General features: G+C 34.4%; 12 protein-coding genes, 3 long non-coding RNA genes and 1 other non-coding gene across 77 annotated transcripts; 7 read left to right on the top strand and 9 right to left on the bottom strand.

Annotated features, from left to right (window-relative positions):
• Positions 1-125,277: 125,277 nt before the first annotated feature.
• LOC141461369 (uncharacterized) lies at positions 125,278-220,955 on the bottom strand. Its single transcript, XM_074142371.1, has 6 exons — positions 220,833-220,955; positions 136,576-136,697; positions 136,219-136,392; positions 129,781-129,879; positions 127,597-127,752; positions 125,278-126,384 (listed from the first exon to the last, which is right to left on the bottom strand). Exons 1-6 carry the CDS (start codon positions 220,840-220,842, stop codon positions 126,091-126,093), a joined length of 855 nt encoding a protein of 284 aa, XP_073998472.1. The 5' UTR covers positions 220,843-220,955; the 3' UTR covers positions 125,278-126,090.
• On the top strand, positions 165,092-211,916 carry LOC141460308 (uncharacterized). The gene is made up of 2 exons (XM_074140198.1): positions 165,092-166,240; positions 211,854-211,916. Exons 1-2 carry the CDS (start codon positions 165,239-165,241, stop codon positions 211,914-211,916), a joined length of 1,065 nt encoding a protein of 354 aa, XP_073996299.1. The 5' UTR covers positions 165,092-165,238.
• A 14,497-nt stretch (positions 220,956-235,452) lies between the features above and the next one.
• Positions 235,453-450,054, top strand: LOC141461368 (uncharacterized). 3 transcript variants are annotated; one of them, XR_012462825.1, is made up of 10 exons: positions 235,456-236,541; positions 319,445-319,486; positions 329,263-329,568; positions 381,437-381,471; positions 427,829-427,991; positions 440,846-440,953; positions 441,529-441,653; positions 442,293-442,512; positions 448,881-449,388; positions 449,689-450,054. It is a non-coding gene; the product is annotated as an uncharacterized lncRNA (long non-coding RNA). The 3 variants fall into 3 exon arrangements; XR_012462826.1 differs by lacking the exons at positions 448,881-449,388; positions 449,689-450,054 and adding an exon at positions 445,953-446,104 and having other exon boundaries at positions 235,453-236,541; XR_012462827.1 differs by lacking the exons at positions 448,881-449,388; positions 449,689-450,054 and adding an exon at positions 442,806-444,023 and having other exon boundaries at positions 235,453-236,541.
• Positions 274,503-433,787, bottom strand: LOC141461364 (uncharacterized). 4 transcript variants are annotated; one of them, XM_074142366.1, is made up of 8 exons: positions 433,642-433,787; positions 405,480-405,524; positions 386,831-386,877; positions 349,999-350,046; positions 292,514-292,740; positions 277,073-277,225; positions 276,309-276,446; positions 274,503-276,172 (listed from the first exon to the last, which is right to left on the bottom strand). In XM_074142366.1, exons 5-8 carry the CDS (start codon positions 292,682-292,684, stop codon positions 275,960-275,962), a joined length of 675 nt encoding a protein of 224 aa, XP_073998467.1. In that variant the 5' UTR covers positions 292,685-292,740; positions 349,999-350,046; positions 386,831-386,877; positions 405,480-405,524; positions 433,642-433,787; the 3' UTR covers positions 274,503-275,959. The 4 variants fall into 4 exon arrangements, with proteins under 4 accessions (XP_073998467.1, XP_073998468.1, XP_073998466.1 ...); XM_074142367.1 differs by lacking the exons at positions 349,999-350,046; positions 386,831-386,877; positions 405,480-405,524; positions 433,642-433,787 and adding an exon at positions 308,737-308,887; XM_074142365.1 differs by lacking the exons at positions 349,999-350,046; positions 386,831-386,877; positions 405,480-405,524; positions 433,642-433,787 and adding an exon at positions 299,179-299,335.
• LOC141461366 (uncharacterized) lies at positions 445,837-478,915 on the bottom strand. Of its 16 annotated transcripts, XR_012462820.1 has the most exons (17): positions 478,612-478,915; positions 478,238-478,409; positions 478,039-478,140; positions 475,950-476,045; positions 464,322-464,441; positions 463,398-463,499; positions 463,216-463,323; positions 460,134-460,314; positions 459,865-460,041; positions 456,635-456,699; positions 452,032-452,147; positions 450,585-450,649; positions 450,269-450,491; positions 448,866-449,048; positions 447,635-447,792; positions 446,635-446,806; positions 445,837-446,026 (listed from the first exon to the last, which is right to left on the bottom strand). It is a non-coding gene; the product is annotated as an uncharacterized lncRNA (long non-coding RNA). The 16 variants fall into 16 exon arrangements; XR_012462814.1 differs by lacking the exons at positions 475,950-476,045; positions 478,039-478,140; positions 478,238-478,409; positions 478,612-478,915 and adding exons at positions 454,476-454,535; positions 456,153-456,369; positions 464,639-465,157; XR_012462817.1 differs by lacking the exons at positions 475,950-476,045; positions 478,039-478,140; positions 478,238-478,409; positions 478,612-478,915 and adding exons at positions 454,476-455,553; positions 464,639-465,612.
• A 1,293-nt stretch (positions 478,916-480,208) lies between these two features.
• On the top strand, positions 480,209-482,723 carry LOC141461365 (uncharacterized). The gene is made up of 5 exons (XM_074142369.1): positions 480,209-480,352; positions 480,450-480,499; positions 480,595-480,748; positions 481,971-482,045; positions 482,541-482,723. The coding sequence occupies exons 1-5, from the start codon at positions 480,224-480,226 to the stop codon at positions 482,649-482,651; spliced, it is 519 nt and encodes a 172-aa protein (XP_073998470.1). The 5' UTR covers positions 480,209-480,223; the 3' UTR covers positions 482,652-482,723.
• A 1,522-nt stretch (positions 482,724-484,245) lies between these two features.
• On the top strand, positions 484,246-824,532 carry LOC141461362 (neuronal calcium sensor 1-like). Of its 15 annotated transcripts, none has more exons than XM_074142355.1 (14): positions 781,605-781,913; positions 790,959-791,261; positions 793,075-793,190; positions 798,048-798,224; positions 799,226-799,371; positions 802,110-802,321; positions 805,825-806,019; positions 807,819-808,035; positions 808,119-808,414; positions 810,044-810,248; positions 813,476-813,670; positions 816,869-816,942; positions 819,524-819,736; positions 821,852-824,532. In XM_074142355.1, exons 9-14 carry the CDS (start codon positions 808,412-808,414, stop codon positions 821,960-821,962), a joined length of 801 nt encoding a protein of 266 aa, XP_073998456.1. In that variant the 5' UTR covers positions 781,605-781,913; positions 790,959-791,261; positions 793,075-793,190; positions 798,048-798,224; positions 799,226-799,371; positions 802,110-802,321; positions 805,825-806,019; positions 807,819-808,035; positions 808,119-808,411; the 3' UTR covers positions 821,963-824,532. The 15 variants fall into 15 exon arrangements, with proteins under 15 accessions (XP_073998465.1, XP_073998451.1, XP_073998457.1 ...); XM_074142359.1 differs by having other exon boundaries at positions 781,606-781,913; positions 808,119-808,399; XM_074142353.1 differs by lacking the exon at positions 808,119-808,414.
• TRNAG-CCC (transfer RNA glycine (anticodon CCC)) lies at positions 652,687-652,757 on the bottom strand. Its single transcript has one exon. It is a non-coding gene; the product is annotated as a tRNA-Gly (tRNA).
• A 4,463-nt stretch (positions 824,533-828,995) lies between the features above and the next one.
• On the top strand, positions 828,996-836,813 carry LOC141461355 (uncharacterized). Of its 4 annotated transcripts, none has more exons than XR_012462784.1 (7): positions 829,585-829,899; positions 829,980-830,224; positions 830,847-830,937; positions 831,381-831,538; positions 832,123-832,263; positions 832,441-832,485; positions 832,835-835,215. It is a non-coding gene; the product is annotated as an uncharacterized lncRNA (long non-coding RNA). The 4 variants fall into 4 exon arrangements; XR_012462782.1 differs by adding an exon at positions 836,449-836,813 and having other exon boundaries at positions 829,586-829,899; positions 830,847-831,538; positions 832,835-836,369; XR_012462781.1 differs by lacking the exon at positions 830,847-830,937 and having other exon boundaries at positions 829,600-829,899.
• Positions 836,814-840,724: 3,911 nt separating this feature from the next.
• On the bottom strand, positions 840,725-855,194 carry LOC141461348 (heterogeneous nuclear ribonucleoprotein A1-like). Of its 15 annotated transcripts, none has more exons than XM_074142325.1 (13): positions 855,037-855,194; positions 854,286-854,431; positions 853,436-853,556; positions 853,129-853,339; positions 852,071-852,331; positions 850,924-851,016; positions 850,301-850,361; positions 846,676-849,994; positions 845,062-845,160; positions 843,796-843,886; positions 843,350-843,535; positions 842,625-842,747; positions 840,725-842,137 (listed from the first exon to the last, which is right to left on the bottom strand). In XM_074142325.1, exons 1-7 carry the CDS (start codon positions 855,055-855,057, stop codon positions 850,303-850,305), a joined length of 912 nt encoding a protein of 303 aa, XP_073998426.1. In that variant the 5' UTR covers positions 855,058-855,194; the 3' UTR covers positions 840,725-842,137; positions 842,625-842,747; positions 843,350-843,535; positions 843,796-843,886; positions 845,062-845,160; positions 846,676-849,994; positions 850,301-850,302. The 15 variants fall into 15 exon arrangements, with proteins under 15 accessions (XP_073998426.1, XP_073998427.1, XP_073998428.1 ...); XM_074142326.1 differs by having other exon boundaries at positions 840,725-841,244; XM_074142327.1 differs by having other exon boundaries at positions 840,725-840,863.
• Positions 855,195-857,160: 1,966 nt separating this feature from the next.
• On the bottom strand, positions 857,161-875,095 carry LOC141461343 (scaffold attachment factor B1-like). 3 transcript variants are annotated; one of them, XM_074142303.1, is made up of 15 exons: positions 874,861-875,095; positions 874,658-874,736; positions 871,646-871,821; positions 871,025-871,564; positions 870,287-870,373; positions 869,302-869,323; positions 867,527-867,611; positions 865,129-865,249; positions 864,393-864,542; positions 863,276-863,680; positions 861,669-861,889; positions 861,425-861,544; positions 860,458-860,615; positions 860,175-860,373; positions 857,161-857,396 (listed from the first exon to the last, which is right to left on the bottom strand). In XM_074142303.1, the coding sequence occupies exons 1-15, from the start codon at positions 874,981-874,983 to the stop codon at positions 857,183-857,185; spliced, it is 2,700 nt and encodes an 899-aa protein (XP_073998404.1). In that variant the 5' UTR covers positions 874,984-875,095; the 3' UTR covers positions 857,161-857,182. The 3 variants fall into 3 exon arrangements, with proteins under 3 accessions (XP_073998404.1, XP_073998405.1, XP_073998406.1); XM_074142305.1 differs by having other exon boundaries at positions 857,382-858,638; positions 874,861-875,094; XM_074142304.1 differs by lacking the exons at positions 874,658-874,736; positions 874,861-875,095 and adding an exon at positions 872,844-873,146.
• Positions 875,096-878,744: 3,649 nt separating this feature from the next.
• Positions 878,745-956,949, top strand: LOC141461347 (uncharacterized). 5 transcript variants are annotated; one of them, XM_074142313.1, is made up of 7 exons: positions 878,745-878,968; positions 883,189-883,317; positions 948,361-948,471; positions 950,618-950,755; positions 952,134-952,352; positions 953,151-953,279; positions 954,228-956,949. In XM_074142313.1, the coding sequence occupies exons 1-7, from the start codon at positions 878,951-878,953 to the stop codon at positions 954,891-954,893; spliced, it is 1,410 nt and encodes a 469-aa protein (XP_073998414.1). In that variant the 5' UTR covers positions 878,745-878,950; the 3' UTR covers positions 954,894-956,949. The 5 variants fall into 5 exon arrangements, with proteins under 5 accessions (XP_073998414.1, XP_073998413.1, XP_073998417.1 ...); XM_074142312.1 differs by lacking the exons at positions 878,745-878,968; positions 883,189-883,317 and adding an exon at positions 888,337-888,516; XM_074142316.1 differs by lacking the exons at positions 878,745-878,968; positions 883,189-883,317 and adding an exon at positions 911,665-911,821.
• Positions 956,950-963,800: 6,851 nt separating this feature from the next.
• Vmat (Vesicular monoamine transporter) lies at positions 963,801-1,075,579 on the bottom strand. Of its 4 annotated transcripts, XM_074142310.1 has the most exons (15): positions 1,075,464-1,075,579; positions 1,064,546-1,064,597; positions 989,713-989,865; positions 979,129-979,287; positions 976,451-976,589; positions 976,095-976,153; positions 975,125-975,208; positions 974,845-975,027; positions 974,571-974,672; positions 973,925-974,099; positions 973,150-973,201; positions 972,218-972,401; positions 969,121-969,254; positions 968,840-968,897; positions 963,801-966,675 (listed from the first exon to the last, which is right to left on the bottom strand). In XM_074142310.1, the coding sequence occupies exons 2-14, from the start codon at positions 1,064,589-1,064,591 to the stop codon at positions 968,880-968,882; spliced, it is 1,488 nt and encodes a 495-aa protein (XP_073998411.1). In that variant the 5' UTR covers positions 1,064,592-1,064,597; positions 1,075,464-1,075,579; the 3' UTR covers positions 963,801-966,675; positions 968,840-968,879. The 4 variants fall into 4 exon arrangements, with proteins under 4 accessions (XP_073998411.1, XP_073998409.1, XP_073998412.1 ...); XM_074142308.1 differs by lacking the exon at positions 968,840-968,897 and having other exon boundaries at positions 1,075,464-1,075,578; XM_074142311.1 differs by lacking the exons at positions 968,840-968,897; positions 1,064,546-1,064,597; positions 1,075,464-1,075,579 and adding an exon at positions 1,045,021-1,045,173.
• Positions 1,075,580-1,076,740: 1,161 nt separating this feature from the next.
• Positions 1,076,741-1,079,033, top strand: RpL38 (ribosomal protein L38). The gene is made up of 5 exons (XM_074142348.1): positions 1,076,741-1,076,831; positions 1,076,917-1,076,992; positions 1,077,079-1,077,139; positions 1,077,921-1,078,043; positions 1,078,885-1,079,033. Exons 2-5 carry the CDS (start codon positions 1,076,990-1,076,992, stop codon positions 1,078,908-1,078,910), a joined length of 213 nt encoding a protein of 70 aa, XP_073998449.1. The 5' UTR covers positions 1,076,741-1,076,831; positions 1,076,917-1,076,989; the 3' UTR covers positions 1,078,911-1,079,033.
• Positions 1,079,034-1,079,534: 501 nt separating this feature from the next.
• On the bottom strand, positions 1,079,535-1,085,167 carry LOC141461351 (uncharacterized). The gene is made up of 8 exons (XM_074142332.1): positions 1,085,034-1,085,167; positions 1,084,897-1,084,945; positions 1,084,727-1,084,817; positions 1,084,335-1,084,478; positions 1,083,250-1,083,375; positions 1,083,034-1,083,141; positions 1,081,188-1,081,285; positions 1,079,535-1,080,233 (listed from the first exon to the last, which is right to left on the bottom strand). The coding sequence occupies exons 1-8, from the start codon at positions 1,085,094-1,085,096 to the stop codon at positions 1,080,064-1,080,066; spliced, it is 849 nt and encodes a 282-aa protein (XP_073998433.1). The 5' UTR covers positions 1,085,097-1,085,167; the 3' UTR covers positions 1,079,535-1,080,063.
• Positions 1,085,047-1,105,230, bottom strand: Nna1 (Nna1 carboxypeptidase). 2 transcript variants are annotated; one of them, XM_074142306.1, is made up of 13 exons: positions 1,104,982-1,105,230; positions 1,101,230-1,101,405; positions 1,099,899-1,100,272; positions 1,097,323-1,097,469; positions 1,097,068-1,097,203; positions 1,095,705-1,095,833; positions 1,094,985-1,095,098; positions 1,094,679-1,094,848; positions 1,093,221-1,093,380; positions 1,092,917-1,093,144; positions 1,091,429-1,091,520; positions 1,087,274-1,088,618; positions 1,085,047-1,085,207 (listed from the first exon to the last, which is right to left on the bottom strand). In XM_074142306.1, the coding sequence occupies exons 1-12, from the start codon at positions 1,105,052-1,105,054 to the stop codon at positions 1,088,432-1,088,434; spliced, it is 1,986 nt and encodes a 661-aa protein (XP_073998407.1). In that variant the 5' UTR covers positions 1,105,055-1,105,230; the 3' UTR covers positions 1,085,047-1,085,207; positions 1,087,274-1,088,431. The 2 variants fall into 2 exon arrangements, with proteins under 2 accessions (XP_073998407.1, XP_073998408.1); XM_074142307.1 differs by lacking the exon at positions 1,085,047-1,085,207 and having other exon boundaries at positions 1,088,390-1,088,618; positions 1,091,429-1,091,533; positions 1,104,982-1,105,224.
• Between the last annotated feature and the right edge of the window lie 224 nt (positions 1,105,231-1,105,454).

Below are 1,105,454 nucleotides of genomic sequence, written 5' to 3'. Positions count from 1 at the left end.
TGAATAATAGTTTCAATTAGATGAAAAATTAATGCCACTTTCGGTCCTTATAAACTTTATTATGCCGAGCTTTCGACCGAGGGACTACGGTCATCTTCAGGGCTAATTTATAATATACTGTTTTAAATCATTAGAGGGTTGGTGTGTCTTCTGTCTTGTCTGTTCATGGACTCTTTGATTCGATTGGCCTGCGTCTTGTTCATTATTTTTGGTGACTGAATAATAGTTTCAATTAGATGAAAAATTAATGCCACTTTCGGTCCTTATAAACTTTATTATGCCGAGCTTTCGACCGAGGGACTACGGTCATCTTCAGGGCTAATTTATAATATACTGTTTTAAATCATTAGAGGGTTGGTGTGTCTTCTGTCTTGTCTGTTCATGGACTCTTTGATTCGATTGGCCTGCGTCTTGTTCATTATTTTTGGTGACTGAATAATAGTTTCAATTAGATGAAAAATTAATGCCACTTTCGGTCCTTATAAACTTTATTATGCCGAGCTTTCGACCGAGGGACTACGGTCATCTTCAGGGCTAATTTATAATATACTGTTTTAAATCATTAGAGGGTTGGTGTGTCTTCTGTCTTGTCTGTTCATGGACTCTTTGATTCGATTGGCCTGCGTCTTGTTCATTATTTTTGGTGACTGAATAATAGTTTCAATTAGATGAAAAATTAATGCCACTTTCGGTCCTTATAAACTTTATTATGCCGAGCTTTCGACCTAGGGGACAAGGTCATCTTCAGGGCTAATTTATAATATACTGTTTTAAATCATTAGAGGGTTGGTGTGTCTTCTGTCTTGTCTGTTCATGGACTCTTTGATTCGATTGGCCTGCGTCTTGTTCATTATTTTTGGTGACTGAATAATAGTTTCAATTACATGAAAAATTAATGCCACTTTCGGTCCTTATAAACTTTATTATGCCGAGCTTTCGACCGAGGGACTACGGTCATCTTCAGGGCTAATTTATAATATACTGTTTTAAATCATTAGAGGGTTGGTGTGTCTTCTGTCTTGTCTGTTCATGGACTCTTTGATTCGATTGGCCTGCGTCTTGTTCATTATTTTTGGTGACTGAATAATAGTTTCAATTAGATGAAAAATTAATGCCACTTTCGGTCCTTATAAACTTTATTATGCCGAGCTTTCGACCGAGGGACTACGGTCATCTTCAGGGCTAATTTATAATATACTGTTTTAAATCATTAGAGGGTTGGTGTGTCTTCTGTCTTGTCTGTTCATGGACTCTTTGATTCGATTGGCCTGCGTCTTGTTCATTATTTTTGGTGACTGAATAATAGTTTCAATTAGATGAAAAATTAATGCCACTTTCGGTCCTTATAAACTTTATTATGCCGAGCTTTCGACCTAGGGGACAAGGTCATCTTCAGGGCTAATTTATAATATACTGTTTTAAATCATTAGAGGGTTGGTGTGTCTTCTGTCTTGTCTGTTCATGGACTCTTTGATTCGATTGGCCTGCGTCTTGTTCATTATTTTTGGTGACTGAATAATAGTTTCAATTAGATGAAAAATTAATGCCACTTTCGGTCCTTATAAACTTTATTATGCCGAGCTTTCGACCGAGGGACTACGGTCATCTTCAGGGCTAATTTATAATATACTGTTTTAAATCATTAGAGGGTTGGTGTGTCTTCTGTCTTGTCTGTTCATGGACTCTTTGATTCGATTGGCCTGCGTCTTGTTCATTATTTTTGGTGACTGAATAATAGTTTCAATTAGATGAAAAATTAATGCCACTTTCGGTCCTTATAAACTTTATTATGCCGAGCTTTCGACCGAGGGACTACGGTCATCTTCAGGGCTAATTTATAATATACTGTTTTAAATCATTAGAGGGTTGGTGTGTCTTCTGTCTTGTCTGTTCATGGACTCTTTGATTCGATTGGCCTGCGTCTTGTTCATTATTTTTGGTGACTGAATAATAGTTTCAATTAGATGAAAAATTAATGCCACTTTCGGTCCTTATAAACTTTATTATGCCGAGCTTTCGACCGAGGGACTACGGTCATCTTCAGGGCTAATTTATAATATACTGTTTTAAATCATTAGAGGGTTGGTGTGTCTTCTGTCTTGTCTGTTCATGGACTCTTTGATTCGATTGGCCTGCGTCTTGTTCATTATTTTTGGTGACTGAATAATAGTTTCAATTAGATGAAAAATTAATGCCACTTTCGGTCCTTATAAACTTTATTATGCCGAGCTTTCGACCTAGGGGACAAGGTCATCTTCAGGGCTAATTTATAATATACTGTTTTAAATCATTAGAGGGTTGGTGTGTCTTCTGTCTTGTCTGTTCATGGACTCTTTGATTCGATTGGCCTGCGTCTTGTTCATTATTTTTGGTGACTGAATAATAGTTTCAATAGGATGAAAAATTAATGCCAGTTTCAGTCATTATAGTCCCTAGCTCGAAAGCTCGGCATAATAAAGTTTATAATGATTGAAACTGGCAATAATTTTTCATCCTATTAAACCCAATTACTTTTTTTTTGTCCACAACCTTCGAAGGGTGCAAAGTTATGGCAGAATCGTGGGTATTATTTTTTTTGTATCTAACTTAGAAATAGAAGAGAAAAGTTAGCCGGATGGAGCCTACGGCCCACGGCATCGCAACCAAAAGAGGCTTATTGTGCCTTCCCCCTTTTTTTTTAGATCTAGTAGACGAAAGCTTCCCTACTAAAGAGGTTGAGGACTTTCCCGTACTAGTTCTTTTTGCGCTACTATCTCCTTTTTGGTCTCAAAGAGCCAAAGGTTTCATAGAGCAATGGAACAACAAGAAAGAAGTCGTCTCCTCCTCTTCCTGACACAGTCTGCGCAACGGTTCCGAGCTTATAAGCCGCCCCACCTTGTGCAGGATGCTTCCTGAACCTACCATGCCCCGCGAATAGGCATGTGATTAGATTAATTCCTAACCAAGGGCAGGGTCTCTTCGGCGGCTCAAAACACCCAGTTCTATTCATCCTCTCTCCAGATTCAGTCTCTGGGCATTTAACTAAGAAAACCCCACAGCTTCCTGAAGAAGTGGGGGGGGGAGGAAAAAACATTTTACAAAATACTCCTTCATTATTGAATTAGGAATCTACTTTTTTCTATTCTTCAACAGCTGACAATGAACGTAGAATAGAAATGTGCGTGTATAAACGGAAACAGTTCAGGCTAACAATAGACTTCCTGATTCTGTGTATCTGTCAGTGTTTTATCTAATCCCTAAGATCGTTTCCGTACATTTAACAAGTTACTTATTATACTGCACCCACAACTAGCACAAAACATAATATTCAATTTAAAATTATAAACTTATTTACATATTATAAACCTAAGAAAGGTTACATCAAAAGCGACTGTTCACACAGAGTGCGCTGTGTATTGAACTCTAATACGTCATTCTTTCTTTTTGTTACCTTTACAGTTTACAGTGCGCTAACTTATTGGCCGTGTTATTATCACACTCACTAGGTCATAATAGTGTTCAGCCCAATTACGTCACAACTATAATACAAGTTTCTTAACGGTACACTCAGTCTATTGTCCAAGTGCTGGGCTCTGGGCTTCAGCGTACAGCTTTCTTATCCGATATTATACTCTCTCTGTATAGATTAATCCAAAAGTAGATATTGAAGATTTTTTTGGTTTAGATTTACTAATTTAATTTCAGTTAATATAATAATTATTAAATTTATAACTACGTAATAACAAAATGGTGCGAAAGTTCACAGGAAATTACGTAGGTTATTCAGCAAAGTGACATCAGAAGTGGAAATTAAAGAAACCAGCTACAAACCGAATCTAGATGATTCCACAACAATTTAGCAATTAAAATTAATTCTATAGATTAAATTTGGAGAATCAAGAAACCCTTTCATTGGATACAATTAATTTGAGGCTAATGTTTTTTTGTACTGCAACATGCTAATTTAAATTACGCGATCAGCTAATTATTAAACAGCGAATTAAATTAAAAACTATTCATTACATCTGGTAATTATAGATGGCAGCACTTCCGCCCCAATAGAGAATTGCATCGTATGTGGCTGCTCTATCGATACACGTATAAGGGAGTTTTTAAATTTGCATAGAAATTGTATAACAAAGAATGGGGGGTTTATTGAAGTAATTATCGATATAGATTCAAAAATTCCACGAAGATTTCGTTATTTTATTATTATTATTAAAAATAATGTCTGAAAAAGACTATAGTCTTTTCCAAAATGGCAGAAATCAAATTTGAGTCAACAGATATATGAGTGAGGCAGCTTAAATTTCACTTCCTGTTTACATACGTGACGTACGTAAAGCAAACAAAAGAGTCAGGCGATTACTGCAATCATTCAATTATAAGTCGAAACAATTCCTCAAAATAAATATTTTCGGTAAAATTTCCAAATCGAAAAACTGCACGATTAAAAAAGTAAAGTAAAGTAATTGCCTATTTTTTTCAGGCGGGGCTTAACGTCCAACTACCCAAATTAGGTGTCGTGGACGGAGGCGACTAGCAAACATACTTTACTATAAATTTCTCATATTAACTATTAAATAAAAACAAGACCTAGACTGAGGAATCGAATCCACTAACCAACAATACGAGTACATCTTAGCTTTGCGGGTCTAGCCTCTAACCGCTCGGTAACTGTGGCGCCTACTGCACGATTACAGTATTCTCTCTTTTTGGTATAAGAGAAAGTTTTCAGTTAATCAATTTTTTTTTAGTTCGATTAGTACAGAATCAGTAATCGATTTAAGAGCCACATTGTTCATCAAGAATCCATGATTAGTTCAAAGCAGAAAGTGAATTGCATGATGATGTTATTAAAATTTCATATAATCATTGTATGTATTATTAGAAAACAAACAAAGACACACACAAATTGAAATTGAGCAGGTCATTTTAAAATAATACGAGCAATATGTCTGGATAATTGCATGTGCACCTTAATTGGCATAAAGCATAACTATGTTCTGTCTTTCTATTCATGCGAATGAACAACTACTAGCCAGCTGATTTTAATACAAGTTTATTTCTTCTGTATTGTGTGTGTGAGAGACAGAGAGAGAGATGACGTAAGAAAAACTCGTCACTGACGTCACAGAATTACTATGCTTTTGGTCTAATAAACCTAATTTAATTACTAGTTAATCTCTGGACCGTATATATGGATACAAACGGCCAGATCAACTCCGGATTTACTCTCCTTTTAAAAAAACGATTTCCTAGTTAGGATTAATCGCCAACTATGGATTAACCACTTTTTAACTCATTATTCAACCATTTTAATCCATTTAAAAGTTTTTCTTTTGCTCCCTCTTGAAACTAAAGGGAAACTACCTAACAAAGAAGAGTTTTCAAAAAAAAATAATAATAATAGTTTTCCGGTATTACCAGCTCACGGAAAACACAGACAAACGAGGAACAAAACTCATCCTCCCTATCCGCATTGAGTAACGAAGTCGTTGAAAGATGAAGAAGAAGGTTTACAATAAAGTAACCAACTTAAAGTAAGTAACTCACCAACATGATTAAATACGTATGAGGGTAAGATGGAACTACGTATATAAATCTAGTAACTCACCAACCTCGTAAAATATGAGCGTAGCATGGTTCCATGTGAGTCTATTGAATCGTCCACATGGTTAAATATGAGTGTAAGATAGAACTATATAAATCTAATAACTCACCAACATTAATTTAAGAATTAATTTGAATTTTGTTTTGAAACTTAGAATTACATAAAAAAAAAGATCAATTTAACAATAATGTTGATAGAATACAATACATTCCCTCTGAACAAAATATTAATTGTGAAAGAATTACGAACCAAACTAACATTTAAGCTTAATTACGCCATTAGATCAGCTTCAAATGAATCCATTTGGCAAATTCATAGTAAATTACAGAAAACGTGTACTTGTGGAGTCTAAGTCTGGAAAAAAATAATGGAAAAGTTTCTGTTGGAGATACTGAGAAAGGTGGCCTCGCTAAAACGTGGTTTGAACCATTAGTTGAAAAGTTCGAAACATTATTATTTATTTTATAAAAAAAAGAGAAAATATTTATCTGCTGATTCTGTGAGGAGATGATGGAGTTGCCTTCAAATTCACTTCTTGTTTAGAGTAAGATTCCCGGGTAGTTACTAGGTTTGGCAGAGTATGTAGATATATTGTACCCTTCTTCCTAAAACCCTCCCAGATTCCTTAGCTTACCCTAAAAGGCTCTCGGAATTAAAAAGATTGACAGAAGAGTGAGCCTACGTAACTTTTTTTGTTCCGGTTGTGTCACTTCCTGGTAAAACTACAGCCCATTATCTCTAAACCAAACTGACGTATAAAACCTCTGATAATGGATGAAAATATGAAACTAGTCAGATTTAAGAAAATCTATAGCACTTAAACCTGCACTGAGTTACCAGCAACCTTTACTAAAAACTGCCACCTAGAGTCTATTTCTCAATCAAAAAGTCAAGCAGCGCGATCTACCAGACAGACGTACATTAGGTTACACATTGTCCAACTACTGCATTCAAATAATTATCAAACTGATATAAAACAAATTATTAAACAATCAACCAGGTTATTTTGATGGTATAACTATAAAACTCCACCATATTAGCAATATTATAATTTTTTGCGCAATATAATTACTAGAAAAAGAACTTTTTAATAACAATAATTGTCAGAAACTATCTCTAGGTTCGCTTTCAGTCTGGCTACAAAAATTATTCCTATTTCAACATCACAAAATGATAGTTATATTTGAATCAAAGCTAGCTAGCGGTACATTGACGAACTAGTCATTATATCGTAATGATGTTACCTAGATAACTGCTTTAATTACGTTAATTCTATTGTTTTGGATCCTTCAATATTTATTTTTGCATCATCGATCATTTATATTAAATATGGCAACGGTAAAACCCTCTTAGCTTTGTAGTTTTCGTTCACACAAAAATAATAGTTGGTAAAATTTTATTTCTATTGCGCTAGATTATATTGGAGAAATTTAATTCACTTATTACAATGGTTGTCTTTGGGATGCTGTGTTCATGACCGTATTACAATTTAAGTAGGTTCAACTACCAAAGTAAGAGCCGTGGACGGAGGCGACTAGCAAACATTCTTTACTATGAATTTCTCATATTAACCATTAAATAAAATACAAGGCCTAGACCGGGGGAATCGAATCCACTAACCAAGAATACATCTAAGCTTTGCGGGTCTAGCCTATAACCGCCTAACATACTTTACTATAAATTTCTCATATTAACCATTAAATAAAATCCAAGGCCTAGACCGGGGGAATCGAATCCACTAACCAAGAATACATCTTAGCTGTGCGGGTCTAGCCTATAACCGCCTAACATACTTTACTATAAATTTCTCATATTAACCATGAAATAAAATCCAAGGCCTAGACTGGGGGAATCGAATCCACTAACCAACAATACATCTTAGCTGTGCGGGTCTAGCCTATAAACGCCTAACATACTTTACTACAAATTTCTCATATTAACCATTAAGTAAAATCCAAGGCCTAGACCGGGGGAATCGAATCCACTAACCAAGAATACATCTAAGCTTTGCGGGTCTAGTCTATAACTGCCTAACATACTTAACTATAAATTTCTCATATTAACCATTAAATAAAATCCAAGGCCTAGACCGGGGGAATCGAATCCACTAACCAACAATACATCTTAGCTGTGCGGGTCTAGCCTTAAACCGCACGGCTACCGTGGCGCCTAGCTATCCTAACATTTTGGCATTAATTACCTTTTGTATAAAAAGTGGTGGCTTAAAGTGAAAATTTTAAGAGAAGTTAACAATTGTATTTTTTAACAAACAAAAATATAAATTAAGCTTTCGTGCCTAAACTAAACTTAGTGCTTTGCAATCACATTGAAGCTCACATAATTATTTTATTACAGATTTGTTAAAATGTGTTACAACAGTTTCATTATTTCAAAACTTTCAAGTTCAATTTCTGTAGAAATATTATCATATTTGAACAGAAGAGTGGGGGAAAAAGGACGAGGAAAACAGAACGAATCGTGCTTTAGAAGAAGTGTAACTCTTCAGTTGACCGACTTTAAGACTTTAAGTGGTTAAAAAGCCAAAGTTCGCTCCCATTTCTGGAATATTGTTATAAATCGTGTGCAATGTTTTGCTCTGTGGCCATTGGCTAGGAGGATGGACACGAGTAGCACGCTGGATCAGCCAAATAAACTCCACCTACATTAGATTTATTACCAAGATTGCATCCCACTGTGGGAAGAAACCTCTTATTTGTTTATTAATTCCCAATTTCAGGCAAAAAAATTTCTTAACATTCACCAAATCCTGTGAATACATTTTTGTTTTATTCAAATACATGGATAAATATACAACGTGACGAGCTGGTCCGATAAATACTGATTACAAAAACAAACTAACACAGATACAACAAAAAATACGTAAACTATTCAGATACTGTTCGTCTAATTTCTGTGTTCATCATCCAGCCTTAACCTCGACATTTACCTGGAGAATACGTAATATTTGTAAAACTACCAATATTTCTCAAAAAAGGAAATGAAAACGATAATTATTGTTTCTTTGGTTTTATTCCTGATACATAAATCTATGAACCAAGGTTTGTTTGATTACGTGAATACCGAGATTACTTCCTCTAAAGTACTTAAGGCAAAGGCCTTGATCTTGAGTTTAAAATAGAATAAAAAAGCAAAAATCAACTGTGTTTGTTCATAGAATCTTTAGAAGGCATAATGCGTAAAATATGCTAGTGATGTACCTACCTAATAATTATTCCGGAGCTTTGTTTTAAATTTTGAAAGAGGAGGGCTTCTGGTTGAATCTGTATAAGTGAAGAAACAACTCCTGTCTTCCTTTCCGGAATTAGGGCAACACTTTGGTTGGATTTCGAATTATGGAGGTACAAAACTCGTATTCTAAAGCAATTTGTATTTGGCTGGATTTGCCAGGCTGTGCCGATGGCTCTTAATTCTCGTGTCTTCATCCGGAAATTGGTACTTAGAAAGTCCCAAGAGATCGAAGGTAGTATTTTTCTAACTGGGATGTTCTAGAACAGGGATGGCGAACCTTTGTGAGACGTGGGTCAAATTTTGTTCTTTTTTTTATTTTTAGCACTAGCTCTTGGGTCACTAATGCCCATTTGCACAAGAGTTAAGTTTAAAAATTTTAAACTGAATATTTTCAAAGCTAAACATCTTTAAAATTCAGTTGACTTAACTGGGTAAAACGGGGAAGAAACAAGTGGCTATGGAAGTCTCTCTTTTTACAAAAATAACTGAACAAAACCTTACAAAAGTGTGTTCTATCTGAAGAAAAATCTAAATATGGTTATTTGTGCTTTGGGTTGTCGATTTTTTTTAACAAACAAAACATGAGTAAAATTATACATTTTATTTGATATTTTGTAAGCATTTTTGCTTTATTTCAAATATTACAAAAGCATTTGTCGTCATTTGCGTTTTAGAACTGTAATGATCAAACTAAAGGTTATAGATAGCATTTAAATTGCTTTTGTGTCAATGCGTGATTGAAAAAAAGTACAGATAGAATATAAATTATCCACCACAATTAGAAAATCTAAATCAACCCGCGTAAAGAAACAAATGGTTCAGTGAAAAAGCTTGCGCGGGTCAGTGTCTGACCCGCGGGTCATCAGTGAAAAAGCTTGCGCGGGTCATAAGTTCGCAATCTCTTTACTAGAATGTCCCAGGGTCGAAGAACACTTACAGGACAGATCATTTGGTATTTTGGGTGAATAAGGGAGTGGATAGGTTAGCTATTTTACTTGCATATCTTTGGGCACAAGTCTATTTAACGTCCAGGAATTGAACTGCTTCTAGGTTATAGGCAATCCAAAAGGTTTATTGGCCCTGTTTTAATTTAGGGCTAATGATTCAGTAGCTCAGACTTCTGCTACTGGACACTGAAAACATAAAGAGACCCTTTATACTCGTATAATCAGGGCTCACAGGAGGTCCCTTTTGTAGATCGTGTTTTAAGAAGGGGTTTATAAAAAATTAATACAAAATCCCTGCACGCTAGAATCTGATCGTAGATTCCCTAAATCCCAACAGTCCCACTAACTACACGATAATTTCTAAACAATGAAATTAAATTCACCAACGATTTTAACGATTCAACAATGACGTGCTCAGTGAATGTAGAGGTGAGAATCGGCACGCTGTAATTCACATCCGCCGGTTTGGAAAGATTATTTTTTGCAGTTATTGTAACTCCTTTGTATTTATTGAAATTATTTTTTAATTAATTATCCAGATAATACATATCGTATTATTATTAATAATATTCCCTTTTGGTTTTACGATAGGAGCAACTGAATGATGCATTCAAAAATAAATTTCATTGATTTATGGAACGATTTATAGAAATTAGTGAATGAAAATTAAATGAACAGTATAAATACTCGTAGTTCCCAGCTGATTATTCACATTAATTATTATTAATAACTTCCATTGATTTTATGAGATTTTGTTTTAATGAATGAATAAGCTTACATAATTATTTTTTACTGTTCGGCTTTGAATAATTGGCTCATAGTTTCTTTTCTTGCAGTCAAGTTTTGATGAAGGAGTTCAACATAAGCGAAAGGAGTTTATCTGAACGGATGTTAGATGAAAGATAAAAATATATTGTTAAGTGACTCACACTTCCCCTGAATTGTGCTGAAACTAATGCTTTTTGACCTAGAGACTAGATCATCCGGTAGGGTTTATCATCAACATCATCATCATCATAGTACCCTTTTTCCATGTGCTTCTCCCTCCAACCCTCCCTGTCCCAAAGCTCTCCTGTTGTTCCATACAATTCCTCACTTCTTGCACGCCTCCGTTACTTCTTCCCACCTGCATCACGGTCTATCTCTTCCTTTTCCGTTCCTCCACTTGTGCTTCATATGCCACTCTAGCCATTCTAGTCAGAGTCCACCCGTAGAACGTGCCAAACACCAGCGTATCCTATTCTCTTCCATCACTTCTTGCGCTGGCTGCACTTTCAAGCTGGTTCTTATTGTGGCGTTACAAATCCCTGTCTCTTCTAGTCTCCCCTCTCTAAAATTCCTTCAGTTGCCTCTTCTCTGTTACCTGTATTCTACTTTTGTAATTCTTAGTCAATGTCCAGGACTTCGATGAGTGAGGTATAGGGAGAAATGGCGACCTACAGATCGACAGCTCCGTATTCTGACATTTCTCTGTGAATAAGGAAGTCCTTCCTCACCGAGCTAACCATCATACCTGAGGCACTCGTTCTTTCTGTAGTACTATTAATCAATTCAGCGCTTATACTTATAAAAACAAAAAAAAAGATAATTTGTTTTACATTACAGGTGATTGTCTTAAAGGTTTATGATTAAGGTTTTACAAACCCTAGACGTGTTTTTACTTCAAAGAGAAAGGCCGCTTTAAGATAAGAATCTAAGACGTGTTATAATTAATTTAGTAACACATTATTTGCTGCAACTCGATCAGATCTCTCATCTTATATTCAATGTACGGAAACTATTCCATCGTTTATTCTACTTTCACTTTCGTTTCTTCTCTCTTTATTTAATTAATAAAGTGATATATAGTAATAAATTAATAAAAAAAAAAAAAAAATTGAGATCGTCAGATACAGATAATAATGTCAGCCTGTTTTCAAATTAACTTCAAGATCGAGAATAATAATAGTAAAAACAGACTATCAATAATTAACGTATTAATTTTTGAAGGCAGCCTCAAATCTATTTACGTTAAAAATAGAAATTTAGAAAGGATCTTTCTGGAATTTTCCAGAAAATAAAATCAAAACATCCACTCGAATGTAATGAGTCAAAATTATATAAATAACTATAATTTAAAGGAAGTTGCACTAACAGTTTAAGATAAAAATTTAAAGCGTTTTTTCCGGTTAAGAGATTGTAAACGCCGACTTTTTTTAAATTTTTTTTTTTGAGAACGCGGTGATAACTTGATATTCACAAATACTTCCTCAAACTGCTGGTAAGAGAAAATTAAATACCAAATAATGTAACTTAAATTTATTAAAGTAAATATAATTCATAATTAGTTTGGAATTTAGAGCACGATAAGTTGTAGATTTACAGTTAGTAGTGGATACATCAGAGAGACTATTGGAAGTGATAGTAAAACTATGCAATAGCGCTAACTATGAGACACTGCTATAGTGATAGTAACATGACAAGATTCTATTTTATATATAAAATGTGTAATCCCACTAATTAGAGCCATTTACGTCATACTCTGGTAACCAGGAAGTAAGATTCTGTTATGGCGTCATTTTATTTTTTTTCCATTCCTTTAAAATTCTTATCTAAATATAAGGGATAAAGAAAATAGATTTGTTTCCTTTATATCTGAAGAATACATGAAGCTGTATTGTTCTATTCAATCAAAAGAATAAACTAAGATTAGCAAGATTAAAACTATTAATTCTACAGCCAGAAATTCAAATTTAATTAAACTGATTATTCCAGACAAGCATATTAACGCTGGAGTTCCCAAAGGACAGTATTCTGGGTTCTATACTTGATTCGAATTACACCTCAGACATACCAACTGGCCCTAACACTGCAGATGCCTTACTGTTCACTAATCATGAGCCCTTTAATAGCTCACAGAAGACAGGCGAAGGAGTTCATCAAGGGCTATTCACCAAGGCTGACTGCAGAATTAATCCGTCAAGGCCGTGGGGCTATAAGGATGATTGTAGGCCTATTAACTGACCACTTCAGGCTCAGAAAACACATGCATCGCATGGGCCTGGCAGATGATAGTCTTTGTAGGTTCTGTCAAGAGGAGGAGGAGGAATCGGCACTACACGTGTTGTGTCAGTGTGAGGAGCTTGTCCTGGCTAAGGATGTTACTTCTCGGGGGAGGAAAAACCAAGGCCTGAGAGCTTTACACCAGGAGCAGCTCTCCAGAATTAAGAGTCTGATTAAACGGACGGGGTCTGAAGGGCAAGCTCTAGAATTGGGGAGCCACAATAGATCCAAAGGGGTCGCAGTGGCGTAGGCCTTAAGGGCCGTCCTACTAGAATCTTATCTTAGCTCACAGAAATCTCTCCACATTAGAACAAATGGTCCTAGAAATGGGCTATATTAGGAGCTTACTGAAACTAAGTCTTGAAACATAATCGTCGTACTGCAAGTCCTCCAGTCTTCTATAATCTAATAATGCCTCTACCAGTACGGAACGATGACCTTCACTTAGACCTAAGACTTTCTTGGAGCCATTTAGACTACTCTTAAATGAACAGAACTAAATAAGAGCTTTTGAGACAACTTAAAAGACTTTTAGACGATAGATCTAAACTGTCTTTAGACAACAAAAGGCTAATTTATACTTCTACTTTAAAAATACCCTTCTGGGTGTATGGTATAGAGCTGTGGGGTTTAACCGAATGCACCAATTTCCAAAGAATTCAATCTTTACAATCTAAAATACTTCGATCCACAGTACCGAGCTATACATGCAGATCTTAACATTCCTTTTGTCACCCAAGTCGCCCAAAACCCGATACAGGAAACTCCACTTCATCCTGCTATACATCCAGATCCTCTAGCTCAAAATCTTTCTTCAATAACTCTTCCTGACAACCCGACAGAGTATCTGAAAAGCTTGTGGCTTCTTTAATGAAGAGACTAAATAGAATAAAAAAAAGAAGTAAGAGGGAGTGGAATTTTTCCCACCCGATTTATATTCATATTTTTAAACCATTCCGGGGAACAACCGGGCAATTTTTTCGTCACTTTCCCAAAAGACGTGCAGCATGACGTTTTAAATGGAAGCAGCAAACATGTCTTTCCTCTTTGTTTTTCCTACATCACTAATTGAGCATGCCAATGCCATCTGTTTTGCGCGAAATAATCACCCTGTACGTTGAAGAGTATAATACTGTTATTCCACAGTGTTTAGGAACACTGTCAGTGACCTCTATCTCCCACTTAGACCGCAGTATAACCTTAACACCTAAGTAGTCAAGTATTATCTCTGTCTATCTAAGGTGAGGCTTTTATACTTTCACAGTAAAAACTTTGTTTACAATTCAAAGCTCGCCAACTTTCACTGCCATCATCCGGCACTTTCTTGGCACTTGCAACTTACCCAAGAAGAACTTCACCATTGTATTACTTCCTTTTTCAATTCTTGACTAATGTATAATGTGATTTTTTTATAATTCCTGTTTATAATCTAAAAAGGAATTGTTTAAGATTATGTACATAAGTATGCTATGTTCCTTGATTCTATATACAGATAGGAGATAATACCTTGAATAAACAATAAAAATTGTTTAACATATGGCTGCCATAAATTTGAATTAAAAGAAGAACAATAAACCTTTATTTTCAGCAAGAACCATAATGTGAAGTACCATAATTATAATACACGAAGACAATAGCACAAGAACCACTCAGAACCATTCAAAAAAAAAGAACAATCAAACTTATTAATCACCAAATGAATCTCGTTAAATATTATGAGACTTGCGGTTAACGTATTAATTGGTACTTCGACTCCTAGTCAAAACGAAGTACCCAATTAGAAAACCATTTTCGGGAAATAGAACTCTCACCGGAAATAAATGTTTCATGGTCTAAAAACAAAGACAAAAATCGTGTTTTTTTTTAAATCTAAGGCGGTTTAACTTCTAGGATCATTTGTAAACAATTTTCTAGCAAATTTCTTTCCATAAAATTTAAAAAAAGGCACTTTTTTTAGCAAGTTTACCGTAGTTAGCGTAAGAACTCAAGAACACTCTAAGAAAAATCAAGAAATATGCATAAAAATGATCAATAATCACCCGTTATACTTCGATACATTTTTCCCGTTTACACTCGGAAAACTAAGTATATGTAACTGAGCCAATCATCTTTTTCTTTTTTTTTTTTTTATTTGAACCATTTTCCGAGGAAAATTGATTATTGGTAGCAGAGCCGAACCTAATTACTATTTACATTGCCAATGATCCGTGCTAAATAATTCCAAGCTAGCCCCTGATTTGCACGCTAAATAAACGCTGCGCGTTCTGATTAGTTAATATCTTAGTAAATAAAACGTTCAAAATTGACGATTTCTCTTGTTTTATAATTATCCTAGTTATGAAATTTATTTTATTTATTTATTTAATTTAGGAGGGGGGGAATTATGCGGTGTCCTGGCCACGGTAGCCGAGCGGTTATACGCAAGAACCGCGAAGCTAAGGTGTATTGTTGGTTTAGTGGATTTGATTCCCGGTCTAAGCCTTGGATATTATTTAATGGTTAATATTAGAAATTTATAGTCAAGTGTGTTAGGCGGTTATAGACTAGACCCGCAAAGCTAAGAAGTATTGTTGGTTAGTGGATTCGGTTCTCCTGGTCTAGGCCTTGGATATTATTTAATGGTTAATATGAGAAATTTATAGTAAAGTATGTTTGCTAGTCGCCTCCATCTAGGACACCTAATTTGGAAGTCGGACGTAAAGCTCGCCTTAAAAAATAGGCATTACTATTTCACCTATTATTATTATTATTTTATAAGCAGAAATGTACTTAATTTTTTAATTATATTTTTTAATATGTTTTTCTCGAGTCCTTACTAATATTTTGTAAAGCTTAACTTAAAAACAAACAATTTACCATCAACCTTACGCTAACGTGGTTTCTTTACACTCGATGTCTCAACTATACGCAAGTAGCAGCTTCCGTAGAAAATTGAAAATTAGATTGGTTCCGGTGTGAAATTGAGACGTTAAGCATATCCCCTTTTTAAAGGTGCCCATTCCTGTGAAGTGTACCATTTTTTATCGCTACATATTATTTTAATAGGAAATAAAACCTGGCTTAGTTTTCCTATAAGGATTTTCCTGGATCTCAGTGGTTTTTCTTGAATCTGGCACTTTTTTTTAGAGAGAGAGAGAGAAAATAAGTTTTGGAGCTATTGGAACTTCCTACAATCGTTTAAAGTGCAGTAAAAGCTGTCGTGGAAGGGACAGCTGTATAAGGGAGGTTAAAAAAGTGTACTGTTACAAAACAGCCAATTTTGGAAAACAAAAACTTTTTCTCTTTTTCTATAAAAAATAAAATTCCCAAATTTTCTTTATAATATTGGGAAAATCCTCGTTTATAACTGTAATTTTTTGCAACAACCCAGATCTAATAGATTTCGAGAAAAAAATTGCCGAAAATAAGGAGAGCTTTCAAAAATTATTTTTGTTAACTTTTCATTTTCTGTAGACAACGTAGCGCCTAAACGCGTGGACCGATTTTCATGAATGAGGTGTCATTCGATTCGAAATTTTATGTAGATGTGCCTTTTGATAGTCACCAGGCTGAGCATCTTGCCGGAAACGAGTTAATCCCACATTTGTGAATGCCCTACTTAAATTATTATTATTTTCGTAACGTTTTATGTACTATATTATGCACACAAATCGAATTGCAGTGTATGGAAAGTCTTAAGAAGATCTTTAAAACGATTTTAATCATTAATTGACTCGTAAGTTATGCAACAAAGTGTCTTCATTACCATACAAAATAACCCATCAACTCCTTCTTCTTCAGCTGGCCAGTTAACCAGCTATTTATTCACAAATTTGTTATGCTCATCTCTTGTGACCTTTACTAATCGCCAGGTTTGTTCTCCCCCTAAAAATCCCTCTTGCTTCCCTCCATATTATATTGGATCACGTACCCTCTTGTTTAGTTAATCTTAAACAGGAAGCGGAGCTTCAAACGATTTATTACGTGAATTTTTAGCTACAGGCCATATATTTATAGTTTTACTGATAGATCTTCGGATGATGTAAAGATTTTTGTACATAATTTTGAGTGATTGATTCTGGAATTATTTACGTAGTTTATTCTTCCACCCCCCCAATTAGAAATTTACGTTGCATTGTTACGTTCACTTGCTGTTCCCTACTGGGTTCTCCTGTTATGGGCCTTTTAAGATCATTAAATCTGATAGAACAGGTTCTAACACGTGCGTAATATTAATTAACATATGTAACTAAAATTTTGATCAGGAAGCACATCAGACCAAAGAAAATGTGATCACAGGATCAACAAAAAAGGTCCTCTCTCTCTCTCCTCTTTGCGTAGATTGCAATGAGGAGGAGGATTTCAAACATATAGTAATGATATGTCCACGTTATGTGGTAGAAAGGAAACGAATGTTTGACGACATATACAGGTATTTAGATGCACCATTTCGCTGCGAAGACATAATATTCTCCACCAACATCTCTGTGCTTAAATCTTTAGCAGAGCTAGCAATGAAATATCAATGTATTTAAAAGTTATAGCCTATTACAATGAATGCAAGAAAATGATTAGAGATTTCGGTTAAGCTATAAGGATGTCAGGAGCACAGAGTACTGATCCATCCATTAGTTGTTGTTTATGTAAATAGTTGTATATAGTAGAGGGATGAATGTGTGAAGCGTATGTATTTATAAGTAAGGATGTAGAGTGAGTGTTATTCTAGTGATAAGCACCTAGACGATGCTGGCTGTATGGCGAAAGCCAATGCCAAAAAAAAAAGTGATTGTCTTATAATATTTAAGTCAAATATATTTCTAGTATAAGTTCTAAGTATCGGGGAACACTACGGGAAAAAGTGGGAGATTACGCTGAGGAAGTGAAGGCACGCAGCAGTCCCGGAAAGATGAGAGAATGCTGCTGAATAGAGGTAATTTCTAAGGAATATACCTAAGAAAAAGATTTTCCATTCAATTATATTGGACAGACACTGTGATAGGCTGAAATTAATTGAAAATTAGGATTATTTGAGGCAATGCGTTCAGAAAAACTAGGAAGGAGATAGGGTAAGTAATGTGGAAGTAAGAAGAGAGATGTGAGTCCCAGCGAAATAATTACAGACAAATAGATGAAAGCTTAAGCAGTATAGACATCTCAGGAGGATGGCCAGCTGAAGTGTGGAAGTGGAACAGAGGATCAGAGAAAGAAGAAATCGAAGAAGAAGCGAGAATGGTCTGATAGACGATACTAGACTGAGTAGAGAGTTTTTTAAAGCAGGAAATGTAACCTAAACAGGAAACAAGTAGAGGGAAAACCTGGATTGTGTAAGTAAAAGTTCCATATTTCAAGAAAATTAAATTATACAACGTCTAATCAGCAGAAAAATCGCTCCAGTATTCACATAACTTCTCCAGTTCGAATCCCACGTATGACTACTTTTTATTTTTTACAAAAAATTGTTTTACAGTAAAGTATGAGCTTCCGCTCCATGACACCTAAATTGGTAGTTAGACTTTAAGCCCCCGCCTGGAAAAATAGGCGATTACTACCACTACAACTATTCACATAAGATTTTTCTTTCTTCAGGCTATCACTAGAAGAAAATCCCACTGAAGTCACTGAAGAAAATTGATTTTTCTTGAGATGAAAACATTATGCCTTCTGAATTTTGTTTAACCAATAACTAACTGCCTAGCATATTCGATTGAACTATTTTTTAATGTCTTTATCCAATACACTGGAAATAAATAAATATGCAAAGAAAAATAAATAAATAAAAAAAAATGTTGAAAAATATGTATGCTTTAAAATGATATTTTCAATGCTCCATTTATGTTTATTACGCATTTTCTGCTTCATGCTTATTGGGCGACTGTGTTGAGATCAGCTGATTTGTACGTGCGTAAATTTTTTTATTCTTTTTTCTTCTTTACAGCCGAAAGCATATTCCTACGGACTGGTGAGTTGCCTTAATATACATGTGCCGTTTCCTAATCCAAATAGGCATTCTATCGTAATAGTTTGTTTTGTTGGATCATTCAAATGAGGAGGAGGGAGTGGGTTGCCAACTTTAGATAGGCTAATTTTGCATTTGAGTAAACCGCGATGGAATTGAATTCAATTTTAATTTTAAATCAGAACATACGTGCCAGGAGATAAACTCTACTTTATAAGTTATTTTTTTAAACTTTTTTCCGTCTTATTTTATGTAGTATGTGATCTACATTTAAGTGGTTAATGGATTTCCGGTAAAGGGAAATTGGAACTAAATGGAATATACAAGTTAAAGATGTCTGCGTTTTTTTTAACCAAGCTATTTCCGGTGGAAATCAATTTTGAATATTCCAAAATGAAGGTAATTAACTTCCGCAAACGTGCAGAAATATTTACAAACACCTGATCCACTTGGATCCTAGTCCGTTATTTATTTGCTATTTATTATTTTTTTTACATACCTTAACTTGTATTGTAATTATAACCAACACCTGAGCAACACAACAGTGAACATACCTGTAACAAAAAATATTAAGATCAATATAAGTTATAATTAAATTGTGTATGTTAAGATTCTAATAGGGCGGCCCTTAAGGCCTACACCACTGGTACCCCCCCTTTGGATCTAATGTGGCTCCCCTTCTCTAGAGATCGCCCTCCAGACCTGTCCGTATAATCTGGAGAGTGACTCCTGTGTAAAGCTCACAGGCCTTGGTTTTTCCACTCCGAGAAGTAACATACTAGGACAAGCCCCCTCACACTGACACAACACGTGCAATGCCATTTCCTCTTCCTCCTCCTCCTCCTCCTGACAGAACCTACAAAAGGCTATCATCTGCCAGAAGTGCTCAAGTTATTTTATTGGAAGTCTAAAACCAAGATCTTTGTAAAAGCCAATCTTCTGGTCCTACGGAAAGTACCAACTAAAGATTTGGATATTTGGATAGATCCGAAGAACACAGATAATGATCTATGATTTTATTTTATCTCAGGCAGGTTTCGGACTTACACCCGGCCAGTAAGTGTAATGAGATATCGAAACATACATGAAGTAGAATTCTCTACATAAAATTGAATTTTCTATCTCTGATGATGGTTGAAAACACAAAACCGGTCCAAGAATACAGTAAACATGAGTGCTACTATGAATAAAATCAACGGAAAAAAAAATTGAACTAACTAACGGCTTACCGAGGATCACTCCTGAGGATTAATAAGCATTCTTTGGACACCAAAAGTTCATGTAGAAGCAAGTACAGTTAAGTACTTGATTTTAGATTTTTGTATAACTATACTTTCATTAAAACAAGAATTATGCCAATCTAGAGATTACAATTCAATAAGACAATTATAATGTAAAGTAAGCCCTTATTTTCCAGCCCACTTTACGTCCAACTACTTAATTGAATGCTGTAGACGGAGCCAAGTCAAACAAACAAACCTAACTAATAATTTCTCGCATTAAACATTAAATAAAATCCAAGTCCTAGACCGAGAATCGAACACAGAACCACACAATACCTCTTAGCGTACTAACCGCTCGAGTAAAGTGTGAGAAAACAGTAAAGTGTGAGGCGCCAAGATGGCCGAGCGGTTATAGGCAAGGCCTGCAAAGCTAAGATGTCTTGCGGTACTAGCCTAGGCCTTGGAATTTATTTAATGGTTAATATGAGAAATTTATAGTAAAGTATGTTAGGTGGTTAGAGGCTAGACCCGCAACGCTTAGATGAACTGTTGTTAGTGGGTTCAATTCGCAATCTAGAACTTGGATTCATATGGTACCAAATGTTACCTAATGGTTAAAAGTATGTTTACTAGTCGCTTTCGTCTAGGGCACCTAATTTGGTAGGTGGAAGTAAAGCTCGCCTTAAAAAAATAGACATTACTTTACCTTTACACCATGTCTATTACAAAGAAGAAGGAAAGTTGTCTGGAAAAGACGCTATTAAAGAGCAATAAATCATCTTAAAAAAGCAAATAATCTTGAATTGCCATTAAAGTAGAATAAGCGAAAGTGGAGATTTCAATGATGAAGAATGTAAACCACAACATAAAAGTGATTGAAGAGGGACAGATATAAATCTTGAGCAAGGAGACGTGGGAAGTGACAGAAGTAGGAGAAATACTTAAAATTAAATAAAAATAAAGGCATTAAAAAAACCTCGCAAAGCGAGAAGACGAACAAGATCTTATTATCAACATACTAATGAACGAGCAGAACGCATAGCTATGCTCATAAAACTGAGCAGAAAGAAAAACCTGTCCAATCATGTCGATTTATGGATTGTAACAAAAAAAAAAATAATCGCCAACCAGTCTGCAGCTTTGTTGGAATTGAACTTTTTATTATTTCGTCATTGGAACGCCTAAGTTTAGTAATGGAGACTGTGTCTGCAGTTATAAAAGCCAGGAATAATAAGAGATCATTATGAAGAAATGGAGTTAAATCATTCCTTAAACAGTGATTAGATTGTAAACTCGTTAGAAAGAGTATTGTCAGATGAGCTGAAATCTTCTTTTAAGCATACACAAGTTTAAACTTGTCTGAACTTAGTTAATGTGAGAAATGCTGCGAAGTAGGTCTTCTTTTTTTATGTTTCCCTTCAAAAAAATATCTCGGAGGGACCGAGTCCTAAGTTAACAAATTTAGTGTCATAGAATTAGGAAATTCAAAAGTTGGAAAAAGTGGCTAAGAAAGGTTGTAAAGGGTTAAAGCTAGAACAAGAGAAACTACCCTAGAATCAGAGTGTATAAGGACGCCAGACCATCGCTCAGGACACTCAATTGCATTCAGGACATTGCATTCACTCACTGAGGATTCATTCTTACACTCTCTTCATGACGTCACTCTACTCGCCATCCTGTTTAGGCCAATCCTAGTAGAAATAGCTCATATTTAGTTTACCCTAGTTAGTGATTTGTAATTTACGCTCGTTCCTTAGTCAATCGCATTCAGGCATGTATCACTCATGATCCATTCTTACTCTCTCTTCATGACGTCAATCTACTACGTCACTCAGTTTAAGCCAATACTTTATATTATCTTTAATTCTACTTCAGCCATTCAACCTTCCTGATCAAATCACTAATATTCCTCATGTTCTTATATATTAATAGCTACTTAAATCTTTTCCTTACTGTCGACTAATGTTGTTCAAGAGCTGAACTATAAGGCTATAAGTTTCGAGCCTTGAGCGCTCGAGCTCTTAGGGCTCAGCTGGTGGCTTGAGTCAGAGCTCGAGCTGAAGCCTCATAGAGAGCTCGGTGAGCCTCCAAGGCTCGGATCAAAAGACTCGAGCTTTTTTTTTTATATATGAAGCATTTTATTTGTGTTATTAATAAATTCATTTCTTAAAATAAAATCAAGTTATAGCAGCTAATGGATTTTTCAAACATATTTTTTGTATAAATGAATACAATAATTTCTAAAATGTTCGTTGTTCATTGACCACTCGTCATTCCTTAAGATTTTAAAAAAGGCTTGCACTTTGTGAGAGCCTTCAACTCCACGTTTGTGAGCCTCCAACTTGAGCTTCACGGCTCGAGCTTCGAGAGCTATAAGGCTCGAGCTCCGAAAGCTCAAGCTGTAAAGGCTCGAGTCGAAGCTCGACTCGGTTCAGCCTTCAGCTCGAACCTCAACTGAACAACAATACTGTCGACACATAGACAACATCATCTACAGCCAACATTTATACATTTCTAGACTGTACCCCAGACCCTGCTTTCAATTAAAATTCACAGCCAATCAAATACTAACCTTGGACGAAGCCAAAGCTCTTCCAATTTCAACCTGTTTCAATCAAAGATCATGGATCTAACTTCCTTAGAATTCACAGAGAAGAGGATTTGTGTTTTCCGCTCTACGTCATAAATTCAACATTGGATACGGATAGGGAGATCCAAACAGTGCTCTGCATGATGGTTAGATATCCAATGTGATCTGGATATAGTGAATCCACTGTTGTTATAATTATGATTATTTTTTAACACTCCCTCAGCAAATTAGACTCATTTTTTTTTCTTTATAAGCCAGGATCCATAACTGGGGCAATAGTCTGTCTTAGAAGACTTCACAGCATTACATCCTCACGGGCAAGCTCACTGGGTTGCCAGTGAAAAGCACAGAATCAATCTTTACTTGATTTAGACTGTTGCTTACAACGCCATCGAGCTTACACCAATAAGGTTTGAAGCATTCCTTATTCTGGAAGCCATACAGACATCTGATCCCAGGCCAACAGCATGCTCTAGTCTTATAAAATAAAACAAAACAAAAAAAAGCCTAATTTGGCCAACCTATCCTGGAACCCTCGCATGACCTAGTACCTAGCCAAGAATTCCATCCTTGGCAGCTTTAAGCTTATTCATTAAGCTTATCCCGGAAGGGATGTGTTAAAAAATATAATAATGGCAGTGGATTCATTATTTTAAATTGGGGAAAAAATTTAATGCGATCAAATTTCCTAATTTGCAGTAAAAGTCCTATTGAAGGAAGAGTTTGTATTGTAAAAAACCTAGAACTAAAAGCATTATTTACTTAAATGACTTCGAAATTTACAAAACATTTTTAAGTTTGACATTTTTAAATCTATTATTATTAGTTGACACCTGCAAATTAATGTTCTTCTTTTGTACGCGGAACAAAAGATACAAAAAAATCACCTAACATCTTGAAATGTTACAAAAATAGACGAAGTTTAAAAACTTAATTATATAACTTAACACGACAATCTGCGCTAACTACTCCCTTTTAAAGAATTCCGAAAGCCCACTCTGCTTACAATTCTTCTTTGAATATATATATATATATTGGGCAATTGTAAATTACTTTGATTTGCTAAAGACATTAATCAATTCAGTAACTTTCTAAGTTAGAAAGAGAGAGATAGAAAAAAAAAGTCACCTACAAAGGCAATGACTAAGCGTTAAAGTTGTATGATTTAATAGATTTTGTTAGTCCCTTCACTTAGTTAAGTCAGGATGATCGTGTGTGTGTGTGTATGACGTATCCGACAACAATGAGCTCATAACTCATCATTGTGATGTCAGAAAACTAATCTAATTAAATGAGAAATAAAAAATAATGAAAAAAAACTAACTTGAACTCTAACTAGAACTCCCAAGGCTTAAAAGTTCAAATCCCAACTGGATCTTTTGATCTCAAATCTTACTCTGACTTAAAGTAAGGGAAAGTAAGCAAATGACAATTACGGAAACAAATAAAATCAGAAGGAAGTTTTAATCAAAGGAGAAAGTTTAAGGAATTGCGGCCCGTGTAGGCGATTAAATTCTTGGCAGGTGCCAAAAACAAAATGCCAAGCCAAAAATTCAGTGCTAACATCAATTAGTTTCTCGTTTTCATTCTTTGTTTGAAGTCTCTGTTTAAACAAATCTTTATATGTGTGTCGGTTATGTTTGTTCAAGTTTCCTTTTCACCTGCAGTGTAACAATCGCCCACCTGTTTTCTATAATAATAACTTTTTTGCGAGCACTTCCTTATTCTAGAAGTCAAAAGATCATACTGGTTGTTAGAATAATATTCTTACTTGTCATCTGATTTGTGTGATCTCTTTGTCTACAGAAGAAAGTGCAAGGGAATATTTAAAGAGTGTCAACAAAGAAGAAGTTGTGGTAATAAAGAATTGCTTTCAATTTTCTAGCCGTAGAAATTACGTAAGAAAGACTGTAAGTGGATCGCCTTAAAAGGGATACAAAGAAAAACTCTGTTCAGTCCACGTCTCATGTAATCAGGGAAAATGTATCCCAGATGTAGGCCATTACAGAATAGCCGAAAGGTTGCCGCTTCTTCCCACGCAAGACCTATTAACGACAGTAATGAAACTAAACCGGAACTTCCGGGAGCTTCCCCCCTCCAAAAAAACTCCTCTAAAATTACATTATTCCGGAAAAGTATGGTTAATTTTTTTTTTTTTTTTTTTTATAGGGAAAAGGATGAAGAAAATAAGGTTCCTCCATTATTGGGAAACCTAATTTTGAGGAGCAGGAAAATGCAAAATTCAGGAATCTGTGAGGCGCCACGGTAGCCGAGCGGTTAAGAGGCTAGACCTGTAAAGCTAATCCGCATTGTGGTACTGGGTTCGATTCCCGGTCTAGGTCTTGGATTTTATTTAAAGGTTTATAAAAGAAATTTGTAGTAAAATATGTTTGGCGGTTAGAGGCTAGACCCACAATGCTAAGATGTATTGTTGGTTAGTGGATTCGATTCCTGGTCTAGGTCTTGGATTTTATTTAAAGGTTTATAAAAGAAATTTGTAGTAAAGTATGTTAGGCGGTTAGAGGCTAGACCCACAATGCTAAGATGTATTGTTGGTTAGTGGATTCGATTCCTGGTCTAGGTCTTGGATTTTATTTAATGGTTAATATGAGAAATTTACAGTAAAGTATGTTAGGCGGTTATAGACTAGACCCACAATGCTAAGATGTATTGTTGGTTAGTGGATTCGATTCCTGGTCTAGGTCTTGGATTTTATTTAATGGTTAATATGAGAAATTTACAGTAAAGTATGTTAGGCGGTTATAGACTAGACCCGCAAAGCTAAGATGTATTGTTGGTTAGTGGGTTCGATTCCCGGTCTAGGTCTTGGATTTTATTTAATGGTTAATATGAGAAATTTATAGTAAAGTATGTTTGCTAATGGAGCCTCGTCCATGACACCTAATTGTTAGTTGGATGTAAAACCCGCCTGAAAAAATAGGGAATTACTTTACATTTTTTACAGGAATCTGGGAGTAACAAAAAATAATAATAATAATAATGTGCTAGATAAAAAACAAAGATCTGCCAAATTTGATTTGATAAAAGCTGTTAGCAATAGCGATTTTGTGAAAAAACCTCCTCGTTTTTGAATCGTAGCGTACCTGTTAACCAGGGTTTTGAAATCAATAATTGAAAATAAACTTATAAAAATCAAATCTAATCAAAATTAGTTTATTTATTTATTTTTTTTAAATCTTGTCTTGAAATTTACAACTGCAACAAGTGTTGCAACAAGCAAATGCGATATAAGATCGCGTATCAGGAATGTGTACAGGAGAAGGCACCCATTGGTGTCACTATATTATCGCGAACACTTACTATACTGCTCCCCTCGATAAGTGTAGATCACGAACGGCCATCTTCTCTACAATCTCCTTGGAGCATTATCTGGTAATGTGGAAGAAAATAGGTGTTCTATTAGAGGGATTAGGTTGAGCCTGCTGTAGAGGAATGGAATTTTTAAGAAACGAGTTTTAGTAAGATCGCGAACGAAAGGTTTACCTCTTCTAAGCCCCCTTTACACCTGCATACGTAATGTACGAAATACGCAGACTGCCTAAAAAAAAATCACCTGGCTACGATCTTATAACCTCAACTATCTTAAACGAACTTCCAAGATAAGCCATACTATTCCTCACACTACTTTACAAGTCTGTCCTCAGAACGACGCACTTTCCCGGAAATAAACATCAAAATGATACTGAAACCGACGAAACCCATCATCAATAGTATAACTTCCTACCGCCCAATATCCCCTCCTTTGCCCAAAATCTTCGAAAAGCTGGTCATTTTAAAAATCATTTTATGTTTTTCCATGAAGAGTAATATCTATTTTTTGATCAACAGCTAAAAAAAAAAAAATCATATCTTGATCATTATTTCGGATCGAAATCTTTTCGATCATTAGTTTTTAATGGCATCAAAAATTGATTTTTATTAATTAAACGGGCATGATTTTTTAAATTTATTGATCAAAAAATAATGATTATTTCATGATTTCAGGGGGAGAAAAATAATTATCGATTTCAAACCCTGTTATTAACTGTATTGCTGACCGGTTTCGAGCCTTTTTCTGATTTTCTGATTCATCATTCTAATCAGTTTAGTGTGAAGATTTTTGTCTTCACTTATGTTTTCATCATGTACAACACTAAAAAAGAGAATCGATGAAAGCCCGATCGATAAAATCGAAGATATTATCCAGCTTTTAATCACAATTTGCAATCAATTGAAGCGGTGAGATTAAAAAGGAAAACATTCCACTTTTTTGACAAAATGAGTTGAAATAGCCATTTTGTTGTTTATACCTAAACGCATCTGTTGAGGTGAAGAAAGCAAAAATCCCTCCACATTCTAATGCCATAACTAGCCCTTAAATACGGAGGGTCGTTTGAAATATCCGTGCAAAGTCAGAGAGATAGCACTACTGGCGCGTATCGAGGTTATGTTTAGTTAGTAGTATCTCTTGGAAGAACACACACCAAGTTTCAGCCAGATCGGTCTATTTCTTTGTGTTTGGCATTCGTTTGAATCGAGGAAGTCGAGTGATTTTTCAAATCGTGTGAAGTGTTGCAAGGACGGTTTGCAGCTGTTCCAGAAGAATCCGCAGGACTTTAAGCGTCGTTTCGTCAATGTGGATGAAACATGGATACATCACCACACTCCTGAGACCAAAGAACAATCTAAACAATGGGTTACCAAGGGGGAATCTGCGCCAAAAAAGGCGAAGACCGTTCCTTCGGCCGGAAAGATTATGGCGACTGTCTTTTGGGATTCGCAAGAAATAATCCTCATCGACTATCTGGAAAAGGGTAAAACTATTACAGGTGCATATTATTCATCGTTATTGGACCGTTTGAAAACCGAGCTGCAAGAAAAACGCCCACGATTGGCCCACAAAAAAGTCCTTTTCCATCACGACAACGCACCAGCTCACACCTCAGCAGTTGTGGTCGCAAAATTAATGGAAATAGGGTTCCAACTCGTTTCACATCCCCCCTATTCTCCAGACTTGGCTCCCTCGGACTACTATTTGTTCCCCAATATGAAGAAATGGCTGGCGGGAAAAAGATTTTATTCAAACGAGGAGGTGATTGCAGAAACGAATGGCTATTTTCAGACTTGGACAAATCCTATTATTCGGAAGGGATCAACAAACTAGAGCAGCGTTGGACGAAGTGTATAAGCCTAAAAGGAGACTATGTTGAAAAATAAAAAAGGTTTACCCCAAAAAATTAAGTAGTTTTTATTTTTGCACGGACTTTTCAAACGACCCTCGTATTTGACTGAGATTAAGAAAGAAAATATTTCTGGAATGTTTTCCTTTTAAACCTCAATGGGGAGTTTTGAGAATGTTTGGCCACCAGGGCGCTTAGCATTAGCTCAAATGTTATTGTACTGTGAATAGGCACCGCCTTCCAGCGCGACAGTCGCTGCCTGTGGGTCGCTGAGTGTGGTGCTACACAACGTGTTCGTCGCATTACCGTTTCTCTCAAGATGACTGAACGTGTTGAGCAAAGGCACTGCAACAATTTAGTCAAAAGCTTGGTGATTCTCAAAGTGAAACAATTCGTAAGATTCAGCTGGTGTTTGGAGACGAAGCGATGGGTGAAACACATTTGTGTTGAACCACTCCTTAATTTTAAGGAGTGGTTCTGCTTCAAAAATTGCCTCACATCAGCGGAGAGTGACCAAGTTGTTGTCCCCGGAACAAAAGGACCTCCGTTTTTTGAAGTTGCACTAACTCCAACCACTTGGGCAATCTCCCGCACGGTCAAGAGACGATCTGCTATCACCAAATTTCGCACAGTCTCAACAACGGCTGCACTCCGAACAGTTTGGGGGTCTGCCCAAGAACGATGGTCACTCTCCGCTGATGTGCGGCCATTTGTGAAACGGTTGAACCACTACTTAATTTGTGTTTCACCCATCGCTTCGACTCCAAACACTAGCTGAATCTTACGAATTGTTTCGCTTTGAGAATCACCAAAGTTTTGTGACAAAGGTTTGATGGTTCAGTCATCTTGAGCGAATCGGTAATGCGACGAACACGTTGTGTAGCACCACACTCAGCGACCCACACAGGCAGCGACTGACGCGCTGGAAGGCGGTGACAAAATTCACAGATGCGCATGAAGTTGTCTTCCTTTACTGAGTACAGTGGCGCCGCGCTATCCTCTTTATGTTTCGTGGGAGAAATAAAGGTCGGATACTTTTTAGACAGGCCTCGAATATCTAAAAAAGTTTGTAATACTTTCATAGTTTAAGTCAATAAATAGTGGAAATTTGAAAAAAGCAAAGGTGGTTATTTGGTTTTTCTATCCTTTTTTTGTATTGAGATTAAAAAGAAAAACATTCCAATAGTTTGATTTGCCTCTCAGGGTAAAACTATTGAATATAACCCAAAAACACTTGTACAGTACTGTTACCATAGTTATAATGAACAAATTTGCAATTCTACATTTTAGCCCTTTCCTCCCCACTCCTTTTTACCAACTCCTGCAATCCTACCTTACCGATCGCTGTTTCAGAGTGAGATGCGGTGGAGAGGTCTCTGATCTTCATGCAATACACGCTGGCGTGCCACAGGGCAGCATACTTGGACCAATCCTATACACCATCTATACTGCTGACATCCCTACCCATCCCCAAACCCTAATCACAACCTACGCCGATGACACCGCCATACTATCTTCCCACCCTGATCCTCTTCAAGTCTCTAACATTGTCCAAGAACACCTTGAGCTCATAGAAGCTTGGTGCCGAACATGGAGAATTAAACTTAACACTACCAAATGTATACAGGTGACATTCACATTACGAAGACAGACCTGCCCTCCACTAACTATTAACAATACTGACCTAATGACTTCCACACAGGTTCGTTATCTGGGGCTCTACCTAGATAGCCGTCTAACCTGGAATCCTCACACAAGACTTAAAAGACAAGAACTGAACAGACGCTACGGACTACTAAGGAGACTCCTAGGACCGAAATCCTCCATGAACGTACAAAACAAACTTACACTTTACAAAACACTATTACGACCAATATGGACATATGGAGCAGAATTGTGGGGCTCCGCCAAACCATCCAACATCCAACCTATCCAATCTTTCCAGTCTAAAGTCCTCCGCCGAATCGTTAACGCACCATTCTATGTCTCCAACCGCACCCTCCATCATGATCTCAATATTCCCTACGTAAATGAGTTAATCCACACCCGATTCCTAAATTTCCACAGCAAACTCTCTGATCACCCAAATCCTCTGGCTCAATCACTATCCACATCGTCCCATCCTGACAATCCTCCACGTCGTCTAAAACGGCGTTGGCCACGTGACCTCATTGCCTCCTAAACCCCCAATAAGTTCCTAGAGAGTTCCAGCGCTGGTTGGTTTCTCTCATCCTGTCATCCTGGTTGTGGTACTGAGCCAGCTCAGTGGCACAATCGAATGTTACTAGTATTTTTGCACTTTTGCTAAATGTATATTTTTGTACAGTTGCAAATAATAATAATAATAATAAAAAAAAAAAAAAAAAAAAACATTTTAGCCTTAAAGCTATAGTTTGCTTGCTATGAAGTTTTTCTCTATTCCCCAAAAATTAGGTCAGTGGGAATGTTTTCCTTTTTAATCTCACCGCTTCAATTATTAAGTGACCAAAGCGACAATAACAATATGAATTTTAATATTCTTCAAATAATTTATTTGTTTTCCTTACAAATTTCTATGTATACATATGATGTATACTCGTATACATCGTATACGTATTTCTATGTATACTCGTACGTAATTAAATCAACGTATATAAACATAACATTAAAATAATTAGAGATTGTGAAATGACTTCACATTAAGAAAAAACAAAAAAAAAAAAATTGTGAAACCATCCACACTTGCACATAAAGTCACGCGAGAAAAATAGATAAATGTAAGCAACCCTACATAGAAGTATATAAAGGTCAATGTATGTATTTCATGTGCACGTACATATGTGCATACATAAGTGTTAAAATAATTTATGTTTCAACAATAGATTCTATATTTTTTTCTACTTCAATCACAACTCATCTCATTACAGTGATTCAGTTTACAAAACAGTGTACTTAAAAGTCAGTATTGTGAAATCGTTATTATTAACAAAAACATTTAAAGGTGATTTTTTTTTAATTTTCGCAATTTTTAAAAAGTCACGATAACATAAATAGAAAAAAGAAAGATTGGTGAGTAAGTACGCGTCTATGTGTGATGGGGAGATTTATTTTATTGTGTGTCAAGTGTACGCATTTAGTGTGTATGGGAGGTATTTATTGTGTCAAATACATTTAATATTGTGTGCGTGAGTGAATATATTTAAATGTTGATTTATGCATATAAAGAGGCTGATATAAAAAAAAAGAAAAACACGATTTAATGTTGTATCAACTACTAATTAGTGCTACAACAATTAGTGTTGCGAATTTGTATTGTTACTTCATTGTTGCATAGAAGTGCACTTATTATAATTTTTCATGATTTTCTCGGAAATCTTTCTTAAAAAAATGTGTCTCATTTCTAAGAATTCCTAAGAAAAACTGATTTTTTTTTTGAAGAGGAGAGTTTCCCCAAAGAAAATTGCTAAGAAAAATTAATAAAAACCTAATTAGAACTGATGTCACTTCCGGTAATTTAAATTTACTTTCTATTTAAATTACTGTTCATAATTTTTGGTGACTGATTCATTGTTTCAACAGGATGAAAAAATAACTGGCAATTTCAGTCATATTTTGTATTTCTTGTTTGATTAAGCCGTGCTTTTCGACCTAGGGACTAGATCATCTTCAGGGCTAATTGACAATGTAATATTTTACATCATTAAAGGTAGTTGGAGTGTCTTCTCTCTTGTCTGTCCATGATAATATATATTTTCATTGAAAAAATAATACACATGCAGATCTCTCAGTAAAAATTTTTCACTTGAGAGGAGATCACGAGCCCAACGTCTTTTAAGACGTCTTGTCCGGGTTGTCAGGAAGAGTTCTAGAAGAAAGATTTTTGAGCTAGAGGATTTATATGAGATTGCAGGCTGAAGTGGAGTTTTCTGTATCGTGTTTTCAGCAACTTGGGTTACAAAAGGAATGTTAAGGTCACAGTGTGTATAGTCCAGGTTGGGAGACAAAAAGTGCAGCGTTTACAATAGTTCGAAGTATTTTAGATTGTAGCGATTAAATCGTTTGGGGATTGGAGCGTTTGGTTGAACCCCACAGCCTCTATTCCACACGCCCAGATGGGTTTTAAAATAGAAGTTAGAAATTAGTCTTTTGTTGTCCAGAGAGAGTTTTGATCTATCGTCTAAGAGTCTTTTAAGTAGTCGATAACGTTTGTTTAGTTCTGTTCTTTTAAGTCTAGTGTAGGGGTCTATTTTATTTAAAATTGAATTTTAATAACATATTGAAATATTATTATAATTTTTTTATTATAATTATAATTTTAATTCGAGCTGGATACTTATTATATTTATTTATATGTAAAGTAATTTAATGTACTTTTAATGAAGCTACATGAAATTTGTAAATCCCCTATAATTGCCTGAGAAAATATTAAATGTGTATTAATTTATGTGTTTTTTTAAATGAAAATATTATCAGGATTGTGGAAACCAGCATCCTGAGGATATGTTAACCAATTGAAGATAAAACCGCATCAACAGCCAACGCTTTGGTAAGATTGACAGCCATGTGGTGGACTAGACTACCAGAGACTTATTTCACGTCAGAGACCAGCCTCCAGCTTGCAAGAAGTTCACGGATGGACAAACCGGTTTGTCCGAGCGTTAACAACAGTTATATTTTATTACTTCATACTGTTACGGAATAGAGTAAGCAATAATTAGTGGTTTTTCCATTATTTTTCTTGGCACTTTTACTGGGAAATCATATTAGTAAAATAAACAACGTGAGTTGAAAGAAAGTGTTTCCCGATTTTGTTTCCTGAAAAGATCAATTGAGTTGTTTATTATTTAAATCAACGCTATAGCTTTCCAGGAATCCAGGAATCTGATCTGAAGACTCAGGATTTTCTTTTACAACAATTCCCAAGGTTCTTACTTTTAAAATTTTCTTTGAATCTAGGATATTTCAGGACATATTTATTATTACTAACATTACGCAGCTTTTTTTTTTTTAAAAAAATAGTTCATCCCACGGAAATGACGTTAAACGGAAATCTACAAACCCTCTCTGTCCATAATTGCTCTAAAACGAAATTATTACTGTAGATGTAGCCATCGCAGAAACAGATTTCAAGGAAATCTCTGGAAAATGGAAAAACTATTCTTTAAAATTGTACTTCCGGTTTAAAAAAAAAAAATTCTTAAAAACTCTTTGTAGGAAAAAAGTAAAGTCCAGACTGTGACGATTGGGTGATGACTGAACTGTGAAAGACGACTAAAGATGTTGGTATTACAAGAAGTGTGGCCGCATTCAAAGAAATTCCTTTTTTTGTGGTCCAGCAACACCTTCCAGAGCAAATCTGGGTAAGCTGCAGTAGTAATGCCCATTTTTCCAGGCGGGGCTTAACGTTCAACTACCAAATTTAGGGTGTCCTGGACGGAAGCGGAAGTGTATGCTTTGCTGATAACATTTTTTTTTTGAACAAATAAAAAGTAACTACACGCGGCATTCGATCTAGAGGATCTTCCACTTACAAAGCCACGCTTCATAACCATTAACACTGGCCCCACAGCAAAGCTGGGCCAATTTCTGATCTTTATCCATCTTCAGAGGGTGAGATTCAGATTCTTGTTGAGAATATTTACTATCACCATTAAGAATCGTCTGTCTCTTTTCCACTTGCACACTTTCTATTCATGAAAATCGGTTCGCGCGTTTAGGCGCTACGTTGTTTACAAAAAAAAGGTAACAAGAACAACCACAAGAATGACAAGAACAACAACATTTTCTAAAAACTCCGTTTTTGCCCATTTTCAGTAACGTATTTCTCGAAATCTATTAAATCTATGTTACAAAAAAAAAATTAGTTATAAAGGAGGATTTGCTCTATATTTTAACGAAAATTGGGAAAATTTAAACTTTTATAGGAAAAGAGAAAGAAAATTGTCAAAGTTGGGTGTTTGTCAACGTTACGCTTTTCCGTGCAGTTTTTGACGATCAACCCTTATACGACTGGTCAACCCTCGTACAACTGGTTCTACTGGAACAGTTTTAATTTGGGTAGAGGACCGCTGAAGGAAGATCAGTACGCCTGGTAAATCACTGCATTTCTGTACAGCCATGCAGAGTTCTGCATTGAACAGTGCACATTCTTGTGGAGGGTTCTACAGTGGTATAATACCGGGTGTTTCAATCTTTCTGAGGTGGCCAGCCAAGGAACTGAAGAATGGTAAGTACAGGGTCATGAGGTGAGTGGATAGACTAGCAGCGCCTCTTCAGGCTAAATGGGGGCTCTAGGTACACCCAAGCAATATCGTAAACAGCGAGAAATATACCCTGGTGAATCATACTTGCACATAAACTAGAATAAAAAGGTCACCGAAGATTATAATTGTAAAAATCGATATCTACAGTTTCATTTCATAAACTAGCTAATAAGATCGTCGAAACCAAATTGAACATCTGACTTAATAATAAACCTCGCACACCACCTTGCATACAAATAACCCAGTGTTATTGCATTCAACAACCTGTTCTTTCTACAATAAATCATTAAAAAATAACCGTAAATATTAACTTCTCTTCATTTAAAATCTTATTAATATATTTTAATTTTATTACTGGTCGATATTTTATGTTAGAAGATATAAAACTTTATAAGGCAATTGCAAGTTACCCAGTTTTTATGTCCCTTTTTTTAGCATGATTCCTTGTTATTCCTTATTATTTGTATGCATTAAAATAAATGAATAACAGTACAATGAGAAATAAATAATAAAAGGTATTGGTTGCAGAATATAGTTGTCTGTCATATATAAATCAAAATTTTATTTCTCGAATTATTAGTTTTGAAATGAGAGATATGTAAGACTTTTTACGCTCTGGTAAATTTTTAGTTTATAATTTTTTTCTCTTTTCTTAAATCTCATGTGAGATCTAGCGATAAGAATTTGACAAGAAATCAATGTAGAAATGTATTTCCACCGACTTATTGTAAAAATTAAAAAAAATAAATGCAATGTACGTAAAGAACTTGTTTTTTTTGCTTTCTGTTTTTTTAGAAAAAGTATTTTGTAAGAATAAAAAATCTGTAATGGAAACTCACATGACTTTTTCTTACTTCAATTTTCGAACCCAAATTTTTTTCTTCCGGAGGAACTTCTTCCAGTTTTTTAGCTAGGACGCAATCCCACCCAGGTAACCCTAGGTCTTCCTTTGTCCTCTTTGCGTAACTACAATAGTAAGTCATGCGCCATTTCCAAAACTCCATTCTCATAATCCGAAACGTATTACCCTACTTTTCAGACAGCTTTCTTAAAAATACCCCCACTTTATGGGTTATCATAAATGACCATCTCTTCCGGTATAATTTTAGAATCGGATGTCCTCCAAACGCTCAAAAGATTCGGATCAATAAATGCTAAAGTTGATCGAATCAGAAAATTGCTTTAAAAAAAAAACGAAATCACCAAAATTTTGAGTGAATCCTCACAGTAAACAGTTTGGGTTTGATTGGGATTGGAAAATTTGTTAAAATCTAAAGTTGGATCTTGCTAAAACGCGTTTTTTCTCAAATTTCAATTCCTCTACAGCAGCTCATCCTAACCCTTCTAATGGGACCAACTATCTTCTTCCGCTATACCAGGTGATCCTCCAAGAAGGATTGAAGAGAAGATGGCCACAGAGATCTACTCTCATCATAAGAGCAAATTAACATATGTCCAAGATAATGGAGTGACACTACAGCAGCTCATCCTAACCCTTCTAATGGAACCAACTAACTTCTTCCGCAATACCAGGTAAATCCTCCAAGAAGGATTGAAGAGAAGATGGCCACAGAGATCTACTCTCATCATAAGAGCAAATTAACATATGTCCAAGATAATGGAGTGACACTACAGCAGCTCATCCTAACCCTTCTAATGGAACCAACTATCTTCTTCCGCAATACCAGGTAAATCCTCCAAGAAGGATTGAAGAGAAGATGGCCACAGCGATCTACTCTCATCATAAGAGCAGACTAACATATGTCCACGACAATGGAGTGATACTACAGCAGCTCATCCTAACCCTTCTAATCGACACCTTCTTCTTCTTCCGCTATACCAGGTGATCCTCCAAGAAGTATTGAAGAGATGGCCACAGCGATCTACTCTCATCATAAGAGCAGACTAACATACTTGTACGTTCAAGATAATGGAGTGACACTACAGCAGCTCATCCTAACCCCTCTAATCGAACAAATCTTCTTCCGCAATACCAGGTAAATCCTTTAAGAAGGACTGAAGAGATGATGGCCACAGAGATCTACTCTCATCATAAGAGCAGACTAACATATGTCCACACGATAATGGAGTGACACTACAGCAGCTCATCCTAACCCTTCTAATGGAACCAACTATCTTCTTCCGCAATACCAGGTAAATCCTTTAAGAAGGATTGAAGAGAAGATGGCCACAGCGATCTACTCTCATCATAAGAGCAAACTAACATATGTCCACGACAATGGAGTGACACTACAGCAGCTCATCCTAACCCTTCTAATCGACACCTTCTTCTTCTTCCGCAATACCAGGTGATCCTCCAAGAAGGATTGAAGAGAAGATGGCCACAGCGATCTACTCTCATCATAAGAGCAAACTAACATACTTGTATGTTCAAGATAATGGAGTGACACTACAGCAGCTCATCCTAACCCCTCTAATCGAACAAATCTTCTTCCGCAATACCAGGTAAATCCTTTAAGAAGGATTGAAGAGAAGATGGCCACAGCGATCTACTCTCATCATAAGAGCAGACTAACATATGTCCACGACAATGGAGTGATACTACAGCAGCTCATCCTAACCCTTCTAATCGACACCTTCTTCTTCTTCCGCTATACCAGGTGATCCTCCAAGAAGTATTGAAGAGATGGCCACAGCGATCTACTCTCATCATAAGAGCAGACTAACATACTTGTACGTTCAAGATAATGGAGTGACACTACAGCAGCTCATCCTAACCCTTCTAATCGAACAATTATCTTCTTCCGCAATACCAGGTAAATCCTCCAAGAAGGATTGAAGAGAAGATGGCCACAGAGATCTACTGTCTTAAGAGGATACATATGTCCAAGATAATGGAGTGACACTGCTGGGTGTCATCTCCACTCGTACTTTTTCCTCGTGTAATTTTTTAATCAGGTACCACATTTACTTGTTACAACAATCGTTGCAGTTGTAAATAAAATAAAATATTACAAAAAAAGAAAAGTTGGAAAAGCTCCTACATGCAATAAGTGTAGATAATAAGCTACAAAGAAAATAGCCGTAATTTAAGAATAGTCTTAAAATTAATATTTCCGCCATTATTAATTTAAAGACGTTCACACTGAGGAAAATTACAACGTTTATTATGGAGGAAAAATACATTCAAAAGTACGGCCAGTCATGAACAGAAAATTGAGATCTCCTATTATAGATAAATTGATAACAAATCAACTATCAAGTGGGAAAATAGAAAATTGAAGGTCATAACGGGAAAAACTATTCGTATGAGACAAACATCAACTATGACGTAATAGTTGAGCTAATGAGTTGAGTTCCTGTTTAAACTGTGGTTATTTATTATATCCTTTGGTGGTTTTAAATGAAATTGTTACGAAACGTAGATCGTTGGGAAGTGTCCCAGAGATTTCTTTCGTTGATTCCTTGATTTTTTCTTTTTTTTGCTTCTAATAATTGTTTCCTTGAAATACTGTTATTATTTTTAATTGCTGTGAATATAACAATGGTTTCCACCTACGGGCAAGGAAGAAACGCTCGAAGAGTTATATTTGATGCTGCAGGTTCAGGAGATCCTGCCGGGTCTGATCGAAGAAGGTAGTCATTGCGAGGGTGTAGAAAGAGCAACCCGGAGGCGCTTCTCAGGCGGCATTAGGGACTGCTTATGAGCACTGGGATTGCGACATTGTTCTCGGCTAAAGGTTAACGCTGGTTAACCTGCTAGCTCCCAATACTGACATCCAAACGAACATTCCTCAAATGGTCTCCAAACTCCATAACCCAAAAGCCCGGAGATCCATTAAGCAAAGCTCTCTTCTTTGTATCAACCACTTTAAGAAGAAACCACTCCGACCTGAATATTCTAGTCCAGCGGTTCCCAATCTTTTTTCATCAGTGTACCCCCTTACTTGATTGTTTCCTTAGTGTGTACCCCTAACATATACAGGGTGTTCATTTTAAGATGGCTCAAATGCATTTCATGCTCAAATGGTTGATCTGACCAAAAAATGGTAGAGGAAAAATTTGTTGCCCGTCAACTCTAGTTTCAGAATATGTGACTTGATTTTAGATTCCTGCCCGCATACGCGGCTGAAGCGCGACCAAAAGTGAGGGTTCGCAGTTGACCCCCATTTTCATATACACAGTTTTAAAGAGTATAAAAAGTAATGAAAGAAACCGGAAACCGCAATTCGATATTTTTAAAATTAAAGGTGCTAGGCCATTTCAAAATCTGGTATTTTTAATCATATTTCAATTTTTTTAACTTGTTATCAAAGAGAAAGAAGAGCACGTGATAGGTCATTTTTATGTATTTTTTCATCCCCTTTCTACTAAAAATATTGCCAAGGCAGTAAAGCTAGTATTTTTCTTAATATCGGGAAATAAGTCGTTTTCCGAGAGGTTTTTCTAAGAAAAATCAAATGTTAAGAGCTTTAGATGTTCTCAAGCATACATAAAATGGCTAAAAATTAATTTTAAATCTGTTACAAACAAGAAGGTTTAATAATTATTTGGTAATTTTGAGAGAGTTGCGTTTAATTACCAAAAAAAAATGGAAACCTCCTGCCAAATATTTAAGTGATCAATATCTTTCATGTAAAGGATCGATCTTATTCCTTAATTTAACAAATAATGCACTTTATTCGACTTGTGAAGCATATAGTGTGCCTTCAAAGGTGCCTCCTCTGGCTCGCAAGCCAGGTTAGCCTGGAGGTTATCAACTGTTCTCTGTATCTGAGGAGGCACCTTTGAAGTTTTTGAAAAAAATTAGAAACTTAATATTTCTTATGTTTGGGCCACAAAGTAAAATACTTAATATTATTATTTTCGAATATAAATTAGCTTATTTAAAAGGAAATTTAACCTTCTTTCTAATGAGCTGAATGAACTTTCTTTAGCTACAGTAGTTTGAGAAATATAGACAACTTTTTGCTAAAAATTAGTGACACCTTGAAAAAACATAAAATTAAAAATATCTATAAAACGGAGCCGAATCCAGCCATAGTTTATATGGAATTTTTTGTTGCAAATGATGCCCAGAATCGCCTCCCGAAGTTACCGTAGTCTTATGCTGAACACCCTGTATATATATATATATATAATAAATAATCGATTCTTGATTTTACGTATTGTAACTTTAAATTAACAGCAAAACAATCTGAATATAATGTGTCTTGTAAAGAACATATACATATGATATGTTCCTATTAAAAAAATCATTGATGAATAGGTAAACATTTCAAACCAATAACTATTGCCGGGGCCGTAAATTGAAACAGCAAAGCGTTAATAAAGGAGAAGTAAATTATTATATATATATATATATATAATATTATTCAAAACTAAAGCAACATTTTTCGAATTTTCACATTTTTCGCATTAATAACTTTTTTTTTGCGTACCCCTAGGGGTACGCATACCCCAGGTTGGGAACCGCTGATCTAGTCAATGCAGAATTAGCAGATTCTGGTCCCCCAAAATTAACTACTCAATTCAACTATATTGGTCAGTAACCAATCCCCAATCGTGCATACACATCCTAGCCTCAAAGTAATGTAGATTGAACCCAGCATCCCTCAGGAACATCCTAGCTGTTGTCTGAAACTGCTTAGTTATTATTAAAGGGGACCTTTGTTACTAAAAGTAATTTCCTAATTTCTGTCAACATTACATCACGAACATCGTCATTTAAGGCCACACAGAAATCTAAACCTTGGTCACATCAAATGCTAAAGCCTCAAAACTGAGCTCCTGAATAATTAACATCAATTATCTTTAACCAAAGTTTAATAAAGATAGCCATAATATTATCATCTAAAAGTTTCATCTTTTCATAACCCTTAACTTCCGCAAGTAAAGACCATAATAGGCCAATTGATAATTGCATTTTTTTTTTAAATAATTAGCTGTCGTCTTTTGAACATTAACTTTCGCTTTTGTTATTATCTGTTATTTAATGTTATTTGAGGGAAGATTTTTTTCATTTTTACAAGTGAAATAATTTTTGAATTTTAGAATTAATAATAGTGATTGAAGCTTGTTTTTGCTCACAATTCTGCAAGGCAAAATTGTTATTGCTTGTTGTTTTGGAATTTATGATTACTGTTATTATTATTAATCAATTTAGTTTTAACCCTCTGCCTGGAAATTAAATTTTATATAAAATATTATTTGTTTTATAAGCAGTTATAAACTGCGTGATCACGTTAATAATAAGTACGTATCACGATGGATCCTCTTTTAAAAAAATAAAAAATCGATAATTTGGTTCGATATAATGCAATGTATGAGTCACTTAAATCTCTATACCTTACAATTCCATGCCCTTCAATTAATTCAAAATGAGAATTGCTTGATCAGTCACTTGCAACATTCATTCTGCTCTGTCATGTCAAATCTAGCTGTCGGTTCGGTATTCTAAGGGTCAATTTTGTATCTTCGCGAGTACAGTCAGCTGGGATTAACATGAACACGATATGTGCTGTGAATATGTAATGTATGTTAGGTAAACTGTAGAAGGGAATATTCTTTTCATTATAAATTATAATTATTGATCTTGTACTCCTCAATAAAATAGAACGAAATGAAGGGAGCGTCAAAATGAAGGTAGGAATCCAAAACCAAACGGCCCACAGTTCCTGCAATCCAATCGGATCTATTGGAACTTCTCCCGGTTACAGTAGAGCCACAGGTACGCCAAGAATCCGAAAGAGACCCCACTTCCTCCCAAGGGGGCTCTGCCAGAAAAACTATGACTCCCAGTAGGCTTTAAAAAAAACATTTTCTTAGCCAAAACAGATTCTTGTAATATGAATTGAATTTCTCCACTCATAAAAAGTGATTTCTGTATTCCCTCAAAGTATAGGGCTTCCTTTAGAGCACGAATAACACATTGTAGCCCCAGTAAACATTAAGAAGTAGTTGATGGGTGCAACGATTTGAGTAGAGTTCCTCACAGGCTAACTCAATTTGTTTCGTTTGAAAAAGAAAAACCTGCAGCATCTTTGGTCCATCAATTTTGGGAAATGAACCAAGTAATTGAAGAATTTTTAAAAAGTACAACGCTATAAGATATAAAAATGGCAAAACTATTTCAGTTGATATTTACATAAGGGGGAAATCTCTAACCAATTTAATTATTCAGCAATTAAACTGTACACAAGTTTCCTGGCCTAGTGATTATACTTTCAATGCTGAGTCAGTTTCCGCAAACTTCATAACCATGGTAACTGGTTACTCCAGTTTTTATTTATAATCCAGAATTTATTTAAATTAAGATCCTTTCTTGTATATAATTTATATTAACCTTGAACTCATTCCTTATTAAATGAATGGTAAGAGCCATGCATGATCTGTCTTTTAACTCAACTCTGTTGTCCTCCAAGATTCTGTTACTATATCTTAACATCTTTAGATTTAAAGAGATAAAGTCAGGTTGGGCTCAGAACTAACAGAAGCTGCCCAAGCATCGGACTCAATCGCATCCAGGGCATTGCATTCACTCACTCAAGATTCATTCTTACACTCTCTTCATGACGTCACTCTACTCGTCGCCCAGTATAGGCCAATCCTGTTAGAAATAGTCTATATTTAGTTCAGAACAATAGAAGCTACCAAAGCAATCAGAGTATATAAGGACGCCAGGCCACCGCTCGGGACACTCAGTTGCATTCAGGGCATTGCATTCACTCACTGAGGATTCATTCTTACACTCTCTTCATGACGTCACCCTACTCGTGGCCCAGTTTAGGCCAATCCTTTCAGCAATATTTTGTATTTATATTTAGTTTACCCCAGTTAGATTTGTAATTTACGCTCGTTCCTAAGTTACTGTTAATGCTAGCCCTTAAACATTTAGTAATTTTATCTTTAATTCTATTTAGCCCTTCAGTCTCCCTAATCAAATTATAATATTTCGCAAGTGCATATAAATTAACACTTTTTTTTTATGGTTGAATTCATTAACATCAACCTCATCTACAGCTAACATCACAAAGGGATGACCTTACTTGCAGAGACTTGATTTTAACGGAAAAAAAACGAACAAGAGGGACAAATTAACCTTAACCTTCAATCGAATAAGTACACCTTCCTCACCTGAGCCACATTCCTAACTGTTACGCACACAATGTGCGATATCTTGGACTGAAACCCGACAAACGCCTCACCTGGAACTCTCTCACCACAAGAACTTAGCGTATCTTCAAAAGACCGCTTGACAAATAATTCACATTGATTCTGGAAGAGAACAAAATAAAATTCGAACTCTACGCAACCCATATTTCACCCTATATGCGCATAAAGAACTAGAACAGCAGCTGATTTTAAGGACATTCTCCACTCTAAAATCCTACACACTACGATGAAGATCACTGACTACCTACACTGACCTAAAAAAAAAAAAAATCATATTCATCTTTGACCTAGCAGACGACCCTCTTGAACTCCTTGGCAATCCCACTCGTACACACCTGTCCAAAACTATCTTTTCTCGAAGCGTTGACGGTCTCTCTCTTTCTTGAGGATGATGGCCCCTATTTATGATGGATTTTAAACTAAAATCCAGAATTGGTAGCGACAATTAAATCCAAACGGAAACTACGTTCAAACTCAAATGACCTTAAGCAAACTTCCTTTTTCTTCGAAGTTGCAAAAGAAAGGTGTAATTCTAAATGAGATGAAATTGTGTGAATATTTACAAGAGGGAATTCCATTTTTTCAAGATACATTTTCTTGAATATTGTTGATAGCATCTCTTGGAATATCTTGATTAAAAAAAAAAAAAAAAAAAAACTAGAGCGACAAGACCTTTGAAAACTTAAAGTCAACGAGTTTGACATTTAACGTTTTACAAAGCATGAAGTACCCGTACGTTGCACAAATCAAACTACTAACAACAAATAACTCAAACTACACAAAAGATTATTGATGAATATAATCTGACGTCGAAGATCACAGAATTATGTAAATGTATCCAAAATAAATGTAAATTTATTTATTTTTTTGGGTAAAGTACGTTCAAAGGGAGGAAACTGATATTTCTGGGCGAGCTGAACACTGAAACAAACAGTTTTATGCGACTCCCATTCTTGATCAAGTAATTAAATCTAGGAAATAATTGCAGTACGTATATCATTAAGAAGGTGAGTCTGAAAAAGATCGTTATAGAAAGAGAGATTGAACAGTAAGGAATGCAAACAAGTAGTATGCAGGATTTTGGGCTAGAGGTAACGGATTCTTTGTAAGATTGGGACGCTTAACTTTTTCACAAAGTTCTAACAAGGTGTGTCGAGATAAAATCCTTAGAAATCCGCTTAAGATCTACAGTTTCCGTAAAAGTGAAGGTTCTTATAATACAAGTAGCTTAGTGATTACTTATTTTAATACACATAAAAACTGCCAGAAATCAAAATCCTGCGAACTATCTTAGTGTACGATAATTAGAAGTGCAAGTATGCCACTGCTGATAGCTGTTTTCTTCAATATCTCCACGGTACGGTAGCCGAGAGGTTAGAGGCGAGACCTGTGAAGTTAATATGTATATTGTGGTACTGGGTTCCATCCCGGTCTCTAGGCCTTGGATTTTATTTAATGGTTAATAAAAGAAATTTATAGTAAAGTATGTTAGGCGGCTATAGACTAGACCCGCAAAGCTAAGATGTATTGATGGTTAGTGGTTTCGATTCTCGGTCTAGGTCTTGTATTTTATTTAATGGTTAATATGAGAAATTTATAGTAAAGCATGATAGGCGGTTATAGTCTAGACCCGCAAAGCTAAGATGTACTGATGGTTAGTGGTTTCGATTCTCGGCCTAGGTCTTGTATTTTATTTAATGGTTAATATGAGAAATTTATAGTAAAGTATGTTAGGAGGTTATAGACTAGACCCGCAAAGCTAAGATGTACTGATGGTTAGTGGTTTCGATTCTCGGCCTAGGTCTTGTATTTTATTTAATAGTTAATATGAGAAATTTATAGTAAAGTATGTTAGGCTAGACCTGCAAAGCTAAGATGTATTGTTGGTTAGTGGATTCGATTCCCCCGGTCTTGGATTTTATTTAATGGTTAATAAAAGAAATTTATACAATAGTAAAGTATGTTTGCTAGTCACCTCCGTTCACGACACCTAATTTGGTAGTTGGACGTAAAGCCTGCCTGTAAAAAATAGGCAATTACTTTAATTGACTTATTTTAATACAAATAAAAACTGCCAGAAATCAAAACCCTGCGAACTGTCTTAGTACACGACAATTACAAAGCAAATATACCATGAGATAGTTGTGCGGCTTCAACATCTTAAGATAATGGCGCCCGCAGTTTTATTCAGTGCACTGTCAGCTGTCCGGACAGCCTTCCTCTCATTACAGGCGAACACTGCTTACAATCGGACCACTGAACTCTTCAAGAAGAAGTGTAAAACTAGGAAGTCAATGTAGTAATTTAAACCCCGTAGGGGGAAGTGGACTAGCCACTTCTTCAGGGAGCTTGGCGTCCCTGCGGGTATCCCAGTCTAACAACACTTCAACACTCACACTGACACCCCTTAACACTCACACACTACACTTAGGACCTGCAGAGGTAGTTGCTGTGTGCAGCTACTTGGGTTTAGCGAACCCACAGGTAAACTCGAGCTCCCCACCACACACCTCACCCACACCTTAACACTCACACTATGCAGACGACTACACACACTGCACGAACAAGGACACGCACTCGTCGAGAGTCAGAGTATAAATATCTCTCCCTCGCGTGCCGTGGCGAGGCTTTGGGGATAGGGTGGAAAAGAGGATCCTGGGCATTGAGGGAGACGTTGACCTGCGGGCTTCTTATCCCAACACATGTCTTTGGCCTCGGCTTCACCCGAGAGCTCCACCTGGAGGATACCCCTACTTCAGGAAATCGGCTAGGGAACCCTGTCTCAGACAGGTTCCTAGGGGTAGGAAGGGGGTCACGGGGGCACGGGTCGGTACCTGGTACCGGAACGTTGTCTTTCGTGGCACCTGACTATATCAAGGTTTGATGGTCCACCCGGACAGTAACCGGGTCCATTTGAGCGTCCGTGGAGGCGGGCCCACGAACCTTGATGAATCCCTTTTGATTACTATGGCTAATCAAATCAACCCCCTAGGGCTCAGCCCACCCATTTTCCCTATCCAAACCTCCAATCCCACTCCCTCCCCACATAACCCTCTCCCTTTACCTATCCTAATTCCGAACCCACAACCTCCTATTATTTCCCTCACTCCCCAACCTACTGAACCCCAAACGACCGTTCAAACTAGGCAACGACATGGCGAGGACATGGACATTTCTACAGGACTTACGAAATCAGGTTTGCAGTTCACCCTGCAACCATTTGGCCCCTCTTCCCCGCCAAGGAAGAAAGCCAAGGGCGGCAACAAGCAGGAAAGCAAGAGTCAGGTAAGTTATAAATTCATAGATCTCGAAGAGGACAACTGGGGAAGATTCTTCGTGGTTAAAAAGAAGGAGGGTACCTTTGTAAACGAGTGTTCGTTTAAGTTAAATAAATTTATAAAGAGTATTGTAGGCAAGACCAAAAGTGTAAAAAAACTCAGTGATGGCTCTATCTGTATAGAAGCTGAGAACCGTATACAAGCAGAAGCAATCTTAAAATTGCAAAAGTACATGGATGCTGAACTTGAAGCTGGTCCCCACAAACGGTTAAATAGTTCACAGGGAGTAATTACTTGCAGGGACTTTTTAAATAGCACAATAGAAGATATAAAAGAGGGATTGGCAGATGAAGGAGTAGTAGAGGTGAGGAGGATTAAGAGAAGGCAAGATGGGTCCTTAGTGGACACCGCTTCTCTTGTTCTCACCTTCGATCGACCTAAACCGCCACAGTCAATAAATGCAGCATTCTATAAACTGAAGGTGCGCCCGTACATACCATCTCCAATGAGATGTTATAAGTGTCAAAGATTCGGGCACACCTCAATGCGTTGCAAAGCTCCAGAAGCGGTGTGCACATGCGGAAAGCCCATGCATGATGGTGAGTGCACACCCCCAATAAGCTGTGTAAACTGTGGTGGGGAACACTCTGCCAGATCCTCTGGGTGTCCCACATTAATAAAGGAAAAAGAAATCCAAAAAGTAAAGACACTGCAGCAGTTGCCCTACCATGAGGCGAGGGCAATAGTAGAAAGTAATGCTTATGTTTCAAGTGCAATATCCTTCGCAGAAAAGTTGAGGACACCCGTACCAGTGGCACACTTAACAAGCTCCGCCCAAATTCAAGGGCACTTAATAAAAGGCCCCTCCCCTGCCTTAAAGGGGACAATTGTAAAAGTGGGAGAAATCCCACCATTAACCACCTCCCCTGCTTTAAGGGGAGTAGTCCCAAAGGTGGGTTCGGCCCCACCATCAAAACTAAGCTCCCCTCAGGGGGAGACAGTAGCCTCAGGGCTACTACCAATTGCTCCCACTACTAGTGGGGGCGCCATAAAGGTGGCGTTAAACCCACCTCAAAATGTAACCGCCTCCAAAGGGGAGTGGAAAGTGGTCAGTCCACCTAAACGCTCCCTGAGGCGGAAAGTAAAGACGATTCTGTCACCCCCCTACCCTACTAGGACTAGGGGGAGAAAATCATTAATGGAAGGACAAACGTCCTCCAAATCCAATGTTCGCTCCCCCAGGAAGCAGTGGCTTCTTATGGGGACGGACATTGAAGCATCAGAATCGGAGGGGGGAAATGCCTCTGACAATCCTCCCAGACGAAGGAAAAAGGGTTGGCCTAAAGGCAAGCCCAAGGATAAGTGTGCCACTGAGTAAATGTATTGTAGAGTTAAACCAAATCACAGCATCCATGTATTTTAGCAGCTATTTCCATACACTGAGTTTATTTTATAACATAATGAATAGTAGGTTACCTTTATTCAATATTTTAAATGCATTAGATATTAAAAAGATCCTGCCAGGTTTAATATTGAGAAAAAATCATAATGTTTGAGTCAATTATACAATGGAACATGCGGGGCTATACAAGTAATAAAGAAGGACTACGCCGAATGGTGGCGGAATATCGTCCTTTTGGGTTGTGCCTCCAGGAAACGAAGATACGCCCAGGTCATATCATTCACATACCTGGGTACAAAATATACAGTCATGAGGTACAACCTGCCCCAGGTGGGAGGGCGCACGGTGGTGTAGTCGTCTGTGTACGGGATAATATCCCTAGCAGGCGTCTCAACCTACAAACTAATATACAAGCTGTTGCCGTGCGTCTAGCTACACCACTACAGATCACGTTAGCTAGCATATATCTGCCAGACATCTATTGGCGTAGAAGTGATCTGGAAAATCTGCTCTCGCAGCTCCCTGCGCCGGTGTTGTTGATGGGGGACTTCAACTGTCACAACACCTGGTGGGGGTCAGCTGGGACTGATGCTCGAGGCAGAGCTCTTGAGGAGATTATAGATAATAGCAACTTGATGCTCCTCAATAGTGGTGAAGCAACACGCTTCAATGCACACTCGGGAGGCTTTAGTGCGATTGACCTGAGTGTTGCAACTCCCACCATAGCAGTACGTCTAGAATGGACCACACTAGACCATTTGTATAATAGTGACCACTTCCCAATCCTAGTATCGAGCTCCATCTCCAGATCCGACTTTGTAACTCCACGGAGATACGACATCAACAAGGCGAATTGGCCTGCTTATGCCGCCAGAGTGGTAATACCACCCTCTACAGGAAATACCACTCTGGATAGCGAGCTGTTTGTCAAGGCCCTGGAGGAGGCATCTGGTGGTTCCATTCCGAGAGCTGGCGGGAGAGTCCCACGAACCCCCGTCCCATGGTGGACCCCAGAATGTAAAAGCGCCATAGCAGCTACAAAGCAGGCCTTAAATAGATTCAAGAGGTATCCGACGGATGAAAATCTAATAAACTTTAAAAGACTGAGAGCCAGAGAGAGGCGTATAATCAATGAATCAAAAAAGGCAAGTCTCACCTCCTACGTGTCGAAAATTTCCACGTCAACGACTTTGAAGGAGGTGTGGAGTAAAATAAAAACCCTCTCTGGCGGACGAAAAACCCCGTCGGTACCAATATTAAAAGTCAATGATGTCGTCGTTACCGAGCCGCGAGAGGTAGCCGAGTCCTTGGCTGGTTACTTTGCTGAAGTTTCCAGCTCACAAAATTACTCGGCAGAATTCCTCCGGCGAAAAGGTAACGTGGAGCAACAGCCACTCGATTTTGAAACCGCTATCAGTGAAGCTTACAATGAACCGCTAACCATACATGAATTAGAAAATACTTTAAAGAAATGTAGAGATTCCGCTCCAGGTGTGGACGGAATCCCATATGCAATGATTCGAAATTTGAATGCAACTGCAAAAGAAGGCCTCCTCCGGTTATACAACACCATATGGGAGACCGGCCAATATCCTGATGGTTGGCGGGAAGCAATTGTTATACCGATCCCTAAAGAAGGAAAAGATCCCAGCGATCCCTCCAGTTACAGACCCATTTCGTTGACCACTTGCTTGAGTAAGGTCCTCGAATCTATAATCAATTATAGATTAGTATATGTGTTAGAAACTAGAGGACTTTATAGCCAGCATCAAGCGGGATTTCGCAAACATCGTTCCACGTTGGATCAAGTGAGCCACCTAGAGGTCTATGTGCAAAATGCATTTATGCGTAGAGAGCACGTGCTGGCCGTGTTTTTTGACCTCGAGAAGGCTTATGATACAACGTGGAGGTATGCGATTCTGCGGAAGTGTCACGAATGGGGTCTGCGAGGGAAATTACCAAAATTCCTTCGTGGATTTTTGGAATCACGAAGGTTTCGAGTTCGTCTGGGGTCAGTACTCTCAGACCAGTACCATCTGGAAAACGGAATACCACAGGGATCGGTTCTAAGTGTTACACTCTTCACGATAGCGGTCAACTGTTTAGCCGAAGTTGTAGGAGATCCCCTAAAAATATCATTGTATGTTGATGACCTCGCCATTTATTTAGCAGGCAAGGACTTAGCCGAGGTTAATGTACTCCTACAACAGGCGATAGATAGAGTGGCTGATGAGGCCAATAGAAACGGGTTTAAGTTCTCTAGAACTAAAACGGTGTGCCTACACTTTTGTCGACTAAGACATGAGCATAATGCTCCAACGTTATACTTAGGAGGCACACCCATTCAGTACAAACCCAACGTTCGTTTCCTGGGCCTCATTTTCGATACTAAGTTATCCTGGCAGGATCACATCGACTACACTAGCAAAAAATCAAGGAGAACCCTCGACATAATAAAATTTTTGGGAAGCTATAAGTGGGGGACGGAGCGGGAAATTTTAAAACGTATTTTCATTACACTCACCCGTTCAAAATTAGAATATGGAGCCCCAGTTTATAACTCTGCGCGCAAGTCACGCCTGAAACTACTAGATAGAATTTATAATGAAGGAATTAGATTATTTACAGGCGCCTTCCGAACCAGTCCGTTACAAAGCCTCTACGTAGAGTCAGGGATGTTGCCACCCCAGCTCAGGAGAGAACAACTCACCCTGGCCTACGCAGCCGGAATATGGGGGAAACGGTCTCATACCTTGTACCCCGCTATATTTGAGAGCCCACATGATATGGAATTTCGACACCAACGCACGCGGACGAGGCCCCTCGGGGTCCGGGCAAAGGAAATTTTAGCAGCGGAGGGCATCGAGTTGGGAGAAGTTATGAATTGGGGTTTTGCTCCTGACCCTCCCTGGCTATTGCCCTCTGCAAAAGTCCGCATGGACCTGGCAATCCACAAAAAAGAAGAAACTCCCCCCGTTGTCTATAGACAAAAATTATTAGAAATTATGAATTTTCACTATGACTTCCGACCTGTCTTTACGGACGGGTCGAAGATGGGCAACGGTGTGGGTAGCGCTGTGTACACAGAGGGAGTTACCCTTAGTTGGACACTCCCTCATTATGCATCGGTGTACACGGCCGAGTTGTTTGCTATTAGCCAGGCCATCACGCTCATAAAAAACAAAAATTATAATAAAGCGTTGGTGTTAACCGACTCACTAAGTGCAGTCATGGCTCTCCGGGATAAGTTCTCGACGGACCCATTGGTCTCCAGAATATTTTATTATTTATCGGAATTGCGTTCACGTGGACAAAGGGTGACGTTCGCTTGGGTCCCGGGCCACATTGGTGTGTCCGGTAATGAACAAGCGGACGAGGCGGCCAAACGTGCCGCCTCTACAACTACTGATGAAGTCATCCCTGTGCGTCCCACTGACCTAAAAGTATATATGAAACTTCTAATAAGAAATAAATGGCAAGGGCAGTGGGATCGCACAAACGAAAAATTAAAAGAAATTAAACCACGTGTTTGGAACGCTACAGTCGAGAACTACCCGCGGCACGAATCTGTGATTTTGACAAGGCTAAGGATTGGACATACACGTGTGACACATGGGTACCTCCTCATTGCCGAAAGAAGGCCGAGGTGCCCCCGATGTCGAGAAAGGCTGACAGTGTCGCACGTGTTGGAAGGGTGTCAGGCACTGCGTAGCCAAAGAGAAAGAGCAGGCCTGCCACATGACAAGTGCGCTATTCTTGAAGAGGGTTCTCCTTACATAAGGAGGCTATTTACATATTTAAGAAATATTAATTTATATTGTAAAATTTAGGTTAGCATTTAGGTTAGTTTATAGTTTAGTTCTTTTAAAGGGGAAAGGAATATCGAGTACTTTCCCCTTGTGTGAAATGTGGTGTGAATGTATTTATTGGCGTGAATGTATTTATTAGCGTGAATGTATTTATTGGCGTGAATGTATTTATTGGCGTGACTGTATTTATTGGCGTGAATGTATTTATTGGCGTGAATGTATTTATTGGCATGAATGTATTTATTGACATGAATGTTTAGGATAGATCACAGTACGGGGTTGAAAGAAATTTTATAAAAGTATTTCAACCCCTCTAGGTTAATTTTAGACTAAGTTTATTTTAGAATGTGCAGGAAAATTTGTTCAAAGTACTGCACATTATCATAGTTCTAAGGAAATAGCCTCCTTATGGTAGATTAGGTTTATTTATATTCGGTAATAAAACACTTTTGGTCTTGCGTTAATATCTTAAGTTAATGTAAATAGGGGAAGGCACGAATATATTCCGCTCTCCCCCTCGTCGACTGGATCGACGGACAAGAGGGGATGAGTGGGGTATATACTCCAATATACCTGGGCTCCACCCTACCTTGCTCAGCAAGGTGCAGTATGTGGAAGCCCGAAGGTGACGCGTGCCGACCCAGCTCGAGTGGATAAAAGATGAGAGAAGATTAAAATGATTAGGGGCGCTAATGACCTCAGCAGTCGATGCGCCAAAAAAAAAAAAAAAAAAAAAAAAAAAAAAAAAAAAAAAAAAAAGTAATTTAAAATTTCAAAAACTTTATTACATTCTTGTTTTTGTATTGAACAGGTAAAAATAAAGATGGAGGAATAAAATTAAAGTGGCATTGCTACCTGACGCAGTCTCATGTCACCACCCTTTCTAATTGTCTTCCACCCCCCACCCCCCGACAAAAAATAATTTCGAAATTTGTAATTACAATGTATTTTCAGTGATGAAGAAATTATATTATAGACTAACACAGCCACAGATATATTGTAGCTTATTTAATCATGGACTACAATGTAATTAGTTGACATTTATGTCCATATATTTGTCTGTTCCTTAAAGTATTTATTTTTGTCTCAAATTTTTGGGGCCCCCCAATCCAAAAAAAAAAAAAGTAATTACTTGATTATGTAACAAATAGATATTTTCATGTATATTATTAGTTCATTTAAAAAAAAAAAAATGTAAATGCTCGAATGACCACACAATATAAATTACACTTATCTCCCAACAATAGATACGACTGTTATTGTGGCTTTAGCTTAATGAAATTTCACTTGTTCTTGTCGCAATAATCTTTTTCAATTACTATTATTATTTATTTATTCTATTACTTTGTGGATGTTTTCTTTTTCTTTTTCTTTTTTGTGGCATTATATTATACTTGTAAAGAAAATGGAATTGTTTAATATTGTAAACAATTTAAGAAATATTTACTTTCAAAAGCTTAAGATTATTGCTTAAGATTTGTTTTTTTTAAAAAAAAAAAAAAAAACAAGGAATTAGATGTTATTTTTGTTTGAATCCTATTTCATTATCCTATTGCCATTGTTGAAAATATTTGTTACGTCAACAGTGCTGGATGACGTATTTAATTTGCTCCCATTCGGCTGTTTAGTTTGCTGCTTAAATTCGAGCCCTTCCCTCCATTAAAAGAAAAAAACGAATTTCAACTTTACAATTTCAAAAACATTGCTCATGCACTCACAAAAACTGTTATTACTCGATTCATCAACACTTTGAATCGAGGTTATGTTTAGTTAGTAGCATCTCTTAGAAGAACACACACCAAGTTTCAGCCAGATCGGTCTATTTCTTTGTGTTTGGCATTCGTTTGAATCGAGGAAGTCGAGTGATTTTCAAAAAATGGACGAAAAAGAATTTCGTGTGTTGATTAAACACTACTTTGATGAAAGGCAAAACGCCTCAGGAGACTAAAGAGAAGCTTGATAAACATTATGGTGACTCTGCACCTTCGATTAGAACAGTTTATAAGTGGTTTCAAAATTTTCGGAGTGGCCATATGGGGCACAAGTGACGCTGAACGTTCTGGACGCCCTATTGAGGTTACTATTCCAGAAATCATTGAAAAAATCCATGATATGGTGATGGATGACAGAAGAGTGAAGGTGCGTGAGATTGCTAGTACTGTGGGCATCTCGAATGAACGGGTACATAATATTTTGCATCAACATTTGGACATGACAAAGCTATCCGCAAGATGGGTGCCGCGATTGCTCACGCTTGACCAAAAACGAAATCGTGTGAAGTGTTGCAAGAACGGTTTGCAGCTGTTCCAGAAGAATCCGCAGGACTGTAAGCGTAGTTTCGTCACTGTGGATGAAACATGGATACATCACTACACTCCTGAGACCAATGAACAATCTAAACAATGGGTTACCATTAGGGGGAATCTGCGCCAAAAAAGGCGAAGACCGTTCCTTTGGCCGGAAAGATTATGGCGACTGTCTTTTAGGATTCGCAAGGAATAATCCTCATCGACTATCTGGAAAAGGGTAAAACTATTACAGGTGCATACTATTCATCGTAATAGGACCGTTTGAAAACCGAGCTGCAAGAAAAACGCCCACGATTGGCACACGAAAAAGTCCTTTTCCATCACGACAACGCACCAGCTCACACCTCAGCAGTTGTGGTCGCAAAATTAATGGGAAATAGGGTTCCAACTCGTTTCACATCCCCCCCCTATTCTCCAGACTTGGCTCCCTCGGACTGCTATTTGTTCCCCAATATGAAGAAATGGCTGGCGGGAAAAAGATTTTATTCAAACGAGGAGGTGATTGCAGAAACGAATGGCTATTTTTCAGACTTGGACAAATCCTATTATTCGGAAGGGATCAACAAACTAGAGCAGCGTTGGACGAAGTGTATAAGCCTAAAAGGAGACTATGTTGAAAAATAAAAAAGGTTTACCCTAAAAAATTAAGTAGTTTTTATTTTTGCACGGACTTTTCAAACGACCCTCGTAGAAATCTCTCTTCACGCAGTCAGTAATTGCCTTAAAAGTGCTTGAAAGGAAGAGAATATGTCGTCACTAAGTTAGTTCGCCAAACCGGAAGTGTGGTAAATGTTACTCTTGTCGATAATTGGAAGTTCAAAGCAGTCCCTTTCTGTCCCTTAAGGAGTGGAAATGCGAGTTACCATTACAATTGGCGATTTTTGGATCAAGAAACTATTGAAACTGTTTGACCACCACGTTCTGCAAATTTTAATGGGGTTGTCAATTTATTTTGGTTTTTTGAAATTTTAGTTTTTTAAAGTGTTAAATAGCGTCCCATTAGAATTACACTCTACACTCGCTGACTTAGTTCAAAAATTGGAGAACGGAAACAGAACCGAAGACGTAATCTCTACATCAAAACTGATTAAAATGAAAGAAAACTAGAGTTTCAGTTTCCGTCCAAAAAAAAAAGGTATATGAGCTGTTTGGGGAAGCGGATGTTGGGCGGATAATAAACACTTAGTCGGCTTAGCTGGGCGGGGCATGTAGCCCGAATTGGAGAGACAGACCCCCCCCCATCCCAAAAATATTGAATGGAGAGATGGGCCAGAGCAGGAAGGTTGGTAGGCCCAAATTAAGATGGCAAGGTGGAGTAGCCAACGATGCAAGAAGCCTACTGGGGGTTTCTAATTGGAGAGCGGCAGCACAAAACCGTCACGAATATCATAAATTAATGGAGGAGGCCAGGACCCACTAAGGGTTGTTGAGCCACGGAGATAGATAGATTGATTTGGCCTGTATTTTTAGATATTTATATACAAAATAATAGGCAAGTATTTACAAAAAAATAAGAATTAAAATTAAGGAAATAAATGAATTCATTCCGGAGGAAGCTGGATAGAAAGGAGATGATTGAACAGAAGGGATTTAAAGATAGATAGGGTAGGAGCATGGCGGACAGATGAAGGCAAAGAGTTCCAGAGAGAGGTAGCACGTATTAGTAAGGATTTGTCAAAGGATGAAGAACGGTGTGAGGGAATATAGAGCTCAGAGCAACGAGATCTAGTACTGCGAGAATGGATCGAGGATTTGGAACTTGAAAAGTTGGAAAATATAAGATGGTTCTTTGAGATTGGATGACTTCTACTACTAATCTATCTCTGATAATGGATGCAAGTCCTGGAACGGGTCAGAGATGCAATAAACATGAGTAGTACCGCAGATAAAATCAAAGATACTGCCATTATTTTATTTATTTATTCATTTCGGATCTAATACAAAAAAAAAATAATTTATTGTCAATGAACGCTGGGTACCCCAAATTAGTATCTCTAATAATATTACTACATAAAAGTACAATACACAATTTTTCTCACATAAATTACTGCGCTTGCCCTATACATGTGCATTGAATCTAAACTACTTTAACAATTATAAAGATATGCATAAGTACATACAAACAAACATACTACGTTCGTACATCGTAATGGAAACGTGTATGGCTTTATAATATGGAATTTCTTGTTCTTGTTAAGAATATTGTGCTTTCCTCTTGATATCAAGATTTATTATTAACGAAGAGGTCTCACAGGATGATGTGGAACATGCGTTTAAAGAGAAAACGGCCGATTGTGGGTCTTTTTTTTTTTATAATTTCAACTGGGAAAAACCAGTAACTTTAATTTCCACCTGGTTTTGTGAAATTTTTTAAAGAATTGAAATAATAGCAGTAACGGGGGAGCTAGATTAGTTTAAATTAAAAAACGTTGTCCAGCAAGTACTTTCAGAGCGATCTATCGCACAGGAGGGTATCTATCACTTCATCGCTTAAGATAATTTGAAATTGCTATCCTAGGGAAGAGAGGGCACCACGAAATGCGCTGGAAGGTCTCCCTGGAGGCAGTAGACCGAGGGGCGGATACCTAGGCTGTGATATGGAAGAGGATCTCAACGGGAACTAAACACGTAAGACAGTGGAGAAGGAAAGCTCAAGGATAGAGAGGCTTGGTGGTCCAGATACTGGCGGAGGCCAAGGTCCTACACAGGCCGTCCACTGCCACAGTTGAGGGGACCAGGTTCACCGCTGTGCTGGATTCAAAAGCGGAGATTCTGGATTAGATTTTTTTTTTTCTACCAAGAATCTTCACAGTCCTGGGTGTTGGACAGTATTGTCTGTAACGAGAGAACACTGTCTGGAGTCTGACAGTACACTGAACAAAGGCTGAACTGAGCGACAATGACCTCAAATATTGACGAGCTTTAAAATAAAAAAAAAGTACCTTGCTGAAATTCAAAAATTTTTTTTTTTTAATTCCAGTAAATATGGAGATAGTGATGAACTGGTGCGGGGGGAGAGCAGGAGGAGAGAAACTACCCAACGGTAGCACTCTCTATAGGAGGAGGATAACGTTTACGTCTTCAGACTGTAAGGAAGTCGCGGGGCCACTGGCGATTCAGTGGGGCGAGGAGTATTAGGGATGTCAGAGGAGGCGAGAGACAGTACAAGAGCTAGTCGAGAAAGTAGTGTGGAATTTTTGGTATTTAGTCTTGACGAGTTGGTGTACGAAGGGAATGTTGAGGTCTTTGTGAAGAGTTATCCAAATTTAATTAAAAATATTTTAGTAAAAATGCTTTTTTTACTGAAAAAAGTTGGTAATTTTTAACTATTTTTGTTTTTAAATCAAAATACTAAAATTTCAGTTGATAAATGATAATTCTTAAAATTTGTATACGCCATTTATATCTAGATGGATAAAAAAAAATATATATGTTATTATCATTATTTGTCGTGATTTAAATGGATACTTGAATAGAGTAGGTGGGAACAATGAAGGATACGACTATGCAATGAGCAACAGATAATTTAAGAAATGTCCATCCATACAATAACACGCGCAAGTTCCACGTGACTCCATTTTTGTGACTCAATCCGTTCTGCAACCATTTTTAGTATTGAAAAAATTTAATAGCTTTCTATGAAAGAAACATCACATAGAATTGTTATTTCCAAAAGGTCGACTACAAGAATAAATAAAATAGATGTATTGTTTAAAGGAACCCCTTTCGCCTAGGGCTGACGGCAGACCTTTGTGATGAGAGATCAAAGGATTCTTTAAAAAAAAAACAAAAAAAAAACAGTTAGCGCAATACTATCGATGTAGATTACTGAGGGGCGTCAAAAATGGCGAATTGTCTGGGACACGTGAATAGTTTTGAGGTCCAGGTGAGACTATCTTTAGCAAAGAGGGTGAAAGGTGACCTTTAGCAGCGCCTAGATACTTGGCGGGGTCGCCTGAAGCCGTGACTGACTCAAAGGCCAAACCTTTGCGATTCTGTTACTCTAGGCAGGGCAACATTTTGTGTACATCGTGAAGCGGCTCCCCATCTTTTTTCTACAGAACCCATCCTTTTTCTTTACAAACACACACACACACACATTAACCTATATAATTGCTATTTAAGATAAGAACCAAAACATTCCTAGCCATGAACACATTTATGTATTTGTTATGCCAAATAGTACTGTTGTTAAACCATAAATGCAACATTTCAAATATAGTGTGTTGCAATTGTTTGTGATAGATCCAAAGCTGTGATTCATTTTTTAATGCATAAAGGTTCTTTTAAATGGTGTTGCAATTATTCAAGCTCGCCTCCCCCATTGTTCTAGATCAGATTACTTTTTGTTCTTAAAATGTATACCCAAATATGTGAGTGTTCAAAAAGAATATCTCAAAAAAAAAAAACAAAATGGTTCCCCAAAACTACAAAAATAGGGACCCCGATCCGATCTTTACATTATCCATGGTACTCCACGGAGGACTGCTCTTAGGAGACGAAACGTGGAATTGATCTATAGCCAGGGAATGAGATAAACTTGAACCAAGAAGCTAAGCAGTGGGGAAAAACAAGGTGCCCTGCTCAGAACATATTGGGAAGACGTTAGGGAGTGTAATGGTTTTTGAGGAGAGAGATGTTGGTTGTAGATGTGATGGATAAATAACACCTTTAGTATCGGTATAAGATTTTATGTATTTATATGACTGACTGCCAAGGACTGTATACTTTACACTACTAGAACAGAACAGACTGACTGACGTGGCTAAACGATGTGTACAACTCAAGTGTAAGACTTTGAACCGAATTACAGAATCCCTTTTTGACTTTCCTCTCGTTCTTATATACATTCGCCGAGCCTCCCTTCTCTGTGTGCCGAGGGGGCTGTCTCTTTCTCTCTGGCTAGAGTGGGTGAGTGGTGGGGTTTCACTACCCCTACGCTAGAGTGGATGAGTGGTGGGGTTTCACTACCCTTACAGGGAGTTTATGGCGCTGAAGAGCATGATATCTCTCTCTGCTCAGCGCTCCTCAAGACCCAATCCAAGGCTGTATGCAAGGAGATGGGGGTGACTGGATCGATATTGGAGTCTCTCTAGGAACCAGGCCACTCCTTGGAATATGTAGTATTTCCTGTCTTCCTGTGCTCTTAGAAGAAGCACTCAATTTGTTCCAGAAAGTCTGCATCAGCTAGTGGTGTTGGTTAAAGCATATCTTGAGTGGAGGATTGCTTTAGTGAGTGGAGAGGGATTAACTGAATCTTCCAGGTCATCTCTCTCTCTCCTCCAGGCTTATAACTGGAGAACCTGGATATAACTAAGTGAGTCCCCAGTTCTGCTATTTATATATTCGGTTATCTCCAACATTCGTGACCAGAACACTCTCCAAAGAATGTTGTACCCCAGGAAATGGTCTTTTGCATTCTGCAGCACTGCGTTGCTATTGTCTGACCCTTGAGAGAAACAGAAAAACTGCTGTTTTTCCCCTCAAAATGGAATAATGGGGAAGGTTTCCCTATTAAAACGATAACAATCCTTTTTTTGGCACCACTGTTTGCGGAACAGGACTTCCTTAATGTAAATCTAAGCCATTCTAAACTATAGATGACCTGATCAGACTATTAGAGACCTACCAGCCCTTGAGGAGAGATATGGCAGTCATTATGTACACCATTCAGTCAGAGAAAACTTCTATAAAGACCTCCCTAACTGATGGAGGCTACGAGGAAAAGATAACAGTGAAACTCCCATAACTATAATGAAAAAAGAAGCTGCCTGCCAGGGGTCCATCCCTAATTAGTAAAAATGCGAAGTTAAAAAAAAACAACATTTAGTAATGAGACTTGAAGTAAAAATAAAGTAATGTTTCAACACAAATTTACATTTTCATTGTTGATCTCATTAATTTTTATGAAGAATAATTTCCGGAAGCTGTACGTCCTCTATCATTCAAAACAAGACATTTAGAAAACGCTAAAAAACGCTAATGTTCCTACATGTGAAAGTAAAAAAATGAGAGAAAAAGTTTTACGCCGGAAGTAGAGACAGAAAAGGAGATAGTAACTTTGATTTCGCATATGACCAGGAAATAAGTATAGCCATCAACTCTAGACATTATCGTTTATCTCTTGTTTAAGCTGCAGGTGAAGAACTATACTACAGGTGACTTTAAATAATTGTGAAATGAAATCATTTAGCAGTCTTAACTGATTAAATTGAATTGAATCATTATGTCTTCCTATTCAAAATGCCATAAATTAAACTGCATTTTTAAAGTATCTTTAAACTTAAAACAAGTACCATATTTCATGCTTTTACTTTCACTTTAAACAGTCTTTCAGGAAAACACTTTGTTGGGGTTCTGAAGAGGTAAGTAATCTCTCTGAACTGAACTTTAATGGAAATTTTGTTTCCCACAAAGTGAAAAGCAAAGGAAGAGTACTGGAGACTGAAAAATCCTGTCGGATCTCAGGGTGGTGACGATTAAGAGGAAAACTGAAGAGCTATGTATATCCGCTCACTGCCAAAAAAACAAGTCGATGTCCCAAGTGAGATGGATGTCCTTCAATGGATAGGACATGCAAAATGGAAGGACGAACAGTCATTGCCCAGGAAACTTCTTTGTTGTAGAGGTACCCGCTCTCGGGGGGGAAAAAGGAAGGATCATGAGTGCGATAGATATGACCAGAATGGTCTTTTGCATTCTGCAGCACTGGTTGCTATTGTCTGACCCTTGAGAGAAACAGAAAAACTGCTGTTTTTTCCCCTCAAAATGGAATAAAGGGGAAGGTTTCCCTATTAAAACGATAACAATCCTTTCTCTCCTACCAGCCCTTGAGGAGAGATATGGCAGTCATTATGTACACCATTCAGTCAGAGAAAACTTCTATAAAGACCTCCCTAACTGATGGAGGCTACGAGGAAAAGATAACAGTGAAACTCCCATAACTATAATGAAAAAAGAAGCTGCCTGCCAGGGATCCATCCCTAATTAGTAAAAATGCGAAGTTAAAAAAAAAAAAACATTTAGTAATGAGACTTGAAGTAAAAATAAAGTAATGTTTCAACACAAATTTACATTTTGGTACTGGGTACCGCCGAAGATGGAGATCAAAAGCCTAAGATGGTGCAAAACTTCTGAATGAGAACTGCTTCCCTTAGAATTGCTAAGCCAATAAAGGGAGACCCTGTTCAGCAAATTTTGTCCTAAGCCCCCCCAAATTATTGCCCCCCCAAAAAACACAAACGCACACCCCTGTTCATACAAAAAAACACATTTTCTTACTACCACATTGGTGTAATGGTTATAAAGCGTGAATTTTTAAGTACGAGATGCTCGGATCGAATCCCGCGTCTAGCAGTTTTTTATTTGTTAAAAAAATAAGTTAATATTAATGTGCTTCCGTTCTACTACATCTAACCGGTAGTTAGACGCTAAGTCCTGCTCTCCAAAAACTGACGATTACTCTACTTCTTACTTTAGCACTAAGAGAAACTTTATAACCTATTTCTTACCATTAACACTATTTACTACATTCTCGTGAACTCATTTGTTAGTACTTACGATTTTCTAGATTTCTCTTAACCGTTGGAAAGTCATAGAGAGTAGTTTAGGAACGGATTGTAGACTATGTGAAGACATATATCGTGTCTTCCTGAAAATCTTACAGGCACGAACCTTCATGATCAATGATCATGCACATTCAATACGTCCTAAATAAGAAAAAAGAAAGAAACCATCTATAGTAAACCACGAGCGCGCGATATTAGCACAAAAAGTAACGTTTTGTCTTCTATACAAGTTAAGGATGTGAATTACTAACGGGGGCATTGTACAGGATGATGAGCACACATTATGCAGATTTATATCATAAATCCGTGCACCGTGATATTTTCTTTTTTGCAAGATCTAGTTTTCTTTATTGCATTATTTTATTTCTTTATCGTGTTATTATTTAGTTAATACTTTTTATTACTACAATCTGTAAAAATCTCTGAAAATGAGATCTGAGTTTTCCTTGAGTACGGAAAAGTGATTTTTTATAAAGTGGTCTTAGCACAATTTGAAACCATGGAACAGGACAAGTTTCTGGGTAATATCACCCAATCTGAAACGCCATTTTGCCACAAGAACAGAGCCAGGCATACCTCTAGTGTACCATTATGCAACACACTATCTCCTGTAGGAATTAAATATGTCAACGACAAAATTATGCATCCCCCCCGGGTTAAAGCATCTCTTCCAGTCCTGTCCTGTTCACAATCAGAAGACTGATGGAGTGGCTTCTGGACTAAGGTTAAGATTAAGATTAGAAAACGGGACAGGACCTACGCCCCACGGCACCGCAGCCACTAGAGGCTTATTGTGCCTTCCTCTTCTGAGTCTAATAGTTGAAACCTCCTCTTCTAAGAAAATTGAGGACTTTCCCTACTAGTTCTTTCTCCGCTGCTATCAAAGTTCCAAAGGTTTCATAGCGCAACCGCGCGATTGCGACACAATCGAACAACAAGTGAGAGGCCGTTTCCTCCTTTTCCTGACATAGTTTGCACAACATTTCCGATCTAATAAGCCCCCCTTGTACAAATGTTTCCTGAACCTACCATGCTCTGTGAATAGGCCTGTGATCAGAGTAATCTAATTCCTACCCAAACACAGGAGCTCTCTTTGGCTCTTTGCTTACACAGCCATGGCATCATAGTCTTGCTGTGTTTGACCCCAGCAGGACTCATCACTCAGTTCTTCTCATGCTCCCTCAAAATCCAATCTCTGAGAGCCGCACGAACCGAACCCTTGGTGATCCCGAGGACAGGCTCCGGGCCAATGAAAGGAGTGTTAGCTCCATTTCTGGCCGGCTTCGGGACTAAGTATGAAGGCGTGCATTTTTCTTCAACTAAATTAGCTAAAAAACCAGATATGTGTGTCTAATTTTACATTACTTTTTTTTAATTACAATAATTTTTCAGTTGAATTTAAGTAGCCCTCTCCTACTAGATAAACTTAAATTTCAAAAGAGCTTTTCCATTAATAAATTCTGTCCTAAATTCTATATCCATCACTTGTAAACAGATATAATTTCAGAGCTCTCTGTTGTTTGGTTATGATAAAAGATTTGTGGGCGTTAATAAAAATTGTGAATATTGATAACAGCAATCTTCCACCGCACCCCCAAATGCAAAATATAATTGGTAATAACATAGTTTATATACATATACGAGGGTCGTTAGAAAAGTCCGTGCAAAGGCAGAGAGATAGCTCCACTGGCGCGTATCGAGGTTATGGACGAAAAATAATTACGTGTGTTGATTAAACACTACTTTATGAAAGGCAAAACGCCTCAGGAGACTAAAGAGAAGCTTGATAAACATTATGGTGACTCTGCACCTTCGATTAGAACAGTTTATAAGTGGTTTCAAAATTTTCGGAGTGGCCATATGGGCACAAGTGGCGCTGAACGTTCTGGACGCCCTGTTGAGGTTACTACTCCAGAAATCATTGATAAAATCCATGATATGGTGATGGATGACAGAAGAGTGAAGGTGCGTGAGATTGCTAGTGCTGTGGGCATCTCGAATGAACGGGTACATAATATTTTGCATCAACATTTGGACATGACAAAGCTATCCGCAAGATGGGTGCCGCGATTGCTCACGCTTGACCAAAAACGAAATCTTGTGAAGTGTTGCAAGGACGGTTTGCAGCAGTTCCAGAAGAATCCGCAGGACTTTAAGCGTCGTTTCGTCACTGTGGATGAAACATGGATACATCACTACACTCCTGAGACCAAAGAACAATCTAAACAATGGGTTACCAAGGGGAAATCTGCGCCAAAAAAGGCGAAGACCGTTCCTTCGGCCGGAAAGATTATGGCGACTGTCTTTTGGGATTCGCAAGGAATAATCCTCATCGACTATCTGGAAAAGGGTAAAACTATTACAGGTGCATATTATTCATCGTTATTGGACCGTTTGAAAACCGAGCTGCAAGAAAAACGCCCACGATTGGCCCACAAAAAAGTCCTTTTCCATCACGACAACGCACCAGCTCACACCTCAGCAGTTGTGGTCGCAAAATTAATGGAAATAGGGTTCCAACTCGTTTCACATCCCCCCTATTCTCCAGACTTGGCTCCCTCGGACTACTATTTGTTCCCCAATATGAAGAAATGGCTGGCCGGAAAAAGATTTTATTCAAACGAGGAGGTGATTGCAGAAACGAATAGCTATTTTTCAGACTTGGGCAAATCCTATTATTCGGAAGGGATCCACAAACTAGAGCAGCGTTGGACGAAGTGTATAAGCCTAAAAGGAGACTATGTTGAAAAATAAAAAAGGTTTACCCCAAAAAATTAAGTAGTTTTTATTTTTGCACGGACTTTTCAAACGACCCTCGTATATATATTTGCACTCATCCAACAATATCATTGGCCACTTTAAAAGTAGTCATAAATATTCAATATTTTTTAAATTTTATTTTGACTTTATTATTACGATGATGACTGAGTCATTGTTGACTTTAAAAAAATCTTTTATTGGTACGTAATTATATGCAGTCTATTCATGAAATAATTTTTTTGCAATATATTATTTAAACTTTCTATTTATTTAGAATATGAAATAAGAAGAACAGAGGAGGATTTCGAGTTGATTTTGCTATTTTATTTAAATAAAACAAGTTTATGTATTATTTATATATATATATACGAGTATATATGTACATATATATAAAATAGGGCAAAGTAAAAAGCAGTTATACCTAATATAATTATCTCCGTATAAAAACTAATATTCATATTATTCAGTTCTCTCTACAAGAGAAATACTAATAAATTTGGTATTTGTTAAACACTTGAGAACGCTGAGTTTACCTTTAACTAACCGTCAGCCTTATCGTATTTTTTTTAACTCTTAAATTGACTAAATTTTCTTACGAATTTGTGATGTGATAACAGAAGAAAAATAAATAATTTCTAATTATAAAAATTATAACTAGTGGTGCCAGTCAGACGCTAGTACTTGGACCAAGTGCCGCGGTCAGTGCACGGGCAAAAGGGACCGCCCGCCAAAGACACACCGCTTTCAAAAGGGCCATTATACGGTCAGTATACAGTGACCACCTGGCTACAAACACTCAAAGGACCGAATACCTGGCTACAGCCCTTTGATAACTTCCAACAACTGTCACCCGGCCTATTCAAGACTAGGGTCAACACACGGCAAGAGATGTTTGAGTGTGACCCGTAATTACAAGACTTGTCAATGTGTGGCGATGGCTATATATGGTCTCTCTACAGGAAGTGGGGGATCAGTCGATGATTATTCTTCAGTATTTTACCAGCGTAACATCAAGATTCTACCAGCGAGTTACACCGCGAGCGCGTCCCTATCTAAGGATTTAAACATATATCTATTTAACGTCATTATAGTTGTGCATTCTAGTTACAATTTAAATCATTTTAAATTATTGTAGTATATCTTTACAAACATCTAATTTATTGTTAAAATATACATATTTATTTATTTTCGTAAACTCGTAATTCATATTCCGAATATCAACTCATTAAAATCTCTAACTAATTCCCGCATCATAAACCTCCTCTTCAAGTCATCTGAACCCATTACAAATTTAATGTAACTTGGTGCGAAAACTACAATTATTTTCTGTTACTACAAAAAACTATGGAAAAAAATAGTGTTTTAATTCTAAAACATTAATTGCTAAATTATTTATTTTACAAACATTATTAAATCTTTACTAAAATTAATAATAAGAAAGGTAAAACCATATGATTCTACAAAGAGGATCGACGAACTAGAATAAAACCCACACCCCCCAAAATTGTCTTTTAAAAAAAAAATCCACAAAAAAATTAGTGGTAAAGCAAAAACGACAGGCGCACAAATATAGGGAATATGTAAGAATAAAATTCTCATCTATTTTCTATGTGAGAAAATTATCTAAGCAAATTTTGAGAAAATCTGATTAAAAAAAGCAGGAAAACATTTATTTAGTCTAATCTATTTTTAGATTTGCAGTATTCCGGCAATAGATTCGGAGAAGTCTTGGGAGTCGGTCGCCCCCCCCCGTAATTATTACGTAATAATATACAAGCGGATTTTTTTACTTTTCACTGTCTTTTTTTTTCCTCTTTGAAATTTTCAGGGGAACCCAATTTTTCCGGGGCCAAAAATTCAAATTTACTTGCTGGGAAAAGATGAGATGGTACATGGATGGTCCATTTTGTGGGAACCCCGGTTTTGAGTACGGGAAAACATGTAAATTTTCCACAAAAATTAGTCCACCGATATTAGTATGAATTGGGTGACATTGAAACTAAATCTCTCTCTCCCAAAATATTGAAATGAAACTTGGCAGTTCGATAAATCGAATCGATGTGTACTACAACAGAGAATTTGGGGAAATTAGACTGTGAAAGATTTAAAGGGTTTTTTTTTTTTTTTTTTTAGGCCAGATAGGCTCAGAACAATAAGAAGATGCCCTTAGCATCAGGGTATTTATCACAAGGGTCCGGGCTGGGTCCCTAATAAAGTGATTTATTCTACTTCTGATGATGCATGGAACATTCAGAAAACGGTCAGCGATACAATAAACAAGCGACGAATAAAATCAACGATAACGCCTCTAATATTTAGCCCTATTTTCTAACCCTATTGCTCCCTATTTTTTCCCTTTTTTATTTATCTTTTTGTTCATCAGTAATAAATAGGTACCATTTTGTTTATTTTCAGATAAGGCCAAGGTTTCTCTAGTCAATAGATTGGCTGGTGAAAGGTAACGAGCTCCATCCCTTAGGCAAATATTAGCATATGGCAATTCGAAAGTTGATTTTCAGTAAAATTAATGTGGGTAATTAACGACCAATCATTATTGATGTAAATAAAAACGTTACTTTAAAAAAAAAATTCAAATTACTAGAGTTTAGTGATTATTAGACCTTTTAAGGTATTCGTTCATTTATACAGTACTAGGTAGATTTTAGGGTTAAAATTTTTGTATTTTTTTTTTCTTTTAATATTAAAAACTACGTTGACCAATCACGTGACTTCCTCTTACGATAATCCGTAAAGTCTACCCTACACTTCCTTTAAAACCCGAAAATATCGTAACACATTCAATTTTTTTGTTTTTACAAATATTTTGAAATAAAGTAAAACACATGAAAATTCAATAATAATAAGGCACGGAATGCTTAAAAAAAATACCAAAAACCACCGCCTTTTTGCCTGCCTAAGGTGAGACTTTCTTTCTCATCTTATTACTTGATTATACTATCATTTCTTACCGACCGCTTCTTTAAGATAAGTTGTGGATCTGCCTCTTCCGACCTACTCTCTGGCACGGGCTGGTGTACCTCAAGGAAGTATTCTCGGACCGCTTCTCTATACTGTGTACACATCTGACCTACCAACTGACTCAAACACACTGCTCTGCACTTACGCTGACGATACTGCTATTCTCTCTTCTAACTCAGACGCCACTACAGCCTCCTCTCATCTACAATCTAAACAAACTAGAACCCTGGGCCAAAAAGTGGAGAGTCAAATTCAATACTCAGAAGTGCGAACAGATAACTTTTACTCTGCGTCGTAATTCTTGTCCCACTTTAAATTTTAACTCGATTCCTCTTCCTTCTGCTAATTTAGTTCGCTACCTTGGGATGTACATCGACAAAAGACTAACATGGAATCCGCACACTAAACTGAAAAGACTAGAACTCAACCGACGAAACAAATTACTGTTACGTCTAATTGGCAGACAATCCAAACTACCACTGGAACATAAACGACTAATATACAACAGTATACTTAAACCGATCTGGACTTACGGACTTGAGCTGTGGGGTTCAACCAAACATTCTAATTCACAAAGAATACAGTCCTTCCAATCAAAAATTCTCCGACAGATTACAAATTCTCCATTTTATGTGTCTAACTCTACTCTCCATAACGATCTCAAAATCTCATATATAACTGACGAATCTAAATCTAAGTATAGAAAATTCTTTGACTCTCTTCCATTCTGTACCAATCCTCTTGTTCTAAATCTCGCCTCCACAACGATTCCAGATCGTCCTCCACGACGATTGAAACGCTGTTGGCCTCGTGACAATCTCCAGTAAAGTAAGAAACTCCAGCGAGAGTGTTGCCGGTGGGCAGCTTCTCTCCTCATGTTGATCCAGTCAGGAAGACTTCCTTTATCGCATTCACTTATTACGAATTCTATTCTTTGTAGATTGTGAATAGCAAATAAATTAAAAAAAAAAAAAAAAACTTTAAATTTAAAAATAATATTTTAGGAGGACACAATTTCTTAGGGAAGGGATTAGTTTATAGTGGATTTCCTAGCGGAGATACAGCTGCCGGCCCTTGGATTTTCTCTTCTTAGGAGCTTCTTATCAGCTCATTGTCCGAAATGATGGAAAGAGTGTAACATTGAGAACTACCCGGGAATCACAAAGGGTGCGGTTCGAGTGGCTCCCAGAGATTGGATCTGGAGAGAGACTATGATGCATTGGCTGTGTAAAAGCAAAGAGCCAAAGAGACTCTGTCCTTGGACATAAATCTGATTACTCTGATTAAAGGGCTATTCACGGGGCACGGTAGGTTCAGGTACAAGGTGGGGGCTTATTAGTTCGGATTTGATGTGCAGATTGTGCCAGGAAACAAGCAAGAGGAGGAAACTGCTTTTCACTTGCTGTTCGATGAAACTTTCGGCTCTTTTGTGAGGACCAAAGGAGATAGTAGCGCCAAAAAGAACTAGTAGGGAAAGTACTCCACCTCTTTAGTAGGGGGAGGTTTCATCTTCTAGATCTAAAAAGGGGAAGGGCACACTCTTGTGACTGCGGCACCGTGGGGCATAGGTCCCGCCCAGCTATTCTAATCTACACTAACATTGAGAACACTGTCTGGAGGCCGGCAGTGCACTGAATAAAAACTACGGGCGGTAATAATTTTTAGATGTTGACGCACCTTAAATAAAAGTAATAAAAAATAAAGTCTAATTACAACGATAAAAATCAAACTACGTAATAACAAAAGTATTCAAGAGAATGTGGTAAATAATGTTAATGGTAAGAAATAGGATATAAAGTTTCTCTCAGTGTTAAAGTAAGAAGTAAAGTAATCGTCAATAACGTTCATCGATCTTGTAATTACTTAGCTATTTCCGCACCACCCGGAAAAGGAAATAGATTCCGATAAGACCAGGAGTGCAGTTCCGGGTGAAAAAAGGCCATAAATTCATATCTCCATCCGCTAAACTTAATTTCAAGTATTTCTATTCAAAATTACCACCTGATGAAGTAACGTTTCAAGAAAATTAATCTCATCCTTACACGAGCATTTATATTTTATTTACTGAATAAAGTGGCCGGCAATGATTATCGATTAAATGATCATGATTAATAGCCAATAATAATACATTGTGTCTCATAAAAAGAATGCATATGCACTCGTACTTTATAGCATTTTTTTTTTTTTATTATATCGATTTTATAGTTTTACTTTCTCTAATACTTCCTTAAGAACAAGTGTTAAAAATAAAAATTAATCGACTGAAAAATCGAAATAAAAGAAATCATGGTCATAATCGATCCATTAAATCGATCCACACAAAAAAAAATACAAAAATAATTTTGTTTAACATACCGCCGACACCAAGTAATTAGCTCTCTTGTAGTTTAGATCTGGGTACTTACCTGTAACAAAATAAATGGATGAATTAATGTTTTAAACAGTTAAATTAAGATCTGAGATTTGTTCAATTAGTTTGCATAAAAAATATCGTATAATTGACACTAATCAAGACTAATTTACAAGATAATGAAGATTTTTAAGATGGCGCGAGTGCTGGTTTTCAAAGCACTGTCAGAGCCCTATTTTATCCAGAAAAAGTTGCTATCCTTCTGTACAAGATCCTGGGGTTTTTGAAGAGAGTGAGAGGAAAAAAATGGGGAGTTAGCCAAGCAGAGCATCCAGAAGAATCTATTGAAATATCTCTGTATTTATAAAAAAAAATAATGATCCATAGTACACTTGCAAGCCTTAGTACCTAAAAAATGCCTTACAAGATCTAGGCCTCCACCACAACTTCGTGTGATTATCATCCCCTGCCATGGAAATTAAGGCAGGAATTTAGAAAATAGTAACTGGTACCAAGCGATGTCTTAACCACCCTTTTGACGACGTAGAGAGCCTGCTCTAACTTTTCATCAAATCTGAGGACCCCCAAAACGTGATAGAAATAGAAAAGAAATTTATTATTCTGGGACAATTGTCTACTAAGAATAAATACAGGTACAAATAGAGGCCTTAATAGTTTGGCCTGTGATTAAACAGAAAATAAATAAATAAATAAGTATTTACAAAAAGTGAAAATAAAAATAACAGCAGAAATTAAGGAAATAAATTAAAACAATTAGAATTTCGGAGGAAGCTGGATAGAAAGGAGATAACTGAATAGACGGGATTTAAAGATGGATAGGGTAGGAGCATGGCGGACAGATGATGGCAAGGAGTTCCAGAGAGAGGTAGCACGTATCAGGAAGGACTTGTCAAAGGATGAGGTACGGTGAGAGGGTATATAGAGATCGGATGAGCGATTTAAACTTAAGGAGTTGAAAAATATAGGAAGGTCTTTGACACTGGATGACTTGAAAAAGTAAAGAAGCCAAAAAATACTGGCGGCGATAGACAGGAGAAAAGCCACTTCAACTCATCGTAGCAGTGGCGAAATGCGAGAGTCTCTGGAAATGCAGAAAATAAATCTTATGAAGCAGTTCATGATACGGTTGAGTTATGTAGTAATTGCCTATTTTTTTCAGGCGGGGCTTTACGTCCAACTACCAAATTAGGTGTCATGGACGGAGGCGACCAGCAAACATACTTTACTGTAAATTTCTGTAATTAACCATTAAATAAAATGCAAGGCCTAAGACCGGGAATCGAACCCAGTACCACAATACATGTTAGCTTTATTGGTCTCGCCTCTAACCGCTCGGCTACCGTGGCGCCTCCAAAACGAGGCATTTCTGGCCAAAACTTGAAATTCAACAAAGTAGCTTGAAGTACAGGAGAGCTTAAAAAAAAAAAGAAACTAACTTTGTAAACTCAATCTCTACCAATAAAAGCAATAAAACTCATAAAGCTTTTTAAGAGCATTATTTGCAAGTAATAATTCTACTTCCTTATTGCGGTAAAAATAATAAAAATACTGGATGCAATAAATACTTCAAAGCGTCATAAATAGTGTAATAAAATAAATCTGAAATTTAATTGATGCAAACACCTTCCCTTTAATAACCTTAATATTTATTTCTTAATTTTCTAAGCAGATGAAATCTTCATTTTTGTTTCATTTCCTCAAAGCAACCAGTGTTCATTTTTTTTTTTGCAGGTGACGTCATTTTTTTTAAAACCGTTACTTCCTTTATGGACGTACAAAATTATAATTATTTAATGACGTTAAAATTCATGAGGAATTAATTTTTATGACTGGTTTCAAGTCTGGAGCACAATTCATTCTTTTACATTCACGATTGGCTCTTAAGTTGAAATTGAGTCAAAATTTTTGGGAATTTATTTTTAACAGAATTTAGGGAGAACCGGATGTAACTGGGGAACTTGAAAACAAAACAAAAATGTAGCTACTCTATATGTTATGTTCATTTTTTTTGGGTCTGTTATGTTGGCTGGGAATAATTTTAAGAGTTGGGTTTCCAATTTGAGAACTACACCAAAGTGGACGTATGTTAGATTTTCTGGTGTCACAATTTTAGCTATAATGGATCCCTGAAGCGCTACGAAGCATTTGTAAGTTAAAAGGAATAAAATAATAATTTAGGCTTGTACAAAGCAGGAAGACTTCATAGTTTCTGCATTTTTATACCCAAACTAAACACTATCATCGCTGGACAGCTGAATACACCGCACTAAGCACCCAACATTTAGCGAAGTTGCATTCAGTTACCATTGAGTTGGGCATGAAATCAGATTACTCTGATTACAGGCACTATTCACGAGGCACGGCAGGCTCAGAAAGCACCTGTACAAAGTTGGGCTTATCAGCTCGGAACCGTTGTGCAGATTGTGTCAGGAAGAGGAGGAAACGGCCTTTTTACTTGTCGTTCAATTGCGTTGCTGTGCGAGCGGTTGCGCTACGATATCTTTGGAACTTTGAGGACCAAAGAAGGTAGTAGTGCAAAAGGACTTGGTAGGGAAAGATCTCAACCTTTCCAAAAGGGGAGGTTTCGACTACTAGACTCAAAATTAGGAGGGCACAATAAGCCTCTTGTGGCTGCGGTGCTGTGGGGCGTAAGTCCCGTCCCATTTTCTATTCTACCATTGTGTTGTTTCTAGGAAGGAAAGATAGTCACTGTTACCTCGAGGTAGTCATGGAGAGAAATGAATGAGGCTGCACTATTGCTCAAACCAATTGAATGCTGCAAAAGATGGGGCTGTTTTTTTTCCACCAATAAATTGAGACATTAGAAACCAACAGTAACTGTGAATACCAATTTGTTGGTTTTTTTCCAGCCCACGAAAACAATAGATGGTTATCGTGCTAACAATACCAAAAATTACAATAAATAAATATTGTAATATCACGAGAAATTTGAGAATATCAAATAGGTAATCAAATAGATTAATCTGTAACGTGAAACTGTAATTACAGATAGAATTTAAAACGTCTTTTATGATTCTATTTTTGGCATGTATATACTTCGAGTACAAACAACCAGAGCACCTCAACAATAGATAACAGTAATCGTAAAAATAATAATAAAATATGAAACCAAAAAAATAAATAATAATAAAATATGAAACCAAAAAAATAAATAATAATAAAATATGAAACCAAAAAAATAAATAATAATAAAATAAGTTTTAAAAGCTAAACATGGAGTTCCTAAAGCGTGACAAACTTTATTTTTTTATTCCCTTGAAATGCAACCAATGAAAAATACAGAAGGCTGAGATCTTATGTGACTGATAAGTTGTGTGCAGCTGCAGGTGTTGCAGTTTAGTTAGTGCATACTACTCAGCAACATTGACTATCTGATAATGTCATTGAGTATTGTTTATTGCAATACATTTTCTTTTCTAGAATACAGTAGTCAATTTTATGCTTATCTTAAAAAACTGATCATTGATATTTATTCGATATTGATATAAGTGGTTTAAAAACACTAAGTGAAAGTCCTAGGAACAAGGCGCCACAATCAGCCGAGTGGTTAGGGATTGAGGGCCTTCAAAGCTAAGCTGTATTGGGGTATTGGGTTTCAATTCTCGGTCCTAGGCTTTGGATTTCCTTCAATGGTTCCTTCTTTCTTGCGCATTACGCTCTACGAGCTGTCGGTTCTTACCAGGTCAATTCAAGGCTGGTTCAGGGACTGTCTGGATGCCCTGAATGAAATTAGTGACCAAAATAAGGTCTTTCTGGTTTGGGTACCTGGTCATTCAGGATATAAAGGAAACGAAGCGGCCGATTAATTGGCCAGGGAAGGCTTTTTGCGGGACACTTCGTTGGCCCGCAGCCCTATTTTGGGATCTCCAAGTGTTTTAAGTCTGCGACCATTAAACTATGGGTTCAGACTAGGTAACAAGAGTGGTGGTTGGCCACCAATTTGATAGTGACAGAGAAAGAGCTATTCGCCAAAGCTGACTGCAGAGTTAATCCGTCTAGACCGTGTAGATATCAGGATAATTGTTGGCCAATTGACCGGCCACCGCAGGCTCAGAAAACTGATGCATCGCATGGGCACCTTACGGATGATAGCCTTTTGTAGGTTCTGTCAGGAGGAGGAGGAGGAGGAGGAGGAGGAAACGGGGCACTGCACGTTTTGTGTCAGTGTGAGGGGCTCGTCCTAGCTAAGGATGTTACTTCTCGGAGTGAAAGAACCAAGGCCTGAGAGCTTTACCCAGGGAGTCGCTCTCCAGAATTAAGAGTCTGATTAAAGGGAGGTGGAAAGAGAAGTGGAAAAATAGATCCATGGCCTTGGCCGCCCTACGCCCATTAGAATCTTATCTCATCTTCTTAGCATTACAGCCCATGAAATAAAGAGCCCTAGCCTCCACAATTTTTCCAATTTAGATGTCGAGATATACTACAGTTTTTGCAGTACAGGGTGGTCGGCCCTACTTCAATTTATTTAATGGTTAATATGAAAAATTTATGGTAAAGAAAGTCACCTCCGTCCAAGTAAACCCTAATTTAGTAGTTGGTCGCAAAAGCCCATCTGAGTAAAAAAACAAATTAGGCAAAACTTTACTCCTCAGAAGAAGACACGAGTCCTTTCAGAGAAGAAACAAAACATTCTGGAGCCGATAGAAGAAGTCATACTTCCAATCATGGTACAGACTTGTAAAGAAAATGGGTCCATTGAAAGATAGCTCAGAACGATGATGGTCACCGGGTTGATGATTAAAGCAATTTAGAAGAGTACCCATGAGATACACCACAAATATTTACAGGAAGTCCCAAAAAAAGAAAGACTCTTTCAGAGGATTTCAGAACAAATAATTCTGGTGATAAATCTGAATTATCACCAAATATCACAAAATACCACATCCCTTTTTCACAGGAAGTAAAAACGACGTAAATTTTTCACTGGTAGATGGATTTCATCTTTGACGCACACAAACCTCTCTTTCACCATAAGTATTTGTATTAAGGTCAAGTAAAAGTTCCATGTTTGTAGGAAATCATACAATATTACTTGTTAGCGCTGTTCTAAGACCAAGCCATGAGAGCTTTCCCACCATAAAATTATATTTCCTTTCATCTACTTCACTTTTCCATAAAATATTCATATTAATTAGTGCTTTTATTACAATCCTAATTAAAAATACGAGTATCTTTATTATTTTTATGGACTTTTTTATTGCGATAATTATTTTATTAATACAAGAAAGCGTAACCAAGTCTATGATTTAATTAATCTTTAATAGATTAATATAAATTCAAAGGAGAAATGATAATATCAGCTGTGTGTGAAGGTCGCTGAGAAAATTAATTTTGAAATGTGAGAACGTGATTAACTCTTAGGTTAGATTTAGGTTGTCACTGTACTTCAACTTCCGCTAAGTTTCACTATTTACTTAAGAGGATATATACTGCCACTGATTCAGTATAAAGTGGTAGTATTTCCGGTAGGCCGATCTCGACCGAAATAGCAAATTTTTGAAGTTCCAGCGGTTTTTTTAAAATCTGAGTTAAAGTGGGTACGGACTGGTGATTTTGTAAAACCACTTTTTCAGCTTCAAGGGCGCTCAAAAAGCGGGGATTTCCGGTAAAGATAGCAAATTTGCAGGAATTCAAATTCGGTAAAATAAATTGAGTAAGAAAAATTACAAAAAAAAAAAAAATTCAGCTAGTAAAAAGTCGTGCAGAATCTAGGTCCATTTGAAAGATCTATCTCGGCACGCTCCTGACACTGCCCAGTCAATCTGGACATTTCTTTGGTAAAGCAGAAATATGTCCAAGGAGGAATATTAGAAGTACCCATACTACTCTTCCTTATTTCCCTAATCCTTTAGTACAGACTCTAGCCGCAGAGGTCGCCAAAGTGGTCTATATACGACCCGCAGGGGTCTATTTAACAAAAGTAGGGAGTCGATCTGATCTAGGGAGGTTCGAAGGAAAAACAATTTCGAACCCAATACAGGGAACCTTGCAAAGAAACACCATTGCACGCCCATCTCATTAATTAAGAAGCCAATACTGTAGTTACTTTACTTATTATTTAATAAATATTAAGTTATTTAAATTTCAAAATTAGGATATTTTTCATAAAAACTATTGTTACGTAATGTAAAATTACTTTACAATAAATGTTTAAAATCATAAAATAAAGGAGACCTGCAAAGCTAATATGCATTGTGGTACTGGGTTCGATTCCCGGTCTTGGCCTTGGATTTTATTTAATGGTTAAATGAGAAATAGTAAAGTACGTTTGCTAGTCGCCTCCGTCCACGACACCTAATTGGTAGTTGGACGTTAAGCCCCGCCTTAAAAAATAGACGATTACTTTACTTTTTTTTTACTTTACTTTACATCATAAAGTAAATATACAAACACAGTACCCTAATAGATAGTTTTATTTTTAATTAACTGAAAATTACTTTTATGGGGGTGTCGATGGAGATTTCGAAAAATTATACAGGGGGTCCATGATCAAAAAAGTTTGGCGACCCCTTGATGCAGGCTATCCTACCATCTCTAACTGGCTGAAGCGCCAGTGGCTTCCAGATCTCCTTCGAGACTGATTGATATCACGTCAAGAGTACAACCAATGGCTATTTTCTCACTTCGTGCTACTTAAAGAATCAAAATATTGACTTATTTTGTTCTTCTACATAAATTTTAAAAAAAATTTGAGGCTCTAATATGTTTGGGTACCGAGCATTGTTCGTTGCTTTTTTTTAGGAGGATGTAATATTCAAGTATGAGTGTTGCAGATACTATAAGAGTTATTAGATGGGGGTACGTCAGGGTCACTGAATCACGCTCAGGAAGTGGCGAGATCACTTCCTTTCACAATTTAGATAATCTCGAACTCATAAATTTGTAAATAAAGTTCAAAAAAAAAAAAAGTCAAAAATCAAATACCATGATTAGCAGGTAGTCCGTTAATGACGTGTAAAAAGACGATCACTGGTAGTAAGAACCGCATCAACAGACCCATGACGTCGGCTAAACAAGAACTGAAGTCGTAACAGAACTGAATAAGACTAGAGAGTTGCCGGCATTACCTCCACACAATATTGACAATATCCCGGTGGGGCGACGACAAAGAGGGCCTCAGAGAGAAAGAGAGAGTGTGAGTGAGGAGGGGCACCTCCCCACTACTGCAGCTTCCCCAAGACTCTTGATTCTGATTAAGAACTTTTACTCAAATTATTCTTACCCATTTTAAAGTAATTACTTTAATTAGTGCACAAAGGAAGTCGGTATTTTTGTGTTTGTTTGTAAGTCAATTTCTCCTACAACAGTAAGTGAAATTTTGGCGACATTATTTTCATAAATATAATAATTTACTTTCTCTGATTGGACTAGGTAAGGAAAAAAAAGGGGTTCCGGGTCAAATTTTCGACTTTTCACCGTACTGAGGCCCCACCCTGGGTCCAAAAAGGAAGTAGTTTTTTCAAACTGCTGAGTTAAGAATAACTTAACTTAGAAATCTCTGAAAAGTGCAGTTAACTTAGTGAATGCAAACAAAAAACTCTGGCATCTTACGTGTTCTCTTACTATCGTAAGTTTTCCTGTCTTACTACAGTAAGTTTTTCCTGTTCACTTCTACCAATAAACGAGCAAGCTTATAGCAAGAGTATTTCTTGTACTATCGTGATTTTCATCAGTCGTACTGATGTTATTTATTTTGCCATTTCCTTATGATTTTTGCTATGGACAACTATTGAAGGCTTTATTAACGTCTTAACGTCGTAGAAAAATTAAACGAGCTGAGTCTGTCTGGTCAGAATAATGCAAAAAAAAAAAAACAGTTTTCTGGCTACAGAATCCGCATCTACAACTACCGTCTGATGTTCTGAATCTAAGGTTCTTTGTGGTAGATTTTGAGACATGGGCTAGGTCATTTCCCCCTCCAACGCACTGCCATCAAAGAGCTTATTGCACCTTCCCCCCTCTGGGTGGTCTGTTAGAGCCTTCAATCTTTATTACGAAGATCCAGGATTTTACGTACTACTCATTTTTTTTATCTTCATGATCTTTTTTTTATGGCCTTAACATGACCAAAGATCCTCAAACTATAACCTAGCGACTGCTACACAAAAAAAGTATATGGAGAAATGTTTACTCCGTTTCCGAGATACAAGTACTCCAGAACTTGAAAGAAAATGAGGCTTATCGTGAAGACTTTGAGTGATTTAATTGACCTGCATCAAGTTTTCACAGGGACTTTGCTCTAAAACTTCACACAATAACATCAATAACTTTTGCTTGAATAATTTTTCTACTACGACAAGACGGTAAGAAAGCCTTCAATAGTTGTCCATAGTAAACATCATCAGGAAATGGCAAAATAAATAACATCAGTACGACTGATAAAAACACGATTTAGTACAAGAAATACTCATGCAATGATAAGGTTAATAGACGTCCCCGTTTTTCGGGGGGGACAGTCCCCTGAATTCATACTTCTATCCCCGATTGAAAAGTGTCCCCCGGAATGTCCCCGCGTTCGATATCAATGTCCTTAGTCCTAAAAATCACTAAGTAGCAGGTTAAGTAGTTTGTAAATCGTCATCACCTAGTGGGAAAGATATGACTCTTAAGAAGCATTCCAGTGAGAGATAAGTTTGAGGATGCAGTCCATTTCTTCAAAGCTAAAAAACATCTACGTACTTGAATGGTTTGGATGAAGATGTCATGTTTGGTGAGATCATCATCATTGAAGAAATACGTTAATCAAGAGAGAGTGAGAGATAATGGAACACTATGAACCTCCAGCACAAGTGAAAGGTGGAGTGATGTGTTTTCACATTTCACTAGCAGAATGGGTATCAATTAATAATCTGCAAAAGCTAGTTGAAATATCTCTCTCTGATTGCCAGAAAGTAATGCACCTGTCGAAAGAGTTTTCTCAGCAATGAACATGATTTGGACTTCACAGCGATCAAGAATAAGTGTTAAAACAGTGCGTTCTATGTTAACTATCATCTAACTAACTTTCCTATTACTTGTCTAAGAAGTTGCTACAAAACTTAGTTCGAGAGATGACATATTACAAGAAATACATACATCACAAAAATACTTGTGACTTTAATTGTGTCAGAACAAGAATATTATGTTTTATCAAGTATTAATAATTATATTTATAGTAGTATAATAATAGTAGTATTGAATTTACTTTGAGAAACTGAACTCTTATCAGTGGACGACAACAGTAGCGATGCGATCATCTGTATACATGGAGCTGCCCAGGTGTCACCGGTATTCAGGTAAAAAAAATCTGGTAACCTTATGCTATAAGGTTGCTCGTTTATTGGTAGAAGTAAACAGGAAAAACTTACTGTAGTAAGAAAGGAGAAGTTACAATAGTAAAAGAACGCGTAAGCTGCCAGAGTTTTAGTTTGCATGCACTAAGATAACTGCACTTCTCAGAGATGCTCAGCAGGTAATTTAGTGCATCCAGAGGGAGGGTTATTCATGTTGTTAGCCTAGGATATCCTAAGGGTTTCCTAGAGTGGCTAAAAAGAACTGTAAAGTGATTGTCTACTTCCTCTGTAAGTTGTAAAAGAATCGACCCATTGATTTGTTTGGTGACAAACAACCCATTGATTTCAAATATCAACGCTATTATTCTTCCTTCAACTTTAATGAAATTTGGTCACCTGTTAATAAACTTTAATTGCTTTCTAACTTTTTTGGAAATATTAATTTCCAACTTAAAAATAATTTCAAATTATTTAGAAATGGATTTCAGAAAACAAATAAAATATGTAAATAAAATATAACAAAGACAACATTAATTACAGTATAAAGCTTATAGCATTTTTTTTTTCTGCATAATTGCCTTGAAATGTTATTATTTTCTTCTGTAATAATAATAATTTGGTGTTAATTATATGATTTAAACAAAAGGAATCAAAATAAAATAATAATATTCCAAGGTAATTATGCATAATTTGTTATAAAATAATGAGGTGCATTCTTTGTAATTATTTATAGGTTTTGTTGCAATTATTACTCTTGTGTTTTGTAGTCCATTTCTGTACTATCCTATATTATTTGTTACAGCTCTGAAGACAAAAATAAATGGCGTTGACAACAAATTATTGTTTTTTTTTAATTGAAGACCAACTCCAAAACGAAGGGTTAAGGATTACTGAAGATAGGGGAGGTAGGATTGGGCATTTGCAGGCTATTTTCTTAAAATTGGAGGGGATTCATGAAATAGGAAGAAGGGTTCAGTTCAGTCTTGACCGGGAAAATAAAGAAATGTAATCCTTGACTATGGACAGGATGTCCTGGAAGTGTTGGTCATTCATGTGTTCAATTTGTGAACGCCTTAAGATAAAATAACATAAAAGTTACCAAAGCTGACTGCAGAATTAATCCTTCAAGGCCGTGAGGTTATAAGGATGATTGTAGGCCTATTAACTGGCCACTGCAGGCTCAGAAAACATGCATCGCACGGGCCTGGCAGATGATAGCCTTTGCAGGTTCTATCAGGAAGAAGAGAAGGAAACGACACTACACGAGTTGTGGCTCGTATGGCTAAGGATGTTACTTCTCGGAGAGGAAAAACCAAGGCCTGTGAGCTTAACCCAGATCGCTCTCCAGCATGAAGAGTCTGATTAAAAGGACAGGTCTGAAGGGTGAGCTTTAAAGTGAGGGGAGCCACAATAGATCCAAAGGGGTCGCAGTGGCGTAGGCCTTGAGGCCGACCTAGTTTAATCTAATCTAATCTACCTTACTTAAGGTACCAGAACATTTCGTCCGAGGGCGGGGGGGGGGAAAGAATCCTCTTTCATAAAGCTTGAATCCTTCGACGAGTTAAAGGAAAAGCTCAAGATGGAGGAATTAGAGCTGAGCTCAAAAGTGACCAATAACACAAGCGAAGAACTGACCTAAGCAAATCTCTTTAACAAAAACTTATACTTAAAATGTATAAGTAAACGTTAAAAGGTAAACCAAATCAGCAAGTTCCCAACATTTCATTTGTATGTACTTCATTGACATCATTTAATAATTTCACTGTATTAAGTTTTCATTAATATTTTTTTAGAATTTATTAGATGTCACAACCTGGCCTTCCATCACTCTGAAGTCCCAATGTATTAATTAGATTTTTACTCTCTTACTCTAAATAATAATTTGGATATAAAAACAAAATATATTTTCTTATTAAATGCAATTTTCAAAATGCTAAGATAATTGCAGTTACTTATATCATTTAATCTCTGTTTTTAGTCAAAGTTTCAATTTAATGGTAAAAAATTAAATAATGAAGCGAGCAAAATCATAACAGAAAGGGCTAACATTTTATTGGTCTAGCCCTTTAAAAGGCGTTTCCAAAATTAAACATCAAGCGCCATAGACAGTGTTGTCTGTAACGAGAGAACACTGTCCGGAGGCCGACAGTGCACTGGAAAAAGCTCCGAGCGCTAATAACCTCAGCTGTTGATGCGCCAAAAAAATAGAAATAGAAATCAAGCGCCATCTAGCAGTTAACTCTGGTTACTACTATTAACTTTGAAGAACTGAATTACTTTTCAAAATTATTATGTAATAAAACCATTCATAAATAGATAAATAAACAATTATTCAAAAATTATCTACTTTTATTGAATTCAAATGATGCCCAATGTCAATCTGTTCAAGTCTAATAGGTGAAAGTAAGAAAAATTAGATTTACCAATAGCCAACAGTGTTAGCTGTAATAATTTCATCTATTGTACGTAAAATGAAAATACATAATTGTCTGGACAGAGGCAGGCTGTATCATTTTTAGATTAGCAATAAAGTTATTGACGTGTGATCAGTTTTCAAGATTGATTACAAAGAAGGTGAATTGACTAAGAATAAATGTTCACAGAAAGAACTTAGATCCCTGTAATAGTTACATCAAAACAGAAACTATGACTAAGTAAAAATACATTTTATAATATAACGAACAGCATTTATCTATGCACAATGAAAATAGCCTACTATAAATAAAAATTTTTGTTCTTAGATCTACGTAACACTCATCCAGAATCAAAAATAGTGGGTACAGAATTCCTCAAAAAGTAATGTAGCCTTAATAATTCGATTAACTATCGAATTATGCAATAAAAATCAATATCATGAAAATTCCGAAAATAAGCATTTTACTTAAATGGTATTGGCATTTTTGTACTTCTAATGTGATGCAGAATTAGAAATAGTGAGAAAGAATTCCTCAAAAAGTTATACAGCCTTCGAAAATCGAAATCAAAACCAGCACTATTCCTACCAGCTAACTCGGCCATTATTGGTTGAGGCGTGGCTAATTTTATCACTACGTCATCACCCAACAATACTAACAGACCGCCCACTTTACACACTCCTCTTTACCAATGAGATTAGACAATTCTTTTTTGCTAATATTTCTAGGTAAAATACTATTTAAATTTTTTTTACTAATTTTTCCCCCATAGGTATTTGATTAACTATCGAATTATGCAATAAAAATCTATATCATGAAAATTCCGAAAATAACCATTTTTCTTAGATGATATTGGCATTTTTGTACTTCTAATGTGATGCAGAATCAAAAATAGTGAGAGAGAATTCCTCAAAAAGTCATACAGCCTTCGAAAATCGAAATCAAAACCAGCACTATGCCTACCAGCTAACTCGGCCATTATTGGTTGAGGCGTGGCTAATTTTATCACTACGTCATCACCCAACAATACTAACAGACCACCCACTTTACACACTCCTCTTTACCAATGAGATTAGACAATTCTTTTTTGCTATTATTCCTAGGTAAAATACTATTTAAATTTTTTTTACTAATTTTTCCCCCATAGGTATTTGATTAACTATCGAATTATGCAATAAAAATCTATATCTTGAAAATTCCGAAAATAAGCATTTTACTTACATGGAATTTGCATTTTTGTACTTCTAATGTGATGCAGAATCAAAAATAGTGAGAGAGAATTCCTCAAAAAGTTATACAGCCTTCGAAAATCGAAATCAAAACCAGCACTATGCCTACCAGCTAACTCGGCCGTTATTGGTTGAGGCGTGGCTAATTTCATCACTACGTCATCACCCAACAATACTAACAGACCGCCCACTTTACACACTCCTCTTTACCAATGAGATTAGACAATTCTTTTTTGCTATTATTCCTAGGTGAAATACTATTTAAATTTTTTTTACTAATTTTTCCCCCATAGGTATTTGATTAACTATCGAATTATGCAATAAAAATCTATATCTTGAAAATTCCGAAAATAAGCATTTTTCTTAGACGATATTGGCATTTTTGTACTTCTAATGTGATACAGAAACAAAAATAGTGAGAGAGAATTCCTCAAAAAGTTATACAGCCTTCGAAAATCGAAATCAAAACCAGCACTATGCCTACCAGCTAACTCGGCCATTATTGGTTGAGGCGTGGCTAATTTCATCACTACGTCATCACCCAACAAAACTAACAGACCGCCCACTTTACACACTCCTCTTTACCAATGAGATTAGACAATTCTTTTTTGCTATTATTTCTAGGTAAAACACTATTTAATTTTTTTTTACTAATTTTTCCCCCATAGGTATTTGATTAACTATCGAATTATGCAATAAAAATCTATATCTTGAAAATTCCGAAAATAAGCATTTTTCTTACATGGAATTTGCATTTTTGTACTTCTAATGTGATGCAGAATCAAAAATAGTGAGAGAGAATTCCTCAAAAAGTTATACAGCCTTCGAAAATCGAAATCAAAACCAGCACTATGCCTACCAGCTAACTCGGCCGTTATTGGTTGAGGCGTGGCTAATTTCATCACTACGTCATCACCCAACAATACTAACAGACCGCCCACTTTACACACTCCTCTTTACCAATGAGATTAGACAATTCTTTTTTGCTATTATTCCTAGGTAAAACACTATTTAAATTTTTTTTACTAATTTTTCCCCCATAGGTATTTGATTAACTATCGAATTATGCAATAAAAATCTATATCTTGAAAATTCCGAAAATAAGCATTTTTCTTAGACGATATTGGCATTTTTGTACTTCGAATGTGATGCAGAAACAAAAATAGTGAGAGAGAATTCCTCAAAAAGTTATACAGCCTTCGAAAATCGAAATCAAAACCAGCACTATGCCTACCAGCTAACTCGGCCATTATTGGTTGAGGCGTGGCTAATTTCATCACTACGTCATCACCCAACAATACTAACAGACCGCCCACTTTACACACTCCTCTTTACCAATGAGATTAGACAATTCTTTTTTGCTATTATTTCTAGGTAAAACACTATTTAAATTTTTTTTACTAATTTTTCCCCCATAGGTATTTGATTAACTATCGAATAATGCAATAAAAATCTATATCTTGAAAATTCCGAAAATAAGCATTTTTCTTAGATGATATTGGCATTTTTGTACTTCTAATGTGATGCAGAATCAAAAATAGTGAGAGAGAATTCCTCAAAAAGTCATACAGCCTTCGAAAATCGAAATCAAAACCAGCACTATGCCTACCAGCTAACTCGGCCATTATTGGTTGAGGCGTGGCTAATTTTATCACTACGTCATCACCCAACAATACTAACAGACCACCCACTTTACACACTCCTCTTTACCAATGAGATTAGACAATTCTTTTTTGCTATTATTCCTAGGTAAAATACTATTTAAATTTTTTTTACTAATTTTTCCCCCATAGGTATTTGATTAACTATCGAATTATGCAATAAAAATCTATATCTTGAAAATTCCGAAAATAAGCATTTTACTTACATGGAATTTGCATTTTTGTACTTCTAATGTGATGCAGAATCAAAAATAGTGAGAGAGAATTCCTCAAAAAGTTATACAGCCTTCGAAAATCGAAATCAAAACCAGCACTATGCCTACCAGCTAACTCGGCCGTTATTGGTTGAGGCATGGCTAATTTTATCACTACGTCATCACCCAACAATACTAACAGACCGCCCACTTTACACACTCCTCTTTACCAATGAGATTAGACAATTCTTTTTTGCTATTATTCCTAGGTGAAATACTATTTATATTTTTTTTACTAATTTTTCCCCCATAGGTATTTGATTAACTATCGAATTATGCAATAAAAATCTATATCTTGAAAATTCCGAAAATAAGCATTTTTCTTAGATGATATTGGCATTTTTGTACTTCTAATGTGATGCAGAAACAAAAATAGTGAGAGAGAATTCCTCAAAAAGTTATACAGCCTTCGAAAATCGAAATCAAAACCAGCACTATGCCTACCAGCTAACTCGGCCATTATTGGTTGAGGCGTGGCTAATTTCATCACTACGTCATCACCCAACAGACCGCCCACTTTACACACTCCTCTTTACCAATGAGATTAGACAATTCTTTTTTGCTATTATTCCTAGGTAAAATACTATTTAAATTTTTTTTACTAATTTTTCCCCCATAGGTATTTGATTAACTATCGAATTATGCAATAAAAATCTCTATCATGAAAATTCCGAAAATAAGCATTTTTCTTAGATGATATTGGCATTTTTGTACTTTTAATGTGATGCAGAATCAAAAATAGTGAGAGAGAATTCCTCAAAAAGTCATACAGCCTTCAAAAATCGAAAACAAAACCAGCACTATGCCTACCAGCTAACTCTGCCATTATTGGTTGAGGCGTGGCTAATTTTATCACTACGTCATCACCCAACAATACTAACAGACCGCCCACTTTACACACTCCTCTTTACCAATGAGATTAGACAATCCTTTTTTGCTATTATTTCTAGGTAAAATACTATTTAAATTTTTTTTACTAATTTTTCCCCCATAGGTATTTGATTAACTATCGAATAATGAAATAAAAATCTATATCTTGAAAATTCCGAAAATAAGCATTTTTCTTAGATGATATTGGCATTTTTGTACTTCTAATGTGATGCAGAATCAAAAATAGTGAGAGAGAATTCCTCAAAAAGTCATACAGCCTTCAAAAATCGAAATCAAAACCAGCACTATGCCTACCAGCTAACTCTGCCATTATTGGTTGAGGCGTGGCTAATTTTATCGCTACGTCATCACCCAACAATACTAACAGACCGCCCACTTTACACACTCTTCTTTACCAATGAGATTAGACAATCCTTTTTTGCTATTATTTCTAGGTAAAATACTATTTAAATTTTTTTTACTAATTTTTCCCCCATAGGTATTTGATTAACTATCGAATAATGCAATAAAAATCTATATCTTGAAAATTCCGAAAATAACCATTTTTCTTAGATGATATTGGCATTTTTGTACTTCTAATGTGATGCAGAATCAAAAATAGTGAGAGAGAATTCCTCAAAAAGTCATACAGCCTTCAAAAATCGAAAACAAAACCAGCACTATGCCTACCAGCTAACTCTGCCATTATTGGTTGGGGCAAGGCTAATTTTATCACTACGTCATCACCCAACAATACTAACAGACCGCCCACTTTACACACTCCTCTTTACCAATGAGATTAGACAATCCTTTTTTGCTATTATTTCTAGGTAAAATACTATTTAAATTTTTTTTACTAATTTTTCCCCCATAGGTATTTGATTAACTATCGAATAATGAAATAAAAATCTATATCTTGAAAATTCCGAAAATAAGCATTTTTCTTAGATGATATTGGCATTTTTGTACTTCTAATGTGATGCAGAATCAAAAATAGTGAGAGAGAATTCCTCAAAAAGTCATACAGCCTTCAAAAATCGAAATCAAAACCAGCACTATGCCTACCAGCTAACTCTGCCATTATTGGTTTAGGTATGGCTAAGTTTATCACTACGTCATCAGAAACTTTCAAAAGACTTAATTGTACAAATGTGGGGGGATTCACTTCAAAATTTGTTAAAAATATCAAGTTCAATGAACTTCATGCCCAAAATGGGCAAAGTATAAGTTAAAATCCATCATCAAACGCTGGTTTTCATTTACTATTACAATAACCTTGAAAAATAACAGAACTAATAATTCAAGAAGAAGAAAAAGATGTAATAGCTGAGCAAGAATTAGATTTAAAATTATAATTCAAGCATAACTGACTGCCTCTGAGCTCAAGGATTTCAATGTATTAAAATGAATGCTGTGAAAAAGTGATAATTTTTGGCGCATTCGAAGATCTGAAATTAGTTACAATTTACAACTAATTTGACAATAACTTTTCAGATATTGTAATATAAAAAGTTTCTAATCAATATTTTGTTAACATTTTAATCATTTATTCATTCATAAATTGCAATTTTAGTATTCAAAAAATACATAAAATACAATATGGGAATCCATATCTAAACTTGTACATACCCCAATTGTAAGAAGCTGCAGATCTTTTACCATTTCAGCAATTGATTTAAAGATTTCACTTTAAGAGAAACACTACACAGACAATTAAACCTTTTTAATAATAATATTACACACATTTAACATTTTGCCCGTTCACAGTTTACATTAATCACAGAAATTAAGTCACAATTAAAGAAGAAATCCGTACAAAGTGATGGAGAACTGAAAAAAAATGACGTCATCACAAGGCAACTAGAATCTGTAACAAAGGAAGTATATTAATAATTAAATTTTTATTTTTTAAATTATTTAATTCATTTAAATTAAATTAATAAACATTATTTAATTTTTTAATTAAGTTTAAAGTAAAAATTAACATCGCTAGATAAAAGTAGAAATCATGAAACATATTTTTAACAAAAATAATTTTAAATTATCAGTGGCAAATAAAATAAAAATTAAAACAAATATTAATTAAAACAAAAATTAACTTTTAATAAACCAAAAACTAATATAATTATAATTAATTATACACAATTATAAGTTAAGTGACCCACCCTTCCACCCTCTCCATAAGTATGACGTGTCTTTCAAGTGGTGAACTTCAATTCGAATTGTAAGTAAAATTATTTTACAATATTATAACGCAATCCATAATAATTTTGATCAAAAATGATTGAATACATTATGTACTTTAAAACTATGTAAGAATTAACAGATATTATTATGGATTAAGTATTCAAAAAAGTGCTAAAAAGTTTGAAGATGCTGTACTGTTCAAATATGGCGATAGATTAAAATTGGATAGATAATAATTTTTTTATTAGATTTTTACTAACTTAATTATGAACTAACCAAAGTAATGTTAATAAAAATTAGTGTACTAAATGTTGTTTCTGTTATTTTAAAGCAAAAGCAGAGATTAATATTACTCACAAAGTTCAATTTTTTCTAAGACAAAAACTGGAAGATTAAATATGGCGATGGTCCATCCAATTTCCTATAGACAGAATTAGTTATTTATTTTTTTTAAATTCTTTGTTGTGCCATGAACACCAACCTAAAAAAGAGATTGTTATTTATTATTTTAACAAATTTAAAGCATAATTTTGTTCAAATTTTTGAACTAAAATGCATATTTAAAGATTATTAAATTTAATAATAAGACCATTTTATGAATTGAAATTACAAAATTTAACTGGAAGGACCCAATAAAGGTTGTCAAAGTAATTTTTGTGAGCTAAAATGGGCTCTTTGTCCTGAATAAAGGGGTATTGCCTTTCAAGAAATTGTAATAAAATGAGTCAAGGTGTATAAAATCTATCTTAACCCAAATTTTGGTGTGACTTAATAACCTAAGATTGGAAAAAATTATGCTCTTCGAGCCATTTTTAGCACGTTTTATTCATTACATCTTACAGAATCTGTAAATAGATAAAAAGATTTAGTAATAAACATACCTGCTCAATTAGTAATAAACAATTTAACCCTTCAACTTAGCCAATTTCCTTATGTACCAGTACTTCTTCCTTAAGATTTTAGTTTTTATGTTCTTGATCAATTTCATGTGGTAAACTCACTACAATCTAATCTAATTTTTACTAAAACTTATCTTATTTCAGGCGAGAAAGTGTATAAGTGCTCGGGAGTGTAGTGTCCAGTGCTTTTGAGTGTTTTCCAATTGGTGAAAGACCTGGAAATTTAACCATAAAATGACTAGGTAAGAAAGCATTTCATTTTAGTAACAATAACTGAAATTTAACAATTTCATTTGGTAAACTAACTACATTATAATCAATTTTTTGCTAAAACTCATCTTATTTCAGGTGAGAAAGTATATAAGTTCGGGAGTGTAGTGTCCAGTGCTTTTGAGTGTTATTCAATTGGAGAGAAAAACCTGGAAATTTCTCCATAAAAGGACTAGGTAAGAAAGCATTTCATTTTAGTAACTATTACTGAAATTTAAGCTTACAGTTACAAAAACAAATACGAACACAAAATGGTTAAGCTATAAACCATGCTTTGAGAATGTGATTTTTTTGTTCTTCTAACAATTAGGAATATCATTTTTTAACCACAAATTTTGTTTTAAATTGATCATTGAAACACAAGAGTAATTTGTTTATGTTTAATGAGCAAATTTGAACATTTTTAATAGTTGCACGTGATTGTACCTAACCACACTTTCAACAATTACCTAACATTAAATTAATCTTGTACATACCTTTAAGCTTAATCTTCAGTTTTCATTCCTATCTATTTACTCCAAATATATAAACTGAATCACTGAATTGATTCCGTGGAATCTTTGTATTCAACACATAATTCAGAAATCTCATGATACTATAATAACCTCCGTTTGTAGTGCATTTCACAGTTCCATTACTTTTTATTAAGGTTAACTTTATACTATTTGTTAGAACTATTTCTGTACAACTGAGGCACTCTTTGGGGCAACTTTTAAAACATAATTGCAATATAATTTACGATTTAAATGAAGGTGGTTATTTATATTTTAGATTCTACAAGCTAAATAATTGCGATTCGTTTTTTAAATCTTACTTTATGATCTTGGATTATTTTCTTCGTGTTAATATTGTTAATTAACAATAATAAGGCTAAAGATTGTCATGAAAGAATTGCATTTATGTCAACTTCTAATGCCAATAATAATTCTTTGACTAACAATGAAATCATTTTATGATTTATTATAGTAATTATTTTTGAGATATGTCTGAGTATGCTTCGGGTACTATTTGAATCTTCTAACTTCTTTTTACTTTGACGTTTTATTTATTATCGTTCCCCAATAAAGAGACAGAGTGTAGCAATCAAGTCTATACTAATAAAATTGAAATTTCACTGCAAGTGTTTCATGGTTGAGGTAGTCTGAAAACGAACAAAAATGATGAAATTCATTGGGGCTCTTCTCATGATTGTATGAACAGAATATCTCAAAAACTACTTATCACAGAGTGCCCAAACTTAGTAAAAAACCAAACTTAAAACTTGGTATTCTGTCTTGGTACTACTCTCGTTCCTTGATACTTAAGTTTTGACCGAAAACCATTAAACTGGATGTGCGTTTTTACTGAAACTATTTGTTAATTTTTCTTCTAATTTTTCACCAAAATAACTTCAACGTTTTTGTTTTTATTTGGAAATTGCTGTGTTCAGTTTTCTACTTAAGTGCTACTTCAGAATAGTTTACTATTACACCACCTTTATTAATCTCAATGAACATGATAAAATTGCTTGAATTTCAAGTTAGGATTGAAAAAAGCTTTTAGAAATGCGATTTTAATCGATTAATAGCTTTTTTCTTTGGAAGGATTTCACTGATTTATTTCAATATTTTTTAAACTTAGGATTCAAGATTGGCGAGGAATCGATAAAATAAAAAACAACTTGTCTTTTTGCCAACGTTTCTTTCTTTCAACTCAACCAACCCGCATAGCCACGCCCTGAAGAGGACAATATATTTGTCGAAACGTTGGCAAGAAGACGAGTTTGTTTTTTATTTGACCGATTCCTCGCCAATCTTGAATCCTAAGTTTAACAATTTACGGTCACGAAACCTATATATTCATATTTATTTCAATAATTATTTTTCACTTTTCTCTTTTTGGCAATTTTCATTTTATGATATTAGTAAGTACTTACAAAATTTACTCACTTACTGGTCTCATTTTGGAATGATAATTTTCTTGTCTGCTACGACTTCATAAATCTTAGAAATCTATGTACCAATCTACAGCAATTTTATTTATATGATCTACACATTTATGTCTAGTTCTAAGAAAATCTATAAATTTAAAGTGTGTATCTTTTTCTCTCATACTTGGGAATCTCTCCTCGTCAATCGGGTTATTTATTTTATTATTTTCGAAGCTTTTAGTCGAACGTTCAACAGCCACATTGATTGTTGATGCCTTTGATACCTAGCACGAGTTGTGATGATACTCTGTTAGCTTCAATTTTTCCATAGCATGCAAGTAGCACTATTGTGATCGTTTAAGAGCTCCCCTGAATAGACACTCTTGCCTTTTCCATTGATCATTTTCTTGCTATCGTTTCTTCTCATGCTCTGCTCCACTTATCCAAATTCTTGCTAGGGTACCCTACATTAGAGTAGTTGCCCTTTTGTAAGGCAGCTTTCCTATGTTACATGGAAAGCCCACTTACAGGTCTCAGTTTCTTTTATTATCAGCTATCTTCCAGAGTTTCTATTTCAACGATTATCTTCAGGGCTCGTTTATGCATATTATCAGTTATTAAAAACCCAATTTATTATTTTTCTTCTTCTTCTTCTTTCAAGGCTCTAAGGTCCTTCAAAGATCTAATTGGTCTCCAACAACTCTCTCCCACTCTTCTTTCATAAAGTTACTCTTCTTCACTTTCTTAGTTCATGGCTTCTAGTTCCTCTTCAGCGTCTAGCCATCTTTATCTTTGTTTTATCTTCTTCTTCTTCTTTCAAGGCTCTAAAGCCCCTCCAAAGATTTTGGTCTCCAACAATTCTTTCACACTCTTCTTTCATAAAGTTACTCTACTTCACTTTCTTAGTTACAGGCTTCCAATTCCTCTTCAGCGTCTAGTCATCTTTACCTATGTTTTATTTTCTCCTTTTCCAATCCCCAATATTTTAGGACTTCATCGTTTACGATGTAGCATAGCTACATTTTGTTCTATTCGTTGTACTATTTTTTACTAATGACGTTCACTACAGTAACCTTTTTCTTTCCTACTGTTAAAGGAAAAAGTGATGAGTGATGTCACAGCTTTCCTCCAGAATCCAACTAAAAATTAAAATTCCATCGAAAGAAGTTTCGAATCTTGAATAAATAAAAAAAAAAATAGGGAGTAATCTTTTCGTTTAATAAGTAAATTCAGTTGAATGTTCACAATATTGTTGGAGATTTAGATTAGAGATTGTTTCTAATAAAATGGGACTCTATTAGAATAAATATCCTCTATCCTAGTAGCGTTTTATTACATCTTAAGACCGAAATCGTGCTTCCAATTCTTCTTCAGCGTCTAATCATCTTTACCTTTGTTTTATTTTCTCCTTTTCCAATCCCCAATATTTTAGGCAATCTAAATTACTTCATTGTTTATGATGTATTATAGCTACTATTTTGTACTATTTGTTGTACTATTTTCTTCTTATCTAGCCCACCAAATCCTGCTTCTGAAACAGTTCCCTTGATTCCTCATCTTAAATTATTCTGTAATTATCTTCCTCTCTTAACTTATCAGAGTTTTTTTTTTGAGGAATTTATTTTTTACTGCAGTACGCTTATTGGTTTCCTCATTTAAAAAAAAAATATTTTCGTTTTTATTATTTAAATAATATTATAATTTATGCATTTTAAAATTATTAGTGACCTTTTATGCATGTGCAATTATTATGAAATTATAATATTCTTCTTTTTCTTTTGAAGTATGATTATTCCAACAGTGAAACGATTTGGGCTTTCTGTCCATATTTTATCGTTTCTAATGTATTCTGTCGTCTTTTAATAATAATGTAAACGATATATTTGTTCTGAAGGTGATCGGTATGATCAAAACTATGATCGAGGGAAGGTTAGCAATGATGATAATAATAATTCGGGAGCTGTCAGAAGATTTTTAATATATTCATGACAATATTCATAATATTGATACCACTTCCTTATTATCGCATGTTTATTATTATTAGGCAATATCCTTTCACCTCATTCTGATCCTGCTTTGCCAAGCGCTCTTTGCGAATTCATCTTTGCAGGTTTGAATCCTGTTTAGTAAATATAAATTTTCACGGTGCATAAAAAAAAACAATTTTGAATCTTTATGCATGACTTAAATGAATCTAACCAAAGATTTGTTTGCGGGGTGCTGTGTACAATGGCGTTTTATTTGATCTATTGTGTCTCCGAGACACTGCAGCAACATCCTGAAAGTTGATGAACTAACTTACCCATTTTCTGTAGGGAAGTTCGAGATGGATAAGTGGGATAATCCACCTCTTTTTTAAATATTATGAATAAAGATCCTCCAAGAGGATACTAGATAGGGTATATTCTCCTCCCAACACCTGGTAATTATCCAGACTCTCCCAAGAAGCGTGTGGGCTCTCCAACCAAGCTACACCCAATGCCAAGCCCACCTCAAGAGGTTGTAAGGATGATTCCCTGGAATCAAAAGGGAATCTAGCTAACCAGGGAAGTTTTTTTTTTGGCTTGGCTTCCGCCACACAGCCACCATCGTCTAGGTGCTTATCACTGGAATATCACTCACACTCCATTCTTACTTATAAATACATTCGCTTCACACATTCATCCCTCTACTATACACAACTATTTACATACAAACTTACAACTAATGCAGTGGTTCTTAACCTTTGCAAAGACGCGGAACACAATTATATGTATATATTTTTCCCGCGGAACACTAACATTAAATAATTTGAAATTCGGTATTTAGTAAGAACTTAAAATTAAATTCAAATTAAAAAAAAAAGGTACAATTTTTTGTTTTCGTATCTTTCCTAAGTTTCTAAATTTCAATACATTTAAAATTGAAATTTCGCGGAACACTTGGACCATATTCGCGGAACACCGGTTAAGAACCACTGAACTAATGGATGGATCAGTACTCTATATTCCTGCCATCCTTATAGCTTAACCGAAATTAAAATCACGTAATCCTTCTCTAATCATTTCCTTGCATTCATTCTAATAGGCTATAACTTATAAATACATATTCATATTTCATTGCTAGCTCTGCTACAGATTTAAGCACATATATGTTGCTGGAGAATATAATGTCTTCGTAGCGAAATGGTGCATCTAAATACCTGTATATGTCGTCAAACATTCGTTTCCTTTCTACTGCATAACGTGGAAGTACTAGAATGAGAGAGAACCTTGTTGTAATGTCTTTTTTGCACCCTTAGGGCTGTTCCTAGAAGTAGTTGCACTACTAGGTCAGATTTTACCCCTTAACACTTGCCCAAAAATTGGTTAGACTCTTTCTAATCTATCAATAATTGGTAATCCACTTATCTTGTAAGAATCCAAACCTTTTTTTTAAAAAAAAAGGCCTACGCCGTATCGTCATCGCTTCTTTTTATCTCTCCAGTTAGTTCAGAACTATGTTATAAGATTGCATTGGTTTTCTCTCTCTCTCTCTCTCTCTCTGAAAACTGGGAAAAATTATGAAATTACTGGAAACCAGGAAGCCTGTTTGAATTAAATAGTTAAATTATTTGCTCATTTCTACACCTGTAAGATCCTGTAGGCATCAAGTTTTTACAAAACTATTCCTGAACGCTAATGAAGGTGTTTAAAGATTTTTTTTGATTGTGAAACAGGGGAACGAAACAGAAGTTGGATTACTCTGCTATTTGATTACTATAGCAACCAGCATCTGTCTTACAAGATGTCAAAATTATGGGTTCTCAATACGGTTACGCATATGTACATAAAAAAATACCCTCGTGAATACATTAAAAATACATAATTATATTTTGATCCTTTAATTTTTTTTTTTATTTTTTTGCAAATACATATCATTACTAATATTATTTCATCATGGATTATATCATCAAATTGATTGATGCTGCTGGTACATTGATTGACTTAACAGGAAATCTGTTCATCTATGTTTTCATTCAGTTTATGTACTTATCTAAATAAATATGTTTCAAGTATTTACTTGATCAAATGATAGGTTTTTCTCATAATGATCAGTGTTAATAAATTATAGGATTAGAGTTTGTACTTAAGTGCACATGTTTTGTAACTATTTTAGAAGATTACATCTAGTTTTTCTTCAATTTATTGCTTTCTCTGAACCAGATTGGGTATTTCTTTTATCACAATTAGAGCCTTTTACAGCCATAGAAATTATCTGAAGATGGTTGCAACGTCATTTGACAATATTTTTGGAACATCTATTTTCATTTTATTTGTTATCTGTATTTTTTTCCCTGATTAGATACCCATCTGTATTATTTTTAGTTATTATTTCTTACAAAAATTTGATGTAATGTCCCTTAAAAGACTTTCTTTTGCTGAAAACATAAATGAGTAATGGAAAATTGTGGTTTTCCTCAGTACTGTAGGCTTTCTAATCACCACAGAAAAACGAGGCGTCTGGGTAAAAAAAAACTATCTTAGGGGGAAATCCTTGCAGGTAAAAAAAGGTCTCAATTAGGACAAATTTTTAATGTTAGCAATTACATTTAGGGCTAACATACTACTGGCTGTCTGATGTTAGGGTAGATTAGATTCAGCTAGGGCGGTCTCAACGCCACTGCGACCCCCTTAGGATCTATTTGGGGACTCCCGCCTCTCTAGAGCTCATTCCTTTAGTCAGACTCTTAATTATGAAGAGCGACTCCTGTATTTTGTGATATTTGGTGATAATTCAGATTTATCACCGGAATTATTTGTTCTGAAATCTTCTGAGTCTTTTTTATGGTCTTCCTGTAAATATTTGTGGTGTTTCTCATGGTTACTCTCTTCTTTTGCTTTAATCATCAACCTGGTAACCATCATCGTTCTGAGCTATCTTCCATGGACCTATTTTCTTTACATGTCTGTACCATGATTGGAAGGATGACTTCTTCTATCGACTGCAGAATGTTTTGTTTCTTCTCTGAAAGGACTCGTGTCTTCTTCTGTAAAGTATTGCCTATTTATTTTATTTTATTTTTTACTCGGTTTGGCTTTACGACCCATCTAAATTAGGGTTTACTTAAACGGAGGCGATATACTTTACCATAAATTTTTCATATAAACCATTAAATCAATTGGACGTAGGGCCGACAACCCTATCCTAGAAAAACTGTAGTATATCTCGACATCTAAATTGGAAAAATTTTGGAGGCTAGGGCTCTTTATTTCATGGGCTGTAATGCCAAGAAGATAAGATTCTAATGGGGCGGCCCAAGGCCTAGGCCACTGCGATCTATTGTGGTTCCCTACTTCTCTAGAGCTCGTCCGTTTAATCAGACTCCTAATTCTGGAGAGCTGCTCCTGGTTAAAGCTTTCAGGTCTTGGTTTTTCCTTCCCGAGAAGTAACATCCTTAGCCCCTAACACTGACACAACACGTGTAGTGCCGTTTCCTCCTCCTTCTCCTGACAGAACCTACAAAAGGCTATCATCTGCCAGGCCCATGCGATGCATGTTTCCCTAGCCTGCAGAGGCCACTTTAATAGGCCTACAATTATCCTGATAACCTCACAGCCTTGACGGATTAATTCTGCAGTCAGCTTGTTAGGGTATTAAATTTAATTTAATTGCTTATTCTCTTTTTATTTAAATTGTTTTTGTACAAAAGGTTAAAAAACTCAAACGATACGCCTTCTTGACGCTCAATCCTTCACATCTTGTTTACCAAGACTGGCCGTTTTCTTCTGAACCCAGATTGGATAATGTTAGACAATTTTTTTTTTTGCAAATGTGGTTCATTTTTTATGGACTAATCACTCATTGCTCAGAAAACAATCAGGTTTGTCCAGTATCCTCATCCCAATTTAGAAGCACGTTAAAACCCCAAAACCATGGCTTCAAATAACTTCGCTCTGGTTAAGGATATACTGTTAAAGAAAGCAACAATCCTCTTGTCCACCAACTTGGGCACTTACGCTCAAAAATCTACGTTGCAATAATCTTTAAGCAGCAGTTAGCCTACAGCGTAACTTACGGCTGTGCCTGCAAGCTTCTTTGTTTTGCACGGCTTGCCTCTTCATTACCAGTGATAATCACAATGTGATGCTGGGCACCCTTTGTAGGGCCACACTTCTGGAGGATAACAAGCAGCTTGCCCTATAATCGGAAAAAATATTACAGCAATTCCTGATTTAGTAAAAAAATATTTATTTATTCTCTCCTGAAATTGTGTGTCTCCTTCAATTTTTTTTAAAACTTACTTAACTTACTGAAATACCGCATTCATTTAAATTTCAGGTTTATTTGGCCAAAATTTGAATTCACATTTTTTCTAATTGATATTTCACATTTTTTTTTTTTTTTGATCAGGTGGAATATCTTTAAGGTTTATAGTTAGTTACGTTACCTAACCACAGTCTTTACTACAAATAGTTTAGCTACATTCATTATTCCGATAATTTTATTTAAGTATGGGTCGTTAAGGAGAGCTGAATTTATAGCTCCACTCCTGTAAGTGCCGTTTCAGTATATTGCACGGTTCTTACACCCCTATTTTTGGGTATGAAGAAATGCCTTACAAAAATTCCAATATTTGGACGTTGGACTTTTCAGCAAGGATTTTTCAAATTTTCTATCATTTTTTCCAGGATATCGACGGAGATTTTCACTTGCTGTTGGGCTTACCGTTTAGTTCGGCTAATCAGATTAGTTTGAAACTACATTGGTATTGTTGATTTCCAGAGGGGAAGTCTAGGGGAGTCAAAATTCTTTTACAAGTATTATTTTATTGGAGGGAACATACAGTGGTCAAAAAAAGTACTCGTATTCATACACTAAGTTTTCTTACTTTATCTACTGAACTTTTGTTTCTAGGATGACTACTTGTTAAGCATTGAAATCGAAGATAGTAACAATGAATTTAATGCTCTCATTTTCTTTTATAAACATAAAGAATTGATTAAAAAGCAGAAAAATAAATTATTGTATGCAAAATAAGTATTCATACACTCAGTCTGAGTGTATATTAATGTTATGTCTGAGTGTTAACGCAAAACTAAAGACCTAATATTTAGTAAGCACAATCCCTTTGCATTTGTTTGTTGCCTGAAGCCTACTTGGCATAGATTCCACCAGGTTTTCTTTCTTTAAACAGGATAACGATCCCAAACATACAGCCCCAAAAATACTAAGGAATGGCTGCTTTATAATGCCCGGAAACAACTTCTCACCCCTCCACAGTCTCCGTATATAAACCCATATTGAAAATTTATGGTCTTATTTGGAGCGGAAAATTAGAAAATTGAAATGTTCTTCCAGAAAAGAGCTCATAACCAATTTAAAGAAATCATGGACAGAAATCACATCTCAAGAGACACTAAAACCTGGTGGAAACCAAGGAGGCTTCTTCAGGCAACAAAGGGATTGTGCTTACAAAATATTAGGTCTTTAGTTTTGCGTTTTAATTATAACATTCAGGCTGAGTGTATGAATTTTGCATACAATAAATTATTTTTCGGCTTTTTAATCAATTCTTTATGTTTATAGAAAGAAAATGAGAGCATTAAATTCATTGTTACTATCTTCGATTTCAGTGCTGAAGAAATAGTCATCCTAGAAACAAAAGTTCAGTAGATGAAGAAAGAAAACTTAGTGTATGCATACTTTTTTTGACCCACTGTAGATAATTTTGTAGTCATCGATCTTTTTAGTATCGACTTAGAGTTAAAGGAAATTTAATTACGTATTTCCTGTAAGAGTTTATCCTTTTCGAGTGTTTTCAATAGATGTCTCTCTCTATGGTTTTTAAAAAAAAAATGTGCTTAGGGCGGAAATTGAGCTTAAGCCAAAATCAATACCAAGAATTTTTTTTTTTAATCAAAAGAAAGAATATTTTCTACTATCTATCACTTCCGGTGGTGTGTGACTAAATCCAGGAATTATAATTACGTGAAAGGAGGAAATTAGTTTATCATTTTGATAAAAATTTACCAAATCTGCGGTAACAATAAATTGTGAATGGAGAATGTAAGCTAGGAATGAATTGTGGTTGAAAAAAAGCGTTTAATAGATTTGTAAATGATAGTTTACAAGGCTAAACGACCGTAAATAGATTTTTTTCGATAATTATTGTTAGTAACTGTTAATTTGGTAGACCACCGCAACTTCCGTGTTTACTGCATTCCATTTGTAAATACATCTGGTGTTTATAGACTCTAATGACTTTCTTTTTACCCAGCTTTCCTTTTTTTAAAAGGCGCGTCCGCCTTTCCTAAGGTCAATGGCGCCCTGAGCTTTTTCTTCAGCAAGGCTTTCAGCTGGCCTTCGAACTGGGTTCTCTCGCTATCCATTACCGGACATTGTAGCTGGAGAAAAGGAAAAAAAATCTAAGGGCCAGCTGCTGGATTTGAACCCAGGATATCTGCTGGGAATTCAGTTCGCTAACCACTGGCTAATCCCTTTTCTTTGCTCAGCTTATTGTTATTTAATGCACATTTAACATCCTGGCGGTCATTGGCCATCGTTACACTATGATATTGTCCACCACCGGAAATCTAAGGGCATTAGAAATCCACCATATCCGTTTACGAGTCCTATTGATCTATTTGATAGTTTTGAAAAGAAAATCTAAAATTTTGAGAGTTCAACCAATCGTTCCTACTTCATGAGGATTCAAGATCCTTCAATCCAGAATCCTCTGTACTATGATGCTCCCCTCAACGTTTTAAATTTAACCTGATCCCGTTCCCTCCTCCCCTTACAAAATCCACCAATCCCTGGACTATCAGCCCAATGTCCGCCACCTCTCATCTCGCACCTTTCCACCAGATAACCCTTTCAGGCGGTTAATATGCCAATAGCCTCGCGAATGACTCATCGAATTAGCTCAGTTAATAGGTAGTATTACCGCTGGGTAGCTGTGGCCTTCTGAGGGAGCTTTGCGCGTGTGTCCATCTAGAATCTAAAATAAAAATTCCAAAAAAAAAAGAAAATGATACTAATCTATTTAATCCATTTTCTAGGGCATTGAATTTTCATTTGCTCTAACTCTACTCAACAAGGAAATTTTACAATACACGTTTTGAGTCCTCTAAATTCGAAAATGGGCATCTTTTTTTTTTAAAAAAAATTACTAATCTTTTAGTATGTCAATCTGTACACTTTAAGCTCCAACATTTCATTCCTACCAAAAAGAAAAACCCAAGTTGAATATATCGATATTGAATTATTGAATATACAGGGTGTTCATTTTAAGAATGCTCAAATGCATTCCATGGTTAAACGGTTGTTCTGAGCAAAAAATGGAAGAGGAAAAATTTGTTTGAAAAACGGTAGAGGAAAATATTGCCAAGGCCGTAAAGCTAGTATTTTTCTTAATATCGGGAAATAAGTCGTTTTCCGAGTGATTTTTCTAAGAAAAATCAAATGTTAAGAGCTTTAGATGTTCTCAAGCATACACAAAATGGCTAAAAATTAATTTTACATCTGTTACAAACAAGAAGGTTTAATAATTATTTAGTAACTTTGGGAGAGTTGCGTTTAATTACCAAAAAAATTGGAAATCTCCTGCCACATATTTAAAGTGAGCAATATCTTTCATGTAAAGGATCAAACTTATTCCTTAATTTATCAAATAATGCTACTTTACTCAACATGTGAAGCATCTATTGGCCTTCAATGGTGCCTCCTCTGGCTCGCAAGCCAGGTTAGCCTGGAGGTTATTACCTGCCTTCTGTATCTGAGGAGGCACCTTTGAAGGCACAGCGGTTTCCGGTTTCTTTCATATTTTTTTATACTCTTTAAAACTGTGTATATGAAAGTAGGGGGTCAACTGCGTACCCTCACTTTTGGACGCGCGTCAGCCGCGTATGTGGGTAGAAATCTAAAATCAAGTCACATATTCTGAAACTAGAGGTGACTGGCAACAAATTTTTCCTGTACCATTTTTTGCTCAGATTAACCGTTTAAGCATGAAATGCATTTGAGCCGTCTTAAAATGAACACCCTGTATTGCTACAATATTTTTGTACTTTACGATCACTTTAATCACAGGAATCAATTGATCGAATCTCTGGAACAATTACTCCCTTAATTCCGGTCATCCTTAGCGTACGTGTAAATTTCCGATATTGATTTTACCAGAAATATACTTAGAGTTTTTCTCTGAGATAAAAACACAAAATTAGTTCTCTCTTTGGATGATTGAGTCTCTGTGTGTCACTGTATTCTCGTGTGGGATAGGAGAATGGTGGGTTGAGCATGCTTTCTCTTGCATGAGAATGTCCAAGAATTGTAGAAGAGAAAGTTATGTGATTTTCTCGCAGCGGATATTTGTGTTTTTTTTTTTGTAAGGAGGGAAAAAGAAATATGAATACGAGATATTTGTAGATTCATAATTCATATTCCCCCCTACTTTGTATAACTTATTACGTGCTACGTGATTTTTTTTCTATCTCTTTTTTTTTGCTTTCACAATGCTTTCTACACAATCCGAGGGTACTCTCTACAACAATTGCGCGACAATATTTCAACATCAACAGATCACTTAAAGAGTGGCGTAACTGCTTTTTCGCTACTTGAAGATCAGCACGAATGTGTATGAAATAAATGATTATTGGTGTGCTTCTTAAATAGATTTACCACTAAATATATTGGTTATGTAACTCGCATATATTGTGATTGAAATCATATTTAGGTTTGTTGCTTGATGATTAGGGGCCTTTATTGATTGATTACAATAATACGAGGTGTGGCTATTAAATAACGAGACTATTGCTGTAAAACATGTTATTTTTAAATTAAAACATAGTTATGTCCACCTTCAATATACACCCCTCCCCTATCCCTACAACGCTCCATGCGAATTTACCATTGTTCGAAACAGTGCTCGGAAGTCTTTTTCTGTGAGCTCCTGCACGATGCGTGCCACTTTTTCTTTCGCAGCTTCAACGGAACGAAATCGTGTTCATTTTAATGCAGATTTGACTTTGGGGAAAACAGATAAAAGTCACATGGGGCCGCCAGGTCAGGCGAATAAGGTGGATGGCCTAAAAACTGGGATGTTGTACTTGGCTAGAAACGTCGTCTTGACAGACAATGCAGTGTGAGCCGGCGCCGGTTGTCTTGACGGGGAACCCCGTGACTTGTTCTTCCACAAATCGGGTCTTTTTTTTTCCTTACTCTTTCACGGAGTTGAGCAAGCACCTCACCGGTAGTAATGTTGATTAATTATAATCGATATTTACATACGTTTTGGACGTGGAAGGGCGGCGACCCGGGCGGTCATCATCTCCAACCTCTTCTTGGCCATCTTGGAAACGCTTGAATCACTCAAAAAAACTTGCGCACGTGATAAACATTCACCGCCATAAACTTCTTTTAATAAAAGATAAGTTTCAGCAGAGGTTTTACCCAGTTTCATGTGAAATTTCTCTACAATTCGTTGCTTTACAACATGTGTAGTATCATGTTTTCCGCAAAACGAAACTAACACCTCTAGTACACAAACGACGGTTCTGGTCAGTCAGATTTCTCTATAAAAACACGCGAGACGCTGCACAATCGAAAGAGAAGGCTTTACGCTGCACAGCTGCCGCGGTCGTTAGGATTTGGCGCATGCATAGTTCTTCTGTAGCAGCATCAGTCAATGTTATTTAATGGCCACACCGCGTACAATCGAACTTCAATAATTATTTAAATTTAATTTACTATTTCTTTCCAAATATTCTGCAATACTTACTGACTTTAAACTTTACCTCTACTTATAAATGAGCCCCTAACGGAAGATGAAAGTCCAAAATCGGTCCGAAGTAAGGGAAATCTCCGTTCGATAACTTTATAGAATCAACGACACCAATGACGTTCGCTACAGTAACCTTTTTCTTTCCTACTGTACGTAAAAGGAAAAAACGATGAGTGATGTCACAGCTTTCCTCCAGAATCCAACTAAAAATTCAAATGCCATCGAAAGAAGTTTCGAATCTTGAATAAATAAAAAAAAAATATGGAGTAATATTTTCATTTTATAAGTGCTGAGAAATTCAAGTTGAATGTTCACAATATTGTTAGAGATTTAGATTAGAGATTGTACCTAATAAAATGAAACTCTATTAGAATAAATATCCACTATCCTCAGTAGCGTTTTACTAGATCTTAAGACCGAAATCGTGCTCTTATCACTCACGAATCTAAACCACTTAACAAACAAACAAAGAAATAAACAAAAATCTACCAGTTTCGCAAACATACTAACTTACAAATCTTCATCGTGTGCAATTTTCTACTTATGTATATAAACATTCTTCTTATTTACACATATCCACTTATGGGCTCCTATAAAAGCAAGACATCCTGTTAAGTAATTTCAGTAACAGGAGAAAGTGCCTTCTATTTTTTTTTTTTTTTTCCTGATCTCCTTCTTCAATTAGAACTCCTTGAAATGGGAGGGAGAAACACGATGTTGAAGAGAAGAATTCAATTTTTAATATTATCATTTTTTGGTATTAACCAAAAATTTTATGGTTAATGTTTTCCGTTTTTGTATTGTTACAGGTAAGTGTCCCAGATGTGCTACTATCAGCGATTTGAGTATTGTAAGTTAATATATTGTAAGAACTTCATACTGATCGCGTATTTTTTCTTTTATCTATTTAATTCAATTCATGCTTTAGGATTGAATAAAAAGAAATCTTTTTAATTATTATGAATATTTAATTGTTTAATTCAGCTTTTTACACAAATAACATTTTAAAAAATTATTTCTTAATAATTACAACTAAACTAAATCATTTGAGGGATAATAAAATATTTTTCAATTCATTAAAATGAAAAATAATCACAGTATTATTAGTACAAATTCTTTGTACAAGTCTTTTTCATCATTACAGTCTTAAAAAAAATCAAATATCAATTTTATAAATAGTACAAATCACAAGACTAACTTTAAAACAAGTCAGTTTTGAATAAGTCTTTCAAGATATCGTCTTAAACTGCTGCGTTAAGACTGGTGATTAAAATGAAACCTCCAGAACAATTCTTAACCATCTTTCTCTCCGTTATATATACTAATCCAGCATCATAAATAAGATTTAAATAAATAAATAAATTTTCTTGGTTTACAATCAATAACTTAAGCTTTTTATAAAAATATACTTTTAAATGAAGCATCAATTACAATTAGAATTTATTATTTACAAAATAAATAAATAAATAGACTGAATTTGATTGAAACATATCAAATTTCTGAAAAGATAACCTTAAAATTAAAACGTAAATTACAAAAAATATATCGATATTTTAATTTAAGAGCGCTAGTCGAACATCGAAGGTACGTCATTATTTTGAATTAAAGTTCTTTTACTTCCGCTTGGGTTTTGAATATTGCTCAGCCCTTGGGTTCATTTGTTGTCTTCTTTGCTCAAAATTAGTTAGACTAACATTTGGATGTAATTTAAAAATGAAAACAAATAGAACTATCATCTTTTAATTCTTTCTAATAATCTCAAATCGTCTATTCAGATAATATTCGATGTAATTTAGTTAGAAATTTTTTGTATTTAAATAAAACTTCATTTTGCCTAAGTATTCTATGCGTTTTTTGCGAACTACGGGCACTTTCTAGCCAATCACGTGGTATTATATACTCTTCAGAATCGTTAGATATTGACTCAAAGTGTACATTGAATTTACGCATCAATAGATCAGCTTCACAGATCATCTGGAAAAGAAACAAAAAAATAGAATAGAATTTTACAATGTGTATCACGTCAGTCAAGGGTTCTAGTGTTTGTGAGGGTAGCTTGGAGGGGAGGTAGATCTTAAAAAAGGGAGGCTTCTGAGATTAATGTTGAAATTATAGGAATATTTTATTATTATTTTTAGGGGAGTCATTATTTCTCTGTTCACAGACCGGGCAGTGAGCTATAAGAAGCTCCTAGGATAAATAAAAAAAACTAAGGGCCAGCAGCTGGGATTCGAACCTGTGATCTTTGCTCATAAGAGTTTACCTACGCTCGAAAGCTGTTTGCCTAGTCATTTACGAAAAAATTAAGATATATAAACGTGTGTTAATTCTTTTAATCGTGCTTAAAAATGAAATAACTCACCTGAGCATTCTTCTGCATCAGCTTATTTAAAATTGTAATATTGCCAGACTCTTCATCATCGCTATCTTCTTTCAAATTATCAAGATTCACTTGAATAGCGAATGCAAATATTTCTAAACTTTTAAAAGCTTCTGGAATAATGAGCTTCAAAGTCTGTAAATAAAATAAAAAAAAAGAACTTTTTATTGGTAGTTCTTCACTTCAAAAAAAAAAAAAAAACCGGAAGTGTGACTTCGTAGTTCGGCTTTTTTCTCTTGTATTATTCTGTAATTGCTTAGTGAATCGATTTTTTGTTTGAACTTGCGACTTAACTTTTTTGTTATGTCAGTTAAGTAAAAAAATCAAAAGATCTATTAGTTCGATTCGATCAATTATTCGATTTTTTCGATTCGATTCGATTTTTTTGGGAAATAGCTTATAAATTTTTCACCAAACTTCCGCTTTACAATACACACTCTTATTTGATTAATTTCCCTCCAGCAAAATTAGTTTTATGGCATTGCTGAGAGTAAATAGTGGTAGGCAGGGCCGGATTTAGATGAAGAGAGGCCCTAGGCTATCCCAACTTATGAGGCCCTTTCACCTCCCATTTTTAAGTTTGTAAATTACATGATAAAATACATCACTACTGTGATATACAACTAGCTATCAAATTTTAGCTATTGTACAGCATCAACTTGAGTCTTTAGCTAGCTCTAGTATGTTATACAGGGTGAACCAGTAAGTATTGTCCATAGGCCTACTGTGTGTAGTACATCTAAAGTGGAGTTCAATGACGTATTGGCCAACTTTATATTTTCCACTGTTCTTAAGTGACGTTACTTTAATTTTTTTTCTAAAATCATTACTTTTTTCCAATAAAAATGTTATTACTCAGAAAGTTTTAGTCCGAATTCGATTCTGATGACACGATTAGAAAGACAGATGAATTTTCTAAAAATTGACACCATTTTGAAGCATAAGTTATTCTCCAAACAGCCTTAATCTTCCTCCGGAAACTGGGAAAATAAAAGTAATCGAAATTTTTGAAGAAAACTCATTAGGCCCTTATGGGGATCATTATCACAGACCTAGGTGCTGGCACTTTTTAGTAAAAGTTTCCTTGTTTAATGGGCTTTCAAACGGCATATCATTTTCCAGGATTCCTTTTATCTTCGTATGAGAAATTAAGTTTGTTTTACAAGAAAACGTGTTCACGAGCACTCAACAGTGTTAGTTATCAAGTTGTTTAATTCATTGAAAACTCTCTTAGATGGACCGGTAGTCCAATTTTTAAAGTAGATTGGCCTAAAATAAGGAAGTCAAAGGACACAAATGGCACTTAAAACAAAAACAAAATTCTAAACTCTCTGAAATATTTGAGAAAATGTTAGGAAATATTTTAAACAAGTACTATTTTTATAATCGAAGGTTTATAATGGAAGGTATACTGATTCACCCTGTATATCAATATGTTAAATGTTAATATATAATATGTTATGTTTTTAGAATAGTGTAATTTTAATTTTGCTAACAATTTGAATGTAGGCCTCCTCTTGATCTTGAGGCCCTAGGCTGAAGCCTAGTTAACCTATAGAGGAAAATCCGGCCCTGGTGGTAGGCTAATCTCGTAAAGTGTAATTTACATTTTGTGCAAAGTAGAATAATTTTCTTTTTACAAATTACTTAAAATAATACTTACTCTATACGGCATTTTGAATCCTTCGTATCTTCCCAGATCTGTCACTGATGGTATCCAGTTTTCTTCGTATTTAAAATCAGTTAAGATCTATAAAAAAAAGAAAAAAGAAAAAATGAATTATTTTTTTTTACAAACTCTAAAAAATATCGCAATATATGATTTATCGATATATTCTCACTTCCGGTCAAGTAATATTCTTTTAAAACGGATTTCTGGCAAGACGAAATTTATTTATTTATTTATTTTTAAATTAAAATACAAACATTTAGGTTTGGTTTGAATTATATTTTTATCAGGGACTCATTAATAAGATCACACTTCATTTTATCTATATTTAGAATTTTGAAAGCTTTAAGACGGAACCGGAAGTTAAAAAAAAAAAGACTAATAATATGTGCCTTTATCCCAGTTTTCTGTTTTATCTTTATCTTTACTTTCATTTTTTATTTTTTATTTTTTTGGTTTTCTGGGAAATTATAGACCCAGTATTTCGTCATCTGCTCGCCCAAAGATGGATACAAAAGTGGAGGCGAATTTAGTTATTCCCCAAAAAACAAGTACACTTTCCTTTTAACTGCTCCCCGTATTGTGGCTTCACAAAACTCATTACTATGGGACACCTTTTATATTTGTATTTGAGACTGTAACTTTTTATCTAGATGTAAATAATTTAGACCACCATATTATATATTTCCAAAATATTATCATCTAATTAGTTAAACAGGACGTTTCCATCTTTGCTGGGTCGATCGCGTGTGTGGCATTAGAACAATTTATTTATTTTTTTTTTTTTGCTACTTCCTGTATGAGAAAGCATCAGGATCGATTCAGTATCGATCGATATGGAGCATTCACCGGAAATAAGGCAGTTTTTGCGGCACTTTTTGGCTCTAAAAAAAAAGTTGAAGAAGGAAAAAGAAAAAAAGGAAACTTTTATGTTCTAGCTTTAACGGAACCGGAAATTTAAGCGATTAAATTTGCACAAACCGGAAGTTGTGTCTTTACTGATTTTTATTTTCATTTTCTTTGAGCTTCACACGAAATGGGCTGGGTTAATTTTCTTTATAACTTGTTCCACACTTCTAGAACTACACAATTTTATTTTGTCCCGGTTTGTACGAAATATTTATTGTTAAAGTTAAGGATTGTCTAGGATAAAAAGTACGTTGTTCTCCTATAATGGAACCAACCAAATTCAACCACCAAATTATAATGGTTTATCGTAAAAACGATCACGAAAACAGTGTAATATTTAAAAAAAATACCCAATTTTTTTTCTCTTTTCCTATAAAAGATAAAATTCCCAAATTTTCTTTAAAATTAAAAGCGTTTTTCTCGTTTATAAGAACAAATTTTTCACAACAACACAGAACAAATAGTTTTACGATAAAACTTTACAATACAAAAATCAAAAATAGTGTACAGCGGAAGTAATAAACTAATATAATAAATAATAAAACTTACATTTAACTGTGGCATATCAAGAATACTGGTAACTTTAGGTATTAAATGTAACAGATCATGCCAAACTGGTTTTCGTAAAGTTCTGGCATTATTATATTCTTCTAAATTGTAAATAATACCGCACGGTGATATACGATAACTGTACACACTAATCACTAAGTTAATTAACAAAATACTGGCCAAATTTTTAGCGTACATCTTTACAGTTAACAGTTGTAACACTGAATTGAGTAAAGATTCGTAATAAAGTCAATTTATACTGAATTTTTTATCAGGTAATTCACAAACACTTGAGATTAAAATAGCTTTTCTTTATTTGGGGTGGACTCTTAAGTGAGCGTTTTGAATAGCCAATTGTCGTCGCTACTGACGAATTTTTTTGCATGATATTCCGGTTTTAGACGGATATATTGAATATATACATTTTTTTTCTTTGCTCATTATTACTTCCTCTTTGTTGCTCAATTTAAAAAAAAAAGACTTCCTATCATAATTATGTTTCCGTAGGGTACGTCATATCGCCTGCGTAACATTATGAAATTTAATTTTTTATTTTGTTCTAACTACCTGATTCAAATTGTAACAGTAACCAATAACTAACGTTGTCTTTTTTTATTTTAATGTACGCAGAATAAAGGGATAATAAAGATCTATCAGAAGAATAATTTGGAATAGAATCAAAATAATGTGCCTATTTACCGTACATTTTATTATAATATTAACAAAAAAATATTATGAATAATTTGGCCAGCGTAAGGGTTTTGTGATATTTAATAAATTTTAAAAAATATTAATGCCGAATTATTAAACAGAAAAAATGCAAAAAAATAATATTCAAAACAAATGCAGCCAAAAACGTGCCTCACATTTTTTTGTGCCACACTTGTGCTGCCTCAACCGACTTGAAAGAAAACTAAATTGATGCCAATTGTATCATTTGGCCAAAATTAAACATGAAATAATACATTTTAAACTAGTGATGTCATATGGCATCATCGAGCTGGAAAGGGTTAAAAGACAAGTAATGACGAAGCGTGCGAAACTGCTTTACAGACTACTTGGGACGACGCTCTAAATTGCCCTTAGAACTCAAACGTTTAATATACAACACTATTCTCAAAACTATGTGGACTTACGGGACTAGAGCTGTCTGGAGTTCAGTCAAACCTGTGATCATACTGTACCAGACATTTCAATCAAAACTACTGCCAACAGATAGCTGAACGCTCCTTTCTACGGTGACTAACTTCACTCTACACTACGACCTCAACATCCCCCATTCATACCAACAACTCGCCAAGACTAAATATCAAAAATTCCATACTACTCTCTCTACTAACTCAAATCCTCTTGTACATTCTCTCGCCTCCTCTGACAATCTTCCTCGCCGACTTCCTTGAGGTCTGAAGGCCTAAAAATCATTAATATCCCGTAGAGAGTGCTACCACTGGGTAGTTTCTCTCCTCCTACTCTTCACGTACCAATTAATCTTGAACTTCCTGATTTACTTATTGTATCGTATATGTACGTATGCACAGATTGTAGACAACTTAATAAATTATTTAAAAAATATATATATTAATGGTAATTTAATGCAATAAAATAGCTTAAATGATATCAATTTTTATAATAATTCCATTCAACACATGCTTTTTCGAATGTTTCTATAAGGCGGCTGAAATTACGAGCGGAAGTGTGAATGAAATTTTAGGTGCTAGCTGATTTGTGTACCTTTTGGCGTTTAATCAACCCTTACACTTAACTTTTTAAACTGTAAGTTTCTGTTAAGGAGATTTTTTACTAAACTTTTTTTGGGGAGAGCCCCTTTAATAAATAATTTTTTTTCAAATTTTATTTTTAAACATTTTCGGTTCTAAAAACGTTTTGAACGATTTTTCCTGGACTTTGATTGACCACTAAGTACCCGTGGCTAGCCACTTTTATTTACATTTTTTCTAAAAAAAAAAGGAATATTAGTAGAAAATAAGGGAAGGGATTAGCTATGCGGTTAGCGTATTGGATTCCCACGCGGAGGTCCCCGGGTTCGAATCCAGCTGCTGACTCTTAGATTTTCCCTTCCTAGGAGCTTCTTACAGACATCACTTATGGACAATGTTGTCTGTAACGAGAGAACACTGTCCGGAGGCCGGCAGTGCACTGAAAAAAGCTCCGGGCGCCAATAATCTCAGATGTTTGACGCGTCTTAAATCATTAAAAATAAAAATAATAATATTAGAAAATAAAGATACAGTATTATGAGTAATAAAAAGAGATAGTCTTGCTAACATCATCGGATTCTTATCGATGCCTCTATTGATTGCGCTAGTAATTGATTGATTGTGCCGGCTTCTTTGTGTTGGTCGTGAACACCAATCACCACTGGTCCTTTTCAATCGGCTAGCTAAAACTACCACACCCTGTACCTAATATTCCTAATATAGAGACTCATTATTACCATCATCATTATTAATAATAATTATTTTAACTTAACTGAAATCTACAATTTATTGATGCTAAGGATGATTTATCTCTCATTCATACTAGATCTCGCTCATCCGATCTCTATATTCCCTCTCACCGTACCTCAACCTTTGACAAATCCTTCCTAATACGTGCTACCTCTCTCTGGAACTCCTTGCCATCATCTGCCCTCCTACCCTATCTATCTTTAAATCCCGTCTATTCAGTTATCTCCTTTCTATTCAGCTTCCTCCGAAATTCTAATTGTTTTAATTTATTTCCTTAATTTCTGCTGTTATTTTTATTTCCACTTTTTGTAAATACTTATTTATTTATTTAATTTCTGTATAATCACAGGCCAAACTGTTAAGGCCTCTATTTGTTCCTGTATTTATTCTTAGGGGACAATTGTCCCAGAATAATAAATTTCTTTTCTATTCTATTTCTATTCATTCTATAAGGTACTTTCATTCCAGACTCCCCACTGCTCTGAACCTAACCTACCCTACACTCTACTCCTAATATTAAACCCACAAATTTTCATTTCCCCCAATCCCCTCCTTGGACACGCTTGTGAGGCCTCAATGTCGCATCTACAGATACCCCGAAAAAAACACAACATATCCTATCCCATATATCACAAGCCCATTAGACCCTAACCCCCTAAAGTTCTAGCTACAATCTAAAAAAAATGATTTAGTCGATTAGAGTGTGTCTAAGATTTAATTTCTAGCTTTGTGTAACCCTGGCAAGGATGTTGTTACAGCACTAAGCATCTTAAACAGCTCCAAAGATCTTACTCAAGTGGCTCTCTTCTTGGTGGTGGTAGTGAGAACTACTCACTTCTGTTCTTATGTGACCATGATGCTGTAGCCTGACTCTCAAATTCTCGCTAAGTTAGATTCTGATTCAAGATTAGATCATGCAAGTCATTAAATGACTTTTATTTCACTATTCGTGTTAATTACTTAACGAATTTTTGTTCGAACAATTGTAGAAACAGATATATATATATTATTTTGGATTAGCTAGGTGGTAAGCATGCTGATAATTCCACGCGGAGATTCCGGGTTCGAAACCAGCCTCCGGCTTTTAGATTTTCTCTTCCTAGGAGCTTCTTACAGCTTAAAAAAAATAAAAGAAAAAGAAAAAATCACTTTTTTGTTGAGGAAAAATGCAATAATGAGTAGTGAAATGTAACTTACAAGTAGTTAGTTCATTCAAGTGGAGATGATTACGAATCGTTTAGCATCCGGGACAAGGCCATGTTCAAGTGTTTGGAATATTTTTTATCAACGAAATAATAAAACATTATTCGTTATTATTATTTTTAAATTTACGACGCGTCAACATCTGAGGTTATTGGCGCCCAGAGCTTTTTATAGTGCACTGTCGGCCTTCGGATCGTGTTCTATGGTTTCAGACTACATTGTCCATCACTGGAATCCAGTATTCGTTAATCCCTTAGCTAAACATCTTCCTTCCTTCTCTTATTAATATTATTTTGGTTGTTTCTGCCGGTGATGCTGTTATCTTGTGGCCCGAGATCAAGGGAGGAACATTAATTAGGTATTTATTGACATTCACACACACACACACACAGGCAATCATCCAACTCCAACTCAACTGACATCAATCATTTGCAAATCATCCAGCCACTGCTTCAACCCCACCAAGAAGACCCTTTCTCTTAAAAGTTGACAGAGTGAAGGGCTTTTTCCCTTATTTCCAAACTTTCATAGTCCCTCTCCTAGTATTGGAGGTACCATCCCTACGCCAAACATGCAATAAGGGAGGTCATGAGCTCCCGGAGCTTTTTTTTCCAGTGCATTGAAAGCCTGAAAAAATGTCTCTTACCTACAACACTGTTCTTTACCGGACCAGAAGAGGTTCCTAGAAAAAGGGCCAGCAGCTGGATTCGAACCTCCGCTTACTGCGCTCCCATCGGAGCATATCCCTTTCCTCACCTTTCTCTTATTAATTTTTTTTTAAGTGCATCACGGGCTGCAGTCAATGTAATAGCTCTTTCTACTTACAACACCAAGCCTGATGAAGCGCCATGGATGATTGCAATCTTTTGCAACCACTGCTACCAACGCTTCATTATCCGAAGCCCTTCTCCTAACGCCTATAGCTAAAAGTAGTGTGAAACACCAATGCCATACTCCAGAGAATATAGAGTCCCCTCCAGGACATGGTCATCACTTTCCAGCCAGCGATTGAGCTCAGATGCTTGAATTCAATCCTGAGCATTACATTCTGCCATGTACACTAGCTACATGTACAACAGCCCCAACTGTACCCTTAATTATCCCTTTAAAGAGCTCCACCAGAAATTGGGCTCATCGGTTCCTTCTTCCACTGCCTTCTTGTTTAGTTGAACAACCCATTTACCGCGCCCTTCACCAGAAGTATCGCCTTAAACGCCTCTCTATAAGTAGAAAGCTTTTCCTGCGCTATTAAAAAAGTAAAGTAACCGCCTATTTTTTCAGGCGGGGCTTAACGTCCAACTACCATTTACTAGGTGTCATGGATGGAGTCGAATAGCTATCGTACTTTACTATTTCTCATTTAACCATTAAATAAAATCCAAGGCCAAGACCGGGGAATCGAACCCAGTACCACAATGCATATTAGCTTTGCAGGTCTCGCCTCTTAACCGCTCGTCTACCGTGGCACCTTCCTGTGCTAGTATTCCCCATCAAACCCACTTACTGTTGAAAATGCTGTTGCCTATTTCCCTTCTGATCTGCCCCACTCTAGACTGGGACACTGACCTGAGCAGGGAACTCGGGCTAAATTCAAGTCCAGTGTATTGTCCACTGTACCTCCTCTTTTATGGCATTACATAACAAATGAAATTATATAATAAGAAATAATTATTTAATTAATTCAATGCACTCTTATTAGTCTAGTTTTTTACGCGACAAAAAAAAGAAATCTGTAAGTGGTAATCGAGAAAAAAGATAAGAAACTGTTATGAACAGGAAAATTATTTGAGAAAAAATTCACGTAATTAAAATTTGAAAATGAAAAAAATACTTTAAAATAACAAATCTGTAAAAATATATTCGATGATACATCTCAGCTGATGATACATTTCTATTCATATTCTTTTCAGTTTATTGAGAGTTTGCATTTTTTTTTTTTTTTTTTCTTATATATTTGTAAAAAGATTCGAAGTAACTGAAAAGATGACGGTACATGGGCCAAAATCCCAGAAGACCCAACTGCCTCGCAATGTCTTAACCCGATACATACTGATCGCAACACCCAAGAACTTGAAATACCGCTACCAACTTTTACCCCGAACAAAGTACGACAAACCATTAAAAAATCTACCCAGAAAGAAAAATCTCTACCAAGATTTAATCATTAACCAACATCCTATTCCAGCACCAGGCAAAGGCAGTCCATTTTCCTTATATCGCTTATATCCAATCCTCAGAAGAACCACTTATCTGCTGGACTTGATTTTTCTAAAATCCATGAGATCCCTAAATCACAAACAAAACACAGTTCGTTCTTCTTTATCTCCAAAGACTACCACTACTTGGCGAAATCGCCAAAAAGCTAATTCTATTCTAAACTCTAATAACTCCACATCAAATCATCTCTAGTCGATAGAAATGTCTAAATAAATAGCTTTATTTTCAACATTTATTTAGAATAATTCATTTTGGGGCTTATGCTATCTATTGTGACTTTTAGGAACCAATATTAAATGAATGCAGTCTACAGCGCTATCTATCCGCCTACGAGAGCATTCTTTTTGTTATTTCTGTCTTTATTTTTAATTATTCTTACTACATTTTAAAAGCTAATTGAATTGAATCTTCGCATCATTTATTCCTTATTACTTACTTGGTGTCATACATTGTAATAAAATCTGCTGTGAGTTAATCTATAAAATCAATTAAATTTCACTGCCTTTTATGAGAAAGAAAAATTTGTAATTGCTGGTGGTAATTGAGAGACCTTCTTAAAGACTAACGAATTAGAGAAAGTTCACTGAATTTTTTTCACGAGTTTTATGATCGAGAAAATTTTTTGAAAATAATATTTTTTCAAGCTTATAACGGTTTTGATATGTTATTAGAAAATGTCAAAAGTTTAAGCTTCATTCACATGGAACAAAATTTTCTTTGTTCTACTGTGTATATACAGGGTGTTCAGCATAAGACTACGGTAACTTCGGGAGGCGATTCTGGGCATCATTTACAACAAAAAATTACATATAAACTATGGCTCGATTCGGCTCCGTTTTGTAGATATTTTTAATTTTATGTTTTTTCAAGGTGTTACTACTTTTTAGCAAAAAGTTGTCTATATTTCTCAAACTATTAAAGCTACAGCTATTTCAATAAGCTCATTAGAAAGAAGGTTAAATTTCCTTTTAAATAAGCTAATTTGTATTCCAAAATAATAATAATAAGTATTTTACCTTGTGGCCCAAACATAAGAAATAGCAAGTTACTATTTTTTTTCCAAAAACTTTGACTTCATTTTTCTCAAAAACATTTCATATGAAAAAACCGTGCACTATTCAGGAAAAACATCTACATACGATCACCTTTCGAACGGTATACAATAATTGGGGTTATGTTAAACATTGATGCAGAAATCTGTGATTAATTGCAAAAAAGTAGGCCTCAAAACAGCGTCGGCATTATGAAAGGAATTCACCTACCATAAGAATATAGCTGATCAGAATCATCAAATCCAGTACGATTTTTTGCAAACGTGTAATTTAATAAGCGTTCGGAACTCCCTATCAGGAAAACATCTAGAATATTCCCGCCTAGCTTCTCCACTATTCCGATCTACGAAACCGTAGATGTATAACATATCGCGATATTCAATATTCGAATACGTTGGCATAATGCTAGCAAAATGACAACTAAATATCTAATAAAATGTAGGCTTTAAACTATCTTTTCTTCTTGCTGTATTTATTTGTTTTTATAAGCCGTATTAGGATAAAACATGTCAGTTTTTAACTTGGAGATTAGAGCGATAAGTAAGTTCTCGGCTTATTCTTTAGCTCTTTACAACCTGTTAATTCCAAAAGTTTATTGAGTAGTTCAAAATGATGATTTATTCACATTATTTGGAATATTTCTTTAATTAACTAAAGGATAACACACAGATCTAAACTCGTTAAACGAAAATCCTTTCTTTCGAAATTGGTACCTAACACTCATTTAACATCATATTCATTTTTCTTCTTTTTATTTTATTTATTATTTATAATGTAAATTTAATATTTTTGAATATAGTTCTTAAATTAATTAATTATTAAATTACACGTTTGCAAAAAATCGTACTAGATTTGATGATTCTGATCAGTTATATCTTATGGTAGGTGAATTCCTTTCATAATGCCGACGCTGTTTTGAGGCCTACTTTTTTGCAATTAATCACAGATTTCTGCATCAATTTTTAACATAACCCCAATTATTGTATACCGTTCGAAAGGTGATCGTATGTAGATGTTTTTCCTGAATAGTGCACGGTTTTTTCATATAAAATGTTTTTGAGAAAAATGAAGTCAAAGTTTTTGGAAAAAATTAGAAACTTGCTATTTCTTATGTTTGGGCCACAAAGTAAAATACTTAATATTATTTTTTTGGAATACAAATTAGCTTATTTAAAAGAAAATTTAACCTTCTTTCTAATGAGCTTATTAAAATAGCTGTAGCTTTAATAGTTTGAGAAATATAGGCAACTTTTTGCTAAAAAGTAGTAACACCTTGAAAAAACATAAAATTAAAAATATCTATAAAACGGAGCCGAATCAAGCCATAGTGTATATGGAATTTTTTGTTGAAAATGATGCCTAGAATCGCCTCCCGAAGTTACCGTAGTCTTATGCTGAACACCCTGTAAATGTTTTCAGCTTAAAAATTTAAAATTTCACAGATCTCATGAAAAATGTTTCTCTAAAGTTCCATGTAGGTTTAGGGGCGGAAATACATTATTGTCTTTAAAATAATTTTAAAAAATTTTAGTCTCAGTAAATCCATGAATCGGAATTATGATTAGTACAAAATATTTTCACGAGTTCCGTTTTTTATGTATTTATTTATTTATTTTTTACATGAATATAATGATTTTGTTTTTATTTAACTTGAAATGGTAAAGTGCTTACATAATTAACGGTCACTTTTATCTGAAGCACACATTTTATATTGAAGTGTATTTTTTAAAGTTTTTTACTCATTACCCTAAACAATTCATTTTTTAGTCCAATTTTATTAGAATGCTAAAATAATTACTTATTTCATAAAAAAAACGTGAGTTTTTATTGTGTCAACATCAATTATTTAGTGAAACAATATGTTCAAGTATTGACCAAATTGAACAAGCCGTGCTATCTACCGATTAAAGTGGGAAGCTCTAGAGTCTTACCATTCTCTACTTTAAATAAATGCATTTTTGTATTAAAATATTAATTAATTTCCAAGTATGGAAGTAATATTAAGTATTAAAAAAAATGCTTGCTTTAAATAATAATTATTATCACTATGAAGTGTAATAAAAGAATAGTTTTTGGGACTTAAATAGTTTTAATGACTGATGGTACTAAGTTGTAGCCCAACTTTGGGCCTGAAGTTTAGATCTAAGATTGGAAATTAACAATATAATGAGGGATTTAAATTTTTCTATTGAGTTTAATGATAATAATAAAGAAGAATTAAGATTTTTATTGCTGATATAAACTTTAATATGTTACTTACTCTTTCGGACAGATTAACTACATTCATTTTTCTCCTGCAAATATTTTATGAGGTTCCCAAAGTGAGTAAATTAGTTTTTTTAAAAAAAGTTGTGTCTCTTTTAATCTACTTTTTATTAAAAAAGGATAATTGACGGAAGTTAAGGTTTGACGTGTCTTTTAGGCGACTGATAGGCCATGCCATCGCGAGGCTATGAGGTCTTATTTAGTACATCTATAGTGTTCGTGTTCTTTAGCTCTTGTCTGAATAGATCTAAACGCCTGGTGAAGAATTCCTGGGCAAAGCTTTTCTTTGGTCTTTGAAGTGCCTCGGCCATATTTGCCCTTCACACTGACTGGAAATACTCAATATGTGAGGTAGTGCGAGTGAATGGCCAAAGCTAGACTTTTTCGTCGGCCTCTGGTCCTCGGAATTTCACCGTCTTTTACCACATCTATTTCTCTTACTGGATACCATAGGAACCTTCGCCATTAATCCATATCATTAAGCTTTTGTCCTTAAAGGTTGGAATGCTTAGTTTTTTTAGTTCATTTGTCGAGTAATCTTGATAAGATGCAAAATCATCAGTTAGTTCTCCAGTCTTTTCGGTCTAGTTTCAGAATTCCAAGTTACTTGTTTGGTCCATATGTAAGCCAACCAAGATAGCCTAGTCTGTGTGTGTTGTAGGGAGCCATGTATTTATTGAAATTTAACACGAGGACTATTAGGGGTGTTATTATTAGTGGAAAGTAAAGAAATGCCTATTTTTTTGGGGGGGTGGAGTTTAACCTCTAACTTACCCAATTAGGTGTCTCGAGGATCGAGGGCGGAAACAAAAAAAAAATATATATATATAAATAAACCTTAGCTACAAGCGGGATTCGAACTGGATTTCTCTTTCAAACATTGTGTAGCAATGCTGATATCCATCCAGGCACTCACTGCCTTCAATTAGCTACGAAGGACCTAGGGTGCGTACAACTTGGCGACCACAACGACCAAAACATACTTTCAGGCGTTCCACTTGGCGACCGCGGTCGTTGTGGTCGTGGCGAAAACGTCACTAATGACGTCATTATTTTCGCCCACACAACGACCACAACGCCCCACCTTAAAAGCTGGGTCGAAGTGGGCGTTCAGAGTTGGCGCAATTTTTAAAACAAAATATGGCGACCGAAAAAATTATCTCATGTAAATGAAAGTATTATTTCATGTAAATAATAGAATGTGTTTCTCGAAAGTCTACAAAAAAATAAATAAATAAATAATTACTTATCCCTTTGCATACTAAATCACTGAATAACACAAAATCATTTACCTGAAATAACTTTTAAATTCTTCATCTGAATAAAGATCAATTACTCTGATAGCTAATAATACGTGGCCTAAGTTTTCGCTTTTTATCATTGCGATTTTGTAAAATTGCATTCCACTCTAATCGGAACTAGATAAAGAACTTTCTAAAGATTATTAATAAATACCCTACTGTTGCCACAAAAGACACTTTAATTTTATTTAAACGTAAATTTTATAAATACTCCAAAATGCAATATAAAAAATTGAAATATATATATTCTTTTAATATAAGTCAGCTTTACCAATAATTAATAAAGTTTATTATAAATTTGCTTAAAAATGGGGTTTAAATTAAAAAATAACCTCTTCAAGCTTCTAACTTATTTACGAAGCCGCCATATGTAATGTTTACATGAACGGTTAAAACGCCCACAGACCATTCCACTTGGGTTTTCGATCGCAACGCTCACAAGCAAGTGGAACGGGCAAAATCGCGGTCGTGGTCGTGGTCGTTGTGGTCGCCAAGTGGAACGCACCCCTAGTAGCTTGTACAGCATCTGGGGATGACCCAGAAATTTGTTTATCTTCTCTTACAAAGCCAGCAGCACATTGCACAGTTACAAAAGGCAGCCATTTCTTTTACGTTTACTGAGCTATCATATCTCATGTTAGCGCCCAGTACCACTTCCTCTGTTTTTTGAATCCGTTCATGAATAACATTGTAATTTATTACTTAACCATTATAGAATATCATTTTAAATTTTAAATAGATCAATTTTTCCTAACTTGTTTTTTAAACATAATCTTAGCCGCAAATCTCATGGTGGTTATGTTGCATTCTAAAAGAATAATTTTAAAATGTTAACGTAAGCATTCCTCTCATAACCCAAGAAACATCTGTTATGTTTACGGACCCAGTAAATATGTTTAGCAAAATATGTATGGTGTTTGCAAATCAGCAGAGTACGCATTTTAATTTTAACAATTTAATTTTTTATTATTATAATAAAATTTAATACATTTTGGTATTCTTCGTCTGCAATATTAAATTTTATTTACAATTAATACAATTACATTTTTTTTTAACATATAATACATTAATACAAAATATAAATGCAAAGAATAAATAATTTAAAAAATAAATATCATGGTTTGGATGCTTTTTCTTTATGTAACAATAATTTGTACACGCAGTTTGTCAAAACTTACTGTTATAATATAACAGTATCAATAATAATATAACAGTAACAATTCAAAAAAAAAAAAAAAAAATTAGTACAGTTAATGGAACAATACTGTTAAAATTTTTCTTATAGGTACATTTATTGTGATGCTATTTTGGATTAGTTTAAATTAAAAAAAAAATAAAAGCAAAGAAAATTATCGTTATCTTTATCCATCGCAGTTAACGTGCGCATTTATGCTAAATTTTCAATCACCTTCAGAGTTCTGTTTGCAAAGGTTTCGGGTATAGGCAGGGCCAGATTTAGATGAAACAGAGGCCCTAGGCTATTCCCACTTATGGAGGCCCTATCAACTCCCATTTTTAAGTTTGTAAATTACATGAGAGATAATAAAATACATCACTACTGTGGATACATCACTAAAACAGTGTTTTATTGTTCACTGTTTTTACAATAGTGTAATTTTAATTTTGCTAACAATTTGAATGTAGGGGCCCCTTTTGATCTTGAGTCTCTAGGCTTCAGCCTAGTTAGCCTATAGGAAAATCCGGCCCTGGGAAGGGGGAATTTCACTTCCAATTTCACGGTAGGGTCCCTTGTGGGCCAATGCATTTTGATGCATTTATTGTTTCCCTATGCATTTATTGACTTAAAGCACTATTTTAAATGTAAGATATAAAATTGTCATCTAATTTGAAGTGGCTTCTTCAATTGCATCGCAATGCTATTTAATAAATTATTCATACGTTGCAATATAAAAATTTACAAAAAAAAAAATTTATAATTTAAATTATTATATAATTATAATAAATTATATGATACACTGGTACAAATTATAAATATACTTAATTTAACAAATTTGAATTTTTTTCGCTTTTCTGGTATTTATCACTTCCTGTGACGAACAAAAGGAAGTTGCCGTAAAAGAAAGTCGTTGATTTTCTAGAATTTTGATTTGGGCCCAATTTTGATTTATTTATTTTGGGGGGGGGGCATAGATATATTGCTTATTTTTGTTTTCTGCGATATTAATGCTTAAATTCAATTAATACTAAAATGACTAGAATAAATAATTTTTTTTATAAATATTTTAATACAATAATATTTTAATTAAAGTATATAATAATATACATATATTGAGACGAAATTTAAATTAATACTTATTTAAATTTTATTTAAAGTTGGAGTTTTCAAATTTATTATTTATTTTATACGTTAGACTATTAATTTAAAGCACAATCACATTCGTTTTATTTTAAATGCTTTATAGTTTAATTTTATTTTTGGAGTGGGGGGGGTCTAATACTGGACGAATTAATTCGGCATAATTAGAAATTGCAGTAGTAACAAGTTTTTTTTTTATTATTTTTATTGCTGTCATTGGTGTTTTATTGTTTTATTACTTTCAAGGACACTTGTGGTTGTATTAATTTATTATTGTTTTTGCTGAGCAACAATCTTTTAGTAAATCATCCAATAATAAGGCTCTTCTTTGTGGGCTAATTATATAGGAAAATGCTTGATCAGTTTTTTTTGCCCCCCTCTCTGTCAAAGAATTGAAATATTAGTAATAATTTTTTGAAAAAAATCGTCTTCGTGAACTTTTCTGTCAGGGATTCCATTTATATTTGCGGGGGGGGGGGTGAACAGAGAAAAGCCTAAAATGAATCCTAAGAAAATTGCTCTCATAAAATTACAAAAGGGCTAAAAAAAAAAAAAACTGCTGAGTTATTTATCCAAAATCAGTCTTAAATGAATTAACCCGTGCCATAAACTTTAGTATTGAACAGTATGTCTCCTTAAAATTAGTCAAATTGAATGGGCAGCCTAAAATATGAGGTAAATTCCCCATAATAGGCTAAATAGAACCCATAAGACCTGTAACGAAAGAATAGGATCTGAGGGGTTACATGAAAGGGAGAGAGCCTGCGATTCCCTAAAAAAGATAAAAAGGGTTTGGAAACTTGCAATTAAGATCCCGATTAACAACAAATTAGCCTACAAAACTAAGGACAAAATTTGCCTTTGTTTATAAACCTGATTACAGTGAACAGTAATACAGAAAAAGTGTTAATTTTTTTTCGTTAACATTTGTAGCGTGTTGACGACTTCCGGACAATGTTCTCTCGTGCCCATCACCGGGACAAGAGTGAGCTGTAAGCTAATCCTTGTTGTTTTTAACATTGCTCTTACGAATCAGTCAAATAATGCTGGTGAAATTTTGGATTTTAAAATTTTGGTGTAAGTCCAGTTAAACATTTAATCAGAGATGAACAACCGGAAACCGCTCAGGTTTAAACCGGCAAAGATAATCCTTGAACCGGAAAGTCAGTTCATTTTACGTGGCCAACGATTTGGCTAACTTTTATAGGTTTCGTGATGGTCCCTCGATCTAATCAGTGTGATAAGTTGTTAGTATTAAAGTAGGTAAAGAAGTTAATTTGGTGACGCTACTTCGCCCTTCGTAGGACATTATGGTTTATTATGTAAAATTGTAAGTGGTTAAACGGTTCTATTTCTGGCTTACAGTGAAAAACACATTTACAGGGTGGTGATCCATTTAAAACGCACCAATCGCTAATAACATTTTAGGAAAGCGGAATTTCGAAAAAAACCCACGAAGTAAACTATATGTTTTTTTTGGTTTAGTTTCCAAATTTTCCACCCCCGACGCTGTTACGGGCAAAAACCTAATTAGAGTTTGATAAGGACCACTGGTTTTGACAATGATTATGAAAACTACATAAAAAACTGTGAAAAATGACGTTAATCCCGTTTTGATATCCCTAATATTAGTTGAGATATTTAAAATCAAAGTTACAATTTTATCTATTCGTGAACGGTTTTCAATATTAATTTTCCACCGGAAATACACCAGTTTTGGGGAGGTCCTCTGACTGCAAAAAAAGTTATTGGTGACGCAAAGTAAAGAAATAATAATAATTGAAGATTTTAAAACATGTAACATCATTAATGTAATGGTTGTGGGTGAAACAGGATAAATTTGTTTTATCATCAAATAAAAGCAATCATCATATCATTTTAATGCAACCCGTATGCAAGACTTCTAGACCTATGATTACGGTAAGAATATCTTGCCAGGGTGTTGGTCTAGTGGTCAAGAGCGTGGCTTTGTAAGTCGGAGATCCCCAGTTCGAATCCCGCGTATGCAGTCATTCTTATTACTTAAAAAAATCATAATACTTTTTTTAATAAAGTCTAGTCATACTAATTTTAGAATTTGTTCAATGTTCGCCTTTAAGAAGCCAACATTTCGCCCCCGAATAAACAGGAAATAGGTGCATTAAGCCACTTTTATTGCCTTAAAATCACAAAGAAAATTGCTAATTCTCACAATAGGCTTTTTTTTTTCATTTAAATGTCCTTGAACAAAACTTTATTAATTAAAGGCCATGATTGTGGTAGTTAAAGCATCACAAATTTTGGACGAAATTATTTGAAGCATTTGTTAATTATCAAAAAAAAATTTTTTAATTGATAAGCACAGCTTATATTGTTAATTTCCTGATGAATCATTCTGAATCATTGGCGCCTTCATTAGATTAGATTTAAAGAGGGGGGAAAGGCCGATATCTTGGTTATAATTAGAGAATTAATGCGAACAGTATAATTAGTTAGATATATAATCGTATATATGTTTAAGGTGAGAGCTTTTAGACGAATATACCTCTTTAACTGAAATAAATTCTCGTTATATCGAAGTTATCAAAAAATGAATCTCTAGCGTTTTAAAATCGAATTGCAATTATTTTTTTTTTATCATCCAATTATTTATTTGCAACTGTAAAATTGACAATAAGCAAATGAGGTGCTAGAATAAAATGGCATGAATGACATTTGAGTAAGCTGCCCAGTGGGTATCACTTCATGAATTTGTGAAGATGATCACGAGGCTACTGAAGCTTCAGTCGTCAAAAAGGGGGGGGGATTGGGTAAGGTTAAGGCTTGAAAGCTGTTATACTAGAGGAGGAAATAGCGATGGTAGGATAGAAGATAAAATTTTCGGTATGGAGTTTTATCAGATCGGACACGAAACGGAATCGATGGATCATTCCGTAAGGTTTTACTTGGAGACATAATGAGAGGAGAATTGGTGATTTCTGCAAGGATTTTGGATTGTAAGCATTGGATTGCTTAGTGGAACCCCCACACTTCTAGTAAGTCCATAATTTAGGTCGCAGCATAGTTTTTGGTCAAAGTAAATTTGTTCTGTACTGTTCGTTTAGATCGTTTTCTCGAGTAGTCTTGACAGCAATCACCTGTTAGTCTCCAGTCTTTTCGGTCTTGTGTAAGAATTCAAAGTTAGTCTTTTGGTCCATATGTAAGCCACAACCAAGATAGCGAAGTTAGTATGATATAGAAAGCAATGTATTATTGAAATTCAATACGAGGACGAAGTACTGTGTTATTATTAGTGGAAAGTAAAGAAACGCCTATTTTTTTAGGCGGAGTTTAACGTCCAACTACCCAATTAGGGTGTCGAGGACCAGGGGTGCGGCGGAAGCACATACTTTACTGTAAATATTTTAAACAAATAAAAGCTACACGCGGGATTCGAACTGAATTTCTCTTACTTATAAATTCCACGCTTCTAAACCAGTACACCAAAATACGTCCCATGTTATTATTAGTTGAGTAGTATTAAAATTATTGTATTTTTTTCCCAAAACTGATTATTCACCTACAATATGATTATTTTTGGCTGGGATAATCACAAGATAGGAGGGCCGAACTAACCAGTCATTAAAATAATAGTACAACTGCCTCAATCTGGGGACATATGGGGGGTTTTTATTTCCCAATATTTATGCTACTTTTTGGGTACATAAACATTTTAATGAAATTTACTTTCTTTGAAAATATTAGTTTTTTTTTTTAAATTATTTTAAATTTTATGAATTTCATCAGTAACACCCTGGAATATTGTCTTGGACCCCCTCATATTCCAGCTCCATGATTCTCTGGAATTCTAGAGTTATTTCCGTGACATATACAGGGTGTTCAGCATAAGACTACGGTAACTTTTCTTCTTGCTGTATTTATTTGTTTTTATAAGCCGTATTAGGATAAAACATGTCAGTTTTTAACTTGGAGATTAGAGCGATAAGTAAGTTCTCGGCTTATTCTTTAGCTCTTTACAACCTGTTAATTCCAAAAGTTTATTGAGTAGTTCAAAATGATGATTTATTCACATTATTTGGAATATTTCTTTAATTAACTAAAGGATAACACACAGATCTAAACTCGTTAAACGAAAATCCTTTCTTTCGAAATTGGTACCTAACATTCATTTAACATCATATTCATTTTTCTTCTTTTTATTTTATTTATTATTTATAACGTAAATTTAATATTTTTGAATATAGTTCTTAAATTAATTAATTATTAAATTACACGTTTGCAAAAAATCGTACTAGATTTGATGATTCTGATCAGTTATATCTTATGGTAGGTGAATTCCTTTCATAATGCCGACGCTGTTTTGAGGCCTACTTTTTTGCAATTAATCACAGATTTCTGCATCAATTTTTAACATAACCCCAATTATTGTATACCGTTCGAAAGGTGATCGTATGTAGATGTTTTTCCTGAATAGTGCACGGTTTTTTCATATAAAATGTTTTTGAGAAAAATGAAGTCAAAGTTTTTGGAAAAAATTAGAAACTTGCTATTTCTTATGTTTGGGCCACAAAGTAAAATACTTAATATTATTTTTTTGGAATACAAATTAGCATATTTAAAAGAAAATTTAACCTTCTTTCTAATGAGCTTATTAAAATAGCTGTAGCTTTAATAGTTTGAGAAATATAGGCAACTTTTTGCTAAAAAGTAGTAACACCTTGAAAAAACATAAAATTAAAAATATCTACAAAACGGAGCCGAATCGAGCCATAGTTTATATGGAATTTTTTGTTGCAGAATCGCCTCCCGAAGTTACCGTAGTCTTATGCTGAACACCCTGTATAATTGACTTATCCTTTCATAAAAGACATAAAATTGATAGGTGATTCTGGAAAAAAGTTGAATTTTTTACGGTTTATTCCACTTCTTTTAGAAGTTCCAAAAGTGATACATTCATTGCGAAATCCCTAAATATTACTAGATCGTTTAAAGCATTAACCCTTTTCGTGAAAGAATTTAAGCTAACAAAATTTTTAAAAAGTTCAATCTCTTTGAGGCACTAATGATCAGAATAGAATTTTATCAGATCCGTACATCATTTTTATTTTGATTGGCAGGCTCAGAAATCTAGGTTAATTTATTCTCCTCTTAGATAAATATTTTTGATCCTAACAAACAGTATCATGAAAACAAAATGACAGCTTTCACAACTTTTTTGGTTATTTTATGTCTTTAAAAGTTTTATGTCTACCAATAATTCAAATATTATTACCAAAAAATAAAATAAATAAATACTACGGTTAAAAATACATTATAATTGATTAAAAACTAAAATACTGAAATGCTAAATTTATCTATTTACAATAAATATATTATGTTAATAGAAAATACATAAGAATACTTCGCAGAATACTAAAAAAAAAAGAAAAAAGAAAAACGGAAATAGCTTCTTTTTTTTAAAAAAAAATTTTCTATTAAAGATTCAACACTTTGATGTTTCAAAATTTTGAACATTCATGACAAAAGATACTGCTAAGTTTCTGAAGCAAAGCCTTCAGAGAATGTAATCTGTAATGTAATTTCTCTCACGATTTTGTCATGAGCAGGAGAGACTGTGTTGGTGTTTAGAGAGAGAGAGATCAGATTTGAAACTGAGAGATTAGCATTTCCGTAATCATTTTCTCCAAACGGGGGAGTATCAAGATCTGGAATCTGGGAGGCTGTTGCGAAAATGTAGGCGATGTTGATTAATCGTGTTCATTTTGATATTTGGTAAATAAAACTGTTATGCAATTGATTAAAATTATGCATCAGAAATCAGAATCGATATAAAGATCGAATGAAAATTATTAACCGAAAAAACAGAACGGAAGTAGTTAATTTATTTAGTCCAATCATAATTATTTAAAAAATAAAAAGAATTTGAATGCTTGCAGTGATTTGAAATTTATTCAAACGGTTCATCCAAAGAGAAGTCAGTTAGGCCATTAATTTGAAATTCTCTGCAACGTAGCAAGGTGCTCAGAAAAAAGTTTGTATTTCAGTAAAGATTAGTTGCTAAATATGATCGCAATATGCCTCGTCTTTGTTCCCTGGATTCTTCTAAGCATATCGCATCACTTTACTCAAAACATTTCAACTTATAACGTCCAATACTCAGCACCTAATCTTCGATTATTTTTTTTTTTGTGCTCTCTTAAAGACTCGAAACCGGGTCAAAATTGTTGTCATGTATTTCAATAAATGTTTTTTCAATTTAAAAAAATAAAATAAATTATCACTTTTCGTTAAAAAAAAAATCGATAAATCAGAATTTACATTAAATTAAATAATAAAATAAAGGAACCAACAACCTCCATTTTTTTTTCGCACTATCGATTTTCTTTTTCGAGAACAAAATAAAAAAATCGATTCCATATTTTCTAAAAAATACAATATATCATGTAATATTATATTTCTTTTTATTATTATTTCTATTATTTAATCGATTCTTTTTTCTTTTAACAAACGGTGTACATTTCATATCACCTTTTGGTCCGACAACATTTTTTATAATTCTATGCCAATTATTAATATATTCTTGGTAGGATGTTATTATGCCCCACTCATAAATCTGGCCAATCGTTACATCGTTTGATTGAGCTAATTTAAAAGAATTGACTTCATGTTGGGTTAAAATTGGCCAGCTGGCTATCTTCATGTGAGCTAAAGTTCGTTCTGTTTCGCATTGTAGCTGGAAAAAAACAATTTTAAAAATTAGTGCTTAATTAATGTAGCTTAGAGTAAGCAAAGAACTTGCAGTAGATGATAAATAGTTTACGATATATGGGTGGAAAAGGAGGACTTGGATCTGAGATGAATTTAAGTAGAGGACAGCTAAGGCTCTCAAATTAAGTTATTTTATGAAAAAAATTCAAGATTTATGAAAAGAAATATGATGTTGAGGAACTTAGAGGAGCCTTACACTCTGGGGAAGAAGAAATGAAGCTGAAATGAAGAGGATGACTTGAACGTAAACGTACAAAAAGTCGGAAAGAGTAAAAAGTTTAAAGTATTTAAGTTCAATTCTAGAACAGGAGGAAGGAAGTGCTAAGAAGTGGTGAACAGACAGGAAAAGCCATAAGAAAGTTACACCCAGTATTGTGGAATAAAAGCATGTCCAAGGAAAATGAAAGAAGCATCTTCTACTTCATCATCGAAGGTATTCTTGCTTATGGCGCCCGAGACCTGGACTACAACTCAAGAAGTGGTCGCTCAAAGATAGGGGTTTGTAGAAATGAGAATATTGGAGGAGGTGCTTGCAAAAAAAAAAAAAAGGAAAAGAAAAACTGGAATGGACAGTATGAGAAACAGGGAAGTTAGACAACAAATAGGGATAGTGGAAACAATGGAAGAGAGAATAAAAGGGAAAAGGAAGTTAAGATGGTACTGACACCTTAGGAGGATGCCCCCACGGCAGGTGGCCCCCTAAGAAATAGAAGGAGAGGAAGACCACCTAGAAACAGGGAAGAGTAGATTGAAGAGGCTGCCAGATCTCTTCACGGCTACCCGACACAGAGAAATCGCCGATTAAGTAAGTAAGTTATGAAAAGGTGCTCAGAAGATTGGAGTCATACAATGAAAAGATACAATATTTGGTTGTTCTTTACCAAGAAAAAAAGAATATTTGGAGCTTAAGTGGAAAAGATATGGATGCATTGAACTTAAGGGAGAAATAAGGAAGAAAAGCAATAGAATAAGCGAGGAAAACTGGGAAATCTAAAGAATTTCCACAACATGAGAAACACCCCAACCGCATAAACCCAGATTTCTACCCACTGTTACCCCTCTGCAATATGTGTGGTTTCTTTTTTGAAAACTACTTTGCCAGACTTTACATTCTAAAGATCACTGACTTGAAGGACTTTTTTTTTTTTTAAGAAAAAATAAAATCAAATAAACCAACCTGCTTAGCTTTAGCTGCTAATTCTTCTAAAATTTCATGTCTACTTAATTTACATTCAAGTGTTAACGTAGGACTTGGATTCATTTTTATAAGTATGTCGAACGCTGCTAAATACTTTTGTGTATCTTCATATAACTTTGGTAGTATCATCAGTACCTGTAATAATAATGATATATTAAATTTAGTTGCAATTTTTAATAAATATATTGTTGAAAAATTAATGGAGTTAATTCAAACATTTTTAATTGTATCATTTATTTACACAAATTAAGAAACAATAATAGCTTCACATTATTTAAATAATTGATGCCTCAATTTACGGTAACAGTTAAGAAAAACATACCGCTAGATTTCATGTTAAACTAAGTTCTTGTCATTTTCAAGAATATATATATCTTTTATTTTATCCGTTGTAACACGTATTGTATTCAATTTCTCGGCGGAAAAAGGTTAGATACTGCAAGGTTCAGCGAGAAATGGTTAAGCCAGTGTTACGCAGAAGGTCTATTGTGGCACCCACTAAGTTACAGCATCACCTTACATTCTGGTCTGTTTGACTGGACTCAGAAGTTTAGGGGGAGATGCTGCTGGCCAAAGTATAACGGCGCAAAGTCGAATCCTGAGCTAAACTAGCTCTCCACAATGACAACGATACGTGAAATGACACGAAGACTTCACCCTGACAGAACCTACAAAAGAATGTCTTTTGTTAGGCCTACGTGGTACCAGTTGGCCACAGTTAATAGTCCATAGATGATCATACTAAACGCCTCCAGAGTCGGAAGTAATACCGAAAGTTTAGTCGAGTTCCTCCACCCCTGACTCCTCACCGCACTAAGGCATTTTACCACGCCACGCCCCCTCACAAAAAAAAGGGTTCACGACCCGCGCCAAGCGTTCCACCGCCTACATGGTCTCTATAACCTGGAATACCCGGATATCCAGACAAAGAAAAGACCACATTTTGGGCAAAAAAAAAAACTCCGTCAGGACTTCTAACTAAGCAGCATCCCTACACTAGCTTTAAAAAAAAAACCAGTTCATACAACTTAATGGCTTGCAAAATAGCTTGGCTATCCAAAAATTTGGACAACCCTGGAATTATATTACTTCCTGTCTTAAAACTCTGTAATAAAATGGCCGCTTTCTCTAAAAACGTTATTCTCTGAGTTGCACCCAACTAGCTATCAAATTTTAGCTATTGTACAGCATCAACTTGAGTCTTTAGCTAGCTCTAGTATGTTGTACAGGGTGAACCAGTAAGTATGTATTGTCCATAGGCCTACTGTGTGCAGTACATCTAAAGTGGAGTTCAAAGAGGTATTGGACAACTTCATATTTTCCACTGTTCTTGAGTGATGTCACTTTAATTTTTTTTTTCCAAAATTATTCCTTTTTTTCCAATAAAAATGTTATTACTCAGAAAGTTTTAGTCCGAATTCGATTCTGATGATACGGTTAGTAAGACAGATAAATTTTCTAAAAATTGGTACCATTTCAAAGCACAAGTTATTCTCCAAACAGCCTCAATCTTCCTCCTGGATACTGGAAAAATAAAAGTAATAGAATTTTTTAAGAAAACTCATTAGGCCCTTACGTGATCATTATCAGACCAAGGTGCTGGCACTATTTAGTAAAAGTTTCCTTGTTTAATGGGCTTTCAAACGGTATATCCTTTTTCCAGGATTCCTTTTGTCTTCGTATGAGAAATTACGTTTGTTTTACAAGAAAACGAGTTCACGAGCACTCAACAGTGTTAGCTATCATGTTGTTTAGTTCATTGAAAACTTTTTTAGATGGACCAGTAGTCAATTTTTAAAGTAGATTGTCTTAAAATAAGGAAGTCAATGGTTACAAATTGCACTTGGGGGGAAAAAAAATACTTCTGATCTCTCTGAAATATGTAATTTGAATTTGGACTAAAACTTTCTGAGTTATTACATTTTTATTGGAAAAAAGTAATGATTTTAAAAAAATTAGAAGTGACGTCACTCAAGAACAGTGGAAAATATGAAGTTGGCCAATACGTCATTCAACTGCACTTTAGATGTTCTACACACAGTAGGCCTATGGACAATACTTACTGGTTCACCCTGTATATGCATGCTAAGCTAAACTCGCCATTTTGTTTTCTCAATAAATATTTGTATAAATTTATGAAATAATTTATAATTTGTAAAATACCTTCTCTTTTTTATCTCTGCATTTAACGTTTCTTCTGTACCATTGGGTATGATTGGTTGGCAGCCAATTGTGTTTGACCATATTTCCTATTTTTGATACCTGTTATAAAAGAAAAGAAAAATTAATTAAGTATTATGGTTTTATTACTGAATTTTGGGGCAAATTTAGTTTGGGTGAATCATCAATAATTTAAACCCCACCACAAGATGAAGTCATTTCTTTTAATAAATTGAGCCGACAACCACCTGAATGGCCTCTCTCACTTTGGCCCGGAAGTTGAGAGGTAAAAACCTAGGCATGTGGACCCTTTCTTCTTCACTTTGCAGGAGCTGGTTTCCGTTTTGGCGAGCTTTAATTCCATTCTGAATAATGTTAGTAGGAGAGGAGAGAACTTATTGTTGCCAATCGATTATCTCGTATTAACTAAACGACTAATCATAGTCTACTTTGAATATGTCAGTCGAAGTTTTAAAATTTCATCGTGTTTAAAAGTGACAATTCATGGTGTAAACCTCAATAACTCAAGAATTACATCTTTAAAATAGAAATCTTAATAAATATAAATATATTCCTAAAACTCAAAACATGAATGATTAAAAGTACTTGACTTATTCAATTACTGATTACTAATCTGTGCGTAATAATTAAAAAAAAAAGTACTACTGACGTCGAAAAATGATAATTGAATACTTAAGAAAAAGATTATACTTTCTTTATGACGTATTCACATCATTAATGAGACCGACATTGTCCACGAATCATTTGAATTTATTTTGACTCAGCGATTATTTATTTATTATTTTTTTATAGAATACATTTTTATATTGTGATTCACTGACAGTCAGATAGATATCCGGTGAATGAAGTGTACAGATCATAATATCATCACTTCCGCGTCGTTTTTTCCTTTCTCTGTGTGTGGGCCGGTTTTTCTCCGTAGCTGGAGTGGGGGTAGCCATTTTTTTTGTAAAGGATTTTTTTAGCATCCCAGAATATCGTAGCCTGGATAACTCGTTTCAGTCTTTAAGCTGAGAGATAGTTGGCTAACAATTTAATGGCCGATACATCAGAGGGGTTGGTGGTCTATCAGTTAAAAGGGGGTTTCACGGAACTATTAAATATAAAACAAAATACAGATAAATTGAATTATGAAAACGGAAATAGAAAATATCTGCACTAACGCTAATGATTTTACGGTGAGAAAATGTATTAAAAAATTCTTCTCCTATTACCAACTGTGGACAAAGTACGCTACCTTGGACTGCACCTAGAAGCAAACGGTTGACATGGGATCCCCCAGACTAAACTCGAAAAGGCAAGAAACTAGCCAACACTACAAAACTTCTCGCCAGACTACTTGGCAAACGATCGAAACTTAACCTACATAACATAAGACTCTTATATCTACTGTTACTGCGACCTATTTGGTCATACGGCATCGAAGTATGGGGATCGACTAAACGTTCCAACTCACTACGCCTCCAGGCATTACAGTCCAAAATACTTCGAAAATTTCTTAACTCTCCGTTCTATATATCTAACCTCACTATCCCATAATGACCTCAAAATCCCTTTCATTACAGCATCTTGCTAACACTCGTTTCCCTTAAATTTCATTCCTCTATAGCAGCTCATCCCTAACCCTCTCATAGAACACCTATCTTCCTCTACCATTACCAGGTAATCCTCTAAGGAGATTGAAGAGAAGATGGCCTCTCGTGATCTACTCTTATCGTGAGACCAAAGCACGTTACTGGAGTGGCATCTCTGGGTGCCTTCTCCACTCATGATCTCTTCTATTTCTTTTTTCTTTTACCATATTTGCTTGTTGCAGTGGTAAATTACAATAAAAGTCCCAAATAAAAAAAAAAAATTCTTGTTTTAAATAACGCAATATCAATTTGCCAGCGACAACTGCAGGGAAAAATCAGAAAAAAGCTTCTTCCAGACAATTCTGGACATTCCTGCTAACGCGTAAGGAAGGCCCAACTTTATCCTTAAATGAAGCTAAGAAAACGTTTTACAGAATTTGCTAAAACCAGTTAACAACATTGATACATTTGAAGAACAAATTGCCACACAAACAATTTACTCAAATTGGGAGAGTTTTGACCAAATTTGAGCCTTCTGAGTTCTTTTTTTTTTGTTCCCGAGTGATTCTCAAAATGAATTCACAAATACATAAATAACGACAAAGCGCACCCCCCGCCACAATATTCGTGTATTTTGTAAAACATTGTATTTTCGTTCATTATTTTTTGGTGACTGATTCATAGTTTCAATAGGATGAAATAAATAATTGCCAGTTTCAGTCATGATATATTTTTATTATGCCGAGCTTTCCGACCTAGGGACTAGGTCAGGGATGGCGAACCTTTTTGAGACGTGGGTCAAATTTTGTTCATTTTTTTTTCTAGTACTAGCTCTTGGGTCACTAATGTCCATTTGCACGAGTTAAGTTTAAAAATTTTAAACTGAATATTTTCAAAACTAAACATCTTGAAAATTCAGTTGGCTTAACGGGTAAAACGGGACGAAACAAGTGCTATGCTTCCATAGACTTCTCTCTTTTTACAAACATAACTGAACAAAACCTTACAAAAGTGTGTTTTATCTTAAGAAAAATCTAAATATGGTTATTTGCTTTGGGTTGTCGATTTTTTTAACAAACAAAATATGAGTAAAATTATACATTTTACTTGATATTTTGTAAACACTTTTGCTTTATTTCAAATACTACAAAAAGCATTTATCGTCATTTGCGTTTTAGAACTGTAATGATCAAACTAAAGGTTATAAGACAGCATTTTAATTGCTTTTGTGTCAATGCGTGATTGAAAAAAAATACAGATAGAATATAAATTATCTACCACAATTAGAAAATCTAAATCAACCCGCATAAACAAACAAAGGTTGCCTAGCAATTGTGGGTCAGTGAAGAAGCTTGTGTCTGACCCGCGGGTCATAGGTTCGCCATCACTGGACTAGGTCATCTTCAGGGCTAATTTACAATATAATATTTTTTACATCATTAAAGGGTTGGTGTGTCTTCTGTCTTGTCTGTTCAAGGAGTCTGAGTACACCAATCCTTTAATGATGTAAAAATATTACATTGTCAATTAGGTGAATAATTTTTGTAAATTACGTTACATTATACATATTCATTTAAATATAATTGTTGTTAACAGACTGTAAAATATGTTATGTTCCACAACCCTGAAGATGACCTAGTCCCTAGGTCGAAAGCTCGCGGCAAAATAAAAATATATCATGACTGAAACTGGCAGTTATTTTTTTTCGTCCTATTGAATTTTCAGTTAAAAAAAAAATAAAGCAATTGTGAATATCGTGGCATGTTGTAGCAGGAAGTAAGAAGAATATACGCTAAGATTCTTGAAAAAGTGGCTAATCCACTTCCTCCTAAGCGGCGAAAACAGTTTTCCTTTTGGTACCAAAACCACTTTACTCGTAAAATAAATGCTGTAAATGTTTGAAATTTTCAAGTGCCTTTATTAAATTCGGGTATTTATAACAAGATAACATTGGAATTTATGGAATTTTGATTGTGTTTACAACTTGTTTTCTTTTTTCTTTTTTAGGTACTTAAATTTGAGTACAAATTTATCAACTGAGTTTTCCTCAAAATAGTAAGCGCCATTGTTTTTGTTTTCCTTAACGTGTCTTATATTTGAAATCCTTGTTCATCAGAAATTTCTAAAGGGACTCTTCTGAAGCACAAAACTGGTTTGCAAAAGGAAAACATCTTTCGAGTATTGTCTTGGTTACATTGGTTACGCTTAGCTAGATAGGGAAAACTGAGGGATATGAAGCATGAATAGTCGGAAAATCCACCTTAGTCAGCGGATTTGTGGTTCTTCTATTTCCAAATCTTTTTAGAAAAATGAAGCTGGAAAAAGTTTTCGAGATGAATGAAAAGATGGCATTAGCTGGATACTTACGGATAGAAAAAAATTTTTTTTACCGGAAAAATCATTGGAAAATGTGGAACTCTTGGACTTTTCTTTACTATAAATCTAAAATTTGTAATTTTTATAAATTTTTCTTTAAACCACTTATTTCTAAATTTGGAATCTATTATGACAATTTACAGGGACACCTAATCCAATATTGAAAATCGTTGTAAAACTAATTTCCCGATTTTTCCCCATTCTCACCAAAAAAAAAAATTCACAAACAAATATTATACATGCCAAAAATAATACTAATAAGGCGCCACGGTAGCCGAGCGGTTAGAGGCGAGACCTGCGAAGCTAATATGTATTGTGGTACTGGGTTTGATTTCCGGTCTTAGGTTTTAAGTAAAATGGTATGGTACAATATGATGTATGTATTTCTTTCGCCCAATAAGTTACAAGGCTCCTCCATCTTATTGATGAAGGCTATGAAAAGAGTAAGTCCTTCCAATAAGGCCCAGTAAACATTAAAGGAAGAATACCCTGTCATCATCTTTGCAAAAACAAATTTTAATTTCACACGTCACACGCCCAGAAGTGCAGCTTAACTATTACAAAAAGTAGATAAGCCCATATTCCTGCAAATTCTTATAATAATCCAGGGATTCATTGAAACTAATTGAACGGATACTACACTTTGATCTTAGCCAAAAGGGCGAGAAGGCGCCACGGTAGCCGAGCGGTTAGAGGCAAGACCTGTAAAGATAATATGTATTGTTGTACAGGGTTCGATTCCCGGTCTTAGGTCTTGGATTTCATTTAATAGTTATTAAAAGAAATTTACAGTAAAGTATGTTTGCTAGTCGCCTCCGTCCACGACACCTAATTGGTCGTTGGACGTTAAGCCCCGCCTGAAAAAATAGGCGATTACTTTACTTTACTTTTTAACACTAATAAAAATCAGGGAAGTGGATTAACTATACGGTTATCGTACAGAATTCCCACGCGGAGGTCCCCCCGGGTTCGAATCCAGCTGCTGTAACCCTTAGATTTTCTCTTCCTATGCGCTTCTTACAGCTCACTACTGTCCGGTGATGGACAGTGTTGTCTGTAATGAGAGAACACTGTCCCAGAGGCCGGCAGTGCACTGAAAAAAAAAGCTCCGGGCGCTAATAACCTCAAATTGTTGACGCGCCTTAAATCATTTAAAAAAAGAACTAATAAAAATCGATTCTACATTACATTAAATAAAAAAAATACATAAATACATAACTTCAAAAAATTTAGGTATCACAAAATTATGGGCTTAACTACCTGAGATATTAATACAGGGTGTTGTAACTATTTTTGACGCATATTTTCCTTATTGTTAGATAATTTTGAGTCCAACACTTGTAACCAATCGGGTGCCTTGTCGGCCGCTTGGGGCTCATGTTTTGAATGTCTTAGAGAGATATTAATTTATTATCAATTTATTACAGTTGTAATCAATTAGTTATTTATTTCAATTTTATTTTTATTGATTAACTCATCACATTTTGGTTTTTAAATTTAAGTTCGTTACTTAATCATTACGTAAACATTTTTTTTTAATACTTTATTACTTGGGAACAGGTCAAAGTTTGCACCGGAAATAAAAACGTTTTGAGATCTCCTAAGTCGTTCCCAAAATCGTTTATTTTATGGTGCGTATGCGTGTAGGCTTTTTTTTTTTTTATATCACTAGAATATCACTCACTCTCCGTTCTTACTTATAAATACATTCGCTTCACACATTCATCCCTATACTATATACAACTATTTACATAAACTTTACAACTAATGGATGGATCTGTACTCTATATTCCTGCCAACCTTATAGCTTAACCGAAATTAAAATCACCGTAATCCTTCTCTAATCATTTTCTTCCATTCATTCTATAACTTTTAAATACATTCATATTTCATTGCAAGCTCCGCTACAGATTTAAGCACGTAGTTGTTGGTGGAGAATATTATGTCTTCGTAGCGAAATGGTGCATCTAAATACCTGTATATGTCGTCAAACATTCGTTTCCTTTCTACCACATAACGTGGACATATCATTATTATATGTTTGAAATATTCCTCCTCATTCAAATTTGATATTTAATTTAGGTACCACTGTCGTATCTGATAAGTTTTTGGGGAACTTAAATCGGAAGTACCACTATTCTCGAAATATAATTTTTATAATATTCTTAAATATCAGTTAAATTTGATTTAGGGCACTTTTCAGTGAAGCAAGGTTTCCCTAAAGTGCTATTTCCGTACGCTGTAGGGATGTACGATCAGTTTAAATTACTACAGTAAGAGGTATGAGTGGTATGAGTGTTTAAATCCAGATTTTCAATTAAAATAACTCCCCTAATAAGTTCCCTGGTTTATTTCATTTATTTAATGGCCATTCCCAATTTTGCAGGAAGCATAATCAGTGAATCTGGAATAACTGGAGAAAATTAAATAATAATTAAAATTAATATTATTAATAATAAAACTAAATTACCTTATTACACGTCTTATCCGGGATTGATAAAAAATTATGAGCTAAATGGGTGTGCGTAATTGTGATCTGTAGACGCAGCCTCCTCAACGGACGAGGACTGGTCCGGTTGCCACGTCCGCTCACCTGAATTGGATTTTTGGTAACGTGCTCTTGGCGGCCTTTATTCCGCCAACCCTGTCATCATTAGAAATATATTAGGCTTAATTAAAAATTAATCAGATCATTTTAATTGTTTCAGAGTGAAATGCAGGCAGCATCACGATGGGAGCGTGCTTTTTTTCTTCAATCAGTATTAAGGTAAGTGTTTTTCTGATCCATATTAACAAAAAATTTTAGTGTTCTTTTTGAAAGACTTACTTCGTGAACCCTACAAGGGTTAATCCAGACTGGGGTTTTCTTGTGCCTCTTCGCTCCTTCCGTATCTTCAGTTATATTGACTAGCACAAACATTAGAATTGCCACCTCCCACAGACCCAAACCTGGAATTCACAAAAAAAAAGAAAAATAATCAATCAAAACAATCAATAATATCTGTCAATCAATAATCAATCAATAATATTTAAAATGGTTTCTCAATCGTCAAACAGAACAACAACAAAAAAAGTCAAGTAAAGCCAACTAATTGAGGGCAGACCTTGCATAGGGATAGTAAGGGGAGAAGTGGATTAGCCACTTGTTCAGGGTACTTGGCGTCCCAGCGGGTATCCTGGCCTAACAACATGAACATGAACAACATATACTGTTACACCCACCAATACATTTACATAGTACACTTAGGGGGGCATAGTCATCTGTACAAGGAGGGGGGCTTATTAGCTCGGGGAACCGTTTTGCGGATTGTGTCAGGATGTGGAGGAAACGGCCTCTCACTGGCTGTTCGATTGCGTTGTGACCAAAGGAGATAGTAGCGCAAAAAGAACTAGTAGGGAAAGTCCTCAACCTCTTTAATAGGGGAGGTTTCGTCTACTACAGGGGTCGCAACCGCAGCTCGCGAGCCGCATGCGGCTCTTTTATCCAAATTGTGTGGCTCTTCAGCCTGCCCAAAATATATTGTATAGTTTAATTTGAAACAAATGAAAATTCCATTTATTAAAGTAAAGATATTTTTTTAAGAAGTATTAAATGTGATAGGTTCGAAATTGAATAGAATTATACAATATCAAAATAAAGTACATAGATTATATATTGTAAGACTGCCGCCCTTTTATTTGTTTAGTAATTATTTATTTGTTTATTTACTTTGCAATATGTGAAAATAAATATATAAAACATTTAAATGTTATTGAATATCATTAAATAATAATTTGTGAATACAAATGATCTACAGAATTTTGTACATTATCATCCTTGCGGCTCTTGTTAGGATTTATTAAAATTATTTAAGTAGAAATGGCTCTCTGCCTTGAAATAGGTTGCAGACCCCTGGGTCTACTAGATCCAAAAAAACAAGGGGTAAGGCACAATAAGCCTCTTTTGGCTGCGGTGCCGTGGGGCATAGGTCCCACCCCGATAATCTAATCTTAATCTTAATCTCACATCGAAATGCCAAATTAGGTGCCCGGAAAAAGAAGTCTGTCTCTAGTAGAAAAGTAGAATAAAAGCTAGCTGAAGTAAGATTACGTCAAAGATAATATTCTCTCCAAAAGAAAAGTTCTTTTCCTTCAATAAAAAATAGTTCCAAAGTAAACCAATCTGAATAAAGGTACCGGAATATTGATTAGAATAACGGCAAATTAGATTTTCCAGCGCGAAGGTCCCGGGTTCGAATCCAGCAGCGCGGCCTTTAGATTTTCTCTTTCTAGGAGCTTCTTACAGCTCACTGTCCGGTCATGTACGATATATAATACATATAATACTGCCTGGAAACCGGCAGTGCACAGTTAATACAAAAAAAAAAAAAAATTAAATTATAATTATAATTTATAATAATTACAATTTATAATAATTATAAAAATAAACAAAATGGGCGGCCATTTTCCTTATTTTGCTTTCCCACTTAGTGAATAAATATTTACAGTAATGGAATGCGAGTAATTGTTTTTTTTAAATAGTAGTAATTACTAATGGAATCCTTGAAACGTTTTCCAGCAGCATTTTATTGCAAACTAATGATAGTATCATATTACTATTAACTATTCTTATCCCCACCACAATCCACCATTTTGGAATCCATTATTCACTTTGATAGTTTCATTTAAATTATTTATTGAATACATTATGGTATAATAACAAGTTTTATGAGATCTATAAGAATTAATGGGTCAGTTATATATTTTCAAAAAATGCAATGAATTCTTAATATGACTCCTAGCCCACAAAAAAAAAACCGAACAGAAACCCTGCTAACATATTTCGAAACCTACAGGTTCCCCCTCTTAAATGTATCTTCTCCAAACAGTTAGGGATAAACCCCTGAGCCATTACATCGGTCCCGAATATCATCAATCTACGAGGGTCGTTTGAAAAGTCCGTGCAAAGTCAGAGAGATAGCACCACTGGCGCGTATCGAGGTTGTGTTTAGTTAGTAGCATCTCTTGGAAGAACACACACCAAGTTTCAGCCAGCCAGATCGGTCTATTTCTTTGTGTTTGGCATTCGTTTGAATCGAGGAAGTCGAGTGATTTTCAAAAAATGGACGAAAAAGAATTTCGTGTGTTGATTAAACACTACTTTATGAAAGGCAAAACGCCTCAGGAGACTAAAGAGAAGCTTGATAAACATTATGGTGACTCTGCATCTTCGATTAGAACAGTTTATAAGTGGTTTCAAAATTTTCGGAGTGGCCATATGGGCACAAGTGACGCTGAACGTTCTGGACGCCCAGGTTGAGGTTACTACTCCAGAAATCATTGATAAAATCCATGATAGGGTGATGGATGACAGAAGAGTGAAGGTGCGTGAGATTGCTAGTGCTGTGGGCATCTCGAATGAACGGGTACATTTGCATCTACATTTGGACATGACAAAGCTATCCGCAAGATGGGTGCCGCGATTGCTCACGCTTGACCAAAAACGAAATCGTGTGAAGTGTTGCAAGGACGGTTTGCAGCTGTTCCAGAAGAATCCGCAGGACTTTAAGCGTCGTTTCGTCACTGTGGATGAAACATGGATACATCACTACACTCCTGAGACCAAAGAACAATCTAAACAATGGGTTACCAAGGGGGAATCTGCGCCAAAAAAGGCGAAGACCGTTCCTTCGGCCGGAAAGATTATGGCGACTGTCTTTTGGGATTCGCAAGGAATAATCCTCATCGACTATCTGGAAAAGGGTAAAACTTTTACAGGTGCATATTATTCATCGTTATTGGACCGTTTGAAAACCGAGCTGCAAGAAAAACGCCCACGATTGGCCCACAAAAAAGTCCTTTTCCATCACGACAAAGCACCAGCTCACACCTCAGCAGTTGTGGTCGCAAAATTAATGGAAATAGGGTTCCAACTCGTTTCACATCCCCCCTATTTTCCAGACTTGGCTCCCTCGGACTACTATTTGTTCCCCAATATGAAGAAATGGCTGGCGGGAAAAAGATTTTATTCAAACGAGGAGGTGATTGCAGAAACGAATGGCTATTTTTGAGACTTGGACAAATCCTATTATTCGGAAGGGATCAACAAACTAGAGCAGCGTTGGACGAAGTGTATAAGCCTAAAAGGAGACTATGTTGAAAAATAAAAAAGGTTTACCCCAAAAAATTAAGTAGTTTTTATTTTTGCACGCACTTTTCAAACGACCCTCGTACAATAGTTTCTAATTCAAGAGTAGTCCCGCTAAATAGTGTGCCGCTGTTACCTACGATTTTCTTTGCAAAACTTGACATGATACTTGATATTTTTATTTTAAACATCCCCAAAGGATTAAAAATTTTCATGAAAATCCAGGGAGGAGCTGCCATATTTCCCCCATAGAGTTTTCCTTGAGTAGAGAGGGACTATTTATCCCACCTCCATATATTATTTCCAGGAGGTAGTAAAAAACCTTTTACTATAACACTTCAAGTGAGAACAATCGACGACAAAACAAATTATATTCAAATATAATTTATTCTACTTTCTATTAGACAAATTATTATTATTATATAATAAATTGTTTAATAAAACAATTATCAAACTCCTACATGCTAGAAATTTGTACCAGATTTGAAGAAAATATATGTATTTCATATAATACGGCATTCTAAATCTTTTAATGCTTTGATTTTCGAATTTAAAAACCAAAACATATGTTAATCAGTTTTTGGCGCGCTGCTCTCCATCGACGTATCATTATTTAATAATAAATAAATAAATAAATAAATAAATTAACATAAATAATAAATAATACTTTTCCTAGTGTTGAAAGAATTATTATTTTTAATTTACATTTTTAACTGCCAACATATTCAATGGGATATGTGATTTGTCTCAGCTAGAATGGGTTTTTAATCTAATTTCCATAAACGGAGGGTGTGGGGGAGGAATCGCTAATAGTTTTGATCTAGCTAGACTTTATAGTTATCCTAGATAGAGGAAGTATTTGGTGATTTTGTTAAGCTAGTTTTTGATTGGAAGTTAATTTTTGTGTTTGGTTTATTTATTTTGCAAATGTATCTAGTACAATACGCAAAAGTGATGAGAGATAAGGGATGGCGCAAATACACATGCTCGTATATATATGTGAGAACATACACACACGCGCACATGCATGTGCGCCAAGAGATGTGAGTGGAGTGAACGACGACCATCCAGTGATGGAAGGCGTTAGTTCGCCTAGGTTGGCAAACTTACACAGCAAGCTCCTAGGAGGTCGGCGTTATATGTTGAGATGATCGCAAGGCCACCGCCGCTTTAGTCTGCGCTGTGGATTTGAAGGAAGTGCATGTAGTAGACATGTTGTGGATCAAGAGGGTTGTAATGATTGTGTAGATTTGTAGTGGAGTTTTGTGTATCGAGATTGGGCTCTATTTCAGAGACGAGAGGAATACGAGTATTTAGATCACAATGTATTGTGTGATTGGAGACGTAGAAGGGAGCGTTAACTATTGTTCTTAGAATTTTAGATTGTAAGGTCTGAAGTCCGGTGGATGTTCGATTTTTTAGCGCTTCCGTAGAGCTGTATTTTGTACGTCCATAAAATTTTGTTTAGGGTATTTCCTGAATAAAGTAAAAGTACGTGGCGCATGATCGCTCTCTCTCTCTCTCTCTCTCTCAATCTTTCTATCTTTCTTTGTGTGTATGTGTGAACAAAATATGTCAAAAAACAAAACGTTTTCGAAAGCTCAAACTAGTCCTTAGAGTCTGAATTTCGGTTTAGGCCGAAAAAACCAGCAGATAGTTCAAAATTGGTTCTTGATTGATATTCGGATATTTGATACTCAAGGACCCTAATAATACTTTTGGGAGGGAAAAAAAAACCTTTTATTTTACTGGGACAATTACTTCATCCCTTTTTGTTTTGTTATTTTATAGAAAATAATTATAAATATAGTACTGGACTCCCGGAACGCGGAGATCCCGGGTTCCAATCCCGGCTGCTGACCCTTAGATCTTCACTTCCTAGGAGCTTCTTACAGCTCACTACTGTCCGGTGATGGACAGTGTTGTCTATAACGAGAGAACACTGTCCGGAGGCCCTGCAGTGCACTAAAAAAAAAAAGCTCTGAGCGCCAATAACCACAGATATTGACGCCCCTTAAATCATTTAAAAAAAATAATAATAATAATAATAAAACTCCCTCTCCTTTGCAAATCATGACATGTTCGTACATGTTCTCTAAGCACATAATTAAACATTAAAGAAGACAACATAATCTATTTGTATGTGAGCGAGAGAGAGACAGAGCTCCATGTAACGAATGGTACTTTAATGTTATAACTTATAGCCTTTACTTAAGTAACAAATCAGCTGACATCTACCAAAGGTGGTTAGCAACCTGATCCAATGTTCTGTCTAGCCAAGCCAGCCAGATAGATACCTCACTATATATAGACAACAACAAACTACAATCTACAAAACTTTTATTTATGTGTTTTAACTCTAACAGAACTAAATTTTTAAATTGCTTTTTTTAAATGTAGCATAATAATAGTATTATTCTATATTTAGTCTCTAAATTTGTAGATTCTGAATCTGATTTGTAGCGTTTTGGCGTAAATGTTGGGTTTTAATAATAGGACAAACATACGCTGGACAGACATTACAATATTTGAGGGGGGGGGTAAAGAATGATTAAAACATGAAAGTATTTGAATAATAAAAAATGAAATTATTTGGATTATCGATCATAAAAATCGATTATGGATAATGTAATTAATCAATATAGTTGTTATAATTAACTATAGAACAGCCACTAATAATTTAAATGAATTAGGTTTATAACCACAGAATCTTAGCTATAACCTCCCCACTTAGAATCTGTAACTAGATATCAGAGTCTTTGAAGTAGAAAGATATTCGATGTAGAAAATATCAACATTTAGATGGAAACGTTTTTCATTGTCCAGAGTTCGAAATAAATAAACAAATATCCGCTAACCTGTACATTCTCTCTTGGGATTTTCGAAATTTCCATTAAATTTTCTTTTGAACTTTTGCAAAAATGTTTTAGGTTCAATTTAATTTGAAAGGACCTAACACACGTCCCGGAAGCCTTTTTTCATAAAATCAATTTTTGTGAAAATAATCGCAAACAAACACGATATATTCTTATTTCCGGTTTAATCCATTTTTTTTTTCTTTAAACTCATTGAGTGCATCATTTCCGGTCAGCTGATTATTTGAAACTAATTATCAAATTGGTGGCATCCCTTTTTTTTTTTTGACATCGAAATAAAATTTTCAAAAGTGAACTTCCCGTCAATTTCGAGTTCTTTACGTATGGTGACTATACCTCTTTCTTTGTTTCGCTTCTCTTCCTCTCCGTCCCACACATACACGTAGACACGAATATCGCGTATTCACCAATCATAACCTATAATTTCAACCAACACTCGAAATGAGCCCAAATACAACACTTGTCCTCTCCTCCTCCTGCCCAAAAAATCACTCCCAATCATGAATATTACCTGATTGAATCGATTGAATTAAATCACTGGCTTTACTCCTACTTATGACAATCATATGAAACCCCAAAAATTACCTACATATAAAACGCAAATTTAAATTGAAAAAGAAATCACAAATACGTGGATGAAATGTCTACTGAACGGTTGAAAACTAAGTCTTTTCCAAGTTAAAGTGCAGTAGAAGGAAAATTTCAAATTGATAAAGCGAGAACAATCTTATCTTTGATTTATGTGCAAGTATTTAACTTAGGCTACTTTTTACTTCTTTATCATTTTTCGATAAGTGTAAAGGTAATAAATACTATTTGCCAATACTTAATATTGTTAGTAAAATTTGTTTTCGGTTTTTACGTCAATTTAAATAGAATAAAACTTTATATTGCAATGACAAAACGGGCTTTAACTGTTTTACAGACTACTTGGATGAAGCTCCAAATGGTCCATAGAACTCAAACAGTTGATATATCGATATTCTCGTTATCGAAAGGTTTTCCGTTCATGGAGTTCTGCAACTATCGGAATAAATGTTAATCAGAAGGTGCCAGGTCCGGTGAATACGGGGGATGAGGCAAAACATCCCAGCAGATTATTCCGAGTGGTCAATGACGACTTGTATAATACTATCCTCAAACCTATGTGGACTTTAGGATTAGAGCTATGGGGTTTCAGCCAATCCTAAAAAAACTTACAGACTGTACAGGACATGTTCTTGCGGTGAATGAGAAGGTGGCGCAACTATTCCCGAAGTCCCCCCCCCCCCACACACACAATAGACCAAGGGAAACTCTTACCATCGTCCCTGCTTTTACCACGACCACCAAGAAACCTTTCTTCAACTCGTGAACCTGGAGACAGAACTCCAGCGGGCCGATACACGATCTCGAGACTCTGTCTACTATTTTAATGGTCACACTGGCCCAGCCATGCCCAGTACATGACCTACGGTTTCTCCGCACCCTCCTGGTGTTAGCTTGGGCTTACTACACCATTCCAGGTGAGACGGTTTTTCCGTACACGTCTCCTATTAGTCGCCTCTTACGACAGGCAGGGGATACCGTGGGGGCTATTCTCACCCGGTCCCACACGGAGAAGACTGTACAGACAATCTAAACCACTCGCTACAGATAGTTGATGCTGCTTTCTTATTCTTCACAAACGACCTCAACATCCCATTGGTACACCAACTTGCCAAGGCGATATATCAAAAATTCCATACTTTCTCTACTAGCTCTAATCCTCTTGTACAGGCGCTTGCCTCCTCTGACATCCCTAATACTTCTCGCCGACTGAATCGCCAGCATTACACTGCTCTCTCTACTAGCTCTAATCCTCTTGCACTATCTCTCGCCTCCTCTGACATCCCTAATACTTCTCGCCGACTGAATCGCCAGCACTACACTGCTCTCACTACTAACTCTAATCCTCTTGCAATAACTCTCGCCTCCTCTGACATCCCTAATACTTCTCGCCGACTGAATCGCCAGCACTACTCTGCTCTCTCTACTAGCTCTAATTCTCTTGCACTATCACTCGCCTCCTCCGACATCCCTAACAATACTCGCCGACTGAATCGCCAGTAGCACTGCGACTTCCTTGCAATCTGAAGACTCATTAATATCCTGTAGAGAGTGCTACCACTCGTAGTAGGTAGTTCTTTTCCTCCTGCCTTTCACGCATTCATTTACCTTTTATTCTTCCTATTTACTTATTGTATATATGTATATGCAGATTGTAAATAACAAAATAAATTTTTTTAAAAAAATCTTTATACTAGTAATTTGGGAAGACTTAACCTGAATCAGCAACAATTCCTGAATATCTGTTTGGAGAGGGGACTAGGCGAATCTAAAATAATAGCGGAGATTTCCCGCGGAGTCGGTTTACGATACTCAGATATTGAAAATAAAATTTTGAAGAGTAGAGGGGGCATTGATTAGATAGAGGCAGTTTGATCGACAAGTGGAAACGGAAATAATGTCAATAACTTGCATCAAATATCGATTATTGATAGATAACCAGAGTAACTGTCGCTTCTCACAGCTCTTACGTTTTGCTAGATATCTCTCATTCCTTAATTCCCTAATTTGAATTCTGCTACATTGTTTAAAGAAACATCGACTCCTTGGAGTCCCTGTTGGATCTATTGAATCATGCCTCTAAAAATTATTAAACTGTAAAAATTCTTTCATTGCTTACTCTAAATTCTATCGTGATAAATTTCTAAGATACCATCTTTCGTCGAGATTAATTATATGCAGTTGAATTGCTAATTATAAATTATTTTTTAGATTTATAATAAAAATAAAATGCATTATTATAAATTATTTATGCAAATATGTTCTAAGAAGGCTATAAAATGCATTTTCTAAGTGTATGGATTTCTGAGAATTTTTGAGGACAGTTTAGATAAAATTATGTTAAAATATTATCGGGAAAATACATAATAATAATTACAACTTACAACTTGACTCAGAGTTTTATATAATTTTGAATTTCTGAGTAATCGGTTCAGTTTTAAGTTTCGAAAAATGTGTAAGGCTACTTTAAACAACGATGTTCTAAGAATATGAGAGCATAGTTCGGCTAAAAAAAGCCTTGCACCGTCTCAGGTGTGTAAAAAAAAGAAAGAAGCTGTAATTAAAAAATGAGAAGGCGATATTCAAAAGAATCTGTAGAGAACAAGTTTTCTGTTCTATTAAAGAACAAGTTTTTTATTCAGTTGAATTCGATCATTTCTGAAAAGTACTTAGGCGAATGCTTAAATGTGAACTGGGGCGTTTTCGGTCCATTAACCACCTTTTCTTTTCCGCTTATAGGTTACAGATCCATGATATAACTAAGCAGTTGCATTCATTAATTGTTTTTCTTGTAAAATATAAGGCGTGCGTCAACATCTGAAGTCATCGTGCAATGACGGCCCTTTGACAGTGTTCTTTCGTTACAGGATAACACTATCCATCACACGTGGGTCTCCACCAGAGCTAATCCCATTTCTGCATCATATTTACTTCCTCTTGATTCAATTAATTGGGCAGATTAATTCCTTTATAGTTTTCACTAGAAAGGTACTTTCTCTGAATTCGAAAAAGTAGTTCTTATAAATCAATCAGAGTGTGTGCTATGTTTACATACAAAAAAATAAATTAGGCAATCGCGTAAATTAGGCAATAAGTGACAGATAATTTTTAGCCTTTCTTGTTTTTTGATAAGCCCTTAAAATTTTTTAACCCAAAAGGTGAATACAATTAACGTAAAGATTAACTAAAGGAAAAAACAAATTAGTTAATTGAGCATAGAAGTTTGAAAAATGATAATGGCTAACCAAAATTTATGGTGCCAATTTAGTTTGGAGTGGCCCAAATTGACTTGTCTCCTTTATAAGATATGGGGACCAATCTGACGGGACTGTGACGCAACTTAAGATTTCTAGAGATGGATGCCACTACGAAGTTGTAGTAATAGTTTTTTCATCTTAAAGTTTTTTTTTTATTTAAATCAATAATAAATGATAATAAATCTAATTTTTTAAAAACTAATATTTTAGCCGAATGCTAATTAAAAATGGGGCCGGGTCTAATTTTAATAAAATATAAAAAAAATCATAAAACTATTGGAAATATCTAAAATCATAAAACTAGATAGATTTATGTTGTAATTTAATGTTCCTTAATTACCTCACCCCCCTCACCGAAGGAATCAAAATCATCCTCAGGATTCTATCGAGGCATAAATTACAGCCTCATCGAGTAAAATAGCGTTGTTTAAGTGTATTTTAGGAGCTTATAGTTATATATTTATGCTTTAAACTATTATAGTTTAAAATAGTTTTTACATAGAAATGGGTTATGTATATAGATATTTTAGAAAATAATAGATCTTAGGCATTTTAATTCATAATTTAAAAATATAAAATCCATATTAACCATTAAATAGAATACAAGACCTAGACTAGAAATCGAATCCACTAACCAACAATACATCTCAGCTTTGCGGGTCTAGCATATAAACGCCTAACATACTTTACTATAAATTTCTCATATTAAAACAAATAGAATACAAGACCTAGACCGGGGGAATCAAACCCACTAACCAACAATACATCGGAGCTTGGCGGGTCTTGCCTATAACAGGTATGAATGAACCGATTTCAAGAAAAAAGTTTCCAATACCTTAAAATTCAACTTTGAAAAACCAAATTTTCTGCTTACATTTTTTCCTATCTTCTTTAAATTCATTTTTAATACGCTTTAATATTTTATTATAATTGATGATAGATTGGTAAATTGTATTAATGTGGGCTATTTAGAGAAATACTTAAAATTACATCTCCCTCAAAATACTCTAAAAATTATCGATCCTAAAAAAAAAAAATGGTTTCATTGAAAAATGTGAAATGAGTGTTTTTCCACCGTTTTTCTTCCTTTTCCGCTTTACTTTTACCATCAATATTAAGATATCACCGAAAATACATTGTTGTGGTTTCCTGCGTTCAAAAAATAGGTTCAAGTTATGACTAAATTCTGAATTTATAGAATATCTGAAGAAGAGTAATTTTCCTGTTTGGACATGCAAACTTCTTGGTGGTAAATTACGTTTTTTTTTATTTGAAATTTTTTTTATTTTCCGGGGGGGTAAAAATGATGTCCTAGTTTTAGATATTAAAATACGACTAGCAGTATTTGAAGGTGTTTAAGTTAGCGCTGCTTGTGTAAGGCTCTGTAATTAATCGCACATTCTGTTGCCAAGTACAGCCTAAAATAATGAACATCGAAATGAACCATTTTACATCAAACTTCCGATATTTCTTTTAAACTGTTGTTTTCGAATTAATGTAAAATAGAAATTGATCAAATATTGATAGAAAGAAAGGTACATATTTTCTGTCCTTCACACTCATTTGACTAGTTTGGTTTTCCCAGTTTTATTGCTAATCACTGTGATTCTGTTGTTATAACGAACGTAATAAAAATCATTAATTATGGATTGCTATAATCATTAATAATTGCTTGAAGAGTTTTTTGCCGCCATAATTAATAAAATTAATTTGTAAATAGTCTCTTGGTTAAGTAATTAATTCTTTGATTTTTAGATTCCAGCTGATAAAGATTTATTTGTTATAAAAATATTAAAATATCCAATGCGAAGATCGCGGGTTCGAATCCAGTTGCTGGCCCCTTAGATTTTTTTTTCTTCGTCACATACAGTTTAATGTCCGATGATGGGCTGCGTTGTCTGTGATGGGAGAACGAAGGAACACCGTCCAAGAAGCCAAGGATACTCAAAACCATTGAACCTTTCATCTGGATCATCCTCTCTCACTAATCAAAGACAAAAATAGGACCCTTCATCTAAAGTAGTGTGATGTCATTGTTGACTTGGCAACTCTGGGAGTCTGGGAGTCTTTTGTAATTGAGTCCAATAGTAGTCTTCTAATTGGCTAGCAGGTATTCCTGCTATTTATTAATGTTCCCAGTATATCCTTTGGCCTCAAAAGTTTTTTCAAACCGCCCCAATAGCCCAAGCTCAAACCTGTGAAACCTGTTCCTAAAACTCCTCAATCTTTGGGTCTTTTACTTCCACCACTGCTACATAATTGTTTCCTCTTTCTTGGTGATGTTTATTGTATTCATATCCGGTTACTGATTTTCATCCATCGTCAGTGGCAGATGGTGTAGAAGATTTCGACTTCAATTATGTATCTGTCTCGCTCTCTATACTTTCTGAATTACGAGGGTCGTTTGAAAAGTGCGTGCAAAAATAAAAACTACTTAATTTTTTGGGGTAAACCTTTTTTATTTTTCAACATAGTCTCCTTTTAGGCTTATACACTTCGTCCAACGCTGCTCTAGTTTGTTGATCCCTTCCGAATAATAGGATTTGTCTAAGTCTGAAAAATAGCCATTCGTTTCTGCAATCACCTCCTCGTTTGAATAAAATCTTTTTCCCGCCAGCCATTTCTTCATATTGGGGAACAAATAGTAGTCCGAGGGAGCCAAGTCTGGAGAATAGGGGGGATGTGAAACGAGTTGGTGGAACCCTATTTCCATTAATTTTGCGACCACAACTGCTGAGGTGTGAGCTGGTGCGTTGTTGTGATGTAAAAGGACTTTTTTGTGGGCCAATCGTGGGCGTTTTTCTTGCAGCTCGGTTTTCAAACGGTCCAATAACGATGAATAATATGCACCTGTAATAGTTTTACCCTTTTCCAGATAGTCGATGAGGATTATTCCTTGCGAATCCCAAAAGACAGTCGCCATAATCTTTCCGGCCGAAGGAACGGTCTTCGCCTTTTTTGGCGCAGATTCCCCCTTGGTAACCCATTGTTTAGATTGTTCTTTGGTCTCAGGAGTGTAGTGATGTATCCATGTTTCATCCACAGTGACGAAACGACGCTTAAAGTCCTGCGGATTCTTCTGGAACAGCTGCAAACCGTCCTTGCAACAACACTTCACACGATTTCGTTTTTGGTCAAGCGTGAGCAATCGCGGCACCCATCTTGCGGATAGCTTTGTCATGTCCAAATGTTGATGCAAAATATTATGTACCCGTTCATTCGAGATGCCCACAGCACTAGCAATCTCACGCACCTTCACTCTTCTGTCATCCATCACCATATCATGGATTTTATCAATGATTTCTGGAGTAGTAACCTGAACAGGGCGTCCAGAACGTTCAGCGTCACTTGTGCCCATATGGCCACTCCGAAAATTTTGAAACCACTTATAAACTGTTCTAATCGAAGATGCAGAGTCACCATAATGTTTATCAAGCTTCTCTTTAGTCTCCTGAGGCGTTTTGCCTTTGTGTTTAATCAACACACGAAATTCTTTTTCGTCCATTTTTTGAAAATCACTCGACTTCCTCGATTCAAACGAATGCCAAACACAAAGAAATCGACCGATCTGGCTGAAACTTGGTGTGTGTTCTTCCAAGAGATGCTACTAACTAAACATAACCTCAATACGCGCCAGTGGTGCTATCTCTCTGACTTTGCACGGACTTTTCAAACGACCCTCGTACTATGTGTTGATAAGTTCACTAGTCTTAAGAAAGATAAACATAAGGGGCGAAAGATGATTAGTTTTAGAGACCATAAAAGCATCTCGAAACCACACATTTCCATGGAAACCAAATCGGAATTAAAATTTGAACAAATCGCAATACTTCTCTTCTTTGGAATCTTCCAATATATTCAACATTGTCAAGTGGTGGAATTTTAATTAAAAATGAAGTATGGAAACCTCTGAGCAAAATCGTGAATAATTATTGCTAAAAAAAAAATGAACATTATTTAGCAATATTAATCGATAGCAATATTATTAATGATTTTTCTTTTCAAACATACATAATTATGTTCGATTGTAAATTCGATTGCAATCAGTAAAGACTGAAAGGCGTGACCAAGTAATGCTGAGAAAAAATAAAATAAACTGAAAATAAATAAAAGATCAGATATCGGATGTTGAACGTTATTCTTTGTGAGTTAAAAGATCGTCTTAAGTATGTGTGGGCTGATTTCAAGATGTACTTACAACATTCTGTTCTCCAGTCCTTACCTTTTTTAAATGTGGGGGTCACCTGTATTTAATGAGTATCGCCTGAGAGGTTTAGCGCTTTTATTGTAATTGGAATTTTAAATTGAATAAATTAACTGCTTTTGTTGTTTAAAACGGAAGTGCAACGTCTTGAGCTTAAACTTAACGTACGATCCACTCCGACAATTAGCTTGGAAAAACCTTCGTTCGTATAAAAAAAAAAAAATTATATCCGGAGCGAAATTTTTCTATTTTCCCAGAAGCTCAAATTCGTTTTAGACCCCGTTTCGCGCAGAATAAAGATTTTTGGATAAATTTCGTGAACTAGTTTTGTGTTTTTGTTGATTTGTTTTAATAAAAAAAAAATTATTATTGTGAGTCGCTTAAAACTTTGTGGACTAAGTAACGTACTTGAATGCGCACACTTTTATGTTTCTACAATGCCAGCAACAATACTTACACACGATATACTTGAAGACTTGGAGAAATAGTTGATGAGTCCAGAAATAATTGGTAATTGAACCCATAGGAAAGCTTTTAAATCCGTGAAATTCAAGTGCCGTGCGACGTGTGCAGAAGATTTACTGAGCTGGGGCGAATTGTACAGAACCAAAAAGGTTTCGTGGTATCTGGCGACCGCTAGGAGTTAGAAGTATTTCCTAGGTTAGGGCTAAGGAACGGCAATTTGAATATTCCGGAGTGCTTGCATGTGGCCAGATATTGGAGAAGGAGATATCCTATATTTAATGAGGAGGATCACATTCTAGTGGTTACCGCCTCATCCTGGAACTTCCCGGTGTTCTAGTAGGATACACCCTAGCAGAGGGGCAAAGTGGTGGACATGTGTCTGACTCAAGAAATTCTTATGACGTTTTTTAGGTTCTGGTAAAACATCTAAGAATCTTTCCGTAATGTTCTAGTTCATTTTGAGGCCATCAATCTGTTTTAGGCGTACGCCTTCTTCAAGATATTTAGATAAATCGTGTAAAATCCCAGATTGTATCATAGGAAATCTGTAATATCATCAGCCTGTCTATCAATATATCGCGAATTACAAAATTAATTTATTAAAAATTGTCATTTAAAAGAAATAAATAAAATAAAGAGCAATTCATTGATAGAAATAAAAAAAACTCTATGTCATCACAATAATTACAATAAAAATAATCACCAATAATTGAAACCAAGAAAAGAAACAGAAAGAACTATTTATTAAATCATTCTGATTCTACTCAGTGATTTACTATTATACACGGCCACAAGAATCGTGTTCAATATTTTATTTATATCTAACTTAATACATAATATCGTTCCAAAGATGTCGTGCATTTATAGTTCTCTTGTTCGAATACACTATAATTTATTTGGTTCCGACATTCTTTATTAATTTATTTCTTACTTTATTACTGATTTTGTGATTTATTTCACATAAAATTGAATGATCTAATCTGTTTTATGCAACATGAAGTAAAGTTATGCGTACTATTTCCGGCGGGCTTTACGTCCAACTATCTAATTAGAAGTCGTGGACTGAGGCGACTAGCAAACATACTTTACTGTAAATTTCTTTTATTAACCATTAAATAAAATACAAGGCCTAGACTGAGGAATCGAATCCACTAACCAACAATACATCTAAGCTTTGCGGGTCTAGTCTATAACCTCCTAACATACTTTACTGTTAATTTCTCATATTAACCATTAAATAAATGCTAAAGTTTAAAACGAGGGAATAGAATCCACTAACCAACAATACATCTTAGCTTTGCGGGTCTAGTCTCTAAGCGCCTAACATACTTTACTATAAATTTCTCATATTAACCATTAAATAGAATCCAAGACCTAGACCGGGAATCGAATCTGCTAACCAACAATACATCTTAGCTTTGCGGGTCTAACCTATAGATTGAATGTATGTATTAACGAATCCTTAAGAGCCAAGAAGATAAGTTTCAAAGTGACTTAAAAGAAAAAATCTGACAAAGATGCCATTATTCAAGAATGATTTGAAATCTTGTGACTCCCCGACGCACTAAAATCGACTCTCTTCTCGAGACTGCATCCATTATCCCCGTAACCTCCAAAACTGTCTGCTGAAATTCCTTTCCAACTCTTAGACAGTCAATCCTAATCCATTCTGCCGCGACATAGCCTCCTATAGATCCTTCCATTCCCTACAGTAACACAAAAGAATCAAACATATTTTTTTTTAATGATTTAAGGCGCGTCAACATCTAAGGTTATTGGCGCCCGGAGCTTTTTTCTCTCGTTACAGAAAACACTGTCCATCACCGGACAGTGAGCTGTAAGAAGCTCCTAGGAAGAGAAAATCTAAGGGTCAGCAGCTGGATTCGAACCGGGGTCTCCGCGTGGGAGTCCAGTACGCTAACCTCATAGCTAATCCCTTAATCAAACATATCCTACCCTAACTTTTCTCCTCTAGCTGAAGGTTTTCTCATCCTTTGTCCCTGCATTCTCTATCTTTCCCATATTAATAAACTTTCCTTAGTAATTATTATACATCTATCTATCTATCTGAAAGCTTGTTGAAGGTGTTAAAGAAAAAATGGCGTTTTACTTCGTGATGGTAACAACTGCCTTTCGTGAGTAATTATCGAATATCAGACCTTCCGAAAATTTGATTTTAATCGATGCAGTACTAATGTTTGATATTTCCATTTTCTTTAAATTTGCTTTAATTAAAATATTAAGATAATCTCGGCGGAGGGGAAGGACAAGCTCAGTCCCAGAGATTCGGAAATTTCCCTTTCAGATGAACTTACTCGCAACATCTGTTCTTATTACTAACACATAAATTTTCATAATACAAATTTATTTAAACCCTTACAACACATATAATTATCCCTAAATTTATAGCATCACCCCGAGAGTACGTTTGACCTAGAACACAAAATACGATCTCATTACTTCCTTGTGCAGAAGTAAAAGAAAAAAGACTATGTAAACCTCTTTTAAAATCCAATAAATATAAAATAGACAAAAAAAAGGAAACCTGATTGGAGCAGATTTAATACTGCTGTTACAGATACTTATATTAGGCATTTATTGTGGGCCGCCCGCTGTGCACTCGACAAGTTGTAACATTTTTAGGCCAGAATGTTCTTTCACTTGAATATATTTATTGAATATCTTGCACATGTTTTTTTTGTTTTTTTTTTAAAGATAGAGATCTTTGCTTACGATTATGTTTATCTTGTTCTTTCAACCAATATTACCTACTGAAATAAACTGTTTTGGATAAATTTTTACCCTTTATAAAATGGTACGTGTTTTTATTACCATTTATGGGGATAGCATATTCAGCTTCTGCCCTTTATTCTACAAGGAAATGCAGAAATATTATCTAGGTTTTATTCAATCATTATTCTTTTCTAAGTAATCCTATACTTTATGCATAAATAGTGCTAATAAATTGCATTTCACGATGTAACGAACAATTATTAGATCGATTTTTCTCTAATCTTGATGTTATTGCGTAAATCTTAGCATACATATTCTATTTGAATCATTTTCCCAAGAAAATCATTTATGGGAAAGGCCAATGTCACTTTTGGAAATTTTGGGGCTGTACATTGTGAAGGGGATACCAAATACTAGTTGAGAATAAAACTTTATTTCTACTTTCTACGTCAGAAAGATATCAGCGATGGCTATTTCATAGTTGGGCAAGGTACTTTATTCCCCCTTTCTTGAGCCCTGTATCCCCCACAAGGGAGTATTTTTGCTCCCTTACACTACAGATAGCAGCAACCGCATCCAAATTCAGCCATCTTTAAACTTCGCTGACGATACGGCAATTTTATCACTTGAAAATGATTCCCTGTCATGTGGGAACTCGCCATCTTCAATTCCATCTCCCATATCCAATAACCCTGGATCCTATAAGTGGAGAATTAAGGTTAATCCACAGAAATCGGATCCCATAGCCTGGAAAAACCCTCCCTCCCATGCACCCTTACAAAAGTTCGTTGCCTCGGAACTCATCTCGACCTGGAATCCTCATACGCGCACTAAAACGAACTGAGTTTAATATCATCTAATATAAGGGACAGCCAAACACTCGATCCTTTATCGCATCCAGTCCCTTCAATCCAAAATCCTTCGTACCCTAATTAGCGCACCCTTCTACGTTTCTAACCACTCTATCCACTACGATCTTAAAGTTTCCTTCGACTCTACAATCACCCAAATTCAGAATTCCATTCCAAACTATCCTCTCACAAGATCGTTTAGCTCTAGTCCTCTCCATCCTCCCTGCCCGCCACGATGCTAGAAGCGTCATCGCGACCAGCTGCGTATGTAATGTCGACTGCCGAAGTATGAACTTCCTAAATGGTCTTCGTTCATGCCAGTCATGTCAATATCCGCTTGTTGGCCTTCAGCCGATCAGTGCACTTACTTAAGGGTTATCTATTTTATTAGTTGCATTTATTTCCATGCAGCTGTAATAAATCCATCTTTCTATTAAGCAAGAAATCTGTCTAGGATCATAAAACACTTTGTAACAGAATATCCATCAGTAAGTAAAGAGATGATCGTCTTGTTTTATCTTGTTGTATCTTTTATAAGATACCTACTCCATTCCCACATTTAAAGTTTCTATTTTATTTTACTTTTTTTTAAGGTATTTATTTTATTTTTGCAAAGAAAGAACGGACATGCGTTGGTTGCTATTGCAGAATTAAATGCAATTTCTATTTTATTTTAACAGATTTCATCAGACTGATTAAATTCTCTGACCTTGCATTGATTTTTGTAGCACTGGATGTTTTACTTTACTTAAAAATCATTTTAATTTGCTGAAGATTTTCTTCTTTTTTTCAAAATAATTCGCGTTTTCCCTTAAAATAAACTAATTAATTAAGCCTACTAAATACTGTTCATTATTTTTGGGTGACTGATTCATAGTTTCAATAGGATGGAAAAATAACATCCGGTTTTAGTCATTATAAACTTTATTCTGCCGAGCTTTCGACCTACGGACTAGGGCTAATTTACAATATACTGTTTTACATCATTAAAGGGTTGGTATATCTTCTGTCTTGTCTGCTCTTGGACTGAGTACAAGACAGAAGGCACACCAACCCTCTAATGATGTAAAATATTACATTGTCAATTAGCCCTGAAGATGACCTAGTCCCTAGGTCGAAAGCTCGGTAAAATAAAGTTTATAATGACTGAAACTGGCAGTTATTTTTTCATCCCATTTAAGTGTACTAAATAATTGCTCTTTTAAGGAATTTTCAACTTTAGTTGAAACTTTTGAACGTGAAAATTAATTTTAGGACGTGTACGGGGGAGAGGTAATTGTGCTTGTTTCTAATAACTGCCATTTCTCTGTATATTACTTCATCACATTATTTCATTTTTTACATAATTACGATTCATTGAATCCTTTTTTAATGAAATTGATTTTTGATCGCTACGAATCGAAATGTACAGATCGCTACGTTTGAGATTTCTGTGATGTTCAGTTTTTGTTCAAAAGATATTTGGTAGAACAGAGTATGGCCAAACGGGATCTTGCAGCTTCAGTAACGTAGGGAACAAGTTAGTTATCGGTGCAAGGTAGAGTTAGATACAAAGTAAAGGAGGATTAGCGATAGATTCTGTAGATATTGGAAGCTTTTTTTTTGGCTGAGCCCCTTTCTGCATGTCCAGACAGGTTTGTATGTATCATGGTGTAGATACGTCGTTAGTTGTTTATTGAAAGTTTCGATCTTTAGTCGAGAAGTTTGAATCGTCAGATTAGTTCTTTCCTTTTTAAGTCTGAGCACGTGGGACTCCAGGCTAGGCCATAAAAAACTCCTAGGTACTTAATACAATTTTTTAAGGGCAGAAGAGTGCTGAGGTAAATGTGGGGAGGGGGTAAGAATAGAATTCGCTTAGAGTTACGGAGAATATCTTGCCAAGCCACAAGGGATTCTGTTCGGGATTGATGGGAGCGATAGGCTAGGACCGGGGTCCTTGATGAGGAGAGATGATTGCCGAATCATCGGCATAAGTAAAAAGAAAAGTATAAATTGAAGTATAGTCTTTGAAAAAATCCATTTCCGGTCATATAGAGCTTCAATTAGTCTTCTAGAATTCCAGTTTTTTAAATAAAAAAATTTCATTACATTTCACAGACCGCTTAGTTTAGATTAGCTCTTTAATTATCTTACTAGATTTTTGACACGTTATATTCATTTTTATTATAATAATAATCGATTCATAATTTAAAATTTAATCGAATTCGATTAATTAATTATGGCAGATCGTGGATATCATTAATATTAAAAAAAAAAAAAAACACAGACACAAAACATTAAAGATTAATGCTAATTATACAGTTTAATTCTCATGGCTGTGGTGATGGGGGGGGGGGGAATAAGATCTGCAATCAGTATACTTGAGTGCAGAATAATGTTAAACAGGTTCGAACAGGCGTGACTTTGCGTTCAGGTTTAACAGAACAAAAAAATCTTGTGCCACCTTAATTGATTTTCATTATCTGCCTTTTATTTAACCCTCTAATGCATGATTTTTTTATTTCTTTCAAATTTATTTTTTTTAATATTATATTTTGATATAAAACAACGAAAAAATATTTAAAAAAATATTAGTCGCTTGTAATTTTTAGGAAAGTGAAATTTATGTTATGTATCATATATGCAACATCATGTTAAAAAATTGATTTTGTTGTAAAATGAGGATGGGATTATCAAATGTAAAATTTATGGGAAAAAAAGTTTATTGGTTATGATAATTATAAAAACAGTTTTTGTCTTTGTTGAAACAAAAATTTAAATTGCATTTCTTGCACTTTGCATAAGAATAACCCGTGCAACCAATTAATTTACATATATTTCGTTTCACATCCCATAAGGGCCAATGATCTAATTCATCTTTTCTGACGCTAGCTGGTGGTCTCGCTGATGCAGATTTTTTCCTCCTCAAAGTATCGTCCAGTGAAGGAGATGGCCTTCCTCTTTTAGGAGCCATGGATTTACCTATTTTACACAAGGTCTCACCAAGTTCCTTTCTGTACTCTTTTTGCGACATACATTGCGTTCGGGCAATCAACTTCCTTGCTTAGCCTGTCAAATCGTCTAATTTTATCTTTCGGTTCTATGCTATAAATTGTGGACAGAAGATGTACTAATATAGTACTAACTTCCAGCAAAATTACGGAATTGATATTATCAGACATCAGTGTACAAAGTTAGAAGACATATTATCTCATAACATGATGTTGCATATATGCAACACAAATTATTTTCAATTTTTGGTCTAAGCAAAAATTGTTATCAAATTTATAAAGTAATAATATATAAATACTAACTTTCCCAAGCACGTAAAATTTTTAAAAATGTTAATTTTCAATAAAATAGGCACAAGAACGGTAATTTCTGCGCGGTCTTTACCACAGTCTACGGTCGTGTTGACTTTTTTTCACTTTTGGCTTTATATTAGCTCATTACCTTCTAGAACCGACATAAACCTTATATAAACTGACACTAGACATGTTGTGGCATATATTCATCATATTTTAATTCAAATGAAATCCAAGAGAGTTCTCCGGCACAAAGCTAAAGATTATGTAGCAGATATGCAACACGATGCACTATAGCAGGGGTCGGCAACCTTTTTCTGTAAAGGGCCGCAAAAGGTTATTGGTTTATTACCGAGGGCCGCAATATATACATGTATATTTCTTTTTATATTTATTTCGGGTTCTTTTGTATTAATTGTTTTTATCTATTTATAATACAGATTATTAATTAAAATGAAATTTATTTACAAATCAACAAAAAAACGGCATTAGTTATTTTTATGAAATTGCTTCGTATCTTCCTTCATCATTTTTTCTATTAAAAGCCGGACGAAATAAAAATAATGCGATTCCATTCACATTTATATATCACCATAAAATAAATAACTAGAGAAGAAGCGAAAATCCGCAGCTTCGACGGCGACAACACGCTTTGTTTTGTGTCGGTGTAAAAAGTGGCGTACTAAAAGTCGAGTGATCATACAAAGAAAGAGCGCGGATTACCAATATAAGATTTGAACGCTGAGACAATAATTGTACTAGCGAAAATTACCAAACTTTATGTGACATAAAATTTGAAATATTATTTAGATTTTTATTGTTTTCCGTTTTGTGCCGCGGGCCGCAGGAAGATGTTAAAAGGGCCGCAAGCGGCCCGCGGGCCTCACGTTGCCGACCCCTGCACTATAGGGTTAAATATAAATTTTATTCTGAAATTCATTTCCTTTATTTATTAATTTTTTTGCATCCGGTATGAAAATTATGACAGACTTGACATTTTTACTAAATATTTAATGGTTTGCTTAAAACGTTGGAGGGGAGGGAGCTACCAGTAAAAAAATAACCCTGGAAAGAAAATAGCAAAAAAAAATTCCAGTTTTAGTAAAATACTTTGTCATTTTTCTTTAAAGTTTCAGTTTTTTTCGAACAAAATTTCAAAAACTGACTGATCGAAATTTACAATTATATTTTTTGGCAATTTTATTTTATTATTTAATGGCACTTTTAAAGTTAACATGTACAATATTGAAGTGAACTGACTTCCTGTAAATACAAATTACATAGTTAAAAAATAAATAAATAAATAAACCGAAAAAGTCGTGTGAGTGACAGACTTATTTTATTTATTTGCATCAAACTTCTTGGATATAATAAAAGACAGCATTAAAATATCAATAAAGCTTTAAAAATATTTGATAGACATTTAATTTTAACAAGCGATAAGAAATTTTAAACAAAGAAGTTAAAATATAAATAATAATAACCTACCCCTGTTTGTGTCTGTGTTAGTTGTGAATATTTGCTCTTCATATATTTTATTTCAATTATTAAAGTTAAGTTGGTCACTCTGCTTTTATACAGTTCACTTTAGTCACCAGCTGATCTGCCTAACCAGTTACCGGCGGCCATCTTTTTATTCCTTAGTTAACTCTTATTATTAAAGTGTTTTTTATTGTATTTTAAACAGTTTTAAAGTGAAGTTTTGTTATAAAAATTGTGTTTAAGTAATTTATAGTGTGTGGCGTACAGTTTTAGTGCAAATTATTGGTGATTTATAAGTTAAATTAGTGTAAATTAAGTGCTGTGTACTTGGGGGCCTATGGACTACTTCACCAGATGAACTTCAAACATTTTTTTAAACAAGGTAAGACATTTTATTAAGCATGAATTTAACTTTAAATTGTCTGTAATTGTAAGATTTCTTATAAGAAATTGTTACACGAAATGAATCTTCTGTTACTACTTCAGAAGTTTCTTATCGTTGCCTGCCTAAGTTCTGAGATAAATTGTTACAATGATTTTGATTCTCAAAGTAAAAAGATTTACGTTAGTATAAAAATGTATTCTAATACATTCATTAATTGAATCTTTTCCTTGTTATTGATTATAAATTTCAAAATAAGCAATCTTTATGCTAAAAAATTGTTTAAATTGTAATGTGAGTAAAGTTATGTTTCTTCTAATTTCCGACAGGAGCGCTATTTGCCCGTCTTTTTTTTTTTAAACTTTAATGTCTTCAACTGTAATTACATTTTCTTGTTAAAGTGCAGGTTTTTTGATTGGTAATTTTTACAAGAAATACTCGATTTCTGGTCCCAGAAACTGAATATAGCTATCGGGATCCCATAATTTTCTTTATTTTCGAAAAACATTCCCTATAAACTCTTAATTAAAATTAAGTTCACTTAAACCAAAACCAATTTATGGACTTGACAAAATTTTTGGTTGCAACTATTTTATTTTGTAAACATTTTATGTGGGTTTTGGGCATAAAAAAAGGGAATATAAGATCTCTTATATGTGCTATTTCTAGAAATTTAACAGTTTTATCAAATATTTATAAGTGAATTAAATTTATGGTTAGTTGAAAATCATAAAAATCTTTTTAATTACTACTGTTAAGCATTACAGTAAGAGAGAGTCGTGTGAGTTACTCATCAGATTTTCTTTTATTACATTGATAGAGAGAGAGAGGAAAAAATTTAGTCCCCTTTGCTTAGAAAATGTTTTTCCAAAATTACTGTTTTGTTTAAAAAAGAATCAAATATGAGCATTTAAAAAGCATGATTTGGGTATAATATAGTATGGTTCCCTGTTTTATGTTGTGGTTTTCAAACATCAAATACCCAACATTATTTATGGTTACCTATTTATTAAGGGGGGGGCTTTTTCCCCGTTTTTTCTTATCCAATCATCTTCTAAGTTCTTTACCTTAAAGCACTAACTTAAGACTTATTACTAAGGAACGGATTTTTATGTATTTAAAAATGACAAATCTTTAATTAAAATATGCATTTATTTTCGTCAATTATGTGGAAAATATGTGATTTCTTAAAATATTTTCTGGAATATTTAAGTAAAATGGACATTTTTTTTTATGAAAATGGATTTTTTGGGGGGGGGCAAGTTATAATTATTTATACAAGAAAAGAACATTTTTACAATTTATAATAATTTATTAGGAACAAAATAATTTGTTTTTACAAGTTATAATGATTTATACAACAAAGAACATTTTTACTATTTATAAAAAGATGTGTTAAATTTTCAATTTTGAAAACTTCACTCTTCGAAATTGTTTGCAACCACATGAAATTTCAAATGTTGGAACGTAAAGTGACGACGATCTGGGCGTAAGATGGACTTGTAACGACTAAAAGATCGTTCAGCATCTACAGATGTTATAGGTGCTTTGCTGAAAGAAGTTATCTCGTTGGTTGTAAAGGGTACACGATGTTCTGAGGTGACTTCTGTTCCACTGATAATATCAGAAATCTGGCAGATGGTCTCCTACCCTTTGTTCTTGCTCAGTACTTCTACAAGTTTTGATCTGATCAGATCTCCCTTACTCCCAGGTATTCCTTCCATCTTTTCGATGACTTTTTTAACGTTGGACACGTTTTCTGTCAGTCGAACATTTTGGGACTCAAGTTGGGTAATGGCTTGTGCAAGAAATAAATGCAATTGTCAGAAATGAATGCAAGGTCGTTCCTTAAATTAGGTTTCTCGAATAAAGACTTGACTGTATTTATCGCTACTGCTTCGTCTTCGAGATGTGAAAGGACATTCTTGATTTTATTGTAGTTTTCATAGTAATACTGAGCTGCTTCCAGCCAAGTACCCCATCTTGTCAATGTTGGTTCTGGTGGAAGGCACAAGTCTGGATAGAGATCTTTTAGCATTTTAATGCGACTTGGTGCTTTTAAGAACACTTTTTTAACCGAGGAGATAAGGAATCTACGTCACTGAACAAAGATCAGACAGTTTCTGCTACTCGATGCAAGGCATGAGCAATACACGTCACATGAATTATCTTAGGATAAAATACCTGAATAGATTGCCCAGCCTTGACCATGTTGGGGGCAGCATCAGAGAGAAACAAAAGAACTTTTTCGTTCAAAACTCCACTGGGCCATAGGATATGCATTGAGGCATCGAAGAATCGTGAAATGGTGGAATGATTGCATTTTTCGAGAACCTCACAGTTCAAAAGGAAAGGCTTTGGCCTTACTTCTATTACCTACAGTTTCCAATTAAAGTTAGTAAGCTTATAGCTTTTTTGGGGGGGCTGGAACTTGTAGCACTAAGCAATTAATCAATTAAAAAAAATTATTATTGGTGAATAAAATTCAATTGAATAACTAACCTAACATAATAGCCACATTTAAATAAATGACAGATAACATACAGAATTCAAAATTACAGTTAAGTTATTTTTCAATTATGAAAATGATATTCAAAAATTTAAAGACCACACTACTTAATAATTAATTATAAAAGTGCACCAAATTATTTATTGTTAAAACTACAGGAAAATAACTAATTTTTTTTACCTGGTTTCGAATTAAGGATATTATTTTTTTTTTGGCATATGCACGCATACTCGTACAAGTTTTATTGCATTTATCTCTACGGTGAATTACTTTATCAGAATGAGGAAATAACTTAGATGTATTTCAGCACTAATTATTACCTAAATTTAGATAATTTTTATTTCTAGATTAAATTTTAAATTCATTAAGCTATGTAATTTAAAAAACTTGTTAATTTTGCTTTAGATGGTTTATACGAGGGTCGTTTGGTATATGACCAGCAAAGCTAAGGTGTATTGCTGGTTTAGAGGGTTCGATTCCACTGGTCTAGGTCTTGGATTTTATTTAATGGTTAATATGAGAAATTTATAGTAAAGTATGTTAGGCGTTTATAGGCTAGACCAGCAAAGCTAAGGTGTATTGCTGGTTTAGAGGGTTCGATTCCACTGGTCTAGGTCTTGTATTCTATTTAATGGTTAATATGAGAAATTTATAGTAAAGTATGTTAGGCGTTTATAGGCTAGACCAGCAAAGCTAAGGTGTATTGCTGGTTTAGAGGGTTCGATTCCACTGGTCTAGGTCTTGCATTTTATTTAATGGTTAATATGAGAAATTTATAGTAAAGTAAAAAGCTGGGAAACAGAGATACTTTGAGAAAATTCAGATAATTCGCGTAATTTAATTTTTTTACTTTTAATATCAGAGTCAGGGCAACATTCTGGGTTCTATTCTTAATTCAATTTACACCTCAGACATATCAGCTGACCCTAACACTACGCCTTACTGTTCACTAATCCCTGTAATAGCTTACAGAAATCTGCAATCACATCTCTCCACATTAGAACAAGTGGTCCTAGAAATGGGCTACATTAATGAGCTTACTGAAACTAAGTCTCGAAACATAACCTTCGTCGTAATACTCTAACTATAACCTAATACCTGTACCAGTACGGAAAGACAACCGCTCCTTTGGGCTTTACTTAGACCTAAGACTTTCTTGGAGCAACCCCAGTCTTAAAAGAGACAGAACTAAATAAGAGCTTTCTAGACGATAGATCTAAACTATCTCTAGACAACAAAAGACTTATTTTGTACTGCTATTTTCAAAATATCCATCTGGGTGTAGAGTAAAGCTGTGACTCATCAATCTCAAAATACTTCGAAAATTTGTTTAGCTCCTGGAATGCTTATATTTGTGGATTGTATCCGGTCATAGGACGCTTGTTTATTTTTATCCTTGACCGATTTCGGATATTCATTCATCATAAGGGGTAGTAGATTAATCACCTTGGCGTAGAGATTTCGACGTCACTTCCGTTACCATCTTGCGCTACTCTCGCTGACTCTGAGTCATCCGTAAGAAGGAGAAGAAATCTTTTAAAAATAATGAACCTGTTGTCGCAAGATGATACGTACTTCCCTTAATATATAATTTATTGGGCTTGCCCCCCCTAAACCATGACCTCTGATCCAATAGGATCCCCGCGGGCTGATTTACAAAGCAGAAAGCGCGATAAAAAAAAAAAACTAACGCCTCTCCTATAAAGGTACTGCGTATATTTTATTTGTTTTCATTTTTCGTAATACTTACCCAATCTTATTCTTTTCTATCATATCTTAAATCATTTTCATTTGTGTTAGCTTGATTTATTACTTTGGGGATATATCCAAAAAATAAAGGGAGGGGGTAAATTTTCTCACGGCCGGAATTAGGTGTGCTGAGATCATCGCGCATTCATCTTTTGCATAACTCAATGAATGAAAGTGATAATTCTTTATTTTGCTAATTTTATTCGCCGCAGCGCGCGTGTTTATTGTATCTCTGACCGATTTCAGTATTTCAGAGGTTAATAATTAATCAGTTTGGTATATACAAAATCGGTTTCAGCTAAATATTCTTAATACGCTAACGGAAACAAAGTTGAAGTCAAATTCTCCGCATACTCGTAATCTAGTCCCAGCGGTTCCCAATCTTTTTTCATTAGTGTACCCCTTTACCTGATTGTTTCCTCAGTGTGTGCCCCTAACATATAAAATAATCGTATTCTTGTTTTTACGTATTGTAACTTTAAATTAACAGCAAAACAATCTGAATATAATGTGTCTTGTAAAGAACATATACATACGATATGTTCCTATTAAAAAAAATCATTAATGAATAGGTAAACATTTCAAACCAATAACTATTGCGGGGGTCGTAAATTGACAGCAAAGCGTTAATAAAGGAGAAGTAAAGTGTTATAAGTAATTTTCTGCAATTTATTTTTCACCTGTGTGCCCGTGAAAGTGTGCAGTTTTTACCGAATAGATTGTTTACACTCGCTAAAAGTTTCTGTAAGCTTGAATAAAGTGGACAGTGAAGTTATTTAACTCAATCTAGTTACGAGACAGGTAAGAGATAACTGTGGTCAGGTGTCAGTGGTGGGGTGCGCATGTGCATTATACGACAACTGATAACGCTCTCACTGCTGTGGCATTCAGTACTCTCTTAATCTTATTAAGGGCGTATTACTTTTTCCAATTTTGTTTTTATTGCTTTTTTGCTTTCGTTTCGCACTGATTGTAAATTGAAGATGGTGGTGTGCCCTGCATGTAATAGTACGGTTACAAGGGATGATAAGAAATCACTCACCTGCTCTAATGTGCAGTGTAAAGCTATTTATCATAGCAAATGCTGCAATTTGAAAGATAAGGATGTTGATAACCTTATAGCCTTAAATAAGACGTGGATTTGCCCTGCTTGTGACACGGCTAAGAAAAATTTTCCACACAGCGAAAGGCCTGTTACACCATCGGAGGCCTCTGCAGCTTCCTCTTTAAATGATGAAAGTGTGCGTAAGCTCTGGGAGGTATTGAAGGAGTTGGCTGAGGAGGTTAGATTGATGAAGGTTAGGCTTCCGGAATCAGGCTGTGATTTCAAAGATATCAAGTCAACACTTGACAAGCAAGCTGAACTCAGTTTCGAAAATTCTGAGAGGCTTAAGAAGCTTGAGAATCTGCTTGAGACTCAAAATAAACAAATTGAGCTTCTCTCCTCCGAGAATTGCACTTTAAAAAAGAAAGTCTCCGCTCTTGAGGTTAGAGTGAACACGAGTGAGCAGCGACTTCTCAGGAATACTATTGAGATTCGAGGTATTCCTTCAAAACAAGAGGAGGTGCCTGCTGCTGTTGTGGTGAGTGTTTGCGCTGGTCTAGGCCTAAAGATTAGCTCTGACGACTTGGACCACGTTGAGCGGCTTGGTCCGAGGCGGGACGGCGCCCCTGGAGCTGTTGTGGCCCGGTTCGTTAGGCAGTCTCTGCGGGACGAGGTGGTACGCCAGAGGAGAATAAAGAGGGATTTCTCCACTCGTCATCTTGGCTACCCTGATAGTGACTCTCGTGTTTACGTCGGAGATGCGATGACCGCTACTAACAGGCATTTGTATTGGCTGGCTCGACAGAAGAGATCTGCGGACAAAGTTAAATACGTCTGGTTTAGTGGTGGTCGGGTGAAGTGCCGTCGGGGTGATGGCCTTCCGGTCGTCGTCATCAATAGTCCAGAGGACTTGGATGTTTTTCCCTGGCCCATTTTTTCTGTTCACTTTTTCTCTCAATTTCATTTAAAGACCTTATTTTCATTTATTTTGTTCTATAAAGTGGTTTTTCTGTTTGGTTTTATGCACCTATTTTCACATTATTTATGTAAATCTTTTCTTTTTAACTTTTTATATAGCAAAGATGTTTTAATTATTTTGTTCTTTTTATCTTTCTTAATTTTTCAATTTTCAAATAAGTGGATTCAGTCTCATTTACAGACCTTATTTTCATTTATTTTGTTCTATAAAGTGGTTTTTTTGTTTGGTTTTATGCACCTATTTTCACATTATTTATGTAAATCTTTTCTTTTTAATTTTTTATATAGCAAAGATGTTTTAATCATTTTGTTCTTTATCATTTTCAATTTTTCAATTTTCAAACAAGTAGATTTAATCTCATTTACAGACCTAATTTTCTTTTATTCCTTTGATAAAGTAGTTTTTATTTGGTTTTTTTGTTCTTATTCTTATATTATATGTGCAATTTTTTTCTTTGAACCTTTCTATTTACAATGGTGTCATTATTATGTTCTTTTTATCATTTTCAATTTTTCATTTTTCAAACAAGTGGAAGATACACTTCTTTTTTGTACAGCAGCAGTTTTCCCTCTTGATTTATATCCTTCCTGCTCCTTAAATGACTAATGCCCTGACCTCCTGCCACGTCAACGCTCAATCCCTCCTTGCACATTATGATGAATTCCTACAGTATTTCCTTGATAATTTCTATCACATTATAGCAGTTTCCGAAACCTGGCTTAAACCCTACATTCCTTCCTCGCAAGTTTCCATTCCTAATTTCACCTTCTTGCGTTGTGACAGAGAAGACCGTACCGGTGGAGGTGTGGGTCTCTTTGTTCATGATAGCCTGAAGGCTAGACTCCTTGCTCATTCCCCTTCCTCCGAATCCCACCAACCTGAATATATGTTTGTCGAAATATCTTCTCCTCTTTCTTCTTCTCCCCTCCTTTTTGTTGTTGTTTACCGTCCCCCCCGAGTTCCTTTTGACCTATCCTTTGAATCTCTCCTCTTTGAGCTTGTCCCTGCTTACTCTCATATAATCCTTGCTGGCGATTTCAATTCCAATCTGCTTGTCGAGTCCACTGAAATGTTATACCTTACAAATCTTTTCTATTCCTTGAATCTTTATGTAGTTCCTTACTCTCCTACTCATCACACATATTCTTCCGATACCTGGCTTGACCTTTTCATTATAGACTCCCAAGATAAACTTCTGTCCTCGTCGCAGCTCCCTGTATCTTTCCTATCCGCTCACGATCTCATTCAAATAACTTATAATTTACATACCCCACCTTTTGTTCCTAGGACCTTTTCCTTTCGCCATCTTGATTCCCTCTGTTTTGAACCATTAAAAACTGACCTTGAAACCCTTCCTTTCGAAACTTTATTTTATACCGACTCTATTGATACCAAGGTTGAAATCCTAACACATCACCTCCTTAACATCTTAGACTCCCATGCTCCCATTAAAACCTGTCATGTTCGACGTCCTCCTGCACCCTGGCTTACACCGGAGCTCAAGGACATGATGAGGAGAAGAGAGGCAGCCAGGAGGAGGTTTAGACGCACGCGTTCTCCTCATGACTACTCTCTGTATAAGCTCCTGCGTAACCTTACTCTGGCCTCTGTCCGCCGAGCCAAATCCCTTCATATTCACTTATCTCTCTCCAATGCTCCTGATTCCAAATCGAAATGGGCTATCCTTCGTAAGCTTTCCCTCTGTAGATCTAATCGCTCCTGCCCCATTTCAATATCTCCTGATGACCTGAACGTCCACTTCACTTCCTTCTTAACCAATGCCTCTTGTAATGTTCCTGCTCTCATTTTACCCTCCTTTGATCCTAACAATTTTTTTTTCCATCATATTACTCCTGAAGATCTCCTAACCTCAGTTCTGAAATCCCGTACAAATGACTATGGCCCTGACAACATTCCTGTTAAATTAATTAAAGCCTGCCTCCCAGCGATATTGCCAGTCCTTTACCATATTTATAATTTCTCCCTTCAGAATTCTATTTTCCCATCCTGCTGGAAAACAGCCCTAGTCCGTCCTCTAAATAAAATCTCAAATCCCACCTCTCCTATTGATTTTCGTCCCATCTCTATTTTATCAAATTTCTCCAAACCCTTTGAACGTTTAGTGCAATCCCAGCTTTCTAATTACCTCGAACAAAACAATCTCCTTAATCCACTCCAATCTGGCTTTCGTCCTTCTTATTCCACTCATTCTGCACTCTTGAAAATTACCCATGACTTGCAGACGGCTATTGACGACCAAAAACTTACCATCCTTATACTCCTAGACTTCTCCAAAGCCTTTGATACCGTTGACCATCATATCCTGCTATCTAAACTACAATCCCTCTCTTTTTCCAATAGCACCCTCCGTTGGTTCCAATCCTTCCTGTCTAATCGTTCCCAATTCGTTGTCACTCCCGATAGTAATCCTTCTTCACTTCTTCCTTTGTCACGCGGTGTACCTCAAGGTTCTTCCCTATCTCCCACCCTCTTCTCAATTTACATCAATGACCTTCCTCTTTCCATCTCTCATTCCCAGTATCACCTCTATGCTGATGATTTTCAGATTTACATATCCTTTTCCCCGTCGGATTTGTTTGAAGCTGTATTTAAACTTCAAGAAGACCTCAATAACATCTCAGCATGGGCCACGAACAATAAGCTTACCCTGAATGTAGAAAAGACCAAAGCTATAGTTATTGGCTCCAACCCACTCCTTAAATCATTGGCTCCTCTTCCTAATCTTTTCCTTTACAATACCCCAATAAAATATTGTTCCTCTGTGAAAAACCTTGGTATCACTTTCGATCAAAACCTATCCTGGAAAAACCATGTTTCCCAAATCTCTCGCCGTTCCATCCATATCCTTAAGCAGTTTAATAGTTCCCGTCACCTTTTTCCAATTAAGACCCGGCAACTCCTAGTTTCCTCTCTTATATTCCCCCATTTCGACTATGGTTGTTTAGTGTATGGCGGTCTATCTGGTGATATTGAAGCTAAGCTTAAGCGCCTCATGAACTGCTTCATAAGATTTATTTTCAGCATTTCCAGAGACTCTCGCATTTCGCACTGCTACGATGAGTTGAAGTGGCTTTTTCCTGTCTATCGCCGCCAATATTTTTTGGCTTCTTTCCTTTTTCAAGTCATCCAGTCTCAAAGGCCTTCCTATATTTTTCAACTCCTTAAGTTTAAATCCTCCATCCATTCCCGTAACACTAGATCTCGCTCATCTGATCTTTATATTCCCTCTCACCGTACCTCATCCTTTGACAAGTCCTTCCTCATACGTGCTACCTCTCTATGGAACTCCTTGCCTTCATCTGTCCGCCATGCTCCTACCCTATCCATCTTTAAATCCCGTCTATTCAGTTATCTCCTTTCTATTCAGCTTCCTCCGAAATTCTAATTGTTTTAATTCATTTCCTTAATTTCTGCTGTTTTATTATTTTATTTTTACTTTCATTTTCACTTTTGTAAATATTTATTTATTTATTTAATTTCTGTATAATCACAGGCCAAACTATTAAGGCCTCTATTTGTACCTGTATTTATTCTTAGGGGACAATTGTCCCAGAATAATAAATTTCTTTTCTATTCTATTCTATTCTATTCTAAATTATATGCGGGCCATGTGTAATATTAGTCAAAACTAAAGCAACATTTTATCGAATTTTTACATTTCAAGAAATCATTTAATAACTTTTGATATACAAATATATTTAATTTAAAAAAAAATGCTGCAGTATCGAATGAGTACTTAATTCTTGTCAATTTATATGTTATTCAGTTTTATTATAATAATTTTGTAATTAAGTTGTAGGAATCATTTATTATATAATTTTTTTCTCATTAATAATATATCTGTATAATTTTTATATCTTCCGCCATAATAACTTCTTTTTTGCGTACCCCTAAACAATCTTTCGCGTACCCCAGGTTGGGAACCGCTGACTTAGTCACACTTCATTGCTTAATTTACGGCCCCCCTCCTGGTAGAGTTCTTTAACTCAATCTTCATCGAGTCTACTTTCTTTTACTCAACTTAAGGTGCACTTTATTTAAATAATGCACTATCTCATAGAATGTGGCAATTCATCGTCATATTTTAGCCCCACTACTTGTTTACAAGAGATTTTTTTTTTGCTTTCTAAATGAATAGTATTCAATAAAAGTGATTCAGCAATGTGCAATTGAATTCCAACTGTTCTTACTGATGGCATCTTGTGGGACAACAGCTGCACTTCTTAGTGAAAGGAGACGGCTGAACTTGCAAGTTGAGAAGAGTGATGATTTGAGCAACTTAAATAGATTTGTTTTTTTTTTCTTTTTACTCTCTCTCTCTCTCTCTCTCTCTTCGGTATTTTGGAGAACAACCTACTTCCGGCTACATCTGTTCTCAAAGTATGTGTCTGTGTTCCGTTTCTGTTTATTAATGTTGTTGTTTCAAAAATCTGCTATCGTCTGGAGTCTAGTTTTTCCTGAAAATGGCCTTGATTTTTTTTTTTCTCCCTTCAAGCTCCGTTTTCTAGAAGACTTTTCGTCGATCGTTACGTTAATCGAGGGGTCAATAACTATTAATCCGTACATTTCGATTAAGGGTCGATTAGACCCTTAAAGTAGAAAAAATATCGATTAGACATCCACGTGTGGTGAAGTTTAAATTGTCAATTCTAGTGTAACTTGTAGACCTATTGTAGGGGGGGCTAAAATTACGATAAGGAAATTCATTAACCGGAAATGACGTAGCGAATGGTTTTTTTTGTCATTTTTGTCAGATTTCCTCTTACAATACGTTTCCTGAGATCCCAGGTACTGAATCCAGTTACAGACTCTTAGATTTTCCTCTTTAATTCTTTGAGGCACACGATTTTAAAGAAAATAAAAGCCCTAGTTGCACAGAATTTCTTTTATTATAAAAAAAAATGGAAATCATCATTCATTTCCATTATCTTACATATGTAATCATCCCTCTCAAATAATCATTACTCTCGAAATAAGAAAACAAGAAAAGAAAAACTTAATAACATTTCAATGGTCCTTTTTTAGTGTGGGACACTGGTATTGTATAATACCACTATGCAACTAATGCTTTATATGATGTTCATTCAAACACAACTTTTTACCAAAACAAAGCGGAACTTTGCAGACAATACAGCACTGTCCTTCAGCGCACTGTTCCTTGAAATGTTTAAGTTCCATGTTTTGACCCAATTTTTTATAAACAATATATGAATTAACAACAGCTGCATCTAAATAATAGAACAGTATGCGGTGCCACCATTTTTTACTATCGGCCAAGTTTATAATTGATATACAATTTGTTTTTCACTTATTTACGTATTTACCATTGGTGCATAGCACTGCCAACTGAATGAAAAACTTTAAATAACATATTAAGCTGCATGTATGAATAACTTGCAACTTTTCGAGGTGGGTTAAAATATCTCCCACCATGCAGCAAAAGCTAAGCAAAAGGTGGGACAGTTTTATAACCCACCTAGCCGCAGAGAGTTAAAGTGAGATTCTTACTGATCACTGTCCAGATGGTCAGTGTTGTCTGTAACGAGTCCAAAAACCGGCAGCATACCGGAAATAAAAAAAAGCCCCGTACACTAACTGACCACAACTGCGGACGCTCCTTAAATAATTAAAAAAAAAAAAAAACAAAACAAATAAGAAAACTGCAAGTAAAAGAAATCGGATAGGATGACTTTAATTTTAAAATTGTTCTCCGGCTCCCCCCCCTCATTACATGAATTTTCAAAACAATTTATTCCTGTTGACAAATTGCTAGTTACAATTAAACTGCCATTTGCAGAAAGGAGCCCCTCCCATCTCCTCATTAGATAATTTAACCTACAAGTTTAAGGACCTTTATACAGCCCCCCCTCCCACCGCCACAAACCTATTGCAGTTTGTTAGCTGCATAGAATGCATATAATTATTTTTAAAACACGATAGGAAACAAGAAGAAAATACTATTGCATTTTTGTCTATCTGTTGTAAAAATACAAGTCAGGCTACAAAATAAAATGTACTGATATTGATGAGGCGGTAACTTCCTTTTATGCAGTACAATTTCTGACTTGGAGGGCTAAAAAAGGAAGTGAATTAAAGAAATACGATCATGAAGGCATAGAAATTACAAGTAAATAAATCAAAAAATAAAAACTTACGTACATTCTCCAGTTTTTGTAAATAATAACCAGTTCCCCTTAAGTCTTAATACCATATATTAGGTAGAAAATAGTTTAATAATGGAGGCTTGTCATTTATTAATCAAACTTGTCATTTAATGACAACTACACATTAACATTTTTTATTAAAAAACTACAACTTATTTTCACACTTAAATGACATGCAACTTATTTTGTGTTAACACTGTTAAGTATATAACTTAATTTTAATTACAGAATTTTTGAGCCCTTAGCTGTTAATTTAATTGTCAAATTATTCATATGTTAATTATGTATAATTAAGTTTTATTAAATATATACATTGACTGGGCCCTTCGGTAACGTTTTAAAGGAAAGCGTATTCAAAATTAAAATGGGCTAATATCTTTGGTGATTTTAACGGAGGTAGCACGCTGAACGGTTTCAGGATTTCGACTTGTAACTTACCGAGAAACTAATCTTTAAATGCAACTAAACTTGCATCTTTATCATGTCCATAATAATATGTTGATGATGTTGCAATAAAAGTAATTTTATATTCATATATTACTGGTAGTGTTCTAATGCGAACTCAAATCCATAAATGGCAACAGAGATAAGCCTTGATCTTTAGATGAATTGAAAACCGGACACTTTGGAGCGAAAGGAGAGGGGGTGGACATTCAGTATAATGATCAAGAGATTGAAATTTATCAGTGGATATTATGTAACAAATGTCTGAAAGCACAACCACCGTTTGTAAGACTTGTTTTAATTTCGATATTTCAAAAAGACTTGGCACTTTTTAGAAATCCATTAGTGTAAATTATTTTGACAGTAAAGTATCTGTGAATTGATCGATTTTGATTATCCAAATTGGCAGTAATTTTTATATATATATATATATATATATATATATATAGTCGGTGAAAGGTACTTATTTCCGTTTTTTATCCGAGTTTTTAGAGATTTTTTCGAGTGGATTTGATTCTTCAGTCTGGGTCTTGGATTCTTCTATATTCTGAATTTATAGTAAAATATGTTAGGCGGTTAGAGACTAGACCTGCAAAGCTAAGATGTATTGTTGGTTAGTGGATTCGATTCCTCAGTCTAGGTCTTGTATGTTATTTAATGGTTAATATGAGAAATTTACAGTAAAGTATGTTAGGCGTTATAGGCTAGACCTGCAAAGCTAAGGTGTATTGTTGGTTAGTGGATTCGATTCCTCAGTCTAGGTCTTGGATTTTTTTTAATGGTTAATATGAGAAATTTATAGTAAAGTATGTTAGCTAGTCGCCTCCGTCCACGGCACCTAATTTGGTAGTTGGACGTAAAGCCTGCCTGAAATAATATACAATTACTTTACTTCAAACTAAAAACAAACAATTTTTAGAACCAACATTAGTCTAAATGCCCATAAGCTGCCATGAATTTTTGTGATTCCATTGAGTATTACCAATTCTCCAAGGAATCTTGGAGTTTTAGTCAGTTTTGTGAATAAACAAAAATTTCTTACACAACGTTTCGTACTGTAATTATTCCGTTAATCTTTAGGGCTAGTAAAGAATGAAAAACGAGTGTTCTGGGTGTCTACAAATTATACAGGAGAAATTAAGGCATTATTCATGATACGTTATTTAAGTAATTTAGTTTAGAATCTGAATTATTTGTATCTAGTATAGATTAGAGTAAAATCTAACTTACTGTCCATAGTTTTTAGAGTTTTGTTTTATATTAAAGATTCAGTTAGCGAGGAATCGGTTCAGAAGTAAAAACCAAAAACAATTCCATCTTTTTCCAACATCGTTTATTTGTTCTAGACAGATTCCTCGCTTAATTGAATCCTTAATAGAAAATTTTTACGCTCACTAAAAGCAAATTGAAAAAAATACGTTTTTGTTTTTTTATGCTATTTTTTTTTTTTAACTCAAATTGTGGGGGGCATAATATCTTGTTTTCTCCATAATTAACATTTTTGTTAACACCCAGAGATCTTTGTTTTTTTTTTTTTTTTGGCCTTTAGTCCTGAAGATGAACTAAGTTACAATTCGTAATGTTGACTAAAACTTTAAAAGATTTTTCACATGTTTCCTATCAAGATCTGGTCAAGAATTTTTTACTATCTTATTCCTGAAATTTGGGGGGGGGGTAGGGAATTTGGGGATTGCAGCTAACAGCAGGAACACTGAGTGACGCAATGTAGTTATCCCTTACGGAGAATGTTAAGGGTTTTAGTGTATCTATAGGGTGGTGAACTCCTACTTTACTAATCGTTATAAAATATATTTACTAAGCATAAGATTAATAAAATAATACCTGACATCCTTATTCCCAAATTTTGGGGGGTAGGGAATTTGGGGATAGCAGCTAACAGCAGAAACACTGAGTGACGCAATGTAGTTATCCCTTTCGGAGAATGTTAAGGGTTTTAGTGTATCTATAGGGTGGTGAACTCCTACTTTACTAATCGTTATAAAATATATTTACTAAGCATAAGATTAATAAAATAATACCTGACATCCTTATTCCCAAATTATCTCGTGTAAAACGCTCCCAATATTTGTAGCCAAGGCACAGACGATATTTATTTTTTTTTTTGCAACAAAATAGAACTATATAGGACAAACTAGGATACTTTCTGGAATAAGCAAAGGTAATCACAATGATCAGGTAATAAAGATAGAAAAATTCTGGAAAGTAGGATATATCTATCCCTACTCATGTTGTCATTTTGAAGTACTACTGAACGATTAAAAAAAAAAAAAAAAAATAGAGTGAAAATGAGTAAAAAAAATAAAGCAAACATGAAAAGGATGCCGAAAGAGGAAATATAATGATAAGTAGAAGGAGGAGAAGCAAATGGATTTGTGTGCCACACGCGAGCTCGTGTAATTACCGAACCAAAGAGGAAATTAGAAAAATTCTAAACGGAATACTCTCTAGTACAATTTGTCTTTCGCTAAACATCTTTGGTCCATTCCATGGAGTTGTGTCTGTCTACTCTTCGTGACAGTTTCTTGTTTTCAATTTTCAATTTTAATCTTTGATTTGATTTTTTTTTTTTTTTTTTTGAAAAAAGAATCACAAATCATAATTACGAATATATTACCTTTTAAAACGTCAGGATAAATCAATTTCCTGTTATTATCTCCTTTTATTTTCATAATTCTTTGTGTGTCTGTGATCCTGTACCACCGCTTAGGAAATGACGTACTATCTTGTGCGGTGGTAGTCCGTTTGTTTGTTTTTTTTGAGTCACAGAAACAAAATATTTACTTTTTACCAATTATTGTGTGAACGTCATTAGTAAAAAAAAGCGAATGGTGATTCTATACCCCATTAAGTATGCGTTTTTATGACTTAACTTCCGGTCATAATTTTTTTTTTTTTTTAAATAAAAAAAAAAATGATTTTTCACGAAATCTATCCCAACCGGAAATTCTGTGGTTTGTTTTTTACGTAAGTTGTTTTTAAATTGTTGCTAATAAATTCATAGTGAGATTGTTGCAGGGTTATGAAATGTGTGCGTAGTTTTTAGTAGTTTTCACTGATTTATTTATTAATTATGAAAAAAGTAGGCCTATCAATTTAAAATACGTATTTTTTTCATTCATGGAAATATGGTATGATCAAAATAGAGGGGATTCTTTCACGAATTAGGAGAATAAAGACCAGTTAGTTTTCTTGGTTACATCATGAAAACGTGTATGAAGTTTTGAAAATACATATGATGTCTGGTTCAAAGAATAACCAAACTTTTTTTTTCCCCCTAAAATTAATTTTATGGATTATTTTGCCCGTTGCCCCCATTAAAATACTCTCCACTCCTATATTCCCCAGTACTTGGATAGCCTTTATTTGATATGTCCTCTAGACTCTAGATCAGGGGTCCCCCTGACTTTTTACACAGGGGGCCAGGTTCACTGTCCCTCAGACCGTTGGAGGGCCGGACTATAAAACAAACTACTTTAAAGTAAAAAAAAAAAAAACAAAAAAAAAACGGGAACAAATAGAATATTTCAAATAAAGAACAAGTAAATTTAAATCACCAAACTGCCCAGTATTTCTGTGGGAACTATGGACCTGCTTTTGGCTAATGAGATGGTCAGTGTCCGGTTTAGTTATAGTGCATTGCCTTTCTTCCTACTTCAGGCTGTTATTTTACACTGTTTTCGGAGCCGGTGACGCGTTGCATCCCGCGTCAACGGAAGTAGTACTGTACATGAGCGACGCAGCGCTTTGTGGTGGGACCGCCATATATAGTGCTCCTCCTCTCACTGACCACCAATGAAAGAGATGCCCCTTCCGGAAGTGCGGCAGGGGGCCGGATAAATGGGCCGTAGTTTGGGGATCCCTGCTCGTCTTTTAATGGCTTCAAACTCTACGGTGCCCTACAGAAAGCTCCGGCCGCCAAAGAACTCAGAGATTTGATGCGCCTTGTATTGAAATAATAACAGCTAGCCTTAAAATACATTAAATAACTTATCATATAGACAAAATATAGAAATTTTACTTTAAAAAAAAATAATAAAGATTTATCTTTTAGTATAAAAAAAGATTCTTATTCCTTTAAAATAAACAACTCTTCTACGCGCTGTCCAGTCAGACCGTTTCCTGTTTCCAATATTCTAAATCTTCCAGCCTCCAAGTGGTTGGCTCTAGAGCTCTTATCTCTTACTTGTCAACATTGGAGGATAGAATTATATTTATCTCCATCTCGTATGCAAGTTATCTTCTTGCTTTTACCTTAATCAACAACTCGTATTTAATTCATGATGTATACGTATGTACATACAAAAAATACATAACAGGACTGCCAATTTATTTGCTTATATGTTCTTAATTATTTTCTATTGGAAGGTGTGAAAAACATATGTTTTACAGCTGACATTTAAGTCAGGGGTATTAACTCTGATAAGGAGTTCTGATAGGATTATCTGAATCTGAAAAGTGCACTGTAGTGTTAATGATTTTTTGAATACGAGTTTCGTGACCGTAAATTGTTAAACTTAGGATACAAGATTGGCGAGGAATCGGCCAAATAAAAAAAAAAAAAACTCGTCTTCTTGCCAACGTTACGACAAATATATTGTCCAAGAACTCAGAGATTTGATGCGCCATGGCGCGGCTATGCGGGTTGGTTGAGTTACAGAAACGTTGGTTGAGTAACTCAACCAACCCGCATAGCCACGCCCTGAAGAGGACAATATATTTGTCGAAACGTTGGCAAGAAGACGAGAGTGTTTTTTATCTGACCGATTCCTCGCCAATCTAGAATCCTAAGGTTAATGATTTTAATTAATTTTTCGTATATATACTTTTTTTAAAATTTAAGTTGCGCCAATATCTGAGATGATTGGCGACCATAGCCTTTATGCTCTGTACAAGGCCAGTCTCGTTTTCAGACAAGTCTGTCCTGGATGCTGTGAGCTGTACGAAAGCCAATTATCCAAGTTTCATATCCTTGTTTCCCATCTTCTGAATCCAAATTTGGTACTATATACACTTTTTCTCAACTTTTTCTATTAAACTTTAATTGCTCAAATTGCTGTTTGTATAAACACGTCTACAGACCACAAACTTCACTACGTAAAAAAAAGTTTTAAATGAAGCTCCAGGGGCTTAGAGAAAATCTTATTTCTGGCGAAAACTAAAATCAAAAGCTTCATTATCGCAAAGTATGAGAGCTAAAGAAAAACAGAAAAAATTACATTTTTCTAATAAGAAAAGAAAAAATTAATTAAATTTCAAACATGGAACTTTTTGTTTCTGTTTAGATTAATATTTATTAATTAATTTATTATAATTTTTTTTCGAAAAATATTATAAATATGAACATATATTATTTTTATTGTGAAGTCAATATCTACTAAAGAACGCCTAGCCTGAACATTTCTTGCATCACATTTTAGAAGCCTCGCACTTTAATGGCGTTTAAATTTCTCTTAATAGGCAATATTTTATATTCAACTAATTTATTTTGATGAGAGATTGAACATAAATTAGGCTAAAAAAAAAATAACACTTTATTCCTTGAATACAAAGTATTCATAATGAAGCCTTTTTTATTCAATTTATTACTTTAAGGACCCAATAGAATGACGCACTTAGAATTTTGAATCCATCACAGCGATTCCCTTTTATTCCTTGATTGTTTAAAAAGTTTATGACAAAGATGTATAATTTTTGTTTTTCAATTAATGAAATAAGAGAAGCAGTTTTAATGATTCATTTACTGGTTTGTTTGATCTTTAAATCGATTCATCATTCACACAAATCAAAAATAATATCGAAATTTTGACACAATCTGATACAATCGACAATAGAAAGTGAATAATTATAAAAAAAAATTGCTCTCGCTTTTCAGACGTTGCCCTCTACCTTGGGCTTTACTTAGACCGAAGACTTTCTTGGGAACCTCCACACTTGACTTAAAAGAACAGAACTAAACAGACTACTATCGACTACTTAAAAGACTTTTAGACGAAAGAACAAAACTCTCTCTGTACAACAGAAGACTAATTTATACTTCTATTTTAAAACCCATCTTGGCGTATGGAATAGAGCTGTGGGGTTCAACCAAAAGCACAAATCTCCAAAGGATTCAATCGCTACAATCTAAAATACTTCGAACCATTCTAAACGCTACATTTTATGTCTCCAACCTGGACTATACACAGTGCCCTTAACATTAGGCATACCATAATTACGAAGAGCCAAACCGGGACGCAGAGGAGGAAGAGGCTCATTTTCGTTTTGCTTTTCGCTTAATTTGTGTTTTTCATATTTGGTATGCAATCAAAATTATTAAGAACTGAAAACATATTAATAAATGGGCGCGGAGGAACGATCGGCCGGGGTGTCGGTGTTGTTCAAGTTTGACCGGGCCGCCGGGACAGGGATCTCAAACCGGGACCATCCCGGTCCAACCGGGACGTATGGTAAGCCTACTTAACATTCCATTTACCACTCAAGTCGCTGAAAACACGATACAGAAAACTCCACTTCAGCCTGCAATCTCATATAAATTCTCTAGCTCACAAAATCTTTCTTCTAGAACTCTTCCTGATAACCTGGACAAGACGTCTTAAAAGAGACAGTGGCCTCGTGATCTCCTCTCAAGTGAAGGGTGTGACTAACAGTCTAATGTTTTGGAGCGTTACCACTGGGTAACTTCTCCACTCGTTTACTTCTAACTGCAATCATACGCAGCAAATCCTCTAGCTCACAAAATCTTTTTTCTAGAATTCTTCCTGATAACCTGGACAAGACGTCTTAAAAGAGACAGTGGCCTCGTGATCTCCTCTCAAGTGAAGAGAGTGACTAACCGTATAATGTTTTGGAGTGTTACCACTGGGTAACTTCTCCACTCGTTTACTTCTACCTGCAATCATATGCAGCAAATCCTTTAGCTCAAAAATCATTCTTCTAGAACACTTCCTGATAACCTGGGCCAGACGTCTTAAAAGAGATAGTGGCCTCGTGATCTCCTCTCTAGTGAAGAGAGAGCTACCAATAGCCTAATGTTTTAGAGAGTTACCACTGGGTGTAACTTCACCACTCATTTGCTTCATTTGTTATCACTGTTGCTTATAGCGCCAACGCGCTGATTGTAGCAAAAATAAACGCCAAAAAAAAAGATCGTTTTCAGAAATTATTTAAAAAGGAAGATCATTGCCTTAAAAAATTAATCTCTCCGCCTCCCACCTGCAATGAAACCTTAATTTCATTCGCTAAAGTAATAAACATCAAACAAAACAATTTGTTTAATCATGCGTAATTAAAAAACAAAACAACAATCTCAACAAGATCATTCTCATTCATCAGCAACTCATTAACAATTCCGGATTACTTAATTTGAATGATTTGTTAGTTTCATTAAAAAAAAAAAAAAAAATTAAAGAATGAAACAATAAAACATTAAAAGTTGGTGGATAGTAAACATCGTAGAGGCTGTCCTTTTATTTTATTTTTTGTTTTAATTCATTTAAATAGTTGCCAAGCCTTTTAATCTGCTGTATGAATGAGCGTAGAATCCGTATAATTTTTTTTTTAATGAATGGTGGGGATAACATACTATAACTCGCCAAGGTCATTCACATTATATTGGCGGCACCCTGTCTACGTGGTAACCGAAAAAAAAAGAACTCGTCGTACTCCTAATTAAATCGGCTTATGAATAAATATTTCTCTCCCTCCTTTTAAAGACAAGATTAATTTATTATGTATTATGAAGTGTATTCAAGTTGATGGCAGGGGGGAAATAAATAACGCGTCAACAAGTAAAACTAGTTTGCATGGTAATTGGGTCACATATTAAATTAAATTATTATAATTAAAATTTTTATTAGACACATTGAATTGCGTTTAATTTTTTTTTACCGAAAAAAAAATCAATAATTTGATCAATCATTTAGTAAAATTAAGTAGCGGGGAAAATACTCTATAATTCTGAACAATCTTCTTTTTGTATCAATATTATTAGTACAACGGTGAAGGCGCCACGATAGCAGAGCGGTTAAAAGAGACTAGACCCGCAATGCTAAGGTGTATTGCTGGTTTAGTGGGTTCGATTCCACTGGTCTAGGTCTTGGATTTTATTTTAATGTTTAATATGAGAAAATTATAATAAAGTATGTTAGGCGGTTATAGACTAGACCCGCAAAGCTAAGGTGTATTGCTGGTTAGTGGGTTCGATTCCACTGGTCTAGGTCTTGCATTTTATTTTAATGGTTAATATGAGAAATTTATAGTAAAGTATGTTAGGCGTTTATAGGCTAGACCAGCAAAGCTAAGGTGTATTGCTGGTTTAGTGGGTTCGATTCCACTGGTCTTGCATTTTATTTTAATGTTTAATATGAGAAATTTATAGTAAAGTATGTTAGGCGTTTATAGGCTAGACCAGCATAGCTAAGGTGTATTGCTGGTTTAGTGGGTTCGATTCCACTGGTCTTGCATTTTATTTTAATGTTTAATATGAGAAATTTATAGTAAAGTATGTTAGGCGTTTATAGGCTAGACCCGCAAAGCTAAGATGTATTGTTGGTTAGTGGGTTCGATTCCACTGGTCTAGGTCTTGCATTTTATTTTAATGTTTAATATGAGAAATTTATAGTAAAGTATGTTAGGTGGTTATAGGCTAGACCCGCAAAGCTAAGATGTATTGCTGATTTAGTGGGTTCGATTCCTCAGTCTAGGTTTGTATTTTATTTTAATGGTTAATATGATAAATAATAATTAGTTAAACACGTTTGCTAGTCGCCTCTGTACGCGACACCTAATTTGGCAGTTAGACGTATTAAGCGTGTTTTATAAAATTCTTATTTCTTACAATTTTCACCGGGAATCTCACGAAAATGAGCTCAAGATGTTGAAGCGTCTTTATAACAAAAAATAAAAGTAAAATACTTGTACCTACAATAGCCAGCTTGATCTTAAATCCTATTGTAAGGTTAGAGAACTAATTAAAAGTTACCATTTAAAGAAACAGAAAAAAAGAAAAATGTAATTTAAATGCAGACTAGACAATCCGGAGCCCAACTGCTGTGAATTAAAAATCGCATGCGCTATTTTTAACTGCACTCCAGGAGTTCGCCAACTCTTCTGGTGCAAATATAATCTTTAATTATTCATTAAAATTCCATTTAATGCTATTCATGGTTAGTTTAGTTCTTATGATTAACGACATATAACCGGTTTATTGTAATACAAAATATTGTAAGAAATTATTGTTTATTAAACTCGTAATTTAGTTTTTATTGTATTTATTATGAAAGAATTGCATTAATTATTATTTATATTATTACTGAAATGTTCATTTAAAACGCTCAGCTGTCAGTTATTATGATTTATTTTATATTATTTTTTTAAAGTTGATATTCAAATAATTGTTTCCGGTTTTATAAGCTCTACAATTATTAATTCCTCTTACTAGTTAAGAACGGTTTAGTACAGTGGTTTCAAGTTCGAACATCGAAGTGGGAAATCCCCAGTTCGAGTCCAGTGTGTAGAGCTACTTTTTGTTGTTAAAAAACAAAGAATTAACTGTAAAGTTTGAGCTTTACCTCGCCCACCCCCGTTCACTTTGCCTAATTTGTTGGACGTCAATCCCCGCCCAAAATAATAAACTACTCGGATGTTTAAATAATTATTAAACCAAATACAATTGATCAGTTATATTTTATTTAATTTTTGCATTCTAATATTAAGTCTTCTGTTACAGGTAAGTGTGATTTGGATCTAAACTGCATGAGAAATGGCGAACATTGGTATGTCAAAAAAAAAAAAATAAATAAATAACTATCTTGGATGTATTTATTCATAATGTATAAATGTCTTAAATTTATTTACTAACGTTTGTGCAGATATTTATATGGCCCACAATTATTATCTAAGATACTACGCGGGGAATGTAATAAAATATTACAATAGACAGTCTTGCCAAAAATAAAATTTGCAATAGAATTATTGCTCTCAGCTGATTTAAAAAATAAAACCTTAAAATAATTTTTATAATTTTAAAGGAAGCGGTTACAGTTTTCTCCCAAAATATCGGTTTCTGGGAGGGGGGAAATATACATATCTACAATTTTAAGGCTTCTCAAAACCAAATTTATCTCTTTACGTCAACTTGACAGGTCCCTTCGCGACTGTCTAGAGTCTAGAACATAGTTCCGCTGCGGATGTGCCATTTCTTGTTTTTTTTAGGGTGCCGTGATTAGAAAAACAAAAAAGAGCCCATTTTCCTGTTGTCTAACCTGACAGTTTTTATAACCATTGATGAAGGCAAGAAATCTCTTTCCGGGAAGTCTTAGGCCTAGACGTGTACGTATATTAGCTTCAGGAAATGGTTATTCCAGCAACCCTTCACATTTCCAGGCCTGGAGAGCCTGGTTTGCTATCATATGTTGTAGGAGAACCTTAGAATTCTTTCCAGGTTTCTTTTACAAGGGTCGTTTGAAAAGTCCGTGCAAAAATAAAAACTACTTAATTTTTTGGGGTAAACCTTTTTTATTTTTCAACATAGTCTCCTTTTAGGCTTATACACTTCGTCCAACGCTGCTCTAGTTTGTTGATCCCTTCCGAATAATAGGATTTGTCCAAGTCTGAAAAATAGCCATTCGTTTCTGCAATCACCTCCTCGTTTGAATAAAATCTTTTTCCCGCCAGCCATTTCTTCATATTGGGGAACAAATAGTAGTCCGAGGGAGCCAAGTCTGGAGAATAGGGGGGATGTGAAACGAGTTGGAACCCTATTTCCATTAATTTTGCGACCACAACTGCTGAGGTGTGAGCTGGTGCGTTGTCGTGATGGAAAAGGACTTTTTTGTGGGCCAATCGTGGGCGTTTTTCTTGCAGCTCGGTTTTCAAACGGTCCAATAACGATGAATAACATGCACCTGTAATAGTTTTACCCTTTTCCAGATAGTCGATGAGGATTATTCCTTACGAATCCCAAAAGACAGTCGCCATAATCTTTCCGGCCGAAGGAACGGTCTTCGCCTTTTTTTGGCGCAGATTCCCCCTTGGTAACCCATTGTTTAGTTTGTTCTTTGGTCTCAGGAGTATAGTGATGTATCCATGTTTCATCCTCAGTGACGAAACGACGCTTAAAGTCCTGCGGATTCTTCTGGAACAGCTGCAAACCGTCCTTGCAACACTTCACACGATTTCGTTTTTGGTCAAGCGTGAGCAATCTCGGCACCCATTTTGCGGATAGCTTTGTCATATCCAAATGTTGATGCAAAATATTATGTACCCGTTCATTCGAGATGCCCACAGCACTAGCAATCTCACGCACCTTCACTCTTCTGTCATCCATCACCATATCATGGATTTTATCAATGATTTCTGGAGTAGTAACCTCAACAGGGCGTCCAGAACGTTCAGCGTCACTTGTGCCCATATGGCCACTCCGAAAATTTTAAAACCACTTATAAACTGTTCTAATCGAAAGTGTAGAGTCACCATAATGTTTATCAAGCTTCTCTTTAGTCTCCTGAGGCGGTTTGCCTTTCATAAAGTAGTGTTTAATCAACACACGAAATTCTTTTTCGTCCATTTTTTGAAAATCACTCGACTTCCTCGATTCAAACGAATGCCAAACCCAAAGAAATAGACCGATCTGGCTGAAATTTGGTGTGTGTTCTTCCAAGAGATGCTACTAACTAAACATAACCTCGATACGCGCCAGTAGTGCTATCTCTCTGACTTTGCACGGACTTTTCAAACGACCCTCGTAATATTAGGAAATACTTTCTTCAAGGCATTGTTTAGTAGGGCTTAACCAGTAACGGAAGTTTTGTTGATGTCACCAAAAAAAACAAAAAAAAAAATTTAGCATATCTACGAACTCTTCAGAAGAATTTGCATCAAATCAAATTATATCTAAATTGTCTCAACGTTTAAATTAGCTGAATTACTGTACTATAATCAAACTTTAATCAATCGATAAATCGATTTTTTCGAGAATAGAATTTATTATTAAATCAACAATAAATGAATAGCAGAATAGCAGAGCGCTTATAGCAAAAAAATAAATAAATAACCTCATGACACCTACATGAAACTTACTACAGAGAATTTGCAAATCGCATGTTAGTTTAAGATTTTTATTTTATTTATTTTTATTATTTATTTTTGTTAACCAACATACCAGTCGGTCGGTCGTACATCCTACACTTAGTTCTGACACCATAAACGCATGGTCATATGTTGTTAACTTCAACAAATTGGATTAGAAATAACTTATAAAATCAAATCATTTGTTATTAATTTAATATTTATTTAAAAAAAAAATAATTGTTCAATACCGGTCCTCGGGCTGTAAAAGACTCGGAAAAACCAGAAAATCTGTGAGGGGAAAGATACTTTGCAATCCCTAAAAACAATGAAGAAAATATTTATAAAACAAGGATTATGTGTTGCTAAAATTTTTGAATTTAAAAAGGGTATCCCAACAACCGGTATAAGTTGATACTTGCGAATAGTCGTGTGAGTTGTTGTACCAGATTTCTTTTTCCCCTTTAAATTGATAACTAGGAATGTGGAAAGAGTTCAGAAAATTTAGTACGACGTAGACCCATTCATAAATTTAACAGCTGCAACTAAAATTCCCCACTATCTGTAATTTTTCTACTTCTTCATTGATACTATTTCTCTGATGAATTAAATGCCATTAAGAGAAAGTAATGAATTAAAAAAGAAAAAAAAAAGAGATAAAAAAAACGACATTAAACTAGTCTTCAAAGACAGAGCGCGCTGCTGCTGCGAAAAAGACACATAATCATAGGAGATCGATAAAAAGAAGAGATGAAAATTACTTCAAATAAGAAGGAAGTTAAATATGTTACTGACGAGAGTGAAGAAAGAACGACCTTGGACTTGCAAGTCGACTAGTTGGACTCCAGGTTGATCAACTAGCCAGCCGACTGGAGACTGGAAACCGTGAAAAAGACACCTTTAAGTCGTTCCATCTTCAGTCAATTTAATCGCTAATTGTTGTCGCGTTTTATTTTGTAATTAACAAAAAAGTATAATATAATGTATAATTATTTAAGCAGTAACTAATTTAAATAATTAGCAAAGAACTTCGTCGTTGCTGCCTGTATTAAATTTTATTTTTTTTATTATTTATTATTTTTAAAATGTGAGGCGCGTCCGATCTCAAAAAAAAGGCCCAAAATTTTTCGAAGTAAGAGTTAATTGGGTAGCACTGATTTCAGAAAATGCTCATTCGCCTAGATTTCATAGAAACGTCTACACTTCTGTTCTGAATCTATAACAGAAAATTCCCCCGTTTACAAACAAATTTATTCCAGAAAACTGGGCACATCTCTAAAAATGGTTCTATGGAGATGTCAAGCGGTACCAAATTGGGGATCCTTTTTGTCCTCGTAGATCGCTGAGCCGTCAAACTCCTAAGTGGGGGGGTTAGGTTGAGAAGGTTCTGGAATAGAGGGAGCGAAATTATGGATTAAAAGTGTGGACACTCAATTTGTCCTTAGAATCTAGTCAAAACATCATTGAGTTTAGCTTGGATAAGAATGGAATGTTTAGGGGACGACCTTAAAAAGGAGCATTTACTATGTTACATTGTTCTTAGGATTCTGGATTGAAGAGTTTGAATTCGAAAGATCGTTTGGCTGTCCCGTATAGTTCGAATCCTTATGGGTGCTATTAAGACATTGTACAGTTTCCTTATATTCGTTAAAGTTAGCGTAGAGCGCCTGTCGAATAGTCGTTGATCTTGAAGCTAAAGTCTTGTCTGTTTTAGTCGAATGTGAGGGGGGTTTCAAGTTTTGAAACCTTTTGTCCAGATAACTTCCTGTATATTTCACTTGATTCACAACTAGGATGAGGTTGTTATCCAGGTAAAGAGGAGGTAAAAGTTTTTCGATTTAATGCGAACACTATGTATTTAGAATTTTTGCTCGTCAACCTTGACCATTTGTTGGCAGAGTCAAGGTTCAAGGAGTTGAAGGTGATTTTGGTTGTATTTAGGATATATAGGTTTTCAGCAAGACTTGGAGAGATATGATCTTGTACATTGCTTTAGACGGGCGGTTTCACCAGAAAGGGGAAGGAACGCAGGCAATCCAAAATGGTTCCCATTGTTCCCCGCCCACCCCTCATCTTATAAGAGATACCAGGGCTTTAAAACAACAAATCCGGCTAAAGTTTGCCAGATGCCAATGCAATAAACTAATAAAGTAGTAACAGGACACTAGGGGAGCATGGTGACTCAATCGCCCAGTGCACTGAATAAACCTAGAAAGTTCTGGTAGAGATTACAGGGAAACATTTAACCTCCCGAAGACGAAAAATCTAGTTTTAGAATAAACGGGGCACACCTCTACAAAGTGCCGCACAGTCTCATTGGGGACTCACCACAGCCAGCGCAAATTGGCGACTGGGTAAGGCCGTATAAAGATATGATCTTAGGATATGGTTTATTGTAGAATGCCCTCGAGCTTGTACAGCAATTCTGGGTGCCATACCCGACCAAAAACCAGGGAGATGTCTCAGAATACTCCAGAAAGTAGGATCTAACCACTAAAGTTCCATCTTCACCTTCATATTTTTAACATCCCTGCGTAGATTTCACAGATCTTTAAAATTGTTAAGTCTCTTTAGGAAAAAACCAAACTTAGTTCAGTTATAATAATACTATGTTTGCAGTGAGTATGCAAATTACTTTATGATTTATTTTCTTAGCATTTATCATCGTTTATCTTTAATTATAAGTTTCGGAAATTTATTTAAAAAATAAATAAATGTGGAACAAATTCTTAAAATCATCAAGAACCATTCATTTTACTACATTACGTCATTTTGCAAATATTTTAGATTAATATTATTGGTTGATCTTACTTAAAGATAATGAACTTTGACGAGGTGATTAAAAAAACTGGTCTACCGGTCTTTATAAAACTGTGGTAGAAATAATGTTGGCAAACCTGAATTCTTCACATTTAGATGAGACGTTCGGATTACGCGTATTAATACTTAATTAAATTTTTACGATTAGACCAACTTATGATGTCATCTTAAGGCAACTGCGTTCCCAAGTATAATTATATGTACATATCTTTAATTTAAACAAAAGTTATGATGTATCGATTTAGAAAAGAATGCCAATCATTTATTTATTATATAATATTTTAAATTTATTACAATAATATTGAATTTAAATAACTAATTAGTGGTTATAATGTTGCGGTTATTTTAAATTCATTATAACAATAACAGTTACTTAACAGTTTCATTTTCTTAAAGAATTTATTACGTTATTTTATTTATTTATTTATTTTTTACTTCCGCTTCTACACATTGTAAAGAGGAAATTGGAAATAGTATTGAATATTCTGCAGTAACAACGTACCAAGAACAGCAATAAAGCGAATAGAATAATTATTCAAATCAAGAAAATGGGAAAAGTTTAGCTCCTGGATTCCCATGCGGGAGATCCCGAGTTCGAATCCAGGCTGCTGGTCCCTAAATTTTTATTTCTACTTAGAAGCTGCTGGACAGTGTTCTCTCTAAACAAGAGTACATCTTCCACTATGTACTGAGCTGTGCACTGGAGAAAAGGTGCTTCAGACGCCAGTAAAGCTGAGATCGTGAACCGCCTTGACTTAAAACTAAAAAAAAAGATTTCTTGAGAAGAAGTTCGGTTTGAAAATCTACGGACGGTGCTTACATTTTAAATGTATTTTAAATAAGAATATATTGATTTTTCGCAACTTAAATTTTAATGCATTTATTGATTAGAAACGATGGGAAATTTACAACTCGAACCAAATGATTATTATTTCTACACAACAATAAAGGTCTTTCTGGTTAGGGTAATCGGGCATTCAGGTTATAAGGGAAACGAAGCGACAGATCTATTGGCCCGGGAAGGCTCTGCGGGACACTTCGTTGGCCCGGAGCCCTGTTTTGGGGTTCCGAAGTGTGTGAAGGCTGCGGCCATTAACTTATGGCTGTAGAGTAGGTCTCAAGAGTGGTGGCTTGCCAACACTGAACAGAGACAGACGAAGGAGTTCATTAAAGGCTATTCGCCGAGGCCATGGGGCTATAAGGATGATTGTAGGCCTACTAACTGGCCACTGCAGGCTCAGGAAACACATGGGCCTGGCAGATGAGATAGCCTTTGTAGGTTCTGTCAGGAAGAGGAGGAAACGGCACTGCACGTGTTGTGTCAGTGCGAGGGGCTCGTGTGGCTAAGGATGTTACTACTCGGGGAAGGAAAAACCAAGGCCTGGTGAGCTTTACCCAGGAGCAGCTCTCCAGAATTAGGAGTCCTGATCAAAAGGACAGTTTTGGAGGGTGAGCTTTAGAGTGAGGGGAGCCACAATAGATCCAAAGGGGTCGCAGTGACGTAGGCCTTGAGGCCGCCCTAATTTAATCTAATCTACCCAACACTAGAAGATTTTTTAAATAATTTTTTTTTTTTGCTATTTTAAAAATTTAAAGTAAAACTATAAAAATTAAAATATATTCCTAATTTACATTTAGGAAGTCGTTCATTCACATCAGTTAGCTAGCTAAAGAGCCTCTCTATTCGTTCACAAAACCACCTGTTTGGTAATTAGTAACACATTACACCTACACATTAAAAATAAAATATCTAGTGTTGACTGGAACACTCTCAATTATTCACAAATATAATGACGTAATTTTTTTCTTTTTTTTAAAAAAAAGATCTGACGTTTGACCACCTGTTTTAGATCATTAACTCCTTTTTAAAAAAAATTGATATCTTGTTTTATAATCTATTTCCTTTAATATTTTCGAATTAACGATATAAGTTTGTTTAAAAAAAAGTAGACTCAAGATTTTGTTGATAACATCTCTCATTTATCTTATTTAAGAAATACATCAAATTTTTTTTTTTTTTTTTGTAATTTTATCGACTTTTTGTCAAATCTCTGCCAAGTAATAAAGTAATTGCCTACTTTTTGTGTTTTAGGCGGGGCTTAAACTAACAAATTCTGGGGTCGTTTACAGTGGGCGGAAGTTCATACTTGACTGTTAATCGTTAAACAATCAAATAAAGAGTAGCAATACGCAGGACTCGAATTGGGAATCATTTATTTACCAAAGCCGTAATCATAACCACCACAACAAACCCACCTCTTGGCGGTAGCAAGTTGATATTATTTGCTTAAAATTAAATTTAAAGCAAAAAATTTTAAGTATAAAATTTTCACATCTTACCCCAATTTGTCTCTGTCAGATGGACGCTAAGTATTACCTGAAACAGAATAATTGCAAAATTATCAGTTTTTTTCTAAAACATTTAAGGCACGTCAACATTTAGGGTCAATAGCGTCCGGAATTTCAAACAACACTGTCCATCACCGGACAATGAGCTGTAAGAAGCTCCTAAGAAAGAGAAAATCTAAAGACGGTCAGCAGCTGAATTTGAATCTGGGATTCCCGCTCGGGAATCCAGTACACTAACCTCTGAGCTTATCGCTTTCTTTTTAATTTTTTTTTTTTATAACAGCAAATGATTTCTTACAATGTAGTTTCCGTTGAAATTAGGGAAAATCCCCCCCCAAAAAAACTGGAAAGATCGATTCTATAAACCAGTTCTCGGCAGGTTGGTTGATTTTGTCGAAGAGCTTGTTACCAGCGATTATGGTGGCATTGATTTATCCTCTCGATCGCAAATAACTTCCTTTACTACCAGAGTGGGTCCCAGGGAAAGTAAAAAAACAAAAAAAAAAGGAATCTTATTAAAATATTCCAGACCACTAACTAATGCTCAACTTAGGTTTTCCCCGATTGCGCAATTAATTAGTTTATTTCCGTTCCAGAAATTTATAACCTTCTTTTGACGTACTTTTTTTCTTTATTATAAAATGGGGAAATCGAGAAAGTTTGTTAGTTTGTCTGTGTGACCGTTAGAGACTGGACTATGAGGGTATCCAACTCGTGTTACGTTATTATGTGCAAAATAATTTAATATTTCTCATTAATTAGACGGAAGCAGGTTAAAAATGCTACGTGTCATTTGTAAATTACAATAATTGTAGAAAGAAAATCGATTGTTTTTATTTTTTATTTTTAGAATAGACTAGAATAGACTAGAGTAGACTAGAATAGACTAGAATAGACTAGAGTAGACTAGAATAATTTTTTAATGATTAACTAGAATAATTACAAAATTCTGTTATTCCTCTCCAGTTCCGCAGAATTTAAATGCACATATCGGCTACTGCAATTAATAATAACGATAACGAGGACTTAAAAAAAAAACTTTGCAAAAAGTTATTCTCACGCTTTTCAATACATTTATATATTTAAATAAAGTTTTCCATTTAATAGGGGGGACTTAATGTAAGCAATCTATCGTTGTCGTATTAAAAGAAAGACTTCCCTGCTTGATACTTCTTAGCTTGCCAAGTACCGCACCCAACAATCCTCTTTATCTTACTTCTAGCTCCCAGGGGGCGTTAAAATCTGGAAGGGAAATCCCAACAATCCGGGTTCATTGTAAGACATCCGGCGTACCAACCAACCACAGAGTGGAGGAACTCTCACTTCTCCTGCAGAGGAAAACGCTTAAAAGATTTCTGTAGTTTAGGCCAATCATTTTAATGATTTATTGGTAATTAATGTTCTAATTTTTGAGCAAGATTTTCTTTAAATCAGAAAACATCACCTGGCAGCTTATCTTTCACTTTTCTTCTCGTAAGTTGTATCAACAGTTTAGATAAGCTACTGTCTATTCTAGGCGTTCCTCAGGGAAGCATACTGTATGTAGTTGTCTTACTTTACAAAGTTTTATGGCTGATCTTTTTACCCAAACTTATAGTAACCTTCATCTATCCCCTGTACGTAGATCTGTGGCTTAGTCGTTCTTAATCTACCGGGATCCACCTCCAAATCTTTGAACTCTGGTTTCACCAATTCAAGGATCAAAGTACATGATGTTCACCCTAAACCGGAAAACTTTACCTTCTTCTTATGTCAACCAACATTCCCAAGGTGAATCAAGTAAAATACCACTCGGCCCTTATCTGGGAGCTCAAACGACTTACTTGGAACTCTTATGCTCGACTAAAAATGGTTAGAAATTGGTGAAAATGAGGCTTAGTTTAGGTTCTTTGGACGTAGGTGGAGCGTAGAGGGTTTTCCTTTAAAATTATTGCTCAATCTGTTCAGAGAGCTGCGAATTTTAGGTAATACCGGCTTGGATGTTTTACTTTCCTTCATAGCCAGAGAGACTGTGGGCAGAATTTATCTCCCAAGTGTAAATAAGAAATAACCAATTCCCCATGAATTGCTCTGGTACGAATTTCCAAATAAAAGAAGTAGGCAAATAATAAGTCTGGTAACAATCTTAAATGGTTCAGAAGACGTTAAAGAATTCGCTAAGATCGAAAATATTCTTTAAATAATATCTGTTATTTATTTTTTTGAGGTTATATTTGCATTTATTTTAAATATAAGTACAAAAATTATACTTGTAAAAGGAAATGATTACCTTTTGTCCAATCAGAAAGTTGCAAGAATGTGGATAACCGGAAATTGCACGTGTGCCTTCCCCGCTAAACCGGTTCGATTTACTTCTACCTAGCTTACCAACTGTTTATGCATTTTTTTTTTTAATTTGCTGCATTATTTGGCATGACATTTTTAATGATATATTGTAATGGGTTGTGAAATTAATTTTTGGTTTTAGTTTCTTTTTTGTTCATGGCTTCCAGTATACCAATGGTCCTTTAGGCTCTAGATCAGGGGTCCCCCTGACTTTTTACTTAGGGGGCCAGTTCACTATCCCTCAGACCGTTGGGGGGCCGGACTATAAAACAAACTATTTTAAAGTAAAAAAAAAAAAAAAAAAACGGGAACAAATAGAATATTTCAAATAAAGAACAAGTAAATTTAAGTCGAACAAACTGCCCAGTATTTCTGTGGGAATTATGGGCCTGCTTTTGGCTAATGAGATGGTCACAATGTCCGGTTTAGTTATAGTGCTTTGCCTTTCTTCCTACTTCTGGCTGTTATTTTACACTTGTTTTCGGAGCCGGTGACGCGTGCATCCCGCGTCATCGGAAGTAGTACTGTACATGAGCGACGCAGCGCTTTGCGGCGGCACCGCCACATATAGTGCTCCTTCTCTCACTGACCACCTAGTGAAAGAGATGCCCCTTCCAGAAGTGCGGCTCTGGGCCGGATAAATGTCCTCAGGGGGCCGCATGTGGCCCGCGGGCTATAGTTCGGGAACCTCTGCTCTAGATCCTCACTCAGTGCTCTACTGTGTTGATCGGGGCTTCTCTGATATTGCTCAGATCGGCTGGTCTTTATGCTCCTTCTGCTCTGAATAGTTTCAGGGAGCACCAACTACGGTTGGGATTGTTGCCTGAACGGCCAGGGACATAAAGAGAGGCCTAACTTCGAATACTACATCTCATTTAGCTCTTAGTTAATAGTAAATGAAATGACACTTCAGAGCGATGAACAAACACATTCTTCATCCCAAAACCAATGCCTTTAATTGAACTTAATTCAATGAATGTGCCTAAAACAAAATCGTAAAGCTATAGCTTTTTTTTTTTAAAGTGGGATTTTGAGCTTTAATATTTTGTCAATGTTAGTGTTCACATGCGTATATACAGTACGCCCACGCATACACCTCACTATTTCCCCTTCCCTAGAAAAAAAATCCAACGTAACTTAAAAAAACAAGCACTTCCGTTGGGAGATCTATCGATATCTCCCAAATTCTGCATAATTACAGTAATTTAATGACTTCCTCACTTATTTTACCCAATCACTAAATGATATGTTGTCAAGATATCGAATTCCTTTAAAGCGTCGATTATTAGAAATAATTAAAATATGATAAATGCTTTAATAATTATCGTAGCCATGAATGGGCGTAAATGTATTATCTCTCTCTCTTCCTCTCATTCTGTCTCAAACACAAAAGCTGATGTCTCACCCAGTTTAGAGTGATTAAATCTAACATTTTTTTTTTTTTTTTTTAAATCTCTCCATCAAATAATTTGCGTTCATAGATTAAAAATAATTTAATCTTTAAATTCATTCATTTATTATTTATTTATTTTATTTGTTTATTTCATTTATTATTTATTTATTTTATTTGTTTATTTATTTTGCGACAGTAATATCATTCATTTTTTGCTGTATTTAATTGTAATCTATCAAAATACGAGGGTCGTTTGAAAAGTCCGTGCAAAAATAAAAACTACTTAATTTTTTGGGGTAAACCTTTTTTATTTTTCAACATAGTCTCCTTTTAGGCTTATACACTTCGTCCAACGCTGCTCTAGTTTGTTGATCCCTTCCGAATAATAGGATTTGTCCAAGTCTGAAAAATAGCCATTCGTTTCTGCAATCACCTCCTCGTTTGAATAAAATCTTTTTCCCGCCAGTCATTTCTTCATATTGGGGAACAAATAGTAGTCCGAGGGAGCCAAGTCTGGAGAATAGGGGGGGGATGTGAAACGAGTTGGAACCCTTAATTTTGCGACCACAACTGCTGAGGTGTGAGCTGGTGCGTTGTCGTGATGGAAAAGGACTTTTTTTGTGGGCCAATCGTGGGCGTTTTTCTTGCAGCTCGGTTTTCAAACGGTCCAATAAACGATGAATAATATGCACCTGTAATAGTTTTACCCTTTTCCAGATAGTCGATGAGGATTATTCCTTGCGAATCCCAAAAGACAGTCGCCATAATCTTTCCGGCCGAAGGAACGGTCTTCGCCCTTTTTTGGCGCAGATTCCCCCTTGGTAACCCATTGTTTAGATTGTTCTTTGGTCTCAGGAGTGTAGTGATGTATCCATGTTTCATCCACAGTGACGGAAACGACGCTTAAAGTCCTTGCGGATTCTTCTGGAACAGCTGCAAATCACTCGACTTCCTCGATTCAAACAAATGCCAAACACAAAGAAATAGACCGATCTGGCTGAAACTTGGTGTGTGTTCTTCCAAGAGATGCTACTAACTAAACATAACCTCGATACGCGCCAGTGGTGCTATCTCTTTGACTTTGCACGGACTTTTCAAACGACCCTCGTAAATATTTGATTACGTATAACAAATTTTATTTGATCTAATTAAACTGGTTTATCTAGTCGAGATTTAAAATGTTGATCGTTAAAATGTTGATCGTTAACAGGAACTATTCTCCCTTTTTAAAGTCCTCTTAGTCAGAAAAACAGTTTATTAGTTTTTGCTACTTGTTTAAAAACGTGTTCTAAAAACAAAAAAATACATAACTTAAATTTTGTGGAATTTTCACGAGAATAACTCGCATCAATTCGTATGCTTATCAAACATGTTGATCTTTACAACCTTTAGGTATTCGAAATATTTTTTTAAAGAAAATCAATTAGTTAATTAATTTTTAGTCAGAGAGAGAGAAGGATGCTTTCCTCTGAAGTTCCGCTTTTTTTTGGGGGGTAAATCTCATTAATTATATTAATTAATTATTATTAATTAATATTAAGAATTAATTATGAAAGGAAAATTTCAGATTTAAAGTAAATTTCTTGAACGGAAATGCCTCTTTAACTAAATACATTAAATACTGTTGTTCATTATGTTTGGTGAATGATTCATAGTTTCAATAGGATGAAAAAATAATTTGTTAACAATGATTCTATTAAAATGAATATGTATAATATAACAAAATTTACAAAAATTATTTACCTAGTTTAGAAAGTAAATATTTTTACATTACAGGGTTGGTGTGTCTTCTGTCTTGTCTGTTCAACACTGACTTCCACACAACCTAACACATATCACACACAGACCGATCACACTCAGTCCATGAACAGGCAAGACAGAAGACACACCAACCCTGTAATGTAAAAATATTACTTTGTAAACTAGCCCTGAAGATGACCTAGTCCCTAGGTCGAAAGCTAGGCAGAATAAATGTATCACGACTGAAATGGCAATTATTTTTTCATCCCTACATTAAATACGTTTTTTTAAAAGCGATTTTCGCTGTAAATGAGAGGGAGAATTTACGTAGAAGTGTAATTTTGAAAAATTTATAAGATTTCTAGTTAAAAAAAAGTATTTTTAAAATAAAACGGCATTCCGACAAATTGTTAGTGAAAACAGCTTAGACATGGAAAATACTCCAGGAATGTCCGGTCGACTTCCTGTTTTATAACCTAAATAGTGTTTAAAAAAAAAAAAAACCTCTTTGGAGGCGCCATTAAATTTATGTAAATATCTAGATTTTTCTGACGTTCTTTTGATGTAAACAAAATAAAATAAATTATTTACAATCTCTTTGTAAATCACGTGACTCACGTGACTTTTTTTTTTATGAAAAGCTTAATGATGTCGTTGATTTTTATTCGTCGTGTTAATTGATTTGGCTGATCGGTTTCTTTTTCAACTTTCATTCGACATTAGCAGCGATTGAATAGAAATTTCACAATTTTCCGTTGCACACACACCGAGTCGTAAAAAAAAAATCACTGTTTCGGATTCATTAGACCTCATTGAAAAGAAAATGCACTATTGCAAGTGAAAGTAAAATGTATTAAATACCCTGGTATGCAAAGTATGTTTGCCACAACGGAAGTAACAAAAAAAATAAATAAATAAAAAAACAACTCCGACCGGAAACACATGGTCCAATATGGGGGCCCAATATAGGTGAATTATTTACCTTGAAATAAATCGACTGTAAAAAAAAATCATGTTGGTAAAACTGCCTACACGATGATCTACAGATTTTTTTTGAATAAATCAACAACGTTACAATATGTATTAATCAAATCTAATACAAAGTATATGTATTGTTCTATATAATAATGTATTTGTAAGTTACGTGTTTCATTATTTAAATTTGTTATACACATATTTTTACGGATACAGATTTTAAGGACGTCATAGTTTTTACTTATTTGTAAAATTGTTACAGTATTTTGGGATTATTTAATTACGTCTGTTTTTTTGTTTTTTTATCGTTCTCAAGATCTGAATCATTAAAATTGAGTAATTTCTGTAATTATTGGTTCAGTTTAGTTACAAATTTTGTTTTTATTTTAAATGCAACTTTCCTATTGGTCAAGGACGAGCCGAGAATTTTTTTAAAATTTAAATCCGGGTTATCCGTTTGAATTGAATAATTTCAGAATAACTAATCTTTTATTATTACGTATTGTAATTTAAGGCGCGTCAATTGGCGTTATTGGTGTTTCTTTTTGAGCGCACAGCCGTCCTCCGGATAGTGTTCTCTTGATATAGACGACTTTGAGCTGTTTTGAGCTCAAAGGAAAAGAATATTTAAGAGGCGGGAGCTGGATTTTTATTGTTATTGCTCATAGGTTTTGGTGACCAAATTCAGTATTTAGAAGAAAGATTATTCCCAATTTCGGTCATAAGCTTTCGACTTATCTGAGTCTAAGTCATCAGCAGCGCTTTTGTGCTTATTAACAATTATAAAATTGTTTACATTGTTAACATCAAAGGTTGGGTGAAAGGTCTTCTGTTCTGACTGTTTACTGAGTTCCTAAATCTTTTTAATTATTGATACCATTATTATGGCAAGCGACCAAGGCCCTTCTTATGACTCTTAGCTCATATCTCCCCCCCAGAAACTCGTAAGGTCTACCATGGTTACAGTAGCTTTGAGCATGACTGCTAAGTCGTCAGTTATAACTGATATCCTAACCATTTTCTTGCGAGAGAGGTCTACTACGTCCATAACGCTAATATTAGGCTCGCTGGCCTATTTACTACGAGTTGTCCACCATTTACATTAACCGTTCATCACGCTCTGCACTGGAGGCTGTGACTGTCAACAAGAGGAGAAACTTGTCTCCGTCCCGAAGCAGTTTTTTTTTAATCTTCTATGAAAAAAAACAAACTTCATCCTAATATTCTTAATCTAGAGTTCACCAAAATACTGCTGCAAGTAGCTCAGATGTCCTGCGGAACAGTCTTGAGTTTGGAAGGAAGACCCTCCTATAGATCACTCCCTCGGTAATTTTTTTTTTCTGACAGCTTACATGAAACGATGACATCGATAAGTGATTTCCGTTCTCCGTACTCTTGCTGAAGCATAATTCTTAAAAGTGATAATTCCATAGCGATTGACTTTTATGCAGAGGAGGGTCATCAGATGCTGTCACCGTTTCTTTTTGTTCATTCCGCCTACGTCTGAATCTCTAACCAGTTTATTAATAACTGTTGAACTAAGTTAAGTAATTAGATATATGTATATGTTGACGTAAACTCATACACATAGTTATACATACACCCAAATAATGGGATTCGGTCATATGTTGAGTCACTGGTCTCTAAATATTACAATGAAACCAGTCTAGGATGTTGTTTCTTGTTCGCCTTGTTTGCTTAAGAATAAGACACCTATTAGATAGAGTTCTTCCACTCTGTGGTTGGTTGGTACGCCGGATGTCTTACAGTGAACCGGATTGTTGGGATTTCCCTTCCAGATTTAACGCCCCCTCGGTAAACTGATATTCTGATTCAAGTTGCTTATTTTCTTCTGCATCTAGTTGATCCCCGACTGCAGTTATAATAAGTTCCATTACTTTCTTTTAATTGCATCAAATTTATTTTTAGATTTAAGATTGATTTCTGTTTCAATTAAGGACATCTTTTATTTTTTTTAGAATTTATTGTTGGTTTTTTAAAAATTATTTTATAATTTATTAATTAAAGAATTTTACAGTAGTCTAATGCATGAAGCAAAAGTGTTTATATTATACAATATGCATTTATTGAATTCTTTAATTAAAACTATACAGTTAAGTTATGCTAAGGGTAAGCAAAACCCGCAACACTTGCATGTATTTCTGTATAATCTACCCTCTAACCCCTGGGCATGTTTCTTGAATTCAATCTATGTATTTTAATACCTTTAATTCTTACGTTACCATTAAAATATCTTTAGTTCACCCCTTTTTTCATAGGTTTTAAAATATTTCATTACACCGGAAGGAAGTGGACAAATTGCGGGTTCTTAAATCAATATAAATATCTTTTTAATTAATAAAGCTTTGCCCATAAATGAAAATTAATTTTCAAATAATGATTAATAAAATATTAAAACAAAAATTCTATTAAATTTTGTGAATTAATTACAGTTATTAACTAATAATCGGAAATTTTATAATTTATTAATAACTAAATAATACAAAAAATAGTTGTGAAATATAATAAATATTTAAAAAAAACAAAATATTATAGTTGGAATGTGACTCTATTAGCATAACTTAGTAACCATCATCTGAAATCGTGGCAGCTTCCCTCTCTTTATCTGTGCTATCTAAATCTACATTTCTCTTCTAGATTTTTTTTTGTTTTCCAAGTTAATTGAATGTGCAGTTTATTAAAATGCTTAATGGCACCTTTTATTACGTTTATTTGCGAAGTTAGGAGATTGGTTAGCTTGCTTTAAACATTTTCAAGACAGTTTTTTTGGTTTTTGTTTTAGTGGAAACATTAGAATATAAGATATTAGATTTTATTCAAGTATTAACTATTCATTTTCAAACTTAGATTTTATATTTTATTTATCCTTTTATTGAGATTTACACCTGTACCCACAGGACACAATAAGTAAATGAGATAAATGTAAGTGTACAGTAACGTGGCAGACGTGAATGACGGTCATCCAGTGATGGCCGCCATTAGTCACCCAGTTGGTCACGGGGCCAACGGCGCCTCAGCCGTCTTCGAGGATTGGAGGGTAGTGTAGTTGAAGATAAGTTTGCAGCTAAAGGGTTGGAATGAAATGAGAGTTTTTTTGATGAAAATTTTTTGAAGTTCGGAGATGAGTGGAATTTGGAGATCTGTACGAGGGTCGTTTGAAAAGTCCGTGCAAAAATAAAAACTACTTAATTTTTGGGGGTAAACCTTTTTTATTTTTCAACATAGTCTCCTTTTAGGCTTATACACTTCGTCCAACGCTGCTCTAGTTTGTTGATCCCTTCCGAATAATAGGATTTGTCCAAGTCTGAAAAATAGCCATTCGTTTCTGCAATCACCTCCTCGTTTGAATAAAATCTTTTTCCCGCCAGCCATTTCTTCATATTGGGGAACAAATAGTAGTCCGTGGGAGCCAAGTCTGGAGAATAGGGGGGATGTGGAACGAGTTGGAACCCTATTTCCATTAATTTTGCGACCACAACTGCTGAGGTGTGAGCTGGTGCGTTGTCGTGATGGAAAAGGACTTTTTTGTGGGCCAATCGTGGGCGTTTTTCTTGCAGCTCGGTTTTCAAACGGTCCAATAACGATGTATAACATGCACCTGTAATAGTTTTACCCTTTTCCAGATAGTCGATGAGGATTATTCCTTGCGAATCCCAAAAGACAGTCGCCATAATCTTTCCGGCCGAAGGAACGGTCTTCGCCTTTTTTTGGCGCAGATTCCCCCTTGGTAACCCATTGCTTAGATTGTTCTTTGGTCTCAGGAGTGTAGTGTTGTATCCATGTTTCATCCACAGTGACGAAACGACGCTTAAAGTCCTGCGGATTCTTCTGGAACAGCTGCAAACCGTCCTTGCAACACTTCACCCGATTTCGTTTTTGGTCAAGCGTGAGCAATCGCGGCACCCATCTTGCGGATAGCTTTGTCATGTCCAAATGTTGATGCAAAATATTATGTACCCATTCATTCGAGATGCCCACAGCACTAGCAATCTCACGCACCTTCACTCTTCTGTCATCCATCACCATATCATGGATTTTATCAATGATTTCTGGAGTAGTAACCTCAACAGGGCGTCCAGAACGTTCAGCGTCACTTGTGCCCATATGGCCACTCCGAAAATTTTGAAACCACTTATAAACTGTTCTAATCGAAGGTGCAGAGTCACCATAATGTTTATCAAGCTTCTCTTTAGTCTCCTGAGGCGTTTTGCCTTTCATAAAGTAGTGTTTAATCAACACACGAAATTCTTTTTCGTCCATTTTTTGAAAATCACTCGACTTCCTCGATTCAAACGAATGCCAAACACAAAGAATAGACCGATCTGGCTGAAACTTGGTGTGTGTTCTTCCAAGAGATGCTACTAACTAAACATAACCTCGATACGCGCCAGTGGTGCTATCTCTCTGACTGCACGGACTTTTCAAACGACCCTCGTATGTATTGTGTGGTTGCTAACATAGAATGGAGCGTCTACTATTTTGGATTGGAGTGTTTGCAGTCTATTGATGTTGGATTTTTTTAGCTGTTCCGTAAAGTTCGAGTCCCTAAGTCCATATTGGTGTGAGAAGAGCTGTATAGAGTCGTCGTTTGTTCTGTAGTGAGAGTTTTGAGCGTTTGTCGTAGTAGTCTGGCTAGAAGTTTTGTATCGTTTGTTTAGTGTTCGGTATGTTTAAGTCTCGTATGGGGGTTCCAGGTAAGTCTCTTGTCTAGGTACATTCCAAGGCACTTAGATTAAAATTTTTTTTAGCTTTAGTTAGGATCGCATCCTGGAAAACGTATCCAGGATACTTATCCGGGTCTGCTCCAATCGTCTTCGTATAATAGTTTTTAAAAGAGAAGTTTCAGGTTCGCTGTTTGTTCAGGAAATTCTTGATTTTGACAGTTTTGGGTTGCACATATTTCCTTCTTCTAATACTTACTAACCGGAAGTATTGTAATCGCGTAGATTTTACGTTTCGAGTCTTCGCCGGAAATAAAGATTTTTGAGGTGACATCCATCCCCCTTAATAGTAATTTTTTCCCCCAATTTAGTCATTGCGTGTAAGTGTGTCGGTCTGTCTTTCAGGAAGGAAGTAGCCTCCCATAATTTAAAAAAATCACTAAATTATAAAAATTTTAGAATTTATTTTAAAGGCCATCACCGGAACTTGAAAAAAAAACACTAACCAGAGGTTAACACAAAATAAATTTAACAGACAAACAAACATACTTAGTACAGAGGGCTATCCAGATTTAAGGGTGTTTGGACGGCCTTATAAGGGTGGGGGGAGATAAAAAAAAAAGGTTTACACGATTCACAAAATGTGCATTTAGGCCTCAATCACTTTTGGCCTCAAACTTTCGAGGAAAAGTATTCTTAGCAGATTTATCTTCTAATTTTCGCTCCAGTGTACTGTCGGCCTCCTGATGACAGTGCTCGCTCGTTATAGACAACTCTGACCTTCACCTCCAAGTGAGTAAAAGGGCACTTACTCGCAGAACTAATGCATTCCCTAACTAATTCATTTTTGAGTCACTACCCATTTACTTACATTAACTCTAATAATACAAAACAATATAAAAGTAATCATTTAAGTATTAATTTCCTGATTGTATTTATAAAACAAAATTTAGATTACTATACTGTTTACTATAGTAAACAGTATTTTCTTTTGTAGTACGCATATTACAACCGGAAATTATATCAGATAAGTGGAATCATTTTACCCTCTCTCTCTTCCTAAAATTACACTGCGCGGATATATTTTCATGGAATTCAATTATTGACACATACCTACTACAAGAAATAACTTCCGCCATTATTAGAGCCACTTGTTGTTTGGGAGAGTTTAAAGATCTTGTTTTTTCAGAATCTTTGCTCTCTTGTTATGTGTGAGTGTGTGTATGAGATAGAGAAAGAGATTTTAGGAGAATAATTATTCTAGTAAAATGTCAATGTATTTATTTTTATTTTTTCTATATTGGTTAACAATTTGAATGCAATTTACTCCAAGTCATCAACATCCTTCTCCTCATCAGCATGAACTTCATCAACTATCGAGCCTTGACATCCTGCAAGATGCTGTACCGCCAGTCATCTGGATTTAGTGCGGCAGCCTTCCAATTCCTGGATGCCAGGCACCGCTTCTGGCATCTTCTTTTGCTCGCATAAATCCAACGTGTAGCCTAGGACGTCTCAATTTTCTTTTACACGGTCCAGCCTCTTCTCCATAACCTTCTCTTTTGGAGAGGAGGATTTTTCTATATTGGTTAACAATTTGAATGCAATTTACTCCAAGTCATGTAACCATGTCCTCCTTTAAACTTCTCCTCATCATCATTAACATCATCAACTCATGAGCCTTGACCTCCTGCAAAATGCTGTACCGCCAGTCCTCTGGATTTAGTGCGGCAGCCTTCCAATACCTGGATGCCATCACGCTTCTCTTAGTCGCATCAATCCAACGTGTAGCCTAGGACTTCCCAATTTTCTTTTACACGGTCCAGCCTCTTCTCCATAACCTTTTTTTTGGGGGGGAGGGATTTTGGAAGTGTCCATCGTAAAATGTCCAGCCCACATCTCAACCTTCCTTCTCTGGTTCCTGGTACAGTCGCATTACCTCCCCGATTTGTCTGCGGTCACCAGGTTGAACAGGGATTTTGGAAGTGCCCATCCTAAAATGTCCAGCCCACATCTCAACCTTCCTTCTCTGGTTCCTGGTACAGTCGCATTACCTCCCCGATTTGTCTGCGGTCACCAGGTTGAACAGGGATTTTGGAAGTGCCCATCCTAAAATGTCCAGCCCACATTTTAACCTTCCTTCTCTGGTTCCTGGTACAGTCGCATTACCTCCCCGATTTGTCTGCTGTCACCAGGTTGAACAGGGATTTAGGAAGTGTCCATCCTAAAATGTCCAGCCCACATTTTAACCTTCCTTCTCTAGTTCCTGATACAGTCGCATTACCTCCCCGATTTGTCTGCGGTCACCAGGTTGAACAGGGATTTTGGAAGTGTCCATCCTAAAATGTCCAGCCCACATTTTAACCTTCCTTCTCTGGTTCCTGGTACAGTCGCATTACCTCCCCGATTTGTCTGCTGTCACCAGGTTTAACAGGGATTTTGGAAGTGTCCATCCTAAAATGTCCAGCCAACATTTTTAACCTTCCTTCTCTGGTTCCTGGTACAGTCGCATTACCTCCCCGATTTGTCTGCTGTCACCAGGTTGAACAGGGATTTTGGAAGTGTCCATCCTAAAATATCCAGCCCACATCTCAACCTTTCTTCTCTGGTTCCTGGTACAGTCGCATTACCTCCCCGATTTGTCTGCCGTCACCAGGTTGAACAATCTCCTCTAGCTGCTGATTTTTTTTGTAACCCCCCCTCCCTCGTACAAATGATAACCTTCTTCCGCCCTAATTTACTTAATGCATTGTAAATACTTCATTATTTTTTTTTAATACAGTTTTTTTTGTGTCTATTGTCTTCAACCACCTGTTAAGTAAAAGGTTTAATTTTAATCCATATTTTTTCAACGTAAATTGCTTCAAGAGAATATCGTTCTAGTGTTCGCACTAAATTAATTTTCATTTTAAATCAATTAAATCCCTACAATTGATTTCAGTGAGTCGCGCATTCAAATCGCTAAAGTTGATTGGAGAAAGTTAAAAAATAAAAAAATCATTTATGTAAATGTAATTACAAAAAATTGCCCTAGTCATCGTTAAATTTGCAACTCCAGATCGCTAAAACTAGTTTTAACGAAAGGCCGTTTACTTTTTTATTTCATATCATCTTCGTGAATAGTATTCAACTACTCAAGCATTCTTCAACTTGTACAGGAAAAGTTATCAGCTGTTTTTAATTTTTAAGTAGAAGTGGGAGACATGTTTCACTGCGCTCTTAGAAAAATAAAAAAAAAAAGCGTACTGCTAAGCAGTTCAACCAAATCTAAACAAAAGCAGCTCTGAAAGCTAAGCTTTTTACAAAACGTGTCTCTAGAGTTTCTTTTCCAATGATTGGTTAGATGTATTTTTAAAAAATTAATTCTTTTAATATGTATTTTTGTTCTCTGTAAGGAAGAAGTGCTGATTTATGATTGCGTGTTTACATTACGGGGAAAAATCTAAAATTTAGAGGGAAATTTACACGTGAGATTTGTAGCAGACTAAATCTATATTTAGAATTTTTATTGGCCGTTTACTGCAAATGAATTATTGGGGAATTTTTTAGCTCAAATTTTTTATTTTTTTTAAATGTATTAAGAATTAATCAAACTAGAAGACTTTTTCCTTATTACCTTATTTTTCCTTATATTCAAAACATTTTTTTTATTAATTTATTCATAACGGCCACAGTAACTTTTCCTTAAAGTTGTCTTAATAAAATTATCCGAGTAGAGTGCAAACAACCTGAGGAATTACCTAAAGGAAATAGAGAATGGAGTTAACCATTTTCCTTTGAGGAGAAGCTGTAGGTATCTGAGGCTGGATATCCCAATTCCAAACAACACGAACAACACTGACTTTGAATTATCAACATTTTTCCAGAAATATCTGGTTACGTACACAACTGTCTCTCTTTTTACTACTACTCTCACAACAAAGTCAAAAAATGTTGCTCAAATTGGGAACATTTCCGAGAGAATATCTTCTTTTGAAAAAAACAAAACAATCTCTACCTATTTCCGCTCTAAGATGTACCCCGTGATCGAATTTCCGGAGGCAGAAAAGAAATTGTATCCAGTACAAGTTTTAGATTTACTTGTTATCCGGTGCGCTACCTTTGGGCTCTTCATAGATAGCCGGCTCACGTGGAACCCCAACACACTAGACTTAGAAGACAAGCAATGACACAAAATGTGCAAAAAAACGAACCTGTTTTACAGATTACTTGGTGGACGACGCTACAAATTGCCCATTGAACTCAAACGCTTAATATACAGTAAGTACTATCCTCAAACCTATGTGGACTTACGGACTAGAGCTGTCTGGAGTTCAGTCAAACCTGTGAACATACGGACTGTACAAGACATTTCAATCAAAACTACTGCCGACAGATAGTTGACGCTCCTTTCTACGGTGACTAACCTCACTCTTCTCTATGACCTCAACATTCCCATTCATACAAACAACTCGCCAAGACGAAATACCAAAAATTCCATACTGCTCTCTCTACTTGCTCAAATCCTCTCATTTGCGAAGTTAGGAGATTGGTTATCTTGCTTTAAACATTTTCAAGACAGTTTTTTTGGTTTTTGTTTTAGTGGAAACATTAGAATATAAGATATTAGATTTTATTCAAGTATTAACTATTCATTTTCAAACTTAGATTTTATATTTTATTTATCCTTATATTGAGATTTACACCTGTACCCACAGGACACAATAAGTAAGTGAGATAAATGTAAGTGTTCAGTAACGTGGCAGACGTGAATGACGGTCATCCAGTGATGGCCGCCATTAGTCACCCAGTTGGTCACGGGGCCAACGGCGCCTCAGCCGTCTTCGAGGATTGGAGGGTAGTGTAGTTTGCAGTACTATATCGTTCTCTCTCTATTCGCTCTAATCCTCTTGTACTGTCTCTCGCCTCACCTGACATTCCTTGACAGTCCTCCTCGCCGACTGAATCGCCAGTAGTATACTGCTCTCACCTTGCTTTAATCCTCTTGAGCAGTCTCTCGCCCCCCCCTGACATCCCTAACAATCCTCCTTCGCCGACTGAATCGCCAGTAGCCCCCGAGACTTCCTTGCAGTCTGAAGACCTAACCATCATTAATATCCCGTGGAGAGTGCTACCGCTGGGTAGTTTCTCTCCTCCTGCCTTTCACGCATCAGTTCATCTTTCATTTTTCCTATTTACGTTTTCAGTAGAATACTAAGTTGGTAGCTAGCTATTTTGAAAATTCCTGATTATAGTCTCTCTAAAATTTGTTATTTGAAAAAAATAAGATTTAATAGACAATACAGGCATGCCATTTAATTGGAGCAGAGAGCTTAAACAGTAGTTTTTACTTACTGTTCATTATTTTTGGACGACTGATTCATAGTTTCAATAGGATGAAAAAAAATAACTGCCAGTTTCAGTCATGATATATTTTTTATTATGCCTAGCTTTCCGACCTAGGGACTAGGTCATCTTCAGGGGCTAATTGACAATGTAATATTTTACATCATTAAAGGGTTGGTGTGTCTTCTGTCTTGTCTGTTCATGGACTGAAGTCAAGACAGAAGACACACCAACCCTCTAATGATGTAAAATATTATTGTACATTGACAATTAGCCTTGAAGATGACCTAGTCCCTAGATCGAAAGCTCGGCGTAATACAAAATATGACTGAAACTTGCAGTTATTTTCATCCTAGAATTTTTTAACTTTGAAAATGTTAAAAAATAAACAAGAGTATCCTAGAAATAGAATAATTAAAAACAAACAAACATACGTGTAAAAAAGAAATAGATTTCACCTATTCAAGTACTAAATTTGTAGATTACTTTTAAACGCTATCATATTATACAACAAAAAATTAAAGTAAAAAGTAGTAAAAATAGTTCTACATAAACACCTAAATATGGTAGTTTCATTTCAACGGTCATTATTTGGCGTTCGTAATCGTATATTAAATAATAAATAAAACAAAAAACATAAATTAAAAAAAATGGGACTTCACTAATTGAGTTCTAGTTCCTGTAATATCTTGTCGCCCTAGATACCAGGAGAATGGGTGTAAATCTACGACTCTCGGCCATCAATCAGTACCAAGTTTAAATATGATGCAGTAAAAAGTTTTTGAAATGAAGTCGACGATAACTTCTTAAAAAATTAAGGGGGCCCCGAGAGGTTTGACGCTTCTAATTACGGCAGAAAAGATGGTTTTTAGGTTTTAAATTATCTGTATATTTTGTTTAATGAAGCAAAGATAAAGCAGAAAAATGGTGTCCAATTCCAGGATAATTTCTTTAAAAAATAACTTGCCATAGAATAATTACAGTTTCTAATTCTCACGTGATGAGAGGCAAAAAAATTGTTTATTTTAAATTAAAATAAAACAAAATAGTCCAGAAATTTTAATTCAATTTTTCCAAAATTGGCTTGCTTTTATTTTTAGCGTCAGAATTGTGTGACGTAGAAGTTTCTCTCCAATTATTACTGTAATTATGGTGACGTCATGAGGATATTACGTAGCGCAGGGATTCTGGCGTTTGCTTAGAATTCAATATTGTGGGTGATTTTCCTGCCAGTTGTTTAATGCAGACAAATTTGGAGCGTTTTTTTTTTTACTTTTTTTTGGAAACGGAAATGTAGCAACCAAGTCAGATTTTTATTATTGATTTTTCTGTTTCTAGAAATATTCGCTTTGATATCCCCCCCCCTAAGACCCTAAAAGTAGTTTTACAAATTAGTTTGTCCGTCTGTCTGGAATGCGAGATCAGCATAGAATCAAAAGCGGTATAATCGTAGAAAATTCAATCTAGACTGGGTGCGACCATCGTATCTCTCTCTCTTCCCCCCTCTCCACTTCTCACCGGTTTATTTGTGCTACAATCAGCGCTTTGGTGCTATAAGTAGCAATGATAGAAGTAAATGGTAGATACAAACGAGTGGAGAAGTTACCCAGTGGTAACACTCCAAAACATTAGACTGTTACTCCACTCTCTTCACTTGAGAGGAGATCACGAGGCCACTGTCCTTTAAGACGTCTTGTCCGGGTTATTAGGAAGAGTTCTAGAAGAAAGATTTTAAGCTAGAGGATTTGCTGCGTATGATTGCAGGTAGAAGTAAACGAGTGGAGAGGTTATCCAGTGGTAACACTCCAAAACATTGAACTATTTAATCACTCTCTTCACCAGAGAGGAGATCACGAGGCCACTGTCCTTTAAGACGTCTTGTCCGGGTTATCAGAAATAGTTCTTGAAAAAAAGATTTTGTGAGCTACAGGATTTATATGAGATTGCAGGTGAAGTTTTCTATATCGTGTTTTTAGCGACTTGTGTGGTAAATGGAAAGTTAAGGTCAGGGTTATTAGGAAGAGTTCTAGAAGAAAGATTTTAAGCTAGAGGATTTGCTGCGTATGATTGCAGGTAGAAGTAAACGAGTGGAGAGGTTATCCAGTGGTAACACTCCAAAACATTGAACTATTTAATCACTCTCTTCACCAGAGAGGAGATCACGAGGCCACTGTCCTTTAAGACGTCTTGTCCGGGTTATCAGAAATAGTTCTTGAAAAAAAGATTTTGTGAGCTACAAGATTTATATGAGATTGCAGGCTCAAATGGAGTTTTCTGTATCGTGTTTTCAGCGACTTGTGTGATAAATGGAATGTTAAGGTCAGTGTGTATAGTTCAGGTTGGGAGACAACAAAATGGAGCGTTTACAAATAGTTGGAAGTATTTTAGATTGTAGCGATTGAATCCTTTGGAGATAGGAGCGTTTGGTTGAACCCCACAGCTCTATTCCATACGTCTAGATGGGTTTTAAAATAGAAGTATAAATCCAGTCTTTTGTTATCCATAGACAGTTAAGGTATATCGTCTAAAAGTCTTTTAAGTAGTCGATAGCGTCTGTTTAGTTCTGTTCTTCCAGTGTGGTGGTTCCCAAGAAAGTCTTCGGTCTAAGTAAAGCCCAAAGTAGTTAGGTTGGAGACATAAAATGGGGCATTTACAATGGTTCGAACTATTTTAGATTGAAGGGACTGAATCCTTTGAAGATTTGTGCGTTCGATTGAACCTGAGAGTTCTATTCCATTAAAGGAAATCCCTGTATAAATTTTCTATGACGCACTTCTCATGAACTTATAACTCCATTTCAGAACATCATCAATTAATTTTGTCTGACATTGAAAACAATTTTATTACGTTTGTAGCTGCTAATAAACACTTTAGTTTTATTTATAGAGAATCTTCCTTAGTCTGCCAGACTCCACATGGTTTAAATAATTTTATTTATATGTACCAAAAATGTACAGGAAATTCCCTGGAAGTTTATTTAGTAAATAACCTTTTTGCTTTTTTTTATATTTGGATTTCCCGTAGGTTGTTAATTTTTAAATTTTACCGTTTTCTTCGATTGCTTTAATTAATTCTATTATTATTATTTTTTTTCCCCCACCATTAGTTTTGATCGTTAACTCTGCCAGAGGGGAAAAATAAAAAATAAATAAGTGCTTACATAACGTTATATACGTCACTAATTTTCAACACTCCTGAATCAACGGCAATCGTGCCAAATATTATTGGAAAATAACACTATTTGGCGTAATCTGAATTGACCCAAAATTGTTTTTTTTGTGGAAAGTGTTCTGCATGTTTGTATTTGGCTGGGATATTAAATTCTAGAATCTAAACAATAACACTGTTTATACGTAATCTAGAATCTTAAAAACAAGCTAAAAAAAAAAGCTGTTTACGAGTACATAAATGATGTTGTATATACGTGTATATGTGTGTGACAAACTATTCCATTAATAATAAATAAAACTATTATTGTAGTACGAGGGTCGTTTGAAAAGTCCGTGCAAAGTCAGAGAGATAGCACTACTGGCGCGTATCTAGGTTATGTTTAGTTAGTAGCATCTCTTGGAAGAACACACATCAAGTTTCAGCCAGATCGGTCTATTTCTTCGTGTTTGGCATTCGTTTGAATCGAGGAAGTCGAATGATTTTCAAAAAATGGACGAAAAAGAATTTCGTGTGTTGATTAAACACTACTTTATGAAAGGCAAAACGCCTCAGGAGACTAAAGAGAAGCTTGATAAACATTATGGTGACTCTGCACCTTCAATTAGAACAGTTTATAAGTGGTTTCAAAATTTTCGGAATGGCCATATGGGCACAAGTGACGCTGAACGTTCTGGACGCCCTGTTGAAGTTACTACTCCAGAAATCATTGATAAAATCCATGATATGGTGATGGATGACAGAAGAGTGAAGGTGCGTGAGATTGCTAGTGCTGTGGGCATCTCGAAAGAACGGGTACATAATATTTTGCATCAACATTTGGACATGACAAAGCTATCCGAAAGATGGGTGCCGCGATTGCTCACGCTTGACCAAAAACGAAATCGTGTGAAGTGTTTGCAAGGACGGTTTGCAGCTGTTCCAGAAGAATCCGCAGGACTTTAAGCGTCGTTTCGTCACTGTGGATCACCCTCGGACTACTATTTGTTCCCCAATATGAAGAAATGGCTGGCGGGAAAAAGATTTTATTCAAACGAGGAGGTGATTGCAGAAACGAATGGCTATTTTTCAGACTTGGACAAATCCTATTATTCGGAAAGGATCAACATACTAGAGCAGCGTTGGACGAAGTGTATAAGCCTAAAAGGAGACTATGTTGAAAAATAAAAAAGGTTTACCCCAAAAAATTAAGTAGTTTTTATTTTTGCACGGACTTTTCAAACGACCCTCGTATACTGTATGCAGTAAACTGACAAATAGTTCGCTTAAGTTAGAATCCGATATTTTGTCTGTACGATCAACTTGAACATTATTACTAGAATAGTTTTAGAAAATTGAGGTTTTAGTTGCAAAACATACGAAATATAATATATACTCGTATAATTCGTACGCAGGCGCCACGGTAGCCCAACGGTTAGACGCGAAACCTGCAATGCTAATATTCATTCTGGTACTGGGTTCGATTCCCGGTCTTTAGGCCTTGGATTTTATTTAAAGGTTAGTAAAACAAAAATTTATAGTAAAGTATGTTTGCTAGTCGCCTCCGTCCACGACACCTAATTGGTAGTTGGACGTTAAGCCCCGCCTGAAAAAATAGATAATTATTATTTATTTATTTATTTATTTATTACTTGCTTATAAATACAATTTGTAGCAAGGGGTTTGACCTAAACATATATTTACAATAGAACTTTAATCACAAAATAAAATACCTATTCTGTAAACAAATAAACTGAGATCACAAAATGAAGAAATAAACAAAAGTAGATTAACATGTTTTTTCCATACATGAATTCTTCTTAATAACAAATTTGCTGGTATTATATATATATATTAAAAAGGGTAAATGTACACAAACTGAGTTAAAAGAAATATACTGGAATCATAAAAATAGAATTAAAAAAAATAATAAAAAAAAAAAAAAAAAAAAAATTGAATAAAAATATGAGAGTATAATAGAAATGCCTAAATATCAGATTCTTAATTACACAAAATAAAACTTCTTATTTTTAACGCTTTAGTTGCATAAATATCAAATTCTTAATTATTCAGAATAAAACTTCTTATTTTTAACGCTTTAGATACATAAATGTAAACATATTTCACTTGGTGCTGACTATCAAAAGATAACAGATTTTCCATAACTGTTTTAGATGGAGGCACATTAATATATTCTATTATGAACTTATACCTTAAAGCATCGAAAATTGGACAAGTTATTAAAAAGTGCATAATATTGTCCTTGTCCTCCTTGCATAGGGGGCAAGGCGCCTCTGAGTTAAACTTATATACTTTCCCATCAACAAATAGTTGGGGCTTTTTCTGGGAAAACAGTCTAAGTTGGCAGGCAACCCGGGTCACATTTATATTACATTTAAAATGAATATATTGTTCACTTGAACCAAAACTGCTGATGTTTCTAAAAATGGAATTAAATTTCGAATTTATCGCAATGTCAACGTCCTTACAGATGAGGTGATTATTGAAACTTGTTATAATGCCAGGTACTCTGCTAGAAATGAAATCTATATCTTGTTGGTCAAATATATTTTCGGCACCAATAATAATAAAACTTTTACGCGTGTTTTTGACCCAGTTGAATGGAATGCTCCCATTGTCAATATTTGCTAAAAGCGCTTCACAGCAGATACGAGGAATTCTTTCGCGTGGCATAGTCAGGATCTTCAACCACCAAGAGACAGTACGTTTAAAAACTTTCGATATTATATGTATAATCCCAATTTCAAGTCTCACAAAACAGTCAGGCGTGTTTCTAGATAGCCTCATCAAATTTTTGTAAAATCTTAGCGGTATTCTTTCTGCAATCTCCGCATAGCGGAGCCCCCATAACTCTGATGAATACAGGAGTACGCTAGAGACAAGAGAATTAAACAGATAATTCTTTACATCCCAAGAATCCGATTTTATCTTCGATAACAAAGAGAGTACGGAAGAAACCGCGATTGAGCTTTTATTTTTAAAATGTTGGGCCGCCTGCAAGAATTTACCCGATGTCGAGAAAGGAACACCCAGGTAGGAAAACGAATTAACAATTTCGATTCTTTCATTGTTACAAAAAAATTTTGGAATATTTGAAGATAATTTACCTTTATAGAAAGGCATAACAACAGTTTTGGAGGTATTAATTTGGAGATAATTAGTGTCACAGTAAGACTGTAGTAAATTGAGCTTAAACTGAACATCCTTTGGGGAGTAAGCGGCTATGGCCAAATCATCCGCATATGATAGCATTAGTAGTTCATTAGATTTGTCAATGCTAATTCCTTTGGCGCCCCTAATCTTAAAATATTCGACAATATTTGAAGTATACAAATTAAATAAAAGTGGGCTTAATTTCTCCCCTTGCAACACTCCCTGTGTGATGTTAATGGAATTTAAATCGTCATGAGTGTCTGTTAAGGTTAGTGATGCATATTCATACAGTGCTTTAATAACTCGTACCATTTTAGCACTAATACCCAATTTATATAATTTATTAAATAGTAAATTATGAGGCACCGAGTCAAATGCGCGTTTGAAGTCTACAAAAATTATATAAACACGTCTTTTACTAAATCTGAAATTAAGATTTATCGCGCTGGAAAGACTAAAAATCGCATCCATACAACCCCTACCCGGTCTGAAGCCGCACTGTTCCTCGGGAATCAAAGATAACTGTTCTGACCAGCTAAGTATGCGTTCATATAGTATTTCCGTGAATAACTTTAAGATATTATTGATAAGGGCAATGCCTCTGTAATTAAGGGGGTCTTTGGGGTCCCCTTTCTTGTAAAACATTTTTAGCTTGACCGCACACCAGGCCTGGGGGATTTTTTCTTCATTCCAAATTACTTTAAATAATTGTAACAGATAATGTTCCCAGGAGGGAGGTAATAATTTAAAAGCCTCATTGAGTATGAGGTCAAGACCGGGGGCCTTACCATTACTGCTTTTATAGATACTTCTCTGCAATTCAAGTAGATCTATGTCTTGATCCAAAGCAGGTTGATACGTACCAAAAAAAGTAAAATTGTAATCAACATTCTCAGGAAATATATTATTATAAAACGACCGCCATTCAGACATAGAGATGTTACAGTCGGGGTTCTTACGCCCGCGATACCAGCTTAAGGCCCTCCAGAACTCTGCAGGGTTATTTATCCCGGAAAATATTTTTTTCAAATTATTCTGAAATAATAATTTCGTACTTCGAATAAGACTGAAATGGTTCTTTTTAGCAGACAAATAAACTAATAAATCTTTTTCGGAATTGTTTTTCTTATATATCTTATAAAGCCGGTTTAGATTTCTCTTTGATTTTTTACAAGCAGGGGAATACCAAAGATTATTGTTGTTACTAATATTCAAGTTTCCAAAATTTATCTTAAAAATTTTCCTGATTATTCCCGCCTTAACGAGCGCGTTGTAAAGGGTACTGATCAAATTAGACGATAGAATATCGGCACTGTCGTGATTCACATAAATATTATTTGAGGTAGCAATAGTCTCAATGTAAGCATTCCATTTTTCAGAATTCACTCTATCTATATAATAATAAGAGGAAGTAAAAGGTTCGGAACGAACTTGGGAGTTGACATTGTTATCAAAGAATAAAGAAAACAAACACAAATTGTGATCCGAGTTACCAGCCACATTTACAATTTTAAAGTCCTTACTAATTAGTAATGTGTTATAATTAATCCATAATAAATCAATACAACTGCAGCCCCTCTCGCTTAGAAAAGTAAATTGGCCGGGCATATCGGACGGACTTCTGCCATTACACACAATAAATCCACTGTCTTCCATCAAATCAACTAAACACTTACCCCTTCGATCTGATATCTGGTCTTGAGAAACCCTACATGGGCTAAAATGAGAACCAGCAAAAATATCGCCATCTAAATTATTATAAAGGCCAGGTCTGGCGTTAAAATCGCCTCCTATGATTATATTTGACAATTCAAATTCGGCAATCAAGTCACTTAAGTGCACATTAAAGGTATTAATAATAAATTCATCCCCCAGACTAGGGCGCCAGTAATTAGCGCAAATAACATACGATTCACTATTGTAGTTTAAAAGGACAGAAAGCCAGTACTGACTTTTGTTTATAACTCTAAGATTATCAAATAGGCCATCACGAACTAATACGATTATTCCCCCACTACCTCTACCTTTTTTATAGTATTTACTAGCCGGGCAATTAAATATAGAATAATTACGAAGAAACAGCGGTAATTTAACCTCTTCATTGCAGCACCAAGTTTCTAACAAACATACAACATCGAATGACAAAAATAGTTTGATTTCGTTAGGGCCAAAATTATATAAAGTATTCAAACCTTTGACATTCCAGAAAACAATTTTTAAATCATTTACCTGTAATAAGTCATTATCTAATACTACTTCTTTCGCTGTCGATCTAAAAAAGAATCCGCTGATTTTCTACCTGATGTTTTCTGTTTTGGTGATCGCTTTTTATGACTCCTAGATTTATTTACTGCCTGTTGTTCAATGGTTTCCGTTGTTACGGGTTTATTTTGAGAAGTAGCACCGGTTTCAACTTCATTTGCCTCAAGCTTGCAAGACAGTTTCACCAAATCGTCTTTATTCCTAATGTGCATGATAGACGAGTTCTCATTCACACGAACCTTTAAATAGTTGTTATTGAACCAAACATACTTAATTATCTTACGCTGTTGTAGACGCTTAGCTTCTTGAAATAATAAAGAATTATGTGGAGACATAGTTTCATTCACAAAGATCTGTGATTTGGCTGGATCATTAAATAATTTAGTATTTAACTTAGTTTTCTGTAATTTTTTCTTTTTCAAAAACTCCTGCTTATCAATATCTTTGATAAATTTAATTAAAATTGGTGGAGGAAATTTAAAGTTGTTCGACTTAGGCTTGGCTCTAAAGTAGTTAGAACATTTCTCGCATATCTTGTCAAATTCAATTGCAGCCCCGACTTTTTCCAAAATGAATTGTAAATTCTCTTCTTCAGAGTAAGGGACATTTAAAATCTTTATAAAATTATATTGAGTAGTTTGAATAATTTCTTGCATTTCATAACAACATGAATCAATTAGACTTTTTAGCCTACTATTTTCCTTTTTTAAATCTTTATTTTCTACAATACATATCTTGACTGATCTTTCTAACTCCTGAACTAAATTAGTAACTTCATTTCTGAAAGATTTAATTTCATTCTTATAAGCATTAAACTCCTTTTTAGTGGAGGTTATTTCCTCTGTGATTATATCGAGCTTATCAGATAAAAGACTTAGGAACTTACGCTCACCAGAGGCACTATCATCGACAGTGAGACCGCCCACTTCATGACGTAATGCAGTTGCACTAGCCCCACCACTCATATCAGCACCTACGTACCAATTTATGCCAAGAAATACACTAAAAGTTATTATGTTCTTTTTCCAAATTATGCAATTAAAAAATTGAAATAGAACCTACAAAATCACACATTTGTTCACAGAAAAAAACTGACGAAGAATATGTAATTTTCTTCTAAAAAAACCACCTTAAGCCACTCAAAAAAATAAAAAAATATCAGAGTAATAAAAATACGTCTGTTCTCTACGAGAGCACAGGCCAAACTAAAAATAGATAATTACTAATACTACTATACTCTTCGTAAGCACTGAAAATGGGGGGAAAAAACCATCAGATGTGCCTACTTAATCGATTACCTCTTATCGCAGTTTACGCAATCAAATTTCCTTTGAAATTTGAAATTTTTACTAAAAATAGCTGACTTAAATAATATTCATACTCATATTACAGTTACAGCAAAATACTTTGCTTTGAAAATAAATAAATAAATACATAATTTAAGAATTCTCTCGCCTAATTTATTACAAATTAGAGAGCGTAGTAATACGATATAAATAACAGATAGCGGTAGTAATACGATCTCGATTAATAAATTAAACTACATAAAGTGTTTTTTTATCTTCGGATCAGATAAAAGATGAATTTCGTTGACACTATTACAATTAAGATAATTAATTTCTTATCTAATTTAATGCCAAATTTGTACAATATTTGTAATTGTTAGCAATGACAAAGTTAACTTGTTCTTTTTGGGACTTAATTAGAAAATTTTTTTAGCACTAAAAAATTGTACATAAATTTCAAAGAAACTTTACACACACTTTGTAAACTACAGTATATACTACTTACTACTAAGAAAACAAAGAAAATCGATTAGGTAACCTCGATTTATCCAAAATAGTAGATAATTCTTGTAAGGAGCTTTCAATAAGTTCCCAACAGCATTTCAGGGATACCCAAACTCTGGGATAAGTAGGGACTATTTTTTAATATTTCTGTGATAATTTTTTTTTTGAAATATTTAAAATGCATATTTTAGATTTTTTTTTTTTTTTTTTTTATTGTGCTCAAAGACCTTTAAAACTATAGTTTTTAAAGTCAAACTTGACTATTAATAAGGGCGCCCCGGTAGCCGAGCGGTTAAGAGACTAGACCCGCAATGCTAAGATGTATTGTTGGTTAGTGGGTTCGATTCCCAGTCTAGGTCTTGGATTTTATTTAATGGTTAATATGAGAAATTTATAGTAAAGTATGTTAGGCGGTTATAGGCTAGACCCGCAAAGCTAAGATGTATTGTTGGTTAGTGGATTCGATTCCCCTGGTCTAGGCCTTGTATTTTATTTAATGGTTAATATGAGAAATTTACAGTAAAGTATATTTGCTAATCGCCTCCGTCCACTACACCTAATAATTGGTAGTTGGACGTAAAGCCTGCCTGAAAAAATGGGCATTACTTTACTTTTGACTATTAATTTTAAAGCATCGGCTGTTTTATTTTCTGCTTTTTACGTATTATAAAGTGTTGCATTCTAGATTGATTTGAACCATCAAATTGGGGTCAAAATAAACAAAAAAAAAACTTAAGATCTTTATAACAAATATCTTCTTTTTTTTTATATCTCTGAAGATATCTCTGAATTCCAAATTTTATAGCTAAATTTTTTACGCAATTGAATTTAGTTTTAGTTTATATTTGTTCATTTTATAGTTATTAATACTGTCAAGATTATTTTCTTATCTTTAAAAATATTTTCGAATAAACTTTAAAGAAGTCCCAAGTTTTTATGTATTTCTTGATGGTTAAAACTAAGTTCTTAACTATAATTTCTCGTCATACTGTCGTATAACTAGCAGCGTTATGAGTATTAGTTTGTTTGTACATCTTTAGACTTATGGCTAGAGACTTAATCAAGTTGTATGAAAGCATCAGTGACGCGAGTGAGCCGATTTGAGAATGAGTTTTCACTTTTTCTTGGAAAACGGCTTTATCTTAACGTGGAAAATGGAAAACGCCTTGAAAACGAAGGAAAAGTCCTTTAGACGGAGCTTTTTTCTCGGAACTAATATTTCTAATCCATATCTTGGACCAAAAAAATTCATGGAACTTGGAATTTTGATTAAAAAAAAAAAAAATTAGCTTCGTATCTTTCAGGGCTTCTCTCCCACCCTTGTGTTGACAAACTGGGAATTACCATGAAGCCGGATCAACTAAAATAATTAAGACACTTCAAGTTAGTTTATTTATTTTTTTATTGTTAGCGTTAATCTGATAACAAGACTTCCGGTAATATAATCTGCGGTAATTTTTTTTGTTCGTTTCTTTTTTTTTTTATCCAAATTATTAGTTGGGGAAGTTTTGGTTGCGTAGTTTTCAGTTAATTTGGTTTCCACTAACAACCTATGTTTTGAATCCATAATAAGTTACCTTATTATGTTAGACTTTTTAATTCTAGTTCACGTAATTATTCTTTTTTTAAATTTATTTTTCATTATTTTTTTTTAAACTTAGCATTTATACTTAAAATTGTTCGTTTACAATAAGTTTTAAAGAATCAAAAATTAAAAAAAAAAGTCTAACTTATTATTGTTTCCATTTACAAATGATTCATACTTTAGTCAAATTTCGGGAAACCCGAAAATAAATAAGTGGTTTACAAAGGCGCCTTTGTAGAGTGTGTTCTGACGCAAATAATTTAATTGTTATATGCTTATATAGTTATAAACAATTGTGTAATTTTTTTAAAATCAATTCAATATTTAATTACAATAAAGGTTTTTATTAAAATTTATTACTTAAAATAGTTTACCTATGTTTCATCTATTTATTTAATAGATGTTTAGTCATTATTTGGTATTACATTTAAGTCATTAACCGGGGTGCTCTTTGATTGATTCATCCCATATTTTTTTATGACTATAATGATATGCACTTTTAGTTAGATAATTGTATTTTAATTTGTTTGCTTATTTCCTTTACGTCATTGTAAGTTTATTGGCGCCCAGAATCCTTTCAGAGTGATGACAGCGTTTGTAACAGTGTTTCCTCTCATCACAGAAAACTGTCTCGCTACCGGAAGACAGTAAGAATTAGAGGCTCCTCCTCCTTAGGGAATAAAAAAAATGTAGAAGAAACCCTGTGAGATTTGAACACCTGATGGCTTTACAAGACCATCGCGGCATCAACCGGAAGCTAATCCTTGCCGTGTCATTATAGAACACAACTTTGATCCCTAAATCCCTCTCCCCCCCACTGACCCAAATCAAACCCCCTCAAAAAACGGTGGTCCTCCCCCCAGAGTCCAAAAACGTTTTTAATTAATCTGTAAACTTGCGAATCTGTCTATCGGTACAGAATTTGGTCAGTATAATTCAAAAGCAAAATATTACAGGAAATGCAAATATTGCAGTCACTATTATACCTCACAAAATCCGACCGGAAATCTCCTATTTTATTTAAATCATTTTTTTTTTTGAAATTTCCCCATAAACTACTCATACTTTTTTCTTATGACGCATAGATTTTTCTAAAATTTTTATTTGCCAAATTTTCCTGGAAGGCATTTCTGTGCAAAAAAAAGAAAGTCTTAAGTGCCATTTCAGAATAACGTATGAACTTATCACCTATTGACGACAATATTTACTGAGAGATTTCATTTTTTCGGACAAAGTTGTATCTTTAAAGCGGAATAAGTACAATGAATTAAAGTCAAACACTTGTTGAAACAAATTTTAAGTTACATTAACTTTGATTTTTCTCAATACTACGGTCAAAAAAAAAAAAAGAAGTCTTGTGTGCCTTCAAATCGGTTTTTTACGTAACCAAATTTGGTTAAATAAACAATGGTTAAAGTTAATCAAACACAGATTTTGACAGAGTTAAATTTTTAATTTCACATTGTTTACATACTTTTTTGGTTTTGTTTACAGTTTATTATTTTAACCGATTATTAATTGTAAACAATTTTTTTTTTTTAAGAACCGGAAATACCTAAATGTTTTGAGCTTATCTAAGTTTCCGTTACTTTGTTTTTTTTGTTTTTGGTAAATTCTATTAGTAACTCGTGTTTACCACAATTATAATCAGGTTCTGGATTAAACCTAATTAGGTATGTTAATATTAAAAGATACTAACGGCACTGCTTAAAATACCTAGTTGCTTTGATTTTTTTTAAAGTATTCACACGTAATTTGTCTTTACAAACATAATATTCTGGTCTAAATATTGTATAGGAGATAGTGGACTTATCCTTGGGACTTCAAAAAAATAAAATAAAGTTGTTAATTCCAAAATTAAGTAGACTTAATCCATACTTCCAGGGAGCTTAGCGCTTACTAACAGATAACAACAACTTCACGCCATAATCCTTAAATGAGACAAACATTTTTTCACTTAAACTGCTTCACAAATCTATTCACAAGTATTAAATTCGCAAAGTATCTATTCGCACTTAAATTCTAAAGTAACAGAACTTGTCCACAAAGTGACAGATTCCCCAAATTAGGTCACACTTTCAAGATTTTGCACACTTATTGTTGTGTGTTGATTAGGTTAATTTAAGGGAAACGAAAATTACCTTGGATTTCATTTTAAATTTTCTTTTTTTTTTTTTTTTTTGTTAAGAATTTTGAGAATAACTTTTCTTGGGGCAGGGCGCAGAAAATTAGGGCTATTTTGAAGATTGATAAAGGCGGATGTACTATACCTTTTGACATGATGAGACCATGTTGTGAGAATGCTGAAAGGGTCTACACTGCGGATCTGCTCAGTGCTGAGGAACACATATACACACGACTGCTCAGTCTTAGGCCATACTACACTCACTTCAATCCTCGGAAACTCCCCCTCCAACTTCCAACAATATTCCCACCCATTTAATCATTCCCTCTCTTTTTCTAATACACACTCTTGAAAGTTTTTTCTCTCATTTTCAAATCTCTTTAATAATTATTCTCTTTCTCTTTAGAGTTGTCTTTTAATCATTTTCCTACGTATGAACGTCGTTAAATTAAACTAGAGATTAACATAAATATATCTCATTCTCTTTAAAAAGAGAGAAAGAAAACAATCACCTCTCCTACATTAACCCCTCCAAAAGCACGGGGCAATCTTGAAGGAAAAAAAAACTCCCATCGAGTTTAAATGAGTCACCACCAATTCTGGCCAAACGTTTCCACCGGCTTTAGCTGGTCCCAGAAACAGCACATCTCCTTCTTCTCCTCTCACTCGCACGCGTGTCTTCTTTCAGCTCATTCTCTCGCGCTCTCTCTCTCTCTTATCTCCACCGAACTCAGCAGACTCGCTGTCTCTGCTTTCACGTTCAAACAGGAACAACTCCGTCTCCCCACCACTTCTTAGTCAGAAGTGTTCAGACCCAGTCGTGTGCCTTCATTACATGCACACATTTATACATCGCTCATTGACACATAATATTCTGCTTAATGTAGCCACCTTGCTTCTTTTCTTTTTTGGTCAAGTTGTAAAGTCTTGACTATTCAAAGCAGGTCTTATAATTTAGAGGAGACACTTGTTAGCGGTTTTATTGTAATTTTTTGTCTACTTCTATATTTTTTTTTTTTTACAATTTTTGATTGGATTATCATTAAGTTTTGGTAATGTAGTTAGTAAAGTAAGTAAAGTAATTGCCTATTTTTTCAGGCTGGCTTTACATCCAACTACCAATTAGGTGTCGTGGACTAGCAAACTTACATTACTATAAATTTCTCATATTAACCATTAAATAGAATCTAAGCCCTAGACCAGGGGAATCGAATCCACTAACCAACAATACATCTTAGCTTTGCAGGTCTAGCCTATAACTGCCTAACATACTTTACTATAAATTTCTCATATTAACCATTAAATAGAATCTAAGGCCTAGACCCCGGGAATCGAATCCACTAACCAGCAATACATCTTAGCTTTGCAGGTCTAGCCTATAACCGCCTAACATACTTTACTATAAATTTCTCATATTAACCATTAAATAAAATCCAAGACCTAGACCAGGGGAATCGAATCCACTAACCAACAAAACATCTTAGCTTTGCGGGTCTAGCCTCTAACCGCTCGGCTACCCTGGCGCCTATATAGTTAGCGTAATATAGTTAGTTCCGCCATAGCACGCACGTTTATTGGTATCCCTGACAGGGGTTCCGATTTGCATCCATCATCAGAAGTAGATTAATAAATTTGGTGTAGAGATTTCGACTCCACTCTCTGTTACCGTCTCGCTCTATCAGTTGTCTTTATATATATATTTTTTTTATACATATGTAAATTTTATATTTTAGAAAAATTAATTTTTCCTACTGTCGAGCAGGAAAATCTGTATATTTTCACGTGATTGCGAAAATTCCTTGTTTACCTACTTTCCGCCAGCTAATTGATAGCGTTTATAAAATTAGATTATTGTCATGTAATATTTTATACAAATCTATTTTAGATTAATTCAGCTTCTTTATTTGTATAGAAATGCATGCACAATATATTAATTAATTTGTTAACAAAAAAACTGGAATTTTCGTTGTTAATACTTGGTACAAAATTGTTTCTTGACTTATTAAGTTCAGTTCTAGACTAAAGTTGTGTGTGTGGGGTTCAGAGGTAAATATGGACTGTACAGACATTCCAATCAAAGAACTATTCCAACAGATCGTTTTTTTCTACGTGATAAATCTTATTCTTCTCAACGACCTCAACATCTCATTCGTACATCTTGCAACGCAAGTTCCACATTTGCTGATTCTTCATTTGTATAGTTTCTCGCCACTGTTGTCATTTCTGACAATCCACCAGGCCGTCAGAATCGCCAGTGGTTCCGGGACTTCCTTGAGTTCTTGAAGATGATCGTCATCAGCGATATCCTATAGAGAGTGCTACCGCTGGGTAGTTTCTCTTCTCCTACTCTTCAGGAACCATTTCATCTTATATATTCCTATTTACTTATTGAATATATGTATATAAAATATTTCAATTTCAATAGGTTCATTCTTTGTAGCAGGCATGAATGAACTTGCTCGTTGTTCTTTGACCCTAAAGCGTTTCATTTTCGGGCAGTTTTGACCATAATGTAAAAATGGCACCTTACCAACATTGGCCAAAGTATACCAACACAAAACTTTGAATACTTACACTTAATAAATTCAGGACATTCTTATACTTAAGTCCTGAACTTAAACAATAAATATATGTATATATGAAAAGATTGAAATAACAGTTAACTACTTCATTTCCCAGCTTGGGTAACTTTTAAAAGTAAAGTCCTGCTAATAACTTGCTAAATTGGCTACACCAGCCACAATCTTCTACTTCTTCCTTTGGCGCTGCAGCCCTCGTAGTTACTAACCTATCTGCCACAAAGCTAGCTGAAAAACTGACTATAAAATAGATAAAACAAAATGTTAACTATTTAATCATGAATTATGTACTAGGAGGGAAAGTCCTCGGAACCGTTGTTGTTCGATTCCGCTGCAATTAGAACCAAACTTTAAGACCAAAAAGAGATAGTAGCGCAAAAAGAACTAGTAGGGAAAGTACTCCATCTCTTTAGTAGGGGACGTTTCCTCTACTAGATCCAAAAAAGGGAAGTTACAATAAGCCTCTTGTGGCTGCGGTGCCGTGGGGCGTAGGTTCCGTCCCGGTACTGTAATCTTAAACTTAAATCATTTAACCAGACCTGTGAAGTTAATGTGTATTGTGGTACTGGGTTCGATTCCCGGACTTAGGCCTTGGATTTTATTTAATGGTTAATAAAAGAAATTTATTGTAAAGTATGTTAGGCGGTTATAGGCTAGACCCGCAAAGCTAAGATGTATTGTTGGTTAGTGGATTCGATTCCTGGTCTTAGGCCTTGGATTTTATTTAATGGTTAATATGAGAAATTTATAGTAAAGTATGTTTGCTAGTCGCCTCCGTCCACGACACCTAATTTAGTAGTTGGACGTTAAGCCCCGCCTAAAATAATAGGCGATTACTTTACTTTACTTCTTTTATTTTAACCGCTTTAAATAAATAAAAATTATTTCAAAAATCACGGCAATCCAGTTAATCATTTATTAGGTAATTAAGAAATAACATAATCATTGACTAATGTTTTATTTTTAGATTTTTTTGGGGGGGAAAGGATTCATTTATTACGTAATTAAGAGTTGCAATGATAATGGTTACCGTCTTATCATTTATTTGTTATCATTATTTTTTATTCTCATTGCGTTTTCTTTCATTAAATTTTTTCTCCTTAAACTACCTGTAAACTATAAACTTAATCATAGAGATTTAAATTTATTTTCTAATTATAAAATTCAAAATAAATAATCAACCAAATGCTCCAATCTTCGATAGGATTCAGTCCCTTCAATATAAAATAGTTCGAACTATTGTAAACGCTCCATTTTCTGTTTCCAACCTGGGCTATACACACTGACCTTAACATTCCTTTTGTCATAGAAGTTGCTAAAAAAAACGATACAAAAAAATCCACTTCAACCTGCAATCTCATACGATATACTCGTAAATCTTCTAGCACAAAATCTCTCTTCAAGAACTCTTCCTGATAACCCGGACAAGACGTCTTAAAAGACAGTGTGGCCTCCGTGATCTCCTCTCAAGTAAAGAGAGTGGGACTAATAGTCTAATGTTTTGGAGTGTTACCACTGCGGTAACTTCTCCATTCGTTTACTTCTACCTGCAATTATATGCAGCAAATCCTCTAGCTCAAAAATCTTTCTTCTAGAACACTTCCTGATAACCTGGACAAGACGCCTAAAGAGACAGTGGCCTCGTGATCTCCTCTCAAGTGAAGGGTGTGACTAACAGTATAATGTTTTGGAGTGTTACCACTGGGTGTAACTTCTCCACTCGTTTACTTCTACCTGCAAATATATGCAGCAAATCCTCTAGCTCAAAAATCTTTCTTCCAGAACAATTCCTGATAACCTGGGCAAGACGTCTTAAAAGAGATAGTGGCCTCGTGATCTCCTCTCAAGTGAAGAGAGAGCTACCAATAGCCTAATGTTTTGGAGTGTTACCACTGGGTGTAACTTCTCCACTCGTTTACTTCTACCTGCAATCATTCGCAGCAAATCCTCTGGCTCACAAAATCTCTCTTCTAGAACTCTTTCTGATAACCCGGGACAAGACGTCTTAAAAGAGACAGTGGCCTCGTGATCTCCTCTCAAGTGAAGAGAGAGCTACCAATAGCCTAATGTTTTGGAGTGTTACCACTGGGTGTAACTTCTCCACTCGTTTACTTCTGTTATTTATTGATACTGTTATCACTTATAGCACCAACGCGCTGATTGTAGCACAAATAAACGCAAAAATAAATAAATAAATAAATTTGTAATTAAATAGAATCCGTAACAAGTACAAAATTTAATATTTTTTGCGAACGAGGTATTATTACCAGGTATTATTATTTTTATAAATTGATAAATACGATGTGAATTGGGTGTCATCTTCCAAGTTATGTTCAGGAGAAACGAGTTTCGCTGTAAAATTAGATCCATTGCAAAACCAGGAATATCCATTGTTGCTCTCCTGCAGGAGCAACTGAACTTTAGGCTGTTAATTTCCTTTTTATTATGGATCCTGGGGATTTACATTTACAGAGGGTTTTTTTCCCCTTGTTTTTGGTGATGCCAAAAAGCGGAAAGAACAAATTCTATTCCAGTAGTCTCATCAAGTAGTTGGCATAAAAAGAAAGAAAGAATAAAAGGTTTCAAAGAACGCACGTACAAACTGACTTAAAACAAGATATATAATTCATTCAATAAAAACTCGTTCTCCACCTATAGCTCCCTTCTTCTTCTTCTTCCAAGTTTTTTTGTTTCATTCTTCTCTTTCTGACCCATTTATTCTCACCGTGCAAACGAAGCTGCTGCCATAGTTAGTAATGACGTCACCCTGTATGATTCAAAAATTTATTATTTTCTTTGGTCATTTTTGATTCTCTTCTAAACACCTGGACTGCGCTTCTCCTACTTTTTGTCTAATTTTCGTTATGTGATTTTGTTTGTTCGTTTCTTATTTATTTTTGTTTATTTACTTTGAAACATGTTTTTAACCTTGATAATAACAGTTTTTTTTTATCTTTTTGGGCAGCTCAAATACATTCATTCATGATTAATATCGTCCAATCAATCATCAGTGGTTAATTTTTGGGTGAGGTGGAGAGCGGGGACTTGCTTGTTAGGCATTTTCTCTCACTCCTAGTAAATACGAAATCTGGCGATTCTTCGAAATGAGAATTTTCCGGAAATCCTCGTTTTCCTGGACCTACACACGTCTACAAAGCGAATTTCCTTGGTCGGAAATGCTTTTCCAAGTAATTCTCATGTTAGTATAATTAGCATCCTCAAGATATTTAAAGAGAAAAAATCTGCGAAGCGGAAGTACTACTTCACAAAATAAGTTTTGCAGATTTTCACGATTACTGTTACTGATCAGATATCTATTTTCACGCTATTTTAAGATGATTTTTTTTTTCTTGAATTTGGACAATCCAATTCCGTTGGCAGCTCTTTCACTTACGTAATATAAGTAAGAACCAAAATAATGTAAACTCTTAATATAATGAGAATAACATTTGAAATTCTGTTTGTTTCAGGTAAGTGATCGGGTCACCCTAAAATAGATCTATATACAATGACGTTGTTTCAATACGCAATAACGAAGGTATATATACATTCAATTTGTTATTTACATGAGGTTGAACTGGAAATTATTCGTTTTGCTACACAATAACATCCATTTGTTAAAAGCCAATACAATAATTTTTTTTTGCGATTAATTCGATTTATCGTTTATTTTCGATAACGTTTCTAATTCATTATCATTATCGAGAACAGACTGTTAATGTGGCGCCTCGATAGCTAGGAAGAGTTAGCGGTAGAATATTGTATCGAATTTACGTTCTATTTCCCTCTCATTCTTTCCTGTGCGGCATTTTCCTCCAGCAGCCATTGATTCCTGTAAAACATTCGCGCCCTAGACAATGTGGTGTAGACTATAAATTCCTTTTATTAAACATTAAATAAAATCCAAGGCCTAAGACCGGGAATCGAATCTACTAACCAACAATACATCTTAGCATTGCGGGTTTAGTCTCTAACCGCCTAACATACTTTACTATAAATTTCTCATATTAACCATTAAATAAAATACAAGACCTAGACCAGGGGAATCAAATCTACTAACCAACAATACATCTTAGCATTGCGGGTCTAGTCTCTAACATACTTTACTACGAATTTCTCATATTAACCATTAAATAAAATACAAGACCTAGACTGAGGAATCAAATCCACTAACCAACAATACATCTAAGCTTTGCGGGTCTAGTCTATAACCGCCTAACATACTTTACTATACATTTCTCATATTAAACATTAAATAAAATCCAAGGCCTAAGACCGGGAATCGAATCCACTAACCAACAATACATCTTAGCTTTACGGATCTAGCCTCTAATCGCCGCTCGGCTACCGTGGCGCCTATATTAGCTATTCCAAAAATTTCTTAGCTTATTTTTCTTTAAGCTTGCATCCGTATTACTTAGATTTTTTTTTCATAGTTTTTCTTTAATATGTCTTCTTTAACCTCTTAACCTTTAACAACGTAGTGCCTATGCGCTTGAATCAATTTTAATGAATGAGGTGTCATTCGATTCGGAATTTTATGTAGGGGTCTCGACGATGTACATCGAAAGAGAGAGGAGTTAGCCCTATGAATGTGAAGCCTTCTCCTTATAAATAAATGAGGGTCTTAAAGATGAATAACTTTTATTTAAATTATTCAAAGTTGTCATTTAAATGTAATTAGTAGTTTTGGATTATGTTATTAATAGCCTAAGTATTAATATACAGAGTTCTAATAAAAAAATGTCTACCTTAAGAATAAAAGAATTTAGAGGAAGTCTTATGAGTATTGCAATGTAATTCTTTAACGACCCTCATAAAACATCAATCTTTGCAAGCCAAACCTTACAAACATATAACAAGTTAATGTTAATCTCGCTTAATAATCCATAAAATTGATGTTACCAATAGTAGCATAAAAATCACTCGACTCCACCATTAAGCATTAAATACAGAATATTTTAAGTTCTTAGATCGAGTGCAGAAAATGGATAATCTACGATGTTATATTTACATCGTAGAAGCGGTAACATTTAAAAACGGTAGCTGTGACAAGATAAATGATGTGTGTTCATTCTCGTTAAATAATTACTCTTATGCTACTACGTGATCTGATTAACTTCATTAAACCCCCCCCAAAAAAGAAGCGGATTGCTTCGTATTAAGTTTTTGATAAGTTGTTTTAATATTAAACCGGTTTCTTAATATGGATCCTAATATTATTAGATTAATGTTAGATAAGAAATTATACGTCAAAAATTATTATTATCAACGATTAGTATCTTGTTTTTGGCTTTTTTGTGTGTGTTGCTTAAGTGACCAATTTTTTGGGTACTGAATTTTCACTGGAAAATCCTGTTTTGAGTTCGAAAAAATTTACTGTGAAAAGTCAATGGACCCGGGGACTTCCTGTTACAATGGTCTAAGATGTAAATTTTGTCGCTGAAACATTTGAATCGAAGTGATTTTTCTTACATAAGAAACCGTCTAGAAAATTCACTCTGCTGGTCGTTTTCCATAAACTCCAAATTTTAGGATCTAATTTATTTCAAATTAGTAATGAATAAGGGATATGCTCGTACGTCTTGCTAGAATGGCACTTTAGATTAAAACTAGTCCTCTTTTCCAAATTTATGTCCAAAATGTAACATTTAATGAAATCTTGAATACAACAACAATAATAACAATTTAAAATTATTATTACCACACGAGAATCCCAGGTTCGAATCCAGAGCTATCGAAATTTTCCTTTTTATATATTTTTTTTTGTGTGCTTCTTACAGCTTGTCTTCTTCTTGTCTGGTGATGGCCGGTGTTGTCTGAAACGTGAGAACACTGTCCAGAGGCCGGAGTGCTCTGAAAAAAAAAAGCACCAGTCGTCGAATGATCTCAAATGTTCTGCTTTAGAGCTTATCTTGTGGTACGTTATTGAAAAGATGGCGGGAAAAATTTAATTATTGCACTCTTGGTGGAAAGAGCATTTTCATCCCCTCCTGAAAACTCCATTTCCTCCTCCCCTTATTTCTGCAATAAATAAATATGCCAATATTTCAAATAAAGGTTTGGATCAACAAGTGTGCGATCTTCTGGCACTCACTCTTAAATTCATTGTTTAACGCACTCAAGAGATTTTCAAGAGTACTTCCGGTGAAATCTTAAAATCTACACGATTACCTTACTTCCTTCTTTAAGAGATAAGAGAAAGTAAAAAGACTTTCCCTATTCCCCGAATGAGTAACATTTACCCTTTTTATAACAGAATGTAGAATTCCCAATTCCGGCTGAAAAGACATTGCAGTCATATGGGAGGCGCCACCAAACCCTTACACGATCACGGGAATTTCCCACTCATAAGTTTTCCACCCTGAACTCACTTGAAGTAAAACTGGAAATGAATCATTCAACAAATTTTCCACTTAGCCGGTTCTCTCAGTTCTGTTAGGGGCTTCATCTGAATAGATGATCTTATTTAAGCTAAAATGGAAATCGTTCGAAAGAAACGTACTTCCGCTTGAGTAAATTTCCAACTTCAAACTGGAAATTGCGGAAGTATTCTTCCTAGATGGTGACAGCTTACAATGCAGTGAAATAGTACGTTATATTCGAATTTAGAAGGGGGGTTAATTTATATTTCATTTTTTGCATACACATATTTCCTGAAGACCAGGTTTGCCTTACTATTGTTGGCTACAAGGCTTAATTGATCAATTATTATTGGGATATTATTAAATAAAATGCTCTTCCCCCTCTACAATTCTTGAATAATGGCCAAAGAATATTTTACAAAACTTTGAATTTAAATTCCCTTAAAGAATCTTTTTAAATGATTATTCTATCTTGAAACACAGTCTGGGAAATCTTATAATATTAGTTAATAATTACCATTATTAGAACTGGTTTATAGTGATTGCAAATAAAATGCAAAATGCGTATTTATTCTATATTATATTATGTTCTTATATTCTAATTATAGTTTATATTACTGTATTAATTCTATTCGATTGAAAAATAATTTCTAGTCACGTTTTTCTTCTAAAATTAACTTTTTTTTAAATTTATTAACCAATATAATCGTCTGACATGATCACCTCCATTAATGGTTTTTATATTGTATAAATATAAACCGTGTTTTATTCACTATTTTATTGTACTTATAAATTAAACTCAGTAATTTTGTATTAAGAATATTTTAGTTCATATTTTTCCGTTATACTTCGGAACAGGAAATGAGCGATCTTTTTTTTTTTTTTTATTTTTTAATAGCAGAAATAAGCTCCGGAAGTGTTTTTTTGTAATAAATGAAAATTTATGCATAAAATTTGTCTGTTAGTCAGTCACTTAAGCGTGATTAGTATAACATACGAGGGTCGTTTGAAAAGTCCGTGCAAAAATAAAAACTACTTAATTTTTTGGGGTAAACCTTTTTTATTTTTCAACATAGTCTCCTTTTAGGCTTATACACTTCGTCCAACGCTGCTCTAGTTTGTTGATCCCTTCCGAATAATAGGATTTGTCCAAGTCTGAAAAATAGCCATTCGTTTCTGCAATCACCTCCTCGTTTGAATAAAATCTTTTTCCCGCCAGCCATTTCTTCATATTGGGGAACAAATAGTAGTCCGAGGGAGCCAAGTCTGGGGAATAGGGGGGATGTGAAACGAGTTGGTGGAACCATATTTCCCATTAATTTTGCGACCACAACTGCTGAGGTGTGAGCTGGTGCGTTGTCGTGATGGAAAAGGACTTTTTTTGTGGGCCAATCGTGGGCGTTAAACTTGCAGCTCGGTTTTCAAACGGTCCAATAACGATGAATAATATGCACCTGTAATAGTTTTACCCTTTTCCAGATAGTCGATGAGGATTATTCCTTGCGAATTCCAAAAGACAGTCGCCATAATCTTTCCGGCCGAAGGAACGGTCTTCGCCTTTTTTTGGCGCAGATTCCCCCTTGGTAACCCATTGTTTAGATTGTTCTTTGGTCTCAGGAGTGTAGTGATGTATCCATGTTTCATGCACAGTGACGAAACGACGCTTAAAGTCCTGCGGATTCTTCTGGAACAGCTGCAAACCGTCCTTGCAACACTTCAGACGATTTCATTTTTGGTCAAGCGTGAGCAGTCGCGGCACCCATCTTGCGGATAGCTTTGTCATGTCCAAATGTTGATGCAAAATATTATGTACCCGTTCATTCGAGATGCCCACAGCACTAGCAATCTCGCGCACCTTCACTCTTCTGTCATCCATCACCGTATCATGGGATTTTATCAATGATTTCTGGAGTAGTAACCGTCCAGAACGTTCAGCGTCACTTGTGCCCATATGGCCACTCCGAAAATTTTGAAACCACTTATAAACTGTTCTAATCGAAGGTGCAGAGTCACCATAATGTTTATCAAGCTTCTCTTTAGTCTCCTGAGGCGTTTTGCCTTTCATAAAGTAGTGTTTAATCAACACACGAAATTCTTTTTCGTCCATTTTTTGAAAATCATTCGACTTCCTCGATTCAAACGAATGCCAAACACAAAGAAATAGACCGATCTGGCTGAAACTTGGTGTGTGTTCTTCCAAGAGATGCTACTAACTAAACATAACCTCGATACGCGCCAGTGGTGCTATCTCTCTGACTTTGCACGGACTTTTCAAACGACCCTCGAACAAAAACGAAATTCAGTTAAAATTAAATAAGTCAAATTTAAAGTTTTAATTACCATTTTGTTTTATTGGTCAGTGAAGCTTTTAAAAGGGATTCAGCAAAGGGAGTGCTTTTTTTTTTTTTTGGAACGTGTGAGCGCAACTTTAATTTAATCGATTCTATTAATTGAATTTTTACTCATGATTGGCTTCTGCGATAATCGTAAAATTTTATACTTTTAATGCAGTCGATTTTAAACGAGTGACGGCACATGTTACTCTGCTAATAATAGGTTTCACTTGTTAAACAATATCTCTTTGCAATTCGCTATAATTTCTTTGTTGATTTAATTAACAAAAATTAGTCCAATTATTGAATAATCTCCTGCCCCCTCTCCACCAAAAAAAACATTACCATCTTGACTTATGTCCAATTTTTAGACAGAATAATTACAATTTTCATAGGAATTAATTGTGATGATCTCTTTTTTCTATTCGTCCATGTTACAACTTAGTCATCTTTCGATGACGTCTTTTCAATTTATAATACGATAGAATGTTCATATTATTTTTGGGAATTTCATGACATTTTACAGGATGACTCGTCAATTAGGCCTTATCTACTATTTAACCTTGCCTGAAATGTTTTGATACATTTAGATGGCCTTTTTTCTTTTTATGTTGCTGTACTTATTTCAACATTAATTGATGTTAATTGATTGGAGTTTTAGGAATGTGTACGATTAAGGGCTATAAATTGAAGGGTTGATTGTCTAAAACTGCACGAAAAAAAGAAGCGTAACGTTTAATTTCTTTTTTTTTAAATCTTTTATTGAAATTTGCGACTGCAACGGTTGTTGCAACAAGCAAATATGATGTACGTGATCAGATCACTATACTGTTACGAGGAGAGTAGGTCGCGGGGCCATCTTCTCTTCAATCTCCTTGGAGGATTGCCTGTAATGTGGAAGAAGATAGGTGGGTTCAATTAAAGGATTAGGATGAGCTGCTTGTAAAGGAATGAAATTTTAAGAAACGAGTTTTAGTAAGGTCCTTTAATGAAAGGGATTTTCAGATCATTATGGATGGTGAGGTTAGAAATGTAGAACGGAGCGTTAAGTAGTTTTCGTAGTAATTTGGACTGTAATTTCTGGAGGCGTAGTGAGTTGGAACGCTTAGTCGATCCCCATACTTCGATGGGCCGTATGACCAAATAGGTCGCATTAACAATAGATATAAGAGTCTTTCGTTATGTAGATTAAGTTTCGAACGTTTGTCAAGTAGTCTGGCGAGAAGTTTGTTGTAGCGTTGGTTAGTTTCTTGTCTTTTCGAGTCTAGTATGGGGGGATTCCATGTCAACCGTTTGCTTCTAGGTACAGTCCAAGGTAGCGTACTTTGGTCCACAGTTGGTATAGGAATTTGGTTCAAGATGATGGGAGTTAGGATTTTTCGTCTTAGAGTAAATGTTTAAATTTTAAACATTTTGTTTTTAGTTTTTTCCTGCAAGACATTAAAATTCACAAATTTCTTGTAAAATAAAGGACATCTCTTTGTTTACAAGTGTAATTTTTTTCAACTACTTAGATTAAATAGATTCAAAAATAAACGTTGCCCCTCAAAGAAGGGCAAAAACAGCATTTACAGATGCTGTACCTATTCTTGTTGCTTATACTTTATAAGTTAAGATAGGTTTTCTTGTAACGTTTTAGCGTAATGTTTCACAAACTCCATTATTTTGGTTGTTTATTTTTTGACGAATTAAAACATAAATAATGTTGTATGCTAAAAATGTTTGAGATAGGATCTTGAGAATAAAAGCAAATCGTGCGAGAGAGTTACATCGTAAAACTGTACCACCGGCGTGACAGTATTAATTTTCTTATATTTAGCATTAAAAAAAAGATATCATTTATTCAACATATTTCTATTTTATGATAAGACACAAACACAAAACAGACTAACGCGCTAAAACTTGTACGTATTCCGGTCCTGAAAACCTACATTTCCGGTGCTAACTGTGACTCCAAAAATTTGTTAAAGTAATCGCCTATTTTTTCAGGCGGGCTTTACGTCAAACCACCAAATTAGGTGTCGTAGACGGAGGCGACTAGCAAACATACTTTACTATAAATTTCTTTTATTAACCTTTAAATAAAATCCAAGGGGCTAGTCCTCGTGAATCGAATCCACTAACCAACAATACATCTTAGCTTTGCGGGTCTAGCCTATAACCGCCTAACATACTTTACTATAAATTTCTTTTATTAACCATTAAATAAAATCCAAGGGGCTAGTCCTCGTGAATCGAATCCACTAACCAACAATACATCTTAGCTTTGCGTGTCTAGCCTATAACCGCTCGGCTACCGTGGCGCCTCCAAAAATTTGTTAACTTCGCTTATATTCATAAAGTTTAAGAAAAATAAATAAATCAATCAAGATTTGTGCTGTACAAGGCCCCCCTCTAAAATTAAAAACATCTTTACAAACAGTAACATTTGTATTTCCTTTGTTACTAGTATTAGTAGGTGGCCTTTTCTCTTTTTCTTTTTATTTAAGAATGTGGTGTAACACTTTATATATGAAGTGATTTACTACAATGGAGACATGAAATAAACAAATTTAATGAATATTTATTAATGAATTAAATAACCATTAGCTTGAATGGGCCATCTCTCTCTCTCTCTCTATTTTGACATCCACACATTCACTAAATTTATTGTCGAGATCTTTTTGTTTTGTCCTATTTTATTTATTTACTTTTTTTATCCTTTGTCCTTTGTTTTGGGCCGAAAATAAAGATGTCATTTAAAGTCATCCATTGAGAATGGAGTTGAAATTGTAAAAGTTTTTTGATAAAGAATGGTTTTATTTATCAATGAATCAGGCTAATATATCTTCAGTTTATTTTTTTGGAAGTTGTAGACCAGCAAAGCTAAGATGTATTGTTGGTTAGTGGATTCGATTCTCGGTCTAGGCTTGCATTTTACTTAATGGTTAATATGAGAAATTTATAGTAAAGTATGAGTATGTTTACTATTCGCCTCTGTCTATGGCACCTAATTTGGTAGTTGGACTTAAAGCCAGCCTTAAAAAATAGGCACTACTTTACTTTAATTCAGAATATTGAATAAATGTTGAAACCATTCAGCCATGCTCTCTAGGGAAAAGAAGTTGCATCGGGCAGTTAGGGATAACTTACCGCTCTCCTGTAGAAACACTCCGCTGAAGAAAAAATAGAGGATACTAAGTAGGTACGTTCCCTTGCTGCCATGAAGTTGTAGCGAAAAGTGGGTATTTAGAGAAAACCATTTGCTAGTTTCCATTGTCCTCTACTGCCACTAATTGCTTTCCACATTTTCTGAATTTGGCTTCCCCTAAAATTAAGAGTTTTCCAGGGAAATTCTAGAGAGGGTGGAGGGGAGCTTTTAACTGTGAGAAAAACTGTGTACTACGTTTGTAAGGTCCTCCTCAGAAATACCGAATCTCCCGCCTCTAAGTGGGTGTACATCCTTCAAAGCCAAGAATTCTCAATGGGTGCTCCAGAAAAAAAAAAAGGGAACCGTCAGTTTTGGGCAATTACTCCCTAGTACATTTACAGAGAACAAATTTGGAGATGTTTTGCTATAAAATTTTTTTAGCTTCAACCACCTCACTTTGCCATCCTGAGGAGATACAAATCCTTGTTGAAAGTTTACGGCGGTGACAAGTGTTTGAAGATAATTGAAGCGGTTTTTATGAACCAATTAGATATCTTGCTAAAATTCTGACTTTATTGAATATAATCCAAAGAATATTTCTCACTCACTGCTAGGAGTAGTTGTAAGTGTTTCATTTGAGGGTATCATTTTGAACTAATTACTCTTAATGGTCTTCTAAGAAACGAATCCTACCCAAAATGAGGTACTTGTACGTGCCTAAACTGTGTGCCTCTACTGACTGTAATTATTTTCGCTAGGGTTGGCAAAGAAGGTCTCTCACCGTTTCTAGGATTAATAGTGTGAACCTTTTTTACAAATAATAATGGATGTAATTTCTATTTTTCTTTTTAGTTAAAAAGAACTATTTATTTGATAATTACAGCTGATAAATACGATGTTAATGACTTTATTCGTAGGGCAAATTAGATATAACTACACGCTTCTTAACTCTTCAATACAACTATTGTGTCAATCCAGATGATAGTTTACTAAGAATTACTTGGCCCCAGCTCAGCTGTAGGTTCTCTCTGATGGACCACTGCTAACCAAATAGATGTTAATTTACCTTTCTAGGAAGTCTCCAATTTAGGGAGAACCGTTTAAAAAGGGCTTTCCCATCCTGTATGTATGTTATGGGGCAAGGCAAATTAGTAAACTAGTTATTTGAAACATTATCAACATGCAGTGGTACATGCAGTTTCTTTTTATTTGTTTCTTAATCATACCTCGACATTTTCGGAGAATTAAAATAAAAAGAAAGCTTTTTTTGGTTTTCTTCTTTTTTCTTTTTCGACGTCGAATCTTATAAATACTACCAGCGCTATTTTGTTTTCCTTGTTAGTCAACAAAACTTGGTAAGGTCAATTTTGCTAAACAGGGAGCCACAGCGAAGAGATTTCTTGACTCTTTGACCAAAGTACTTTCCTTAACCTAAATGTTTAAAGAGGTAATTTTATCTTTTTAATTTGTTTTAAAAATCTCGTCTTTTGTGTGTTATTTTTTTATTTTCAAAAAGTAGATGCTTTTAATATAATACTGGAGATTGTGGGGATTTTTTTGGAGTACGGGGGATTTTTTTTTATTTTGATTGAATTTGATTATTTATATTAACCATTTTTTTTTTGTATCAAATCAAAGAAGATTGTAACAGTAGGATGAAAAAATAACCGCCATTTTCAGTCATGATATTTTATTATGCCGAGAGCTTTTCCGACCTAGGGTCTAGGGTCATCTTCAAGGCTGTGGAACATACTTACAGTGTGGTAACAATAATTATATTACAATGAATCTGTATAATGTAACTAAAATTTAAAAAAATATTTACCTAATTTACAATATACAGGGTGACCAGAGTTATATGCTCCACCCACTTTTTTTTTTAAACGGCGGGAAATTTCAAAAAAACACGTATTTAATCATTTTTAGTCTAGTTTATTTTCAGTGATTGACCCATTTTGTTAAACCTCTGTATCTCGAGATACAGCATCCAACTTTTGTTTTTCAAATGGAACGTTATATTTTTTGTTGCATATTTTTATAGTATTGGAGCTCCTAAAAAAAACAAAAAAAAATATTTTTGAAATCGGTTAGGTTTTTCAAAAGTTATGGTAATTTAAAATATGAAAAACAAATTTCAGTTAATTATCAAAATTACGTTATTTTTCTTAAAGAATCTGTTCAAACTGGGCACCATCAACGGATAGGCAAGCCAAAACTCTGGACTCCCACGCTTTGCTTGTAGCAGCACTTATGGTGGCCAAGTCAAGATCTAGGCAAGCTAGAAGTATTCGACGTTCAGGTTGTTATCTTACAAACGTTTGGTGTGGAGTTTTAGGTAATCAACACTCGGCCCATTCTTCTACAGAGAGAACTTAACTGGTGCAAGTACTTTTTAAGAGACATTTTGCCAGTTCTGCTTAAAGATGTTCCTCTACAACGTCGGCTAGATATGTATTTTCAACAACATGGTTGCCCGGCACATAATGCTAGAGTGTTCGACGATACCTGGACACAAATTTCCGTGAAAAAAGCAATCCAGTCGGAGAGTCCAATCCAATGGCCACCTCGATCTCCGGACTTGATCCAAATGGACTTTTTTTTTTGTGGGGATATCTAAAAAAAAAAGAAAGTGTACTGTAACCTTAATCCCGTGGCTTCAGTCGATGATCTGAAACGTCGAATTACTCTAGCCTGCCTAGATCTTGACTTCGCTACCATAAGTGCTGCTACAAGCAAGGCGTGGGAGTCCAGAGTTTTGGCTTGCCTATCCGTTGGTTGTGCCCAGTTTGAACAGATTCTTTTAAAAAAATAACGTAATTTTGACAGTAAACTGAAATTTGTTTTTCATATTTTAAATTACCTAACTTTTGAAAAACCTAACCGATTTCAAAAAAAATTTTTGTTGTTGTTTTTAGGAGCTCAAATACTACAAAAATATGCAACAAAAAATATAACGTTCCATTTGAAAAACAAAAGATGGATGCTGTATCTCGAGATACAGGGGTTTAAAAAAATGGGTCAATCACTGAAAATAAACTAGACTAAAAATGATTAAATACGTGTTTTTTATTTTTTCAAAATTTCCCGCCTTTAAAAAAAAAAGTGGGTGGAGCATATAACTCTGGTCACCCTGTATACTGTTTTACATCATTAGAGAGTTGGCGTGTCTTCTGTCTTGTCTGTTCATGGACTGAATGTGGTTGTGTTTGGTTGTAAGGATGTCAGTGTTGCCAATTATCAAATATTTTACAGTAATTTGGCCGTATACGTTGTTTAAATTGTTGGTGTCAGTTTTTTGAAATTTAGACTGTTTTCTGTCTTAGATATGTATATCTTTTCTCTAGCACACTTTCCTTTTATGTATGTTGGTTTCTGATTTCTGTATCTTTGTGTTTGGGGAAATCGAAAGTGTGATGATTTTCCGGTGCTGTGGTGTTCTTTTTTTAATTTTGTGTCGTAAGAGTGTTGGTACAGTCTTTTTCTTTTACATACGTACTGGTACAGTCTTTTCCGTACTGTGATGTTTCGTCTATATATTTTTGGTGACAGTCTTTACATTCTATTTCGTATATAAGATTTGATTGTTTGTCCTTTTCAGTCTCTGGTCTTTTAGATTCGAAAAGAATGGTCTTTTTTGTAGTGATTATTGTATTTGTCGAGTTCTGTAGTAATGTTTTTAATTTGTTTGTAAGTGGTTATACAATACGTACGAGGGTCATTTGAAAAGTCCGTGCAAAAATAAAAACTACTTAACTTTTTGGGGTAAACCTTTTTTATTTTCCAACATAGTCTCCTTTTAGGCTTATACACTTCGTCCAACGCTGCTCTAGTTTGTTGATCCCTTCCGAATAATAGGATTTGTCCAAGTCTGAAAAGTAGCCATTCGTTCTGCAATCACCTCCTCGTTTGAATAAAATCTTTTTCCCGCCAGCCATTTTTTCATATTGGGGAACAAATAGTAGTCCGAGGGAGCCAAGTCTGGAGAATAGGGGGGATGTGAAACGAGTTGGAACCCTATTTCTATTAATTTTGCGACCACAACTGCTGAGGTGTGAGCTGGTACGTTGTCGTGATGGAAAAGGACTTTTTTGTGGGACAATCGTGGGCGTTTTTCTTGCAGCTCGGTTTTCAAACGGTCCAATAACGATGAATAATATGCACCTGTAATAGTTTACCCTTTTCCAGATAGTCGATGAGGATTATTCCTTGCGAATCCCAAAAGACAGTCGCCATAATCTTGCCGGCCGAAGGAACGGTCTTCGCCTTTTTTGGCGCAGATTCCCCTTGGTAACCCATTGTTTAGATTGTTCTTTGGTCTCAGGAGTGTAGTGATGTATCCATGTTTCATCCACAGTGACGAAACGACGCTTAAAGTCCTGCGGATTCTTCTGGAACAGCTGCAAACCGTCCTTGCAACACTTCACACGATTTCGTTTTTGGTCAGTTATTTTTTCAATCCCTCGCTGACTGTGTTTCCCTTTGATGAGGCTGCGGTTTGCTACACATCAAACCATGCTTCATTCGCTTTTTTGAAGTAAATTTACCTTCATTTGACTTCAAATTACCAGTAACTAAATCTAATGTATCCGCTTTGTGGGTGTTTTTTCGTTTACACTTCCTTTTTATTGCACACGAGAAGTTGACTTTGTGCAAATCTTTTTATTTTGAGCAATTTCCGGACTTTTTTTTGTGAAAAGCTTTTTTTTTTTATTATTATTGAACAAAAAATTAAAAAGTTGAACTTTTGATTGATTTTGACCAATACCTTATCGAGACGTCCTCTATTAGCACATAAGCGTAATATTAAATTTAAACTTCCGTTATTTTTCGTTCTTTTTTTTTGGGGTTCTTTTTCTGATTCAGGAAACCACAAAAACGGATCTTTCCGGTGCCTATTGAATATCGAAATTGAGAAATGATACCGTATTCAGTGAGATTACAATTACTCCTAATTAGTCGAGTAAAGAGAAATTAAAAACAAAAAAACCCATTTTACTCGAAAATTAACGTACATAGTAACAAACCAATTTACTCGCTTGTAAAAACCAACAAGTTACGTTAATTCTTCCCTAGTTTTACTACTACTACAAAAATTACTACAGCGTAATACGCATTCCCTGGTAATGGTAATCAAATGGCCGTGACTCACACTTATTTATGTAGTACAAAAATTGTAGGTTATTAACCTATTTAGTGGTTATAAAGCGATCTGTCGCCTTAGGCTGAAAGATGAACGATTTCCTCCGTGGAACTAATACACAAATACATTACAAATACTCTATACACATTTAGCTGGTTACAAAATACCGCCTTCTATTTTAATGAACACGTATTTTTTTTTTGAATGGTTATTCATTATTGGTATAATTAATATGATCGATATATCGTTAACTTGTCACTCTTTTTATGAAAATCGAATGTGTATAATTTAAACAGCTGCACTGATTATTAATTTTTTAACACTTCCTTAGCAAACATATCGTGTACATAAAAAATAATAAATCTTAGGTAACAAATTAAATTCCATCATATTACATCTTGATGAATTTATTTCGCTGAGGATGAGATAATGAGCGGAAATAACCCTTTTTTGGCGCCAAATTTTGTTTCTGAATGAATGAATAAATATTTATTTCCAAATATATACAAAAAATAAATAATAAATAATGAAGTACAATGCACAATACATTTTAATCTTCATATCAGTGTGCTAATCTTAGTAAGGTTAAGTGAACAGGGTAGGAATGCAGGAAAATTTATTCTGCAATAAGTGGAAAAACTAAAATAAACCACGATAAGACTAACGCTATATACTCTTCACCAAACGCAAGACCCTCCTTTAACCGACAAATTAGACTCAATAATTCTCTGATCCTGTGGTCTACCCATGTTAAGTACCTAGGTCTAACTTTGGACAATAAACTGACTTACACTAAACACGTTCAGGACAAAGTAAACTCAGGCAATCTGGACTAAACGACTATTAATTCCTCTTCTTCCTCGATGCACTAGTCATTCACTCACTCCACGGAGACTGCGTCCATTATCCCACGGTACACTCTTATATCCAAAATCGTCTGCTGAAACTCCTTTCCATTCTTAGGATTGTCAACCCTAATCCACTCTGCGGCGACTTTAGCCTTCTACAGATCTTACTATTTCCTATACGCACAAAAGACCTAGTCATTGACTCACTCCATGAGACTGCATCCATTATCCCACGTACACTCCTATATCCAAAATCGTCTGCTGAAACTCCTTTCCATTCTTAGGACTGTCAACCCTAATCCACTCTGCGGCGACTTTAGCCTTCTTCAGATCTTTCTATTTCCTACAGGGCACAAAAGAATAAAACAGATACTCCTCTAACCCTCTACACTAGCTGCAGGTTTTTCCTCTCCTTTTCTTCCCTGAATCCCTATCCTGCACTTTACCCTTCTACAGATCTTTCTATTTCCTACAGGGCACAAAAGAATAAAACAGATACTCCTCTAACCCTCTACACTAGCTGCAGGTTTTTCCTCTCCTTTTCTTCCCTGAATTCCTATCCTGCACTTTAGCCTTCTACAGATCTTTCTATTTCCTACAGGGCACAAAAGAATAAAACAGATACTCCTCTAACTCTCTAAACTAGCTGCAGGTTTTTCCTCTCCTTTTCTTCCCTGCATTCCTAGCCTGCTCACTTAACCTAACTAATCTGATACTGATATCTGTGAGATATCAATGAAAGCCCCCCTTTGGGCGGTTCTGCTTTTGTTCCTAAGAGAGATTACAATGGTGACCACATCTCTCAGTGATTCTATTTCTTGCTTCAGCCCCCCCCCATATTTCTCATTTAAAACCTGCACAGTCCCCCCCATTTTGATCGAAAACGTTTCAAATAAAAGCAAATCGATTATTCCCTTATTCCCAGTTCCCAGTAAAATCCTGTCTCCACCAATCATTTGTTTTAACCACACACTTCACTTCCCATAACCCCCCAAACAGCTTCTCCCGGTCCTAAATAGAAGCTTTCTGTTCCCTACCTTGAAAAAGCCTTCGTGTACTTATATAACTATTTTAAGTATATTTTTTTAAATATTTTTAATTAACAATTATCAAAACAATTTCAATTTCTTTAATTGAAAATAGTTTCATTAACCAGATTTCTAGTTTTACCTTCTTTTTTTTTCACAAATCATTAAAACTAATAGTGTAACAAATTATTGCGAAATATATTGTGTCTAAATTGGATACAAAAAAAAAGTTATTACTAAGGTGTCCTTGTTTTTACATAAGAAAATTACACTTATTACACAATTCTATATGAAGTAATTTGTCTATATGTTATTTTACATGTACATATATATAGTATTTATATGTGTATGTTTGTTTTTTGTGTTTGTTTTATTCTCCTCAATTTGAAACAAGTTTAAACAAAATATGACATATATTTTTCATCAAAAAAAAAGCATCAAATCAAAAAATTCATAAATTCTGTTTCAAAAGTTGAATAATGTGAAAATTATTCAACTAAAGTTAGTGGCTAAAGTTTAACTTTTCTTCACGCTTAAGAAAAATGCTTAACCAGTTAAGCGCATTTCAAATCTCTATTACGGTGCGTTCGACGTGGTATACTCGTTGTGAAAAATATAAAATTTCCATTAACTATAAAAAATTCGAAATTTTAATAAAATACAATAAGAATATTATTTGGTGGGGATGTTTCCTTTATCTTACCCAATAGGACTGCCCAGTATTTTATACGGAGGGGGTGGAGGAAGTCAGCCAAATGATAAGTGGTTGGTACAGGTTTGGTCTCCCCATTAGAGATTGGGGAATTACGCACACAAAATAGAAGCTCTCAACCCTTGTTGCAATGCCCGTTTTTACCTCTTAGATAGGAGGTTCTAACCTCAGTACGAGCATGATTTCATTTTGCACACAGAATGCAAAAAGCTCTTTTCTTCCTTGTAAAAAGCTCTTGCGCCGTCCCTAGTTAACTAGAACAATGCAACAAGCACTGAGGTTTCTAACCACAGTTTACATCAGAAAGAATACTCTAGGATCAAAAACTTCTCCTGCAGTCACCTGCTAGTTTCAAAGACTAACCCAGGATTCGCTAGCCAGGATTCTGGGAATAATTCTTGACATCGATTGTCTGTTGTCTTCACATCGATCTCGCTATTTCGTCTCCAATACTTCGAGACCCTTTCTTATACTCTAGCTAGTCTCTCAGCTTGAATAAGTAACATAGACACCTCAAAGCAACCGTTCTTATTCAAACTGTTTACTATAGTGTCCCTTAGAAGCCAATTACGATTAAGCTACAGGTTTAAACTGAGCACAGTTGTGCCAACGAATCATATTCAAAATATCGTATTTTTTTTTTTAGAAAACATTTATTTTGATTTACTGTTCCTTCCATCTTTAATGACCAAATGATTAATATATTTAATTACAGTTTTTATTAATTTATTAATTTTATTTAATTGAAAAAAGCCTAGCTTTGGCTGCTTTACTATAGACCAGAGATTCTCAACCTTTTTTGACGCGGCGGGACACTTTTAACAATTTCAAAATTTAGCGGCGGTACACTAACAATAAGATAAGTTTAAAACTATTTTACTTATCCATAATACACTGTGTAAAATAGTTTATGTTTACTTTCAATATAAAATAAAATAATCTGTACTACAAAAACAACAGTATATGTTTATTAAGGGATTAAGTACAAGTTAGCAATAAGAATACTTTTAATGAGAAATTTGAGCTTGATGTTTTTTTGATAATTACAGTTTATATTTGGTCGTATAAATGATAATGCTACTCTCATATCGTCTTCTACATTTAGATATATAATTTTTATTGTATGCATTTCTAAAATTTGGGCGGCTTACTCCAAAACTTTCGCGGCACGCAATGGTTGGTTAATCACTGGTCTATAAATGGTATTCATGGAACCTAACTTGTTTAACACTAAACCTACCGACATTTATGCATAACTATTCCTACCGTGAGCGGTCAAATGACCGCACTTTAAAATCACTTAAATTTCTTATTTTAGAATGAAGATAATAATTATTTAACTACGAAAAAGCATAGTTTCTTTTGATTAAAAATAAATCTCGTAGATTTTACTCTTTTATGCATCATTTTTTATAATTATGGGCTTCTCAATTGCAAATTTCCAGCATTACTTACTTTTTACATTTTAGACAGCATTTTTTAGTCTTATTGCTTTTGCAGTGTCTTATTTGGCTATTTTCCGACCATTTGTTCGTGTACTAATATTTGTCATGCTTTTGCAATGGTAACACAAATTGTGCCTTGAAATTTCACTTCCGGTAGTTTTTTTTATACAAAATCCATGCATTTATCCCTGTTACTAAGTCTAGGATATAGAAAACTATTTGTTGAGGCCATCGCCGAGATTTTCCACGGTTATATTTCCTCCACGAGCTGTATACATTTCTGCTAATTTCAGAGCGACAAACTCCCCTAGCGGAACTATAGGTTCTCTGCTTTCACGTTTTCCCAAAAATGGAAAGCCTTTTATTGCATCGAACGCTAGCCAAGATTTGATACCAAATTTGTCCGGTTTGTTTGGCAAGTACCGAGTAAATTTGCATCTTGACTTTGTTGGGAACAAACGTCCTTGGAAGAGATATATGCTCTTGGTTAGAACAGTTTTGACTGTTCTCTACGAATTTGTTCCAAAATTTAGAAATCAAAGCAAATTTATCGGTTTGTAAACGATTATTTCTTTGATCCACGAATAAACCTCAAAATTTCCGTCTATACATTTCTGCTCACCGTGTTTTGAGAAGAATGCTCGTCCCTATTTTTGTTCCAGTGAAAAGGGCAATATCGTACATTTTTCGCCTCATAAGCACCACATGCAAACAATAATCCGATAAATGCATTATCAAATTGAGTTTTTGAGAGAATTCTGTTACAAAAATAAATAAATAAATAAAATAAAATATTAAATAATAAGTAAATAAAATGAAAATATTCAGCCGGTCAAATGACCGGTCGCGGTAGTTAAGAGGGACTACAAATTTTTCTCAAAAATCAAATATTAGGAAAAAAAGTGAATATTAAAAAAACAATTGTATACACATTTTAGGAAAAGTCGTGAAGTTTAATGGCGGTATGATGACGCTGTAATTAGAAAATTTAAATCAAATTTAAAAAACAGTCAATTGACCGGTCGTGGTAGGTTTAGTGTTAAACTGGCTTTACCCCATTCAATTTTTATATTTCCTTTATCTCATTTTAGCCATTTCAAGGTTTCCTTATATATGGCATATTACAGTAACACATCCGTTATACAGAACAAATTCTTCAGAGAATACCAATGACGGGTCTTCTCTTATCACTGAAACATAAACAAATCTAGTGATTTCTTCAAATACTGTTAAAAATAAATAGTCTCCTACGTCATTAGATAATTTCCAAGACGTCATCATGTTTTTTTATAGATAGAAGTGATAAGAAAAGGGGGAAAAAAAACCGGCTATACATTGATAAAAATAACCGATTATCATTACAATGTTTTATCTGGGTGATATTAATAATATTATTCGTTCTGTATTTACCATTACGCATTAATCTTTCTCGGTAATCTGAGGAATCCGTTTTATAAATAAATTTATTCTGAAGTACAATTTTTGATAAAACAATTCCAATAATTTTGAGTGTTTTACATTTTTTTTTTGTTATTTATTTATCAGTTAAAAATAAATACGTAAATTAGTCAAACAAAATCCTTTTTTTCAATTTTTTTTTAACACGGGGAACATCCGTTTTTGGTGTTTTTTTAAAAAAATAGATCGAACACCAACAATCACAGCATGGATGGTGAGGTTACGAGGGTCGTTTGAAAAGTCCGTGCAAAAATAAAAACTACTTAATTTTTTGGGGTAAACCTTTTTTATTTTTCAACATAGTCTCCTTTTAGGCTTATACACTTCGTCCAACGCTGCTCTAGTTTGTTGATCCCTTCCGAATAATAGGATTTGTCCAAGTCTAAAAAATAGCCATTCGTTTCTGCAATCACCTCCTCGTTTGAATAAAATCTTTTTCCCGCCAGCCATTTCTTCATATTGGGGAACAAATAGTAGTCCGAGGGAGCCAAGTCTGGAGAATAGGGGGGGGGATGTGAAACGAGTTGGAACCCTATTTCCATTAATTTTGCGACCACAACTGCTGAGGTGTGAGCTGGTGCGTTGTCGTGATGGAAAAGGACTTTTTTTGTGGGCCAATCGTGGGCGTTTCTCTTGCAGCTCGGTTTTCAAACGGTACAATAACGATGAATAATATGCACCTGTAATAGTTTTACCCTTTTCCAGATAGTCGATGAGAATTATTCCTTGCGAATCCCAAAAGACAGTCGCCATAATCTTTCCGGCCGAAGGAACGGTCTTCGCCTTTTTTGGGCGCAGATTTGCCCCCTTGGTAACCCATTGTTTAGATTGTTCTTTGGTCTCAGGAGTGTAGTGATGTATCCATGTTTCATGCACAGTGACGAAACGACGCTTAAAGTCCTGCGGATTCTTCTGGAACAGCTGCAAACCGTCCTTGCAACACTTCACACGATTTCATTTTTGGTCAAACGTGAGCAATCGCGGCACCCATATTGCGGATAGCTTTTTCATGTCCAAATGTTGATGCAAAATATTATGTACCCGTTCATTCGAGATGCCCACAGCACTAGCAATCTCACGCACCTTCACTCTTCTGTCATCCATCACCATATCATGGATTTTATCAATGATTTCTGGAGTAGTAACCTAAACAGGGCGTCCAAGAACGTTCAGCGTCACTTTTGCCCATATGGCCGCTCCGAAAATTTTGAAACCACTTATAAACTGTTCTAATCGAAGGTGCAGAGTCACCATAATGTTTATCAAGCTTCTCTTTAGTCTCCTGAGGCGTTTTGCCTTTCATAAAGTAGTATTTAATCAACACACGAAATTCTTTTTCGTCCATTTTTTGAAAATCACTCGACTTCATCGATTCAAACGAATGCCAAACACAAAGAAATAGACCGATCTGGCTGAAACTTGGTGTGTGTTCTTCCAAGAGATGCTACTAACTAAACATAACCTCGATACGCGCCAGTGGTGCTATCTCTCTCTGACTTTGCACGGACTTTTCAAACGACCCTCGTAGTTTTACAAAAAGAGGAGCATTGACTATAGTGCGTAGGATTTTTGGTTGGTAGGGATTGAATGAGTTAAATGTTCGTCCGTTTGGCAGTCCCGAACAGTTCGAATCCATATGTCCATTTAGGGACTGAAAATGTAGTATACAGTTATCTTTTATTGTACAATCTTTGCAAATGCGGAGTTTACGGTAAAATCAAAGAAGCCATTAAAATCAATAAAGGGTAAAAAACAATAGTACAGTGGGACTTCCGGTTGAGGTAACCAAACTTAAAAGTTTGAAGTTCCTCTTTTTTGACCACTTTCTCGGATTCTTATAAAAATATTGCTGATGAAATCTATATTGCAATTTTCGGCTTGATCACAATACTTCTATTTAAAAATGAAATATTATTTTAAAATTCATGAATTTAAAATACAATTTCCGCTTTTTTTTTGGCTGAACAATATTCAAAATTATATTAACAAGATTAAGAAATGCACCTTCAAAGTGGCCCCACTAGAAAGCGCTAGCCGACAGGATAGCAAGTGTGCCAGGATTAGTAACTACACCTTACACTAGATTGCAGGTGCTCACTAATTCAAGTTGCTACCTTCTTGTAGTTATCAATTTTCGCTGACATATTCTGAGCAAGTGTCCTAGCTTTTACACTTATTACACTTCTAGACCGGAAGTGTCCAAACCAGCGAGCCAAAAGGGCAATAAAAGTAAAGCCATTACCAATTTTTTTCAGCCAGACTTTACGTCCAAGTAACAAATTAGGTGTTGTGGCGACTAACAAACATACTTTACTAAAAATTTCTCATATTAAACATTAAATAAAATACAAGAACTAGACCGGGAATCGAATCTACTAACCAACAATACACCTTAGCTTGGCGGGTCTAACCTCTAAGCGCCTTTACATACTTTACTATAAATTTCTCATATTAACCATTAAATAAAATCCAAGGCCTAAGACCAGGAATCGAATCCACTAACCAACAATACATCTTAGCTTTGCGGGTCTAGCCTCTAACCGCCTAACATACTTTACTATAAATTTCTCATATTAACCATTAAATAAAATACAAGACCTAGACCTGGGGAATCGAATCCACTAACCAACAATACATCTTAGCTTTGCGGGTCTAGCCTATTACCGCCTGACATACTTTACTATAAATTTCTCATATTAACCATTAAATAAAATACAAGACCTAGACCTGGGGAATCGAATCCACTAACCAACAATACACCTTAGCTTTGCGGGTCTAGCCTCTAACCGCCTAACATACTTTACTATAAATTTCTCATATTAACCATTAAATAAAATACAAGACCTAGACCTGGGGAATCGAATCCACTAACCAACAATACACCTTAGCTTTGCGGGTCTAGCCTATTACCGCCTGACATACTTTACTATAAATTTCTCATATTAACCATTAAATAAAATACAATTCCTAGACCTGGGGAATCGAATCCACTAACCAACAATACACCTTAGCTTTGCGGGTCTAGCCTATTACCGCCTGACATACTTTACTATAAATTTCTCATATTAAACATTAAATAAAATCCAAGGTCTAAGACAGGGAATCGAATCTATTAACCAACAATACATCTTAGTTTTGCGGGTATAGCCTATAACCGCTTGGATATCGTAGCGTCTAGAAAGGTGATGTTCGCGGCCCAAACTCAGAAAGAGATTTTACATTATAAATTAAGGTGACCCAGTGCATATTTTTCCATTTGGGAATGCAGTGCACTTACCGACCATTTAATTGAATTTATTTCATGCTAATTATTACGTGGCGTTACGACCCAAAAGGTGCATGAGTAACCCTTGCCAGTTATTCTATTCCATTGACTCTTCCCTTCATTAGCGTACGTTTAAGTTATTGCGCCAACTTAGTCAGCCCAAAACTTGATGACCATGTAAGGACAACGTTGATCCTTTGTACAGAGCGCAGTAGAAACGCAGACACCTTTCGCTCCATTACAGCGAGAATTCCCCACTTCTCCTAGGGAGCCAATCCAGCTTTTCTGTTAGTGATGAACAGTGTTGCCAGCGTCGAAAGAACACTTTTTGGATCATTTGCACGGGTAATTCTGCAGAATTTTTTTTTTTACCGGTTCTTTAATTAAATAAGTTGAAATTGAAAGAGAAATTAGTGGCTTATTTCAAACATTTTATGGTACTTATATCACATTACATGGTACCTTAACCATTCCTTTTTAAAGTACCATTTTTACATAAAGCATGAGCGAGCAATATGTCGTGGGAACTTGAAAACTAAATAAGTACCTGCACCAAGTATATTTGTTTATTTTTGTCTTCGGCCATTGTTAACTAGAGAGAAATAAAATGAAGAAAGGTATAGAAAAATGTACCTATTTATTTTGTGTATGTGTGTGTATATACTTGTGCGTGTAAATGTGTGTACGTATGCAATTCTTCATGGCAAATGCTACCGGAGGCCCCCAGAAGTGCATCTATTGAAAGCGGTTTCCTCTTTTCAAGTGCCTCCCTCCTCACCCCCACTCTGAAAGAAATATCACTCTTCTGCCCTTAAGACGGACCACCTACGATATACTCTGTCTCTATTCGCTCCTCGTTTTTGTCACCCGCGTTTCCTTAACATCACTTTTAGAAGTTTTCAAGATATTTCAACTGTTCTTATTTCACAACCTTGACGTACAAGTAAGGAGATGTTTAAAGGAAGTTGTTCATGACAACTATGACGGTAAAAAAAAAGACGGTGTTACTATGTTGTAAAACTTTCAAGACTAACATGCAAGAAAAAATATTGAAGTTTGTAAAGTTGAAGGTTGAAGAGGTGAGTCCTATACTTATGAAAAAAGATACGATAGAATAGAGCAGGTGTCTTCATCTACCTCCCGAAGGAGAAGATGGGACACTTTCCCGTTCTTATTGTCCGTCCCATTGAGGAAGTTCCGACTTGCAGAAAGTGTCCTCCCTTAAATGTGCTAACCATAACAACTTCCTTTGCCCACCCTCCGGAAAACGGGCGAACAAATACTGAGTCAAATAGTATTGTCTCTTCCCCGACAAATACAGGAGAACATATACTGTGAATGATTACATAATAATAGGCTCCATGGTTCCATTGTTTCCAAAAAGAAAGTTTCGATTAAGATGGTTTTTGGATAATGCCCAATGCGTGGTGTTTATTTGAACACTCTAAATCTCAAAAAAACTCTTGCACCATACATGAGAGTCGGAAGTGTGAGATGAAAGTGAAACCGACATTTCTACCTCTGACGGTGGACGAATCTCCGAAACTGTTTAGGAATAAACATACGAGCTACTCAGGATAAAAATCAACTACATATGTAACTTGGTATGGTTGTGAAATAAGAACAGTTGAAATATCTTGAAAACTTCTAAAAGTGATGTTAAGGAAACGCGGGTGACCAAAACGAGGAGCGAAAAGAGACAGAGTATATCGTAGGTGGTCCGTCTTAAAGGCAGAAGAGTGATATTTCTTTCAGTGAGGAGGTGAGGAGGGAGGCTGTAAGATGGTTCATCTTAAACTGAATATTGGTATAACTTAAAAAAACCTGAAATTTAAAGAAAAATTTAAAATTAGAACTTTTTGAAATCGAAGTAAGAGAAAAAGTGGTCACAGATATTTTTCATTTTTTCATTTTTTTCTTAGTATAAGAAAAAGTGGAAATGATGAGATCTTGTTAAAATTTTGGATACGTCAAGAGGTTTTTCTGTTTTTCTTTTTTAATTCAAAAAAGTTCTACCGATTTTTGGTCCAGTATGTACTTGTGAGTATGTCGTCTTGTAGAAATCAAAAAAACAAAATTAAAAATAAAAGTAGAACTAATTACTAAATTTTGGCTCAATTTTTTTAAGTTTTCTTCTTTACTTGTTATTCATTTATTTGAAACCATTTTCCGGAAAAATTCCAATTAAGCTTCCTTCAGCGGGGGGGGGGGTGCCAAATGAGAATACCTCTAAAGTCCCATTTCAATGTAATGTAAAATAATTTTTTTTTTTTTTTTTGCCTAAGAAACATAAATCAAAATTGAATATAACCCAAAATTTTTAAATTTTCATAAAATAATCGGAAGTCTTTATTAATTTTATTTTTTTAAAGTAAAAAGTAAAGTAAATGCCTATTTATTTCTGGCAGGCTTTAGCGCCATCTACCCCTAAATTAGATGTCGTGGACGGTGGTGACATTAAAGAAACATACTTTACTATAAATTTCTCATATTAACCATTAAATAAATTCCAAGACCTAGACCGGGGATCGAATCCTCTAACCAGCAATACATCTAAGCTTTGCGGGTCTAGCCTATAACCGCCTAACATAATTTACTATAAATTTCTCATATTAACCATTAAATAGAATACAAGACCTAGACTGAGGGAATCGAACCCACTAACCAACAATACATCTTATCTTTGCGGGTCTAGCCTATGATCGCCTAACATACTTTACTATAAATTTCTCATATTAACCATTAAATAAAATACAAGACCTAGACTGAGGGAATCGAACCCACTAACCAACAATACATCTTATCTTTGCGGGTCTAGCCTATGACCGCCTAACATATTTTACTGTAAATTTCTCATATTAACCATTAAATAAAATACAAGACCTAGACTGAGGGAATCGAACCCACTAACCAACAATACATCTTATCTTTGCGGGTCTAGCCTATGACCGCCTAACATATTTTACTGTAAATTTCTCATATTAACCAATAAATAAAATACAAGACCTAGACTGAGGGAATCGAACCCACTAACCAACAATACATCTTAGCTTTGCGGGTTTAGCCTATAACTGCTCGTCTATCGTGGTGCCTTCTATTGTAATTTTTAGCAATTCTTTCGAAAGTGATTTTTAAATGAACAAACACAACATTTAAGTCAACTGGCTGCGATAGGCAAAGCCATGTTAGCGTTTATACCATATTATGGAATTTCTAATAGATAGGTATCTAAGCTATCGCAATTTCCTGCCGAGACAAGCTCTGAGGACCGTGCGAAGACCAAGTTGGGCGGTGTCTCAAGACTAGAGCGTTCACAGTTTCCTTTTTTTTCCCCCTGACCATCTCACTTTTAGTAGAGAGAAATATTTGTACAAACAGGGTGTAAGAATGTCATTTGGTGGGATGGAGCGAGGTAATAGATTGTTGGACGAGGGAAGTGGTAGGCGGTCGTAAATCAGTTGGGTAAAGTGGGAAGTCACACCCGAGGCTCCTATAATAGATTTGTCAACTGTAAAAACGTTAAGATGACTAGAAAGGGAGGTTTGTGTGCATCAATGGATGTGACAGGTCGGTAGAAGATTTCGTTGTCAAAAGTATAAAATATACATATATATATGTTTTCAGCCTTCAGCTTCAGAAAGCGGCAGGAAGGGCAAATCGCCTATAAATCGTATGAGGGGAAAGAAGAATTTTTTTGAGTGAATAACTCTAACTAGGTGGCCATTGGCGCCTTATTAAAATGGTGTGTGAGGTACACTGTACGCCATTAGTTGGGGTGGCTGACATGTTTGTCTGTCTATATATATGTGTGTGTGATCAAAAACACAAACGTTCCGCCAACACGGCTTGCTGAATAGCACAGCTGTATTTCCGGTTTGCATTATTTCACATCAGCCAGTAGGCATTTTGATCATTATTATTATTATTCCAAATAATAATGCAACTACGTGGGTTCCAAAAGAGTATTGGCAAATTTTTTGTTTATATAAAGGCCATAAGTTAAAGTATACGAAAGAATATTCGATTATCGATTCTCCTTCTCAATCTGTTTTCCATTAAATAGTGAAAACTGCTCAATGGTCAGTAATACAATAAAAAAGACTGTGCTTTTTTTTTATTATTATCGATAAATTTGCTTTTTCGTACAATACATAATATCAAAAGGAGGCAATAACAATTTTCAGTCGATTATAAGGAGAAATGGAGTAAATTATCACATGAACGATTATGAAAGTCTATTTTTTTTTTTTTTTAAATTTCAATAAATGGTTAACAGCAGAACAATTTTGAATTGTAGGGTAGTGTTTATCCCAGAGTTAACAAGGCACTATATTTTCCTTACTCATTAGTTTAAGGCGCCACGGTAACCGAGCGGTTATAGGCGAGACCCATCTTACCCGAGAGGCTAAGATGTATTGTTGGTTAGTGGATTCGATTCCTGGTCTTAGGCCTTGGATTGTATTTAATGGTTAATGTGAGAGCTTTATAGTGAAATATGTTAGGAGGTAATAGGCTAGACCCGCAGAGCTAAGATGTATTGCTGGTTAGTGGATTGGATTCCTCAGTCTAGGTCTTGTATTTTATCTAATGGTTAATATGAGAACTTTATAGTTAAATATGTCAGGTGGTAATAGGCTAGACCCGCAAAGCTAAGATGTATTGCTGGTTAGTGGATTGGATTCCTCAGTCTAGGTCTTGTATTTTATCTAATGGTTAATATGAGAACTTTATAGTTAAATATGTCAGGTGGTAATAGGCTAGACCCGCAAAGCTAAGATGTATTGCTGGTTAGTGGATTGGATTCCTCAGTCTAGGTCTTGTATTTTATTTAATGGTTAATATGAGAACTTTATAGTGAAATATGTTAAGAGGTAATAGGCTAGACCCGCACAGCTAAGATGTATTGCTGGTTAGTGGATTGGATTCCTCAGTCTAGGTCTTGTATTTTATCTAATGGTTAATATGAGAACTTTATAGTTAAATATGTTAGGTGGTAATAGGCTAGACCGCAAAGCTAAGATGTATTTTTGGTTAGTGGATTCGATTCCCCCGGTCTAGACCTTGGCATTTTATTTAATGGTTAATATGAGAAATTTATAGTAAAGTATGTTAGGCGGTTAGAGGCTAGACCCGCAAAGCTGAGATGTATTGCTGGTTAGTGGATTGGATTCCTCTGTCTAGGCCTTGGATTTTATTTAATGTTTTAATGTGAGGAATTTTCTAGTAAAGTTAGTTTGCTAGTCGCCTCCATCCACGGCACCTAATTCGGTAGTTGGAAGTAAAGTCTGCATGAAAAAATAGGCGATTACTTTACTTTTTTTTTTTTACTGTTTATCCTTTTTTGGTGGCTGATTCATTAATCCTAAAGGAAGTGACATTGTTGCCAATTTCAGTCATTATTTTTTTTTAGCCAGGCTTACGACTTTGGGATTCAGTTCGTTTCAAAGCCAAAAACTCGTAATGAAAAACTAATTATAATTGGTCAAAAGTATAAGCCTTGCACTAGCCAATAGGTGAAAAGCTTTGTTAGTAATACAAATACAAAAATGATTGAAATTGGCAATAATCTTTCTGGATAAAAATGAACATTGATTTACAACATATGAACACAGATACATTAAAATAAATAAATAAATGAGCTCATGAAGTGCTCCAAAAAAAATTATTGCTTTTCATTCATTCTTCTAAACTGCCTTCCAAAACTGACAAGACCCTTGCTTTGACCCATAAACATAATTTTTAATAAAAAAAAAAAAGGGAAAATATCCCTTAATGGTAACGGAGACCATAGTGTGAAAATTTCCCTTAAATTGTACCTAGCCCATTTATATTATACACGTGTATTTGTATAAATAGATGAAACAGGCCCTAATGTAAAGGTAAGAGGTGTCATATAGGTAAAGGCAGTTCTTTACCTGTAACAAGGACTGTTAAAAGCGTGTTAGGTTGATTGGATATGGCCACTTGTAACAGCTAGTAAATACTAGTACCCATAACAGTGGGACTGGTATCCCACCCTAGTTCTACAACTTGTTTAGGAACTTAATTTTATTCGGTTTCCAAGCAGGCAATTTATTCTCTTAAGTTTTGTGTTTTTATAAAAATTCAATTTGATGCTTAAAATAATAATTGGATTACTACAAGAATTTATTAGAGTTCCTAGATCGAAAGTTTGGCCAAAAATAAAGTAAATAAATAATAAATTTTGACTGTAAATTAGCAATAATCTTCCCTCCCTTTGGATTATTGAATCAGTCACCAAAAATGTGTTAAACCATTTCCTAACAGTTGGCGCTTAAAGTGTAGATTTTTGCGCGCTGTAGATTGAAAAATAAGTGCTACGAACACTCATGTGACTTTTTCTTTAAGTTCTAACTTTATAAATGATTGAAAAAGTAGTTGTGTCCGCTGAACTGGATTAATCTCGTTGATTTTATACGTTGTGGCTAGCTTTTTGGAATTTTGTTTTGACTGGTTTTGGATTTTGAATGAATGAATGAAAATAAATTTATTATCCTGGGACTATTGTCCCCTAGGAATAAATACATGTACAGTGTGGAGGCCCTATTGGTTTGTTCTGTATTTTATATATTTATATACAAAAAAATAAGCAAATATTTACAAAAATAGGAATTAAAATTAAGGAAATAAATGCATTCAAGTATTATTTCGGAAGAAGCTGAGTAGAAAGGAGATAATTGAACAGAAGAGATTTAAAGATGGAAAGGGTAGGAGCATGGCGGACAGATGATGGTAAGGAGTTCCAGAGAGGTAGCACGTATAAGGAAGGATTTGTCAAAGGATGAAGTACGGTGTGAGGGAATATAGAGATCAGAGAAACGAGATCTAGTATTAAAGGAATGGATCAGGGTTTGAACTTGAAGAGTTGGAAAATATAAGATGGTCTTTAAGGTGCATCAATTTTCATTCAATATTCAAGAATTCATTAGTTCCGTGTAGAGAGTTTGACTTCAACAATATTCCTGTCTTAAAACTGCAATGGCTAACTATTTAAGGGAGGAAAAAATAACTTAATGTAAACCTTGAAGTCATAACTTCCTCAGCATCCTCTCATTCGTCACAAAGAACTCGCCAAGACAAAATCTTACAAGTTCCATACTGCTCTCTCTAGTTGCCTCTAATCCTTTCGTTCATTCTCTCGCCTCCTCTGCCATTCCTATCTGAATCGCAGTAGTCCCAGAACTTCCTTGAGGTCTTAAGATCATCGTAACATAAAGTGCTACCGCTGGGTAGTTTCTCTCTTCTCCTGCTCTTAACGTACCATTTACATGAATACTTATTGCATTTATTTATATACTGATTGCGAAATAAATTACAAACTCATGAATTGATCATATGATTAGAGTAGATGTACTGTTTTATTAGAATCGTAAAACTGGAGTTGCACATAGAAGGTCGTGCGAATTTGAACTAACAATCTGGGTTTCTTGATCTACGAGTAATTCGGGACTCAGAAAATCTCGAAACACGCGTTACCGGTAAGACCTCAGTGTAGATAATTGAACATGACGAGTGTTTCCGGTAAGACTTTAGTGTAAATAATTCAAGATGACGAGTGAATAGAGAATGTACAAATTGAATTCATACAAAAAGATTAGAAGAATGTGTGACTGGGAATTGAAGAAATTTTTCTGAATCCATTTGGGTGTATAGGGTGTTAAAGTAAAAGTGAGAAGAAGACACCCTGTGGTGGCGAGTGATGGGTGAACAAGCTTGAGAGTGTGAGAAACTTGGGGTCCTCCAGGAAGACTTGAAGAGATGAAGGCGCATACTTAAAAGAAGAGAGTTTTTGAGTGTTGCCGTGCCATTGAATGAATGATAGAGTCTCCACTGGGCAGAACACCACCACCAACGTGGTGGAAGAAGGATGGATGGATGGATGGATAGGCCGCCGAGGAGGAGACGCGGGTGGGAAGTAGACCCAGCGCCACCAAGAGTAAGGTGTGCGTCTGTGAAAGTGAATGGATATAGGCCCCTGAAGAGCAAACTTGGGAGAAGTGAGATGAAAAGAGAGATTTTTGTACTGGAGCTGTGAGGAGGAGGAGGAGGAGGGTTTTGGGTAAAGATGTTGACACGAAGAGGCGCCCGTTCGTCTAGGACACTGGGGGGTCCTTAACTACCTGCACCAGATAGCAAGCACCCACAATAATTCCCACTACTTCATCTTCAGCTGCAATAGTGTTCGTGTGTGTGTTTAAGCACCACCAGTGTGCAAGAAGAGTGCGCGCGCGAGCGCTCGGGAGATGGACCCGCCCAGATAAAAACAACCCTCATTAAGCGGGCGGTCAAACTAAAAATGTGTAAGCGCGCTGGTGGTGCTGGCGGTGTGGGCAGGGGGATGGCTGAGGGTGAAAAAGAGAGGGAATGACAAGTTAGGACGTGTTTCGGCACGGCAACACTTTAATCTATATAGAAGGCATTGGAAGCCCACCACCCTCTCACTCTTCCTTCCTTCAAATACAAACACACACACCAAGATATAAACCAATCTTCTAGTTCTTCTACTTCTTGTTAACAAGCGTTTTCAGCGTCTTCTCGCATATCCTTATACACATTCAACATACACACACTGACCCGGTGTCTGGGGAGTATTTGTTCAACCAACCAACCAACCAACCAACCAACCCACCTTGCTCCTTGGGTTGTTGTAGTTAAAAGTTGAACAGCATTCACCAGTCGCGGCTTTTTGTTCTTCTTGAATGGTAAATGTTTCCGGCTTTAGATGCTAATCTCGTATTGGGAACCTGAAGGTTCGATGATTATTTTTCCATCGCCCTAAACTGGGCAATTCTTTATGTTTTCCTGCCTCTTTGGGAGGAAAAAAAATATATTGAAAGAGTAGGTATTTGAAACATGAAACTATTAACAAAACGGTGACTAATGGAATATTTTAAAAAAAAAACAAAAAAAAAACTAGGTACTAATTTATGTGTTTACCAAAATGTTGCCTTATTTTTACAAAACTATCTCTTTCAACTTTAACATCCGAATGTTATTTTCCAAAAAAATAATTTTCCCTCTTAATACAATTTTCATGATCAAAATTTAAAGTTGAAAACTTTTTCTACGCAGGGACCCCCCCCCCCCCCACCGCCACCACGCAATAACATCTGAGGTCATGGCGTGACCTTTCTATTTCTGACCGGTGTCGAATTTTCCATTCACGTTGATTGCTCAGTTTTGATGTCATCAGTTTCGTTTTCCACTTATGCAACATACCTTTGCTGTTGCCGAAGACACTGTCCATCACCATAAACTAGTAGAAAGAGAAAATGTTACGGCCAGAAGCTGGATTCGAACCCAGAATGGGGGGTCCCTTAATGTTATTTAAATTATAAGTAAAGTAAAGTAAACGCCTATTTTTTCAGGCGGGGCTTAACGTCCAACTACCAATTAGGTGTCGTGGGCGGAGGCGACTAGCAAACATACTTTACTGTAAATTTCTCATATTAACCATTAAATAAAATACAAGACCAAGACCGGGGAATCGAATCCACTAACCCAGCAATACATCTTAGCTGTGCGGGTCTAGCCTCTAACTGCCTAACATACTTTACTATAAATTTCTCATATTAACCATTAAATAAAGTCCAAGACTTACAGACTGGGGAATCGAATCTACTAACCAACAATACATATTAGCTTTGCGGGTCTAATCTATAACCGCCTAACATACTTTACTATAAATTTCTCATATTAACCATTAAATAGAATACAAGACCTAGACCGGGAATCGAATCCACTAACCAACAATACATCTTAGCTTTGCGGGTCTAGTCTATAACCGCCTAACATACTTTACTATAAATTTCTCATATTAACCATTAAATAGAATACAAGACCTAGACCGGGAAATCGAATCCACTAAACAACATCTTTGCTTCGCAGGTCTCGCCTCTGTAACCGCTCCGCTACCGTGGTGCCCTATTTTTTTTTTTTTTTTTTTTTAATTTATTTGTAAATTTACACCAGCGCTAGACACGCTATAAGTAACAATGACAATAACTGACATCGAACTAACTAATTGAGGGGAGAAGTTACCCAGCGATAACACTCCCTAAGTCATCTCTAGTATTAGCTACTCTCCTCAGAAAAGAGTAAATCGCGAGGTCACTGGCGTTTTAGTCGTCTGGGAGGATGATCTGGATGGTGATGAGATGATAAGTGGCGGACAAGGGGATTGGAATGAGAGTGCAAGTTCTGATGAAAATTTTTATAACGAGTTCGTGCAACCTGGACCTACAAACGTAATTTCCAGGTCTGTGTGGATGGTTAGATTTGAAACATAAAATGGAGCGTTAACGATAGTGCGGAGAATTTTAGACTGGAGAGATAGAATTCGTTGAAGATTGGAGCGTTTCGTTGAACCCCACATTTCAATACCATTCGTCCAGGCGGGTTTTAGTATGGAATTGTAAATCAGTCGTTTGTTATTAAGTGAAAGTTTTGAACGTTGGTCTAGTAGTCTTTTAAGAAGTCGATAACGCCTGTTAACTTCAGTTCTTTTAAGTCGTGTGTGCGGGTTCCAGGGCCCTATTTAAATTATATAATTGATAGTTTGTTTTCTGTCAAGTATCCTAAAAAAGAAAAGGGATTAAGAGATCAGCGAAAAACTAATGCTAAGTCTTGAGAACTTCCTGTTCAACGGGCACTAAATTGTGACGATCCCAAAAGGGATGGATGTCTCTATTACCCCCTCCATTTAAGGATGTTTAATAGTGATGAACAGTTGAATTTCATTGTTTGTTTTTGATGGGGAAGAATACTGTGTCTACCTATCCTATAAAGGTTATCCCAGAAATTATCCTATAAGACTTGTTATGTAGAAAAAAAGAAAACAGACTGTAGGATTATTTAAGTCTACAGTCTGATATGTAATTATTAGTGGACATGTTATAAGCTTCAGAAGTATGTAATAAGTGGGTACAAAAAGAAAAGAAAAGAAAAATAATAATAAAAAGGGAATCTTAAAGTGTGAGGCATTTGTTTGAAGGGCCGTCACTAAAAAGCTGCTAACCCTGTAGGGCTTGTGGCCAATAGGGTGTCTATACAGTTCTTGTATGCCCGTTAAACTAGGGCCCGGCTCGCCCAATAATAACAGACCTCTTTAGGGTTGGGTGATTTATGACAATGGATCAGATTCCATTACAGATAGCCAGGTTCTTCCTTTTTTCTTCGTTTTACCCCCTTGCAGAAGAAGGACCATGTTTGGAATTTCCATTAATATATTAGCGCCGGCGTTCTCCATTTTAGGGCGGCGGCGGGAGGAGGAAAGCAAAAAAGGAAACGCGTGACTCTTTTGTATAACACCGCTAGAAATAATAATATTTCTTACCTTGTTAGATAAGACAGGATACCAAAAAAAAAAAAAAAGAATAAGATGAAAGGAAAACAAAATATCTAAAGGGATGTCCCCGGAGGGTTCGTATCCTTAGATGGGGCTCCAGTAGACAACGGCGCCAACAATGGGGTCCAGCCTCATCTTGAAGCTTGTAATCTTATTTAAAATTACACTTTTGGATATTGCATTCATTTTAAGATCAAAAGATGTTTCCGCAGTGTAGCTGAATACATAAACTGCTCACATCTATTCTCTTTGATGATGAGTCTCATGTGCAGGGTAACAGCTAAATAAAATCCAAGACCTAGACCGGGGAGTCGAAACCACTAACCAGCAATACATCTAAGCTTTGCGGGTCTAGCCTATAACCGCCTAACATTCTTTACTATAAATTTCTCATATTAACCATTAAATAAAATCCAAAGCCTAGACCGGGGAATCGAAACCACTAACCAGCAATACAGCTAAGCTTTGCGGGTCTAGCCTATAACCGCCTAACATTCTTTACTATAAATTTCTCATATTAACCATTAAATAAAATCCAAGACCTAGACCGGCGATCGAATTCTCTAACCAGCAATACATCTAAGCTTTGGGGGTCTAGTCTCTAACCGCCTAACATACTTTACTATAAATTTCTCATATTAACCATTAAATAAATTCCAAGACCCAGGCCGGGGATCGAATCCTCTAACCAGCAATACATCTTAGCTTTGCGGGTCTAGCCTATAACCTCTCGACTACCGTGGTCCGCTTTTCTAACATCTAATAAAATTAATTAGATGTTACTTATTTCCCAGTATAGGGCTTGGTTATATCGTAATTCAGGAAAACTTTGAAACTCACATTTTTAGATGCTATATTTCTCCTTAATGATTCATACATTATTTCTATATTGACTTTATGACATATCATAAAGAATAAAAAGTAAATCAATAAAAAGAAAATTAAATTTTACGACCATATTGCATTATTTGTAATATTTGCTATTGATAGTACTTGGCGCCATACATTTTTTTGACATGCATTTCATTCTGTAATTTACTTTACGCCTTTATTTAGCCGGGTGTCACTTTATGACGCAAACCAAAGCTCCGTGACTTTACCGGGCGCTTACAATGTTTATATTAAGGTAACCGTCATAATGTACATTTTTTGCCCTCCTACATACGTCTGTAAAGAATTTGCTCTTTTTCTTAGAATAACCGCTTAACTCAGGTTTCTACTTTGAATGAGAGTGATGTTGAGTTGCCTTCTTGTGCAAATATTAGGCGCGTCAGTTTTTATTTATTTTTTTTTTTAAGGACTTATCATTTTTTCCCACATGAGTTGATTTATAAGGTATTTTTTTCTCGCAAGATTTTCATGTAAGGAGTTAGAAAGTAGATAAAAAAAAATGAGCGATAAGTTTCCTTGCATGTAAGTAAAGTAACTGCCTATTTTTTGTGGCGCGCTTTACCTCCAGTTATCACAAATCAGGTTTTTGCGGACAGAGGCGGCTAACAAACTTACTTTACTGTTGAATTCTCATATTAACAATTAAATAAAATCCAAACCCACTAACCAGCAATACATCTTGGCTGTGCTGGTCTAGCCTATAACCGCCTAAATATACTTTACTGTAAATTTCTCATATTAACCATTAAATAAAATACAAGACCTAGACTGAGGAATCGAATCTACTAACCAACAATACATCTTAGCATTGCGGGTCTAGTCTATAACCGCCTAACATACTTTACTATAAATTTCTGATATTTACCATTAAATAAAATCCAAGACCCAGACCGGTAATCGAATCCACTATCCAACAATATATCTTAGTTTTACAGTTCTAGCCTATAGCCGTTCGGCTAACGCGGCGCCTGGTTTGCTTGTACGTATTAATTATAAAAAATTTACTACGAAATGGAATTTGTTTTGACCGCTTTTCTTTGGCAGAACCTATGTGTATTGTATGAACCTATGTGTATTTCGTGGTGTATCAATGCTTCCTGGGGCTTGGATATTCTCAACATCTCTAAGGAAGTGACTAATTGGTTTACCTTCTCTCCTACCTTGGGGATATGAATTGTGATAACAAAGACTTTTTAGACCTAAACATATTGTGGGTTCTGATTTTGTCCAAGGAATTTATTTGATATCTTTTCAAAATTTCTGAAGATACCTGTACGCTTGTAAAAAAATAAATCAGCCTATCAGCATAAAATGATTACTGTTTTTAGTTGATATCTTTGGGTGTGAAACGTCACTGAAACTATCAGATAATCCTTATCCGCTAAACGCCCCTCCTCGCCCCTTCTCACAAAAAAAAATCATTCAACCAGAAAAAAATTGTAGAAAGTGCCATGTTTAAATATTGCCTCAAGTAAATCGGATATAACTACGGGATTCTTTCTCTATAACAGATGGAAGTTCCGTTTGCGTCATTTCAACCGACTTTCATAGTAAACTGTGGTTTCTAAAATGGAATTATAAAAGAAACTGAATGACCTAATACAATATCAAATTATTCATTATTTTTTTGTTTGTTCAATTACTAATGCTATTAATAACTATTGCAATATTAATGTGGTTTTATGTATTTATATTAAGTATGTTGGATATTCAAACCCGATAAGCCATTGCGTACGCCTACCTTTTATCGACCTGCCAGCGTTTTTTTTTATTTCGACAATGTCCTTCTTCCATTTCTTCTAGTAATTGTCGACGTCAATAAAACTATTCCTGATTTTTAGTTCGATTTAGCGGCGGCTCTCATTCGACCTCCCAGCAAGTCCATCGCGTTGTGGAAACCATAGAAACAGTTCTTGAACCTCTAAAAACCTGTAAACCTCTAAAAAATTTAAGTGTTCTAAATTTTGGAGACCATCTATTTCCTGTACATCTTCACCCAAATTCAAACAACTGCAGAATATGTACACTTCCGGGGAAAAACAAAATGCATTCCACCAATGGATACGAACGCTAACCAAAAGAACGTAACTTGAAATAGAAAGACGTAAACAAATCATACCAGCTGGAACAGTTATTGTAATTCGATAAATTACCATAGTTATACATATTTAATTCAAAAGAACAAAAGACAACAGTCTATAAAAAGGAGTATAAACTAGTCCTATGAATGGTCGGTGTTGCAGATGGATAGCAGCCTTATTAGATAGACAGACAAAAATTACTGTAGGTTTTTTAATAGGGAAGTAGGGTGGTATAGTCTTTATTGTATGGAGACAGGTGTTAATACTGTTAATTGATAGTAGAACCACAGGGCGTCCAAACAGTTCGCCTAATAGTTCGACAACTATTAGTGAACTCTAGATCATCCATCCAGATAATCATCTTGAGGTGAACGACATACTCTTCAGTTTGTCTTCTTCACACTTCTTGTTGGTCGTTAGAACAACAGCGGCAGTCTTCAACACCTATATCGTTCTCCTTCATCTTGCGCCAATTATTATTTAGCTACCAAAGTTTTTAATAAATAAATATAATTTAAATTTACTTATTTAAATTAAAAAGTTACATAATTTATTTATTTATTATTTTTTAAACTATAAATTACTACACATATATGTACATGATAAGGAATTAGTTGCTCCAAAGGTTGACCTAATTATGCACACACTTTTTTTAGTGAGCTAACAAAATTGAAACAAATTCCTGTATTTCTTTTTTTTTTTGAAACCTCCAAAATTTTTTGTTTACGTAAGTCAATAGATACAATAATTACGAGGATTCAAAAAGAATTACAATTCTATATTGTCACCTTCAAAATAACTTCCTTCTGAAGCCACACAGCGCTGGAGACGTTTCTTCCACTCCACATAGCAGTGCTCAAACTCCGATACTGGAATAGCCTTCAGTTTGAATGTTTTCGGCTGTCCCCAAATTGGGTTCCCTTGAGGTGATTTTTCCAACATCGGGAAGAGAAAAAAGTCACAAGGACTCGAAGTCAGGCGAATAAGGAGGCAGGAATGTTTTTACTGGCCAAAAACTCTGGTTTATTGAAATTGCTGTGTGACAAGGAGCATTATCGTGTGATCCAACACCCCACTTGTTCTTGATGTTTGTTCTCACACAAATGACCTTTTTTCGAAGTTTTTGGAAGAACCTCTCGGTAAAAGTGTTGATTGACCGCGTTTGACCTTGAGGTAGAAACTCTTTGTGGTTCTTGAAAAACTTCAAAAAAAGGGTCATTCGTGTGAGAACAAACATCAAGAACAAGTGGGTGTTGCATCACGATAATGCTCTTTGTCACACAGCAATTTCAATAAACCAGAGTTTTTGGCCAGTAAAAAGATTCCTGTGGCTCTTCAGCCTCCTTATTCGCCTGACTTCGGGTCCTTGTGACTTTTTTCTCTTCCCGAAATTGAAAAATCATCTCAAGGGAACACATTTTGGGACAGTCGAAAACATTCAAACGGCTGTAACCGAGACCAGCTGAAGGCTATTCCAGTATCGGAGTACGAGCACTGCTATGAGGAGTGGAAGAAACGTCTCCAGCGCTGTGTGGCTTCAGAAGGAAGTTATTTTGAAGGAGGCAATATAGAATTGTAATTCTTTTTGAATAAAAAAAATTAAAAAAATCAATCTCATTACTTAATTTACAGACCTCGTATTATCCAAGTTGAGTCACTAATCTATAAACGACTCCTTTGATGCCAAAATGTAGTCAGCTGATTGATTCACTTGTTACCAGCCTTTTTGCTGCACTCCTGTTACATTTAAATTGATAAATAAATATTTTTTTTTTTAAATTTTTGTATTTAATGGAAGTACGTATAAGTTTTTTTGTAGAAGATCGATTTCTACAATTTCAATCATCAATTAAAATACAGGTCATTAGTTTAATATTCCGATCCTGTGACTAACTGAGTCATTTGAAACGTCATTGAATAATTAAAATGAAACGATTACGCAGGAAGTAGTTCTGGTTCCAATAATAACTGTAGGGAAGCATGTTATGTCAGTGTTGCTTTTTTCCAGTCATTTTTAATCAGTTTTTTTTCTTTGATAATCGTTCTTTAATTAATCGATCTTCTCATGGGACTTGAAGCGGATATTTCCGGTAACTTAAAATCGGAAACCCGCGCGATTAAAATACTTTTCTTATTTATTAATTAATGATAATACTACAACTGTTTATGTCTGTTTGTTTTTTTTTATAGTATTTTTATAAATGTGGTCAGTTTTCCTTATTTGAGGAAAATGAGAATTATTTCCTCATTTACTGTACCAAAAAAGCCGGAAGCTTTAAGTAGCTTCTTTTATGTTCTCCTCTTTCTCGCGCATTGTTTGGAGTGTGGGTGTGAATGTGTATGTTAAGGGAATTTATGGAACAACTTGGACCAATCAGGTAATATCGAACGCACAGGAATTGCTCCTTTACCAACTTACTTCTCGGTTAAGTCGATTAAGTTTCGGAGCTTATTTTACCAACAACTCTTCACCTATCCAAAGTTCAGTCTCACGTAGCAGGGAAAAGGACTAAACACTTCTTCATGACATCCGTTCTGAACTCATACTTGGGAGGATGTAGTCTCATTTTTACTTGCAAATATAAGTTTTTGGAATGTTTTAAGCTAATTAATTAGGTGAATTTCAGCTGCTTTAATCACACGCACCCAATCCCTATTCGTTCACAGTTACCACTTACAGATCGCCCACATTCCTATGCACCAACACTATCATTCTATAATGTCCCAAAAGATTTGGTCTCTTATTCACAGTTTTTTTCGCCTTAATCGATGTGACAGAGGATTGTAAAGGATTATCGGGATTTCCTTTCGGGATTCCATTTTTAATTGAATATTTTAAAGCAATCTTTGTGAAATTATTTTCTCCAAAAGATTTTATACATTAAAGTAGGAGTCCGAAAATTCTTGTACAGATTATTGCATAAAAGGCTTCATTTTATCCCTATGGTCTTCTTCCCAGTTTTCCCCCAAGATTCTGGATGACCCACTGAATAAACTGATTCCAAAAATTTGAATAAAAGCCGAACAAACTATGGTAAAGACTTCCCTATAGGGGGGAGTGGTTTAGCCACTTCTTCAGGGTACTTGGCGTCCCTGCGGGTATCCCAGCCTAACAACATGAACATGAGCAATATATAGTGTTACACCCACACATTTACACAGTACACATAGGGCATAGCCATCTGTACATGGAGGGGCTTACACTGAACCGTTGTGCAGATTGTGTCAGGATGAGGAGGAAACGGCCTCTCACTGGCTGATCTAATTGCGTTGCAATCGAGCGGTTGCGCTATGAAACCTTTGGCTCTTTGAGACCAAAGGAGATAGAAAAAGAACTAGTAGGGAAAGTCCTCAACCTCTTTAGTAGAGGAGATTTCATCTACTAGATCCAAAGTGGAGGGCACAATAAGCCTCTTGTGGCTGCGGTGCCGTGGGGCGTAGGTCCCACCCCGATAATCTAATTTAATGGTAAAGACTTGAAACTTTATTAAGACCATAAAATTTATCCTGGCTACTCTGTACCCCCTTAGTCACTCTTTAGAGATGATGGCATCCCTGTGGGTATCCCAGTCTAACAACATAATCCCCATTTTCACTTACTAGTCATCATACGCATAGAACCTGTTGATGTAAGCTGTAGTTGGTTCGAAGCACATTCTACAACACTGTATCCTGATCTGCTTGAAAGCCAATCATTGAAGCTGAAAGTGTTGCTTCTTGTTGCTTGCAAAACGATCAACTTATAATTCTTATCCCTCTTCCTGAACTATAAGTTTCTACAATTGAGGGAAAAGTAACTGACCATAGTGTCGACCCAATTTTTATTTCCAAATGTTTAGCGACGAAGGAAAACCCCGATTTGCAGATTTGATTTTTTAGGTTACACGATAAGTGGTTAAAAATTTCTTTTTTATATTATTATTGCAATAATAAGTTATTAAAATATTCGTTAAAAAAAATAATGCAATAAAATGAACGAAAAGGAATATTATGAGTCAGATAATTTCAAAAAACAGTCCCAGGTCCGTTTAGTAAAGGTCGCCCAAGGACATTCTAATGAAATAGATGCAGCTACACAGGTCTGTTTATGCAATTCTTTTCCCCGTTTTTATGCATGATGTCTACAATTTAAATTAATTTGAATAATCAACAAATTATGTTTTATACCTTTTTACTTTCTTCGACCTTATAGAAAGTAGAAGCTTTATAATTAACAATCAAAAGATTTTGTTTTCTTTCCTTTTCTTTAACTGATTTTCCTAGGGTGGCGTATTTTGAGATTCTAAAGAGAGTGCTTACAAATTATTTCTGTCTTGTAGTTTTAGGCGGTTAGAGGCTAGACCCGCAAAGCTAAGATGTATTGTTGGTTAGTGGATTCGATTCCCGGTCTATTATTTTATTTAATAATTAATATGAGAAATTTATAGTAAAGTATGTTAGGCGGTTATAGGCTAGACCCCTCAATGCTAAGATGTATTGTTGGTTAGTGGATTCGATTCCCGGTCTATGTATTTTATTTAATGGTTAATATGAGATTATAGTAAAGTATGTTAGAAGGTTATAGGCTAGACCTGCAAAGCTAAGATGTATTGTTGGTTAGTGGATTCGATTCCCGGTCTATGTATTTTATTTAATGGTTAATATGAGAAATTTATAGTAAAGTATGTTTGGCGGTTATAGGCTAGACCCGCAAAGCTAAGATGTATTGTTGGTTAGTGGATTCGATTCCCGGTCTATGTATTTTATTTAATGGTTAATATGAGTTTATAGTAAAGTATGTTAGAAGGTTATAGGCTAGACCCGCAAAGCTAAGATGTATTGTTGGTTAGTGGATTCGATTCCCCTGGACTAGGTCTTGTATTTTATTTAATGGTTAATATGAGAAATTTATAGTAAAGTATGTTTGCTAGACGCCTCCGTCCACACCTAATTTGGTAGTTAGAAGTAAAGCTATCTTATAATATCTAATTTTAATGGTTAAACATTTCAAATTTAAAGATTTTATTGTTATAAGTTTTAATTGTTTTTAGTCAGTTTTTCTATTAGCTTTTCTTTTCTGGGAAGTGAGAACCGTGAGAATTTTACTAAAAGGAAGTCATGTGATTGTTCACGTTTGTATTTTAGTAAAAATAAATTTTTAAAAAAAGATCTAACAGCCAATTGAAGATATTATAGTGTCTTAATGGTTTGTGGGTCTTACAGTTGTTTGAAGGTAGACCACTCTTAAATATATGTATCAGATCGGCACAACTTATCGACCACACAGAGCGAGCCCAGCAACTCTGCCACTAACTCTTAAAACTAAACGAATTATTTACTCCTGTTCTTTTAATACGATCTATTGCTTTGTAAATGATTTGATTAACATATTTCTCTTAAGAAAAAAAAAAAAATGTTTTTTGAATCTTACAATAATATTCGAGTGTGAGTTTTCCACCAGATGTATTCATTTTGAAGCCCAATGAATTATGAAGAAACTGTTAATATGTAAAGATTAATTGCAGAAACTGCAATGAGAGCTTTAAGTCACATTCTTTTGTGTTGCAAGTGCATCACGGTGAACGGGATTGATTGAAATGTTGAAATTTACTAATTTATGTGTGTTTATTATCCAATCAATCACATTATCGCATTTTATTGTTGTTAACCCCCGGTGATTTCATGAAAAGTTTTGCCTAACTGATTTTAGTCACTTTGACAATGCCTATCGTAGTAAGCGGGTTCCTCGAAAGATCCTGGAGTGATTACTAGGTGATACGATATCTGCTCTCGGCGGGGTGAAGTCTAGAGCAAGGAAGATCCAATCTTCTGGCTTCTTGATATTTGATTTTTCTCTAGATATCTTAGATTGGTGGGGGGTGCACTCAAGAACAATCTTAATCGTTTAATAAGGGAATAATCTATCCGGGTAGAAAACTTACATACATAAGACCAACTTCTGGCTTTCTTCTCTTTCTGGCACTTCCTTCGAAGAGTTTGGTTTTTATTTTAATCCTAGGAAAGCCATCTTTCTAGGGAAAGCTAGTGGAGGCTTAGCGTTTTGTAAGCTCCTTTACTTTCTGGAAAGCCTTGACAGTTACCATGTTTCCGGTCGACTTAGTTACTACACATCTACATTATTTACATTAATATATTTAAAAATTATTACAAAGCAATTAAGCCGAAAAAAGGAAAACTTTTTATCTTGTTTAATCCCTGTGCGACTGCGTAAAAAAAGATGTAAAATCGCATTAACGATTGTGAAACCTTGTTGTCGAAACCAACTGTAACACCAGAAAGGAATAGAGTGAGCTGCTACTTAAGATTTTTCGTGACTTCCGGTTCAAATTCACCAGTAAAGAAATATGTACAACACATATCAACCATATTAAAAACTTCTTTTTTTTTTCTTGTTCATACAACATCAAAATACAGTATTTCCGGTTTAAAATTTTCTCAAAAATCATCACACACTCGATATTTCCTCTATAAACAATAGTTTATATTATTACTTTTTTAAAATAAAATATTTAATATTAATTTTTTTTCATTATAATATTAAAATGAAGACAATTTCCTCATGAAAGGTGAACCCTAAGTTAGGACCATTTAATGTTACACGATATTGTGCGGTGTCACGTGAGTGACTCATAAATGCCAGTGGCCAGATTAAGTTTAGTAAAAGATTAGATCATCCACGACAATAATATCCTTAGAAAATATAATAAATGTTTGTTTTATTATGGCAAATATTTGACTCAAGATAGGTGAAACAGTTGTATAATTTGGTTAAAAGAATATATATGTACATAGATTAACAAGATTTGCTGTAAAAAGGAGGGCGATAAAATTTTTTTGGGTGTTGTAATTAAGATTTATTATAAAACTTTCTTCTGTCATGGGATTTTTACTTAATAATTTTGACATCTTTTTTTTGTTGCCAATTTTTAAAAAGTAGATACGTAGTTTTTGAGTCTTAAAACTATTTTAAATTTGAAGTAAATCTAACATCTCAGCATTTCTAGTATCTAAAACTGTTTGCATTAATAATAGAACCAAAATTTGCTGCAAATAGTCACGTAACTTCTTGTAAATTTGGAAATATTGAACTTCCGCTCTAGTAATTTAAGTAGATTAAACCTTTTTAAATGATACATTAAAGGGAATACTTACCCTACATCTTCCTTAGAATGTTTAACTAGTTAAGCGTGGAATTTAGTTTTTTTTAAAAAAAACACAGTGTGCGGAATTAAAATCAGACAGTGACGTGTATACACGTCGAACGCAGGGCAAAACAACCAAAAGTTTACAATAGTCGTAATAGTCACTGCAAGCGACTTTTTCTGCAATCTCTCTGTGGGGCTTACAGATTACAGAGAGCATTCTGTGCTCATTCAAAATATTGCACCGCTTCACGTACGCATTGCTCTAGTTAACTAGGGACGACGCAAGAGCTTTTACAAGGAAGAAAAGAGCTTTTTGAAATCTGTGCAAGATGAAATCTTACTCGTACTGAGGTTTGAATCTCTATCTAAGGTGAAAAGCGGCATTGCACAAGGGTTGAGAGCTTCTTATTTGTGTGCGTAATTCCCCAATATCTAATGCGAAGACCAAACATGTACCAACCACTTATCATTTGACTGGCTCCCAACGCAGTTCTATTGGTAAGATAAAGGAAACATCCCCACCAAATAATATTCTTATTGTATTTTATTAAAATTTCGTGTTTTTATAAGTTAATGGCAATGGAGTATACACGTCAAACGCGCTTAACTGGTTCATGTTTTGAATATCTTCTCAGTAAAGAAATACCACGTTGCTCATCGTTTATCGTGAACATTCATGGCACAATACAAACCCTTTCTCGATTTAGGAAAACTTTAAATTTCTGGGATAATTTTTCGTGTGGCCTGGTGCAACTACGAGATGATCCCCCCCTTTTTTTCTTTCTTAAGGCGCGTCAACATTTGAGATCATTCGGGGGCCAGGAGTAGTAAGTAGTACCTGCCTTTGACCTTAGAGTTCTCTCGCGTTCATCACGAGACAATGCATTGTAAGAAGCTCCTAGCAAGAATAAATCTAAGAGTCCAGCAGCTGGATTTCAACTCGGGATCCCCTCGTTGGAATCCGCGTAAACGCTAACCACTGAACTAATCCCTTCCCAGATTATAAATATTAAAAAGAAATATTTTTTCTCTTTTCCATATTTACTTTTGTAAAATACATTTAATGTTTCTTATGTTACAGGTAAGCTTTACAACCTTCTATTCTCTTGGGTTTGAGCGGATGCTGTGAGCAAACCGTATGTAACTTTATAATTGTATTTATGGAATTTAAAAACATATGATCTAAAAGCAAACCACTGCCACCAAAATCAAATACGCTAGCTACAGTTTATGGTTTCTAAAACATTACAACGAACTAACTCTTCATCAAATTCCCGGTAGAATCGAAATGGTCTGATCATTTTTTCAGATATCCTTGGGTGGGTATCACTTACAATTCGATTGATACAATGATACAGATACGTCCCGCCAGGAGCGAACTTTAGCTCATCACCACTCTCTCATTTTCACAGTTACACTTGTACATTTCATAACCACATATACATTCACTGGCGCTTAAGGGAGCCACAATAGATCTTCTTTATTTATCCAAGTCCAGCTGTCTTCAAAGTATGTATCGTGTAGGATCGTTGGTGAAGGGACTTAAGGGTAAAAGGAAGGCGAATAAGTTTTTTTTTTTTGCCTAAACCTAAAACTAACTGCGGCATTACTATTAGCTGGCCGAGCGGCCATTCAGATGAATGCAGTCCTTCTAACGGCCCATTTTAGATTAAAGAACGGCAATTATTATTATATCTGGGCAAAAATATAGCTTACATAGTCAGCATAAGTTTTAAAGACGTTGCACATATTTGTGGCAATCTGAAAGGCTACTTTTGGGCACAGGGGCTTTTTCCCCCTCACATACTTTGTCCAGGAGCCTTGCTATCAGACTTCCAAGTCTAAATCAAAAGGCAACCTGGCCAGAACAGCAGCAAGTTGCTGCAATACTAGCGTAGTCCCTGGATATTAGTCTAGTTTTTGACTGGTTCTCCATCAATATCAAAGGATTTGCCAGAATTTCTTTCACTATCTAGATTTAAGGGTTGCCTTCCTTGCAATCATTAGGGCGCCACGGTAGCCGAGCAGTTAGAGGCGAGCCCTGCGAAGCTAATATGTATTGTGGTACTGGATTCGATTCCCAGTCTAGGTCTTGTATTTTATTTAATGGTTAATATGAGAAATTTTGCAGTCAAGTATGTTATGCGGTTATAGGCTAGACCCGCAAAGCTTAGATGTATTGTTGGTTAGTGGATTCGATTCTCGGTCTAGTCTAGGTCTTGTATTTTATTTAATGGTTAATATGAGAAATTTTGCAGTCAAGTATGTTATGCGGTTATAGGCTAGACCCGCAAAGCTTAGATGTATTGTTGGTTAGTGGATTCGATTCTCGGTCTAGTCTAGGTCTTGTATTTTATTTAATGGTTAATATGAGAAATTTTGCAGTCAAGTATGTTAGGCGGTTATAGGCTAGACCCGCAAAGCTTAGATGTATTGTTGGTTAGTGGATTCGATTCTCGGTCTAGTCTAGGTCTTGTATTTTATTTAATGGTTAATATGAGAAATTTTGCAGTCAAGTATGTTATGCGGTTATAGGCTAGACCCGAAAAGCTAATATATATTGCTGGTTAGTGGATTCGATTCGCAGTCCAGGTCTTGTATTCTATTAATATGAGAAATTTGCAGTAAAGTATGTTTGCTAGTCGCCTCCGTCCACGACACCTAATTTGGGTAGTTGGACGTTAAGCCCCGCCTGATAAAATAGGGCGATTACTTTACTACTTTTTACAAAGAATATCAGAATTTCTTTCACTATCTAGATTTAAGGGTTGCCCTTCCTTGGCAACCAAAATTCCGCTGCTTTCTCTTTGAGATCAACATCCCATTGATGTTGATTAATTCTCCAGCATAACAGGATAAAAAGGAACAAATTTATGGGGGGGGGGGAAATGTGTAATAAATTATTACCATTTTATTTCATTTTTCTATTTTAATTCTTGTTTTTCAATAAATATAATCACCTATAATTATATCACAGTCATAAAAAAGACAACAATAAATAATTAATCAATTTTAATACAGATGCAAGTCGTAATTAACTTTTTTAATTCTACCTAGCTAAAGGTGTGTTGGGGGAGGGGGCCTTCTCCATTAAATAAAGAATAAATAAAATATATTTACACAAATTTTGGGTGATAATACCGATTTAATTCTAGATTTATTATTATTATTTTTTTTTTAATTTTCTAGAATTTATTTTTTTAATTTTTTCTAATTAATAAAATTAAATGAGATCTTTCTTTTTATCTTTTTCTTGTTTTTTGTTTTTTAAAAATTAATTTGGATCTTTGAATAATTACAGTTTTTTGTTGTTTCTTTCTTTTTAGTTAAATAGTTTTCGAGAATTTAAGAAAGATTTTGAAATAAATTAAAAAAATTAAATACATTTGGAGAAGTTTTTTTTTGTAAAGACAAAAAAAAAAACGGAAGTACGTTGACAATTTTTAAAAAACTAAGATTAAACATGTAACATTATTATTTTTTTGTTTTTTTGTCGGTTATTTTCTATTTGAACTGGCGTAAGGGTAATTTTTTTTTTAAATTATTTTTTTCTTTTTTATCTTTAAATACAAAAATAATGTACAAAAAATCAATATTAAAAATAGTAAAAAATAGGGAAGCAATTTACAAACGCTTAGTGCTAAGCACGAAACATATGAAATTAAAAATTTAAAAAAAAAAAATTGGTGGGGGGCAAGAACCAGCTTTTTCCCTTAAAAATTAAAAAAATTAAAATTAAAAAAATAAATATAAAATGAATAAATAAATTACATAGGTAATAATACAAATAAATAACTTACAAACTAAAGACATTTCTATTTTTCGATATATATATATTTTTTTTTTTTTTTTTTTTAAGTAGGACTTTGTTTTTGTTTTCGAAAGAAGGAAAGACTTGGGGGTTGAATAAAAAGCAAAAAAAAAAAAAAATAAATAAGTTCATAAAAATAAAGAAAAAATAAAGTCACGAGTTTTAGCCACAAATAGAGGAAAGAAAATAGGACGTTTCAGGAACTGTCAGAAGGTGGATTGTGAGGAATTTACTTTTTTCAGTGGGATAAACAAGTGCACTCCGGGGGGTGGGGAGGATGGGAGAGGGGAATGATTAAGAAGATGGTGGACCGGAAGCTAGAAGATGGTACAGAATAAAGGTGCCAAAAAAAGAAAGAAAACCACTTCCTCCAGATGATCCTTCAAGAAATTTCCGAAAGGACTAATCCACCTTGTTGCTAGCAACTTGAATTCCAGTAAAATGTAAAAAAATGTATATACATATCTGTACCTCGGAGGGAAAAGGCACCATGTCACAAAAAGTAAATTTTCCAGGGGAGCGAAATAAAGATATTTTTCCAAATTCATTTTTTGTTCCACTTTTCCGGTTATACTCTTTCCTGTACTTCTTCACCGTAATTATTACATTAGGTATGACCACTTAAACTCCCATATTTTAAAATATATTTTGATCTCCATTGAGAAAAAAAATTTATGTCCGTGTAGTGCCTTTTACCCTTGGAGTAATGAAGTTTCATAGTGCTTTTTTAAAATACATAAATCGCTTAATAGTAAACATAGGTCATAGTGCTTTACACCTGTAGAAAGAGCAACAAAAAATTTGTAAAATGATGCCAAAATCTGAAAATCGAAAAAAATGGACATGGTGCCTTTTCCCTCCGAGGTACAGATATATATATATATATATATATATATATATAAAGAGATGGATAGCCATAGGAACAGCGAGAACTGCCGCACCGAATATAATTTTGATGGAGCCTTGTACAAAGATAGATTGTAAATATCTCGGACTTCTTTTGGCCCTCTTTTTTTTTTTTTCTGGAATCGAATGCAGAGCAGGGATAACTCCAGCGCACCTTGCGCGAAAGGGGGAACATGCAGGACAAAGACGGATACCCCCCCAAAAAAAAAAAATGTATCCAAACCCCAAAAAAATGGTAGATTAATTCCCAAAAAATTAAGAGACAAAAAAAATTGAATATCCGGTGATAGCAAGTCATTTCCTTTTTCTTTCTTTTTTTTTTTTTTGTACTTAACATGAAAGTGGAAAAGTGGCTACCTAAAGTGGAAAAGTGGCTACCTGAAGTGGGGATATAGGGGTGTGTGTGCAGACTGAGGAAAATTATCTTTGGGGTGGCTTTTCTTTTCATTTTTTTTACAAAATAAATTTATAAATAAATAAAACAATAATTAATAGGAAAGCTTTTTCATACATAAAACAAACAAAATCTTTAAATTTGGGGATTCGTACAATTAAAATAAAATTTAAAATTAAAAAAAAGGTTAAAGCTAAATCGGGGTTTTGAATCCTCCTGGTTCGTTGAAAGGATCCTTTTTTTTTTTTTTTTTAATTTTCTCATTAAAACTTTTTTTTTAATTCTTTTTCCTTCCGCTTTTCATTTTCCCTCCATCATTCTGTTTTTCTTGATTTTTTTTTTCTTTTTTTTCTTAAAAAGAAAAAAAAGATGCTCAATTATCTTTTAATTTCTTAAAAAATTCACAAACATCAGTTAGATATTCTAAACAGTTCATATAATCTCTGAAGATGATCCAATCTCGTAAATCACGATAAGTTTCATCTTTCATATTACGATATTCACTTGCCATGACTGTACGCGTCACGTCGACAATTTTTATATCCGGTGCACGTACTGTTAAAGCTGATTCAACTTCGCACAATACCTGTAAAAAAGTATAAAAAAAGATTTTGCATTTTTTGTCTTCTTTTTTTTTTTTTATACAAAAATATAAATAAGGTATAAAATTTAGATGATATATAATTCACTGAGAAATAATAATATTTTTTTTAACAACATACCTGTCTTAATTTGAATTGCGCTTGCGCAAACTCTTCAGAAAACTGGGCACTATGCCTAGTCTTATCATGGTGGACTTGTTCTAATCCAACAGAGATAGTCTGAAGATATCTGTAACTGCTCAGCAGAAATGCGTCCAGCTAGAATTTTAAATTAAAAACAAAAATAATTAAAATTACAACTAAACATAGAAATCAACCACTTTAAATTGAAGCCTAAATTCATTTTGTGTATGTGTGTTTATTCTCCTGCAAAAGACCAATCAACTTCTTGGCTTTTGATGGTCGTAAACAAAATCGGCCTTTTATAAAGCCAGAAGAAGCACAGAGAAACTTGTCTCTCTTTTCTCTAAGGACCTTTTGCTTGGTTAGTTTGCAGGTTAAGGGCTTTTGCTATTTGATGGCCTAAGATCTGGTAGACCTTACAGAGGTTTTGCTTCTAGCCCTATAGTAGTGTCTACTATATTTATATGGAGTTATCTGGATAGCTCCAAGGGTCTACTCAGAGGAAATCCCTTAAAACTTGGTTTTTTAAAAAATAATTGTATTTCTTTTATTCGACTTTTAATCATAATAGATAGATGTCCAACAACCTGGACAATGAGCTATAAAAAGTTCCTAGGGAAAAGAGAAAAAAAAACCTGAAACCCAGCATCCCGAATTCAAATCCGGAATCCTCGTGTGCGACTAAAAGTATACTAAGCACGTCTCCCACCTAATTTAAAGTACACAAAAAAAATGTATCCACTTTTAAAAATTCCACCTACCTCTAATTCGGCAAGATCTTTTAGATGATGATCAGGTGTTGTTTCACCCAATGTCTTTGGAATATCTTTCTCTGTTGGCAGCCAATCGTATCTGGTATGCTTCCATTCTTCATGGTGAGACGTGACCGACCTGCCTGGGAATACATTCCCAACCTTTAACAGGAATTCCCAAAATTTAGTATAATAATTGAATTTTGTTTAGAAACTAGAACAAGTTATTTGTATTTGAAAAGTATTAAACAAAAAAATCAGCTGTAAATATTTTAATCAATCAATTTAGATAACAAAGATGAGATTTGGGGAGGTAATTAACCCCCAATTAACAACCTGTGCACACCTTAACCATGTGCACCACCTTAAAACGTCCCCGGCTGGCCCATCTATCGCATTTTATTAACAGCATCTTTATCACCCTGTGTGTTTTAGTGGTCACGAATTGTGGTTCTATAAGTTGGAGATCGCCAGTTCGAACCACGAGTACTATAGCTACTTTTTAATTGTTTACTAAATGTTAATAAGTATGTGCTTCCGCTTCCGTCCACGATACCCTAATTGGGTAGTTGGTTAAAACCAAAAAAAAATGAAAATAAAACGACAAAACAAAAAAAAATTGTATCCTAACCAGACAAGACAATTAATTTTTCGACACAAGTTTGACCATATTATAATAATCCATTCACACCGTTCTAAAAAATACAATAGACGGTTTGTGATTATAATTAGCACACATTGTTGAATGAATTGTTATAATACGGCTCTTTTATTTATAATTTTTTAATTTATCATTTTTAAAAGACCCCCCATGGGTTTTTTACCTACCGTTATAATTCTTGCCTTGTTATTCATAAATCACAATTTATTCGTGCCTTTAAATTTTTATTAAAACATTTTTTTTATTAACGTGGCATTTAAAAAAAAAAAAAAATGATAGTATTAATTGTTAAAAATTATTGTTTTTATAATAAAGAATAAAAAATATTATAGATTAAATTGTGAATTTAAAAATCTTAAAAACGAATATATTGAGATTACGTTCCCAGTTTTTAAGTACAATTATTAAGTAGACAATACACGCAACACACCAATGTAATGCGTTTGGGCGGCCATCTCTCCTGAATTATAAATTATACTGTCCATAATTTCTCAACCCTTAGATTGTTACGCATTTTTTTTTTATCTCTGTAATGAGTTAATGATATTTTCTCTTTGTTTATTTCATCGGAATCGCTGGGGGAGGGGGAAAATAACCGTTACTTTGGGGGATTAAATCAGCATCAAAATTAGCTGAGAAAATTTGGTTCTTAAAGCTGTTCTGGTGAAGCGGTGGAGGTTATTCTAAAGTTTCATTTTATTGGGCAAGGATTTTCGTGTGTAATTAGTGGCCTGTGAAAAAAAATCACACCTCCTAACTATTGGACTAGAAGTTGAGATAAGTCTTATGGGATTATCACGCCGAAATGTGATTCACAGCTTAGCTTTTGAAGTGATACTTGGGACAGATAGTTGTGCTGCTCTTAGCACACTATAATGTGGCCACATTCAGATTCTGGGGCTATCAACTTCCGCTTCCTTATATCTGTAAAAGTAAAGTAAAGTAATCGCCTATTTTTTCAGGTGGGCCTGAACGTCCAACTACCATTTACTAGGTATCGTGAACGGAGGCGACTAGCTTAACATACTTTACTATAAATTTCTCATATTAACCATTAAATAAAATCCAAGGCCTAGACACCGGGAATCGAATCCACTAACCAACAATACACCTTAGCTTTGCGGGTCTAGCCTATAACCTATAAGCGACTAGCTTAACATACTTTACTATAAATTTCTCATATTAACCATTAAATAAAATCCAAGGCCTAGACACCGGGAATCGAATCCACTAACCAACAATACACCTTAGCTTTGCGGGTCTAGCCTATAACCACCTAACATACTTTACTATAAATTTCTCATATTAACCATTAAATAAAATCCAAGGCCTAGACACCGGGAATCGAATCCACTAACCAACAATACATCTTAACTTTGCGGGTCTAGCCTCTAACCGCTCGCCTCCTTATATCTGTATTTTAGCCTTAAGAGAAACCAAACTTACTACTGTAAGCGAACAAAATGGCCTAATTTTATCAGCAACTTTAGTAATTCGAAGCTTGTTTAAAAAAACTAGTCATTTATCAAATAATATAGGTGACTAGATGCGATTATAGAAGTGCATTGTCTAAAGAAAGGAAGACAGTGGACGAGTGAGAGCGCACCTAACCTTAGATTATGAGACAGAGAACAACTTTAAGCCGGCTTTTGCTAAACAAAAACCGTTATTTTTAATTGTTCTCAACAAGAGCAGAACGGAGTTCGCTTTGAAAAAGAGCGACGCTAGTAATACTAGGTGGGGAGATCATGTCTAGAGGAGAGAGGGTAAACTGTAGGGGAAGGCGCAATAACTGTTGGATGTTCGAGACGAAGTAGGTGGAGCAAAGCGGCTTTTGCAATACGCGGAAGAATAAGAATTCTTCGTGGTGGTTAAACGATGAGTATGAGGGGGGAAATTGCATCTATCGATCTTCTATTGTCGTTGTAGATTCAGCTACATAGAAATGGCTTTTCTACTTTACTTTATTATTTATTTTTAGTTTGGCTTCTCTTTTTGATGTAAAAGATAATTATTAATATAATTAACAATACCAAATTTTCACCGGAAGCGGATAACTCAAATTTTGTATTGTATTTTGAATACCAAGATGTTGGCCATAAGCAGCCCCCTCATTTCATAACTTAATGTAGCAAAACTATAGTTAAATCTTTTTTCTTTTTTTTTAAGTCCAAACCAATGAGAACTTTATACATTATTACGACCTTTATCTGTTTTAAATATTACTCAGATTTATCACAGCATCACTCACGATGATGTAAAGGTGTCTGTTAATCATTAGTTATATTTTTATTTACATATCTAGTCATTGAATTTAAAAAAATATAAATGAGAGTGAGTTAGTTAAAATTACATAAAATTGCAATTTAAAATGATAATAATAATTTGTTTACGTACATAATAAAAAATAATATAGTTACTAAAATTTTTTTATTCATTCAAAAATATTTATTATAACTCAAAATAACTAAAAGAATGAAACTGTCAATTCATTGAGAATTAAAACAATTTATATTTTGATTATTTAAAAAATTAATGAATAGAAAAATTTATTTATTTTTATAAAAATTTTACCCTTGAACATAAAAAAGGGGCGTATTTATTTATTCATTCATTTATTTTTTTTTAAATTGTTAATGAAATTATTTAAAAAATGATAAATTGATAAAATTTTAAAGAATTAATTGCAAAATGCATTCATAATTTTATTTATATTGTTTATTTTCAATGTCATTGACTTGCACTTCAATTTATTTATTTATTTATTCATTCATCCTTGAGATCAATTAAATTTTCAAAATAATTTTTTTTTATGAATGAAATTCAACAATTTGTTGAATTTGTCTTTATTTACGATTGAATAAGCCGAAATCTTTAATTGTTTAGTTATGAGAAATTATTGCAATTTTTCTGTAATACGAATTAGCATTTGTGGCCGGCCCCCCCCCTTGATTAGGACAGAAGAGATTTTTACTGTCGATGGAAATTTTGGAAAATTGGTCCTCTTCCAGATTCCATTTTATTTTAGAATGAAACAGAGAGAGAGAGAGAGAAAAAAAGAATCTTTCGATGTATAAAGATATTGCTGGAGTGGTTTCAAAACTCAATAAAAAAAAAAAAAAATGGCTTCCAAAATGACATGGGGCCGTCCATCCAATACCTAACACCTGTATGAGTTCAAAGCGGAAGTGTAGGCCTTCCATTACTAGACGTTCATTTGCTTCCGGCCATTAGCCATTCAGATACAAGAAAATCGAAATGGTCTCCGTGAAAAACTTCCATTCCAAAGTCCTAAGCAAGACAATGAAACTTTTCTCACTTTATAGAAAATCTAGTACAGGATTTCCATCGATTTTCTAAAAGAAAATCTAACCTCTAACCGCGCCTAACATACGAGGTACTTTACTATAAATTTCTCATATTAACCATTAAATAAAATCCAAGACCTAGTGGCCGGTAATCGAATCCACTAACCAACAATACATCTTAGCTTTGCGGGTCTAGTCATTAACCGCTTGGCTACCGTGGCGCCTCCTTATATCTGTATTTTAGCCTTAAGAGTAACAAAAATTACTACTGTAAGCGAACAAAGCGGCCTAATTTGTAGCCTAATAACGGCCAAAGAGAAATTGTTATTTTCCCTGAAAGAAAAATTTTACTTCCTCCCCATAAGAAAACATTAAAAAAAAACTATTTGATATAAAGAGAATGAGATTAGGTACAATTCGCTGATTATAGAATATTTTTTTAAACGCTCAAACTAAGTTCATTTTTTATTTTTAACTATTTATTTTGACGAATATTTAGATAAATAGTTTCAAAAAAATAATAAAATAAACTTCTAAAGCATTTATCTGTTGCTGAATAGACTAATAAAATTCAGTGTAGTGAAATTATGCATGTTATCGTCTAGTAATAAATGTTATAGAGAAATTAATTAAATATTTATTATCTATTAAAGTCCCCGTAAGAGGGAGTGGACTAGCCACTTCTTCAGGGTACTTGGCGTCCCTGCGGGTATCCCCAGTCTAACAACAAGAACATGTGGCAACATACTATACTGTTACACCCCCAATACATTTACACAGTACACGTAGGGCACAGTCATCTGTACAAGGTGGGAGGCTTATTAGCTAGAGGAACTGATGTGCAGATTGTATCAGGATGAGGAGGAAATGGCCTCTCACTAGCGTTGCACGACGAACGGTTGCGCTATGAAACCTTTTGGATCTTTGAGACCAAAAGAGATAGTTAGTAGCGCAAAAAGAACTAGTAGGGAAAGTCCTCAACCTTTTTAGTAAGGGAGGTTTCATCTTCGTAAGGAGAAGGCACAATAAGCCTATCTTGGATGCGGTGCCGTGAGGCATAGGCCCTCATCTCGAAAATCTAATAAGTCCTAAAATTTCGCTCTTCAATTTCGTGCCCCTGGCGATAAATTAATAAAAAAAATGGTTAATGTTCAAAATTTAAAAACACATTAAAATACGTTTTCACGAAAAAAGAGGAAGTAAAATCACACTTCCGGTTCATAGATTCGCTCAAAATTTTAGTCATAATGTATTTTTTTTTTTTAACGTAGTATCAATTTAGAGCTAAAAATCGCCCTTACGGTGCTTTACAAAATCTGGATTTTTATCTAAAGTAGATAATACTTTTTTACTTGATCTTTGCCACCAAACGAAACAGTTCCACACGTATTTGATTTCTATGTTCGTCTAGCAAGGAGTGGAAAATACTGGTGTACTCGATTGCCCGTAATATTTGGGTAATATGTTACAATAATTTTATAAAATGAGGGAGGCGCCACGGTAGCCGAGTGGTTATAGGCTAGACCCGCAAAGCTAAGATGTATTGTTGGTTAGTGGATTCGACTCCCGGTCTAGGTCTTGGATTCTATTTAATGGTTAATATGAGAAATTTACAGTAAAATATGTTAGGCGGTTATAGGCTAGACCCGCAAAGCTAAGATGTATTGTTGGTTAGTGGATTCGACTCCCGGTCTAGGTCTTGGATTCTATTTAATGGTTAATATGAGAAATTTATAGTAAAGTATGTTAGGCGGTTATAGGCTAGACCCGCAAAGCTAAGATGTATTGTTGGTTAGTGGATTCGACTCCCGGTCTAGGTCTTGGATTCTATTTAATGGTTAATATGAGAAATTTACAGTAAAATATGTTAGGCGGTTATAGACTAGACCCCCAAAGCTAAGATGTATTGTTGGTTAGTGGATTCGACTCCCGGTCTAGGTCTTGTATTCTAGTTAATGGTTAATATGAGAAATTTACAGTAAAGTATGTTTGCTAGTCGCCTCCGTCCATGACACACCTAATTGGTAGTTGGACGTTAAGCCTCGCCTGAACAAAATAGGCGATTACTTTACTTTACTCTTTAAATGAGGGATGAAATTATTGTAACCTGAAATCAGTGATATTCTCATCTAGAGGGATCCTGAAGGAATTTTATTTTAGACTTGATCCTTATTTTTATTTTTTATTTTTTAAAACGAAGAACATTTCCGGTGTTTACAAGTAAACATTTAAGGTTAAAAACAATTTGCATTGATAAATGCAAATGCATTTTGGAATTAAAAAAAGAAAATATTAAACCTCTTTAAATTAAGACGTTGAATAGTTAAAAAATTAAAATGCATCCTATCATGTCACGATTTAATTTAAGTCTGGCAAAATAAATGAAGCGACTTTTTTAATTTTTTTTTTTTTAAGTTTTTTTTGTTTTCTTTTCTTTCTTTCTTTATTGTAAGTACGGGGGGGGGGGATAAGTATGCGCCGTGTTCAGCAACAACTGTGTTCTTTATAAGTCTGCAATGTCATCGGAATGTCCAGCCAGAGAGGTGGCCGGCTGTTCCTTCTCCTCTCTCTATCTCGCTCTTCTTCTTCTTCAACTGCCTCTCTCCTCCCTCTCTCTCACTCACACACACTAACACTAAACTACATTCACTTACACAAACAAACTCACGCACACATGCTAACAAATGTTTTTTAAAAACTCTCTTTTCTCTCTCTCTGGCTGTGATTCGAATCGCTGTGGCGTGCAGTTCTAGTTTGAACAGTGTTAGTGTTTGCAACTAATGTACTATTGTTAGATGTAACATTAGACGACAGAAGCTGAATGGTCAAAGAAGACGAAAAAATATAAATAAATAAATAAATAAATATGATCTCAATTCCAAATTTAAAATTTATATTAAACTAAAGGCAAAGATTTTTCTGTCTTGCTTTAATAATGAACGAGCCACTTATCTTTGACTAAACCGGAAATGTAACCTTACTTCAAAGTTTTCTACATAGATAGATAAAAATTTATTTAATAATTTAAAGTATATACATATAAGTATAAACGTAAGTATGTAATGAGGGGAAAACAGTGAAAAACCCTCAGCCTCCAAGGAAAGTTCTACCTCAGGGAGTCCTTAACTCTCCTGTGCCTGTGCACCGTGTCCAAACTATAGTACCCTATTCATCTGGAGAGGTAGTTGTGACTTGATTCACACTGCAGAAACCAGCAGCGAGGTACTTGATGTAGCGTTCTACATAGACCATGTTGGTGTTGGCGTGTAAGTCTATAATACCGGTGTAGCGGGGGGAAGTTGTCACAAGCCTGAGGAATTTATTTTGTATGATCTGCAGCGAGGAGATATTGGATCGACATGTCCAGACTCCAGGAGGGACAAGCATAAAGTAACATGGGCCTAACCACACTACCTTATTTTTCTACAATTTTTTACTCGTTCTTGTCTCAAGTAAAGATCGATCAAGATTTCCAATTTTGTAGGCTTTGGTCCTTCACCTCACGGTCTGCCTATCTGTAAAGAGTCATTATCCACGAGAAATTTGAAAAACCAAACATTGTCTTCTGGACAAAGACGAAGGCCAGTCACAAATTAGTATCGATAAAACACTAAATCGACCGAAGTAGGCTTTTTATCGATAGATAATAATGTGCCAGCAGTTATGAGAATAATGGGCCTTTTAGGAAATCTTTAGAGACTGTACTTAGCGTCTAGGAAAGTCTCCTTTTTTTTTGGAAAGGGGGCAAAGTAGAAGAGGATTACACTAAATTTTGTAACACCCCTCCTTATTCCGGTTCTAACAGGAAGTTAAAAAAAAAAAAGTTATTCTTCTTCTAGTAAGCGGTAGCTGCCCAAGAGCGGAAGAACTCGATTTAATGGGGGGGGGGGAATCAAATTTGACGATGATGAAACGGATATTCTGCGCGGAATGCGGGAATAGAGAGAATCCCCCTCCAAAAAAAAATGGCGCTACAGGAAACGATCAGATGGGTGAACTACAGTCACTTAGATGGTGTGCATGCACTTCTGGAGTGTTTTAGCAAAAACCAGGACAGAGTTGATTCCTTGAAATATCGCAAATTTTTTTTTTGTAATAAGCTTTTAAACAATGTCGACTTACCGGAAGTGTCTGAAAAGAGTATTCAGTGATTTTTTGTTGTAGTTGTTATTGTTTAATCGTCATAATCTTCTTCATTATTCCAAATTATTTTTTATTTTTTTTAAATGTAATTCTAGGCCGAATGGTGGGGTCAAGATTTGCCCCATCTAAAATACCACTTCCGGAAATAATTACCTATCTCCTCGACTGTACAAATTTCAAATTTGTAAGATTCCAAATTTGAAGCAAAGCAATGGAGCGGAAGTGTTATTTTACTCAACAAATTTTTGGCGATTTTTAGTTTCGTAAATACTATGTGCGTGCCCTAAAAGCGGTTTATTATTTAATTAAAAATTTAAGATTAAAATTATTTATATAACAGCACAGACAGCTGTGATTATTTTGCTGTACTGAATTAAGAACAAAATAAAAAAGTTCTCCGTTTGCTATTTTGATGAGCTAGCCGATTTATATCAAAACTAATCTAATAGTGCGACTGCTTGTAACGAGATAGCAATGAGACGATGTTCAGTTATATAGTGGGGGAGAGGAGAGAGAGACGATAGTTTTGGATTATGAAAGAGTTAAAATGATAAATATATATATACGATCAAAAGAGAGAAGATAATATACTATATCTCTGAGAAAGAACGAGATAAAACTAGTACGTAACATAAATAAGATAACAGGACAGACTGTATGTCGCCTCGTCCAGACTGTTAAAGGTTATTTTAATAAACTGTTTTTTTTTTTTTTGGGTGGAGGGGTGATGAAGAGGGGAGGGGAGGAGAGACAAACAAACCAAAAAAAACTGTCACTACAGCAATTGAAATTTAACAGGTACTTGAACAGAAAAATTTAACAGCTACATTGTTAGCCTAGGCTTTCTTCGCTTTTTGTCAAAGAGAGAGAGCGCGTGTTGGTGAGGGGAGGGGAATTACTCTGTCTACCTGAGTTTGCTGTTATTGAATAGGTGGACCTTCAAAATATATATATATCTTTAAAAATGAATGACACCGGTTTTAAAGAGGTTTTATTTTTTTTGACGTGTTTAAAACAAGGTTATTATTATTATAGACTTTGCGGGTCATGTTTGGAAATGGCGTTAAAATCACCTTGACAAATACCACTTGTAGATTCAATAATTTACAAATGATTTAAACAATAGATTATTCATTAATTTTTTTTTTTAATTGAACTATTATTATTTGTAGTATTATTTGTTTATTAATAAAATATTTTTTTTTTAAAAGTGGTTTAAGGAACGTCAACATCTAAGGTTATTGGCGCACGGAGCTTTTTTTCAGTGCACTGCCGGCCTCCGGACAGTGTTCTCGCGTTACAGATAACACTGTCTATCAACCGGACAGTGAGCTGTAAGAAGCTCCTAGGAAGAGAAAATCTAAGGGTCAGCAGCTGGATTCGAACCCGGGATCTCCGCATGGGAGTCCAGTACGCTAACCGCTTATCCCTTCCCTTTTAATAAAATATGATTTTTATTTTATTCAGAAATTAAAGAAAACCGGGGAAAAACTAAACTGTACAGTGAGGTAATTTCACTGTTCCTCATTGAGAATCTCGCGTAAATATCGGGTGAAGATCCAATCACTTAGGTATTTTTTTGAAACCATTTTCCAGGAATAAAGACGCACTTCAGGTTCAAAAATTTTTTTACTTAAATCTTAGTCTATTATTGGAGGAAGTTAGTTAAAATGAAAAAATTTTTTTAAGTAAATTTAAGAAAAAAGGAGTTGTACGCCCAGAAATAGAGTCACGTGACATAGACTTCCGGACCAACTCACTTGGAATTTAGTAATAAAAAGCTCATATACTGAAATATTGCTTTCAACAATCCGCTCCCCCCCCCCACTTCATACAGAATCTCAAAATCCATTTCCGGTCTGATTTTTTTTTTTTTTTAATGATTCGTACTCACAAACTTACTTTTAACTATCATCTTATTAGTTCACATACACTTAAGATTTGTTATTGAATACATTCTTCGATTTATCGAGTATTTCTCAGGACTTAATTTGGGTTCCTGTAGCTTTGAATTTATTATTAGTCGGTCGGTTAATGCGTGTCGGTTCAGCATAGCTACTTAAAAAAAAGAAGAGGAAAATAGCAAAAATCAGGAATTTCACATTTTTGTTTAAAAACAACCAAGCCGGAAGTTCACTATATAGTTTTTTTTGTATTTTTATTTTTTAGCAATTTAATTAGAGAAAGTGAGGCACACTCATCTAATGTGCTGTTTTAGTAGATTGTACGTTTTTACGTTATAATATTTTTGATAAATGAAATAGTTGCCTGAAAATTCCAAGTTAGTGTTATTTATATCAGTCCATCCGGTAATGGTTACTGCTACATTTCCGTAATTTACCAAGTAAATTAGGCGCCACGGTAGCCGAGCGGCTAGAGGCGAGACCTGCAAGGCTAATATGTATTGTGGTACCGGGGTTCGATTCTCCTTTCTATGCCTCGGATTTTATTTAATGATTAATAAAAGAAATTTACAGTAAAGTATGTTTGCTAGTCGCCTCCGTCCACTACACCTAATTTGGTAGTTGGACGTGAAGCCTGCCTGAAAAAATAGGCAATTACTTTACTTTACTTTTTTTTTACAAAGCACTTGCCTGCCGAACTTTAGCTTATCGATTTTGGTTCTAAATTTTTCTCAGAGAATTTATATAGCTAGCTTCTAGACTAGTTTTAACATGAACGCTTACTTTATCAACATAATTTTATTACATTTAACAAGCTTTTGAAGACAATTAACTATTTTTTTTGTGTCAAAAAATTAATTAAAAGAAAATTTATAATAAAATCCATCCATGAATCTACAGAAATTATAAATTCAACTAAATAAAAATTAATAAATTAATAAAGAATTCTTATTAAAGAATTCAAAACAAAACCTAAACGATTCCAATGAAGAATCCTCGATCAATAATACAGCTGTTGGAAGACGTTCTGTTGGTTAGAAGTGTATAATTTCCGGAGAGCTATAGTTTCCGCTTTGTCTGTGCTGTGTCCGGTCTCTCTCTCTCTCATACGCATATACAAACGCACACGTGTATTATATATGTATATAATATATAATATATTTTACGGATAAGTAAGTAAGACATGAATAGCGCCATTTACAATTTTTTTTTTATTCCCCCTCCATAATTAGTTTATTTTAATTAATTTAAATTAATTATTTCTGACGTTTTACGCTTTTTTTTGCTCCAATATTTGTTTATTCTGAACATTTATACTTTTTAATGTAGACGAATATGTTCATTTATATTTCAAGTTTCATTTTGTGCATATCATCTGGCATCTTCAGAGTATTATAGTTATCGCACTTCATATCCAAGAATCCTCTTTAATAAGTAAGTAAGTTCGAAAACAAATCTCAGTTGTTTTGTGCACTATAGAACTCACTCGAGTGTTACTTTTTTGGGAAGGAAATGAGAGGTATCAACAATTTAGAGATTTTTGCTGATCACTGATTTTTTTTTATCAGATTTAGGGTCAGTCATAGTTCTGTTCCCCCCAACATTTATCAGGACAGAGGCTTATAGCTCCTTCCCCATGAAGGTCTATTGGATATAGCCGTCGCTCGGCGAATTGCAGTTTGGGTTGTGTGATGGTCCTCGCACCTCTCAAGGCACATATACACAGAGGGGACACGGTAATTAATCAATCCCATCATGGGATATTTGAACTAACTAATTAATTTTTAAAAGGACTTTATATCGAATTACCGGTGTCAAGTGGTCGAAAATGGATTTTGCATTCATACTTTATTATCAATTTGGTTTTTACTTTATTATCAATTTTTTTTAGCCCCCATAAGGGCTAGGAAATTGAACCCAAGACCACTGGGCCCTATAAAATAGTAGGTCCATCCGCCAAACTGATCTAGTTTCTGCCAAATCTATTGGTTCTTTTCAGCGCTTGTCTATACCCAATTACGGACTCTTGCTGGGTTTTAATTCCTATCCTGAGATTCATTATTTCTTGTATTCGCTTTAAAACTATTGCTAATCTGAAAGGTTTTGGTTTTAGATCAAATAATTTTTCATCCAGTTGATCCATTCTTAGCCAGATGGTCGAAGATTCATTTTTTCTTCCCCTGATTTACCAACACGTTCCAGAATAGAGCCTCCTACATAAATGGTAAAGATACAGGAATAAAATTGAAGAAATTATTAATAAATAATTGAAATAAGAGATTCAAAGTTATCTAAGCATTTACACATCCTATGATATCTTAATAAAACATAGTTGAAAGTACTTAATTTTTGAAGTATTTTATCTTTGCGAAAATATAAGCACGAAAAATGATCCTTATATTTAATTGAACCCGGTCAAGCCCAAGAAATACTACGATCGATGACCATAACAATCAAAAGTTTTATTATATTTTTGATTCTTGCTAAGTTTCTTTTGAATAAATTATTATTATTTTTTAAGCAAAATAAGCGAACGACATTAAATGAAGTATAAAAAAAAAATTAATAAGCAAAAACTAAAAGTTAAAAACGATATGTCATTTCTGAATTTTATGATTTGCTTCAAAAAGATCAAGAAAATAAAACATCCTAAGCAAAATAACAACTCAATAAAGTTTTTTTTTTCTTTTTTTTTAAATCCTAATAAATATTTTTACAATTTCCGGTTTCTATTATTTATATAATCTGCCATAAAATATAAGCAGATTTAGAAGAGAAATAATAAAGCGAAAAAAAAATAAATAGTAGACGGTATAAAACATATGGTATTCCCCCCAATCATTGTAATTATTATTAAAAGTAAATCCATTGTTTGTCCATAGATACCGATAGTTTTATACTGTTTCGTCAGTCTGTTTTCGTTAGATTCTGATTTCGTGAGCTCCTTTTTCTTCTGCTTTCTGTATTATCTAGGAGTTAAATTTAAATGCTATTTCATCCTGTGAAAGCTACTAGGGATGTACACTGCCGCTCAAAAGTTTAAGACCACCTGTTATTTATATTAATTAATAAGTTTTAATCACTCGAAACCCTAATTACGCCTTACGGTAGGCGTACGTACAATGGCGGTGCTTCAAAAGACGTGTATAAGATTGTAACAGGTGATGACGAATCATGGATGTATGCGTATGAGCCGGAAACTAAATAGCAGTCGACTGTACGGGTGTTTCAAGATGAACCAAATCCAACAAAAGTTGTTCGCGCTCGAAGCACTTCGAAACAAATGGTCGCCTGTTTTTTTCGGAAAAACTGGTCATGTGGCAACACAGTGCCTTTAGAGCAGCGGTTCTCAACCTGTCGGTCGCGACCCCGGCGGTTACACAGGGGTCGCCTAAAGCCATCAGAAAATACATATTTCCGATGGCTTTAGCCGCTGAGAAGTCGCGCTACCGTCTGCAGCAGCGCTATTCAGCTGGAACGCATGGCCGTTAATGTTATTTTATTGGAATTAGTAATCAATATTTCTCAATACATAATTTAAATATTGTTTTTGTGATTAATCACTACGTTTAAATTATGTTTGATTTGTAGCAATGAGAATACATAATGCATATCAGGTATTTACATTCCGAATCATAACTGTAGCAAAATTACAGTAGCCACCAAAATTATTCTTTGGTTTGGGGTCTCCGCAACATGAAGAACTGTATTGCGGGGTCACGGCATTAGAAAGGTTGAGAGAACCACTGCTTTAGAGGAACGTAGAACGGTCAATTCTGAATGGTACACAACCATTTGTTTGCCGGAAGTCTTCGATGAAATAAGGAAAACAAACAAGCGCCGTCGGATCATTCTTCATCAAGACAATGCCAGCTGTCCACACATCTCGTCTAACAACCGACTATTTGAGCACTCAAAAAAATCGAATTAATACGGGTCATCCGCCGTACAGTCCTGATTTGGCACCAAATGACTTCTTTTTTGTTTCCGAACGTCAAGAATAAATTACGTGGGCAACGATTTTCATCGGCAGAAGAAGCCGTTGATGCATTCAAAAACCTATGTTTTGGAGGTGACTAAAGCGAAATGGAAAAAATGCTTTGACAAGTGGTTCGAACGCATGCAGAAGTGTACGAGTATAGATCATAAAGGAGAATATTTTGAAAAACAATAAAGTCATTTTCAATGACAAATTACTGTTTTTTTATTATTAGGCTCAAAATATAAATAGTGCCCCTCGTATATTGAACTGTGTACCTCTGTTAACATATATTAAAGTTTCATTGTAGAAAAACAATGTTAGCTTGTGTTATTTATTCCAAAATATATCGAATATTCTCAAAAAATTGAGGTGGTCCTAAACTTTTGACCGGCAGTGTAGTTGTCCGAGAGTGATGTTTGTTGCAATGAAGTGCCATCAAAAATTCCAAGCATAATTGACGAAAGTAGAACGATTTTTAGATCGATTCAAAGTAATTTTTACATAAAACTAATCGATCTAATAATTGCAGAAACGAATTTAATGGGTTAACAAAATTTAATTGTACATGTAATATTTTTTATTTTAATATTCACCCCCTTAAAAGGTGAATGTTTGTATGAAATAATGTTATTGTAAGCACAAATCAACATTATTTGTAGTTCAGTAAGCATTTATCTATGAATAATCTATTTTTATTATTAATTGCGAGTTCTATGACCTCTTCTTTTTTAATTGTGTTATTAATCAAATTATTTAAATTTTAATTCAAAAGTTTTGGCGGCACCCCTGTTCGTGATAATTTAAAAAATTTAAAAAAGTGTCAGGATTTTTTGTATTCATGTTTTACTCATAATAAATCTCGCCCGGGTTCATGCAACTACTACCGTATTGGTGTTTTCATCCGAGAGAATATTTTTTGACGGTTCTACACTTTCCGGAAGTCAAAAAACGAACCGCAGAATGTTGTTCTTCAAAAGTACTATCTTCGAACGGGCATGCCATTGTACCTAAGACTTTAAAGGTAAATATTAACCGTACAGCTGACTGTGAAACTCTTCGCAAGGTTGCCAACTAATTCTTAAAAGAACTTTAAATTCCCTGCATTAAGCATTCGTCTTCACTAAATAGGTTTGCCTGTTAAGTTATTGAATGACCCCTCGAACGCTTCATATACACCTACATTCTACGAGTAAACACTAGCATTTAAGGGAATCACACAATAGAGTTTTGAGATCGCGTTGTACCCATTCTCGATTAACTTTCTCAGGGCCAGGAAAATGGCCTCCAACTACATTTCTAAGCTTTTTTTTTCTCGTTATTTCCAACCTAAAGAGGAAATCTGATCGAAAATCAGGGGCTTCAGGAAACCACCATCTTTAAACATTCTCCCACTTTCAATTTAAAGCTGATTTTTCATTTTTCCTATATCATAAAATTTTCTTTTTTACTTACAAAAGCTTCGGAAAATTTTTGCGCAAATGCTAATGCATTTCTTGATGCAAGTATAATCCTAGTTAATAATTGATTATCAGGTATTGTATCTGCTTGACTTCCTTCACCGCCGCCTAATTCTTTACCACCGCAAGGGTTAATCCAAACTGGTTTTCCTGATGGAGCTGACATCGCTATTGGTACAGCCAACAGGAGACAAGCGATGAGCGCAAGGAATTCGCTTAGCCCTGGAAAAAAATTAAAAAAAAAATAAATTAGATAATACAAAAGTTTAATTTCGGGGGCTTAATAAAATAAATAGTCAAAATAACTTCTTCATTTTTTTAGCGTATAAAAATACGCAATAGTTTCCGTGATTCTTTTATTTCCCAATTTTGGACAATAGTTACCAATTATTGTAAATTGTAAATCACTTTTTATTAGTAAATAATTTTTTAGTCTGGAAAAATTCGCCCTTTTTTTTTAAATATCTAAATTTGAAATTAAATTGCAAAAAATGAAGCAAAATTTACTTTTAATGTTATCTAAATGTTATATAATAATTTGCATTATCATATCCTCGTTGTTATCTTATGCGTAAGAGTTCATATGTGTATATATTTTTTCGTTACTCGTTTTGAAGATAAAATTAAAATATTGTAAACTATTTAATCTTTTAAATTTATTATTATTTAGAACAAAAAAATTTTTCTAAAATAATTTTCTTTATTGTTTTTAAATGAAATTGGGAAATTGCAGCCAAGTGATTTTAACGGTTGGTCTAGAATGGATGCGTTTTCATGAAGGTTGGAAAACTTGTAGGAAAAAAAAATATATAGAAACTTTCCCTTCTTGCATGCAGACAATTTTCTCTAAATTAACTTGTTCATTTATTTATAATTATTATTATTATTTTTTTTTGTTAGGGGCTATTCATTTTATGCTTTGCGATTACTCATTTTTTCTTTTAAGTAGACTTTTTACTTTGCTAAGTTAAAATTAAATAAGTGTTCTACTAGAGATATATGATGAGAAGTAGATCACGTGTGTTTTTTAACAGGAAAATACATGTTTTTTTTTGGTCCTTCCTTTTATGAAAGAAAGAATACTTTTTGACGGTTATTCTTATAATAGATGCATAGACTCAGGGTTTAATGTTTTATGCCATTGTTTTCAATTTTTGCTCCTTTTTTTTTATGTCTGCCTAGTACAAAAAAAAAAAAAAAAAAAAAAAAAAAAAAAAAAAAACTTGTGTCGAATCAGGATTCGACCCAGTAACCTCTAGATTTAGATTAGAGAGTTGTATGTTATTTTTACTTTTTTTTCCACTTTGTCACTTTTACAGTAAATTAATTTATCTAAATTAGTAATTTTTAGTTCTGTTCAGTGAATCGTTCAGTTTGTCCTCCACGAATTAAACCATGTTTAGAGTTAGTTTTCTTTTGAAAATTAATAATTAATTAAATAGTTTTTCTTTATTAATTAATCCATTTTCTTCCCGGAAAATACCTTCATAGTCTAAGCAAAGAGCCTAGATTGATTCTAGGCTATTTTAATGTTGGCCACAACCTCTTAGGTGTAATAATCTTTCATAAAAGTTCAAATACTCTCTTTTTGAGACAAAAGCTAATCTTAGGACAGTTGATTTCCATAGCAGAAAGTAGGCTAGTTAATTTATTGTTTAAAGATCTTGTCCGTCCCTTTGGGTGCTCCAGCCGAACAACGCGAACAACACTTACACTGGACATTTCATTCACTTAATTATTACATAGAGTTTTTTTTCTCAATATAGTTAATATGTGCAACTATTTAAGGTTTAACTAATCTACAAAAGTTAACTGCAGCTTATTGTTGCACAAATACAGACGAATGCATTTTTGGATTCGTTACAAAAATAAATGAAATTTCATGGAGCCACAATAGATCTTTTTAGGTCTCCTTGTAGATCTAATGATCTACAAGTTTAGGTCTCCTGAAAAGAATCATTTTTTACTCTTAGAGTTAGTTTCTTGTTTCTTTTTAAGGCACAGCCGAATCCGTTAGACTGTTGCCTTTCTTCGCGAACAGATCTTGACTGATTAGATCCTCTAGTCCTTAAGCGCCAATGACCACGTGATTTTCTCTAGCGAATATACCGGAACTAAAGCTATAAAATTTCTTATGCGTTGTTCTGCCATTGGGTAGTTTCTCGCCACATTTATTTATTGATACTGTTCAGAACAGCTGGATTTAGAAAGGAATTATGCCTGAAATTTTGCCGTTATAATAATAAAATGATTTTTTTTTGTCCTTTTTTAAGTTATATTATGTATTATCCATTGACAAAGTGAGACTTCTGTAGCTGTCCTGCTGGAATCTAGTTAAATAAAGTAAGTTTTCTTTGAGAAAAAAATGTAATGAAAGAAAAATAAAATTGTTGCATAGGTCAGTTATATATAAAAAGAAGCTGGAAATCGTACACTCATAAGTTCATGAACAGATAAATGGAGATCAAACGAGGTGGGGTCGTTAACAACTATAATAGTCCTTCTTACCAGACAAAAGAGCAAGAAATTGTAAAACTTGTAAGCCTCGTTTTCTTCGTTAAGAATCGTCTCCGGTGGCATATCCGCCAATAAGAGTAGAATATAAGAGAAGTGGTAGGTAGTCCATGAAGAAGATAGGCAACATTCCGCCGACACGATTGATAAAAAACAATAGACAGCAGAAGTGCGACAGGAAGATAGTGATTCCGTTTATGGGGCGGGAGGCGGTGGAGGAGGGGGCAAATCATTGGACACAGTTCTTATGGTTTCTTCTCCATCTCCCCGGACTGGACGGAGCGGGAAGGAACTGCTGCCGCTACTCCTGCTAATGACGGGTGGACTACAAGGGGAGCTACTAAATCCTCTATTGCTATCCTCTTTGTTATGAGATTGTTCACATTTTACTCTAGGTGAAATGAGAATATAAACAGACAGGACACCGAAGGCCAGGAGCGAGACAGGAAAACTGGACTTTTCCCTCAGGACAATTACACCCCTCCTCACTTCCTCGCACTCCTCCTTTTTCGCTCCTCTGCGCCTCCCCCCTTCTCCAGGTTAGCCTTTATACGAAAATATTTCTTTTATTTCAAACCACACACATGCACTTCTTAATATTAACTACCAGAGCACTGCATAGTCTTCGGCTTTTTGTCTCCCCCCTCATTCACTTATCTTTACAAAGTGGCATTTTTGCTGTCATTCTACATTACATACTTAATTATATAGCTATTTCTTTCTTTTAATAATTATGTGCTCGTAAGTGTTTGAAAAAAAAAAGTGAAAATGTAATTAATGTGTTTTAATGAAAAGATTCTTGTGAGTTTTCTTGATTTTCTTTGGATAAACTTTTTGTCGAGATATTTTCCACTGATAGAAAATGCTTCTGGAGGAATAAGTATAAGATATTTTGGGCTGTAGGCGCCAAAAATAGCCGAGCGATTAGAGGCTAGACCCGCACAGCTAAGATGTATTGTTGGTTAGTAGATTCGATTCCCCTGGTCTAGGCCTTGTATTTTATTTAATGGTTAATAAGAGAAATTTATAGTAAAGTAAGTTAGGCGGTTATACCCGCAATGCTAAGATGTATTGTTGGTTAGTGGGTTCGATTCCCCTGTTTTAGGTCTTGGATTCTATTTAATGGTTAATATGAGAAATTTAGTAGTAAAGTATGTTAGGCGGTTATAGGCTAGACCCTCAATGCTAAGATGTATTGTTGGTTAGTGGGTTCGATTCCCCGGTTTAGGTCTTGTATTTTATTTAATGGTTAATATGAGAAATTTTGTAGTAAAGTATGTTAGGCGGTTATAGGCTAGACCCGCAAAGCTAAGATGTATTGTTGGTTTAGTGGGTTCGATTCCCCTGTTTTAGGTCTTGTATTTTATTTAATGTGATAATATAAGAAATTTATGGTAAAGTGCGTTTGTAAGTCGCCTCCGTCCATGACACCTGATTGAGTAGATAAGACGTAAAGTGTGCCTTAAATAAATAGTCATTCCCTTTACTATGTCTTGGATTTACTTACAAGGATATGTACTTGTGATAACCTAATTCATGGTAGTCGATCGCTAAGAGATACTGGGTTCGATTCCCGTCCTTGGCCTTGCTAAATTCAGTGGATAAATATTATAAGGTTTTAACAAAGTAATATAGTTATAATCTACGTTTACGATAACTCATCGGTAGTTCGAGTACGAAGGTAAAGGCCGCCTGAACAAAAATAGGCACTTTTTCTTAGGATATCTCGCATTTATCCTGTTACTTATTCCTTGCTGTTTACACCTATACTGTAAACCTCTTACTCACGCAGAGTTTGTAAAGCCTACAGAAGTATTTAAAGTGTATATACTTAATACTCAGATAAATTTTAGTTCACACCCACTCGGATAGTAAGAAACATGCGATTGGTTCCCTTCCTGAAGTCCAAAAATTGTAAGCTAAATCATACACTGAACAATTGGAGGACCAAAATGATTATTATAACCAATTTATAGGAAATCTTTTAAATTATCTCTCAATTCTGTCAAAGAATCAATAAAAACTTTGCTAAATTTTCTTGATTAAATAATTTTTCCCCAGCTCCATATTCCACGCACAAAAAAATGTGTATTTTCTTAAATAATACTTTGTGCTTCTTTGAAAAAAAAAAAAAAAGATTGTGAGATGATATTTTAGATGAAAATCCAAATTGATTTTAATATTTTTAAAAGATAATTGTCCAAAATAATAATTAAGAGTTTATTCGTTACGACATTAACGCTTCAGTATCAGTAGTTTCATTATCTTTAATGATTCTTTTTATGGAGTAAAATCCTAGCTAGTTCTTCATCAAGAAAGAGATCACAAAAACCCGTCTACGAGCATCCCAAAAACTATGACCCTAACACAAGGGGGAGCCTCAAATTGTTAAGCACAACTGAATTTTGCTGATCTAAACTCAAAATTCATCACTTCCGGAATAGATATTTAAATTGTATTCACTTTTAAAGCCAATCTTATTTGATTAAACAATAAGTTAGCTCTCGGCTCTCAGCGGGGAACCGATTAAGGGATTCTTTTTTTTGGTACCGTGTTCACCGTGATTCCCAAAATTCTGTCCTAAAATTAAGGAAGACTTGAATCATTCACTTTCAATGCAAAAGATAATATTGCCTCTAGATTAAAATTAAGGGAGACACTGCTGAGAATTTAAGCAATACTATAGTAACCGGTAAATATTATTATGTTTTCTTTAGATGTCTACAAAGTTAACAGACAACTTATCGGAGCTACTTTGTTTTTTTTTATTTAAAAAAAAAGAAAAAGTGGTTGAAGAATCACTTCCGGTTTTTAAGCAAACTATAATTAAAATCAACAAAAATCGCCACAAATAAATGATAATGATTGTGCTTTCATAAAAATATTGAATGCTATAATATTTTTTTTGGGGATAAATTCTTAATTTTACGGATGAACAATTTGCGTGGACATCCATCCGGCTCAATAATTAACTTTTTAAAAGGTTTTAAAAATTAATTATATTTTTTTTAATTTAGCATTTTTATAAAAAAAAAAAAATTAACACCAATTTTTTGTATAATTCACAAAATTTTATTGGCTTTTCGTATTCAAAAAAAAAATTAAAAATGAACACCCCCTCCGCCAAAAAAAAATGAACTCTAAAAATATATTTTCAAAGAAGATTACAATGAATAAAAAAAAAATATAGTTTATAAACACAAAAAGAAGGTAATAAAAGCAGGTTAGCCTAGATATAACGTTTTGTTTGTTGCTTTTTTTTTTTTGCTCCGACGTTTTGTTGACACTTTGTTGTACAAATCTCCCGTTTTGAACATATTATTAACTTAATATAGTTCCACCCCCCTCCCCTGCCGCCAAAAACCAAAAAAAAATTATAAAATTATACCAATTTTATAACGTACAAAAGTTACCGTTTTTTTTTCTCCAGACCTTACTACTTTTCTAACGGCTAATATTTAAATGATTTTATTATATATCCTAAAAATGTATCAAGTAAAAGTAAAAAGACAAAAAAAAATACACAAATCTACAACGAATTTTGATTTTTCAGCATACATTTTTTTTTTTTTGAACAAAGATTAGTTTTTCCGTGCTACATTAATTTAGTTTGTCTGTATGTATGTACACGCACAATATAAAAAGTTAATTTTTTTTTTTTAAAGTAATTAAAATGGAAAAATTAATTATTAATTTGTCTTACCTAAAATTTTTGTACATCTATAAAACTGTCCTGTTCTAATCTTAATAATTAATAATAATTAAAAAAATAATAATAATAATAAAATTAAGTTTTACGAATAAAAACTATGGTAACTAATATACACGTGAATTTAAATTATTTAAATTTTAAGATCATTAATTTAAAACAAAATTACGATAATATTTTTTAGTTTCATTTTTACTTTATTTATTGAATTAATTTTAAATTGAGGAAAAACAATTTTAAAAATTTTATTGAGGGGGTTGAATTAAAGAAATTAAAAAAAAAAAAGAATTTGAAGCGTTAAAGTCACCCTTTTTTAAATATTGGCTGCGTAAATTTTGATATAGTGATAAGAATTAAATTTTAACGAAACAGAAATCAAAAAATCAAAAAATAAAAAAAAAAAAAATCAAAAAAAAAAAATAGAATTGGGTACTCACTGATGGGTATATGTGTACAATTGGAATGACAATCCATGGATGGGTGTGCTTTCACGCACACACGATGGCACTTACTCACACTGTTTGAGGTGCTGAATGAACAGCACTCAGGTAATATAGTGGGCCGCCATTCATGCAATACAGGCAGAGCGAATGAAATAGTTAGAGAATATAAGTGAGATAGTGATGGTTTATAAGAAGGAGGTGTAATTGTGGGGGATATACTGAGCCGGTGATGACGTATACACACCTTCTAAAGGCTCTCCTCCACTTTGTACCAACAATCTTCCCCCACCAGTTCTATTTTTTTTTCCTTTTTTTTTTGTGTTAAGGAAAGGAAAAAAATAAAAAATAAAAAATAAAAATGAACGTGTGACGTCATAACTCGCAGACTGGTTCCAATACGAATCCCCAGGGCTCCCGTTATCGTACTTAGTCCTTATTTATTTTTTGGGGGGGGCATCGATTACAAAAAAAAAGAAAAAAAAATCGTAAAAAAGGACACTTTGATTCGATTATCGATGATTCATTTCTTTTTTGGGATTTACCATCCTGTTTATCTAGAAAAATACTATTCAAAACTCTATCCCCACTTTTTTACCCAGATTAATTTCTGCTTTAAAAAAAAAACAAAAAACTACGGGACTTAATATGCTTAATAAATTACCTAAAAATTCAATATATTTACGTGCTTCTAATCACAACAAAAAATTAAATTTAAAAAAATAAAAATAAGCCCCAAAACTCTCACAAGATAGAGCTCATTTTTTTTTTTGTATTCTATTTTATTTTATTTTCATCATTTATTCCCCCTATTCCCCCCCTCACTCCTCCTCTCACCACCACTAACTGATATGTTCACGTGTTATTCATACGTATGTTATAAACTAACTTCCTGCGCGCAATAGTGGCCAAAGTACGGGTGTGTGTGTGTGTGTCTGTGTGTGTGTGTGTGTATGTATACGTTTGTTAAGTCTTGTGTATATATACACGCACAACGCAACGATCCTGTTTAGTTTTTTTGTAGAATAGTAGTAGAAGTTTCAAACGGAAGGAAATGCCCGACGTTCTATACATTCTTGGCAAGGACGTATTATGTAATCAACTTTTTTTTTTTTTCTGTCTGTCTCTCTCTATTTCTTATTTATTTTTTTTATTTTTTAAAAAAATATATATATATATATGCTAAATTTTTTTTGTATTACTTATATTATGCATACAATTCTATTTTTTTAAATACCCGCAGCAAAAGGTAGGCCCCGCATTTTTTATCTTTAAAAAAAACAAAGAGAAAGACCACAGCTAAATGAGTCAGAAATGGCCCCCCCCCAAAAAAAAAATATGAATAACAAAATGACAGGGAAGGGATTAGCTATGAGGTTAGCATACTGGACTCCTACGCGGAGGTCCCGGGTTCGAATCCAGCAGCTGACCCTTAGATTTTCTCTTCCTAGAAGCTTCTTACAGCTCACTGTCCGGTGATATGGACAGTGTTGTTTGTAACGAGAGAATACTGTCCGGAGGCCGGCAGTGCACTGAATAAAGCTCCGGGCGCCAATAACCTTAGATGTTGACGCGCCTTAAATCATTAAAAACAAAAAAAAACAAAATGACTAAAAATGTTAAATTCAATTAAAGTCTTGATTAACTTCTTTCCATTTTCATTTCTTCATTTTCAGTTTGGAAAATTATATAAATAAAAATAGGAAAAAATAGGGAAGAAAATTTCAGTTACAAATTTTAGATATATCAGTTTGGCTGTGCTTGGCTAAGCACCCTAGAAAGCTGAGAGTCGCCATTTTTGTTAAGATTGTTTGCTATGGCTGCCAACCCATTCAGCCAGTAAACAAAGTTTGATTTGAGAGGGAAGCGTTCTCTGTAGATCGAACTGGTTTTTATTAAAACTGTTCCGGTAGGACCAGTTGTATAAGGGTGGATCGTCAAAAAAAGTGCACGAAAAAGCGTAATGTTGAAAAAAAACACCCAAATTTGGCATTTTTTTTTCTCTTTTCTGTAAAAGATAAGAATTCCCAAATTTTCTTTATAATATAGGGAAAATCCTCCTTCATAACTGGTAATTTTTTTTTTTTTTTTTTTTTGCAACAACCCAGAACTAATAGGTTTCGAGAAATAATATGTTGCTGGTAAAATGAGCAAAAACGACATTTTCAAAAAATATTTTTGTTCTTGTTGTTACCTTATTTTTTTGTAAACAACGTAGCGCCCAAACGCGTGAAACGATTTTAATGAATAATCAGTTTCTTTTAGGAAAAGAAAATCGACTAGTAGTCCCTTGAATAAGTGCTAAGAAAAGGAAATGGTTTAAAGAGGACTAAGAAAAACTAAGCTCCTACAGTAAAAGAGAGAAATAATCGAAACAAAATATATCGTACCCCGAAGAAGAATTGGCTAAATCAATTCAAGGATCCAAAGATTAGAGAATTCATCCTTGGTGGATGAAACCTGAAGCCTGAAACCGGACAGCGGGATACTACAATATATGGATATTACCCATCGCTGCGGATCTAAGCACATTTTTATCTATTTCTGGGCAATGAAAGCAAAACAAACCCAAAAAATAAAGTGATAAAGTGGAGTAAGCTCCCAGCTTAATAACATCAATCCTGAGCCAAAGATGTTTAAAGACGAGAAATTTCAGTATTCAAAACCACTTTTCTTTTTAAGAGCAGACGTCTGCTGGCCACAAAATCGATACAAAGTTAAGAAAGCCTTCAGCCTCGATTTTGCAAGAGAGTGCCCTTCCCTGCCTTAAAGGTTCTTTTTTGGGATGACAAGACGACGAGTTCACAATATATTGCAATAATATTCAACACAAAGAAATTTATAGCGATTAGACAATTACCTTTTTTAAGGTACATTACGTACGGTTGCAAACAGTTGTGAAAAAGCTGATAAGAACTAAATTTTATATAACGCCACGATAAGCCTACAAAAATGTTATTACATCACAGTGTAATTGTGGGCTCGCCATTTTTTGTTGTAATTTTAGTGATAATAATTTTTTTTTTTGTTAATCGTTTATTTAGTTACAATCAACGCATTTTATTGGTAACAATAAACAACATATCACACTCACGGATGGAGAAGTTACTCAGCGATAACGATCCAATAATGTTTTACTTTCTACTGACTCTCTTCATCAGAGAGGAGATCACGATCTTTTAAGACTGTCCTAGAAGTGTTGTCTGGAAATGTTCTGGAAGATAATTGTTGGTACCAGTGAGGGATTGTGATAAGATTGTATGTTTGGAAGTTTAAACCATTTAAACTAAAGAATTCAATGGATGGCTTAACTATTGATGTCCCTTAACTCGCAATAGACCTTTCCGCAATACACTTTAAGTTTAATTGTATGTTTAAAACCATTTCCTTTCTTAGCACTTCTTCAAGGACTACTAGTCGATTTTTTCCTAAAAGAAACTGATTATAATAAAACCAGTTCGATCTACAAAGAACGCTTCCCTCTCAAGATGGAATTTTTTTTTTGTAAATAGGTTTTAGCAAATTGGGTGACGAAAGGAATGATTTGATTGGTGAGTGTAGAAAGGAGTGTCCAACGATAGAGCGAATCATTTTAGTCTGCAAGGACCTGGATTCTGCGTTTGGTTGAACCTCCACAGTTCGTTTGGCCATAAGCCCAGACTGGCTTTAATATACTTACATAAATCAAGTCTTTTGTTGTCCAGAGTAAGTTTTGATCTGTTCTCTAAATAGTCTTTCCAGTTGTCGCAAGCGTCTGTTGAGTTCTGTTCTCCTTAAGTCGTATATGAGGATTCCATGTTAGTCTTTTGCCAAGGTAAAGCCCAAAATAGAGGACTATGTGGACAATACAAAAAATAAATAAATCCTAACCTCAAGACTGAAGTTTATCAAACTTTAATTACTCTTACCTCTCGTAAAGAGTAGTATGGCAATCTTTATTTTGAATTTCAAAAGTGTACTAAGAGATTTTATCTCGATTAAATAGTTCACGTCAGATTTTGATTTATTTTAGTGCATTATCTGAATGCACATAATGATGCAAAATCCATTATGTACTATATTAACCCTGTGAAGTACATATAATATTTTATTTAAATTTAAATTATGTTTTCTTTTTTCTAAGTAGATATTGTTGAACAATTTTTTATTACATTATTTGAGAACCTGTTTTGTTAATTTTGTTTGTTAATTATGGTGTGAAGTACATACTATTGTTGTCAAAGTAGACGTCTATCAGTGTATCAGTAATTTACAGAGAATTAATTTATTAATTTTGCATTCTTGTTATTATTTATGATAAAGAAAATGCCATAAACTTTGTTGAAGAACGAACTTCAGTCGTATATTTTAAGTTGGAAAATAATTAATTTAGATTTTCCTAAATTTTTTACTCAGCTTTAGCCATTTTCTAAACCGTTCAAATCGCTAAATTTTTGTTCATTTTTTGACGATGAGTACCAATATTTTTGAATTTTTTAGCATTTTTTTTTAAAAACGCTTTTTAAAGCCTTTTTCAATTAGTAAAACATCAATTTGGAACGAAATATAACTTGGGCTAACAAATTGCTTGATCATTGCTGTAAAAATGAACACAATGAAGTTATGTAATCAAAGTAAAGCAGAGCATCAGTGTATTGCGGAAAGGTCTAATGCGAGTTAAGGGGCATCAATAGTTTAGCCATCCATTGAATTCTTTAGTTTTATTGTACTAAATGTCTAATTTATAAAAGTTTTATTTTTAATTTTAGAAAATTATATTTTTTTTAAAATTTAGTGGAGCTTTGAAAACTATTTAATGAAAAATAAATAAAACAATAGGAATACTCTCTTTGCTACAATTCAAGTAATTTTCTTGGAAATTAAGGGACGAAAAATTGTAAGAAAAATTCTGGACAATTCTCTCCAGTTGCTTCAAATTAAAATTAAAATTATTCGTATAAATATTAAACAAAATCTTTTTTTCCATGCACTGAAATAGCATTTCAGAGTTAGGCCAACTTATACGAGGGTCGTTTGAAAAGTCCGTGCAAAGTCAGAGAGATAGCACCACTGGCGCGTATCGAGGTTATGTTTAGTTAGTAGCATCTCTTGGAAGAACACACACCAAGTTTCAGCCAGATCGGTCTATTTCTTTGTGTATGGCATTCGTTTGAATCGAGGAAGTCGAGTGATTTTCAAAAAATGGACGAAAAAGAATTTCGTGTGTTGATTAAACACTACTTTATGAAAGGCAAAACGCCTCAGGAGACTAAAGAGAAGCTTGATAAACCTTATGGTGACTCTGCACCTTCGATTAGAACAGTTTATAAGTGGTTTCAAAATTTTCGGAGTGGCCATATGGGCACAAGTGACGCTGAACGTTCTGGACGCCCTGTTGAGGTTACTACTCCAGAAATCATTGATAAAATCCATGATATGGTTGATGGATGACAGAAGAGTGAAGGTGCGTGAGATTGCTAGTGCTGTGGGCATCTCGAATGAACGGGTACATAATATTTTGCATCAACATTTGGACATGACAAAGCTATCCGCAAGATGGGTGCCGCGATTGCTCACGCTTGACCAAAAACGAAATCGTGTGAAGTGTTGCAAGGACGGTTTGCAGCTGTTCCAAAAGAATCCGCAAGGACTTTAAGCGTCGTTTCGTTACTGTGGATGAAACATGGATACATCACTACACTTCTGAGACCAAAGAACAATCTAAACAATGGGTTACCAAGGGGGGAATCTGCGCCAAAAAAGGCGAAGACCGTTCCTTCGGCCGGAAAGATTATGGCGACTATCTTTTGGGATTCGCAAGGAATAATCCTCATCGACTATCTGGAAAAGGGTAAAACTATTACAGGTGCATATTATTCATCGTTATTGGACCGTTTGAAAACCGAGCTGCAAGAAAAACGCCCACGATTGGCCCACAAAAAAGTCCTTTTCCATCACGACAACGCACCAGCTCACACCTCAGCAGTTGTGGTCGCAAAATTAATGGGAAATAGGGTTTCAACTCGTTTCACCTCCCCCCCTATTCTCCGGACTTGGCTCCCTCGTACTACTATTTGTTTCCCAATATGAAGAAATGGCTGGCGGGAAAAAGATTTTATTCAAACGAGGAGGTGATTGCAGAAACGAATGGCTATTTTTCAGACTTGGACAAATCCTATTATTCGGAAGGGATCAACAAACTAGAACAGCGTTGGACGAAGTGTATAAGCCTAAAAGGAGACTATGTTGAAAAATAAAAAAGGTTTACCCCAAAAAATTAAGTAGTTTTTATTTTTGCACGGACTTTTCAAACGACCCTCGTACACGAAATTCGATAACACCAAAATGCCCTTAAATTAATTGTCTTCCAGACAATTATTTACATTAAAGGTTATTAAAATACAATTCAATGATGGTTAAAGTTATTATTGTAAGAAAATTGTTTAGTAACCCTCCCTCATTTTCTGAAAAATTAAGAAAAAGTGGCATTTCCTGTTTTTAGTTGAATAATATTAAGTTTTTATGGTGAATTCTATATCTAATACTAAAATTTGGGGGGCAGGAAACTGTGATTTTTCCTTATTTGAGCTCTGTGTGAACAGACAGACAAAAAAAAAACCCGGGGAAGGAAATCGGCCGATTCAAAAACCCTTTCCCTCCAAAAGTAATTATCCAGTATCGTGCAGAAATATTTTTAATAAAACAATGTTTTTTTTAAAGAACTACTTCCAGATTGCAATTGCAGTCATCAGTGTTTTCCATGAGCTTACCATCCGTCAGAACTTCCTCTGACTTGTTGATTTCTACCCAAACTAGAAAAAAAAACCCAAAAAGTTGTCAACTCAGGGAACTCCCTTTAATAACAAAGAGTTTCAATTAATTAACCATCAAATGAATGACTAAAAGTGTAGGCGCTAACTTCCAGGAAGTACGCCCCCGGTTTAGGAAAGGCCCCTATTCTTTATTATCAATCCAGGGGGATGAATGGGATTTGAGCTTTTTTGTCCGCTTCGGTTACCAAAATTTTTTTACGCTTATTTACGCTGTAAATCAAGATACAATTTTTTTCTGATATAATTATAGAAAAATTAAGTGGGAGGGAGCAGAGATAGTTAGAAATCTTCCCCCCCCCCCACATCCAGTATGATTTCATTTTTCGCCAACAACAGCGCTTCTATCCATTTCTCGAACTTCCATCACTCTTGCTGAAATGGTGTCATCTAGGGTTCATTGTGTTTTTGAATCAAATTTAAGTCAATTACCGGTCCCTAAAGTGTGTTTGTTAGGCGGTTAGAGACTAGACCCCTAGAGCTAAGATGTATTGTTGGTTAGTGGATTCGATACCCGGTCTAGGTCTTGGATTTTATTTAATGGTTAATATGAGAAATTTGCAGAAAAGTATGTTAGGCGGTTAGAGGCTAGACCCGCAAAGCTCAGATGTATTGTTGGTTTAGTGGATTCGATTCCCTTGATTTAGGCCTTGTATTTTATTTAATGGTTAATAAGAGAAATTTACAGTAAAGTATGTTAGGCGGTTAGAGGCTAGACCCGCAAAGCTAAGGTGCATTGTTGGTTTAGTGGATTCGATTCCCTTGATTTAGGCCTTGGATTTTATTTAATGTTTAATATAAAAAATTTATAGTAAAGTATGTTTGTTAGTAGCCTCCGTCCACGACACCTAATTTGGTTTGGTAGTTAGAAGTAAAGTCTGGTTGAAAAAATAGGCTTTACTTTTACTTTCCTTATTGAATGGCTCTTTTCCTTCCCTCACAAGCCTCTTCCAGCAAAACATGAAGGGCTCCCTTTCCTAGATGTAACCTTCCAGTCTCCCTGCACTATCATAAGATATCCCAAAGCCCCAAATCTCCTCAGCATTCCTTTAGAAAAGTACACTTCTCCTAGATGTAACAAAAGCCATTTGGAAGACTGGTCCAAACAGTAGCAATCCAATGCAGCACAATTCTTCCATTCAGAACTGACCGTCTTTCACTTTCAAGGTGACGAATGTATAGCGATCATGCCAAAGTTAAGAATTGGTTTTGATCAGGAAATATCGTATATGAGGTCCCTTAAGTCAGAAACAATGTACTCTAACGTATGTTTGTCGTTTAAAAAACATCTTAAAAATGAAATATTGCCGGTAGCTAAAAATTGATACTCTGATTTGATCTCTCCAGTTAGCTGACTGTAACTTAGTGATTAATTATCTCTCAACCGGATGTACACTAGTTTCCTGAATGTATTTCTCCCCTTTTTTTCCCCCGGAGATTCTTTAGAAAATGGCTCCCAAAATTTTGACTAACTGCATGTTTAAATTTCATGGATGTAGATCCAGTAAATTTTTATCCGGTAATTTTTAGGACAAAATAAAAGTATTAGTGCTGCAATTTGCAATTAATAATGCAAAGTTTAAAAAAAGGAACAAATCCTAGATATATCGCTTTTACATTTTGGACAAAAAAAGACTGATTTTGTTCAAAAGCAAATTTCAGCATCGATTCGGAATAAATTTTAATCTTTTATATTTGGTATTACTTTCCGTTTTTTTTTTTAAATTATGCTCACAACTAAGAACGAGTTTTTTTTTTTTTAGATTTCTAGTTTAAGTGACTTTAAAACGAGACTTCCCCCAAAAGGGAAATCTACACGATTTTAAATTCTTCACGATCTAAATCTTAAAAAAAACAAACAAAAAACAAAAATAACTCACTGAAATTTCAGCATACGACTTTCTTCCTGTCTATTTCAACAGTTAATCCCACTTCCTTGATCTGGTGCACTATTTTGGGCTTTTCATGGATAAAACAACTCACTTTTGTAATCCATACATGAGACGACTTAAAGGACAGACAATAATATATAACTTGAACTTCTTTCTAAAAAGACTACTTGGAAGAACGTTTCAAATTGTAGCCCACGGAACTCACCAACGATTGATGTACAATACTATTTATCCTCAAAAAAAGAAAAAAAAAACTACGTGGATTTACGGACTGTGCAGTTCAGCCAAACCTACCAAACTTACGGACCTTTACAGAAAGAGCCCAATCAAAAAAAAAAACTACTCGCAACAGATACATACGATAGTTGATCTGCTCCACTCTACCCTTACTCTTACACAAAAATGCACTTTAAAGATCACAAATATTAAAGAAATAAAATTAAAAAAATAACTTTATAATCACTCACCCATCAATAGTATAACAAATTATTGAGTCCATAGAGAGAAGCGCAATTAACATTGACAAGAGATACGACGGTAATGTCATGATCATTAACCAAACGGAACAAAACACAAGTGATTGTTACATTATAACTGGATTGAACTAATCTAATTGAGTGGGTTTCCCCCTACTAGAGAAAAATTTGAATAAAAGCAAAAAATATTTGGATATTATTCTCTAAATCTCCCTCTCACTCGTCCACATTATCAGTCCCTCACGCTGTCTTTCTCGCTCCAATTGGATACAAAAAAATAAAACAATTGTAGAAACATTTATAAATATAAAATAACACGTATATAAAACTAATTGACATTACAAAAAAATAAATATAAAATGACTACATTGTACGTACGTAATTCGTAAGTATTTTGAAGAGGTTATCAGCCAAAAAATATCAGGAATTTTGTTATTAAAGTTATGCAATTGAGTGAAATTTTGTTTTATTCTTATGTTTTTTATCATCTGCATATTGTTTTATTAAAACTAATTTAAAAAAATAATGATAATAAAATAAAAACAAAAAAAACGCTGGGTTTCTCCGTATTTTAACTTATTTTCTATTAAATTGAGGAAATATACTAATCGGGGTCAATGTTTTCAGTACATCAAAACAGACAGCGTTGTCGACAATAAAATGTTATTGGTAATAACCTAAGTTATTGATCAACACGATATACGAGGGTCGTTTGAAAAGTGCGTGCAAAAATAAAAACTACTTAATTTTTTGGGGTAAACCTTTTTTATTTTTCAACATAGTCTCCTTTTAGGCTTATACACTTCGTCCAACGCTGCTCTAGTTTGTTGATCCCTTCCGAATAATAGGATTTGTCCAAGTCTGAAAAATAGCCATTCGTTTCCTGCAATCATCTCCTCGTTTGAATAAAATCTTTTTCCCGCCAGCCATTTCTTCATATTGGGGAACAAATAGTAGTCCAAGGGAGCCAAGTCTGGAGAATAGGGGGGGGGGGGAATTTTGAAACGAATTGGAACCCTATTTCCCATTAATTTTGCGACCACAACTGCTGAGGTGTGAGCTGGTGCGTTGTCGTGATGGAAAAGGACTTTTTTGTGGGCCAATTGTGGGCGTTTTTTTTCTTGCAGCTCGGTTTTCAAAAGGTCCAATAACGATGAATAATATGCACCTGTAATAGTTTTACCCTTTTCCAGATAGTCGATGAGGATTATTCCTTGCGAATTCCAAAAGACAGTCGCCATAATCTTTCCGGCCGAAGGAACGGTCTTCGCCTTTCGTGATGTATCCATGTTTCATCCACAGTGACGAAACGACGCTTAAAGTCCTGCGGGGATTCTTCTGGAACAGCTGCAAACCGTCCTTGCAACATTTCACACGATTTCGTTTTTGGTCAAGCGTGAGCAATCGCGGCACCCATCTTGCGGATAGCTTTGTCATGTCCAAATGTTGATGCAAAATATTATGTACCCGTTCATTCGAGATGCCCACAGCACTAGTAATCTCACGCACCTTCCACTATTCTGTCATCCATCACCATATCATGGATTTTATCAATGATTTCTGGAGTAGTAACCTGAACAGGGCGTCCAGAACGTTCAGCGTCACTTGTGCCCATATGGCCACTCCGAAAATTTTGAAACCACTTATAAACTGTTCTAATCGAAGGTGTAGAGTCACCATAATGTTTATCAAGCTTCTCTTTAGTCTCCTGAGGCGTATTGCCTTTCATAAAGTAGTGTTTAATCAACACACGAAATTCTTTTTCGTCCATTTTTTGAAAATCACTCGACTTCCTCGATTCAAACGAATGCCAAACACAAAGAAATAGACCGATCTGGCTGAAACTTGGTGTGTATTCTTCTAAGAGATGCTACTAACTAAACATAACCTCGATACGCGCCAGTAGTGCTATCTCTCTGACTTTGCACGGACTTTTCAAACGACCCTCGTAGTTAGGCCGAATAGTGATACTGGATTCGAACGCGTAGATCCTGGGTTCGAAACCGGCTACTGGTCCTCAAATGTTTGAGGTCACTGGTTTCTGGAGCTTCTTTTCTCCGGCGCACTGCAGCGTAGACAGTTTTTCACGCTGCAGACAACACTTTCCATCATCGGGGTAGTGTTCCTAGAAAAAGAGGAAAATTCCTCTAGAAAGAGAAAAAAAAAATCTAAGGAACAGCCGCTAGTTTTTCCGAATTCAGGATCTATTCGTGGTTATCCAGTATACCCTGAGCTAGTACCTATCTCTTTTTCACAAAATCTATGAAGTAGTTGAAAGTGGTTCTTTGAAATACATTGAACACAAAAAATTGGAAACTTAATTATGTATTTAAGTGGTTCTGTATGTTTTGTGTAAAAGAAATGTTTGTAAACTATTATATCAAATCAACGTACACTGTAATCTGTTACTGTAACCAAAAATACATAAATATAATAAAAAAAAAATTGTGTTCCACAGCCCTGAAGATGACCTAGACCCTTAGGTCGAAAGGTTGGCAGAAAAAAAAGTATTATTAATGTTTTTTCCGTTGAAAATGTGGTTAGTGCAATAGTTTTGATATCGGTGATTTTATCCGTCTTGGTACACATGATTATTGTATCCTTGATATGGTTTCGAACTTCCATCCATCCTCAGAGGGGAATTAGTGTGGTGTAGAGATTATTATTTAACTATGTTTACTTCTCAGAATGCATTTGCTGATTCTACAATAAATGTGCGTACTACCACGAATTATAGAAATAATCTTTCCTTTAAATTTAATATTTTCGCTCCTCTTCCTAATCTTTTCCTCTATAATATCTCAATAAAATATTGTTCCTCTTTGAAAAAACCTTGGTATCACTTTTGGACCAAAACCTATCCTGGAAAAACCATGTTTCCCAAATCTCTCGTCGTTCCATCCAGATCCTAAAGCAGTTTAACAGTTCCCTGACACCTTTTTCTTAATTAAGAATCGGCAACTCCTAGTTTCCTCTCTTGTTTTCCCCCCATTTCGACTTTGGTTGCTTAGTGTATAGAGCGGTCTTTCTGGTGATATTGAAGCTAAGCTCAAGCGCCTCTCATGAACTGTTTTATAAGATTTATTTTCAGCATTTCCAGAGACTCTCGCATTTTGCACTGCTACGATGAGTTGAAGTGGCTTTTCTCATGTCTATCGCCGCCAGTATTTTTTGGGCTTCATTCGTTTTTCAAGGCATCCAGTCTCAAAGGCCATCCTATATTTTTCAACTCTTCAAGTTCCAAATCCTCGATCCATTCCCTTTTAATACTAGATCTCGCTCATCCGATCTCTATATTCCCTCACACCGTACCTCATCCTTTGACAAGTCCTTCCTAATACGTGCTACCTCTCTCTGGAACTCCTTGCCATCATCTGTCCGCCATGCTCCTACCCTATCTATCTTTAAATCCCGTCTATTCAGTTATCTCCTTTCTATCCAGCTTCCTCCGAAATTCTAATTGTTTTAATTTATTTCCTTAATTTCTGCTGTTATTTTTATTTTCACTTTTTTTAAAAATATTTATTTATTTTCTGTTTAATCACAGGCCAAACTATTAAGGCCTCTATTTGTACCTGTTTCTAGTCTTAGGGGACAATTGTCCCAGAATAATAAATAACTTTTCTATTCTATTCTATTTTTCTGTTTTGGCAAGCCACAAAGTAATTTTGAAAAAATACTAGTTCCTATTCACAGAGAAATCTGAAAATCTGGGCTATTGTATTAACTTCCCCTTAAGAGGGGGGTTGACCGAGAGAGAGAGAGAGAGAGAAAAAAAAAGGGATAAAACTAAATTTTCATTGGAGGAAACAAACGCAATAATTTATCGTAGGCGTATTAGAGAGAGTAACCTTGAAATAGGGCCTTATAGAAAACTATTAGGGGGCGTGTATAAACCTCCCACCCTTGGGAAGATTAACATCCGATAGGGGAGGTTATATCTCTCTTTCTCTCTCTAACAGCAAAAGTGAGATTTGGTTTTTGCGGGGGTGGGAGAGATACCCCCCTCCGGGGCTGCCGCCTCACACCCACCGCCAATGGAAACATACAACAACTTCATCACCAAGTGGTGCAATAGAACTGTAGGAACTTCACAAACAATGACTCATAGCAATACAATTTGTTGTGGATGGTACACTTTCACCTGTTCCGGCTTAACCTGATGGATGGTTAAAGCTTATATTTCCTTTGTGTTTCACTTTCAACTAGTTGGCTTTTCTAGGTGATTATTCATTCCTAATTTTGCTCCAGTCGATTTGAGGAAGATAGTTGTTAAGGAAAAGAATTGAAGTAAACAGAGCTCCTCGTTACAGGCAGTAAAAAAACGGTCGTGTTTATTATTCACTCTCTTCACTAGACAGTGGGATCATGAGGCCTCTATCTTGTAAGACGTCCTGTTGGGTTGTCAGGAAGAGTTCTAGAAGAAAGATTGTCCAGGCTAGAGGCTATAGGAAAACTTAAAGAGCCTTAAGACCAAGAGCAATCTTTTTCTAGCAAAGTTGCTTGATGCTTAATTTACTTTATGACTCAGCAGATGGCTGAATGCTTGATGCACTTGACAGTTAATGCACCAAAACAAAAATGATTGTGCACAACAAAAAGGTTGCATGTGATGAAAAGGATTGCTTCACGGTGCATTTCAGCTATTAAATGCAATTGAAGTACCTTTACCTAGAACTAACAGCTACTGCAGCTTCTCTGAGGAGTTTTAGGGGGGGGGGGAATACAAGAGAACAAGAAATACTTCGAAACTAAAAAGGTTTGGAAGACTTCTTCACGTTGCAAGGGTTTAGAAGCCTGGGCCTTGCCACAGTTTACAAGAGAACAAGAAATACTTCGAAACTAAAAAGGTTTGGAAGACTTCTTCACGTTGCAAGGGTTTAGAAGCCTGGGCCTTGCCACAGTTTACAAGAGAACAAGAAATACTTCGAAACTAATTAGGTTTGCGGGACTTCTTCACGTTGCAAGGGTTTAGAAGCCTGAACCCTTACTACAGAGAACAAGAAATACCTCGAAACTAAATAGGTTTGCGGGACCTCTTCATGTAGAAAGGGTTTAGAAGGCTGAACCCTTACCACAGTGAACAAGAAATCTTCGAAACTACATTTGTTCGGGAAACTTTTTCATGTAGAAAGGGTTTAGAAGCCTGAATCCTTACCACAGTGAACAAGAAATACTTCGAAACTACATTTGTTCGGGAAACTTCTTCATGTAGAAAGGGTTTAGAAGCCTGAACCCTTACCACAGTTTACAAGAGAACATGGTACTCGTTCGAATCCATAATAGGTTCCCGACTCCCTTAAGAAAAGACAATATACTAGAAAATTTTCTTCAAAATAACTGCCAACGAATTACCTTGAATATAAAAAATTAGTATTACAAATTACAGTAAAAATTCATTGTCGAAGAAAAAAAATATTCCAATCCGGTATTAATTATAATGAGAGAAAGTTGTTTTTATAACACTCTTTTTTTTTTTGCACTATGACGCAATGTTATTTGATAGATAAATAAATAACTTTCTATTACAGTCAATAACTTAAATATCTTCGGGTTTTTTCCAATGTTATTAACAGATTTAATCGGCTAGCCAAATGTAGGACAACCTAATAGACAAATATCTGCTTAAAACTACTTCTTTTTTTGGTTAACATTTATTATTTATTTAGTAATAAATTAACGTCGACGCCTCTTTGATTCTTACTACCTGATACTTAGTAGATTTTGATTAAACTCTAGTAAGTTCTACTTAGCAAGGGCTTTTCATTTCCCTGCAGAATTTAAATTAAGTATACGAGTATGTAACTTATGAAGTCAAATGTTATTTGAAATATACTTAAGTTCTTTTTATTAAATACTTAAAGATCTTTAATGCTTAATAAGTGATTAAAAGTGAATCTTAATGATTGAATTTATCAGTACTTAAATGTTTTTCATTCCTTAACCAGTTAAGCGTGTTTGACGTGTATACACGTCAAACTAAATCTCTATTACGGTGCGTTCGACGTGTATATACTCGTTGTCAAAAATATAAAATATCTATTAACTATAAAAAGCTCGAAATTTTAATAAAATACAATAAGAAATATTACTGGTGGGGATGTTTCCTTTATCTTATACCAATAGAACTGCCAAGTATTTTATACGGAGTGGGTTGGTGGTTGCCAGCCAAATTATAAGTGGTTGATACATGTTTGGTCTCCGCATTGTAAATATCTGCTTTTAGGCGCCACGGAAGCCGAACGGTTAGAGGCGAGACCTGTAAAGCTAATAAGTATTGTGGTACTGGGTTCGATTCCCGATCTTAGGCCTTGGATTTTATTTAATGGTTAATAAAAGAATTTTATAGTAAAGTATGTTTGCTAGTCGCCTCCGTCCACGACACTTAATTGGTAATTGGACGTTAAGCCCCGCCTGAAAAAAAACTATTTCTTTTTTTGGTTAACATTTATTGTTTTTTTAGTAATCAATTAACGTCGACGCCTCTTTGATTCTCCCTACCTGGATACTCAGTAGATTTTGATTAAACTCTAGTAAGTTCAACTTTCTCTTTAAAGCCCCAGAGAGAGTGCAGGAAAAGTCGCTTGCAGTGACTTGTTACGACTATTGTAAACTTATGGTAGTTTTTGCTCTGCGTTTGACGTGTATACATGTCCATTGTCTGAATTGGGAATTACGTTTCACAAATAATAGCTCCTCAACCCTTGTGTGCAATGCCCGTTTTTACCTTTTAGATAGAGGTTCAGAGCTCAGTAAGAGCATGATTTCATTTTGAACAGAATTCAAAAAGCTCTTTTCTTCCTTGTAAAAAAATAGCTCTTGCGTCCCTAGTTAACTAGAGCAATGCACACGTGAAAAAGCGGTGCAAGATTTTGAATGGGCATAGAATGCACTGGTAATCTCAAGCCCCAGAGAGATTGCAGAAAAAGTCGCTTGCAGTGACTTATTAGGACGTTGCAGAACTTTTGGTTGTTTTGCCCTGCGTCCGACGTGTATACATGTCCATTGTCTGAATTGGGAATTACGTTTCACAAATAAAAGCTCTCAACCCTTGTGTGCAATGCCCGTTTTTACCTTTTAGATAGAGGTTCAGACCTCAATACACGTCCATTGTCTGATATTAATTCCGCACACTGTGGGTTTTTTTTAAAAAAAACTAAATTCCACCGCTTAACTGGTTAATATTCTTATCTAACATTGAACTCGTGACTCAAGTATTCTTTTAAACTATCGCTACCAAACTTGTAAGTCCCACTTCACTCTCTAGTTAATGAAAACCACCATTATTACATCTGAAAACAAGAGAAAACGTGTATCAAGTAGCTGAGAACGTGTATTTTTAGATTTTTAGTGCTTTATGATTACGTTCAAGTTATATAACAGGTGTGAAGATTATTATTATTTTTTTTTTTTTAACAAAAACATTATCATTGTAATTTTATACAAATTAGTATTATTGGTTTGATAATTTTCAATTCAATTTTATCATTTTTGTTTTTTTGCTTTTATTATCTTTATATTTATTTTGTTTGATTTATAATGTTTGTAATTTCCCACTTTGAAATCCGGGATTTTTGTTTATTTTCTTTTTTTTTAATTTCTCCTTCAGTTTTTTTTAAAGAATATCCTAGATTAAATTAGTAGATTGAACCTTTTTATCGTGTTTTATAAAGTTTACAATTTATAACTTGATAAAACTCCCATTACAAAAAAAATAATGTATATAATACTACAACAATATATATGGCGATATATATATATATATTTTTTTGGGCGTTGTGTGTACAGGGATTAAAGGAATAAAGGTCCTGAACCCCCCTACTCATGATGTAAATGCCCAATAGATTGTATAAATAAATATTATCGTGGGCGATAGATTTTTGATGAAATTAATTTTGAATCAATACAAGAGTATTGATGACGTCATAACGAATGTTGACATATATATATATAATTCTAGTTTTGACTGTTAGAACACACACAGAAGACGTACTGACAATTTAAGCCTAAAGATAACAGTCTCCTTGCTAACAGCATCAATGCTGTCTACAGTTTATTTGTGAGAGATTATTATATATATTGTATTTCAAGTTGTGATTTTAATGATTTTCATTATTGGCTATAATGAGAATGAAGATTATTAATAACGGCTCAACGGTCGCACCTGTCCGTTAACAAGCTCTCCTCACCGATCTGAGGATAAAGTTAATTAAAGGTATTTACTTCCCCTCCTCCTTCTTCCCCTCCTCCTCCCTAACCTAAGAGTTATTTCCACCGTTCATACTCTGTATCAAATATTTTTCCAGTGATCTACAGATTTTATTGTTTGTAGATCATCAATTGTGGAAGATAAAAGATATTTCACTAAAAGATACAAGATTTAACGACTAAAAGTATCCGTAAATATAAGTGTTTACAAAAATTAAGTGGGGAAAAATTTTGTAACAATAATTAAATATATTTTTATTAATCAAAATTAAATATTTCTACATTATGTTAGAGAAATTGGCGGAAGTGGTGTCTTTTTAGTCAGGGGCCCCTAGGGGCTGACATGAATAACAAAAATCTGCACAAATCTTCTCCTAGGCAGAACGAAAGTCGAACTGAAAAAAATTCTACTGCCCTAGATTCAGCGTATTGCCTTCTTGAGCAGCTGGGCCTGCTCAGCTGAAGGAAGTGTGGGTCACCAGGACCTATCCCCTAAAGAATGCAAGCACTATACGAGGGTCGTTTGAAAAGTCCGTGCAAAAATAAAAACTACTTAATTTTTGGGGGTAAACCTTTTTTATTTTTCAACATAGTCTCCTTTTAGGCTTATACACTTCGTCCAACGCTGCTCTAGTTTGTTGATCCCTTCCGAATAATAGGATTTGTCCAAGTCTGAAAAATAGCCATTCGTTTCTGCAATCACCTCCTCGTTTGAATAAAATCTTTTTCCCGCCAGCCATCTCTTCATATTGGGGAACAAATAGTAGTCCGAGGGAGCCAAGTCTGGAGAATAGGGGGGGATGTGAAACGAGTTGGAACCCTATTTCCATTAATTTTGCGACCACAACTGCTGAGGTGTGAGCTGGTGCGTTGTCGTGATGGAAAAGGACTTTTTTGTGGGCCAATCGTGGGCGTTTTTCTTGCAGCTCGGTTTTCAAACGGTCCAATAACGATGAATAATATGCACCTGTAATAGTTTTACCCTTTTCCAAATAGTCGATGAGGATTATTCCTTGCGAATCCCAAAAGACAGTCGCCATAATCTTTCCGGCCGAAGGAACGGTCTTCGCCTTTTTTGGCGCAGCTTCCCCCTTGGTAACCCATTGTTTAGTTTGTTCTTTGGTCTCAGGAGTGTAGTGATGTATCCATGTTTCATCCACAGTGACGAAACGACGCTTAAAGTCCTTGCGGATTCTTCTGGAACAGCTGCAAACCGTCCTTGCAACACTTCACACGATTTCGTTTTTGGTCAAGCGTGAGCAATCGCGGCACCCATCTTGCGGATTGCTTTGTCATGTCCAAATGTTGATGCAAAATATTATGTACCCGTTCATTCGAGATGCCCACAGCACTAGCAATCTCACGCACCTTCACTCTTCTGTCATCCATCACCATATCATGGATTTTATCAATGATTTCTGGAGTAGTAGCCTCATCAGGGCGTCCAGAACGTGCAGCGTCACTTGTGCCCATATGGCCACTCCGAAAATTTTGAAACCACTTATAAACTGTTCTAATCGAAGGTGCAGAGTTACCATAATGTTTATCGAGCTTCTCTTTAGTCTCCTGAGGCGTTTTGCCTTTCATAAAGTAGTGTTTAATCAACACACGAAATTCTTTTTCGTCCATTTTTTGAAAATCACTCGACTTCCTCGATTCAAACGAATGCCAAACACAAAGAAATAGACCGATCTGGCTGAAACTTGGTGTGTGTTCTTCCAAGAGATGCTACTAACTAAACATAACCTCGATACGCGCCAGTAGTGCTATCTCTCTGACTTTGCACGGACTTTTCAAACGACCCTCGTACTTGCGAACTATTTCCTACCGCACAAATCATCTCCTTGACAGAACGAAAGTCGAACTGAAAAAGATTCGGGTGCTCTACAGCCCAATACAGCGTATTGCATTCTTGAGGAGCTGGAGTCCTGCGCTGGAGCCGCTGTTAAGAAAGGAAGTGTGGCCTGGAGTACGTAACTCCTGAAGAATGCGTGCACTATACTGGCGAACTATTTCCTACCGCTCAAATCATCTCTTAGACAGAAGGAAGTCGAACTGAGGAGGAATATACACCCTTAGTTACAGAATATTGCTTCTTGAGGAGCTAGAGACCTCTTGATCCCTTGAGCAGCTGAGGCTGCTGAGCTGTAAGTAGAAAGTGATAGCTAGAAGGACCTAACTCCTGAAGAAAGCGCACCCTATACTTACAAACTATTTCCTACCGCACAATATCATCTCCTAGACAGAACGAAAGTCAAACTGAAGAAGATTATACAGCTCTAGCTACAAAAAATATTGCTTCTTGAGCAGCTGGAGTCCTCTTGATCTCTTGAGCAGCTGGAGACCTCTTGATCTCTTGAGCAGCTGGAGGCTGCTGAGCTGTAAGTAGGAAGTAAGAGCTAGAAGAATGTAACTCCTGAGGAATGCGCACCCTATACTTGCGATCTATTTTCTAATGTATGGGGGCCAGTAATAACTTGAATTCTACGTTTAATCTCCTTAACAAAAACTTACAGTTTTAAAAGTAATGTATAAGGATTGATTAAACGCCAAACGGTATACAAATCAGCAAGTACCCAACATTTCATTCATACTTCTACGTATCATACTTTTTTTGGAATGTACTATTAGATGTCACAGACCCTTTTGCTGGGGCCATTTTCATGCATAAAATATTTATTTAGTAATGAGTAGCACCCATTTAATTTAGATTGTAATAGGAGGAATCTATTCATGCACAGGTTTTAACAAAAAACTGTTGAATGAAAAATATAATTGTTTTGACGTCTAAAAATTAAAAATGCATATACCAACGTTCATATCGATTTTATTTTGTATTGTACTTATTTTTTTAATACTTGTTTTTCTATTTTTACAGATCTGAGCAGATGAGTTTGGTGCCAGCCTTCAGAAAAAATAGGTGAGTGATCCGAAATGTTTAAAATTGTTAAGTTATAATTGAATTAAATTTAATTTGACAAAAATTTGGAATAACCGCTCACACATTTTTGAAAAAATAGCAATACTTTCCTAACCAGTGTTAAAAAGTATCCCTTACATTGGTCCCACATTTACAAACTTGGCTCCTTACTACGTCACAAACTCCTTTATCCTTAATGACGTCAAATTCCTTCCGTTAAGAAACAGAAATCACGAAATTGCGCTTCCTCATTGCAATCTCCATTTTATAAGATCACTTCCCTTGGTAATACAAATCTATAAAATGGGCTGAATCCTCCCCTTATCCTAGAAATATCAGGATTTCTCCATAAATGCTGCAATTTCTGGATTTTATAAATAATATCCATTAAACAAAAAATAAAAAATAAAATCAACAATTAAACTCTTTAGAATCAATAATACGTAAGTTTTATTATTTTTGTCCACCATTTTATGGTATTGAGTCATTCGTGTTTTTTTAGTAAATCATCAATCCAGCATCCTTGAAGGTCGCCATAATATTTTTTTACGTGATAAAAAAAAGCCTTAACTTAATCCATATGTCTGTCGCTGACCCTATATGGTGTGATCGGCCAGGCCAGAATGTTACTCTTGTTATGCTCGCTAGGAATGCATGCACCCATTTCCGAATGGCCTAGATTTGACTAAACTTTAAGAAATTGGGTATGATGTCCATTGGCCTACATTATTATTATTATTTTTTTCTTTTGTTTATTAATGTAAATATTAAGTGCTTAATAATTATACGCTATTCATCGCAGTTAATGTCAAAACAAGCGATTTAACGGTAAATGTACATGACTCAACACGGTTCAAAGGAATCGTTTTTACAGTTTTCATTTACAATTTATTGAAATCATATTTCAATTTTATTTAAATGAAAATATAAATAAAATAATTTCATTTATTATTTTTTATTAAATAAAGTATTAATTGAACTAACCAGATGTTCCTTTAATCTGAGTTTTATGATGCAATTCGTACACCTGTAAGATATATTACAAGTAATCTTTTTGCTCATTAAGATTATTTAATTGGATCTATTCAATTTGTTTTGCTCAAAAAATTGGGGAAAAAATCGATTCTTATATTCAGCCTCAAGGGGATTGGGCGAAGAATTAGTTGATCAAGGGAAATATTTAGTAAAAAGTGAAAACAAAAAGTAAAGTAATCGCCTATTTTGTTCAGGCGGGGCTTACCGTCCCACTACCAAAATTAGGAGCCGTGGACGGAGGTGGCTAGCAATCATACTTTACTACAAAGTTCTCATATTAAACATTAAATAAAATACAAGACCTAGATTGAGGAATCGAATCCACTTACCAACAATACATCTTAGCATTGCGGGTCTAGCCTACAACCGCCTAACATACTTTACTATAAATTTCTCATATTAACCATTAAATAAAATCCAAGACCTAGACCAGGGAATCGAATCTACTAACCAACAATACATCTTAGCTTTGCGGGTCTAGTCTATAACCGCCTAACATACTTTACTACAAAATTTCTCATATTAACCATTAAATAAAATCCAAAACCTAGACCAGGGAATCGAATCTACTAACCAACAATACATCTTAGCTTTGCGGGTCTAGTCTATAACCGCCTAACATTCTTTACTACAAAATTTCTCATATTAACCATTAAATAAAATCCAAAACCTAGACCAGGGGAATCGAATCAACTAACCAACAATACATCTTAGCTTTGCGGGTCTAACCTATAACTGTTCGGTTATCGTGGCGCCTTGGATATTGTACACAGATGTTACAGTAAATACAGTTTATACTGAAGAAAATCAAGGCTGCAGAAGATTTGAATAGGTTATATAGTCCAGCAGTAGCGATATTAGATTTCTTTGTAAAGCGATGGACTTTGCAAATGTAAGGACCCGGGCACAGTGGTTAATGCATTGGTCTTCCATGCACAGATCCTGGTATTGATACTAGACTTTCTCCGAACTTAACAGCCTCTTACCACTCATTCTTGCTAACTAAGATTGTGAAAAGAGCACAGTCCCGGTGTCCGTCCAGCGTTGCACTGGAAAAAAGGCTGTAGTCGCCAACCACAGTAGTTTGAAGCTTCTTAGTTAATATTTAGGCCAAACTTTACACCAAAATACCAAACAGAAGTCATGGATAGAGGCGGGTAGCTAAACATAATTCACTATAAATACTGTTAATACATAAATTTTAGGGGATTTGAGCCCCTAAATTCCCCACAGGATTAGCCTGAATCACATTCTTGTAAACCTGGATAATCACAAAAATTAAAATGAATACAAAAAAAAATATGAAACAATATCCCAAAAATAGTTTTCTTATCTGCGGATTATCGCTCCTGCGGAAAATTTTAGCCACCGTTAATTTGGACTGGAGGGCGCCTACTTTTGCCTGTTGATTTATAATTTTGTTTTTGTTTATCTTTTTTTTTAGGTTATTTTTTTTTTGTTCTCTCTGCGCAAACATAACTACATAAATACATTTTCAATATATGTGTAATATGTACGTCATGTCTGGATATTTATTTTTTGTTATTTTGAGATAAAAAGCCTTTTTTTTATATAAAAATTCAGTAGTGATTTAAAAAATAGATATAAAAAAAATATAACGTTCTCCTAAATTTTGTTTATTGTACTGATAAAAGATTTTTTTTAAAGATGAATTCAGCTATTTTATGAAGATGATTTAACAAAAATATGGACATTTATTTCGATGAATCTTAAAGCCGTGAAGCTGATGATAACTTACTCCAACTTTGTCTTCTTGCTACTCAAGAGGATTGCATTGTAATCGCAAGTTCAAGTTATTTCCCTCTTAATTTGAAAAGAAAACACATTTACTAACAGTTGTAGTAAGTAATGATAGAATCACGTAACTCTTCGCACATTGTCGACCAATTGGGGAAATCTCTCCGTTAGACAATGCAATGTAATGGAGTACTGAATACTTGGTTTTAAGTATATTAAGTACTTATATATTTTGATGCCCGCTTCTCTTCGTTGATCGCTATATATTATCACTATATTTTGTAAATAATAGAGAGTAAAAGAATTAGGAGATGAGAAAGAAAGAGATATTGCTAAAAATAATGCTGATAAACGGTTCATGAAATTTTCACAAAAAATATACGCCATTTTGGATTACAGTTGACAGCATAGTCATATACAATTATTCCAGTCTTACAATTTTTCTATTGACCATAACAACTATATATATCTACGAGGGTCGTTTGAAAAGTCAGTGCAAAAATAAAAACTACTTAATTTTTTTGGGGTAAACCTTTTTTATTTTTCAACATAGTCTCCTTTTAGGCTTATACACTTCGTCCAACGCTGCTCTAGTTTGTTGATCCCTTCCGAATAATAGGATTTGTCCAAGTCTGAAAAATAGCCATTCGTTTCTGCAATCACCTCCTCGTTTGAATAAAATCTTTTTCCCGCCAGCCATTTCTTCATATTGGGGAACAAATAGTAGTCCGAGGGAGCCAAGTCTGGAGAATAGGGGGGGATGTGAAACGAATTGGAACCCTATTTCCCATTAATTTTGCGACCACAACTGCTGAGGTGTGAGCTGGTGCGTTGTCGTGATGGAAAAGGACTTTTTTTGTGGGCCAATCGTGGGCGTTTTTCTTGCAGCTCGGTTTTCAAACGGTCCAATAACGATGAATAATATGCACCTGTAATAGTTTTACCCTTTTCCAGATAGTCGATGAGGATTATTCCTTGCGAATCTCAAAAGACAGTCGCCATAATCTTTCCGGCCGAAGGAACGGTCTTCGCCTTTTTTGGCGCAGATTCCCCCTTCGTCTCAGGAGTGTAGTGATGTATCCATGTTTCATCCATAGTGACGAAACGACGCTTAAAGTCCTGCGGATTCTTCTGGAACAGCTGAAAACCGTCCTTGCAACACTTCACACGATTTCGTTTTTGGTCAAGCGTGAGCAATCGCGGCACCCATCTTGCGGATAGCTTTGTCATGTCCAAATGTTGAAGCAAAATATTATGTACCCGTTCATTCGAGATGCCCACAGCACTAGCAATCTCACGCACCTTCACTCTTCTGTCATCCATCACCATATCATGGATTTTATCAATGATTTCTGGAGTAGTAACCTCAATAGGGCGTCCAGAACGTTCAGCGTCACTTGTGCCCATATGGCCACTCCGAAAATTTTGAAACCACTTATAAACTGTTCTAATCGAAGGTGCAGAGTCACCATAATGTTTATCAAGCATCTCTTGAGTCTCCTGAGGCGTTTTGCCTTCCATAAAGTAGTGTTTAATCAACACACGAAATTCTTTTTCGTCCATTTTTTGAAAATCACTCGACTTCCTCGATTCAAACGAATGCCAAACACAAAGAAATAGACCGATCTGGCTGAAACTTGGTGTGTGTTCTTCCAAGAGATGCTCCTAACTAAACATAACGCGCCAGTGGTGCTATCTCTCTGACTTTGCACGGACTTTTCAAACGACTCTCGTATTTTGTAATTTATCTTTGTAATATAATAAAAGACTTTAATAAAATGTCCCAGGAAATTGAAGATGCTTTTAATGAATTTCATCTTGATCTGAATGTTCAGAAGACAATTTTGATATCCATAATGGGGACATTATCAAACCATCAGAATGTTCAGAAGACAATTTTTATCTCCATGATGAGGACATTATCAAACCATCAGAATGTTCAGAAGACAATTTTGATATCCATGATGGGGAGATTATCAAACCAGGAAATAGATCTACTCGTAGAATTATTTCAAGCGATTCAGAGAGTAATTTGGAAGATTCAGACAGTGATTCAACTATATTCAGTTGCTACTCGTGCGTTCGGCAATGTGTTAATTACTACTTATTCACGAATAGAACTCTATCCTTAAACCTGAGAGCCCTACAAGTCAAGGAAAATGGGAGATATGGGTTCGTCTTGTCCCCAACAGGGAATACAGGGACGGTTAGATTTGGAAGGCACAGTAGTGTTCTTGGTTAAAGTGGACGGACTTGCTGAAAATCGGGTTTGCAATTGGCTTAGTTTTTTTTTTTTTTTTTTTTTTAACACGAAGAGTATGATTGGCCGCTAATTCAAGGGTCTATGTGCAAGACTTTTCATGAAGAAAAGCGCCTTTAAAATGCAAACTCTCGCTGAACTCATTTAAGGGCAGGTTATATAAATTTAGATATACCTAATGAGCGCGTAAAAATGGTTATCCAACAATGCGGTCGCAGCCAATGACGGACAAAGATGTTTTTAATAGAATTGACCGGAAACCAGAAGTTTTCTGGTAGGCTCATAGCGTTAATCATTAAATATTTGCCTTTAATTAAAATAATGATATTAATAGCGTGTTTAGAGGAAATGGATTAGTTAAATGTTAAGCGTACTGAATTTCCACCCGAAGATCACTGGTTCGAATCCAGTTGCCGTTGCCAAGATTTTTTTTATCTTCTTAGGAGCTTTTTATTGCACACTGACCGGTGACGAACAGTGTTGTCTGTAACGAGAGAACACCGTCCGGAGGCCTGCAGTGCGCAGCCAGCCAGAAACACGCACAAACTCAATGTAATCAATTATTAAAGGAAACTTTTTTTTTTAAATGACCTGAAAACGGATATATCTTGTGAAAATTCGTTGACAAAAATTTTTGTACATCATCTCACTCACTTCCGCCTAAGGTGTATTGTGAGTGATGAAAATCTATTTAGAAAATGTCGTACGTACGTTTTATTGTAAAAATTAAACAACAATTGGCCACAATAAAACAATAATCATTTAAAAGAATAGAATTAAGTAACCAAATGATTGGAACTGTCAAAGAGTTACTTTGGCGGCACTGGAAACCAATAATTTGTGTGATTCAGAGACTCCGGCAGACTACAGTGTGAAAGACTGACTCAGAAAACGTGCTGCATTGACTTTGGATGATGCTCCAGTGTGGGCCTTCATTCTAGCTCGTATCCAACATCACTTCGTATCAACGTGTTACTGGTACCGAGATCTTAGTTCACTTCTTAATATTTTGATATTCACCTTTTTGCCAACGTCTCTATTATGAGATCAATTTTTTGGAGGTGGGGTGTTGGGACTGTAGAAATCTTAAGACTTCTCTTACTACAAAATATTTTCAAAGTATTCTTTAAAATTTTGAATTTTTGTCAAATCAACAAAAAAAAATAAACATCTAGAATTGCAATCTTATAAAGATTATTTAAAATAGATATTTTTTGTCACTTACAAAATGAAGCTTTTAAAAGCTTTACAGCTTTTTCAAAAAAAAGAAATGAAAAGAAAGGAAGATGAAAGGACGAACAAGAAGCCCCACTTATTGTGGAAGGGCACAAAGGAATAGGGATTATACTAGCTAGTTAAGTGACAGCACCCTTTTTAACACAGATTATGTTATTGGCTATCTGTTTGCGGTCAAATAATCCCTTGGGATTTACCATTCACTGACACTTCTTAAACTGTGCACCAACGCCAAATTATTCGCTTGTTTTTCTGTATTACAACTGATGATCTTCTAATTTTCACTCATCATCAGAGGATGATTTGACTATTGCTAGCCTATCACTCAGTAAGTGAAGCACAATTTCTCCATTTGCAAATAAAGCTCTACTCAACTGGTGCAAAATTCAGATTTTCTTTTTTCTGTTCTCAAGGCTGAAATTTTGAGTTGAGTTCCAAAGAAAATACAACAGCTAAATGGATTATCTATATTAACAAAATAGCTCATTAAACTGTTGGAAAATCCAGGTATTAGATCAACGGAATTATTTTCTTTTTAATTATTAATGAATAGTTTTCAGAACTATTACTTTCCTGTACATAACTAAGTTCAAAATAAAATTTTCAAATTTTAAGAAAATCTAAATTTTATTTTCCTACATATCTCGATCTAGAAGTTTCTTTCGTAAAGTAGCTAGCCAAGGAAATATAGTAGAAATATAGTCTCTAGTCTTAACAATCCTCCACGGCGACTTGAGAAAATTTAGACGTGGAATTTGGCATAGCAGGATTTTTTATAGCTCCTGAAACGTAGGGAGACACAAGCTGATTTCGTTGCCCGAGTTAGAGTTAGATACAAAGTAAAGAAGTCTTAGCAATATAAACGTTTGCGATTCTGTAGATATTGGAAGCTTTTTTTGGTCTGAGCCCCATAGTTCCATTCAGCATGTCCAGACAGGTTTGTGTTATATCATGGTGTAGATTAGTCGTCTGGTAATTGAGGCAAATCGGGGATCTTGCAGCTTCAGAACAAGGGAGATCTCGGTGCTAGGTAAAGTTAGGTACAAAGTAAAGGAGGATTAGCGATAGATTCTGTAGATATTGGAGGCTTTTTTTTTTTTTTGGTCTGAGCCCCATAGTTCCATTCTGCATGTCCAGACAGGTTTGTGTGTATCATGGTGTTGATTAGTCGTTTTGTTGTTTAGTGAAAGTTTCGATCGTTTGTCGAGAAGTCTAGAGGTGAAGTTTGAATCGTCTGTTTAGTTCTTTCCGTTTAAATATGAGTATATCCGATTCTACGTTTTAAAGAAAATTTTAATAATACAAACTACAATAAAACAGCAACATGAAGTCGTCAGAGTATTCACTTTTCTTTTTCTTTTTACTTGGACAATAGAAAGACAACATATATGTTTTCCTCACTACAAATAGAATTAATTTAAGTTGGTTTATTGCGATTTTCCTAGCTGATAAGAAATCTAGCAGATGCTCTAATAGTTTGGCCGGAAATACGTAAGTCTTAAGGACCGGATACTTTTTGGTATGAAAAAAAACAACAAAAAACAAACTAATATAATGATCAAGTAGCATTAACTCGAGACATCTGCGCATGAATCATGGATCTACGAAGAGATTAGCGAGTTCAGTATATCATTTCCAGCCCCCACCTCCCCAAGGCAACTGATGATGCCAACAAAACAAATACAAAAAAAAAGATGTAATTTTTATTAGCTATCATTTCCACAGTCATTATCAAATGACCGGAAAACCCATCAAAGAAGATTTCACCTAAAAAAAAAAACTTGTCAAATTCCTAATCACTTCTATTTGACTCATAGCACACCTGAATTTAACCAAAATTATCATTTCAGCAAACAAAACGGAAGAGCTTTAAATACCTTTGTTAAGTGCTAAATGATTTAGAATCTTATTTGTTCGTGAGAATGCCATAGGTCAGAAGTAAATTTTTTTTGATGTTCACTCAAAGAAGAATTATCTTGTCGCGTTTGAATTGTTTTATATTTATTTTTTTATAATTATCTCTATCCGGCTAAAAGAATTGTCGGTACAGATTCCATAATTTACTTTCACTGACAGGTTTTCACATGGCTATTAAAGCATCAGTCGTTAACAGATTTGTTTAGTTACCAAAACATATTTTTAGTTGGGCGACATTATTGCCCTCAATATTTTCTGTTATAATTTATACATTAATTAGGATTTAAATTTATAATAAGTGGAACTAAAAAAAGTGCTTATTTTTTCAAGTTACCTAACTAGGTATCAACTAGCAAACATACTTTACTATGAAGTTCTCATATTAAACATTAATACAAGACCTAGTCCGGGAATCGAATCCACTAACCAACAATACATCTTAGCTTTGCGGGTCTAGCCTATAACCGCCTTACATACTTTACTATAAATTTCTCATATTAACCATTAAATAAATTACAAGGCCTAGACTGAGGAATCGAAACAACTAACCAGCAATACATCTAAGCTTTGCAGGTCTAGCCTCTAACCGCCTAACATACTTTACTATAAATTTATTTTATTAACCATTAAATAAAATCCAAAGCCTAGACTGAGGAATCGAATCCACTAACCAACAATACATCTTAGCTTTGCGGGTCTAGCCTATAACCGCCTAACATACTTTACTATGAATTTCTCATATTAACCATTAAATAAAATCCAAAGCCTAGACTGAGGAATCGAATCCACTAACCAACAATACATCTAAGCTTTGCAGGTCTAGCCTCTAACCGCCTAACATACTTTACTATAAATTTATTTTATTAACCATTAAATAAAATCCAAAGCCTAGACTGAGGAATCGAATCCACTAACCAACAATACATCTTAGCTTTGCGGGTCTAGCCTATAACCGCCTAACATAATTTACTATAAATTTCTCATATTAACCATTAAATAAAATCCAAAGCCTAGACTGAGGAATCGAATACACTAACCAACAATACATCTTCGCTTTGCGGGTCTAGCCTATAACCGCCTAACATACTTTACTATAAATTTCTCATATTAACCATTAAATAAAATCCAAGACCTAGACTGAGGAATCGAATCCACTAACCAACAATACATCTCAGCTTTGCGGGTCTAGTCTATAACTACCTAACATACTTTACTACAAATTTCTCATATTAACCATTAAATAATATCCAAGGCCTAGACCGGGAATCGAATCCACTAACCAACAATACATCTTAGCTTTGCGGGTGTAGCCTCTAACCGTCTAACACACTTTACTATAAATTTCTCGTAAGAAATCTTATTAATCTTTCTTTAACTGATGGCTATTTATTACAAAATTTAAAGCTGAAAGAAAACTTTATTTGTGTGGGGGCCACACCTTTATTTTTGGCTTTGATTTAATAAAATCTTGTTCGATATTTTAAAGATGGCATTAAAATCAATTGATGAAATAAAATTCCTAATTCATTAATTACACATTTGTTAATTTCATTTTTTTTTTTTTTTACAGTAAAAAGAAAAGTTGGTCACACTGCTTGGATAACCTTTATTTACCAGCTGATCTGCCTGGCCAGTTACCGGCGGCCATCTTTAACTCGTTGCTCTTGTCTTTTTATTAACGTGAAATTTTAATTGAATATTAGTGAATGTTAAAAGCGAATACGACTTTATAAATTGTGTTTAAGTTACACTTAGTGCGTGATATACAGTTTTAGTGCGAATAGTGGTATAAATTATTTTAAATAGTGTCAAGTGTCAAGTGCTATTGGTTGACTGGTGATCTTGTTGAGATGCTGATGGATATTCCTTAAACAAGGTAAGACTTTATTATCATATATATTCTTTTATTCTTGCATGAAAATAGCATGTTATCATTTGTCGATTAAAAGTTCTAAATTACCGTTCTTATTAATTTTGTTTCCCGAAATGGTTTACTAAGCCTTATCGATGTATTCCTTGATATTTTCAATAGAATCGATATAGGTTCCGAATTGGTTTTCATTGTTTCCCCAAATAGGAGGATAAATAGAAGTAATAGGAGGATAAATTTCGGGTGTTTTCAAATTCGATAAAATTTAAATGTTTATATCTCTTTTTCTATTATACAGATTTTAATGAATTCTTTACCGTATTGTAGAGAAAAGTTACCTCTATAACTGGTGTAAATTTCAATGTTCTAGTAGATAATAGGTTAGACGTTATAGATGGTTGAATATGTGTGGTTTTAAAATTCGTCAAATTTTAAACCTTTGTTTCTCTGTTTGTATAGTTTAGATTTCAATGAATTCTTAGCCGAATTGTAACAGAAAGGTTAGCTCTATGAGTGGTGTAAGTTTTAAGGTTTTTATGATAGTAGTTAATTAGTTATAGCTGGTTAAATGTTGGTTGTTTTTAAATTCGTTAAAAATTCAAGTGAAACTAAAAAAGTTCTTATTTTTTCAAGCTACCTAACTAAGTATCGATTAGCAAACATACTTTACTATAAATTTCTCAAATTAACCATTAAATAAAATACAAGACCTAGACCAGGAATCGAATCCACTAACCAACAATACATCTTAGCTTTGCGGGTCTAGTAGCCTCTAACCGCTTAACATACTTTACTATAAATTTCTCATATTAAACCATTAAATAAAATACAAGACCTAGACCAGGAATCGAATCCACTAACCAACAATACATCTTAGCTTTGCGGGTCTAGTAGCCTCTAACCGCTTAACATACTTTACTATAAATTTCTCATATTAAACCATTAAATAAAATACAAGACCTACACCGGGAATCGAATCCACTAACCAACAATACATCTTAGCTGTGCGGGTCTAGTCTATAATCGCCTACAATACTTTACTATAAAACTCATATTATCCATTGAATAAAATCCAAGACCTAGACCAGGACCCCAACACATCTTAGCTTTGCAAGCTTTGCCTATAACCGCTCGGCTATCGTGGTGTTAAAACGGGAAGTTTAAAAGAAACAAAAAATCACCAGCTCTTACGGATTTGCTAAAAATAGCGGATTTATTCACCCAGGGGATTGTTTAAAGAAAAAATCAGGTTACCCATTGCTTACTTGATCTTAAGATTTTGACCTCTTCACATGATTAGCCAAGATCTGTCCCCCTCAGTCCTGTTTGGTCGGTAAACTAATGCTATAAGATTCGAGTAGTCAGTAGGAAACAGGTCTATCAGCCACCAACTGGCTACAACTTCCTTAAGATTCCAGTAATTCCAATTGACTAACTCAGAAATCATCTAATTGATCTAGACTTAATCGTTATGACTGGTTTTTTTTTTTTTTATAGTCTTTATAGAACTAAAAGATCGGTCCAGGAAGAAAAATCTTTTTTAGTTAAAATTCTTGGTAAAATTATGGTGACTCATCCATAAATATTATTATGGAGAGATTAAGACGAAAATTATAGTTTCTAGCATAGACCATTTCTAGGCCAAAACTAGGAATCTAGGCATTATGTCCCAGTAATTTCATCCTACCAGTTAATTAAAATAGAACATTCCATAAATAATTCTTTGATGACGGTTATAGATTTCTTAAGTTTGAAGCTGTTACAACATTCTAGAGTGAAGATATAGTCCATATTTTGGACTATAGACGATTAAATGATTTTCAATTTCCTTTTTACCTCTTCCTCCACCCATAAAAGGAAATGTATTCTTGCAGTTTTTCTGTTTTGATTTTTGACCGGAAGTTCCACGTTTCGAAGTGCTGTGATTATTTTTTAAAAAAAGTTGGGCACATATTCGAATTGTTTGTATAATTATAGGTTTGAAGATCTATAAATATAATTTGTATACTGTTTAAAAAAGTTAGGTATAAGGGTTGATTAAAGGACAAAAAAAGATACACAAATCAGCAAGTACCCAACATTTCATTTATACTTCCGCTTGTAATTTCAGCCATCTAAAAAACGTACGAAAAAACTTGTGTTTTATTTAAGAAAAGTTTCCATTTTGTTTTTAAACTGATTTCCGATTGGAATCGTCGCTAATTGATCCAAAATCAGAAAACCGGAAGTACGATTTGTCTAAATTGGCCTAGAGTTTGCAATTTTTTTTTTTTAGAATTCATGACCAGATCTATTTATGAAGATAATTCTTTTGTGGTTAGTTAAATTAAAAAACTGTTTACATTGGAACTGTTTCGTCTGCCAGTAGAATGCGGCTACATAAATGCGGTTAAGAGATTATTGCATTATTTACAAAAAAAAAACCTGGGTTCTCCCCAGGGAGAATGTGGAAGTTAGGTAAATATGTTTGTATTTTTCATCCACCAGTTAGTTGAAGATTAGCCAGACAGAGGGCGTACTGTTCGAGATCGCTGAGTTCGCGCCTCACCGCTGTTGACTGACTCAACATCAAACTATTTGAAGAATGCATTTGATGAACTTATCTTTGGAAAAAAAAGAAATTAGTATTTTTGTAGCTGTTAATTTTTTTTTGGAACTTTATAACAAATTTTTTGAAAACTTGTCATTTTTACTTTCGCTAGTTCATTGAAAAAGAAAAGTAGCGCGTTTCCATCAAATTTTCGAATTAATGCAATCACTGGAATAATTTTAATTTTCTTTTTTTGAGGCTTAGGGCTGATGTTTTCACTTCCTATTTCCATAGCCCTTTTATGCGACCCTTTTCTTGTTCAGTTGCCTACCCTATTCCTACTAAAAAAAACCATTTCTGCCAGAGTTTCAACATTTAAAGGGAGAACTCATTAGAAGAGCACAGGTTTTGCATCTTGTATTACGCCAGGTTATATTAGAGCAGGGATGGCGAACTTTTTTTGAGACGTGGGTCAAATTTTGTTCATTTTTTTTTTTTTAGTACTAGCTCTTGGGTCACTAATGCCCATTTGAACAAGAGTTAAGTTTAAAAATTTGTAAACTGAATATTTTCAAAACTAAACATCTTTAAAAATTCAGTTGGCTTAACTGGGTAAAACGGGACGAAACAAATGGCTATGGAAGTCTCTTTTTACCAAACATAACTGAACAAAACCTTACAAAAGGTGTTTTATCTGAAGAAAAGATCTAAATATGGTTATTTGCTTTGGGTTGTCGATTTTTTTTTAACAACCAAAATATGAGTAAAATTATACAATTTTCTTTGATATTTTGTAAACATTTTTGCTTTATTTCAAATACTACAAAAAGCATTTGTCGTCATTTGCGTTTTTAGAACTGTAATGATCAAACTAAAGGTTATAGATAGCATTTAAATTGCTTTTGTGTCAATGCGTGATTGAAAAAAAAATTACAGATAGAATATAAATTATCCACACAATTAGAAAAAATCTAAATCAACCCGCATTGACAAACAAATGGTTGCCTAGCAATTGTGGGTCAGTGAAAAAGCTTGCGCGGGTCATAGGTTTGCCGCCATCACTGTACTAGAGGAACTTCCTTTTCCAAAATAGTGATGTCCGGTAGACCCTTAGATTTTCTCTTCCTAGGAGCTCACTGTCCGGTGATGGACAGTGTTATCTGTAACGACAGGGCACTGAAAAAAGCTCCGGGCGCCAATAACCTTAGATGTTGACGCGCCTTAAAACATAAAAATAATAATAATAATAACCTGACTTTGCGCATGATCAATGGGAAGGTAACAGTACTAATCTTTAAGCGTAGGAAAATCAGTTTTACCTTGGGCTGCCAATTAACCCATTTTTGGGGAGGAATATGTGAAAATAATTCTATCCACTTTAATTTTCTTTAGAATAGGTTGTTCAAAGAAAAGGGAATATTTAATTCTAAAATTCAAACTACGTGGAAGTCTCGTAGTTTTAAATGGCGTGAGTTTTAAATGACGTGCTAATATATTCCCTCATTATTTGATCTGATCCTATTTATTGATTGCCCTACGCCATTTTTTTAAAGGGCAACTAAGCGTGCCATTAAATTTAATGTTAAGGGAGGGGGAAGTACGTCAATTAAATTCTAATGATGACAAAGTAATCAGATTTTCATCGTACAGTTATATTTATGACAAAGACTTCATTGCGTTAACATTGCTTAATACTGACCCAAACAATGTACGCTAAAAACTAAAAAAAAAATCTGAATAATTATTCATCAAATTTCCCCCAGATGACAAAGTTGTGAATCCCAAGTATTGCTCCCAGTGAATTCCATAATGTACTTGAATAACTGTTCGATGTGTAATAGCGCTTTCATCACAGATTTATCTAATGAGTACCTATTCTTTTCCTTGAAATTGCATTATTGGAAATATCCAGGACCAACAATTGGAGAGAATTTTGAATGATTTATTGGTTTTAGTGGAATAAACTATATTGAAGGCTTCAAATTAAATAATAATAATAATAATAATAATACTTTATTTTTAAAAAGTATATAAGTACATTAAATTTTTAGTACAAAAGTATAATGGCTACATGCAGCCGTCTGCCAGAGTTTACTAATGTTTAAATGAAAATACTCTTTCTCAATAAAACAAAGAAAGCTAGACCTAAAAAGACATGAAATAAAAATGAATAAAGTAAATAAATAAAAAGTATAAACATAAAATAATAATAGTGAACTGCTACAGAACAAAAAGAAGAGACCAACATTTATAACAAATTAAATAAGAAAGTGCAAAAACGAAAAAAAGTTCAAAATAAATAATACAAAAAATAAATGAAATGTACATAAAAAGAAATTCTAAGAAGAATCCACAATCCAGATATACCGAACTCTCCAAGCATGACGAGCATAGCGGATCAATGGGCGTGGATTTACTTGGCCGGATAAATAAGCAATAATTTCATCCCTTGCAAGAGTTCGCTTATTGAAATAAAGAACTCGAAATTCCGCCAATAGAGGACACTCACCCAGAAAATGATATATCTCTTCGCGGGTATTGAAGTTACAAAGAGAACATATTTCAAGGTCGGAATCTCTCTCAAGCCAAGGTCTACAATTTAAATATAGTAGCTCTCCCCTCAGCTTAAATAGCCAGCGAAGTTCAGAGTGGCTTAGATTCTCGGAGAAAGAGACCGTAACCTTTTCCCGATGGTCCGAAATCAAGACTCTATACAATAAAAACCGGTCGGATGCTACTGCACGATTTACAGACTCCACCAGACGAGACTTATTAATAGCATCTGGAAGTTGCAGAAGTTGTTTAGGACAATCAGAAGGGTCAACCAAAGAGAAATGAAAATCATATTGGTAACACCTGGAGAGGGTGAGCCAATGTTTAAACCAATAGACCTTATTATTAATAATCTGGAGGGCAACAATTTTAGATAGGCGGTGATCAGGCAAGGAAAGAACTTTAATTAAATATTTTATGTGCAAATGAAGGGTATGGGATTCAAAAGGAGGCAACTCAGTCTCTATGGCTAGCATGTAAGAAGGTGATACTAATGGTAAACCATACAACTTCTTTATAAAAAATCTTTGAAATTTTTCTAAGATTTCATAAGATTGAAAGCCCCAAACTTGGGAGCCATAGCAGACTACTGCGCGTGAGACACTCTTAAAAACTTGTATTTTAGCATTTAATGGGATGTTGTTATTTGAAATAAATTTGGACCAGACCCTGTTTAGACCAAGTTTAGCCGAGGAGACTCTCTCTTCAAGATGGGGTATAAAGGAAAGGCGGGGAGTTAACATTACACCAAGGTACTTGTACCGGTTTACAATCTCAATTCTTTCGCCTTTGTAAAACCACTTCTCAGATGCCGCAAGTCTGCCTCCCTTACGAAAAATCATTATCTTTGACTTCTTAAGATTTACTTGTAAATTCCATTGGTCACAATAATTTGCTAAGATATTAATATTTCTTTGGAGACTGACTGGGTTATCGGTTATGAGAACAAGATCATCCGCATAAAGCAATATTTTGATCTTAGTGCCTCCTACTATAATGCCACCTTCTAGGATAGACGGAAGGTCGTCTACAAACAGAGAAAAGAGAATAGGGCTTAAAAGACATCCCTGTCTAACTCCTGAACCCACCCGGAAATATTCAGAGATTCCATCTCTACCACGGACTGAGGATAAGGCTGAGAAATATAATTTCTTTAAACATATCAGAAATTTAGAGGAAATACCCAGGTTGAACAATTTTAAAAAAAGAGAAGAATGATCTACGGTATCGAAGGCCGACTTCAAATCTACAAAAAAACAATAAATTTTCTTGCCTCTTTCAGAAAGTTTAAGGTTTATTAAACCAGTTAAAATGAAAATATTATCGACAGCGGAATAACCGCGCCTAAACCCTGCCTGGCATTCGCTCAACAAATTATTTTGTAACACAAAATGTTCCAACCTACGGAGCAACAAAGATGTAAATATTTTAGCTAGAGAGTTTAAACATGAAATGCCCCTGTAGTTGGAAACCTCATTGATATTTCCTTGTTTATAAAGAGGAAATATTATAGATTTACTAAATGATAAAGGAGGATTGCCGCTTTCATAAATGTAATTAAAAAAGGCTAAGAGACTGTCAATAAAGGTAGAAGTTGCATTTTTGTAAAATTCATAAGTTATACCATCAGGCCCTGGTGCTTTATTGTTTTTAAGGAGAGAGAGAACATGAAGAAGCTCATCAAGTGAAAAAGGAGAATCCAGTTCATGCGAAACAATAAATGGATCTGCATAAGAAATTAAGGAAACTAAAGGGGGATTGAGTAAAGTTTTGAAATGAGACACGAGAGTGTCCATAGAGATATTGTTACCACAGATAAAATGCTTTCGACGAAAACTATTCACTAAATACCAAAACTGTTTAGAGTCGCAAGCAGCTTTAAGTTTATCGCATAAGGAGGAGTAATATTTTCTTTTAAGGCTGGTACAGAGCAAAAAATACTTTTTATTTTCTTCACGATAAACGTTTTTCACTAAGATAGAGTTAGTTTTCCGAAATAGGTTCAAGAGCCTAAAGGCCCTTTTTCTTGCTTGGAGGCAACTATAGTCAAACCAAGGATTTTTTGGTAGGAATTAAGATATGAGGATAAAGAAGCAGGAGAAGGACATGAGTGCTTGATGCAGACCGTCAAAATGTCGGCAAATTGTTGAGGATCATCAGGAAAATGAGAAACGCCATTTATTTCATTATCTAAATTCTGCCTATAAATATCTCTATCTTTTTCTCTCCAGATAAGCTGAGGAAGAAGTGGCAACGTATTATTGCATATTACCTGTTCTAAACGTATAGAGAGCGATAAAGGCAAGTGGTCCGAGTAAGTTTCACTAAGAACGGCAAAATGATCAATAAACGGTAGACAGTCGAATGATACACAGCCTAAATCATTCACCGAGCAGCCCATAGAACCAATGAAAGTGAATGCACCCTCCCTATCATCTTCAAAACGGCCATTCAGAATTATCAGATCATTATTATCACAAAACACTAGAAATCGTGAACCGGCCTTATTTAAAACAGTATCTTTAGATGACCTGACAGGAGAACATTTAGGATTGTTGGGAAGTAAGTCGTCTGGGAGAATCTGGGACAATCCAATCCTAACGTTAAAATCACCCAACAAGATTAATTTTCCAGACGGACACAACTCTATAGACTCACAAAGGTTAGTGAAGTCATTATCCCAGTCATTACAGTTTAGGTATACCGGAATTACAAATATCAGTTCACCTTTTTGCCTGATACAAACCACAGTACGTCCTCCCAATGTAGAGTAGTAAAAATTATTCTTAGAACGTTTTATACCACACAGCATTCCACCACTAGCTCGCCCATGCTTGGAGGTTTTCCTAGCTGAAACCCACATTAAATTATGATCTGGAAAATAATTGTTAAAAAAATTATAAGAGTCCTCTAAAACAAAAGTTTCTAAAAGAAAAAAAATATCATATTTTCTCAATAAACATAAAAAAGAAGCTGAAAAATTTACAATTTTAGACCGCAACCCAGAAACGTTGTAACATATTAAGGAAATAGACGTAACAGCAATGGATGTATTCCTCTGACAGACAGCCGGAAAATCTCAAGACGTCCCACGACGAACCGACGAAGATAGATCCGGGGTTACCTTACTGGCCTGATGAGCAACACGAGCGAAGTAGTCCTTCGGTAAGCTATCAGATCGGAGAGCCGACACAAAATCAGAAAGATTTCCTCCAATTAATTCATTGAGCTTCCGTACTCCATCTTGGCCAGCACAGCACAGGCCGTCCCGAGAGGACCACACGAACTTACATCCCTCCACCATCAGACAGTCAGAGCGCACCTTCACTTTGATGTCTCTATTCAATCGCAGAATTTCTCTCCTGAGTAACAACAATTTAGTTTTCTTCTTCCTAGTTACTTCCGGGAGGTCCTCATGAATAACAAAGCCTGTACCTCTTAGAATCTTTGCAGAATTAAGAACCATTAACTTATGTTGGATACAAGAGAATGACACTAAAATAGGTTTATTCACTTTGTCTCTGGAGCCTAGAGGAAACACATAAAGATGCTCAACAGAAATATCCAGCTTTAGTACTTCACGACAGAAGTCAGAGATTTTCACACTCAAATCGTCTGTCGAAGAGTGTTTAATTCCTTTGAAAATCAAATTATTTCGACGAGATGCAATTTCAACTCCTTCAACACGAGATTCTGTTAACATATTCATTGATTTAATGGCCTCCAATTCAGCTTTCAACTGAGCGTTTTCCTCTTTAAGTGAAATTATATCGTCCCTAAGAGCCGAAAATTCGACCTTAGTAGCGAGAGGGGCCAATTTATCATCCAACAGACCGGACATGACTTCTTTTATTAGAGACACTAATTGGGAAGTATCCATTTTTTCCATTGTTAAATCTGTTAAAGAGATTTTTTTAGATGTGGGAGCAGAATCACCAGGAGAGCTTCGCTTCAAATTAAATAGTTTTCTTAAATTGGCGATTTGATGATGTTATGTTTGAAGTAAAAGTGATTTTTGCTTTGATGATCGGATGTTTTGGGCACTAGATGAAAATTCTGCCTCTAAATACTTGCATGGTCCGGAGGATTCCCTTTCTTTCTCTTCTGCAGTGTGCGCAAATCCATTATTATATTTGTAAATGTGATTAGGCACACAGTGCTAGGGAATATCCCTTTGATCCCTATTGTATCCCTGACTAGTTTCGAACTTCATCCATCGTAGGGCGGTAGATATATTTTTTTTTTTAACTTTTATTTCTGCAAGCTCCATACAATGTATAATAAATACATGCTGGTATATAACATTTAACATCAATAATCAAAATAATAATTTATGGAATAGTAATAGTTGATAATACTACCAAAATGATAATATTAAATTAAATGATAATAAACCTGAGCTAAATTAAATTGAAATAATGCAAAAATATATAGATACTTGAAACAATTACAAAGCAACCGATTTTTGAAATTAATATAATTAAATTTGTAAAATTAATAAAATGTAAATGTCAATTCAATTTTGGGTCGATTGGCTTACTTTACAATTTATCAAAATTGATATTATTTACAAATTTTACAAATAACGGTAGAATTTCGGTATGCAGCAGTGACAAGTGATTCAATTCCAAGTTATTTAACAAAATAGCCCGAATTAAATGAAGGCGAAAATTTTCAAGCAGTGAATGAAGGCGGTAGATTAATGAGATTGGTGTAGAGATTTTGGTTTCACTTTCGTTTCCGTCTCGCATTAACTGAAACAGCAGGCGTGGAGTAACATCGGCCTTATGACCACCTTTGTAGAGCAGGAATTGGTTCTGTACAGTCAAATTCGAGTCTTGTGAGAGTAAAGTCGGGAAAAGTAGTCTTGTTAGTCAGTTTAACGGAGTACATGAGTAGAAAAGACAAAAGTTGGTTGCCCAAAGTTAAGCCGAGGTACCTGACATGGATAGAACCCGGTACCAGAATATTGTTGTGTCTAATCAGTCCATCGAGGAAAGATCTAAGTTTAGATCTAAGTATGGCGTTAATCTAGTCAAGATTTATTTCGATTTTCCACTTAATATTTAGTCAATTTATTACAGATTAAAATAGTTTTTATCATTAAGTCCCTGGCGGGTAAACGAATCAAATATTTTTAACTTCCTGTCTACAGCGGAATGTTCACAGACATCCTCAACACTTTTATGGGAGGGCTACCTCAAAAACTTTGTACTTTTTGTGAAAATTGAGATTTTCCAAAAATTTTACCCCATCTCAATACCTGCTTTCCCGAAGGCTAATATATCAAATACTTTATCTCAGTAAATATCACAAAATTCAAACTACAATTTCGTGACAGAATTCGTTAACAGTTGTTTTCTGTTTCTAAGTTAACTAAATAGAAATATTCCAATCACCTACCTCAACAACAAAACAACAACAGCCTCAATATGCAGAACTACAAGAGAGAAACCAGTTTTCTGGTATAATTATTATACAATCATGTTAATTATATTTCTAAGAAAGGCCAACTCTTTTTCTAGAATTTTGTTACAAGATACTAGTCTTTCTTCTTCATCTTTGATAATTTTTTTTTTCTAATTTGCAATTTGTTTTAATTTTTTGTGTATGTGTGTTCAATATACGTGATAATGTACACGAACTACAGAGTAGTGAGAGTTGATGACGTGAAGAACATACATTAATTAAATGTTGCGTAGTATGAAATTGTCTTTCATATTTTTTAATATCATGATCGCAATTTATCTATTTTATTTTCTATTTATCTGGGCATTAATCGAATTCCTCTTGACAAATTATACAAATACAAGTAATGGAAGGGTGCCGCGGTAGCCGAACGGTTCGAGGCAAAGCCCACAAAGCTTAGATGTATTGATGGTTTAGTGGATTCGATTCCCGGTCTAGGTCTTGTATTTTATTTAATGGTTAATATGAGAAATTTATAGTAAAGTATGTTAGGTGGTTATAGGCTAGACCCGCAAAGCTCAGATGTATTGTTGGTTAGTGGTTTGCATTCCCGGTCTAGGTCTTGTATTCCATTTAATGGTTAATATGAGAAATTTATAGTAAAGTATGTTAGGTGGTTATAGGCTAGATCCGCAAAGCTAAGATGTATTGTTGGTTAGTGGATTCCATTCCCGGTCTAAGTCTTGTATTTTATTTAATGGTTAATATGAGAAATTTATAGTAAAGTATGTTAGGCGGTTATAGGCTAGACCCGCAAAGCTCAGATGTATTGTTGGTTAGTGGTTTGCATTCCCGGTCTAGGTCTTGTATTCTATTTAATGGTTAATATGAGAAATTTATAGTAAAGTATGTTAGGTGGTTATAGGCTAGATCCGCAAAGCTAAGATGTATTGTTGGTTAGTGGATTCGCTTCCTCAGTCTAGGTCTTGGATTCTATTTAACAGTTAATATGAGAAATTTATAGTAAAGTATGTTAGGCGGTTATAGATTAGACCCGCAATACTAAGGTGTATTGTTGGTTAGTGGATTCGATTCCTATTCTCTTGAGTCTTCGCCTTCTCTCTATCGTTTATCTCCTTGAAGCTAATCTTCTTCTTGTCGTTCATCCTGGCGTTTCCTTATTTCTGATATGTGAGTCGCTTATCAATACTGATACGTTGATCAAGAAAACGTTTATTAAGAAACAAAAAATGTTTCAACTACGATTTTAAATAATATAGAAAGAGTTAGTCGTTGCAGAGTCTTGATAAAACTTGTTTAAAAAAGAATTTCTTTTTGAGTTTGTTAGTAAACAAAATACGTTTTTAATAGACCTAATTACAGTATTAGAGAAGACAGAATGAAAGAACTGCACAGGTGTTTGAAGGTCCTTTTATTTGCCATTATTGCCGTCATTTAAAACGCATAGCAAATAAACTTAGGATTAGAAAAATCATCGATAAAAATATCACGATAATCAAAATTATTTTTATCCTAATTATTCAATCTATACTAATTTACAAGTTATATAAATAATAAAATTAAATTTTTTCATTCATAATGTTTAAAAATAACGGTCATTAACTACGTCACTGGCATTTAGAAAATAATTTCACCAATAAGGAAACTTCCTTAAAGTATGAGGAATCATTTGTTTGAACAATTGCCAATGATTCCCGGCACTGCAGACAGAAATTCCCTTATAAGTGATTGTCATAAGTGTAAATACGTACTTTGTACTTTTCCGTGAATGTGCCTGGAGGCATCTAACATCATCGGAATTCAAGTTAATCTTAATTATCAAAGTAATGTTGAATTTTCTATTAAAACTTTTTAATTATGCATCTTACTTTCCGCTTGTATCTTTTTCGATTTCCGTGAACTGTAATGATTTAATATCATGACATTTACAATTTCCTATAGCGAGACAGTATGCTACCTGCATTCACTCAAGATTCATTCTTACACTCTGTTCCCGACGTCACTCTACTCGTCATCCATTTGGGCCAATTATTTTAGAAATAGTTTATATTTAGTTCAGAACATCAGAAGCTGACCTAGCATCGGACTCAATCACATTCAGACATTGCGTTCACTCACTGAGGATTCATTCTTACACTCTCTTCATGAAGTCACTCTACTCGTCATTCTGTTCAGGCCAATTCTTTTAGAAATCGTTTATATTTAGTTAACCCTAGTTAGTTACTTGGTTAATCCTCGTAGGGGAAAGTGGATTAGCCACTTCTTCAGGGTACTTGGTGTCCCTGCGGGTATTTCAGCCTAACAACATGAACATGAGCAATATATACTGTTACACCCTAATAAATTTACACAGTACACATAGGGCACAGTCATCTGTACACGGTGGGGGGCTTATTAGCTCGGGGAACCGTTGTGCAGATTGGGTCAGGATGAGGAGGAAACGGCTTCTCACCTGCTGTTCGATGGCGCTATGAAACCTTTGGAACTTTAAGACCAAAGGAGATAGTAGCGCAAAAAGAACTAGTAGGGAAAGTCCTTAACCTCTTTAGTAGGGAAGCTTTGGTCTACTTGATCCAAAGGGGAAGGCACAATAAGCCTCTTGTAGCTGCGATGCCGTGGGGCGTAGGTCCCGTCCCGATAATCTAATCTAATCTATTGGGTTAATGCTAATAGCCATTCTACTTTTAGTCAGTAATATTATCCTTTATTCTATTGCCAGCCCTTCAGCCTCCCTAATCAAATCACAATATTCCGCTCTATTCCTATAAATTAATAGTTACATAAATCTCCTTTTCGTGGCTGAACTCATCGACATCAACCTCAACTACAATTAACAATCTGGTTCACATAAGAACTGGAATACAGGAGGCAGTTCACAGTGGGGAGGTTATATTTTAGGTTTGGTTTTTAGGGTATCAATTAAGGAACTAGGGCTGATGGTTTGCATAAAGTATTTGTATTTGGGGTCCAGCCTTTTGGGTACTGCCCGGAACATCGATCTAATATTTTTCGATGTAGAATCGAACAAAAAGTGTTGAAATTAGTGATCCCTAGCCCTGTGCTGTCCCCTTCTTAGTAAACAAAATGCCATTATAACTTAAATATAATTAATTATTTAATAAATATTCAAATTATGAACAAAAATGCGATTAATAAGAAATTTTAATATAATTATATGTCTCAATTAATGAATCACGCATTACCTTGTAGCTGCGTGTCGGACAGGTGTAGACTGCTGTTCTCCATACCACGCCTCCGGACTCTATCCTGTTTATTTAGACTTGATCCTTTCTTTCTATACTTTCCGTACACTAACAATGATCTTGAGTCTTGCAGGTGGAATATTTTTTTTTTTTCTTAAACGAAACTAGGGAATTATGCTAGCTATTTACCTCACAGGTGCTATGAGGTAACCTTTTTAATTAGACGCACGTGCAATCTTTCAGCTTCTACCTGAGTTATTGGATTTATTTATTTATTAATTTTTGATCTCCTTCAGAATTTGTACCTTCCTTTTTAGTTCATTTTTAAAGAGTATTGCTCATAGAAGAAAATCTATATTAAAAATAGTACTGACTTTGCCATTTCCTGTATCATTTTTCCCTTTTTTCTTTGACTAAACTCGCTCCCTTAAAATCCCCGAGGTTATCCCAGCTTTACAACATGAACAACACTTAAAGTTCCAATATTTAAACTCATAAGGACACACTGAAGTAGATGTTCGATATCCTGAGCGACTTTTTGAAGATAATGTTAGTACCACTCTCCCTTAGACAAATACATTTTTTGAACTCCCTAAATTCAGAACTTTTTTTAAAAAAAACCTACTAGTTCTTTGAGGATAAATCGTCTTGTAGCCCAATTCAATAAATTTCTTTAGCGAAGTTTATCCCCAATTATTCGTGTTCATGGTTACTTCGCACGAGCTCAACTAATAAGCCCATAGGGCATAAAGGGCTGTCTTTCGCAACGATTTTTAAAAAGGGTGACCATAATTATATCCAAGGATAAGCTCAGGTGTCTCCCCTTAATTCTAAACTGTGCTTAATGCAAAATGATCCCTAATTGCTCCTTAAAACCCAAATAAGGGGCAAAACGTAAAAATAAATTAATAAAAATAAGGTAAACAGCCCTTATCAGTAACTGCGACCACCATTTTTATCCTGGACTACCGGAAGATTGTAATTTAAAAAATTTTTAAAACTTAAATTAGTAAAAAAAATACAATGTTTGTGCTCTCCAAAACTCAGCGCACCTCAAAACGGTGAAAATTACTTATCAAAACTTTTGCCTCACACTCAGTACTTCCGTTTCTTGCAGATAGAAAATTAGAAAATCTAACTTTGGAACCAAAAATGATTCCACATGGAATTATTAAGCAAATATTTTCACTGTTTAATAAAAAAAAATGATTATTATAGAAAATAAAATTATTACGCTTAAACTCTGTTCAAAAATCACTTCCGATAAAAAAAAACGAACTTAAATCCGAAAATATGGCGCAAACACAATAGTTTCTTTCACTATCACATTGCAGTAGAAGAAAATAAAAACTATAATATTGTTTATTAAGGTTGGCAACTCTTGGTTGGTAAAATTTGGTCTTGATGGCAGACGTCTTAAACTCGCAACCTGTTCTTACATGTCCGTTTACTGCATGTTACTACAGGTCTATTTAGCGTTGAACTTTCTAACGCCTGTCCACAGTACGGTCATGTACCTTTTTTTTAATTTATATTTTTTTACAAATAAATAGTAGACTCAATAAAGCTGTCCTTGATGATATATCGATACTAATGTCGATGATATATCGACAAATTGTGATTTTCGAGAAAATTTAATTACCTTAACTACGCTAAAAATGTGAGATGCTAGAAAAAAAAAAAAAATAACCCAGTGGAAAACAAATAATAACTAGAAAAGTAAAGAACAAAGTTCCGATTGGCCCCCACACGTTTCTATACATAGTTAAACATACTGAACACGACATTTAATAGAATAGGATGTCACGAAAAATGGGCGGAAGTCCGTGCGCATATTACTTTTTTTGCGGTGAGCAAAACAAAGGAGATCCGACCTCAGGGAAAATACCAAATTTGTCATTATTATTTTGTTTCTTGGTCTTGCTAAAAATTTTATTCTTTACCAAATTATTTTATAAAAGAAAGTTTCCAAATTTTTTTAGCGATTTATTCTAAAATATGTGGCCATCACGAATTACGGAACAGATCAGAACTTGTGGATAATAATCGCAGCTGTGCTTACCAAAACCGCCAGAGGGTCATTGAAAAAAATGGCTCGTTTGTAAAAACATGATGTTCTCTTATAGACCAAAGCGACGTTCGTGGTAATTTTTTCTTTTACAGTTAGAAAAACGCTTTATTTACGCTGAAAAGTGGTAGGCTGAGAATCTTTGCTCTGAAGTGTCGTCATTTAAGGAGTAATATGGGCGCCACGGTAGCCGGGCGGTTATAGGCTAGACCCGCAAAGCTAAGATGTATTGATGGTTTAGTGGATTCGATTCCCCGGTCTAGGTCTTGGATTTTATTTAATGGTTAATATGAGAAATTTATAGTAAAGTTCGTTAGGCGGTTATAGACTAGACCCGCAAAGCTAAGATGTATTGTTGGTTAGTGGATTCGATTCCCCTGGTCTAGGTCTTGTATTTTATTTAATGGTTAATATGAGAAATTTATAGTAAAGTATGTTAGAAGAAAAAACATTTTAAAAAATTGATACAAATTCTGTTGCATTGAGACAGTCTAATATCTATAATGATAGTAATAAATAGATAGTAATAAAAATTAAAACAAAAAACTAGTGTGGTTAGTAAAGTTTCGAATAGTAATAATATGCGAACGTCATCCGCTCTCATCATACACCCATCGTAATAATAATGGGACAATGAGCGTCATTCACAATTACGTGCAGTCAGTCATTACCGCTGGAATCACATTGGCTGTGCGAGCGCAGGAAACGGCCGGTGCCGCCAAAAGGATACCAATTTTAATGACGTCACCGTCCGGCTAAGAATCCACCGTCTGGGGGGGGGGGTGTTCCAAGTTTCTTAACGTTTTGTACCAATAAAATCATCATCAGAAACAAAAAATCATACATAAAGGGAAATGGATGTAAAGGCCACTCCATGATGATTAGGGGTTACCCTCTCTAATCATTATCAAGTCTTCCGTTGCAAAGAGTTCGTTCACTGAATATTGAGTTGAGGAAATACCTACGATATGAACGTATTACGTATTTGTTCTAGACTTTTGATCTACCAATGGAATTCAGGTATTTTTACCCCCACTCTTACTCGCATGGTTTATATGTGTGAGTACACATTGTCCCATCCAAAATAGAAGATTTAAAAAGCTAAATATTAATAATAATATAATCTATCTTCCCTTTGGAATTAAGAATCTGTTACCCCCATCACCACAAAGAAAAAGATGAACCGTTCCCTTCCATTTTAAATCCTGACTTGTCCCAAGTCGGTTTGTATGTCTGAAGCATATACAGGGTGTCCCATTTAAATGGGCCACTTTTGGTGATATAATAACTCCTTAAACGAAGAGAGATAGATAGATAGATAGATAAACGTTTTATTTAATATACAAAATACATACATACATACATTGGAGTACCAGTTAAGTACTATTAGCTCCAGACATAAATTGTACAAACAAATGAAATGAATTGAAATTTATACTAAAGGGAAAAACAATGAAAAATCCCTAGCTTATAAGAAAGATTTCAATTCAGGGAGTTCCTAACTCTCCTGTGCCTGTGCACCGTGTCCACATTATAGCTGCCTATTCGTCTGCAGAGGTGGTTGTGACTTGATTCACACTAACTAAAGAAACCAGTAGCGAGGTACTTGATGTATCGTTCTACATAGTCCATATTTCGAAGAGAGATTTAAAAAAAACGAATATAAAATTTGGCGAAGTATTTTCTCACTAGTTTGTGATAGTGTTAGTGCTTTTTTTTTAAATTTTATTGCCACCAAATCGGGGGACTTAAGGGACTTAAAAATCAGGTTAAAACATATTCATTGTGAATGAATTTTTATCGGCTTTTTGTCAATGAACTGGAATATATATTTTTTGTTTTAATGATGTTTTACCTGATTTTTAAGTCCCTGATGGCTTTAAGTTTTATCAGCATTTGATTGATTAGAAATTAATAAGAAAATCCGCTTTTAATTTTGGTTGATGAAACAGAGAAATAGGAAAAAAAACGACAAAAATTTAATCTTTATGATTGAATATCTTGGCAACGGTTTGAAATATTAAAGTAATATTTTTTTAAAAATTTATTTTGTAATTTACAATCTGTATACATTGTATACAATCAGTAAATATGATGAGTATGATGAACTGGTACGGGAGGAGAGCAGGAGGAGAGAAACTACCCAGCGGTAGCGCTCTCTAAAGGAGAAGAATGACGTTTAGGTCTTCAGACTGCGAGGAGGACGAGGGGGCCACTGGCGATTCAGTTGGCGAGGAGGATTATTAAGAATACCTGAGGAAGCGAGAGACAGTACAAGAGGATTAGAGCAAGTGGAGAGAACAGTATAGTACTGGCGATTCAGTCGGCGAGTAGGATTGTTAGAAATGTCAGAGGAGGCGAGAGACAGTACAAGAGGATTAGAGCTAGTAGAGAGAGCAGTATTGTACTGGCGATTCAGTAGGCGAGTAGGATTGTTAGGAATGTCAGAGGAGGCGAGAGACAGTACAAGAGGATTAGAGCAATTAGAGAGAACATTATTGTACTGGCAATTCAGTCGGCGAGTAGGATTGTTAGGAATGTCAGAGGAAGCGAGAGACAGTACAAGAGGATTAGAGCAAGTGGAGAGAACAGTATAGTACTGGCGATTCAGTCGGCGAGTAGGATTGTTAGGAATGTCAGAGGAGGCGAGAGACAGTACAAGAGGATTAGAGCTAGTAGAGAGAGCAGTATTGTACTGGCGATTCAGTAGGCGAGTAGGATTGTTAGGAATATCAGAGGAGGCGAGAGACAGTACAAGAGGATTAGAGCAATTAGAGAGAACATTATTGTACTGGCAATTCAGTCGGCGAGTAGGATTGTTAGGAATGTCAGAGGAAGCGAGAGACAGTACAAGAGGATTAGAGCAAGTGGAGAGAACAGTATAGTACTGGCGATTCAGTAGGCGAGTAGGATTGTTAGGAATGTCAGAGGAGGCGAGAGACAGTACAAGAGGATTAGAGCAATTAGAGAGAACAGTATTGTACTGGCAATTCAGTCGGCGAGGAGTATTAGGGATGTCGGAGGAGGCGAGAGACACTACAAGAGGATTAGAGCTAGTCGAGAGAGAGCAGTATGGAACTTTTAGTATTTAGTCTTGACGAGTTGGTGTACGAATGGAGATGTTGAGGTCGTTATGAAGAGTGAGGTTAGTCACCCGTAGAAAGGAGCGTCACCTATCTAAGTCGGAGGAGTTTTGATTGAAATGTCTCTGTACTGTCCGTATGTTTGTGGGTGAAGTGAAATTAAAATCATTTTTCTTCATTAGTTTTAATTACATGGGTATCAAAAGGAAATCGCCACTTTCTACCCCCGATTTAAGGGGTAAGGCGGCAATAAAATCAAAACTAGAGAGAAAATACTTCAACAATGTTTATCTTCATTTTTTTGATATCTCTCTTCCTTTAAGGAGTTATTAATATCACCCAAAGTGGCTCGTTTAAAAATATTCTCCAGCCAGTCTTATCTCTACTTTTGCTTTTATTTGCAATACACGCTGGTGACGTAGATTCCAGCGTCCGTCCGGTCTACGTGAGCCACTATCTAACCTTCTACTTGGAAATAATGTTTACCGATTATCAAAACTATGTTATCCGTTCAATCACAATCGGAAAGGTAAGATGTGTGACATCTACGTACACCTTTCCGTTGAAGGTGTGAAGATTCTTTTTTTTTTATTTTTATGACGACAATTGATTTACGTAAATAGTTTCTTGGATTTATTGTGAACGGAAGGATTGTGTGGGTGGGAACTGCTGGAGGAAATGATAAGTTTATTTGACTTTTTGGCCCTATTATCGGCTTATTTTAAAAATAAAATATCTATTTATATCTGTGCAACTTATGTACAGTAACATTTATTGTTCTTCTTTTAAATATCCATTACTTTAACTAAGAATGTGTAAATATCTTTTGGGGATTCTGCAGATAATTGATTGATTGAAAATGAATGGTCTTTACGACGTCACTTCTTCATCCTCTTCGAGTCGTTTCTTTCTATATCGTCTTACAAATAATAGGTTATACGAGAAAATTAGCAATTAGAGTTGCAGAAACTCGTGTAAAAATAATTTTCCCAAATTTTGAGTCCATTTTTAAGAATTTTGTCTACTTTTTTTCAGCAACAAAATTATGACGTCATAACTATGACACGCTAAACACTCTAGATATGTGTAAATAGTCTACATTGTCTGAATTATAGTTGTGAAATGTGTAAGGATTTCCCGGTATACCCGGTAGATTTAGTCCACCCACAGCTCTTAGAATCACCGCGCCGTCAAAAAGAACAAAAAACAAAAAGTTTGTGTTTCACCGAGTGTTGTCAAGTTGCAGCAGTAGGCCCGGTACTAGGAAACAAGTTGGGAAAGACCTCTCTCTCACTCAAACCCTCTCCACCCTCTCTAGTCGACTGTTAGGAGAGTCAGCGAGACCTTGGTCAAGGTAACAACCAAACTACTTGACTGGAGTAATGTGTGAGTCATAGTTTTGGACTTGTTTCACCTTACAACTAAAAAAACTATATTTTAACTTTAATAAAATAGTGTATTGGCTTGGTTTAAACATACAATCACGCTTATCTGATTGATTAGGATCACAACTTAATGATGGAGCTCAAATTGTAAACAGTTTCAAATCCATTTATCTTTCTCACTTACCTTACTAGCTCCAACCAAACCGCTAGTTCTGCGAAAGCACTTGCGGGTCTGTAAAATATATAAAACAAGATTCTATTATTATTTTTTATTTTTTAAATTAAAGGAGCATCAAAAAATTGATTTCATGGGCGCCGGAGCTTCTTTCCAGTACGCTGCTTAGCTCCTGACAGTTTTCTCTTCTGCTCTGTCCATCACCAGGCAGTAAACTGTAAGAAGCTCCTACAAAAAGGGGACAAAAAAAATCCATTTTCTTAAGCTCCTATGAGCTTATGATTCCTTTTTATTAAAAAACAAAAAATAAATCCATTAATTTTGTCCCTAACAAAAAATTTATTGTCCAAAAATTAACATATTTCAGTTTCACATCATCAGCTGATTAATAATAGTTTCTTTTTCGATTGAATCAGCTGACACATTACTGGCCGCAGTATAACTAGAAATGCAGCTACAGATTAAATTTTCTGTGCATTATATTATAATAAAGAAACTATAAATAAATATTGTAGATAATAAAAAAAAAAAAATGTAACTACACATTTTTACTGAACAATTATCAGTAAATTAAAGATGCGCTAAATTAATAAGTGATAAGATAATCTCACCTCGCATAAATTACATTCTGTTGGATGTAAAAGTAAATGCGAATTTCAGTCATATTTATTTATTGTGCAGCGAGCTTTCGACGTAGGAACTAGGGTCATCTTCAGGACTGTGGAAAGCTCGGCACAATAAATGTCACGACTGAAATTGGTATTTATTTTTTTCATCTTATTGAAATAATGATTCAGTTACCCAAAATACTGAACAGTAATTAGATTATGTTGTTATTCGTTAAGACCCAGAACTCTAATTGTACGTAACTGTCTCTCTGATTGGCACTAGAACCCAGTTAAGTAATTAGGGCCTGGCCTCCTCGATCTTATTTCGCCAGTCGTCTCTTCTCTATTGCAACTGCCATCCAGTTTCAGGCAATAGCTGCCTGAGCATCATACTGTCAAACCATCTGAGCTTAGGTCCCCCTTTTTTGTGGTCAGGGACTTCCTGTAGAAGCTTGTAAAGGATCTCTTCCTTGGACCACAAGTCCGGGCCCATTCAGGCCTGATATTTGCGGCTCTTTCATCAGAGCATACCAGCTCTCTCTCTGTTTGTTCTGCGTCGCCAAATCTTGTTCTCACGTATTGGGCTGAAGATCTTAACGAAGTATTTTTCTTTTGAGCAGTAAAAGGCGTTGTTCATCTGCCTCAGGTTTCGGAGGGCGAAAAAGAGCCCTGTCCAACAACTTATTTCTCAGGCGCCTATAAAGGCCAAAGTAGCCCTTATTCGAGAATATGATCCACACCTGTTGATCTCACTCGAGACGTCCCTGCTAGGGAATCGCAGATATACAATGCTATCGACTTTCTCAATTTTGTACGTCCTATTTGTAATTATAGAAAATAAATTCATAATATTATGAAATTCCCTTGCAGAAGCAGGAATTTAAAAAAAACTAAGAGAATTTCATGATAAAAAGTTTTCATTTTCGAGAAGTAGGTGATGCAAGGGGAGGAATAACTTTTGAGTCAGCTGACTGCTCTAATGTAAGCAAGACGCGATTATTTATTGTGCTTATTGAAATTAAAAGTTTTTGGTGATTTATGGACTATTTGTGCCGATTTTTGGTAAGTAAGTACCTTACCTCAAGTGGTACTTGATTCTAAAACATTCTCCGGTACATTGTGTTCGGAAGTTTGATTTTTTTTTTCCTTCTTTTCCTAGTGACAATTTATTAACAATATTATTAGCTAGTTTTATGTGACATTTATTATTTTTAGTGAGTATTTCGGTTTTAGGATCTAATAAACTATAATAGCAGTAGAACTTATTTTAAAAAAGTTCAAAAAGTAATTGTACAAATTTAACCTGGACAGTAATTTAATTATTTTGTTTATAATTATAATCATATGTTAAATTGTAAATATTATTGTAAATATTATTATTAGTGTTAAGTTGTGTACATACGCATTTAGTTCGCTTTTCTTTTTTGTTTATTAACTTTTTATTACTCTCTTTCTGTTTATATTGTTATTCTCTTATTTATTTCTCTTTCACGATGAGCAATTCTAGTGACCGCACAGTAATAGCTACCTCCACGGACAACGAGTCCACTACGTCCACTTCTTACAAGAGGAACTATCCTTCCGGTGTCTCCCCCAAAAAAATCAAAAAAACCAAAAGTTCACGGAACGCCTCTGCCAAGAAGAGTCCTCAGTGCCCCATGCGCACTGCAACCTGCACTGCGGATCAACCGCAAAACCCTCCTGTTTTTGTTCAGCCAGCAACACCCCTCGCTCAGAAACCTGAAGTCTCAGCGACTGTAACAGCTCCCCCAGGAGTGCTAACCAATAATCCCTTCGCTCCTTTGGCTGATCTACAGGACATGGAAACTGCAGCGCCCGCCTCAATACGTGTCCACAAGCCACCTCCTATCTACGTGAAAAACCTCAGTCAGTACACTGTTTTATGCTCTGCATTATCGCAACTCGTGGGAAGAGATACCTTTATATGCAAAGCAAGAATCACAGATCTAGTCATACACGCAAAAACAATCGACAGCTACAGGGGTATCATCAGGTACCTCAAACAAAATAAAGCAGACTACCACACATTCCAACTGGAGGAGGACAAAGCCTACAGGGTAGTCTTAAGACACCTCCACCAAAGCGTGCCCGTAGAATATATAAAGGAAGAACTTAATGAGCTGGGCCACACTGTTCGAAATGTGGCACCAGTTATTCACCCAGTCACCAAACAGACATTGCCTCTCTTCTTTGTGGATCTCGAGCCACGGCCAAATAACAGAGATGTTTTTAATATAGAAACTCTTTGTTACTCGAGAATTAAGGTCGAAGAGCCACACAAGCAACGGATTGTTGTGCAGTGCAAGCGCTGCCAGGAGTACGGGCACACGAAGAGCTACTGCCAGCACAAACCAAGGTGCGTTAAATGTGCCGGTGAGCACTTTACTCAAGATTGCGGCAAGATGCCAACCACACCAGCCAAGTGTGCTCTCTGCAGCGGCGACCATACAGCCAGCTATAAAGGGTGTATGGTGTACAGAGAGTTGCAGCGAGCTCGGAGACAGCCTCCCGTGTACGAACATCGCTCAGCACAACAGAGTACTCCACAACCACCGCCGACAACACAACAGTCAAGAAACTTTCCTCCTCTGCATACTCCCATCACTAACCAAAATCTATCATATGCAAGGGTGGCCGCGGGACCTCAGCCGCCTCCTATTTCTCAAATGCCCACGACCTCATCCACAGGAGACATCAATACACTTCTCACAAGCTTCTTAACAGACTTCAAATCCCTCATCACACCTCTGATATCTCTCCTTACAACTGTCGTTTCCAGACTCCTTCCTAACCAATCTCCTTAATGGCTCTTTCACAACACTCTCTTACCATCATCCTCTGGAATTCTAATGGACTGACTAACCGCAGACATGAACTAGAAATATTACTACGAGACAAACGTATTGACATCGCCCTTATAACTGAGACGCACTTCACTGACAGATCAAGATTTTTCATCCCAGGATACACGACTTACAAGACCAATCACCCTGACGGAACTGGACACGGAGGAACTGCAATACTTATTCGAACTTCTTTACAACATTTCTTAATACCCTACAACGCTACACCCTTCCTACAATCTACAGTAGTCTCTTTACTGACAGAGCCCTTCTCCTACACTTTTGCAGCTGTTTACTGTCCTCCTAACCACAATATCCATCAAAACGATTTCTCATCCTTTCTCTCTTCTCTTGGGTCTCGTTTCATATGTGGTGGCGATTACAACGCTAAGCATCCGAGTTGGGGCAGCCGGGTGGCGAATCCGAGAGGTCGAACTCTTTGCACTATCCTCAATCAAAATAGTTACATTTCCTTATCCCCTTCTCAACCGACTTACTGGCCAACTTCTCCTCGCAAAAGACCTGACCTTCTTGACTTCTTTATCTGTTCTAATATTACCTCTTTACACACTGACATACAAACATTAAACGACTTGTCTTCAGATCATAGCCCCGTCATTCTAACCCTTGACATTCACCCGAAACAAGCTCTTCCCCGACAAACCCTAATAAACGGAACTATTGACTGGGACTTATTTCGAGAAACTCTTGACGAAAAACTGAACTTAAATGTGTCCTTAAAAACTCCTCAACAACTAGACGATAACGTGGCATACTTGACTACCGCTATTCAGCAAAGTATTTGGCATTCTACTCAACGGACTTCACATAACAGAACTGCACCATTACCTCTCAATCTACCTCTTCACTTGAGAGAACTGATAACGCGCAAACGTCGCGCTAGAGCTCTTTGGCATCGCACCAGATATCCCTCTCACAAAAGACTGTTTAACCAACTTACTAGAGAACTGACAACAAAACTAAGGGACTACTTTAACGACCAATTCTCTGATTATACACAATCACTTACAACTGAAGACAACTCTCTGTGGACAGCAACCAAAAGAATTCTCAAATACAGAAAAACTTCTCACCCACTAAGACGCCCGGACAATTCTTGGGCTAAATCCGACGAAGAGAGAGCCCAGTACTTTGCCGAACATCTTTCTACAGTCTTCACTCCTCATCCCGACGTACAAGACTTACAACATACTGAAAATATTCTCAAAGAACTGGAAATCCCTCTACAACTTTCACCTCCTCCTAAGCCATTCACTCCTAAAGACATCATGGACGTAATCAACTGTCTTCCCAAAAAGAAAAGTCCGGGCTATGATCTGATTACTGCTAACATCCTTTTACAACTCTCCAGGAAAGCAATAGTATTTCTAACTACTCTCTATAATTCTGTACTTCGAACCACTTACTTTCCTATTCTCTACAAATTCTCTTCTGTAACAATGATCCCTAAACCAAATAAACCTTCTCATTTCCCCAACTCTTACCGACCAATCAGCCTTCTACCCATCCTGGGGAAAGTCCTCGAAAAACTTCTACTACTCCGCCTCCAAACTGAAATAGCCCCTTTAAATATCATTCCTGACCATCAGTTCGGATTTCGGAGTTGCCACTCGACTGTTCTCCAAGCACATCGAGTAGTTGATGTAATCGCTACTTCCCTTGAATTAAAGCAGTATTGCCCGGGTGTCTTCCTTGACATATCTCAGGCATTCGACCGGGTATGGCACGCAGGGCTGCTTTATAAACTCAAACGCCTACTGTCTTCTACCTTTTATCTCATTCTTAAGTCTTATCTCTCCGACCGTTTCTTCCAAGTTAAACAAGGTTCTTCTTCTTCTCTTATCCTTCCAATACTTGCTGGAGTTCCTCAAGGAAGCATTCTAGCCCCCTTACTTTATATTCTCTATACTGCCGACTTACCAACTCACCCGACTACAATTACTTTCACATTCGCCGACGACACTGCAATCCTTTCTCCTCATCTAGATCCTGTAATAGCATGCCGTGCTCTCCAAACTCACCTAAATCTTCTCGAGCCTTGGCTGCAAAAGTGGAGAATCAAAGTGAATGAATCAAAATCTAAATACATAGTATTCACTCTAAACAAGAAAACTCTCCCTCCTCTCTCCTTCCACAATACTTCTATACCAACGACTAACCAAGTACGATATCTCGGACTACATCTTGACAAACGACTGACGTGGAACCCACACACGAGACTCAAACGAATTGACCTCAATCTCCGATATAAAATGTTGAAAAGGCTACTCGACAAACGATCAAAACTGACCCTGACGAACAAACGATCTTTATATACCGCTCTACTTGCCCCAATATGGACGTACGGAATACAACTCTACGGAAGTGCCAAAAAATCGAACATCAACCGACTTCAGACCTTACAATCAAAAATCCTGAGAACAATAGTTAACGCTCCTTTCTACGTCTCCAATCATACAATACACACTGATCTCAATATTCCTCTCGTTTCTGAAATAGCACAATCTCGCTACACAAAACTCCACTCAAATCTACACAGTCATTACAACCCTCTTATCCACAACATGTCTACCACAACACTTCCTTCTAATCCTCATCGCAGACTAAAGCGGCGGTGGCCACGCGACCATCTCAACACAACGCCGACCTCCTAGGATGGTTGCTGTGTAAGCTTGCCAATCAGGCGAACTAACGGCTTCCATCACTGGATGGTCGTCGTTCACTCCACTCACGCCTCTTGGCGCACATGCATATGCGCGCGCGTGTATATAAGTGCATATATGTGCGTGCCCGTGTATTTGCGCCATTTCCTTACTCTCATCCCTTTTGCTTGTTATATCTATTATAGTTGCAAAATAAATAAACAAATTAAAAAAAAAAAAAAAAAAAAAGAATAACTTTTTTCTTTTCTTTTTGTTCGTTCGATTTGTTTCGTTTGATTGGCTCACTGTTCTTTCCCATTATGACGAACATTTTGTATTCTATTAATTTTTTTTTCATTTCCTTTTACTGCTGAGGAAGTATGAGGTTTTTCGTACTCTTCGATTTCCTGTTGGCTGCAATTATCAAGGAGTCGCAAGACCAATATTTATTTAGTGACAAACAAACTGACAAGATTAATGTTTGGTGAGCAGTGACACCTGTTGTTTGCTCACGTGACTTTTTTTTCTTACCACAAGTTTAGGCAATTAATTTTTTCTGAAGCTTGAAGCAATTTTTTTTTTTTTGGACGATAGAGAATCGATTACTTATTTAAACTAATCGGTGCAACGATCTTTTTAGAGTAGGCACTTAGAACTCAGAGAAGTTTTTCCCATTCTTAAGGATCATCGGCCTTTGATGTGCCCATCTTCTTACGAACGGTCCGATGCAGATCTTTCTCTACATCGTCCGATCAACCGAAGCCGAGGAGAGTTTTCATATCCACAATCCTGATGGCTCTTCGGGAGCTTCCACATTTTCTTTTAACTTTTTTCCATATACCATTTTGTGGTTTTTAGCAATTATTTCACAGGAAAACAACAAAAATTTCTATTCAGTTTAATGAGCACTTCCGCCAACTTATTCTTTTTAACAAACACACGTAATTCTTACTAATTTTACACAGTTAATGCTGCCGCTTATCATTTAACGTGTTTAAATAAATTTGTTGTTTCATTGTGATCCATTAATTTAATGAAAAGTTTTCCTTATTAACTTTTTTGGAAATTGTGTTTCCCACAGGTGAAAGAAAAACACCATTGAGTCTAATAAACTGATAACTATTTTGTTTGTAATCCAAAAATTTTGTAATTTAATTCTCAATTGATTGAAAAAAAAAACACTTTTCCGGACTTGGAAGAAAATCTGCACGATTTTCCTACTCTAACGTTCAAGCAGAGTATCGTACGACACCCGACTTTCTCTTGTTAAGGATTCTAGAAATTCTAAATTTTATAGTTTCATCATGCAGCGAATTTTACTTTTTATTGAAGCTTACTTCAACTTTTGCGTTTTACTGCTTTAAGGAACAACCTTTTTCGGGCAAAATCTTATAAACAAATGGTTACTACGGATCTACATGTGCATAAAATCCAGCATACGAAGTAACTAAGCGGAATTGTTAAAACTGTTTTCTAGAAAATCCAAGACATAACTGGATAATCAGTTCAATAGAGTGGGATTTCCGGTAGGTGATTTTTGTAACAAGAACCGCTTCTTAATGGCGCAACAACTCATAATGAGTCTTGGGCTCCTCAAAATGGGTTCGCCTCCTGGCAGTCGTCCTCCAAAGTTGTGGCATCTATACATTGCCAGTGCGTCTTCCAAATCCAAGAGAATCTTGGTATGCAATCTTGTACACTTGCCTTCCATGGTTTCCCTTGGGATTTCTTCAAGAAACACCCTCGCTACTTTGCCTACTTCTCCGCAGTCATCCGTTCAAAAGCTTAGTAATATCAGCTTTCCGTTATTTTCCGATTTAGGGAAGTTTTCAGAGAAGTGTTGATATAGTTTTTCATCTAAAAAGTAACGATCAGTTTTAAACTTTGAAATTCTCTGATGAAACTATAAAATTTAGAGAATTTCGAGAATCCTTAACAAGAGAAAGTCGGGTGACATACTCTGCTGGAACGTTAGAGTAGGAAAATCGTGCAGATTTTCCGTTTAATGCTCTTACGAGTCCGGAAAAGTGTTTTTTCCCAATCAATTGAGAATTAAATTACAAAGATTTTTAGATTACAAACAAAATAGTTATCAGTTTATTGTAGGACTCAATGATGTTTTTCTTTCACCTGTGGGAAACACAATTTCCAAAAAAGTTAATAAGGAAAACTTTTCATTAAATTAATGGATCACAATGAAACAGCAATTTTTTTTTAAACACGTAAAATGATTTGTCAATGTTGAAAAAAATGTTTGTGGGTATTTCCCCGCATCTGGGTGTATTTAAATCAATACTGTGATTTACAGACGGTATTTAGATAAGGGAAGGCATAAAAAATAGACAATAAATAATGTGTAATGAATTAATAATCTCTTCTAGAGGAGACGTTGATAGGAATAAGGGTTTCTAAGTACCCAAGTTTGTTGTTTTTTTTTTTAAATCTCCTCCCCCAAAAAAGTAAAATTTCAATTTATTAAAGTAGTACATCCGGTAAATTTTTATCGTTATGTTACAGCCAATCTCCCTGGTTGGACCAAATCAAATACGCGTGGTTTTCCCCTGTTTTAAAATATATTTTGCTTACACACAATTTTCATTTTCATTTTAATGAAAATTCGATGTTTAAAACTAGAAAAAAAGAAAATCACAATAATTTTCCTTAGCCGAAAACATGCCATAAAACCTACGACGTGTGGCCATTAAATAACGAGACTGATGCTGCTACAGAAGAACTATGCATGCGCCAAATCCTAACGACCGCGACAGCTGTGCAGCGTAAAGCCTCTTCTCTTTCGATTGCAGCAGCGACTCACGTGTTTTTGTAGAGAAATCTGTCTAACCGGAACCGTCGTTTGTGTACTAGAGGTGTTAGTTTCCGTTTTGCCGAAAACATGATACTGTACACTTGTAGAATAGAGCAACGAATTGTCGTGAAATTTCACATCAAAACTTGATAAAACCGCTACTGAAACTTATCTTTCGTATTAAAAGAAGTTTATGGTGATGAACGTTAATCACGTGCGCAAGTTTTTTGAGTGGTTCAAGAGGTTTCCAAGATGGCCGAGAAAACGTCGGAGATGATGACCGCTCGGGTCACCCTTCCACGTCCAAAACGGGTGAAAATATCGATTATAATTACTCAACATTACTACCGGTGAGGTGGCTTGCTCAACTCTGGTGAAAGAGTAAGGAAAAAAAACGACTCGATTTGTGGAAGAACAAGTCACGGGGTTCTTCATCATGTCAACGCGCCCGGCTCACACTGCATTGTCTGTCGCAAGACGTTTCTAGCCAAGAATAACATCCCAGTTTTAGGCCATCCGCCTTATTCGCCTGACCTGGCCGCCCCATGTGACTTTTATCTGTTCCCCAAAGTCAAATCTACATTAAAAGGAACACGATTTTGAGTCCGTTGAAGCTGTGAAAGAGAAAAGCGGCACGCGTCATGCAGGAGCTCACAGAAAAAGACTTCCAGCACTGTTTCGAACAATGGTAAATTCGCATGGAGCTTTGTAGGGATAGGGGAGGGGTGTATATTGATGGTGATAATAACTAAATACTTATGTATAAATTTAAAATAAAATGTTTTACAGCTATTTAATTTAGTAGGCCACACCTCGTATGCTTCCGCGTAATGGATTAAACTGAAATTTTTCTTTGTCCTGAAAATACGATCGTAAAACTGAACCAGAAAATTTTATGAATGAAAACCTATTAAAGTAACAATTTCAGTGGGTGGGTACAAAAGTATAGATAATTATGGTTAGTAATGCAGTAATTTTGTAATGTAGTAAAAAATAGTAATTGAGTAATTGATAAGAATTGCACTGAGTAAGTACCTACCATAACTGAGCCACTAGTCATGACTACAATTTAACGTTTCTTATCTTATCAATGGAGGGCAGCAGTGTATATTCTTAGTTTTTGCTTCCTCATGGCGTACAGTCCTTGAACCTGCCACAATATAATATACTGTTCTAAAATTTCTACCACCAGTCCGCTGGTAGAGATAGCGTAGTCTTGCGAATGACCTTAACATAGAAAGGTCTACCACGGCCATATAAATAAAGAATTTTAATCAGCTGTTATTATTTATTCATTTATTTAAATACTAATATTTTATCCAGCTGGTTTCTGTTAGATTAAGACCCACCATTTTTAAGGAATCTTTTTTGTCTAAACTCTCATTAAATTATTTCGAATTTTGTAAAACGATACAGCTAGGGATCTCCATTGTGGGTCCCCATTAGTCTTCCCTCCCCCAAAAAAAGTGGTTTTTACAAATTGGACTGTCTATCCCAGGGGGTGTGCGAGAAAAGTCTAGGTAAATAATAGGATATTACGAGTATTAATCAAAATATTTTTCATATTTTTATTTCTCATGATTAAGATATTAATTGAGGCGTTGCAAAGGCCGTTGTCATTAGGCTTACGATAGGACAAACTCCCATTACCGTCAGGCATGGAGGAGCGTATCAAGAGTGATACGAGGAGCTGGAGGCTGACCCAATTCTGGACCTGCCTTCGGACTTTATGACTCCCAAATATAACTTCGACAAGCCTTTCAAAGTCTGTAATGGGGACCGGGAGACTTGGAGACGTGGACCCCCAATTCGGTTTTCGATTAGCTTAGGGAAACTAGCCTACAGTTTTTCTGGCTGAGCTAGCTGCAATTAGGTTCTGTGCTGCCGAGACTGTTGGACGAGGAATTATTAATTCTAAGGGCGTGATTATCTCGGACAGGCAGGCTGCTCTACGAGCTATTAGTTCCTACCAGGTCAATTCTAGGCTGGTTTGGGACTGTCTGGGTGCCCTGAAGGAAATTAGTGACCAAAAAATAAGTTTTTTTTTCTGGTTTGGGTACTTGGTCATTCAGGACATAAGGGAAACGAAGCGGTAGATTTATTGGTCCGGGAAGGCTCTGCGGGACACTTCGTTGGCCCGGAGCCCTGTTTTGGGGTTCCGAAGGGTGTTAAGACTGCGACCATTAACTTATGGGTGCAGAGTAGGTCTCAGGAGTGGTGGCTTGCCACCACTGGGCAGAGACAGGCGAGGGAGTTTATTAAAGGCTATTCGCCGAGGCTGACTGCAGAATTAATCCGTCAAGGCCGTGGGGCTGTAAGGATAATTGTAGGCCTATTAACTGGCCACTGCTGGCTCAGAAAAGACATGCATCGCGTGGGCCTGGCCCAGATGGTAGTCTTTGTAGGTTCTGTCAGGAAGAGGAGGAAACGGCACTGCACGTGTTGTGTCAGTGTGAGGGGCTTGTCTTTGGCTAAGGATGTTACTTCTCGGGGAGGAAAAACCAAGGCCTTGAGAGCTTTACCCAAGAGTCGCTCTCCAGCATTAAGAGTATGATTAAAAGGACAGGTTTGGAGGGTGAGCTTTAAAGTGAGGGGAGCCGCAATAGATCCAAAGGGGTCGCAGTTACATTTATCCTTGAGCAAAATATAAATTTCAAGGGGTTTGCGGTTCGAGTGAAATTTCTTTAGGGGTAAAGGGGCCCCTATAAAAAAAAGGTTGGGAACCACTGATCTATCTTGTAAAAAAAAAAAAAAAAACCGTAAGTTCGAAATTTAATATCCGGTTTACGTCCCCGCGAACATATCCGAACAATAATAAACTTTTTTGAAAAATACTAACAAACCGGAAATGCTTCCCTTAAGGAATCGATTACGAATCCTCAGATACAGATAGCAGTTGATAACCTCCTGGCTAACCTGGCTTTTGAGCCAGAGGAGGCACCTTTGAAGGCACAGTACATGCTGCACAAGTTGAGTAAAGTGCATTATTTGATAAATTAAGAAATAAGTTTGATTCTTTACATGAAAGATATTGATCACTTAAATATGTGGCAGGAGATTTCCAATTTTTTTTAGTAATTAAACGCAACTCTCCCAAAATTACCAAATAATTATTAAACCTTCTTGTTTGTAACAAATGTAAAATTAATTTTTAGCCATTTTGTGTATGCTTGAGAACATCTAAAGCTCTTAACATTTGATTTTTCTTAGAAAAAATCACTCGGAAAACGACTTATTTCCCGATATTAAGAAAAATACTAGCTTTACTGCCTTGGCAGAACATAAAAATGACCTATCACGTGCTCTTCTTTCTCTTTGATAAGTTAAAAAATTGAAATATGATTAATACGAAAATACCAGATTTTGAAATGGTCTAGCACCTTTAATTTTGAAGATATCGAATTGCGGTTTCCGGTTTCTTTCATAACTTTTTATACTCTTTAAAACTGTGTATATGAAAATGGGGGTCAACTGCAAACCCTCACTTTTGGTCGCGTGTCAGCCGCGTATGCAGGCAGGAAACTAAAATCAAGTCATATATTCTGAAGCCAGAGGTGACGGGCAACAAATTTTTCCTCTACCATTTTTTGCTCAGATTAACCGTTTAAGCATGAAATGCATTTGAGCCTCATAAAATGAACACCCTGTGTATATAAAATATGTTATTTATAAAGATGATTCAAAATAATGACGGACAGTTTCGAAAATAGATTATGGAATATGATTAACTATGTAAACAAAACAGGATTTAGACTAGCATGAATCAAGTAAGTGGCTTGCCTATTCATCCGGCTAAATACTCGCAGAATTAGTCATTTTGCATAAAGGTATACATAAAAACGACCTTAAATGTAATTTTCTTCTTTCTTCTTTTTTTTTTTCAACGATCTCCAGACAGTATCAGTTATTTCCGGTGTATGCGGGGGCGTCAGTCTGTCGAGAGACCTCCACGGATGATGTGTGTCGTATATGGGAGACTAAGATTAGGGTGTAAGGAATATCATTAGTATTGTCTCTGGTATGTACAGCATCCTGATCTTTTTTGAGATTAAGGTCAAAAGAAATCTGCTGTAAATACTCTCACACGACTTCTCTAACTGAAATTGTTCTTTAAGAAAATATTTCAGTCAATAAGAACAACTCGTCTCAATCAAATACTTATTTTTTGTTTGTTCTGTAACTTTGACGTCGAATAAAGTGACAAGCGTTTTATAAGTGGTAGCCATATTTCTTGACATTAAACAATGATTTAAACTCTGAAGATGGACGAAGTTTGATACCGGTCTAGAATGAAAGCAAAAAAGCTTGCAGGAAGTAATGAAGTTGAGCCCCTATTTCACGGAAAGTACATGCTTTAGACCAGCGTTTCCCAACCTGTGGTACGCGTATCACAAGTGGTTGCTGGTTGGTGGTACGCGCAAAATAATCAATAATGGCGGACATAAAAAATTGTAAAAAAATTTAATAATAAAAATATCGTAGAAACGTTTTTTTTCTATAATACATAAAAATTATTTTAATTAATAATATTATACAGTAAAGTTGTTAATATGTACAGAGTAATAAGGTTAGTCTGTCTCAAGATATACGAGAAAATATAATAGCACATTTATCAAGGATTAAAATTGTCTTTCATGGAGTATTTTCCCAAAACGCGAAATAACGAATGATAATTGGATTTCAAACCCCCTTCTATAGAGAAAATTTAGGAAAAGCTACATCATTATCGATAAGAGATAAAGAAAATTTAATAGAATTATCATGTGACAGAACTTAAATTATAACCAAGTAAAAATCTGCTTAAAGAGACTGATTGCATGAGTAAGCTCCTATCCAAGCAACATTAAATTTAATTGGTACTTACAGGTAGTTGAATGCTTAAAATAAAATAATTTAGAAGATTTGGACACAAATATAATAATCCTAAGGAAGTACTTTGTAAATTAATTAATAATTTTGAAGAGAAAAATATTTACGCAATTTTTAATTATTTAAAAAAAAGTTTTAAAACTAAGATCTTACACTTTACAAAGTTTATAAAGTGAACATGAACTTGGAACTCCTTGTAACAGATACATTGTATCTCTAATAAAGGTGATAATAATAAAATAACACACTCGGAATAACAAATTTCACGAAATACAATCATTTTTACAAAGTGGCACAATTTAGCATGATTTACTTACCAAGTGGTACGCGAGTCAAAAAAGGTTGGGAAACGGTGCTTTAGACAATCTCTAGAACAACACCATACAATGGAGCCGTAAAAAGCTCCTTGGAAGAGAAAATCCAAGAGCCAGCCAGGTGGATTTGGACCCGGAAAATTCCTATGCAGGAATCCATTGTACTCTACTCAGCTAATCCCTTCCCAAGCTTGCTTTTTATTGAATCATTTTTGGTCCATTTCCTATCGCAAACTGCTGAGCATATCTCCTCCATATTGGCCATAGATCCTGCTTTAGACTATAAATTTTGCCAATTAAACGTCTAGACTTTTTTTTTTATAAAACATTTCTGAATCTTCAAGCAACAATTCAGTATCATTTCCTCTTGGTGAGAAGACCTATTGTATTCGAAATACCTCTAAATTAGCAACGATCTTTACATTGTAAAGACAGTTTATAATTTACATCATTCAAACAGTCTGATATCCTAGTCCAGAGGTATTCCCCTTTCGTCATCACTTCTAAATATCATTCATCTTCAGAGTATATCGTTTTTTCTTTTTAACTTTCCATTTCCTTCTACCTGTATACCACGAATTTAAAAGGGAATTTTGGTTACTCTATTGCAGAAACTTAGATCCAAGTAATGTCTTAACTGATTTCTATTCGCTAATTTGGTTTTTTTCTGAATGAGATGTCTTTGTAAAGAGATTTATATTGTCGTGAATTTAGTTTTTTTTAAAAATTACTTGGCAACACCTACTGTTTCATAAATACATTGCCAAATTTTGTTACAAATGAAATTCTGTCTTATATTTTTGTTAATGTTAAAAGTTTTATTAAAAAAAAAAAAATCAGTTAACATTTTCGTTTTATTAAAAAGTAAAAACTGTAAATGTACATGTTAGAACATGTTAGAAAATTACAGTAATTAAAAAACCGTGGGTGTGCTTTTTAAATTCATTTAAGGCATTTATAAGCAGGCTCTTCACAGAATCAACAAAAGGTCCTCTCCTCTTTGCGTAGATTGCAATGGGGAGGAGGATTTCAAACATATTAAAATTGTCCGGTCGGACAGTTGTATAAGGTTTGATCGTCAAAAACTGCACGAAAAAGCGTAACGTTGAAAAACACCCAACTTTGACAATTTTTTTCTCTTTTTCTATAAAAGATAAAATTCCCAAATTTTCTTTATAATACAGGGCGAATCCTCCTTTATGACTGTAATTTTTTGCAACAATAATAATGGATATGTCCACGTTATGTGGTAGAAAGGAAACGAATGTTTGACGACATAATACAGGTATTTAGTTGCACCATTTCGCTACGAAGACATAATATTCTCCACCAACATCTATGTGCTTAAATCTGTAGCAGAGCTAGCAAAGAAATATGAGTGTATTTAAAAGTTATAGACGATTAGAATGAATGGAAGAAAATGATTAGAGAAGGATTACGGTGATTTTAATTTCGGTTAAGCTATAAGGATGGCAGGAATATGGAGTACTGATCCATCCATTAGTTGTAAGTTTGTGTGTAAATAGTTGTATATTGTAGAGGGATGAATGTGTGAAGCGAATGTATTTATAAGTAAGAATGGAGAGTGAGTGATATTCTAGTGATAAGCACCTAGACGATGCTGGCTGTATGGCGAAAGCCAATGCCAAAATAAAAAGGCAAATAAAAAAAAGGCATGTCAACATCTGAATGGTCATTGGCGTCTATCGCTTTTCTACAGTGCACTGCCCATTCCTGTACAATGTCCTCTCGTTACAGAAAATCCGAACAGTAAAATTCTAGGAAGAAAAAAAAAAGAAAAATCTAAGGACCAGCAGCTGGATTCGAACCCGGGATTTCAGCGTGGGAACCTAGCATGCTAATCACTCAGCTAATTCCTTGTCTCGTATCAGAATTAGTAATATTTCCCTCCACCCGTTTCTTTCGTAATATCAAGGAGAACTGTATGTCGGTCGCCAATATATTGGCTAATAAATAGTTCAGTGTTGATTCATTGGCTAAAAATGCGATTAAAAATTTGTACATCATAAACTAAACTATCTTAACACAGGTAATAAATATTTTGGTCTATTCTTTTTGTAATTTTGTATTTTTTTGTTAGATATATATTTGTTTCCACTACCAGAGCCAGTAGTTATAAAAAATAAAAATGAATAAGAAGGAAATTATGGAAGTTTAGAGAACGGTGTCTAATTGAAGGACGTAAACTACCTGTACAATGGAGGTTCGTAGAAGTGATGCCAAAGTCATGAATGAGTGGGTAGTATATTGTAAAACACTAGCCACGTACAAACAGGACGGGACCTGTTTCAAGCGCCACTCGCCATTCATCATGCTTGCTCCCTATTTACGCCATTTAATAAGGTCGCCCACGCCACAAAGTGCAACTTCCCTACACAATGGCGCACACTTCTGACCTAATTCTAGAAGCCAGTTTGTGGCACGAGTCAAAACTATTTAATTGATCAATCAGTTCTACTCTGTCTCTCTCCCTCCATCTCAGGCCCCCTCTGGGACCTCTTTATCGTTCCTCTAAATTCACTACTACCTGCCACAACCATTCCTCAGTTTATCACAACCATTGTGGTTGTTATCCAGTTAAAAGTTAGGGAATTTATTTATTTAATTGTTGGCACTATTGAAGCAATTTAGTCGACTTCCTGTTACCACAGTTTTGCGTAATTAAATTTTATAGAAATTTACATTTTCCATTAAAAGTGACTTCAAAATTATACATCCAGAGATGGTAGTCGTAATATGCGATTATAGCAGGAGGTTCAGAACGAGACAGTTGTCGCTAACTGTGCAGCTGAACAGGGAGGCGACTCAGTGGCTCAGTGGTTGGCTTCAAACGTCGTGGAGGATTAGTAGGATTGAGAGGGATTCAACTAAAGGCACCGTCCGAGAGTTGGGAATTATTTAGGTAATAGGATTTGACGATTGCAAAAGGAATTATTGTGGATAGTGTGGTTAGAGATGTTAGAAAAGAGCATTGCTAGGGTTAGGGAAGGATTTTTGGATTGAAGGGATTGGATGCTATAAATGTATAGCCCGTGTAGTTCTATTCTGTATGACCTTATAGGGATTAGTACTAAATAGTAGAGCTGCCTTTTGCTACGTATTGTCAGTTTCGAACTAGTAGTTAGTAAGTTTTTCAAAGTTTTTATCTGTTATTATATATCTATTAGGAAGAATGTTTTTTTTAGGATGAATGTATTTATTAGGATGAGTGTATGAGTGTATATATAAATTTTGTGTAAATAGGTGACTTTAAAATTTAGGTTAGATCTCTATGGGGTGCGAGGAATATCGAATACTCCACCCCAACATTAGTTAGTTAGGTTAGAAGGAAATACCAGTTAGGCCAACCGCTAGGTTAGTTTCGATTAGATTGACTAGGTGTAGATTAGGCCGTGTAGTAAAGTGTCTGTTCTCCAGTATAGTGAAGGTGCAAAGGACCCTTGAAGTTGCGCACCTTAAAAAACCAAAAAAAAACCTTAATTCTCCTCTTAGGGATCCAGGATTCTAGGATACGGAAGATGGCTAGTTCCCATGACAGGGAGACATTGGCTAAACTTCGCATGTGTAAGATTAAGGTTAAGATTAGAAAACAGGACGGGACCTACGCCTCACGGCACCGCAGCCACAGAAGACTTATTGCGCCAGCCCCTTCTTAGTTCTAGTAAGCGAACCCTCCCCTCCTAAAGAGGTTGGAGGACTTTCCCTACTAGTTCTTTTTTGCGCTACTATCTCCTTTAGTCCTCAAAGAGCCAAAGATTTCATAGCGCAGCAAGTGAGAGGCCGTCTCCTCCTCTTCCTGACACAGTCTGCACAACGGTTCCCCTAGCTATTAAGCCCCCCACCATGAACGTAGCGTGCCCTAACTAATCTAGAATAGATTACTCTGATTTACAGGCCTCAACACAGGGGTCTCTTTGGCATGTGTAACTGTAAATAATTATTAATTTTTAATCAATGATAAATCCATAAATGACCTTAAACTGCCCCCCCCCAAAAAAAACGTCACTTCCTTTGTTTAAGCGTTTACTCAAAACAGATACTTCCGGTGAAACTTTAAATCCAAAATCTAACCAATCACAAGAAAGTAATATGACACAGCTGATTTTTAGTGTTTCAATTTTACGCAATAGGTGTTCAAATTGCTAAGATGACTTGCTAAAAATATATTTGAGCAAATAGAAATAGACAAATAGAAGACAATAAGAACCTTCTTGCATATAATGACCAACTGACAGAGTTTGAATCAATGACTTCGTTTTCTTTTTTAACTTCTTCATTTTTACTGAAGGGGATTTCCCCCAACTGTGTAACGAATTGTTAATTCTTTGAATATGTGATCTCGCCTAGGTCACATTGTGAACGCGAGTTGTGTGAATCATTGCATAGCTTTTTTATCTGCAAAAGTATCATGATTATGCTGGTCCTAGTGTCCGCACATACCTTACTGGCATATCTATTTGAACATTAATCATACTTGGGTCCGGGTCCGCAATGATTTAGATGTTTTATTTTGTATTTTGTTTATTTGTCTGTCAGTTTGTTTGTTAGTTTGTCATTCATATCGTTCGACAACAAGATTATTATTAGAACTTAAATTTCACCTTACTGTTAGTTAAGATCAATTAATTTATTAGAATTGAAAACAATAAACAGTACTGCCAATAAAGTTTCGACAGTAAACATGTACAAATTGTTGTTTAATACTACAGTAAGTACACAGTACGGTGCCGGAAACTGATGAATCAGTTTTACGCAGTTTAACTCTTAATTCCTAACGCTAACTTTCTAATGTGAAGCAAATTTTTTCAAATGAAACTATCTCTTGCTATAAATGATTAGCATTCTTATATAATGAGACATGATGTACGGCACGTAGCTGAAAACTGTGCTGGACCAATCGTCATCAGTTAGAGAGCTAGTGTTTTTTTTTTATTTTTATGTTCACAGAATTTTGTACAAAACATTTGGCTCAGATTGCAGAAACAACACAGGCTTGTTCATGGACAAACAGTTGGTCTTAATCATAACGGAACTTTATGCGGATACCGATTTTTTATTTAGAATAAATAAGATTGGCCTTTCTATTTCCTTTTACTTTCACCTACATTTCCGGTCTGAGAGAGAGAGTATTGCATTTCTGCAGATTTACGAGAGTTTTTCATTGTTACAGTTCAATAACTTAAAGTACGAAAAGAGGAAGAAAGTAGAAACTTTATATTTCATTTATGTTGGGACAATAAACAGTCCAAGTTAAATAAAAATAATTGAAGTCATTTACTGAAAAACAAACGGGAAAATTCGAAAAATATTATCAGCCTAAAGCACTTCCGGTGGATGGGTTTCAGCCTAAATTCAAGCGATAAAAGTGAGTTTAGAACAAAACAGCAATCCAGTAAGTTTGAACTTTAAATGAGTATTCCATTTTGAGAAGTTCTTTTATCTCTCTTTCTCTGGTACGCTACGCAAATATTACCTTCTTTATCACTCTTTAGAAGATTCTCTAAAAGCATTTTTTTTTTCGAACTAAGAGGACATTTTGAAACATTCGCTTGCAGCCTCCTGCACTGGGGCAGTTTAATTACTGCTTTCATGTTCTTCGAGGGTCGATGATAGACGTAGATAGCTTTCGGCTAACTTCCAGGAGTTTCGAAGTGATTAGGCACTCGTCAAGTGTTGTTTCGAACTGAAAAAAACTATGTTGTTCATTAATGAATTTTGTTTATTGGATGCGAACGAAGCCTTAAGCTACTCGAAACCTCGCAATAGATCCATATTCTATTTCTCGAGTTGGTGGGAAAACAGTCTGTTGGTTTGTACATTTTTGTTAGTAGGTTGTAGTTACTTCCTGTAGGAGGAAGTGGATTAGCCACTTCTTTAGGGTACTTGGCGGCCCTGCGGGTATCCCAGCCTAACAACATGAACATGAGCAATATTATAGTGTTACACCCCCAATACATTTACACAGTACACATAGGGCATAGGGCATCTGTACAAGGTAGGGGCTTATTAGCTCGGGAAACCGTTGGTCCAAATTGTGTCAGGAAGAGAAGGAAACGGCCTCTCACTGGCTGTTCTGATTTCGTTGCAATCGAGTGATTGCGCTATGAAACCTTTGGATCTTTGAGGCCAAATGAGATAGTAGCGCAAAAAGAATTAGTAGGGAAAGTCCTTCACCTCTTTAGTAAGTGAGGTATAAGTACCTGGGTGTGAGCCTGACCCCTAACTTGAATTTCAAACCGCATATTAAGGAGAAATTGGTTATAGGAAAACGTAGTTTAGGAAGTATATGGAATAACTTCATTTCAAATAATTCTATTGATCTTACGGTGAAATATAAAATCTTTGATGCAGTTTTGCGATCTATTGCTTGTTACGGTAGTCAAATGTGGGGTTCTGTCGCCTTCGAGGATTTGGAAAAACTTCAGAAATACTTCATCAAAAAAATGTTTTGTCTTCCGATTAATACCCCGAATTATGCCATTTATTTGGAAACCGGTAAATGTTCACTGTTCACCTACACATTGAGTACACACTTCTCATATATTCTTAAAATTTTTGCTGAGCATCCAGATAGTAGATTAACTCACATGTTGGCGAAGGAGGTTGTTAGAAAGCAATGTTTCTGGTTTCAAGATTGGGTTCATTTGTCTGAGTTACATGGTGTTAAACTAGAACGAGCGTATAGTCCTAAGTGGAAGCAGCAAATGATAACCATTATTGATAAGATAAAATCAGCTGAGAGGTCTGAATTTGAATTTCTTGCTAGAAATCCCAGTTTTCATGAACTCTATAAATGCCTAAATTATGACCTAAATTACATGGAACTGAATATTGATCACTTTTCTAAACAAATAATATTTAAAGTGCGAACCGAAGGCCTAAATCTAAATTATAAACTCTGGATCACTCGCAATTATTTGTGTTCCATGTGCAACCTCAGGTCTATTGAATCTACTTTTCATTTCTTGGCTGAATGCCCCATTATGAGAGAGTTCAGGATCTGATATTTTAATAAGCGTGTGCTTAATAAAGAAGAAGTTCTATGCTTACTAAATGGTAGTAATTGGAGAGCTCTGATTAATTTTGTAAAATGTGCGATGCGTTGTAGGAGGTATTAAGTTAATGAATTTAACTATTAATTTATATATTGCATATAGTTCTCCTACTTTAATTATTATTACCAAATACTAAAGTAACACTTAAAACTAGTATTCTTATGTAAATATAGTTTTCTTTTTCCTCACTTTTCTTTTCATTAAATATGTATTTATCATTAAGTTAATAATTTTTGTTTCAAATGAGACTCTGACAGACGGTAATGTACCATGTCATTGATGTTTATAGAAAGAATATGTATATTTTGTTTTCCCTATTCAAATAAAACATTATTATAGTAAGTGAGGTTTCGTCTACTAGATCCAAAGGGGATGGAACACTAAGCCTATCTTGGTTGCGGTGGCGTCGGACATACGTCTCACTCCGATTATTTAATCTAACGTAATCTAGTAGGGTGTATATTGTGATTATGAAGCATGAATTCACCTGTGGGTTACTCTAAACTCATATAGTGTTGGTTTGTTGGGTAGGTTCGTAGATTCTTGTTAGTAGGGTGAAGCATGAATTCACCTGTGGGTTCCACTAAATCCATATAGTGTTGGTTTGTTGGGTAGGTTCGTAGATTCTTGTTAGTAGGGTGTATATTGTGATTGTGAAGCATGAATTCACCTGTGGGTTCCACTAAATCCATATAGTGTTGGTTTGTTGGGTAGGTTCGTAGATTCTTGTTAGTAGGGTGTATATTGTGATTATGAAGCATGAATTCACCTGTGGGTTCCACTAAATCCATATAGTGTTGGTTTGTTGGGTAGGTTCGTAGATTCTTGTTAGTAGGGTATATATTGTGATTGTGAAGCGTGAATTCACCTGTGGGTTCCCCTATAGTTACACACAGGCCCGTATGTAGTGTCTGAATTCTAGGCATGCCAGTATTCGTGCTGTCAGAGCTGGAATACCCACTGGGACGCCAAGTTCTGAAATAAATGGACTAGCCATATGGTCGATGAATATCAGCATAAGAAAAGTGCTCTTAAACTATCACAAGTCCATAGTCTTAATCAGCATATTATTAAATTAAGTCTTGCGACTATTTTATCGATGGAAGATTCCTGCCAGACCAGCCACTCACCCTAGTGATGCACAATGTTCAGGGGGATTTCTAGAAAGAGGATATGATGTCAGAAAACTAGCCCTTTCCTTTTTCTTTGACGTTGCTCTAAATTAGGTCGCCCCCACAAGGTAAAGCCTGTACAAATTTTCCACATTTAAAGTAGAAAACTTAAAAAAAAAACTCAAAGTCATTAAACAGAAACATTGAATAGAATAAAGAACTTCTGGACCATTTTGACTAGATGGCTGTATTCCAAATTATGCACAGTTGTTTGGGGAAATTCAATTGATTTATTAAGTCACAGCATCCACAAATGAATCATTGATTGTGTTACTAGTCACACATATAGTTACTAATCAATTAATAATACAGTGTGGGAACCGTGTAATCTTAAATAAATAAATAATAAATTTAAGTGCCAATGTATCGGCCAGTTTTCCTTGGAATTTATTTATTTATTCATCTATTCGCTTCAATTGTAATTGTATTTGAATAATAAATACAATTGTCGGCACTTTTATCAGCTCATTTATTCTAACTTAATAAAACAAAAATACTTGCTTCCATTTTGAGGCCCCAGTTAACAGCTGACTTTTGCTCGTATCTGGTCCAAACTTCTTGGCGAGTTAGTACTCGCCAGTTATTATTTTACTGTTGGCAAGCTAGTCAATCAACAACTTAAATCAGTTATGCATCCTAGAATAAGAAATATTGAGCTTGGACATTATCGGCAGATGAAATCGTCTAGTTTCACCCAATTTATCCGATTATTATTTTGTTTCGTTAATATTGGACCCATCTACTCATAAAAAAACAAAGCGGTGCCCAAAATTAGTAGAATTCTTTTTTAAGCTTTAAGCTTTGCGTTTTTTTTTTTTTATTTAATTCTTGATGTTAGACGAACAACCGAACAGCAATTCCTAATAACTTCAAGAATCTAGGTTTTACTAGGCTTTAATTCTGCTGCCAATCATTTGTACATTGTTTTGAAATGGACGAATAGAAACACTGAACAAAATCCCCCCTACCTTCTACTTCTTATTATTAAAATTATAATTACGTATACCTAATTTCTATTGGTCCAAATTTTCAGGATTTTTTCAAGTTTTCTGATGCTCAAACGCATAAAAATCTCACACACGCTCAAATAAACACACGCATTTCCGTTCATAAAGAGTGATTAGGAGGGTCAATCCTTTAATTAAAGATAAGTTTCAGTAGCGTTTTTACCCAGTTTTGATGTGAAATTTCACGACAATTCGTTGCTCTACTACATGTGTAGTAGCATTATGTTTTCGGCAAAACGGAAACTAACACCTCTAGATACACAAACGACGGTTCCAGTCTCACAGATATCTCTACAAAAAAAAACACGTGAGACGCTGCACAATCGAAAGAGAAGAGGCTTCACGCTGCACAGCTGTCGCGGTAGTTAGGATTTGGCGCATGCATAGTTCTTCTGTAACAGCATCAGTACCGTTATTTAATAGCCACACACCTCCGTATTCTTCTTATGGTTCCCAAAAATGTGTTTGTTTGTAAGTTCATTTTTAACTTGGTAATTGATAAACTTTGTCCACTGGTCTTCTTAGAGGATCTTTAAATAATTTCAAGTCGCAGGATTTCAGCTGTTTTGTTAGCATTTTTATATTTCTCTCTCTTTTTCTACCTCACTATCTCTGTCTCTGTCTCTCTCTCTCTCTGATGACCTTGATCATGTCGTAAATTAATAGAGCCATTAACTCATTCATGACTTGTTTTGTAGTTTAGTTCCTTTAACGAACGGCGTCCAGTGATTCATCTGGATTATTATTTTATTCCCAACTTTTACACTCCTTGATAAATTGCAAAAATACAATTTTTGCATTAATAAAAATATTTTGCGTAATTCTATTGACTAAAGTCGTAAATGGGATGTTCATTTGTGGTAATACAGCCAGAAAAATGTTGAATGAAATTCAAACCTCACCTTGGCAACTGGCCAGAGATGTATTTTGTTTTTTTTTTTAAATTATAATGAACAAATAAAGAACTCTAATAATATTAGATTTTATAAAACTGGGAATATACCGGATGCTTTGATGAAGGTCTCGTGATTAAGATTACGATTACGATTATTTTTGTGCAGAATCTTTACAGAATTGCTATTCTCTTCCTCCTCTTCCATTTATCCTATCCTAGTAGGAGTCCCTCAAGGAAGTATTCTCGCTCCACTTCTCTATATCCTGTCTGACACGGCTGATCTTCCGCTCTATCCGAACACGTACAATTTATTCGTATGCCCATGATACGGCCATCCTATCCCATAATTCAGATCCAGTGAACGCAATCCGATCCATCCAGTCTCATCTTCATATCCTCGAACCCTGGGTTTCGCAAATGGAGAATAAAGGTCGACGAGTCTAAATCCCATTATACGAGGGTCGTTTGAAAAGTCCGTGCAAAGTCAGAGAGATAGCACTACTGGCGCGTATCGAGGTTATGTTTAGTTAGTAGCATCTCTTGGAAGAACACACACCAAGTTTCAGCCAGATCGGTCTATTTCTTTGTGTTTGGCATTCGTTTGAATCGAGGAAGTCGAGTGATTTTCAAAAAATGGACGAAAAAGAATTTCGTGTGTTGATTAAACACTACTTTATGAAAGGCCAAACGCCTCAGGAGACTAAAGAGAAGCTTGATAAACATTATGGTGACTCTGCACCTTCGATTAGAACAGTTTATAAGTGGTTTCAAAATTTTCGGAGTGGCCATATGGGCACAAGTGACGCTGAACGTTCTGGACGCCCTGTTGAGGTTACTACTCCAGAAATCATTGATAAAATCCATGATATGGTGATGGATGACAGAAGAGTGAAGGTGCGTGAGATTGCTAGTGCTGTGGGCATCTCGAATGAACGGGTACATAATATTTTGCATCAACATTTGGACATGACAAAGCTATCCGCAAGATGGGTGCCGCGATTGCTCACGCTTGACCAAAAACGAAATCGTGTGAAGTGTTGCAAGAACGGTTTGCAGCTGTTCCAGAAGAATCCACAGGACTTTAAGCGTCGTTTTGTCACTGTGGATGAAACATGGATACATCACTACACTCCTGAGATCAAAAAACAATCTAAACAATGGGTTACCAAGGGGGAATCTGCGCCAAAAAAGGCGAAGACCGTTCCTTCGGCCGGAAAGATTATGGCGACTGTCTTTTGGGATTCGCAAGGAATAATCCTCATCGACTATCTGGAAAAGGGTAAAACTATTACAGGTGCATATTATTCATCGTTATTGGACCGTTTGAAAACCGAGCTGCAAGAAGAACGCCCACGATTGGCCCACAAAAAAGTCCTTTTCCATCACGACAACGCACCAGCTCACACCTCAGCAGTTGTGGTCGCAAAATTAATGGAAATAGGGTTCCAACTCGTTTCACATCCCCCCTATTCTCCAGACTTGGCTCCCTCGGACTACTATTTGTTCCCCAATATGAAGAAATGGCTGGCGGGAAAAAGATTTTATTCAAACGAGGAGGTGATTGCAGAAACGAATGGCTATTTTTCAGACTTGGACAAATCCTATTATTCGGAAGGGATCAACAAACTAGAGCAGCGTTGGACGAAGTGTATAAGCCTAAAAGGAGACTATGTTGAAAAATAAAAAAGGTTTACCCCAAAAAATTAAGTAGTTTTTATTTTTGCACGGACTTTTCAAACGACCCTCGTATAACCTATCAATCTCATCTTTATATATCGCTCATCTGATCTTTATATTCCCTCTCACCGTACCTCATCCTTTGACAAGTCCTTCCTCATACGTGCTACCTCTCTATGGAACTCCTTGCCTTCATCTGTCCGCCATGCTCCTACCCTATCCATCTTTAAATCCAGTCTATTCAGTTATCTCCTTTCTATTCAGCTTCCTCCGAAATTCTAATTGTTTTAATTTATTTCCTTAATTTCTGCTGTTTTATTATTTTATTTTTACTTTCATTTTCACTTATTATATTTTCACTTTTGTAAATATTTATTTATTTATTTAATTTCTGTATAATCACAGGCCAAACTGTTAAGGCCTCTATTTGTACCTGTATTTATTCTTAGGGGACAATTGTCCCAGAATAATAAATTTCTATTCTATTCTATTCTATTCTATTCTAACCTTTACCCTCAATCACAAGGTACTCCCACTAATCTACCATGAACCATATTCCCATTCCTCCGGCAGATAAGGTGCGTTATCTTGGACTTTTTCTCCAAAAGCGCCTTACTTGGAACCCCCACACTCGACTCAAGCGACAGGAACTTTACTTACCGTTACCGAATGACCAAAAGACTCCTCGACAAACGCTCCAAATTGTCTATTACCAACAAAAAGAAAATCTACACAGCTGTAGCTAGTAGTAGCCCCCAATCTGGAGATACGGACTTTAACATTACAGTACTGCAAAGCGTTCCAATCTCAACCGCATCCAATCCCTTCAATTGAAAATCCTACTCACAATCCTTATCCCTCATTTCTACGTAAACAATCACACCATCCACACTGACCTAAAAAAAAATCCCTTTTGTCCTTGACCTAGCCCAAATCCCGTTACACCAAATTTCAATCCCAACTTTTTCAACACTTCAATCCACTAATAATCAATCTATCCCAAACTACTCTTCCCTCAAATCTTCGCCGTAGACTGAAGCGTCGATGGCCTCGTGATCATCTGATCGCATGATAGAAAAAGGGCATTTCAACAGCATCTTGTGTTAGTCGACTCATGATGGTTCAAATCTTTCCAGCTATGTTTATTTATGTATTATAATCCGATTTACTTGTTGCCAGTATTAAATAGAGTTAAAAAAAAGTAAAAAGATTTGATATTTGATACTTGCTTGCAAACTAGAATATATAACCGAGAGGAGCCTCTGTTGTGACGTCCTCTAGGCAGAGCATTTCCTCCAGTCTAGGTTTGCCTAGACTTTGAGAAGCTGCTGGACAAAGTATGAAAGCGCGGATTTCTTCTCCATTGATCTCTCAACTTTTATCACCTGCTATCCAGCAGCTTTCTGCTGCAGCCATAATTTCTGCATAGAAAAGCCACAGTTTTGTTAGCATACAAAAAAAAAAAAGGTACAGATCTTGTGGAAATTCTCCAGGACGCCTCTCAAACGCATCCTGACAAGAAAGACCTAATTTTACCTACCAAACAACGATAGCATTTCTAAACAGGCTTGAACAGACTTTATAGGACTTAATGGCCAATTAGTCAGCCTTGCTATCTAAGAAGCAGATGACCCACCTAGGAATCATTTCTCCTTCCAGATTTTGTCCAGCACAGTGCTGACTCACTTTCCCTTGATTAAAAAAGCATTAATCAGTGGTATAAATGGACGCAAAGAAAATTGCACAACGTCAACTGCGGTGAAAAGTTGAAACAAACGTAAACATCGGAAGCAAAACTCAAATTAAGTATTAAGTAAAATAAAAAAAAGGAAGCAGTAAAACCAGTATTATGACGTGGTGAGTTTTATTCCATACCGTAACTTGTTTCCATTCGCCTTCTTCTTCTTTTTTTTTTTTTTTTAAACAGGTTTAAACTTGAACGTCCTTGAATTTAATTCAATCTCTATAATAACCACTTATTATTGTTATGATTCGTTATCGTAAAAATGATGAAGCGGAAATTTTAAGTATGCAAATTTAAGGATTGCTCGGGGACATTATCAGTTCTTTTCCGTTCATAATTAGGTTCAATGAATCAATTAAGTCTGACTAAACTTGATTAGTAAGTTAAAGTTTTCCATTGACTGTATCATCTATTGAAACTTTCAAAGTTGCACTACTTATTCCTCATCATTCCCAGAATATTGATTCAGAGATCTTTAAGTAGGTTAAACATCTGATTAGGACACTCATACGTCTTTATTTTATATTCAGTTTACGTAATTAAGTTTTTAGAATTTGATTAAAAACATTTTCTTGTTTATAATTATATAATAATTGTTTTCTTTAAAATAATGTTAAACCTTAAAGATTAATGCAAATTAATCATAAAAGAACAATAAAAAATAAGTAGAAATTTTAAAAATCTCAACTAAAACTTACGAGAAAAAAAAGCAAGTTTAGTATCAGGGGAACAAAATGCTGTAGGAGCTCACTGAAGGGGCGTGAAGGGGCGTGGCCGATGGGTGGAAAGTATCACCCAATCAGAATGCACTTTGACATGCCTTCATTTTGTACAGCTAGTTACTTATTTCCCATTGGCTAAATCTAAAATGGGCAAAATGGAGATGATCAGCCATATTTAATTTCTGATTGGTAGGTGATTAACCTCTACTCTTCCATACCTCTCACCAATCAGTTTCTACTAAGAGCTCCTGTACCATTATGTACTACTGTTACTGTGAACGTGCAATTTATATCAGTTTTTGGTCTGGTGTAGTGACTTGAAGTATTAAAATAATTAATTTACGTCATTAATTATTGCATTATTGGATATTTCTTCGAAGGGGGGTCTCGTGATGTATGTATTGCACTTAATCGGAGATAAGAGAAGTAATTTTTTTTTTTAAACGTATAAACGTATAATAATGTTCTCAATCAATAATATTGATTACAAGAATAGGGAGGACTCGTATTATAGTAGTTTTTCAGCATCAATTTCTTGGTCATTCCGAAGTGTTAACATTTCACGTAGCATTACAGCATCCAACTCACTTACAAGAATTACTATTTTATAATACTTAAATTTGATCTCTTTGGGCAGCATATTAACCTCTACAATAAATATTTTGATTATCACCAAGTAATACGGAGCCCTAATATTTATATAGAATTGAAAAGAAATTTATTATTCTGGGACAATTGTCCCCTAAGAATAAATACAGGTACAATTAGAGGTCTTAATAGTTTGACCTGTGATTAAACAGAAAATAAATAAATAAATATTTACAAAAAGTGAAAATCAAAATAACAATAGAAATTAAGGAAATAAATTAAAAGAATTAAAATTTCGGAGGAAGCTGGATAGAAAGGAGATAACTGAATAGACGGGATTTAAAGATGGATAGGGTAGGAGCATGGCGGACAGATGATGGCAAGGAGTTCTAGAGAGAGGTAGCACGTATTAGGAAGGATTTGTCAAAGGATGAGGTACGGTGAGAGGGAATATAGAGATCAGATGAGCGAGATCTGGTATTACGGGAATGGATGGAGGATTTAAACTTAAGGAGTTGAAAAATATAGGAAGGCCTTTGAGACTGGATGACTTGAAAAAGGAAAGAAGCCAAAAAATACTGGCGGCGATAGACAGGAAAAAGCCACTTAAACTCATCGTAGCAGCGGCGAAATGCGAGAGTCTCTGGAACTGCTGAAAATAAATCTTATAAAGCAGTTCATGAGGCGCTTGAGCTTAGCTTCAATATCACCAGAAAGACTGCCATACACTAAACAACCATAGTCGAAATGGGGGAATATAAGAGAGGAAACTAGGAGTTGCCGGGTCTTAATTGGAAAAAGGTGACGGGAACTATTAAACTGCTTAAGGATATGGATGGAACGACGAGAGATTTGGGAAACATGGTTTTTCCAGGATAGGTTTTGGTCAAAAGTGATACCAAGATTTTTCACAGAGGAACAACATTTTATTGGGATATTATACAGGAAAAGATTAGGAAGAAGGAGCCAATGATTTAAGGAGTGGGTAATATTGAAGAACAATCGAACATTTCCTTTTACGTAACCGGAAGCCCACAAATTTGACCACCACCTAAACTGTTCCATTATTCACTCCAAGCTCCAGAATTCCTATTCTTTATTTAACTTAAATTCTAAAAACAGTAATTTATAATTTATTCTAATACTAAAATCTTTTTAAAAAATGAAATCATTAATGACCAATAACTACGTGTACACATTACGCACTTTTTCTCACTCAGAAAATCTCTAATTTGGTATCTCCGGTGTAAGACTCGAAATCCACAATTTGACATGATCGTCATACTTCCGTTACCAAATAAGAGGAAGTATAAGGAGGGGGAAAATATGGAAGGACTAGTTATTCCATAAAATAGACGACCTTGGCTAAGATGGAAGTCCCTTCAAAAACGTTTATTTATTATTTATTATTTATTAATTTATTTTTTGAGATGTCCTGTACAAATATAAAATCTCCACCCTCCATAAAATACCAGGGCGTAAACTCCTCCGTAATAATGAGAAAAACTGAATTTCCTGAGAGGAAACCAAATAAAAAGTCAATATAAATTCACATACATATTTAAATCATGACAAAAGTTTAACCAATTTTTTAAAAAAAAACACTGTTACCGCTGACTTCATAATCACCTGTTTCACCCTTCATACACCTGTTTCATTTGCATATTACAAGCAAAAATTATATTATAATTTTTTTTCTACTAATTAAATAAGTTGCAGGTGGATAATTTATGTTCATACAAAAAAATTGTGTTCAGCCAATGACAGAACAAGAAATCCGTTGACCTTACGGGATTCCATAATTAACTTCATGGAAATTCTGTCATATAAATTATATTTTCATTATAATTATGATTAGCTATACATTAGGTTAGCCAATAGAATGTATTAGTCAAACCAGGACCTGCCTAAAACTGAGTCCCGTTAATCGTAACCTTATGTTTCTTATATGATTGGACCTTATGATGTAACTAACAATGGTAAATATATATACAGAATATTATGATTGGCCTATATAACTCACTCTAGATCCGTGTCCCCCTAAAACTTTTGATTCTGCAAGAGTTCCGGAAAATTGGAGGAAATTACGTGGCTTAGATTATCCCAATATGTTATGATTTCCTGTGGAAATTGATTTGACTGCTGTTAGGCATAGATCTAGGCTATAGATGGGCTCTAGGTTACTCGATGGAAAACGAGTAATTCAAATCCTTACAGTCAATCTTCACTCTGCTTATCACGTTACAGTAACTTCTCAAATCCTACAGATACAGAAATATAAAATTTTTACGCTCCAAACTTAGTATAAGAAAAATCTCTGGCACGCAAAGTCAGCGCTCCCCTAATCTTGCTAATAATCTCTTTCCTGAGCCCTGAAATTATGCCCTTTATAATAAATAATAATATTATATAGAATAATAATAATCTTATCGTTTCTTCTAGGTTGGACTTGGCGTAATACATCACAAATTTCTCAGGTTAGTTTAGATTAATTAATTTATTTATTATGTTACATCTTGTTCAAATATACATACATGTATTACAAATATATACATCTTGCAAATCTGTAGCTATATACAGAATAATATAAAATGTGGCCTAATTGCCATATCAGCTGAGATGTGATGAGTAGAAGCCGCCAGCCGTTGCTGGAACTCTCCAGTAGTTTGGGATATTAATTATATTAAGAAGCTGCATGAGAAGTAGAAGGGACGATCTTAGCCTAAGGGATTAGTGGGACTGAATAGATTAGGGCGGATTAGTTTGGAAATAGAAGGTATTTTTGATCAGGACGAATCGAGAAGTTGTTGAAGTTGTTCGGTGAGCCTGTGATATAGTAGCCACTATAAAGTCTGGTAGACTACGATGGCTGGGACTTTTTGCACCGAATGGAGGAGACGAGAGGTCCCAGGAAAGCACTGTATAGACAACCTGTATGGAAATAGGCTGAGGGGTAGGCCTCGACTAGGATGGTTGAACGACGTACAGGAAGATTTGGAAGCCCTTGGTCAGCAGAGAGATGGAGAACGTCGGCTAAGAGACAGAGAGAGAGGTGGAGAGCTGCAGTGGCTGAGGCTCGGGCCCTTCATGGACCGTTATAGCCCTTGAGTAAGTGAGTGAGTGAGTAAGGTATTTTGAGCTTTTTATCATTATTGGAAACTTTAAAAGAAGCTTTTGGCGACTAGTCTGAGGACTTTTTGGATGGGAAGGACTTCATTCTGGGGATATCCAACGGGTGATCCCCAGATTTGCAATCTATACTTTCTTATTGGTATTACGAGTGATCTGTTGATAGTTTTATATCTGTGTGTTCACTAAAAAGTTCGATCGAGGAAGCCGTCTAAGATTGATTGCATTCTCTATTCAAGACCTGTAAAGCTAAGATGTAACTTGTTGGTTAGTGGGTTCGATTCCCGGTCTTAGCCCTTGGATTTTATTTAATGGTTAATATGAGAAATTTATAGTAAAGTATGTTTCCTAGTCGCCTCCGTCCACGACACCTAATTTGGTAGTTGGACGTTAAGCCCCGCTTGAAAAAATAGGCAATTACTTTACTTTACAGCATTCTCTATACAGTTCTTGTCTTTTCCATGATCACTTATGTTGGGTCCCCGTTAGCCTGATATCCCCCCAGGTAGAACCCCCCAGTAGACTTGTTTTGATGTGTTAGTATTTCCTGTTTGTTTATCTGAACAATCGAGCAAATCAGTCGTTACAGTGTAAAACGTAATTTGTCCGCTCTTATTTGCATTTATTATGAGTACCAATCAGTTATTAGATCGAGGTTGCCCTGCATATGTTTTGAGAGGCCAGAATGCGAGGATGGAATAGTGTGGTTATCATTGTAAAGGGGAGGTTACTAAAATGTTACCGCCAATCGCTTCCAAGAAAAATTCTTTGCTGGAAAAATTTAATCAATTTTCTTTCCTAATTAATAATCACTCTTTGATTAAGATTTTCCTTCCAGCACTTGACTAGATGGTTAAACGGATCTTGGGCGACTACTCATATGGGGACAGTACAACTCCATGGTTGCGCAAAAGAAACCTTGACAACACAATCAAGTTCCTTAAGGTCCCTCCTTCCACACGCTTTCTTAAATTCATGGTAAACAAATGAGTGCGCAAAATGGTCAATAAAATGTAACGGGTCTTTACTTTCTGTTCACCAGTCTATGATATCATCCGCCCAATCAATCCCAAACTTTTTTTAATATCAATGACATAAACTTCCGTTCTAAAATTCTATCAGTATTACTATGAATGAGTCGCCCCCCCCCGGTATAATAAAATATTAAAAAAAGTCGTTAGCTATCAAAATTGATGGGCCACTCAACATTCTAACTTTGATGATAAAACCAGTCATGAAACCAAAATCTGACGTTTCAAGCTTAACTTCCTTTGTAGAGAGGAAAAATACATCCTCACCTTTCCCCGACGTACTGCATCAAAATGGATTTTCTTAAAGGAAAAATCAGAAGGTTTTTTTTTTTTTTTTTTCTTGAAACAAAAATACTTAAATCGAGCATTGAAATTGTTAAATTTAGTAAAAGTAAAGTAATCGCCTATTATTTCAGGCGGGGCTTACCGTCCAACTACCAATTAGGTGTCGTGGACGAAGGCGGAAGCTCATACTTAAGTATAAACAATTTTTGTCTTACAAATAAAAAGTAGCCATACGCGGGATTCGAACTGGGGATCTCCCACTTCACGCTCTTGACCATTAGACCAACACCCACCTATCCCTGGCCAAGATATTCTTACCCTAATCATAGGTCAAGAAGTCTTGCATACTGGGTGCCCTAAAATGATGTGATGATTGCTTTTATTTGATGATAAAACAAATTTATCCCGATTCACCCATAACCATTACATTACACTACATTCTTTAAAATCTTCAATTATTATTATTTTTGTTCTTTACGTCACCAATAACATTTTTTTTGTGTATTTCTGGTGGAAAATTAATATCGAAAACCGTTCACAAATAGATAAAATTGTAACTTTGATCTTAAATATCTCGACTAATATTAATGATATCGAAACGAGGTCAACATCTTTTTTCACGGTTTTTTATGTAGTTTTTATAATCATTGTCAAAACCAGTGGTCCTTATGAAAACCCAATCTGGTTTTTGGCCGTAACTCCGCCCAAAATAAAGATACAGCATCGAGAGTGGAAAATTTGAAAACTAGGCCAAAAAAAAACATATAGTTTACTTCGTGGGTTTTTTCGAAATTCCGCTTTCCTAAAATGTTATTAGCGATTGGTGCATTTTAAATGGATCACCCTGTATAATATTAGATTATATAATACTATAAAGTGCATATATTACACTGATATTACAGTAAAGAGAAGAATCGTAATGTACGAGGGTCGTTTGAAAAGTCCGTGCAAAAATAAAAACTACTTAATTTTTTGGGGTAAACCTTTTTTATTTTTCAACATAGTCTCCTTTTAGGCTTATACACTTCGTCCAACGCTGCTCTAGTTTGTTGATCCCTTCCGAATAATAGGATTTGTCCAAGTCTGAAAAATAGCCATTCGTTTCTGCAATCACCTCCTCGTTTGAATAAAATCTTTTTCCCGCCAGCCATTTCTTCATATTGGGGAAGAAATAGTAGTCCGAGGGAGCCAAGTCTGGAGAATAGGGGGGATGTGAAACGAGTTGGAACCCTAATTCCATTAATTTTGCGACCACAACTGCTGAGGTGTGAGCTGGTGCGTTGTCGTGATGGAAAAGGACTTTTTTGTGGGCCAATCGTGGGCGTTTTTCTTGCAGCTCGGTTTTCAAACGGTCCAATAACGATGAATAATATGCACCTGTAATAGTTTTACCCTTTTCCAGATAGTCGATGAGGATTATTCCTTGCGATTTCTGGATTAGTGACCTCAACAGGGCGTCCAGAACGTTCAGCGTCACTTGTGCCCATATGGCCACTCCGAAAATTTTGAAACCACTTATAAACTGTTCTAATCGAAGGTGCAGAGTCACCATAATGTTTATCAAGCTTCTCTTTTATTCTCCTGAGGCGTTTTGCCTTTCATAAAGTAGTGTTTAATCAACACACGAAATTCTTTTTCGTCCATTTTTTGAAAATCACTCGACTTCCTCGATTCAAACGAATGCCAAACACAAAGAAATAGACCGATCTGGCTGAAACTTGGTGTGTGTTCTTCCAAGAGATGCTACTAACTAAACATAACCTCGATACGCGCCAGTAGTGCTATCTCTCTGACTTTGCACGGACTTTTCAAACGACCCTCGTAAAGTTGTTACTGTCATGAACGTCTTCAGATCCTAGCAATGATCTAAAAAGGAAATTTTAAACTTAATTGCCATTTTCTTGTAGACACTTTTTTGATTTACGCTTATCAATCAAAATCAAAACAAACCCGCCAAAAATAAATAAATAAAAATCGTCTTTAGAAATCCTAAAAAACCTTCATTTCCGGTGAACACTATGCTACGTCATCATTTGGCAATTCCAAATTACGCGCATTACGTAGAAATATGATTATATTTTTAGAACTAAATAAAAATTAACCCAAAAACGCACATTATAATATTATCTATTTATCATTATTATAAAATTTTTGCGTGAATACAGTGAGCAATAAATGCCCCCCCGCCACCAAAAAAAAAAAATGCGCGGGGGCGGTTAAGATAATTTCTGTGACATCAGTTTGTTCAGGAAGGACACGTGTTGTTGGATTTTTTTTCCCTCCCTTCATCTGCGCTGAATCAGAATCTCGCTCCCCCCACCACAGTATAAAACTCACTAGTGTTTTTTACTCGTATACGCAATTCCCATTCATAAAATTTGGAGAAAGAGTCGCGAGTTTATTCCCCATCCCCTCTTTTTCTCTCATCAAAACGAGAGAAATTATTATTCATTTTCTCTGAGCACTTTTTAAATTACGTACGTAAACTTTTACGAATAATAGATTACTACAACTTCCGAGAGTAAAAGCTCAATTGGCCTGAGTAATGCTGAAGTATTTAGGTCTTCCCCATTCATTCAATCTGATCATGGAATATATATATTTTTTTTTTATTTCTTTTTAATTAAAAACTTGTAGCAAAACAGTCCTTTCAAAGAAATAGATGCAATTTTGAAGAATTCAAACACACCATACAGACAAGTAGTTTAGATTACTCATTCTCCACTCAATAACTTCCTTCATAATTATAGGAAATCAGGAGAACATAACAACTCTTTCAAAGAACCTTGAATCAGGCTGGTGAACCTTTCGCTCCCTCTATCTATCTATCTCTCTCACACTAACTTTCTATCACTTCTTCTCTCTCTGTCTCTTTGCGTTGTGTTATTGCACAATTTGATTAACTCGTTTCGTATCGTGTAATCAACAACATTTTGCAGTTTCAGAAAAAAAAATTCCATTAATCCTATTTAGTTATTTAATAATTAACTAAATTTTAAAAAAGTACAATTAATTATTTTAATTATTTAATTTTAATGAAAAGTTTTTGGGGTAATTAAAAGTAATAATTAATTAAAATTTTAAATAGATCTCAAAACAATTTTTTTTTTTTTTAATGAGAACACAAATTTTGCCTGTATAATGGAGTTAATTTTAAACAAAATTAATAAATAATTTTTAGAATTCAAGAAGATTAGATTTTCTCTACCTAGGAGCTTTTCTTACAGCTCAACTGTCCCGGGTGATCGATAGTGTTGTCTGTAACGAGGGGACACTGTCCGGAGGCTGGCAGTGCACTGGAAAAAGCTCTAAGTAACAATAATCTCAGATATTGACGCGCCTTAAATTTTTAAAAAAGTAATTATTATATTCAATATTAATTTAAACATACCACTAGTTCAGTTGACTGTCTGATATCCTTCCGTACGATGTCCTTTCCTGAAACAAAACAAAAAAGAGTATTTGATTAACATTTTAATAGAATTTAATGGAAAGAGCATTTAATTAGGAATTAAATGAAATAACAAATAAGTGAAAAAAAGGCCTAGACCAGGGGAATCGAATCCACTAACCAACCATACATCTTAGCTTCGCGGGTCTAGCCCCTAACTGCCCAACATACTTTACTATAAATTCCTCATATTAACACATTAAATAAAATGCAAGGCCTAGACCGGGGAAATCGAATCCACTAACCAACAATACATCTTAGCATTGCGGGTCTAGTCTATAACCACCTAACATACTTTACTGTAAATTTCTTTTATTAACCATTAAATATAATCCAAGGTCAAGACAGGGAAATCGAATCCACTAACCAACAATACACCTTAGCTTTGTGGGTCTAGCCTCTAACCGCTCGGCTACCGTGGCGCCTTGAAATAACAAATAACTTCTTCCTTTAATTAGCATTGATATTAATTACTTAATTAAAAGAAAAACTGTAGTAATGAAACTATTGCGAACGGGCAGATTTACTAACAATATTGCCAGCGTCTTTTTAATGTCATGCTATTAATATCCGCTAGTTATGACAAAAAAAAAAATCCGAGAAAATAGAAAACTATAATAATAAGACAAAAGGTTTAAAAATAGTCTTTGTAATCAGTGGGAAGTATTAGCAATTGTATTATTTATACATTGACTGACAGACGGATAGAAACTCATGCACATAGCGAGCCAATGAGTGGCTATGCATTGCACTGCTATACCGTCATACACAGTCAGTACCGCCTACAGTGTAGTAAAAGCGGAAGGAAATTAGTTTACTTTATTAGCATTGTATTGTAGGATGAGACTATGCTTCCCTTTATAGTTTTTATGTCTTAATTACAGGACAATATTAATGGGGTATTTACTTCATTCATTACAAACTAGAGTAGTTATTCTTCTGTTGGGAATGTGGTCAGTTCCGCTTTACTGGATACGATCTTTGATTTTATCCGTCGTTGCGTGTTTGTTGTATCTCTGACTAGTTTCAGACTTGAATCCATTATCAGAGGTTGATTAATCCTTGATACAATCCTTGCACACTCCGCAACTGGAGCTGAACAATATTATTATGTTTTGTATTCAATCTACAATTAATATAGAATGGCCAGCAAAAGGCGTACAATCATCGTAATGACCGCTCGGCCGTCCATTATATTCAGGTGTTCAGCTGCTTAAAATTATTTTCGTTTTTACCTCTGGCCAGGTAATTTCATTATTTTATGCACCCATTCTTTATATTGGCCACACTGAAAAGCCATTTTGGTGATGCCCGCAAATGGTTACAGGTCCCGTGCACAGAACTCCTTCACAATCCGCCATCTCATTCCCATGGGTTTTCGGTTAGAAAATAGGATGAAATCTCATATTGGAGATACAATGTCCCCAGAGTAAGGGGATACTTGGGGGATTGCGGTCAAGGAAAATCCATTCCTTCAAAACTTTGCCCAATGCAGCCTGTCGCCAAACTCCTGTAGGCTTTTTTTTTTGTGGCCATCCCCGGTGCAATTTAATCTAAGGGGAACTGTAGAATTGATCCTGCTCAAATCACCGGCTCCAAGATATAATTTAAAATATCTGTTTTTTTCTCTATATTTAATCGCCATATTCCATAAAAAGCATTCTCAGAAAGACTCTTGCATTTTGCACTACTACCATGAGTTGAAGGGGCTTTTCCCTTGTCTACAGCCGCCAGTATTTTTTGGCTTCATTCCTTTTCCAAGTTATCCGAAATTTCAAAGACCATCTTATATTTTCTAACTCTTCAAGTTCCAAATCCTCGATCCATTCCCGTTAATACTGGATCTTGTTCCTCTGATCTCTACATTCCCTCACACCGTACCTCATCCTTTGACAAATCCTTCCTAATACGCGCTACCACTCTCTGTGGAACTCCTTACCATCATCTGTCCGCCATGCTCCTACCCTTTCCATCTTTAAATCCCGTCTATTCAGTTATCTCCTTTCCGCCCAGCTTCCTCCGGAATTTTAATTGAATTTCATTTATCTCCTTAATTTTAATTCTTATTTTTGTAAATACCTACTTATTTTTCATATATAAAATACAGGCCAATACAGTAGGGCCCCCAAATTGTATATGTATTTATTCTAAGGGGACAATAGCCCCCTTAGAATAATAAATTGATTTTCATTCTTCTTCTTTTTAAAAAAGAGCTCAACTTATTAATTTACGGACTAATATTCACCAAATAAACATAAAAATTAGATAACTATCACTAATTTTTAAGGGCTTGTCGCAACATGTTAACCCTCACCTAGATAAATAATCCCAAAAAACAGTGATTTCAATAGCAAGGAGAGGAATTTTTTTTTGAAATTAACAAATTAAGGCTCAACTTGTTGAAACTGTAAAGACGCAAAGTGAGGAGGGAAAAAAAACTGTAAATAAATAAAATTTAAAATATAATAATTATTTATGGGGGGAATTCCTGCATCAAGGAATTATTAACAAGAAATGCTTGCGTACGTATACCGGTTTAAACATGTCTGACGCGCGCAATCTGGCGACCAGCTGATAGAAATGAGGCCAGACTGCATGCTCCACTTTCTGAACTGACTACGTCACACTCTTTTATGTAAATAGGAGGCTACAGTTTTTATTTTATTTTATTTTTTTTTTAAATTTATTTTTGTTTTGAATTTCACTTTCTCTCACTTGATAAAAGGAAAGTATTGAGATCGTCTCAAAAATTTTCTATTGCGTCTTTTCACCGGAAGTGATAATTTTGAGGACCCCCACCCTGAGTCCGAACACTAGTATTACTTGTTCGTATGTATGGGCGAATAAAATGATTCGAAAAAAAAAATACAGGAAGCGTATTATTCAATAATTCTATTTGATCCCACCAGAGAGCATGGACTGTAAACCTATTCAAATTTCCCAACTTTTAAGTACCACTAAGATAGATTTTTCACTATTTTTTTAAGACTTTATGGCTTAAAATATTTTCTAAAATTTTCTTTTCAGTATCTGCAGATGCTTAATGGTACTTAGGATACTCATGTTATGTGTACTCGTAGATGTAGTCTAGGGCCAGCATGACTGTTGTAAAAATAGTCTCCATTATTCAAGGCTAACGGCATGATTGAACTTGTCTACTTGATGGTTTACTTTATAGATCTCAACGATTAGAAGGGTTTACCTCACTGATTCGTGTATTGCATGTCCCTGGTTCGAATCCAGCTGCTGGTACTTAGATTTTTTTTTTTTGTTTCCTCTTCCTATGAGCTTTTCCAAAGCCTGGTGATGTACATAGATGTCCAACAACGACTATCCGAATAGAGCGGTAGTGCATTAGAAAAAGCTCCTTAAGAACCAATATCTTAAACAAATTGTGGTAGGGTTTTCTTTTTCATGAGAAAATTTGATTTTATGCAGGGTTTTCCATATACGTTACGCTTTCCTCAAAGTCCTTTTTTTTTTCTTTTTTTTTTGTTAGCTAAGGAATCAATCCCCCCCCCGTAGGAGGGAAGTGGAATAGCCACTTCTTCACGGTACTTGGCGTCCCTGCGGGTATCCCCAGCCTAACATCATGAACATGAGCAATATATACTGTTACCACCTCAATACATTTACACAGTACAGATAGGGGGGACATAGTCATCTATACAAGGTAAGGCAGATTGTGTCAGGATGAGGAGGAAATGGCCTCTCACTGGCTGTGCTATGAAATCTTTGGCCCTTTGAGAACCAAAGGAGATAGTAGCGCAAAAAGAACTAGTAGGGGAAAGTCCTCACAACCTTCTTAGTAGGGGAGGTTTCGTCTACAAGATCCAAAAAGGGAAAGGCACAATAAGCCTCTTTTGGCTGCGGTGCCGTGGGGCGTAGATCCCCACATCCCGATAATCTAATCTAGCTAAGGAAAATTTAGAACAACTTAGAAGTTCCTGGAGAAAAGTTGAAAGAGAAAAACCATCGATTTTTCTTCCCAGATTGTTTTTTTTTTTTCTTGTCAACTAATTTACAAATTATTTGCATTGCGTAATATTTTCTTCCTTTCCTATGTGACACAATTATTATGAAATCTCAAACTTGACTAACATGTGTACTTTCCAAAGGGAAAACATTTGTACGCAAGCGCATAATATTCCACAAGGTAACTTATTAATTTCTGAAAGTAAGACCTCCACTCCCGATTGGTCCCAATTAAATGCACCATGTTAAGATGTAAACAACATATTTACGTTAGTGCCATTACGTCAGAGAGTTAATCTAATTCAGAATTTAGGTTCACAGCAATAGCAGTTAACATATTAGGAATTTTTTTTTTTAATTTAATTTAAAAAAATAAAATGAAATCCAAGACCCTTGACATTGTTGACAGACTCCTGATCTAGAACAAGGACGGGTAAACTTAAATTACGTTCAGGTATTTTTTTTCTCTAAACTGAAGATTGATTGCCAATCATCTTAACCAGATTTATTGTTAATTTTTGAACGGTCAGATAGAATAAGGTGAAAATGAACGGTGTACAGTCTTTCACGAATTCTTTTCAAAAACTTTCAAATTAGTGAACATTTGACTTGTATCAAAAGACTAAGAAATAAATTTAGTCTTTGTAACATGAAGGGAAAGTTAAGTACCTTCTGCAGGCCAAAATTTCACTTCCTTCATTTCCTTTTTTGAAATCTCGAAAATGTTGAGGACTAGATTTCCCACAGAGAAATGGTAGTTCCAGAACAGAGAAAAATTGAAGGACTGCCATGCTAGTCTTAGTTTACCTCTCTAAAATTTACTTGATCTGGCATTATCCTGTTAAGACTCAGTCTGAGTGTACTGAGGTTGTGGGATTGCTGCAAGGAATAATAGTTAGAATTTCTGGGAGTGATCACTCACTCTTCAGCAGTGTTAGGTGATGAAAAAACTCTTAGTGACTCTAGATTAGATTAGATTCTAATAGGGCGGCCCTTAAGGCCTACACCACTGCGACCCCTTTGGATCTAATGTGGCTCCCCCACCACTCTAAAGCTCACCCTCCAGACCTCACCCCCATATTTATCACTGATCAGACTCTTAATGCTGGAGACTCTAGTCACTAGAGCTGTCCCAGCTAGAGCACCGTCAGTTCGGTATAACCATTCCTTGCAATCAACTCAACTATTGTCTTCCCATATAAAGCCCTTTCTAAATATTCTGAAGATAGGATGAAAAATTAATGCCATTTTCAGTCATGACAAACTTTTATTAAGCCGATACTTTCGACCTAGGGTCTAGGACATCTTCAGGGCCAATTTTTACAAAGTTTACAATGTTTTACATCATTGGTTGGTATGTCTTCTCACTTGTCTGTTCATGGACTCAGTGATATGAGTCTGTCACCAAAAATAATGAACAGTAATTCTGAAGATAGTTTCTCCAAAGTGAGGACACAGGATTCTGCAATCCCCTCCACGTTGGTCTTCTTCTTTAGCCCACAAAATAAGAAAGAAGGCTAAGAAAGTCACCTCTTTGCTCTCCTAGATATTCTGAGGATGACAGTCTCAAATTAGGATAACTTAGGATTTACTGGAATATTACGAAAAATAAAAAGAGCGATTCCGCGATAATAAGGGATATAACCAATCTCTGAAATCCAATTCCTAAGATGGTACCCCATATTTAAAAAATTAAGGTGAATTAAAAAAAAGAAGAAAAAAGTATCCACTCCTCCCCAATCCTGATTCCCACCCACGCTCTTTAAGGAAATCTTAAAGAAGCTATGGGCTGAATAGCAAGGGGAAAAATCCATTCCTCCAAATCGATAGTTAGTAATTAATAATGTCAAAGTTCGCTTCGTGAAAGAGAAAGAAAGAGAAAAAAACAACCATTACAGGAGCTCGCTGATTCAATTTCATTAATTTGTTACAATATCATGGCTCCTAAGAACTCTTAGGGTGTACAATATCCTGTCTCTTTAAAAATTAATGAAGGAAGTCAGTCATTCATAAATATATGAAGACCAATTACTCCTCTTCAGTTAAAGAAGAAAAAAACCCGGATAGTCCAAGAGAGAGCCATCTTGTTATATCTCTGTCTGTCCAACAATGGAACCGATGAATCAATAAATTTCTTCTCAAATAAATGTTACACGCGTTTTTTCCTCCTTAGGATAAATTTCAAAGTAGGAAAAGACATTATTTAGACAGTAAACTGTAATAATGATTACAGTATTAGTTTATTTATTTTAAATTGATTCATAGAGCATCTACATACAAAAGTAGATGTCAAAGTCAAGAATAGCGCCACTTCTTACCGCAATTTAGTTAATAGAATTGTTTTTAAGTCTATTTTGAATGAAAAAAAGGCGCTGGAAATCACAAAGTGACCCTTTCACACCAATTTAAAATTTTAGTTAAGCATTTATATTCTATTAATATTCTAGAAGTGATGAGACCACGCATTATACTTGGATGACACTTTTAATTGAACAGATTTGTGATGGTGAATGGTTAAATATTGAGACTAATATTTTTGGAATTCTTGTTTAGATCCTGTAAACAAGTAAGGGCCAATAAGTCCCCTAGTGTGTATAAATCATCGAATGGCTTAGTATGAGATTTTTAGTGTAGCTTAAGGCTGTAGTTAAGTTTTAGGGTCGTTCGTTCCATTGCATGGTCTTCGTTGTCTCCTTGTACGATTTGTAAGGAGATTAATCTACCAACGGAACGAGCAAAACTCTGAAATAAATTTTATAGAGGAACAAAATATTCATTATTAAAACTTTCCTGTAGGAACCCATCTTGGTTTCCCTCATTTCCTATAAAAGTTAATATTCCCAAATTTTCTATAAAATATAGGGCATATCCTCGTGTATAAGTGTAAATTTTTGCAACTACGTTGATCAAATAGATTTCGAGAAAAGATGTTGCTTATATAAAAAATGGGCACAAACGGAGTTTTTAGAAATTGATTTTTGTTCTTGTTCTTATTGTGATATTTAATTTGGTTCTAACAAAAATTGAAACAAATTTTTTAATTACTAATTATATTAATCTCTGTAACAAAATTGTTATTGAAGAGTGATTCTCTCGGGATAATTCTATCAACAAAGTGCATTCAGTTATACGTATGGATGCAGGTGCATGCAGTTTTGTAACGTAAATGGAATCCACTAAGTCAGCCGGTATGCTATATTTGTTGCATTTTTTCATACCATGGACAATGTTTTGTATGTATAACATATTTTTTAAATATGTCCAAGTTGGCACATTTCATATTCTTCTTTTTATTTTTTAATGACCAACTTTTCTTTTAATTCAACAACTGTTAATATCAGCATTACTTTGCATGAATGGAAGATTTAATTTCTAGGAATATGTTTGTTTGCAAGCGATGTTTGTTGATTGAAATTGTTTGCATACCTAATTATGCATTAAATCATAACATTACAGTGATTAAACATTTATTCATTATGCACTATCTTAATCAATGAGCCATTCAATGCACTAATCGATTTAACTCTATTTTTCGATAACAGCCTAAAATCACTGCTCATCCTTTAAGTGATTGATTGTCTTCATGATTGCAGATTGTAGGCGTCTGTAAGTGAAAATATACTGGATTAACTAAGACTCTGTCTTACAGCTGTTCAAATCGACAATCTCTGCAGGCCTTGTGTGCATTGCTTATTATTATGTGTGTTGTTAGGAATGTTAGGGTGTACGCGCTCCCCGTTGGGGGGGGGGGGGGGAAGTGGATTAGCCACTACTTCAGGGTGCTTCGCATCCCTGCGGGTATCCCAGCCTAACAACATGAATACGAGCAACATATACTGTAACCAGCCCCAATACATTTACACAGTACACATAGGGGGCATAGTCATCTGTACAAGACTTATTAGCTCGGGGAACCGTTGTGTGCAGATTATGTCAGGATGAGGAGGATACGGCCTCTCACTGGCTGTGCTATGAAATCTTTGGCTCTTTGAGACCAAAAAGGAGATAGTAGCGCAAATAGAACTAGTAGGGAAAGTACGATACTCACAACCTTCTTAGTAGAGAAGGGTTTGCTTACTAGATCCAAAAAGGGAAAGGCACAATAAGCCTCTTGTGGCTGCGGTGCCGTCTCGATAATCTAATTCTAATCTAGGGATACCTTCAGGGACGCCAAGCACCCCTGAAGAAGTGGCTGGTCCATTTCTCTCAACAATAGTAATTCACGCAAACTATTCAGTTTATGAGCCTCGTAGATGTTTTTTTTTGGCATTGGCTTTCGCCATACAGCCAGCATCGTCTAGGTGCTTATCACTAGAATATCACTCACTCTCCATTCTTACTTATAAATACATTCGCTTCACACATTCATCTCTCTACTATATACAACTATTTACATACAAACTTACAACTAATGGATGGATCAGTACTCTATATTCCTGCCATCCTTATAGCTTTACCTAAATTAAAATAACGTAATCCTTCTCTAATCATTTTCTTCCATTCATTCTTATTGGCTATAACTTTTAAATACATCGTAGATGTTATTTTTACTCATAAATTTTATTATTTTAATAAAATACACTTTTCTCGGTCTCAAATTATTTCAATTTCGAAATTTTCGAAACTTCCTTTTCCGTGATACCTATAAAGAAGGCATTATTTTTCTTTCCGTTAGGTTGTTATATATTTTTTTTTAAAAAAATGTAGGTCAGTGATGTGTCTAAGACTGTCTTAACTCAAAATTATCTTTGACAAAAAAAGCCCCCTCCAAAAAAAAAATGCTGTTAACGGAAAAAGCATAAATGCACCAACAGTTAGATTATCCTTAGGGGGCCCAATTTACGTCATTCAAATACTGAATATTTTTTACCATCAACAACATCAACAAAAAAAAAAAAATGTGACGTAAATGCACAAAGAAAACAATATATACTGTTATAAAGTTTAGAAATAGAAGTAGTTAATCGCCAGCTGAGAACAGGTGTTTTGTTGATGCTGCATGCACCAATGGCATAAAAGTACTTATTTAGATCGTTATAATTCCTTACGGATACGGTGCGCCCGCTAACTTTAGGAGGTGTGAATGCAGTTCTTTTCTTTGAGATCTAGAGAGAGAGTGAGGAAATCTGGAACCGAAAGTCGAGGACTCCAGTAACATCAAAGACTCTTCATTCTTCTGAAGCCATTTCCAGAAGTATTGAGGCAGCTCCATTTTGCGTAACTCTCAAACCACGAAGTGAATATATGAAGTTGATAATTAGTTGTACTTCCTTTTCTTTTGCCGGAAACAATGACATCAAAATCAAATGAAATCAAATAAAGAGAAGACCATGTTTAAGCTCGTTGAGATTCTATACATTTATTATATTTTTTTGAGACACTTTGTCTCAAAATGAGTTTTCCCAAAAGATAAGCTTTGATCTCTGTTTAAAAACCCATTTGAGTGAGTCTTGAACAGTATTTAAGAGATAATTAACAGCTCAAGAGGCAGAGGTTATCTGCCTATAATAGAAGTAACCGCAATAATTTAGAATGCATTTAAACTAATTGAAACATTTAATAATGCACTATAAATCTTGTAATTCAGATAATCGCTGACAAAACTCAAGGAAAACATAACAAGAATTGGGAAGAATCGTTTAATAATATAATAACAAAAAAAAAAATAAAATAAAATAAAATAACTGACATCTGATTCAGCAGAAATATGTGAGTCATGCAAGCAAATAACTTGCCATTTATTTCGTCAAATATTGTAATCGTTATTCTGACCTTTATAGACTCTTTAACGTTATAATATGCAAAAGAGTTTTTGTTTTGTGAATAAGTAATTATTGTTTTATATGAATTGCTGCATAATTAATAAGAATTGTTATGAGCTTGTTTGTTTTCTTGTGGTTCAGGAAAAAGAGACTGTTACAGAATTTTTATTTTAGATTTTAGATTCTGAGTCAGACTTGGTCTTATTAAACTTCGCTAAGATACCAAATTTTTGGCGATCTATAGGAGTGAGACTTTGCTTTCAAGCAATTTTTCCACGACTTCCTCTAAGAATTTTCCTTAAATTTTTGGTTCTCTATTCACTAATTACCAGCCACAGTTTTTATTTGAAATGTTTTCCCGAGTAAAATGGAGTTTTTGAAAATTCTGTAAGGAAGTACGAAGTTTTGCTCGGGTAGTTCTACAGCGTTCAATCTATTTTACAAGTAATTGGTACCCAGTCGCCAATCTGCGCTGGTTGTGTTGAGTCCAGTGAAACTGTGCGGCACTCTGTAGTGGTGTGCCCCGTTTATTCTAAAACTAGGATTCCTCGTCTTCGGAAGGTCAAAATGTTTCCCTACCGGGAAACACTGGTTTATTCCAGGTTTATTCCAGTGCATTGTGGCGATTGAGTCGCCATGCTCCCAAGTGTCCTGTTCACTACTTTATCAGTTTATTGTACTGGCATCTGGCAAACTTTAGCCGGATTTGTTGTTTTTAAAGCCCCGGTATCTCTCATGAGATGAGGGGCGGGCGGTGAACAATGGGAACCATTTTGGATTGCCTGCGTTCCTTCCCCTTACTGGTGGAACCGCCCTTCTAATACAATCTACAATTGGTACCTGGAGAGACTTCCTGTGGAACCTTCTGCAGCACATGCTCATCCAGCTTCTTCTAGAAGGATTCTAGATAGGATACATTCTCTACGAATATCTAAAAACCAACCAGGCTCTCCAGGGGGAGTTCCAGGATGAGATGGAAGCCAGTAGTCCAGGGGGGTAACCTCTCATAGATGTCCAATTTATCCTTCTCCATTCCTAAGATGTGGCACCCAATATGAAGAAGTAGGGAATATTCTCAAAAGAGTATACTCCTACCCAAAATAAGAAAGTTGAAATATTGATAAACAACCTTTTATATAACAGTAACGGAAGGTAAACAAACTTCGAGCTAATCAGACTCCATTTTTTTTTTTTTAATTTGGTGCCAATCGTAATTACTTTGTTTTTTATCTAATCTTACCATGGATTCTCCAGTCAAAGTTGTACTTGCTGGAACTGAGATTTTTTTAAGGAAAGAAATTAAGTATCCCAGAGACCAAGGTCACACTGTAGAACTAATAGGAATACGGCCTACTTAATCTTAACTAATGATGCTGAACCATTCTTGAAGGCAGGATTCATCGCGATCTCTGCTTACGTCATTGCAATGGCTACTTGCTATATAATTAATTTCTAACAGTCTTTTTTTCCCCTAAACTATCAGAAAGTATTTAGCTAAATAAAATGTGATTAAGTCTGCAGTACTGTTGCTACTTTTACTCGAAGTTCTAATTCTCGAAAGTTTCTTTTAAAAAGAAGTCTTGGGTTACCCAGGAAGAGTTGTGGCGGAAAGAGGCTAGAGGACTTGCTTGTGAGAGGCATAGTTGAAATGGGAGTTTCCTGTATCAGGTTTTTGGGCAACCTGGGGCGATAAAAGGAATGTTAAGAGCTGAATGTATCGTAGTCCGGTTACTATGGATCAAAGTATTCTGGGTTTTACAGATTGAATTCTTTGATGCGTTTGGTTCACAGTTCTATTCCGTACACCCAGATGGGTTCCCAAATAGATGTATAAATTAGTCAGAATAAAATTTTACAGTTAATCAAAAGAAAGATTTCAATTACAGCATCCCATTTCTTATTTTATGAATTGCAATCTAAATTCTACAATACTATCTATTATTTCCATTCATCATAAACGAAAATTACGTAAATAAGATGGTGATCTAGCCGAATAGACAAGACGCTTCTGTTACAGTCGCTTGACTTGTGACGTCCGCGTTCCTAGGATCGGAACTGAGACTCGTTGTGGACAAGGTCGCCAACAGAACTAAGGCGTACATAAAATTGGTAGGGGGTGTTTACTCTTTTTTTTTCTATCGCACAGACAGACAAACAAGTTCAACGTTCCTTAATAAATAATTTACATTTATTATATTTTATTTTATAGCGATATTTATTTATATTATTTATTTTTTTATTAAGATATAAAATTCACTGTTGAATTCATTTACATAAATTGTTACAATATCAATTTGGTTTTTGAAAGACTCTAGGCTCAGTCAGTTAGGTATCATTTGTCTCTCTCTTGTTATCACTCTTTCACTTTCTAATTCCAGAAAATGTAAGCAAGCGTATCAAAATTTGACCGGAAATACATGTTTAGAGGTAAACTACGTACGAAACAGCTGTTTTTTTTTTTCTTTTTTCTGAATTGTAAAATACAAATTCGATATTTCGCTTAATAGTTTACACAGGAAGCGATAATAAGGGTTTGGCGGAAATCTGCCAACCTGGAAGTGTCATTTTACTAAAAATTGTTTTTTGAATATTTCCTCAAAAATATGGCTGCTACAAAAATTTTCTTGATCTACCTGATGTTACTAATTGTGTGTGTTGTGTGAAGATTCCTGTGTTAACTGTTTATTAGGAAAGTGGATTAGCTATTAAGTTAGCGTATCGTATTCCCACGCGGAGGTCCCGAGTTCGAATCCAGCTACGGTCGTAAGTTTATTTTCTTATTATTCTTTCTAGGAGCTCACTGGTTCTTTTTATAACGTTCTTTTTCGTTTAATTTTTGTTTTTATCGGATTTTCATTCTTTAAACTTTAAAGTAGTGATCTTCAGTTACTAACTGTAGCTTATCGCCCAGATTAGCCTATAATCGTCTCCCTTCGTCACAACTTATTTTACCAAAAAAAGAATTGAATCACCAATAAAATCCACCAATCTATTTAAAATCATCGTACGTCCTCAAATTTCCCCTTGAGTCTTAACCTGGGTATTTTCATTTTTGTTTACGAAATCAATTTACGAAGAAACCGGAAATATAATTATAATAATACTTGGCACTTACTTAGACCATTTTCGTGAAAAATTTATCTGCAATTTAAAAAAGACAAAAAAAACAGGGGCCTTATTGCCAACTTGGAAAAGTTAGTTGCCAAATATAATTGGGATATCTTCTTTTTTAAATCTTGTTTTTGGTGGTCATTAAACTCTGTGCCGAATATAAAGGAAACAGAATCATTAATTATTTTAAATGTCATTAGTAGATTATAAATTAGAATATTTTTTTAATTATTAAGTGAATGACAAAGTATTATTTATTATCAAAATTTAATAATATTAGAATTTTGCCAATGAATTTAAAATGATTTACAATTATCAGTTTAGAAATACTATTAATCAGAGATATAATATATTAAACAATAATTGACCCGCGGACAACTACTGACAGAACTTCGTGGCTTTGAGGCCAGCAAAAGCTGGTAGATTGGACTTTTCAAGTCGCATGATGGTTTTTGGCAAAATTTTCTCTTGTAAAAGCTCCATCTGCTTCGGATACCCTAAGGAACAGGCATTCCCAGGCTAGTTTCTGCTCAAAAAGCTAACCCTGCTGTCTCTCTCTCAATGGCCGGTTTTTCTAGTCAGAAATCCGGGATGCACATGGGAACACAGAATTCTTGTACCAAGCCCAGTCCATATCTTAACCGTTGTAAGTTACAGTATATTGTAGTTGATCCTATCTGAATAGTATGTTCTTAGAAACAGGTCAAAGATATGAACTACATGAAATTGCATTTTTAATTACCATTTTTGCATTAATAATTCACTCCGTTTAGAGTAGGCATTTTATTAAAAATTTGTCGACACAATGAGTATATACGATAATTATACCTTTTGAATATCACTACCAAACGATTTTAAACTAAGATAATATGAAAAATGTCTGGGGATTTCCCCTCCTTGCCCCCTCCACCAAAAATTAATTTTCTAAAGAAGGAAAAAAAGAGAAATACTTGCGAGTCTTTAAAATATCAACGTAATTTCTTATTGCCATAAATTTCTATAACTTGCAACACAAGGTGGCCTAGCCTAGCGCATTCTGCATAATACAATACACAAACTTTCACAAAGGGAATTCTGTTAATTTCCGGTTTGAATGAAAAAAATAAATAAATACTTTATTTGACTTTACTCCAGAGGTCTTTCTAGATTTTTCTTTTGAAGAGACTATTTACTTTATCTTAGATTTGTACATTTAAAGATTACGTTTTGAGGCACACTGTTGTTAGAGACAGTAGATATAAAAGTCAAGATATAAAAGGAAAAATCGTGTGGGATTCGAATTTTTTGTTTACAGGAACAGTTTCGAGTCAAATAACCCTTTTAATTTGAATATTTTCTTCTAAGAAAAGAATCATTTTGTGGGGTCCTATGGGAGAGAGAGATGAAATTGGAAATTTTTCCTGAAAAACTGCCATTTCAGTAAATTGTATGGTTCTGTTTTCTTTTACTGCCAGTGCTAATAAAGTTTTAAACAAGAATCTGATCTGATAAAAGAAAAAAATCTAAGATGGAAATACACAGAAAAGTATATCGATAAGTTTCGATATCGTATTATCACAGAGAATATAAGTTTTAAAAATTTAAAACAAAAGTTCCGTTTGTGAGTTTGTATGTGGGGGTGGAAAAAAATATCTCAAACATCGATAAATCGTTCTGAAGTACAAAAATTTTGGAAATTATGTTACACGTTTTTTAAATCGCGGCTTCCAACACAAACTTATCGATGAAAATTCCGAAGCGTCATTTTTTTTCTGCATGAATTATCTATTTGATTTTAATGGATGAAAAAATTAATGCCTAGGGATCTAGTGACTAGGTCATCTTCAGGGCTAATTTACAATATACTGTTTTACATTATTAGAGGCTTCAGTCCAAGAACAGACAAGTCAGAAGACACACCAACCCTCTAATGATGTAAAACAGTATATTGTAAATTAGCCCTGAAGATGACCGTAGTCCCTCGGTCGAAAGCTCGGTTTATAATGACTGAAACTGGCATTAATTTTTCATCCTATTGAAACTATGATTCAGTCACCAAAAATAGTGAACAGTATTTTTTTTTATTTTTATCTAAAATGACCGGAGATAGATTTATAAGTAAAGTGTGTAACTTTGATGTACGAGGGTCGTTTGAAAAGTCCGTGCAAAAATAAAAACTACTTAATTTTTTGGGGTAAACCTTTTTTATTTTTCAACATAGTCTCCTTTTAGGCTTATACACTTCGTCCAACGCTGCTCTAGTTTGTTGATCCCTTCCGAATAATAGGATTTGTCCAAGTCTGAAAAATAGCCATTCGTTTCTGCAATCACTTCCTCGTTTGAATAAAATCTTTTTCCCGCCAGCCATTTCTTCATATTGGGGAAGAAATAGTAGTCCGAGGGAGCCAAGTCTGGAGAATAGGGGGGATGTGAAACGAGTTGGAACCCTATTTCCATTAATTTTGCGACCACAACTGCTGAGGTGTGAGCTGGTGCGTTGTCGTGATGGAAAAGGACTTTTTTTGTGGGCCAATCGTGGGCGTTTTTCTTGCAGCTCGGTTTTCAAACGGTCCAATAACGATGAATAATATGCATCTGTAATAGTTTTACCCTTTTCCAGATAGTCGATGAGGATTATTCCTTGCGAATCCCAAAAGACAGTCGCCATAATCTTTCCGGCCGAAGGAACGGTCTTCGCCTTTTTTGGCGCAGATTCCCCCTTGGTAACCCATTGTTTAGTTTGTTCTTTGGTCTCAGAAGTGTAGTGATGTATCCATGTTTCATCCACAGTGACGAAACGATGCTTAAAGTCCTGCGGATTCTTCTGGAACAGCTGCAAACCGTCCTTGCAACACTTCACACGATTTCGTTTTTAGTCAAGCGTGAGCAATCGCGGCACCCATCTTGCGGATAGCTTTGTCATGTCCAAATGTTGATGCAAAATATTATTTACCCGTTCATTCGAGATGCCCACAGCACTAGCAATCTCACGCACCTTCACTCTTCTGTCATCCATCACCATATCATGGATTTTATCAATGATTTCTGGAGTAGTAACCTGAACAGGGCGTCCAGAACGTTCAGCGTCACTTGTGCCCATATGGCCACTCCGAAAATTTTGAAACCACTTATAAACTGTTCTAATCGAAGGTGCAGAGTGACCATAATGTTTATCAAGCTTCTCTTTAGTCTCCTGAGGCGTTTTGCCTTTCATAAAGTAATGTTTAATCAACACACGAAATTCTTTTTTGTCCATTTTTTGAAAATCACTCGACTTCCTCGATTCAAACGATTGCCAAACACAAAGAAATAGACCGATCTGGCTGAAACTTGGTGTGTGTTTTTCCAAGAGATGCTACTAACTAAACATAACCTCTATACTCGCCAGTGGTGCTATCTCTCTGACTTTGCACGGACTTTTCAAACGACCCTTGTAGTATAAAATATACTATTTTATGTAACCTCGGAATACTATATAATTTTTTTATTTTATTTTAAGTTAAAAATATTTTTTAATTTAAGAAAATTGAATGATTTTAATCGAAAATTTTTGTATAAAAGAATGATGATCAAGGCATTTGTTTGTTTTTTTTTTTTTTGACCATCATCACCATCATTATTACTGTAAAAAACAACTTCAGTTAAATGCTTCAAACAATTATTGTTAGGTAAATACAATAAAAATTAGGTAAGGTATTAACAATTTATGGCATAATATGTGGTTTTCCCCAGAGTGTTTATAAATAGATTCACACAATCTTTCCCTACCCCCGCCTTACCCTTGTCACGGAGTTTTTGACGTAAAATGCAAGTCATCAATATGTTCATTATTATACAAATATTTAGCCTTTTTGATTCATGCTCAACTTTCTGCATGAACGGTACTGCATGTATAAATAGTAATAACCTATTTCAACTAGATGAAACCATTACAAATCTTACAAAATTTAAAGAATTAATTTTTTTATTCCCCCCCCCAAAAACCACAAAACAAATTTTAAATAGAATCATAGTAATCATTTGCGAGAAAATCCTTTAAAAAAAAAAAAAAAAATCAATCAATCAATAAAATCTAGCTAACTTTTTTTAAGAATAAAACTAGAGCAACAAACGCTAGAATAAAACAGTTGAATTTGCATATGCCGGCGAAATCTGTTGGCGGAATCTTTACAACAGTTAACTGACATAAACCACCACTAGGTGCCACTACCGCCCAAAAATAAATCAATATGGCGCAAATTATGAATTAGATTTAAGTGGGTGAAAATTATTTATTAATCTCTTACCTCCTTTCTCAGTTTCATTTTATTAATTCATACGATTTCTTATTTTATTATATTTTTTTTTTTAATATTACCAAATAAATATATTGGAGAAAGGTTGTGCTGAATATGAGATAACAGTACGGTGAAGGTTTTTCTTTTACTTTGACACAGAAATTGACCACCTTCATTGCCATTAATCGAATTTTCTCAGGGAAATATTTTAAATTAAAATTATACAACTATTTTTCCTTAATAAGAATACCAAGTTAAATAGAACATCGTAAGCACAGTTTTCACGAAAACCTCAGCGAAAAAAACAAACTGTAAATTCGTTTTAGTCGAATGGTACTTCCGTTATTAAACGCAGAGTGTAATTATGTTATACCAGAGAAACTATAGATATAAGCAGCACGCCAAAGTTGAAATGTATTGCGGTAATAGGTTCGAATCCTTGGGCTTGATTTTTTTTTTTTTATTATTAAATGTGTTAAAAAATAAACAATAAAATGTGTATTTAATCTACACGGCCTTTGATTTGGTGCTTTGATGCCAAAGTTATTTACTTATTTACTGTATCGTGTAATTAAGAGTAAACTATAAGGGTAAGGCTAAATGGTTAGCTGAATACTGGATTTCAACGTGGAGATCTCGGGTTCGAATCCAGCTGCTCTGGCCTTTAGATTTTCTCTTTCTAAAAAAGCTTCTTATAGCTCACACTGTCCGGTATTACATAGCATTGTTTGTAACGAGAGAACACTGTACGAAGGGCAGCAGTAAAAAAAATATTTCCTTCTGAAATTCAGCAGGCATTTGCATTTATTTCAGACATGTTACCCAACTTTAAACTTAGTTTGCTAAGTTCTCTGAACCGGAAATAGCATATTACGACTTCTTTGGGTTTTCCAAAATCGCCAGACAAAAGTTTCAGTTTGAACTCGGATGTATTAGGTCTACCACAGAGGTTTGAAACTTCTATCATAGGTTACAATGATTTTAAAGATGAACTGGGTGGAGCTATGACGTATTCAAGCTTCCTTCCTTTAAAAATAAGTTTCATTACAAGGAATTTATGCCATTTAAAGTGTGAGAACAAATTCTAGTTTAAAAAAAAAACACAATATAATTAAATGAAGTGAAATTAAAAATGACCTAATAATTTCACAATCTACAATACAGTGCTACCTAGCAGTATTGCAATGTACTAAACACTATTTTAGGGTTTCCATTATCGGCGGCACTAACACGCTCTTATGTGTGGCCGTGATACTAAATTATTTCTGCTCTAACTTCATAGATTGCATAACTGGTTATTATTTTTTTATTCACCCAGCATGTGATAAATTTTGCTATTTTATGAGCATTTATTGCGAATTTAATTATCATTAACCAAAAATATTATCACAATGGAAGCAAAGAAAATTTTCCAAAAACTAACAAAATGGTGGACTAATTTAATGTCAATTTGCAATTAATACACGTTAATAGACGTTAACTTACCACAACGCTCAGGCTGAAACAGGCCGTTCACCGAGTTATTCTTTCCTGCAACACAGAGATTATTTTGAATTCATGAATGGGGAAATGAAAAAATAAAATGGAAATCAAATTTCCTCTCTCTCTTTCACTTTCACCATAAATATTTGACGTCAAACTTTCGTAAAAGAGTTGTCACCGGTGATTTATGTTTTTTTGGTTTCCTGTATTTAGAAACCAAAGGAAATGGACCAGTGTTAAGTGTGAAGCTCATTTCTAACTTTAAATTTCGTTTTGGAACTCCCTAACTGGACCTAACCAATTTAGCCATCCTAATTCCCAATCATTAGTACCGCTCGATTGCATTCCTTGCCAATCCCGAGGAGCTCTTTTGATGCGGAAGAATACACCACTTTTTTAGGGAGTCTCAATTTATATAGGCAGCAAAAAAAAGTATGCGTTCTTTGGGGAGAGTATTATGGCTTTTAGGGAGTAAAAGGAAGTGATAGATAGCCCTTAAATTTTAAAAAATACCTTCAAAAGCCTCGATTTGTCTGAATGAATTTCCGGTGAAGGTAAGCGCGATGCTCAAGAGCACAATGGCTAAGATCTGAAAGAATAAAAAGGCTCTTGGCAGTAGAAGGCAATATAATATTCTAAATCTGCCAAAGACGATAAACATGGTACAGATACTGGCACACTAAGAATGGCTCAGGAGATTTTAAGGTGGCTACTATGCTTTAACAAGACGTAGAGAGGTAGACCGAGACCGGGGGATTGGCAGCACTGTATCCAGGAGGATTATAACCTGCGGGGAACTACGAGCTGTGGCTATTAAATAACGAGACTATTGCTGTAAAACATTTTATTTTAAATTTATACATATTTAGTTATTATCACCTTCGATATACACCCCTCCCCTATCCCTAAAACGCTTCCATGCGAATTTACCATTGTTCGAAACAGTGCTGGAAGTGGTCTTTTTCTCTGAGCCACCTGCATGACGCGTGCCGCTTTTTCTTTCACAGCTTCAATGGACTGAAATCGTGTTCCTTTTAATGCAGATTTGACTTTGGGGAAGAGATAAAAGTCACATGGGGGGCCAGGTCAGGCGAATAAGGCGGATGGCCTAAAACTAAGATGTTGTACTTGGCTAGAAACGTCTTGACAGACAATGCAGTGTGAGTGTTGTCTTGATGGAGAACCGCCATGACTTGTTCTTCCACAAATCGGGTCGTTTTTTTTCCTTACTCTTTTACCAGAGTTGAGCAAGCACCTCACGATAGTAATGTTGATCAATTATAATCGATATTTTCATCCATTTTGGACGTGGAAGGGCGACCTGGGCGGTCATCATCTCCGAAGTCTTCTCGGCCATCTTAGAAACGCTTGAACCACTCAAAAACTTGCGCACGTGATAAACATTCATCGCCATAAACTTTTAATAAAAGATAAGTTTCAGTAGCGGTTATACCAAGTATAATGTGAAATTTCACGACAATTCGTTGCTCTACTACATGTGTAGTATCATGTTTTTGGCAAAACGAAACTAACACCTCTTGCATACAAACGACGATTCCGGTTAGACAGATTTCTCAATAAACACGTGAGACGCTGCAATCGAAAGAGAAGGCTTTAAACTCTGCATAGCTGTCGGTCGTTAGGATTTGGCGCATGCATAGTTCATCTGTAGCAGCATCAGTCTCATTATTTAATAGCCACACCTCGTATAGAACAGTGACTGCCTGGACAGTAATATTTGGAAGGATAAGATCCAGGTAACCTTCAGGAAAAGCTTGATTAAAATAAGTGGGGGAATAAAAAAAGATGAAGATACTCTTAACAGCTTACTGATTCCTCCGATAAAATTATTCCAAATCTATTGACGAACCAAAGAAATTTTGCGATAACAAGATATCACCAATTTAGCCTTCAAAGGAAATGCTCCTTAACCTCCCTAACTTACTAGGGCTATTTTAAGATATTTAGAACTGTTCTGCTCCTTTTCGGCGCTATCCACGTCTCTCTCTCAAGATAGAAATGTTTCTTAAACAAACGGCTAAAACAAGAACTTTATTGACATTCGCTTAAAAAACAAGACGTGTCTATTTTTAGCCTATTAAGGATAAATTAGTTAAGACAAGGTACTTTTAAAACTAGTTTCATGTTTTACAAAATCAGATCAAGTTAAAAATAGAGCAGTTTCAGCAAAGCTTTAAGTGAAGTTGAGTGCTAAATATTGTAGCTTAAATATTTCCTGTAAACTTTTAGAGAGAGAGAGAGAGTGAGAGAGAAGTATAAGTTCTGATCACGTGTAGTTATCACGATTAACTTTGCATGTTTTTAGCAACCAAAATCTGTGCAACTATTGAATGAGAATAAATTACCTAGAGTACTGAGCTTGAACAATTTTATCTAGATTTGATTCCCACTCTATATTGTTGGTTATTTAGATATTCTAAACGATTCCATTGATAATGTTCTAAATCAGTGATGGCGAACCTATGACACGCGTGTCGGTGCTGACACGCGAGCTCATTTTGGGTGGACACGCATCTTCAAAGATGAAACATTTCATAATTCAAATATTTGTCTCTCACAACGGCCAGAGTTGGTTATTAATAATAATATTATTACTTACGTTAATAATAATTAATAATTTAATTCTGAATTGTTCAATTATATATAAATATATATTATTTGATTTTTTATGTTAAGTGTCAATGAAATATGTATAACAAGTCTCTAAATGTAAATCATTGGTTTCATAATTTTGGTTTTTGTATTTTAAATGGCATTAAACAAATAATTAACTTAAAAAAATTATAAATATTTCTATTTTTTTTAGTCTTTACTTTTGTGATGTGTGGACACGCCACGAAAATTATTATGTTTCGAGTTTTCAAAATTTTGACACATCGAGCTCAAAAGGTTCGCCATCACTGTTCTAAATCATACTGATTTACCCCTTTTGGGAGTTAGATACTAAGTTGTGGGAAATTAGGATACAAATTTACATAAAACCAGGTTTGCAACTCTTACTTGCCTTCCTCTTAAATAATTACTTACAGCACAGAGTTTTGGGGATTCGAACCTTTCTTAATGAACTCAAGAGTGAGATTTGTGGCGTAATTATTAGGAAATTAATATTTCTACAAGGCATTATTTCCTTCTGATCTAGCTTTTATAGGGAATCCATTTTGTAGAATGTATAGCAAGAAAGGTAAACAGTATTTACTCAATTTGTAATTAGATTTTCGACGACCCTGAAGGTTGGAAGCTAGAAATCTGACATAGAACTATCTCTCGCACTCAGTCATGGCTTTACAGAAGATATGAGTTAGAATAGTGATGGCGAACCTATAACACACGTGTCAAAGGTGACACGCTAACTCATTCTGGGTGACACGCATTGACAGAGACAAAAAATTATTATAAAATTTTAAATAATTTAGCCGAGTACTTTGAAGAAATTACGGTAATAATTGAGAATAAGTATCTTGGCAAACCTTCCTCAGATCAATTACCATAAAGTGGGACATTTAATAAATCTTTTTTTTTTCTACTGTGATTGCAAATATCCAAAAATTATGAATATTTCTATATTGAGACGGCACCAGAGGTTAGGTAGGGTTTTCCAAAATTTTGACACGCCGAGCTTAAAAGGTTCGCCGCCATCACAGAGTTAGAAGAAGACTGAGCATACGAGTACATAAGATCTGAGAGCTCTATCCCTGAATAGAGTCCCTGCCAGAATTATCTCATGTAAATGAAAGTATTATTTCATGTAAATAATAGAATGTGTTTCTCGAAAGTCTACAAAAAAATAAATAAATAAATAATTACTTATCCCTTTACATACTAAATCACTGAATAACACAAAATCATTTACCTGAAATAACTTTTAAATTCTTCATCTGAATAAAGATCAATTACACTGATAGCTAATAATACGTGGCCTAAGTTTTCGCTTTACATCATTGCGATTTTGTAAAATTGCATTCCACTCTTCACCGGAACTAGATAAAGAACTTTCTAAAGCATGATTAATAAATATCTAATATTTAATATAAATATATTATATAAATATAATAAAGATATTTTAATTTTATTTAAACGTAAATTTATTAAAAATACTCCACTAAAATGTAATATAAAAAATTGAATTATATATATTTTTTTAATATGTCACCTTTACCAATAATTAATAAAGTTTATCATAACTGCTTATAAACGGGGTTAAAATTAAAAATCAACCTCTTCAAGCTTCTGACTTATTTTCGAGGCCGCCATTTGTAATGTTTACATGAACGGTTAAAACGCCCATAGACCATTCCACTTGGGTTTTCGATTGCAACGCTCGCAAGCAAGTGGAACGGGCAAAATCGCGGTCGTGAGCGTGGTCGTTGTGGTCGCTTAGTGGAACGCACCCTAAGATAATTATCAAAACGCAGCTAATAAATAAATAATAATCAATAATCAATATGAAAATGCTAAAGCAGGTATAGTTAGTATGACTAAGGGAGTCTGTCTTGAAGAAGGGATATGTCTGGTGAGGATGACGTGTAATGATTTAATAATTACCGCGTACAGTCCAGCCAGTACCAAGAAGACAATGATTGAAATGAGAAACAAAGACAGCGTCTTATCTGATTCTATGTGTGACGGTGGGCAGCTTTTGTTTTGAATACTTCAATGAGAGCTATTGATGGTAATGGAAAGAATATGCTGTGATGATTAATAGATGTACCAAGGAAATCACAGCTGCAAAAATTGTTGTGGCCAGGTGTGTTTGCAACTAAATGAGATTGTTAATCAGATTGGTGGTGGCCTTAATTAATCATTTATAGGTTATGCCAGGTGAGTTTGGTTTCTTTTAAAAACTTTGGGAGGTTGTGTCTAAGTAGCGTTTCCAGACTAAGTTGGTTTCAAAACTGTGTAATTATTAGGAGTTAGTGAAGGATTTGCTCGCTCTTGGGAAGACCGTTTAGACAACGAGGAGTTTTCTTTGTTGATTTTTGGGAAGCTACCTTTGTAAAATCTCTGGAAAAGGCCGTAGAAATGGGATTGGTGCGTAGAACACCAGTGATGTGTTATCCCGAACAACTGATTACCCACTCTAGCTGGGGCTACCATCTATTGGTGAAAATATATCTTACTAGAATCCACATAGTCTTGAGGAGGATCTATTTTAGAACTTCTAGGGAGGAGCTTAGGGAGCGTTAAGAAGGTGAACGGTTAACCTAAACTTTCGATACCCTAAATTCTTCCTAGGGAACCTAGATATGTTTTGTTTCATTATCTGGGAGCGCTGCAGGCTAAGTGGTCTAATTGTTAAAAATCCTGTAAAATTTTGTACAGTTTGATAGTTTTGCCGCACTCTTTCTTGTAGATTTGAAGTTTGGAGACTTTTGATGCTCCTTTTGCTTTAAATAAGAAAAAAAAAAGAAGAAGAATAGTATGTTAATTTAATTAGTTCAAATCAACCGAAACTTAAAAGATCTAATGTGGCTCGCATAATATCATTGTTTGATCAATGTGTATGCGTTTGTTTGAGACCCTGTAATGAGTTCATAAGTGTGAGCGAGTGTTTATGACATTGATCGAGTGAAATTTTGTTCAGAGTTCGCTGCAAAGAAAGATTTCTTCAGGTTGTAAAAGTCAACCTCTCCAGCTCATCGTGGCACCACGGCGATCTCTAGCACAGGTTTTGGTGGACTTGAACTTAGATCTTGATAGACTCGAGACATGAATTTGGCGGAATTATTATTAAAAAGTGAAGATTATCTAATTAATCTCTTCACCCTTTAAAGGTAACTTTAGTTAAACGATAAGTGGAGACTTGCAAGGCCAGTCATTTGAAGATAGTTAGTTGCTTTGACGGCAGGCATCATCGATGGGGGATAAGAATTCTCGGCAAAGGTAAAGGTAATACCGTTTGAGTACAACAATAGGTCTAGCAGCGTGAATTGTAAATTTTACAGCCATTAACATATTCACGCATAAACAAAATGTGTCTACAAAAAAATTAAAAATCTAAAATAGAATCAAAAAAATGAACGTACTTACAAAAATAAATAAATTAATTAATTAATTAATTTCAAAACACCGTCGCACTCAATAAAACATTGAGGTAAAAATGGACACAATTCGGGTTTTATAAAGAGTTATCTTATCACACTTCGATTCGTTTCATTATCGATAATTTTACTGCGCATTTAATCGTATAAATAAATTGTGTTAGCAAATTAAAGGACGCGTAACTTATGGTCTAGTAGTCTTAAGTGGGAAAGACGGCCAGTGTCTTAGTCTACCGTCTCTGCCGACCAAGGCGTTTTTACGGGGTTCATTAACAGCATTTCTTTCATAAACATTGTTGAGAGGAGTTAAGGAAGAAAATAACCTATCGTTTTCCTTAATGTGACACCTGAGATCCAAGCAACTGACTCATACCGATCTCGAGATACGAGCAAGTGACTCTTACCGAACTCGACCCTCACCTGCTTCTTTCAACTACGAATCATAAGAAAGTATTGTAATTGAACAAGTTTTCCATTTTGAGACGTCACCGGAAATATAGATTTTCAGGTTTCCTGTGTACTAAAAAGTAACTTGAACAAAATGGTTCGTGAGTTTATGTCCGTAAATATCCGCCGTAAATCAAACTCCCAAAAATTCTCTTTGATTTTATCGATCGAGGCACGCATGTTCATTGAATTTCTGATCGATTTCAGACATTCATCCATAAACAGAGGTAGATTAATCATTTTGGTGTAGAGATTTCGACTTTACTTACTCTTACCGTCCCGCACTACACTAGCGAAAATTACGCGTGTTATATTCAGAATATAATTAAATCATAAAACATTTTGTAAAAATGATAAAATTGAAAATTAATGAAACCTAGTACATGTTTAATGGTTTTATAGGTCTAATTTTTAAGTAAAATTAGTATAATTTAGATAAAATTTAAGTGTATTAATTTAACTAAATATATTAAATAATAAGTTCATGTATAATTCCGTAATTTCTGATTACATTCGCACGACCCCCTCAATAAAATACAAATTTGAATTTACAATTACTACAAATAATTACAAATAATTTTTAGGTTTAATTAATTTGTTATTTTTCCAAAATATTTTATGATTTATTATATTAACATTTTGTATAACAATTAACCTCATATAACCTTCCCCATTCAGTCAGCACGTGTAGTTCGAGATGGAAACATATGTAAGTGAAGTTCTGTACATCAAACTGATTCATTGCACGTAGATACAAGTGTAACCTCAGTCACTAAGTGTAGTACGAGCTGCAAACTTATGTAAGTGAAGTTCTGTACATCAAACTGATTAATTACACGTAGATACAAGTGTAACCTCAGTCAGCAAGTGTAGTACGAGGTGCAAACTTATGTAAGTGAAGTTCTGTACATCAAACTGATTAATTACACGTAGATACAAGTGTAACCTCAGTCACTAAGTGTAGTACGAGCTGCAAACTTATGTAAGTGAAGTTCTGTACATCAAACTGATTAATTACACGTAGATACAAGTGTAACCTCAGTCAGCAAGTGTAGTACGAGGTGCAAACTTATGTAAGTGAAGTTCTGTACATCAAACTGATTCATTGCACGCAAATACAAAGTGTAACCTCAGTCAGCAAGTGTAGTACGAGATGGAAACTTATGTAAGTGAAGTTCTGTACATCAAACTGTTTAAATGCATGCAAATACAAAGTGTAACGTACGTTACCAAGTGTAGTACGAGATGAAAACTTATGTAAGTGAAGTTCTGTACATCAAACTGTTTAAATGCATGCAAATACAAAGCGCAACGTACGTTACCAAGTGTAATACAAAATGGTATCATGTGTAATTGAATTCCTGTACATCAAACTGATTAATTACACGTAGATACAAGTGTAACCTCAGTCAGCAAGTGTAGTACGAGATGGAAACTTATGTAAGTGAAGTTCTGTACAACAAACTGTTTAAATGCATGCAAATACAAAGCGCAACGTACGTTACCAAGTGTAATACAAAATGGTATCATGTGTAATTCAATTCCTGTACATCGAACTGATTAATTACACGTAGATACAAGTGTAACCTAAGTTACCAAGTGTTGTAGGAGATAGTATCATGTGTAATTGAATTCCTGTACATCAAACTGATTAATTACACGTAGATACAAGTGTAACCTAAGTTACCAAGTGTTGTAGGAGATGGTATCATGTGTAATTGAATTCCTGTACATCAAACTGATTAATTACACGTAGATACAAGTGTAACTTATGTTACCAAGTGTTGTACAAAATGGTGTCATGTGTAATTGAATTCCTGTACATCACACTGATTAATTACACGTAGATACAAGTGTAACCTAAGTTACCAAGTGTAGTACGAGATGGTATTAAGTGTAATTGAATTCCTGTACATCATACTGATTAATTACACGTAGATACAAGTGTAACCTAAGTTACCAAGTGTTGTAGGAGATGGTATCATGTGTAATTGAATTCCAGCACATCAAATTGATTAATTACACGTAGATACAAGTGTAACCTGAGTTACCAAGTGTAGTACGAGATGGTATCATGTGTACTTGAATTCCTGTATTTCAAATTGTTTAATTACACGTAGATACAAGTGTAACCTAAGTTACCAAGTGTACTACGAGATAGTATCATGTGCAATTGAATTCCTATACATCAAACTGATTAATTACACGTAGATACAAGTGTAACCTCAGTCAGCAAGTGTAGTACGAAATGGAAACTTATGTAAGTGAAGTTCTGTACATCCTACTGTTTAAATGCATGCAAATACAAAGCGTAACGTACGTTACCAAGTGTAATACAAAATGGTAGATACAATTACACGTAGATACAAGTGTAACCTAAGTTACCAAGTGTTGTAAGAGATGGAATCATGTGTAATTGAATTCCAGTACTTCAAATTGATTAATTACACGTAGATACAAGTGTAACCTGAGTTACCAAGTGTAGTACGAGATGGTATCATGTGTAATTGAATTCCTGTACATCAAACTGATTAATTACACGTAGATACAAGTGTAACCTGAGTTACCAAGTGTAGTACGAGATGGTATCATGTGTACGTGAATTCCTGTATTTCAAATTGTTTAATTACACGTAGATACAAGTGTAACCTAAGTTACCAAGTGTTGTAGGAGATGGTATCATGTGTACTTGAATTCCAGTACATCAAACTGATTAATTGCACGTAGATACAAGTGTAACCTCAGTCAGCAAGTGTAGTACGAGATGCAAACTTATGTAAGTGAAGTTCCGTACATCAAACTGATTCATTGCACGCAAATACAAAGTGTAACCTCAGTCAGCAAGTGTACTACGAGATGGAAACTTATGTAAGTGAAATTCTGTACATCATACTGTTTAAATGCATGTAAATACAAAGTGTAACGTACGTTACCAAGTGTAATACAAAATGGTATAATGTGTAATTGAATTCCGGTACATCAAACTGATCAATTACACGTAGATACAAGCGTAACCTAAGTTACCAAGTCTGCTACGAGATGGTATCATGTGTAATTGAATTCCTATACATCAAATTGTTTAATTACACGTAGATACAAGTGTAACCTAAGTTACCAAGTGTACTACGAGATAGTATCATGTGTAATTGAATTCCTATACATCAAACTGATTAATTACACGTAGATACAAGTGTAACCTCAGTCAGCAAGTGTAGTACGAAATGGAAACTTATGTAAGTGAAGTTCTGTACATCCTACTGTTTAAATGCATGCAAATACAAAGCGTAACCTACGTTACCAAGTGTAATACAAAATGGTAGATACAATTACACGTAGATACAAGTGTAACCTAAGTTACCAAGTGTCGTAAGAGATGGAATCATGTGTAATTGAATTCCAGTACTTCAAATTGATTAATTACACGTAGATACATGTGTAACCTGAGTTACCAAGTGTAGTACGAGATGGTATCATGTGTAATTGAATTCCTGTACATCAAACTGATTAATTACACGTAGATACAAGTGTAACCTGAGTTACCAAGTGTAGTACGAGATGGTATCATGTGTACGTGAATTCCTGTATTTCAAATTGTTTAATTACACGTAGATACAAGTGTAACCTAAGTTACCAAGTGTTGTAGGAGATGGTATCATGTGTACTTGAATTCCAGTACATCAAACTGATTAATTGCACGTAGATACAAGTGTAACCTCAGTCAGCAAGTGTAGTACGAGATGCAAACTTATGTAAGTGAAGTACCGTATATCAAACTGATTCATTGCACGCAAATACAAAGTGTAACCTCAGTCAGCAAGTGTACTACGAGATGGAAACTTATGTAAGTGAAATTTTGTACATCATACTGTTTAAATGCATGTAAATACAAAGTGTAACGTACGTTACCAAGTGTAATACAAAATGGTATAATGTGTAATTGAATTCCGGTACATCAAACTCATTAATTACACGTAGATACAAGCGTAACCTAAGTTACCAAGTCTGCTACGAGATGGTATCATGTGTAATTGAATTCCTGTACATCAAACTGATTAATTACACGAAGTTACAAGCGTAACCTAAGATACCAAGTGCAGTACGAGATGGTTTCATGTGTAATTGAATTCCTGTACATCAAACTGGTTAAGTGCACGTAGATACAAGTGTAACCTAAGTTACCAAGTGTAGTACGAGTTAGTATCATGTGTAATTGAACTCCTGTACATGAAACTGATTAATTACACGTAGATACAAGTGTAACCTATGTTACCAAGTTTTGTACAAAATAGTATCATGTGTAATTGAATTCCTGTACATCAAACTGATTAATTGCACGTAGATACAAGTGTAACCTCAGTCAGCAAGTGTAGTACGAGATGCAAACTTATGTAAGTGAAGTTCCGTACATCAAACTGATTCATTGCACGCAAATACAAAGTGTAACCTCAGTCAGCAAGTGTAGTACGAGACGAAAACTTATGTAAGTGAAATTCTGTACATCAAACTGATTAATTGCACGTAGATACAAGTGTAACCTCAGTCAGCAAGTGTAGTACGAGATCTAAACTTATGTAAGTGAAGTTCCGTACATCAAACTGATTCATTGCACGCAAATACAAAGTGTAACCTCAGTCAGCAAGTGTAGTACGAGATGGAAACTTATGTAAGTGAAATTCTGTACATCATACTGTTTAAATGCATGTAAATACAAAGTGTAACGTACGTTACCAAGTGTAATACAAAATGGTATCATGTGTAATTGAATTCCGGTACATCAAACTGATTAATTACACGTAGATACAAGTGTAACCTAAGTTACCAAGTGTTGTAAGAGATGGTATCATGTGTAATTGAATTCCTGTACATCAAACTGATTAATTGCACGTAGATACAAGTGTAACCTAAGTTACCAAGTGTAGTACGAGTTAGTATCATGTGTAATTGAACTCCTGTACATCAAACTGATTAATTACACGTAGATACAAGTGTAACCTATGTTACCAAGTGTTGTACAAAATGGTGTCATGTGTAATTGAATTCCGGTACATCAAACTGAATAATTACACGTAGATACAAGTGTAACCTATGTTACCAAGTGTAGTACGAGTTAGTATCATGTGTAATTGAATTCCGGTACATCAAACTGATTAATTACACGTAGATACAAGTGTAACCTAAGTTACCAAGTGTAGTACGAGTTAGTATCATGTGTAATTGAACTCCTGTACATCAAACTGATTAATTACACATAGATACAAGTGTAACCTATGTTACCAAGTGTTGTACAAAATGGTGTCATGTGTAATTGAATTCCTGTACATCAAACTGATTAATTGCACGTAGATACAAGTGTAACCTAAGTTACCAAGTGTTGTACAAAATGGTGTCATGTGTAATTGAATTCCTGTACAACATACTGATTAATTGCATGCAAATACAAAGTGTAATTTAAGTTACCAAGTGTTGTACAAAATGGTATCATGTGTAATTGAATTCCGGTACATCAAACTGATTAATTACACGTAGATACAAGTGTAACCTAAGTTACCAAGTGTTGTAGGAGATAGTATCATGTGTAATTGAATTCCTGCACATCAAACTGATTAATTGCACGTAGATACAAGTGTAACCTAAGTTACCAAGTGTAGTACGAGTTAGTATCATGTGTAATTGAACTCCTGTACATCAAACTGATTAATTACACATAGATACAAGTGTAACCTATGTTACCAAGTGTTGTACAAAATGGTGTCATGTGTAATTGAATTCCTGTACATCAAACTGATTAATTGCACGTAGATACAAGTGTAACCTAAGTTACCAAGTGTTGTACAAAATGGTGTCATGTGTAATTGAATTCCTGTACAACATACTGATTAATTGCATGCAAATACAAAGTGTAATTTAAGTTACCAAGTGTTGTACAAAATGGTATCATGTGTAATTGAATTCCGGTACATCAAACTGATTAATTACACGTAGATACAAGTGTAACCTAAGTTACCAAGTGTTGTAGGAGATAGTATCATGTGTAATTGAATTCCTGTACATCAAACTGATTAATTACACGTAGATACAAGTGTAACCTAAGTTACCAAGTGTTGTAGGAGATGGTATCATGTGTAATTGAATTCCTGTACATCAAACTGATTAATTACACGTAGATACAAGTGTAACTTATGTTACCAAGTGTTGTACAAAATGGTGTCATGTGTAATTGAATTCCTGTACATCACACTGATTAATTACACGTAGATACAAGTGTAACCTAAGTTACCAAGTGTAGTACGAGATGGTATTAAGTGTAATTGAATTCCTGTACATCATACTGATTAATTACACGTAGATACAAGTGTAACCTAAGTTAGCAAGTGTAGTACGAGATGGTATTATGTGTAATTGAATTCCTGTACATCGAACTGATTAATTACACGTAGATACAAGTGTAACCTCAGTCAGCAAGTGTAGTACGAGATGGTATCATGTGTACTTGAATTCCTGTATTTCAAATTGTTTAATTACACGTAGATACAAGTGTAACCTAAGTTACCAAGTGTTGTAGGAGATGGTATCATGTGTAATTGAATTCCAGTACTTCAAATTGATTAATTAGACGTAGATACAAGTGTAACCTGAGTTACCAAGTGTAGTACGACATGGTATCATGTGTACTTGAATTCCTGTATTTCAAATTGTTTAATTACACGTAGATACAAGTGTAACCTAAGTTACCAAGTGTTGTAGGAGATGGTATCATGTGTAATTGAATTCCGGTACATCAAACTGATTAATTACACGTAGATACAAGTGTAACCTAAGTTACCAAGTGTTGTAAGAGATGGTATCATGTGTAATTGAATTCCTGCACATCAAACTGATTAATTGCACGTAGATACAAGTGTAACCTAAGTTACCAATTGTAGTATGAGTTATTATCATGTGTAATTGAACTCCTGTACATCAAACTGATTAATTACACATAGATACAAGTGTAACCTATCTTACCAAGTGTTGTACAAAATGGTGTCATGTGTAATTGAATTCCTGTACATCAAACAGATTAATTACACGTAGATACAAGTGTAACCTAAGTTACCAAGTGTTGTAGGAGATGGTATCATGTGTAATTGAATTCCTGTACATCAAACTGATTAATTTCACGTAGATACAAGTGTAACCTAAGTTACCAAGTGTTGTAGGAGATGGTATCATGTGTAATTGAATTCCTGTACATCAAACTGATTAATTACACGTAGATACAAGTGTAACTTATGTTACCAAGTGTTGTACAAAATGGTGTCATGTGTAATTGAATTCCTGTACATCACACTGATTAATTACACGTAGATACAAGTGTAACCTAAGTTACCAAGTGTAGTACGAGATGGTATCAAGTGTAATTGAATTCCTGTACATCATACTGATTAATTACACGTAGATATAAGTGTAACCTAAGTTACCAAGTGTAGTACGAGATGGTATTATGTGTAATTGAATTCCGGTACATCAAACTGATTATTTACACGTAGATACAAGTTTAACCTAAGTTACCAAGTGTAGTACGAGATGGTATCAAGTGTAATTGAATTCCTGTACATCATACTGATTAATTACACGTAGATACAAGTGTAACCTATCTTACCAAGTGTTGTACAAAATGGTGTCATGTGTAATTGAATTCCTGTACATCACACTGATTAATTACACGTAGATACAAGTGTAACCTAAGTTACCAAGTGTAGTACGAGATGGTATCAAGTGTAATTGAATTCCTGTACATCATACTGATTAATTACACGTAGATACAAGTGTAACCTAAGTTACCAAGTGTAGTACGAGATGGTATCAAGTGTAATTGAATTCCTGTACATCACACTGATTAATTACACGTAGATACAAGTGTAACCTAAGTTACCAAGTGTAGTACGAGATGGTATCAAGTGTAATTGAATTCCTGTACATCATACTGATTAATTACACATAGATACAAGTGTAACCTATCTTACCAAGTGTTGTACAAAATGGTGTCATGTGTAATTGAATTCCTGTACATCACACTGATTAATTACACGTAGATACAAGTGTAACCTAAGTTACCAAGTGTAGTACGAGATGGTATCAAGTGTAATTGAATTCCTGTACATCATACTGATTAATTACACGTAGATACAAGTGTAACCTAAGTTACCAAGTGTAGTACGAGATGGTATCAAGTGTAATTGAATTCCTGTACATCACACTGATTAATTACACGTAGATACAAGTGTAACCTAAGTTACCAAGTGTAGTACGAGATGGTATCAAGTGTAATTGAATTCCTGTACATCATACTGATTAATTACACGTAGATACAAGTGTAACCTAAGTTACCAAGTGTAGTACGAGATGGTATCAAGTGTAATTGAATTCCTGTACATCACACTGATTAATTACACGTAGATACAAGTGTAACCTAAGTTACCAAGTGTAGTACGAGATGGTATCAAGTGTAATTGAATTCCTGTACATCATACTGATTAATTACACATAGATACAAGTGTAACCTATCTTACCAAGTGTTGTACAAAATGGTGTCATGTGTAATTGAATTCCTGTACATCACACTGATTAATTACACGTAGATACAAGTGTAACCTAAGTTACCAAGTGTAGTACGAGATGGTATCAAGTGTAATTGAATTCCTGTACATCATACTGATTAATTACACGTAGATACAAGTGTAACCTAAGTTACCAAGTGTAGTACGAGATGGTATCAAGTGTAATTGAATTCCTGTACATCACACTGATTAATTACACGTAGATACAAGTGTAACCTAAGTTACCAAGTGTAGTACGAGATGGTATCAAGTGTAATTGAATTCCTGTACATCATACTGATTAATTACACGTAGATATAAGTGTAACCTAAGTTACCAAGTGTAGTACGAGATGGTATTATGTGTAATTGAATTCCGGTACATCAAACTGATTATTTACACGTAGATACAAGTTTAACCTAAGTTACCAAGTGTAGTACGAGATGGTATCAAGTGTAATTGAATTCCTGTACATCATACTGATTAATTACACGTAGATATAAGTGTAACCTAAGTTACCAAGTGTAGTACGAGATGGTATTATGTGTAATTGAATTCCGGTACATCAAACTGATTAATTATAGGTAGATACAAGTGTAAGCTAAGTTACCAAGTGTAGTACGAGTTAGTATCATGTGTAATTGAATTCCTGTACATAATACTGTTTAAATGCATGCAAATACAAAGTGTAACGTACGTTACCAAGTGTAATACAAAATGGTATCATGTGTAATTGAATTCCTGTACATCAAACTGATTAATTACACGTAGATACAAGTGTAACCTAAGTTACCAAGTGTAGTACGAGATGGTATCAAGTGTAATTGAATTCCTGTACATCATACTGATTAATTACACGTTGATACAAATGTAACCTAAGTTAGCAAGTGTAGTACGAAATAGTATCATGTGTAATTGAATTCCTGTACATCAAACTGATTAATTACACGTAGATACAAAGTGTAACCTAAGTTACCAAGTGTAGTACGAGATGGTATCATGTGTAATTGAATTCCTGTACATCAAACTGATTAATTGCACGTAGATACAAGTGTAACCTGAGTCAGCAAGTGTAGTACGAGATGCAAACTTATGTAAGTGAAGTTCTGTACATCAAACTGATTCATTGCACGCAAATACAAAGTGTAACCTCAGTCAGCAAGTGTAGTACGAGATGGAAACTTATGTAAGTGAAATTCTGTACATCAAACTGATTAATTACACGTAGATACAAGTGTAACCTAAGTTACCAAGTGTTGTACAAGATGGTATCATGTGTAATTGAATTCCTGTACAACATACTGATTAATTGCATGCAAATACAAAGTGTAACTTAAGTTACCAAGTGTAATACAAAATGGTATCATGTGTAATTGAATTCCGGTACATCAAACTGATTAATTACACGTAGATACAAGTGTAACCTAAGTTACGAAGTGTAATACGAGATGTAAGCACATATGTATGTAAGTGAATTAATTGTTCTTTAGCTAACATAGTGAGGCATGTGTAGACTATGATTAAAATAGTCGCCATATTATTTTTTTTTTCTAGTATTAAACTGTATTAATTAGAAAGGTTATAATAGTATTGCCTATGTTTTATTAGTTTGTTACATTTCCGTTTCTTTAATTTCAAGGTCTCGTTATGTATAAGTGATAATGATATGAAAATGTAGTTGTAGTAGACATCTTGACTGAATGATATCTTGAACAATAGGTATATTTTCTTGTGTGGAACTATAAGGGCGCCTAGATGTCCAAGTCAATACCCAGTTGGTCTATTACGTATTTAGGGCACCATCGGAAAGGCCATATTGACCTTCTGCTAGATGGTAAAATGCTATCATTGTGATTTTTATCACTTTTTTTATGGTTATAATTTCTCTCGTTTTATTATTTATGATTTTTTAAGAAACTGCTGTTAGCAATATAAACAGGAACAGGAAATATTTACGGTGAACAGTAAGACGACTTCCTCTTTTGCTCGAAATAGTTTTTTGTATTTTTTTTTTTTTTATAAACTATAACGTTTTAGCTCGCTGATTGACCAATTATCAGTATTCTTCTAAACAAAACCATTTAATCTTATTATTAGTTATTTAGTCTTATTATTTTCATAGTTGACAGAAATAATTGACTAATCACAATTCTAATTTACAGGACCCTGGGGTCTTTTCTCTGAAACAAACACAATGCTCTATTTATAACATTCTCTCATTTTCTTATCGGAACTATCCGGTATCGATGTCTTATTGAATCAGTAAAAGTTATTTAAAAAAAAAAAAATAAGAAAAATCGCTGAAAATCAAAACTTGATTTTGGGAAAACTTTTTATCCAGCTAGCCATTAGAGTAATTAAATTTATTAATTGCTAATTATCTATAACCGGAACTGCCAAAATACTTTCATATCACAGAAAAAACACTTAGTGGTTTTTTAATAATAACCAAAAATATAAATGGTTTAACCTTCAATTGATAATAAATAAATAATCAACAATAATTTGTTATACCTAATATACAAAATGATAGCGGTTTTTCTTGAAGTATAACTCAAAAAGATAAAAATATTATTTACACACAACAGGAAATGAGAATTACTGATTATATTTCGTATCGCATTCAATTTATCAAATAATATTTGCTATCAAAATTTTTGACAAACTCTACAAATATAAATTGGATTCATAACTTTATTAATTAAAAGATTTATCAAAGAATAAATAATGGTTTTAATTTTGAAAATTATAAAATGAAAATAAATATTACTTAAATTGTAATAACTAGGGAACGGATTCGTATGTATTTACATATTTTTTTCTAGGCAATTTACAGACGTTTTTCAACTAGAAGTATTCATACTGACACTTTTTAAGCCGTTTGAGTCTACTTTTATTTCACATATTTCCACATATTTGGATGTTATCGCATATTTATACATATTTGATTAAAATAAATAAATATTTCTACATATTTAATCAAAATATGTACATATTTTTTCAGATTTTTTCATTTTGGGCATATTTTCATAATTGGGAGGTGGTTGACAGGAAATGTGAACCACAGGCTGCAGGGCTGTGAATCACAGTGGGTACAATGGTTATTGTAATTTACACAGAATGCTGCTAAAGAGTGACGGGCACTTGTTAGTTCTTTGAAGTTGTCTGTTCTTTCAGCTCGTTCGTTGAAGTATCCAATTCATTTCGTTCGGTCACTTAGTGTATTCTTTTCTGACAATTGCGTATTTCTTGCACAAGCCATTACCCAACTTGAGTCCCAAAATGTTCGACTGACAGAAAACGTGTCTAACGTTAAAAAAAAGACATCGAAAAGGTGAAAGGAATACCTAGGAATAAGGGAGATCTGATCAGATCAAAACTGTTAGATGTACAGAGCAAAAACATTGTAATTTACACAGAATGCTGCTAAACAGTGACGGGCACTTGTTAGTTCTTTGAAGTTTTCTGACGTTGTCTGTTCTTTCAGCTCGTTCGTTGAAGTGTCCAATTCATTTCGTTCGGTCACTTAGTGTATTCTTTTTTTGGGTGAAATGCCACGAACATCGGCCTCAAACAAACAACTGGTTGCTAAATATCTTCGCGAGTTTCCAGCAGAACTTTTTCGAAGTGATGGAGACATTTTGTACTGCACAGCTTGTGACAAGCGCGTTTCTTGCTCTCAACGTTTCCAAGTCACCGAACATATTGCCACCGGATCGCACATAGAGAATAAAAACAGAAAGAAAGAGAGGACGTCCTATCAAGCCTTCCTTACATCTCCATCATCAAGTAAGTCTACTCTGTGTACAGATCTGTGTCGGGCTTTGGTTAGAGCAGATATCCCTTTCCACAAACTTATTTATAATTGTAAAAATGTTCTTCTCTTGTATAAATAATTATAACTTGCCCCCCCCCAAAAAAAAATCCATTTTCATAAAAAAAATGTCCATTTTACTTAAATATTCCAGAAAATATTTTAAGAAAATCACATATTTTCCACATAATTGACGAAAATAAATGCATATTTTAATTAAATATTTGGCATTTTTAAATACATAAAAATCCGTTCCTTAGTAATAACACTCGTATATAAGGAAATTGTCATTTCTGTTACAAGGCCATTTGTAATCTGTAATTGCATAATTATTGTACACGTTTTATTTGACGTGTCTAAGTATCTTCTGTTTCTGTATTTTTTTTTTTTTTGCAATCTTGTGTTTTTTTTTTTTGTCTTTTCCATAGATTAATTGTAAGCGACATTCTTAATCGATTTATTCGATTCTATAAATCGATTAGAGCAGTCATTATAAACTTTATTCTGCCGAGCTTTCGACCTAGGGACTAGGTCATCTTCAGGGCTAATTGACAATGTACTGTATTGGTGTTGATGTAAAACAGTAAATTGTCAATTAGCCCTGAAGATGACCTAGCCCCTAGGTCGAAAGCTCAGCTTAATAAAGTTTATTTACGACTGAAACTGGCAGTTATTTTTTCATCCTACTGAAACTATGAATCAGTCACCAAAAATAATGAACAGCAATTTTGGAATAAAATTAATCTAACGGAAGTGTTAGTTTACCAAATTGTTTCATCTGTTTTTCTTTTTTTTCTCAAAAACAACTCCACTGAATTTTCTCTAAACTTGAGTTTTTTTAACGATTTCTCCCCGCACAGAATACTTACAATAAAACCTCTTTACTTTTTAATATTGTTATAAATGAAAAAAGCTCGGGATCAAATTTTAAATATTATTGTTGATATTGAAAGAAACATTATTCTAATTTTCACTGAAGATGGATGATTATACTAAAATATCTTGTATGAAATACGTGATCTAAGGTTTGACTAGAGAGTTAGCCGCACGGCGGGTGATTGACCGACAAAAGTACACCTTGAAATTGTTGGAAGCCCAAGGTCCCGCCTGCAACGTCATTCCATTCTTTTAACCGGGAGACTGCAACTTAGTACTAGCAGTTTGTACAGCTTGTTGATTTTTAGGGGATAATTTCTACGATATAGAAATTTTGGATGTGCTATAGCGAAATTCTTAGTCTATTACTCTTAAATGTTTAAAATGATCGTATATTTTAATCAATACTTAGTTATCTGAAATTAAATTCCTTTAATGAAGTCGATTTTTAATATTTAAAACTTTTGGAACATCAAAAGTGATGGAATTTTAAATTCTTCCAGACTTGCGACATGACTCCTCCTCCTCGTACCCTAATTTCGACTCACTCCCTGAGATAGCTTCCAATAATCCGCCCGTACAATCCTTTAATCCAGCTAAAACTCCTCTTCCAACTCTAGATTAGGTCATCCTAACCCACTCTGCCTCCTACAGATCCTTTGCATTCCCCTACAGATACCAAAAACGTTTTCCTCTAGCTGCAGCTTTTTTGATTATCCTTTTTTTTTTCTCCTGCATATTTGATCCTTATCCTAGCACTAAAGCGTTCCCCTAAACCGTAATGAAGATTGAAGTATAAGTGCACTGGTACTTAATTTTTTTTTTTTTGTAATTTAATTGTAGATATTTAATAATGAAGTTTAACTTAGTTATCTTAAGATTAAGATTAAGATTAAGATTGCTTAAGATGGGCGGTTCCACCAGAAAGGGGAAGGAACGCAGGCAATCCACAATGCCCATTGTTCCCCGCCCACTCCTCATCTCATAAGAGATACCGGGGCTTTAGAACAACAAATCCGACTTAGTTATCTTAGGACTAACTAACTCAAATTAAATGTTGTTATTAAAACTGCCTGCCAAAAAAGTTCACGAAAAAGCGAAACGTTGAAAAACACCCAACTTTGACAATTTTTTACTCTTTTTCTGTAAAAGATAAAATTCCCAAATTTTCTGTAAAATATAGGGCAAATCCTCCTTTATAACTGTAATTTTTTGTTTGCAATCTAATCTAAAGTACTTCAATTGAAGACAGAACTTAAATAACCAAAAACAATAACTCTTCAGGATATCTCCTATTAACATAAGTATTAACTTAGCCAATTCAAAGCGCGTTAAGTTGTTAACAACTTTGAAGCACAATTTATCTAGTCATTAAATGACTATATCTGTACCAGGTTGTGTGGTTTTATTCCACACATTATTCTCACCAAAAATAAATCGTTTCTGTAGAAATATCGTGCAATGTCTTCTAGATTGTCTTCTTAATATTTGACATTATTTTTTCTAGTCACGAAGCCTAGACTATTCTTGGAAATATAGCTCTCTTTTTTTTCACGTGTTTCAAACAACTCACGCTGTTGTGCCGGAAATTAGGAGGAAAAACTGAATTTCATTCAGTAAAAGATTTAAGATATTCTTTATTCACTATTAAATTTCCAATTTATTCTTTTTCCGGTTAGCGAAACGCTTTATAAAATAATTGGACTTAAGTCTGGCTACTTTTTTCTGCCTTACGAAGTATCTCCAATGGTCTAAAGACTTTACATCCAAATTGGAGGCCATCACTTCCTCTAGGAACATCCTCTTTATCTGATATATATATACATATATAAGATCAACTTTTTCTCTGAAAAATTTGCCGCGATCTACTTACCAAAATCTTGATATTTAATAAATGCAAACTTATAATATGTAGTAATAAGGGAAAGAATATTGAATCAACTTAATATCTTATTAATAATATTTATTAGTTGAGTTGTAACTACAAGAAATATACAGATTTAAATTTTTATTTTACTGTCCTATCGTTAGTTAGAGAAGCCTGCATCTCCGTGTTTCTAACCAAGGAATCGTAATTTGGGGGTATATCCAGACAAAGATAAGGGCAAGGAGTATTCAGTATCCTTATCTCTCTCGTTAGCTTCGCGATCAACTTGTTGGCCCCTTACCAGATCTACGAGTAGGAGAAACTAGCTGTATTGGGGGACGATTTTTACAAGCAAAGTAAGATAAAAGTTCCAAAAAATCTTAACTACCTAAGAGCAATTGCTGGGTTCATTCGTGAACTTAGAGTCCAGGCTAGGTAGAGATTTGTGTTCAAAATCTTAGGGGATAAAAGTTAACACTGGAAGGTGCTCTGAGTGTTTCTGTTTCATCTACTAAAAAAAGTTTGACTGGATGATTTTGAGGTTACTGACAAAAGACCATACTGTCCATCACCGGACAAATGAGCTGCACTTATGTAAGGAAGCCAAAACCTAAGATCCAGTAGCTGGATTCGAATAGGAGATCTCCATATGGGAATCCAGTTACACTAATTGCTGTGAGCTAATACCTTCTTCTTGGTTTGTGTTGCAGGTGCTTTTACTCTGGGGGAACCGAAGAGGACTTTAGATGACTTAGGGTTGGCCCTCAAACAATTGAAATGCACAACCCAAGTACACATTCTAAGCTTCTCTCTCTTAAACATGTTTCAACGTATCACTCTTGGAGTTGGTAATGGAACTAATCAAAAGACATAGTAAGTAACCGCATGTTTGTAACATCTCCACAAGATATATTGCACGAAATTCTCCTCTCCCACTTTCAATTAGCACTTTCAGTCTAAGTTTTTTTAATTATCAACTAGCCAACAAAACAAAAGCAAATAATTAACTTGACTAATTGAATTCTAGAAAAAGATTTACGATATTGTTATGATAGTGGTTCTAGTAAAAGGGCACAAGTGTGCGTGAACAACAGGGTTTAGGGCCTAGTAGAATAGTCTACAACTCCTAGGCCATTAATCAACCCCCGGGAATAGCTTAACTACTCCGGAGAAGAGACGATCGATGCTTGTGACCCAGATTGCCATGTATTCTTAGATTAGTGTAAGCACGAAAGAGTTATTGTGGCACGTGAAATAAGAAAGAAGGCCTAAGATTTATTCATTCTCGCGTGTCCAGTACCAAGAAAAATAATTAGTAATCCGCTTTTCGTACAGAAACTTTAGTAATCGGCAGCTATCTTCAAATTCTTGTCATTGAAAGCTCATTAAAAAACTTGGAGCTTTGCAACCTTCGGTTTGCCACTAAAGCGTGTCCAATAAACAAACCTAAATCTAACCTTAAAGCTATCAGAGTGCTGTTACTGCAATTTACAGGTTAAACTGAAACATTTAAGCGTTTAACGTCGTGTTAAAAATCATTTAAAATCATCATCAATTCAAGTATTAAACTTTCAGTTTTAGTCAATGATAAGAAGTATTTTTAATGAAAAATAAACACGAAGAGAAATGAACTGTTGTTACTTGTTATCTTAAATACATATGGTTAGTTTTGTTTGTCTGAGAAATTAGTCCTCTCCCACCACTGAAACCTCTGTACCTAGAAGTCCTTGGGCCAGAGTGCGCTACTGCGCCAATGTTTACAAGAGGAATTAACTTCTAATTCTCTTGTAAGAGTAGAACAATAAAAAGATCTACAAAGAACAGAAAACAAGGCCATTCGTGGTTTACTACATGTTTATGTTAATTATTGCATAAAATAATTATTTTCTAGGTATTGCATTAGTGAAAAATTATCTGGTGGTGAACATCTATTATTTTTGTACAGAGATGGTTTTATAAAACAATGTGTCTGGGTTGGATTTTTGTTAGCACAGGTGTAGTTTTATTAATATTTTTTAATCATTTGTGTCTTTTATCGATGCAAATATTTATTTTAAATTTCTATATTTTGAATCGATTATATTTTATTTTATATAAATATTTAATAGGCGCCACGGGAGCCGAACGGTTATGGGCTAGATACGCAAAGCTAAGATGTATTGTTGGTTTAGTGGGTTCGATTCCCAGACACTACGCCTTGTATTTTATTTAATGGTTAAAATGAGAAATTTATAGTAAAGTACGTTAGGCTAGACCTGCAAAGCTAAGATGTATTGTTGGTTAGTGGATTCCATTCCCCTGGTCTAGGTCTTGAATTTTATTTAATGGTTAATGAGAAATTTATAGTAAAGTACGTTAGGCTAGACCTGCAAAGCTAAGATGTATTGTTGGTTAGTGGATTCCATTCTCCTGGTCTAGGTCTTGTATTTTATTTAATGGTTAATACGAGAAATTTATAGTAAAGTACGTTAGGCTAGACCTGCAAAGCTAAGATGTATTGTTGGTTAGTGGATTCCATTCTCCTGGTCTAGGTCTTGTATTTTATTTAATGGTTAATACGAGAAATTTATAGTAAAGTATGTTAGGCTAGACCTGCAAAGCTAAGATGTATTGCTGGTTAGTGGATTCGATTCCCTCAGTCTAGGTCTTGTATTTTATTTAATGGTTAATGAAATTTATAGTAAAGTATGTTAGTCACCTCCGTCCACGACACCTAATGTGGTAGTTGGACGTAAAGCCGGCCTGAAAAAATAGGTAATTACTTTTATAAATAAATATTTAATGTCTTAAATTTTGCGATAAATCTTAACTCTTAACGACAAATAAATTGTTTATATTGTATTTTAAAGTTATTGTTGAATCCTCAGCTTCCAATAGCTACACCATCGTCGAATTGCTTGTGCTCCTTCTTACCGTCTAAGTTTTCTCTAAATCTGAATTCTCTAATCATCAAACTCGCCTAAAAGGGACTGGAAATCATTAATAACGCTTGATGAAGCGCCGATGGCCATGTGTTTAATGAGTTAACTGCCTATGAGTGTACCAATGAACTCTTCCAACTGTTGGCCAACACTGACTGGTTTTAATTTTTTTTTTATTACAATCAACTTCTGGGCTAAACTTTGGACCGTAGTTATTGGGAGTGATTGTTTAAACAACTTCCATAGTACGAATCCCAATCTCAATTGTGAAGGAGGCAACTAAACTTTGCAATTAGTATATTGTTATCGTGATTCAGTATTTTATATCCTTGTGTGCAACGGGAATGCATCGCATGCTCGATGTCGTGCTATCTGATAAGTTTCTGTTTATTGAGGTCTATTAAGCTAGGTCTATTTAGCCAGCTAGACCCCACAGTGTGGGGCGAGGAAAGGAATAGGGTCTTTCCAAAATCTGCTCAAGAATGAACTCAACATATCGTTCGCAACTTGTAAATAGACTTGTAAAAGTAAATAGCCTGGAAATTTTACAAGTGGTTAAAATGTTTCCCTTAAAAAGACTCCATCTTCCATAAATTGGAATGCTTATCTACCATATTTCAGGAACTTGCTATTCCCATCTCTAGAATTCATTTTTCTCGTTACTAAAATCCAAAATATATTTTAAACTTGAAAGCGCCGCAGGGAGGGTGTGCATTGTATCCAGTAATTAGTTATCTCTGGACTGCCAGCTCTCCTCAGTGATCTCGCACTCCCTGGAAACTCTCCAAGACTCCTTCATCATTCCCATATTTCACAATAAGAAGATAGGATAACCTCAGAATAGCAATGATTATGAAAAGAGGATAGGAGGGTATCATTGGTACCAACTGACTTTGCCAGGGTACCATACTCTTTGCTCTTGTAAAGATATTCCTAGAAAGACTTTGTGGATATCCCTAGAAAGTATAGGGCACCAGGTATTGGGGAATTTGTAGAATCAGAGGCATTTGGCATCAATAATGCAGGGATATTAACCAGTTAAGTGTAACTTTCAACAAGATTAGTTGTAAAACTTGTGCCTAATCAATATAATAATAATAATAACGGGAAAATTCTAAGAAAATTATCTAAAATATTAAAGATCATCCAGCAAGATGATTTAGCTTTGATCCCCGATTGAAAGATAACAATGATGCATCTCATTAATTAATCTAATTCAAATAAGAGGATCTTTAATAGCACCACATTCTAAAGCCCAATTATCTGACCTTGTTTTAAATTAAAAAGAAACATTATAATCACCCATAATTTGAGACGCCTACGTTGTATTCTTCATTCCTAGTTATTATTTAATTGAAGTTCAAAATGTTTTTAAAGCAATAAACTTAACATTTATCTTCGTATAATACGAAAAAAAATAAGGATCTCAACAATACACTGAAAAAGGCACTTAGGTGCTAACTCTTCATCTATCGATAACCCTTAAATGAATTGTTTCGAACGTGTGCAATGAAGCAAACGGATTTAAAAACGAGAAAATTGAGAAAAAAAACATCGATTTAATAAAATCACACTTCTGCTAATCGATTTTGACTACAACCTTTTTACTAGCTCTCCTAGGGGAATCTAAAAGAAATAACAAATTTAAACTTATTTACGGAGAGATAGAACAATTTGTAAAAATTACTTTTTCGTACTAAGGGGATAAATTAGCTGCAGCCCTTCTATTTGTATATGCATAACTTTTAATTGTGTGACAGCGCTATCTATCAGAGATACAAATTATTAAAAAAATAAACCCTATTCAAAAGTTGAGTCTGTTCTTTATTAAGTACTTTTTGGTTAACTCATATGTCTTCAAAGTTGCTATTTAAATAAAGTTGGTACCATTCATGTTTTATTAAATAGGCAGTGGAACAGAACTGTTATTCTAAAAAGGTGATTTAAATGGAAGCTCTAGAATTGCAATTACCTCTCGATACTGCTAAATATCAAATTGTATTTTAAAAAAAAAAATATCGCATAATAATGCAAATATTTGCAATTAACAATGTTAATATTATTTGTGAACTAAGTTTTGAAATTTGAGGTATTTGATTGGCAGGAATCGAAATAAAGAGATTATAAGTTGCTTAGAAATCGATTGTTTTTTTTGTTTTTTTTTCATCTACGGGTGCAGAAAGGTCCTGTGAAGTTTTAAGAATTCCTTTTCTTAAGTTTTAATTTGGTCAATCCCTTCTTCACTGTGTAGAATCTGGGATTAATAAGATCGTATCCAGACATCAGTTCCATTCATTAAAGATGTGGACTTAAACGAGATGTTTGTTGAAATCATATAGGACTGAATCTCGAAAGTGATTTGATAAGTTCGAGAACTGCTAATACCTATTAAGTATTGAGAATCAACCCAAGTTTGTCATGTATTTAGAAATGGGTAAATACAATTTAATTCAATTAATTATCGATGGAAAATATTGAGTTAAGAAAAGAAGCAGAAAGGAAACGGATGTCATGGTTAAGGAATGTCCGACATTGGATAGAACTGAGGCAGGATTACAGCTATGGAGCAGAATCTGTAGCAAAATTGGAACTTCTTAACATCCTGAACTGGACAGACAGCAAAAAAAAAGAAGATTGCTAGACTCTACCTTAGATCTCGTGGAAGCATTTTAAAGGGCCCAATTTCCGGGAGCTAGAATGCCCGGAAGTATTGAAGCAAGAGAACATTCAGTGAAATTTTCCAGGTTATTGGTTATTAATTAATATTGGTCACTTCAGATACCAACAGGTTTTTGGACAAAATTACCAGAAGTACAAGAGAAGGAGAAAAGAGCAGAAACGATTATAGAATTCCCAATTTGAGCCAAATCAATTGCGGTTCTAAAAAATACCTAGTCGCGGTGTTTTTTCTTAAACTTAAGATGAATTTCACCCATACGTAGCCCTCAGTTTTATATTAAAACATCTTCCTCTTAAATGATTCTGGGTGTAGTTTTGTAAGTGGTTCAGTTGCTGAAATACCAGATGATCTATTGGATTCCCCCACAGAGGAGTGTAAATCCTCCATTCTTCTAATTAATTCGGACCAATAATATATTTGATACAACTTTTTGGGGGAAATCAAATTGCCCAAATTTACTTGAAGAGATAGTGGAGCAAGAATTCCTTGCCAGACACTTTATTGTTTCAAGATAGTTTTCTTTTAAACAAAGAATAAAACACATCAATTTCAATGCTGCTAACTGTGAAATTTGAAATAATCGTTAAAAAAAATTAGCCTCAGAGTTAAAAATACAAATATATATATAAATCAAATAATTACAATTAAATAACAAAAATTTATTATATTACATTCATTTAAAATAGTTGGTGTAGATAATCATGCATCTAGAAAGCATCGAAACTAAAAAATAAAATCAAAAAAGATTCTGAAAGGTAAAGAGGAAGTGACCAGTTCAAAAAAAAAAAGAAGCAAAAAAGAACATGCATAAAACCGGAAATTCTGATAGTTAAGCCTTACATACCATTAATAAAAAAAAATTAAAAAAAAAAATTCATAATAATATATAATTATAATAAATAAATATAAAAAGAAAACTTACTTCAAAGAACGGTTCTGGTGATAAGAATTAATAAGTGCAATGATAAGAGCTAGAGAGAACAAAATAAATTGGATGTTTTTGTCGACGCCGGGACAGAGTTAACCTTAATACTGTGTGCAGTCCGGGGGGATCGCCAAGTTTGACGGGAGTGGGGATTGCGGAGGACCGACTGAAAACCTACAGGAGAGAGAGAGAGAGATTGGAGAGAAGAGCTCTACGGATACTCTTGTTCGTTTGGTCTCGTGTGGCTCGCTCTCTTTGTGAGAGATCAACTCACGAACTATGTTCGGTGAGAGAGTTTCCCTATTGAAGAGAATGAGCAGGATGGGTTACACTGCTTCTGTCTTTCTCTTTCTCACACGGCCAAGAAAGCCCACAAATACTTGGCGGTGGAGGGGCAATTGTGTACAATACGTCATCCATTGATAAAAACTGAACACCTGCTTTGACTATTTATAGGTCTAGAGAATGTTCTTTAAATACAAGAACAAGAAAAATGAAAATGAAAATGAAATTAAAGAATACATTTATTGTAGTTTTTCCTGAACCATTTAAATTCAGTCTGTGTCGTCATAGTAAGTCTACACGTTTATAGTGTAGGTTCTTGTACAGGAATCATCCGCTAAACAAATAAAAATCTATCAGCTTTTGAATTTAAAATCAATCAAGTCACCACTATCTATATAACCTACACATTGGTATAACCTTCACTACTGCTAGTTGTAAAGTTCGTCGTCTTGTTGACAATACTTTTCTACTTAAGTAATAGTTGACTATTAGAAGTAAACAATGTTGAACAAGTATTTAAATCCGATAATATCGCTGATTTTATTTATAAGTTTTGGATTTTCATTGATCAATTGTTGGATTTAAACATCAGCAAAAAACAGTGTATGACAAAAACATGGTTGAAGTCCAAATTCTTTTTCACCAAATTAATGGAACAACCTCTGGTAATAGATGAAAATCCGAAAGCGGTCAAAAATAAAAAAAAAATAACTTGGACCTACGAGGGTCGTTTGAAAAGTCCGTGCAAAAATAAAAACTACTTAATTTTTTGGGGTAAACCTTTTTTATTTTTCAACATAGTCTCCTTTTAGGCTTATACACTTCGTCCAACGCTGCTCTAGTTTGTTGATCCCTTCCGAATAATAGGATTTGTCCAAGTCTGAAAAATAGCCATTCGTTTCTGCAATCACCTCCTCGTTTGAATAAAATCTTTTTCCCGCCAGCCATTTCTTCATATTGGGGAACAAATAGTAGTCCGAGGGAGCCAAGTCTAGAGAATAGGGGGGATGTGAAACGAGTTAGAACCCTATTTCCATTAATTTTGCGACCACAACTGCTGAGGTGTGAGCTGGTGCGTTGTCGTGATGGAAAAGGACTTTTTTGTGGGCCAATCGTGGGCGTTTTTCTTGCAGCTCGGTTTTCAAACGGTCCAATAACGATGAATAATATGCACCTATAATAGTTTTACCCTTTTCCAGATAGTCGATGAGGATTATTCCTTGCGAATCCCAAAAGACAGTCGCCATAATCTTTCCGGCCGAAGGAACGGTCTTCACCTTTTTTGGCGCAGATTCCCCCTTGGTAACCCATTGTTTAGATTGTTCTTTGGTCTCAGGAGTGTAGTGATGTATCCATGTTTCATCCACAGTGACGAAACGACGCTTAAAGTCCTGCGGATTCTTCTGGAACAGCTGCAAAACCGTCCTTGCAACACTTCACACGATTTCGTTTTTGGTCAAGCGTGAGCAATCGCGGCACCCATCTTGCGGATAGCTTTGTCATGTCCAAATGTTGATGCAAAATATTATGTACCCGTTCATTCGAGATGCCCACAGCACTAGCAATCTCACGCACCTTCACTCTTCTGTCATCCATCACCATATCATGGATTTTATCAATGATTTCTGGAGTAGTAACCTGAACAGGGCGTCCAGAACGTTCAGCGTCACTTGTGCCCATATGGCCACTCCGAAAATTTTGAAACCACTTATAAACGGTTCTAATCGAAGGTACAGAGTCACCATAATGTTTATCAAGCTTCTCTTTAGTCTCCTGAGGCGTTTTGCCTTTCATAAAGTAGTGTTTAATCAACACACGAAATTCTTTTTCGTCCATTTTTTGAAAATCACTCGACTTCCTCGATTCAAACGAATGCCAAACACAAAGAAATAGACCGATCTGGCTGAAACTTGGTGTGTGTTCTTCCAAGAGATGCTACTAACTAAACATAACCTCGATACGCGCCAGTGGTGCTATCTCTCTGACTTTGCACGGACTTTTCAAACGACCCTCGTATAGGATGATTCATTGGTTATGGTTCCTTACGATTGATTATGGATATTCAACCACTGAACTGTTCCTGTTGTCGTCCATTATCCACCTTTCATTCATCTCACGATTCAATCCAAAAAAAAAATGAATGTCTTTTGTTGTGCAAAACCAGTGAAAAACCTATCCTATGAGTTCAACTCACTTTTCAAGTAATTTCCAATCTTTCAAATGCACTTTAAACTATCCAATGTAGTGTAGCCTAATGTCTAGTTGCTCTTCAGGTCTTTTAAACCGTTTAAATCGAAATGTTTTTTAAGTCTTAAATTTCTGGAACCTAAAATTGTGCAATGCACAAATGCTTTCACTGCCAATTTTTGTTTCACCAAAAAGCATTTTCCAACTGTTACTACATCATATCCATTCCAGTGTTAGGTCGACTAAATTTTTGTTTAGGCAAGTGGTCTCAATGTTGTACTGATAGCTTAATAAATTTAAAAGAAAAACACCTAGACTGTGGTTTTACCTTAAGATTATTAGAGCAATACGATAGCTGGTAGGTTAGAGAAAAGTTCCTCAAAGCTCTGAGACATTCTGGTCCAGTTAAAACCCTGGTCTTCATTTGGATTTTGTTTAATGTAAATATGAGAGAAATAATTTGGTGAATCAGATATCCTCCACTGCCCTTGTCAGCCTTGCATGAATTGATCTTCTGCCTCAGATAACTCGCAAAGTTTAGAAACTTAGTTAAAGTTTGATAATAATTCCCATGAATTCTCTCATGGATAAAGCTGTGAAGGTTTTCTCCCAAGAACAACGTAAACGTTCGTGAAAGTATCGTTTAGGTACAACTTTTCTTTGATAATATTGAGTAGATAGTTAATCCTTTTGCCTTATTTCAAATCGCATTCGTGCAATTATCATGAGAAAAATTAAGCGTTTATTCGCCTCAAAAATATCAGCCTTATGATACTATCGTTGATAATTTCACGAACAGTCTAAAAATTAGAGAAAGGTGAATGTCTTACAAAATTGATAAACTTTACCCAATCGATACTTTTCAAATAAGAAATTAATTATTTTGTGCGTTTTAATTTATTTTTTGAGTACATAAAACATTTACTTTTAAGTGTTCAGTAAGTTAATTAAGCTAAGATAAGGTTTAACTATAATTTATTCTATTATAACAAATAGCTTCACAGCCCTGAGGTTGTTTTGTGTAATCCTTAGGCCAAAATTTTGGTCAAAATTGATAAAAACTAAGACAGTAGTTGGCAATAATTGCTCTTCCCTCTTGAATGAATCAATCACAAAAATAAATAGATAATGAACACTCTTCAATACGTCAGTAGTTGGTATGAACCAGAAGAGTTTTCACGCGTGAGAGGAAGAGGCCTCAAAACGTAAGGGACGGGCACCCATCTGAATCATTAAGTTGAACATTATAATTCAATATGAATCTGCTAAGTTAAATTTTAAAAAAAGAGAAAGTAGGCCATTCTTTAAAAGTTTTTGAAATTCTTATTATTACTATTTGCTATAGAGAATGTTATTGCAGCGGCGTTGAAAAGAAATCAACAGAAGTAAAGCAATTCGATGTATCGATAATATAAGGCGTGTTCATTGGGTATGCTGTAAAGTGGATAGACAGTTGACAGGGCTAGGAAGGTTACGGTGAAGTTTTATATCGTGGTAATAAGTAAGTGACTTCAGATAAACCATTATAAATCGCAGATAGTATAGTTTAAGTGCAGTAAGGACATCGTAGCAGTAACTCCTTCAAGGTTGTGGTAGGCTATTCTATCCAGAGTATTTTTAAATCGGTAAATTTTTAGATTTAGTTCTTGACAGGTAATTAATTTGGACGGACATGTTAAAAACAGCAGCAAAGATCTGTTCACATTCCTTCTAGCAGTGTGGAAGAATCGTAGGTATGATAATCTTAGGTATAAATGGAGGGGTAATATAAACCAAACCAAGGTATTGTAATGTATATATGCTGAGGTTATTTTTTTAGGTTTAATAACCATCTTATTTTGTGGAAGTATAAAGCTTAGCTTGGAATGTTACCCAAAAATTATTTGATATGTTTCATGTATGGTGTTTCATGTCTATACAATAGACTGAAGTTCTGGAACAGCGATCATACTTTGGTCAGGACTTAGGTGCTCCTAAGATTTTTAGAGAGTAAGACTACTATTTTCCAGACCGAGGTTTGGAGTTAAGTTTTTGTTAATAAATAGTCGTTTCGGGTGCAATGAAAAACTTATCTGATTTTATAGCTTCACTCTGGGACATACGTATTACTGTCCTAAATAGTAATGATAGGTTTTAACCTATCATTTAATTTTTTGCATCTTAAATGCCATTGTGGTTTAAAATCATTTTTTGAATCTGGAAGGCAGTGCAGGTTATAACTTATAACCTTTCCAGTCAGCCGGCCCGTACATTGTGTGCATTGTGCATGCTCTTTGTGTTGACCAGTATCGGTAACTTTGCTCTTGAATTCGTTAAGTTTCATTATTTTGGATCAGCAATGTTGTTTAAATAGTTTATTGAGATCAGATAAGAAAGAAAGCATATTCTATTATTTCCCAATTTCTATACGTAAAAAATCACCTGACTTTTTGTATTATCTCAGTGTAAAATATTTCTGATGATATACCTGAAGGTATTGCATTACACTTCGTGCCTTGAAAGTTACAATTATTAAAAATTTAATAAACAGCGGGTTCTTTTGTTTTCCATCATGTAATGGTTGAGCTGTTGAATACTTAGTCGGATAATATCATTGATTACTTGTTTTGGTTGGCTGTTTCAATTCAGTTATTTACAAATAGGACATCGGCTACATATTGGCCGTTTCCCAGTCTTGAATCCTGAAGCCTTACAAAATAGTAAATTCATTGCTTTTATTTCTTTTTATACATGAGACTATCAAAATCATTTATTTACTAATAGGACATCGGCTACATGTTGGCTGTTTTCCAGCCCTGATACCTGAAGCCTTACAAAATAGTAAGTTCATTGCTTTTATTTCTTTTTATACATGAGACTATCAAAATCATTTATTTACAAATAGGACATCGGCTACATGTTGCCTGTTTCACAGCCCTGATACCTGAAGCCTTACAAAATAGTAAGTTCATTGCTTTTATTTCTTTTTATACATGAGACTATCAAAATCATTTATTTACAAATAGGACATCGGCTACATGTTGGCTGTTTCACAGCCCTGATACCTGAAGCCTTACAAAATAGTAAGTTCATTGCTTTTATTTCTTTTTATACATGAGACTATCAAAATCATTTATTTACTAATAGGACATCGGCTACAAGTTGGCTGTTTCACAGCCCTGATACCTGAAGCCTTACAAAATAGTAAGTTCATTGCTTTTATTTCTTTTTATACATGAGACTATCAAAATCATTTATTTACTAATTGGACATCGGCTACATGATGGCTGTTTCACAGCCCTGATACCTGAAGCCTTACAAAATAGTAAGTTCATTGCTTTTATTTCTTTTTATACATGAGACTATCAAAATCATTTATTTACTAATAGGACATCGGCTACATGTTGGCTGTTTCACAGCCCTGATACCTGAAGCCTTACAAAATAGTAAGTTCATTGCTTTTATTTCTTTTTATACATGAGACTATCAAAATCATTTATTTTCAAATAGAACATCGGCTACATGTTGCCTGTTTTCCAGCCCTGATACCTGAAGCCTTACTAAATAGTAAGTTCATTGCTTTTATTTCTTTTTATACATGAGACTATCACAATCATTTATTTACAAATAGAACATCGGCTACATGTTGGCTGTTTTCCAGCCCTGATACCTGAAGCCTTACAAAATAGTAAGTTCATTGCTTTTATTTCTTTTTATACATGAGACTATCAAAATCATTTATTTACTAATAGGACATCGGCTACATGTTGCCTGTTTTCCAGCCCTGATACCTGAAGCCTTACAAAATAGTAAGTTCATTGCTTTTATTTCTTTTTATACATGAGACTATCAAAATCATTTATTTACTAAAAGGACATCGGCTACATGTTGCCTGTTTCTCAGCCCTGATACCTGAAGCCTTACAAAATAGTAAATTCATTGCTTTTATTTCTTTTTGTACATGAGGCTATCAAAATCATTTATTTACAAATAGGACATCGGCAACATGTTGGCTGTTTCACAGCCCTGATACCTGAAGCCTTACAAAATAGTAAGTTCATTGCTTTTATTTCTTTTTATACATGAGACTATCACAATCATTTATTTACAAATAGAACATCGGCTACATGTTGGCTGTTTTCCAGCCCTGATACCTGAAGCCTTACAAAATAGTAAGTTCATTGCTTTTATTTCTTTTTATACATGAGACTATCAAAATCATTTATTTACTAATAGGACATCGGCTACATGTTGCCTGTTTTCCAGCCCTGATACCTGAAGCCTTACAAAATAGTAAGTTCATTGCTTTTATTTCTTTTTATACATGAGACTATCAAAATCATTTATTTACAAATAGGACATCGGCTACATGTTGGCTGTTTTCCAGCCCTGATACCTGAAGCCTTACAAAATAGTAAATTCATTGCTTTTATTTCTTTTTGTACATGAGACTATCAAAATCATTTATTTACAAATAGGAGATCGGCAACATGTTGGCTGTTTCACAGCCCTGATACCTAAAGCCTTACAAAATAGTAAGTTCATTGCTTTTATTTCTTTTTATACATGAGACTATCAAAATCATTTATTTACAAATAGATCATCGGCTACATGTTGGCTGTTTCCCAGCCCTGATACCTGAAGCCTTACAAAATAGTAAATTCATTGCTTTTATTTCTTTTTATACATGACACTATCAAAATCATTTATTTTCAAATAGAACATCGGCTACATGTTGCCTGTTTTCCAGCCCTGATACCTGAAGAATATGGAATATGTTGAATATTGTGAAGCAACTTCATGGACTCAATATTAACTTTCAAAGGTACTTCAGTGGATTTGCTGCTGTAGATTTCAGGTATTGTTAAATCCCAAATAACTATTAATTCTTAGCGTACTTGTTTTATATTACTAGACAAAGTGCTTCTTTAAAACCTATTTCAGTTAGCTAAATCGTTCTGTGAATTTCAGTGAGAATAGTTTTAATTTCGCTGCAAGTAGGCTTATCATGTAATTGGAAAATACGTCAAACGCGAACTGTGTTTTTGAAAATGAAATTCAAGTATTTATGGTCGAGTTGAACCAGTTAGTTAATTCTATTGATGAAGGTTCAATATTATTGAATAGTGGTGATTATAAAACTATACCAAAATTGAATTATATTTTTTAGGCAAAATAACCCGATTGAAATCACAAAAGTATTCTTGGATATGTATTTCAATTTATTGTTTTAAGGGTTATTGTATTTGATTATTTTTATTTATTTATTTTGTGGATGATTTAAATGTTCGTTCTATAATGTAGCTGTATTGCAATCATATTTAATTTATTTGATAGTAAAAAGAAAGTTATATTTTTCTCTAACTTTCTTAAATGAAGATAAAACTCAGGTAACACTTGATTTTAATTACATCTATTAATGTTGTTTTTCAGATAAAATGCTGCTGATGCTGGACTACTGGCTGTAATAATGTTCATCAATGGAAGCCCAAGTGAAGAAGACGTAAGAGATCTATCCAAGGAAAATCTATAAATTTGGTTAGGGATCAATCAATGATGCAAGTATTTTGCAGTTATTTCAAGTAATATGCATGTTTATTTTCCAATTTAAGGTTTGCAATGTTACTTAAAAGTTCCATGTTTTGTGTTAAAAAAGAAATGTATAATTTGGTTTCTGAATAAAAAGAAATCTATAAAAAAGAAAAATTAAATTCATGAGAAAAAGGTTGAATTAAGAGGAAAAATGAGAATAACAAACTGCACAAAAATGAGGTTATATTTTTCAGAATAAATAACAAATTTCAGTAGTTACAATGTATTCTTGTAAATTTAATTCATTGTCATAGACATATACAACGATTTAAATGTTTAAAAAAACAGTGATTTAAAAGTAAATATCTTTGATGTAGCTTTATTTATATAATTTTTTTTGTAAAAGACTAATCAAATTTAGTATTCCGTGTAATTGCTACAGCTTTATGTCCCTATAGCAAACAATTTGGAATTGAATTAAAATTTCGTACAAATTAGCAGATTGCAAAATGGTTTATTTTAGCTGAAACAATTTTAGTAATTTGATTGAATAAAGATTTTAATATTCTAAAAAAGTTTAAATTGCTTTTTAAAGAACTTATTTTCGGCTATTAAATTAATAAAGCTTACAGTAGGATTATAATTTATTTATTTGATTTTTCTAGGATTTTTGGAGAGTTGGCCTTCCAGCTTTCAAGATAGCGTCTACACTCGAATGAAAGTCGAATTGTGGGCTTCGTCTCTTTCGCCATTACCCATGAGAACCCTTCTTCAAATCCGGCAGCACTTCTACATTTAAGTTGTAGTTTCACATCCATTTCTACATTCCGGACTATTTACAGGATTAGAAATTCTACCATGCATTCTTCTGGAGCTGTATTGCAGGTAATCTTATCCACAACTAAAAAAGTTTAGAGAATTTTGTCAAAAAGTAAACTCTTTTTTCATATAACTAAATATTTTTCTTTGAATTCGAATGTGAGAAAAGTAATTCTGTTAAAAGAAGGTTTTAATTAGATAGAAAAAAAAAACAACGTCGTACATCACGAAAATGATGCTGTATTTAACAATCCAATAAGTCGAGCTAAATCTTTTTGATTAATTTTTATTAAAATAATCATTATAAATTTCCATTGCTTTAATCCCTTCGGATGGTTTTCATCCATTCTGTTCTGAAGAATGAAGAAGTCAAGGAAATCTACCAACCACCTGGCCTGTGGAAATGTTCTTCAGGTAATGTAATCTTTTAATTACAGCATATAAGTCTTGAGAGTCACAAACATGGTTAAATGTGTGAGTAAGATAGCCCTGTATAAGTCTTGTGAGTCACCAACATGGTTAAAGGAGAGTTTAAGGAGGTCCAGTATAAGTCTTGAGAGTCACCAACATGGTTAAATGTGAGTTTAAAGAGGTCCTGTATAAGTCTTGTGAGTCACTAACATGGTTAAATGTGAGTTTAAAGAGGTCCTGTATAAGTCTTGTGAGTCGCCAGCATGGTTAAATATGGGTGAAAGGAAGTCCTATATTAGTCTAAAGAGTCACCAACGTGGTTAAATATGAGGTTGTAAAGATTTTATAAAATTTATTGTAAAAAAATGTATCAATAATTAAAAAATAAATAAACGATTTATTTATAACAATATTGTATTTATTTTCCCTTTTAATCTCTCAATAATATGAAAAATTAAATAAAAAATGAAAAAATAGCTGCCAGAGTCGTGAGAGTGTGTAAGAAGCATTAAGCAAGGTTACAACAATGGCCGCCAAAGTCTAGAGAGTGTGTAAGAAGATAGCAAGGTTACAACAATGGCTGCCAAAGTCTAGAGAGTGTGTAAGAAGATAGCAAGGTTACAACAATGGCTGCCAAAGTCTAGAGAGTGTGTGAGAAGATAGCAAGGTTACAACAATGGCTGCCAAAGTCTAGAGAGTGTGCAAGGAAGGCTACGAGAGGTAAAACAGACAGCACGAGCGATCTAGTGACAGCTGGTGGAACTAATATTAGTGGTGGGGAGCCCGTTGTCATGGTGATATGACGCCATCTAGAGGGTATATAAGAAAGTTCGCGGCGCGGGCCGGGCCGGGTGGGGCGATTATTTGCCTTCTGACCGTCGAGGTGAACGCATCTCCCTAACCATTAACCATGACATATTATCAAAGATTGTTTATGTAGATGAGAGGTGGTTTGACTAGAATTAGACATTTTTGGAGCGACGAGCGACATAACCCCCTCCTCACGAGTACGACTCTGTAGTCGTACTGAGGAGACATCTTGTTTGACAGTTGTATATAAACAGTTTAAATGCTACCTGGTGGCAAACATGTGAACTAAATTTTGTTTACATAGTAAACAAGTCCAGTAAGTGCTGCAACCTGGTGGCAAATATGTGAACTAAATTTCCTTTTTTCTGTTTTACGTCTTTATGATGCAATTTTTTCAATTTTTTTTTACTTTTTCTGCTTTTTAACGCTCTCTGACGCCATTTTTTCGTACTACTATTACTTTATTTTTTTTTGTTTAATGTAAACGGAATTTTTAGTTTTACATTACTTTAATTTGCCTCTTATCATTTTTAGTCTTTTTTGACTTTGTTTTTTTAGTTGTAACTTTGCAAATATAATAAAAATAACAAGACTATGGGAAAAGAGAAAATACATAATGACTTTTTTAATCATTTATAGATAATTCTTTATTTTGCTACCAATTATACATTTTTTTTCTTTCCTTTTACAAAAACATTTTAAATTCAATTACATCTTTTAGGAAATGATTCTTAAAATTACCTACATAACAAAATTAAAATTTACATTACATTTTCAAACTTCAAATATATTTTTTTTTACAAATAATCCACTAAATAATAAGGAATCGCAGTTGGATAGGTGTTTTCCAACGTCTTTTTCATTTTGGCTTAATTCGATGACGCTGTTTGGCAGGCAGCACTCAGTTTCGCCTGTTTCAACTCTGAAAAATAACATTATACAATGAGATAGACCGTTCGACTACTGAATCTTCCTACAAATCAAACTCAACTTCCTTGAAAATCAATGTTAATTTTCTATACGTTTAAATAAAAATAGATCAATCTTTTAGAAAGAAAACGCAAGAAAGTAAAACTGAGTGTTAGTAATTATGTGAATTTAATTCATTTTCAAAATAGCAGTTTACTGCACTCTTTTAAGTGAAATAAACATTTTTTAAATAAACACTCGTAACAACTAGAACCTTTGTCGAGTGCACATCTCTCTGCATAGAGGAAGGTTACGGTCAGGTTATACATTTCTTCATTTATTCCCCTTTTTAAACTACTCTTTTATATAATAGAAGGTTAAATAAAGGTTATATCTAGCTAAAAACAAAATAGGTAAGCAAATAAATATATTTTTCAATTATATTTACTACTTTTATGAAGGTTTATGAGTTTATGTTGCAAGATCTTTTTTGCATGCTACATTTTTAGTATTACATTTTTATAAATGTTAGGCAATAAATAAAGACAGTTACTAAAATATTTTTCTTTATTCTGGCAACATCGTCTATTCGTATTGATGAAAATTTCAGCAAGCAAATTAACAAGCAATCCTGAAGTAATGTTATAGCATTTTATTGTTGAACTAAACCTTTTTTGAAGCAAACTTACATTAACTTACTTTAATTTAAAAGTTTAACTTAGGTTTTATAGAATTGAAATCTGATAATTTATTAAATACCGATGGGGGATTTATCATTTATACTTTATATTGCAAAGAAAAATGTAGCATGCAAAAAAGATGTTACAACATAAACTCAAAAAAGAGTAGAGAAAACCAGTGAACTTGGAGGTGTTCCAGTCATGCACATGCAATTTTTATGAAAGATTAAGAACTTACTTGTTTTTCAACCAATTTTACACTTACAGTTAGAATATTAGCTTCATTATTCTCTCTCAGGTAGTGGGTATGGTGGGGAGAACCTTTGTCGGGAACACATTGCTCTGAACATATGTTACGACTGGCCGCCATGTTAGATTCTTGCCCAAGAACCTTTGTCGGGAACACATCTCTCTGCCCCTCTCCATCCATTTTCGTATATATATATATATATAGAGGAAGGTTACGGTCAGGTTATACTAACTTTCTTTTTTTTTCCTTTGCAAATTACTTTTTAATTGCAAATATAGGTAAATAAATTGAGACGTTTTTAGATTTTTAACATTTCTTTATTCTATCAAATTTAATTTTTAAAAAATAAATAAATACGACTTAAAATAAAACGTACAATGCATGTCATAATACATTTTTTTAGATTAATCTTATTCGCAATGTAACATTATACATATTTCCACCAGATACACGCTTTTCAATGTGGCTTAAGATGAAGAACAGGATTGTAAGCACTTCTACAGTCTCGGCTGCTTTTAATCTGAAAATCAATATTATTTAATGAAATGATGTGTTTACTGAGTTGATTAAAGTTGCATTGTTTTTAATGATAATATGATCCTACAATCTAACTAATAAAACTATATAAAAAGATTCTTTTTATTTATATGAACATGAATTTATGTTATACGAATGTAAGAAATTAAACTTTGATTCACTTGAACGGATAAATCTTTCAGTCAGAATGGTAAAACTCTGCTGAAAGTAAATTATTCAACTAATTTCACTTCTACGTTAATACGTAAGTAATCGTAGCATGTTGAGCATGTTTATCCAGATCACCTTTTTTTTCATTCAAATTAAATCAATTACTACCAAAATAATCCATTTTGCATTCAATTTCCTTGGAAAAAAGTTTAACTAACATTAACTTAGTTAAACATAAACGTTTAACTTAGGTTTTATAGAACTGATATCTTTTTGTAGACAAAAATTAATTAAATTTCTAAGATTACACACAAACATAAAATATTTAATACTTGCATTTTTAAATCAGTTTGAATCTTTGAAATTAAAAGTATTGATTTATCTGGATTTTTGTTTCCTGTTAACATGCTTTAGAAATAATAAATCATTGGTTAAGACTACCTGAATTAGAATTCCACAAATTAATAAGGTAGGTTCCAAGATTTCCTAATTTGTTTCATGAACGAAATGTAGAACTTAGATGTGAATCACCTCCAACTCATATGCTGGAGTAAAGAAGGACCATGTTCAAGAATAGCCAGCGAAGGGCAGAAAGGGTCCTTGAGCAAAGGCACTGGATGAAGAAAAAAAAAACATACTACATTTTAAAACACATAACTTTTATATTGAAACCTTTTTAATGCAATTTTGATATTGAAACATAACGATGAAGTTGAGGCATAGCCTTTAAAACAGTCCACAATATGGGACCCGACTTCAAAATATACAATTAACATTGTAACAGGATAATCAATTTCGAAAATGAATAACATGATTAGAGAAGGATTTCGTGATTTTAATTTCGGTTAAGCTATAAGGATGGCAGGAATATAGAGTACTGATCCATCCATTAGTTGTAGTTTATGTAAATAGTTGTATATAGTAGAGGGATGAATGTGTGAAGTAAATGTGTTTATAAGTAAGAATGGAGAGTGAGTGATATTCTAGAGATAAGCACCTAGACGATGCTGGCTGAATGGCGAAAGCCAATGCCAAAAAAAAAAAAACAATTTCGAAGATATATTTATCACATAGAAGTTGAAATGTTGCAAAGGAGATTTAAGCTGAGTAAGCTAAGGCCAGGACAAAGTAAATTAGCACACCTCTCTTGAGCATATTAAGACAAACCGAACATATCACTTTTGTTTATAATTTTAATAGCATAATCTGATAATTTATCAAATACCTAAGGGTAAAATATGGTTTTAAAAATCTAAATAATAAGTAATTAAACTTAAAGACTGGAGAGGAAGGGGAGCAAAATGAAGAATAACAAGTAGGAGCTAAAAGGGATTTATCATTTATACTTTATGTTGCAAAGAAATATTGAGTAGAGAAAACCAGTGAACTTGGAGGTGTTCCAGCCATGCACATGCAATTTTATGAAAGATTAAGAACTTACTTGTTTTGCACCTATAGTTTCCTTATTTTTGTAGAATATTAGCTTCATTATTCTCTCTCTCAGGTAGTGTCTTTGGAAGTTAAGAATAAACTGCGTACTTCTTGACGTTGGTTACTACTCGTACTTATTTTACTGTGACTCCAGTTTACCTCTCTAACCTAGAGAAATTAGATTGTGCTATAAACGTTGGGCACCAGGAATTTATCAGATTCCAAGGATTAGGAGTTTTCCGGATAGGCAATCCTCCACTAACAGTAATTATGGACCAGGTCCATAATTGTGCAACAGATATGGTTAACAGTTTATTCTACTTTGCGCAGACACTTAGGTTACGGTTAAAGAACATAATTGAAGTAAATATGGCAAAAAAAAAACTATAATCGCTCTGGTTAAAGAGGAGAGCTAAATGTAACCTCCATGGCTATGTTAAAGTAACCTATTGCAACCTTCCCACATCTAATCAGTGTTGCCACTCGGTGGCAATTTCAAAATTTCCCGGGTATGATTTTATTTTTGTTCTATTTTTTTTCAAGAGTTCTGAGTGTAGGATTGTTAAGGGAGGAGAGTTCGAAAAGGAAGAAGATCGAAAGGCAGTTTGAACCAATTACAGTCTTAGCCAGAAACTACTCTTAAGAGTTCAAGAGATGAACTCTGTTAGTTTTAATACAATTCGTACACTACAATGGCATTAAAAAAGCTCATTTTATTTTTGAAAAAGTTAAAAATTGTTTCAATAGGCACATATGAAAGATCGATTTGGTCTAAAATTATTATTGCGTCTCCTTTAAGCGCCTAAACAAAATATATTTGAATTTAATATCCAATTATTTCGCTATATTTTAAAACCTAGCAATTTTTTCTTATGTTCTACACCAACCAAACGCGGTCAAAAGTCGCGATGAATTAAATGAGCAAAAATGCTGCACCAGATTGTCATGTTTTTTTTTTCTGTCATTTAATTTGCTGGCATAGAAGGCATCTTGTTTTAAAAAGACATAGCATTTGGTTGTTGTCTATTATCCCACTTCAAACAGCTGTAATTAGCTTTATAAGTAAATGGAACTGAATAGTACCGCCGGAAATGACTCCGTAATTAGAATAGCTCACTGTTAGTGCATTAACATACAGTTCATAGAGGGGGTAGTTTCAAGAGAATTAAAGGTCATCTATTATTACTTTTTTTTTTTTACTTTAAAACAGACGAAAAATAACCTTATAAATAAAATGTTACTTTATATTCTCATAGATGAAACGTAGCTTCCTCTCATGCCCAAGTCATTTCTGTGGTGATGCCTGGCTGTTCTTAAACACTTAGGACTGGCAACCCAAGTTTTTTTAGCTGGACGTCGTAGAGAGGAAATCCAGCCATCCGTAAGACATTCAAACACTGGACAATGCCTGCTGCCTCTGGATACTAAAAAAACAGTCAGGAAAAAAGAGACACCAACCTTAAATTGTTAATCATGTAAAATAAATTATAATTGTAAATAAGTTGTAACGAGCCCCAAAGATTATCTAGTCCCTAGGTACTTTTGGCTGAAAAGAGTAACCCGACAAGAAAATGCAGTTAGACGGCTGTAAAGAGAGTTTACTAATTTATAAGCAAACATGGTACACCCTACTTAAAGCTTTGCACATCTTGATCACACTGGGAAAATAACGAGAGTAAATTAACTTTAAAAGAGAAAAAATGAAGGATGCTGCATTCACTATTAATTCAAGTCAAAGATAATTCATGACAAAAGAATTTTTAGGTAAGAAATATTTTTATGATTACAATTAAGTATTAAGAAATATATCTTAATATTTAATACATCTTATATCTTTAATTTAAAGATGTAATTGATGCCATATTAAAAAAATATTTAGTTCCTGACATAAATTCAAATATTTTTTTTGTTCGCCAGAGAAAGCATTCAATATGTAGCACATGTGTGAACTCAGAGGAGTTTTGATTTTATTTTTTAAAATATAATTGTTTCATTTTATATTATCACAAATTATTTTAGATTTCTCCATTTAAAATTTATGTTAATAAATAATGGTATTTTTAGAGGTAGGACCAGAATAATAGAGCAGTAGATGGTGGTCAAATTCGTCCTGCTAGAGGGTATCAATAGTCGTTAGAAACATATCGTATATGTGAGGGATACGTTTTCCAAACATCGCAGAGGTATTAAGCTGCTTGAAGTTAGATATAGTCTTTTCCCTTTGGAACTAAACTGCTCTATGACTGAAGAATAGTGTTGAGTCTAACATATGTGAAAAGAATAGTTCGGACTATCGAGGGCCCCAACCTTCAGCTACAAATTTATGTAACTTATCTTAAGAAATAAGTTGTACTCAAATAATGGTTATAACCAAAATGGCTAAAATAATTATATTTTGTATTAATAATTATTAAAAATTACATTCTTATTTGTTTTTAAATACCTTTTTTTAATTATTTCACCTCTTCCCAATGAAGCGTAACAAAGACCACACATGATCCTTTTGGAAAAGTATCCAGTAATTACGGAAAATTAACAATTTTTGAAAGGGACGAACACTTCACTCCAAGTAATTACTTTACAGGTGATCGATTTAGAAACTTAGTCAACTTAGATCGACTTGGAATTGGAATGTTGTACATACCTATTTGAATCAATGACAGCTGCACTTTATTTTCATAATTAATACTATCATTATTTCTATAATTTTCATGCGTTTGTGTTGAGTATGCTGTTGAACTAAAAAAAAACTACGAAATGAGAGATAATGGGAGAGATATTTCTTCAAATAGCTTCTATAAAATTGTCCATCCAATATCTTCTCAACTACTGTACCTGGAATGTTGTTATTTCTTTCATTTGAAGCTCTGTTAACAGCACAACTTGATTAACTTCTTAAAACAAAAAGGTGGAAAAATGCGATGAAATAATGTAAATAATATAAATTCAAATAAATCTACCTTTACCATTTAGCAGAATTTGAGTTGAATTACTGCAACGAGCATGGATTTAATCAAAATGACTTCTGAAATAAATTATTTTTTAAATTTTTGTCATTTGTGTATCTTTATTATTTGGGAAATTTATTATAAATATAAAAAAAGCTATGACTGATGACTGAACCAAGTGATTTGGGCTCTTAAATTTAGGGATCATTCAAAAAGTGGAGTTAATCAATTTGTGCAATGTATGGCTCAAATATTATCAATAACTGAGCAAAATTTCATAGAGTTCACATCGTTATTTAATAGGATAAAAGAATAAATTGCCATTTCAGTCGAGTAAAATTTATTTTGCCGAGCTTTCGACCTAGGAACTAGGTTCATGGACTGAGTGTGTGGACATGAACAGACAAGACAGAAGACACACCAACCCTGTAATGTAAAAATATTACTTTGTAAACTAGCCCTGAAGATGACCTAGTCCCTAGGTCGAAAGCTCGGCAAAATAAATTTTACTCGACTGAAATGGCAATTCATTCTTTTATCCTATTGGAACTATGAATCAGTCACCAAAAAGAATGAACAACAATCGTTATTTAATATTGTTGCGAACCATAACACCCCAAATTTACTTTGCAACCTTTACTCAAATCTTATCAGCGACTAAAGACCAATGAAGTGATAGCCAGAATCACACACAGGGTTGCAATCTATGCATTGTAAATAATGATTGAAACTAAAAGGAAACAAAAACTAGATTCTTTTGGATTGAAAACGTGTATGCTTTACAGACAAGACAGGAAGTTTTCCAACTTTTACCTCTGACGTAAAAACTATTTTCAATTTTTCCCCAAATACTAATTATAAAATTGATGACTAACGTTGAAAATTTCTATTAAAATCACTGGCTACACTAAAGAAATAGCTTCACAATTAATCATAAATTTTGTCTAACAGTATTCGTAGTGAAAAGAATTTAAATATTGTGGGCTGTTTATTGTCAGCAAATATTAATAACTGTTGGAGTATTGCAATATTAATGATCTTGAACATACTTCAGCACTTCTATTACATTTTTTTAAGACTACTTTTTACGACATCACCACTGTTTATCATTTCTTTTATGGCCTACTTCAAGGACAATCGATATTTGCTATTATATTCTATTTTGACAGAATTCTTTCATGTCTCATCTCAAAACGTGTTTTTTCTTAACTATTATTAGAAGAAATAATTTATTGGAAATTCTAGAGTATTGCGTCATCTATTTTCTTTTATGATAATAAATGAGTTCTAGTTTCATGAATAATTGGAATTTCTAAGATATTTTTGTTTGTTCAAAGGAAAGTTTTGCACATTTCAGATGGTATACTTTAACTCAAAGTAATAGCCGCTCAATTTATTGGATATAAGCACCATCAGTAACAGCATATCTTTGCCAACTAGAAAAATAATTGATGTATACCTGAAGTTTAGAGTCTCTTCGAGATGCAAGAAATTCAACGAATGATGTTATTTAAATCAGTGATGTTCTACCGTTTCCAGTTATCTGAAGAGGCAACAAACCAACTGGCGAAAGGCCTGCGGAATATGATGAATGTTAGAACTTAAAAGTCTACAACTCACTGAATTTTTGGACAGTGAATGGAATTAATGAATTTAGGACATTTGAGAGAAACAACATAAGAGGCAAAAATGGTTTTACTGTTCAAATTATAACAATATTTAGCTCTTTCTTACCTTAGGAAGGCTAAGCTTTATGTATCCTAATGAATAATGGAACAACTTAATGCATAAACGAAATCATTTATAAAGCTACAACGTTATTTATTCATTGTCTAAAAGCAAAACTTGTTGTCCTGAATTATCCTCCAGAAAGTTCTATCTGCCAGTTAGTAAAATTAACACAGTATTGGTAGGCTTATTTTAATGAAAACAAAGAAGATTGAAATATCGATTTAGTTAAGATGCATGTTGTTACCTAAACTGAATAACGAATTGGAATTCGGTAGTGTTCATCCATACAAACCGGTTTTACCAGTACTGAAGAGTAATTGGTTACAGCTTAATTTCTTACTGCAGATATTACTTAAGATACCAGTAAGATCTTTGGAGCTTTCAACTATACGAAAACCACCATTCGTGGATTCTAAACTTCTCGTTTTTACTTTAAAATTGAAGAATTAACCTGATTTACAACAATCAACTAGGTCCTCTTTGAGGCAGCCTTAATTTCCAGTTTTGGCCACTTCGCTGAACCGCATGTCTCATTGGATAGTACCTTAACCCATTCTTTAATTTTTTTTATTTAAATTATCCGCTTACCAACAGCAATTTTCATGCAAGATTGACGCAGATTAGTTACTTGCAAATATTTTCCTGAACATCAATCAACAATATTATGATTTGCACTCCTGGTCTGCTGTGTTTAGATCTTGAAAACTAGTCTTCTTTACTACAGGTTGAAAATGTACCTTTTAACTGGCTCTGATACAATAACCAAGGGGTGCTATGCCAGAGGAATATGATCTGTGTGGAAGACTTTAATGTTGGCCTGCCTTCTTGATTAAGAGTTTATTATATGGTTATGAATGGTTATTAGTAGTACAGAAATTTGGTCCAACGCGTAAAAAAAATTTGGAAATGGATCTCAAGATCTAGAGAAAACAAAAATGAACAGAGAACCAGAAATGATTTGATTTGTCAGGAGATTGAAATAACAGAAATCAGCGTCTCAAAGAATGGAATAAAAATAAGGGTGCGGTCATTTAAGAAAGATGTCCTCAGAGAAATGACAGAAATGGATAGTAAGTGGTTCCTGAAACGGAACAGGAGTGAAGGCAGCTCATCAAGAAGTCCAGAGAAATATATGAGTCGTTCACTGCACAATACGATTAACTCCATAAAACACAAAAAATGGAGAAATGCAATGAAATAATGTACATTATTTCTTTATAATTCTGTTTATATGAATTCAAATAAATTTAGAATATGGGTTGAATTATAGCAACGATTTACATTAGAGCACCAAGTTAATCAAAATGGCTTCTGAAATAAACTATTTATTATTCAATGGCCAAAAATGTTGTTTAATCCGTTTAATGGTGTTTTAATCTTTTATTATTAGGGAAATTTATTACAAAATAGAAAAACCTATGACTTGAACCAAGTGCTTTGATGCTTAAATTTAAGATAATTCAAAAAATGGAATCAATCGATTTGTGTAGTGAATGGCTCATATAGCAGAGTGGATGATCTGATAGTTTGGGTTCTAGCATGATCGTGAGATTTGGAGAGAAGTTTTGATCTTATGGTAACCTGTAAGAAACAAAAAGCCGCGTTAGTTATCTGTTCTGTAATTAATTGAAGTAAAATCTTAAGATTGTGTACAACATCTCTAATACATAATTTTACTTATTTTATTTTTATTTATCTATAATCAAAGAGTAGCCTACTAGCCACTAGATCTCGCATGGGAACCCTTCTGAACCGATAACAGAATCAAAGATTAGGGTACACATTGATGCTATAACGTTTGCTAATAGAGATAGACTACACTTTCAAAGATCTACACTCAACAAAGCAGAGTTCAAAACAAAAAAAAGAAGTTAAAGTAATCAAAAGTGCTGTGACACTTTAAAATGTAATAAATCAATTAAATAATTAAAAAAACAAAAAAACAAAAGCACCTCATAACTTCATGAGTGGCATTTTATCAGAGTTTGCACTCATAAAGTTAAACCACATTAACAAATCACTGAGTTGTGTAGACACGTACAAATCTTTCAACTACCAAGGACGAACATAAAAAAATAAATTCCCCAAGTGAACAGCAATATTTATTGTTTTACAAGATTGAAAATGACTTAACTAAAACAAGAAAAGACCAACGCAAAACAAACTAAATACCTGATTCTCCTACAATTCTCATGAGGTCTACCTTATATTACTTTCCATGCTTCAAATTTTCTGTAAATATTATTGATTACTTCAAGCAAAAACTTGTCTGTATATAAAAGTATTTACTTAATCAATCAAAACAAATGTTCAACAAACTAATCAATAAAATTTTGAACAGTAACTTAAATTTTTGTTTGATTCGCTTCATTCTAATGATTTTTATGTATCCAGTTGGGAGGCCCGAACTTTGAAATTAAACCATAGGAATTCGTTTTAAGGTAGGAGGAACATTTTATGGACATATAAATTTAGTGAACTTCACCATCTAATTACCGCTTTGGGAATCAATATATCAAGTTGTAAAAAAAGTTCACTGTTTTTACAGGTACAATTTTAATTCTGTACAATCTGTAATTTTAATGCTTTGTCTTTTTAGAAAGGCAGCGACGTCTGAGAAGAGTCCAATTTGGAGAGTACACTGTTTTCTTGAAGGAGTAGTGTTTAGTTAAAATCGTCAGGAATAGAACAAAAGATATGTTGAGTAGAATTTTGAATTGGGAGATTGGTTTGCCGCTTTTGTTATGGAGTTTTGAGAGTTGATAGTAAAAAGTAAAGTAAAGTAATGCCTATTTTTTTCAGGCGGGCTTTACGTCCAAATACCAATTAGGTGTCATGGACGGGGGCGACTAGCAAACATACTTTACTGTAAATTTCTTTTTATTAACCATTAAATAAAATCGAAGGCCTAGTCAGGGGAATTGAACCCAATACCACAAAACATATTAGCTTTGCTGGTGAGAGTTGATAGAATGCCAGTCTTCAGATAAGTTGGTTAGTTCTAGTCTTAGAAAAGAGGTGAAGAGATCGAATGGTAGACTTGTCTAGAAATGATCGCTGTGTAGGATATTAGTTGCAGAATCTCTAGCTGTTATCAGATGTCTGGCGGTAAGAAGTATGCTTCATTATAAATAAGCACGTCTTCCAGAGAGGCTAAAGTCACTTATACAATACAGTTCTCCAGCCTGCATTGTTACACGGTTCAGAGCCATGGATGTTGACTGTACAGACTGATAAGCTGAACTTGGACCTGCCGGCGACAAAAAAAAAGTTTTAAGTTGTATTTGAGGCCCAGTAGTTCACGCTGTGAACAGCGTTCTCCTAAAAATGCTAAATTTTTTATCAGCTCAATAGAGAAGAGACACTTGTGACGGCCGTTAAAAGTGGAAAATGGCATGCTGGTTAGATTACCTCCACAAAAATTGGACGAGAAAAGATCTTCTTTAATATGGAGAACATAGTTGAAGACCAAAAGACCTCTAGAACTCAGCCAAGGTTTTGTAGGCTGCAGGATATCGAGGCGGATTTAATGAAGACGCCCGTCTAACTGGACAGATAGTTGGGAGCGAATGCTATAGGAGGCTATGGCCCTAAAGCAAAGGCTGTAGCACCAAAGGAAGAAAAAGAAGAAGAAGGGCTAGCAATGTTACTGTCATTGTCTTCTACAGCTCGTCGTTTTTGACAATAAGTTTTCTTTAATTGTACTGGCAGATGGCCAGCGGTATTGTGGTTAGAAAAATAACAAGAATTGAATATTTCAAGGCAGCTCCAAAAACAATACCACACAAAAATAATCATTTTTAACTTTAACTTCAGCTAGAATTGTAACAGTTATAGATTTTTGCTTACATTGTGGCAAGGAAATGCTCCCAATTCCATGGGCTTTACTAAACCATAACGAAACTAATGTTTAAGTTTCGAACTGAAAAAAATTGTTGACAACTTGCCAAACTGTTCATTGTTTACAATGAACTCTTCTCTTTTTTTAGGTTTTTTTAATTTGTTGCTTCCTTGAAAGAAGTATTTATAAACTCTATATTCACAGATGTCTCGGAATGTTTTCAACCTAATTTTAAAAATAGCCCATGAAAAAGAAAAAGAAATTAGTTTACAGTTGATTAAAGCGACCTCTATTTGCAATAAACACTCACTCCAAACTAACAATTTCTTTCTAACAATTGATTGATGAGTTTAGTAATATTGATTATTTTTAATTTTGAAATGTTTATTAATAAAGTTACGTTCATCACTTTGCTTTCTTTCCTGCCCAGTTAGAAAGAACTATCTAATTTGTGCAGATTTTTTAATTTTTTATAAAAATTAGTTCTTACTATGAGTGTATCTTCTATTGTACGAATCGATTTGCCAGTCTGTTTAATGTGTGCCTTCAGTTTACCTAAAAACAAAAAAAAAAGTTTAGTATTCCATTTGGAGATTGTATTTGGGAGCTACTGAGCTTGTCAGTAACAGTCTTTGGGTGCTACTGAGCTTGTCAGTAACAGTCTTTGGGTGCTACTGAGCTTGTCAGTAACAGTCTTTGGGTGCTACTGAGCTTGTCAGTAACAGTCTTTGGGTGCTACTGAGCTTGTCAGTAACAGTCTTTGGGTGCTACTGAGCTTGTCAGTAACAGTCTTTGGGTGCTACTGAGCTTGTCAGTAACAGTCTTTGGGTGCTACTGAGCTTGTCAGTAACAGTCTTTGGGTGCTACTGAGCTTGTCAGTAACAGTCTTTGGGTGCTACTGAGCTTGTCAGTAACAGTCAACCAAACTTTTTATCTTTTCTTTCTAAACGATTTCAATGATTCTTTTTTCTTTTTAAAATTTGTAAACTAATTGATGTATACAGTACCTTAAATTTATTAGGAACATGTTCTCAACCGAATTCTGACTTATGGAAGACAGATGAAGGCATGGTTTTCTTAAAGCACCTTTATAGTATATTATTTTTGAGGAATCTTGAATAATGGTCAATTTATACATAAAAAAAGGTTTCGCCCTATACGTTTCGAACTATTTTTTGTTCATCATCAGGGTGAAACCTGTACTCCTGCTTGTGATTAATTATATTAATGGTATAATTATCCTCCTCAGAATTCGCATTATCTTTCGGTACCTCATCATTTACGTTATCCTTCTGAATGTCCTGCATCCTGTACTTAATCCTGTAGAGTATAGTTTCATATCAGCAACTATAGCATTAAAAAAAGCAAAGCTAGAATTTGTTGAACACTAATGAGACGCTCCGATAGACGTATCTAACCAATGAAAACGTAGTTGTTATTCTCTTAGGCAATACCGGAGGCTAAAATCAAGTGTTCATTCCCAGGGAATTCTCTCTGGAATGAAAAAAACTGAAACGAGAGATCAGGGTGTTCATAAATTATCATGGAGGAAACAAGATATTATGCACCATTCCAGTTAATAATTTAAAAAAATCTAAAAACCGTAGACAATAAGTTAAAACTTACTTTAATTAATGTAGTAATTAAAGCGAAAGGTAAATTTATATTAGGCGCCAAAATAACCGAGCAGTTGGCAGGTAATTCGGCTCGCAAAGTTTAAGAAGTATTGTGGTGCTGGGTTTGATATTCCCGTGGTCTAGGCCTTGGATCTTATTTTTATGAATGGTTGAATGAGTAGGTTTGTGGTGATGAGCTACAGTTTGGCTGTGAGTTTTAGTGTAGATATTGTTTTGGACTGGAAATAACCGTAGAGACACCAAAAAATCATTGAATAAATGTCTAGTCTACTTTCACCTGACGGAGGCGTGCGTTTCAGGTTTTATCATATGGGTGACATTAACAAGTATCAATTGAGTAACAACGAAAGTGTAACTGTTCCTAAAATGATTCTGCACGTTTTTCGTTTCACAATCTTCTACAAGGACGCACTGAATCAGTTAGAATCATTCTTTCAGCTGTGATTGGGTTTCTCCCCTAAGACAAAAAATTTGATTACCACCGTAGTTGTTTCATCCGTCCTCAGCCAAATCAAGTCCAAATTCATTCAAAAAAATTCTCCCCAAATTCAATTCTATTCGCCTGAAGACAATCAATCACCTCTATTAGAGTCTCTCTTCTCCAACTGAAGAAGAGATTGTAGCCGCCAACTGGCTAATCAGGAAATCATCCTGCCCTATTTTATAATATCCCACTGCGCATGCATCCACATAGCTCGTTATTCCCCCAACAAGTCCACAAAAGACCTGTTACCCCCTTTCTGTCACATCTTCCCTCTTTGCCGACATGGCCGAGCTATGCATTTTTTTCCCTATTTTACAAATTGTCGGCCTTTTTATACTCTCTAATTATATTGGTGGGATTCTCTGTTTTTTTTAAAAAAAAAAAAAAGAATAGAAGAAGTTTTGCAGCCATCTTGCAATTACTGACATCCGTTCTAGTTGACCAGCCAATAAGAACCACGTACCTATGTGCGCTGTTAAAAAGTATGGCCATAATATAGTTTTATATTTAAGTGCCGACCAAATGGCGAAGTTATTTCCCTCGCACTTAATAAGTACTTCCACTTAAGTTCTCCACTATTTAAAAAAAAAGAAGAAGAAGAAGTCAGGAGTGGGGAAAAATAAATGAAAACAATTGGCAGATCCAGAATGAGGGGACGGACTGGTTAATAAAAGAGGTTGTCGTTCCAAAAGAGAGAGAGAGAGAGAGCGAAAAAAATTACGTCAATTATTGTCCACGTTATGATAATTCAAGAATGTGATAATAACAGTAACAGTCCGTTATCATTATCTGCATTAAATTATTTAATAGATCTTCTTATCTTCAAAGAAGCCCTTCCAACGAGTGGAGAGCCTCCCCTCGCAAAAGAACCTGATTTCCTAAATTACAAATGATTATAGAAGATGGCTTCATTTTGGGGGGGGGGGGAATGTAAGAGGGTTACACTGGAATGTTGTTCTCAAATTGATGGCATGCAGTGCAAAAATAAAAATAAAACCAAATTTTTAAAATTATAAATAAAAAATGATGTCTCTCTCTTATAGAACATCCATCCTCTCGTAAGCGGTTAAATTTCACCTTAATTGAACTAAGGTGAAACTAGAATAGGTTATAATGATAACCGGAATTGCTCATAACATTCCAGAGAGAACTCCCTGGGAATGAACACTTGATTTTTAGCCTCCGGTATTGCCTAAGAGAATAACAACTATGTCTACAGGAACGTCCCATTAGTGTTCAACAAATTCTAGCTTTGCTTTTTTTTTTTTAATGCTATAGTTGCTGGTATGAAACTATACTTACAAGAATTGGGCGCCCATTAAGTGCAGGATGTAGGACATTCAGAAGGCATATGATAACGTTAATGATGAGGTACCGAAAGATAACGCGAATTCTGAGGAGGATAATTTTACCATTAATATAATTAATCACAAGCAGGAGTACAGGTTTCACAGGACAAAGGACAACGAGACTTTGGGCTTCCCCAAAAGAGTTGTAGCACTGTCCGTGAGAGAGAATATGATGGAAGGAATGATTAACATAATCAAAGAAACCCTGAAGCTGTGTTTTTTTCTTAAAAAAAAAAAAGTGTTCGCTTACAGTAAGTTAGCGGAAATGGCGCTAAACTGCCAAAGAAATATGCTGTCGGTCCTCTTTATTAAAGTACAATACTTTAAGTAATTCCTTGTACAACCACACACCATTCGTGTTTAAACGTTCTTCCGGTACAGCCTTAGTTTTAGAGAAAAAATTAAATGGTTGAGATCTAATGTTTTCCTGAAACATTTTTTTTTGACAATAAATACAAAGGTTTTTCCCGAAGATTTTGGATCAAAAAAAGGAAGTAGTAACTAAAACGTCTCAATTACCTTGAATGATTCCTTGAAATAGAATAATTATTTTCGTTTTTATTCTTAGCAGATTGTTAGCGGTGTATTTCACTTTCAGTTCATATATGATTATTATAGAGACACGTATTTTTTTCCAAGAAACTTTAAGCTAGAATCACCTTTTTATCCAACAGAATCGTGTCTAGGCAACCATAGGTACCTACAAACAAACATTATCAATAACTTGGTAAGTAAGCATGTCATAGAAATTGATTTAAATGGTTCAATAAGAAAATAAAGAAAATGGAGCAATGAATCCATCTTTTTTTTTGGATAGTAATTGGAGAACCCGTAAAGGAATGAAAGCTGTTCAGTTTAAGGATTATCCACTGAGAGCTGATTAGAATAGAATAGAAAAGAAATTTATTATTCTGGGACAATTGTCCCCTAAGAATAAACACAGGTACAAATAGAGGCCTTAATAGTTTGGCCTGTAATTAAAAGAAAATAAATAAATAAATAAATAAGTATTTACAAAAAGTGAAAATAAAAATAATAGCAGAAATTAAGGAAATAAACTAAAAGAATTAGAATTTCGGAGGAAGCTGAATAGAAAGGAGATAACTGAATAGACGGGATTTAAAGATAGAAAGGGTAGGAGCATGGCGGACAGATGATGGTAAGAAGTTCCAGAGAGAGGTAGCACGTATTAGGAAGGACTTGTCAAAGGATGAGGTACGGTGAGAGGGAATATAGAGATCGAATGAGCGAGATCTGGTATTACGGGAATGGATGGAGGATTTAAACTTAAGGAGTTGAAAAATATAGGAAGGCCTTTGAGACTGGATAACTTGAAAAAGGAAAGAAGCCAAAAAGTACTGGCGGCTGTAGACAGGGGAAAAGCCACTTCAACTCATCGTAGCAGTGCGAAATGAGAGAGTCTCTGGAAATGCAGAAAATAAATCTCATGAAGCGAGTTCATGAGAGGCGCTTGAGCTTAGCTTCAATATCACTAGAAAGACCGCGCCATACACTAAGCAACCATAGTCGAAATGGGGGAATATAAGAGTGGAAACTAGGAGTTGCCGGGTCTTAATTGGGAAAAAGGTGTCAGGGAACTATTAAACTGCTTTAGGATGTGGATGGAACGACGAGAGATTTGGGAAACATGGTTTTTCCAAGATAGGTTTTGGTCAAAACCTTGATTAATACGTAAATCTTTCAATGCTGACATTTACGCAATTGGAAGGTGCACTAAATTCAATATCAGACAGATAAATATTAGAATCAGATGTTAGAAATTCTTTCCGATAGCCAGGGCTATATTAAAGCGAAGAGTTCACCTGTTTTCAGCACAAATAAGTCAATATTAAATGCTAATATAGATTTCTACAATTACATTCTTAATCTAGGTGTTCTCCCCACAATATTATAATGTAATATAAAATAGATATGCATATTTTTAGTTGGTTATAAAACTTCTTTTCAACAAGTACTTAAGGGCTATATTAAATTAATGTTTGAAAATAAATGAATTATAATTGCAAGTATTATTTATTTGTTGCAAACTATGTAATTTGTGCTCACATAAGACGAATTCAAGACTGAAATTTCGTTTTAACCTCGTAATTTAAATTATAACGGTAAAAGACCAACTCCAACTTTCCCTTTTTCTTCCTTAATGTGCCAGTGAATGTGATGATTATTCAGAATAAAGATAAATCACAAGAATAATTTGGAACAGGGTTAAAATGAAGTGCCTTTTCATTACTAACTATGATGATGAGATACATCTTTTATTATTCTAACAGAAAAATATTTATAGGTGATAAGAGGCCAGCACAAGGGTCTGTGACATCTAATACATTCTAAAAAATTACTAAAAAGTAAGAATGAAATGTTGGGTACTTGCTGATTTGTATACCTTTTAGCGTTTAATCAACCCTTATACTTAACTTTTTAAACTGTAAGTTTCTGTTAAGGAGATAATGACTTGGAAATGTCTTGAAAATCAATGAATAAGACTGGAAAAATGATGGCACCTTATATTGAAAGCAAGGAAATGACGAGCGAGACATGCGAACTCATCTCGAGTCAACTCGTTTCAGTCGCCTTGCAGCAGAATTTCTTAGAAATAAATTTGGGAGGGGGGAAAAAAAGAGTTTAGGATAAAAAGGATTTGATTGAAGGGAGGAGAAGTCCATTTGCATCATGATTTGCTGGAGTCCTGGACTACAGGAATCTTGAGATCATCTAATAATGAAGGAAGGTTTTTTTTGGAATCTGTTGAGGTACCATTTTTTCTACGGTTCCGTAGAATTCTAGTCTGAGCAAGATGGGTATAAGTGTAAAAATAAAGTAGTCGTTTGTTTGGTAAAATGAGTTTGGAGCAGTTTTCAAAGGAGTCTCACTAATAATCTTAAGCGTTTTAAAGAAAGAACCTGAAGAAGTATTAATGAATGTTTTCGTTAGAACGTACTCTGTGGTTGGGATGTAGGTATTGGTTAGGAAGTCAGTGGTTATAAGTTTTGACTTCTTCAGACTTATAATTTTTATGTGCGATTTGATAATTTAAGGAGTTATGAGAATTTCTCTGATTCATTTTCTCTAATTCCACCAATTAGTGTGCCATGAAGTAAAAAGTGCTAGTTTTTCAGGATGTTTCCATAACTTTTTAGTAAAGAGAAAGTGCCACTATTTTTCTTAATATTTATTTTATTTATTTCTTTAAATAAAATGTAAACCGGTAGAATTTAACATTTTCTATAAAATTTTACTTATATAACATTGTTCGTTAACATTATATTCCCATATATGGCGAAAAAAAAGAGAGCACATTAAATAAATTAAGCCCATCGTAATGAATCTCTAACGTTTCTAACTTTGTAGCGCGGAAAATAATTGGAATAGCCTGGGATTGATGTGAACTACAATAACGGTTGGTTGGTTGACCTAATCACAGGAAGGTTATATGGTGTACCAACATATATATATATATTTAAGTGTATGTGTGTATTTAACTTAAATACACATGGTATATCTTAAACTGTAAGTATAAGAGTGTTTAAACATTGCTTGGGCTCTATTTGTCTTTATTAGGTAAATAGTAATCAAGTCTAACCAGTGGAGTTGTGCTGTTTAATTACTGTTGCCGACATTTCTCCAGACAGGCCGGTATATAAAACTACAACAGCCAAGTAAACTATGCGACTATGGAATCCAAATGAATCTGTAAAAACGCCCCTATTAATAGCACTTAAATGTAGTTGGTGATATTCCACAAGTCAAGGAAGTTATACTTACCAGACTTCGCTTTGTGATGTACAGTGATGTAAATATAGAAATGATTAAAAGAAAAAATCTGCAGTAGTTTAGAGGAAGTCACTTCAGGAATCTATCCTTTTACTAAAAAATAAGGAAGAATTAATTAGCAAGGTGGATTGCACATGTTAGAAGTCATTGATTTCATCCAAATTTTGTTATCGATATATCTGTGTCATAATCTCGGCATTAATCAATATTTTCCTTCACGAAGATGGAAGAGATAATAAATAGTAAAAAGGCATCATTTGTACTAAACGTATTAACTATCTTTACGACAATGAGATGCTCTACCTACAGTTTTGGTGCTCGATACAGGATTTCTAAGACTGTACTTCATTTTTTCGACAAGAGATCGATTTCTACCAGATTGGTATTTTCTATACAGTATAATACTCAAATTGAGGAGATCGATTAAAGAATAATTTTACACTTTTCATAACGGAAATAGAATTAACTAATGGTTAAGACACGCAATGACCAAATTCATAAAACGGCCAATTTTTTGCGTGAATTTGTCAAAACCCCTGTTCATGAACAGCATTCACAATGAGATCTGACAAGGGCTCACCTAACATCATGTTAGAGAGCCAATCAGAATTACACTTTATATTGGCTGCATTTTACAAAATCAGATTAGCTTTGCAAACTAAAAGATTAGAAGTTTCTGTGTAACAATTATTGACTCAATCACAGCTTTCAAATAATTAGTTAGTCTGCGTTAAGAAGTTTGACATATTCTGTTGCAAGTCTTAAGTAAGCCTAAACGAAGCAGTGGGCATTTCAAATGGAAAATTAAAAGTGAGTATACCAGAAAGATTGTAAAATATTTAGAGATGAAAGAAGTGAGTATAAAGAACTAACAAAAATTCAAACAAGTTACTTAATAATGTTTCTTAAACTTACTATTTGTAATATGCACCAGTAGTTTAACGCTGGATAGATGTTTGGAACTGTTGCTCCATTTTGTGCAGCTGCAATTCCTCAGCATTAACTCACGAGGATAGCAGGTTCTGAATTTGATATCTGGCAGAACAGAATGTATTGTTAAGAAATACATCCAAACTTTTGTTCAAGAGTAACAAGACAGAGACACTCCAATGGTAATTATTATGTGAGTATTTCTGGCAAGAAGGAATCAACCTTCCCATAGAGAAGGAATGAAGGGAGATGCAGACACTGAATAGCATAACATAGATTATAAAACAAAGAAAAGAACTCACTTGGTTTCTGTATTCCTCATACATAAATTCTGGCTAACCTCAACACTTAAGATAGATCTCGGAGTGGACGCCGTAAATGAAGCAACTATTTTATCTATACAACCCTAAGGCCTTAGAAGTACATGAATACCGAAAATTTTATTACCTAAATGATTTGGCCCTAAATGGTTAAATGAAAATTGATGGAACCTTGAAATAACTGTAGTCCTGCATAAGTGAAAAACATCCGAGATGAAAACAATAATTGGGGGATTAAGGAAATGAAAGGACAAGGGATAAAAACCACTCAGGAGTTATAGGTTTTCTTAGTATCTAAAAAAAAGAAAAGGTAACATGAACAGTACTAAGAGATATGTTATCAGATAAACTCAACTTGAAGGACAAACACATGGTATTCAGGCCGTTTGAATGATAACGGTAGGTTACATACTATAACCTTCACTGCCTACCAAATTAATAGCTCTTTCAGAACATATAAAGATTGGTAAAAAATTAAAAGAAAGTTTAGAAATGACAAGAGAATAATGATTTAAAAAAAAAACAAATTACGAAGCACTCAAAGACAGGAAAAATGCCCAAAATTATAGTTTTTGAGAAGACCCCAAACAGGGAGCAGAAATTAAAAAAGTAAAGTTTTCTGCAGCAAATCAGCAGAAAAGCTTTTGGCAATCGGTGACCCCGCCCCCCAACACTACGCTGAAAACTTGCTGAAATTTGTAAATTGGCTGAAACTTGTATAAACTTATCAAACACACACATATCTTAGCCTGAAAAGTACATTTTATCGTACCTGTTTATGGCTGTTGATTTGGAAACAGTGTATACAAATTTCAGTACGTAATGGAGTGAAGAGAATAGCTAACTGGATAGCACACTGGATTCCCATGCGGGAGGTCCCAGGATCGAATCTAGCTACTGGCACTTAGATTTTTCTCTTTCTAGGAACAATTTTCAGCTCTATGATAGAAATTGTTGTCTATATTGAAAGAACACTGCCTCAATGCATTGAAAAAAAAGCCTCACTTTCGTGGGAGCGGTGCTGCTTTGAAGTACGCTTCATGTTCAGCCCTATTAGGAAGACACTTGTAATTTTTGGCAAGCTCGACCAAACTACTTAAGGATATTTAGGGACATTCAATATACTTTAAGATTAGAAAGAGTTTGACATTTTGTATCTGGCATAGATTAATTGAATCAGAAGATTTGATCAAACGCCACTGATTTTGATGCTTTATCTTTTACTAATTCCTAGCATATTTATGCATCCTCAAAGAAGTCTTTATATTCCTTATTATACGTACATATATTGTATAATATAATGATTGTGTATTTAACAAAAATTTAAAAAAAAAAAAATAAATAAACTGCTTAATGTAATATAATAAGATTCTGAGAAGTACCAGCTCTAAAGACTGGAAAGTGCATGTAGCTGTCAGTATTCCAGGAAATCTATTTGCCTGTCCATCTTGCCAAAGGCATTCCGAATAATCTTAGGTGTGTGATAGTCCTGACTGATATTCCTAACTTCCAGGAAATAAGTAGAAGTTTAAGAGAGTTTAAGGAGATCGTTCATTGGCACGGAATGGATAACCTTTCTTAAAATTTTTTTATAAAAAACTTCTTGACAGGAATAAAATGTTTTGCGTGAAAGTTCATTTAAGTTTCACCAATTTTCAATTTCCATTGATTTTTGCTTGCAATATGTTAAGAAAACCTAAAAGCGCTGTATGTAGAAAATAAAAGGTTGCTAGAAAATTTTCGATTGGTACGATCAGTAAAAACTGTCAAGTTTAAACCATCTTTCGTCACTGTGTTCCGGCAACAGAAATGATCTTTTATTGGATAGAATCGGTATTTTGTGATGAGAATTGGATTCTACAAAACTATGGTCATCGTATGGTGGATTGGCATTATAAATTATTGAAAACAAATGAACCAATGCAGAGTGGCATTGACTAGAAATTGTGGATATGAGTAATTAGGGCCAACACCGTCCACAGGAGAAGATTGATAGAATTGAAAATTGAAGATAGAAAAAAAGATTATCTAGATTACCGCAAACTATACAGGGTGAACCAGTAAGTATTGTCCATAGGCCTACTCTAGCCTGAAAAGAAAAAGAAGTAGAAAAGCACAGGAAAATGCAGGAGCTGTCACCTAGTTTGAATGGAATTCTCCTTTTTCTGTCTTTGAAAGTTAAAAATAAAGCCAATGCGAGATTGTGCACCTTAGGTCGATCTATTTTGTAAAAGAAGAAGTAAAAAAGCACAGGAAAATGCAGGAGCTGTCACCTAGTTTGAATGGAATTCTCCTTTTTCTGTCTTTGAAAGTTAAAAATAAAGCCAATGCTAGATTGTGCACCTTAGGTCGATCTATTTTGTAAAAGAAGAAGTAAAAATGCACAGGAAAATGCAGGAGCTGTCACCTAGTTTGAATGGAATTCTCCTTTTTCTGTCTTTGAAAGTTAAAAATAAAGCCAATGCGAGATTGTGCACCTTAGGTCGATCTATTTTGTAAAAGAAGAAGTAAAAAAGCACAGGAAAATGCAGGAGCTGTCACCTAGTTTGAATGGAATTCTCCTTTTTCTGTCTTTGAAAGTTAAAAATAAAGCCAATGCGGGATTGTGCACCTTAGGTCGATCTATTTTGTAAAAGAAGAAGTAAAAATGCACAGGAAAATGCAGGAGCTGTCACCTAGTTTGAATGGAATTCTCCTTTTTCTGTCTTTGAAAGTTAAAAATAAAGCCAATGCGAGATTATGCACCTTAGGTCGATCTATTTTGTAAAAGAATAAGTAAAAATGCACAGGAAAATGCAGGAGCTGTCACCTAGTTTGAATGGAAATTCTCCTTTTTCTGTCTTTGAAAGTTAAAAATAAAGCCAATGCGGGATTGTGCATCTTAGGTCGATCTATTTTGAAAAAGAAGAAGTAAAAAAGCACAGGAAAATGCAGGAGCTGTCACCTAGTTTGAATGGAATTCTCCTTTTTCTGTCTTTGAAAGTTAAAAATAAAGCCAATGCTAGATTATGCACCTTAGGTCGATCTATTTTGTAAAAGAAGAAGTAAAAATGCACAGGAAAATGCAGGAGCTGTCACCTAGTTTGAATGGAATTCTCCTTTTTCTGTCTTTGAAAGTTAAAAATAAAGCCAATGCTAGATTGTGCACCTTAGGTCGATCTATTTTGTAAAAGAAGAAGTAAAAATGCACAGGAAAATGCAGGAGCTGTCACCTAGTTTGAATGGAATTCTCCTTTTTCTGTCTTTGAAAGTTAAAAATAAAGCCAATGCGAGATTGTGCACCTTAGGTCGATCTATTTTGTAAAAGAAGAAGTAAAAAAGCACAGGAAAATGCAGGAGCTGTCACCTAGTTTGAATGGAATTCTCCTTTTTCTGTCTTTGAAAGTTAAAAATAAAGCCAATGCGGGATTGTGCACCTTAGGTCGATCTATTTTGTAAAAGAAGAAGTAAAAATGCACAGGAAAATGCAGGAGCTGTCACCTAGTTTGAATGGAATTCTCCTTTTTCTGTCTTTGAAAGTTAAAAATAAAGCCAATGCGAGATTATGCACCTTAGGTCGATCTATTTTGTAAAAGAATAAGTAAAAATGCACAGGAAAATGCAGGAGCTGTCACCTAGTTTGAATGGAAATTCTCCTTTTTCTGTCTTTGAAAGTTAAAAATAAAGCCAATGCGGGATTGTGCATCTTAGGTCGATCTATTTTGAAAAAGAAGAAGTAAAAAAGCACAGGAAAATGCAGGAGCTGTCACCTAGTTTGAATGGAATTCTCCTTTTTCTGTCTTTGAAAGTTAAAAATAAAGCCAATGCGGGATTGTGCATCTTAGGTCGATCTATTTTGAAAAAGAAGAAGTAAAAAAGCACAGGAAAATGCAGGAGCTGTCACCTAGTTTGAATGGAATTCTCCTTTTTCTGTCTTTGAAAGTTAAAAATAAAGCCAATGCGAGATTGTGCACCTTAGGTCGATCTATTTTGTAAAAGAATAAGTAAAAATGCACATGAAAATGCAGGAGCTGTCACCTAGTTTGAATGGAAATTCTCCTTTTTCTGTCTTTGAAAGTTAAAAATAAAGCCAATGCGAGATTGTGCACCTTAGGTCGATCTATTTTGTAAAAGAAGAAGTAAAAATGCACAGGAAAATGCAGGAGCTGTCACCTAGTTTGAATGGAATTCTCCTTTTTCTGTCTTTGAAAGTTAAAAATAAAGCCAATGCGAGATTATGCACCTTAGGTCGATCTATTTTGTAAAAGAAGAAGTAAAAATGCACAGGAAAATGCAGGAGCTGTCACCTAGTTTGAATGGAATTCTCCTTTTTCTGTCTTTGAAAGTTAATAATAAAGCCAATGCGAGATTATGCACCTTAGGTCGATCTATTTTGTAAAAGAAGAAGTAAAAATGCACAGGAAAATGCAGGAGCTGTCACCTAGTTTGAATGGAATTCTCCTTTTTCTGTCTTTGAAAGTTAAAAATAAAGCCAATGCGAGATTGTGCACCTTAGGTCGATCTATTTTGTAAAAGAAGAAGTAAAAATGCACAGGAAAATGCAGGAGCTGTCACCTAGTTTGAATGGAATTCTCCTTTTTCTGTCTTTGAAAGTTAATAATAAAGCCAATGCTAGATTGTGCATCTAAAGTGGAGTTGAATGACGAATTGGCCAACTTCATATTTTCCACTGTTCTTGAGTGACGTGAAAAAAAAAAAAAAAGTTGTTAAGATTTATTCACGTTATTTACTTTTTCAATGTGACGTCACTCAAGAACAGTGGAAAATATGAAGTTGGCTAATACGTCATTGTACTCCACTTTAGATGTACTGCACACAGTATGCCTATGGACAATACTTACCTACTGGTTCACCCTGTATAATCGACTCGATAATCTTCTTATTGGCAGAACTTATACCATTAAGAACCACGCAAAAAAAACGGTATTCGTCAAATTCTTTGAAACCCGAGAACATTCAGTGTTTGGGATTAATGTAATTGGTTGTTGTTGGCATAGGTGTGATTAACGCTATTGGTTTTAATTTCAATTAAATTAAACAAGTATATAATCTCTGGAACATGTAAAAAATGGTCTTTTAATCTAATATTGATTATAATTCTAGATATATATTTAAAAAGCACTTCTTCTGAGTAAAATTTTACTTAATAGGATTGAAAATTAAGTTGTTCACTATTTTCCTGGAGAAGAACAAGCGATTACTGTGGAAACTATTGGTATATATGCCTGAAAGGACACTATTATCTGAGACACAATTTGAAACAGAAAATTTGATTCTAGGCATACTTTTGTGGGGTCTTAGCTTTAACTCTAAAACTAAAATTATTTTTCCTTGTTATTATTTAGCTGGTTTGTTTGTTAGTTTAATTTGTTTAGCTGGTGTGTACTGGTTTGTTAGCTAGTTTGTTAGTTCAGCTGGTTTATTTTAGCAAGACTTAGTAAACTCACCTAATTCTGAAGAAAGATAGAACGTTCAAAATTCAATGTAAAAAAAATTCAATTAAAATGCAGTTGCTGTAAAAAATGGAAAGTCGTGCGAGTGACACAAATTTTTTGTTTTAAGTTTTGGTGAGGTGGAGATGTATTCGTTCTCAGGCTCAGAATGAGAGTTATCTTCAAAGTGATTATTCTCAGAGAAACTCTGCTTTGAAAAATTGCTCAAATCATTTTTTTTTTATTTATCTGAAATTATTAACTAAGAAAAATTAAAAAAGATAAAATAAAAACCGGAAGTCCAATGAATTTACTGCAACAATTATACAAGTGACAATGGTCGGATATACGTAAAAAGTTGGGAAATAAGGGAGACTGTAATAAAGATGAAATTAAGGTGTTTGCCGACGAGAACGCAGTTTACAGGTTGTTCAGAAAGGTAATATAATATGTAAAAGGTAATAATAACAGCGGTAGGCAAAGACGGCCTGTGCTTGGGACCACACGCCGCGAGCGCGCTCTTCAAGAAGAGTTTTTGTGTCCTTTTTCTTCTACTGGAGCGGGGAATTGGACATGATTAGTCGGGTCCGTTGGAAGTCCCTCTGTGGAGGCCGAACTACCACAACCAGCATGAACTCAAAAGTTACCGACCAAAACTCTTCATAGTTTTGTTTTTTTATTTTTATAACAAACAAGGCTAGCGAAATAATAAAATTGAAAGCTCTGCTTTGCTTAGTTTTACATTCAATTACAAGAACTGTACTGCGACTTTATTATTATACTATTTTTAGTTAAATAATTGTTTTTCAAAAATGAAATTACAAGACTGAAATATTGGGAATCATTAAAATGGATTTGATCTGTTTAGGAAGGGCTGTTAAAAAAAATCCACTACGTCCTACAAAGCTAGCTCCTGAAAATGTACAAATTCTACTTAAGAGAGAGTGCTTATGAGTAGGCTATGTTAAACCCAAAATAGTGGTCCAAACACTTCAACATCTTCAACAAGCCCTATGTGTATTTTATTTTTAGACTGTTAGGAATGTCAGTGTAAGTATTGTTTGGCTGGGATACCCGTAGGGACGCTAAGATCCCTGAAGAAGTGCTATTTCCACTTCCCCCGTAGGGAAAGTTTTTTTATTTATGATTGTAATTAATTCAGATGAAGTAGCTTGTCGGTACTTTAATCTTCCGACTGTTTAGAATTGAATTGAATTCAAAAATTTAATTTTTCTGGTTAAAGAAGTTGAAAAGAACGGCTATTGTCTTAAGAAAGAAAAGTTCCCTGACAAGGCTCTACAAAATGTGATTGCTTCTGCAAGAGGATCCAGTGCCGTAGACTCCGCAAACACATTAAGCAGGAATAAAAAATAATATGAATACTAAGGGAATTTGAGGAAAAGGGTTCCCAATGTTGAGGATTTTTGTTTTTTTTTTTAATTGCTCTTAAGAGTTGGAAATGATTTAATCTAAAGCCTCTTAAGTCTAAAGCAACAAATACATACTTGGCCTTATTGTGTCAGTGAAAGCATACGACAATTTCCAAAGCAGCATTATATGGTGCACTTTGATTGATGCTGTACAAGAGTCGTACTCCGGCAATCCAAAGGATGCATGAAGATTAGATGATGCAATTTATGTAGATTAAAAATGATCTACTGAATGGATTATTCTCGGGAAATTGAATTGAAGATAACTTCTAAGAGGAAAAGTGCATTGAGTACCCCACAATTTAAGCCGCGTCAACTCCAAATAGAATAGAATAAATATTTATTACAATAAATATATACCAGGGTCGTTTGAAAAGTCCGTGCAAAGTCAGAGAGATAGCACCACTGGCGCGTATCGAGGTTATGTTTAGTTAGTAGCATCTCTTGGAAGAACACACACCAAGTTTCAGCCAGATCGGTCTATTTCTTTGTGTTTGGCATTCGTTTGAATCGAGGAAGTCGAGTGATTTTCAAAAAATGGACGAAAAAGAATTTCGTGTGTTGATTAAACACTACTTTATGAAAGGCAAAACGCCTCTCAGGAGACTAAAGAGAAGCTTGATAAACATTATAGTGACTCTGCACCTTCGATTAGAACAGTTTATAAGTGGTTTCAAAATTTTCGGAGTGGCCATATGGGCACAAGTGACGCTGAACGTTCTGGACGCCCTGTTCAGGTTACTACTCCAGAAATCATTGATAAAATCCATGATATGGTGATGGATGACAGAAGAGTGAAAGTGCGTGAGATTGCTAGTGCTGTGGGCATCTCGAATGAACGGGTACATAATATTTTGCATCAACATTTGGACATGACAAAGCTATCCGCAAGATAAGTGCCGCGATTGCTCACGCTTGACCAAAAATGAAATCGTGTGAAGTGTTGCAAGGACGGTTTGCAGCTGTTCCAGAAGAATCCGCAGGACTTTAAGCGTCGTTTCGTCACTGTGGATGAAACATGGATACATCACTACACTCCTGAGACCAAAGAACAATCTAAACAATGGGTTACCAAGGGGGAATCTGCGCCAAAAAAAGGCGAAGACCGTTCCTTCGGCCGGAAAGATTATGGCGACTGTCTTTTGGGATTCGCAAGGAATAATCCTCATCGACTATCTGGAAAAGGGTAAAACTATTACAGGTGCATATTATTCATCGTTATTAGACCGTTTGAAAACCGAGCTGCAAGAAAAACGCCCACGATTGGCCCACAAAAAAGTCCTTTTCCATCACGACAACGCACCAGCTCACACCTCAGCAGTTGTGGTCGCAAAATTAATGGAAATAGGGTTCCAACTCGTTTCACATCCCCCCTATTCTCCAGACTTGGCTCCCTCGGACTACTATTTGTTCCCCAATATGAAGAAATGGCTGGCGGGAAAAAGATTTTATTCAAACGAGGAGGTGATTGCAGAAACGAATGGCTATTTTTCAGACTTGGACAAATCCTATTATTCGGAAGGGATCAACAAACTAGAGCAGCGTTGGACGAAGTGTATAAGCCTAAAAGGAGACTATGTTGAAAAATAAAAAAGGTTTACCCCAAAAAATTAAGCAGTTTTTATTTTTGCACGGACTTTTCAAACGACCCTCGTACATAGAATAAATATAGAAGTATCAGCCTTCTTAACTAAGTGAAGAAAGTGAAAAGTTAGGTGAGGAGGATTGGAATGCAGGGAAAAAAGGAGAGGAAAAACCTGCAGCTAGTGTAGAGAGTTAGAGTAGGACATGTTTTAGTCTTCTGTGTCTGTATGTTATAGAAGGATCTGTAGGAGGCAGAGTGGATTGGGATGGCAGTCTAGGATGGCACAAGAGTTTGAGCAGACGATTTTGGACGCAGTTTCGTGGGTGAATTCTAGTGCGTCGTGGTGAGTCTGTTGCGAGTCTGAGAAACCCAGGTTCTCCTTGTTAGAATACCCTAACTTATATATCACCGAACGATGCGTCCCGATTTTGTGAGTAGATTGAGTGCTTAGCGGATTAAATAATTGATTTGTTCATTTCGCTTTGCATTCGGTGAACGTGGTATAAAGTGCAGTTTCAAAAAGTAAATACGTATTATGTTCCAGTCAATGAAGAAAGATGAGTATTTGTTTTATTTAATTTTTTAGAACGATTAGATTGTTTTATTTTATTTCATTTTTAATTGGTGTAGTTTATTTATTTTTTCACTTTGTTTTATTTATTTTTGTATTTATTTTTTTGTAAAGGGCAAGACAATTCTTTGAGTAATTGTATTGCAGCAATTCTATCAGAGATAATTACTTTGTTTTTGCCCCGCCAGAGCGCACTCATTGTGTGTGGCCTTTCCCAATACAAATATCTCCGTCCCTTGGATTGCATTCATTCTTTCTTGCTCTCTCTCTCTCTCTCATTTCATTCATTTCAAAAAATTATAGCAGCGATTTTTTGGTAGACATGAACCTGGTAGTTTTCACATGATTAGATTGAAGTGGGGGGGGGGCTGGCTTTGGACCCCAGAAGGGCCCCTTTTTTCTTCTATTTAAAAAGTCCAGGGCTTTCCCATCAGGAATTTTGACTTTTAATGGCCTCCAGGAAGTTAAACGCCAAAGAATTCACTCGCAACGTAGTCATTCAGTATAAAAGAAGTTACCACTTCCTCCAAGTCCCAGTCGGTGCAAAAACGGAACGAAAATTAAAAAAAAAATTGTGGCAACAGTGGGGCACCCTTTGAAGATATTTTATGGGCCTAGATTAGATTAGATTAGGGCGGCCTCAAGGCCTACGCACCTGCGACCCCCCCCTTTGGATCTATTGTGGCTCCCCGGCTTTAGAGCTCACCCCACCAGACCTGTCCTTTTAAATCAGACTCTTAATTCTGGAGAGCGACTCCTGGGTAAAGCTCTCAGGCCTTGGTTTTTCCTCCCCGAGAAGTAGCCCAGCTTGCCCAATAAAAAAGGCAGACGACCTGCAAGAACCCGCAGACTAGTCCGGCTCGATAAGCACATCTAGTTATAGGTGCTTTGGGTGTTAGAATTGAGTGTTGCTTATATTTTTAAAAGACTTCTAAAGCAGTTCCAACTTGAAAGTTTTTTATGTTTAACATAATTGTTTTTTTTGGTATAATGCAAACGATCCTCAGAATGGGCTCAAAATCTGTCAATCTTCATTAACATTCTCATTACCATCACTGAGATTATTGCATTTAGTGCTGACTTTAATAAGACGTAGATTAAGCAAAATTGTGCACAAGTACAGGACCGGATTTTCCTATAGGCTGACTAGGCTTCAGCCTAGGGCCTCAATATCTAGAGAGGCCTACATTCAAATTGTTAGCAAAATTAAAATTACACTATTCTAAAAACAGTACCAATAACAAAATGTTTCATTTAACATATTGATATACATCACAGTAGTTATTACCTCTCATGTAATTTACAAAACTTAAAAATGGGAGGTGAAAGGGCCTCCATAAGTGGGAATAGCCTAGGGCCTCTTTTCATCTGAATCCGGCACTGCACAAGTACTAAATGTTTTGGATGATTTCTCACCAAGTGGCACAACTTCCGTTTATTTTTTCGTCCTTCTAAGCAACCCTAGGATGTGAAAAGATTCTGTAAAAGATATTATGTCTTCCAATATCCATCAATCTTCCTCATCAAACCAGAGAGAATCTGTTTTACACAAAATCAATCAAGAGAAAACCGACAAAGATATGCAATCATATTTTTTTTTTTTGCACATTTTTTCTTCCTTTTACGGAAGTCTACTGAGATATAAGCATTTCCTGTTTATGGTTCAAGAGCAATGTTGCACTGATTTCCTCTCTTTTCTAAAAGACTGGCAGCCAAATGCCAGCCTCAGCATGAGTTACTCTATGCTTCCCGTCCCATGGTGTCACCATAAAGCCGCCTCTATCACTCAAGGTTTTTCTTTAGCAAAACAACATTCAAGTGGACAAATATTTCATGAAGTATGTATTTTTAGTAATGGTAGCATTCAGATCAGCACCAAATTAAAGAAAGCAAATTAATAAAAAAGAAATTGTACCCCTCTTTTTATAGAAATAAAAATGTATCCCACAAATTCGGAACTAAAAGCATAATTATTTTATGCTTATCATGCTTCAAACATATTCAAAAAACTAAATATTTTGTTTTTAATGTAGAAACATTCTGAATAAGAACAAGAAAGAACATTGTAGAGCACTCTAGCGTCGGCTTGAATAAACTACAAAGATTACAAAATTGTACGCTAGATGGTAGTACTTGTCACTAATCTGGTGTTGAGCGTACAGAGATTGAATTTTTCTAGGCTTAGTCATTAATTTATCTAATAAAATTTTTGTTTACCGTTAAACTGTATGAAATAAATAAATATTTTCAATGTTATGCTACAAAAAAAATGTACCTGCAATTTAGACAGTATTCTTTAGGTAAAATAAGAATTAACAGCTAAATTCTCCTTCATCTTTGCAGCAAATTTAATCCATCTGTTGCCAGCATTCTAAACAAAATTCTCTACTCAAAAAAAAAATTGGACATAAATTTAGTACTAAAATAGAACATGTTTCCTAAATTATTTGGTAAACATATTTTCAGAATAAAAATCCCATTAACCAAGTGATTGTGTTTCATTCGAAAAAACACATTTACTTCTCTCCACTGAAAAACATTCTGGGTAGTTTATGTTTCACTAATACCCAATTTAAAAATAAGAAATATAATTTTTTGAAGACACATGGAATAATTAATTGTATAAAGAATCGTAAAAAAATAAAAGAACAGTACTGCTCAAAACAGCATAATATTGACTCCATTTGGGACAACTTTAAGATTCTAAATAAAAAAAAAAAAGATTCCCACTATATTCATCAACAGAAAATAGGATTTTATTGCTCTTCTGAAATCCTAGTAAAAAGTAATAAAAAATATTTTTTGGAAATTGTCTCTGTTTAAATAACAATAATAGTATGATTTGGTGTATTGACAGGTGCTGCTATCTGTTGGCATTAACGTGAACTAATGTTATAACTTGTGCATTTACATTTTATTTATTTATTTATTTTTTTTTAACGAATTAAAACTTTTCTTTTTGTATCAAAGTATTGAAAAAAAATTTAATCATATTAGAAATAATTTGAATTAACCAAAAACTGAATTCATTTATTACAAAGCACATGAATGAGTAGTTTATTCTAAATTTTTGATTCAAGACTTGCAATTAAAATTCTAAATTCATCACTTAAAAAGATATAAGAAATCAAAATATTCATATTGAGGCGAATAAAAACTTTCCAACGCACATGCCACACAATATATTAAAATTAAATTAATTATTTTTATAGAAAAATTAGTAATTGTTAGTGTAATTTTAAGGAATCAAGAATCAGTGTTTGATTCTGTGAAAACAAAAAGAACTTAAGCTCATAGTTAGCATTTATAATTCTAGTTTAAAATATAAGTAATCAAATTAGCGACATCAATCATTTCTTGATGAAATGCAAAAACAATATTAGGAGCTACTTTTTTTTTGCGTCATAAATACACAATAATATTCTTGCGTCATTTAATCTATTGTGTTCTTGGCACAATATGTACTTTCGTTTTTGTTTATAATGGGGCATTGGTTCTAGTTGATATGTTTATTTTGGGGAAACGGTGCATTTTTGGGCTAACGTATTGACGACATTCTTTTTCCTGATGTACGTCACCGAACAGAAAGAAAAAAAAGAGAGGAAAATGATTTACTGAAGCTGTGCTATAATTTTTCTAATATTATTTTTTCTTCTTTATGATGTTTTTTTTTGTGAGAAACCCTTTCCCTTTTTAATATGTGAGTGAATGTGATAATTATTCATAATAAAGATAAATCACAAGAATAATTTGGAATAGAGTTAAAATGAAATGCCTTTTTAATACCAACTAAGGTGTTGAAATACATCTTTTATTATTCTAACAGAAAAATATTTATGGGAGATAAAAGGCCCAGCACTAGGGTCTGTGCCATCTAATACATTCTAAAAAATATGATACTAGAAGTATGAATGAAATGTTGGATACATAGCTGATTTGTGTACCTTTTGGCGTTTAATCAACCCTTATACTTAACATTTATAACTGTAAGTTTTTGTTAAGGAGATATCTTTTTTGTGATAAATGAAATGAATAATTTGTCTGTTGCTATTTCACATTAAGTCCAAAAGAAAAAGGGCTTTGCAAGGCAAAAAAGCATTAGACAGGTAGACTCCTTGAAGGATGGCCAAAAAACTTGTTCAGTTCCCGATCTATAGGGTATATTATAACACCTACTTAGTTAAAGCGACCATTCTAGCACAGCCTGCTTAATTAAGAATTTAGTGAGCAGTTTCTGGACAAAGTGTGAAGGCGTGCAATTTTTCTATTCCCAAGAGCTGAACCTCTTGAGCTGTAATAACCGTTCGAATTGATACATAACATGCAATATGGTTTCCCATTTTTTTTTTTCTAAAAGAACTTACGCACGGCCTTCAATTGGTGAGAAGATCCTTGGTATCATCTGAATGCCCGTCTACCAAATAGCTGTTTTTTTCCCGTTGCGTCTGTTCTAGGCATCACCATTCCTGCAACAACCCGTTGTGCACCCATTCTTTTATGACTGCTTTAAGTCAAGGCATTGTGCAATGTTACCAAAAAGTTCAGAGTCTCAAGGAAACTCACCAGAAACAGTTCGAGATAATTAAGCGTTTTGACGCTTAATTATCTCTACATCTCGAAAGTGCTGGCACCCAAACAAGAAAAGATTCAGGCTACCAATTTTCTTGAGAGTTTCCAAACAGTCTAACTCTAGCCTTAAATTGACTTTATACGACTTGACGTCATGTGAGGTCGCCTGGTTGTCCGAGAATAAGACAATGATGGAATTAATGATCTCGGAAGGGAAATTCATGATAAAAAATTAATCTAAAGAATAGCCATATAAGAGATACAAATCCCACAACTTGATCTTTTTTCAAGTTTGGTTAATTACTTAAGAAATGAACTTAGTTTGTTAAGGACACTTTTCAGAGATGGCTCACGGATATTTAAATTACCCATCTTACTGGAACTCCTGCTCATCACCAACCTCCCGGATCACTTCCCGCTCAGCACTTTAGAGTTGTTTTTTAATCCATAACCAGTACAAAAATCCTATTTCAGTTTCCTGCAGTTAAGCATAAAATTGCTGCAACTTGTTTGGTACTTCACAACTAGTATGATAATACGCTCAGTGCTGTACTATTTACAGCTTTCCATTGATTGCCTGAAGGAATAGAAAAAGAACATTAACCTAGAAATGCTTGCATCTATTCCCTGCCAGCTTTGAGAAGGAAAAGATAAGCGTTGGGCAGAAATAACTGGGAAAACTACAAACAGCATTTTTAAAGGAGGGAGTTGGTAAACTTTTTTTCTTTTTTTTTATCTTTTATTGGAATTTGCGAATGCAACGATTGTTGCAACAAGCAAATGTGATAAAATATAGTGTCTTGATTGAAGATTGGAGAAGGCACCCAGTGGCGACACTTCATTAACGTGAATAGATGCACTATACTGATCTTATGAGGAGAGTAGACCATCTTCTCTTCAATCTCCTTGGAGGATTACCTGGTAATGTGGAAGAAGATAAGTGTTCAATTAAAGCATTAGGATGACCTGCTGTAAAGGAATGAAATTTTAAGAAACGAGTTTTAGTAAGGTCGTTAATGAAAGGGATTTTGAGGTCATTATGAATGGTGAGGTTAGAAATGTTGAATGGAGCGTTAAGTAGTTTTCGTAGTATTTTTGGACTGTGAAGTCTGAATGCGTAAAGAATTGGAACGTTTAGTCGATGCCGTATGACCAAATAGGTCGCAGTAACATCAGGAGTCTTTTGTTTTGTAAGTTGAGTTTAGATCGTTTGCTAAGTAGTCTGGCGAGAAGTTTTGTAGCGTTGGTTAGTTTCTTGTCTTTTCCAGTCTAGTATGGGGGATCCCATGTCAACCGTTTGTCTTAGGTACAGTCCAAGGTAGCTTACTTTGTCCATAGTTGGTGCAGGAGTTTGGTTCAAGATGATGGGAGGTAGGATTATTCGTCTTAGAGTAAATACTATATATATTTTGATTTCGTAACGTTAGTTTTGATTCGCCATTTGTTAAGCCAGTCCTGTAAGTGGTTGATGTGCGTTTGAAGAGTTCGTGTAGCAATAAGAGGATCGTAATGAGGAAAATTTAAAACTATTTAAACGCTTTGGATGGGAATTCTGGATATGCCAATTATCTTGGTAAGCCCACGCCGTAGCCGAGAAACTGGGATAATTCCAGTAAACTGGTTTTTGGCTTGGACTTAGCCATTAGAAGCGACGATGTTATATCCATTTGAAATGCTTAGTGAAAACACATACGTTTATTATATTTTCATCTATCTCATTCTGAACAAGTGTCTCGTTTAACAGGACAATGGATGTAAGTTAAAAATAAATCCTGGCGACAGAGTGTCTTGGAATTGTTTATATTGCTGTCATTTCTTTTGTTTATTTTGTTTAAAAAAAAATGTTAATTCAAGTACAAGAGAAGGGAAATGAAGTCATTGGAGCTTGTAATAACTATTGTGTACACATGAGTTTGTTTATATTTGTGATATTTATTCTGACTTTGTTTATCATTTTCTCGGAATTTTGAACTAAGTGTGATGTTACCTGATTATATAATTCTCAATACAGATCGGCCTATTGTTTATGAATGGTATAAAAAGGAGCTGAAACTCAATTGGGGTGCTTGTTGTGGTGGTAAGTTTTGCGGAATAACAACTCTGAACTTGGTGAAGTTTCTTTCTAAATATTCAAACTTCTAACATTTGGTGTACCCAAAAATTTTCATTTATGATAATTTTTTTTCTACTGTTACAAAAATTTAAGATGCTGAAAATCATGCTGCTGTTCATGTATGGAGCCATCTTAGCTGGCAGGTAAATATTAAATTATGTTTTTATTTTAATTGAAAAAAAAAAATCTATTTTTAAATGAAAAAACAAACCTCTGATGATTATTAAACATTTTCTAGATACGTCACTTCTGCTTCCATTGATCAGGCATGCACTTGTGCAATAATGAATGGAGATACCGTGGATGCACCCGTACTGGAACAAACTTTTAATATTGCATTCACTTGTGATGAAGAAGGAAAACAAACTTGCCGTAATCTCTGCGTGTCATTGGTAAGTTTGTGAGTGTGTGTGTGTTTTTTTTAAACTAGGTATTTTTACTCTCTCTCTTACTACGTAGTTATTACAACCGTGCGATGTATTTCCGATTCTGGGTTTTCACCGGGAATATCCGTGATGGGTTTGAATTTTGATATTTCCGTTTAGTTATCAAAGAACGTCAAGATTTTGGTTAAAAATCGGTCGTATCCAAAGTATTAACTATTGTACTTCTTGTTGATAATACAACTCATGAAGAGTCTTGGCCACCTCAAGTCGGGTACACCAAGCACAGCCGACCTCCAGCTGTGGAATCCAAGCATTACCGCCACACAACCCTGCTCGCCTGGAACCTTCTACAAAGCTCTCTCCATAATTTTCCTTATGAATTTCTTCATGAAACATCCTCGCTAAAAGCCCAGTCTACCGCATTCATCCGATGTTTGATTATTTGATAATTTTAGAGGCATTCGAGCTTCTTGAGTGTAATAGAGCGTTCACTTCTCGGTTTTGCCTAGTTCTATGATTCTGCCCATCGCGTTTAGGCCAATTTTTACTACTAATGCCCATTTTTTTTCAGGCGTGCTTTACGTCCAACTTCAAAAGAGTAGTGTACGAAGGCGACTAGCGAAGGCTACTTTACTATAAATTTCTCATATTAACCATTAAATAAAATCCAAAACCTAGACCAGGGTAATCGAATCCACTAACCAACAATACATCTTAGCTTTGCGGGTCTAGCCTCTAACCGTCTAACATACTTTACTATAAATTTCTCATATTAACCATTAAATAAAATACAAAACCTAGACCGAGAAATCGAATCCACTAACCAACAATACATCTTAGCTTTGCGGGTCTAGCCTCTAACCGCCTAACATACTTTACTATAAATTTCTCATATTAACCATTAAATAAAATTCAAAGCCTAGACTGAGGAATTGAATCCACTAACCAACAATACATCTTAGCTTTGCGGGTCTAGCCTCTAACCGCCTAACATACTTTACTATAAATTTCTCATATTAACCATTAAATAAAATACAAAACCTAGACCGAGAAATCGAATCCACTAACCAACAATACTTCTTAGCTTTGCGGGTCTTGTCAGTACGTGTGCATTAAGATAAAACAAATATAATCACGAAATCAAATATAAGGCTCTCTTAAACGGGCATTTGTAACATCTACTTATTTCAGTGAATCTTGTTCATTAATGAAAATTTGGAAATTTCAGGCTGAAGCTGCAAAATCCTCCGGTACTGGATCACTAATGTTGTGTGAACATATTGAAGAAGACACTGAAATTTATGTAAGCAATAAAAATTATTCTGTTAAATTTAGTATTAAAAGAAAAGCTGGGAAAAAATTATTTTTTTTGGAAATAGTTAATGCAAATGATGTAGCAATTTATAGAACATTAGTTTCATCGTGCTTTCTATGCCTGTTTTCTTTTTCTTGACTGTGAAAACCCTATTTGAGGTTTTCCTAAATCCTTAAATTTCCTCTTACAAAAGTTCTTCTTGATAGAAAACAGCTGGTATAAAAGCCAACTAGTTCGCTCTATCGATTTCTCCAAAAAATAATAGTAGTGTTTTAAGACTAAGATGAGCTAATCTACTGTCGAATGTGTAGATCTTCTGAAAATGGGTATGAGTGACAGAAGAATAAAAGAGATAGAGATTTGAGATCCATAAACATTCCACTTCGAAACTTTTTCAGTTTCAATATTTTACAAAATAAAAGAAAATTCTACACCACCATGATTTTAAAATCAAGCTTTTACATTTTTTTTTTCTTTTTCCAGGTAACCGTTTTCAGTAAAGTCTGTGATTTTCCATACGCCCACTCTGGACTGGCCTACACCAACCATCTGTGTTGCATAGATCGTAAACCAGGAGCTTGTAAAGGCGAATGATGAATTACAGTCGTACAGCTGATTGTTCAATATTCATTTATTAATAATTCAATAAATAATATGCAAGAATAATTTTAATATTGTTATTAACCCCTTTCTTAATAAATTTTAATGTTAAAAAAATTAAAATTAAATCTATTTTCTTTAATTTAAATAAAATCTATTAATAGTTTAAAGCCGATAGGAAAATATACAACTGCAATAGATAGACAATTTAATTGAGGGCTTATGCTAATAATAAATAAGTTTGTGAGAGATTAATTATTTAATAAATAAATATTGAGATCTCTCCTTCCCCAAACGGTAACAATTAAATACAAAAATTATTTTTCAAAGCTAGTAATAGCATTCTAAAATGATATCTGACTAAACCCAACAAAAACTACTATTAACAAGTTGTTTTTGCCAACTTATTATTAGTATTATTTTATTTTTTTACACTCACATAAAATGTAGGCATACAAAATGTGATTACCTCAATTCCCACAATTAATTGTAAGCGAATTAGTTTTTTTAGTATTAACTAAATTTGTTGGTTACAACGAATATACTTGAAAATATTATCAAAGAACATATTTTATTCAACGTAAAAGTAAAAGTAAGTAAAGTAAAGTAATTGACTATTTTTTCAGGCGAGTTTTATGCCAAACTACCGAATTAGGTGTCATGGACGGAGGCGACTAGCAAACATACTTTACTGCTAATTTCTTTTATTAACCATTAAATAGAATCCAAGACCTAGACTGAGGAATCGAATCCACTAACCAACAATACATCTTAGCTTTGCGGGTCTAGCCTATAACCGCCTTAACATACTTTACTGTAAATTTCTCATATTAACCATTAAATAAAATACAAGACCTAGACCAGGGGAATCAAATCCACTAACCAACAATACAACTTAGCTTTGCGGGTCTAGCCTATAACCGCCTAACATACTTTACTATAAATTTCTCATATTAACCATTAAATAAAATACAAGACCTAGACCCGGGGAATCGAATCCACTAACCAACAATACATATTAGCTTTGCGGGTCTAGCCTCTAATCGCCTAACATACTTTACTGTTAATTTCTCATATTAACCATTAAATAGAATACAAGACCTAGACTGGGGGAATCGAATCTACTAACCAACAATAAACCTTAGCTCTGCGGGTCTAGCCTATAACCTCTCGGGTACCGTGGAACGCAAATGTATATTCCCAATAAATGATTTTTTTACAGCAAAAAACAATATGCCACTAGTTTTAAAAAGTAAATGATTACCTATTTAAACTGCCAAAATTTTTTCATCAGAATAAAAAAAAAGAAGCAAAACAAACTATAGTCTGGCTTTATACCAACATTTCAGTTGTAACTCTCGTGAATATATAGGTATTACATTATGGTGTGTGTGAGTGTGTGTTTAAATGTATGAGGGTCGAGGGGCTCGTATGCAGGTGGCGTGCACAAATCAACTGAGGGGGAGCGTTGTAAACTCATCTCTAGTGGCTCCCCATACGAAAGAGGAGCTCTGTTATAACTGTAAATATGTATTTGCTTTTTTTTTTTTTTTTGTTTTCTCTAATACCAGTGTTAGTTTAGTGGTTTAGTTGGCGAGAGAAGCCAGGTGTATCGGTTGTTAGTGTGGTATGATTCAGTGAACGGATCCATGTCACTAACCACGGACTTAGGTAAGTAATATCAATTACAAAAAACAAAAAATTATTATTGTTTATGATTTAAAAAATGAAACAAACTTATTGATCACCTCAATATCTAAACCTGTATACAGGTTATTACAGGTTATTTATAAGCACTATCCGCCTAAATATAAACGCCTTAGAACTTATAATAGTTCCAAGTGTAACAATTTCTTTAACCTAGTTTTACTTAAAACAATTGGAAATGTTGCTATTTTTTTGTTTTTTTCGGAGGAGAGATATTGTGTATTTTAAGCCAAAGGTAAACACAATAATCTTTGGATTATATCACAGTGTTTCCATTATCTTTCTTTATTCTTTTTGTGAGAGGCGCCACAGTAGCCGAGTGGTTTAGAGAATTGCTTGTGAAATTAAGAAGTATTTTTGGTTAGTGGGTTCGATTCCCGTAATAGACTAGGTATTTTTTTATTTAATCTGATAATATGAGAAATTAATCGTAAGTTTGCTAGTCGCTCTGTCCACAACTCCCTCTTTGGTAGTTGAATGCTATTAAAGCCTGTCTGAAGAAATAGGCATATTATTCTGTCGAATTGTACCGGAAATACTTGTTTCGGACTTTGCAACAAAATATCTTCTGAATAAAGCATTAAAACAAGAAGCGTAAACTTTATATTATGTTTCTTTTCTTGCTGAAGATTCTGAAGCAGATTACAGGTAAATAAAAGCCTCAATTGGGGCTATCAATGGGAGAAGTCTTTACCACCTTATCCAAATGATCTTTGTGGTACCTTATTTGGGTAGTTAGAACCAACCATTCCAAAGTTCTGTCTGTTCAATTAAACTTAGAATTCGGGTGAGGGGACCTCTCCTCGGCAAAGTATGAAAGCAGGAGTTTTCCTTCTCTGAAAGATGGAATTCTGCGCAGGTTTTGGGATTAATTTTAAAATTTACAAGATTATGGAATTATTTTTTCGTCTCGTGGACCCAACATGTTGGACGAATAAAACGACTATTTCCATTGGAAAGCCTATTAATGCTTACTGAGCTCCTTGGCAACGCCGAGCCACACAATTCTGCTCCCTTAATTCTGTACACTGGGCATATGCAGTGCTCGTCCCTTTTTCTTCCTGGTATAACCTACAAAAGCTATCCACTGACAAGGTTTTTTTTTTAGATTTGTTCAGAGCGAACTAAGTTGTAAACTAGAATTTTGATAGTGAAAATGGATGGGACGCGTTGAATGACGGACAATCTTCGTGCTCCTTCAGCCCTGAGCAATCTCAGGGAGCCCCACCACCTCGTCACGGTAGAGCACCGGGTGGGGTCAAAGCCTTAAGGGCCAGCAACTTGATGAAGAGGCCCCCCCCCACAAGAAAAAGCAAAAGGAACCAAAATGGCCCCTTAAGTACCAAACTAGGCCTATACCGTAGACTGAATTATTTAGATAATTCAAAGGAATATTAATCAGAGATTTTTTTGGGGAAGCTGCAACACCAATTATTCTTCAACAACAGTACCATTTTTCTATCTCATTATGATGGAAATAGAATACTTAAAGACAGCAACAGTTTTTGCTCTTATTCTTAAATATCAAGAAACTTTAAATTACGTTAGGTTGCGCTAAAAAAAATTTAGCGAGTCCCCCAAATCTCAAAAAAGAAAACTTTTTGGGAAGATGATTCATAGTAACTTCATCTCAAAAAATATTGGACCCGGTTGGGGTGGCAACATAAAGCTACAAATATGGTAAAAAGTAAATTCTTAAAACGTTTAAATTTGACTAGATCTTTTTATTAAAGCTTTCAGCGACACCTGGTGGGCGTATAAAGGAAAAGCAAACGTAGATAGTAAGTAGTAAGTAGTAGCATATATATTCCTAAAAATTTACAATGATAAATTTATAATTTGGAATTTTTCCAAATTGCATCTAATGAAAATAGTAAATATTTTGACATCTAAATTTAAATTACTTTAATGTGTACATCTTTGAAGAGAAGATTACTTAATTATTTAAGATTAATTTATTTAAATTAATTATTTTACTCGGTCAATTAAATTTAACAATTTTTTTTTTATTTGTGAATATATCCAAAACTAGGCGACCTAGTGTGTATAATGTACTATGTTTGCCTTGATGGTACAATGTCAGCAACCGAAATAAGGAAATGGGAGCGAATCTATAGAAGGTTTACTTATTTTTCCCCTATTTCTGACCCTTTATATCCAAAACTAGGCGACCTAGTGTGTATAATGTATGTTTGCCTTGTTGGTACAATGTTAGCAACTGAAATAAGGAAATTGGAGTGAATCTGATGTAGGTTTACTTATTTTTCCCCTATTTCTGAACCTTTATATCCAAAAGTAGGCGACCTAGTGTGTATAATGTATGTTTGCCTTGTTGGTACAATGTTAGCTACTGAAATAAGGAAATGGAAGTGAATCTGATGTAGGTTTACTTATTTTTCCCCTATTTCTGAACCTTTATATCCAAAACTAGGCGACCCAATGTGTATACTGTATGCTTGCCTTGTTGGTACAATGTCAGCAACCGAAATCAGGAAATGGAAGTGAATCTGATGTAGGTTTACTTATTTTTCTCTTATTTCTGAATCTTTATATCCAAAACTTGGCGACCCAATGTGTATACTGTATGCTTGCCTTGTTGGTACAATGTCAGCAACCGAAATCAGGAAATGGAAGTGAATCTGATGTAGGTTTACTTATTTTTCCCCTATTTCTGAATCTTTATATCCAAAACTAGGCGACCCAATGTGTATACTGTATGCTTGCCTTGTTGGTACAATGTCAGCAACCGAAATAAGTAAATGGAAGTGAATCTGATGTAGGTTTACTTATTTTTCCCCTATTTCTGAACCTTTATATCCAAAACTAGGCGACCTAGTGTGTATAATGTATGTTTGCCTTGTAGGTTCAATGTTAGCTACTGAAATAAGGAAATGGAAGTGAATCTGATGTAGGTTTACTTATTTTTCCCCTATTTCTGAACCTTTATATCCAAAACTAGGCGACCTAGTGTGTATAATGTATGTTTGCCTTGTTGGTACAATGTTAGCTACTGAAATAAGGAAATGGAAGTGAATCTGATGTAGGTTTACTTATTTTTCCCCTATTTCTGAACCTTTATATCCAAAACTAGGCGACCCAATGTGTATACTGTATGCTAGCCTTGTTGGTACAATGTCAGCAACCGAAATGAGGAAATGGGAGTGAATCTGATGTAAGTTTACTTATTTTTCCCCTATTTCTGAACCTTTATATCCAAAACTAGGCGACCTAGTGTGTATAATGTATGTTTGCCTTGTTGGTACAATGTTAGCAACAGAAGTAAGGAAATTAGAGTGAATCTGATGTAGGTTTACTTATTTTTACCTTTTTCCCGGCACTGTACGTTCAATTAAAGAAAGGTGAATATGGCTTTATAGATTTTTTTTTGGGTGGAATTTCCAGGGATGGGATGTACAATCTGGTTACATGCAGTCGAATCACCACTGTCGATGGAGTAGATCTGCTCTCATTAATAATCTCTGACGGTATAAACTCCCTAACTTCTTTCGTCAGATCCAAAGGCTGCTCAGGCACCTTGGAAAATTGTGGATATTAAGGAACGGGCTCTGTTAGCCTACTCAGAGGAGCAGTTTCCCGAGGAGCACTACCTGGAGGTGGAGCTTAGGTTTTTGAACCCCAACACTTATACTCGATCAATTTAATTAAAATTAGAAATATGTTGGACAAAAACTAAACGAATAGAATATTATTATTTCTTTCAGTAAAAAAATGATCTGGAAGTTATTTTTAAAAATTGTAAAATGTAATTAAATTTAGAGAGATGAAGTAACAGAGTTTCAGGAGGGGAAATTAAAGACCGAGATCTGAACTGCTGACAGTATCACGTTAAATAAAAGCCAAGTGACTAATGCATGTGCCGGTTAAACTGGACAGTCAGTTCAAAGATTTTGTACTAGTGAAGATAGCTCTATAGTTAGTCGATAGTTTGCATCGTATATTGTCGGATCGGCAGTTGGTGTAAGTGCTAAGCAGGTAAATTGAAAGGCGGAAGTCTCTAGATGGAGTTAGGAACACGACGGGGAAAAAAAAGAATGCAGAAATGAGCTGTGAATGGAGGAAAACCAGAGCTGTATCAACTAAGTAGAAGGGTGGAAACTGTGCGCCGGATACAACCTAGTTACTGTTTCCGGTAACGTATTCGTACGTATAAACTTAGCAATTTTCATGCTTATCGCTTTAGTTCTTCGGAGCCTTTCTTTTCTTTTTTACTTTAAAGTAAAGATTATCCACAAAACATGGTAAATATTAAGTTGGAATGTAAACTTTGCGATTCTCAGAGAGTGCAATTTAAACTGGCGTAACTCAAGCAGGGCCGGATTCAGATGTAAAGAGGCCCTAGGCTATTCCACTTATGAGGCCCTTTCACCTCCCATTTTTAAGTTTGTTAATTATATGAGAGCTAATAAAATACATCTCTACTGTGATATATGTTATATCAATATGTTAAATGTTAATATATAATGCTTTATATGTATATAATATATAATTAAGCTTTCAGAATAGTGTAATTTTAATTTTGCTAACAATTTGAATATAGGTCTCTCTTGGATCTTGAGGCCCTAGGCTGAAGCCTAGTTAGCCTATAGGAAAATCCGGCCCTGATACTCAAGCAATAGTCGTTAAATTTTATCAGAATAATAAGTGTTATCTTTGCAAATAAGAAACCAGACGATTTATCTCATCAGTTTGAAGAATAGAACTTTGGGATCTTCGATCATACATTTTTTTTCATGGTACGCAATACGGAAGAAGGTTCCTTGAAATTGAAACTTCTGGGAGAGTTCTAGTGAGTACGGTGAGCAAACCAGAACTTTGATCGTTTACTCATTCAACTTTTTAGACGGTGATTTGTGAAAGCTGTAGCAAACCCCTTGGAAATGCATTAGAATCCGGGCCACTTCTGCGGTCAAATGCTGGCCCCCTTATTAGCCTTATTTCCGGCCAAATTTCGTCAATTTCCTGACAATATCTCTCTGCATCGATGGTTTCTAAGTTTTCCAAAAACAATAGTACAATGGACGTTACCCGATGTCAATCAACTTCCGCAAAAAAAATATTAAATTTGGTCTCTGGGAAACAGAGGTTCCTGTTCCTATTCACTGTCACGATCTGACAAAAGGGAAGGCCATTGTTTTGTTGCGGAAATGTAATAAATAAACAGAACGCCGACCACGGGAATGTACGTTCCGCCGGATGTACATCAACATACTTGAATCCAAAATAAAGTAGCGAAGACATCATCACTGCCAAATGTCACATTAAGTTGTTGTTTTAAGAGATTTGTAAGACGTTCCATGAATATATTTTTAAACCCAAGCCCTAAAATTAAACTAATTTATGTTTTAATAAAAATATATAAAGATACAGTAAGCCATAAAGGAAAGAAAAAACAAAAAACAATCACTAATGTTTTTGATCCTAAAAATGGCACACTCTCGTGTCAACATTCCCCTAGTTGTTGATCTCTTCGTGATGATTATTATACCCAGTGATGATTATTATACCCAGTGATGATTTCACTCTAAAAATAGCTCTGCTCTTTTATCATAAATATTATTTAATTATCTTTAATTTTAAAAAGTGGTAATTCTCTTTAATTTTATTGGCTTAACCATCCAGTAAAAAAAGTCAATTAATTAATTAGGATTTTTGTTTTTTGTTATATAAAAAAAATGTAAATAAACAGAATGTCTAGCTCATCTAGTAGAACTCCACGCTTAGTAAGCACGCAAAGTAACTGTGACCTCACAGAGCTTCTTTTAGGCAGAATAGTTCTGTAAATGTGGAATTGCATTCTCGCAAGAGGAACTACATTGAATTAGGATAAAACTTTTAAACATTACGTTTTCCAGAAGTATCTATTTTGAGTTCTTCTGTAAGAAATTATCGTGCCGACGAAATCACTTTCTAATTACTCTACTCTACTTACAAGAGAGAGCTTGGTTTAAAAAAAAAAAAAAGTAAAGTAGACTATTTTTTTCAGGCAGTCTTTGCATGCAACTACCAAATTAGGTGTCGTAGACGGAGGCGACTAGCAATCATACTTTACTACAAAGTTCTCATATTAACCATTAAATAGAATACAAGCCCTAGACCAGTGGAATCGAACCCACTAACCAACAATACATCTTAGCTGTGCGGGTCTAGTCTATAACCGCCTTACTTTACTATAAATTTCTCATATTAACCATTAAATGAAATACAAGACCTATACAGGGGAATCGAATCCACTAACCAACAATACACCTTAGCTTTGCGGGTCTAGCCTATAACCGCCAAACATACTTTACTATAAATTTCTCATATTAACCATTAAATAAAATACAAGACCTAGACCGGGAATCGAATCCACTAACCAACAATACACCTTAGCTTTGCGGGTCTAGCCTATAACCGCCTAACTTACTTTACTATAAATTTCTCATATTAACCATTAAATAAAATACAAGACCTAGACTGAGGGAATCGAATCCACTAACCAACAATACACCTTAGCTTTGCGGGTCTAGCCTATAACAGCCTAACATACTTTACTATAAATTTCTCATTTTAACCATTAATTAAAATAGAAGACATATTAATGTATATATTTATGTATGAAAAACAAGAAGTAAACATCATCTACCCCATAGGAAATTTATGAAATATAAATTAGATGTTAATAGTCAATTTTATCGATTTTAAAAAGCGTACAGGTGCAATAGCTTTTTTTAAAAAAAATAATAATTTCACTAGACTAACCAAAAAAAAAACCATCGGATATACATATCGCGTTGAAAGAAGGGTATTAAATGGCACTGTTTAATGAAGGCTATTTTCCATAGTGTATACGTATAGGCAGAGAAAATTGCCAACAGAGATGTAAGCGATAGAATGTTGGCATAGTTCCAAAACGGTGTGGCACATCATGTGTGCTAAAATACCAACGGGAGAGCAAACGGGAACATAACCCTGTTTCACATTGTGCGGGGGTGGGGGTAGTTTTAAAGCTTTGTTTTTATTGGGTATAATTTTTTTTTTCCAATTCTAAATTTTATTATGTTAATTTTCTCACCTTTTTTTTTCAGAATTAATACAAATTTGATATGAATACTTGTAGTTTTGAGATAAACATTTTTTTTTTACAAAGCGTTCTATTTAAGAAAAATCAACTTAATATCGTGTTTTGCGAGAAGCTTACGTTTCGTTTGCATAAATGACATGTCACGTCAATTGCTGACTACAATTATAGATTTTAGCATTAAATTTTAGATAAGCTGCCAAATTAAACGATCTAAAATTAATTAAATGCATTACTAATTGCATTTAATTGAGATTAGGTGCAACAGATAGTATGTGAATTTTATTGAAAGGGTTTAATAGTCAGGTTCATCTTGATTTCTGTTGAAGAATCCTTAATGGCGTCACACGATGCCACGCAGTTATTAGATGAGACTGTTCCTTGGGGAATTCGAATAATCTAAAATAAACTTTCTTGTGCTTAAAACGGAAAGCTCAGATCAATTTATCCAGAAAAAAAATTAAGCTGACTCAAGAAGACGACTTGGAACGCTGGACAGAAATACTACACTGTGAAACACTATTCTGCAATCTCGGGGCAAAGTGGCTAAAAAAAACTGTACTGTCGTAGTTATGACCGAGTCTTCTATTATTAGTGAGGGAAGCAGAGAGAGAGAGAGAGAGACAAGACTGGCTAATTGAGGGTCTAATATATGGGCCATCATGGTCAGAAAGAAAGATCGTCTCCGGTGGTTCTGGTCATGTGGGGCGAGAATGGTGGAGAAGGAGGAGGTGGACAGACTGCGTAAAAGGAGGTGGTGGAGAGGTCGCCCGAAGAAGAAGACCTCGCTTGCACTGGCTGTGGTCGATCTCCCAAGATGAGCACACCTCAATGGATCTTGAAGAATGAAGGCCAAAGGCAGAGATGTCTGGCAGAGGCCCCGGGTCTTCTAGGACTGTTGCGCCATATGGCCAGTTCAACTTGGTGGTTACACCCTAGATATGGAAACATGGTTCAAACAAACAGTGATGTCTTTTAGTGACTTGCTGCAGGCGACAAAAACATTTGCACATTTAGAAATAAAATATCCAATAAATTGTATACTGTATCCTAAAAAGTATAAGCATTAAATTTGAGGTCAAATGTGTACTGTGTATTTCAGGAATGATATCAGAAACAGTGGAAGCACTATAGACTGCCAGAGCTCCATGCGGCAAACTATGGTTATAATAAAACTGGAATAACCACCGCTAGAGGCCACAACGACCCAATAATAGTGGCAATGAAACATATGGGAGGGAAAAATCAGCTGGCTTAGCCAATCCGCCACAACTTTTGCCAGTATCTTATTTATTTATTTTTCTCTGTAAAAAAGATATTTGACTATAATATAGCTCTCTGTTAGCTCTATGAGCTACACATTAATTTAGAGAAATATCACCAGTGGAAATTGTAGATCCCATACTACAGATTGAGCATAACAAAAAGAAAACTCATCAACGATTTGTGGGCCAAATGGAAAAAACATAATTAACAACAACAAAACTAAAACTATTCTATTAATTAGAACAAAGACTAGATCTTCGCAGGAGGATTGGACTAGAGCAGCGTTTCCCAACCTGTGGTTCGCGAAAAATAATCAATAATGGTGGACATAAAAAATTAAATCACAAAAATATCATAGAAACGGTTTTTTCCTATAATTCATTGAAATTATTTTAATTAATAATATTACACAGTAAAGTTGTTAATATGTACAGAGTAATAAGGTTAGTCTGTCTCAAGATATACGAGAAAATATAATAGCATATTTAACAAGGATTAAAATTGTCTTTAATGGAGTATTTTCCCCAAAACCCGAAAACACAAATGATAATTGGATTTCAAACACCTTCTATGAAGAAAATTTAGGAAAAGTCTACATCATTATCAATAAAAGAAAATTTAATAGAATTATCATGAGACAGAACTTCAATGATAACTATGTTAAGATCTGCTTAAAGAGACTGGATTGTAATGGAGTAAGCTCCTATCCAAGCTACATTAAATTTAATTGTTACTTACAGGTAGTTGAATGCTTAAAATAAATTAATATAGAAGATTTGGGCATAAATATAATAATATCCTAAAGCAGAACTTTGTAAATTAATTAATAATTTTGAAGATAAAAATATGTACGCAATTTTTAATTATTAAAAAAAAAGTTTTAAAACTAAGATCTTACACATTACAAAGTTTATAAAATTAGCACGAACTCCTTTGTAACAAATACATTGTATCTTTCGGAATAACAAATTTGCACGAAATACAATCATTTTTACGAAGTGGTACAATTTAGCATGATGGTACTACCAAGTGGTAGGCGAGCCAAAAATGGTTGGGAAACGCTGGACTAGAGAGTTTAGCTAGGCGCCACAAGGCCAAAATACTTGACAGCTGATAGTAACTTCAGACAATTAGCTAAATTTCAGTTAGTTGTTGGAAAGCGCACAGAGTCAATAAAGATAAGATGGCCATCCGCAAAACCTTTATATAATTTACCTATTGATTTAATATCAATTATAGTTTATTATCGCGTCTAATATAAAAAATATCTTCAATTTTTTGTAACAGGTTAAACTTGTAGGTGGAAATAAATAAATAAATGACTTATACATTACATGTAAACATATATCGGATATATATAAATCGGAAGTTGGCAATATGTCAAGAAAATACACGAAACGTTGGTGGGCACTCTGCCATAAGTTCATTGCCGTTTATGCAGTTGATTTAGCTCCGGTTAGATCGTCAAAAAATTTATTGTCTCGCCAAGGTGTCGGTGGGTCTTTCATTCACAGGTTTGGCTAATTTACAAAAAAAATAGGATAGAAAAAGCTAAGCTCTTATCTGGTAGTTTCTAGTCTGTTTCTAAATTATTCTAGGAGATTATTACGCGTAATAAAAGGGTTTTTATACTTTTTAAGTATTTTCCTAAGTGATGGTGATCTCATTTTAAAGTCTTTCTACGTTCTGAATTTAATTATGGTGGTGAACATTCGATTCTGAACCAAACAGCAGGTATAGGAAATAAAGGAGAGCATAACCATCCCGATCTCCAGGATAGCCTGAACACATAGTTTACTAGGAAAATCCACTTGGAAAAGTGCTATTTCCGGGCGAGAAATTTTCCCCGTTGAGTTACGTACCTTTTTAAGTAACCAAAGGAAATTTAAAGGTTGTTTTTTCCACCGTTTTTGGAGTTTTCCGAAGCTAGTGTTTTCATACACAAATACATTTACTACATAGTTATCGAAAATTTTTACTTGTTCGCAACACTTTCTGTAGATAGGTGAGTTAAAAAGTTATTTTAACACATAATTAAACTATGTTATGGACAAACAGCAACGAATTTGTCGATTCCTTTTTAAAGTGAACGTTCTGTCAAGAAACCTGAGAAACAGAATAAGGCAGAGCTTTATATCCTTAAATCAAACAGGCCACATTGAACGTAAATGGACTCGACTTCAGCAATGAGATGTAACCTATTCATGGGCGATCTCTAAGAAAGACAAAGAACAACTGGAAATTATGATTGCCACTGTTGCTGCTGGTTAAGCCAATCGAATTAAAACTGTCCGGTAGGACAGTTGTATAAGGGTTGATCGTCAAAAACTGCACGAAAAAGCGTAACGTTGAAAAACACCCAACTTTGACAATTTTTTTCTCTTTTTCTATAAAAGATAAAATTCCCAAATTTTCTTTAAAATATAGGGCAAACCCTCCTTTATAGCTGTAATTTTTTTTGCAACAGCCCAGAACTAACAGGTTTCGAGAAAAAAGTTGCCGAAAATGAGCAAAAACGGCTTTTTCAAAAAATGTTCTTGTTCTTGTTCTTCTTCTTTTTCTTCTTGTTCTTGTTACCTTTTTTGTAAACAACGTAGCGCCTAGACGCGCGAACCGATTTTCATGAATAATATTAAGTTTTGGACTAGACAAAGACCAAAATCTAAAGCTCTACATGTCTCAACAGGACGACCTGCAGAATCAAATCAGAGCAGAATCAAATCAGAGCTTCAAGGCGCAAGTGATCAAAAGATACTTGAAAAAGGAGCTCTATAGGAAATGTATAATGCATTTGCATCATTGCTAAAAGACTGGAGACTGAGACAAAGTGGTAAAAGCTTTGCAAGAACAAGCTTTAACTGCATTAAGATTAGCTACTTGGAGGAAAGACTGTGAATTTCTAGGTGAACCCCGTCAATTGTACATACCTTCAGGATTGTGAAATAATTTAGCGCCACTGTTAAGATCAATAAACTGGTTCATGAGAAAATGACAAAAGCAAAATGCTGCTTACAACCATATCAGGGGTAAATAGACTTTGAAAAGATGAGCTTTCTAAGCGGCAGAACAAAGTAGACTCCATTTAACATCGAACGTCCAGCTCGAACCTGTAGCTTTACGTAAAGCGAAACAGCTAGTGAAAAACAAAAGAGCTTTACAAGGATGCTGTAACAATCTTCTTCTTCTTGAATTTACTTGGACCTGTCTTCCTGTCTTTGGATTAGCTTAAAATTGATGAATCTTTACGCAGAACTAAAAGCACTTCCGTTTCGCCATTCAGGCAGATATAATGCTGCTAATGCATGGATATGTTCAACAGTATCATGAAGACTCCCGTAGCCAGAAAGAAAACTTGGGCAGTCTTTGTAATTACAATAATCAATTGATTATTCCCTGTCAAATGATCTCAGTAGCCGAAAATACGTACATCGACTGAAATAGTGTAGCTACCCTATCCGGGCTTACCGAGAAGTTAAAGCCTTGGATTAGCCCAGCCCTCCTACATCTGGGAGCCGATAATGTCTCACACACACACAGAGAGATAATCGCCTGACACTGACGATTTACCCTTCCCAGCCACTCTATCCGAAGCTTTGGATCGCTTTCCGGAGCTTTTAAATTTACTATCTTCAATGATGGCAACAGAAATCAAGAAGCCAGGAATTTTCAAATTTTAATGAAAATGGAAGATTTTCCATTTAATCAAAAATCTAATTAGTTAAAAATGTGCATCCATATAACAAAAGAAGTGGATGACTCAATGTGCTTTAGATGAAGATCGTACACAGTAACTTTGCAATGCATTTTTCTTCCGCCCTAGACAATAATGATGAAATCTGGTTCAAAAATAGAAAAACCGAGTAAATTAAAGGAGAATGTCTTTGTTTAAAAGACTTTTCTTTTTTTCTGTAAAGAAAATTCATTTTCTTTTCAACATTAACAGCGACTAATTAACTGCAGAAATGTCTACAATAATTAACGGGCATTATGACGAAGCTTTTCTTTTGCACGCGTAAACCCATGGTTCATTAGCGGGGAAAAGAAAACTCCTCTTTTCCCTCTTCATCCTGCAAGTACACTTCATTTCCGGTGAGCCATATGGATGATCCAAGTAAATGGATTCAAGAATACCTACTATAGCTGGTTGCTATTTGCCCAAACCATCGCTTAATTGGGTGTTTGATTAACTTTTTAACTTACCTAACTACAGAAAATTGTAGCGAACAAGTTAAATTTTCGATTACTATGTAAATGTATATTTGTGTATGAAAAACGCTAGTTTCAGAAAAACTGCAACATCGCTGGAAAAACAACCTTTTTACATTTCATTTGATTACTACAACGGGACGTAACTCAACGGCCACCTGCGAAGCTAAGATGTATTGTGTGGTACTGGGTTGGATTCCCGGTCTAGGTCTTGGATTTTATTTAATGGTTAATATGAGAAATTTATAGTAAAGTATGTTAGGCGGTTATAGACTTGACAGATCATTTGCAAAGACTCCTCTATTGAAAAGTCTCTAAGAGAAGGGTTTGATAAGATGATTTCAGAAATGGAGAAATCCTCACTTAAGGAGAGTGGATGACCAAACAAAAAGTTCGAATAGAGTGTGTAAGAGCACAAAATTTCATACGAATATTCTGTTGTTTACTGTGGGAGTTATAAGGGCCCAATTTCACAGCAAAACCAGGACCCAAAAAAATTTCAACTCTCAATATCTTCTGAACTAATGGATCTGTACTCAGGAAAACTATAGCATACTACTCAGTAAAACAGAGTGTGTGAGAGCACAAAATATCATACGAATAATCTGTTGTTTACTGTGGGAGTAATAAGGGCCCAATTTCACAGCAAAACTAGGACCCAAAAAAATTTCAACTCTCAAAATCTTCTGAACTAATGGATCTGTACTCAAGAAAACTATAGCATACTACTCAGTAAAAGAGAGTGTGTAAGAGCACAAAATTTCATACGAATAATCTGTTGTTTACTGTGGGAGTTATAAGGGCCCAATTTCACAGCAAAACCAGGACCCAAAAAAATTTCAACTCTCAAAATCTTCTGAACTAATGGATCTGTACTCAAGAAAACTATAGCATACTACTCAGTAAAAGAGAGTGTGTAAGAGCACAAAATTTCATACGAATAATCTGTTGTTTACTGTGGGAGTTATAAGGGCCCAATTTCACAGCAAAACCAGGACCCAAAAAAATTTCAACTCTCAATATCTTCTGAACTAATGGATCTGTACTCAAGAAAACTATAGCATACTACTCAGTAAAAGAGAGTGTGTAAGAGCACAAAATTTCATACGAATAATCTGTTGTTTACTGTGGGAGTTATAAGGGCCCAATTTCACAGCAAAACCAGGACCCAAAAAAATTTCAACTCTCAATATCTTCTGAACTAATGGATCTGTACTCAGGAAAACTATAGCATACTACTCAGTAAATCAGAGTGTGTAAGAGCACAAAATTTCATACGAATAATCTGTTGTTTACTGTGGGAGTTATAAGGGCCCCATTTCACAGCAAAACCAGGACCCAAAAAAATTTCAACTCTCAATATCTCCTCAACTTATGGATCTGTACCCAAGGAAACTACAGAATTTATTTTTTAACTCAGTTACGGTCTCCTTTACTTCCTGTTCCTGCTGAAAGAGAGCGAGAAAAAAAAAATCTAAATTAGGAAGTACCCAGTAAAAGAGGAAATAAAAATATTGGTAGGTTTACCCGTCAATCGTGAAATGGAAATTTAACAGATAGGCCCGGTCTTATTGGTCCATTGTACGGAAAATGTTTTTTGGTTGCATTTGTAACCATCATCAGGAGAAAGGGGGAGAGTGGTTCGTAGACCGGATGTCCATGTTCAACGCGATTGATACTAGCAGAAGAAAACGAAAATGTACAGCTATCGGTAACTGTCCTTTCAGTGGGGCAGTAAACAGTACATTTTCGGTCCATTGTGGTCATCCAGTAATCAGATCTCTGACGAAGCTGCTTCCTCCAATGGTGACAGTAAAAGAAATGGCGGTTGTTTTAAATTATCATACAGTTTTTCACAGTTCTTTTTCTTTTTGTACATTTGTAAAACACTTGGAAATGTTACTCAGCCTGATGAAAACGTTTTTCCAAATCAAAAAGTAATTTTATATTGTTCCTTTACATAATTTTCATTTTTGTTAGAGTCGTACATGTTTTTGTACAATCATAATTCTCTAATATTGAGTTTGGCTGGCTATTAAATTTGCTTTACTTTTTAAGGGAGTGCATCCTTCCAGAAATGCTGCCTAATTTCCGTTTTAATGAAAAGAAACAAAACATTAGGTGACTTTATCGAAGTACAGCGAACCCGGAAGCTATAAATAAAAAGGAAATCCTTCAAGAGATTTATACTTCCGATCAAGCGATATGACACAAACTATTTGAGCAATATACTCTTATCTATTTAAATACTTCACTGTAAGTAATCTTTAAGATCTATTGTACCCAATACTGGTACTACACAAACTATACAACCTGTCCAAGATAACTGAGGAACGTATCCAAGTTTATTGTAGTGACACACACTTTTAAGAAATTCAAAAAGATAGGGAGGGAAAGGCTGTTAAAGGATTAAAGATCAGGAGAACAATAGAAACTGCCTAAGTATCCGAGAATACCAAGACTACAGATCACAGCTAGCGGACACTAAATCGCTTTCTGACAGTTAGATGAAGCTGTAAGTTTGAGGATAACCTGTTGGAATATATAGTAGCTCTCTCTAGGAGCGGTCGTCCTAGATTTAGATTTAGATTTTAAAACGGCGGGACGTGAGCTGTGTTCCGCGGCACCGCAGCCACTAGAGGCTTATTGTGTCTTTCCCTTTTTGGATCTAGTAGACGAAAACTCCCCTTCTAAAAAGTTTGAGGACTTTCCCTACTAGTTCCTTCTGCGCTACAATCTCCTTTGGCCTCAAAGTTCCAAAGATAAAAGTAGCGCAGTCTCTCGATTGCAACGCTATCGAATAGCAAGTGAGAGGGTCCGTTATGTTCCCGTACACCTTTATGTGTTTCATTTATGTCTTTAAATGGACGATACGTCCTAAGGATGACGAGCAAGTAGTGACGAAATTTGGCCCTAAAACCAAGATGGTTTCCATAGAAGGTTTTTTTACAACCTTTTATTGGATTGAATTCTAAACACTAAGGATATCATAGAAGAAGCCACCCGGGTGTTTCCAACATGACCCGCTCATCTGAGCCTACCGAAGCCTTCCAATGCAAAGGCTTCCTGGAATAGATGCTATCAGTTATCCTGGATTCTTTCTTCTTCTTCTTCTCCCAGATTTCACCCTCTTTTCGAAGAACTTTTCAACTCGAACACTAGCAGCTGCCTTTCAAGTGGACAGGCGTGGATGGCCAGAAAGCTGCTAGGAGTTGAGAGGAATTGGTAGGTTGCTGCAATGGATAGGAGGGACTGGCGGAAGCGGATTGAGGAAGCGAAGGCCCAGTAATTGGGGCTGTAGCGCCAATAGTAGTAGTAGTATCATGATTAGTTCAGCATAAATTAAAGCATCGTGATTATTATGGTGAACAATCAACAGCCATTACAAAATATTTTAATTTAAATAGAATACAATTTCCATAAGAAAACATTTTACTAACTTAAAATCTAAATTTAATCCAACAATTTTTCTTAAAAGATAGAAGGTAAATTATATAGAGTATGAATAGGGATGAAATTATTTTCTTATATTCTTCTTTATCAATTTTTTCCCCTTTTCTCAACTTTAACCTTTACCCTCTGGTCATATTACTCTACTGAGAAACATTTTAACAAAGTGTGAATATTTAATTAAATTCCTTTCTTTAAGGTGGCGAGAGAATTCATCTCTCTGTAAATGAAGAAGATGTTGACGGCAGGAAGTGAGAGTAGAAAAAAAAAAGAGTAGAGAGAGATACGAGAAACTTGGCTTCCTTTGTAGGTGGATATTGTGAAGTTGTAATATTATAATTTATGATATTAATTTTAGGTCATATAGCTTTCATTGCGGGTTAGTTCTTGACTTGATTCCAATGGATCCATTTTGCAGATTTGGTTCCTCAACTATGGCGAGTTATTTTTTTAATTGATAAATTACTTAAAAAGATTTGGACTTAAAAGAACGCTTTAAACTATTACTATTCCGATCTGTGGATGATCCTGAGTTCGAATCCTGTGTGTGTAGCTTTGCACTAGTTTAACTTTTTTATTTGTTAGAAAATTAATATGTATTCATGGCCACCAATTCCACGACCAATTCCAATTGGTAATTAAACTTAATGTTCATGCCATAAAAATTAGGCATTTTTTGATGTAAAAGCTCAGGGTTATCTTTTAGGCTGATTTTTGGGAGTAGGCCACCCTAGGGTTAGAGTTACAGGGATCAAAACCGTTCAGGTATCCCAGTAGTAAGAATACGTGGCCAGACTATTGCTGTAAAACATTTTATTTTAAATTTTTCACCTATTTAGTTATTATCACCTTCAATATACACCCCTCCCCTATCCCTACAACGCTCCATGCGAATTTACCATTGTTCGAAACAGTGCTGGAAGTCTTTTTCTGTGAGCTCCTGTATGACGCGTGCCGCTTTTTCTTTCACAGCTTCAAAGGACTGAAATCGTGTTCCTTTTAAAGGGGCTAGAAACGTCTTGACAGACAGACAAGGCAGTGTGAGCCGGGCGCGTTGTCTTGATGGAGAACCCCCGTGACTTGTTCTTCCATAAATCGGGTCGTTTTTTTTTCCTTACTCTTTCTCGGAGTTGAGCAAGCACCTCATGGTAGTAATTTTGATTAATTATAATCGATATTTTCATCCGTTTTGGACGTGTAAGGGCGACACCCGGGCTGTCATCTCCGTCGACTTCTCGCCCATCTAGGAAACGCTTGAACCACTCAAAAACTCGCGCACATGATTCACATTCATCACCATAAACTTCTTTTAATACGAAAGATAAGTTTCAGTAGCGGTTTTACCCAAGTTTTGATGTGAAATTTCACGACAATTCGTTGCTCTACTACATGTGTAGTATCATGTTTTCGGCAAAACGGAACTAACAGCTCTAGTACACAAACGACGGTTCCGGTCAGACAGATTTCTCTACAAACACGTGAGACGCTGCAATCGAAAGAGAAGGCTTTACGCTGCACAGCTGTCGGTCGTTAGGATTTGGCGATTATGCATAGTTCTTCTGTAGCAGCATCAGTCTCGTTATTTAATAGCCACAACTCGTAATACAATTTTTTCATCTACTCAGGCGCTCCTTGCTGTTTAAATGACCTTCCACAGGAGATATAAATTATCTTTTGAAAATTATATTTTATTAAATTTTAATAAAGAACTTTCTCAACAAGATTGATGTATATGCTAATTAGGAGATAAATAATGTTGACGTGTAAATCTCTTCCCTTAAGCTTATTTGAATTTTAGAAGAATAACATCGGGTTAATCCAGCTGTTACGATGAATATTTTCTTTTATCTTCAATAATTTAGCGGCTTAATTTTCCGTACATTCCTATTCAAGGTAACTTTATTTTCATAGGCTACAAGAAGAAAGCCCGTTCATATTTTGATTGACAGACTAAGATGTTGGGAAGATTAGTTCAAATAATATTGCTAGGTTAATACTTGGGAAACAAAGTAGATTAGGTTGTTTAAAATGGTTAGCCTACGTCACTTCGATCCAGAGGATCTATTTGGGGCACCCATTAATTAGGGAACCTCCTCCAGTTCTGTGACATTTTTGACTGAACTGGAGGAAGTATGGTGAGTAGTTCCAGGACAAAGTTTGACGTCATAGATTATTTTTTGGTTCATTATCATGCACATGCAGAATCGGTCCTTCTTGCTTCTGACAAAGGCTGTCCTCTGCTCAGTGTAAACGATGCATGCCCATCGAGAAGGCTAATTACTGTTGTACAGCTGTAAATTTAACTGCGTAGCTAATCATGTACTTTTAACAATCGACGTAGATCCAAGCACCAATATGGCTACTTTAGTGTCAATTGATTTTTTGTTTTAAATGGGCTGCATACAGAAGTTTTTGGAGAAATCCTAAACCCTTCAAAAAATAGTACTCGGATCCCATGAAGGCTTTATTCCTATAAGGTTACCAGACGTCCCCGTTTCCCGGGGGGACAGTCCCCTGAATTCGTACTTCTGTCCCCGATAGAAAAGTGTTCCCGGAATGTCTCCGTTAGATGTCGTCACTGACTTTCCTAAGACTTGTCCAAGAATTTGCTTCTAAACTTAGTTCAAGAGAGATGACATATTACAAAGAAATACATTCATCACAAAAATACTTGTGACTTTAATTGTGTCAGAACAAGAATATTATGTTTTATCAAATATTAATAATTATATATTTATAGTGTAACAAAACTATCCGGTAGGACAGCTGCATTAAGGGTTGATCGTCAAAAACTGCACGAAAAAGCGTAACGTTGAAAAACACCCAACTTTGACAATTTTTTTCTCTTTTTCTATAAAAGATAAAATTCCCAAATTTTCTTTAAATTATAGGACAAATCCTCCTTTATAACTGTAATTTTGTTGCAACAATATAGATTAGATAGATTTTGAGAAATAAGTTGCTGAAAATGGGCATAATAATAGTAGTATTGAATTTACTTTGAGAAACTGAACTCTTATCAGTGGAGGACAACAGTAACGATACGATCAACTGTATACATGGATCTGCCAGGTGTCCCCGGATTCAGGTAAAAAATCTGGTAACTCCACTATAGAACCTCTTCCGGGGACAAGCGATCTCTTGGTCTATCACCCCGACAACCTTCACCCAGAATTTCACTCCGTCATCTATCTTGGAAACATCAGTATACCAAACAGAAACCCTAACAAGGCTTTTCGAAATAAGAACTTTGAAAGCCTCTTGCCGAAGTAGTGAATTTTCAGCATCTTAGTTCCCACAAAAAGGATGGGATACCTTGGGAGAAAAAAAAAAACCACTCAGGACCACTTACGGTCCAAACAATCTGCATCCTCACCATCCAATCTGAAGGTTTTGAGCACCCCACTTTGCCTCAATCACGAGGCTTCTTCTCTTTTAGTCGCCTCATACGACAGGCAGAGAATACCGTGGGTCTATTCTATCCCGGTACCCACACGGGAATGTTGTATTACGTATAAAATGACTAAATATAGCTGTCCTACTAAAATAGGGGGAAAAAATTTAAAACAAAATTTAAAAACACCACAAAATTTAAATAATATTTACCAGTAACAAGTTAGAAGAGAAACATCAGAAATATATTAGCAAGACAACGGCCTGAGATCAGAGCGACTTACAGCCGTCTGTGGAAATCATCATAGAAGTTTAGAAGCTCTTTGCTAGCACACTAATACAGACATAGCAACTACCATAGGGTCATTAGAATTACAAATTTACAGTTTGCTTGTGCCGCTGCTGACGCAAACCGGGTGCTAGGCTAACGCAGGCCGGGAGCCGAAGGCACTTTACATATTGGTCAAACCTAACCTTAAATAAATACTCCAAATTTAGTTTACAGCAAAATAAATTTTTCTCCAGAGCTTTTTCCCTACTTACTTCCACCCTGTAACCCGCTTTCTTAGATCTAATATTTATCTCATGAACTTCAGTTTGACGCTTTATTTGCTATAATTTATAGAGTCAACAACCAGATGGTCAAATAATTGAATCCAGTAAGTGCTAATTATTTTAACACTAGCCCACTCTAGGGACACCCCTAGCTAGCCCTTAGTCTTACAATTTGATTTAGCTTTGTACCGTAATAGAAAAGATGGCCCAGTGCAATCAGTACTTACAACATCGTTTCCTCTGAAACGGCCGATAAAGATATCGGGAACTATAGCACATCCTATTCCCATAGATTTCCAATTACCATCAGATGCCACATAGAAAAATTTCAACGCAAAATCTTACACGGTTTAAAAGACGTTTTCTTTTCTTCGGTCTCAGTTACCTACAAGCCCTTGTGATTATGTTTTCTATCGGGTCAGATAAGTAAGCACAAAAATCATCTTGGAACAGATAAAATTATCCTAAGGATAATTAGTACGATGGTCTTAAGTACGAAGGAAAAGTAAGCATGCTAAGCTAGATAAAGGGTTTCTTTTTATAAGAAAAACAGAGATACAGGCCAGCAGAAGATGTTACAATTTAGCTAGATCTATTTCTACAAATTCCATGCGAAGTACGAGGGAAAAATGCAGAAATAAGAGCTAGATTGGCCGTGATAAAGGTTGTTTTCTAGCAAGAACAACCACCATAAAGACCATGACTAAATGTTACAATTTAGGACGACGTATTTTAACAGATTCAATGCTAAGTACGAGGGAAATATACGGAAATGAGAGATTCCTAGGCCAGATAAAGGGTTTCTATTAATTAGAAGAACGGAGATAGAGGCCAGGAATAAATGATACAATTTGGGACGACGTATTTTAACAGATTCAATGCTAAGTACGAGGGAAATATACGGAAATGAGAGATTCCTTGGCCAGATAAAGGGTTTCTATTAATAAGAAGAACAGAGATAGAGGCCAGCAGAAGATGTTACAATTTAGGTCGATCTATTTCTACACAATCAATGCAAAGTACGAGGGAAAAATGCGGAAATAAGAGCTAGATTGGCCGTGATAAAGGTTGTTTTCTAGCAAGAACAACCACCATAATGACCATGTCTAAATGATACAATATAGGACGACGTATTTTAACAGATTCAATGCTTAGTACGAGGGAAAAATGCGGAAATGTGAGCTAGCTAGTCCTGATAAAGGGTTTCTTTTAATAAGAAGAACAGAGATACAGGCCAGGAATAAATGATACAATGTAGGTCGATCTATTTTAACACAATCAATGCGAAATACCGGGGAAATCTACGGAAATAAGAGCTAGATTGGCCGTGATAAAGGTTGTTTTCTAGCAAGAACAACCACCATAAAGGCCAGGAATAAATGATAAAATGTAGGTCGACCTATTTTAATAGATTCAATGCTAAGTACGAGAGATGAATACGGAAATGAGAGATTCCTATGCCAGATAGAGGGTTTCTTTTAATAAGAAGAACAGAGATACAGGCCAGCAGAAGATGTGACAATTTAGGTCGATCTATTCCTACACACCACGCGCAAAAAACGAGGGAAATATAACGAAATGTGTGTTAAACTCTTCTTCGAGAATGAAAAACAAAGGAAAAGATAGAATTTATTATATTCTTTTATTGAAATAAGGGCCTTTTGCAATAACCCCTCTATCTTGTTAGGCATATGCCAAATATTACAACAAGGATTGTCTTTTTTCTTTTCACTTATCGAGAAAAACGAAGGAAAAATTGAAAATTATCAGCTAGTTTAGACTGGAAATGAGTTTAAGTCTGCGGAGTTTAAGTCAAGTATCCTTTACAATATTTAACATGTAAGCATTAATAATTGAATCATAAGTTTTCTAGTTCCGTAAAAGTAAGCACAAGATGTCTTAAATGTACTTAATGATTAAGAGGTTTTCATTCAGACTTTTAGATCTTATCATTGATTGATATTAACATCGATCTGTGCGTGAAAACATTTTTGTCGAATTTAAATTAACACAAAGAAAAGTTTTACGGATGACAATCTTTACGAATATTCGCTGCTTTTCGCATTATATCTATGATCTTACATGCAATGAAGGAATGATAGAAATGGCTTTAAGTATTTTTTGGGGAATTAGCAAGGGTAGTACGCGCTCGAATTACTGTCGATGGAGGAGATCTGCTGTTGTTAATAAGCTGCCGGTATAAACTCCCTAACTCCATTTATCTGATCTAATGACTGCTCAGGCAGCTTGGAAAATTAGGGATATTAAGGTACTGGCTCTGTTAGCCTGCTCAGAGAAGCAGTTGCCCGGGGGGCACCACGTGGAGGTAGAGCTCAGATTTTAGCCCCCCAAAATAATACCATTCTTGCCTTTATAAAACCGCATTCCAGCCAGTTTTGACCCCCTATAAAACAGGCTTAGCAGCGAATGTCAATAATGTTGGCATCCATCACCTGCGAAGTTACGGGGTGAAAACTAGTGATTTTGGAATACGGTTAGCCGCGAAAAAAATTTGGCATGAATGGCGGAAAAGATTATTCGCGTTTGGGGGAAACAAAAGAAGTAGAACAAGAAAAACCAACTAAATAACAAACAACACAACCAACAACAACAACAAACAACTGAAAATCGAAAAACGACTGGAATGAAACAATGGAATGAATCAAAAAAACAACAACTGAAACAAAACCAACAACCAACAACAAAATACAATATAAAAACCTGAAAATACATAGTAAAATTACATAATTTATATAAATACATAATATATAAATAATATAAATATGAATAAATATTTAAAATAATCTAGAAGAGAAAGAAAGCATGCTTAGTAACATGCAGAATTGACTGACCTGCTCTGCTCTACTTGGACTTGAAGTTCCGAAGAAGGATATTAGTAGTGGCCATATAAATGAATAATTATGATTCTATTTATTTATAAAATGACTAGTGTCATTTTGTCATGCACTAAATATATATCATGCACTAAATAGAGTGGCTGGTTGATGGGTAGCTGAAATCCCTAACTAAAAAGCAAACTATAAACTTTAATTTTGATATTACTTTAACTATCTAATATGTTGTATTGGTCCACCTGAAAACCCTAACTAGAAAGCAAATTCTAAACTTTAATTTTAAAATTACTTTAACTATCTAATATGTGTTCCATTTCCAAAGTAGCTGGTTGATGTGTAGCTGAAAACCCTAATTAAAAGCAAATTCTAAACTTTAATTTTGACATTACTTTAACTATCTAATATGTTGTATTGGTCCACCTGAAAACCCTAACTAGAAAGCAAATTCTAAACTTTAATTTTGATATTACTTGAACTATCTAATATGTTGTGTCATCCTTCTTCTTGAAGTTCCTAACATGCCCTAATAAATTGAATCATAATTATAAATAAATCCGAAGTATTTGTCGTTAACGGAAAAGATAGTTCGCCAAATAGTAACAGCTAAGTAAAATTTGGCCAACTATAAAAATATTTAAATTTTGATAAGGAGATTTTAGAGTGTCACTCGCTGTAGACGAGCCTGGAGCGAGTGACACACTACTAATCGCGCCCGAACTCATCGATATAACCACTATAATTCCCCAGCCTACCTGTTCTGTTGTAGGTTGGGATATGTAACAATATCTTGCATTTACATATCCATCGATGTTGCTTCTTCTTCTTCTGCACCGCATCGGAATAACGCAAAAATCTAACGCAAAACATTATAGCGCATTACATTGCGGAATTTAGAAAAATATATATATATAAAAAAAAAAAATTAATAAAATTAAATGAGAAAAAGTTGAGAGCAATCTCCGACACAAACACTCCCGGAATTTTAACACTCCCGGAACTTTAACACTCCCGAGCTGAAACAGAGGAACAAAAAAAAAGAAACCTCCTCTTTGAGGAAGCAAGTGGTTTATGTTATGTCTGCATTTGTATATTTACTTTTGTTGTAAAGAGTGCATGGTATTCTGCGCTGAGGTAACCGTGGGGTCGCTGCTCCCCAGGTAGCTGCATGCATCAGCTACCCCTTGCGGCATTTATTAGCAATGTTACCGGAATAACAAAAAAACTTCCGGAAAGTACAAATAGTCAATCGTAATTTCTGGATAAAAGAAAAACTAATCGCAAATGAAGAACGAAAGTTTTTCACAGCTCTCCTGTTCGCAGTCCTAACCGCAGGACTAACCGGGACTTCAGGACTGTACCGCATTAAACAAATATAAACCAGTCCATTAACCGTTAATCAATAATGTAATTTTCTTTTTTATAACACCTTCTTAATTATACATTTTGTTTTAATGGCAAATTTAGAGCGCAGGTCGAACAATAAAATAGGTTTAACTGCTAGCGTTTAATTCTTAGTTTGAAATGTCAAAAGTCTAAAAGCGATTTGCTACTAAAGCAACAGTATCCTTCAAAAAAGAATCAAATTACATGAAAAAAGTGTTTCTCAGAAATCTGTTATGGAAAGTGTCGAAGAATTGAAAAGAATTCAGAATCGTCTAGAGTTAAGCTCAAAAGGAGGCAAAGAGAAATCAATTCAAAAGTGAAAAGAAATAGCTTTACAATCCCATCTTATCCAGTTTATCTGTCCCATCTAATCCAGTAAACCTATCCTATCTGATCCAAGTAATTTATCCCATCCAAATTCGTTCCTCTATCCCTTACATTCCATCCATCTATCCCATCTAAACTCGTTCCTCTATCCCTTCCAATACATCCATCTATCCCATCTAATCCAGTACACTTATCTCATCTAATCCTGTTCATCTACCCCATCTAATCCAGTTTATCTACGCCATCTAATTCAGTAAACCTATCCCATTTAACCCAGTACATCTATCCCATTTAATCCGGTTCCTAAATACCATCTAATCCAGTATATCTGTGCCATCTAATCCAGTTCATCCATCCCATCTAATCCAGTACATCTATCCCATCTAATCCAGTATATTAATACCCATCTAACTTCTAATCATCGTATAGTTCAAAATAAAAATTTGCCAGACGTGACGAATAATTTTAGTGATAAAAGATTATTCCAAACTACTTGCAATAATATTTAGCCAATTAGGATGCAAATCTTCAGCCTTAAATTTGTGCACTAATCAAGCTTTTTTTGTGAAAGGCAAGCATGATTAGGTTAAGCACAATTAGGGCTTGTTTTTCAAAAATAATGAAGGTAAAATTAAATGAACTTAAATTCCAAACTAGAATGCATTTTCTAAAATTATGTGACCTTTCGAAAACCAAAAATAGTTGAAGTTATTGTATATATCCGGTTTGTCTGGGTGTTAGAGAGTTTTCTGTTTGAATGTGTGAAAATTAATAACGACTGAATTTGTAGGACAATTTTTGCAAAAATATTGGCCGTGATCTTTTATTTTATATTTAAACCATAATTTATGATTGCTATCAGACTGAAACTTGTATTTAGTTCTATTAAATAAAAACTTTATAGAATGTTTCTTATAAGTCTCTTACTAGACTGGGTCTAAAAGAAAACGAACTAACACGATCAATATAGTACGAAACGGAAGATCGCAGAACGGCGTATAACGGTAGCATGCTACCCTAAAAGAATAACTGAACCAATAAAGCGACTAGATACGTTCAAATCGACCGCCCTCTTTACCACGAGCGACGCGAATTTCTTTGACGTACTAAAAGCCGACGCGAATTCAACTAGTCGTTGTTTTCAAGGTACCGCCGCAGATTGCGCGGCAAATCGCAAAATACGCGCGGTATATCGTCGAACGATAGACCCAGCTTTAAGTTTACAAAGATTTGTCAATTTCATTATCTTTGAATTCAATCTCAGAAAGCAAGATTCTAGTAGACCTATGAGAACATATAGAACGTTTAATCAGATCGTATGTGAAGTTTTAAGTCTTTATTTTTCTTAACTTATTACTGTTCAATATTTAGTGAAGTCCAACACAACATTAAGAGAAACCTAGCTGAATAAAACATTTCTCAATTCAAAACATGTTCGAAGTGATACAGCTTTAGAACTAAGTGATTGAAAGCACAACTTTATCTCTCGCCAATTTTCCCATTTAGAGTTTAAAAAAATTATGCATTTATATTCACTCGCAACAGGTGTAACAAACAGCTTGCGAGTAAATACAAATCTATTTCTGGAGAAAACTGAATTGATTTCCCGGATACAAGAAATAGTTTCTCTTGAATTAAAATATTTGTATCAATGTTATTAACTTAAAGCAAAATAGTTTTTTTTAACTCGTAGTTATATTGCAAACTATACTACAGGGCAGACTTCTAATAGCTTTTAAAAGATTGTAAAAGAATGACTATTCTTGTAGACTGACATTGAGACTACAATAAAGTGATCTTGTATGTATTGAAAAGTAGAATGATACACAATAAAAATTAATAAGAAAAATGAAATTTAGCATCATTGTAAGACGAAATAGCTTATAAAGAAATAAAGATAATATAATATATAATATTATATTTAGTTAATTTTCACAACCAAAAAACAGAACAGTATATGACAGTAATTAACATTAAATAAATTTTAATTAAATAAAACTGAGCTCATTTCATTGTCTTAAACTTAAACCAAATACAATATTAAATCAATAATTGCATTTTATCAAGAAGAGCTTTGTTTGATGTAAGTATAGATTAATCTTTAATGAGGATGTAAAGAATGGATAATAGTTTGAAATAGTAAAAGATGCAAGCATTGAGCGATCTTCTGCTGGTAAATTTAAATGTTTGGCTCTCTGTTGAGTATTATTATTTTTATTAAGTCGAGTAAATTCTGGGTCCAAAAGGTATTTTAATTTTAAATCTCAAATTTTGTGTTTGAATATTCTAATTTTTAAATCTTGTGACATCTTATCAATGTATACTATGAACAATCATCAGAACCTTCATCAATCATTCTCAGCCCAATGGTACTACTTAGATTTCATGTTACTGAAGACAAAGTAATATACTTTCACTTCTTCAAACTCCTAACAACAAACATCATCACAATCAGTCTTTTAGCTAACGATATCCACAATCAACTTTTCTTTTTATCTAACAAAACATCTTGAACACCACGTATCTGAGATTACTCAGGGCTGGCTGCAGTCCAGCTTCTGCAGTTACCTCGATACAGGTCTGTAGTTTTGTTAGCTGATGGAAAAAGTGATATTAGATTTTTTGTAGCATAGACCATGATTGTGATGTTTGCTGTTTAAGTTAAGTTGAAGAAATTTATCATTACGTAACATGAAATAAAACAAGTCCCGAATTGAGTGAAGAAGTTGAAATTCTATGTCCTGATTGTTCTTCTAAAATATACAGCCGTCACACATAGTCTGTGTTTAAAAATAGAATATATAGTCACAAAATTTGATGTTAAAATAAATAAATCTTTTGTGAAAATCACAATTTTATTTTCCCCAAGTAATGAACTCAAAACTACGCAGGATGTACAGAGCAATGGTGAACCACGAAACCAAACAGAAACACGAGACAAAACAAAGACACTTGATCGTCTCAGCAGACATATTTCATCGACAATTTCCCATTTAAATAATACAAAACATACACCCACAAATTTAATCTTATCTAATCTCTTGTTACTTGCACATTTCTTATTCAAATACCCAAAATATACCATTCTTAATTCTGCTCAAGTAAATATTAAACCAATATTTTTACCTCAAACACAGTTCTCCTCTCTAAAATGTAATCTGTAATTTTACTATTGTATTTAAGTTTAATGCAATAGTAAACACTATTGTTTCCAATTTTATTCTATTAAAATGTATTTGTGTTGTAGTTACTGTTTAGTTTTCTGGTTATAGTTAGATGTAATTTTATAATTTAACTATTTTATTTAATCTCAAAATATTATATTAATTTCTCGCTGCATACTTCTTCCTTTTACGCTAAATATATTAATTTATTGAATATAAATAAAAGATCCACTTAACATAAATATAAGATCATCTAATTGTAATCTACTGCCAACTCAAGTTATGAACTTTAAAGTTTAAATAAGTTGTACTAAGTTAATAAAGTTGATAAAAATTAATTTTATTTAAAAAAACCATCATTACCGCAGCATTCACTGTGCTGCCAAATAGAGCACTAATTAAAGTACGAAGTAACTTAACGGGAACTGATTTTTTAATGAAGTTTAAATTTCCTAAAAACAGATGTTAAATTGCTCGCGAGCTGTTTGTTACATTTGGAAGCGATTAGAGTAAAGCCCTAAATGTGCAATGTTGAGAGATGAAATTGGTTTATCTAACTCCACTGAGCTACTTTCAAATTGTTGGACCTCCGGTGGGGCCCATTTCTATGTCACAGAAGTGGGTTTATGAATTGAAAAAGACTATTATACACTTTAGTTTCTCCCTAACACCTTGCAGGTGGAAACGACTAAACTAAGAACTGCAATAAATCTTTAGTCTAGATAAAAAACGAAGAATTAAACTTCACATATTTATACGATTTATGTTCTGTTAGTGCACATAAGTCTATGAATCTTTCTACGATTAAAAATATAATGAAATTAAGATTTCTTCCTCCAACTTAAGACGACAAATAGAAATTCTGTATTGTGTATTATTTAGAACTGAAATTTCAGTCTCGGAACAATATCAAAGTATGATTTATTACTGGAAAAGATCACAGACTGTATATGCAACAAGGCCTACTCAGAACTTAGAAATTTAAACAAATCCAAAAAGAACATCTCATGCAAACAAAGACTAGCTGACTAAGACATGGCAACGGAAGTCTAACAGACAAGTTGAACAGACTCTACGTTTTATAAATTATATACGCAGTTGAAAGAATATTCCTACATAGTCATTTTGTCATTTAAGTAAGTTCGTTAAAAGTTTTGGTTATGTCTTTTTTTTACAGAGAAAACAAAGATATTACTCCAATCCAAGGGCGAAAGTTGTCTTCCTAGCTACCAACTTATCAACATACTACGAAGTTTGGGAAAATTCGTTTAAAATTGTAACAATTTGACACTACCACACAGGAAACTTGACGAAACTTGTTGATTGGGAGGGTCAACAAATAAAATTGAAACTTACTGAAGAAGCGAAGATAAGTTGAATCTCGTGCAGGTATTGTTTATGAGTTGAGGCAAGTTGAAGGACGGTCATTTGGATCTTGCTTTCTTGGTCTCTTCAAAAGTGGTAACGAAGATTATTGAGTTGAAGTGAATCCTCCCTGATTGAAGAAGTAGATTTGAAAATAGTTGGATCCAGTATGGATGTTGTTTATGTGTTGAGGCAAGTTGTAGGACGGTCAGTTGAATCTTGCTCTCTTGATCTCTTCAAATGTGGTCACGAAGATTGTTGAGATGAAATGAATCCACCCTGATTGAAGAAGTAGATTTGAAAATAGTTGGATCCGGTGTGGATCTTGTTTATGAGTTGAGGCAAGTTGTAGGACGGTCAGTTGAATCTTGCTCTCTTCATGTCTTCAAATGTGGTAACGAAGATTGTTGAGTTTAAATGAATCCTCCCTGATTGAAGAAGTAGACTTGAAAGAGTTGGATCCGGTATGGATGTTGTCTATGAGTTGGGGCAAGTTGTAGGACGGTCAGTTGAATCTTGCACTCTTCATCTCTTCATGTGGTAACGAAGATTGTTGAGTTGAAATGAATCCTCCCTGATTGAAGAAGTAGACTTGAAAGAGTTGGATCCGGTGTGTATGTTGTCTATGAGTTGAGGCAAGTTGTAGGACTGTCAGTTGAATCTTGCTCTCTTGATCTCTTCAAATGTTGTAACGAAGATTGTTGAGTTGAAATGAATCCTCCCTGATTGAAGAAGTAGATTTGAAAGAGTTGGATCCAGTATGGATGTTGTTTATGAGTTGAGGCAAGTTCAGGAACTATTTGAAACTAGCTAAATAACTAACTAAATAGATTAAAGAGAAGCCCTTAAGAATTAAGTAACTTTAGTTTTAGTATTTTTTTATTGCAACAATAATCAAACTATTCAAACTATGAGAAAAACAACGAGCACCTAAAACCTATCTTATTTCAATTTGTGCCCTAAATTTGCTGGAATACAATGTACAATTTAAAAAGCATCAATTAGTAAAATAAAAAAGGCTACAGCTAAGAATCAAAACAAATTTAAAATGAATTGATTGAATAACTTCCTGTTTCAAAAATATTCCCAAGATTTCCAGTCATCAAAGATAAAAATTCTAAGCGGCCTAACTACATCTGGATTTCTCTAAATGTTTATATATTAGAATGCAGATGTTGTTTTGTATAATGTTGTCATACTATGTGATTGTTGATGTGGTGTTAAATGTATAAGCGTTGTTTGTGTAAAACACCAAAAGCCTGAGTACCTGAAAACCCTATCTAAAAAGCAAATTCTAAACTTTAATTTTGACATTAATTAACTAACTAATATATTGTATTTGTCCACCTGAAAACCCTAACTAAAAAGCAAAATGTAAACTTTAATTTTGAAATTACTTTAAATATTAAACTAAAATATTGTCCATTTCCAAAGTAGCTGGTTGATAACTACCTAAAAACCCTAACTTAAAAGCAAACTAAAACTTTAATTTTGAAATTAATTATCTAACTAATATATTGTATTGGTCCACCTGAAAACCCTAAATAAAAAAGAATATTTTAAACTTAAATTTTGATATTACTTTAAATATCTAACTAATAAATTGTATTGGTCCACCTGAAAACCCTAACTAAAAAAGCAAATTCTAAACTTAAATTTTGAAATTACTTTAAAAATCTAACTAATATTCTCCTGTAAATATAAAAATAAAATCATGCAGAAAAAGTAAACATGCTTGGTAACGTGCAGAATGGACTTACCCCTCTGCTCTACTTGGACTTGAAGTTCCGAAGAAGGATATTAATAGTGGCCATATAAATGAATAATTATGATTCTATTTATTTATAGAATGACTAGTGTCATTTTGTCATGCACTAAATAAGTATCGTGCACTAAATAGAGTGGCCGGTTGATGTGTAGCTGAAATCCCTAACTAAAAAGCAAACTATAAACTTTAATTTTGATATTACTTTAACTATCTAATATGTTGTATTGGTCCACCTGAAAACCCTAACTAAAAAGCAAATTCTAAACTTTAATTTTGAAATTACTTTAACTATCTAAGATGTTGTTCCTTTCCAAGTAGCTGGTTGATGTGTAGCTGAAAACCCTAATTAAAAGCAAATTCTAAACTTTAATTTTGACATTACTTTAACTATCTAATATGTTGTATTGGTCCACCTGAAAACCCTAACTTAAAAGCAAATTCTAAACTTTAATTTTGATATTACTATAACTATCTAATATGTTGTGTCATCCTTCTTCTTGAAGTTCCTAACATGCCCTAATAAATTGAATCATAATTATAAATAAATCCGAAGTATTTGTCGTTGACGGAAAAGATAGTTCGCCAAATAGTAACAACTAAGTAAAATTTGGCCAACTATAGAAATATTTAAATTTTGATAAGGAGATTTTAGAGCGGCACTCGCTGTAGGCGAGCCTGGAGCGAGTGACACGCTACTAATCGCGCCCGAACGTCATAAATATAACCACTAAGAATTCCCCAGTCTACCTTTTATGCTGTAGGTTGGGATATGTAACTATATCTTGCAGTTACATATCCATCGATGTAGTCATCTGCGTCTTCGTCTTGGCGGTGGGTGGTGGTGCAGGAGGCCTCGTCTACTCGTCAATTGGCACCGGACACTTGACACTAGTTAAAAATATTTATATCGCAAACAAATACTTTGAACGCATTAAATTTGTAGCGGAAATTGGAAGAACCCGAAGCAATTATTTTTTAATACGCACAGGTTAAAATGTATAATGATAATATTTAATAAAGGGTAAAACATGTTCCGAAGCAATCACTCCCGGAGATTTTAACACGAACTCGGTTCCTGTAACAATAGAAAAAAAGAAAGATTAGTGAAGCATAGATTTCATAAAATAAATAGATTATAGAATTAAATTATTTAATAAACTAAAGATGGAAATACAGGTAAATAATAATAAAACAATTAAAAAGTATTTGAATTAATATTTTCTTTAAGTTAAAAAGACCAATAAGTCAAAAATTATTTTTGAGAAGTTTAATTCAATCAAACCTATCAAAAGGTTCATTCTAGTTGGCATAAAAATGTATGTATGTATAAAAGAATTTAACCCTTATCTGTGCAGCTTAATTTTTCATCTTAATCAAAAAAAAAAGACAGTCTAAACTCATTACTAATTAGAATATTATAAACCATTCAAGAATCAACATTATCTAAATTAATTAATGCTTAAAAGCACTTTAATAACCCTATTTACAAATTTACCCAACTCTATTGAAGATAGAAGTCTACTTTTACCACGCATTCAGTTGAATCAAATTTTATAGCTACACATTAAAAAAAAAAAAAATCCATCAAACTTTTATTACAAAGACTAAATTATCTTAAAAAAGTCAACAATAGTTTAAAACGGTTAAAAATTAAAAAAAATATTCATATAAATTCCTAGAAGTGACAATTCATGCTTGTTCATGTTCATACTGGGTCTATTCTATTTTTACTTAAGTTTTTTAAATAAATTTATGTACAATAATAATGTTTTATGCTTTCTCCCTTCTTTCTAATAAACTATTAGTAATTAGTATATAAAATCTGATGGATCAATTTAAATAAAAAAAATGTACTTACTGTGTAGAAGTGATGTTACCTCTACCAGAACCTGAGTTGAACTGATAACAGCTGCGTGAAGGTAATATTGACCATTACTGACCGTTACATGTGGTACTTTTTTTATTACAATAAAAAATCATTTAATAAATATAGATTGATTTTTTAAATTTTAGTTAATTTTTTTCTACGCTTGAAATATTTTTTTTCAATAATTTTAATAATTAATATATTTGGGAATACTTTATGACGTCACACGCAGATGGTGACTACGCGTTATTTTGAGAATAACATTGCATTAATTAATTATTGAATAATTTCAGTTTTTTCTACTTAAATTAAAAGATTATAGTCTATTTTAATTTTTAGAATATTTTTTAAAGTAATTAAAATTTTTAAGACGAATTTAAACAGCTGATTTTCACAACTTTCTTTTAAAATCTTCTCAAAGGATTTTCTTTAATTATGATTTTTTTTTTTAAAGTAATTAATAACTATATTTAATATTTTGAATCAGTGTTTGAACAGGAATTTATGGAGAAATGGTGAATAAAGTTTATTCATGTTACTGATATATTCTATTAAAGACTATCTTGAAGCAGAATTCGGCAAACTTTTTAATCACGACTTATACTCACATTTAACCATGTTTGTGACTCACTAGTCACATGTAACAACACATTCTCACATTTAACCATGTTTGTGACTCACTAGTCATATATAAGAACACCTTATTCTCACATTTAACATGATTGCGACTCACTAGACCTATGTAGGAACACCTTATACTGACATTAAACCATGATTGTGACTCACTAATCATATGTAGGAACACCTTATACTCATATTTAACCATGTTTGTAACACTGCTAGACTTATTTAGGTGCACCTTATGCTCACATTTAACCATGACTGTGACTCACTAGGAACACCTTATACTCACATTTAACCATGTTTGTAACTCACTAGACATATCTAGGAACACTTATTCACACATTTAATCATGTTTGTAACTCTATTAGACTTATGTAGGAACACCTTATACTCACATTTAACTATGACTGTGACTCACTAGGAACACCTTATACTCACATTTAATCATGTTTTTAACTCTACTAAACTTATTTAGGTGCAGCTTATGCTCACATTTAATCATATTGGTGACTCACTAGAACTTTGTAGAACTACTTTTTCATTCATTTAACATGATTGCGACTCACTAGACCTATGTAGGAACACCTTATACTGACATTAAACCATGATTGTGACTCACTAATCATATGTAGGAACACCTTATACTCACATTTAACCATGTTTGTAACTCTACTAGACTTATTTAGGTGCAGCTTATGCTCACATTTAATCATATTGGTGACTCACTAGAACTTTGTAGAACTACTTTTTCATTCATTTAACATGATTGCGACTCACTAGACCTATGTAGGAACACCTTATACTGACATTAAACCATGATTGTGACTCACTAATCATATGTAGGAACACCTTATACTCACATTTAACCATGTTTGTAACTCTACTAGACTTATTTAGGTGCACCTTATGCTCACATTTAATCATATTGGTGACTCACTAGAACTTTGTAGAACTACTTTTTCATTCATTTAACATGATTGCAACTCACTAGACCTATGTAGGAACACCTTATACTGACATTAAACCATGATTGTGACTCACTAATCATATGTAGGAACACCTTATACTCACATTTAACCATGTTTGTAACTCTACTAGACTTATTTAGGTGCACCTTATGCTCACATTTAATCATATTGGTGACTCACTAGAACTTTGTAGGAACACCTTATACTGACATTAAACCATGATTGTGACTCACTAATCATATGTAGGAACACCTTATACTCACATTTAACCATGTTTGTAACTCTACTAGACTTATTTAGGTGCACCTTATGCTCACATTTAATCATATTGGTGACTCACTAGAACTTTGTAGGAACACCTTATACTGACATTAAACCATGATTGTGACTCACTAATCATATGTAGGAACACCTTATACTCACATTTAACCATGTTTGTAACTCTACTAGACTTATTTAGGTGCACCTTATGCTCACATTTAATCATATTGGTGACTCACTAGAACTTTGTAGGAACACCTTATACTGACATTAAACCATGATTGTGACTCACTAATCATATGTAGGAACACCTTATACTCACATTTAACCATGTTTGTAACTCTACTAGACTTATTTAGGTGCACCTTATGCTCACATTTAATCATATTGGTGACTCACTAGAACTTTGTAGAACTACTTTTTCATTCATTTAACATGATTGCAACTCACTAGACCTATGTAGGAACACCTTATACTGACATTAAACCATGATTGTGACTCACTAATCATATGTAGGAACACCTTATACTCACATTTAACCATGTTTGTAACTCTACTAGACTTATTTAGGTGCACCTTATGCTCACCTTTAATCATATTGGTGACTCACTAGAACTTTGTAGGAACACCTTATACTGACATTAAACCATGATTGTGACTCACTAATCATATGTAGGAACACCTTATACTCACATTTAACCATGACTGTGACTCACTAGGAACACCTTATACTCACATTTAATCATGTTTTTAACTCTACTAAACTTATTTAGGTGCAGCTTATGCTCACATTTAATCATATTGGTGACTCACTAGAACTTTGTAGAACTACTTTTTCATTCATTTAACATGATTGCGACTCACTAGACCTATGTAGGAACACCTTATACTGACATTAAACCATGACTGTGACTCACTAGGAACACCTTATACTCACATTTAATCATGTTTTTAACTCTACTAAACTTATTTAGGTGCAGCTTATGCTCACATTTAATCATATTGGTGACTCACTAGAACTTTGTAGAACTACTTTTTCATTCATTTAACATGATTGCGACTCACTAGACCTATGTAGGAACACCTTATACTGACATTAAACCATGACTGTGACTCACTAGGAACACCTTATACTCACATTTAATCATGTTTTTAACTCTACTAAACTTATTTAGGTGCAGCTTATGCTCACATTTAATCATATTGGTGATTCACTAGAACTTTGTAGAACTACTTTTTCATTCACTTAATTTTTTTCGCCTCACATGTATTTGTTTTTTTTGTCCTTAGCCCTTTAGCCCTTAAACCTTTGCTAAATTTACATATTTATTTTTCGAGGTTATTGTTTTGAATGTGGTTTATTTTTTTCTTACATTTTTATTAAAATTTCTAATAAGCTTTATTTTCTTTTAAAGAATTGCTTTGAGAATTATTGGTTCCTTCATTGATTCATGAATATTCATTTGTTTATCTCAGGTATTTAACTGTCGTGACTGAAAATTTTTGGCCAACTCTGGTATTGCGGTTGGCTGCGTGTTTGCAGTTTTGTTAAAATAATCCAGCTGATAGTAATAGTTTTCATTTTATTTGCTACACACACACACACAAATATAAAATTCAAACCAAACGCTCCGAATATGAGTCATAACGTTAATATTATTCACAAAACACGTAGGCGTGGCCAGTCTGTAAGGAAGGCGGTGACTGTCGATGTCACTTAAACTAGACAAACCACACATTGATATAATTAGATGTTTCATATTATCTATATTTAATTATTATTATTATTATTATTGGCAACAAGACCTAATCGTTCCCACATAAACCCGGTATGATATCTTAATTTGTTGCTGGCTCAGTCTTTTAAAAACAAATTTTTTAACACGACTACATCAGCTTTCTTTTGAAAAGGCTACAGTAATTCAGCTGGCGGAAATTAAGATGGGTATTCGACCAGGTTGTTGTTTGGGGGGGGGAGGAAGGAAATAAGTTCGCCAGGAAGCGATATTTGTACAAAGAGGATGTTACTTCTCATTGAAATGTAGCAGGTGATTCAGCAGGTCATGTGCGTTTTTTTAGAATATTCCTAGTCCGACATGGAACCCTCATTTCCGACTTAAACGTGTTGAAACATGTTTCAGATTGTTCGAATGACTGTTCAGAATTATCATTTGCTAACAAAAAGACGGCCTTATTTATTTATTTATATCTTCAATTTTCAATTAGAATGTGATGTTTTAAATATTAAATTCATTTTAAAAATCTGTACATATATATTTTTCCCCTCCTAATTTCGGGATATTTTATTTTCCAGAAATCCCCAACCCTGAAGAGAAAAAGTCTTCCAGCAGACTTCAGCGATTTCTCAGCGTAGGTAATGTGTAATATTATTTATTTATTGAATATTAAAGCATTTAAAAGTTCTAAAAATCAATTGTCTGTAAGATGCCTGCGACTGAATTAATCTAAAGATGTAACGCAGAATATGAATAGAAAGAGAAGATTGAGGCAAATGGCTGCGCAGTGACCCCTCAAAGTTTTGGGTAACATCCTCAAGTTGAACCAGAGAGAGTCTTAGAGAGCTATGACCTAAGAAGTTGATTGAACATCTGTTGAGAGAAATCTCGTTTTGGTTAATAAAATCGCTAATCATTTATTGCTTTGAATGAATGAATGAAAATAAATTTATTATTCTGGGGCTATAGTCCCCTAAGTATAAATACTAGTACAATTTGGAGGCCTTATTGGTTTGGCCTGTATTTTAGATATTTGTAAACAAAAAAATAGGCAAGTATATACAAAAATAAGAATTAAAATTAAGAAAATAGATGAATTCATTTCGGAGGAAGCTGGGTAGCAAGGAGATAATTGAACAGAAGGGTTTTAAAGATAGATAGGGTAGGAGCATGGCGGACAGATGAAGTAAGGAGTTCTAGAAAGAGGTAGCGCGTATTAGGAAGGATTTGTCAAAGGATGAAGTACAGTGTAAGGGAATATAGAGATAGGAGGAACGAGATCTAGTACTACGAGAATGGATCGAGGATTTGGAACTTGAAGAGTTGGAAAATATAAGATGGTCTTTGAGATTCAATAACTTGGAAAAGGAATGAAGCCCAAAAAATACTGATAGCGTACAACGCATTCCAATTTCTCTGTACAAGCAAATAAGACCATCGCTTAGACTCTACTGAATTCTTAAGACTTCATTGCTGGATTAACAGATTTTACTGGAGGATCTTACTGCCATAAGTAATTCCTAAGATAGACTTAAAAGTAAACCCTGACTATTGAAAGGATTAGACTCCTAAGAGGTCTTGGAGTCACTTTAAAACAGATTTCCTCGCATTCCTTGTAGAAGGCGTCCTAGAAGATTGCTGAACTAGTTAAGATTTCTGTTAAAGTAGTCTTTAAATACTGAAAAACGGTTTGAACTTTTCAGTAACTAAAAACTGATTACTACTCCATTTCCTGGATCATATCGATTAGCTCTATTTTGGTTTTTGTTTTGCAGTCTGGGAAAAGATGAGCGGCAGTACAATATCAGAAGACCAGGAATTTCCGGAGTTTATAGATCGTATGTCATCCGTTATTAACGTTTGAACACTAATAACCACGTTTTGTGTGTGTCAAGCTTTTTGTAATAATTTTTTAAAAAAAGAGAAACATTAAAATCAACTTTGTTGGCAAACAAAATCTTTAAAGAATGGAAAAGATTTTTTTCTTTTCTATTAGTGGAAATAAAGTGTGGAAATCCACTTTAAACAAGAAAGTTTTCCTTAATGATTGTTATAACAGGCAACGAACAACTGAAATTTTCCTTTGTCTGCCGGCAAACCTTATAGGCAAAGAAAAACTTTTAACTATCTACTCTTTGTGGCTTAATGTGACATCAATAAAAAGCTTTATCTAATCTTCTGGCATGTTTTATTTTGTTTGCTTTTTTTTTAAGCTCAACTTTTCTTTATGATTTGTTAAAATCATCTGTTTTATTGTACTTTTCTGTAGAATAGTATTGTTAGCTATACTCAAAACATAATTTAAAACTTCATCAAATACCTACTGGAGTAAAAATTAGTAAAAAAAAATGGAAATCGTATTTTGTGATAGAAATAATTAGCAATAAAGTACTGACTAATTCTACTGAAAACGGAAGTATGAAATGACGCAAAACAATTTTGTAAAACAAACAAAAAGCAGGTAAAGTTGATAGTAAAAGATTTGTTTTATTTATTTAGCCTAACTAAGCCTACACTCAGTGTCACTCAAAAAAAGAGTCCCAACCAGGCTAGGTAAGGACTCAAAATAGTCTTCAGAAGAAAAAGGTAAAAGGTTAACGCCCAAAATAAAATCGAAATCATAGAACATTTTAAAATATTACAGGAATATCAAGATGTGATGTAGATAAATATGGTACCAAGTAAACTGTTAAGGAAATTACCAAAAACGGAAATGATATTCTAAAAGATTTACATGATTTTTCCTTACAGTTTTCCATAATAATAAATAAATTTTAGATACTTCATTTCACTATTAGAGAAAGGAAAATCTAGTGAGATCGCATTCGATCTAGAGGAGTTAAGAAATTTTAAATGTTTATTAAGATTTTTCACAATTAATTTCAGACGTTTAAAGTTGAATAACTGCCTCAAAATCTTTTTCGTTGAAGATTTTGCTAAAACTCTTTTTCTCAAAATTTCATTCCTCTTCCGTAGCTCATCCTAACCCTATCTTCTTCCAAATTACTAGAGTAATCCTCCAAGGAGATTGAAGAAAAGATGTCCTCCCACGATCTACTCTCCTCATAAGGGCGGTGTAGTACTATATTCACTTATAATGGAGTGACACAACTGGGTGACTTCTCCTATCCGTATTCAAGTTATTGTTTTATCTTTTATCACATTTTCTTGTTGCAACAGTAGTTGCAGTTGTGAATTTTAATAAAAGATTTAAAAGAAAAATAACTGCCTCAAAATCCCTTTCGTTAAAGATCTTGCTAAAACTCGTTTCTTAAAATTTCATTCCTTTACAGCAGCTCATCCTAATCCTTTAATTAAACACTTATCTTCTTCCACATTACCCAGAGTAATCCTCCAAGGAGATTGAAGAGAAGATGATGGCCCCCCACGATCTACTCTCCTCAAAAAAGGAACAGTATAGTATGTTTGCGATAATGGAGTGACACAACTGGGTGCCTTCTCCGATCCATATTCAAGTTATTGTTTTAACTTTATCACATTTGCTTGTTGCAACAGTTGTTACAGTTGCGAATTTCAATAAAAGATTTAAAAAAATAACTGCCATAGGCGTATTAAACCGAAAATTATTGATACATAGTCAAACAACACCCAAAATAATCTTATTTTAGTTTTAACTACCAAATATTTTGTTTCCTATCCATGAATCTCAATTTTAAAACCATCTATACAATCTTTGATTCGGTATAAGCGTTTTATTCAGAAAAAAAACTTAGTCTAGCTGTTAGCGAAGTGCATTTCATTTAGCTTAGAAGTTGATACGTGATCGAAATTACATTATTAACGTGAACGTTTACGTGTACAAAAATATGCACTGGCTATAACTGAAGAAAACTCTAGTATAAATTATTTGCAAAGTATACAAATTTATCTCTTTTTGTATACATTTATTTTGTTACACGTCATTTTATAAATCCAAACTATTGTATTAAGGTATTTTTATGGCACTTATAAATAAGTAAATGGCCCCATTTCAACTTTTACATCCTTGCATTTGCCATTTTTATTAACTGTCTTTGACTTATCTGCACGTGATGGTGCAATCTTATTCGCCTTTTTTTACAATCTTGGACTGCATAAGCTAGCTGAGAGAGTGCTGCTGATACGCTGGGTGAATATTAAACTAGTTCTGAGTGAATCTATTTCATTGCCTATTTTAGATAGATGCATTAAAGTTACAGATTAGTTTTAACATTTTTTTTTTTTTAATGTGAATGTTTAAAAGAGTAATAAAAGGGATATCTTTTGTGAATAGTTTAACAGAATTTCTATAAAACTTGAAAGAGTTAATTCTGCCCTCTGCTAAAGCCCAGCAAAGCTTGAAAAAGTTAGTTACATAATTAAAGCTTTCAGGTTCATTTTTTTTTAAAAAAAGATTCTGTTAATGGAATCGAATTTTCTCTATCTAGAGCTTTCCTTCAGCCTTTATATTAAAAAACAAACAAACACAGCTCCTCTCCAAGTTGCTGGAGAAGGAGATTCAGAAGAAAGAAATGAAAGAGAAGCAGAAGAAGAAGAACAAAACAAGTGTTTAGCAGCAGATGGTGGCAGAAAACTGCAAAGAGTAATGTTCAAGACAAAATGGATAAGTTTGTAACTTGTCAGCGATTTCTAAGTTTTTTTCTATCTTAGAAGGTATTATATCGCCATTGTGCTAGCCACTATTAGTACTAAGCACTAGTCGTGGTGGTGGTGGTGGGGGGGGCTACAAATATCCAATTTAAGAACAACTCTATGACAGTGTTTATCCATATTTTTATGGAAAAACAAAACCCCCCCCAAAAAACTGTATTTCAGAATTGGGTTTAACGATGGTTATTGAGAGTAATGTTATTCTGGGAAAAAACATCTTAATATTTAATTAACTTAATTAACAATATTCTGTATTGTTTTCCTTCGTTGGCCGTCTTAAATTTGATAATAATATTTATCTTAAATTTATAAATTATGCTTTTTTTTAAAAAAAAATAATAATTCCTCTTTAAAAAAGTAGCTTTATGAGAAAATTATTAACTTTGTTAATTACTAAAACTTGAAATTATTATTAATTATTAACAGTTCATTTAATTAATAATATGAAATGTTTCAATAACCTTTATTACACAGCCCTTATAACGGGCGAGAGATGCGCTCCCTTAATTTCAATATCAAAGGTTTAAATTTAATCAATGTAAACATTTATGTATAATTTTGCTGGAATAAACGCAACTCAAAATCAAATTCTCCATCATAGAGCCCTTCTAGATACAGTAATTTAATTTCCGTTTGCCGGAGAAAAAAATAAATATTAGTAGATAATAATAGAGTTTAGATAAGAAGCAATTTGATTAAAGTCAGCCATAGCAAAAATCTTAGAAAATTAAAGATGGAAATTATCATTTACAAAACAAGAATTACATATTTACTATTGCAAATAATAATTGTTTTGCTTGGCTTGTTTTTATTTAAAGCAAAAAAGAACTGCTTTAATATTCATTCAAAACAAGTTCTATTAAAGAAACATAAGCAATATTTCAGGTCAAAAGTTCATAGGGTGGGGTTCAATGAGGTCAGATTCAGCGCTAAGACCTCTGCAAAGTGATTTGTGTTATTTTTCCAATTTTGATAAAATTACAAAAATAATTAAATGCTTTTTTTTCTCGGAGTAAAAACTGATATGAACCGTTGCGAATGAAATTTATGGATATTGTCTGGACAGAATGAGGCGAACTAAGAACGTGTGGTAAAGGAAATTACAGTGGAAATACCCTGGAAATACGTCTGCTTTAGAATATGTCGAATCCGGAGTACGTCCTGTTTGGACGAATCAAATTTGGTTCAATTATAAGCGCTATCTATGAACAAGTAGCGCTATGATATCTACACTATTCACTAATTCATTCATTTGGTTTGAAACCAACGATTCTCCTCATCAGAAATTACATATTTTGGATTCCTCTGTTTCAATCTATGGATCAGCAGGTCATAGGTTATTTCAAGAAACTATATAAGCCTTATTTGAGAGGAGCTTTCAAGTAGCTTCCGAGACCGAATTAACTCTAAGAGAGTTCTGGAAAAAAAAAAATCACTTTAATATCGTACCAATCTAAGATCGCTCATTGACAAAGCCTGGCAGGAAGTTTCCCACAGAGCAATGAACTCTGCCGCCTGGAGAAATTGGTGGCCACTACCAGTAACCGAGGAATTCAAGAAACCTAGAAGTAGTGGAGGATATTGTTTCATGCTAGTTCCATGGAACTGGATGTCTGTGATGATGTTGTGGAAGTACACAATCAAGAACTAACCACTGAGGAGTTACAGGAACTGGAGAACGATGAACATCAGACTATAGAATGGATAGACTGTCTGTCTTCTCCCTCACCGGAAGAAGAGATAGTTGAAGCTTCCCTCTTCATAATCAAAGAAATCCATCCTTGCAAAATGGATGGACGTGCAAAAATTTTAGCAGAAAAAATGCCACCTTAACAAAGTTCAAACAAATCGCAATAGCATCCCTTGGTAAGATCAGACAATGTCACACCTGATGGAGAAGACTGACACAAAGTTCTCTGGATGGATATTTAATAAAAGTTGCTGTTCCCGGTGGAAAGCGAAAGAAGGTGGAAAAGTAAAAGAAAAACCCAGGATGGGACTCTTCTTCCAGAAAAAGGAAAATTTGTTGTATTTGTATTTATACTTTAATATTAAGGAGAATTTGATTTAATTTCTATTTAAATAATATATGTAGGTAATATGTACAATATAACTTGTGTGCAATAATGTATAATATATTATATAAAAATCTATAATAAAATTTATTTTTTATTAATGAGCTCAAACAGTGTTTAAATTATTTTATGACCCTATTAATATACCATATTAAAAGGAGTTTTTTTGTTACCTGAAAACGGTTTAATCATTTTTACATCACTTCTCACGGAAAAGGTTGGTTTGGTATACGTCCTATCCGGTGTAAGTCCAAACATCAGGAACAAGATTAAGATCGTACACCGGAGGTTCCACTGTATTTTGGTAAAAATTTCCAAGTCACTGAAAGAAAAAGATCCACAGAGGATAGATGGAACTTTAAGAGACCCTGTAGCAGCGAGCTGGATCTCAATAGGGAATGCTAGGAATGATAGGTTAGTGGAACGCTGAATTGGTAATACCGGGAGATATCCACAGCTTCATGGGAGATAGAAATCTTTGAGGTAAAGCTGAGTACTATGGAATTGCAAAGGTGGCGTTTCAAGGCAGCTGTTGAAAATCGTTCTTTAAGGACTGAAGCGTCTAAGTAAGAGATAAAGAGTAGATCTTGAAGTTAATCCGAATTGAATATGATTAAAATATATCCAGCAATTAATGATAATAAAATGTTTTAATGGTTTATTTGAAAATATTAAAACTAATTTATAAATAACTTAATTTCGGCCTAAAAACTATCATGCATTAAATAAAAAACTAAAATATTGACCTAGAGTTGAACAATTATTTTTCTGATAATTAGAATACTAATGATGAGGATAAAGTAGGTGAAGTGAAGTAAGAGAAAAGTTAGGCGAGAAGGATTGGAATGCAGGGAAAAAAGGAGGAAAAACCTGTAGCTCGTTTAGAGAGTTAGAGTAGGATATGTTTTAGTCTTTTGTGTCTGTAGGGAATAGAAGGATCTGTAGGAGGCTATGTCGCGGCATAGTGGATTGGGATGGCAATCTAGGATGGAAAGGAGTTTCAGCAGACGATTTTGGACACAGGAGTGTACGGGGAATAATGGACGCAGTCTCCGTGCAGTGAGTCAATTCTAGTGCGTCGTGGAGAGTCTGTCTGCGAGTCTGAGAAATTTGTTCTAGGTTATTTGAAGTTGCTTGATGTTGCTACTACTACAAGTCAGGCTCCAAGCGGAGCAGGCGTAGAGTAACATCGGCCTAATGACTACTTTGTAAAGGAGTAGTTTGTTTGGTCACAGTCATTTTGGAGTCACGAGAGAGAAGAGGAAATAATAGTCGTATAGCCAGTTTGCCTGCGTTTACTTTGTTCTGAACGTGCGTAGTGAAAGATCTGATAAATTTAGAATACATTTTATTGGATTTATTTTCAAATTAAGAGGACTGTTGTGAATTTAAATTTTAATATTGCCAGAGATGAAAGTGGACATCTATGTTCTATGTGTAACCAGTCTGTTATTGAGGATACCTTTCATTATGTAAGTGTCTGTCCTGTACTATCTGAATTCAGAGTAAAATGGTTAGGAAAGAAAGCGATATCTGAATCAGAATGTATAGAATATTTAAATGGTCGTGACTGGGGCAAACTATATAATTATCATATTAAAGCATGGAAATACAGAAGTTTTCTCATGCAAGAATTTAAAACACTTAGGAATAAAGAACTTATAATAGTGATTATGTGTATAACGGAAATTACACGATGAAGTTCTGGCCGCGATTGTAAATTTGGTTGCATAGAATTTGAATTGGCCAAGCAGATGGACCATGCTTTGTGTACATACAATTTACTGGTTGTAATATTATATATAAATTAATTAAAAATAAAACAATATGATTATATCCTGCAATTTGTCAGACCTAATTTAGGGAGGATGCCTTTGAAGGTGAGGATAATGAAGATTGAATGAAACGTGCCTATTTGACTACATCTGAACAAACGGAAATCTGTGGCCCTAAATATTAGGAATTAGAAAGGAAATATCATTTATTCTTAATACGTAAAATAAGTTTCACATCTTAAACCTTTTCTTCTGGTTGCAAGATCAGATCAGATAACCTGAACAGTTGAGATACGAAGATGATTACAGTATCTAATGGTCTGTAAACTATTTATATATATATATATATAACATGTTATTGTGACCTAGATTTTGACTGAGGGTTTCTTATGCCCACAAACTAGCACAACGAATCAACAACTATCTCTCTCTAGGGACGAGCCCTTTGAGTATTGTGTGTGCAAAGTTGGCGAGGGTCTTAGTGTTGTTAAACTGGAAATACCCCCTTCGGAGAAGCCCCTGTATTCCTGTGAAGAACTGGCTGGTCCACTCACCCAAAAAGAGGGGAAAAAAAAACAAAAAACAACAACTATATTTTCACTGCTGCCGCTTTTATTCAAAAAAAGTTTCTTTGCCTTTAGAAAAATTGAATTTCGGGGAAAATACTTGCCTGATTAGAAGGAAGATATTTATCAGAAATCCCGCATTCAATAAATCAATAGGAAACCTCCAAAACTTCAAATACCAAATTTTAATTAATGCTAATTAATGTAGATGAACTATTGGAGAAACTTTAGTAATAAAAGATTAATGGAGTCCTGGAATTTAATACAATAACTGGTATCGGACCTGGAGCGGCGAGCTAATGCTGGACCACCTTCCTGTACACGGTTATTAGCCCTACTAATTAAAGTCCCACGTAGCTCTCTTTGTAAAGGGCATTCCACTTAATATCCGGGTACAATGACAGTTCAGGGATTATAATGTCTGGTCGGCACCGAATAGCTATGTAACCATGTTAAAGATTTTCAGATTATGTCTAAAGTTTTTTAAGACGCTTAGATAATCCAGCCTCCCTTTAAATATTAACGAAATATTAATGATTTAATGCGATACAATGGAGTACCACCAATAATTTAAATAATGCTAAAATATTTAATATAAAAAATAAATATTAATAAAATTTCTATCTATTTCTATAAACAGATTTTTTAAAGCAAAATATTGAAGGTAGGTAAAAAAGGGAACGAATTTTTAAAAAGGTTTTAAAAAGGTATAGATATTCAAACAGTCTGACAATACAGCAAGCACTAGGACAAGGGCCTAGGGCATTCTGCCAGAATGAGCCCTTTTTTCTTTTTACGCACCTTATCTATTGAAAAATCATCAATATCAACTCTGTAGGTGACAGAATTGAGAATATAAAACAAAGCTTGGATTCCTTAAGTGGGAGGGAAAAAACAAGGTAACTTGCTTTCCCATAGTGTAGAAATTCAATTACGGTTTTTCCTTCCCTTTTAAAGGGTTTTCTTCCAAGTGTGTTTCTTCATTTTTCGTGTTTCTGGAGCTGTTCTTTTGCTGTATTGTTTTTTTTCCCCCCCTACGAGGTTCTATTGAGCTCACGAAATTTAACAGTAAGGCTGGAAACATAGTGGAGCGGCGAGCAAAGCGGCGATGGTAGCGAAGAGCAAAGCGGCGATGATAGCGAAGAGCAAAGCGGCGAAATCAAACACAAGTAAACATATGGGACCGCGCATAGTGGCGAGCAAAGCGAAGATAGAGCAACGCTATCTATATAGAGTAGAGCAAAGCGTTATGACATGTTTGATTTCTTCGCTCTCATCGCGCTCAATTTGTAAAGGTTATTTTTCAAAGGTTATGGATATTGATACATTATTGGTTTAGTTTGTTTAAAGAAACCTCTGTGGGGCCATAGTATTTGTGAAGCTACAATAGTTTTTAATAATTAATAGTTTAAATTAATTAACAATTAGTAATTAATGGAGAATTCAGGTAATTTTTCATACTAGAAAAATAAAATACTAGGCAAAATTAAATTACATTTTCACGTCCTACTACTTCTGATCAGAATGAATTCTCCAATCCTTCTTCTGTAGCGTCCTACTACTCCAGTTTTTCAGATGAACAACATTAATTTACGACAAATCATGGAGTAGTGATTTAATAAAATTATTGTTTTTTTTTTTTGACTAATTTCTTTTTATCTGCTTATATTTCTATTTTATTTTTGTTTATTTTCTCTAACCTTAAAGTAACTGCTAGGATTAATGGGGTTACACTGGGCTAGTATGTAATCAAATGTTGAAATAGATATTCTAAAATACGCATGAAACTTGCCAGGATGCTCCCGAAGTTGTTGGTACAAGTGATGAAATTCACCAAGTTCATTTCTAGACTTATTTATGTCATGTACACTGCAGCTCCTACTACTAAGCTGCTGCAAATACCAAAGTTTCAACGAAGAATTTTCATATAAAAATAGTTCCTCCATCTTGTTTTGTCAAAAGGAGAACGCGACTAAACTCGTCACTATGTGCATGCGAATCTTTGCTCGCTGTTCGTTGCTCTCTTTGATTTGAAGCAGCTATCATCGCCGCTTTGCTCGCCGCGCCACTATGTTTCCAGCCTAAGGGGAAACGATTCAGTCCGACTTCAAGAAAATTCCTTCAGTACTTAACAATTCATCCAACCAAGAAAGCAAATATAAGGAGGAATTCGTTCATCTCTTCTTGCATTCAAAATTAAACCGAACTGAGAAAGACAGCTGGAAAAACAGATAATATTTGAGTAAAATTTAAATGAGAAAAAAAAGTAATTTTCCTAATTAGAATTTATGTGGAAACTACATTTTCCACAGTTGAGTTTTTCTCCTGACTGAGAGAAAATATTACATTCTCTGCTACAAGAATTTTTTTTTTTTTCTAAACAAGAACTCCACTGAAGATTATACTGTAATTGGTAGGTCGGTTATAGCCATTATCCTGGTAGAAGAGGATAACTAATTCCTAGAAGAAATCCTGTAGAGGATTAGACCAGACTATAAGCTAGCGTACTTCGGGATAATTGTGTACATCTTTGCTGAAAAGGAATAGCTACAAATTCTTACAGAGCTATTTGGGATTCAGGAAAAGGTTTCATCTTTATTGGCGCTTTCCCCTTTTTTTTCTTTGTTCCAATAAAATCTCAGGGATCTCTTTCAATTAACCTCTTTTGTCTCATCTGTCAATTCTCTATTCCTACATTATTCTGGAAGCATCGTTTTATATTTTTCTTATTTCTTCTTCAAGTTGGGATTATATCTAATTTTACAAAGAACACCTGTCTCAGTTTTTCTTTAAAGTTGAATAGAAAAGTGCTCCTTCACATCACATTTTTCTTTTGAAAATATTTTCTTATAAAAAAACAAACAGTTATAAGTGTGGGCCACTTTTATGCAGCATTAGTAGGCTGTAGTTTTGTTATAGGCATGCCTTTAAAGGCTGAATTCATTGCTAAATAAAAGATCTATTTATAGTACAATAAAGTGTTTCAGTGTTTGTTTCACAGTTTTGTAAGCATCTGTCTTAAGTGATTTGTAACGTGCTTCATGTTTGTATGGAAATATTCTAGAGAGTTTGCCTTGGGTTTGGATAAGCCTAAATAGTTGCAGTAAAAATAACAAGAAACTCCTGTGTGGCAACCTATGTGTACTGGAGTCAATGTAAATGTTGTAAAGAAGGCTGTGGGATTACCCGCAGGTACGTCTAGATCCCCTGGAGAAGTGGCTAGAGTCCACTTCCCTCTACGGGGTATGCAGGAAAAGAAATAGCTGGTGAGGAGAGAATAACAGCTGCTGCTTCTAATGTAAGATCAATCAACTCCTCATCAGATCTTCCAGTCAGATCTAGGTAACTTCCGATTCTTCTCTCTTGCGTATTGCTAACCGACAAAAAATTCTCTGGAGCCTTATACTGATTTTAAGTTGTCACGCTTCCTTAATGATCCAGTAGAACACCTGCTATGTTATCCAGATAATAGATAATAACACTCCAATATACTGTCGTTAAACTGAAACCCGTTTTTTTCACACGAGAGCTGAATTCTCCAGCTAACAAATCTTCCATATAAAAAATAAGTGACTTAAAACTGCAGAATGAGTGAAAACATGCGATCAGTCATGGAGATTCTTCTTGTTTGGTCTGGAACTGGACTAAGTAGCAGTGCGATTCCAGAAAATCCTGAAGGATAAATCTCTCGCTACCTCATACACCATGTCCAGGTTCTTAAAGGAACGTCCAAGATGAGCAAGGGAACCAGAAGTTCAGATCAATTTCTAGTCATAAAAGGATTTCTTTAACCGCCCAAAAGGGTTTCATTTGTACTTGAATATAACCATGTTTGGTAATAATTAAGTAATTTTTAAATTTCCCTTAAACTCATCAAGTAAATGCAATTATTATTGCAAAATTTAATAGTGTAAAATCAAAAAACAAAACACAGGAAGCACGTAGCAGGAAATATTTAACAAGATTTATACATACTTATAAACAGTGGCCAAACTACCTACCACAAAATCATCATTTCCTGTTTCAAATCCTTTAAAAATACATATTTTACTTTATTAATTCACTAATATGGAAATCAGCTGGTTGTAAGTCATCATATTCTAAGACATCAGCATCTTTTATCAAGTGTAATTCTGAAGTGGTGCACTCCACTTAAGTTAGAAGAGGTCCGTTCTATCCGTTTTTTAATATTCAAGAGTTATGAAGCTCTAAATACCCTTAATAAAGGGAATATTATCTACTTTTAAAAGCGGACATTACACGATCCATTAGCCATTAATTAAAAATTTAAGCGAGAAAGTTTTATAACGGAAGTTAAAATTACAGTCATTTCTTTTTCTTTCATCTAAGTAACAATCTTCCTTAAAATTTTTTCAAAGAAAATTCAATTTCAGAGGTCCTCTTGAGTTTGAATATGATTTGTCCGAGCAAGATATCATTATTTATCCAGATCTTTAGGTTAAAATCAGCCTAAAAATCTTTACGAGAAGGAGGAGGATGACTCTTTTTTTTAGCTCTATTTAACAGGATTTTATCCTCTTAATTCCAGTAAAGTAAAGTAATCGCCTATTTTTTTTCAGGCGGGGCTTAACGTCCAACTACCAATTAGGTGTCGTGGACGGAGGCGACTAGCAAAACATACTTTACTATTTTTTCATATTAACCATTAAATAAAATACAAGACCTAGACCGGGAATCGAATCCACTAACCAACAATACATCTTAGCTTTGCGGGACTAGCCTATAACCGCCTAACATATTTTACTGTAAATTTCTCATATTAACCATTAAATAAAATACAAGGCCTAGACCAGGGGAATCGAATTCACTAACCAACAATACATCTTAGCTTTGCGGGACTAGCCTATAACCGCTCCTTCTTGGCGCCTTCTTAACTCCAGTATATCTCCAGCTAAAGCAATCCTTGTGCGTACCCTAATCCGTTAACCGTGTTTAACCTCTTTTTTTTGTTCTTGCTTTACTCAGGGTACCCGAAAGGCGTGTAAATCTGGTGAAACTGAATCAATTTTTTGTGTAACAATTTAACCCAATTTTCAACGCTCTCTTTCTAATTAGGGATATTAGAGAGAAGAAAGACGAGAAAGAGATACGAGAATAATGTACAAAATAAGACCATCATGAAGATGGTACTTATAAATTTAAACATTAGATCTCGTAAAGTTCCAAGTTATTGTTCAGAAAGTCGGATAGTGTGTTGATAAAATCGATACAGTGTGACCACGATAAGTCAGGTGAGAGTATAGAATTGCCAGTCTACAATTTAATAAGAAAGAAGGATTGGCCTATTTTTAGATTGAAGTGAGATTGATGGTCTTGAACCAGAACCTTCAGAGGTCACCATCAAGTCGTATAAAATAAATCGTCTATCCCTAAAATAGGTTAATGTTTACTCCGACTCTTTTTCTTTTTTTTTACCCCCAGATAAATCACTAAACCCAGGACAAAAATAATCTTCTTTCTTTTTCTCTTACTTAATCTTAGTTTCTCTTAGTCTTGTAAGAGAAAATATAAAGAGCGTTTCATAATTAAAAAATTGAATGAAAGAGAGAAAACTAAAATTAAATTTACTTGATATATTCGAACAATTGTAACACCAAGTCAAATGAAAACTCTTTGGTCAAATAAAGAAAACCTTTTAAGGCTGGAAAATTGAAGAAAAAAGAAACTCCAAATTTGTGGCTTTACCCGCTCATCTTGGGTCTTCTCTAAAGATCCCTGGACATCCAGCATGAGGTAGTGGGATCTTTACAGATTCTTTTTAAATACACGGAAAATAACAGAAAACATGTAAAAGCGATTTTCCATAGTTAACCCCGCTGGGAATCGGGTTGAAGGATAAAAATAAATGATTCCAGAAACTCAAATGGGATTTCGAAAAGGAAGGTACAACTGTGATTGCATTTTTACCCTGATTTCCGTTGTAAATATTGCACTAAGTGTAGGCGCCGCGGTAGCCGAGCGGGTTAAGAGGTGAGACCTGCGAAGCTAATATGTATTGTGGTTCGATTCACGGTCTTAGGCCTTGGATTTTATTTAATGGTTAATAGAAGAAATTCACAGTAAAGTATGTTTGCTAGTTGCCTCCGTCCACTACACCTAATTGGTAGTTGGACGTTAGTTAAGCCCCGCCTGAAAAAATAGGCGATTACTTTACTTAATTTTTTTATTGCACTAAGACTGAAAAAGAATAAGTTTATAAGCTATATTTATTGATTTTAGGAGAGCTCTTGATTCTGTAAATCATGAAAAGCACTGGTATAAACGTTTATAGTTTGGAAATTGGGAAGAAAATGCTATGTCCCTTAATTGAGTTATATCAATCAGTAAACTATGTCATATCAAACGGATGTACGATGTGTGATATCCCGGATCTCGGAGGGGGTCCTCCAAAGAGATATATATTGAGTCCGCTGTTGTGTTTCCCTGTTTTTTGGTGGCCCTGCCGGATTTTTTTTTCCTTTTTTCTTCCATGGATGTGAAGGGCATTTCAGTTGGGAAACTCTACAGTATTATCCCACTTGTTTTATGAGGACGATCTGGTAGCTCTAGCTAGAAGCTGTCAATTAGAAGTTGTAGATATTCTCATAAATACAGAGATGTTGGAGGCATACAATATCCTTAGATTGGGTGAGCTAACTTATCCACTCCCAAAGGAACTGCTTCAAGTTTACGTACTTGATGAATTATCTTCCAGAAATCCTGAAAATCGTGAAGGATAAATCCCTCGCTACCTCGTGCAGCATGTCCAGGCTCTTAAAGGAACTTCCAAAATGAGCGAGGGAGCCAGAAGTTCAGATCTGTTGTACTTGAACATAACCATGTTGGGTAATAATTATGTAATTTGTAAATTTCACACAGACTCATCAAGTAAATTTAAATTTTACTTCTTTGTGAAAAAAAAAAAAAGCATTGATTTCTCAGAAAGATGAACTTTAACTTCCTGGTAAAGTGTATCAATTGAAAATTTGTAAACCTGCATAAATGTAGTGTTTTAAATTTAAAAAGAAAAGCCATTTTCAAGTTGCAGTAGAAATTTATCCAAAATTTGAACTAATTAGAGGTAAATTTCTCCCCCCCCCCCAACAAAAAACGAAATAAAGTATTGGACTAACAATTCACAAATGAAGGCAAAACCTGCCTAGGCACAAATTAGGCCTGAAAAATCAACAAAATAATGAAAGTACAAATGATCTAAGAAATTATTTGGTCCACTAATCAAAGGCTGAAATAACTGAACTAACCGTTCAGCTGCATAACTGCTAATTGAACCATAATTTTAGTTTTGTCTGACTCAGTTATTGCTTTTTCATCTGGATGAAAAGAGAAATCAGCTGTGGAGTAATTCATTTGATTTTTTTTTTCTAAAGCAATTAAAAAGTTGGTTTTGAAGTTGAGGGTGTCAAAAGGGAGTGTAAGAGCTTCTAATTGTCTTCAGTGTCTTCTTTCTAGGAAATTTGCGTCATTTCAGGTTTTTTTCCCCCCAGGAGCCACAAAAATCTGATCACTAAGCTCTTCGCACTGTTCACGGATAACTTAAAATCAGTGTGACGGAGACAGTATGAGGTCTTTTGATGATAAGACTGCATAGAAGATCATTGGCGACCGGATCTTGCTGTGTGCGGTCTCTGAATAGTTCTTATTCGTTGTAGAGCACGGGGCAAAAAGAAGTAGGAATTCCCCAAAATATATTCTTATGTTCTCAGTCTTTGAATCCATCCAGATATAGCAAAACTAGTACGAGGGAAATCGCTGGCCAAGTTTCGGGTAAAAAAAGGATAATTTTCTTTTTATAAATACAATTATATAGTGTATTAATTATTCTATCCATATTCTTGAATCCTCACTTCAGAATATAAATTTACCAAGATTTGTAAATGTGATATGGCCAGCATGAATCTTGCCCGTAGCACCAATTGGGCCCCGTGTTTTAATTGAGTTTGACACACCTGCTGGAGAGGCTCCTATAAAGGAGAAAATATAAGAGTTGTACTTAAACCCAACACTTCCGCGTAGGACTCCAGTGCATCAATTTAATCTAGACAGAGAATGTGGAGTCACTGTCAGTATCCCAGTCTAATCAAAAGAAACTACAGTACTGAGCAGAAGTTGTTGATGGGGCATAACTATTTGGGTGTAGCATAACCAAAGGAAACAAAAATCCATAGGATTCACTTTTCAGTAGTCCACAAATCTGAGCACGAAGTCGCGGAATTGATCTCTTAAAGGATAACAGTATCTTCCAGATTGTCAAGGTGGGAAAATAGAGCCACCTCAGGAAGTTTGTACCAGGGGAATGGTTTTCCCAGTACTTCTTGGCTCCCTCAGCTCATCTTGGGGTCTTCATCAGTTCTTTTAGATCTTAAGGGCAAATGGCCTCGTGATTTTGCTGGAGAGAATCTATCCAGGTTAAAGCTACTGTATTTTTTATGCGGTTTCCTATCACTGAATAGTTTTCCCCGTTAATAATTATCAATATCGTGCATGACAATATTCTTCTTTTAAATATCACTTTATTCTTCTTCTTCTTCCAGGAAGTTATAGAATAACGTCATTAAACAAATATGTGCGCACAACATATCCTCTTATAGCTTCTTAAAGAGGAATCAAGCGCATTGATAGTAATTGTCTTTCGAGGAATTGAGAAACGCACTTAATTATTTCTATTTAAACAGTTTGTTGAAATCATGCCACATGTTCCGTCTCAGAACACGTCAAAATATATACGTGTTTCCTGTAAAAAAAACTCACTTATTAAATTTGACCAACTTCCCTTTACAAGTGAAAAAGGTAAATGAATGTCAATAACTAATACGAAAAACAAAAAAAAGAGTAAATAAAGGAAATGACGTCTAATAAGGAAAATTGAGCCGGAAACAGTACATTAGGTGTGGCAAGCTGATTAGAAATAGTCCAGGCCCTGCTATCGACATTCTGTGCGGTTAAACTAATTTAATTTATCTCTCTCTCTCTCTCGTTTTCCATTCTCTCTCTTTTTGAAATCTCCAACAATTTCCTCAGTATTTCTGCCTTTATTTGCATGTTGATGAACTATTTTTTTTGTCCTCAGGCGTTTTCTTAAATATTACTATTGTTATCTACCATCACCAACAAAATCTGTCCTTCTACGTTTCTCCTAATAAAACTCCTTCCTGTCTTAAAATTTCTACATTCGTTGGTCTCTTTAATCATCATTTCCGAGATGATTTCAATTATTCCAAAAGGAAGTTTCTCCAAACTGAAGTTCTATTTCTGCAAACTAAGTGACAGAAACTTTTCAAACTTTATGAATGAATTATTTATTTATTAATATTCTCATAAATCTAAATTTAAATTTGAGAATTGCCATCTATTTTCTCATTTAGAAATTTATACTTGACTGACAGACATTTTAGAGTGAAGGTAGAAACTATTCTTTCTCCATTCAGCTGGAGTTCCGGCAAGGCAGTATTCTAGGTCCCGTTCTGTACAATATCTACTCCTCAGACATACCTACTCATCCTCAAACTATTCTTCTCACCTATGCTGATGATACTGCCATCTTATCTACTAACAAAGATCCATTAATAGCTCACAGAAACCTTCAGTCTCATCTCACCTCCTTAGAAAAATGGGCTATCAAACTGAACGAGACAAAATCTCAAAACATTACCTTCACACTTCGAAGTATCACTCTTCCTCCTGTCTTTTACAATCTTATTCCTTTACCAGCAGACAACGTAGTCCGCTATCTTGGGCTTTTATTCGACATGCAAGACATACATGGAATCCTGATACACGACTTAAGAGAATAGAACTCAACAGACGCTTCCGACAACTGAAAAAGGCTATTAGAGAACAGATCAAAACTCAGTCTCTACAACAAAATACTTTTATACTCGTATGTAAGTATGTTAGAGCCAGTCTGGGTTTATGGCATCGAACTATGGGGGTTCAACCAAACGCTCAAATCTGCAAAGGATCCCAGTCCTTGCAATCTAAAATTCTTTGCTCTATAGTTTGACGCTCCTTTCTACGTCACCAAAACAAACCATTCACTCAGACTTAAACATTCTTTTCGTCACACAAGTTGCTGAAACCTGTAACAAGAAAATTCCATCTTAAACATTCAATCTCATCACAATCCCTCACTGATACCAACTCTATCTTCCAGAATATTTCCAGGCAACACTTTTGGATGTCTTAAAAGTAAAGAGGCCTCGGCGCTCTCCTCTCTGATGACGAGATTTAATAGAAAATAAAATTTTATTGGAGTGTTACCACCGCTGGGTTACTTCTCCACTCGTGAGTGTTATAAGTTCTTTATTTTTTTTTTTCTTTTTTGCCTTTTTGTTTTGGCATTGGCTTCCGCCATACAGCCAGCATCGTCTAGATGCTTATCACTAGAATATCACTCACTCTCCATTCTTACTTATAAATACATTCGCTTCACACATTCATCCCTCTACTATATACAACTATTTACATACAAACTTACAACTAATGGATGGATCAGTACTCTATATTCCTGCCATCCTTATAGCTTAACCGAAATTAAAATCACCGTAATCCTTCTCTAATCATTTTCTTCCATTCATTCTAATCAGCTATAACTTTTAAATACACTCATATTTCTTTGCTAGCTCTGATTTAAGCACATAGATGTTGGTGGAGAATATTATGTCTTCGCAGCGAAATGGTGCATCTAAATACCTGTATAAGTCGTCAAACATTCGTTTCCTTTCTACCTTATTAATTCTTATCCCTTATTCCTTATTAATCGAAGGAAGGGAGGAGCGAGACAGAGAGATGTCATCTCATGTCATTCATAAATATTAACCTATCTATTTATTTAAGTTCACAAGACCTTAAAACTCCAAATATGAAAACTTAAAACCAAAAAGCACGTTCGTAATACTTCCTATTTTAAGAGCGGAAACGATATAGAAATTTAAAATTTTTCCACATATTTGATTACAATTAATTAAAGCATTTTGTGGAAAGTTAGTAAAGTAGTTGAAGCGTAGATGATCTAGGAATTATTGCAGGTGGCAAGCTCAGCTTTAAGTAGTAACCCGTTCTAAACAGCCCTGACCCAAAGTACCTCTACCATAATAATACTTTGGGCAAAGTTCTAGTCCTACAAAATTACGTAATATGTTTTCACGCACCATACATAAACAATAATTAACATTTTGTTTATTTAAAGTGGCCAATTTAATTAAATCAAGCTGTAATTGTTTTGTGGTTAGACCATGGTATACTTTGGCGTATAATATGTAAATGTACTTCATTTATACTACAGTGATGATTCTGTATGAATTCCAACACTTTAGGCCTGGTTTTCAGCTCTTTTATCTCAAAATGTATTGGCTGTAATGTACAAAAACAGAATCAAATGAGAAGAAGCTACTATCACAATAACCACTGAAGACTATAGAACACCTTGGCGGCTGGCTTTCCGATCTTGAATCTCTTGAAGTTAAGTACTGTGAAGTGGAAAGCGTAGGACAGGGAATCTACCTTTTTCTGGAATTGGAAAAACTAGCAATCATAGGGAAAATGATTGGGTGATTATCTCCTGAGAGGCAAACAGTATCACGCAGTTCAGAGCCTGTGGATACTTTCCCCAGCGTCTTGCAGACGGAAATTCACGCGTCAGGAAGCTGTATCCAGTTTAATCTCGGAGATTATATGGGAATAAGAAGCTAGTAATCAGGGTACCATTTTAATTCACTCAAAAATCGTTTTTGAGGAAAAGAAAATACAGTCAGGTTACTTTGAGGTTAAGCTAAGTTTTGGGATAGAAAGAAGTAACAGCAAAAACATGAAAAAGATTTCTGGATGGCTCCCTGTCTAAGAAAATGTCTGCTTAAGATCAGACTTCACATTAGGACAAAGATTTCTCACAGGGCTTTCTGAATTCTAGGGCTGCCGAAAACAGTTGGCAAGTATTTTGATGACAGCAGTTGATTCCTGTGGATTGATGAAGAAAACTCCAAAACCTAATGCGGTTCCTACTTCCCTCCTCCTTTCTCAACCGGGCTTGGAACCGGCTATGGCAGAGTTATGTAGATATTTCAAAAATAGTCCCTCTAATGACTGGAAGGATTTATTGGACGAATTACGCGCGAGAAAGATTTATTATTTCCGAACCTGCTAAGAGAGCGGTTCCCACCACGGATAACTACTTTAGTTTTTGATTATACAATATACTTGATTAAATTTTTAAAATAGAGCTAACAAAAGAAAAGGAAAAACCAGGAAATAAGAGCAAGAATGGCCAGCAAGGCAGTGCCTTTTGTCTATTGCTACTAATATTAAGAGCAGTGCTAGAATATATACAATAGGTCGATCTGTTTTAGACACAGAGCTAACAAAAGAAAAGGAAAAACCAGGAAATAAGAGCAAGAATGGCCAGCAAGGCAGTGCCTTTTGTCTATTACTACTAATATTAAGAGCAGAGCTAGAATATACTAAATAGGTCGATCTATTTTGGGCACAGAACTAACAAAAGAAAAGGAAAAACCAGGAAATAAGAGCAAGAATGGCCAGCAAGGCAGTGCCTTTTGTCAATTGCTACTAATATTAAGAGCAGTGCTAGAATATATACAATAGGTCGATCTATTTTAGACACAGAGCTAACAAAAGAAAAGGAAAAACCAGGAAATAAGAGCAAGAATGGCCAGCAAGGCAGTGCCTTTTGTCTATTGCTACTAATATTAAGAGCAGTGCTAGAATATACTAAATAGGTCGATCTATTTTGGGCACAGAACTAACAAAAGAAAAGGAAAAACCAGGAAATAAGAGCAAGAATGGCCAGCAAGGCAGTGCCTTTTGTCTATTGCTACTAATATTAAGAGCAGTGCTAGAATATATACAATAGGTCGATCTATTTTAGACACAGAGCTAACAAAAGAAAAGGAAAAACCAGGAAATAAGAGCAAGAATGGCCAGCAAGGCAGTGCCTTTTGTCTATTACTACTAATATTAAGAGCAGTGCTAGAATATACTAATTAGGTCGATCTATTTTAGACACAGAGCTAACAAAAGAAAAGGAAAAACCAGGAAATAAGAGCAAGAATGGCCAGCAAGGCAGTGCCTTTTGTCTATTCCTACTAATATTAAGAGCAGTGCTAGAATACATACAATAGGTCGATCTATTTTAGACACAGAGCTAATAAAAGAAAAGGAAAAACCAGGAAATAAGAGCAAGAATGGCCAGCAAGGCAGTGCCTTTTGTCTATTGCTACTAATATTAAGAGCAGTGCTAGAATATACTAATTAGGTCGATCTATTTTGCACACAGAACTAACAAAAGAAAAGGAAAAACCAGGAAATAAGAGCAAGAATGGCCAGCAAGGCAGTGCCTTTTGTCTATTGCTACTAATATTAAGAGCAGTGCTAGAATATACTAATTAGGTCGATCTATTTTGGACACAGAACTAACAAAAGAAAAGGAAAAACCAGGAAATAAGAGCAAGAATGGCCAGCAAGGCAGTGCCTTTTGTTTATTGCTACTAATATTAGGAGCAGTGCTAGAATATATACAATAGGTCGATCTATTTTAGACCCAGAGCTAACAAAAGAAAAGGAAAAACCAGGAAATAAGAGCAAGAATGGCCAGCAAGGCAGTGCCTTTTGTCTATTGCTACTAATATTAAGAGCAGTGCTAGAATATACTAAATAGGTCGATCTATTTTGGGCACAGAACTAACAAAAGAAAAGGAAAAACCAGGAAATAAGAGCAAGAATGGCCAGCAAGGCAGTGCCTTTTGTCAATTGCTACTAATATTAAGAGCAGTGCTAGAATATATACAATAGGTCGATCTATTTTAGACACAGAGCTAACAAAAGAAAAGGAAAAACCAGGAAATAAGAGCAAGAATGGCCAGCAAGGCAGTGCCTTTTGTCTATTGCTACTAATATTAAGAGCAGTGCTAGAATATATACAATAGGTCGATCTGTTTTAGACACAGAGCTAACAAAAGAAAAGGAAAAACCAGGAAATAAGAGCAAGAATGGCCAGCAAGGCAGTGCCTTTTGTCTATTACTACTAATATTAAGAGCAGTGCTAGAATATACTAAATAGGTCGATCTATTTTGGGCACAGAACTAACAAAAGAAAAGGAAAAACCAGGAAATAAGAGCAAGAATGGCCAGCAAGGCAGTGCCTTTTGTTAATTGCTACTAATATTAAGAGCAGTGCTAGAATATATACAATAGGTCGATCTATTTTAGACACAGAGCTAACAAAAGAAAAGGAAAAACCAGGAAATAAGAGCAAGAATGGCCAGCAAGGCAGTGCCTTTTGTCTATTGCTACTAATATTAAGAGCAGTGCTAGAATATACTAAATAGGTCGATCTATTTTGGGCACAGAACTAACTAAAGAAAAGGAAAAACCAGGAAATAAGAGCAAGAATGGCCAGCAAGGCAGTGCCTTTTGTCTATTGCTACTAATATTAAGAGCAGTGCTAGAATATATACAATAGGTCGATCTATTTTAGACACAGAGCTAACAAAAGAAAAGGAAAAACCAGGAAATAAGAGCAAGAATGGCCAGCAAGGCAGTGCCTTATGTCTATTACTACTAATATTAAGAGCAGTGCTAGAATATACATATTAGGTCGATCTATTTTGGACACAGAACTGACCAAAGAAAAGGAAAATTCAGAAAATAAGAGCTAGAATGGCCAGCAAGGCAGTGCATTTTGTCTATTACTACCAATATTAAGAGCAGGGCTAGATTATACTCATTAGATCTGTCTATTTTGGACACAGAACTAACAAAAGAGAAGGAAAAATCTCAAAATAAAAGCTAAAATGACCAGCAAGGCAGTGTATTTTGTCTATCACCACTGATACTAAGAGCAGTGCTAGAATATACACATTAGGTCGATCTATTTTGGAAACTGAACTACAAAAAGAGAAGGAAAAACTAGGAAATAAGAGCTAGAATGGCCAGCAAGGCAGTGCATTTTGTCTATTACTACCAATATTAAGAGCAGGGCTAGATTATACTCATTAGATCTGTCTATTTTGGACACAGAACTAACAAAAGAGAAGGAAAAATCACAAAATAAGAGCTAAAATGACCAGCAAAGCAGTGTATTTTGTCTATCACCACTGATATTAAGAGCAGTGCTAGAATATACACATTAGGTCGATCTATTTTGGAAACTGAACTACAAAAAGTGAAGGAAAAACCAGGAAATAAGAGCAAGAATGGCCAGCAAGGCAGTGCATTTTGTCTATTACTACTAAAATTAAGAGCACTGCTAGAATATACATATTAGGTCGATCTATTTTGGACACAGAACTGACCAAAGAAAATGAAAATTCAAGAAATAAGAGCTAGAATGGCCAGCAAGGCAGTGCATTTTGTCTATCACCACTGATATAAAGAGCAGTGCTAGAATATACACATTAGGTCGATCTATTTTGGACACAGAACTGACCAAAGAAAAGGAAAATTCAAGAAATAAGAGCTAGAATGGCCAGTAAGGCAATGCATTTTGTCTATTACTTCCAATATTAAGAGCAGTGCTAGAATGTACTAATTAGGTCGATCTATTTTGCACACAGAACTAACAAAATAGAAGGAAAAATCACAAATTAAGAGCTAGAATGGCCAGCAAGGCAGTGTATTTTGTCTATTACTACCAATATTAAGAGCAGGGCTAGATTATACTCATTAGAGCTGTCTATTTTGGAAACTGAACTACAAAAAGTGAAGTAAAAACTAGTAAATAAGAGCAAGAATGGCCAGCAAGGCAGTGCATTTTGTCTATTACCACTGATATTAAGAGCAGTGATAGAATATACACATATGGTCGATCTATTTTGGAAACTGAACTACAAAAAGTGAAGGAAAAACCAAGAAATAAGAGCAAGAATGGCCAGCAAGGCAGTGCCTTTTGTCTATCACCACCGATATTTGTAGCAGAGCTAGAATATACACATAAGGTCGATCTATTTTGGAAACTGAACTACAAAAAGTGAAGGAAAAACCAAGAAATAAGAGCTAGAATGGCCTGCAAAGAAGTGTATTTTGTCTATGACTACGTATATCAGTAGCAGAGCTAGAATATACATATTAGGTCGATCTATTTTGGACACAGAACTGACCAAAGAAAAGGAAAATTCAAGAAATAAGAGCTAGAATGGCCAGCAAGGCAGTGCATTTTGTCTATCACCACCGATATTGGTAGCAGAGCTAGAATATACACTTCAGGTCGATCTATTTTGGAAATAGAACTTCAAAAATGAAGGAAAACTGTATCACAGCGTACAAAAATTTATTACTTTTTTTGGCTCCTAGGACCCGATAAGACATAATTGCTGGTATTCATTGCTTAACGGGTCAGCTAGGTTACTTGGCTATCTAATAAACTATTTTGGTTCAAGGAAAGGGCTGAAGTTAGAGTAGTAAGATGACTTCCACAGTTATCTTATCCAGTTTTAGAGCCCTAAATAGGAACAGGTGTAATAATTACAAGGCTTCCAGTATTTCGTCTACCTAATTTATTAGTATCTTCTTAATTAAACTCTTGAATTGGGGTATTCAATTGTAATAAAACATCCAGATTCATTGTATAAAACGCACTCCATTATCACCTTTATCTAATCTAGGTTCTGCCAGCTGTTGGAAGGAAAATACGATAAGTTACATCAAAAAAGCTCCTAAAGGTGCTTATCGAGCCATAAATTACGTGAAAATATTCGGTTAAGCCAAAATTAACTAAAACATTTTCTTAATTTGTGAAAATCGCTTTTCCTTTGTCACCAAGCGGTTTGTTATAAAACGGAAATTAATTCTATTAACTACGTTAAAATTAGTTATTTCAAAGTGATTACGGATATACACTACAATCTAACAAGTTGTATCCGGATCTGTTAGCCATGGACAAGTATTTCATTAGTATGCTAATAGAATGAAGGAATGTTAGACCCATGGATTTACATGAATTAAAGCAGGTGAATAGAAGCGGTTAATTTGAACTTGATTTTCACTGCAAAGTTTTACAATTTTTTCAAATATTTTAATGGTGAAAATGTTTCAATTTAAAAACACCTCACCAGTATTGAGGTAACCGGCGGTAACTTACAGAAAACTAGCGTGAGTGTTGTGTGAATCCAGTTTGTACATCTGTTCCCTCGTATGTCTTAACACCTCCATAAACAATCCCACAAGTCGACTGAGACAGAGCCCTACCTCTAGGTGGAGTTCAATTATTGAATCATGGGATAGACACCAATGGGTAGTAACTAGATGGACTTCTGATTTACTTGTATCTGGAAGATACATGCATTTCAATATTTTGAAAAAATTTGATTATTGTCTTAAATTTAGGCGCCACGGTAGCTGAGCGGTTAGAGTTAGAGACTAGACCCGCAAAGCTAAGATGTATTGTTGGTTAGTAGATTCGATTCCCGGTCTAGGTCTTGTGTTTTATTTAATGGTTAATATGAAGAATTTATAGTAAAGTATGTTAGGCGGTTATAGGCTAGACCCGCAAAGCTAAGATGTATTGCTGGTTAGTGGATTCGATTCCTGGTCTAGATCTTGGATTTTATTTAATGGTTAATATGAGAAATTTATAGTAAAGTATGTTAGGCGGTTATAGGCTAGACCCGCAAAGCTAAGATGTATTGCTGGTTAGTGGATTCGATTCCTGGTCTAGATCTTGGATTTTATTTAATGGTTAATGTGAGAAATTTATAGTAAAGTTTGTTAGGCGGTTATAGGCTAGACCCGCAATGCTAAGATGTATTGCTGGTTAGTGGATTCGATTCTATTTAATGGTTAATATGAGAAATTTATAGTGAAGTATGTTAGGCGGTTATAGGCTAGACCCGCAATGCTAAGATGTATTGCTGGTTAGTGGATTCGATTTTCTTTAATGGTTAATGTGAGAAATTTATAGTAAAGTTTGTTAGGCGGTTATAGGCTAGACCCGCAATGCTAAGATGTATTGCTGGTTAGTGGATTCGATTCTATTTAATAGTTAATATGAGAAATTTATAGTAAAGTTTGTTAGGCGGTTATAGGCTAGACCCGCAATGCTAAGATGTATTGCTGGTTAGTGGATTCGATTCTATTTAATAGTTAATATGAGAAATTTATAGTAAAGTATGTTAGGCGGTTATAGGCTAGACCCGCAATGCTAAGATGTATTGCTGGTTAGTGGATTCGATTCTATTTAATAGTTAATATGAGAAATTTATAGTAAAGTTTGTTAGGCGGTTATAGGCTAGACCCGCAATGCTAAGATGTATTGCTGGTTAGTGGATTCGATTCTATTTAATGGTTAATATGAGAAATTTATAGTGAAGTATGTTTGCTATTCGCCTCAGTCCAAGGCACCTAATTTGGGTAGTTGGACATAAAGCTCGCCTTAAAAAAAAAATAGGCATTACTATTGTCTTAAATTTTGTTTTAATTTCCTGTAAATATTTGAAATCATTTCAGCCATGACACTATTCACAAACAAAAAAAAACTTTTTTTAAAAATTTATTTACAGAAATTATTTAATTATAGCATCTAATTTACAAATCCACACATTCTAGCCTTAGGTTAGATAATCTACAACTGGGTTAAATGATGTCAACTGCAGACTCACAGCTACAAACCGTTTCAATATACGTATGTATTTCATCCGTTCACTAAATCTGTCAACTACAAAAAGGAATTTAGCATTCCTATTTCATAAACTGGAATACATTTGTTTATATAATCAAATACATTTAAAAAAAAAAATTAATTTACATATTTAGAATTTTATTTAAAAATATATAAACGGGAATTCAAGAATAAAGAACAATTCAAAAATGGCATACAGATTACAATAATGGTGATAAAGGTAGATTCTATAAAACTATGGCAGATCAGTTACCTAGACAACCATGGTTTAAGGGAACTGTCACTAATAAATGGGTTGTTACGACAATAAGCAGGCTGAGAGCGAACCACGCGGTATGCGGATCGTATCTACACAGGATCAACAAAAGGTCCTCTCCTCTTTGCGTAGATTGCAATGAGGAGGAGGATTTCAAACATGTAATAATGATATGTCCACGTTATGTGGTAGAAAGGAAACGAATGTTTGACGATATATATAGGTATTTAGATGCACCATTTCGCTACGAAGACATTATTTTCTCCACCAACATTTATGTGCTTAAGTCGATAGCAGAGCTAGCAATGAAATATGAATGTATTTAAAAGCTATAGCCGAATTAGAATGAATGGAAGAAAATGCTTAGAGAAGGATTACGTGATTTTAATTTTGGGTTAAGCTATAAGGATGGCAGGAGCACAGAGTGCTGCTCCATCCATTAGCAGTAGTTTATGTAAATAGCAGTATATAGTAGAATGATGAATGTGTGAAGCGAATGTATTTGTAGGTAAGAATGGAGAGTGAGTGATATTCTAGTGATAAGCACCTAGACGACGCTAGCTGTATGGCGGAAACCAATGGTTACTTGGTTACAATGAGAGAAGGTATACGTTTTTAGGATAAGTTTGACTAGTTTAGTGTCCGGTTACAGCCAGAATTCTATTTCATTTTATTTTCTAGCCATATCTTAAAGAAATGAAAATGGATTTCACCAATTTTCTGCAAGCTAAGTCAACATTTTCCTTGCTCCAAATATAGTTATAATGCTTGCCTCAAATTGCTACTTGGTCCCTTCTTAAGATGCTATTAAATAAAGAGAGACGTAAGAAAAGATCTTACAAACTTCCTTTGGCTGTACGCACGAATTCGCAGCGGAAATCCTTTCTTGAAACCTCTGCACTGCTCGTGTCACAATTTTCACTTAATTTTGTGAAGTTGTTCACGTTAGTTCACTATCTTGTGATAGCCCCATTGTGATAAGATATCTTGTGAGTTATCAGGTGCAAAGAGGGTGTACAATCTTTATTGTTCAGGAAATCTTTTAATTTCAAAAGTTAATTAATATTTTCTAGCTAAATTTATTATAATTATTTTGTAGCCCGCTGCTTGATTAGTTTTATGGCTATGATAGTAAACATTGTTGGGAAACAGAATCTCATTTTCTGGAATCGTTCACAACAAATATCTGGAACAGAAAAGGCTCTAGTTCCGATCGTTGAAGAAACCCATGCACTGATTCCTTTAGTAAACACATACTCCGTTCTGTCAGCCAGTGATTCGTTAAACTTCCAAGGTTTTTTCCACAGATAATAAATTTAGTTTTTCCAGCACTTGTTGCATGCGAGGTCATATCGAAGTCCTCCAATAATTCTTTTACTTCAGGTAAAACTGCTTTCTATAGTTGAATATAGTTCTCTTTAGCTGTACTGAGACTAGCTCAATTGATTCATCAAGTAATTTGTTCCTTAATACTGTTCCTTAATGCTTAATACTGTAACAATAGTTATTGGTATAAGACTATTGTAAAACAACCATCTTTTCCATGAACAGACGTTCATTTCATTTCAGGAAAATTACCAGAAACCAGGACTTATTTATTAAACATTTGTTAACGATGTATTGTTTTCTTTACAAAGAAACAAGATTTTATAATTGAATCTGTGCATTACTTTGTTTGTGCATCCTTTGGAAATTATCAATACATGCTTTAAAAACCATTTTGAATCCAATTGATGGTGTTTCATTACTTAATCTCCAGGACAGGGATGCTGACACCCATCATTTTGTCAGTTAAATGCACCAAATATTCATTGAACTTTTCTGGATCAAGGTTTTTTATTTTCTGACTTAATTAAATGAACATCTTGTGAGTTTTCCTTGGTGTTTTGTCCTTAAACTTCTTCTCCTGCCTCCTGTCTCTCGTAAAAGGCATCAGCCCCACCAGCTATATGAAGTTGGTAGTATATTTCATAATACCACTGCAAAGATACCATTCCAAAGCAAGATGAAAAAATAATTGCCATTTCATTCGTGATAACAGATAAATGACATTTCAGTCCATGAACAGACAAGACAGAAGACACACCAACCCTGAAATGTAAAAATATTACTTTGTAAACTAGCCCTGAAGATGACCTAGTCCCTAGGTCGAAAGCTCGGCAGAATAAATGTATCACTGACTGAAATGGCAATTATTTTTTCATCCTATTGAAACTATGAATCAGTCACCAAAAACAATGAACAACAATTCCAAAGTAAGTTGAGAAACCAGGGATATTCTCCTGGTATTGTTGTTGGAAAGAATATCCTCCTTACAACTTACAACTAGATACCAGGAATTATTTTGGGAGGAAACATGGCCGAAAGAGGAGTCTGTATCAATTTTGACAGAGTTCTTTTTTGAGCCAATAACTTTTGATATAACTAACAATAACTTTTGATAAAGTTCTATGAAATTCCAGAGGTTATTTCCAGTAAATAATTATTTTTAAACCAAGTTGTCCATAATATTATTTTTAAATAAAATAAAATTTAAAAAAAAAAACAAGATCGCATGCTGTTATTTGAAGTATTAGCAATAATAAATAATACATGATGTTTATGGGCAACATATGTCTTCATAAACAAGAAATGGGAGCTAAACACACGCACAAATAAAAGGAAATACCAATAAGAACGGGGCTAAATAGCATTAGTGTGTGAATATTGGAAAAAAAAAGAGCTTATTCTGTACTAGAATAAGATTCTTTTGATCTGTTGAACATGCTAAAAATGCCGGCCGGGGCTTCCTTACTTTTAGCTTCCATAGTTAAATGCACTAACTCATTGCACACAGACACTCTTTCTGTCATTAATTGGTTTCTATTTAACAAAATAAAACGCATCATATTTACCAGAATAATCTAAAAATATTCTTTGTAATAAAATTAAATATTTCTGAAGATGTGAAAGCTAAAATATGCAGCTATTTCTAGCTAAAATGTTGCTTAAAACAAAGAGGATGTCTTTCAGTTTTGTAGATTACCCGATTATACAAAAATATAATCTATTTTTTTCTTTTTTTTTTTTTTGGAAACTGTATTCACATGATACATAAATAGTTACCAATGTCCTAAACCCTTAAGACTTTCTTACATAGTTTTAGGGACATTGGAGCAGAAGCTATACAGCGAAAAAGTGAGGAAAGTTGAAGCTAATGGTATTAAGGAATTATGTTCTCTAAGTCTTTTATGTTTGTAAGAGAATGGAGAAGGCTCATTTCAAGGCAGACCGGATTTGGGTACCTAGAATACATAGTTTATATTTTTAAACCTGATTTTATACCGGAAGACCAAATGCTAAAGCGGAAGACTGTACGCTAGACTGTGGTTTGATTTAATTTCTACTTTTTTCTTACACTGAGCCGCCAAACAGTTTTTAAAGAATAAAATGAGTAAAATTTATAAAGATTTTAGAAACAACGATAGCTAAATCGATAAAAATCACTTCTATTGCTATTCTAAGGCTGTAATATTGGTAAGCCTAGGGCAAGATACCCTTTTAAAAAAATCAAAATAGCCTTAAAATACCAAGAAAGAAAAAAAAAAAAACAGATCTCAACAGATGCTCCACCTGTTGCCATAGGCTTACCGAGATAAAGTCTCAAAATGGTCTCATAAATCTTGGTTCCCTCAACGCTACCCGATTCTGGTGCTCTCTGGAATCACATTGGAGCCTCTTTATGGTTGTAAGTTTCTAGACGAAGTTTAGGTAAGAACATTTACAGTTCAAGTCTGAACAAACGCGTCTTATTTTCGTCGAATATTTCTCCCAATAAATCGAATTAAACCTTCTTAAAACTAAATTACTAAAACCCAATTTGGATATTTATTGGAAAGAACTTAATTGCAGGTTAATGAGTAATAATAAAAAGTTAATTTATTTTATTAAACAGGGAAAATGACCTACGTATATTCCAAATTAAAAAGGGATTAGAGTTGGATGCTGGGAGCTAAGACTATTTGATTTCATTATGTGTTCCACCACTAGATTTATCTCCTACCGGCCGTGAAAATAAATTGAATTGCATTCAAGCGATGAAGAGCGCCAGGGCTAGAGCTTTAAAGCTTCTTTCGGTTATTTATCTTATTTTAACAATTATCTGCTTCTTCTTCCTGTGGGAACCGGGAAACATATTTATTTCTGCATAAAACTTAAAATTCAAACTCTGCATGATTTGCAATATTTATTGTTACAAGGAGGAAGTATGAAATAATGTCCTACGAAGAAGAACTAGTTATTAAAGTCCATTTCCGGTTCATTGATTATTGAACGAATAAAAATTTTTTGATTCAATTTGCTGTACTTGCTCACAGTCAACAGTGAGCCAATGTAATAATAAACAATTCAGCCTCCAATATTACCTTTTTTCATCTCTTTCTTGTTTTATTCTTCCATGTTCATTTCTTTTTAAATATGAAGTTCCATTCCTATTCTAGATCGATATATCACGCGCTAAGAAATGGGCAGAATATAAGCAGATGGTCCTTCGAGAGAGAAATTGTAAGGCAGCATCCCACTTTATCAATACCCTACAACAAACTCAATACACATCTATCTCCCCACCAGTTTTTCTTCAACGTCACAGCGGGACTTATCTGATGAAATATATTTCCATATATTTTGATGCAAGAAATAAGATGGGTAAAGATGGGGCATTTATCCTGTAGAAAGGTTGATATTTTTTTAAATGTATTGAAGGATATAACATAATTTGTAAGGTAAATAAATTTTTGTTGTAAATTATTTATTTATTTGTAAGAAAGATGTCTGGGAGGAGTATAATGCAGCCTGCAGCCAGCATCATTCTGTTTTCTGGTTTTTAACTTTAACCTATGTGGACTTAACGGACTACTACAGCTGTGGGGTTCAGCCAAACCTACAAATATACGGACAGTACAAACATTTCAATCAAAACTTCTCCGACAGATAGCTGACGCTTCTTTCTACGGTTACTAACCTCACTCTTCACAACGACCTCAGCATCCCATTCGTACAAACAACTCGCCAAGACTATCTCAAGTTCCATACTGCTCTCTCTACTTGCTCAAATCCTCTTGTACAGTCTCTCGCCTCCTCTGACAACCCTAACAACCCTCCACGCCGACTGAATCGCCAGTACTATACTGCTCTCTCTACTTGCTCAAATCCTCTAGTACAGTCTCTCGCCTCCTCTGACATCCCTAACAATCCTCCTCGACAACTGAATTGTCAGTACTATACTGCTCTCTCTACTAGCTCTAATCCTCTAGTACAGTCTCTCGCCTCCTCTGACAACCCTAACAACCCTCCACGCCGACTGAATCGCCAGTACTATACTGCTCTCTCTACTTGCTCAAATCCTCTAGTACAGTCTCTCGCCTCCTCTGACATCCCTAACAATCCTCCTCGACAACTGAATTGTCAGTACTATACTGCTCTCTCCACTTGCTCTAATCCTCTTGCACTATCTCTCGCCTCCTCCGACATCCCTAACAATACTCGCCGACTGAATCGCCAGTAGCACTGCGACTTCCTTGCAGTCTGCAGACCTAAAGATCATTAATATCCTGTAGAGAGTGCTACCACTGAGTAGTTTCTCTCCTCCTGCATTTCACGCATCCATTTATCTTTTATTCTGCCTATTTACTTATTGTATGTGTGTGTATATACACATTGTAAATAACGAAATAAATTTCTAAAAAAAACTTTGGGTTTTTAATAAAATCTAATTTTCACCGTCAACTAACTTGGATTAAATTAACCAATTCAGGAAATTCAAATTTTCAAAAACTAGGCATTATTAATAATTGAAAATAATCTAGATATATAACAAGTTTTTTTTGGTTGTTTATTTTTCTTATGAAGTAAGTCTTGCGATCATCTCGCTTATACCTTTACAGGAAACCATTCTTTCCTAAGACCTGCTCCTAGCGAATGTCGAAAGACCTGCTTGATCTATACAAAATAAACTGTTTCTGCAACTGGTTGGCACCTGACTTGCACATCAAACCGCATCATTTGTAAGTGGCCACCTGCTTTCACTTCAGGTGGACATCACTTCCTCTATTAACACTTAATCTTGGGGGCAGTCAACACTCTTCCTCTCGTGGTTATTTTATCTTCACTTCTCAGCACTTTCCGCTACAGCCAAGTGTAATTCATTTCAAAGACTATTTATCTATTTGCTGTTGAACCGCAAAATTAGAACGGTTAGACTTCACAAGTAATTTACTGCCAGTAGCAGGTGGTAACGATCAATCTTTGAAAAGACGAAAGTAAATTACCTAGTTAGTTTTCCTTCAATTACACCTTTGATGGGCCGCAAAGAAGACTCATGTTATTATTTACAAAGGCAAGTTACACATTTCATTTTCAGAATTGATCTAGATGTTTGTAGTAGTAATAAACATTATACAGCAATTTCTTGTGTTAAAGTTAATTGAGTAATTTTGATAATAATGGTCAAGAATCTAATTTATTTGTATTTTTCTTGATTAATTTTATGGTCATTTGAATTTAAATTAAGAGTTCTAGGACCGAACAGCGGACCAACCAGTAACTGAAAAAGTAACATTTATAGAGTTAATAAGTGCTAATAGTCAGAATCTCAGTTAAACTATCGATCAACACCAAAATCAATATCTAGAATCAAATATTCTGGCAGCTGGATTTGCGTCCCAGTCTACGGTCTCTAGTCTAAGGAAATCCTTAGGGAATCGAGAATAAACCCTCTCTGGTAACAGTGCACCCCAGGGAAGGTTGAATTCCACCCTAACATCTGATAGTAACTACTTAGGAGAAAGAGTGTAAAGCAAAGCTTCCTGGACAATCTTAAACCTCCCAGAAGATTGGTATATTCTCCAGTTACCATCTGGTAACTGCGCAGGTTTTTTTTTTTTTTTGCGGCGGAGGGAAGGAATCAAATTTCCTACCAAGTCCCTCGTGTTAATCAGGAAGAGTTAGGTATCTCTTGAAGGCTCTGTTCCCCTTCGCACATTTCATCATTTCTTCCTAAGAAGCACTGGATGGTAGACTCGACAAGCAGCAAAACTGTTGCTCGACCTAGCGCTAAATGGGTCTGCCCAACTAGGAGCATGAGGAGTTACAAGGATGAGATTTAAGAATAATTACAGATCTTAAAAAGACAAGGACTCCAAAACCATTGGACATTCTTGCCTCACAAGAGCCTAGAATGATGTCTTCCATCAAATTGTCACCCAGAAACGATAAAACATCCAGGACGCACTTAGTGTGTTCTATTTCATTTCTTGTTCTTCTTAATCCCTCCTCTCTCTTCGCTAGACTCCAATTTATTCCCTCCATCCCTGTGTGTGTGAGAGAGAGAGAAAATCACTCTTAGTTCCTATATATAGATATGTTTCTAGTAGTTGTAGTGGATGTGTTGTTCTAAGGCTGCGAGCGCATGTGAGTGAATGTGTCCTCTCTCTCCAGGGTATAACATGATGGGAGGTTTGTGGATGAGTCGCCATACTTCCCTCGTCCATGCCGTTTGGAAGGAGTGAGCCAGAGGCTAAGCTGAAAGGGTTGCTAGGAGACTTCGAGGGAAGCCTCCCAGCGACTAGTATACCACCGCACTCCGGACGGTAACAAACCAAAGTAAGTGTTCCTTGAATTTTTGTTTTTTTGTTCTTTAAATTTCAACCCAAAAATTTAATAAATTTAAATTGTGCAAAAAATTTAAATCTTTGATTTAAAAACAAATTACAAAATAAACAAAAAAAAAAAATTCTACAAATCATTATCAAAAAAAATAACCAAAAGTATGTTTTTAGATTAAACGCGAAAACTAGACTGGTTTATTTGATTTCACCATAACAATGGATATATCGCATGCAAAATCTTGTAAGAATTCTCCGATCTTTCCCAATTTTAGCCCCTACACCATAAGCCACTTAAACGATATGCTAAAGTTTTAAGATTTATTACTAATCAATTAATAATTATGCTGAATAATAAATGCAATATTTAAAAAAAAAACAATAATTCAACTTTACGAAATATGGTAACCAATAATTCAGTTGAAGATCGTTTACATATTGCCCAGAACGTACGAGAACACTCGGGGCGTATCCTAGTTGCTGATCTACGCTTAATTTCAATTAAAAATCTAAAAAAAAAACAAGAACCATTTAAGTTTTTCTTTAATTTTTATATTTTTTCTTTACTTTAATTTTTGTTGCTTTATAACAAATTTTTGTTTTTTAAATTAATTTATAATTATACTCGAACTAATTAAAAATAAAAACTACTCAGTTTTGAGCTCACTATCAACAAATTTTTGTTTTTTAAATTAATTTATAATTATACTCGAACTAATTAAAAATAAAAACTACTCAGTTTTGAGCTCACTATCAACAAATTTTTGTTTTTTAAATTAATTTATAATTATACTCGAACTAATTAAAAATATGGTGTCGCGGTGGCGTAGGCTGAATAGCCAATTCCCCCGATGGAATCTAATCTAATCTAATCTAATTAAAAATAAAAACTACTCAGTTTTGAGCTCACTATCAACAAATTTTTGTTTTTTAAATTAATTTATAATTATACTCGAACTAATTAAAAATAAAAACTACTCAGTTTTGAGCTCACTATCAACAAATTTTTGTTTTTTAAATTAATTTATAATTATACTCGAACTAATTAAAAATAAAAACTACTCAGTTTTGAGCTCACTATCAACAAATTTTTGTTTTTTAAATTAATTTATAATTATACTCGAACTAATTAAAAATAAAAACTACTCAGTTTTGAGCTCACTATCAACAAATTTTCAGTTTTGAGCTCACTATCAACAAATTTTTGTTTTTTAAATTAATTTATAATTATACTCGAACTAATTAAAAATAAAAACTACTCAGTTTTGAGCTCACAATCAACAAATTTTCAGTTTTGAGCTCACTATCAACAAATTTTTGAAAATTTATTTATTTATTTTAAACTTTCAATTTTTACTAAGAAACAAAATTCCTCAGCTTTAATAAATGTTGGCCAATTTTTATTAAAATTAATCTTAGCCGGTCTTTAGTAATTTAAACTGTGTTATGGCTGGTTTTATATAAAGTTATTCCATTACCCGGTAAGTTTTTTATAAAGTTCTATTTATGTTCCCTAAACAAAATTACTATTTTTTTCTTACTGGAATTTTGGGAAGACAGGGGAATTTTTGGTACCTAAGTAATTATTACTTAAGAGTAATTTTAATAGAGAAACATTGGAATCATTCTAAATAATCGTGCAAAATTTTGAAATATCGTGAAGCTAAGCCAAATATTCGTATTTCAAATTACAAGTATTTTGAAATATTTTTGTCGTAATTTTGTGTGTCGTAATTTTTTAATTATTTTTTTTTGTTCAAAAATTTAGTCAATTTAATAGTTATTTTTTCCCCCATTTCTTGGTGATGTAATTAAAAGATGAATAAAGAAAATAAAATTTTTGTGTAACATCTTATTACTTCATTTGACTACCATCGTGTGTACTGGACTTGGCGATGAGAATATTCTCCTATCAAAAGTTATCACTTTGTTGATTTTATTTCGCTGTGTGTAGGTCTCTTTTTTTCGACATTTTTGGAAAAAAAGATTTTCTTTTTGCGCGCCCATTTTAGGAATTACTAGTTCTCTAACGTCTTTTGCGGGTGTTCCGGTTTAGAACTATTCAAAAAATGAATCACTTATTTTTATATCAGAGAGAATTTAACGTGACATAGAATTCTGAGCTATGTGAAACTCTTTCTATATTGATTGTAACATTAAATTTGATTTTTCGATTTTTTTGAAATTCCTTCCAAAATTTATCCAGCAGTTTTAATTTTGAAATTTCCCTAAATACATTGTATACCATACAGATCAAATAACTTACACTCGTGGAAAATGAAAAATGTTTTTTCGAGTAAAATGGTGCCGGATACAGTTTCCTGCTAAACAGTCGATAACAGTGTAAAAGAAAATCGTTAAAATTAATTAAAAAATTGTTAACAGCCGGTAAAATTTTAATTTATGTTATTTCCAATAGTTCGAAGTTAATAGAAATTGTAATATTTCTACAATTTCCTGTTCAGACACGATTATTTTTTCAAATTAATAAATACATATTATGTATTTACATTTTATTTATCTATTCATTCGCGTACATTCTTTCTATATTTCAATTAAATATTTTATTGCAAAGTATTGTTCATTTTTTGCTCTTTTTTTATTGGCTGAATCGTCAATTCCAAAGGGAAGAAAGATTATTGCCAATTTCCGGCATATTTTTTTGTTTTTTTTTATTGCCAAGCTTTCGACCTAGGGACTAGGGGGTCATCTTCAGGGCTTTCGACTTGTTTTTTTTATTAGATTAGATTCGATTCTAATAGGGCGGCCCTTAAGGCCTACGCCACTGCGACCTTTTTGGATCTATTGTGGCTCCCCTCACTCTAGAGCTCACCCTCCAGACCTGTCCGTTTAACCAAGACTCTTAATTCTGGGAGAGCGACTCTTGGGTAAAGCTCACCTGGTCTTGGTTTTTACCTCCCCCGAGAAGTAACATCCTTAGCCAGACAAGCCCCTCACACTGACACAACACAGTGCAGTGCCCGTTTCCTCCTCCTCTTTCTGACAGAACCTACAAACGCTATCATCTGCCAGGCCCATGCTAGGCATGTGTTTTCTGAGCCTGCAGTTAATAGGCCTACACAATTATCCTTATAGCCCCCACACGGCCTTGACGGATTAATTCTGCAGTCAGCCTTGGCCGAATAGCCTTTAATGATCTCCTTCGCCTGTCTCTGCCCTGTGGTGGCAAGCCTACCCTTAGACAGGATAGCAGGCATAATCACCAGCCTTGTTTACTACATCTATGAAGATGAGCCAAGTTACTACGACGAGCGTTTGGCAGTAATCTTTCTTCTTTCCTGTTATCTTTATATCTTATTTCCTTTTTGTTTATTAAATTTTGTATCGTACTGTTTCCTGTAATTAGTAAATGTCATATCCGTTAAATTTATGGAAAAATATATAAGAATTTTGTACGTTTAAAGTGTGCATGTAAATAAATGATGTTCTAATGGATATTAAAATTATATTATAAATTACGAAGGCACAATTTGCACATTTGAGCATTAAATTAATTATTAATGTTTGTTACTTATTTAATATTTAATAAAAAGAAGTATTAATAAATGGTACGCTAAGAGATTTTAGCTTCCCTTGAAGCCCAGCTTCGATCTGAAACCTTAGCCAGGTCACGACAGGTCACTTGCAAGATTTAGCTAACAAACTTCATTAGTTAGTGTTTGCTCATTTTGATGTCAACAAGTTAGAAACTAGGTAGTTATAAGTAATAGGGCACAAGTAAATATTACTTGTACGTTGCAGTTTCCGCCCTTAAATGTGAGGGGGGGGGAAATAGTAACTGAAATTCAGCGGTGAAACGCTTAAATGACCATTTCCGGATCGTAATATGTTTTATTTTGGTTCAATTTAACAAAGATCGTTAATTTTTGGTATTAATACTTATTCAAAATATTAATTTAATACTGATGATGTAAGCTGTTACGACACAGCTGCCTCAGTAAGGGCCTAAAATCGGAATTACCTGGAGAAGTTTAAAAACCAAAATGGTAGGGCTAACTGAAGCTTTGTGCCAATGCTTAATCCTGAATTGTGCACGCTATTGGGAAGTTGCACGATCTAGCGTTTGATGAACTCAGTTCATCAGACAGAAAAACAATCGCTTTATGAATCTTATCTACAAAAATAATGTTCTAAAAATGTTTATTGTGTATTGAATCATAACATTCTCGTCAACTGTGGTTATATTATTGTTATTATCGTAAAGTTGTACTTCCGTTTTCCTGATATTAAATAAAACCAAATTGGTAGGTACCCTGATGGCGGCTACTCTAAGTTTAAAATTAGAACTTTTTACAATGTTCTGTTTTTAAGTTACGCTGACTGAACCAAACACAAACATATTTACTTTTTTTCGAACTCAAGAGACTTCAAAAAATTGTATTCACTACGATAAACTAACATAAAAAAGACTACAGTGCTGCGCTCCTTCCTCATTGAAGTAATTTAAGAGAAGGTTCTTCACAGTACTGAAAAAGAAGTATTGAGGTCCTGATTAAACTGTTTTGGCCCAAGAATAAGGTTTTTTTCTTTTTCAGGATCGCTAAGCCAATCATTAAACGCCTTGAAAAGAAACAAAAAAAAAAAAGAAAGCAAAACACTTCTTAGAAACGCAGAAAGCAATTAAAATAGCAAACAATTGAATATTGATTAATTTATTGAAGACGAACGAACATACACAAGTAATGAGCGCAATTTACTGTAAAAAAAACTTGTAAATTGAAAGGAAGTAAAGGCAGATAGATCCTTAGAGGGAATAAAGGGAATTGCTTGAATTTTCCAGCCGGAAATAACCGCACAATTCTAGTTCACTGTAGGACTTCCGCAGCATCCACGCCGCCCTCCATAATCTTTCTGACATTAAGAAAATTGTACATAACTGTGGTTCACTTGTTGGGGCACAACCTCCTGATCCTTACCACTGAACCTTCTTTTTTTTTTTTTTTTAGAAAAATCACTGATTATACAAAGGGCACCTATCCTACCACACTGTAACCTTTAACCCTATACAGTCTCGTTACAATAGCTTTTCATCAGAGCCCCAAGTTTATCCAGTTACCCCACTGAATTACATTCACACCAAAGGTTCTGCATTGCACAAAAGCATGGGCAAACCCCCAAGACGATGGGGCCACCGACTCTTTCGTTTCCTATACCCCCACCGAATGACCTTTATGTTAAACAACTGGCGGGCCACAAGTAATTAACCTCACTTAAGTTCTTTAGATTATTTCTACACCAATTAAAGAATCATTAGACCTTAACCTTCTTTAACTCTTCAACTTCAGGCGCAAGAATTCAGTTGGCGCTCCTTGATTTCCACTTTGGTATAACAGTCACCTGGTTTTAAGTAACTTAAAATTAAAAAAAGAAAGAAATGAAGTAATGCCTATTTTTTCACATCCGGATTTCACATTTCAATTACCAAATTACTTTACTATAAATTTCTCATATTAACAATTAAATAAAATCTAAGACCTAGACCGGGAATCGAATCCACTAACCAACAATACATCTAAGCTTTGCGGGTCTAGCCTATTACCGCCTAACATACTTTACTATAAATCTCTCATATTAACCATTAAATAGAATCTAAGACCTAGACCGGGGGAATCGAATCCACTAACCAACAATACATCTAAGCTTTGCGGGTCTAGCCTATTACCGCCTAACTTACTTTACTATAAATCTCTCATATTAACCATTAAATAGAATCTAAGACCTAGACCGGGGGAATCGAATCCACTAACCAACAATACATCTAAGCTTTGCGGGTCTAGACTATAATCGCCTAACATACTTTACTATAAATCTCTCATATTAACCATTAAATAAAATACTAGACCTAGACCGGGAATCGAATCCACTAACCAACAATACATCTAAGCTTTGCGGGTCTAGCCTATTACCGCCTAACATACTTTACTATAAATCTCTCATATTAACCATTAAATAGAATCTAAGACCTAGACCGGGGGAATCGAATCCACTAACCAACAATACATCTAAGCTTTGCGGGTCTAGCCTATTACCGCCTAACTTACTTTACTATAAATCTCTCATATTAACCATTAAATAGAATCTAAGACCTAGACCGGGGGAATCGAATCCACTAACCAACAATACATCTTAGCTTTGCGGGTCTAGTCTATAACCGCCTAACATACTTCACTATAAATCTCTCATATTAACCATTAAATAGAATCCAAGACCTAGACCGGGGGAATCGAATCCACTAACCAACAATACATCTTAGCTTTGCGGGTCTAGTCTATAACCGCCTAACATACTTCACTATAAATCTCTCATATTAACCATTAAATAGAATCCAAGACCTAGACCGGGGGAATCGAATCCACTAACCAACAATACATCTAAGCTTTGCGGGTCTAGCCTATTACCGCCTAACTTACTTTACTATAAATCTCTCATATTAACCATTAAATAGAATCTAAGACCTAGACCGGGGGAATCGAATCCACTAACCAACAATACATCTTAGCTTTGCGGGTCTAGTCTATAACCGCCTAACATACTTCACTATAAATCTCTCATATTAACCATTAAATAGAATCCAAGACCTAGACCGGGGGAATCGAATCCACTAACCAACAATACATCTTAGCTTTGCGGGTCTAGTCTATAACCGCCTAACATACTTCACTATAAATTTCTCATATTAACAATTAAATAAAATCTAAGACCTAGACCGGGAATCGAATCCACTAACCAACAATACATCTAAGCTTTGCGGGTCTAGCCTATTACCGCCTAACATACTTTACTATAAATCTCTCATATTAACCATTAAATAGAATCTAAGACCTAGACCGGGGGAATCGAATCCACTAACCAACAATACATCTAAGCTTTGCGGGTCTAGCCTATTACCGCCTAACTTACTTTACTATAAATCTCTCATATTAACCATTAAATAGAATCTAAGACCTAGACCGGGGGAATCGAATCCACTAACCAACAATACATCTAAGCTTTGCGGGTCTAGACTATAATCGCCTAACATACTTTACTATAAATCTCTCATATTAACCATTAAATAAAATACTAGACCTAGACCGGGAATCGAATCCACTAACCAACAATACATCTAAGCTTTGCGGGTCTAGCCTATTACCGCCTAACATACTTTACTATAAATCTCTCATATTAACCATTAAATAGAATCTAAGACCTAGACCGGGGGAATCGAATCCACTAACCAACAATACATCTAAGCTTTGCGGGTCTAGCCTATTACCGCCTAACTTACTTTACTATAAATCTCTCATATTAACCATTAAATAGAATCTAAGACCTAGACCGGGGGAATCGAATCCACTAACCAACAATACATCTTAGCTTTGCGGGTCTAGTCTATAACCGCCTAACATACTTCACTATAAATCTCTCATATTAACCATTAAATAGAATCCAAGACCTAGACCGGGGGAATCGAATCCACTAACCAACAATACATCTTAGCTTTGCGGGTCTAGTCTATAACCGCCTAACATACTTCACTATAAATCTCTCATATTAACCATTAAATAGAATCCAAGACCTAGACCGGGAATCGAATCCACTAACCAACAATACATCTAAGCTTTGCGGGTCTAGCCTATTACCGCCTAACATACTTTACTATAAATCTCTCATATTAACCATTAAATAGAATCTAAGACCTAGACCGGGGGAATCGAATCCACTAACCAACAATACATCTAAGCTTTGCGGGTCTAGCCTATTACCGCCTAACTTACTTTACTATAAATCTCTCATATTAACCATTAAATAGAATCTAAGACCTAGACCGGGGGAATCGAATCCACTAACCAACAATACATCTAAGCTTTGCGGGTCTAGACTATAATCGCCTAACATACTTTACTATAAATCTCTCATATTAACCATTAAATAAAATACTAGACCTAGACCGGGAATCGAATCCACTAACCAACAATACATCTAAGCTTTGCGGGTCTAGCCTATTACCGCCTAACATACTTTACTATAAATCTCTCATATTAACCATTAAATAGAATCTAAGACCTAGACCGGGGGAATCGAATCCACTAACCAACAATACATCTAAGCTTTGCGGGTCTAGCCTATTACCGCCTAACTTACTTTACTATAAATCTCTCATATTAACCATTAAATAGAATCTAAGACCTAGACCGGGGGAATCGAATCCACTAACCAACAATACATCTTAGCTTTGCGAGTCTAGTCTATAACCGCCTAACATACTTCACTATAAATCTCTCATATTAACCATTAAATAGAATCCAAGACCTAGACCGGGGGAATCGAATCCACTAACCAACAATACATCTTAGCTTTGCGGGTCTAGTCTATAACCGCCTAACATACTTCACTATAAATCTCTCATATTAACCATTAAATAGAATCCAAGACCTAGACCGGGGGAATCGAATCCACTAACCAACAATACATCTAAGCTTTGCGGGTCTAGCCTATTACCGCCTAACTTACTTTACTATAAATCTCTCATATTAACCATTAAATAGAATCTAAGACCTAGACCGGGGGAATCGAATCCACTAACCAACAATACATCTTAGCTTTGCGGGTCTAGTCTATAACCGCCTAACATACTTCACTATAAATCTCTCATATTAACCATTAAATAGAATCCAAGACCTAGACCGGGGGAATCGAATCCACTAACCAACAATACATCTTAGCTTTGCGGGTCTAGTCTATAACCGCCTAACATACTTCACTATAAATTTCTCATATTAACAATTAAATAAAATCTAAGACCTAGACCGGGAATCGAATCCACTAACCAACAATACATCTAAGCTTTGCGGGTCTAGCCTATTACCGCCTAACATACTTTACTATAAATCTCTCATATTAACCATTAAATAGAATCTAAGACCTAGACCGGGGGAATCGAATCCACTAACCAACAATACATCTAAGCTTTGCGGGTCTAGCCTATTACCGCCTAACTTACTTTACTATAAATCTCTCATATTAACCATTAAATAGAATCTAAGACCTAGACCGGGGGAATCGAATCCACTAACCAACAATACATCTAAGCTTTGCGGGTCTAGACTATAATCGCCTAACATACTTTACTATAAATCTCTCATATTAACCATTAAATAAAATACTAGACCTAGACCGGGAATCGAATCCACTAACCAACAATACATCTAAGCTTTGCGGGTCTAGCCTATTACCGCCTAACATACTTTACTATAAATCTCTCATATTAACCATTAAATAGAATCTAAGACCTAGACCGGGGGAATCGAATCCACTAACCAACAATACATCTAAGCTTTGCGGGTCTAGCCTATTACCGCCTAACTTACTTTACTATAAATCTCTCATATTAACCATTAAATAGAATCTAAGACCTAGACCGGGGGAATCGAATCCACTAACCAACAATACATCTTAGCTTTGCGGGTCTAGTCTATAACCGCCTAACATACTTCACTATAAATCTCTCATATTAACCATTAAATAGAATCCAAGACCTAGACCGGGGGAATCGAATCCACTAACCAACAATACATCTTTGCTTTGCGGGTCTAGTCTATAACCGCCTAACATACTTCACTATAAATCTCTCATATTAACCATTAAATAGAATCCAAGACCTAGACCGGGAATCGAATCCACTAACCAACAATACATCTTAGCAATGCGGGTCTAGCCTATAACCGCCTAACATACTTTACTATAAATCTCTCATATTAACAATTAAATAGAATCCAAGACCTAGACCGGGGGAATCGAATCCACTAACCAACAATACATCTTAGCAATGCGGGTCTAGCCTATAACCGCCTAACATACTTTACTATAAATCTCTCATATTAACCATTAAATAAAATACTAGACCTAGACCGGGAATCGAATCCACTAACCAACAATACATCTAAGCTTTGCGGGTCTAGCCTATTACCGCCTAACATACTTTACTATAAATCTCTCATATTAACCATTAAATAGAATCTAAGACCTAGACCGGGGGAATCGAATCCACTAACCAACAATACATCTAAGCTTTGCGGGTCTAGCCTATTACCGCCTAACTTACTTTACTATAAATCTCTCATATTAACCATTAAATAGAATCTAAGACCTAGACCGGGGGAATCGAATCCACTAACCAACAATACATCTTAGCTTTGCGGGTCTAGTCTATAACCGCCTAACATACTTCACTATAAATCTCTCATATTAACCATTAAATAGAATCCAAGACCTAGACCGGGGGAATCGAATCCACTAACCAACAATACATCTTAGCTTTGCGGGTCTAGTCTATAACCGCCTAACATACTTCACTATAAATCTCTCATATTAACCATTAAATAGAATCCAAGACCTAGACCGGGAATCGAATCCACTAACCAACAATACATCTTAGCAATGCGGGTCTAGCCTATAACCGCCTAACATACTTTACTATAAATCTCTCATATTAACAATTAAATAGAATCCAAGACCTAGACCGGGGGAATCGAATCCACTAACCAACAATACATCTTAGCAATGCGGGTCTAGCCTATAACCGCCTAACATACTTTACTATAAATCTCTCATATTAACCATTAAATAGAATCCAAGACCTAGACCGGGGAATCGAATCCACTAACCAACAATACATCTTAGCTTTGCGGGTCTAGACTATAATCGCCTAACATACTTTACTATAAATCTCTCATATTAACCATTAAATAAAATACTAGACCTAGACCGGGAATCGAATCCACTAACCAACAATACATCTAAGCTTTGCGGGTCTAGCCTATTACCGCCTAACATACTTTACTATAAATCTCTCATATTAACCATTAAATAGAATCTAAGACCTAGACCGGGGGAATCGAATCCACTAACCAACAATACATCTAAGCTTTGCGGGTCTAGCCTATTACCGCCTAACTTACTTTACTATAAATCTCTCATATTAACCATTAAATAGAATCTAAGACCTAGACCGGGGGAATCGAATCCACTAACCAACAATACATCTTAGCTTTGCGGGTCTAGTCTATAACCGCCTAACATACTTCACTATAAATCTCTCATATTAACCATTAAATAGAATCCAAGACCTAGACCGGGGGAATCGAATCCACTAACCAACAATACATCTTAGCTTTGCGGGTCTAGTCTATAACCGCCTAACATACTTCACTATAAATCTCTCATATTAACCATTAAATAGAATCCAAGACCTAGACCGGGAATCGAATCCACTAACCAACAATACATCTTAGCAATGCGGGTCTAGCCTATAACCGCCTAACATACTTTACTATAAATCTCTCATATTAACAATTAAATAGAATCCAAGACCTAGACCGGGGGAATCGAATCCACTAACCAACAATACATCTTAGCAATGCGGGTCTAGCCTATAACCGCCTAACATACTTTACTATAAATCTCTCATATTAACCATTAAATAGAATCCAAGACCTAGACCGGGGAATCGAATCCACTAACCAACAATACATCTTAGCTTTGCGGGTCTAGACTATAATCGCCTAACATACTTTACTGTAAATCTCTCATATTAACAATTAAATAGAATCCAAGACCTAGACCGGGGGAATCGAATCCACTAACCAACAATACATCTTAGCAATGCGGGTCTAGCCTATAACCGCCTAACATACTTTACTATAAATCTCTCATATTAACCATTAAATAGAATCCAAGACCTAGACCGAGGAATCGAATCCACTAACCAACAATACATCTTAGCTTTGCGGGTCTAGACTATAATCGCCTAACATACTTTACTGTAAATCTCTCATATTAACAATTAAATAGAATCCAAGACCTAGACCGGGGGAATCGAATCCACTAACCAACAATACATCTTAGCAATGCGGGTCTAGCCTATAACCGCCTAACATACTTTACTATAAATCTCTCATATTAACCATTAAATAGAATCCAAGACCTAGACCGAGGAATCGAATCCACTAACCAACAATACATCTTAGCTTTGCGGGTCTAGACTATAATCGCCTAACATACTTTACTATAAATCTCTCATATTAACCATTAAATAGAATCCAAGGCCTAGACTGAGGAATCGAATCCACTAACCAACAATACATCTTAGCTTTGCGGGTCTAGCCTATAATCGCCTAACATACTTTACTGCAAATTTCTCATATTAACCATTAAATAAAATCTAAGACCTAGACCGGGAATCGAATCCACTAACCAACAATACATCTTAGCTTTGCGGGTCTAGACTATAATCGCCTAACATAATTTACTATAAATCTCTCATATTAACCATTAAGTAAAAAAACAAAGCCCAGGACTGAGAATTGAACCCAGTATCACATTATATATCTTTCTTTCAAAACATATACCGAATGAAATAACTTCCAATCTGTGTAAATCCTCTACGAAAAATAGGCATCCCAATATCTCGCTTTTGAATTTTAATTATTTTGAATATTGATTAGCAATTATATTGAATAGGATTACATAATAAAAGCAATTTAGAATGCAGTAAATAAATCAAACAAATAATTAGCATTATTCTAAATACAATATTTGAGTGATTGACGGTGAACCCTAGCCATTGTAATGTATGCAGATGTATAATAAGGCTGGGCGAATAATACTAAATTGATATGAGAAACATATTTAGTTCGCAAATCCAACATTGGAAATCATATTATGGTAATGTAAACTCTATATATATAAAGCATACATACAACATAAACGTATGTGTATAAATTTATTTTATGCTTTCCTTTGATCAAGATTTTATACATTATAAAGAGAATCATACATACTGTTATTGAGATCCTATATTTAATTCAATGAATCTAATTAACTTTTAAATAAAATCACTCAATTAAAAACAAAAACTTTTGTAAGCTACTAAGTTAAGAATTTAGTAAGTTCTGCGAGCGTATCATGCCTCATTTTTGCTTTCTCTAGTCAAAGAAATGGTATAAAGGGTCTGAACCTCAAACCACTTTGGACCTAACAAAAAGGTAAAGTAATGCCTTGTTTTGTTTTGGGTTGACTTTACATCTAACTATCAAATTAGGTGCCGTGGATGGAGGCGACTAGCAAACACATATTTTACTATTAATTTCCCGTTTTAACCATTAAATAAAATGCAAGACCTAGACCGTGAATCGAATCCACTAACCAACAATACATCTTAGCTTTGCGGGTCTAGCCTATAACCGCCTAACATACTTCACTATAAATTTCTCATATTAACCATTAAATAAAATACAAGACCTAGACCGGGTAATCGAATCCACTAACCAACAATACATCTTAGCTTTGCGGGCCTTGCCTATAACCGCTCTGCTAAACTTGCTTCTTGGAACTATTGCAGTTTCCAGAGGCAACAGGATTACTGCCGTCTTGTAATCCAATCTACATCTAACAACGCTAAAATACAAGGGGACAGAATCGCAATGTAACAAACTTTAACGTCGTTACTCAGCCCCATGATATTTCTAAGATTGAAAAGTAATCAGAAGTTCAGTTTAGAAGAGATTGAAGGGAAAGACAGAGAGAGAAAATTGTGGAGATGCGGTCTGGATGTGGAATATTTCTCTTCATTTATCACAGTTTTTGTCAAATCTATTGTCTTCGTGGAGGGGGCCTGTAATTAAAGGAAGTCGAGCCAGTGTTTTACCAATATTTTTTTTTTTTATTCCACTTCCTACCCAGGGGAAGTTTGTAATGATGAGAAAAGTTTCTACCATCATGTCAGATGAAGTCATAAAAAGTGATTTTTTACTAAATTATTCTGTGAATGTATTGTGCGCATTTCTGTTTGTCGGTATGTCTTCTGTGAAATCTGCGGTTCAGTTCAACTCACAAAACAAAAACCAAAAAATCTTTGAGATTTTAAAAGTTGATTTCAGGTTAGAAGTTTGGGGCTTAACCAAGTGCTTCTATTCCTAAAGAGAATATATATTCTCTCTTGCCCAAAATTCTCCTCCCCTAAAAATCACCCAAAAACCCAGGAAATTATGAAATTTAACCCTTCACACTCACATGACTATTCCCTACATCAAAGATCTAATCCTTTTTTTTTTTTTGTTCTGTTACAAACATTTTCAAGGATCACAATCATCCCATACATATCCTCTTATCGTGCAACTAAACTCTCATCACATCTCAGGTAATACTGGGACGTCGGTTGAAGTGCCAATGGCTTGGAGATCTCCTCAGTTGAAAGTTATAGCGAAGAGTAATCCCATTGGATGGCATCTCCTTTTCGTTGTACCAGACACTGAAGCAGATCTCATCATGTTTACTTATTGTACAGTATTAACTGAAGTGAGATGTCAGTCGAGAAGATGAGATGGATTATAAAATTAAGGCGTAGCAAATTAAAATTGAACTATACTCCTTAAAAAGGAGTACCTTCGCAGTAAGTGCCCTCCTACTTGAAATCTTAACGAAGTGGTGGACTTGCATTATTTTCTGGTGGCATGCCCTGTATTGGCTGAGTTCAGAGTTAAATATTTTGAAAAGGAAACTGTATGCTCTAAGGAGGTGATTCACTCTTACACTCTGACCACTACAGCTCAAGAAGTTCCTGCGCCTCACGAACTGCAGTTTCCCCTCTTCGCAGCTTCATATCTGATTACTGCATGTTTTAACCAATTACCAACCATATGAACTACGTAATCCAGTCCTGATAATGTTTGCCATATGACCGCAATTAATCAGAACATGTTCCCACGCAGTTGTGTTAATTAAATTCTGAACATAGCCAGCATACCCGTTTTATATTTGGTCACTTTCCTGTTATAGCTGCCTACTTAACCCCCTCCTCCAACCACCCACACACCCGCAACAGACTCCTCACAAGATTTAAGACAGCAACAGCTATTTCAAGTCCATCCAGTTTTCTTCTATACACGTATTTAGGGCTGTCCCGTTATCATAGAGGATCGTAATCCCTCTCGAACATCTCCCGATGTTTTTGTAGGGCCAGTATTTTCTGTATCCCTTAGCCTTTTGAACACCCTACAAGACAGTGGAGGATATAGTACAAAAAAAGGATTACAGGGAAACCGGTACAAGGGGACAGGAGAAACGAAATGAACATAAGGAAGAGCAGGTCAGCCGGACAGCTGTCCCCCTTTAGTCGCCTCTTGCGACAAGCGGTAAATACTTGTGAACCTATTCTAATCCCAGAACCAAAGAAGTGACAGGAAATAATAGAACTCTTAAATGGTAAAACTTGGATTCTATTGTTAAATTATTGTAAAGTCTGCCCATTGTTATAGAGAGTAACTTGTAAAAGAATTCCATTATATTAATATAATTTCAGAGTATTTTGTTTTGTTTGCGTAAACAAATATTCAGTTTTCATATTATTAATAGAATTAACTTTGTTTCTTACAAAGACTTCTCAGTATTGGTTATCAGTAAACAACCATTCTTTTGTAGTCTTTAATTTGTTGTCTTTACAAAAGTTAATTTTTGCTTTGTTTACATTTCGAATAAAGACTTTATTTTTATTATATCATTAGTATTATATGAAATATTTTCTAGTCAACTTTCTTCATGTACATTTCTTAGGGAGTGGCAAAACATACGAGGGTCGTTTGAAAAGTCCGTGCAAAAATAAAAACTACTTAATTTTTTGGGGTAAACCTTTTTTATTTTTCAACATAGTCTCCTTTTAGGCTTATACACTTCGTCCAACGCTGCTCTAGTTTGTTGATCCCTTCCGAATAATAGGATTTGTCCAAGTCTGAAAAATAGCCATTCGTTTCTGCAATCACCTCCTCGTTTGAATAAAATCTTTTTCCCGCCAGCCATTTCTTCATATTAGGGAACAAATAGTAGTCCGAGGGAGCCAAGTCTGGAGAATAGGGGGGATGTGAAACGAGTTGGAACCCTAATTCCATTAATTTTGCGACCACAACTGCTGAGGTGTGAGCTGGTGCGTTGTCGTGATGGAAAAGGACTTTTTTGTGGGCCAATCGTGGGCGTTTTTCTTGCAGCTCGGTTTTCAAACGGTCCAATAACGATGAATAATATGCAGCTGTAATAGTTTTACCCTTTTCCAGATAGTCGATGAGGATTATTCCTTGCGAATCCCAAAAGACAGTCGCCATAATCTTTCCGGCCGAGGGAACGGTCTTCGCCTTTTTTGGCGCAGATTCCCCCTTGGTAACCCATTGTTTAGATTGTTCTTTGGTCTCAGGAGTGTAGTGATGTATCCATGTTTCATCCACAGTGACGAAACGACGCTTAAAGTCCTGCGGATTCTTCTGGAACAGCTGCAAACCGTCCTTGCAACACTTCACACGATTTCGTTTTTGGTCAAGCGTGAGCAATCGCGGCGCCCATCTTGCTGATAGCTTTGTCATGTCTAAATGTTGATGCAAAATATTATGTACCCGTTCATTCGAGATGCCCACAGCACTAGCAATCTAACGCACCTTCACTCTTCTGTCATCCATCACCATATCATGGATTTTATCAATGATTTCTGGAGTAGTAACCTCAACAGGGGGTCCCAGAACGTTCAGCGTCACTTGTACCCATATGGCCACTCCGAAAATTTTGAAACCACTTATTAACTGTTCTAATCGAAGGTGCAGAGTCACCATAATGTTTATCAAGCTTCTCTTTAGTCTCCTGAGGCGTTTTGCCTTTCATAAAGTAGTGTTTAATCAACACACGAAATTCTTTATCGTCCATTTTTTGAAAATCACTCGACTTCCTTGATTCAAACGAATGCCAAACACAAAGAAATAGACCGATCTGGCTGAAACTTGGTGTGTGTTCTTCCAAGAGATGCTACTAACTAAACATAACCTCGATACGCGCCAGTAGTGCTATCTCTCTGACTTTGCACGGACTTTTCAAACGACCCTCGTAGCTCTCTTTTCTTACAAGCAATTTTTCAAGCACTATACGGCTCTAACTCCAACATAATACTTGATTATGAAATGTCTAATTCAAATTCAAATTACTTAAATCTTTTGTGGGAAATTATTGAAAATCCAGATTGGATGAACTAAATCCGATTTTCCCTTTATTCTGTCAATCGCTTCATATAATGGAAACCACAGACTGTAATATACTCAAGCAGGGCGTAAATCATGATTGTAAAAGCGGATGCTGGTGGACTACCACAGATTTCCCATTCAGTTCCAATATTCTCCAGTTACATAGAGTTATCAGAGGTATTATAAAGGGAAAATTTTACCTTCTAAATTTAATCTTTTATGTTCAGAACAAAGAAGATAGAATTTAATGCTTGGTAAAATATTGTAACAATGAAAATATACACTAAAATTAATACAAATAAGCTTAACTTTCAATAAATTTAAAGCTTAGAGTTAGCAAGTTTTATTATTGTCTGTTTTTATTAATCCTAAGTGGATTTTACGATGCAGGAAGCAGTCAGGTTAGAATATTTTCAATAAAAAGGTTTTTCTTTTACAAATCTATCAACATTTTATAACATCATTCTCGATGCAGATCTTACAGCCTCTTCGTTTCAGAATTTATTTTACTAGTAAAATGTAACTTTTTTTTATTAATATTATTTAATTTAAAGTAAAGTAACGCCTACTTTTTTAGTTGGGCTTTACGTCCAAGTAGAAAATTTGGTGTTGCGGACGGTGGCCACTAGCAAACATACTTTACTGTAAATTTCTTATATTAACCATTAAATAAAATACATGACCTAGACTGAGGAATCGAATTCATTAACCAACAATACATCTTAGCTTTGCGGGTCTAGTCTATAACCGCCTAACATACTTTACTATAAATTTCTCATATTAACCATTAAATAAAATACAAGACCTACACCAGGGGAATCGAATCCACTAACCAACAATACATCTTAGCTTTGCGGGTCTAGTTTATAACCGCCTAACATACTTTACTATAAATTTCTCATATTAACCATTAAATAAAATCCAAGACTTAGACCAGGGGAATCGAATCCACTAACCAACAATACATCTTAGCTTTGCGGGTCTAGTTTATAACCGCCTAACATACTTTACTATAAGTATCTCATATTAACCATTAAATAAAATCCAAGACTTAGACCAGGGGAATCGAATCCACTAACCAACAATACATCTTAGCTTTGCGGGTCTAGTTTATAACCGCCTAACATACTTTACTACAAAATTTCTCATATTAACCATTAAATAAAATACAAGACCTACACCAGGGGAATCGAATCCACTATCCAACAATACATCTTAGCTTTGCGCGTCTAGTTTATAACCGCCTAACATACTTTACTATAAATTTCTCATATTAACCATTAAATAAAATACAAGACCTACACCAGGGGAATCGAATCCACTATCCAACAATACATCTTAGCTTTGAGGGTCTAGCCTTTAACTGCTAGGCTACACTGGTGCCTATTATTTAATTTTAAAGCGCGTCAAATTCTCAGATCAATGGTGACCAGAGCTTTTTTTTTTCGATACAATGCCGGCCTCCAGGTAGTGTTCTATCGTTACAGACAACACTGTCCATCATTGGGCAGTGAAGAAGCTTCTAGGAAGAGAAAATCAAAAAGTCGGCAGGATATCCTCCAGGGAATCCCAATTATACGCTTACCACTAAACTAATTCCTTCCCATTTTTTTAAAAAAATATTACTGCAAATTAAATAGACAAAAGAGTAATCTGGACAATCACTGACCATTTGCTATCTCAAGCACTTTTTCTATCTCAAGAAACTTCTCAAGATTTCACTTCCGTAATCAAAATTAATAAATATGTGGCCAAAATTCTTTGATGAATATGCAAAGATGGGCTAGTTAAAAGAACCACCTCTCTGCATGTTAATTTAGACCCACCAAAGCCAAATTAAAACTTAAAAGAAGAAAGAAAATTGATGTAAAGAAAATCTTGAAAACTGAGTGAGAATAAAAGTCGCGTAAAACACACACACCTGATTAATTATCATCAATTTTTAATTCAAGGGATTCTCAAGAACATGTACTTTTGGTAAAGTCTCGATTTCAACTGCCAAGATCACGTCACTTCCGCTTAGTAGAGAGGTAAGTGAATGACGTAGCTTAAAAATAAAATTATCCCTAAATAAAGTGGGATGAAAAGTAGGTCAGGTGAAAACCCAATTAGTTTTCCAATTTTCAACCATACCAGTACCCAGCATCTCCTTAAACAGGGAACGGGTTAAACAGGAAAATTCATTCTAATTGAATAAATTAATTTTAAAAAAAACAACAATATTTAGCTTTGAGGATTAATTATTTAAATTGGGTAAGGATTCGGGTATCCTGCAATCCAGAGCTAATCTTATTTTGTATTTGGCTATCTCAGGATTTAATTCTGTTTCTGAGAATCACCTCAAAGCCGTCTAAAATACAGATTTTGATTCCTTTCCAAGGATCAAGTAATCAAGCATAATTCTACTCTAGTAAATAATTCGCTACTTTCAGGGGGAATTTAAGTTTACTATTTTCAACCTATTTCTCCCAAAGTCTTAGGACCCAGTTAGTACAAATAAGAACTGGAGAGCTCTTTGTTATTTAGCCTAAATAAATATGATGTTTACTGTTGAGCTTCCCCGTTGCGTTTCCATGGATACTCCTTCAACTTGTTGTTGTTATTACTGTTATTCTCTTTGATTTCTCGCCTGGAGAAAAACGGGGTCAAATTTACGCTAATGGGTACTGGGTATATACCCATGACTTCAAAATACTAGGTACTCAAACATTTGAGAGAACCGCTTTATATTTTTCGTTTAATTAACGAACAAACTTCTATTTATATTTGATATCAATTTTTTTCAAAATCTATTAGACCTACGTTATTGCGAAAAATTACCCTTATATGTGGAGGATATATTCTTTATTTTAAAGAAAATTTGGGAATTTTATCTTTTATAGAAAAAGAGAAAAAAATTGTCAAAGTTAGGTGTTTTTCAACATTACGCTTTTTCGTGCAGTTTTTGACGATCAACCCTACAGAACAGTTTTAATATTGATGTATGTATATTAAACTAGCTACAAAAAATTGTAAGTCCCGCCATGACCCAAAGTGTCTGTTACTAAAGTATAATGGCATAATTATCAGCTCAAAATCTGATGTGCAGGTAACCAAAAAAAAGCATAAAAATTGTGAGATTAATATTGGGTAGAGTGTTGTTCAAACAATAGGGATCTTCTTTCACCTTTTCTTGTCGCTTAAATGTCACCTCTATTGAAAAACTTTTAGAATATTTTAATAAAGATTGTTTTTCATGATTAAAATTCCTTCGGGTCCAGTGTAAATAAAGAAGGGACTTAAAAAGCTCCGAAAAAAGGAATGATTAAAAATTGGAAACAAATAGAAACTGCGAAAATATCAATCTTTAAAACAATACGTCACAAAATGAAAAAAAATCTGGTGCAACTATCTCCTACTATTATTCTAGCATATTTTCATCAATTCTCCGATTATTTAAATCATATTTAGTTTTTAAAAAATTTAAAGTAACGCCTCATTTTTCAGGCAGACTGTTCGTCCAACTACCAAATCAGGTATCATGGTCGTAGGCGACTAGCAAACATAGTTTTCTATAAATTACTCACATTAGGCATCTTTAAAACCGCTTTTGATCGTAATTCTTGAATTATTTTAGACCAAATCCAAGTTAAGAACAAGTTTTTGTAACAGAAGCACTAAAATCCGTCTCCTTTCGTAGCTAACAATATCCAGACTGACGTAGAACCACCGCGATTCAGTAGAATGAAGGACGTGCTAATTCTTTCCGACAAGTGTGGACTTGTTGAAGCTTACTTAATCTGCGATAAGAAGATTATCTATCCAAATATCTTCTAAGGCAGAAGATTAAAAAAAAAAGGACATGTTAGTTATTCATTAAGAGGAACAATAGGGATGCAGGTTTAAACATGCTCCGTAGGAGACATTGATTGGGGAAATTTAAAAGCAAGGTAGCCCTAAATTGCTCAGCCATAAATGAATTAAGCGGTAACAATCCATAAGTACTGATGGCTCTGTGTTTTTCGATTGTTTGAGGGTACGAAAAAAATAATCTACTACAGTGATGCAGAAATTGAGACCGTTTCCCAGGAAGTGGGATCTATCAAAACAGATAACAATTACAGATCTTCTACCTCATCGATCAAGCCGCTATCTTGGCTTTGATTTCCGCCAAACTTTGTCCCCCAATACTAAGGGTGTGTAATAATAATTTAATAGCCATCTAATCAACTGCGTGGTTACTTAATATTGAGTGCCAAGCTACTGTTGAATACAGGAGAATGAAGTACCTGTAGGGGCAAGCAAAAGTTAGGAGTATTTACGGCCATCCAGGTCGGAGTAATCTCATGTCGGCCACGATCTAGCAATTGTAGAATTGGAACTTATTTCCAAGCGAAAAGGATGTCAATTATTCTTCCTAGAAAAGTATGCTACTGGCCAGGTAATACTAGAGGGTTTTCTATTTATGCAAAAGATATTGACGATCAATTCTTTGTGGCGATTGGAGAAAACATGATCTTATTGAACACCTGAAAGAGTGCTGAAAAATGTTATGGTGAGCTATAGGATGAGATGGTCCCGGTTTCTTGAAAGGATTTGAAACAAAACTTCTGAATAGACATGCACAATGAAAGTCCTGGGAGAAACTGAGGCGTTCCTTGAAAAGAATCCAGGAATTAAAATGGAAGAATCATTTTATTATAGAGCAAATTTATAATACTGAAAATAAATTTTCATTATTTTAAATTTTAAGGGGGAAAAAATAGAGAAAAACACGAGCTTTACTTGATTTTCATTCAAATATCCAGCGAGTCTCCGGAGTAAAGGAAAAAGCCTAAAGTTACTCAATTTACTTTTAAAAGAATTAAAACGGAAATTAAAAAGTGTTTCCGATGAAATTAGTGATTTTAACTTTATATTCAAATTGATGCTGAACTACAACACTATTGGATAAAAACTTCTAATACTCCTGTACATCCGGCTTATTGAAAGCAAGGCTTTTCCTATTTCAGAGAAAAAGAAAATGAAAAATCGTTGATAAAAGAAAACTTTTAATGGCTTTTTACTCGACAGAAATGATTTAAAGGATTAAAGAGAGAAGTTATCCCCAATCCCCACCACAAGCACATTAACTTTGACCCCTCAACAATCCCCCCAGCTAACAACAGTTCTCTATTTCATAGAGAAGTGTTGTTAAAATAAAACTAGCCTGACCTTTTGTTGACCCGTCTATCAAAAGTCACTAAGTTTTAAGTTATTAATTCTCTGTTTTACTAAAAACACCTAGTTAATTACATTCTATTTCAGCCTCCTTTTTTATGATAACTTGTCATGTGGCACACACAAATAAATATTGATCTAGAATAAATTAAATATGTTTAACCAATCCTCGTTAGAAAAAAGGAAAAAAAAAAGATTATTATGGAGCAGAGTTATCGCTTTTTTAAGCATCCCTCAACAATATAGCTTTCTTAAAAGATCTACTGAATTCGAAAAATTTCTTAAGACCAATTAATGGATTTAGATGAATGGTATTGTGTGGGTGTTGAAGGATGTTTACAAGTCTATCCAAACTTCCGAGGGGATCTAAGAATCTCTTTGGTGAAATTGATGGTACCATAATTAACTTCCTCTTAACAAAAAAATGAGACACACTTCCTTTTTAAAATAAAGCCGGAAGTAAGCCTGTAATGTATATACCTAATATTCAACTTTATAAGATGATAAAAGAGTGCTACTTATCTTATTACTTAGGCAAGCAAAAACTTGGTCTGCCCTGCCCCTTGATAGCTTCTTCTGAAAACAATTAATTGAAGATAATAGAGGCTATAGAAAGTTCCTTATTTTTTAAATATTGAAAATGGGGGTCCCTAAAAAAAAAAAGGATTTATTTCATAATATAAAATCCATTTTTTAGGATACGAAGTCCAAAATATATACGTGCCATTAAGGGAATTTATACAGGGTGTTCATTTTAAGACGGCTCTAATCCAATTCATGCTTAAACGGTTAATCTGAGCAAAAATCCTCTGGCTCGCAAGCCAGGTTAGCCAGGAGGTTATCAACTGCTCTCTGTGTCAGAGGAGGCACCTTTGAAGGCATAGTACATGCTTCACAAGTTGAGTAAAGTGCATTATTTGATAAATTAAGGAATAAGTTTGATCCTTTAAATGAAAGATATTGATCACTTAAATATGGTGGCAGGAGGTTTCTAATTTTTTTGGTAATTAAACGCAACTCTCCCAAAATTACCAAATCATTATTAAATCTTCTTGTTTGTAACAGATGTAAAATTACCTTCTAGCCATTTTGTGTACGCTTGAGAACATCTAAAGCTCTTAACATTTGATTTTTCTTAGAAAAATCACTCGGAATACGACTTATTTCCCGGGTATTAAGAGAAATACTAAGCTTTACTGCCTTGGCAATATTTTTAGTAGAAAGGGGATGAAAAAAATACATAAAAATGACCTATCGCGTGCTCTTCTTTCTCTTTGATAACAAGTTACAAAAATTGAAATATGATTAATAAATATCAGATTTTGAAATGGCCTAGCACCTTTAATTTTGAAGATATCGAATTGCGGTTTCCGGTTTCTTTCATAACTTTTTATACGCTATAAAACTGTGTATATGAAAATGGGGGCCGACTGCAAACCCTCACTTTTGATCGCGCGTCAGCCGCGTATGCAAGCAGGAATCTAAAATCAAGTCACATATTCTGAAACTAGAGGTGACAGGTAACAAATTTTTCCTCTACCATTTTTTCGCTCAGATTAACCGTTTAAGCATGAAATGCATTTGAGCCGTCTTAAAATGAACACCCTGTATATAAACTTGCAAACATTATCATTAAAAAAGAATAATATTCAATCTGAACTAATAGATGTTACCCGTAGAGTTTTGCGTTGGTGAAAGCCTGAGTCCTCTGGCTGTTCACTTTATACCTTAGGGATATTGTGGTATATTTTAAGGGAAAAAAGTGGAGCATGTGGCATTAATTTAAATAGTAAAGCAAGTCCTGTTAATGTTTATTGTACGCAGATGATATTGCAATTACAGCGTACTCATGGCATGATGTACAACTGAAATTGAAGTTATTACACGATTACTGTATTGAAAATAACTTACAAAAACAGTTATAATGCCGTTCACAAAAAGCTGGACATTTTTAAAATAAATAACAGATGAGCGCCCACTAAATGTTAGTAAAATCTTTTTAATTATTTAGATGTCTTCCACCAATGTCTTCATCAGAAAAGTTTAGTAAAGTTTGCGATTATATTGTAAATAAAAGCCAGGTGGTTATTCCTAGAATAATGAACTTGTTATCTCGCTTTTAAATCTGATGGTTGGGAAGCTGAAGTGCCCTTCTCCTTCAGCCACTAATATAGCCGACTCTACTGTATTCCGCCGAAAATTGGGCACTTGATTACTCGGATATATTACAGAGAGTACAACTAAAAGATTGTTCAAATACCTTGCTACAATTGTCTTCCAATACTCCCAAATTGTTTAATTACGCTTAGAAGTAAATAGTTGTTACCAAAAATGTTTTATATACATAGTAGCATGATTAAATTCTGGCACAAACTGTTAACATTATCCAATAATCGAATTCAGAAAATTGGTTATCTAGAATTAGTTCAAGGAAATTAATAATAAAAATATTCCTTACAATTGGTGCTTAGGTTTAAAAAAAATGTTGAATAGCATCGATGCCATTCATATTTGGGACAGTCAAGATCCAGTTTTTCTAAAAAAATAATCTAATTTAATAATTGCATTTCAGAATAACTTTTTATGAAAAAGATCTAGATAATGTTCTGAATTCCAGGTATAACTTCAGCTTAATAAGTACTTTAGGCATCAAGGAGCATTTTCTCAATGTTAACATAAATATGGCTGTTACAAATACTATTTGTGCTTCAATTTCTAACGGATTAGGTAAGGAATTAGATTCATTATTATCGTAATCATACAAAAGGAACAAAGAATATGTCAATGCTTATTATATTGTTAGGGTGTAGCACTATGTAAAACAGAACAAAAATGCCCCTTACCTTTTTAGTTTAGAACAGTAAACATAACCTAAAATGGGTTCAAGTGTTGGCCCTTTGCACGCAATATTTCGGTGTGTCATTCTAAAACCTACCAGATGGAATACGAGATTAGGTTGATTCACCATTGTCAAATGAAATGTTTTCTTTCCTTGTCTTTAAAGTGAGACTTTCGATTCACTTGGATTTTGGACAGTTAACTACCGGTAGGTCACCGATCATCAGTTTGAACTTCTTAGCAATTTACGGTTCACAACTTATATGTTATGCCACCGAATTTGGAAGTTAAAAAGTGGCTGTGAATGGTTCAAAGGGTTAAAGCCTCAAGGTAGGGCTCAGAACAATAGAAGCCACAAAAGCAATCAGTGTATATAAGGACGCCAGACCACCTGTAATTTTACTATGGATTTGCAAAACGGATTCATTTGAAGCTGATCTAATGGCGTACTTAAGCTTAAATGTCAGTTTGGCTTCTAATTGTTTCTCAATTTACAGTTTTGTTCAGTGAGATTGTGTCGCAATCTATCATCATTATTATTAAACTGATCTTTTTATTGTGCAATTCTAAGTTACGAGAAAACTCAATTATATTCGTAAATTATGGAAAAAGTCATGTGAGTGTTCACACGAGATTGTTTTCATGAGAAAGTAAAGTGAAACTGTCGAATATTGGCGAAAACTATTCGAAAACGATCTTAATTCAATAAAAAATTTCTTGGAAATTGAGAATAATTTTCTTATTTCGAACAATTTGTTAGCATTTTTTCTCAATATCTACCTAACATTAACATTATTTCTAAAATAACCAAAAAAAAAGTGAATAACACATGAGAAAATAATTAAAGATTAAGAAAAATAAGTGAAAGGCATTGAAGCACAATTGTTAACACGCTTTGATCAGCCATGACACGTTTTCACGTGGTCTGGGCGTGGTTACACTAGAGGTGGGCATGGCCCGCCCACCGTCTATAACCCTACCTCGCTGTGATTGGCCAATACTTTAAACGTTATAAAATCAATGAAATAATTAATTTAAAATTTTTTTGACAACATTTCTCCCATAGGTATTTGATAAACTTTCGATTTAAGCAATAAAAATAATTTCTCATTAAAAATACGATAAATAATATTTCTTTTGGAATAATTCTTCATGTTTTACTCAATTATCGTTAACAGAATCAAAAAACTTCAAAATTTGTTTTGTTTAATGATGAAATAGACAAAAGAGAAATGGGCTAGTTAGCCGCCATTAAATAGGCTGTAAGCTTACTTTATATTCCATCCGGTGGAGAACTCTAGTGGCAATTTTTGTAAACATAAATGGAATTTCTACATTTACATTTAACCATGTTGACGACTCATTAGACTTATACAGGACTACTTTAAACTCATATTTAACCATGTTGGTGCCTCACTAGACTTACATAGAATCATCCTACACTCATATTTAACCATGTTGACGACTCACTAGACTTATATAGGACTACTTTAAACTCATATTTAACCACGTTGGTGCCTCACTAGACTTACATAGAATCATCTTACGCTCTTATTTAACTATGTTGACGATTATCTGGACTTATATAGGTCTTCTTATAGACTAGGTCTATCTTACTAGACTTTAATAGGTCTGACTTACTACACTAATGTAGGTCTATCTTACACTCATATTTAACCATGTTGACGACTCACTAGACTTACATAGAACCATCCTACACTCATATTTAACTATGTTAACGACTCACTAGACTTAAATAGGTCTATCTTACACTCACATTTAACCATGTTGACGACTTACATAGAACCATCTTATATTCATATTGAACAATGTTGACGATTCACTAGACTTATATAGGTATATCTTACTAGACTTATATAGGTCTATCTTACTAGACTTATATAGGTCTATCTTAAAATCATATTTAACCATGTGACTTACTAGACTTACATAAAACCATCCTACACTCATATTTAACTATGTTGACGACTCACTAGACTTATATAGGTCTATCTTACACTCATATTTAACCAACCTCTGTCGAATAGAATAGAATAGTAGATGGAATGGACCTACGCCCCACGGCACCGCAGCCACAAAAGGCTTATTGTGCCAGCCCCTTCTTAGTTCTAGTGAGTGGAACCTCCCCTACTAAAGTGGTTGAGGATTTTCCCTACTAGTTCTTTTTGCGCTACTATCTCCTTTGTTCTCAAAGATCCAGAGGTTTTTATAGAGCTACCGCTCGATTACAACACAATCGGAACAACAGGTGAGAGCCGTTTCCTCTTCTTTCTGACACAATCTGCACAACGGTTCCGATCTAATAAGACCCACCTTGCGCAGTTGCTTCCTGAACCTACCAAGAGTAATCAGAGTTATCAGATTACTAATCCAAGCACAGGGTCTCTTTGGTTCTTTGCTTACACAGTCAAGGCTGTGTTTAACCCCAGGACACATCACCCAGTTCTTTTCGAGCTCCCTGTCAGATCCAATCTCTGAGGGCCGCACGACCTGAGGCTCCTCGTGATCCCCAGGACTGGCTCCGGACCGATGAATGGAGTATTAGATCCATTCCTGGGTCAGATGATCAGTAATTTCATTCCCTTCAATCCCCACCATGACCCGGCATCCATTCCAGCCTAACTTTGTTGTGCCGAACTATCTCTGATGAAAGGGAACTTAAAAAAAAAACAACTTATAATTACTCCTTTACCTTAAAAACGGAAGCTGTCAATGTGGACTACAATAAAATCTAGTCTAATACGAAACGTCCTCTTAGACCACTGAACTGTATGGAAAAGTAATTGTATCAAGTTTATGTAAACAGTGGTAGGTGTTTTCGCGACCTATTTTGGTCCGCAAAAAAGGGATAGAAGTTTTGTGAGCTGGTAGCAAAAGTTAATTGAATTGTGTCAGTCTGGTGGGGCGGAACAGCTGATATGGTGGAAATAGAACGACGGAAACAGAACTTCCAAGTGATCGTAGAAGTATATAAATAAAGATGTATTATACTAAATAAATAAAGTAAATAACAGTGGTTCTATATCATTTAAAAATAACTGATAACTATAAATTTCTCAAATTTTTTTGATATTAAATTCTTATCAGATATAAAGGTTTTCAGGTCTTCGAAATTTGAAAAACTAAACTGTTCAGGTCTTTAAGTGTTGACAGGATATTTAGTTTCGAAAAATTGGACGGAAATAAGATCAACTTTATTATGAAATATGTAACAAATTATTTACAAAATAAATAAATAAATAAAATGACGTACCAATATATTTGCATTTTAACCTTCATTACAGCTTAGGGAACGCTTAGGATGGGATAAGGATAAAATATGCAGGGAAAAAGGCTGGAGGAGAAAGTTAGAGAAGGGTATGTTTAATTGTTTAGTGTCTTTAGGGTTTAGAAGAATTGTAGATAGCTATTTCACGGCCGAGTGGGTTTTAGAATGACCTAATCTAGAGGGGAAAGGCGTGTACGAGGATTATGGAAGCTATCTTATGGAATGGGTCCATTCTAGTACACATCGGTGGAGAATCTGTCGCAAGTCTGAAGAAATTTGTCCAATTTTATCTGGAGATGTTACTTCTACAAGTCCAGACGTTGAGTAACATCGGCCGCCTAACAACCACTATAATTACGAATTGTGTAGTTTTTGCTTCTTAAGAAGTACAAATGAATACCATAGTTTCAAAGTCTCCGTCCATTTAGGACATCAATATAGAGGTGTAGGTGAACATATCGGACCCTCTAACAATCACTTTGTAGAGGAGGAGTTTGTCCTTTCATCAGTCATCTTCGTGTCTCGTGCGCAGTTACATTCTCAAGAAGCAATCCCTTCAAATCAATCCCAATTTTCCTTCAATATTGTAACATGTTATCCCTGAGTCTCATATCTCTCAGGCATTACTTTGAGCATCGGTTTCTTTCGCAAACACTAAATTAAGTAGACGATTCCAGATCCAAATCCGGACCAACCAGTTGGTCGGAGCCTATGTTGAGATCCAAGCCCAGTCAGCAGACCTAATATACGTAAATCTTAACTGAATCTTGTTACCTCTGTCTGTTACCTCTTATAAGTTCCTCTACTCCTGTCTGCCTGTTACTTCTTATGAGTTCCTCTACTCCTGCCTGCCTGTTACCTCTTTTAAAGTTCCTCTACTCCTGAATTCTTTAGCATTAAAGTTTTTCTAGACGGGAACCGTTCGGCGCTGGTTCGGGGACCACAGAATGGTATTCAACAACCCCACCCTAGCAAGCTCGTCTTCTTTCTCATTGCTGAAAAGAAAACAATAAAAAACTAGCATTTTTTTTTTTAACAATAGCTCCAATTGCCACAGTCCAATACACCTCTTAATTGATTGAAACCCTAAAGAAGTTTTTGGCACCTTGGACGTTTACTGGAGAATGTTATATTCTTCCTGCCTTCCTGGAACCCACTCCAGAAATTGTGATCTCCTAGATGTGTTGGTCTGGGTATTTTAGAATTTCCTCGAGCACTAATAAAGCGGGGCACCATAGATCTTGTAAACGGGCCTTAAAGCCGAGTAAATAAATAAACATATTTATTTACTTCAAACATAGAACTCTTACTGTATTTTTTATTATATTGACCTTTGACCTGAACGCTATAGTGGCGATCTATTTTTTTTTTTTTTTTTTTACATAAACGGAATGAATATTTTAATCCATTATTACAATACGTAGATCCAAAATGTATAATACATAAACCGTTTTAGAGATAAAAGTATTATACGACCTTACATAAATGTTATTTATTTTTTTGTTTTGTTATATTCCAGAACAATTACAGTAGAGCTACTTTCCAGCAATGGAATAAAAGCGAGGGAAATTTGATTATGTGTTTTAGTAAGTGATAAACGCCCCGTATCTTTCTAATTCATTTAACAAACATTTTCTTTTGTACATTGTTCGTAAAGTTATTGTTTTCCTGTATGTATGTCAGTTAGGTTTTTCATTTTATTTTTCATTTCCTTTTCTTTCTTTGTTTACGAGTTGGTAACCAAATTTCTTTTTCCAATAGTTCAAATACTGTTATTTTGTGATTCGAGTCAAATTTTCAAAAATCGAATTTTCGATCATAAGTAATCTGAATCAGAGAAAATGAGTTTTCCAAAAATAGTCCGTGCATGTGTGTGTGTGTACATTTCGATCGGGTTTCCGCCAGAGGTTAGCGATTAAAAAAAAAACTCCTTAAACGGAAGTAGTACTTGTAGATTTTCAACAAGTTGCTGAAAATCCCGATTTTCAGTTAAATTGCTTTACCACAATGGATTTTTCTCTTTTCTGTGAGTTTTTCCGGGAAAGCTTCCTCTATTTCTTTTCAAAACTTCATATGTTTTTTTTCACCATAAATGTTCTACAAGTTATTATCTAGTTAACTGAGTACCTTACCATAATTATAATTATAATTTTTATAACAATTTGGCTGTAATTATTTTTTATTTTTTTGGCATTGGCTTTCGCCATACAGCCAGCATCGTCTAGGTCAGTGATGGCGAACCTATGACCCGCGGGTCAGACACTGACCCGCGCAAGCTTTTTCACTGACCCACAATTGCTAGGCCACCATTTGTGGTGGTTTGTTTACGCGGGTTGATTTAGATTTTCTAATTGTGTAGATAATTTATATTCTATCTGTATTTTTTTTCAATCACGCATTGACACAAAAGTAATTTAAATGCTATCTTATAACCTTTAGTTTGATCATTACAGTTCTAAAACGCAAATGACGACAAATGCTTTTGTAGTATTTGAAATAAAGCAAAAGTGTTTACAAAATATCAAATAAAATGTATTAGCTGTCCATTATTTTTGGTGACTTGATTCATAGTTTCAATAGGATGAAAAACTAAATGCCATTTCAGTCGTGATACATTTATTCTGTCGAGCTTTCGACCTAGGGATTTAGGTCATCTTCAGGGCTAGTAACATAGTAATATTTTACATTACAGGGTTGGTGTGTCTTCTGTCTTGTCTGTTCATGGACTCAGTGTACACTCAGATGATGAAGATGACCTAGTCCCTAGGGTCGAAAGCTCGGCAGAATAAATGTATCACGACTGAAATGGCAATTATTTTTTCATCCTAATAAAATGTATAATTTTACTCACATTTTGTTTGTTAAAAAAATCGACACCCCAAAGCAAATAACCATATTTAGATTTTTCTTCGGATAAAATCCTCTTTTGTAGGGTTTTGTTCAGTTATGTTTGTAAAAAGGAGACTTCCGTAGCACTTTTTTCGTCCCGTTTTACCCAGTTAAGTCAACTGAATTTTAAAGATGTTTAGTTTTGAAAATATTCACGTTTAAAACTTTTTAAACTTAACTCTTGTGCAAATGGGGGCATTAGTGACCCAAGAGCTAGTACTAGAAAAAAAAAAAAATGAACAAAATTTGACCCACGTCTCAAAAAGGTTCGCCATCCCTGGTCTAGGTGCTTATCACTAGAATATCACTCACTCTCCATTCTTACTTATAAATATATTCGCTTCACACATTCATCCCTCTACTATATACAACTATTTACATAAACCTTACAACTAATGGATGGATCAGTACTCTATATTCCTGCCATCCTTATAGCTTAACCGAAATTAAAATAACGTAATCATTCTCTAATCATTTTCATCCATTCATTCTAATCGGCTATAACTTTTAAATACATTCATCTAGCTCTGCTATAGATGTTGGTGGAGAATATTATGTCTTCGTAGCGAAATGGTGCATCTAAATACCTGTATAAGTTCGTCAAACATTCGTTTCCTTTCTACTAAGTTATACATAACGTGGACATATCCATTATTATATGTTTGAAATCTTCCTCCGCCTTATTGCAATCTACGCAAAGAGGAGAGAACCTGTAATTATTATTATTTATTTATTTTTTGCTTAATAAAAAAGAAAGTTTGCAGTTAAATTTTTAGTAATCATAGACAATAACTATTAACTAGTTAGTAAATCTCTAAATTAAAGAGAAATGTTAAAATTTAAGCTCAGAATTTTTTTTTTTTTTTTTTTCTGGCCTTTTGCGGTTAACAAATTAGCCATATTAATATAGTGTTAATATTGACGGGGTAAGATTAAATTTTTATGGTGTTGTCTCTGAGAAATTTGACTATTTCTACATATAGATCGTAAGTTTGGCGGTTTAGAATTGTGGAGAGATGTGGCGGAAGTGGAAATTTAGCTTCGATGATACGTTGCCAGAGGATATCTCTACCATGCGTATACTGTGGGCATGCTAGGATTAGGTGGTTAGCATCCGCTTTTGGATTCCCTATCGCAGGGACATATTGTTTCGGTGTTAATGCCAATTCTGCCAAGAGGATGTAGAGAATAATTGTGGTTGAACCTTAAACCTGGAGATGACTCCATATGAAGGTGATACCACGGTCTGGAAGGGATTCCAGGCTCTATAGATGCGTAGAATTTTCCCTTGTACTGCTGAGAGCTTATGTATTCTGAGTTCCAGATGTTGTAACAAGATTTTTTAAGCTCAGAATTTTAGTAACAAATTTTATTTATTCATTATAAATAATTATAGTTTTAGTTTTTTCGACCCGTTGTTGATTGATGATTTTGGGGAATATTGAGAGAGTGCGGTCAATAAATTCACGAAGAAACTTCTTTCGACATACCAACGTCCTCTGTAAATACGTATATTAACTTCTACAGGGTATTGTAGAAATTTGTGGAGTTTAACGTTTAGCTATAATCATCACAACTGTTGTTAGAACTGTTCCCCAAAGAATGGTTATAAAAAAATATATATGAGGCAAAAGATATTACGTCATACTGAAATAGAAATCATTTTTTTAAAATGATAGGAGATTGTTAAGGTGGTTAATTTATTCACAAAAAACTAACATCTTTTCTCGTTCCACCATTTGCACAATGTCATTAGTAAAAATAATAAATCACCTTCTAAAAAAAAAAAAAAATTATCCAACACAAAAGTTTACGTAAATTAGTTTGTATAATATCTTGCACAGGTAGTACGAACAAGAAGTACGCAGGTATAACTAATTAATAAGAGAGCACAGCTGTCTACTAAAAATTCCATCATTAAAAATATGTCATCGTAGGTTTTAGTCCAGATTTATGGATTTCATGAATGTCAACAGTCTTTTGTTTGTATTAAGTTAAAACAGTATGGAAATGACTTTCGCCAAGTCGTTTACCTATTTCCGGTTAGTTAGCAAAAAAAAAAAAATTAATGTGGCAATTTTTTTTCACTTCCGGTAGCGTGCTAAATGATCGAGTTATATATGTAGATTAAATTTTTAACCAAAAAATACCTACAGCATTCCCATTCATTCAAATTAAATAAAATTTTCCATCATACCTAAAAAAATTTTGAAAAGAAGGCAAAAGATAAAAGTGAGAAAGTGTAAATCGTAAACTGTAGAATGAAAAGAAAAATCAAAGAAGAAAATTAAAAAAAGTCCTGCTCGTTATATATTTTCAAACAGGTACATATATTTAAAAAAAAAAAGAAGGAAAAACCAAAGTACTGTGACCTCAAAGAAATAGGAGAAAATTACGTTAAGGAAGGGATGTAGTTAGTAAAAAAGATTTTCTATTTTTCAAAATGAAAAGGGTGAAAAAGTGAAATCCTAAAGATTTCATTTCATGGTGAGGTAATTAAAAGAAAAATGTAAATTTTACGTAGTATATACAGTATATACTTTAAAAAAAAAGCTCTCCATCTGTTAAATAAAGTTAGAAAGACTTTGAGCTTTTATATTATATATTTTCAAGAGAATACTTGATTTATTTTTAATTAAATATATTTCCTAATTATTAAATCATTTTATTTTTGTTCTTATTAAAGGATAATTCACTAATTACCAGCCTAAAGAAATCGGTCATCCAGAACTGCAAGAGTTGACTTTTCTTTTTTTATATTCACTGCTACCTTCAAGATCCACATTGGTGGTAAATGAATGCCCTCAAAATTTCTCTTGAGGTTTTCTAGAAGTTCAGTTATAGAAAGAAGATAACGAATCTCAAGTCGTTCAGAAAATGTATTGTAACTCACTTCAATCTTCTCGTAAGAATCTGCAGATCCAGGAAATGTACTGTAACTCACTTCAATCTTCTCGTAAGTATCTGCAGATTCAGGAAATGTACTGTAACTCACTTCAATCTTCTCGTAAGAATCTGCAGATCCAGGAAATGTATTGTAACTCACTTCAATCTTCTCGTAAGTATCTGCAGATTCAGAAAATGTATTGTAACTGACTTCAATCTTCTCGTAAGAATCTGCAGATCCAGGAAATGTACTGTAACTCACTTCAATCTTCTCGTAAGAATCTGCAGATCCAGGAAATGTACTGTAACTCACTTCAATCTTCTCGTAAGAATCTGCAGATCCAGGAAATGTATTGTAACTCACTTCAATCTTCTCGTAAGTATCTGCAGATTCAGAAAATGTATTGTAACTGACTTCAATCTTCTCGTAAGAATCTGCAGATCCAGGAAATGTACTGTAACTCACTTCAATCTTCTCGTAAGAATCTGCAGATCCAGGAAATGTACTGTAACTCACTTCAATCTTCTCATAAGAATCTGCAGATCCAGGAAATGTATTATAACTCAGTTCAATCTTCTCGTAAGTATCTGCAGATCCAGAAAATGTATTGTAACTCACTTCAATCTTCTTATAAGAAACTGCAGATACCATTCTTGCTTTCTTGCAAGTCCAGTTTCTCTTCTTCAGGTGCTTACTGAGTTGGAAGGTTGAAAAGCCAAAGAAGCTGGGCAGACCATTCAAGTCAGAGATCTAACCCTAAATTGGTTTTCCAGTTACAATAATCCTAAACAGGTGGGGATTTGCAGTAACTATAGTTTGAGCTGCTTAACTGTGAGGTAAGGAATGTTGAGGTCTATGCAAATTGTTTGATTGTAGTGTTAACAATGTAGGGGAATAAAAGTAAATTGGGAAGGTTGCCGTTGCCTAGGCCTTACAGCCTAACAAGGCATATTAAGGCCGACCCTACCAGTAAAGCTAAGATGTACTGTTAGTTTAGTGGGTTCGATTCCCGGTCTTAGGCCTAGGATTTTATTTAATGGTTAATAAAAGAAATTTACAGTAAAGTATGTTAGGCGGTTATAGGCAAGACCCGCAAAGCTAAGATGTATTGTTGGTTTAGTGGGTTCGATTCCCGGTCTTAAGCCTTGGAGTTTATTTAATGGTTAATATGAGAAATTTACAGTAAAGTATGTTAGGCGGTTATAGGCAAGACCCGCAAAGCTAAGATGTATTGTTGGTTTAGTGGGTTCGATTCCCGGTCTTAGGCCTAGGATTTTATTTAATGATTAATAAAAGAAATTTACAGTAAAGTATGTTAGGCGGTTATAGGCAAGACCCGCAAAGCTAAGATGTATTGTTGGTTTAGTGGGTTCGATTCCCGGTCTTAAGCCTTGGAGTTTATTTAATGGTTAATATGAGAAATTTACAGTAAAATATGTTAGGCGGTTATAGGCAAGACCCGCAAAGCTAAGATGTATTGTTGGTTTAGTGGGTTCGATTCCCGGTCTTAGGCCTAGGATTTTATTTAATGATTAATAAAAGAAACTTACAGTAAAGTATGTTAGGCGGTTATAGGCAAGACCCGCAAAGCTAAGATGTATTGTTGGTTTAGTGGGTTCGATTCCCGGTCTTAAGCCTTGGAGTTTATTTAATGGTTAATATGAGAAATTTACAGTAAAGTATGTTAGGCGGTTATAGGCTAGACCCGCAAAGCTAAGATGTATTGTTGGTTTAGTGGGTTCGATTCCCGGTCTTAAGCCTTGGAGTTTATTTAATGGTTAATATGAGAAATTTATAGTAAAGTTAATATGAAAAAATAGGCAATTACTTTTTTTACTTTAAGGCCAACCCTTTGCAGAGCTAGCAGGAGAAATTACTTCTTTTTTTCTAATGTCAATGACATCTACAAAACAGTTGTTTTTTGCGCTATCATTTCCTCTGCATTTATGGTCAAGATTGCCAAGCTCATGTATCCGCAAAAATAAAAACGATTGAGAAGTAAAATAAGTCTGGGTAAAAGCAGCAAAGTCGTTCTGCAAATAGAACCTAAGGTAGTTGCACGAACATCGAACTATTTCTGCAGGCCATACGTAAGTGTTAGGATTGTCAGTGTAAAAAAGTGTTGTTCGTTTGTTGTTAGGCTGGGATTACCCGCAGGGACGCCAAGATCCCTGAAGAAGTGGCTAGTCCACTTCCCCCTACGGGTTTTTTTTTTTTTTTTTACTTCGTAAGCTGAAAGTCTGCAGTCAAATTGGACTTTAATTAATTATTTCAATTTTAAGTGAACAAGCCCCCCACAAAAATACTTTTAAAAAACTTGTATTATTTTCAAATATGACGTATGAAATAATTAATTTTACTATATTACTTGAAAATGTAAAAAATATTAGAAAAATAATTGCCTAGTCATTTTAAAAAGTGCCAAATAAATTTAATACATTCAATTCAATTGAAAGAATGTATTCTAATTATTAATGAATGAAAGAATCACCCTTTTAGTGTAATTAACTTGTTAAAAAACCAAACAGCAACACATCAATTTAGTTATACATACATATAACATGCTCAATTTACTCAAATTACAAATTTAATTAGAATTAAATTGGCTAGACTATGAAAATTATTATTGAATAGAAAAAATTCTGTAGTTAATTGAAAAAAGAAAATACATTTTTTAATTATAAGTTAAATTAATAATCATTTTTACTTTACTTTTTAAAATATAATTTTTATTATTTAATTATTTGTAAAGTTATTTTTTAATTAATTTTAAAGTGTTTAAACTTTTTTTTAATGTTCTTTTTAAAGGTGCTCAACATCTAAGGTCCTTCGCACCTGATAATGTTGCTGAATGACACTATACTAGCTCGCTCTAAACTGAAAACAATCATTCTAATAAAAAACACTCATGCATATACGAGGGTCGTTTGAAAAGTCCGTGCAAAAATAAAAACTACTTAATTTTTTGGGGTAAACCTTTTTTATTTTTCAACATAGCCTCCTTTTAGGCTTATACACTTCGTCCAACGCTGCTCTAGTTTGTTGATCCCTTCCGAATAATAGGATTTGTCCAAGTCTGAAAAATAGCCATTCGTTTCTGCAATCACCTCCTCGTTTGAATAAAATCTTTTTCCCGCCAGCCATTTCTTCATATTGGGGAACAAATAGTAGTCCGAGGGAGCCAAGTCTGGAGAATAGGGGGGATGTGAAACGAGTTGGAACCCTATTTCCCATTAATTTTGCGACCACAACTGCTGAGGTGTGAGCTGGTGCGTTTTCGTGATGGAAAAGGACTTTTTTGTGGGCCAATCGTGGGCGTTTTTCTTGCAGCTCGGTTTTCAAACGGTCCAATAACGATGAATAATATGCACCTGTAATAGTTTTACCCTTTTCCAGATAGTCGATGAGGATTATTCCTTGCGAATCCCAAAAGACAGTCGCCATAATCTTTCCGGCCGAAGGAATGGTCTTCGCCTTTTTTGGCGCAGATTCCCTCTTAGTAATCCATTGTTTAGATTGTTCTTTGGTCTCAGGAGTGTAGTGATGTATCCATGTTTCATCCACAGTGACGAAACGATGCTTAAAGTCATGCGGATTCTTCTGGAACAGCTGCAAACCGTCCTTGCAACACTTCACACGATTTCGTTTTTGGTCAAGCGTGAGCAATATCGCGGCACCCATCTTGCGGATAGCTTTGTCATGTCCAAATGTTGATGCAAAATATTATGTACCCGTTCATTCGAGATGCCCACAGCACTAGCAATCTCACGCACCTTCACTCTTCTGTCATCCATCACCATATCATGGATTTTATCAATGATTTCTGGAGTAGTAACCTTAACAGGGCGTCCAGAACGTTCAGCGTCACTTGTGCCCATATGGCCACTCCGAAAATTTTGAAACCACTTATAAACTGTTCTAATCGAAGGTGCAGAGTCACCATAATGTTAATCAAGCTTCTCTTTAGTCTCCTGAGGCGTTTTGCCATTCATAAAGTAGTGTTTAATCAACACACGAAATTCTTTTTCGTCCATTTTTTGAAAATCACTCGACTTCCTCGATTCAAACGAATGCCAAACACAAAGAAATAGACCGATCTGGCTGAAACTTGGTGTGTGTTCTTCCAAGAGATGCTACTAACTAAACATAACCTCGATACGCGCCAGTAGAGCTATCTCTCTGACTGCACGGACTTTTCAAACGACCCTCGTAAATACATTCATCCAAATAAATACAATCACACACATTAAATCTACCTATAATACATTTTCTCGTTCACTCACTATAAATTTACTTATACACGTACACTAATCACAATTTGTGATGGTTTAAATTTTAATTAACATTTCATCGATTAGTGAAAGTATCTTTTTGCCTGAGAAGTACCAAAAAGTATTTTTAGCCTCTTATTTTGTTTCTTAAAGATTTATTCTTTATAGAGATGTATGGTAGGCTAGCTAATATCCATGTCTGTTCTCTAGAGAACCCACCAATTCAAGAAGTGGATGATCGCAGCCATCGAATTGCTGCTATCGTTTCAGGCGAACTTATTAATGCTCAAAGTCCTTTCCATCCTAGACTTTCATCCTAATCCATTCTGCCGCGACATAGCCTCCTACAGATCCTTCTACAACATACAGATACAGAAGACTAAAACATATCCTACTCAGACTCAATACACTAGCTGCAGGTTTTTCCTCCTCACCTAACTTTTCTCTTACTTCACTAGATTAGAAGGTTGAAATGTATAATGCATTTACGCTTCTATATTTATTTTTATACATTTATTATAATAAATATTTATTCTATTCTTATTAATGAAGAATATTTGTCTCTTAAGATATCAAAAGTGTTTTGCTGTATCCACTTCTCCACTTGGGAACATCACTTAACCCAAACAAATTCACTTTATTTTATTTTTTTGGGGTGGGAATTGGTTCCTCTATTTTCATAATAATATTTTAATGAGATTCTGGATGCTGTAGGTTGCCAAGGAAAAACAAACGAGCGCCCAAGATTGTGAATTTATTATTACGTTTCATTGGGAACAATTATTCAAATTAGTAATTGAATTTTAATAAAGCAATTGAAATTCCTCGCTCTGATCTTAATAGAAATGAGGCGCAGCCAGTTTTCACTTAATTATAAATTTGTTATTATTAAATTTAAATAAATTAATGTAAATATTATTACTTGAAGCATCATATACCTACTTCTAAAATTTAACATTTTTTTTAAATTAGTAAACAGCTGTTAATTTTAAAAATTTTATATTTTGTACATATATACGAATCAATTGACAGACCTGACGCACTTCCTTTTTTAAAAAATTAATTAAACTTCCGAAAAATCTTTTTTCATTATGATTCAATTAGAATATAAGTATCTCCTCCCGTGTCTCATTTAAACAATGACAAAAAAGACAAAAAAGGAGTGTCCTATATCGGAAAATTCCACCACCGTAATGAACGTGATGGTGATTGATGAAATGAATTTTCCTTTATGAAGGATGAAAATGTACACCTTTATTCGACGAGAAAAACAAAATCAAAAAAATTATTTTATAACCACACAAAAAAATGTCAGAAACATGGTGTAAAGTGAATGATGTGTACGTCATAAATTTTTTTATTGGAACTATTTCGTAATAAAAGCATAGTTAAGAAACTGATCATTTAAAATGGCAGTTCCTCGCTTACAATTTTACTCAGACTTGGAATTTTTATTGTAAACCTGATTCCTATAAGTATTACGCAGGTAAAAAAGGAAGTAAATTCATAAGAATAACTCTTAAGAGAAAATCTTAAACCCATTTCTCACTCAGAACTGCCAACTGAATCAATTTCCGGGGAGTCAATAAAACTTACAAAAAACCTGAATTTGTTGATGGGCATTCAAAGTTTCAGAGAAAAATATAATCTTCTTCCTTCGAATGGTAACTAAGCACACTGTACAGCGGAGGTCACCAAAGTGGTACATATAGACTCCCAGGGGATCTATTTAACAAAAGTAGGGGGGTCTATCTGAGCCAGGGGGTCGAAGGAAAAACAATTTCGGACCCAATACGGCAAACCTCGCAAAGAAACACCAGGCACACCCATCTCATCAATTAAGAAGCAATACTAATGTTACTTTACTTATTTATTTAATAAATATTAAGGTATTTAAATTTCAACATTACGATATTATTCCTACAAAACAAAAGACTCCTAAACCGGTTGTTACTGCGACCTATTTGGTCATATGGCAACGACTAAACGTCCCAGACTTTACAATCAAAAATACTACGAAAACTACTTAACGCTCCATTCTACATTTCTAACCTCACCGCCCATAATGACCTCAAAATCCCTTTCATTAACGATCTTTCTAAAACTCGGTTTCTTAAAATTTCATTCCTTTACAGCAGCTCTTTCTTTAATTCTTTAATTGAACACACCTATCTTCTTCCACATTACCAGGTAATCCTCCAAGAAGATTAAAGAGAAGATGGCCCCGCGATCTACTCTCCTCATAAGAGCAGTATAGTGCATCTGTTCACGTTAATGTAGTGTCGCCACCATTCAAGACATTATATTATATTACATTTGCTTGTTGCAACAACCGTTGCAGTCGCAAATTTCAATAAAAGATTAAAAAAAAAGATATTTGTCATAAAACTATTGTTACACAATGTAAAATTACTTTAATAAATATTTAAAATCATAAAATAAATGTACAAACACAGTACCTAATAGATATAGTTTTATTTTAATTTTACTGAAAATTACTTTTATGGGGGGGGTCGATGGAGATTTCAAAAAATTATATAGGGGGTCCATGATCAAAAACGTTTGGCAACCCCTGCTGTATAAGGTTCTTCCAGGAACAGTAATGGAGCTCTTAACCTAAAAAACCCACCCTTCAAAAAACGTTAATCCTAGATGTTCTGAGCATGATTAACCAAATTAATAGAATCTAGAAATCAGGGAAGGATTCTAAAGAGGATATACAGGGCGTTCATTTTAAGACGGCTCAAATGCATTTCATGCTTAAACGGTTGATCTGAGCAGAAAAATGGTAGAGTGTATATGATATTGTGTATTATGATAATGGGGGTCAACTGCGAACCCTCACTTTTGGTGGCGCGTCAGCCGCTTATGCGGGCAGGAATCTAAAATCAAGTCAGATATTCTGAAACTAGAAGTGACGGGCAACAAATTTTTCCTCTACCAATTTTTGCTCAGATCAACCAATTAAGCCTGAAATGCATTTGAGCCGTCTTAAAATGAACACCCTGTATAACATCTGGTGACTATACAGGCTCTCCAGGTCGGTTCCAGGATAAGCAGAGTATCTGCGAAGGGTATCTAACTCCCCTGGTTTATATTAAATTGTTTCTTTCAAGGTAAAGATTTAAGATATTCAGTGGAAGACTCCCCAATAGCCACAAAGTGAAGAAATACAAGATTGTGGAGTACTACGTACAATACTGGGCAGTGTGAATGTCTGCTGTCGGGATTAGTCTGATCTTATCAGAGAGGTTATCAAGAGCAAACCTCGAGGAAGTAGAGATCAGATTTTGCTCCTGGGCTTGAAAGGTATCTCTGGAAAGAAGTTACCCCTTTTAAAAAATCTATTTTTCAAAAAGTACAAAGGAAATTGACTAGTATTTTTTTGTATTTAAAGATCAAATAACTAAATATAATGCCCAGTATGTTATTAAACACCTAGTAGAAACAGCAGTTTTATAAAGATGATTTTAAGTAGCAATTTTTGCTGAAGAAATTTAACAGAAACTTGCAGTTTTCTGTCAAATGAAATTAAATTAAATTGCGGTTGCAGCAAGTAACAAATAAAAACCCAATCAAAAAAGGCTGACCTGAAACCTTTTTTAAATTATTATTATTAATAAAGAAAAACTTTATAATTATCAGAAAATGATTTATTGTTACAGCAGAATAGAAAAATCCCAATTCACCAAGCCAACGGATGATAAACCTCGTCAAATATTTACTAAGAGAGCAATGAAAAAGCGTTATATAACTTTTAAAACGTTCACCGCTAGAGTGTTCTTATTCAAACATTTGTTTAACTTCTTTGGCATGGAGGACTTCTTACAAGGACGATGCTTGAAATATATTGATTTGGCTTTCCTTTTTTTCCCCCACACTACTTATTATCCGCTTTTTAACTGGTGAGGGGGGCGAACAAAAATTTTAGAAAAAGAGAAATCTGTTCATGGTAAGGCTGTTCAATTTGTTGTATTCTTTTATAGGTGGATGTAGATATCCTTTGCTTGGGGCAGAGGTCGCCAAAGTGGTCTATATAGACCCCCAGGGGTCTAATTAACAAAAGTAGGGGTCGATTGGGGGGACATATTTAAGATGACTTATTATTTAACCAGTTAAGCGGTGGAATTTAGTTTAAAAAAAAAAAAAAACCTACAATGAGCGGACTTAAAATCAGACAATGACGTGTATATGACGTCGAACGCAGGGCAAAAACAACCAAAAGTTTACAACCTCCATAATAGTCACTGCAAACGACTTTTTCTGCAATCTCTCTCTGGGGCTTGAGATTACCAGAGCATTCTGTGCTCATTCAAAATCTTGCACCGCTTCACGTATGCATTGCCCCTAGTTAACTAGGGACGACGCAAGAGGCTTTTACAAGGAAGAAAAGAGCTATGAATTTTGTGCAAAATGAAATCATGCTCGTACTGAGGTCCTGAACCTCCTAACTAAGATGAAAACGGCATTGCAACAAGGGTTGAGAGCTGCTATTTGTGTGCGTAATTCCCCAATCTCTAATGCGGAGACCAATCACTTATCATTTGGCTGGCTCCCACCGCAGTTCTATTAGTAAGATAAAGGAAACATCCCACCAAATAATATTCTTATTGTATTTTATTAAAATTTCGAGTTTTTTTTATAGTTAATGGCAATTTTATATTTTTCACAACGAGTATTCACGTCGAACACGCTTAACTGGTTAATAAATATTAAGATATTTAAATTTCAACATTAAGATATTTTTCAAACAACTATTGTTACAAAATGTAAAATTACTTTAATAAATGTTTAAAATCACAAAATAAATGTAGAAACACAGTACCTAATAAATAGTTTTACTTTAATTAAATGAAAATTACTTTTATGGGGATCGATTGAGTTTTCAGAAAAACTACTATATAGGGGTCCATGATCAAAAAAGTTTGGCGACCCCTGGCTTAGGGTGTTAACAATTTATTGAATCTTATCTGGAGGTGGAATCATCAATCGTGTGGGAGCTAATGAGTTACGATGGTTTGGGTACCAGGATCGCCAATGATAGAATGGCTGGACAAGTGGAACAAGAGTGGAAGGGAATGGACGCCGAGGTCGTCCAAGAAGAACCTGCCTGGAGGATATTAGTGTGGGATTTAGGGTTAGAGACTGGGAAGAAGTTCTGCAAGTCCTCTACATTGGCTGGATGGCTTATGTATATGAAAAAACTATCTGCTTTTTTTTATTGTATATTCAAGAATTTAAAAATAAAGAAAACCACCTTTTTTCCAATTATTTTAAAGGAATGGTATCAATTGCCTGGACGTTGAATTCAATTGTGGTTAAACTATAAATTTCTTCACCATTCATACGAAAGCATGTCAGATTGGAAATTCAACCAGCCATAATGCTAGCCAAGTAAATGGAGCGAAATAATCATGCCTCCCTAGGTAACGTATTAGGCCTGCATTTGCCTAAATAGGAGGGCCAACTCCATTCAAGATTTGAATGCGTGAATGAGCATTCAGAAAGGTGTATCTTGATTTGATTCAATTGGTTGTAGTTTATACTAATTTAAGGTAAAGTATTTCCATTAATAAACTTGAAGAAAATCTGGAATTTAATGTTTTTAATTAGGAAAAATCTTTACCATTCTTTCCTTTATACTTAATTCTTAATATTTCTTTTTTTTATAAGAGCATTCCAAAACGGAAAGTTCTGAATTATCTTGCACATTAAGGAAGCAAGAGGATCGCTTAATTTTAGGAGAAGAGAAGGCACCTTAATTCGTAGAAAAACACTGGGAAATTTAGTGCCATTAACTCTGAATTGTCCGATTAATCTTACTTTTGAGAACAAGTACCATTAACTAAATTCATTGTTCACTTTGCTCTCACGTTAAGAGAAGATCACGAGGCCATCTTCTCTTCAAATCTACCTGGTAGTGTGGAGGAAGATAGGTGTTCTATGAGAGGATTAGGATGAGCTGCTGTAGAGGAATGAAATTTGAGGGAAAGAGTGTTAGCAAGATCTGTAATGAAAGGGATTTTGAGGTCATTATGGGATAGTGAGGTTAGATACATAGGAGCGTTAAGAAGCATTAAGTATTTTTGACTACTTAATGCCTGGAGGCGTAGTGAGTTGGAACGCTTAGTCGATCCCCATACTTCGATGCCGTGTGACCAAATAGGTTGCAGTAACAGTAGATATAAGAGTCTTTTGTTATGTAGGTTAAGTTTCAAACGTTTGTCAAGTAGTCTGGCGAGAAGTTTGTAGCGTTAATTTTAATTTGTAAAAACATATTTTCTCGTCCTCCGATCTTATTTTCCTGGACGCTTTTTTCAGTGTCGTCTGTGGAAATTCCTAATCTCCTTGTTTGCCAGTTCGTGCAGGTGTTCCCCAGGGAAGTGTCCTTGGGCATGTCATACTTTTCCTTTTAACTTATGCCGATGATACGACAATCCTCTCTTCTCATAAAGGACGCGGCCCTGGCCTCCCTTTAGTCCCTTGAGCCTTGGCTAAAGAAATGGAGGATTAAAATGAAAGGACGAAAAAGTAATTACATTATATTCTCCAGAAGGCGAACTATTCTTCCACCCGTTTACCTAAATCTCACTCCTCTTCCTACAACAGATTGTGTTAAGTAACTAGGACTCTTCATGGACAAAAGCCTAAACCTGGAATCCAGAACTGAACAGACAATTCAAACTTCTCACCAGACATCTTGACAAACGATCTAAACTTTCACTAAACAATAAACGACTTATCTACACAACGATACTAAAACCTGCCTGGATTTACAGAACTTTGGGGTTCAGCCAAAGCTTCCAATATCTACAGAAATCCAATACTTCCACTCCAAAAACACTCCATAGAATCGCTAATGCTCCTTACTTTGTATCCAAAACTCTACCTTCACCGAGATTTCCCTTGTTCCCTACGTTTTAGGAGCTGCAAGATCCTGTTAGATTAAATTCCACTCTTCAATCACCTCACTTCCTAATCCACTAGTATCCCAACTTACTACATTACCAGGAAATCCTCCCAGGCGGTTGAAGCGCAGGCAGCCTCGCGATCTTCTAAATGAAGTAAGTGCCAGTGCTCAATAGTGATCTGTACGAATGAATTTTTAAAATTCGTTTAACGATCGCGTAGCTCCTATCTCAAAGAGAGAAATTAGAGCTGTTTTACGTCATAACACGTTGTAAACTACGATAATTTCCATACATATTTGCAAGGTCAAGGGTAGCCCCGAATATTGCCTCTTATGACGTCATCTGTATTGACCATTACTGCTAACCTATATTTGGAGTTGGTACTCAAATATTTACGTAGTATTAAGTACCTACTTGGCTTACAATATGGTTAATTTGTCTTTCTAATATCTAATGCTTGTATTATGTTGGGGGACATTTTGGGTATCTTGATTTAGATCTCAATAAGTGCACAACTTGAAAATAATTTTTTTAACTTCCTGCCTTTAGTTCGATTAACAAAGTTAAAGTAGAAGAAATATTAGAATCACTTGGGAGCCAATTAGCATGACAAACTGCTAAATTTGGTATTTACTTTGTGGTCCGATAGTGACGTAATAGTGATATCACATTGCAGAATATATTCATTTCTCAAAATATATCCACCACCATCACCATAACTAAAACAGAAATGCCCCAATAAAATGTAAGCATGAACATTTCGGCGATCTGAAAATGTACTTCAGTATTTCGATGGCCTATAATGACGTAGTAAAAATGATTCTTTAATTTGACACTTAGGCTTTATTGGTGGAGAATTTACAGATCAACAGGTGGGTATAAAAATCTGGAGTGACTCACACGAAATCCCCTTTCTAAATAACCTCTTAAATTCCTATTTTTGGAACATAATTAATTCTTCCCTTCTTAGAATGTCACAAAAACTTAAGCAAGCAGTTCAATATTTTTGAATTAATTAAAGAAATTGGTGATAGCCCAGTCAAATTAGGATTTAACCTCGGTATGGAAGATGATAAGCTATAAACCTGTTTAAATCTTAGTTTTGGCATGTTCATAGATTTCAATTCTGCAAATAAATAGCCCTCAATCTACTGGGTTAAAACGTTAATTGCTTTCTCCACGTTGAGGCAAAATGACGGGTTATGAAATCACTGCTGTATTTGGAAGTGCCTACGCATTACACACATGGAACGCGAGTAGAAAATCAATTGAAGGACGTAAACGAGGAAAGCGATTCGGCGGACAACCTGGCATATTTAAAGAAATTACGATTGGTAGACTGTACACCGGAGCATCCCAATCAAGATAGATGAATGCTTCATTCTTAAATAAGCCCGGTCCAATGTCTTCCAGCAATTTAGAATTTGGACAAGCGTGTATAATAATACAATGTTAGAAACGGGAACTAGGTCAATGTATACATTGTATACACCAAGTAGAGATTCAGAAAAAAAGGGAAAAATGCAAAATCTTCATTAGTTTTGCTGGAATTTCTTCAATTTCGGTTTCAAACATTATATTTTTAGGACGAGCGTATATTGTACACGTTAGGTCGACTGGTTTTGGATGTAGCAGTTCATAAATCAAGGAAAAAATACAAAATCTTTCTTAGTTTTGCTGGAATTTCCTTAATTTCTGTTTCTAACGTTGTATTTTTAGGTCGAGCGTACATTAGACATATTAGGTCGACTGGTTTTGAATGCAGAGATTCAGAAAAAAAGGGAAAAATGCAAAATCTTCATTAGTTTTGCTGGAATTTCCTTAATTTTTGTTTCGAACATTATGTTTTTAGGACGAGCGTATATTGTACACGTTAGGTCGACTGGTTTTGGATGTAGCAGTTCATAAATCAAGGAAAAAATACAAAATCTTTCTTAGTTTTGCTGGAATTTCCTTAATTTCTGTTTCTAACGTTGTATTTTTAGGTCGAGCGTACATTAGACATATTAGGTCGACTGGTTTTGAATGCAGAGATTCAGAAAAAAAGGGAAAAATGCAAAATCTTCATTAGTTTTGCTGGAATTTCCTTAATTTTTGTTTCGAACATTATGTTTTTAGGACGAGCGTATATTGTACACGTTAGGTCGACTGGTTTTGGATGTAGCAGTTCATAAATCAAGGAAAAAATACAAAATCTTTCTTAGTTTTGCTGGAATTTCCTTAATTTCTGTTTCTAACGTTGTATTTTTAGGTCGAGCGTATATTTTACATGTTAGGTCGGCTTGTTTTGAATGCAGAGATTCAGAAAAAAAGGGAAAAATGCAAAATCTTCATTAGTTTTGCTGGAATTTCCTTAATTTTTGTTTCGAACATTATGTTTTTAGGACGAGCGTATATTGTACACGTTAGGTCGACTGGTTTTGGATGTAGCAGTTCATAAATCAAGGAAAAAATACAAAATCTTTCTTAGTTTTGCTGGAATTTCCTTAATTTCTGTTTCTAACGTTGTATTTTTAGGTCGAGCGTACATTAGACATATTAGGTCGACTGGTTTTGAATGCAGAGATTCAGAAAAAAAGGGAAAAATGCAAAATCTTCATTAGTTTTGCTGGAATTTCCTTAATTTTTGTTTCGAACATTATGTTTTTAGGACGAGCGTATATTGTACACGTTAGGTCGACTGGTTTTGGATGTAGCAGTTCATAAATCAAGGAAAAAATACAAAATCTTTCTTAGTTTTGCTGGAATTTCCTTAATTTCTGTTTCTAACGTTGTATTTTTAGGTCGAGCGTACATTAGACATATTAGGTCGACTGGTTTTGAATGCAGAGATTCAGAAAAAAAGGGAAAAATGCAAAATCTTCATTAGTTTTGCTGGAATTTCCTTAATTTTTGTTTCGAACATTATGTTTTTAGGACGAGCGTATATTGTACACGTTAGGTCGACTGGTTTTGGATGTAGCAGTTCATAAATCAAGGAAAAAATACAAAATCTTTCTTAGTTTTGCTGGAATTTCCTTAATTTCTGTTTCTAACGTTGTATTTTTAGGTCGAGCGTATATTTTACATGTTAGGTCGGCTTGTTTTGAATGCAGAGATTCAGAAAAAAAGGGAAAAATGCAAAATCTTCATTAGTTTTGCTGGAATTTCCTTAATTTTTGTTTCGAACATTATGTTTTTAGGACGAGCGTATATTGTACACGTTAGGTCGACTGGTTTTGGATGTAGCAGTTCATAAATCAAGGAAAAAATACAAAATCTTTCTTAGTTTTGCTGGAATTTCCTTAATTTCTGTTTCTAACGTTGTATTTTTAGGTCGAGCGTACATTAGACATATTAGGTCGACTGGTTTTGGATGTAGCAGTTTAGAAAGTAGGAAGAAATACAATATCTTTAATAGTTTGACTTAGCTCTTGTGCGTCGTCCAGAATAATTCATGTAACCAGACAGCCACAACAAAGCATGGCCGGGTGCAGCTAGTTATTAATGTAATTTTACTAAGTATTGTTAGTAATAAAATATTACATAATATTATTAGTTTATAATTAAGGTTTCTTAATAATAATAATATTTTTTTAACTTTATATAACGTACTATGTACTGAATTACACCAGTTGACCTAACGTTACTCGACTTACGTCCTCACTCTTCGCGCTCTATCTCAAGAACGGTTGATTGTATGCAAAATTGCATGGAACCAAATTTGTAGAGAATTGTATGCTCTACAACTTTTGTAATAACTTTAAATGTCATTTAGGGCAAAGGAAACAAGATATTTACACAAAAAAAACTATTTTCGTGACCTTTGGCCACCGACTTCAGGCGACGCGTACACGAGATTCTATGAGACTTTTGAACTAACTTATAAAATGGCAAAACCAAATATTTACACAAGTTTGTAGCTTATTATCTTCCATTCCGAGATTTATCCCCATTCTTTTACCTAATTTGACTGGGCTATTACGTGTACTGTTACTGAAAGAGCCTATCAAAGGGTGTAGAATGAATTAATCTTTTATTTCTCCATTTAAACCATTTTTCAATTATTAATTTAAGGCAATTTTACAATTTTTCTTTCAAAACATAACAAGCTCTATCAAAAATTGAGCGAAGAAAATTTACGTTTCTTTTAGCGATTATAGCCCTCCAGTTCTTAAATATCATTTAAGAGTTTACCTCCTCTACATCTACAGAAAATGATAATAATGATCAGAGACAGTTAGATGCTGGAGAACAGTCACTCTTCCCACGAACTGGAACCCAGAATCTTTTCCCTCTCATTATACCACTAATGAATATTTTAATCTTTTCTTTTTCTACTTCTTAGCTTTATTTCCTTTTTAATTCTTCTTCTTCTTCTTCTTCATTATCTTTACTGGATAATAAAGAGTTTGTTAGTCTGAATTATTTAATGACGTCAATGTACTGACTGCCTACTGTTGTTTAAACAGAAAAATATGTCTGCTGCAATAGTTACAAAATATTGTTGGAATAATTGAGTTCTTTTTAAAGATCTCTAAGAATCGAATAAGTAAAAAGTAATAAGAAGAAAATAGCGGATTATACAGGAAGTTAATCTCTCTTTCCTTCAAGAACGAATGTCGTATTTATTTACAACGGGCTTTAACATCTTTAAAGAAACTGTGGGTGTGAATTCAGTTTGTGTTGTTCGCGTATTGTTAGGCTGGGATAACCCGCAGGGACGCCAAGTTCCCTGTAGAAGTGGCTAGTCCACTTCCTCCTACGGGCACTAACATCTTTAAAGAAACTAGGGGGTGGGTTTGGCTAAATGGATCACAATTAAAAGCTCTACTTTATAGTGTGAATGTTTGTGAATTCAGTTTAAGTGTTGTTCGCGTATTGTTAGGCTGGTATAACCCGCAGAAACGCCATGTTCCCTGTAGAAGTGGCTAGTCCACTTCCTCCTACGGGCACTAACATCTTTAAATAAACTAGGGGGTGGGTTTGGCTGAATGGATCACAATTAAAAGCTCTACTTTATAGTGTGAATGTTTGTGAATTCAGTTTAAGTGTTGTTCGCGTATTGTTAGGCTGGTATAACCCGCAGGGACGCCAAGTTCCCTGTAGAAGTGGCTAGTCCACTTCCTCCTACGGGCACTAACATCTTTAAATAAACTAGGGGGTGGGTTTGGCTGAATGGATCACAATTAAAAGCTCTACTTTATAGTGTGAATGTTTGTGAATTCAGTTTAAGTGTTGTTCGCGTATTGTTAGGCTGGTATAACCCGCAGGGACGCCAAGTTCCCTGTAGAAGTGGCTAGTCCACTTCCTCCTACGGGCACTAAAATCTTTAAAGAAACTAGGGGGTGGGTTTGGCTGAATGGATCACAATTAAAAGCTCCGTTTTATTGGATAAATCCATTTAAATAATCCATTAAGACAGTTTACTTCATTGTTGCCACAATTAAAGTTCTGTTTTTTTTTTTTTATTAAAAAAACTATATTTAAGCAGCGAAAAGAAAAAAGCTGATTAAGTTCCCCTCAAAAATCGTTCCTCCTGATGACAGTTTAATCCAATTGAAAGGTTTTCCCGATACCTGTCAAAGACCCATGTAAAATAGATCTAAACTTTTGTGGGTGAAGGCACGGAGTGCATGCATGGAAAGCCTCTAGAAATGTACTTTTTAATTAACATTAAGCAACGGCATGGCAATAAATAATTCAAGAGATCTCTCTCCTACTTTAGAATAATGTATTTTGAAAGGGGCTCTCCCATATTATGAAGTCGCTTTATTCTCTAATCCTCCATTTATCCTCTGGCATGAGCAGAATTAATTATTTTTTATAGGACTGCGAGTGAAAGAGTTTTTTTATTTAGTTGCTCCCTCTCTTTCTCTCTTAAAAAAAAAGAACTTGAGTGAACAGTCACATGACATATGTGTCGCAATATGTGTCAATAAATTTTCTTTGATAAGTTAATTTTGTGCAAAAGTTAGCTATAGAACAACAAAATCTATTCGATAAGCCACGATAGCCGTGCGGTTACAGGTTAGACCCGCAAAGCAAAGGTGTATTGTTGGTTAGTGGATTCGATTCCTCAATCTAACCCTTAGATTTTATTTAATGGTTAATATGAGAAATTTATAGTAAAGTATGTTAGGCGGTTATAGGCTAGACCCGCAAAGCAAGGATGTATTGTTGGTTAGTGGATTCGTTTCCCGGTCTAGGTCTTGGAGTTTATTTAATGGTTAATATGAGAAATTTAGAGTAAAGTATGTTAGGCGGGTTAGAGGCTAGACCCGCAAAGCTAAGATGTATTGTTGGTTAGTGGATTCGATTCCCCTGTCCAGGTCTATTTAATTGTTAATATGATAAATTATAGTAAAGTATTGTTAGGCGGTTAGAGGCTAGACCCGCAAAGCAAAGGTTTATTGTTGGTTAGTGGATTCGATTCTTCAGTCTAGGTCTTTTATTTTATTTAATGGTTAATTTCAAAAATTTATAGTAAAGTATATTAGGTGGTTATAGGCTAGACCCGCAAAGCAAGGATGTATTGTTGGTTAGTGGATTCGTTTCCCGGTCTAGGTCTTGGAGTTTATTTAATGGCTAATATGGGAAATTTAGAGTAAAGTATGTTAGGCGCTTGTAGGCTAGACCCGCAAAGCTAAGATGTATTGTTGGTTAGTGGATTCGATTCCCCTGTCCAGGTCTATTTAATTGTTAATATGATAAATTATAGTAAAGTATTGTTAGGCGGTTAGAGGCTAGACCCGCAAAGCAAAGGTTTATTGTTGGTTAGTGGATTCGATTCTTCAGTCTAGGTCTTTTATTTTATTTAATGGTTAATTTCAAAAATTTATAGTAAAGTATATTAGGTGGTTATAGGCTAGACCCGCAAAGCAAGGATGTATTGTTGGTTAGTGGATTCGTTTCCCGGTCTAGGTCTTGGAGTTTATTTAATGGCTAATATGGGAAATTTAGAGTAAAGTATGTTAGGCGCTTGTAGGCTAGACCCGCAAAGCTAAGATGTATTGTTGGTTAGTGGATTCGATTCCCCTGTCCAGGTCTATTTAATTGTTAATATGATAAATTATAGTAAAGTATTGTTAGGCGGTTAGAGGCTAGACCCGCAAAGCAAGGATGTATTGTTGGTTAGTGGATTCGATTCCCGGTCTAGGTCTTGTATTTTATTTAATGGTTAATATGAGAAATTTATAGTAAAGTATGTTAGGCGGTTAGAGAGTAGACCCGCAAAGCTAAGATGTATTGTTGGTTAGTGGATTCGATTCCCTGTCTAAGCCTTTGATTTTATTTAATGTTTAATATGAGAACTTTATAGTGCAGTACGTTTGTTAGTCGCCTCCGACCACGACACCTAATTTGGTACAAGAACGAAAAGACTAATCGAAAAGGAAAATAGCCTGGCAATGTTTACAACGCGTTTTAATAACTAAATTGGAATGTATCTAATTATAGTTATTTAAATGGACAATGAGCATACACCCAGAACTTTATTCTTCTAATATTGCCTTCCAAAGAATAAGGGTTTTTTTAAGCAAGCCAAGTATGTTCGAATCAGGAAGCTGTAAATAATGATAAATAGGAGTTGAATTTTGAAATATCGATTTGAACTTTACAGCAATTTTCCGATTTTTTTTTTATTGAGTCAAGCTGATCCCAACTACAAAATCTAATTGTAAAAATAATTTTTTCTGGTTCAATAAACCCTAAAATGGTTATTTTTGGCGTGATATCTCAAAATAAACAAGATTTTTCCTCAAAATAAAGGTCTAAAAATAAACATTTATTAATAAAGCCACTGAAATTTTCTTTTATTCAAAAGCTATTTATAATATTTGGGTTAGATATTAATGAAGTTTTTTTTTTTTTTTTCACACAAATATAAAGCTTTCCCATACTCAGAGGACTTCCGGAACCTTACAACGCATATTTCCTGTTAAGACACAAAACTGACTTCCGCTTAGGAACTGTGTTTTAATAACCTTTGTGTACATATATATTGTATATATATATTTATTTATACTGGATAACATAATGTTAAGAAGAGCAAAGTTAGTGGCCAACTACACCACAATTGAAACTGATAGAAGAGTCAAGTTCGCAGTTACGTGACTGGGAAAAATGATGATAGTTTTTCCAGTTTCACCAGCTTCCACACTTACCAATTACATCATGTAATATAACCAAAGGTCTAACCGTTCATTTTTGGATGTTATTTTTCACACTTTGACCAAAACTTTTCCCTTTCTTTACCTATTACCTTTATCAAGATTCTCTTTAGTCTCCTGAGGCGTTTTGTAGTGTTTAATCAACACACGAAATTCTTTTTCGTCCATTTTTTGAAAATCACTCGACTTCCTCGATTCAAACGAATGCCAAACACAAAGAGAAATAGACCGATCTGGCTGAAACCTTGGTGTGTGTTCTTCCAAGAGATGCTACTAACTAAACATAACCTCGATACGCGCCAGTAGTGCTATCTCTCTGACTTTGCACGGACTTTTCAAACGACCCTCGTATTACCAAATCAAGGGTTGAAGGGTTTGTATAGAGCTTATATTTTGGGAATCGAAGAAAGCAATACTCTTTTAGCCGTGAGAGCTTCAGAAGAAGGTGAAATATTGGACTTAATAAAGGTCACCTTTTCAGGAATGTGTGTGTTTGCGGATTATTTTATTTAAAGAGGGAAGTAATACAGAGGAGTATTTAATGGTTTTCCGGAGACAAGGGGACATCTTGAAAGGCTTTATACGTAAGCAAGAATTTTTATCGATTATAATAACCGCTTAAATTAAAATCGGAGTTAATTAATTCTAGTTAATAACCCTTAAAAACCGATTTAGCTTCTATTTCCTGGCAGATTGCGTAGCAACGGTCGAAGTCTGCCGACGCTGGATCGTATCCTCAACTCTTTCCAGGCAATTATTTTTAATTTTTTTTTTTTATTGAACGGCAAAAACTGGGTCAACTTGTTAAATATGTGGCAGTTTTATGCAAAGCGGATATCCATTTTATTAATTAACTCGCAGGTGCATTTTTATTTTTTATTTTTTTAAATTTTATTTTCATCATAGCCTTATATTTTGTTCATTTAGAGGAACTATTATAAAACACCATTTAGTAAAACTATTATAAAAGACACCACGGAGGGTTATTAAGACTATGTTGCTTGATTTATTTCTGCATTTATTTAGTATTTTATTGTTTCTGTCATTTTCCAAGTGAAAAAATATCATTTTGTACACTTATTACTCGTACATAGTCTTCTTCTTCTCTTTCATCTCCATCTCCATCCCTTTCATCTCCATATTCTTCTTTTTCATCTCTATCTCCTTCTCTTTCATCTCCATCTTCTTCTTTTTCTCTTTCATCTCCATCTTCTTCTCCTTCTATTTCATCTCCATCTTCTTCTCCTTCTATTTCATTTCCATCTTCTCCTTCTATTTCATCTCCATCTCCATCTTCTTCTCCTTCTATTTTATCTCATCTCCTTCTCTTTCATCCCCATCTTCATCTCCTTCTCTTTTATCTCATCTAATTCTTTTTCATCTCCATCTTCTGCTTCTCTATCTCTCCAATTCTTCTCCTTCTATTTCATCTCCATCTCCATCTTCTTCTCCTTCTATTTTATCTCATCTAATTCTCTTTCATCTCCATCTTCTGCTTCTCTATCATCTCCAATTCTTCTCCTTCTATTTCATCTCCATCTCCATCTTCTTCTCCTTCTATTTTATCTCATCTCCTTCTCTTTCATCTCCATATTCTTCTCCTTCTCTTTTATCTCATCTAATTCTCTTTCATCTCCATCTTCTGCTTCTCTATCATCTCCAATTCTTCTCCTTCTATTTCATCTCCATCTTCTTCTCCTTCTATTTTATCTCATCTCCTTCTCTTTCATCTCCAGCTTCTTCTCCTTCCATTTCATCTCCATCTCCATCTTCTTCTCCTACTATTTTATCTCATCTCCTTCTCTTTCATCTCCATCTTCTTCTCCTTCTATTTTATCTCCATCTTCTTCTCCTTCTATTTTATCTCATCTCCTTCTCTTTCATCTCCAGCTTCTTCTCCTTCTCTTTTATCTCATCTAATTTTCTTTCATCTCCATCTTCTGCTTCTCTATCATCTCCAATTCTTCTCCTTCTATTTCATCTCCATCTCCATCTTCTTCTCCTTCTATTTTATCTCATCTCCTTCTCTTTCATCTCCATCTTCTTCTCCTTCTATTTTATCTCCATCTCCATCTCCTATTTTATCTCATCTCCTTCTCTTTCATCTCCATCTTCTTCTTCTACCACTTCTTTCACTTCTTCTCTTCTTTGTACAGAAGAATACAAACATTGTTGGAAACCCTTGAATAAATTCTTGTCTAAAAAATAATAGTTTCGTCCTCGCCAGTAAATAATTCCTAGGTAATAACCATAGAGCTTACATTACATAACAAATAAAAGAAGAAAATCAAAAACAAAAAGAAGTTTTATCGACCAGAAAGAAAAACATATTTGTCATCGAAAGAGAATGAAGAACTGGATGACACCTTTACATTCAGATTGTGTCACATATAGATGATCAATGAAAACTACCCCCTCTCTTACTAAATAAAGAACGAACTCTGAAGTAAACAAGTCCCAGTTAGATTGCGTAAGAACGTAAGATGTAAACAAAACTTCAGTCTTTATTGAATGAATGAGCTCCTCAAAGTCCTACTATTTTAGACAAAAAGTTACAATTCAATAAGAAATAAATTGTTTTAAATAAAGTAATACAGTTAATTGACTGTGATGAGTTGGGTTCAGAGAAAGGTCGGAGTACATCATTTGGAAAACAGGATCTAGAGCTAATATATTACTGAGAATTCTCAATTACAATTAACTTTTTGAGCTGATATTGGTAATTTGTGTGTTTTCTATTGGATTCCTAATTATGGGCATTAAGGATGATGGCACAGTATATTTTAAGAAGATTTACTATAAAAAGATTTTGAAAAAAGAACTGGTTCAAGCAGTTTACATGACTTCCTTTGATTACAGCCAACTGTATTGAATTTTTTAGTCTCATCGAGAAGTAGGCAACCTTACAAGGCAATTTTAGATTAGCGGAGAAAGCATGAACTAACTTTAGAAGCATCTACATTGTGTAATGATGGACATCTGTTAAGCCTGGTTTGGCAAGAGCATAAAAAGAATCAATGTAGTCAATTTATCATCCACCTGCTAGCTTCAGAGGCTGCAACAATTTGAATATATAGTTTAGCTGAAGTGGGCCTCCAGAATGACCCCCCAGGAAGTCGGGGCCAGATCAAGCATTCTAGGGAAATTTAAAGCAAAGCTAAAATTTCAAAGCTGCAGATAGGTCGCTATATTGAAGAGTTTACGAGAGAATATTCAGCTAATTCTAAAGCTCACTTTCACTTCCTAACTTTGACATGATCATTAACCAGTTAACTGTTTCGACCTTGATGGAAAATGTATCCCCTACGTGCGTCGTACAAATCAAGCGATGATGAATATATTCGTCAAACCCAGAGTATATTTAATATGAAATTGGGTTGCAATGAAATGACTTTTATATTGTTTTCTCGTTATTTATTTCAAGTACATTTATTCATTTATTTATATTAACATAAATAGGAACCAAAAACATCAAAAATATATTTACATATATATTTTAGTTTTAACTAAAATTGCTAAATTAAAATAACTGCCGAAGGTCTCTACTGCAAACGCATGACGAATATACTCGTCATAACACAAAATTTTACACTTTTTTCATGACGAATATCTTCGTCATAAACAGTTAAATAGTTAAACACATATCTAGCTTTAAATGTGACCAAAAATACTAGCTAATGCAAACCATAAGATATATCAAGTAATTGATTAGTGTGAAAAAATCAATAATACCTAAATAGCACCTAAATCAGGTGTATAGATCCTACAAGGTATGTAGTCTGTACTTAGTGATAGTGTATATAAACCATCAGGGCAAGTTGACCTTTCAATCCAGGACCCTTGTTCTACCAGAGTGAAGGTAGAATAATGTATGTCTAAGCTTAATGCTTTGGTCTGATAACAACTTGTAGAGCCCTGTCGAGCTTATAACCCAACATTAGATTTAGAAAGAGATAGATAGAGAATAGCTAAACATCGTGTAATGACAATATTATGTCTCATAAATATTTTAATGTATTTATTATTGAACAATACATTATAATTTATTACATAGTGTTTAAGACCAGAATCAGGGTAAATGGCTAAAGCTCTCTGGTAATTTAGCCAGATTCTATCCAACAACAAAGCTTCAGTTATATGGAAATTCATCATTAAGAACCCTCCTTAGCTGTGATAACTTAGTTTTCTTTGAGAAGCAGCTTTTTCCTAAACGTGGGCGTGGCTTTAATCCTTGGAAGTTTGAGGCCCCAGTGAAACCATTTTTATGGGGTATGGGCGTGGCTTTAATATTTGGAAATTCGAGGCCCCAGTGAAACCATTTTTATGGGTTATGGGCGTGGCTTTATTCTTTGGAAGTTCGTAGCCCCAGTGAAACTGCTGAGTTTTTACCGCTTAAAAAAGAAATGTTATGATGAAGGAAATGCAGACTGGTTTTATGAAGTAGGACTTAAGATACTTTATATTTTTTAAAAAAGTCAATTTTTTCATTAAATTTAAAACAAAAACCAAAAAAATATTTATTAAAAAGAAAATTTATTTTAACACAACTAGTAAACCACTCAGTGAAAAGCTTCAAAACAAGAAAACTCTACGCACTTACATTAAGCTTTAAGGGGAAAAGTTTTTGTTTACTTCATTAAGTGGCAAGTTGTGACGAGCTTAAGTCAGGGGCATCAAACTATTGAGCTCCACCCAATGGAATTTCCAAACAATGACAAACAATCTTCTCTGCCAGATTTTCTGATTTGAAAAATTTTCTTTTAACTTTAAATCAATCACTGTCTTCCCTCGAACTAGATAAGAGAGAAAACTAGGAGCAATTAGAGGAAATGAAAAACATATGTGATACAAAGAAAAACAAAATAAAAATGCAATTTGGTTAGTTATTCATCAAGTTGCTTAAAAAAAAAAGGATACAAAAGAAAATATAAGGTAAAAAGGAAAAGCTTTACTCAATACAAGAGTAGGCTTTCTTTTCGCTTTTCCAAGGGATATGTACATAAATTTCCCAACCTTGCTCCTATTTCCCTTCTCACTTCTTAAATGTATAACACCTTAAGTACAATTTTCATTTTTCCTTCTAAATAAATTAGTTCAAATTAATTCAGCGAGACTATGTTACTGGATCATTAACTTCAGAATATTTACGTAACATTTCGGTATTGAGTGTTCAACAAGAACAGATTTCAACGATATTCCTTAATCAACTATTCATAAAGAAGACAAAATACCTTTACATAAACCGTGTATAATGGCCAAAAATCTAAACAGAACAACAAAATAACCACAATGACAAAAAGTTACAGTTAAAAAATTTACTATAAGGATTAATTAAACTATAGAAGTTATACAAACTAACATTTCATTCATAATTCTGATTCTAAATGCAACCAAATAGAAACGTTAGTAATTATTTAGGCCTACGCTAAATTGTAGATGAAGGTTCGAACTAATTGGAAAAATAAGAAGTCAAAGAAACAAACCATCGGAAAAATTGGTAACTGTATCCTACTTAGGCTACATAACTACTGTATCTGCCTTTGATAGTAAATATTAAAACCAAAGGCTACCTCATACATAAATGGTTGATCTAAATTTAGAAGAAAGAAGGAAAAACCATCGGAAAAATGGAAACTGGACCTTACTTTGGCAAGAATGCTACTATTCCAGTATTTGCTAGTTAACATTAAGGCCAAGGCTAGAATTTAAATGGAGGGTCGATCTAATTTGAAATATAAGAAGTAAAAACCATCGGCAAAAAACAGAATGTGTACCCTGCTTAGGCTAGAACGCTACGGTTTTTCTATTTGATAGTTAATATTTTGGATTTTGAGATTGGACGTGATTTATTGATTTCAAATTTTTATAAATTCTCGCCCTTTCTTTGACGCTTTCTCTCCCTTTTATCTGTCCCTAAAAGAGGAGGAAGTCTGTAGCTCAGAGGTAGTGGAGTACAGTACATCTCGTAGATACGAAGAGTTCACTAAATAATATATTGTTGCACGTGTGCCCATCTTGAAGAGTATTCCCGTGGGAAAATGGTAGCAATTCTTACTCAACTCTCGCCTTTACCTGTCTCTGGGCTTATCTTAAAAATGGGCTCCTTCTAACTTCAATTTAGAACTGGCTTTTATTTTCTCACTGTCATAGGAATATTTACCATTATAAGTGTTAGACTTTAAGTTAAATTCTCCATAACTTAAAAACAATCTGTGCTTTTTAATCTTATTTAGGATTGGCTTACGCCATATAGCCAATATTTCTCCCCATACAATCTCGCTTAGTTAATACTGAACTTAGCAGCGCTAAGAAAATTGTAGCAGTGACCTTCTATCTGTAGGAGCACCCCCCCCCCCAAAAAAAACAGACCAAATTCTAAAATACTTCAAAAACATATTTTTAATTTTAAACTAGGATACTAAAACCTGCCTGGACTTACGGAATGGAACTTTGGGGCTTAGCCAAAGCTTCCAATATCTATAGAATCCAATCCTTCCAGTCAAAAACACTCCGTCGAATCCACTAATGCTCCTTACTTTGTATCCAAAACTCTACTTTTCACCGAGTTTTTCCTTGTTCCCCTATGTTTCAGAAGCTGTAAGATCCTGTTTCATTAAATTCCATACTTCAATTACCTCACATCCCAATGCTCTAGTATCCCAAATTACTGCATTACCAGGAAATCCCTCCAAGACGGTTTAAACGCAGGTGGCTTCGCGATCTTCTGAATGAAGTAAGAGCCAGTGTACAATAGTTTTTTCCCCCCTATCCCGCGGCAAAGGCGTTAAGCCATTTTTTGTCTGGCAGCCCAATATTTCTCACGCATTGTGTTACTCATCGGCTAGAAGAGTTATAGGTACGTAGCCACATAAAGGGAGAAATACCCTGTAATGTCGGGCACTCGTCCAAATGCTTAAAAAATCATTACGCCGTTGCTGCACAATGGGCAAAATCGGCGAATCCCTTAGTACCTATTTTGTGGAGGTGTGCTTGTGGATAGTCGTGGCCCTGTAATACCTCGGAAAAGCACGACAGACTCTTTTCTTGGGAGGACGGCAGGTATCCTGTCTTCTAGCAGTGTTGCCCTCTGCTTTCTAGCGGCCATGCTCCTGTATTCCGCGTGTAATTTCTCCCTTTATGTGGCTACGTACCTATAACTCTTCTAGCCGATGAGTAACACAATGCGTGATCGCGCTGATCACATTGACTTCCCTGCTTCGCAAGGTTATCGGCTCCTGCTCGTTCCCTGGTAATCCACAATGTGCCGGAATCCACTGGAAAGCCAGGTGCTTCCCTTCAGTGCACAATAGCGAACTGTACCTCTTTGGGAGTTTCACCCAAATGGGTGAATACTCCACTCATGCTACTCATGCATTTATTCTATGTATCATGTTGTATCTGCTTCACTTATTGCAGAAATATACTGCAGCTGTGGAAATAAACAAAGTAAAAAATCAATTTCAAATAATAATCGTGCTCGCAATTTTTTTTCCCCACTTACGACACCGAAGAGAATTTAAAAATATCTTATAATAATCTAAGAGTAACCCTCACTTCTGGTTAGATATGGTAACTTAATGGTAAGTTACCACTGGATGCAATAATGAGGTAACGTCAGCAAGGCGATGGAAACTTCTCCCTGATATAAGTTCTAATAAACATCCCAGCTTGTCCCTGAGAGTGCTCAGCTACCCCACCCCTCCCAAACACGCCAGACTCCAGACTCCCTCTCACTCTCTGGATGAAGGCAATCACCACACTTACCTGACCTCAATCTCAAACAAGATGGCGAATCGTTATATCCTCTCTCTGGGGAGAAGTCATACTCCAAACCATCCCCCCCTCTACTTGTGGGAAAAGGAAACAATTTCATCCTTACTAACACTTCCGGAACACAGTTAACGGAAGCGTCTTTCTGCAAAATATATTTTTTTTAGAAATAATAAACTCATAAGTTTGGAAACAATGGACGCACTTTTATTGTATTTTATTTGATTTTTGATGAAATTTCTTCAGAGATATACAATAAAAGGAAATTATTTGTACAGGAAGAAAAATAGGGTTTTTATTGGAAAATTCTAGCGAGGAAAAACTTCGTCACGAATTCATTTTATTAATTATTAAACAGCTGATCTGAAGTTAACTGTAGAACAAGTCTTTCTTCCTTGATATACAGGGTGTTCGCAATAATAATGTAACTATTTTAATGAATTATTTTATTATCGTGTTTAGGAGACCCCAATACACGTAATTCCGGTTAGAACCGAGCTCCAAAGATGTTACCAATACTTCCTGCGGCTAGGAGTTGAGAGAAGAGAAAAAGGTGAAATGTTAAATAATTCAATCAGCATTAGCAGAAGACCTTTTCTCTTGAGAATCGTATTCAAATTATAACTCTTCTCTCTGTCTCTCTCTCGCTTTCCTTCAATGAAAACCAACGTCCAATGAAAAAGCGACCCAATCGCAGTAACTAGTCCAGAAGTGGCTCTTACTATTAATTATTTTACCGGCATTGTTATTGAAATGAAGTGTCCTGTATCGGCTAGAAAATCAACTTCCCGTATAGACCATTAGCAGTTTCTCTACCCATTTCTTTTTTTCTTTTTTATACTCCCATTTTTTATCGGGATAAATTAAGTGTAGTGTTTTTTATCCAATCTCCATGGCACAACTTTTGCCTCGTTACTACGCAACAGAACTGGAGTTGGCCTTCAATTCCATCGCTTCATTTAATCTCCGGCTCTTCAAGAATATCGATCCAAAGCTGGTAGTTCATATTTTTTACAGCTTTAGGAGCTTATTCTTTTTATATTCTTCAGGCAGACTGACAGACTTATTTCCTGAACCAAACGGAAAAGGCATAACAAGGTTTATGTATTTTCTTAAAGTTATGCAATATTCCAATAATACGAGGTGTGGCTATTAAATAACGAGACTGATGCTGCTACAGAAGAACTACGCATGCACCAAATTCTAACGACACAACAGCTGTGCAGCGTAAAGCCTTCTCTTCCGATTGTGCAGCGTCTCACGTGTTTGTAGAGAAATCTTGTCTGACTAGAACCGTCGTTTGTGTACTAGAGGTGTTAGTTTCGTTTTGCCGAAAAAACATGATACTACACATGTAGTAGAGCAACGAATTGTGAAATTTCACATCAAAACTTGATAAAACCGCAACTGAAACTTATCTTTTACTAAAAGAAGTTTATGGCGATGAATGTTAATCACGTGCGCGAGTTTTTTTGGGTGGTTCAAGTGTTTCCAAGATGGCCGAGAAGACGTCGGAGATGATGACCGCCCGGGTCGCCCTTCCACACCCAAAACGGATGAAAATATCGATTATAATTAATCAACATTACTACCGTGAGCTGCTTGCTTAACTCCCTGAAAGAGTAAGGAAGAAACGTCCCCGATTTGTGGAAGAACAAGTCACGGGGTTCTCCTATTAAGACAACGCGCCAGCTCACACTGCATTGTCTGTTTGTCAAGACGTTTCTAGCCAAGTACAACATCCCAGTTTTAGGCCATCCGCCTTATTCGCCTGACCTGGCGGCCCCATGTCACTTTTTATCTGTTCCCAAAGTCAAATCTGCATTAAAAGGAACATGATTTCAGTCCGCTGAGAAGCTGTGAAAGAGAAAAGCGGCACGCGTCATGCAGGAGCTCACAGAAAAAGACATCTAGCACTGTTTCGAACAATGGTAAATTCGCATGGATCGTTGTAGGGATAGGGGAGAGGTATATATTGAAGGTGATAATAACTAAATACGTATAAATTTAAAATAAAATGTTTTACAGCAATAGTCTCGTTATTTAATAGCCACGCCTTGTACAATATATAAAACTATTTTTAGCCTAGGAATAGTGAATTTTTACCAATTTTCAATAAAATTATTGGCTCTAGACTAGAGTTGAAAAATTGAATTTACCAATCACAGGAAACCGGAAGCAAAAAAAAAAAACGGGCCTAATAAAATCTATTCACGTGTCGGTATGTATCATGCACAAACAGGCTTACCCACAGATCTTCACGTCATACGAGAATATATATTATATAGGCTAAATTGAATATCGCAATTCCAGTCACCGTCACAAATCCCCCCACAAAGAAAAGGCTGGCTCTAGTTGGCCAGGGGCGGTGATATGGTACCTGGCTACTCCCCTAGTCCTCCAACAATAGACTAGAGTACATGGCTAAGTGACCGCCTCCAGCGTACTGCATTGATATGCATGCTGCCAAGCTACTGCCTCTTTCTCTTTGAATACCCACTCGGATTATGGGAACATCTCCGCCTCCAGCTAGAAAATATAATGCGGTAAACTATTTACTCAGGCAAACAAAATAGAGAAAACTATTTAGCTTTAATTAAGTTCCAAAAACGGTAAATCATCTATAAAGTAGATTAAAATGAGCATAATGTTTATTTTATTTTAATTTAGGGCATACCTGAGATCATTTGTGCCTCAGGTCTCTGATCATTCTTCCCGTCAGTCCTAGGGGTTCTTTAAGGTCCGTTCCTATCTTTTCGGATATACCAGACCCCCTGTGCTTGCAAGTGGTCATTTTATAAGAGAAGGATATCACTCGTCCTGGCAGAAGTGCCACCCAGGCTTTGCCCCCACGGGGGCGGGTTGAGATCACGCTCAACCAGCGCATGGTACCAACATTAGTTGGTCACCACTACCAGATCGTAGAGAAGGCAGACTCTATTTAGCTCTGGTCAGCCGCGCCCTCTAGCGAAAAGCACTTCCATCCTACGATGACAGTATGTACTCTGGTTGTACCTCCGCTCAGCTCATATCCTAGGACAGCGGAGCTAATGGTTAACCAACGGCCACTACGAATCCGTCCACAATTGGGCTTGGTAGTCTGGTACACAGCTTGCACATTGATCTTTCTCATCCCACAGAGAGCTGTTCGGTATCCTAGGAAGAGAGAGAAAACCAAGGCACGAACCCAAGAAGGGAGCCACTCACCTGAAACCAAATCTTTTCCCAATACATATCCCATTTTATTGTCTGTTGCAAACATATAAGAAATCTTGTAAAAAGACAATGATGGTAGCAATCGTTTATTGTAGAGGAAGAATGTCGTATTCGTCTTGATGTTATATAAAAAAAAAACAGAAATATGTTCGTTAAGCCCGCTATTATGCCACCCTCAACTTCCGATAAAGTTCTACGGAAAAGGAAGCAGGATCAGGGGAAAAAAAGAGGGAAAGCAATAATGATTCCCACTAACAAATAATTAAAAACGTGAGCTGGATATTATTTTCATGAAAGGAAATTGGTCATAAGAATTTTGTTCGACTGAATACAGTTACTGCCTTTGGTTGCTTTGGTAAAAACAAAGGAAGTCGGCCAAGTGGAAGGCCAATTCCGCGTAATCGTTTCCTTATTTTTGCTCACATTTTAAGCACTTAGCAGTCATCCGCTGACGTCATGTCGGGCTTCCTGCTTTACGTACTCGTACTCCTTCGTCCTCTTCAATCTGGGTCTCTCTTCTATTCCCGGTTTTCCGCTTAATATCTCTAAATTCTTCTTTTTTTCCTAACTTAATTAACTTTTCTTCTACTTTAAATTATAGATTATTTAACGCAGGAAAACATATATTACGACAGCTTACAGGTAAAAGGAGATTTGCTACAGAAAAATGAATGGTTTTATTACAAAATTCTGTGGAATCAGCTGTTCTACGGTAGTAAGATGAGTAGGATGCTGTAACTAATTTGTAGAGACGTTAGGACCCTTCTGGAAGGAAAAGCGATTGCCATTTTCCTGTTTCTGTTTTTTTTAGTTACTCTCAAACCCCATCGAAAGTACCACAACTTCCAGCCAAAGATTGGCGCTCCAAAACACGTCATTGACGCCCATGATTTCCACTGGCTGTTCATATTGATGAAACCCGAGTGGGTTGTTTACAAGGGAGTAAGTATAATGAGGCTAGGCTTGGGTTGGCTTACATATATAGTAGTTATCCCTTGTTGACGTCGCTCTACCACTTATCCCACTCACCCAGCTCGGAACTACCCCTAGTGTACGTGATTGAGTTGGTTTTTAACTCAGCGGGAGAGCAGCAGGGATTAATGGGAGGCACAATAGATCTAATTAAACTCTCTCAGACACCATGGAACAGAATTTGAAAAAAAATATATGAAAAGACAAGTAAAATTGTATTTTATTCGGAGATTATGAGTTCGAATCCAGGTGCAGGACCTTAGATTTCTTCTTCCTATCAGCTTCTGGACAGCTAACTGTCCTGTGATGGACAGTGTTGTATCTATAACGAGAGTACACTGTCCACAGGCCGACAGTGCTCTGGAAAAAAGCTCAGAGCTACTTAAAACCCTCTAGGCTTGTCCACTACATTGCTTAGTAATGACGTAATATTTATAAGCAGCAAAATTTTTATATAACTCCCATTTCCTGCGTACTTTTTTCTCCCAACAAAAAACACTCCATTCAAGCTTATATTTATTAAGGTGAATCGATAACATGAATTTTGTATAACCTTACTTTACGCAATCCCACCATTAGATCATATTTCTTTTCCAACAAATAACAGGACCTCCCTCCGGCAAGAGAAAAAAAACAGGACATTCAATGTTTTGGTAATATTGAATTTCTTTTAAGGAAAACCCAAAATAAATCGGGAGTGACACTCACATGACTTTTCATAATACTCATAATTTGTCCCTAAATTTAGATTTTCAGCGCAACTGAATCAATAAATTATTTTGTGTGACAATTTTCATTAGATTTCATGCAAGTCTGGGAACTACTTTGTGGTTTATTGCATAATATATTTTCCAAAGCGTTTTCCACAAAGAAAATATCATCTTAAAAGCGTGTCGTTAATAGATTAAATAGCAGTTAATTTTCTAATTGAAATCCGGTCTGAGTTCTTCAAAAAACAATTTGATTTTAAATCTCAAATAACCATTTACTAGATCAGAGCTGAATATTACAGATTGGGTCGTTCTTAATTCATGATATAAGTTCAAATAATAGTGAAAAAAGTAGGAATTCCGGCCTAGGTTCATCGAAAGAAGTAATTTTAAATCTCAAACAACCATTTACTAAAGCAGGGCTGGATGTTACAGACAGGGTCGATCTAATTTCATAATATAAGTTCAAATAATAGTGGAAAAAGTCGGAATCCCGGCCTAGGTTCATCGAAAGAAGTAATTGTAAATCTCAAACAACCATTTACTAGAGCAGGGCTGGATGTTACAGACAGGGTCGATCTAATTTCATAATATAAGTTCAAATAATAGTGAAAAAAGTCGGAATTCCGGCCTAGGTTCATCGAAAGAAGTAATTTTAAATCTCAAACAACCATTTACTAGAGCAGGGCTGGATGTTACAGACAGGGTCGATCTAATTTCATAATATAAGTTCAAATATTAGAGGAAAAAGTCGGAATTCCGGCCTAGGTTCATCGAAAGAAATAATTTTAAATCTCAAACAACCATTTACTAGAGCAGGGCTGGATGTTTCAGACAGGGTCGATCTAATTTCATAATATAAGTTCAAATAATTGTAAAAAAAGTCGGAATTCCGGCCTAGGTTCATCGAAAGAAGTAATTTTAAATCTCAAACAACCATTTACTAGAGCAGGGCTGGATGTTTCAGACAGGGTCGATCTAATTTCATAATATAAGTTCAAATAATTGTAAAAAAAGTCGGAATTCCGGCCTAGGTTCATCGAAAGAAGTAATTTTAAATCTCAAACAACCATTTACTAGAGCAGGGCTGGATGTTTCAGACAGGGTCGATCTAATTTCATAATATAAGTTCAAATAATTGTGGAAATATCGGATTAATCTGTTACGGAACGGTACATTTTTGAAAACCAGTGGAAAACCAATTGATGTTGGAGAAAAGTTCGGAAATTTTCGCTTAACAAAAGCCTTCTTGAGACTACTGAACGCGTCGTCTGAACCTGCCCTTATATCTATCACGAATGATGATGATGTTTCCCCATAATCATCACCCCCAAACTTGAATGCTGGACCTGGAAGTTCTGCCCACATTCATCTTTCCTCTCTGCAAAAAAAAAGTCAATAATTTATAGTAAATTTATTCTAAAAATAGAAAAAATCTGTCCTCCATAAATATAGAAATTGATTGGTTGCCCATTTGTGTAACCAACTAATTAAATAGCTTCATTTTACTGTTTATCTAACTTTGCACCAATAATTGAAAGTCAAAGCTATTACAGACCTTTGATTAAAACACATTGTTCTTTAATTAAGCTATTTTCCTTATTAAAATTGACTTCTGATTCATTATTACATATTGCGTTTAACGTTACTGCGCTTAAATGTAGTTTAAATGAACAGATTCCCAAATAATTCGCCTAAAATTTGGTATATTTTTTTTAGAAATAATAATTTTTATGGATATAAGCTAGTAGTAACCTATTCTGGGATAAGCGACAGATATCTTCAATAATGAGCTCCAGTAAAAAAGATAAAGTCATGAAAAACTAAGCGGTGGCATAAATTGTCTGGAGACGGGTGGGAGATTTTCGAGGGACAACTGGCATTGACACAGAGATCACCTATGCTAAACTATGGAAACTATGCTAAACGCTAGCAGATTCTAAGGAGATAGTAAAAGATTGTTTGCAATAGAACTGGCGTTCCACCATTCAAACAATATTTAGATGGCTTAGAAGTCCCAAATTATTGGTAGAATTTGTTAATACTTACAAGTACCCTGCCAGTTTCTATAATTTCTAGTGTTTTATAATTTGTAGTAATAGAATGAGTGGTCCTATTTGTTCTAGACGGAAGTAAAATAGACCAATATTGCTCGATTTGTCTAAATTTTATCAATTAAATATTAGAATCATTCAAATTTTCTATAATGATTTTATTTTAGGACAGTTTTCAATTTTGAACGTCGTCTGTCTTGCCAATAGATTAGATTATCGGGACGGAACCTATGCGCACCACGGCACCGCAGCCTCAAGAGGCTTATTGTGCCTTTCCCTTTTTGGGTCTAGTAAACGAAACCTCCCCTACTAAAGAGGTTGAGGACTTTCCCTACTAGTTCTTTTTGGGCTACTATCTCCTTTGGCCTCAACGTTCCAAAGGTTTCATAGCGCAACCGCTCGACGTGCAACGCAATCAGAACAGCTAGTGAAAGGCCATTTCCTCCACATCCTGACACAATCTGCACAACGGTTCCCCGAGCTAATAAGCCCCTCTCCTTGTACAGATGACTATGCCCCCTATGTGTACTATTCAATATTGTGGGTGTAACAGTATATATTGCTCATGTTTATGTTGTTAGACTGGGATACCCGAAGGGACGCCAAGTACCCTGAAGAAGTGGTTAATCCACTTCCCCTCAACGGGAAAAGTAGATAGTAGATTTTTCTTTTTTTTAAGTTATTGTCTTTTAAGGCGTCTATATGGATTCCATGTCAAACGTTTGTCCTTATATTATAGTCTAAGGCAGGGGTCCCCAAACTTTTTACACAGGGGGCCAGTTCACTATTCCTCAGACCGTTGGAGGGCCGGACTATAAAACGAACTATTTTAAAGTGAAAAACGGGAACAAATAGAATATTTCAAATAAAGAACAAGTAAATTTAAAACAACAAACTGCCCAGTATTTCTGTGGGAACTATGGACCTGCTTTTGGCTAATGAGATGGTCACAATGTCCGGTTTAGTTATAGTGCTTTGCCTTTCTTCCTACTTCTGGCTGTTATTTTACACTTGTTTTCGGAGCCGGTGACGCGTGCATCCCGCGTCATCGGAAGTAGTACTGTATATGAGCGACGCAGAGCGGCACCGCCACATATACGATAGTGCTCCTCCTCTCACTGACCACCAATGAAAGAGATGCCCCTTCCGGAAGTGCGGCGGGGGCCCCATGTGACCCGCGGGCCGTAGTTTGAGGACTCCTGGTCCAAAGTAACGTACAGTATCACTACAAGGAAGTGTATGCGTAAAAAATGGTAAAAGCGGAAATAGAAAAAAAAACAACTTTATTTTCTAATAAAGTTAAACGCAGCTTAAAATAAATGTTTTAGAAAAATCTAACATTATTTCTAGTTTCCCCAGTTTTAGAAAAGTTGTAAATATAATTTTTAGTTAACATTTATAAATTTTGCCCCATCTAGGAATATGTGAAAGTGCATTTTATATATGTGCATTTTACAAAGAGTAAATATTGCTGCTAGGGGGAACAATTTTCATAGTTGTTCTAGGAGTTTGGACGGTAAGTCATTCGAATGTCGCCTCACTGGTGGTGAGGAAGGAGGTGGGGGAATTTAACCATCCTACTTTGCATAAGTCCTTGCAGCGAGGGTAACTTAAATAATGTAAAACCAGAAGTCCTCTACAAATAGTGCAAATAACGACTCTTTGGAGCAGCCAGGAGGAGGAGGAGGGGTAAAGAAAAGCGAGATGGAAACTCAGGCTAGTTAGCCATGTCCGTCCTGGATGTAATACATTTTCTCTTACAACAAATAATAAATGCATTTCCCACTTATTTCTTAGGATAAGAAAATGGGAAAACATTCCCTTGGAAATTCACTATTCATAATGGAGACTTAACTTAGAAGGCAGTGAAATTAAGCAGCGCCCAACGTGCTTTGTTTGTCCTCAGCTTCCGGAGACACCTCGTTGCAAACAATGCGAGTTCATCATAATCTGGCTGGTGATTTCCTCGAGGAAAGAAAGAAAGACTGCTGTTCACGATTCCAGAATCTCCGCATAGGTGTCCATGGCGCTAACCATAGAAGAGCTAATCCCTTCCCTTAAGATGCTATTATTAAAGTCAATAGCTATACTAATCGATTAGAATTACCATGAGGCGACAAATTATTTGAGGACAAAGCCATATAACTATGTTCATTATGCCCAACACACAATGTCCGCCACAACATTTACCATGTATTTACCATATTCATAAGGCCGTGTATATGTGATGTCACGAAGGCTAGCCGTCCTCAACCCAACACCACTGACAACTGATTTTCAATTCTAATGCAACCCATTTCAATCTTGTTATTGTTCTTTTAAAAAGAAAAGCTGGATGCGTTGCGAATCTGTTCCTAAATTGATTTTTCACCGGAAATAAATTCGTGATTTTGTTTTTCTATTTTTTGGTAATCTGAGGGAAAACAAAAAAATTAGTTAGCAAGTTATTTCTCTCTAACCTCGATCTTCCTGTGCGCAGTAACGAGAGAGAGAGATGTCAGAATATCTTAAAAGAGGGAAAGCAGAGGCAATAACATTTTTCACGGAAAATAGAGATTTATGAAGATTAGCCCCAGGAACCTAAGCCAAGAAGATTATTGATTATCTTTTCGGCTCCCATTAAGCCTCAGCTTTCTGCAAGATCCATGGATATGCCACTGGCCGTCTTCTCCGCAGCATCTTCTCCGATCCAAAAAGTCTCGCCAACTAAAGATATACCACACATTCTGGTTGGATATTAACGTCCCCCTATCTTTCTTTCTCTCTTTAACCATTTAAGCGTGGAATATAGTTTTTAAAAAAAAACCTCCGCAGTGTGCGGAATTAAAATCAGACAATGACGTGAACATCCACGTCGAACGCAGGGCAAAAACAACCAAAAGTTTACAATAGTCGTAATAGTCACTGCAAGCGACTTTTTCTGCAATCTCTCTTGGGCTTGAGATTGCCAGAGCATTCTGTACTCATTCAAAATCTTGCTTCACGTATGCATTGCTCTAGTTAACTGGGGACGACGCAAGAGTTTTTACAAGGAAGAAAAGACCTTTGAATTCTGTGCAAAATGAAATCATGCTCATACTGAGGTCCGAACCTCCTATCTAAGGTAAAAAACGGCATTGCGCAAGGGTTGAGAGCTTCTATTTGTGTCAGTAATTCCCAATCTCTAATCAGGAGACCAAACATGTACCAAACACTTATCATTTGGCTGGCTCCCTCCACCCCTCTCAGTATAAAATACTTGGCAGTTCTATTGGTAAGATAAAGGAAACATCCCCACCAAATAATCTTCTTATTAAAATTTCGAGTTTTTATAGTTAATGGCAATTTTACATTTTTCACGACGAGTATACACGTCGAACGCACCGTAATAGAGATTTGGTTTGACGTGTATATACGTCAAACACGCTTAACTGGTTAACATGAATTTAACAATTTCCTGTTCTGAGATGGTGTTTTTTGTTAACATATCAAAATGAAGGAAACTCATTGAACCACCAAGCCTAGAATCAGGTTAAAAGTTCGGCGTCCCGTCACTAATATTTCTTTGGCCATTAGAGGCTAGAAGGATGGACTTCTATGCGTAATCTGGTCCTACCTGACAATTTTTTCCAGTTCAAAACAAAGCTCAGGGCTCACAAGAAGTCCAAAAGTCGCCAGAAGAAGTATTTCCGCAAAGCGCTTAAAGGCCAAGGAGGTAGTCTTCTGCAATTGGCCGATCCAATAGGTTCATCAGCTTCTCAATGAGTAGAATGTTCCTTTCCAGTAAAACGATCATGGTCTTTAAAGTCCCAAGGAGTTTCAGGGTGCTTATGAATGGTTTACCATAAGATTTATCTGTTCCTCCAACTGGATTTATCCCAACGTTTCTTACACTAAACATCTTACCCATCTGCATTTTTAGAAATTAAACGTGTTAAGAAAATTCATTTTAAAACAAGACAGTTGTGTGAGTTTCTCCAGAAGCCTAACTAGGGAATCGGATAATTTTATTTGAGTTTCCCTTAGGTCCACAACAAAGAGCTAGCTAATACTCTACTTTCTGATTACAAGAAGCTTGTTTTTCTTCTTACTTAAAGATCCTGTCCCGTTAAAGAAAACACTTTTATAACACGATGTTCTCTTATAACAAGGAACACAAACTTTTTCCTCTCCTTCGTATTTCCCGACCCTAATTAAGGATTTTATTTTCAAATAATTCTTTTCCTGTTCGACTAAGATAAAATACATAAAGAGATTTTTTTTTTCTACCCCTTCCCCAAGAGGAAAACTTCTATTGTTGTTGTTACAATTTTCTTTATTTTCTTCGTTCTTAATTTTGTGAAAAAAAATTTTTTTTTTTAATGTACTTATCGTTTTTAAAAAGGAAATTTGATTAGTAAATAAAGTTTTCCTTTGGTGAGGGCACTTTTCTCTAAATTGGGTATACATCGGTGATTGGTGTAATTGGTTCAGTTCTAAGGCTATTCAAATTTTTTATAAACACAACAAGAGATCTTTACACGGTTTTTCTCTTGCTTCGATTGTTATAATTTAAGAGCAAATATTGGTACAGCGTATTCTGGATTCTGGTACGAAGATTGATTCCATCGATTGATTTCATAAAACCCTCTGGTTCAAAAAAAGATTCCGTGACCATTATAGTTCCTGACAGACAGGACAAATTGGAGCATCAATAAGTTCCCTACTCCCAAATAATATTTTTGCAGTCCCTATTTCAGCGAAGTAATCTGAATGCTTGGAAGGAGTCTCAGTGTAAGTGTTGTTCGTGTTGTTTAGGCTAGGGTACCCGCAGGGACGCCAAGATCCCTGAAGAAGTGGCTAGCCCACTTCTCCCTTACGGGAGTCTGCCTGTAACTCTGTACTACACCAAAATTTAACGTTTAAATGATAAATCTAGATCCCCATTTGAGGAAAAAGACAACTTTGATTAAGCATACTTAATTTTGAAGGGTTTCTTTTGAGGTTGAACATTTCAAATAAGCTTTGATGTATCGATATTTGCAAAAAAACATTATTAATAAAAACGGTGCTTTATATAATGGAGGACAAATGCACCGAGCCCAGCAGCCATTTGGGATGTTCCATAAAGAAACCCAAAAAAAAAAGGAAATCGTATTCCCGTGAGTAAAACAGGAAACCTGATCAAAATAGGTAGCCAAGTCCTTATTTCCTCTTTAACCACCACCAAACCAGCTGATTCCAAATAAATTTTAGAAAATAACAAATAATGAATACCAAATATAAAATTAGTTTTAGAAAAATAACATCAAATAACTTATTATCACGTGATACCCTTCTTTTTTTTTTTTTGATACAATCGAAGTTTATGCGAAATCGATAAGGGTAGCAGCAACAACGTTTAATACAAAAACTTCGCAAATATTCCGCATGAATAAGCTTTTAGATGACCCAATAAATTATTGAATATATCAAATATCGAGTAAATAAGCAAATCGAATTCGCCAAAACTTTCTAGATATTAATATTGAGAGTAAATAATGTTATAACAATATTGTTATAACAAATCTTAGCGATTTATAAGCACGTAACAAAAATATAAATAGGATGTTATTGTTTATTACTATTACAATAACATACATCAATTTTATTTTCAATGAATCTAAATTGTAACTAATATTAGATTTATAAAGTTATTTAATAGAAATGGATGTAGATTTTCTAACTTGGTCTTAAGCAAAAAAGAAAGAGCTAAAGTTGGGTTTTCTCTGAACTTATATACAGATTATGTAATTTAATAAATAAATTCTCCTCCCTTTTAGCGCTACTTAACATTAGAATGTGGCCTTTTAATTCACAAGCTTAGAGCTTGAAGTTAAATGAAAGAAATGGCTGCAAGTTTGGCCTAGACCCAACTTAAATAGAATAAATTTTCCTACAACTTGAAAGCTAATTTCACCCTAAAATTGTGTTTAGATATTTATATATTGATAGATATAAAATTTTCGCTTTTGCAATAGAACTAAGGAAGGTCAAGCCACAGTTTCTAAATTCTGATGTCTAAATTATTAATGAATTGCTGGATGCTGCATGATATTTCTAAATAGTCAAGCTTAATTTCTGTTAATATTAAGCTGGTTAGGGAAGGGATTAGCTATGTGGTTAGCATACTGGACTCCCACGCGGAGGTCCCGGGTTCGAATCCAGCAGCTGACCCTTAGATTTTCTCTTCCTAGGAGCATCTTACAGCTCACTGTCCGGTGATGGACAGTGTTGTCTGTAACGAGAGAACACTGTCCGGAGGCCGGCAGTGCACTGGAAAAAGCTCCGGGCGCCAATAACCTCAGCTGTTGATGCGCCAAAAAAAAAAAAAAAAAAAAATTAAGCTGGTTTTTAGATTTCTTAAGAAATGAATTTATTTCACTGATAAAAAGCTTCCGGATTTAAGGACCAGAAATCTCTATTTCCGTGATTGGCAAATATTTTCTCTCTTGATGATGATACAAATTGATTTTTTTGATTGATCAAACAATTAAGACATTTTACTCAAGAATATCGACAATTTAAAACTTCATAATACTGACTACATTTCATGATTTTGTGCTCCCAGTCCGGCATAGACTAACAGTGAGTCAGCTAGAGCTTTTCTGTTCCATAGTCTTTTTCTTGCGCTTTCTTTTGCTGTAGTCTTTTAGCCCACTTATAATTGTCGTTGATCTAAGTAGAGCTGATCTTTCGAAAGCTGGGACTTTATTAACTCCTGGCTAAATAAAAGAGAAGCTACAATCCCGTAGTTCTCATGTCATTGACTTAAAATGTTGTAACAACTTGTAAGCACCTCTTTAGGCTCTTATGTTCATCTTCTGAGAACAGCATCTGGTAAGGAGAACTTTATTGTGCTTTAAAATCTTAATATTGTATTGATCCAATTTCGCCTTTTTGATGAAAACCATCCTTGCATTCCATCATGAGAGGTAATACCAAATCGGTGCTAATTCACCAAGAAAACTGCAAATGCTTGTTTCCATCAAGTTAAGAGTACTCGGCACAATAAGTCTCTTGTGGCTGCGGTGCATAAGTCCCTTTTCTAATCTAAGAGTACTCCAAGATTCATCCTTCAATTAATATAGGCAACTTTTTTTTTCCTACGCTCACATTGAAAGCATCAGTTTGTTTTTTCAAAGTTTACCTAATAGAAAGAGGGTCATTGAAAAAATAAAAAATAAAAGCTAATGATAAGCCTATTGAAATAAAATACCAAGCTTGACTGAACTTGAGTACCTAGAACGGGAGATTGGTAAGCTACACTGGAATTGTTAGTTTTATAAAAGTACGAGTACAAAGTAAACTAACTCGTGAGTTTCTAGTGACAAGAAAGTACGTAATGGAAACTGGAGATACTAACTACTTGGCACAGTTCCCCCACATTCAAACTACTTATCCTCTTCTAATGATGACTTTGCCAGAATTAATTAGCTTAAAAAAAAAAAAGAAGTCTTCAACAATGAGCTTTATAACAAGCTTCTGAATCTCCAGAATAAATTCCACTTTACTCTTCTGATGCAATATTTTATTGCGACTAAAAAAAATAGTCCCTGTAAGTGAATAAAAGGGTTAATAAATATTAAGTTGGAGGAAAAAACATCGCAACATTTCTGTATAGAGAGTTTAGGACAGATTGTTAAAATTTTGGCCGAAATCCTCTCTAGGTTCCCATTTTAACGGCTATTTTTAAACCTTTACATCCCGAAAAAAAACCTCGAAGGCCAATAAATATTATTTGGAAAACTTGAAACTCGGGAATGTTTGGAGAGAACACCACTACTGAAGCGGCAGTTGGGGCAAAATGAGAGAATCTGGGAATTTTATATCACAATAACAAAAATTGCTAGTGGGAAGGATTCCTGGACTTAGTGAAGAGCAAAGGCTATTGAATGAATTGACATTCAGGGTGAAGGGTTTTTAGCTGCAGAGCCCTGAAGTACAGGACCTACATCTTGGGCTAACCTAAACTATTCTTCTATGATTGCTTAGCTTATGGTTAGTTCACGGATGCGAGATTTTGGCACCCTGAGACCAGAGAAACTGGTTGGCTCTAAGAATTAAGGTAGGTCGGCTGATTTGGTACGTCTAGGCGCAGCAGACCTCTCAGGCGGTTTTAGAGCCCTTTTTTGGGCTGTTGTATTAGGCTGGGCCCTTAACTTGCCTTAAAAGTCGCAGTGGATGTGGGCCGCTTTAGCTCATCCTACCGTTTTATATGTTCCATTCTAGTAAGTAATTAGAAGTTTATGCTACAAGATCTCTAGGTACTTCCCCAAGCATCTTTTAAGGGTAACCGAACTTGCCTTAACCCTATGCATGTAGCCCCCTAGCCGATGGACTGAGTGTACTTACAAGATGAAAAAGGCGCCACGGTAGCCGAGCGGTTATAGGCTAGACCCGCAAAGCTCAGATGTATTGTTGGTTAGTGGATTCGATTCCCCTGGTCTAGGCCTTGTATTTTATTTAATGGTTAATATGAGAAATTTATAGTAAAGTATGTTAGGCGGTTAGAGGCTAGACCCGCAAAGCTCAGATGTATTGTTGGTTAGTGGATTCGATTCCCCTGGTCTAGAACTTGTATTTTATTTAATGGTTAATATGAGAAATTTACAGTAAAGTATATTTGCTAATCGCCTCCGTCCACGACACCTAATTTGTGGTAGTTGAACGTAAAGTCAGCCTGAAAAAATAGGCATTACAAGAAGAAGACAAGATGAAAAAAGTAAAAAGGAATAAAAGAGTTTCTACAGTTTAAGGCGAACCCTGAATTGCCTGAAGTTACTTTGATTTTCCTGTTAAGATAAGAAGGCTTAATTTGATTGAAGAAAAATGGTAAAAGAGTTGTCAAGATTGTAATAATAATTGGTTAAAATTTAGTTGAGGTAATTGTGTACATGACATAGTTGTAACGATACTAACTAAAATAATAAGACTACACCAAAGAAAACTTAACGTGGTAAATTTATAATTTCAGACAAGATTAAACGTCCAGGTATTCCAGTAAACTGTTTAATATTTTGTTTGTAAACGTTGTGGAAGAAAATTAACAATTCCAGAGAATATTTCCAACATCCTGGCTAAAGATTACTTAGTTAATACAATCAAGTAATAAATAATTAATTAAACTTCCGCACAATATTGTTAGCACTTCCTGTAAAAAGGTTAATTTAAGAAAAAAGTGTGTGTGCATGCGAAGGAAGTGCATGAAAAGTGCCTGATTATTAATTTACGAATTTATTCATAACAAAAACAGGAAATGGGTATTTTAATAAAATAGAATAAAAGGGCAAGTTTTGTACCATATGGTTGATTATAGGGTCATTCCATGTCAAATCAACACGGGGTCTGAACCTCACCATCTCGGATTTTCTTGAAATTTGCCACATGTGTACAATTGGTATAGACTTGGAAAAATATGAAATTTTACTGTGATATGTCAACTGGTTTATGAGTTACAGGGCTGTAAAGTTGCCAAAAATGGGCTGAAAAACAGGGAACCCCGTGTTTTTGAATTACTGTAGAAGCTTTCCTAATTGAGCTACAGACTTGGGATTGGTGTCATTTTATAGCATATATAATGCACTTTCTTGTGATATGCGACACCATGTGGGTTAGGATAAATAAAGTTTGTTAAATTTAAATTTAAAATTTCAATTTTAAATTTTTTAAAAAGTACATATTTTAAAATTTTAAAATTAATTCCATGAATAGCTAGTAGTGTTATGAATCACTGGGCAAAATATTAATTTGGGACGACAATGGCTTCATTGTTAAAAAAATTTAAGACTAAGGCTTGCCACCATTGGGCAGAGACAGGCGAAGGAGTTCATTACGGGGCTATTCACCGAGGCTGACAGCAGAATTAATCCGTTAAGACCGTGTAGGGCTATAAGGATAATTGTGGCCCTATTAAACTGGGCCACTGCAGGCTGCAGAAAACACATGCATCGCATGGGCACCTGGCAGCTGATAGCCTTTGTAGGTTCTGTGCAGGAAGAGGAGGAGGAAACGGGCACTGGACGTGTTGTGTCAGTGTGAGGGGCTTGTCCTAGCTAAAGATGTTACTTCTCGGGGGAGGAAAAAAACCAAGGCCTGGAGAGCTTTACACCAGGAGTCGCTATCCAGCATCAAGAGTCTGATTAAAAGGACAGGTCTGGAGGGTGAGCTTTAGAGCGAGGGGAGCCACAATAGAACCAAAGGGGTCGCAGTGGCGTTGGCCTTGAGGTCGCCCTAGTCTAATCTATCTATCTAGAATACTCCCAAGCGGGACCACCTGCTTCCGCTCTACACAAAAAAAAAGACGATCAAGAGGCTCCTAACAATATCTGAACAGTAATTTCTTAAATATCTATGTCAGTGTGAGGGGCTCGTTTGGCTAAGGTTGTTACTTCTCTGGGAAGAAAAACCAAGACCTGTGAGCTTTACCCAGGAGCCGCTCTCCAGCATCAAGAGTCTGATTAAAAGGTCAGGGTCTGGAGGGTGAGCTTTAGAGTGGTGGGAGGAGCCACAATAGATCTCCAAAGGGGTCGTCCTAGTTTAATCTATCTATCTACCTAGTGAAAAGCCTAAAGTTTAGCTTTTCAAGAAACAATCTAAGATTTTCCCAGACCCTAAAGTCTTCTAAGTGCAATGATTGTCTGTAGAAGCTCGAGACATTGCCGTCCATTATCGTTAAGTTAGAGCTGTACTTAGGCACCAGTATGGTGAAAATGAGCAAAGAGCTTTCCCCACAAACTGAAGTTTAACTCAATTTTTTTTTTACGATTATTTCCCGCAGGAAAATCGAAAAATTTAAATTTCCAGCTTATTTTGACTGCTCTCCTGTTCAGAGCATTGTTCAATGAAATCTATTCATCTCTTTACTGTGTCATACGTCTTAGAGGTGTCCACCTAGAAGATAATTAGCCCAATAACAATAATAATGTCTATTAAATTTAAAAAAAAAATAAAAAATGCCGTATGAGTTTTTATCACTAGATTTATGAAACCGTTATTAATAAAAGAAATAAATGAGAAACTGGAAATATGACGTCATCTTTTTATTTATATGGCCGTGCTTGTAAAATGAAAATAATAAAAAGAAAAAGCGAGCAATATAACGCGTCAAATTGTAAAAAAGAGGTAGGAAGAACCTCCCTAAATTCCAGTTTTACTTCCTGTCTACGTTGGACAGTACGATAAATTTGCTACAATTTATAACATACGAGATATTTTATTTTCTCAAGGATTTTTTCTTATAAATACGCAATATTGTTACGAAATATATATTATATCTCAAATAGAAAATTTATATCATTAAAATGAAACTAAAAAATTGCCCGCAGCTAACCTATGTCCGATTTATCACAATGAATATCGACTTTCAGACTACGTTTAGGTATCTGAAGACGAACAAGTGGGTAATATAGCGGGGAATCGATCAGGATGACCTCATTACTGATCGGCTTCCCTCTCCCCGTGTTATCATTTAGACAGCTCTACTACTCCAGCTATTTCTCCAGCAAAACTGGTGGGAATGCGGCGGTGCACTTAAGTTGACGCACTTCAAAGGCCGATCCTATTCAATTATTGGAACTTCCCAATTTTGGTAGCAGATCTGTCAGTGATGTATATCCGGTTTTAATAGGTTTTTTTGAGGAGATGGGAGTTACCTAGAGCTACGGGAAGCTGATGAGACAGATTTGGCAGCAAATGATGGTACTGGAGAAGAAGAGATGGGGCTAGTTTTCTCTTCATTGGATTCCTGACTACAGCAGGAATTAACAAGACAAGAGAGGGGCGTATGGCTTGCCTAAAGAGGAGGATCGTATCCAGTAAAATCAGCTAAAGTCCTACAGGTTCTGTTTGTCGACACTTTAGAGCAGATATGATATTGTAACCCTCTCAAACCTGCAGGCTCAGAAACACATACATAGCATGGGCCTGGAGGATAGCCTCTGTAGATTCTGCCAGGAAGAGGAGGTAATGGCACTGCACGTGTTGTGTCAATTGTCTGGGTAAGGATATTACTTCTCGGGGTGGAGAAACCAGGGCCTGTGAGCTTCACTCAAGAGTCGCTCTCCAGCATTAAGAGTCTGATTAAAAGGACAGTTCTGGAGGGTGAGCTCTAGAGTGGGGAAGCCACAATAGACCCAAAGGGGTCGCAGTGGCGTAGGCCTTGAAGCTAACCCTCAATCTAACCCTCTCAAACAGGTCAGATAGAAGAGAAGCCATGTGAAGATGAACTGCAAAAAAGTACCAGAGAAACTGTAGTTTCAGATATGTTCTCGTGGTGACTGAGAAGGTGGTGTAACTCTTCCCGAAGGCTAAACATAATACAACACTCACACAAAGGATCATAGGGATTCTACCATCATCATTGCAATACCTGGACCACCAAGAAACCTTTTAGCGAGCTGACCCACGATCCCGTGGTATCATTACGTAGAGAGACTGTCTCCTTCTTAAGGCCTAGAATAGTCACTGGCCCAGTCATGCCCAGCTCATGACTTACAGTTTCACCGCACACCCTCCTGGTGTCAGCTTGAACTTACCTACATCATTCCTGGTGAAGATGGTATTCCGTACAGCGTCCCCCCTATTAGTCGCCTCTTACGACAGGCAGGGGATACCTTGGGACTATTCTTACCCGGTCCCAAACGGAGAGATGATTCAGCCAGGAAACAAAGTCTAGAGGGTACTCCAAGAATATGCGCCCTCTAGGCGAGTGAGGTTGGTTATGTACCTACCCAGGACAAAATAATGGCCGCCAAATATTCCATCTTGGGCAGAACTTGAAAGATGGATTCATCAATCAAGAATGGCACCAAATTTTGAGCTCACCGTGATTTTTAATTTAAGCAATCATCTTTTAACTATTCTTAAGAAATTATGGAGGATGTCCGCAAATACCGGACATCCTGTCTTTTTTGTTTAAAGTAAAAAATTAATTTAAGTTTCCTTTAATTACGTTAATTACAAAATTTAATCAAATAAAAGGACAGGAAGTTGGACGGAAACTGCAAAGATAAATTAATGTCAACTTATCATTTCCTTAAAATCATACGTTAGTTTTAAGAATTACCCAGGTCACGCTATAGATCCGGTCATTTCAACCTTATCACTCCGTTGTTTATCACTTCCGGCTTAAATTATAATTGTTATTGAAGAGAATAATATCAATATTAATATGGTAATTTCCATACAGAAAATATTATAATATTGAGATTTTAGCATACTTAACCGACTTTGAATCGAATTATTTCCGACATTGTCCACAAAACCTGTCATCTACAGAAATTAGTTGATCCCTGTTTTTAGCATATAGATTATACCATTAAGGCATGGAAAGTTACGATTTATTCAGAACGGAGATGCATGTCCCATTTAGGCTGTTGTTGATGTAATTGATTTGGGAATTGTTTTATTCAACTTGGGCCTAAAATAGGAAGGAATAAAGACTTTTAATACTTTCTTGTTACAGATCTCAGAATTTTGAAACTTAACCAGTTAAGCGTGTTTGATGTGTATACACGTCAAACCAAATCTCTGATACGGTGTGTTCAACGTGTAAACTCGTTGTGAAAAATATAAAATTGCCATTAACTAAAAAAAGCTCGAAATTTTAATAAAATACAATAAGAATATTATTTGGTAGGATGTTTCCCTTTATCTTACCAATAGAACTGCGGTGGGAGTCAGCCAAATGATAAGTGGTTGGTACATGTTTGGTCTCCGCATTAGAGATTGGGGAATTACGCACACAAATAGAAGCTCTCAATCCTTGTGCAACGCCGTTTTTTTACCTTAGATAGGAGATTCAGACCTCAGTACGAGCATGATTTCATTTTGCACAAAATTCATAGCTCTTTTCTTCCTTGTAAAAGCCTCTTGCGTCGTCCCTAGTTAACTAGGGGCAATGCATACGTGAAACGGTGCAAGATTTTTGAATGAGCACAGAATGCTCTGTCTGTAATCTCAAGCCCCAGAGAGAGATTGCAGAAAAAGTCGTTTGCAGTGACTATTACGATGTTGTAAACTTTTGGTTGTTTTGCCCTGCGTTCGACGTGTATACACGTCCATTGTCTGATTTTAATTCCGCACACTGTGCGGAGGGGTTTTTCAAAACTAAATTCCACGCTTAACTGGGTAATACATTCTAATTGACATCATACAGTTCGTAAGAACGTACCTACAGTGACTACAGAAGTCAGAATGTCTAGTGGGGGGACGGAAACGCAATTTAAGTCGAAATCTCTACCAGTCAATCTGATTAATCTGCCCCAAAAAAGATGCGCAGAATTTCCAGAAGCGTTTTTTAGATTTCAGCGCTTTTCTCTGGGGGGAAAAACTACAGCTGAGTTCTTTAAACTCAGCTCACTAATCACAACATAAAGGTAGAAACCTTTTTTTATTTCAGGTAAATTTATTTAGGGATAATTGGGATGAACGGACGGGTGGCAGACAGTATACTCGTATGTTCCCGTTACAGTATCAATTTACTATATCATTTAAGCTAACCAAGTTGCAGGTTTTGTTTTGTATAATTCTAACTAGAGGGAAATTTTGTATTTATCTCTGACAGGTGTCTTTGAAATCCGTCAGCAAAGAAGAGGTTGCTGCGAAACAATACAATGAAAGCACTTCGAAGACAAGTTATTGTGAAGAGTGAGTTTCATATCTAAAAAACATTACTGCAGCATCCCTAGTTACTTAGCTATTAAACGTCTTATTGTTTACCACTTGTAAAGAAAGAAAATAAAAAGACACACATCATTCATTGTCGCGAAACATTTGTAAAATTGCTGTGATTATGTTAATGGAACCGACAGAAAACTGTCTTACAATTGTTTTAATACTCAATTCTTTACAAACGGTAAAATGGTTCTCAAATCTTTTACCTTTATCTCACTTCCTTCTTTAAGAGAACATATTTTTTTTTCGAGTTTAAGTTTTAAAAAAAGAAATAAACCGGAAATACCTATTTCCTGTTTCCATCGAAACTCGAAAATTGAAACCAGAAAATTGAAATTCCATATTTCGCAAATAAACGGAAGTTGGTTACTCGGATGTTCCTGGAATCTTTTGATGAGTTGATTTTTTTTTTTTTTTAAATTGTTGGTAATTTCTTCGATCGTTGATACTTGAATACAGCTTGAAGGCGTAATTCTTCTGGGTAGGCGTTTGATAAAATCTACAGTCCATCGCGGCTCATGAGTTGCACTAAATTGTTCTTGGTGAGCTTTTGACATTAATGTGTTAGTGGGGAGGAACTAGGCCCTTCGCCTTTCAGAATCCTTTCTTGCCTTAGGGCAGGGGTCGGCAACCCGCGGCTCGCGAGTCGCATGCGACTCTTTCATCCAACTTGTGTGGCTCTTCTGCCTGCCCAAAATATGTTTTATATTTTAATTTTGTTGGAACAAATGAAAATTTCATTTATTAAAGTAAAGATATTCTTTCAAAAAGAATTTTAAATGTGATAGGTTCGAAATTGAATAGAATTATACAATATCAAAATAAAGTGCTTGATTTATATTGTAAGACTGCCGCCTTTTCATTGTTAAGTTATTTGTTTATTTACTTTGCAAAATGTGAATATAAATATATAAAACATTAAAATGTTATTGAATATCATAAAATAATAATTTGTGAATACAAATGATCTACAGAGTTGTTCACTCTATCATCCTTGCGGCTCTTGGTAAGATTTATTAAAATTATTTAAGGAAAACATGGCTCTCTACTTAAAATAGGTTGCCGACCCCTGCCCTGGGGGACACTACACTAAAGAAAAAACAAAACATCGACAACTTTTAACCGAGCCTAGGACTGAAATCCTAATCAGGACTTGAGCAGCCCTTCCAGAGTCTTTTAGTCCCTTTTAAGCACCCCACGCTCAATCTCCACTCTTCCAAATAGTAATGTGATCTGTCAGTGGGATCGTACAAAGTATAAAGATATCACCTAAGTCTATAGAGCCCAATAAATCCATAAAAGTTACCAAAAAAGTTGCTCTGAAGCAGTCATTTGTACAAAGGCACACCTACAGCAGGTACAGAACTTATAAAACGGGATAGACTCGCCTAATTTGACCAAAATAACTATTAATTTTCTGGAACAATACGAGGTGTGTTCAAAAAATAAGGTGAATTTTCATTTTTCTTAAAAAATATTTATTTATTCATCGATTTTTATTTTGTCTCCTTCAAAGTAGTCCCCCTCAGATATGATACATATGTGCCAGCGTTTTTTCCAATCCTCGGAACAGTTCTGATATGCACTTTTTGGTATGTCCTTGAGCTCTCTCAGCGATTCGGTTTTTATCTCCTCAATCGTCGCAAATCTCCGTCCTTTCATGGGTCTCTTCAATCATGGGAACAGGAAAAAGTCGCAGGGCGCCAAATCTGGTGAATACGGTGACTGAGACATGATAATGTCATTCAACAATTCCTGAGCGATGCTCATGCGACGGTTTTTTTGATCAAAATTCAGCAATTTTGGAACGATCTTCGCTACTACACGCTTCATGCCCAAAATTTCCGAAAAAAATTGCAGGACATGTGCCAACCGATATGCCGACAACCTCAGCAACTTCTCTAATTGTGATTCGACGATTCTTCTCAACATTTTCATCGGTTGTTGATGTGCTGGGGCGTCCAGGGCGAGCGTCGTCATTCACATCTTCTCGACCTTCTGTGAAAAGCTTGTACCACTTGTAAACATTTTTTTGACTCAGAGTACTCTCACCGTACGCCACTCTCAACATTTCAAGTGTTTTTTAACACTTAATTCCATTTTTTACACAAAATTTGATGCAAATTCGTTGATCCATTTTTTTCGACAGAAGAAAATCGCCGAACTCGCAAAACACTTGTCTTATTTATGCCTCTAACATACAAACTAAACATGCTATATAGCTACAACTTTGAAAATATGTTCGAGACAAGTGTACCAACATAAAAAAAAAGACAATCGAAATTCGAATGTACGTAGCCCGCGAAATTTGAAAATTCACCTTATTTTTTGAACATACCTCGTATACATCCTAAATAGTAGAAACTTTTTCCATCGTCAGGAACATTAAAACACCAACTTTAAGATGATAATAGAAGCATTTGATGCTTTAATTTTGGACTATCCGAACAGCCACAAAGTTCTTTCTTACTGAGCTTAAATAAGTGCAACTGCTTTTGGCCTAACCATTAATGCTGCAATTTATTGTGCATCCTAACTTTGATGACTGCACTTATAGTTTGCTGTATAAAGGGTTCAATTCTCACAAGTTTATTAGTTTAAAAAACTGTAAATGAACCTCAAATATCACAACTGGTGATTTAAAATAAACAAATTACATCATGTGACGTCAAAAAATAACATTAACATACCCATAGAAAGTAGGCATTTATATTATTTAAAAATTTAATTATTGTGAGCAACATATTTAAATAAAAATATTAAAGTTTAATCAAAGTTTGCAAGGGGTTTTTAAAATGTTACTATTTATCATTTATTTTCCTCTAATATTAAGCTAGACTTTAGAAGCAACAAGTGTCTTCAATGAACTTGACATTGCTTTAAGTTCTTCCAAACAATTTTACAAAAAAATCTAATATCTACCGATGGAACTTTAAAAAAACAACAGTTCTATTTATTATTCTGTCTACAAAATTGGTTTTGAGTAAACATTTTTGTCTTTACTAGTTCTTATATAGTTTTAAATTTCATTATCTTTTATCCCTGGCATCTTATTAAATTATTCTACTGTTATTTCTGAGAAACGGAAGCTGTGTTAAATAAAATCTGTTTACTTCAATCAGTTCAGACTAATGTAGGCACACATCTACAGGCACATGAAAACTATTTTAGAAGATTCAATAGCAAATCTATAATATTCAGATCCCAAATTTAGTTTTATTAGTCGATAAGGCGATAAAAATGCAGCAATGAGTCTGCAAAATTGTCGATGGCATTAGTAAAATCTTTAAAAAAAAGGAAATAATGGCTGACTTCCTTGTATTCCTCCCAGTAAGTTTTGGAAACTCGGCACGGATTTGGTTTCCTGGAGTACTGCAACCAAGGAATTCTCCTCACTCCCTAGTCATTTTTTTGCGTTAAGATTTCTTCGGGAAGCCAAACATCGGCATAGTGCTACATAGTGATTGCACTGCAATGAAACGAGAAATGAGAAACAGTTTCTTCTTCTTCTTCTTCTGGACACTGTCAACACAGGATTAAGTAAAGTATTAGCCTATTTCTGCAGGCAGAGCTTAACGTATAACTTAGAATGTGGCAGACGTGGCGGTAGAAGCACATGCTTAAATATTTCAACTTTTTCTAACGAATAAAAAGTAAACTAAACACGTGGGGATTCGAACTGGGGATCTACCCATTTACAAAGCCAAGCTTCAAAACCACTACACCAACTTTCGGCTCAATATCAGGAAAATCAGTTTACCCAGACGTGTGAGACCCTCTTATACGGGTATTTCCTGTAATCTGTTGATTCAAAATTCAGTAAGAGATGAAGGATTCTGTGGTAACAGAGACATCAGGAGAGATTCTGGGGATGCTGTACGTTATACTCTTTTTTGGCCCTTCATAAGAAGATTATTTTATTTTTTTGAAGGAAGTAAAAAAAGCGTTAAGAAGAAGTGGTACCTCGTATAATATTTTACGCGTCCTTTACATCCAACTATCGATCAAGTATCGTGGACGGAAGCGGATTTTTCCAAGTATTTATTTAAAGGAAATAAATAAAAGTGCTTTTAAACTATTTCTCCTTCACCGAAACCAGATATTCAAAATAGAATTAAATAATATAAAAATATATTGTATATATAAATTTTGTACAGGAAGCAAGTTTATGGACGCAAAGAGAGAAGCGGAAATAATTACCTGTAAAAGAATTACATCTCATTCCAGTCATTCAATTACCTCTTTGGGTATAGAAGGGAGGCATCTATTTTTCTCTTTGCATTTAACTAAATTAAGATTTCTCGAATCTCATTTTCTTTTCTAAGATACCTTTTTTTCAACCTTTAATTAATAACTTCTATTTAAAATGGTGAACTTAAGGAAATAACTTAATTTACTCCCTGCTGTACTGAACAATAACTCTTGTAAGTTGAAACACGATACATAGGGCTCTTCTACCCCTGGCAGACTTACAATTTCAGGTCCTCCAACGTAGAATCTTCTCTTTTTAACTCTGTTTAGATGGACTGTATCCAATTAGGTTGTTGTCTATGAAGAGCCACATCCATACAGGGAGAACCAGTAAGTATTGTCCATAGACCTACTGTGTGGAGTACATCTAAAGTGGAGTTCATGACGTATAGGCCAACTTCATACTTTCCACCGTTCTTGAGTGACGTCACTTTAAATTTTTCTTCTAAAATCATTACTTTTTTTTTTTGCAATAAAAATGTTATTACTCAGAAAGTTTTAGTCCGAATTCGATTCTGATGTCACGGTTAGAAAGACAGAGATAAATTTTTCAAAAATAGATACTATTTCGAAGCATAAGTTATTCTCCAAACAGCCTTAATCTTCCTCCTGGATACTGGGAAAAAATAAAAGTAATCGAAAATTTTTTGAAGAAAACTCATTAGGCCCTTATGGGGATCATTATCCGACCTAGGTGCTGGCACTTTTTTTTATAAAAGTTTCCTTGTCTAATATGGGCTTTCTAACGCGGTAAATCATTTTCCAGGATTCCTTTTATCTTCGTATTAGAAATTACGTTTGTTTTTACAAGAAAACGTGTTCACGAGCACTCAAGAGTGTTATGTAGTTATCAAGTTGTTTAATTCATTGAAAACTCTTTTAGATGGCCCAAAGTAGTCAAAGTAGGCTGTCTTAAAATAAGGAAGTCAAAGGTTACAAAAGTGCACTTTAAAACATTTACTACTGATCTCTCTCTGAAATATTTGAGAAAATGTTAGGAAATATTTTAAACAAGTACTTAAACAAAAAATTCATATAGTTTGTATGTACTATACAAATTACAATTTCATAATTGCACTGTTGAAAATGATAAGAATATGGATAAGCCTTAACAACCCTTTGAACCCACTAACAGATAATCCTTATATCGGAATCTGGAATTAACCAATACAACTAGGTGTCTCACAAATAAACTTCCCTCATCTATTAGACTTGGTCTTTCAAAATTTTCTATTGTACCCTATTTGAAACTAAGGAAATTAACCTTCGATTATAAAAATAGCACTTGTTTTTCTAGATAGTTGTCCAAGGGTTTTATTTGAACTTAAGCGTAGCTTAGGTTATGACATCACCTCAGGGATAATTTCAAAGAACTTTTGGATGAAGTAAGACAAAAAGTTGTGCGCGTGTTTGATTTTTTCGTACTTAAGCTTATATCCAAACTTATACTTCCGATTAAATTCAGATTTTAAAACTATTATCATGAACGCAACAAACTTTTCTCTGACAGCTGATATGAGAAAGTAAAAATTAATATTTTTATTACATTTTTTTCACATATGTATATAAAAAAAGTAAAAAACTTTTACGACATGGATACATCTGGTGTACAGTCAATGATTGATGCGTAGAATATATTGCTTGACACCATTGCTTTACATCACCGGAAACTACCTGTTCCTCAAGTTTTTTTTCCCGCCCCGCTCCTATTTTTCCCATTTTTCACTGAAAGCTTTTCCTAGGCTACATCTTGGAAGGATGGAACTTGATTTATTATCTGCTTGGAAAAACGGCAGCGTTAACGGAAACTACGTAAGACAAAACTATTTTTTTTTTTTTTTGAAATTGTACACTCTAGTACTAGACATTTTGAAGGATCAAGTTCATGATGGCCAGAATTGTGCAGTCTGCAGTAATATTATTCATGGTCAAATTTTGATAAGAACGAGTCTAAGACAAGATAAATTGATAAAATAAAATAAAAACCTACTTTAATAGGTTGGCATTACGTCTAACACCGATCATGTGCCATTGATATAAACGGTTAACAAACATACCTTACTGTAAATTAGTCTTATTAACATATAGTTACAAAAATCCAAAGTCTGATCCGGAAATGGAGCCCACAAACACAATACACTTTGCGGACCAAGTTTCTAACCACATAAAAAGCTAATCCCAAAGATCTCCACAAGCTTTTTGATTTAGTGATTTCCGCCAGAATCCTGTAAAAGCCCGGCCTAGATCGCTGAAGATGTGGCTAATCCTACTTCTCTTTTTGGGACAGCTTTAGATTAGAATAGGGGCCCCACGGCATCGCAGCCATAAGAGACTTATTGTGCTTTCCTTTTTTGGGCTCTAGTAGACCGGAACCTCTCCTGCAATAAAGTTTAGTTTAAAGTCATCACAGATTTCAGCTCCAGTTTCACATTGTTCCAGTTGTTTAGATAAATGAAATTAAGGAAATGAAGCCGAAGATGTCTAACTTCCCAAACAATATATCCAGGCGTGGGCTATCTCCTGAGGAACTGCTCCCAGCATTATCTTACTTCCACAGTACAAACAGGAGAGTAGGGAACTCCACTCTCGTCACGGCGGAAACTCGACCGACCTCATTCTAGCAGTTAACTTATCAGCATTTCGAAGTGAGACCCAAGGTCCCCCCCTACTTGAAGGGGCTAGAATGATCATAGAACCCGAACAAAGTAAACATGGTTTACGATTTCTTTTCACATCTTTACTGACAGACGGGTTCGCCTCACTACTATTCTACCCTTGTATGCCCCAAATCGGGGTATTCAGAAACAGTATGAGAACTTAACTCTTAACCAGAATTGAAGAGATCTTCAATGATTCACCTGCAAGATTTAGGCAAAGAAAGCCATCCTCAATACTCCTGGGGAAAGGCGCTGAAAGAGATAGGTGTTTTGGACCAGCGAATGCTAATCCACTGATTTCTGGCCCTCTAAGCCCTAAGTTACCCTAAAACTATAAATTATGGATTAAACTACAGTAATATCAAATTGCTAGTTACGCCATCTAGACCAGCGATGGCGAACCTATGTGACCCGCGGGTCAGACACTGACCCGCGCAAGCTTTTTCACTGACCCACAATTGCTAGGCAACCATTTGTTTGTTTACGCGGGTTGATTTAGATTTTCTAATTGTGGTGGATATATTCTATCTGTATTTTTTTTTCAATCACGCATTGACGCAAAAGCAATTTAAATGCTATCTATAACCTTTTAGTTTGATCATTACAGTTCTAAAACGCAAATGACGACAAATGCTTTTGTAGTATTTGAAACAAAGCAAAAGTGCTTTACAAAATATCAAATAAAATGTATAATTTTTCATATATTTTGTTTGTTTAAAAAGTCGACAACCCAAAGCAAATAACCTCATTTAGATTTTTCTTCAGATAAAACACACTTTTGTAAGGTTTTGTTCAGTTATGATTTTTGTAAAAAGAGACTTCCATAGCTTCCACTTGTTTCGTCCCCGTTTTACCCAGTTAAGTCAACTGAATTTTAAAGATGTTTAGTTTTGAAAATATTCAGTTTAAAACTTTTTAAAACTTAACTCTTGTGCCGAATGGGCATTAGTGACCCAAGAGCTAGTACATACTAGAAAAAAAAATGAACAAAATCTGACCCACGTCTCAAAAAGGTTCACCATCCCTGATCTAGACTAAACTATCAGACATTTAAATGCGATCCTTCCTAAATCCATCGAATGCAAATGTAGTCCTGTTGCTCTCTTGGTTTCCTACAAGGATAGTTCCCCTTATGACAATCACATGAAAAATAAGTGAATTTAAATAAACTATGAAACCAAAAGTCAATCTCTAATGGATTTATTAAATTATTTATTGAAAAATTAACCAAACATATTAAATTAATCACATTGTTTAATTCTTAATGAGCGCACGATCTTGCAAATTATTTAATCTATTCTCTTTTAAATTGTAAAATTAAATAATTAAAATGATGTATTCCAGTAAAGCTAGCCGTCTTTACCATCAACAATGCCTTAATATTACACATTCTCCAAGTAAAGAATTGGTAGTTTCACATTACGGTTGGCTTCCAGTTTCATAAATAATACAAGAAGAGATTTTATCTCAGAGCACTTTATCTTCCACAAGATGTGGATCTTCTCGCTGTGGATTTTAAAGAGCCCTAGCTTCTAAGAACAACAAAGGATGTGTGCTTTTGTCTTTTTAGAAAAAAGGATTCTATTTGGGAGAGAGAAACTGTCTCTTTTTTTTCCCACTGAAGAAAAACTAGGAAAAACACCCATATTGTCTTATACTTCTGGCAGACAACACTTAATTCTATAAAACAAATATTCTTTCTTTTTTTTATATATAACTTGGAATCATTACTAAGTAAATGTTTTGAAAACTTTCTGCAATGGCTTTGCTACGCATCCTGAAGACGTTTTCCACCTTTGTAGCTTGCTGCCCCATTTTGTCGGAATTTAGAATAAAATTTTTAAATAAGAAAACATTAGATCAACCCGTATTTGTTTCATATTTGGATGGTAAAGATTGGGCAGGTCTAATAAATTATTGTATTCATGCTTGGAAGTACAGCTTCACTTTTTAGTGTCAGAATTCAATTATTAAGATAATTACTTTTGTTTATATTTTATTAGATTTGTTTCTTTTACTTTGTTCTGGGCATTCATCAGGTTTTTTATTTCTATTTCTTTATCATACTTTCAGTACAATTATATTTTTTGTTTTTCAGTTACTAATATAAAATACAACAACCCCTCAGACGGTCCTTGACCATGAGTAAGTCTTGTTGAATTAAGTCTATACTTAATATACTTTCAATATTGAAAACTAAAATAAATGTAACAAAAATGAAAATAAAGACTTATTATTATTATTATTTATTTTTTACCATTTAAGGCGCGTCAACATCTAAGTTTATTGGCGCCCGGAGCTTTTTTCAGTGCACTGCCGGCCTCCGAACAGTGTTCTCTCGTTACAAACAACACTGTCCATAACCGTGAGCTGTAAGAAGCTCCTAGGAAGAGAAAATCTAAGGGTCAGCAGCTGGATTCTGAACCCGGGACCTCCGCGTGGGATTATTATTATTATTACACACCTTAAAAGCCTTGCCTATTCATCTAGTTGGCAAGTATGATGTTGAGCATTGTTCTCCTGTATTTTTGTGTAGCAACTATACAGAGTGTTCAGCATAAGACTACGGTAACTTCGGGAGGCGATTCTGGGCATCATTTGCAACAAAAAATTCCATATAAACTATGGCTCGATTCGGCTCCGTTTTATAAATATTTTTAATTTTATGTTTTGTCAAGGTGTTACTACTTTTTAGCAAAACGTTGTCTATATTTCTCAAACTACTAAAGCTAAAGCGATTTCTATAAGCTCATTAGAAAGAAGGTTAAATTTCCTTTTAAATAAGCTAATTTATATTTCAAAATAATAATATCAAGTGTTTCACTTTGTGGCCCAAACATAAGAAATAGCCAGTTTCTAATTTTTTCCAAAAACTTTGACTTCATTTTTCTCAAAAACATTTTATATGAAAAAACCGTGCACTATACAGGAAAAACATCTACATACGATCACCTTTCGAACGGTATACAATAATTGGGGTTATGTTAGAAATTAATGCAGAAATCTGTGATTAATTGCAAAAAAAGTAGGCCTCAAAACAGCGTCGGCATTATGAAAGGAATTCACCTACCATAAGAATATATAACAGATCTTTTTCTTCTTTTTATTTTATTTTATTATTTATAATGTAATTTATATATTTTTGAATATAGTTCTTAAATAAATTAATTATTAAATTACACGTTTGCGAAAATTCGTACTGGATTTGATGATTCTGATCGGTTATATTCTTATGGTAGGTGAATTCTTTTCATAATGCCGACGCTGTTTTGAGACCTACTTTTTTGCAATTAATCACAGATTTCTGCGTCAATTTTTAACATAACCCCAATTATTGTATACCGTTCGAAAGGTGATCATATGTAGATGTTTTTCCTGAATAGTGCACGGTTTTTTCATATAAAATGTTTTTGAGAAAAATGAAGTCAAAGTTTTTGGAAAAAATTAGAAACTTGCTATTTCTTATGTTTGGGCCACAAAGTGAAATACTTAATATTATTATTTTGTAATACAAATTAGCTTATTTAAAAGGAAATTTAACCTTCTTTCTAATGAGCTTATTAAAATAGCTGTAGCTTTAATAGTTTGAGAAATATAGACAACATTTTGCTAAAAAGTAGTAACACTTTGACAAAACATAAAATTAAAAATATCTATAAAACGGAGCCGAATCAAGCCATAGTTTATATGGAATTTTTTGTTGCAAATGATGCCCAGAATCGCCTCCCGAAGTTACCGTAGTCTTATGCTGAACACCCTGTATAGACTTCTAAACTCTCAGAGGTCAGCAATCAAGTTATAAGAGCATCTCTCTTGTCTATGGAATGAATGGGCGTGAAATGATGAATAAAAAAAACTTACAAAGTAGTGAAACCGATCTGTAAGTTGTTACAGCTATTGGTGTAGTTTCATCGCTAAGTTCGTGGAGTTTCTTCTGCCAGTTTCCTTTAAGTCTCTTCCTTTTTAAGATTAACGGGAATGACTTAAAGGAATGCCGTTTTGTGGATTCAAAATTGTTTTAATTTTTATTTTATTATTGTGAAGTTCTTTTGGTAATTTTAAACTTATGGAACATTTTTTTTTTTTGAGGATGTTATGTACATCTTCATCAGTTGTGTTCATCTTGAATAGGCTGTGAAATCTTGGCAACTGCAGAGTACTAGGGACGCCTTAAAAACTTTAAAAACACAAGGACAGCTTCAGCTTGAAGATCGTCACCGAATGTTGCCCATAAATTAGAAGATCTGGCGAACTTAGATAGCGGAAGGATAAGCTGGATGCCCAGGAGACTTTTACTGGATTTCCAAGTCTCCGTTTAACTTATACGAGAATCTTCAGTAACATTTCATTTTTTGAAACAGCGTAGATTAGCTAACTCGTTTAGAACTTCCACAAAACAACATTTAGATCAATAAAACTTGTATATCCGGTGGGAATCTATTGCCTGTAATAAAATAACGTTTGGTAATTGAAAAACAGGAAAATTATTTTAATCAAAGAAAATCGTATAAGCGGAAAAAAGTACATTAGCTAGAATGTAAATATGAGTACTACAACTTACTTTGCATATATAATTTCATCAAAGGGAATAAAATGAAAAGCAAAGGAGGTGGAAAATTAAAGGCACTCAATTTAGTTTTCCTTCTCTACGGGAAAATGCGGAAAATTATTCATGCCGCCTAAAGTTATACCAAAACAAAATGTGACATCATGGTTGTAAATACATTAACTACTTATGCGCTTTCAAAGATGTACAAAGGAATTGTGATAATGGTATAAAGGGACTGACTATAAGGGCAAGAAGCCCTTATTTCGCTAAGCAAGGGAAACACAGGGAAGTTCATAGTAAAACTCAAAAATTGTGGAATATTTCTGCTGAAGATTTAAAAAAAAAACAGGAAGTGACTTTGAATTTGTGAAATTTCTCGTAAAAAAGGGAAGTGCGTAACAAATACCTGCTTATGAAAAGAATATTTTCTGCTTCAGTAAAGTAGAAATAGAAATAGAAAAGAAATTTATTATTCTGGGACAATTGTCCCACCTAAGAATAAATACAGGAACAAATAGAGGCCTTAGCAGTTTGGCCTGTGATTATACAGAAATTAAATAAATAAATAAGTATTTACAAAAGTGAAAATATAATAAGTGAAAATGAAAGTAAAAATAAAATAATGAAACAGCAGAAATTAAGGAAATAAATTAAAACAATTAGAATTTCGGAGGAAGCTGAATAGAAAGTAGATAACTGAAAAGATGGGATTTAAAGATAGAAAGGGTAGGAGCATGGCGGACAGATGAAGGCAAAGAGTTCCAGAGAGAGGTAGCACGCATTAGGAAGGACTTGTCAAAGGATGAGGTACGGTGAGAGGGAATATAGAGATCAGATGAGCGAGATCTAGTGTTACGGGAATGGATGGAGGATTTAAACTTAAGGAGTTGAAAAATATAGGAAGGCCTTTGAGACTGGATGACTTGAAAAAGGAAAGAAGCCAAAAAATATTGGCGGCGATAGACAGGAAAAAGCCACTTCAACTCATCGTAGCAGTGCGAAATGCGAGAGTCTCTGGAAATGCTGAAAATAAATCTTATGAAGCAGTTCATGAGGCGCTTAAGCTTAGCTTCAATATCACCAGAAAGACCGCCATACACTAAACAACCATAGTCGAAATGGGGGAATATAAGAGAGGAAACTAGGAGTTGCCGGGTCTTAATTGGAAAAAGGTGACGGGAACTGTTAAACTGCTTAAGGATATGGATGGAACGACAAGAGATTTGGGAAACATGGTTTTTCCAGGATAGGTTTTATCGAAAGTGATACCAAGGTTTTTCACAGAGGAACAATATTTTATTGGGTATTGTAAAGGAAAAGATTAGGAAGAGGAGCCAATGATTTAAGGAGTGGGTTGGAGCCAATAACTATAGCTTTGGTCTTTTCTACATTCAGGGTAAGCTTATTGTGCGTGGCCCATGCTGAGATATTATTGAGGTCTTAGTAGTACTAAGTACTACAAGGAATCAAAGAATCCGGAGGTACAAGTACCTAGGAGTCACCTTAACTCCTCGTCTATCATCAGCAGCTGAACTTGAGCTAGAGCATGATATTCAGTTCATTTTTAAATAGAAACCTCTTTTTCAGATGCGAAACTCGCAAGTCTATAAACTTCTATAGGAAGTCTATAGGACGTGTTTCGCCTCCTATGGTTCGCTATGGTGCCCCCCCAAAGTTTGAGGAGAAGGTTTCCAGTCTTTTTAGAGGGAATTTTTTTTCCACAGTTTTTCCACTCTCTCATTTCCCCTTCTCCAAATTATACGCTCTCCATGGTAACAGCTCCAGAGTCCTACTTTGAGAGCCAACACTTTATCTCTTCACTTCTCAATAGAAGTCTTAAAACGCTACCCTTCTTTCTGATGGCAGAGAAAAAACAGTTTTTCTGTTTAAACGTTTCCTTTCTTTGGTAAATAATTATTCTAACAATTTAATCTACCTAATTATGGAGTAGTTTCCGTTTTTTAAAAACCATAAATACTCGTAAAAATTTTTAAAGGACAAAAAAATTTGTAATTAATCAAAAATCTTATAACAATCACAAATTGATTTTAAAAAAAATAATCTGTTTATGAAAAAAGTATTATTTTTAGAAATAAAAAAAAGTAACGTGCACTGCCCGGGAATCGAACCCGGGTCGCAAGAATGGGAATCTTGCATGATACCACTACACCAGCAGTGCCTCGCGTGAAATGCTGCATTTCTCTCTCTTGTTACTATTCAATTCTATAACTTTACTAAATTTAGTTTTTTTATATAAAAAATTATTTATTGCTAGTACCTAAATTATTATTTATTTTTATTATTTAATTTAAAGTACGTGTTATTTTTTTTTTAAACGGGTAAATGTTCTATTATTAAAATTGAAACAGGTGCTGTATATTCTTTTGATGAATATTTTTGACAGAATTCCTTTTGAACTACCCGGTTAATCCTAGGATTAACTTTTTATTAAAGTTTAATAGCATTTTGTTGTATGTTCATTATTTTATTTCTGAAAGAGAGAATAATAATTTTACGTACTTTTTTCGTTTTTTAAAAACAAGTATTTTACCATGTTTGTCAGTATATTACTAGCTGGACTGAAAATTAACTGAAGAGAAGTGAGCCAGAAGAAATGCCATGCAAAGTAGTGCTTCTTCAAGTTAGGTTTAGTTAGTTGTTGGTAGTATCCAGGAGTATAATGACCAAAAAAGACTCCTCGACAAACGCTCCAAATTGTCTATTACCAACAAAAAGAAACTCTACACAGCTCTACTAGCCCCAATCCTGGACATACGGACTTGAACTGTACGGTTCTGCAAAGCGTTCCAATCTCAACCGCATCCAATCCCTTCAATCACAAATCCTACGCACAATCCTTAATGCTTAAAATATTTTATTTTATTTTTTTTAACTCTCTTTATTTAATTTACGACTGCGGTCGTATTTTAAATTTAACTTACGATTTTTTATCATGCGATCAGGTGATCGCGAGGCCATCGACGCTTCAGTCTTCGGCGAGGATTTGAGGGAAGAGTAGTTTGGTATAGATTGTTTATGAGCGGATTGAAGTGTTGGGAAAGTTTGGAATGAAATTTGGTGTAACGGGATTTGGGCTAGGACAAGGACAAAAGGGATTTTTTTAGGTCAGTGTGGATGGTGTGATTGTCTACGTAGAAAGGACCGTTAAGGATTGTGCGTAGGATTTTCGATTGAAGGAATTGTGGATGCGGTTGTGATTGGAACGCTTTGCAGAACCGTACAGTTCAAGTCCGTATGTCCAGATTGGGGCTAGTAGAGCTGTGTAGAGTTTCTTTTTGTTGGTAAGAGACAATTTGGAGCGTTTGTCGAGGAGTCATTTTTGGTCATTATAATAAGTAAAGTTCCTGTCGCTTGAGTCGAGTATGGGGGTTCCAAGTAAGGCGCTTGTCGAATAAAAGTCCAAGATAAGGCACCTTATCTGCCGGAGGAATAGGAATATGGTTCAGGTAGAATTGGTGGGAGTACCTTGTGATTGAGGGTAAAGGTTACGTAATGGGGTTTAGACTAGTCGACCTTTATTCTCCATTTGCGAAACCCAGGGTCCGAGGATGTGAAGATGAGACTGGATGAATCGGATTGCGTTCACTGGATCTGAATTATGGGATAGGATGGGATGGTAAGCGAGAGAGCCTAGGGGATAGAAATAGATAGTCGGAAGCAGTTGGCGGAGGCCCTAGTCCTTACTGGACAGTGCAATCAGAAGGATCTTGCGACTATTAGCCCTTTTTCCGGCGACCAAGATCAAAAAAATTATTGGACACGCTAGAACTTCCACATTTCAACAAAAAGCTCGTCTCTTATCCGCAAATTTGATAGTAAAAGCAATCGCCAATTAGCGATATAAAGCTTTTTGACACTTCTAGGCCCCCACAAGAGATGAGTAACGCAAAAAGATGAGTAACGAGAACAATCACTTGACCTAATTAAGAAGGAGAAGGTTTCTGCCACGACGGTACCCACAGTTAGCCTCACTTAGCTGTAGGTGCCAAGGGAATAAGGATCCGCCCCCACATTCTGATCTAATCAATAGACAGACGGTGTCAATATTAATCTCTGACTAAAATATCACTGAAATTCTGTTAAATTTTCAGTCTTTTCAACGACTATAATAATTACAAAATTTAATTCAAGCATTAAATTGATAAAGAGTACAAACATTAAATCTGCAAATGGAAAGCTAATGGATATGTCATTATATACGTCATCGTTAATGAATACCTAGAGATAAAATATATGACACCATAAAAGTCAGTTCCAGTAAATGCTCAGATATGAGCTGTTTCCTGTTTTAACATAATTTCAGGGATGCTTTATTGCAGAAATATTTTTAAAAGTTTTCAGCTGTTAAACTGTTTAACAGATTTTTCTTCTAAATATGTCTTCGAAGATTAATTTAGTTGTTGGTAATTGATTCATGATTGATTGGCTGGTTCACAATTTAATGTCAAAGATGCTTTACTGTATATTCTTCAAGCATGAGAATTTAAGCATAAGTTTGGTCCTGTAGGTTTTTAAATTGGCGTCAAGCACCCTTTTACAAACTTTTATCGAACTTAAGAATTCCCAGCACCGGCAAAGAATTCAAATTTTACCAAAAACTTGTTACAAATAACTATAGTAAAACTAGAAAATCTTTTTAATCAAACTCTATAGTTAAGTAGACACACTAATGCAGTTAAAAAATCTTAAAGTAAAGCTTGAAGTTGTATCCCTAAAAATATTCCTTAAAAATCCTTTCTCCTTAACCAGTTTAAGTGTGGAATTTAGTTTTAAAAAAGTCCCCCCCACAGTGTGCGGAATTAAAATCAGACAATTGACGTGTATACACGTCGAACGCAGGGCAAAACAACTAAAAGTTTTGCAACGTCATAATAGTCACTGCAAACGACTTTTTCTGCTATTTCTGTAGCTTGAGATTACCAGAGCATTCTATGCTCATTCAAAAATCTTGCACCGCTTCACGTATGCATTGCTCTAGTTAACTAGGGATCCAAGAGCTTTTACAAGGAAGAAAAGAGCTTTGAACTCTGTGCAAAATGAAATCATGCTCGTACTGGAGGTCTGCACCTCTATCTAAGATAAAAACGGCATTGCACAAGGTTTGAGAGCTTCTATTCGTGTGCCTAATTCCCAATCTCTAATGCGGAGACCAAACATGTACCAAACACTTATCATTTGGCTGGTTCCCACCACCCCTCTCCTTATAAAATACTTGGCAGTTCTATTGGGTAAGATAAAGGAAACATCCCTCCAAATAATATTCTTATTGTATTTTATTAAATTTTCGAGTTTTTATAGTTAATGGCAATTTTATATTTTTCACGAGTATACACGTCGAACGCGCGTAACTGGTTAAAGGGAAATTCTTTCAAATCAAAGTATACTACTTGGTGGTTCCTGTTCCCCAAAAAAGCTGCCGCCTAAAAAGGGCATATTATGAGAACCATTTCCTTTTTTGTTCTTCTTCTTCTTGTTTTTTTTAATGACCACCAATGATTTCCGTTTCGCTAACTAGCAATTAATACGCAAATAGTTGATTATAGAGGAGGATGGAGTCCCTAATCCATTGCGACCTTAAAAAAATCTTTTGTGGTTCCCCTAAATTGTCAGTTGGAGGGGGGGCGTCTGTTAACTGTTAAATTTACTTGTAGGGAGTAAGTGTGTGTGGGTAAAGTTAAGCTAGTGATTGGCTGTGGGACTCTAAAACTCAAATAGTTGTGTACATCAATAAATTTTGCAGGCTTATAGTTTTTTAGATAGAGTGTTTTAGGTGTCAGTATCAACAATGTTGTTTGTGTTGTTAGGCTGGGATTACCCGCAGGGTCGCCAAGATCCCTGAAGAAGTGGCTAATCCACTTCCCTCCTACGGGGGTGTCCAGAAGTTTTGTAGTAAATCGTTATTAACTTCCCTTCAATCAGAAACTTTAAAAGGGCTGCAAATGTTGTTTTTTTTTTTTTTTGTAGATCATCCTGTGGAAATATTATTTAGTTCCTACCCAGTTCCAGGGCCGGTAATCCACGGCTGGCAAGGGACTTCGGCCATTACCTGCGTAAGCACTTCGTTGACCCACAGAGACTACTGCAATGAACTTATTGTTGGCTTAAATAACTATCGTTTTAGTACAAAAACCTTCCAAAGACCCTAGAGGGTCCCCTGGGGAAGCAGTCGCCAGAACTGAATGATTACAGACTCCCAAATGATAAATTGTACTCCCACAATAAGACGGTTATTTCATACGTTTTGAATTATTTGAAGCTGCAAAATTATGGCAGGTAGTTTAGTGTTTTAAGAGTAATAAATTGTGTTAAGATCGGGATAACTCCAATTCAGTTTCTTCAGCTACTCTTTATTTGATGATGGAAAAAGCCTTGGAGGCCAAAAATGGGATAACCTTGATCCGCTAAATTGATGTCTGGAATATAGTGACTCCATACAGCACACGTTGACCCCTTAAGGGGGGGCCTCTGTGATGCGTAGAACACAAAATGGTACCTTAGTCTTATTGTCTTTTTAAGTCATTTATTGTACAATAATTATTGTAGACAAAGTAAGCATATTTCCTAACAAAGAGCAAATCCCTTCATCCAATCCCATACTAGTTATTCATTAAATATTGTTTCCTTTCCATAAGCTAGTTTAAACTGTTATCTTCTATTTGTTAATAATGGACCCTTTGCACTTATGTTTACAGCATCCCTCTTTCAACTTTATTACATTTTACAGTTTTAGGTGAAGGGCAGCGGAAATAGACCAAACTGGAGGTTTTCCTTTCAAAGTTATTACATTCATTCTTAGGGAGTGCATGCTTCACAATCCTTTCAAAAAAAATAAAAAAAATAAGCCCTTTGTTTGAATACCTCAATTATTCAATTAACTTGGTTGGATCTTTTGAATTTTCATTTCATTATTTTAATTATAATACATAAAATAGAAAAACCTTTTAATTTTCTTAATAGGCTTATATTTATAGCATTACACGTAGTTTTGAAAAGATAGAATGATGTTTCGCCGACTTTATACACTTCCGGAATCAATTTTATTTTATTTTTACTTTTTAATAAAGAAATTTTGATCACTTACACAAACAGGATGTTACGAAGTTCAAAGGAAACCGCTGATATTACAACTGTTCCACATAAAAAAAGGAAGTGGACTCGGAAAATGCATTCGTATTTTTTCCCACTAGCTTTTCTTACTTTACAATATAACATAAAAACAATATATAATAAAAAGATATATAAATACGAGATATATGAAAACAATATATATTAATGTAAAGTAGGGGTGTCAAACTCAATTAAAACACGGGCCCAATTGGTGCTACAGGCAAGATTCACGCTGGCCATATCACATTTACAAATCTTGTTAAATTTATATTCTGAAGTGAGGATTCTAGAATATGGATAAGATAATTAAAACACTATACAGGGTGTTCAGCATAAGACTACGGTAACTTCGGGAGGCGATTCTGGGCATCATTTGCAACAAAAAATTCCATATAAACTATGGCTCGATTCGGCTCCGTTTTGTAGATATTTTTAATTTTATGTTTTTTCAAGGTACTACTACTTTTTAGCAAACAGTTGTCTATATTTCTCAAACTATTATAGCTGCAGCAATTTCAATTAGCTCATTAGAAAGAAGGTTAAATTTCCTTTTAAATAAGCTAATTTATAATTCAAAATAATAATATTAAGTATTTCAAATTGTGGCCCAAACATAAGAAATAGCAAGTTTCTAATTTTTTCCAAAAACTTTGACTTCATTTTTCTCAAAAACATTTTATATAAAAAAACCGTGCACTATTCAGGAAAAACATCTACATACGATCACCTTTCGAACGGTATACAATAATTGGGGTTATGTTAAAAATTGATGCAGAAATCTGTGATTAATTGCAAAAAAAGTAGGCCTCAAAACAGCGTCAGCATTATGAAAGGAATTCACCTACCATAAGAATATAACTGATCAGAAACATCAAATCGATTACTTATAGCTCCCCACAACCGCATAGTTCCAAAAGTTTGTTGAGTAGTTTAAAAAATCTGTGTTTTATTTAAATTATTTAGCATATATGTGAATTAACTAAAGAGTAGCACACAGTCCTAAACTCGTTAAACGAAAATCCTTTCTTTTGGAATTGGTACCTAACGCTCATTTAACATCATACACCAATTTCTTCTTTTTATTTGATTTTATCATTTATAATGTAAATTATGTATTTTTGAATATAGTTCTTAAATAAATTAATTATTAAATTACACGTTTGCAAAAAATCGTACTGGATTTGATGTTTCTGACCAGTTATATTCTTATGGTAGGTGGATTCCTTTCATAATGCCGACGCTGTTTTGGGGCCTACTTTTTTGCAATTAATCACAGATTTCTGCATCAATTTTTAAAATAACCCAAATGCATTGTATACCTTTCGAAAGGTGATCGTATGTAGATGTTTTTCCTGAATAGTGCACGGTTTTTTTATATAAAATGTTTTTGAGAAAAATGAAGTCAAAGTTTTTGGAAAAAATTAGAAACTTGCTATTTCTTATGTTTGGGCCACAATTTGAAATACTTAATATTATTATTTTGAATTATAAATTAGCTTATTTAAAAGTAAATTTAACCTTCTTTCTAATGAGCTAATTGAAATTGCTGCAGCTATAATAGTTTGAGAAATATAGACAACTTTTTGCTAAGAAGTAGTAACATCTTGAAAAAACATAAAATTAAAAATATCTACAAAACGGAGCCGAATCGAGCCATAGTTTATATGGAATTTTTTGTTGCAAATGATGCCCAGAATCGCCTCCCGCAGTTACCGTAGTCTTATGCTGAACACCCTGTATATAATTATGTTAAGAGGAGAGGTAAGTTGGGCGAAGATGCTGATAGAGTCGGACTCCTAGGTTGTGGAAAAGAGAAAGAGGACGTCCAACTACGGGGACTGGGATCAGCAAAATGAAAAAAAAGAGAGAAGATTTGCGGTGGAGCGACCTGGCCTAGGGGTAGCTAGAGACAGAACGGAGTGGAAGCGAATGACGAATATGTCTTGTGAAGTGTGGACAAACGAATTTCTTAGATCAAATTAACATTAAAAGTCTTATTATTTGTTTTTTTTTTAGTTTCTGTTTTATATACTGTTCGTTTTTGTACTTAAATGTTTTTGTAAGACACAAATTACTTGAATTATAACTGAATAAAACCCCAGCTAAGTTTGATTTTGTGTAAATAATAAAAATATTAATTTTATTAACATTAATAAACAATCAAAGAAAACAAAAAATAATATTAGGGGGACCGAAAAGTAATAAGTAAATTTTTTTCTGGCGAAAAACATTTACTTATTAAAGAAATCTTAAGTGCTAATCAACAAAATAATTTCCTTCATTTTCTGACACTTTTTGCCAGCGAGAAGGCAATCGTTCGATTCCCTTTTCAAAAAAGTCTTTCGATTTTTCATTGAAGAACTTTTCCTAGTGCGTTTTCACTTTTCCAACATTGGTAAATTTTTAACGGCGCTCGATCAACGGCGTACCATCAGCGCGTCTCTTTTGTCTCGTTATGAAGCTGATCCATTTTTGCGACGAATTGTAACTGGTGATGAGAAGTGGGTGCTACACAACAACCCTGCACGAAAAAAGACAATGGCTTTCTCCCGGAGAAGCACCTGTTCCGACACCTCGACCGTAACTAACGATAAAGAAGGTCCTTGTGTGTGTGTGTGTGTGTGTGTGTGTGTGTGTGTGTGTGGTGGGATTTTTCTGGAATCATACACTATGAATTGCTGGAACCTGGCCAGATCGTTACAGCGACAGTGTATTGTGAACAACTCGAGCGAATGAAACAAGAGCTCATAAGAAAACGATCTGTTATGGTCAATAAGAAAAAAGGATCCTTCAACACGATAACGCGAGGCCTCACGCAACAAAAAAGAACACAGGAAAAAAGAAGGGAGCTTGGGTTAGAACTTTTACCCCATCCACCCTATTCACCAGATCTCGCGCCGTCGGATTATCACCTTTTCAGATCGTTAGAGCATACATTAAGAGGTAAAAAATTTACCAATGTTGGGAAAGTGAAAACGCACTTGGAAAAGTTCTTCAATGAAAAATCGAAGGACTTTTTTAAAAAGGGAATCGAACGATTGCCTTTTCGCTGGCAAAAAGTGTTAGAAAATGAAGGAAATTATTTTGTTGATTAACATTTAAGATTTCTTTAATAAATAAATGTTTTTCGCCAGAAAAAATAGATTTTGATTACTTTTCGGTCCCCCTAATATATTGTTAATTTCTGTATAAAGAACAAGTTTGTAACATTTTATTGTATAATCTTCTTCTAAACAAATGAAGGTTTATAAAGGTAATTGTAATTACAAAACGAAAATTATCCTTTTTCTACCCGAAACTTGGCCAGCGATTTCTCTCGTACCAAGTTTTGCTATATCTGGATGGATTCAAAGACTGAGAACATAAGAATATATTTTGGGGGAATCCCTACTACTTTTTTTTATCCCTTAAAACTGAATCATTCCGGGATTCCATTTAGAGTGGCTGATATATCGCTTCCCAAACGTCGCCGGAACTGTGTCAGCGTGCTTATACACGCTCACAGGTCTCCAGGTAAGGGTACTGGACCACTGGTGTATACTCGTCTTCAATTAGAGCTAAAGGGTTAAGGAGGGAGAGGATTATGCGGACGTACGCTATTGTCTTGATGTCCCCTAAGAGATATTTTCTACATTACAATTTTTTTTTTTTACATTTTTAATTTTATTTCAGATCAAAGTGAGCCTCAAAAAATTACCTCTGCCCCAGATGCCCCTGATGTAAAGTATTCGTAATTTTAAGATAATGGAAGAGTGTAAAGAAACAGTGGAAAAACAAAAAATTTAAATAAAAACAAATAATATTTACCAAAATTTGAATTAAAAGAAAAAGGCTTTCTTCCCATATTTTTTAAAATTAAAAAACATTAATTACCACCTGTTGCTTGAGTAATTGCCCTTGCGCCCTCCTTGGCATAGCCCTTATTAAATTTCTCACAAGTTTTTCTTGAAAAAATTCCTCCCGTTCCCTCTACAGCACTTTCTTAGCTCAGTTAGCTTCCCTAGGGGATTAATTAGCCGTAGTAAACGCCTTCCAAGTTCATCGCAAAGGTGTTCTAACGGATTTAAATCCAGGGAAGAAGCGTGCTTAGGCGTCCCTAAAGTGAGTGAGGAATATAAGTTACTTGAAGGCGGCTGGCTACATGGTGGCTGTGATTATTGTGTTTTTGAATAGAAAATACTCACATATTGCTGGAAAATAACGATCACCAATATAAAGAAAAACGTGATGGCTTCGTTCTTGCCTTCCGAGAAAGCTCATCCTCATTGAAGCGCCCGCAAATTGTCACTCTTACAGAAATTTTGCACGGCGCGTGGCGCTTCTCAGACCTGAAGACGCCCATCCTGGTGTATCACTGGTTTGAAACGAGATTCATCTTGAAAGAGTGTATTCTACAACTCTTTTCAGTTCTCGGTCCAATCTAGTCCAATTCTCTAGCCAACGAGATTTTCCAAAACCTTCACAAAACTTGGCTTGAAAGCTAATGTTCTGAAGACAATCAATATTAGCTAAAACTTCGATGTATGAGTAACATGGAAATAATGCGAACAATGGTGTGAATTGTTGATTAAAAGTAGACGAGCAAACTAGGCATAGCTTTGCAGAAAATACACAGTTAAGACCGAAGTACGAGTAAATATAATCTAAAACAGTGCAGAAGTAAAGAAGCATTTAACCAGATTAAAATCTCATCATAGATATTGCAGACAAAAGCTTTATTTAAATGCTTAAATTAACTATAGAATTGAAACTTTTATCGTGAAAGTTATTTAATTAAAACACTATTTTGCTGCAAATCCAAATAATTATTTTACTGGAACGCTTATAATTGTGAAATATTCTTAAGCCAATTGAATTCATGTGCGCTGTAAATATGCGCAGATTGTTATACATTTATTTAATTTGAATAAAACCAATTGAAGCGCAAAAAATAGTTTTACTTTTCACATTTGATAGCGGAAATTGAAATTCTTTCAAATCATATTTAACCGGAAGCTAAGTTTTATCGAAGAGAGAAAGAGAGAGAATACATCTTTAATAAGTCTTTTTCATTATCGCAGAACTGTCACCGGAAAACAAACAAAAGGCAGCTTTATCTTGACCTTATTTTGATAAATAGGGGCTTAAACTTTACTGGGCAACTGGCGATGGGGGGGTAAGACTTAATCTCAGCATAAAACTAACCCAGAGCCCAAGATCCTGGGAGTCATATCCTGTTTTCCTGCTTACAACTTAAACCGCGGTTGGCTGTAAAAAACAAAAAAAAAAACATTTGCCTGTTCCAAAAATAGGAGCTCAACTGGCAACCTAATTTTTTTAATTCCATTGCTGCTCTGGCTAGCGCTAACAGGATGCTATGAAGAAGTGGAAGTTATCGTAAAAGATACAATAATGGCCTTTTTTTTTGTTGGATAGCTCCTTTAACTCCACAGTAATGTACCTCTAACCCAGGGGACGCCAAAGTGGTCTATATAGACTTCCAGGGGTCTATTTAACAAAAGTAGGGGGTCGAAGGGAAAACAATTTTGAACCCAATATAACGAACCTTGCAAAGAAACACCCAGGCACACCCATCTCATTAATTAAGAAGCAATACTCTAGTTACTTTACTTATTTATAATTACTTATTATTTATTAAATATCATATATCAAATATAAAAATATATTAAATAATTTAAATTTCAACATTTAAGATACATTTCATAAAACTATTGTTTTTTTGCCTTTTTTTTGGCATTGGCTTTCGCCATACAGCCAGCATCGTCTAGGTGCTTATCACTAGAATATCACTCACTCTCCATTCTTACTTATAAATACATTCGCTTCACACATTCATCCCTCCACTATATACTACTATTTACATACAAACTTACAACTAATGGATGGATCAGTACTCTATATTCCTGCCATCCTTATAGCTTAACCGAAATTAAAATCACGTAATCCTTCTCTAATCATTTTCTTCCATTCATTCTAATTCGGCTATAACTTTTAAATACATTCATATTTCATTGCTAGCTCTGCTACAGATTTAAGCACAATAGATGTTGGTGGAGAATATTATGTCTTCGTAGCGAAATGGTGCATCTGTATAAGTCGTCAAACATTCGTTTCCTTTCTACTGCATAACGTGGACATATCCATTATTATATGTTTGAAATCCTCCACCTAATTGCAATCTACGCAAAGAGGAGAGGAGGACCTTTTGTTGATCCTGTAAAGATACGAAGAAAACTATTTGTTACACAATATAAAATTACTTTAATAAATGTTTAAAAATCATAAAATAAATTGTATAAACACAGTAACCTAATAGATATAGTTTTATTATTAATTAACTGAAAATTACTTTTATGGGGGGGTCTGTTGGAGATTTTGAAAAATTATATAGGGGGGGGTCCATGATCAAAAAAAAAAAAGGTTTGGTGACAGTCTAACCTATGTTGTATTATTCATTTCATAGAGGGATTCCCTTGAACTTATTTCTAACAATAATGACACCATTAGCAGAAAATATAGGATTTTGTGGGATACTGGGATAAGAATACAGGATTTTATTTATTCCCACCTCAAAAAATGCTACATCTACGCCACCTCTACGTTAATTGAGGTCTCGTATAACAGGACCTCAATGTTATTTACTTTATTTTTCGCCACAATAATGAGTGGCAAAATTTTGAATTTAGTTTTCTCCCTTATTTGCATTTAAATAGAGAATTGGTTAGAATAATGGTTGGTGTATTTTTCCAAGAGGGGGCTATCTCTCCCCTGCTGCACGCCCTCCCACTTCTTCAATCCCCTCTCTTCTTCAAACCTACATACGTATATTAATATAGAATATATTTTTTTTTTTTTTTTCAATTAAATGTGTTCATATTTCAGATTGTTTGCTCATTCTTTTTAGCATTCAATTTATCAACAATCTACTACCTCCTTTTCAATCTTAATTTATCTGTGTCACTTTACTTCTAAGTTCTGAGTTTTTCCAGTTCAATCAAAAACACTTTGTTCCCAACTTGCATGATTGATTGCAACATTTTTTATCATTCATAAACACCTAAACCTGCTGTTATCGCATAGATTTAAATTAAATTTAATAAAAGAATCTTTCATCAACATTCAATTCGGGAAAATTACTTTTCTTTTTTATTTTAATAATTAATTTTTACTGCGGATTGATTAATGATGTCAAAGAATTTAAATATTACAAAAGATCCATCTTATTTATGAGTTTACATTGTTTGACAGCGCTCCTCTGTCTTCTACTAAACTACATGATGGAAATTCAAGCTTAAAACCAAACTCATCAGGAACTCATTAAATAATCTCCATCCGTTCGCCCTCAATCAGGTGACCAGACCATATTCTCCCGAAGATAGCAACCAGGAAATACTGTCTACCAACCTGAAAAGCAATGTGTACAATAATAAATGCAAGTGTTAGTCTTAGCAGTTGGACTGGCAATTTTAGCTAGGAAGAGTTTTTGAATTCGACGATCCAGGAGTTAGAAGCAGCCACTAAAGACCTGGAGGCAGATAATCAGAAAACCAGGTCTATGGGTTGTTTTTTTTTTTTTTTACTAGATGTGAACCAGTCTAAATCTTTAGGACAAGACATTGTAAAGGAAATGGGGGAGCAGTTATCCACCTCAGAAATAGTCAGTGAGGAAATAGGAGACATAGGTTACTGGCTGGAAGCAGAAATGTTTAGGGAATTCTAGCTGCTATTAAAGAACAATCATAATGGGGAAGCAGTTGTCCACCACAGAAACTAGCGTCTGGAGACACATAGGAGACACAGGTTACTTGCTGGAAGCAGAAGTGTTTAGGGCAGGGGTCGGCAACCCGCGGCTCTTTTATCCAAATTGTGTGGCTCTTCAGCCTGCCCAAAATATATTGTATATTTCAATTTTATTGAAACGAATGAAAATTCCGTTTATTAAAGATATTTTTTCAAAAATAATTTAAAATGTTATAGGATCGAAATTGAATGGAATTATACAATATTAAACTAAAGTACATGATTATATATTGTAAGACTGCCGCCCTTTCATTCGTTTAGTCATTATTTATGTTGTTATTTACTATGTAACTTGTAAAAATTAATATATAAAACATTTAACCCTCAAACCACAAGAAGCGGGTCGGATCCGACCCGAGGCGAAAACATATTTCCATTGTTCCCCTCACAATTAACTTTTAGCGATTATACTCGGTATACCCTTTCTGTGAGTCCTTAGGAAGAGACCACACTGTTTCCGCCGATTCGGTAAGTGACACTCCGCGCTCTAGGTTTGTATTTGTTTCAGTAAGTCAGATTCTAGGTCGGATCCGACCCGACCTTGGTATAAACGTTATACGTTTCGCCTGTACAAGTGGAATAAAAATGAAGAAAGTTACACTGGAAATGCACGTTCGACGTTTCTCAAGAACCGTTGCGTTTGCCTTGACGCATCTTCTTGTAGAAAAAAGACTGAAAAACGAGCGTTTTCCAAAGGAATTACTCCTTACGATTGGAAAGATGTTGGGAAAAGAAGAAGATTTGGAAAAAGGTACAACCTCAGAGGATCCTAAGAGGGAGGCACTATAAGAAAGGAGGAGGTGTGATTTTTGTGACTCCTCACGAGAAAGGGAATGCTTTATGCCTCAATGTGTAAACGCATGTTATGTGGAGAACATAAAATTGTTATATGTCCTACTTGTTCCCACTGATAATGGCGAACAATCAAATAATTTTGTTACCACACAACTATTTTACTGTAATTTTCATTCAAGCATTTTATAAACTGTTTTATTTTTATTGAGACAAAGTTCCTTTTTCAAGTCCACTTCTTCATGTCTTAGTCTATTCTAAGAAAATTGTGCCATAAAATTAAACAATTTATTAAAAAATTTATACATTTTATATATAAATAAATGTGTTATTTTGAATTATATTTGAGTTTTTCATTGTAAGCAAGAAAATATAGTATCGGGTCGGATCCGACCCTATCTTAGTGTTTGTGTCACGAAAATTCATCTTGTGGTTTGAGGGTTAAATGTTATTGAATATCATAAATAATAATTTGTGAATACAAATGATATTTAGACTTGTTTACACTATCATCCTTGCAGCTCTTGGTAAGATTTACTAAAATTATTTAAGGAGAAATGGCTCTCTACTTGAAATAGGTTGCCGACCCCCTGGTTTAGGGAAATCCAGCAACTGTAAAAGAACAAATCACATATCCAGGGTTATCCAGGATTGGAAAGATCTAGAACTCTATAAGATCGTACAACACAATGGCTCTTGACTTCCCTTAAGATGTTTCCACCACTCGTTGCTATTACTTGTTAAACCACTAACTTGCTCGCACAGTAAGGAGATAGATTACTGGCATAGCCCAAAATCAATTATTGCCAAAGCAGTACCCAAAGTGTGCACCATAAATAGTTTAAACTTTACTGTTAAAAGTTTTAGAGAGAATTAATAAATCCCAAAATTTTTTGAACAGCTTTACAAATCATTAAGAAATAAATTGGGCTGGGCGATCATACTCATCAGTTTTTTTTAAATTTCTATTCACCATCTTTTGCAAATTAAAAAGGAATTAATGACGTCATCAATTCTTTTGTTACTTCCGTTCATTGTTTTCAGTGAATAAAAAAATTGTATCCTGTTTTTTTTTTTACACGATCCTCTTAAAATTTTTGATTTAGATTGATGAGATGATGCTGTCACTGTATCAAAAGCAGATAGATGTCTCCCTTGAAACCTGCCACATTGAAGTCTTTGTAAAAGTTTTATTTTTCTTTATTTATAAATAATAATAGCCCATTTTCATGTCTCATATTATCAATTAATACTATTATTTAACCTCGCAAAATCGATTTGTTTTTAGGTTATTCTTTTAAAACGCTGTTTTTTTGTATGGTGATGGAATTAACCACAGTCCTTTATTGAATTCCCTTTTTTTCCTTATCCGGTGAAAGTTCTTACTTCCTCTTTAAAAGAGAGGAAATTCACTTCTACTTTCTTAACCAGAATTTGTTAGATATTATATTAAATAATAATATTATTTTTAAAAAGAAATAATCAAAAGATTTTTCAAGTTTTCGACTTTTTTGTTTGGGAATCGTTAAGAACAATTCCCTGTCTCCACCTGCAGTGCTTTTTCCCAACTGTTTCCATCCTGAGCCATTTTCTGTCTTGGAATCCCCGATGAAGATCCTGTTCTCTTCCTAAAGCTCTAAACACCCAGGTCTCCCATACAGCTTCCCTCGCTTGTATTCCACTCCATTCCATTTTTAGCTCTAGGCCAATTCAACATATCAGCTAGTTGTTAAGATTTCTACTGAGGGCTTTACTTGTGAAAATCCCTCTTCATATTCCACATTCCTGAACTTATCCCTTCTTGTTTTTCCTTCTATTTCCCTCAGGCATGCCTACAACTTGCATCGCGCTTTTGTGCTTTGTCATAACATCGAATTTTATCAATCAAGTTAAAGATTCTATCGAATTTAATTATTAAAATAAATGAGATTGGGCACAAGATTTTTTTGTCTATTTAAATATATCATTGAAATTTAAATTTAATTCTATACAATATTCTCATATTAATAATCATTAATATTGTTCATTAACTATTGTTCACTTTCTAGATAAACAATGGCAGGGTGCTTGGAACAAAGATCAATCGTGCAACAGATGGTTCTATGGCAGTTACGCTGGTGCTTTTGAACAGAGTTAGTCTTAAATGTCTACACATTATTGTTAAATCTATCGCACTATCATATTTTATTAGTTTACAGGTGGATACTAGTGGAATTGATATTTTTTTTATTTGTTTTATATAATTTGAAATGTTTTTGTGCGATTTGTGAGATTATAAAATGAAGTAGGCATTTGTGAGAAATAGAGAGGCTTCCCAAAATTTTTAACATTCTTTCATTTAGAATACGACACAATTATTTTTTTAAAAAATGAGATTATGGCTGAGAATGTTTACAAAATAATTTCGGGCAATATGATCTCTTTAAGTTGAAAAAAATGGTCAATAATAATTAAAGAATTACTTTAAATATATATCTGAGGCTCTCCGACGGTTCTAAGAAAAAAACGGGAATCCGTGTTGTGCAAGGAAACCGGGATGCACTAATCCGAAGCATGATATCCCTGACAGTTGAGGCCTGGGGTCTTTCTGACAGAGCTGGAAGACAATCAATACATTGGCGCTGCTGCGGATTGTAAGAGAAGAATCATAATCCATTCCTAGATTAGTTATCTTTCTCAGACATGTAGATGGTACTTGCGGCAATCAGGTGTCATGAAGTCGGGCATGAGTTTGACCTTTCTTGATTCAGGACAAGCAGCTTGCCTGTCCTGAGAGGGTCCTCTTGGTACCTCCTGTTTTACGGGGTAGCAAAATGTCGGAATACTAAGGGCGAGCAAAGCGTGGTTGCTCATATAACCGATGGTTGAATCCTCAGTCCAGAAAAAAATGTTAATTATTAAGAATAAATTTACAGTCTTACTCCAACAAAGCGGTGAGCTCTTTGGACGACCGAAGACCCCCCTTGAAAGTTCTTGAAAGACTTGAGTAAACTCAAGCATCGCATGCAGCCTTTCTACAATCTGGTTCTTCTGGCAGCAAGAAGAAGAAGAAACGCCAGCGCGAAGGGCTGAGTGTTTCGGCCCTTTAGAGAACCAAAACTCGACCCTTTATCTGGAAGTTCCTGTCCAGACTTGCATATCTATATACACAGACATGGCAGGGCAGGGATGCCCCCATTAGGGGGACCCCCATCAGATCCTCTGGGTCCCGTTAGCTTTGGCTAACATACCAACCCCTACAAAAACCTCTAAACACCTAATCTAAACTTAACTCAATTTTTTTTAATATTAAAGAATCATATTTAGAAAGCAGACAACTGATGCGACCTTTTCGCTGGCAAATACAACTTAATTCCATAAAGCTCTATTAATTACATTTACGTAGAACAATAAAAATAAATTTATGTTCCATAAAAGTTTATGGTGTAATAAAGTTGGAAATAGCAATTACTTTGCTTTATTGAAATTCTATCTGGTCTAGTGTAATTAAATATTGTTTTGGCTCATTGCGCAAGAACATGAAATTAACAAGAGTTTTTTTACAATTTCCAAATCATCGTCAAATCTTATGATATTTTTTATTTATAGAATTTCTCATCACACGAAATTCCTTCGGGAACATAAAGAATACATTAATTAACATTTCTATTTCAAAGAAAAAAATGTAAAATTTTAGTTTTAGTGTTAAAACAAAAAAATGAATCCCTATATTCCTGCTTTTATTACATGGTAATCAATATCCAGTATTTGCAACTAGTAAAACTTGGTAAAAGTTTGTAGAGTGGTTCCCACAACTGAGTTACATAACTTTTACTAACCACAAACCCCTGAGGTTATGTGGAAAGTGTTCGTAACACTTCAAGCTGCTACTTTGGGAAAAACTCATAAAATATTAGACTTTTGGATTTTGTTTTTCCTTCCCTACCAAGTTGTTTCGAAATTGATGGATAATGGAAATAGTATTGGTGATGTACAGTTTTTCGCGAGCGACAAAGTCGTGTTTGAAGGTGATGGTTATGATTTTTTTTCCTGGGTCTTTGTTTTTTGTTTTCTTTTTGCTTTAACTTCTTTGGGACGCAGATATTGAGTTATTGATTTCGTAAAGGGAAGTGAACAGCCAGTAAGGGTATCGCTTCCGAGTGTACTTGACTTAATAAGTGATTTGTTTCCGCATTTGTTTATTTTTAAGTTTACTTGATTGGACCTTTCTCCACACCAAGTTTCTACTCACTTTGTTAATTCTCTGATTAACTGCTACACTTTTAACTTTGCATTTCGTCTTCATGGCTGCACTGGAGACAGGAATAAGACAGCTATGAAATTGAAAAGAACTTGTAACGGCGACCCAACAACATTGCTAGATAAGTTTGGAATCGCTACGTCTTCTTTTTTATGGCAAAGTACGCTTTAGAACACCCTAGAACTTGTAACTTCTTTCAAAATTCTTTTAACTTAAAAGCAAGTAAGTTATGGAACTCTCTTCCGATAGATTTGCGTGGTGCCAAAAAGTCTGCCAAACATTACTTGTATGAATATCTACTGGAAAAGTAGAGGTGGCATCTTTGAAGACACCAGTACAAGCTGCGTAAAGTGCATTATTTGATAAATTAAGGAATAAGTTTGAACCTTTAAATATAAGATATTGAACATTTAAATATGTGGCAGGAGATTTCCCATTTTTTTTTGGCAATTAAACGCATCTATCCCACAATTACCAAAATAGTAATAAATCTTCTTTGTTTGTAACAATTGTAAAGCTCTTAACATCGGATTAGGACAAAAATTACTCGGAAAACTACTTATTTCCCAACTTATTAAGAAAAATACTCTGACTTGTAGTAGCAACATCAAGAAAATTCAAATAACGCAAAACAAATTTCTCAGACTCGCAACAGACTCTCCACGACGCACTAGAATTGACTCACTCCACGAGCACTGCGTCCATTATCCCCCTGTACACTCCTATATCCAATATCGTCTGCTCAACAAACCATCCTAGACTGCCATCCCAATCCACTCTGCCTCCTACAGATCCTTCTACAACATACAGACACAGAAGACTAAAGCATATCCTACACTAACTCTCTACACTAGCAGCAGGTTTTTCCTCTCCTTTTTTCCCTGCATTCCAATCCTCCTCACCTAACTTTTCTCTTACTTCACTTAGTTAAGAAGGTTGGAATGTATCATACATTTATACTTCTATATTTATTTTATGTATATATTTATTATAATAAATATTTATTCTATTCTAAGAAAAATACTAGCTTTACTGCCTTGACAATATTTTCAGTAAGTTTTTAGGGTTTTTTTCTAAGGCTTTTCATCGCAATAGTCGGTTTGACTTTACCTGCCAGCACCCACTTCATCATAAGTGATCATATGTTACACCATGATGTACGTCCATCTTAGGGAAGATACTACTCAAGTTCAAAAAGCTTACTAGCTTTTTAAATTAGTTATTGAAAATTAAGGTTTGAGGTGAAAATTATTTTTAAAAAATAAATTTAAAAAAAAAGGAAATAATTGGTAGCTTTAACGCTGTTTGGCTACAGGAAGTAAGCTGGTAGTTTTTAACAGGAAGAAATTTTTTCTGTTGCGAGAAATAATGGGAACCAATAGAGGGAGTAGCTGGTAGTGCTAAGCACCTTGGTACCACCCATTTGACCTTGTTCCTGTGGGATGAAAGCTACCAAGGAGGAATAGTGAAATAAAGAAAGGGAATTCCTCATCCCTGGCAAGCCAGTTCTACTAACTGCTAACACCACCTGTTCCTCCAAGTCTTCATGCAATTTTTTTTCCCCACCTTCTCCTCCCGAACCGCTGCATCTCTTTCACTTTTTTTTCCCTCAAACACTCTTTCACTCTTCCCTTAGACAACAGTGGTGCCAATCTCTTTATAATAATGAATTTCCCCTAACTTCACAACCAATTCCGGTTCTACCCACACTCTTAAAAGAGTATAAAAACCGGGTTTTTCTTTTAATTGGAAGCTTTACATTCAACAGCTTTTATAATTGTACATAAATTACATTCAAATAAACACATCTTTTAATGAATGGCATACTGAATTTTTATTCTTTCCATTCAAAAAAATAACAATGGAATTCATTAACGGCCTTTCATTTATACTGAATGGTGCTATTAACCGAAAAACATCAAATATCAGTGGTAAGAGTCGAGGTACGCAAATTTGCTGGTCATTCTTACTAATATTTCTTACTTTTCCCTTCGTTCTTGTAATTCTATTGCCAAATTAGAGCAACCTAATTCGTATAATCCAGCTCTGCTATAACTATCGGTGGTAAGTGCCAAAGTATATCAGTTTGCTAGTCATTCTAGCTGATATTTCTCACTTTCTCCCTCATTCTTGCAGTTCTATTGCCAAATTAGAGCGACCTAATTCGTATAATCCAGCTCTGCTACAACCATCGGTGGTAAGTGCCAAAGTATATCAGTTTGCTAGTCATTCTAGCTGATATTTCACACTTTCTCCCTCGTTCTTGCAGTTCTATTGCCAAATTAGAGCGACCTAATTCGTATATTCCAGCTCTGCTATAACTACCGGTGGTAAGTGCCAAAGTATATCAGTTTGCTAGTCATTCTAGCTGATATTTCTCACTTTCTCCCTCGTTCTTGCAGTTCTATTGCCAAATTAGAGCGACCTAATTCGTATAATCCAGCTCTGCTATAACTATCGGTGGTAAGTGCCAAAGTATATCAGTTTGCTAGTCATTCTAGCTGATATTTCACACTTTTTCCCTCGTTCTTGCAGTTCTATTGCCAAATTAGAGCGACCTAATTCGTATATTCCAGCTCTGCTATAACTACCGGTGGTAAGTGCCAAAGTATATCAGTTTGCTAGTCATTCTAGCTGATATTTCTCACTTTCTCCCTCGTTCTTGCAGTTCTATTGCCAAATTAGAGCGACCTAATTCGTATAATCCAGCTCTGCTATAACTACCGGTGGTAAGTGCCAAAGTATATCAGTTTGCTAGTCATTCTAGCTGATATTTCTAACTTTCTCCCTCGTTCTTGCAGTTCTATTGCCAAATTAGAGCGACCTAATTCGTATATTCCAGCTCTGCTATAACTACCGGTGGTAAGTGCCAAAGTATATCAGTTTGCTAGTCATTCTAGCTGATATTTCTCACTTTCTCCCTCGTTCTTGCAGTTCTATTGCCAAATTAGAGCGACCTAATTCGTATATTCCAGCTCTGCTATAACTATCGGTGGTAAGTGCCAAAGTATATCAGTTTGCTAGTCATTCTAGCTGATATTTCACACTTTTTCCCTCGTTCTTGCAGTTCTATTGCCAAATTAGAGCGACCTAATTCGTATATTCCAGCTCTGCTATAACTACCGGTGGTAAGTGCCAAAGTATATCAGTTTGCTAGTCATTCTAGCTGATATTTCACACTTTTTCCCTCGTTCTTGCAGTTCTATTGCCAAATTAGAGCGACCTAATTCGTATATTCCAGCTCTGCTATAACTACCGGTGGTAAGTGCCAAAGTATATCAGTTTGCTAGTCATTCTAGCTGATATTTCACACTTTTTCCCTCGTTCTTGCAGTTCTATTGCCAAATTAGAGCGACCTAATTCGTATATTCCAGCTCTGCTATAACTACCGGTGGTAAGTGCCAAAGTATATCAGTTTGCTAGTCATTCTAGCTGATATTTCACACTTTCTCCCTCGTTCTTGCAGTTCTATTGCCAAATTAGAGCGACCTAATTCGTATATTCCAGCTCTGCTACAACTACCGGTGGTAAGTGCCAAAGTATATCAGTTTGCTAGTCATTCTAGCTGATATTTCTCACTTTCTCCCTCGTTCTTGCAGTTCTATTGCCAAATTAGAGCGACCTAATTCGTATAATCCAGCTCTGCTATAACTACCGGTGGTAAGTGCCAAAGTATATCAGTTTGCTAGTCATTCTAGCTGATATTTCTCACTTTCTCCCTCGTTCTTGCAGTTCTATTGCCAAATTAGAGCGACCTAATTCGTATAATCCAGCTCTGCTATAACTATCGGTGTTAAGTGCCAAAGTATATCAGTTTGCTAGTCATTCTAGCTGATATTTCTCACTTTCTCCCTCGTTCTTGCAGTTCTATTGCCAAATTAGAGCGACCTAATTCGTATATTCCAGCTGTGCTATAACTACCGGTGGTAAGAAGCAAAGTATACCAGTGTTTTTGGGGAATAAAACCCTTTTAGCATGCCAAAAGTAAATAAAAAGAGAAATACATATCTAAATCAAATCGAAACCTAAATCGAGTTCAGCTTGGCTCTGGGACACACAGAGATATAAAAATTTATTCAATTATTCATTGTCGTAAAATAAATAAATACATTTATTGAAATGAGAGCAGATAGACAGAAAATTGTAAACAAACATTAAATAATTGAGGAAAAATAATTTAGCAAATCATGAATATATGGTTTCGAGTGGGAAAATTCATTATTATCAAATTGAATTTTCTTCTCCCCATGTGGTAAACCATGGTCAACATTTCCACCATCGTATTGTACAGATCAATTAATTTTATTTAAATGAATTTGTGTAGAATCTATCATTTGATACATTAAAATCAAAAGTCAAAGAAAACTGTATTTTAAATCGTAAATTACTAATTATAATAAAATTTAAATAATATTTTCAAATAAACGCTTAAACAGGAGAATATTTAAATTATTATTTTCAGAGAATAGGTTTTCTCTGGAACGATTCAATTGAACTGGTTTTGATTGGCTTCTAGGGGATTCGAACGTGTAGGGAATGGATGAAAAGCAAAAATCAACAGCAACCTAAAAGAATCATTGCGGATCCATTTAGTGTCTAAGTTTATGGAAAGAATAAGTTGTCTGAATGCGGGGTGTGCTGTGCGCAAAATGTGTGGACTCGCTAATGCGGGTAATCTAGAGGAATAAATGTTCGAGTGTTGTTCCAGTTATTTGGCTGGGATATCCGCTGAAGAAGTAGTCTCTTCCGATTCCAGAGACATCATCTTAAGAATCTGCAGATGTTATTATGTTCTATGTCCACCAGCTTAAGAGTTCTTTTTTTCTTGCGAGAGTTCTGAGGAATCCTAACTCTTGGACTCTTGAAAAACTTCTCAGGATAGTAAGTTGTATATCCTATTGGTGTTTTAGACAGTCCAGGCAAGATTTAACTTGTTCCAGTTTTTGCGGACTCCTTCAAGAACTGCTCAGTAAATATTGCTACCTTAATTAGAGATTTCTTTTCTTGGCAGCTCAGTCTTTGATAAAAGTACGCTTTTCATGGCTGCATTATTGGATATTTTCGTTCCTGGATACCCTGGCATCCCGGTGGCTCTATTACTTCCGCTTAACCAGTCAAGCGTGGAATTTAGTTTTTAAAAAACCCCTACAGAGTACGGTATTAAAATCAGACAATGACGTGTACATACTTGTCGAACGCAGGGTAACCAAAAGTTTACAGTGTCATAATAGTCACGGCAAGCACTTTTTCAGGGGTTTGAGATTACCAGGAGCATTCTGTGCTCTTTCAAAATCTGGCACCGCTTCACTACGCATTGATCTAGTTAACTAGGGACGACGCAAGAGGCTTTTACAAGGAAGAAAAAGAACTTTGAATTCTGTGCAAAATGAAATCATGCTCGTACTGAGATCTGAACCTCTATCTAAGGTAAAAACGGCATTGCAACAAGGTTTGAGAGCTACTATTCGTGTGCCTAATTCCCAATCTCTAATGCGGAGACCAAACATGTACCAACCACTTATCATTTGGCTGACTCCCACCAACCCTCTCCGTATAAAATACTTGGGAGTTCTATTGGTAAGATAAAGGAAACATCCCCACCAAATATTATTCTTATTGTATTTTATTAAAATTTCCAGAGTTTTTTGTAGTTAATGGCAATTTTATATTTTTCACAACGTGTATACACGTACAGAGATTTGGTTTGACGTGTATACACGTCAAAACGCGTTTAACTGGTTAAATCAATGAGTCTACCCTTCCCAATAACATCATAACTACTATGCAGTTTTTACTATGCAGCAATACTGCCCAAATTCCACGAGTTGCGCTTATTGGTTCCCATCAGCTGATTCGTCAAATTCACAAATTATTAATACGATAACCATGGGGCAACAAATGTTTCATTAAATTGCCAAAAAAGAATGTAAGAACAAATAATGTTAGATAAAGAAGGGCTGTTATGGGCAATGGGCTTACTTCTTCTCTACATTGATCTACATCCCCAAATCAGATTCAAAGTTCATCAGTGCATCAAAGATATGATTTCGGTACCCCCAGTTGAACGATTTTTCATAGACATTCTTTAGCCACTCATATTGCATGAACTTGTTTCAACATTCTAAAACAAGAACAAGTAGAATTGTTGGCTAGATTAAAGCTCTGGACCAAATCTTTTCAATATAATGTATACGTTTCAGCAATTTTTATACTACAAAAAGACTGTTAAATGATTTGCTGAAATGCAGTTTCAGTTGGAAATTCCGAAACTGGAAATATCATTTTCCTGAATAGATCTTTCACTTTTCCGAAACGTTTTCGAATAAGCCTCCAACAATTTTCTCTAAACTTAATCTGAAAAATCAAAGTTGTTATTTGAATAGCTTTTCTGGATGATTTTTTTTTTTCAAGGGGGCATTTTGGGGGGTAAATTAAAATATCCCTAAAAGTTCCTTCCTTTTAACCTTTCACTCTCTCTCGTTCTTTTCTAAACGGAAGAAGACAATCCGAAAAAGCAGCATTTGTAACCATGGTAATGTTAGATGTATTTTATTTTTATAAAAGTCTATCTGTCAATTGATTTTGCAAGAATACCTTTGGGAATTCCAAGTAACATTCAATTTGTTGTAGGGGGTAAAAAAAATCCAAGGTTTCTGCATTACGGACGACAATGTCAACTTACAGAAATGTTTCCGCTTTAACCCACAGGCATTCCGGTTTCCAGCTACTAGATTTATAACGTTATTTTCCTTTTAGTGCTCAGTAAAGGCAGTAGAATTGTCTTAAGGTTGTCCCCTAAGACCGAAGAAAAAAGGTTATTTGATAAATGGTATTCCGCTCTGTTTCGATTCACTTGAGACGAGAATTTTATTTCCTCCCAAAAAATAAGACGCTAGAAAAGTCGAGCGGTAGATAGGCTAGACCCGCAAAGCTAAGATGTATTGTTGGTTAATGGATTCGATTCCCCTGGTCTAGGTCTTGGATTTTATTTAATGGTAATTATGAGAAATTTACAGTAAAGTATGTTAGGCGGTTATAGGCTAGACCCGCAATGCTAAGATGCATTGTTGGTTAGTGGATTCGATTCCCGGTCTAGGTCTTGGTTTTTATTTAATGTTTAATATGAGTAATTTATAGTAAAGTATGTTAGGCGGTTATAGGCTAGACCCGCAAAGCTAAGATGTATTGTTGGTTAGTGGATTCGATTACCCGGTCTAGGTCTTGTATTTTATTTAATGGTTAATATGAGTAATTTATAGTAAAGTATGTTATGCGCTAATAGACTAGACCCGCAAAGCTAGTTTGATTTCTGTATTAAATCCGGTTAATAGATAGATATAATTTACAAATATGATTCAAATATTCCGTGAGTGTTCACACCAAATTAAGAGAATATTTTAGGAAATCTCATTCCTAAAATCTTGAACCTAACGCAGAATGAATTAAACTTCAATAGAAATTGATAGAAGGTGAAATTATTCTCTATTTATAACCCTTTTAAGGTTTTCTGTCCAGTTCCACCAGTTACAACACAGATCAATCAAATTTAAACCTTTACTAGGCAGAGCTTTTCCAATTCTGGCCAGCTAAGGCTTTAATATAGAGCCCTAGAGCTTCTACTCTCTCACTTCTACAGTGTTTGGATAAATAATTTATTAGCTGTTGATACTTCAAAGCTTTAAAGTTTCCTTCTGTAAACCCAATTTTCTGGAATAATATTAAGTCTACACTTTGCGCTTTTCCACACTTTCTGTCAAAGTAGCTTTTAAGTAAATTAAATATTGGTGCTTTTCTATTTTGGAAAACAAATTCATTGGAAATATTTTGAAATTCTAGTTACTTATTTTAATCCTTAATAAAATTCAATATGTACTAAGGTCAACCCTTTGACTGTAATGGTACTTTACCTGTCCAATAAACTTTTTGGCTGGGGAAAGTTTCAAGTAAAAGTTGTAGGAAAGCAAACTTTAAAACGATTTTCAAGGAAATCTTTAAAAAAAACTGGAAATTTTATCCAGAAATTGGCGTTCCTGATTGGCTGATTTTTTTATAGAAGCTTATTGTCTGCTTCTATACGGGCACCTAAATCAGATATCAACTTAATGCGCTTTTTTTTATTAATCCTGCAGTGCACACCACTACAAAAACAACACACACACCCTCAAAGACATCCAGTCAAGTTGGCAGGAAGAAAAGAAACGTTCCCTTAAGTCCTGCATGAATTTACACACAACCGCTACTTTGCGAAATCAGACCTTCAACTCTTGGAAATCAGGGAAGATAACAGGAATAAAGTCTATTGATAAAATCTGGATTCAGTAAAAGAGGAAATTTAACTGTATTAAATCTACAAAAGGGAGATAAAATAGGTTGCTGCGTGGCTAGAGTACAGGATAAAGTTTTAATCTAAAATAATTTAGATGGATAAAATAGACACATCTATACCGCAATTTGTTCCAATTACTTTTTGGAAGCATCTAAAGTTGAATTGGTTAATTCTACACCTGTATTTCATTATCCTTATATTCATGTAGCTGTAAACAGTGTAGATAGCCTGAACATACTTAGGAAATCATGAGAGCTTGGCGTTTAGAGATACTAAGTCTTGTATGACTTAGAGATACTTTATTTGAATACAAGGATTTGAAATACAATGAAAGTCCCAAAAAAAGTACCACGTTTCTTAAAAAAAAAAAGTTGCATATCACAGAGATGTAGAAGTATTGAAGAGCTGTGGATAGGATACCGTCCGGCTAGGACGTTTTTATTACAGGATTTAGCGGGAGGATATAGAAGTTTACAGGAAGTGTCCTGGTCTAGGATTCATTGAGATTGAATTGGTAGATGGATTTGGTAGGTCACTTGTTATTGCAAAAGACAAGTTATTAGACTTGGTTATCAAAAAAAACCTTCTTCTTATATCTTCTGCGGCAAGAACACAAGGTAACTAGTTGGTAAGACAAAGATGGGAAACAATTAATTATATTAACAAGAGAACCGAACAGCTTAATGGTTCCAAACATTGCGACTTCCACGTGGCCATCCCGGGATTCAAGATTAGCCTTCCCGTAGATTTTCTCTTTCTAAAAGAGTGTACCCTCTCTCCGGTGATGGGCATTGCAAGCTGTAACGAGAGAACGCACGTGCATGGGGTGATAGTTTACCGAGTTACAAATGATCTCTCTGATGTTGACTAAGCTTAAAGTAAATAGCAATAAATGAACATGCCAAGTACTAATAATCTTAACAGCTTTAGAGTTCCTCGAAATATGGTATCTAAATAGCACTACCTACCAGACCAATAGCTAGTAAAAAATCCCTTCTTCACAAAAACGGATGTTTTGAATTAGAAACAATAAATAGGAACCAGTTAAATACTTGGCAGTTGCTATCTCATTATTAATATTATTGGAAACGTCCGTTTAACCCAAAAAAATTGTTTTCATTAAATTAATTCACGTGGTCATTCGGCCGGATGTACATAAATTCATATTTCAAGTCACAAACAGACATCCTGAGGCGTGAGCGTTTGCGTGAACTCTATATCATAAAAACATTATGACGAAAATTCAATTAAACTAACCCAGACTATTTTCCAAGTATTACGGACTTCCACAAAAGTATGTTGTTTCCGTTTTACTTATAACTATCAAATGATGAAGGTTTGTTAGTCTGGGTATTTTATTTCGGTTTTCTGTTCAAGATTATTCATTGATAATAAAAATAAATGTACTAAAAAAAAGTATATACAGCTTCCGGAAGTTTAAATTTTTCTACACAAATCTAGAAGGGGATTGGTTCATAACGGAAGTCCATTTCATTAACTTTTCATTTCTAATCCCCCTACGAACTATATGGATTAACTACTGTATAAAGGGTTGATCGTCGAAAGCAGCACGCAAAAGCATGATATTAAAAAGAGCCCAACTTTGACGATTTGTTTTTATCGAGTTCCGTATTTGATTTGCTGGTCGTTATTACTAATATTTCTCACTTTCTCCTTCGTTTATTAAATTGTTTATCTAAATTCCAGTCACTTTATGCGTGTATTATAGCTCTACAAAAGATATGAATGGTGTAAGCGAAAATATAATAATTTGCTGGTTTTATTATATAATAATTTGCCCTGATAATAACTGATTATCTCTAATAACTGATTATCTCTAATAACTGATAATCCCTAATTCTTCCTTTTTGTTTGATTTTTTAAAAATTTAATTTATAGCTGTGCTATAAATATCGATGTTAAGAACATACTAATCTGCTGGCCATTCTAGCTCTTATTTCCTGGTTTTTCCTTCACTTTTGGTAGTTCAGTATCCAAAATAGATCAAACTAATGAGTATATTCTAGCACTGCTCTTAATATTGGTAGTCTTAGACAAAATACACTGCCTTGATAATCATTTTAGCTCTTATTTCCTGGTTTTTCCTTCACTTTTTGTAGTTCAGTTTCCAAAATAGATGGACCTAATGTATTCGTTCTAGCTCTGCTCTTAATATTGGTAGTCTTAGACAAAATACACTGCCTTGATGGTTATTCTAGCTCTTAATTTCTGATTTTTCCTTTCTTTTGTTAGTTCAGTATCCAAAATAGATCAAACTAATGAGTATATTCTAGCACTGCTCTTAATATTGGTAGTCTTAGACAAAATACACTGCCTTGATAATCATTTTAGCTCTTATTTCCTGGTTTTTCCTTCACTTTTTGTAGTTCAGTTTCCAAAATAGATGGACCTAATGTATTCGTTCTAGCTCTGCTCTTAATATTGGTAGTCTTAGACAAAATACACTGCCTTGATGGTTATTCTAGCTCTTAATTTCTGATTTTTCCTTTCTTTTGTTAGTTCAGTGTCCAAAATAGATCAAACTAATGAGTATATTCTAGCACTGCTCTTAATATTGGTAGTCTTAGACAAAATACACTGCCTTGATAATCATTTTAGCTCTTATTTCCTGGTTTTTCCTTCACTTTTTGTAGTTCAGTTTCCAAAATAGATCGACCTAATGTGTATATTCTAGCTCTGCTCTTAATATTGGTAGTCTTAGACAAAATGCACTGCCTTGATAGTCATTGTAGCTCTTAATTTCTGATTTTTCCTTTCTTTTGTTAGTTCAGTTTCCAAAATAGATGGACCTAATGTATTCGTTCTAGCTCTGCTCTTAATATTGGTAGTCTTAGACAAAATACACTGCCTTGATGGTTATTCTAGCTCTTAATTTCTGATTTTTCCTTTCTTTTGTTAGTTCAGTATCCAAAATAGATCAAACTAATGAGTATATTCTAGCACTGCTCTTAATATTGGTAGTCTTAGACAAAATACACTGCCTTGATAATCATTTTAGCTCTTATTTCCTGGTTTTTCCTTCACTTTTTGTAGTTCAGTTTCCAAAATAGATCGACCTAATGTGTATATTCTAGCTCTGCTCTTAATATTGGTAGTCTTAGACAAAATACACTGCCTTGATAATCATTTTAGCTCTTATTTCCTGGTTTTTCCTTCACTTTTTGTAGTTCAGTATCCAAAATAGATCAAACTAATGAGTATATTCTAGCACTGCTCTTAATATTGGTAGTCTTAGACAAAATACACTGCCTTGATAATCATTTTAGCTCTTATTTCCTGGTTTTTCCTTCACTTTTTGTAGTTCAGTTTCCAAAATAGATCGACCTAATGTGTATATTCTAGCTCTGCTCTTAATATTGGTAGTCTTAGACAAAATGCACTGCCTTGATGGTTATTCTAGCTCTTAATTTCTGATTTTTCCTTTCTTTTGTTAGTTCAGTATCCAAAATAGATCAAACTAATGAGTATATTCTAGCACTGCTCTTAATATTGGTAGTCTTAGACAAAATACACTGCCTTGATGGTTATTCTAGCTCTTAATTTCTGATTTTTCCTTTCTTTTGTTAGTTCAGTATCCAAAATAGATCAAACTAATGAGTATATTCTAGCACTGCTCTTAATATTGGTAGTCTTAGACAAAATACACTGCCTTGATAATCATTTTAGCTCTTATTTCCTGGTTTTTCCTTCACTTTTTGTAGTTCAGTTTCCAAAATAGATGGACCTAATGTATTCGTTCTAGCTCTGCTCTTAATATTGGTAGTCTTAGACAAAATACACTGCCTTGATGGTTATTCTAGCTCTTAATTTCTGATTTTTCCTTTCTTTTGTTAGTTCAGTATCCAAAATAGATCAAACTAATGAGTATATTCTAGCACTGCTCTTAATATTGGTAGTCTTAGACAAAATACACTGCCTTCATAATCATTTTAGCTCTTATTTCCTGGTTTTTCCTTCACTTTTTGTAGTTCAGTTTCCAAAATAGATGGACCTAATGTATTCGAATCTAGCTCTGCTCTTAATATTGGTAGTTTTAGACAAAATACACTGCCTTGATGGTTATTCTAGCTCTTAATTTCTGATTTTTCCTTTCTTTTGTTAGTTCAGTGTCCAAAATAGATCAAACTAATGAGTATATTCTAGCACTGCTCTTAATATTGGTAGTCTTAGACAAAATACACTTCCTTGATAATCATTTTAGCTCTTATTTCCTGGTTTTTCCTTCACTTTTTGTAGTTCAGTTTCCAAAATAGATCGACCTAATGTGTATATTCTAGCTCTGCTCTTAATATTGGTAGTCTTAGACAAAATGCACTGCCTTGATAGTCATTGCAGCTCTTAATTTCTGATTTTTCCTTTCTTTTGTAGTTCAGTATCCAAAATAGATCAAACTAATGAGTATATTCTAGCACTGCTCTTAATATTGGTAGTCTTAGACAAAATACACTGCCTTGATAATCATTTTAGCTCTTATTTCCTGGTTTTTCCTTCACTTTTTGTAGTTCAGTTTCCAAAATAGATGGAACTAATGTATTCGTTCTAGCTCTGCTCCTAATATTGGTAGTCTTAGACAAAATACACTGCCTTGATGGTTATTCTAGCTCTTAATTTCTGATTTTTCCTTTCTTTTGTTAGTTCAGTGTCCAAAATAGATCAAACTAATGAGTATATTCTAGCACTGCTCTTAATATTGGTAGTCTTAGACAAAATACACTGCCTTGATAATCATTTTAGCTCTTATTTCCTGGTTTTTCCTTCACTTTTTGTAGTTCAGTTTCCAAAATAGATCGACCTAATGTGTATATTCTAGCTCTGCTCTTAATATTGGTAGTCTTAGACAAAATGCACTGCCTTGATAGTCATTGTAGCTCTTAATTTCTGATTTTTCCTTTCTTTTGTTAGTTCAGTATCCAAAATAGATCAAACTAATGAGTATATTCTAGCACTGCTCTTAATATTGGTAGTCTTAGACAAAATACACTGCCTTGATAATCATTTTAGCTCTTATTTCCTGGTTTTTCCTTCACTTTTGGTAGTTCAGTATCCAAAATAGATCAAACTAATGAGTATATTCTAGCACTGCTCTTAATATTGGTAGTCTTAGACAAAATACACTGCCTTGATAATCATTGTAGCTCTTAATTTCTGATTTTTCCTTTCCTTTTGTTAGTTCAGTATCCAAAATAGATCAAACTAATGAGTATATTCTAGCACTGCTCTTAATATTGGTAGTCTTAGACAAAATACACTGCTTTGATAATCATTTTAGCTCTTATTTCCTGGTTTTTCCTTTCTTTTGTTAGTTCAGTATCCAAAATAGATCAAACTAATGAGTATATTCTAGCACTGCTCTTAATATTGGTAGTCTTAGACAAAATACACTGTCTTGATAATCATTTTAGCTCTTATTTCCTGGTTTTTCCTTCACTTTTTGTAGTTCAGTTTCCAAAATAGATGGACCTAATGTATTCGTTCTAGCTCTGCTCTTAATATTGGTAGTCTTAGACAAAATACACTACCTTGCTGGCCATTCTAGCTCTTATTTCCTGGTTTTTCCTTCACTTTTTGTAGTTCAGTTTCCAAAATAGATGGACCTAATGTGTATATTCTAGCACTTCTTTTAATATCAGTGGTGATAGACAAAATACACTGCCTTGCTGGCCATTCTAGCTCTTATTTTCTGGTTTTTCCTTCACTTTTTGTAGTTCAGTTTCCAAAATAGATGGACCTAATGTGTATATTCTAGCACTTCTTTTAATATCAGTGGTGACAGACAAAATGCACTACCTTGCTGGCCATTCTAGCTCTTATTTCCTGGTTTTTCCTTCACTTTTTATAGTTCAGTTTCCAAAATAGATCGACCTAAAGTGTATATTCTAGCTCTGCTCCTAGTATTAGTGGTGATGGACAAAAAGTACTAATTTTCTAGCTATTCTAGCTTATATTACTCACTTCTTCCTACGTTTTTGAAGCCATTTATCCAAATTCAAGCAACCATAAACAAATAATCCAACAATGAAATAGATTTTGTATGACCAAATCCAAAAAAACTCCCTAATTTTCTGGTCAGTCTAGCAGATCTAACAGATAATTACTCACTTCTTCCTACGTTTTTGCAGTCCTTTTTCTGAATTCGAGAGTGCTTATGTATACATGCTATTTTTTGAATAGATATTGGTTTTATTTCGAGAAAAAAAATAATTTTTGCTTTCAATTGACTCTTCAGATTCCCTAATATTTTTTACTTCTTCATCCTAATCCCTCCATCACCCAGCTTCTGCTGCCACATCTCTATAGATTTTGTTCTACTCTTCTAAAATCTCAAAGTTTGCTCTTCCAAGTTGTCCCCACTCAAATCTATTCAACTTTTCATAAATTTACATTCCTTAGAACAGTAGAATTCATTAATTTCCATCAGATAACAGATCCATGAATCACGTAGTAGGTAAAAATACTTGTTTGGAAGGGAGATGAGATCCCTCTTCATCTCTCACATAAACCATTTGATGAATTTAAAATAATTAAGGATTATAAATTTAGTGGGAATATTTCTAGTTTTGATTTACAACTATATTGTTTATATGAAGAGTAAACTGTGTTATATAATTAGTTGGTAACTTTGTTAGTTTAAATAGTTACTATATTGACAATCTGTATTAGTGGATCCAATTAACAGGTGTGTTATTCCAGGTGGAACAGTAATTATTGATCTATAAGGTAAATAACATAAGAAGATATAATTTGATTAGCTATTAACGTCTGCCCGTCTGATGAAACTTTTTATGTGGTCCTAAATTCCTTCTTCAACTTGAGAGTATTATTGACTTGAGGGGAGCGAAAACCCCCGCTAAGCTAGTCCATTTAAAGCCCCTTAAGTAGATTACTCGAATGCTGAGATAAACAGACTCCACAGTTTCTTGAAGAAATTGATTTATCAATACCCTTATTCGTCATTGATTGTTGATAACAGGTTTTGGAATTCCATCTCTATCTTATGAAGAAGTAGATGAATTCGACTTCTTAAATCTTGATCTCTATTCATGTTTCTCTCTTAAATCACCAAGTATATCTGTTTTGTTTTTTTTAAGATTATCGCAGGATCTTTTTAGTCGGTGACCCATGACGACCCAATAAAGAGACACATGAAGACCCAACAAAGAGGGACATGAAGACCCAACAAAGAGGCACATGAAGACCCAGCAAAGAGACACATGAAGATCCAATAAAGAGACACATGAAGGCCCAATAAAGAGACACATGAAGGCCCAATAAAGACCCATGAAGACCCAACAAAGAGGCACATGAAGACCCAGCAAAGAGACACATGAAGATCCAATAAAGAGACACATGAAGGCCCAATAAAGACACATGAATACCCAATAAAGAGACACATGAAGGCCCAATAAAGACCCATGAAGACCCAACAAAGAGGCACATGAAGACCCAGCAAAGAGACACATGAAGATCCAATAAAGAGACACATGAAGGCCCAATAAAGACACATGAATACCCAATAAAGAGACACATGAAGGCCCAATAAAGAGACACATGAAGACCCAACAAAGAGGCACATGAAGACCCAATAAAGAGACATGAAGACCCAGCAAAGAGACACATGAAGACCCAATAAAGAGACACATGAAGGCCCAATAAAGACCCATGAAGACCCAATAAAGAGACACATGAAGACCCAATAAAGAGACACATGTAGGAAAACCATGGAAAAAAGAAGGAGCGCACACTCACATGACTTCCCCTTACCGGCATTTACGCATTAACATTTTCTTGTAACGTACAGGAAAATCGCTATTGAGGAAAAACTACTCAATTAGATATTGAAAAACTAAAAATCTAGTGATAAATGCCATGATTTCCGCTTGGAAAAACAGAGTAGCTAAGCGACCAAAAGTGGGCGTACACTTTTTTCAGTATCCTCATTTACGATCAAAACACCAGCTGTTTTTATCTCTGGATCTGCCCTTGAAACATACCCAAATGCTCTCTGGAGCCTTAGACTAAGATCATCATTACTTGAACTTCTTTGAAATCAAAATCGAACTGGAATTTTCTATCGTATTTGAGCCCATACTGAGGAGAGAGAGAGAGAGAGCGCGCCCATTTTCAGACACCCTTTACTATTACTACGATATATTCCCGGAACAAAATTTACTACAAGCGAATGTATGGCACAGATATAACTTACAATATTGTTACAATTGTCACATCAAATCACGGTCGTATGAATGATGCACTGTGGTAACCACCAGTAGAATGCATGTTGTAAACAATTGACTGAATGCCTTTCTATTTCAATCAATATCGCATCACTCAGATTGCTTTGTTTGTTAGGGTAAGGTAGCCAATGATAAGAACGAGCATAAAATGTTAGCAATGCTCGCAATACAAACAATAATTAGTTATTGATTGGCTTTGAAATTGTGGATTACCAGTTAATTTTGTCTACAATTAACTGGTATAATCAGGTAATATCAGATCTTGGCACATCTTACCCGAGAAGACGTAGGCTGTAAGGAAATAGGAAAAAGGTCGCGATTCGGTGACTGGTAATAAATTTTTTTTAAAAAGGAACCATTCAATTCAAAGGGGTTCCCTTATTTAGGAAGGCTATTTGTCTTTTTGAAGAATAGCGATTTATAGAGTAAAATTTAGATAAGTCAGGTTAAGCTAGGTTAGGATACATTAAGCTAGGAGTGGAATATCGAGTACACTCCTCCAGAGTGAATGTAGAAGATGTGTATGTATTAGTAAGAATGTATTTTATGGTAAGAATGTATTTATTTATTTAGTGCTCATCCTGTAGAGTTTAGGTAAAATGATTACTTAAGAAATTCCCCTACTATTTAGCCAAAGAATGATGCAAAATGTTAAGCTGACTTCTCCCCATCGTTGGATACGATGGTAAAGAGAGTAAGTCAGGATCACCATACCTCCTTGGATGCTGGGTATCTTTGGGCAAGCACCATTCCTAGACCTTGAGGAATAAGTTCGAGTGGAAAGGGGAAGAGTGCGAGGCGCTAATAACCCCAGTAGTTGATGCGCCAAAATAATAATAATAAAGGAAGGACGGGTGGGTCTGTGTCGGGATTGGCACCCTGGCACGCGTATGAATGGTTGCGTGAATGTAAATAGGATTAGGATTGTAAACGAGTGAAGAGGAATATAGAGTACTCCACTCAATGTATATATATAGGAATATATGTATTAGGAGGAATGTATTTATTAGGATGAATGTATTTATTAGGATGTATGTACTTATTAGGATGAATGTACTTATTAGGATGAGTGTATGAGTGTGTATATAAACTTTGTTGTAAATAGGTGACTTTAAAATTTAGGTTAGATCCCTATGGGGTGCGAGGAATATCGAGTATTCCACCCCAACATTAGTTAGTTAGATTTAAAGGAAAGAGTTAGGCCAACCACTAGGTTAGTTTCGATTAGATTGACTAGGTCTAGATTAGGCTGTGTAGTAAAGTGTCTATTCTCCAGTATAGTCTAGGTGCAAAGGCCCTTGATGTTGTGCACCTTTCATAACCAAAAAAAATAAATAAAGGAAGGAAGGGATTAGCTATGCGGTTAGCGTATTGGATTCCCACGCGTACGACCTCGGGTTTGAATCCAGCAGCTGACTGACTCTTAGATTTTCCCTTTCTAGGAGCTTCTTACAGCTCACTGTCCCCGGTGATGGACACAGTTGTTTGTAACGATAGAACACAGTCCAGAGGTGGGGCAGCGCAGTGAAAAAAGCTCCGGGCGCCTATAACCTTAGATGTTGTCGTGCCTTAAATCAAATAAAAATAGACGGAAGGAACTAGCTCGGTTGTTACTGGATTACCAAAGCGGAAATACTGGATTCTAATCCGGTTTAGATTTTCCGTTCTTAGCTCTCAAAAAAAAAGCTCTGGGCTCCCAATGATCTCTGATGTTGATACACATACTAAATTTTATTTGAGTAAAACTAAATTGGGCTAAATTTTTATCAAAATCAATGTTTTCAAATCAATATTAATTAATTGGCAAAATAGATAATCAATCATCAATTAATCAGATTAGGCCATGAATTGAAACGCAACAATCTACGAGAATGGTTTCATGCCCGAGCGAATCGAATAATGCTAATCTTTTACAGTCGTCCAATTAATTAAATCGATCTTGTTTGGATTGAAGGAATAAAGTTACCGATAACTTTCCAGGGATGGAAATCCCAGGGATTTTTACTTAAGAGGAAATTATTTCGATTTTCGATTTGCCTCTTAAAGTGCACCCAGTTTTGTGGGTCCACTGAGTACCCAAAAAAAAAGCTCAGACATTTCAAAGTTTATACTTTATTTTTGACGTAACTCCACGAGGCCGCACAATAAGTTTATGGTTAACAATTTTCATTTCTACCAGTAATTATATTTCCCCAAATATAACGCAAAACTCAATTTTATGGAAATTCCAGTTTTCTTTTTTAATCAGCTGAGACTTTTCCTGCTTGATTGCAAAGTTAGTCTTTAATGAAAAAAGCCATCTATATCTTTAACTACAAAAATCAAGAAATGCATTTTTTTCTGAAAATCAAGACAAAAATTAAGAACTAGAAGAAGGATATAAAAAGAAGGTTTGATAATAAATTCTAGAAATTATTCCATCACCGGAAAGAATAAAAAAAGAGTTCCTTCAGTACTTAGGATGGCTTTAGACGTTTTAATTGAATGCAACCATTAGTAGACGCCAGCAAATCATTAGGCCCGAACCATTTTAACAAGTTGCCGCAGTCAACTGTCCTGACTGGCTACAGACGAATCGATTTCATCCTTCTGTATCCACTACTAGCTAGACCTTTTATTTTTTCATCTTTAATAAACGAGACTTGATGGCCAGATACGTATATTAATGGCTGTGGCAACTCTTTCCAGTATGTATCTGTATTTGTGATGTAGTAAAGCTTTTTAGATTTTTAAAAAGTGTAGACAATGTTCACCGTTAACTGTTTCACGATTAAATGCTAATGGGCTGTTAAGGACTGTTTCCTGAGCAATTCTACGCATTTTTCTACCAACAAATGAACATCAACATAAGTCCCAAATGTAGGACTAAAATAAAAACATGGATTGACCCATGTTCTATTCTCACTAAAGTGCCGAATCCCCTCAATCCTTTCCAATAGATCAACCTACTTCCAACTGGGAAGATCTGTGGAACCTGAACTCCTCAATTACCAAACAACATGAGAGCTAAAGTGAGTAGTACAGCAACATTGGGACAACATCAAGCACAAGGCCCTAAATAAAATGGAACAGACAAGTGATGTGTTTCCTGCCACCACCCCTGAGAAGAATGCAATTATGGTGGTCTAGTAATTTACACAAAACCCAGACAGGGCTCCCAGTTCTGTTACTAGGGGGAACGTTTGCCCATTAATCACTTCTCACGAGAATATTAGGGAGATTTTGGAGTTCAGGGATAATGTTAAGGCTGCTTTTATTTCTCTTTAAAAGGCATTGGAGGACATTTTAGGCTCAGATGCTGCAACTATATTTGGAACTGAAGAATGAAGTTCTATTGTGCATGATGTAATTCTCTTCACTTCATCAAAATAGCCCGCGATACCGTTGATAATTTTTCTACAATTTAATAGAAAATGCCTTTAAAGTTAATTACTAATAACGATTTAGATGAATGAAGTCAATATTTCAGATTTTATGGATAACACAGATCATTTATTCAAAAAAAAAAGCAGTTAAGTGTATACACGTCAAACCAAATCTATATTACAGTGCGTATATAAAATTGCCATTAACTATAAAAACTCGAAATTTTAATAAAATACAATAAGAATATCATTTGGTGGGGATGTTTCCTTTATCTTACCCAATAGAACTGCCAAGTATTTTATACGGAGGGGGTTGGTGGGAGCCAGCCAAATGATAAGTGGTTGGTACATGTTTGGTCTCCGCATTAGAGATTGGGGAATTACGCACACAAATAGAAGCTCTCAACCCTTGTGCAATACCGTTTTTTTACCTTAGATAGAGGTTTAGACCTCAGTACGAGCATGATTTCATTTTGCACAGAATTCAAAGCTCTTTTCTTCTTTGTAAAAGCTCTTCCGTCGTCCCTAGTTAACTAGAGCAATGCTCACGTGAAGCGGTGCAAGATTTTGAATGAGCACAGAATGCTCTGGTAATCTGTAAGCCCCGGAGAGATTGCAGAAAAAGTCACTTGCAGTGACTATTATGACTATTGTTAACTTTTGGTTGTTTTTGCCCTGCGTTCGACGTGTATGTACACGTCATTGTCTGATTTTAATTCCCGCACACTGTGGGGGGGGGGGGGGGGTATTTAAGATTAAATTCCACACTTAACAGGTTAAAAGATTTTTATCTAACTCAAAACCTATATTATCGAGTGCTACTTTATAAGTGAAATAAAACTTAATTGAACTTAATAGAAACTATATTCTGCATTCTTTAAAACTCCCTAATATAATATATAGAGAGTGGGAAAAATGAACTTAAAAAAAGTTCAAATAAGTTTAGCGATTATAAGTATGACGATCACCTGGCCAGGAGCTAAGTTGCCTGTCAAAGCGAGATAAACTCTCTGGTGCAGTAAATTTCAATTTAATAGGGCCTGTTCTATACATAGGGCATGTGTTATCCAATTCTAGCTGTAGATGAAAATGAATTATCGTAAAATACATTCAGTTATGTCAGGAAATTGATCTCTATTTTCCCCTTTTTTGGGAGGGATTTATTTTCCATCTGACTATTGAATAATTTTCTTTTTTTTTTGTTTGATTTCCTATATATTCAGTTACTACTCACACGAATTCCTGTTATTGTATTACTATCATTCTAATTAGAAAAAAGTTACGACCAGAAATAATTATATAAAATCGATTGCGAAAAATTGTGATGCCACATATGTTGGACAAACGTCACAATATCTGAACACGTGACTATACCAACATCAACACGACTGCAAGACTTAAAAAACCCCAATGAAACAATAGCATCTAAACAGCATCTATGGTTGATTTGCAACACGAATTTTGGCTTTGTGACAACACTTCCCCCAATACTTGCAACAAATACCAACAGAAATAAACAAATTAAACAACAAAAAACATCCATTAACTTTAGGACAGACACGAGAACAACCTTTCTAATTTCTACAACAACATTCTTCAGACAGTAACTAAAACTGTTACTCACCAAGGTACCTTAGGTTTTCCCAGCCCTATGGTTTTTCACCCCTCCCTTAACCCTCAATATAAACCCGCTTTTCCATGAATCCTCAACAGTTATGATGATGTAGCTTAACGTTAAAACTCCGCAAATTTTACACTGTAAGCCATTTATAACGAAAAAAATCGTTTAAAAAATTGACTAATTTTTATTTTACTCAATCTGTATCCATATTAGTGTAATATTTCTTTTGTACAGACCCTGAAGAAGGTAATAATAGATTTACCGAAACGTTGGTGAGATGAAACAAAATTTTGTGCTTGAATTTAATGATTTGACAATGCACCTCAATATTCCTCAAAATCATTAGGAAAAACAAAGGTTATTGCAAATTTCAATCATCTTTTTATCTTTCTTTTTTGGATCAATGAATCACTCAACCTGAAACGATGAACGATAAATGCTCTGGAGTTATCCTAATCGTCCACTCCTAAAAGGGTTCAATTGGTACTAATAGCCGTACAGAATATACCGTAAAGAACGTTGTTCTAAATCGTTTTAAAACATTTTAGGAGAATGGCATTTCCCTGGAAACCGCTACCCCAAAATGAAAATGGATTGAAACAAAAAAGTGTACGCAAAGTTTTCAGGATAAACTTTAAGGATAGTTTCTATTAAATTGAAGATCAATCGTGTCGCGGGCAATCCTGGAAACTACATATTGCCCCAACAGGAGGACCAAATCCTCCAGCTCCAGATATGACCATCTTTCTTGCACAGTAAAAAAAAAGTATCTTAATTGAATCAGTGGTTATTGTCTGATACTCAAGTTAAAAAAAAAAAAAATCCATCTCTAACAAGACGAGCTTCACAATTTTTTATTATAATTATTTCAAGGAAATCCGCTTTTCTTAATAAGAAAATCTAGAATAAAAAAAAATTGATGATAAAGCATCTGAAGATTAGCAGTCTACTGAATGTCGGGCAAGAAGGGGGTAGTTGAGAGCAAATTGGAGAGGCTTACTGTTTCCAAGATGAACGGAGGTATAAGGCGGATGTAGCCGCAGTGTAACTTCCTGTCCTACTACTTCCTCAACTCGTCGAACAAAAAAAAAAACTGTAATACTCTATTTCTCTTCCTGGAATGATTAAAATTTTAATTGACATCATTTTTTCTTTCTCAAATTCTCCTTTCTCTTGGAATTTGGCTGTTAATATGGAGTAGTAGTTACGCTTGGGCAAGCTGGACAAAATAGTCATGAAATTGTGCTTAAAAGGTGTCTTCTGTTAATAATATAAGAAAATATTTCTTTACTGGCTATTTAAGTTAATCTAATCTAGGATGGAGGCTCTTCTGTAAGGAATTGGTTCTTAGTCTCTTCTGTGGAAAAAAAACAACTCACATCAGCCTTGAATCATTCAAAAAAACGCCATCTCAGAGGCGAGCAAAGACTTCTACTCCCGGTCAGTAAGGCTAAGAATTATTGGCACCAAACATTAGGAATCGTTTGAGAGTGTGTATTCTTCAAAGAGATGGAAAACTGACTCCTCCTCCTCCTATTGCCCAAATTTCCTGCTCAACGGTTGCGCAGCTGGTCCGTAGTTGCAGTAATCTTTTTCAGCACAATTTTTATTCCGCCAGCAGGACTTGTCAGACCTTTTTCCCGGATGATGATGGAGTGAATGATCTCTCTCTCTCTCTCTCTCTCTCCAGAGACTCTACTTTCCTGAAGAGAGTTTTACGTTCGTATTACCCATTCCACAAGGACTCCCACGGGTACATTTATACGAAACATCGCAAAAAGAAGTTCTGGGCTTTAGAGTATTTGTTAGGTGTCTTCATATTGGCAAGCGTGTTGTCGACCTAATTACTACCTACAGTTTTTTGCCTCAGCACCCAGATTAATCTCATGCAACTGTGGTTCGCCAGAGCCATTCGTTCACCACTACTCATAGCCTACAGTAAATCACTTGAAATTGAAAAGAACTAGACGGTAAATCTCGTACACTTAAATGAGCAATGAACGATGCAGTCCAAGTACTTGTGGACTCCCACGTTGAGGTCTTGGCTTCTAGGCCAGCTGTCTACCTTTAGAGTCACTTGTACAATCAGTGTTCGCCGAGAATGTTCTGTATGTAATTGAAAGATGTCCGAAAAAAAAAAATCGGTCACTACTGGCATCAGATGCTGTGTCTTTACTTTGAAAATGAAATAAATTAAAAAAGATCTGTTGCAAAACATGGACCAAGATTCATGCCCTGGTTTTGAGAAAATGCATGGACCACATTTTACTGCACTAAGAGACTCCCCTCAGCTATTTAATCATTGTTTAATCTTCTGGGAGCTAGAAGCACTTCACCGCAATGTTCAGTAAATATCTCCCAATTTTTTTATTTTGCAAACATAACGTTTGTTTATATTGGCTAGCGATTGGCCGCTTACAGATTAGCGTTTGTGTTGAATCAAAATAAAGCTTTTATCACAAAAAAACTGAACGAGCTTGCAGAAGCTTGGAAAGTGTGAGGTTAATGCAACATAAGCACAAACAATTAAACTTTTATTTTTTTTTTACTAAATAGACATTTAACAGCAAAATAGGGCATCATCGATTTAGTGAAGCTTTTAAGCTTCACTAAAATAAAAACAGCACACAAAGCAGAGCTTTGATTTTAACAAAAGAAAGAAAAAAAGAAACAATTCTTTACTGAAAATTCTTTGTAGTTTTAACCCCTTTTTTCAAAAAAAAATAACCGGAAAAAGAATCTAGTGTGAACTATTCACTGTACTTCCGACCAATCTAGTAAATATAGGCGACAGAATTACGGTTGGTTTTTAGAGGCAATTCTGTACTACCCATTTTTAAGGCAATCATTTAAGGTATTGCAGTCTACTGGACACAGATGAGAACCGCAACGTAACAATAAAAAGAGAGATTGCCGAAATGGATTTATGGTGACAATTTGCTAGAAAATCGAAAAGGGAAAGTGAAATTTGTAGAAGGGAGAAGAAAAACTAAACTTAGGATAGCGTCTTAAGAATTTCCCAAAAATTGTAATAGAAATAGAAATAGAAATAGAAATAGAAATAGAAAAGAAATTTATTATTCTGGGACAATTGTCCCCTAAGAATAAATACAGGAACAAATAGAGGCCTTAACAGTTTGGCCTGTGATTATACAGAAATTAAATAAATAAATAAGTATTTACAAAAAGTGAAAATATAATAAGTGAAAATGAAAGTAAAAATAAAATAATAAAACAGCAGAAATTAAGGAAATAAATTAAAACAATTAGAATTTCGGAGGAAGCTGAATAGAAAGTAGATAACTGAATAGACGGGATTTAAAGATGGATAGGGTAGGAGCATGGCGGACAGATGAAGGCAAGGAGTTCCAGAGAGAGGTAGCACGTATTAGGAAGGACTTGTCAAAGGATGAGGTACGGTGAGAGGGAATATAGAGATCAGATGAGCGAGATCTAGTGTTACGGGAATGGATGGAGGATTTAAACTTAAGGAGTTGAAAAATATAGGAAGGCCTTTGAGACTGGATAACTTTAAAAAGGAAAGAAGCCAAAAAATATTGGCGGCGATAGACAGGAAAAAGCCACTTCAACTCATCGTAGCAGTGCGAAATGCGAGAGTCTCTGGAAATGCTGAAAATAAATCTTATGAAGCAGTTCATGGAGGCGCTTCAGCTTAGCTTCAATATCACCAGAAAGACCGCCATACACTAAACAACCATAGTCGAAATGGGGGAATATAAGAGAGGAAACTAGGAGTTGCCGGGTCTTAATTGGAAAAAGGTGACGGGAACTATTAAACTGCTTAAGGATATGGATGGAACGACGAGAGATTTGGGAAACATGGTTTTTCCAGGATAGGTTTTGATCGAAAGTGATACCAAGGCTTTTCACAGAGGAACAATATTTTATTGGGGTATTGTAAAGGAAAAGATTAGTTCTGCTAAAAAATATTTTGTAATATTTGAAAATCAGATTCTTTTTCGTTTCAAACAATTTGTGCAACAGCATCAAGAAAAAAAAAAAAAATCCTAGCCTTTCACAAATATGATAAATACCATATCATAATCACAACTAAAATATCGCAAATCATTTGGGCATCCAGCCAAGAGATAGTGATAAAGATTTGTTAAAGAGGGACTAGGATAGATATAGTGGTCCACTTGTATACAAACAGAGGAGGAATTCATGGCTATAAAGTTGGTAAAACTTGTGGCAAACTGCCAAAGGACTACCACTGCTTTCTTGGGATGCAACATATAAGTATAATAATAATAATAATAATAATAATTAGACATTTAAATGGTCATGGCCCAGGTCGCAAAACAAAGAGGCAAAAATCTGGTCTTTTATTTTGTTTACTGAAATTCTGAAGTTCCACAACTATAGAAACATTTTTAACTCACGAATCCAGGGGGAAAACCCTCATAGATCGAGAAAAAAAAAGCAGGACAATCTTAGCCCTATTTCTGTGCCCTTCTTTTGGGATTAAATTAAATTGAGGATTCCATTTTTTAAATTTAAATATTTCTAAAAAAATAAAGAAATCCACATAAATTCAAAAATATGCCACTTTAACGATTAAATTTGGCGATTGTACCATGCAGATCCTAATTTTATAATGTCCCCTCCATTGTACGACAATTTTTGACAATACATGAAGACAAGCAAAATAATTCAGCACAATTCTTTGATTGAGATTGGAGGAAATTCCCATAATGAGATGTTGGGATGTTCGACCAAACTAGATTTTAAATCTGGAGCCTTCTGGAGAGTGTAAGGGTACGTTCACAACGGAGCTGTGAGCATAGATGATAGCGGAGATGATAGCAGCGATAACATGTGAGCGTGCACAACGAAGCTTCGATTAGTGACTCATACTCGCTGCTATAAACGAGCATAGATGATAGAATTGAATTTTTCATTTTTCTGCTAGCTGAACTCCAGTATCGGAGCTTCAAAATGGACGTCGAAAAATTATTTAGTGCTGTCTTTACTCATTATTTTTGGTTATTATTTTATTATTTACTTTTAAACAATATTTTGTTTTTTAAATCGTGCTTACATTTATTTTTATGTGTATTTATTTATTTGTTTTTTTTTCAATAAAATCATTACTTACCTAAGAGTAATCAATAGTTTTTCTTCTATGGTTATAGGATTTCCATGACAATTTTTCCAAAGTTTTCTTAATTTTGACCTTATTTTTTCTAAAATATAGTCGAATGTGGGTGGACCCATCCTCACATATTCAAAAAAACGATCCGGATAATTTCTAAGTTCCTTATATAAATGGTGAAATTCGCCCAAAGTACTTCGTTTTTTATTTATGGGATGTACATGATATTTTCTAAAGCGTTTTTTCTTTAAAATATACCTTTTTGTTGCTGCTGAACATAAAAACTCTTCTTCACTTCTCGGACATGTTGCATGTATCACAGCTCTGTTGTGCACACTAATCAGCGATTATATTTTACTCTATCAGTTATCATCTCTGCTATCATCTATACTCACAGCTCCGTTGTAAACGTACCCTAAGAAGGGATCCCCCTCAGTGAGTGAATGCTGAGAATGAGTCTCGAGCGTTGGTTTTGTACTTAACGAAGTATAAGTATCAACTTGGGGGCAACTTCTATTGTTCTGTGCCAGTCTGGACTTAAATCTGAATTTATTTTATACTATGACATTACAGTTTTTACTAGCATGTAAACCTAACTTAAGGACAAATTACTAAATTTATAAATGAGGAGCTCACTTCCGCAGGAAACCAGATTTGGCTTTAATTATCCGATTTAAAGCGAGAAGACAACTACTTCTGGACACTCTCTTTATTATTTCAACCACCATGATTAGATTAGACTAGGTCGGCCTCAAGGCCTACGCCACTGCGACCACATTGGATCTATTGTGGCTCTATTGGATCTATTGTCACCATGAGTGATGTACCATAATTTCTAATTGGTCTTTGGCCCTTCCTTCCTTAAGTTTCTATTAACAAAAATTGTATATTATTAAAATTATTTTGATATAAAAAATATAAAAACCAAACTTATAACCCACAAACCGATTATCAGACAAGACAGAAGACACACCAACCCTCTAATGATGTAAAAAATATTACATTGTCAATTAGCCCTGAAGATGACCTAGTCCAGTGATGGGCAAAGTACGGCCCGCGAAAGTATTTAATCCGGCCCGCCGAGGGTCCATCGACATGGATAGTATATGGCCCGCTATAATTACGTTTTGACGGTCGAGAAGTATAAAGTAGATTCTACTTAGTAGAATAATAGATGCATAAACCTATAGGTGAAGCTAAACTAGCCGCGTAGTTACACAAGTGTATAATGCTGTAATGTTTTTTATAATATTATGATTAAAAGCTTTAACACAAAATGCATTTTTTCTATAATTCTGGCCCTCCTCTAGAATTTCTTAAACTTTGTGGCCCCCCCATTAAAAAAGTTTGCCCACCACTGACCTAGTCCATAGGTCGAAAGCTCCGGCATAATAAAGTTTATATTGACTGAAACTGGCAGTTATTTTTATTCATCCTATTGAAACTATGAATCAGTCACCCAAAAATAATGAACAGTAAAAAATATTAGCTTCTTCTTCACCACTTCAGGGGTTAGGCAACATGCTACAATTTTACTTATTTTTATTTATTATTATTATTTTTTTCATCTCCATCTTTTCATTGGTCGCCCTACACTACGTTGTCCTCTAGGTCTGTACTTATTGACCATTACCGGTGCTCTTGTAGTTGACATCCGGTTAAGATGCTCCCTCCATCTCTCTCTAATTTCCTCTATAAATTCGTTAATATTATATATATATATATATTCAATTCCTCCCGTATGTCAACATTCCGTATCCTCTCTTAGCTCTTCTTAGGAATCCGCATCTCTGCACTTTGTAGGTTACTTTTATCTCTAGCTCTGGTAACCCAAGATTCGCTTCCGTAAGTGAGCAGAGGCACAACCATAGTTTTATAAAATTTTAGTTTTGATTCCGGTCAATGTTTTATTTTTAAGTGATCTGTTTATTACACCACAGATAGATTGAAATTTAGTAAAATTATTGTTAAAAAAATATTAACTAAAAAACAAAAATAAAATTATAAAATTAAAAAAAGAATTATAATTGACACACTGAAAAGTAGAGCGTAGAATACGCAGTAATGAAGATGAGCGTTAATTGGTCGAAACGCCCAACAGGAAATATACTTTGTAAGAAATTATAAAAAGTAATTCGCCAAAAATACATAGATAATTAGATAATTGGTCCAATAATAAACCAATCCAAAAACATTATTTTTTTGGGGGGGGAGAGGTAAAATTTAGTTGGTTAAAATTTAATTTAAACTTTTGATCAAAATAAATTATGTATTGTAGTGGTAAAATTGTGCCATAAGCAGATAAGCAACTACGAGTAGTAAAAAGGGCCTTTGTTTAAAGGGAGAGCTTTATAAAGCTATAGGGTCTTCTAAATAGAGCTTTAATCAGCGGGAAGGGAGATTATTTAATTAAATATGGGTATCAGACAAGGAGAAAGGTCAAATAGGGGTGGTTGGAGAGAGAGGAGAGAGCCTAGGCTACACATGCGTGTATTTAATGGAGTTAGGCTTAATGTGTAAGCGGGGTTTTTCTTGATGGCAAAGAAATGACCACCCTTTTAGGACGCCACAGAGAATTGCATAACAAGAGATAGAGAGCGGCTAAAGAGGTTTGAGGCCCAGCATCTGGTAAAACTGTTCCTATTTTTAACCTTTATCTCATCTTAATAAAGAATTAAGACTAACTTTTCTTTATAAATATTCAATAGTTAAACAAAAATCAGCGAATAATTGAAATATTCTAAAATTGCTTCATCTTCTTCTATTTTAGCTCTCTAAATACTATTCTTGTAGAACTCATTTCTAAAACAATTTTGCAGGCAAATTCAAATAAAACTTTAAAAAAAGCTGTGCTTCACTTTAATAATAAACAATCTGTTTCAATTCATTTTCATTTCAAGTACGGTTTTGTAAATTACTTTTCATTTTATTTAATTAAAAGCTATAATTTCGTTTAGCTCTTCTTAAACTAGCTTGGTCTAATTTGTAATTGCAATTGTAAACGAGAATTGTAGGCGGCTGAAAATGTTTTAATTCAAAATTAAAGTTTAAGATAAGCGTATGAATAAATCATGGAAAGTTCCAAAAAACAAAATATTCAAGCCTAATTCCTTTCTTCTTGCAGCACTTCCCTAGCCCTTATCCTGGACGATCACTGTCGGGATAGTGCCAAGAACGGGAGCCACCAAGTTTATCGTGCTGCTTTTTTTTTTTTTTTTTTTTTTTTGACTGTGCATGCTTAGATGGGCAGAATTTGACTTCCCAATGAAGCCTGCCTAGTTACCTGGATATAGGAGGTATGCTTGGGCTTTTAAAAGTGGTTAACCACCTATCAGCTGGCTCCGCTCTGTTCCTGGGTTTTCTCCAAAGAAATTGGATAATTAGCCTTGTTTATTCTTCTTGGGAATACTTCTAAATTCTTTTGGAATGTCTGGGAAGGATGTTGCGAGATAGGTGTGCAAGGAATAGTGAGAGTGATTACTGGAGTACAAAGAAATAATGAATGAAAATAAATTTATTATCCTGGAACTATTGTTCCTTAAGAACAAAAACATGTACAATTAGAGGCCCTATTGGTTTCGCCTGTATTTCATATATTTATATACAAAAAAAATAGGCAAGTATTTACAAAAATAAGAATTAAAATTAATGAAATAAATGCATTCAAGTATTATTTCGGAAGAAGCTGAGTAGAAAGGAGATAATTGAACAGAAGGGATTTAAAGATGGAAAGGGTAGGAGCATAGCGGACAGATGAAGGTAAGGAGTTCCAGAGAGAGTGGTAGCGCGTATTAGGAAGGATTTGTCAAAGAATGAAGTAAAATGTGAGGGAATATAGAGATCAGAAGAACGAGTTCTAGTACTGCGAGAATGGATCGAAGATTTGGAACTTGGAGAGTTGGAAAATATAAGATGGCCTCTTTGAGATTGGATAACTTGGAAAAAGAATGAAACCAAAAAAGATACTGGCGACGGTAGACAGGAGAAAAGCCACTTCAACTCGTCGTAGTAGCGGGAAACGCGAGAGTCTCTGGAAATGCTGAAAATAAATCTTATGAAGCAGTTCATGAGAGGCGCTTGAGCTTAGTTTCAATATGACCGGAAAGACCGTGCTATTCACTGAGCAAACCATAGTCGAAATGGGGGGGGGGAAACAAGCGAGGAAACTAGGAGTTGCCGAGTCCTTAAATGGGTAAAAGGTGTCAGGGAACTATTAAACTGCTTCAGGATACGGATGGAGCGGCGAGAGATTTGGGAAACATGATTGGAAGTGCCCAGGAATGAGTGACACTAAGCTGTGATGGCCGATTCCTCGCTCTCTCTCTTTTCGGAGAGCCTAGGCACTTACAAGGAAGTTGAAACACTCTTTCCGTCAGAATATTTAGTGTGGTCACGAGTGGAGAAGAATGAATTGAATCCAGGGTGCCAATATGGAGTTATCCCTAACTAACAGAACCCACTTCTTCTCCTAGAACTCTCTTAAAGAACCTTGGTGAGTTGTGTTATCACCTTGTGGTACTTTATTGTAAATGGTCACACGTGCAGAATAAAAAAATAAATACAGATTCCCCGGACTTAGGAATGTCCAATAGTGAAATGTACAAAATTTTCTCTTGCTATACATATATTGTCCAAAATGTTACGGATAAAACAAATAAAATAACAGAAAAAGTTGAATAAAAAATAATCCAGCTGTCATAATACAAATGAAAAATAAAAACTTTACCCTAAATAAATAAATCTATTTGGAATATATTACAGTTTTCACAGTTTCAAAACTTTCATATGAAAAAGTTATTTTATGAAGATAAAAAGTGCAGCAGAGTGCGTACCCATATGTTTTGTATAAAAAATAAATAAATATAAAACATATGTTAGCGATTCATTTGTGAGAGCACAGGTTGACAAATCTTGAGCTAATTTTTTACCTTTAAATACAAAAATAATTTTTTTTTATTTCATTTCTAAATTGAAACTGATCCCAAGTTTTTCAATAGCTGTAAAGTATTAGTTTCGAAATATTTTTCAAAAGTTAATTAGCTTCCTTTACTTTAGCCGAAAAGAGGAAGTGAAAAATCCGGAAAATGAATTTTTAATCGTTAATTCATATTTTAAAAAGAGCCGATTTAAAAATGATCTAAATTTTCTAAAGTTTCCTTCAACGTTAATGTTAAAAAAATATATTTTTCTCTGTGGTACAAGTATTTCCTTGTAAAAAAAGTGAAACGTCCTAGAAATTTTTCTCCTTAAATCAATTTTCCTGGCAAGAAAAGAAGAGCAATAAATATTGAACTGAATAGACGTTATTAAAACCGTCCGGTAGGACAGTTGTATTAGGGTTGATCATCAAAAACTGCACGAAAAATAAGAAATCAGAATTAAATTTTCTCTATTTTTGCGTATATCATTTTCTTCAAGTTCTTACAGTAAAGTATCTCACTTGTGCCATAAAAGAAATTTACCGGGAATGGATTAGAAACAAAAAATGATAGGCTTTTCACTTGAGAACTTGCCGGTAAAAGGACTAGGGAGGAGATCCAAGGATTTAAGGCGTTATATTTCCCAGAATCTACCAGGAAGAAACTTGGTGCTCCCAGTAAGAAAAGCCACAGTAAAATTCAGAGGACTAGAAAATAGAAAACATTTAGGGTATCCAGATGAGGTAAAACGCTGAGTCTATTTGTCATCAGTTCAAAAGAAAATAAGGAAATTCTAGTGAATCTGTTGATGGTTTTCTTATTTTTCTCTGTTTTCTGAACCTCTACTTCCAAAACTAGACGACCTAATGTCTACGAAGTAAGTCTGACCTAATAATTTAATGTTAGAAACAGAAAATAAGGAAATTCTAGTGAATCTGTTGATAGTTTTCGTATTTTTCCCTTCTTTTTGAAACTCTACTTCCAAAACTAGACGACCTAATGTCTATGAAGTAAGTCTGACCTAATAATTTAATGTTAGAAACAGAAAATAAGGAAATTCTAGTGAATCTGTTGATAGTTTTCGTATTTTTCCCTTCTTTTTGAAACTCTACTTCCAAAACAAGACGACCTAATGTCTATGAAGTAAGTCTGACCTAATAATTTAATGTTAGAAACAGAAAATAAGGAAATTCTAGTGAATCTGTTGATAGTTTTCGTATTTTTCCCTTCTTTTTGAAACTCTACTTCCAAAACTAGACGACCTAATGGCTATGAAGTAAGTCTGACCTAATAATTTAATGTTAGAAACAGAAAATAAGGAAATTCTAGTGAATCTGTTGATAGTTTTCGTATTTTTCCCTTCTTTTTGAAACTCTACTTCCAAAACTAGACGACCTAATGTCTATGAAGTAAGTCTGACCTAATAATTTAATGTTAGAAACAGAAAATAAGGAAATTCTAGTGAATCTGTTGATAGTTTTCGTATTTTTCCCTTCTTTTTGAAACTCTACTTCCAAAACTAGACGACCTAATGGCTATGAAGTAAGTCTGACCTAATAATTTAATGTTAGAAACAGAAAATAAGGAAATTCTAGTGAATCTGTTGATAGTTTTCGTATTTTTCCCTTCTTTTTGAAACTCTACTTCCAAAACTAGACGACCTAATGTCTATGAAGTAAGTCTGACCTAATAATTTAATGTTAGAAACAGAAAATAAGGAAATTCTAGTGAATCTGTTGATGGTTTTCGTATTTTTCCCTTCTTTTTGAAACTCTACTTCCAAAACTAGACGACCTAATGTCTATGAAGTAAGTCTGACCTAATAATTTAATGTTAGAAACAGAAAATAAGGAAATTCTAGTGAATCTGTTGATAGTTTTCGTATTTTTCCCTTCTTTTTGAAACTCTACTTCCAAAACTAGACGACCTAATGTCTATGAAGTAAGTCTGACCTAATAATTTAATGTTAGAAACAGAAAATAAGGAAATTCCAGTGAATCTGTTGATGGTTTTCGTATTTTTCCCTTCTTTTTGAAACTCTACTTCCAAAACTAGACGACCTAATGTCTATGAAGTAAGTCTGACCTAATAATTTAATGTTAGAAACAGAAAATAAGGAAATTCTAGTGAATCTGTTGATGGTTTTCTTATTTTTCTCTGTTTTCTGAACCTCTACTTCCAAAACTAGACGACCTAATGTCTATGAAGTAAGTCTGACCTAATAATTTAATGTTAGAAACAGAAAATAAGGAAATTCTAGTGAATCTGTTGATGGTTTTCTTATTTTTCTCTGTTTTCTGAACCTCTACTTCCAAAACTAGACGACCTAATGTCTACGAAGTAAGTCTGACCTAATAATTTAATGTTAGAAACAGAAAATAAGGAAATTCTAGTGAATCTGTTGATAGTTTTCGTATTTTTCCCTTCTTTTTGAAACTCTACTTCCAAAACTAGACGACCTAATGTCTATGAAGTAAGTCTAACCTAATAATTTAATGTTAGAAACAGAAAATAAGGAAATTCTAGTGAATCTGTTGATAGTTTTCGTATTTTTCCCTTCTTTTTGAAACTCTACTTCCAAAACTAGACGACCTAATGTCTATGAAGTAAGTCTAACCTAATAATTTAATGTTAGAAACAGAAAATAAGGAAATTCTAGTGAATCTGTTGATAGTTTTCGTATTTTTCCCTTCTTTTTGAAACTCTACTTCCAAAACTAGACGACCTAATGGCTATGAAGTAAGTCTGACCTAATAATTTAATGTTAGAAACAGAAAATAAGGAAATTCTAGTGAATCTGTTGATAGTTTTCGTATTTTTCCCTTCTTTTTGAAACTCTACTTCCAAAACTAGACGACCTAATGTCTACGAAGTAAGTCTGACCTAATAATTTAATGTTAGAAACAGAAAATAAGGAAATTCTAGTGAATCTGTTGATGGTTTTCGTATTTTTCCCTTCTTTTTGAAACTCTACTTCCAAAACTAGACGACCTAATGTCTATGAAGTAAGTCTGACCTAATAATTTAATGTTAGAAACAGAAAATAAGGAAATTCTAGTGAATCTGTTGATAGTTTTCGTATTTTTCCCTTCTTTTTGAAACTCTACTTCCAAAACTAGACGACCTAATGTCTATGAAGTAAGTCTGACCTAATAATTTAATGTTAGAAACAGAAAATAAGGAAATTCTAGTGAATCTGTTGATAGTTTTCGTATTTTTCCCTTCTTTTTGAAACTCTACTTCCAAAACTAGACGACCTAATGTCTATGAAGTAAGTCTGACCTAATAATTTAATGTTAGAAACAGAAAATAAGGAAATTCTAGTGAATCTGTTGATAGTTTTCGTATTTTTCCCTTCTTTTTGAAACTCTACTTCCAAAACTAGACGACCTAATGTCTATGAAGTAAGTCTGACCTAATAATTTAATGTTAGAAACAGAAAATAAGGAAATTCTAGTGAATCTGTTGATAGTTTTCGTATTTTTCCCTTCTTTTTGAAGCTCTACTTCCAAAACTAGACGACCTAATGTCTATGAAGTAAGTCTGACCTAATAATTTAATGTTAGAAACAGAAAATAAGGAAATTCTAGTGAATCTGTTAACAGTTTTCGTATTTTTCCCTTCTTTTTGAAACTCTACTTCCAAAACTAGACGACCTAATGTCTATGAAGTAAGTCTGACCTAATAATTTAATGTTAGAAACAGAAAATAAGGAAATTCTAGTGAATCTGTTGATAGTTTTCGTATTTTTCCCTTCTTTTTGAAACTCTACTTCCAAAACTAGACGACCTAATGTCTATGAAGTAAGTCTGACCTAATAATTTAATGTTAGAAACAGAAAATAAGGAAATTCTAGTGAATCTGTTGATAGTTTTCGTATTTTTCCCTTCTTTTTGAAACTCTACTTCCAAAACTAGACGACCTAATGTCTATGAAGTAAGTCTGACCTAATAATTTAATGTTAGAAACAGAAAATAAGGAAATTCTAGTGAATCTGTTGATAGTTTTCGTATTTTTCCCTTCTTTTTGAAGCTCTACTTCCAAAACTAGACGACCTAATGTCTATGAAGTAAGTCTGACCTAATAATTTAATGTTAGAAACAGAAAATAAGGAAATTCTAGTGAATCTGTTAACAGTTTTCGTATTTTTCCCTTCTTTTTGAAACTCTACTTCCAAAACTAGACGACCTAATGTCTATGAAGTAAGTCTGACCTAATAATTTAATGTTAGAAACAGAAAATAAGGAAATTCTAGTGAATCTGTTGATAGTTTTCGTATTTTTCCCTTCTTTTTGAAACTCTACTTCCAAAACTAGACGACCTAATGTCTATGAAGTAAGTCTGACCTAATAATTTAATGTTAGAAACAGAAAATAAGGAAATTCTAGTGAATCTGTTGATGGTTTTCGTATTTTTCCCTTCTTTCTGAAACTCTACTTCCGAAACTAGACGACCTAATGTCTATGAAGTAAGTCTGACCTAATAATTTAATGTTAGAAACAGAAAAAAGGAAATTCTAGTGAATCTGTTGATGGTTTTCGTATTTTTCCCTTCTTTCTGAAACTCTACTTCCGAAACTAGACGACCTAATGTCTATGAAGTAAGTCTGACCTAATAATTTAATGTTAGAAACAGAAAATAAGGAAATTCTAGTGAATCTGTTGATGGTTTTCGTATTTTTCCCTTGTTTCTGAAACTCTACTTCCGAAACTAGACGACCTAATGTCTATGAAGTAAGTCTGACCTAATAATTTAATGTTAGAAACAGAAAATAAGGAAATTCTAGTGAATCTGTTGATGGTTTTCGTATTTTTCCCTTCTTTTTGAAACTCTACTTCCAAAACTAGACGACCTAATGTCTATGAAGTAAGTCTGACCTAATAATTTAATGTTAGAAACAGAAAATAAGGAAATTCTAGTGAATCTGTTGATGGTTTTCGTATTTTTCCCTTGTTTCTGAAACTCTACTTCCGAAACTAGACGACCTAATGTCTATGAAGTAAGTCTGACCTAATAATTTAATGTTAGAAACAGAAAATAAGGAAATTCTAGTGAATCTGTTGATGGTTTTCGTATTTTTCCCTTCTTTCTGAAACTCTACTTCCGAAACTAGACGACCTAATGTCTATGAAGTAAGTCTGACCTAATAATTTAATGTTAGAAACAGAAAATAAGGAAATTCTAGTGAATCTGTTGATGGTTTTCGTATTTTTCCCTTCTTTCTGAAACTCTATTTCCGAAACTAGACGACCTAATGTCTATGAAGTAAGTCTGACCTAATAATTTAATGTTAGAAACAGAAAATAAGGAAATTCTAGTGAATCTGTTGATAGTTTTCGTATTTTTCCCTTCTTTTTGAAGCTCTACTTCCAAAACTAGACGACCTAATGTCTATGAAGTAAGTCTGACCTAATAATTTAATGTTAGAAACAGAAAATAAGGAAATTCTAGTGAATCTGTTAACAGTTTTCGTATTTTTCCCTTCTTTTTGAAACTCTACTTCCAAAACTAGACGACCTAATGTCTATGAAGTAAGTCTGACCTAATAATTTAATGTTAGAAACAGAAAATAAGGAAATTCTAGTGAATCTGTTGATAGTTTTCGTATTTTTCCCTTCTTTTTGAAACTCTACTTCCAAAACTAGACGACCTAATGTCTATGAAGTAAGTCTGACCTAATAATTTAATGTTAGAAACAGAAAATAAGGAAATTCTAGTGAATCTGTTGATAGTTTTCGTATTTTTCCCTTCTTTTTGAAACTCTACTTCCAAAACTAGACGACCTAATGTCTATGAAGTAAGTCTGACCTAATAATTTAATGTTAGAAACAGAAAATAAGGAAATTCTAGTGAATCTGTTGATAGTTTTCGTATTTTTCCCTTCTTTTTGAAGCTCTACTTCCAAAACTAGACGACCTAATGTCTATGAAGTAAGTCTGACCTAATAATTTAATGTTAGAAACAGAAAATAAGGAAATTCTAGTGAATCTGTTAACAGTTTTCGTATTTTTCCCTTCTTTTTGAAACTCTACTTCCAAAACTAGACGACCTAATGTCTATGAAGTAAGTCTGACCTAATAATTTAATGTTAGAAACAGAAAATAAGGAAATTCTAGTGAATCTGTTGATAGTTTTCGTATTTTTCCCTTCTTTTTGAAACTCTACTTCCAAAACTAGACGACCTAATGTCTATGAAGTAAGTCTGACCTAATAATTTAATGTTAGAAACAGAAAATAAGGAAATTCTAGTGAATCTGTTGATGGTTTTCGTATTTTTCCCTTCTTTCTGAAACTCTACTTCCGAAACTAGACGACCTAATGTCTATGAAGTAAGTCTGACCTAATAATTTAATGTTAGAAACAGAAAAAAGGAAATTCTAGTGAATCTGTTGATGGTTTTCGTATTTTTCCCTTCTTTCTGAAACTCTACTTCCGAAACTAGACGACCTAATGTCTATGAAGTAAGTCTGACCTAATAATTTAATGTTAGAAACAGAAAATAAGGAAATTCTAGTGAATCTGTTGATGGTTTTCGTATTTTTCCCTTGTTTCTGAAACTCTACTTCCGAAACTAGACGACCTAATGTCTATGAAGTAAGTCTGACCTAATAATTTAATGTTAGAAACAGAAAATAAGGAAATTCTAGTGAATCTGTTGATGGTTTTCGTATTTTTCCCTTCTTTTTGAAACTCTACTTCCAAAACTAGACGACCTAATGTCTATGAAGTAAGTCTGACCTAATAATTTAATGTTAGAAACAGAAAATAAGGAAATTCTAGTGAATCTGTTGATGGTTTTCGTATTTTTCCCTTGTTTCTGAAACTCTACTTCCGAAACTAGACGACCTAATGTCTATGAAGTAAGTCTGACCTAATAATTTAATGTTAGAAACAGAAAATAAGGAAATTCTAGTGAATCTGTTGATGGTTTTCGTATTTTTCCCTTCTTTCTGAAACTCTACTTCCGAAACTAGACGACCTAATGTCTATGAAGTAAGTCTGACCTAATAATTTAATGTTAGAAACAGAAAATAAGGAAATTCTAGTGAATCTGTTGATGGTTTTCGTATTTTTCCCTTCTTTCTGAAACTCTATTTCCGAAACTAGACGACCTAATGTCTATGAAGTAAGTCTGACCTAATAATTTAATGTTAGAAACAGAAAATAAGGAAATTCTAGTGAATCTGTTGATGGTTTTCGTATTTTTCCCTTCTTTTTGAAACTCTACTTCCAAAACTAGACGACCTAATGTCTATGAAGTAAGTCTGACCTAATAATTTAATGTTAGAAACAGAAAATAAGGAAATTCTAGTGAATCTGTTGATGGTTTTCGTATTTTTCCCTTCTTTCTGAAACTCTACTTCCGAAACTAGACGACCTAATGTCTATGAAGTAAGTCTGACCTAATAATTTAATGTTAGAAACAGAAAATAAGGAAATTCTAGTGAATCTGTTGATGGTTTTCGTATTTTCCCCTTCTTTCTGAAACTCTATTTCCGAAACTAGACGACCTAATGTCTATGAAGTAAGTCTGACCTAATAATTTAATGTTAGAAACAGAAAATAAGGAAATTCTAGTGAATCTGTTGATGGTTTTCGTATTTTTCCCTTCTTTTTGAAACTCTACTTCCAAAACTAGACGACCTAATGTCTATGAAGTAAGTCTGACCTAATAATTTAATGTTAGAAACAGAAAATAAGGAAATTCTAGTGAATCTGTTGATGGTTTTCGTATTTTTCCCTTCTTTCTGAAACTCTACTTCCGAAACTAGACGACCTAATGTCTATGAAGTAAGTCTGACCTAATAATTTAATGTTAGAAACAGAAAATAAGGAAATTCTAGTGAATCTGTTGATGGTTTTCGTATTTTTCCCTTCTTTCTGAAACTCTACTTCCAAAACTAGACGACCTAATGTCTATGAAGTAAGTCTGACCTAATAATTTAATGTTAGAAACAGAAAATAAGGAAATTCTAGTGAATCTGTTGATGGTTTTCGTATTTTTCCCTTCTTTCTGAAACTCTACTTCCGAAACTAGACGACCTAATGTCTATGAAGTAAGTCTGACCTAATAATTTAATGTTAGAAACAGAAAAAAGGAAATTCTAGTGAATCTGTTGATGGTTTTCGTATTTTTCCCTTCTTTCTGAAACTCTACTTCCGAAACTAGACGACCTAATGTCTATGAAGTAAGTCTGACCTAATAATTTAATGTTAGAAACAGAAAATAAGGAAATTCTAGTGAATCTGTTGATGGTTTTCGTATTTTTCCCTTGTTTCTGAAACTCTACTTCCGAAACTAGACGACCTAATGTCTATGAAGTAAGTCTGACCTAATAATTTAATGTTAGAAACAGAAAATAAGGAAATTCTAGTGAATCTGTTGATGGTTTTCGTATTTTTCCCTTCTTTTTGAAACTCTACTTCCAAAACTAGACGACCTAATGTCTATGAAGTAAGTCTGACCTAATAATTTAATGTTAGAAACAGAAAATAAGGAAATTCTAGTGAATCTGTTGATGGTTTTCGTATTTTTCCCTTGTTTCTGAAACTCTACTTCCGAAACTAGACGACCTAATGTCTATGAAGTAAGTCTGACCTAATAATTTAATGTTAGAAACAGAAAATAAGGAAATTCTAGTGAATCTGTTGATGGTTTTCGTATTTTTCCCTTCTTTCTGAAACTCTACTTCCGAAACTAGACGACCTAATGTCTATGAAGTAAGTCTGACCTAATAATTTAATGTTAGAAACAGAAAATAAGGAAATTCTAGTGAATCTGTTGATGGTTTTCGTATTTTTCCCTTCTTTCTGAAACTCTATTTCCGAAACTAGACGACCTAATGTCTATGAAGTAAGTCTGACCTAATAATTTAATGTTAGAAACAGAAAATAAGGAAATTCTAGTGAATCTGTTGATGGTTTTCGTATTTTTCCCTTCTTTTTGAAACTCTACTTCCAAAACTAGACGACCTAATGTCTATGAAGTAAGTCTGACCTAATAATTTAATGTTAGAAACAGAAAATAAGGAAATTCTAGTGAATCTGTTGATGGTTTTCGTATTTTTCCCTTCTTTCTGAAACTCTACTTCCGAAACTAGACGACCTAATGTCTATGAAGTAAGTCTGACCTAATAATTTAATGTTAGAAACAGAAAATAAGGAAATTCTAGTGAATCTGTTGATGGTTTTCGTATTTTCCCCTTCTTTCTGAAACTCTATTTCCGAAACTAGACGACCTAATGTCTATGAAGTAAGTCTGACCTAATAATTTAATGTTAGAAACAGAAAATAAGGAAATTCTAGTGAATCTGTTGATGGTTTTCGTATTTTTCCCTTCTTTTTGAAACTCTACTTCCAAAACTAGACGACCTAATGTCTATGAAGTAAGTCTGACCTAATAATTTAATGTTAGAAACAGAAAATAAGGAAATTCTAGTGAATCTGTTGATGGTTTTCGTATTTTTCCCTTCTTTCTGAAACTCTACTTCCGAAACTAGACGACCTAATGTCTATGAAGTAAGTCTGACCTAATAATTTAATGTTAGAAACAGAAAATAAGGAAATTCTAGTGAATCTGTTGATGGTTTTCGTATTTTTCCCTTCTTTCTGAAACTCTACTTCCAAAACTAGACGACCTAATGTCTATGAAGTAAGTCTGGCCTAATAATCAGAGAAAACCAAGAAGTCGTAAGTCAGAGAAAGTAAAGAATAAAATCTAAATCTGAAGACAATGAGTCTAATTTTATTGATGACTTCATTCACAAAGAGTCGTGTGAGTCTCTTCCTTACAAGATGCTTTATTATGATGGCAAAACTTTGTTTCATTTGTAATAGTTAGTGAATTATGTGATTAAAGAGTTACGAAAGATTTACCTTAATGGCACGTTGATGGATGACGTTAACTGAACAAGAGATGAGAAGTTCGGTGTTGTTCACCCACATGAACTTCGTACAAGTTCACTTGAACTTTTGTTACTTAATTAGTAAAATATATTACAATCTCGGTAACTTCTACTTACACAGAAATTCTCTTTACTATGCAGAATGTCCTTTAAAATAGGTTCATAATTGTTAAAAGTAATTTGCAGTCTAATTTCTAAACAAATTTGCAAGTAATGTAGCTTATTCAGCTTACGTTCTCTTCGATGGATTTGCTAGTAACCGGAAGCGAGAAACCAGAAGAACCCGCAGCGGAAATCTATAGTTACTATTTCATCCAACGATACGAAGGGACGCTGTGTTCTCAAGTATTTAAGAATATTCTAACCCCCAGTGATGGTACGTCCCGCGGGCCTATTCCAAAGGTTCAATTCGGCCAATCACCTCATTTTATAATAATATTTAAAAATAACAATTACAATTTTCAATGTAAACTTTCAAGTTTTTAATACGAGTTGATAAAATGGGGGTAATAAGAATTTTAGCAATATTTGCATCTTCATATATTTCTTTGTTTGTTTTTTGTTTAGATTAGATTAGACTAAGGCGGCCTCAAGGCCTACGCCACTGCGACCCCTTTGGATCTATTGTGGCTCCCCCACCACTCTAAAGCTCACCCTCCAGACCTGTCCTTTTAATCAGACTCTTAATGCTGGAGAGCGGCTCTTGGGTAAAGCTCACAGGCCTTGGTTTTTCCTCCCCGAGAAGTAACATCCTTAGCCAGATAAACCCTTCGCCGTTGCAGTGCCGTTTTCTTCTCTTCCTGACAGAACCTACAGAGGCTATCATCTGCCAGGCCAATGCCTGTTTTTTGTATACTTTACTTATTTTCACTACAGTATATTTCTGCAATAAGTGAAGCTGATACAACATGATACATGGAATAAATACATGAATAGCATAAGGGGTGAATTCACCCATTGGTGAAACTCCCAAAGAGGTACAGTTCGCTATTGTACACTGGCACTTACTTCATTTAGAAGATCGCGTGTGGTAATTGAAGTATGGAATTTAACGTAACGAGATCTTACAGCTTCTGGAAACATAGGGGGAACAAGGTAGAGTCCGGTGCAAGGTAGAGTTTTGGATACAAAGTAAGGAGCATTAACGATTTTACGGAGTGTTTTTTGGACTGGAAGGATTGGATTTCTGTAGATATTGGAAGCTTTTGGCTAAACCCAAAAGAGTTCACTCCTAAGAATAACTACGTCCCCAATTTGGACCAAATTATGGCGGAACCATTATCAAAACACTCGCAGCATTAGTTTAATTTTGGTCTTATAAAAATGACTTTACTCGCTTACTATATTTTTTTTTAATAAAACAATTATTATGGCCCGCCAAAAATTTTTCCCTTTCAGTTTTTTGGTCCGCTCCTAAAATTGCCCATCACTGACTCCAGGTGATCGTCCCCCCCCCACCAATTGACCACCTGTGCTCCCATAAAAAGCGTAACAACAAAGTTACCGTGAAGACGCTCCTGTAGGACTTGATTAAGGTTCCGTGACGCCCTGCCGAAATCTTTTAGGCCCTTTTCATCATCCTATTTGGCACCTCACAGTAAAGCGAGATTTCAAGTTGGCGGGTATTCACCCATTTGATCGCCCTTTTTTTTTTAAGTCTGTTCTCCAAATCACTAACTATTGCACCAAACCCGTCTCTCCTGAGTGGTCCCCTGGGCTCCACTCAATGTATTCATCGCATAGCGTTACCTAACAGGACTCAAATTTTCTCAATAAAAACACATTCTCATACCCTTTAGTTCTCTAAAAACTAATACTTCCGTGTAAAATCACAATATAATTACAGATTCCAGTAATAGTAATAAAGAGAGATTCTATAAAACTATGGCAGATCAGTTACCTAGATAACCATGGTTTATAAGGGAACTGTCACTAATAAATGGGTTGTTACGACAATAAGCAGGCTGAGAGCAAACCACGCGGTATGCGAATTGTATCTACACAAGATCAACAAAAGGTCCTCTCTTCTTTGCGTAGATTGCAATGAGGAGGAGGATTTCAAACATGTAATAAAGATATGTCCACGTTATGTGGTAGAAAGGAAACGAATGTTTGACGACATATACAGGTATTTAGATGCACCATTTCGCTATGAAGACATAATATTCTCCACCAACATCTATGTGCTTAAATCTTTAGCAGAGCAAGAAATGAAATATGTATGTATTTAAAAGTTATAGAATGAATGGAAGAAAATAATTAGAGAAGGATTACGTGATTTTAATTTCGGTTAAGCTATAAGGATGGCAGGAATATACAGTACCGTTCCATCCATTAGTTGTAAGGTTTATGTAAATAGTTGTATATAGTAGAGGGATGAATGTGTGAAGCGAATGTATTTATAAGTAAGAATGGAGAGTGAGTGATATTCTAGTGATAAGCACCTAAACGATGCTGGCTGTATGGCGAAAGCCAATGCCAAAAAAAGGCAAAAACCCAATATCCTTAAATTTGACGTGACTATACGTAGCACTTCCTTACTAAACTTTAATTAAAGTAAGTACGTAATCATAAATGTGGGCTAGACAAGGAACGACTAAAAAAAACATCAAGGTAAAGTTCAAGTTTCATGGAAAAGCTGTCAATGATAATTAATTATATCATCTTCTACTCTATGAGAAACTACTCATAGTTTGTGCTTTTTTTTCTCACATTCTCTTTCTCTTTAGACCCACTTCTCTTCGTGCAGCTTTTCCCCCTCCACTATCAACCCCCCCCCAAAAAAAACAAGGTGGTGGATATTTTGATTTATAATTTCTATCAGCTAATAACCTTATAAATGTTGCGGTTGAATGACCATAATAAGAGTTACAGTTTGGTAATAAATCTTCCCAGTAGTTTTAGACTATTTTTTTTTTTGGCATTGCTAAAGGAAATTGCCAGCATGCAAAAGTTTAGATGGAGACTTTTCAACGGAAAAGTAATTTTTATATTTCCAAAAAAGTATGGCTCAGAATAATAATAACTTAGAATTTGTAGCAGAACGATATATTGGATTAAAATAAAACTTCACCCCGCCAAACAGTTAATGTTCCTAATTATATCCCTTTACAAATAAATTCCCATCTTGTCACCGTATCTATCCGTTCGCGATTCCAAAATTAGTAGAGAGAAAATGGCGGTTCTGGCGCACCTAAAATGTGCACCTTTTTTGTGCAAGATGGCCGCCATCTCCACTCCGCATTTCACGGCAAAACAATGACCCAAAAAAACTTCAACTCTCAATAACTTATCAACTAATGGATCTGTACTCAAGAAAACTATAGCATACTACTCAGTAAAACAGAGTGTGTAAGAGCACTAAATTTCATTCAAATAATCTGTTGTTTACTGTGGGAGTTATAAGGGCCCAATTTCACAGCAAAACCATGACCCAAAAAAATTTCCACTCTCAATATCTTCTCAACTAATGGATCTGTACTCAAGAAAACTATAGCATACTACTCAGTAAAACAGAGTGTGTAAGAGCACTAAATTTCATACAAATAATCTGTTGTTTACTGTGGGAGTTATAAGGGCCCAATTTCACAGCAAAACCATGACCCAAAAAAATTTCCACTCTCAATATCCTCTCAACTGATTGATCTGTAATCAAGAAACTATAGCATACTACTCAGTAAAACAGAGTGTGTAAGAGCACTAAATTTCATACGAATAATCTGTTGCTCACTGTGGGAGTTATAAGGGCCCCATTTTTACAGCTAAACCATGACCCAAAAAAATTTCCACTCTCAATATCTTCTCAACTGATTGATCTGTATTCAAGAAACTATAGCATACTACTCAGTAAAACAGAGTGTGTAAGAGCACTAAATTTCATACGAATAATCTGTTGCTTACTGTGGGAGTTATAAGAGCCCAATTTCACAGCAAAACCATGACCCAAAAAAATTTCCACTCTCAATATCCTCTCAACTGATTGATCTGTATTCAAGAAACTATAGCATACTACTCAGTAAAACAGAGTGTGTAAGAGCACTAAATTTCATACGAATAATCTGTTGCTTACTGTGGGAGTTATAAGAGCCCAATTTCACAGCAAAACCATGACCCAAAAAAATTTCCACTCTCAATATCCTCTCAACTGATTGATCTGTATTCAAGAAACTATAGCATACTACTCAGTAAAACAGAGAATGTAAGAGCACTAAATTTCATACGAATAATCTGTTGTTTACTGTGGGAATTATAAGGGCCCTAATTTACAGCTAAACCATGACCCAAAAAAATTTCCTTTCTCAATATCTTCTCAACTAATGGATCTGTACTCAAGAAAACTATAGCATACTACTCAGTAAAACAGAGTGTGTAAGAGCACTAAATTTCATACGAATAATCTGTTGCTTACTGTGGGAGTTATAAGGGCCCCATTTCACAGCAAAACCATGACCCAAAAAAATTTCCACTCTCAATATCTTCTCAACTGATTGATCTGTATTCAAGAAACTATAGCATACTACTCAGTAAAACAGAGTGTGTAAGAGCACTAAATTCAATACGAATAATCTGTTGCTTACTGTGGGAGTTATAAGGGCCCCATTTCACAGCAAAACCATGACCCAAAAAAATTTCAACTCTCAATATCTTCTCAACAAATGGATCTGTACTAAAGAAAACTATAGCATACTACTCAGTAAAACAGAGTGTGTAAGAGCACCAAAATTTCATACGAATAATCTGTTGCTTACTGTGGGAGTTATAAGGGCCCAATTTCACAGTAAAACCATGACCCAAAAAAATTTCAACTCTCAATATCTTCTCAACTAATGGATCTGCACTCAAGAAAACTATAGCGTAGTACTCAGTAAAACAGAGTGTGTAAGAGCACTAAATTTCATACAAATAATCTGTTGTTTACTGTGGGAGATATAAGGGCCCAATTTCACAGCTAAACCATGACCCAAAAAAATTTCCACTCAATATCTTCTCAACTAATGGATCTGCACTCAAGAAAACTATAGCGTAGTACTCAGTAAAACGGAGTGTTTAAGAGCACTAAATTTCATACAAATAATCTGTTGTTTACTGTGGGAGTTATAAGGGCCCAATTTCACAGAAAAACCATGACCCAAAAAAATTTCCACTCTCAATATCCTCTCAACTGATTGATCTGTAATCAAGAAACTATAGCATACTACTCAGTAAAACAGAGTGTGTAAGAGCACTAAATTTCATACGAATAATCTGTTGCTCACTGTGGGAGTTATAAGGGCCCCATTTTTACAGCTAAACCATGACCCAAAAAAATTTCCACTCTCAATATCTTCTCAACCTGATTGATCTGTATTCAAGAAACTATAGCATACTACTCAGTAAAACAGAGTGTGTAAGAGCACTAAATTTCATACGAATAATCTGTTGCTTACTGTGGGAGTTATAAGAGCCCAATTTCACAGCTAAACCATGACCCAAAAAAATTTCCACTCTCAATATCTTCTCAACTAATGGATCTGTACTCAAGAAAACAATAGCATACTACTCAGTAAAACAGAGTGTGTAAGAGCACTAAATTTCATACGAATAATCTGTTGTTTACTGTGGGAATTATAAGGGCCCCAATTTACACCTAAACCATGACCCAAAAAAATTTCCACTCTCAATATCTTCTCAACTAATAGATCTGCACTCAAGAAAACTATAGCGTAGTACTCAGTAAAACGGAGTGTGTAAGAGCACTAAATTTCATACAAATAATCTGTTGTTTACTGTGGGAGTTATAAGGGCCCAATTTCACAGAAAAACCATGACCCAAAAAAATTTCCACTCTCAATATCCTCTCAACTGATTGATCTGTAATCAAGAAACTATAGCATACTACTCAGTAAAACAGAGTGTGTAAGAGCACTAAATTTCATACGAATAAGCTGTTGCTCACTGTGGGAGTTATAAGGGCCCCATTTTTACAGCTAAACCATGACCCAAAAAAATTTCCACTCTCAATATCTTCTCAACTGATTGATCTGTATTCAAGAAACTATAGCATACTACTCAGTAAAACAGAGTGTGTAAGAGCACTAAATTTCATACGAATAATCTGTTGCTTACTGTGGGAGTTATAAGGGCCCCATTTCACAGCAAAACCATGACCCAAAAAAATTTCAACTCTCAATATCTTCTCAACAAATGGATCTGTACTCAAGAAAACTATAGCATACTACTCAGTAAAACAGAGTGTGTAAGAGCACTAAATTTCATACGAATAATCTGTTGCTTACTGTGGGAGTTACAAGGGCCCCGTTTTTACAGCAAAACCATGACCCAAAAAAATTTCCACTCTCAATATCTTCTCAACTAATGGATCTGTACTCAAGAAAACTATAGCATACTACTCAGTAAAACAGAGTGTGTAAGAGCACTAAATTTCATACGAATAATCTGTTGCTTACTGTGGGAGTTACATGGGCCCCGTTTTTACAGCAAAACGATGACCCAAAAAAATTTCCACTCTCAATATCTTCTCAACTAATGGATCTGTACTCAAGAAAACTATAGCATACTACTCAGCAAAACAGAGTGTGTAAGAGCACTAAATTTCATACGAATAATCTGTTGCTTACTGTGGGAGTTACAAGGGCCCCATTTTTGCAGCAAAACCATGACCCAAAAAAATTTCCACTCTCAATATCTTCTCAACTAATGGATCTGTACTCAAGAAAACTATAGCGTAGTACTCAGTAAAACAGAGTGTGTAAGAGCACTAAATTTCATACGAATAATCTGTTGTTTACTGTGGGAATTATAAGGGCCCCAATTTACAGCTAAACCATGACCCAAAAAAATTTCCGCTCTCAATATCTTCTCAACTAATGGATCTGCACTCAAGAAAACTATAGCGTAGTACTCAGTAAAACGGAGTGTGTAAGAGCACTAAATTTCATACAAATAATCTGTTGTTTACTGTGGGAGTTATAAGGGCCCAATTTCACAGAAAAACCATGACCCAAAAAAATTTCCACTCTCAATGTCCTCTCAACTGATTGATCTGTAATCAAGAAACTATAGCATACTACTCAGTAAAACAGAGTGTGTAAGAGCACTAAATTTCATACGAATAATCTGTTGCTTACTGTGGGAGTTATAAGGGCCCCATTTCACAGCAAAACCATGACCCAAAAAAATTTCCACTCTCAATATCTTCTCAACTAATGGATCTGTACTCAAGAAAACTATAGCATACTACTCAGTAAAACAGAGTGTGTAAGAGCACTAAATTTCATACGAATAATCTGTTGCTTACTGTGGGAGTTACAAGGGCCCCGTTTTTACAGCAAAACCATGACCCAAAAAAATTTCCACTCTCAATATCTTCTCAACTAATGGATCTGTACTCAAGAAAACTATAGCATACTACTCAGTAAAACAGAGTGTGTAAGAGCACTAAATTTCATACGAATAATCTGTTGCGCACTGTGGGAGTTACAAGGGCCCCGTTTTTACAGCAAAACCATGACCCAAAAAAATTTCCACTCTCAATATCTTCTCAACTAATGGATCTGTACTCAAGAAAACTATAGCATACTACTCAGCAAAACAGAGTGTGTAAGAGCACTAAATTTCATACGAATAATCTGTTGCTTACTGTGGGAGTTACAAGGGCCCCATTTTTACAGCAAAACCATGACCCAAAAAAATTTCCACTCTCAATATCTTCTCAACTAATGGATCTGTACTCAAGAAAACTATAGCGTAGTACTCAGTAAAACAGAGTGTGTAAGAGCACTAATTTTCATACGAATAATCTGTTGCTTACTGTGGGAGTTACAAGGGCCCCGTTTTTACAGCAAAACCATGACCCAAAAAAATTTCCACTCTCAATATCTTCTCAACAAATGGATCTGTACTCAAGAAAACTATAGCATACTACTCAGTAAAACAGAGTGTGTAAGAGCACTAAATTTCATACGAATAATCTGTTGCTTACTGTGGGAGTTATAAGGGCCCAATTTTACAGCAAAACCATGACCCAAAAAAATTTTAACTCTCAATATCTTCTCAACTAATGGATCTGTACTCAAGAAAACTATAGCATACTACTTAGTAAAACAGAGTGTGTAAGAGCACTAAATTTCATACGAATAATCTGTTGCTTACTGTGGGAGTTATAAGGGCCCCATTTCACAGCAAAACCATGACCCAAAAAAATTTCAACTCTCAATATCTTCTCAACAAATGGATCTGTACTCAAGAAAACTATAGCATACTACTCAGTAAAACAGAGTGTGTAAGAGCACTAAATTTCATACGAATAATCTGTTGCTTACTGTGGGAGTTATAAGGGCCCCATTTCACAGCAAAACCATGACCCAAAAAAATTTCAACTCTCAATATCTTCTCAACAAATGGATCTGTACTCAAGAAAACTATAGCATACTACTCAGTAAAACAGAGTGTGTAAGAGCACTAAATTTCATACGAATAATCTGTTGCTTACTGTGGGAGTTATAAGGGCCCAATTTTACAGCAAAACCATGACCCAAAAAAATTTTAACTCTCAATATCTTCTCAACTAATGGATCTGTACTCAAGAAAACTATAGCATACTACTCAGTAAAACAGAGTGTGTAAGAGCACTAATTTTCATACGAATAATCTGTTGCTTACTGTGGGAGTTACAAGGGCCCCATTTTTACAGCAAAACCATGACCCAAAAAAATTTCAACTCTCAATATCTTCTCAACAAATGGATCTGTACTCAAGAAAACTATAGCATACTACTCAGTAAAACAGAGTGTGTAAGAGCACTAATTTTCATACGAATAATCTGTTGCTTACTGTGGGAGTTATAAGGGCCCCATTTCACAGCAAAACCATGACCCAAAAAAATTTCAACTCCCAATATCTTCTCAACAAATGGATCTGTACTCAAGAAAACTATAGCATACTACTCAGTAAAACAGAGTGTGTAAGAGCACTAAATTTCATACGAATAATCTGTTGCTTACTGTGGGAGTTATAAGGGCCCAATTTTACAGCAAAACCATGACCCAAAAAAATTTTAACTCTCAATATCTTCTCAACTAATGGATCTGTACTCAAGAAAACTATAGCATACTACTCAGTAAAACAGAGTGTGTAAGAGCACTAATTTTCATACGAATAATCTGTTGCTTACTGTGGGAGTTATAAGGGCCCAATTTTACAGCAAAACCATGACCCAAAAAAATTTTAACTCTCAATATCTTCTCAACTAATGGATCTGTACTCAAGAAAACTATAGCATACTACTCAGTAAAACAGAGTGTGTAAGAGCACTAAATTTCATACAAATAATCTGTTGTTTACTGTGGGAGATATAAGGGCCCAATTTCACAGCTAAACCATGACCCAAAAAAATTTCCACTCAATATCTTCTCAACTAATGGATCTGCACTCAAGAAAACTATAGCGTAGTACTCAGTAAAACGGAGTGTTTAAGAGCACTAAATTTCATACAAATAATCTGTTGTTTACTGTGGGAGTTATAAGGGCCCAATTTCACAGAAAAACCATGACCCAAAAAAATTTCCACTCTCAATATCCTCTCAACTGATTGATCTGTAATCAAGAAACTATAGCATACTACTCAGTAAAACAGAGTGTGTAAGAGCACTAAATTTCATACGAATAATCTGTTGCTCACTGTGGGAGTTATAAGGGCCCCATTTTTACAGCTAAACCATGACCCAAAAAAATTTCCACTCTCAATATCTTCTCAACCTGATTGATCTGTATTCAAGAAACTATAGCATACTACTCAGTAAAACAGAGTGTGTAAGAGCACTAAATTTCATACGAATAATCTGTTGCTTACTGTGGGAGTTATAAGAGCCCAATTTCACAGCTAAACCATGACCCAAAAAAATTTCCACTCTCAATATCTTCTCAACTAATGGATCTGTACTCAAGAAAACAATAGCATACTACTCAGTAAAACAGAGTGTGTAAGAGCACTAAATTTCATACGAATAATCTGTTGTTTACTGTGGGAATTATAAGGGCCCCAATTTACACCTAAACCATGACCCAAAAAAATTTCCACTCTCAATATCTTCTCAACTAATAGATCTGCACTCAAGAAAACTATAGCGTAGTACTCAGTAAAACGGAGTGTGTAAGAGCACTAAATTTCATACAAATAATCTGTTGTTTACTGTGGGAGTTATAAGGGCCCAATTTCACAGAAAAACCATGACCCAAAAAAATTTCCACTCTCAATATCCTCTCAACTGATTGATCTGTAATCAAGAAACTATAGCATACTACTCAGTAAAACAGAGTGTGTAAGAGCACTAAATTTCATACGAATAAGCTGTTGCTCACTGTGGGAGTTATAAGGGCCCCATTTTTACAGCTAAACCATGACCCAAAAAAATTTCCACTCTCAATATCTTCTCAACTGATTGATCTGTATTCAAGAAACTATAGCATACTACTCAGTAAAACAGAGTGTGTAAGAGCACTAAATTTCATACGAATAATCTGTTGCTTACTGTGGGAGTTATAAGGGCCCCATTTCACAGCAAAACCATGACCCAAAAAAATTTCAACTCTCAATATCTTCTCAACAAATGGATCTGTACTCAAGAAAACTATAGCATACTACTCAGTAAAACAGAGTGTGTAAGAGCACTAAATTTCATACGAATAATCTGTTGCTTACTGTGGGAGTTACAAGGGCCCCGTTTTTACAGCAAAACCATGACCCAAAAAAATTTCCACTCTCAATATCTTCTCAACTAATGGATCTGTACTCAAGAAAACTATAGCATACTACTCAGTAAAACAGAGTGTGTAAGAGCACTAAATTTCATACGAATAATCTGTTGCTTACTGTGGGAGTTACATGGGCCCCGTTTTTACAGCAAAACGATGACCCAAAAAAATTTCCACTCTCAATATCTTCTCAACTAATGGATCTGTACTCAAGAAAACTATAGCATACTACTCAGCAAAACAGAGTGTGTAAGAGCACTAAATTTCATACGAATAATCTGTTGCTTACTGTGGGAGTTACAAGGGCCCCATTTTTGCAGCAAAACCATGACCCAAAAAAATTTCCACTCTCAATATCTTCTCAACTAATGGATCTGTACTCAAGAAAACTATAGCGTAGTACTCAGTAAAACAGAGTGTGTAAGAGCACTAAATTTCATACGAATAATCTGTTGTTTACTGTGGGAATTATAAGGGCCCCAATTTACAGCTAAACCATGACCCAAAAAAATTTCCGCTCTCAATATCTTCTCAACTAATGGATCTGCACTCAAGAAAACTATAGCGTAGTACTCAGTAAAACGGAGTGTGTAAGAGCACTAAATTTCATACAAATAATCTGTTGTTTACTGTGGGAGTTATAAGGGCCCAATTTCACAGAAAAACCATGACCCAAAAAAATTTCCACTCTCAATGTCCTCTCAACTGATTGATCTGTAATCAAGAAACTATAGCATACTACTCAGTAAAACAGAGTGTGTAAGAGCACTAAATTTCATACGAATAATCTGTTGCTTACTGTGGGAGTTATAAGGGCCCCATTTCACAGCAAAACCATGACCCAAAAAAATTTCCACTCTCAATATCTTCTCAACTAATGGATCTGTACTCAAGAAAACTATAGCATACTACTCAGTAAAACAGAGTGTGTAAGAGCACTAAATTTCATACGAATAATCTGTTGCTTACTGTGGGAGTTACAAGGGCCCCGTTTTTACAGCAAAACCATGACCCAAAAAAATTTCCACTCTCAATATCTTCTCAACTAATGGATCTGTACTCAAGAAAACTATAGCATACTACTCAGTAAAACAGAGTGTGTAAGAGCACTAAATTTCATACGAATAATCTGTTGCGCACTGTGGGAGTTACAAGGGCCCCGTTTTTACAGCAAAACCATGACCCAAAAAAATTTCCACTCTCAATATCTTCTCAACTAATGGATCTGTACTCAAGAAAACTATAGCATACTACTCAGCAAAACAGAGTGTGTAAGAGCACTAAATTTCATACGAATAATCTGTTGCTTACTGTGGGAGTTACAAGGGCCCCATTTTTACAGCAAAACCATGACCCAAAAAAATTTCCACTCTCAATATCTTCTCAACTAATGGATCTGTACTCAAGAAAACTATAGCGTAGTACTCAGTAAAACAGAGTGTGTAAGAGCACTAATTTTCATACGAATAATCTGTTGCTTACTGTGGGAGTTACAAGGGCCCCGTTTTTACAGCAAAACCATGACCCAAAAAAATTTCCACTCTCAATATCTTCTCAACAAATGGATCTGTACTCAAGAAAACTATAGCATACTACTCAGTAAAACAGAGTGTGTAAGAGCACTAAATTTCATACGAATAATCTGTTGCTTACTGTGGGAGTTATAAGGGCCCAATTTTACAGCAAAACCATGACCCAAAAAAATTTTAACTCTCAATATCTTCTCAACTAATGGATCTGTACTCAAGAAAACTATAGCATACTACTTAGTAAAACAGAGTGTGTAAGAGCACTAAATTTCATACGAATAATCTGTTGCTTACTGTGGGAGTTATAAGGGCCCCATTTCACAGCAAAACCATGACCCAAAAAAATTTCAACTCTCAATATCTTCTCAACAAATGGATCTGTACTCAAGAAAACTATAGCATACTACTCAGTAAAACAGAGTGTGTAAGAGCACTAAATTTCATACGAATAATCTGTTGCTTACTGTGGGAGTTATAAGGGCCCCATTTCACAGCAAAACCATGACCCAAAAAAATTTCAACTCTCAATATCTTCTCAACAAATGGATCTGTACTCAAGAAAACTATAGCATACTACTCAGTAAAACAGAGTGTGTAAGAGCACTAAATTTCATACGAATAATCTGTTGCTTACTGTGGGAGTTATAAGGGCCCAATTTTACAGCAAAACCATGACCCAAAAAAATTTTAACTCTCAATATCTTCTCAACTAATGGATCTGTACTCAAGAAAACTATAGCATACTACTCAGTAAAACAGAGTGTGTAAGAGCACTAATTTTCATACGAATAATCTGTTGCTTACTGTGGGAGTTACAAGGGCCCCATTTTTACAGCAAAACCATGACCCAAAAAAATTTCAACTCTCAATATCTTCTCAACAAATGGATCTGTACTCAAGAAAACTATAGCATACTACTCAGTAAAACAGAGTGTGTAAGAGCACTAATTTTCATACGAATAATCTGTTGCTTACTGTGGGAGTTATAAGGGCCCCATTTCACAGCAAAACCATGACCCAAAAAAATTTCAACTCCCAATATCTTCTCAACAAATGGATCTGTACTCAAGAAAACTATAGCATACTACTCAGTAAAACAGAGTGTGTAAGAGCACTAAATTTCATACGAATAATCTGTTGCTTACTGTGGGAGTTATAAGGGCCCAATTTTACAGCAAAACCATGACCCAAAAAAATTTTAACTCTCAATATCTTCTCAACTAATGGATCTGTACTCAAGAAAACTATAGCATACTACTCAGTAAAACAGAGTGTGTAAGAGCACTAATTTTCATACGAATAATCTGTTGCTTACTGTGGGAGTTATAAGGGCCCAATTTTACAGCAAAACCATGACCCAAAAAAATTTTAACTCTCAATATCTTCTCAACTAATGGATCTGTACTCAAGAAAACTATAGCATACTACTCAGTAAAACAGAGTGTGTAAGAGCACTAAATTTCATACGAATAATCTGTTGCTTACTGTGGGAGTTATAAGGGCCCCATTTCACAGCAAAACCATGACCCAAAAAAATTTCAACTCTCAATATCTTCTCAACAAATGGATCTGTACTCAAGAAAACTATAGCATACTACTCAGTAAAACAGAGTGTGTAAGAGCACTAAATTTCATACGAATAATCTGTTGCTTACTGTGGGAGTTACAAGGGCCCCATTTTTACAGCAAAACCATGACCCAAAAAAATTTCCACTCTCAATATCTTCTCAACTAATGGATCTGTACTCAAGAAAACTATAGCATACTACTCAGTAAAACAGAGTGTGTAAGAGCACTAAATTTCATACGAATAATCTGTTGCTTACTGTGGGAGTTATAAGGGCCCCATTTCACAGCAAAACCATGACCCAAAAAAATTTCCACTCTCAATATCTTCTCAACAAATGGATCTGTACTCAAGAAAACTATAGCATACTACTCAGTAAAACAGAGTGTGTAAGAGCACTAAATTTCATACGAATAATCTGTTGCTTACTGTGGGAGTTACAAGGGCCCCATTTTTACAGCAAAACCATGACCCAAAAAAATTTCCACTCTCAATATCTTCTCAACTAATGGATCTGTACTCAAGAAAACTATAGCGTAGTACTCAGTAAAACAGAGTGTGTAAGAGCACTAAATTTCATACAAATAATCTGTTGTTTACTGTGGGAGTTATAAGGGCCCAATTTCACAGCAAAACCATGACCCAAAAAAATTTCCACTCTCCATATCTTCTCAACTAATGGATCTGTATTCAAGAAAACTATAGCATACTACTCAGTAAAACAGAGTGTGTAAGAGCACAAAACTTCATACGAATAATCTGTTGTTTACTGTGGGAATTATAAGGGCCCCATTTCACAGCAAAACCATGACCCAAAAAAATTTCCACTCTCCATATCTTCTCAACTAATGGATCTGTATTCAAGAAAACTATAGCATACTACTCAGTAAAACAGAGTGTGTAAGAGCACAAAACTTCATACGAATTATCTGCTGTTTACTGTGGGAATTATAAGGGCCCCATTTCACAGCAAAACCATGACCCAAAAAAATTTCCACTCTTCATATCTTCTCAACTAATGGATCTGTATTCAAGAAAACTATAGCATACTACTCAGTAAAGCAGAGTGTGTAAGAGCACTAAAATTCATACGAATAATCTGTTGTTTACTGTGGGAATTATAAGGGCCCCATTTCACAGCAAAACCATGACCCAAAAAAATTTCCACTCTCCATATCTTCTCAACTAATGGATCTGTATTCAAGAAAACTATAGCATACTACTCAGTAAAACAGAGTGTGTAAGAGCACAAAACTTCATACGAATTATCTGCTGTTTACTGTGGGAATTATAAGGGCCCCATTTCACAGCAAAACCATGACCCAAAAAAATTTCCACTCTTCATATCTTCTCAACTAATGGATCTGTATTCAAGAAAACTATAGCATACTACTCAGTAAAGCAGAGTGTGTAAGAGCACTAAAATTCATACGAATAATCTGTTGTTTACTGTGGGATTTATAAGGGCCCCATTTCACAGCAAAACCATGACCCAAAAAAATTTCAACTCTCAATATCTTCTGAACTAGTGGATCTGTACTCAAGAAAACTATAGCATACTACTCAGTAAAACAGAGTGTATAAGAGCAGAAAGTTTCATCCGCGGGGGCGGTGTAGTCGAATTTGCTGATTAGTCGATTAAGAAAGGGTGGGGGTAAAGGTGATGTCGTTGTATTTGGATTGCCTGGGAGAGCAGCCATCTTGCACAATTTAGGTGTGTCGATGATTGATCAATAAGGAGGGGGTAGGGGGCGTGGCCTAAAGCCCTCGTTGAATTCGATGATTAGTCAATAAGGAGTGGGATGTGGCCTAAACTCTCGTCGAATTCGATGATTATTCAATAAGGATGGGTGGGGTAGGGTTGGGCGGAGTGGGGATGGCGGCCATCTTGCACAAAAAAGGTGCACATTTTAGGTGCGCCAGAACCTCCATTTTCCCTCCACTCAAATTCCCAATTAAACAGCTGGAGCCCTTTCTTTTATCATCCCAGCCTGATAAATTCTCCTCGACGCTAAGTTGGCAACTAATTTGGCCTCGTGATCTCCTATCCTAGACCTTTCCAGCTACTAAAATTCCCGTGGAGATTTTTCTCTTCCTGTATCGTGGTCGGTGCCTTCTGCATCGGCTATACAAGGCAGTTCTTTTTTCTGGCATTCTACTCTCTGCTTCTAAACTTTGCCTGATGCATTAAAGGAAAACAATAAAACTTCAATAACAAATAAGTTCACTCTAATTATGAAGCTTGAAGGGCGCGTTAAGTACACAGCTCTCCGAGAAGCATTCCGAGATAAGCCTAATATACGATATTTCCAAAGAAGCTCTTTGAAAAGCTGCCTAGATGATTACAGCGACTATAAACTTTCTTTTCAAATACACTTCTGGATGAAACTATATTCTACCGATTAGGAATCCTGGTTAGCTGTTCATTTTTTTTTTTTTTTTTTTTTTTAAGTTACAAGAGCATCTTAATCAAACCTTCTAATATTCATGGAATCCTGTCTATTCAATCGGAAACTCTAATAACAATTGTTAATGCTCCCTTCTACATAGAAACTTAACTTGAATACATCACCATGTCTGCAAAGAAGTCCTAACTAGACGTAAGAAGAAGATACTCACAAGATACTCTGCTATCTTCCAACCAATCAACCAATTGCTGATCTACCTTCCCGGATATAATCCACCCAGATGAATGGCACGTGATTCTTTAACGGAGATATGTTAGCATGTGATTTCTATTTGATGGAATCTCGGCCAGAGGCCGGCTTCTCCATACAGGCGGATTATGTTATTAATTTAACCTTTTCTATCATTTACTATTGTTAATAATTCTACAGATATAAACGGCAAACAAAATGAGAAAAATATATTGTTTGCTCAAGACCACGTGAAGGGGCACGTGTACTGCTTTGCTCTTCTACCCCTCCGCGATCTAGAGATAGTGAACATTGCCAGCTGTATCAGCGAAATAAATAGCGCTTGTTTTCGTCAAATATTAATAAATTACGCGCAGGATCATAAATATATTCCAGTCTGCATTCATTTAGTTATCTCTGTGCGCCCAAAATAATAATCTACAATCTAAAAAAAATATGATGCTCAGAGTAAAAATGTTTGAAGCTTCGGAGAAAAGGAACAGAAAATAAAAGACATACAAAACAATAAAATGAAGGAGAACATTTACCAGTTAAAAGAAAGCAATAAAAACAAAAGGTCTCTGGGTAAACAAGACTAAAGAGTTGGTATCAACTTTATTTTCCCTTTAGTTTATGAGCGAAGCGTTGTGAAGTGCTGAAGTAACGCTAATAATATGTAGCAGACAGGCTAAACTAGCTTCAGTACTGACCCAGACATCCGGCTGGGTTGACCGAAGCAGATAAACTGTTCTGGCTCAACACGAATGTCAAACTAGGTTCATACATACACAAACACACAATGACGACAACAATCTCTCCAGCTAGTGATGTAACATTGAGTGGTTTGAACTTACAGAGAATCTATTTTATTGGCTAATAAACTATTATAGCAACTTGGAAAGGGCGTGTCAATGATGTTGCACCATTCTAGTTTGAAACCATTGCTCACTATAGTCTTCAGTATTAGCATAATGTTGACGCAGGCATATCCAGAGTGAGAAGGAGTCCTGGATGTAATTAGCATACGAAAGGATTAAAACCAAAAAATACAAGGAATATCAATTAAATTGCAAAAAAAAATATGGTAGTGACGATTTCCTAGAACAAAACAGTTGGTTGAACGTTTGACAAATATTCAGTCTTCCGGAAAAAATCTGTTCAAAATGAAAATTGTAGCTAACTCAATCGAGAAATACGCCAATAAATGGAGTCTAGACTTTGCTGAAAATCAATATGGCTGCAAACCCATCAGATATCTCTGCACGCACTAAGTAGTAGATTGTATGAATGTTTAATGGTATGTTTATTAAATTGTTGTTTGTGTTGTTAGGCTAGGGTACCCGCAGGGTCGCCAAGATCCCTGAAGAAGTGGCTAGTCCACTTCTCCCCTACGGATTTGATCTAGATGTAAACATAGAAAAGTTTAACAAAAAACAAAACTAGCAAAGTGACGACACTTCCTTGTAGATTGAGTTTAGATTTAGATAATTTCTATAGTGTGATTTTCTATATCCAAAAGAAAAAATCAAATTTGAAGTATTTTTTTTCATACAAATTTTACCACTTTTTCAAATTTAGAGGTCTCAAACGATATTTCCTCTAAATCGTGAATCTAAACACGGTTACAGTATCTTTTTTTTAAAAAAAAAAAAAAAAAACGTAAGTGTTCTTGGGCCTGTACTCTACACCGCTGATATTCCGATAAACCGATGATACGGCAATCCTCTCTCCTCATAAAGATCCCAGTCCTTGCCTATCGCTGCTTTCAATAGAATCCCTTGAGCCTTGGCTAAATAAATGGAGAATTAAAATCAATGAACGCAAATGTAATAACATTACATTCTCCCTAAGGCGAACTATTCTTCCACCCGTTTCCCTAAACCTCACTTCTCTTCCCACAACAGATTGTGGTTAGTACTTAGGACTCTTCATTGACAAACACCTGACCTGCAAATCCATATACTAGACTTAAAAACAGACGATTTAAACTTCTCTCTAGACTTTTCGACAGACGATCTAAAACAATCACTACAGAATAAATGACTTATCTATATAATATGATACTGAAACCTGCCTGGACTTACTGAATGGAACTTTGGGGCTCAGCCAAAGCTTCCAATATCTACAAGAATCCAATCCTTCCACTCCAAAAACGCTCCGTCGAATCGCTAATGCTCCTTACTTTGTACCAAAACTCTACCTTGAGCCAAGATTTCCCAATGTTCCCCTATGTTTCAGAAGCTGTAAGATCCCGTTACGTTAAATTCCACACTGAAATTACCTCACATCCTAATCCACTAGAATCCCAACTTACTACTCTACCAGGAAATCCTCCCAGGCGGTTGAAGCGCAAGTGGCCACGCGATCTTCTAAATGAAGTAAGTGCCAGTACACAATAGTGAACTGTACCTCTTTGGGAGCTTCACCAATGGGTCAGCTTCACTTATTACAGAAATATAATGTTGTTGTGAAAATAATAATAATAATAATAAACAAATCGACTAGAAGATAAGAAATGTGCTGACTTCCACAAGACAGAGATGTACTAGATATTTGTCGCATCATCTAAATTCACATTTCATGCGCTGCACAAAAGTTAATAGAACAGAATAGCTAATGAGCTTTTTACTTAATTACACTTAGTGAGAATTAACTTAACACACCTCCATTATATCACGCTGAAACTAAGTTACATCAAAATAAACTTCATCCTACAAACATGCGAGCGCTATCTCTCTCTCTCTCGCTGAAGAAGATGAGGTGCCGCTACGAAGAAGAACGGATGGAGATGTTTTTCTGTAAACTAGTACACATAGTTCATCAGTTCACCCTGAATTCCAGCGAGAAAGAGAGAGAGGTTTTCCTTGTAAAGCACCACTGTTCCAGGGTGTTCATCTCATTTAGCAAGAACTCAGGAGGATGTCATTTTACTCATTTGAAACCAAGGCAGTGATCTACAAAAGCATGCTTAGATTTAATTAACATTTTATCTCCTCCCATTGTGCTATATAGATTAGTTTCCTTTATTACTCCAAAGCAGAATTTCTTTTAGAACGATAAAACATTTTAATTTTCCTGCCACATTTTTACTTTCTTTTTAAAGTGTGGAAAAATTTTAGTTCTAGATTATTGGGGGGCCTCCAAATTCGACATCCAATCCTTAAAAAATTTAAAAAAATAGTTGGTAAAACCGACCAACCTCAACTTTAAGGCCCAATCTTAGGGTTAGAGTCACTCAGAGTATGCAGAACAATGCACCCGAAAGAAAGCAATTCAATTCCCATTTATAATCTACATCCAGCATATAAATGACTCTCTGTTTTCCAGACAAGAAAATCATTGAATGATTTTTTTTTTTAGTTGTAAAGTAGATCTATCACAAGTAACGCTATCAAGAAGGCTGAAGATCTCTTTAAAGTCTTAATCGTTTAATTACTTCCGCTCAGAAATTATATCTAATACTTTTATGCGCCCTCAGTACAGGAAATTTGCTAATATCTTGATGGTAAAGATTGGTCTAAAAGCTCTGTAAGTACCAAAAAAAAGATGCCCTACATTATAGAAGATTGTTGCTAGCAGAGTTCATGTAATTAACTGCAGTGTTCATCTCCTAAAGAAATAAATTTGTTTTTACTTTGACCTTGTTAATTTTCTATTAATTATGAAGAGTTCAAATTTCTTTTGTAATTCTATATTATTTGCAACTCGGTAGACGGATTTATCCATGCTGATAAGTACCACCCACAGTTATACCTTTAATTTTGTATTTTTATTCTGAATAAATGTACCATTATAATATAATTTTATTATATTGTAAAATACAATTCACGATAGCCGAGCGGTATAGGCTAGACCCGCAAAGCTGAGATGTATTGTTGGTTAGTGGATTCGATTCCCAGTCTTTGCCTTGGATTTTATTTAATGGTTAATATGAGAACTTTATAGTAATGTATGTTAGGCGCCTAGAGTCCAGACCCGCAAAGCTAAGATGTATTGTTGGTTAGTGGATTCGATTCCTAGTCTTTGCCTTGGATTTTATTTAATGGTTAATATGAGAAATTTACAGTAAAGTATGTTAGGCGGATAAGAGACTAGACCCGCAAAGCTAAGATGTATTGTTGGTTAGTGGATTCGATTCCCAGTCTAGGTCTTGTATTCTATTTAATGGTTAATATGAGAACTTTATAGTAATGTATGTTAGGCGCCTAGAGACTAGACCCGCAAAGCTAAGATGTATTGTTGGTTAGTGGATTCGATTCACGGTCTAGGTCTTGTATTTTATTTATTGGTTAATATGTGAAATTTACAGTAAAGTATGTTTGCTATTCGCCTCCGTCTACAGCACCTAATTTGGTAGTTGAACGTAAAGCCAGCCTGAAAAAAAATAGGCGATTACTTTACTTTTACTTTTTTCCACTGATTGAATCTGAAGATTGTTCATTTATTACCCACTCATGTTGATTATACTAGAATTCAATCAATATATTCACAATGTGTAAAATCCTCAGAATGCGAAAAAATAGATTAGTTTGGGGATCCCACAATGATCAAAGTCTACATCATCTGGAACAAATTATATCCTTATTGACACAGCTTTCCAGTTCTATCTCTTCAGAAAGTAATTCTCTGGAGTGGCTAATATTATTAAGTTTGACAATCTAGACCAAACCAATCTTCTTATACTGTACCTTCGTACAATAACTTAATCGTTCAAATCGTACAAAGAAGATTATTGTAATAAAAGAATAGATGAAATTAGTATCTCTTAGATTCGGTGAAACGTAGAAAAATAATTTTTTTTTTATCATCACTTTATTGGTGGATAATTTTTGTTTTCTTTTCAATTTAAGACGCACAGTTATCGTTTTCTTATCATTTATTTCTGCCTAATTATACCCAAGACTTAACAAAATGTTAGCCGAGCGGTTAAAGGCGAGACCCGCAAAGTGTGGAAAGTGGTACTGGGTTCGATTCCCAGTCTAGATCTTGGAAATTATATAATATTTAAGATTAGAAATTTACAGAAAAAATATTTGTTAGCTATCGTGAATAAAGTAAAAATGTTCTACCATATTTTTTTTCTAGTCAATATCTGAAAAAATGTAGAGCAATAAATTGATCTTGTCATGGACGTGTTCTGGTGTGAGGCTGTAGGTCCAGATGTTCTTATCTGTCATCCTGTCCTACATCCATCTTTAAGGAAGCAATAACATTATCTATGCATCCGCACACCATCTTATTGATATGAAGCACCAGACAAAAAAGATATGGAAGAGAGGAAATTCAATAAGAAGAATTGGTAAAAGAAAAATATTACCCGTTAAAGAATCATTGTTCAGTCGATTCGCCAATGGCAAGGCAAAATCGTTTTTCTTGCGCAGATCATATGAGTCAAAATGTTTTTTTGTCCCCCCCCCCCACCCCTCACAGATTTCTAGTATTGAGGGGGTATTCTTTTTAGCTGTTAACACTCTAATAATAGAATGCTTACGGTCAAGTTGCACGACCTTTGGCCTGATCTTCCTTAGCCCACATCCTGCCATTGTTTTTTCAACCTGATCTTCCTCCCACGTCAGCGCTTGTACGTCCCCACCTTCAACGACGGTCCACCCAACAGCCTAGATAATATTTCCTTACCCAGCTTCCTTTACCGTTATATTTATCGAATATAATCCCACAAAATTTCCTCTCGTATAAATAAATATTTTAAATGGTCCCAAACTGATATGAAACTTTCCATTACAATTAGATTTTTTATAGCAAAAACTATATATATATTTAAAATATAATTTATTTAATATATTGAATTCATTTATGTAAATTTATAATTTCCTTTATGTATTCAGAATCAAGAATCGTTTCATTTCATTGATTTATAATAATAATAAAAAGGTTGAACCTTTGCTCATCTTGAGAGCGAAATCTTCAAGACCAATATCTTCTAATCAATAAACAACCTAGAGAGAGAGAGACATCTATCTTGTCTTTCTCTACGAACAAGTTGATCTGATTGGATAAAAATTATTTTAGAAAAACCAAATGACTTAGTGTTTGTGGTAAGCACCAACTTAAAATAAAAAAAACTTGAGCATAGATGTTGGTATAAAGAATGAATGGATCTAGAAAGCTTAAGAAAGAATTACTCTATTAAGTGAAAGGATCTAATAAACTAGAAAGAGTATATCTTTTAAATTCTATGGCCTAAAGAAAGAAAACCAAAAATAGAACTTTATGAATGGTTTTTGTAGCTGAAGAGAATCTTTAGTAAGAAGTTCTTGAAATTGTTGTGCTTTCTCTTTATTGAACATCTTTTTAATTGGATATATTTTTAATATGTAAAAGAATCTTAACTTAATTCAGTCCCCTTCTTTTTATTACAGCAATGTGTTATCCCTAAGGAAGCGGCTTTCTTTTTCTTTCTTTTACCACTTTCTTTTTGAGCGTTTTTTTGAACTGTCCAGTCAGTCGTGTTTCCCACCCAAATTAGGGTATGTATCCCTCTAGTAAGGGAAGATAAGCAGTGTTTATCCTGTGCAAAATGGGACAGCATTTACATTCTCTTCAGAAAACAAGGTCTACCCTAGATCTAATATTTATTACTGGTCTAAACAGCTATTCTTAGTACCACCAAACACTTATATTTGACCAAAGTAAGGTTATTCTTATTAATTAACTGAAATATTTTAGCTGGGAAATTCATTTTTCAGGGCACTTCTGGGTGAGTTGAATGGGTACTTACGTACTTCACAAAATAAAAAAAGGTTGAACATGTTACTAAAGTACCATTTTTTTTTTTTTTTTTTAAGAAAAGCTCCTAACCGGAAATACGAATTTACAGACTAGACCTTTTTGGGTGGGAAATTAGGTACTTGCGATTTACTTTAAACTTGCAACACTAATTTCATACTTTTCTTTTCGTTTAATAGTTATAATCAGTAACATTTGTCTGATACTATTTCCCAAGTTAAATTAATTTTAAGTTTTCAAAAAAGTTTATTGGGGATTACAACATCTACGATAACATATGAGGGGTTTACTTAAATAAATTTATATATCAACGCATCTACAATATAGAAATATATATTCTAGCCTGTTGGTAGCTAAGGTAATGTATTTAAGGAAATCCCTAGATGTCGGCTGTAAGATATATATATATATATTAGGCAACATGGTAGTATCACTTTACACTCTGCATGTTATTTATTGTCGGAATTGTGAAGGTCGGCGTGCTAACATCTCCCTTAGTACATTTCCACTCTCATATAATATTGCTCGGGTAAAAGGCCTTGGCAATATGTCTAGGATTATTGGGAAAACTTGCTTAATTCAACTAAGTGTTTTCTAGCTTTATATTATTTTTATTATTACAAATTGTACTAACTAAGATATAATTACTCTATTTTATCGGAAAATAAAATTTTATTTGTGGTTATAGGCTAGACCCGCAAAGCTAAGATGTATTGTTGGTTAGTGGATTCGATTCCCCTGGTCTAGGTCTTGTATTTTATTTAATGGTTAATATGAGAAATTTATAGTAAAGTATGTTTGGCGATTATAGGCTAGACCCGCAAAGCTAAGATGTATTGTTGGTTAGTGGATTCGATTCCCCTGGTCTAGGTCTTGTATTTTATTTAATGGTTAATATGAGAAATTTATAGTAAAGTATGTTTGGCGGTTATAGGCTAGACCCGCACAGCTAAGATGTATTGTTGGTTAGTGGATTCGATTCCCCTGGTCTAGGTCTTGTATTTTATTTAATGGTTAATATGAGAAATTTATAGTAAAGTATGTTAGGCGGTTATAGGCTAGACCTGCAATGCTAAGATGTATTGTTGGTTAGTGGATTCGATTCCCCTGGTCTAGGTCTTGTATTTTAATTTAATGGCTAATATGAGAAATTTATAGTAAAGTATGTTAGTCGGTTATAGGCTAGACCTGCAAAGCTAAGATGTATTGTTGGTTAGTGGATTCGATTTCCCTATATTAGAAATTAGATTCTATTTAATGGTTAATATCAGAAATTTATAGTATTGTTTGCTAATCGCCTCCGCCCACGACACATAATTTTTAGTTGGACGTAAAGCCCACCTGAAAATAATTAAAAGTAGGTAATTACTTTACTTTTAGTGCACATAGCCAAGTAAAGTAAGAGTATCTAACGTTTAGCTGGATTAAAGTTGATAGATTATATAAGGAGTGAAAAGCAATTGCAATTCTTGGAGACGGAGTGCACTGTAAGCGAACTAGTCATGTGCTCATTCTGCAGGAAAGATGGAGAAGTGCATCATACATTGTGCACAATTCAATGAACCGTAAAAAGAAAGAAAAAAAAATGCAACGCTAAAAGGATTGGTAATAGCAGGTTGCTGAAGAAAAAGATCCTACTGGAAGTAACAGGATGGAAGGATAGTTTTGAGAGGGGGAGGAGAGGAAGAAAACAGAATCAGGGCTTCCGTCGTAATTCATAATCTTGAGTAAGAAAAATTCAATGGAGAAAAATTATTGGAGCGGCAGAAGTGACGACTGTGAAGGTGTCAGCTTGCGAGCAAATGGTTCGAACTTCTATCTTTAAAAAAGAAATCGTTTTGAAACTCTCACAACTTGCTACTTCCGCCTTTTACTTAACTAAATTTCCTAAAAACTTGAAAAAAAAAAGTGTAATGTGTACTTGACGAATTATTTTAAGTAACTATTTTATAAATTATTGTTAAAGAAGGTTGGAAATTTCTGAACATTGGGCAGAATACTGGAACCGTTAGGTGATAATCTCATTCTATGCCCCCTCGACGGGAACCCAATGGTAGGGTTCCATTGTCTTGGAAAATGTACAGGGGGGGGAGGAAGACTTTCTAAATGGAGGAGGTGAATTCAATTTCGGGGCTTATTCTTTGTCTGTCAGACGACAGCTCCTAGATCTACAAGCAAGACTTCCAAAGTTCTACTTCTGGGCAGATAGCAAAGTCAGTGTTAGTGTGAATTTCAATGTTGCACAAAGACGACTCCCAAGATGGAGGAGGGAAGAGTAAAAGCCGAAGGGAAGTCGACGAATCGTTGAAGTGGCGAAACTGGCAAAGTATTAGCTACAGCAAATTGCCGAATTTATTTGCGTCAATTTAGTTTACACCACGAATTGATTGGGTTCCGGCAGAGGACAACCACTGAGGATTCTTATTGTGTTTATCTCCTTCCTGGCAGAAGCTGCACAGGTTGTCCTCTGTCAGACCCACGTTTTCGCTTCTAGGTGCTTATCACTAGAATATCACTCACTCTCCATTCTTAACTTATAAATACATTCGCTTCACACATTCATCCCTCTACTATATACAACTATTTACATAAAAACTTACAACTAATGGATGGATCAGTACTCCATATTCCTGCTATCCTTATAGCTTAACCGAAATTAAAATCACCGTAATCCTTCTCTAATCATTTTCTTTCATTCGTTATAATTGGCTAAAACTTTTAAATACATGCATATTTCATTGCTAGCTCTGCTATAGATTTAAGTACATAGACGTTGGTGGAGAATATTATGGTGCTTCGTTTCCTTTCTACAATACATGACGTGGACACATCCATTATTATATGTTTGAAATTTTCTCTCCTCATTAGAATCTACGTAAAGAGGAGAGAGAGGACCTTTTTGTTGATCCTGTGAAGATATGATCCACACACACCGCGTGGTTCGCTCTCAGCCAGCTTATTGTCGTAACAACCCATTTATTAGTGACAGTTCCCTTAAAGCATGGTTGACTAGGTAACTGATCTACACATAGTTTTATAGAATCTCCTATTATTACCATTACTGTAATCTGTCTGCCATTTTTGTAGCGCTGCTTTTGCAATTGTACACTTGATATCGGTATGGGGTAATTTATAATTAGCCACTATTGGTGGCTTCCTTTTTCCCTAACTTTTAAAGCAATTAAATAAAAAAAATGTTCATCCTAACTGAAGTTTAAAAAATAATAAAAAAGAAATATACTTTGACAAAAAAAATTGTACTTTTAAATGAATTTCTAAAACTATTTATAATATAAGAGGCTCGGAATTTAATAAAAGATGCCTTTTCATGCAAAAAAGAACAGTGAAGTATTTTGACCCAAGTTAATAAAGTAAAGAAAAAACAAATTAAATCAAACAAACGTTATTAACTTCATAAAATATGTTCTTAGAAGTTTTAAAAAGTATATTTAATAAGTTCTGATAAAACCGGTTATATGTTTGTCAAAATTTCTAATTAAGACGTTATTATTAGAATCTAATCTCTATCTAAAAAATAAATGTAATGAAAAACTTCTTAGAAGATTCATTGTAAACAGTAATCAATACAAACTCTACTCACACAAAGTACTTGTAAAGAATTGAATAAATTTTTTTTTTTAACACTTTCACATTTGAAACAATTTACTTTATAATCTAGAGATAAAAAAGGAAACAAACGAGTGTCTAGATGAAAGTGAGGGAAATAATAAGAAAGAGACAGTCTTTTGTCTGTTTTGTGGCTTTTCCAATTATTGTTCTACTGTTTTAGAAACTTTTCTTATTACTGTTATAAAACATTGTTCTTTATTAGCTTCTCTGTTATCTTTTGTATTTAACATGTTTCTTTTTTGTTCCGGTTTAAACACGTATTTAACGGAAAATTCTTTCTTTTCTCTTTTTCTCAATTTTCTTATTAGTGATTAGCTTAGTGGTTAGTTTACTCCAACGTGGATTGATCATAGGCTAAAATCCAATTGTAGGCTTAGATATTCTCTTCTTACAGGCTCCGGTGATTGGACAGTGTTACTTGTAAAAAGAGAACACGGTCCGGAGATCGACAGTGAACTGTAAAAAAAAGGTCCCGACTCTAACGACCTCAGTTGTTGGCGCGCCTTAAATTAAAATAAAAATAAATGAATTATTGTTCATTATTTTTGGTGACTGGATCCATTATTTCAATAGGATGGACAAAAAAATTAATGCCAATTTCAATCATAATATTTTATTTATTGTGCCGAAGGTTTCGAACCTAGGGTTTAGGTCATCTTCAAGGCTAATTGTCTGCACGACAAGACAGAGGATATACCCGCTTAACAATAACCATGTAAAAATATCATACAGACAATAAGTCTTGAAGATGACTAAGTCCCTAGGGCCGAAAGCTCGGCACCAATAAATAAAATATCATGACTTTTTTTTTGTTCATCCTATTAAAAAATCAATGAATTGATCTTATAAGAAACTTACTCTTGCAAAGATCTAAATCTATTTTAGCCATTAGCTAAATAGTTATAAGAAATGGCTCCCAAATTAAGGAAATAAATCTTTCTGGGTTAAAACACTAGACAAGTTCCGTTTTAGTAGCAAACAACCAGTGGCTTAGCACATTCTAAATAGCTTTAAAAAGGGTTTCCTTAATTAAAAATAATATATCTTTAAAAAAAATAATTGAAAAGTGACAAATGCCTTCTAGTTTTTCCAAATAGAAGTGAAATTCTGGTCACTGAAAATCTATATTTAAGCCAGTGCTGGATGGTACAAGAAGGGTCAATAGAAAAATTATATTTTTTGTCGCTGACAATTATAATTGTCAATTATAATTATATTAGTATAATTATAGATAATTAGCTTAGATTATAATCTTAAAAAAGTAGTGAATAAAACCAAGTATGATTGGCTAAATTTAGACTAAATAGCTTTTGAACAACAGAAAAAGACAGGGGCTGCTTAACCTATAGTGCAGGGTGTGCAATGCACACGGGCGGCGCTCCCTGAGACAGCTAAGAGCATCGTCTTGGACCATCATGGTACAACAATGATATGACAGAAGCGGCCAGCCAGCGCGGTGGCGGCAGTTATCAAACGCGAGCGCCCAATGGGCGGCTTCTTTTTCAAACATTTTGTTTCAACTCAAAGTTAATAGTTATAGCCGCGGGTGGGGGTGGGGGGGTCAGGCCTAGGGGGCGCCAGGGTTTCATTGCACACGGGCGCTACACGAGCTAGAGCTGCCCCTGGAAAAAGAACCATTTATCACTTAGTTTGAGAGTAATTTTTGTTGCTCACAACGTATTTCTAAGCCGACTTAGATGTTACAAATAGGGTCGCCCTAATTTGGAAATTAAGCTCAATAAAAACACCACAATTTAGGAACTGTTACTTGTTTGAACAGGGAAATTCTTTTTTCCTATCTCTAGCGACAAATATCTAAAGCGATGCAAGGTAATTAAAGTGTGATTGCCTAATTTTCTGATGGATAGTTCATAAATAAGAATAAATTAATAACGGAAGTACTGTTAAAACAGCTGTACCAAACGCTTGTACGGCTCCGAAGCGTAGAATATGACGAAACAGATGAATCAGGGGATATTTGAACGGAAGGGGTTTCGTGGAACCTAATGGCCTAAACGCGATAGGCAGAACCGCTCTGTCCAAGAAACCGGATATCTTTAAAATAATAAAACTCCAAAAACTGCGGTGGTAGGCTGGGCACTTAGCGAGGATGTGTGATGGAGAAATCTCTCAAGGAAAATTATGGAGAGGGTATTGTAAAAGGTTGCAGGTGGCTAGGCGGAAATGGGAGTTCGGCTGAGCAGGAAAGAGACGCTTGAACGGGGGGGGGCCCGTCTTTAGGAGGCCAAAACTCATCATGATTTTGTTAGTATCAAGAAGAGAAAGAAGATAATATATCACCTGTAGGTGCGTCAAATGAAGTTGATTTATTTCAATATAGGAAGTGGGGAAGAAAGGCGAAGGAGGCATTTTCATGATAATTAGAAAGAAAAATGAAAACTTTATTCAGTAAAATGGTATTCTCAGTTGTTTAATCTTTTTCAAGTTCGTTTACTACTTTATCAGTTCATTTTACTACAAGAGGCATTCCCTGAAAGTTGTATTTATGTTCTGGACTAGATCAACATAAATACAATGTGAATACAAAATTCCAAAGAAAATCATTGAAGCCATTGTTGAGAATCTCTAACGGAAGTGAAAAGTCCTTTCAATAAAATAGCTAAGTTATATCCGGGTACCCCTGGTGCGGCCCAATTGAATATAAAGTTGCAATCCCTCCTAGTTCGTTGGATATATATTTTTTTTTTTTCTAAACATTCCCTCACATGTTCCCTAACTCAGGGGGAGACCTTAGGAAGGACATTTTAAGGGGAAACTTGAAGTGGGAATGGGATAAATCATGACCATAATATTTTGCCCTTAGTTAGTGACTGGACAATTATAGATTGATATGTTCTAATGGCAACTCCTATGTTAATCTCATGTGTGATATTACTATCAGGATTCTTCATTATGGAATATACCATGTATTTATGCTGAAAGTAAAAGAGATAACATCATTCACTTCATGCTGAAATGTTCTTTTAAGAAGTTAAGTTAAGAACTAGATTCTTAAATAGATGTATATAAGCCCCAAAATAGCTCTGAGCTATACACTAATTTATGTGATATTGACAACAAAGCAAAATTAAATAATATTATTTCTTTTGTGAAGCTCTAGATATGAGATATAAAATTGTAATGATAACAGCTGTTAAGAAATTCCTCCGCCGAATATGTAGTCTCAAATAATTGTACTCCTATCTTTAACAGATTTAAGTTAATTTTTAAAATATTTCAGTTGTCCTTAATTTTCATTGTTTTTAAGATGTACTTTTATGAGGGTATAATTTTCTTTATTTTACTTTTTTTTCCCCCAAGAAGTGTCATAAAAATGTTTATTACTAGCAGAGGCCAAACTCTTGCTACAGGAAAATATATTTTCTTAAAAGCAATAATACAAATAAATACTTAATGACTGGAAGAAATATCTTCTAAGATCATTTTAACAATAGCAGAACTTTAGATTGAAGTAAGACAGGCCAAATATGCGCTTAGTAAGTTTGGTACTTTAAAATCATGTCATCAGGAGTCATTGTTCTGGAACGTCTCCACTGAAACTCATTCTAAAGTTTAATATTGTACTTAGTTAGATACTGTTCAAATACATGTATATATATATGTTTTACAATGAGGACTTTCCATTCATCTAAAATGTTATGAATTGCAATGCCCATTCCATATTTCTCGTATTGTCAAGCACTTCGCCGACTGTTTACTATTATTAGCAACTTTATTTGGGGTAATTTAGCTGAAAATATTGTTCTTTATGGTCTAAGCTTATTATAATGTCATTTGCACATATTTCACTGAATTTAAATGTAAATTTAAAGTACCATTTTTTGATATATGCAGAAAAGAGATACGCATTTCTTCGTTGTGTCTATCAGTTTGTTCTTTTGGAGGTTTAGGCTTCTAATTCACATTCAAAACTAGTGTGCACATCTAAAATTTTAAAATCTAACTTCCTCTTTCAACAAAAGTTTACTTAATTAAATGATCTAGAAACTTAGAATTGATTAATTTGTCCTCTTCAGGTGACAGGCCTTCCGGTCATAATACCCCGTAAATATCCTGCTCATGCTTATTTACTCCTGATTGGGCTTAATCCTTCAACTAAGCTTTTTCTTCACTGCACCTAATATCTTCCACAAAATTTTATTATCCCAGATACCCAGCTGATGAATCTCTTCTTTAGTTAGCGTCTAGGATTTATAAATTTTCGACTTATTATTTGGGGAAGGTCCATTCACATTGGGAACTCATAACTTTAAGGAAAAAAGATCTCTTGTTACAGACAACGCTGACCATCAACGGATAATTGTAGCTAGAAGAAGCGGCTAGAAAGAGAAAAACCTAAGAGCCAGAAGCTGGGTTCGAACCCGGGAACTCTGGCGGGGAATCCAGTTTGCTATCCACTGAGCTAATCCCTTCCCCTAAGATAAGATTCTTATAGGGTGGCCCTTAAGGCCTACGGCCACTGCGACCCCTTTGGATCTATTGTGGCTCCCACTAATTTAGAGCTGGCCCTTCAGACCCGTCCGTTTAATCAGACTCTTAATTCTGGAGAGCGACTCCTGGGTAAAGCTCATAGGCCTTGGTTTTTCCTCCCCGAGAAGTAACATCCTTAGCCATACGAGCCCCTAACACTGACACAAAACGTGCAAAGCCGTTTCCTCCTCTCCCGGACAGAACCTTACAAAGGCTATCATCTGCCAGGTCCATGTGATGCATGTGTTTTCTGAGCCTGCAGTGGCCAGTTAATAGGCCCTACAATCATCCTCATAGTCCCACACGGCCTTGACGGATTAATTCTGTAGTCAGCTCCCCTTCTCGTAACTTTAATAATATTTCATACCCCTTCCTCACAATTCCCATCTCTCGCAGCATCTTCTTACAACCGATTTTGATAAAAGTACAACAGATTTACTCATATTAAAAATTACAGAAACTATTTTTATATCGTCTGTAGACAACAACGTATGTATCTGCTAAAAAAACCTAAATGAGAAAATCAGCTCAGGAATGCTATAATTTCCTCTGTGGGAAATGAGTAAAAGACGAGTAAAAAGCTTGGTAACAATTGTTACATTGATTTAGCGACACCAGTTATGGATGAGAGAATCAGAACAGTTAGTGGGGAACAGTTTGAAATATTGAGGCTTACGGGGTAGTAATTCGTGGGGTTGCGTATACCCCCAAACACCCAGATAGAGGCTACCCCTACTAGTTTGTGTGTAGAGGAGGTAGTTGATGGATTCTCTTGTACCTAAATAGGGTACTGAGCTGGTAGATGATTTTGCGCCGTACTTCGGTGTATGTATACTATAGACCGCATGTGTTTGGGTAAATGCCTCACTTACCATCCGCCCACAAACATACAATTCACACTTGAATGGTATGGCAACATCCTGGCCGTTTGACTAGGTCTATTTATTATTTTGGCCTTTTTCTGTAAAACTGACGAACGGAAATAGGAAAGCTAAAATGTAGTCTAAATTCCAAAATTATAATGAAGTAAAGGTATTTTACTAATTACTAAAAAAATGTTTATTCTCCAGGAATGCTGGAAAAGGAAGTAGTCAATCGTCAGATTTCCGGTGAGCTGTTATAAGGAAGTGAATCTTTTGGGGTCAAGGCAAATAGAAGCTTCTAGTGCTAGTTTCTATCTCTCTCACTCTCTCAAATGGTTAATGGCTTCGATGACTCTCTTTCAAACTTCCGCCTAATTCACGGAAGTATAACTAAAACTTTTATCTTGTAACTTTATTTTTGAGGGAACTTCCTTCTAGAACATTTTCGGACAATACAAGTTGATAAGATATCTCTCTAAAATGCTATTTTAAAATAATAATCATTACTGAATATTTAAAAAAAAAAAGTAAAGTAAAGTAATCGCCTATTTTTTCAGGCGGGGCTTAACGTCCAACTACCAATTAGGTGTCGTGGACGGAGGCGACTAGCAAACATACTTTACTGTAAATTTCTTATATTAACCATTAAATAAAATCCAAGAGCTAGAGACCGGGAATCAAACCCAGTACCACAATACATATTTGCTTCGCAGGTCTTGCCTCACTCGGCTAACGTGGCGCCTTACTGAATATTTATTACGGAATAATTATTATTATATAGTTTTCGTGACCGCAAATTGTTAAACTTAGGATGGAAGATTTGCGAGGAATCTTCCATTCTAAGTAATAATTATTCTTAAATGTAACGAAAAGTACAATCCAGGCACTAAAGTAGAGTAATGAGTGACTCAGGAACGAACCTGAGAGGGTTGCTGAGAGAGATCACGTCAGCGACGGGACTCTAATCAACATTTAACATTTTCTACTTTTTGGTAGCCCTCAGAGCTCCTTCGGGAATAAGACTTTCAATTTGGCCAGTCTACCCACATTCTCGTTACCCGAGAAAATTCCCATTAATAAAATAAAAACTGGTTTGTTCCACCTAGTTTTCCAACCGTCTGTAAGTGAAAACGCAAGAGTTTAGTGACTTTATCGCGAACATTTGTAACAAGCCTCTTTCGGGCTAGAAGTTACGGGTCTGCTCATTCCAAGTATAGAAGAAATTAGTCGTCCTATACCCGAAGGGAAAGCACCAAATGATCTTGTGTCAAAAAGTTGACAGCCCTACTCCAGGACCCTACCATCCAATCTGGAATCACCCATGCAACCTCTTATGAAAATAGAAATGAAAATAATTCATCATCAATCAGGGAAGATTTGAAGAACAGGACTTAGAATTGGCAACACTCCAATTCTAGGAAATTGTGTTTCAACTTACTTTGGTAACAGTTAAGTAAGCAAGAACTTGAAAAGGAAAGAAAATTAAAAGAAAATACATATATACTCGTATTTCTTCAGATCAATTCAAACAAGGCAAAAGAAAAAATCTATCGTTGATTGTTCAGATTGTATATGTAATTTAAAGATATTGATCAATTTTATTTTTATAAATCAATCGGTAAAAATAGAAGCTTTACTTTACTTTTATTTTTTTTTATCAAAGTTATATCAAAGCTCCAAGAAAACCTTGGAGAGAGAGATAGAATGAAGGACTTCCACTCTGATTGCAGCTGTCTTCTGTCTTTGTTGACAGTTAATACACAAAGATGAATTGAAGACCAGGAGGTTGGTTATGTTTGTAGATGCACGAGGAGAGATGGTGCGTAGAAGGAGAGAGTCTTTGATCTCATCTTATCCTTCATGTTCTTAATATGAATGTCAACATCTTTTAGAGAAACATGACTACATTTATATTATCTCTTTACTACATAACAGAGCTTCAAGCACTATTTTGGATAAAATTGGGTTTACATAATTTTGTGGAAGTTCCCCCAGGACTTTGCAGGATTAAATGTTTCCAATTATCCAAAAAATAAACACCGCTTCCTGGTGAACATCCATTTTATTGTAAATATGATTTAGTCAGACAACCTTAGAGATGAAAGGTGAAAGATTTATTAAGTGTTTACACTTGTTGCTTCTTTTGCGGTTGGTGGATTACTAATATCAGATGCTTGACTGGTTTAGAACATGATTCTGTAGCCAAATTGTTTGTTGCTCCGATTCCTATTATAGGTTTAGGAGGCGCTACGGTAGCCGTGCAGATAGAGGCGAAGGCTAAGCTAAGACGTATTGCGGTACTAGTCTATATTCCCAATGATTAATATGAGAAATTTACAGTAAAGTATGTTAGGCGGTTAGAGGCTAGACCAGCAAAGCTAAGTTGTTTTGTTGGTTAGTGAATTCGATTCCTGGTCTAGGTTTTGTAATTTATTTAATAGTTAATATGAGAAATTTAAAGTAAAGAATGTTAGGCGGTTAGAGGCTAGACCAGCAAAGCTAAGTTGTTTTGTTGGTTAGTGGATTCGATTCCAGGTCTAGGCCTTGAAGTTTATTTAATGGTTAATATGAGAAATTTATAGAGAAGGATGTTAGGCGTTTATAGGCTAGACCCGCAATGCTAAGATGTATTGTTGGTTAGTGGATTCGATTCCCCTGGTCTAGGCCTTGGAGTTTATTTAATGGTTAATATGAGAAATTTACGGTAAAGTATGTTAGGCGGTTATAGGCAAGAAGCGCAAAGCTAAAATGAATTGTTGGTTTGTGGATTCGATTCCTGGTCTAGGTTTTGTATTTTATTTAATGGTTAATATGAGAAATTTATAGTAAAGTATGTTAGGCGGTTAGAGACTAGACCCACAAAGCTAAGATGTATTGTTGGTTAGTGGATTCGATTCCTCAGTCTAGGTCTTGTATTTTATTTAATAGTTAATATTAATGGTAAGTTTTTCTATTGCAAGCAAACAATTGCAACACAGCCATACAGGATGTAAGACAGAGATCGATTCTTCATATCCGTTCAAATTGTGTACTGAGAATTGAAAGAAAAATCTCGATTGAAAACCCCCCCTGACTTTCCTATTACTTCCAATCGAGAATCTAAAATTAGAAATTTGTGACTAACATTATCCAAATTGTCTGAACTGAACATTTTACCCCAAAATGAGGCTTTAGTAATGGAACTTCTAAGCCCTCCAATTTGGTCTAGAAAATATTATTGGAGTAAAAGTTAAAAATCGGAGCTTCATTTATTTGCGTGAAAAGTAACGAAAAGTTTGGGGGAAAACTGAAAATGCAGTTTTTGGAAAATGTTGAATTTTCCTCAAGCAAAGCATTATTATTTAAACTTTTTATTAGTTCGTCCTTTTTTTTTGAGAAAAAAAGGGATTCTAGGGCAAGAAAATATTGCGTGATTGTTTTCACCAGTTATATTTTTCAAATTAAAGTCAATCTAGAACGTATTTTAGTCCATAGGGTGACCCTCACCCTTTCAAAATGTAATAATACAAGGTGAAAATGTCTTGGTGGGTTCATCACTATAGAACGGCGGCGATTTTCATCTTTCAAAACATCTGCAGTTGTTCATAACTTTCTAAACTGTCTTTTGACACGCCATCTCAGAAGTAAATAATTAGGGCGGGGCTAAACTTAAAAAATACAAATAAATAAACATGATAAAACTATTCCTTGATTAAATAGTTAAATAGTTTTTACCGCAATGGAGTATATTTTTAGTTTATCTTTTTTCTGTTTTCAGAAGCCAATTTAATTAAGCAAATCGAGTGTAAGGTATTTAAAACAAAATTCTCTCATACTAGTCACATTTTACAATTATAATTTCAGCCTCCTCTAGGGTGTGGCTCCCAAGATTACGTAGGACATTTAATAGGAAGTCTTAATTTTGTTTAAGGGTAATCTGCATTGCGTCCAAACAAATTTCTTGTGTCCCACAGTGACGGCAAATAAAGTACTAATCAACCTTCAGGACATCATAGTGATGAAACTCCTCATCCAAGTTGTCTACTAGTTGTAGGATAAAGAAATGTGGATTAAGTTAAGGATAAAATCACTCCCTAATCCCAAAACCATTCTTCCCTTCAAAGTCAACTAGCCCTGAAAATGGATTTACATAGGCGCCTAAACTCTGCGTTTGGTTTTTTCCCACCACAGCTCCCAGTACTGCTTACCAAAATTGGCCCACTTGGCACTCTGATCCTATTCCCACGGTTTAACTTTTAACAAAGCCAGGGGATCCCAATCTATTTGGAGTTTGAGAATAGATGTTGAGGTCGTTTCGACTCCAAATGCCTATAATCAATTCGCTCTATCGGATGAGACTCGTCTCAACCGAGTGCAAGCTATCCTGAGGGAAACTTCAGAGGGAACCAGCTGGTTCGATTGGTCTTTCGCCACTATACCCAGCTCCAACGATCGATTTGCACGTCAGTATCGCTGTATAGGTATCATAAACATCCAAGATCGAAAATCTGAGATAATGGTAATCCCAGTTTTTACCAGTAAGAATATGAACTAAAAGGGGCATTTTTTGTTATCTATTACAAGCAGGGGAAAAAGAAGGTTGAAAGGATCGTTAATCGTATCTTAGACTTTCACATGACGTAACTTTGAAAAAGGAAATAAAGTCCATGCGTAAATTAAGTCCCTTGTCCGTCCACAGCCATTTTTAATATTAAATCTACAGACACTCTTACAAATATCATTACTTTGAGGAATGTGAAGAAGGTGTTTAGGTGTGCGTGTATGAGGAGTGAGGGAGAGAGACGGAGAGGGTTGGAGCGAGAGCGATAACAGGAAAGAGAGAGAAAAATAATATCTTCCATTTCCTAATTCCATCCGTTTCTCATTCTAAGATCTAATTTTGTGTTTTACTCTGAATCGAAATAGTTTTTTTTTTTTTTTTACTTCCTTTTTACTAACTTCCGGGAGGAACAAATGATTGGAAATAGTTTTCATATCGTTAACGATATTACCACAGCCATCCATCAACTTCCTTACTAATCCTATCTTCATTAAATACAAATAAAACGGGCCATAAAGATCGAATCTGAAATGAAGTTCCTTTGTTGAAGTTGAAAAGCAAAAAAATGTTTGTAACGCTCATCACAGCTGGCGATTATCTTGAACGATTTGTCATACAATGTCGAAAACTTATCACCCCAAAGTACAAGCGATAAACGTTTTTCACATTTAAGGGCCCCTTTTTAGTCCTTTAGAGCCTTCTTAAGTTTCATTTTTTATAGCCTTTATTTTATATTGGTACAAGAAATATTGTCCTTTATGTTGTAAAATAACCTTTTTACGTTTTATTTATTTCTTATTTTTTACATTTATTTTTTTATTATCTCATAAAATATTTAGATTGCAAAATGCAGCATACTTCTGCGTAAACTGAAGAAAGCTATGAAAAACAAAATCTAAAATTATTCATGATGGTAAGACTATTAGTTCAATATTTTTTTAAATATTTTTTTTTTTATCTGAATCTATTTTAAATTCATCTATTTGACTATTTATGAATTTTTAATGGCTGAAACTGAACCATGCAAGAGCTATTTTTTGAGTAATTACTTTTCTTAATTAAAAAAAAATTAATAAACATTGCGGGTCATTCATTATGACTTTGTAAAGATCATAGACTTCCCTGGACAGCCGATATAGACCATATTACTGGGGCATTTCCCACTCATAAACAGAGGAGATCGTGTCACGGATCTCTATCGTGTTCAAGCCGACAATAACCATTATCTTCCAAGTACCCCTTGGTCTAAATTTAGATTGATTAATTGAATTTCTAGAAGTAAAAGGTAGTGGGAAAATTTGCTGTTAATTGGTTTTTCCGATGAAGTCGTTGACAAATGGAGTTTCGAAGTCCGGAGTGAATTGTCTTGTTTTAAAACTCATACTACCGTCACCTTCATTATTTACTAAGTTTTCCTCGAACATTAATCAGGCAAAATTTTTAGGAAGATGAAAAGCTTGTACATCGCTTTCCCTAATTAGTAGAGAGAAAATGGAAAACTCGCTCATGGATTTCTCTTACTACAAATATCAAAATTCTAAATTTACACATTTTACTTAACTCCTGAGTTAGTAGAACAAACCTAATTCTATCAAAACATTATCCCAGATTGTAAATCTGCAGGAAATAGTGGGTTTAACCTTTTAAACTTGCTCTTTCCTTTCTCAAAAAATTATTATAAGATGAGGTATCTTAATAAAATAAAATATAAAATAAAAAAAACAGCACCTGGCAAGATCACTTCCTTTCTGAAAAGCACTTATCCTCTAGAGAGCCTGATTTTACAAAAACGTAGGAACTGAAATCATGGAATAATAAATGTCTTACACACACAAAGAGCTAATTATCCCAATTACGGCATCCATAAATTTTAAAAATCTATCCCAGAAAAAACTAACAGATCTAATCTACACCCATATAAACATGTTTAAATGAGAAAAAAAATTAAATCCCACATCAAGTCATATTCCTTCAGGATGTGGAATATCTTTTAGAATATTTCGGTTACATTTCCTTGGATTGATGCCAGTTAACCGGGGGGAAAAAAAAACCCACCAATAGAAAAACTTATCCAGAGACCAGATTTTTCCCACAAATGTAAATCATTTTTAGTATATTTAATCGTCGCTTACCATGGTTTTGGGTTAAAATATTTAGGACAGATTCTAGCGCTAGCTGGATTAGCTCCAAATAGGGAAATTACTTATTTAAAAGTTTTGTAAGGAATTAGAGTTTTCTTTTTTTATAAAAAAACTATGTATTAATATTTTTAGATAAAGCTTAAAATCAATATATATACATCTTTAAATATACGTAAGAAGCGTTATAACTTAATTTAAGCGCAGTACAAGATGATGAATTAGGTTACTAGCTCTCGAAGTTTCAGATATTACGAAATTCAGAACTCGGAACTATATTTTACAAATCTAAGCAGCTTTAGATGAAGTTGAAAGATGACAGAATCGATTCTGTGAATAATTTGTTTTCAGAATATGGAAGAACATCCGGTTTTCAATGCGGAAGAACAAAAATATTCTTTCTTGTACTTTCTTCTTTCTAATACATTCATCTTACCTCTCCAAAGTCTTGTGAGTGTTTCAGCCTCTCTATTTAGAACTACAAGAATAGGATAGGTTCAGGAAGAAACCATTTCCTTTAAAATTGCAACTCAAAAGAAAGTTAGGGGCCAAATAACTCAAATTTTCCACAAAAAGAAAAACTATAAAAGAGCTTTTATCGCTGTAAATTATTAGATTGGAGATATTCTATAGTGAGGGGCTATTTGCTTCTTTAATGGCGGCACTTAAATACACTTAATCAACTTAATAGGAAAACAATTTGAAAATATATTTCATTCCTCTTTATTATTTTCTTAGGACGACCGCCAGGATATTATTTAACAATTTAATTAATTAAACGCTTCCTTCCGTTTGTTATCCTTCCTGACCCTACTTCCGGATATTAATGTCGACTGTATCACAAATACTGTTCGCCTTGAAAACGTCCAGTTTATTATTTCAATAGAAAGTATAATAAAGAAATGAATATTTTTTTCTGGTGGGCTTTACGTCCCACTTTACATGTGCGAAGACGATTAACAAACAAACTTTATGACAAAGTTCTCATATTAAAAATTAATTACAAACCAAGACTTAGGACCAGGAATCGAATCCACTAACCAACAATACATCTTAGCTTTGCGGGTCTAGCCTATAACCGCCTAACATACTTTACTGTAAATTTCTCATATTAACCATTAAATAAAATGCAAGACCTAGACCAGGGGAATCGAATCCACTAACCAACAATACATCTTAGCTTCGCGGGTCTAGCCTATAAACGCCTAACATTCTTTACTATAAATTTCTCAAATTAACCATTAAATAAAACGCAAGACCTAGACCGAGAATCGAATCCACTAACCAACAATACATCTTAGCTTTGCGGGTCTAGCCTATAACCGCCTAACATACTTTACTATAAATTTTTCATATTAACCATTAAATAAAACGCAAGACCTAGACCAGGGGAATCGAATCCACTAACCAACAATACATCTTAGCTTCGCGGGTCTAGCCTATAAACGCCTAACATTCTTTACTATAAATTTCTCAAATTAACCATTAAATAAAACGCAAGACCTAGACCGAGAATCGAATCCACTAACCAACAATACAGCTTAGCTTTGCGGGTCTAGCCTGTAACCGCTCCGGCTAACTTGGCGCCTAACCATATGAGATGGAATAAAGATTTACACACAGGCAGATCTCGAACAATTTAGAAAATTCAATTTTATAACACTTTGAAACTTTTCGTCACATGTGTTAGGGTATCGTTAAGATAGTTAAGGGTTCTGATCCTCGATGGCTAAGGCTAAACCTTCTCCAGCATCTTCTCAGTGGAAATTTTCACACAATATTCTTACAGGAAGAGAGATGTCCCTCTAAGATCTCCGGTATGTTGTTTTCCACCAATTGGACCAGTCATAAACATTTTAAGTTAAATCTTCATTTCCTCACCACATTAACAGTGACCTGTCCGTTAAGTTTACCTTTTTTTTTTACCAAATCACCCTCCCATAAAATATTATTAATGTTCAAAAAACAAATTACGCAATTAGCTGAAAGAGAAAGACGCGAAAAGTAGGGTCACCCTGAATAGTTGATACATTCTACAGCATCACACACAATCTTTTGATTTGGCAAATATTAACCGCTTTGGAATACGTCTGAATAAGTGTTATCTTTGTTCAAAGCTGGTACTAGACCGGAGAATGCTGGATTGCTAAAGTGACGACATTGAATCTGTCCTGGACAATCCATTATTCATAGGGAACCATCCATGTTAAAGATGAGCACGGGGATACACACTGGAGTATATATGGAACCCGCAGAAAAATAGCCAATACTAACACACTCCTTATAGTTCTAGTGCACACTTTTAGGACAAACATACTGTGTTGTGAAGGACTAGAAGGGCAACAACAACCAGCCAGCAACAAACCCCTCTACAACCCTTCTCGAACTACCTCTCTCTCCTCCTAGACACCCTTACATCATTCCTCTTTACCATTGACGTCAGTACTAACTCCACTCTATACACACGGCACAATATCACAACTGTCAATATCAATTTCTACAGCGTTTTATTTTAGCATTAAACACACTCGACTTCTAACCGCTAAATTGAATGCGAATGATTTTACTATATTCTCTTACTAAAGTAAGAGATTTTGCAGAGAGAGAATGAGAAAGAGAGTGTGAGAACATCAATTTAAAAAACAAAACAAAAAAAATTAAAATTTTAGAATTCACAATAAATGTTGTCAAAATAATATTTACACAGAAAAGTTTAGTTATTAGGTTACTAGGGCGAGCCCTTAATCACGTGCCATGGCAGAAGTACAGAATTAAGAACACCCTTATAACCACGCCCAACCTTCCAACAATGTTAGGAATTCAATATAATAGTCGACTGAATAACTGAAAGATTAAGTTGAATATTAAGTTTTCTAATAACAAGTAAAGTTATTAGAAAAAGTAAAGTAGGCAGGCTATACGTCAACTGCCAAATTAGGTGTCGTGGACGAAGGCTCCATTAGCAAACATACTTTACTGTAAATTTCTTTTTATTAACTATTAAATAAAATGCAAGACCTAGACCGAGAATCGAATCCACTCAAATTCAGGAAATAAGAGCTAGATTGACTTTCAAGGTAGTTCATTTTGTCTATTACTACTAACATTAATAGCAGTGGAAGAATACACTCACTAGGTCGATCTATTTTGGAACCAGAACTAACAAAAGGGAAAGAAAAATCAGGAAATAAGAGATTGAATGGCCATCAAGGCAGTGCAATTTATCTATTACTTCCAATATTAAGATCAGTGCTAGAATGTATACAATAGGTCGATCTATTTTGGACACAGAGCTAACAAAAGGGAAGAAAAAATCTGGAAATAAGAGCTAGAATGACCAACAAAGCAGTTCACATTGACTATTACTACTAATATTAAGGGTACAGGTAGATTATACCCATTAGGTTGATCTGTTTTGGACACAGAGCTAACAAAAGGGAAGGAAAAATAAGGAAATAAGAGCTAGAATGACCAACAAGGCAGTTCACTTTGACTATTACTACTAATATTAAGAGTACAGGTAGATTATACCCATTAGGTTGATCTGTTTTGGACACAGAGCTAACAAAAGGGAAGGAAAAGTCAGGAAATAAGAGCTAGATTGCCCATCAAGGTAGTGCATTTTGTCTATTACTTCCAATAATAAGATCAGTGCTAGAATGTATACAATAGGTCGATCTATTTTGGACACAGAGCTAACAAAAGGGAAGGAAAAATCAGGAAATAAGAGCTAGATTGCCCATCAAGGTAGTGCATTTTGTCTATTACTTCCAATAATAAGATCAGTGCTAGAATGTATACAATAGGTCTATCTGTTTTGGACACAGAGCTAACAAAAGGGAAGGAAAAATCAGGAAATAAGAGCTAGAATGACCAACAAGGCACTTCATTTTGACTATTACTACTAATATTAAGGGTACACCTAGATTATACCCATTAGGTCGATCTATTTTGGGCACAGTGCTAACAATAGGGAAGGAAAAATTAGGAAATAAGAGCTAGAATGACCTACAAGGCACTTCATTTTGACTATTACTACTAATATTAAGGGTACACCTAGATTATACCCATTAGGTTGATCTGTTTTGGACACAGAGCTAACAAAAGGGAAGGAAAAATCAAGAAATAAGAGATAGAATGACCAACAAGGCAGTTCACTTTGACTATTACTACTAATATTAAGGGTACAGCTAGATTATACCCATTAGGTTGATCTGTTTTGGACACAGAGCTAACAAAAGGGAAGGAAAAATCAGGAAATAAGAGATAGAATGACCAACAAGGCAGTTCAATTTGACTATTACTACTAATATTAAGGGTACAGCTAGATTATACCCATTAGGTCTATCTATTTTGGACACAGAGCTAACAAAAGGGAAAGAAAAATCAGGAAATAAGAGCTAGATTGCTCATCAAGGTAGTGTATTTTGTCTATAACTTCCAAAAATAAGAACAGTGCTAGAATAAACTTAATAGGTCGATCTATTTTGGACACAGAACGAACAAAAGAAATGGAAAAATCAGGAAGTAAGTGCTAGAATGGCAATCAAGGCAGTGCAATTTGTCTATTACTACCAATATTAAGAGCAGTGCTAGAATATACTCATTAGTTCGATCTATTTTGGACACAGAGCTAACAAAAGGGAAGGAAAAATCAGGAAATAAGAGCTAGAATGACCAACAAGGCAGTTCACTTTGACTATTACTACTAATATTAAGGGTACAGCTAGATTATACCCATTAGGTCTATCTATTTTGGACACAGAGCTAACAAAAGGGAAGGAAAAGTCAGGAAATAAGAGCTAGATTGCCCATCAAGGTAGTGCATTTTGTCTGTTACTTCCAATAGTAAGAGCAGTGCTAGAATATACCCATTAGGTCGATCTATTTTGGACACAGAACGAACAAAAGGGAAGGAAAAATCAAGAAATAAGAGATAGAATGGCCAACAAGGCAGTTCACTTTGACTATTACTACTAATATTAAGGGTACAGCTAGATTATACCCATTAGGTTGATCTGTTTTGGACACAGAGCTAACAAAAGGGAAGGAAAAATCAGGAAATAAGAGCTAGATTGCTCATCAAGGTAGTGTATTTTGTCTATAACTTCCAAAAATAAGAACAGTGCTAGAATAAACTTAATAGGTCGATCTATTTTGGACACAGAACGAACAAAAGAAATGGAAAAATCAGGAAGTAAGTGCTAGAATGGCAATCAAGGCAGTGCAATTTGTCTATTACTACCAATATTAAGAGCAGTGCTAGAATATACTCATTAGTTCGATCTATTTTGGACACAGAGCTAACAAAAGGGAAGGAAAAATCAGGAAATAAGAGCTAGAATGACCAACAAGGCAGTTCACTTTGACTATTACTACTAGTATTAAGGGTACAGCTAGATTATACCCATTAGGTCTATCTATTTTGGACACAGAGCTAACAAAAGGGAAGGAAAAGTCAGGAAATAAGAGCTAGATTGCCCATCAAGGTAGTGCATTTTGTCTATTACTTCCAATAGTAAGAGCAGTGCTAGAATATACCCATTAGGTCGATCTATTTTGGACACAGAACGAACAAAAGGGAAGGAAAAATCAGGAAATAAGAGCTAGAATGACCAACAAGGCAGTTCACTTTGACTATTACTACTAATATTAAGGGTACAGCTAGATTATACCCATTAGGTCTATCTATTTTGGACACAGAGCTAACAAAAGAGAAGGAAAAATCAGGAAATAAGAGCTAGAATGACCAACAAGGCAGTTCACTTTGACTATTACTACTAATATTAAGGGTACAGCTAGATTATACCCATTAGGTCTATCTATTTTGGACACAGAGCTAACAAAAGGGAAGGAAAAGTCAGGAAATAAGAGCTAGATTGCCCATCAAGGTAGTGCATTTTGTCTATTACTTCCAATAGTAAGAGCAGTGCTAGAATATACTCATTAGGTCGATCTATTTTGGACACAGAACGAACAAAAGAAATGGAAAAATCAGGAAGTAAGTGCTAGAATGGCAATCAAGGCAGTGCAATTTGTCTATTACTACCAATATTAAGAGCAGTGCTAGAATATACTCATTAGTTCGATCTATTTTGGACACAGAGCTAACAAAAGGGAAGGAAAAATCAGGAAATAAGATCTAGAATGACCAACAAGGCAGTTCACTTTGACTATTACTACTAATATTAAGGGTACAGCTAGATTATACCCATTAGGTCTATCTATTTTGGACACAGAGCTAACAAAAGGGAAGGAAAAGTCAGGAAATAAGAGCTAGATTGCCCATCAAGGTAGTGCATTTTGTCTATTACTTCCAATAGTAAGAGCAGTGCTAGAATATACCCATTAGGTCGATCTATTTTGGACACCGAACGAACAAAAGGGAAGGAAAAATCAAGAAATAAGAGATAGAATGGCCAACAAGGCAGTTCACTTTGACTATTACTACTAATATTAATGGTACAGCTAGATTATACCCATTAGGTTGATCTGTTTTGGACACAGAGCTAACAAAAGGGAAGGAAAAATCAGGAAATAAGAGCTAGATTGCTCATCAAGGTAGTGTATTTTGTCTATAACTTCCAAAAATAAGAACAGTGCTAGAATAAACTTAATAGGTCGATCTATTTTGGACACAGAACGAACAAAAGAAATGGAAAAATCAGGAAGTAAGTGCTAGAATGGCAATCATGGCAGTGCAATTTGTCTATTACTACCAATATTAAGAGCAGTGCTAGAATATACTCATTAGTTCGATCTATTTTGGACACAGAGCTAACAAAAGGGAAGGAAAAATCAGGAAATAAGAGCTAGAATGACCAACAAGGCAGTTCACTTTGACTATTACTACTAGTATTAAGGGTACAGCTAGATTATACCCATTAGGTCTATCTATTTTGGACACAGAGCTAACAAAAGGGAAGGAAAAGTCAGGAAATAAGAGCTAGATTGCCCATCAAGGTAGTGCATTTTGTCTATTACTTCCAATAGTAAGAGCAGTGCTAGAATATACCCATTAGGTCGATCTATTTTGGACACAGAACGAACAAAAGGGAAGGAAAAATCAGGAAATAAGAGCTAGAATGACCAACAAGGCAGTTCACTTTGACTATTACTACTAATATTAAGGGTACAGCTAGATTATACCCATTAGGTCTATCTATTTTGGACACAGAGCTAACAAAAGAGAAGGAAAAATCAGGAAATAAGAGCTAGAATGACCAACAAGGCAGTTCACTTTGACTATTACTACTAATATTAAGGGTACAGCTAGATTATACCCATTAGGTCTATCTATTTTGGACACAGAGCTAACAAAAGGGAAGGAAAAGTCAGGAAATAAGAGCTAGATTGCCCATCAAGGTAGTGCATTTTGTCTATTACTTCCAATAGTAAGAGCAGTGCTAGAATATACTCATTAGGTCGATCTATTTTGGACACAGAACGAACAAAAGAAATGGAAATATCAGGAAGTAAGTGCTAGAATGGCCATCAAGGCAGTGCAATTTGTCTATTACTACCAATATTAAGAGCAGTGCTAGAATATACTCATTAGTTCGATCTATTTTGGATACAGAACTAACAAAAGAAATGGAAAAATTAGGAAATAGGAGCTAAATTATCCATCAAGGCAGTGTATTTTGTCTATTTCATCCAATAGAGCTAGAATGTATACAATACTTCGATCTATTTTGGACACAGAGCTAACAAAAGGGAAGGAAAAATCAGGAAATAAGAGCTAGAATGACCAACAAGGCACTTTATTTTGACTATTACTACTAATATTAAGGGTACACCTAGATTATACCCATTAGGTTGATCTGTTTTGGTCACAGAGCTAACAAAAGGGAAGGAAAAATCAGGAAATAAGAGCGAGAATGACCAACAAGGCAGTGTATTTTGTCTATTACTTCCAATATTAAGATCAGTGCTAGAATGTATACAATAGATCGATCTATTTTGGACACAGAGCTAACAAAAGGGAAGGAAAAATCAGGAAATAAGAGCTAGAATGACCAACACGGCAGTTCATTTTGACTATTACTACTAATATTAAGGGTACACCTAGAATATACTCATTAGGTCGATCTATTTTGGAAACAGAGCTAACAAAAGGGAAGGAAAAATCAGGAAATAAGAGCTAGAATGGCCATCAAGGCAGTGTATTTTGTCTATTACTTCCAATATTAAGATCAGTGCTAGAATGTATACAATAGGTCGATCTATTTTGGTCACAGAACTGACAAAAGAAGAGGAAAAATTAAGATAGGAGCTAGATTACCATCAAGGCAGTGTATTTTGTCTATTACTACCAATATTAAGAGCAGTGCTAGAATATACTCATTAGGTTGATCTATTTTGATTACAGAACTGACAAAAGAAAAGGAAAAATTAAGAAATAGGAGCTAGATTACCATCAAGGCAGTTCATTTTGACTATTTCTTCCAATATTAACATCAGTGCTAGAATGTATACAATAGGTCAATCTATTTTGGACACAGAGCTAACAAAAGGGAAGGAAATATCAGGAAATATAAGCTAGAATGACCAACAGGGAAGTTCATTTTGACTATTACTACTAACATTAAGGGTACACCTAGAATATACTCATTAGGTCGATCTATTTTAGATACAGAACTAACAAAAGAAATGGAAAAATTAAGAAATAGGAGCTAAATTATCCATCAAGGCAGTGTATTTTGTCTATTACTTCCAATATTAAGAGTAGTGCTACAATATACTCATTAGGTTGATCTATTTTGATAACAAGACTGACAAAAGAAGAGGATAAATTAAGAAATAGGAGCTAGATTACCATCAAGGCAGTTCATTTTGACTATTTCATCCAATATTAAGGGTACACCTAGAAAATACTCATTAGGTCGATCTATTTTGGAAACAGAGCTAACAAAAGGGAAGGAAAAATCAGGAAATAAGAGCCAGAATGACCAACAAGGCAGTTCATTTTGACTATTACTACTAATATTAAGGGTACACCTAGAATATACTCATTAGGTCGATCTATTTTGGAAACAGAGCTAACAAAAGGGAAGGAAAAATCAGGAAATAAGAGCTAGAATGACCAACAAGGCAGTTCACTTTGACTATTACTACTAATATTAAGGGTACAGCTAGATTATGCCCATTAGGTCGATTTCTTTTGGACACAGAGCTAACAAAAGGGAAGGAAAAATCAGGAAATAAGAGCTAGAATGACCAACAAGGCAGTTCATTTTGACTATTACTACTAATATTAAGGGTACACCTAGATTATACCCATTAGGTTGATCTGTTTTGGACACAGAGCTAACAAAAGGGAAGGAAAAATCAGGAAATAAGAGCTAGAATGACCAACAAGGCAGTTCATTTTGACTATTACTACTAATATTAAGGGTAAACCTAGAATATACTCATTAGGTAGATCTATTTTGGACACAGAGCTAACAAAAGGGAAGGAAAAATCAGGAAATAAGAGCTAGATTGCCCATCAAGTCAGTGTATTTTGTCTATTACTTCCAAAAATAAGAGCAGTGCTAGAATATACTCATCACGTAGATCTATTTTGGACACAGAGCTAACAAAAGGGAAGGAAAAATCAGGAAATAAGAGCTAGAATGGCCATCAAGGCAGTGCAATTTTTCTATTACTACCAATATTAAGAGCAGTGCTAGAATATACTCATAAGGTCGATCTATTTTTGATACAGAACTAACAAAAGAAAAGGAAAAACCAGGAAATAAGAGCCAGAATGACCAACAAGGCAGTTCATTTTGACTATTACTACTAATATTAAGGGTACACCTAGAATATACTCATTAGGTCGATCTATTTTGGAAACAGAGCTAACAAAAGGGAAGGAAAAATCAGGAAATAAGAGCTAGAATGACCAACAAGGCAGTTCACTTTGACTATTACTACTAATATTAAGGGTACAGCTAGATTATGCCCATTAGGTCGATTTCTTTTGGACACAGAGCTAACAAAAGGGAAGGAAAAATCAGGAAATAAGAGCTAGAATGACCAACAAGGCAGTTCATTTTGACTATTACTACTAATATTAAGGGTACACCTAGATTATACCCATTAGGTTGATCTGTTTTGGACACAGAGCTAACAAAAGGGAAGGAAAAATCAGGAAATAAGAGCTAGAATGACCAACAAGGCAGTTCATTTTGACTATTACTACTAATATTAAGGGTAAACCTAGAATATACTCATTAGGTAGATCTATTTTGGACACAGAGCTAACAAAAGGGAAGGAAAAATCAGGAAATAAGAGCTAGATTGCCCATCAAGTCAGTGTATTTTGTCTATTACTTCCAAAAATAAGAGCAGTGCTAGAATATACTCATCACGTAGATCTATTTTGGACACAGAGCTAACAAAAGGGAAGGAAAAATCAGGAAATAAGAGCTAGAATGACCAACAAGGCAGTTCATTTTGACTATTACTACTAATATTAAGGGTAAACCTAGAATATACTCATTAGGTAGATCTATTTTGGACACAGAGCTAACAAAAGGGAAGGAAAAATCAGGAAATAAGAGCTAGATTGCCCATCAAGTCAGTGTATTTTGTCTATTACTTCCAAAAATAAGAGCAGTGCTAGAATATACTCATCACGTAGATCTATTTTGGACACAGAGCTAACAAAAGGGAAGGAAAAATCAGGAAATAAGAGCTAGAATGGCCATCAAGGCAGTGCAATTTTTCTATTACTACCAATATTAAGAGCAGTGCTAGAATATACTCATAAGGTCGATCTATTTTTGATACAGAACTAACAAAAGAAAAGGAAAAATTAAGAAATAGGAGCTAAATTATCCATCAAGGCAGTGTATTTTGTCAATTACTTCCAATGTTTATATCAGTGCTAGAATATACTCATTAGGTTGTTCTATTTTGATAACAGAACTAACAAAAGAAGAAGAAAAATTAAGAAATAGGAACTAGATTGACCATCAAGGCAGTGTATTTTGTCTATTACTTCCAATATTAAGAGCAGTGCTAGAATATACTCATTAGGTTGTTCTATTTTGATAACAGAACTAACAAAAGAAGAAGAAAAATTAAGAAATAGGAACTAGATTGACCATCAAGGCAGTGTATTTTGTCTATTACTTCCAATATTAAGGTCAGTGCTAGAATATACTCATTAGGTCGATCAATTTTGGACACAGAATTAAACAAAAGAAAGGAATAATCATCAAATAAGAGCTAGATCGACCATTAAGGCAGTGTATTTTGTCTATTACTATTAATTTACTTCGAATTTGCACAGGTCGGATTGTTTTGGAAACGGAACTCCGATAAGAATCGGAAATAAAAGCTAGATTGTCCACCAAGGCTTTTCAACTTATCAAATTAACCCTGTTATTATCCAATCAAGTATCAATATCTTAATAATCCTCACTTTTCGCTTTTGCTCCAAACATTAATTAATCATCATAACGTAATCTCCATCATCATTAATAAATCTTTACTCCTTTTTGTTAATCATTAATTTAGCCCTACATTCCTACGTTTTAAAAGACATGTTTCAATTTTGATTTTAATTACTTGTTGTTTAATATTTTTTTTAGAAATACTCCCATGTTCAGCATATGAGGGAGAACCTTGCTGGACAATCCGTCCAATTACCACAGGGGCTCAACGGATCTTCTATTTAATCTGAGTCTATAATCCTGTACTAATCGGTGATTCTACAGCATCATTTGTACGGAACTTAAGGTATATTGTTTACTTCAGCGATTTTATCCATCGTTCGATTCGTTTCTATCTTCTAATTGTTGTTGACAGAGTCTTGTCTGCTGTTGTTCAATTAGAACTTTTAAAGTGCACGTGAAGATGGTCGACACCCAGTTTATGTTTTTCTTGCTATTCACATTTATATCTAGGATTGAATCGTGTTTCTAAAATTTACTATTGGCTCATATTATTACTAACTTTTAACCAATATTTTTTCCACTAAGATAAAGGAATTTACAACCGTACTACTTTGCAATAACACTGTTAGGAGTAGCTAGTAAAATGTAAGAGAATACTGGCATACTGAATCCAGAATACTGGATGGCGGAAATTAAGGAAGAACTGAATACAACGGGAGCTTTAACAGGAAGGTTATTCCAAATTCCAAGCCAATAATAAAAAAAATCCCTCAGAAAAAGAAACAAACAATATACATCCCGACAATATGAAGTTCAGGGATCTGACTATGCACCAAGGTAGACCGAGCGGTTGGAAGCGAAGCCCGCAAAGCTAAGATGTACTGGGTTCGATAGGCTTTGGTTAATTTATTGGTTAATATGAGAATTTGGTGGTCGGATGTAAAGCCCATCTGTTACAGTTTTTTTTTTTTTTTTAATTTCTTAGGATCTCACGAAAAGCAATAAAAATCACATCCAAGGGGCGGAAATAAGGTACATCGGAAGAGTTAGAGGTAGAACACCCACCACATCTTCTAACATAGTTTGAGGTGCAAACAAACAAACTAAAGGAATTTAGAAGCTACGATGGTTTGGACAGATGAAAACAAGCGTTCGAGGCAGGATGTACAGGAAAATACAGGAATAATCAGGTTGGATAATGTTGTAGAATGTCTAAAAGAAACTAAGAACCATGTCCAAAGTCTTTGGCAAGAGAAAGAGACAAATGGCGCCCCTATTTTACATCCTCAATACTTCCAACAACTAGAAGAGAAAGAGAATAAATAATTTTCACCTAAATTCTTACTTAAAGTTTATAGTAAGTTCCTAAGTTACAACTTTGTGAATTTTAGAAAGAGAAATTCGAGAGAGGGGTCCGCTACGGTTTGCTTTCCTCCACAAATGCATTGAAGAAGTTGAGTAAAATCTCGCATTGTTCATGTAAATGGAAATGCTCGTTATGCAAATTTACTGAACTTTCAACAGATGTGAATATTAAATTGATGATTTACAAGAAGAAAAATATTATAAATGTACAGAATAACAAGGTAATATTAATCAGTAGATTTTATTCGAACGTTTATTTTTCCAACATTTAGCTCGTTTTGTAAATGTAACATTTTTATATTTAATTATTCATGTTATTGTAAATTTAAATGTTACAATCAAATAAAATGATTATTATAAAATATTTATGACTTGAAAGTTAGCTTTACCCAAAAAGGGAATAGCAGAAATAATTATATAAGGACAAAATGGTGGAGGCGACCGTGCGAAATATTATGCTCTTGAACATTTGTTTTTTTTTTTTTTTTAAACAGCTGATCATTAAAACTAAAATTATAATATTGATTGAACCAGTTGATTGTCAAAAGGTTCACTAAGCTGTAGTGAATGCTGGTTCCCGAAAATCATTGTGGTTGGTAACGTACGATATATAGAAATGGTTGGTCTGCCAAAACCGCAACCCACCCGCTCTCTCTGGATATGGCTCCTAAATCAAGGCTTGGCCTTCGCCATACCACGTACTCCCGATATTAACACCATTTGGCATTATACACTACTGTTCGTTAAAAAACAGGTGGTCACACGTCCCCATTTTGTTAGTACCTTTTTCGTTTTTTTGGTCTGTCTCTTCGTTTATAGTATTTTATGAAAATGAAATAAAAATAATAATAAATCTATATATAGCCACGTTAGCCGAGTGGTTTATAGGCTAGACCCGCACAGCTAAGGTGTATTGTTGGTTAGTGGATTTGATGCCCAGTCTAGGTCTTGGATTTTATTTAATGGTTAATATTAGAAATTTATAGAGAAAGATGTTAGGCGGTTATAGGCTAGACCCGCAATACTAACATGTATTGTTGGTTAGTGGATTCGATTACCCCCGTCTAGGTCTTGGATTTTATTTAATGGTTAATATGAGAAATTTACAGTAAAGTATGTTAGACTAGACCCGCAAAGCTTGGATGTATTGTTGGTTAGTGGATTTGATTCCCGGTATAGGTATTGTATTCTATTCAATGGTTAATATGAGAAAATTGACCGTATAGTCAGTCGGCTCTGAATTAAGCTGGTACTTGGGTGTAGATCCTGCTTGAAAAAATAGGCATTACTTTACTCTAGTCACACTTCCTTTGTAATTTCGGCTGGACATTTCATACACTTTTAGTATTATACAAATTTTAGAATAGTAAAATACAATTATACGTCACTTTACCCCTTGGAAAGTTTACTTCGCCTCATTCTAGGCAGGAACATTGGTATTAGGCCTAATCTTGGAAATAAAGTTTAAAGTGGCAAAGTTTTCTTCCCCGTTAAAAGTGGCCTTTAATGCAATTATCCGAGGAAAGGATTTCAAATTAAAGTTACTTATCAATTATAAGTCCAAGTTATTATATTCAAGTTAAATCGTTAAAACTGTTTTGTGGGAAAAATAATAAAGGCAATCCCAGCCTGAAGCTCCAGACGTTCATTTCCGGTGGAAGGTCAACTTCCTTTATACGATCTTGGTAATTGCCAAGCAGAAGCTCTTAAAATAGACTCGAAAATATCACTTTATGATTTTTAATTTAAAAAAAAATCTTGCAATATTTATCTCCTAGTTTAATGTGCTGCAAGAAAAAACTAATATTTTCCAAGGATGAAAAACCATTGATTCACTTTCCCGCCTTGATATTAAGACACGTAAATGTTATAAAATAGTAGCACACATAATTTTTATTACAGGAAATTAAAGCAACTTAAATAAAAACGTTCATAATATCATATACGAGAATAAGTTATTGGGACAGTGGAATAGCATTCATAACTTTTCCTGCCCTACACTAAACGTGAAAAATGGTATTCTTTTTATGAGAAACATCTGTAGAAATTTATATTTTAAAATATGAAAAACTAGCTGAAATAAACGTGCCTGTTTTGCATTACTATTATTGCGAGTCATAAGCTTAGAAGTGGAAGCATATAAGGGATATAAACTTTTTATTCCTCTTAAAATAATTGAAAACATTTCATGATCCTGTGTGTGCTAGAATGGACGCCGAAGTACTTTTCCAAACCTTTCAAGTGGACAAAACACAGATAACGAACAATAAAATAGATAAATCAGCCCCTTTGAAGCTGCTACAACCTTAGGCAGTCTAGTCTACGGCCCTCTAGGCTAATAATAGTTTGCATAGAACACATTAAATTTAATCTAAACTATGTTCAAAGCTTATCTAATCTTCTATTCAACATCATAAGAACAGGGAAAAGTTTCTGGGTAAACTGGACCCATTAAAACGCCTTCTCTGAGCAATACACCAGAATACCCCCGAAGCCTAACGCATCAATGTACATTCCAGCATCCTGCGCGCGCCAAATTCCATAAAAAGTCCATAAAGTCTATTAAAATCCTTCTTCAAAAAATAACTTTCCATAAAACGAATAATTGTTTTGCCACGAAAATAGTGGATATAAACAAACATTAAGCTAACGAATTGGATGATGCCTCCGACCAGTTGCACCGGATTTCCGCAAAGAAAGATTTGATGCTAATGACTTAAATAACCATAATGACTAATGATTGATCCTTGCACTAATCTACTGGAAGAAGTCTGAGCAAGTCCGCACACCACATCAAAGAACTTCTGGAGTTAAAAACAAGAAGTTCTTGATTGATGTATAGGGTCGAAACGTGAACAGTAATCATCCCCATCATCCGTAAAGGAGGGATTGTAGTACTTAAGTTTTGATTAGCAGTATCAAGAAAATTGATTCAAAGAGTACCATTAATGGAATCAATTTGAATGCAGAAAACCATTTTTAAAAATTTGGTTACTTCCGCAGTGTTGGATAATATCGCCTTTCTTAAACATGTCGTAGCATGCATATCTGACCATTTATGCACTTTCATCTAGCATCAGGGGTTAAATTAACCAGTTAAGCGTGGAATTTAGTTAAAAAAAAAAAAAAAAACACAGTGTGCGGAATTTTAAAATCAGACAATGACGTGTATACACGTCGAACGCAGGGCAAAACAACCACAAAAGTTTATAATAGTCATAATAGTCACTGCAAGCGACTTTTTCTGCAATCTCTCTGGGGGGCTTAAGATTACCAGAGCATTCTGTGCTCATTCAAAATCTTGCACCGCTTCACGTATGCATTGCTCTAGTTAACTAGGGACGACGCAAGAGGCTTTTACAAGGAAGAAAAAGATCTTTGAATTCTGTGCAAAATAAAATCATGCTCGTACTGAGGTCTGAATCTCTATCTAAGGTAAAAAAAACGGCTTTGCACAAGGGTTGAGAGCTTCTATTTGTGTGCGTAATTCCCCAATATCTAATGCGGAGACCAAACATGTGCCAACCACTTATCATTTGACTGACTCCCACCACCTCCCTCCGTATAAAATACTTGGCAGTTCTATTGGGTAAGATAAAGGAAACATCCCCACCAAATGATATTCTTATTGTATTTTATTAAAATTTCGAATTTTTTGTAGTTAATGGCAATTTTATATTTTTCACAACACGCTTAACTGGTTTTAATAAGGTTTGGTGTAAATATTTCGATTCTATCTAGGTACATTCGACTATGTTCGTCTCACATTACACTGTTAAGAGTCAGCTAGCGATCAGCAGCACAAAAATAAAAAATAAAAATGAACTCTTCTGGAATTATTTCTGGAAGTGAGGATATGCCCTTAGGACCATCTAATCTTGGAGAACTAGAGAGTTCGGTTGACCAATTTTTGATCTAAATCTTAACGTAAGTGATAACAGTATCCCAAACGGGATAACTTATAAAGTTTTTACAGTTTCTTGCAGTGTTTTTTGAGATTTCTGGTTTCTTTTCTTTGTTTTTTTTTATAATCATTCAGTTTCCTAAATTGAGACAATCACTTCTAACCTATTGCTTCTACAAACTAGTAATAAAGTGAAAATAAAGAATCACTTGTGGGGCTACAGGTCCAATTATTTCTTTATTGGCTTCGTTATAAGTTAGAAATGTCCACTTTATTTTGTTATATTTCAAGGAGGAAGAGTTAGCCCTAGGTATTGTTTGTTATACCAGTTATTTTGTCTTAACTCTACATTTATATAAATGGGAGTAAAGTAAAGTAATAGCCTATTTTTTCAGGCGGGGCTTAACGTCCAACTACCATTTAGGTGTTGTGGACAAAGGCGACTAGCAAACATTCTTTACTGTTAATTTCTCATATTAACCATTAAATAAAATCCAAGACCTAGACCAGGGGAATCGAATCCACTAACCAACAACACATCTTAGCTTTGCGAGTCTAGCCTCTATAACCGCCTAACTTACTTTACTATAAATTTCTCATATTAACCATTAAATAAAATACAAGACCTAGACGGGGAATCGAATCCACTAAACAACAGTACATCTAAGCTTTGCGAGTCTAGCCTCTATAACCGCCTAACTTACTTTACTATAAATTTCTCATATTAACCATTAAATAAAATACAAGACCTAGACGGGGAATCGAATCCACTAACCAACAACACATCTTAGCTTTGCGAGTCTAGCCTCTATAACCACCTAACTTACTTTACTATAAATTTCTCATATTAACCATTAAATAAAATACAAGACCTAGACTGAGGAATCGAATCCACTAACCAACAATACATCTTAGCATTGCGGGTCTAGCCTCTAACCACCTAACATACTTTACTGTAAATTTCTCATATTAACCATTAAATAAAATACAAGACCTAGACTGAGGAATCGAATCCACTAACCAACAATACACCTTAGCTTTGCGGGTCTAGCCTCTAACCACCTAACATACTTTACTGTAAATTTCTCATATTAACCATTAAATAAAATACAAGACCTAGACTGAGGAATCGAATCCACTAACCAACAATACACCTTAGCTTTGCGGGTCTAGCCTCTAACCACCTAACATACTTTACTGTAAATTTCTCATATTAACCATTAAATAAAATACAAGACCTAGACGGGGAATCGAATCCACTAACCAACAACACATCTTAGCTTTGCGAGTCTAGCCTCTATAACCGCCTAACTTACTTTACTATAAATTTCTCATATTAACCATTAAATAAAATACAAGACCTAGACGGGGAATCGAATCCACTAACCAACAATACATCTTAGCATTGCGAGTCTAGTCTATAACCGCTCGGCTAACGTGGCGACTATAAATGGGAGTATTTCTGTCTACAGTTTACAACATTTGAGGTGTTAAAATTTAAACCCAATAAACGCCACAAACCCATATTTCATACTTATCACTATCTTAGAAATAAATCGTCAATTAAGTTAAAATAACGATTTATTTAGACACGATAATAGTCAATTAAAATTGGTTAAAATCACCCACACGGTTGATTGATTTTTGACCAATCATAGACGATGATATTTCTGGTGTAAGCAAAAGAGATCGAAAATTTGAATTAATTTACAAACATTTCCTGTTTTACTTTTAAAGAGAACTTGAAGAAAAATGTAGTAAAAGATTGGCTACAAAGTGGAAGGAAACAAATAACCTTAAGATTGGAACCAAATTGGCTTGGTGGTGGAGGCTATTTAAAAAAAAAATTTAAAACTTTTCGCGTGTGAAAGTGGACTAGCCACTTCTGCAGAGATCTTTGGAGATTCCAGTCTAACGCAAACTCCAGTTTATGTAAACTTTTAAATTTTAAGATGCCCACATTTCCATGCATGAATTCTGGACATTTAAGAAAGCCACAGTGGTTTTTGAACAAAACATATTTTTTGTGGCTTTTTAAGCCACTCACTTTACAATCTACAACCACTTCATAAAAAGCAATTCATGAATGGACTTATTAGCCAATCAATTCAAGGAAAATCCATCAACAGAAAGCATCCATTCAAGCCAATCCCCCCACAGTCCTTCCCTACTCCAGCATCATCACTAAATCTGAATTTAAAATAAATCTTCATCTCTCTCTCTAAATCTATGTCAAATCAAAACAAAATTTACGCAGATTATTGAATACAGACAACAACGTGAAGGTCTCACAACAACAACAACAACATCAAATTATTAATTGCTTTTGAATATTGGATTAGCCCGGATGACAAGTGAGTTGACAGTTCAATCTGTGAATATGAATGGGAAATAATTCGATTATTTCCTTTACACTTTAATCACTTACTCAATGAAAATCTATTTCTCTTTTAAAAACAAAGAATAGAAGCAAACAAATGGTGGAAAATTGAAATAAACAAAATAGTAAAAATGAAAACTGATGTGAAATGCTCTCATGACGCAAGCTTTTCCGGAAGTTTGCTTCGAAGTTTTACTCAATATTATTTAGCTACACTGACTTGTAAGTCCTAAAACAGATCTTAACATTCGTTTCAACAACTAAGTCGCCAAAACACGATATATGTATTATAAGTAATATTTAAAATAGTATAGGCATGTACTTATAAAGCATAGGCTTTAATTCACCTTCACTATTGTTGATTTGAAGCGTTTTTACTCAATGAGCGCTGAAAGTTAAAAAAGGCCCAAAAACGCGGTGGAGAATTAGACGTCACGATAGCCTAGCGGTTAGAGGGCTGCAAATCTAAAAGAAGTTTTGTGGTACACAGGTTCGATTCCCGGTCTAGGCAACGATTGGTTTTTTTTATTAATTTATAATAATAGTATAATAAACAAATAATTATTTGAGCGCAAAATTTATAATAAAGCTAATACGTTCACCACACCCTAATTTGTCGTTAAGCCTGCCTATAAAAAGTAGGCATTTAACTTAGATTTACTTTCAATTAAATGGTACTATTGACGAAACTGTGACGTCACAGCTCCTCAATTTTTCTCTCACTAAAAATGTGCGTTCTTTGGGTAAATAAGTTTCCAGCCGAACGGCGATCTCCTAACCACAAATTGTGTATCTAAGCTCGAATGAAAAATGGTTTAAGCTCCGACTAGACCTGAGGGGATAGCCAACTTCTTTTTATATATATATAAAGTATTTTAAATATATATATCTTTCCTTCACTTTATTGGTAGTAAAAGTTTCTTACCACCCACTCACTTGGTAATATAATCTTTAGGGAATTTTGTCCGTCAGTCATTTTGTCCGTCAGTGGAGAATTTGGATACCTAACATACCTAACTGTGACGTCACAGCTCCTCAATTTTTCTCTCACTAAAAATGTGCGTTCTTTGGGTAAATAAGTTTCCAGCCGAACGGCGATCTCCTAACCACAAATTGTGTATCTAAGCTCGAATGAAAAATGGTTTAAGCACCGACTAGACCTGAGGGGATAGCCAACTTCTTTTTATTTATTGGTAGTAAAAGTTTCTTACCACCCACTCACTTGGTAATATAATCTTTAGGGAATTTTGTCCGACAGTCATTTTGTCCGTCAGTGGAGAATTTGGATACCTAACATATGTCTGCGTTATATCCAAATATATGGGAAATTAGATTCACTTTCCATGCCCTCAAATCTTGTACAATTAGAAACTTAATTTAGTGTAACTGCCAAGAAAACTTAATTTTTGGGGGGAGATTTAGTAAAAATAAATGGCAAAATTTATTTATTTATACTTTGTTAAATAGGAAAAATTTTTAAATATAAAATTTCAGTAATTATTTTTAAAAAAGTTTCCTTTTTGAATGATTGGTTACAGACATTTTTATGGCCCAATAAAAAGTATTCAAAAAGCACTTGGCCCGACTTAGTTTACAAAGAATGAAACTGTAGAAGATAATAACTTATTAATTGCTCTTTGTTTTGCCTAAGATTTCAGTCTAATTAATGGGAGCCCCCTTTTGTATAGAAGAGGATCAAATGACTTAATCAACTCATTTAATTGCTAATTTCGATCGGCCTTCACCGAGTGATTAGAGGAATTAAAATGATGATGGCACTACAGTTAGTACTATAAATGAATTAGTTTATCCTAGGGTTTTATTCGCGCAGTTTCATTTTACTTTCTTTTGCTTCAAAGGATCTGGAACAAGTATGACCTGTGAATACAAGACACGCGTAATAACCAACTTGACAGAATTACCAAGTCTTACAGAACAAGTATGAATGGGACACACAGAGGGAAAAAAAAAAAACCAATGATAAGATTTTCAAGAAAATCAAGGAAATTTTCCACCTAAGATCACTCAATTTTCCTCAAAATTTTAGCTAAAAAAAAAAATTTTTAAAACAAAAATCTGTTAGTAAAACTATAATTTACTGAAAAAAGACTTAACACCATCTTTTCCTCAAAAGATGATCAACTTATAACAGAATACATATAAGAAAAACAATGGAAACATCATTGAACACCATTTTCAAGAAAATCTAAAAGAAATATGAAATATCTTATAAAGAAAATGGACACTTTTCTTTGTTTTTGGTTTTAAGGACTTAAACAGCAACACAGGTTAAGATGGTTTGGGCACAAGGATGAGGATGGACAACTAGCCGTATAGCAAGACTTTGTTATGAGGCTAAGATGCCAGGGTCAAAGAGGCGCAGGGGCAGACCGTGCACAACATGGGAAGGGTTAGTGAGAGAGGATTTCCAGAAAGAGGAACTTGGATTGGAGAAGAAATAGAAGTTTTGACTGAGGATAGGGGATAGTTGGAAAGTTTTAGTGAAGCCACCACGACACTGAAAGGTAAACGAGGAATCATTAAGAAGAAGAAGAAGAAGAAGACTTAAACAGCTAACTTACGGTCAAAATACTCATAGACGTAAACGAACTTAATTTTCAAGTTGTAAGTATAATTCTAGTAGAAAAATTTAAAAAATTATTGAGAGATATTTTTTTTTGAAATTATTTTACAAACCGGATTTTTCCAAGTAAAATTTTTACCAGAAAGGAAAGAGAGATTTCCCTGTAATTGAAAGGAGATTTAAAAGAAAACTTCCCAACTGTTCCTTGGTAGATAAGAAGGGACTATTCAGTTGACAGGGATTTGATCCCATTTCAACAACTTTCTATTGATACACTATATCCTATTGCCAACAAATATTTAGCAAGAACATTTATTGCTAAAGAAAATATAAAATAAGAAATAACTACAGCTTTTCCCTTAGATTTTCTCTTCCTAGGAGCTTCTTACAGCTCACTGTCCGGTGATGGACAGTGTTCTCTCGTTACAGACAACACTGTCCGGAGGCCTTCAGTGCACTGGAAAAAGCTCCGGGCGCCAATAACCTTAGATGTTGACGCGCCTTAAATCACAAAAAAAAAAAAAAAAAAAAAAAACTACAGCTTTTTAGTTATAGTATTTATATTTAATAAACATTATTTTTACTTTAAATGGTACTCAACAGGTGGTCGCTAATAATTGGGATTTTTTTATTGTGATAATCGTGACATGAAAACTTGCACGACTACAATCGTTACAGTTCTAAAATATCGTTATATCGTTGATTTTGACTGTCGTAGAACGCATGTTTATTGTAACTCTGATAGGTTTCGAACTTTCATCTGCCCTTAAAGATACTTTAATCAGTTTAGTGTGGGGGACTTCGCCGTCACTTACCATTACCTTCTCGCCACGTTTAATGAATGCTAAATCCGAGGTAGAAGACAATTCTCTGGTTCTATAACAGAGAAATCCTTTATATGGGTTACAGATTAAACGGAGAAAACTGTATTACTGATTGGAGTGGAGGGGGAAATAAGTGAAATGTATTCTTTAGAAGCCAATCAGATCTTGGCATGCCTTGGTACTGTCTCTGTTAGCCTGCTCTCTTAAGCAGTTTACCGGGGAGCACCTCGAGGAGGTAGAGATCAGATTTTGCTCCCCAAAAAAAAAACTAAAAATAAAACTCCGTAATCTAGTTGGCCCAGTAATATATGAAGCAGGCATAAAAGAAACGAATCTCCAGACAGTGAATTGAATCTGGAAAGTACTTGAGTTCACAGGAGAGATTCGCATTAAGGAACTTGGGATCAAGAAATTTGTAGCGCGGAATGGGTAAAATGCCTGCGTTGATTTGGACCAATATCTAGAATAACGGATGCTCATGTTTATTGGGTGATTGGTCTAGACGGGAGAGGGATGGTAGTGGGCAAAAATGTGCACGGAAAGGCGTTTGAAAAGAAAAAGAGGTTTGGATAATGTCGCCTAACTAACGGAATCAACGATGAAGAAGGAAAAACGACCAAAACGAAAAAACGACGTTAGAAAAACAACTGAGAAAAAGGAACGTCATCAAACCATAAAGAACAAAACAACAGACAATAACCAGAAAGTAAAACCAACCTGTAAAAATCAATCAAAAACTACAAAACAAAAAACAATAAAATTATGCAATTATAAGCCTTAAAATAAAATAAAGTAAACATGCCAAAAAAAAAATTGACAAACCTGAACTGCTCAACTTGGATCTTGAAGTTCCGAAGAAGGATATTATAGTGGCCATATAAATGTTTTAGAATAACTATAATCCATTTATTAAAAAAAAATAAATGACGTGTCATTTTTTTTTTCATGCAAGAACATGCAAAATCATGCAAACTATTGATCCCATAATGTTTTACATTGAAGTAAATAATTATATATGTATATAAGAATAACATATATACTTTTACCTTATTTTCAAACATTATGAAATGGAAAATAAATGAAAAAAAAATATATAAAATAATAAATACTAAATAAATAGGATTATAATTATTAATACCAAAAAAATAACAAAAATTTCCCTGATCTCAGTATAATGACGATTATACTTGGGATCAGTGATCAAAGTACCGCACCCTAGACCGCACCTAGGTTTTCTAGCGCCTAGACATAAATATGGACCACTATAATTCCCCAGCCCTACCTGAATTGTTGTAGGGTGGGATATGTGACCATCTCTTGCATCACATATCCATCGATGTCTTCTGTTCTCTTCTTCTTCTTCTGCTCCTTCAGGACCTCATCGAAAAAAAAAAACGCAACAAGATTTTGAACGCAAGATTGTGAAGGAGTTTTAAAGTAAAAATTAATAATAAAAAAAATAACCGGAGCTATCCTCAAACATCGATTCGAAATGTTAACACTTCCGGAAATTTAACACTATAAGAATATTAACACTACCGGACATTTAACACTCCCGAAATTTAACATTCTCGTACATTTAACACTCCCGGATATTTAACACTTCCGGAATTTTAACACTACCGGAAATTTAACACTCCCGAAATTCCTGTGAAGAAAAATGGAAAAAATAGGTTTTGCTCCCAATGAAGAGAGCAGCTACTAGGGTACGGCGGTACTAAGAAATGTATTCGTTAAATCTTTTATTAACGTAATTTAGATCGCGGATTCAAAATCCAAAATTTAACTGCTCTAAATTTAAAATAAATTTTTAAAAAAAATCACCCAATTACATTTTCAATACAAAATTTTTGTGGATAAAAAACGGACAAAAATAAATAACTCCAAAGAAAATTTAATTTCAATTCTTTTACACAACTCAGAAAAAAAAAAAATTGTGTTGCGGAAATTAGAGTTGCAATTTTTCCGGAAACATAAACTTCGTTGAAATTAGCGCGTAAAAGTGTTCTCGTACTTTGTACATATATTTTCCGATTGATAAGTGCCGAATGGACGGATCTAGAATTAAATAAATCTTTGCATCAAATTACAGGATAATTGCTCTTCAAATCTCGCTATTACACGAACGGGCAATAGATTTCTCAAGTAATCTATAGATATTTGCTCACTTAAAACGATTATTGAGCCCATTAATCACTGGCTCGTTTTCATTGAATGAAGTCTAACCGTTTACAGTTATCATAGCTTTTAAGTATACGCGGCGGCGATTTTATGGACTTTTTAAGTTCCGGACAAACTATACAAATTTAAAACTAACTAAATGCGATGATCTGACGGGTATTACACGCCACTGTTAAAGTGTTTGCTATTTCGAATCTACTATTTCGCCCTAACTATATTTCGTTCCCTAGTAAAAAGGGTTTTGTTCAATATTCCTCATCGCCACCTGTAACAAAAAAAAACAACCTATACCTATCCCTAGATCATGATAAAAAATAGAAGTAACCTATCTGAAAATTTAATTTTCCTATTTTTTTATTTAAAGAAATTATTAAAAAGAAAAATCACTAAATATTTATTCTTTAAAATTAATTAATAACTGTTGACTTTAAAATAGAAATAATGGATAATCAAAATTAATCTAAAAAATCATCTGTTTCAAAAGCCTGAAGGGCAATAATAGTAAAAAACTTTATAATGTTGAAATAAAAAAGAGTAAACTGATATTACTTTAACTGATATTTTACTCTACTGTTTTAACTATACTGATATGACTTTAACTGATATTTTTCTATACTATTGTATCTAAACTGATATTACTTTAATTGATATTTTGCTAAACTGTTTTAACTAAACTGATATTACTTTGACTTATATTTTACTATACTGTTTTAATTAAACTGATATTACTTTAACTGATATTTTTCTAAACTATTTTAACTAAACTGATATTACTTTGACTTATATTTTACTATGCTGTTTTAATTAAACTGATATTACTTTAACTGATATTTTTCAATACTGTTCTAACTAAACTGATATTACTTTAACTGATATTTTACTATACTCTTTTAACTAAACTGATATTACTTTATCTGATATTTTACTATACTGTTTTAACTAAACTGATATTACTTTAACTGATATTTTTTCTATACTGTTTTAATTAAACTGATATTACTTTAACTGATTTTTTTTCTAAACTGTTTTAATTAAACTGATAATATTTGCATAATATAAACAAAAAATTTCTGCAAAAAGTAATTCTTCTGGAATCTGAAATAACATGCAAAGAAATATGTAAAACATGCTTAGTAACATGCAGAATTGACTGACCTGGTCTGCTAATACTTGCGACTTGAAGTTCCGAAGAAGGATATTAATAGTGGCCATATTCATGTTTTTAGATAATCATAATTCCAAACTTATTTAAATAAAATGACTAGTGTCATTGTTCATGCACAGACATGCATAAAAAAAAAAAATACATATTTATATTGGACAAAAAAAGAATAAGTGGAATTATAATTAATGAAAATGTAAAGAAATGAATTTTTCCAAAACAAATTCATCTTAATTACTAACTAAACTTAAGATACCGGATGTATCTTAAAAGAGTAGCATCTACACGTCATAAACATGGACCACTAAAAATTCCCCGCCCTACCTGTTTAGCTGTAGGTTGGGATATGTAACAATTTCTTGCAGTTACATGTCCATCGATGTCTTCTTCTGCTCATCGGCACTGGACACTTGACACAAGTTAAAATACATGTCGCTAAAAATACTTTGCGCTTTTATAATTTTTTTTTTTTTTTTCAAGACGGAATTTGGAAACACGAATTCATTTTTACGCCCTAGTTAAAGATAATAAGATAAAGTAATTTGTTTATTGAAAAAAAAAAAAAAACACTCTCGAAGAAAAATCACTCACGGAAGTTTAACACTCCCGCACTTCCTGTAAAATTAAAAGTATATTAATTTGAACCGGATGGGTGTAGAAGTGGCTAAAAAAAAAGGTGAAATCCACTTTGGAATAAAAGGCTTAAGTGGCTACAAAGATGGATGGTTGGAATTGAACAACCCTTAAGAATGTGCATTAAATATTTAACTAGATGAGATTTTGATAGGTTTTGTGATGAAGGCTTAGTACGCCAATTCACTTATCCAAATCTTTCCACGGGTAATTAGTTTAGGCTGACGACTGTAGTGCGTCATCTAAAGGAGATTTAGGAGCCTAAAACTGTCTACTGGTTGATGTAAGAATGAATATTACCTCCAGGGCGTTCTCTAATTCTGAGATTTCCCAGAGGTCTAGACTTGGAGGGAATACTAAAGTATAGGCAATCACGACAGGCAATATAGATCTATAAAGGCACAATATTCTACACCAATACCATAAAAATGTTTTATTATATTGCTTTTTACTTGTAGGTAACTGCAGATATCTCTGCAGGCCGACTTTTACCGTGTGAGTGATGTACTATTCATAGCGAGGGAAATTCCCAAGAAATGATTTTCCTACAAGAAGAAAAGTTATTTTACTAAAAAGGTATAACAGCTTACAAAAAGCTATGCTACTGGAATGCCCAACAAGCCCAACGAAATTGGCCTAAATTGTAAATGTTATCCACAAATTTAAGTGCACATTACTTAGTGTACACTAAATTGGAGAGAAAAAAAATTCTTCAAACCTATTTAGTAGAATTACCGGGAAAACTGAAAGGAAGTTCAGTTCAGGAAGTACTGTCTCTGTTAGCCTGCTCCATAGGAGCAGTTGCCCAGGAGGCACCTCGGGGAGGTAGAGATCAGCTTTTGCCTCCCATAAAAGAAAATCCCAACCCATTCTAGGTGTTACTAAATACGGTGACTAAATGAAATTCCACGCAATGGAATCTGTGGACATGTATCTAGGGAGAATCGGAACGGAAACTAGATTATATCGCGTTAAGAAATACGACTAAACTAGGGGAATGGACATCGGATTTGTTTAGTGGTCTAGATCCAAAACTAGCCGAACAGATGTATAATATGTACGACTGGCTTAAAAATAGAATATTAGCAACAGAAAATAAAGAAATTCCAGCAAAACTAGGGAAGATTGTTCAATTTTTCCCATTTTTGAGTATCAATAGATCCAAAACTAGCCGACCTAAATTGTATTATGTACTCCTGGCTTTCTAATAGAATGTTAGCAACAGAAAATAAAGAAATTCAACTATAACTAGGGAAGATTGTTCAATTTTTCCCATTTTTGAGTATCTCTAGATCCAAAACTAGCCGACCTAAATTGTATTATGTACTCCCGGCTTTGTTATAGAATGTTAGCAACAGAAAATAAGGAAATCAACTATAACTAGGGAAGATTGTTCAATTTATCCCATTTTTGAGAATCTCTAGATCCAAAACTAGCCGACCTAAATTGTATTATGTACTCCCGGCTTTGTTATAGAATGATAGCAACAGAAAATAAGGAAATTCAACTATAACTAGGGAAGATTGTTCAATTTTTCCCATTTTTGAGTATCTCTAGATCCAAAACTAGCCGACCTGATGTGTAATATCCACGCCTGGATAGAAAGAAAATATTAGAACAGAATTTAAGGAAATTCTGGCATAACTATGGAAGATTTTTCAATTTTTCCCATTTTTGAGTAACTCTAGATCTAAAACTAGCCGACCTGATGTGTAATATCCACGCCTGGCTTAGAAAGAAAATATTAGAACAGAAAATAAGGAAATTCCATCAAAACTAGGGAAGATTTTCCAATTTTTCCCTTCTTTGAGTAACTCTAGATCCAAAACTAGCCGTCCTGACGTGTAATATCCACGCCTGGCTTAGAAATAAAATAGAACAGAATATAAGGAAATTCTAGCATAACTATGGAAGATTTTTCAATTTTTCCCATTTTTGAGTAACTCTAGATCCAAAACTAGCCGACCTGATGTGTAATATCCACGCCTGGCTTAGAAAGAAAATATTAGAACAGAATAAAAGGAAATTCTAGCATAACTATGGAAGATTTTTCAATTTTTCCCATTTTTGAGTAACTCTAGATCCAAAACTAGCCGACCTGATGTGTAATATCCACGCCTGGCTTACAAAGAAAATATTAGAACAGAAAATAAGGAAATTCTAGCATAACTATGGAAGATTTTTCAATTTTTCCCATTTTTGAGTAACTCTAATTCTAAAACTAGCCGACCTGATGTGTAATATCCACGCCTAGCTTAGAAAGAAAATATTAGAACAGAAAATAAGGAAATTCCAGCAAAACTAGGGAAGATTTTTCAATTTTTCCCATTTTTGAGTAACTCTAGATCCAAAACTAGCCGACCTGATGTGTAATATCCACGCCTGGCTTACAAAGAAAATATTAGAACAGAAAATAAGGAAATTCTAGCATAACTATGGAAGATTTTTCAATTTTTCCCATTTTTGAGTAACTCTAATTCTAAAACTAGCCGACCTGATGTGTAATATCCACGCCTAGCTTAGAAAGAAAATATTAGAACAGAAAATAAGGAAATTCCAGCAAAACTAGGGAAGATTTTCCAATTTTTCCCATTTTTGAGTAACTCTAGATCCAAAACTAGCCGTCCTGACGTGTGATATCCACGCCTGGCTTAGAAATAAAATATTAGAACAGAATATAAGGAAATTCTAGCATAACTATGGAAGATTTTTCAATTTTTCCCATTTTTGAGTAACTCTAGATCCAAAACTAGCCGACCTGATGTGTAATATCCTCGCCTGGCTTAGAAAGAAAATATTGGAACAGAAAATAAGGAAATTCTAGCATAACTATGGAAGATTTTTCAATGTTTCCCATTTTTGAGTAACTCTAGATCCAAAACTAGCCGACCTGATGTGTAATATCCACGCCTGGCTTACAAAGAAAATATTAGAACAGAAAATAAGGAAATTCTAGCATAACTATGGAAGATTTTTCAATTTTTCCCATTTTTGAGTAACTCTAGATCTAAAACTAGCCGACCTGATGTGTAATATCCACGCCTGGCTTAGAAAGAAAATATTAGAACAGAAAATAAGGAAATTCTAGCATAACTATGGAAGATTTTTCAATTTTTCCCATTTTTGAGTAACTCTAGATCTAAAACTAGCCGACCTGATGTGTAATATCCACTCCTGGTTTAGTAATAAAATATTAGAACAGAAAATAAGGAAATTCCATCAAAACTAGGGAAGATTTTTCAATTTTTCCCTTCTTTGAGTAACTCTAGATCCAAAACTAGCCGTCCTGACGTGTAATATCCACTCCTGGCTTAGAAATAAAATATTAGAACAGAAAATAAGGAAATTCCATCAAAACTAGGGAAGATTTTTCAATTTTTCCCTTCTTTGAGTAACTCTAGATCCAAAACTAGCCGTCCTGACGTGTAATATCCACGCCTGGCTTAGAAATAAAATATTAGAACAGAATATAAGGAAATTCTAGCATAACTATGGAAGATTTTTCAATTTTTCCCATTTTTGAGTAACTATAGATCCAAAACTAGCCGACCTGATGTGTAATATCCCCGCCTGGCTTAGAAATAAAATATTAGAACAGAATATAAGGAAATTCCAGCAAAACTAGGGAAGACTTTTCCATTTTTCCCCTTTTTTGAGTAACTCTAGATTCAAAACTAGCCGACCTGAATTGTATTATGTACGGCTGGCTTAGGAATAGAATATTAGCATCAGAATATAAGGAGGGTGTGGCTGAATGTTTGGCACTTCAGAGAGAGAATAAAAAAGTAAAAGTGCCTTTCACCTTCATCCAGGAGTCTCAGACGAGACCCTTAACTCTGATCATTTTTAGAAGGTTAGCTTCTATTAGAGGGTGTTTTAACAAATCTCCTGGGTTCTGGTTATATAGGCTAACTTGCCAAGTCACCAGGGGGTCTAATGAAAAATTGTACCCAATTTTCAGATTAGAGTATTATATTTGGTATGCAGAAAACAGATAGATTCAGTTTCAGATATAGGAGAGTTAATGTTGTCTAAGAGCTAGATTCGTACATAGTTGTACATTATAATTACATTTTTTTAAAGCAATTTATTGGTAAACTCTATTTTCATTTTATATATATATTATGGAGGGGTACAACCTCTAAATCGCCCCCTCTCTAGGTGCATAAATAAAGGGAACCATGATGGAGTTGGAATTAAATGGAATTATTTCCACCTCTACCGCCTTTTTTTGAAAGAGTGGGGGAACAGCATTAGATTAGGACATTTGCTGTAATGTAAGGGTTACCTTAAGTTGTGTAGTGGTAACGATAATTATTCTAAAAAGTGACATTTTATGATAATTATTATATTTATTTATTTGTTTTTTAAGATAAAACAGTGACGATTATCTGTTGGTGTTAGGAAATCATCCGAATATGATTTAAATTAGTGATTTCTTGTAAAAGAAATTGTGCTATAGAGCTGCCATTTTTTGGAGGGAACTTAAAAAGCTCTTAATGTTATTGTTACCACTAATTTGGAGCTTATTTTCACTTACATCAGGAAAAAAGTAAGTAATAGTTGTTTTAAAGAAAAGAAAAACTAATTTCTAATTGGAAAACTTTAGTTTGGCGCCAAATTTCCACACATATTCTTACAGCAATTCTTATCGTTTTTGTGCAACCATTTTTCTAATTAATTTTGATCTTTTTCTTAACCATAATTGGCATTTATAAGAAAATATTTTACAAAACAAATTTATTTAGAACGTATTACTTAGAAGCATTAACTTCTTAGCCTGGTTTAATTTTTAATTGAAGAATAATTTTTTTCTGAACGGATAGAATTAGTAACAGTGGACGAAAAGAAAAATTAATAACCTTAAATGAATCGAGTTATACACGTAAATAATTAAAATATCTAATTATTATAAAGTTCAAAAATTATGAAATCTAATCTATCAGATTTCTATAGCAATTTATCAGTGTAAATTAACTTTTAAACCTTCAATTAAGAACTCGTATTTTATACTTTGGTAAGTAAATGTTTTCTTGTGAAATGGTTAAACCATTTCTTAACTTGAAAGAAAATCTTTTCCAGCATTCTTGAGCAAAAAAATTCTAGGGAATCGATGAATAAAAATAAAAACAATAGTTTTGGCCAAATGATTTCATTCAAAATTATGAATTTCGGAAAATTTATTAAATTTTTAAAACGAATTTTTCCTTAAATAGAATTCCAAAGTATTATTAACTTCTTTCCATATTTTAACAAAAATTGCTTCAATAAAAATGTAAATTATTTGCCATGAAAGTACTTAAAAGAGAATCCAGTAAAGTTCAATTTTCTTTAAAACTTCTACTTATCAGGTAAATACATCTTTCACTTAAGTTTCATTTACTTACAACAATTTCTATTTTCAAATACGGCTCCAGCATTCTTGCTCAAATTTAAGTTCTTAGTTCTTAGCCAGTTACTTGAGATTATAGATAGCTATCTATGTTAAGGGGAGATCTCAATTGTTAGCATACTAGATTCCAACGCGGAGATCATGGGGGTTTGAATTCAGCTGCTGGTTCCTTAGATTTTCTCTTTTTTCTAGAAGCTTCTTACAGCACACGCTCTCCAGTGATGGTCGTTTCGAGAGAACATTGACCCGGAGGTTTGCGTTACATGGATAAAAAAAAAATGGGTCGAATGGCAGATGTTTGCCTTGACTTAAATTTTTTTAAAAAAAACTACCGATTTACTTCAAAATTAAATTCAGTTAGTTGAAGGGTACCAGTTCTTGAGAAACAAAAATTCTTCGTCAATCATAATTTTCGAAATTTAAATTATAAAATCCAACTTAAAACTAGAATTTGTACTTAAAAATGTAAAATATCTGTTTATTCTGGCAGCTCATATTGATAGTACTTATTATTTTTTTGCATAGCTTCTTTGATTTATCTACTCAATGCATTTATTGTTGCACATGAAAATTCTTTTAATGAATATCTAATAAAAGAAAATAAGGCTCGCACATTTGATGGAAATTATCAATAGGAAAAAAAAGAAAAGCACTTGGAATCAAAACTAATCTGTAAAGTAAACTGATTCAAAATTTATTTATTGATACTTAGGAATCAAAAATGGATAAATCATTCCTGTGTGACATATAAATTCATTTTGGGCACTTTGGGTGATCCATTATTTTAAAACTGCACTGCAGATTATCGTTAATTTTTCACATTTTTTAAAATTATAAAATTTTAAGTTCACTTGTAATAATTTAGACGCACAATTGATTGCTTAAGGTGAAATTTTAAATTTAATTCATTGAATTTAAAATATTATCTTCTGACCTTACTAAAAAGTAAAATTTATTTAGGCTGGCCTTTTTATTTAATTTAATAAAAAATCGATAAATACATTCAAAATTCTGTAATAAATTAAAATCAAATTGTTATGAAAACCTAAATCCAAAATTTTATTGAACTCTCATAAATTGTTCAGTGCATTTAATTAGTCATTATATTGAATTAAATAAATGTAATTTAAATTCAATTTTACGAGCAAACGATTTTAAATTGAATTTGACTAAATAGCTACCTAAAAATGTAAGTTTTAATTTCTCATAATTATTTTCAAAATTGACGGAATAAATTTATTTAAATTAGGATTTCGATTTGTGCAATTTTTTGATTTCGATTTGTATTTTTATGATTATTGATTCACTTGGAGCTAGCATGCTTACTATAATTTAAATTCAAATTTACATAAATAGTACTTAGTAAATTTTTATAATCCGAAACTTATTTAATTTAATAGCAAATGAAAAAATAATCAAAACCTACCTTTTTTACGGATACCAGTTGCAAAAGATAATGTTGAATCCTAATGTGCTTAAATTTGTATTCATTTCATCCATGGTGTCATAGTTGTGTAGCATAAAACAAAAATTAAAAATTATATTAAAAAATGTGTATTAAAAAACAAAATTAACCAAATTTTAGATTGTCCACTTTGTAAAAATAAAAAAAATATAAATATATCTTAAATATGAAAATTAATTAAAGAAAGGAAGAAAAAATAAATAAATACATTTAAGAAAAACATATGACGAGCATGTTGGAACATGCAAGATTCAATGGTCGGCCATTAGTAAAATTTAATTTTCATTTTTATTTTTTTAAGTGAAGAAAATTATATAAAATTACATAAATTTTATGTATATTTATCACTAATTATACACTTTATTAATTGTAATAAAAATTTAATTGATTTATTAAAATTTAATTTGAAAAATTTACTTACGGGTGATACATGTTCACTGCTCCAAGTCTCAAGTAGAACTGACTAATGAAAGATGGCCAGAGAGGTAATCATATGTTGCATAGAATGCAAATTTTATTAAAATAGTTTGAATTTAGCGTAAATATTTGTATAATAATAATTTTAACTTCATTTTGTCATTAATTTAATTTGGGACCACTTGATCAGAAAGCGTAATAACACTAATGCGGTACTTCATATAAAAAAGAAGTTCCAAGTAAAAAGTGAATAATATTAAATCTTCTTTACCAAAACTATTGTCATTTTAAATATTGAATACTAAATTATTTACCAAATTAATTTTAACTCCAATCAATTATTTTTAGAGAAAAATGTAAAAGTCATATTTAAAAATTTGTTTAACAATTCATAAAAATATTATTGATCCATCTTCATTAAAATAAGAATTATTTTTTATTATATATGATTTTTTAATATTTAAATGGTGCAGAAATTTAAAATTAAATAAAATTGGCAATCAGAAAGGTTGGCCAGGGGGGCACAACTGCCTGCCCCCCAGGGCCCAAAAGATATTATTCTAGAATTGTTATTGAAAAAATTAAATTTGATATAAAATTAAGTTCTTTACGGAGTTACAAGATAATCTTGAATAATTTTATTAGGAAGGTTACAGCCAAGAACTAAAATCTTTCTAAATTTGTCTCCTACAGCTGTAATGATTGCTGTAAAGGCTACAAAAGCAATCTTTAAATGTTCTAAAAAGAACTGCATCCCTTAATACATGTATCCAAAAGGATGAAAAACATTAATTTTACTAGGAAGGTTATAGCGATGAACTAAATTCTTTCTAAATTTGTCTCCTATTGCTGTAATAATTACTATAATTGCTATAAAAGCAATCTTTAACGGTTCTATGAAGATTTGTATCCCGCAGGATATCCAAAAGGTTGAACAACATTAATTTTATTAGGAAGGTTATAGCAATGATCTAAATTCTTTCTAAATTTGTCTTCTAAAGCTGCAGTAATTGTTATAAAAGCAATCTTAAAAGGGTTCTATGGAGAAATGTATCCCGCAGGATATCCAAAAGGATGAAAAACATTAATTTTATTAGTAAGGTTATAGCGATGAACTAAATTCTTTCTAAATTTCTCTCTTATAGCTGTAATGATTGATATAATTGCTAGAAAAGCAATCTTTAAGGATTCTGTAGAGATTTGTATTTCTCAGGATATCCAAAAGGATAAAAATCATTGATTTTATTAGGGAGGTTAGAGCGATAAACTAAATTCTTTCTAAATTTCTCTCTTATAGCTGTAATGATTGCTATAATTGCTAGAAAAGCAATCTTTAAGGATTCTGTAGAAAATTGTATCCCTCAGGATATCCAAAAGTATAAAAATCATTGATTTTATTAGGAAGGTTGTAGCGATGAACTAAATTCTTTCTAAATTTGTCTCCTAAAGCTGTAATAATTGCTAGAAAAGCAATCTTTAAGGGTTCTATGAAGAATTGTATCCCGCAGGATATCCAAAAGGATGAAAAACATTAATTTTATTAGTAAGGTTATAGCGATGAACTAAATTCTTCCTAAATTTGTCTCCTTAAGCTGTAATAATTGCTATAATTGCTCCAAAAGCAATCTTTAAGGGTTCTGTGAAAAATTGTATCCCAGGATATCCAAAAGGTTGAATAATATTAATTTTATTAGGAAAGTTATAGCGATGAGATAAATTCTTGCTAAATTTGTCTTCTAAAGCTGCAGTAATTGCTATAAAAACAATCTTTAAGGGTTCTATGAGAATTGTATCCCGCAGGATATCTAAAAGGATGAAAAACATTAATTTTATTAGGAAGGTTATAGCGATAATCTAAATTCTTTCGGAATTTGTCTCCTATTGCTGTAATGATTGCTGTAATTGCTACAAAAGCAATTTTTGAAGGTTCTGTGAAGAACTGTATCCCTCAGGATATCCAAAAGGTTGAATAAAATTAATTTTATTAGGAAGGTTATAGCGATGAACTAAATTCTTTCTAAATTTGTCTTCTAAAGCTGCAGTAATTGCTATACAAGCAATCTTTATGGGTTCTATGAAGAATTGTATCCCGCAGGATATCCAAAAGGATAAAAATCATTGATTTTAATAGGAAGGTTATAGCATTGAACTAACTTCTTACTTAATTTGTCTCCTATAGTTATAAAAATTGCTACAAAAGCAATCTTTAAGGGTTCTATGAAGAATTGTATCCCCCAAAATATCCAAAAGGATGAAAAACATTAATTTTATTAGGGAGGTTAGAGCGATAAACTAAATTCTTTCTAAATTTCTCTCTTATAGCTGTAATGATTGCTATAATTGCTACAAAAGCAATTTTTGAGGGTTCTGTGAAGAACTGTATCCCTCAGGATATCCAAAAGGTTGAATAAAATTAATTTTATTAGGAAGGTTATAGCGATGAACTAAATTCTTTCTAAATTTGTCTTCTAAAGCTGCAGTAATTGCTATACAAGCAATCTTTATGGGTTCTATGAAGAATTGTATCCCGCAGGATATCCAAAAGGATAAAAATCATTGATTTTAATAGGAAGGTTATAGCATTGAACTAACTTCTTACTTAATTTGTCTCCTATAGTTATAAAAATTGCTACAAAAGCAATCTTTAAGGGTTCTATGAAGAATTGTATCCCGCAAAATATCCAAAAGGATGAAAAACATTAATTTTATTAGGGAGGTTAGAGCGATAAACTAAATTCTTTCTAAATTTCTCTCTTATAGCTGTAATGATTGCTATAATTGCTAGAAAAGCAATCTTTTAGGATTCTGTAGAGAATTGTATCCCTCAGATCCAGCAGCTGACCCTTAGATTTTCTCTTCCTAGGAGCTTCTTACAGCTCACTGTCCGGTGATGGACAGTGTTGTCTGTAACGAGAGAACACTGTCCGGAGGCCGGCAGTGCACTAGAAAAAGCTCCGGGCGCTAATAACCTCAGCTGTTGATGCGCCAAAAAAAAAAAAAAAAAAAAAAAATTTATCCCTCAGGATATCCAAAAGTATAAAAATCATTGATTTTATTAGGAAGGTTGTAGCGATGAACTAAATTCTTCCTAAATTTGTCTCCTTAAGCTGTAATAATTGCTATAATTGCTCCAAAAGCAATCTTTAAGGGTTCTGTGAAAAATTGTATCCCTCAGGATATCCAAAAGGTTGAATAATATTAATTTTATTAGGAAGGTTATATCGATGATTTAAATTCTTTCTAAATTTGTCTCCTAAAGCTGTAATAATTGCTATAAAAGCAATCTTTATGGGTTCTATGAAGAATTGTATCCCGTAGGATATCCAAAAGGATAAAAATAATTGATTTTAATAGGAAGGTTATAGCATTGAACTAAATTCTTACTTAATTTGTCTCTCCTATAGTTATAAAAATTGCTACAAAAGCAATCTTTAAGGATTCTTTAGAGAATTGTATTTCTCAGGATATCCAAAAGGATAAAAATCATTGATTTTATTAGGAAGGTTGTAGCGATGAACTAAATTCTTTCTTAATTTGTCTCCTAAAGCTGTAATAATTGCTAAAAAATTAACCTATAAAGGTTCTATGAAGAATTATATGCTACAAAATATCTAAATGGATAAAAATCATTGATTTTATTATGAAGGTTATATCGATGATCTAAATTCTTTCGGAATTTGTCTCCTATTGCTGTAATGATTGCTATAATTGCTACAAAATGAACCTATAAAGGTTCTATGGAGAATTGTATCCCACAAAATATCCAAAAGGTTGAATAATATTAATTTTATTAGGAAAGTTATAGCGATGAAGTAAATTCTTGCTAAATTGGTCTTCTAAAGCTGCAGTAATTGCTATAAAAGCAATCTTTAAGGGTTCCATGAAGAATTATATCCCGCAGGATATCTAAAAGGATGAAAAACATTAATTTTATTAGGAAGGTTATAGCGATGATCTAAATTCTTTCGGAATTTGTCTCCTATTGCTGTAATGATTGCTGTAATTGCTACAAAAGCAATTTTTAAGGGTTCTGTGAAGAACTGTATCCCTCAGGATATCCAAAAGGTTGAATAATATTAATTTTATTAGGAAGGTTATAGCGATGAAGTAAATTCTTTCTAAATTTGTCTCTTTAAGCTGTAATAATTGCTATAAAAGCAATCTTTAAGGGTTCTTTGAAGAATTGTATCCTGCAGGATATCAAAAAGGATGAAAAACATTAATTTTATTATGAAGGTTATAGCGTTGAACTAAATTCTTTCTAAATTTATCTCCTATAGCTGTAATGATTGCTGTAATTGCTACAAAATCAATTTTTGAGGGTTCTGTGAAGAACTGTATCCCTCAGGATATCCAAAAGGTTGAATAATATTAATTTTATTAGGAAGGTTATAGAGATTAAGTAAATTCTTTCTAAATTTGTCTTCTAAAGCTGCAGTAATTGCTATAAAAGCAATCTTTAAGGGTTCCATGAAGAATTGTATCCCGCAGGATATCTAAAAGTATGAAAAACATTAATTTTATTAGGAAGGTTACAGCGATGATCTAAATTCTTTCGGAATTTGTCTCCTATTGCTGTAATGATTGCTGTAATTGCTACAAAAGCAATCTTTAAGGGTTCCATGAAGAATTGTATCCCGCAGGATATCTAAAAGTATGAAAAACATTAATTTTATTAGGAAGGTTATAGCGATGATCTAAATTCTTTCGGAATTTGTCTCCTATTGCTGTAATGATTGCTGTAATTGCTACAAAAGCAATTTTTAAGGGTTCTGTGAAGAACTGTATCCCTCAGGATATCCAAAAGGTTGAATAATATTAATTTTATTAGGAAGGTTATAGCGATGAAGTAAATTCTTTCTAAATTTGTCTCCTTAAGCTGCAGTAATTGCTATAAATGCAATCTTTAAGGGTTCCATGAAGAATTGTATCCCGCAGGATATCTAAAAGTATGAAAAACATTAATTTTATTAGGAAGGTTATAGCGATGATCTAAATTCTTTCGGAATTTGTCTCCTATTGCTGTAATTGCTACAAAAGCAATTTTTATGGGTTCTGTGAGGAACTGTATCCCTCAGGATATCCAAAAGGTTGAATAATATTAATTTTATTAGGAAGGTTATAGCGATGAAGTAAATTCTTTCTAAATTTGTCTCTTTAAGCTGTAATAATTGCTATAAAAGCAATCTTTAAGGGTTCTATGAAGAATTGTATCCTGCAGGATATCCAAAAGGATGAATAACATTAATTTTATTATGAAGGTTATAGCGCTGAACTAAATTCTTTCTAAATTTATCTCCTATAGCTGTACTAATTACTATCAATTTGTCTCTTATTGTATAATTGTTATTATAGACATTTCTGTTGATTGTGTATTGAATTTTATCTCCCATTGTATCCAAAATAACCAATAGATGAGTTGATAATCATTAATTTTTTATGGAAAGTTTTAACTAAGAGTTGTACATTCTAAAAGTTAAGTCGTCTCTTATAGCTGTAATACTTGCCATAAAAGGAATCTGTATGGTTTCCTTAATGATTTCTCACTAGTATTTATTGTATTATGAGAAACATGCAATGAATGCACTCTGTTTAGTTATACATATATGTTATTGTACCCAAGATAGGTAATAGAAATAGGTTATTTAGGGTATTTGACAACCCGTAGGAGAAATCCCAAGAAAATCTTCGTTGAGAACTTGAAGAAAAGTGTTGTAAATCTTTTTATCTTGAGAATTTGCCACATAAATATATGAGAAGCCTAATAAATGTAAGAGAAAGGTATTAATTGCTGTAAGAGAAACCTCTGGGAGTTAGTGATTAATTTTACCCTTTATTTTATCCAAAAATGCTATTGTAGTAAATCATATAGAAAAAGAGAACCTTTATTATAATGGTTAATGCCAATTATTAAAAAACGTTAAGAATTGGTCCCTTATAGATGTAAGAGAAAATGAGTAATAGCTGTAAAAAGGGTTTCGTGATTAATTTTACCCTTTATTATATCCAAAATAAGTAGTAAATCATGTAAGTAACCTTCATTGTAAGGTTCATGTCATGGTAACCTATACATACATATGTTTATTTGATTTGGCGCCCATACATGAAGTAAGTAATATTTTGGCGGAAAATCTTCAGTCAATTTCTGGAATTATTCTAAAGTTTCTTACTTTCAACAGCTTAACTCCGGGATAAATGAGAAAATAAGTATTATCCTAATTGTTATATTTAATGGGCGATATGTGCTTAATTTTTTTTGTTTGTTTATTTTTGTTTTATGTACTTAACCTTCTCATTTCTCTAAACGATTTGTGTCTGCTCAGATTATCAGGCTGCATTGAAGACACATCAGTGGCTATTTCTGTGCCTTTTTTTTTCAAGACTGGAGGCTTAAATCATGTGGATATTTCCGGGATATGTGAGAATGTGGAGAATAGGTTGGCCAAATTAGGCGCCTACCTTCCTTCTTCTAATCCCGAATCTGCTGTTGGCGAATACCTGAACTCAGCTCAGCATTCATAGTTATTGATGTTTTGCTGCATGGGTGGTTGGAAGTCTAAAATGCTGATTGATGTTCCGGGGCAGGGCTGATATGAAGAGGATTTTTCTAATCTTTCTGGACAACGGTTAGACTTATAGGTTAATCCTTTATTGAGCTTACATTTATATAATCTAAGAGCATGTAATATACATTTATATTATATATTCTGTAAATTTTCGACTACATATTTGTACCGAACGATTTTGAATGAATCTTAAGATCTGTTCGTCATATTATAGTGCTTACTTTATCTGTTGGGTATTAAAATATTCTCAGCCTTCTGAAAGCCCAGATATTCATAGGCTTCACCGTTTCATATTACGCCTTAAACCCTCGGATACTTTCTCTACCTATGATAACTACATTTACCTAGATCTAACGTAGCTCTATCAGAGGCCAATTGCCCAATTTGCTTAATCAACCAAAAAGTTGTATCATTAGAAGTACACAACTCCTTCTAATTATTGTACAATTATTATTTCCATCGATTTCCTCTTGCATGGCGATGAGCGATAGAACAGCCAACAGGTTAAAAGAAGCCAAGATGATGTCTGCCTTTCCAAAATAATAAAGGTAGATTTTTTTCTGCTGATAAACTTAAATTTCCACAGAACCTTCTAACTATGCGTGCTTTATCTAACCTATTATTATTATTATTATTATTATTTCGATCAGTGATAGTGATACCCTTTTTATTAAATAAACTTTGCAGAATAATGTATAGCCCTTGTGATGGTCTGTACGAGTTAGTGGATTTGTATTATATTTATGGATCTATTATTTATCGTTTATCCTCCATTCTCTGATCTGATTATCGCTTGGTTTTATCAGTACTCAAAAACATACATTAATCCTTCTATCTCGGAACATTGCAAATGATATAAATTTATATAAAAAAGGAAGATCCTTAAATAATACCAAAAATGGGTTTACTTTCATGTAGAACATTATCTAGAATCATTAAGGAATCAAAACAACTTTTTTCTTTTATTTATATTTTACAAAAATTTCATTAAATTTAACTCAGTAATGTGGGTGGAAACTGTATTGATTTATTGCCAGCTTTTCTTCTGTTTTAAGAATTAACAGTGAAATTTACTAAACATTGGTTTTATTATTGTTAATCTTTTTAGTTTATTGTTTAATTTTAATTTATTTTCGCTGGAGAGCTGGAAAAGAACAATATTGGTTGAAATAAGCCAGTCTTTCTTTCCAAATGTATCGTAGTCTTCAAAATAAATAGTATTTTCTTTGCTTTTCGTTCTACTGCATCCTAATTGATTATCCTAAAGGCATTTTGAAAGCTGAAGAACTTGCTGATGGTTGAACTAATTTGTTCCATTTCTAGCGTCTATATCTATGAAACAAATGTATGAGATTAATGCCTTTGTTAATGTTCGGATGTTGTGTGGTTTTTAAGTTGGTTGTTAGAATATTATGCATTTGCGATAGTTGATTGAAAATGAGTTTTTTTTAGTGGTACCATGAGTATGAACTCAATACTTTAAGTGCTTACTCTGTGAGCATGAACAGAATAATGTAAAAATCATGAACGGAAAAGACGCAGAAAGCTTATTTTGACTTAAAGCTTAGGTACTTTATCCTGTATTTTTTTTTTATTAGCGGTAGGATATTCTGCGTTGCCCCTTTATGTGATATTATAGTTCTAACACTTTTTCTTCAGGAAATTGTTTTTCTTCTTTCATAAATACAGAAGAAAAACTAAAGGGAGTTATCCGGTGTTTACATAAAATAACTAACTCGCTAGTCTTAAAACTAGTACATATTTACAAGTAATAAACTGTGCAAGGGATTAAAGTCATAGTAAGATGAAATGAAAATACAGTAAATTCATTGATGAAATAGTTTAACATCATGACATCCTTACTTTTTTTCAGTCTAAGTTGACGAGATAAGGAAGAACCGTATTCAAGAAAGAAACATACTGATCAAAAGAGTACAGAAAGTAAATAATGATGGAACTTTTAGAAGACTTGGAAGATTAAGAAATTTGGTATGTCTTTCTTGCACTACAATTATTAAATTGTAAATTTAAACAACTAGAAAGATGATGGAAGTTGCGGTTATAAATTAATCACTATAATTTAAGGATGGATTCACAATGGCAAGTAGATTTTCTCTGTTTTCTTTCAGTTTCTTGAACTAGTCAACATTCAATCTAAATCCCATCTCTAGAATTTTATTATTTTATAAATTGGGACTCCCTCCTGGAATAAACAATTGCAATAAAAAAAAAAGAAGTCCAATATTATCAACAATAAATGTTTACAAACTTGCATAAAGAAAATCTATTAAAAGAACGTAAAAAAAAGAAAATAGCTAATTGTGCCAAACTCATTAAAATAGAGCAACTAAGTTGTTTGCAGAGGACCCTCTTGTTTTTGCACCCCCCAGGGTGGTGAGAAACTTGCCATCGATTTATACTGGATCTTCAGCGGACCTAGATACAAAGGAGAAAGTTGGTTCCATCTTTCCACGGATATGAGCCCACGAATCTAACATTGAGATCATTTTTTTTTTAGAGCACTTCTGAATTCTAGAGAATGTTCTTTCGTTACAGGCAACAGTAGTCAGGCTGTAAGAGGCTTCTGAGAAAAGAAAAAGATACAGGGCAGTCAGGTTCAAATTCTACTTTCAGAAAAAAGAAATATATATGAATGGCCAGATTGAACTGGGTCAAGCCTCGCAGCCTAACTGCACATGATCTTGCATATTGTCGCCTGATGGCCCAAAGTAATTACCTTTCCTGCCCAAAAGGTCAAATTGACTGCAAGTAATGTCTCAGACTGCTCTAGTTTAAGACTTGCACTCATTACTGCGAATGATCTTGCATATTGTCGCCTGATGGCCCAAAGTAATTACCTATCCTGCCCAAAAGGTCAAATTGACTGCAAGCAATGTCTCAGACTGCTCTAGTTTAAGACTTGCACTCATTACTGCGAATGATCTTGCATATTGTCGCCTGATGGCCCAAAGTAATTACCTATCCTGCCCAAAAGGTCAAATTGACTGCAAGCAATGTCTCAGACTGCTCTAGTTTAAGACATGCACTCATTACTACGGATGATCTTGCATATTGTCGCCTGATGGCCCAAAGTAATTACCTATCCTGCCCAAAAGGTCAAATTGACTGCAAGCAATGTCTCAGACTGCTCTAGTTTAAGACTTGCACTCATTACTGCGAATGATCTTGCATATTGTCGCCTGATGGCCCAAAGTAATTACCTATCCTGCCCAAAAGGTCAAATTGACTGCAAGCAATGTCTCAGACTGCTCTAGTTTAAGACATGCACTCATTACTACGGATGATCTTATACATTGTCGTCTGCTGCCCGTAAATAATCTTCACTTAAGCTCAAAAGTGCTATAGATTGGCTGAGGTCTGTCCCCTCCAATGACAGTTACAGTCAAAAACTGCCTAGTACTCATGCGAGATGCTCGACGATCGCCCATGAATGATCCAGGTCAGTCCCAAACTTAAGGTAACCGGCCTACCATACTAAGACTTTAACCACACTTCTTGCTATTTCTTAATGAGACCCCACTACCTTCACACAAATTAAGAGAGAAATTTGTGCATCCTTGGAGTAGCTAGTTCCTGCCCACATAAATTAGATAGGAAATTTAAAGATAATTTGCTCAGGGAGAGCCAGTTTTTAAATGATAAAATCACAGTTCGTCTGAAACGATAGCTTTGTCCAGAATATTATCGTTATCTAATCTTTTGGTGATTTTTGGTTTTTGTTTAAACTTTCTAAATCAAATTTAATTCATAAAATAATGTTTTCCTTATTATTGGGCCCTCAAAACTGTAATGAAAACGCTAAAATCTGACACGAACTTATCGCTTTCACTAAAAATAGTTATCGGAAGTATAATTTGTTTTTTCTTTTATTTTATTTGTGGAGGTCAACAATAACTTTTTCTTTTCTAAACACGCAAGACGGAAATCTGTTCTATTAGTGCTAGAAATAGTCATTTTAGTTTCTTTTTATGATACTTTTATAGCAGTTACTCAAATTACATCTGTAAACATTACAAGTTTTAGAAATGGTTTGGATTATTAACTACCTACCATATCTGCAATGCACTTGGTAATGCTTGTTGTAACAGAATATAGCATGTCTACGGCCAATCTAGGGGAACATCGAAATTAGGTTATAATATCGGTAATGTGATAGACATGGTAAATCGATTTTATTTTTTTCTTACTCTTCAATCAGGGGTAGTAGTTACTGTACTTTCATAAATTTTCGATTTTGAGTTATTCATCAGAATATCCTTTATGATCGAAAAATACTTTTTAAAAGAAGTTCTGTGTTCCGAACGTTAATTATGACTAATAAAAAATCCTAGCCGATCGATGTTTTTGCTGACTTGCCAGGATTTTTTTTTACTGTCGATGGTGCGTCTCCTTTCGATCAGTTGCAGAAAACTTGCTAAATTAGATGCCCTCTACGCTTACTGACTCAGCATCTAGAGTGTGGTCAAAACAGTGGAAGTCAATTATAGATAAAAATGAAAATGAAAATTATATACATATTTACATATGACTTTTACGACGGATAGAATCATTAATATCATCTAGTTCTTCTGATCCAACCACATTTTCAATTTAACAAGAGTGATATTTCTCTGTGATCAAGGTTTCCATAGGTAACTATTTTGTAACCTCCTTCAGCCCACTGATGGTCATTTCATTTCGTTGTACGAGGTGTGTTCAAAAAGTAACGGGAATTTTCGTTTTTTGAAAAAAATATTTATTTATTCATCTACATTAATATTGTCGCCTTCAAAGTAGTCCCCTTCGCATACAATACACTAGTGCCAGCGCTTTTTCCAATCCTCGAAACACTTCTGAAACTCGATCTTTGTGATAGCTTTCAGCTCTTTCAGCGATTCGCTTTTAATGTCATCTATGCTTGTAAAACGACGGCCTTTTAATGTTCTCTTTATGTTTGGAAATAGAAAAAAGTCACATGGAGCCATGTCTGGCGAATATGGAGGCTGGGGCATCGTTAAAGTTTTGTTTTTGGCCAAAAATTCACGAACAAGCAATGAAGTGTGAGCAGGTGCATTATCGTGGTGCAAAATCCATGAATTGTTTTGCCACAAATCCGGGCGTTTTTTTCGGATTGCTTTACGCAAACGGCGTTGAACTTGTAGGTAGTACTCCTTATTGATTGTTTGACCTTGTGGCAAGAATTCATGATGCACTATGCCATTAAAATCGAAGAACACAGTGAGCATAACCTTCACATTCGACCGCACTTGTCGAGCCTTTTTCGGTCTTGGCGATCCAGAATGCCTCCCCACTGGGACGATTGAGCCTTAGTTTCGACATCATATCCGTAAACCCATGTTTCGTCACCTGTTATAACACGTTTCAGTAGATCCGCATCGTTGTCGACTTCATTGAGTGACTCTTGAGCAACTTCCATTCTCCGCTGTTTTTGTTCGAAATTCAACAATTTTGGAACAAATTTTGCTGCCACACGTTTCATACCCAAAACATCCGAAAAAATTTCATGGCATGAGCCAATTGATATGGCAACATCATCAGCGACTTCTCTGATTGTGATTCGGCGATCGTTCATAACCATTTTTTTCACTTTTTTCACGTTTTCATCGGTTGTTGATGTGCTTGGACGTCCAGGTCGTTCGTCATCTTCAACGTTTTCGCGGCCATCTTGGAAACGCTTATACCACTCGTAAATCCTTGTTTTACTCATAGCAGACTCACCATATGCCTTTATTAACATTTCACACACTTTATTTCATTTTTTACGCAAAATTTAATACAAATTCTTTGATCCATTTTTTTTAACAAACAAAAATCGCCAAGCTCGAAAAACACGTCTAACCTTAACGGCTGCCACTTAAGAAGTAAACAATGAATATTACTGAAAATTTTATCGTACTTCAGGGGTATGTGTACCAACATAATAAAAAAAAAATTTTACAATCAGACTCTCCAAACCCGCGAAATTTAAAAATTCCCGTTACTTTTTGAACACACCTCGTATTCTATTGTGGCAAGTCACCGGTTGGTGATAATCTGGTGTAGTTCACCTTTAGCCAGATTTGTGGTTGCTTCAATCTTATAATTCTCCTTTATTGACCAGACAAGATGGTTGATTAGTAATCAAACAGGATAAAGGCGTGTGTCTAATCATTGCAGTACCCCATTTCGACTATGGTTGCTTAGTGTATGGCGCTCTTTCTGGTGATATTGAAGCTAAGCTCAAGCGCCTCTCATGAACTGCTTCATAAGATTTATTTTCAGCATTTCCAGAGACTCTCGCATTTCGCACTGCTACGATGAGTTGAAGTGGCTTTTACCTTGTCTACCGCCGCTAGTGTTTTTTGGGCTTCATTCCTTTTTCAAGTCAAATACTTATTTATTTATTTATTTTCTTTAAATCACAAGCCAAACTAATAAGGCCTCTATTTGTACCTGTGTTTATTCTTAGGGGACAATTGTCCCAGAATAATAAATTTCTTTTCTATCTATTCTACCTAGATTCTCAAATACTTTAGCAACAGATCGGCATCATAATTTGCTGAATTGGCTCTTGCTGGCTATGATCGCTGAAATTAACTGGATAAAAACATGTTGAGCTGCGTTGCACATAGTTTCTGGAAACGTAGAATACTTTACGACAAAACCATCTTACATTTTCAAAAGTGGATTTACTTATCTCAAGCCCATATTGTTTAGTCTGTTATATAATTTCATTGGCTTGGACTTTCAGATTGGAAAATACCTGGAAAACAAAAATACATTAAAGGTTTTCGTTGAAAATTGTTTTCCAATTTGTCTATAATTTTTGTATGAAATATTTTTCAGAGAACGTGGTGTTTAAGGGACAAGTTCTATTGGAATTGGGAAGTAACTAACTCTTTTCGCAGTGGCGTTTTATAACATAGAACTTTTATAATATATTGAAGTTGACTAAACATTTTATGCAAATTCTTAATTAATAAGAAAAATCTAACGCCGTTAATTGTTGTAAGAGAAAGTTAAGTGAGTATTCCACATCTGTTTTTGCTTTTAAAATAATCATTAATTAAAAAAAAAATATCAGGTTACGTTGGGAGAGTTTGTTAACCAGCTTGAGTATTCATATGTTTTGTTTAGACAGGTCGCTATCGATTGGGATGACCTCAGTTGACACCCTTTATGCCAGAGTGCACCCTAATTTAGTTATCTTATTTTTGGTTTAGTTTGTTATTATTATTATTTTTTTTTATAACTGAATTAAAGTGCCAAAAACAAAATAACATAATTGAATGAATGAATAGAGGAAATAATTTCATTTATTACCATTACGGTTTTAAATAATTACATAACAAATTGAAAAAGTATTCAACCTATAAAAATACAATAATTCAAAAGATGTTTGAAATGGAACAAACTAAGTAATTTAACTAACTAACCTGTGTTATTGAAGTCGTGAGCAAAGGTAAACTGAATGGATATAAAACGCATTCATTAAGACTATGGCCTTTTACCCTACAAATGGATGATGGATAATTGTACCTTTTCTCTCTCTCTCTCTCTCTCTCTCTCTCTCTCTCTCTCTCTACTCTAGTGCAATGATTTTGTTTTTGTCAGAATTTTGGGACAAAAAGTTGTTCATCATTGTTCTCCCATTCATTGTCTACTATGGTGACTTTTTAGCACGCCCAGAACACCTTTCTTGATATAAATAAAACAAAAAAAGACAAAGTAAAAGGTACTGGTTTTGCTGGAAAATACTCATTAAGAATTGGGCGCCACGGTAGCCGAGCGGTTAGAGGCGAGACCTGCGAAGCTAATATGTATTGTGGTACTGGGTTCGATTCCCGGTCTTAGGCCTTGGATTTTATTTAATGGTTAATAAAAAGAAATTTACAGAAAAGTGTGTTTGCTAGTCGCCTCCGTCCACGACACCTAAATTGGAAGTTGGACTTTAAGCCTCGCTTGAAAAAATAGGCGATTACTTTACTCATTTAGAAAATTCAGATCAATCTCATTGTTTGAAGGTCCATCCGCTGAGTAAATTAAGCAGAAGCGAAAGAAGTGCAATCATTAGCGGCTACATCTGATTATTGGGCCGAATTAAGAAGGATCTCCCTGTACATATGGTATTCTAAAAGGTTAATTTATGGATATTTGTTCTACTAAGTAGGTAAGCACTATTGGCATTTTTTTTTTTTTTGTTTTCTTTTTTTGGCATTGGCTTCCGCCATACAGCCAGCATCGTCTAGGTGCTTATCACTAGAATATCACTTACTCTCCGTTCTTACCTACAAATACATTCGCTTCACACATTCATCATTCTACTATATACCGCTATTTACATAAACTACTGCTAATGGATGGAGCAGCACTCTGTGCTCCTGCCATCCTTCTCGCTTAACCAAAATTAAAATCACGTAATCCTTCTCTAAGCATTTTGTTCCATTCATTCTAATTCGGCTATAGCTTCTAAATACATTCATATTTCATTGCTAGCTCTGCTATCGACTTAAGCACATAACTGTTGGTGGAGAATATAATGTCTTCGTAGCGAAATGGTGCATCTAAATACCTGTATATATCGTCAAACATTCGTTTCCTTTCTACCACATAACGTGGACATATCATTATTACATGTTTGAAATCTTCCTCCTCATTGCAATCTACGCAAAGAGGAGAGGACCTTTTGTTGATCCTGTGTAGATACGATCCGCACACCGCGGCATATTATTTTTTATCCTTAAGTGGGTATTAAACAATACAAACTACCAGATCTTTCAATTATTCATGATTTCATGGGCAATAATATTGTCCTTAGTCCATTATGATGATGCCCTAAAAACAATTTCCAGTCGTAGAGGTTAATAAGAGTCCAGACTAGCTTCCTCCCGATAATTCGTGGAACACTGCATTTTCCCATAACATATATTACATACCTGCAAGCTGAAATTTCTAAAATCTACCTTTCCGAAAGTATTTGAGAGTTCAGCGCTTGATAAAATTTAATCTATAAGGTAATAACCTCTAGATACGAGGTTGTAACATGTTTTTTTCGCTGGCCGAACTACAAAAATGTTGATTTTTCAAAATTTTTAAATCCTGTACTGATAATGCTTGTGTTGATGCTATGTATGCCCGCATTACCAAATTATCTGACCAAATCAATCATGATTATTACAGTTTTTAGGGTAATTTCTTGTATTAGGTTATTTTTGAATATTTAATGATAGGAAACATAAGGTAAAATTAATCATTCATATTCTTATTTTGTTAATGGTGCATCAAGGTTTCCTCAGGGAATTTGGGATTGAAAAATTAATCATTCATATTCTTATTTTGTTAATGGAGCATCAGGGTTTCCTCAGGTATTTGGGATGTTTTATTTTATATAAATGATTATCAGTTTATTTTCACTGGTTTTGAATTTCACATTTACGCTGATGGAAAAAAAAATTTATAAAAATATTTTGTAATCTAAAGATGTTTTCATTTTTTAAGGAAACTTAATAAAATTAATTTATTGGTGCTACAGGTTTGGCCTTTTTTGGACTCCAGCCTTGTGTTTTAATATTTTTTCTAATAGACTAGCATTTTTTGTTCCTCATTTTTTACGGAAACAAGTGTTGAAATAGTAACAATGTTAATAATGACGTGGCAGGGAAGGGATTAGCTATGAGGTTAGCATACTGGACTCCCACGCGGAGGTCCCGGGTTCGAATCCAGCAGCTGACCCTTAGATTTTCTCTTCCTAGGAGCTTCTTACAGCTCACTGTCCGGTGATGGACAGTGTTGTCTGTAACGAGAGAACACTGTCCGGAGGCCGGCAGTGCACTGGAAAAAGCTCCGGGCGCTAATGACCTCAGCTGTTGATGCGCCAAAAAAAAAAAAAAATAATGACGTGGCATCATTTTAGACTAAAAGTTTACGTTAGACACGTTTTATTGATACCAGGTAAGAAGTCATACTTTCTATTAGGAGTAACCTCTTTTAAGACTTCATAAACATAGATTGTCGTAGAGCTTGTGTCCTACATCCATGAATTGTGGAATGGTCCAAAATAAATGTTCTCATGTTTATGGGACTTGAATTTGGCTTTTCCAATTGAATTTGGATTGGCGCATCGTTAATCTTTCGCACTTGCAGACAGCGCCTTCCCGATGCCAGCCTTCTACTTAACTTAGTAAACTCATTCTTTTAGTTTTCTTACCTAAGATGCACTCGTAGACTACCGTACAGTGTAGAATCATAAATAAAACTACTTTAAATATTCCAGCTTATCAGATATGGTGAATCATGCGAATTCTTTATTCTGTTTCTTCCATTCTGAAAATTTAGTTCTACAATTGTTTCTTACTACTATATCAGATCCGACAGAACAATTTTGAAAAATGAGTCTTTAGAGTGAAGCTTGAACACCATTTTCTGAATAGAATGCCCTTAATAGAAGGAAAATATTGCTGGAAAATGTTTCTAATAAAAGTTGTCGATCTAAATATGTATACAATCAGTTTAAAGAAAATCGCTTAAGCTGTTTTTGAAAAAAATATAAACAAAACAAAAACAGGAAAACAGTAAGTGACATCTTTTTTTGAGCTCCTAAGCGATTTACCGGATGGATAAACTCTTTCGAGCAGAGAGGAGCTCAAAACAGATATTTCCTGTGAATTATCAATATCGAAAAAAATCAGTGCTCTGTATAACAAGTGATGGTACAAAAAAATATCTACCGCATGGTTGCAATAATTTGAAATTTTTTGAGGTGTAAAAGAAATTTATAGAAAATATACTTTCAGAAGAAATGCAGTTATCTTACTAGCAAAATTAATTTTAATATCATAATAAATATGAACTGTTCAAATAGTTTATTTTGTATTGTAAATTATAATAAAACACTAACTTTAATTATAGCACCAATGGAAATGAGGTTTTTAGAAAGAGTTATTGAGAGCTTTTATGCGAATATACCTTCACAATGATGCTGCAAAAGCTTGCTAGTTGCACTGCAGTGTATTCATCAATTTTGCCACTGTTAGGTGAATGTGGATACTGCTATATGGATAAATACATCAACAGAGATAGAGCAGTTATGGATATGTATACAATAATAAAGACGTAGAATGGTAATTAAACAATTATTACTTAATATTATTCTTCTATTGTCAAATAATCTATTTCTTTGCCATCTAATGACCTCTCTACCGTTTTTCCGAAAAAGAAAACCACAAAATTTGTTAATTTGAAGCCTAGTCTAGGAGTAGTAATCCTCTTAAAGAAGTTCTACTAAGCCGGACTTAACCCGTTTGGAGAAACAGCCATTATTCTTCGTATCCAAGGCCCTAATTTTAATCTCTTGATAAGCCAAACAATTATTGTAATTCAAGGGGACAGGCGAAGGTCTCTTTCTTTATTAAATCAAAAAACCAATGAACCAACCAGTGGTCTGGGTGTTCTGTGAGAGTAAACTCACATATTATTTGGATGCTTAGTGCTATAACGTATTCCACTTAATGAACTTAAGTAACCATATAACTATTTACAACCTCTAGATTTGGACAGAAAATTCTATTCATAACATTGTTCGTACTTAAGTTCAGCTGTAACAGTTGATGAACTGAAGAAGATAATTTATAAAATATTTTTAAAGAATTTTTGGAAAGTTTTGATAAGTAGAATTGATTTAGACGAACAGAATACAAGTTACAGCTTGAAACTTCAAGCAAGCATTAAAAAAAAACAACCATCCCATTACCGTCTTCAAATTCCCCTAAGAAGTCTTCCATTGGATACTCATTAACATCGCCTCTAATGCTCTAATAATACTTTACAAGCTAAGATCTCATGTTAATTTCTTGTAAAGCCCCCATCCCAATCGTAGAACTTCACCATAGTTCGGTTTTAAAAGAAATTCATGTCGGGAGTCGAAAAATAAATGCTTTTCCATCAAATTTATTGTTTATCAAGTTATCTATTCACTGTTTTATTTTTGGCTCATCGATTTCTGCCTGCCTTCCCGTCAAAAATATTATCCAATCTGTGAGATGGTACTTCTGACCTGTGTTGCGTCCGCACGCAATGCCTTGTTTACCGAGGCAGGAGGAGGAACCCTTTATACCATATTTATTCACACTTTTACTTATTATTAGGGAGCGGCTGATATTTTGTGCCAACCCTTTATCTTGTTTAAAGCTTGTTTACGTAAATCTGGAGCAAGCTAAAAGCATTTTTCAGTTATATAAGCTGCTTAACTGAGTACCGTTTGAGGCTATTTACTGATTGGCTATTTTTAGTGATAAATTTTTCCTGCACGCCCTTAAGTAATATTATCCTAAGAAAGAAAAACTAATCCTAATGGGAAAAACATTCTTTCTGTCCCGAGGAGTTACAATAATTTTATAAATTGAAAACACTTTTTAATTAAAATAGAAGAAAAAGTATTGCGAATTAAGGATTCACCTGTTAGGCGTTTTTGTAAGCTTTTAACTACCGTCATTATATCATAAAATTTAAATTTAATGAAGGTCTTTAAGACATCATTCTACCCTCAAAATATATAGAGAACACAGAATGAATTTAGCTAACATTTTAATGAAAAAAATTAAAAGTTTTGTTAGAAGCTTTTGCATTGTGGTAAAAGAGAATCGAGTGAGATTATGGTACGATATGTTTTTGTTTATGTCAATCGTGTCAGTTTTCTAAATTGCTTTTCACCGGAAATACATGACTTGAGATGATCTCCCTGAATGTGAAACAAAGAAAGGCAAACTTTTGGGGAAAAAAGAGAATTGGTGTTTGAAGAAAGTGAGATATCTCAGACAAGCTGCTCCCCTCTATTTCCAGCCTAACCTAAGGTTTAGTGGGGCCTGAGTCGAAGGGTGAATGTCACAGGAGTGTCGACTGTGACTGTAAACAAACGGGGCCCCGAGATACGAGCTTGGGTGAACATTTGACCCCTCCCCCAGACCTTCTTAAATATAGGACAGTGGAGAAGGATTCTTCCCTTTGAGGGGGGAGCTGTTATTTATTGTTATTTACCAATGTTCCTTAATATATAGCTCGTCAAGGCAAAGTAAATAATCGATAAAATGCGATAAATATACTAACCGGTGGTGGGATAAGCTAAAATAAGAAAATGAAAAATTATAATGGCAGCACTGTTGCCAAATCTGTTCCAATGATAATTGCAGTTTATTACCACCCGGATCTGTACAATAATGTTATTGTAGAGAAATTGTTTTAGTTCATTAAGTACTTACTGTCCATTCCTCCACTTGTAATTCTGTAATACAACCAGCTCTTTGAAACAATGCAAAAACTTTTTAACTCCTATTCTTTAGTACTATAAATGAAGCGCCGTAATCAAAATTTTTTTTTCTGGCGAAAAACATTTATTTATTAAAGAAATCTTAAATGCTAATCAACAAAATAATTTCCTTCATTTTCTAACACTTTTTGCCAGCGAAAAGGCAATTGTTCGATTCCCTTTTCAAAAAAGTCCTTCGATTTTTCATTGGAGAACTTTTCCAAGTGCGTTTTCACTTTTCCAACATTGGTAAATTTTTAGCGGCGCTCGATCAACGGCGTACCATCTGCGCGTCTCTTTTGTCTCAGTATGAAGCTGATCCATTTTTGCGACGAATTGTAACTTGAGATGAGAAGTAGGTGCTATACAACAACCCTGCACGAAAAAGACAATGGCTTTCTCCCGGAGAAGCACCTGTTCCGACACCTCGACCGTCACTAACGATAAAGAAGGTCCTTGTGTGTGTGTGGTGGGATTTTTCTGGAATCTTACACTATGAATTGCTGGAACCTGGTCAGACCGTTACAGCGACAATGTATTGTGAACAACTCGAGCGAATTAAACAAGAACTCATAAAAAAAACGATCTGTTATGGTCAATAAGAAAAAAGGATCCATCATCACGATAACGCGAGGCCCCACGCAGCAATAATAACACAGGAAAAAATAAGGGAGCTTGGGTTAGAACTTTTAGCCAATCCACCCTATTCACCAGATCTCGCGCCGTCGGATTATCACCTTTTCAGATCGTTAGAGCATACATTAAGAGGTAAAACATTTACCAATGTTGGAAAAGTGAAAACGCACTTGGAAAAGTTCTTCAATGAAAAATCGAAGGACTTTTTTAAAAAGGGAATCGAACAATTGCCTTTTCGCTGGCAAAAAGTGTTAGAAAATGATAGAAATTATTTTGTTGATTAGCATTTAAGATTTCTTTAATAAATAAATGTTTTTCGCCAGAAAAAATAGATTTTGATTACTTTTCGGTCCCCCTAATATTTCGTTTAAGCCTAATACTCCTCGTCTTTAAGTCTTATTATAGAAAAGTTTATTATAATATTGTTTAAAAAGTTTAGGATTCACTAAGAGAACAGTTATTAAAAGAAGTGACTCTAATCTTTCTATCTCTTAAATGTGGATGACCTAAGATTGTTTATAAAATCAGTTTTATTTCTTTTTAACAATCTGATTTGTTAGACTAGGGTTTTCATCTTTTTTCTGGTAAAAAATAATTCCTGAAAAAATTGTGGTCAATATGTGATCTTATCCTTCACAGCATTTCCTTTATCAATCTTACTGATTTCAGATTTTCTTTCATTTTTAGAGATTGAATCATCAAATTTGAGTAGAAATCTTTGACATCAGATTATAAATTGCTTGGCTGATAAGTCGCAAACGATCGAGGACAAGATGTTGGAACGAGTTAGAAGAAGTTTGTTAGAATCCTTTGGCTGAAATCTGCGAAGGACAGGCATGATGGGGAAGATTGGAAGAGACCTTTGTCCTAGATATTGGCTTAGTGTGTTTATCATGATGTTATTTTTTCTATTTATATAAACAACATAAGTTTTTAATTTATTATAAATTATTTTTTGTATTTTTGTTATTATGAAGTCCCGGTCACTTTGTCACCATGCTATTCGACTCCGTGTTTCACAGTAGCGGAGCGTAGATACTTAGATGTTTAGGATATGCTACACCTTGGAGTGATTCTCCAGTAGTAGTGTGTACAAGTAGAGCGGGCATCTCTTCGTAGCTGATTATAATTTATTTATTTAGACATTAACAACTACAAAATAAAATAAAATCGCTATAAGTCAGGTTCACCAGTTTGCTAGTGAGTCACAAGGATGTATAGAGTTGGAAAATGAACTATTTATGTGAATTCGAAGAATAAAATAAAAACTAATAAAGAAGGCAACCTCAAAAAGAGGCAGTTTTGTCAATTTACATACGAGCAAAGTATAGCCAGCCAGTACTTTCTAGTATCCCCAGAACTCACTGGGATAATAGTGATTATCAGCACTAATAACTACTGGTTCCGCGATAATCGTCACGTGATGAAAAGGTCTACGTTCATAGATCCAAAGAAATCTTGGGCCCTTTTGGGAATGGTTCTCCTCGTTCCAAACATTTATCTTATGTAACCTAAAATAAAGGACAAAATGGTTTTAGTGGAAATTTATACCATTTATCTGATCATTTCAATACTTGGTTTGATTATCGGATTCTTTTCTTCAGAGTAAAAGCCCTGAAGCGTATTAAAATTTAAAAAAAAAAAATGGGAGGGGCCACGTCTTTATGTATCTCTTTAGATTCGTGCCTGGTTATTTTTATAAGTAAAGCTAGTGTAATACTGTAGCTTGGAAATAAATAGTTTTTATTAGTTATCATGTTTTTGTAACGTAATTTTGTGATCTAAGAAATTGGTAGATACGATCAAGGCAGCAACAAACATCAGCTACTTCAGCACCTGATAGTAGCCTTAACCATTGTTGATACAACAGTAACCTCTACTCTTGGAATTTAGTCGTTTCACTTATACCATGTACTGTAAGAGCCATCTTTATGATTAAGTAAACATGACTTTCAAGTTAGGTAATAACTATTTCAACGAACGAAGTGTTGTTAACCAATTTTTTTGGTCGTAAACATTTGAAAAGGTGTAATTCCAACTTGCTTTCTTTCATCAAGTATTTTGCTTAGCTTAGAAGAAAATAGATTGAGTATTTTAACAGTTTTGGCAAGAGTTCGTGATTATTTATTATTAAGTTCATGATTCTGCGTTAATACCCTATTTGTTTCATTATGGTTTTGTCAAACTCCTGGGTTTGTTGTGACATAATTAAGTAAATTTCATAATAATTAAAACGTACGTATGCAGAAATTTCATATGCATTTATTTTTACATAAATTTTAGGTTGAATAAGTGTTCATAGTCAATAGAGTTTTGTAGGATTCTCTTTGTTTACAATAACTGCACTATGGCTGAGTTTTTGTGTATAATATTTTTATATTTGTTGGAAATTATAAATCCGACATATTGCTATTTTGTCTTACGACCTTTTAATAACAGAATGGACGTAAAGTCAATGGAGAAGCATACCCATAAAAAAAAATACAGTTAAAAAAGAAAATAAACAAATTTCATATAAATTGAATACTAAAATGTAACCGAAGATTACATGTTAATGCCCATCCGATGACACAGATAACTTCCATAAATAATGCGACCAAGCTATTAATCAACGTTTTTAAAATTTTATGAACGTTATATTTTATGGACTAAAACCCCTTAATGTCTCTCTATCATGGTAGGCAATAAAGTTTAAGAGGCAGTAAAGAACTCAATCAGGCTTTACAGTGGAAACCATAAAAGGAAGAAAGATCGAGGATGTATCGTCACAAAATATGGTTGGAAGTCATCGGCAAACGATAGCCATTTCAGCACTAGATTGTAACCTTGGCAGGTTTTTGAATGTAAACATTTCAAAGCCTATTTCATTTAAAATGAAACCACAATACCGTTATGTTGGTGCGTATCATACAGCAAATTTTCTGTTTTTTAAGAAAATAAAGTTATATTACTCAATCTTTATTGTTTTCCTATGTTTTCAGGGCATTTGCTTCGAAGAAACATTTTGGTAAATTTATGTGTTGAAAGTAGAACCAAAGTGCTGTTAAGAATATTTGAAAAATGAAAATTCCTTAGTGGGAGCTCTGCATTGTACAACGTTAGGCTCCAGAAATTCTAATCGTGATATTTTTATCTTGAAGATCCTGGCGATTCAGTCCACCTATAAAAATATATAATGATGCTTTAAAGACGATCGTGGAAGCAGACCCATTATTTAAAACAGTTCGGCTAATCACGGAGCAACTGGAACTTAACCACATTGGTAACGCAAATAATGGTGCATATGATTTAAATCTAAACTCTTCGCAGTCTTAACTAGTCCACGGAAAAACAAATTTCTTTTTAAAAATTTGCAGTACACATTTCAAATTTGTTTTCGTCAAGTCGAATGTTTTTCCCGTAAAAACTGAAGCGGTATATAAATTAATCACAACTTTAAAAACAAACGTTTACTTTACATCCTCAGCAATGCACAATCAACGGCAGTGGCAACTACTTTAAGGAGAAGCCTTAAAGTGAATGCTTGAAAAATTAGTTTTACTTCTTTAATTGCAATTCGTGCAAATGCACTTTTTGTGCTCCTATTGAAGATATTGTCGTTCTCTTGCAAATTATGTTTTTTCAAAGCGGCAAACTGCTATTCTTTTATGGGCTTTATTTTTGGTTATTGTTACCATTGGTATTATTAGAATTAACATGAATAGTATTATTTATTTATTGTTAACAACTGGTCACAAGCGTCGCACAAGTTGGCCACTTCTTAATCTATTGCTAATCAACCTTTATGGGTTTGTTCTTTACTAAATTTACTGATCAAAAAAACAATCCTAATTTTTTTAGCTAATAATAAGTTTGTTGAAAAATGGATACAGTACGAAGAGGAAACATTGAGAGCAGAGCTTGGAGTAGGTTTAGTTCACCAACCATGGTCCAAGCGCATTTTTTTTTAAACCACAGTTACTTTATTGATGAACGGCAGATGGTGTTAACTGTTACTTTTCAGCATTCAGTGCAGTGAAAGTGAAAATTACTACAAGGAATTATGCTAACAAAACACACGACATTGGTCATCAGATGAGGTCGCCCGTTATACAATTTATTAATCATCAAAATATTGAATGAGTTCGGGATCAAAATTCTGGCTCTCTTGCCATAATTTTTGACTTCTTGACAATGGTTGATCATCTTAACAAGAACTACAGTCAAAAACAGCATTCGTCAAATTCCTTGAATAGAGTCTTATTTAGGTCAATTTGCACGAATGCTAATTGAATTTTACACTGTTATAGTTTAACCTTTGAAACCTGAAGTACTTTAGGACAAATAGTGCTTAAACTCAGATTTAATCTTACACCTACTAAATTATTATATTTAACTCTGAATGGGTTTTAACTGTATGAAAGATTTATTGTTTGAAGTAAACAAAAGGAAATAACGCTATTCTTAGTACAATTGTTAAAGACCAGAATATAACGTCTACCAGAATAAAGAGAAATAATATCAAAGAGCATTTTTATGAAGTTGTTTCATTAGTTTTTAATTTTCTTAAGGTTTTATCAAATGTACTTAGTAAGTCTGTAAATTGAAGTGCTAAGGTCATGTTCAATTTACTAAATTAAGTTTTCCATCTTTAATACATTTTTAGAGCATAGTCTCCCCCTGTGTGTATGTTTTTGTAAAGCCGTACAATTGAAGCTGTAATACTCTTGTTACCAATGAAACTCAAAGTAAATCGAATTACATTTTGAGATCAAAAGTAAAATACGATGGTATATAGAATATTACTGTATCCCACTACTATAATAGATTATAGAATGATTATAAACGATAATTTTATGGATTTTATTATTTTAGATAGCGCTGATGTTGGCAGAGTTTGTAAATAGATTAGTGGTGAATGTTTCAGGTCCGGAGAGATGCAAGACAAAGCATGCTAGAAGAGGAAGGAGGCCCAAAAGAAGATGGTGAGGATGAAGAGCGGAAGGAACGAAGAAGTATCTATAAGAAGGGCCACCTGTACAGACGACTATTCACCTATTTACGTTCAGCTTGGACTGGGGTCAAATTCAACCTAGGTGTTTTACTAAATCAGGTCTCCATGCATGATGCATGTTTGTTTTTTATGTTTTCTTTGATTTATGACTTATTATTTTTATCTTCTTTATTTGTTTTTCATTCATTTTTGCTACTAAAATTTATTATAAGTAATTTAAGAATAGTTTTTTTTATAAAATGTCAATTCTGTAAAGTCGACAGAATATAAGCGGATTGCAAATTAGGAATCAACTGATTTTTCAAGAAAATCTTAGCGATTCTACTGACTCTTATTACAATAACTCAAATTTTCTTGACTTTGTTTTCTGACAATGAACGTTCAACTGACATTTAAAAAAAAAAATATTTATATATTAAAGAGCTCTCATGATTATTCCTGAGAAACTAATCAAACATATCAAAGTAAATCACACCAAGATATTCGTCCCTTCAGAACAGCTTCTGCAACATTGTACGTGCTTACATTTTATAGCAGTTCAAGGGATTATATTTACTTCAATTTGAAACCAAGGGCTAATTGTAAATTTTGCGGAAGTCCTTAAAAGCGTTAAGCTGTGTTCCAAATCAAATGTAACGTTTGCTTAATCACATTATTGTATGACAGCAAATTTAAGAACATGTTCACACAAGTATTAAGTATACCACAGTTAAGTGCGATAATACAAAACATTCCTGCCAAATTATGCAAGTAATCTCAACATTTCTTCGACTTCGTGGGATCCAAAATAGGAAGCGCTAATGTTTATGTTCAGAAATTTAAAAATAAAAAAAAGCTTTTTACATCAATTAATCTTGATAGGTGAAAAAGACGTGTTATTGTTAAGTTATGCCCAGACATCTTGAAAAAGGATTATACTAATTTAAGGTAGAGTCAGAATATAAAATGAAACAAATTGATCTTTTTAAATTTATCCATATTTATTTATGTCATTGTAAAATCAATTCATGATATAATTTGATACATTTGTAAGGTCAATTTGCTTTTAGATGTCCAGTAAATGCTCGGATCTATTTTCCTCGTATTTAAGGCGATGTCGTCATCGACATAACTAATCCAATCTTGTGCAACTCATAATCTGTTTGTTGAATAAGAGATTTATGAGAATCACAGTGAGCTTTAGCCAATTTAATTGTTTCACCAAGTGCTAATCAGCATTTGGTACCCTGGGTAGTATGGAAGAGATCCTCTTCTTTTGTTAGATATCCCTGATCTAGCCTTTTTTTGTCTTTGCGTAGCTCACGGCGTATCAAGTTAAGGCAGAGATTACCTTTCGTTATTAGAGTATCTGTCTTTTACATTAACCTTTATCCCATAGTAGTCGGGAATCCATTTGTACACCAAGGGTGCAAGAAGTTTCTTCATTTTCATCAAGTTTTCTTGATTCTAGAGAGGGAGACCAACTCTATTTCGAGATCAAGGTGAATGTAGGATTTTAGGTGGTCCCCTTGTTCAACGTAAATACTCTCGCTAGAGACTTTCGGTTGGATGATGTACAAGATGCAGTAAGCTGTCTACATAAGAAAGAGGCTTTATACAATTCTATTAGCGCTTTTCAGCGTTCTGACGCGTTGATCCTAAATTCCAAATTTTCTGAACATGCTAATTTTTGGTTAACTATTTTTAATAATTTCGTTTTATTACGGTGCTGCAGGTGGACTTTTTAATCCCCATTTTAAAACTTCTTGATTAATACTGTTTTTGGGAGGGATATTTATTTCTGTTGTGACTTCTATTGTATTTTGATATTGCTTAAAGGATAGTCAAACTGAATTTTCCTAATATTCTGGCAAATAATCTTCCAAAATAGTTTTAGGCCTGCAGTAATACCACAAAAATATTAGGAAAATTTTGATCTAGAACTGTTTTTTGTAACAATAATTCTCATTTTATGTCATCCACAAATGTTAAAAATAAGATCGTGAAGTTGCCTGCCTATAGGTCCACGGAGAATTACATCCTTATCTTAAAAGTATCTAGCTTGTCTGCAATGCAGTCTCTGAGAATCTGAACTTACTCTTTATATATAGTATAAATTCCCTACCGATAACAATAAACCCAGACTTGATTGACCTAAATAACAAAGCATTCATGAACTCATTTTACATTCATCGCAACGTTCACCTCTTGGCCAATGATATGGCAGCCAACCATTGAAAGCATGATTTTATAACTTATCTAATTGAATAGAATTCTAATACCCATAATTCTTAATGGTCGGTACTTTCAAGAATAAGTGTCTGCAATAAATAGAGGGAGAAGGAATAGATCTCAGTTTATTTATAGATATAAATTTACGTCATTAAATTAACTCTGAAAAAAATCAACTTTTAATGCTAAAATATAATAAATGTACATATATTGAAGAAAACTATTATTTTCGTAGTTTTAAAACTTTTATTTTAACTTCTTATATTAGTGTCTCTTTGGCGAAAAGTTTAAACACTAACCATGGCTAAATTTCTTTCGAGATTGTGTCACGAAGACTCAGCAGTGACTCGTTTTTTACAGTTAGGTTTTTAGTCTGGGCTGTCTACAGCCTGAGTTTGCGCCGTTAGTGTGGAGTCTCTTGGTCGGACATTTCACAAAGTGATCCGTCTGACATTGAACCCTCAATATGGCCAATGGGGCTTTTGAGCTGGTGAGGAAGTTACCTACGTCCATGTCCAGCCCCCCTGCTAGCTCTGGCAAATAACTAATTGCACATCCTCTCTTGAAGCGTCTGGTAACTAGCCTCGTACTTGCACTAGGTTTTATACTTTTTCATGAATTTTCTTCATTAGGTGTTCCACCTAATTTTAAAGTTAAGGCTACAATTATTATGGCAGTTAATTTATTCTCTTCAAAAATATAATTGTAGCCTTACATTAAATGACTCCTTTAATATTATATAGATGGTAGATAGTACTTTGGACTCACATTTGGATTGACACATTTACTTTGGATTGACAGTTGAAAGATTAAGGCTGTAGATTCTCAAGCACTTTCTCCCGACAATCAAGTTACCTTTTCTAAAAAAATGTATCAAATTATATTTGTAAGATTGTAAGAAATCATGAGTAAAAGAACCAAATACATTTTCAATAAATAAATAAATAAATTTCTCACATTATTTCCGTAATGTTCGAATTCAAATTTTGAATATTATTCAAAAAGTTTAATAAGAACAAGCTAAAAATAGAAACTTTAATAATGTTCTTAAAAAAATATATTTCGATGTCTTAATAAAACCTAGAGAGATAATTTTTCTCAGATTAATAATAAAATGTATGTATGTTTTTACAGACTCGGAACTAGAGGAAGGTGAAGCATTGACGCCGCGTGCACGTCCACAGAGTCTCAAGTCATTAACAAGGGCAACCAGATTCACCGAACAAGAGATCAAAAGGATTTACAGAGGTTTTAAGGCTGAATGCCCATCTGGCCTTGTCAAAGAAGACACTTTTCGTACCATTTATTCACAATTCTTCCCACAAGGAGGTACACATGTTATTAATTACTTAACTATTATTGTTTAGATATCAAATATTGTAATCGAGCGGTTGCGCTATGATCTTTGAGACCAAAGGAGATAGTAGCGCAAAAAGAACTATTAGGGAAAGTCCTCAACCTCTTTAGTAGGGGAGGTTTCGTCTACTAGATCCTGAGCGGATGGCACAATAAGCCCCTTTTGGTCCTAATTCCGCTTTCTAATCTAATCTAGTCCAATTGAATCCAGAGTTCTCGCTAAGATAGAGTTTTGCAAAGTTCTAAAAGTCTAAATGCAACCCAATTTGTGATTTGTGCCATATGAACTAGTTGAAAAATGTTTCAGCATCTAATTTATAGCTACAATCTATAGCATGTTTTAAAATCTGTTCTGTACCATCAGCCAGAGACTTTTTAGGACACTGTTAACTTCCGGACAGTGATTTTTCAGGTGTAAAATTCAGTTTAATAATACGGATAATTAAAAAAATTAATTGTTAAAAATAAAACATGCAAATTAGAACCTTGAGAATTGTAATGAAATCCGTGTTATTCTTCAAACTATACTAGAGCTAGGAAAAGTGTTGCGATTTGTGAATCTTCTTATGAATAGGTTTGACTATTTGGGGCAAGTCCAAGCGGTACGCTATTCAAATTTTCGATTTTTGACTGTCCGGTGACGTTTAGATTTTGTTTTGATTTGTTATTTTTAAGTTTTCAATTGCGGTAGAATGAAAGCTTCCATAACTCTGTACCTTTTGGGGTTATGTTATCTGCACATGTCATGTGTGACTTTATTTGTTACATTTTTTAGTAGTTCTTTGACTAAATTATTATTAAACTCTGTTTTATTTCAATGGGACTTTGATATTGGTTAAAACAGTGTCAAACCATTTTTGTGATTTCTGGGGCGTTTAAAAGTTTTAATAGGATATATTTGTCCAAATTTTGAGAAAGCGTCAATGTTTGTTGAGTGTTTCTTATTTACTAGAGTTTAGTATATCTATGTAAATTATGTCAAAAGAATATTTTGGGTTGTTGGTTAAATTATTTGGTTGTTTGTAAGGGTTGCGTTCGTGCCTTGTTATGCTGGCTTATTATTCAGTTATTTATGAATTTTTGTATGTTGTTTAATTCTTCTTAATTTTCAATTGAGTTTATATGGAGCTGGAATATATCGTTCTATATACAGTAGTCTCTGAGCTTTATTATACAACTTTCTAAGGTTTTTGGGTAAAAGGCGAAAGATTTATTCGTTTTGAAGAGAGAGATAGAGATTAACGGGGTGCTAATTGCAGGTACTGGAAGTCATTAATAAGTAATTGTTCTAGATGAATTAAAGATTATGGGCAACTGGTTGCTAAGTTATTTTGTTCGGGGTCTTTTAACGATGTAACAACATGTTCTGCAACTACATTTTCTTGAAATCTAATTAAGAATCTTTTTCTGAATTCAGATCCATTAGATTCACTTCTGTGCTAAATACGTTTTTTGTTAAGGGTACAGTTTAAGGTATTCAAAATAATGCTGGTGGTTTCTTTGTCAGTCGACGAGACTAATTATTCAATAGGTTTTCCAAATCTTGCAATTTTTTTCGAATTTTATGTTTCTTAAGATCCTATTCGCTTTACCCACAATTTTACTTTTTACATTCATAAGGAGTATTTGTTTCTGTAACTAGTAAGAGCTGAGTAGAGGTCTTCTACATTAATTGTAAATTGTGTTTACTGTCTTGGGGTTAGTGTCGTACGTTGGTACGGATTCAAGTACAAGTTTAACTTCCATTATCGTACATTAGCCAAGTGTGTGTGTAATAAAAATATTTAAACGAAATGGAATAGAGAATTCAAGTAAATGAATTGAAAGAAATAAAATATCTTCTTTCATATACTAGAACAATTACTTACTTGCTTTAAAAGTTAATTGCAATGGTGGCAGACTCGGTTAAGTTACACGCAGTCTTTTAAATAGAATTGTCTCGTGACACCTTTGTTAATGGTATTAATCAATTGCACCTTTATTATTTTTATTTTTAATTTCAGTTATTTTAAAATATAGTTAATTTGTTTAAAATACAATTGGCCAAGCCCTACGTTAATCAAAGCTCATTTAAGCCTTAAAGCTACTCCAAATTGCATAAAAATCAGGGTGGTTGCAAATAGAACTGCAGCTCACAGGTTTCAGACTTCCTGTTGTTGTTTGGATCCTCGTAATAGGTAGAAACCGGGTAGTTTGGTCATTGAGCTTGAGTTACTTCTTTGCTGCTTCAACGGACTGGTACTGATTGTATCTCTGGTTGTTGAACAGTTTGATGTTCCTTAAAGCTCTGAGTTTCTTATGTTCAAATGACTATTTGCCCTGATGAGTGTCCAAGCTCTACGCTATTCAAAACTTCTTTAGGCCTTAAAGCTAGTCCAAAGAAAATTCAACAACAGCAACATAAGCTGAGTCTACGTCAAAAATCAGACCCTGACTCCAGCCACCTAAGAATTCATTGAAGTCCAAATAAATGAAACAACAATCTTAAGGAGTTATCTTGCATCTAATCTCTTCGCATAAACCCAAACATTTCTCAGTCATGAGTTGATATTTGTATTTATATGATAAGCTTTCTCAAAGAATACTAGTTGTACGCTCAAAACCATCAATAAAAATAATTTAGAATTTTTTAAAAGTGTTTTGAGAATAAATATGTGTTATGGAAAAGGTTTTGAAAACTACATGTTTGGGCATAACGAAAGCAGTGACTGAGACTACCTTCCTACCACTGCTATAGGGATGTCTGTCTCATACAATACCACCATTCTCGATGGGAGATCGGCAATGAAAGCTATCCTCAAACTGGGAAGAAGGGTTATTTTCTCATTATTCACGGGATTCTCTCATCTCTCTTCTGGATTTCATCCTCGGGTGAAGATGATCTCAAGCAGTTAAGCTTCATAAAATACTTATCTAAGAAGCTGAGTTCAAACTGGATGTAATAAAGGTACATACAAAAGACCCAGTAAGGAAATAGGCTGCTACCTATTAATTGGTAAATCCAAAACATTAATCCAGTATCGCCGATTCATCTTATTCTTGTAAATGTTGATCCAGATAAACTCATTGATAATTACTCCATTAGTGAGATAAAATTTTGCTTCATTTTGCTTATAGATTTAGTTTTTACATGAATTTCTATATTTGTGATCTCTATGTTTATGTTTACAGCGAATACGAGCCAGTACGCCACATATGTGTTCCATACGTTAGATCAAAGCAACAACGGTACTCTTAGTTTTCAGGTAAAGCATAAATACAGTTCTAAATAGATGAAATGTAAATTTAATTTCAAATGAAGCGAGAGAAATCATTTGATTTCTAATTATTCATAACACAAATTAATATATGTATTTCAAATTACTTCAGTTAAAGTTTCTAACATTTCGTTCGAGATATATTTGTTTTATTATTGTCTTATCACCATACAGCCAACTTCGAAGTTCATTCCTACCCATAATATTTGTTCTTAACGATGTAACTTTCTATCTACAAATATATTTGTTTATCAAATCTTCAACAGGTTTCAGGACATAGACATTTAGAAAAGATGATGTCTTCGTATCTAAACGGCGCACTCAAATTTTTGTACAGCGAGATGAACAGCTCATCTCTTTCTTTCTTATACAGTGGGCACTCCATGACGACATGTTTAAAAATCTTCTTCCTCTTTACATTTTTTCGCACAACGGAGTAAATCGCTTATCAATTCGATGTAGATAGGACCCGCAGAATACATGGTTCGCTTTCTATCTGCTTATTGCAAGAACCATTCTTTTGTTCATGCCTGTACCTTTAAACCAAGGTCTTTTAGGCAATTGGTTCATCATACTCTTGAAAAATTTACCCTTCTTACTGTTACTGTAGTCTGTTTGCCAAATTTGTAAGGCGGTTTTGGTTATTAAACAAAAAATGTTTAATTTAAAGAAAATCATTGATGATGCCGTTCTGGTGTAATTTGAAAAATGGAAAAATCGGGAAACAAATAATAGAAATCCGGAAATCCGAAAAAACTACACGTTCTAGACTTTCTCTTACCACTGTCTATGTGATTAAATTTTCTTCAGTTTCGGTAGGATGTTGGCCTAACATAAATTATGTTTTAAGTTCTAAAGAAAACTTTATTTTGGCCTGGATCTAGAGAAATACAAAATACTCTTCCATCGTGAACTTTTGGCTTTTCATTTTGTACTCATAAATGTTATGCACGTATTTAAACCGGTCGGTACTACCGCGTTCTTCTAAGGCAAGCCCTCTCGTCTTTCGTACCCTTAAAGCTAGAATCGCTCAAGGAAGTATTCAAGGTCTTTTGCCTTTTTCTAATACACCGTGCCGGGATTATCTTTGACCCAAAACATTACTGTTTCAACATTCGCTGACAATACTGCTATTCTCTCATCACACTATGATTCTATTTAGGCCAGTCACAATATTAAAATTCATTTAAACCTTCTCGAAACGTGGTTCCGCTGATAAAAAAACAAAAATTAATGAACAAAAATCTGTGTACATCACATTTATTTTACAGAAATCCGTGTGTGTCTACCAGTTCAACTGGACGGTGTTGCTATTCCTCCAACTGACGTAGTACGATAATTAGGACTGTACATTGACAAGAGGAATCCATATACTCGACTGAAACGAAAAGATGTGAACAAACATTTCGAACCACTTTCCAGAACTACTTGATTGCAGATCAAATCTTGACTTGAATCACTAACCATTTACAAAACACTAGACCGCAGACAAATGGTACAGACGAACGGAGCAGAAGTATGGGCTCAACCGAACATTCAATTCCGAACGGGTACAAATACTGCAATCCAAAACCCGCATTTCAACCCACTGAGTACTAAAATGATACTTCAAATGTTAGGTCCTCAGTGCTGGATAACAACAAAACAGATTCAATTAAGCAAACCACCTTTATCTAACAGTCACTATTTGGACAGTATCAACACAATGGCGCTGTTACATATAGAAGGAAGGGAAAACGTATGCACGTATTTGAAACAATACAAATACACAATAGAAATCCATTTACAAAATATGAACGACCATAATAACTATATCTCTGATACACTTTTAAAAATCATTCCGTACCAAACGCCCAGAAAACTTGCTGAGCAAACCTCATAAAAAAATTAAAAGTCATAAAAACTATAATAGAATTTACCAGTACATACGGTTCTTTACAGTTTTAAAGTTTTCTTTATTAGGTTTAACTTATTGATGCATTTTATTTTAATGATTAGAATCGCAAATTCATCAATAATTATTTCCCATTACAAATGAAATATGTTTAATTAATTCTGCGTTTCATGCCCGAATTTGCAGCCCCCCTCCGTATAAAAATATACTCCTATAAAATTTTAAAAAATTAACACATGCACTAAACGTGACAGAATTTTTAAACAACACTAGGTTTAATTAATTTATCTTTCATTATTTTTCTCTTTTTTTTTGCGATTCAGTAACATTTTGAATAACACTACACTCTAGTGTGTGTAACCTTCCTCACTCAGTCAGTAAGTTTATTACGACGTATGAACTCGTGTTGTAAAAGTACTGTACACCTAATTAATCCTGCTGAGGATGAGTCCAAAACTGGTCAGGGATGAAATTAACATGCGTGTCACCACGAAAAACTCTTTACGGTATTTTTAACTCATACATTTATCTTCACAGCTCTCTTAGTGATTACACAAAACTCCTCAGTTTCTTTTTGAGGCACCTCTTGTTAAACAAAATCTTGCTTAATTCTTGATCTAATTTAGGATTTATTAATAATAAAAAAATTATTTTAGTTGTTTATTTTTGTTACAGGATTTTGTACAAGGGCTTTCCGTACTTTGTCGTGGTTCTTTAGAGGAACGTCTGCGTTGGACTTTTTCCTTGTACGATATAAATAGAGATGGTAAGATAACCAGAGATGAACTATGGGACGTAGTTACTTCGGTGTATAATCTACTTGGAAGACTGTCACCACAACCAGAAGAAGAAGAAGCACTTGCGGGAAAAGTAGATCTTATATTTCAGGTTAGTTGATTTGTTTAATATACCCGTTACTCTAGTAAAATTGCCTCTAGACAGTTTATTTGAAAATAGCTTGGGGTACAACTAAAAGAATTAAGGTTTCCCAAAATTGTCGTCACTTTAATATTTAATTTAAAAAACTAAAAATAGGACGACACAGATTTGGAATTATTGTATTTTTGACCATTATCATGAATGTTTATAGTAAAATAAGAACGTGTTGCATTATTTTCATCATTATTTCATGCTGATTGTGTACCAAAAAAAATTGTGCCGGTTTACCAGAAATTTCATACCAGTTTAATAATATAAAATAAGTTTTCTTGTTAAAAAGAAATGGTATTGTGTACCCAGAAATATGTAATTTAACTATTTTTGTTATCTTCAGGGGGATTTTATTTTCTCTGACATTAAAATATGTTTGCATTTGAGCAGGAGTGAATGATGAAAGTAATGCATCAATTACTTCGTACTTTTGAGAAAGGATCCAACAAAAATTAAAGAAATTTGTAGAAATGCAACTCGTTGAATGATATATCACGGTTCGCCTAGAACGATTTTAATTGAAAAGTTCACCAACATGAAAAATTTTTCTTTCTCCTTATTATTTGGGTCAAAACTAACCAAAATCCACTGAAAACCAAAACGGTTTACGTTGCGAATTTTTTTAAATTTATTTTTCAGGTCAAAAAACCGCTCTTTTTGCATTGTTAAGCTAATAAATGGAAAAACAATACAGTTTTTTGCAAAACCAATGCATGCATTTTGAAGCTGAGGGAATTTCCGACAGATTGATGTATTTTATAAATGATAAAAATGAAATTTCGACATTCAGAATCAATAAAAAAGACATTTTTGAACAAGTAAGGCAAAAACAAGGGTTTCTCGCATTTCAAAGCTTACTTAACAAATAAATCATCGTTTTTTTGTGGAAGGGAATGGGACTTTTCAAAAATGAGAAAAATTCCTGCAAAATACAATATTTATACCCTGGGAAAAGTGAAATTTTCCAAGTCAAATTCATTTAATGAAATTTATAAATGATAAATTTATAAATATTGAATTTTGCAGGAATTGAAATGCGAGGAACCCTTGTTTTTGCCTTATTTTGCTCAAAAATGTCTTTTTTATTGATTTTGAATGTCGAAATTTCATTTTTATCATTTATAAAATACATCATTTCTGTCGGAAATTCCCTCAGCTTCAAAATGCATGCATTGGTTTTGCAAAAAAACTGTATTGTTTTTCCATTTATTAGGCTTAACAATGCAAAAAAAAAAGCCGTTTTTTTGAACTGAAAAATAAAATAAAAAATCCGCAACGTAAACCGATTTGGTTTTCAGTGGATTTTGGTTAGTTTTGGCCCAAATAATAAGGAGAAAGAAAAAATTTTCATGTTGGTGAACTTTTTAATTAAAATCGTTCTAGGCGAACCGTGATATACATTTTGAGGGGATCCAACAGTTCCATTTTACATAAACTCGGGATACACATAGTTCTCGTACTTTTCTAACAAGAATCAGGAAAATAAAGATCGATATTGGTAGGTAACCCCTAACTTTGGGCCTTTTCCTTATAAGATTAATGAAAATTTAGGACATTACAGAAATTAGATTACAAAACCTCTTTATCTCTTACATCATCCCATCTGATTCCGCTCTTATTTGCCGAAAGTTCTGACCCATAACCACAGTTCTGTTTCTTATGAATGAAAAAAAAAATCTCTTGTCAGATTCACATGACTTTCTCTCTGTGATTTCTATTAATAGAAATTTAAGGAAATTGTGTTATTTTCTATTTAAAATTTAAAAAATGTTTTATTTGTCAACTTTTATTGATTGATCCAAAATATTTGCGGTTAAATAGTTGTATTCCTTGCTGCCTGCTTAACTCGAAACTGGGACTACCGAGTGGTAGTGCAGAGGGTTAACCACTCAGATAATTTCCTTCTTTCTCCCATAATGTTTGCTGACTCTCTGAAAAATCAAGCTTTTTCTTATATTTGTGTTTTGTTAACTTAAGTTACCATAACTACAACAAATTATTGTACAATTAATAATATCGATTATTAATACATTTTTCATTAATTGTCTTCTTTTTTCTTTTTTTTTTTTACAGAGAATGGATCTAAACAAAGATGGTGTAGTTACCTTAGATGAATTTTTGGAAAGTTGTATCTCAGATGAGACTATTACAAGATCAATGGCTGTATTTGATTCAGCCATTTGATATTATTTATTTAGAAAAGTAAATAAATTAGTGGTACACGTAAGTGCTCAATGTTAGAAAAGCCAAGATAAAAAGCGAAGAAGGAAAATAAGCAAATAAAACAAAAAAAAATATGCCTGCCTTTCCGTACTGTGAAAGAAGAAAGATTAAATTTAAAAATAAACATTCAATATTTCAATTTATGAAGAAAACATAAATTGAAAATTAAAATGAAATTGAATAACTTGTAATAATTATAAAAATCCTTTCCCCTGTTTCCCCCAATGTAATTGTGATAGAAGTTCAAAGATGTATTTTTAAAATTAAAATAAATTAAAAAAAAAAAGGAAATATCTAGTAAAGATCTATAAGCAGTTTTATCTGAAACTAGTCAAGAATTTTTTTATTTAAAAAAAAAGCAAAGTATGTTATGTCTGTATTTAAATTTTTTAAAAATATTTCTTAGGTGTGATACATTTATTTTAATTTTGAATCATTGTAAGAAGGTGTTACACGTTGTTATTTACTTATTTATTTTGGAAATAATTAAAATAACAGGAAAGCAATCCTTATCCCCCTTTTTCGAATATAGAGAAAAAATCTGAATAGAAATAGGTTAAAATAAATAAGATCATAGATGTAAAAAAACAAAGAGATCACTAAAAAAAACTAAATGTAAGTGTTATGGTGTTCATTCAATGTGTCCATCCCAGAACTATTTGTGTAAATAAACAATAAATAAATCTTGTGAAAAAGAAAGAAAGTGAAAACTAACTAAAAATAACGTTAAGTTTTAACAATAAGCTATTTTTTATGTTCAACTTAATTTGTACAGAGAAACGTAACTCATAATTGTAAATTATTTAATATTTTTTAAACAATTTAAAATCAATATTAAATGACCCCATCAAAAAAAAAAAAGATTCAGAAACTATTAAGATTTCATTGTGGCTACTGAAGAAACATTTCTATCCTCTCCAGCCTCTCTCTATAAGTACTTCCACCTCGTTGGGTCGAGCTTGTTGTGGCAAACCCTTTATTGGAACGCAATTTATAAAGGATCTAAAAGATCGCTGTCTCTCTCTCCTCCCGTGATTGACTACAAAGGAACTGGAATTTTACCCCAATGGTGGGGGGGGGGGGGGAACACTAGAGATGTTTTCTGTAACGGAAGAGCACTCCTCATGCGGCCATGACGAATAGTGATGTTCCCTCAGTGGTGGTTCTCGGTTAAAGAAAAACGTATACCCTATTTTCTTGTCTTATATTCATTTTTTTATTTTTCTTTCGCCTACAACCATTTCTTGTGGAATGAATTATAGACAATAGCCCTAAAGAATTGTGGAAACTTGAAAGAAAAATTTTACGTCGTCGGTTAAAAAAAAAAAAAGATTTAAATATAAAGAAAATAAAATCTATAAATGTGCTCAAAAATAAAATTTAAAATTGTTTTTTGGGATTTGGAAAAAAGAAAATCCATGGATTTTTTGTTATATATTAAATTTGGAAAGACGACCTGTAAAATTGTATGAGAAAAATATATTTTACAAAATAGAAACGTCCTTTCTTTTTCTTTTTTTAACTGAATCAATAAATAAAATTTAAAATTTTTGAATATTTTTTTAAGAAATTTGCTGTTTATATGAAATTCAAAAGGAAATAAATTGTACTGATTAAATTATTGTAAAAAAAAAATAACGAATAAGGCAAGATTTGATGATCAATTTTGTATAATTAAATTAAATAGACAGTTACTGTATCACTTTATCCATAAATAATAGGAAACTTTTCTGCGGTTTAATGTGAATTGTATTAATTCTTTTTTAAACATTTATTTTTGGGCCAACACAATATTGTAAAGTTTTTCTATCTTTTTGCTAAAAACTTTAACAACACAACTAATGCCTGCCACTAGTTAATTTAATATGTGGGTTTGATAAAATAATAAAACTCGCTAAATTTGTAAGTAATAACCTGATTTATTAACACATTAACATTTACCAGCAACTAACGCTATTCATTACAATTACCATTTACAACAGTCACAACAGTTTACTGTTACTTACTCACTACGTAACGCCACAAAACTGTTCCACGACTGACCACTGGTCCGCACTGCACCGAATTGCGCTAGACTCAACTGCACTAACAAAGCTCTACTCACTAACTGACTACCTGCCCAACTGGCTAACACTGAAGCACTAACACTGACTCTCTCAAAACTGTCACTTCCAAAGTGTCTCTCCAAACTAACTTTCCAAGACTAACACAAAACTCACTCAAAAGACTAATTTCTCAAAACTAACTCAGAACTTGACTAAAAACTGACTTCTCCAGCTGTGTCTGCCTCCCTTTAACTGCGACTGCCCCATTCCTGCCGCTCACTGGCTGAGGAAAACACATACTGCCACCACCCCAACTGGGGCCGCCCTCTTCCAACTCTCTGTCTCACTCCAACTCCGTCTGTCTCGCTCCAACCTGTCGCTCATTGGCTGGAAAACACATACTGCCACCACCCCCAACTGCGGCCTTTCTCTTAGCTGGCTTTTACACAGCGGTGGACCGTTACAGGCTACGGTCACTAAACTCCTGGAACAATCTAGATCCTTTCTTCTCCGGCGCAGGTAGAGGCCGGCCCTTTTGTTTACACAGTGGTGGCCTGTTACCGACTTTGGTCGCTCAACCCCTAGAACAATCTAGGCCTTTCTTTTCTCCCCAGGTCAACTTCGTTACAATATTTTTTACTGTGAGTAGAAAATGAAAATTAATGAATGGGTATCAAAATGGGTAATCTGATTGAACTGCTCACGTTAAGTGCAAAACCTAATCAAATTCTCACCAGTTCTTTATTGAACAAAATCAAATCTAGTAAATTTTACAGGAGCCCAAAAATCGCCAATAGAAATGAAATTACGCCATATAACTATCATATTTTCAAATGTTTTGTTTATTCGAATTCTTTTTAACTATTTTAGAGTAATTAATGGAGTGATACAGTAACAAAAGATATTGATTTTTTTATTATTATTATTATTATTATTGTAACAATAGAAGAATGTGAAAATTACTTGCACTTATTATCTCCCTAGTGAATACTAAAACTTTTTTAAGATTTTTTTATTGATTTTAAATACTCCTATTTAGTAAAAACAAAATAATAGTTTTATATGAAGAAATTATTTAATTTGGTAAAATATAATACGAAATTATAAATCTCCAATAACAGAATATTTTAGTGAATGGTAAAATTATTTTTTAAGAAAAGTTTTTTAAAGTATTAACCAATAATTCTTGTTTACAGTTTGTTTTTTTAAGTTTTTTACAAAACTTAAAAAAGTCTTTAACGCTTAGAAAAGAACAAATAATTTAATTGGATCTCTTAAAGTTGAAAATAAAATAACTTTAAAAACTGTAAATGACTGTAATTAATTGTTCTATAAATTTGGAAATTTATTTAAAAATAATAATAATAATATAAAATGATTAGTTTATAAATAAAGATTTATTTGTGCGTATATTTTAATTTATTGATTTTTTTATGTGATAAAAGGAAAGCGTGTGCGATTGTGCCAATATTTTTACGTTTTGAAGTCCCGTAAATCCTTGGAAGATCGCAGCATACCTAATCTTTATTTTTCATTTGGTTTCCAATAAGGGAACCTACAGCAACTTAGTACCAAAATCTCTCAGATTAGTGGACCCTATCTCTTCTCAGTAAAATTGTCATTGTATGTAATATAACGATCAAACACTATTATTTGAGTGCATCAGACATAGTCTAATTCTAAGATGTTTCTGTATTTTCCACAGATTGTATTCTCAGCAGAGAGAAAAACTAAAAATTACGAACCAGATATGGTATTGGCCCATTGGTATTCATTAGAAAAGAGTTTATTACTTGTGTGGATGCACGAATATAAATTGCTTCTAACTTCTGACTTAGAATATTTTCAGAGGTAAGCGTAAAAGACATGACAATAATAAAATGAAATGCCTTAAATATATATAAATTAACTAAAGTGTAGCTGTCATTGATTCAGATAGGTACATTCCAATTCCAAGTCGATCTAACTTGACTAAGTTTCTAAATCGATCATCTGTAAAGTAAATTACTTGGAGTGAAGTGTTCGTCCCTTTCAAAAATAGTTAATTTTCAGTAATTACTGGATACTTTTCCAAAAGGATCTTGTGTGATCTTTGTTACATTTCATTGGAGAGAGGTGAAATAATTAAAAAAGCGTATTTAAAAACAAATAAGAATATAATTTGAAATAATTATTAATACAAAATATAATTATTTTAGCCAATGAGCTAATGGTTATAACGATTGTTGAAGGACAACTTATTTCTTAAGATAAGTTATATAAATTTGTAGCTGAAGGTTGGGCACTTGGTAGTCCGAACTATTCTTTTCACATACTTTAGACTCAGCACTATTCTTCAATCTTAGAGCTGCTATTCTTAAATATTTCGGGCAGCTTAGTTCAAAAGGGAAGAGATTGCATCTAACTTTGATCAGCAATTGTATATCGTGATATTTTTCATTATGATCTTGAAAAATGATGTCACTTTATCAATGAATGCTATAATTGTAATTCTAGTTTATATTAATAGCTTCTAATTCCCTATAATCAATGTGACGTTTTAAGTGTTCCCTGACTACTCACAGAAACATTGGTTTAATTATTATTTGTTTCCTAAAGAAGTGTATTGTAAAACAATAACTAAAAAATTAGTACACGAAGTAATTAACTAACATTAAAAGCAAATATTGTTTTTACCTCGGTAAATTCTAAACGTTGGGTTAAATAAATAACTTTTTTTTTTGCTTTTGAATGGTATTTAAGGTTAACAAAAATCATGGGTCATGCAGTAATCTAGGGTAACCAAATTACTAGTAAGATGACCAGAAAAAAGAGCATCTACCACATTCAGATCTGTCCTGGTTGATATTCATCCCTATCACTTTGAAAATTAAAGATTTTTCTTCCTAATTCATTGAATAATTCATTTCTGTTATTAATAATGAGCTTAGCGCGCAGTTGACTGCTGAAAGTGAGATTGAACAATAAATGCAAGCATTATCACCATTTTTAGCATTAGAGTATTCACGCAATTATGGACTTATTGCTAACATAAGGAGTGATTCTATTTTTGTAAAATAGTAATTGTAAACTAAGGCACCTAATAATTTAGTAACCTTGAAGTAAAGAGAAAAGTTAACTATAATAAGAGTAAAATAGAATAATTGCGGAATGAAATTACTCACGTTCAGATCAAACTAAAAGTAGAATCATTGTGTAACTAATCTGGTTTCCATTACTACCTCTGAATGATACTAGAGACGAGTTTCATCCATTCGATTAGGCTACCTATTCCAATATTTAGAGAACTTCTGCTACTGAAATTCAACAATACGCAAAGAAAATGAAATAAATTCCCAACTTATCACAAATATAAAACACATTAAAGTTTCAAAATATTTCCCAAATTCTTGTTTTCGAGGTGGCTCGCCTTCGCTTCTTTCTTTTTTTTAATGTTTCATGAAGAGAGGCAGGCATCTAAGCGTATGTTCTGTTAACGAGGAAATATCATAAGGTAAGCAGCAATACTATTCGTTCTTCTAATATCATCGAACCTATTAAAGTTTCAGTGACAATAGTGCTGCATTTGTATTAAGTAAAAAAAATTCTTACAATATAGTTTCAAAAAGCGCCACTAGAGTGCAGCACTAACTGGACTTTTATCTATAGAACTGTAACAACAAATTACCTTCAGTACGATCTAAGACTTTAAAGGGGAAGTATCTATTATTGGCATTCTTCAAAAATAGTAGTTCGAATAAGCGCCACTAGAGTGCAGCATTAACTGGACCTCTATATATATAGTAATGTAACAACAGATTACCTTCAGTACGATCTAAGACTTCAAGGGGAGAGGACACTTTGTCGTCGGTCTCTCTAAATATGTCTGACTTGTCTCAAAATATCACACAAACAAATTACTTTTAGATTCTAGAAGATGGAGGAGAGAACACTGCTCTGTTGTTGGTCACCCGAAATATATCTAACAAAGTCTCCAAGTGTCTCAATGTTGGTTAAAGTAAGTTATAAATTAATGTAAGAGTGTGGTAACAAATGTTGGTTAAAAAGTTTTTAATTGATGCTAAAGTTTTTAAATAATTAATAAAAATATATTCATTTAAATAAGAATGAATAAAATATGGCGCTTCTCTTAAGGATCACAAAAATTCGAAGGTAAAGTGTCCTTTATGTATAATTAACGATTATTAATCATAAATCAAGAGAAGCATTAACTGGACCTCTATATATATAGTAATGTAACAACAGATTACCTTCAGTACGATCTAAGACTTCAAGGGGAGAGGACACTTTGTCGTCGGTCTCTCTAAATATGTCTGACTTGTCTCAAAATATCACACAAACAAATTACTTTTAGATTCTAGAAGATGGAGGAGAGAACACTGCTCTGTTGTTGGTCACCCGAAATATATCTAACAAAGTCTCCAAGTGTCTCAATGTTGGTTAAAGTAAGTTATAAATTAATGTAAGAGTGTGGTAACAAATGTTGGTTAAAAAGTTTTTAATTGATGCTAAAGTTTTTAAATAATTAATAAAAATATATTCATTTAAATAAGAATGAATAAAATATGGCGCTTCTCTTAAGGATCACAAAAATTCGAAGGTAAAGTGTCCTTTATGTATAATTAACGATTATTAATCATAAATCAAGAGAACATTAGCCCCACCCTCCCACCCTGCGAATTTAACTTGCCTATATAGAAGTAATGTCAATATGGCCTCTAGGGAAGGAACATTCATTTATTGTTTTTTTCCCAGGGAATACAATTTATTTTAAAATTATTTTAATTAAATATATTAACAAAGACATATTACCACCTAATTATAGTTTTTTCTAATTAAAAAAATAATAAGCACACTGGATTAATTAAAGAAAACAAAGAAGAACAAAAAAGTGTTTGTTACTTTATCAAATAACTACCAGAAAGCAGCACCTATTCTAAAAAAAGATTTACTTTTAAGATTCTGTAACAAATTCAGGTTAATAAGAAATGTACTGTAGTCAGTTAATGATCGAAATAGTTTCTGTGAAGACAATGTACCAGCTTTATTCTAGGATGAGGTATAATCTTTTTTACGAGGTAAGTGGAACCCTTGTGGTTGAATCATTTGTTAATTTTCTAAAATTGTCCAGTTACTGGATATCCATCAAGGTACTTATTGAACGCATGATTTCGAATTTAAGCCGTATAGCATGTTGATACATCTAGAAACTTTTGGCCGGTGATGTATTCACTATAAATAGGAAGTATTGCGATAATCGTAAATATCAGAATACATAATTATGGTATCTAATTATTGTCCACTTGATTCTTTAGAGTTTTTAAATCGAGTTAACGTTTATGCGGAACATTCCTGCTTTCAGGTTTCGGAAGAAGACCTGTGTACTACTTCTACTAATAGGGAAGTCTTTTACCTCTGAAATTATAGGCAACATTATTACTAATTACGGACAGGTACAAAAGACACACTTTCACTGTCACCAAAAGGTGGGAACCTTAGGCCACTTTTCAAATTCATCGCCGAAGTTATGATGCATTACTGTTTAAATTAAATGAAACTTTCCATTTTTATTTGGCTTTTTTGAATCTTTTTACTATATCTTCCGAATTAATATTTATACAGATTAAAGATATAACCTTCAGTGTTATTCTTTTGATAAAAAAAATTGGTTCTGATGGGTCACTGCTATTTATGTTTGTAATGGACATGTGGGACTCTTGGGCCACTTTTCAAATTCATCACATTATATACAAAGAAAAATCACTAAGTTACGTTGTTTGTTCAAAGATGATCCATTAACTTGAGAGGTACTTTGAATTGCAGTTACGGTAATATAAATATTTTGAAAGATGGGTAAATAATTATTTAAAGTAATTTAATTTCTAATAGACCGTAATATAACAATAGAATCTATCTATAATTTTTGTCACCAGTGGCACGAGATGCATCTGATAGATAACCAATGTGGAGGTTATACATTGTATTGGTTGCAATCACGTCGTGTCTCGGTGCGTACATTTTAGCCGTAAAGTGCAAGGTGAAAAGTGATTTATAGGGAGAGATTGGATAAATATTGAGGGAGCAAAATGGTTTTGTTTAACTGAGCAAGAGATCTTTGCTGCTATTTTGGGATTTATTCAGTATTCTTTGTGCTTAATCGGAGAAAAGATAGGAAAAGGTAGGTTCCTTTATATATCTTCAGTTTCTGCACACTTTACTTAAAAGCCCAACTAAACCTCAATATAAACAAACTAATCTAACCTAACAGACATTCTTCAACTTTCCTTACTTATCCTTGCAATACAACACTTCTTTGTTCTCTTCTTCCTTTTGTTCTTGTTAGTATCTCCGTTTTAAATACCTAAACTATTATTTTTCACACTTCTGTGATGCCTTGTCTTTGAGTATTTCTATCATCAATTTGTTTTCGCTTATTTCTACTTCCCAAAACGATAGCATATTACTAAATGTCATACTGAAGTTTAGATCCATCGTTGCAGTGTTCCACTTTATAATTTCTTATTCAAGAAGTATTGAATAATATGAATAGTTTTAATAACACTTTTATAAGGTACGTAATCTCAGCTAAGAATTAATGCAAATAAACTTTCTTTTAGTTCACTGCACTCAAATACCGGCCAAAGTAACAGGACCTCCAAATTGTACATGTTTTTATTCTTAGGGGACAAAATAGTCCTAGGATAATAAATTTATTTTCTGTACTTACGAAATCCTCCTTGTTGTTTAAGAATTATAGGTTCATTAATAGAAAATTAGCTAAGTTTCAGAATTTTTTGCAGGCATTGTCTCAAGAATGCAATGTTATTATTAATAACGAAATTGAAGTGATGTCCAACCAAGTTCTTAATATAAAAAGTCAAGTTACTAATTGTAAATAAATAATATTTATGCAATATTTAAAGACATACTGTATTTTAGGAAAATAGTTATATTATCATTAGCTCTGTAATAAGTCGTGTATTCAATTATGCTATTGAGTTTATTGCGAATTCGTATGTTCTACTTTGCTACTCAGTTTCAGTAGTGATGTGTGTTTTTACAGTTAGTAATAGCTTTTCTTATTTGTTTTTTCCATATTTTTTAATTAATGATTTTTTAGAATTGAAATTTTATTGTGGAATTAATTACTCTTTCATTTGCTTGTGCATTAAAACCTCGTATGGCAGTTGTGTCAAACATTAAATCTCAAAACATTAATTGGACGATTTTAGAGATAATTGTGTCATCCACATCTTTGTAATCATCAAAATTGCATTAAAAAAATATATGTATAGGAAGGTAGTGCTTTAATTTAGTATTTACTGTTTATAAAGTGTTTCGTTCTTCGACCTCTAAGCAATTCGCCGGCAAGCAATTACCATTGAGATTACATCAACTTCTGTTATACTTGGGTTGAGTAATTCGCATCCATTTCTATATTCGACAGTTTACAAGGAATTCAGAAAATCAACCAAGTGTTCGTGTATTACAGGTAATTTTATCCATTTGTTAATGCCTACAAAGCTTTTTAACAGAAAATCAAACTTCTCTTAACAAGAGCTTTCTACCTATATTTCTAAGAGAAACAGTATTAATGTAGAAGAAATTATATTACGATTAGATTTCCAATGATATTTTATCATGAAAATTAATAAAAATTTAGATTTATAATTGACAAAAATAGTTTATTTATTTATTTATTGTATTTGTGGTCTTGTTTGCACATTAACCATTACTTTATATGAGAGCTGGAAAAAACCAACATATTGGTATGCACTGTTACAGTTGGCTCCAAACGCCTCAATTTACCAATATGTTGGTGGAAAAAAACCAGCCCTATCTTTTCCCAATATAGACAAAAATAGTAAACAAACAATTAAAAAGCTTGGACAAAATAGTGCAGAGCACACTATCTACCGGAATAATAGTGAACTACAAAGTTATATGGTTCCTAGTTCTGCCGCTAGATTGTGTGGGCATGTCAGTTTTTCAATTTTCATTGAATCACTTGACAATATCAAATCTATTCATTGAAGTGTTTCAAATATGTTTTCTTATATATTTTTTTTTTTTCAGGCAATTTAGATTGGTTCATTGTAGCTTGTGAAAAATCCTTAAAGGGGTTTTATCTTCGATTCCATGTCACAACTAACGTCTTCTATAACCATCTACATTTTGAATTTTTCTCTCAAACAAAATGATGGCCTACATTTCTAGGTGAGTGTACATTGCATTATTAAATTGTTAGGTAATATATACCCTTGCTAAAACCTTAGTAGTGATTATATTCTTCAAATATATTTTTATATACAAAGTAAAACTTTAATTACCATTTTATTTATTAAATCTTTGAAAAGAAAATGTTTCATTACATTTAGACGTTTCTTGTTGTAGAAGTGAAAGTTTCATCCCTATTTTGCTTCATTCATGACTTATTCAGTAAGTAAATTTTCCATTTATGTAAAATAAACTTTATTTCCAACAAATCGATCCTATCAGTAACGATTTTAGGTAAATTTATATACATTTATATTTGTCAATTAAATTATGAATGATTTGACAATTAATACCACTTTCACTCGCTGTCTTCAAGTTGATATAAATGAAATATATATGAAAAGATACAAGTTCTGCATAAGTAGCTAATTTCTTGCTTAATACGATGATTTAAAAGTAAAAATGAAAAATTACTTTCAAAATCCTAAGTATCTAGGTTTGAATAAAATACTTTCAAATTCCCTTTTGTATTTCATTTTAACTAATGTTTGTTTGTTTCACTATGTTTCAGCTTAAACCAGGAAGTTGAGGAGGTGACAATTCCATCCAAGTGTTATGAAGTTGCTATAGTTTCACCAGAAGAAGGGTAATGTACCATTTTATTAGGTTTTGGTTGAAAGAAATTGTAATGCATTCTATTTATGTTCTTTAAATATCAATTTATTATTTAAAAATATTTTTATAATTTTTTTTTAAATTTAAAAAGGTTCTAAAAAAGTATTGTTTATTGTTTATTTAATACGCTAAAAAATAAGTTAGGAAGTTGGTATTAGTTTTAAAAGTGTCCACTATGCAGCAGTGCTGGAACACTTGATGGAAGGGGTAGAGCGATGTGTTCACTACAGATGTTCTCAGAGCTTTTTTTGTTACGTGAACTTAGTATTTTCCTTTCTATGATAAGAAAATATACATATATAATTTAATAAAAAAACAAAAAATTACTAAAAAAACGTTTAAAACTAACAGAGAAACTTAATGAAACAAAGAAATTTGAGGAAAAAACAAAAATAAAAGATTAGTTCCAAAAAAAATCCGTCAGCGGGCGCCACTTATCTCACAGGTGTAAAAATAGTTCCAGAAATAGCCACCAGGTGTAGCAGTGCTAACCTTCCACTATATATACGTGAACAGCACAGATTCTCGTCAGTAAGACTTGAGTAATGCTGAGGGCAAGATCGCTCCAAACATAGTCTAGTCTAACATTCAACACCTCTCCCAAAGAATCATGATGTTGGGTGATAGTAATGGATATGTCGCTTGGTCGGTGGGAGACCAACTATTCTCTAGGTTAGAGAGGTAAACTGGAGTCACAGTAGAGTAGGTAGTAACCAACGTCAGTTAATAAGTGCGCAGTTATTCTTAACAAACACACCACCTGAGGGAGAAGAATGAAACTAATATTCTACAAAAATAAGGAAACTGAGAGCAAATTTGGTTGAAAAACAAGTAAGTTCTTAATCTTACATAAAATTGCATGTGCATGACTGGAACACCTCCAAGTTCACTGGTTTTCTGTACTCAATATTTCTTTGCAATGTAAAGTATAAATGATAAATCCCTTTTTAGCTCCTACTTTTTACTCTCCATTTTGCTCCCCTTCCTCTGCAGTCTTTAAGTTTAATGATTTATTATTTTCACAGAAAAATTAAGATGTTTAAAACAATTTTCCCCATAGGTATTTGATAAATTATGAGATTTAAGTTTTATAAAACCTAAGTTAAAGTTTTAAATTAAAGTAAGTTAATGTAAGTTTGCTTCAAAAAAGGTTTATTTCAACAATAAAATGCTATAACATTACCTCAGAATTGCTTGTTAATTTGCTTGCTGAAATTTTCATCAATACGAATAAGACGATGTTGCCAGAATAAAGAAAAATCTTTTAGTAACTATCTTTATTTATTGCCTAACATATATAAAAATGTAGCATGCAAAAAATATGTTGCAATATAAACTCATAACCTTCATAAAAGTAGGAGAATAATTGAAAAATATATTTATTTGCTTACCTATTTTGTTTTTAGCTAGATATAATCTTTATTTAACCTTCTATTATATAAAAGAGTAGTTTAAAAAGGGGAATAAATGAAGAAATGTTGTATAACCTGACCGCAACCTTCCTCTATGCAGAGAGATGTGCACTCGACAAAGGTTCTAGTTGTTACGAGTGTTTATTTAAAAAATGTTTATTTCACTTAAAAGAGTGCAGTAAACTGCTATTTTGAAAATGAATTAAATTCACATAATTACTAACACTCAGTTTTACTTTCTTGCGTTTTCTTTCTAAAAGATTGATCTATTTTTATTTAAATGTATAAAAAATTAACATTGATTTTCACGGAAGTTGAGTTTGATTTGTAGGAAGATTCAGTAGACGAACAGTCTATCTCATTGTATAATGTTATTTTTCAGAGTTGAAACAGGCGAACCTGGAGTGCTTCCTGCCAAACAGGGTCATCGAATTAAGCCAAAATGAAAAAGACGTTGGAAAACACCTATCCAACTGCAATTCTTTATTATTTAGTCGATTATTTGTAAAAAAAATATATTTGAAGTTTGAAAATGTAATGTAAATTTTAATTTTGTTATGTAGGTAATTTTAAGAATCATTTCCTAAAAGATGTAATTGAATTTAAAATGTTTTTGTAAAAGGAAAGAAAAAAAATGTATAATTGGTAGCAAAATAAAGAATTATCTATAAATGATTAAAAAAGTCATTATGTATTTTCTCTTTTCCCATAGTCTTGTTATTTTTATTATATTTGCAAAGTTACAACTAAAAACAAAGTCAAAAAAGACTAAAAATGATAAGAGGCAAATTAAAGTAATGTAAAACTAAAAATTCCGTTTACAATAAACAAAAAAATAAAATAAAGTAATAGTAGTACGAAAAAATGGCGTCAGAGAGCGTTAAAAAGCAGAAAAAGAAAAAAAAAGTTGAAAAAATTGCATCAGAAAGACGTAAAACAGAAAAAGGAAATTTAGTTCACATGTTTGCCACCAGGTTGCAGCACTTACTGGACTTGTTTACTATGTAAACAAAATTTAGTTCACATGTTTGCCACCAGGTAGCATTTAAACTGTTTATATACAACTGTCAAACAAGATGTCTCCTCAGTACGACTGCAGAGTCGTACTCGTGAGGAGGGGGCTATGTCGCTCGTCGTTCCAAAAATATCTAATCTAGTCAAACAAAACACCTCTCTCCACATAAACAATCTTTGATAATATGTCATGGTTAATGGTTAGGGAGATGCGTTCACCTCGACGGTCGGAAGGCAAATATTCGCCCCACCCGGCCCGGCCCGCGCCGCGAACTTTCTTATATACCCTCTAGATGGCGTCATATCACCATGACAACGGGCTCCCCACCACTAATATTAGTTCCACCAGCTGTCACTAGATCGCTCGTGCTGTCTGTTTTACCTCTCGTAGCCTTCCTTGCACACTCTCTAGACTTTGGCAGCCATTGTTGTAACCTTGCTAAATGCTTCTTACACACTCTCACGACTCTGGCAGCCATTGTTGTAACCTTGCTATCTTCTTACACACTCTCACGACTCTGGCAGCCATTGTTGTAACTTGCTATCTTCTTACACACTCTCTAGACTCTGGCGGCCATGTTTAACCTTCCTTTTCGGTTTTCTTTTTTGTTTCTAACACTCTCTAGACTTTGTAACCTTCCTTTTAGGTTTTACTTTTTCTTTTTTTTTTATTTTCTTCATCATTTTGAAAGTTGAATACAATATTATTAATTTTTTTAGCCTTATTTTATTTTTTTATATGAATTTAAAGATTAAAAGGAAAAATAAATAAAATAACTTTTTATTACTGTTCAGCAACAAAATAATTCGTTTTCAACATGCAATTTTTAATTGAGATAAACACATGCATCTTACGTACAATAATTACATACTTTTTTTTATAGGTTCCTAACCAATGTTTGTTGATGCATTCACATTGGATTGATGTTTTACGTCTTTTTCACTTGGGCTTCCATTGATGAACAGTATCAACAGTATTAATTCTGAAAATCAACATTATTTATTGTAATAAAAGTAATTAAAATGTTTACTGAGTTTTACCTAGTTTTCATTTTCATTTTTTGTATTTTCTTCATCATTTTAGAAGTTGAATACAATATTATTAATTAAGAACCGGCGAAGCGACAACATCTTCCTACCCATCATGATTCTTGGGGAGAGAGTTGATGAATGTTAGTCAAGACAAGATATGTTTGGAGCGACAGAGCGACCTACCCCCCTGCATTACTCAAGTCATACTGACGAAAATTTCTTCTGTTGCCGTATATATAGAGGAAGGTTACAGCGCTGCTTTCTACTTTTTAACAACACCTGATAGGTGGCGCCCTCTGACGAATGTTTTTTGGAACTAATTCTATAATTCTTTTTTGTTACTTTTAACCTTTTTTAGCACTTCTTTTTGCATTTTATTGACTGAAATATACATTTTTTTTCTTGTAATTGAATATGTAAAAGATGCAAATAAATATTTGTTTTTTTAAATCTAAGGTTTTTTATTCTCCTACTAGATAATTTATTTCTTTATATAAAAGTAAAAAATTCATATAAATTATAAGATTGTAACATAAACAAGCATATTACATATTATAACTAAATATTTGATTTAGTCATCAAACCTTTTGATGGCTTTGATTCAGTTTTACAAAAATTAAAACGTTATTTATTCTCACTTAAAGAAAAAGATAATTTATCAAAAAAATACGATTAGTTTATGTTGCAATACTTAGAACGTATAAAATAAATAGATAAGACTACCTCAAAAACAATCCCACACAGGAAGAGAGGTAAGTAGAGATTTCCTTGACTTCATTCTCCAGAATAGGTTTAAAGAAAAGCACCTAATATTTTCGGTAGCTGGATATGAAGTAGGGCCCATAGAGATAATCATTTCCAGATGAAAGCTGAGCATTACTAGGCTGCAACTTGGTGGAGTAGGGTGAGGAGAATAGTTGCTTTCCGACCGTCAAAGCGACATTTCTCTAATTCATATGAATAATGACCAAAATTCACGGAACGATTTAGCTAACTAAAATAAGTTTTAAAGAAGCACTTTTGTCTAGTAATATAAAACAAGTACGCTAAGAATTAATAGTTATTTGAGTTTCAAATTAAATATTCGTCAATCAAATTAAAACTTTTCTAAGTGGAATGAATTAATTTATTTAAAAAAAAAATTGGTACCTGAAAGAACAGCTTCACAAGGTAGCACGTGGGTACATTTTCCAGGTAGGAATGAATGAGACTCACCTCAACACATTTACGAAAGCACAGCTGGATGTAAAGAACTGTTCTCCAAGGGTAACTGCACGCCAACTATTGGCTGAAAGGTCGAGATTCGATGCACTGTAAAAAGTAAAAAATAAAAATAAATTAAAAACCATGATACCCTTACTTTTTAATAAATAGGTTTTCAATTTTATAATGGAACTATTTTGTCTGCAATTTGGATACTGATGATACTGAAGTTGACTTTCCAACGTAATGTTGGGCACAAAATTGTTAATCTACTATTAAGCCTTAACAATGAGACAAAATACAACTTTTAAATAAATTAAGCATTTAGAAGAAAAGAACCGCAGTAAAAGAGATTTTAATAGAGTGAGCTTCACAATTAAATTAGAAGTTTGAAGTAATGAATATGTAAAAACAAAATTAATATTCTATATATTTTAATTTTTTTAAAAAGTTTTTACCCATGGTACTGAATAAATTGAATCTACTACATCTTCTGAGCTCTGAGAAGTGCACAATAATATTAATTTGTTTACATGTTCAATGTTTCGACATTTATATAGTAAAAGAATGATGAGACAATATAAATAATGTTTGGCACAACCTTTCAAAACAATACTAAGCCCCTAATAACAATGCGATAAAAGCCTTTGGGCGATAATTCACTTTTTGAAAACTGAATATTGCAATAAATGTCTTAAATTAATTTAGCTTTATATCAATCATGCAGCCCGAACAAAATTAATTCAAGTATACATTATAAAGCTGTTCCTTTGAATATACAGAATAAATACTTTATCAATAAGTAAAAGCATCCTTGGATGAAAGTTTTTAAGAAAGTTAGGGAAACATATAAATTTCTTTTTACTATCTAATAAATTTAATATGATTGCAATACAGCTACATTATAGAAGGAACATTTAAATCATCCCAAAAATAAATTAAATAAGTTTTAAAGAAATAAATACTTCCACGAAATTAAAATTTTTATCATTGAAATTCACAGAACGATTTAGCTAACTAAAATAAGTTTTAAAGAAGCACTTTTGTCTTGTAATATAAAACAAGTACGCTAAGAATTAATAGTTATTTGAGTTTCAACAATACCTGAAATCTACAGCAGCAAATCCACTGAAGTACCTTTAAAAGTTTTATTAAGTCCATGAAGTTGATTCACAATATTCAACATATTCCATATCCTTCAGTATTTATCACTTTTTCCAATTAAATTAATTTCTTCCATAAATTTAAGTATTGTGTATGTAGTTTCAGAACCCGGTTGGATTTGTTGGGTACACTCTGAGAACTGCAATTACACATCTGAGAATAATATCCCAGTCAGAATAGATAAATAAGACTTCCCCACCTTTATTCAAAAGAAAACTTGTATGTGAAGCTGCATTGATTTATTGATCAGAAAGTAATTTAATACTTATCAAATTCTGTTGTGCTTTTGTATACAATACGACTTCCACTTAGAAACATCTGCAAAGATTTGATAACAATCGGGCAAGCTACCATGTACATAACTTCTTCTTGAGCAATACATTATTAATAGAATTGACGTTTTCTTTGTACATATTTGTAAAAGTTAGTGTGAATATTATTCAGAGTTTTCATAGAGTACATAATATCAAAACAAAAAATCTGTAATAATTTGTATTCTGGTATTTGGTGTGAGAAGTATAAAAAGATTTCAGAACTGTCAACCAAGTTAGGGGACCTTCTTATTGTGCCTAAACTTTTTAATGTTAATTAAGACAATTTAATATAAACATTTTACCTGAGAATTGTGTCATGTTTCACATACGTGAAAAAAATCAAGATGAAAACGTTAATTAAAACTGTCCGGCAGAAGTAAAAGAAAAGAGGATTAAGGTGTATGGCCTACTAACTTTTTTCAAAGAAAACTGCTAAAACCACCAAGTGTGAAACTTCATTTGAAATATAAAATAAGCTTCTTTAATCACTTGGGCCGAAACTTGCCTGAAATAGAAATTTGAGAAACACTAGAATATGCTCCCTTTTTTAATTAGACCATAATAAATAAGTTTTACACTATTACTGATACTGATCCAAAATAACGAAACTGAACAAACTTAAGAGAAAGGTTCATGCATACTTTAACGCTAAGCGCATGCTATGAAGTATGAAACGGCTGACTGACTGGTAAGGTTATAATTATAACCAGCACTGCCTTCTCAATTCAAATCTCTTTTAGATTATACACAAAACTTGGTGTGAAATTAATGAAAATATGACCAGAGAATATTGTTAAAATCCCAAAAAATTATATTAATCCTCAATAAAAGGCAAAATGTAAAAATGAAATGATAGATTTTGATTTGTAAATAATTACATCAGATATTTCACACATATTCCAATCATTAAGAGAATAAAAATAAAATAGGTATACTCTAGAGTTGATTCGTTATTACTCCATTAACATATTCTGCCGAACTGCAATTACTCCAAATACTCTCCTTTATCCTTAGAAATTTAAGGTTTCGTTTGTTGGATACTTGCTTATAAGTGGACTAGGCAGCTAACAATGTATCTATTTTATACTCATCAGTTAAAAACGAGAAAAATAAAAATCTGAAAACGTATGAAATAATTTAAGACAATTAATTTGACACGTTAATGAACTTTTTGGTAATGGTTCTCAAGGATGGAGTTTAGCTCCTTACTAATATTGCATACTTCTAACGTATTTATAATATATAATACTTATGAGAAGTACTTACTTACCAAATATCCGAGTTGGAATAAAAGTAATCTAAAGAAAAACATGGTCTGTACAAAATGTTTTTTTTACCAAACTTTTTCAAAGCAGTGCCCAAGGGTTGCATAATAATTTGCGGAAAAAAAAATCATCTATTATTGAACAGTTAAATTCTCACATATTTTCAGTAATTTGGTATGTTGTTTAGTTTTGATTTCATTAAAATTATTTTCGATTTTAGCATCTTGTAACTAGTACACTTGTACGAACTAAAATTATTTTCGTGAGATCTTCAGAATAAGGACATCCATCAATATAAAGGAGATACGAACGCAAGAAACTTTTTGAAGACCTGTTTTTCACACGCAAAATTGAGGAGATTAAAACAAAGAAATTTACAAAATTGCGTAATATATCTTTATTTAGATATGTGAATTGAAATTTATTACATTAATAAAATAATAAATAAAAATTACAATTTTCTACAATTTTTTTTCGATCCCGTATTGAAGCAAGCGATTTACCAACTTGTAGTCTACTTGCTGAAAATAATAAAATGTTTTTATGATTTCATTTTGACAAAAAGTTCAGTTACTTTTGTTTTCTGAAAAGTTAATATGAACACAGTGAGATGTCAATCAAATGTTATAAAAGTAGACAATAGGTTAATTAATAAATTTAACCAGAAAATACTGCCGCGTTCGTCAAGGGCAGGCTCTCTCATCCGTTCTACCTATAAAAGCTGGAGTTCCTCAAGGAAGCATACTGGGCCCTTTCCTTTTTCTAATATACACTGCTGACTTACCTCTTTCTCAAAATACAATAGTTTCAACATTCGCTGATGATACTGCTATACTTTCATCTCACTCCGATCCGGTGCAAGCCAGTCAGAATATTCAAACTCACTTAAAGCTTCTCGAAACCTGGTTCCGAAAATGGAAAATTAAAATTAATGAACAAAAGTCAGTAAACATTACGTTTACTCTAAGAAAATCTGCGAGTCCACCAGTTCAACTGAACGGTGTAACGATTCCTCCAGCTGACTCAGTACGATACTTAGGACTGTACATTGACAAGAGACTCACCTGGAACCCACATACTCGACTGAAACGACAAGACGTGAACAGACGCTACAAGCTACTTAGTAGACTACTTGACCGCAGATCCAAACTTGACGTGAATTACAAACTGACTATTTACAAGACCCTGTTAAGACCCATATGGACATACGGAGCAGAAGTGTGGGGCTCAACCAAACCCTCTAACTCCAAACGCCTACAGACATTACAATCCAAAATCCTAAGGAAAATCCTGAATGCTCCTTATTACATTTCTAACCTTACAATACACACTGACCTACACATCCCTTTTGTCACTAACCTAATAAAGTCTCGCTACCGCAACTTTCACAGCCTCCTAGCTCTCCATCCTAATCCTCTTGTCCAACAACTCTCCTCTCCTCACCTTCCCGACAATCCTCCTCGACGCTTGAAGCGAAAATGGCCTAGAGATCTGTTGTGACTAAATCATTGCGAAAGAGTTTCACCAGTGGGTGATTGCTCTAATCATGTCATAACAAGTGAACTGAACCAGTAAGATCATGTTTACTTGGTGCAACAATTGTTGCAGTTGTAAATACACAAATAAAGTGAAAAAAAAAAAAAAAAAAAAAAAAACCAGAAATTTTATTATATTTGAATGAGTCCTCATCTTATATCTCTATTGAAATACCTTTTATTTAAGCAGGAAGAACACAGCGTAATTTCTTTATATGATGCTGTGCACAAAGTGTGCCCCACTGTACCTTTTTCCGGGCCTGATATCAAATTTTACAAGTAAATAGGATTTCAATAAAATGGATATAGTAAAACACCATTATTTCTATAACCCCAGACAAGTAACTATTGAGATGCTGGTTCGATGAAGTATGAACTAGGGAGCTAACTGCTACTTACTAATTGCTAATTACTTGAAAAAAAATAATAAACCCTTTTTTCGTGTTTGTTAAGCCCCAGTGCACAAAGCACTTAATTCTATAATACCAGCAAACGTTTTAACTCAAGTCAGGGAAATCAGTGACGAAATACAATGATAATGGATCAATTTCTTGCAAAGAACAGCACTTACAACAAACCCTTATCGAATTTTAAATGTACAGCTTGTGTACATTTTTATTTTTAAAAAAATCACATTGAATATGGCTGAACAATAATACTAATTTACTTTTGGAACAAAGTCGTTTAAAAATAGAATAAATAATTTAGTATTTAAGTACAGCTAGTACTGTGTATAAAAAGTTTTACCTCTTATATCAGTTTTTTCTACGTTCCATATGCAATTTTTAATTAGATATCGACTTCTGACTTGCAGTAACGAAAATTGGGATTTCAAAGTTCCTTTTTTGATTTTTTTTAAAAATAATTTATCTATAAAAAAAGGAAAGAAAAGAAGTTTAGTTCCTTGTGATTAATAATTGTTTTTATTAGGTAAATATATTGCACTTTTAGATTTGATATTTCGATTCAATATCAAAAGGTAATCCAAGCATCTAATTTAATCAGGTTGTCAGGAACTACCATTTAGATGGACACGATCATTGCCTCGTGAATCAGTTCTGTGATTAGTAACAGCACTCCAATTAAGTTCAACAAGATCCTGTCCCTTCAAGTCCTATTCGGACGTCATCATAGTTGAGATCTCCTTATCCGTTAAAAAAATTTAGCCCATTTTATAAATTTTGAAAATTATTTATTTTAATAGCACCAAGTTTCAGACCTCTTATTGTTCCATACAATATTATTTATTAATCATTGACCCGTCCACAAAGTTAATGTTCTATCATTAATTATTCGAATTACTGAATACTACTACAAAGAGGCCACCGTGAGGTTTTTGTAAATTTCATAGGTGTGAGGTGAAATAATTATAATGACATATTTAAAAACAAATAAGCAGTATTCTAAAATATCTCTAGAATAAGAACTTATAAACTTATATTTGGGTTAATCTTGTCCAGAAGAAGACTTACCATTTTTTTTTTTTTTTTTTATTTCCAAGCCTGAAGCACTAATCGGCAGATACTTAAATAGGCCTAGTGGATTAAATAGCTTTTGTTTTCAAAAGCAAAGTCAATAGACAATGCATATGGATGTACGTATGCGCCTGATTTGAGGCTAGTCTGTGTCCTTACATCATCCAGAAAAGATAATCTGATCTGCGAAAGATAGAAAAGACAAACTGAAAAAAATGATGCCTGTAAAGTGGATGCTTTGAAAATAGCAAATGGAAAATCCAAATATTGAAAAAAAAAACAATTGATTTAAACAAATATAACCACATTTGCTCTAGTTTTCTTATAAATCCAAAACTACTTACCAAGCCCTAATTTTAATAAATCATTTTTTTTTTTAATATCAAACTTGAAAGAAGAAATTGCTAAAATATGAAAAAAATAAAATAAAAATAGATACAAACCTTAATAAGCATCGCGTTCTTTAAGATGGACTCAAGTTTATCTTTATTTTTTGGTGACGTAAATTTGTTTTTTTAAAGTCCCAATGACAACCTATAAAAAGAATCGTAAAACAAAATACTATATAGTTATTTTTCTACAATTATAAGTAAAAAAAAGTACAACTATAAAGCAAACGACAAATTTACACCTTCACTGCTTATGATAATTATTGTTTAAAAACTAAGTTAGAAAAATAAAATCACAGCAACTATTACGTATTAAATTCCAATTCCAGATATCAATTTAAATTTAATAAATTCTGGAGAAATAGATCGTTAAAGAAATCAACTTTCTTTCGGAGAAACAAACACCGACAAATTTCCAACTTTGTCATTGTATTAAAATATGGCTACTTTGTTTTTTGTTTTTTTTGGGGAGGGGCGCATCGACGACTATGGTCATTAGCGCCTCTAGAGCTAGGTTATTTCTCGGACTATGTTATGTCTCTCCACTCGATTAGCGTCCAACCAATGTCTCATCCAGTGAGGCATGGCGGAGCCACGGGTAATCCGACCTAGGTTCCTCACTTCCCTTAATAAGTTATCGGTAAAATATGGCTACTATAAATGATATTTCAATCGTTTCTGTTATCTCTGGATTTATAATGCCTATATGTGGAAATCATGAAAATAAGGCTTAAAACTTTGAAACTGTTGAGTGGAAGGCACAGGATGCCTAACTAATGAAAAGTAAATTACCATTATTGGCTTAAAGTTAGAAAAGCAAGCCTTAAAAGCTTTAAATATCTGGGGCATAGGACTAGAATTGGCAAAGGAGAAACTCTTAAAGAGAAACAAAAAAAAACATGGAGAGCTTGGTATGTCCATCTGGGCAGCACTAAAGAATGTTTTTTGCCAAAATGTATATTAAATTTAGAAAAAAAACAAACAGAATTATAGTTATTTGTATACCATAGTTGTTTTGGGGAAATGAATGTACAAACCTAACGAAGTATTGACCGAAGGTAAAGCAATGGCCAGCTAAAGGGATATTGGACCTAGAGCACATAATCGTTTGAAGAAACACATCACTTAGTTAAAAGATTAATTTACTATTAATTGCTAGAACACTCATTGAGCAGTGAACACGTAAACGTTTTGTTTAATTATCAAATTAAAAAGGAAGTCGCATTTTTCCTGCAACATTCTATTCTTACAAGCAAATTCACTACTTTAAAAAAAAAAAAAAAACCAACTGAGTTTAACTGTTGCAGGAAAAATACTTACAATAATGTACTTGAGAGTAAAGTGAGTTTGCGATTCATGAAAAAACTAGTCCATTCGTTTATAGCCAATCAGCTGGGTACAAATGGTACACCTCACTCTCTGGTTTAAATAAATAGTATGACAATAAATTAGTGATAATGTTAACTGTAATAATCAATTAATAGAAAAAAGAAAAGAAAAAAAAGAAAAGAATGAGTAGAATCTAAAATAAATTATATTGTTTATTTTGAGGTTCTATTTCTAATGTTAATGGAAGAGTGAAAAATATTTATTGTTTAAATTATTACTAGGCCTAGGAAAAGAAAAATGAAAAGAACCCTTTATCAAATACAATCCCTTCGGCGGCCTATTAAATTTGTTTCGTTTTTTTTTTTGAAACTACAAAGAACCTTATAAAACCTTAAAATAAACAAATCCAACAACCCAAATAAAAAAATAGAATAAAAAAGAATTGAATTAGTAATTGATTAAAATGTTTTTTAAAAAACTATATATAAACAGCGTGCAAAACAAAAACCTAGAAGTAAAACTACAGGCTTATGAAACTCTCAGTTTACTTTACATTAATCTATAAATCGTAAATGATATCAAATGGGATGTAGGGATGACAAATGTAAAAGTTCAATAACGCGGTAAGTTAACATGCGGAATATAAGTCTTCCATGATCCTCCAATCTTGAAACAAGACTTGATTTGCAGCATGTGATGACACCGCTTCTTTAGTTATTGTTAGGTGCTTCAAAAAAACTTCTGAAGCAATTCATTCTCCACGTTCAAATCGCAAGAACGAGCTGGGCTGAAGTATAAACTGTCGTACCTTTCTCCTTGTAGAAGAAAATTCTGGGAGAAAAAAAAACAAGGGTCGAGTACTGGGAAGATAGACACCAAGATGAACGTCCAACTGGTGTATCAAAACTAAGCTTAAAATCTTCCTCAACGGGCAGAGCTTAACTAAATCTAATTCACTACTAATCAACCTTACAAGGTCGCCGCTATATTCTCCAGAATAAAAGCTCAAAATTGCGCCTTGTTTATCTCATCACCAATCTTCTATCATTTCGCCACACTATTACATTACTGAAGCTGGTCGCCTCCATGAAAGTGTATTCTTCGATATGGTCTTAGAAAATGAAGAACAATAAGCTGACGTAATAAGTTTGCATTGTTTTAAACTATTCATGCAAGCAAGTTCATCCCAATAGTAGCTGAAGAGGGAATTGAACTTACTTTATTGGAGACACCTATCTTAAGGCGCCGTTTAGTTCCCCAAACACGTTCCATTGAACTAAAGTGTAGGGTGAATGTCTTCTGACAATAGTGGAAGCAATTTTAATAAAATTCTAGACAAAACTTTTTCTTGAATATTTTTTGCCTAATTGAAATCAACTAAGTACTTACTTGAGCATCAGCGAAGCGTAGGAGAAGCTTAATACTTCTCAATATATTGTAAACTAAGTTGAAAGCCTATAACTTTACTTCTGGTTGAATTTATTATTTTGGCACGTAGTTTATAAATTCATAAATAAAAAAAAATTCAAAAATAATGAAAAAACCGATACCTAAACGAATTTTAAATATACTTATTTATCGTAATTTGATGTAGGATGAGCGTACTAATTTCGTAGCAGTAAAATGAATTCATGAGTGTCTCCTTCAGGATTAATTGCCCAAATATACTTATCAATTTTAAAATGTATATAAAATTGTTTTTAGAAAAAATGCCTAGTTTTTTTTTTTTAAATAAAAACATACAGCAACAAGCAGGCCAGTTTAGAGCGAGAAAGATCCCACAAAAAAAGATGAAAATTCCTCAGCAAAACCTGGAAAACTATAGCATTAATTTTTATTTTGTAGAAAAACAAATACCCCCCCAAAAATCAAATTAAAGAAAAAACCTAATTATATAATTATTTAAACAAAATAAATAAATAAATCCAATATATACTATTTACCAAAATTAATGGCGAAGAGTTATTTGTAACATTTTGTTTTACTTTAACTTCGACGAGAATTTTTTTTTTTTTACTGAAAGGGAAAAACCTGAGAATCGCCCCGAAATGCTAACCATTTTGAAACTAGTTGACATTATTAAGATTTTATGGAAACAAGTCTGGAGAACTTTTGGAAAACTGTACCTGGAAAAGAAAGCACTACAAAAAAATGGTTTAACAAATCTATTAATTTTTTTTTTTTTTTTTAAGTAACACAGAAAAAAATGAGTGAGAATTATACTTACTAAACAAAAGAGATAAATGAGCTCTTTTCTAATTAAATGCGGGAAGAAATTTGAAAATTAAATACTCTTAGCATTATTTCACTTTTAAGAAAATATTTTAATTTTTTGTAATCCAGTTATTTTTTTTTTTTTTTGGAAGACATCATCCTCTGGGCAAAAACAGGCGCGATCGATCCTAAGCGTTTTCAAAATCTTAGATCCTTGGTACCATTAGTTTATCAGGTTCAACAACGTTTTATTATGAAATTTTTCCTCTTTCAAGTTTCAAGTATTTGACCTTGATAATTTTCTTTGATTTAAAGATCTTTTTTTTTTTGAACCAAAATTATTTTTAGAAACATGTAGTTCCTACTTTCCACGTGATGTTCAATTACAGCATTCATTCTATTTTCAAAGTTCATGAAACACTAGTTCTTGATTAGAACAGCAAATGACCGAAACTTCCTCTGAGTGTACCAATCTGCTCGCTGTATACTTTTACACGTAATTTAATCTACTGTATACAAATAATACTTAGGAATATATTGAAATTTGTAAGTTAGTGTCATTTCTAACAGATAAAAAGTCCAACTCTTCCACATGAGAGAGCCTATGCATGAAAAAAAAAAAAACGCTTTTAAAATTAGACAAGAATTAATCTAAAATAAATAATTGGTTCCATTTTTAAAGGAACGCTCATGATTGGAACTGCACATTTATAAAGAGAACTTCTGAAGGAATTCCACTTCGGATGAATCGGGAAGTAAAAGAAGAGTCAACTTGCACGCTTCCACTGCTGATGGAAGAAAAAACATCTATTGGGATATCCAAGTCCTGAGAAATGCAAAATTAACTTAGCATTCAATATCAGAAAATGGTTCTCTCTATTCACATCAGTCTTTATCCTTAAGAATAGAACAATTTACCGGAAACCAGCATACGTCACGGTCAGGCGGAACTACAAGCAATTAGGAAATAATTGAATGCTACGTACAATGAAATGAGAAAAACTAAAAAAAAAAAATGTAATTAAGAATGCCCCTCATCTCTCATGACATTCTTAGCATGAAATACCTTTCTCAACCGGAATAATGCAATGTTTGGAAGGGGGGGGGAATGTCTCGAATAGGGCTTTAAATTTTTTTTTTTTTTTTTGAACATTGTGTACCTCATTCTAGAAGATCCTAAAACTTGTACAGTAATTACTATTCAGGAGAAAATCCATTACAAGGAGGGTATTGGTGAAGTGTTTCTCACATTATGAAATCTTTGAGGCTTGTTCTATAATAGTTTCGCCTACAGTTTGACCTGAAGACCCTTCACTATATCTACTTGTCAGGGAAGAAAACTGTATAAACAATAAATCTAATTCAATAACTAATTAGATTCTTAACTTCAGTAATACACAATGAGCTAGCAACACATCACCTAAAAGTTGCTTTAAAGTAGGTAAAGGAAAAGTAAAAGCCTATTTTTTAAAGTGGGGCTTAACGTCCAACTACCAATTAGGTGTCGTAAAGTAGTATTTGTACCAAGAAAAAGAATTTTGAATTTCACGAAAGTTGTTAGTAAAAACTAGCCTAAATTAAAATAAATCCTAATCATAATTCGAACCAAGCTAAAATACTACTCTGGGAAACGAAAAAAGAAAGTAGAAATGAATAATGGAAATATGGATAAGGAAAATTGATAAGTTGACAAATGAAGCCCCTCCAAAAAAACTCCCCATATTATAATGGAAACTTGTTTGTTTTTCTAAGTAATATAACTATAGAGAATTTTGTATGAAATATTTTTATTTATACAAGAATACAAACAGCTATTATAAGTCTAGCAGATGAAAAATATGTAGTTCGTATTAAAATACTTTTTATCTTTAAAATGGTTTTTTACCTTACATGTGATACAAAAAAATTATGATTTTATTCCACACGATCCTGAATATATCTATTTTTTTTTTTTTTTGTTTAATACCTAATTAAATAAATTTATTTATTTTTAAGTAAAAGGACTAAGAATATTTTTTAGAATTATTCTTAGGTAATTAAAAAAGATTTAAAAAATGGTTATCCAACTAAACTTCTATAATATAAATTTATGTATATATATAATTTAAATATAAATATAAAAACCTGTTTTTATTTTCTTAAAAAGAAACATGAGAAAACAGGTACAGGGTTTTCCTAAATAAAAAGTATAAAAGAAAATAAGAGTTTTACTTTGTACATAATCGGTCAGAACACACATTAAAAAAAAAAAAAAGTAATGTGTTTTCAAAAAAAGTAGAGTTCAAAAAGAAAATAGTGAATGCAAGTGAAGGAAATTTAAAAAAAAAAAATGGGAAAAAAGAAAATCTAAGGTAAATTACATAAATACTGAATGGGTGGCGGAAAAATGTATGAAACTTTTTGTCGAGTCTTACACAAACTTGTATGTATATATAATATATAAACATCTGGAGAATTGAGGGGCTTAAAAAAATTCATCACCACCATTCTAACATACTTCAGATTATTTACTGATCTTCTTTTTTTTGTTAGAAGTCAAATATATAAATATTTGCAAGAGATATTTTTAATGGATATACGTGTCTATAAGTATTAGGTGCTCCTATAAATTCATGATTTGTAATTAATACCAGCTTCTTCTCCTATATATATATTATTTTTATATAATCTCTTCAAAATCCTAGTACGAAACAGGTTCCCCTCCTAAGACCTATATGAATTGCAATAAAAAAAAACAAACAATAAAAAGGTTTTATTAAGTTAATCTAACTCGTTATTAAGATCAAAAATTTCGAAAATACTACAAAATATCAAAAAGAAATTTGAAAAAAAAGTTCCTTACAAAAGTTCGCGACTAAATTTAAAAAATCATATTTTTTAAAGTACTCTTTTGTCTATTTTTGGAGATGTTTTCAAATTAATGATTCGAGTAACAATTTTAAACAAAAAATAAAAATAAACTATGGCTTTTTATAAGCAATGGAAGCTTTTAATTTATATTGTATAATAAACTTACCTTCAATATCTTGAATTGCTCCAAGCACCGCCTCCATATCCACTTCCGCCGCCTCCACCACCTACAATTAAACACAGTTAGTTTAACAATAGTTGGCAGCGAAATAGAAAAAAAGAATGTTTTCAAGCGCTGTTGAGAATCCAGAACAGTGTAGAACAGAAGGAACAATAGACAAACAATCAAGCAAAGCAGCTTTAAAATAACTTGACAAAAAAAAAAACCCAGTTTACAAGTTTTTGCAAAATAAAACGTTTTCCATATTGCTCAGGGAATTTTGGTTTCACTTTTCTGGCCCTTGAACATTTGGGAATTAAGGTAATGAAAGATTTGAAGAACAGCAAGGGGTGGGTTTATAGTACATCAATCTTAGGTACTGAACATGCTTGGCATTCTCGATGCAACAAAAAGTTGCTTATGAAGAAGTGAAAAACTGGAGAATTAAGAGATGCTGTGGAGAAGATTAGATATTTTGGAAGATGAGAACCCCCGCTTGATTAAGCGCTTGGAACAATAAAAAGGAGATAACAAAGAATAACTTTCATGAACTACAAAATCACTAATAACGCGCCTAAGTTCTGTAGACGCATTGCACTACAAATCAACTACAAAAACTGAAATCTTACCATATGGTGTACTTCTGCTTCCTGAACTATAGTTAGACCTCATTGGACCTCCACCGTAACTCTGCTGGTATCCACTATTGGAACCGTTCCAAGCTGAAAATGATTTACCACCTATTCTTAAATCCATTCATAGTCAGCTATTTTTTAGGTTTGGTTTTTAATAAAACTGTTTAAGTTTATTAAAACAAAAACACTACTTAAAAACCATCAAGACAAGAAGTTTATGAAATTTCGAGTGTAGATAACAAGATATGGCCAATTATGGCAGCCCAACACTGAGCGCAATGGATATAAAAATTTAGTTCAAATTAAATTTTGGTAATGAATAAACATAAAAAGAACAATACTAACTATGCATAATGTCTGAGACTTATTCCTCAAAACATTTTCATTTTTCTCCTACTATGCTATAACAGTGTATGAAAAAGAAACTAAACAGAGTTAAATTCTCTACACCAAAGCTATTTATCAACATCTGATGATGGACGAAACTACGAAACCGGTCCGGGATGCGAAAAAACATGCTTGCTAAGATGGATAAAATCAGTGAAATTAACTTTTAACGAGCAAGTTAGTTATTAAACATTGGTTTTTCAATACAATGGATAATCACTGGGGCTTTGATAAGAAGATTTCCTACGGTAGTGCAGAAAATTGGTCATTACTCATTATACTTGTTGCAAGTTTGATTGCTTGTAAGATGATAACCTGAAAATTCGTTTACCTTGCGACCAATATTGCGAAATGCAATAGAGACATTTTAATTAGTTCAAGTGGGGAAAAAATAATAAATTAAAAAAATGTTATCTATATCGGGTTAAATTACTGCTATCCAGAAATAAAATAAAAAACTGAACAAAATATACGAAGAACTAAAACTGATTAAAACGAAAGAAATTATAGCAGGGAACAATTTAAGCTCCAATTTAACTCTTATTCTTCCAATGATAACGCATTGTAAGTCTTTTTAAAGAAACTTATTTGGAAAGCAAAATAAATGCACCGAATTAGATTCCTAATCATTAACTTCCTATGATCAGGGTGGAAACAGAACATAAAAGTGCTTTCATTATAACGGAACTCAGCATGAATCGGTTTATTTCTCTAAAGCTTGCGAGTGAAAAGAGGAAGTAGTCTGAATTATTACCTGAAGAATACTGGTCACCCCAACCTCCTTGGCCCCATCCGTTGCCGACACTACTGTCCCAGGGGCCTCCACTTCCGTAGCCATTTGATCCACTACCCCAACCTCCGCCAGATCCAGAGCCCCACGGTCCTGATCCTCCTCGGCCGCCTCCACTACGATTAGATCCTCTACTCCCTCCACGACTTTTCTCTCCTCCATCTTTTCCACCAGTAGCCTTTTTCACAGTAACGCCTTTACCTCCAATAGCGTGGTCTTTTTTCACTAAGGCAATCAAACATTAATTAATATGTTTACGTAAGTTCATCCAAAATATGAAAAAAAAAAAAAAAAAAGGGTGTTAGATAAACATCAATGATTTCAACCAACTTCGAAGGTTGTATCTTCAGTGGTTCGCATGGGGGAACATGACTTACTTGTAAAGTATCTCCTACGGTCACTATATCACCTGACTGAATATAAGGGAGGTTTCATTTTGTTATACAAATTAATATCAGGTTATGGGGGAACTACAAACATTCATCTCTTTTCAATAATTCTTCTGATGAATTTTGTTTCCAGAAAAAATTTTTAGAATAGAAAATGCCAATCTAAATTTATTTCTAGTAATTATTAGATTTAACGTCCAATTATCCAATTGGTGTACAGAGAAAGGTGGATTCTTAAAAATAAAAACATAGCAGATGCTGGAGGAAAAAAAAAATACCTAAGTATTTACAGAAAGATCTTGCAATGAGGACATCATAACGTAACCTACTATACTCTGAACCCAGCCTCGATTGCATTTCAAATTAAACGTATCGACCAAATCCTTAGGTAAAATTCTCAAGAACATCTACAACTGCTAAACGCTAAGAATTCTCAATTCTCAGTTCTCCCCTAAATGGAATTTTACGACAAAATCTGATTCTATTCTTATTATTCGCAACCATTTCTAATTTTATAACGCTAGAATATTAAAACACTTCTTTCGAATTAAATTTAACAAAACTTCACAAAATAATTAAAAACTTACAGTACACTGTCAATTATTTAAATTAGTTTATAATAATAGAACTTACGAAGGGCTTTGTCCACTGGATCGTAATCGTCATATTCAACAAAAGCATACCCTTTCCTCTTTCCTGTCTGCTTATCCATGATAATATTAATTGCTACAATGTTGCCGAAAGTACTAAAGTATTCTCTAAGCTCTGGCTCAGTCTGTTCTTTCAGACCGCCAACAAACATCTTTTTTACATTCACATTTGAACCAGTTGCAGCTCCACTTTCCTAAGAATGATGGAAATTTTGATAAGTTGCAATATGTTTAAATTTCTCTCTCAAATATGAATTTAGTGGAATTATTTTTTAAAAAAATGAACTAACATCTCTAGGTACGGCTCTTTTCGAATCCACTTCTCTGCCATCAATTTTATGGGGTCTATTTTTCATCGCCTCGTCAACCATACTCGATGAGGCGTAGGTAACAAAACCAAAACCTCGAGATCTGCAAAAAACATAATTAATAATAATCATAATAGTAATAGATGATCATCTATTCAGTAATCCAATACTTTCGTTTGTGGACTTGTCGTCGCCCATCGATACTCAAACGTAATATATGTTAGTACGTTGTTTTGTAGTACACTACCAAAGTTTGGGCTTCCCGCGATGTATCTTTGTTCAACTTTTTTATTTGACTCAGGTATCTTAAAAGGTGTATTTACGATATAAAGTAAAACATTACATATTTTGACACGATCGCAAAACCTCTTACACAATAGGAGAGAAAAAAATTGATTCAATGCTTAAAAAAAATAATAAAATTATATGAATCTAAGATGGGAAAACCACATGCAAAGGCTTCAGCCTGAAAAGATACACAAGACTGTGTTTGCTTGGTGCCCTAGGAACTAAAAAAAAAAAGAGGTTGTCCAAGGTATCAAACGGAATTCGGTTTGGAAAGAAAATAGCAAACCTAAAGATAAGATCAGATGAGCGGCAACTGGCTGGATAACAGAAAATAAATGGTGCTCTAGTCTGAAAACGGTATCCTTTCGTTAGGTCAGAGAAGCAATAGAAAAAAGCTAAGGCAACCGACTTGTTTTATTGTAAAGATACTAAAATTACTTTAATGAAATTACAACTAATTCATTTGTAATTTATTAAATACATATACCTTAATAATATGAAGAATAATAAAAAATGCAAATAAAAACAAAAATGTAATTCCTACTTTTGAGTCTGCGGATGTTTCATAACCACAACATCAACAATTTCACCCCATTGTTCATAAAATGATTTAAGTGAATCATCAGTTGTCCTGTAGTCAAGTCCACCGATAAATAATTTTCTGAACTGTTCTCCTTCAGGATTATTGTCCTAAAAGAAACAGAAATACAAATTTTATCAACAAACTACATACAATAATTATTAATGTTTCCAAATAACCTCCATTTTCTTGTTCACTCCTTAAGTTTGCCACTTTTTAAAATATGTTAAGTATACACAACTTTTAACAAAATCTTTATTTACGCATAACCAAGTAACAGTGTACCTGAAGCTTATTTAACTGCAAATGGTAATGGGCTTCAGGCAAAAAAAAAAAAAAATCAGGAAGTAAATAATGTTTACACAATGACAAACTATTATTATGTACAATGCATTACTAGCTTATGTGTACTATGCATTTTAGTTAATTAAGTTGGAATTCGTTAGCAAAACTGGTCTAAGGAGGGCAACCATTCTGAAACAACTTTCAGAACTGTACTTAGAATTTAGTAACAATAATAGTTTTCGGTTCAAATTAAAAGTTCCACTTTTTTTTTACTGCAATTCGCAAAGATAAATTGCAGTAAATAACTGCTTGTACTTTCTCACTTTAAACTAACACGTGAAAAACCAATAGGCATTCACACCGGTTAATGTATTATAAGATATAGCTATAAAAAGTAACGTTAGTAATGTTTTCTTAAAGTAATACTTACATTTGCTGCTTGGCGACCCATTTTAACGGAGAATAAAGTTCAAAGAGATTCAACTCACACTCGATCGCCGAACTACTAACGCTACCCTAACAACTCTGTAATGGCGGACGCTAGTAACACCAGACACCAAATAACTAAAGCGGAAGTTTACTCATCAAAGCCTCTTTGTTCTTGAGATTTGTAGTGATTTATAATATTTAAGTAACATTAAATTTAGGCAAGGATTTTGATGACCAACTTTCTAGATTACAATTTTTTTTTTTAAGTGACAAAGAGAAAAATTTGAACGTTCTTTTCCTTATTACTTACCACTAATGACGAATGAGTGATCCATCTCAGGTGATAGAACAAAACCGGGAAAATTTAAAAGTAATCAGAATAAAATAACACTAACTCCTTTATAAATGTTACTAACTTAGAGATTCAAACTAAAATATTTTATAATTATTCGTTTAATAATTGAATTCCTTAAGTGTATTTTTTTTAAGAACTTAAAGGTTATTTGTAGACCAACAACCTTTCATTTGTAAATAGATCTTTTGGTCGTTTATTTATATAACTCTAAATATATAGGTTCACTGCAGATCTTGCATACCATTTTTTTATATGCCCTCTGTGTCAAAGGTATTTAAAAACTGACAGTACTTGAAGACGATGTATTATTCGCCACATCCACATTCCTATCCCCGCCTTAATGAAGCTGGAGGAACAGTTTTATTTTTTTATTTAGAGGTTCAGGGGTCGCAGAGATTAACCGTGAAGCCCCCTCTTTTGCTCGACTATTAGGTACCTCGATACTTAGGTTTTTATTATCTTGGTCCAATTTCCTATGGTATTCATTCAGAATTTGGAAACAGAAATTCTTTTGCCAGCGGTTCCCTATTATTACAATATTAAACTCTTTACAATGTCGTAAGATTTCATCGTTAGACAGAAGGTATATTTTCCAGAGAAATGATGCTGCCTACGGTCAGCAACCCTCATATAGGCAGACGCTCACCCGGCACAACAACTGAACCATGAAAGCCACGATCTGTGTTTGCGCGCCCACGTTTATATTTACAATCCACGACTTGTATCGTTACACTGTATCTTAATGCGAAGTGATAAGTCGAGTTCATCACATCTGCTTCCAGTAAAAGATAATTTTTTTCCAAGTACCTGATTATCCTTGCATACCTCTCATCTCTCAATGAGTGAATGGCAGAAAATAATGAAATACACTCATTCTTAACAGTCCAAAAAGCACACATATGATATATTGCGAATAAAAAAAATCAGAGACAAAGGAACCACAAATGATCTTTTATTACTCAGTAAATTTGGCTTTAACTCCAGACTAAAATCTACAATCTAAAAACCCGAGGAGCAATAAATAGCATGAAGATTTAGAGCCTTACTATAAATAAAGTAAATAAAAAAACGTCAATACTCTCCTCCGCTGGGCCTAAAAATCTCATCAAAGTATTATTGCTCAAAGAAGACAATCTGGTCACACAAGTTTGAAAAGCATGCTTCCTTCCTTTTAATTATTATTAAAAATACAATGAACTAATAAAAGAAACAACTTATTGAACTTAGAAATGATTCCTAGAGTAGCAAATGATTATATAACTTCTGGCACATTCGAAAAATTTTCAAATGTTGCAAAATGTATGAAAAATAAAACATACTTGGATGGTAAACAATAACAACGACGGTACACACTTTTATTGTAATAAAATGTATTTTAAACTGGGAAAATTGCACAATAAAGGATTGTCAGTAAAAAAGAAGAGACTAATTCATTTTTTGAGTCACATAAAACAACGTCTGTCGTAGTATTTAATATGTTTGTCATACACTGCGCATTTTTTTTTATAAAAAAAAAATTAATTCAAATCCATAACTGAAAAGTTTTTTTTTGAAGTTTTTGTAGTTTTAAAAATAATAAAATTAGGTAGTATACCTTTAAAACAAAAAATTATTCGCTCGCTCACTCTTAACTCTCTAAAAACAAGACATTTTACAAGTATGAAATAAATCTCCATAGCAACTAATCAAACTGGGCTAGTTTTTAACCAAAAAAATTAAAATTGCAAATATTATTATATACATTTTTTCTTTTCTTTTGGAATGTCTCTATTTTTTTTTTTTTTTTTACATTTTAATATTTCCTTGCCATTGACCCTAACGGTTTATATGCATCAAATCTATCTCCAGCACTTTGTGGATAGGTACTCATCGAGCCCATAGACATCGGACCGCCCATCATATTGGAAGGTCCAACCGGATGTGGTAAAAGACCGGATGCCCCTCGACTTGCACTGCTGCCGCCGCTACCTACCATAGCTCCTCCACCCCCACTACCAGTTACCCACCTGCACACACAGACATAAAAGATTAGAGCAAAAATATTTTTAAAACAATCGATTTTTTTTTTTTTAAAAAAAAAAAGCTTAATAAATTGACTAAAATATAAACAGTTTTTTTAAAAAAATTCAAACTACATTTCAAGACTTAAGTACTGAATAGATAGTTGAGGGCGAGGAGGGCATTCCACGCAGTGCTGGACTAGAATTCCGTGACTAGAATTCTAAAATCAATCAACGTAATAGGCAAGGAGAACTTATTAATTTAAACCGATTGGTGTAAAAAAAAAAACGAGTTAATATGATCAGCTTTTCTTGAATTTTCATTAATCTTCAAAGAAAATTGTTGAGTGCTTAACATCATTAACTTAACATTAATAAAAAAAAAAAATTATCATTTTACTAAACCATATTTCAATGAAAATCTGGCATAGAATTTAAACAAAAAGAAATAGAAGCATACTAATTCGAACAAAAAACAAGAATTGTCTTTTTTTCCAATCTTTCAATACGTTCCCACAAATTTTGCAGTTACAATGAAGAAGACCATAAAGAAAAAGTTACACTTCCGAGGAGAGTTCTGCTGACCCACGAACATTCCAGAATATATATTAAATATGTGTATGTATAACGTTTAACGGATAACTCAAAATGAGAAATAATAAATATTTTTAAAAACCACACGCAACATCACTTATAAATAATTTTATGATCAGTTTTTTCGGCCAAATATTATTTGAAAAAGAAATTAATAAATAAAATATAATAAAAACACTGGAAATAAACTAAATTTAATACAAAATAATAATATATTTATTACAAAAAAATTAAAAATAATTTGATTTTACTGAAAAAAAATAAAAATAAATTAAAACAAAGCGATTTACAAGTTAAATAAAACAAAAAATATTTAAGGAACTAAATTTAAATTCTTGTACATATTTTAAACAAAAATATTATATATAAAATCAAAGGAAATATAATAAACATGAACATATCTTCTTTTTTTTAATCTAAAAAATTGAAAAACTAAACGAAATTAAAGTACTTAATTATAAAACCATTTTAAGAAAAAAAAAAAAAATTAATATATAAAGTGGTGATGGTGAAAATAAAATAACTTCTTTGCGTTTCCAAAAATCTCTTTAAAAGGTTGGGATCAAAAATTAACTTTCCCTTTTTTAATATTATTATTTTTTCTTCAGAGTTGGCGACAAGATAAATGTTTACAGTGTGATGACATATCGTCTCCTAGAATCAATAACATTCCAGCTATGTACAAAATTCAATTTTTAATTTTCTACTAGATTTATTTATTTTAAAAAAACTTCAATTTCTTTTTACCATCTCTTTTATCCTCCCCTCCCTCATTAGTGGAAGAATTGGAAACGGGAACATTTACAGATTCGAGTTTGCACAAGAGAATACAAATTTGAAAAATCCATGCGCTAAGCCACTTGGAATAAGATTCTATAATGGTCTATCTGAAAATGGATTTACTTTCCTTCTATTATGCAGGCAACAACTGCAAGCTGCTGCACCCTGGTTGACCGCCAGTAAATTAAACATAATCATTAATGTCTAAAAGAAAAAAACCTCTGATACAGAATAGGAATCATTTCTTAGGAATCTTAAATCAAGACAATTTAAAAAAGATTTTAAACACTGATTGATTATAAAAAGTATAATAAAGGTACGATGCAGCAGCCTTACACAGAGAGTAGAAAAATCGAACCGGAAGTTTTTTTTTTTTTTTGCTGAACTTAAGGAGTTGGGATTCAATATTGTCGGGGGAATGCTTCTAGGGTGATGGTGCTATTTGTTCCAATTTCCTTGAAACATGTATACTCCTAACAATACTAATCCAGGATATATACGAGCTCTATTATACAATTTGAAAAAAGAAGAAACTGGACCCTTTTACATTAACGATTCTAAAAGTTCCAGTCATTCTAAAAATCTAAGAAACCTAGCGACAGATGCTGCAGCAAAAGCATGACAGCGAGTAAGTTGGCATGGAGAGGAAAATACTAAGCGACATAACCCGCAAGGTTCAAATCAAAGCTGGCAGCTGAAACGGATGGCTAAGATAAATAAGATTAAAAGGGAAGGAATAAGGGCAGTGGTTACTTTTTCTGGATTTCCACGAGGAATCCCAGGTTCGAATCCAGCTAACAGCCCCCTTAGATATTCTCATCCTCTTACAGCTTCTTACTGCCCACTGTTCGGTATGGATAATGTTGTCTGCAACGAGATAATATTGTCTGGAGACCGGCAGTGCATGGAAAAAACAGCTTCAGGCGCCAATGACCTCAGATGTTAAAGCGCCTTAATTAAAAAAATTAAATTAGAGCAAACAAAAACTATAAAACCCTGGACCTCATCTAGATCTGGTTGTGGACAGCTACTCTACAGACAAATTGGGCGTTAGGGTTAAATTCACAACTTCTTAAATGGCGTCTTGAATAATGATTCTTCTCCTGGAGTGAGTGTTTTAATTTTTAAAAGTTATCGAAGTTAACTATCTCACTCAAATTAACCACTTTCACATCTAAAAATCGGCCTAAATCAAATTCTAAAGATAGATGTGTTAAATTAAGAAGACGATCAGTAACAAGAAATGAACAACCTCTGACAGACTAACACAACAAAATCTTGGAACTGCATATGTCACCTATCTTTTTCCTTGGAGTGTAAAGATTAGTTTATATCCACAGCAAACACCTATCTCAACTAAACTCTTCTATAAATAGGGTAAGTTTAAAAAAAAAAGAAAAATGCATTCACCTTTCAGACTGTGTAGCAGATCTACTCCAGTGTGATGAAGGGAGATCTCCAGGTCCTTTACGGTCTCCAGGCATGCCTACCCAAGAAGATCCACCAACTTCTCGTCCACTTGAACTACTAGTATGGGAATATCCCTTACTGACTGAACTAGTAGAACTTGCACCAGGCATCCAAGATTCACTACCGTATCTATGTTCACCTAAAACATATTTTTGTTAAGATTTTTTTGAAATTTTCTACCAATAAACCAGAAAAATGTAGGATATATTCAATAAACGTATACCTTTTGACGGAGCTTCATATCTGTCTCTGTGAGAGATGCGCGATGTATCGGATTTGGTTCTATGTGAGGATTCCTCGCCTGTTCCTCTCCTTTCACGTTCATCACGAGATGATCTATAAGGTGCTGAACTAGAACTACTTCTTTCAGGATAACGCATACTGTAATCAAATCAAATAAATAAACATTAAATTTCCATCGAATAAGAGAGAATCATTTTTAAATGTTTTAAACTGAGGAAAGTGTTTATTCAATCTCAGCGGGTGGTCACCAACATTTTTGTAAATACAAAAGACCAGCCAGCCAGATGCAAATATTTATTTACAAATAGTTACTCGGATATTTAAATTTATTATAAATTGTTAACATATAGTTTTGATAATTTCAAACAAATAAACTGTAAAATATTTTGACTTTTTTCTGAGCATCAATTTTTGAAGTTAATTTTGTGCGCAAATATATGTAAAGGGGTAATCAATTTCGTTTGTAACAAAATTGATACACCTCATAAAAATTTATAGACTCAACGTCGATCGAGAGTTCAAATTAAACAGCGTCTTAATTTGAACAAAGCAGTTTTCAAAGGAAAAAATATAATTTACTTCTGCCACTACTGTCACCACAGAGTATTTAGTGAATGCTCCAGATAGCTTGTACAAACTACATAGCATTTTTTGATGTAAAAAATAAAGTTTAAACTTTCTTTAGCCCCTGTTTGTATTTTTACAAACATATACTCATACCAGTTTGAGTTATCAGCTATTTTTCGATTTTTGAGTTATACCTTTATTTATCATTTATTAAAAATATTAACTGGACTCAGAAGAAAACACTTAAATCGAAATGATTGCAATAATTCTCTTACTAGAAAGTAAGACAAAATAAAAATTTGTTAATAGAAGATATTCTCGAAATCAATCAAAACAATTATTTACATCAATTCAAAAACTTTAAATTTGAAAAATATTACCTATGACTAGAGACGTGTTCAGCTTCGTAGCGTCTTGATTCTGCTGCAACACGTTTTCGATCATCGTAAGCATCCCTTGAACTGCTTAATGTTCTCTTGTTTCGACGAGCCTCCTCAAGCCTAAAATCAAACACAAAGTATGGTATAATAATAGCGAAAGCAGGAATCAAAGTCAACATTAGGAGACATCAAATCCAAGATAATGGAATCTTGTCTTAAAAGAGAGGTTTTTTTTAAAACTTACTTCAGTTGTTGCCTTTTCAAATCTTCCTTCTCGCGTTCTAATCTTTCCCGTTCTAAACGTAACAGTTCTACTCGTTCACGTTCCAATCTCTCTCTTTCTATTCTAATCTTCTCTCTTTCCCTTTCTAATCTTACAGCTTCATCCCGCTGCCTCATTTCTATTATTCTCTGTCGATCTCTTTCTTCACGACGTCGTCGTTCTTCTTCACGCAAAGCTCGCTCCTATGGAAAAGAGACGTTCAATGATTTTGCCAAGAAAAACCATGAAACCAGAATGTTTCCAGTTAAGCTATGTTTCTTGAATCCTTTTGTAATAACCAAAATTAAATTAGATCCATATTGCCACCTAATGAAGAACCTATGTAAAGCTACTCAAGTGAGCATCGCAGCGATCCCCCGAAGTGGGACCATGAAGTGAGAATTCGATGAACAGGCAAAGCATGCACTTACTAGCAAGCTTGTTGTTCCCCACTAGAACTTCATTAAATTAACCAGGAAACTGAAACCAGCAACTTGAAGATTGGTAGAAGCGTAGACTGCGTGCGACGTCACAGCAAACTGTAACACCTGCGAAGATGTCATTGGTGCAGATTCCTACAAAAGCTTCAAGCGTGGGAAAAATAGGTTGAACGCGTACTATTTCATTTTTTTTAAATAGAATTTATCCTTCTGAAGAGAATAGTCATATAAGGGCAGGTTATACTTGTGCATCGTGTTGGCTATGTTACGCTCATTAAATACTTGATGGGATTTGGACGAACTTGATTAATTTAGATGAACAAAAAAAAAAAAATGTTTAAACAAACTTCTCACTTGTTCTCTGTGCTACCACGAAAAGAGATGAGATGAAATGATCTGGAATTGTCTTGAAACTGATTCATTTTTAAGGAGAAATGGTGCGCCAAAAATCTCTCAAGTAAATGTGTATCTCATTATCCCACATTTAAGTCTGCCTTTGGAGTTGCAATCATTTTAGAAACTCCGATTCTTTACACTTTTTTAAATATATATAAAATGAAGAGAACGAGTCTTTTAAAATACGTAAGTGTGTAGCGATTGTCCAATTAATTCGTTAAGAAATGTTCACATTCAGAAAAACTATGGTAGAGCTAAAATAGTAGAATGTCGTAAGCTAATAGTTTGTGGTAGTGCATCCCATTGCCCAAAATTCAGCTACCAGGGACCTTCTTGAACGGTGTCTTCCGTATTTTTAATATCAGGATATTCAGAATTAACTAACGATAATGACATTTCCTCCAAAATATCTCTGTTTCCAAATCATAAAAAAGAAAAAACACCTCCGGCTCAAGAAGTTCAGTAGATTCGTTGTCTACTTAGCCAACTATTTCGCCTCTCTATTTCTTTAGACCTTTAACGTGTTATCTTCATTCAAGTATTGATGGGCGTCTTGATTAACAAGTAGAGATTCCATAGGAAGAAATGTAGGTATCGACTGAGGTTAAACTGCCAGAACGTCTTGTTAAAAACATTCAATATTACTTGACAATCACAGAAAATGACAGCGATTCATCAATAATAGGCAATTTAGCTGCAACACGAACTTATAGAACTACATGTAATTATTTTCAGAAAAACTATTCAAATTACCTTTTCCCTTCGCCGTTGTCTTTCTCGTTCTTCCTTTATCTGCTCAAAAGATAATACGCCTGGTTCTCCGTGTAAATGATCTCTAGGACGCCTACTGCTAGGTCTTGAATGTTCGTGCCTATCTCTTTCACTACCTCTCCTACTCGTCCTAGAGGAACCACCTTTCTCAGAGCCATCACCACCAACTGAACTGGCTGGCCTTGTACCACCGATTTGAATTTCACCTACTACTACCTCTTCTCCAGGTCCGCTACCATTTTCAGGACGAGCTTCTTCTGTGCCCGGAGGAACTAAAGCTTCTGTTAATTCCTTTTTCCTTTTTTTCTCTTCTATCCTTCTATGAGGACTTTCGGCTTTTCTCTTTTCTTCGGGTTTCTTGCTAGTAGCATTAGGTTTGTTCGCCACCTAGTTAAAACAAATTAATTAGAGTATTACCCTAAATAAAAACTGGTATGAACAATCACACGTTCTTCCTTTTACGATTCTCGATTTGATGACTTAAAGGAAAATTTTAATTTACCGCCTCAAAATGCTATCAAAATAAATCATCTTTTCATCCAGATCAATCATTCATTCAGTAAGGTGATTGTGTGCTCATCAAACTTAGTATTCTAAAAACACATCCAACCCTCCTTTAGACTACGCAGAAAACAAAAACGTACACTATACTCAAATGGTCTTTTAAGAGAATAACCTACCCAGCCCATACTCCCAGAATTTTTTGATTTGTTTTTTGGATAAAGTTTCAAATAGCTGTTGTTATAGACCAGCATGTGTAGAATGAGCGTTAATAGTTAAAACCAAAAAAAAAAAAATCATTGGAGCCATTTTCTTGAAAATATAAACAAAATGAAAACTCCAATCCGTCTAATCTTTCTGGTGGAGGGATTTTGATCGTAGAGAATCAAGTCCAATCTAACTGTGAAGTCCCCAGCGATTCCTAGTCTCTAGATATTTTGCTCACACACACCATAATTTTCTAAAAACGACTTTTTCTGACTCAGTAGATACTAAAATGGATATTTCAGATAATATTAAGGAATCGAAAATTTGATATGATTCCAATAGTTTAAGAAAGAAACATTTACCAACCCACGATAATAATAAATTCACTTACTGCTTCCACTGAAATAAGTCTTCCATGTAATTCGGTTAGATTAAGTCCTTTGATACAATTTTGTGCATCTTCACTTGTTGCCATTGTGACAAATCCATAACATCTTGCACCAGGTGTCTTGGCGTTTGTTACAACCTTGGCTCCTACAACCTAATTATTGCAAAAGGAATATATATATAAATGGCTTTTGAAAACAGAAAATATTAATAAATATACAAAAAAAAATTTAATAATTTTCTTTGTCAGCATTATATGCTTGGAAATCATTGACTACACTTCTCTTTACAAAAAAAATATCATCAGAGGGAGGGGTTTAGCTTAGAAAACCTCGGAATTAGACTCGCACGCGGAGATCGCGAGTTTAAGTACAACAGACTTTGTTCATGGAAAGCCCTTTTTTATCAGCATTGGCTGGTGAAGACAATTCTGTCTGCTTGCATCTTTAGATATAGATTGCATCTGCAGATTTAGTAATATCTGTGTAGAACATGATCGTTGCGAGATCGACCCTATGAAAAACTTGTCTGAATCTCTCTTTTCTTCATTTAAGAGAAAATTGGAAAATTTCCTAATTTTCAAAATGTAATTTTAAGCACAATTAAATACAAAACGTATTCGCATAACGCTCATTACTTTGTAAACAGGATATAATACTGCCTACATTAATTAACAGACTTTTTCAATAAATATCCAAAACAAAAATACTATTTTTCTATTGTCAAATAACTCTTCTTACCTTGCCCAATTTAGAAAACACTTGTTTCAAATCAGTTGCCCTTGTAATTGAAGATAGACCACTGACCCAAAGATTTTTATAATTACTCTTCTTTCCTTTGTCATCGTTTCCTTTATCTGGGCTATAAAAACAGACAATGGATTTTGATAAATATAAGCACAATATTATTTCGCTGATTTTCACTTTTCAATAAAAGCATGCATTAAGAAATATCTATAATTTATGACAAAAAGAAAATGAAGATAATTAGGTGTATAAAATCAGGAGGTGTTCTGAATTAGTTTTTTTCTCTATTATTATTTTAAAATGGCAAATACAAAATTATACAAAAAAGCATAATTTATCATGTCAAGAAATAGAAATAAAGAAATAATAATAAATCTGTTAGAGGCACTTAATGTGCCCTACAGAAACGGGAAACGCTAATACAAAATGGTATAAAAGAAAAGGTACTCTTGGAATATAATTAAGTTTGTAACATTTAAACTGATTGTACGTTCATAATAAAAAAAAAAAAGTTATTATAAAAAATATTTCTCTCAATTCTCTCCAAAGTTATCTTCCCTTACTTTGAACAACTAAGAGCCAGCTTTGTGATCGAGTTATTGAGTTGTCACAGGAAATGGACGTTTATAGTTTCCACTAAATTGAAAAAACTGAATTGAGAAAATATCATGTGAAAACTAGTTTCAAAACTAAAAAAAAAAATACAAAGTTGACACTTTATATTAAATTTTAGGGACCACAATGGGAGCTTTCTGTAACTCAGGGATTAAAATCATTCTACAACTGGAAGTCAAACTGCAGTGAACTTAATATACTGGTGATTAAGACTTCAGAAAGTTTATTTGAAACATTTGTTAAGAAAAATGTATAAAATCCTTAATAAGTTTTTTATCAAAACTGGCATTCCAGAAGTCAAGTAAGGAATAATCTACCATTAAGATAATATTCATGATTATTAAATTTTTCGCTATAATTGTTTGTAGTAAACAATGTGACCGTATTGTAGGATTATAGAGACACTAGGCATGCCTCACATATACATTCCGGTGACAAATGACCATACAGATCTTTGCCTAGTGCAGTCCTGAGTGGTCACTTTAGAACGTTTTCTATTCTAGGCTGCCTGTTTAGGGTTTAAAAAAATTTCCGAAGAAAATGACCAACTCGAAAGTGTAATTTCATTGTAGATTTTTTTTTTCTCTATACACATTCTAACTGATTTTAAAAACATTGTTTGGGAAAATTTATTTTAGCAAGGTAGAAGAATATTTATTGGATTTCGTCCTGTAATATCATTTCATGGAATTGTACCAAAAAATTATTCTTCAAGGTCCTCTTTTTTGTTTGTTTTATTTTAACATTTTTTAGAAACAGTTTTCATTTTTCAATTATCTAATTGCCTTTTGTTAATCTTCTAGTTTGAGTTTTCAGCAAACATTATTTGAATGTTCATCAATTTCTAATTAATCATATTTTTTGCTTACATCAATTTGCCTCTAATGGTAAAGTGACTTGTGTGGTAGATTTCTATAAATTTATAGATCTTTTCGCCAAATGAAATAGAAATTTTTCCTCTCGAACCCTTTCACTTTTAATTTAAACAAGCATAAGAACTTAACAGAAAGCCATCTATTTTAAGATTATGGTAAAATTATAAGTGATTTTTATGTATGTTACTGGTTCTACAGCACAATTTTATTTCTATTACTTGACAGATATTATACATGCATTGAAAATCAATTAGAGAAAGATGAAAAAATAATAAATCTCAAAGGTTTTATCTAATTAAAAATAGATAATGAATGTTTACCTACGCTGAAAGATAAAACAATAAATAAATGTTGGTTTATGGCGTTTTTAAAATTTTTAAAAGTTGCCGGATTTGTAGATTGATTTGATATCACCAAGTATTAAAAAAACTTCTCAATAATATGCAAAAATTACATTAAAATCGAAATGAAAATAAATATAGGAGTTGTACTCCCAAACAAACCTACGGCCCCTTTTTGATCCACACTTACGGAATTTAGTAATTTTTTTTTTTTAAATTTTGTTTTTTATAAATAATTTTTTATAAGACCATCATCAAGTTGCTCCTCTTTTCACTGCTCTGTGGTCGGTTGTTGAAGAAGATGGATAGGATAGAAGATGGGAGGGCCGTCTCCGCTTCCTTTATCTTCTTCCATTTTCTTCTTCTACAATTCCCCTATAAAAACAAAGGTGAGCCTGTTCGTCTCTCTTCCAAATAAAATCTTGAACTCTCTCTCTCTTGCTTGCCTACTGCCTACGGCTGTTGTTGTGTGAAGATGCTGCTGCACACTGTCCCATATAAAACCTAGACAAGGAATCATCATCACCTTGGTACGTGGAAGTGACAGAACACTACACACACCTGATATGCCTTGGATCTCCAGTCTTCCTGCTAGAAGACTCCTGTTTCTTCGATCCTCTTCCGCTGCTCCGCTCCTCCTTCAAATCTGGGACCAATAAAATGTCATTCCTTAGAGCGTTTTTTGTCCTACTAGGTACCAGTAAAAATTTCTTTTACTGGCCTGTAATGATTTACTTTTTTTTTTTTTTTTTAATTAAATTTTACTATTTGCGAACATGAAGTCGCAACCGACAACGCCATGAAGTGGAGGGGTTCTGCAGACTTTTGCTGCACTCCTTTCAATTCGGCATCGGTGTTGCAGAATTCACTTAGTAAAAATATTTGCTGGAAATTACTGTATTTAAAAAACAAGCATATGATTAATGCAAAATATAATACTTATTTTTGTTTGTTTTTTTAAATAAATTTAATTTAGTGCAGACCTAGATGATAGATGAAGATTCCTCATATTTAAAGTGTGTGTCAGCTTCAAACATTGCCAATCATTTCGTTTTAAAGAGTGGATGATTAAAATATTAACGGATAATTTCCTCAACCCCACGCCAGTCCAGGCTCATAAGGTGGGTGATAAAATTCAAATAAACGATTAAACCAAAAATAAAAACAAAGCCTTGAGAATCTGTAACTGGAAATCCTTTGATGATCATTTCGATTTTTTGTTTTGTTTTGCGAAAAAGTGAACCGAGTGATTTTCGCATTTTTCTTTTTAAAAATGTAAATGACCCAAACGGTGTTTGAAATTATTCAAAACTCTCTTCGCAGCAATCGGTAATAGTCAACGAAGTTTAACGAGAAAATAAAAATAAAATTACGAAATAATATTATAACAATAACCGCTCATTTTCAGTGTTTATTTTTGCAGATAATGTTATTATTATTTTTTTTTTTTTTTGTCTAAGCGTTGAGTTTTGTAGAAACTTACAAAAATCTTCTTTCGGATATTATCAAGGAATCTGTTTACAAGTTGGTAATAAATTGTACAAGGAAATTCTTCCTGATAAAAAAAAAAAAAAAAAAAAGCAAAAACAAAAATTTAATCACTTGGTTTTCAAGAATAGTGCGTGTATGTTGTTTGTTTTTGTGCAATTACATAACTTTTATAAAATTCTGGAAGATAACAACCTTTTAAAATATTGTGAACAAACCATTTAAAGAAGTTAATACTTTGTTAAGATTTGCCAAAAATAAGCTTTTAAAACAATCACTTTGAGTACAGTGGTAAATAACGATGTTCAGAAATAAAATATTTAAAAAGAAATTATGTATAAGTTTTTTTGGCAGTAGTCAACTATCACAAGGTACCACCTGTCCATTTGCGTCTTAAGCATCATTGCATACAATATCTCTGGTGCAGATGTGGACTTCAGCTTACTCTAGAATATTCTTGAACATACAACTGAAGCAAACTTGCTGACCATGTTTGTACATGATTTTTTTTTTCACAGGATGTACTTGGCAGAATAAATCCATTTTCCACTTTTCTTAATTAAATATCCAAAAAACCACAAATTCTCTTTTGCCCTTATTCCTTACACATTTTGTAGTGTTTCTTTCTCTCTACATGCATGCATGTAGGGATTTTAGAATGGACCTTTCTTATAAGATCTTATATTGTGTGCATACTTGTTTAGCACGCATGTGACAGTAAAGACTAACTGCTACTTTGGAATTTACTTTCTTGAATCGTAAAAAAAATAAAATAAAAATAAAATGAAATGAAAAAAAAAATACATATATACATAATAATTTTAAAATAGAAGCAAAAGCAGACATACCTTTCTTCTCAATCACATCATCCTGCAAAGACATAAAATAAAAGTTAATCAACTACTTTTTATAAGTATATTATTATATAATATATAAAAGTTTAGAGGAATGTGCATTAGTCATCACAATTAAGATATATATATTTATATAAAAGGCTGATTCCATATATTTGATATCTTTGTCAAGACCTACAAAACAAAAGAAGCCACAAAACACTCTTTAGATCTACTAAAATGTATATATTATATATAAAATTGCGTCATCTCTGAGTCATCCTAAATTCCTCCAAAAAAAATTAAACAAATTGAAGAATTCAAAACAAACGAAAAGCTTAGCCCCCCCCCCCAAAGACTTGCGTTACATCAATGCCAATAATTGTCAAGAAATCAACAAATTATGGTAGAAATTACGTCAACAACAACCAACATTGATCTTATAGGAGTGCGATCTCTATTGCTTGGCCAAGCGTAGCTAAGAATTAATGACGAATTTAAAAAATTGAATGAATGGAGATGAAGTACAGTCTAACCCACAATACTTCTCAGATCTCTTGCAACTGATTGCCATTTTTACGCTTATAAAGGTGGTAAAACAACTGGATAACATTCTTGCAGTAGAACCTTTATCATTGTGGAATCGAGATATTCGTAGAAATAACTTAAAATTGAGAAACCAATTCCTACAGAGATAAATCGATTTATTTCTTGTTAGCCAAGTTGTGCTGGTTAATAAATTGATTCGAGGTTTAGCGAGTTACACAATTTTAAAGTAATCCCCCTGGCACTAGCACAATTTTCCTTACAACTTATACCATTAATTATATCTATATCCTGCAGCAATTGGAAAAGAAATTTTTCTAAGTAAAATAAGTGTCTCGTGTTTTATTTATTATAAAGAAAATTAAAAATTAATTTTTAAAGATAATAAATTCCTTACAAAAAAAAAACTATGTTTATCTCAAGTAAAAATCTGTATTTAATGTCTTTTAATTACCTCTCCTGCCATTAATTTCTCCTCATCTTCTCCAATTGTAAGATGAATAGAATCTTCAGCATCCAGACCGTTGATATCACTTTTATCCTAAAACAAGCAAATCATAATTAAATATTTACCATCAAATGGCGAATATATATATATATATATATATATTTCTAATTAACCATAAAAAAAGAATTCAAGTAGACGGTGCTTCAGGGAATGCAAAAAAAAAAGTTTCAAATGAAGCTGATTTTATTAAAAATTCCTGATCCAGAAATATTGTAATTCCCTCTGTATCTCATAAAAGAAGCATTCCCTCAAAGTAAAAATCAGGGAATCGTGAGATTATTATTCTATCCAACAGCCAGGACATCACTAAAGCGCTGAGCTCCCATGTCATCAACTTGGAAATTCTTTAAAAATGCCTTGCTAAACTAAGAAGATCTGGATGGCAAAATAAGTCATATTATTTCTAGTTGCCAAGGAATATTTGGTGTTACGGAAGTCAAGAGCTTTGAATGTTGTAAGAGAAACGAATTTGCGCCTATATCTATTTTTAATTCTTCCGATCCTAATAGTCTTATAACTGTAAATTGCTTCCGAACACACACAACACCATCGCCTACACTTTTTTTCATGCCTAACCTCACAATCAGTATTCTCATCCTTGTAATATCTAGTGTGCCTCGAGTTAAAGTTCAGAAAACCTTGTCAATTTATTTATTAAAAACCTTAATAATATTATTAACTTACCTCCAGCTTAAGTTCAATTTCATCCTCCATTCCTTTTTCACTTCCAATAGTTTTAACATCAGTATCGTCTTCACCTGCTTCATCCCCATCATCTTCTTTTTCATCTTTACTGCATTCTCCTTCTTCCATTGATTCTTCAATTTCATCTTTGTCCAATTCTTCTTTTTCATTATCTTCTTTTACATCCTTTTTATGATCACCTTCTTCGCCGGCTTCTTCCTCTTTGCAAGCTTCTTCCTTTTCTGCATCTTTGTTTTGTGTACTTGTTTTCAACTCTTTACTTTCATCTTTATTTATATTCTCAGGGCTAGTACTTTTCCTTTCTTCTTTTTCATCCTTTTTAACAAATACTTTCTCACTTTCTTTTGTCTTCACCCCTAATTTATCTTTTTCAATCTCTCGGATTTCATTACTACTGGTTACATTGGTTTTGTCTTCTTTTTTTTCACAGTTCTTATTTTCTTCAGAAGATGGTTCACTTTTAATATCTGTTTTCTTTGCAGATTCTTCTTCTGTTGTTGCAGCAGGGGTGGATTCAGCCTGCGAACAAAATCAAAAATTGAACGATTAAAAAGTAAAAAGAAAATAATCATATAATTACAAACATTAATAATGGCTTACATTATTATCATCTATTTCTTCATCATCGCCCTGAAGTAGTTTTGTTAATTCATCATCTTCGTCCATTGTCTCGTCTGGTACCTTTTTAACTGGAGCAGGTGTTTTCTCCTGGATGGATTTCGCAATATCAGTATTTTGCTCTTCTTCATTATGTTCTTTTCCGTTGTCTTCTTTTTCTGCAAATATTTATTTACTTAAGTGAGGGATGTAATAGATTCTTTAAAACTTCAGACCTTTTTTAAGGCATTAATTCCTGCCACCTTTCTTAATAATTTGGCTGCTGAAAACTGGACCCTACATCAGGAAAATATAGTAGACAATATTAGTAGAAGTTGTGCTACATATTCTCTGGAATTTCATAGTTTAAACCCTCGGCTTACATACACCAACTGCTTATCTTACAGCAGAGAGTTGAACAGATTTTTTGAGGCTACCGAAATTTTAACAAGAAAGTTTAATAGAGAAGTCAATGAAAAGAAAACTGAAGGTTGTTGGAGCACAAAGAAACCCCACTATGACTCTTCAAGATGACAATTATGATTTTGAAGGAATGGATGGAAAGCTTTATGTCTCTCTTTAGTGATGCCAATCAAGAACAATATCCATCCAACTTAAACCCGTGATACAGAAGTACGAGTACATACTGGTCCCCGTTATATTTTTGTACGTGCATACATTGATCCAGATACTAATTCTAACTTGCAATCTAATTTAAACTAATTCACAGCGTACATCTAACGTTTTAAGAATCTACAATAGACCTTTTAGTTTGCATGTATTTACCTTTATAACAGACTGCCTCCGGGTCACCTCATTCTTGCTCACAGAAACAAGCTTTAAACTCGGAGTTAATTAAATTATTATATCTAATCAAGAAAACTGTTAGACATTCCAAAATATACTGTCAAATGGTAGAGGTTAGGGGACTGGAATCCCCACGCTGTGATTATGGTTTCAAGTTCAGCTGCTTGCCCTGAGATTACCTCCTCCCAGAAACTGTTCACTACTTGGTAACAGACAGCAAACCATTTACGAAGGAACTTGTCGGAAGGCATGGAGGCAGGCAAAGCATTAAAATATCTCAGAGCACCATTAATAAATGTTTTTAATCATCTTTTTTCATTATCATTTCACACTATTTCTTCAAATAGAAATGGAAGCTGATATAATTAATTGAGTAATAATAATAAAAACTAACCTTTGACGTTTAATTGGTTCACACAAGAGTTAGCCATTTTTATGTTTTCATCTACTATTCAATGATATATCGTAACGCTTATGAACCTCCTACCTTAATAACGGTGTAGAATGACCGGATAGTGCTTAGATATTACCAAAAAAACAAAAAACAAACAAAACTTAATATATCCCCTTTATAAATGAAAACTTTTCCAGAAAAACCTGCAAACTTAGCTTAGACACCTTTTTCTTTGATAGTTATTTAAAAAAAAAAGAGAAAAATCAGCACGACCCAAAAAAAAAATATTTTAAACCTTTCTTCTCTTACAGAAAAAACAGGAACATGTGTTAAGTTTTACAAAAACAAAAAGAAATTTAAAAAACAAAAAAGAACAATACATTATGTTGTCAAGGTGATTTAAGAAACTTAAAGATAGAAAATAATGGAACAAAAATGTTAAGCATTACTTCACTTATTCCTAGTTAAGAAGTTTTACTGCACTGTGACGAAATTTTAAAATATTCACTGGAAATGCATGTTTCCAGGTGACATAATTACGTAAAAATGTTTTTGGTGCTTTTACCTTTTCCAATTCTAAGTTTGGTCTACATTCGCTAACTGAAATTGATTCGAACTGTCTTCTTCAAAATTGGCAAGCACTCACACGACTTTTCCATTACTACAAATTCTAAGATTCAACTTATACAGGCAGTAAACGCTCTAAACTACGCTAAACTATCCGTAAATTGAACTTTATAAGTTATATTTTAAAAGAGAGAAGCAAGCATATTCATACCCTTAATCAAAACTGTACAAAAATTTAGTTTTTGATAAAATAAAACTTCTTTATATAACGTTTTCTCATGGAGTGCAGAGGAAAGCATCACTCTCGAAAAAGAAAAATCCGTTCGTTAAATTAATTCTTATGGCTGTTCGTTGATTTGGCTAAAGTGTATCTAAGTACAAACTATTGGGAAATCGGTGTATCATGGAAATGAGATTTCATTAATATGGTATCAAAAACTTGGAACACGTCTCCTATCTATGGTCGGCCCGAATTTCATTTTCTCTAGCCCAAGTCCACAAAGAGAAAAATCAAGAAAATTGAAAAAATTTATACTGAAGTTTACAAATGTAAACTTCTGTTTTTAAATAAAAAAAAAAACAACTAAGCTGACCTTGAGACATAGGTTACGTTTCTTATGATTGTAACACTACATTTTTAAATTTACAGACAAATAGAAGCTTACCCTGTAAAACGTTACTCATAAATTCTTAGTTAATTAATACACTAATAAAACTACTTGCCTATTGTTCCAGATAAGAAAAAAAAAATTAGTATTAGTAAATGAATTCACAGAAATTGTTGGAATATATGTCTAGTAATTTCAGTTCATTGGAAACTTTGAAAATAATTTACTTTCTAATAGAAATGAGTATATACTAAAAGAAATCTGATGTGGGCTGTGGTACAAATAAAGAAGCGATTTCAATTTGTTCACAACACAGGACACAACCAGTTAATTTCCATTTATTAAGAAGAAATCTAATTCTTTTTTTTAATTAAACAAAAAATAGGACTACTTTCAACCAAAACTGTATGTATACAAATGCTACCAATTTAACAAAAGTACATTAATTACATGCACAATGTGGCTAATGTAAAGTTTCATGAGGTGCTGTATTATAAAATAAATTTAAAGAATTGTTTTCTAAGGCAAAAAGCCTTGGAATTGCTTTAAAAGTTCGAATACAACAGATTTAAGATTTTAACGGGAAATGCTAAATCCATATACATATACATACGAGAAGAATTGAAGTACAAAACTTACTTTTTTTCACAGGTGTTCCACCTTTTGAATCGACAGTAAATAAGTATTTATCTGGATCGTGTCCTTCATCAGTTAGGGCCTAATTAAAGAAAAATGAAAATTTTTGTATTTATTCACTAAAAAAAGGGTCGAGATTTTAAAACATGGACGATTTTACACAAAATTAATGCTAACCTCAAAAAACTAATCTTAACTTCGCTTACCTTACTTAGTTTTTTCACTAAAACTGCTTTCACACCAGTAACATCAATGTCTCTCTTTTCAAGTTCCACCTTCAGATCAACAACACGTAATTCACTTAACTTTTTTTGTTCTAATTCTGCCATATTATAGCAAACAAAAAACTTCAAAGCTTATACGGCAAGCTAACGACCAAGGACCCTAATTAGCAACTCAGTCCGAACATATCAGAAGTGGGAGGAAGTTAAGCAGCCATCATTACTAATGCCACAATGATCAAGTTAAAATCAATACTCGAACATTCATGTTATATACATACATCTTTATTTATATGGATATACATATACTAATAAAATAAAAACATTAACATTTTAATATAATTTTAGCACGCTCTATAAAAAAAACTCAGTCAAACAGATGATGACTAGTGAAAGTTCGATACATAGAGCGGGATATTTAAATCTAAAATCTAATAATGTGCTGTGAAAAATTATTTTAAGATTCACTTTTTTGGAATTTATTTATTGCATGGTTATAAACAATGTATAGAGGCTGCTTTTATATTATTTTTCAAATTTGATTAAAAAAACACCCAACTTCGGCTGGTTTAAAATATAACGGTGCAATCATTTGTTTACGAGTGTACATTCCAAAAAATGATCCAAGAACTTGGTATTCTGCTTTAAAAAAAATACAATATTTTATGTTGTGATGGAGCATTCCAACGTAATGACAGTGAAATAGCTTCGGATTTTACCAGAAAAAAAAATCTATTTAGATGTATGATTCTTTTTTAATAATTTTAAAATGATAATTACCTTTAATGCAAGACTGACATTAAAAAAAAGTTTCTTAGTTTTGGAGAATAATTTATACTATATTAAATATTTAATACTTATTCTAAGTTTAAATAAATAAAAAATGTATTTGAGAAAATAAACTATTGGATAATGGCCAAAATTTGGCAATGCTTATTTAAGTTAAAATCTACACAACTCCAACCTTTGCCTGATCCAAAATACCTAAATACCTACGGTAAACACCTAAATCAATATTATATTGAATAAAACAAGCGTTAAAGTTATACTAGCAGATATTACTAGCGATTTTCAATATTTTAATAAATTTCATCATTTTTTATTTCATTATATTTAGCAATAATTATCGACTACACTACTGAATCTAGAAGCGATACTACTTATCTGCTGTGGTCGTTCGCAATTGACAGAATTGTCTTTTCCTTGCTTTCTGTGTGATTTTATACTTTTTAAATGTTAATGTATTTATATAAATAGTTCAATTTTTAACTTCACATATCCTTATTACTTCTTAGCAAGAACCCGGCGAATTTGGGCAGAACTTCATACAATAAGAGTAAGCATTGCTAACTACAAATTTCAATAATATAGTCATTATTTTTTTTCTAATGCAATTACTCTAACTGGCCTTTAGAGAAGATTTAATGGCAATAATAAAATTATTCGTATATAGAATTTGACTTCTATTTTCAAAGTTACGGCATCGTCCACTGAAGATGGGTAAATGTCTGAAACTGTCAGAATTCAAGAACATGAGCTTATTAGGTTTTTAAGGAAGTTTCTCTAAATTCAAAGTTTTATCAACCTTTTTGTTCCTCCATAAAAACATATAAGAATACAAGTGATTCTCACTTTAGACGAAATTTGATGTATATTCTGACGGACTTGTCGTTAAATAAATTTTAAAAAAATGAAAATGAAATCATCACAAGCAAATAGTGATCTGTATGTAGAAAGGAACAAACCAGTTTGAAAAGTCAACCAAAAAGAGGTATTTTCTGTATCACACTTTGAAATAGAAATAGAGACAGGAAAAGTTTTTCGAAAATGCTGCTTCCAATTATTTATTGTAGACAATGGAAGAAGTTTCAAGAGGAATAGATACTAAATTAGCAGGCCACATATTTATTATAATCCTGCATGCAGGTTGTTAAGGATGTAAATCTTCATGAATATTATTTAAGGCTTAATTTCAGTATAATCCTGACCAAGTTTTTATTCATTCTGAGTTAATTTTCAAGCGAAATGTGAGTGAAACTCTTTTATAAATTTTCTTTAACTGTTTTATGTAGCGGCTGGCAATTCCTTTAATTCCTTCCCAGTCATATTCTTATTTGGTTCTTCTAATACTATTCTCCATAATTAGGGCCTTCAAATACAAAATATCTCCGATTTTTATGCTCTGTGAACTTAAAACATAATTAAAATCTTCCTTATAGTCTTATATTTTTTTTCTTTTAAATCAGCAAATTCGTAAATTCCATTTCATTACATGTAATTTTTTAACTAATTATTATTTCTTATTTAAAGATGGTATTTTGTGTACAGATGAACCAGAAAATGGAATTTCCTGACCTTTATTTATTTTTAATAAACAACAACATTAGGTACAAATGAGTGATGACAAAAGAAAAAGAAAAGACAAAAACCAACTGAAAGAAAGACATCTAAATCCACAATAGTTTAGATGTCACAGTAGGACGCGACAATAAACTTCTGAACTACTTTTGCCATTTGCAAGTACTAATTTACAGATTATTCAGTTTTTGAATTTTTTCTCGATTAGGGCTTCATCGATTTTCTCGGTAACTCGGTAACTAAATAGATTACTTTTATTTGAAATACTTACTGCAGGAAACTTCATTTGATCAAGGCAATAAGCTCCTCTCTAAAGCGCTTTTCTATTATATTGTACGGATCTGTCTGGTGTATACTATATTTATGAGTACGAAATAAACAACAAAAAGAAGGTATAAGGCCAAGTTCGCCTTGGGCACTCGGCCTAGTCAATGACTACACGACCATAACTTGGAACCGCTTGCGTTGACCAATAGAAGAGACTAATGAGATAAGCAAGTATATGTACTTGTATGATGCTGCAGCAACTAACTGTCCTCTCAAGCCCAAAAGTTCAAAGGATAGCAGGTGAAAGGTTGTCGTCTCTCGTAACATCACCAGATCTTCTATGTTTTGGCTAATTTACCTCTCCCAAAGGCAAGATGCTAGTCGAGCTCTTAATACACCCTCCCACAATAGCCCAAATTTAGCTGGAGACCTAATTTTAAATCCTAGTTTATGCTACCCCCTTCGTGACTCCACTAAAGTCATGCATTTCACGGGAGAAACAACATTGATTCGATCGAATTCCATATTTTCCTTTAACTGACATATTCAATCGTATTTCTTACTATTAACCACAACTATTATCGAGATTAATTTATTAAAACAAACACTTTAAAAACGATTGGGATTTATTAACAGTATTTTGAACGACCAATTAAATGCCAGTTTTCAACATGGAATGTGGTACTAATTGAAACTATTTTCTTTCTTATAATACCAAGTTTTTAAGGTACAAAAAAAAACAACGATTTTGAAGTACTTCAATTTGATTTCTAAATAGTACTTTAGTGCCCACATTTTTCCCGTATCTTGAAGTACCCATTTCACTAAACTATTGAATAATGTCAACATTTCAAGATACAATGGTTTAGAACTATAAAATTTTCTATAAATAATAGCCAGATTTTTAATTTGAGGTGTCATCTTTAGAATATAATTTTTGCTTGATTTTTTTTTTTTTTTTTTTTGTAAAAACTAATTTTGGTAAGTTTTGGGGCAGCATGAAGGCTCGCTCGATTTGTTTACATGTCATATAAATAAGATTGTGGGCGGCAGAAGTTCAGATATTCTTGCTATTGGTCAAATAGTGAGCCATTTATAAATCTTTAAAAAACTTTAAATACAATATACGCCTCAATGTTTTCATATTTCAGATGTTTACAATTTAGTTTTAAAGAAATTTGTACTTTTACTAGTAGAAAGTCGTGTTTGAATACTGCTAGATTTTTTTAAATAAAAGCTATTACCTGTGTACAGGTTAAGTAATATGTACATATCAGTGAAACATTCTGGGAATCACAGGTCTTGGGTGACCTCTTATTTCGTAGTACAATGGATAACGATCATTTTTATTCGGTATTTTATAGGTTTCAGTCAGTCGTGTTAGTATAAAAGATTTTTTTTCTGTAGTTTTTCAATTAATTTTTGATGTTTAATAATATTTTTACAATTTATGGACGAAATATTGGAGGTAAGCAAAGATTTTATGTGAAACGTAGCTTTAAACAGAACTTTAAAAATGAACTTACGTCACTGTTCTTGATAATTCTGCATTTTAATTTACCTTTAAAAACTATAATTAAAGAGATTGAGCTTTTAAAAACAATAATTTTGATTTTTTCCATGGTTTTCATTAAGTTACCATATCTTGTAAGTGGATTAGATTTTTATTAATAATAATTTAATGCACTGAGTATAATAAATATACATTTTTGAACGATTTGGATGGTCAATTAATTTTTAATCACTTAAACATCCTAACTAAACAAGCAATCTACTTTTTCGTTACTATTGTAGTTTTTTCTTTTCGCAAACTTGCGAAATTTTTTAGTGAATCAGAATTTGTTTGTTTACTAAAGAATTAGTGTTTTTAAAAAAAAAATGAAAGAAAGATCGCCGATCTTGTTAAATTTTCAACAATGTGTTCTCAACACATTATAATTTTTGTCAATGTGACTCTTGAATAGGAGAGTAGAAAAATTGTGTCACATGACTTTATCAATCTAATCGCCTTTACGTAATTAATTTATTTTTAACTTGGAATTTTTTGACAAAAATAGTTCCAATAATAACTTCTTTATAAAAAAAGTTGTACTATCAAAAGTGTATGACAGCTCCTTCTAAAAACTATTAATATAATCAACATTTTCTGAGAAAACAATTCAAATTAAAGTGATAAAACATAAACAAGAATGAGATAAAGGGGGAACCGCAACATTTACACAACTCTTAAGGATCTAAGTTGGCTAACATCTAGCAGAGCTCACAGAGGTAAGCTTACCTGCATGTACCATCATAAATCGGACTGAGCAGGCTCTTGAATCTACAACATACGTTATGCCCAACGAACCTGTTGGCGAGTGTCCAGTAAAGCATAAAAAAAGGTCTTACTTCAATGGACTGATATTCGATTATTTCGGAATATGGTTCTGATAAATATTACACAAGTATTAATCCCTTACTATTAAGGACGATTTAGAGGAGAGCTTCACAATGAACGAGATCATTGATATACCTCATATTTTAAGAGAAAGTTTAACTTTTAAACTCGCTTAAATGATATTTTCTGAAAAAAAAGTTAAAAACAGAAGCTAAATACATACTTGGAGCTTCCAATCATTCCTCATATTTGGAATTTTTTACATAATCATCAGTAAAGGAAAAATCATTATGAACTGGACTTGGTCCAACGCTAAAACCAATTTAAAATCTTGCTAGATTATAATAGAACAAATCCAAAACTGTAACATAAGACCCAATTTCTTAAATCGTTTCAAAAATAAAGGAGGCCTTTTACTAGATAAGTTCAAAACTCTTTGTTACAAAAAATGTCACAACATTTACTGTTAAAAGGCCTCTATGTCGCCTTTAGCTACCTTTAGTGCTGCTACTTATTTGTTACTCATGGATGGGCGAATGCCGCTATTCTCACACTATAGAAGAAGATTAAATCTGAGAGTTGAGAAGACCAAGTGCATTCAAATAGTTTTATCTTCTGTCTTTCTGAAGGGTGGGTTTTTCAGTTTTATGATTTCTTAAAGAAGACACAGGTATCTTGTCACAAATCTCTACTGAAACTTGTCCATAAAAATCCCGAGAGCCGCTTACCACTGAAACAAAAAGGACACATAAAAATGAAAAACTTAGCATCCTGCATTTCAGAAGATAGTATAATAGTAAAGTAAAATCGACCAGCTTATTTACACAAAAACAATATCATTTCCCCTTCTAGTTAGTTTACTCGTATTACATGATTTTCTGTGAATCACTGGGCTGCAATTATTTCGAGAATTTCTCAAAGATAATATAAAATGAACTTGTCATTTTAGAAATCACATAACTTAGCTTGGATACCAAAAACATCAAAAACTCAGCATTCCTGAGAAGTTATCATGATTGCCACGAAAAATATATTATTCAAGCGTGTAATCTCGATAATTTATGGCTTTTGGTCTCATAAACTGCACATTTTTGTTTACATCAATAATAAACCTGACGAATTCGATCATAGAAAGTAAAATGTATGTGTATTACCTCTGGCTAACTTCTCCACTCAGATTGTGATGATATTGTAGATTATTATTGCTTAAAAAGCAATAAAATACGTTGATAGGCTAAAATTAACAGTATATTTCTACTGTTAAATTAAAGTACATTCGAAACTTAACACCCTCGTGGTTGTGAAACTTATTTGTCTAATATACGTTCTTAGGGGGCAAATTTCCACCTCTATCCCCCCCAATGGACAATTGATCCCAAGAGTAAGGCAAACTGAGACTTTATGAATAGCCCAACAAAGAGAGACTCCTAAATACACCAAGGAAGCATGTTGGTTGGCACGCTAAACATGACTACCTCCTCTCCGCACCAGGAGAAAACTTAAGTTGTTGTAGAATGAGGTGTCTCATTAAGCGAAGATGTGATTTTTTTTATCAATGTTTTGTCATACATAATTTGTAATCATTACGTTATTCTTAATTATATGTGGCTAATGATTATTTGCTTATCTCTTTCATTTAAGTTCATTATAATAATAGAGAAAGGGTTTGCCCTTTACTTGCCACTCATGTCCGAATTTTATAACAAAGATGAATGCCTGATACAGTTTTGTCTAAATTTATTTTTGTACTATTTGGTTCTATTCATTCTTGAAGATTATTTAAGCAAATGCGGTTTTAAGTTTATGAACTTATTTTAAGTTAAATGTAAGGCAACACACAGCCAAGTAGTAAGAGGATCGCAAAGCTAAGATTTATTGTAGTATTGAGTTCGATTCCCGGACTAAGCATTGGTTTTTATTTAAAGATCACTCTGAAAAATTTTTAAGGAATGAAGTAAGTTTTATTCCATCAACAACACCAAGAGAGGTTGAATCTACCCTAAGCTTTAAAATTAAAAAAAAATTATTTTAATTTTAATTTTATTGGTAACTACAAGACTTCTGAAGACCACAATGCGTTCCCAAAACCGTGTTTATTCAAGAAAGGCTCTTCTTCGGATTCATCTTTCGGAACTACTTTCGTGATAACGTTTTAAGTTTCCCTAAAGCCAAATAGTTTACACACTGTAAAAACAATCTCGCGGACCTCATGTACATTTCGTTAGGATAAAAGCAGCGGTGACAACTATGTGTTGTCAGACTGGGTCGCCCGCAGGGAGGACAAGATCTTCTTAAGAAGTGGCTGTGGGCTGTGGCTTATTCATAGTCTGTACGGGGATTTTGGTTCACGTTAAAGGATATGTATGTATCCTATCACTATACTTGGCAGAAAAAAAAGTGTTATCTATTAATGATATTATGTTTACTTATCAAATAAATAAGAAACAAATTGAGATAACCTTATCTAGATTTAAAAAAAAAAATGTTTTATTTATGTTTTGATTCTAGTTCAAATGTAAATAGCTTCACAGTCATTTATCTTTTTTTCTGAGATACAACACTACTCCAATCTTGTCTCATTCAGTTAACAAATAGTTGTTATTTTATCAAATGAATTCTGCTTAAAACGATCAAATTTTGATATTAAATTAGTTTTTGCATTTGTTTTGGTTTGCATTTAAATAAATGAAGATCTTGCCCAAAGTTTTCTTATGAATAATTTTTGAAGTAAAAATTATCGAGTACTTTAATCCATTAAGTCTATGGTATCAGCTATCTCATACACCTTTAATCGCCGATCGTCCGAAGTTTACTCCTTTGGTTGCTGTTTTTCAATTTTAATATACCGTCCTAAAAGATGAACTTGATATTCCAGGTTATCCAATTCAAAGAAATATCAACACGATAAAAAAAAAAAAATAAAGGATTATTTAGAGAAAACTATTCGACAGAACATCACTAAACTATTCACATTTACACACCAGCAAGTTAATTTATTTGGCAGTATCAATAAGTTATGTAGGCCAATATAAATTTTGTAGTAGGATTTATTTGGAGAAATAGTTTTAGTAAGATAAAGTCAAGTGATTCCGTACCTTTTATAAGGTGCGTCAACGCTTAAGGTGTGTCAAGATCCTTGGCGCACGGAGTTTTATTTTTATTTTTTTTTTTAGTGAATTACCGGCCACCGGACAGTGTTCTCTCATTACTGACAACACTGTCCATCACCGGACAGAGAGCTGGACTCCAGTATATGCTAACCACTCAGCTAATCTCTTGCCTTTTATGATGATGATGATTATTATTTTTAGAATTGGTTTGAGAAGTTCTGGCTTGAAGAAATAATCTCGTACTTAAATGAAGAGGATCTTACTGACCTCATAGACAACGAATCAACTTACAGTGGGATGGGCCAAAATCAGGCAGCCAGTACTTCACAGGTATTATTATATACATTTCTGTTTCATATACTGTTGCTTAGTTTAAATTATTAATTGAAGACAATAAAAAGATTATTTAAAACTACGAAAAACAGAGTATAGGATAAATGGTACAAACATTAACTTAAAAAAAACAAATTATCCAAAAAATAAAATCATCTTTACAATAAATAAATAATAAATACTTAATGCTAAGATTAAGTACCAAGGTAAGTGCTACAATCTATATACACCTAGCATAACTGCCTGTACTACTTAACCACTGGAGTTACACAGTAACCCCGGCCAACTCCGGAGAATGAAACAGGTAAAATTGAATAATTAGAGGGGCCCCTGATCCCCAATATATGTTTATTCCTTAAGAAACAATTTTAAACCAAAGAGAGCTCCTGAAAGCAACAATTAAAGACAAAAAACAAAAACAAAATCAAAAGACCCGTTCTATGGTTAGAGATGGAAATCTCTCCCTTCATATTTAAAGGATTCGACTGGAAACCGGGTCACGTAACCCTCATGAGAAGAAATGGGCTGCATATTACGAAAAATAAATGTAATTCTTGTTAATATTGTATAGTAAATACATGTATAAATAAATAAAAGTTTCCATTTTCTTACCACAGAGTTATGAGTCGTTCTTTTTAAGTTATTCATTTACAAATAGTTTGAATATTTCTTAAGGAAGTTAAAGTGCCAAGATATTCTCTACTGAAGGTTGTCCATTTCTTTCTGTAAAACACAACCAATAAGTTTTCCATCAATGCAGGAAAAAGAGAAAATGTAAATTTAATTTTCAATTACATAGATGTTAAATATGAGGCTCCACGGTTGCCCAGCGGTTAGAGGTAAGACCCACAAAGCTAAGATGTATTGTGGTTCTGGATTCCATTCACGGTCTAGGCCTTGGGTTTTATTTAATAATATCTATGAAATAATTATAGTAAAGTATGTTAAATTTTTCATTAGCTGAGTTGTAAAGAGTTGTATTCTCCAAGAGCTTAGTTCATTCTTTAACCACAAGATAGCATAGTATTATTATAGCCAAATATTTTCAAACTTATCAGATTTTCTGAAAATTGAACTGATTTTAGATATTACAATTTGCTAAATAGCCAATTTTCCGCAATGCTTAGCGAATAATTCAGATAATATTTAATGATTCATATCCTCCTCTAGATATAACTGGAAACATATAAAATAATTGAAATAATTGGATCTACGTGCCTTTCGTCACGGATTTTCTTAATTTGTGATATTAAAAACTAAGTATTGCAAGTTTATACACTTCTTCAAGTTGCTTTTTATGAAATTCTTAAATTACAGTAAAGCGACTGTCGAAAAGAAAAAAGTTTTGGATAAATAAGAAGGCCCAAATAAAATTAAAAATTCTCATTAACTATAATACCACGTAATACTGGATATTCATCGTTCAAACTGCACCTTAACTCGCCCTATCTCCTAAACTAGTTTAGTTTGGGATATTCTGAACCTTTCTGCCGTAACTAGAATCAATAAGTTTTCTCATGTACATAAGTCGATAAAAAAAAGAGTTGGTTAGTTAACCAAGGCTTGGAGTTGATGAGGAGTTTCTTGAAATAAAAAAACTTTTATAATCTCCTTTTGTTTTACTTTAGAAAAGAAAAGAAAAGGACCTTTTCTCTTTTCCCATTTTTTGTAAGACCCGTTGGCGGCAAAAGTTTCTTAACTAATAAAGAAGTGAAGGATACTGAGTGAATAGTCAATGACAGGGAGTGTAACACTTGAATACAAATGCTGACACCCCAGCTCATCCTTTATAAGGAAATGTGAATGGCGATTATGTACAACTTCTGTCATGAAAGATTCATTAATTAAAAATACATTTTTCTATTTTAAAAAAATCGTAACCTTACTTTTAATGAAAAACCTCATAGTTGAAAAACGTAAAAACACACGAAGCACTTCAACTTAATTTTATGGTAGGTACCTTCTTAGGATACGACTGAAAGTTAACTGAAAACAGCCTTGCTGAAGGTATTCTTTTTGTTGTTGTTGTTCTGCAATAACTTTTCTTTAAATTGTACAAAATTACTTACGGCAAACACATAGGCTGGTTAATTTAGACTAGATTGTGGTACAGGGCAGGTCTAGTTGCCCAGTTACTACAGTTTAAAAGAGGCTAATTGTATGGCAACCTTGTACTTTTAAGATAGGAGAAAAAAACCTCTTCTTTTTTACAAGGTTCAGGTATATTACTCACTCTTCCTTTTTTTGCGCATTTCTCCTATGGTAGGGTGCCCGCGGTCAAAGGTTGTGTCTCAACGTAGCGTTAGTACCGTGTTATTAGGCTTGATAATGCAGTCCATTACCTCTTCAGCAAGTCACCATCACCTCCTGTGACAAAATTTACTTAAATTTTCATTTGTTACAGGTATACATGTAAACATACTATTATTAAATAAAATAGAAGTTAATTAAAGTAAGGATTAATCGCGGGAGTGTTTCAGTCAGAACAAAAAAATACTTCATTAAATCAAAACCTCTACAGACAATTTTCTTGGAATCTGCGGTTACCGTCCTCCACCATTTTTCCCTTCCACACTTGGCCATACCGCCTTCCAGTTTCACTAGATTACTGCAATTATAGTAAAAAAAAAAAAAACAATACTATCAGGACAGTTCTATCGTTAGGATTACCTTGAGAATGATTAATTTGTGTTGAAAATTACAGCGCAATTAAGTCACGCGGCACTTAAAACAATTAACAAAAATCTATTGAGCACACCCACACGACTTTCTATTTCTACAATGTATGCTTAAATTTTCTTCAAACACACAATTTGACTCGAATAGTGTCAGTAAGAATAAAATATTATTTTTTAAATTCATAATTTGTTGGGGAATGAATAAATTAAAAACTCTAGGATTGTAGTAAGAGAAATGGAAAACTTACTCAAATTAGATATAACTTGACGTCACCGTCAGTCTAGAGAACGATTGTTAGCATTAAAGAAGTGATTATGTCATCAATGACGTCAACTAAAAACTGGTGCCAAAAACTAGTTCAATCTTTGCCAAAAATGATTTAGCTGCTTACAGCAACCAGGGTTACATGTTCTGGATCTCTTCTCTTTTTTCTTTTTTTTTCTTCTTTTTTTAAATATTAATTGAAATTTAAAATTTGATCTTTGAGTTTATAACAAAAACACATCCTTGAACAAACAATGTTTTCAGCCAGCTCATTCTGTGTATGTATTTGAAAATTGATTGTCTTTCAGGAAATTGCAAACTCTAAATATTCTTCCTGAGGTGCCATTTTAATAAAAAAATGCACTGTTTCACTACCAGTAAATCAATGAGAGACAATTTAAAGCTTTGGTTTAAAACCAAATTGTGCACATGCAAATTAAAAGTGCACATTTTGAGAACAGCATTCTGAGGTTTTTTTTTATTTTGTTTAAACTTCCTCAAAAACGGGCTACAGCGGTTTTTTTGCTTATCTTAAAATTGGTTTAAAAGAGGTTTTAGATATAACTCTATAAGTGGCAACCTTACTCACTGAGGTGATGTTTGCGCTGTTATGTGACGGGCATATTCTGGATGTGTGTGTTGTTACTAATCTAGTTCTTCTTATTCTCTTCGGCAAGGTGGAGAAGGTTAGGAACTAGGTATCCAATAAAAAGAATTGCTAGCCACTTCTATCTTTCTGGAGCCATTTTAGGCAAAATCTTCCTCTTTGCCCAGGACTTCTGTCAGATTATGTCATCTTTTCCAGAATGATCCCTCCTACAAAGTCTTGTGTCTTTGAGTCGACATATCCATTTTCGTCCTACTGACCTTTACATTTCTTTCCACAGTACAGCAGCCTATGACACAGCCTTACTAATCTGTGCATTTCTCTTTTTGGAACTCTTTTAACTGTATAATACGTCACTTCCCTTCACTGTGTTTTTCAAAACTCTCCTGTAACATTACTACTTCTAACTCCAGCTTGCCATTTATGATTCCTCAAAGAGTTTTCTTTAATCTCATTCTTTAATATTATATTTCATTGAAATTCGTATTCAACGTATCAACTTTCATTCAATATTTTATTTGCGTTTGAATTTAATTAATAGAAATACTTTTTTAATAACTTCTTTTTTTTTGTTAGCCAGTTAAGGCATTACTTTGTACTTGTGTTTCTGTTATTCTAAGGGGACTTGAGTCCTAGAATGAAGTTTGCTTTCATTTTAACAAAGGCAGATCGTACTGATGTAACCAGTCGCATTCAGTTATAACTTGAACTCTATTTTGTGGCAGGATTATAATGCCAAATATCTGCAATTTGAAGTTCTGCAATATTAATTCTTAAAAAAATACTTTTCAATTATGATGTAAGAGGAAGTCAAGTAGATGTTCTGCTCCAGATTTCGTTCCGCCAGTGATTATTACGTTCTGGTGTAGATCTCTTCCTCTTAATGATAAAAATGAAGTCTTAGCCGTGACTGGAGTGCATCAAACCAGAGTTTTAATATATTGTGTTTTTTGATAATAATTTTCAAAAATCTGGCGAAAAATGATGTAAATTTTAAGTTTGGCGGTATTTGCGGGTAGCGCCGGCCGATTCATAAACAGCCAAGCGTCTTGAACTATGTTTAGACCCTGGTAGTCAAACTATACTAAGATTGTTCGGCACGAGAGCCCCACCTTCTCCGCGTGGTTGTTACTATTTGCGCTCTTTGCCTTGCTACTTCCTTCTGAACACTCAAGCGGGGGCGTAATTAATACATTTTTTTCATTTTCTTGTTTAATGATACAAAAAAGAAAAAAAAAACATTTATTAGTTTGATAGTACGTGTGTTTTTCTTTCACTCTATTTGCCCCCTTTCCGAAATTAAGCTCTTTTTTCTTCCATTAAAAAATTAAAATTCTTTAGGCGTGATCCAGTGAGCATTATTAACACTTTTTTCACTGTTTTCTCTTTCTCTCTCTCTTCCCTTTTCTGTTTGGTGTTTGTGTGCGCGTTTTGTGTCTTAACAAAAAACTAAACAACAATAAAAAATGCCGGTCAATATGATTGATCCCTGGCAAGAAATTGAAGATGCTATGGATCTACTATCAACTGGATCTAGAAGGAGTGGTCTAGCTTTCTCCAGAGCGGCTGCATCAGTTTTCAGTAATGATTTTCCAAGTCTTTCCAGGAGAAAACCACGAACTACAAGATTGTCTACAACTACAAAGGTAACTTTTGTGAATACTTTTATTTTCAACGCCTTCAAATGATTTAATTAATTAATTTTTTTCTGCAATTGTGCAGATTTAAAATTTTTGTTTACCTTTTTCATTGGTACTGTCCGTTTTGAGATGGTTTGAGCCGGTAAAATTGTTTTTGATGCGTGTGATCAGCAGAACTAATAAAATCAGTAGAAAAAACAAATTTGATACTACAAATTAGGGCCACCTTGAGATCCAGTAATCAGCTTGTAGACAAAACATCTAACAGGAAATGACACTATACTGAATAGACTTCTTTTTCATTAAATTTTCTAGAAAACAGCTGAAACTTACTTTCTTTTAACTTCGTATATCCATTACATGGTCTACTTCTACAGAGTATGTCTAAGCTTTTCTTCCTGGGTGAATTTTCTCGAAGTAGTTCTGGAATAAAGATGGTGTAAACTCCTCCTTTTTCTGAGTACGGCCTCATTTTCTGTATAATGTCAAAAAGAATTAAATAAGTTACGATAATTAAAGTCAAATTTCTAATTTAAAGAAAAATTGGGTAAGCGAGTAATGCCACTTCGTTTTAACGGTTAATTCGCTTTCATTCTAAAATTAAGGACAATTTCATTATATACATACGCGTCCTCTGCAGTTTAAAAAAAAAAAAAATATATTGTAGGACATTATGAAAACGCCCCATTCAGGTCAATCACCATCTAGAATTAGCTTTTGAATGGTATAAAAGAAAATCGTAGCAGCCAGATTTGTAACAGTTGCATAGCCCAGATTCCAAGGTTACTGTTATGAGCCGTTTTAAACAGCTTAATGACTTCAGATATGTGTACCATCCAAAGATTCAACGGGGGGAAAAAAATCCATGAGAACAACTCTAGTAATCCATGGCATGATATCAGTTGCAATTGTGGTGGTAATTACAGATAATTACTTTTGCCACTTACATCCCGACAATAATTCTTTTAATTATGTTAACAATAAGGTATTTGTGGCTAACGTCCTGATTATTTCTTATTTTCTCTATTCGTCAACCCTAAAAAAATTGTAGTCTTGTTAAATTATGTGTGAACATTTGATGAAAATGTTTTATTTTTTGGTAAGTGCTTGATAATTACTTGGTTTATTTAAAAATTTGGCGATTTTGGTGCTCTAAATGGGAAAAGGGCAGCCACTTCTAAAATCTGTGCTTGAATTTCTCCTTCTAGTTCCGTGACTCTGATAGGTTTTTTTTTAGATTGGAAGTTCAGGCCGATGTGGGTGAACGTCTTGAGCGGTCATTCAGCTTCCTGCCTGTTACAGGAGACGAGTAATAACAGTCTTTTGGCTGATTGAGTTGAATCTCTATTTGCGATATAAAATCTCACGAGGTTCTAACCAATAAACATTAGGTCAATTGCTGTCAACTGGTAAGTGTCATTTGGATGAATAGAATTCAATCATTTGCTACATTCTACAGTATTACCAACTTAGTATACTGATTGGATTCCAGTCTATTCAGATTTAACGAGATTGGAAGGAAACCTGTAAATTACAGTAAGTGAAAGTTGTGTCGCGTATTATTTTTCCTTTACTTTTGTCACGGATACACAATTAAACTTTGCAATGCAATAAAAGTATTTCGATTTTGGAAACTTTTATCACAAAACTTCCTCGAATAATAGAACCCTTCGTTATTAAAGCCCGACAAAACTTTGCAAACGAGAACAATACCTGTAGAATGGATTTCAAGAGAGCGTTTTTAAGTAAAATATTACGTGAATAGAAATGAATTATATCTATATGCAATATAGTACTGTTTTCTCATTGCAACCGTGTAATTTTCCTTATAACTGCATTTTTGCTTTATGTTTTCCTTAAAAAAGCAATTAAAAAAAAATGCTATCTAACCCACAATTTTCTCCCTCTTGCAAGTGGTCATTAAAGATATAGCTATCAACAACATTCCACGATGCAGAGTTATGAGATGTAATCAAGAGAAAAACAGAATTGATATCCACCTTATGAAAAAGAATACTATCAGAAAAATATATTTATTTTTTATTTTTAGATATAAATTATAACCAGTTTTCCTATATGCACTGCAATATGGTTTAAACTTATTTACTTTTTTTTTTTGTAATCTAAATTTTTTTAAATAATGTTAATCGTAATCATTTGTATTACTTTCAATTTCAATATTCTTATTATTAGATGGCCAATTTCAGATAGATATTAAACTGATGGTTACTAGTTGTTATTATTATTTTTTAAATTAAAAACGCGTAAACATTTGAAGTCAGTGGCGCCCGAAGCTATTTTTCATGGCGCTGCCGGTCTCTGCACAGTATTCTCTCGTTACAGACAATACAGCCCTTCACCGGACAGTGAACTGTAAAAAGTACCTAGGAAGAGCAAATTTTAGGACCAGCAGCTGGATTCAAACCCGGGATCTTTGGTGTCTCTCTTCAAAACACATAGTTTTTAATTTTTAATCACTTTTCTGGAAAATGCCAAAGTTTAAGCTCGGCTGTAGCAGTCGCCAAGGACAATCAAGAAGCCAGTTACAATCTTGACACGGACAAGTACCCCCAGAGGTGGTTATTGTTGACATTGCTTTCTGTTTGAATCATAAACGTTGTCTTCTGGTACATCTTCATCAGAGAACAGATTCTACACAACTGAGCTCGTTGCTGTCGCGTAAAGCCATGGATAAAAGGCACATTGTTACTATGTAAAAGTCTGTGACGTTATACATGGCGCATATTGTAATAAGATTCTTATTCCTATTCTATTGGTAAAGGCGGGCTTTACAACTATCGATTACTAACGACTAGCAAACATACTTTACTATAAATTCCTTTTGTTAACCACTGCATAAGAATCCAAGGCTTAAACCTATAATCGAACCCAGTACCACAATACATACATATTACCGTTCCGGGCCTCGCCTCTAACCACTCGGCTAATGAGAAGATTACAGTTCATAGAAAGACCGGCAATCTTATTTCTTTTAGCCCGTCGGCTTTTTGCTCCTTTCATTATCTGTGAAAATAGGAAAGCAATAATACAAACCATAACATTTTTTTACGTGTCTTTTTTTTTTTCTTCTTCTTTGCACCAAAATATGCCATTAGAAACAGTATTCTGATCATTAAAGATTAACATTTTTTTAAGGAAAATTATCTTCCGAAAGTTTTTATTAAGAAAAAAAAAAGTATTACAGCGGACTTTTTTTGGGGGGGTTCAAAAATAAATAGTGAATCATCAGGAGGGAAAGAGATTTAACAGCGAATCAGCTACAAAAATATCTGCGTCATTTCAATTGTGCTTCAACATGAAAACAAACAGAAAACTAGGGATTATGTTAAAATTAGAAACAGTTCTTATTGTAAGATCAAAATAGAACAAAATTTTTGTTATGAAAAACAGTCAATTACTATACCCGTTCTTTTCTCAACTTCAAACTAGAAATAATTTAGCAAATATGAAATACATTTCTTTAAAGTGTGAAGCCTTTTTTACATCCTCTTACCACTCATAAAAAGAACTATCGTGATCGTGCAGATGTTATGTTTTTAGTTTACAACGGAAGCACACCTTTTTATATTATTAGAATTTATTCAAACAGAATTTTTACTAAATAAATAACAAATGATTCAAGTGAAAGAAATGTGACGTTTCAGTTTTTCTAGAGCTCTCAAAAGAACCCTAGAATCTTTATTCTCTGGCAAAATTTCAAACTAAATCGATAGGCCTAACATAAAGGTTACGTCGAAGTTAAAAGAAAAACCGTTGACCGATTAAACAATACTCGAAAAAGTCTAAACGGAAATTCGCAATTTCTGGTGGACTGATATTCTTCGAATTTTGGGTACAGCTTTGATAGTGATACACATTATACTAGTACTTTGAACCTACAATTCAACTAAAACAACCCTCAAGAGGAGTTCAATCTTCCCTCTTCCCCAATAAAGTTTCTTGAGGAGCAAGGTTACAGATGTACAGGTTTGCATTAGTATTTCAAATTTATACAAAGCCTTTTTCCAGAAAAACAAAGAGAAAAAACCCTCAGAAATCGATTTTACAAAATGGTTGTCGGTCAACTTTTTTTTATCAGATTTTGAAGTTAAGTTCCATGGCTTATTGATGTAATACATGTACAACACATACTTGGCTCTGTTTCAGTACTGTATGCGGGTACCCAGTCAAACGTTTATCTATTGTAAAGTCCTAGATTCTTTACTGCGTCAATTGTTGTAATAAGGCCGGAGGGCAGACGCCCACTTCTTAATGTGAAGGTTATATTTTGACTTTCATTGACGATAAACCTTCGTTCGCCATCTATGACCACGTTATAAAATTGAGGCTAACTTGTGCTTATGAACGGATCAAGCTGCGGGGAATGGGTAGCTGTGTCATCAAGTTTGTGGATAGATTGAGTTGTCGGAAGTATAGTTAATGAACATTAAGGGACCTAGGCACATCTCAGTGGGAGAGATATTAGTTGTAGTCCCTTAAAAATCCAAAAAAGCAAAATAAGAAGACAGGAAAAAAATAATTATTGCCAATTTCTGTCATAATTTTTGTATACCAAGCTTTCAAATCTAGATCATGTACAGAGCTTATTCTTATGAACGATTATAATTTTTTTAGATTCTAAACATTAAAGGTTGGTCTGTATTCTGTCTTAACAGTTAAGGTACTCAGTTTGTGAGAATAACTAGCTTGAAAGCTTAGCAATAAATAATCTTTTCTTCCCTTTGTATTAATGGATTAGTCGCCATAAAAGATTGACAATACTCAACGAAAAATAATTAGGTTTTTAGGGAATGACGATTAAGTGCTTGTATTCTTTAAGCAGAATACCTCCGAAAACGAAGAATTGCAAAAAAAAGAAAACTCAAAGTCGGTATTTTGTTTTGGTGCGGATGTCGTTTTCTTTACTAAGATCAAATGTGATTTTATGGGCATCATGGTTGTTTTCCGGTATCGGTGTAACTTTTATCATCACATTATATGACTAAAAGCTAATAACTTTCACTAAAATATTAATAATACCGGAAACAACATGGTGACATAGTAATATGGAATTTTAATTAACCTCAGCACAGCAGAAGATTAAGCCAACAATTTGTGGTGTGGTTATATTAATAACTACGTCTTTGTATAGATGGGATATATACATCTATCTTTACATACACCCGAGCACGTGTATAAAGTTCGAATAGAATTGTTAAAACTGTTAAGAGTTCGTTGTACTAGAAACTATGTGGCCAACTAATTAATTGTTCCAATAATACTAAACATCATATCCTTTAGTTATTTGCGGTTTGGTGGCTATTAATTTTTTCTTTAGATTCTTCGAGAAGTAACCGTAATTGAGTCAAATTTTCACTGGAGAAAAACGTGGTCCATGGTTTTTCACGATTTACGTAAATTTTTCTATATAATCATACACTAAATAAGATAAATAATTTGTAATTTCATTTCACTCACTGCTAAAACATTCTGGGTACTGTAAGTTACATTAAAACGGAGTAATAAGTTACTTAAGCTACTTACTTATTTGATTTCATATTTCGTAGACTTGTTTTTCGCAGTATACCAAATCCTATGAGGTTGCACTTTAATTTCTCCACTGTCGAGTTCAAATCTTATTTTTCCAAACGTTAATCTCTGCACGTACTGCCTCACATTTTATCTGTAAAACAATTAAGTATCAGTTACAATATAGTTTCTGTATCAGTTAAACAATAACTTCGTACTAAAGTTATCATTTCTTTCTGCTTTAGCTGACTTTTATTTTCTGTTTCCATCGGTTATCATTATTATTCCAATTAATTTTATCTTTATCCTTTTCATTAACCATAAAATGCTTCAACAGCATTTTAATTAATTTACGAGTAAATAAATTACAACTTTAACAAATGTCTTACATCTATTTATAAGAACTTATATAAATATATATCCCTTAAAGATTTACTTCCATAGAAAATTGTATTTTCAATTTATTTTATTCGAGAAACACAAGACGGTATGGAAAAAAAGGTAAAGAAATGCTTATTTATTCAGGCAGACATTATGACTAACTACCAAATTTGGGTGACAGAGAGGTCAATAGCAAACATACTTGACTATAAATTTTGTCATAATCATTAAATAAAATCCAAGGCCTGGACCGGAAAACGAACCCAGTCACCCCAAAAATATCTTAGTTTTACGAGTTTCGCTCCTAACCGCTCGGCTACTATCAATTATACGATAATATGAACTTTAAAAGGCAGATCCCTACACAATAAAAGACTAAATTAACACCCAAGGCAATGACGAACCACATTCACTCGAAGGCGTCACTAATTCGGAAAGAAAAATAAAATAATAAGATAATAATAATAAATAAATAAATTATAATAAATTTATAAGAGGAAATTAATAATAATAATAAGGGAAAGGATTAGCTGCAGTCCGCATGTAGGATTGCTAGGCGGATATTCCGGGTTCGAATCCAGCTTGCTGGTCCTTAGATTTTTTTCTTACAGGAAGCTTCTTACAGCTAACTATCTGGGTAACGAGAAGACTCCGGCACTAAGTGACAACAGCGCTGTCCGTAATACGAGTAAGAGTACACTGTTCTGAGGCCGGCAGTGTACTGAAAAAAGTTCCGGGCACCGATGACCAGCAAACAGATGTTGACGCGCCTTAAATTGAAAATAATAATGAAAATATTTATGTCAGAAAAGATTAGCGCAGTTTACAGCTTGATGGACCATTGATCCCGAGCTAAAATCCTGGTGCGCTGAACTCATTTAGTTTTTCTCTTCCTAGAACCCTCTACAGCTAACTGTCCTGTGTTTTTTGACTGGACAGTGTTTGTAACGAGAAGGCTCCTAGATAATATACATAGCGAATATCAATCTTAATTTATAACCACGTAATCAAAACTAAATGATCAGCAGCACCAGCTCCGTTTGCAGACACCTAATTATTATCACAATTAACCTTCTTGTAGATAAGACCTACACCCACGCTGTACATTTTCATATTACATAACGGAGCCACTATTGGCACAGCCATGTTGAACTTTAAAAAGCAAACACGTCTTTAAGTGTTTTCAAGACTTTGCATTTAAAATCTAGATTTCTAAGTTTAAACTAAAAAAGAATCCTCTTTCTTGCTGATGTCTCTTTTAAGCAATGAAATTCAACGATCAATGTAACTGCAGAAATAACCCTGGAAAATGAAACCAAAAGAATCTCTCAAAATGTATATTTACAATAAATGGGAGAAAAGCCTTCTCCGAGCTTTATATCAGATTTTTAATTTAATTAATGGATTTTCAATAATTAGTTTGTAAGTTTAAAAACAAAATATCTACAGATCCAAAATTGGCTTTTTACCCTAGTAGGAGATGTATACAGGTATTAAATAAAACTCAGTTTAGGTCAATGACTTACCTGTTAGTAACACAGATAGGCAGCGCTGTTGTTCATAGACTAACAATTTCATTTAACCTTTCCTCATTCCGTCTCTGTCCGACCTTTCTAAACGTTTCAGTTTTCCTTATTGCTAAGCAAACCAGTCGCCTGTCTTAAAACTGCTCATACCTGCTTATTTTGTTTAATTTATTTATATTTTGTGTTTTCTTTTAATCTGTTGGCAACATTGCTGAAAAAAAAAAAACAGATATGAAATTATTCATGCGACTTTTCACACAGTTTGATGTATTGCTCTCTCTCTCTCTGTCTCTCCCCCTCTCTCACCTTCTCATTCCACACACAAATTCTATATTATATAATATTATAATAAGGTTGATACATAAATTTGTGCCGTTTTTTTCCATCAGCACAATAATTTATTCAACAACCAGAGGACACGGAATTAATCAACAGAATAACCTCGCATTCTTCTCTATTGTTTACATTGTCAGATCCAAGTAGTGGAAAGATCTACAGTTCAACCGAAATCACATTACCACGGTGACGGAAATATATCCAAAATTTGTCAAGGTCTAAAAGTTTCGCGCGATTTGAAAGAAAAAAACTATTAAGCTATTTTTATATCTTGTTATTGAACTCAAGAAAATAAATTACATTTAAACCTTATCAGTCACACCGCCTAATCTAATTACTTTTCATTCTACTCGTTAAAGTTACCGATGCGTACAGGTTGAAGGCTTCGTACGCACTATTGAGGCTTACATTGAAACCAACATTTGCCTACATTCATAGGCTGAGGCCATTGCATGAACGACTATAAACCAATTAATGAGTCAGCAGTCTTCGTTTACCACAATGGCAGATTGTCGTAACGGCCTCCTATATCCTGTTTGATAGCGTAGCAATGGTTAGTATCCCATTTCAGAACTTGCACTTCAAAACCACAGAAGATGGTAGCGCAAACAAAACAAAAAAAGATAGATGAGATAAAACTGGGCTTTACGAAAGCTTCAAGAAAACTGAACAGAACAGTCAAGACTCATCCCAAGATTGATATGTGAGAATGTGGATTGATGTATATAATAAACAGGACAAAACCTTGAGAAACGCCCGCTGCTGTTAAGGAAGATAGCGACTGTAGATGGATGAATTATTAACTTTATAAGATAAAATGTAGGCGGGTGCAACGATTCGGAGAGAAGTTTCATTCCCGGAAAACAATTTTTTTAACAAGGAAAGTACAAAAATATTAACAAAAATGAAAACCTTAAGAGGATATTAGACGTCGGTTTTTTTGTTCAAAGAAAATAACAGATTTTTATATTTGTTCCATTTTCCAACCTCATTTAAGAAATGAATTTACTTTTATGTATTTTATAATATTTTATATAAATATATTTTATTTTTTCGGATTCCCACGTACTAGATTTCATTTTTAATTAAACAGTTTTCTCTAAAGAATTTAGACTTACTCAGTTCGTTTGCAGCAAATCCTACTTTCTTTTTAACAATCTATTCAGGATATTCTTACAGCCATTTACTTTTGGACAACCAATACAAATTTATAAGTTTAAAATATTCACGTTTTTCTTCTTCCAGTGAATAAGGTAGGAAAAAGCAGAGAAAAAATGCGCTTCTGCCATCTCAAACAACGCAGAGCAATGGAAGCTCGGGAAACTCGTAACTCATTATAGATGCTACTGCAAGAATTAGTACCAGTCAACATTCTGTAAAAGACAACATTGAATCAACTATTATAGGTCTTGAAGATTCTACCATTTTCAATTAGAAGTGATTTTCAATTACTTTCACTCTAGCTTTATTTTTGTTCTCCCATTTCTCTTTGTGCTAACCATTTAGAATTCTTCATGGTGTCTTTCAGCATTTCTGAGGACTCGATTAAAACTCACTCCTTGGCAAGACTACAGGGAAAATGATTTCTTGGTCCCCCAGAGCTCCGGCTAAGCTCTCGGATCATAAGCTTACAGTTGTTCTTAGGAGGACCATAGCCGTGAACTAGATAAAAACTTCTTAGAATGTCTCCCGTCTCCTCCGCTCTGCCTCCTCATTGCCTACAGAATTGAACGGAAAAAGAGAATGAACTTACTTGAAAGAATAACTGTAGAAGAAAGAACAACGGTTAGATTGCACCATTAGATAGTCGGCACAATGGGAAATACATGAAAAGATAAATCAGAAATGGACAACAGAACATTATTTATTGTAGCAGAGACTTGAAAGAAAGAAACATTGCTTAAAAGATTGTGACATAAGGAAAACATCAACTACAAAATTATGTTTTCAAAATAGTGAAACGTTACAAGGTTATTTATTGGTTTGCAACTGGGTTACCATGGAGTCAATCCACTCTGATCTCTCCCTTTCTTAGAAAAAAATAAAATAAAAAATGATAATAATAAGAGAAGGTAAATGGCAAAACAGTAGGCTTAAGAGATTCTAAACCAAGGTTTTTTTAGATCTGTATTTTGGTTTTAAGTTTAGTTGAGTGGACTCAAAAAGTAGTTTGTTTTACTATACGATTCTATAGTTAGCTGTGACCCAGAAACAGAATTTTCCTTAAAACAGATCATTCGTTCAATGATTCGGTTTAAAAGAGCGTTCATAACATCACAATAACCTTCCTGAAGAACACCAGAAGTGTTCGAAAAGTTGAGCCAATCTGAATGAAAATTTTAATTCTTGATCTGAGTCAAGGTACTACAAAGTTTTTTATTTGCAATGGCTTATCATCTCCAATCTAGTTTGATTTTTTTTTTACTTACTTGATATTGCTATCGTTGAGATGCTTGCCATGTTGAGTTCTTACTGAAAGTACATGCACTGAGGATCTCCTGATGAAGAAAATTGATCTATATAAGTCTGCGTGAAAATGGAAAAAAACGCATAAAGTTCCAAGTCCTGGTGGAGAAGTGGGCTTAGAGTTTCCACCTAAAGAACAGATCAGTCTACTGTCCGATCCCATTACCTGTAATACAATAACAGGAATTAGATATTTACCAAAAATTATGTTTTACAGGAAGAGCTACTTTACTGAACATAGTAGGGTTTTTAAAAATATTTTACAAATAATTGTGTATAAAAAACTCATAGGAAGGGGAGGTTGAAGTTAAGTTCATCTCATAAAATGGCGATTCAATATACTGTACGATTCAAACTCAAGAGTAAGATAAGCTAAAATACAGCATCAGAAGATAATCAAGCCCCAATTGTTCGATTAAAAACAAACTGAAGCTTTTCTAAGTTCCTGTACAGCCTCAAAAATGGTTTCATCTGCAATTGGACAAAGTTTATGTTTAGGTAATTTTAATGGAGTTTAGAAGAAGTTATCATGTTACTCTTTCAATGACAGTTTCTTATTTCAATCATGAATTTTATTGAAGTCAACTATCTTTTTGTTACAAAATTTTAAGTCTCATAAAAATTTAACTATGTAAATTATGATAAAAGAAAGTAATCTGAATGTTCAACAAAGATATTTACTTTCCCTAACTTCTTGTACGAAGTATATAGCAACCTAGAAGATTTTTTTTTATTTTGAGTTCTCACCACAAATATCCGCAATGGAGTATGCTTAGAATATTTGTAAAAAGATTTCATTTTTCCAAGGCCAAACTTATTCTACCATATTTGAAGAGTTGGGCAATAGGTTTGAATGAGGTCACTGCACAATATCACTCTCTCTTTCTCGCTTAAAAGATTTAATTTTTACTTTCTTTTTTCTTCCTCTGTTATTTAATTGTTTTTACTTTCTTTTATTTTCATTAGAGCAGTCGAGAAGTTCTGATTTTTGTTTGAGTTATCCTGTACTTAAAAAAATAAAGTTTCCTTTTTCGTGTGTGCCACACATAGAGAAGCCGTATGACTTATACAAGTTAATATTGTAGATTAGATATTATTGTAAAAACATTGTGCTAGTTTTAAGTTTTGAATAAGTTGAAATGCGAACTGAGTGGGGCGATGGTTAGGTCCGATTTTAGAAAGCTATTTCCGGAGGCAAGGCTATGAACTTGCAGCCACATATGTCTGCCGGTGATTCATACCCTATGTAATCTTACAAGCAACATATTTTTAAAGTAAATTATTATTATTATTATTATTATTATTATTATTATTATTATTATTATTTAAACAGCAAGTCTATTCAAATAATAATAAATATTTGCCTTTGCCCGAATTTTATACTAATCTAAAATATTGTTAAATGTTCGGTCGAATTAACGAAGTATTTATGAATCTTCTCACTAGTAAAACGGCAGTAGATGGTCTGATAACTTACTTATAAAGATAATCGGCGAGCCAGTGCCAAAAACAGCCTAGGCACTTTAGGACGGAAGCCTAACTATTCTCTTCCCCTGGGAAGCGCACTTGATCAGATTTTACTGGAAAATGTTGCAAATAAAAGTTCTAGATTCTACACACCTGCAACTTAGTAAAACAAATTTAAAGAAAAACATTAATAGCCGTTATCGTGACACTTGTAAAAAAAAAAAAAACTGAAAAGTTGATCTGTAAAATGGTACCTTCGGTGGACTATTTTGACTAAATCCTTATTGTTTGCACCATCATCTTCTCTTAGCACTTAAGCGAAATAAGAAATTTACGGCACATTTTTGGTTTTTGAATTCCTTTATCAAGGTAAAAGAATGTGAAAATTAACAAAACAGTTTTCCTGCCTAGTAAGGCTCATTATAAATACAAATGAGCTTACTATGAACACATTAAATATGTAATTAGTCTTGGACATGCACATTAAGATGTCCTTGTATTTGTAGCTAATTGTTTTGTTTAAAAAACAAAGCAGAATGGGATGATGTCATGAATCCTTAACTTGCAATTAAGGATCTCAGGTTAATTCTTATGTTATGTAAGTAATTTCGTAGTTAGTTTGCATTAATTGGCTAAGAAAAAAAAATACATAGGGAATTAATTTCTTCGTTAAGATAGTTTATCCGGGTAGCAATGTTAACTGCTATGGAATCTGTAAAGGAGGAAACCGTTTTTATGATAAAGATCTTTCCTCTTCGTTTCTCAGTGAGAAGGAAAGATTGTACGGAATACCATTTTCAACTTTGGTGATGTGCAAACATCAAGAGGATCAGTTTGGGCTTACGATCATCTTAGGCCTTTAACTTGGGGAGTTGGTCTCGCATCAGGTTGGCCTGTATGGCCCCAAGTGGATACTGTACCAAGATTCACGAACAGAAAAAACTTGCTCTAACAATTGTCTTTAATCTACCAACATTCACTCACTACATTTAATGTATAACTTCGTTAAAAACCTTTTCCAAAACTAAAACCATCCTTTTAGAACATATTTCAGTTCATCTGCAGAGCGTTGACTTAGCCGCCGAAGAATTAGAACGGACGGAGAAGGATAAATACTTAGAACATACTTTTGACCATAAGCTCTTTGAAATGGTACTTTGAAGTAACTGTTAGTAAAGCCATTCGTGCTCTCATGAAGGTGGACAGAAATATAGGGGGTAAATCTTAAGGGCTGTATTCCAAATATCCTGAGATGGATGTAAACAATGATGGTTACATTTATAATCAACTATGAGCAATGAAAGCTCAACAATAAAAAATGAAACATAATCTTAATATTTTTCTTTTTCTGTGGCTACAGCAAGTTAAAAAAAAAAAATCAAAGAACAAAGTATCGAGCACCATAATGAGACTCGAACAGGAAATTAGTAAAACTTCTCTGATTTATTAAAGTGACTACTGTAGGTATTTGTTTTCAAACTCTGCATTTTCCTTTAATGCTTCTCGGAACTGCATTAAGGGTATTTAGGGAATTACACTGTAAATCGACTTGTTTCCTTAATCGTAATTGTTTTAATAAACAAGAAAATAATCAAACGAATAATGGAAGTTTATTACCCAATCAAAACTATTTTTTTATGTGGTCACTTTAAGTGTAACTGAAAATTATCGTTTCTAATAAAATACGAAGAATTAATGCGACAGAGATGGAAACAAAAGTCACCAAGTGTAGTGTGAGACAAAAACATAAGTGAAGTCAAAATCCCTACACTAAACTGATAATCTATCTCCGATGATGGGTTAGAGTCTGAAGCCGATAAGGGATACAATAAATATGCATGCTGAGACGGAGAAAATCAACGATATATTCAACAGAAAAAAAAAATCTACTGGGTAAGTTCTGAGAACTTAGCGAACCCAAAGGCTCAATAGGTCATGCATCTGTGACTTTTCAAGGATTGGTCGTCGATCTTTAAGGAACTGGTTCGAATAAAGGGACTTACAAGGTCCCCGCCCTGCGAAATAAGCAGTTAATTCCTAATTAACACGGGCTTAGCAAGGCATTCGACTAGGCAAGGTAACCAACTAGGTCCTCCGTGTAAATCCCAACAATAGATAAGATGGTAGGGATAACTACACCATGGATCTTTAACATCCTCTACCAGGAAAAGTATCAGGTGAAATTATATTGAATTACAAAACCAAAATTACTTCAATAGACCACGGTGACAATTCGATTAAAAGTAGTGTATCGGAATTTCAATCAGAGCACCTTGAACCAGTTTGTGGTTTATGTCCAGTTATACGCATAAGGTTTTACATTGCCTCAAATAGTTAGTTAAAATTACTTTACAATGAAATATGAACTTATAGTTTGTTTTCATGCTCAACAAAATTGATTAATGGCCTCTTAAATAAAGAAAACCAAACACAAAACCATAATTAAAGGAGTGTTTAAAATTTTAAATTACCTGCTTTGCACATTGTTGACAGTTGATTTGTAATAATGATACAAGTCTGGTAGGTGGTAATGTAGTATCCATCTTTGTAATTATTTAACATTGTCAACTACAACCTCGAATTAATTGATACCAACATAATAACATCAGGCTATTCACTATAAAGAAATAACAATTACATGCGAATTATTCCTTTAAATTACAATGAAACAATTTCAGTATAAAAAAAAAATAACTTTTTTGAACACTCTCTTACTACGCTACTCAAAATTTTCTTCTAACTTTGAACAGTGACTTTGAAACATTAAACATTAACTTTGAAAAAAAGAGCAGACGATCATGGCAGACCTACCGCTTCTAATGGATCGGCGATTAAGAAGTTTCTCTCAATCAACAAACAACTAAACGGTTCTGCGCTGAAGTTCCAGCAGTCAAGAGATGAGAACTCTTAATTAAAACACGTCATGTCATGTTGGTTATCATAAAACAAATGATGCTGATGTAACGCAATATTAAATTTCTTCTATAATTGTTATCATTCAGACCAAGTATTAGGAGGAAGATCTGCCAAATAGAGAAATAGAGTTGGAAGTGTGAGGAGTGCTTGTCATCGAGTGTCAAGTAAATGAGACAGGATGAAAGAGATCAACAAGAATGAGCGGCACTGACAAGAAAGAAAGTGCTAAACATGGCAAAATAGTGTTTTAAATAAAATAGTTGCTACTTAGCTGAGCTGAACTACTGGTGGTACACGATAGTCCATTTACTTTTAACTCAAAAAATAATATAAAGTATTTAAGGTAACAATAAAAAAATTTTATGCTTTTACGATTACAGTGTACTGTTTTCACAAGTTTTATTAACCATCTAGCTTTACTTAACAACAAATACTTTGTATGGGCACCGCCGGGGCTAGCGCTGGATTCTAATCTTGATCTAGAAGTCGATTCAGTTGTTTTGACGATACAGAAAGCGATCTGAGGAAGGTAGGAGTCAAAAGACATTGCCAAAAAGCAGAAAATATGGAAGAAAGGAACTCTAACCTAAATGATTCAAGATCCTACAATAGAACTTCAATACTACATAAAGAATAAAGAAATGCCGTTGAATTATTCACAATAAATTAACACCGAATGATTAACAAATAATAACAATAAAATCATAGAGAAATTTAAAACCAAGATGGACGAACAGATGTTACTTTAAAAAAATTATAGCGCAATTACCTACATATCAATTTTAAATACATATTTATTCAATTTACTTTTTTCTTTAATTTCTTTTATAATTTCCATAAGGAAAATGGGTAATTAGATAAAAAAAGGACACTGTTAATTAAAATTGTTTTACCTGAAGATAAAAAAGGTTTTGCCTCGACAAGATAAAATCGCTATTAAAGTGTTATTCCATCTTTGTGGTAACTTTTTTCCTCCCAGAGAAGTTTTGGCACAGTCTTTTTTTAAAATATATTCAGAATTCATTTTTATTATAATAATTTTCTTTTATATCTTTTTTATGATTGCTTTCAAGCGTTTATTGTGTTCCTTACAAGTAGAAAAAAAAGGACACATTCCAAGAAGTCTTTAGCGCCATCAATCTGAAATCAAATTCAATACAATGCATCTTAGTATTATTTATAATTTTTAAATAAAAATTATTAAAGAATTTTAGAGATCAACATTTTTCACTACTTTTCCTCAGTATGACTGACAAATTTTTAATTTGTCCCAAATGAAATGACAATGGGGGGGACCCATGAAAAAAGGAAGTTTAAGCAAGGAATAAGCTAGACCTCTCCAAGCTTTGGTGGTGAGTTTTCTTTCTAACGTATTACACGTAAAAAAAAAAAGAAAATTATTTTTGAAATTGATGTATTAAGTTTAAAATAAGTTTAACAATACTATTGGTTATTTTCCCAACAGGAAAATACCGTACAATTAAGTATGAAATGCTATCTTTAAACAATGAATAAAATGAAGCACTTACTAAATGTTGCTTTTTGTAAATTGTTATTGACAATGACTGATTGATATTTAACTCAACTGATCTGTAGTTTATATAACCACTTTTTATTTTTGCTAATAACCTTGATAGCGAATTTTTTTGCCTTTAAAGCTCAAATTAAGTGACTAAAAAATACCGACGGTTAACTTTCATTCAACGAGATAGTGTTTAGTAACATTGTTGTTCCCTCCAGTATCACTAAGAGCTTCGATAAATCGATTTAATTCACACAGTTTTTTACATATTTTATGCACCATCTATGTTCTGCTTGACTGAACTAAATTTTACTTTGAAAAATGCTCGAGGACAAATAAAAATACAAGAACTTAAGATACATTCTTGAAAGCGGCCTTTTCGAATGTTATTTTCTTTGAACTCGGAATTTTTGATACACGTAAGTATTAACATTGCACAAGTCTGACTACCTATTACAATGTAATAGCATTTATAAGAAGTCTACATACATCTCTTTTTCAGATATGCCTTCATCAAATTATCCTGGAAAACGTTTTAATTAAACATTGCAGAGAGTATGCCCAGTTAAATGCAAAACATTGTAGCTGTTTACGTGAAATTACTAGTAGAACTTTTTCGTTTTATTTTATAGAGGGGAAAAAAATAGATTGTTTTTCATTTTTTGTCCCGAATACATCTTTTTTCTTTCGCTTACTGCTAGTAAAAGGAAGCGATCATGAAAAAATTTTGGAATTGAGTTTCACCTTGGAGCCGTTTCACATTCGAGAACATTTCAGAATGAAAACCACATTATGAAAAGAGGTATTTCCGATGGTGCTTATTTCTTTTCCTTGCAATTTAAACAACACATTTAATCCTCCTTAACAGTACGAGTATTTAAGTGATATAGCCAAATATATTTCACAGAAATTCGATTAAGAGCACTTCTTGAACCGTGTGTTTGGTAGATTCGCTTTTAAAGAAGCATTTCGATTAAATGTATGGTCCTGTAACTTAGATATTTTAATGAGAGGTAAAAGTGTTGCTGAAGTTGGGTATTTAAAGAAAATTTCATAAACAACAGAACTGGCATTACTGAATGGACTTTTCACATTTCTCTTATTCTTTTTAAAATTTTGTTATTGCCTCTCAGGAGTATCTTTAATCTTCCTACTACATCACGTACTTGTAGATCAACAACTTTTATTTTCTAACTGACATTGGACATTGAACAACAAAGTACTGATATAATAATGCTTTACTAACATCGATTTGAACTGTGGAGCTCTGCCAAGCATCCGAAGATCTAACGTCTTCATACAATACAAGTTAAAATTTCTAAAAGCATAACGAATGCTCGATATTATTTCTTCATTAGAACCATTCACTCTAACAAAGTACAATTTAAGTACACTTCTAATTAAGTTCACTTAATTCTGATCCGATACATGAAATTTAACTTTTATCGCTCTCCGCTCATGACACTCTCGTTGAACTGCTTACATCTTCAATTCTACCTGTTAATCCCAGACGTAAGCGGCAATGGCCTCATGCTCCACTCGGCGATGGAGGTTAGGTTACTAATGAATAGGTTTTATTGGATTGGTTAGGTTATTCTATTAATTCGGCAGTGGAGGTTACTAATGAACAGGTTTCATTTTACAAAAACAAAAACTTAAAATTCTCTGTGCATATCAGTCTTCTTATTTTTGTTGCTGGAGAAAAACCCCATTGTTTTATAAATAAAGTTATAATTTTTTTTGTATAACAAAAAAATTCTTGATTTCATGTAGTTATGATAAAAAGCAGTAATAAAATGAGTATATTGACAGCTTTACAAGTTAACCCGTGCTAACCATCAGCATCATAACCACGAATCAAAGTTATAAAAATTAATAAATAATATAAGGGCTTAAAATAGTAACAATAAGGAAAAAGTAAAGTCACGTACGTGTATTGCTTATCGTGAGAACGTGTCCATACTCCCGTTAGAATAATATTAATGAGATAATCTAGGTGTAATTGAAAGTAGGCCAATAAGGAAAATGTTTCATTTAATTTGTGAAGTTCATACTTGGAAAGTGGAGTTCATTTCATGTTCCCAACCAACTTGATCGAATACTTAATTAAAGAAAATAAGATGAATAAATTAAAATTATAAGAACAAAAAATGACCGTAACAATAGACATAGAAAAAACAAATACAACCAACTTCCGTTACTTTCTCTCATTCCAGCTTTCTTAGTCTTTGCTCTAAAGTTCTGTTACTGTAAAAATATAAATCTCATAGATATTAAATAGAATTGAATGAGAAGTTGAAATTGCAATTTATTTCTACGGGGGGGCAGCGTAATATTTGGTAAATAAGGAAAATATTTGCTTGGATTGTAGCTGGGTGGAAAATTTTATCACAGAGTAAAAATATAATTTTGATGATAATAATGTTGCGGAACAAGGAAATGGTAATCAACTGCCATGAAATCTAAATAGGTAAACTATTTACATAGTAAATAGAAAAAAAAACCGACATGACATTGATGAATTATATTTCTATTTACATTGTAATTATGAAGCGCTTATTAATTTCCATACAAAGAGTAGTATGCATTGCGACGGCTAAAATGTGGTTGGTATCTTTTCCTCATTTCTATCTATCCCTCCATTTTATTTTAGTTCCCACGATAAATTTGGGAGGCTCCCAGGAAATCGTAGTAGCAATTTTTTTGTTTGTTTCTACTTTCACACTTTTAGCACACTTAAAGAGGAAGTATTACCATTATGTTCTATTTCCGTAAACTAAGATTACACCGGAAATAGGTATTATAAGGATTTATTAACGATTTATTGTAAGCAATCAAAAGCTTTTATTGAATTTCCTGAAAGGGCATCTAGATAATATATCCTATCAGAAAAATTTATTCTAAAATACTGACAAACTGCACCAAAAATCATTATATTTTCGCACCAAATTTTTTGTAGACGAAACTGTTTTGACCCAAGTGACTTAAAACGATGTCCAATATAATTTTTATTTGTGTTTTTTAAAGTCAGTTACCAAAATGGGTTACTAGATTAATAAGGAAATGCGCCACTTCAATTTCCTTATAGTTTCTGTCATTGAAAAATGATGATTAAGGTACTTTATTATGCATTATAATCTTGCAAACGTCCTCCATTTTTTTTTTTGTAATAAAAATCTTTACGGCGTAATTTTTTTAAAAAAAATAGTGATTACTGCAGTTTGTACTTTTGTAATGTTTATTGCATATACATGTAATGGCGTTGGTATGACAATAAGGAAAATATAATCAATTATTTAGTTTTTTGCATTAAGTTCTATAATTGTAAGTTGGCAGAAATATTGTACGCATAAAACAGAACAATTTTGGAGTTTTATTAAATAAGAAAAATGGTTGTTTTATTTATTGTTTAATTACAGGATATCCGAACATGAATTCGCCTTATCAGATAGTAATGTTTTTCCGGTTTTACATGTCTATAACATTTTCCGGTGTTCCAAATATTTATTTATTTTTTTTTTTTTCATTTATTTATTCTATTCTTTTTTATTTTGCCAAATATCTGCATCCTTTATGACATGGTTTTTGCAAACAGATTCAAATAGATTGGAATTAAAGTATGTTCAATTTTAAAACGAGTTCAACACGTAATTCTGATTGAAAGATTTAATTTAAAAAAAACCCATGTGGTTAGCAGACCTTCAAACACAAGTTGCCCTAACAGTTTTTTTCCGTCTTTCTTTCTATTTCGGATGAGAAGTAAGCAATCTTTACCAGAAATATCCGTTTTTTAAAGTCCTCTGGGTCCACGGAATTACATTTTTAACAGTTTGGTCTTGGCCTGTTGTTTGGGTGTGTCAGCATAAATTAAAAACCAAAAAAATTTTAGTAAATTAAAAATTAAATCTGTTTTAAAAGGCCACCATCTTTGCTCTGACAAAAAGCACTTTAAAAACAGTAAAACGGAAGTTTCCCTTTTAATAAATCTACGTATGTGTCCGTTGTTTTGCAATTTCCTGTAAAACTACTGCAACGATTTCCATCAAACTTGGTGAATTTGTTACCCTTAAATAGTTTTAAAACTTACATTCGAAACCTTCCCCCCCCCCCGACGTTTCCCTAAATTACTTAGCTCTAGATGTACAAAACTCTGAAAAAACTGGGGACCTCATGATTTCAACGATCAATGGCATAAAATTACTTTTGAAGGTTCGTTTCCACACTCAATTTGGACAGCAAAACAACGAAAAAAATAACTCAAATAATCAAATCGTGACTTGTGATGGAAAAAAGAACGGATTCTGTACAGTAAAAAAGGATTTGTTCTGGATCATTTCCATATCTTAGGAGAAGTGAATTCCCCAAACCATTCTAACCACAAAAACAGACATTCTTGCAGCTATTTGTTGATAGCTGGTTTCAAGTATTAAAAAATTTTTAAAGACAAATGAAACCATCAATGAAACTGTATCGTAAATTAAGCTGAAAGTAGCCTGCATTGTTTCGAACTTATAAGTTCTTTCACCAATCCAGGTCTTTCGCCAACAGTTTAATCACCCTTTTACGAGCATCTGAAGAACCTTCTTGCTAAGTTCCTTATTTTCCCTAATGAGAACCAGCCCAAATTTTGAAATATTAGGATCCAAGTTTTTTTAGTGATGAGATAAAACGATTTGTGGGCAGAACTATGCTGATTATAATAGTACTTATTTCGAGAACCGGAAGTCATAAAATTTTAATGTTAACTTTCATAATAACCGGTAAAACTTTTCTGGCAACCGTTGCAGCTCTCGTATTGCTAGTAATGTCTTTATTCCAGAAAATACTGTTCATTATTAATTTATTTCAAAGCACAAAATGTCGTACAATTTTTAATATTTCTTGCTATACATAAATAATAAATTTGAATAGCAGAGATACAAATTTTTGATAATATTAATAAGTCAAGGAAATTGTTGACCTATACGAGGGCTAACGGAAAGGAAGATGGAGATTTACCCAGAATACATACTGTATTCTAGCATGTATTCATTCTGGATCAATATCCGCTATTCCTGGAAGTTGACGCTACATTTCACTTAGATAAATACATTTTCAATATAAAACCTTCCTATGGGACTTATACAAGTCTAGAGTGGGCATTCACACTAAGTTCTCGCTGGGAAAACCTCTTACATTTCCTTTAAGTTCGAAGTCTTCGAAGACCTTCAAGTTTTCCACTTATACGCTGAAATATAACTTTGGATAATTTCTTTGGGAGAATGATTGTAGAACTTGTACCAAAGTTTCTGCCCTAATTCTAAGCATTCTCGGAATTGCCACCAGCCGTATTATCCATTATACCATCTCGCCCTCCTAAAAATGGAACTTGTAACTTATTTCCTGTTCGGTGGTTTCCGCACAGTGTCTTTAAATAACAGTATTTCCCACCAAAGTTGCAGGTTACTCTCCCGTTAGCTCTTCTCCTACAATTGTCTCCTCAACTTGATCTTTACACTAGTGTTTATCTGGTAACTCCTGGAAATTCTATCCTTTTTCTAATCTCTATTTTTTTTTCCTGTTTCCTGATCTGATAGTTGATCCCTCAAACCACAGCCCTTTACAAACTCTGGTCTTCTTTTTCCAATTCTTTCCTCCCTACGCAAATCATTGCATCATTCCTTAATTACATTGCATTTCCTTGCTCTAATTAAATTCTAGTGTCAGAAAACTCTCTTTTCTACAAGTTTCAGTTTTCTTAAAAGAATGTTTTTGCTTATTAATTCTTTAACTGCTAGAGATCTAACTATCTCAACTCGCTATCGTAATCAAACAGATAAGGTGAGTCAGCATTTTTCTAAGGGAAGTTTATATCCTTCCAATATACTGGTAAACACTTAAGGTTCACTCTGGCAGAGAGCCCAAGATGACTGTTGCCCACCTCAACCATCCGACATTAACCAAGGCTTTCTTTCTGAGGAAGTCAAATGCCCTCTCAAGCCCGTAGTAACTAAGGAGAACCTCCTGCTTAGTCTGATCGTCCCGCAACCGTCCCGCTAGAATTGGCTAAAACAAAAAGAAAGAAAAGGAAGCACCAGTCCCTTACTTCTTCCAAAAACATGTTCTCCCAATATTCTGAGCATGACACCCTTTGCCCATTTCTCAGCGAAAGACCTGAATGAGTCAACTCTTCATAACCTTTTCAGTTGGCCTAACTAGTAAAGAGTCACCAAAGAACAGTTCGGATTCAGCCCCTCCAACAAATAAATAGATAGAAAAGATCCAAATCAAATATTCTAAACCTGCAGAAACATCCCGTGAGAGAAACTGCCATTCCTTTGAGCGATATTAACATTCACCCAAACTTGTATTTTTCCATTATATACAAAAACTGCTTTAAATATTATGTATACCCAATATAGGAACATATGTTATTTGATGACCTTGGATTTCATAAAAATGCCTCGTGTTAATAATTGTCTAGTTTAGAAGATAATGATGAATGTTATTACAATCATTGTAGTACGAGGAAAAAAGAAAAGAAAAAGGAAAAAGGAAATTCTTACTAATAATAACACCAAGGAAAATATGGAAAATCCAACTTGGAGTTAAATTGGAATAAAAAGGTTTCCAGCTTTTCTTTTCATACAAAGAAAATTAAAAATTGAAACTTATATTGAAATCCAGGGTTCGCTAATCCGCTCCTTAATTGTGTAATATTGTGAAACTAGTATACCAATAATTTAATAATAATTATAATAAAAGTTCTCTTTTACAAACTGATATGATAATGGGATAGTTAGAAGGAAAGAAATTTATTTAAAAATTTAATTTTTAATCTTATTGATATGGTGACTGAACAAAAATGGAACATTAGAGAGATAGGGACAGCTGATTGGACAAGAGTCACTGCCATAGGATTCTATCGTTTGCTGAGTGTATGAATAGACAATACTGTGAAACCCAGTACTGGTAACTCCCCCGTATTTCTATCCGCGTTAATGTGAAGTCCCACGGACAGATCAGTCCAGTTGTTAACACTGAATTTAAGTTTTTTCTATCCTCCATAACTGTATTTATAATAATAAATCTTATTGCCACGAATAGGGAAATAAGGTGAAGAACACCAATTAACGCTGAACTTTTCTTTGGGCGGATAACATTAAGAAGAATGTACAGATCCTTTAAGGTAACCAAGATAAACCCAATTTTTTTTTTTTTTTTTTGTATATCTCTACTTTTTCACCAATATATTGTCTTTAGAACATACATATTCTAGGTTAATAATTTCGTTTATTTCAGAAATTTTTTATTTTTTAGGATCCTTTTTAAGAGAGTTTTAGAAAAATAAAGGTCTAGAATTGTTGTAAAAGCGTCCATATTAGATTTTTTCACATCCCCCAGCTGTCCTCAAAATGATTTACATTCGGTAACAATAAATTTCAATAATTAGACACGATCGAATACTTCCTCTTATGGCAGAGTAAGAATAGTAAATAAAACATTCGTATAACTGGATGCATTTATTTAAATTTTCCCTTAATATTAAATAATTACTTATCTAATTAAATTTTGCCTCACAAAAACCAGTTTTCATATTGTAACTGGAAATTTGAAGTAAGGGATTTTTCTGTATTCTAGTTTGGAAAATATGCTAGAACCATTTCCATATTGTAACAGGATATAATTATGATTAATTAATAATATAAATAAATTAGGTGTGGCGTATTAGTTTAATATAACAAATAATATAAGCGAGATGATTACCAGTGGTTAGCGCGTATTCTTCGGGGATTCCCACGCCGAGATCCCTAGGTCCGGAATCCTTCGCATTCGGATGGGATGCTGACATGTCGCTCGTGAATTTTACTAAAAAAAAAAAGACGTAATAAGATTACTAGAAATCAAGAAATCGCAGGAAGTAGAAATCATATATTTCGATTCGATTGTATCTGGAGACCCAACCGGAACCTAGTGATCCGAATTCTTCAACTGCGAGTATCAATTTACTGAATAGATTCTTCACTATTTTAAGATTTTTAATGAAAATTAATCCAAAAGATGTTCTTGAAAAATTTCTATCCAAATGTTACGACTATAATCATTTTAATTAAATAATTTTTTCCATATCTTCAGGAAAATTATTCTGTAATTTTCTCGGAAAGGAAATGGAATAATATTTACCATTAAATAATATTCGATGAATAGGACGGAAATAGCTACAAAAAAAAAAAGAAAGTTGAACGACCCAGCAAACTCAAAGATGCGGGTATAAATGTCACAACTTCCTCAATTAGTTTAAAAAATAATTGCATTCTGATGATGCCTACACAAACAGATTTTTGTTTTTTCTATCTTTTACCCTTCTTAACAGGTAGTTTGGCGAAGATGAGAAATTCCCTTTAAAGGGACACCCCTGGGGGTAGGAAAAAGAAAACCTCTTTAAACCGGAAATGCATGGTTTGGTACGTCCTTGCATCTTCCTGCACACAGTTCTGGGGGATTTATCACTTCAAATAATAAATCCTAATCAATAATAAGATTGATACATCCTGAAATTTACATCTTACTGGATGCCTAAGGGTACGTTCACAACGTAGCTGTGAGCATAGATGATAGCGGAGATGATAGCAGTGATGCATCAGCGCTTATAGAATAACCTAGTACATTCTTATGTGAGCGTGCACAACGAAGCTTCGACCAGTGACTCATACGCGCTGCTATAAACGAGCATAGATGATAGAATTGAATTTTTCATTTTTCTGCTAGCTGAACTCCAGTATCGGAGCTTCAACTCATTATTTTTTATTATTTACTTTTAAACAATATTTTGTTTTTTAAATCGTGCTTACATTTATTTTCATGTGTATTTATTTGTTTTTTTTCAATAAAATCATTACTTACCTAAGAGTTATCACTAGTTTTTCTTCTATGGTTATAGGATTTCCATGACAATTTTTCCAAAGTTTTCTTAATTTTGACCTTATTTTTTCTAAAATATAGTCGAATGTGGGTGGACCCATCCTCACATATTCAAAAAAACGATCCGGATAATTTCTAAGTTCCTTATATAAATGGTGAAATTCACCCAAAGTACTTCGTTTTTTATTTATGGGATGTACATGATATTTTCTAAAGCGTTTTTTCTTTAAAATATACCATTTCGTTACTGCTGAACATAAAAACTCTTCTTCACTACTCGGGCATGTTGCATGTATCACAGCTCCGTTATGCACACTAATCAGCGATTATATTTTACTCTATCAGTTATCATCTCTGCTATCATCTATACTCACAGCTCCGTTGTAAACGTACCCTAAGATGGTGGTGCCACACATATTAGGTCATTGTACTAGGTTGTCCTTTTAACAAGAATAATGGGAATTGCCCCCCCAGTTACCAAACTTGGTGACCATTCTTGCGGGGAGGGGAGTAGAAGAATTCTTCTGTCTACAAAATGGTACCATCAGAAAACATCCTACCCACTGCAATTCCTTTGATACTCACGAGATTATTAAAGATTTTTTTTGATATCTTTGGTTTGCTAAAGAGCCTGTGTATTCTATTTTAGATTGAACAAGATATTCCTGTACGACAAAACAAAATAATTCCTCTATCAAAATACGATACTATAATATATTCAATACCGAATTTTCCCTATCAAAGTGGACCTCCTTCAGGAGATCAGCTTTACTTGGAACAGTGGAAGTTAGTTCCCTTCCGTGGGCAGCTCAAAATGGTTGAGAAAATTTTGAGAAAAGCCAAAAAGGGAAAAGCGGAAAAATTACTAGCAAAAATATTAAGAGAGGAATAACAATCCAATAACTGTCTCTGGTCAGATCCTAGAGGATATGTTTATGAGCAGGGAACTCCTTAAATTATGCTCATGTGTCCACAAATAAAGGTGTGTAATATATTATACATAAACAAATAAAATAAAATACTAAATTAATTTTGCATACATTATATCTTAGACATAATACATAACTAAACCAGGTGAGAAATATAATAAATATTCTACCTGTAGAATGTAGTTGTCATGGTTGCAAACAGAAAACAGCATAAGGAAAAGTCCTTTGATAAATTTAACCTTTGCTGAATAAATATCGAATTGATCACATCAAAATTTTATTAACTATAATTTCCACTATTAATTTACGTATAAGTTATATTAAAATCGAATATTAAAATCGATATTCTAAGTAGAATAAAAAAAACCTTTCTCAAGTTTTTAATTCATGAATTTTCACTAAATACGTACTTTTCCTCAAATTGTTAAAAGTTTTTTTTTAAGCAACAAAACATTTTCCTCATTAGATAAATTAAAAAAAAAATTTAATTAAAAAAAAAATTAATTAAAAGTAAACTCATTCACTCAATTAGTCATTAATTACAATTTGAGTCACCTCTGTTAATTTCCATGAACTGGAAATAAGTTTTAAATGAATTTTTCCCCGGAGGGGCTGTCTGAATCCCGCTCTTTTTTTTAGTATCTAATTAAGGGGTTATGAGCGTGGCTTAGCAAGTGGCAGATCTTCAGTTCGACTCCCGTGAATAGGTGTTTCTTTTATTGATTAGAGAAAATTTTTCAATGTATATACGAGTACTTCCGCTTCAACGTCCACGTCCAAAAGATGAAGAAGATTTTTATTGTTATCTCAATTCCTCACAGTGGGAAGTCCTCGACACCATCTTTGAAACAAGCTGTATCCCAGGAGGTTCTCCTCAAGAAGGGAGACATCGGATTTTGTCCCGCTAGTTATGATTGCTCATCCACTTATAATGTCTAGTCCCTTTTTAGTTACTCCTTAACAAAAACTTACAGTTTTTAAAAAGTACACAAATCAACAAGTACGAGCTCGTACCCAACATTTCATTAATACTTCATTTGATATCATTTGAGTAATTTTACTGTATTAACTTCTCAGTAATATTTTATATGTTAGAATTTATTAGATGTCACAGACCCTAATGCTGGCCATTTTCATATATACAAAATATTTGTTCAAGTAGCACACCATTTAACTTAAATTGACTGTAATTTCTATTAATCTATAATAATCAAACTATTAATCACAGGTTAAAAGGAAAAACGTTATAAAATGTACAAGTAATTATGAGGCTAAAAATTTCAAAAACTTTTTTCAAAAAAATGCTTACACCAATATACTTCAATGATTTTGTTAATTTTTTTAAAATAAAAATCGTCGGTTTAAGTTCATTCTTCGATTAAAGTGATTGTTACTGTTGATGTAGTAGTTAAGCGTTAATAATAATAGTCAATAGGCGCCACGGCAGCCGAGCGGTTAGAGTCGAGACCTGCAAAGCTAATATGCATTGTGGTATTGGGTTCGATTCCCGGTCTAGGTCTTGTATTTTATTTAATGGTTTTAATATGAGAAATTTATAGTAAAGTATGTTAGGCGGTTATAGGCTAGACCCGCAAAGCTAAGATGTATTGTTGGATAGTGGATTCGATTCACCTGGTCTTCGATTTTATTTCATGTTTAATATGAGAAATTTATAGTAAAGTCTGTTAGGCGGCTATAGGCTAGACCCGCAAAGCTAAGATGTATTGTTGGATAGTGGATTCGATTCACCTGGTCTTCGATTTTATTTCATGTTTAATATGAGAAATTTATAGTAAAGTCTGTTAGGCGGCTATAGGCTAGACCCGCAAAGCTAAGATGTATTGTTGGATAGTGGATTCGATTCCCCTGGTCTTCGATTTTATTTCATGTTTAATATGAGAAATTTATAGTAAAGTCTGTTAGGCGGCTATAGGCTAGACCCGCAAAGCTAAGATGTTGTAGGATAGTGGATTCGATTCCCCTGGTCTTCGATTTTATTTCATGTTTAATATGAGAAATTTATGGTAAAGTATGTTAGGCGGCTATAGGCTAGACCCGCAAAGCTAAGATGTATTGTTGGATAGTGGATTCGAATCCCCTGGTCTTAGGCCTTGGATGTTATTTAATGGTTAAGAAAAAGTTTACAGTAAAGTATCGTATGTTTGCTAGTCGCCTCCGTCCACCGACACCTAATTGGTAGTTGGACGTTAAGCCCCGCCTGGAAAAATAGGCGATTACTTTACTTTTTTTTTTGTTTTAATAATAGTCAATAATTAATCTGGGTTAATATTAAATAATATAGTTTTCTTCAATCACATTCTTAATCTGTGTTCTTCCCACAGTGTTTATATGGACCATAAAATAGATAAGATATGCAAATCTTTAGAACAGCAAGTTATTAAAAGTATTTTATTGCAAGTGTACTCAATTAAAGGGACTACATTAAATTAAATTACAATAAAGAAATCAATAATTATTGTTGAATAATTTACTTGTTATTAACTGTTGAGTTATTTGTGCTCTCAAATACTTCTGTTAGACGAATTGAAGATTTAAAATTTTGTTTTAAATCCGTGATTCATATTTAAACAGTCATCAACTCTAAACTTTGTCTTTTTTTTCTATTTTAATGTGCATGTGTATGTGAATACACAGAATAAAGGGCATAATAGAGATAAATTCAGAAGAATAATTTGAAATAGAGTTAAAATATAGTGCCTATTTATTTACGAAGATGTAATGTACATTTTATCATTATTATAACAAAAAAGTTATTATGAATATAATCGCCAGCATAAGGTTGTCTGTGACATCTAATAAATTCTAAAAAATATTAATGAAAATTAATGCAGTAAAATGACTTAATTAATATCAATGAAGTATTAATGAAATGATGGGTACTTGCTGATTTGTGTTCCTTTTGGCGTCTAATCAACCCTTATACGAGGGTCGTTTGAAAAGTCCGTGCAAAAATAAAAACTACTTAATTTTTTGGGGTAAACCTTTTTTATTTTTCAACATAGTCTCCTTTTAGGCTTATACACTTCGTCCAACGCTGCTCTAGTTTGTTGATCCCTTCCGAATAATAGGATTTGTCCAAGTCTGAAAAATAGCCATTCGTTTCTGCAATCACCTCCTCGTTTGAATAAAATCTTTTTCCCGCCAGCCATTTCTTCATATTGGGGAACAAATAGTAGTCCGAGGGAGCCAAGTCTGGAGAATAGGAAGGATGTGAAACGAGTTGGAACCCTATTTCCATTAATTTTGCGACCACAACTGCTGAAGTGTGAGCTGGTGCGTTGTCGTGATGGAAAAGGACTTTTTTGTGGGCCAATCGTGGGCGTTTTTCTTGCAGCTCGGTTTTCAAACGGTCTAATAACGATGAATAATATGCACCTGTAATAGTTTTACCCTTTTCCAGATAGTCGATGAGGATTATTCCTTGCGAATCCCAAAAGACAGTCGCCATAATATTTCCGGCCGAAGGAACGGTCTTCGCCTTTTTTGGCGCAGATTCCCCCTTGATAACCCATTGTTTAGATTATTCTTTGGTCTCAGGAGTGTAGTGATGTATCCATGTTTCATCCACAGTGACGAAACGACGCTTAAAGTCCTGCGGATTCTTCTGGAACAGCTGCAAACCGTCCTTGCAACACTTCACACGATTTCGTTTTTGGTCAAGCGTGAGCAATCGCGGCACCCATCTTGCGGATAGCTTTGTCATGTCCAAATGTTGATGCAAAATATTATGTACCCGTTCATTCGAGATGCCCACAGCACTAGCAATCTCACACACCTTCACTCTTCTGTCATCCATCACCATATCATGGATTTTATCAATGATTTCTGGAGTAGTAACCTCAACAGGGCGTCCAGAACGTTCAGCGTCACTTGTGCCCATATGGCCACTCCGAAAATTTTGAAACCACTTATAAACTGTTCTAATCGAAGGTGCAGAGTCACCATAATGTTTATCAAGCTTCTCTTTAGTCTCCTGAGGCGTTTTGCCTTTCATAAAGTAGTGTTTAATCAACACACGAAATTCTTTTTCGTCCATTTTTTGAAAATCACTCGACTTCCTCGATTCAAACGAATGCCAAACACAAAGAAATAGACCGATCTGGCTGAAACTTGGTGTGTGTTCTTCCAAGAGATGCTACTAACTAAACATAACCTCGATACGCGCCAGTGGTGCTATCTCTCTGACTTTGCACGGACTTTTCAAACGACCCTCGTACTTAACTTTTTAAACTGTTAAGTTTTTGTTAAAGAGATTTTTTTGTTCTTTTTCCCTTTTTTTTGAATAGATTCTGCAAAGTTTACATATCTGCTTTACAGATTTTTCTTAACATTTGGCATAATCAATACTTTCATTATATCCTGATATAGTAGCAAGTTTTGGAACCGTAACTACCACTGGAGAGATCTTTTAAATGAATGCTTAAGAGTTGTGGCTCTTAAAGAATTTACAAAAATCAACTTTGGCTCGCAAAGAAAAAAAATGTATTATACTTAACACAGCTAGAAATGTGTATTCAGATATTTTTTAGAATATATAATTATGGTTAAGCTAAAAGCGCTGTTTTCCTCAATTAGTTATTTAAACATAGGAAATTAATAAAAATAAAGAAAAAAAGCTTAATTATTTTATATAATTCTAAAAAAATAAAACCTCTTTGGCAACGTTGCAGCGTAAAAATTCTTGTATAACTTTCTCATTTCATCTAAAGGCCATCTAGAGCCGCCATATTTAAAAAAAAAAAAAACAGGTTTTAACAGGAAAATATAATACTATTTAGATGAACTCAACTAGATTGCCTTTATTTCTGGATATTATTCTGAAGTATTGGCATTCGTTTTTTATTTGTTGTGAGCAAGAAGTTTTTCTCAGTAATTGGTTTATTCTACCACTGATTATGGATGAAAGTTCAAAAACTGGTTAACGGAAACGCTAAGACCGGAAAAAAAAATTTAAAATTTAAACAAAAAAAAAATGGTGTGTGTCTGTGTGTTCACATACATTCTAATTATGATTTTGAAATAAAAATTAATTACAGATTGCTATTGGCTTAAACGGGAAATCGTCACAATTATTAGGTAATTAGCTTCAGATTGTTTTCACGAATTACGCGTAAACTTATATTATCATGCAGGTGACGTTTTAATCAGATAGACATTATAAAAATTATATTATTGTAATGAATTTATTTTTGTAAACGTAATTATAGGTAAAGAATCGTGTGATTTCAAGGCCTCATTCATCATAATGTACAGCCCATATGTTAATAATAAAGGCAGTGAGGTAATCTAGCGAACCAATCAAATTACTACATAAAAATAAAATTTGTATAAGAGTAAACTTATTTTATTTTTTTTAATTTCAAGAACGATCCAATCATAATTGAGTGTTACAAATATTTAATAAATCTATTTTAACGTTCTCTTATTGGATTAGAAAAGAAATTATCACGATTATATGAAACTTCCGATTTTGAGTTTTAGCCGGATATAGCGGAACTGAGTGCGGAAAAGTGGTTTTTCAGAAAATTATCTGTATGTGCGTTATGTGTGCAAAAAAAAAAAATACAAAAAATTGAAAATCGGAAGCAGAAATATGTATACGTTGATTGCCCCCCCCCCTGGGAATAACAGGAAGGGCCTGCCAATTTACACGATTATTGCTTGTTTGATTGATTTCATTTAAACTTCACCAGACATATATATAACTTGGTAATTATACTTAAAGCTCGCCAGAACTTTTTAAAAAACTGCCATTACTTGAATTTTACTTTACTTATTTTGGAACACAGGATGTGGCTACTGATTCCTCTCCCTCCCACCACCAAAGGCTGCAGCCAAAGAAGCTGATAGTGACCATCCCCCATGTATGTTCTAGTAGATCGAATCTCTTTGCTAGAGGTTTGAAGATTGTACCCACCAGTTGTATTGGTAACGTGATATCTCCTCAGGTATCTCGTCATGCCAAAAAATCTCCTACGCTAATCAAACAGGATATGAGCGATCGTTAAACTCCTCTTCCAGGACACAGTGTCGCCGGGGAAAAAAAAACAGAAAACTTTTCTAGTTTAGACGTAAAAAACTAAACAATATTTTTCACTAATCATTTTCACTATAGATTATTTTATTTATCGTTGCCTTTTCCTTGGTGGCACGTGTCGCCCAATAAGGAAAACTCTTTATTATGGGCGCAATAAATTGATGTTCCCAATTACATTGACCCTAATTCACTCTCTTTCAAGTCATTTGCAATCTCTATTTTCTGGTCTTTCTCAAGTTCTCACTTTTATAACCAAGAAAAGCATTTTTATTTGTGAAAATAAGAAAAAATATGAAATTATAAATTTCAAAAATTCATTTCCATTAGGCCTTGGATTTTATTTAATGGTTAATATAAGAAATTTACATTAAAGTATGTTAGGCGTTTGTAGGCTAGACCCGCAAAGCTAAGATGTATTGTTGGTTAGTGGATTCGATTCCCCTGCTCTAGGCCTTGTATACTATTTAATGGTTAATATGAGAAATTTTAGTAAAGAATGTTAGGCGGTTAGAGGCTAGACCCGCAAAGCTCAGCTGTATTGTTGGTTAGTGGATTCGATTCCCCTGCTCTAGGCCTTGTATACTGTTTAATGGTTAATATGAGAAATTTTAGTAAAGAATGTTAGGCGGTTAGAGGCTAGACCCGCAAAGCTCAGCTGTATTGTTGGTTAGTGGATTCGATTCCCCTGCTCTAGGCCTTGTATACTGTTTAATGGTTAATATGAGAAATTTTAGTAAAGAATGTTAGGCGGTTAGAGGCTAGACCCGCAAAGCTCAGCTGTATTGTTGGTTAGTGGATTCGATTCCCGGTCTAGGTCTTGGATTTGTTTTAATGGTTAAAATGAGAAATTTACAGTAAAGTATGTTTGCTTGTCGCCTCCGTCCACGACACCTAATTGGTAGTTGGACGTAAAGCCCGCCTGAAAAATAGGCGATTAGTTTACTTTACACTCTTTATTTGAAGCCTTCCATCTCCCCCTAAAAGAATCTGCAGGTGCTATCAGGTTTTAAGGCTTATCTTCTTCAGATTTCCATTGAGCAGTCGATGCCCTGTAAGGAAAACGGAAGTCCAGTGAATGTTTAACCGGAGTTTAGCTCTGCTTTAATGAGCTCCACCTGGAAGTGTCTATTGCTTATGCAACCGACAGGGGGTTTGGATCCCATAAAGGGGATACAGCTTTGCCATGGCGTCAGCCTTTTCATTTCCGGTCCAAAATAAAGGGAATTTCATGGCTTTAATTACTCTTCCTCATCTACGGTAGAGTTTTTACCGGAGATATCCGATAATGATCCTTTTTGTCTGAGTCCAAAAAAGTGTTGTTTTTTTTTTCTTCAAGTTGAAACCTGTCTGTCAGTTCGTATCGACCGTAACTCATAAACACAAAAAAAAACGATAGAAAGTTCAAATTAGATAATTCGCGAAACTACCAACAGTAGATGGTACCATAAGGAATCTGGTAGGCTTCCCGTTAATGCCACTACATCGTAAAGTACGGTTTTATAAAGTTAATATTGTCTATGAGAATTAAATACGTTTTGTAATGGTGAGATTGCCTCACATTATTCGTAATTGTAAAAGAATAAACAATAATCAAGAAAAATGTGCAAGTTAAGATCTTCCAACATCATACCATGCATTCCAATATTGCATTACACATAAGATGCTGATAAAAGTACTTCTGACTAAGGCTGAGTCAGAAATGTTGGCTGAATAACTTTACTACGGAGAAACTATAGTTATTACCTCATTTTATTGGACCTAATAGCTTTCTAACTCTCCAACGTCCGGGAGGAATCCATACAGGAAATGAAGTCGATGTTCTTTGTCACCAAAGATGATAAAGTGCATTAAATTTAAATATTCGTACCTATGTACTTGTCACCTGCATACAAAGAGCTAACAGGGTCATTTTCAGGTGAAGATGGCGACGTGTCAATAGGAGCGTTTTTTTTTTTTTTTTTGACGGCACAATCCAGATGATAGGATTCAGTCAATCCGTACAATCCTGGGCTTCCTAGTCGAAGTCGAAAATATTTTAAAAGACAAGCATTTAGTAAGAGTTCCATGTTACAAGAAAAATCTGAGAAATACTATTAGAGAAGGTCGAATGAGTATTTTCACATCAGGCTTTTTTTTGCGAGTATCTTCCTTGATGAGTGTAACAAACGGAAATTGGTATTTTCCTTCATCAGTTACGTCAAGAATTATTTGTAGCAGCAAAAAAATAAATTTTAAAAAGAGGATATTGATATTTACCATCACTTTGTCTTTTTTTTAAAGATATAAATTTAATTTTCATCAAGTAATATTTCCAGCTCTACCGGAAACTGGTTTCACTTGGTTGAAAGTCCCAGTGAATTCCGTTTAAACTAAATGACGTTAGTATAGACATCCGGTTAATAGTACAGCAACCCAACGAGTTTGTACATTGCGTTAGTTTCTTAGAACTTCAAATCTTCCCAAATAAGTTTCTAATATTTTATATCCTGTGTTCAACTTTTTTTTTATTATTATTAAAACTTCCTCTTATTACAATTTCCTGGATAATTATTCCAGACTTGGAATCTTTACTTGAAAGTTAGTTCGCTTTAAACAGTGGTATCCTATTGAATGAATTTTAAGCCAAAGCTAAATAGACATACGTGTACATAGAAAAGAAATCGTTTTCAGAGATTCACATTTCCGGTGGAGGGAATTTCATTTTAACCGGGGAATTTTTAGCGGGATTATTGCAAAATGATTCCAGAAAAGAATGATTCGAAACTCAGTTGTACAGTTGAGCTGTTTAAAGAATTTGCAGAAAATTTTAAAATAAATAAATGAAAAACCTAAAAGAAATTTAGGCTTAATAGACAAGAGTTTTAGGTTTTAGGCCATTTTTGAGTGCGTTCATCAAGAGATTGCCTCCGCGAATATTTAACGTTGGACATCTTAATTACAGTTTTAAATCAGGACAATTTAGAGAAAGGCATAAGGAAAACGGAAATGAGGTCACATGTTACTTTTACAAAATAATTTTTTTTTTTACCCTAATTCCCTTTGCCTTAAGACCTTAAGGGTATTATATCTGTAACCATTGACCCCTTTGCATCGTAAAAATTTCAACCGCTTGAAATCAAATAATTATAATGACGTATTTATTACTGATTCATCATAACATGTAAATATAATGATTTCGATATAAACTAGTTTCGTCACAGTTACATAACGAAAACCATGACCTCCATCGTGACGTCATACTGAATAGAAAGATTATGGACGCTATTAACATTATCTTTATCTCATTTACTCTCTCTATAAACTTTTTTTTTTTTTAACTTAAGAAACCGTTATTGGAGAGACTGATGCCCAAATAAATCATATGGATGACTACGAGAATTTATTTTGAAACTGTGATTTACAGAATTGATGACTAGTACTGTTAAGAGTTGGACATTTTTCCCTGAGACTCATTTGAGATTGATATGATTGTAGACAGGAAGTCGTCATCGTAAGAGAGAGAAGAAGTTGTCGCCATTCTCTCACATGCTACTTCCTCCAATTTATGTTAATGTTCACTTCCGCCCCCCCAAAAATATTTGAAGATCCCAAAAATTAGAAGATATTCCAGGACAATCTAAGAGAGGTAGAGATCAGATTTCCCTCTTATGTCTTACGTCAATCGAGTAAAAGTAAAGTAAAGTAATCACCTATTTTTTCAGGCGGGGCTTAACGTCCAGCTACCGAAGTAGGTGTCGTGGACGGAGGCAACTAGCAAACATACTTTACTGTAAAATTTCTCATATTAAACATTAAATAAAATACAAGACCTAGACTGAGGGAATCGAATCCACTAACCAGCAATACATCTTAGATTCGCAGGTCTCGCCTTTAACCGCTCGGCTACCGTGGCGCCTTCTAGGTAGCTGAACCCAGAGTTAACAAGGTTCTAAATTTTCCTTACTCAACTTAGGTCAATCAACTGATTCAATCATTGCAGGACCTATATATTAGCACCTGTGATTGTAAATGTCAATAAAGATGAAAAAAAAAATAATAATAATCGTCATTTTCAATTTTCAAACTTAATCATTAGAAATTTATTTTCAGGAGCCACAAATCGTTACAGGCTTGCCCGTAAGCTATTATCCATTTTAGAACAATTATCCTGCTCTACCATCTAAACAAATATCCAAGGAACAATAAAATAATTGTTGGAATTCCCAGTCTATGCTATAACCGCAATAATAACAAAAGTTATATTTTACAGATTGGATTCCGCAGCTGTTCTGGAATTTTCCAAACCTCTAATTCTAATTTCTGGTAACCTAACACTGCCCCCCCTCTCCGCCCAAAATAAGACGCAAATCCTGTTTAAAAATAAGTTGGGCGTATAGTAATAATGAATATTGGTGAAAAAAATGTAACTTTTAAATATTTAATTATGGGGATAAAAAATATTTAATAAAGATTTCACGTGTTGTGGACAAAAAAGTTCTGGAATCAGAATCCTTTAATTGAATTTTATTATTCTGTCCTTTTCTTTGCAATGGCCGACCATTTTATTAACTGATTCACTGGCTGCTAAACAATACTTGGAATGCTAATAATTCTATTTCCTGTAATACGATGACGTTTTAAATAAACTGGCATGACTATGTAAATTTTTATCAGGGAAATGAAATATACGTCATTGTTACCAAAAAAAGAAGTCTGGTATGAAAAGTGACAAGACTTAATCTTGAAATAAATGCTCAAATCAATGTTATAGGTTAAATTCTAATGCCATGAAAGGATAACACAATTTAAAGTAAAATCGTTGGTAGCCATGTTTGAGAAAATTTTAAAAAATGAATGGTACATTTAGTAAAAATGACACTTTCGGTCGTGCAAATTTCAGCCACACCTTTAACCCTCGTTGCTATATTTAACAAACAAAACCTTTATTTCATTGCTATCAAATGTTTCTTTAAAGAAAAGCCTACCTAAAAGAAAATCAATTTTTGAAAAAAAAAAGAACTCAAAAAATGTTTTAAAAAAGAACCATTCAGTTATGGTGGAGCTGCCGGTGTAATATAAGTAGTAAAATGGTGCTTGCAATTATTAACTATTAAATAGAATCAAAGGCCCTAGACTGAGGAGAATCGAATCCACTAACCAACAATACATCTTAGCATTGCGGGTCTAGTCTCTAACCCCTAACATACTTTACTATAAATTTCTCATATTAACCTTTAAATATAATACAAGACCTAGACCAGGGGAATCGAATCCACTAACCAACAATACATCTGAGCTTTGCGGGTCTAGTCTATAACCGCCTAATATACTTTACTATTTTCTCATATTAACCATTAAATAGAATACAAAACCTAGACCGAAAATGGAATCCACTAACCAACAATACATCTTAGCTTTGCGGGTCTCACCTTTAACTTCTGGGCTACCATGGCGCCTAGCAGTTTTTAATTAATTTTTCTTTTTCTTTTTAATTAGAAATTATAATATAATAGAAAATATAACATGATCGAAATACTTTTCTGGCTTAGTAAAAGTAAAAAGTCGATATTTACTGTAATAGTGAACTCCTAAAATGTAATAATAGTATTTATTCTAACGAACGGTTAATTTTCTCACGTACTCCGTAAAGTTGAAGGTAACCAAGTAACCTTCAGTTTTTTTCATAAAATGTTAATTTTTTTTTTGCCGTCACGAATTATCTATTTAATGTGGATTGCAACAAAGTTCAACATTGCGGTAACATTATATTGAATAATATTTAGTTAAATACAAAAAAAAAAAGAAGATAGATTTTTTGTTATTAAGTTTTCTTGTGCAACTAAAAATTTAAGAACAAATTTGACCCTTTTTTTTGGTATTTATTAAATTTTAATACTTATTTTTTAAGAAAAAAGGGTAATTCTGGGCAAGAGAGATGGTTTAGGGCTAACTTTAAAGGGCCACAATAACAGTAGCCACTCTCGCATTTCGAAAATAATTAGAATTATTTAAGGGACAGGATTAGTTGAGTGGTTTAGTTTTACTGGATTACCACGCGAAGACCACAAGTTCGAGTTCTACTTATTGTGCCCGCTATTGTGCACAATATTAGAGAGAAACAAACAAACTTATTGTTCTTTTGTTATTGTTGTTAAAAAAAATAAAATAATCTCCGTAAACTCTTATTATCTAGAATGGACTAATATGACGTAACTATATTACCGGAACTATTTGTCTGTAATTCACTGATTTCCATTTAAATGACGTCAGCCTACTAAGATGTTTTTAGCAGAACTGTTATTCACTTCTTCTTTTTTTTTTTGAGTTTCCCAGTCTAATTTTTTGGGCGATTTGGAAACAGGACCGGATCTCTGAGGGGACTTTTTTTTTAATTAATTTAAGGAATTTATTCCTCGTAAAAATTGTATCCGTTTTTAGTAGTTAATTATCCATTCAACATAATTTTTCTACACGTGCGACCTTGATAGTTCATTTTTTTTTCACACTGTAAACCATTTTTTTGTTCCCATTCATGTTACATGTATCACGGACCATATATATTTTCATACTGTATATATGTACGATACATACTCGTACATATACCTGTTGCCATCATATTTCTGTAATTATTGTTAGTGAAATTGTAACGTCCTATTAATGTTCTTTAGTAATTACAGAGACAGTGGAACGCTAATTACAGAAATATATTATTTCTCTGTAATTACATCCTATTTTTTTTTTCTGACAATTAAAAATTAAAACGCTCAGGGAAAAAAATAATAAAAAAAAATATGTGTGTAAACAAGAGAATAGGACGTAATATACACAAGGAATCAATGTAAATTGTCTTCTATTAAAAAACAATGTTCATTATTTCATCTCATTTCTTCACTTTGTTTTGTTTTATGGAGTTAATCGAGTTGTGCAAATGATCGACTCGATATATCGTTTGCAGATCGATAAACCATTCAAAATTGCGTTTCCAAAATCTATTTTATTTGATACCCAAGATTTATACGTTAAATTAAACTTATGAGACCCCCTCCCCACCGATTAGGGATTCATTTTGAGTCCTATGACACATACTTTTTGGCAGTGCGTATTGCTAATTACGTAATAAACTTTCTATTGTACAATATGTGACTAATTCAAATCGACTGAATCATTTCTGGCATTTATTTTTATTTTTAAAAGTATCACCTGAAATATTTAAAATAAGACTTTATTATTATAACCAGTGATTAGAAAGAGTGAGAGAGAAAATCATCATTTTAAATTATGAATAACAGCATTTAAAATTATTATTTGATTCAAGTACGGCTACCTAGGACTGTATTTAGACAGTCGTCTTACATGGAACCCACATACTAGACTGAAAAGACAAAGAACTCAATAGACGATACGGACAACTACGAAGACTGCTATGGCGGTGATCAGCCATGAACGTGCAGAACAAACTGACTCTATACAAGACACTACTAAGACCCATCTGGACCTACGGGAGCCTGAGCTGTGGGGCTCTGCAAAACCTTCCAACATCCAAAGAATCCAAATCCTTTCAATCCAAAGTCCTTCGGCATATCGTCAAACGCTCCTTATTATGTATACCAATTTAACCCTTCATTCAAGACCTCAATATCCCCTTTTTGTCAATGACCTAATACATTCTCGGCTTCCTTAATTTCCAAAATTGGCCTAACCGTACATCTTAATCCCACAGCACAAGCCTTATCCACAACACAGCCCATCCCGACAGCAGTCCTCCATGACGCCTGATACGACGTTGGCCCCGCGACCTTTTACCAATTTCCTAAACTTCCTTCCAACCTCTAGAGAGTTCCAGAGCATTGACTGGCCCCTCTCAGCATGCCTTCCCGATTGTGACGCTGGATCCTCTAGGATTCAGCCTACAATCTGTGCATAACCAATTAAGAACATATTTACTTGATGTACACGTACATGTACAGGTTGTAAATAAATAAATTTAAAAAAAAGAAAATTATTTGATTATTAGCTGAGGGACCCTACAGCACACCCGAATTTTGTAGGGTCCCTCAGCTATCATTCGATCGAACCTTAAAAAAAGAGCAAACCTCATAGGAGCCTAATTGTGGCAGAAGGAGAATGGTAAGTAATTACTGCAGTAGTTGTGGTATCTCTTCTCTTTCTAACAGTGAAGGAGAGTGGGTCAAGCTTCGCCCCACAGTTTTTGGGACGGATGTACGAGATGAATCCATTAGAGTACTAATTTGGAATTAAAACTCCAGATTAGTACAAAATTTATAAAACGGAAGTGCTAATTATTGGAGAAAAAAAGTTGCATGTTTTTTAAACGATTTTCCACTAACCAAATTACGTCAACCGGAAAGTCATATAAATTTTCATACCGGATTTTGTTTAATTGCCACAATTTCTCATCTCAATATTGTAGAGCGCGTAATTTATATTTGGTTTTACCAAATTACGGATTAAATCAACAACAATCCATTGATTCCATGGTTACATTCCATAACTTAACTTTCATTTCCTTTTTAATGATTGACAAGTTACATAGAAACAATTAATTTTGTTCCAGATTTCCTCCGTTCTTAGAACAGATCGTATTGTTCAAAAAAGTAATTTAAAATTACAATTTGCTTTACCCGCTAACTTTTAAATTTAATGAATTTATTCATTGAACCTTTAAATTCTTGATTTGGGTTGTCTAATTGTTTTTACTGGTAATAATGTCACGAGTTATTCAGTAAATGATTTAAAAAAGTAATTAATTACATTCAGAATATCTCGTAAAAAATGATGAAGCTAAATTGTGTCAGTTGGTATTTTGTCGTTAGTTTTTGCAGTTTACGTAACATGTCTACCGGAAATGGGACTTATATGAGTAATTTTCTGAAAGATGACTCTAATAATTTCCTGCCCCCACCCCAAAAGTCATTTAAAATTTAAATTTGAATTTTTAGAGAGTACTGTGAGGATTGGCAGCTTCTGGCAACTCTCTGAGAGTTTTTTTTTTTACTCAAAATGATTTTACGCATGAATTTTCTTAGGGAAAATTCTATTTTCTCTTAAACAGCACATGCTAAATGTCTCTTTAGTCTGTCCCTGCTTCCGGACTTCCGGACGGGGAAAGAAAATTTCCATTTCTCCCGTAGCTGGTGCAGCCTTCACATTCAAATAGCTCCTCCTAACTTCTGAGTGAGGATTTGATTCCTTTCAGCATCGTTTCAGAGCACAAGGATTAGAGGATTTGTACGGGGCATTTGAGTGTGAGCTAAAAAAATGGATCTCACTGAATTCTCTCCCCAACCCACCAGATTCTAATAAATTTCAGGCGTTATTTTCGTTTATGTTGAATGTTTTGGTAGACATTTTACCTCAATTTAACTGGATTCTTATTCAGGCTGGAAATATCTCGCTAGACTTTTGAGAAGTAGTCTGGTAAGGTGGTAGAGTTAATTTGAGTGTCTTCTAAGGACTTTTTTTTTTTTTTTTGGTATTGTAAGGTGCGCAACATCAAGGGTCCTTTGCACCTAGACTATACTGGAGAATAGACACTTTACTACACGGCCTAATCTACACCTAGTCAATCTAATCGAAACTAACCTAGCGGTTCCTGCGCAAACTTTCTTTAGGAAACTAATGATTTTGTAGAACCAAAAGGGTTCAAAAGTTTGTCCTTCTTCAAGACATGTCATAACTAGAAATTGACTTTCTGTATTAGATCCGGAAAACACTACTTTCGGATCTAATACCTTTCCTTTGTTTATTTTCTTAAGTGAAGCTGATGCTTCATTCTGTTCTATAACGCCTGATGAAATATTTTTTGTGGAAGGTAACATATAGTTCCCACGAGATGGGACGATCTAAACATCACCCTACGGCAGTGCGCCCTTACCACAGGGAAGACCAAATTACACACTGAGTTTGGCCAGGTACTCAGCGGGGCCGATCAGTGGGCCGATACCCCTGCCCACAAACCTCCCAGCTCGGGACCTAACACTGGGATTTAGGGGCTATCTGTAAAGTGTGAGTGTTTGTGTGTGAAAGATGTGTATGTTTTGTTGATATGTGCGTGCGTGGTATTGAGCTCGGGTTCCGTGGGTACGCTAGACCCATACGGCTGTATACCAGCCGCTCCTGCGTAGTCCTTTAGTCGCCTTTTACGATATCCTGGACGGGAGCAGGCCTATTCTATCCCCGGCCCTGCAGGGGCGCAAGGGATCTGGGATGTTAGACCTACACGAAACAACAATTACGTCACCCAAAATATTTTATTTTTTTAAAGTGACTCACATTTTGAAAAATATTTAAAATTAAACATTACGACTTAGATGACGACAAAGATAATCTCAAAAAAGAGAGAGAGAGAAGGAAAGAGAGAGATAAAAATAATAAGGAGCAAAATAACTGTCTGGCTCACCAAGTCTCCTCATCCGATCTAACACGCTGCAACTGCCAGAAATCATCTTTCCGTTCTGGCAAGATATCCCAACTGCGCCTTATGTCTTCAGTTTGTCGTCAGTTCCGCTCTACTCCGGAAGTAGTGGTTTTATTTCTTTGATTTTTTTTTTTATCCATTATAGGATGCATATTTATGGGATCTCAGGCCGGTTCTAGAGTTTTTCCGTCCATTATCAGAGGTAGAAGTAAACAGTTTGTGGTAGATATTTCGACTTCGTTTACGTATTACTATCTCTCATTACACTTGCAGTTTCTTTACATTTCTTTTGTCACGTATTAAACGACTTTTTGTTTATTTATTTTGCAACTATAATAGATACAACAAGAAAAAGAGATGAGGGTAAGGAAATGGCGCAAATACACGTGCCCACATGTATATGCACTTACATACACGTGCGTGCATGTGCGCATGTGAGTGGAGTGAACGATGATCATCCAGTGATGGAAGTTGTTAGTTCACCCAGGTTGGCAGGCTTACACAGCGACCATCCTAGGAGGTGTGTGCTGAGATGATCGCATGGCCACCGCCGCTTTAGTCTGCACTGTGGATTTGAAGGAAGTGATCTGGTGGACATGTTGTACGAGGGTCGTTTGAAAAGTCCGTGCAAAGTCAGAGAGATAGCACTACTGGCGCATATCGAGGTTATTTTTAGTTAGTAGCATCTCTTGGAAGAACACACACCAAGTTTCAGCCAGATCGGTCTATTTCTTTGTGTTTGGCATTCGTTAGAATCGAGGAAGTCGAGTGATTTTCAAAAAATGGACGAAAAAGAATTTCGTGTGTTGATTAAACACTACTTTATGAAAGGCAAAACGCCTCAGGAGACTAAAGAGAAGCTTGATAAACATTATGGTGACTCTGCACCTTCGATTAGAACAGTTTATAAGTGGTTTCAAAATTTTCGGAGTGGCCATATGGGCACAAGTGACGCTGAACGTTCTGGACGCCCTGTTGAGGTTACTACTCCAGAAATCATTAATAAAATCCATGATATGGTGATGGATGACAGAAGAGTGAAGGTGCGTGAGATTGCTAGTGCTGTGGGCATCTCGAATGAACGGGCACTTAATATTTTGCATCAACATTTGGACATGACAAAGCTATCCGCAAGATGGGTGCCGCGATTGCTCACGCTTGACCAAAAACGAAACCGTGTGAAGTGTTGCAAGGACGGTTTGTAGCTGTTCCAGAAGAATCCGCAGGACTTTAAGCGTCGTTTCGTCACTGTGGATGAAACATGGATACATCACTACACTCCTGAGACCAAAGAACAATCTAAACAATGGGTTACCAAGGGGGAATCTGCGCCAAAAAAGGCGAAGACCGTTCCTTCGGCCGGAAAGATTATGGCGACTGTCTTTTGGGATTCGCAAGGAATAATCCTCATCGACTATCTGGAAAAGGGTAAAACTATTACAGGTGCATATTATTCATCGTTATTGGACCGTTTGAAAACCGACCTGCAAGAAAAACGCCCACGATTGGCCCACAAAAAAGTCCTTTTCCATCACGACAACGCACCAGCTCACACTTCAGCAGTTGTGGTCGCAAAATTAATGGAAATAGGGTTCCAACTCGTTTCACATCCCCCCTATTCTCCAGACTTGGCTCCCTCGGACTACTATTTGTTCCCCAATATGAAGAAATGGCTGGCGGGAAAAAGATTTTATTCAAACGAGGAGGTGATTGCAGAAACGAATGGCTATTTTTCAGACTTGGACAAATCCTATTATTCGGAAGGGATCAACAAACTAGAGCAGCGTTGGACGAAGTGTATAAGCCTAAGAGGAGACTATGTTGAAAAATAAAAAAGGTTTACCCCAAAAAATTAAGTAGTTTTTATTTTTGCACGGACTTTTCAAACGACCCTCGTAGATCAGAGGGTTGTAATGACTTTTTAGATTTGTAGTGGAGTTTTGAGTGTATCGAGATTGGCGCTATTTCCAGAGACGAGAGGAATATTTAGATCAGAGTGTATTGTGTGATTGGAGACGTAGAAGGGAGCGTTACCTATTGTTCTTAGAATTTTAGGACTGTAAGGTCTGAAGTCGGTTGATGTTCGATTTTTTGGCACTTCCGTAGAGCTGTATTCCGTACGTCCATATTGCAAATACGGAAATCTACAACTTTTATTAGTAAACATGTATTTTATGAGTTAGAATTTTGAGAATTGTCATTGAAAGTATTCACAATGGTTTTTTTATTTATTTAAAATAAGCTAAAAAATAAAATTACCATATTTTACTAGCAAATAAATGAACAAAGAAATTTTTATATGACGCAAAAAATGAAAGCATCAGGCCGATACACGGTAATGTTTCCGAGGATGTAGTCCACAGTTGTGTAGAACAGGGAATAGTGGGGTTGCCATGAGATTGATTAGGGATAGCCGTTTTCCTGGTATACCGTGTAGAGCTGGCTTGCTAGCTCAGTCGATGTGTGCCGTCCGCTTTGTAAACATCACGTAAAAATCACGCGCCTTACTTTTTACAGTTGTTTGATTTTATATATCTTTTTAAATAATATTATTTTTTATTATTCTATAATTTTGTAGTTGAAAAACTTTTTTTGATTAATAGTGTTGTTAACTATAAAATAAAATAGTTCCAACAATGAAAGCTAAGGAAGTTCCATCAATATACCCTTCGGCCCTTTTTATAGCTACAAGGGGATTAAAGATTGTAAGTAATTTTGTATTTTATTCAAGAAAATTATTATTTACATGGATTAACTTGGACAAAATTTATATTAATTTTAAATTCATGAGTGAACAATAATCTTTGTTTTATGAACAGTAAGAGGTAAACAAAGCTGTATAAACAAAGATTATATTCGTATTGTATAAGTTATTTAAAGAAAAATGGAATCAATTTAAAGGCATTAATACAAAATGTATATTAATTTAAATATATGTATATCAAAAAAGAACAGGTTTAGAGGTATAACGATGTTATTCAGTACAGGATATACAGTGGGTCAAAAAAAGTATCTTGCTTTATCTACTGAACCCTTGTTTCTAGGATGACTATTTCTTCAGCACTGAAATCGAAGATAGTAACAATGGATTTAATGCTCTCATTTTCTTTCTATAAACATAAAGAATTGATTAAAAAGCATGAAAAATAATTTATTATATGCAAAATAAGTATTATACACTCAGTCTGAATGTTATAATTAAAACTCAAAACTAAAGACCTAATATTTTGTAAGCACAATCCCTTTGTTGCCTGAAGAAGCATCCTTGGTTTCCACCAGGTTTTAGTGTCTCTTGAGATGTGAATTCTGTCCATGATTTCTTTATAAATTGGTTATGAGCTCTTTTCTGGAAGAACATTTCAATTTTTCGAATTTTTCCGCTCCAAACAAGACCATGAATTTTCAATAGGGTTTTATTTTTCTGCTTTTTAATCAATTCTTTGTGTTTATAAAGGAAAATGAGAGCATTAAATTCATTGTTACTATCTTAGATTTCAGTGCTGAAGAAATAGTCATCCTAGAAACAAAAGTTCAGTAGATAAAGTAAGAAAACTAAGTGTATGCATACTTTTTTTGACCCACTATATGTTATCGTCTTTCCTTATTGCATTAAGAAATATGTCCCTTGAAATTTTTGAAGACAAATTTTAATTTTATTTATTTATTTTTTCCCTCAAAAAACTTTTAAGTTGAAAAGCTTTTTATGCTTGACTTGTAAGTCCGTTCACACACGAATGGGAAAACAAAAATATCATAAGAGAATCAAAACTTTTTGAAGTTCGATCTAGTCTCACCAAAGAAACGTAAGAACTAAAAGCTGTCCAACCGGAAATACTTTACTTTTCACAAAATGCAGTTTTCCATTTTACGAAGATTTTCATGGAAAATGGTAAACGGAAAGAAATATACGATTAATGATACTCTATAGTAGAGAATGTACTATACGAGTATCTCATTTCATGGTGTATCTTATCTAAGGATTATTAATTGTAAAAATTTAAATTTTGGAGAAAAGCCCTCGGACGTAAAAACCCAAATTACTGATAAATTCATTTTTTTTTTTTTTTATTGTTTTAAATATTTTACTAGAGTGGATTATCACCGTCCTCTCTGAACCGCTTTATTTACTTATCTTTGATTTCATTCGTCTTGCTTTGTTTATTGAATCCCTTTGACCAGAGTTTAATACTTTCATCTATTATCAGAGATATTGATCAGATAGTTTGATGTAGAGATTTCGACGGAAGTAGAAGTGAAAAAAACTCCCTTCACCATAGTCTGAAATTGGTCTAGAATATAAAAACGGATATAATCAACGAGATTTTTATAAGTTTTACTGAACTGTAAAAAATATGAAAGTGTATAATAAAGGGGAAAAACAAAGGGAAACCCTCAGCTGATAAGAAAAGTTTCACTTCAGGGAGTCCCTTAACTCTCCTGTGTGCCTGTCTACACCGTGTCCAAACTATGTTATAGTCCCCTATTTATCTGCATAGGTGGTTGTGACTTGATTCACAACTTACTGAAGAAACCACTAGCGAGGTACTTGATGATAGTGTTCTACATAGTCCATGTTGGTGTTGGGAGTGTAGGCATGTAATACGGTCTGTAGCGGGGGGAAGTTGTAACAAGCCTGAGGAATTTATTTTGTATGATCTGCAGCGAGGCGATATTGGATGGACATTGTCAAACTCCAGAAGAGACAAGCATAAAGAAACATTTAGGCCTAACCACTACCTTGTACAGGAGGAGTTTATTCTTTTCTGGAGTCCCTGCAGAACAGCGGGAATAGTACTCGAATGGTTTCCTTGCCTTTATTGACTCTATCCGGATCGACATGTCGAAACTCCAAGAGGGACAAGCATAAAGTAACATTTAGGCCTGACCACTACCTTGTACAGGTGGAGTTTATTCTTCTCTGGAGTCCCTGCGGGAATAGTACTCGAATGGCTTTATTGACTCTATCCGGATTGACATGTCGAAACTCCAAGAGGGACAAGCATAAAGTAACATTTAGGCCTAACCACTACCTTGGAGAAGTTTATTCTCTGGAGTTCCTGCAGAACATCGGGAACAGTACTCGAATGGCTTCCTTGCCTTTATTGACTCTATCCGGATCGACATTGTCAAACTCCAGGAGGGACAAGCATAAAGTAACATTTAGGTCTAACCACTACCTTGTACAGGAGAAGTTTATTCTTCTCTGAAGTCCCTGCAGAACAGCGGGAATAACACCCGAATGGCTGCCTTGCCCTTTATTGAATCTATCCTTTATGTGAAGGCGGGTAAAAGTCAGCCCACGATGATATTACATCCGACGGATAATATCTATTTTGGGTTTTCTATGGAGAGTTATCAGCTGTTAGACGTTGATTCATAATTTACAAATCTGGTTCCATTTTTTTGTGCCCCAAAAATTAGTTTCAATGAAAATATTATTATCACTGAACTTAGTGAGTAACTAGTGATATAGAACTAGCACTTCTATTTGAATTTTCAGGTAGAAGGAAGTACACTTCTATAATTATACTAATTCACCGGAAGTATGACTATTAAATACTTATCGGTTTCGGAAATTTTTCAAGAAAAATTTGGCGGTATTTTTGAAGAGACTGGCGGGATAACTTTCTTTTTCTTTTGGATTGAACATTTATAATTTGGAACCTTCTTTTTTAAGCAGAAATTCGAACCCTTAGCCGGGCTCCATTGGCGAGTGAGTGGTCGATATATCATCAATAATTAGTCGTTTAATATGTGATCGATCTATCACCACAAATATCAACAACATCAAGTAGTTGGGCCTAATCCCAGCCAATTTATTATTTATTAATTAATTTATTTATTTATTTTAAAACGTTCTCACAAAATGGAGATTAATGTGAAAACTTGTTAGCAGCGGTAAAAGTAATCGCCTAATTTTTCAGGCGGGGCTTAACGTCTAACTACCCAATTTAGTTATCTTTTTTTTTTTTACGATGATGGTGATGAGTTAGAGGATTTTTAACCAGTTTTTAAAACAAAACTCTAGCATTATAGATGCACCTGATAAACACATTTTCATCTAATAATTATTGTATACACCCAAAAAAAAAAGGGTCCCGGTACCCAAAGAAGGAAGTTTTATTAAGTTTGATGAAGTCCTTTAAGTGTTCACATCAATACCAGCTAAATTTTCTTTCCCCCCACCCTCTCAAAAGAAAATTATTAATTTCAATAACTTTTTATTTACAGCGAAAAACTCAATAACTTTCAATAACATTTCCACGCAGAGAAAATGACACAGAAAATAATTAACTATTTTTAGCCATTTTCTTTCCTCATTCAGTCACGTACAATTTTTCCTTTTATTGACTAGAAAATTAATCCGTAAATTATGTTTTATTTACAATAAGTTATTAATTTTCCATTTTTCTCGTTAAGTTTTCCTTATTAGAGATTCCTTTTCTTCCTGCTGCTACTCTTAATAAGGAGGATATTAATGCTTTACTTTCCTAACGATTATACTTTCACTGAATTGCATTTTTTCTTAGTTTCTGCGACCTATTTAATTGAGGTTTTTCCTCATTTTATTATTATTAATTTTTCTTTATCACTTAATGAAGAATGTGTTCCTCATTTTAATTAAATAAAAATAATTTTTTTGTCTAATATTTGAGCTCTACCTGGGGAGGGAAATGGGTCAGTAATGATTTCGTTGAAGTGAGCGTATTATTTCAGGAAAAATTTATGGAATTTTCTTTTAAATCAAACTTTCGATCTTTTGATTTAAATCACGGGTTCGAATCCAGCTGCTGGCCCTTAGATTTTTTCCCTTCCTAGGAGCTTCTTACAGCTCACTGTCCTGTGATGGACTGTGTTGTTTTTAACGAGAGAACAGTGCCCGGAGGCCGGCTGTACACTGGAAAAAGCTCTGAGCGCCAATTACCTCAGATGTGTACGTGCCTTAAATACAAAATAATAATAATATTGATGAAAAAAAGTTGAAGGGAAACTCCATCAAGGCGGAAATGAGAATTTTAAGGAGAAGATAAGACGCAACATATTGGAAATATCCCTTTGATGGTAAGCATCTTTTGGAGGGGGGGGAAGAGTATTGTGCTTCCCACTGAAGAACACAGAATACCCAGAACTCCTAGCTTATGTGCAACAGCACACCCAGGTTCCCTAGAAGAAGTTTAATGAAGAGAAGGAAGTCTTGAGCACCATTCCCTCAAGGTCTGAAACCCTCTCCTCAGATATTCTACAAAAAAAGGGCCCCCCCCTCCAAGTCCAAGGAAAGGGGAGAGAGAGTCTAGGAAGGAAGTTTACTCGCCCATTTATCCAGGCTGTCTAGGAAAATCTTAAGGGTACGGAAAGCTGTCCAGATGATTCCCTGGCACCTAATCCACTCAAAAACAGGCTATATTCTCTCCTTAACTAGCACTTGGGAGAGATCAAATGTCTTGTTAAGACCGCATAATCAATCCTACTGGTGGACCTAAGAGACTGCCACTCCTGTACCCATCTACCAGGCGGGTTATAGAAACACATTGGATTAGAATTGAGCTAGAATTTGCCTGAGCATATCCCAAACCTAAATTTCTACCGGCTCCTATATGTTGGTCGTAGTGTTGTTGATATCCTGGGTTTTTGCACACTTTAGAGTAGACTTCTAGGACAGTCAACCACTTTCATATATATCTAGAATACCTCATTGCGCACCTACTAGATATTTTCACCTGTAGGAACAGATTTGAATCCTTCTTCACGGGGACGTCCGACCACGTTCAAATTCAATAACCTATTTCTTCATTATTAAAAAAGTGGGAACAGACTCCCTAAAAAAAATCCCGGGATTCCGGGTAGTCAGTAAGTTTAAATAACGTTTGAATTCCCATAAATTTCCTTAACTGGGAAGAAACCACCTCAAGCTCTTTCTAATTTCAAACGACCAATATTTAAAATCTCCATCTTCTAATTACGTTAATAGTTTTAGAAGGAAATTAGTTAATTTATTATTATTATTATTATTATATAATAAAAACATAGTAAGAGGAAATCCTTCGTGAGGTCCACACCATCAGAATATATTATATAATAATCTGTGAGGCTCAACCAAGTGTAAAGGTTGACGGGAAATTATGGTTTTATTTACAATATATTTTTTGCCTGTTTTCCTTATTTGTTTTGCGGTTTTTTTTTGTCAAGGAAAACATTAAATAGATAAAAAATGGTTCATAAAAAGTTGGAAAAATGTAATTGTGTTTTGTTTGTATTGCTTTTCCGTTTTTATTTATTTTTTATGACGATTTAGTGAAGATTTGGTGCCGATTATGTATCTCGTTCAGTTTTATTGGACAAATCTGCAACAATTTATCAGCTGTTACTGGATCTTGGTTATCAGTTAAAACGGCTGGAATCACGGGCATTGCTAGGAGGAATAGTGCCAGGATAATTGATTACAGGGTGGGATTTCAGTGTCCAGTATAACTAGCCGTACAGATCATAGTTCCCCACTTGAACTGGAAACTATCATTTGATAAAGAATAACTTCAAAATAAGGAAACAGCTGGCAGTAAGGATGCCCCTGTTGCTTCCAGACAAATCTAGAAAGCTAAATCTGCCTGAAAGGCTTGCTTTACACGGAGAGAACCACTCCTGGACACAGGACTCGCATCTACTCAAGGAAGATTGTTTTACATTGATACTAAAAATATGAATTCACCAGATTTCGGCAAAAATAAAGTTTTTATGTTGGAATCTGCAGGGAGATATGTATGTTCCAATTATACGCAAAAACAAAACAGGAAATTCAAATAAGATAATTCGAAATCATTATCAGCAAAGACGAGATAATTAGATTTTCGGGAAAAATTTGTCTAGCGGAAGTACTGTCAGAAAATGGTTTACACACAATTTTTAGCTGATTAGACGCGTTTGTAGATCTAGAACACATTTTTAGCTCGTGTTTTTAGTTTTAAAGGCAGTTTCCAGAATTTGTTTTCAGTTTGATGAACGGCTACATAAATTGTGGTAATGCTTAAAAAGTTTGTATTGTTAATATAGTTCCAATACTAAGGTAGTACGTGCGTCCGGAAGTACTTTATTTTTTTTGGTCGGAATTCTAATTTTCAAAGAAAATTTCACGACAAATGGAGAAAGAAAAATGACATCTAAGTTGTTAATATAACTTTTTTTTTCATAAACTAAGTCATTTTACGACAGGAAACCATTGCTTAATATGTGTTTGTTTTATCTGAACTTTATTTTAAAAAACATTTAAAAAGGATAAATAATAAAAGCTATATTTAAAGTAAAGTGATTGCCTATTTTTACGTCCAACTACCAATTAGGTGATGTAGACGGAGCCGACTAGTAAACATACTTTACTATAAATTTCTCATATTAACCAATATATAAAATCCAAGACATAGACTCGGGAATCGAATCCACTAAACCAGCAATACATCTTAGCTTTGCGGGTCTAGTCTATATCCGCCTAACATGCTTTACTATAAATTTCTCATATTAACCATTAAATAAAATCCAAGACATTGACTCGGGAATCGAATCCACTAACCAACAATACATCTTAGCTTTGCGGGTCTAGTCTATAACCGCCAAACTACTTTACTATAAATTTCTCATATTAACCATTAAATAATATCCAAGACATTGACTCGGGAATCGAATCCACTAACCAACAATACATCTTAGCTTTGCGGGTCTAGCCTATAACCGCCAAACTACTTTACTATAAATTTCTCATATTAACCATTAAATAAAATACAAGACCTAGACCAGGGGAATCGAATCCACTAACCAACAATACATCTTAGCTTTGCGGGTCTAGCCTATAACCGCCAAACTACTTTACTATAAATCTCTCATATTAACCATTAAATAAAATACAAGACCTAGACACTGGGAATCGAATCCACTAACCAACAATACATCTTAGCTTTGCGGGTCTAGTCTATAACCGCCAAACTACTTTACTATAAATTTCTCATATTAACCATTAAATAAAATACAAGACCTAGACCAGGGGAATCGAACCCACTAACCAACAATACATCTTAGCTTTGCGGGTCTAGTCTCTAACCGCCTAACATACTTTACAACAAATTTCTCATATTAACCATTAAATAGCAAAACCTAGACAGTGAATCGAACCCACTAACCAACAATAGAAGGCTTTGCAGGCCTTGCCTATAATCGCTCGGCTATCGTGGTGCCCAGAAGCTAACTATATTTACAGTTCCAATAATTTTCGCTCAAATAAAAGCAGAAAGTTTTCGAAGCTTCTATGAGATGGGTTTCCGTTCTTTGTTTCTTCATTGTGTGATTCTTTCTTTTTATATGGTATAAAGATTATTTTACTTTCTAAAAAAGAATTAATTATTCTAAAGTATTAATTAAAACTTCTATTCTTTTAACTTTCGCTAACAATAAAATAGAAATACTTTTGAAAGAAACTGTTTCACCTTTTTTTTAATTATCACTATAAATTATTGGACTATACTTTCGTTATCAAAGTTTTCAAGTTTACGATCGGAAAAAAAAACGTGCGATTTTAATCGTTAAGTTCTCAAACGAAGTATGCAGATAAGGCATACTACCATGTTGTACTTTTGAAACAAATACGTACACTGTTTTTTTTTTTTTTGAAAATTTGTCACACGACCGCAAGTGAAAGTGTTTGGCTTGAAATCAAAATTACAAAGGTTTTTATACTCGTAAATTGGTGCAAATTTATTTACAATTTAATGTCGATCGCCTCTTATTTACATTTGGAAAGGCAACCAACCAATCTCATTGGATTATACGTATTCTTAAGAACAATTTAATTGCAAAATTTTAGCAAATAATTGGCACCTTGCAGCTCATAATGGCCGACTTTTCAAGGTTGTAAAGTTTAAGTTAAATTTATGGTTGCAAATTTTAGACAAACAGGAAACTTCTATCATTATTTTTCCGTTAATAATAATAATAATAATAATAAATTATTTATTTCATTTGAGATTCAACTTTAATAATCAAAATATTTACACAGTAAGATGGCACTTCAACTCTTCCAATATTTGTAGAAGATAGCAATGTAATATTAAGCATTAATAAATATTAATATTAGCCATGTAATGTTGTAATTATATTATCAACTAAGCAATGAATTATTATCACAGTTTATTAAATTTAGACGCAATTTAGTGCTTTTTTCGCTAAACTCAATTTTGATTGGATAAAAATCAACCAAAAAAAAAAAAGGTATTGCCAATTATTAGCGCTGTTGAGACGTCATACAGCAATAAGTTTAGTCCCGGGTCTTTGTATTAAGGTCACCATTCAAAATGTCTTCGAAAAGATAAGAGCGTATTCAATTGTACCGCAGCAGTACATACTACATCTTGCATCACTTCCTGTGTTACTAACTGGGTGATTGATTGAGAGGAAAAGAGATTACGGAAGCCAAAGTGATTGTGGCAGAGTCCAAACTATTGAACAAGGAAAGTTGTGCTTTAACTAAATATGTTCTAAGTGTTTGTTCTAATTTTTCATTTTAAAATTTTTAATTATCACTTTTGATTCCCAAAAAAATACATTCCTTCCAAATTTTATCTACATCTAGAGCTCATAATTTTAAGAAAAGGAAATAAAGTAAATGGTCTCAAACATGTTTTTTTTTTTACACTCAATTTCAATTTAAATCAATAAAATGTGTAATTTACGTAATTGAAATATTTTCGATTGTCGGTTTTGTTCTGGAGCAAGATAAGAATGTGTACTAATTGATTAAATGATTGAACCTAACTAGCATCCATTGAACACGTTTGTTTTAAAGATATTAATAAAAGTCAATTTTCAAGTATCTTTTTTTTTAATTTAATCCTTAATCTTTTAATTAATCTTTTTGTTTGGTTTTTATGATATTTAAAGAATCGCTTCACGTGATCCTTTTTGTGACCTTCCGATTAATTTATTTACTTTTAGCGTCAAATCGATATGATTTTTTTTTTTAATTCTACGTTCCAACAGTTTTTTTAAATGATAGTTTACACCGCATTAAAAAGAAATTGAATCTTCCAAGTCTTAAATTAACTTAAATAAGGGCTATACAAAATAATCTCTTCGATTTAGCTGTAAGATCGATATAACCTGTTAATCGAGATAACCTCATGTCGACATACTAATCAGCTGAGCAATGTAATCGATATATCAAAATTTGAACTGCGTTTTTGTTATTGTTATTGTTTTTTTTTTTTTTTTTTTTTTTTTGACGAATAGGATCTCAAAACGAATATTTTTTTGGAGAAAACTGGTAATTAGAAAGCTGTCAATATTTTCTTTGACCTTGTATAATAAGAGAAAATAAAAAAAGAAAAGTGTTTCCCTAAAGTACAAAACTCGTCACGATCTACATTCCAAAATGAGCACCATATTAATAGTTTATTTAAACTTGAATCTTTTAGTTAGCAATAGTTTGCTGGTAAAATTTAATTGAACACACAATTTTAATCGTCAAATATACGAGGGTCGTTTGAAAAGTCCGTGCAAAGTCAGAGAGATAGCACCACTGGCGCGTATCGAGGTTAGGTTTAGTTAATAGCATCTCTTGGAAGAACACACACCAAGTTTCAGCCAGATCGGTCTATTTCTTTGTGTTTGGCATTCGTTTGAATCGAGGAAGTCGAGTGATTTTCAAAAAATGGAAGAAAAAGAATTTCGTGTGTTGATTAAACACTACTTTATGAAAGGCAAAACGCCTCAGGAGACTAAAGTGAAGCTTGATAAACATTATGGTGACTCTGCACCTTCGATTAGAACAGTTTATAAGTGGTTTCAAAATTTTCGGAGTGGCCATATGGGCACAAGTGACGCTGAACGTTCTGGACGCCCTGTTGAGGTTACTACTCCAGAAATCATTGATAAAATCCATGATATGGTGATGGATGACAGAAGAGTGAAGATGCGTGAGATTGCTAGTGCTGTGGGCATCTCGAATGAACGGGTACATAATATTTTGCATCAACATTTGGACATGACAAAGCTATCCGCAAGATGGGTGCCGCGATTGCTCACGCTTGACCCAAAAACGAAATCGTGTGAAGTGTTGCAAGAACGGTTTGCAGCTGTTCCAGAAGAATCCGCAGGACTTTAAGCGTCGTTTCGTCACTGTGCATGAAACATGGATACATCACTACACTCCTGAGACCAAAGAACAATCTAAACAATGGGTTACCAAGGGAGAATCTGCGCCAAAAAAGGCGAAGACCGTTCCTTCGGCCGGATAGATTATGGCGACTGTCTTTTGGGATTCGCAAGGAATAATCCTCATCGACTATCTGGAAAAGGGTAAAACTATTACAGGTGCATATTATTCATCGTTATTGGACCGTTTGAAAACCGAGCTGCAAGAAAAACGCCCACGATTGGCCTACAAAAAAGTCCTTTTCCATCACGACAACGCACCAGCTCACACCTCAGCAGTTGTGGTCGCAAAATTAATGGAAATAGGGTTCCAACTCGTTTCACATCCCCCCTATTCTCCAGACTTGGCTCCCTCGGACTACTATTTGTTCCCCAATATGAAGAAATGGCTGGCGGGAAAAAGATTTTATTCAAACGAGGAGGTGATTGCAGAAACGAATGGCTATTTTTCAGACTTGGACAAGTCCTATTATTCGGAAAGGATCAACAAACTAGAGCAGCGTTGGATGAAGTGTATAAGCTTAAAAGAAGACTATGTTGAAAAATAAAAAAGGTTTACCCTAAAAAATTAAATAGTTTTTATTTTTGCACGGACTTTTCAAACGACCCTCGTAGATTTATCGCTTTTAACGGAGTTTTTTTTTTTTAGAAGCCTCAATTTTATGTGGTGGTGGGGGGTTCAGAGTAGGGGGAAGGAAAATTGTCTGGGGAAAACGTATTTTTGTTTTTAATACAACAATTCACGATCAACAAGTAATTAAACATTTTTTTAATACTGTTTGCTAAATTTTATTAAAAGTAATTATTATTGTTTATTTGGCTGTAATTAAAATTAAATTTGAATAAAAGAAACATAATTACAAAAAAAGACAACAATAAAATGGTTGAAAAATAGAAACAGAGTTCAATTGGATTTCCTGTTACGTATTTGAGCGTTACATCTTGAGCCATTAATTTGAACTACTTTTCCCTTTGGTATTGCTTCAGTAATTTTTTTATTTTAAAGTCTGATTTTTCCTTAATTTCCTAATCTTCAGCAAACGTAACGCAAAGTACAATTGGGAGAAGACAATCTCAGAAGAAGAGCCAATGGGTTTCTTTCGTATAGATTTATTTTACGATTTGAGACAATGGAGAGCAAGAAAGATAACGGTGATTGGGAAAACCCTAGGTCTAGCAAAAAATGAAAAGGGACATGTTTCTGCTTGTAGATTATAAAAAGACTCAGCTCTAGATGCACAGTCATTCGGAATGGCACCCATAAGGGAAATAATACAGGCAGGTATTACAGGTATTGTTCACCCTGTCCACCTCTCACCACCGTTGGGGCACTAGTTGGTAATCCATCCAGCAATGGGTGGCTGGAGGCTGAACCTAGAAGCGGGGTAAGCTAGTAGAATTGGCGGCGATTCATTCTCTCCTCATGCTTGGAATCAACTTTCGTTTGATTCGTTCGTTTGGTTAGTTTGATTGAACCCGACGCGACATTTTATAGAAAACTTTTAGACTTTTAAAAGGTGTGCCCTGCAAATTTCTTGTTTTATAGTTGGAAGTGACATTTTCAGTGAAAATGATATTTTTCATTTTATTCACGAATGAACTAAGCACGTATTTCCGGTGAAGACATAATAGTGAGACTTCCTCAAGTTATGATAAAAAAGGAATTAATATGAGTTTTTCCTATCAAACAATTTTTCCTCATCACGTACTCACTGACATAATTTTAGTACCACATTTTCCCTACAGGTTTCTTTATCAAACTAATTAGTTCCTCCTTTCACCGCCCCAAAGTTTAAGAGCTATCAGCGCTAATTTTGCATAAGAATGGTGTGTGTGTGCCTGTTCTACATTTTATCTTTTTTGTACACGTGGCCTTTTTCTAATCGCTAGATAGTTTTTTTTTTGTTTTTTACAACTGGCAGTTTAATTAGATAAGCTTACTTTTAGATAGACATATTAGATAAGCGGGTATTACCTCGTTTCAGGTGTTTATTATATACCATATACAATTACCAGTTCGTGTCAGAATTTTGGGGGTTCAATTTCTACCAGAAGTACACGTTTTGGGGGCCCACTTCTCCTAAAGGAAACTTTACGAGTTATTATTTTACGAGTAGTCTCTGTCTGGTTGAGAATCTGAACAGAATACGCATCTTCCTTTTCGTTAATAACAGTCGCTGTCCAAATTAAGATATAGTCGAAAATCCCACTCGCATAAATCATTTTCTCAATTTTTTTTTTATCTTCTGACTTTTTAGGAACCTCAAATCGGTTATTTCTGGTGATAAAACTCAACTTTAGAGAAATTAGACATAACACTCAACTTTAGGTTAGGTAACAGTAAAATTCATCCATCACCCAGGACAAGTGAGCTAAAAGAAGCTCCCCTAGGAAGTGAAGATCTAATGGGCCAGCAGCCTGGGATTCGAACCCGGGACCTCCGCGCAGGAATCCAATACGCTAACCACATAGCTAATTCCTTCCCTATAAATTTCTCAATTAAATTGCAACCAGTGCAACAATGGAACTCGTGTGAATAATGTTCTAATCAGGTTTTTTGTTGTTTATTTCTCATTGCCAAAAGTACTTTTGTCAAGGCCGGACAAAATTACACTTTTGCATTTTAATGATAGAAATGAAGTAAACAATAGCAAAAGAACACATAGTACGCAATTACTCCTGATTCTGGCTAATTTCACTTGAAAAATGGGAGCTAACGACAATTACAACAGTAATTCATTAAACTCCTAGTTTATTTGTTGTAATTAACACGTGATCAAAACCTGTTAATGCATCCAACAATTACTATCGAATCATCAACTGGTATTCACTTTACTGCAATGTAAATGGTTACTCAGTACTTTTTACTCAATTAAAGGTTCTAAGTCCCAAACTACGTCAATCTTGTAAAATTGGTCAAATGAGACCATGAGTGAGTCCTCCAGATCATGCTTTTACATATTCTTTTTCTTAGTCTTCCTCTAGAAGACTCTAATTGAATTCCTTTTAAATCATTCTTCTGTCCTACTTCGCAAGGAGAATCACTTTGGTCCTTCATCAGTTCTCACTTTTAAAAAATAAATAAATAAATAAAATAATCGGGTTCAATTATCTTGATCAGAGATGAGGATTTCTCTTCATTTTTTTTTTTGCTAGCCAGAGATGAATGGTTGTTTGCTAAACTGTCCAAATGGATTTGTCAGTCAATGATAGATGGCTAAGAGGTTTAAATAAACAGAATTTGCCTTACAGCAAATTTACTTAGAACTATAAGCTGTATTGTAAACTGAAACTACCGTTCATGACAGTTAATCGATAGCAATCAACAAAAACAAACAAAAAACAAATCGACTAAAATGACGTCAAGAAGAGGGTGATATTGAGGCGTCCCCGAATTGGACATGCAAGGTTGTCACACAGACATTTGATGACACGTGTATCCCACCCCTTATTAAACACATTTATCACTGACTACCTGACTTCCTGACTCACTAAGAATTCCATCCGGACTGTCCCATAATATGACCGAGCTTTTTTTGCACGTGGACTCCAGGCACAGAAGCTGCTGCTGGTCTTAGATTTTCTTTTCCTAGGAGCTTCTTGACAGCTGACTGATCCAGTATTAAGAGAAATTGTTGTTCTCTCCTTGGTTTTTCCATTAATTATTATTATTATTATTATTTTGAGAGGTCATACCCCACAGAGAACTTAGATCGTTTATTTTGTCATAGTTAAATAAAATTAAAAACAAATTATTCAGTTTATAAAAATTATTTGTCAGTTATAACAGTATTGTTGGTAGTACTATGAAAATATTGTAGGCGTCGCTGATGGTCACACTACGAACTACGATAAGAGCTGTTAGTAAATTTGGGGTTATCTATTAGAAGTGTGCTCAGTGTGTTATTGGTATGCATAGTACTCGTGTGAATAGGATACATGTTCTCTTTAGACAAAGTTAGTAGCAAACTTTCTAGATTATTCTGTTCTAAAATACTAATCCATACTATCGCTAAGGGAAGAGACTCGAGCTTGGATACCAGTATTCGTCTACGAAATCGCTGTAAACTCGTGTATTAGTTTTGAAAAACCCATATTTTTTAAATTGAAAAAACTTGTTATTAAGACAATCTTTGCGTTAAGACCATTAAAGTGCATAAAACAATAAATTGAAAAGCAATGTAAATTACATTTACTTTTTTTTCCTGATACAGCCGACCGATTCTGATATTGCCGAAACGAGAGTTGCCGATTATGAAGAGATGAAAAGGAAGCTGAGGAATTGTCAAGATGAGATTTACAAACTTCAAGCCGCAAACTCTGATGTAAGTAAATTAATTTTTTATTATTACTGTTTTTACTTCTACTTTTTTTTTTAAAATACCCAGAGGGATTCTTTCCAAATTACTGGTAAAAAATTAAATATCACATATTGAGGAACATCCTTCTATAACTTTTTGTGCTGAAGATAAACAGTCCAATGCGGCACTTTGGTGATACTTGTTTTCGGCAGACTTTAAAGTAATTTTGTTTTGGGTTAGTTGCTTGTTTGTTATGGTGAAGTTAGTTAGCATCTTCTACGTACTTTCGTTGATTTTGTTATTGGTAGAACGTGGAGAATATTTTGAGGAAGCAGTTGTCCTCGAGTAGTTATTGCCATTTTTCCTCTAGTCTAGACTTTCTCCTTCTTCAACCATATTCATCGCAGGTTCTCTTTATCTAACAATATCAATAGCGGAGCGTGACTATGCAACCTGTAGAAACACTCCAGTTACTTTACTGCAAAAACTATTTCTACTGTTGATGTAAGATTTAAGTGAAAAAAAAAGTAAACCATTTCCTTGCTGTAAGCGTGGTCACGAATTCAACGGAAAACTACACAATAATCACAAAATATCCGTAAACATGTTGTTTGACCTTGAAATAGACTTCTGAAGGATAACTATATAACTCTTCTGCAATACTTTGGTCAGATATTGATTGATGCCCATATCATTTTACTAGGACTTTTTTATTTCTTAGAAAAAGGAGAGTTGTGAGAAAGGAAATTTGAGTAAAAATTCCTCTTGGTGACATTTCAGTTTACTGCATAGTTGAAGAAAATGAATAATTTCTAATCTTGAAAATTGTGAAAGAGAAGTTAAAACACTGAGTAATCATTTCTTGTTCACTCGGAAGAGGCTCAAAAAGAAAGAGCTAGTCAAAAAAGCATTGCTCATCTTGGCATCTATCTGTCAGCTCTCCTCCAAGGAATTGTAGGAGGACACAAATTCTGAGGAAAGATGGTGAAGCCCCTGTAGACCAAATAGCCATAGCCATCACAACACACACACAAAAATGTTTCAAGTGTTTTTAGGATAAAATATCTCACATAGTGCCTCCCTTTTGAGGATCCTGCGATGCCTCTACATGAATTAGGTGGAGGTGTTCCAGGATAGTTAATAGAAAAACCATGAACAGATTAAGTTCTACATAAGATTTAAGATTCTGTTGTAAAAACTAGCTAATTTCGTGCACTGAAAGAGTTTGAGATAAATTCATATGAATTTATTTTTGAACTTGATAATGAATTTATAATTACCTACGTTTTCAATGAATTAGTTTACTGCGAAGTGAGAAGTTGAAGTGGGTTGGGAAAAGACGAAAACAATTGAATTAATATCTTTTTGCGCACGTGTTTTAATTTTTTATTTTGCAAACATTTTTTTTAAAATCTTTTCTATGCTGGCATTAACCCTAAGTCCAGAAAAAGAAAACGGAATTCATCCTTATTACATTTTTTGGAATGTAAGGGAATCTAAATGGTGTATAAGGCGATCAGGGCTGGTAAAATTAACCTATTGATGGTAGAACTACATAGGTTAGAACTGAATAAGTATGTTGCCAGTAATGGATTACTTCAATTTGCTTATTGTTAAAGTAAGTCTTGTAAGTAGTAATGTCGATACTGCATGATGTTATGTGAATCTTGGTAATTCGGGAGAAGCTTTAGTAGTTGGCTTAATTATAAATGATGAATAGCAGCATAATGGGAGCCAGGATATAACCTTGAAAACGCCTAATAGATGAATGAGTGGCGAATGATGAATTTAGATGGATGATTGATTTTTTTTTTTTGTTGTACAATAAGACTGTAGGAGTTTGATAAGATGTACAGGGAAGTATTATTTGATGTGGCGGAAGCCCCCTCCTCATGACTGACAAAGAGCCATATGATAAAGCCTCTTTTTTTTTATAGCATTATCATACCATAATAATTTTTGTGGCGGACCCTTTACGTCAACTTCTATTCTTTTCAACCGAAATTTTACTTAAAATTTTGATTTATACAAGGTTAATACAAAGTCAAAAGCGAACTTATGTTATTAAGTGATAGGTTATGTTTATTGGATAACCTGGTTTTTCAATTATTTAAACATTTAAAGGATCTTTATTAAATCATCCCCAATATTCATGTTTATTCTTTTACAGTTGACTCAAGTAAATAAAAGATGGCACAAATACAATTCAGATATGCAGATATTTATAGATAAACTACAGTCAACAATACGGGATCAACAAGAACAGATCAACAATATTGGCGAAGAACAATCTTATCTACACAAAAGAGTAAGTCATACGGAAATTATTAGACAAAAAACAAAAAAAAATCTATATTTACAAATAAACAAATTGGATTTTGCATTTTTTTTTCTACTATTTTTGATCGTTATTCTATTTACAACCTTGTAAATTAAATTTTGATTTCTCGTATTATATTTATAAGGAAAATTATGCAAAAATAAAATTAAAAAAAACTCAAGGACTTTTTAGAAACATTCTTTAAAAAAACAAAATCAAGCAATTTGCAAAAATAAAAGCAAAAGCAAAGCAGTTTAAAACTTGTAAAAGATATTGTTAATTTTAGTAATTATTCAAAGTATAATCAGAGTCCAAACTTGTACTTATTAGCCGCATGTTGCTAACAGTAAAAGTTGCCTTTTATCAGAAAAAAAATAAAATTTAACTGGGGTCAACTTAATAACTTAAGAAAAAGTATTTTTATAAGTAAGTGTAATAAAATTTTTAAAATAGAAATAAATGAAACTTAAAAGATAAGTTATTTATTGTATTAGGGATTTTAAGAATTTGGGACCACATCTAAGATTAAAAAATTAATTTAATTGTCTGTAACCTAGTAGAGTACCAATTACATACTTGAAATATGAAGTTAAAGACACTCCAGGTTACCGTGCTTAGGCATTTCGTCAAAGTGGGCCTAGACCTCAGATATAGAACGGGTTATTTTTCGAATAAATCCAACTGAGCCAGTTTGAGATCATTGTATTATCTCACACAGCATCTCTTCCGCTTGGTTTTCCCAGAACGGAGTTTTTGTACAGTCAATACACCTTTTGAATTCTCTTCGAATGGCCGGGCCATCTCAGTCAAGTTTATCACATATTCAATTTGTTCTTTCTGAACTCTTAATTTGGCCTAAACATCTATTTTTTAAATTTTACCTTAGGTCATACCTCTTCTATATCGGCCGAGTCTCCAAATTTGATTCAAAGGGTTAAATTCCAAGCTGTCTTTTAATGTTACATTTCTTATTTCAATGCAACGGAGCAATCTTGACGTGAAAACGGCCATTTAAACCTTTTTTTTTTTTGCTAATTTTCCCTTGCATCCACCAAAGAGATGAGAATGTAAGGCCTTGTTGGTTATATTCAGCTTTATGAGGATTCTGTTCAATCATAATCATCCCAGTTAAATAAGGTTTCCAGTCGTTTGAACTCCCCTGTTGTATGAAGGTTTTCCAAACTCTGTGCCTTGGAATTTATTTAAGCAAGTATGTAACCCGGCAAGCGTTAGATACCATTTGTGGATATGTTTGATGTTAAATCATTTTCGAAGGTTAATCTCCATTAACTAGAAAAGGCTCTGGGCTGTCAATATTCTTAAAAGTTATAATAATAGTAAATCCTCTTTTTTTGATTACTTACAGGAAGAAAATAACAGTACAGATTGTGATCGACCAAAATGTCGCAAACTAAGAGAAGAGGTTATGAAACTACGAGAAGAAGTAGAACATTTGAAATTTCAAGTTCGTGCCCACAAAGATGATTGGGAAGCGGAGAAATTGGAAAAACAAGAAGCGTTGAACGAACGGGACGCTCTACAGTCAAGGCTAAATGATGTGCTCAGGGATATTTGCAATTTAAATGTAAGTAGAGTCAGTGAGGCAGATAGATTTTTTCTAGTTTCTTTTCTAGGAAATGTTTAGATTGCAGAAAGTTCTATTTGTAGAGTACCATTATTCATTATTTAATGAGGAAAAGAATTGTAAAGGTTGGTTTTAAAAATAGACTCTAATTAGTGCCAGTTGGATGGCTAAATAGAGGAAAGCGAGGTTGTTTTTTTTTACTGTAGAAAGAGCGAGAGGGTTCGATAATTGTGTCGAAATTTTGTAATTGAATTTCCCTCGGTTTTAATGGGTTTTCAAAGCCCGCTAAATGAGGGGAAAACAAATCTCGAGGGAACACTAGAAATCTAATCGATAAATTGCCTCCTACTGTTTCTTAATTCAATCTATTATCAATTTTTACTGAACGCCAGTTGTTCTTAACTTATTTTTAGCGATAGATTCACAGTACTCCCATCACCTCTGAATTTAATTACGGGGAACGTCGATGTAGAAAATTTGTCAATTTTAACTTCAATATATCAGAGTAAATACTGTAAGAGTTCCCCCCACTAGATTTCTTCATAACCTCAAAGCAAGCAATGAAGTTAATCTTTTTCATAAGTCTCAAAACAAATATTTCCGATCAAAATTTTAACAGGATCGTAGTAGTTCTTTTTTTTGAACTGTACGAGAAAGCATAGATTTGCTTCTGAATGATTGATATGTACCCTTAACACGGAAAAATGGTTTAAAACAGAATTACTTTTTCGGGCTAGAACTCCAGAAGTTTCACTCTTATTGGATTGCAAAAATTAATATGTTCTGTTTTTATTGCAGAGATCCCAAAATGATGAAAGCATGAGAAGATCTCAAGGTTGTCCTTGTTGTAAACAATGGGCTAGAAGTAATGTTGATTATACAGTCAATTCCGCTGGATTTCACCAGACTGTTGTCTGTTCATCCTCGGTTAGTCACATTCCATTATAGTTTTATCATAGTTCTAGTAAAATAAGTTATTTTGTATGTTTCTTTGTTTTAAATTATATCTATCGTTATTAGTTCGTTGGTGGAGAAATCAAGTTGAAACCTGTATAATTAATAGTTTATAATTGTTCCTTACGGAAATCTTTCAGACTCCATCACTTGGCTTTAAAGAGTTTATGAAATAAAGGTAACCACACAATTATCTCGTGGTAGATTGTTTGCGATGGAGGGGGAGATTACTTTTAAGATCATAGGTTGGAATCAGATTGAGGTGGAGATACAGGTAAAAGGCTGCAGTTATTGTCCGATTCGCTCGGTACAGCTGCAGATCCCCGGGGCGACTCAAATGTTTGTACTAGTCTCGGATTGTATTGCTGTTATTCTTTTGGGGCTCCCATAATGGGTGTAAGGTTTGGAGACCTACCCCAAGAACGAATAGAAAAATATTAGTGTGACTAAGAGGACCTAAAAAGACTTTAAATAAAATAGCGATCTATTTTATTTCCTATTTTTATGAGAATCAATGTATTGCAATTCCTGATTTTCGATTTTGAGTTTTACCAAAAATACATGTTTTGAGGTTCCAAAAATTAAGGACAAGTGTTTTTAGTGCATTGATCTGCGTGTGGTATGTCCACCATAGGACTTCCAAACTGATATCTTTTTTTAGGCGCTCCGTTTAGATTCAATAATAATTAGATCTTACGAGATCTACCAACCAGGAATGCTACTCTTACTGAATTGTTTTCAATTTTTGTGAACTTCAAGTTTTGTTAGGACAATTCTTTTTCTAGTGCAGTTTATTTTATAGCCCTATCACTTATGTATAACAAGGTTTAAATAAAAGTTGCTAAAAATAATTTGTTTAAAGTAACTAATGTACTTATTAAGTAATTGAGCCTAGAATTTACATATTACGATTTTTTTTAGAGGCAATCACCAAACCATCAAGGCAGATACTTCTTCACAGACGAGAATATAGAGTGTGATTCGAGTAGGCAGTCCACGAAATTAAATTGCCAAAACATAACCGAAGGAGAGGAGAAAATACGCCAGAGAAAACTGTCAACAACTAGCGACGATAGGACTCTATTATTAGAGGATACTGCCTGTTCATTACGCGCTCGAGAGGAATCCTATTCAACTACAACCACGCTTCCTTCCTCTAGTATTACACATTCACGAGCTGATTCGCCGATCCAGCAACCACCCTGGCAGACAACACAGCCGGATAGCCGGCAACAACAGTCAACCACTCTGGCTATGGGCATTAAAACCGGCAACGGAGCTACGCTAACATCCTATGTACGTTTGCCAGTTGTTAAATCTTATTCAGCACCAGAAGGTAGCTTAGCTGGGCCGTCGAATGTTCGTCTGAATTCGATTAGTCTATCAGTTGTGCCAGGAAATGCATCCAATATTGCTGCAACGAGCGCAGCGGCCACGGTTTTACAATCGCATCCTCCACGTTCTTTACCGTCTTTAATTAATCAAGCGAACAATGATGAAATAGCTTGTCCTCATTGTCAAGAAATATTCACTTCTGGCAGTCACATAGATTTTCTTGATCATTATGAACAATGTAAAAAAGAGTAGGATGTTATAATTTAGCAAAAAAAAATTAAATGAATGAAATAGATAAATAAAAAAACTAAGTCTTAATTACATAAACAATTATAATGGCAGTATTGTTTGCCCAATATAATTTTTGTCCCTCAGTTAGTAAACATTTTACCGGATTATTATGTTTTTAAATAAAAGTTATTAATAATTATACTTGAACAGGATGATTTACAAAAAAAAAAAGTTCCTATATAAGTTGACTATTGTTATTACATACAAAAAAGTAAAAATAAATAAAATATTAAGAGTAATAAAAAATTTAATAATTATTATTTGATTGTAGTAAAGGACGTAAAATTTCATCCGCAGTGATTTTAGAGTTAGTCAAATATTAAGTTAAAAGTAATCTGGCTATCCCTTCCGAGAGATTAATGTTTACTAGTGTAAATATCTTATTTTCATCAAACTATTTACTGTCAAATACTGTTCATAGTAAGAACATCTATAAGTTATTAATAATAATATTTAACATTGCCTGACTGAAATTATTTTTAACATAAATTTGTTTCATTAACGAAATAATCAAGACATTGTGAATGAAATAATAACAGCAAAGAGATGTGAGGTGCATTAGCTGGTTGGGTTCCCATTTTGAATTCTGCTAGCAAGAAAATTATCCCTTTCATTTCAAAATATGCGATTTTATTATTTGCAAACTGTGGTATAAAAACAGAGAAAAAAAAAGCTATGACAGGGACAAAAGAGGACTTTTTGAATCCCTACTCTGTTCGGCTCTAATTAGAAGGATTTTTAACCATCGTTAGAAAGCATGATAAAAAGCAAGAGTTTCATCCTTCAGGCCATATTCCCTAGGGTCTAAGTTGTTGATTCCTCAAAAAGGAATGTACATTGAAATCGTCGGGGAGATCTTTTTGAGTTTTACATCTCCATTATGCTCAAACCTAGAAGAGAGTGTGTCCCATTTTTTTTTTCAACAGCACTAAAAGCAAACGAATGCGAAATCTCGCTAAAAGATTTGTGCCCCCCCTACCAATTACCTTTCTATATCTTTGGATACCGGCGGCCAGCAGCCTGAAAGAATGCTTCAAGAGAAATGGAAACCCACCCTAGGAGGTTCTAGACTTATCGGACTTAGCCATGATCGATCTTATTTCTGTTTGTGCACAGATCATCATGTTAATTACTATCCATTCATTATTTAATCTTTTATTAAATATTATCCACCCATAAAACTTCATGTTTATTTAGGATTATGAATTACTTCTTATCACCCCGTAATAGATTAAAATCCGAAATAGATTTATTTTCATTTTTTTTTTAGATGTCTCATCTCTACAAAACTATCTCCCTTCCCTTGTATATATTACATATTACAAATTAAATCAGCTTGAATTATTAATCTACACAGCTGATTTAAAAATTAGACATCCTAGTCACACTTTTTAAAAAGTGCTTTCTAGATTAGCAATTGTTAAAAAAAATAAATTAAAAAAGATATTTATTGGGCTACAAAACATTTGATTTATATTTACTTGTATGTAACTATTTAAAATAATAAATTATAATAATAATGAATTTTCTGTGAATTATCAAAACAAATGTTAATAATATTGATGATAATATAATATTTAACTAGTATTACTTAAATAATAATAATGTAGTTGCTCCCAATTATGGATATTTAAAAAAAAATAATCCTATTAATGCTATTGTTAAATTATAACAAAGAAAAGTTTCAGAAATGAACTGTGACTGAAAAACTTATTGATGAACTAGATAATATTTGGGGGTTCCTTATTTAAAATACATACCCAAAAAATTAAATTTTTGTTTGCCTTTTAATTTTATTTTCATGTATACATTATGCATGGTGTACACATGTGCCATGTATAAAAATTTTTTCTTTTTAAAACAGATTTGAAGAAGATGCTGTTATTTTACTGTTTTAGCGTTAGTATCAAATTAATTTTTGCCTCATTAACAGTTTGTTTTGGAAAACAAATATTGTATTTATTTATTTTATACATTATTGTACATAGTAAATATATTGTGTTATATATTTACTACATATTGATCGTTTTTCTTGTCTTACTTCCTAAATTCATGATCTTAAAAAAAGGGCCCATAATAGTATTTTACTTGAGAAAATGTATCCGGTAAACATTGTGAATTCACTGCGCAAAATGTAGAGAAGAAGTTTAAAGGAAACTTCCAAGGCCCTGGAAGTGGTTGTGTTTAATTAAGTCCCATTTCAGTGAAGTGTATGAAATCATCTAGTGATCAGTATAAATAAGAAATGAAATAAACAACGAAAGAACAGTAACAGGAGGCGAGAGAAGTTCACTGAAAAATGCTACGAAGACATAAGCATATGCATTTTGAAATAATATGAATATGAGCTAGAAATGGCTGTATCAACAACAGCGGGGAACAAGTCGCCCAATCTGTGGACACTGTTGATGACTCTGATTCTTGAGAATTTGATAAAAAGCCCGCTTCGCCTTAAGCTATAGTGTTCGAACTTGAGAACCTGACTTAAAGTTTATAAGTTGAGCATCAGAAAAAATGTACAATCTGTTAGCAAGAAGCATATTGCGTTCTCTTAAGCTACTATAAAATGAGTTACTTAGTGACGAGGAAGAAGAAAGGTCCACCTTATGTTCCCTTATTTAAAAAAAAAAACATCATGCTAAACGATATACTTCACAAAGTGGGAGTTTAAGGAAAGACTAGTAGAAAAAGGCAGAAATTTATTGAACAAATTCCAGCCCAAGTACCCTAATAATGATTATACTGGAAGATACATGCAGCAGGAAGAGAAGAGGATAGCCGAAAGTACGATTCAGGCAGAATCAGAGAGAAATGTCTGCGGTTTAAGATGGTTTCTTTGTGCTAGTATGTATTTGAGCTAGTCTTTAAACCGCTATACGATCATTTCAGTTTCTTTGAGAGCTACGAGAAGTTCTCATAAACAAATGGATGATATGAATAAGGTTTAAACAAAACTGGTTTTAGTGAATGCTTTGAGCACTTGATATTGAATTTCACATTTAAATTTTAAATTGTCAGAATATATGGAAAAAAGGGTAGAATAAATTTAAATTAAAAATATCCTAACCTTAAAAAAAAGGGAATTACACAACAAAATCTGATCAAATTAAATGAAAGAAATGATTATTCCAAAAAATTGAAAATTTATGATAAACATTTGTAAATGTTTTTCCTTCATTTAACAACATCCAAATCTATTTAAATCTCATCTTTAGACGAAAGTTATTCCCAGTAAATTATTTAAATGGTCATATCCTAAACACATGCAGAAACAGGCTAACAGGACTCCCCTCTACTTGGTCTTGAAGTTCCGAAGGAGAATGTTAAAAGTGGCCATATTATAGTTTAAATAAATAGCAATAAAAACTGAGAATGGCTAACATACCTCCAACATAAATATAAACCACTAAATTAACTTCTTATCCTACCTGTTTTTGCTGTAGGTTGGGATATACACTAATCTCTTGCAGGTACATATCAAATCTGATGTCTTCTACGCCTCATCATCACTGGACACTAGACACAGATTAAAAGATAACTATGTTGTAGGAACTACATCTTTACTGACTCTGACGGAATTTTGGTAATGATTTTTTTTTTAAACGCACAAGTTAAAAGAAATCACTTCTATCTTAAAAAACAAAATGGAAATAAAGTACTCCCGACACAAGCAATCCCGTGTATTTTAACACTCCCAAATTTTCTGTAAAAATTGAAGAGAAAACAAGTAGCATCAGAATTTCTACAGAAGTAGTTATTTGGTTTAAGTTTGATAACGACTTATATATACACATCTATATTGGATCACATTTGATCAAAAACTATCAGATAAAGAGTTGGACGATTTCGAACAAAGTCTTAAGCTGCACCTTAAAAGTTAAATTAGTACATCGGGCAGCCGTCAGGAGAAATTTAGAGAATATATGGGGAATAGAGAGTTCGAATAATGTGGTTAATGGATTGGATCAAGAACAAAAAGAGTTTTTTGACTTTTTAGCGACATAAAACATAAAGGGTTCAATAATTACCGACAGACACTATGGGGATATTACGTCACATCTAGAGGAAGAATAGTACAACAGCCTTCTATAGTAATATGAATTACAAAATTCCATTTTTAGAATAGCTTCTTCATTACTTATTTTAAAATTATATAGTTTTAATTAAATTTAAATTTTCGAATTTTTATTTAAGGCATGTCAACATCTGAGGTTTTAAATTCGTGATTCAAATTACGATAGTGCTATACCAACTCTAACTTTCTCTTCTTTCATTGTAATGTGCGTACGTGTGCGACGATTATTTACAATAAAGATGATAAATCAGAATCTTTACAATAAAGTACCCATTATATATTATTTAAGAAGATTAATTTTACAAGAAAAATGAAAAAAGAACAACAGAGGATAAAGGTAAACCATCAAAAATAAATTATTTTTAATGTCAAATAATCATTACAGGTAATTAAAAAACAACTTACTAATGGAGAATTGGATGTTACAGACTCTGTCGACCTATCTACAAAATATAAGTTCAAAAATAAGTGGAAAAAGTGGAAATCCCAGCCTAGGTTCACCGAAAAAAGTACTTTGTTAGTTTCAAATAACCATTTATTAGAGAAGAACTGGATGTTGCAGACTCTGTCGGCCTATCTACAAAATTAAGTTCAAAAAATCAGTGGAAAAAGTGGAAATCCCGGCCTAGGTTCACCGAAAAAAGTAGTTTGTTAGTTTCAAATAACCATTTATTAGAGAAGAACTGGATGTTGCAGACTCTGTCGACCTATCTACAAAATATAAGTTCAAAAATAAGTGGAAAACCCAGCCTAGGTTCACCGAAAAAAGTACTTTGTTAGTTTCAAATAACCATTTATTAGAGAAGAACTGGATGTTGCAGACTCTGTCGGCCTATCTACAAAATTAAGTTCAAAAAATCAGTGGAAAAAGTGGAAATCCCGGCCTAGGTTCACCGAAAAAAGTAGTTTGTTAGTTTCAAATAACCATTTACTAGAGAAGAACTGGATGTTGCAGACTCTGTCGGCCTATCTACAAAATTAAGTTCAAAAAATCAGTGGAAAAAGTGGAAATCCCGGCCTAGGTTCACTGAAAAAAGTAGTTTTTTAATTCCAAATAACCATTTACTAGAGGAGAACTGGATGTTGCAGACTCTGTCGACCTATCTACAAAATATAAGTTCAAAAATAAGAGGAAAAAGTGGAAATCCCAGCCTAGGTTCACCGAAAAAAGTACTTTGTTAGTTTCAAATAACCATTTACTAGAGAAGAACTGGATGTTGCAGACTGTCGGCCTATCTACAAAATTAAGTTCAAAAAATCAGTGGAAAAAGTGGAAATCCCGGCCTAGGTTCACTGAAAAAAGTAGTTTTTTTAATTCCAAATAACCATTTACTAGAGGAGAACTGGATGTTGCAGACTCTGTCGACCTATCTAAAAATATAAGCTCAAAAATCAGTGGAAAAAGTGAAAATCCCGGCCTAGGTTCACCGAAAAATGTAGTTAGTTTCAAATAACCATTTACTAGAGAAGAACTGGATGTTACAGACTCTGTCGACCTATCTACAAAATATAAGTTCAAAAATAAGTGGAAAAAGTGGAAATCCCAGCCTAGGTTCACCGAAAAAAGTACTTTGTTAGTTTCAAATAACCATTTATTAGAGAAGAACTGGATGTTGCAGACTCTGTCGGCCTATCTACAAAATTAAGTTCAAAAAATCAGTGGAAAAAGTGGAAATCCCGGCCTAGGTTCACCGAAAAAAGTAGTTTGTTAGTTTCAAATAACCATTTATTAGAGAAGAACTGGATGTTGCAGACTCTGTCGACCTATCTACAAAATATAAGTTCAAAAATAAGTGGAAAACCCAGCCTAGGTTCACCGAAAAAAGTACTTTGTTAGTTTCAAATAACCATTTATTAGAGAAGAACTGGATGTTGCAGACTCTGTCGGCCTATCTACAAAATTAAGTTCAAAAAATCAGTGGAAAAAGTGGAAATCCCGGCCTAGGTTCACCGAAAAAAGTAGTTTGTTAGTTTCAAATAACCATTTACTAGAGAAGAACTGGATGTTGCAGACTCTGTCGGCCTATCTACAAAATTAAGTTCAAAAAATCAGTGGAAAAAGTGGAAATCCCGGCCTAGGTTCACTGAAAAAAGTAGTTTTTTAATTCCAAATAACCATTTACTAGAGGAGAACTGGATGTTGCAGACTCTGTCGACCTATCTACAAAATATAAGTTCAAAAATAAGAGGAAAAAGTGGAAATCCCAGCCTAGGTTCACCGAAAAAAGTACTTTGTTAGTTTCAAATAACCATTTACTAGAGAAGAACTGGATGTTGCAGACTGTCGGCCTATCTACAAAATTAAGTTCAAAAAATCAGTGGAAAAAGTGGAAATCCCGGCCTAGGTTCACTGAAAAAAGTAGTTTTTTTAATTCCAAATAACCATTTACTAGAGGAGAACTGGATGTTGCAGACTCTGTCGACCTATCTAAAAATATAAGCTCAAAAATCAGTGGAAAAAGTGAAAATCCCGGCCTAGGTTCACCGAAAAATGTAGTTAGTTTCAAATAACCATTTACTAGAGAAGAACTGGATGTTACAGACTCTGTCGACCTAACTACAAAATATAAGTTAAAAAAATCAGTGGAAAAAGGTGGAAATCCCGGCCTAGGTTCACTGAAAAATGTAGTTAGTTTCAAATAACCATTTACTAGAGAAGAACTGGATGTTACAGACTCTGTCGACCTAACTACAAAATATAAGTTAAAAAAATCAGTGGAAAAAGGTGGAAATCCCGGCCTAGGTTCACTGAAAAAAGTACTTTGTTAGTTTCAAATAACCATTTACTAGAGGAGAACTGGATGTTACAGACTCTGTCGACCTATCTAAAAATATAAGCTCAAAAATCAGTGGAAAAAGTGAAAATCCCGGCCTAGGTTCACCGAAAAATGTAGTTAGTTTCAAATAACCATTTACTAGAGAAGAACTGGATGTTACAGACTCTGTCGACCTAACTACAAAATATAAGTTAAAAAAATCAGTGGAAAAAGGTGGAAATCCCGGCCTAGGTTCACTGAAAAAAGTAGTTTGTTAGTTTCAAATAACCATTTACTTGATTCTTTCGACCTGCCTACCAATGATAAGTTAAAAAAATCAGTGGAAAAAGGTGGAAATCCCGGCCTAGGTTCACTGAAAAAAGTAGTTTGTTAGTTTCAAATAACCATTTACTTGATTCTTTCGACCTGCCTACCAATGATAAGTTAAAAAAATCAGTGGAAAAAGGTAGAAATCCCGGCCTAGGTTCACCGATAAAAGTAGTTTTTAAATTCCAAATAACTATTTATTAGAGAAGAACTGAATGTTGCAGACTCTGTCGACTTATCTACAAAATATAAGTTCAAAAAATCAGTGGAAAAAGGTGGAAATCCCGGCCTAGGTTCACTGAAAAAAGTAGTTTGTTAGTTTCAAATAACCATTTACTTGATTCTTTCGACCTGCCTACCAATGATAAGTTAAAAAAATCAGTGGAAAAAGGTGGAAATCCCGGCCTAGGTTCACTGAAAAAAGTAGTTTGTTAGTTTCAAATAACCATTTACTTGATTCTTTCGACCTGCCTACCAATGATAAGTTAAAAAAATCAGTGGAAAAAGGTAGAAATCCCGGCCTAGGTTCACCGATAAAAGTAGTTTTTAAATTCCAAATAACTATTTATTAGAGAAGAACTGAATGTTGCAGACTCTGTCGACTTATCTACAAAATATAAGTTCAAAAAATCAGTGGTAAAAGGTGGAAATCCCGGCCTAGGTTCACTGAAAAAAGTAGTTTGTTAGTTTCAAATAACCATTTACTTGATTCTTTCGACCTGCCTACCAATGATAAGTTCAAAAAATCAGTGGAAAAAGGTGGAAATCCCGGCCTAGGTTCACCGATAAAAGTAGTTTTTAAATTCCAAATAACTATTTACTAGAGGAGAACTGGATGTTACAGACTCTGTCGACCTGTCTACAAAATATAAGTTTAAAAAAAAAGAAAAAGATGGTTAAAGTCTGAATTCCAGCTTAGATTCAGCGGAAAAACTGTGATGACGTCAAGAAACTATTTGCCTAGAGCAAGTCCTAGATGTTCGCAGACTTTGTCGTCCTTATTTTAGAAAATTAAGAGTGCAAAAAAAAAAACGAGGAAATTTAAACAAAAATATAGATTTTTTTTTTGGTCTCCCTCCAAAGTTAGCTAGAAACATAAATAGAAGGAAAATTGAAAAAAGTTATTTTTTGAGAAAACACTTTATTTTCAAAAATGTTTTTTCTTTTAACTATAAAAAAATTGTTTTTTCTTTTCCACAAAGGATGTAAAATTTTCACAGATAATTTTTTTGTTGTTGTTCTGGTATTATTTTATTTTAATTTTTCTTTACTTTATGTTTATATAATGCCATACTTATAGTTTTTTATATAATAATTTATTTATTTTTTTCAAATATCTAATTAATAATTTAGATTGAATAAGTATATTTTTTATACAACAAATATTTAATTATTCATTTACTTTTTCTTGGTTCAAAACCTAACATTCAATTTAATTTATTTTACACAACTACTACTATTTAAATTTTAATCATTTATTTTAAGACATTTTAATTTTTTTTTATATTTTGCACCACAGCAAGAGAACACCATTAAAGTAAAAAAAAAAAATTAATTAAAAAAATAAATAAGTTAAAATTACAAAATGTTAAGCTTTTTTTCCAATTATCGCAGTTTGCCACTGACTTTAGTCATAATCATATAAAGAGGGGAAGGTTTATCCTCTTTTTTTTCTTTTGCAGATAACAATATCTATAAATATAGCATACATTTTTAGTTTATTTTTTTTTTTTTAATATATTTTATAATAATAAAAATTTTAAGACGATCTAACGTCTTTCAAAATAATTTATATTGTTTTTATGTTACATTTTTTATTATAAAATATAATTATTCGGACCCAAACCAGCTTTTAATTTTTTTTTTTTCTTTTAATAAATATTTAATTATTTTATCAATGTTGCACACAACAATATGTTTCCAATTTATTGTCATTCACAATGACATTCCAGATTATCTGAATGCTCTTGAAAATATCAAAAATTAAAATAAAATCTTAATTATATATTTTTATATATATATAGTTAAGAATAAAGAAAATAAATAAATAAATATTAATAAAGTTTTGTTTTTTTTTGTTTCACTCCTTTCAAATTCTCATTTTATTTTTAACAAATTATTTTAATTTAATTTTTAGAAATACCATGAGGCATTTCACCAAATATTTTTGTTTTGTTTTAAAACGTATACAACACATATATTAAATATTTTCTCTCTCTCTGTCTTATATTTAATTTTAAGCAAATTATTATATAAGATTAGTATTATTTTTAATTTTTTTTGTTTTTTAATAAACGAACTTCAACTTCACAAATAACACAATAACAGGAATTTTTATATTTGTTCATATATTTTTTTTGGTATTAAATTTTAATTATTTAAAAAAACAGCTCTTGTGTTATTATTATTTTTCAGGAGGCATCGTCCCAATACTCTAATATACATATTTAATTATAAATAAATTAAAAATGAACATTTATTTTCTTATCATTTATTTGTATTAATTTTATTAATTTCAATATATTTTTAATGACAAATAATGAGTTTATTTATTTTAGCAATAATATTTTTTAGCAACAATGAATGCAATTTATTATTATTTATTTATTTAAAGTCAAATCCGAGATTTTTAAAATTTATTTTTGATTTTTTTTTTTTTTTTTTTTTTTTTTTGTTGATAGTGCGTACTTAATTATTTAAACATTTCCTTTTCTTTTAATTCTTTTGAAGTAATTTAAAATTGCCAAAAATATATTTTTGTTTTTATAAATGTATGTTTTGGACACTTATTTTTTTAAACAAACCTCGGGAGGTTTTTTTTTTTCCTTTCTTTTCTTTAAATACCTCACAAGAAGGTGTGCAGCCATTCACATCCTTCTCAAAAACCGAGGAAGTGTCCCCCCCTCCCCTCAAATAATTGTAGCAAAATTTTGGAAAATTGTTTTCTAAAACATGGTTTATGCACGCCTATCATTTTTCAAAAAAAAAAAAAAAGTTTTATCAGCGTTATTATGTACTTTCGTTGGTGTGTTGTTGTTTTTTTTTTTAATGTTATTATTTAATCATTAGTAATTTTTCTGAATAAATTAAAAATTAAAAAAAGAATAAAAGATCTAAATATTCGATTTTCAAAAATTTTTTGTAGCTTTGACAAAGAAAAAAATAAAATTATTTATTGTTTAAATAAAAGATACAGTATAGTCCCTTAATTTATTTGTTGATACTTTATTAAAATTCTTTACGTTAAGAATGTAAAAAAATGTTTATTTTAAGACCGGAATTACATACATATAATTTGAATGGAAAAATTGTTGCTGCTAGGTAAGGTTCCAAAACAATCGTCTCTGGTTGTAGATATAAAAAGAAAACTTAAGTTGAGAATGTAGATATAAAAAGAAAACTTGAGTTGAGAAAGTAGCTATAAAAAAAAATCTTAAGTTGATAATGTAGATATAAAAAGAAAACTTAAGTTAAGAAAATTAAATTTAAAAAAAAATATAACAGCGCTGGGCAAAAATGATCTTTTTTTTTTTTTGTTTTTCTCGTAAAAATTGAAAGTGCATTATTTTTGACATTGAATAAAAATATATATATATATTCTAATAAATTAATAATATATTATACAATAATTTATCCACAATTACATGTAGTGGATAAATTATAATATCACAGTTTTTTGGTTTTTTTAATAGCAATCTTTTTTCTTTATTTTTAAATTAATTTCATGTTACTGTTTTGTGTGTTTTTTAAAAAAAATTAATGTTAAGGTTAATACTGCATCTTTCATTTTAATTAAATTTTTGTATCACAATGACTTTTATACTATTGTTTTATATATATATATATACTCTTTTTTTTATCCATACAAAATATTAGTATAAAAAAAAAAGTGATTATTTTTATTATTATTACTGTAAATATTAATCATGTATTTTTCTCCATTTAATAAGAAAACAATATGATATGATTAACTCTTGGAGTTTTTATCAAAAAAATAAAATAAAAATAAAATAATTAAAATCTTAATAAATAGGCCTTAATGGAAACAGTAAATAAAGAAATCAAAAATTCTTTTCTTTTCCTTTTTTTGTTTAAATATATTAAGTTATTATTTTTTTCCCCATTTTATTTTAATTAATTTTTAATTTTTTTTCTCTTTCAAAAGATTCTTTACAATAAAAATAATAAAAATATTTATTTCCTCCATGGATTTTTTATAATTTTTTTCTAAATTCTGTTAAATACACTGTATAGGTTACTTTTTTGTAATATTTCTTGGACCATTTATTAATTTATTTTTTTAATTATAAATTTTTATTTGTCTGTATTGTTCCATTAGTTTTCTCCTTTTTTGTTCTCTCCTAATAAATTTCAAAGCTTTTTTTTTAAAAAAAGAAAAAATTTTTTAATTCTTTCTATGATTATTATTACGCAAAGAGTTTATTTTTATTTTTTAATCTACGGCCTAATATTTTTCCCACCTCAAAAGAAAAACTTAGCCGTAGACTAATATACCTCATTCTTCTTCATCTTCATTCTGATAGGTTACATAACGTACTGAAGATTTCTCGCCAAGTGTTAACATCTGTAAGAAAAAAAAAAAAACAATATTATTTGAACGATTTAAAACGTACATGAGCAGAACAAGTAAAAAATAGCGTGATTTTGTGTGACGTGAGGCTAAGGAACATGTTTAATTCACTTTCAGTCATCTAGCAACAAGTATGACCGATGTAATATGAGGTATAAGTTCAATATTCATTCAATTGATACCTCTGACCATAACCATGGGATCAGATAGATGATCGATACTCTGTAATTTTTTTTTTCCTGCTTTTGACTTCGTTGAATAACAAAAAAAAAATAGTACTAAACTGTTTCACGGAAAAGCATTTTCTGTGGAGCTTGTAGGAAAGTAGGAGAGAAATCAGCTATCCATCTAAAGACGGTTTGTTTAGAGTGCGCAAGAAATTTTGATAGGAACAGGCGCCACGGAGGCAAGACCTGCGAAGCTAATATGTATTGTGGTACTGGGTTCGATTCCCGGTCTTAGGCCTTGGATTTTATTTAATGGTTAATAAAAGAAGTTTACAGTAAAGTATGTTTGCTAGTCGCCTTCGTCCACGACACCTAATTCGGTAGTTGGACGTTAAGCCCCGCCTGAAAAAATAGGCGATTACTTTACTTTACTTTTGATAGGAACAGGTTGACAGTGGAGGAGCTTTAGCCGTTCTAGGATGTTGCTTGATTTATTCTGGCAGCTGTGAAATCTTCTTAGTTGCCTTATAGGCCTGGGACTAACAAGAATCGGTATTAAGTAAAAGTGGTAGCAATAAATGGAAATCAAGTCGGTAGTAAGAATCTTATAGATGTTAAAAATGTATTCAAAACCTCGAGAGTGTAGCTTTGGCTGTCAAATATCTCTGTGGTTGATTACTCAAATCAAGAAGATCGCCCATGCCGCATAATAAGGAAAAGGACCTACCGGTCTGTGAAGGGCATCGAATAGTTCGCTCAAAAAAAAAATTCATTGTAAACCAAAAAAATCAGGTAAAATTAAAAAATAGGAAAAGGATTAGCTCAGCGGTTAGCGTATTGGATTCCTGGATTCGTTCGAATCCAGTTGCTGGCTCTTAGATTTTCTACTTCCTAGGAGCTTCTTACTAGTCAATGTCCGGTGATGGACAGTGCTCTCTGAAAATCCCACCGGAGGCCGGCAGTGCACTTAAAGCTCCGGGCGCCAATGACCCCTGATGATCCCAAAGCTTCTTAAATTAAAAAAAAAAAAATGTAGAAAATGATTGCTTATATTTCGAGGAGTAACCTTAATAAAAAAAATATTTTGTATTTTTAATTTAGATTAATATCTAGTTCAACAGCTTGTTATAACTCGATCAAACCCAAAGAAGTACGATCATATAAATCAGATTCTCAGCCAACTAAAAGCCTCTACTTTAGTTTACTAGTGAATAAGTTTGTTCATAACAGCTGATATCGCCAATGGTGTGTACAATGTTTGACGGTGAATGTTTGTAATGGTAAGCTAGTATTTGGCCTGTGGCTTTGCTAAACCCAAATAGTTGCGCACGTTCATCTGTCTATCTCCACTATATCAGACATCATCAACATACTTTAGAACATAGTTAACATAGCATCACTTATCAATAAATGTTCTACTAAAAGGCAGCATTATTTTAAATAGAAACGATTAAACTTCTAAATTTTAAATAAATTTTCCGATATTTTACTAAATTTTTTTTCTGAAGTTTTACTTTATTTTACAACAAAATCATCACTCAAATCTCATTACTCATCAAAAAAATTAAAAGAAAATCGTTTTCAGCCATTTTTTTAGCCCCTTCCGGATAAAAAAAAATATACAGGAAACTGTGAAACTCGATTCCAAACAAACTTTAAATTCTAATCTTGCTTTTATTATCCATAAACAATGGTACATTAAAAGTTTACTTTATAATGATGTTGAAAGTAAAATTATTCTGGAAGGGCACTGTAGAAATCAATTTTCCAGGCTAAAATTGAAAGTGATAGGCCTAGACGTGCGCCAATGAAAAAGAAGTTTATATATAAAAAAAAAAATGGATCCTAAATAATCGCTAACAGGTACCTTGAATAATCAAGAGGCTGTGGATACGTAAGAAACTATCTGTGTTACATTCGCTTATAATTACTTTAATTAAAATTAAAAATAACTAATGATCTTTAATCACAATAAATGGATGAAAACGCACCTGAAAATATTTTATAAGATAAGCTGCAACTCCTTTCTTTCTATTGGCTATTTTTATTCTATTCGGAACAAAAACAAACAAATTAAAAAAAAGAAAAAGGTTAAATAACTTTAGTTTTTCGTAAAACTAAACAAAAAATAAATAAATAAAACAAAATAATTGAAAAAATAAAATGAAGTAAAAAGGAAATAAAAATCATAATAAAGTGATCCAGAGCAATGTTCAGCCAAAATACGTTTCCAATCAGCTTATCTTTCAAATTAACACTAATGAATAAATACCTCTTTTTCCTCTTTAGTTGGCGGATTCCGTAGCATAATCAGCAGAGGAGCGTAAATAAAATTCAATAAAGCAATGCAAGTCAACATCCATTCAAAACCAATTGTATTCACTAGGGTACCACTTAATGCTGGCCCTGGAAAAACAAAAAAAAGAAAATCTATTTTAATATTTTAGAATTTAAATAACCTGCTCTTTTCCAATTTAGGAAACTAGTTGACATGATTTTCCATGTTCAATCGGATTCTCCATCAGGAACACCTGTTCGCTCTTACAGCAAAAAAGCACGCTGAGGACCATTATTATCACGGCCAGAAATGTGGGGGAGACTGCAGCATTATTCGAAATTGGTCAAATCGATCGAAGAAATGGAAGTTTCGCTCTCGACAAAAAACATATGTAGATTAATTTGTGATTAAAGGCATTTTAAACCATTTTCATACACTTACGAGAACATTCGACGGAAGCTGCAGCCTGCGAACACTCTTGTTAAATCGTATTCGCTAGAGGTCTTGAGCATGCTTCTTTTTAATTATTATTATTATTATTTATTGCTTTTAAATTTTGTACAATTCATAGCAAGAGTTGGTCTCGGTTACCAATTACTATATATATATACAACACACAATAGAATGATACATACAATTTTATAATATATTTGCTAATAATTATACACAATTAAATAACTATGAGAGAGAGTATACAAATAAAAAGAAAGAAAAAGTAAACAAATCTGCGTTTAAAAAACAAACAAATAAGAAATATCAAGCCACAAGTATAGCTCTTAGCCTTAATGCATTATAAACATAAAAATATATACTTTTTAATTTACTCAAGTTATCAACAAAAAGGAGATCATCGACTTGGTCTTGAAAATTTACATTCGATCGCACATAACTTCTTAAATAAGTGTCCCTAAATAAAGATAATACAGTACACTCTAACAAAAAATGTGCAAATTCATCTTTAGAACATTTACATAAAGAACAAACATTATCAGGATTGAAGCTATGCACAGTTCCATTTAGATAAATTCTAGGTTTGATTTTGCTCATTAGGCGGATTTGTGACAAAGTCCGAATAAATTTAGGATCACATCTGAAGTAGATGTATGGTTCAGGCAAACCAAGAAGGCTTATGCTTCTAAAATAGTTATTAAAGGAAGCATGAGTCACAGAAAGTACATCCTTACTCAACAAATTATTATTAAAACTTTCTATCAAGGAGTTTTTCCTTTTTCTTAATTCCTCCGAACTTTGCGCTAGCCACACATCGTCGCCACCTATAGAAAATAAGAGTCTTCTAAATTCCATTACCCAGTTATAAGGCAATTGAATAGTATCTGACTGTTCAAACAAACTATTATAGCAGACTCTTGGTAGACTATCATGAGGTAGATTTAAGATTTTTGACCAGAATCCCAACATTCGTTTAAAAATTAGAGCTTTAATATGCAGCCGATTACTTTCCAAACGGACAAAAGCGTCAGGCGTATTGCGAGAAAGATGCAGTAACGATTTTAGGAATTTTAAATGCACTCTTTCCAGAAGGTCGAAATAATTAGGGCTCCAAATTTCCGAAGCATAGAGTAAAACACTCGAAACCATACTGTCAAAGATGTACATCTTATCCCTCCAAGAGTTGCACCCGGATCTGGCTATGAGACTCAACACGGAAGCCATAGCGACAGAACTTTTTTTTACAAAGTGCTTGGCCGCTAAGATAAACTTGGCGGAGGCGGAAAAAGGGACCCCTAAGTACGAAGCGCTGTTTACTAAACTTAGCTTACTTCCTTCATATAAAAAATCCCTTACTTTCTTCGTTCTACCTCCTTTGTGACAGTGTAGCACTACCGTTTTTTGTGGGTTCACTTTAATTTGATTAATTTCACAGTAATCCGACAGCAATTTCAATTTATTTTGTGCATCATACCAAGAATAAGAGGTTATTGCCACGTCATCTGCATACATTAAGATCGTGACATCCTTACCACCCTTAAGGTGAATACCCTCCACACCTCTTTCCCTAAAAAAACCTGCAAAATCACTCAGGTAAAAATTAAAAAGCAGCGGACTGAGCTTTTCCCCCTGCAGAACCCCCTGCGACACTTCTATTTCATTAGAAAGACGGTAGTCTTCCTCTATTAGCAACGTGGCTTTATCATAAATCTGTTTAATTACCCGGATAAATTTCGGGCTAACCCCTATATTAAATAACTTTTCCCATAAATGATTATGCGGTATAGAGTCAAAAGCTCGTCTAAAGTCAACAAAAATTACAAAAATATTTCTTTTTGTTAGACGTAACTGATAATTAATTGCTGACGATAAAGTAAAAATAGCATCCGTGCAACTTTTATACGGATAAAATACGAATAAAAGCATTGAGTATTTACTAACTGAAAATAAAAATTTAAATTCTTTTTAATGCAATAAATTACATAAAAAGTAATACTTTTCCTCTCATCTTACTTGGTGTAGGTCTCTAAAAGTATTTATTGTGAAAGATCATGCTAAAAATTATTTTGATGCATTTGGACGTCCGCGAGTACGATCTGTTTCTCCCACAGTGTTCGTGGACTCCAGCAAACGCGTAATTATCTAATGATATACAACAAAGCAATCAACGATTCCCTTAACTAGTTTTGAATACAAAGAGATATTGGAACTTAGTGAACATTGTTAAGTAAATAATGTTCACTATTTTTATAATTATTTTTAAAGTTATGTCCTCCAGAGATACTAAGGAGTGGCCAGTGAGAGGTATCAAGATTTGGAAAAATTTCTTAATTACAATGTTTGAAGATCCAGTAGTGTTTGTAATTAAAGAGCAAAGAAGAGATCATAAAATTATCGGTGAGAGCAAAAACAGGCTGCGATCACTGTTAGATTTCTTTAAGATATATTGTACTTTCGAAGTGTACCAAAATTAGCTGAGTTTTACAATAAGTCGAATATACTTCTAAAAAAAGGATGGCAAGTTCAACTTAACTATTTCACTGGCCAATTTAAAGCTTAGAATTACAAAAATTAACCTGCAATTAATCAGATAATATTTATTAAACCTTTTTTAAAAAGCAAACAAACAATATCTACATACCAATAGCGTACCCAAGGCAAAAAGCAACATCTCCAATGGCATAAACACTACCATAAACCGCTGAATGTCTAATATCCACCAGATATCCTAATTGTGGCATCATGGAACTGTCAACCATGCCAATAGCGAATCCCAATCCAGCGTTTGGTACTATCAGATGATTAATACTGCTAGCAAGTGGTATCTGAAAATAAAAATGATAATTTTTAGTTTAACAATGCAAAATAGTATACTGCTTTTGGACATTGCACAAATATAATTCAATGTAGCTCCTTATTTAAAGTGATTTGCCCTTTATATCTAAACTTTCAACAAGTAAATTGCAGACCATCACAAATTTAACTAATAATTCTTCTGCAGTTTGCGAGGAACAATCTATTTTATTAATAAATGTGAGATAAGTTTTTTTAATAAGAAGCAGCTGTGAAAAAGTACGCAGTTGGTAGGGCTCCCAATGTGAAGTACTATACAGATCACATTTACTTCGTAAATGAACACAATAGAACAGCAATGTAAAGAGTAACAGATCAACTCTTTTCGCTCCTAAAAAGAGAAACTCTACACTGGATGTTACGAACAAATGATTGTGATGAATGTCCTAGTTAATCCTGTACTGACAGACATAACATGCGAGACTAACTTGTAGAGCTTGCTAAGGATGCAAACAAGTTCTTAAGGATTGTCATTGATGCGCCAGAAAATCCTCAATGATACAAAGATGAAATCTTTCATCTATAGTGTAAACCCATTAATATTGAATATATACGTAATTAAAACAATAATAAACCTCAAGTACATTAAAGAATTAAACACTTAATTTGATTGCCAATATATGTACGAATAATAATAATTTTTTTTAAATCAACAAATCACCAGACTCTATAAATGCATATTTAAAAAAATAATCAATATTTGAACATTTCAATACTTACACACATTAAACAAATTCCAATAATTATCAAACCAAGCAAAGTCGCCAACCATCTGAAACAATTTGATAAGAGTCGTTTAAACTATAATAAAATTGAAGATCATAAAAGGGAAAGCCTAATCAAATAAATGAATTAATAAGTGGAGTAAATGTTACAGTTACTTTAAGACATGTGCAGGAACGCTAAGGTGTTTTTCTTATAGCATGGGTGGCCCAATATGCTGACCACGATCGAACACGAAAGTCGTTGACAAATTATGGTAATACATTCATACTAATTTATTTTATTTTTTGCAAAAAAAAAAAAAATAAATAAAAGACGAGGCTTCTGGACATCAATAAGGATAAGTAAATATCCAAATATTTTAAGAATTGCTGCTAATTTCAATGCAGTTTTGTTTTTTGTTCTTCATATACGTATTAAAAAGAAAATTTTGATTGAAGTAATAAAATATCGCATAAAAATTAATTAATTTGACAATACCCATAACAAATAATAATAAATAAATGATCAGAAGTTGTTTAATACAACATAAGACAAAGGTAAGTATGAGAATGTCGTGAATTAGCTTTAATGCCCGAAGTTAAGGCCATTTTTTTAAAGGGGAAAAAGTCGAGGAGAGGCTAAGAAAATTATAATTTGAAGATTTTGTCAAATTCTTCAAGGAATATCTTGAAGTAATTCTGCTAAGCTCTCACACTGCAAGTCGGAGAAAAGACTTACGAAGACGAAAAACTTCTAAAAATAATAATAATACGAGTATATCATTACTAACCTTCCCATGTAATGTCCAAGTGGTCCAAAAACATTTGTACCAATAAGATAAGAGATACTGGCTGGCAGAAATGTGACTCCTTGTTCCCATTGACTGGCGCCCATTGTATCCATCATCCATATTGGCAAGGAAGGTTCTAACATAGCTATACCAGTATTTGCAAATGTAATGGCACCTGAAAATGTTAAGTAACAGCTGTTACACATTCATTATGGGAATTCCAATTAAGATTTAAGCTATTAAAAAAAAATTTTCTTCATATATTTTTTTTTTGTGATTTAAGGCGCGTCAACATCTAAGGTTATTGGCGCCCGGAGCTTTTTTCAGTGCACTGCCGGCCTCCGGACAGTGTTCTCTCGTTACAAACAACACATATATTATTATTTAATTTGTATTTCGAAGATTTCTGAATGACAGAAAATAGCGCTCTTCTTTGCTCAAGTTCTTTCATTGCCATGACTTTGGTCAGGTCACGAAAGAAGCTAATATTCAGAATTACGTCTTTACTGAGAGCTGCTTGCTACCAAAATTTGGGATGGTGTGTCAGGTCATCTTGAGAGGTCGACGGGCATTAGGCAGGATTTTTTTTTCACCGACAGCAATAAATGAATATATCATGCATTCTAGATGATATAAATAAAATTACCTGCAGCTAAAAGAATATAAGGATCAGTAATTAAAGCTTTCAGAGATGGTGATTCTGTTTCTTGCCTAACTATACCAGGTCGTAAGAGTAACATCTGCAACACTAAAATAATAAAAACAAATAAGTTAGCGATAATCTTAAAAAAAAAAGTAATTGATTTTCAAGAAAATAATTAAATTGAATTTTATTGGACAATAATTTTTAGTACCATCTTAGATTTTATATATATATATTTTTTTTTTTGTTAAAAATTAATAAAACCAAAAATACTTACGTCCATCAATAAGGGCTAAAGCGGAGAGTACAAGGAATGGTGCCGATTTACCAATAAACTCATACATAAAACCTCCGAAGGGTGGTCCAATAAGAACACCTAATGCAAGTCCACCTAAGGCAAACCCCATAGCGTTACCTCTTTCCTTATCATCTGGATATCGTTCAGCAAGCATACCCATACCTATAAAATTTGTAGTTTTTTTTTTTTTTTTTTAATACTTTTAAGCAGAATTATAGTTTTTACTTTATGACTGAATTTCCTGATCAATAATACTTACCGGCCACACTGGAACAGGAAGAACCAATACCTTGCAAAGCCCGGGCCATGTATAAAATTGCATATGTACGTCCAAAAGCAAAAACTGCAAGAAGAATTATTTAAAGTTTCAAATGCATCAACATTTTTCTAAAAAAAAAGGGAAAAGAAAATGAAAATTTGTTACAATCTGCACTGCTGTCAGATAGTTTATTTTACCGTAATAGCACGCATGTTAACCTTATTTCTGATTTCTTACATAATTAAGAGTTTTTTGAGTGTGTATTTGTCTGTTTTGTATGCATTAGCTTTCGCCAAATGTAGATTGGAGTTAGAAAATAATAACCCTTAAACTAGAAAGCTATTGATAAATGCAGCTTTGAATTGCCACAAACCGTTTTGGATATCGAATGATTGGTGTAGATGCTTTTTGGGGAAAGGGAAGGAAGCATTTTAGCGAGCAAGGACTTCCCAGACTGCTGTTATCCTCTCGCCATAATACAAGGCAACATGCAACCATTGTCGAAAGATGGATGAAATAGAAGTGACTACGTATAAAACGGAAAATCTTCCGAGTTTTAGGCGCTTCCTCGGAGAAAGGGGCCTTTCCCAGTAAAAACAGGGTTGGGAAAGGAGATATTTGACGTTCCTTGAAAGGCCTCCCGAGAGAGGAGAAGTGTTAAAACTTTTTAGGGACTATCATGCCAATCTACGCCGGCATTCAGAGGAGACAGAGAACAGTACAGAGGTTCCTTGGAGTTTTCCAGAGAACCTGGACGGTTATCAGATTTGCAGAGATGAATACCCTATAAATTACAATTATGAAAACTGCAATAGAAGAAAGTATTCCAAAGATTTTGCACTAAACACACTCAGGACTAGAAACGTTCGCATGTCGTAATCTACGAATGTCCACAGACCAATAGTTATTCCAACTGACAGTAATGGATGTATAATTTATAACTATGATTACAAGTATGCAAATCACTTACTAATAGTCGAAATAAACATAATGATAAATCCTGCCAACATTGGGATGCTGTATCCGATCCTGAAAATATAAAATTTTCTTTCAAAAAAGAAGGAAAACAAATAATGATGCTTTGCTAAAAAACAAACAAACAAAATGCGTTCCGTAAGATGTATCATCACATAATAAATCATCATGATATTAATTACTTTTCTAAAACTGAATCTACTTTTTCTTAAAGATGGTAATGATTGTTTTCGAGACGGTTGATGGGTAAAAGAAGGAGGCTATCTGTGCTTTAGTTTTAAATATTTAAAATGTGAAAGAAATGTGCCAAATAAAAACTGAAAATAGATTTTACTAAAACAATAAACATACTTGTGGGTAAGGGGTCCTACAAATGGATTAGCCAACAACTGGACAAAAGCTTTTGAAGCAAACAACATCCCAACTGCAACAGTTTCTTCAACTAAGTCTTTGTGCCTTCGTTCATCTTTAGTCAGTTCAGTCACATTACCTGGAAAAAAAATGTACCAAATGGTACAAAAATAACAGCAATTTTTGTGAAACATTTAGTTACTAAAAATGTTTCTAATACCTTATCAGTACTTGGTTTTGATTACAGGAACACCAATCATTTAAGAAATACTTTTTTTTCTGTTAATTATGTTCTCAGATTAAGATAAACATGTAAATATACAAATATCATCAATAATTTGGAATATAGATCACTAAATACAAGTGAGAAAATCTGGTGTTGGTGACAGTAATTCGAGAATCGTAACTGATTGATTTAGTTGGGAATATATCTGTGTAGAAATAATAGATATGTTTGGTTTCACCCAATTTCGAGAGCAGCACGAGACTGTTGTTCAAGTTAGAAGGTTAGATAAAATGAATAGTACATTCAGGAAGATATGGTGAAAAGAACAAGGATGTAACCACACTGAGAAGATAGGTTAATTCACGGGAAATTCTTCAAGAGCTGGCTGGAGCAATTGCCAAGTATCGTACTTCGTAAAAGTTAGAGGGATGTATTAACTCTCTAGGATCCAAATTTCTAATTTAGAACATCGGGGAAGTCTTACAGAGGGCAGGTACAATAGTACCATTTACTTAAAAGCTTCAAGATACACGTCACACAGAGTTCTTGGGCTTATTTCTATAAAACGAGGATTTAATAAATTTATTACTATGAAACAATATTACTTACTTAACACTTTGGTACTCCGTCACTAATCTTCCAGTGGTCTTCAGATTAGACCACTCAAAAATAAATTCTTAATTCACTATTTGCATTTTAAGACATCGTCGACTAAAAAAGAAGGATTCTCTCCACTTGTTGAAAGAGTGATTCGTAACAGAACAATCCAAAGTTCTATTAATATGCCCATAATGTCTTATGCTACTTTTTTGCTTTTTAAGATCACAATTTAACAAAATACTTCTTCCTGTATCTTCATCTAACTTAGAACGTAAGAATAAATGTCCATTTATTGGACCAACGTTGGCGAATAGAGTCAATTTATTCAACATAACTTTAAACATTAACTACTGTAAATGTTAACTGTGGGGGTAATTTCGAGTTTTACTGATAACGTGTTAACCTTAAACTATTTGTATCAACCCGATTTGTACAAAAATGAGTCCGAGCTGACTGTCTTGTTGTATAGGTTACGTGCAAGTGCTGCCATCTTTGCTTATAACCTGCTTCTTATGGTAACATACACTTAATAATTAAGGATTCTAATTACATTAAAAAAATTAAAGCTAGATTAATTAAGATTAATTCGGGCATTATCTGGGTTAAATTAAAGTTGAGGTGGTTTTAAATTGAGGGAATTTTAGTGTTCCAAAAGTTTATATTGATATTTATTGAAAAATAAAATAAGACTGGTTGTGTTACATTTGAACGTTTTCACCAGCTGAAATTCCGCACTTGGGATTGAAGTTTAGAGATATAATGCTGATTCTTTAGAAATTAAAAATTACAGAACTGACGTAACACCCAAACGATTACGTACTATTCTTAAGGTATGAAATTTTCTTTAATTCCAAATATAAAGAAATACGTTAAATTTTAGGCTTCTTTCGAGTTTTCCTCTTTGCGATCATGCTTTGTTTACTAAAACCCAATTTTTTTTTGCAGCTGAGAGGATCTTCTCGTAAAAGATATTTCCTCTAAAAACGAGATACAATACCATTAATTTCCTTACCTAGTAAAAATAACTTAGTTAAACTTAATTAACTTCCTGTCATTATTAATTTTATTATAAACACAAACTCACACACAAATCTCGGTTTATATAATACCATCCTATTTGTTAATGCAGGAGAGAGAAAAAAAAAACAAATATTTTAAAATAAGTGCCAGGGAAGCGTGTTTGGGATTGACAGTTGTGTTGATTTGGACATTTATTCAATAGAGACTCACGGAGTAGACTTGAACTTACCCGTAATTGTGTTATATAAATCGTTCTGACGTCATCAACCACAACTTCGTTTTCTTTCTTTTTTCACCCCCAGATAGTTATACCATTCATTGATTTCCATTTATGTTGAAAAATAACAATTTGAAGCAATAACATTTTAATTAGTGTAGAGGCAAACAACAAACAAAGTGGGCTGCGTTTCTTTGATGTTATCCGTTTTAGCATCCCTGGCCTGTTTCGGATTTTCATTCGTCAACATACGTAGGTAGATTAATCAGCTTGATGCAGAGATTTTGACTTCATTTATAGTAAAGTTGCTGAATAAATCACAAGTAATCATAGCCTTCGCAGATGTTGAATCTCGGAGTATCCTTAAAGGTAAGATCAGTTTGTTCTGGTTCCTTTAGTTCTAGTCTTAAGTTTTGCACAGTTTTGGCATTTAAGTTTAGACCATACAAGCATTGACAGCCAAAGGGGCTCAAGATAAAATAGTGTATTAGTGTAGATATTTTGATTGTGGGAGTAGACAAACAGAAATCAGTCAGCGGTTAATGTCTGACAAGAAATTTTTTCAAGTAAACCTCGATAAATAACTTTGCTTTTTTCCCCCCTCCAATAACTTACCGTAAGTATAGTTGTAAGTGTTGTTATAGTCGAAGTCTGCTGATTGAGTGGTGGTGATTGAAGGCGTGGGAGTTGGGGCTGGCACGTTCTCGTCGAGCGAGTTGGACAGATGTTCATTCGGATGGTCAATGTCATACAGGAACTTTGGGATTATTGGCACTGTAACAGAATAACAAAATCTATAGACTCTTTCCTGTATAACTAGGAATATTGATCAGAAAATATCTATAAATAAAAAAATAACTGCAAACTTCTAATAAGGACCTGGTTTTTTTATGTAGAATCCCATAATTCATTTATGAATTTTTTTTCTACCTAAAAAAAGCCAAAACTCTTAAACGAAAAGTCGTTGTTAGAAGTTGAAATTTGATCCAAGAAACTAGTCAACTAGATATTGATCAAATTCTGCCAAATCCAGATTCTGAATAAATTCTGTGGGAAGATATGGTTTCTTTCTGCTGTAAGTATCTTTAATGGGAAGACGTAGAAGCATGCACCATATTACACAAACTTAGAGTATCTCTCCAACGTGTTGGGACGTCACAAACAACAACAATTCAAAAAATGAAAATTAAAAAGTAAATAACTGCGTAATAGATACATAAATTTTCCCCGGGAAATTTGATGAAGGACACTTTTAAGCGGGAAGGGCGGTTGGGCCTTTAAAGTCTTAATGTATCTATTTATCACTTATCGAATAAAAAGTAATTGCCTATTTTTTCATGCGGATTTTACGTCCAACTACCAAATTAGGTGCCGTGGACGGAGGCGACTAGCAAACATACTTTAGTGTAAATTTCTTGTATTAACCATTAAATAGAATACAAGTCCTAGACTGGGAATCGAATCCACTAAACCAACAATATGTTACACCTTAGCTTTGCGGGTCTAGCCTATAACCGCCTAACATACTTTACTATAAATTTCTCATATTAACCATTAAATAGAATACAAGGTCTAGACTGGGAATCGAATCCACTAACCAACAATACACCTTAGCTTTGCGGGTCTAGTCTATAACCGCTCGGCTACCGTGGCGCCTACTTATCGAATATTATTAAGCATTAAATATGCGACAAATATCCAAATTTTAAGTCATCCTTATTTTACTGAAAATGGATTTTTTTTAAAGTTTTTTCGATAATATGGTGCTTTAAATAGTTTTAAGCCTACAACTTCTTATCCTAAGTGGTAAGTTCGCAGAAAATTTGATTAAGTAAGAGAAAATCACGTGAGTAAGCACACATAGTTTAGTTTAAGTGAACTGCAGTGAGTTTTTGGCTGCATTTTAGTGGGTCAGCCTAAAGTTAGAGTAGTGTCAAGTTAAATCTCTACCCCAAACAAACAACTGCACACGATATGAAGGTTCTCCTTCATCAACATGGTGTATCCCCCCAGCAGCGCCCCCGCTAAACCTCCAGGAATATATGGAGAAGAAAGAAGGAGAGAGAGAGATATGTGTGGGCGGGCTATGTGGAAGACAGTTCACCCAAAGCTAGCCAATCCTCTCCTCTAGCCTCTAAAGTGTAAATACACTTACAAATGTGAATGAGGCAATGTGCAAAGCTTGCACAAACCTGCCTTCCCCCCGGTTTGCCGTCATTGCGCGCTTCAGACCCTAAGGAGAGAGAGTTAGCGCGGAAGCTTTGGAAACCTTTCGCACTGTTAAGCTTTAAAGTACGAAAGTTCCTCCTATACACTCTAGGGGCAAACTGGTACTAAAAGAGCCCCGGCCCAGCCCCAGAGCCGAGTAAGAGAATGGAGCCCCATTTCCACTTGCCGGTGTGTGGTGGTGGTGGGGGGGAGTCCGTTGTTGCCTTCATCTCCCCGGGAATACATTTACATTGAGAATCAGGAGAAGTGCCTCTTGCTAAAAATAAAATAGTCTGAAGAAGGTTTGTTGGAGGGGCGCGGAGAATGAAAGAAAAATAAGGGCGTGAAATGTGAAGTTCAGGACATGCGGGGAATGAGAAATAAAAAAAACTTATTTGAACACAAACGGTTAAGTTAAAATTTTGGTTTAAATTTTTTGGGAATAAAAGGGAATTAGGATAGTCATTTATTTTAATTTTCTTTAACTCCTCGTAACAGGAAGTATTGCAATCGTACCGATTTCCGGTTTGCAGTTTTCTAAGGAAGTGCTCAAAAAAAGTTGTTTTGTTTTCCCCACCAATTAGTATGAATGTCTCTCTATAAAGATATATTCATCTTAACTCTTCTTAAGATTTCTCTTTCCGGGAGCTTCTCACGGCTCACTGCCTGTAACGAAAGAACACTGTTCGGAAGCCGGCAGTGCGCTAAAAATGTAAAGTAAAGTTCGAGGTCTGTGAATTAAGTAATGAGATTGATTTTTTAAAAATTTTTTATTCAAAAAGAATTACAATTCTATATTTTCACCTTCAAAATAACTTCCTTCTGAAGCCACACAGCGCTGGAGACGTTTCTTCCACTTCTCATAGCAGTGCTCTAACTCCGATACTGGAATAGCCTTCAGCTGGACGGTTACAGCCGTTTGAATGTTTTCGACTGTCCCAAAATGACTGACCCTAGAGGTGATTTCTGGATCGTGTCATTACTGGTGACGATTCTTGGGTGTTGTGAGTACGACCCAGAAACCAAGCGCCAGAGCATGGAGTGGCACACTTCAACCTCTCTCTAAGGCCCAAAAAAGCAAGAATGGCGAAATCGAAGATCAAATGCATGCGGATTTGTTTTTTTTCGATATCCACGGAATCGTCCCCAAAAGAGTTTCTACCTCAAGGTCAACAAACGGTCAATCAACACTTTTACCGGAGAGGTTCTTGAAAAACCTCAAAAAAAAGGGTCATTCGTATGAGACCAAACATCAAGAAAGAACAAGTGGGTGTTGCATCACGATAATGCTCCTTGTCACACAGCAATTTCAATAAAGTGAGTTTTTGGCCAGTAAAAACATTCCTGTGGCACCTCAGCCTCCTTATTCGCCTGACTTGATTCCTTGTGACTTTTTTCTCAAGGGAACTCATTTTGGAACAGTCGAAAACATACAAACATCTGTAACCGACCAGCTGAAGGCTATTCCAGTATCGGAGTTCTAGCACTGCTATGAGGAGTGGAAGAAACGTCTCCAGCGCTGTGTGGCTTCAGAAGGAAGTTATTTTGAAGGTGACAATATAGAATTGTAATTCTTTTTGAATAAAAAAATTTAAAAAAATCAGTCTCATTACTTAATTTACAGACCTCGTTATCGCCTATTTTTTCAGGCGGGGCTTAACGTCCAACTACCGAATTAGGTGTCGTGGACGAAGGCGACTAGCAAACATACTTTACTGTAAATTTCTTTTTATTAACCATTAAATAAAATCCATGGCCTAAGACCGGAAATCGAACCCAGTACCACATATATCCGATCCGATGTATCCATGTGCCCCCTCCTTAATGCACTAAACATGTTTCGGGCTAAACTCCAGTTGTTGAAGCGCCTTAAATCATTAAAAAAGAAAAATACATTTCGAAAACATAAAACCATAAAATAACCTCCCTAATCCTGCCACGCGACCCCTGCTGACGAAATAGCAGAATTAATAATTTTTTTAAATAACTTTATAATTGGATTATTTAAAGGTAATATAAAGAGTAATTAAAAAAAAGTAAATTACTGATAAGTAAAATAACACTCAGATAAATAAAGTCATTTAATTCATATCACCAGAGGGCATTTTAAATTAATTCATTTACTAAAGTAAATCTTAGGGGAGTTAAACATTTAAGCACATTAAATTCACAATCAGCTTTTCAGTTTAATTTTTGTAATTAAGCTAACTACCTTTAAGTTTTAAATTAGTTTCAAACTGATGTTAAAAGTATTTTTGAATGGGTCATTGATAAATTTAGGATTAAACTAACCAACCTGACTTTAGGGGCTATTAATGATGCACTGTCTTTTTCAGGGTTAGCGGGGGAGACCTGATTTAATTTCTCGTATTTTCAATAGGGATTCAACTCGGTAGTGGGAAAGTAGATAGATAAAGATTTCTTTATGAATGCTACAATTACAATACAAACTTAAAGTTTAAAAAGTTAAGTATAAAGGTTGATTAAACGCCAAAAGGTACACAAATCACGTAGCACCTAAAATTTCATTCACACTTCCGCTCGTAATTTCAGCCGCCATTTAGAAACATTCGAAAATGCGTATATTTAATAGAATTATTATAAAAATTATTATCATTTAAGATATTTTATTTTAGAAGCCCTAACTTCCTGCCATACCTCATCAAAATCGAGCTAAGATTTACAGAATAATTAGTTTTAATATTTCTAGAAGGGGCCTTAGATACGTGGGGACTAACGTCTCACCTTAACTGTGACCAGCGTCCAGATCGACAACAGCAATGTTTCTTATTTAAAAATTTAACAATCTATATCTCATTATAACACTTGTAGTGCTAACATTTTGTTTCTACAATTCGGTTAAAGAATTCAGCCAAATTTTTGTCAATATCGGACTAAGATTTACAGAGTTGTTGGCAATAATAATTTACTTACGAGGTCTGGCTATTAAATAACTGGACTATTGCTGTAAAACATTTTATTTTAAATTTATAGACATTTAGTTATTATCACCTTCAATATACACCCCTCCCCTATCGCTACAACACTCCATGCGAATTTACCATTGTTCGAAACAGTGCTGGAAGTGGTCTTTTTCTGTGAGCCACCTGCATGACGCGTGCCGCTTTTCTCTTTCACAGCTTCAACGGACTGAAATCGTGTTCCTTTTAAGGCAGATTTGACTTTAGGGAACAGATAAAAGTCACATGGGGGGCACAGGTCAGGCGAATAAGGCGGATGGCCTAAAAACTGGGATGTTGTACTTGGCTAGAAACGTCTTGCGACAGACAATGCATTTGTGAGCCCGGCGCGTTGTCTTGATGGAGAACCCATGACTTGTTCTTCCACAAATCGGGTTGTTTTTTCCTTACTCTTTCACGGAGTTGAGCAAGCACCTTACGATAGTAATGTTGATTAATTATAATCGATATTTTCATCCGTTTTGGACGTGGAAGGGCGACCCGGGCGGTCATCATCCCCGACGTCTTCTCGGCCATCTTGGAAACGCTTGAACCACTTAAAAACTCCCGCATGTGATAAAAAATTCATCGCCACAAACTTCTTTTAATAAAAGATAAGTTTCAGAAGCCGTTTTACCAATGTGAAATTTCTCGACAATTCGTTGCTCTACTACATGTGTAGTATCATGTTTTCGGCAAAATGAAACTAACACCTCTTACACAAACGACGGTTCCGGTCAGACAGATTTCTCTACAAACACGTGAGACGCTGCACAGACGAAAGAGAAGGCTTTACGCTGCACAGCTGCCGCTCTTTAGGATTTGGCGCATGCATAGTTCTTTTGTAGCAGCTTCAGTCTCGTTATTTAATAGCCACAACTCGTACATACTAGGGGCTAACTCATCTCTCATTCGATGTACAACGTGAAGACCCCAAAAAAGCACAACTACATGAAATTCCGAATCGAATGACACCTGAATCATGAAAATCGGTTGGCGCGTTTAGGCGCTACGTTGTTTCTAACAAAAGGTAACAACAAGAAGAACGTTTTTGCTCATTTTCAGCAACATTTATTAGATTTTAGTTGTTGCAAAAAAAAAAAAAATTCCAGTCATAAAGGAGGATTTTCCCTTTATTTTAAAGAAAATTTGGGAATTTAATCTTTTATAGAAAAAGAGAAAAAAATTGTCAAAGTTGGGTGTTTTCCAACGTTCCTCTATTTCTGGTGCACTTTTTTGATTATCAACCCTTACACATCTGTCCTACCGGACAGTTTTAGTAATTATTAAAAGAAAACCAATGTTTTTGAAATAAAAAATTAAATAAATAAATGAAAATGAAAAAGAAAAGCCAGATTAAGTAGAAGTTAAGTTTTCAATTTCCCACCATAATAAACACATTCTGAAAACTTTACCCGAGCGTTATTTTCCCTTTACTAATTATCAGCTGACATTTTGTTGACGCAAAAGCTTTAAAATCCCTATGCCATTTATTTTATATGCTAATTAGACTTGCTTTAATCAAGGATGGTTATTACGAGTATAGCCTACTAAATGAAACAACATATTAGACTTTAATAAAATTAAAGTTTATTTTACTTTAATTAGGTTCGGCACCTGCTTTGTGTAGGAAATCGATTAGTTTGCATCCTTTTAATGCCTTCTAGATTACTTTCCACCCTCTTTCACGTTTTTTTTCCCTTTTTGGACCTTTAAATCAGGGTGGGGCTTATCCTGCATCCCAGAAAATTGACCCATAATCTGAATGAAGAGAGGGAAAATGTGCTGTCAAAGATTCTGGGCTCGAATTCTCTTCCTTTATTGGTCGTCGTTCTAATCTTTATTTACTATCCTCTTATTGGCTATTTACCAAATAAATTCTTGAATGGATCAGCTGGAGTTTGTGACGTCTTTCAAGGCCAACAGCGTTTTTTTGATGGACATGGTGAACGATCTGGAACTGTCTTCTATGCATTTGTCCTACATCTTCTTGCTCCGTCAGTCAAGGATTCTCTACCTTGATCTCGAAGGCCAGTTTTGTAGATTTTTCTTTAACACTTCTTGGGCATTGATTGCGGTTCAAAATGATGTACCCAAGTTGCATCATAGGTCCAGAAATTCCGTCCAAAAAAATGCGTCACCTTCGCTATTGAAATGTGCTTAGTGCTAGCAAATACGAATTCTCTTGCCTTAGTGATGAACGGAAACCCATCTTGCACTAGACTAACGATAATTCAGTTTGTTTTGAATGATTGAATAATCTGTGCCAACATTTAATCACCATTTTTCAGCAATTTGTTCAACTGTAAGTCGTCGGTCTTCTTGGACAAGCGCGATTTCAACGGTTATCGGACACTTCCGCTTTTGCAGTCATCTTTTTTTCTACCCATGTATAAAAATTCCGCCAATTCATGCAATTACTACCGGTGTTCATTCGGGAGAATATTTCTGAAGTGGTGTGCACTTTCCGGAAGTAAAAAAAAATCGTATCACAGAACGCTGTTCTTCAAAAGTACTCTCTTCGAGAAGCCACCCCTAACACCTTGTAACTAACACCTTAAAAGTTATGCTTACGTAAATATTAATCGAACAGCTGACTGTGATACTCTTCGCAAGGTTGCCAACTAACATTTACAAAACTTTAAATTCCCTACATTAAAAGCATTCGCCTTCACTAAACATATTTGTCAATTTATTGAATGAACACTTTGGATGTTGTGCAATTGTTTACACAATAGATACACAATCATAAGATGTGATAATGTACGAGGTGTGTTCAAAAAGTAACGGGAATTTTTAAATTTCGCGGGTTTGGAGAGTCTGATTGTAAAATTTTTTTTTTTATTATGTTGGTACACATGACCCTGAAGTACGATAAAATTTTCAGTAATATTCATTGTTTACTTCTTAAGTGGCAGCCGTTAAGGTTAGACGTGTTTTTCGAGCTTGGCGATTTTTGTTTGTTAAAAAAAATGGATTAAAGAATTTGTATTAAATTTTGCGTAAAAAATGAAATAAAGTGTGTGAAATGTTAATAAAGGCATATGGTGAGTCTGCTATGAGTAAAACAAGAATTTACGAGTGGTATAAGCGTTTCCAAGATGGCCGCGAAAACGTTGAAGATGACGAACGACCTGGACGTCCAAGCACATCAACAACCGATGAAAACGTGAAAAAAGTGAAAGAAATGGTTATGAACGATCGCCGAATCACAATCAGAAAAGTCGCTGATGATGTTGCCATATCAATTGGCTCAAGCCATGAAATTTTTTCGGATGTTTTGGGTATGAAACGTGTGGCAGCAAAATTTGTTCCAAAATTGTTGAATTTCGAACAAAAACAGCGGAGAATGGAAGTTGCTCAAGAGTCACTCAATGAAGTCGACAACGATGCGGATCTACTGAAACGTGTTATAACAGGTGACGAAACATGGGTTTACGGATATGATGTCGAAACTAAGGCTCAATCGTCCCAGTGGAGGCATTCTGGATCGCCAAGACCGAAAAAGGCTCGACAAGTGCGGTCGAATGTGAAGGTTATGCTCACTGTGTTCTTCGATTTTAATGGCATAGTGCATCATGAATTCTTGCCACAAGGTCAAACAATCAATAAGGAGTACTACCTACAAGTTCAACGCCGTTTGCGTGAAGCAATTCGAAAAAAACGCCCGGATTTGTGGCAAAACAATTCATGGATTTTGCACCACGATAATGCACCTGCTCACACTTCATTGCTTGTTCGTGAATTTTTGGCCAAAAACAAAACTTTAACGATGTCCCAGCCTCCATATTCGCCAGACATGGCTCCATGTGACTTTTTTCTATTTCCAAACATAAAGAGAACATTAAAAGGCCGTCGTTTTACAAGCATAGATGACATTAAAAGCGAATCGCTGAAAGAGCTGAAAGCTATCACAAAGATCGAGTTTCAGAAGTGTTTCGAGGATTGGAAAAAGCGCTGGCACAAGTGTATTGTATGCGAAGGGGACTACTTTGAAGGCGACAATATTAATGTAGATGAATAAATAAATATTTTTTTCAAAAAACGAAAATTCCCGTTACTTTTTGAACACACCTCGTACTTTTAGTTTTTAGACTAGTTAAACCTAAAAAAAATATTGAAACCTGATTGTTTTAATCGAGCATTCTGTGGTCGAATACAAATCACGATATCTATATATATTGTATTTTGTAAATTAGAAGGGGGTTCTATGACGCGTAATGCATGTGGCTGACATGTAGCACCTCAGTCAATAGTACTCCATAAGGATGTCAATATCAGAAACCCTACGTGTGCTTTATAATACTTGTCTATCCCACCCAGATCGCGTTTTCATCCCCCCCCCCATACCCCTACTCTTTCTGTAATCCTTCCGCTTTAAACAACGCCAACTTGTCATCAACTTGTCAGCATCTTGTCTCCATAGTAACGGAGCCTTGCTCTGTCTTTATTTATACAGAAGTAAACACAAACTATTTCATCAAGTTTTCAAAAACTATATTTAATTCCATTATTGCGTAACTTTATTGTTAATTAATTTATTTTCTTAAAAAAGGGGGAAGGAAGTGTTGAAAGCCAGAATTGTCTAAGACCGGAAAAGACTTGATTCATGCACGATTAAGCCAATTAACACTTGGATGAATTCCAAACTAATTTCTGTAAAGAGAATACAAGAGTTCGGTTTGGATTTTATATTATTCAACTTCTTAAACATTAATTAGTTAATCAGAATAGTTTAGGATGCCAGGATGTTCTTGGTACGACGTTCTTCTGTTGGATCTCAAAGGAATTCTTCTTTTTCAAGTTCTAATTTAGCCCAATTTGGAACTAAGTTGAGAGTAAATTGCGGATACCCGTTTTTTTGGTGAAAAATTTTATGTAACTAAAGATTTTACGGATGGCTGAATTCGTTTCTTCCGTTTTATTGAATTGTACCATACAAACAAACCGACAGACAGTCTCACAGATGATACTACTTTTACGCACTTCAAGAAATCTCAAGAAACATAATATTTCTAATGAAAATTCAATTTTTCGTCTCAAGATCCCGGAAGTAAGAGAAAGTAGCGTAATTTAAAAAGAAGAGAATATTGAACTAAGAGAGAGAAAGAGAGTGAGAATCCCGGAAATGATAAGAAACTCACGATAAACAAACTAAATAGACGATGGAAAACATGATGAACGCGTTTTCTCCTGCCAGCCATAACTTTTATCGCGATTCTAAATATGAACAGCAGCTTTTTCATACGTCGCTTTTCTTTTCATAATAGATAGCCATTTATCTGTTCCAGTTTTTCCTTCAATTCACCGTGTAATAAAAGTACTTTCGAGAAAATTATCATTTGTATTTAAATTTGTTATATTGTTTAAATTTTACACGATTAATTGTTGCATACTTTATTTAATTTCTCTTAGGGAAATTTTTTTTTCCAGAGAGTCCAGAGAAAATTAATATTAGATTCAATAATTTACCAAATATAAGGCGGATATGTCGATGATTGGTGGCAATCTATTGCCAATCAACATAAGCTTTGCAGGACCCAACATGTTCATCATAAGGCTCTCAGTTATTTTGAATCTTTAACGCGTATGCCTAGAAAACTTTTTTTGGTCTATTACAAGTTAATTTAAGCTCTTTGAGACTCCTAAGACTAGTTTTATCCTGCCTCCCTCCCAAATCCAAGGAGAATTCTGCAAAGAAAAAGATCCTGATAATGTTTGGCTTCATTCGCAACTCTTCTGGAATGAAGTCTAAGTCTCTTATCCCTGAAATGAGTTATCCTAAAATGTCAGTTGCTACGCCCGTTTTCTTCTTTAGGGTCACCAATATCACCCATAACTGCTCTGATACTTTGATGAGATTCCACGAATTCCGTGGTGGTATCTTGGGCTCATTCAATCATCTCCTGTTCACTTTAGAGGACCAACCCGATATCCCGTTGGTGACAGATATTCGGCTTAATCTTTGTTACATATTAATATGTTAAAGTTGTTTGTTAAACGTTACGCAACGGAAGTAAAACACACTTACCAACGGTAGTAAGAAGCATGTTGTCCAACAGAAGTGCAATAGCCACAATCACCAACACTAGCTTCCTGGACTCTCGACATCCCTGCAGCCACACCCTGAAAAGGGTGCCCAACGTCACCGCTCCGTCCTCCTCCGCCATTCTCCTACCCCACACTGAAACAAAGCGCCATTTTTTTTTTTAATGTATGCACTAACTTGTCTTAAATAAAAGTAATTTTTATGGTGGAGAGAGGTTAGGAAAGGCAGAATTTGAAATGGCTCTAGGGAAAATACGAGTATTTATATCCCCACTTTCAGCACCTGATAAACAGGTTGACTCTCTAGGGAATATATAATGCTCAGAATTTGGGAGATATATAATACAATAAATACATAAATAAAGTACTATTAAGATTATTTTTCTAACAAAACAAATAAAATAGCTAAATCAGGATTCGAACTGGAGATCTCCCAGTTCAAAAAAAAAAATCCCACATCAATAATTCCGCCCAGAGACAGGTTCTGCAGTGAACTTACTGTCTTAAAACTGTTCTCCGCTAGGTATTCCTGGGAGCCGATAAAATTAGGAATCACATACACTCTGGATGTAATTTACTCCTCACATACGAGGGTCGTTTGAAAAGTCCGTGCAAAAATAAAAACTACTTAATTTTTTGGGGTAAACCTTTTTTATTTTTCAACATAGTCTCCTTTTAGGCTTATACACTTCGTCCAACGCTGCTCTAGTTTGTTGATCCCTTCCGAATAATAGGATTTGTCCAAGTCTGAAAAATAGCCATTCGTTTCTGCAATCACCTCCTCGTTTGAATAAAATCTTTTTCCCGCCAGCCATTTCTTCATATTGGGGAACAAATAGTAGTCCGAGGAAGCCAAGTCTGGAGAATAGGGGGGATGTGAAACGAGTTGGAACCCTATTTCCATTAATTTTGCGACCACAACTGCTGAGGTGTGAGCTGTTGCGTTGTCATGATGGAAAAGGACTTTTTTGTGGGCCAATCGTGGGCGTTTTTCTTGCAGCTCGGTTTTCAAACGGTCCAATAACGATGAATAATATGCACCTGTAATAGTTTTACCCTTTTCCAGATAGTCGATGAGGATTATTCCTTGCGAATCCCAAAAGACAGTCGCCATAATCTTTCCGGCCGAAGGAACGGTCTTCGCCTTTTTTTGGCGCAGATTCCCCCTTGGTAACCCATTGTTTAGATTGTTCTTTGGTCTCAGGAGTGTAGTGATGTATCCATGTTTCATCCACAGTGACGAAACGACGCTTAAAGTCCTGCGGATTCTTTTGGAACAGCTGCAAACCGTCCTTGCAACACTTCACACGATTTCGTTTTTGGTTAAGCGTGAGCAATCGTGGCACCCATCTTGCGGATAGCTTTGTCATGTCCAAATGTTGATGCAAAATATCATGTACCCGTTCATTCGAGATGCCCACAGCACTAGCAATCTCACGCACCTTCACTCTTCTGTCATCCATCACCATATCATGGATTTTATCAATGATTTCTGGAGTAGTAACCTCAACAGGGCGCCCAGAACGTTCAGCGTCACTTGTGCCCATATGGCCACTCCGAAAATTTTGAAACCACTTATAAACTGTTCTAATCGAAGGTGCAGAGTCACCATAATGTTTATCAAGCTTCTCTTTAGTCTCCTGAGGCGTTTTGCCTTTCATAAAGTAGTGTTTAATCAACACACGAAATTCTTTTTCGTCCATTTTTTGAAAATCACTCGACTTCCTCGATTCAAACGAATGCCAAACACAAAGAAATAGACCTATCTGGCTGAAACTTGGTGTGTGTTCTTCCAAGAGATGCTACTAACTAAACATAACCTCGATACGCGCCAGTAGTGCTATCTCTCTGATTTTGCACGGACTTTTCAAACGACCCGCGTAGATTTTCTGAGGTAAAGCTTCAGGTTCCCACTTAAATATCTGATGATCTCTTCCTCTCTCTCCCTTTTTTTGGGGGGGCTTTTTTGAGGGAAGATCTAGGAAGAAATAGGAGCTAGCACTCAGCAGTAAATGTTTTTCATTCTTCAGAGATATTATTTTTTCATTTTTGAATTGTGGGTGAAGTTAATTGTTAAAACTAAAAGGAAACTTAATTCCCAATTTTTGGTTATAAGTTAAAATAGAAAAATCTGCGTGATCGCTCTACTTCCCCATTGGTGGAGTAAGAAAATGTTGAAAAAATCTTTCTAAAATTGAGAAAACAAAGTTTTCGTTCCTATTAGATAAATTTAAACTATGAAAACATTATTAAGACTTCGCTGCTAAGTATTCGGATTAAATCTAGCGTACTTCTATTGTTAGGAAAGGGATGTACAGACGTACGCACGTAGTGACATACTGCCAGATTTTATACCATGGTATAAAGTGTGATATATTAAGAACTGATGAAAATAAAACAAGTTTAATTCTGCTTTTTTTTAAAAAAAAACTTTACTTCTCTTACCCTACTATTAAGAGAAGGCATTGTAATTTGATTTTGTTAAAATTTCACCGGAAGTATTCGTTTTGCGGTCCTCTGAGTACGAAAAAGTGATTTTTACAAATTGATCTTCATGTGTCTCTTATCCAGCCGTACTTCCACAAAAAAAAAAGAAAAAGAAAAACAAGAAAAATTACGTCAAGTTGAAATCCAAAATTTCTTTTAGTTGCCAACAGAAGATATGTGGTCCAAATACGTCATCCGGAAGTATGTATTATTTCACTGATTGACGAACAGAAAGTTGGCAATATGATGAAGGAATTTAGATTGGAAGGATTTTGATTCCCTGAATGGTGGACGGATTTCCGGCATCCCACAGTTTGGGCTCCTTAAGATCCAGATAAGTCTCAAATTTAATTTACGTATTTCGACACCAAACGTTTGTTTGTACAGGTATTTCTATTTAAAGACAAGCTCTCTACAGAGCATCAATTCTGAATCTTGGATTTCTTTTTTCTTTTTTAAATAGAAAGTGTTACGATTTATCGATTTCGAAATAATTGGCGTAATCGGATCATATATTTTGATAGATTAGTCTGGAGAAAGATAAGAAGGTTATTTTTATACGCACCATTAATAATAAACGTCAACATGCTTTAGCAGTTTTTCTTGTAAAAATATTGGCACTAAGCGGAAGGAAATAAATGAAAATTAAAAAAAAAAAAAAATTCTGGTGCAAAGATTCAAACGATTTCCGGTCACTATGATTCTCAAGGAATTCTCGAAAAGTTGTGAAAATTGGGTGTGAAAGGTTTAGAAGGGTGAAAGCCATGTAGGGCTCAGAACTTTAAAAGCTGCCCTAACATCAGAGTATATAAGGACGCCAGACCTTTGCTCGGGACACTCAATCGCAATCAGGGCATTGCATTCACTCACTGAGGATTCATTCTTTCACTCTCTTCACGACGTCACTCTACTCGTCATCCAGTTTAGGACAATCCTTTTAGATACAGTTTATATTTAGCTCACAACAATAGAAGCTACCCAAGTATCAGAGTATATAAGGACGCCAGACCACCGCTCGGGACACTCAATCACATTCGGGGCATTGCATTCACTCCTTGAGGATTCATTCTTACACTCTCTTCATGACGTCACTCTACTCGTCATCCAGTTTAGGACAATCCTTTTAGAAATAGTTTATATTTAGTTCAGAACAATTGAAGCTGCCCAAAGCAATCAGAGTATATAAAGATGCCAGACCACCGCTCGGGACACTCAATCACATTCGGGGCATTGCATTCACTCCTTGAGGATTCATTCTTACACTCTCTTCATGACGTCACTCTTCTCGTCATCCTGTTTAGGCCAATCCTTTTAGAAATAGTTTGTATTTTGTTCAGAACAATAGAAGCTACCCAAGGAACAGAGTATATAAGGGCGCCAGACCACCGCTCAGGACTCTCAATCGCATTCAGGGCATTGCATTCACTCCCTGAGGATTCATTCTTACACTCTCTTCATGACGTCACTCTTCTCGTCATCCTGTTTAGGCCAATCCTTTTAGAAATAGTTTGTATTTTGTTCAGAACAATAGAAGCTACCCAAGGAACAGAGTATATAAGGGCGCCAGACCACCGCTCGGGGCACTCAATCGCATCCAGGGCATTGCATTCACTCCCTGAGGATTTATTCTTACACTCTCTTCACGACGTCACTCTACTCGTCAACCAGTTTATACCATTTCTTGATAAATACTTTATACTTATCTTTAATTCTATTTCAGCCATTCAGCCTTCCCTGATCAAATCACAATATTCCGCATGTACACACACAAAAAAAAAATACATTTTTCATTTCTTGGAACCTCAATAGATATACTTCCGGACCAAATAAGGATTGATGGGAAACAAGGAATAAATAAAATCCTTAAAGTCCATATCCTGTACATATACTCTTAAGAGAGGAAGTATGAAGTATGAGCAGCAGGTGTCTGTCTACCCTAACTTACCCAGCCAGTTTCCCGTAACACTCGACAGACTGGCAAACAGACAAACTTATCACCAGCACACTCTAGAGGCAAACGCTGTAAAAACTAAATTTGTATATACTCGTATGTATACCTTTATATCCAATTGGATTGGTGTATCCCACCCAAGGTTCTGCTTTTACTATTGGACAATCAGCTTTGCCCTAAAGTCAATTTTCCTCAACATTACCTACGGGAATAAGGTAGATCACTTCATCTGAATACAGATTGAATGTTTAATACCATCAGTATCAGGAGGGGAGCCGAAATTATATTATTCATACATATTGACGTCAATAAATAAGGTGTGTTTTTCCTTCCCCATTGCAGCTGGAAAAGCTCAGATTTTTGTTACCATTGAACCTTTACAAAATTCCAGCATTCCAGTAGGTAGGTCTAAATTTTTATTCAAAATAAAGTAAGGAATAAAACAAAAAAATTATATGTTGCGTAATTCACCTTCATGACTTTTTCTTTACGCAACATTTTGTTTTTTTATGGAGTCAGCATCTTTTAAAAGTCTAGTTATTTCGCTTCACAAATTTTACGGATGTAAAAAATAAATAAATAAATGTTTTTCTTTGATGGAGAGCGTAACGATGGCAGCGTGACGTCATAAATCAACGGATCATCGCCCTGCGTAGACACAAATCCCATCTAGGTAAGTGCAACCCTCTGTACGCACGGATGAAAATACTCCCAACTTGACGGGCTACCAAATACGGAAAATAAATAAATATATTTATTATATAAAAAGTAGAAATATATATATTTACTTAATACATAATAATATATCATCTAATACTATTGTTGCATACTAGTGTATTTTTCTGATCACGTACTATATTGAGCGCCAAGGGCGAGAAATACGGTTAGTGTAAGCTCTAAAAGTTAGATATGTATCTAAAAAGTGAAATTTTAGTTTAAAGAATTTCCTGATTTTTTTCAATTTATGGGAAAATTCTTCAAAATTTTCCTTCCATATGAATCCTTTGAGATTTTTCTTGGGATTTGCGAGTACCCTAGATAGATAGATTAAACTAGGGCGGCCCTTAAGGCCTACGCCACTGCGACCCCTTTGGATCTATTTGTGGCTCCCCCACCACTCTAGAAGCTCACCCTCCAGACCTGTCCTTTTTAATCAGACTCTTAAAATTCTGGAGAGCGGCTTCCCGGGTAAAGCTCACAGGCCTTGGGTTTTTTCCTTCCCGAGAAGTAACATCCTTAGCCAGACAAGCCCCTCGCACTGACACAACACGTGCAGTGCTTTTTCCTCCTCTTCCTGACAGAACATGCAAAGATGCATGTGTTTCCTGAGCCTGCAGTGGCCAGTTTAATAGGCCTACAATTATCCTTATAACCCCACACGGCCTTGACAGATTAATTCTGCAGTCAGCCTCGGCGAATAGCCTTTAATGAACTCCTTCGCCTGTTTCTGCCCAGTGATGGCAAGCCACCAATCTTGTGCGAGTACCAAAACTATTTACTTTATTAGGATTTAAGGATGATCATTGCAAATGAAACAAATTTTGGGTTCAAAAGTTCAAATGGTTCAACAACACAAAGGAAAGGGATTCAGATGAATGGTTAGCGTCCCGGGTTCGAACCCAGCTGCTTTGAAACTAGATTTGTTTGTTCTTTTTTTGTTGACCTCTTGCAATGAAGGCAGATAATAATGACTCTGAGATTTAAAATTTAAATTTGGAGCCTTGTAATTTCGCAGTGAGATTTTTAACAAACAAAATAATGAGATTAATTCATGCTGCCAATGTTTAATAATAATAAATAAATTTAAATAAAATATATAATATTATTCTTGATTTATGAAGTTTTCAAGAAAAACAACAAAAAATAGAAAACCTTTTTTGGTTAAATAAATCTTATATTGTCTAAATATTTTACTGGAAGTTTGAAATATTCATAAGTAGTATGCAAATTAGGGTGCTGATAAAAGTACTTAATATATCATCAGCTTAAAACAAAGTACCGTACTTAAAGACTAGTTTGAAGATTTGTTGTGAAATTATTGTGCTTAATTTTTGATGTGGAAAGTTACTTTTTTGTTTTTTGGGGATAGAATTAACAAGAAGTTGGTGCACGAAAGGAAGGGATTGGAGGAGGGAAACTCTGGAGGGAACACTCACACGACTTTCTCTTACAATAGTAAGAGAAACCGGAAGGTTCAAAGCCTATTCTCACTAAAATCAAAGGAAACGTTTCAAATCTCTTCCAGTTATACGAGGGTCGTTTGAAAAGTCCGTGCAAAGTCAGAGAGATAGCACCACTGGCGCGTATCGAGGTTATGTTTAGTTAGTAGCATCTCTTGGAAGAACTCACACCAAGTTTCAGCCAGATCAGTCTATTTCTTTGTGTTTGGCATTCGTTTGAATCGAGGAAGTCGAGTGATTTTCAAAAAATGGACGTAAAAGAATTTCGTGTGTTGATTAAACACTACTTTATGAAAGGCAAAACGCCTCAGGTGACTAAAGAGAAGCTTGATAAACATTATGGTGACTATGCACCTTCGATTAGAACAGTTTATAAGTGGTTTCAAAATTTTCAGAGTGGCCATATGGGCACAAGTGACGCTGAACGTTCTGGACGCCCTGTTGAGGTTACTACTCCAGAAATCATTGATAAAAATCCATGATATGGTGATGGATGACAGAAGAGTGAAGGTGCGTGAGATTGCTAGTGCTGTGGGCATCTCGAATGAACGGGCACTTAATATTTTGCATCAACATTTGGACATGACAAAGCTATCCGCAAGATGGGTGCCGCGATTGCTCACGCTTGACCAAAAACGAAATCGTGTGAAGTGTTGCAAGGACGGTTTGCAGCTGTTCCAAAAGAATCCGCAGGACTTAAAGCGTCGTTTCGTCACTGTGGGTGAAACATGGATACATCGCTACACTCCTGAGACCAAAGAACAATCTAAACAATGGGTTACCAAGGGGGAATCTGCGCCAAAAAAGGCGAAGACCGTTCCTTCGGCCGGAAAGATTATGGCGACTGTCTTTTGGGATTCGCCAGGAATAATCCTCATCGACTATCTGGAAAAGGGTAAAACTATTACTGGTCATATTATTCATCGTTATTGGACCGTTTGAAAACCGAGCTGCAAGAAAAACGCCCACGATTGGCCCACAAAAAAGTCCTTTTCCATCACACCTCAGCAGTTGTGGTCGCAAAATTAATGGAAATAGGGTTCCAACTCGTTTCACATCCCCCCTATTCTCCAGACTTGGCTCCCTCGGACTACTATTTGTTCCCCAATATGAAGAAATGGCTGGCGGGAAAAAGATTTTATTCAAACGAGGAGGTGATTGCAGAAACGAATGGCTATTTTTCAGACTTGGACAAATCCTATTATTCGGAAGGGATCAACAAACTAGAGCAGCGTTGGACGAAGTGTATAAGCCTAAAAGGAGACTATGTTGAAAAATAAAAAAGGTTTACCCCAAAAAATTAAGTAGTTTTTATTTTTGCACGGACTTTTCAAACGACCCTCGTACGTGCCCACACCTGCCACAAATAGCGGAAGGTTACTTAAAGCTTATCTCTGGTAACTTTCTCTTCCTTCTTGCTCCCCCTCCCCCCAAAGAAAAGGAAACCAGACACCCCCCACAAGGGGAGATGCAGCGCCTTGCCCTTACTAAGTTATCGGCCACGTCATTTAGCATTACAAAAAATAAAATAAAATAATATTTTTCTTGACCAAGGCCCATTGAACTTGTAAAGATGTTTTCAAAATTTTAAGAAGCTGATAATTTAAATGAATGGCTTTAATGGCGTCCTATTACGAGCTTTTGGCTCCCATGGTTATCAAGGTTTACCAAATTTAGCTACAGGCCAAAGTATTCATTAAATAGCCTGGATCGTTCGATCGAAACCCTAACAGACATCGACCCTCTCTTAGGTGGTCCCTTAAAAAAAAAAAAAAAACTTTTTTCCCGGAAATAATGTTTCAAAACAGCTGATTAATACAAAACAAATCACGAAATAAAAATTAGTAACGAGATATTTCCGGTTGGAAGACTTCAATGAGCTAAATTTTTGGCACTTACCCAAAAAAAATAAATAAATAAATAAAAACCGGAAATTCCCCTTCATCATATTCAGTTTTCTTACGACTAGGAAGTGATTAAATGAAAGTTCAACATGATGAACTGAAACTTTTCATCAACTGATGTTTCCCATCAAAATGATTACATACGTAATGAAAAGCAAATTTAATTAAAGATCAGTATAAAAAGTTCCATTGATGGATTTTGTGGTAGAGGGGGAAAATTAATAAAAAAACAAAAAATTGCGAAAAACTGTGATTATAACGAACGGAAAATTAATTTCCAATATTTACCCAATCATAAACTAACATTAACGTATTGCACTTTAATTCAAACTCTTGTTCCATAATTAAATGTAGAGTAAAGTAAACCGGAAACAATTTGAATTAACATAACACTAACATGACCGTAACTTTTCTTAAGTGCAATTCCGGCCTAACATGGTGGGGCTAACTCCTTCCCCCATAGAATATATACAGAATCGAGCGCCCCTTCACTCCTTCAAAAGGCCCATCTTCAAGAAATTTGCGAATCGAATGACACCTTATTCATGAAAATTGGTTTCCGTGTTTAGGTTACGCTGCATTGTTTACAAAAAAAAAAAAGTTAATAACAAGAAGAATAAACCAGAACAGTTTCTAAAAAATAAAAATAAAGCAGCACTTCCGGTTGAGGAATTTTTGTTTTCGGACAAACAAACAAACACACACACATAGAAATAGAGGGAGACAGAGAGAGAGAGAGATCATTCTCTAAGAACCACTTTTTTTGGACTCAATTGCTTCAAAACGGAAATATGTCACGATATGTTATTAGGTAATAAGAGAAAACTGAAAAACTGACATTTTCTCAATATTTCCGCTAATAATAGATGAAAAAAGAAAAAAAATTATCAAACAATTGCCGCCATAAAAATAAAAATAAAAAACGAAATTCCGACAGTGCCTTCATAAACCAACCTTATATTTACTGGGTGGGTACATTAACGTTTTAAATGTCCCCATGCGTTCTCTATATTAAATTCCGCGGACTTCTCTTACTGGAGAAGGTTCAGACATAGTGCTATCGTTCTCTCTCTCTCGCTAGCTTAGCTCCAATATGAATGGATTCCGGCCAGCCATAGCTGTTAGTTCGCTATGTTGATGGGAAATGGGGAGATAGGAGTTCTACTAGATATGAAGACCAGGATAAGGCTTGAGTCTTCCTCACACTCCAAGAGGACTGTATGAGCCCATTCCTGACTCCAGAGAGAGATCGTTCAATTAAAGGTGTCGTACGCCATTTCTTCGCTTACCATCATCCTATTCTTCCTCAACTTTGCGAAGAAATCACTTTTATTAAGAAATTTTTCATTTTTTATGGCGTTTTTCTAAATTATTTTTCAAAAATTTCAATTAAAAAGAGATAAAAAGAATCAGACTCTATCAAAATTTACGTAATTAAAAATAATATTTGCAATAAATTTAGTACCAATTTCAGTCTCCAAATTTTGTTTCTTCATTTATTAAAATTTATATTAGAAACCTGTCATATGCAACTGCATTCAACTGAATTGCATCATTGGACATTGGACAAGAAGGAGTAATATAAAAATCAGCTATCCTTTAACAATACTCTTATACCACGAGTCAAGTAACTAAGAGTGCATTTAAGCAGAAGACTGACCTGAAATCCCTGTACTAGACTAAAAAAGACGAGAAGCAGGCGATATTAACTTCACCGAGTGAGTCAACAAGTGTTGTGCAAAACGGTAACGGAAGTGAAGACCAAACCTCTACACCAAATTGATTTTAGATAGATTAAATAAGTAGATCTTTATTATTAAATATGTACAATAAATACAGAGACATGAAGTACCAATGAACAATACATTATAACCTTCAGAACAATGGTATTTGGGGAAAGCTTAAGATTTGAAGGATACAGAATGCAGGGAAAAAGAGGAAAAACCTGCAGCTAGTGTAGAAAGTTAGAGGAGAAGAATATAGAAGGATCTGTAGGAGGCTATGTGGCGGCAGAGTGGATTAGGATGACAGTCTAGGATGGGAAGGAGTTTGAGCTGACGATTTTGAATATAGGAGTGTAACGGGGGATAATGGACGCAGTCTGATGGATTGAGTCAATTTTCTAGTGCATCGAGGAGAGTCAGTCGCTAGTCTCAGAAAATTTGTTCTGTGTTGTCCTGGAGTTTCTTGATGTTACTACTTACAAGTCCAGGCTCCAGGCTCCAGAGCAGGCGATTGAGTAACATCGGCCTAATCGACCACTTTGTAGAGGAGGAGTTTGTTGGTTACAAGTCATTTTGGAGTCACGTGAGAGTAGAGGGAATAGCAGTCTTGTAGTTCAGTTTGCCTGAGTTTACTTTGTCCTGAACACGTGTGTAGTGAAAGACAGTTTGTTGTCCAGGTATTTAACGTGGGTATCACCATGGGAGCAAAAAATTATTGAGTCTAATTTGTCGATTAAAGGAGGGTCTTGCGTTTGATGAAGAGTTTAGCGTTAGTCTTATCGTGGTTAATTTTAATTCTCCACTTAGTGCAGTAATTTGGTTTGTAGCAAGAGTAAGTCTGTCGGTGATGGTGTCCATTCTCCAAGATGACGTGTACAAAGCCACGGTTGACATGAGGTGGTCCAAATTGATTAATCTATCTCTGATTAATGGATTTAAATCCGAAATCGCTCAGGGGATACAAAAAAACAAGACTAATAAAATCAAAGAGACTGAATTTGGAATTTCTGCGCCTTTTTTGAGTTAAGACCTACAGACTTACATACCAGATTTCTACAGGAAATAGATCTTTTTGGAGTGAACCCGCTTGAAAGAAGGATCCAGTAGGAATGGGCATACACTAAGTGCAAGAATTACTGTGGAAAAATTCTTCCCATTTTTTTTTATATCTTCCCTGCACCCGAACAAAATTGTTACAACAGTTGGCTGCAGAAGTGAAGAGAGGTCCTGATGGTTAGTGGAAGCAATTACTACCCCAGTATTACTCAGACCACCCTTAAGGGCTGAAGAATGGAGGGGGGAGGAGATGCTAAAACTGTCCCTATTCATCCCTCTAAGGGCTATATCAAGATATTTTATATCAAATCATCAGGAAGGCAGCAGAGGTCTGGAGGGGTAGATAATAGGATCTGAAGGATTACTTTTCCTGAAGGACTAGCTAGTTCCTTCTCCTTCCAGTTCTGAACACAGGTTAAGGAATCATCATGAAGGATATTTCTGTATTATTTTAAAGCCTGTTCCTTTTTATTTGGAGGGAAGGCAGGACAAGGAGGAGAGATTTCTTCTCTTTTTCCTTTCTTTTTTTTTATATTTTATGCGAATAGGTGATTCGTTGGTTTCAAGGGAACCCTATTGTATTATTCAGTAGATTCCTTAAGGGAATACAGTATAAACCTTACCACCACTACTAGGGTCTACCTTTTAGCCCTTTTCACGCAAACCTTTAACTAGTTGAATCAGTGTGTAGGGCAACTTCGCTTCCATACCATTCCCATTCCTATTAATTCAATACCATAGAATTAGCCCCGGAAGGTGACGTAAAGATATTTGGTCCAAAGTGAGAATGGCCAGTTGTTGGCCGGTGTTAAGATGGAGTGTTATTCTTGTTGCCTACATCTATATGCGCATGTTTTCTTAAAGTGGATTTTATCTTTTTACCCTTCTAGTACTTTTCTGTGTAGGTATAAAAGTGGTGTTTTTATATTTTCGGCGGTTTTCTTTTTCTTTCTTTTTTTCGACTTTCCCTATTCGCTCGTAAAACCGGAAGTAGAGATACCGGAATTGGATTATCTTTTAAGAGTAATTAAGCCCTAAATTGCTGAGTCTCTCCCTGTTATGTTTATGTCTAATCTTTCCTTCATGCTAGACTTTTAATTCCATCCACATACTATTATGCAGATACTCTGCATAGTGAAGGGAAAAACCAAGGCCTGTCAACTTTACCCAATAGTCGCTCTTCAGAATTAAGAGTCTGATTAAAAGGACAGGTCTGGAGGGCCAGTTCTAGAGTGGGGGAGCAACAACAGATCCAAAGGAGTAGCAGTGGCGTAGGCCTTAAGGGGCCGCCCTATTAGAATCTTATTTTATCTTATCTTACTCTGCCTAGTGCATCCGTGAAGGTTGCAGATATTTGGTTACCATCAGGCTGGAAGCATCTTGAGACGCACAAGTCGCTTTGTGACACGGATTCAGCTCAGTACACTTGACCAATAGCGCATATTTGTAAGAAGTCACTAAGCGTGACGCGAAAAATTGCGAGCACTAAGAGAAAGGTACTACGCGTTCGTGAAAATTTGTGATTTTGAGTTTTTCATCCATTTTCAGCTCCACGGAGCTCGAAACAGTAAATTTTACAAATTGATATGGTTATATTGTGTGATGAACAGCCTAACAGAAAAGCTGGAAACAAAATGGAGACAATTTCAAAAATGATCTTTCAAATCTATGTCGAACAAAGAAACCCGCATAAAGCTACGGGTAAAACCCAAAATCAATCGATTTGTTTATTTATTTATTTTTTAATGATTTAAGGCGCATCTGAGGTGATTGGCGCCCGGAGCTTTTTCCAGCGCACTGCCGGCCTCTGGACAGTGCTCTCTCTTGTTGCAGACAACACTGTCCATCACCGGAGCTGAAAGAAGCTCCTAGGAAGAGAGAATCTAAGGGCCAACAGCTGGATTCGAACCCAGGACCTCCGCGTGGGAATCCAATAGCTAATCACTTCCCTCAAACGATTTATTGAATCGAAAAAGTGGTTTTCCCAAATTGGTCTATTAGTGCGGCTGTATTTGTGAGAAACAAAATTCAAAAATGGGAAATGGCGAAAAGCACAAACTTGATATTTCCATTTGGTACCCTTATAGGCCCTAGAAGATACTCATTAGGACAATTTTAGCCCACCGAAAGTGCCATATTTGATCGAATCGCGACTGTAACATATGTTTTTTTTTGGCTCAAAAGAAGGTGAATTATTTTTTAAAGAACCCTTGAATTTTATTTATAATTTTTTTTTAAATAATAAAAATTAGATTTCAACCTTTAGCGGAAATGTTAAAAGAAACGCTGTCAAGAATAATAAAATATATCATTAATAACTGAATAAACAAAGTTCTAGGGAGGGAATAAAAGTTGGGCTTAAAAGTAATCAGGAATAGAATTCAATTGATAGGAATGAAAGTAAAGTGAGCTTATAATAGAATTGGAAGTAAGGAAAGAAGCTTATGGATTTCAGAAGAGAAAAATATTCTTTATAATAAAATATAAGAAGATTTTATCAGCGGGAGTGGGGATGATACGACCATTGTTGAAGATCATGGTCGCGGTTGTTAAAGTTACATTTACGGAAACTACGTCATCATAAGAGATTGGTAAATACATTTTTTTTTGTCTTCATTTTAAACATTTTTCTTCTTTTTTTTTTTAGAAAATTCTTGAACATTTTTGAAAATCAGAAAGTTTATTCGAATATATCTTTAATATATCTTTCTAAAGTCTTGCGCTATCTATCTCTCTTTAGCACCAAAAGAAAAAGAAGAGCCATCCAATCAAAGAAACTCTCCGCTTAACGTGCTTATACCAAATAAATAATCGCCTTCACTTCTGCTTCATGATAATTCTTTAGAGACTCGAATTTACCACAGTAACTATCTGAGCTTCTTTGCCAGGAAATCCTTATCTTGAATGACGTTTTCAACGGCGATTGGCTGGTGTTTGCACTTCTTTTCAGCATTCTTTTAGAATTTCTCTGTGATCAGGTACATGATTCCCACAGGATTTTTGGACTCTTTACGATTTCTCCTTGCTGGATTTACAGGAAGTGAATAACTTCTTTTTTAGAAAAAAAATTTTTTGTATGTCCACAGAATATGATCAGCGTCTGTTAGTTAACGTTCGTCTTTATTGTACTCCTAACAGAGAGTCTCGTTGTCAGAGGTACATGCTTTATTTAATGGAAGTGTGGCTTCCATTCTTCTTGAATAAGCCTTCAGATTAGCCTACAATATCTTAAGATATCCTCGAGCTTAATACAAACCATGCAAAACCAATAAAAGTAAAGTAATGCGTATTTTTTCAGGTGAGCTTAAGTCCAACTAGCAATTAGGTGTTGTGGACGGAGGCGACTAGCAAACATACTTTACTATAAATTTCCTTTATTAAGCACTAAATAAAATCTAAGGCCTAGACTAGGGGAATCGAATCCACTAACCAACAATACATCTCAGCATTGCCGGTCTAGTCTATAACCGCCTAACATACTTTACTATAAATTTCTCATATTAACCATTAAATAAAATCCAAGGGCTAAGACCGGGAATCGAATCCACTAACCAGCAATACATTTTAGCATTGCGGGTCTAGCCTCTAACCGCCTAACATACTTTACTATAAATTTCCTTTATTAACCACTAAACAAAATCTAAGGCCTAGACTAGGGGAATCGAATCCACTAACCAACAATACATCTTAGCTTTGCGGGTCTAGCCTCTAACCGCCTAACATACTTTACTATAAATTTCTCATATTAAAAAATGAATAAAATCCAAGGCCAAGACCAAGAATCGAATCCACTAACCAACAATACATCTTAGCTTTAGGGGTCTTGCTTATAAACACTCGGCTACTGTGGCGACCAATAAAGACACTGGAAAACTAAACTAACACAGTGATTAACGAAGAATAGAAAAGATCTTATACTTTAAAAAAAAAATACGATCCTGGAATTAGGCTGTTCATTTATCCTATTTAAATTGCTAAAAATTCATCTATGATTCTTCAGTTAGTAGGAGGAAATTTAAATAAAATAACTTCTTTAAAAATTAGGAAACAGGATATGCTATTTCACTACGTCCATATTTACAATTTTTTTAAAGAATACGAGGGTCGTTTGAAAAGTCCGTGCAAAGTCAGAGAGATAGCACTACTGGCGCGTATCGAGGTTATGTTTAGTTAGTAGCATCTCTTGGAAGAACTCACACCAAGTTTCAGCCAGATCAGTCTATTTCTTTGTGTTTGGCATTCGTTTGAATCGAGGAAGTCGAGTGATTTTCAAAAAATGGACGAAAAAGAATTTCGTGTGTTGATTAAACACTACTTTATGAAAGGCAAAACGCCTCAGGAGACTAAAGAGAAGCTTGATAAACATTATGGTGACTCTGCACCTTCGATTAGAACAGTTTATAAGTGGTTTCAAAATTTTCGGAGTGGCCATATAGGCACAAGTGACGCTGAACGTTCTGGACGCCCTGTTGAGGTTACTACTCCAGAAATCATTGATAAAATCCATGATATGGTGATGGATGACAGAAGAGTAAAGATGCGTGAGATTGCTAGTGCTGTGGGCATCTCGACTGAAGGGGTACATATATTTTGCATCAACATTTGGACATGACAAAGCTATCCGCAAGATGGGTGCCGCGATTGCTCACGCTTGACCAAAAACGAAATCGTGTGAAGTGTTGCAAGGACGGTTTGCAGCTGTTCCAGAAGAATCCGCAGGACTTTAAGCGTCGTTTCGTCACTGTGGATGAAACATGGATACATCACTACACACCTGAGACCAAAGAACAATCTATACAATGGGTTACCAAGGGGGAATCTGCGCCAAAAAAGGCGAAGACCGTTCCTTCGGCCGGAAAGATTATGGCGACTGTCTTTTGGGATTCACAAGGAATAATCCTCATCGACTATCTGGAAAAGGGTAAAACTATTACAGGTGCATATTATTCATCGTTATTGGACCGTTTGAAAACCGAGCTGCAAGAAAAACGCCCACGATTGGCCCACAAAAAAGTCCTTTTCCATCACGACAACGCATCAGCTCACACCTCAGCAGATGTGGTCGCAAAATTAATGGGAAATAAGGTTCCAACTCGTTTCACATCCCCCCTATTCTCCAGACTTGGCTCCCTCGGACTACTATTTGTTCCCCAATATGAAGAAATGGCTGGCGGGAAAAAGATTTTATTCAAACGAGGAGGTGATTGCAGAAACGAATGGCTATTTTTCAGACTTGGACAAATCCTATTATTCGGAAGGGATCAACAAACTAGAGCAGCGTTGGACGAAGTGTATAAGCCTAAAAGGAGACTATGTTGGAAAATAAAAAAGGTTTACCCCAAAAAATTAAGTAGTTTTTATTTTTGCACGGACTTTTCAAACGACCCTCGTAAGTCTTGCTAAAAAATTAACCCAATCATTTAAACCACAAGGGAAAACCTCGTATTAGGCGAATAAATAAAAAAGTCACCTAGCGCATAATAAATTCAGAAGTTTTTTAAGACAAAACCAAAAAGAAAATTTATTAACTTAAATCAGAAAATTTAAATTTCTATTAATTATTAAACATTTCCTTCAAACTTATCTTTACGAAAAAATGACGTTTTTTCAATTTCTGGAAGCATCAAGTGATGACTATCAATATATTGTTGCAGAAATACTGATGGTAAAAAAAAAAAGAAGCGTCAATATTAAATTTGATTATCTATTGATAGTGACGTGTCTAGAATATAAAACCGGGAACTTCCTATTCTCGTACGATTTAATGGAAAAAAATGACGAAATCAAGATAATTCCTTTCAATATTCTACATATTAACTTGCTCCTACTATAATCTAGGTAAGTAGAATTATTGGGATCGTGATCAAATTTTTGAAATATCGACTTTTCGTCCGGAAGTTACTGTTTTGAGGTCACTGGAGACCCAAAAATGTGCTAATTGGTCTAGTAATAAGTGTGTGTGAGTTTGGCTGACAGTTTATCTGGGTAAATGCGTGGTCCTTATGACTCAAACAAAGAAACATTGAAGTTTAAAGGTGAAGCTCATAAGCGCCACGATAGCCGAGAGGTTTAGGGGCTAGACCCGCAAAACTAAGATGTATTGTTGGTTAGTGGATTCGATTCCCCTGTCCAGGTCTATTTAATGGTTAATATGAGAAATTTATAGTAAAGTATGTTAGGCAGTTATAGGCAAAGCTAAGATGTATTGTTGGTTAGTGGATCCGATTCTCCCGGTCTAGGTCTTGTATTTTATTTAATGGTTAATATGAGAAATTTATAGTAAAGTATGTTAAGCGTTTATAGACTAGACCCGCAAAGCTAAGATGTATTGTTGGTTAGTGGATTCGATTCCTCAGTGTAGTCCTTGTATTTTATTTAATGGTTAATATGAGAAATTTATAGTAAAGTATGTTTGCTAGTCGCCTCCGTTCACGACACCTAATTTGGTAGTTGGACGTAAAGCCGGCATGAAAAAATAAACATTACTTGACTTTACTAAATGTGAAGCTTAAAATTAAGTATCTCGTCTAGGTGCCCAATAAATTTTTAGATAAAATCAGCCATCCGGTAGCTTCACTTTACTGAAGCGATTTTTCTAATTTTTTTTTTATATTTTGCCCCTTCCCCTCAAAATGGCGATTAACGTAATTCTACAACTTTTATGAGAAAAACTTTCCATCCCAAATCCATTCCCTTAAGAGTTTTTGGATCTATCAACCTTTGACTTGGTAGTGGTTTTAAGTAGCATTCCCTTAACTTCTTATTTCTTTTTAAATCCAGCCAGATGTCAGAAAGGAAGTGACACTTGATTCATTAAGGGACACAAAAAGGAAGTGGAAGTGATTAACTGCTGTGAACACAATACTTCAACAAGCCCTAATTGCTTCTACTGCTGGAAAAGGTCATGGATATCCAGGACAAATTATTTTGAACCAATAAGTAATTCGTAAAAATTTTATTTTTGGAGTATCCAGGATCATTATTTTCATGTTTTAAAATTTTAACTTTTCAAGTGTAGATATCTCTCTCTTATATGGCCCTAATGAAAAACTATTTTCTGCTCTAATCAGCCCTAATTACTCTTTGTTTTCCCAGGATATCCAACTATGAGTATTAAATTAACTTGAAAACTGTAATTAAGGAAAACTAATTACTTTAAAAAAAAACCCTTTGAAAGATTTCCCTTTATGAATACTGGAAAAATTTTTAACCTACACTTTTGATGAGTTTAATATATTTTCCCATCTTTTTTTTTTTAACTTTTATTAGTGGCTTTTCATTTTTTATTCACTGGATGAAACTTATAAAAAAAATATATATAAGTATGAGGAAAATCACAACCTGTTTGATCATTTACTAAGGAAGCCCTTTGACAGTTCTCCAAGTATCAAGCACTTGGAGTCTCCAAGTAAATTTTCCAACCATTTTTCTGGCAGAAATGCTCGTAATAAGCGTCTAGTTTGACCAAAATAAGAGGCTAGTAATTTTACCGGCTAATGGCAGAGAAAATTTATTTTCAAGTTAAAAAGAAAATGGGCAGCAGTCTCAATAATTTGGGCAAAGAAAATGGTGCCAGGATATGTTGTCTTAACAGAGGGGGAAAAATATCATGCAAAGGAAAGACCCAAAATTCCATATTGTGGGCCCTGAAACCACGAATAGGAGGGATGCTGCTCTGTGGGTAAGTTAAAGAATCGCAACTAGCAGAATCACAAAAAAACTTTTATTGATATTTTATGCACAAACTGAGAACGTTTAAATAGAGGCTAACTTCTAGTAACGTACAATACTACTATTAGTTTAGTAACTATACTAATGATCTACTGAACTCGACTAATACTTGACTGATCTCTATATTGATAATTGCATGTCCTTTTATATTAATTACAGTTTACATTGAAGGCGCCACGATAGCCGAGCGGTTAAGAGACTAGACCCGCAAAGCTAAGATGTATTGTTGGTTAGTGGATTCGATTCCCCCGGTCTAGGTCTTGTATTTTATTTAATGGTTAATATGAGAAATTTATAGTAAAGTATGTTAGGCGGTTATAGACTAGACCCGCAAAGCTAAGATGTATTGTTGGTTAGTGGATTCGATTCCCCCGGTCTAGGTCTTGTATTTTATTTAATGGTTAATATGAGAAATTTGCAGTAAAGTATGTTAGGCAGTTATAGGCTAGACCCGCAAAGCTAAGATGTATTGTTGGTTAGTGGAATCGATTCCTGGTCTAGATCTTGGATTTTATTTAATGGTTAATATGAGAAATTTATAGTAAAGTGTGTTAGGCGGTTAAGAGACTAGACCCGGAATGCTAAGATGTATTGCTGGTTTAGTGGGTTCGATTCCCGGTCTTAGGCCTTGGATTTTATTTAATGGTTAATATGAGAAATAGTAAAGTACGTTTGCTATTCGCCTCCGTCCACGACACCTACTAAATGGTAGTTGGACGTTAAGCAGATTTACAGTTTACATTGAGTATAGCAGAGATACCAATAATCTTAGATAATCCATATTCCCTTAGATCTTACTTATTGTTACATTTTTACATTGATCGTTTTGCGATAGATAACGTACCAAAAAGCGAAAGGCAGGGTGACGTTCTAACAGTATATCTGCTATGTTGGTACTAATTGGATGATCCTAGGATGATTTGGTAAGAATGATCAGATGGATAGGATCTTAGGATAAAGTAGGAGGTGTAAAGTAGGCAGGATATCCTTTGAGCTTTTACAAAAGTCTTTTTTTGAGTCAGTTACAGTCAAATAGCCAGGACAATATTTTGTCAATTCAAGGGCAATAGCAATTGATATCTAGTACGTGATGTTCCTGCAGGACATTCTAAAAATCAAACTTTTAAGAAGGGATAAATTGTTTCAATGAAAACTAAAATTTAAAGGGATGGCTCTTATTATGAATACAAATAGTAAAAAGGAAATATTCAGGATAAAATAAATAAATCCTGGATAGTTCAGGAGTAATAAATGATCATTTTATTCCCAGGAATATAACTTTAATATGAAGATAGTAAGAATCGTGGAGAAAATGGGAGAAAAGTGGAAATGAAAGAAGAAAGGTGTATAATTCAGTACATGGATATTGTGGAAATGAGGTCCAGGACGTGGGTAGACGGTAAAGGGGGAATCTTGCAGCTGGATTTTCCAGCCAAAGAGTGAGAAAGAGAGATGAAGTGTATAGATATACAGTAAGCTTTGGAGTAATTGTACTGAGAGCTATCTTATAAATAAAACAGTGAGCTCTCAGCAATATACAGGACTCCCTTTTGGATAACCGACAACAACCCGTTGATCAGTTGATTCATCTGGGACAATCCATCAGCCAGTCCTAAGTATTCTCTAACTTTATCACCAGATAGTGGTGTGGGAGAGTGGGGGGGGGAAGAAAAAGGAAAACATGTTTTTGTAGTAAAATTGGAAAAGCTTTCACTTGGTTTTTAATCACTTACGGGAGACTGTCTTTTTTGTTAGTTAGTAGAGTATCCGTGGACGGCATAATTATTGATCAAAAAATCACGAAAAAAAATCGAATGTAATAGTTGACTTCTATCGATAATATTGCTTTTGAACAGAATCAATCTACCGGAAGTGCCACTTTACTAAGTCGATTTTCTAGTTTTTTTTTTTAATTTTCCTCAAAAATGGTTCCCACATTTTTTTTATTGACTCATCTTATTAAATAATAAGCTTTAACTATTGTATATAAGTATTTAAATTATTAGATTATTTTATTTATTTAATTTATTTAAATTGGTGTTCCCCAGGTCAGCGTTCTAGGTCCTCGTCTTTACTTCTTATATACAGCAGATATACCTCAACATCCAAATACCATCCTCTCCACCTTTGCTGACGATACTGCAATCTTATCTCCTCATTCTGATCCTCTTATCGCCACAAGGACTCTTAAAGCACACATCAACCACTTACAGGACTGGCTTAACAAATGGCGAATCAAAACTAACGTTACCAAATCAAAATATATAGTATTTACTCGTAGGGGAAAAATCCTACCTGTCATCTTCAAGAACCAAACTTCTGTACCAGCTGTGGACAAAGTACGCTACCTTGGACTGTACCTAGTAGCAAACGGTTGACATGGAATCCTCAAGTCACTAATAACCAACGCTACAAAACTTCTCGCCAGACTACTTGACAAACGATCGAAACTTAACCTACAAAACAAAAGATTCTTATATCTACTGTTACTGCGACCTATTTGGTCATACGGCCCATCGAAGTATGGGGATCGACTTCACGTTCCAACTCCACTACGCCTCCAGACTTTACAGTCCAAAAATACTACGAAAACTACTTAACTTTCCGTTCTATTTATCTAACCTCACCATCCATAATGATCTCAAAAAAATCCCTTTCATTAAAGATCTTGCTAAAACTAAGTTTCTTAAACTTTCATTCCTCTACCGCAGCTCATCCTAACCCTATCTTCTTCCACATTACCAGGTAATCCTCCAAGGAGATTGAAGAGGAGAAAGATGGCCCCCACGATCTACTCTCCTCATAAGAGCGGTGTAGTGCTACTATTCACGATAATGGAGTGACACCACTGGGTGCCTTCTCCGATCCGTGTTATTGATGATATTGTTTTATCTTATATCACATTTACTTGTTGCAACAGTTGTTGCAATTGCAAATTTCAATAAAATATTAACAAACAAACAAAAAAAATTTATACAAATATTTTTATATTTATTTGAACTTTAATATAATTTTGAAGCACCTTTTGAAGCAACACGCCATTTTACGCATGATTATTCCACTTCCGCCTTACCGATATTAAGAGAAAATCTTACTTTCCGGTTTGAAGCATCTACTTGGCATATATTCAAGTTATATAACCATCGCTTGGAAAGTTATGGCCTATCAAGTCCTTGCTCTCTTAGTTAACTCAGCTTAACGTTATGAACCATAAAAGTGGATTTATCGTTAGCTTCCTTCTCTAAAAGTTTCCTTTAAATTGATCAAAAAATAAGCCTATAACTTAAAAAAAGAAGAAGAAAATCCCCCCTTCTATGTGAAATAAAAATCAAATTTAGTTCCATTTAAGTTTGAAGCTTGGTGACACAGTAGAAATGCAATAGCTTTATAGCATTATATTAGTAATGAACTTAAAATTATGACTGCCTCCTTATTAACGGAGGACCCTATTGCTATCCCTTGCTCCTTCAATTATCTCTCTCTTTTATTCCCACTTCTATAATTACCCTTCAACGCCCTTCCTATTATAACCCTTTTTTCTTCCTCCTCAGTGTTAAGAACACTCCACACACACACCCGCAGACCATAGAAATAAAGAAGCTGTAGCTCTTCACAATTTTCTTTTAAAACAAAATTAAAATATTGTTAATTAAGTCTGCCAACAGTCTTCAATTTTGTTTATTTCTGAAAGAGAAACAATATATCATTTTAACATAATAAGTTTACAGGAAGTCTTATGTTTCGACATTTTGTATTTAATTCAAAATTAAACTTCCTCTATTCACTTATTTTCCCCAATGTGAGCTTTTTTTTTTATTAATTCTGAACCCAGGGGTCCTCACATACTTACTATTGATACTCAAAACATGTAAGAGATTTTAAGTTGAAAGATAAGTTGGAGAGCCGTAATTACGCGGATGATGAGAAGCACCATCTAGAAGAGAATAGAACCGGAAGTCTTGACGTGCAGGAAGCGTGCTAAAAAAGGAATCGTGGAAACTTCTTGAAAAGATCAATAAATAAATAAATTTTAGTCTTAAATTAATTTAAAGATAACGTATAACGATCATACTTAAGAAGCGCCCCCCAAGTATTCATATTTTTTGTAGCGTCGTTTTACTCTCAAATAATAAAGAAAATATTTATTCTTTAATACGAAAAAAAATCACATCCCTCTTTTTCTTTAAAAGAAAAAACATCCCTAACATCCCTCGGTGCAGATGAATCCAGACTTTAATTTGACTGATCCAATTTGCACATCAAAATGTTACCTGTAGCATATATATGATAAATGATATATGATATTTAAAGCATGTATGCTCGTACATCATTCTCATGTCCGTTAAGTACCTTTTAATATTCACCGTTTAAGGGGAAATGGGAAAGGGTGGAAATTGAAAAGAAGTTTAATTTTTTTCTTTTTTAAAAGGAAGCATCAAGTTTTTATAAAACAACCGGAAGTGAACATTTTGAGGTTACCGCTGCATCCCCCCCCAAAAAAAAGTGTTTTTCTGAAAAATTTACGTATTTAAAGTATGCGGATACTATTGGACTGTCTGGATGCCCTGGCGGAAATCTGTGACCCCAAAAAATAAGTTTTTTTCTGGTATGGGTATCCGGTCATTCAGGATATAAAAGGAAAACGATGCAGCAGATTTGCTGGCCTGTGAGGGTGCTGCGAGAGACTTTGTTGGCCCGGAGCCCTTTTTTAGGGGGGTTTCTAAGTGGTTTAAGAGTGCGGCCATTAAACTGTGGATTCAGAGGAGGTCTCAGGAGTGGTGGTTGGGCCACTACTAGGCAGTACGGACTGGCGAAGAAGTTCATTATGGGATGACTGCAGAATTAATCCATCAAGGATATCTGTGTAGATATCAAGGGTAATTGTAGGTCTATTAAACTGGCCACTGCAGGCTCAGAAAACACACATGCATCGCATGGGCCTGGCAGATGATAGCCTCTGTAGGTTCTGTCAAGAGGAGGAGAAGGAAACGGCACTGCACGTGTTTTGTCAGTGTGAGGGGCTTGTCCTAGCTAAGGATGTTACTTCTCGGGGAGGAAAAAAACCAAGGCCTGGTGAGCTTTACACCAGGAGCCAAGAGTCTAATTAAAAGGATGGGTCTGGAGGGCGAGCTCTATAGTGGTGGGAATCACAATACATCCAAAGGAGTCGTGGTGGCGTAGGCCTTAAAGGTCGCCTTACTAGAATCTATCTATTTATCTATATGTAACAAGGTTGGTGATAACTTGGATGTATGTAGACGCATTTTTAAAAAACTTTATAGTTTTTACGAAACAGGAAATGAGATTTTACAGATTTCTGATTTTTCTGCAATAAATAATCGAAAATCTATACTGATCGCAAGAACTGATGCAAGAAAAACGCACTAGTAGGTTCAAATTAGATATTTTTAAGTATACTATCTCTGTGGTTACTTCCGATATTTAGCTTTTGGAAAAATTTCTAGCAAAAGCACCAGTTTATTAAATAGATTTTCTAGTTTTTTTTTGTTTTTTTTGAGGAGATTTCCATGAAAATGGTTTCAACAATTTTCTATAAATTTTGTTAATTTTATACGTCACTCCTTTATTGTATTTTTGATCGTTTTCAGTTTTTCATTCATGATCAGAGTTAGATTAATAAGTTTGGTGTAGAAATTTCGACTTCACTTTTGTTTCCAATTAATTTTGTCCATTGAAAAGAAAACTAGATAAATTTGTATTCTGCGTTAGATAATAACCAATAAATGAAGTTGTTTATTCTTTATTTAGTTTATTATTCCATAAAGTTGAGCCCCAATATATGTGATAGAAAAGTCGCTTGTAAAAAAAAAGTTGTGTTTCCGTTCAATGATATACTCTACCAATAACGACCGCATACCATTCTTCAGCTTGCATTGTATTATGGACCCAGGTGGTAGGGGAAAAGAGACATCAGGTATATGAATGTACGTGAACAGGTGCGCTTGCAGGACACAAATTGTCTTCTACGCGATACAAAACAAAAAAAAAAGGAAGTATCTATTTTCTACCAACATTCAATTTGGAGATTGACTTACTGAATAAAAAATACTAACAGATTTATGTACTATATGATTGTACGTAATATCACGTAAGAGGAGGTATTGTGACGCGTATTTATTGAGGAAAAACTGATGAAGTCCTATGTAAAACACACACACGATTTTCCCCTCAATTTACTCAAAAAAAAAAAAAAATCGTTGAAACCGTTATCGATTAAATCAAAAAACAATTTTTTAAAAAAATCGATTAAATCACAAAACAATTTTAAAAAAATCGATTCAATAAATTGATACTGTTGGCTGATTCTATCCAAAATCTTATTACCAAGGAATCAAAATATCAGATACCGATTTTTTTTTCAAATTGCAAAACGCTTCAGGCCTCAAAATATATTTCCGGTTAAAAAAAAAATCACAAAATCGAAAACTTGTACGATTACAGTACTTCCTCTTTTTACTAGAAATCAGTTATTAAATATTATATTTGATTTTATTCGAATACGTAGAATGCATGTATATTTAAGTATCCTCAACCGGTTTTGGGACTTTCATTCAACAACAGAGCTTGAATAGTCAGTTTGATGTTGAGATTTCTGACACAGGAAGTGTAGCGCGTAACGGAAACGTAAGTGAAGTCGAAATCACTACAACAAATCGATTAAATTATCGAAACCTATCCAGAAGACAATAAACATGCGTGATATTATTACGAATAAAATCAACATTAAATATTAAATCACTCATAAAATAAAAATTCTTTGATAACATTAAATGAAAAATTAGAAAATACTTTGATAGTTATTAAGTATGACAAGCGGAAAATTTCTTGCGCAAGCTTTTCCCTGTATGAATAAATAATAAGGATTTTCGATTATATCGCTGATGGACATCAAATATTTATTGTGGACATTATAGAGCATAATGTTGGTGGATAGGAAGATACACAGTTTATTTGTTCGGCATTATTGCAGGAAAATAGCCCTCAAAATTTTGGGAAACCTAAGATGATTCTTAACTTTTTAATTTTTCCCCTAAATTGTGTAAAAAAGAAAATATTCATCTGAAAACCTTTCCTCTACTGAATTGCCTACAATATTAAGATTTCTTCGGCTCCAAATCTCTAATGCATTTCACTAGAGAGTATGTATTTTATTTCCCTTGAGATAGAAGATACGGAGACACAGATCTAGCTAAATGATCTTCCACATAATCGGTCAGAATTCTTGCACTATGGACCAGCATACTTCTGGTTACTGGCCATCCAAGTGTACAAAATTCTTAATTGCTTCTGGGAGCCTACGTATACGTCGTATTTCCGGACCTAATTACGTTTAAGAAAAATAAAAACTTCCGGTCCAAGGTACAGGGGACAATAATATAGTGTATCAGCTTCTTGGATTTCTTTTTCTTTTTCTAATATTTTGTAAGCGCTTTTTAGAAAGAAAAAATGAAAAACACGCTTTCTTTTCTCTAATAATCCCAATATTTAGAAATAAATAATAAAGAAAATCAAGTATCATTTAGCTAAATGGCTCTAAGGAGCGATTTACATCCTAAGACAGTAACTACCATGTTTCAAACTTCGTAATAATATCAGACAACCATTAGTGTTAATTCACAATATAGCATAAAATGATTTATCAATAAGGCAGTATTAGATAATACTCCGGTTTCCGCTTTGGAGGTAAAGGGGAAGAATGGGTTTTATCTGCCTGGGTTCCTGCCCTTATTATCTGATCAGATCTAATGTGAAAAGTCGTACGAGTATTCACTCAAGATTACCTGCGAATGGATCTTAGAAATAGGGGGAGATTTGCATCTTTTCGGACAGCCAAGCTGCACTTCTTTCAGTACTACCACTTCCTTGGTTTGGTAATGTAAAAAGTCCCTGGAACAACTGGCTTGTGGCAAAGTGAGGATTAACCAGTTAAGCGTGGAATTTAGTTTTAAAAAAACACCCTCACAGTGTGTGGAATTAAAATCAGACAATGACGTGAACATACACGTCGAACGCAGGGCAGAACAACCAAAAGTTTACAACGTCATAATAGTCACTGCAAACGACTTTTTCTGGGGCTTGAGATTACAGAGCATTCTGTGCATTTCAAAATATTGCACCGCTTCACGTATGCATTGCCTAATTAACTAGGGACGCAAGAGCTTTTACAAGGAAGAAAAGAGCTTTGAATTCTGTGCAAAATGAAATCATGCTCGAACTGAGGTCCTGAACCTCCTAACTAAGGAGAAAACGGCATTGCACAAGGGTTGACAACTTTTATTTGTGCACGTAATTCCCAATCTCTAATGCGAAGACCAAACATGTACCAACCTCTTATCATTTGGCTGACTCCCACCAACCCTCTCCTTATAAAATATTTGGCAGTTCTATTGGTACGATAAAGGAAACATTCCACCAAATAATATTCTTACTGTATTTTATTAAAATTTCGAGTTATTATAAGTTAATGGCAATTTTATATTTTTCACAACGAGTATACACGTCAAACGCGCACCGTAATAGAGATTTGGTACGACGTGTATATACACGACAAACACTCTTAACTGGTTAAGGGAAATGAATTAATTAGTGCTGCACGAGAAACGAGACAAATCTCGGTCTCGGTCTCGGTCTCGGTAACGAGACGAGACTTGAGCAACCGAGACCGAGATCGAGACATGATATATATCTCGTCGAGAAATCTCGGTCTCGTCTCGGTTTTTCAAATATTAATTTTTAGCTACAAAATTATAAAATTGTGTTCTTTATTAATAAATAATCATTACGGGTATTGAATTAATTATTAAAAGATACGATTTTATTATATATGCTCAATATTACTACATCTATTTGACTTCGAATTACATAAGTAAAGTAAGCAAAGTAAAGTAATCGACTATTTTTTCAGGCGGGGCTTTACGTCCAACTACCAATTAGGTGTCGCGGACGGAGGCGACTAGCAAACATACTTTACTGTAAATTTCTCATATTAACCATTAAATAAAATCCAAGGCCTAAGACCGGAAATCGAACCCAGTACCACAATACACATTAGCTTCGCAGGTCTCGCACCGCTCGGCTACCGTGGCGGCCCCCTTCGAATTACCTAATTTTTACATAAATTCAATAAATTTCACTATTCATATCATTCATTCATTCAATTTCATAAATTTCACTATTAATAATCTAATACTTTGAACTTAGATATTATTTGAATTATATTTTAGAATTTTAGAATTAATGAATTTGAAAAAAAAGACCATCTATGCTCCTAAAAAATATAGCCACAAATTTTCGTTTTTAAGATACACTTTGCCCAAGCATTGATACATAAAAGAGCTTTTACTGAGTCAGAAGTTAGAGAAGATCTTCTATTGGTCATTATCATCGCAGCTTGCGAAAATAATCTTTCCGATGGCACTGAAGTTGCACAGTTCTAAAATGTCAACGTCTACTGGTGCTTGGTCTAATTTGGTATAATTAATTATTTCTGTCTTCCATGCTTCGGTGATATTTGCTGATTTTTGAGCAAATGGTGCAAAAATATTGATGCAGTCGTCGTCGTCAAAAGGTGAATCACCAGATTCTTTATCTTCACCAACAGCCATAACTAATGGAGCGGGAAGTTTGTTGGGAGGTGTATTTTTTATTTCACGAATCGACTTGTTATAGGAGGCAGATATGTTATTTGGGTCTTTCATTTGGCGCGTTTTTAACATCTTTTTGAAATTATATAAAGATATATAACAGTAATAGTAATATATGATGCATTGAAGTGTAAGTAGTTGTCTTCTTTTACACACATTTTCATTGCCAATATATAAATTAAAATAATTATTAGAAAATAATAACATTTTTTGAAAAGATTATTAATAGCAAACCACTTTTAATATTTAAACAAAAATTCAAAAAAACCGAGACCGAGACCGAGACCGAGACTTGAGCGACCGAGACCGAGACCGAGATCGAGACTGCATAAAGTCTCGCCTCGTCTCGGTCTCGTGCAGCACTAGAATTAATAAAGCTAACACTCCATTCATTGGCCCAGAACCTGTCCTGGAGATCAACAAGAGTGCAGTTCGTGTGGCTTCCTGAGACTGGATCTGGAGAGAGAACATGAAAAGAACTGGGTGTTGTCTCCTGGAGTTAAATACAGTAAGAGTATGATGCCTTGGCTGTGCAAACAAAGAACCGAAGTGATTTTGTGCTTGGGCAGAATTCAGATTACTCTGATTACAGGTCTATTCACGGGGCATTGTAGGTTCAGGTACAAGGTGCGGCTTATCAGCTCAGAATCGTTGTGCAGATTGTGTCAGGAAGAGGAGAAGACGGCCTCTCACTTGTTGTTCGTTTGCGTTACAAGTCGAGCGGTTGCGCTATGAAACCTTGGGTACTTTGAGACCAAAGGAGATAGTAGCGCAAAAAGAACTAGTAGGGAAAGTCCTCAACCTCTTTAGTAGGGGAGGGGCAATGTGCCTGTTGAGGCTGCGGTGCGGTAGGTCCCGCTATTTCATCGTATTTAAGATTTTTTTCACAAATCAAGTATCCAAAAGGAAAAGAAGAAGAATTCCAATCAGAGTGATAGTTTTAAAACGTGAAATAATGTATTACGATAAAATACAAAATTAACGCACTTGATTGAAACTTTATCGATAAAGTGTTTCGATTGGTATCAGCTGTTAAGCGAGAGAGTCTTGATTGTTGAAGTGTGTTCCATCAAACTAAAGTGGACCTTATGAATATGCAAAAACTAGGATCCAATCAATTGATACTTTATAAGTAAACTGTTCGCCGGCTGGTCTATTAATTACGAGTTTTTTTGTAAATATTTTTTGTAGTATTTAATTAACAATTAAGGTTTAATTAATATTATAGAGAAATAGTTTAATTTTCATATTTTTGGAATTAATTTTAATAAAAGTTAAACACCCTGTGAAGCTTGTTGCTGTTCCACAGGGAGACATCCGGAACAATTAATTATAAACCACAGTTATTTCCACTGTAAACTTGAAATTCAAAAATTAGAACACGATTGCAATACAAGGTGTGATAAAAAAAAAACAAACCGGAAATTGCGTAATTTCACGCGTTGCATTAGTCCGATTAGCCTGATTTTTTTTTTCGTTGTTGTGTTGGTAAACTTGTCTGAAAAGTTGTTGTACTGTGTTAGTCAAATTGGATGTTTAGTCTATTTAGTCAGCTGTTAAAAAAAAAAAAGTTAGGATCGTCAGTTTTGAAAATGGAGATCAGAGAATTTGTATCGAATTTTGTTGATAAGATTTGAATAAAGTGCAGCACAGTTTTTAGAAAAGTTGTATATTGCTTTTTTAGTGAGTCATGAGTAAAACTAAGCGTTTCTAAGATGTCCGAGAAGACGTTGAACATGACGAGCATCCTGGACGCCCATAGCACATAAAAAAAAAAGGGATGAAAATGTGAGGAAAAAAATGAAATGTTCCTGAATAGGGGTCGGCAACCCGCGACTCGCGAGTCGCATGCGGCTCTTTTATCCAAATTTTGTGGCTCTTCAGCCTGCCCAAAATAAAATTGTATATTTCAATTTTATTGAAACAAATGAAAATTTCATTTATTAAAGTAAAGATATTTTTTCAAAAAGAATTTTGAATGTGATAGGTTTGAATAGAATTATATTAAAATACAGTACGTAATATTGTATAGGACTGCCGCCAATTTCATTCAAATACAGGTTTAGTTATTATTTATTTTATTTATTTACTTTGCAATATGTGAAAATAAATATATAAAACATTTAAATGTTATTGAATATTATAAAATAATAATTTGCGAATACAAATGATCTACAGAGTTGTTTACACTATCATCCCTTGCGGCTCTTGGTAAGGATTTATTAAAATTATTTAAGGAGAAATGGCTCTCTACTTGAAATAGGTTGCCGACCCCCCTGAACAATCGCCGAACGCAATCAGCTGATGATGTGTTGACATATCAATTGGCTAATGTCATGAAATTTTCGTTCAGAAATTTTGGGTATGAAACGTGTCACATCAAAATTTGCTCCAAAATTGTTGAATTTCGTAAAAAAAAAAAAAAAAAAAACGCGGCGACTGGAAGTCCCATTTTTTTAAAGAAGAGGAAGTAAAAAAACAAAAAATAATAATCGATACTGTAATTCGGTAAATCTTGACGAACAACTAAGATAAAACTCGATTATGGATATCAATCTACAGATATCCTGTATCGCTCGCAATTCATGCAAGTATTCCCATCTAAAACTGTTGCTTCTCAAGTTTTGTTTCTCCAGCGAACAAAGTTTCATGTGCTTGATTTTGTACTCCCCACTACGAGTTATCAACAGCATCCACTATGTAGATTCAGTTCTTACTTAAACCGCGTTCTGGTGTAGTAGTAGTAGGATCGCTAAATAAACGCTCTTGTAAGCGGGCAACAGGAAGTGTGAAGATATACTGTGGGTGGGTGGCTAGGGGGAGAGGAGAAGGAGAGAAGGACGCCGATTGGCCGTTCACACTTGTTAATTAATGAAATCTAATTGGCGGCGAAAATGTTATATCCTGCCTTCAACTATAGTTATACATAAGACTATACACAATTATAACTATGTTATCAAGTCTCAATAGCGTAACTCGCACTTACTAATATCTTCTGATAGGAGTTCATTAATACAACAACCTTCTTAATAGGGTGGAATGAGCGAGCAAGCGAGGTGGCAGCAGATAGATCAGAGACAGAGAGGGTGGACAGATGGTGGGCGTAGGCGAGCGGGCAGGGGAGGAAGTAGAAAGCCAGGGGTTTACATTGATGTCGTCGAGAAGCTATGTTGTGACGTCATTACTCACACCCGAAGAGAATTGGGTTTTCTTGTGACGGAGTAAATGAGTAACTTAACTTATCCAAAATCTCTCAGCAAGCTCATCCAGACATCATTCCACTTCTACGTGTGAAACATTCACACACACACTAATATTTACTTTCTCTCATGCCTTTAATGGAATAATTTTTGGAAAAATGAAAATCGCTAAATCCAAAAAATAAAAACCCCTGGCGTTAAAAAAATTCCCTACACCGGAAGTCCCACTTTACTGGATGACGTTTTTGAAGGAAAAGAAAGAAAATAAATTTATTATAAAAACTTGTACAATTGGAGGCCCTATTGGTTTGGCCTGTATTTTATATAAAGAAAATAAGTAGGTATTTACAAAAATAAGAATTAAAATTAAGGAAATAATGAAATTCAATTATTATTTCGGAGGAAGCTGGGCGGAAAGGAGATAATTAAATAGAAGGGATTTAAAGATGGAAAGGGTAGGACAGATGATGGTAAGGAGTTCCAGAAAGAGGCAGCATGTATTAGGAAGGATTTGCAAGATCTAGTATTGCGAGAATGGATCGAGAATTTGGAACTTGAAGAGTTGGAAAATATAAGATGGTGTCTTTGAGATTTCGGATAACTTGGAAAAGGAATGAAGCCCAAAAAAATTGCTGGCGGCTGTAGACAGGGGAAAAGCCACTTTAACTCATTGTAGTATTGGCGAAGTGCGAGTATCTCTGGGAATGCTGTGAAAATAAATCTTATAAAGCGAGTTCATGAGAGGCGCTTGAGCTTAGCTTCAATATGACCGGAAAGACCGCGCTATTCACTGAGCAAACCATAGTCGATATGGGGGGGGGGATAAAAGAGGAAACTTAGGAGTTGCCGGTTCCTTAAATGGGAAAAAGGTGTCAGGAAACTGTTAAACTGCTTTAAGATGTGGATGGAACGGCGAGATGTTTTTTTTTTTTTTAACAGGAGAGGTTTTGGTCAAAAGGAAAAGATTAGGAAGAGGAGCCAATGATTTAAGGAGTGAGTTGGAGCCAATAACAAATTGCTTTGGTCTTCTCTGCATTCCAGAGTAAGCTTATTTTCTGTGGCCAATGATGTGATATTGTTGAGGTTTAAACACAGCTTCAAACAGATCCGTCGGGAAAAAGGATAGGTAAATCTGAAAATCATCAGGATAGAGGTGCAGACATTTTATCACTTTATTAGAGTCATTATTAATTTTAAAAAATAGTTCCAACGATTTTAGTTGAAAATTTCGAACTCATTGCATATAGCCTACAAATATAATTTGAAACCTGTTCCCTAGGAAAGTTTTATTGAGGACACATTAAGGACTAAGGAGCGTCTTCCCTCTAAAATGCTAATCCAGCTTAATGTGGTTCCTATCACTTAAGCAGCGCAAAATGTGTCGATTTATTAAAAAAAAAAATCACTTCCCGATTGGAAATATCAGTTTGCTGAATGAATATCTACACCAAAATTTTTTGAGTTCATCCCAAAATTGGCTTCTACCAATCCTTTTGAATCTATTCAATTTACGGTAGGTGTACCCATAGATCTGTAACCTTCAGGTGAAATACGTATATCCAGAATAATTCGTTTTATGGCTGTTCTGGTGGTGAGGGGAGGGACGGCATCCGGCTTACCCTGTTCTGTCATTTCATTTCAAAGAACTTACAGAATTGTCTTAAGACAAAGTCGTGTGAGTGTTCACACCAGATACTTTGACTTATTTAGTGAATCAAACTGGCACTTCCGGTAAAAACTGTCGTACGATCGCAAAATCTACTTCTACAAAAAAAAAAAGTAAAAGTGAATAACTTTTTCCTTTTGGAACGAAAACGGAAATAGTATAATCTTGTTAACTATACGTAATAATAAAATAGGTAAACATAGTTAGTTTTCTACGTGAAAATGTGATGAATTTTCCTAAATTTCACCCTACTATAAAAGGGGTCAAAAAGTTTAAGAACCAGTTTGTAGCATTCCTGGCTTTTCCTTTTTCCTTCATTTTCTACCCTGAATTCCTCTCTATCGTCCCTCTCACTCACAACTCACAGAATTCTTTGTGATATAAATTTTTGCCTTTTTTGCCTAATTGAAATAATAATAGTTTTTATTCTATTTATTTTTTAATTTACAATCTGCATAAATATATACAATAAGTAAATAGGAGGTAAATAAGATGAACTGGTGCGGGAAGAGCAGGAGGAGAGAAGCTACCCAGCGGTATCTGAGATAGGGGAATGTGAGGAGGAGAGAGGAGAGATAGGAGTATAATGAGGTTTAGTTCTTCACACTGTAAGGAAGTCGCGGGGCCACTGGCGATTTAGTCGGCGAGGAGTATTGTTATGGAATGTCAGAGGAGGCGAGAGACTGTACAAGAGGATTAGAGCAAGTAGAGAGAGAGCAGTATGGAATTTTTGATATTTACTCTTGGCGAGTTGGTCTATGAAGGGAATGTTGAGGTCGTTTTGAAGAGTGAGGTTAGTCACCGTAGAAAGGAGCGTCAGCTATCTGCGGGAGGAGTTTTGATTGAAATGTCCTGTACCGTCCGTATGTTTGTAGGTTTGGCTGAACCCCAAAGCTCTAGTCCTTAAGTCCACAATAGGTTTGAGAATAGTGTTGTATGTTAAACGTTTGAGTTCAATGGGTAATTTGGAGCGTCGTCCAAGTAGTCTGTAAAGCAGTTTAGCACGTTTTGTCATTGCTTGTCTTTTAAATCTAGTGCTGGTGGGATCCACGTGAGTCTTTTGTCTATGTAGAGCCCCAAGGTAGCGCACCAGATCAGTACAAGGAAGAGGATTGCTGTTGAATTTATTCTTAGTAAAATTTTTCCCCAGTTTCTGGAACGTTTTTCTTACCCCTACTAGACAAGAGGAAGTACTCAATCATATTAAATTTCCGGTATAGAATTTTCATCGCAAGTATTGATTTATAGGCCTCCTTGATTACGAAAAAGTGTTTTTTTTTTTTAGACACATAGAAAATTTTATGTAATGACGATAAGCTAAAATTTTTTTATTACTGTACGTATCTAAAATATTAGTTACATTAAATATTTTTTGAATTCTGAAGATTAAGAAAATGTATAAAACCTTGGATTAGTATGTTTTTAAAAATCGAGTTCCAAGTTTTTCTTTTTTTAGTTAATTTTAAGTTGGTAGCATTTTATGAATTTTGCGAGAATTATTTTAGACGGAAATACTCTTGTTTAAAGAGGGAGATGTGCCAGAGAGGGGAGGTAGTCAGCTGGTTAACTAAAAAGCCCTTTTTGCCCAGTTTTACTGAGAGTGGAACTAATAATGACGTCATGATACACTCCCTCGGCTTCTGTCTTCTCCCTGCTTGGTCTCAAGGGCTGGGTGCTTGGGAAGGTTGGTAGAAACCCTTTGCGCTATGTAATTATATAGCGGGCGCATCAACCCTTACTAGCTTTTACTTCTGTATTCCAACCCGCCCCACCGGCGACCGTACACTCCCTGCAGCCCTTCCAGTGGGAAAGGGCGAGCCGAGTCATACAGTTCCTCTCTAGGTAACCTTTCTAATAAACTGAGATTGGACCCATACACTTCCTCCGCTTGGTTGTCCTTCTAGTACACGTTTTCCCTTCAACACTCTTTACACTGTGACTCTATAATCCTCCGCAAGGGCTAATCTTCCATCCAACAAAACCATTTTCTCCCAGGATAAGTGATTAACATTAAACTAATCCTCATTATTTTCTCTCTCTCTCTTTCTAGTTTAACCTATTTTTAAGTAAAAATCCTCAACAAAACTTTGCACAGTATTTAGACAAACTCTTAGGACAATCTTATTTAAATATTTCAATTTAGGGAAAATCGAATGAAAAACTATAATAAATTTTTTAGAGACACAATATCCAGGATAAATTTTCTGTGCCGTCCATTTTTGTTATCAATCAAAACATGCTTTTTTACAAAATACTAGCGTCACAATTTAACAAAATTCTGTACGCTTTTTAATTTCTCTAACAGGAATTTAAAAACGATTTATAATTTTAAATAAGCCCTTAAGATGACGTAGTTCCCATAGGTCGAAAGTTGGGAAAACCTTATTTTGACTAAGATTGGGCAGTACTCTTGTAAAAGTTTTTCATAGCCGATATTTCCGGTGACCACTCTTAATTGGAAATCTGCACAGTTTACACTTCCTGTCTCTCTGGACATAGTAGAGGCCAGTGAGAAAGTAAACAATTTAATCAAGTGAATGTAAGAAGTGTTTCCATGGGGTCTGAACCAGGTAGGGGAGGAGGATAAGACTAGAGGAATAAAAGATTCTGAAGGTTGGAGGCAACAGTGTCCTGTATACAATGGGCAAACCGCCGGTGGTATAGGACGTAGTAAATCAAGTAGTATCCAAGTAAATACGGTCTAGACTTGGGGGTGCTGGAAAAAAAAGGTAGTTTTATAGCCCCACTATAGAGTGTGCTGTCACCTTCGACACCCTCCATACACCCCGGCTTATCACCCCCCCCCCCCAGTGTGTACAACCCAATCGGCGTCTGTCTTCTTCTTTTTGTTTTCTACTGTTTACCGTTATATCACTTAATTGGCAATTGCGATCATGCTAAAATTTAGTTTTTGAGTTTAACCGGAAAGCCAACTGTTGGCTTAGCGATCGGAGTTGCTCAAATTTTACAGAATGGATCTTACACTTAAGAAAAGAAGATTTTAATTAAACATTGTATAATTATTGTATTCATCCGAGTTTTTCACCAGATAAAAGAAAAGTAATGCCTATTTATTACAGGCAAGCTTTACTTCCAACTACCAAATCAGATGACGTGGACGCAGGCGACTTGCAAACATACTTTACTATAAATTTCTCATATTAACCATTAAATAAAATCCAAGACCTAGACCGGGAATCGAATCCACTAACCAACAATACATCTTAGCTTTGCGGGTCTAGCCTATAACCGCCTTACTTTACTATAAATTTCTCATATTAACCATTAAATAAAATACAAGCCCTAGACCAGTGATTCCCAAAGTGGTCTATATCGACCCCTAGGGGTCTATGACAACCTGCAAGGGGTCTACGTCAACGAAAAAAAATTTGGGGGTCCATGAAATGAAAATGGGGGTCCACGATAGTGGATCTCAACACATACACTGATAGTACCTATTTACTTACATCATACTATCTTATAATATCAAAACATATACATTATTTATAAAAGTACCCCTGAAGTAAAAAATTTATTATATATGTTTATAAAATTGTGTAAGTTGTAGGATGTTGGTATTCGCTTTGTGGTCGCAATACATTTTGAACTTGTAAAAACCTGAGAGTCGCAGTCTCAGAGCTTCGCTACCTTGCACTGACTTGTTCAATTCGTCACTCTATAAATACGAATGTGGGACAAATACGTTTATTCGTTTCCTGAATCTTGAAAAGGAAAGTGCTAAGAAAATATTTTAAAAAATATAAACAGATAGTATATCACACAAATTATAGTGAGTCAGTGTTATTTTGTTTGAGAGTGCTGGAGAAAAGTAAGTACATTATTTTTTATTAAATTTTAGTTTTGTACTCGTAGTTAGCAAAGATAGATAAATTACGCCAATCATGACTTTAGTTATTAGTAGTTTAATATTCAATCATGCAAAATTACACGAGTACTCCTCAATAGTTTCTTTTTGAAAGTTTTAGCAATCGGTATTATAATTACAGTGCAATCTCCGTAATTCGAGCTAATTGTTGCAAGAAGATGTTCGAATTATGGAATGTTTTCGGAAAAATCAAAAAATATTTTTAATATACAGCTGCTGGATTTTCTGTCTTATTTAAATAATTTAATTTTGCCCACAGATGACTGATGCCATGTCCGAATCTAAAAAGAAATGTAGACAGTACAGTGTTGATTATTTGAAATTTGGCTTCATTCCATCATTGCCGGACAAACAATCGCCTATGTGCCTTTTATGGAACAAAGTTTTGGGCAATGACGCTATGAAACCATCTAAACTGCAAGATCATCTGAGAAGATGCCACCCTGATAAAACAGAGAAAGATTTGAAATACTTTCAAACACTCAAAGATAAACTTCAGAAGAGACCTACACTGGACAGAATGTTCGCTTCGACGTCACAAAGAAATGATGATGGTTTGCGGGCGTCTTACAATATCTCGTTACTTATAGCAAAATCCGGAAAACCGCATACTATCGGAGAGAAGTTAATTTTGCCAGCCGTTGAAGAGGTTTTAAAAACTGTTTTACACAAACCTGCATCTGATATCATTAAAAGAATTCCCTTAAGCAACAATACTGTTGAAAGGCGTATTGATGAAATGAGTTCTGATATTGAAAGCTTCTTATGTAATTATTTGCAAACGACCCATTTCTCTATACAACTGGACGAGTCAACTTTACCTGATAATGCAGCATTATTATTGGCATATGTTCGTTTTATTATGAATCAAGAAATCTACGAAGAACTGCTCTTCGCAAGAACTTTGATAACCGACACTAAAGGTGAATCAATATTTCATGTTTTGAAGGATTACTTCATTGAAAAAGCAATTCCTTTATCAAATATAATATCAGTAGCTACAGATGGAGCACCTGCCATGGTTGGACGTTATCGTGGATTTATAAGCTATTTAAAACAAAATGTGTTAGGGGTGTTAGCAATACATTGCGTCATCCATCGACAACATTTAGTTGCTAAAAATTTGAGTGTTAGATTGCATGAATCACTTCATTTAGTCATTGATGCAGTAAACCGAATCCGAAGCAACGCGTTGAATACGCGGTTATTTGCGCAGTTGTGTGAAGAAAATGACGAACACTTTCATCGATTACTCCTTCACACTGAAGTACGCTGGCTGTCGAAAGGCTTATGTTTGACAAGATTTTTTGCACTTTTTGAGACTATTTTAGAATTTCTGGATACTAAAGATAAAATTTTAAAAGAAAATTTAATGAAGAGGAAAACAGACATCGCCTATTTAACAGATTTGTTTACAAAATTTAATATGGTTAATTTGCAATTACAAGGCGACAGTTTAAATTTGATTAAAACAAAGTCCATCTTATCAGCGTTTCTTGCCAGAGTTAAACTAATGAAGCAAAATATTGGACGGGGCGAATTTTCTCAGTTCCCCAATTTGTCACAGACAAGCTGCCAGGAAGACGACGTTTCAACTTACGTTCAACATTTAAATGCCCTCTATTCAGATTTTGAATCTAGGTTTGAGGATATTTTGACTATGGTAATACCACCGTGGATAATTAATCCATATGGTGACATAGAAGAAACGAATGTCATAATACAAAAGGAACTGACTGAACTAAGTACAAACGAAGAACTTAAGGTTCAGTTTAAAAACGGATATCAGCAATTCTGGCTGCAAAACAACATACCCGTTAGTTATCCCGTATTATGGAATATAGCGAGGAAATTTTTCATTTCCTTTCCATCGTCATACCTAGTGGAAAGGGGGTTCAGCGCTGTTACCAATCTCCTAACGAAAAAAAGAAACAGCCGAGGAGATTTAAGATTAACCCTTACAAAATTGACGCCAAATGTTGATAATTTATTATTAAAGCATCAGGTTCATCCTTCTCACTAAAAATATTGACTTATTGCTTATGTTATTTTATTTATAGTTTATTTTATGTTTATTTAATGTTACGTATATTTTACATAACAGATACAAAATTTTATTTTGAGTAGTTTTAATTTAAATTCAATTAATAAATGTATAAATTAACATGTGTTTTTACTTTAAGTTTTTAACACTAAACTTCACTACAGTTAGAAATTTACAGGAAATCAATATCAGGTAAGTAGGGGGTCTACCCAACACGGAAAAACATGGCAAGGGGTCTACGACACAAAAAAGTTTGGGGAACTCTGCCCTAGACTGAGGAATCGAATCCACTAAACCAACAATACACCTTAGTTGTGCGGGTCTAGCCTATCATAATTTTCTATAAAATTCTCATTTAAACCATTAAATAACAACCAAGACTTAGACTAGTACCGCAATACGAGGGGGTACCCAAAAATAACCGGAATTGCGTTGCCGCGCATGGAGCTTATGTAGTACGCATTTCTGCCGCTAGACGTGTATAGCGCAATTCCTTGCCAGTTCAGTCCTGCCTGTGTTGTCTGCCTGGCTTGTTCTGTTCATCTGCAGTGATTGTTTTTACCAGCGCTGTTTTGTTCTTTTTTCGTTTTTTATGATGGCAAGTTTAAGTGAACAACGTGCAGCTCTGAAATTTTGTTTTCTACTCGGCAAAAATGCTGCTGAAAGTGTTTTAATGTTGAAAACAGCTTACAAAGATGACGCTATGGGAAAAACTCAAGTATACGAGTGGTTTACTCGGTTCAAAAATGGCGACATGTCGATTGACGTCCATCAACTGCCCGAATCGACGAAAATGTTGAAAAAATTCGAGAGCTGGTGTTCACAGACAGTCGACAGACAATTGATCAACTGTCAGAGAGTAGTGGGTTATCTTGGAGCTCGGTTCAGCGAATTTTAACGGAAGATTTGGGGATGAAAAGGGTTGCTGCCAAGTTTGTTCCTCGAGTTCTGACTGACAATCAAAAAGAACATCGAGTTGAAACATGTCGTGATTTGAAACAACAGCTTGAAACTGATCCAGACTTTCTGTCAAAGGTCATTACTGGTGATGAGTCATGGTGCTATGGTTATGACCCAGAAACAAAGCAACAGTCGAGCCAATGGAAGACGTCATCTTCACCCCGATCAAAAAAAGTCGTCAAGTCAAGTCAAACATCATAACAATGCTGATTTGCTTTTTTGATGCCAAAGGCGTAGTCCATTCAGAGTTTGTTCCCCCAGGTCAGACCGTCAATCAAACCTTGTATTTGGAAGTTTTGAAAAGATTGCGCAATAGTGTTCGCCAAAAAAGACCCGATTTGTGGCAAACAGGAGACTGGTTCTTCCACCACGACAATGCACTTGCACACACAGCCATCTCTGTTACACAGTTTTTGGCTAAAAATGGCATGGTTCCGCTGCCCCACGCACCTTACTCGCCTGACCTGGCTCCGTGCGACTTTTTCTTATTTCCACGCATGAAAAAGGGCATGAAAGGTCACCGATTTGACAACATTGAAGAGGTCAAGAAAAAAACGAAGAAGGAGCTGTCAGCCATTTCTAAAGATGACTACAAAAAATGTTTCGAACAGTGGAAGCACCGGTGGGACAAATGTATTAGTTGTAATGGAGAGTATTTTGAAGGGGATAAGGTTGTTCCGTAAAAAATTTGTAAATAAATAGCTTTTAAAAAATAATTCCGGTTTTTTTTGGGTACCCCCTCGTACATCTTAGCTGTGCTGGTCTAGTCTATAACTGCTCGGCTAACGGTGGCGCCTTAAAAGCTTCACACTTGACGAGTTTGCGTGCTGTCTTTGCGAATCACCGAACACCAGATAGTTGTCCAATATTTATTAAAATTGTTTCAAGGGAAATTCAATAAAGAATAGTTCCATGAAATAGGGGCTTTTTTGTAAGCTTCCCTATGAAGTGCTATTTCAGAATAATGTACGGTGACTTATTGCGTCATAAAGAAGAGATATATCTCAAGCTAAATTCTAAATTTGAAGGAAATTCCTCAACTCCAAGTGCCTATTTTCATATTTATTACTTTTTTCCCGCCAGTTTTCTCTAACTTCTAATTCTACATACAGAAATAAATGTTAGAACGAAAATTATGTATGTAAAAGAAGGTGTGAAAGAAATGTTTATATTTAAAAGTAACTTATAATCAAAAAGCTAAAAGTAACTTACTTTAAACCAGTCAATAATCGTGAAAAATGAATAGAAAACATCATTTTTCTTTAGGAAAAACCACGGCACAATCTGTTTTTTTTTATATAAATAAGTTACACTATAATAAGTTATTTTTAAAGAGCTTTTTAAAATTAGAAAAAGTTTCAGGATGAGTTTGAAAATAACGTCTTCGATACTTAAGTGGAATACAATACTTTTGTAAAGATTTAGGAAAAGCTGTCGGTCTTTGGTCCTTCCGCCTTCCTTACAAGAAGTGACTGTCGATCATCTATGATTTATTGGCTGTTCAACTATGTACATTACATTACAATGGCGACGGTACGGGTGGACAAAGTTTGAGAACATTATTCTAGTAAATGTTATCATTATATATATTATATAACTTATTCAAAATAATTTCCAGATCATTGAACACCAGTAATCAATCAGTGAGATTCAGTTGAGTTAAGGCTTAATTAAGCTGAATGATTACTTTTTTAAATAAAAAAATTAAAATTAAATAATTAGGATTGTAGGATTATCTGTTAAGCATTATTAACAATATAATTAAAGAAATTTTTCGTCATACTTAGGATTGCGATCTTAGGATTGTTCAAGTTTTTCAACCGGAAGTCCTGAGAGTACGTAGAAGTGAGAATTTTATAGCAATCAGTTTTTGTTTATTATTATTACTCTCTAAAAGGAAGTATCGTGAACGATTTTTTTTTTACCGGAAGTATCCATTTTGAGAACCTCTTAGCCCAAAAATATTGTTTTTAGAAAAGTAAAAAAATATTTTTTTTTTTGTAAGAATATCAAATTTTGTAATTACAGTTTTTGTCTTATTATTACTCCCGACTTACAGTTATTATTACAGTTATTTTTGAGATATTTTTTTCCAAATCGTACGTGACACAAACTGAGTCTTCATTACGAACTCAACATCTCATTCGTCCAACTTGCCAAGACTAAATATCACACGCTGCTCTCTTTCTCTGCTTTTAATCTTATCGTACAATCCCCTCGGTTCTATTGTTATTCCCAGCAATTCATCACGCCTAGTGCAAATCGCTAGTAGCCTCGGGACTTCCTTGAGGCCTAATGATCATTTTCATCGCCGATATCCTGTACAGAACGCTACCGCTAAGTAGTTTCTCTTCTCCTACTCTTCACGCACCATTTACATCACTCATATTTACTTATTTTATATATTTATAAACAGATAGTCAATTAACTAAATAAATTAGGCGCCACGGCAGCCGAGCGGTTATAGACTAGACCCTCAAAGCTAAGGTGTATTGTTGGTTAGTGGATTCGATTCCCGGTCTAGGTCTTGTATTTTATTTAATGGTTAATATGAGAATTTTATAGTAAAGTAAGGCGGTTATAGGCTAGACCCGCAATGCTAAGATGTATTGTTGGTTAGTGGATTCGATTCCCGGTCTAGGTCTTGGATTCTATTTAATGGTTAATAAAAGGAATTTTACAGTAAAGTACGATTGCTGGTTACCTCCGTCCAGGACACCTAATTTGGAAGTTGGGACGTAAAGCTCGCCTTAAAAAATTAGGCATTTCTTTATTTTTTAACTAAATAAATTTAAAAAAAAATAATAATTTCAAAACCACTACGTAAAAGTAAATAAGACAAAAAAGAAAAAAGTAAAATAAAATTGCCCTAAATTGATTCAGAATGTCATAAAAACATCATTAGCTAGGTGGTAAATGACAAAATTATGTTCAGGAAAAATATGTAAATACATAAAAATCCGTCCCTGATTGTACTGGTATAGATGATGGCCAGCCAGTCACGCGAAATGGGGGAAGCCATTATTTATTAGCCAGCACTTTTACTTGTAACAAGTGAAAAATGACGAACAAAAAAATTTTTTTACTTAATATGTTATTTTTAAACTATAATTTATCATAAACATTTTCTAAATAAAGTTTTAAAAGTAAGTTGTTAACATGGCACTTTTAATGAACTTGAATACCGGGTGGAGGATAGCTGGACCAGTTTAAAGTCACACGGAAAAGTTTTTGTGACAAGGAAAAAAAAAATATAATACGAACTTTTCACTTCCTTTAGAAGTATGTCTTTATTACTGTCTTTTTATCGTTCTATCTCTCTCTCGCCGATAAGAAGTCCGCATTGATCGCTGTATTAAAAGTTTTTTTTTTTTTTTTTTTTTTTTTTTTTTTTTTTTTTTTATCTCTTTTAATTAATTTCCTGTCTGTGTGATTTCCCATCTAATATTTGCTCTAGAAATTAAAGTTCAATGATGTCATTAATTTGAGGAATCTCTGATAAACCCATGACGTGACCCATTTACGCAATTTTTTTTTTTTCACGGCAACTATTACAGTGAGAAAATCAGAACTGAACAGTGATGACGTATCTATTCCTGAAGACAAAAACCGAACTGCAGAAATGGTGTACCAGGGACTTAACTAGCAGCAATGCCAGACATGGCCTACCATGAATCCATTCCTCTGTCTGTGTAAAACAAAACCCTAGATGGCCAGTTAATGACAGATTGTTATGGGCAAGGGAATAAGGCCGATATATTCCTGAAGGCAGAAACCAAACGATCCTCCTCTCTACAGAAATGGTGAAAGAGGGACTCAACTAGCAGCAATGCCAGACATGGCCCACCATGAATCCATTCCTTTGTACGTGAAGAACAGAACCCTAAATAGCCAGTTAATAAAGATTGTAATGGGGAAAGGAATAAGGCCGATATATTCCTGAAGGCAAAAACCAAACGATCCTCCTTTCTACAGAAATGGTGAAACAGGGACTCAACTAGCAGCAATGCCAGACCTGGCCCACCATGAATCCATTCCTCTGCCCATGAAGCAAGGAACCCTAGATAGGTTCATGACAGATTGTTATGGGGAATGGAATAAGGCCTAAAAGTAAAACCAAATCATACTCCTTTCTACAGCGACTCAATTACCAGCACTTCCAGATCTGGCCCACCATGAATCCATTCCTCTGCCCATGAAGCAAGGAACTCTAGATAGGTTCATGACAGATTGTTATGGGGAAGGGAATAAGGCCTAAAAGTAAAACCAAATCATACTCCTTTCTACAGCGACTCAATTACCAGCACTTCCAGATCTGGCCCACCATGAATCCATTCCTCAGCCTGTGTAAAACAAAACCCTAAATAGCCAGTTAATAACAGATTGTTATGGGGAAAGGAATAAGGCCGATATATTCCTGAAGGCAAAAACGAAACGATCCTTCTTTCTACAGAAATAGTGAAACAAGGATGCTGCCAAGGATTTTGTACAGCAGTTCAGTCGGAAAAACTATTCTGACTAAAATTTTTGAGTTAAAGACAGACAAACCTACAGATCATTTTATAAAAATAAAAAAAACCTCTTTTTCAAACTGAGGTAACGTCAAAAGTCAAAACGGATATTTTCGGGGAAAAACTAGAAAATCTGCACAATTACATACTTGTTTCATTCTCGAAGAATAAGACAAACGGAAACAGGTAGAAGTGTCAAAAAAATGAGGGCCTAGGGGGCCCCAAATAATAATTTAAAAACACACACACACACTATTGAGCTATTTAAATATAGACCTTTAGATTGTGTGAGTGAAAATGGCGGAAGGAGGGCAAAAAAAAAAAAAACTAGCGGAAACTGTGTAACGCTGTATGGGAGGTTATTGCGGTAGTTGTGGGCGTGGTGTATATAGCTCGGGAGCAGCTTACTCACATAAAGACGACCTTTACTCACTCTGCAAAGATGCTATCAACTCGCAGATTATTTTGTATCCATAACGTCTCCCTGGTTTCTGGTTCACCCAACTCTCCAATAACTTTGGAAAATCTATAATACAGTCATCTGTTCTTCTTCTTTTTTTTTCCAACTATGTTATATAGCTTTTCTATTTATTTTTGTGTGTGTGTGTAAATTTCCAGCGTCTTGCTGGGATCTCCATTCTTATCTTGTTCTTTTTTTACTTTCTCTACATATTTATATGGTAAGTATTGCGATAAATGTCATCATGTGTTTCTCCTGGAAATATCTGTTTCGAGGTCACCTAAATCCGGGAAAATTAGAAAATAGAAACGAACGTGTTGCTTCCAGTTGCTAAGTTAAAGTCGGATCTTTCCGGAGTTAAAAAAAAAATCAAAATAAAAAGTATCAATTTCCTGAGGTTTTTTAATTTTCGAGATATTTTTTTGGTCACTCATACAAAACACAGGTCATTTTCTAAAACCACTCTCCCCAATGAGTAAGAGAACTGTAATAAAGTTATTTTATGTTTTATTACACTGACGAGAGCAGAAATGTTGTTTAATTCTATAATAATTATACAGTGTCTAAAATTTAAAAAAAATAAATAAAAACACTGTTATTGAATAATTACATAATGTAAGACAACAAGAGATTCGAGGTAAATACACCGACTGAAAACAGTATACCGATGCTCTTAATTATATACTTATTAAACAAACTTGAAATAACCAAAAATCTTAGCGGAAATGACCATTTAAATCCATCCTGACAATGATATTCCTCACACTTAAATGAGCCATGCTGGACAATAGCAAGAATTTTAGTGATGGGTTCGATTCCCGGTCTAGGCCTTGTACGAGTATTCTATTTAATGGTTAATATGAGAAATTTATAGTAAAGTATGTTAGGCGAGTTATAGGCTAGACCCGCAAAGCAAAGATGTATTGTTGGTTAGTGGATTCGATTCCCCCGGTCTAGGTCTTGTATTTTATTTAATGGTTAATATGAGAAATTTTGTAGTCAAGTATGTTAGGCGAGTTATACGCTAGACCCGCAAAGCTAAGATGTATTGTTGGTTAGTGGATTCGATTCCCAGTCTAGGCCTTGTATTCTGTTTAATGGTTAATAAAAGAAATTTATAGTAAAGTAGGTTAGGCGCTTATAGACTAGACCCGCAAAGCTAAGTTGTATTGTTGGTTAGTGGGTTCAATTGCCCTGACTAGGTTCTTGTATTCTATTTAATGGTTAATACGAGAAATTTTGTAGTAAAGTGTGTTTGCTAATCGTCTCCATCTTAGGCACCCAAATTGGTGGGGAAAAAACCACTTGGCAAACTCAGAGGACTTAAAAGCGGAAATTTCTAATAAAAATTCAACTTCGAAATTCTTCACGATCTGAACTACTTCCTCTGTCAAAGGATAAGTGATAGTAAACGTTGATATATTTCCCGATCGATTAATCGCAATATAAATTATCCGATTAATGGGATCGGCCCGTGAATATTGGAGGCCATTTACTATTTATTGACCAAAAAGCTATTGGGGTTTATTCACTTATATACTATAGCAGCAACTAATCAGTACATGTGGAGTTATCAGTGCGCGGTTTATATCATGTGGTGTTAGTGCAATACTACATCAGCCATAATCCTGACCCGTTATTTATTATCAAATTGGGAGAACATTTATTGAATAATTTAGCCATAATGATTAAAATATTAGACAGTAAATATTTATAAAATAAATATGCGAGATAGTGAAAAATTTGATAACATCAAAAAGAAAAATTCATCGAGAAAATCCCAAAAAAAATTTGTAAAAATTAAAACCAATATAATGCCTCTTCCATTTTGTTGATTTGATGATAGAAAAGATCTATTAGAGCACTGGCAATACATCGAAACAATCTACGATTTGCCGTTTTTGGCGTACACACGTACGTATACCCAATCCACGCTCACATACAACAGACTAATTCCTCAAAATATATTTTTATTTGGGACCCCATAGCACTTCACATAACTTGTAGTAAAAACTCCAATATTTTCTTTTAGTTTATTTATTGAATAAATAAATGATGTAATGAGTTGGATTTCCGTTGTAGGTCTTGCATTTCATTTAATGGTTAATATGAGAATTAAACAGTAAAGTATGTTAGGCGGTTAAGGGACTAGACACGCAATGCTAAGATGTATTGTTGGTTAGTGGATTCGATTCCCCTGTTTTAGATCTTGGATTTTATTTAATGGTTAATATGAGAAATTTACAGTAAAGTATGTTAGGCGGTTATAGACTAGACCCGCAAAGCTAAGATGTATTGTTGGTTAGTGGATTCGATTCTCCTGGTGTAGGTCTTGTATTTTATTTAATGGTTAATATGAAAAATTTATAGCAAAGTATGTTTGCTAATCGCCGTGCATGATACCTAACTTGGTAAATCACTTCCGCCTGAATAAATGTGCATTACATTACTGAGTAAAAACTAACTTGATAAATACATAAAAAAATCATCATATTTTTTAACTCTATAAATTTTTAAGTTCAAGTTAAACTAATATATTATAAGGAACGTAAAAAAAGAAATAAAATTTAAACTAATAATTGAAGCAGAAACTATAATCACTGACACCTGTTCCAAGATTGAGTTAACGGGGCGAGACAATTTAATTATAATTCTAGAGTGCACAAAGGCAGATGGTCACCATAATTTAATATTTTCACAAGTAATTAGTACCTGGGTCTATCTAATAAATTCATTGTATTATATAATAAAATATATGAATCTTTTATAGGATTTTTTTTTTTTATTATAGTATTATAAATTTTGGGAAGATCAGGTGAGATAGCGAAGTGTTCACATGTAGCTTACTTTTGCTCTATCTTTTTGTGTATTTTTTTAAAAAATGGATAAAAGTACCTTGTTTAGTCAAAATTTGAACGGTTTAAATAAGTTTTTTTTCAGTTTAGGGTTTTTAGGTTTGAAACAAACATTTATTCGAATAATTTTTTTTAATTGTTTCTTGTGATTAATTTAGATTAATTGGTGAGATTGCGATTTGTTTCACATAAATGATTCAAACAAAAGGCGCTAGTAGAGGGGAAGAATGTATTTCTCTCTCGCTTCAATTGGAGTGAGAAAGAACTAGTGATAAATAACACCTTGCTATTGCATTATAAATTAGTATAAGTTTATTATGTATTGAAACATCTTATCTAATGAGTAACATAGTTTCAGAGGCCCCAGGATTCATCTCCTTAAATAAAACATGCTCTTCCAGGAGCGCTATTATTTAATAGCGATTCTTCACCTAAAATGATTAAAAAATTATCGACCGATAACGTCAATTCTGTAAACCTAGCAACCAAAATATGGACGCTTCTATTCAAAAACTTCCCGCATCTCAGTCATCCTAAAAAATTCGAAATCCTTACCACTCATGCGCAAGAAGATGAGAATGGAAATAATCTCAGACAATCAGCCAACCAATACAAAACCTCCTCCTATTTACATCAAGAACGTTAATAACATACAACGTCTTTGCCTAGCCATTGCCGAAGTCATAGGCAGTAAACAATTTCTCTGTAAATCCAGGTTAAAAGATACAGAAAAGTAATAAAATTTTTGAAGGAAAAGAAATGCGTCTTCCAATACATACCAGCAGGAAAAACCATTTAGAGTTGTGATTAGAACTCTACACCACACACTACTCCTATATCCACCATTAAAGAAGAACTAGAGGAATTTGGCTTTAAAGTAAGAAATATAGTTAACGTTCTCCATACAACCTCTAAGCAACCCCTACTACCTCTCTTATTTTGTAGACCTTGAGCCAATAAGTAAGGTTATGACGAAATATTTTCTCTTAACTTTACAAGAATCAGAGTGGAAGAATCGCACAAAAGAAAGGACATTGCTCAATGCAAGAGGTGCCAAGACTAGAGGTTACACCAGGACCTATTGCAACCACCCTGCAAGATGTGTCAAGTGTGCAGGCTTTGCATTCCACAGAGGAGTGCAAGAAGTCCTGAGAAACGCCACCCACAAGTGCGTGCACTGTCTTGAGTTGACCGTTCGGCCAATTATAAAAGCTGCCAAAACTTATGGGGAACTGCTGCGACTAAGGAATGGAAAAAACGTCTCAGTTCTACGCCCTCAAAGCAACATCCTTTCAAGGCAACTGGCCAATATTCCTCACGAGCCGTGCACAAAGTATTATACAAATTTGTCCACTATGCCTGCAACACTAGGTGTTTTGCGGGTTTAGTTTCATTTACAGATAAAATAATAGAGATATTCAAGGTAAGATAAGCTGTAATTTTTGTAGATAATTTCTTTATGTATAATTTTTAATAAAAATCAGATGTTAAGACTCACACGACCTTTTCTTATAATAATTCTCTCATTTTTCGACCGATAGAAACATTTTAAAAGTAATTTTTGATATAAATACAAAGTTTAGAGAAGATTTAGTTAAACATTTTTTAGAAAAAAGTCTAAATGCACTTAAAATTTTATAAATAAATGTTATCAGAAAATCTCGATTAGATGCTTTTACGGTGAAAATAAAAATTAAAAAAAAATCTGCTGAGTAGTTATAGTAACTTAAAAATGAACAAATAATGATCACAGCTGTGTTCGAGCGATTAAAGATTATGGTATTTAAAAGTCGATTTAAATAAATAAAATAACTTACCGACTTCAAATAGTCGTTAGTAAATTTTACACCTACCTGTAACAGACAAAAAAAATAAATGAAATTATTATTATTATTTATTTATTTATTTTTTTGGCGGGTAACATGTGTAGTTCTATTTACAGTGTGCACTGTCGGCTTCCGGACAGTATTCTCTCTTTACAGGAAATTACTTGTTTAAAGAATGCTTTCACCATTGCTCTCTGATGAAGCAAAGTACAGCAAAGTATTTTTATGCTCCTAAAATATTCATCGATGTTGCAACTCGATGTATTCATCTTTTGGACAGACATTTTTTTCTCATTAGTTTCACCTCTTCGAAAATAGAGGAAAGAAGCATATAAAACCAGATTTGGATGAATTTCCACGCGAGAATCAAATTCTTACGATATGACTAGATAAATAATCTTAATTATAAATTTGAACAATTAATAAAAAAAACATTGGATTGCCGATGAACATTACATTATAACCTTCATTACGTCTTCATAAAGGACACCATGGGATATGAAGGATACAGAATGCAGGGGAAAAAAACCTGCAGCTAATTGTGAAAGTTCGAGAAGGATGAGTTTGATTCTTTTGTGCCCCGTAGGGTATAGCAGAGTGGATTAGGCAGAGTGGATTAGGATGACAGTCCTAAGCATGGAAAGGAGTTTCAGCAAACGATTTTGGATATAGAAGTGTACGGGAGATAATGGATGCAGTCTAATGTATTGAGTCAATTTTAGTACGTCAAAATTCCTAGTTTTATTCATCTGAACAAGGTTCATTTTTTTGAGGCAGACTTTAAATGAGTAAGTAAAGTAACTGCCTATTTTTTTCAGGAGGGCTTTACGTCCAACTACCCAAATTAGGTGTCGTGGACGGAGGCGACTAGCAAACGTACTTTACTATAAATTTCTCATATTAACCAATAAAATACAAGACCTAGACCGGGGGAATCGAATCTACTAACCAACAATACATCTTAGCTTTGCGGGTCTAGCCTATAACCGCCTAACATACTTTACTGTAAATTTCTCATATTAACCATTAAATAAAATCCAAGGCCTAAGACAAAGAATCGAATCCACTAACCAACAATACACCTTAGCTTTGCGGGTCTAGCCTATAACCGCCTAACATACTTTACTATAAATTTCTCGTATTAACCATTAAATAAAATCTAAGGCCTAGACCCCGGGAATCGAAACTACTAACCAACAATACATCTTAGCATTGCGGGTCTTGCCTATAACCGTTCGGCTACCGAGGTGCCTAGACATTAAATGACAACTTCCAAATAAAATGTACATTAAATTTATTCTAATAGAATTATTATAAATTTGCAGCTCGTGAAAATAAATAAATAAATGAAATTTAGGTTTTTATTAAGATGAATATTAAATTTTTCCTGTTATTAGGTTATTAGGTTATTGTTGCTTGCAATATAGAAACTAATTAACGAGTATATAATTAACGGAAACGAGCTATAATTACAGCAATTGTGAGACTATAATACACGTAAAGCTATAATTTTCCGCAAAAAAAAGAGCTATTTATCCCAAGTTTCCGGGGAATATGTACACATAGGTGGAAGAAGACCTTTTTTCCTCGATTCTGTCGGTTAATGATGCATTCTAAAGATAATTTGTGCACTTCAAGGATGCTGTAGAAATAATAAACAAGGAATCCCTGTCAAGATCATTTTATATTTAGGACAGTGTTTTTCAATAATTTTACAATCTTAAAAATATCTTCGGATAATCCTTTCTAAATTTTCATAATCAATCTTTTTTATAAAATTTATGTCAAATTCGAAAAGTTTGTTTTTGCAAAATTCAATAAATTTTTCTTCTAAAATATCATTGTTTTTCGTTTCGAAAAACTGGCATTCCGTTTACTAATATATTATTTATTCCTGGACAAATCTTTGGAATATTTATTCTTGCTTTTCAACTTTGGCCACAAATGACAGGGTGTTCATTTTATGACGGTACAAATGTATTTCATATTTAAATGGTTGATCTCAGCAAAAAATGGTAGAGGAAAAACTTGTTGCCCGTCACCTCTTGTTTCAGCATATTTGACTTGATTTTAGATTCCTGCCCGCGTACGCGGCAGACGCGTGTCCACAAGTCAGTGTTTTTCAGTTGACCCCCATTTTCATATACACAGTTTTAAAGAGTATAAAAAGTTATGAAAGAAACCGGAAACCGTAATTCGATATCTTTAAAATTAAAGTCGCTAGGCCATTTCAAAATCTGGTATTTATTAATCATATTTCAATTTTTTAACTTGTTATCAAAGAGATTGAAGAGCACGCGATAGGTCATTTCTATGTATTTTTTCATCCTCTTTCTATTGAAAATATTGCCAAGGCAGTAAAGCAAGTAGTAGTAGTAGTATTTTTTATTTGTTAAAGAATATTCTTATACAAATTTTGAGTCTGGCTCAGTTAATATACAATACAACAAAATAAAGCAGAAATAAATAGTAGTAATGCTTACGATTCGAAAAAAACATTAATTACAAGATTAAATAATTCAAAAACTATTGTAAAAAGGGGCGATAACATAGTCCTTTAAAGAAAATAGATAAACAAATTAAACATTATATAACTTTTCATGCAAATAAAATAAAATAAGCAACCCCTAAGTAAATATAAAATCAAACAAAATCGTTCCTTCTTAACATCTCCACTAAATAACAATAAACATCATTTAATTTTATTAGATTGTTATAATCCAGGATACTCTCCACATTTTGTAAATTATCATCATGAACTATGTATCTTTGTATGTAACGCTGGCGGTAGTCACAATAACCAGAACAGATTAGAATAAGATGCTCCAAAACATTGCCTATAACCTTATTACACAATTTACAATTTTCTTCTGCTTTGAAAATATACATTTTCCCTTTTATATAAAACCTTAGAAAGTCACCATTTGCAACCCTCAATTGGCTGACTATCCTTATTTTTTCAAAACTTGTACAAAATTTTATATAATCCTCAGGCTCAAAACATTTAAAATTAAAAACTCTACGATAAAAAGGCAGATAATTTGAGTTAATAATTCTATTTAAATCAACCGATAACAAGTTATTATTGAACTTCTCCAACAAGTTCTTCCTATTCTCTATTAGATAACTTATATCCGACGTAGTAAAAAATTCTGTATCTCCTCCATTTTCTGCAAGATATTTTACTTGGCTCACCCAGTTATAATTGACATCAGCACAGACGGAATCAATTTTGCAAAGTGCTCTAAAGCAGTGTTTTAACAGATTATTTTCCGGTAATTTCATCAACTTTATCCAATAATTCACCACCCCATTGAACACCTTTGCAGCAACCTGACTCCGTCCCAATTCCAATCGAACCACATAGTTAGGAGTACATTTGGGCCAGTAAAAAAGGGACTTAAGGAACTTACATTGAACGGTTTCCAAGGCGTCAAGATAACGTAGGCTCCAAATTTCGGACACATACAATGAAGTAGATGCCACCATCGCATCAAATAAGGTCATTTTTGTTCCCCAAGTATCCGATCTACTTGCAGTAAAGCAAGTATTTTTCTTAATAACGGGAAATAATAGTTTTCCGAGTGATTTTTTATAAGAAAAATAAAATGTTAAGAGCTTTAGATGTTCTCAAGCATACACGAAATGGCTAAAAATTAATTTTACATCTGTTACAAACAAGAAGGTTTAATACTTTTTTTGGTAATTTTGGGAGATTTGCGTTTAATTACCAAAAAAAAATGGGAAATCTCCTGCCATATATTTAATTGTTCAATATCTTACATTTAAAGGTTCAAACTTATTCCTTAATTTATCAAATAATACACTTTACGCGCAGCTTGTGCAGCATGTACTGGTGTCTTCAAAGGTGCCTCCTCTGGCTTGCAAACACATCTACCATTCTAAAATGATTCTCTACAGTATCTGATCTGGTGGAATGGTTTTGCAGACATCAGATATTCTTTCTCTCTGATCTGATCTCGTGCCAGGGTATCCCGATTTGACACTGCTAGATTTTTTTTTTTTTTTTGTTTCCTTTTGGAGAGCGTTAAGAAAAAAGAGGTTTATCAGATGAGAGGGACATCAGATGGGGCGAAAGAATATCTGTGGTCTGCAGAGCGATTCCACCAGAACAGATACAGAGAGCAGTTGATAACCTCCTGGTGAAGCGAGCCAGAGGAGGCACCTTTGAAGACACCAGTACATGCTGCACAAGCTGCGTTAAGTGCATTATTTGATGAATTAAGGAATAAGTTTGAACCTTAAAATGTAAGATATTGAACATTTAAATATTTGACAGGAGATTTCCCATTTTTTTTTTTTGGTAATTAAACGCAACTATCCCAAAATTACCAAAAAAGTGTTAACACAAATGACCATGGTTATGAGATTGTCCACAAATTGTGCATTTAATTCATCAGGAATTATACTTGAAGAGGGTCCAATATTTTCATCGTACACCCTTTGTATGTACGTACGTCCTAATGAACGGAAACCGGAACTATGGTATTCATTATGTACTATTATTGTGAAGCAAAAAAAACTGCATAATTCGTATTAAAAAATTTAATTTAAAAAAATTGTTAAAAAAAACCACAAATAATACCCAAAATATAGGTAAAAACAAAAGAGAGAATAAAAATAACGACCCAGTATAATAACAACTTGTTGCTGGTGCTTTGATTTACTACCGAGAACTTAGATTTTATTCACTTGTGATTTTTTTTTGTGCTTTTTCTTTTTTTTCCTAGAAAACATTTTCTAAATTTAACATTATTATTACTATTTACTACTAAATTTAGTAAACTTTTACAAAATTTTATTAAATTATTAAACATATTTGGATAAAGAAAAAGCTATGAACTTTTTTTTTTATGACAAAAATGCAGCAGCTTAAATTTAGCTTGAAATTTTTTCGTATTTATTGTTCAGAACTTGAGCTTTGAATTTCAGCCTGAAAATTAAAAATTGAAAGAAACCAAGCTTATTTTCCAAATTTTGAAATAAAGGCTATTTTACTTTATTTTTTGAGGGGGGGAGTGAAAAAATAAATTTTAATTAATTTATTTTTTTTTAATTATTTTCTAATATATATATTTATATTTTTTTAATGCAAAATATTATTACTTATAACTAATATTTAATTCTAAAATTTAAGATAGAAATATATTTGTAAGAATATTACCTGTTAAGGGCGAAGTACGACCGCAAACCGATGACGAAGGGACATGATACGCGCGTCCCTCTACAAGAGGCGACGGGAGTACCGATATTAGACCTCCCGCCCCGCTAGTGGCTACTGACGCCCTCTGGATACCCCCACCATAACTCAACACTTAGATTATTTACTGCACATGCGTATAGATTTTATTTCCACCAAAGCTTTTCTTTTTTAAAGAAAACGGAGGGAAAAAAAAAGAAAAGCAAAAAGAAAAGAGAGACAAAAGGAAAGAGAGAGACAGAAGTGAAAGAGGTGAAGTTTCAGCAGCGCAAGATGCTTTATGCTTTCTTTTCTTTTTTTCAGCTCCCCTCCTATTTCGTTTTTTTTTCTTATTCTATCAGAGTCTTTCATGCTTTTCTATTGTCCCTCCCTTATCTAGCGGATGATTTGCATTTTAAGAAGCTAATGTCTATAATTTGGGGGCAAAATTCTGAACTGAACACCAAGTAAGATTTCCTCATCCTGTGATGCTCAAGACTTCCTTAAAAAAAAAAAAAAAACCTCAAAATTTTCCTTAATTTTGGGTTTAAAATGATATTCAACTACAATAATGGGACCATAGTTGGAAACGGGACAATTGTATTACAGCTTCCTCTGAGTAGACGCCTCACGAAAGCTGTAATACTGGTGTGTAACACTCACACGATTTCCTTTTGTTACCTATTCCTTTCTACATAGATCTGTATAACAACAGGAAAACAGTCTAAATTTCAAAAATGGCACAAACAATCTTAACGCCTACATACTTTTCAATTTTTTTATTTTTGGCGTTTATTTTTGCTACAACCAGCGCGTTGGCGCTATAAGTAACAATGATAACAGAGTAACAAATGAAGCAAACGAGTGGAGAAGTTAACGCAGTGGTAACGCTCCAAAACGTTAGACTATTAGTCCCACTCTCTTCACCAGAGAGGAGATCAAGAGACCACTGTCTCTTTCAAGATGCTATCTCGGGTTGCCCAGGAAGAGTTGTTGAAGAAAGAGGCTAAAAGATTTGTGTGTGATTGCAGGTTAAAATGAAGTTTTCTGAATCGTGTTTTCAACGACTTGTGCGATAAAAGGAATGTTAAGGTCAGTGTATAGTCCAGGATGGAGACATAAAATGGAGCGTTTACGATAGTTCGAAGTATTTTAGATTGTAGGAGATAGAATCCTTTGGAGATTCTAAACCCACAGCTCGATTCCATACGCCCAGATAGGTTTCAAAATAGAAGTATAAATGTGTCTTTTGTGGTCTAGAGAGAGAGTTTTGATCTATCGTCTAAGAATCTTTTAAGTAGCCGATAGCGTCTGTTTAGTTCTGTTCTTTTAACATAGTGTGTGTGTGAGGGGGGGGGGGGTTCCAAACACTTAAAAACAACCTTTGACAGTTGGCAACACTGTCCTCCTCACAAATCAAACACCGATCACACACTGTTCATAACCAGACAAGGCAGAAGGTACGTCAACCTTATAATAATGTAAAACATTATATTGAAAATAAGGTAAATCATTTTAGTATCTACAAATTCACTTTAATACAATTATTGTAACTATTATGTATTGTAAAATATGTTCCACAGCCCTGAAGATGACCTAGTGTCCCTAGGTTGAAAGCTTGGCATAATTAAAAATCATGACTGAAATTGGTATTATTTTTTGCATCCTACTGGATTAATGAATCAGCTACCAAAATCAATGAACTATAACTTTAATTCGAAAGTTTTTTCCTGGAGTTTTCATGTAAGGAGACTTCCGGGAGTTGTGGGAGTGCTGGATTTTCTGAAAAGTGTCATTTCAGTGAGATTCAATGCCTTAACAACCTAATAGAAATCAATTTTGAAGATGAAATTTTAAATTTGAAGGAAAACTCTTTAACCGGTAACCGAATTTTATTGACTAGGATCTTAGAATTCTAAGTTGTTTTTAGAGTACTAGGATTCTGCACGCGGAGATCCTGGGCTCAAATCCAGCTGCTGGTCCTTATATTTTTTTTCCTCCTTCTTTCTATGGAGCTTCTTTACTCCATACTTCCTTACTTCTTGACTCTCCAGTGAAAGATAGTGTTGTCTATAACAAGAGAACACTGAGAACTGACGTAGGGCATTGAAAAAAAAAAGCTCCGAGCACCTATTCATCTTCAGATCTTAACCCCGTCTAATTTAGTTACAGATTTATTTTATTTTATTTTTGGGATCGTAAAGAAGACGACACATATCCGGTTCGTACTTGGAATAAGCCTCAGAAGCTTAAAAACAAAAATTTAGTTAAAAAAAATATATCTAAGAATGGCTTCACGAAATAGCTTCCCTTCCAACTTCTGCTTCCCTGTAGTTCTTCTTAAGAAAAGAATAAGTGCAGATAACGTCACTTTGGTTTTTCCACGGTTTTCGGGAAAACTGTTTGGTTCTAACCCTAAAGTAACCCCACTAAAGTGATCGTGCCTTGAGAGGTATCATACGAAATTGGGTAGGGACTTACTCAAACGGAAATTTCAAGCCCATAAATCTACAACTATTATTAGTACAATCTTTCTAGGAGAACTCGTTTTGGGGGCAGTTCCAAGGGGGGCGTGGCTAGACATAGACTTCCTTCTATTATCACTTCATGGTAAGCCTGAGTACGCGTTTGGGTACGCTAGACCCAAATAGTTGCATACGATATGTGTACTCGTTTTTTTTCCTCTTTGGAGCAGACAGTGTAAATGCTGTTTTTATGCCTTGGACACCCACTGGGAGACCTAGATCTGTGAAGAATTGGCTAGTCTACTGCACTCTGCAGGCGGTATTAAGATGTATAGTTTAGAACTAAGATTATTCTAGCCAGAGGAAGTTATCACACCGTAATTTGGATTTTCTTAACGTAAAGTTCTGTACCTAATACTTGGCTAGCTTTATGGTAAATACCAGAAAAATGTTTGAAATGCACCCCTCCATCCCACCCTCCAAACAAAGAAAATAAAAGATACGTGGTGAGCATTATCAAGAGTAAAGCAGCTATATCCTCTCTCTCTTGGGGGTTCACCATCTTTGTCTCAGACTACTTTTTAGCCTGTGGATTGGTGGAGCAAAGGGAGGACTATTTTTCTTTTTTTGTTTCACGAAATGGTTTCGATATCATGGAAATCGGGCTAGAGCGACTGGTAGCTGGGGAAAAAGTGGTAAGGGGGTACCTGAGACAAGAGCTTTTTCGATGGATATTGAATGGTTTGACGCGGACGGGCGTGTAAGAAAGTATGGTCTATGTACAGAAAAAAGAAGAAGAAGTAGAAGATACTGCGTTCAGTGAGCAAAGCGGGATAAGCACACGGGTATCTTCCCGACTTCTTATTCCACCAATTGTTACCTCACATCAAAGGACTTCTTGCATGCTCTTCCCCACGGTAGTTGAGTGTAACACTTTCCCTAGTCTGGTTCGCGTTCCCCTTTATATTTTTGTCTTACATTACTCTACTTCTTTTTTTATTGTAATATTCTATTTCTATTTTTTCCCCATCTACTTCCTTCCTTTTATCTAGTAATTTGTATTTCATTTCATGTTTAATGAAAAAGAGAGAGAAAAGGAAGTGATTTTGGTTACTACTTCCGGTCTCTCCGGGAAAAGAAACATTGCATTCATGCAGGGCTACCAATTTTGACTTTCCATTCCCTTTTGGAATCCCTTGCGAACGAACAATTGTATTTCATCAGGGTATAAAGATTTGAGGTCAATACTACGAACATATGGACGGACATATACATAACGAATCCAATGACGCGCGATCAATACATTAAATACATAAAAGTATAAAGTTTTTTTTAGTAATATATTTATTAATATACAGAGTGACCCATTTTAAACGCACCAATCGCTAATAACTTTTTAGGATAGCGGAAATCCGGAAAAACCATTAAACTATAAGTTTTTTTAGGTCTAGTTTTCAAATTTTTTACTCCCGATGCTGTATCTTCATTTTTGGCGGAGTTACGACCAAAAAACTGATCTAGGTTTCACAAGAACCACCAGTTTTGACAATGATTACGAAAACTACATAAAACATTGTGAAAAATGACGTTAACGCCGTTTTGATATCCCAAATATTTGTCGAGATATTTAAAATCAAAGTTACAATTTTATCTTATTCGTGATCGGTTTTCGATATATTAATTTTCCACCAGAAATACACCAGTTTTGGGGAGGTTCTCTGGCTGCAAAAAATGGTTTTTGTGACGTAAGAAGTCTTGCATATGCGGGGTACATTAAAATGATGTGATGGTTGCTTTTATTTGATGATAATACAAATTTATCCTGATTCGCCCACAACCATTACATCACACTGCGTACATCATTTAAAAAATCTTCAATTATTATTATTTTTGTTCTTTGCGCCACAAATAACCATTTTTTTTGGAAGTCAGAGGACTTCACAAAACTGGTTTATTTCTGGTGGAAAATTAATATTGAAAACCGTTCACGAATAGATAAAATTGTAACTTTGATCTTCAATATCTCGACAAATATTAGGGATTTCGAAACGGGGTTAACTTCATTTTTCACGGTTTTTTATGCAGTTTTCATAATCATTGTCAAAACCAGTGGTCCTTATGTAACTCCGGACAGTTTTTTAGCCGTAACTCCCGTAAAAATGAAGATACAGCATCGGGGGTGAAAAATTTGAAAGCTAGACCTAAAAAAACTTATAGTTTAATGGTTTTTTCCGGATTTCCGCTTTCCTAAAACGTTATTAGCGATTGGTTCGTTTTAAATGGATCACCCTGTATATTAATAAATATATTAACTAAAAAAACTTTATACTTTTATGTATTTAATGTACTGATCACGTCATTGGATTCGTTATGTATATGTCCGTCTATATGTTCTTAGTATTGACCTGAAAACTTTATACTTTAAAGTATTGACTTTTAAACTTTATAAATTAAAAACAAAAACGAAATAATATCAATATGGCACAAACTATAGAATAATGATATTTATTTTTTTATTTTATTTTTTTGAATAGATGTAACAAAAATATTGCGTTCACCCCCCTTAAAACAGAATAAATAAGAAGGTGACGTACTTACAAACAGGATGTCACTCCCATAAACGGTAATGACGTAAACCAGATTTTTCTTGGAAATGTTTTGTAATGATATAATTTAAAATAATAATTATGCATTATATAATTGTTAACAAACAAAACTTTGGCATGGAATTTGTCATGACTTTTATTTTAACGTGGTTTACGTAATTAATTCTTTCTTATTTTTATAACTGATATCTTGTTTTTTATCAAACATTATGCATACGACAAAAAAAGAGTTTGATGGCGGTCAGCTTTCTTAAAGTCCTGTCTAGTAATAAACTTTATTCTCTGGACAAAAAATTTCAAGTTATCTCCAAAGTTCAAAAAGAAAACTTTTCAGCTGAATCTCTAGACTAGCCAATTACAGAATTTGCTCTTAAAAAAAATATATATATATATAACCAGTAAGTTGCTCCTCTGGTAAGGAGGACTTCCCCCTAACTCGGACAAAGATTGGAGTAAAGTATAAGTCAGAACCCCCTGAGAATAGTTTTAAGAAAAAGTTATGTGAGTTCGACTAATAATATTTTGTATGTTTATTAGCTGTAATAGAAATTATTATCACAGCCACCAGCTGGGACTTGTATTGCACGATGAAACCGTACTATATTATGACGTAGGTCCTAGTTTTTCAGTCGGCAAGAAGATTGATTAACTTCCGCTCTCTCTGTGTGTATGTATGTGTGTGTGTGGTACATGTTTCACCCATTATCGTGGACAGCGCACTTAATCTTACGTAAATTATTATTTATTTTTTAATATTTTATGGACACACCTATTTTACTGCACTATAAATGAATATAAATATATTTATTATAAAGTAGCAAGAATAGTTACTAATAGTTATATCAATTAGCTTTGTAATTAAAACTCTAGTCATAGTTTCTGCGCTTAGAAAAAAAAAGAAGAAATAGTTGTTTCAAGATCTAGAGGGCATTAAGGACAAAGTTAAGGTCCAGGCGGCGCGACTATATCCTAAAGTGGTTTCCAATGTTCGCCAAGCAGAACAATTATCTCAGCTCTATCCTCGCAGTTTTCCCCCCACTTGTGATGAGTACCAAACAGGCTAGCTAACTAATGGATGAGACTAATGGAGGATGGGTGATGCTGTGGCCTCAACAAGTTTATCAATTAAAAATAGTACTGAACTGATGAAACTTATAACTTCCTGATCGTTCCGCCCATAGAATAATTGGAAATTGTATACTCCAAAGAATTTTACTGGCTACAATGGTTCTAGGTTCTAAATTAAGAATTAAGATTCTAGTTTTTTGTTTTTTTAATTTTTAAAATTCCGAACATTTGAGCCATAATAAACTATTACCAAAATTAGATAGTTCCAATGGGATGAAACAAATAACTGCCAGTTTCAGTCATAATATACGACATAATATACATAATATCGTATTTTTATTATGCCGAGCTTTCGACCTAGGGTCTAGGTCATCTTCAGGGCTGTGGAACATATTTACAGTTGGTTAATATTAATTATATTAAAATGAATATGTATAATATAACGAAATTTACACAATTATTAACCTAATTGACAATGTACTATTTTACAACATTGCAGGGTTGGTGTGTCTTCTCTGTCTTGGTCTGTTCATGGACTGAGTGTGATCGGTTTTATGTGTTTGGTTGTAAGGAAGTCAGAGTTGCCAATTGGCATATACAGGGTGAACCAGTAAGTATTGTCCATAGGCCTATTGGGTGTAGTACATCTAAAGTGCAGTTCAATGACGTATTGGCCAACTTCATGTTTTCCACTGTTCTTGAGTGACGTCACTTTAAATTTTATTTTTTTTCTAAAATCATTACTTTTTTCCAATAAAAATGTTATTACTCAGAAAGTTTTAGTCCGAATTCGATTCTGATGACACGGTTAGAAAGACAGAGATAAATTTTCTAAAAATTTGTATCATTTCGTAGCATAAGTTATTCTCCAAACAGCCTTAATCTTCCTCCTGGATACTGGGAAAAATAAAAGCAATCGAAATTTTTGAAGAAAACTTATTAGGCCCTTATGGGGATCATTATCCGACCTAGGTGCTGGCCACTTTTTAGTAAAAGTTTCCTTGTCTAATGTGGTACTTTCTAACGGTATATCATTTTCCAGGATTCCTTTTATCTTCGTATGGGAAATTACGTTGGTTTTTGCAAGAAAACGTGTTCACGAGCACTCAACAGTGTTAGTTTATCAAGTTAGTTAACTCTGAAATATTTGAGAAAATGTTAGGAAATATTTCAAACAAGTGCTATTTTAATCCTGTTAAATGATATACCGTTGAAAGCCCACATTAGACAAGGAAACTTTTACTAAAAAGTGGCCAGCACCTAGGTCTGATAATGATCCCCACAAGGGCCTAATGAGTTTTCTTCAAAAATTTTCGATTACTTATTTTATTATTTATATTACTTATTTTCGATTCCCAGTATCCGGGAGGAAGTTTGAGGCTGTTTGGAGAATAACTTATGCTACGAAATGCTCTCAATTTTTAGAAAATTTATCTGTCTTTCTAACCTCTGTCATCAGAATCGAATTCGGACTAAAACTTTCTGAGTAATAACATTTTTATTGCAAAAAAGTAACGATTTTAGAAAAAAAAATTTAAAGTGACGTCACTCAAGAACAGTGGAAAATATGAAGTTGGCCAATACGTCATTGAACTCCACTTTAGATGTACTACACACAGTAGGAATATGGACAATACTTACTGATTCACCCTGTATACATTGTACATATTCATTGTAATATAATTATTGTTAACACACTGTAAATATGTTCCACAGCCCTGAAGATGACCCTAGACCCTAGGTCGGAAAGCTCGGCATAATAAAAATATATCTTGACTGAAACTGGCAGTTATTTTTTTCACCCTATTGAAACTATGAATCAGTCACCAAAAATAAGGAACAGTAATTACACAGTTCGTAAGATCGTACATTACACTGAATTTTAACCTTACAGGGTAGCGTTCCCAATCAATTATGGTTGATTATAAAACAAGTGGTTATATAAATTTCGATTTAAAAACAAAAATTACTTGGACAATAACATAAAATAAATGTAATTTTATTATATATAACATCATTTCCAGGTGTATTGTTCATATTTGAACTTGTAGCTACAGAACTGATAGATCTACTTTATTATTTTGGCACTTAGAAGACCATTAGTGTCACAAGAATCCTGATTAGACAGAAATAAGTAAAAGTGGTGACAAAACAATGGGTGAACTTCCGGTCTAATAATGCTAGCGAAGTGGACTGGATGTCTAGATCGGAAGTCGTTACCACTAATTAACAGAAGGAGAGAGAGAGAAAGAGATGTGTCTTCATCATTAGAGATACTAATGAGTTAGGTCTGTTTATAAGGACAATTGTATTGCCCAAAATATTGATATGTTTATCGATATATTTAAATATATTGAATATATTTATTCAATTCCATTTAAAAAGAAAGTTGTAAGTTTTGACTGTAAAACCGGAAATATCTTCATTTTGAGGTTATCCCACAAAAGTACAAGTGTTCGGAAAAAATACGTCTGGCTGTCTATCCATATCCACGTAACTTTAAAAAAACGAAAAATTGCAGAATGTTCAGCTTTGATGTTTGTGGAAAACACGCTGAATATTTCACTTCCGGTTACCAGTTTTTTCTCTTTTTTTCTAAAATAAATGAATTCTAGAAAATCTTTAAACTTTAAAATGGAATTTAAGCTTTAGAAGATCCCCGGCCCCGTAAAGGCAAAAAACACGATGGATTTTAGGCATTCACATAATTAATAAGGAAGAAGAGTGACGTTGACAGGAACTTAGTTTTAGAGTTAGAATCGGATATGATTACTTGAGGAAACCACATTTATTAACCAAAAGTGCTGTTCAATATCTGTCCATGGTTTTACCCCATCACAGCTTACAATTGAAACGATTGAACTGAACATTTAATGTGCTACGTTTTTAATCGATAACTATCGCGGCTTATTACGATAAATTCTGCAGCGATATACTCACACGACCATTTTCTCTTGTTTCAATTATTATTCACCCACACTTAAAACATTCACATACGTCACATAAATTGCTTAAACCCTTTATAGGAGATTCCATCTTAACTTGCAATATAATCTGATCACAACCTGATATACTCAAACATCATCTTTCTTCCAGAACACTTCCAGATAACAACCCTAGACGTCTTAAAAGACCCGGCCACCTCGCGATCTCCTCCCTGATGACGAGAGTCAGTCAATAGATTAGTAAAATGTTTTTGTAGAGTTAGCACTAGGTTAACTACAGGCTCAGCACAATAAAGTTCGGCTGGAATGGGTGCCTGGTCATGTGGGGATTAAGTGGGAATTAAATAGCCGATCAACTGGTCAGGAATGGAGCTAATCTTCCTTTCATCGCCTCGGAACCTGTCCTGGGGATCCAACAAGGGAGCAGTTCAGAGACTGGATCTGGAGTGAGCATGAATAGAAATGGGTGATGTGTTCTGGGGTGTAAACAAAGAGCCAAAGTGACTCTGTGCTTAGGCAGAAATCAGATTACTCTGATCACAGGCCTATTCTTGGGGGCATGGTAGGTTCAGGAAGCATCTGTACAAGGTGGGGCGGCTTATTAGCTCGGATCTGTTGTGCAGATTGTGTCTGGAAGAGGAGGAAACGGCCTCTGCCTCTCACTGGCTGTTCGATTGCGTTGCTATTGAATGCTATGAAACCTTTGGCTCTTTGAGACCAAAGGAGATAGTAGCGCAAAAAGAACTAGTACGGGAAAGTCCTCAACCTTCTTAGTAGGGGAGGTTTTGTCTCCTAGATCCAAAAAAGGAGGCTGGCACAATAAGCCTCTTGTGGCTGTGGTGCCGTGGGTCGTAGGTCCCGTCCCGTTTCTAATTCTAATACTACCACTGGGTTTTCTTGTTTCTTACATAACAATAAATACATCGATTGTAACTGAATCAAATAACTACAGACACTAACCTTAAATAAAGATTATTTTTAAATAATAACAATTAATTACGTAATATTTTTTTTTAAAATAGGAACCCTATATGATACGATACTATTATTTCCGTTTTTATATGATCAGTTTGCTCGTGACAAAAATACGTTCGTGTCTGGCTGAAATATTGCCAATTTGTACAGTATAACTTCTCCCCTGGAAGTTCTACTTGGTTGCCGGTTAAGACACGAAAACTATACTTAAAATTTCTTGGTCTTCTTCACTGGGGAGAGATCGACTACACCTTGCAAGAGCTCGTTAGAAGAACACAATATTCTTTCACTTTTATATCCTCGTATCAGTGGAACTCATAATCTGTTACTTGATATCTTCAACTTTTGTTCACAAATTTTTTTTATTTCTCTCGCTTTTTCGTTATCGATATTTTCTTTTTTCTTTTGTTTTAATGAGGAAAATAATTTTTTTTTAATTATCTAAAAAATCTGGATCTAAATTTGTCTAAAAAAAATTAAAACTTATAAATTATTCAAGATGATTAAGTGTATGTAGGAAAACGATCTACCGGAAGTGGCACTTTCATAAGAGAATTTTTCATTTTTCAAAGATTTTCTCATAAATAATTTAAAAGATTTTCCATTAAATTCAATTTCAAATTTAAATTTCCTACCCTTAAATTCATAATTTTGAATTGATTGGGGGTTTCCAAGGAAAATTCGTATTGAGGCAGTTCTGAGGGCAGACGACTGTGCTCTTTTCTCTTTAAAAATTATTTCAATTTAGGGTTTTTTTAAAAACTGTATAATGTTAGTGAAAAATTAAATATTTTTTGAAAATATTAAGTTAAAAAAAATATATATATATATACAGGGTGTACACGGAGGAGAGATCGAAACTTGGGGAGGTGATTCAGCAGCTCAAATGCAACAAAAAATATTCTATTCACTATAGCCCGATTCTCAATAGTGTCCAAGATATTCGCATTTTTTAACTTTTCCGAACGATATTCGCGTTTTTCACCACAAAAAAACGGTCGTAACTTTTCTAGCCTTTATCCTACAACAAATCTGCTTAAACCAAACGAAAGAGCATTAAATTTACTAATCGTGAGAGTTTTTACACCGGAAGTTGACTAGATAGGGAAAGGTATTGCTATCATCAATTCACAAATATCGAATTTCCGACTGCGGGTTTTTGCAATGTGCTTTTTTTTAAACATATGGCCAAACATCCTCCAATTAATTCCATCTGTTAAAATTATTGTTATTAATAAAGTTTATTCAAACTATTGTCTAAAATTGATTGTGACAAAGAGCCCAGCAAAGATCACTTCTCAGTAGACTAAAAGATAGGACAAATTAGCCTTTGGTTAAGATTGATATCAAAATGTTATATAAATCTTTGTTTTGTAACAAAATTTGAGATAATAAGTTGTTAGAGCAAAATAATAGGGCAGCAGTAGGTTTATTGTGGCAAGATGTGGTTGGTGGATAATTTTGCCCAGGGAGAGGATAGAAGCAGAGAAGAACCGGAAACTAAAATGATAAGGGAGTAAAATGTAGTGGATGTAAAAGATTTCCACTAAATGACTAAGTGACTGGTGAATACTGTAGTACAAAAGACTATGGGGCTTGTCCATGCGAGAAGGGTAGGTGGTGAAATGCCTGGCAACAAAAGGGAAGAGGGAAATGAGGCTTGGAAAGTGGCTAGCTGGAGGAATGGGATCTAGAGTTCCTGGAACATGTGACTGTAACTGGCAGAGACGTTCTCACTTAACAATAAGAGAACGTCTAGGAGATGGGGGCTAACTGGACCAAAATGGTTTAAGGGAGCACATCCCTACCATAAAGTAGGGAAATAGGGTACTCCTGCACCCCCATCAGGCGAGAGTTCCTCAAAGAGATACCGTCTTATCACCTCTTTTCATACCACGTATCCCTTATTCCACGCCGGGATAGGAATAAAAGGGAGAGGGAAATAAAATTTATTAATTGGCAATTTTTTTTCAAAGTAAAGATTGATCTGTGATATTTGTTATCACGAGAGTCTAACTCAAGTTTAAGTTGAAATGAAAACTTGACGCTTTTCTTTCAAGCACAGTTTTCTGTTCCACTTTTACGAATAGTTCTTCACTTTTTTCTTGGAATTATTTTCCTCAAGATACTAATATCGTCCATGTTCGGTCGTGACCGAGACCATTCGGCTAGTTTGGCTAGCGTCCGTCTCTCGCGATTCAGCCTCGCGCCCGCGCGCGTACTAATGTACACATCCGCCTTAATTTCCTTCTTTCTACATATTTCTTATCGCTCATTATTATGTTATTATTTTACACCTTTTTTATCCTCTCAAACTTTCTATATTAACTTGTTGTTTCCGCTTCTATTTCCTTTATTTGTTTTTCTATATTCTAAACCCTTTGCCCCACTACTTCCTTTGAACCATGTGGTCACCTTTCTAGTCTGTGCAGTTCCCTGCTAGTCCTTGCTCAAGACGCCTCTCGGCTCACGCTTTAGCAACTCTTAACGCATCTCAGCCCGCTTCACTTCCGCTGACACCTAACAGTACGCATCATCCGCATCTAAACGCCTCTCCAGAATATCGCGTCACGCATATTCCACCGCTTATAGTGCACTTATTGCACTATTCCCCCTTTACTCTTCCGCTTACCTCATTTCCACTTCCGCTACGCTTCTCTGAGCCTGAGCCCAAATATTGACTCCCTTTCTCAGAGCTCAACACACACACACACACACACACTTACATAAACATATACACCCGCTTCCGCTCCACAGCTTCCTTTCCTCTCATCGCTTCTCAGGCAGCTTATCAACATACCTCACGCACATCGCTCCTTGCAAAGGGTAAGTACCTTCCCCTTTTTCTTTTATTTCTCTTTATTTTTTCTATTCTTCTTTGTCTACTATTATTTCGTACAGCGCCCACTTGGGCACCTTAGCATTTGGGTGTAGGCGGCCACGCGCGCCTACAGTCCATCTGCACAGATATAGCTCTATAACTTTTAATTTAGCGTGTTTTCAGGAAAAATAATTCAACCGGAAAAACTACTTCACTGAATTTATGTTATATTTCATTTTCTTTATTTTCCTAGATTTTTAACAAAAACGGAATTTTGATTAAAGTTTTTTTTAGGATTAGCGTCATTTTTAGGGAATTTAATCATTCATTAAATATTAATAAGAATGTAGGGAAGGGATTAGCTATGCGGTTATCGTACATGATTCCCACGCGGAGGTCCCCGGGTACGAATCCAGCTGCTGACCCTCTTCCTAGGAGCTTCTTACAGCTCACTACTGTCCGGTGATGCGACAGTGTTGTCTGTAAGGAGAGAAAAAAGCTCCGGGCGCCAATAACCTTAGACGTTGACGCGCCTCATTGAAAAATAAATAAATAAATAAATAAGAATGTAACACTTAACCATTTTGTTAAAAAGCAGTAAGAGTAAATCGTCAGTTTTCACACCGAAAGTTGACTAGATAGGGAAAGTATTGCTTTCATCAAATCACAAATGTCGAATTTCCTTCAAATTTTTCAAAATCAAATTAAATCCTTCAAAATTCGTAATTTGAACAAAAAAAAAAAATTGGCTAACCGGAAGTGCCACGTCAAAGGTTTTTTTTAAAAAAAAAATTTAACGATTTTTTTTTTGTTTCAGGAAATGGCGCCGTTTAAGTGAATGCTTATAATTTTGAAATGAACTTCCGTTTCAGAACCAATTGTGTGTTTGTATGTATATTCTTAAATAAAATTAAGTAAATTACTGCCTGTAAGAGAAAGGCTGTTCCAAAAACAGAATTTCTGGATTCAAGAAACTTCAAAACGGATATTACTGGATGTAACTTAATTTTGAAAATACGTCACGATCTCGGTACCTCTAATTTTGGTGGAGGGGAGCTAAGAATGGGTAAAAAGTTTTTTTTATTTTTTATTTTCAACTCACAATTGTACAAAATGGTTGAAGAGAAATAATATCGCACTTAAATAACCTTCAAAATCTTCCACTATACAGATATAAAATAAGAGTGAAAGATTCCACATCCATTTGGGTTCGTTCTCTTGCTTCCTTCGGGGTTCCCCCTACTTCCGGCCACACACACACACACACAATGTTTCACTTCTGATTGGGTGATTGCCTCGGTAAATTACTCTCTTACCATTGTATTGTGCTTAAAGTGCGCAACGAAGATCGTCTGCAAAATCTGTGACCCTAGTGAACTTTAGGTTATTTCCATTCTGTTCACTTCACAAAGGTAGGATTTATTTCAATTTCTAAGTAAAAAAAGAGCTTTTTTTTAAGTTCTAATTTTTTTTTTTTGGTTTTTAAATCAAACGCGAACACTCACATGACTTTTTCTTATGGCTCTTCTTATTGATTTTCTAACTTTAATTCTTTAAAAAACCAACATTATACAGTTTGTAAAAACCATACATAATTGCGGAAATTATTGAACTCAAAGCATTTCAAAATGGATACTTCCGGCAAAAACCAAAATAAAAAAAAATCTTTACGAATATCTTCTCTAAAGTAAGAAAAAAAAAGAAGTAAAAATGCTAAAATTATTTTTTTTAGTTAAAATTATTATAATTTTAAAATTAACACCAGGAAATGAGACGCTTTTACAACGTTAATTAAGTTAAAACGTGGTAAAGAGGAAATTGGTCGTATGATAATTCTGTTCGAACAACTTCAAAGGATTTCCGGCAAAGTCTCGGGGGGCGATGATGGGGGGGAGACTCTCTAGTTTTCCAGTTGACACTTAATTTTCATCAAAGCGTCATATAATGGAGATAGTTTTAACTTTTTATCACTTTTATTTAAAAATAAAATAAATAATAATCTATCTTATATACACTTGTCAATATGCGAAATGTTTATATACGAGGTGTGTTCAAAAAGTAACGGGAATTTTTAAATTTCGCGGGTTTGGAGAGTCTGATTGTAAAATTTTTTTTTTTTTTTATGTTGGTACACATGCCCCTGAAGTACGATAAAATTTTCGGTAATATTCATTGTTTACTTCTTAAGTGGCAGCCGTTAAGGTTAGACGTGTTTTTCGAGCTTGGCGATTTTTGTTTGTTAAAAAAAATGGATCAAAGAATTTGTATTAAATTTTGCGTAAAAAATGAAATAAAGTGTAATAAAGTGTGTGAAATGTTAATAAAGGCATATGGTGAGTCTGCTATGAGTAAAACAAGGATTTACGAGTGGTATAAACGTTTCCAAGATGGCCGCGAAAACGTTGAAGATGACGAACGACCTGGACGTCCAAGCACATCAACAACCGATGAAAACGTGAAAAAAGTGAAAGAAATGGTTATGAACGATCGCCGAATCACAATCAGAGAAGTCGCTGATGATGTTGCCATATCAATTGGCTCATGCCATGAAATTTTTTCGGATGTTTTGGGTATGAAACGTGTGGCAGCAAAATTTGTTCCAAAATTGTTGAATTTCGAACAAAAACAGCGGAGAATGGAAGTTGCTCAAGAAGTCACTCAATGAAGTCGACAACGATGCGGATCTACTGAAACGTGTTATAACAGGTGACGAAACATGGGTTTACGGATATGATGTCGAAACTAAGGCTCAATCGTCCCAGTGGAGGCATTCTGGATCGCCAAGACCGAAAAAGGCTCGACAAGTGCGGTCGAATGTGAAGGTTATGCTCACTGTGTTCTTCGATTTTAATGGCATAGTGCATCATGAATTCTTGCCACAAGGTCAAACAATCAATAAGGAGTACTACCTACAAGTTCAACGCCGTTTGCGTGAAGCAATCCGAAAAAAACGCCCGGATTTGTGGCAAAACAATTCATGGATTTTGCACCACGATAATGCACCTGCTCATTGCTTGTTCGTGAATTTTTGGCCAAAAACAAAACTTTAACGATGCCCCAGCCTCCATATTCGCCAGACATGGCTCCATGTGACTTTTTTCTATTTCCAAACATAAAGAGAACATTAAAAGGCCGTCGTTTTACAAGCATAGATGACATTAAAAGCGAATCGCTGAAAGAGCTGAAAGCTATCACAAAGATCGAGTTTCAGAAGTGTTTCGAGGATTGGAAAAAGTGCTGGCACAAGTGTATTGTACGCGAAGGGGACTACTTTGAAGGCGACAATATTAATGTAGATGAATAAATAAATATTTTTTTCAAAAAACGAAAATTCCCGTTACTTTTTGAACACACCTCGTATATATATTTACGTTTCTTTCAGGAAGTCTTTTTCAACTAAAATATGAAGCCGGAAACCGATCAGGAATGCAACAAACAAGAGGGGTACGACGAATGAAATCAGCCATATTATCCAGGACTGCAGGAACTTAACTATTTCCCCCCTACTTCGCAGTTGTAGGTGGTCTCGGAGGCCATAGGCGCCACAATCGACGTGTTGGACAATCTGGAAGCGAGGGGAAGATGTCTGCACTACAGACAGAAGAGAGTCGAAGAATATACGCTATTTGGATTTTTATGTTCCAGTTTCTGATGTAATCTTAAGATCATTGTGGAACGGTAGCAGTTAAGAATGAGCATCTGTAATCTGGCCAAGTACGAGTATCGTATTTTTGATATTGAATTTGAAATTTTGGTTGAACCCCAAAGTTCAAGTCCATCGGTTCAGATCGATTTGTGTGCCCTTGTTGTATATTAGTCGATTGGTAACTTCGATTGTCAGCATATAAGTTCAAGTCTTTTCAGTCTAGAGTAACGGGTTTACCACGTTAGTCTACGATCGAAATCTGCATCCTAAAGTGGAGAACCAAGTTAGCAGAAGAAAGAGTGATTGAGCTTAGACAGAAAAAGGAACAAATGTTCCCTCGCAGAATAAAAGTAAAAGTAAAATGTAAAGTAATACCTATTTTTCTAGGCGGGCTTTACGTCAAACTACCAAATTAGGAGTCGTTGACGGAGACGATTTGCAAACATACTTCACTATAAATTTCTCATATTAACCATTAAATAAAATCCAAAACCTAGACCTGGGGAATAGAACCCACTAACCAACAATACATCTTAGCTTTGCGGGTCTAGTCTACAACCGCTCGGCTACCGTGGCGCCTCGCAGAGTAAAAGTAATTTGTTGGCATTTCTGTGTATTAAATTTCATTCGCAATTTTTTTGGCCCATGAAGAACTAATCCAACCAAATTCTTAACAATTCAAGGTTACAACCTTGATATTGTGATCAGTGCTCCTTATTTAGAGACTAGCAACAATAATTATGTCAGCACGAAGTAAAAAAAAACTATATTCTTCAGGTGACTGATACCGTTGTATATAAAAAAAGCTATCGTCATAAAGTTTTTATCGTGAGAAGTGTCGTTTATTGCTAATAGTTTCAAGTTCCTTTATAACTAGATCCGGCTCGAATTTCTCCCTTATTCTCATTTATATTTCCATTGATTATGTATCACATATACTGTTTCTATAGGAATTACGTGAAACATATATTTACATTTTCTCTTATTAAAGTTTACATGATTATGAAATTGAGTTATTTTCTCTTGTGGACACTTCACTTACTTAGTGTTAGATAGTTATCCGCAATTAAGCGGATGTGGCGTGAATAGGGAAAAGGGATAAATCCGGGCGGAAACTCATTCACTCACGGACACTCGGACCATCCTTGCACGCACCAAAGAAAAGGACAAATAATAATAAAAATAAAGCTAATACTAAGATATTCACAAAAATATATTCAAAACCAAATTCTGGATTACAAAATAACGAGGGATCCTTCAGCTATAGTTTCTTACGGACTAACAGGTTTAGAGGTACTTCGGGGGTAGCGAGATGGGAGGTACCACACAACACACAGACTCCCTGGAGTACACCTTGCTGTTCGGTGCGCCTATGACGGTAAGGCATTTTTAGTCTACTTCCGCCACTGGATCCGCTTTGAAGTTGCTGGAGCCTGCAGGCTAGGCTATTCTGTCTCTAGATAATCCAGCCTAACGCATCAGTTGCGGGGTCGGCCTATTCTTCAGAATCTCACGATATCCCCTTCTAATGGCCTGGATATGCTGTCGATCGCCTGCACTGACCCTTACTCCCCTTGATCACGCTTCCCTACCCTTCACGCTCGAGTCCCTGCAGCCTCTCCAGACCTTAACACCTCTCTCCACACTGCATTTTTTTTTTTATTTTGTTCATTTAAATATATACATTATTATATCCCTTATTATTGTTATTAGCCTTAATTATGATAAGTAGTAATCAATAATAATTAGTATACCACATGAAATACATTAAATTATTGACTTTACGTCACACTCCAACTTAAAATATTTACTATAAGCTTAATTTTTTTTCCACTTTGAAGTCCCAAAACGGTCAGGGATTAGTTATTAAATTTGTCCGGTATAAGGGTTGATCGTCAAAAACTGCACGAATAAGCGTAACGTTGAAAAACACCCAACTTTGACCATTTTTTCTCTTTTTCTATAAAAGATTAAATTCCCAAATTTTCTTTAAAATATAGGGCAAATCCTCCTTTATAACTGTAATTTTTTTGCAACAACATAGATTAAATAGATTTCGAGATTAGTTATAAATCAATGAGTTTTTGTTCTCGCTTTTTTTGGAATTTGGAATAGAAGATTTTTATCTAAGATTTCATGGTTACCTACACATGAGATGTAAATGTTATATTACTAATTTTACTAGGTAGCAGGTTTTCCTGTAACGTGTTATTTCAGTGTAAAGTACAGATTAACCATCTTTATAATTTGAATAAAAATTAAATGTATATATATTTTTTTAAATAATATGGCCAAGTAAATAACCTTGAAAGAAGAATTCTCAGGAAAAACCAAGGAACAGCCATAGCTTTTCTGGTGAATTTAAAAAGAAAATTTTTTTTGAACCCAATCGCTCGCTATATTTCCTGCACGTGATAATATAAAAGATGGCGACCCAAAAAAAAAAAAGAAGAAGATCTCCGACAGATCAATTTAATTGAGCTTAGAACGTCTAAGAGTGCTTGGTGGTGGGGGTGGGCAAGGAGGTTGGCGGAGAGGATTTCATAACTGGAAGTAGTTGATGACGGAGTCAGGGCATGGATGTCGCAACGCCCTTTTACAGCTTAACTCCACACAAATATACATTCCCAGTCGACATATTGCTCTCAAGAGCGCATTGGCGACCCAATGGCACCATTAATTGTCCCACAAATATTTCCTATATTTAACTTTGGCAAAATTTATTCTATTTGAAAAATACTTTATTTTATTTTTTTTTTGTCTACTTTAACATTTTTTTGTCTGCTTCTTCTTCTACAAGAGAAATTATTAAGATATGGTCAAAAGTTCAAAATTAGCTTTCCCAGAAATTAAATTTTTTGAAATTCGCATTTCCACATTCATTCAAGTTATGTTATGCATAAAATATGAAAATTTTTATATTAATATGCGACATTTTGCAACAGATTTTATAAATAAATAGATTGTATTACAAAAAGACTTACCGTCTGTTGAGAATAGCGGTCTGTACGGGATCCAATCATTGTCCATTAACACCTGAAACAATAAAACAAAAATAATTCTAAAATTATGTATTTATAAATTAATCTGGATGATTTTTATGAAATAAGGTAATCACAATAATAAAATGTTTTAAAGTAGTCTTGTGGAGGGCTGTCCTGCCAATTTAAATACTATTCTGTCAGCTGATGATGGCAGCATTTACACAGAGCTCTTTGAGTTCATAACAAAACAACAAGATAACTCTGTAAATATTCAATATACTAAAGAAGCTTCGAAACAAGAATTTAAGTGGCTGATTTGCTAGCTCAAGAAAGAGACATTATAACAAGGAGAGAGAGAAAGAAAGAAAGAAACTTTTATTTTGTCCTGGGACAATATCCCTTAAGGACAAAGAGAGAGAGAAAGAAAGAAAGAAAGAAAGAAACTTTTATTTTGTCCTGGGACAATATCCCTTAAGGACAAAGAGAGAGAGAAAGAAAGAGAGAAACTTTTATTTTGTCCTGGGACAATATCCCTTAAGGACAAAGAGAGAGAGAAAGAAAGAAAGAAACTTTTATTTTGTCCTGGGACAATATCCCTTAAGGACAAAGAGAGAGAGAGAGAGAGAAAGTAGTCTTGAACTCGAAACTTGAATATCTTGAAAGCATTTTGTGTGATTGTATTTGTCTGTCTGTTCATCTGTTTGTGGAGTTTGTGGTCAGCGTTTTAGTCAAACATTCTGTACAATGATCCTGATATAATAAAGCTAGGTAGCCTACGATGGGCAGGACGTAGCTAGGATGAGTGAAGATGAGATTCCTTGGAAGTTACTAGAAGGAAGGATCCAGTAGGGTGGGCAGACCAAAGCTGCGCTAAGAGGATAGTTTGGCAAAGGATGCTGCATCTATGTTAGGATTCCGAAATTGGAGGGCGGCTGTGTAGGAAAGAGACGTCTTGAGGAGGTCCAAGATTCTACATGAGTTGTAGCACCACTTAAGAAGAAGAAGAAGAGGAAGTTTTAGTCAAAACCAGAGGAGGCGGGAATCTGAGTTATCACTACGCGGGTTTAATGTGTCACCACGATCTGAAGCCTACTTTATAAAATATATTATTGGATAGTGCTGTGACAGGTAGGCGTGGCCTGTGCTAATACTTCTCACAGATTCACGTTGTAATAAGGAACTTGATTATGGAGTACGTTGCGGAAGTCTCCTGACTGGCAACTTCCGCTGACATCCTCACGTTGGATTATGAAACTTTTAGAGGCTTACTTTAAAAATCTTTAGATTCTACGTAATCTTCGGAAGGCGGTGATGAATGTTCTTTCTAGTAAATTACGGTCCAGTGAGAACATCATTCATTTTACAATGTTCTAAAAGAGTTTCGAACCTCTATCTTGAAATTTTTTCTAGTGCTGCACGAGAAACGAGACAAATCTCGGTCTCGGTCTCGGTACCGAGAGATCGAGACATTATACCTGTATATATCTCGTCGAGAAATCTCGGTCTCGTCTTGGTTTTTCAAATATTAATTTTTAGAGACCTGCGATTCACTGACTGGGAAAACACACACTGCCCCCACCCCAACTGGGGCCGCTCCCTTGGCTTTTATACAGCGGACCGTTATAGGCTTCGGTCACTAAACACCCAGAACAATCTAGCTCTTTAACTGATTTTCTACATTACTCATTCTCTTAATTGTTTGCATTTTTGTATTTGTAATATCCAGGCCCTGAAGAAAGCAATATATTTGTCGAAATGTTGGCGAAAAAGACGAGTTCTGGTTTTTATTTGACCGATTACTCGCCAAAACTAAATCCTTAATTTAGTAATTTACGGTCACGAAACCAATATATTCAAAAAAATAAATTAAATAAAAATAATTGGCCATCTATCCCTACTGTTTGATGGCCATCTGTCCCGAATGCTAGAGAGAGATGGCCAACATGATAAACATAACTCAACGCGTACTTTTTGACAGTTTTAGAGGTTAGGATTCATTAATGTATACTGTACTTTCCTAATATGTAAAAAAACGACACTAACATTTCGACACACACATTCACTGCAGCACGCAGTATGCAACTATCATAAAATTTTTTGTTGAGACGATAATGTTTTTATTCTCTGTGTTAATTAATAACGCTTTGACGCAGACCAAAATAAACTCACTGTAGTCAGACATGAAGGTTCATCACTGGAGAGGTCACGCAGCGCCGTCGGACGACATTTCGGTTAAATTTCGGCTGTTGGCCGTCTCTCCCGATTGGCCATCTCACCCGACTGTATCCTATAGAAAAAGAGAGAAAAAAAATTGTCAAAGTTGGGTGTTTTTCAACGTTACGCTTTTTCGTGCAGTTTTTGACGATCAACCCTTATACAACTGTCCTACCGGAAACAGTTTTAATAATAGCAATTTTTGAAAAGATTATTAATAACAAACCATTTTTTTATTCATTTTGATTGGCTCAGATATTGGGTTCATTTTTTGTTCATTTTTAATACAAACAAAATTTCAAAAAAAAACGAGATATCTCGACGAGACCGAGACTAGAGCGACCGAGACCGAGACCGAGACCGAGACGAGCACTACATAAAGTCTCGCCTCGTCTCGGTCTCGTGCAGCACTAATTTTTTCCAAGAGAAATCTTCATAGATTTATTATTAAATTGAAGGGACTGACCCAGGGTTGTCTTTTATACCCAAGGTGGCCTAGAGGTTCAGGAGTGAAATGATCGCTGAATTCAACTTCTAAATTGCTCTGCACACAATGTTATTGTAATTATATCTGAATGTAATGCATTTATTGTTAATCATTACAGACAATTTTTTCATTTCTAATTGTCAAGGTGATCGATTGAGTTTCTTGAAGGGTAACTTATAATTTACGTACCATAGTTACTAAATAGATTTTTTTTATTGTTAATTATATAATTAAATAATTACATTGAAGGTGACTTTTTTTTAGTATATCTGCGTGTTTATTTATTACAGTATTAATTACGTATTTTCTTCCATCATTAGATCACTTTTTCTTTTTTTTAAATTTAGTTTCCTAACTTTTCTTTCTGATAACAGTCAATTTTCGGTAGATGGTTTTTTACCAATGCTGTATGTAGTTAATTTTGTATGGTTCGATGTATCGATGTTTCTGTTAATAAACAATTCTATTCTTCTATTCGGTCAGTATTTTACTCAAAAACGGGGCGGGGGAAACCCCCCCAGAAAATTCAAATTGGATATTTAGGCTTCAATATTGAAATTGATATTACCTTTTGGGTAAAGTCAGGTAAACCGGAAATACTACAATATTTATTCACACGATTTTATAATGCATTGAGTTTTTCTTGAATAATGGTTCCTAGGGATTTTCTTCAAACTTAAGGCTTCTTGTAATTCTTTAATTTTTGGAAAATTTGTTATACGAGGTCTGTAAATTAAGTAATGAGACTGATTTTTTTTAATTTTTTTTTTTATTCAAAAAGAATTACAATTCTATATTATCACTTTCAACATAAATTCCTTCTGAAGCCACACAGCGCTGGAGACGTCTCTTCCACTCCTCATAGCAGTGCTCGAACTCCGATACTCGAATAGCCTTCAGCTGGTCGGAGGAATGTTTTCGACTGTCCCAAAATGAGTTCCCTTTAGGTTATTTTTCAACTTCGGGAAGAGAAAAAAAGTCACAAGGACCCGAAGTCAGGCGAATAAGAAGGCTGGAAGAGCCACAAGAATGTTTTTACTGGCCAAAAACTCTGGTTTATTGAAATTACTGTGTGACAAGGAGCATTATCGTGATGCAACAACACCCACTTGTTCTTGATGTTTGGTCTCACACGAATGACCCTTTTTTGGGAAGTTTTTCAAGAACCTCTCCGGTAAAAGTGTTGATTGAACACTTTATTGAGGTAGAAACTCTTTTGTGGACGATTCCGTGGATATGGAAAAAAAGCAAATCAGCATGCATTTGATCTTCGACTTCGCCATCCTTGTTTTTTTTTTGGGGGGGGAGGGGCCTTGGAGAGGTTGAAGTGTGCCACTCCACGCTCTGGCGCTTGGTTTCTGGGTCATACTGGGTTGGAAAATCATCTCAAGTTTGGGACAGTCGAAAACATTCAAACGGCTGTAACTGACCAGCTGAAGGCTATTCCAGTATCGGAGTTCGAGCACTGCTATGAGGAGTGGAAGAAACGTCTCCAGCGCTGTGTGGCTTCAGAAGGATGTTATTTTGAAGGTGGCAATATAGAATTGTAATTCATTCTGACACGTTCCAGAAAATGGGGGTCATTTTCAATTAAATCCAAAAAGTCAAGGCATCTTTCCTTTCACTTTCACTTTTTAGGTGGGGGTAGAGAGAGAGAGAGAGAGAGAGAGAGAGAGAGAGAGAGAGAGAGACAGACAGAGGATTTTCTTTTAAAAGCCGTTTTCAGTGAATGCAAATTAATACGTAAGACAAATTCCCAATTTTTAAGGAAATTAGTTGAGCAAATGTGCTACTCAAATTTTTGGAGTTTTTAAGAGGGTTTTTAAAGAAAAACTAATTGTTACCATTAAGCGGATGTCATGTGAGTGTTCTCAGTGGATTTTTTTTTTAATTGTCTTCAGGCAGTTCAAACATTCACCGTAAGGAACTCTGCTGGTCACTTTTATCTTAGAGTGAGAGGAGAGAAATGGGTTCAGCAGCCGGTGAGTCAACTTGAAGCCCATAACCGTCATATAGCGCGTAGTCTAGATAGAAGATATTTTAATAACTTCCCACATAGTGAATTCTTCTAAGACCTTATCCTGGTGGAAGACGGGGGTAACAGGAGAAGCGACAGCCTCCCCGACATGCTCTATTATCTGTTTGACCTAGTTTTTGGATGGAAGGAAGTGGGGACGCGTAGAGGGGGAAAAAAAGTTCTTCTGGTAGTTCCAGAAAACCGTCATATTCAATGAAAAAGAGAGAGGGAGTAGAGTAGAGGGATTGTGGGGAAGAATTCGCTGAGGTATTTGGAGGTTTAGAGGAGAGGTATTGGGAGGAATGAAGGTTCGATGGGAATGCGCCAAATGAGACCTAGCACCTGAAGGACCTGTATAGGGTCAATTAATGCTGGGTTAGGGACCCACCGCCGACCGCTGCCGCACACACACACATAGACCTAGACCTAGAAGGGAATCCAATAATGCTCTTACTCTGGATATCACCAAGCCTGGAGTTCCTGACATTCTACCATTTACACCCTTCTAAGTAGTTCGGCAAGAAACATCTCATACCAGTCAATACCTGCTCAACCCCCGCCGCCTGCTCTTTTGTACCCCCCATTTCATGCACCTCTTCTACCATATTTCTATTATACATGGAAGAAGAAGGTAATGAGGAGAAATAAGATGGACTACGAACAGAGAGTACTTGGAGGCGGAGGTGGTGTTTACCACCAAGAAAGTAATTGGAAGTTTCCCAACATCATCTTCAAGCGCCCCCATACCCGCGTGAACATCGTCAACCATTTACCCGCCCGCATCCTAAAAACCAAACCAAACGCCTCTCCTCTTACTCCACCTTTATATATTCATAAGGGGCCTTCCTCTTACAAAAAAAAAAAAAAAGATCCTTCGTTCGTCTGAAGGAAATTAAAATTTCTAAAATGGATTCAAACCGCCATTCAAACGAGAGTAATATAGCCCACAACGTCGTGTCTGTGTGTCCTCTGGTTTTTAATTAAATTGGAATGGTTCGACTGATTTCCGATCTGCCATTACCAGAGATCTGTCTTACTTCTAAAAATACATAGTTGGATGTATTTAGTGAAAAGAGAAGTTTCTTCATTCTGAAAGTAAATCTTTATCCACAGCATCTTTTCATTCATTATTTGATAAACACTCTCTTCGCTAATTAAGAAATCCTTTTATTTTTTGTCTTAAAAATTAAATCTAAGTAATTCATTAACTGAAACACGATTCCAAGTTAAATATTTGGCGTGAAACATACATACGACTTACAGACAAACAACTTATTATCACAGTTTCATGTTATTGAAAATGACGTACTTCCGCTAATCCAATTTTCTTGAAAAATTGAAATTTTCACTTAAACATATGTTTAACGCCCCATAAATATTTCACAGATGAAACTTTAGAGCAGTCACGTGCAATCTGCGGCCCCCGAGGGTCGAATCCGGCCCCTTTTAGTGATTTTAACCGGCCCTTGACGACTTTTCCAAACATCATTGAATATTAAAAATAATTTTAATAGAGCAACAGGTACGAGTATGTAGTCCAATTACACAAACAAGTTAAAAAAAATTTGGTTCTTATCGTTTTTATTTATTTATATTAATTAAAAGCTCCTCCCCTTGCCACGCCCACAGGAAACTATTCTCCAATAGTAGTGCGATTAGTAAGTCCATTGATTGTCGATTTAAACATTTAGTTGCTAGACCTATATTACGTACGTATATCTCCTTAACAAAAACTTAAGTATAAGGGTAGTTAATTAAGTATAAGGGTTGATTAAACGCCAAAAGGTAAAGATTAGTAATAATAGTTTTAGAGAGGGCCTGACCAGCGTGGGGCAAACTCGTCTATTTTAATTAAAGATACACAGCGTCGAAACCTATAAAAATGCAAATCTACATCACTTTTTGAACCAAATAACACTCCATTGAAGAAAACAGGTTCACGAAACGATAATTTTAAATGATTGCAAAACTTCCCCTTAGTAGATGTAAGAGCAGTACGTCGCTTTAATGGTACTTAGGGGAGCCCTAACCCTTTCATCCTACCAAATTTCATCAAAATCGGGCTAAGATTTACAAAGTAATTAGTGAGATAATAATTTTGGAGGGGGCTAACTCCTCTCCCATTCGATGTACAGCGTCGAGACCCCCAAAAGGCACATCTACATAAAATTCTGAATCGAATGACACCTCATTCATGAAAATAAGTCCACGCGTTTAGGCGCTACGTTGTTTACAAAAAAAGGTAACAAGAAGAAGAACAAGAACATTTTCTGAAAATGCCGTTTTTGCCCATTTTCAGCAACATATTTCTCGAAATCTATTAGATCTGGGTTGTTGCAAAAAAAATACAGTTATAAAGGAGGGTTTGCCCTATGTTTTAAAGAAAATTTGGGAATTTTATCTTTTATAGAAAAGGAGAAAAAAAATTGTCAAATTTAGGTGTTTTTTCAACGTTACGCTTTTTCGTGCAGTTTTTGACGATCAACCCTTTACACAACTGTCCTACCGGACAGTTTTAATCCTGAAGTACTCTGGCCTGTGTAATATTTCTTCTTTCCAATGCGGCGTGCTTTAGAGTAAAGATCACACCCAACCGGAAATGCTTTAAATAACAAGCAAGATAATTGGTTAATAGAATACGTTGAACGAAAATGTAATGTGATCGCGTCAGGTTTTTTGGGCTGCAAAAAAAAAAAAGCCAAACAAACCTTTTTCTATTTTTGTGTAAAGCTGAGATCTCTCATCTTGCGCATTTCCGGTGTACAAATTTAAAATAAAAAATCCGCACGACCCTAGAATACTTCCCCTTACCAAGAGCATTAAGTATAACTGTAGTAATCTTACCTATGGCCAAATAATTAACATGGATAAAGTTGATTCAGTCTATCACAGAATATACCGAACAGCTGAATGGCTAGTTATAACTAAGACAATGGTCTCAAATAGACTGAAGTGGTAAATTAAGAAATTGTAGTTCATTTCGCCAATTACAGTTAAAATTGCAATTAAGATGGATCATTTCTGTCCTGAATAGATAACCATATTAATTTGTACTAATATTTCTTTTAGGTATCTCTTTTTGTTGTACGAAATAGTTATGCAATTGATTTTTGATTTCTACCGGAAATACAAAGATTGAAGTCCCCTAATTAAAAAAAGAAAAAAAAAAAAAAAAAAAAAAACTATAACCTTACGTTGAATGAAATGAAAAATGAAAAGATAACTGTTTTTTTTAAGAAAATGTTCATAAGAAGTTTCAGGAAAATCCGGAAAAAATGAAAACATCTATTGAGCAAAGAAGTATTTCCGGTTGATTGGACTATTTGGACTATATCGAACGATTGGTTCATCAGTTTGACTTCTTTCTGCCTGGATGCCAGTTGTCACCACAAACTCTCATTAGTGGACTCAAAGAAGTCAGTGAGTCGCAACATAATTTTTAAAGAATTCGTAGGAAAAACAGGTTTTCGTTCAAAAAAGGATTCGTTCAATGTTATTATTTTTCACATGTTATTTATAAATGAGCTATTTTTATGAAATGTTATGAAAGTACCAAAAAAATAAAAATAAAATAAAATCAGGATATCTCAACCCATCTTGGTAAAGAAAATTAATTTCAGCGTTTTCAAGTGGCCGTGGTAATTTTCCAGTAGTGGCTGGGCTATTGTAAGATGGGAAATTAGTATGTCATACCTAACTGGCAGGCTAGCAGCTCTTCGCCGACTGCCACTAGAAGAGTTCGCGAGTAAATAGTCTGAAATTATACTCAGTCTGTTTTCAGCCTGGATCAATTTTTTTTTTTTTTTTTTTTTTTTAAACTTCACCCTTTCACTTTCTTTTCACTTACCAATCGAGCAGGAAGTATTGCATTCATACTGATTTTAAATTTTGAATTTTTCAATGAAAGTATCCGGTTTGCGGTTTCCTCTAACCGAAAAAAAAAAAATTCTTCTTACTAAATTGATTTGTGAATGTATGGGTGTGATCAGCATAACTCAAAAATCGAAAAATTGCGGATCCTTTGAATTTGTTCGGATCTGACAAGTACTGAAACTATTTTCCGGTTTTTGGAGGTTTGACTTTTCCAAGGACAATTCATATAAGATCATTTTAAGGAAAACAGGCTTTGGCTTTCCTCCAAAATACTAATTCGGAGCAATGACTTCGTCACTTGTATAATATTAGCAGGAATTAAATACATAAGTTAAATTCTAAATTTGAATTAAATCAGCCAACCCCTTTACCAAAAATATTTTTCATTTTTTAAATTCTTTTTATGAATTAAAAGCTTGATGCTTCAAAATGGATCACCCCTTAACATTGTATGTCCACTTCATAAAAAAAGGTTTCATTTGATCCGGGATATCGTGTAAATTTAGGCTTATACTTTAGTTTAAAGCTTTCTTTCGGAGAATACTTAATTTAGAGGGGTTCCCGGAGGAGCAGTACAGTCAGGATTCCCACGCGGGGATGCCGGGTTCGAAACTAGCTGCCTAGAAGATTCTCTCTTCCTAGGAGCTTCTTACAGATCACTGTCTGTCAGCGTAAAAAGAGAGAACCCTGTCAAGAGCAGGCAGTGCGCTGAAAAAAGCACCAGCCGCCATTGACTTTAGATTCTGACACGCCTTAAATACATTAAAATTTTAAAAAAAAATATATTATTGTAATAGTAGCAATAATATAGGAGCTTCTTAAATCACAATTTCTCCAATAAAAAGAGGATACTGTTCCCTGAGGCCAGCAGTGATCGGAAAAGTATGGATAAAATAAGAATAGTTCGACTTTCAGTTTCTTACTTTTAGCACAATTATTCAATTCTAGTTTAAAGTTTCGAAACCTTCCCGGAGACTAGCGCATTCTAGTGGTATTTTTTGGGGGTTTATCCGTTGCTAGAGTCTTGATAAAAAAAAAGGCACATAATATTTATTATCTAATTAAGTAAATTAAGAGTCTTTTTTTTTTAAATAAAAAGTCCCTCAGCGCCACAATCTGTCTTTGCCAATCTAAAAATAGTCCAGTAAAGCTTCGCCCAAAAACTATCCAATTTGTAAGCGCTTGGATCATTATTTCTGTATAAGTTTAAGCTTTGTTCTTCTCTTATTTTCATATCATAAAAACAGGAAAACAGAAAATAAACTTACATTCTTTGATTGACCAAACAGTACTGTTAGTTATTACATGGATACTACTCAAAGATATGTGTAATTTTGTTTTCTTAAATATAAATGAAATAATTAATTCCCAATGCCTATAAACTGTCGAAGTTATAAAATATTTAAAATCATTTTATTGTGCTAAAATTATGTGTAAATGAAAAAAAAATATGTTAAAAACAGCAAATAAAATTGATTCCCCTTTTCTCACAAGCCTTGCAACGGATACTTACAAAAACGTCCACAGAATGCGCTAGTCCCTGGGGACTTCAACCCAATTTTATTATTATTGAAAATATGATACTAATATAGAACCTATTCTGAATGAATTCAAAATTAAAATAAAATTTATGATGTTTTATTTAATTCCATTTTACTTGTCTAATTAGAAATTGTTGCGGTATTTCTCCGTTCTTATGGCAACAAATAATGTCTGCCATTATAACCTAGTTTTTAATACAATTCTACAAATCATATCCTGAAATAAAGGCGTTAAAATAATCAATTGTTTAAAAAAAAGGCTTAAAAAATTAAACTTGCTACTTTAGTTTTAAAATAAAAGCTATAATTATGCTTATTATTATTTAATTTATCCTTAATGTACGTTTTTCTTTGCTAAAATATTATTGAGGTACTACCATTTATAAGTCTGTTAATGAGCTGATTTAATTAGTTTAACTCAATTATAAAGATCAATATTTTGTCTTTTATTTACACTTAATTATGATTAAATACAAATTTAAAACAATAATTCAAATTGTTGTGTAATGATTTACAAGGAAAGTATTGTTCCTAAAACCAATAGAGCATGCGCAGTGAGCAAAAGTAAAACTCCATTACAAAATTAAAATTGAGATTACTTATTCTTGATTTTTATTTTATTAGACTTATCATCGTTCGAAATAGTAATATGATATACAATTAAACAATTTAAATGAATCAGAAAATTCAATAAAATCAACTTTTATTGAATGAGAAAAGTATTAAAAGAAACATCATGCCCATAAAAATCTGTTTAAATGTTGAAGTTGAAATTGCTATACTTACTCAATTATAATTCTGAACATTTCTATCTTCATCTTTAAATTCAAACCGAATCTCACCGAAACCATTTACAATTAATTAACAGAATCACCAATAATATTAAAACAAAAACATGTTCAAATCGCATGATTAAATTGACGTAAGAAAGAACTTCGAAAGTATTAAAATACATGAACTTCCTATCCGGCGCTAGAGTTATTAGTTCTAAAACTAGCCACCAGGTTGCAGCAGGAACTGGATGATTCGTGTAAATCTTTTACAAAAAATATTAAGGATTCAGTCTAATGAAAGAAAAAACTTCTTTAAAATAATAATTTATATATTTTGAGACATCATAATCTCTACATGATAATTGAATTTTAGATCCTTCTGCAATTTAAAAGAATTAATTATCATTATTTTATTTAAATAATAATATATATAATTTAATAAATAGATAATTTTAATGAAAAAATAAAAAATCCGAATTGACAGCATATTTCAAGATTCTAATATTATTTTAAATATGTAGGTAATTATTTTAACTAAATGTTTTTAGAAGGCTGTGCACAGAATGGTTCGACGACTGTAAGAAGACATGTTATAATATATTTTAAGTAGAACTGAATTTTATTCTTGCCATTTTCAATAGATGTTGAAGTGGACATTGAGGAGCAGAAAAGTCTAAGGTTAGAAATTATTTTATTCTATAAATTAACTTTAAGAAATATTGTTCAATAAAGAGATCAACTATAGTTCTCTAGTTTCTTTCTTTGGGTGATTTTAATTCTTGCTATTGCTCTTATCTACCAAAAAATGTACATTTTTAACTTAAAATCCGAACAATATTTTTTTATTTGGATATTAAAAGAAATAATACAATTTGACCAAGAAAATGAATGTTAATTTTACGAAAATATGTGTAAAGTTAACGTAATGGGATGAAACAGACAGAGAAAGGCTTCTTCAGATGCCTCTACATCTACATATTTTATTTGTAGGGGGTGACGCTAGTCAAGTTTTTATTGAGATAGGATCAACAAAGTTAAATTAACAATTGTAAAATAACTTAGTTTTAACAATTGTGTACAAATTTAACAAAAATAATAATAAAATTCTTGAAAATAATTATGTATATTACTTATCGATCGATAAGTTAACTAATATACGTTTTCTATCAACGGGCTTAATTGCCTTGATTGCAACCTTAGAAATTACCAAGATTTCATATTTCATGACTTTAAAATTGTTAATTGGAATATAAATGTTTATTAAAAAAATATTTGTGTCGATGGAAAAAGAAAATATCGATTTCAGTAGGAGACAACATTGACCACCATTCGTTTGTTACTTGTTACTTGTACCTTGTGGTGGAGCCAGCGTGTGGAAAACGTGAGTAGAGTTTTGTTTTAATATGTTAAAATGCCCTTAAAGAAGCTAACTCGCCTGACACTTATATTCAAATTTTATTTTTTAGAATTCACTATTGGAAATATTCAAGTTGGTGATTTTATTTCAGTTTTAAGCGTTTAGGTTAGATTGCTAGCAACATGGTAACTATTTCATTTACTCAGTAATATTTTTATTTCTGACTAATATTTCTTGAATATAATAATTCACATTTTCCTTTTCTTTTAAGCCTAGAGAAATTAAGGAAATAAAAGATTTCCTTTTGAAAGCCAGAAGAAAGGATGCTAAATGTAAGTTTGTTACAGAATCATTAACCTCGATAGTTTCTATAAGATTTAATCTTTACTATCAGACAGTTTTAATATTTGTATTTCTGAAGCATGCTTTGTTCTTCTCGTTATTTTTATAATTTCAACTCGTAATTTTGTATATCTCAATGGTTTTAAAATTCTTTAATGAATTCTGAGGAACATCGAGCAAATGTGTAATTACTGCTATTTATTAACGATCTGCAAAATGGTAGTTTTTTTTTTTTCGTTAGAACTGATAAAAAGAGTGCTTATAAATAAATCAGCATTCATGATAATCTCTTATATTTCAATTCTTTTTTTGTTTTGCTAACGTAGTAAGTCATTAACTGTTACCTAACAGTCAAACATCGTTTAATTGGAAGTAAAGCAATTTTCGATGTATATGCCTTACCCTAAAACTCGTTCTCTAAAGAAAAGGTTTTACTTGTGTTTCGGACTATTTAGAACACATTTATTTTACCAGAAACTTGGCTGAATCTTCTTACATATTTGATAAGCTAAAGTATTCTGAGATTTTCCTTCAAATGATTAGATGAAAAAAAAACAATATCTCACTTATGTCCAAACACTCTTTATACCATTATTGTGATATACCTCCTAATTTATTGCGTTCAGACACTGTTTTTAAAGTAGTCTTCCACTTGTTACATATATGTATTTGCATATATTATGTATCTACTTTTCCTTTGGTTTTTCTGCAATGCTTGTACATTGCAATTTACAATCTTTGCACTGTAATGACTCAAGCTTTAATTTTTAGCTGTAAAAATCAAGAAGAACCCTGATAATGTCAAATTTAAGGTTCGATGTTCAAGGTTTCTGTACACCCTTGTTATTACAGATAAAGAAAAGGCAGAGAAGTTAAAACAAAGTTTACCACCTGGTTAGTAGTTAACTTTTTTTATTGTAATGTATGAAAATTAAATTAAATCGTTTTGTCTGCAATGACAAGATGTCATATGATGCTTAATGTTTTCTGATATCCATCTTTTTCTATAATTGGGTCTAATTGAGATTCTTGTTATAAACATAATACTTGTACAAGTTGTAAAAGTTACTAGCCATATTTACGTTTTAAACGCAATAACTTTTATAAAAACTTAAGTTTAAATTTGGATACTACATTTGCTTTTACCCACATACGCTAGTATTTTCTAAAAAGTAATTGTATAGTTGTGTAAACTTGAAAATGCGCATGATAGTAACCCATAAAAGGTTGTAGGATCTGTAATTTGGTCTCCTTTTAATAGATTCTAATGAATTTTTAGGACTTGCACAGGTTTTGCAGCTTCAGATATCTTTTATAATTAATCCTGCTATCCCTCGAATGTCGTCGAGCAATTCGCTTTACTTATTTTTCTCTTTAAACTCTTGAAGAAACAAATAGACCCCCACCAAAAAAGTCTTCTATGCCATTCCGAAACAAGAATCTCTTAGCAGAATCATGAGTAGAGTTCACAAAATGCCAAATATTCGTTTTTACGTTGATAATCAATGACTTTTCTAAGCAACAAGTATCGTACATTATTTTAGAAGACCACAAACCATGTGGTTTTGAGCATATTAACATCTTACATACTCATGTTTTTGTGTATCGGTTTGTGATGTCATAGTTGCAATGTTTTTGAAATATTAGTGTACTCAATTTTTTTTAGTAAACTTTTTGTAATTTCTTTATCTACTTTTTCATTTGTTTTTATTAATTTATTCTTCTTATTTTTCAGGTCTTCAAGTGAAGGAAGTAAAGTGAATGTGAAACATTAATAAAATTCTATGTTTCTTTAAGAATTATTTCATTTTATCGATTGTAACCCTCTCTGAATTTTATCTTTTGTATTAAAGATTTCTGTTTTATAACAGTTCTAATTCTTAATTAGTTTGTATTTGGTAATATCCCTTTAATTTCGGTAACTTTGTTTAAACATATTTCATGTACCGAGAGATTAGACAGTAACCCAGTAGTTAGTGCACTAGAATTTCACGCGAAAATCTCGGGTCGAAGTCCAGTTTGTGTCTGCTCTTTGATTTTTGTTTTACTTTTTTTCCCGTACTGCCAACCGTTCCTTGACGAGTTCTGGCAGTGATGAAAATGGATCTAGAAGAGCAATGTTGTCAATTTCCGTAACGAGTCGTTGGTTTGTTACGGCGAAGTAGCGGGGATTAATATGAGGCTCGATACCTAATTTTGAGGCTATATGAGGGCATCTGCAGTGCTTTGCGGGGATACAGGGCCCTTGTTCACACTTCAATAATAAGCTAATACAGTTAACTTAGCTGTTCGATTCACAATATTGTTAAAAAGTTAAAATCAATTGAAATATGGTAATAGAAATTGTATCGCAAGCAACATGGGGAAGGAAAACCAGTTGTAGTTGTTATAAAATATTTATTTAAATGCAAACATTACTTTTTGATACGTTAAAAACTACTGTTTCCCTCTTCAACATTAAATTAATTAACTAATTTAAGCCTAGTTACACACAACTTCCTTCCAAAAATAATAAGAATAATAAAGTGGTATTAGAGAAGAAAAAATTGTTGAATGAGGATATTAACTAATTGGTGGAAGGTATATTCAAATTTATGAACACATTAGGAGAGATTATGTTAAAATTTTTAATTCCTACCTAGTAGATCTTCAAAATACGCAATTACCCTCTTTATCGATATAAATATGAAGAGTATATACACCTCGATTATGTCGAAGAGTTGGCACTCTGCTTTAAGAATTAAAAAATATGTGCATATTTTAGTATGTAATTAATTCTTTTCATTTTTAGCTAATTCTACGAAAGTTCTGAGCCCTAATTTGACAGTTTTATTATTATTTTTTTTTATTTAACAAAACCAGTCTTTAACAATCTAGGAAATTTTTAAATAAAAAAAAGTTCAATGTCAGAAAATTAACTCTTTTTCTTTGAACTTGTTTTGTTTGATTCTTTTTTAGCTAAAGCTACGGCAGTTACAGCTGTAACCGCTGACTTCATGTGTTTCTGTAATTGTAGGATTTTACGTTTTTTCTTCTTTTTTTTATTGCCAGAATTTTCTACAGATTCATCACCACTTAGAGTTTCTGAAAGAGTAAAATTGTAATGAATTAGCGGATTGTTTTAGAATTGACAAAAGTTATCTTTGGGGATAACATGTTTTGATAATTGTTTCCTCCCATCTGATATATTTATTCATAGTTAAACAGAAAGTGTCTCAGGGCTGTGATTTCTGAGCCTGGGAAAGCATATCCACCCAAAACCATAAAACCCTCCCCGAAAGCCAATAATAAATATCTATTAAAACCCATATCCGAAAGAAGTTGGTTCGGCCATGCGTAATTTTGCCGTCCAATAATTTTGGCGAATTTAGTGCAGGTCATGATCTTCATTAAAGGAATTGAGAGTAAGTAATTTGGCAAGAGTCTAAATGAAATGCGTAATATCCTCACTTGTGCAGAGTACAAAATCTGTCTGCAAAATTAATTTTGTTAGCGTTTCAGCTAATCCACTTTTGATCGCAAGTAAGAAGGCGATTAATTAAATGAAAATCATTTAGGGGGGTTTTTTTTGAAGAAGAGTTTTATGTTGCAGACTCCGTCGGTGTGCCTGGGCGGCGAAAGATGATTTTAGGAATGCTTCGGCAGCTCTGAGAAACCTTAGCTGTTTAAAGGTAACAAGTTATGGTGAGTTGAACAAGTCTATTTGCCCGTAAGTTTTTTTGGTATTAGAGCTAGGCGCCGCTTCAACAATGCCTTTCACAAAGTTTTGAATCTAAGGATTGTAAGCTTTCCTCATTACCTTCTCCGTTGCAAAATTAATCGTAATGAATTCGATATCTACTTAGCCACTTCGTCCATTCCTAAAGAGGAAATCTTACTTTTTGAAGCATTTTTAGCAGAGCCAAACTCTCAATACATGTATCTCCTTTTCAATGTCACAAAGAAAAACAATGTTTCTTTTTGAAGTCCCACTTCAGCTATTTATTACCAATTCTAACAACCATAATTACTTTCAAAATACTTAAGTTTAATACCTACCATTACGTATAGAATTGCTGTTTACTGTAGCCAATGAAACTATTCCTCCTTTACGAAATTTCCTGTTAGGTATTTTCTTTGCATTTTTGATTGGAGATCTAAAAATTCTCATGTTAGTAACATTGAAAGTGTTCAGGGTATTTATTTATGATACAAATTAATAAGATTATGAATTAATTATTTAAGAAGATCAATAATTAAGTAATATGTTGGATATCTGAGGTTGAGAACTTGGATTAAGGAAAGAAAAATAAATCTTTGCTTACAATTTTATGAGAAAGAGGCTTAAACTCCTGCTATGCTAAGAATTCCTATAAAACTACGTTAAATGCAAAGGGGTAGAATTTCAGTAAGCAGTAAAAAGCTATCTTTACAGGACGGAGAACATTATTCACGTTTCGAATTGAAGATTCGTAAACGTGTAGAGTATTGTTGTTCCAGAAATGAACGTCCTTAAAGAAATATTCTACACCTCCAACAAATGAGGTGAAGTGTTTGAAATTTAGCTTCTTTCATAGTGAATTAGCTTTCCACATTTCATCTAAGCAACTTCTGGTCTTTCTCCAAGGCAGGTTCAATGCTTATTAGTGCATCAACGAGATCTTAAGATCAGTTGAAAATTCTTGGCAGCTCTCTACAACGAATAGAGATAGAATAGAATAGAAATTTTTCTTAACCTGCTCGTTCTCCCGAATATTAATAATTAAATCCAATAAATAGAAAGTATATGCGTTATGAAGGGGTGGCGCTTACAATGTTTTCTTTAACCAACAAAAAACTTTTTTAAGTTTCATTGATACCTTCAGCAAGCAAGCTTAGGATGAGGGAATCGTAAAAGGACAAGAGAATATCTCATTCATGTACTTTCTTTTCCCAGAATGCATAATAAAACTTTCATAAATCATTGTTAATTTTTCCTCATTGAAATAATGTTCAAAGATTAATGTTAGTTCGCCCATAAAAGTTTCAAGTTTACAACTATACTTCTAGGTGTTGCAATTTTTTTGAAACGCAGTTCATTAACGCATTGAGGCATCGACAGTTTTGTGAAGTTTTCTCGTTTTCTTTGTATTAGATTTTTTTTTTTTTTTAATGCTGACCAGCAAAAATAAGCTTCATTTTTATTTAAAACTACTTCACAAGTTTTATAACAGAATTGTTACAAGAATGTGGTTTGCATATAAAACGAAGAGGCAAAGGAGGTACTTGTTCAACCGAGATTGCAGCTATTATGCTAAGAGAACATTTTAACTCGAGTTCAGATGCCGATCAGGATCGCACCTTAAAATTGCCAAATACCAGGAGATTTCAACGAGAAAAAAAGTTCTGGAGCTTAACAATTTTCTTCAACATGAGCTGTTATTGTGAAATTGTACATTGGTTTCGTAATGTACACTTTACAATATATCAGGAATCAAAAGTGTGAAATACCACAAATGAATCTGTTGGAGTGACCCAATTTTAAACAACAGTTCTAACTGAAGCTCTATAATTCATTGCAATGTTTGCCCACCAAGCGGGGATAGCTTCATTACTGGAAAGTAACTCAAAGAGCATCTCTATGCTTCCGAAGAACTTGCCTGGTGAAGCTCTTAAAGGTATTTTGTCAAAAGATTGAAGAAACTTAAAAATCTAAAAAAGTTATTTAAATTAAAACTTATTTTTAATTCAACTCAGTTATTAGTTTTCATTTTTAATGTAATTAGTTTAAATACATTTTTAACTAATTTAAATAGCATTTACTTTTCCCATTCTTCGTTCAAAGAAAATGAAGTAGTGCATTAACTTGATTTAACCTCTGAAACCTAACTTATTTTCTTTAGGAAAAAATCATAAAAATGCTTACTCTACAACCACTTTCTTCTGTTCTCCTGATTTAAAAGGTTTTATTTTTAATGCATCATTATTGTCTAGACGATAATTGACAGGTCTTTCGTATTCGTATCTCATACTTCTATAAATCGAACAAACAAACAAGAAAGCATGATAATTATTTTCATGTTGTTTTGCAAATTATTTTCAAGCTATCAGTTAGAATGTATTCAAATTTTAAAATACATACTTAGTTCTACGTTGCTTAACATTGCGCTTAATCGATGGCTGTCTCATAGGCAATCCAGTTAATTCCAATTTTTCTTTTTTTGACTTGTGCTTCTTTTTTAATTCTGCTAGCTTAAGTGAACACGCCCTGTGAAAATAAAATTGAACAAACGCAAAGGTTGTCACAATAATAATTTCTTTGTATAGTTCTCAACAATAAAAATACTGTAATGTTATTTTAATTGGTATTATAAAGTTGAGCTTCTTATACTTCCACCAAAAGCATATTATTATGTAACTAAAACAATGTGAAAGGTAGTAATAAACTCAATTGAATTTGTATTCAAAACGTTCAATACAAAAGGCAATCCACGCTTCTAAATAATTTATACCAGAGTTTATCAGGGTGTTGGGAGATACTCGTATTGTAAAAATATTGTGTACAATTTTTCAAGGTTCTAATTTCAAGACATATTTAATTATTACTAAGGTTGTAGAGTTTGTTATCCAGTACACGGAAATTACATTTAAAAGAAAACCTACGTCCTCATGGTCCCTAAAACTATCTTAAATCTCTTTTTAGATTAATTCGATTGTAGGGAAGAGAGGTATTGCTGTAGAATACCATCTTATTGCTAACATACTTTTTGAACCAATAGAGAAGTCACAAAGTATCAAGCATTAATTAGATGATTAGTTTTAATAATTTGAGCACCTTGAAGTAATAAGTCTGCTTAGAGTGGTCTTTGAGAAGTTGTGTTGTACATCGTGAGTGTACCCGATTTGAAAATATAATAACTTGAAGAGATCTGGAAACTGTGCAATTCCACAGATAAAAATCTAATACACATATTTGTCACTTCTTATACTGCGAAACTATCACAGATAAATGTTTAACTAATTAGTATCCCTGCCCGTTAAGAAAACTTCTTTTTCTTTATCTAAAAGTGTAATAGAAATCTATTTTCAATTAATAATTTTCGCATTTTAATTAAACCAATAATATCTCTCAGGAAAAAGGCAAAAGAATCAGCCACTAATAGATGCTTCTTTGGTTTGATTAAATACTTGAAGGTATCTTTCTATCTAGAAAAATTATCAACTTACTTCAACAACTGTTCATGTGATAAAGCATTGGCGTAAGTCCAGGGTAGATTGTCACTGGATAATACTCTCCAAAATTGTTGTTTGAATGGTATACTGATTTCAGTAGGAGCTTTGCCTTCTGGGTCGCTCATATCTCCACTTTGTCTAATAATTATTATGATTGCAAAATATTATTATTAGGAATTATGAAGTTCTTATAAATAGAAAATAGATTAAACAAGAAAAATACAAGTTTAGTGAATTTCAGGTCGTTATTTATGAATCATTTCCAAAATAATAATAATAATAATGAGCTCTTGCAGGGCACCAATTTTTTGTTTAAATACCCCTTCAAGTATCTATAATTATAATTTATTATTATTAAATTGGGATCTAATAAATATTCACCTCACCTGAGCTGTTTCATTCTAGCAGGACTATGTCTTTGGCAACTTCCTCTTCTCGATAAAGATTTGGTGACATCTAAATGTCCTTTTTGAGCAGCTAAAAGTAAAAATAGTTTTCATCAAATTTTAAGCTTAAAAAACAGGATTTTGTTTTAATTTGTTTATTCGCTATTTACCTTTAGTGGTATTGTTACTTTTATTCAATCGATCATTTATTTCTTGGCCCTAAACAAAATTTAGTTTTATTTTCTTAATATTAAGTCAATTGAATTATTTTTGCTCTTTTTTTTTTAAAAAAAAAAGGAAAATATACTTGTGAGCTAGTAACAATAAGTTCCGGTGGCATTAAAATCCTTTCTCCTCTTACACTAGACATTTCGGCTGATTTTGGAACTTCACTGGGTTTTTTTAGGACAGATTTTTGTACTACTTCATCGCCCGAAGAAATCCCTTCATTGTTGTCCAAATCAAGAACTGCAGTTGGTATCTATTATATAAAATAAAAAACTTAAAGAAGATTCATGGAGAATCTCTGTAAATCTATCTTGTGATCATGCAAACAAAAAAACATTGCGATAAATATATTCAACCAATAAAAAAATGTCTAAAAGCGGACTAAAATTTCACTATTTTCAAATAATATTCGTATTGCAAGCCTACTCATACGATTCACCAGAATTAATAGAGTAGTAACTGTTTATAACAGGAGATAAAATACTTAAATTATATTCTTATTGTTAATAACTAAATAAATAGTTATAATTCTGATGGAACTAAAGTTTTATTAAATATAACGCAATCTTAGCAAAAAAAACAATCAACATATTTAGAACACATGATTAGTACAAAAAGAAAATTATTCTTGCAAACTTACAATAAGAAAATTTATTTGATCAAGACCTTTACTGATTTATGCTTTCTCGTATGGTAAGACGGCAATAAATAAGCAGTAAGTTTTCCAAAAATAAAATGCTGCTTATCACCTTAGGATCTCCGTGGTACATACGGAAGGAACAAATCCACAAGATGCTGAAAGTGTTTACAATCACTTAGGATTTTTATGGAGAGGTCTGGACGACACACACATTCTAGACAAAACCACTGACTCGAAAAGAAAGCAGTACGACGACTGCTAAATCCTAAAGTACCTTAGGGCGTACTTCTTCACTTAGGTAATAGGCAGTTAACATTAAAATTTACATTTTGTTTGTTCGCGTTATAGTTTGCAAAGAAAAAACAAACTGCAGGGAAAAAAATTAAGTTATTTTTTCTTCTAAATTTATCCAGGGGGCCCAAAAGTTTGATATATTCTTAATTATCTCTTCAAAAACATCATTCACTTCATTTATTACTCTTCTTACAAATTTACAAAGGTAAGAATGGAATCCAGAACAACCTATCACCACTTCTATTTTATTCCTTCACATCGCTGAAGCCCAGTGTGACCCAATATTACTTTTGGGTATGAGCTTCAAGTAATCGGATTGATACAGTTTTTTCCGAATGATTAATAGTACGTATAATGGTTAATTCGCATTCCTGGTATTTTATCTACGTTTATGTATGGTTTCCACAAAATAAATCGTGTTCATTAACTGACCACAATATATTTTATCATTACAATAACGTTTTAAAATTTCAAAGTTACTGTTGAACTTTAACTGGCGGTGATTAAAAAGTATAAGGGCTGAATTTTGTAATGTGCAGAATTTTAGCTTTATTTGACAGCCAATAGCAATAGATTTAAATTCTAAATCAGCATGCACTATTATATCTACTCTCATAACAACTATTTCATTTAACTCTCACTTTTTAGTATAAATTCCAACTTTAAAGAAATTTTAATTACGTAAAAATGTGGCCAGAGAAATTCATATGAATGTTTTACATATATTGCATTTAAACAAGAAATCACAGTGAACAGTTACGATATCTGGCTCCACTATACGTTTTCTTCATCTAGCAACTTGAAATAGAAACAACTTGAACTGATTTAGAGTCCTCCTGTTGGAGGGCACCAATGGTATGCGAAACGTAGTGAAATAAAGAAGTTTAATTTGCAAAACATACTTTTTTTGTCCATTACCGATATTATCTTAATATCATAGTATTATTTTATCATAATTTAATAATAATTTCAAGATTATTGTGACATTTCACTCACAATAAGACAAGCTGATTAAACTTGAATGCAAAAGATAGAATTTTTGTTTCTTTATTTTAATTAGCAGCCATTGACAAATTTATGTTTCTAAGCTTCTAAAGGGAAATCTAAAAAGTCTACACTTTATCCATAAATTTTCTGGTGTTTAAACGCAGTCTATTAAAAAAAAAATCAAAGCTAATTAAGTGCTTAATAAAGTTGAATAAATTAAGATTAATTTCAATGAGAGAAGTAAAAAGAAATGAAAAAAATTAAAACTTTTTTCTTTATTAGTGCATTTCTATTCACTTGTTATATTATAAAGTGAAGGTGTGCTCTTTATATTTTTAACGTCCATCTAATTTTTCTTTTTATTTTATTTTGTTTTGTTTTTGTTGATATTAAAAAACCTGCATAGTCTTTCTTTGAACTGGAGGTGTACAAACAACGATCGGAGGTGGATGTTTATGTAATTTGGGTGTACCCTCCTGTAAATTGATTTTTACAAGATATGAGTTTACTTTTACAAAAAAAAACATAAGGGGAAAATATCATCATTATCATTTAAAAAAAATCAGTAAAATTAGAGAATCTTAATTTTGTTTATTCTTTTTAGTAAATAATGAAATCGTGAATCTTTATTACAACTTTAGCCGACGATCTCCTAGTTTTCCTAGATCTCCTAGACAATTCACTGACTAGGATACGTCGATGATTTGGGGACAATTGTCAGGGGCGTCTTGCTGATACCGTTTCAGGGCTTAAACTCAAAAGAGTTCCCTCATCTTTCTGGATAAATGGTGCAGAGATGATGGGGGCTGATGATTCAATTCCCATAAATGTAAGGATTATCGCTTCTCATGGCGTTCGCATTGGCGTGGGTTTTTTTTTTTCGGCAATGGTTAGCCATAATAATAATATTAGTTTTTAATTTAACACATTCCATAAAAATTTCTTTTAGAAGTCTTAATTCGACCAATGACGAAAACCCTCTTTCTCTTAATTGAACGACTAACTAGTTCAAAAATAGCCTTTTGTAACAAGCTTAATGGTCAAGATAACAGCTATAAATAATTCTTAGAGGAAAATATATTACAATTTGGTTAACAATATGTGACTAGATGATTATTTCATTTAACAAATATCTCATATTTTTGAGGTATATTTTTTATAAATGGATTTTAATTAGCAATTAAGACATGTTAATTTGAAAATAAAGTACAGAGATAAGAATTAAATAAAAATTTATTGTTACAAAAATAAAATAGACAATCTCTGCTTACTCAAAATAAATAAATAAATATTACTCTATTTTAAATGTCTAGTCAATTAGTATCAATATATATACAAAATAGATAAACACTTTCCTTTTCTCTATTTTTTTCAATGAGAATATTTATTTTTAGAATATAAATTAGGAGGGAGTGAAAATGTAACAATAAAAACGTTCTAGTGCACCGAGAGAATTTTTTGTTTTGTGTACAAAGTTGAATTATTATTATTTTTGGTAACGCTGCTTCTTGCTGGGCCATTTAACTACTTTGAAAAAAAAATAGCAATAACAAAACTCAAATATACAAACAAACAAAAAAATCGGCCCTTTTTGTTTTGTTTTTTATTTTAGTTTTGTACGCTACCTTTTGGGCGATTTTTCTCTCATGAAGTAAAACAGGCGATGGAGGTGGTGCAGTCAAAATGTATTCTTCTCGTTTCCTCTTCTCATCATCACTTAACTCACTTAGCTCACCTTCATCGCTGAAATATTTATAAGTTTTAGTTAATTATTTTAGTAATATTCTAATATATAGTGACAAGGGTCTTTACATTTTTTTTTTTCTTTTAATTAGATGAATCAACTGTTTATATGAACTTTTAACTAGGTTTAGTCCATTAATTCTGATTAAATGAGATTCAGTTACTCGAATTTAGACTGTACGAGTTGATTTAAACAAACAATAGCTGCAGCTCAGGAAAATTGTAAAGCTGAACGGCTGAGGGACATTTTATGTGGCCAAACAAATATGCGCTGTGACATTATTGGCTAAAAAAGGAGTTGTGTTTTGTCTTTGTTACTGTGCACATCGTGTGCTGTTTTAATTGATTTCTAAGTGGTTTCTAGGCTGATTTGATTCACGATTTTTGGCAGACGTGTTTATTAAAGGATATTCTGTGCACTTGTGAAATTTAGTGAAATTCTGACGAGCAGTTTTAAAGATATTAATTAAAATTAATTTTCATATTAATAAAATTATCAGTGGACTGTAGGAACTTGGTGGTGGGGAGACAGTGGCAGTGTTTATTTGAGAAGAAGTTTTGTTTGTCTGTCTCGCTCTATTCTAAAGTTCAAGTTAGTATCATCTTTTTAGATTTGCAGCCATTTACGCACTGAAGGTATATATGTATATATACTAGCCCTGATATATATATTATCTTTTCTACTAAAATGGGCACCAACGATAGTAATGATAAATTTGAAATACTTCTTGGAGAAATTGGCCAGATAAATCAAATTTTAAATACCATTCAGCAAAGGTTTTCTGAGTTAAAAATAGAAAATCAAGGTCTCTCAACCAGTATTAGTAGTTTAAAGACTGAGATAAAATCTGATTTTAATAGTCTGAAAAATGATTTGAAAATTTTAAATGTTAAAAGTGATAAATTAAGGAAAGAAAATGTGATGTTTGAAAAAAAATTAATCTATTTGAACTCTTTAATGGTTGATTATGAACAGTTTCGTTATGGTAATAGAGTCAGATTGACCAACATTCCTTACTCTGAAAATGAAAATCTCCTCTGTATTATTAAAGCTATTGGTGAATTTATTGGTTGCTCTATTGATGGAAATGATTTGGACTTTTTCTATCGTTTAAAAAGGAAGATTTTTATGCCAAATCCGCCTATTATTTTAAAATTTGTAAGAAGAGATCTGAAAAATAATTTTTTAAAATTATTTTGGGTGAAAAAAGAATTAATTAATACTAAAATTTTGTCTGGTATTAGTGAGGCGACTTTGAAGCGAATATATATATCTGACGATATGGGTTCGGAAACTTACAGATTATTCAGTAAAGCAAAGGAGCTGCAGAAATCTGGTAAAGTAAAATACTGTTGGTCCAGAAATGGTAAAATATTGATTCGAAAAGAAGAAGGTCTAAAAGTTGTGTTAATCAAGAGCGAAAGTGATCTGATGAAATATGGGTATGAAGTTCCAGTTGACTTAGAAGATGGATCTTCCTTAGCAACTGGAGAAGATACAGAAACTGAAGATGTTTTGACTTCTCAAGGGATCGACAGATCAGCCAAAAAGAGAAAACTTAAGAAATCACAATCTGGTCGAATTTTGGGGTTTCTGAAACCAAAGGTGCCTCCTTTAACGGCTACCAGTTGTGCTCAAGATTTATCTACTCCCCCTCCAAAAAAGTAGACTCTGTTAGTAGAAATTTTGTGTCAAAAATTAATGTATTATTCAGTTACTAAATCGTGAAATTATAAATGTAAATGATCTTTATTTTGAAGTTTTTGTATTTTATTCTGTTATAAATTTATGTATGTATATTTATTTTTATATGGGTGAATTAATTATTATTTTAATGTTTATTATTTTTTCTTTCGTCTGGTTATCATGTTTATTGAGGGTATTTATTTTATTTTTCCTTATTACTGATTTTAGGCGGAAGCTTTATATTCTTTTAATCATTATAGCTGTTTTCAATTTATTAAGTTTCTTCAATACTGTTTATGATTTATTGTTTTTTTTCAGTTTTGTCTGCTTTTTATTTATTTATTTTCTTTTGTGTGAATTTATACACAACTCCATGCTTATTTACAATTGTAATTAAAGCAATAAAAAATTATTATTATTATTATTATTATTATTGGCTAAAAAATATCAGAGAGAGAGAAATATCAGCCCTAATATCAAGACTAATTCGGGGTATTCACTTTTAAAAGAAGCTTTTGGAAGCTGTTTCTCGAAAAGGCACTAGAAAACTAGGTGACGGATACTTTCATAGAATGGAATAGGGTACCTAAAAGCTACAGGATTACCCATTCAGCACAACTGACAAACGACAATTCTGTTCTGGCCGAAAAGTACGTACTTCTCGTTATTCAATACAAAAAAAAAAAAAAAAACACAAGCTTAGATCTCAGTCTGGATGAAATTTTGAAATCTTCCACCACAAAAGAGACCGCTTCTCCCGAGAACCTTCATTCATTCTGGAACCATCTATGATTGCTGCAGAATAAATGAAATTGGTTTATTCTTAATTAGTTTTAAATAAAGAAGCACAGAAAAAAATAATTGGACAAATAGATGTCTCCAACATAGAAGCTAAACAGTTAAACATTAAAAGAGGATGATGAAAGTCCGAGATTGATTATAATTAACAAACACATAAAAGGAAGGCTAAAACGAACAAAAACAGTGCTTTGTAAAATATATTACATTTTTATGAAAAAAATTACACTGCTTTCGCAAGAATAATCAAAATATTTTCTAATTTTAAGATAATTGAAGATAAGGAATAATTTTTTGTGGTACTTTAGAAGACTTTTGCACTTACCTTGAATAATCAGACAACTCTATGTTTGCGGGTTCGTCTGCGCTTGACCCTTCTTTTTGTAGTTTGAGAATAATTTTTGATCGCAATTTCAACTGCAAGTATTTCCTGTGAAAAAAGGAGTAAAGTTCTGAACTTATTCAACTTATTTAAAAAAGTTAAGTTACTTTTAAATTATTATTATCGAACAAGTTTTCTTTTAAAAAATATAAATCCAAAGATGGAAAAGTATGAAAACAGCTGGTCTAACCGATTTCTGGAATTGCAAATTACAATATAGCAAAAGAAGTACAACTACTGTATAAAAATGAAAAATGTACAATACAATTCAATATTTTACTATTAAAAAGTGATCTTAAATTTGCATTAAGTAATAAAGACATAACATAAATTAAATATAAAATGGAAAACTAATCATTTAGACTCACCATTTAATTTTGAGCAGCATGGAATATATTAATTAAATATTAAATAAATATGAATGTATTAAATCAATAAATGGAGTATTAGAGCTAAATTTTCACTAAAGAAGTTGGGTAGGGTCAAATTTACAACAAATATTAAATGAAATATGTGTACAGAGTATAACTGGTTGTACGAGTATCTATTAGAGTCTTGACGAGTTTTTAGAGACTATTATATCATAAATATTTTCTTATTGTGCTTATAACGATTATGAATTTTGATTACAAGTTAAATGGCCAAACAGTTTTATGGAAATTATGAAACGTCCCCATTGTTATTGAATTTTTGACAACTCTTGGAATAATTTGTAGCCTAATAATAAAAACTTCCCTGAACACATGCTGGTAAAAATTTTATTTTTAATGAATTCATTTTTATGAAATTGGGAATCTTTAAGGGAACAATTCATTTCTACTGAATCTTAAATTAATTCTTTGGGGAGAATGAGGCAGGGTTTTTCTTAAGAGTGTGTCCCTTAGTGCCCTTAGTATCTGAATAATTTTAACAGTAAATAAATATGTATGTCCAGTTAAAAATTTGAAGAAATTGGTTCAACCAAAAGAGTCTTTTTTAACTGAAAATCAGTTTTTAAGCAATTCTTTCGAAAAATGTTTTAAAAGAGTTCTTCTAGTATCTGTATAATGCATGAAATTCTTAACAAAAAAGTCTGGGTTAAAAGAAAATCTACCCAGTATGTGTCGTAAGTGCGACTAAAATAGCTATTTATTCAAATTTCTAGGCACTCGTCAAAGGGTTTCGTTTGAATTTGGGCATATCACATGTTAGAATATGATAGATATCTATCTCTTTGATTTGGAATGTTTTCTTAGAAAATATCGATTTTAGTGAGTTCTGGGTGAAACAATTGTGGCGCTCTTGAACAATATATTTATTTTTATAAAAGTATTTAAGAATAATATTAAAGACAAACTATTTTTTTTAGCGTAACTACTAAGATTAAAGAAAATTTAATTACATAGATTGTATTATAAAAGATTGATGTGCCTATTCAAATAAGATTTTTACCTTACAAGGAGTATCATCAACATAATCCAGCAGAGTTTCACAAAATGATTTGCCCATATTCTCATAATCAACCGTATTAAAATGGGTATAACTTTTAGAACCAATTGTCGATCCAGCGAACGAAGCCTCCAATGTGTAACTATTGTCTACGCCCATCATCCAAATTACTACGCGTCCTGTACCTTCCTTATCCTTGTGTACACGAAATTTGCAATTTTCAAAGGAAAACTGAAAGAAATGAAAATTATTTAACTCTAACAATGTGAAAATTTCTTTGTTAAATTTAAAAAATATAAAAGCTCACCTTATCGGCGGTATTTTTGTGAAGCATCAAAGGGAAGACTTGTTCTTGCAGTCTTTTATCTGTAGCTCTCCTATTTTCACAGCCATATATGAACACATTATGTTTTCGTGAGTGTGCGTGGAAATCACAGTACATTGCAACACCGCATTCATCAATTAGTCTAAAACAACAACAATAAAATAATAACTAAATTGGTAACCACTTTTTAAAAAATCTCTAGTACTACTTTCTACTAATACACACTTTTCCTGGACGATCTATATACCTAGGCTTACCATAATTACGAAGAGCCAAACCGGGACGCAGAGGAGGAAGAGGAGCGGGACGCAGAGGAGGAAGAGGCTCATTTTCGTTTTGCTTTTCGCTTAATTTGTGTTTTTCATATTTGAAATGCAATCAAAATTATTAAGAACTGAAAACATATTAATAAATGGACGCGGGGGAACGATCGGCCGGGGTGTCGGTGTTCAAGTTTGACCGGGACGCCGGGACAGGGATCTCAAACCGGGACCATCCCGGTCAAACCGGGACGTATGGTAAGCCTATATATACCTGTTAGCCTTTCATGAAAAAAAAGTAAAGTAAGGCGGACTTCACGTCCAACTACCAAATTATTGGATTGCTGTCTTAAATTATCTTGGTATAAATAATGTTATCATTTTTGGGGGAAAAAATCGCCCTTATGATTCAAATATTTTTTCATTTGAAATTCTATCAATGCTTTTAATACCACTGAAAATCTGGTTAGGTCCGTAATGCTGGATAAAATCACATTACACTTGCTCACACAAGTACTGACTCGATTGAGACGAAAATTTCTCAACACCAAACTGAAAAATCAACCTCTAACGATGGTGAAAATCTGCAACTGGCCAGGAATATATATAAAATAAAAATATTGCTAGGACTGTTTTTAATATAACTTGATAATATAGGCGGTGGAACTATTTCCTGGACTGAAGTGTCACTTTAGAGATGTGCACTTAAAATATTAATTACCTAAGCATTCCTTCTTAGAGGGGACTGAAAAATCGTCTTAGTAAAGGAAGATAGTTCTGGTCAGCTGATTCTAGTCTGAATCTTAAGATCTGCAGTGACAACATTGCTAAAAACGCGAAACCAAGTTCTGTTATCATGTCTTCTATTTTAAGATATTTTGTTAACGATTACAACTTATAGGAATAAGATTAATTAAAAAATAATGAAAAAAACAAAGAAGCCCCAAAAAATTGAACAATTTATTCGTGAGATTACATTTTTTATTGGATGACTTCGTCGAAAAGTTTATGGTCGTTTAGTATGGTTTATAAAAAACAAAAATCGTACTCAAGGAATCTTAAAACTTGTTTAATTCGTGGTGGAAACTCACGACTGAATTGAAAATGTGCACGATTAGAATACTTTCACTTAAAAGAAGTAAAAATTATGATATGAACATAAAAAAACAACAAGACTTACTTCTTAATCATGACTTTGGCATGCCAAACTGGTGGATAAGTTTCTCTAATTACAGTTCTGTATTGCCTGTTGAGATCTCTACCTGATAGTGAACATCTATTATTACCAACTATAACACCATCCGGATTCAGCATTGGTATCAGCTTAAATATAAACTTCTCCCTTAACTCCTAAAGTGAAGAAGAAGCAATACTAATTAATAATGGTTAATAATGGTGGACGTTAGTAATGGTTTCCACTTTTTCTTGTTTTTTCTTTTTTTTAACCAAGAACATTATAGATTTTAAAACAAAACATAGATTAAACCTTAGCTTGTGGCGAATCACCAGTTAAATAATCAATGACTCCTTTCATCATCCAAGAAGATGGCGCTTCTCCTGGATGAACTCTGGCAGTAACAACTATTGATCTTTTCTTTGCCTTAAAAAAAAAAATTCCACAATTGTTAATTATTCCAAATTAAGTAGCCACTCACTTTCTTGTTTCAAATTATGAACCTTTATAAGTAAGACTTCTGATAAGGTGTCTTTACTTTACATTTCTCACATTAAACAAAATTTACACCAAGACTGGGAATCGATCAGAGTTACGGCAATACATATATTAGCATTATATACACACTCCTCAGATTGTTGGAGCATTTTCCGAGAAAACTTTATTTAAACGGGTTTCTTGGGAGGAATGAAGTTATGCACTCCTAATATAATGTTTATGAATGTGAACGTCTAACCAAAATTCCGAGATGGTTTTTTTATATTGTCTAAGCTTTTGTGAAAGAGTTCCTCTCAAACCTTGACATAATGAATATTAAGATCTATCACTCTGATTTGAAACTTTACTTGTACTTATTTAAAGATAGTTGATGTGTGAAACAATTTATGTTTAGCGAACCAACGCCAATCTCTCAAAAAAGAACACAATTATTACTTATTCAATTTAATTTGACAGGCCATTATACTGACTTTTAACTTAGAAGAAATTGAATAAACTTTGTTCTCTACAATTATCCTTAAAAATTGAACTTACTTTTGAAGTCTGCTGTTGTTGTTCCTCGTCTGGCATAGGGTCCGTTACTGTCAGATAGTAAACATTATTTCCTGCCAGGGTCTTACACAGCAATCTTAATTTTGTATATTCAGATTTCACTGGGTGATTCTAAAAATTGGTTTAATTATTAATACCAAATAATCTTTAACGCTATTTTCATTTCTTAGTTCAATGAATACTGACAATGTGGATTCTAAATTATTAAACACATTTTTGAATGATTATTTCGACTCAATCCTCAACATTCACCATCAGAGAGAACTTATTCAATAATTTTGGAATCCTTCAGCAAATTATTTTCATATAAACTTAGTTTACAAGATAAAACTAAGCTCATATTAATGCGATCTATATTAACCAATTACGGCTCCGCTTTCTGCTTTTAAGACAGGCGAATTTCATGTTTACGATCATTTTCGATTTCCGCTGTTTCAAATCTTCAATAGTAGGATTCTAACATACTTAACCAAGATCTGGTTGTGGATGTGGTCTGGAAAGTGGTTCCAATTACTTGTTTACAGCCAGAGACAGACGTATATTGTTACAGCAGATCTGACGACGTCAAAGAATTGACCCAGGAATAGATTTTACAAGTGGTGTAGTAAAGGTGTTAAATGAGAATAGAAATTTCTCATTTAAAAAGAGAAAATTTCCAGGGTTCAACCAGCAGTTACTTGATCTAAGAAGTACAAGAGAGCAGAAGACAATCTTTGATTGGGTGTTAGAGACACATATTCGTGGCACAAAACAATACCAGAATTTGTAGCCCCTATCGAGGACCATATAAACGCGCAATAATAAACAATGCAATGCTTGGTTCCCTACCATGTGAAAGAGGTTACCTCTCATCGCAAAATGATTTATCATCTAAGAAACAATACATGCAACTGGGCACATTATACGCTGACCAATTCGGTAACAAAGATACTATAATGCAAGAGTGTTTTCGAGCATAACACTGAATGGTAGGACAAGCTCATCATTAAAGGAATGGTTTGGCCAGTGTACTGCACGGCCGTCACAGCGTAAGTCCCAGTTCAGTCCAGCTTGTTTCCTTAGAATTTCTCTGTGTAGGAGCATATTATAATTCACATTTCCATAGACATACTGTTCTACGCGTTTCTTAGTTACAGGAAAGAAAAAGTCTCAATAGTAATACGAGATGTTACAAACTTTAATTCTACTTATCACGTTTAGAACTGCCATTTTCAGGTTCAGTTAAATGAACCACTGCATCTTATGAACAAATATCTCTACTTCTTGCATTATATAAGACGTAAACACTTGCAAGAAGTGTGTCGTTAGAAGAAGACCTAAATTACTTTAAAATATTGAATTTTACCTGAAGTTTAATCAGATATTCTTGCAGATCTGTGTATGTGTATGGATAGCTGTGTGCCAAATAAACGCAATCATCATCGTGTGGAAATTCTATTGTAAATGTAAGTGTATATGTCGAATTTTGCTCATCTTCACCACTGCAAAATGTTTAATTTTTTATTAATTGCAAACAGAAAAATGAACTCTTAGTTATAATTAGGGCTATATTCTGCTAGAATTTCTCTGCAGATATCTTTGTTCAATCGTAGTAACATACTTTTGATAGTTCTGATAGTAATTAATATTTGAACCACATCTTTTCCAGCCAATTTTATTTATTACTGCTTCTTTTAATGAATACATAACTGGTCGCATCCCTTCATTATATAAACTATCACCTTTCAATAAATTTACTATAGAAAACCTGGAATATAAAGATTACAATCAGATAAGCATAAATATTTTAATAATTAAATCTCTGCAGTTAATTATATAAACTTTTTAGTAAATATATTGCTGGAAAGAAGTTCAAAAATCATTTGTGCATTTTTTTTTTTCAAGGAGCCAGAAGATTTCAAAAAAGTTTACCTTAAAATAAGATTCCTAAACACAAAATGTTTATTTTAATCTTTTTCATTGTAAGATAAGGTTATAATTAAGAGAGTAAGCAAACATGCACTTTGTTAAAACCTTCTCTAGGCGTAGCCAGTCTCACCCCGAATTGAATATAAGATGGACATAACTGAATCATTTTCTGCAGTTAATTGGTGTTAGCATAATGCTCACTATATTGCACTCACATGCTAGTCTAAGCAGTAAGCCGGTCTACCTCTAACATGAACAAACAAAAAACCTAAAGAAAAGGCTCAAGTATTTATTACATATAGTAAATTCTATATTCTTTTAGAATGTGTAACCAATAAATATAAAATAATTGTTAAAACGCCAACGAATTATATAATCGCTTGAGGATTCAGTACTCCTCTCTTTTCGACGTTCACTTTAGTTGCTGTTCTAAATTTGAAATTTGGGAGAGACGTGTTCCCCAGAAATGTAAGTGATTGATTTGAATTGTTTCATGGAATCGTACGACTTTCATAACTTTTATTTCAAATATAAAGCTGTCTATCTAGTTTGAATGGAATTGAAGTTTTGCATACTAAATATAACTTTACTTCTTTAAAATTTTAATTCAGGACTGTTGCACTCAGGTTGATTAGAATCTGTGGCATAATTACAATTTAAGTACCCCTTCATGTTCCTTGTTTTACTCAGAAATTTGTTTTATACTTCACACTGAACCATTATCTAAAATTCTTCGCCTCAAAATTATGCTGATAAACTTCTACAATCTTACTTTAGGATTTGACTCACTTTTGCATTATAATTATTACATTTTATTTGGGAAAAATTGCATCATTTTTATTTTATTATAATTTTTTTAAGCTCAACGTATTCCTAGATTAACTATACACGATCTATATCTATCTTCATAATTTGAACTAAAGACATATTTTCTCGTTTCGCCAGATAAGTTAGGTTATCTAATTTTGTAACTTGGTAGATCTGTTAGATTTCTTTGGTTGTCTGTAAAGCCAAAAGTCCTACGAACTAAAAGATATTTAGTTCCTTCTTTAAGTGACAGTGTTTGTTTTCAGATTGTAGGCGTAAGTTTTTCTGCTTTATTAACGGAAAAGAGGACCGTATTTTGAACTTTGCTGCAATGAAAAAATCCAGCTATTGTTTTTTTAATGACGGTGAGTGATTCAAATTTACCTTATTAAAATTAAAAAATTAAATTAACTGAAATAAATAGAAAAACCTGTTTGCAGAGAAGTAAGTAGTTTACCATTATTTATTTACTTTTTTAGATAATTCCTGCAAACCAGGAAATTAATTTTTGTAAATTCCTGCTAAAATTGATTAGATATCAATTTATTTGAGTTCCCGGATAAAGCGCGAATTCACGTCTAATGTAATTTAATATATTTTGTAGGAAAATGAAATTCTGGCTCAGTTCTGGGGAGTGATGGAATTTATGAGAAATAAATATTCGTAAGTAAATTTTAAATATATTTCTGCATAAATGCGATTCACAAAAATGATTTCTTTTCAGTTTTCATATAACATTTTGCTCTTTTTTTTATAAGTTTTGTTTAAAATTTTCGTGAAAATTGAATTTAAGGAAGTGCTTAAATTGGAATAAGAGAATGTGTTCACATTTAAATTGGTGACGAGTACACCAGAAGGGATTAAATGGGGCTGGGGGTTCGCTCCAAAATAACGTACTTAAAACGTATGGGAAAATTTGTCCAACTTCATCCAGGCGGAAATTCATGTAAAAGGAAGATGCCTCTATCCTCGGCAGAAATATATGGACCAGGAGATAGATAGTAATCCTTTCCTTTAATAAGGATATCATTAAAGCGCTGAGTTAATATGTTACCAGCTCACGAATCTTTTTGTAAATTCAATGATCTGGGAAAAGAAAATAAAGTTAGCCTGTTTAGGTGGCAGGACATGTCAACGTAATGGGTTACAAAGAAGCAAACAGCTTTGCAGTGTTGCTCTGAATCCCCTCTTATGTAGTAGAAAACTCGCTGGCCATAGAGCTCAAGAAATCTAAGAAGGTCCACTATACTATCAATAAAAAGCAAACTTATTTTCGCATTACTTTGCAACTTTAGTAGTTGTAGAATAATCACTACTCTGGGCGACTTAATCCCAATCCAACGTGATTTTTCTATGTCGTATGTTGTCGCATATAATCGCGTACTTTCTGTAGCGTGTATCTGTTAGTGCCCGGGATGTCTTAAATTACTAAAATTAGTAAAAATATAATAAAATGCTCACCTGTATAGTACATCTTTTCTAGTATTTTCTACAAGAAAATAAAACCATTGCATATGCTTATTAGTATATAAATCTGATCTCAACGATAATTCATAATAATTATCAGTAATTTTTACAGCTTTTTCTAAATTCCCAGATTCAAATCTTGATTCAAATTTAAGATCTTTAGTTGGAAAACCTGCAGGTTTTACCCGATTTCCACCACTGATTGATCTAGTAAAATAATTAACTGCGCTCATTGGATTATATTGGAAAACAACTTGTCCCGGATCTTCTCCAATTTGACTTACTGTTGTCTCTCTTCCTGTTACCAAATAGTACGGTTCTGGATACGGGGGCAGTGCATCGATCAAATGGGTTTTCATATCCACTACCTAAAAAAGTTACAATATTTAGTTATTTACAATTTGTTCTCAAAAAGATTACATTTTTTTCTACTTTTTGTTTTGCATCGGCTTTCACCATCCAGCCAACATCTTTTATTTATATTTATAAACACTCAGTAATATGAATAAAAGTATCTAACACACCTACTTGCGCCTAAGATATCTACTGTTTACATTCCTACTCTTCCTAATTCTATTTGAAACATTGCGATGGAAGTGCTCCCAATTTTTATACACCTCTCGATTTTCCTGTCGTTACAACTTTTTATTGAGTTTGCCCCTTCTGGCTACACCGATATATTTACTCCGATTTATTAGTAAAGAACACCACAGATCAAAGTACAAAAAGTTGCCGGAAGAACCGAAATGGAATGCTAAATGCTTATATAATATAAAATATCGAGCATTTCCTTTCTTTCGTTTATGTACCGTTATATGTTTGAGATCTTCTTTATTTCACCCATAGAGGCAAAGATTTATTGATTTTGTGCAAATGTGAACTATACATACAATGTGATAAGATCCTAACCGTCTGTTGTCATAATAACTCTCTTGCTCATTGCCTATTGTTTAAAATGTGGTCATTCGAACAATTCGATTATCATAGTCTTATAAAATGAACCCTTGTTTCTGTTGTTGTAATTTGTCTGCCACTTCTGCAAGGCCTGTTCTACAATCTACATTAATATCGATAACAGGTACTCTATACTCTTCTATTTCGCTATTGTTGGTGAACTCCTTTGAACTTAAAATACATCTGAAATAATTTTTCCATTTTACGGTACTGTTTATTTTAACATTATTGTAGGGTTGTCAAATCATGAACAAGGGCTGGACCAATACTTTTAGCAGGTCAAAGTACATCACTAAAAAGTTTTGAAGCTAGTAACATACTGAACAATTTTTTTTTTCTGTCTAAAAGTTCACAAGTACATAAATAAATACCTGACATTCTGCTGGCCATCTCGCAGCTTCTTGAGCACATTCTGGTTCTTTTGGCAGTGTGAATAAATCTCTCGGTTCTTTAAGCCTAGCAATAGGTTTCTGGCTACGACTGTCGGTGTTGATTTCAACCTGGTTTGTTTTGATTGTGTTTGTTAATAAATTGCTCAAGTATGAACCTGTAATTAAAAATAAAATCGTTAATGCAACTTTACTGACTTATAGTTTGTGTCGGGGTGGAATAGAGGAACTTCGTTGGATTTTAATTAAATTAATTTACAGTTTTAGAAGTCACTTATTAAATCTCTTTTCAATTATTATTTTTTGCTACATTGATTGAATCAACATCATATTGCATTGTATTATATATATTAATTTTTGTTATCTTTTATGTTTTACTTTTTATTTATTTTGTTAATTTTTTTAGGATAAAAAAACTTGGGCGAGACTTGAAGCTAGCCTTGAAAATGACAGCAGTGAAACATCTGGATTGACTGTGCATGAATTCGCTGTTCCATGCAGCCAGCCACCTGGACTTCATGAGCCACAGGTTTGTAACAATCAAATAGTTTTGATAATTGTATTAATAAGATAATTTTGATTTTAATAGCAGTTTTAATTGATCGCCATCACCAGCTTTCCACCAATTTCTATCGATGTTAGATTCAAAAACTAAAGACGCTGAGAAGTTGCCTAATATTAATCATCAACGAGATAATTAATAATGGTACCAATACAATGGATGATTAGTTATTCTCTTGAATAACAACTGGCTGAAAAGGGTGAGTTTATGAATTTTGTTTTTCGAAATTTTGAGATGTAAGTAATAATGTTTCATAAGAAATACTTATGAGTATTTGACCATATATATGTATATATTTTCCAGTAAATCTAAACTCCCGAAAAGGTATAACTTTATAATGTATTTTTATCGAAATTTAAGTATCAAATGTATTGTTATAGTAAAGTTTTACTACTTTATGGTTTTTTATTTTCTCTTTCCCATCTATAGAAAAAGAAGGTATATAATCGTGCAGATTTTTGATCTTAAGATTGATTATTGGCCGAGGTCCTCTGACTAAGTAAAAGTGGCTTGTTTTGTTTACAAATTGGGGTCCGTTTATGTGTGTGTGTGTGTGTGTGTCTGGATCTGATTGTGACCACGACTAAAACTTGAAAATCGAGGATAAATTCAAAATTTTATATTACAGTCTTAAAGATGCGCATAATCTGGTGATGTTTGGCGAAATATTTCATTTCAACTATCTACAATTTTGCGGGATTTAGTTTTCAGATAGATAATCATATCCATCATGGATTGTAAAAACCACTTTTTTCTGATTCAGGGGATCTCAGAACAAATATATCCATTGAAATCTGTAAGAAAACAAAACTGCACGAATAAGATACCTTCGCTCTAATTTAGCTGTGAAAGAAATAGTAAATACTGTATCATAAAAAACACAATAAATAAAATAAATCCTCCCTGCCAGTAATTTCCAGATGGTTTTTTTTTAACTGGATCAGTGCCGTCTAGAGATTTCTGCTTTTTTACCGTGGTCTTATACAGAGTCACGGATTTCTCTTCTATATCTCTACACTGGTTGTTCATCATTTGTCGTGCCTTGTTTTTCATTTTAGGATTTTGTTTTTTTTTTTTTTAAAAAAAAAAAAGAAAAGTGTAACAGATAACTAGGAAAAACTATTGCAGTGATAGAAGTAAAATGGATTTAACTATACTATAATTGCCGGCACTGAACTTTGGATAACATATTTAAAAAAAAAACAAACTTTTCTTGTTCTTACTTTTTTGATACATAAAAATAATTTAAACAAAAAAAAAAAAAACTAGTTTGTTACCATAGATTTAGATATTGGTGATGTATGAACACTGTAATATATTTTTGTTTATTGTTCATTTAAAGAAAGGATGTTTTAAGTTAGTATATTTAAAATAAATTAAAGTATATAGGTTAATATAACATTTTGCAAAAAAATTATAATAAAATTATTAATTATATTGATAAAATTGACAAAAGGGAAGAAAAAAATTCTTGTTATGGTTAAAAATTACCCATCTGACGTCAAATTTAACATTTTTTTAATACACTTATAAAGAAAACTTTTTTTTGCAAAAATTAATTTTTCATCTTCAACTAAAAAATTCTTCTAATTAAAAAAAAAAATGAAAAAATGCGAAAGTTATTTTTTTTCCCAAAAAATTTTAAACTTTTTCTGTAATCTACTTCACTAAAACAAATGTTGTAAACACATGTAATCGATAAATTTATATGTAAAAACAAATTAACAAAAGCAAACTAACAAACAAAAACGCATGCATTTTCTCTCTCTTTCTCTTGAAAATTGAGAAAATTTCATTTTTTAACTTGTAAGCACACTCTCACAACTTCCTCTTACTGAAATTTAAATATTTGTTAAATTTTCTTGAAATTTAAAAACTTTTACCAAAAAAAAGAAGTTCACTTCAATAATAAAATTTAATGACGTTGAAGAAAATGAGATCCCACAGAAGCACCATTATAATCAATATTCGTTTAGAAAAAGATTTCAAACCAGAAAATGATAAAGTGGTTATTATATAAGAAGTTACGCCCAAACTTATCGTCTGATCACAATAAAGAAAGTCGTATTCATGTAGAGCAACTTTTAAAAATCATCCACCTTCTTGTACATATTAGTTTGTACCTCGGGAAGGAAAAGGCACCATGTCCATTTTTTTCGATTTTCAGATTTTGGCATCATTTTACAAATTTTTTGTTCCTCTTTCTACAGGTGTAAAGCACTATGTCCTATGTTTACTATTAAGCGATTTATGTATTTTTAAAAAAGCACTATGATACTTCATTACTTAAGGGTAAAAGGCACTACATGGGCATAAATTCTTTTCACAATGGAGATCAAAGTAAAATATTTTAAAATATGGGAGTTAAAGTGGCCATACCAACTATAATAATTATGGTGAGAAGTACAGGAAAGAGTATAACCGGAAAAGTGGAACAAAAAATGAATTTGGAAAAATATCTTCATTTGGCTCCCCTGTAAAATTTAATTTTTGTGACATGGTGCCTTTTCCCTCCGAGGTACAGATGTTACCCTAAATAGATATTTCCTGTAAATACGTGAAATCAAAAAAAATCTATTCTCGAAAATTTACTTACACATTTTTTTTTTGTTTTAATTTAAGGCACGTCAACATCTAAAGTTATTGGCGCCCGGAGCTTTTTTCCGTGCTTCGGATAGTTTTCTGCCTTTAGAGACAATACTGTCCATCACAGTAAGTAAGTAGCTCATAGGAAGAGAAAATCCAAGGGCCAGCACCTAGAATCGAACCCACCCTGGAACTCCGCATTGAAATCCACCATTCCGTTAACCATTGCTATATCCTTCCCCACTTACACTTTTAATTCCTATTGCCATAAACAAATGATAAGACTGTCCCCTGAAGTGGCATTTTAAGGAGAAAAGCCTGCCCAAAACAAGAATTTTCTTGGGAAAAATGTTTCTAATGAAAATTTATAGATCTTTAAAGGAAAATTTTAAAGGTTTTTTTGTGGGGGGGGGGGTTGGAAAAATAAAAATTCTTTCCAACAAATTGGTATTTCCGTGAAACTAAATTTGTCAAAAAGCTTAATGTCGAGTCCTATAGTGGCGCCTATACTAAATATCAAATTTGATTTCTTCTTATAAAGATTTTAAAAGGAATCAAAGAAAATAGAAAATCTAAAGTTACTTACCTTTAAGTATTTCTTCGCATAAAACTAAAGTGTTCAAATATCTTTTGTCTAAATTATCAACTTTCTTCAGCATTTTTTTTTGTTTTTATAATTTATAAAAAAGTTTTTCATATCATTATTTCACATTTTATTTAAATTTCAATTCATTTCAAAATGTATATTAATAATAAGGGATAATTTATTAAAAACATTATCTGTTCTAGAATTGAAGAACATTTTTTAAAAGGGAGGATGTAAATAGTAACAAAATCGCAAAAGGGTTTATAGTGGTACCTTAGGTACGGTAGTTAACCGAAGACTGAACCAGATATAAGCATGAGGCCAGTTCTATATAGGTCTTGAGTTAGTCTGTGTCTGTACTTGGTATGTTTATTGCCATGTTTGAGGTATAATATACCTTCTTCATCCCTACCCTTCAAGTTATTGTTTAGGGCTTATAACATCCCTTTGCTTTTTTTTTTTTCTCGCAGAAA

The sequence above is a fragment of the Rhodnius prolixus genome, unplaced genomic scaffold, assembly GCF_049639745.1.
Source record: "Rhodnius prolixus isolate KJV_2025 unplaced genomic scaffold, Rpr scaffold_6, whole genome shotgun sequence".
Classification (NCBI taxonomy): Eukaryota; Metazoa; Arthropoda; class Insecta; order Hemiptera; family Reduviidae; genus Rhodnius; species Rhodnius prolixus.
The sequence above is the reverse complement of the archived record's forward strand: the minus strand, read 5'-3'. Positions and strand labels throughout refer to the sequence as shown.

Bases quoted from the DNA above. Each gene is read 5' to 3' on its own strand.
- LOC141460308 (XM_074140198.1), top strand. From the start codon at position 165,239: ATGGTGGTGTGCCCTGCATGTAATAGTACGGTTACAAGGGATGATAAG. The intron at 166,241-211,853 runs GTTCACTTTTTC...TTAACGCTTTAG, and splicing joins TTCCCTGGCCCATTTTTTCT to ATACATAAATGTAAACATAT.
- LOC141461369 (XM_074142371.1), bottom strand. The intron at 127,753-129,780 runs GTATTTTACAAA...TTATTATTACAG, and splicing joins GCAGAGATAAAAAAGAGAAG to GTACTGATGATACTACCAAA. The intron at 126,385-127,596 runs GTTGGTTTATTT...GTTTTTTTCCAG, and splicing joins TAGCAGCTAAAGCTAAGCAG to CTACAATGCGAAACAGAACG.
- LOC141461364 (XM_074142365.1), bottom strand. From the start codon at position 299,215: ATGGATTGTCATTCCAATTGTACACATATACCCATCA. The intron at 292,741-299,178 runs GTGAGTACCCAA...ATTTTTTTCCAG, and splicing joins TTGTACACATATACCCATCA to GGCTAAGCGAATTCCTTGCG. The intron at 277,226-292,513 runs GTAAGTAAAAAA...TTCCTGTTAAAG, and splicing joins AAAAATTTTCCGAAGCTTTT to GTTGGGAATGTATTCCCAGG.
- LOC141461365 (XM_074142369.1), top strand. From the start codon at position 480,224: ATGTTACCTGATTATATAATTCTCAATACAGATCGGCCTATTGTTTAT. The intron at 480,353-480,449 runs GTGAAGTTTCTT...CAAAAATTTAAG, and splicing joins GAATAACAACTCTGAACTTG to ATGCTGAAAATCATGCTGCT. The intron at 482,046-482,540 runs GTAAGCAATAAA...TTCTTTTTCCAG, and splicing joins AAGAAGACACTGAAATTTAT to GTAACCGTTTTCAGTAAAGT.
- LOC141461362 (XM_074142350.1), top strand. From the start codon at position 668,401: ATGGCAGTTACGCTGGTGCTTTTGAACAGA. The intron at 668,431-810,043 runs GTTAGTCTTAAA...TGAATGTTTCAG, and splicing joins CGCTGGTGCTTTTGAACAGA to GTCCGGAGAGATGCAAGACA. The intron at 813,671-816,868 runs GTACACATGTTA...TTATGTTTACAG, and splicing joins ACAATTCTTCCCACAAGGAG to CGAATACGAGCCAGTACGCC.
- LOC141461348 (XM_074142325.1), bottom strand. From the start codon at position 855,057: ATGGGTCGCCAAGCAGCAAAT. The intron at 853,340-853,435 runs GTTAGTTCATTT...CATCATTCTTAG, and splicing joins AAAGAGCCGTACCTAGAGAT to GAAAGTGGAGCTGCAACTGG. The intron at 850,362-850,923 runs GTAAGATTTCAG...GTTTAATTGTAG, and splicing joins AAGCAGAAGTACACCATATG to GTGGTGGAGGCGGCGGAAGT.
- LOC141461343 (XM_074142303.1), bottom strand. From the start codon at position 874,983: ATGGCAGAATTAGAACAAAAAAAGTTAAGTGAATTACGTGTTGTTGAT. The intron at 865,250-867,526 runs GTGTGTGTAGTG...CTGTTTTTATAG, and splicing joins GGAGATCCAAGGCATATCAG to CCCAGATAAAGGAAACGATG. The intron at 857,397-860,174 runs GTGAATGCATTT...CTGTGTGTGCAG, and splicing joins TCTGCTACACAGTCTGAAAG to GTGGGTAACTGGTAGTGGGG.
- LOC141461347 (XM_074142312.1), top strand. From the start codon at position 888,337: ATGCCGGTCAATATGATTGATCCCTGGCAAGAAATTGAAGATGCTATG. The intron at 888,517-948,360 runs GTAACTTTTGTG...TTCCTGATACAG, and splicing joins GATTGTCTACAACTACAAAG to CCGACCGATTCTGATATTGC. The intron at 948,472-950,617 runs GTAAGTAAATTA...ATTCTTTTACAG, and splicing joins TTCAAGCCGCAAACTCTGAT to TTGACTCAAGTAAATAAAAG.
- Vmat (XM_074142308.1), bottom strand. From the start codon at position 1,064,591: ATGGACAATGATTGGATCCCGTACAGACCGCTATTCTCAACAGACG. The intron at 973,202-973,924 runs GTTAGTAATGAT...AAATTGTTTCAG, and splicing joins CTTGGACATTACATGGGAAG to ATGGTTGGCGACTTTGCTTG. The intron at 966,676-969,120 runs GTATTTATTCAT...TTTTTCTTACAG, and splicing joins CAACTAAAGAGGAAAAAGAG to ATGTTAACACTTGGCGAGAA.
- RpL38 (XM_074142348.1), top strand. The intron at 1,077,140-1,077,920 runs GTAAGTTTGTTA...TTTAATTTTTAG, and splicing joins CAGAAGAAAGGATGCTAAAT to CTGTAAAAATCAAGAAGAAC. The intron at 1,078,044-1,078,884 runs GTTAGTAGTTAA...CTTATTTTTCAG, and splicing joins AAAACAAAGTTTACCACCTG to GTCTTCAAGTGAAGGAAGTA.
- LOC141461351 (XM_074142332.1), bottom strand. From the start codon at position 1,085,096: ATGTCTAGTGTAAGAGGAGAAAGGATTTTAATGCCACCGGAACTTATT. The intron at 1,084,479-1,084,726 runs GTGAGGTGAATA...AATAATTATTAG, and splicing joins GCTAGAATGAAACAGCTCAG to ACAAAGTGGAGATATGAGCG. The intron at 1,083,376-1,084,334 runs GTAAGTTGATAA...TTATTTTCACAG, and splicing joins TCACATGAACAGTTGTTGAA to GGCGTGTTCACTTAAGCTAG.
- Nna1 (XM_074142306.1), bottom strand. From the start codon at position 1,105,054: ATGCTGAAGAAAGTTGATAATTTAGACAAAAGATATTTGAACACTTTA. The intron at 1,101,406-1,104,981 runs GTAAGTAACTTT...TTTTAATTACAG, and splicing joins ATGCGAAGAAATACTTAAAG to GTTCATACTTGAGCAATTTA. The intron at 1,100,273-1,101,229 runs GTATTTATTTAT...TAACTTTTTTAG, and splicing joins GATGGCCAGCAGAATGTCAG to GTAGTGGATATGAAAACCCA.